At 38.2% G+C, this 1,153,433-nt stretch overlaps 6 protein-coding genes across 14 annotated transcripts; 2 read left to right on the forward strand and 4 right to left on the reverse strand.

Moving 5' to 3' along the window:
* Positions 1–6,287: 6,287 nt before the first annotated feature.
* On the forward strand, positions 6,288–79,719 carry LOC145983911 (regulator of nonsense transcripts 2-like). Its single transcript, XM_083117029.1, has 21 exons — positions 6,288–6,469; positions 19,550–19,929; positions 21,689–21,850; positions 25,165–25,395; positions 28,599–28,794; positions 31,012–31,157; positions 31,468–31,651; positions 35,909–36,090; positions 39,232–39,349; positions 41,641–41,803; positions 42,414–42,561; positions 43,417–43,635; positions 45,831–46,163; positions 48,135–48,293; positions 50,243–50,422; positions 54,033–54,411; positions 64,318–64,448; positions 68,352–68,595; positions 71,739–71,881; positions 73,640–73,732; positions 77,818–79,719. Exons 2-21 carry the CDS (start codon positions 19,621–19,623, stop codon positions 77,926–77,928), a joined length of 3,831 nt encoding a protein of 1,276 aa, XP_082973155.1. The 5' UTR covers positions 6,288–6,469; positions 19,550–19,620; the 3' UTR covers positions 77,929–79,719.
* A 7,590-nt stretch (positions 79,720–87,309) lies between these two features.
* Tmem43 (Transmembrane protein 43) lies at positions 87,310–96,998 on the reverse strand. The gene is made up of 8 exons (XM_083114456.1): positions 96,953–96,998; positions 95,554–95,608; positions 93,840–93,983; positions 93,222–93,451; positions 92,785–92,904; positions 90,905–91,145; positions 88,840–89,059; positions 87,310–87,836 (listed from the first exon to the last, which is right to left on the reverse strand). Exons 2-8 carry the CDS (start codon positions 95,566–95,568, stop codon positions 87,613–87,615), a joined length of 1,194 nt encoding a protein of 397 aa, XP_082970582.1. The 5' UTR covers positions 95,569–95,608; positions 96,953–96,998; the 3' UTR covers positions 87,310–87,612.
* A 347-nt stretch (positions 96,999–97,345) lies between these two features.
* On the forward strand, positions 97,346–169,736 carry LOC145983912 (glucose-6-phosphate 1-dehydrogenase-like). Of its 6 annotated transcripts, XM_083117030.1 has the most exons (11): positions 97,346–97,561; positions 105,389–105,481; positions 151,643–151,764; positions 152,457–152,603; positions 156,960–157,177; positions 159,191–159,349; positions 160,484–160,703; positions 162,246–162,462; positions 164,946–165,151; positions 168,228–168,388; positions 169,299–169,736. In XM_083117030.1, the coding sequence occupies exons 2-11, from the start codon at positions 105,466–105,468 to the stop codon at positions 169,393–169,395; spliced, it is 1,563 nt and encodes a 520-aa protein (XP_082973156.1). In that variant the 5' UTR covers positions 97,346–97,561; positions 105,389–105,465; the 3' UTR covers positions 169,396–169,736. The 6 variants fall into 6 exon arrangements, with proteins under 6 accessions (XP_082973156.1, XP_082973162.1, XP_082973160.1 ...); XM_083117036.1 differs by lacking the exon at positions 105,389–105,481; XM_083117034.1 differs by lacking the exons at positions 97,346–97,561; positions 105,389–105,481 and adding an exon at positions 116,251–116,323.
* Positions 169,737–187,591: 17,855 nt separating this feature from the next.
* LOC145984363 (plexin-2-like) lies at positions 187,592–203,755 on the reverse strand. The gene is made up of 4 exons (XM_083118023.1): positions 203,645–203,755; positions 198,475–198,720; positions 189,953–190,120; positions 187,592–187,760 (listed from the first exon to the last, which is right to left on the reverse strand). Exons 1-4 carry the CDS (start codon positions 203,678–203,680, stop codon positions 187,680–187,682), a joined length of 531 nt encoding a protein of 176 aa, XP_082974149.1. The 5' UTR covers positions 203,681–203,755; the 3' UTR covers positions 187,592–187,679.
* A 4-nt stretch (positions 203,756–203,759) lies between these two features.
* LOC145981289 (plexin A3-like) lies at positions 203,760–237,109 on the reverse strand. The gene is made up of 6 exons (XM_083114466.1): positions 237,031–237,109; positions 215,718–215,872; positions 214,733–214,867; positions 210,661–210,859; positions 204,577–204,870; positions 203,760–203,764 (listed from the first exon to the last, which is right to left on the reverse strand). Exons 1-6 carry the CDS (start codon positions 237,086–237,088, stop codon positions 203,760–203,762), a joined length of 846 nt encoding a protein of 281 aa, XP_082970592.1. The 5' UTR covers positions 237,089–237,109.
* Positions 237,110–351,524: 114,415 nt separating this feature from the next.
* Positions 351,525–948,740, reverse strand: PlexA (plexin A). 4 transcript variants are annotated; one of them, XM_083117040.1, is made up of 29 exons: positions 948,086–948,740; positions 721,844–721,894; positions 687,758–687,960; positions 591,910–593,121; positions 509,337–509,519; positions 459,726–459,854; positions 431,458–431,558; positions 418,774–418,903; positions 404,449–404,611; positions 388,138–388,346; positions 387,545–387,676; positions 380,643–380,844; positions 379,123–379,702; positions 376,656–376,821; positions 374,474–374,593; positions 373,827–374,075; positions 372,955–373,131; positions 369,371–369,620; positions 367,674–367,938; positions 366,982–367,119; positions 364,932–365,145; positions 363,727–363,910; positions 362,263–362,366; positions 361,693–361,881; positions 360,399–360,503; positions 358,897–359,066; positions 357,415–357,557; positions 356,091–356,236; positions 351,525–353,781 (listed from the first exon to the last, which is right to left on the reverse strand). In XM_083117040.1, exons 4-29 carry the CDS (start codon positions 593,089–593,091, stop codon positions 353,614–353,616), a joined length of 5,799 nt encoding a protein of 1,932 aa, XP_082973166.1. In that variant the 5' UTR covers positions 593,092–593,121; positions 687,758–687,960; positions 721,844–721,894; positions 948,086–948,740; the 3' UTR covers positions 351,525–353,613. The 4 variants fall into 4 exon arrangements, with proteins under 4 accessions (XP_082973166.1, XP_082973165.1, XP_082973167.1 ...); XM_083117039.1 differs by lacking the exon at positions 687,758–687,960; XM_083117041.1 differs by lacking the exons at positions 687,758–687,960; positions 721,844–721,894; positions 948,086–948,740 and adding an exon at positions 598,770–599,407 and having other exon boundaries at positions 363,727–363,883.
* Positions 948,741–1,153,433: the final 204,693 nt, after the last annotated feature.

Consider the following 1,153,433-nt stretch of genomic DNA (forward strand, 5'->3'; position numbering starts at 1 on the left):
AACCCCATTGTAGATTCTCGTCCAAGGTAGCTAGGACTTTCTTGGTTAATTACTTTATGGTTCAGCATGGACATAGGCTTTTCAAATCGCAAGAGACAAAATTCTACTGTTTGTCCCATATCTGGCGGGAGATGAATGACTAAAATGTCGCGGTTCCTTCAGGTTTCCACACTCAACCCTTGTGCTCATAACCTGCAATGAAGGGAAAGGACATAATAAGCCTTTGTAATGTACCGACTTTATATCCTTCTGCTTCTTTTTGCCGTACTGTGTTGATTGGTCGACAATTGATGACTGTCAGCTAGTTCGAAGAAGAGTTTGATCCGAGAAGTGGTTTTATAGTTAACTTCTGTAAACGTGAGATTCCGGTAGGATCACGGAGTGCTTGAGATCTCATTTTCATGCATTGCGAGTGAAATTTCGATTGATTTGGTTCATTTTACTTTGTTCTTCTGCCACATTTGGCTAATTGCGAAGATGTGGATGAGTGATGATATGATTAAATTGATCAATGGACACTCACAAACACCCATGCTCAGTCCGGAATTCGAACCCGGCACACCTGGCATCGTAGCACGACGTGCTAACCACTCCGCCACGGGGGTAGACGAAGTGAAATTTCGAGTGTGAAGTTGCCAGCTTGTTTTCGTCTCGAAAATATTGAAGTAAGATCGACTGATCGACCAAATGTCCAACAGGAGACCGGGTTTGACTCCCAGAGCGGTTGATCTCACATGTGATGAAGAATATGTCACATTTCAATTAAGGAAGGAAACGAGTTATGTAGTCAACTTTATATAGTAGTGTGCATTCTCTAGAAATAACGTTTCAAAATTCTGCATATTTTGTGATTTTTCTTAATTTAGCCTTCACTTGGGTTGTCAAAGGTACATCTACCTATAACTTCTATGTGTTTATTGGGTTCCGTTGCAGGACCGGAACCTTTCTTCTCGCACAATTAAATTCGGTCCTAGTAGTGTATTGTTCCCTTAAAAAAAGGATACTGGATCATATTTAAATTGATCCGGAAAATATTCCTGCACCGAATTTTAATTGATCCTGGAAAAAAGGTTCTTGGACAGTGTTTCAATTCAGCAGCAAAACAAGGTTCCTGGACCGTATTTAAATTTTACCGAAAAAAAAGAGTTCCTGCACCGTATTTAAATTCATACGGAAAAAAGGTTCCTGGACCGAATTGAGGCCTAGAACACATTTACACTTGCTGATTTTCTCTCCCGGATGGGAAATGAATTTATTTACAATACCTGGACCATTAACAACCCTGGGATTGTTAAAGATTAGGGAACGCATACATTCTAATTTGTTCTATAGGATTCCGTTATAGGACCGGAACCTTTTCTCTCGCACAATCTAAATTCGTACCAAGTTGCGAATTCTTTCATTTCAATGCGGAACTTTGACCCTATTTAAACTGATTCGGAAAAAAAATGTTCCTTGACCGTAGCCTATTTAAATTCTTCAGGAAATAAGGACCCATTTATGCTTGCTGATTTTCTCTCCTGGACCGGAATTGAATTTATTTAAAATTCCTGAACCTTTAACAACCCTGGCCTCCACCCGCAAATGCAGACGCTGTGGCTGCTGCTTAGGCGGGAAAGTTCACTACACATACAAATAAAATTAACCCAGAGTTATATAGCGAATAATAGTTACTTCCATAATAATATCATGAAATATGGAGAGCCAAATTACTTATCAAGCATTTTCTGTTATTTGTCTATTCTAGTGGGAGCGAAATTTTTTTGCCCCTACTGGTGAACTCGGTTCCTGCAAATTCAAGACGGCATTTTCTAATTTTCATTTCTATTTGGGCCGATAACTCCGCGGTGGAGTGGTTAGCAGGTTACGCTACGAAGCAGAATGTCCCGCGTTCGAATTCCGGCCTGAGAATGTGTCTTCTTTGTGATGGTCCTTTCATCAAGTTAATCTTAACTCATACTCATCTTCACGATTAGCCAAAAAGTGTCAGAAAAGTGACGTAAAATGAAACAAATCAATCAATAATTTCTATTTCGTTATTTTACGCCGCTTTTCTACCTCTTTGGTTAAATGCGACGATGAGATTGAATGATGATCCGAAGGAATAGCGATGTGAGACATGATGCAACCACACCTGTCCAAGGTCCGAACCTTGGACCTCTGGTTTAGTAGTGCGTCATGCTATGCTTCGGAAGTGGAATCCTTTGAATGAAAAACTATAAAAGTAGGGTGAAAGAAAACAACTGTAGTGTGCAAAAAAGCCATGTTTAGGTCCTCTAAAGAAAACTACAGTTATTCAGCAAAATTAATTTTGAAGGACAAAGCCTCCGAAATGTTTTTCCATTCGGTGACGCGTGGTCATCACATCCAGTCCCATCTAGCTTTGTCCTCACGATGTTAGGCCATCACAGAAATTTTGGAATTCCTACCAGAGATCGAACCTTGAAAGACTAGAGCGCAATAATTTGAGCGCGCGGGAATTTTGTTGTTTCTATTGCCATCATATATTCAGTTTTGCACACGCAAAGAGGATTACTTTTAAAAAATTAGATGTGTGCATAAAATTTCAAGTCATCATTCTCCAATGTGTACAGTGCGACGCCACAAAAGACTCGTGCATGTCCCATAGAATTGTGGTTAATTGAATTTGAATTTGAACTTAAAATTGTGGGAGCGTCAGCACTTAGGCTATTTTGCTCCCGTCACATTATACGGGGGCCAGCCCCTTATCATTACAAATAACAACTCTAACGTTGCATAATTAAAAATCTTAAAATGTTCTGACTTCTGTTAAAAGCTGAGGCTGTAAGTGGGCACTCAGCACAAATAAGGACAAAACAAAGGACATCACAAACAAAATTATACTGGCCATGGCGCCAGTCGCCAGAGCCTCGTTAGTCTTCAGTCCAGGGTGTACTAACGTGGAAGTGAGGTTGACATTTGGGCGTACTACTTGGAAGGTCACCCCTTACACCCCTGAATTGTGGTTAAGGGTGTCGCCTTGCACTAAAGGCCGCCGGATTCGATTCTGGTATAAACAATATACATGGGATGCCTATCTTGAACTCATTACACAAATATTTCATTTTCGCACCGTTGTCATACTTGTGCACCTGATTCCAGCACTTTTTTATATCTAAACTGACGGAAGAGGGTTTTCACTACTTCTCAATTTTCTTCGAGCAAATTTACAAATCTAAGGAGTAAGGACTAATGACATTGTTCTTGGTGTCTCAAAAATCTGACGTAAGAGAAAATACATGGATTTTTGAAGACTGTCTAGATGCCATTAAGTTAATAAGTTCATTCTGCATTTAGATTCCCGAATAGTGGCCGTGGATTTCGCGAGTCTATATCCGTAAATTTATTTATATATATATACCCAAATACACATACTGTATATATACTTATGTAGGAGGGCCTCCTCGATGGCGCAGTGGTAGCGTCGTCGCCTTGCAATCAAAAGATCCCGGGTTCGATACCCGGTGGAGGCACAAGTGGTTCGGATCCCACTTTAAACTGTAGGTCTAGTCCCGATTAGGCTTGCTGTGCATAAGGTGGACTTAAAACACCAAATCAACAACAACTTATGTAGGCCTATATGGTATATTAATAGTTTGTTAGTTTTTAATGGTTTGATAGAAAAAATCTTAAGTTTTGGGCCCCCCCGAACTGATCAACCTAGCTACGTCCCTGGGCTAGAGGGAAAACAAAGAAGTATGTGCGTCGTAAGCTGGGCATAAGAAACAGCACAATATCACAAAGAAACACTTTTTGAAACTTATGTCATAGAAGATGTTTAACAATATTAAGAACAATAAATGCTTTCTATTTGTAATATACTAAATATTGAAATTTTAAATAGTCTTTTGTGTTCGTACTACACATTTAAAAACTTTTTTGTTGCTCCCCAGCTCCAAGCTTAGAATTTAAAGAAAAAATGTACATTTTCATAGTGCACGGAAGTTCGACATTCAGAAAGAAAGAAGGTCTATTGGAAAACATTTCAAGACTTCCAAAAGGTATAGCAGTAATGAAAAAGAGCACTCACTTATACCGTGTTTGTTACAACCTGTCCGGCTTCCCGCGGTAGCTGATTGCTGGCTTGTCTAGCATAAACCAAGCGGTGTTGCTGCTGAAGACCGCCTGAACTCTGTGCTGGATAAAGCAAAAAGCCAGGCAGCAAATTAAAATACCCAACGTGGCAACAACATCTACGTAAACTCCTCTCTTCTGGCTTCCATTTGCTCCTCGCTGCCCAGCAGACGACTTTTTTCTCGTTTCTCATTGGCACCAAAACTGTCGAGCGATCGCTAGCGCGGGAAACGGGACAGGTTCTAACAAACTTGGTATAAATGTACGATGGATAGACAGTTGTATGAAGCGAGAAAAACCACAAAGTAGATTTCATAAGATACCTAGCAATCAGTAACCAACAAACTGCATTTTTAATATTAATGTCCTCATGAATAACGAACCTTATTTATTCTCACCACGCAATGGGTAAAATATTTGGAGCTTTATCCCACTTTCCGGAAAAATATTTCGTGTTTCTGCTACTTTTGACTTTTGTTTGCATGATATCCCGGATCACTTTTACGAGACGAGACGGGACAAAACGAGACGGGACGGGACGAGACGAGACGAGACAGAACCCTTCGAGACGGGACACGAGACGGGACAAACTAATATTTTCGAGACGAGACAGCATTTTTACGAGACGGGACGGGACAGACCAAAGTCTCGTCTCGTGGGCAACCCTACTCTGAACGTTCTTTGGGACAACGACATACAAAGATAATAATAAAGAAAATAAAACCGACGTGTGGGACCGACAGGAGGCGACCGTCGGGAGTGTTCCTAAACTATGTCCTGATCGTGGATGGTGCACTCTCGCACATGATGGGGGGAAGTTGAGCCCCACATCCCCAGGTGACCTGGAGCACCAGACGGCCCGACAGCTGAAAGCCAACTGATCCATAAAAACAACGTCACATTTCCCAACAGGGGCAGCCTTACTGTGCACAAAGTGGACTTAAAAACACCAACTCGAACAAATTCTGTATAATAAATAATCAAGTACAAACGTACAATTATCAAGATGAATTAAGCTTTGAGTATTATCATTTTTATCATCAAACTTATCTGAAGTATCAGCATCTTTCTACCCCCCCAAAAAAAGATATGATTAAACACACCAGTTCGATCCATTTGTACTAAAGTCACAGAGAAAGGTGGCATATAAACTTGCCTGAGATGAAATGTTCACTGTAATATTTGCTTTGTTCATTAATGTTGGCACGATTTACTATCGCCAACCAGACGACGCGGTATCTTCTGATCAACAATAATTATCGATTTACGTGCCGTGAAGCGCACATTCTGTTCTTTCTCGGAAAATTCGAGGATGAATGCGAGTTTCTGTTAAACAACTGAATACTGCACAGTACCATCGTAAACAAGGTTGACATCTCCCGCCCGCCCACTTGAATCCCGTATGATTACGAGAACCGGCCGCAATCATGGCTGCTCGATCCCACAAAGCAACAGTTTGTGACGTAGGTGAAACACACCTATAAATAAGAGCAAGTAGAGAGAACCCGGGAAGAGTCTCAGAACTACCAGAGAAAAGGAGGAGAAATTATGGATATGGTTTTTCAGATGTACAAAAGCACCGTGCCATGAAGGCACATTTAGTGAGTGTTCTTGATCTCGCCCATTTTGGAGGTGATGTGATCTACACCACGCTCCAGCAGCCTCTACCCCTCCAGGGTTGTCCCAGGTACCTATTGATTTGAGTCTGGGTGAGCACCAGAGCCGCTTTATGCGGAAACAAGAGTGAAAAATTTCGATCTTAGATCACCCCGGGAATCGATCCCCGTTCTCCCGCGTGGCAGTCAGACGACCTACCGACTAGACCACCGCGGCTTCCATAGAGTATCGATTGACATGTAGAAATCCTTATGAGTGACATCAGGGTGCAAAGTTCTGAATGGATTACATGTTCCACGGAACATCGCGTCCTCGGGTTGCCAGTTTCTTCCGAAAATTTCCCAAATATTTGGGATGTTTCCACTTTCCAGTCCGAGTGATGTCGCCGCGAGAGATCTTCTGCACAACTTCGAAGCTCAATTTTGTTTGCAAATTTAATAATAAATAATGCTTTTTTAAAGACAAACTAGGAATTTTTGTTATTGGTAGGGATTCGTGTCGTAGAATTCTTTGCCTGATTTGTTTTGTTATTTGTAGTTCCACAAATTAACACAAGTACATGTGGCGCTGCTGCTTTAGATGTTAGCAATGTCTGCTGAAATTTTGTCCAAGAATAACCAATATACCAAGGAAAGGGAAGTAATTTGCCTGATTTCTTTTGTCGTATTAGACACGAGGTGAACATCCCAAAGGGACATAAACGAAAAGAGGAAAATAATATTTCAGCTAATAATGGAAGATGAGATTGTGAGGAAAGGTAGGCCCATATTTACGGAATATTTCGCAGAACAAAAATGCACTGTGTAGTATGGATGTAATAAACACGTAAACAAGTATTTCAGTACCATGCCATTGTTCACTCTCTTCTTATCTCAAATTATCTGTCGTGTAAAAAGTTTGCGTTTTATAACCGATAGTATGGGGAGGGGGTGTGTATGAAGGTCAAACGACAGTCGATTAATTCTTGAAATGAAATCTACAACTACTATTTGGAATTGAATTTTAGTAATTGCACAGTAACTGTGGAAATATTTTGGGAATACCCATATTCGGTCTGCAGACCTGTCAAGAGAAATGATTAGCAAATTTCCCCAAACGTCAAGGATTCTAGTTTCGAATTCTGAATAAGGCAAGTATGTGTGCTTGTTCCATCTCTTTCATCAGTTCATTATTCATAAAATAGAAGCAATGTCCATGTGTCTATAATAGTAATGTTACTTTTGCTGTTGTGTATAGCACGTGTTAGAATACCAAGCCAAGTTGTGTATATGGGCAAATGATATCCATATATGCCAATGGTTGTGGAGGGTATTGCCAGTGGTGGTTGTACTAATTTTAGAGGGGCAAGGAATATTGCCCCCTTGGAGGGGCAAAGAATATTGCTACCTTGAAGTTTGTTTATGTTACATTTTTACATATTCTCTCCATTTCTCTCTCTACGATATACAAGCTAATATGAAGGGATATTGATGAACAAGAGCAAAGAGTATATTGGAAGCACAGGCAAAAGAGCTTTAACAGACCCTTGACTCCCGTGCATTGTCATGTGGAGGGGAGGGGCGGAGTGGAGATTGCTTCCTTACAGTCCGAGTTGAACCGATGGAAGGGAAGGTGCACGGAGACTTTTGTCCAAAGGTTCTTTTCCACTCTATACATGCTTTGGTAAAAATCTGATATTCCCCGGACACCTATAACTTCTTCGTTTTGTCAATTTTTGACATTTGTACTTACCTATCTGCTTCGCAGAACATTCTTAACGTGTTTTTTTGATCAAAGTAATTGCATTTTTTTTTTTTTTGTAAAAAAAAAAAGTTTTTGTAACTGAAGAACGTACGTTTCCGCAAATGTGGGGCTATGTATATTTTTTCGAAACCAATTTTTAACTATTGTAACCTATACATGACCCTACCTAAACTAACCTTTCTGGAAATGGTTCGTGGGGCTATGCGTCAATGGTTGAATTTCCGCTATGAAACATTCCCACATCACACAAAACACCTTCCAGATGTTAGACAATGCTACAGGAACTTATTACCATAAGTACTTTCTTCTGTAAAAATGAAGAAATCTGTCCGGGTAATATCAGATGCTTTGGTAACACTTTACTATACCAGAGACTGATTTCTTCAAATTTACAGGAGAAAGTACTTACGCAAATCATTTTCTGTAGCGTTGTTGATGTTCGGGAATGTAGTTTTGATCCATTTTAATGCGAATGCATGTGGTTTTCTACGAAAATCTATTTCCGACGCACTATTGCTGCTGCCGCCATTTACTTTCTGCACGAGAGCACAATACGCGCTATTGCTGCTGCTACAAGATGACATGTCGAGGATGCGTCGTGAAGTTGTTGCCGGGTGTGGAAGATGCCGTGGAATTTGTAATTCGACACTGAATCTTGAAGAAAGAAGTGGAATGCAGGATGTGAAAGGTTAAAATTAAAAGAATTCCGTGTATTTTTTTTTCGAGAAAAACCCATGTTGTCCGTATATGCTAAATTGAACGAAAGGAGTGCTAATGGAACCTAACCTAACCTAGTAGGCATACCTCGTCCCTGTGATGGTTCGTGGGGCTATCGTGAATTTTTGGGCTAACGTCAATGGTTTTTGGGGCTACCCGTGGATGGTTTGTGGGAAATAAGGAACAACAGTAAATACTCGTTAATGTAAGAAATAAACATTATTTTCATTACAAATTCATTATTTCACCTAAAGAAATGTTCAGCAATGCAGAATAGTACGTTAGCAATATAAAAAATTGCGAAATAAATCATTGATAGGTGTCTCTGGTATAGTAAAGTAGTACCGATGCTTTAAACACAAAAGAATTACTATTACATAATAACACATTACTCTGGAGGACTTCCAAAGTCTGCAGTTCAATAAGCAATACAGGTAGGACAAAGGAGCTTATTAACCCTTAAGCAGGCACACCTCTTTCACCACCTTAAGTAGGCATGTGGGGGGGGGGGGGGTAAATTTGACCCCCAAATATAAAATATTATTTGTAATCAAGTAAGATAAATATGCACCCAAAAGTCCTACTTTTATATGATTAAATTGACTATTTTCAGGAACTTAAAGTAGTTTTTGAATATAGAAAAGAGGTTAATTAATAATAGGGACAGACATTGCATTTTCAATATTTCAAAACCCTTTCTTGCAATAGTTAAATCAAATTATAATAATGAGGAAAGTGTGGAATAAGCAATACATTTTTTTTTGTAGGGTTTACACTTCAAATATTTGTGTAAATTTATCAATATCCATTATTTTTTTAAAAAATACAAATATATATTTTTAGTACATTTTCCCTTGAAAGAATTGAAGTTCCAATACATTTAAATTTTCAAAATCTCAATTGTTGTACACAAATAACTAAACGGGACCATTGCATTATTTTTTGATCAGATATTATGTCAAATAAACTTGTCTTGTTTTTGAAACTTCATCTTCATCGACAAATTTGGCATTTCTTTCCCTTGCAGATTAGCCCCGTATAATTTCTACATATGCATTGGTATTTTCCACCATGATTCTGACAGTAGTGTCATCTGTGAAAAGTGAAAATCCTCGATAGTAGATTTGGCATTTTTTGCAGTTGCAAGTGATCCAGAAAGACGTAAAACAATGTTCATACTTCTTTTGTGAACATTTGAACATGAGCAGGGAGCTTCTTTCCATCAAGTTATTTTGTCTTTTCCCAGGAAATAAGTTTCATCTTCATCCGGGATATCATTCTCATCATCATGATTTGTCCTAGAATTAGTATCAGTAACATGATATTCTACATCATGATCTGATTTGTAGCCAATTATTCATCTTGAAGTACTTCAGATGAACTAGGTTCGAAATGTCCTCCAACAGCTCCGTACTCTCTTTCATACTACGAGCTTTTGAACGATTTCTTAGAAAAATTAAACGTTCACTTTAAAACATAGTCACACAACACAGATCAAGTAAAAACTGTTCAAATATTTCACTCACGAAGCACAGTAAGTGAAAGTTCTATAAAAATGAACAACAAAAAATCACATACGTAACTAGGCACGTGGGAGTAAATTTGACCCCCATCAACTTTGACACAGCTTCACCTTGCTGCAATTATACACACAATGAAGGAAATGACCTCGACAGTTGAATCAGACTGTTTTAGGAAGATACTACTAGATAAGCCAGCACAGGGGGCAACCAACAATTTACCCCGAACGCCTAGTTAAGTGTTAAGAAATGGAGAAATATTCCAAGGTTGTGTCTTACCTCACAGGTGCTTTATATACCTATACACCCAATAGCTATATAGCATCCATGAATGTAGATGAAAAGCATTAAAGCTATCATGAACAAGCAAAATAACTAACATCTTTCAAACCTGAGGGTCTCGTGTGTGGATCAGCCTGTGCATGGGTGTTCCTTGTAAGTGTCCCTTCATCATTTCATCACATATCTCTGCATCTTCATGATTGGCCAAAAATGGCAGAAGAGCAGAGTAAAATAAACCAAATCAATCAATCAACATGCTCAAATGTGTACATTGGGAATGACTCATCATGGGAAACCGCTTTCCCAGCAAATTCATCTAGGTATTGCCAGCTTGGTGTCAGAGCACCAAAAGGGATTGGCATGCTAAGTCTAACCAAAAGTTGTGGATCCAGTGGGGCCCCTGACCTGCTACCCACTCAAGAATTACTTCGAATATTTTTAATTTATAGATTTTTATGTTTTATGTCATATAAAAGGTGTTTCAGTATCCAGAAACCACAAGTAAGAGAGTTCGATACCCTCTGGAGGCACATAGTGGTTCGGATCCCACTTTAAACTGTAGGTCCAGTCCCGATTAGCCTTACTGTGCACAAAGTGGACTTAAAACACCAAATCAACCAACCAACCACAAGTAAGAGAGATTTGATCCCAAAATAGATCCCACATAATTAAAAAAAAACTCTGTAATACTTTGATAGCGTCCCAATGGATTTCTTCAATTTTACACAAGAAACTACTTACCGAAATGAGTTTCTGTAGCATTTAGAAGTTCTTGTTTGTATTTTCTTTCATCGAGAAAAACAGATGTTGTCTGTATATGCGAAATTGAACAAAAGGAGTGCTAATGGAACCTAACCTAACAGGCCTAACCTAACCTCATAGGCATACCTCTTCCCTGTGATGGTTCGTGGGGCTATCGTGAATTTTTGAGGCTAACGTCAATGGTTTAATAATTACTCTTTATGTCAAAAATTGAACTTTTTTCATGAAAAAAGCAAAATAGCACCTTGAAGAATCTTTCACAATGCAGAATAGGTAAGTGCGAATGTTGACGAAATAAATGAGTGAGAAGTATTGGGCCGCTATCGAAGTTTTACCAAAAACTCTTATCTTGGAGTACTTTAAAAACAGCAAAAATTGGTATCAGCATCAAATCCAACATTATTAAGGTAACAACATTTGAATCATTAGGCAACATCATGTCTAGTGTTGTTTGGGTTTGTCATGTTGGATGCTATGTTTACTTGTGTTCATCCTTCAGGTTGGCCTGCTTCAGACTAAGGTACAATCAACAGAACAATCTTCATTGCCCATGGAAAATTTTTCACTTTCTAGTGGGAATACAGAGAGTAAAAGGTATTTACCCAATTACTTGTCTGGGTATGGATAAATGCCGATTCATTCTAATCATTATTCATCCTCATTGTTATGAGACACATTTGGTAAAATGGGACTTAAAATACAAGAAATATAAATTCCAATCGACCTTGATGAAATTCATTACGATGCTGGAAATGGCAATTATCATGCTGGGGAGAGATTACTTGCAACAGTTTCAGCTGGCATGGTTCATGGTGAAGATATTTACATAGATTGTACCAGACACTTGACTTGACCCGCTTGAGACGGAAGCATTTCCCTTGGCATTTTTTCTAGTGTAAATGCTTACAAAAGTCTTATAGCATTTTTTATAGCAGACAATACTTTACATGGAAGCATTTCCTGTATCATTCCGGTTAGCATTTGTGATGCGATGCGAAGGGTACAGAGAACGTTATATAATATATACAGCATGAAAGGCATACAACTAATTTTCTTCCATATGTGTGCTTTATATGCTACAAGGTATGTATTTTTGATTTGTACCTAATACCATTTTGTAGGAAACTTTATTCCTTTTGGTTGAATAGTTATCGGCTTTTAAAAATGTGAAGTGACACATTGTTTACTTCTCACTCGGCCACCATTATATCTGCACTCATGACCTAGAGCTTGCTTCTGAATAGTTATGGTACGGAAAATGCTATGGTAAGTTGGGCCAATTCTATTCCTGAGAAATGTCATGAAATTTGCCATGGTATCTGAAATGCCATATTATTTTTCACTACATGGTAGCATTTTGGATGTCATAAATATTAAGGAAAATGCTTTTGTCTAAAGCAAGCCTTCGATATCTCCATTTCTCTGCCAGTGTATTGAGCATTCCTAACAAAATTTCTCTCGGACCGACAATGATCCCAGCTGCCTTGTTCATTTTGCTGTGCACAGCATCCACTGCTGCAGTCTTTTGCACCACCGTTTTGCAGTGGCGTAGCATGGACATTTCGGGTGGGAACGCCAAGTCTGAAGGAAGTCTGCCCTTTCTTGCTTAATAATTTACTTGTGGTATTAGTCGCCACAGGTATTGTTTATTTGCCTGAAGTCAGCTGGGTTTTCAATAAAACATCATCCAAGCTTGTTTTAGCTAGAAAATTAGATGCCTCACTATGCCACGAATGTTTTGAACTCTGGTGTTTTATACCTTTTTTTATATATTTCTGCATGACGCAAGTCATTAAAAACCTACCTGAATCACAAGCGCCTCTGCACAACAGTAGACGTCGTTGTTGTGGATGATCCAACTACTGATTGATTTGGTTTATTTTACTTCGCTTTTCTACCACTTTTGGTTAATCGCGAATATGAATATGAGTGATGATATTGAAGAAGGGGCACTCACAAAGAACACCCATGCTCACGCCGGGATTCGAACCAGGGACCTCTGTCGTCTTGGCGCACTGTGCAAAGCAGAGTGGATTATCCAAATATCGTACATTCTACTGACGTAACAGTTCCGATTAGTAATTCAAACCACTGTTTATTACATCTTGAGAATGCTGATAAACATTTTAAAATAATTTTGTCCAGAGACCATTCGATGTTAAGAGTTTTCAAATGAATGCTAAATATTTCCATTGACACAATATTAAGTAGTTAGATAATAACGAAAAAATACAATAAAAAAATTAATAGTTTTGCAGGTTAAGTCGTAGAGCAGCCACAGGCTGAATTTCTACCACGAGGACTTCAACTTATTTGACAAAAACTGTGTTGATCTTTTAGTTTCTAATGCACATCACTGTTTGTGCGATAAATTATACAATGCAGTGGCCATTAAGAAGCAGTATATTTGAGATTGGTAAAGTTACGTCACTCAATATTGCATATTGCAGAATCACATAGCACGAGTTGCATGAGCGCGAAGAGCGAATAACCGGGTAGGAATTCTACTACTGTCGTCTGCTTCACAAGGCAGGAAGGGTCACATGAACCAATCACGGTAGACCTCTCTGCTCTGTACGCTGGCATACGAGAGAGCATTTACGCGCGTGCTGTAGAAATCGAAGCTTTCCCTCCAGAAAGGCAGCGAGGAATATAGAGTCCTTTATGCCGAAACTGCTCGGTGTAACATGTGTGACATTCACATGTAAAGTATAAGGTTCATGACATGCAGTGAGTGCACTTTGTGCACATATATTATAATCAGAGCATGTACAAAAATTATCACTTAATTTTTTCATCACTAATCATTATTGCATTGCATGAATTATGTAGTACAGTAAAATCTCGTTGATCTGGACCCCGATAAGCCAGATTTCGCTTAATCCAGACAGGCAAAAGCCCCCCCTTCCCCCCCCCCCCCCCCCCAAAGCAGCAGAATTCAAGGTTTTAAATGTGGCTAGAAGTCAACAATCGCATTCGTCATATTGCTCCGTAGCGGCTAAGAATACGTACATCCAACGTCCATGGGAGAACTTCCCAAAGAAAAGACAGTCAACCATTGATGAAATTCTGTTTCCGGCAGACTTGTACTTAGGCCTATGCCCTTTAAATACACCATAATAAACTTGTTTTGTTGCTATAAGCAGAGTTTTAATGCTCTTTTTGCTGTTCTTTTAGGTTATTTCAGTTAATCCGGAATTTCGTTAAACCAGTCAACTTATCCCCCCCCCCCCCTATTAGTCTGGATGAACGAGGTTTTACTGTATTACTGAATTCTTTGACTACACCTCATTTGGTGTGGTGATAATGTTGACTGGAGCATGGTGCTGATTACACCACCATCACTAGGGCCAAGATCGAGAATGTGTACCTCCTCCCCCACATGCATTCATGATGGTTCATTCCACTAACTGTTACCTTACCCCTAAGAGCTGTGGTGGTATAGTCATCAGGGCATCTGACTGCCACATGGGAGAACCTGGTTCGATTCTCAGGGTGGGTGATCTAAGGTTGGAATTTTTTCAGAATTGTCCCCGTATAAAGTAGCTCTGGGGCCCACCAAGCCTTAAATAATTGGGTACCCAGGGGGTAGATAAAGGTGGCCGGAGCATAGTGCTGATAATATCACCTCCAATATGGCAGAGATCGAGAATATGTGGGGCCCTAGACGCACACCCCCTAAATGTGCCTTCATGGCACGGGGAAGTTTACCTTTGACCTTTACCCTCTTCAAATTCTCTTATTTTTTGTACATAGGTAATACAAATGCCAAATGTAATATTCTCAGTGTCCCAGTTAAAAGTAACTCTGCTCAAAGATATTTGTCTATGAGGCAAATGACGGCTATATTGCACCAGTAAAATGGTGACGTGAACCGTGGTCACCAGTACACACACTTCACTTCTTTTCATGATCCTTGTCATGTAACTGTTGACCGGAGCTGGGCTGCTTGTAACTGGGACACCCTGTAGATACCAAATTCTAATCTTAAAATGCTCTAAGTTTTGGAATTATGGAGGGTAGAAGTTTAACTTTTGGCCAGCACCTTGTCAGCTTCAAACAATCATAACTCAGTATTCCAACTAGAGATTTAATTTGTGGCTCACTGGAAAGCATTTGAAACAGCTTTTAAAATGATATATAACACACTTTTACATGTTGTATTGTCAATGACCTTGAATATCTGAATGAGTGATTTTTTTTAAATAAGTATGATAACAGTGCATGGTAAAGCAAGTCAATATTTTGCAGGATGTTTTCCTTTCCTTTTGCAGCTATTCAATTTATTGAATTTTTTAAAATTCTTTTTTATCTGTCCTTTCCTCATTGTCCAGTTTTACCAAACAAATGTCCATGTGTTGTAGGGATGTACTAATTCATAACAGATGATTTTTGGAGTGGTAGCCATCTGTTTCATGTATTGTGCTTTGGAATGAAAGAAAATTAGACCAAATGCACATTGTTGTGGAATGCAGTATTGTATTGAAAAGACATGCATATTTGTAATAGGAAATATCAACTGAATAAAAATATAAAAAAAAATTTTTATTGCCCATTTCTCTGAGTTTACTGGGATGTGACACTAGTGAATATACCATTTTCATTATGATTAATGGTGTTGCATGTAAAAAGCAAACTTTCTCTTCTATAGTCCTCATTATACTTCATTTTAATTTTGCAGTATTGCTGCTTAATGGTGCTAGTAATAAATTCATGGATATTTAATCTAGAATGAACTTTCAGTACCACATTTTTACTCTGAATTTAGAACTTGTGTTATATTGTTCTATTTCTCATGTGATTCAGAACTATTGTAACTATTTCAGTGAAAAAAATTGCTATTACACATTGACTGGTCTTGAGAATAAGGTTGGAAGTGGTTGAAAAATCAACTTAAAAAAGAAAAAAAAGTTTTTTGTTCAGTTTTTCTTAAGTGTTTCAAACTAATGAAAGTACATTAGTTGGCAGCATTTTTCTTGTTCTACAGCTTTTTTTTATCTCTATAGTGTAAAAAGACACTCATTTCTAAATTTAAAATAGAGTTTTGACATGGAATTCATAGTTAGACATAAACAGTAGTTACAAAAAAAGGTAGGTTTTTGAATGGACAGTTATTTATGAGTGTTGTCTTCATATCTCAGTAGGCTTATTAAATATATCTACATGGTATATACGCATTCATATAACTAAGAGTATTAGAATCTAATAGTCGGTTGTTTTCAACACTTAAATTCGACATGTGAACATACACATAATGAAAGAAATGAAGTTACATCTTTTAACACACCAAATGTACCCTCATTGATACTGACCTCACCGATGGTGTAGTGGTAATATGGTCACCTTGTAATCAAAGGGCCCCAGGTTCAATACCTATTGGAGACACATTGCACAGTAGTTAGGAGCCCACTTTAAGCTGTAAGCCCAGATAATTTGGGCATAAAGTGAACTTTTAAGAAATTCAAAGATACCATTCCTTCTTGAACTATATCTAAAATTGAAAATCTAGTGATACAAAGCATGCGGAAGACATGTGATAATATGTACACCATGAAAGTGACACTGAGTTCGATTGTTTTCATGTAATAACTAACAAGAGAAAGAGATGTAAGTCATGAGAAGAAATTGTTATTTCATTAAAGATATTGTATAAACAAACTGAGACAGTACACATGTTTGGAAACATGAAATAACCTCACCTGTGTATTGAAATATTCTGTCGATGAGCTAGTGCTCAGGGTTCATAAATTATGTATTTTAGCAGTCCCATTGATTTGTACCTAAAACAGTTTTTCAGAAAATGTTTTTTTTATTCTCTGTTGAATAGTTATGGGCTTTTAAAATTATTGATACATTTTTTACATCATACTTAGCCACCATTACATCACACTTGTGACATAGTGCTTGCTTCTGATTGGCTATGATATGCAAGATGCTATGAAAATTAGGATCGACTGTCATGGAAATATGTTGTGGCATCAAAATGCTATAAGATTTCTTCGCTTTACATGGTAGAATTTTGATTGTAGCATAAATGTTAAGAAAAATGCCAAGGAAAATGCTTTCATCTGAAGCTCATCTAATTCGGCATGATAGGTACTGTATTTAGTCATGTATAATGTTCACATTTTTCCAAAATTTTTGATCCCAAAAACTGTGGTGCATATTATGAATGGAATAATTCAGACAGCTAACATTAAAACCACACATGTTTTCACTATGTCACTGCATGTAACACATATATATCAACAGGTGGAAATACAAATTATCAGGTTGGATTTCTTTAGTAATAATAATAAAAATAAAAAAAACACTATAAAAGTGAATTGGCCATTTCCCATGATTTTTCACTTTGTAATGAACATTTTGCGACACTGAGATAAGCCGCGCTGCGCTGTTCTGGCAGAATTCGAGCATACTCCTTCCATCCCACGGGATGTATATCAGCAGTATTTATTGGACAAGAAGCAATAGAAAATAACTTCCTGACTGCTGAAAATCCACAACATAATTTTCATCTCGCTTTCTTCTCCAGTATGGCCGGAAAAAAAGTATACTGAGAGTTGGCAACATTGTACACAGTCGGTAACAGGGGAGACACAGGGAAGCAAAACCTCAGTTGAAGCCTGTTGCTTGTAGAAAACAGGTGTGGTGTACGGTGGATCGTAATAGCCTTGATTTTTTCGAGAGAAGGCCTTTGTTGTTGAGAATTATTTCCGCTCGTACAGAAGTGGCCGTAGTGATGGGCCTAGTGTGAAACAAGTGCTGATCTTATTCGAGCAAGAGTTCCGGAAACTCCTCCAACAAAGCGCACCGTTTTGTTGCTAGTGGCAAAATTTCATCAAACGGCTTCAGTGCTGTGTCAGTGTCAGACGCGATCTGGGAGAAAACGATCAGCCACAGACAATGAGCATGCAGGGTTAGTGCTGGAGAAGATTCTGCGATCTCCGAGGAAAAGTCGGTGACCTATTTAGAAAGAAATTGGTATGAAGAGAACATCTGTGCAGACACTTGTCCATGAACTAGGAGCTTTTTCATATCGTATGCAGGTGTGTCATCTGTTACGAGATGTGGACAAGAATGCACGGCATCTATTCTGTGCTTGTACATTGGCCTATGTGTACGAAGATGAAAATTTCCTTGCCAACATCTGGTTTTCAGATGAATGCCAGGTTACCCTGGATGGTCACGTGAATAAACAAACTACACGATTTCTGGGATTTGAACGACATACTGATGTGATAGCATGACCTTTGCACCCACAAATGGTTACTGTGTGGTATGGCATAATTTGTCCCTACTCTATTGAGGATGACCGTGGAAATCTACTTACCGTTAATCAAGAGAGGTACAGAGACCTGGTTGGCTCAAGGTTTGTGTGTGATCTGAAGATTTTTTTTTCAGGCTCATAATCTGTGTTTTAACATACAATGGTTTCAGCAAGACCGAGCGACACCACACACTGCCCAGAAATCCCTACAGCTTCTGCAGCGTCACTTTTAGCAGCGCATCATCTCATGGCGAACGGATTACCTATTCTCCACCAACTCACCTGATCTCACTCTGCCTGATGTGTATTTGAAGGAGCTTGTCCACTGTGATCCAGTGCCTCGTGATAATCATCAGTTGAAAATGAACATCACGCACCGTATTGCATTCAGTTACACGGGACACAACTGCAGCAATGTGTAGCAATTTGCAGGGTCGCTACGAGAAATGTTTGGTGTTGGACATTTGGAACATGTACAGTAACTTAGCCTTCTGGTCTGTTCAGCTGTGTTGATACACGTGATGTTTTCATGTTTATTAAAAGTTACATTAATACCTAAGAATAAAAAACAGTATGTATTTCGGTATACTTCTTTGCATCCCTGCGTCTCCGCTGTTACTGACTGTGTACGATGTTGCCAACTTTCGGTTTGTTGCCAACTTTGTTGCTTCTTTTCTGGCAATGCTGTACTACCAAATAAGCAAGGTGGTTACAGAAAGGAAAGCGGTGTGCTAAACATAGTGGAGGGAGAGGGAGGTGGTGTGTGTTGGTGACTCATTGTGTACACAAGACGATATTCTCCTCTTAGTCCACATAGCAACAGGTAACTCATTGAATAGGTATGATCAGCATAGCAGCAGCTTTACGACCTATAACTAAGAAAGCCATTTCTTGAACCCGAATTGTACTGTGCATTATATACGAAATATAATTGTTTGTTGCTTTTCCCCATCAAAAACCTGGGTGCACATTACACATGCATAAATAGGCAATTTTCTGTTGTACATTTCATTTTGTAAAAGATCATAGTAAAGCATAAGTCATTCGATTTTCTTTTTTGGTAGAATTGAATAACATGTAGCAGTGTATAAAGATAGAAATATTAATATAAAAGTTTACTTTTTTGAAAATGTCACAGATTCTAAATATTATCTTAATTCTTTCAATGCTATTTAACATAGTAGCTTGTAGTAGCCTTTTGTGTAAATCTTAAACTTTGAAGTGACTTCATTGAATGCATTGATGGCTATTGTTTGTTTATTTTTATGTTTTTTTTATATAAATACCACTTCATAACTTCAGACCATTTGGTCTGAAGATGCGAATTTCTCAAATATTTGTAGCCTTGTTTGTGTTGTTTGTATTTCATACAGTGTAACATACAAAACAAATGTAGCTGTTCTATGACTTCTCTTAAAGAAAAGTACTATTTTCTCTGCTTTTCATAAATGCAAGTGAAGATTTTTGTGTGAAATTGTATTATTTTGAATAGTTTAGATTAAAGTATTATGTCATCATTAGTCATTTTTGTTGTTTTTTTCAGTGACTAAATCATGATGTGAAGAATCATTAATAAAATTGCTTTCAAAGACTGCACACAACATATATATTGATATGGATACAAAAGACAAGTTACTTGTACCTGAAAGAAGAGGGAAGAGCTGGAAGAGGGAAAGGGAGGAAAGGGGTAGACGCCACGCCCATCACACTCTTGAATCCAAAAACAACCAGTGCAATAGCTCAGGGGAAGATGGAAAGGAGAACGGAAGCGTTAACTGTGATGAAGTAACGTCAGATGTTGTGCTTAGTGATCATAAAGCAATAGAAAATGAAGCACTTCAAAAAGAACTGGAAGAAAAGATGTATGAGGAAGAAGCAGCCAGGCAGAAAGCTGAGGAACAGCTACGAAAGGAGCAGGATAAGGTAATTAGCTTAAGTTTTGCTCTAGGTGCAGGATTTCAGTGGGCTCCCCCATAGCGAAGTGGTTAGCACTCTCACCTTTGGTGCGAACGGTCCTGGGTTCAATTCCTGCTGGGAGCCCCCAAGATTTTTTCCCTTGACCCAGCATCATGAGGACAATTGGGGAACTACTTGGATAGAAGAGATAGCAGCTCCAATCACAAAAGCCAGAAAACTGGCATTTTTACACAATGCGTCACCCAATGAAAAAGCTGGTCTGGCAGACCCTGGCCCTTCGAGGGCTCTTTCAGCACGTAATTTAGTTTTTACAGGATTTCAGTCACGGTTCCAATTATCAGGGGCAAACGAAACTAAAAAAAAATTCAGGCGCCAGCCCCTTTTTCTCCGGAGTCACCAATTTTTGCAAATACAGGCTAAGAAAGCCATGAATCCACTAAGATAAAGCTACACATTTTGAAATGTGATTTTAAAACATTTAATTTATTAATTAATTAACACAAGATTGGATTAAAAGTAATTGATTCTTGCACTGGATTGGTCTTCCTAAAGAAGGCTGTAGCTCTAATGGCATGAATAACTATGCAATACATTTCAATATATGGCCGCCTGCCATATCGCTGCAGATTTTAAAATGTGACTAGCAACAGTGCAAGAATTTATAATGGCATGTTTATTATTCCAAGTTAATGATGCACATAATACAAAAAAACACAAACATAAAAAAAACCTCATATGTACTTGTTACACTGTACTTGTTGTTTAAAGAAAATGCAATGAAAATTTCCATAAGTGAACTCTTAAATATTATTAAAAAGAAAAATAGACCTGAATTTGAAAATTCATGCATGAGGTGAAAATTTTCATGCATTGTGGCAACCAGGTAGATGTATTTGTATAACCCTGCCAATCATATAATGAATATTAGAAGTTGTATTAGTACAGGAAAATAATGTTGAAGTAATCCGGAGAAACTAATTTGTGAGTTTTGAAGACTTTTGAAAGGCAATTCTATTCTATTCTATTAATTTGTAATTATGATGTGATGTGAGAAGTAGACTGTGCGCATGGAAGTGCATACATATTGCTGCTATCTAAAGTGCTCTTTTCACATGAAGAATGTATACACTTGTAGGAGAGGAGAGCCAATCAAAACGCATGTATATTGTAATACCAGAAGCATGTACAAGTGTAATTAATATGGTAACAGCACCCTACTAACCTACTAATGTAAGGATACAGAAGTGGGATGGAAAAAATGGTCTTTTCAAGATATATGTTTAATTATGTTTTCTGAACAATTTTTTAATGTGATAAGAAATACTGTGTTATTTGAAATTGCCTGTTTCAACACTAATATGAGAATTATTTGGGTTCAGCCTGGAAAGTAAATGAGAGAGAAGATGGAACACTAATTGCAGTGAATGTGCTGACCATGTTTCACACCAAAGGTAAAAAAAATGTAACTTTACAAAGAATTGTTTCTTTTCTTTTTTTGTTAATCAGAATTAACTTCTTTTGTAATACCAGCTAAGCCAGCCTTTGAATTTTTGCTGTAACTTTGCAATATAATGTGACCATATCAGATCAATTGTATCAATCAATCAAATGTACTAAATTTTGAACTGTATGTTTGTCTGAGGTCTGTGTATAATATGTTCTGTATTGTGTCATTTTAGAAGCTGTGTGTTTCTTTTTGTGTGTGTGTTATATTATTAATTGATTCAAGCCGTACATATTTTTTTAAAAATATATATATTTTTAGAATATGCTTCAAACGTATGTAACTGAGTCAGAAGAGAGGTTACGAATGAAGACACAGACACGTGGACTTAACCAGAATGCATCATCTGTCAGGCCTGAAGAAGCATATTTCAGTAGATTGGATTCTAGTCTTAAAAAGAACACTGCCTTCGTAAGAAAGCTGGTAAGTTCAATAAAGCATTTTTTTTTTCTTTTCTACAGGCAAGACATTGAAAAACATGTTACTTCGTAACCTTTACATGTGATGTTATATATGATATTAAGGACACAAGGTTAACATTAAAGCACTTCATATTTACCTTGAATGATCACTGCATTAGGAACTAATAGCACATTCGTCCACCTTTTTGGGAGCTTATGGCTTGAAGACATCAATGAACAGATTCCAAAATGTGGCAAACATCCTCTTATGTTCAACTTGACCCATGCCCGTTGCTCCAGTTCCATCATTTGGCACACATTTTGCGGGCATGTAGGAGCATATCTCAGAGCCCATTTCAGCATATCCCAGACATGCTCACCAGTCTCCATAGCAGAGTGGTTAGCATTAGGGCTGAGCCGATACCGATTCCTTAACCAATTCCAACCGATACTTACATAATTCCAGTAAAATATGTGAAAGTGCGGTGGCCCCCAAGTCCCTGGTTTCTATCCAGCCCTCTGGATTATTATCCTTTCAAATCTCTCCTTCCACCTCACCCTGGGTGCCAAGCGAGCAGATTTATAAGAACGCCAGAATTATAAAAGGGGGTTTCACATAACATTTATATTTTTAGTCCCTGGTTCGTTACACATGTACAGAAAGTGAATAAATATTTGGTTTAAAATAGACAGTACTGAAGTTCTTGGAGTTACTTCGTTAAATCAGAACATTTGTAGTTGCTATTATATACATATTTACAAAGTGTTTCCATATGTGCATTTACAAAATCATCCAAATTCCTTAATTCAAGCAGAGGCGTACCTATGGCCTAACCATTGGTACTTTCATCAACACAAAGTCAGCCTAACTATCTCTGTGGCCTACCCTCGACTTAATTGATATTCTGACTAGTATTTAGTTTCCTTACGCAGCATCCTCATTCAGCCCGCAAGGCATTATTATGCGACTCGGCAATATCATACAAATGCAAATCTTTTGCTAATTGGGAAACTTGGGGATTTCAAACAGGGGTTGGCGTTACCAAATGTTACATATATTTTCCAGCATTAGTTTAACCACCATAAGTGGACCAAACTCTCGAAGATGTTCATTTGCCAAGTATTACATGTAGTTTCCAATCATTCAGTCTAGCCATGATAAATGGACAAGACTCGAGGAAAGGTTCCTCGTTATTTCGAAGGCAGTAAAAGACTGTTTCTTTCTAAAGCCCAACTGGCCTTTTTTATAGTTGGGGTAAATGTCGTGAACATGGACCCCGTATCACTGGAAAATTCCACTGCAACGGTCTTTTGAAAGACAGCAAGCTCCCCCAACCTGGAAGCTAAAAAACAGGGGAATCTAATATCCAGTAAAGATCACAACTCATTAAGCCCATATACTTACATGCAATAATAACATAAAAGTACACACTGGAAACATATTAATTAACCCTATACGTTGTAGCCGGCCAGCAATGAATTAATATAATGACATAAAACCAGTAATGGTCAATCCGACCATTACAAATAACAGAGGCTAGTTACTGAGTCACAATACTTATCACATCACATTAGTATTAATGATACCAAATACTCCAAATTATTCTCATATAACATTATATCATTGTAGATTAGGCACACACAGGAATAAATTTTTCAGCAAAAAATGCAGGCTCGACCAGGACTCGAACCCGATTCCATACAGGTAAAACAGCGATAGCGAAAAATCAGCCGAGGCCAGGCCGGCTCGGTAGTTCAGTGGTTAGAGCAATGGCACGGTATGCCAGAGACATTTTATGTGAACCTCTTTCTACCCCAGATGATACAAAGAAAAAGAAGAAGAAGTTTTTGAAATGTTGCAAGCATTGTTAAAGTGTTGCAGATACACCGGAAAAATCTGTGCATTATTATAAGTGTCCCTGCCAGAGAAAGTTATAGTGTGTAAAATAAAATGTATGTAGTGTGTATAGCGTACAGCTTGCACAACATTCTTATCATTTGGATAAACATGGGGAGGGAGGAAAATGACTTAAAAATATACACATTTGGCAGCTCTGTATATGTCCTGCTGTTTATTATTCTCTGTCATTTGCAATAAAAACAAGTCACTGCAGTGTCGTTATCAGCCAGCAATCACACAGAAGGGTAAAGCACAAGAAGAAACACAACCCTCCCTCCCACACGACATTCATCCCTTTCCAAGGAACTCCAGAATGAGCCTAGCATTATAATAATGCTGGTTTTGAAAACGTCACATTCTTAACTCTCGAGTTTGCGAGCAAGAATTGGCAATGGATGGTTTATATTATTTCCACCAGGCAGTTACATGCCTTCAATGTCACTTTTGGGTGCAGCACATTCACTTTAGCCTTGATCTTGTCATCTGCTTCCCAGGAGGGTGCATCATTTTCGGAAATGTATGGAATTCTTGTGCGGGACCCGAACCTGTCACTAGGAAGGGTGAACGAACTTTTGAAATGGACAAATCTTGACAAATGAGGTTTTTTTTTTCTCTTGGCTGCTCTAGCCACTCAAAAACTTTGGTATCGTTGCCGGCCCCCGTGGCGGAGTGGTTAGCACATCCCGCTACGACACCAGGGGTCCCGGGTCTGAATCCCGGCCTGGATATTGATGATTGTGAGTGTACATTCATCAATTTCATTATATCATCACTCAGTCCCATCTTCGCAAATTAGCCAAAAGTGGCACAAAAAGTGAAGTAAAATAATGCAAACCAATCAATCAACCATTGGTATCAGTGAAAAAAATTGAACCGATACTTACCGATAACACTGGTATCAACCGATACCGATACATCGGTATCGGTTCAGCCTTAGTTAGCATAATGTGCAATGACACCAGGGGTCCTGGGTTCGAATCCTGGCCTGGGCATGGGTGTTCTTTGTGAGTGTCCCATCAGTAATTTCATCATATCATCACTCATCCTCATCTTTGCGATTAGCCAAAAGTGGCAGAAGCGAAGTAAAATAAACCAAATCATTCAAACCCAGACATACTCAATTGGGTAAGTCAAGTGAGTTTGGAGACCAAAGCAGTGTGGAGAATTCATTGTTGTGTTTCTCCAACCACTCCATAGTGATCTGAGCCCATTTACTAAGGAAATATACTTTTGTCTCGCAATTTTTAGCAGAATTGAAGGAATTCCATGTGTTAAATTTTCCATATTTCTAGCCTGAATATTTTTTTATTATTTTTTTTATTTTTTTTGTAAATTTTCAAAATCTTTCATGAGTGTAATAATAATGTTGAACACTATATATATATGCAGTCACTTCAATTGGTCCGTGCTGTATTCATAATTACATTCTCTTACAGAAAAACTTTACTGAAGCACAGAAGGATTCACTATTGAAGGACATGGCTCAACTCAATCTAACAAAGTATATAAGTGAAGTAGCCGCAGCTTTAGTTGAAGCAAAGTTGAAGATGACAGACATAGCTGCTGCTGTGCAGGTGTGCACTTGGTTACATCAACGATACTCTGAATTTCCTGTACATTTACTAGAGAACTGGCAGAAAGCATTGACATTAAAAAAGGACGAACGTGTAAGTAGTGTTGTTGCTTGATGGACTGTTTCTTTCATTCCTTGTTTTTTCTTTCTTTTCGCATTTTACTTGAATTTGTATTTATTTACATATTTTTCTGCTGACCAAAGTTATTCACAAAATGCAGAACATTGACATACAATGGAAGTGACAGTTATACATAATAATTAGTAATGTACAGAAACTGTTATGTTGTGCATTGTTCGTACACAATTGAAATACATGGCATCAAATTAATACTGGTAACATTTAATATAAAATCAAATTATTGTTATTGTTTGAATAACTAAATACCAGGTAACCAAGAAAGTTCATGCGGTTTTTACAACTACCCATAGTTTTCGTGGGGTAGTACGCAGTTCAGCCGCCAGGGGTACATGTATGTGTGATTGGCGGAAAGCTCATTCCTTGGCACGTCGGCTAACGTAGATAACAGGTCGCAGTCGATAGTTCGGGATCAAGTATTCGCAGTGAACCATGGCTGTGTCGAATGCAGTAATCAGGGCGTGTTTACTGTATGAGTACAAGTTGGGCACAAAAGGAGCAGAAGCAGCAAGAAAAATATGTGCAGCGTTTGGAGAAGGTACAATTAGTGAAAGGACAGCGCAAAAGTGGTTTCAGACCTTCTCGAGTGGCGATGAGACACTGGCAGACAAACCTCGATCGGGCAGACCGAAATCTCTCGATGTGGACCAACTGAAGGCAGCAATTGAAGAGGAATCAAGTCAAACGTGTCAAGAACTCGCTCGACGATTTGCGGTAAGTGCTGAAACAATTCGTGTACACTTGCATGAGCGTGGCAAATCATGGAAACTGAGTCCCGCACGAGCTGACTGCTGCGAACCGTCTCCAACGACTGAACATTTGCGCTTCCTTGCTCACTAGGAACAACAACTGTCCAATTTTGGACCGCATTTTGATGTGTGATGAAAAGTGGGTAATGTACGATAACAAGAAACGCTCATACCATTGGCTATCGTCAAATGACACCATACCTTTAACTGCAAAACCTGCTCTTCATCAGCGGAAGGTGCTGCTGTGTGTCTGGTGGACTACGGCTGGGATTAAGCATTATGAGTTCTTGGAAAGTGGTAAAACCATCAACAAAGAGGTGTGCTCCGCTCAATTGCAAAGAGTGTCCGAACAGCTTGCCAAAAAACAACCTGCATTAGTGAATAGGAAGCGTGTTGTTTTCCACCAAGACAACGCTAAACCGCATACAGCAAAGATGGCCCTGGAGGTTATTTCTTCTCTCGGCTGGGAACTTCTGCCACATCCAGCGTATTCACCCGACATTGCTCCATCAGACTACCATCTTTTTTTTGTCTATGGACAACCATATGCGCAATCGACATTTCCAAACTCGCGAGGGGGTTGAAAACGCGGTGGTGCAGTTTTTTGCGGCCCTACACAAAGACTTTTTCAAACATGGCATCCACAGGCTTGTACAAAGATGGGAGAAGGTTGTAGAAGCGGATGGTGGATATTTTGCAGAATAAATATAAGGTAAAGACATTTGTTTTGGACCTTTTCTTCTTTGTACTAAAACCGCATGAACTTTCTTGGTTGCCTGGTAGAAATTAGTGATTTATAAATAAAGAAAATACTTATTTTACTCTGAGAAACCATTGTATAATACAATATATTTATTCATCGTTAGACATTGTACAATGTACACTAAAATCATAGGAACACAAAATCTCATGATGTCTTATGCAAAAAGTTTGTATCAAATTTGGGATAGGATATTGCTATCTCTTCTTATCATTCAATATATTTTCTATAAAACACAAATACCTGTAAATAAATGTCATAAAGCTAGGCAGGAATGTTCAAATGTGCAGTTCTCACTGGAACAAAAACATTGAGAATGCTTTCTGCTTCAGAGTTGCCATTTTGTAGTGTTGATGTGATGGAGGAAGAAAAAAGAACTACTTTGCACATTCAATACAAATGTTTCACAGCCTCGCTTTTCATCACATCTATGGATGCTGTGCATAGCCATATCAATGCATGACACTTTTTCATAGTCGAATTATCCTAAACATTATGCAAAATTTGAAATTTCTTTTTATTTTGTGACAGCTTTGTGTGGAAAATCTGGACTTTGCTATTACATAACACCTTTTTCCATATTCTGATGTAATTCTTCATATATTAAAGTAAAACTCTTGGTAAATTGAATTGGAGTAAATACTTACACAACGGCCTGTGTATATGGCTGGTGGCAACCCACCATCGTGAGGAAATTGGGAAGCTACGAGTGAGTAGTGTAACCTGGTTTCAGAAATCTCCTACAACAGGGGGGGGGGGGGGGGTTCGACGTGCTAACCCCACGTCACCCCATTACTGGTTGAAGAACTCCACACCTGTAGGTAGGATAGTGGGAGGGAGACTGGCAGCTGGGAGATAGGCCTAGAATCTTTCGAAGGCTGTCGAGCCATGGGTTATTATTATTATACGTACACAATATAATAATTCATTTTTTTAACATTTACTTATTACTATCTTCAAGCTTTGATATCAGTGGAAATCAGTAAAAGTATCAACATCGGTATAAGTATCAGTTCAAAGTGGTATTGTAGTAAGAAAGATCTGTCCATTATCCAGAAATTAGTTATAATTTTTATATTTTAGTTTGTAAAGTTAATTTGTAAATATACAGTTTACTTTTCCAAGTCAAAACCCACTGTGGTCATACATTAATTAGGGAGTTGAATGAAACATTCAGGTGTGTCATGTGGTGTTCTCCATTTATGAACAGAACAGTATTGATTATCTGTATTGGTATATTTTATATCAGCACACGTCGTCATCATTATAGTAGTAGTAGTATGATTTTTATGTTCCCGGATATTACATTTTTCTGCATTTGAAGTTTTTTCAGCTTGTTCCCCTGAAAAATGTAAAATTGAGATTCCACTGTATTCGAATTATCTCTTCATCAATCTGTGAAAGTATACAGAAATAGAAGCAAAAAAAAAAAAAAGAAGTGCTGATTTTTATCCCAAGTTATCTCAGTGTGTATCCAAATTACTTATTCTAATCAAAATGCAACTACTGTATTAGCAATCAGATTTGTGTTAAAAGTTTGTGTGCATTTGGAAAATTCACTAACTTGATTCCAATATATTAGTACACATATTTGTAAGTTTTCCTGTGTGATATTCAAGCATACACAATGAAGTTATTTTCTCTCTTAGATAATAAACCCAAGCAAACTGCGAGTAGATTTGAGGTTTTATTCCGAGTTGGTGTCTGCGGGTATTTTCTCCTATAAGGAAGGCTTGGCTCTGCTAGGAAATGTGCTGACAGTTCTGGTTAATATGGATAAAGAAGAGCATAACAACATCAGTGTGTTGCTTAGTTTCTGTAAACATTGTGGAGAAGATTATGCAGGTATGTATGAAACTCCTTCAATTTGCTTTCCACTTCTGGAATTACCGTGCTTTTTTATAATTTGCTACTTTTATCTTCAAGATATACTGCTGGTATAAATTTTCTTTGATGATATGTAATTTGCAGTCTAAAGCAGGCAATCTTGGCAGACCCAGGCTGTTTGCATGCATTTATTAAGGAGGCGAATTTTTCATTTTCTGAGCTAAGTGTTTGCCGTCTGTATTACATTTGTGTGTTATCAGTATTCATAAATTTTATGTTGCTATCATATCTGTATGTTTAAAAATTTCTCATTGTTATGTGACAATACATACAAATACACTCACACACACAAAAAGAAACAAATAAAAATACATACATACGTTCATAAAGTAATAATTATTGCCAAGAAAGAATATAGTAACACACAATTTTTTGTGAATGAATCGGTCTTTCTCCACATATGCTCTACCCAGAGTGACACACTTCTCCGATCGATGTCCAACTTGCGGATTTTTATTTGTTGTAGAAGTCCTGTATCTTGGCTATCCAGGAAGTCATTCACTGCAGATATGACATCATCGTCATCAAAATGCCTCTCACACAGGGGCTTCTTCAGTTCTGGAAAGAGAAAGAAGTCGCTTGGTGCAAGGTCCGGGAAATATGGAGGGTGAGGGAGAATTTCAGAACCCGAAGTGTCACCGTTTCCTGAGTGGAAAGGGCATTGTCATGGAGAATTCATCAGCATTCCATGACGTTCCTTTTAGATTGCATTCCACAACTTGGTTAGGAGGTTCTGGTAGTACCGCCCAGTGATGGTTTGCCCATTGCAGACATACTTTCACAGGATCACACCACATCAGTCTCCAAAGACATCACTTTCCCTCGCGATGTCACAACCTCATCTATGTTATGAGTTGGTGACCCAGAGTGCTTCTACTGCTTGCTTTGTGTCTTTGACTCTGGGTCATAGTGGTGCACCCAGCACTCATCCACAGTGATCAGTCTTTGGAAAAAGTCCTCTTGATTGGCACTGCAGAGCTGAAACATTTCCACTGCAGTCTCCTTTCTGTGCTGCATTTGGACTGGCGTCAGCAAGGGCAGGACCCAGCGGTTGACAGCCTTTGCTATGTGCTTATTGTGTATTATGTTAAATACTGACCCCTGACTAATGTTCACTTCTCTTATGATGGCTACAATGGTAATACAATGTTCTACGAGCATGAGGATCTCCACTTTCTTCACAATTCTGGGTTCCTTTGAGAGAGAAGGCTGCCCGCTGCGTTCTTAATCTTGCAGACTTGTTGCACAACACTAAAACCTTCTATGCCACCTTCCCACTGTGTCATATGATGGAGCATTCTTTCCGTACACTGCCACAAGTTCATTGTGAATTTCTTTTGCAACTTTTCCTTTCAAAAAAAAAAGCAAATTACCTCGAACTTCAGCTGGCTTCGCCTTCTTAGTTTTCTGGCTCTCTAGCGATGTTCTGCAGAACTACTACATGCGGAATGTGTACCGATCTGATAGCACAGTGCAAATTCTTGAAACAAGCTTGCAAATAAAAAGCCAAAAATATTACTTTATGGACGTCCCTCGTACATATATATGTTGTGTCAGTGCAGTGTCTTTATCATCATAGACTTGGTAATTGGTAACCTGTCCCAAGTGATTTGATTGACTTGTTTATTTTACTTTGCTTTTTGTGCCACTTTTGGCTAATTTGCGAAGATGGGGATGAGTAATGATATGATGAAATTGATGAATGGACACTCACAAACATACATACCTAGGCCGAGATTCGAACCTGGGACGATGTGCTAACCACTCCGCCATGGGACCCAGCCTTGTCCCAAGTGATTTGCATCAATGATGATGATGATGTAACCACTGTGTGTGTGTGTGTTGGGGTGGAGGGAGTTTGTCTTCTGGAAGTATGAATTTTGATGTGGTTACTTTTCTAACACTGATTATTACAGGACCCTGTACAGTTACCAACATTTCTAGTCCTGGTTTCAAGTCACGAGTTTTCTGATCTGAATTCTAACATTTCTGTACTTGCGTTCTTAATCTAGAAGTGTGACTAGAAGTTGGAATCTGGATGTTCTGACAAATAGGTGTAGTTATATGAGCATAATGAATGAATGCATTGATTTTGGGGATACTATCTTTTATTGCTGCTTATAGTTCTGTATATCTTTCAGTTAATCTGCTATGTATTTTTGTTGTACTTGGCAGGTCTTGTCCCTCGATCCATTAGAATTTTGTCTCAAGAATATAACATTCCTGTACCAAAAAGTACCCTGTTAACACCTGAGAAGCAGCGAAATGTGAGGCAGCTGTTGAAGGAGTATTACAACTCATTATGTAAGCACCTGTTAAAGGTATGCAACATGTCCTTAATTTTTTTAAATATTTTATTTCAATACATTTTGCTATGTTGGGACTGTGAAGATTGAATGTATAATGCAGGAAAATGTAAAATTTGGGAACGTAAAGTCAGGGTTTTACTGTACAAATTTTCAGGTTTTTTTTTTCATTCTCTGAATTTTAAGTTACTTCATAAGGGTTACTTCAGAAATAAGTATACAACAGTCAAATAATTGGCTCTGAATTTTGTTCTCTCTGTATGTTAACGTCAAACAATTTGCACACAAAATATTTATATTGCTTATGCATTGTGCATTTCCACAGGAACATCAAGAACTGCAAGCATTTGAGCGACAGAATCGAAAAATCTTACAAACAAAAGGAGAACTCAGTGCTGAAAGGAGAGAAAAACTAGAAATACTACAGGCTTCATACCAAAAGCTTGTTACAGGGGCACAGAATTTTTCAGAAACACTGGATGAAGATGTACCTGAGCTCCCAGAGGATGGTAAGCTTTTTTTTGGTAACCAGAGTTCATCATAATTAGGGCTGAGTCGATACCAATGCTGATGTTGGTATCGCCTAATAGCAGTGGTTGTATCGGTATCGAAAAGGTTTGGTTGAATTTTATTTACTTATACCGGCCATTTTGATTGTTTGCAGGGTCTGCAAAAATGCTGCATGACACTTTAATAACCTGTGACATAACAGCTCGTGAAGGCCAGTGCCAGGTATGACCAGCTAACCATACTTATTCGTAGCCCCCCAATTTCCCTACGATGGTGGGTGGCCACTGGTCTCTCATACACAGGCCGAAATCTGAGTTGTTATGCTTTCCCCAGGAGACTCAATTCAGCATGTGTCCCATAGCCGGAACCCAAACCTTGCACCTTAGACCTCACCATCATGGTGTGGGACTGTGGGGCACTAGCAGAGTCTAATTATCCTGAAAGTTGTGCGAAATTTGAATTTCCATTCATTTTTTTACCAATATTATGTGAAAACTGTATTTTGTAATTACATAAGATGTATTTCTTAAATATTAACCACTTTTTGTAGATGCAACTGTTATTTGAACCTTTAAGAAGAACATAAATATTACCAGCAAACCTCTGGTAAATTGATTCTTATACTTTGAGTGAATATTCACCAACTTATATTAATTGATATTTTGAACAACTTTTAACTGTTACCATTTTGTATTATCGGTATTGGTATCTGTGATTGCTGGCAAAAGTATCGGTACTAGCATGGGTATCAGTTCAAAGTGGTATCGACTCAGCCCTAATCATAATTAATACTAATTGGAGCCTCTGTCAACTTTGAATGTAACTGTTTGGTAACAGCATGCTTGCTTTTCAGTCATACGACATAATGCTTAGCCACCTTTCTAGTTGGCATAGGGTTTTATCAAGTGGTAATGGCACATCAGTTTACATATATGTATATTTATGATAATTTCACATATCTTAAATTTCTATAAAAGGAGCCTGTCTAATGAATATAAAAGCAAAATTTATTTGCTCTATTTTTAAACCCATTTCTGAATATGAGGTATTTTGGTCGATATATCGAGCATCAAATATAAGGTGTTACTCGTATTTTGGTCGATATATCGACCATGCAGCTGATTACAAAATTCCTGTTTTTTTTATTATCTTGATACTTTTCTTTTAGGTCAGAAACACTTACAGTGGGTTGAACAAAGCTTTGGCACGTAATGTGGATGCACCCCCCTGCCCCGACCCCAAAGTTACGTATGGAAGCTGGCACGAATTTTAAATTCGTACACTTATTTGACAAAAAAATGTTATAACTCGTAGACTATTTGACCAATCTACTTTGGGTAACTTTTGTTTTTCAGCTAAAACATCAGGGTATGCAACCGTGCAGAAATCGAAACGCCAAAGCCAATAAGAGGGGTTGGGTAGGCTGCAGCCCCCAACTTTCAATGAAAAAATCATAAAAATGGGGAGTTTGCCCCCCTCTTTCCCTGCTATTTTCGGAAGGGGAGGCAAACTTTAGCCTTATTTTAAAAAGAATGGTCCTTTCTAAACCTGGGTGCATTACATTATAGAATATGTGAAAAAACTCCCCAGTATGACCCATTACAAATAAGTGCGCAAATTTTTCTACATCAATGGCAAACATACCTGGCATTATGTGGGTACCTTTTGGAAATTCATGTCCTGGCATAGCCTGCATGGGGAATCGGATGAATTTCAAATCTTGTGTAAAAAAATTGTTACTTTCCCTTTTTCTTCTTCTTCTAACTGATTATGGAATATGTTTTTTCCATCAGGATTATAGCCCGAAGTATACTGAACAAAATGAGGTATCATTTGTACCTCTAATGTTTTTCCGGAAATATAAAATTTCATTTAGAAGCATGCAGAATTTCAAATTTCCTGCTGAAAACATGCTCGGCATTAGTGCATTGAAAAAATTTTGTTCTCCAAAAGTATTAGCAATAAGTGCGTACATTTCTCTACCTCAATGGCAAACATACCAGGCATTATGCAGGTACCTTTTGAAGATTCATGTTCTGGTGTAGCCTGCATGGGGAATCCGATGAATTTCAAATTTTGTGTAAAAAAATAGTTCCTTTCACCTTTTCTTCTTCTTTTTACGGATTACGGATTTTTTTCCATCAGGATTATAGCTCAAAGTATACTGAATAAAATAAGGTATGATTTTTACCTCTAATGTTGTTAGTCCCGGAAATATAAAATTTCATTTAGAAGCATGCAGAATTTCATATTTTCCATTGAAAACATGCTCGGCGGTAGTGCAAATACCTAGAAAATCACCCTCGGCATCTAAGGGTTAAGGACAAAATACGTGTTGCGGGAATCAGCATTTTTCCAAACATCTGTCATATTCTAAATCTAGTGCACTGTTCTTTTTCTTTATTTAGAAAATAATTATTTTTTATGTATATATATTGTAAACATTCACTGCACCATTAACATTTGCTCTACATGCTTTGAAGAGAGATATTGATGGGCATTGTAAACATTCACATTTTGTGTGTTTCATTAGTTGTGCATGTATTCCTTTGAAAATGTATGTTTCTCCTGTACAGCACAGCACATTAAGATGTGGTGTGATATACATGATTATTATATCAAGGTTGAAGTGACTTCTGATTTACATGCTGCTTTTTATTCAGGAACCCATTAATTTTGAGGTCCCATTGCTTTCATTGTCATCAGTTTGATATCTGTGGTAATTGCTGTAAACATATTATGTATGAGGATAATACACAATGTAATAACACCTGCATCCAATATGCCACCAAGTGAAGACGACAAAGCAGTAGATCTTCACAACCTACACGGAAATAGGAAATTTCTATCTTGATAAATCATATTTAGTAGGGATGTTACAGTTAATTGGCAGTTGATCAGGTTTGCCTGGTATGGGAAAATTATCAATAAATTAAATTGATATATATATACAAAGAGATATATTGCAATTAATTTAGGGCACAAGTCTGCCACCGTCATATTATTTTCATTGATATAAACATAATTCATATGTCCTAGTTTTGTAAATATCTTGATATACTGATTCATTTTGAAAACAAACCACATTTCAGTCACATGGTTACATATATATTAATGGAGAAAGTCAGGTTCCTCAAGAAACATTTGCAATTTTATATCTGTTGGGTAGAATTCAACATTTATTGGTATCCATGAATTTTCTATCAGTACTTTATTGTTATCAGATGGCTCAGTGAACAAGTTGACTTTTGACTTAACTACCATCATTTCTGGCTTTGAGTATAATTTCATCTAATTATCACTTATTATCATCATTGCAATTAGCTAAAAGTGGCAGAAATGCGATGTAAACTAACAAAAACTACATTTATTGGTATCAGCAAAAATTTCATATCAGCATGATCCTAATATTTAGGTAAAGATAACTAACACCACAAACTCAAGTTTTGAGAAAAATACATGTCAGTGACACTTTTTTTACGTGAAATTTTCACCCAATGAAGTAGCTTCAGTGGAACATAGGCACAATTCATAGAAGTAAAACAATTTAATGATGGTGGTATAAGACATTGAAACCCGTGGACTTTAACTAAATCAAAAAATTGTCCTGCTTTCCAACCAAATTTCTTATTGGCCCACCCCTAAATATTTCTACAAGACTGTATTGGCCCAAAAATAAACCACATGCAAAAAATTTGAATGGGAAAAAAAAAGAAAATACCTGGATGTAAGCTGCACCCTTAAAGTTTGAGAGGGGGAAAGGAAAAAATACAATATTAAGAGAAATTGAGGGAATAATGTTATTCTATATAACTAGTATTTGGAAAACAATATGTACCTATAGAATTTCCCTTCAACACTTTCTTTTTGTTAGGCACAGTATCAATCATTATTAACTGCAGTTGTAACAAATACGTAAACATTTTTCTTTACATAGAGTATACCAATGCACTGTCATTTACAGATGCTAGCTATATATTATTGCATTATTTAAAATAAGCACTATTTTTAAACAGCATACAATATGATGAAATGTCATAAAAGCCAAGTTGCAGATGTAAGCTGCACCTTAACTTTTCACAGTAGAAATTTGGATTAAAAGTTTTGTTTTTTTCGGGTCAATATCATATTGTATGTAGATATATGAATTGTTATATGGTGTTTGTTCTTTTACATTTACCGTCATTGAGTTTTTAGTACCGACATTGAATACTCTTTTCTAATTTCCATGATTTTAATTTTTGGTGTCTTCTCAGAATTCCTGAAAACAGAGGACATGAACATGAAAGGTGGCTCTGGAGATGGAGAAGACAACTCTGTTGGAAGTGAACTGTGGGAGGATGAAGATTCTAAATCTTTTTACGAGTCATTACCTGATCTTAAAACTTTCTTTCCTAGTATTATGTATAAGGATAATACACAACCTGCAGTACCTCCCGTAAGTTTTTATTAAATTAAATTGTTTGCCCTTGTGTTTGACATTTCATGTTTCTGAACTTTGGTCAAGCATTTGGTACTCGTTATGGTCATATGTGTACCTGTTATACACGTTAATGCTAATATTGTTCACAGGGCTTCTTCTCTGGTTAAGGCTAGGCTGGACATTTGGCCGATGCTAGGGCAGCTTTTCTCAGATTTTCCTCTCGTGTTGAAAAACCACTGATATTCAAAAATCTGAAAGATTACGTCATAGAATTCCTTCAAGATCATTCATGTGAATCTTCATGTGGTTTGCTTTTGCTGTTGTGTAGATATTATCGTAGCCACAAAACTATTGGTAATATCTAGGCAACAGCAAAAGAAAGCCACATGATGATTCACATAAATGATCTTGAAGGAATTCTAAGCTGATGTAATTTTTCAGATTTTGGAATATCAAAGCAGTTTTTTGATAGGAGATCATCATCATCCTTCACCTTTTCCTGCCTCTGGCTGGGTTGGCATAGAAGTCAACCCCCTCTATTTTTTTCTGGTCTTCCACCACTTCTCTCTTTCCATGGTGTTCCAATCTTGTTCTCTTCTCCTAACATTCTCCACTATCTACTCTTTCCACCGACATCTTGATCTCCCCTTTGGCTGTACTCCCACTCTTACTGGTAGTCTTTCTTCACCCATCCTCTTCATGTGTACGAACCATCTCATCTGTGCCTGATCTATCCTGTCCTGAAGCTTCACCACACCCACTGTCTGTCGGATCTCCTCATTCCTTATTCTATCCCTTCTAGTCTTCCCCAATATACTCCTTAAAAATTACATCTCCACTGCCTGCATCTTTCTTTTGTCTATCTCTGTCATTGTCTAAGTCTCTGCTCCGTACGTAATTATTGGCACATAGTATGTGTTATATATTACCTTCTTGCATTTCATAGGTACATACCTGTTCCATATTAATCTTCGAACGCTTTGATAGAGTCCATCACCCATTTGTCCTCTTCTGTTTACCTCCTCATCTATTCTTCCACTTCTCTCAATTATGCTTCCTAGATATTTGAAACTCTCCACTACCCTCAACTCTTCCATGTCCACCTTTATTCTTGGTACATTTCTGGCACTGTTTCTTGTTGTTATTAGCACCTCACTCTTTTGTGCACTTCATTGAAAGGAGATGAAAATTTTAAAAAAGCTTCCCTTGCATCGGCCAAAGTTCCAACCGAGCCTTAAGGGTTAATGTTCAAATTCTTTTGGGGACATATTTTACGGGTTCAGACTCCCACTATCATCATAGTTCTAATATTTCTTTCTTGTTTATTTTGCATTGCTTTCCTGCCTCTTGAGTTAATCATAATGATGAGGATGTCCATGCCTTGACCAGCATTTGAACCTTTGACCTCTAGCACTTCAGGGCCTTGCAGTGAGGTTCCAAGTCCACCCTGGTAACTACAGTCTTTCAGGCCAACAAGGCCCTGGCACCTGAACCCACAGCCAATATAATCCTTTGGGGGTTGTGTTGTCCTGTGTTTGTCCTTATTTGTGCTGAGTGCCTATTTACAGCCTCAGCTTTTAACTTGAGTATGGAGATTTTATGTCCCACACAGAGTGCAGTCTAAGGCGTCATGCTTTTGGACTCTGGCTGTGAGACATGCATAGGGTCGAGTCTGCTGGGGGAAGTGCAACAACTTCTCTCTTGAGATTTTGGCCTTTGTATGGGACTAGTGACCACCCACCATCGTGAGGAAATTGGGGAGATACGAATGAATAGCGTAACTCAGTCATAAAAACCTTCAACAACAATATTAGAACTGGGGGTTTGTCGTGCTGATCACACGTTACCCCATAATTGGTTGGATGATCTCCCACCTTCGGTGAGAGAGTGAGTAGGATCAGGTGGGAGTGAGCTAGCAGTCGATAGGTAGGCCCGGGACCTCAATTGGCCTGTTGCTTGCTCCACAGGATATTATTATTATTATACAGATTTTATCCTCTGAGACGGTACAGTTTTAGGCTAAGGAATATATGACTGTAGTAGTAAAAATTGAGTGAGGAAGTTTTAACAGGCATATTTTATTTTCTTGTTGTCCTAAATTTTTTTTAGTTAAGTGTCTTGTTGGCCACGGTGGCTCAGTCGGTAACACGTCTGACTACCATGTAAAGGTCCCGGGTTTGATCACCGGCCGGTTCAAATCTGGGAACTTTTCTAACGTTGGAAGCGGCCCTGGTGCCCACCCAGCGTTGAATAACATGGGTACCTGGGGGAAACCCTGGGGGGTAAAAGCAGTCAGGGGCATGATGCTGATCACATCACCCCCTTCATGACCGGATCAAGAAAGTGTGGGGCGTTACCTCCACACCCCCTATACGCCTTCATGGCGTGGTGCTATGCACAGGGGAGAACTTTACTTTTTTTAAGGGTCTTATCCCCATATTGTGTGATGGGCAAAAATAGCCTATCTGCTGATGTGCCCATAATATAAAAATCAAATAATCAATCAATAAATATTCACACAATGAATGAATGTACACACTTGTAAACCCTACCTGTAATTAAAATCCTTGATCCTCAGTTTAGTATATGGCACTGTATCATGTACTTGAGCAGCAAACTTTTTTTACTTCCTGTTGTGTTCATTGTCTTGATCAAAGAATTTTGCAACCATTGTATGAAGAAAAATAATACCAAAGGATGAATAATTCAGTGTTGAATGCACACGTTCACCAATCACTTGGCTGACGTATTAGTAGTGATTTGATACTGCACAATTGTGCTATTAGTTTAACATGATGTGCTAGTGGCTGAACATATATGGTTTGAATGAAAGAACACTCGTGAATATTTGCACTTTTTTTTCTTTGATTCATAGTGATCTAATTTGCTTTCCCATTGTGACCAAGTATTTTTTTTAAATTAATATATGTCAATTTTTTAACTTCAAGCATGCAAATAATATTCCTGTGATTGGATTGTAAGTTATCAAGTGTTCTTAGAAGGATTAAAAATGTTGATTATTTAAGTTTGTTGGATACTTTATTCATTTTAATCAATACATTCGTTATTCATCAAGTATTACATGATGTTACATGAAGCAAGTTTTTTATACATTTATATGTGTGTTATTTTTGTTCACTTTTTTACTCTTTTCAGCCAATTGAGGAAAACTTGGATGCACACTTGGACGATGAACTTAAAATGGAAGACCTAGATGAAGAGTTCAAAGATGATGGCAAGAAGGATGATGACATTTCTATTTTAGAAACAGAAGGTACCATTAGAAAGAGTAATGTGGCGGGAGGTATTCATATAAGACACAGCCATTATTTAATATGAACCAGCTTGGTTCGTCTGGTAATAATCATTTATTAAGAAGGTCAATGAACCATTTGTAATTTGATATTGGATCAGTAGAATATCAGTTATTGGTATTTGTAAATTGTATATCAGTACTGTATTGGTATTGGCCAAAATTTCATATTGGTTCATCCCTAATAAAAATTCCTACAATGTCTGTCTCATTTCTGCTGGCCTTTCTGACTCTTTATGTAGGTCACTACCCAGTAATGGCTTCTGGCTATTCGCATGTGCACACCCAAATAAATCTGTAATGCAAATCATTATTATTATACTTATTTATCTCCTTCGAAACATCAGGTTTTCCCACGCTGCTTCACCAAAAGAGGTAGTGGAGAAACATGCTTGAGCGAAGTGCCTGGGGATGTTGCATCATTTAGGAAACCCATGAACACAACTGTCTGTGTGTTAGCAAATGTAGTGTTGCAAACCCATTCCATTGGATACCATGTGAAGGAGTCTAGGGGAAACCCTTACATCATTGCAAATTGAGGGATATTTTTTTTTAGAAAAGGGAAATTTTGATGGTATATTGTCCCTCTCATTCTGTCCTGAGCATGGCAGGTGCAAGAAAGAGGAGATGGGGAGGAGGGCAACTGAAAGCGAAACTGGTCTTTTAAACATGCCAGATATTGCCTTTGCTTAGTGCATCTTGGCCAAAATAAACTGTCCATGTGGCACAGTAGCCGAATTATCAACCTGCATCAATCACTCAGCTGTTTTGCACTGTGTGTCTGTTACTGCATTGCAAAATTGTTTAGCGCTGTCAAAAGGTCGTTCTTGTTTCAGTGCAAATTGTTTGATTTCATGATGAATAGGGAAACTGTACATAGCGAAAGCAGAGATTAATATTTAACGTTGTTGAATTTTTGGAGGGAAGTTTGCTACAAAGCATGCGGTGACTGCAATAATATATGGAAACGGCAGAAGAGAAGGAAAAATTCTGAAGTATGAAGCAGGGCAGTGTGGACTGAGTTAGTACTGTAATTCTTTTTAAGATTTATTATTCTCTTGATTTTGCTTGATTTGCTTGGTTCGATCAGTCTGTCATTAGAAATAAACAACGGCTAGATAGATTACAACTGATTTCCTCCATGTGATAGTAGGATCAGCTTCTTTGGTGTACGCCAATATTATTATTCTCATTGTTCATTAATATCTGTGGAACGGGGGACTAAGTTTTTACGAAATATTTTGCAAATCGACAATAGTATTGATATTGTAGATCAGTATTTCTATGTTTTGAGTGATTTTGTCAGGTTATCGTATGCTGGATTACATATTGCACAATAACATTGCTCTTTTCGTGATTGGCTGGATAATTTCTGAAATATTTGAAATTTGTAAAAAATCCATGTTAAACAATATCATGAAATATAACTCTGTCATAGCCTCATTTTCAGTGAAAGGTGATCAAAACTTGGGTTGCCAATATATTAAGCATCATTATGTACACAAAACGGGTGTGAGTATTTGAGAGGGGTGATATAACACTTCTTCTGGACGCGAGGCTGAAGTGCACACCCATAGAGCCAGATCACCAGCCACCACTGTCACTACCTTACTTTTGTTCACAGGGTATATAGTGGAACCCCCCGTTTGCATATTCCACTGTACATGTATAATATATGAAGACAAAAACATATGATGAAACGGAACCACAAGGACAGATAAATAAAAATGGAAGGAAACAGCAAACCCCACGCAAAATGGAAATTTTATCCATTTTGTGGCCTGATCCATGCTCACTGAAGAAACAAATATTGCATCACTGCAGTGGAGCTAGGCGATGGGAGACAAGAATTCGCTTTCACTCATGTTTGAATGTTTGCTGGATGATGGAATGGAAAATGTCAGAAATATGTGGTTGGGGTAAAACATGTTTGGCATTGGAAATTAGTTAGTTACTGAGTGGTTAATTGTGTCTGGGGATATGGTAACATGCATAACTGATATGATCTCTCCCAGTGGTTCAAGAAGAGGATATACATATAATATTATATGTATGGGTGTTCTTAAACCTTATTCTTTCATACACATGTCACCACAGCCTTCTGCCCATATCACTTTTTTCCGACTTTTTGTTATGAGTATTCTTAATCTTAAAACTATTGACTCTATTTTAGAAGCAACTTGTATAAGTTAAAAGTTCAATATTCTGAAATGCCATTCAAACAAAATAATAAAATTTTGTGTTATTTACAGAACCAGAAGATCATGAACCCAATGTGAATGCAAGTAATAAAATATTGTTAGATGCTTTTTTAAACCATTTGCTCAGCTGTGTGAATAGAGAGATGATTGACAGTGCCGCTGTTGAATTTGTTATGAATTTGAACACAAAACACAACAGGAGAAAGTTAGTTAAGTAAGTGTCGATCTTTAACTCTAACAAAAATACAAATTATTCTTAGTTTTCAGTTCTCTGAATTATGATGTGTAGCTTGTGATGAATTTGAATTTTTCATAGGTGCAGCATTGAAAATATTTTGTTTTGGTATTAATGATGCATGAATGTTTAAGATTTGTTTTCTTATGATCATTATGACCATGTTGATTATAATTTCATTTTAGACCAATGTTTACTGTTTTGAAACTAGATCACTTTTCCCAGTATACATATCATTAGGGAGGGGGGGGGGGGGCATAATTTTGATTTCTGAAAGCATCTTTTGTGCACTACAGATTTTTGGTATATGCATATATTAAGTTACTTTAAATTATAATATTTATCTATAAAATTGTTATTTAATCTTATTAACATTTTTGGCCTCCCCGATGGCATAGTGGTAGCATCCTCGCCTTGTAATCAAGGTGTCCCGGGTTCAATACCCGGTGGAGGCACATAGTGGTTCGGATCCAACTTTAAACTGTAGGTCCAGTCCTGATTAGCCTTACTGTGCCTAAAGTGGACTTAAAACAATAACTCAACAACAACAACAAATGATTAACATTTTTTTTTCTTGGTATTTTTTCAGGGCTTTATTTGCTGTTCCTAGGACTCGTCTTGATTTGCTGCCTTTTTATGCAAGATTAGTTGCTATCCTGCACCCCTGTTTGCCAGATGTGGCCACTGACCTTGGTCAAATGCTCAAGCAGGATTTCAAGTACCATGTTAGGAAAAAGGTATGTGTTGCATTGAGTTTCAAATTAACAGAATCAATATGTGACCTAGGGTGCTCAACCATTTTTTCCCAGGTCTTGCAGATAGTATAGTGGCTAATGTGGTAGTTCTTGTAATGAAGGGGTCCCCATGTTCAATTCCTGTTGGAGGAACATTATACTGTGGTTTGGGACCTGCTTTAATCTGTGGGTTCAGTCCTGATTAGCTTATCTGACCATGAAGAAGGCTTAAACAATCTTTCCAAAATTTCTGTCTTTGCTCCCCAGTGGTGAACGAACTACTGAAGTTGAAAAGTTTAGAGTTCACAAACACAACTCTTTATATTTTCTTCAATAATATGTACTTTCATTTTACGTCACTTTTCTGACACTTGAGGCTAATCATTTTGGTGATGATGAGTGATTATTAAATTAAATTTATGAATAGATATTCACAAAGATTACCCATGCCCTGAGCTGAAACTCGAATCCAGGAACTTTGGTGGTTAGATCAAATATCAACCACTTGACGTGCTTGGCCACCAAGCCTGCTTTCACTAATTTATGACCTAATATTTAATACATTTAATGATCTATACAGTAGTAATTAAAAAATAAAATTATGCCAAGAAGGTGATTGCATAACATTTAACTGTAGGAAATAAAAATAATGTAAAGTCTGGGCCCTACTAACATGAAATTCTGGCCTCGTGTAACTTTCATTGTGGCACCAAAATATTTTGTATGTTAAATATGTTTAATTTTCTCTAATCGTATTTAGCATTAAAGGGATATCATGAAGGGATATCATGAAAGCATGGAAATTGTATAGTCACAGATACTTGTGGGTGTAGTGATTGCATTTGACTCTTTTTCCAGGACCAAATCAATATAGAATCAAAAATAAAAGTTGTGAGGTTCATTGGTGAATTGGTCAAGTTCCGGATGTATTCAAAAATAGATGCATTGTATTGCTTAAAAGTTTTACTCCATGACTTCACACATCATCACATTGAAATGGCTTGCAACTTGCTTGAAGCTTGTGGGCGATTTCTGTTCCGAAGCCCAGAGTCTTTTCAGAGAACCAAAGTTTACTTGGTAAGTACTAGTTTTCTTTTCAGTATTCAGTGTGCTGATGTGCATTTTCATTACTATGGACAATTAAATACTTGCTTATTTCACCATTTACTTTGTTGCTTTGATTTATTGTCAGTACAAATATTGTACAGTTGTGCATTATTATACACCATGTTTCATAAGTCTCTTGGGATTTTGAAGTCTGGCCATGCAGTAGCAAATACACAGCCAAGGAATGAAAGCATGCTAATGGGTAGGGAAAATGTACAATTTGTTTCATGGCAGATGCCATGGCTTAGTTACCTGTTTCTCCACTAGGAGGCAGTAGAGTGTGGGCAGAAAGCTTTTTTGTGTCCTGCACTTCACTCCATCTGACATTTTCTCTGTGGGGTTATGTTAAAGAGTTTACATGCCCCCTTTACCAAAAGATTTCCCAGAACTTTGACAAATAACCATGGATGTTGTTGCTACCGTTGATGTGGATATGTTGGAATGTGTGTGGCAGGAGTTACATTACAGGATTGATGTCTGTCGAGTCACCAAGGGAGGGCATATTGAAAGTTTGAGACTGTATTTACCATATTTACGCATATATAATGTGCATCCTGGTTTTCGATGGTGGAAAAGTGACGGAATATCGCTGAATCTGCTAATGAGATGACCAGGAAATGCGAGTCTAAGCACATCCATAGACACACTGGCAGTATGGCTAATTGCACCATCTTGCTGGAAGAGTGTTTCTTCATCTGGGTCATAGTTATCGAGGGCAGGCAGGAAAAAGGTTACCAACATGTCAGCATAACGTCCAGCATTTACAGTCACCATGTTGCAGTGTTAAGTTTTGAAAAAGTATGGGCCGATGATTCCACGAGGTGACTGATAATGTTCACCACACTGTTACTTTTTCTGAATGGAGAGGCATTTTATGGAGAGTGTGTGAATTATTTTTGGACTGCCTCTCGCAAAGTCATGGGCGGATTTACTCTGAGACTCCGACAAGGTGTGCAAAACCAAGGATGCCATCTTACTGACACCATATTCAAAAGATGAACATTTTTCAGGTACACTAGTAATTTCCACTCATGTACAGTACATTCATGTTCAAAAAATAAATAATATTTGCCCTCTCTATTTTTTGTGAATTTTTTAAATCTTCCCATTTAACTGCTTCACCCTGTATAACATTATAGTGTTTTGCAAACAAGAAAAATTAATGCAAGTGTCACAAAATCATGGAATGACCCTGTATGGTTTCATGTTGGCTATCTGAATTATTCCGTGCATAATACGCACCACAGTTTTTGGGGACAAAAATGGTGTAAAAAAGTGTGCATTGTACATGAGTAAAAACAGTACTCTTTTCTCACTGACATGCCCTCATCCCCATGGGTGAGTTTGTTCCTGAGCTACTGAGTTCCAAAAAAACAGTGGACATATAATGCCCTATAAAGGTGATAGAAATAATAGAAAATATCATTGTAAAATTATATGGATCTCTCAAGGTTTCAAGGTTCATCTCCATCATGAACTGTTGCATTGTGGAATTCACTGACCATGCTTGTGAGCCAGATTGATGTAAAGAAAAACACAGGGGCCACTCAAGAAATGCAGGGAAGATTTACATGTTCGTTCACTGTTGTAAGCTCTACAATGTTGTCAAAATAGAAGCTTCAGTTTTCCTTGGTATTCTTCAAGAATGAAATCAAACTTTTCTGCACAACAAGTTATGAAAACAGGATAAAGAAGAAAACCTTGTAACATTAATAACATTTGATTGTGACAGGAAGTTGCTTCTATCAGATTTGTATTCATAAGCATGAAGAGTAAACAGTGGGTTGCAAACATGGCAGCAGCAAGCTCTATGATGTCATGTGAATCCCACCTATACATAAGGAATGAAGAACGATAACTGTGTACACTAAAGGAAATTTATCCACATCTTATATGTTTCCAATAATGTTCAATATAATTTTAGTCCATTTAGTTATATAGATCCAATAACCCAGTACTAGTAGAAATTTAGCATGTGCATTTTCTGTTTCCACTATTTATTGGTGTGTTTTAATGTATAAATTACTGTCAGTATGGACATCTGTATCATTCAGATGGTTGTGTTATATGTAATACATGTAGAAGTTATATGCATGCAATATAATCTCTCCTTAGAAAACATGCATCATTTTAATAGATATGTTATCTCTAATTTCTTCTCTCAGGAGCAAATGATGCGAAAGAAAGCTGTGATGGCATTAGATTCTAGATATGTTACTATGATTGAAAATGCTTACTATTATGTTAATCCACCTGATGTCAGCCCATCACACATGAAAAAAGAAAGGCCACCTAAGCATGAATATATCAGATACATATTGTATCAGGAACTTACAAAACCCAACACTGACAAAATCCTTCGTCAAATACGTAAGCTGGATTGGTATGACCAAGAAGTTGCAGCTTATGCAGTGAAGTGCCTGACAGGAGTATGGAATGTGAAGTACTACAATATACGTTGCATGGCAAGCTTGCTCGCAGGCTTGGTGGCCCACCAGGTATGTCTAATAGCTTTGGTTGTTGTTCAATCAGTATACTATTTTACATCAGGTTTAGAATGCATACTGGGCATATGAATTTTGATAGTGAAACCTCCATTTTACATTTTTGGGGGAACATGTTGAAAAACTTAAAATGCGGGATAATATAACATTGTGGAAGATTTTCTAACATACTACTATGTTAAAACCACCAAGATTGAATGTGAAATGTAAATTGGCCTCCCCAATGGCATGGTGGTAACATCGTTGCCTTGTAATCATCATTAATTCAGAGAACTGAAAACTAAGAATAATTTGTATTTTTGTTAAGAGTTAAAGATCAACACTTACTTAACTAACTTTCTCCTGTTGTGTTTTGTGTTCAAATTCACAACAAATTCAACAGCGGCACTGTCAGTCATATCTCTATTCACACAGCTGAGCAAATGGTTTAAAAAAGCATCTAACAATATTTTATTACTTGCATTCACATTGGGTTCATGATCATCTTGTTCTGTAAATAACACAAAATTTTAACTCATAAAAAAAAAGGTGGAAAAAAAGTGATATGGGCAGAAGGCTGTGGTGACATGTGTATGAAAGAATAAGGTTTAAAAACACCCATACATATAATATTACATGTATATCCTCCTCTTGAACCACTGGGAGAGACCATATCAGTTATGCATGTTACCATATCCCCAGACACAATCTAATCACTCATTAACTAACTAATCTCTAATGCCAAACATGTTTTACCCCAACCACATATTTCCGAGATTGTGCTTTTTCTGGATTAGGAATTAGATTTTTATGTGCATTTTACCAAGTAGAGGAGAAAATTATTGCCAGTCATTTTTTGTAACAAATCTGCCCTTACCTTTTAAATAAGCTTTGTACTTGTTACAATCTATAATAAATTGTCATAGTAGGTAATAGCACTTGCAAAATCTGTCGTAATTAGGACTGAGGTTAATGAAAGTATTGGTTTGAATTTAATTACTGATACCGGACAATACTTCAGAGTCCTGGTATTTTGCAGACAATTACAAACTAAACTAAGTTGATGTTTTTGCAAATGGAAATAATAAACTCATACAGATACAGGTATGGATTTGTTAAGTACCGATATTATCTTCCGATATTATCTTCCTATGAAATTGGCAGCTATTATAACATTCTAATTATTTCATATGTTAACCTGTGAATATTTTGAAGCAAAGCTCAGATAGGTTCATATAGTATAGTCTCAGTGGAGTATTTATAAACTGTAGCATGTGTTTAAAACAATGATCACAATTCTCATTGAAATGAAATAAACTGAGAAAGTGACATTGTTGTATGTTTGGTGAAAGTAGCAGATTTATTGGAACATTTCTCGTGTGGCTGTATAAATCAAAAGAGCACAGCTGAACTTTTGTCTCTCTTTTTTGCCATATTCTTATGTCAGGTAGTAACTAGATGTTCTTAATTGTTTACAGAACCAATGAAACTATGAAAGGTTTGCACTTACAAGTAATTACTAGTTTCTTTGGCAATATTTAGTCCAAGTTTCCTGGGATTTTTCAAGCAGAAATTATCAGTCAAAAATTTCATCAAATCAGAAACAAATATGCTGTCATATGGTATTTTACTATAAAATGTACAACTACAGGTTACGTGATGTTAATGGAAAGTATCGGAAAGAAAAATCCAAGGAAAAAATAGAAAACGTTATAAATGGAAGAGAACTGAAGAATTAAATTTCATATTGACTGTTCATATGAGGAAATAGTATTAGAAAGAAAATCTCATTGTAATAATAAATAAAATTCTAATTCTCCCTCCCCCTTCTCTTTTTGTGTGTGTGTTTTTTCTTACTTCTCTAATTTTGGATACATGTATGTGTGAACTGATTCAGCGATAATTATATATTCAGAATGTAAACAACGAATTAGTTTTACCATATGTGAAGTAACATGTTTTCTTAAGGCTCTCATTGTGTTTCAGGAAGCAGTAGGGTCACAAGTAGTTGATGGTGTTTTGGAAGACATTCGACTGGGAATGGAAATAAATCATCCCAAATATAATCAGCGAAGGGTGGCAATGGTGAAATATCTGGGTGAATTGTATAATTATAGAATGGTCGAAAGTGGAGACATATTTAAAGTAAGTGTTTTGTTTGAGTTACATTCCTGTGTTAGTAGAACAATCCTTTCTTTTCAACTTTTGTCAAGAGACTGGGATTTGTGTGGTGTGTGTTGGTTTTTTTGTTACGAGAGCAGATAATTTCAGCATGTGTAAATAAATCTGCTATTATGTTATTTTGATACTTAAATTTCCTTCCAATATATATTTGTTAGTAAGTAGTTCCAGTGCCCAAAAATATTTTCCCTATTTTCCAGCATACACTCATGTCCATAAGTTAAGGGATTTGCAAGATCCACTAGAAAACATTGGGCCATGGCAATAAGTGATGCAATAAAACATGTCCTGGCAACACTGAAACATGTGACATGCATGTCAGACAGGTCAGCACCATGTCCTCTCTGTACAAGACTGATTAGTGTGACGTTAACGGTCCGTTTGGGAAGGGGATTTTAGTGAAGTGTGTCTGACCGTGTGTTGTGTGTGTCTGGCTCACAGTAATTGAGTCATAGGGATGCAGGATGGCACAGCGAACACATTTGGATGGCATTGTGTGTGGCTGGATCATCGGCAGATTAGAGGCCCGCCAAAGTCAACGAGAGGTTGGTCAGGAGATGAATGTTGCCAGTAGCATTATATCTAGTCTCTGGAGACTATTCCAGGCAGATGGAAACATTCAACGGCAACATGCTGGATGGCCTGATTCACAGTATGGGGAGCCGTTGTGCAACCTGTATTGCCATTTGGGGGTCACCACACCCCATATTGAATGGTTCTGACACTGTCCACCATGAAATGTATGTCACTGGCGGAGACAGACCATGCCACGTAAGTGCTGCCCACTGTCATATTCCACTTTTCATGTATACCTTGTATCAATATTATTGTGTCACATGTTTCAGTGTTGTCAGAGCACGTTTTATTGCATCAATTATCACAGTGACCCAATGTTCTGTAGTGGATCTCGCATATCCATGGACACGAGTATATTAAGTTCTTTGGCCACAATTCTTTCCTTAAGGAATTTTTCCTGTGTTTTAAGATCTGTCATAGTTTTTAGTTAAGGCGAAGGGGACTTCCCTGTATCCTGAGGTGGGTAAAACACTCATATGAATTTCTATAAACAACGAAACTTTAATTATAGTTCTGTGAGAAACATATAATCACGTTTACACTCTATTTGCTGATCCCTTTCTCAAATCAATGAAAATTCTTAGGTATGAATAGTTAGGAGCACTCTCGGAAGCTATGAATCTTATATTTTCAGTAGCACGACACCATCTGCAATGAGTGCACTTGATGATGTGTGATTTTTGTCAAATATATGAAATGTTTATTCGTATCCCTTTTCCATTTGTTTTATTGACCAGTCATTAGAACTTCGCTCTAATAAGCTTTTCTGTGCAGTTTTTGCTTGTGATCGATTTTGCCACCTGTCTGGTAGCTTCATCAGGCATGTATGTACTGTCTTGCTGCAGGTGGTGTGGTTCCTTTTCTTCTCACTTGCATTTGTGGTGGTGCTAGTTGACACAGGCCTTTTTCTTTCTGTTCCTCTAATACTTCTTTGGCCAATCATCGGGAGTTTGGCACTGGATTGATGGCCGGAAGCCAGGTTTTATCGAGGTCCCCAGGTTAGTGTTGAGGTTGGTGGGAGTGGTCACTGTTGTGTTTGTTTCTTTTGAGAGTCTTTCTAATGTGGATCTCGCTTGCATAATTACTTTGGCACAGCCTATGTTTGAATAGTTATGTTTGAACTGTTTTTTGCAACATTTTCACATTTAGTGGAACCTTGATTTCACATTTTTCAGGAGACAAAGATGAAAAGAACTTAAAATATGAAAAAATATAAAATCTGGGAAAATTTTATAACATGTAAAATCTGGAATCATAAAAATTTTGGTTCCACTGTGTTTGTTTGTTACTCTTTTTGTGATGAAAGGTTAATTTATTTATCATGAATCTCTTTCTAGGTGCTGTATTCCTTTATTACATTTGGAACATCTTTTGATCGTAATGTGCCTTCTCCATTGGATCCACCAGACCATTTGTTTAGAATTAGACTTACATGTGTTCTGTTAGATACGTGTGGGCAATATTTCAGTGGCGGTTCTAGCAAGAAGAAGTTGGACTATTTCTTTGTATATTTCCAGGTATGTAAGTACCAATTCACTTTATGTACAGTCAGATCTTGGTGATATGTTTTTTTTTCTTTCAGGGGTCTGCAACTGATAAAAAGAAACAACTTATAATACAAAAATGTAATATGCAATCACACATTCTAACAAGTTGGATTTAAAAAAATACCTTACTTCACATAATGGGATAATCGTAACCGGCTTACCTTGAAGCAACTATCTTAAAAACTACAGCACCAATAAAATTAAAACTTTTAAATTCAAGATTTTGACACTAGTAATACAAGTAAGGGAGAAGAAGTGATAAGATGTAATATGATGATATAGGAAGTGTGTAAGGTTGGAAAATAGCAATCTAAGCAATACATAAGCCTATTGAAAAAGAGCAGCAAAATTTATTTTGTAAAAACTTTTGTTAGAAGATTTAATCTGTACAGTGGAAAAAAATGTGTTTACACATAAAATACACAATTGAAAGAGATGCATTTACAAATGAATGTCAGACTATTATTAACTGCTTGCCTTATTATCCTGAGTAAACTCTGGCAGGTACTACGGGCACTCTGTACATTATTCCGAGTATAATAGGGCCAAACTACTTTTTCTCGTTCCATTTTTTATCCCATACAAATTCATGAGAGGCTCTCTGCCACAAAGTACAGTAATGTTCATTTGAAAGCAGAGGTGCCCATATCACCTAAGGCCCATGAAGCACTCCCCCACCCAAAAAGGTGCCCCCCCCCCCCCCCCGTTTATGAAATTCGTAGAAAAATATAATACCAGAGGTGCAACCACGAATTTTTGTTGGGTGGGTGGGGTCAAGTACTAGGTTAATGTACCAATAATAATAATAACAATAATGATTTTATTATTACTACTACTACTACCAGTAGTAGTGGTAGTATCAAAGACGTTATTATCCTCATAAATTATGCAAGAAGACAGTAGAAGTCTTTGCTAAAGCATTTGTTTGGAACAAACGATTTGAAATATTTTTTCAACACCGTCAATTTCACATTAGCTAATAATGGAAATCAAGCACACAAACTGTATTTTTGAATGGCAGGAAATGAATGATAAATGCATTCCGAAGATACATGTGTAACGTTCATGTACAACTTATGTTTTATACATATGCAACATGGAGCGACATAAAATAACAAAATACATATGCAACAAGCTAACACTAAATTGTGTACATATTCAAAGCTTATTCAATACAAATATATAACACATATTATTGAAATACATTACGTTACAGAAAAGAAGGAGACTGCGAGCGAAGTGAGCAAGAAAATTTTTAGATCCAATTTTTGCAATTGAAAACAATATTGGTGCAAATAATTTCACTGGACGCTATGGCATTCTCTCTTTCACAACTTTTTTCATTTAGATCATTTGGCGCCAATGGCCGACTCCGGCTGCCCCTAGCTACAGCTCTGAACTTTACAAGAATGAGAAAAGCAGATAATGCAAGTGAAGCAAGCAAGAAAATTTCACAAAATGAATTTTAATTTGCATAAAATTTGAAATCGAAGGGGATAATTGCTCCTCTGTGCCCCCTGCAGGTGCCCTTGGCCATCAACATTTGTCCCCCCTTGCCCCCCTAGAATTGACTTCCGTCGAAGGTGGGGGGCAATGACCCCCCCCCCTGCCCCCTGTGGTTGCGTCACTGTATAATACAGACATATTTAAGCAATATATGTTTCCTTTAGATACTTTATGCTCACTGTCATTGTTAGTCAACCTTATTCTGCACAGTTTGCCTGCTAGACTAACCTTGTATTAATGCGAATACCATGGCCCCCCTCCATCCAAACTGATTGTAAAGGCATAGGAGATGTGTTTTATTTCAACTCTATTGCCACGATCACCCACAGGTAGGTAGAAAAACTATACATAATAACCAAAACTAAAAATAAATAACAAGTCAAAGGATACGATCCCCCCCATTTTTGTGTGAATATATATAGAATTGGTATAAAATTTTGTCCCCCCCAAAAAAATTCCCATGATGCACTGCATCATGAAACCACCCTGTAGGCACCCCTATGTGTAGCTCCATGCTTCAGAGTTAACCACACTGTGCCTAATGTCTAATAATTTCAGAATCAGAACTGCAATTTAAAAGATTTTAAGAACATATGTACAACATTTAAGGGCAAGATATTATGTTTGTTTATTATGATGATAAAAATGTGTATCCTTCATTAGCCTGAGTATACGTGGGGTAATAAAATTTGTTCATTATGTTTACATGTATATATATACTATATATATATACATGTTTATAAATGAGTAAACTGAATTGTTTAAACTTTCATTTCATATAAACAATATTTAGAGGCAGAGCATTATACACTTTTAGTAAAAGTGTGGGGGGGGGGGCCTTAGCGCCTGAGTTAACTCAGGATAATAAAACACAAGTTTTATACATATAGATATTTTATCTTGTTAGCTATATTTCATGTAAAATATGTATTCTTAGTAACTAGCATACAATATAGAACAAAGAAACTGGATTTAAAAAATTCGAAAATTGGGGACCGAATTTTGGAAATTAATTGGTAAGGCAAGCTGTTAATAAGTAGGGGCGTAGATTTTTTTGTGTAATTCTTGCCCAAAAACTGTTTTTTTTTTTTTTTTTTTTTAACTTTTCAGTGTATTTTTGTCATTCATATTTTTATTTAGTATTGTATAATGCATTTACAAAAAATCTTTATACCCACCTGTCAAACAATTTTCATCATGATTGTAGATTGATTCATTGATTGATTTGGTGTTAAGTCCACTTTATGCACAGTAAAGCTAATCGGGACTGGACCTACAGTTTAAAGTGGGATCCGAACCACTATGTGCCTCCACCGGGTATCGAACCTGGGACCCCTTGATTACAAGGCATCATGATTGTAGAATTTTTCTTTTACTTTTGTTCAATAAGGGGATCATATCAACTTGCCAAAGGCCCATTTTTTAAATGAATTTTCCATTTTGTGTTCTAGTTGTGCATGTACTAAGATGCTAAAATTTCACTTCCCACAAGAATGTGTGGGTGGAAACTAACATTAATTTCATGTGAAAAATAGTTCTCTTCCTACAAGTATTTTTGGTGCATGTGTGCACTTTTGAAAAGTGTCTGCTGTAAAATTTCACATACAGAAAGGGTTCACAGTGTAACAAGATGACATCTGCTAAAGGATGAATATGTGTAATATTAGAAAATAAAATCTCTTACAATTAATTTTCGTGGAAGATCATTTCATATAGGACATTATTATTTTGAATATTAAAAAAAATATATTATGGTCAAAGCAGCAAAGTTAGTGTTGAAAGTAGTTATTTTTTTTAACAGTTTTTAACACTTGAAAAGTAAATTACATTTTATGTTACAAAGTCATATGCCTCTTTGTTTTCATTTTTCTCATTTTTCATGCCAGTTTTCAGAAGCAAAAAGCAGAATTTTTAAGTAAAATATAATTTAAAATCTCTCATCTCTTAAAATTAGTTCTGTAATTTATATATATATACACAACAAATTGATTTATGTTTTAAAATATAATAATAATGTCAGTTTTTTCCTCCGTGGCTTTCACTAATTATTTCATATGTATTTTCTGCTTTGTAGCGTTATTTTTGGTTTAAAGCTACAGACGCTATTTGGAATGCAGACAATACATTCCCTATAGGAGTGGAATTTATGTTCAGGGACACCATCACAAGTTTACGTCCGAAAATAAAACTGTATATTAACCTGCAAGAGGCACAACAAGCAGTGGATGAACTTGAAACAGAACTTAAATCTAAATTAGCAGAACTCTTTCCTGCCTTGAAGCAACTAGAAGACTCTGAAAAAGAGAATCATGTAGGTGAAGATGGAAGAAGTTTAGATTCAGACAATGAGCAATCGCATATTCATTTAAGCATTCAGGAGTGTGAAATGGAAAGCAGAGTTAGGATCGATGAAGAGAAGGGTACATTACATACAATCCGAGAAGCTGAAGAAGGTATTTACTTTGTATTTTGTACTTTCAATTTTAATATAATTTTCACTTATGGTTAAAGATAATACAAAAGTGGAACTTTGATTTTATGTTTTGCAGTGGAGCAAGTTGAAGAACTTAAAATGCTTGAAGATGTAAAATGGAGGGGAAATTTTACAACATTTTGCTATGTTGTGACTTCGCTCATCAGAGTTTTATTTTCATACATTTGCTATTAGTACAAAGTAATGACTACTGTTTATCATTAGGATAGAATAAAAGCCAGTGTACTACCAAAGTTTCTACTTTGAAATCAGAGGTTTCTTATGACATGAGTACTTGTTCTTACAATGAATACAGTCAACTCTCGGTACTACAACCTTTCACAGTTCCCGGGAAAAGGGTTGTTATTTTGAAGGGGTCATTACTTGAATGTGCACCAATTTTGATCCACCCCTTACCACCCACATGCAAAATAGTGTTAAAATTGTGCTTAGGCATGTTTTTTAATGACTCGTGCAAAATTACATGTTACATAATTTTAATAAAGTAAAATTGCAATTATACTTTTGCGCTAGTATGTTTTCTGTCGTTAGTATGGTTGTTGTTTTTTCTGTCGGTCCCTGCAAATTCCCCTAAGATTGTGTACTATTACAGGGAAACCTTGTTAATACGATATTGGTTAATATGAAGTACCCTTTAATCCAAAGTTCTTCCCATTCCCCAGCCAACGTATTTGAATGTGGATAAATCGAAATACGGATAATTTTTAATACAAAGTTGTTTACAAGACCCTTTGGCAAAACTGGTTTCACTTAATTCAAAGTAGACTCCTGCATAAGTCAAGAAGAGAGGATAGAATAAGAAATTATTCTAATAATTATAAGAAATTAACAAATTTCAATTATTGTCTGTTTTCATAGTTGTTAAAAAGTAATATATAATAAAATTCGATTTTATTGACACTCAGTAATTTACACGTATACAGCGGTAGGACTGGTGTTATGTAAGTCTCCATTGTTGTAACGAATTTAAACTTCTTGCAGTTATTTTAATGGTTAGTTTGTTGCGGAATGATGGTGACGTTGTTTTGCAGTCTTTTCGAAATTTAAGCTTCATTGAATTACATGTCAGAGATATATGTAAGGATAATTTTTAAAATATTACTATTGACTTTATTAGTATTATACAGAGTGGATTGATTTAAATCAGGTGATTTTTTCTTAGATGTTATTTTAAATTGACCTTGACTTGTTTCCTTGTCCTAAGGGCTGCTGACAACTCGGGGGAAGCAGCCCGAAAGGCCTGCTGGACTTGCATTCTTTGTCAATGTTCATGGCAGGTCAAGGTCTTTCATTGCTGAATGTGACACCTGTAACTCTCGGCCATCTGTCTAGCTCTGAACTCAAGTTTCAGCAGTTTTCCGCGAGTGAGCAACTCCCTACCCGGTAACCGCTTTCATTCAAAATGTGTTCTTTTGTTCCCTGTAACATTACATAAAAAAGGGAAACTGTTACAGGTAATCAAAGCCACATAGGCCAACTAAAGATTGTCAATCTTCTTGATGCGTTGTCATCCAGGTTCCAGCAAAAATTTGCTTCGATCTTACGTATGTTGTAACTTCTGTTTCCCACTTCATACATTTTCCCAACTGTGCCAATGTCATAAAATTTGACTGAGTGACTTCTCCCTCTTTTCGACAGCAATTGTAGGGTGGGATGCAGTGTGTTTCAACTGTGATTTTCTTACTCATGTGTGTACACAGGCTGATTACAGGCAAGGGTGGACACGAAACAAGAACCATGGGACAAGTAAAAATAAGTGACCCCAACCCCTACAACAGCTCATTCTCTGCCACTGGTGTGCAGGGCAATGCGATCATTGCAGAATTCAGGTCCCTTCTTTGTTTGAATGCAACTTTCTGCATAGGAAATATTGCCTGTATGTATTTTGCATTAACAGCATGGTTAAATGTAAAGAAGGATAATTTTCTTTCTTCTTCACACTTCTGATATATGTTCTGTCTTCAACAATTGCGTTATCTTTAAAATGCCGAGAATTTTATCTTCCACCACCTGTTGCTCTAACTTCCAGCCGGTTTTGTTGTTTTTATGCTGAAGCTGGCGCCAGTGTTTCATCTAGCGTCTGCAAAGCTGTCACTTGCCGATAACAGCAATGACTCATCCAGCACAAAAGAAAAAATCATTGTTTTGAATCTTGCAAATCTGTTTTGATTTGACTATAATGAAATTCGATCTCCAGAGAGAAAAACTTTGTTCTCTACATTTGATGAGTAAAACTGTAACTTGTATTTTGCACCTGACCCAAGAATAAACATTTTAGAACACTCGGAGCAGTGTTGGAAGGAAATGCACACAAAGTTCAACTACCACAGAGTAACCACCGCTTTTCTTCAGAATCATTCACATGTTACAAATAAATCACACAATGCTCAATGTAGGAATGGATGCCGAGACCAATTACAAAAAAAAAGAATGTTATTCAAGGTGAAAACTTTTGGCACAGTGGGTATTTGACCTCAACAATACTCCTAAATCCAACAATAAATCCTTGATTAACACGAGAGTAAATAACGATGCCCCCCATTTTGATATCTAAAACACAATTCCATAATAAATAGCATGGGTCATCAAAAGTCGTTCACAAAATCAAATAAAAAATGAAAACAAATCAAAATGTAAAAAAGAGTAAGTTGTCAACAAGCCGTAATCAAAACCAAGAGAAATCCAAAACACAATGCACAAATCCAACTCATAATAGCACAAGCACAAAGAGAGGATAGTGTATCCAAGAGCAAGCAAAATGACAATGAATGGCAATGGCAATTCCATGAAACTTGAAACCAAAATGTCAAATTTTCAAATGTGTCTAAGTTAGTCATATCACATACTAAAATGTAGGTTAATATCTATATTTTTTGTGCCACATGATATTTTGCATGAGAAAAATCATAGTGTTGATTTTATGTGTTTTAATGTTATCACATAAATATTGTTGTAAAGTGATTAGAGAAGTACAACAACTCCAATGCAGTACATAATCAACAAAATCAACTATCTGGGATTTGTAACTGAACTGAAACATAAACAAGGTCTAGGTGAACATATTGAAATTAATTGTACATAAACAGATTTATTTTTTCTAAAATCCTGAACATGTTTTTGCAACTATGCGCTAACGGTTACGTCCGTAACACATTTGACAGAAAGTTTTCATTACACCTCTAATTTAAGAACTAATGAGTACTTCTAGGTGCTCTTTTGGTTCATTGTATCTCAACCCAACATAACCCAAAATTGTCTATTGCTGTGCGAGATTTCGCACAAATGATGTTACAGACGTAACAAATTATTCATTATTTTCAGCATATTATCCTTAAGTACGCCGCGCCGTCTGAAATTTGAATTCGTATACATAATGGAGAAAAATCGTAATAACTCTGGCACTATGGGACCAATCTACTTCGGATAACTTTTGTTTTGCAGGAAATACATCGGTGCATGCAACCATGTAAAATTTGGATGCCCCAACCGTGGGAGGGTTACGGGCGGGGGCTGCATCCCCCGAATATCAATGAAAAAAACATAAAAATGTGGAGTTTGCCCCCCTCTTCTCCAGCTACTTTGGGGAGAAAACTAGAACTTTTGCTTTTTTTTTTCAAAGAATGGACCTTCTGCAACAGAATAAAACTTGATTCATGTTCGTGGGTGCAATACAATTTGAATAATAAGGCAAAACATAAAACTCTAGCGAATTTTAGCCAATTTGCATATTATTCATAAAATTGTTATATAACTGACACTATGGGACCAATCTACTTTGGATAACTTTTATTTTGCAGCTAGAACATCAGTGCATGCAACCAAGTAAAATTTCGATGCCCCAACAGCGGCGGGCTTACGTGCGGGGGCTGCATTTCAATGAAAAAAGCATGAAAATGTGGAGTTTGCCCCCTCTTCTCCAGCTACTTTGGGGAGAAACCCGGAACTTTTGATTTTTTTTAAAGAATGGACCTTCCGCAACAGAATAAAACTTGATTCATGTTCGTGGGTGCAATACAATTTGAATAATAAGGCAAAAGCTAAAACTAGCGAATTTTAGCCAATTTGCATTAGGAAATGAGTGTGCAACGATTGTGCATTAGGGAAATCGATGAGCTGTTATATGATACGAACTGTTTTTCCTAACAGAGGAGTGAAAGGAGCCTTTGCAATCGTTTGTTTTGTCTCTACTTCTGTCTACTTTGTCTCTTAGACTCACGCTTCTGGCGCCTCCGGCTATCGTCAAGCTTCATTGCATTTCTAACATAGACATGACAGAAAGCTGACACCGCCAAACCTCTTCCAATACACCCTCTCCTTGACCCCCCCCCCCCTGCCTCTACTTTCGGCTGGATCACCAGGTCTAAACACAAAGAAGAATGTGTGCCTTATCAGTACTAAATCACAGCGTTGGAAGCTTGAAGGAAAACAGCATCGTAAATACCAAGCATTCATTGTGTCTGTCAAGAGCCAACACGTGTTTGGGCAAACGCGTGACATATTCCGAGAAAGGAGGGGGGGGGGGATTTGGAATTTTCGTAAACACATGTTCCCGAACCGAACTGTCAGTGTTTCAACCTCAATATACAAATGTAAGTGTGGCAAACCCTCGATAATTGTATCTAAAGCTGTTTGTTCCATATATGCAACCGCAGCTGACAGGGACATACTTTTTTTGTTCCACACATGGAACGGTGGGGGACTAAAGGTTATACATGTTATTTGTAAGACACAGACAGTTAGTCAATAATATGGCAAATTTTCTTAGCAATGATTTGTAAATTAAAAATTAATCATTTGGCTCATTTAAAGATTGTACCATCAACTTCCTGCCAATGCGGAGAAGCCAATCAAACACTTAATCATTTATTTTTTGAATGTTTAAGACAACAACATCGAGAGTCTCTATATAAAAACTTACAACATGCACAGGTACCATTTCCAATATCCTTATCTACATTAATATCTGAACCTCTCACTGCAGTTATTTGGATTCTTTATAGTTTCGCTAGAAAACATAGGCTTACTATCTAAATAACCATGATGATTCACACGACAACTTAAATCAATAACCTCACAAAACTGTTGTACCATAAGAACAGAAAGACATTCGTGTTTCGAAGAAAGTGAAGATAATCTACAACAGTTTGGAAAATAGATATTAGCAATGGTACCTGAATTCAGCAACTTTGGTTAGAAATTGCAAACGCAGTGTGAGTCAATAAAAGAAGAAGACGAAATTAAAAAAATATAATAATATCCCCTTCATTTTATTATATTAGGTTTATATATACTGCTGGACAAAAAAAAACGGACACCTTAATATTTGACATCTGAATTGCAATTACTTATGAATTACGCTCTCAGTTAAGTATTGAACAATTGAACATTCATTATTGAACATTTTCCACAGTTTTCCATTTATTATTTATCTATTTATTTATTTATTTATTTACTCGTATTTACTTATTTGGAACACTTAGTAGGCTCAAAATTAATTTCATGCAATTTTGTTTTAATTTATTGATTTTCAATTCCTGTTGATGTTATTTTGTTTAATGTCTAGAGAGGCATGAATTTTGGTTCATAGTAACATATATTATTGACATTGTCATTGCTGGTATATTTCTTGCAAGTGTATTGTAAGTTTGCTGCTAGCTTGAAAATGAGACGTGAAGAGGTAGTGTAAAAGCAGTAGCTCTTCGCGATGATGGTCGTAGTGTACACTATATTGCTAGGGTGCTAAATATAGCACGAAGTACTATCCATGAAGGTCTCAGATGGTATGACGCAACCGGTTCCTATGGTAGAAGACCGGGTTCTGGTCAAAAACGATGCACAACAGCATGGGAAGATCGTTTAATGCGTATCATAGTCTTAAGAGACCGTCGTATGACTTCAAATATTGTGGCACAGCATTTGAGAAATGTTCATAGAACTGTGGTTTCTTCACGAACAGTTTGTAGAAGACTGAATGAAAGTGGTTTATCATCTCGGAGGCCGGCTGCAGGTCCCAGGTTGTTAGCACGTCACCGGAAGCGAAGACTGGAATTTTCTACAAAACACTTACGTTGGAATGTGGAGCAGTGGGAAAAGGTTTTATTCTCTGATGAGTCAGAATTCAACCTACGTTCATCAGACGGGCTTGAACATGTGTATAGAAGACCTAATGAGCGTTATGCACAATGTTGTTTCATTGAAATAACACCCTTTGGAGGTGGTGGTGTCATGGTCTGGGGAGGTATCTCTTTACAAGGACGTACAGAGTTGGTTCTTGTAGATAATGAGGCAATGGCAGCTTGCAGGTATATTACAGAATGTGTGGCAGATCATGTAGTACCATATGCACCATTCATAGGCCCGGACTTTGTTTTTATGCATGACAATGTGCGTCCTCACGTTGCGAATATTGTCACGGAGTACTTGGACAAAGTTGCGATTACGCGATTAGAATGGCCACCACAAAGTCCGGACCTAAATCCGATAGAGCACGTCTGGGATCAACTGAAACGACATATCAGAAACCGCGCAATAGTTCCAGAAACAATTGAAGAGCTAAGACGTGCTATTCAAGAAGAATGGGAGCAATTGGACCAAGAAGTGATTGCCAACCTTATTCGAAGTATGCCACGGCGGTTACAAGCTGTAATTGATGGCAGGGGAGGTAACACCCGCTATTAGACCCCACCAGTACCAGTTAACAATATTAAAAAAAAATATTGCTAAGATTTTTTTTGGTAGTTTTCTGTAACTTTCGTTTATGTTCTAATTTAACTTATTAACAATAAATTTTAATTTGCTTTCTGTTGAATATATTCAGGATTTCTTATTTCCAATAATTTCTGCAACATTTACTTAGCCTTCGAATCAGAATTTATGCGTTATCACAAAAAATGCAAGTGTCCGGGTTTTTTTGTCCAGCAGTATATTTAAATTGTAAGGAAAATGGCTCCAGTTAAAGTTTGTGTAAGGAAGCATTGTCAAAATCAATCCAAAGACCAAAAGGCAGATGCTAGAGAAAAGGAAATCGTGTGCCAGAATGTCTCAAGTTCAACACAGAGAAGAATCATAAAAGTCAGCTGCAAGAGTGAAAAAGCAGCACATGTTAAAGAAGAAGCATGCTCTATTGGATGTTCCATCAAGTAAAAATCACCAAGTAATGTGTACAAATCACCTCAGTCACTAGGGAAAGCATTAGCCAAAGTGAAAAGATCATTACCACAGAGTCCTAGCAAACAGAAAGCAGTTCCAGAAAAATTAGTTCAACCACATGGAGTTCCAATAAAGCAGAATCCAGCACATGGAAATGCTCTAAGCAATGAAACAAAGAGTATTGTCATAAACTTTTATGAACGTGATGATATATCTCACCAGGCACCAGGTAGGAAATATACTGTTGTTACTAGAACTGGTCTGCACAAGGAAAACCAACAGAAGAAGTATCTGTACTTGATTTTACATGAAGTGTACGAATTGTTCAAATTGGAACATCCCAATATCAAAATTGGTTTCTCTGCTTTTGCTGCATTCAGACCACAACATGTTCTTCTTTCATCAAACATTCCAGCCAACCTTTGTGTATGCATTTACCATGCTAACATTGACCTCCTGATTTCTAGCATCAGCAAGCTTATTACAGAGTTTCCAGGGAAAAGCAAACTTCTTGTGGAATCAATTGTGTGTGATTCAAGTAACAGGGCATGTATGTTGGTCACGTGTCCAACATGTAGTAATATTAAAAAAAATGAACATCTTCTTGAAGTACTACCACACACTTTAGATGAAGATCTGCAGTGGTATGAATGAACAATGAACGAGTTGTTAAAGTAGTGCATGAAGGTTCAACTGAAGATGCTTTGCAAGCTTTAAAGAATAACTGCAACACTTCTTCATTGTTTTGTGAAAGGGAAACAAAGTAGCTATTTTGAAGAGGCTAAAAGTGAATTGGCATACACTGTATCAGGTGTTACTTCATATGCAGTTATTTCAGATTACATGCAACATGATAAATTTGCATTTCACACATTCAACCAAAAACTGTTTGAAGATCTAAAATACAAATTCCCTCAGCTTAAAGTAGTTGAATTTTTTTCAGATGGTGCAAGTCAGCACTTCAAACAGCACTACACATTTGCCAACATAACCTTCAGCAAGCAGGACTGTGGTCTTGTTTTAAATTGTCATTTTTTCTGTACATCATATGGAAAGGGAGCAGTTGATGGTGTGGGTGGAATGTTAAAGCATCATGTGCAGCAGAAGGTGAAGGCTAGGCAAGCTCATGTTAATGATTGTTTATCTTTCATTCAATATGCTCAGTCAATAACCAGAAAAGTTAACGTCATGTATGTTTCCACAGATGAGGTAACAAATAATCATGAAAAGTTGGAACAAAGGTGGACAGGAATTAAAGCCATTCGTAACACACATCAAGTTCATTGTGTCCGCACTGTTGGTCAGAATGTTTTGGAAATAGGTTTGTTGTCCGAAGATAGTGGCACAATGTTTCATTTCACATTACCTGAAGATCAAGCTCCAAAGAAAGAACAAACACATTTAGTGGAGAGAATCAATCAATCCAATGACAGAATCACATCTGTTTCCTTTGGACAATGTATTGTTGTTCAGTTTGAATCTGAACGTGGGCATTCACATAAGTTTATTGGACAAGTTGTCGGTGAACAACATGAAAAGAGTGTGATTGTGAAGTTCCCTAAGAGGGTAGGAAAGCAGTTTGTTTGGTCAGAAAAAGATGATGTTAGTGAAATTGATATTTCACAGGTAGAATCTGTATTAAATGAGCCAGGTACCAACCTTTGAAGAAAATTAACTTTCAAAGACATTAAACCAGAACTTTTTGACTGAGTTTTGTCATATGTTTCATTTTCACTTTAATTATTCCCAAAGTGTTGGTATGAAACCATTTTACTCATTCATGTTTGTTTATTTTTTTCCAATTTTTGTGATATAAACAGAAAAGTTACGTCTGTAACACTTAAGTGTTACATCCGAAACATTTAAATGGCACTGTAATAACAAATTTACAATAATTGAGTACTTTTACTATTGACTTCATAAAAGTCCAATCTTTTATCATTGTTTGCATGTGAGAAGTTTCTATATTCAACTCCCAATCTCTCAGAAATATTACAATTACAACATGAAGGTGTACTTTGTTACGTCCGTAACAGTATGTTTTTTTATCTGTGTGCAAGGAATAATTACAACTTGAATTTCATAAATATGACAGTGTAAACTGTATGTCAATATTAAATATTTGTGAGAAAATCAAAGCTTTTATTTGATTAGTTTAAAAAATACACCACCTCAAACTGTCAAATTGTTACGTCCGTAACTATGGAATTGCCCAATGGCAAAACTAGCCTGGTGCATAAGTAAAGGCTGTCACATGCAGGGTAACATTGGCATGCTTGGTAGAGGGGAGGACAGAGGTCAAGTGCTATTGGATATCTCTCAAGCATGGTGTGGTGGTGTTTATTTTTAGATCAGACCCATTTGTGAGCAGTAGAGCACTCGTAAAAGGAGTGGCCACGCAGGAAATAAAATGAGTGCAACAAATGTACTTTTTGGCTGATTTCCTTTAATTTTTCACCTTTTTTTTAAAAAAAATATTTTTTTGCAGTTCCGGAGAAAAGGATCGTGATATCCAGGGTCATAGAATTGAGAGCCAACTGTATCTATTTGTTTGATGACCCATGATTGATTTGATGAAATTGTTTTGTTTTTCTCAAGTTCAAAACTGTAAAATATGAGAGGGAATTCCATAGTATAATGTATGTCAGTACTACGTAAACATATTTGTATCAGTAAAAACAAACTAAAACCTATTGTCCCTATGTTTTAATTATAGATATTGAGGAAGATGAAGAATTTTGTGAAGCTTTGTCAGAGGTTGAGGACCAAGAAATTGAGTCATCTGGACATTGTGATACAGATTGGGGTACAACATGTGAAAGTTTCTCACAGTCGCAGCTAAGTCAGGTAATTAAGGAAAATAGTGATATGTGTATTTGCATTGTTAAAAAGTTGTAATATATTTATCCCATCCAATTATCATTCAAATCCCTATGGCTAACCTTTGTTTTGCCATTTCAATTTGATGAGTGGCTGTGAATTCTGTTGTGTCAGGTTATGTCAAAGTTCTAGAAACAGTAGGGGATCGTCTAAAGAAATTGTGTTTAAATCCTAGTATGGGCATGCTTGTTTCTTGTTTGAGTGTCTCTTCATTAATTTCTTCTGCTGGACACTGTGGTGGAGTGGATAGCACAGTGTGCTGTAATGCCAGGAGTCTTCTTGGGTTTGAATCCTGGCTTGGGCATGGAAGTTGTTGTGTCCAGCCCCTTCATCAATTTCTTCACATCACTCATCCTCATCAGCGTAGAAAACCAAGGCAAGATGAAGTTCCTTGGTGGAGTGGTTAATACAGTGCACTACAATGCCAGGGATCTCAGGTTCGAATTCTGACATGGGTGTTTGTGAGTGTTTCTTCATCAATTTTCATTGTATCACCACCCCTCATCATCTTTGTGATTAGCCAAAAGTGGCAGAAAAAAAGTAAAGTGCTCCCCTGTGCTTAGCACCATGCCATGAAGGCATGTAGGGGGTGTGGGGATAATGCCCCACACTTTCTTGATCCGGTCGTGAGTGGGGGTGATGTGATCAGAAAAATGAAGTAAAATAAACCAAACCAATCAATCATCAAGTTCCTTGGAAGCAATGCATTCATGCCCTCTCCAAACATCCACCCAAACAAAAGGAGAGTGGCTAAACTTTTTCTGAATAACCTTCTCTTGCTGTTCAAAAGAGGGAAAAGATAATTAGTACAGAAGAACAGAGTTACACTGAGTTCCAACTATGTACTTGTTATACTATATACCAGGGGTTTCCAACTGGCGGCCCGCGAAGCCAGTTTGCAAAATACATTAATTTTATGTATTTTTATTAAAATACGTTATTTTTTACTGAAGGAACGGATGCTCTGTGAAGAAAGACAATATCACAGGTAGAATTGCTTTTGCAGTCTATAATGATAATCAGAAGAATCTAAAGTGACGTAACTTTCTCTTCACACCGTGCATTCCATCCCTTCGCTATGTGGAATGAACTCGTCTGCTTCCGCGAAGGCTTCACTCTTTGTGTTCAGAAAAAAACTGCAGAGAGGCGCTATAGAGATCTGTTTTACTACGCACGAAGTACCAAGAGATTTCCAGTCTTCCAACTCGGATTGTACTGTGACTGATTGTTAAAGTTTGTGCAAATATCGAAATGAGCAATATCTCCAAAAAAAAAAACGTAAGATTGAAAATTAAAATAGCTTCTCTCCAACTTGAATTGCGTGATTTGCAAGGCGATGTGTTCCTTCAAACTAGGCAAGAAAAGGGGCCAGAGATTTTCAAATACCTTTCAAAGGAACGCTTTCCAAACCTTCGTAGTTTTGGGCAAAGAATGACATCGACGTTCGGCAGCACATACACGTGTGAAAGTGTTTTTTCTTCAATGAAGTTCATCAAGAACCGCTACAGAAGCAGACTGGCAGATTCTTCACTTCTTCACCTTCTGAGACTTTCAAATACAGAAATTCAAATACAACTTTAATAAAAGAAGCAGATCGGGCTCAATTTTCACATTGAACACTTACTATGAAGGATTCTTATTTGTATAGTGTGTCTGTAATTTCTTTCAATTCATCAATAAGTATTGGGTCTTGTGAAATAAATTATAATTATACAATTCTGATTTGTAATTCCATTGTTTTATTGCCTCATTTTAGAAATTTAGGTCATGCGAAAGTACTACATTTTCAGTTCAGTACTTACAATTTTTGTAATTTTTAATCCCCTTCCCCCCAAAAAAAAAATGCGGCCCGCCTATCAACTGCTGGATATAATTTTGGCCCTCGGACCTTTTGAAGTTGGAAACCACTGCTATATACTACCATTAATTTGCTACAGGATCATTCCATTGTCACGGGTGGAACACACAGACTACATATTATATTAAAGTAACTATTCTACGGATAGTTAACCAACATTTTTCTTACAGTTTTTGTGCAATAAAATATGAAACTTAGAAAACTTTCCCAAATTTATAGCTATAAGTGGGACAGACGAAACACTGCCTCTTTACTTAATAAGAAATTTATTTTAATTTATGTGAATTTTCAAATTATGAAAAACAAATTACTTGAGACAAAGAGAGATGGTAATTGAGTTGACGGGGATATGTAACAGTTAAAGTAGAAATTAATTGAAGTAAGTCTTGAAGGTTTCCTGGCAATGAATGATGAAAAGGTTCTCTCGGGCTATCGACCAGGTGAGTTGTTGAAAAGATTCCAAGCTTTCAAGAGCTAACGTCACTCTCATCTTCAGGGTAGAAGTGCAGTTCTGAGCGTCAACCCGGTGTATGTAGGTTCGTAGAGGGGGGGGGGGGGGATCCCGGTGAAGATGGCGGACCAATCAGGTGGCGCATCTGCTGGGTGCTGCACGGTAAAGAAACTCTTCAGCCATTCTTAGACCACCTAAATAACCAACACCCAAATATCAAGTTCACCATGGAGACAGAGGAATAACAGCCTGCGTTCCTGGATATTCTCATCAAACACAAGCCAGACGGATCCTCGGGACTCACACCAATTTATATCTCAATGCCAGCAGTTTTCACCACCCGTCTCAACGAGCTACAGTACTCTCTACTTTATTTCACCAGGCCATCTTCATCAGCGATGTGGAGCATCTATCAGAAGAAATACAGCATCTTAGCATCTTCACATGACTTTCAAACTGAACTGGTACTCGGAACACAACATCAACAAAACATTAAAACAAGTACTGTCCAAGAAGACCAGCACATCAAGGAATTTGGACACATCGGGGAATCCGGACACATCAGGGGACACTGACACTCCAGGGGACCCAGACAAAGCTGACCAGAAGATAAGGATTACATCCTTCCTTACACCGGAAATCTCTCCGGAGTAATAATAAACCGAATTCTCAAGAGACATAACATGAAAACCATTCACAAACAACCTCCAAAGATCAGAAGCCTACTACGTAACCCCAAGGACAAGTTAGGACTCAAAACACCGGGAGTCTACCGGATTACCTGTAAATGTGGGAAAGCCTACATTGGGCAGATGGGTAGGATAATAGAACAGTGCTGCAAAGAACACCAAAGCAACATCAAGTATTTCCACCCTGAAAAGTCGGGACTAGAAGAACTTTCAATCAACGAGGGACATAGATCAGATTTCAGCAACACAGAAATCATAGCCAAAACTTCCAACTACTGGGACCGCATTATCAAGGAAGCAATAGCCATTTATGAGGAAAAAGATAATCTTAATCGCAACACGGGGCTTGAACTGGACCCAGCTTGGTTAGCGTTAGTTAACCAGAAGCGTGCACCCAGCAGATGCACCACCCGATTGGTCCGCCATCTTCACCAGGATCCCACCCTCCACGAACCTATATACACCGGGTTGATGCTCAGAACTGCACTTCTACTCTGAAGATGAGAGTGACGTTAGCTCTCAAAAGCTTGGAATCTTTTCCGCAACTCACCTGGTCGATAGCCCGAGAGAACCTTTTCATCAGAAATTAATTGTTTTTTGGTGTCTCAGGTGGGACACAATAGAAAAAATATGTAAAATACCTTCTAACGTAATTATGTATAATACTTTAATTTTTTATCCAAACAGCTATTTTAGATTGCTCACTTACAAGATAGGATAAAGTTGCAGCATTGCATTTAATTTTCAAAATTCAGGGGCACTTTGACATGGAATGTCCCTACTGGATTTTTCTTTCCCCAAAAATATGATCAACTGTACTCTGAGATAATGATTTATTGCTTCTTTTTTCACTAATGTCTTTCTTTTTGTAGGGAGAGGATGTGATATTAACAGGAGAAGATGGAGATGACATGGACAGGGAAAGTGTAGCACAAGGTGATGGAATGCCTTTAGGGCCAAAACATCTGGAATGTCCAGAAGATGAAGATTTCATGTCAGCCTTTGATAAGATGGTCTCAGAAAATATACAGGATAGAATGAAGGAAAGTGTGAAACCTCAGCAATTAGATATATCCGTCCCACTTCATATCAAGAGTAGTACAAAGAAGACTTACGGTAAGAGTAAGTCATCAATTGAGTTAGCCTGTATGGAATGTGTAAATTCCAATATAGTATTTTAACTAGGGATGGGACAGATTAATCGGTATCATCCAATGTGTGCATATCAATGTATCGGTTTATCGGTAAAATTATAGATTATTTTACTGATCTGATATATCTATAAATATCTTATAATTTCGTGAACAATTCTGCCATTTTGTTATTTTTTCATGGATAATCTCCATGTCCTAATTTTTTTAAAAAAAGTAAATGTCTAAATATGCAACACTTTTTTTTTCACTGTAGTCACCTCAAAACACATTTGTTAAGAAGGTCAATGAGCCTTAAAAGGTTCTTCAAGGACCATTTGGAATTTTATATCAGATCAGTAGAATATCTTTTATCGGTAAATTTTATATTGGTAATTTATGGGTATCGGCCAAAATTTCATACTCCCCATCCTTAATTTTAACTATTTGTATATTAAAAATATTGGCGATTCTTTCACAATGGTACACTTGGAAAATCAGGTTCCAGGGTTTCTGAGAATGAAGGGTAGGATTTGAAGTTTGTGTGAAATTTACATCACGAACATTGAAAGTGTTTTTTGTATCTCCTGCGACTCAAACAGATTCTTTATTTATGCAAAAGGATTGTATCTATATGTGAAGCATGAGTAAAATATCAAGTTAGTATATTTCTATAATAGTTTTTAATTTCAGCCCACACTCAAGCAAGATTGTCCACAGAAATGGTTGGAATTCATACTCTGATTCTGTTTTTAAGTGAACCACTTTATTTTTTTCACTATAAACCATGGCTTTCATGTGATGCCACAAGAAGAAGTCAGTCCCATGGGGCTGGGTCAGGATTTCTTGAAGGGAGGGGGTGCTACAGAACGGGCCTCTTGTCCAATTCAATCTGGAAATCAACATTGAATATACACTGCACATGATCCACGGTGCTTGTTTAATGACTATGTTCTGTTGTTGTTTTCATCAGTTTCATGCTTTAGTGCCTAGGAGCACTGACTGCTGATCATATACAGGGTGTTTCTGTGACCATGTTACAGACTTGCAGGGATGATGGAAGGGAACAAAGGCAACAAAATGAGAAAGGGAACTCTGGTCCGGAAATGCCCCAGTCAAAAGTTACAAGCCAAAACCTTCGAAGAGCAGGCAACCATGCACAATGCGGAAGGAACCATAAAAGAAAGGGGAAAGAATCCACCGCGCATGCCCTGGAGAAGACGTAACATCAAACTTGACGTGTGTAGTCTAGAAGCACGAGTGTCACGGCTGCAATTCGTGCATTGGAGTATACGTTAGAGGAACTGGCTGATATGGTGTTTGTGTATGGATGAGCAAATGGGAACTATAGGGAAGCAGAAAGGTTGTTTCGGACCACGTATTCACGGCACAGTCATCCAGCGCACACCATGTTTCCCAGACTTTTCCAACGATTATGGGAAATGGGGCAAGTGCGACCTTAATTCCACGAGCAAGGAGAACAAAGAACTGCAAGGACACCCGACCTTGAGGAAGCAGTGCTGGATTGGGTGGAAGGAAAACCATCCATTAGTACACGGGCTGTGGCACGTGGAATTGGTGTGGCCCATAGTACTGTTTGGAAAGTTCTGAGGGACCAGCAGCTGCACCCTTACCATCCACAGCGTGTCTATGCCTTGGGTCCAACTGATTTCACACTCCACATTGTGTTTAATGAATGGCTACTGCAGCGCTGTGTGGTCGACCCCCAGTTCCATGCCTGTGTGCTTTTCACTGATGAGGCTTGTTTCATGAGAGACGAGTTGCTGAATAGTCTCAATAGCCATGTATGGGCCGATGAAAATTCCCGTGCAATCGTGAAGAGCCATCAAGACAGATTTGCTTTAAACATGTGGGCGGGCACTGTCGGCGAACGTTTAATATGTCCGTATCTTTTACCACCATGATTAACTGGACCACTGCACAATGTGTTTCTGAGAGACATCCTCCCCGAGTTATTGGAACATGTCCCCACTTCTCGTTCATCAACACATGTCGTTTCAGCATGATGGGGCCCCAGCCCACTTCGTAGCTGGTGCTCGTGATATTCTGACACAGACCTTCCCACAGCGGTAGATAGGGAGAGGCTGTTGCGTGGCCTGCCCGTTCACTTGATCTGACCCCACTTTATTTTTTTGGCGGGCTCATGTCAAAAGTGTTGTCTACGAGACACGTGTGAGTAATGTAGAGGAACTCTTGGCAAGAATCTTTGCAGCCTGTTATCTGGTCCAAACGACTCCTGGGATATTAGAGCGGATGCAACAGAGCTTATTGCGATGCTGTCATGCCTGTATCGAGGCAGGGGGGCGTCACTTTGAACAACTGCTGTAATGATGGCTGCAGTTACTACTCATTAAAGCCACTACAGTGATTCTTCTGTGTTTCTTTTCCACTTCCCCAGACATCCTTTATGGTTCCTCTCTGCGTTGTGCGTGGTCCTTCGAAGGTTTTGGCTTGTAACTTTTGACTGAGTCATTTCCGGACCAGGGTTGCATTTGTTCCCTTCCATCATCCCTGCAAGTCTGTAACACAGTCACAGAAACACCCTGTATAACCTGTTTAGAATCTGTTTTAGTTGCGGAATTTAATAAACCAACTTTCTGTGTACAGAGTGTATTTCACAATAGCCTTTTCAAAACCACACTTTGAAGACAAACACCAGTTTAGTATTATATAACTTTCTCCACACAAATATTTCTTCATCTGGTTTTTTGTTCCAAATATTTGTCTAATTAAAAATAAGCTCTCTATATATCTTCTACCTAGGTATTACTCCTGTAGTGTAAAGATCTAAGTTTCACATACATAAAATATAACTGGCGAAAATACTGTTTCATATTTTTAACTTGTAGAATATATGATTTACAGGTGTATGTGAAAATTAGTTAATATTATGCTCTTTCCTACGAGATTTAACAAAAGGATATACAAACAAAGAAGACTTTAGTTTTATAAACCTATGTGCAATGTGTTGTCATGCAATGGCAGTTTTCAGCACTACATAACCATAATATATGTAGCTTGCATCTTTCAATTTTGTTTATCCATAAAATTAGTTAGTACAGCAATGTTAATATTATCATCATTATATTGTATGTTTTCTTTTTGTAGAGCAACTGCAAGAACCAGTAGACGAAGAAAGATCAACAATCAATTTCGTACTTATGGTTCGAAAGGGTCACAAACAGCAATATAAAAACTTGGCTGTGCCTGTAAATTCTGAATTAGCTTTAAACTTGAAGAATCGAGAAGAGGTGAGAACAGTATTGCTGAATTATTATAATTATAATTAACCAAGAGCATTGGTTCTTCCTGATTTTCAAGGCTAAGCTAATTTTTTTAAAAAAAATGTTTTTAACAATCTCACGTACTTAAAAAATAACATAAAATATGTGATTCTACAACTAAGAAAATATTACCTATGTGAAGTTTCGTGTTTCCGCATTGCACAATTGGATAGTTTTTTTCCATTAATTTCGAGGGCCCTTAGTGAATGAAGGCAGTGAGATTTCAAAATTAATCAGAGAAAAACTATCCAGTTGTGCAACGTGGAAACACGAAACTTGATGTAGGTAATACTTAAACTGCGTTTACTGCATCCATCATAAAAATAATATGTTGTGGACTCCAAGATCAGTTTCACACACTACCCACAGGACAACACCAACCTAGCGACAGGCAAGCAACTACAATATGATACAAATAACTGCATCTTTCAAGTTGTAGAAAAAGCAAGTTCCTGTCCTCATCAGATAAATTATAAAACTTATAAAACAAAAAACATACAAATAAGGATGAACCAAATGTTCTAGCATGCTATGCTCTGTTTTATTTCCTGCTGTTGTTGTTATTATTGAATTTTTCATTATTGTTGAATCATAATTGTTATATTTGTTAACCTTGGTTTAAAGACACCAGATCAAAGTTGTCATGGTTATTTTGTCCTGAGAAGGCACTGTGCAGCCAAATTGGGAGCATGTCACATAGCTCTACTGCATAAGGAGATTTGGCAAGTTCATATGATGTAGTAATCCATACCCAAAAGAAATATCACAAGCACCAAGTGTAACATCCATTTGGTCATGGTGACAGAAATTAAAAAGAAAATCTAAAAAAGAAAATGAATAAAGGTCACATTATAATATGTTATTGTTATGTAATAATTACAAGGGTTGGATAAAAAGTAATGGCAACACTGGTATAATTGGTACTTGACTGTATTGGCAGAGGAGCACGTGTTACATTCCTTCAAAGTAATCACCCCTCATCTCTACGACCTTCTGCCACACGTATGGAAGGCGCCGTACACCGTCAGCGCGTCCATCTCTGTCGATGTCCCGCAGTGACCACCCTATAGCACGTATGATGGCTTCGCGCATGTCGTAGTGCTTTCCCGCCCAGTGGTTCCTTCATTTTGACAAAACGGTCGTAATCACACGGTCTCATACCAGTGAATACTGCGGATGTTCCAGTACCTCCCACTACCAGTTATGCAGGAGCGCCGTCACATTGTTCGCAGTGTGACACCTTGCATTGTCAAGCAGGATGATGGGACACTGTGCCGTCGCTTCCTTCTTAATGCGAGACGAAGGTGGTGTTGCAAGAAGGTGCAGAAGTAGGCTGCATTGACCGTCTGCCTGAGAGACGTTGTTCTTCTTGCCTAAACATATTGTTAGGGTGCTTGCACTCTCGTCCTCTGCTTCAGAGCACTGCTGTTTTTGACTGAATAACATACAATCGCTCCCACTCACTATACTTCCTCATCTGACATTCCTTTATCAGCCACGAAACGCTTGTGGCGCTGTGACTCACCCCTTTCATGGGACAGCAGTGTTGCCATTACTTTTTATCCAACCCTTGTATATCATAATACAAATCACAATATAATTATTGTTGCTTATTAGCCAATAATCTGTCATTCTTATTACGGCTTCGAATTTTTATAGTAGATCTCTCTTAGAAAAGTGCATTATAAGAATCATGTCCGTTAATAACTGTATTTTTTCCATAAGGCTGAACGTGCTGAAAAAGAACGTGTGAAACGCTTGACTCTTGATATCAATGAGAGACTGGAAGAAGAAGATTACCAAGAAATGCTGTGTCAGGTAAGGAATTTTATTTGAGGTTTCTATTACAGAATAATATATCGTCTAATCTCGAAAGAGATTTAGGGGATCAAACCGCAGGCTACGTGAGAGCCTGAGGCTAGGGGGATTAGCAGTGGAAGGTAGAGGGGCTTGCCCCTGTGAAATAAGAATATCACTTAACCATTTGATTTAAACACTTCGGTTGACTGAACAGGTGGGGTGAGGAAATAACATAGGAATGTTCGTACCTGTAGTGCAGCTAGAAGTTCTCATCTTCGCTGGTCCTCGCTTCGACGTGGTACTACCCTGGAATAAAAGGAGCGAACTCAGTTTCTCCCAATACTACCCTAACATAGTCCCGATATTCTAACTATAACTTTCCGCTCGTAATTATTTCATTTTCCTTTTACTACAACTATGGAGCTCACTTGCTATAACTTAATCTGATGTAAAACTGAAAGCAGCTAAGAGTGAGATTTTCTCACACGGACTATTTATTTGGAATTTGAACATTCGATCAGTAAAACCTTTGGCTCGAGCACGTCTCTCAATAACTGTATTTTTAGCGTAAAGCTGTGTTTGCTTATTTCCCCTGCGCATTCCGGTAGGATTCGTATCAATGGATTTTTCAAAATCCGCTGAAAGTTGCCGGTGTTATGTGCTTGAAGCAAGCTGTTTCCAGCTTTTTTTGTAACCCCTTTTATAAAGTGATTAGCTTATTGATTTATGACGCCAGGGGTCCTAGGTTCGAGTCACGCCTGCGGCATGATACGGTGGGAGTGTCCCAAGAAATTCAACCCTCCATTAGGCATGTTGGTGACCTGAGTTACCCATTGATATTCATTGCGAGATTACAACACTGAACTATACTGTGCTTGCATGTTTTTGTGTACTTGAATGTTCTTTCGTTGTCTTTGTTCAAAGCTCAGCTACATTATGCTGTTGCACTTCTAAGTGATGTATTGTTATAAAATTATTGTTGGTTACCTGCTTCGTTGACAGTTGTTACCCATGTGCCTAAATATGTAACAAGTAAAATGTCAAAGTTTTGAAAGACAGAGCACACAGATTCATATGTTATATAAAGAAGAGGAGAACAGAGAGGTGTGTGTGAACAGGGTGACTGAACAGGCGGGGTGAGGAAATAACATAGGAATGTTCGTACCTCTAGCGCAGTTAGAAGTTCTCATCTTTGCTGGTCCTCGCTTCGACGTGGTACTACCCTGGAATAAAAGGAGCGAACTCAGTTTCTCCCAATATTACCCTAACATAGTCCTGATCCACTCATAATTATTTCCGTTTCCTTTTACTACAACTATGGAGCTCACTTGCTATAACTTAATCTTAATCCAACCAGTTGCGAGGTGACGTGTGGTCAGCACAACGAACCCCCTGTTGTTGTAGTTTTCCGTGACCAGTTTTTGCTACTCATTCGTAGCTCCCCAATTTTCTCATGATCGTGGTTGGACACTTGTCCAGTACACAGGCCAAAATCTCAGGAAAAGTTGTTATGCTTCTCCCAGGAGACTAGTGAGTGTGTCTCTTAGCCGGATCCCAAAGCATGATGCCTTAGACCGCACTGCCACAGTTCAGGAATAAAGTTTTCTATATGGGCCACCTCGATGGCACAGTGGTAGCGTTGTTGTCTTGTAATCAAGGGGTCCCAGGTTCGATACCAGGTGGAGGCATATAGTGGTTCGAATCCTACTTTAAACTGTAGACCCAGTCCCAATTAGCTTTACTGTGCATAAAGTGGACTTAAAACACCAACTCAACAACAATAAAGTTTCCTATGCTGTGTTGAAACCAAAAATATCAAGGGTTTGTCCTCTTGTAGTGTGGATATAGTAGGTGCCAGAATCTGATTACAATATTTTAGTGTGTGCTAATCTAAGAATGTGAATACGTTTATTGTGATATTTTTTGTTTGAGAAATAATCATAGGAAACTACAATGAAATGTTGCCTTTAATGAATGAAAACCTGTTTAATGTATTCTGATGGTGTTATTTTAAGAGAACATGTATTATGTCGCATACTACGTATATGAAGGGCTCGGGTGTAAAACATGGTAAGTGACAAAATGCAGGTTTCGAGATATTGAAAGTTGATGTTTCAAAAAAATCTGATTTACAAATTAAAATAAATTTCTAAATTATTTACAGCAAATATGATTCACTTGTATGTTTACTATCATACAAACATGTTATTTCATCCAAATTATTTTTTTTGGTGGTGCTGCATGCGATTTGTTTGAGGGTTGTTCAAGGAATTGTTGTAGTTACCATGCTTTACATGCAACGATATTATCAAAATGAGTGATCAGATATCACTTTATTCAAGCTAACTTGTGATGTCAGTTCCATAATAATATTTTGACATTAGACTTTTTATTGCAACCATAACAATTTGTAACACAAAAATGCCTTTAATAATAATAATTTTATTCAATAAACAATAACCTGAGCTACTTGTTGTAACAAGTTTTTGCTTTCCTATGTTTATGACTGAAATGAACACCATTAAAAAAGTAAATTTCATCATGTTATTACGTTAGTATTTAAAGAAATAAGTTGTGAATGCTTGTGATTAAAAATAACGTCCTTATATCTATAAGGAGATCAATATTCATAAAAAAATGTTTATATATGAGCAGTTTTTCAGCTTCACATATCTACCCCACACACACAGAGGCTCTATTTATTACCTCAGCATGCCAAGTAGAATGCGATTCACAAGCCTCTCTTGATATAAAGCTGTGTTACGTAGACTATCCAAATTGCATACAATGGCAATATTAGATTTTTGTGATTCAATAAGCAATTTATACATAAAATAGGGATGGCTTCTTTTTTTCGAAAAATTTAAAATGTAAAAATCATTTTTTCGAAAATGAAAAGTGGAAGTACGAAAATATTTTCGAAAAACGAAAAACTATTTTTTTAAAAGAAAATATTTTCTATTCAAAAAAACTATTTTTTTCTTCAAAAAACTAAAAACTATTTATCGAAAAACTAAAAACTTTTTTTTTCGAAAACAGAAAAATTTCATTTTCGAAAAGGCCATCCCTAGTTTAAATCTCTATCTTCAAGATAACAATTACCGTGGCAGAGTGGTTAGGAAATTGCGCTACGATGCCAGGGGTCCCGGGTTCGAATCCTATCTGGGCATGAATGTTTTTGAGTACTTATTCATCAATTTCATCATATCATCATTCATCTCCATCTTCGCAAATAAGCCAAAAGTGACACAAGACACGAAGTAAAATAAAGCAAATCAATGAAGACACAATTATGACCTTGTAACTTTCTGTTTTTTTTTCTATAACTTGACATGTTTGTAAAGAATGATTTCAAATGTACAGGGCTTAAGTTCTTAATAGTTTTCACTGATATTTAGCTCTTATGGATTAAAATAGTTATAATTTCGAACCAAGAAGAAGACATATTTGCAATATCAACAATAAAATAATTTGCTTTGATCAGTCACACATCAAAATACGAAAGTTAATTAAATTACAAATACGTGATTAGGTCCACCATTAAAATATTATAACTTTTAAAATGTGCATTACAGTTTTATGAAAGAAATATTCCGGGTCATTATGGGAATCATATATACTTTCTAACTTGTTCTCATCTTTGCTGTTGCTTCAATACTCGCGAACTTTCTGAGACACATTGCAATTCAGTAACAGCCATTTTGCCGCCATCTTTGCTACTTACCATACTTTACATGAAACAACTGGTGATACCATAACTTTCAACACATCTAGCTCTGTCATCTGTTGATGAAACGAAACACTTCGAGTATGATTCGACTCCATTTATGATGGACTACACGATGCACATTGTAACTCCAAAATGACCAAACTGTCACTTACCATGTTTTACACCTAAGCCCTTCATATATGAAAAATGCAGAATCTATAAATTCACCCATTTGCTTCCCACCCCACCACCCCACATACACACATTACGAATCTAGTGCCATGCATGTATACAAATTGTGAAAACTACCTCTTAAGGCAACAGTACATTGCCTATAATCTTATCCCCCTCTTGTGTTCATTAAGCTTGAATTTCATTACAATGCTTATTCCAGGCACAGCGACCAGCTGTTATGAACCTAAATCGAGAACGGAGACAGAAATACCAACATCCGAAAGGTGCTCCTGATGCTGATCTCATTTTTGGTCCAAAGAAAGTGAGATGAACAACCTTGGTATACTTTTAACAGGATGCTGACATAAGTAGATGAATTTTAACATGGATCCTTCAGAATATGCAGTACTCATTGTCACTTTTGATAGCTGCTGATGAAAGATGATGATTCTTACTTGCTTCTTTCAACAAGTTCTGATAGGTGCAAAATGACTGATCACAATTGAGGAAGTCAATCAATGGAGGCATAATGTGAGAGAGGTGTGCAATGTACTATCTGGCAAAAGGAGATGCCAGTTAACATGCAAAATGGGTAAAGCGTAAGTGGATATGGGTATTTAAGGTTAAAAAAAAGTGAAAAAGGGGCAATTTATTTTGCTTGTTATTTTACAGGGAGAGAGTGAAATAATCATTTCCCTTTTACAAATTTTATACATTATGTTTGAATTTTTTTTAATGCTGTCATGAACTAGCGTCACAGGCTGGTATGTGTGGAATCATGAAATTTCTAGAAGTCTTGTTCACAGAAATTGTACCAAAAGTTCTGGTATTAACGTGTTACCTGTGAATCATGAAGGTCTATTTTTATTTTTTATGTATAAATGTTAATTACAAAGATGTAATTTTGCATCATGATATTGTACAACTTTCTGTCCAACTGTTGCATAAAGACACCTCCCTTTCGCAAAATGCAAATCCCAATTTAAATAATTCCTTTCCATTGCACATAGAAAATATGCCGAGACCTCATAACTGTTTATTTTATTATTCACTTATTTTCCAGTAAGGAGTTTGTAGTCTGAGTGTACAGTGCACCCACAAGTTTTTTTTATAACTTTTTCAAGGAAAATTAGATTTATTTTGCTTCTATACAGCATCACTTTTACTCTTTTGCCAAGTGCATTTATGTGAATGAATTATTTGTGATGAACTTTTAAATTGGGATATATATGTCAATGTAGTCGGCAATCATTGTATTGTATTGAAGTTGTTGTAAGCTCTTCAATGAATTATGATTCATTCTTCACATCTACATGATGCATAAATATTTATGTAAAAAAAATATTTTATGTTTCTCTATATTTCTTGACATTTTGTTACAGACTACAGGGCAATATATTATTGTCAAAGGAGTCTGACAATTTATGCATTTAAAATTCAGGAGTGAAGAAATTTTTTGTCCTTTCTAAGGAAGAAATGCAAGTAATTGTATTTAGTTTCATTATTTTTAAAGACATCGTGTTGTCACTTGAAACTAGTTCTGGCATTGTCAAATACTTGTCAAAATAACATATGAAAGCTAACACGTACATTGTTTTAACATTTCGTATGGCCATCTGTACTTCATCTATTTAGTGAATCATAAGTGGCCATGAGATATGTAAGTGTCTACTTTAATCCAGCATTTGTACAATGCTTTGAAAAAATCTGAACCAGTTTTAGGCGAGTGAATATATTTTCTACATATGTAATGAGAGAATTATACTGAACATTATATTTTGAGATTGCTTTCATATGTTATGTATTGGCTTGTATTGAGCTCAAATTATTTTTCTTAATTTTAATTGTATAATACAAAATGTCAGCTGAGAGTGGCGACATTTAATGCTTACTTTATGTTGATTATTACTCTAAAAAATGCCTAAGAGTTTTCAGTTGATACAATTTGAAGAAGGTTAGTGGGGGCAAGAAAAATGCTTGTTGGCAGAAGAATCATGGAAGTACAATCATTCACAACTAACAGGAGAATATTGATTTGATTAAAGAGAGAACTTATGAAATTTGTCCAGTGCTTGAAACTGGTTATGTGTAGGATGAAATACAATTATTACAACAATCTTCTGTTATAATTGTGAAATTTCTCAATAAAAGAGTATTTCTTTTAACTATTGTTCAATGTTTCACTTTATCCAGTGCCATAGTACCTGATAATGTTAAGCAGGGATAAAAACAGAGTGAAGCAAAAAACACAACTCCAGTCCAAATGGAAATCAAGAGACAGGTGTCGCCAAGGGATTGCATCACTGGCTGACAGAATTATCATAGGCTACAATAAACTGTGCTTACAACATAATTGGTTGTCTGTTGTTAACATTTAATAAAGGGGTGAAACACTACAAATTTTAGAAATAAAACAGATTAATCTGTAATCTATCGATATCAACCGATATCATGGAATGTCTGTTGGTGCAGGTATGAGTTCTTGCAACTCAAAGGTGGTGAGAAGGAAATTCCACAGGTAAATGTCCAGTCACTGCCGGGATCAGCGAGGCGTGATTGTGGAATATGGACAGAACAAAAAGAGATGGCAGTGATCAGAAAGGGGGTCAGATTAGATGAGAGCAGAGCTGAAGATCATCGAGGGGGGTGGGTGGGAGAGGTGGGCAAGGTAAGTTCTATCTTCCCTTCTGTCTTAACCTTTACTGTCGAGGGGGTCGTCAGAAAGTAACTCTGGTTTCACCGAGGCCTTTGATGCGAATTTTGAATTCATACACTTATTTGACAAAAAATGTTATAACTTGTAGACTATTTGACCAATCTATTTCAGGTAACTTTTGTTTTGCAGCTAAAACATCAGGGCATGCAACTGTGCAGAAATCAAAATGACAAAGCCAATGAGAGAGGTTGGGTGGGCCGCGGCCACTAACGTTCAATGAAAAAAATCATTAAAATGGGGAGTTTTTTCACATATTCTATAATGTAATGCACCCAAGAACATGAAATGACTTTCATTTGGTTGGGAAAGGACCATTCTTTGAAAATAAGGCTAACATTTGCCTCCCCTTCCCAAAATAGCAGGGGAAGAGGGGGCAAACTCCCCATTTTTATGATTTTTTCATTGAAAGTTGGGGGCCGCAGCCCACCTAACCTCTCTTATTGTCTTTGGCATTTTGATTCCTGCATGGTTGCATGTCCTGATGTTTTAGCTGAAAAACAAAAGTTACCCGAAGTAGATTGGTCAAATAGTCTACGAGTTATAACATTTTTTGTCAAATAAGTGTACGAATTTAAAATTCGCACCAGCTTCTATAGGTAACTTTGGAGTCGGGGGGGGGGGGGGTGCATCCACATTACGTGCCAAAGCTTCGTTTAACCCACTGTAAGTGTTTCTGACTTAAAAGATAAGTATCAAGATAATAAAAATACAGGAATTTTGTAATCGGCTGCATGGTTGATATATCAACCATAATACAATTAAAGGTTAAGCTGCACTGCCATTCTCAAACACGATGATATTAGGCCTCCAAACATATTTAATTATGTTCTGGTCAAGTCCGTACCTCAATCGCAGTCCTTTGGAGGGGGAGGGGGCATAGATGAGCAAGTGCCAAGCCATTAGAGCTATGTCACGATATAAGCATGTTGGTGTATCGGTAAAGTTACCGATTATTTTACTCGTCAGATATATTTATAAATATCTTACAATTTAGTGCATTATTGTGACATTTTGTTATAATTTCTAGGACATAAACATGTAGTATCCATTCTGAACTTTTTTAAATACTAAATGTCTAAATATGCAGCTTGTTTTGCTTTGCAAAAGGTGGTTCATCTGAAAACATACACTTATTAAGGTCGTCAATGAACCATTTGGAATTTTACATAGGATTGGTAGAATATCGGTTATCAGTATCAGTAAATTTTATATCGATACTTTATTGGTATCTGCCCAAAATTTCATGAGCCCATCCCTAACAAATTTATAATTTCACCCTGGTATAATTTGTATGGATACTTTCCTAAACAATCAAGCTTCAAAATTTTCTCCTACTCGCCTTCTTGGCTGGGGGTTTAATGGGAACAATTAATTTCTGGATCACCTTGCTTGTATATAGGTTCTGGTGAAGAAATGGCCCAGTTCTGAATTTGCAATAATAGGATAGTTACTGAAAAAAAAAGTAGCACATTGTTGTTAGTTACTTTTATAATTTTGGTAAATGCAATTATGAAGAAAATAGCATCACGTACATTATATTACTCCCAACTCTGGTATCTGGTCTATAATTCTTAAATCACAATGAGGATGACTGATGATACGCTGAAATTGATGGGACACTCACAAAGAACACCCATGTCCAGGCCAGGATTCAAATCCGGGACCCCTAGCATTGTAGCATATTGTGCATTACATAAGAGAGACTGATATTTTTGGCTTGTCACAAAATTATGGTATGTATGTGTGGTTTACTGGATTCCACCCTTTTAAGGGACAGAAAGAGGAAAAAATATAAGCAAGTAATATACACTAAAGTACTTCTTTTTCGTTCGCTTTTATTTTATTGCAAATACTATAAACTTCATCACTAGCTTTCAAGCTCAGTCTGCCATTGACTAAAATTGAAGCTACAACACTGGTAAAGAATTTTACCCAAAATGTTAATAAAATCAGTCTCTGGAAGATTTCTTACTTATAACCTTTACTTGCTAACACTGGGTCTTCAATGGTATCCACAGATAATCAGTAGTGTCTGATTACAACAGTTCTATGCTTTTGCAAAAAATGACTAGCATTACATTCAAATATGGATATGTGCTCAAATATAACCCATGAATTCAAAGTCTATCTGCTCTCTTGTCTCAAGATCAAGACCAATTCCAAAGATCTCAATAAAATATGCCAAAAAGCAACAAATGTATGTTTTTCGTAAATACATAAAATAACAAAAAAAAATCACCACATATAAATGTACATCAACAAAATCTATAAAATAGATATCTGACCATTTATTCAGGTCATAATTATCTTACTGTAGGTACACATTAATCACCAGCTATTGATATGAGTAATATATTTTTATACTTACAAAGGAAGCTTGATATATTTAAAAAATATGCATTACATAGTTTATGGATTGTATGTCAATTTAACATACTTTGCTAGGCTTAACATCCAAAGTTCCTTGTGGGCTGTGATGGGTATTTTAAAAATGACAAATAGTAATGCTATGAACAAGTCTGGTTAATTCTTCATCAATGCATCAGTATTAATGCAAATGAATGTAGTAATACATATTCTTTGTAATCAAAAATTCTAACAACAAATACCATGAAAACAAATAAGAAAAAATATAGGAATACATTGGGATCCCTTAAGTGTTAACTTTTACACTTTCGTACATCCAATTGAAAAAAATAAAATAAAAAATACTTTCAAGCACATACAACAAAAACAATTAATTATCATACTTTCTAAATGTTAACTGTATCACAAATCTGTGAAGGTACAGTATTTAGAGCACAAAACTATATGCTGAATGTGCCTACAAATTCTTCAAAACCAAACTCTTCAATGCTGCATATACTTTTGAATACACTAAATAAATAAATATCAAAAATACAAAGCATTTTGTAGGTTTGGTGCGTATTACTCAATTCCAGAATATAAAAAAGACGTTAAAAACAGTACTTACATATGCGAGTATGTTGTTCCTATTTTCCTTTATTTAGAACTACGTTTCGGGGACTAACTATCCCCTTCTTCAGGTTCGTATAAAAAACTAGGTACTTAACATGGTACCATGTCGAAATGTAATAAAAGGATTGTGGACAAGGGTTGGTGTGGATACATTTAAGATATTATATCCCCCCTCTAGACATACTTAAAAAACTTGCACAATTACCCTATTCACATGTTAAGAACGTTAAAAGACTAAAAACCTATATGTATCACCATGCAGGTTCACTTATCCTGCAAGTTTTTAGAGAATGACGAGTTTTTTAAGTACGTCTAGAGGGGGGGATATAATATCTTAAATGTATCCACACCAACCCTTGTCCACAATCCTTTTATTACATTTCGACATGGTACCATGTTAAGTACCTAGTTTTTTATACGAACCTGAAGAAGGGGATAGTTAGTCCCCGAAACATAGTTCTAAAGAAAGGAAAATAGGAACAACATACTCGCATACGTAAGTACAGTTTTTAACGTTAATTTTTAACGTCTTTTTTATATTCAAAAATACAAAAAAAAGGGGGAATTGAAAGTAACAAAATTTGCATATTTGACAACTCAAATTATTCAATCTTCAAGAAAAATCAAACTACAAATGATCACTTGCAATTTATAACTATAACTTTAACATAATACTTAAACTATTACAACAATAAGGTCTTTAACAAATAACAAAAATGAAAATGATAACTAGGGCTGTGTGAATACCAGTGGTATCAATAATGGCTTGAATTTAATTGCCAATACCAAAGGTACGCCGTATTCTTTATCATACGCCATACAGGAAAATGCCTGAATCATTTGTAATTCATGAAGAAATGATACATCTAGTCACAAGTAGAAGTTACGAGGTAGGCTGCCTGGGGGAAACTAGGTATGATTGATATATTAGGTCATTCAAATATGACCGGGACTGATTTTCTTTCGAACAACCTGCCATGCGTAGCAGTTGTGCGTCCTTCGAAGAAGACTCTCACAACCACCACCCTCCCTACTGCACAGGTTAGAACCTGCTCAGTCGTGTCTGAGTGATGAGCAAACAGAAGGTGCCGCGAAGCGTGGAACAATGCATTGTGATCAAATTTCTTGTTGGAGAAAATGTCCAGCAATCTGAAATTTCACAGGCTCAAACAACAGTATGGGGAAGAAAGAATCTCTCTCCCGAACCCGTGTGTTTGAGTGGTGTAAGTACTTCAGAGAGGGAAGAGAGCACGTGGAGAATGAACCGCATGATCGTCAACTGCGATCACCCAGACCCAAAAAAGCACAGAGGACCTGTTCAGTAGGAAAACTGATGGCAATGTTTTTTTGGGACTGGCAGGGGGTTATCCATGAAGACTTTCTTACAGATGCCAGAAGTCACTGCAGCTTATTACTCAGAACTCCTGACAACAGAAGTGAAGGAAAAGATCTGATCCAAGCGGAAGAGAGGTGGAAAGTGGGTAGCCTTCTTCAAGACAATGCACGGCCTCATACAGTCAAAACAACGATGTCAACCCTCAGCAAATTAAAATGGGACCTTCTGCTACACCCTTCATACAGTCCCGATTTGGCCCCAAGTGATTTCTACCCATTTGGAAGGCTTAAATCAGACTTGGAAGTCATGCGGTTTGTGGATAATGATGCACTCATAGGCAGTGTTTGGGGGTGAATACGCAGCCAACCTGTTCGGGAGTGGATATGCAGCTAACCGAAAACCTTTTATGAAAAGGGCATTAAGATGCTTCCAGAACGTTGAAAAAAATGTATGGACTCTGGAGGAGAGTACTTTGAAGGGTGAAATGTGCAAATAAGTATTTGACGATAAAGGATTTGGTAAAAAAAAAAGAATCAGTCCTGGTCCTATTTGAGTGACCTAGTATATGCCAATTGCTTATCCAGATCATGAAAATTAGGTCATTGAGGATAATTTGTCTTGCTTTCACACCCTTCCAGCAACCAGACACGTTTACATTAAATTGTTTTTGATGCTTGGTTTGAATCATAATAAAAAATGAGTAGTAGTTCCATCTTCAATTTGATTTCTCTTTATTGATGGGTGAGGTTCAGCCTGCAGCTGTTCTGTTACCTAACGTGCTTCATGAGGAAGTCACTCATATATGAGGGGAGGGGCCACAGCTGAACCTCATCGAGGTGGAGAGGGTCATGCTGTACGTGAATGGATTTGACCTCTGCTACAAACCTGAGGAAGTGAATAAGGTAGGTGCAAACAGTTTAGCTTAGGAAGAATTTCAGAGCCAAGGAAGTTATTGTACTGAAATACTGTTTTTCTTGTTTACTAGCTTGTTTTACAAGGAAAGATTTCATTGTGTTACAAATAACATTCATGGCAACAAAGTTTACAAAGAACCAAACTGAAGAGTTTCATCAGCTGCATTGACAACGCTTGGAAGAAGTTAGGAAATTAAGTAGGTATACTTTACTTCAGTATCTACCTCTAGCTATACTGGTCTAGCTTCTGGAGCAGGTTTCCACAAGTTTTGCCAATGCACATTTTTTTCTTAATTTCACTAAAGGATATAACTAAAATGAATAGTAGCATCATGCATTGGGAACTAACTCACCTGACACCAGAAAGAAGAACCCCACCCCTACTAAAACAAAGGTGACAAAACTGGATGCTACTGCCATATCTCCATTATAAGCAATGTGGATTTTGAGGTGTGAACCACGCTGAAAGGGATTCAGTTTTCTCTTGAAAGAAGTAGTCAATTTAACATTTATTGTACTACTCAAATTATAGATAATGAGTACAATACCTTCCACAATTACTACTAATGAACCCACAAGAAGGCAAGCTGCCAAGTTATATGAAACTTCCGTTGTTCCAATTTTTTTCAGCCCACAAATTACACAAACCCAAACATGTGACGGTGGACACCAAGCATATATTATCGCTTTCAGCCCCTATACTAAAGAAAGTGAGTGCACAGATATGGTCTCTGTGGTTATTGGTACGGCCAACCAAACTGAGGCTGTGCTAAGGGGGTGTGGCTTCCAGCTGAAAGGCGAGCACAGCCAAAAACTAATGCCCTCTGTTGAGGAAAAATGACTCCTACTTTTGTATTGTTTTCTTGATTCCTATTGATCAAGAATCCCCACTTAGTCTACTTACCGACATATTTTGTAAGCCACGATTCAGGCATTTTACACAAGGAACCTTAAATCTTGCCCAAGTTTATATACATGCTGAAATAGGAATCAATACTGAAAAAAAATACACTGAAATACTGGCATAAAATGACTAACCATATTCTATTGCACTAAGATTAACATTCTTCCAATCACTACTGAAACAAAGACTAGAAACACATTCTCAAGAATTCTATCTATTAATAAACTGGAGTGGAATGGTTCAAGTCACAAGCATGGAAGAACAACTGCTCACTGATATAGTAACATCTACTGAAAAACAACAACTTATCTTGTACGAACAGAATGATATAATACTGACACGCAATAGTATATGGTACACTCCAGTCGATTTTCCATGACTCTTGGCATGCGCTTTAGGATATCATTTCTGCCAATTTTTATCTCGATACAAAATTTTCCTTTATTTTCCTACTCTGACATTGTAATTTCTTTAGCCAGAGTTTTAAAAAAAACATATCACGATTCCATTATAAAGGTTACAAAGATACTGACCAAATTTTGGGGGAAAAGGGTGCCATGGGCCAACACTGGCTTCCAAATGTTCAAAAACTGTTACTCAGAACTAAGGTACAAAGTGATAAACCATTACTAACAAAACATTATACAATATCATTACACAATCATGACCAAAACTTTGGAAAACAAATGTACCACAATACCTACAATTTTAAATTTAGATTCAGTATGTTTGTTTTCAGATTTCTATTTATGGTATATTTACAAGCTCTGTGTATAGAACTTCAACACTAAAATATTGCAGCATAAAATACAAGCTTTCTAGCTTTCATTACCAAAAATTTTCACATATTAATTGGCAATTAATTGGTCTTAAAAAGATAATTAGCTATCAATGTAAGTCTCCTAAGACTGGCCTCATAAACCTGATTTTATACAGCTCACTTGTTATTTACTGGTCAGAAAAACATTATGTACATAAACAACACAGCCAACAACTTGACTTCATAAAAGTACAAAACTGTAATGAGCAATAGTAGTCCAATGCTCCCATATTAACGAATATTTAATGTCAATAGCAATCTTACTAGATGTAGAAAAACATCTTCATCCTAGTTATTTTACACACTGTTGATTGTCACAATGGAATACTGTTCATGCAATATTAGCTCATAATTTTCTGTACCTGTTTTCATAACTGTCTCTATAATATAACTTTGCACTAGAGTATAGGAAAGGTATCAATGCACAAACTATTAGGAACATACCAAGGAAAGGCTTGTACCAAAGCCACGCAAATGAAATCACAAAGAGAGATACTGATGTTGAAACAGCCACATTAAATGTTCCAGAACCCAAAGCCAGAAGATCATGGATGACCGAGTACCTATAAGCTGTAAAGACAAAGGTATTGCTTAGTTAAAACAAACAACAACTAACATCATTGTGAATAAAATAAAGGTTATACATTGGAACCATAATTTACATTTCCCAATTTTACATTTTCCCCACATCATACAAACTTCGTGGTCCTAAGAAACCAATGTGTCATATAAAACTTTCCTGATTTGACATTTTCTGGTATTAAAGTCTTTTTCTCTGAGGTTACACTCATTGTAAAAAAATCTAATGAAAAGATATTCTCTGAGCCAAGACAAAATTGCATCAACATCTCGCAAGCCAAGACACATGCATGTGCGCACAATATAGTGCTGCTAGGATAGGGTGTATTCTGACACTCAACATGTATGTCTGTACTGCATCACACATCATAGCAATGTATGCAAAGAACTGCAGGATTCAAACCCAGATCTCTGGTATCATTGCTCTATCAACTTAGATAAATCATCTACACTAATGTGAACTTCCTGCTTAGATGCATTCTTGACCTTTTGGCAATTTGCTTTCTACTTGGTCAGATATATTAAATCATCACAAGATTTAAAAGTTATTTAAAGTAAAGGTAAAGATGCCTGTGCATATAGCACCATGCCATGAAGGCACATTTAGGGCATGTGGGGGTAGGGTACCACACATTCTCGATTTTGGCCACTTTGGATGAAATGTGGTGATCAACATGCTCCAGCCACTTTCAACTCCCCCGGTACCCATTAATTTGAGGCTGGGTGAGCCCCAGAGCAGCTTTATGCAAGGTCAAGGCCGGAAAAATTTCAACCTTAGATCACCCACCCTGGGAATCGAACCCGGGTCTCCCATGTGGCAGTCAGATGCTCTACTAACTAGGCCAGTGCGGCTTCAAGTTATTTAAGTAATACAAATAATTACATATGATAATAAATATTTTATTTGCAATCATAAGTGAAATGTCCAGTTGGTGTGTGTATAATTTCACTTGGAGTACACACAAATGAAACAAATTATGATAATTACACTCACCTACACCACGAACTATAGTTGAAAGACACATTGAACCTAGAAACAGAAGTATCCAACCTCCACATCGTATTAGCCATGTATAAAACCAGTTCTGTGCATGTTCTGCTTGGAAAACCTCTTGAACTGAAAATCTGCCACGCAGAAGAATTAGAATTCTATCCTTTGTTGATGTGTAATATGGCCTCAATTCCTTGCCCACCTGACTGGCCACTATGGTTACCTGCATTTACAATAATGTATGAACAAGTTAATATGCATTTGTTTTCCTTTCTTTAAATTTTACATTAAATCATTAAGAAACAGACCTAACCAAAAATGAAAATTGCTTTTGTAATAATTAAAAGATGTTACAAGATTAGAAATTTGAGCTTCACTTCTTCAAATACTTAATTAACACAAGATATGTGAAAATATTTTTTATAATTTCAATAACTGTACGAAACTCATATTTCTGTAAATTGATGCATATTGAAATTTCACAAGTTTGTGATTTTTATCATGAATGTCACATATGAAATTGAAAAATACATTACTATGGAAACCTTAAAACTATTTGTGAATTTTCAATTTCATTTTAAGTTTTCAGAATGGTCGTTTTCAAATTGCAATAAGGGCCTCCCCGATGGCACAGTGGTAGCATCGTCGCCTTGTAATCAAAGGGTCCCAGGTTTGATACCCGGTGGAGGCACATAGTGTTATGGATTCCACTTTAAACTGTAGGTCCAGTCCAGATTAGCCTTACTGTGCATAAAGTGGGCTTAAAAACAACAACTCAACTAAACTCAAAATGCAATAAAAATGTCCAATTCAGAAATTTTATCCAGACTTTGTTAACTGTCTTGTCTGTTCAGGTATGAATCTCCCAATGTAAATATGCTGACAAAGGAATCCTTGGAAAGAAATGTCTGGCATTGTTGGAATGAACTTGGTAATGCAGAAGACAGAAATGCTGGTTGGGAACAATGAGGCAGGGGAACGATTGGAAAAGGTCACAGCACAAAAACTGACAGCGGAAAAGATTGGTGTCATCAAGCATTCAAGGAGAGAAGAGTATGCCAGGTGAAAGATTTGGCATGGGCATTCAAAACAACAACTCACAAATATACAACTGGTTTTGAAAATCCAATCATAAAACACTTTTGACCAGTGCAAGTGCAATGTTCTTAGACATGCAATTAATGTTTAACTTAGCATATCACTGCCTGAATACTGTTTTGCAGTATGCCCATCTGCATTAACTCTTCAGGAGAACTGATTGAAATTAGATTTATATGAATTTTGAATACATTACATGATTTGCTTAAACATGTTATTAATGATGACAATTCACACCACTTGACAGTCAGATATGTCGCTTTGGAATGTGATGCATTAACATGCATGGAACACGATAACATCATGAATTCATCTCTGGCGAAAAGATATAACAAAATTAGGGCTGAACAGATACTCTTACCGATTCCCACCGATACTGATACTTGGAAGATGCAATAATTAAAATTTGTTCAAAATACTGATCAATATTGGTATGTAAATATTCTTCTCCAGTTATATGCACAAATTTACCAAGAAATTTGTTCTATAATATTCAAGAATTAAATCAGAATATAGAAATAGATGTTATTAATCACAAAATACAGTTTTTCATGCAAAATTGGTGCAAAATAAAAGGAAGTTTGAATTTTGCATAATTTCCAGGATAATTAAATACTGCGAAAGTGACGCCCAGCATTTTTGTGGGAAAAATATCGGCTGGTACTTTGAAGTTGACGATTCCACTGGTATCGGCTGATACCATCGGGTCAGCACTAGACAAAACAGTATTAAACCAGTGATACAAGTACAATTCTCAAACATCATTCAAATTATTCCCTGAGAATAACTTTAACTGATCCTATCAATTTGTGGTGACATTAATTAGTGAAGGTGGTGAATGTTTGCCATTTTATAATGGGTTGGCAGAATGTTAAATTGTAATAGAAGTTATTCCTTATCATTGTACACTTCTGAAATACACAACTACATCTAATTTTACACATCATGAATCAACTAAATTAAGACTTGCCATATCCCCTGCTTGCCCAGTATAAGAAAACTGAATTCGAATATCTCCAACTTCAGGATTCCAGACATCTTGGCTGTGATAGTATAAACCTGCATGAAGCTTTATATCTGGCTGCTCTGGTCTTTCATCACTTGTAATCAAAACCCATTCTGTGAATTTGTCTTTTAATTCAGAGCCTAAATAAAAGCTCCCAATTTTAACTTCCTCATTTACATATATGATACTTGTAAGGGGAAATGACCTACAAAGATATCACAGATTAATCAAGTTAATAACAATTAGAAATATACAGTCTACTTGTTTATCAGAATCTCATACAGTCATTAATATTTTCCACTCATTTAATATAATATTGAAGATGGTTTTAAACCATTAGCAACCTCAATCAATCAAGTGAAATCTAAGTACACTTTTCACTCTTGTCCACGTATTATCAAACATGAAAAATGTATCAAATGCAATAAAATAATGCAGCACCAATAAACAAAAAAGAAAGCTGTGCAAACATTTTCAAAAATAATGTCAAACTATATAAAATCTGTTTGAAATTAAAAAATAAATAGCACAAATGAAAACATATGGGATCAAAGTTACAAAACATAAATGCAGCTGAAATCACATTTAATTTGAAAACATGAATGTCGTCCCATTACTATTAGTACAACTCTGTAATACAACCCATTATTTTGATATGATTTAGTTAATTTTACTTCGCTTTTCTGCAACTTTTGGCAAATTGCAAAGATGAGGATGAATGATGATAAGATGGAATGGATGAAAGTACAATGACAAACATATATGGACAACACAACACAAGCCCCAAGGAGAATTAAACTGGCTGTGAGTCCTGGCGCCAGAGCCATGCTAGTCTGCAAAATGCAGTCCAGGGTGTACTATGTGGAAGGGAGGTTGACATTTGGGTGTCTTCGGAAAGAGTCACCCCTTACACCCCCCCCCCCTTATTTTGAGACAACTAATTACTGCAGAGCATTCTTATATTTAAACACAAAAAGCAGTAGAGGAGGGATACATAAAATATACGAGGTGTATTCGTAAAGTAAGTACCGTTTGCAAATATTGCCGCTGTAGCGCTGCAGTCGCGACCGTGTGAGTTCTCATTGACATCCTTCATCCCTTAGTAAGCCACAGGCAGTCGTGGGAGCAGGTCATGCTTTTTCTTCGTAGGTTTATGAAGGTTTGCAATGTTCAAGAAAATCAATCAGCCCGCCGACTGTGAAGTCCGGTCTGTGATTCGTTTTCTCAATGCAAGAAACGTGAAACTGGTAGACATCCACTGTCAACTGTGAGAGATCTTTTTTATGTTTAAAGAAGGTCGTGAGACAGTTCACGATGAGCCAAGAAGCGGTCGGCCATTTGTTGTGACCGAGGATTTGGTGCGTGCAGTCGACATGGAAATTCGTGAAAACAGATGCTTCACAATATTGTCGCTTTCTATGGAATTTCCACAAATTTCAAGAAAACAGTCATCTACGAAATTGTGACAGATCGCCTGGAATCGAAAATTGTGGTCAGCGTTTCGACGAGGATGATTGCATCGAAGCAGGAGTGCATGGATGGCTTTCATCACAGTCGGGAACATTCTATGACGATGGGATACAAAAACTAGTGCCACGCTATGACAAATGCTTGAAAAATGGTGGAAACTACGTAGAAAAGTAGTTTAAGGTGTAGAATACAATTCAAATAAAAAAGGTACAAAACTATTTTAATTTATTTCTTACACCCTTTTGGTACTTACTTTCCGAATATGCATCGTATTATATAATTTGTTGAACATTAACTAAACTCTGCCAATTTGCTTCCTTGAATGCCATAACATTAGTTTCTATTTATTTTTTTTATAAAATGTAAAAACTAACCTTGGATTCTCATGACCTGTTGGGATGACAAAACTTGAACTGTCAATCAATTTATCCCTCCATTCAGTAGCATAAGAATAACTCGTTTCTGTATGGCTGTGTTCACCACCCTGAATTTCTCTGAAATAAATCAACAAATGTTAACTAAAACTCAACTCACACAATTGTGAATATTAACTTACCTGTTTCACTACAAATATACAAGAATTCTTACCATCGAATGCAACAATTGAAGAAAAGGTGATATTGTTGCCGAAAAGTGAGGATAACGACCTGAAATATGCTGGAATAACATTGCAGAAAAGCTTAGATTTTTACTGAAAAATGAATGATGAAGAATGTCATATCCTACAGAGCCCCCCCATGATAGGAAATGCCCAATCACTTTGAAACATGATTATTACACACTTGTGAGTATAGCTAATGGAAATACTTACTTTGGAGCCTCCTCCTCAACCCACTGGTACATTTGCACTCGACGTTTCAACTTCACAGATGGGAAAGAAACTCCATAATCCGGTTCAGCAAGAGGTTCACGAATGTCCAATTGTCCAATTAAATGCACCAGTTTGCCATTGTTTTCTTCAATAACTACTGATGTACTTTGGAGAGGAATCACGGACTTTAATGCTTCATCCAGTGAGCGTATTGTGTGAACAGTGCGGCCCTAAAATGTACCAAAGAAAAATATGCAAAATGATGCAGGGCATTTTTAACATTTATTTGAAAATTTCACACTGTTCACCTATATTGTCATCCATATCCTCAAATTTCATGCAAGTCAATAAGAACATTAAGAATGTACAAATTAGGTATCTCCTTACAAAATTCAATTCTACAATTTTAAAAAAATGTTTAAAGTGTGATCCTGAATTTCTGTGTATTGTGAACTGCTAAAATGATTTTAAAAAACAGGTATTATACCTGGGACCCCTTAATTACAAGGGGATGAAGAAACACAATGAATCTGTCAAAAGACGTTTGTTTCACTGTCTAAATTTGGATTTATAACAAAACTTCACCTCTTAAAAAGATAATTCAAATTCAGAATTTACCTCATTATAAACTAGAATCCATATTCCTCCTGAAAATAATGCACAGCCAAGCATTGCAACCAGCCATGATGCCTTCAACTGGTCTCGCACTGGCAGGTTACGGCGAATATTAAAACGATTATGATAACCTGGAGCGTCAGGATACTGAAAATAATTTTTTTTAAATATTTTAAGCTGAATGGTATTTAAACTTAATCACATGTTTGTCAATAGAAATAATTACACTATGGTTTTTTCAATTTTAGTTAAGAACTTATCATTATGAATGCTTCAAACCCACTGTTCTGGCAAGCACCACATGTCAGTATATGATACTCAGTTAGATTTATAACAAAGATAAAAACTGTTGAATAAATTATCTCGGGCTATGGACCAGGTCAATTCTGGAAAAGTTTCCAAGCATCAACCTGGTTTATGTGTATCTGCATGTGACTGTTTCTGGTGTCGATGGCAGACCAATAGGGAGCCTTGTCTGCTGCGTTCTCACTGCCGGCTGACTACCGCTAGCCAGGCTGGATCCAGTTTGAGCCCTGTGTTGTGATTCAGATTCTGCTTTTCCCCATGGATGGCTATTGCTTCCTTGATAATTCTGTCTCAATAGTTTGATGATTTGGCGATAATTTCTGTGTTGTTAAAATGTATTCCATGGCCTAGTTGATCGAATGTTTGGCTGACTTCTCCAGATGGAAATTCTTGATGTAACTCTGATGTTCTCTTCAGCATTGTTCAATTGTCCTGCCTGTTTGCCCAATGTATGCTTTCCCGCAGTTGCAAGCAATTCGGTAAACTCCAGGTGTTTTGAGTCCTAAATTGTCCTTGGGTTGCGTAGTAGACTCTTGAATTTTGGCGGTGGTCTGTGGATGGCTTTGATATTGTGTTTACTAAGAATATGGCTTATAATTCCGGAGAGGTTTCCAATGTATGGCAGGATGGCTATCTTCTGGTCCTCTGTTTTGTATAGATTCCCTGATGTGAATTGACGTGGTCGATAGCCCAAGAGAATTTATTCATCATTCGTCGCCAGCAGAGCTTCAAGACTTACTTCAAAGATAAAAACTGTCCCATGGACAGATAAACGGGTTTTCTTAAGAACAATGAGAAGCATTGATGAAGACTCCTGCTTCTTTTTTTAATACATAGACTTAATTATTACAACAAAACTAAAAAACCTGCGCAGACCAGTGACTCCTGTGCACCGTACTCCCTCATGGAGGGGAGGGGGAGAGTGGAGCATGCTTCCATATGGCCCGAAATGAACGGAAGAAGAGAAAGGTGCGCGGAGACTTTTCGTCAAAGGTTCTTTTCCTTGTCGTCGCTCTATACATAACCTGTTTCACAACAGAATTTATCACAAATTATTGTTTTCTGTAGCCTAAAAAACAGACAAATTGGTTTCTCCAAGTCCAAAATTACTTCCACAATCAGAACTGTGATTGAATGCCAAAAAATAAATGAACAAAAATTAAAAATAAAAACATATTTCCGTGAAACAACAGTCCAAAACAAAAAGTTAGCTGATGAAAATAACATCATTAGCAAATAAGTATAATATGTTGTACAGTCTCAGATACTGCTGGGTTGTAACGATCCCACTGTAAGCCAATGAGATTGTTACAATCCAGAAGTGTCGATGACTGTACAAAACATTTGAACTCACAAAGGTATAAAGAGAATAATATTTTATGGAATATTTCAATAGACTTATAATACTTACAGTAGTTCGGTACATGTTGACAGCCAAATTTCACCACAGCAGGATTTCAAACACACTGTAAAATCAAAGAGAACAACATGATTAGCAGTTTAATTTTCAACTAAGAAATCAAAAACATCTATTATGAGAGCAGTAATACATTTAACAAAATAATTAGGGTCACCAGACGTCCCCTTTTACCCAGTCATGTCTCTTTTTTTGGTTCCTAAAAATGGTCAGGTTTTTAGGAAAATGGGGAAATTTCCTCTTTTGGGGGTTTAGAAAAATGCTTCAAGATTCATAACAAAATTGTAAGTGTACAATATAATCATGAGGAATTTACTGGTGTACAATTATATAAATTTGTTGCAAAATAAGAAACCACTTTCAGAAATTGGGTCACCAAACAAATAACTGAATACTAATGAGCTTAATGATGTAGATGCAGATGATTGCCAGTATTTTTGATTGGTAAGTAGGACTTGTCCCCATAATTGTATTGAACTTGACAATGTTATTTACTAATTTATATGTAAAAACCCAGAAAATATTTTAGTTTATGATATGATTGTAATATGAAGAACTAGACAGCCATAGTTAAAATGTAAGTTAAAGAATTAAAATTGTGAGAATAATAATGATACACAACACAAAAATTCAGTCTACATTGTACTCTTATTTAAAACAAAAATATTGAAATACCAAATATTTAAATAAAAGGTGATGAAATACTACATATATAAATTTTAATTGCATATTATACAATAGATGTTGACCTGAAACACTTGCATTAATATTTTCGTAATTGATACCGAAACTTGTCGATTAGTATAAGACTTCTGTAAAATATTTTGTGAAACCCAAAGAGTTTTTTTAAAAAAAAAAAAAAAAAAGTTTGTCATCTAGTAACTAAAAATAATACACAAAAGTAGTGGCCACCTGTCAGTGTTAGAACCTACTGATTAATCAAAAGTGACCAGTTCCATGGATTTTGTTTTTACATTATTCAGGGAAATGCGAGAGGCAACTTTAAAATCTAGAAACGTTTTATAGCATATTGGTTGAATCCAAACTGGGCTAATTTCACTTATATATTACGTCATGTGTGCATATATATATTTAAACTTTCTGCCTTTACATTCGAACTCGTTCCGGTAACCCACGAGTTACAATTTTCGAAACATTGCACATTTTTCGTACAAGGGAATGGCATGACATGTAGCCCTAAGTTCTAATCGTAGAATTTCTTGTTTCTTTTAGCAACCTGAAAACATAATTTCTTGAAGTTAAGTTTTATTGGATTGTATGGATCGTGGGACGCATACATGCAGGAATTCCCTATATTGTTGCAATAAATATACAAGAAGTGTGATGCCAAACTTTGTTACTGTCTGCTTCAAACTAAATAAAAATAACTAACCAACAACCCGTAACAACCTAAGCCAAAAACACAACACAACAAGGCAAGGCCGCAAGTAGCAGACAACAGACCAACTACAGCAGGCATTACACTCGTGCCATTAATGAGCAGTTGTATGTCTATGAATGAGCACTTCTACATAAGAAGTAAGTCAGGAATACCGGGAATTTTGAAGAAATGATAAACTAACCTAACACTGTACTAACAAGTCGAAGCATTCCTCCAACCTCTGTTAAAGCTAACGAACCTTAAAGTCGTCGCTGAATTTCTCAGTTTCTTATTTTTCGTGCTTCCCAGAAATGGCGTCATCAATTGTTACGCTAAAAAAAAAAAACATCCTTTGCAAGATGATCTGGTAACAGTTATGTATGAATATATGCCAATATGGTGGTGGAAACGGAAACGGAAATTGCCGTTGGTGGAAGTTCGATATTTTTACGAATATGTATTTGATATTGATAGCACTGGAAGCCTTCTGAAGCAGATATTAGTACATGAAGATGGAAGAGCATGTGGATGTAAAGTGTGATGTTCGTCTTTATTGTTAAAAGATGTAAAACAAGCAAGTTATAATATACACATGACCAGTAGTCGGACACACTTTCACAGGCAAGTTGTTAATTTCCAATATGCGTTGTGTCACTGTATATAGTATAGGCAGGGTAAAAATTTACTATCCTTTGGACACCTATAAATTCTTCGTTTCGTCAATTTTTGACATTCATACTTACGTATCAGCTTCGCGCAACATTCCTTAAGGTGTATTGACGTTTTTTTGATCAAAGTAATTGCAATTCTTCACTATTGTCGTTTGAAATTTTCGAGTCGAAATTTCACACCGATTCCGGGCTCCGCCCCTGGGGTAATTGACCTACCGCCCCCAACCGCTAACGCGGCCCCGCCTCCGCTCCGGCTCCCCGGCTTTTTCTATAGACTCCCTGTTAAAGGCATGTTAGAAATTTGGCCAGAGTCACCTGCCCCCAAACGAGGGAGCGATTTTACAATACCGGGAATTTCTCCATTTTGTTTGAAATTCGGCATACTCACTAATTTTGGCCCCCTAATCACGAATCTGCAGTTAACATTTGGCGCTCACACGTGGAAATAGCAAAATAATCTAAATTAAGTTCTTATTTCTGCACTTTTGATTTCCAAATTTCCCACCAATTCCGGGCTCTGCCCCTGGGGTAATTGACCTACAGCCCCCAACCGCTAACATGGCCCCGCATCCGCTACACTCCGGCTCCCCGGCTTTCTCTATAGAGTCCCTGTTAAAGGCATGTTAGAAATTGGCCGGATTCACCTGCCCCCAAATAAGCACCAAATTTTAAGTGCAGATTCGTGATTACGAGGCCCAAATTAGTAAGTATCCCAAATTTCAAACAAATTGGATAAATTCCCTGTATTGTTAAATTATACCAAACACCTTCCCGATGTTAGACAATTCTACAGGAACTTATTACGGTAAGTAGTTTCTTCTGTAGAAACGAAGGATTCTGTCCGAGGGATAGTAAACTAGTACCACGGAAATATTTGATCCCAAAGTATGGCTCACGTAAGTTCGTTTCGTCAATTTTTGACATTCGTACTTACCTATCTGATTCGCGGAACATTCCTTAACATGTATTGACATTTTTTTGATCAAAGTAATTGCAATTTTTCACATTATGAGTACTTCTTTTTCGTAGCCTTTTCACTTGCCTCAAACACAATATGGCGCGTACACCTTCCTACATAATCTTGCGTCGTGCTTGTCTTTTGTCAATTTTAATTTGTTATGCAGTGTTTCAACCTTCAGAAGCCAAGAAATACCCGTGAACAAAGCTCATCTGATGTAATTTTTTTAAAAAAACTTTTTTGCATTTTTTTACGAAGGAAATTGTAATGTTTCGTGGTGCTATCCGTGAATGGTTTTTGGGGCTATCCATCCCGGAATCGGTGGGAAATTTAAAGTAAAAAATTATTTTCGTTTGAAATTTTTGAGTCCAAATTTCCCACCGATTCTGGGCTCCGCCCCTGGGGTGATTGACCTACTGCCCCCAACCGCTACCGCGGCCCTGCCTCTGCTCCGGCTCCCCAGCTTTCTCTATAGAGTCCCTGTTAAAGGCATGTTAGAATGTGACCGGAGTCACCTGCCCCCAAATGAGCCCCAAACTTTTAAATTTGAAGAAATCCGTTTCCAGGATACGGAAAACTTACCTGAATTTCACCACGCATCCACGACACATCATATTAGGCATATACCCACAGCCCATTCCTTCTAACGTGTAGCTTACATTCAGTGCCACATTTCGACATTCCTTTCCTTTCATGACAATCCCGTGTTCAATTAAATTAAAAAATCCACTTTATCTTCCACACCCAGTGCGAATTTCACCACGCATACATGACACATCATGTTTCTAACTTTCGTTGCAAACACAGACAGTTCAAAAAACACTTGATACCCAATGAACATGAACAAAACACAATCACGACGCGTGATGGTGTACGCGCCAAAGGCTATTCTCCGTCGGAGCATGAATTTTCAACGAAGAACATGAATTTCCACTATGATACATTCCCACATCACACAAAACACCTTCCCGATGTTGGACAATGCTACAGGAACTTATTACGGTAAGTAGTTTCTTTTGTAAAAATTAAGAAATCTGTTTTAACTATAGTAAATTAGTACCAAAACATGCAATTTTGGAGTACTTTCACCGCTTTTTGATAGTAAAAACTGTTTGTATTGCACACTAAAATAGCGATAGAACACGTCGAAAATAACTTTCAGTACCAAACCTAGCAATCCTAACCTAACTACGTACAAGTATAGCTGCTGTTGTGAAAAGTCGTTTTGGGTAAATAGTAACAATCAATAGCAAAAATCTATTGAAAACGTTCATAAACAACAAAATCTTCATGAGTTACAGAGGGTCAAGGGTATCAAGAAGACTTTGGATTACTTAATCCAGTTTTTCCATTTTGCTTCTATGCTTTTGTGAATAGCTTATATTCTGTCAGCATTATAATTCCACCCCTGCATTCTTATAATGTTACTTTTTTTGTGTTTTTTTTTTTGTTTGTATACATTCTGAATATATTAGGTTTGTTTACGTTAGTATTTTTAGAATTTTCCAGCGCATGTATACAGCTTTGTTCCACAGGGGAGGAAATGCTTCAGACATTGGCCACTTGCCAAATTTTCAGGGCATAGTTTCTTCCAACTTCCCCATTCATTTCCAATATTCTTAATACCATTCTCATCCTACTGTACTATATTTATAAAAATCATGATACAATTGGCACATGCATGGGCAGACCCTCTGATTAGGGGGGCAAAAGCATTGATAAAAGTTCAGTCGAGGAAGAAAAACCTCACTTTATCTCACTGTTTTTAGTTTCATTGTATTTATGGTTATATATATATATATATATGTATATATATGTGTGTGTGTTTGGGGGGGGGGGGGGCCAAAGCCTGGAAACATCAGTGGTGTGATATGAAGTCTACACATAACATGGTTTGCCACCGAGTCAATATACAAAATTTGTAAGAAGATGTTTGGTCAGTTTACTCTCACTGCAAGTTCTCAAAGTGGGAGACCCTGATACATGGGGATGCTACCCTCCAACTAGGAAAATTTGTGAACGTATCTCTGAAGCTATCTCCACCCAACATCCTCCAATCTAGCAACTTTCATTTCAGGGGCTTTCCCCTACTATACTTAAATTAAGATGAAATATGAAGCAGATGAGAATCAAATCTCTTCATATAAGATGAAGTAAATTTACTCTCTCTAGTTTGTTTTTTTCAAGTAAAACTAGATTCTGTACATGTTTTGTTGTACCCTGGAAGAGGCATAGGGCTGCTGAACTTTAAATCTGTTCCTTTCTATCCTCGCCCCTCCTTTCCAGAACAGTGTTGTGTATCTGCTTCTACAGAAGATTGAGGGTGACCAGTGGGGTGTAGCAGAGTCAGTTTCAATTCAGCTCTGTGCATATAACAAAATCCCCTGGTGCAAAATGAGGAGAAATTTTTGCCCAACACCTTGTTCCATAAACTAAAAACTTTTATTTTAAAAAATTGGGAGGGAATGGAGTAAATGTGCACCTTGTACTAAGAATAGCAAATCATGTTCGTAAAAAGGACAAAATATAATGGTTCAGTGGTTGTATTATTTTTTTACACTATCAGTGAATTTTTAGATTTGACAAAATATTCTCCTTTCTACATAAATATTTCAAACAATTAACTCTTTAGATGTTCATTTTTATATGTGTATAAAAATAAACTCATTTTCTATTCCAGTAATTTTTCCATTGTTTCTTTATGTAGATCCAGTTCTGTTTAGCAGCTTTATATGAAGTTTTAATAGCAGAAACTATTTCATTTCAACTTTTACATACCAGTTAGTAAAGGAATTAGTTTGCTACTTTATGAATATCTGGCATAAGAAAATGTAAAAATTAATTCCTTTCTATGTACTCCCTCTGTCCCATAATTATAGTCCAGTATGCCAAAATGGTAGTACAGAAATGACAGACGAAGAGGCAGATGGAAAGCACAATTTGTACTGATCCTTGAGTAATAAAGTTGTATGACTCATTCCCTTATTTCATGTTCTTCTTCTGTATACATCAATGTCACAGTTTGAATATCTGGCAATTATTATGAGACAACAAACAGAGGTGTACCGGACAATAATTATGGGACAGAGGGAGTATTCAATAATAATTTGTTTTTAACTAGTTATTAACTTATTTATATTTAATAACATTATAAATGTGTATGTCATATATTATATATATATATACACACACACACACACACACGCACGCACACCCATATAGATACACACACACACACACACACATGGGTGTGTGTAGATTAAGATCTTTCTCCCCCCACTACCAATCTTCAATGATTTTGTACCCTTGTGTGGAGCATGTATTCCAAGTGCAAAACTTGTAACCATTAGATTGCATGGAAACTCTTAATTGGATATTATCAATGTACAAATTATCCAGATTGGATTGATCAGTTAATCTGTCAATAAATATGATAATTTCTAGATACATTTTTTGTTATTACCCCACAATGTAAACTTATATCACACCATTACTTGGGTGGACACTGAATTTCAATCCATGTCAGAGGCTTGAAACGTACAAATATCTAATATAAAAAGCTGTGATCAGCACCATGTTTCAGTCGCTTTTATCTTCTGGTACCCATTCCCAGAGCCGCTGTTCGAAGGGATATTATTGGGGAAATGCCCACCTGATATCCTCCTCCCCAGAATCGAATACTGGTGTCTCGCAGGGCTGTCAGATGCTGCTCCCTTAGAAAATATGCCCCCCCCCCCTCATTATTTTTTTTCTGCTGTTGCTATTGTACCTGATTAACTTCCTACTTTGTTCAAGCTCAAAGAATGACCAGCAACAGCTGAACTTCGCCCAGCAATAAAGTCAATTCAATTCAGCTGTAGGAGTTTGATACAACCCGGTGTAGGCACAGAGTGGTTCAGTCCCACTTTAAACTGTATGTCCAGTCCCGATTAGCCTTTCTGTGCATAAAGTGGACTTAAACAAAACTCAAACACTTTAATATATGGTCGACTTTACCATGTCGTCGCAGATTTTAAAATTCGGCTATAGGAAGATTGAAAAAAAATATAATTTATGGCATAATGGCATGTTTATTATTTTGATTTAATGGTATATATGATACAGAGAACACACAAAATTAAAAGAAAAACACATACTGTACTTTTCATTTTAGAAACAAAAGTAATTGAAATTTCCATAAGCGAACCCGAAATATTAGCATTTTTTTTACGGTCGCCCTATATTTTTTCTACCCCTGGTAATGGGGATGCGCCGATGATGGGTTATTGGCATTTTATTCCTCTCAGTTGGGGGAGAGGGTGGTAATCGCTTAATTTACAACGTCAAGGGAGGGTCATCGTATCTTTAGACATGATAGGGGGTGCAGTCTTCTAGTGGAGTTGATTTGCAATTTTGGAGCTGGTGACTACATTTTGGACGCCGTTATTTACTTTTAGATGTGAAAGGTGGCTGGATGATCACTTCACGACGTATTGTTGTGCATGTAAGGGGTGGCCTGAAAAGTCAATCTCATTTGCAACTAGTACACCCTGGTAACTGCAATCTTGCAGGCCAACGGGGTTCTGGCGACTGGACCCACAGCCAGTTTTTAACATATATATTTTCTTTTCTTGTTAGGGCCCGATACTCGTTTATTATTATTATTATTATTATTATTTTGGTAAGGGTCTTATCCCCTTATTGTGTGACTGGTAATAAGAGCCTATGGGCTGATATGCCCATAAAAAGACGTATTGTTACTTTCGGAAGTGTAGGAAGGGGGCGAACACCATCTCCGCCCTTGCTTGATGTGTAATCTGTTTATGTGGCTAATCGCAAAGATGAGAACAATGTGATAAAATTGATGAAGGGGGAGTCATTTAGATCACACATGCCAGGGATTCGAACCCACGGAGGTCGGTGGCTCTCTTGGGCAATCAACTCACAATGTCGACACTATAAGTTGCGCGAGTCGTAGCCTGGGCATGAGTGTTTCTCGGTGAGTGCTCATTCAGCAATTTCATCTAATCATCATTCTTTCAGGGCCTCTCAGATATCGTCGTGGTAACGTCGTCACATTCGATACCCGGTGGAGGCACATTGCACAGTGGTTCGGATCCCACTTTAAACTGTAGGTTCAGTCCCGATTAGCCTATCTGTGCATAAAATGGACTTTGAAAAATAACAATTCATCATTATTTCTCATTGTCGCGATTATCCAAATGTGGAAGGAAAACGATGTACAATGTGATAAATGCAAACAGAGTAAACTTTGAGAGATTCAACGATTTTAATCGATCATATTGGGAGGTCACAATTCAAACCCCACTCTTGACCATTATGACAGATTCGCCCCCCAGTTAGTTCAGATGAATGCTGGAACGGTACTTTTAACGAAGACCATGGTGCTCCGTTCCATTTCCTTGTCTCTTTCCCGTCACAAATAAACGACATTAAACAAGCCTGCTTTTATTTTTAACATTCCATTTGGCATGCTAATATATCCTTCAAGGAAGAGAGAGCAGGGGAAAAGTAATGCCTGCCGTCTGATTGGCGCTTTCATGGACGGTGGAGGCATTGAATCGAGAAGGTCTTTCTATACTGTGGGTCAATGCTAAATGGTTTAGTGGGTTTTTCCTATAAGGGATGACGTAGGTCTTAATAACAGTGTGTTACTTATCCTGTCATTTACGTTGGGAAAACGAAATCAGTTTCGTAAGAAACAAGTTGTACATTCAGGTATGATATATCAGTAATATTTACACGTGATGAAATTGTGGAGTTCTTGCTTCCATGTAGTAAGTCTTTTCAGTAATTTTATGTTTTTATCACTAGTGCAGTAATTAAGCTAACAATTTAAACGTAATGATAAATTTCGTAACATAAATATTGATTCAGCTTTCTTGAAAGTATATTTATATATAAATTAACGAACGGTACGTGTTTAATGCACACTGATATAAACTAAGTTATAATAATATACGTATTAGTCGTAATAATCCAGAAAGCAAGATAATACCATGTATAGCATACTATGCCATCTATAGTTAAAAAATCCAAATTTTATAAACTCATTTGTTTTTTTAAAAAACTTAACACATGTTTCACCGAGATTTTGTTCATTTGTTAGTTTATCCGGGGTGACGACGGTCCTATAAGTGGAGTGGAGAATACTGGACCGAACCCAGTACTATGTAAAATGCAACTTCAAGGTTGTGGATAAAATGCAATTTACAACTGCAGTGATTTCTATGTAAAAGTGAGTTTTAAAGTTGTTTTTTTTTGTAGTGGCTGAGTGGTAAGCGCAGCGCGCTACAAAATTAGGGGTCCCAGGTTCGAACCGTGGGTGTTTGTTCTAAATTTATTAAAACAAAATTACAGATGGCGCCGTATGAAATTGCTGTAAACCTTTCTGTTTTTGCAGTGCGTTACATCCATAACCAGCATTAACAAAGGGATTGATTATCGAACGGTAATCAAGCCCACATCGCCTTGTATTAGAAAGGAAGGGGAAATGAGGGATTTGAAACTGCGAGGTGTTTCAAGCGTTTTGCAGTGTAGCTTGACGTTCTCGGTTCAGTCATCGTAGTGCGGCACTTTTCTTACGGTCTTGTTCCACATTCACATTTTTCAGAACACGTTCGAACTTTCACGCGCGTCGGCACCATATGATTTTTGAATACTGTGCGCAACCTTGAACTAATAATACTGGTTGATGGCATCACATTGCGAGGAAAGTCATCTGTTTACTTTTCTTCCCAAGGCGAATGAAAGGAACTATCTGTAAGAAACTGCCATCTAGCGGTACTCAGTTTAACTAAAATATATTTCTTTTCTTAGGTTAAAGTGCTACAACAAACGACAGCATAGGTAGTGTTCCGAGTTGCGTTGCTAAACCCAGGACGACCTCCAGCACCATGGCATCCAAACGCGGTAAGTTAAATGGCTTAATTTTCAGTTTTCGAAAATTTTGACCAGCCAAGCGACTGGCTGCGTTGAAATAAGCCGAGAATGCTAAGGAGACTTTCTTAGACCTAATGCAATGTAGACTTTAATTATGTAGAAACGTATTTGATTTTGACACCCAGTTTTGTGCTGAACGCATGGGGTACAGAGATTTTACACCCCCCCATTGCATGGAGTTAGTGGGTTTTCCCTCCGGAAGTAAGATAGTATCTGGGCCGCTGTCTTTTGCATTGAAACTATAATAACCAGCGCTCATTTTTATTTTTATTTAAGAACGTTTATTTAATATTATTTTGTAATAATAATAATAATGATCCAATTCTGTCCGTGAGCCTCCCCAATAGCGGACTAATTAACGTTGCCTTCGTAATCATGGGTTGTCAGGTTCGATTCCTGGTGAAGGCATATTTCAGTGGTTCAGATCCCATTAGAAAATACCAATTCAGTCCTGATTAGCTTAAACTTTGCCCGTGGTAACGCCAGGTAAGTGTTTCATTTCGATGAAAGTGAAAGTAGTGTTGCCATTGCCAATATTATCCTAATACCTAACCAAGCATAACATGGGAAATGATTTCGTAATTTCCGGAATTTTTTTATTTATTTTTAATGAATGTTGCTAGTGATAGCCACCAAAGTAATTTTATTGCGTAAATATCGTACCTTATACCGGTTGGCAGAGTATTCGTCATTGTGTGTTAATGAACCCAATTGCCTATCTTGAGATTTCTGCCTGCCTCACGTACCTCGTAAACCCTTTGCACACGTCACGGCTATTGTTTGTAGATTGTGTATCAATACACATAACTCCAAATTAAATATAATTTGCTATAAATAGAATGCAAACTTCCGCTAGCCGGCCTCCGTGGCGGAGTGGTTAGCATATCTCGCTACGACGCCCGGGGTTCCGGGTTCGAATCTCGACCTGGGCATGGGTGTTCTTTGTGACTGTCCCTTCATCCATTTCATCATATCATCCGTCACCTTCGCGATGCGATTTACCGAAAGTGGCAGAGATGCGAAGTAAAATGAACCATATGAATCACACTAACTTCCACCGTGTAATATCCTATCATTAGATAGATTATAGCATTGGGGGCGGGGGAACCTTCAGTGGACCGGCCTCCGTGGCTAAGTGGTTACAAGTGGGGGAAGGGAGCAGGTTTTTATTTTTTAAAAACTTAACACCATGGCAAGAACAAAACGCGTTAATCGCCGAAGAAGTTTGTGCGAAGCAACAAAGGGTTTCACACCGAAATAACACGCGGCATTGGAAAGTGATTCGAATCAGAGTTATTACAGGTTTAGGTATTTTAAATAAATTCAATTCCGGTTCAGGAGAGAAAATCAGCAAGCATAAGTGGGTTCTGGACCGTAAAGAACCTTTTTATCTGTAAAATATTTAAATAAGGCCCGGGAACCTTTTTTCCGGATCAGTTTAAATAGGGTCCAAGTTCCGTATTAAAATAAAACAATGCGCAACTTGAACCGAATTTAAATTGTGCTAGGAAAAAGGTTCCGGTCCTGTTACGGTACCCAATAGAACCCATCAGAATTTAACAACCCTGGTTCGAATACCACTTTAAACGGTAGGTCTGATTCGGATCAACTTATCTGAAAATCTATCCGCGCGCGTGGTCCAGCCTATGTCCTTAGTAGAAGGATATGATATGAAGGTACGAAGTCATTGTCCCTAGGTTCGAATCCTGGGGCCAGGAAAGGGCTTTCTTTGTGTTTGGTCTATCATCTAATCCACCAATTCATACTCATCGTCCTGTAAAAAACCAAAACGCCAAATATGCATGTATCTGTCAACGTTTTATTAAACTGTCTGCATCGTGCCTGCTCATGTAGAAATACCGGATGTCTTTATCACGCTGAAACTCAACAAAACAGATAAGAAAGCAGGAACTCGCGTTGAATATTGGAAGTTTTCCACCTGATATATAAGGACAATATTAAGTTATATATTTGACCTTGTAGGGACGGTTGACGTCTTCATGCTTTACTTTGTAATATCCAACTGGGCCTCCCCGATGGCGTAGTGGTAACGTCGTCTCCTTGTGATCAAAATGTCTCGGTTTCGATATCCGGTGGAGGCACATAGTGGTTCGGATTCCACTTTAACCTGTAGGTCCAGTCCCGATTAGCCTATAACTAATTAGGGTATGGGGATTTTTCTTAGTATTGGTTGTGGAAAACGAGCGAGCGAGTGTGGATATATTATATTTTATTTTCAAGGACCCTGGTTTGAATCTGTTGAGAGTTAGTCTACATATTATGTGACGGGCGCAAATACCCAACGTGCCGATGTAGCCATTAATTTTCAAACCTTATCCATTAGGTATATAAATTTGTAGCTACTTGAACAATATGCAGTCTGGTGTTTTGGCATTGTACTTTTATATGCAGTTTTCTCTTTGTGGTTTCTAAAAGTCGTAAGTATTACTGTATAATTTAATATTTCTGTATTCTGCAAGTACTTGTTTTATCCCGTAGACATGAGCATCCGGGGGGAGGGCGGCAACGTTGTCACATTGTAATCAAGAGGTTTCGGGTTCGACCATTTTATGTTCATTCTCGTCGTATTCACTAACCCAAGAAGTTGAAAAGCAGCGTAAAATGAAATAGAAATGGAGTGCAAGGGGGCACATCTCCTATCTGAAAACTGAATATGAGTCGAAAATTAAATTTTTCGCACACGTAAGTTCATTTCCATCACAGTACTTGTCCTGATTATTGTATAGGACTAATAATTGCAATACTGGTACAGATTCGTTGCAAAGATTACAGTATAATTTCAAACTCAAGATATGTGTGGAGGGCAGCACTGCAATGGGTGGAGGGGGGGAGGTCCTGCGGCCATGGTTGCAGAAAAACTACGTGGCTTTGAAAACATCTTTTAAAAATTACATCTGCCTCTCTCTCTCTCTCTACTCCCGGAAGACATAACAATAACACTCACTTTCTAAGTAAAAGTGTTTTTTTCTTTGTTTTTTTTTACTTTCTGATAAGCACGACAGCACTGACGATTATGTAAACGGTAGAAATGACATTTACAGTGGTGAATAACTTGACTGCTTCACGTTACGATGTAGTTGTGTGCATAATTTGCACAGGAGCTGTTGGTCACAAATCACGAATGATTCAATTGTAAATATTTTGGTTTAGAATATAAATTCATTCGCATTCTACCTCAAGGTTTCCCCCACTAAATTGAAAAGCACGCCAGTACAAAGTGTAAAATCTACATATGCTGTTTTTCTATTGGTGGGCTTCCGAGATAGCATAATCAAGGGGTCTTGGGTTCGATTCCCGGTGAAATCGCATTGCACAATGGTTCGGTTCCCGCTTTAAACTGTAACCTCACTTTCGATCAGACACGCAAACGTCAACATCACTTCCATGTAGTACACCCTAGACTGCGTTTTGCAGACTAACGAGGCTCTGGCGTCTGGATTTATGGCTTGCATAATCCTCTGTGGGACTTCTGTTGTGTGCTGCCCATGTGGTCGTCCCTCCATCTACTTCATTTATCACCATTTATCGTCATCTTCACAATTAGTCAAAAGTGGCAGGATCGCGAATTAAAATCAATCAATCGATTAAAGTGATAAAGCGGACTTAAAACTTTTTTTCTGTTAAATGGCGTGTAATTGAAACGAACTTATAATTATTTGATGCAGTCAAAGCAGATGGTCCCAATTTGGTCCTTCAGACACCCAATAGTTTTTTTTAAAAAAAAAAAATCATTGTGCTCTTACGAAGTCGTTTCATAGACTTTACAAATTCTTATTGTGCAAAATTCATAGTAAATACAAAACAAAATCGAACAGTTACAATGGGAATTGCGCGAATCATTAAATTCATTCTTGTCCAGTGCCCAGTAATGGCCGTCGATCTCGCTAACGAAGTTCGCGTGTTCGAGTCCCGGCATGGGTGTTCTTTGTGAGCGTCTCTTCATCAATTTCATCTATCATTCATCTTCGTTAGTCACAGCAACTGAAGGAAGAGAGTTCAGCTGAAAATTTAATTGCATTGTTTGTAAAACAGCCGGGTACTCAAGTCTGTGCCTGAAAGATGATTAGGCACTTTTCAAACTAACTATCATGCGATGAAACCTTCCAGTTCTTTGTTGAGAAAGGAAGTCGCTTGACCGACGATGCTCGCTTTCTTTCCATTTCCAATTTTTCAAAACTAAATGTAGTGGAAGCATTGGTTCTGTTTACCTACAGTAATGAGCACAAAAGTAAATGGCCACATACACGAAATGTTTCTCGGAGGACTTAAAAAAAGTAATATGAAACACCTAAATGTTAAGACATTTTGTTGAAGTTTTGCCATCCAAGCAAGTTACTCCCCATATATTACAATGTTACATGCTGCATGTTGCCATCACGTGGTGGTGGTGTCAGTTTCTCAGAATCACTGAAATCAGTAATATTCTCATTATGCCACTGAATGTAGTTGTGGTGTAGTTAAAAATTGGAAGCCAAGAGATCCCGGTGGAGGCCTATAGTAGTTCGGATCCCACTTTGAGCTGTAGATCCAATCCCGATTGGCCTATCTGTGCATAAAGTGGACTTAACAATTCAACAACAAATTGGAAGCAACCGGAATTGCTTTGGTCTGATTTGCTATGAAAACCTGAACAGGAACGAGAACTTTTTTGTCAGGTTACTTTCAGGCTTTTCAACAGAAGAATACGATGTTTCGAAATTTTCAAACACCATCGTTCTCCTTATATGACTTCACTCTGTGAATATGACCGTAGCCGATGGCCAGCTTATGTACATTCACGGACATTTCCGAGCTGTAACGACCCGATTGACTTTTAACGGGATCTTTACAACCCAGAAGTGTGCGTGGCTATGCTTCATCATACATTGATTTACGAAATGTCACATACTGCAATTATGAACATTGATGTTTTTGAATGGACGCTTGTGATCAATACAGGAAAGAGAGAGAGAGAGAGAGGCTAACCACTAATTAAATCAAATTATTAATTTATGTGTAACCTCTTTTCAATATGACAACTCCATACGACACTCACGCAACATCTTATGTGGAGACCAAGTAGATATATCTAGGCTGTTCGGGAAAAAGCACATAATTCCGAAAATGCAATATTGCAGCAGACATTTATGTTCATTCTTTTAATAGCAAACCTTACAGACATGATATTATACATGTTGGAACATCAATCACTGTTTGGAATCTTTACGCATGCTCAATATTAGATCACACTTGTAATATTTTCTTTGATTTAGTGTGACTTAGACGTAAGCAACAGAAAATCGCTGTTTGTGACTTAATGTGCATTTTCCCGAACATCCTGGATTGATTGATTTGCTTTATTTTACTTCGCTTCTTGTGGCACTTTTGGCTAATTTGAGAAGATGGCGATGAGTGATATGATTAAATTGATGAATGGACACTCGCAAACATCCATGCCCAGGCCAGGATTCGAACCCGGTATCCCTGGCCGAACACCCTGGAGATGTTCTTGAAATACACAAGGTGTTAGTGCAGATTTTGCCTGAGAATTGCTTCATTGTCTCAAGCTGATTCATATTGCTCCAACCAATTGAGTATTATCACTTATAATGAGGATTACCATAATCTTCTCACACTTGATCTCGGCAGGGTTATGTAAGGCTAGGATGATGTGTCAAGGACAAATCAGAAAGGTCACTCCTAGACATATGAAATGAATGGGTCCTCTCGTGACGTGTGATACCATGTTTCGAGTACCACATGCCAACCGTTACTTCTGCATTAGATAACAAAGCATGCCGATTCGAAATAGGATGCTTTGTACGTGGGATTTTGCAATCATTATGATTCTTCCATTTGTAACCTACCGGTTTTGTTGTTGCTACCGACGTGAGTTACGAGATTCGATGGAGAAAATATTATTGTAATGCAAATACAGGGTGTATCAAAAAGAATCATCCGATTTCAAAAGGCTATATTTAGGAAACCAATGAACATAGAACCTTGCTGTAAATTGTAAAATACATGTTGGAATATAAAGTTTTATTTACATAATGTTTACAATTGCTCTATATGTCTACCTCTGGATGCACAGCATACAACTACACAATGGTGAAATTCATCCCAAATTCATAATTCCGCGCGTCACGGAAGTTGACGTCCGCACCGTGAAATAGTTTTAGTAATATAATTTATCTCTTTTGACCGAATCATATGCTTTTTTGAAATCAATGAATAGCTGATGGACATTTTGATTATATTCCCACTTTTTTTCAAGTGTCTGTCTGATGTGAAAAATTTGATCTGTAGTTGATCTGTTGCGTTTAAATCCACTTTGATAATCACCTATAATTTCATTAGCATATGGGGTTAGTCTTGTTAAAAGAATGTTAGATAATATTTTATATGTTGTTGAGAGTAGAGAAATTCCACGGTAATTATTGCAGTTCATTTTATCACCTTTTTTAAACACAGGAACAATTATGGATTCTTTCCACTGTTGAGGGATTTCTTCTTTATTCCATATTAAACAAATTAATTTATGAATTTGACATATTAATGAATTTCCACCATATTTAATTAACTCAGCTGGTATTAAATCAATGCCAGGTGCTTTGTTATTCTTTAGCCTTTTAATAGCATCTTTAACTTCAGTCAAGTTAGGTTCTGGAACTAAAGGTTAAGTCCACCTGTTAGCTTATATATCGTTACCTCTGTATTATTGAGAGGGACGTGATGTAAAACACACCAAAATAAAATCATAGTCATACACGTAATTGACATGTTGACACGCCTTGCTGTCTACCCCTGCTTCTCTGTCTATACCCGTTACACAATTCGCAACAATGAATAATGGAATGAGAAAGCGAGAGAGAATACATGTTTATATAATAATGAATGAGAATATGATCTATCTGATTATGAGTTTTACCATTTATCATATTCTATTGATAGTAACTGATTCAAGTTTGTCATTGTGCAATAATGTACAGCGTGTTCTTTATATGTTTCTTATTGACTGTTGTATTGGGATGCTCATTTACACAGCTGCTACTATATTTTAAAATCTTCACTTGCATGTTAGAATATGCAAAATACGTTTTCCAATGTATTTTTGATAGAGGATATTATTCGGCACTGGGACCCATCAGGCCCTGGCTTTTACAGTTCATGTTGCTAACCTCTTGACCATCAAATCCAGCAGTGATTATACTCATAATACAAACTCCAAATGCTCCTTTATAATCAAGTCTGATTAATCTATCTGGTTGAAAGGGTATTAAGTATTTAGGACACTTAAAAAAAACTGAAAACAAAAAAACAGCTTCCCATTTTTGGGTCATGCTACTTATTTCCTCAAGGAAATTCAAAACACGCCCTATATAATTAATTTGGCTTAATTTGGAGGAGCAGAACTCATTGCCTCGACAAAACAAAAAAAAAAAAAAAAGACTGTTCCTTAGATTTCATGTGAAAATTGATAGCATAGACCAGAAGCTGTAAAGTTGATTGATCCGAAATATGATTACATTTAACTTCACAGAATACAATAATGGCTAGTTGAAAATTGTATGTGGTTGCTAGAATAGCAGAGGAGCCGTGGAGATTATATTATGGAAGTAAGATAAGAAAGCAGATGAATCAATCTCCCCTTATACTACCAAATTTATTGAATTCACCCGACCTTTTCAAAGCAAATATAGCATGTATGTATGGAAAACACTTCGACTGCTTTAATGGAAAAACGATGAGGTCTGCTAGTGTTTGAAACTGGATCGTGACATTTGGGCGCCAAATTACAACCAAATTAAATAAGAAACTTGCCAATGTATGAAACACAAGTATTTTCCCCTTTGGAAGTGATTTAAAATTATAAAAATAAAATTAAAACAGTTTGCAGTTTATTCCAAACCCCTATAGCAGTTATTAAACCACTTTCTCATAAACGCTGTCTCAAGTTCCAACTCTTGTCAGTGTGCGTTTTTTAAATATAAAATATTGGCAACTTAATCGTATTATCCAGTGTTTGAAAGTGCATTTTGTTATATTTATGCAATATGAGTGGGAATTTGCAACGAATATTATCCTTTTTTTGGAAGTTGCATAGGTATTTGAGCTATTTTACCTCTTTTTTACCATACTTTGCTACACAAAGTTACAAAAAGGCGAGCAGGGAATCTGTGAACTGTTTTGGGAACCGTTCTGTCTATCGAACGCAACCTCTCGCTAGTCGCCAGAAGTTCGAGTATACTTGCCAAAAGTGACGACTTGACAATTTTACATATGCACAAAATTAAAAATTTTAGACGGTTTTTGCGACTGACGACTTGTAATTTCGAACCCTGTTGCCCCAAGGATTCTCTTCAGAAATTTTATTCAAAATATTACCATTCATTGTGTTCAGGATATGGAAAATTTTCAAAGTATTTTTTTCCTGGAAAAAGGTGCCGGAAACTGAGCTGGGTCCATTTGGCCAACTCTGCTTTCTCGTAGTGTCACTTGGCACGTGCTTATCTAGAAGGTCATACTATTAACATGTGGACTTACACGTGTTCAATTTTCACCATAATGGCAGTTCTAGACGCGGACTAGTCATTATTCTGATATGTAGCTGGGAAAGTCTCTTCCTGTTTGTTTGTTCCGCTCTTTTTTAATCCTTTTTGATGCATTTAGTATTTGTTATGCTCTCTCTTAATTCGAGTCGTGCTGGTTCAGTTATCATAGAAAGTTAATGATGTTTAATAGGTATACAATGCGACGAGGACAAACTGTGTAACAATGGTCGTGTAAATCCGCCAACTACTTTATTCTTCAGAAAGATTGAATGAACATCAATAAATTCCATTTCTAATTTTCTATAGAAGAAAGCTTGAATAACTTGAGAATTGCCTGTAAAATTTTCAGGGTCCTTCTGTTTACGTCACGATGTAGTCCATATATCCGTCAGATAATACAATGAGGATCATTTGCGGGAGTTTTAAATTCGCAATCTGAGTGGGTTACTCGACCACTAGGGCCTGCATATAAGGAAACTAGTACATACCAAATGAATGTTAATGGTGTAAAAGATTAATGATAATTTTGCTTTCATACCGAGCTAGCCACTTCGTTAGCATCACATTGATTATTGACTCGCGGTCTCGCTATCGAAAGTTCCGGATTCGCGTCCCTGCTTGGGCATGTGCATTACTTTAGGTACGTAGAAAATCTGCGAATACCGAGCAAACTCCGACATTTCTGTCCTCTCAGGAATCGAGGAACCAAAGGGTTCCTCTTGTTTACATTGATCCCCCCCCAAAAAACAAAATACATTATATATATATATATTGCAGTTGATTCTGAGAATTTCACTCAGTATGTACAATTTTCATTCATAGTTTGGCGAATATTCCGTTTTCCTATTTACATTTACCTATTAAAATTGCTTACTTGATTAACATTGCCAGGTGTGTTGCCAGGAAGCTTCAGGTTAAATCAAATACATCTGATAAGATAGGACATGAGAACATAGCTAACCTGACTCCTCCATCTGATACAATATGTATTCAGATCGATATAGAAGTCCAGTAGTGTATTTACGTTAAAAAAAAGATTCATAATGATATAGGAAAGGTTTTACAGTATGGCCTCGCTTGGAGCCAGTAAATAATTTTGTTTTAAGGTCAGTACTAATTTGAATTTTTATTTTATTCGCCGTAGTAAAAGCGATATTCTGTGTCCGATTAGAAAGTTTCAGGCATTATTCTGGTTGCTCTGCTGCGGAGGCTGTTGATAAAAAGGTTTACAGCATAGTGAGAACAAAGGGTTTGTTCTTTTATTAGACTGATCTCGTATTTTCTGTGTGACTTCAAAGTATGTGAAACTAAAAACTAATCTTGTATGCAAAGGGATTAAAAGTGGCCACGCCATCTATATCTGTAGTCAAAAAGTGTGTGGAGCCGTGTCGTCAAAGCCTCGACGGAACAATGCTGCCATTTATTGTGTTATTTTGAATGTTTACTATTATTAATTTATATGCATAGAAGAGAATAGAAGCAATATGTGAAGCGTAAATAAAAGTTGTTGTTTTTTTTAACTTCACGTGAGAAATACGTAAAACTGTGAAATCTAGGTAAAGAAAACTTTAAAATTTTAAGGCGCTGCCTACTTCCCCATATTGCAAATTTTCATTGCAAGTTTTCACAACCAGAACCAAGTATACTAACAGACAAGTCTAGGAATGCGCGAGGTGTCCAAGAGCCTGAGGGGAAAAAATGAGATCTGAACCGTGTAACTATAATTGTGTTATTTTGTGCAAGGAAACTTCCTGAACTTTGTAAGAGCAACAAGCAACCATATAAAATGAATAGAAAGTAATTAAATATGTTCAATGAGTCGCTAACGAAAGTGTCGATTTTGTATATTATATTTTTTCTCGTGCTGTGTAATCATAATTAACGTAATTACATTATTGCTTGTATTCTGACAAAAAAAGCTCTGATTGCACGAATTTCTGTATAAAGAGTTTGACAGCAATTATCTGCCTGCATGTAAGAGAGTACGTAACAAAGACTCAACTTTCCTGCCCTTCAGCTCTGTTCACAGAACAAAACAAAATGCTTTAGTTGTTCAATCTTGCTAGTTCTGTTCAGACTCGTAGTTCGTTATGTGTTCGTGATAATAATATTTATGCAACGCCTGGTATCGTTAAATTAACGTTTGAAAAAAGCAATGTTTTGTGTGAAATTTTGCATCGTACATGCACCATTATCCATGAGTTAGTATCGATTGTGAGGGAATTTTTATTCTCCATACGTCTGCATTTGCCTGCTGGTAAGTGATAGTCTTATCGCATATAACTAGGAAATTGCCAATCTTATACTCTTTGTGTGTGTGTGTGTGTGGCGACAGTGGGAAAGAATGATTTGTTGTTGTTTTAGCTTTGTCCTACCAAATTTATAGTGGTCAATTAGTTATAGGTAACTAAATTGTTGGCGAATCATGTTCACAATAGAATTGAACATCGCAGTTAGAAAATTGCCTCTGTGTTGGTTGAAGATTGTTGCTCCCTATTAACCTGCTTATGACCTATCCAAATGTTAAGATGAATAGTAAGTTTGTTGATAGTTATAATGTTTTTCACACCTATGGGTTGAAACTGAATGACTAATTTCTATTTTGAACGTTTGGTGTAGGAGAAAGCTTAGTTGTATTCAGTTTCGTGCATAAATAATGAGTATAGAGGCATTTTATTTATTTATTTCGCCTTGTTCTCCATGGCGAAGGCAAGGCCGTGAAGACTTTTCTTCCACTTGACCATGCTTACATGTAATTTTCTGTACAACACAAGCCTTCCATCTGTCCTTATTCTAGGCAAGATCAATGTAGCAGACTGCATTTTACATTACATTACATGAGGTGAACTATTGAAGAAAAAGAAACAATATAATAATTACAAAGGAATAAAAAGTACAAAGAAAACAACACAGACAATTTAACCAATTGCTTTTTTCGATTATAATTTTATTAGTCTTTCTTGCATAGTAAAACGAGGACAATAGACAATAGTAGCCTCTTCGTTTGCAACTGTTGTGATGTACTCGGGGAGAAGAGGATGCCGGAATCTTTCCATTTAACCCAAGAATCCCTCCTGGCTATGTTCACATCTGCCATGTTTGTCCCTACAAGATGGAGGATTTCCTAGCGTCCCCCAAAGCAAGCTTATCTTCCGCGCAAAGTGTATTTTCGGATTTAAGATCCGATGTGTATAATCGCCGACAGGACCAACTGTCAAAAGGTATTTGCTGTACGAATTATAAGTATAAAATGTAGTTTATATTTACAATATAAATATCTTTTCCAACAGAAGACATGTTAAAACAGACATATCATTAAATAGTTTTATTGAAATAAAGAGAATATAAAAGATTACGTTATTATTTACCATTACAAAACACCACTGTTACTGACCAGAATTCCCCTCGTTTAAAAATATTTTCCCGATTAGATTAAGCGAAACTGGAATTCTCGTTTCGCATAAAATGGCACCCAGGACATAAATCACCTTCTTTTGTACTGATAAGCCATTAGGCGAAATGAGAATAATATTTTTTTCCTAATGTTACACCCTCCTCTCTTTTATCTATAGATCAAGTTTTTACCGATCTGTAGCTGGTGAAGTCAAACCCTTTTATAATGTTTCGAACACTGTTTGTACAGTTTTTGTTTACACTATGATAGAAGACTCACTAGATAAGATTTATCACGTTCACATGAACCAAAATCAACTATCAACCAGTGTTCTGTAAAGGAACGAAAGCTTTCCTGTTTGAAGCTTAGGAAATCTCTCTCCTGTGCCTTGCGCCGTGCCCTGAAGGCACATGGGAGGGTGTAGAGGCAGGACCACTACACATTCTCGATCTCAGCCATGGAAGTGATGTGATCAACACCACCTTCCGACTGCCTTTACCTAACTATCGAAACTGTTCACCAATCTGACGAACTTAAACCCGTGCAATGTCGTATTTTCCTGCTTTGTGAACTTCTTTCGTGAAATGTATTAATATGTGTATCACACTTTTTAGCCGACAGTAACAAACATAGCGTTATTTATCGTTAATAAGCTGCATGCATGTCGGTTTCTCGGTGGTCAGATGTGTGGTCAACTATTGCACACTGATCAAAGCGCGAAACTATACTTGCTTCAGTAATAATGATTGATTTGGTGTTTTATGTCCACTTTATGCACAGTAAGGCTAATCGGGACTGGACCGATAGTTTAAAGTGGGATCGGAACCACTATGTGCCTTCACCGGGTTGATTACAAAGCAACGACGCTACCATTGCGCCATCGGGGAGGCCCGCTTCAGTAATAAGTTTACATTTGAAGAGGTAATGGCAATCAGTGGCGTAGGAACGTTTTTGATTTCGGGAGGTACAAAGTTCAACAGAGGCGCGGTGGTGTACTCGGTAGGGCGTCTGACTACTACGCGGGAGACCCGGGGTGAGTGATCTAATAACGGAATTTTTCCGGTCTTGTCCCCGCATAAAGTGCCTCATATTAATGGGTACCTATGGAAACCCTGGGGGGTAAAGACCGGAGCGTAGTGCTGATCACATCACCTTCAAAATAGCAGAGATCGAGAATGTGTGGGGCCCTATATCCCCTAAATGTGCCTTCATGGCACGGTGCTATATAGTCGTACACGGGGAACTTTACCTTACATGTATGTATGTGTGTTATTAACAATATTGACCACAATAATGCTATAAAATTACTGTCAGTCTAGTTTTGTATGCTCCATAAATATACTCTAAACATATATTCGTGTGTGTGTGTTTGAGTTTTAAGAGCAGATAGGCTAATCGGAACTTCACCTACAGTGTAAAGTGGAATTTGAACCATTATGTATGTCCACCGGGCATCGAACGTGTGTGTGTTCGATTTATTTCTTTTATTTTATTTCAATTTTCTGCCACCGAGGATGAATGCTGATATGACGATTAGATGAAGGGACAATAACAGTCACACATGCACAGCACACAAAACAAGCCCCATAGAGGATTGATTGATAATACTAGCTGAGAGATCAGACGCCAGAGCCTAGCTAGTCTGCAAAATACAATATGCGTGTGTGTTCGAGTATGTGTGCGTGCATTCAATATTAGAATGCTTTCAATTTTTAAAGTAATTTGTATTACCAATTTTTTTAAAAAAAAAATAATATTCACAAAATAATGTTGATTTTTTAAAACAACTATGGCAGTTTTTAAGACAATTATTGACAGTTCCTGAACAGATAAAGCTCGGCTTCATTCCATCGTTTTTATCTCATTTTAAACCGTTTAAATTTTCTCATGCAATTTTTCCGAGTGCACAGATCAAGTTAGTCCCACAATATAGGGTTATAGATTCGAAGAAACTTTTCGCGTTTAACTATTTAAGACGATATTCTTTGCAAGAAGCATCTTGCGTCTGTCAAATTATTTGAGGGGGGTGTAAAAATTTGAGGGTGACTATTATATTCTATTGGGAGGATAAAACTAACTTTTTTTGCCAGATTATTGTGTCTAGCGGAGAAATTGTCCCTCCATTCATCCATCCTGCTGACGGCCTATATATATCTTTGTGTTCTGCATGATAGCCAAGTTAACTATTGGTTACAGCATAACCTATAACTTGTCATGACCTATTGGTGATTATCGATGTAGAAATATACGCTGCACTTATTAACTTGTGTATAACTGCGCTGCATATGCAGTTCTCTGTCACGACAGAGTTAGAGCCGGCACTGTTGCAAGTAGGTCAGCACATTATATGGGAGACTGTGAAGAATTCTTTGAACCAATTCGGCAGGTAAATCGCCTATACTTTCACTTTTGCAACCGAATACTCGTCAACCCAACCCAGATGACTGCAGTTTCAGGGACCGAACGGGAATGGTATGGGACGTAACGACGTTATTTTTTTCGCGCCTTCACTCCTAGCTCTCGCGTAATGGTTCGTCAGTCGACTGTGACCTCGTTTATTACGTCATCGCAGAATACATTTTTTCCCCTACGGTGTTGTCTGTGATCAGTACCACGCCTCCAACTCACGGCACCGAAGAAATCCCGTGCATGTGCCGAAGGCGAACGTGCGGAGGACCCTGTCGCTAGCGTTTTTTGCGTACTCTGCGGTGATTTTGCTTTCTAGATTGTACACTCCTGTTCACATAAAGTGGCACATTTTTATAAGCTTGGAAAGTTGACGTACGTGTCACTTTTTCTGAATATGAGTGCACACATGAGGAAGGGTAAATTTTACTGCATTATCAGTCATCTTCAGCATGATATTTTGTTTGTGATTTTTGGAAAGTGCCTCTGGGATTGTCAATCGGAAGAGCATTTGTTTCTGCAGGGCGGTATGTAATGAGGAATGGAGGAGGAATCACCCTCTGGTTGCGAATTTTAGCCCAACGGGGATGTTTTAGATACGTATAATATCCCAATGCTTGGCAAAAGGTTACTGGAATTTCCTGCACTCAGGATGCGAAATCACTGCAGCTTGATTGAAGGGGAAGGAGCACACACACACACCATACATACATACATACATACAGTGGTCAGAAGTAGCGAGCTACTTGTAGCGTCGCTGCTGTAGCGACGCTACATTTTGAAAATTGTAGTTGTAGCGGTAGCGAAGCTACAAAATTCCTGTAGTTGTAGCGAAAATTTCGCTACAACTACATTTTTTCTCAGCATTTTGAGATGAATTTTGAATGTGGCAACAGCGTCAGAAAAAAAATCGACAATAACCCTTAATTTTGCAGGAGGTTCATAAAGACAGTCTATTACATGGAGATACAGATTATCTAGACTGTAGATTATAGATATCTGCGTAATTTATTTAATTAGTATCTGAATAATTCAGATATCCAGATAACTAACTGACATACCGTGCGTCCATTTCGATCTGCAGCCGAGAGATCGGGAGAAACGTGGCGGGCGGCGCTGACGGAGGTGCCGACATTTGCGGCCTGTAATGCCCGCATATTTTTATGGACATATGCAGACATTTATATAAATATTGCAAAACTAGCACTAACCTGTGTTATAAGAGTTGTTCAAAGTGATGTCCACCTACATTCACACATTCCTGGCATCGTTTGATGAAATTTTGATTCACACGCAAAAGTTCTTCTTCCGTAATTCTTCCTAGTTCTGCCCTTATATTGTCTTTTAGTTCGTCGATGCTATGAGGGTTATTTCGGTAGACTCTATTTTTCAAGGTTCCCCACAAATAATAGTCACATACGGTAAGATCTGGCGAACGTGAAGGCCATAAACCTCTTGAAATTATTCTGTCATCAAACACCTCCCTTATAGCGTCCAAAGAATCAGCGGCGGTATGGGCTGTGGCCGAATCTTGTTGAAAATACCCATATTGTCTCTCATTATCTGATAACAACTGAAAAAACGGCGCGAGTATTTGTGTGCGGTACCTCTCTGAATTTATTGTGTCTTCAAAAAATATAGGCCCTATTATTCTTTTGGCACTTACAGCACACCACACACCAATTTTTGCATCGTGTAACGGAACTTCGTGTATTATTCGGGGATTTTCAGTGCTCCAGTATCTATTGTTCTGTGAACAAACATGACCACGCAAGTGAAACCATGCCTCATCCGAAAAAATTATTAACTGTGGATCAACAATACCATCTACAATATTCTGCAAAACCCAATTACAGAAATTTACTCTACTTACGTTGTCAGGGGGCCGTAATTCTTGCACTATAGAAACTCTGTACGGTTTTAATTTTAGTAGCTTAGTGGCTGTATGTGCTGATGATTTTGACACGCCCATCTCCTGTGAAACACGGCGTAGAGGTTTGTTTGGAGAACGTTCTAACGCTGCACCAATTTCATCGAGTTTTGCTTCGGTTAGAATCCGTCGTTTTTGCTTAGGTGTTTGAAAATTTAACGATCCAGTTTCTCGTAATTTAAGGACAAGACGTCTAACCGTATCTCTATGTGGAGGTGAAACGCCTGGGAATTTCTGTACAAATTGCCTACACACGTCTCGACACGAGTCTGTTTTCACGTAAGTGTCATACATAAAAATTCTTTGTTCTAACGTGAACCTTGCGGCTGGCATTCCAATCGTCTGACTGACACAACACACATACATACTGCAATAACACAAACAAGTAACGGCAAGTAACCAAGAATAACACTCTTACGCACAGTACGAAATTAACACGCTCTTGGTTTACATCTGCCTGCCACTATATTCACAGCTCTGTAGTCGCGAAGGAACAAAAAACTTGAGCTAGGAGATTTCGGATTGCAAGGAAGCTCACGAACACCATTAGCTTTTAACGGTTCGTCTGCAGCGTAATCTTGATACAGTGTTGCACATTCGAAACCTCCAAACGATCCCCATCGACACAAAACTCTTTCAAGGATATAAACTTAAGCAGGACGTTACTGGTCAAAACTATGATTAAAATGTTTTACAGAGTATTATCTGTGGCTCTTAATATAATTTCTAAAGCTTATTTATTTGTGTATATAAGGGTGGAACTTGGAAGAATTACAGAAGAACTTTTACGTGTTATAACACAGGTTAGTGCTCGTTTTGCAAGATGTCCACAAAAATAAGCGGGCATTACAGGCCTCAAATGTCGGCATCTCCGTCAGCGCCGCCCGCCACGTTTCTCCCGATCTCTCGGCTGCAGATCGAAATGGACGCACTGTATATGAATATATTCCTGCTAACAGCTACGTTTTTTTTAGCTGCATCGCTATTTTGGGGAGAAACATGCCTCGTTTGCTACACCACTGGAAAAAAGTGCCTCGTTTGCGTCACCCCCGGAACAAATCCTGTGGATATTCATGGTGTAAGAGACACCAAAATGTCATTAATTGCTGTGTAAGACGCAACTTGCAGTGCAGAAACGAGCGATGGATTTTCCACTGCACTGACAAGGGAATAGTGCCAGCAATAAATGGCTCAGTACGTTAACAGTATTGATCATCGTCAGTATATAGGATCTCGCCAGCAATAAATTATTGTTACAAGAATGATGAGAGTTTCTGGAATTACAATTATTTTCGCGATAGTATTTGTTCACAAATTTTAAAATTACAATACGTTTAGAACACTCAGGTTTACACGACAGTTTCCTCAATAATTTTATCATATTGCAAAAAGTATGTATGTTTCCTGCAGAAACAACAATTTTCTTTAGTTAATTAATTGATTGATTGATTTGGTGTTTTAAGTCCACTTTATGCACGGTAAGGTTAATCGGACTGGACCTACAGTTTAAAGTGGGATCCGAACCACTATGTGCCTCCACCGGGTATCGAACCCAGGACCCCTTGAATACAAGGCGATGACGCTACCACTGCTCCATCGGGGAGGTCTTTCTTTAGTTAATATACATAGTTTTCACATTTTTATATTTCTCCCACTTTTGCGTCACTTTTCTGTAACTTTTGCTAATCATGACATCATCATCCTTCGCCGTTTCCTGCCTCTGGCTGGGTCGGCATAGAAGTCAAGCCTCTCCATTTTTCTGGTCTCCCACCACTCCTCTCTTTCCACAGTGTTCCAATCTTGTCCTCTTCTCCTAACATTCTCCACTATCTGCTCTTTCCACTGACATCTTGGTCTCCCCTTGGCTTTATTCCCACTCCTTGTGCATTGTAAGCTCTTACTGGTAGTCTTTCTGCATCCATCCTCTTCATGTGTCCGAACCACCTTATCTGTGCCTGATCTATCCTGTCATGAAGCTTCACCACACCCACTGTCTGTCGGATCTCCTCATTCCTTATTCTATTCCTTCTAGTCTTCCTCAAGAAACTCCTTAAAAATTTAATCTTCACTGCCTGCATCTTTTCTTTGTCTCTCTATGGCATTGTCCAAGTCTCTACTCCATGTGTAATTATTGGCACATAGTATGTGTTATATATTACCTTCTTGCATTTCATAGGTACATCCCTGTTCCATATTAATCTTCGAACGCTTTGATATAGTCCACCATCCATTTATCCTCTTCTGTTTACCTCCTCATTTATTCTTCTACTTCTCTCAATTATGACAATGAAGGATAAATGGTTTATTTAATTATTCTCTTATCTATAGTCGCTTTCTGCCACTTTCAGCTAATTGTGAGAACGAGGAAGAATGATGAATGATGAGCAAAGTGGGGAATGGAGGAGCAGGAGGATCTCATCCTCCCAACTTGGCGTTTTTCCTAGTTTTCGTTTTGAGTCCATTTTATGCATAGATAAGCTGATCGAGACTGGATCCTAACCACTATGTGCCTCCGCTGGGTATCGAACCTGGGGCCCTTTTGTAGTCAAAGGGCTCCATGTACTTTTCATTCAAAATGCTGACTTCATATCAGTCTATAAAAAATGAAATATTTATTCTAAAGAAAAATATGTTGATGTGAACATAAATACGTAATCCTACCAAATTTTACTTGTGTATAGTTGTAATCATTAATTTGGGTAACACCCTAATTGCAATATTCATATATCAAATTTGAATTGATATGCCACTTGAATAGGTATGGTATTCTCAAAAACTATAGTAAAAATAAGTAACTGAAGTAACACTGCTATCAAAATTATCGAATGACTGGAATCATGATAATAAATAACAGAATCTTATAGTAGGGGATTTTTTTAATACCCATATGGTTGTTTTAATTTTTTTTATGCAGAAGTAGCGCAAAAAGTAGCGAGTAGCGAACAGGAGTAGCGTAGCGAGCTACTTTTTGGTAAATGTAGTTGTAGCTGTAGCGAAGCTACATTTTGGAAGAGTAGCTGTAGCTGTAGCGAAGCTACTTTTAAAATGTAGCGGTCTGATCACTGCATACATACATATATGCCATTAAATGTGTCAATTATTAAATCAAATTATATTATAAAATTTACAATATCGACTGTCCTTCATTCAAAATTCGATTCCAAATTGAATATTTTAATATACTGCTAATGCTATGAACAATGATTTGCGTGACTAAGGGGGGAGGGACAAAAAATAAAGATACGTTAAGAAAATAACAGTTTCCTATATAAAATTCACATCTAAATTCTATTACGTGTTTCATTAATATACGTATTTACATACTTTGCGGTAGCTGATGAAAGACGATGAGTAGTGGGGAAAAAATATCAAGTCGCACTAATTTGTTTGTTCTGGGGATTGCTAGGTTCAAATGTCCTTAGAGAAGAGGCTCTTTGTGTAGGTTTTCGATATTAATCCAGTAAGGTATATTTGACTTCCAAACTAATTGTTTGTTTGTTGTTAGAACAAAAACTCTCCCCCCGGAAAAGTTTGGTGGAGGGGGGTTTCAGGACAATATCGTTGGTTGGGGGAATTCCCCCCTGTCCCCCCTGGATTTCGCACCCTTCCTCCACTTGAAATGCTTCAATTAGGGATGGCCAAATCTGGATAAAATTTTATCCGGATATCCGATATTCGGATTATTTTATAGTTTATCCGTTTTGCGGGCTATCCACATATTCTTTTATTCGTAATTTTCGTATTTCACTGTAAGGATTTTCTACAAGTCCTTCATCAAATCTATCCGGATACACTACAGTCCCGTTTAACCGAATTTGATGGGACCGATGGTGCTTTGGTTGAACGAAAATTCGGTTAAACCGGAATAAAGGGGTTTTTTTTATATACGTACAGTACGTACATTTTATTACGTACAGTATTTTGATATAGAGTACATATGTATTTCAGCGTGTAGGCATAAACAAAAAGCTTACAATAATACGTAGTCATTTAACTCGAACTCCCGCGTAAACACGGTCGCGCACGAGTAACGGCTTTTTTTTTTTAGCGATTCGGTTAAACGGAACTGTAGTGTATTCGGATTATCTGGATTTTGTTGCCATCCCTAGTCTCAACACACATTCATGTGAATTTCTGGTTTCATACACACGCTAAGTTTTGTCGAGAAGAAAACTAAGGCTGGACGCCCACCGGTGTCGATGTGACAGAGGCGTGGAAGATCAATACATATAATCAGGTGCAAGCATACCCACTGCGAACGACGGAAAGGAGTTTCTTCGTTTCTGCTTTGCAGACACTGAATATAATCATTACATGAATTCTTATTATTTATGCATTAAGTTATAACTTGTCCTTTTTATGTATCTGGCGAGACCTCCCGAAGACACCATGAAAGTAACATTCCGCTGCTTCCTTCCGTAACCCTACGCCAATCTGGACGAGAGCGAAGAGACCGTTTCTCTTCCATAAATCCCAAGACTTCGGCATCGGTAAGCGAGCTTGCACCTGATTTTGATTCCATGAATTTTTCTCAATGCCGCATCGTCGTCTCCACTCCGGCCCCGGCGGACGTCCAACCTAAGAAATATGGAACCTCGACTTTCATGGCGAAAGAAGGAAAATAGATCCTGTAAACAATTAGTCCCTTTCAATCGTGCAACACTTGAATCCAAACAGGGTTTATGTACGTATTTATAACTTTGTTATTTTACGTCGATTTTAGCTACTTTTTTATCGCGGCGACGAGAATAAATGGCGATTACATGAAGTTGTTGAAGTGACATCCTCACAGATCACATGTTCTGACTGGGACATTTTGTTCCGTCTGTTCCAACGCGTCGTGTCGGTTGTTCATGAAACATTTATTTGTCCAGTTTTGTGAGAAATTTGTATTGTTTTTATTCTTCATTAAAGTTCGGCTGGATCTTTGGCCGACGCCAGGGCAGGTGATTTAGAATTTTCCTCTCCTTTCGAGAAACCGCTATGATAAACCAAAATCAGAAAAATTACATATGCTTAGAATTTCTTCTAGAACATTCACGTGAAACTTCAGATGATATGCTTTCGCTGTTCCCTAGATCTTCTCAATAGTTTCGTGGTTGCGTAAACCTATTAAACTATTCATAATATGAAGACGACAGCGAAAGCAAAACACGTGAAGATTAACGTGAATGTTCTAGATGGAAATCTAATCGTACGTAATTTTTCAGATTTTGGTTTATCATAGCGGGTTTTCGAAAGGTGAGGACGAAATCCACTGCCGCCCTGGTGTCGGCCAAAGGCCATATCATGGGCAGCGGAAAAAGAGACCTTCATTCAGTACACTTTTACTCGAAAACTATTTGAGACATTTGAATGAGCTTTGTTGTAAATTTATTAGAAAGGATGAATCTTAACAGTTAATATTGAAATTTTCTTATCACTTCTATATTTTAAAAGATATTTGCTGTCAAATATCTCAGTTTTTGGATCGGCGTATAGATCCCGATTCTAAGTTACTGTAAAAATTTAACCTTGCAAGGCTTTCTTGCATCCTTTCTGAGTAAACTTTATTTTTATTTTTTCAAATTGAGAGTCCCATTGTGACAATACGCCATTGCTAACATTTTCAAGACCTCAATATGCCTTTGATATCTCCTGTTTCCCTTCGCTATGTTCCCGGATGTTCGTGTCCTACGAGTTCAACCGTCTGCCGATAGATGACTCTGACCAGGTTTTGCTACAGAAGGCGTAGCTTGGCTTTCTTCTTCTACCCTTGGCATTGTCTTTTCCCTTGGGGGCGGCTTTGACCGTGCTCCGACCATTTCGAAAAATCCAAAGTTGATTTCCTTCACCCGGCTGTTTGTTCATTGTGTTTCATTTGTCTTATTCCTATTTTCCAAAAGGATTAATACAGAGACTGTCCTAATTGAATCTTACATAAATTATAGCAAAATTAAAGTTTGTTTTAAGTCAATTACATGCTCAAATAGGGTAATCGGGACTGGACCTACAGGATAAAGTGGGATCCAGACCACTGTGTAGTTCTACCGGGGATCGAACGTGAGACCCCTTGAATGCAAGGCAACATAATTATTACTAATTCCATCGAGAAAACTCAAGAACTTATTTGGGAGGGGGGGGGTGTTCGGACCCCTCTCCAAGAAAGACTTACCAAGTGCAAAAATTAAATAATGAAAATATACTTGGGTAGCATTTATTACATAATCGATGGTTATAATATCCTTTGAACTTATTGATTGATTTGTTGTTTTTAAGTCCACTTTTTGCACAGAAAGGCTAATCGGGACTGGACCTACAGTTTAAAGTGTGATCCGAACCACTACGTACCTCTACCGGGTATCGAACCCGGGACCCCTTGATTACAATGAAACGACGATACCACTGTGCCATCGAGGAGGCCCACTCTTTGAACTTATTGTAAGGCAGATTGGAATCACGGGGCTTCGAAGGACAGTACCAAAGATTTATGCTTGCACGCTATTATTTTCGGTAAGGAAATCATCAACTGACTTATAACAATATACATAAAATATTAATCAGGAACTTTACTTTTCGCCAACCGGATGTAACATTCTTTTTTATTCTGTAAATATTCAATTCTTCATCAATTTGAAATGAATTTCTTTGCCAGGAAACTTGTTTTTATGCAAATTATGCCGATCTTAACTACAGGTAAGCTAGATAATGAATACGTGCTGTTATTCGATCTTTTTACCTATTTATGTAATAATAATATAATTTCAACTTAAACATCATATTATTATTATTATTATTATTCCTGACACACTTGCTTCGGTGTATTTCTAGATACGTGCCTTGGGAGGCCCTACAGAAATTACAGCGAAGGGAAGTGAGACAGTCTGGTCCCCTTTGAAACTGTAAATCTCGTTTTTGTCCCAAGTTATGTAAACGCTCTCTCGTTCTCGTCTCGATCTCTGAATATAATTTCAATTATAGTCACATTAACTTCAACGCATTTTAAAGATACAATTTGTGTCTATATAAACAACACGCTTGGGCAATACATTCACATTTAGAGAACACCGATCTATTTCATAAAGAGGTAAGACAACTATGTTGAAGGTAGATATTTAAATTTTAAAAATAATTCACCTCACATTCAATTATACTGTACGTAATGTTATGTTATAATAATGGAACCCACATCTTGCAACTTTTGTAATTCTAGGTTCATTAATATTTTACTTTGGCTATTATGTGAATACATTAATTGTGATGGAGGGAAAAATCACACCGGAGCGACAAGTGACCGGCGACACATGTCGCTTGAGGATTTTACCAATCTAGCGTAGGCTTGTGCGGCCTGTCATGCCACTTTGGTGTGAAACGTTGCTTCTGATTGGCTCGTTTCCAAGCGACATGTGTTGCGTGTCACTTCGATGTGAGTTCTCCCTAACAGAGCGAGTGACAATGAATTCAATTACATCTTCATAGCTTGTTCATGACTGAAAGAAGCTACTCGTGTCGCATGTCGCTCGGATTGGGCCTTTCTCTCAATATTGTGTCGCCTCGGTTTGTTGTTCGTGCACGTTTTGCTTTAGACTGAATAGGCTCCTGTTGCTTGATGTGAATGTTCCGTGTCGCTTGGGAACGAGCCAATCAACAGAAACGTTTCTCACTGTAGCTGCAGACCGAAGTGACAAGCGACGCATACCTCTTGAGAACAATCCAATCAACAGCAACGTTTCACACAGCTGTAGGATAACATGTCACACAAGCCTGCGTTCATTGGTGAAATCCTCTAGCGACACGGATATTTCACGCCTTCTAAAGCAAAATATTCACTGCGCATGCGCGAATAACAGGCCAGGGCGACATGATGCGCGGTATGAAAAAGAACTCAGTCCGAGGGACACACAAGCAACAAACAATACAAGCTGAATGGTTGGTTCTTCGTAGTTCTATGGTACAGCTAAATGATTGGGCAAGGGCAAGAAATTTTATGTTAATTGCGCAGTACTTCCACATTTATGGTAAACACCAACAAAAACTGCTGTTTCACTACATCTAACACGGATGATCTTTCTTCTTGCAGCCTGCCACCACTTTTCCTCGCCGTTACCTCATTTCTGCAGTTTTTTTTTTTTTTAGTAGTATCTCATACGCTCGGTCTCGAGTACTTCAATATATATAGATAATCATAATCGCAATTACGATCATAAAGATCCAAAGATCCCAAAAGTTGAAACGAGACGCCAGACAATAAAACATGTTATCAGCCCCATAGGTCAGCACCCTGGGCAGGATTGTGGTTTGGTGCCCTCCTTTCCCCGCACTACCTAAGCGCCAACATTTTATGTGTGTCTTTCGATACTTTCTTCTTATGCAATGGTTTATGATATTTACATATTACAAATTGTGAAATGATGAAACAAAGAAAAACTCAGTAAACAAAAACTACGACAACAATAATAATATACCAGACCTTGGTGGCGTCCCTTCATCATCATCACGATTAGCCAAAGTTGGCTAAGTAACAACAATTGCACAAAATAAATAAATAATACGTATTATATTTGAAGATCAGTAAAGCCGGCGAATGGCAAAACTGTCATAAAACTAACAACAATACCCAAGTAACCAAAAGTGGTTGGCTCAACCGTACTGAAAATGGTTCGCCAACGGATGGCCCAACGCAAGAACATACCGTTGCCCAACGGTAATTTTGGCCGTGGTTCCAACGTTGGGCCAACGTATGGTTTTACGTTGGGCCAACGTACTGAAAACTAAAGAATAAATAGGTTTGTTTTCTGATATACACAGTCCGTCCAGCGGGAAAGGTGACTAATGAGAAATGAAAGACAAGACGTTGTGGACTGGTAGTTTACAATGACGTGTATTCAAAATAGACATCTTGTGAGTCAATACATGCACTGAAGCGGTTTTAGAACTTTGTGAAGCAGTCTTGGTACTCCTGTTTCGGAATTGCCTCCAAAATCGCGGTCGAAGCCTTTTTGATGTCTAATGGTATCGAAATGCCTTCCTTTCAACGCCAATTTCAGTTTTGGAAACAGTCAGAAGTCGCATGGAGCTAAATCTGGAGAATATGGGGGTGATTGAGCTCCACTATCCCTTTTTTGGCCAAAAACTGGCGTACCAACCTGCTCTTGTGCACGGGTGCATTGTCTTGCAACAGAGACCATGATCTCTGTTCACGATATTCAGGCCGAACTCCACGAATCCTGGCCAATAGACTATGCAAAATAACCACTAATACTCAGCGATCACAGTGTGACCGTCTGGAGTGAATTCCTTGTGGATGATGCCTTTGGAATCTATGAAAACCGTGAGCAGGGTTTTGATTCGGCTCTTCTGCATGCACACTTTCTTCGGTTTTGGAGAGCCTGGACCATCACAAAATCTTGCATATCACTTAAACACGTTCTTACGGCTCAATGCCTCACTACCGTAAACAGTTTGAATAATTTGAAACGTCTCTGTTGCACTTTTACCCAATTTGAAACAGAATTTAATGTTGGCACATTGCTCAGTTTCCGACCGACGTTCAGCAGGTATAGCTGAAGTCTTGAACGTAGTAGCAGTTCGGCATCTTTGACACAACCCCAGAGGAAGCTGACCGGAACCGTATCTGGTTTCCAGCCACCACCTGTTTTTCTGTAAAGCGATGTTGTCACTTTTGCCTCCAGTGTTTAGACATCCATTCATTCACTGCCAGGTTATCCCAAGGTCTTTATATTGTATAAAAAAGTAGCACAATACCATAACACAACCTAGCAAAGATAACGCAACCGCAACGTCGCGTTCAAAAATCACTAAAGAAACTGAATTAGCAACATCTCATTTAGTCCATGTGGACTAGACGAGAGCTGTCATTTCTTGGACGAACGCTATTGGTGGGAAAGGTTTCAAGGGACGATTTATTGGACTCCACGTGAACCTGACATGTGGTTGTTAGGGGGAAAACTGATTTTTCGGAACTTTCTTTGAACTAAAGTGAGGTTGGAGTCAGGACGAGGAGTATACTGTCAGTCACAAGATCCGAATGCGTCGACCGTCGACACTAGTGCTTTGCAACTTTGCTGGAAGAAAGTCGAAATGTGTCGCTACGTAGTACATATACTTCTCCATAGATGGCACTGGTGGTTCCGTGGCAATAAAATCAGTCACCTTTCTTACTGGACGGACTGTGTGTACACAATTTATTGTGAGGCCAAATGTAAACATATGAAAATAAAAAAATACACAGCACTTTCTCAGTCACATGGTATCATTTTTTTCAATGCACCGTACCTTCAAGTGGTAGCACAAAAACCGTCTACAGTTTACTTAGTTTTCCACCTTTTATGGAATTGAGTCTGCACATAACATTGCTTTAACCACCTTCACAATAATACCTGTAAGAATGTTTTTGTTCTACTACAGCAAAAGAGACAAACAATAAGCAATTCCCAACACATCTTTCATCCATGGCGGCTGACAAAAGACTGGTGAGTGACTGCCAGTTGAAAATAGCTTATTGTTTCATTAAAAATATATTATATTTTCATATTTCGAATATGTGCTGTGACTGGAATATTCGAAAAGAAAACACTGTTACATGTCACTTATTTTACACTCTAGAATTTTCAGCACTCTCCTGAAAGTTGTCTTAGCATTAAAAAATTAGGCCTCCCCGATGGCGCAGTGGTAGCGTCGTCGCCTTGTGGGGGTCCCGGGTTCGATGCCCGGTGGAGGCCGGAAGACATAAGACAAATATGGCCGCAATTTTATAACTAAGTCAAGTTTAGGAAAATACTACCCTTTCATAGGGGTAACAAGAAAATATAAAATTTGACCATTTTGTCAATTATTGTCTTTTTGGACCACTTGGTATTAAGTAACCCTATGTTGTTTTACACCTAACAACAGTAAAGATATGAAAGTTTTACTTTTTGACTAAATTAGTACATATACTGCATATCAGTGTAAGTTCTATAAAAATAGGGTCTCCCCGATGGCGCAGTGGTAGCGTCGTCGCTTTGTAATCAAGGGGTTCGATACCCGGTGGAGGCAAGTGGTTCGGATCCCACTTTAAAGTGTAGGTCCAGTCCCAATTAGCCTTTCTGTGCCCATCAACTCAACTCAGTTTTATAAAAATAGATCAAATATATTCAAAGAGGTTGGATTAACCCCAGAGTCGGTTTTATGGAAGGATAATGTTGGAAAAATTTCAGTTTGAAATCATTCACCCTGAGACTCGAACCTGGGTTTACTACGTGGCAATCCGACGCCAAACCTTTTATATATATATAAAGAAACCCCGTAAGCGGAGATTTCCGCCGTCATTCTTTTATCAGTTTTTACTCAGTTCTCTATTTTTACACATTCACATTCAGAACACAAGCATCCATGTCACACCCTGGATTCGAATCCGGGACTCCTCATTCGTTGAAGAAAAGCTTTCACAATTATGTTTGTTATAAGCCACATAATGCTGTTGCAGAACTCTATATTATCTTGTGGGATTTTGACACAAAATGGTAAGATCAGCTTTTGGCAATGAAGATTGCCAATCGACCCGATCAGCAAAACCTAGGAAATGTCTCGAGGAAAGAAATGCCAGTCCCACTCCCAGGGCACAGGACCCTTCCACTCAAAAAAATTCTCTTTGCTTCCACTTTAAGACCCGTCAATCACTAATTGCCGGGGTACCGGAGGAGGCGTGTTCTGAGGAACCTCACCAAAGCGGGCTTGGTCAAAACATCCGGGTTGTAAAACGCTGTGCGCTCCCTACCGTCAGGAAGAAAGCGAATTCGCAAAATGGTGATGATATACCCTCTTAAGGCTCGGCTGGGCCTTTGGCATGCAAATGGGCGATTTTTTTCAAATTTTCCTCTCCATTCGAAAAACTTCTTGGATATTTCAAAATATGAAACATTACATCAGCTTAGAATTCCTTCTAGAGCATTGACGTGGATTTTCATGTAGTTTTCTTTCATTCTTGTCTAGATATTACCAATAGTTTAATAGACTTATGTAATCACAAAACTATTGATAATATCTAGACAACAGTGAAAGAAAACTACACGAAATTTCACGTCAATGCTCTAGAAGGAATTCTAAGCTGATGTAATGTTTCATATTTTGAAATATGCAAGAAGTTTTTCGAATGGAGAGGAAAATTTGAAAAAATTCGCCCATTTGCATGCCAAAGGTCCAGCCGAGCCTTAAATTCAGAATAAGATTCCTTCTGATATTGCTAGTGCGTACTCTCTCACTTCGTGAATGAGTCATGCACCTAAGGCATTTAGGTATCGAGGTCGTTGAAAGTAGGGATAAAATCGATTTTGCATAGCGGTACTTAAAAGAGTGTGAGTCGCTGTCGCCTTGGTGTTCTTGGATCTCAACAACAGTGGTGCGGTAGATGAGAAACAGACCAACTGTCGTACTTCCTTTATATTGTGGCCCTAGCAATTATCTCGCTGGCCGAGTGCTCCGTCCGAAGGTTCGAGTCGATTCCTAGGCACTAGATTCGCAAATCTCTGGTAGTAATGTTGCCCACGAAACCAGACGAACAGTTTAAACTGGGATCCGAACCATTGTAAAACGTGCCTCCACCGGGTATCGAACACTGGATCCCTGTCCAGTCTCGTGAGCGACACTAATATCTAGTGCATTAGTTTTCCATTGTGTTTTTCATCAATTTCATCTAAACATAATACGGTCTTCATTGTCGAGATTAACATAAAAATATAGAAAAATATTAAAACACGTATTTTTACCTGTTCTGTTCATTATGAATATTGAACCAAATTGAACCAGGCATGAGTCTTTCAAATTATTTTTTGAAATCTTTAGTTAGTAGCACCTCCCACAAAATATAACTACACTCATATCCACAACATGATGCCTTTTTTAAAAGTAGAAATATATAAAGCTTTTCCCTGTATTAAATGTCATATTATTAAGGATCGAAAGAAGTCTAGGCCGACCTCCGTGGCAGAGTGGTTAGCATAGCGCGATATAACACCAGGGGTCTCAGGTTAGAATCCCGGTCTGGGCATAGGTGTTCTTTGTGAGTGTCCCTTCATCAATTTCATCATATCACCACTCGTCTTCATCGTCGCGATTATCCAAAAGTGGAAGAAAAGCGACGCTAAATAAAAATAATAAAAAACAAAGGAAGTCTACGTGCAAAAATCAATAAAATCTGCAACTCTTGTGTAGACGGAGTTGTGCGATCATATAATAACTGGGGCCCGGGACTTTGTTATAACATATTTTTCATTTGGCTTCGGATCTAATATTGGGGTGATATCTTTACATATCTGATGAAAATCAGCCGAAATAGACAAACTTGTCCTTATTGCTGAGCGCCCCTTTACAGCCCCATCTTTATAGGGGTCCCGGGTTCGTTACCCGGCGGAGGCACATAGTGCTTCGTATCCCAGTTTAAACTGTAGGTCCAGCCCCAATTAGCCTTACTGTGCATAAAGTGGACTTGAAACACCAACTCAATCAATCAATCAACTAGGAAAGGAAATTTTAGGCCTTGATTTTAATTACGGTAAGGGGTGGGCTCCTAATAATGTGACGGGTGCAAATAACCAAAGTGTTAACGCATCAAAAAATTCTAATTTTCACCCTTGATTACAAGGCAACCTCTTCAGAAGTCGCATTGGACTCCTTGCCGTTAGTAAAATGTCGCCAGTTCCCATACCTGTAACTGTGCTATTGTGCAAGGTCAGTGTAGTGTTTGATTAGTTAAGCCAAAGTTTTCTTAGGAATTGTAGCTTTCCTGGCGACGTGATTCGAACAAGTGTTCTCGGGTTACCCCCTGAAGATGAGAGCAATGTACGGCCTTGAAACGTTGAAAGCCAATTTAACCTGGCTGGTAACTCGAGAACACTTGTTCAAAGTTTTCTTGCCAAGTACTCATGTGTATATTCCTCACATGGTTTTCGCAGAGTGCAAGTCAGATGTAAAGCATAATTTAGCTCTTATCGCTGTAGTTGATTCACAATCCACGTGCGCACAACGTGGTTCAAGCATGCTTGCTTGTAATGTTTTTGGGCATCTGATAAAGTGGATGACCATGCGTTAAGCTAATCTATATGGCCTCTATATCTCTCAACCAATGATTATAAGCTTTACCTGGAGTAACATGTGATTTGTTGGGGGAACAAGCATGAGTATTTTTTTCGACAAATTTTCTACTTTGAATCAGTTCTGTAGGAACATTTTTTTTTAAAGTTATGCAAAGCAATTAAGTGCAGAATATTCTCATTAGTGTCAGTTTGGTATAGGTATACACCGTGACAAGATTTTCTGTTCTTATAATTTTATCTACGGACACTGTAACCTCGTGTTACACATTTTTCAAGATTGCTACCGTCCTTTGGGAGGTATAGGTGAAATATCCTTAGAGATGCGTCCACCAAAAGCATTGCCCATCTCTTTTCTTCGCCCGAGCTTTCTGTTGTTCTTCTGTCTCTTCTGAGATTACCACTCAGGTGTGTGTGTGTGTGTGTGTGTGTGTGTGTGAACAAGCTAATGTCCCCAAATGCTAAACCTTGAAGAAATCGATAGTATAGCGTAGCATAAACCATTGTGTGTGTTTGGTAAAACATTCGTCAGTCAGTCTTAGCACTGAACGGAAAATTGTTCTCTACACGTTGTCGATATCAGTCACAATACAAGTAGTGTGATCATCACCACGCTCACCGCCTCTCTCGCCAGAGTCGTTCCCTGACTGGCAGGCTGGACGAGACCGAAAGTTACTTTGGTTGAGATGTCGTCGGAAAAGCTCCTGCCTGAGCTCCTCGCGCCTGGGATCGAACTCGGGTCTCCGGTTTTTCAGCCCGACGCCCTACCATACATACTCACCTTTTCTGGTGGTCTAGGGCCGCTTCAAATTATGGTTATCAGTTCTTAAATCTACGGTGTTCGGGGAAAATTGCGATTTTCAGTTGCTTTCATTGACTCCATTAAAGATACTACATAAGTATAATTTTATATTAGGCATACGTAAAGATTCTAAACAGTGACGACTCAACATGTATCATGTCCGTAATGTTTGATATAAGAATACACATAAAAACTGTCTGCTGTGAAATTCCTTTATACTTTTTCCTGAACAGCCTAGAATTTACCTTCTACAGTGTGCGGTATTGCGATGACGTGTGGTATTCATGACGAAGCATGTGGCAACAAGACATTTTTGGCTACCACTGAGGCAGCCAACGTGCACAACCTCAACGGTTTATGCTACGTTGCCAACCCGGCATGGACGTCCGGAAGGGGGGGCAAGGGGGGCCACGGCCCCCTCCCTGGAAAATAAAAAGTCAACCAAAAATTGTATATTTCACCCATATAATTTCATTTCAGCTACAATAATTATTGCATGAACATGATAAATTCAATTTCAAGCAATGTTTTTTGAGGGGACAGCACTATTATTGGAGAAAATGTGCCTCGTTTGCCCCCGCCCGGAAAAAATCTTGCGGACGCCCATGTGCCAACGTGCACAGCATCTACGGTTTATGCTACGTTGAAAGTTCAAGCAGCTTAGACTGAAACCCACATATTTCCAACAACTTTCCTCTTTCCATTTTTTGCTGTGTGTACTAATAATGGAGTTGTCCTGTGGGACCGAACTTCTTTGATCGAATTAGGTTCCTTTACGTCGCATTTCTTCCACGTTTGGCTAATCACGACATGATTAAATTATTGAAGGGACACTCACAAAGAACACTCATACCTAGGTCGGGATTCGAACCCCTGGCGTCGTAATGCGCTGTGCTAACCACTCCGTCATGGAGGTCTGCGCACCTAACTTGAATCGCTGTCTATATTTTTTCTCGGACATGTATAAAACTGGAAATAATAATATTAATTATAACAAATGCGTCTCACAATATATTTTTAGTGCGAGATTTTATGTAAATAATTAAAATAAATGCTGTAGGTAGGCTATATTGATCTGAAAATTTGTACCATAACTTTAAACTCACCTAAAAAAAGTGTAGAATCCTTTACTCCAGAATCTCGTTCGCAACTGCTCTAGGGCCTCTCCGGTGGATGCATGTAGTGGTTCGGATTTCACTTTAAATTGTAGGCCCAGTTCCGATTAGCATATCTGCATAAAATACACTGCTCTAGTCGTACCGGTTCCGGAAAAGAGGCGATGATTCCCGGGTTCGCTCCTGGCACCTGGCGAAGATGTGTTTACAAGCACATTCATCTTTGCTGGGACTGAACCTGACGTAACGTACAGTCAACGGCAAATATAATAGTAGGCATCGCTATTTTCATTTTTTTATTATTCCACATCCTGTGTTGTTTTAAGGAATGGAATTCTGTTCACGCAAAGTAGACGTTCTCCTGTGCCTATTGAAGTTTTTATTTCAATTCACGACCATAACATTGTGGAAAACTGACTGATTTAATAAAGTGGTGGACAATTCGCATACTATTTATTTTGCTGTTGAGTGTACGTACCGGTACCGGTACACCCAAGGGCAAACGTAATAGTAGCGGAATTGTTCTGCACCATTTTCATTGTCTATTTTCCACAATATAATGATTATAAATTGGAATAGCAATGTCTAAAGCACAGGACTACATCAACAGAATTCCATTCCTTAAAAGAACACGGAAATAGAATAAGAAAGAATGAGCGTTGTACAGTTTTCATACTGTTATCTGTGCCGTTGGCTGTCCAAACCCGAAACTACTTGCATTCCTTGAACCGTACCTGAAATGGGCGCCTCAACAAATGTGTTTACGCTCATTGCGCAACTATTTGTAGTTCTGTATTCATTTCCCACGAGCTCGTCGAACTCGTTAGCGTTAGTGCGAAGATAAATCAACCATGTACTCCAGAGTGCAGAATCGATAAAATCAAGTTTTACTGTATGTGAGCACCAATGCCTGCTCCCCCATACTCTTTGCACATGACACGCACGTGCGTCTACTTCTAAATATTAATTGCAACAATGAGAGACACTCCAGAGAAAGTCAAAGATGATAAGTTCGTTGTTATCTAATCTCGCCAAATCAGCTCGAGGGAGAAAGAAAAATCATGCGCTAACAAAATCTGCCAACGAATTTGTTGTTGCTTTTGGTACATTCAGTAAATTATTTTATAAGCACGGCACGATCATTAACTCGGTTCACGGCACTTGCTCTGCACTCGGGATTACTTTGACACACGTATCCTGAGTTACGTTGCGGTAGTCACCTCAAGGTGAAGGACTACGGTTAGGTAAAACCCTCCCCTCTCACCGGAAAACACATTCAATTCTATCTGGTGACGGTGCATTTTCCAGCGAAGCCACTGCAGCCTTGCCAGTAGCCCGGGAATCGTACTCAAGTGTGAAAGCCTACGCGACATTCACAGTAGAATAGGTAAGTTATTTCGTTCCCCGCCCTTTTGTTTTTATTGCAATATATTTAAGTCTGAACAAAAGTTGTATGTTGTCGAAATCGCGCCTTAATGTAGGTTTTAGAAATGTTTATAGAGCTCGAGTTGTAATATGCATAAGTTCTGTCTTGTAAAATTGGCAATTTGTTGAATAGTGAAATGTCATATGTTGGAGTGTAAGGCACATTTTGGTTCATAAATTTGCAATAAGTTTGTTTCTTGACGATTGTCTTGATTGATTGATTGGATGTATCCAATCCTTGTACTGGTTTCGAACCCAGTATACACGTGCCATGAAAACCTAATAGAAACTATGTTAATGTGCCTTTTAAGTTTTTGACAGCAAACCCAGAAGTTTTAAGTCCGACTGATGGTCAGAGCGCGAATGTTTTTTTTTATCTCGTAATTAGACTAGGCTAAGAGGCATAAAAGTGACGTAAAATAACCCAAACACTAGATTTTACAGAGATATATAAAAAAAGGCTCTACCATTATATCGGTGTAGTGACATGTTAGTCGTTATCACAAAATTGTAACTCCAACACAAGTACTTTGTGTATAATATTGCCATACATATGCTATATTAGACGGTAATGACCTTAAATGTTGTTACAGGCAATCACTCACACGCCAGTAATTGATTTCAATGCAACCACGTGAGACGCGCGTACACACACAGCCAGTTGATAGTAAAACAACTGTCACGCCATGTGACGTCAGCGCTCAGGTGATCTGAAGGGAGGGAAACCTGTTATACTGGAGTTGTTTTGGCAGAAGACATCCCGCCGAGCAAGGGATGTCCTATTTCTTTTAACAGTCGTAATATTTTTTAACATAAAAATACAATGTAGTAAGAAAATAGCACAATTAAACTTACTTCGTTTTTATGTTAGCTTTAAAAATGTACTTGGAAACGACAGGTAGGAGACTTGAAAATTAGGAGTGCACGTTGAAATATCTTCCGAGCATGAAGGAGGTAGGTAATTTGAGGAGAGATGAGGGGACAAGGGGGGCTAGGGTTGTCAAGGTCACCTCGAACAATTGTAGATTGCGTCACATTGCCACTTTAGTGAGTGTATCGCGTAGTTACCATTTGAGCCGCTTGTATTATTCAGTGGTGGGCAATAAAAATATCGAGCTTCTTCATTTAACGTGGTTCCCCAGGCATGAATTGCAAGAATAGGGCAGCTACAACGGTGGTGATGAAGTTCTTCAAGCCATAATACATTTTCGTGTGCATCAGAATATTATCGGTGCCATCTGCATCAAAACTTGCAACTTTCTGCTCGTAAGATTTTTACCTGAAGCAGTTGGCAACACTCGTGTGCCGACTGAATGGCGCATTTTTTTGTGTTCTGTGGTAAGGCGTTGGGGGAGGTCAGGAGGGCTGTTTTCTAGCGTAGCAGCTTGAAGGGATTGTGCGTGGTTTCGAGCGGTTTTTAGGTGGACAAGCACGTCGACGTTTGTTGTGGCCGATGGGTCAAAGTATTCCTTTCATTAGTGCTTCGTACCGTGCAAGCATTGCTGCGTAATGAAGACTACCAGCTGCTTCGTTGAAGAATGTGAGAAGTGAATGCCAGAGGCGGTAAGATTTTTCTGGAATTTTCTTTATTTATCTAGTTTGGAATGTTGTCGTGATAGAAACAGACACAAATATTTTGTTTTATTGGCTGTCATTGCAGTATTTCAAAACAACGCGGTGATGTCAATTGCTTAGGTGTCTAAGTCGAGTTGATGGCGTGTAGTTTCTTCAGAGTTTCGTGCTTGCTCAGGAATGTGCCCAAAACTTTCTGCCAAGGAGGGTGTAAGAACAGTTTCGGATAACGTATCACCAAAATGACGGTAAGCTTGCCCTTTAGGCCAATTTAGGGGAGAAATGTTTAATTTAACACTGTTGACGAGTGTGTACAGAAACCACTGGAGACTTTTCCTCGCTAGTATCTTCACATTTATCTATTGAAACTAATTACAGAATGTGTAGAAAGTTAATTATTTTATTTGGTCTTTCTGCGTACAGAGGCTGTTCAACATCAAATCTAAATTCATTGGACTTGCACTCGTCCTGAATCTAACTCTGGACTTACAGACAGCAACCATAACTACAGTACTTGAGGGTTTATGAACTTTATGACGGGAGCCAAGTCAGTGGGCAAAAGAAAATAAACGCGTTGGCGTCTATGTTGCAATCTCGCCACCCGAGGCTCCGGGTTCAAGTCCTGGTGTTTATTGTGCCCCCTCTTCAGTTTCATATTATCTAACCATAATCCATCTTCATCGTCGCGATTAAACAAAAGTTGTAGAAAAGCTACGTAAAAATATATAAATCCAAGTAGTTTTTTGCCTCGGGGCTCACAGTAAACCCGGACCTCTATTCTATCTCTTTTAGTGTTATTGAGACTATTTTTATTCGAATAAATATATATATAACACATACGTACATGACATGTTGTTACTTAAATTTATCGTTGTACAAAACACTACATTTTCAAGAATGCACATTTACTAATATAGATGAGGCATCTTCTATAACTTACGACTAACGCCGTTGCCTTGTGGAGGCATCCAGTTCGATTCCTGCTGACACGTATCACGTAATGGTTCGGATCCTACTTTAAACAGGTTCTCTGCCGACTTGATCATAGAATGGAATAAGACTATATGTAAAAAAAAAAAAACCGCTATATTCTATTTGAGATGATACTTCTATTAGAAGAAGATTTCACGGCTCAAGTTCCTTTTGTTTTATTGCGATTTCATCGTGCTACGAATGCAATTTTTACATGGTTCGATTTCGATGTACGTCTGTTAACACATACTGCGGAGATTTAGCGATTACTTAAGGTTTTGTTCAATGTATGCTTTCGTGGTTAGGTTTGGTGCCCTTAGCATTAAAATAAAGTCCCTAAATGCATTCTACTAAGGTTCCGATTTACTTCTACTTTCATTCCCACGCTTCTACGATATATTTATTGTCGCTTGTCGACGGAGAATATCTTGTCCATGAGAAGTGCGTATGGTAATTTTTTTTTCAACATAAATAACTTCTTTTTTTTTAGTCCAAACAGTGCTCATGACTTTAAGGAAGGTTCAAATTTCGTGTGACAATGATTTTCAAAATTCTACTATAATTAGTCTTTGTGCTAGGAGAAATCATAAAACAATCGGAACCGTTACTCCAAATTAAATATGTAACTCAAATCTTCAACAACCTAAGCTCTTGGTTAAGTCTTTAAAATGTCCCCCTTGTTATGTTCTCAGTTGAATTGCAGCACACAGTGATAGATAACAAGTCGTTGACATGACACACAACTAGAAGTCTTCTGGTGTTTGAAATTTACCTTATGACTTAACACATTACACTCTCTTACATAAACTGGATATCCTTTCCTTGTCACAAAATAAAGTAGTGTGTGGACGTGAAGGTTTGCAGATTTTGTAAACTAGGTGGTGTGATAACATTACCCCCCCCCTCCCTAGGCTTGGCCCCACAGTGGCGCATTAACGATCTTATGTCCTGGGTTCGGGCGATTTTTCTTCCATTGACCAATAAGATCATCTGTTTGTTAATTTTAGATACAGGGTGCGAAATCCTAGGGAGCAAGGGGATTTCTCCCCACCAACAATCTTGACCTCAAAAATCCCCCCCCCCAACAAAAATTTCCCGGGGGAGAGTTTGTTATAACAACAAAACATAAGCAATTAGTTTTGATTTCTTATGTACTTTACTAAGGATATCGAAAACGCACACAAAATAGTATGGTTGCGAGTGCGCACAGCACAAGAAAAGTAAAACAAGAATGTAAGTCAAATATAATTATAAATTCTAATTGGTTTATTATAATAGAGAGCAAAAACTAAACAAAAGCTTATACATAAACTATTCCAACTATTTTGTAATTTATTGACATCTTGAACCAGTTAGTAATGGAATTTTGCTACTTTGTAAATATGTTGTGTTTAAAAAACAAATTAATTCATTTATGTGTATTTAATAATGTTTTTGAAACCTTTAGTAATTAATTGTATTTTATATTTAATAACATTATACATATAAAATTTATAAATATAATATAATAACATATGTAGATTTGTGTATGTAGATTAAGATCTTCCTCCCCGCCACTAGTCTTCAATGATTTCGCACCCTGTTTAGATACCATCTGTACAGAGGTCCTCGCAAATTTTAGAGTAAACCTGGGATTTGATATTTCTTAGTTTGAAACACTTCGGTGGTTTTTATACCTATCGTGATGATGCTTAAATTTAGACATATAGAGAAGCTATTATCATTTACTGTTTTTGTTACATTATCGTTTGTTTCAGAGTTTGGAGGGGTGATCGCTAAGATGTCAGGGTGGGGGCGATGACTATCGACTCCTTAATTGTTTGCTAGTTTCAGGTATCTCGGTGGGGGTTCCCCTCAGCGCCACCTTAATCCACCCATGTCTCTATTCATTGCCCTAGATTATAGTTTCTCAACCTATGGGGCGCGATCCACTGCTGGGTGCCGAGGGGAAGTTTGGTGGGTCGCGGAGTCGGACTCGAAAATGTATTTACTGTCTCTTCAAAAACCTATTACAAGTAAATTACTAAGATATATTGTTTTAACAATTTAAATTCAACCCGTGTGCGTAGTCGATCTGTATTATCTCATCTCTCTGCTCTCGGTAACGAGATTAAAAATTACTTTCCAGAAAGTTGCAGTGAATTCAATTGGATTCCAGACCCGTTCTCGTATTTTGAAAGTTCAAACATGTTGTCAACAAAACTAAGAGAGCAACTGTATATCAGCTGCGATTCTGGCATTAAAACTAAATTTTTGAGAGTCAGACTTAACGAAGGTTTGGATATCTTTAAAAGGTGAGTATCCTGAACTTTTGGATGAGGCATTAAAGTTGCTCATGCCGTTCTCCACCTCATATTTGTGTGAAAAGGGATTCTCATCTTTGATTCAAGTGAAGAGCAAGTACAGAAATATACTTGACGCGCACTCGAATTTGCGACTTAAGTTAACCACCATTGAATCCAATGGCGAAAAAGGCAGCCCCCAACCGTCACATTAGTTTGGTGAGAAACAAAAATTGTTTTCAATTTCAGCATGTGTGCTTAGTTAGATGTTAGACTAGAATGAATTAGTTTTTTATTTTAAATTACATATTTACTTTTTTAGTATGAAGTATGTGTAATTTGTTTAAGCAAGCGTTAAAGAGGGCTTCTTAATGTACTCGATGTTAGTAAAAATATGATTATAAACTGTGTGCACACCTCTACAAGTAATTCTACCGGCGCCATGCTTATGGGTCCCATGAAGTGCAATATCCTTCAAGGTGGATCCCGGACTGAAAAAGGTTGAGAAGCACTGCTCTAGAGAGACGGTTCTTGATTTCTTGGAAATCAATCCCAAAAATTGTCTTCATGACAAGCTGCTTTACATTCTGTTGTGTGAAACACTGTACATGTTAAGATGTCAATGTTGAAATATTACAGCATGGACGATTTTGAATTTACGACTTTTTGTTATTCACAATGTTAAAGGATAATTGCTACCACGGTGTTATTTTTACCTTTAGTGTCTCTCTGAGCGCCCGTTTCCAAGTTTTATTGCCTTCTGGCTTTTATTGCCTAGATATATAATTACTCGTCTGTTAATATTATCGATGCAGCCACTACGTTAAGTGGTCGACACTCGAGCTCGCCACCGAAGTTCCCGGGATCGAGTCCCGGCATGGGTGTTCTTTGCTAGTGTCCCTTTCTCGTTCTCATCGTCGCGATAGCCAGAAGTGGCAGAAAATCGACACTAAATAACAAAATTACAAAATACTGTGTAAAGAGCGTAAACTCGCACCAAACTGCCCTATTTCTCTGGTATAGTTTTGTGTGTACTGACCATTCATGTAAGAAGACGTGCCCACCTGTTTCGTACCAAGTGATCGTAATGACTTTCACGTGCAATGAATGAAGCTAAGGCAACAGGAAGCTGTAGGATATTCCCATCGCGACATCACAGTTACCGGTCTCCATACCAACAACCGACCTTCATGTTAAAAAGGACACTCGCGTTCATTATTAGTGGAGCGTTGCAATTGTCAAGTGTTGTGCTCAGATAGGCTAATCGGAATTTGACGCACCGTTTAAAGTGAGATCCGAACAAATGATGATGTGTCACCTGCAATGGAACCCCGTCTTAATTGTTAACATCTGTTCGCAGTTCTGTTTTTAGTACAAATGAATAGCGCAGACGAAAGCAATGGTGATCGGAAGAAAGCCGAGGAAGGCAAATGTGAGTATCAGAGGTAAGAGAATCGATCAAGTAGACAGCTTTAAATATCTTGGATGCATCGTAAGCCATGATATGAAATGCATCCAAGAAATAAAAGTAAGAATCGCAATGACGAAGGAAGCCTTCATTAGAAAGAAAAATATTTTCTGTGGATCTATGAACAAAGAACTGAGGAAAAGACTAATGAAATGCTTTGTATGGAGTGTAGCTCTATATTGACACTGAGAACAAGTGAGAAAAAGCGACTGGAAGCTCTGGAAATGTTGTTAGTTCTCTCGCGAAATTGTATGTATTTAAGAATTCCGAGAGCAGAGTTCTGTCAGTAATACATACATACATAAAGGTAAAGTGTTCCCCTGTGCTATGCACCACGGCATGTGTATAGGGGGTGTGGGGTTAGAGCCCCACACTTGATCACGGCCGAAGGTGGGGGTGATGTGATCAGCACCACGCTCCTGGCCGCCTTTATCCCCACAGTTTCTTCCAGGTACCCACTTTATACGACGCTGGATGGGCGCCGGAGCCGCTTGAACAGGTCAAAAAGTCCCTTTTCTCCCCCGCCGGGGCGAAGACTGCTCGTACCAGATTTGAGGCCACACAACCTCACAAACGCAGTATGGATTATTCCAGTAACGGGAGTTGTCTCAGAGATATTCGGAACAAGCAACTAACATCCCAAGTGATGAGAATCGTTTGTCTCGGTTGTTCTTTTTTCCGGCCCGTTCTTGGAGCACATCTGCAAGAAGGGAAAAGTTTATTTTCAAAGGCTGCGGAGAACCGACATTCGAGAACCAGTACCATCTGTTTGTTTTTGACCAGCAGGTAAACTAAGGGTGGGAAGAAAATGTCCTTGTTTTTGAGTGCATGAGACTCAAGTGCAACGTTTCTACCTGCAAGCGAAAGGTGTTAAGAAAACTAATCTTACAAGGAGAGGTTACAACTCGGGAAATTGAATTTGGGATTGATTTCGTGCAGTGGTTGTCTCCTATATGTATTGATATCCGTTAGACTGACACGTTACCACCGGGTCATTTGCCAGTCGGACAATATCTTCGGCTCATGAAGCGCGCTTGGATAGCTTCGAAACTTTGAAGCGCTTTTTTCGCAAATGGCTACCTAGTGCGCGCTATCACCTTGGCATATCAATAGGTACCTCCATTACATAAAGTCCCATCCCAAACTCCAATTTCCTAATCCGTAGCTTTGGTCGGAAATTCACGATTTTTGAGAGAATTAAGTAAGCTATCTTAGTTTGCTATCACCACGTCACAAATGCTATCATTGAAAACTGGCATGTGTGATGTGGATAGCGCTTGAGCATGGACGTCCGGAAGGGGGAGCAAGAGGGCCATGCCCCCTCCCCTGGAAAATGAAAGTCAACCAAAAATTGTATATTTGACTCGTGTAATTTCATTTCAGTAACAGCAATATACGTTAATTATTGCGAGGGCGTTGCAGGAACTCGATAACTTCAAACTGAAGCAGGTTTTTTTTTTTTTTTTTTTAGGGGACAACACTATTATGCGGGAAAATCTGCGTCGTTTGCCCTCTGGGGAGAAAAAGAACCTGCTAACGTCCATGCGCTTGAGATGAAAATTGTTAGTTGGGATCTTCACTGAAGTCTTGGGAACAGGTTATGCGCATGGACGTCCAAAGGGGGCACACTTCTCCCCTGGAAAAAAATGTCACCCTAAAAGTATATATATATATTTCACACATATAATTTAATTTCTGTCACAGTAATTTGTTATAAGCGCGTTGCGAAAATATGCTTATTTCAAACTGAAGCAGTGACTTTGAGGGGAAAAACACTATTAAGGTAGAATATGCCTAGTTTGCTCCCCCCCTCCCCCTGGAAAAATCCTGCAGACGTCCATGGTTGTGGAATTCTTGTGTGATGATAATGAAACAGTGGTGTGCCCAATGGGGATTGGTGGGGATCATAACCACCCATTTGGCCCAGTATTCCTAAAAAAGAACGTCAAATGCAGGAAAGTATGGCAAGATAAGGGCTGACTACTAAAAAAAAGTACACTTACCACCCCCTCCCTTTCGAAATTCCTGGGAACGCCACTGGGTGCGGGCTAAGAAAATGTTCCTAGAGGGAAAGGCATTCCCCTTCATCTGTTCACTTCAAGCAGTAGTGTGTGGAGAACATGGACATCACGAACGGGTGGCAAGGGGGCTGTGTCCCTCTCTGGAAATGAGTCACCAAAAATTATATATTCCACACATATATTTTCAGTCACAGTAGTACATGTTAATTATTGAAAGGGCGTTGCAGGATCATGATAACTTCAAACTGAAAAAAGTTGTTTTTTGGGGGGCCAGTACTATTTCGGAGGAATATGTGCCTCGTTTGACTCTGAAATTAACAACTTGCTTTTTGACTCTGAAATTAAAAACTTGCTTTTTGACTCTGAAATTAAAAACTTGCTTTTTGACTCTTGAAATTAAAAACTTGCTTTTTGACTCTTGAAATTAAAAACTTGCTTTTTGACTCTTGAAATTAAAAACTTGCTTTCCGACTCGGAAATTAACAGCTTGCTTTCCGACTCTGAAATTAACAGCTTGCTTTCCGACTCTGAAATTAACAGCTTGCTTTCCGACTCTGAAATTAACAGCTTGCTTTCCGACTCTGAAATTAACAACTTGCTTTCCGACTCTGAAATTAACAACTTGCTTTCCGACTCTGAAATTAACAACGTGCTTTCCGACTCTGAAATTAACAACTTGCTTTCCGACTCTGAAATTAACAAACTTGCTTTCCGACTCTGAAATTAACAAACTTGCTTTCCGACTCTGAAATTAACAACTTGCTTTCCGACTCTGAAATTAACAACTTGCTTTCCGACTCTGAAATTAACAACGTGCTTTCCGACTCTGAAATTAACAACTTGCTTTCCGACTCTGAAATTAACAAACTTGCTTTCCGACTCTGAAATTAACAAACTTGCTTTCCGACTCTGAAATTAACAAACTTGCTTTCCGACTCTGAAATTAACAAACTTGCTTTCCGACTCTGAAATTAACAAACTTGCTTTCCGACTCTGAAATTAACAAACTTGCTTTCCGACTCTGAAATTAACAAACTTGCTTTCCGACTCTGAAATTAACAAACTTGCTTTCCGACTCTGAAATTAACAAACTTGCTTTCCGACTCTGAAATTAACACACTTGCTTTCCGACTCTGAAATTAACAAACTTGCTTTCCGACTCGGAAATTAACAAACTTGCTTTCCGACTCGGAAATTAACAAACTTGCTTTCCGACTCGGAAATTAACAAACTTGCTTTCCGACTCGGAAATTAACAAACTTGCTTTCCGACTCGGAAATTAACAACTTGCTTACCCCTCCCTGGAAAAATCCTGCGGACGTCCATGGTCAAGAATCTGAACACGTTCACCCCATAGGGAGGGCTTCGTTTCTCGATTTCTGTTTTTAGAAATAAAGTATTCTCATTACCGAGAAAGTAACTCGTTATTTGTGCCACGTGACCCCGCAAAACCTATTTTTCCCCCAAAAAAAGGCATGACGCTCGCTACACCACCATATTATGAACAGAAAGCAATTCCTTATCAGATGGTGTCTAAAACTACATTCTAAAGCAAGTTTCGACGGCTGCATTGAGAAACATTTTTCTCGTTTTGCTGTGAAAGCATTTGGGACCAAGCTTTTATTGACCTTCGTGTAAGGGTTATCGTGTTGCAACTCGGAAGTCACGGACTACCTGGCGCTAACATGCACAATTTGAAATTACCAATTATTTATGTAACTACTGTCGTTCGATGTAGAAACGGAATAGATAGTGGTGAAGATAGTGACTACCTCTACAAAGATTAATTGGAGAAACTTAATTAGAACCGCTCGTTGAATAATTAAATCCTGATTTGTAGAACGGTCGATTTCTTCGACACGGACGAGGTCAACCAGTGGTTGGTGAAATTTGTTCTGTAGAGAGTAATATGAAGAGCCTGGACTATTAGGCACTAAAATTTGAAAATATACACAATAATAGGCCCTAAAAATAGACACATACCAGCCATTCGATTTCAATATTGTAAATAATGACGTGCCTAAGGGGGGTTGGTAGGGGCATAACTCTTCCCTCCCCCCCTTTTGGACCAGTATTAAAAAAAAAAAGTCAAAAGCAGGAAAATATGGCAAAATGAGGGGTGGCTACTAAAGAAAATTTCTCTAACCCCACTTCTCGAAAATATTAGACACGCCATTGATAGTAAATAATGTAAAGCCTCAAATTAAAATTCTCTCATCCAAAATTTAATACTTTCATAACATTAATGGCTGTAATTTCATAATGCATGAAAAGGATTTCATGATTGTATAATTTTTGATTTAACGAGAACAACATTATTATATACTCGTACATTATTTATTCATTTTCAAGACAAGAAATAAAAATCATCTGCTGCAACCTCAACATAAACGTTCTATAGTGTAGAACAACAATTGTTCTTCATTCATAATGACGGCGGGTTTTCACAAAGGAACAGTCGGGCCTCTCGGATGGCGATAACTTCGTCGCCTTGTAATAAAGGGGTACAAGGGTCGATACCTGGTGGAGGCACGTTGCACAGTGGTTCACTTCCCACCATAAAACTGTAGGCCCAATCCCGATTAGTCTTGTCTGTGGATAAAGTGAATTTTGAACACGAATTCAAACAAACAAAACAACAATTATGGTCGGGTCAGGATTCGAACCAGGTATCGAGATGGTGGGTCGACCGTTCAACGCACTCGGTCACACGGGCAGCTTTAAGGCCACAAGCAGTGATGGACGGACTTACTTTCGAGGCGCGGGAGGATGAACTTTTCTATTTTCCGCCCAGTGGCGTGCCCATGATTTTCGAAAGGGAAGTAGGTATACTTTTTTTAGTCCTCATTTTGCAATCTTTTCCTAAGTTTGAAGTTCTTGTTTTTTAGGAATACTGGGCCAAATGTGGTGGTTATGCCTCCTCCCCCCCCCTTATAGGCACCCCACTGTTGCCAGGTACTATGCACATTGAAGATGATGTCAAGAGGGCTATTGCTCTTTATTCTCATGTTTATTGAATATTAAGTTCTAGTCGTCAAAAAGAGGGGAAAAACTTTTCTGTGCTCCCTGAATTCATGAGAAACGTAAACAAGAAATGCACGAAACGCACTTTTCGCATTTGAAACTGTATTTGGTCCATCTTAAACTTAAAACACCAACTCAATCAGTTTGGACACTTCTGGGCTATGAAAATAATGCTCTACACGTTCTCACTAGAGGAATGTGTTTCAAACACGTTTTGGCTGTATTTAACTACAGACACCTCATTTGATAGCATAGTAGAGTTTTGATAACTTGTATTGGTTTTGGTAAGATCATTTCTTTCAGTTTCACAGAGGTGGTCAATGTGGCCCCTTTACGAGCAAGGGAGTTGGTTCCCCGTGCTTTGTAATAACCTGATCAAGGAACTGAGGGAGCTCATTTAGCGTCATTTGATCTCCTACATAAAACTACGCTGATGTGAATAACTGTGCAGTTGGCCCCACACTTTAGCCTCTTAATGCCTATCGTTGATTGCCAAGAGAAAGTATACTGCCCTTGCCCCCCCCCCCCCAAGTTTTGGCACCCAATCGCCGCCATTGTAGGAGAGTGTCGCAAACATTTAGAAAGCTCCCAGCAATAATGTCACTGATGGGAGGGGGAGGCGAGAGATGTTAAAAGGGTGTTGGGTGTGTGGATAAATAGCTGAACATTGTTTATATGTAGTTAAAATTCTTGTTTTGCCTCCACTTCCTTTTCCATATACCATACTATTTTTATTTCAGCATTGTAAATATATTACCTGTCATAATTCTAGCAATATAGAAACTGATGCACGCAGCACATTAATAGAAACAATATATTCATATTTATCTAACTCCATATCCATATTCTCCCATGTTACCTGGTTTACCACTGGTAAACAAACTTTTTTCGTATGTATAGAAATTGTAGCAAAATTTGAAGTTGTCAGACTTCCGTTTTTGTTTCACTTGCATCCCTGCTTTGGTATTTTTATTTCTGTTATCTCATTAATATATATAAAAAAATATGTACAATAAATAAGAATTGTTGAGGTAAATCAGTCAAATTTTTAGAATACGCCACTGTATTGAATTTTTGTATCCATTTATATTTTCAGATCTTGCACCTGAGGATAGCCTCTCCTTGATTCGTCGCTCTCTCAAATCATCTTGTAACATGGCTACAGGATCCAACTTCGAGGGCTCTGTCCCACACGTGTTCGTAACGTTTGGTGCATCGGTAAGTGGTCACAGATTAGAAAATTGAAATTTGTTAATTTATAGTGAGCAAGTTAGGTGAAATGTTAATGTATATCACTACCATAATTTGAAACACTGTAAAATGACGTGCCTGCAGAACAAAGAATTAACATGTGTTACTCCACAACAAAAATTGTGATTGTTAACTTGTTAGGATTTAGTCTGACACGACAATTGACATTACTTGAAGGGCTCTTCCAATGCATCCCACACCATGGCCGTGCTCTTTAAGGCATCGTGTCATGCCTTGGGCTCTGGCTATGGGATGGGCACAGGTTCGAGTCTCCTGTGGGAAGCATAACAACTTTCCTCCTGAGATTTTTGCTTGTGTATGGGACCGTTGGCCACCCTCATCTTAAGGAAATTGCGGATCTACGATTGAGTAGCCTAATCCAGTCATGGAAACCTACAACGACGACTGGGGTTCGTGGTGCTGACTACACATCACTGGATGATCTCCCACGTCGACAGGTGGGAGTGAGGCTGTCAGTTGATAGGTAGACCCTGGCCCTCATGGGCTGTTGTGCTTCCAATTGCAGGACAATGTGGCTTTTCTCAGTAACTTCTTCTAATTAATTGGTTGATAGTGTTATAATTTGTATCTCTTACTTGTTGATTAGTACTGATAAATTCAAACCTGGCCAATCATGTTTTAACTTTCGTTTTGCATAGGGCGACTTAGCTAAAAAGAAGACTTATCCAACTCTATGGTGGCTCTTCAGAGATAGACTGCTTCCTGCCAATACAGTATTCGTTGGATATGCAAGATCAAAGTTGACTGTGTCCGAGTTGAGAGAGAAGTGTCATCAGTATATGAAAGTAAGTATCTACTTGTAAATTATATAAACCTGGAATGCTGTCAAATCTGTTACAAACTAGAGATGAATTTATACACAGGGTGTTGCCAAACTACATTGATAGACTTTTACATCATGTAAAGATCATAAAGAGAAACGGATTTTTTCCATGTTGTTTTAGACACTGACATCTCTAAAAATGGCATTTTCTATCGTATGTATGCAGTCGCATGATAGAAATTCACAATTGCCACCAATTGTTATATTTCCTGTCAGAAAAGGACAATTTTTTGTTTGTTTGCTAGAGACAGACTGTAAGCAATCACTGCTAGGGCATCATTCTGTAATGTGAATACCTCTGTACAAAATCTTTGAAGCCTTTGTTTAATGTAGAAACATGAAATACAATAAGCCGACCACTGTAGTGGAGTGGTTATCACAGTGCACTACGATGCCAGGGGTCCCGGGTTCGAATCCTGGCCTTGTAATGGTTAATGTGGACAATCAAAATATTAATAATAATAATATTTGGAAGGTGTGGCCAGAGGCATGGATCGAAAGAATATGTCCTATACCTAACCAATTACGAAGATTCTTCTGTTTGAGACAATGATGTGTTTTTGCACATTGTCTCAGTCTCTTAAACTAGAACCGTCAACCAAGGATACAAATCTCTGATATCAAACACATGTGAACTAAGTATTCATAAACACATTTTGCAACATTCGCAATGTTAAATGCTACCTTTTCTGGTATTCATGCAATAGACGTCCTTGTTAAATGAGCGTTGTGCTGGCATACAATTTTACATAATAGAATTGTACAACCCAGCAACGTTCTTATATTAAGTTAATGGACTTTACACAATTTATCCTTTGTATGCTGCTGGTTTTGTCATGCAACTTAATTTCAGGACACAAATATCATGAAAAACTAAATATGCTGACCAAGGCAGTAATTTATTTTATTAAAAACATAAACTAAACGTAAACGTAAAGTCTGACTTTTGTACTTGATACAGAGTCTGAAGAAGACCTTGCTAGAAGGTTGAAACGTTATGTTTAGTTTATGTTTTTAATAAAATAAATTACTGCCTTGGTCAGCATATTTAGTTTTTCATAATCATGGAAACAAGGCTTAATGGTGTTACAAATATCATATGAAACAGCAAAGTATAACAACATAACAGTTACTTAGAGTTTGGTTGCCAACTTTTATTTCAATAGTCTCACACAATGAAGTAGTGACCATTGATCCTCAACAAGTACATTTATAATATAACAACAGAAGACGACCAGCATCCAATATTATAACTACAATTTAGCCAACAACAATTAAAGGCACAAGCAGTACATTTGGCACATGTTGACAATGTAGGGACAATGATAAATAACCTTGACGTAAGTTATACACAGGTACATGTATGTCATTAATTCAACACGTTGATTAAGCATTGGTTTGAACAAGAATATAAATTCGATAAAGATCTAGTGACTAAATATAATAATGCTTTCTTTATCTTTTTGGCAAATGGTGCTCTTAGGAAGTATTATTTTAATTTACTCGACATGTTCAGAATTCTGTTAAGATTCACACATTGAAGGGACAATTGTGGTCTGCACACGTTCAAGAAATTCTAGTAGAGGGGTTTGGATCGGCATTAATATGTATTGGCAACTTGTACGTTAGTCAAATAATTGTTGAAGTAAACATTTATGTATTCAACGTCTTGTAGTCACATTTAAGCTTAGTGGCGAACACAGAAACCTCTCAATCCGATTACGTCAATATACATATATATACATATATATATATATATATATATATATATATATATAGGTGGCCACGGTGGCTCAGTCGGTAACGCGTCTGACTACCATGCTCAAGGTCCCGGTTCAAATCCGGGAACTTTTCTAACGGTGAAAGCGGCCCCGGCGCCCACCCAGCGTCGAATAACATGGGTACCTGGGGGAAACCCTGGGGGGTAAAGGCAGTCAGGGGCGTGATGCTGATCACATCACCCCCACTCACGACCGGATCAAGAAAGTGTGGGGCGTTACCCTCACACCCCCTATACGCCTTCATGGCGTGGTGCTATGCACAGGGGAACACTTTACCTTTACTTTTACATATATATATATATATTCACTTCACTTCACTGAATCTCAAAAGACAATTCTGCTACTGTTCACTGTACATACCTGAAGAACATTCTCTTTGAAGCCAAAAGGGAAAGTGCTAGTTTGGTCAGAATACTTCATCTCACTGGCTAATGTGACTACATCTAAAGCTTCGTCTAAGTAACACACCATACACTGGAGTCCGTCAAATGGACATGGCTGCTTCCAAAAATCCACGTAACTTCTTCCGATTTAGTTACAGTTTGTTGACTCGACGATTTGAGATGAAAAGTCTGGCTTGACATTCTTCCTACCAACTGGTCATTTCTTCACCAAGACTAGTCGAAACATTTTAATAATAGCAATGTCAAAAATGAAGCTTATGTTGCAAACTGAGACACTCGTGCATACCACGCCATACTTGCACATTAAGTAACTCCTAAAACTGCAAAGGTAAGTTCAAGTGATGTTAAACTGGAATTATTCTAATAGGGCACTAGTCAAATCAATTTCACAATGTTCCGATTCTTCACTGGATCAACCAAACAACACTTACGAGGATGCAGGAACGCTTCAATCCGAATCCAATCAACTCGTACTTGTCCATTTTCAAAAAATATCATGCACTCGTTTCACTCGAATCCAGGCAAACTATCGTGAGATGTGTTCTTCCATTCCTTCTTCAAAACCATGTTGCAGTGTTAATGTTACCCAATACCCCCCATGCGTGTGCAACTGCTGTCACGCTTTCACTGATGTACTGCACAGCTGTGATCTGCCTTCGGAGGAAATGACTAAGATAGGAAGTATTCCCCTAGCTGAGGTTTTCTGCACTAATGCACGCCAACATAAAAATGACTCTCAGCGTACCGAATCGTGAAATACGGAAAGTTGTGAGGTATTTCCTGCGGCTTGAATTAATATTTTTAATTACTTTTACTACTCCGTGGAGAAATACGTCACAGCCTGAGCATGGGTGTTCTTTGTGAGTGTCCATCCCTTCATCAATTTTATCACATCATCACTTATCCTCATCATCACAATTAGCCAAATGTGGCAGAAAAGCGACATAAAATAACCTAATTCGGTTTTCCCAGCCGATGACAGCGGGCAATTTCCTCGCTTCGGACGTTAAGCTTTAGTGTCTTGTTTAACACATTCAGAACTTTCTCCTCCACGTTTTCCCTTATTGTTTCTTGGACGCCGTGGATAAGTACACTCTCCTATGCGAGTACTGTTCCATGTCATCTAGCTTTTCTTCTTGCGCCTCCATTTTATCCAGCAGGGAGAGGAACTCTTTCTGTTGTTGCTTGAACTTCTCCTCCATTCCGGCCTCCAACTTAGTAAGTTCCATCTGCAGCTTCTGTATAGTTTCAGAATTAGGTGGAGCACTGGCGATGTTACCTCTCATTTTGCTTTCCAGTGCATCCTTGAATGACGACAGTTCACTTCTCACTTCTTTCTCAAAGTTTTTGAGACGATTGTTGAGTTCTTTTGCTGGAGTGTGTGGCATCTTCAGTTGGTATGCCTGAGCCAGGAGTACCACAGCGAGGATCTCTCCGAACAGAAACTTCCGCTTTTTTTTAAACACGTGTTTTAGAATGAATACACAGTGCTCTCACAGTTGTGTACAAGTTCACATCACTTATAACTTTGCAACCAAAGCCCAGCAAACCCAATATCCAGCACAGAAAGTGTTTTTATCCGGAGCCGATTTCAACACGTCTAACTACCTGTCGCCATCTGTGAAGCAGTGCTCATAGCATCCATGAGCAAAACGTTACTAAGAAAAGTTCCATCTTTATGTCCTCTTTACAGTGTGAAAGTTTGTTAGTTTGTTAGTGTTGCACAGTGACATTCTGTGTGTTTTCTTACTGTGAAATTATAACATTTTGAATCTGATTAGTAAGCAAGTATACAAAATGTTGGTGTACTGAAAGTACCTATTTAAAAATGGACACCAAAACAATGAATTAGTTATTTTTTATGTAATTCAGAGATATGTTTACATCAGAGTTTTCTATGCCATCATTGTGTAATATGTTCGTTTTAGTTCCTCATAATTGACACAGAAAGGCAGGTCATTTTTTTATCCAAGTTAAGATTTTCATTTCATCAATAATCCTCTTAGTCAACCCAAGAGGTACAAAAGAAATGTAATATATTCAAAATAGAAATGAATTTGAAAGTTTCATACTATAAATACTGCAGCAATTGTTTGTATCTTTGTCTCAAGTGTTTTCTCTCTATTTATTTAGGTGAAACCTGAAGAAGAAGAGAGATATGAGGAATTCTGGAAAGTGAATCACTACATTGCTGGGAGCTATGACATGCGCAGGGACTTCGAGCTCCTTGACCAGGAACTAATGAAACATGAACGAGGCCCTGTTGCCAATCGGCTTTTCTACTTAGCACTGCCACCATCTGTTTTTGAACCAGTGACTATAAACCTCAGAAACACTTGCATGGCGCAAAAGTAAGAACCAAATATGTTTATTTGATTGTGTGTTTACCAGGGGTTCTGGACCCCTCCAATATGTCCAAAAATAAATAAGAAAAATATTTATGATAATAATTAATAATAATTACAGGTGAGGCACTTGGTTCGGACACCCCTGAAACTTAATTCTAGATACTGCCTGCTGTTTACTACACACATACATCTTAGTTCCTGGTTAGAATGGGGTTATTCGGATGCCCACTGAAAAATATGATTGATGAATACATACATGAAATGGAGAGCAGTGAAGGTCAAGATGTACTGAATTTCACAAAATACTGTAGATCAGTGTAATGCTACTACATACACACTAGGGAAAACAGTAGCAGCTTCATTACCCTGGCCCGAAAACCCAATAAGCCATTTGAGCATAATAGTAGTGACTTGAGAATAGTATAAAATTCTAGGAGGAAAGTGTTCTTAATCAGTAATAAGTCACAAGTCCATCCATCCTGGTTAAAAATAGTGCACTAAAAAAAACAAGTGGATAAATGCTATTTTAAATATAATGTTAGAATTAGCCGATACTAATGTACCAACATCATTAACTTGTCAATTATTACTAAGAGGTTCTATGTAATAATAATTCATGTCATAACTAGCCTCCCCATATCCAGAACTTGTAAGTTGAAATATTTTTCCCTACCTGTGTGTTGCTGGCTTTGAGGCCAAGCACTTTGGTGGTGAGATCGTAAGTCTTCCACTTAAGGTCTGTGGTTTGAGTCCTGACCTGGGTGTGGGTGGTGTTTGCGAGTATTGCTTCTTCAATTTGATTGAATCATCACTTATCCTTAATGTCACAATTAGCCAAAAGTGGTAGAAAAGCAAAGTAAATACGAGGATCATTTAAAAAAAAAGTGATTACTCAAAAATTTGTCCACTGTTTGTCACTGGTAGCAACAATGAATCATGTATTCAGATAATGGCTTTATTCCCGCCTCTACACACAACATTTCATTGTTCCACAAATGACGTGTGGTGGCAGCACTGTGCTGACTGTACCCTTGTTGAGTTGTGTGCTCTAAAATATTGTTCTCATTAAGCGAACAAATTGTGTTCATCAAAATTCAAGTTGAATGTGGAAGAAATGCTGCTAAGTGTCGGAGAGAACTTGTGCAAACTTGTGATGAGGCACTTCCATATCCAATGGTTCAGTAGAGTACCATAGTGATTCACCAAGAATTCAAAAGTCCCAACAAGCACCCAGGAACATTAAGGCTGTTGCTTACTTGTTGCCTATGACTACAAGTTTAAGTTCTCCTTTGTCACACAGTACGTAAGGGGGGTTACCATGAACAGTGAGTATAACAGTAACTTTCAAGAAAATCACTTTCGATCAATTATTCATCAGAAATGACTCAACACTTCTGGCGAGACATCAGATTTTGCTGCACCACAACTCAGGGTGCCATGCTGCAAATTCAGTGAGGCAGATCCTCAAGCAGTGGGATTGTAAAATACTAGAGCACCCCATCTATATTCAGGACATGAGTTCTTGTGACTACGACTTGTTTCGGAAGCTAAAAGATCCTCTATGGGGACGTCGCTTCAAGACCATTGATGGCATAGTGCAGACCTTAGGGCTTTGCACATATCCCTCAGTGATATGTGGAAAAATGATTCTGCTGATGGCATGAGAAAATTGCCAGAAATTTGGCAATGTGTGCCATACTCAGCTGGAGAATATTACGAAGGAATGCAGTAACTTTTTCCTCCTCAATAATGTAAGTAGACAGTTATGAGCATGTATATCACTTTTTTTAAGTGATCCTTGTAACAAAAATACCAATACATACAAATACCTACTTTTAAGTGTTGATTCACAAGTAACATACATATACCTGTTTGATATGCACCGTAGTGATTGCAAATGCTTTGGAGCTCTAATTGCTCTTATTATATATTTAGGACTGTAATCTACTCAAAATATGCTAATTATACTTTTATTGCCGTACTATTAAACCTGATTTTATAACCTTCTTTATTCAGGGGCTGGACCAGGATCATCATCGAAAAACCATTTGGTAGAGATGCAGACACATCTGCACAATTATCAAATCATCTTGCATCACTCTTTAGGGAAGATCAAATGTATCGTATTGATCATTATCTTGGAAAGGAAATGGTGCAAAACCTGATGACTTTGAGGTAATTGAAGTAATGATCATTGAAGTGACTTTTCGACTTAGTTGACCCTATCAATTTGATGGTACTGTGAACATATGTGCCCATATAAAGTAGTGTAAAGTGCTCCTCTGTGCTTTGCACCATGCCATGAAGGTGTATAGGGGGTGTGGGTTTAGGGCCCCACACTTTTCTTGATTTCTGCCCATATGCTGAATGCTGAAGTGAATGTGAGTGAAGGGTGAATTTTTAAGAAGTTTGTAATTTAATGAATACTAAAATAAATGCTATTTATTAAAAATATTCAACTTGAACTCCAAACTTGGCACTGGCCTCTGTGGCAGGAGTGGCCATTTTGCATGTTTTTTTTTTGTTTTTTTAATAAATCTAACCCTGGTAGGCTTTGTATTTATTTTTTCTGCTAACCCCCACCCCCAAAAAAGGCAAATTTAAATTTTATTCTGTTTTTATTCTGGCAATGCATGCATAAAATTTTTCTTAGGAAATAATTTTCACCCTTTCCAGCAATCGATCAGTATGTTCAAATTTTGCTATGATTTATTTAACATTTTAATTCTAGCATCTACAATTTTGGCACATAAATAAGGTATTCATGGCCTATTGTTTTCAAGCATCTGGATACACAATTGAGAAGGAAAAGCATTTGCTTAATGACAGGCAAAGTGTAAAGGTGGAAATAATGGGAACTATTGACCAACAAAGGATGAACAGAGATGTCAATAATTAATTACATGTTTTGCTGCAGATTAATTGATATACAAATTTTAACTTTTTTATTTTACGAAAAAGAATATCAGTTTAGAGATTTTGGGCTGCTGAATCAAAAATTGCCAAAATTCTACATTGGCTCTAGGTTACAAGATAAATTGACCACTTTAGAAAACACTATAATGAATCACTGCCAGAAAGTTGAGATCGGTTGTATCAGGCAGGGTATTGCCAAGTTCTTTTTTTTTCCAGGGAATTCAGGGTAAAGAGAGATACAGGAAAATGTGTAAAAATATATCACAAAAGTGAATCTTACAACTGCAGGGAAGAAATTAGAATCAATTAAAAAGTATTGATACACTGTAGTAATTTTATTTTAATTCTCCCTTCTAGATCATCTTGTAATATGATTTAAATTTTTGGCTCCAGGTTTGGGAATCGAATTTTCAGTCCAGCATGGAACAGAGAATGCATTGCTTCTGTGCACATAACATTTAAGGAACCATTCGGCACCCAAGGCCGTGGTGGTTATTTTGATGAATTTGGGATTATTCGAGATGTCATGCAAAACCACTTACTTCAAATCCTATGTTTGGCTGCAATGGAAAAACCAGCTTCGGTACACCCTGATGACATCCGTAACGAAAAGGTTAGATCCCTTACATTGTATTATGATTTGGCACAAACTGGAGTTGTACTAGTAGAAATTTCAGCAAAAAATGCAGGCTCAACCAGGATTCAAACCCAGGTCTTGGAATACCATGGCGTTGATCTTCAAACTGAAATTTCTACACCTCTTGTGTGTACAAAGTCATAAGGTAATGTACATATCTACACTGTGAGAAACTAGGCACAGTTGATGTTATCAGTGTTTCAAAGGCAACAGGTTCCTTTGTGAAAGCACGGACAGTTACAATTCTATGCAGGTAAAACACTGACCACACAAATCAGGTGAAACAGGCTGGCTCTCTAGCTGAGTTGGCAGAGCAATGGCACAGTATGCCAGAGACCCAGGTTTGAATCCTGGTTGAACCTGCATTTTTTGCTGAAACTGAAACAAAGGTGTTGATCTAGATATAAATTGTGTATTCAGTGTGTATCAGTGATAAAAGACTAGTTCTGATATATTCTGTATTTTATTGATAAATAAGTGCAGGAAGAGCATTAAGAAAATAGTAATTGATAAAGTAAAGTTATCCATGCTTATAGTACCATGCCATGAAGGCACATTTAGGGGATGTGGGGGGTAGGGCCTTACTTATTCTTGATCTCTACCATTTTGGAGGTGATGTGATCAGCACCATGCTCCGGCTGCCTTTGTACGCATGATATTTCAGTTTGTTTTCTTTGTTTAGTATACATATGAAGGTTGGCATACTCAAATTACAAAACAATATATCCATTGTTGCTATTATTAGCAAGCGCAATTTTAAAAAATTCTTTGTTTCCCTTTGTTACTATGGGACAAAATGAAGATAAAAGGCTATAACTGCTCAACCACTGCATCTTTTTGAAAATTTTAAATTTCAAATGTAAGAATGAGTAAAAAGCAACATTTTAAGTAACATCCGACAATTAAGGGTCCAGGGGGAAAGTGAGGGCAAAGGTCCAAAGTTCAAAATTTTCCGTAATTACGCAAAAATGTTGCTGTCATACAAGATCCTCAAAAGTTCCTAAAATGTATATGTTTATCTGTTTGAAGCAATATTTTTATATCTTCATGCATGTAGCAACGCTTTTCTTCACTTTTTAAAAGGCTTGTATTATTTTTCAAGAAAGTAGAAGGGGTGTCGATTACTGGGACATGGTATGTTGATTACTAGCTCAGTCCATTTGTGGGGGTGTCGAACACTGGTGCATTTTCTACGCGTTAGAAAAATGGTTTGTCGACTTGTCTTAAAATATTTTGCAATAGATGTTATAGTTTTACCTTCAAAAGTTATGGTCACAATTTGCAATGAAACAAGAAATAAATTTTTTGAAATGTCAAATGAAGGTTTGATTTATATGATGGAATTTTATTGTAAGGTAATTTAAATGTCCAGCGTACAAAATAAAAACTGTGATTTTCATCACTAAGCAGTCAAACACTGGTGCATTTACCGTAGGTTATTTGAATGTGAAGTAAATGACTGTATGCTAATTATTGTATTTTTTTCATATTATTATAATTGTTAATTTTTCTTGATAGGTTAAAGTACTGAGATGTATTCAGCCACTGAAACTAGATGATGTGGTGTTAGGACAATATGTAGGCAACCCAAATGGAACTGGAGAGGAAACATCAGGGTACCTTGATGATCCTACAGTTCCAACAGATTCCAATACTCCAACATTTGCTTTGGCTGCTTTATTTATTAACAATGAGCGCTGGGATGGTGTCCCTTTTGTACTACGATGTGGGAAAGGTAAGAATTTCATTATTATGAAACCATAGTCAGTCTGACCTGTGCTGTTCCATGTCAGTCTCTCATAAATCTGTGAAAATGCAATGTCACAAATGCTTGCATGTTTTCATTGCACTTTATTTTCCATATTTTTATTTCATAAATAATTAAATGTAAAGGTATAGGGTAAAGTATTCTTCCACATTTATTAGTATAATATGAAATCTTATAAAGAACAGAAAGTAAGATTGTACACATTTAATCTTAGACACAAGTAGAGGTACTAGGAGAATTGGTGAATTTTGAAGCTTTTTGTGGTGGTCAAAAATACAAAAGAAATCTTTGTTTTGGTTCAAATCCAGGTCAACTGCATCTTGCACCAGAATTGTTGTAATGTTGCAAATTCTAATTTCCCCCAACAATAGATTCAGAAAATTCAACAGTGATTCAACATTTTGACTAAACTCTCTGTGTTAATATTTACTAAAGAAATAATTCTATAAAATCAAAGAGAATATATATAGTATGTCAGAATATAAAACTAATTTAATTTGTAATGTAAAGTGTTCATGCCACATGCAAAAAGTCAATATTCTAATGTACGCAGACGATATGAAACTGTACTATCCAATCCGCTCATTGAATGACTGCCACACACTGCAGGAAGGCCTAAACTCCTTTGCAAACTGGTGTAAGCAGACTGGAATGATAATAAATGTGAATAAGTGCAACATAATGTCATTCACCAACAAAAAATCAACCTTTACAGAGGAGTATAAAATTTTCACCTCAACAGTGAGGCGTAGTGTTGATCTCGGTGTCCATTTCACATCTGACCTGTCATTCAACACCCATTATCAAGCCTTGGTGAAAAGGTGTATAAAGCTAGTTGGTTTCATTAGAAGAAATTTTCTGTTTAATTTTTCTGTGCCTCCGGTTGTAAAAACATACGTCACACTCGTTCGTCCAGTACTGGAATACTGCAGTCCCATGTGGAATCCACAGTACAAAACATGGCAAGAGGAAGTGGAGAGCGTCCAAAGGCAGTTTGTGAAATGGCTGTGCTTCAAGGTGAACATTGAATATCACAAAAATAATTATACATCTTTATGCAAGCATTTCGGTCTGGAAACTTTGTTCAACAGAAGAGTTGGCAGTGATGTCATCTTTTTACAGAAATTGATTAATCATGGCTGCAAGTGTTCTGCACTGTTATAAAGTATAAACTTTAATGTAGGCCGACACAGTGCAAGAAATCGAAAATTATTCTACTCTGAGAGGTCAAGGGTCAACACACACAGGTTTTCACCTGTAGTGCGCATGCAGGACATGGTGAATGAACTATTAAAAACTGTAGACTTCGACATGTTCACAGACTCGCATAGTGTGCTGAAAAAAAAGATAATCACAACAATAAGTTCATAAATAGATGTAAATATTGTGTACATAGACGTTCATACTTCCATATATTTTTTTCTTTCTCTCTCTCTTATTTATTCACAGTGTATTATGTTCAACATAATTGGGAAATTTATCCTGTGCTGAAAAAATAAATAATAATAATAATGCACTGTATCTCCTGAACATACTATTTAGCAGTTTCAGAATAACTAACTATTAATGGCTCTGAATCTGCTTTTTGAAAACCTTCAATAAACCAGATGATATGTAATTGGTCTGGTAAATGAAGTAGTTGCAAATAAAGGTTTGCTTTTGCTAGTTAAACAACACTAAGTAGACTTCAGTTTTAGCATAATTTACTTCCTGGTTTCACCCATATTTATGAACGTTATGAAGACTGGTTCAGGAATGTTTTCTGGGCTTGCAGAAACATTGTAGCTCTCAATAAAAATTAATCTCAGGATACATGAAACTTAATGCTTATCAACACTCAGACATACATACATACAATATTGGACAACTGTATTGAATGCTGAGTGTATAGAATGTGTGGCTTTTAAAGAAAAATGTGGAGGGGAAATGTGAGTGATTTGTTGTGAATCATTAGGTCATACAATACTGTCTAAAAAAGTTTCAATACATCAGTTTTTGAATTACATTTGCTCAATTCATCTTACAGCTTTGCAACTAATTTATAAAATGTGGATTTATTTTCAAATGACAGCTGGTTCATAATGGTATTCAGGCAGTGGAAGAAATAAAATATATTCTTTATGCAATGAAAATAATATTAAGATAGGAAAAGAGTTCAAAATTAATAGATAACTAAAGATTCTAAGGAATACTTTATACTATTACCCCCAAATGCCTTACACACCCTGCCTTTGGATAAATTTTTGCAACAAAATAATTAGGGGTACAAGTATCCAAGGGGGTATTCTCCCTCATCCTCCTTACAAATACCACCTTGTGTATATAACAAGTAACAAACTGTCAGTATTTCTTTGAGTAAAGTGTCCTCCATTCATGAATGTCTTGCTGTAATCTATTGCTTTTTATTGCAAGTATGGTAATAATATGTTAATTTCTTTTTGAAATTAAAGCTCTAAATGAAAGGAAAGCAGAGGTACGTATCCAGTACAGGGATGTACCAGGTGATATTTTTAATGGCCAACCTAAAAGAAATGAACTAGTGATACGTGTACAGCCTGGTGAAGCAGTGTATGTTAAGTTAATGACCAAGACTCCTGGAATGAGCTTCGACATGGAAGAGACTGAGCTGGACCTCAGTTATGGAAGCAGATACAAGGTTAGTGAAATAACAGACTGTTATACTAATAACTAGTGTAGGTAACATTAGACATTGGAAATTCTAAGATCAAACTGTAAAACAGAAAAATATTACCCTGTTCCTCAAGACATTCAGTCAAAATGCAAACAGCAGTTTCTGTCCCAGGGCGGTTACCTGCAGACTTAAATTGGGGTGTTCACCTTAGCCCTACCTGATTTCATCCTCTATCTGCACCATGGCCGCGCAGTTAAGGTGTCATACTTTGGGTGTGGGAGACACGTAGCTTCGAGTCTCCTGGGGTTGAAGCATAACAAATTTTCTCCTGAGATTTCGGCCTGTGTGTGGGACTAGTGGCCACCCACCATGGTGAGGGAATTTGGGAGATACGAATGAGTAGCGTAACCCAGCCATGGAAACTTACAATGGCTGGCGGTTCATCATGCTGACCACATGCCACCCTGTAACTGGTTGAATGATCTACCACCTCTGGTGGTAGTGAGTTTCGCAGTCAGTAGGTAGGCACTGACCCTCACAGGTTGGTATGCCATGGGTTATTATTTACTATCTTGGATGAGTGCAGATAAGGTAGAGGCCCTCAGGTGTGGATGAAATCCTGGATTTTATTCAGGTGTATGGGTGACAAGTCTAAGGTTTCTGTCCCAGGGCAGTTTCCTGGAGACTTAAATGGGGTCATTCACCTTAGCCATACCAGATTTCACCCTCTATCCTGGAGGGTAAGTCCCATTGATCAATGGGCAGTGAGACAGTAGAGCAAATTATGGTTACAAGATTTTCCAATGTCTAATGTGTGTGTTCAGGTTATTTATACAAGGGCACCCCACTTACGATTCAATTTAGAGAAGATGGGTGAGTTCCTTTCTCCTGATCAATATGGGAGCAGGATTGGGTGAAGCAGCTAGGTGCCCATCCCACTACTTCAGGTGGTCCTATAGTGAAACACTTCCTCTCCATGGCTGGCCACAGTTGCACTCTGGCAAACTCTGTGTAGGCTTTGTGACATACTTGAAGACTACTGGTATCTTCCCATGTTTGCCTCAAAGCAGGTTTACCCCTTCTATAGTGCTCTTGGAAGCTGAACAATGTCTGGGATAGGTTCCGAGTAAGGCCAGTAAGAGGTTAAAAGTGAGAAGTTTGTAGGTGGACAAGACCATCGTGGTGGACCCCTTGTCAGCTGGAATGCTATTAATGTTCTGGTTGTTGTAGAGGTCAAAAGAGCCGTTTGCTGCAAAGGGGTGAGAAATTTCAAAGTTTTTTTATCTTATCAAAATTTGATTAAGGAAGGTGTCACTATCCCCCATATTGTTATTCATCTTCATATTATTGAAACAGATCCTACTGTAGTCAGAAGATTGATTAATGTAGATATTTTAATTTTCATACTGTTTTTTTATATAACTAATCGCATTCCTCAGCTTGTACTATCTGATTATTTGTGAACAAGGCAATAGAAATAATTTATTTCAGTCACTGTGACATAGTGCAATTTTCACATCCATGTTAATGTACCATAAAGATGTACAAAGAACTGTTCATAAACATTTAGTGTAAAATATTTTGCCTGTTAATTATGAAATATTTTTAGACTTGAAAGCTTGGAAATTAAGTTTTTTTTGTGAGGAGCAGTATACCTAGTCTGGCCATAAATACTGTTACACACTATTTTGTGAATAAATTTAATATGGTTTCATATTTTTAAATGTTTTTTTAGTATGTTACACTTACATATATTACACACAAATAGCACCAATCAGTTTACATATATTACACACAAATAGCACCAATCAGTTTTCAAAATGTACAATTTTTGCTCACACACAGACTCGAAGTCTCCCTGGCCAGGCATCTATTACAGCACGCATGGTCTTGATGGGAAAGTCCACCCCTGCTGCTATCAAGGAGCACTTTTAACTTTCAATTATAGGGTGCCTTGTCTTGCAGACAGTCCCCTCTAGCTCTGGGCGGAGTTTGTAGTCCAAGGTACTGACATATCATGGCTATCAGATGGCCAATCAAGTGGAGATGAAATAGAGTACACTGGTCTCCAGTCACAGTCTCATCATCCTTGCCTTATGAGCTGGGGCAGAATATTTCTCGAACAACCAGGATTCATTGTGAAACATTGTTTGGTTCAACAGTGTCATGAGAGGGTCCAGGACACTTTCCACATACACTTTCGCATGGCTTTTAAGCCCTTTTCTCTAAAATGAGGCCTGGTGAAACACTCATAGCTCACCCCCCACCAAACCATGACTGAGGGGGGCTGGTGGCATCTCCGATTTTTGGGAACTCTCACAAACTTCTCTAGAGTTTGAAGCATACACCCTTTCATTTTGGTGGTTAAAACTTTATTCACTGGTGAACAATTTCTTATCAGTGAAGAGAATCCTGCAAAGCCCATTGGCAACGTACCACTGCAGGAGCCATCTCGATTTCAGTTCTCTCTGGTTCTTCACTTGTGTCGTCAGGAAATTTCCAGTACTCCACCGGTAAGCTCCAATTCCCAGGTCTTCATTAAGTACCCTGAACATTGATTGTTGTGAAATGTTCAGCTCCTCTGCCATTATCACTTGCTTCCGGATGAGATTTCGGCGGATGTGAGCCATCACTGCTTTAACAGCTGCCGCTGTTCATACGGTGTGAAGTCGACCAACTCTTGCCTGATCTTTCATGCTACCAGTATCAATGAATCTCTGGATTGTCTGATACACAAATCTTTTGCTGATCTTTGGGATTTTTAGGGGCTGAAAAGTCTCGGTGAGTGTCTTCCCAACCATATGCAGAGCAATTACGGCTACTCTGTTTTCATATTCACCCCACTCCATGCTAAGCACAAGAAGATACACGCTTGCTCTTTCACAGCTGAACACACAATGATGAGGAGTGAACTTCAGCACAAACATGGTTCATGAGCCTGACTACCGGATGTACAGTCAAAGCCCAAATTTTGTAACAGTATTTATGGCCAGACTAGGTACATGCAAATAAAATGTCAAATCTCAAATGTAAGTGTTAAGATTAGGTGTGTACATGCTCAAGCACTTTATTGATCAGAATCTTTTAAAAATATTTTCAGGGTGTAAAGATGCCTGATGCTTATGAACGTCTCATTTTGGATGTATTTTGTGGTTCACAAATGCATTTTGTTCGGTCTGATGAGCTCTCTGAAGCTTGGAGGATATTCACTCCATTGTTGCACCAAATTGAAGGAGAAAAAATCAAACCCATCCCATATGTGTAAGTACAATTTAGTTCATTTAGTAAAGTTAAAATTTTATGACAATGTAAATTTCCTTCAAAGCACAAGAAAAACTAACAAACTTTTAACTTCAGGTCCAGTTTTAGGATCTGTGCTCTTAGTGGACTTGACATATTTTTTGAATAATTGGTCGTGCAAAATATAGTTAATGCCATGGAGTAGATATCATTCAGTGTTGTATAAGTATATATCTTTGGTAAATAAAAAAGCAAAATTTCAGTACAAAAACAGTCAAATTCGGGTTCAAAGGCAGTAAATAAAATAAAATTTTGTTGTTATAGTGGTGAAAAATCAGATCAAAGGCGGTATGTAAAAATGACATTTTGGTTTTAAAATTGTGAATATAATCCTAAATTTAATTAAAAAACTGCACTTATTACATAAAATAAACATATCCCTTCTAATAGCACCTTTTTGTAGTTACCAGTGCATAAAGGTTTACACTTTTACTTCTCAAATATTAACAGTAGCATTAAACAATTTTACCGTGAATTGCATAACTTGCATTATAATTCAAACTTCAGAAAGTGTCACATCAGTAAATAAACTCTAAATTTAGTTTTTAAGAGAGCACTTCACATTTTTCAGTTCATTTCGCATAATTTCGTGACATAACATATCAAAATGCACCTCGCACCTTTTAGAAACATGAAAAAGAAACATTCCAATATGTTATTTCATATTTTGTGTTTTTGTCAAAAACTAAATATGCATGCCTCTATATGTAACTGCACGAGACACAGGGATAATTACAGTGGTATTGGATGGAAGGATAATTTGCTTCCCATGTCCATTCAACAACAAAAAAAAAATTGAAATATGATATCCATAATCAAAAAAAGAGAGTGAAAAATTGAAGAATTAAGGGGATGTTTTTTATCCTTTCAGTTATGGTTCTCGTGGCCCAAAAGAAGCTGATGAAATGTGCCAGAAGCACAATTTCAAATATTATGGATCTTACAAATGGGTCCAGCCAAATTTATGAGAAGTTGTGACCGGCTTTGTATGGTAATTTCAAAATAAGTTGCAAATGCAATAAACTTGCCAGTGTACATTCCATCGACATTTTGTGTATACAGAATACAAATTTTTATTTTTGTATTTAGATTTTGGTTGAGGCAGATTATTTTCAATGTTTTCTAATATTAAAAAAATTCCAAAGCTTACTTCCAATGCATAATGGTAATGTTGCTCTCAGTGCTGATTAGCTATTAGGCTAAGTAAACTGTTTTCCTCCTACAAGTTGCTTGCTGTGATATTGTATGTTCGTCAATTGTTCATCAGCAAGATGTGTTCAGAGTATGGAATTTGTAATAGCTACCATTTGTGCATCTTGAAATATTTAAATTTGAAAAGAAAAAGTATTTTGTAAATTTTTGTTTTGATATAAAGTACTTACTTGGGAAGAACAACGAAAATAAACCATTCTTCATTGTTGCTGTTTGTAATATGTTTTAGTAAAATATGTCTTCACTGCACTCCAATGTTGTGAGATCTTCTGGTACATTATGCCTCCAAATGCTGCAATGGTCAAATTTAGCATTGTTCTTTTTCAAAGTAAATAATATTTTTTTAAAAAATCCCCATTGCAGTACCTGCAGTGGATGACTGCATATTTTAGATTTACCTTAATGGAAAGAAAGATAGTAGAGGAAAATACTTAGAATGGAATTCAGAAGCTCTATCAATGCATTTAATTTATATTTCCTTCATGTATTTTATGGATGGTGAAACTGGAACATTGCACAACAAGAAATTAGCACAGTTCTGAATATGAAAGTTACTGCAAATAGAATCTACTGTTTTGTGTATTTATTACTATTTTTCTATGCTTAGATGCATTTCTCATTTAGGGAGGACACTTCAAAGAGCAATTCTGATATGTAATAAAAGGTGTACTTGTTGTACCTACAATACAGCAATTTGTGAAGCAATTAATTAATAAAATTTCTCACACTGTTGTTGAATTTGGTTATCAAGATACATAAATAAAAATCTGTACCATAGTAACAGTTTTTTTTTTTTTTTTTTTCTAATTGCTTGATAAGAGCAATGTAATGTAGAGGTGTGATTCTTGGATACTACAGAAACCATCTTTTCCTTCCTTTTTTATGTTAAGAGCTTTATCTTGATATATGTTGTAATAAAGTTGAAAATTCAGTTAAAAGATGGTGGATGATTGTGTTTAGTTTTGGGTGGAATTTTGCCTCATCGCTCTGGCAAAATGAGACATTGCAATTGTTGCTATGTAATAAAATATAGCCAGTGTCTCGGAATCGCAAGTCTCAAATGCTAAACAGATAAAAGCCAGGTGTAGTTTTTTTTAATAGTGATACATATATAGCATTTACAGGAGCAGCACATTTTTCTAATGGTGACAAACTCCTAAATCACTCTTGCTACCTCTAGATGAATATCCTCCCCAAGAATTAAAAAACGATGCAGCTTGGACAAGAAATTTAGCCTTCTAGGGGCAAGTTAGACACTTAAGTGTACCCAAGGTTTCCAAGTCTATAGTACCATCTCAGTTCAAGGAGAAAACTGTCACCCGAGAGACTTATACAAACACCTCCATTATTGGAATGCCTCCAACTCGAGATCCAAGAGCTTAAAGATCAAATAGTTAATCTTCAATGAATGGTTAGCCGATTTCGAGCAAAACTATCCAAATTATGGGATTTGGGATGTGCTGGTTTTGATCAAAATCACCTCCATATGGCAGTAATTGACAGGTAATATCTTGAAAACTCCACATGATATTTCATTTGTCTTTTTTGTTCATTAGTATACACATGAAGGTATGATATACTTGAATTGCAAAACAATACATCCATTTTTAGTGTTATTAACCAGCAAAGATTGTAAAAAAATATATATATTAATGTGTAAAAAGTAGGGATGGGACCGATTAATCGGTACTCTTATCGGTATCGGCCGATATAGGCATATTGTTGTATCGGTTTATCGGTAAAATTACCGATTATTTTACCGATCCGATATATCGATAAATATCTTACAATTCAGTGCAAAATTCTGCCATTTTGTTGTAATTTTTATGGATAATCTGAAAAAGTAAATGTCTAAATATTCAACTTCTTTTGCATTGCAATCAGCTTGAAACACATATTTATTACGGAGATCAATGAAAGTTTCAGGGTCTTCAAGGATCATTTCTAATTTTATATCGGATCGGTAGAATTTCAGTATCGGTATCGGACAAAATTTCATATCTGCCCATCCGTAGTAAAAAGTAACACTTTAAACAATGCATGATGGTCAAGGGTTCAGGGGGTACATGGTGGGGGGGGGGGGGGGCAAAGGCCTGATTTTCGAAATTTGCCCCAACCATATGGCAGCAATTAACTTGCCATTTCTTGAAAACTACACTCGATATTTCAGTTCTGTCTTTTTGTTCATTTGTATGCCTCGAAAGGATTACATACTCGAATTACAAAACAATATATCTATTGTTACTACTGACATTCTGGAAATTGATTCTGTAAACTTCCACAAGAAGTATAATTCTGTTTCAATGAACATAATGAATCACTAACCTATCATGACCTTGAGCTACCAAACTTGTGAAAGTGCAAAGAAAACCAAGATGAAGTTAAAAGGAAGTAATCTCTTGATAAGTCTCTGGTTGCAACAAAACAACTTTTTTGCTATGCCAAAGAGTTGTTCTAACAAGGGAGGTTATCTAAGTGTCCCCCTCCGATTTGCATGAAACTTGGCAGGTGTATAGAGGGTCCAAAGGAAGAAATGTGTTTTTTGTTTCAGCTAAAAAAAACTGTTTTAGGGGGCAAAACCCCCCTCAAATATCAAGATGAGGACAAATTGAAGTGGGGAACCGACCCCTGTGTCCCCCTCCAATTTCCATGAAACTTGGCAGGTGTATAAAGGGGCCCAAAGGAAGAAATACGTGTTTTTTGTTTCAGCTAAAAAACTGTTTTAGGGGGCAAACCCCCCCCCCCTTCAAATGTCAAAATGAGGACAAATTGAAGTGGGCATTTGACCCCTGTGTCTCCCTCAGGTTTCCGTGAAAGGTGGCAGGTGTATAGAGGGCCCAAAGGAAGAAATATGTTTGTTTTTGTTTCGGCTAAAAAACTGGCAGATATAAAAGTGGAGCATTTGAGATATGGAGTTCATATCACTGTCAAACACAGCTATCACCGACAAGATGAAGAAAGGCAAATATGCCATGCAAGAGCATACAATGTGACAAAATGCCTTACATAACATATGATACATGCTTGACACAGATCATGTGCAACGCACCTACCATGACGTATCACCTATGGGCAGTCTATCAGGAAATACCTCACAAGCAGAGGAGATACGAGTAAGTAAACGTGAAATGGTGCCAGAAGGCCAGTTAAACACAATCATCAGGTGTGCTGTAGTGGGATGGGAGGTACGATAAGACATGAATCCAAATTCCGTGTGTGTGACCCCCTATATAAAGGCTCACAAGAAAATAAGGACAATCGTTCTGTATGGAGGTACCATGTTGAATGTATGAATGTGGTCACACTTTTAATACAGGCATTTAATGCCAGTAGCCCATCTCCTTTAACAGCAGAGGAGGCATATGTCGCAGACGTTGTGAAGGACGTCATTGAAAGATGTACCGAAGATCCTGCGTACGTCGTTGAATTTGCTACTTCCTTGGACTTTGACCAGCAAGACGATACGTATGCACATGCTTTGGAAGATACAGATGATGACACGGAAGAAGACTATACTGACCATTGTTCACCACATACTGTAAGCATTGGATATAAATAAAGAGCAGTTGACTTTTGGAGGAGTGGACAGAAGCGACGTTTGTCTCTGACCACCGTGCAAAATCAGTATAAGAAGGTTACCTCAACAGGGCAACTACGAAGATGGGAAGAGCAGGTACGTGCAGAAGGAACACTGAAAGAAAAGCTGTGTCAGGTTTCCAAATATGTTTTAGAAAACTTTAGTGATGCGGTGCAAGCACAGGTTCCAATTCATGATACTGATATTCGGAAATGGGCTTTGCAAGCTAAAGGTGAATTGAACGTTCCTCGGTTTACAGCATCACTGTTTTGGCTTTGGAAATTCAAGAAAACACATCACATCGTGTCCAGGAAGGTCACCAAATTCATTACATGCACGTCTGCTGGCAAGAGGGAACATGTTCAGAACGAATGTGACTGCTTTGTGGATACTGTTAAATCATGTATTGCACAGTACTCTGTCGCAAATGTGTTTAACTGTGATCAAAGTGGTTTTAATTTAGAAATACACAGTGGTCGCCCCCTAGCTATTAAGGGAACGAAGAAAGTGGAAACTATCGAGCAATCTGTTGCATCCACAACACACAGCTACACCATTCAACCAATTATTTTGGCTGTGGGAGAGGTGTTGTCTCCTCTCTTTCTTGTTCTGAAGGAACCTGAAGGTACCTTTGGACCCTATGTCAAACGAACACTGTTCCGTCCAGCAAATGTGTTCATTGCAGCCTCTACATCGGGAAAACTGACAACAAATCACTTTAAGACTTGGCTCAAGCAGGTGTACTTCCCAAACACAGGTGATTTCGGTGCTCTGCTATTGGATTCATGGAGTGGACATGGTGATATTGTTATGCGAGAGGTGACACCACGGGACAAAAACATTACTCTGTTGACAATACCTAAAGGATTGACTGGCACTCTCCAACCATTAGATGTGTATGGATTTAGGATTTGGAAAAATTTTGCGAGACTGTTTTCCGATCTTCTCCTGTTACTACACAGTGACATTGATCTCCACCTACGCAATAACATTATCAAACTACAATCACTCACACATAACCAGTTGTCCTCACCCAGGTTTCGACATGTATGGTATAAGAGTGGGTATCTTCCCGAAAGACAACCTCCATTTGAGAATCCAGTGGCATTCTGTTTTGGTGGTGACAGTAATACGATATGTGATGTTTGTGGTGCAGTGGCAGTAATCAGATGTGCATGGTGTAACCGAACATTATGTTTAAATAATTTTTTTTAAGGAGTACCATTACTGTGACGAGTATGTACATTAACACCGTGGAAGCAACAATAGGGGCGATTTTCAGGGTGATGCATGGGTGCTTGTCTTTACTTTGTGTTGGCAGATCGGTTACCATAACGTTGTTTCGTGTTATTTCCTGGTGGTAATGAGTGTTTTATACATGCTGTGTATTTATCTATGGAACTATCCTCTTGTGTCCTTGGCTATGGATATCACCTATATGATATCTAGGCTATGCTTGAGAGGGTTATGGTTCCCATGTTCAGCTATTTGATGCTCCATTACCATGCTTTAATCCATCTATTGTTATGCCCATGCCTATCCGGGAACAACGGTGTCTATGAATTCGGCATCTCTCTACAATTGCACTGCATTTGGTACCGACAGTTCTGTGTTGTGTGTGTTCAAATTATAATTATATGATCGTGTTGTTCCTATGCCAGATTTACGTGGTTTCGGAGTCAGATCCCCACTTCAATCTGTCCTCATCTTGACATTTGAGGTCGGTTTTTAACCCCTAAAACAATTTTTTAGCCGAAACAAAAAAAACAGGTATTTCTTCCTTTGGCCCCTTCTATACACCTGCCACGTTTCATGGAAATCTGAGGGGTACACAGGGGTCAGATCCCCACTTCAATTTGTCCTCATCTTGATGTTTGAGGGGGGTTTTGCCCCCTAAAACAGATTTTTAGCCGGAAAAAAAAAATATTTCTTTCTTCGGGGCCCTCTATACACCTTCCAAGTTTCATGGAAATTGGAGGGGGACACAGGGGTCAGATCCCCACTTCAGTTTGTCCTCATCTTGACATTAGAGGGGAGGTTTTGCCCCCCCCCCAAACAGTTTTTTAGCCAAAACAAAAAAAAACACTTATTTCTTCCTTTGGGCCCCTCTATACACCTGCCAAGTTTCATGGAAATCTGAGGGGGACACTTAGATAACCTCCCTTGTAAGTGAGGAACTGCTGGACCTCTGATGATCATATATATACAGGGTGTTGCAAAATACCTGTTACAACGCTTGGGAGATGATTCGACAAGTAAAAACAAGAAGAAAAAAAATGCCATGTGAAAAAATGTTGAAATCTGCACCGTTTTCGAGTGACAGGTGTGCGAAAATCGCTTCACACCATGTTTAAAGCACAATAACTCAAGAAGGAAGAAATATATCAATGTCGGATTAAAAGAATACATAGAAAGTCAACAAAAGCCTGACGAATACAATGGTGCAGTAATTGAGGCCCGGTGTAAATTGCGCAAGGGGACTCTTAAAGAAAGTGGGGAATCCCCTGATAGAAAGTGCAGAAAATTTACTACTATTTTCTATATAATGTTGAGATCGGAATGTAGCCAGTAAATGACTAGGTATGTCCACTTGTCTCACTACTGCTGGGATACCATCCCACACAGGATATAGGAAGTAACTGCAAATCTGCTATTGCACACGGTTCACATTGCAGTACGAAAAAGAAAAGAAACCAATTTGTCGCATGTCTCACAACTGCTGGGACACCATATCAAATGGAAAAAAAATACGGGAAAACAAAAAAACAAACTATTTCAATCCCCTAATGTTGACACACTACTTTGCAGTACGAAAAACAAAAATTAAACAATATCCACATGTCGTCAGGCTGTACATACTACAAGAGAGCTCCCCAAATAAAGTGGGTAATCCTCGAAGGAATGAAGTCTGAGAATGGCGAGAAAATGCACACAATGGCATGTAACATTTCCAGGCACAGCACATCTTGAAGGGATTCCCTTGAGAGGCGCACAACCTCCGCACATGCAGATCGACAGTATGTACACTTCGCAACATCTTATTTGACCGCCCCAAAAGAATTCCAAGTCCCGAAATCTTAAACTTAGCAACATTGCACTTCAGCTCCAGGTTAGAGTAGCCAACTTTGAGTAGGTCCTTCCACTAGACGAAAAATGCTGCGGTGATAGGTTTTCAATTTAACACTTTCCATGAACTTAGAAACTATAAACCGCTATTATAATACACAATCAAACAGATATAATAAATTGGAAAAAGAACCTTGTATGATATTTACCATTCTGCTTGCTCGACTTGAAATTTGGGGGGTTTGAAACACTGAATAGAGTTTTTCTCCACCTGGAGGAAATTGCCATCAAGTTTGTGCAGAAAGAAGCAAATTTGTGAGGAGTTTATGCGACATTTTATTTACAATACCTTGCATAATATCGAACAGTTCTCGAAAACATATATTTTACACGACTTGTCGAGAAAATGTGCTTGAAACACAGGAAGGTGGGAGTCTTCATAAACGTCAACATGTTTTTAAGGGTATAACGTCATTAAGTTAACGTAGAGCAGTTGGTTAGGCGCTACTATCTTTAATTTTCATCAAGCGTGAAAGGTCACGGGTTCAAATCCCACCCTCTCCTCTTTCTTTCTTTTTTTTTTTTTTGTTTGCTGAACAGATACCGTTGATATTAGAATATTTAAAAAATGAATCCGATGCACACTTGAGGGATGTCCCTTCTGCGCATATTTCCCCTTAGAAGTTGGAGATTTCCAGGATTTAAAGTTAAAACTTTTACTTTTAGTTATTGTTCATATTCTGTGTTAACACACACATCATGATTAATTTACAAATCACATATATGTAGTCAGGATGCAAAATGTAATGTTATTTAAGTTATGTATTTTTGTTCTCCACTGACACCTAAAATATTTATTATTTGATTTCGATATACTAAAAAAAGATATACAGTTGTCAATCCTCTGACCACCATCTTACCATGCGTCTAAAACTAATAGTAAATCGCTTATTAACATAAATGAATTGTTATTATGACGAAGGCCGATTCGATAAGAAACTACTAATAAGTATTTATATAGTGAGTGACAAACAAAAACCTCATAATGATTGTTAATTCCTCACTGCTATGTATCTAAAATGTTTGTCTTCTTTGAACAGAAAGTATGAGTATCAGATATAACAAACTTTCCCACTAACTTTGCAATATTCGAAAGCACCATTACAGACTTATCTCTATGTAACTTGATTCTGCGCATTCCACGTGGCATGTGACTTCCTCCCCTATCATCGAAATAACTTTCTCTTACTATTTCCTTTCCTCTCGTGAAATACAGAGACCAATGTTAACTTCTTAGCCCGGTGGATAAACTTTACACCCAACGATATACTCCTGAAAAAAATCCTGCCGCGGTGGAGAATCGATCCTACGACCTACCTCGTAAGAATCAAGCACTCTACCTCTTCTCCAGGTAGGTCATGTTAAAATTTGCTACCAGTTTGAAGAAACCAATGCACACATAATGTCATATCTATAATTTCCTCATGGCAATTTTCATGAGGAAACGAATTCAGATAAAATCGAGAAACGCTGAATGGGAAAAATGATGAACATGTCTATTAGCGTTTTGTCATATTTTGTAAATTGTGTAGAAATTCCGTGTTTTGAACAAGCAATCATTTAGTTACGAAGTATTTTGTTGTTTGTTTAAAGTAGGAACAGGAGAGCGAAAAGGGGTCCTTTAAACCAGACTCCATTTGACAAGAAACTTCAGCTTTTTTCCAAAGACTGTATAAAAAGAGAGAGGAACGTATGAAATATAAAATATGTGTGAAATTAAAACAATGGAAATCTTGAAAGATAATACTAACGAACTTCAAACTATGAAAAACATATTTTCGTGGTAGAAAACTCCAAGTCATTTTCGAAATATGAACTTGATGTTTTCCTGTATTATGAAGTGGAGATATGGGACGATACGATCCCTCAGCAAGAGAATTTTAAGTAAGCTACCTCCAAATTTTTCAATGGTCATAATTACTAATTAGGGCCCGGAAGTTGATGAAAAATCAACTTTTTTTCTGACCCTTAAAAACAATGCTAAACCTGATACCATGTCCGTTTCCCTTCAGTTAGAACCGGAAAACACTTTCTATTTTACATTTTTTTTTGCATTTTTCGGCCTTTTTTGGCTTTTAGTTTAATTGTCAGTATTTTAACAGTTTTTGTTGCAATTTTGCTTATTTTTGAGGTTTATTTTTCTCCTCCCCTGTTGTTTCGTGCATTTTAAATGCATTTACTAGTAAAACTTACATATTTAGATGTCTTGACATGGTCCTTTTAGCAAATTCACCATGAATCGAAAATACGGTCAACGGAAAAGCATAATATTATTCTTAACTGAAATGTTTGGCAATGGATTAAAATACTTTGTGTGAAAATCTACTTTGAGGTCCTTTTTCTGGACACTATTATCGCTTTAATCTGTAGTTTTAAAGTAAAACTAGTAACAATATTAAATGCAATTACACTCTGGTATACGCGAAGCAGAACTGTAGTTTCGGATGCTGGCCGATTACAGTATCATAGAAGGCCCACTCTGAAAGGAGATGAATTGGTTGATTTGGTGTTTTAAGTCAACTTTATGCATAGTAAGGCTAATCGGGATTGGACCTACAGTTTAAAGTGGAATCCGAACCGAGTGCATTCAATAACGTGAACCATGTGGTGTAGGGGGGTCGTTTGCTTATGGAATGGAAGGTCATGGGTTCAAACCTACTTCTTTGCGAAATCTTTTTCTGGAAGTAAACAACGGCTTTGGACGAGAATGCTTATATATGTTTCTTGGATATTTCCATTGATATTTATGCGATTTATGTCCTGCATTTCCGGATGCAGAAAGTTAACATGTAAGTTCTTAATATGTGTTAACTTATAACAGCTGAATGAAAGGAAAAGTATTTCCTAAAATCCTGCCAATCACTGAAAGATTAAAAACATTAGTAGAAGCATTACTTGAGGCATGCACAGTGGCGACGATTATGGAGTGTGGAGGGACAGATGACCCCGCACTATGCTAAACATTATCTACAAAGGGAAAGAAACTGTCCTTGCCCTCCCCCACCTTGCCCCATCAGTTTTGAAACCCAATCGCCACCATTGAGCATGCATCGCATAAATATTTACAGTAATATCATATAATATTATATTACGTTATTAGAACACTTCGTACTCGGTAAATAGAAAGGAAAAAATAATAAGGAAAGGGTGAGATTTGAACCTACGATGTTTCGATCTTGACGAAAACAGAAAGAAAAAGAAAGTGCTGTCATCTAACCAACTACTCCATTAGATTGGTGACAGAAAGATCAGTAAAACACGTTAATCTCAGTTGAAGCAACATTGTGCCGGAGTTACGAACCATTTTTCGCCAAGAACCAAGGAAAAGACACACTTTGCAGAATCGTTTGGTGTTTTGCAAGGTATCTTTACTAAACATTTCGCATAAAATCATCATAAATTTGCCTTCTTGCATTCAAATGTGACCGCAATTCTTTCCAGGTGGATGAGAACCTGTTCAGTGTTTCACAATGCACATACATTTTCCTATTTTCAAATTCAGACCGAAGAATCTTGAAATATTTTCAACATTCGTGTTTCTACTTAACATTTCTCTTGTCTACTCATATATTTTATTACTGCTTTAGGGTATCTTTACTTTATGGAATGTGAAAGAATGAAAAAAAAAATCACGAGCGTTTTCATTCATGAAGAAGAAATGTTGCAAAGTTGGCTACTGTTAGTTGGCTCTGAAGCGCTATGCTTCCAAATTTACGAATTCCGGACTTTGAAATTTTTCAGGGCGGTCAAATAAGATGTTGCGAAGTGTACAACAGCGATCTCCAGTATCTTCACTCACACCTTTCACTAATGGACACTGCAATGCTGATAGGGGCTCACAAACACCGGTATAGTCAGAAATGCTGTTGAAAATGTCCACCATTGACTTCAAGACAAAGTTTGCATCGGCGAAGTACTGATTGTCTGGTACACACAAATACCTCTGGCATGTCACCAATTGTCCCAGCAGTGACACTAACACGAGCAACAAGTTCCTCAGCACTTTCCACAGGGGTTTCATACACGAGCCTTTTCATTTCTCCCCACACAAAGAAATCCAGTGGTGTGAGGTCGGGGGAGCGAAATGGCCACGGTAAAGGTCCACCCCTGCCAATCCAACGATCGCCGAAAATATCGTTGAGTAAGGAAGGCCCTGGCTCCCTGGTTGAAATGTGTGGGGGCGCCGTCGTGTTGAAACCAGATACGTTGTCTACCTGCCAGTGGCACATTTTCCAAAAGTTCAGGTAATACGTCATGTAGAAATACCTGATAATTCCCACCACATAAAGTAGAGGGCAAATTGTACGGGCCTATCAAGTGGTCACCTACTAGGCCACACCACACATTCACTGCGAACCTATGTTGATGATGGTGCACAATGATTGCATGCGGATTGTCCATATCCCAGATGTGGCTGATGTGGCTATTGAACATGCTGTCCCTGGTGAACATTGCCTCATCGTTCACAAAACTATTGTTGGGTAATCTGGAATGGCAAGAGTTTGTTGCACGTACCATTGGCAGAAATCCATGCATAGGGGAAAGTTCGTGGGCAGTATGTGGTGTACATTATGCAATTTGTATGGGTGCAATCCCTCCTCCTGAAGTACGCGGAACACATTGCTATGGTGGGTACGTCGCGTACGAGCAATGACACTTGTGCTGGTGCCAGGACTGTCTCATATCACGTCCAACACGTCGTCTTCATATTGCACAGTGCAGGGTCTTCCACAATCCCACCTACGGGGTAGTAGAGATCCAGTTTCACGCTGTAGAGCATCAAGTCTTTGAAAGAGTGAATGTGCTGGAAACCGCCTATTGGGAAAATGTTCGTGATACGAACGCCGTGCTTCATGGCTGTTTCGGTTTGCGCCTCCATAAACGAAATGCATATCAGCAAACTCGTGGGTAGAGTACTCCACCATTGTCCTGTTTGAGAACTGACCAGCAACTGGGGGCACTTTCCCTCTGAGTGACGGATCACAACTACCATGATAAGCACCCACGTAATGTCACACAGGTGTCAACGCAGTTGATGCAATCCGAGAAAGAACACTGGAATACATACTCAACATACAATACTCCTTGGCGCAATTCAACCACACACACACACACACACGCCAGACTAAACTCCATGCTGCGGCATGCAAAACCGACAGGAAGAACAAAGGTCGACTACACACACTACGTAGTATCCACCACCGCTAATACGTAACAGATGACCTACATTCCTAGTGCCTCTAGTGGGGCTTTCTGTATCACTTAGCTGAAACCAATCTCAGCGTAATATGACGGCATAGTGTCATTTTCGTGTGAATTTCCTATTTCCCAAATGTGGGACTGTGTCCCAGCAGTAGTGAGACAAGTGGACATAGGTAGTCATTTTTTACTGGCTACATTCCGATCTCAACATTATGTAGAAAATAGTAGTAAATTTTCTGTATTTTCTATCAGGGGATTCCCCACTTTGTTTGAGAGTCCCCTTGCGCAATTTACACCGGGTCTCAATTGCTGCACCATTGTATTCATCAGGTACGACTTTCTTTGTATTCTTTTAATCCGACATTGATATATATCTTCCTTCTTGAGTTATTGTGCTTTAAACATGGTGCGAGACAATTTTCGCACTCCTGTCACTCGAAAACTGTGCAGATTTAGACATTTTTCCACATGGCATTTTTTTTCCTTGTTTTTACTTGTCGAATCATTTCCCAAGCATTGTAACAGGTATTTTACAGCACCCTGTATTATATATATATATATATATATATATCATATCATTCAAAGCGGGGTCATTTCTTACAATTTCTACCAAGCTTCACCATTTTTAAAAATATTAATTTAACCACTTTTTCTCTATCCTTCAAGTGTTCAAAATGGACAATCATTTTTTTTCAGGTGTGTGTGTTGGGGGTCTGGCATCAATTTTCAATTAGTCGTGTGCAGTGATTGTAGCATTTTGAGACATCACTGTAACTTCTGTTCTGTAATTCTAAACATAATGATTCAAAAACCATTTTCTTGAGAAATACATGTTCTTTCTTTGTTTATTACCATTTTTGCTCTCAGATTAGTAATTTCTGTGCTATACTACATTGAATCTGATATTTATTTTTTCATAATTTCTAATCTTTGGATCACAAAATAGCCATGAAGGGGCAAAACACCTTAACTATATGCCTCATATCTACTGTGCAGTGTCAGGTAAGTTTAAAAATGAAACGTATGAGGTGCCTAAGTCCGAATTTTTTCTACAAGCTTCCAAAAATGAAAAATTTTGAAAAACATTTGATGCTTTGTAACCCAGAGGAATAATCTGAGCTTTGCACCACATTGAGACCTCTTGATGCTTGACAAAATATTAAAATTTGGTGAAGGTTTTTTTTCGACTAACGAAGGTATTTAAGATTAAATTTTAGTCAAAATAAATGCTGTATAAATGGATAATAAACCTTTTCTGAGCAAGGCCTCATCTCCAGGAAGCTATCAACTCGTGGCAAGCCATGGCAATAATGATCCTTTAATATACACTATGTTGGCATTCGTCACCGGACACCCCATACCAGTACGTTAATCCGGTCGCAGCACCACATCAGTCTTGTGCAGGGCCACCTTTCATTGCAATGACGTCCGCAACCCTTCGAGGAAGACTTTCCACCAATTTACGATACGTCTCGAAGGGAATCTTGCCCCATTCCTCGTGCAAAGCGGCAAACAGCTCAGTGGTGTTTTTTGGGCAGCATGGCCTGGCTCTCCTGCGGCGCTCCAACTCGTCCCAAAGGTGTTCAATGGGGTTGATATCTGGACTTTGGGCTGGCCAATCAAGTTTTTGCACACCCATGTCCTCGAACCACGTGTTGATAATGCCTGCCGTATGACATGGAGCATTGTTGTGCTGAAACAGGTATGGGCCAATACCGAATTGTTCGCACCATGTTGGTAGCGCAGAATTGTCCAGAACTTTTTGGTATGCATCGGCATTCATGTTTCCCTGAACTGAAACAAGAGGACCAAGACCATACCACGAAAACCAGGACCACAATATGATGCCACCTCCGCCGAATTTCACTGTTGGTACGATACAGTCCTGCAAACAGCGTTCACCGGGCATACGCCACGCTCACACACATCCATCAAACCGCCACATCTGATAGCGTGATTCATCACTCCATAGGACGGATTTCCATTGTTCGAGAGTTCAATGGTGGCATTCCTTGCACCACTGTAACAGACTGGTCGTATTGCGAGCTGTGATATGCAGCTTGTTAACTGCTGCGCGACCATGAAAACCAAGTGCGACGATCTCCCGGCAGACAGTACGATCATTTGCAGCACTACTGGAAGCCGATCGAAACTCCTGTGTCACCATCTGTAATGACGCCTTCCGGTTTGACTTCACCACATGTTTGAAGCATCAACGGTCACGATCTATTAATATTTTCGGTTTACTGGGTGGGTGGGTGGGTGGCCGCGGTGGCTCAGTCGGTAACGCGTCTGACTACCATGCTAAAGGTCCCGGGTTCGATCCCCGGCCGGTTCAAATCCGGGAACTTTTCTAACGATGGAAGCGGCCCCGGCGCCCACCCAGCGTCGAATAACATGGGTACCTGGGGGAAACCCTGGGGGATAAAGGTGGTCAGGGGCATGATGCTGATCACATCACCCCCACTCATGACCGGATCAAGAAAGTGTGGGGTGTTACCCCCACACCCCCTATACGCCTTCATGGCATGGTGCTATGCACGGGGGAGCACTTTACCTTTTTTACTGGGTCTGGGTCTCCCTCTCTCTTCCACTTCACGATAACATCACTCACTATCGACCGGGGTATCTGAAATTTGTTGGAAATCTCGCGGGTCGAATGCCCAAACCTGTGGCTCCAGTGATGATCCCTCTTTCGGCCTCACTCAGTTCACGTTGTCTGTCCATATTGACTGCTGTAGCTGGTATGAGTGTATTCTCAACCGGCAACTCCTTTTATAGGTTGTATGATGTGTACAGACAATCCCGAGCACTTTTTGTGGGGTGTCCGGTGACGAATGGCAACATAGTGTACAGTGTGTCCGGATGAAAATATACCAATAAGAAATTTGAATATAACTGCAACCATTGGTGATAGAAATGTCCGCTTATATTTATTTGGAAGAGGGAATAATAGAATTTTATTGTAAGCAAAATAAAATTGCAGTACTCACCTCAATAGATCTCAATGTGAGCTCCTATCAAGTCGGTACTCAACCTCAACCCATACGTTGCCCAACGTTTGACGTGTCACAGATGCACATGCATTGATAATTCTTTCTCATAGATTGTCCAACCCTTACACAGGTGTTCTGAAGAGGGAATCATAGAATTTTTTTACCAGCAGATGTCAACAACAACAACGCAACATGAGTATGCACATGCGCCGCTTTGTTCTTTAGTAGTAAGTGAAATGGCATCATTTACTGTGCGTCAGAAAGTTGAGTGCTGTTTTTGGTTTGCGGAATTGAAGTCCCCTGTAACAGTGCAAAGGAGATTTAGGCAACAATATGGACAAGAACCACCAGATTGTCATTACATTGTTTGATGGCACAAACAATTGCTGGAAACTGGTTCTTTGTTGAGAAAGGCAGTGGTAAGAAGCGTGAGTGTGAGGAGAAAGTGGTTGCAGTGAAGGGAAGCTTTTCAGAGAAGTCCATGCAAATCAATTAGACGTGTGAGTTCACAACTGCAAATTCCACGTTCAACTGTGCACGATATCATACATAAAAGGTTAAGGCTTAGAGCGTACAAGTTACAGCTGGTTCAAAAACTTAGGTGCACTGACAAACCTGCTAGGTGTGACTTTGCTGTGAAAATGCTATCCCGCACTGACCAGGACAATGAATTCCTTACACATGTTGCCTTTTCTGATGAAGCTTCCTTCCATACATCGGGAATAGTGCATAGGCATAACTGCAGAATATGGGGTGAGCAAAATCCACATGCAGTTATTGAACATGAACGCGACAGCCCAAAGTTAAATGTGTGATGTGTTTTGTCACGAGATTCTGTAATTGGGCCTTTTTTCCTTTGAAGGGGCTACAGTTACAGGAGCAAGTTACCTTGAAATGTTAGAACAGTATGCTGTACCCCGTATACCTCATGGGTGCATATTCCAACAAGATCCCCCCCCCCCTGCATTATGCCCGTTGTGTCATGAACTTCGTATATAACCATTTCCCTGACAATTGGATTGGGAGGAGGTCCTATTAAATGGCCTCCAAGGTCACCAGACTTGTATCCTCTGGGCTTTTTTCTGTGGGTGTATGTCAAGACTATTGTCTACCGAACACCTGTGCAAGGGTTGGATGATCTATGAGAAAGAATTATCAATGCATATGTGTGTAACATGTCAAGCGTTGCGCAACGTATGGATTGAGGTTGAGTACAGACTTGATGTTTGTCGAGCCACCAAAGGAGCTCACATTGGGATCTACTGAAATGAGTACTACAATTTTCTTTTGCTTATCATAAAATTCTATTATTCCCTCTTCCAAATAAACTTAACCGGACATTTCTATCACCAACGGTTACCGAGTTATTCAAATTTCTTATTGGTATATTTTTATCCGGACACACTGTTACTGTATAAAACAAGTTTGAAATTTTTAAATGAAGAAATTGCAAGGCAAATGATAGATATAAATGCATTTAATATGTACACTTATTAAAAATGTATATTAAATATGAAACTGTATATTATATGTCGATACAGGATGAGTTAAAAGTCATAAACCACCCGAATAATTTTAAAATCCTTAGAGTATTAATGCAATTCACAAAATTCCCCATGAAAGTGTGAAACCTCAAGATTTAAAGATAGTCCATCTGGAAATGCAAAAAGTTTTAGATTCAACTTTCAGGAATGACAGTAGCTTGAAATTTTTCAGTTTGTATTACCATTTGAATTATGGTAAATTATACCCCATATTATTCCAAAAAGTTTTTTGTGTTTTGCTATAATATCTCTGCTTATCTTCAGTCTCCCCTTGGTTACATTGTATATACAGGCTGCCATTAGGAAGCACGAGTCCCTTATATTTTGAAAAATGAAAATGTATACACCTTCAATTCCTCGTAAAATTCTACACTAAAATTAACATGGTTATTAATATAGCATAATTATTACCCCACCTTCAATACAAGTATTTTCCTTGAGCCACCAATGAAATTTGACAGCATGGTGAGGACATCAAGACAAATAACTTTCTTTAATAACTTTTGCTACTTTAGGACCTGTTTCGGCCTTCTATCAGCCCCTCCAAAACATATTGTATCCTGTATGTATGTAGCAATCCATGCATTACTGATTCTTCATTGCAAACATACATAAGAGCCACGGTTGTCTAGTCGGTAGGGCATCTGGGGCTCACCCAGCCTGAAATAAATGGGCACCTGGGGCAACCTAGAGTAAAGGCAGCCAGAGCATGGTGCTGCTCACATCACCCTGCCACGGTCTATCCTCTTCTTGACATCTGTTCTCAATTTACCCACATTGCAAATTCTCCATTCTTAAATTTGGGGCATGGGTGCTCTGTTTCAATGCAAAGAATCACAAAGATGCGTGCACTCAATCGAACAATAGAGTTTATGACGGGAATGTTTAGAAGGTTGGGACCACAAACCAGAAACTCAACTGTGTTAGTGCTGAAATTTTCTTTTCACAGCAGGTTTGTTGTCCCTATTTTCTATTTCGGTTTCCTTTTCTGTAGTATGCATGCTGATTGCAAATGAAGCTGTATTGCTAATGTAGGCTTTTCTTTTATTTCATCTATTCTAATGTTTTCAATTCTTCATGAGAAATGAATGTGAATAAAAGAGTCAGTAATATTAATTATCTCGAAGGGTGAGGCCCTGTGTGGTGGCACGTGTCACACCCCTAACGGCAGTCCTGCAGGCCACATGCTATGACCAGGCCATAGTGTGTGTTGTTTTTTAGGGTGTTTCCATATCTTTTTATGGCTTGCAAGTATGTGTGCCATTCAGCGGTGTCTTTTCCAATAAAAAATATGTTGCATGTAAAATAATACAATATCCTTTATGAAAATTATACTTTGATATTTATTTCAAGAACTATCTCTAAACCAAACATGAATACTGTAGAAAACTACAGTTTGAGCTGGTCCAGATATTCTATACATGTACACTATTTACAAAATAATTTTAATTTAAAATTCTGTCACAAATGTATTGAACATTTTCATTAGATAGTCTCAAATGTTAGACATATGAATATGTAATACTCTTTTAACAATTCTAATACAGCATAGAATGAGGTTGAGTAGGAAAAATAGTTAAACAAGGTCATTCCAATCAAGGATGCTCAGTGGTGAGAATTGGAGATTGATAACGTAACCTTCCTATCACATATCTCTTATTTCCACAAATGACCACCTGAAAGAAGAAAAGTAGTTGGCATAACATTACAGGTAGCAATTGTTTCCTGAATTATGTTCTATGCAGATAGCAAACTAGATTTAAAATTGTAACTGTTTTTAAGATATGTTACTCTAGAAAGTCATGATCATAATAATATGCTGGTTCTGCAGCATAATTTGATATGATTCTAAAAGAAAATTGGTGAGAGGTATTATACACAAAACCATGCTTATTGACTTTACTCCCCATAGCAAAACAAGACTAACTTTTACCATCATATATTTTGAGACCCTATGTTACTATTGTCAAGATTATCATGTATAACTGATTCGATCTTTCAGGCCTCCCCGATGGTGCAGTGGTAGTATCATCACCTTGTAACCAAGGGGTCCCAGGTTAGATTCCTGGTGGAGGCACATAGTGGTTCGGATCCCACTTTAAAAAACTGTAGGTCCAGTCCCGATTAGCCTTACTATGCATAAAGTGGACTTAAAACACCAAATTAATCAAGATTTGATCTTTCATATTAAACATATGAAATTTGTAATCATCATTTTGGTAAATGTGTCATTGTAATGTGAAATTAAATTCTTAAAATCTAGCAGTTAGCCTGAACCCTACAGAATAGTATATGAAATACATATAGTGAAATTTAGTTAAACATCACACTTGTAAAATATTTGTCATAAATATTCCTAAAAAGAGGAAAGAGTTCTTTACACTGTAATTTTTACCCATGAAATTTTCCTGAAAACCCGGAATTATACAGGGCATCATTCATAGACTAACACCATATGCTAATGAAATTATAGGTGATTATCAATGTGGATTTAAACGTAACAGATCAACTACAGATCAAATTTTTCACATCAGACAGACACTTGAAAAAAAGTGGGAATATAATCAAAATGTCCATCAGCTATTCATTGATTTCAAAAAAGCATATGATTCGGTGAAAAGAGATAAATTATATAATATATTAGTAGAGTTTCGAATACCTAAGAAGCTTGTTAGTATGATAAAAATATGCACCAGTGAAACAGAAAGAAATATTCGTGTGGGTATTAATATGTCTGACAAATTTACAATTCATGATGGGTTAAAACAAGGAGATGCATTATCTCCATTGCTCTTTAATTTTGCCTTAGAATATGCTGTTAGGAAGGTAAAAGAAACTAAAGGACGACTACAATTAAATGGTGTGACTCAGTTGTTAGCATATGCAGATGATGTAGACTTAATGGGGGATGATGTGAATACAATTAAGAATAATGCTAAAATATTTTTCAAAACTGCTAAAGAGATAGGTTTGGAAGTTAACAAAGGAAAAACTAAATATATGCTTACAGGCCGAAACAAAGTGTTAGGTAATAATCAAAATCTAATTATTGATAACAACTCGTTTGAACCAGTTTCCAAATTCAAATACTTAGGAGAAATATTAACAAATGAAAATTATATTAAAGAAGAAATAAAAAGTAGGCTTAATTCACGAAATGCATGTTACTTCTCTCTTCATAAACTTTTGTCTTCTCGTTTAATATCTAAAAAACTAAAAGTTAAAATATACAAAACTGTAATTTTGCCTGTAGTATTATATGGATGTGAAACTTGGTCCCTTACATTGAAAGAGGAACATAAATTGAGAGTATTTGAAAATAAGATTCTTAGGAAAATCTTTGGACCTAAAAGGGATGAGGAGACAGGTGAGTGGAGAAGGTTACATAATTTAGAACTACATAATTTGTATTCATGTCCAGATATTATTAGAATAATTAAATCAAGAAGACTTAGGTGGGCAGGCCATGTGGCACGAATGGGAGAGGAAAGAGAAGTTTACAGGATTCTTGTTGGGAAACCTGATGGTAAGAGACCTGTAGGAAGGCCAAGACGAAGATGGAGGGACAACGTTGAGATGGACCTAAGGGAAATCGGTAGGGATGGAAAAGAGTATATAGATCTTGCTCAAGATAGGGAAAGATGGAAGGCCTGTGTTGCTGCAGCCATGAACCTTCGGGTTTAAGAAGGCTAGAGAGTTAGTTAGTTAATTAGTTATCATTCATAAAGAATTTCCCTGATTACAAAATGTTCATGCTGGCAAACTCATCAGTGAAAAACTGTTAGTGAAATACTACCAAGGAGAGAGAGAGAGAGAGAATAGATTAGGAAACTGGAAATGCAGGAGCTTAGTATCAACCAGTACTTACAACAACTGGTACTTCATTGTCATTTGTATTTCCTTCATCATCTATTGCTGGAGGCTGAGTAGCTGGTGGTTTACATGTTAATTGCGTGCGTGAAACCGAAGTTATAACACAACGGCTGTTTCCAATTAAAACTTCAAAATCCATCTCGCAAACATTCAAATTCTGTCCCTGTGAATGGAGTAAACTAGATTGTAAATGGCAATGATTACGTTATTTTATCAAAGAACATTCAATAAAGGTAAAAGTTAAATCTAGTTCTGTATATATCTGTGCTGTTTTTGATTTGTCATAGTGGCAAATTGTGCTAATAAACTTGCATTTATTTTCATTTTACAAATAAGAAAGAATGGTGCAGCTTAGAATTTAAACTGAAAGTGGTAGTTTTGATTTCTGAAGATGAAACAATTATCTTTATTATTAATTACATTTTTGTATTTTCTGCTGTCAAGAATGCAGGTTGAATATCCTTTTTCTTTGTCTTCCAATGGTGCTTAAATTATTTAAATCTCAACTGATTTGGAAATAATATTCTATGTGGATTTCCCATCAAAATTGTCCCTATGACATTGGTTTGTACAGCCATGGAAACCTCTATCCTATTTTCAGTAGGATCATTAGAACCCAGTAGTGTCCATGACTGTATTAGGGTGCTGCATCGGAGGCTTTCGCTAGAGTCCCACCATTGTTTACACAGATGATGCTAGAGCGCGCACAGGATTGAGAGGAGTTGCTTGCTATGTGACTTGAGTGAGCAGTGCTCGATTGGGTAGACTGAGTGGCTGACAGTGCTAGGCATTACCCTGTTAAATATGGTACATGGAATGCTGTGTTGTTATTAGTGTGTGTAATTTCACAGAATACAACTTTTCGTTTTCTGTAAAGTCATACAGGGTGTGTCATAAGTAATAGCGCAAACTGACACAGGTGAAAGTACATGATAATAAACTGCTCGCCATTAAAAATGCAACACCCAGAAGGAGTAATCGGAATCGGACGAAATGTGCACAGTGTGTAGAGGAGAGGTGCAGAAGGAAATGATTAGGTGTTCAAGGCCGTCATGCCTCATGTGCACCTGCCATGCCATCTGGTAAGTGGTACCTGTAGCAGGTCAGATAGGTGCAGAAAAGCAGTGAAAGTGCATGGTCGTGAGTGTAGTGTGTTAAAATTGGTCAGCAATGCCACGTCGTCGAATACGGCAGTGATTCCAGCAGGTTTCCCAGTTCGATCGCAGCCGAATTGTTGCATACCGTGAATGCGGATTATCCTACCGTGAGATCGGTGCCCGTGTTTAGGATGGAATGCATCCACAGTGATCCGTGTATGGAACCAGTGGGTGCAGGAAGGCACTGTAGAGCGACGTAGAGGTTCACAACGTCCGCATCGGATGACGGAACGAGAGGACAGACGTCTGATACACATGGCCCTTACAGACAGAACGGCCACGTCAACGAGGATTGCGCATGAAGTACGGGATGTTTTACAACGTCCAGTGTCCCCACGAACCGTTCTTCGTCGTTTGGCGAACCGGGGAATTTTTTCCCGGTGCCCACTGTTGCGGATTCCTCTGACGCTAGAGCATAGGCGTTTGCGTCTGAGATGGTGCCAAGACCGTCATGCATGGATGGCGGAGTGGAATGCTGTAGTGTTCTCTGATGAATCCCGCTTCTGTATACAACATCATGATGGATGTACATGCGTGTGGCGGCACCGTGGCACTAGGCTTCATGACGCCTGCATCATGCATCATCACACAGGGCCTTCATTGGGTATCATGGTATGGGGTGCCATCGCCATAGGTGTTCGTTCGCATCTCGTACGCATTCAAGGGACATTGAACAGCCAACGGTACATCACACAGGTTCTCTCACCCCTGTTGCTGTCCCATTAATCCATGCACTGCATAATGCCACTTTTCAACAGGATAACGCGCACCCCCATGTTGCAAGGAATGTCCTCGCATTTATGGAAGCTAACCACGTGCCCCTGCTTCCTTGGCCAGCACGTTCGCCGGATATTTCGCCAATTGAACATGTCTGGTCCATGGTGGGTCGCCGGCTGGCCCAACTCAGGTTTACGGCACGTAATGTTGAAGATCTCTGGCACCGTGTGGAAGCCGCTTGGGATGCCATACCGCAAGCAGACCTCGATAGACTCATTCTGTCCATGCCTCGCCGTGTTGCAGCAGTTATTGCCGCTCGTGGAGGCTGTACACGCTACTAGCTCCTTGGGGTTATGCAACCATGTTCTACGTGTCACATGTCACACCACCGAGCTCTAACTGTAATCATTTTCTTATCTTATTATGAACTACATATTTGCCAAGTTTCGTGTTTCTATCTCATTTCCTTCTGGGTGTTGCAATTTTAATGGCGAGCAGTGTAGAAGCAAAAAAGTCTCAGTAAACATGGGTCTGCAAACAAGTCATTTTCGGGATAATCACAAATGTGTGATTACAAGCTGCCACTGACTTCATTGTTTGTAAACATCGTCCTAGTTGATAAAATGCTAATAATGTGTGTGAATGTGTGGTTACAAGCAGTCATTGATTGCATTTTGTAAACACAGAGTGCTTTACTCCTTGCGTGGTCCGAGGTTTATTTATTTATCAACATTCTCAAGATGTAATAAACAGTGGTCTGAATTACTAATCGGCACTGTTACGTCAGTTGAGTGTACGATAGTTGCATCATCCACCCACCTCCGTGTCAGTGTTTTTATCAACGCGCCAAAACGACAAAGCTCCCTGGTTCGAATCCTGGCGTGAGCACGTGTTCTTTGTGAGTGTTTATTCTTCGATATCATCACTCATATTCGTATTCGTGATTGGACAAAGGTGGTAGAGGAGCGAAGTAAAATAAACCAAATCAATCAGTAGTTGGATCATCCACAACAATGACGTCTACTGTTGTGCAGAGGCGCTTGCAATTCAGGTAGGTTTTTAATGACTTGCGTCATGCAGAAAGGTATAAAACACCACAGTTCAAAACATTTGTTGCTTAGTGAGGCATCTTATTTTCTAGCTAAAACATGCATGGATGATGTTTTATTGAAAACCCAGCTGACTTCAGGCAATTAAACAATACCTGTGGTGACTAATACCATACGTAAATTTTTAAGCAAAAAAGGGCCTACCCTTCCTTCGGACTTGGCGTTCCCACCTGAAATGTCCATGCTACGCCACTGTAAAGAATAATTATATTCTTGCGGTAAGGAATCGTTGTCATTTAACAAATTTTATTGATTTATTCCATCAGCATTATTTAAAATGTAGTTCCATACTGAACTTACCAACTTAACAAAGGCACTTTGATTGCTAAATGATGCATTTTCCTTGTGTTGCAGAGCAGGTTCAGATTTTGGAGTATTGCAATGTTTTACACAGTCCGTTCGAAGAATTTTTAGAATATTGATGTTTTGTCAAAGGGACCACCCCCGAATAAATATCTGTGAATGTTTTACAGGTTTCATCGTATTTAAGAAGGTAATTTTTCCGGTGCAACTTTCCTCCGTACAACATGTCTTTTGTTACTCAAGCTGAAGAGCCGATTCATAGGTGGAACGACCTTGGCAGAAAGAAACTCTGATAGGCACCATGTTGACAAAAGACTCAAGAAGTCCCGCAACCGACAGAACTCGAAGCGCTCGGATCCTAAGGTGACATACACTTTGGTTGAACACAAACGGATGCATTGGTAGGAAATGCAGTGATTTTATGGACCATCGGGGACCTTTTGAAAACACTTTTTCCCTTCATGCACACCAGGGGGCCTAAGCCAGGTCACCCCTTCCCACAAAATCATCTCTTCATCTGGCTCTGGTTATCTGCCGTGCCAAAATGCACTGCAGGTAGCTAGGACTTTCTGGGTTAATTACTTTATGGTTCAGCACGGACATAGGCTTTTCAAATTGCAAGAGACAAAATTATACTGTTTGTCCCTTTTCTGGCGGGAGATGAATGACAAAGATGTCGCGGTTTCTTCAGGTTCCCACACACAACCCTTGTGCTCATAACCTGCAATGAAGGGAAAGGCCATAATGAGCCTTTGTAATGTACCGACTTTATATCTTTCTGCTTCTTTTTGCCCTACTGTGTTGATTGGTCGACAATTGATGACTGTCAGCTAGTTCGAAGAAGAGTTTGATCCGAGAAGTGGTTTCATAGTTAGCTTCTGTAAACGTGAGGTTCCGGTAGGATCACGGAGTGCTTGAGATCTCATTTTCATGCATTGCGAGTGAAATCGTTCACGTTTGTCACGTATTTCATGATTTTATCACTAGACAGTGTCTTGTGTAGTAGTTGTGGTGTGTAGTTTGTTTATGTTTATATTGTGTAGTAGTTGTGGTGTGTTTGTGTTTATATTGTGTTATAGATGTGATGTGTTTGTGTGTGGCTTGTGTAGTAGTTGTGCTGTCAAATGTGTTTGTGTTCGTCTTGTGTAGTAATTGTGCTGTCTAATGTGTTTGTGTTTGTCTTGTGTAGTAGTTGTGGTGTGTTTGTGTTTATATTGTGTTATAGTTGTAATGTGTTTGTGTGTGTCTTGTGTAGTAGTTGTGCTGTCTAATGTGTTTGTGTTTGTCTTCTGTAGACAAACCCATTCATATTGGGGGTTAGGCGTAGAGCTGACAACTCTGCACTGTAAAAAAAAATGTCAAGAAACAGCAATATAAGGCCATGGATGTTCCCAAGGTAAAATATTCCGGAGGTAAAATAGTCCCCCGTTCGGATCTCCGGGTGGGGACTACTTTGGGAGGTCCCTGGACTAAGGATAAGATCTACGTTAGGAATAAGGATATTAAATTAGGCACCTGGAATGTTCTGAGCCTTTACCGGCCTGGGGCATTTCAGTGTACAGTTAATGAGATAGTTAGGTATAAATTAGATGTAGTAGCTGTCCAGGAAGTTAGGTGGCCAGGAGAAGGGAATTGTAAAACTAAAAATTATACTTTTTTCTATGGTGGTACTGAAAATCATAATTTTGGAACAGGCTTTTTCATAAATAATAGAATTATCTCGGCTCTTAAAACAGTAGAATTTATTAATGATAGGATATCATATGCAGTTTTACAGGGTAGGTGGTGTAAAATTATTTTAATAAACATACATGCACCAACGGAAGATAAAGATGATAATACTAAAGATGATTTTTATACAGAGTTAGAACAGGTCTTTGATAAATTTTCTCAGTATGATATGAAAATTCTGTTAGGTGACTGTAATGCACAGATTGGCAAAGAAGAGACATTTAAACCCACGATTGGTAAAGAAAGTCTTCATGAATTAAGTAATGATAATGGTATAAGATTGATTACTTTTGCAACCTCAAAGAATTTAATTGTGAAAAGTACCACTTTTAAACATAAAGATGTCCATAAATATACCTGGTCTTCTCCAGATGGTAAAACTCATAATCAGACAGATCATATTCTCATTGATAAGAGAAGGCATACTAGTATAATTGACGTTCGTACACATAGAGGTGCTGACTGTGCCAGTGACCATTATTTAGTAATTGCTAAATTAAGAGAAAGACTCTCAGTGATAAATCATAAGCAAAAAAATCTAAAAGTTCTAAAATTTGATACAGGAAAGTTTACTCATGAAAGAATTAAGAAAGATTACCAAATTAAACTGTCAAATAGATTTGATGTTTTGCAGGATTTAAATGATGATGAAAATATAAATGAAACAGACGTAAATAAGAATTGGGAGCACATACGTAATGCAATAGAATCAGCAGCTAAAGAAAGTATAGGATACCATAAACCAAGAAAAAGTAAGCCATGGTTTGATAATGAATGTCATAATCTAATAGAAATAAGAAATCAGGCTAGACTTAGGTGGTTAAATAACTCTAATTATACAAATCTAAACAATTATAATAGAATAAAGCGAGAAGTTAACCGCACGTTTAGAAGTAAAAAAAGAGATTACTTGAAAAGCAAAATTAACGAAATTGAAACAAACAGCAAAAATAAAAATATCAGAGATCTATATAAAGGTGTAAATGAGTTTAGAAAGGGGTGGCAACCTAAAGTAAACTTGATAAAAGATAAAGACGGTGATTTTCTAGCTGACCCAAGCGATATTCTAAATAGATGGAAGAACTACTTTAATGACCTTTTAAATGTCCATGTAGGAGATAAATCAGAAGTAAATGAAGTCCACACAGTAGAACCTTTAGTTCCAGAACCTAACTTGACTGAAGTTAAAGATGCTATTAAAAGGCTAAAGAATAACAAAGCACCTGGCATTGATTTAATACCAGCTGAGTTAATTAAATATGGTGGAAATTCCTTAATATGTCAAATTCATAAATTAATTTGTTTAATATGGAATAAAGAAGAAATCCCTCAACAGTGGAAAGAATCCATAATTGTTCCTGTGTTTAAAAAAGGTGATAAAATGAACTGCAATAATTACCGTGGAATTTCTCTACTCTCAACAACTTACAAAATATTGTCTAACATTCTTTTAACAAGACTAACCCCATATGCTAATGAAATTATAGGTGATTATCAATGTGGATTTAAACGTAACAGATCAACTACAGATCAAATTTTTCACATCAGACAGACACTTGAAAAAAAGTGGGAATATAATCAAAATGTCCATCAGCTATTCATTGATTTCAAAAAAGCATATGATTCGGTCAAAAGAGAGAAATTATATAATATATTAGTAGAGTTTGGAATACCTAAGAAGCTTGTTAGTATGATAAAAATATGCACCAGTGAAACAGAAAGTAAATTTCGTGTATGTATTAATATGTGTGACAAATTTACAATTCATGATGGGTTAAAACAAGGAGATGCATTATCTCCATTGCTCTTTAATTTTGCCTTAGAATATGCTGTTAGGAAGGTAAAAGAAACTAAAGAAGGACTAAAATTAAATGGTGTAACTCACTTGTTAGCATATGCAGATGATGTAGACTTACTAGGGGATGATGTGATTATAATTAAGAATAATGCTAAAATATTTTTCAAAACTGCTAAAGAGATAGGTTTGGAAGTTAACAAAGATAAAACTAAATATATGCTTACAGGCCGAAACCAAATGTTAGGTAATAATCAAAATCTAATTATTGATAACAACTCGTTTGAACCAGTTTCCAAATTCAAATACTTAGGAGTAATATTAACAAATGAAAATTATATTAAAGAGGAAATAAAAAGTAGGTTTAATTCAGGAAATGCATGTTACTTCTCTCTTCATAAACTTTTGTCTTCTCGTTTAATATCTAAGAAACTAAAAGTTAAAATATACAAAACAGTAATTTTGCCTGTAGTATTATATGGATGTGAAACTTGGTCCCTTACATTGAAAGAGGAACATAAATTGAGAGTATTTGAAAATAAGATCTTAGGAAAATCTTTGGACCTAAAAGGGGTGAGGAAACAGGTGAGTGGAGAAGGTTACATAATTTAGAACTACATAATTTGTATTCATGTCCAGATATTATTAGAATAATTAAAACAAGAAGACTTAGGTGGGCAGGCCATGTGGCACGAATGGGAGAGGAAAGAGGAGTTTACAGGATTCTTGTTGGGAAACCTGATGGTAAGAGACCTGTAGGAAGGCCAAGACCAACATGGAGGGACAACGTTGAGATGGACCTAAGGGAAATCGGTAGGGATGGAAAAGAGTATATAGATCTTGCTCAAGATAGGGAAAGATGGAAGGCCTGTGTTGCTGCAGCCATGAACCTTCAGGTTTAAGAAGGCTAGGGAGTTAGTTAGTTAGTTAGTGGTCTGAGGTTTGCTCTTTGTTTACAAGACAGAACATTTCCGAGAGGTGGCATTGGAATCAAACAGGATGACATTTACAAACACTGAAGTCAGTGACGGCTTGAAGTTTTGTGGCCTCCATAGCAGAATGGTTAACACACCACTCTAAGATGCCAGAGGTTCTGAGTTCGAATCCCAGACTGGGCATGGTGTTCTGAGTGAGTCCCCCTTCATCAATTCCGTCATATCATCACTCATCATCATCTTTGTGACAGCCAAAAGTGGCAGAAATGCAAAGTAAAATAAACCCAATCAATCAAATAGTGTTTTAAGTTGACAATATTAGTTACTCTGCTCTGTGTACATTCCTGGAGGATGACACTGAAGGCAATCATCTGTCCATCAACCCACTAGGAGTGTTTGTCTTGAGTATATTACAATCGTGGCTGGTAGACTTGAACAGATATGGATGAGCAAGTAGGGCACCCTGCAGCATTCTAGCTTATACATTGGTGATTTCAAAAAGAAATGCTGGTAATTAATGCACAAAGACATAAGAAATAAAACTGTGCATTTTATACAATTGTTTTTAAATATGTAAATTTGATTTCAAGTTTTACCATTTCTTATTTCATATTGTTTCAAGCTTTTAGAAACATTGACTAGGTCTATTTGCTTTCAAGCTGTACCATTTAATTTATTTGGCCTAATGATGTGTGATTGAAGCAAAATGCAGTACACATTTAACATAATTTCCTGTTGATATTGTAAATTGTTAATGCACTAAAACTTACATAAAGTGTTAAGTAATCACTTTTATAATGCTTTATTGCTGCATTTCCTCCAAATGTTTCCATTGTTGGTGTGGGATACAATGAGAAAAATGTGTGTAGTTTTGAGGATAAATTCTGCAGGTTTTGGCTGTCATCCATAAGGAACCCAAATTCCAGTTGTAGGGGTGATTCAACCTGAAGCATTTCAGAAACATGTATTGATGGAGATTCACAAAGCATCTCATGGTTGTTCTGCACAGTACATTCCTATTAAGAAGTAAAGATATATTAACAATTTACCTTGCAAAGAATGATCTTCCTATACGTAACATTTTGGAATTAATAAGTATTATAATACATAATGTCTGTTAGTTACCATTAAGCATTGCTTAAAAACATATCGACAAAAGGCATTCAGATATATTTACCTAGGTTAATGTGTAAAAAAAAAGGGGGAGCAGTTGTTTCTATGTATCTAAACAATCTATTCACCTTTTCTAGTTCAGTCAATGAATAATTATTGGAACTTTCTAGGAGTGGCTTAGCAACAGGAATTTTAACTTCTAAATTCCAACTAGAAGAACAGAACCACAAGAAATATTCACACCACCTCTCCCAACACTATTGTTGATATTTCATTGTTTTCTTTTGTATACATATGAAGATGTGATATGCTTGAAGTACATAATACTAGTATGGTATGTTTGTTGAAAAGGTGTTTTCATAAAAAAAAAAAGCTTAAAGTTCAGGGTTTTCAAATGTTCATGTACTGTATATATGCACACAAAGAAAAATTGGCAGAACTATTTGTGATAGAGTTGAAGCCTGTTTTATTTCTTTGTCTGAAGGCCCATGCTTTCATAGAAAGTGAAATTTCAGCATCCCACCCCCCAACATGTGCAGAAGAAGAATGGGAATTTTACACAAATAGGTGAGCCACTAACAAGGGCAGATGAAAGGTGTACGTTGGTGACCACCCCCTCCGAGGACCTAGTTTATTTTTTCATATATTGGTAAATAATTTACACAGTTTGAATGAAATATAACACACATAGTGTCAATTAAGGATCATACAAGAATGGAATAAAGGGGCCCCACTTCCGAGGGGTGACAGACCTTTAAGGGCCTTATTTTATTTCTTCAATAATATGCATGGTTGAAATGCAACATGGCAAATATTGTGGTATTTTCCAAAGAACTACCATTATGGAAGAGATGGGGGCGATGAAAGGTATGAGGCAATAAGAGACAGGGGGTGAACAAAGATAAGAATGCTGAAGAATAGGGGTGACGATGAGATGCAGGGGGTGAACAGAGATAAGAATGATGAAGGATGAAGCCGATGAATGATAAGAATGATGAAAGGTATGAGGCGATGGGTTACAGGGGTCGAATAAAGATAAGAATGACCGAAAGATAGGGGCAACGAACAATAGGAGGCAATGAGAGACAGGGGCGAACCAACATTATGATGATGAAAGGGGGAGGGCCAATGAAAGATAAGCATGAAATGAACTTAAGGTGAAGGACTATAATAATGTTACTAGGGTGGATCAAAGGAGTCTGGAGATGACCGCCCCTTTACAGGGGATCTAGAAAATATTCCCATCACTTCTACCTCCTCACTTTTTTTTTTTTTTTTTTTTTGCATGCATGCATGCACAGTTACTGTGGAAAAGCCGAGAGAGCAGCTGGCATGTACACGAATGCTACTAGGGTGGTGATGAAAACATTTACGCGAACTAAATAATAATAATCCGTTGCGCAACAGCCCATGAAGGGCCTAGGCATACCTACCGACTGCCGATCTCCCTCCCACGCTTTCCTTCGTCACCTCTAAGCGTGGAGATCTTCAACCAGTATTGGAATAGTCGGGGGGTCAGCCCGACGTATCCCCAGCCGTTATAGTAGGTCTTCTCGACCGGATTACGCTCACTCACTCGGAGCTCCCCAATTTCCTCACGATGGTGGGTTGCCACCGGCCCTATACGCAGCCCGAATAAATTCCGACCAGAGCCGGATTCGAACCTACGCCGTCCCGCAGCGAACGATCTCAAGACGAGTGAACGCCTTAACCCGCTCGACTACGGAGGAGGACATTTACGCGAACTACAACTATTAATCTCAGTAACTTTCTGCAAGAGTAAATTCAAGGCTTGGGCAGGCGATCATTCTTCTTCTGTGCCTTTCACAAGGGCTTTTTTTTTTTTTTTAGTTATTTATAAATTTGCAAAGTTGGAATGATATATATCAAACACTGAGGTATTTTATGACATACCCAAGAGCTAAAAATTAGCAACTATGGGAGGTAACACAGCAGTGCTTTTCTTGCCTGTTTGAACAAGACGTAGGTTAAGCTGCTCCACTGTTCCCGACAGTTGCATCTATTGTAATAAAAAAATCAATTAGTTGTCAATTATTAGTCTTTATTTTATTGAAGTTAAAGAACTTAGAATGATTTGTGTGCTCAACAAACATTGTTGTATTTTATACAGTGCTATAAAAACCAGAGATGCAAGCGGTGCTTCAAGCTTTGGGGCCGTGGACCCCCATCCAACTTTTTTTTTAAAATTTAGGATGAATATTCCTTTATTTCTTAGTTCTAAAGTTAAATAAAGATAAAATTGAAGAAAACAATAATGTATTTGGTCTAGGAATTAATTCGTGCAGTTGTTACGCACACATTGAAGCTGTAGTTCAAACTCAAAATACATAAATACCTTAAGAAAAATATTCTCCATTGCGAGCCACCACTTTCACCCATCTGTCAGGCAAGTTACGGATTCCGTGGTGAAAGAAGTCCTCATCCTTTGAAGCGATCCAGTCAGAGACCTATTTTTCGATATCTTCTGAAGAAGTGAACCGCTGTCCAATCAAATCGTTATTCATGCAATCGAACAAGTAGTAGTCCGAAGGTGCAACGTCTGGTGAATACGGCGGGTGGGGTAAAACTTCCCATCCAACATTTTCTAAATAGGTTTTGACCGGTTTTGCGACATGTGGGTGAGTGTTATCATGTTGAAAAATAAGTTTATCATGTCTGTTCTCCCATTCTGGTCATTTCCTGGCCAGAGCTTGCTTCAAACACATTAATTGTCGTCGATAACGTTCTCCATTAATAGTTGCACTCGGTTGCAGCAGCTCATAGTACACCACACCTTTCATATTCTACCATATGCACAGCATAACCTTTGCACAGTGAATATCTCATTTCGGTTGTGATGGACCTGGTTCACCTGGCTTCACCCAGGCCTTTTTTCGTTTCGGGTTCTCGTAATGGATCCACTTCTCATCACCAGTAACAATGCGATGCAAAAACCCCTTTCTTTTCTGTCTTTGAAGCAGCAATTCGCAAATGGTTTTTCGTCTTTCAACATCTCTGTCTTTCAATTCATGTGGAACCCAATGTGACATCTTTTGAATCATTCCCATGACTTTGAGGCATTTGGAAACTGTTGTTTGATCAACGCCTAATGCTTCTGCAAGTTCTTCCTGCGTTTGACACGAATCCTGATCGAGCAATGCTCTCAATTCTTCGTCTTCAAATTTTTTTGGCTGTCCAGGTCGCTCTTGGTCTTCCAGGCCGAAATCACCACTTCTAAACCGTGCAAACCACTTCTGACACGTTCGCTCAGCTAGCGCATGGTCACCATACACTTCCACCAAAATACGATGACTTTCGGTACCACTTTTCTGCATGTTAAAGTAATGAAGCAGAACATCCCGCAAAAACACTTTATCTGGCACAAACTGCGCCATGTTCAGTTGACTACAAAATGCTGTTGTTGACATGTCAATCAACTGCCCTATGCTACGAACGATGCGCGCTGACAGGAGTTTTCAACGCATGTGTGGATACACGGAACTGTGGGACGATACGCTCGTTACGCCATCTCTTGTCCAGGTGCACGAATTAATTCCTAGACCAAATATCACTTATTGATCACTTATTAATGCGACGTCACTACTTTCATCCTGGAACACAACTATTACACTTCTTTCCTGGATTAATTTACTGTGTTTGATTTCCTCACTTTACCCGTAACTGTTTCCTGTGTAGAACGTGCACTTTCGAAACTTCAGCCAATAAAATATTATCTGGGGAATAGTGCTCCTCGGGAAAGGTAAACAAACATGTCAATTTTGCACAATGAGCACAGGCAAACGGAATGGCTAAACGTTGAACATGCTGGGGAGGAGGGGGCAAAAACATGACACACGGCTCTGTCTCGAGCAGTTTAGTCATGACAGTGATTTTATGACATATATGGTAGGACCGTAGTTTGTGAGGGAAGTGTGCTGGGTGCCAAAAGTTCAGGGGGGGGGCATTGTAATGGGTGTCCACCCCCTCCAAGAGAATGTTTTTTATCCGCCACTGGCCCCTAAGCACATTAAGTATTTTTGTTTAGCACTGCATGCTTGAAGAGCACACTTGAAAAGACCCTGTCAGTAGAGGTGTGTACACACACAAAAGGGTTTTGGCAGTTAAATGCACATGAAGAGGTTCTCTTGTTATGAACCAGGTGATTTCTGAAGAAGATTGCGAGAGCTAACAGCACAGCCATTAATTTAGAAGCTGAGAATTGTCTAGAATTTTCTCAAAACACCAAACTGTGACTTATGTGCATTAATTTTCAAGGGAGAAGCTCAATGTTTCATCCATTTTAGGATTTTTTTCTGTGAAGTTGATATCTATTGGCATTATGGCGAACAAAAGGCTAATGGTGCAGGGAGGGAGACATCTATAGGCCTATTCGTCAACTATTATTGCCAGGAGAGCTTCGTCATATTTAACTGGAGAACTGTAACTGCATATCGTCTAGTTTTTAGACACCTCTAACTAAAACTAAACTCCATAGTGCAACAACCCCCTAATGGCCAGGGCCTGCCATAGCAGCTGTTTCATCAGGCGATATGTGGTCAGTGCATCTGGTCCCATCGCCACTGTTTTCTGGCTTTCGTGATCGGAGCCCACTACTTCTTTTCAAATAGCTTCCCCAATTGTCCTCACAATGCTGGGTCAATGCTGAACTTTTGGGGGCTCCCACTGGGAATCAAACCTGGGACCACTTGCACCAAAGGCCAGAGCACTAGCCATTTGGTTATGTAGGAGCTCTTTAGACATCAATTCTCCTTTTAGTTTCCAAATTAAATATTGAAGTCTATATTTGTAGCTAAAACATATACTTACACCATAGAATACTTTGTCTTCATAGTATACATACATCTGAGGATTTTGAACATGTGCTAAATTTTTACCAGAGACATGCACATCAATTCCTCCATCGGGAATTCCTTTCAGTACATTAACCTAGAAAGAAAGAACATTCAGTTGAAAATTTACATGACTATTGTTCCTATATATGCTGTTCTCAGATTTTGGCATCACCCATTAAAAATATGTAAACTAAAACATGGGTAAGAAAATGGAAAAAATGATCCATTGTCATCATATAAATATTTGTTACTGCTTTTATTTTCTCAAATACATGGATTGAAACCAAGGATGTATTTAGGTGGGTTCAGGGGTTCTGGATACTCCCCAAAGACTTACTAAGTACAAAAATTAAGTAATGAAATGATAAAATAACGAAAATTAAATAACGAAAATATATTTGTTTAATCGATGGTTATTTATTTCTGCCAGGATTATATTGTGATCATACGACTTTGAATGACAGTACCAAAGAATATTTATATTACTACTTACAACATAATGTTCACAAAATATCACCAGGAACTTTACTTATTGTCAATAAATATTCACTTCTTAATCTATTTGACATTAATTTCCTTGCCATTTTTTTATTTTTATTTATTTATTTATTTTTTACAAATTTGCTGACCTTAGCCATTGGCTAGATAATGCATACATGCTGTTATATCACTATTCTAATACCGTCCTTTTACCTATTCATGTAATAAAAGTGTAATGTCAATTAATTTATTATAATTATTTTAGTTTAAACATCATTATTATTTTGAGACACTTGGTCCAGACCCCCTCAGAAACATATTTCCAGATATGTGCCTGATTGGAACAATGAAAATTCACATGGAGTGGAAGTGAATCTCGTTCATGGGAGACAGAAAGAGTATGAGAAGAAAAACTATTTGTAACACTTACCCCTTCGGGATAGCCTGTATACACAGACTCAATGGTAGCATCAGGTGCATTGTTTCCTTTAATGGTTTTGTTTGTACCATCGTCCAGTGTTCCTAATGCTGGCTCAAAGTTGGTGACTTCAGGATCTGGGCAGGTTCTTCTTTGATTCAACCAATCTGCAGTCTCATCTTGGCAATGTTCTCTCAATGCACAGAGGTCCAAACTCTGACACCAACCACATCTGTATTTTTCATCTAATGTTAAGCACACACCGCAGTTGTCTGCCAGATGTTCACAATGATAAATCATAACTGTAGGAAACAATTTTTAAATGTATAATTATCTGGAGTTAATACACCACACACTTGTAAATATCTAATCTAGATAGGGCCTTCCCAATGCCGCAGTTGTAACATCGTCGCCTTGTAAGCAAGGGGTCCTGGGTTCGATACCCGGTGGAGGCACATAGTGGTTTGGATCCCACTTTAAACTGTAGGTCCAGTCCCGATTAGCCTTACTTTGCATAAAGTGGACTTAAAACACCAAATCAATCAATCAAATCTAATCTAGATATTACATAACAATATTGTATTTTTTTCAATTATATGCATATTTGTTAAGTGGGAATGAGAAAATAACAAGAACACATTTGCATAATACAATAGAAGACACTTTGTGCATAATGGATTGCTAATATATGTACTAACCAATAATAAATCATTCCAAGCTTTCTCAGTGTCTGAACAGATGGTTGGCTCGTGAGCTTGTCACTGAAGATTTCAAGTGTGTTCAAACTTTGGCATGGATGTTCCTTTGTTGGTTTCATCTGATCACTGTTCACACTAATTGTTGCGATTAGCCTATTTCATATATTGTGTTTTTGCCAAAAAGGAAATATGCATGCCGCTACTCATCACTGATGCCATGGTATTACATATTTTTCAGTGTTTATTTTATTCTGTACAATTAACTAGATTACATTACGTAAATGCACAGAAGTGTACCCATGGAGGAATAATGTGGTCATATTCCCCATTCCCTTAGATGTGACAAGAAAGTGGTTGAAAAAGAAAATGTTGACAGGTGACAGAAGAAAGTGGATCAGTGGCGTATTCTGAAAATTTGACCTGGTTCACAACAATTTTTATTTATTGTATATATCAATTAGATACAATAGAAATAAAACACCAGTGCAGGCATGCAAGTAAAACCAAAACAAAAGTCCAACTACTTCAAATTTTCTGGCAATTTTGATATGTATATATGAAGAAAGTTAGTTTACTGCCAGTATACCAGGTAACATGGAAGAATACGCAACTGAAGTGTGGATCTCTCTTGCTAGTTTCACACCTAATTGAGCTCTTCATCAACTGAAGTCATGATAAATGTTCTTGTTATTAAGTTAGGCTTGTTAGGTGTAGTTCTCTTAGCATAAATAACACCTTTTTAGTGAAACCCCGAAATATTACATTGTATTTATGCCAAGTGAACTAAACCTAACAACAAGGCTGACATCTGTTGACAAAAGAGCTCAATCAGTTGTGTGACTAGTGACCCCTAAAGTGTGTACTCCAATGCTGATTTCTGCAATATATATAAATATATACAGAGGTTGTTTCCGATCTATGGTGACGATTTCAAATTGCACCTACTTTAAGAGAAACCATGTCGCCACCATCGAGAGTGCTCTATTTGGTGGCCCTGCACCTTTGGTAATTGCCCGACAGCGAAGTTTCCACTGTAGGAGACTGGCACGAAGTGTAGTCATGCCCAGCCTCAACCACTCCTCCTGGCAGGCTTTCCATAGCCCTTCAATGGTGCAGGTCTCCTGTGAGACAAGGCTCATTTCAGTAGGCTGAAGGTGCAAAAGTCCATCGGTGAGGCATCAGGTGACTTCACTGGAATGTCTGTGAAAGGAATGGTACGAATTCCAGTTTCATCTGCCAGTTTTTTGGAGAAAGAGGCGGGTTGAGCGAGATGTGTGACTTGACACCTTGTTTTGAGCTTATGAACATGCCCTTTGCGTCTCGTTTCCAAACTCAAATTGCGTTGAATGATGGTATGCACTGTCTTCAGTGATGTTTGTAGCCGGTTCACGATACTTCTCTGCAGGCCCGTAGCCAGGAATTCTTTGTAGGGGGGGCAAAGTCAATCCTAGAGGGGGCAAATTTTTAATATATTGTGTCACATTGGTGGATATAGCAGGGTACACAGAGGCACTTGCCCCTCCCCCAAAAGAGATAAATAACAGAAATGGGATGATATCTTAAAACTGCAACAAAAAAAATAATCGAGCAATCAAATAGCAATATTTCGATAATGACCTTTCGAGATTGACAAAGAATATAAAGTTTAACATATACAGACTAATAGGGACTGTATCTACTTGATATTTACAGGTCGATAATGTTAATAGACGACTAATATGTACCAACAGCTTTGGGCCTCTCTGCAGAAATGATTAAGGGTGCCCTTTATAAATCATGCTTCATAATGATTCCCTCTAGTTTCCAGTATGCAAGATTTCTACGCACAAAGGAATCTAACGAGAATCCAACAACACCATTGTGTTGTGTTATGCAAGAAAAATCGAATTAATTAAATAATAATGGTTACATATTATCTACACTTTGATGAATTTTGTAAAAATTTGTAATGCATTTTCTTTTGTACTTGTTAGAACATTAAAACATGGGTCCCTTAGTCCACCACGGACTCTATTGCCTTCAAAGGGGAGACTCTTGCATCACTACAGACAATGTTTGCCTACTGGTTACATTAACCAGTTTGCAAAATATTGTGTGAATATTAAATAAAAAATAAATAAATAAAGTCATTGATCAATCAAGGGATTTCTATTTGTTTATCAGGTGTCAAAACACGTATTTCAACTATAATATATATAGTTGAAATACGTGTTTTGACACCTGATAAACAAATAGAAATCCCTTGATTGATCAATGACTTTTTTGATTACAGTGTCATGTCGTCATTAATATTTCATATTAAGTTTCATAGAAAGAAATTGTTTTAATAGGGAGTAAATAATTTTACTGATCGCCATGGCATTCTCTTTAACATTTTCTTTTTCATATAGATCGTTTAGCTCCCAGGGCCGACTTCCCCCGCCCCATAGCTATGGCTCTGAACTTGTACTATAAGAATAGAAGAAATTGCAAGCGAAGCGAGCAAAAAAATTTTACGAAATGTATTTTTATTTATATAAAATTTGAAATCGAGGGGGCAATTGCCCCTATGTGTCCCTCTGGAAATAAAATGCAAGGAGCAAGTAAAAACTAATTCCATCATGAGTATGCCTCCCCTATGGCGCAGTGGTAGCGTATTGCCTTGTAATCAAGGGGTCCCGGGTTCGATACCCGGTGGAGGCACAAGTGGTTCGGATCCCACTTTAAACTGTAGGTCCAGTCCCGATTAGCCTTACTGTGCAAAAAGTGGACTTAAAACAACAACTCAAACCAAACCATCATGAGTATCCAATTGTCCTGCTATTCTTAGATTCTCCAAGTCTTGTTGTCTTTGTACTTCAATGTTTGCTTCCCCTAGAATGGACTTCCATCCAAGGTCGGTGGGGGGGACAATGCCCCCTGTAGTTGCGGCACTGTTTATGATTGTCTCTTCATCAATTTCACGTCATCACTCATTGTTGCGATTAGCTAGAAGTGGCAGAAAAACGACGCTAAGTAACAAAAATCAAATATCCACTCCATCTCTCTACCACATGAATCACAATTACCAAAAGTTAGACTTGGGAAACAAAAATTTAAGCAGTTCCATGTTCATAGCAACACACCCAAGATCCAAACACATTAGTCACCGTTAATACAAGAGTAAAATATCACAACTGTTCTAGATACTGAAAATTGCGAAATCATATCCCAAAGTCTGAATCTGGAAAGGAATCCCCCCCACCAATCCTGATACGACATTATACGGAATCCCATACACTCTAATAAATCACAAAACCAATAAGTGTCTTTATTATGTTGCTAGAGTAGCACCTGATATAATTGTAAAGATTAGTGAGAATTCCAGGTAAGAATATGTTCTGTATTTTTCACAGAGGGGGCAAAGCAAGCTCTCAGGGGGCCCCCTCTAGCTACGGGCCTGCTTCTCTGTGTGGCTGGATACTCCCTGATGACCAGCGCCCGGATGTCCCAAATTGTAGCTGGTGTGCGGCAAGTGGCAGGCCGGGGGTTGGCCTGTTTCTGCCCCACAAGAATCATCCCACACCTCGCCTTACCTGCCCCTTTAAACACCCGTGATATGCCATTTTTGGACACAGTGAATCCACGCTCCTTGCACAGTTTTATAATGGTACTATCACTGTAGTTTACGTCGGAAAGTGCAGATATGTAACCCTCCCAATATGCACTGATTTTCGGCAGAATTCTTCCCGATACGCACTGACCACACCTGTCACGCACAGTCGGCAGTCCAACGTGCCCACACAACTGGCAGCTCCGTCCTCTTCCCGCTTGGTGCTGCTGCAAGAGGTGTGCAATTTCGTCACCATAGATCGGAAACAACCTGTGTGTGTGTGTGTGTGTGTGTGTGTGTGTATATATATATATATATATATATATACAGGTATTGGACATTGAAACTGAAACACCTGGTAGAAAGCCATAATTTTTATTTAATAAGGTGTTGGGGCACCTTTGCCAGCCAGTACAGCAGCAACACGACGTGGGAAGGATCGATAGAGGTCCTGCACCATGTGCAGAGGGATTTGGAGCCATTCCTCCTGAAGCATAGTGACAAGTTCAGCACGTGTATGTGGTGGAGGGAAACGTTTCCGCACTCAATCCTCTAACAAACCCATACAGACTCAATAATGTTGAGATCTGGCGATTGAGCAGGCCATGGCAGATGCTCAACCTCACTGTCATGCTCATCGAACCACTCTGTGGTAAGTTTAGCAGTGTGAATAGGGCAGTTATCAACCTGAAACACAGCACCACCGTCCGGGAAGAGTGTTTGAACCATAGGGTGTCCTATAGTCCTTGGCAGTGACACGACCCTCGAGAACAATTAGTGGGCCCAAAGTTTGCCACGATATTGCACCCCACACCATCACAGATCCGTTTCCATATTTGACTGTGGGTACCAAGCAGTCTGGGTTGTATGCATCAGAGGGACTTCTCCAGACGAACACTCGCCCTGTTGATGGGAACACAGCGTAGCTGGACTCATCCGAGAATATGACATGTTTTAGGTCATCCAACGTCCAGTGTTTATGAGTCTGGCACCACTGAACCCACTTTACGGCATTTGTGCTACTGATGAAAGGCTTCGGGATAGCAACCCTGCCATGAATGTTGGCCTTATGGACAGGTATCTACGGACACACAGCTTCTGTGAGGTGTGTATTCACTTCTGCGGTGGTTTTCCTTTTTCGTGCAATAATCCTAGTCAATGCCCTGACGTCTCTTTCCGACAACTTCCGTTGTCCTCTGCAGTTGCTCCTTCTGGATGTGGTTCATCCTTCCTGTTCATATGCACACATCACCCTGCATACTGTAGCTCGTGAGACGTCACAAAGTGTTGCAGTTTTGGACATAGATGCACCTGCTAGACGCGCCCCTACGATCTGCCCTCTTTTGAAGTCTGATATGTCCCCCATTATACCACTCTACACACATGATTTGATGTTCACTGACGAACCTCTTCTACTGGAGTGATTACCAAGGACCCGCAAACATGACTCATTGCCCATAAGTACGATTTCAACTACCAAATGGCTCTGGTGAGTCCCAAAAACATCCCAGGCTATTTGCGCAGGTGTTTCAGTTTCACTGTCCAATACCTGTGTATGTATGTGTGTGTATATATGTATGTATATATATATGTATATATATATATATATATATATATATATATATATATATATATATATATATATATATATATATATATATTTGTATTAAACATTTTATAATAATCTCATATTTTGTAGCAACATTCACCCATAAACATGTAATAGTATTTCAGTACTTTAACTTTGAATATACCTTGCAATAACCATCTGTTCTTTTTATGGACATGAATGAAATACCAGGTAAAGAAAGCTAAGTACCAACCATGAATATTATCTGGATTGTCAAGCGATTTCTTGCCATCATCCCATGTAACTGCAAAATCAACTTCAGCATTCTGCATTGAAGATGTAAAATTCATTCGATCACAGTAAATAGTATCTCCAAGAATTTGAGCAGGCACTCTAATGGATGTGCCATCTATATTGAACTGGCAGTGGAAAGGAGTTTGAGCCATGTATGTCTGTAATAAAATTGAATGAATATTAATAAGTGCAATTACCATATCAGTTTGCAATGGTAACACACGTGGTAATTAATTTAATAAAATATAATGTTCTATGGAACTAAAATTAAAAATCATAAAAGCTATATAATCTTTTATAATATATTCATACACAATTGTAATTGTTTATATTGTTTTATTAATTCTCAAGTAGTAAACAAATGCATCATCATTGTGTACCCTACCAGACCATGATTGTCATCATCAGTGTTGGATTTAGAAGAAATTTCAAGGGAGGTGCCCAAGATAATGATAAGCTCTCACCTGATGGATCCTCAGTAGTCAAACAAATATATAGGGTGTACCAGAACTGATAGCACAAACTGAAACAATGAAAAGTACACGATAGTTCAAGCAAAAAGTCTCTGTAAATATGGGGTCACAAACAAACGGTTTGCAAGATAATTGCAAATGTATGGTTACAATCGGCCACTGACTTGATTGTTTGTACACATCACATGCTTTTCATATGTGAGGTGCCATAGTCCTACTTAGTAATAAATAACAGAATTAAAAGGTTCACTTCGCTAGACATGATTGCTGCTTTTATTACTATTTAACTGTACAGTACTAAAGACTATTGAACTGTACAGTATGTTACATATTCGGCAGCAGTGGCGAAGCTCCTATGAGGCTTTTGAGGCTTAGCCTACCCAAAAAATGTTGAAATTAAAATGTTTCTGTACCCTGTAACAATCAAATTAAACTATGTAATCCTCCGAACGTTTGGTTTTGCCGATGCTTTCAGATGTCTCGTCAGTCGGGCCAGAAAGAGAGAGAGCGTTCGGTCGGAACTGTGAGGCTCTTGACGAAAAGCCTCGCGGTATAAGGCAGCTACAGCGTGAGCTCTGCATAGGTGGAAGGGGAGGGTAAGGGGAGGGGACTGCCGATTTGCTGGGCGAAAGCGGCTAGCCTCAGAACCAACCTGTTGTGCTTCTAGTCTTCTTGTGCAAAGTGCGTCGTTCACGCACTGCATTGTTGAATGTTTATTTACTTCAAGTGCATGCGCGCATGTGTTTGTGTGTGTGTCACATAGTGTATTTATGTTATAAAAATGGCTGATACTGAGAGAACATTGACGTCTTTGTTTGAGGAATTAAAAGAGAAACCATTTTCAAGTTGGACTTACGAAACCAAATATGCTTACAAAGATAGGCGATGGACACCACATTTAGATATTAAAGTGGCAGATAGAGGAAGACAAAATAGAAATTTTCAGTTTTCATGGTATAAGAAATATCCTTGGCTAACAGGGTGCTCTAATACAAGTAAGTTATATTGTTATACCTGTATTCTGTATGGAATGGTCATCATCTTCTTACAGGGTCTGTGTAACAAAAAAATTTGATAGAAAAGCTGAGAAACATCAAAGTTCAAGAAAGCATCTTCAGAATGAAGAGAGTTTTCTATTGTTAGGTCGTGGAAGAATTGAACATGCATTTTCTGAAGGAGCTAAACTTAAAGCCATCAAACACATGAAATTGTGAAACAAAATAAATTTGTAATCGAGAGACTTATCGATGTTGTTTGCTTCTTGGGTAAGCAAGAGCTTGCTTTTAGAGGGCACTTTGAAGATGAAAGTTCGGACAACAAAGGAAATTATCTTGAATTATTAGAACTTCTTTCCAAACAAGAACAGTTTCTACGTGATCATTTGCACTAATCTTCAGGCTTTAAAGGCACGTCAAGTACAATTCAAAATCAGCTGATTGAATCAGTAACTGACGTAATTAATGAACATATTAAAGAAGAGCTACATTCCTGTGAGTTTGTTGGTGTGCAAGCAGACGAAACTCTGGATGTTTCATGCAAAACTCAAATGAGCATTATTCTAAGGTTCTGTACACAAGATGGTCCTCAAGAGAGATTTATTGGCTTCTATGACGTTTCTAGTGATAAAATTGCTTTAGGGCTATCAGAAGTTATCATTAAACAACTTAATGCTTGGAAAGTTTCTGATAAAATAGTGAGTCAAACCTATGATGGGGCCTCTGTAATGGCAGGTGATCGAGGAGGCGTGCAACACTTTTTGAAGCAAGTATGTCCACGAGCTATATTTTTACATTGCTATGCTCACAAATTAAATCTAGTTCTGCTACATTGTTCAAAAACAATCAAACAAGTCAGGCTTTTCATTTATAATCTTGCAGCTTTCCATACATTTTTCAGTAAATCCTCAGAGAACAGTACTCTTAGAAAGTAAAGGATTCAGATTGCCACAAATATGTAGTACTCGCTGGAATTTTAATTCCCGAGCAGTGCATACAATTTATTGAAAATACAATGAGCTGAAAGACATTTTCCAGATAATATTGAAGATTGGGATGCAGATTCGTCCAATCGTGCCTCGGGCCTGCTTAATACACTTAATAAAATGCAATTTATTTTCCTGCTTTGCCTTTACAAAGACATTTTTACATACATAGACCACCTTTTTGCACTCCTTCAGTACAAAGTTGCATCAGACATAAATATGTGTAAAACAGAAATCAAGAAGACCATCGAGGTAATAAGGAATATGAGATCAGAAAATACTGTCAAATTATGTGTTGAAAACTCGAAGAGGATTTGCAGTGAAATAAGTGTAAGTGAACAAGACTTCGTGGCTCTCAGATGTTTAACCTATGAAATCTTGGACACACTGACTGTACAAATGGAAATACGTTTTGGAGATCTTGAAAAGATAAAATTTGTTGAATTGCTAGACCAAAATAGCTTTGGGGGATATAAACTACATTTTCCTGTGATTAAATTAAATAACCTTCTGTCCACATATCCATTTTTCAACAAAGAACGATTAGAAAATGAATTAAAGAATATTTATGCTGATGAAAAAAAGCATTTACCTCCTGCAGACCTTCTAAAATTCATAGTTAGCAATGATCTTCAAACAATCTACAAAGAAGTAACACAACTTATCAAGTTGGTCTTGACATTCCCTGTTACAACAGCTTCCTCGGAAAGAAGTATGAGCACCCTCAAGAGAGTAAAAAATTATCTCCGTAATTCAATGAAAAATGAAAGATTAAGTTCTCTCAGTACAATAGCCATTGAAAAAAAAACTGGTTAAAGAACTTTCTATTGATCAAGGCTTCAAGGAAAGAGTAATTGATACTTTTGCGACCAACAAGAATTGACGCATGGACCTGCTGTATATAAAAATATAAGGTAAGCAGATTTTTCAGCCTACCCAGTATTTACGCCTTAGCTTTGCCACTGTTCGGCAGTGTTCAGTTTTAAACAAAGAAACTTTAAAGTGTGCAAGGAGACAAGCATATGATGTGTACAAACTATCAAGTCAGTGGTGGATTGTAACCATACATTGCAATTATCTCACACACGGTTTGTTTGTGACCCCATGTTTACTCAGAATTTTTGCTTCAACAATTGTGTACTTTCCATTGTTTCAGTTTGCACTATCACTTCTGGTACACCCTGTATATTTGCCCTCTCATTCCATGATGGGACATTTGCATGAGTAATTAAGAGAGCATTTTATGTTTACTTAGTAGCCACGGTGGCTCAGTCGGTAATGCATCTGACTACCATGCTAAAGGACCCAGGTTCGATCCCCAGCTGGTTCAAATCCGGAAACTTTTCTAACGTTGGAAGGAGCCCCGGTGCCCACCCAGCATCGAATGACATGGGTACCTGGGGGAAACCCTGGGGGGTAAAGGCGGTCAGGGGTGTGATGCTGATCACATCACCCCCACTCACGACCGGATTAAGAAAGTGTGGTGCGTTACTCCCACACCCCCTATGTGCCTTCATGGCATGGTGCTAAGCACAGGGGAGCACTTTACCTTTTTTTTTTGTTTTATGTTTACTTACAGGTAGAAAATGTGTCTTCACATTAATATTTTTTGATGTTCCCGCTGGCACTAATATTTCTGTAGATCCCTTGGAATGCGCTGAACTTATCCTTGGACAAAACTCAGGACCCTTCTGACGACTTGAATTAGTTTGCTGTTGAAGAAGGTAAAATTGCTTTCACAGTATAATTTTATTTAGACATTAAAGGAGAATTGATAGTACTATAAGATGTTTAATCTTGAAGTTAGTGTATAACAACAAAAGTGCAACTATACAGAAAGGCTAACTTTAAAAAATATATATTTCCTGTACGTTTCATTTTAGACTTATTGACTTTTACTCTGAAATAGTTACAGAAAACCAGCAACTCTGAACACATATCAGCATTGCTTCCTTGCATTATCATATGCTACTTTATAATCAGATTACATCGCAGTCTTCTGAGTTGTGAACTTGACAGGATATGACAATAATCATTAATATTTTAAAAAATAATAATAATAAATGTATGTATTAAATCAGAACATAACAATTATTAATATTCATTATAATAGGCTGCATTGCAGCTTGATATAAGCTTTTGGCAAATTTACACTTCTGTCCATTGAATCCTTATTTTATTCATTTGATTCTGTTCTGCAAGCATATACATATCTTCCACAATTATACAATTATTGTAGGGAATAAATTGAGAGGGTCACATGTACACACTTATAAAGTGTATTTCATGTTTAAAATTTACTGTTTGCAGCATGACTGTGAAAATTATTAATACTATCTTAATTAATTTATTACATATAAAATATTACACATGTGTTCTCTATCTCTGCTAGTATTTATTAATTATCACATTGTTCTTGTCTCATATTTATAACACCTCACCCATTATTATATTAATATAGAGTTGCAAGTATGCAAATTATCAGATAATCAATAATTTGGATATATTTCTTTTGTATATTGTAATTACCTCTATTATACCATATTAGAAGTTAATACTTACGTTAACCCCTGATATGATGTAATCATTCTTGCAAGATTCACCAGGATCAACTGTACAAAGATTCCCTATTGTACACCAATTACAAGGAAGTGCTGATGAAACACACTCTGTACATGAACTATAACCTTGACAGTCCTGTTCTGAAGCCAGTTGCCCTACAAAAAACATTAATCAAATAATATATCAATAAACACATACAGCAGTTTTGGAGGCTTAATACTGCTATTTAGTATTGCACAGTCTTAATACTTAAATTCAGTGTCATGTACAGAGGGGAGAAGCTGGGGACACAAATCCCACATTCTGTCATTGCTTCATGTATTTTGAATGCATAGGAATATGGATAGCAAATTCAATGCAAGAGAAACATGTGGTATTTGTAGTGTCAGATGAGGAGGATGCACTATTTTCTTGTTCACTAATCCTTTCCCCTCCCTTACAAATCAGTGAAGGAACCCTTTATTGTTTTCCAAGTTCATAATGTTAAGGAGTTCCTCCATATCTCCCCTCCCCCATTGACACCTCTTTTAGTAAAATCCTTGACAACTCACAAATCTGGAGACAAAAATAGTGCTACATCATACAGACCAATATCACTCCTGTCACCTCTGTCTATAATCTGTGAAAAAATCATTAAGGACAGATTATTCAGATTTACATCTCCGCATATCAGTACTGCCCAACATGGGTTTCTTCCAGGTAGCTCTTGCTTGACTAATCTTTCAGTTCTCCTTTCACATGCCACTAAGGCTATTTCCAAAAATTCCCAGCTAGATGTGATATATTTGGATATTTCAAAAGCCTTTGACAAAAACCATGCTCTTCTTATTCGCAAATTATGAACTAGATTTAACATACATGGCAAATTTCTCTCCTTAATCCAGGATTATCTACACTCACGGACACAGCGTGTCACCCTTTCAGGCGCCTCTTCTGATTTTCTTCCTGTCTTGTCTGGGGTACCACAAGGGAGCGTCTTGGGCCCTCTCTTGTTCACCCTATACATGGACGATCTCCCTCAAAGACTTTCCTCACTTCCTGTCAATATACTCATGTTTGCTGACGACTGTAAACTTTTCAAAGAAATCTCAACCATGCAAGATGCTGTGATTCTCCAGAATGCTCTTTCCGAACTTGTCACATGGTGTAAGCAGTGGAATCTACAACTTAACCCACAGAAATGTTCCTCCCTCACAGTCTCTTTAAAAAAGAACAAAATACATTCTCATTATGTTCTTGAAAACAATTATATTACTACAGTTGCGACCCAAAAAGATCTAGGTGTTATCATAGATGAAAAACTGAACTTTAAGGAACACATCGCAGCTACAACTAAAAGTGCAATGCGCCTCTTAGGCCTCCTCTACAGATTCACTGAAATTGATACTCCAACTTCTCTTAGCCTGTTTTTCAAGTCATTCATTTCTCCGATTCTCGAATACTGTTCTCCAGTCTGGGCCATGGCTTCCAATACAAATCTTTCTAGCATGGATTCCGTCCTCAGCTTCTTTACCACCATTGTTCGTCATAGAATTCCTTCTTTGCGGCATCTTCAGAAACCTGACATCCTGACTACTTTGAACATTCAGTTACTGCAGACCCGACGCGATATGGCCGATATGAATTTTTTCTATAAAATCATCAGTGGGAAATTAAGATCTGAATTTCTTCTTACAGAATTCAACTTCAGAGTTCCCTCTCGATCGACCCGAAACACTGAATTGTTCCACACCTCCACAGCTAGGCTTTCTCTTATACAGCACGCTCTATTCCACAGGCTGCCCCAGTTCTACAATAATCTACCCACAAACATAGACATTTTTGCCCCTGAAAGCATTTTCCGATCTTCCCTAAATATGAATATGTAAATCTTTGTTTGTTTCCTTGTTTATGCCTTATGTTTATATTTAACTTTTCTTGTTTTTACCTTAAACCATCTTGACTTGTTCTTGTTATTTGTTAGAGTTTTCAGTGTAAAATGGCCTTAAAAGTGCTGTATCTGAAACTTTGAATAAATAAATAAATAAATAAATAAATAACCATAGATACTCTGTGTTCACCTCAAAAATGTGTTTGGAATACAGCTATTATGCGAATCTGCTACTGATCTTCTTTGTTTATTGTTGATTGATTCACAATTAACAATTGGAATTTTAGTTGTTATTTGAACTATCAAACAACTAAGTTAATTCATATTATGGGAATAAAAGATGTGGTAGTAAATAATGACAGAGAAACTTGGTACTCACAGTTTCCGCGAAGCTGTTTCTTTTTTCGTGTTCTATTAATTTCGGTGCCCACTGCCACCATTCTCATTGTAACTTGTTGTGCGATGCAACAAGTTCCAGTGGCCACTGAAATTAATAGAACATACCAAATAAACAGCTTTGGAGAAACCGTGAGTACCAAATAAAATTTTATCCACATTTGGCCATCCGTAGTATGGATATGGTACAGATAGAAAGATAAACCCAAAAGGTTTATGTTGGTCTACTTTGTGGATGTGTAATATACACTGTTTGATTGGCAAATCCAGAGGTTTATCCAGAATTTCCCATCTGGGGAATGTGAGTTTGTATTTAGGAGAAGTGTAAAGGTAATTGTTAGTCAAAATAACCATAAATTGGGTGTGTATTTTAAGGAGGTTGTTTTGAAAATTTGGTGGTTGGGTTGTTTGGGTGTGTGGATACATCACTGGGCAAAACTGATTAAGATTTCTCAATGCAAATATTAGCAGTGTCTTGCAATTGGAGAATTAGTTAGAGGCGAAATCGGCACGCTTAAGGCAGACAAAGGTTTGAGTGAAAATTCTCACTCAAGTAATTGCCAGATGTCTAATTCTTACAATTCAATTCGTCTTTTGAACAGCAATGAGTTTGACTCAATGCTCAGGCACCCTCATCCCTGAATGAATGGAGGCACAAGTTCCCCTTCCCTCTGCTTGTTACGCCTGTTCCCCATATATCTTTGATGATTAATTTCATCCATTTTATAGAGGGGAATTCCACCCCCCTCCTCGTCTTTATATTTTCTTAACTTTTTAATCAAATAAACATTCGTAGCATAATTTATAACAGATATGAAAAGAAGCTGGTTATTTTTATGTTATATTTTGCTCCATAGATTTATTCAGGCACGTCGCCTGATGATGTTCGCATGAGGACGTGAACACTCATGTATAGGTTTTAAATTACGTACATATTAAATGCACACACACACACACATATATATTTATTCGAAAAAATCCTTTTTTCATGCTCGAGTATACACACAATTTACTCTGACACGTCGTCTTTCATGTCTGATAACTTTTTTTGATAGTTGGTAATACTGACTCCCACGGTGTTCCACGGATTGCGTTGAACACGATTGCTGTGCGTGTTGCATCAAACTGGCAGCTAAGGGACTGTTAGCCACTATACCCCGAAAATGTTCACTGCGCTGTGCGAACACAGGACATGGTGGTGCGAGCCCTGATACAAGCGGCAATACTTCTTGCATTCGGCACCAGAGCGCAGCATATGCAAGGCATGTCTAGGGGGTCTCGAGGTGGTCTGCGCTATATAGTTGCATAATGTAGATTTTTTTATTATTATTATTTCTCTTAATATCGTACTAAGTGCATTGTGCGTCGGTGTGTAGCTTTCAATTACTTGACCCACACTGAGAATTTTATTTTCTGTGTAATATCTATAACTCAGTGGCGGTCCCTCCATGGAACAGAGGGAACAGGCTGTTCCCTCCTACTTATCGCCCATTGAAGCTATTTAAATTATCTATATTAACATAATAAGTACACTTCTTTCTCCCGAAATCGACATTTCCAAAAGTAACGCCGAAGAAAAACATTCACCGTGACCGGGCGTTTGTTTACTTCACCTACCCTCGTCGTTCATCCCTCTACGGCCTGATGCCGAGTATTTCCGACCACGTGAGAAGGTAAACGATCCTCACCACGGAAGCTGAACTCTCTAGTAGGGATGGCCAGATCCGGATCCTAGCGGATCCGAAATCCGGATCCGGTTAGTTCCGGATCCTAAGGATCCGGATCCTAAAATTTTTCGGATCCGGATCCGCGGATCCAGAATTTTCGGATCCGGAATTTTCAGATCCGGATCCGCGGATCCGGTACTTTCGGATCCGGATCCAGAACTTTCGGATCCGGATTCAGAATTTTCGGATCCGGATCCAAAACTTTCGGATCCGGATCCGGATTCGTTTTGCCATCCCACATGCGCTTCTTTGGAAAGTAAGAATGTACTCATAACATATTGTTACCTGCTAATATACATATATATATATATAATATACATACACACACATATATATAGTGTGTGTGTGTGCGCGTGCGCGATTTGTAATTAATTAATACACTTACAAGGGAGGTCTAAGTCTCCCCCTCCGATTTCCATGAAACTTGCAGGGCCCAAATAAAAAGTACTTTTTTTTTGTTTCGGCAAAAAATTTGTTCTAGGGGGCAACCACCTCTGAAATGTCAAGATGAGGACAAATTGAAGTGGGGATCTGACCCCGAAACCACGTAAATATGGCATAGGAAGAAACAGGGGACATACGGCCTCTCTATACACTTCCCAAATTTCATGAGAATCGGAGGGGGACACAGGGGTCAGATGATCCTCACGTCAATTTGTCCTCATCGTGACATTTGAGACGGGTTTTGCCCCCTAAAACAGTTTTTTAGCCGAAACAAAAAAAAACACGTATTTCTTCCTTTGGGCCCCTCTATACACCTGCCACATTTCATGGAAATCGGAGGGGAACACAGGGGTCAGATCCCCACTTCAATTTGTCCTCATCTTGACATTTGAGAGGAGATTGCCCCCTAGAACAATTTTTTTGCCGAAACAAGAACACACGTATTTCTTCATTTGGGCCCGTTTATACTTACACCTGCCAAGTTTCATGGAAATCGGAGGGGGAACATAAGTCATATGCCCACTTAAATTTGTCCTCATATTGACATTTGAGGGGGAGGGGTTGCCCCATAAAATAGTTTTTTAGCCGAAACAAAAAAAAACACGTATTTCTTCATTTGGGCCCGTTTATACACACACCTGCCAAGTATCATGGAAATCGGAGGGGGACACAGGGGTCAGATCCTCACTTCAATTTGTCCTCATCTTAGGTTTTGCCCCCTAAACAAGTTTTTTAGCTGAAACAAAAAAAACACGTATTTCTTCCATTGGGCCCCACTATACACCTGCCAAGTTTTATGGAAATCGGAGGGACACAGGGGTCAGATCCTCACTTCAATTTGTCCTCATCTTGACATTTGAGGGGGTTTTGCCCCCTAAAACCGTTTTTTAGCTGAAACAAAAAAACACGTATTTCTTCATTTGGGCCCGTTTATACACACACCTGCCAAGTATCATGGAAATCGGAGGGGGACACAGGGGTCAGATCCTCACTTCAATTTGTCTTCATCTTGACATTTGAGGGGGTTTTGCCCCCTAAAACCGTTTTTTAGCTGAAACAAAAAACACGTAATTCTTTCTTTTGGCCCCACTATACTGCCAAGTTTCATGGAAATCGGAGGGGGATACTTAAATAACCTCCCTTGTTAGTCTTACACTTTGTAATTATTTAACACTGCATATATTATAATGTTTTATTTTAATATGTAGAACTGTAACTGTAGAACAATTGTATAATTTTTGTATAACATTTCTATCTTGTTATATGTGTTGAAGGTTTCATCCTGGAATGGAATGTCTCACATTTATGCGTGTTTTCTTTTCCAATACATTCGAATGAATACATATTCGTTTCAATGGCATTTACAAAATCACCTCTGACATGTGTGCACGAGTGTGTTAGCCGATGCGTAGCAAAGTATTTTAGGAAAAAACTTGAAAAACATTCTTGTAGGACTAACGAAAATTTCTTTGTAATCGAAGATCATAATACCTTTTAAGGTGTGGAAATATTATAATGGGATTGAGATACGAAACTCTCGGATCCGGATCCGGAAATCTCGGATCCGGATCCAGATCCGAAACTTTCAGATCCGGATCCGGAACTCTCGGATCCGGATCTAGATCCGAAACTTTCAGACCCGGATCCGGATCCGCGGATCCGAAACTCTAGGATCCGGATCCAGATCCGGAACTTTCGGATCCGGATCCAGATCCGAAACTTTCAGACCCGGATCCGGATCCGGAATTTTCGGATCCGGATCCAGATCCGTAACTTTTGGATCCGGATCCGAATGGATCCGGATTTTTCGGATCCGGATCCGTTTGGCCATCCCTACTCTCTAGCTGTTCCCCGCGAGAGACATAGCGAATTCCTTTTCCTTCGAATTCTTGCTATGTGCTTAAGTTTAATTGCGTCGTAGTGATAGTTTTGAGTGTAGTAAGTCCATATTTTCCTAATTTCATTGCAAAATTTCGTCTGTCATTCATAACGAACTTAAAAAATGTTCTATAGTCTAAGCGTCTGCTAAATGCTTTCGCTAAACGCTGCAAAATAGCTGCCGAGGGAACAGCTCGCATCCATCTGTTCCACCAGCCCCAAGCCAAGGCCCAAGACGCACGCAGCGGCAGGACAAGAAAGCGAATGTTGCGAGCGTAGGGTTGCGAATGTTGTATGATCGACCGGCTGAAGACGAAGACAGAAGCTTTTAGTTAATTGAACTTTACAGAAAAGACAGCAAACCAATAATATCCTAACTGGATTAAAGACTAAAACGAAATCATACACAAGGCATTTTCAAACAAGTTACTCAGGCACGTATCCAGGAAATCATTTCGGGGGGGGGGGGGGGCTGAACACATTTTTTTAAAGGGCTATAGATAAAACCTCACAATTGTATGTTTCAGGCCAGTGGTGACAATTGGGTGCCAAAACGGGGGTAGACAAGGCTTAGCTTTAAGAGGCCATAGTGTGATAGTGCAGGCAAAAAATGGAGAGCAACTATCCCCTAAATCGTTGCCACTGTTTAAGGCTGTCATTTTCATCAGAACGTGAAATCGGAACACTTTCTACCTATCAACTCCTCTGTTTCCATGCTGTAACGGAACCATCTCAGTATGTGTGTTTGTCCATTTCTTGTCATCAGGCATCAAAACATCTATGTATCAGAAGTGTTTTTACGAAGCTGTTACACATGCACGGGATGCACAATCCACTCGACAACACGAAATTCAAACTATGGGCTGCAAACTGGACGCTGACAGTTCTCGAATATTTCACTCTGATTTGAGCCTGAACACCACTAGTGTCTTGTCCTCCCATGTTATGTTTGCAGCTCTTATGCTCCGGAAGTTCCGCTGTCGTCAATGTCTTCAGCTTTGGACCCGAACTAGAACTAGTAGTAGACTTTGTTACTTTATGGTATTTAGTCCTTTTCATTTTCGAATCACCAGATCTTATAAAGCAACCAATGGACACTGACTGATCACTAATCGACTGCATGAATTGCCACACTTACCTCTGAAGTCTTATTAACAGATTCTGTTGTACAGATCAACCGCGAAATTGAAGCCGCGTATTTATACCTTCATTATATTCTATATAATGAGGGTATATAAAAACTATTCGTTAATATTGCCAGTAGTACGACTCCTTCTCTTATTCAATAACGTTCCCTCTCGCGCCTTCCACAGATTAAAAATTACAACGAATCGCCCTACGTGGGGCGCTACCTTTGTTGTGCAGCTTCCAAATGCTGACAAGTCTCTACATGGTGTTAAGTTCGCTGCGACAACACCGAAAGAGCAAGAAAAGTTTACGTGCAATATTATCAAAAACAGGATTATAGAACATTCTCCGTCTTGCCTTGATAAGTATTTCTGTCCTTAAATTATCGTCACATCATTCAAGAAGACAAAAACCTAATTTTATGTAGTGTAAACTGAAAAAAATACTGGTGGGGGGGGGGTCCCCTCGAGCCGCCAAATCCCCACCTTGGATACGCGCTATTAACAATAACAGGGTTATAGAACATTCTCCGTCTTGTCTCGATAATTATTTATCTCGAATTATCATCACATTATTCAAGAAGCCAAAAACCTACGTAATTTTATCTAGTGTAAACAGAAAAATATCCTGAAAAGGGGGGGGGAGGGCTCGAGCCCCTGATGCCCACCTTGAATACCTGCTATTTACAATAATAGGGTTATACGTAGAACATTCTCCGTCTTGCCTCGATAATTATTTCTCCTTAAATTAATGTCACATTATTTTATTCCACACCACAAGAAACAAAAAATCTCATTTTATCTAGTGTAAACCGAAAACATTCGGGGGGTCTCGAGCCCCAGCCCTCCCCCCCCTTTCATACGTGCCCGAAGTTACTACAATTCTGTAAAATGATTAACTGGATACTCTTCCAGCAGCAAATTATTGTTGTCCTTGTTTGTTCCTGAGAAGGGAGTTTGGAACAGTTCGGGTTTTGTCACAATTTCTAAAAATCTAGCGGACGTCATGAAAAAATTCGGTCATCTGAATGTAATTATTCATTGAGGACGTTTGAATTACAAGAATACTCAACTCTACAAAAAAAATGTCAACGTAATATACAAATAGAGAGATGAAACAGGATTCAACCAAACATTTATTTCCTCTGATCACCAGTGGCGTAGCGTTATAGTACGCCCGTACGCCCGGCGTTCCCAGATTTAATATTTAAAAAATGCGTAAATGCTGTAAATATAAAGTAAATCTTGACTAATTTCATATATGTCTGACCTTCATGGCATTATAATAGCTATTTCTCGCGATCCGCTTGCAACGCTCCACTAACAACACTCGTTCTAGCAATTTTTTTAAATGCCTTTCCTGGCCGTACGCCGAGCACGGACCCTATATTCCTTGCTGCCTTTCTGGAGGGAAAGCTTGGATCTCTAAAGCACGCGCCCAAATGCTCTCTCTTACGCCCGCGTATGGAGCAGAGGGCTACGTGATTGGTTCACGTGACCCTTCCTGCCTTCTGAAGTAGAAGACAGCGGTAGAATTTCCACCCGGTTCTTCGCGCTCGTGCCACTCGTGCTGTGTGTTGCTACAATACGCAATATTGACTGACGTAACTTTACCAAACCGAAATATAGCACTTCTTAATGGCCACTGCATTGTATAATTTATCGCACGAACAGCTATGTGCATTAAAAACTAAAAGATCAACACAGTTTTTGTCAAATAAGTTGCTGAAGTCCTCGTGGTAGAAGTTCAGCCTGTGGCTGCTCTACCACTTAATAATAATAAAAAAATAATAGTTTTGCGGGTTATTATTTTTTAGTTATTATGTAACTGCTTAATATTGTGTCAATGGAAATGTTTAGCATTCATTTAAAAACTCTTAACATCGAATGGTCTCTGGACAAAATTATTTTAAAATGTTTATCAACATTCTCAAGACGTAATAAACAGTGGTCTGAATTACTAATCGGCACTGTTATGTTAGTAGAGTGTACGATAGTTGGATCATCCGCCCACCTCCGTGTCAGAGTGTTTTGCACAGCGCGCCAAGACGACAGAGGCCCGTGATTCGAATCCCGGGGTGAGCACGGGTGTTCTTTGTGAGTGTCCCTTCATCAATATCATCATCACTCATATTCATATTCGCGATTAACCAAAAGTGGTAGAAAAGCGAAGTAAAATAAACCAAATCAATCATTAGTTGGATCATTCACAACAATGACGTCTACTGTTGTCCAGAGGCTTGTGATTCAGGTAGGTTTTATAATGATTTGTGTCATGCCGAAAGGTATAAAGCACCAGAGTTCAAAACATTTGTTGCATAGTGAGGCATCTAATTTTCTAGCTAAAAACTTCATGGATGATGATGCTTTATTGCAAACCCAGCTGACTTCAGGCAAATAAACAACACCTGTGGCGACTAATTCCATAAGTAAATTATTAACCAAAAAAGGGCCGACCTTTCCTTCGGACTTGGCGTTCCCACCCGAAATGCCCATGCTACGCCACTGCTGATCACTCATAAATTGCTTTCATTATTTTTTCTTTGTTGTGCATCAACAATTTTGTTTTTAATGTTTTCTTTACATTATATCATATTTGCTTTAACAATGTTATTGTCATAATTTTAACGTGCTTCATGTATGTCACTTCTGACAATTTGTAACATGTATCGTATATTTATTTAGTTCATTTCAGTAAGGGTTGAATTTTACTTTGTCTACTGCATTATATTACGACAGGCATGGGAGGTGGGGGGGGGGGGGGCAAGTGCAGGTCACCTGTTCCCCTGCCTGATTTAGCACCGCACGCCACTGCTAGAACTCAATTATAGTCTTGGGCCGGTCATCTTTCAGGAGCGAGTTCGTGTGCAAAGGTGTGTATTGCAAACAAGACTACTTACTGATTTGCTCGAATAAGTGGCTAAAGAGCACACACTAAACATGCACTTTCTTAGCCACTTGTTCGGGTAAATCAGTAAGTAGTCTTGTTTGCAATAGATACATTTAAAAAACATATAAATATATCTAAAAGAGAATTGTTATTCTTTTTTCATCGGACAGTTCTTGTAATTGATCAATTCACTCGAATGCATGGACGGGCAAAGGACACAGTCTGGGCGTTTGTTACCATTTGCACACATACAAGCGACTCACTTCCAAAAGACTGCTTCTGGAACGATTCGTTTCGTGCAAAGCATAAGATCAAGGATGATAAATATGTTTGATTGATTGATTTGGTGTTTTAAGTCCACTTTATGCACAGTAAGACCAACTGGGAGTGGACCTACAATTTTAAGTGGCATCCGACCGGGTATCGAACACGGGACACCTCGATTGCAAGGCGGCGACGGTTACATATGTTAATGACGACGATGAACAGACGTTAGTATACGCTTTAAACCAGTGGTTACCAAAGTGTGTGCACGGCACCCTGGGGCACCGTGATTGACTTTCAGGGGCGCTCCGAAATGTTCAAATATTTTCACTGAATTGTTAGTCAATGCTATGAATGTTTCAAATATGTGCTTATTTGGTACATTTTTACATATGAAATGTTTCTGAATTTGAAATACGTGTTTAATTATTAACTTAAGGTACTTAACTAATACAAGCAGGGGCGGCTACTCATAAGGACGATACGGACGCCGCACTGCCGTGTATAACCACAAGTGAACAAACATTACATTAACATTTATATATTAGATTTTACATTGTCTGAATTGCAAATATTCCATTGCTTATAGATCGTTGGTTAGTCGGTTCTGTATTAATTCTTTCGCGACAATTGTGAGGTTTGCACGCCACCGTGCGGGGGAATACGCAACTTGGAGAGAAATGTGGTGGGATGCCGCCCTCTCACTTTACGAAACGTAGAGCATTCTCGCGCGTGGGGCCGCGAGGGGAGAGAGGCGAGAGAACTGGGGGAATAACATAAGAGTAAAGCAATAAATTACGCAATAATTTTACAATGAAGAAAGAAAATATCGGTAACTGAAAATATACAGACTCTTGCTTGATTTTTGCCCGACCCTGTGGCCGAGTGGTGTCGACCTCCGTGGCGGAGTGGTTAGCTGAGCGCGCTACAACGCCAGGGGTTCCGGGTTCGAGTCCCGGGTAAGGCATGGATATTTGTGTTTGTCTAGGTGATAAGAAACTGAGAATCTGTAAGAAATGAAAAGTGTAAAAGTGAGAAAAAGTGTGAATGGTTGGGGATACCTCCGTGTAGGGGGTATTTCCTTTTGAAAAAAAAAAGTGGTTATCACATCGCGCTGCGACGCCAAGGGTCCCGGGTTCGAATCCTGGTCGGGCTTGGTTGTTTGTGAATGTCCATTCATCAATTTCATCATTTCATCACTCATCCCCATCTTCGCAAATTAGCCAAGAGGCACAAAACGCGAAGTAAAATAAACTAAATCAATCACAAATCTTGCTTTATTTTTGTTATTTACCGTCGCTTCCTGCTACTTTTCGGTAATCACGACGATGAGGATGAGTGATGATATAATGAAATTGATGGATGGACACTCACAAAGAACACACATACCCATGCCGGAATTCGAACCCAGGAACCCTTGCTCTGTAATGAGGTATGCTACCCACGGAAGTCTGCTATAGATTCTTGTTACTCGCAAAATTATCGCATGTATGCGTTGTATTTTTTCTGAGTTTAGTGGAAAGTACATTCGGATTACAATGATGTGGAGTACATCATGTAGATTTAATTACATGTTTTGATTAGCACGTTTGAAAAAAATCCTGATAATGTGACAAAGTTGTCCAATTTCTTTTCAAGCCGGCTGTTAAATAAATTAGAAACTCGTCATCTAAACTCACCAAGAGCAGCTACAGGAACCCGTGAACTACAAATTTCTGAAAATTTGGCAAAATTGTCTGTCAGAGCAACTACGTGGAAAGGGGTGCAGTGGGGCAACCACAAGGGGGCAGAGGGCATTGCCCAAACCCCAACCTTGGACGGAAATCAATTTTAGGGGGGCAAACATGAAAGTAAAAGAAAGCAAGACAACCTAAGAGTAGCTGAACAAGTGGATACCCAAAATGAAATTAGTTTTCACGTCTTTCTCGCATTATTTCTTCCAGAGGGCCAAGAGCACCTGCAGGGGGAACTAAATACCTAAAAGAAAATAAAGAAACAATAAACTACGACAATATAATAAACAATTGTTATAATTATTACAAAATTGTAAATGTAGTTGTGACATTTTATTTGTACATATTTTATAGCATATTTCCGTTTGTTCTTCTAGGTGATGCAGTTAAAAGTAAGTGGAAGAACTTGAGACATAGCTACGTGAGATACCTCAAGTTTCCAAAGGGAGGAACTGGGAGCGCCAAACAATTATCAGAACTGGCCCTGGGCTGGACATTTGGAGTTCCTTCAGGATTCGCTTCAACCTCGACCTACGGCTTCCAACGTCGAGCAGGCCAATGACGATAATGACACACCGGATGCAGAAGAGTTTCGTGAGGAGGAAACGGTAAATACTACTCCACCACCTTCCCCGAAAAAAGAAAACGAAACCCTATAGCGCTACAGCCCAATATTGGGCCAAGGCTTACCTACCGACTGCTGGCCTCCCTTCCACGCGGGCCACCAAGGATCAGGGACGTAGCTAGGTTGAGCAGTTTGGGGGGTGCCAAACGTAAAATTCTTTCTATCAAAGTATTATAAATTAACAAACTATTTATACACCATATAGGCCTATGCTGTATACATACATTATATATGTATGTGTGTGTGTATATATATATATATATATATATATATATATATATATATATATATAATGTCTTGGAAAGACAAGGATCAAGGGCCTCCTTGGTGGTGCATGGTAGCATCGTCGCCTTGTAATCAAGGGGTTCCGGATTCGATATCCGGTGGATGCTCATAGTGGTTCGGATCCCACTTTACACTGTAGAACCAGCCCCGATTAGCCTTACTGTGTATAAAGTGAACTTAAAACACCAACTCAATCAATCAATAAATTGGAAAGGAACATCATTTTCTTCTGTAGCCCCCAACAGTCTACGGATATACTCTTATATAATCCGCAGCCATTATTCGGGAAACTAAATGCAGAATGAACTCATTAGCTTAATGGCTGATACGCCAAGAACAATGTTATTAGTCTTTAGATTTGTAAATTTGCTGGGGAAAAAATTGAGAAGTAGATAAAACCCTTTTCCGTGGTTTTAGATATAAAGTGCTGGAACCAGGTTTACAAGTTTTGGCAACAGTGCAAATATTAAATGTGTGCGTAATGAGTTCAAGCTAGGCATCTCATGTATACAGTTCATACCGGAATCGAATCCGGTATTTTCTTAGTTCAAGGGCGGGCCTGAGTCTTCTATGGCATCTGATTGTTCACTTGGGAAATTATGATAAGAAATTATATGCACACGTCTAATTTCTTAAAATTAATCTTGTTTGTGTGTGGAAAACTGAATATATGATGGCACTGGATAAAACAAAGTTCCTACACGCTCAAATGATTACGCTCTCGTCTTTGGTTCGGCAGGTTCAACAACCTTCCCGGGTTTGATTCCCGATGGAGGCACATAGTTGTTCGGATCTCACTTTAAACTGTAGGTTCAGTTCCGATTAGCCTTACTGTGCATAAAGTGGAATTAAAACACCAGTTCAATTAATCAACCAATCGAAAGGTTCAAGGTTCGATCGCTGGTGGTCAGACCGGTAGCCAGAATTTGATTTCGGAAGGGGCTTATACCTTATCGGCAGCCGCCATCTAAAGACGAAAAGTTGGGGGGAGGAGTAAATGCGCTGAAGATGAATTTCTTGGTATATTGCAACTTACCATATACAAGATGTTTAATCCTGTTAATGAAGTACATTTAATTACTACTACACATTATTAAAATCAGATATTTGTAGGATTTCGGGAAAGGACTCCAGCCCCAGAGCCCCTCCCCTGGGTATGTGCCTGCTTGTATTAGTTCCAAAATTTCTATTCTGTTCCAATATCGTGAGGACAATTTGGGAAGTACTTGAAAGCGATATCGAAGCAAATTCTGCTCTCGAAACTATGGGACTCGATGTGATGACCACGCGCAACCGAATGAAAGAACTCTCGCAGGCCTTGTCCCTCAATATTAATTTTACTGACTAATTGTAAGTTTTTCTCGGCCTCCTCGATGACGCAGTGGTAGCGTCGCCGCCTTGCAATCAAGGGGTCCCGGGTTCTATACCCGGTGGAGGCACATAGTGGTTCGGATCCCCAATTAGCCTTACTGTCCACAAAGTGGACTTAAAACACGAACTCGATAATTGGAAGGTTTTAGAAGAACTAAACATGGCTTTTTATGCATCGTACAATTTTGCTTCTTTTCACTCTACTTTTACAGTTTTTCCTCCTAAGAATTCCACCGAGTAGGCTATAACACGCTACGAAACCAGAGGTCCAAGGTTCGGGCCTTGGACAGGCATGGTTGTATCATGTCTGTCCCATCGCCATTCCTTCGGCTCATCATTCATCTTCATCGTCGCATTTAACCCAAGAGGTAGAAAAGCGCCGTAACATAGAAATATATAAATGATTGATTTGGTTTATTTTACTTCGCTTTTCTGACATTTTTGGCTAATCGTGAACATGAAGATGACAATGAGTGATGTAAAATTGATGAGAGGACCATCATATAGAACACACACGCCCAGTCCGGGTTTCGAACCCAAGACCCCTGGCATCGTAATGCACCTTGTTAACCACTGCACAACAGAACATGCTTGATAAGTTATTTGCTTCTCCATAAATCATGATTATATTATAAATATTATTAGATGTATGACTAGGGATTCATTATATTTGTATGTCTAGCCAACCTAGCCACCTAAGCAGCAGCAGCTTCCGCATTTGCAGGTGGAGGCTAAATAAAGAAAAATCACAGGAAGTGAGAAATATATACACATTTTGTAACATAATACTTATAGAGCATGCAATAGGGTGTAAAAACAATTTGTACATACCTAGTTTCCTTCCTTAATTGAAACGTGGTTTATTCTTCATTATACATGCGATCAACCACCTTGGGAGTCGAACCCAGGATCTTGTGTGGTAGTCAGACTCTCTTTTAGAATGCCAATATGTTGGATATTTGGTCGATCAGTCGATCCTGGTCCATTGTTTCCAGAGGAAGACAATCTGGCAGCTTCTCATTTGACATTTTACTCGCGATGTAGGAAAACGAAATCACGAACACTTCGTGATGCTATCGTCTAGCGTTTACAGAAGTTTACACCGCTCGGACAACAAATCCTACTTCAAACTGACAGATATCAACTGTCCACCAAATCAACAGATGAACCGACGTCTTCGATGATTCTCCAAATTTTCAGAAAGTGACCTTTCCCTCCTTGCAGGGCAGGTCATTAGCAGGAGGGTTGAGTGCATGTGAAAAGAACCGCTATGTCATTTATTCCCGCGCCGAAAAAAGGGACAAGCAATAGAATTCTGTTCTTGGAATTTGAAAGGCATGGGGATATCTTTTCTGAACCGTAAAATAATTAACGCAGAAAGTTCTAGCCACCCGTAGCTAAATCTTCCTGTTTGTGTCGTTTTTTTGGGCGCCCATGGAGCCAGTGCCGGCCAGATGAAGAGAAAGTGCGGGTTTGGGGGGAATCCTGGATCTGGTGTGCAGCAGGGAGGAAAAGTGCATTTTCAATAGGTCTCAGACTTCCCTGACCGGGGCGGACCACAAAACCATTAACTGCATCCCCTCCCAATACATCTGTTTGTGTTCAACAAGCAAGAAACAGGGAAATAAGAAAGAAATGCCTTGCTTGGGTTTGTGCTACTGAAAATTGAAAAAGTGTTTCAAACTGTAAGCAAATTTTACTGAAGAATTATTTTGTAATATTTGTCATCAAAGTAAAATTTCCAGCAAATACAGAACAGTTTCACGGGGCCACGTGGACGTTTGCCGGGGCCAGTGCCCCCGCGTGCCCCCCCCCCCCCTAACGACGTCCATGCCAAGGGGGTGTGGAGATCTGCACCCAGAGATCCCCAGCCATTGTAGGACTTCGCGACCGAATTACACTTACTCACTCGGAGCTCCCCAATTTCCTCACGATGGTGGGTTGCCACCGGCCCTATACACAGGCCGAAAATTGTTGTTCGAGAACGTTGTGGAGGCTTGACGATACTTGGACCTTCGGAATACCAATCATTCACCCAAACAACTAATCATCTGTGGCATTTACTTCAAGCTTTGCTTCCTGCTCGAGGCATTTGGCCTTCGTTGTAAGTTGTGGTTAGGGGCGAACGGATTCTTGTGCAGAGACCCCTGCTCCACCTTTTGAGTTTGAGCTTTGAAGGAGGAAAGTTCTTTTACGTGCAATATTTTCAGTTAGTCAAATCGTAGACATGTCTAGCGATGAAGACTGGCCTTAATGTTTGACGGCTGTGGCCATTTGGCTAGGAATCGGACATTTCTTCTTGATGACCAAAGTAGGCACCTTGGTAGGAATGACTCTATGCTCCGTCTGTCTCCATGTTGTAATCTTTCGAAAGAACAGAACACACATGGGAATAGCGATCAATGTCTACGCACAAAGAACAATAGCATGTTAGTTCACAATGTAATACTACACTTGCACGATGCAATCTACGTAAACAATATGGTGACGAGCCTGGGCTTCACAACCGGTTGTATAGTTGCGAAATCAAATTATCCTATGTTTCAGTTGATGGAAAATTACTAACATCTTTCGTTGAATACCATACAATATACGAAATATTCTCATGACTGAGGGACGTGTGCTCTGTCTATTAAACATTTTCTAAAACAAAATGGCACAAGTTCAGAGAGAAAGTGGATGTTAATAAATATCGACGCACACGAAACCTACGCTATTATTATTTTCACGCGCAGTACTACAAGAATTATTGCAGCGATCACCATTGAATTGTCCTTCCATGTAGCCTAAATGAAGCTGCCGAACTCTATTATTGCTACATGCTTCCTCAAGGAACAAGAAAAATCAACTTCAAAGTAAAAGGCAGCGTGTCGCAGCGGTTAGGGCACGTGTTCTATATTCCAGAGGTTGAAGGATCGAATCCACCAAGCGGCGAGAACTTTTTCAGTAACCTGCCATCATCCTCGAGATTCGACTGCTTAAATCATCAGACTACTGTGGTGGTCAAGTCTCCGGAAGAGCCAATGAAATAAAGAAAGAAGTACGGCAGCAATCTAGAAATTGAAATAAGAAGTTGAGAAATGGTTGGAGAAAATTTATTGTGGTTGCGACCGGGATTGATCTTTGGACCTCTCGAACATCGAGCAAGTGCGCAACCGCTGCACCACGATGTCTATTTTTTCGTTTTCAACCGTCACCATGGAAATGAAAACAAAGAATCCCACCATGCCCTTGAAAATTTCTTCCACTCCCTGCTGGGATCGATCCTTGGACCTCTAGAATACGGACTACCTGCGCTAACCACCGCGACACGAGGCCATTTACATGAAATATATCATCCACGGAATCTTGGAATCTTGACCTTCACAACAGTCTGGAAAGCGTAATAAGAGAATGCTCAAAGTTGTTGGAAAAATTTTCTGCCGTTGTGGAGGCTTGACGATACTTGGACCTTCGGAATACCAATCATTCACCCAAACAACTAATCATCTCTGGCATTTACTTCAAGCTTTGCTTCCTGCTCGAGGCATTTGGCCGTCGTTGTAAGTTGTGGTTAGGGGCGAACGGATTCTTGTGCAGACACCTGCTCCACCCTTTGAGTTTGAGCGTTGAGGGAGGAAGTTTATTTTACGTGCAATATTTTCAGTGAAGAGCCTCCCAGATGGCGCCATGGAAGCGTCGTAATCAAGGGGTCCCGGGCTCGATACCCGGTGGATGCAAAAGTGGCTCGGATCCCACTTTAAACTGTAGGTCCAGTCCCGATTAGCCTTACTGTGCATAAAGTTTACTTAAAACACCAAATCAATCAATCAATCAATATTTTCAGTTAGTCAAATTATAACCTTGGAAGTTGGGAGATAATAGCATTTTTGCAACTAACGTTTTCAGCTTTTTGAGAAGCCTTTTACACTGTCTCAGATGTAGTTTTTAGTGTATCATTACCTTTTTAATATGTTGTTGTTGTGTTTGTGTGCAGGTTTCTTAACAACCTTGCACTTTCAACACCCGATTTTAGAAAATGTTTCAGGTAAGGATTTTAGATAAGGAGAAATTTCCTTGTATATTTGGAAGGGTGTAAAATGGCCACATGTGTCGACACACCCAGAAATGTTTATTCATTCATTCAATTGTTTCATACCAGCCTTAAGGCACGTAATGAACTTTTCTCTCGCAGCAAATGTGATATTCCCCCAGTCGCGTGCCCAGTATTCCTAAAAAAAACGCCAGAGGCAGGAAAAGGCGATAAATTGAGGATTGACTGCTAAAAATAGTATAGGTAACTCCCTTTCGAAAATCTTGGGCACGCCACTATTCTCCCCAAAATTGTGGTCATTCGCTGAAATGTTTTTGCTATGGTCCATTTACATTTTCTTTCACGTCAATACCAATTTAAAACAAATTATTCTCCCGTGCAACTATCGCTGAACAATTCTGTTATGTTTTTTCTCCACCTGCTTCATATCTCAGATGATCTGAGTAACACGTAACTATTTCCTGGGGCTTTGAGGCCATGCTTTCATCATAGTCGCTCGTCGTAATGACTAGATACAGGATTTTAACGAGAATTCCTTTTTTTCAACCTTTTTCAACCAATACATAAATTATTTCATTTCGGAATGTAGTGTCAACAGAAATGACAAATAGAACGCTATCAAGCATTGAAAGCGATCGTGCTCGAAAACTGGACTTGACCAAACTAACACAAGAATTTGCTTCCATCAAAAAAAGCAGAGGACTGGTAATGGGCATTTAACAATATCGTATTATTTGTAGTAACAGTGCATTTTCATTTATAATTGTAACATTTTTTTTTTACAGTTTGTGTTTTGAAACCTTTGCTACCCAGATTATAAATAGATTCAAATTTTCATATTTGTAAATACTTAATAGAAATGCAGGAGTAAATTAATATTTTAGAAAATATGTATATAAAAAATAGTAGCGGCACACAACTAAAAATTACGGGAGGGCGAAGAACGTGTTAGTTATGCTACTGGCTTAAGCAGCGTCTGTTGAGTTGAAAGTGTACTTATCTGCTAGATTTAGAGTTTTATTATGAAGTTTTTTTAGAATAGTTTTAAATTTTCTGTGTGACAGTGATGAAAGTATTGAGTGTCAGTGAAATGGCGAAGCCAGGTACAAGTGGCAGCAAGCATGGGCGTCGCCAGAATTTTTCCTAGGAGGAGGGGAGGGTCGAACCGAAGATGTCCAAGTTACCCCCCTCCCCTCAAAAATATTCTGATATAGACCAGTGGCATATGCAGAAGTTTGTCAAAGATGGGTTCATTTTCAAAATTATTGCATTATCGATATTTTAAATTACGTTATTATTATTATTACTAGTAGTAGTAGTAGTAGCAGCAGCAGCAGTAGTAGCAGTAGCAGTTTTAGTTTAGTTTATTTTTGCATCCAATAAGTTTATTATATGAATAATATAGTACTTGTTATAACCAAGATTACATAATAGTTACTTCGAACATTAGTAGCAGCAGCAGCAGCAAACGCAATAGTATAAGAAGCTTCAAAACGTGTGAAAGTTACAAATTAACAAAGTTTCAGTGTTTCAATGTATGAAAGTTTCGTACCAAATTCGATATGTCAAGACCATTTTTAAACAATGACGCAAAATGAGGGGAAATAAAGTGCTTCGTTTTAAAATTGCCATAAATTGAAAAAAGTAGATATATATTCCCAGGTTCCAGGTTCGACCCCCCCCCCTGCCGACGCCCATGGCAGCAAGCTATGGAATGGGTAAGCTGTTGCAAGGAAGATTTCATAGAAATGAATGGTAAGGTTATTCGCGGTACTTTACCTTTTAAAAGAAAGGAAATTAAAAGGACTATTGTTTATTTTTGCACTCCACTAAAAATATTATTTTAAATGGAAGCATAATTATACCAATCATATATAAAAATGGATTCCAAACTTTTGTAATAGTTGAACGGATGCTAATGAATCAATCAATCGATACATTAAATTTCTATTTTACTTCATACGAAATTTAATGTATCCCTCTTTATATATGAATCTAGTGCAAATATAAACTATGGTCAATTTTCATTTCCTATCTTTTGCAATAATTTTCTCTTTTTTGTTTGCCCTTTTCAGAGTAAACTTTTTCCGGTTAAAATCCGGTCTCTAATAATGACTATGGCCAGAACGTGATGATGGCCGTCGACCGCTCACAAACAATTTAGATTATAAGTGGAGCTTTTGTTTGGTGCACGCAACTTTTTAAATGGCTTAAAGCCATTTCTACATTCAACTGCTCAACTTTACCTTTCAACGTGCTTTCGACTCGAATAGCATTACAAGTTTCATGGTCGCAGCATTCATGCCCGTTTAAGTAAACACTACAATCCATAAAACTATTGTCAATGAAATCATATTAGAAATAGAGTTGCGGTCAGTCAAAACTGGGGGGGGGGGGGCAAGAACGTTTACTTTCTCTTGGTAGACAAGGTTATCTTTAAGAGACCATAATGCGGCCAAAAAGTGAGGGATGGGGCGCAACTGCCATCACGCACTCCTATTCGCCGCCACTGGTTCTGGTAAATTATATTATTTGAAAAGCTTTTGAATACCAAAACGGATTCTTGCTTCCGAATGTTTTTCATCTACTTTCACAGTATATGAAACAATGTTGTTTTTCGAATACAATCTCGCCTTCCAATTATTATCAATTACTTGTAAATGTTCTTACCGTTTGCTCGTAAAACGAACATCCATATGTAATAGGCAACACACACGAGTCCGCTCATCCTGTTACTCGTCGTTTCAAGGTAAACTACCAAATGATACAGCTACAGAAAAACACGCATGGAAATATTTTTGCTTTTTTTCCCTTAAGCCCGCGGCGAACTATGGTTCGCTGTCCGTGGTTTCATTGGCAATGTTCCAACTCCGTATCAACCGTTCGATATGCAAGCATAATTTGTAGGCCACAACTACGTTTCAATCTGATAGATATCTTCCCGATTGCGTAATGGTGACGTTATCGCCTTGTAATCAACGTGTTGCGGGTACAGTCTTGGACACAGCTGGCTTGTAACGATCCTATTGAAGAAGCAGTGAAGCAAGCCATGCATGTCTGACCACCAAGCGCCTTGTGACTAGACAACCCAAACAGCATTGCAATTTTGCGGCTTGTATACCAGTCACCGGTATACATCTCTGTAAATTGAGTAGTGATGCCAAAGAGAAATACGAGATGAAGATTGTCGATCGTAATGTCTCGTGTTCTCGACATGGAATAATACACGGTCCACGTTACGTTCCATTATTTAATGTTGTTTGGGAATGAACCTGACGGACTAGGTTTATTTTTTCAATCCTTGCATTACAGTAAATTCCATATTTTACAATTATATTAATGCTTTGAACGAAAATAATGCCCAGAAAAACATCGAACACACGTTCACATCATTCTTCTCACACACATGCACGTGAAAACAAACACACAAAGCTAAGTTTTAACTTCCAAGTGAATGTCCAAATAACAGTAAATGGAGAAGCACGATGTGCGAAACATTGGATTTTTCACAGAAAGAATGCGTCTATTTGTGACATACGTGGTTTCTATTAATAGACAATGAAACAATTATGAGAGAAATTAACATGCATTTTCGTCTTCAGGTGCTGAGGAAGGAAACAGACTGACTGGAAAAAAGAAAGCATGGTGCTATTGATAGGCTGTTGGTTAGCGTACAGAGCTTTCATCAGTGAGGTCTAGGTTCGATCCCCACCAAGGACATTTATTTTTATTCTTTTCTATTAGTGAAGAAGTATGTAATGTTGTTTTCTAGGCTTTTTGACGAAAGGATACGCATCAAATTTGTTCGTTTAATATGTATTTTCATTCTTCTAATAAGTTCTCTTTCGCAATGGGATATAGAGATTCTCTATCTAGGCGATGGATATCTTCTCAATGGTTACGTAGCTGCGATTCTCCAGTCCCTTACACCCACTTGTCTTATTTATTTACTTCATTTCATATCTAACGAAAACACACAGATATAGTTAGAACAAGAAACACACCTCGCGTCGAAGGTTCCAGACTCGAGTTCTGGCTTTTTTTTGCGAGGGTGATTATTCTTGTGTGTTTGTTTATCATCTTTGTCAAAAAAAATATTCCTCATTATTGCCGTGATTAACCTAGGGAGAGACCAAAGCGACTGAAATAACAAAAGTACAGAAAATGCAAGACACATCTGCCTAGGCATGTTATACCTTGGGAATTAGCAATCTGAAAATTAACTTGCGTTTCAGTCCACTACTTGCGAAAGAGTTTCGTGTTGTCTCGTTTGGAGTGTTGGTTATCGTGTCGGACCAGCATGCGGGCAACCCGAATTCGAGCCCAGCGGATGGCAAGTTTTTTTTTTTTTTTTTTTTTTGTCTAATTTCATCCAAACTTATTTATAAAACTGAAGTTTCTGCAAAACCTTTTGAATTGCATGCCACTTCGTATGTTGGTAATCTGAAAGCATCAAAGATGAAAATGTGATGTTTCGAAGCGACGATGTATTTGTGCATGTGTTGAAAAAACGCAGTTATTTATTAACGAAAAACATGCAGCCACGTGATCATTGAGAACGCTTCCTAGTTGTCAGTGCTAATATGGCAGTAACTACAGTCTGTCAACACACATCAACTTTCACGTTTCCCGTAAAATGATTACCTTTCCACGTTTCAAAATCATGAGTGCTGTCTAAAGCAATACTTTGATACTTGCGTTTGCATGTTCGAATCTAAAGTAATACGAAACTTTTTTCCCAACAAATGACATTCAAACCATTAATAACATAACCCACAGCGCTACAGCCCTTGAAGGGCCTTGGCTTACCTACCGACTGCTGGTCTCCCTCCCACACTGTTCCTCCGTCACCTAGTATCGCGTGGAGGTCTTAGACCAGTATTGGGGTGATCAGCCCGACGAACCCCCAGCCGTTGTTGTAGGTCTTCTCGACCGGGTTACGCTCACTCACTCGGAGCTTCCCAATTTCCTCACGATGGTGGGTTGCCACCGGCCCTATACGTAGGCCGAATAAATTCCGACCAGAGCCGGATTCGAACCTACGCCGTCCCAGCGAACGATCTCAAGACGAGTGAACGCCTTAACCCGCCGCTCGACTACGGAGGAGGACTTCAAACCATTAATAATTGTTTGAAATGTGATACTGATATCATATATAGAAAGAATAAAAATGGAGAATTTCGCTTAATACAACTTATAAATAGGGACCGGAAGTTGATGAAATGTCATTTTTTTTCTGACATCTCGGACGCGATGCCCATTAAATATACACAATATTACACTTCATCTAGAACCCAAAAAAGGTAATTTTAAAGTGCATTTTTTTGCATTTGTTGCCATTTGTCAGGTTTTAGGTCATTTTCCCGGATTTTCGGCATTTACCCGTCATTTTTTGCAATATTCGGTATATTGTTTCATCATATTTTGTCACTTCTTTAATTTTGGTAATATTCTTGAATCTTTTCACCAAGGTATATATATCTCGCAGGGTTGCAATTTACGAGCATAAGAAATGCTGAACTGGTGACAGTCTTTGTTGTGTCGGGGGAAACCACCAGGTGCCCGTCTGGGGCAAACTCAGATTTAAGATCAGAAAAGGAGAGGCTTGAAATACCATAGCTAGACCCCGTTTGCACTGAAAATCCTCGTTGCATATTTTAATTGAATGTGCATGTGCTATCATTTGGTGCCCTTTTTTTTAAAGCAAGATTGCATTTTGTTTAATTTCATTTTCATTTCAATTTTTAAACTGAAACTAACAAATTTGATGGTCATTTCTTGCATTTTACGTCATTTTTTCCCCATTTTTAGGATATTCTATAGGTCATATACCTATATTTTTTAGGTCATCAACTTCCGCTCCCTACTTATAAATATATTAAATTATGTGGATACCTGATGTGAAACGTACGATGCACGATCAGAGAGCCTGAATGTTGCATTGAAAACTGCAGAGAACAATGACTGACTTATGAACAGTGAAAGGTTTTTCCATGCTCCAATGGGATTTTATTTATAACTATAAATAAACAAGGGAGAAGGACACAGGTGGGTATGATGAACTAAATTGTAATCTAAAAGTTTTAATTGAAGAAACAAAACACGTTCGCGGTTAAAAATAGAGCATTCAATTTCAGACACATTACACTAACTGAAAGAGTATTTTCAAAATTAATAGTATCCTCGTTCTTCACCTTTTTTCTCAGTTGTGACACATGTCAATTTCCTCTATATTATCTGTATTCTCATTGGGACAAACACCCACATCCATGCCCGAACCGAGTATTGGTAATATCGCACGCTAGCCAACAATTCCAGAGGAAAATTTGATACGCGGTTTAGTGGTTCCAAGTGGTTAAAATCCCACTTTAAATTATAGATCCAGTTTTCTTACTGTGCATAAAGTCGACTTAAAAAAAAGGAAAAAGATCGAGGAAAAGCTCTTGAAGGTTTTGATGAGTTCCAAGTGCCTTTATGAGGCGAAGCTATTACATGATTTTCAAGTGATCAAGTGGCCCCGTGGTAGCGGATAAGTTTCACCTACAGAAGGCTTTGAGTTCGATTCCCGTTCTATTGCCCTATGTTTTTTTTATATAACTCGAGCAACTAATTATTGCATTTTATTTAATAATTTATTTGAGTAAAAGTTAAATACATTTTTACTTTATTTTTGGGTGGAAATCTTTACTTTACTGTTTTAAATTTTATTTGTGAAAATTATTTTTTGCGATAGTTTTTTCCACATATCTCATCATTTTACAAACATACTCAACAAAATGTTATGCCTGGCGAAAAGTATACATTTATTTTGAGAAAATGATCCAGAAATACATATAATATTATTCACAAGAAATTATCGTAATCGTTTGGAAAACAAAATTCAACATTTCGCACAGCAAATAAAATAAGAATGTTCGCAATAAATAAATTCAAATATATAGTCGCTCGAGTTAAGAAAAAAAATTGGAGGCAATCAAAGGGGAATCGAACCCAGTATCTCCTGCGTGTCAAACTTACACGCTACCAACCCACCACCTGGTCTTCTGTCAGTCGGACAATCTAATCGTCTTATGAGTAACGCTTGCTAAGTTTCTAATCTTTGAAGCACTTGTAATTGTTGTTGTGTGTCACGGAGTTATGTTTACTGCAACATTTGAGCACACAATCAAAACATACGTAAATTTTATACACAGAAAACATGGGTTTTCTGCACATAATTACAGAGCATGCGCTCTGTCAAGGACTAGAAGGAACCTCGCAAAAGTTACTGAAGCTTGTCTTCGGTGCTGACAGTTGGCCCCGGAGTCACGTGGTCTATCTCGTTATCAGTCGACATGACCTTGAGCCTGCAGAACCAGCACACTGAAGTGAACGAAGGTATTTTACGTGATTTGTAAACTGGAAGAAAACATGCCACGCGTTACAACAGACAGAGGTTTGTCTTCAGCTTTGGGACAGACAAACCACACTAGGCATACAGACAGAGTATAATGTAAGATAAAAGGAAATTATTTCTCCGTCTCCTCACACTGACAATTTTATTGCATTTTTTTTTGGAGGTATTTGGCCACAGAAACGGGATTATATTATTGAAGTCGTATCTCGTGTGATGGCTTGGTTCAGTATGCTGATCAGGTTTTCTGACAAAAGCAGGACGAGCTACACAAGAACAGTAATTGTCTATCTTTTATATCTGCTTCCTTCATCATCCGGTATAAGGCAGACAAGCACATACCACAAATATGTAAGAGAACTATTGCTAATTTGGTAACTTGTCTTGCAATTGAATTTCTGTCATGAACAGCTGCAAAGAAACAAAGGCTTTCCTTTTAAAGGATTACACTGAATAATTGTTATTTGATTAGGATACTGAAATGACTTCAGTATTTACATGCAGTACACTAGAGATTCTAAACACACTCTAAAACATACTACTGTTCGTTTCAACGTATTATTTCAACAATCAAGACACAAAATAAAGGGCATGCTCAAGAAAAATTATGTTTCTTTGATTATCAAGTGCATTACGTGGTTAACATCAAGTTTGGATTTGCCGGTTATCCAAATATTATTAATTTTGAAAATAGTCTTTCAGTTAGTGTAATGTGTCTGAAATTGAATGCTCTATTTTTAACCGCGAACGTGTTTTGTTTCTTCAATTAAAACTTTTAGATTACAATTTAGTTCATCATACCCACCTGTGTCCTTCTCCCTTGTTTATTTATAGTTATAAATAAAATCCCATTGGAGCATGGAAAAACCTTTCACTGTTCATAAGTCAGTCATTGTTCTCTGCAGTTTTCAATGCAACATTCAGGCTCTCTGATCGTGCATCGTACGTTTCACATCAGGTATCCACATAATTTAATATATTTATAAGTAGGGAGCGGAAGTTGATGACCTAAAAAATATAGGTATATGACCTATAGAATATCCTAAAAATGGGGAAAAAATGACGTAAAATGCAAGAAATGACCATCAAATTTGTTAGTTTCAGTTTAAAAATTGAAATGAAAATGAAATTAAACAAAATGCAATCTTGCTTTAAAAAAAAGGGCACCAAATGATAGCACATGCACATTCAATTAAAATATGCAACGAGGATTTTCAGTGCAAACGGGGTCTAGCTATGGTATTTCAAGCCTCTCCTTTTCTGATCTTAAATCTGAGTTTGCCCCAGACGGGCACCTGGTGGTTTCCCCGACACAACAAAGACTGTCACCAGTTCAGCATTTCTTATGCTCGTAAATTGCAACCCTGCGAGATATATATACCTTGGTGAAAAGATTCAAGAATATTACCAAAATTAAAGAAGTGACAAAATATGATGAAACAATATACCGAATATTGCAAAAAATGACGGGTAAATGCCGAAAATCCGGGAAAATGACCTAAAACCTGACAAATGGCAACAAATGCAAAAAAATGCACTTTAAAATTACCTTTTTTGGGTTCTAGATGAAGTGTAATATTGTGTATATTTAATGGGCATCGCGTCCGAGATGTCAGAAAAAAAATGACATTTCATCAACTTCCGGTCCCTATTTATAAGTTGTATTAAGCGAAATTCTCCATTTTTATTCTTTCTATATATGATATCAGTATCACATTTCAAACAATTATTAATGGTTTGAAGTCCTCCTCCGTAGTCGAGCGGCGGGTTAAGGCGTTCACTCGTCTTGAGATCGTTCGCTGGGACGGCGTAGGTTCGAATCCGGCTCTGGTCGGAATTTATTCGGCCTACGTATAGGGCCGGTGGCAACCCACCATCGTGAGGAAATTGGGAAGCTCCGAGTGAGTGAGCGTAACCCGGTCGAGAAGACCTACAACAACGGCTGGGGGTTCGTCGGGCTGATCACCCCAATACTGGTCTAAGACCTCCACGCGATACTAGGTGACGGAGGAACAGTGTGGGAGGGAGACCAGCAGTCGGTAGGTAAGCCAAGGCCCTTCAAGGGCTGTAGCGCTGTGGGTTATGTTATTAATGGTTTGAATGTCATTTGTTGGGAAAAAAGTTTCGTATTACTTTAGATTCGAACATGCAAACGCAAGTATCAAAGTATTGCTTTAGACAGCACTCATGATTTTGAAACGTGGAAAGGTAATCATTTTACGGGAAACGTGAAAGTTGATGTGTGTTGACAGACTGTAGTTACTGCCATATTAGCACTGACAACTAGGAAGCGTTCTCAATGATCACGTGGCTGCATGTTTTTCGTTAATAAATAACTGCGTTTTTTCAACACATGCACAAATACATCGTCGCTTCGAAACATCACATTTTCATCTTTGATGCTTTCAGATTACCAACATACGAAGTGGCATGCAATTCAAAAGGTTTTGCAGAAACTTCAGTTTTATAAATAAGTTTGGATGAAATTAGACAAAAAAAAAAAAAAAAAAAAAAAAAAAAAAAAAAAAAAAAAAAAAAAAAAAAAAAAACTTGCCATCCGCTGGGCTCGAATTCGGGTTGCCCGCATGCTGGTCCGACACGATAACCAACACTCCAAACGAGACAACACGAAACTCTTTCGCAAGTAGTGGACTGAAACGCAAGTTAATTTTCAGATTGCTAATTCCCAAGGTATAACATGCCTAGGCAGATGTGTCTTGCATTTTCTGTACTTTTGTTATTTCAGTCGCTTTGGTCTCTCCCTAGGTTAATCACGGCAATAATGAGGAATATTTTTTTTGACAAAGATGATAAACAAACACACAAGAATAATCACCCTCGCAAAAAAAAGCCAGAACTCGAGTCTGGAACCTTCGACGCGAGGTGTGTTTCTTGTTCTAACTATATCTGTGTGTTTTCGTTAGATATGAAATGAAGTAAATAAATAAGACAAGTGGGTGTAAGGGACTGGAGAATCGCAGCTACGTAACCATTGAGAAGATATCCATCGCCTAGATAGAGAATCTCTATATCCCATTGCGAAAGAGAACTTATTAGAAGAATGAAAATACATATTAAACGAACAAATTTGATGCGTATCCTTTCGTCAAAAAGCCTAGAAAACAACATTACATACTTCTTCACTAATAGAAAAGAATAAAAATAAATGTCCTTGGTGGGGATCGAACCTAGACCTCACTGATGAAAGCTCTGTACGCTAACCAACAGCCTATCAATAGCACCATGCTTTCTTTTTTCCAGTCAGTCTGTTTCCTTCCTCAGCACCTGAAGACGAAAATGCATGTTAATTTCTCTCATAATTGTTTCATTGTCTATTAATAGAAACCACGTATGTCACAAATAGACGCATTCTTTCTGTGAAAAATCCAATGTTTCGCACATCGTGCTTCTCCATTTACTGTTATTTGGACATTCACTTGGAAGTTAAAACTTAGCTTTGTGTGTTTGTTTTCACGTGCATGTGTGTGAGAAGAATGATGTGAACGTGTGTTCGATGTTTTTCTGGGCATTATTTTCGTTCAAAGCATTAATATAATTGTAAAATATGGAATTTACTGTAATGCAAGGATTGAAAAAATAAACCTAGTCCGTCAGGTTCATTCCCAAACAACATTAAATAATGGAACGTAACGTGGACCGTGTATTATTCCATGTCGAGAACACGAGACATTACGATCGACAATCTTCATCTCGTATTTCTCTTTGGCATCACTACTCAATTTACAGAGATGTATACCGGTGACTGGTATACAAGCCGCAAAATTGCAATGCTGTTTGGGTTGTCTAGTCACAAGGCGCTTGGTGGTCAGACATGCATGGCTTGCTTCACTGCTTCTTCAATAGGGTCGTTACAAGCCAGCTGTGTCCAAGACTGTACCTTACCTGGTCGAGGGGATCGAATATCCTAAACGCACGGCCATGAAAATAGGCGGCTGGGCAGAATTGCGCTGGTGCCACATATGTTAAAAGAAAAGCGAGAGCGGGACAAAAGTCGCTGGTCACCGTGCACTGTGTGGCAACGTCAACCCGCTGCGTTGCCTACTTTGAGCGCTAGACCTCACTCACTCACTTTCGACTCTCATTCGATATGCAGTTGTCATATCTGACCTTTCGAGCAAATACTGTCACTTACAAAGACCAACTCTACAACGAGATCTTTCACATCCGAACACGGGGTTGTGCTTCGACGTGGCAACAGCGCGAACTTCTGCCACCGGCTTAATTTCATGGCCGTGCGTTGAGGTATCGAAGTTCACAGAAACTTCAGGTTCAAACAATTTCAAATTCTTCTCAGCCGTGTATGGCTGGTGATAAATGAATGGAACAAGTTACGACTCTTGAATTGATCATCAACAGTTGAAATAGCATTGCTTTCGTTCACTATGCATATTATGAATAGTTGCACGTAGTTAGTGGTATCAAGAGTTTCACCAAGGGATTTCGCAGAATTTTTTTCAGGGGGCAGAGTAAGATTTCATATCTTGCCCCTCATAGAACTTGTATTTTACTGGCGAGTAAAGGCGGTCGGAGCGTGGTGCTGATCACATCACCTCCAAAATTCTCAGAGATCGAAAATATGTGGGGCCCTACCCCCCACATCCTCTAAATGTGCCTTCATGGCACAGCGCTGTAGATATTATTATTATTATACAAACCATAAAATTGAAATTGAGTGAAAATACCTCGTCACTGTTTACAAATTCAGACTTGAGTTCTCTATTTAAATAGAAACTGGATTCCCCTTGGTTCCTTACACATCTATCAGTTTGGTGATTAACAATTGAAGCATTCCACCGAATAACGCTGTATGGCACTTTTGCGAATGTGCTGAGTTACCAATGAGTTATCAGGCGCGTCGCCTGATAATGTTCGCATGAGCACGTGAACACTCATGTATAATTACGTACATATTAAATGCGCACACACATATTTTTATTCGAACAAATACTTTCTTTGATGTACGAGCATATACACACAATTGGACGGGTTAAAGTTACAGTGATGTAAGTCACTTTGTTAAAGAAAAAACAGTCTGACTCACAGCACTTTGCTGATCAATACAACAGCTGTTTCCTTTATTACAAGACCTTAAACTCTCATCTGTTGACAGTTGAATGAATCTCTGATTTAGTTCACGTTCTCTGTTAACAGATTAACTTATCTCGATCTGGTATCTATGTCTAAGTGTTATTTTTTTTATGTAACACTGATTCCCACGGTGTTCACGGAGGGCGTTGAACACAATTGCTGTGCGTGTTGCATAGAACTGACAGCTAAGGGGCTGCTGGCCTCTATACCCCAGAGGCTGTGCGAACAGTGATGCAAGCGGCAATACTTCTCACATTCGGCACCAGAGTGCATCATATACAAGGGTACTCGAAAAGATATGTGCTACATAGAAAATTTGCTAAAACTGGCGGATTTTAACCAAATAAAAGTGCATGTCTAGTGTGTGTCTTGAGCCACTTCGAGCAAATCAGCAAGTAGTCTTGTTCGCAATAGATACAATTAAAAGTGACAATGAAGTGACAATGAAGTTCGACCAGAAAGGAATACGTGATTAAATGCACAGAGGCATAGGCGGTGGAATGGGTGACCCGCAGAAGTGACGCATGTGTGTAAGAGGAGGCGTGTGAGCAGGCAAGAATCGTGATCCCAGCATGTTGCACCCAAGGTCACGTAAAGAACGAAAACGGGGAACTATACGCGTGACATTGAACTTCGACCAGGCACCAGACCCATACGGAAATTCCAGATAGTGGCGCATTCGACAGAAGCATGACGTCACGGACACGATAAGGGAGTCCGCCGTATATAAGCGCGTGCTGTGCACCGAGGAACCGCAGTGCATCCTCACCATGGCCAGGGGCAAACCTATTGACAACAACGAATTACGACTGTGGGCTCGAGAACGCTTTCACATTGAAGTGTCAACCAGAACCATTCGCCGTTACCTACAGCGATGCGGTTACCGAGTGTACAAGGCAAAACGTAAACCCTTCCTTTCCATGTTGAACAAAGGCAATCGACTACGGTGGGCACGAATGTACCGGGGATGGACATTTCGGCAGTGGAACAGGGTTTTGTGGACGGACGAATCCATTTTCAATGTTGTGTACGGGAAAATACGAAAAACAGTAATTTGTCGGAAGGAGGAACAGAATGAAGCAAAATGTTATGCACGTCGGGTACAGAAACCTGCGTCAGTGATGGTATGGGGATGCATGATGGCATCTGGGGTTGGCCCACTACACGTCTGTGAGGGCATTGTGAATACACACGCCTATACACGCATACTGGAGCGGCATCTTCCCACAGTGCGAAGGCACCTGTTCCACAGGCGGCGTCTCATCTTTCAACACGACAATGCCAGGCCTCATACAGCGTGGCTGACAAGAGAATGGTTGACTCGCCATCACGTGCGAACTCTGCCATGGCCACCATCGAGTCCCGACCTCTCGCCCATTGAGAATGTGTGGCGTGTTCTTAAGCGACGTGTGCAACAGAGGGGACCCACGACAGTGGCTGCTCTTATCGCCTGCCTGCAGGAGGAATGGCACCGCATCGATGTGGAATACCTTGAACGACTCGTCCGCAGCATGCCCCGATGCATTGCCACAGTTATTCGCCGACGGGGCGGCGTCACACCATGGTAAACAGGATCCCCTCTAACAGTGTTCGAACTTCAATGTCACGTGTAGATGGACGAAAATGTTTTATTTTGTGTGGACATCATACATTGCTGCGTTGCAGCGGAAATTTATGTTTTACTTTGTTCCATGTAGCCTGCTGAATAAAATATGTTCAGCATATGCATATGTTCTCCTTCTTTCACAACGCACTCCTATATTTGTAACTGGTTGAACTTCATTGTCACTAAGGTTGTATATAAATATATGATCTAAAAGATCATTGTTAAAGTTTAATCTGAAAAGATTTGTTTTGTGCAATGTATAAGATCAAGGATTGTAAACATGTTAATCACGACGATGAATAGATGTTACTATACGCTTTAAATCAGTGGTTCCCAAAGTGTGCGCCGCGGCGCCCTGGCTGGGTTAGAGTGGGCGCCGCGAAATGTTCCAATATTTTAACTGAATTGTTAGTTAATGATATGAATGTTTCAAATATGTGCTTATTAGTTAGTACCTTTTACATAAAAAATGTTTCTGAATTTGAAATATGTGTTTATTTTTTAACTAAAGGCAAGCAACCTTACAAGTAACTGAACGTTGCAAGTGGCCTACATTCTGACTTGGATGCCAAAAATCAATCTCTCTGAACCATGGCAAAATGATGCTAGGAGAAAAAAAATACGAAACACGACGGAAGAAGGAATATGAGCAATGTCACATTGGGTTCACTGATACTTCAATCATAAGCATCGCAACCTAGTTATTGAGGGCGGGGGCATTCTGTATAATACCCAAATATCTTACATACACATAATACACTTTTTCTGAACTCTTGGGAGGACGCGTCCTGCTAACGATGCACGTGCTTTCAATGCTGAATGAATGTCCTTGGTTAACACATGGTCCGTGTAATAAAAAGTACATTGCGAAGTATGATAGTCTTGCGCTGTACATAGCTGGGATTGCATGTTATACTAATTAGTTTGGACTAGACATTACTAATTACAAATAACGTAATTAAAAGGGTGTTAGATGTATTAAAACTCTTGTATTATTTCAAATATAGCGTGATTTTGGGGGGAAATTGTTGAAAATAAGTTTGACTGTTATTCTCACTTTTTCAATTGAAGATGAAGTTACTGCATTTAGTACAAAACCATTATTGTGAACACTCGAATGTGAACCGCACGCGACGCCACTGGCTGCAGCCTTGTGCCTAAAGATTGATACTGTATTTTAGGGGTGTGCGGGATCGGAAAAAAAATTCCCGCCCCGATCCCGACTTTGGGAAATGACTTCCCGGCTTTTCGGGATCCCGAGCAGTCGGGAAATACCGAATGGTAATTTTAAAATGTTGTTAATTCTCGACGTTTTCTGCATTGCAAGTGTCTGGAACTTATCGGAAATTGTTGTTTTTATCCCAGAAATGCAAAAACAATCACTTAAGTTGAAAATGACGTGTAGAATTCGAGATTTTTAGAGCTTCGGGAAATTTCGAAAATTTCCCGACTTTGTCGGGAAATGGCAAATTTTTTCGGTCCCGAATGTCGGGATTAAAAAAATTTCCCGTCCCGACCAAAAACATTCTTTCCCGCACACCCCTACTGTATTTGCATAAGGTTTTATGCTACTGTAGGCCAGTAAGATACAACGTTGTTCTCGCATTCACTGAAATGTGCCATACACCGTTATTCGGTGGAATGCTTCAATTCTTAATCTTTTTGTACTTTTCACGATGCAGAGATATCAGGGACCATAGGCGTGCGCAGACCCTCTGATTAGGGGAAGGGACAAAAGCTTTGATGACAATTCAGTCGGGAAAGAAAAATCTCATTTTATCTCACTCTTTTTTAATTTTATACACCTTCATGGCATGGTGCAAAGCACAGGGGAGCACTTTTAGTTTTTATTCTAATGATGGGTGTATATGTGTGTGTGTGTGTATATATAACATATTATTTAAATAAATTGCATAATCAATTCATCCGCCCTATAACAAACTAAATGATATAACATCCTATTTCCTCCAAAACAAACTGTTATAGCAGCAACTGTCTGAAGTACTAAGGGCCTGTTTTTCAATATCCTGTTAATCTTTATGTTAACTAACTGTCAGGTGGAGATAACAGCCAGTTTGTCCTTACTTGTCCCTCTGGTAATTCACAATGCATTACAAAAAAGAAAGAAATTGCGAGCGAAGCGAGCAAGAACATTTCTCGATCCAAATTTATATAAATTGAAAACAGTATTGATTTAATAGCAAGCAAATAATTCCATGGGATGCCATGGCATTCTTTTACAATTTTTCTCATTCAGATCATTTAGGCGTAGAGGGACAACTCTCGCAGCCCCCTAGCTACTACTGCTCTGAACTTGACAATACTGTAAGGAAAGCAGATATTGCGAGCGAAGCGATCAAGAAAATTTTACGAAATTAAATTTTATTTGTATAAAATTTTAAGTCGAGTGGGAAATTGCCCCTCTCTGCCCCCTGCAGGTGCTTCTGGCCGTCTGGAAGAAATAATGCAAGAAAGACGAAAACTAATTCCATCTTCAGTATCCTTTTGTTCTGTTACTCTTAGATTCTGCTAGCCTTGCATTCTTTTACTTCAATGTTTGACCCCCTAGAATTGATTTCCGTCAAAGGTTGGGAATATGCAATGCCCCCTGCCAGTGGCGCAGGAACGGGGGGTACAGGGGTACATTGTACCCCCCTAAATTTTTGAAGGGGGGTACTGTACCCCCCTAAATCCGTAAATCGAGTTGTACCCCCCCCTGGTAATTTGACAGCAGACGCAAGGTGGTACTGTTAAAAGAACCTATTTTCAGTTCGCCGAATAGAAAAGTGTATATTGTTTATAACTTATAAACATTATCTTCCTTTTTCTTACCACAGAAACTCAAACCATTCTAAACTTTTTCTACTACATTGTGGTTGCTACTAGTTAGTTCATTGACCTAAGTTCTTGGAACCCTCTTTAAGGAGATGAAAATTGTTTAAAATGTGTGTGGAAGGATGGAATCAGATTTGCTGTAAGAAAATCACGTTGCAGACGAATGCTCCTTTGCGTAAGGGGGGTGGGGGTACACTTTTCTAAAGAAATGGTCGCGTCGATTCGAAGATAAGATACAAATCTTCATCAGAAGAGTATATGACTGATCCCATTTCCTTTTGAATATTTAAAATGGAATTTTCCAAAACGAAATACTTACACTAACGAGACGAGACACTACAGACCAACTTGGTTGGGGGTACAATGTACTGCTGTACCTCACCCATATTTTTCATAACTTTGTAAGGGGGGTGTTCGGAAAACCATACTTAAACTTATATATTAAGAGATTTTGAAAATAGAGTCCCGATTAGCCTATCTGAGCATGAAGTGAATCTAGAATAAGTTTTAATAACTTCTGAGTGGAAACCGAAACAAAAATAAACACAAACAAGAACGAGACTGACCTCGCCACACCGGAGACGAGATGAGGCTGTGGCAATTCTCGACTCATCGCATCGCGATATCATTCCTAGGTGAAATGAAATTTTTCCTAAACACGGTGCAATTTGCGATATTATCAGAGGAGGGGGGGAATTATTTTTACCTATGTATTAGGTATACTTATAATTGGACATTAATTGCTTAAAATCTAATGCAACACGAACAACGCCATTTTAAGTTAAACCCTAAAGTCAATCTGTAAGAAAATTACATTAGTCAGATGAATGCACGAGATAAATGAAACTCACTGCAGGTTCTATTGGTAGATTTTGGATTGGATTCACAAGGTCTTTGAGCCCCCTCTACCTACCTACCTTTACACACACACACACACACATACGCTATGTGTGTGTGTGTGTGTGTGTGTGTGTGTGTGTATGCGATTGCCGAGAGGTGTCACCTGTAGTCATTTCACATCGCTATCGTGCTATCGAGATTGCTTAGATTACAAAGCTAACCGCCTATGAACAAATGGATTGCGGCGGTTTTAAGAATTCACTGGATTTTTTTCACAGTTAGTCTTTTAAATTACATATTTACTTTTCTAGAATGTAATATATGTAATTTGCATAAGCAAGCGTAAAAGAGGACATCTTAAAGTACTCGATGTTAGGAAACAATATGATTATATACTCGGTACACAACCCTTCAAGTAATTCTGCCGGAGGCCATGCTTATGGGCCCCATGAAGTGTAATATACTTGAAGGTGGGTCCCAGACAGAAAAAGGTTGAGAACCACTGGCTTGGGGGGGAACCACATTGGTGTGTTCCAAGTAGACGCTCACCATATTGAATTCAACTCATTTTTTAAAAAAATGGAAAGGGAGGTGATGTGGTATATACGAGTATTTTACACTGTTTTCTCAGACCTGGAAAATGATACATTTGTTACAATCATGCAGTCGTAAGTTGTTCCTGATTCAAGATAGTTTGAAGAAACCTTCACCTCTGCATTGCTAGTGAAATTCTATCCTCATTTGATTCTGTCTGACTGCCACACGGGAAACCCGGGTGGGTGTCTTAAGATCGGAATTTTTCCGGCTCTGTCCCAGCATAAAGCGGCTCTAGGGCCCACCCAGCCTTAAATCAAATGGTACCCGGGGGATAAACGCGGCTGCAGCGTGGTGCTGATCACATCACCTCCAAGATGGCCGACAACGAAAATATGTGGAGCCCTACCCCGTGTCTTCATGTCACGGTGCTACGGAGATGCACAGCACAGGGAACTTTACCTTTACCTGTATATATTGTATTCATTTCTGTACCCCTGAGTAACTGAGTTTATTTTTTTCATACTTTTTACATACGCATATACGAACCCTATACTATGCCAATGGCTTAGGGCCCCCTAAATGCTTACTTGTCTCCGCCCCACCCACCCCCCACTGCGGGGTTTTGCGGCTTGTAGATCGAGCACTGGTCAAAGCGCTATGCTAATCTCTCCGCCACGGAGGCTGGCGAGGTGGGAATGTGTTTTGGATATTCTTTGTAGATGCGAAAATCTTTAACTGTGACGCACACATGCTTTTGCTTACATTAAAGTTTACCTTTTCACATAAACGAAAAATTGACATATCACCCTAAAACACACGCATGTATCTGCATTTAATACTACTACATACGAAAAGAAACCTTGGGCGGTTCTTCATATTGTCCACCAAAGATTGAAACGAAAAAAAAAAAAACCTTTCGAGCGTATGTCTTTCCTTGCTTCCTCTGACATCTGAATGATTTCGGTTTTGTATATGTAATGACTAATGAGAGTACTTTCAGTGCTTGAAGAGTGTCATTAGGTACAGCCTTGTCAAATGTTTCACAAATATTTCAAAGTTAGACTTCTTACGAGTTGATCGGGAACCATCTCAACTCAGTTTTTTTCTTATTTTTTTAATACAACGCCCTACAGATGTCTGAGTAAATACCAAATACATGGCTTCTAAAAGACATTGGATGTGGTAGTCTACACATCTGCCATAAATTGTTTAAAGATAATTATGCGTAGCCAGTGGCGGAGCGTGACCTTTCCAACAGTGTAAGCCTAGCATGATGAAGGCTTGTGTTTATTTTGGGGCTGGGTCAGTGATTTATCCACAATCATCAACCCCTCCCCCATTTTTTCAGAACACCTCCCTGAAATCTTTCACAAAACCCTAATTTTGGCACTAAATTTAACCTTACACCCTTTAAAAACAAAGTTACATTACATCAGATTAAATATTCTGGATAAATCCCTGAGCCTGGTGTTTTCTTTGCTAGGCTACATTTCAACTGGTAATTACGTCGGTTTTATTCCTATCACAATGACTAACTTATCCATAAAAATGCAAAGTTAGATAAAATGAAGAATAATGATAATAAAGAAACGAAAACAGAAAGAAACAGAAAAGTGCTGAATACTTTTTACAACCGCTGCATAACCAAGTATCAGCTCGTACCATGAATCACAAAATCGGGGCACTTTATTTTTCGTTTCTGTTACCGTGCCTGCTAGAGAAGTGGTGGGCCTACCTACATCCACAAACCAACAACAGTTGTTCGTGCAAGAAGCACTTCGAAGCAAATGGTCGCCTGTTTTTTGGGGAAAAATTGACATGTGGCTACAGTGCCACTAGAGAATCGTAGAACCGTAAATTCTGAATGGTACACAACCATAAACAGCCATTTCGTACGTTGTTCGAAGAGTGTTTAAACCACGGACTATGTAATTAATAATATTTTGTTCACATTTGACATGAGATTTGTAAAACTGGTTCAATATTCAGTTTTAATTAAACATTTTAATTTTTGAAAAAGTTATTGCACTTGTTAGCTCAATTACTACCAGCTGAGTTCAAATATAAACGAAAAACAGAAATCTTAATATTTCCAATGTTTGTGCTCTCCTACAAGCGAAAAACAGAAACAAGCGTTTGTATATCTAATTTTCCCGTTTCTCGCTCATTATTAGGTGTTTCTCCTTTTTTCCCTTCCTGTTAGTTTTTTTGCTTCAGAATTCCCTGTTCCTGGAAAAAACCTCCTTGAAACACCACTGGCTCAAATTTCCTTTGCAGCCAACCATTCATTCATACCCGACAACGCTGGAGAACCCTCCTCTTGCAGGACCTGGGTCTCGCTCGCGCGTGTTCACAGTGAAGCCAACCCAAGCATAATGGTGCTAAATCTCGCACCAAGTTTCAAAAGTCGTTTGGAAGTTCGGGATATAAATGAAACAAGAGGGCCGCTGTTCGTGGTAGTTGAATTTTCTCAAACTTTTCACGTATGACGTCGAACTCATCCCGTTGGTTGAACCATTCGAATTTATATTTATTTCTTGTTACAAATTAATAATAATATGTAGATCGCAGAACAATTTAGTAGTATGTAGCATAATTACGGAGTTTAAAGGAGACCATGGATGTCCAGAAGGGGCAAGGCGAGGAAGCCCTTCCTGGAAAATGAATGTCAACCATAAAAGAATATATTTCACACATATAATTTCATTTCAGTCACATCAAATTATGTTAATTATTGTAAGGGCGTTGCAGAAAAATGTTAACTTCAAATTGAATTTGTATCTTTTGAGGAGGCAACTTTATTATGGGGGAAATATACCTAGTTTACCCCCACCCCTGGAAAAATTACTATGCTTAATCAACCCCGGTGGAAAGAAATACTGCGGACATCCATGAACAATACTTTTTGTAAACATAAGGTTTGCAACGCTGTTGTAAGCCTCTGGCCGGAAGGTTTACACACGTGGGTTTTGGCCCGCTCTTCTCCACCCAGAGAACGGGCCTTGCACCCAGATAGGGTAGGCACTGCTCGTTCGCGGTCAGAAATTTGTAAGGCAAGATTCAGAAGGCTTACAGCTTTCCACAAGCAGAAGGCGGGAGATCCCATGTGCTGCCTGGCGCTGAAGTGTTGCAATCTAACAAACATGATCTCGAACACTGGTGTCGACCCGATTTGAACTTTGAAGTTGTTTACGAATTTTTGCCAGATAATTACATACATTTTACTAGAACTAATGAAGTGTAAGCCCGGCTTACACGGCTTACATGGACGCTCCGCGCCTGTGCGTAGCTATGGGAATTTAAAATTAGAATGAACTGAACTGAAGTGGAACTCTATAAGTATGGTATATTAAATAATGCGGTTTCCATATCCAGTGGGTGGGAGGTGATTATTCCTGGTTGGGGTGGCTCAAGAACCTCATCACCCCCTTTAATCTCAATCTGCATTAAATTGAATAGATGTATCTTTCTTCGCAATTTTCACATTTCGAACTCCTGATTTTCCGTTCCGTTAAATTCAAATAAGCCCAGAACGAATTCCAGAGCGTTATATGTTTCAGAATTGTTATCTGGTTTTAAAATCTGTTTAAAAAAACATAAATTCTAAGAAAAACAAAGAAAAAAAATTGTTTTGCAAATTTTGCATTAAATAACAGGACATTCCTGTGTGCTGTTCTAAAATAGAATATTTCCCATGCTTTCACATTATACTTAGTATCAAGGACGTATTTAGGAGGGTGTCCGGACACTCCCCCGAAAGACTTACCAAGAAGTAAAAGTAAATAATCAAAATATAATTGTTTAGCATTTGTTATATAATCGATGGTTATTTCCGCTGAACTTATTGGAAGGCAAGGAATTTGGCTCATACGGCTTTGAAGGGTTCCAAAAGATTTATGCGCACAACTAATGATAATATCCATAAAATATTAATCAGAAACTTTATTCTTCGTTAATTGGATCTAACTCCTTGTTTGGTAATCAATAAATATTGAATTATTTTTCTATTTGACATTAAATTCCTTGCCAGGGCAGTTGTTTTTATGCAAATCTTGGCGATTAACTACACGTAAGCTAGATAACTTACATATTTAATTTAATTAAATATAATTATAATTCTTTATTATTATTGCAACACTTGGTTGGACCCCCGAAATGTATTTCTAGATGCAGTAGTATGTGTGTTTATATATATGGGAGGCTGAATTTTGTACCCCCCTAAATGAAAAACGTTCCTGCGCCACTGCCCCCTGCCCCCTTGTGGTTGCGCCACTGAACTTCCCCGATAGTTGCTTCGAACTTTCATCGGCTTGAAAATACTTAATATAAAATCGTTTAATAACAGCAATAAGATTCATCTACACTAAATTTCTAAGTGAAAGTATAATTATATAGGAGCATGGAACGTCTGGAAAGGGGGGGGGGCAATGACGGTCACCCGTCCCCCTTTGAAAACGAATGTCAACCTAAAAGTATATATTTTACACGTATAATTTGATTTCAGTCATAGTAATTTACATCAATTATCATGCGATAATTTCAAATTCAAGTGGTGTTTTTGAGGGGGCAACACTATTATCGGGGTAATATGCCCCATGGAAAAATACCTTGCTTGTCCCTTCATGGAAAAAAAAAAATCTGCAAACGTGCGTGATTAGGGGGGGCAGCCCCCCGTGCGCACGCCTGTCAGCATCAAAGGGTATGGAATCAAAAAGTAATTCCAAGCGACGGCACGTGAATTATCGAACTTAGTTGACTTGGGGGGAAATGATTTTCGACTTTTCGAGATCCCGAACAGATGAGAAATTCCAAAGGATTGTATTGGAAAGTGGTTAATCATTGGTATTTTTTGGATTAAAAGGGTCAAAAATGTCTTGAAAGTAACGGATTTCCTGAAGTTCAAAAATAGTCACTTAAGGAGCAAGGGAATAATGTGCAAAATTCTAGATTTTCACTGCGTCCGTAAATTTTGAAAGTTTCCTGCTTCGAATGAGGAGATTATAAAAATTTTCCTTCCCAATCCAATCCCGACCAAAAATTTTCGTCCTGCATATCCCTAACTATGCTGTTATATAACTGAAGTCTGCAAGCCAGAGAAAACAGTATTATCTATAATAAATTACATTGTCTTTTCTCAGATATCTTGGGGGATGGGGGACAAGCGATCCCCCATGCATTAAACATTCATTAAAGTGTTCACAAGTAACTTGTTGGTAGTTTAGATAGATGGGCATTAAGTTTGAAATTGGCAATAGAAATTTGGTCATGTTTTCAGCATTACTAGTTCGATAACTCTTTTTGTGTATGGGTTTGGATTTTCTTAGAATGTAAATATAATAAGGGTTTCTAAATTATATGGAAATGTTATAAGATTTAATGATCTAGGTTAGAACCAATGTTCTAAGGTTATAGCCTACTTAGAACCAACCACAAGGCAATAGTTAGTTCAATAGCTTGTAACAAATACAAATTTGCATATCTAAAAAACCTACCACCCGAAATGAGATCACAAATACCCCACTGAGTGGGAATCACCCCCACCGATCTCCAAAGCAAAAGCTTAATTCACACAGTGTTCACGCCCCAAAGCAGGTCTGCTTGCTCAGACTACTAGACAAGGTATGCCAGGGATTCAAGGTTCGCATACCAGACTGGCCATGGCTGTTCCTTGCTAGTCGCTCTTCATCAATTTCATCATATAATCATCACCAATGGCCAGTGGCCGCGGTGGCTCAGTCGGTAACGCGTCTGACTACCATGCTAAAGGTCCCGGGTTCGATCCCCGGCCGGTTCAAATCCGGGAACTTTTCTAACTATGGAAGCGGTCCCGGCGCCCACCCAGCGTCGAATAACATGGGTACCTGGGGGAAACCCTGGGGGGTAAAGGCGGTCAGGGGCGTGATGCTGATCACATCACCTCCACTCACGACCAGATCAAGAAAGTGTGGGGCGTTACCCCCACACCCCCTATACGCCTTCATGGCGTGGTGCTAAGCACGGGGGAACACTTTACCTTTACTTTAATCATCACCAATTTCCGTGAGATGTCCATGATTGAGGGGTTAGCACATCATGCTAGAGGGCATCCCCTATGGTGCAGTGGTATAGTGGAACCACGAGCAAAACAACTTGCGCAGACCCGCGGCTCCTGTGCACCGTACCCCCACGAGTAGGGGAGGGGGAGAGTGGACAATGCTTCCTTATGGCTCAAGGTGGAGGGAAGAAGGGAAAGCTGTGCGGGGACTTCTCCCAAGGGTTTTTTTTTTGTGGTCTATCTATAGCATCATAGCTTTGTAATCAAGGGATGCCAGGTTCGATTCCCAGTGGAGGCACATGGTGGTCCGGATCCCACTTTAAATATTATTAAACTTTAGGTCCAGTCCCAATTAGCCTTACTGTGCAAAAAGTGGACTTAAAACACCAACTCAATCAAGCATATTGTGCTATGATGACAGAAATCCCATTCTAGGTGATCTTTGAGAGTGTTCTTTCATCAATTTGATCATGTCATTACTCATCCTCATCTTTGCTATTTGCCAAAAGTGGAAGAAGAATGGAGTTCCAGTTCAAATGAAGTATTCAAGATGAGAAGTTCATATATCTTATATTTTACTTGCATGTATGCCATCATAAATATTTCCCAAGATTTCACTATTTTGTATAAATAAGAATGGAATACTTGAAATCCTTTCCTTGTTGTTCTTCTTTTAGTCATACGTTTTCATAACTACTTGTATGTGCGAGGTATGTATTTTTAATCACAGTGTCATGTCACTTCAAAATCCAAAAAAATTGAACAAAAACGGCACAGCAAGTTTTTTGTCTATTTGAACACTATGGCATGGTGAGATATCAAAGATTTTGAACTCAGATTACACCACTGATATCCATATGCACATAGAAATGTGTGGGGGCACATACAACCATTGTAAATCTAACCTAGTGTTATGATTGATTGATTGATTGATTTGGTGTTTTAAGTCCACTTTATGCACAGTAAGGCTAATTGGGACTGGGCCTACAGTTTAAAGGGGGATCCGAACCACTATGTGCCCCAACCTGGTATCGAACCCAGGACCCCTTGTTACAAGGTGACTGCGAACCTAGTCTTATGAAACCAAGATTTCAGATGGTGTGGATGGTAGAGCTAATTCATTTCGAAAACACATACATAAATACAATAAAGAGAAAACCATCCAGCTTACCTTTCAAATAAAATGTATCTCTTGTTTTTCTGTAACCATGTCATCAAAGTCGAATTTTAACACTACACCACTTCCTATCAATAATGTGGCAAGTTAGGGGTGTCAAAAACAAAAATAGTAAAGGCAAACATTCCTGTGCACATAGCACAGAGAATTGTTGTTGCCATGAAAGTACATATGGTGATATGGAGGTAGGGCCATACATATTCTCAATCTGTCATTTTTTTTTTTTAGATTGTGATCAACATGCTCCAGCTGCCTTTACTCCCAAGGTTTCGCCAGGTGCCCATAAATTTGAGACTGGGTGAACCCCAGACTCCCTTTGTGCTGAGAGAAGGCTGGAAATATTCCAATCTTAGATCACAGGAATTTAATCTGGGTCTTGATTAATTTCAAACTAAATGCAATGAAAATAGGCAGCTGGGCAGAATTACCTGGTGCCACATATGGGAAAAACAAAGCAAGAGCAGGACAAGAGTTGCTGGTTTTTGCGCAGTGTGTGGCCATGTCAACCGGACTGCGTTGCCTAGTTTGAGCTGAGCATCAGACTGACATCTCTCTGGGGCACTTTCAAGTCCCATTTGATACAGAGCTGGTGATTGTATGAATTGAAAGTTCCTTACAGGCAATAACTATCCCTTGACCAGAACTTGAACCCAAAACATCCGGTCTCACAGTATCTTCTTTCTTGAAGATAAGATTTCAGTACAAAAACAGCAAATTTTCGGATCAAAAGTGGTACATAAAATGGTGAATAGAAACCAAAATTTGACTTAAAATATACTTATTACACAAAATTAACATTCCACTTTTAATAGCACATTTATATATTTATCAGAGTATAAACTTTATTCCTGTGTATAGGAGTCTATTTTTGCTTCTAAAATATTTACAGGCCTCCCTCATGGTGTAGTGGTAATGTAATCATGTAATATTTGTAATCAAATTGCCCTGGGTTCTATACGTGGTGGAGCAACATTTCACAGTGGTTCAGAACCCACTTTAAACTGTAGTTACAGTCCCGATTAGCCTTTCTGTGCACAAAGTGGACTTAAAACAACAATAAATTCAAATATTTACAGCAGAATTAATGAATTTTCCATGATTTGCATAACTCTCAGAATAAATCAATCTCAAAATATGTCGCATCAGTAAATAAACCCTAAATTTCATGTTTCACCTTTTGCAGTTCAATTCACATTATTTTGTGACAAAACATGGTAGCAAAATGCACCTAACACCTTTCAAAAACATGAAAAATGAACATTGGAATGTGTTATTTTAAATTTAGTTTTTATATTAAAAACAAAATATGCGTGCCACTACTAATAAATGTTTAATTCAGAAAATTAATGGATGATTGTCTCTTTCCTCCCTGCCTCCAAAACTAGAAAATAAGTGAAGTATTTTGGGCTCGCATGTAGCCAAATGGTTAGCAAGCACTCTCGCTTTTGGGGTGAGCAATCTAGGGTTCAATTTCCAATGAGCCACCCTAAATTTTGGTTTTGACCCAGCATCATGAGGACACTTAGGGAGGTACTTGAAGAAAAGTGGTATTGGACTCGGGGTCTCAAAAGCCGGAAAAAAGCGCTGATGGGACTTGATGTGCTAACCATGCATCAGTCAATGAAACGTTGCTTGGCAGGGTCTGGCGCACAGAGGGCTGTTATGCCATTGAGTTAGTGTAGTATAAGTCTTAATATAGGGTGTTCCGTATAGGATGCCGAATTAGAAAATTAAATAAAAATAGGGAAAATATCATGAAAATAGTTATATTTCACACATATGTAAGCAGTAACATCTCCCAGTTACACCCGCCACAAAATGAGTTCGGACCTTATGTGAAATCTGCCGTAGTAAGCAGTTTATCACTTTGTAGCCTTGTATCTATTGTTGTTTTCTTTCGAACATGGAATTGTTTCTGCATGAACGTATCTGGCAACAGTGTATTACTGCTGTAGTGTGTGCGATAAATTGCTGTGTTTTCATGTGGTGCACTTTGTGTTCGATATATTCCTACTGTATTGACTACTGTACAGGTGTATTTGTGATATGCTGGGCAAGTACTGTAATAGTGTGGAAAAAGCCAGCATTATTACATGGCGAAGTGAAAACGTCCCCATAAAAAAGATATGTAAACAAACAGGTCGTGCAAAATCAACCATAATGAAGGTACTGGCAGCCTCCAGAGGACTGTCTCCGACTGTCATTCCAATGCACAAATTCGGTGGTGGGAGGCACAGAAAAACAACCAAATCTACAGGCGCTCTCCTGATGAGAGAAATAAAGAAAAAGCCTAGACTGACAGTGTCAGAACTTAAAGAAATGCACCCGAGTCTGCTGGAAAACATTAGTGAGGTTCGAAGTCATTTTGCGGCGGGTGTATATATGAAAGACAATGTCAGGCATATGTCTGCATGCATGTATATGCTCCACAAAATTATTGATAACCCTCTCGCAGATGTCTGTCCCGATGCCTCCAATCACCCGTATGATTTCCACTTTCAGTTCCAAAATGGTTCATGGTTTGTTGGCGTACACCTGTGATTTCACAAACCCCCATAAGAAGAAATCACAGGGTGTAAGATCACATGACCTTGCCGGCCATTCCTGGTCACCACTTAGGTAAAATGTCTTCACAATGAGAACACGTTGCTCAATCGTAAACTGTTCCATATCAAAACCACAACAAACAAGTCAAAACAATTGAGGCTACATTAATCGGCATGACAACAGATACCAACATTGGTAAGAACAGGTCTGCCAACCTCGAAACAAAACAATAGCACTCGATTGAAATTCGGCGTCCTATACGGAACACCCTTTATATGATATGCATGCATACAAAAGGTGAAATTATTTACCAATATCTTAAAAAAGACAAAAAAATAAATTAAATGAGGCTCCAATTCTTCATCTTCCACTTCCTTTGGCTGTCCAGTACACTCTTCCACATTGAAATTCCCCTCCCAGGATAGATGAAACCACTTTTTGCAGGTGATGTATGATCAGCATCTTCACCCAAGGCTGAACAAATGATTTCCTTTGCCTCGGCAACACTTTTCTTCAGTTGATATGTGAAAAGCATACAGTGCCAAACATGCTGGTTTTCGAATTGCATCTTTCTAGCTTCTTTGTCTGCTAGTTAGGTATTTTACCTTTTGAATTAGGGGCCACAAATTTATTTGTGCACCCAATATATTCAAGGCCAAGTGATAATGTCAATCATGTTAAAACTTTTTATAGCTGTTGCTAACATACAGGGTGTTTCTAAAGTTCATTTCCAATGCATAGGAGGTTTTGATTGATATAGTTTATTTTACTTCGCGTTTTGTGCCTCTTCGCTAATTTGCGAAGATGTGGATGAGTGATGAAATTGATGAATGGACATTCACAAACAACCAAGCCCGAGTGGGATTCGAACCCGGGACCCTTGGCATCGTAGCGCCACTCGGCCACAGGGTCCGGCAAAGCGTAGGAGGTGATTGTACAAGTGAAAATAAATATAGAAGTTCATGTGACAAAATGCCGAAAACGGCACCCACTCGGATTTATTGAAGGGAGGGAAAAGTGCGAAAATTATGTTTGCAAGAAAATAGTGGCACAACGGCCAACCATATGACCGCGGCGAAGGGCGTTCCACAAAGAAATGTGGCAAGCGCTATTCAAAAAAGCACATGGCATATGTGTGAAGTTGATCACAAGGGATTCCCCAAAGGAAGCGAATGGGTCTGTTGAAGTCATGGGGGTAGGGAAGGGTTTTATAGAATGATTAGCATGGGCAACCAGGGTGATGTTTTTGGTTGCGATGTCGTGTTGTCGATATTTGTGCGTACCCACATGCAGAAAGGCCAAAGACAAACACACCTACCTCTGCCGCAGTGCAGATCCCAATTCTCGTTTAGTCTCTCTGCCTCTTAGAATCACCTGTTCTACCCTGCTCACCAACCTTCGCCATTGTTGCCAATTGTCATTCCATTCCTGGATACACTTACGCAAACATAATTGAAAACAATTGAATAGTGCTACAGCTCACGGCTCACACTGTTTGACAGGGACATTAATGTGGCAATATAGCATGACATAATGGTGGCTTCTTTTATGCAGTGCATTTTTATTGGCTAGTTAGTAAATAGTGTGGCCAACTGTATTAATGAAGCACTATTTCTATCATGGAAGGACAAAGACAAAGTGACAGAGTTTTGTTGGATTGAAAGCAACATCATATTATTTTAAGTACTGGACCGGTTTGACATTGTGCGCGTGTATGTGAAAGTGCATGTGTTTGTTTAGTGAATGTTAAATTCCATAATGCCTCCAGTACTATTGTTCACATTCATCACTTTAGAATTGCTCAAAAGAAATAAATTATGTGGATGCATGAGCATTTCAATGCTCGGCTCCGTCACGTCTTCTTGTAGGAATTGTACGAGGAAGGAAGCTATTATTTTTGCTGCTTAATGCAATGCATATTGTTTTCTGTTAAAATTGACATGCTTTGGTGGCAAGTTCATAACAAAAGAAAAATCTGTGCAGCGTATCGTCTGGTGGCAATATATGTACTTGTTATTCTTGCGTAAGCCAGCATCCTTTGTAAATGTACAACAAAGGCAACCCATCATTGAGAGGCAATAATACTGCTTAAGGAGGAGTGTTTGTGGTCCAATTGTCGAGGTTTAACATGTTCGCAGTGCAGGTTATTAGTTCTCAAACCAGTGTGGATGGGCTTACTGGGAGTGAACAGTTAAAATACCACCAAATCAATTAATGCAATGGAAAAATAATACATTGTTTACTTTATTTAAAATCATACAAATAATGACACTATGAAAAAGTCTTCTTTGCATCATTTTGTGTAATTTTACACATGCATTAGTCCTTATTTAGCAAAGTTTCAGTCCATATATATGTACAAATAAAGCCACTTGTTAGCACATATTAATCCCAGCCCTCCTTATAATGCATGGCGTATAAAACTCAACGTTTAGATAAGAGCTGAGTTATCTAATTTCTTTGTTCTACAAACAGCTGTGCCTCGGTGCACTGTAGCGATTTTTCTATCAAACAGATTAGCAACACTGGTTCTCGTGTTGTGCTCCACCAATCGTGGCCGAGATGTGTGTGTCGTCCTATAGATTTCTTCCGGCAGGAAAGCACTGGTCGCTGCCATTCATGCTTCACGTACTGCGATATCAGCATCACCACACATCAGGTTACCATCAGACTTTTGCGGTTGACTATGTATGAGTGGAAGGAGATTAACTTGGCAAATTGGGCAAACCTTGCAATAGGTATGGCTAGGTTTTATCGATGTGCACAGCCCATTGTGTACAGTGCACTAGTGTTCGTTGTCTACGGGTTGGCAGATATCCAGCAATAGGGATGGCTGTATGCACCACAGATGAGCTGGCAGACATGCATCTCATTTATGGCGAGACAGGAAGTAATAGCCATGCAGCACGTCATTTGTATGGGGAGCATTTTCCAAATAGGAGGCTGCTGTCACACACCTTCTTTCAAAGAGTGCATACTCGACTTTGGGAAACAGGATCAGTGCTACCACCCTGTCGAGAAATTGGAAGACCACGAAGTGTGCGCACAGATCAGTTTGTGGATGGGGTGTTAAATGATGTCAAGGATCGTCCTGCACTATAGCCAGTGCCCACACCACCTCCCATGTTAATATGTGGTGCATCCTATCTGAAGAGGGGATGTACCCTTTCAAACTCCAAAAGGTACAAGACCTTTTACCTCAAAACTTTGGCCCATGTGTAGTGTTTTGCCAATGGTTTTTGCATCAGATGGAAACTATCCAAAATTTTGCTATCAGGGTATTGTGGACCGATGAAGCAACATTCACCAAAACAGGCGTGTTCAACAGTAAAAACAGTCACTTTTGGGATTTTGCAAATCCACATGCAATTCTCGTGGCACACCTACAGCACAGGTTTTTGGGTTAATGTGTAGTGTGGAGTAGTGCATGATCATTTGACTGGGATGTACATTTTCCCTATTCGCCTGTGTGGTGGCATTTCTTCATGAAGTTTTGCCTGAACTGTTGGAGGACGTGCCCTTGGTACTGAGGCAAGGACTATGGTTCCAACACGACGGTGCACTACCACATTTCGACCAAAATGTATGTCACTTCCTCAATGGTTAGGGTGGGCCTGTGCCGTGGCCAGCAAGATCTCCAGACATCACTCCCCTGGACTTCTTTCTATGGGGAGAGATGAAACGCCTTGTATACGAAACACCTGTCGTGTCAGCAGAGGATCTCGTTGCACGCATTAATGTCACTGCAGCAATGATAGCAGACACCGTGGGGTTGTTTGCTCGCACTAGACAATCATTGATTCGGCATTATCATCTCTGTGTGGAAGGTAATGGCAGATAGTTTGGAAATCGTCTGTGATGTGGTTCCCTCGGCACCTCCTCTCTGCACACAGTGAACATGTCGACACACATGCAACCTAGCACAGCAACCCCACCATCTTTGTTTTTCTACGTAATGGTGATGTCCACTACGAATATTCGCTTTCTTCTGGTTGTCAGTCTCCACATATCACTTTCCGTGGATAACACATCTCGCTAAACCCTTCCCTAACCCCATGACTTCAACAGACCCATTCACTTCCTTTGGGGAATCCCTTGTGCATCAACTTCGCACATCTGTCATGTGCTTTTATGAATAGAGCATGCTGCATTTCTTTGTGGAATGCCCTTTGCCGCAGTCATATGGTTGGTCGTTGTGCCACTATTTCCTTGTAAACATAATTTTCGCACTTTTTCCCACTTCAATAAATCTGAATTGGTGCAGTTTTCGTCATTTCGTCACATGAACTTCTGTTTATTTTCACTTGTATAATCACCTCCTATGCGTTGGAAACGAACTTTAAAAACATCCTGTATATGACTAATTAGAAACTTTACACAAGTGAACACTAATAACCCACAGAACATGCAAAAACGACAAAGTATATCCTGTCGCAGACAATGCGTTGCCATCATCTTTCATCTTATCCTGAAAAGACAACACTTATGTGCCATTTTTGTTTACAGCAGAAAATCTTCCTGAGCTGAGGCCCTACATCCCACCTAACAACCAAGGGTGTATGGGGTGTATTCACATATGAGGTGATGAAGCCAATTACACTTTATTCCTTATAGCCTACCAGCATGCAGGAAATGCATCGTACTGCTGTGGAGGTGCTAAAAATTTTACCCACTTTCAATGAAGATTTGTAGTTAATATGAGGTGTACCCTTAATCCACCCATGGTTTCCCTTAGTCATCAAGTTGAATGCTGGGGGGGGGGGGGGGGGCTTTAAAGGCCTCTCCATTGACACAGTGGTAATGTCATTGCCTTGCAATCAAGGTGTGTGATACCTGGTGGAGGAAAATAATGGCTCGGATCTCACTTTAAACTACAAGTCTAGTCCTGATTAGCCTTTCTCTGCATAAAGTGGACTTAAAAAATAAATTCAAACAAATAACAATCCTTGAACAAGGGTTGTGGATACACCAGTGCTACTTTCATTTTGCTTCACTAGTTTGACAAGACTCATTTGGGAAAGGGGCATAGGATGAAGGAAAGCAGAATGAGAGCATCCATGGCCTTTGTTAAAAGTATCACTCTAGCATTCACCTTGGATGACTGAGGGAAACCATGGATGAAGGAGACATCTCAAATTAACAAAAGAGTAAAAAAAAAGTAAAGTGCTCCCCTGTGATTTGCACCACACCATGAAGATGTATAGGGGGTGTGGAGTTAGGGCCCCACACTTTCTTGATCACTGCCGAAGATGAGGATGATGCAATCAGCACCTGGCCACCATTATCCCTCAGGGTTTCCTCCAGGTACCCACTTTATAAGATGCTGGGTGGGCACTGGAGCCACTTGAACAGGTGGATACAAAATCCTGGTTCTCCCCTGCTGGGTATCGAACCTGGGTCTCTTGCATGGTAGTCAGATGCCTAACAACCGAGCTATCGCAGCTCTACTCTCAAATTAACAGCAGCAAATCTTCATTTGCCATTGTAAACTTGATGCGAGAGTAAAATTTGAGCAACTTATCTTGACTTCTGGAGGAGGCGAATCACCATACACTGGCTGAAAAAGTGGTTGATGGCGATTGAACCTTTCACCTCATGAATACCGAGTTTACTTTTAGTGGACAGTACCTCTCCTGCCTGTAAGCCACTTGGGACAGGAGGTTTTCAACTCCATGCTTTTCAAATGTACACGGCTGCTGAAAAATATTTGTATTTCTATTTACCATATACAGTTGTGGGTGCTTTTTTCTCAAAGTATTGCACTCTTGTAAGAAGGAAAATTATGGTATGTCACTCTCAAAAACAGAATTACATAACATTTAACACGTTAACTTCCAGGGTGGTTTTACCAAATTTGCCTTCTGTGCCAAAGTGGTTATTGGACTTTATTTCAGAAATTCAAAAATTTCACTTTTTTCCTGTTATAAAAATAGAACAGCCAAAGAACTTAATGTGCACTCCACTCCCATGCCTTATTGGTCATGCCTTATGTGCATCATTTTTATACTCATGATGGCACCCTAGGAACAACAAAGTTAAGCCACATGTTTCAGTCATAATGACTGACATGGCAGTTAACATGTTAACTTATACAATAAAATTCCTATTTAAATGGGGTGGAACAAAAGCAATTCCAGCTTAACCAAAAGGTTAAGGAATGAGCTTTTATCTTGCCCTGGGAAGGCTCAAGTGACTTTGATGACCCCCCCCCCCTCATCACGTGCCCATGGATCAATGTTTTCAAAGAAATTGGTTAGAAACTATATTTACATGACCTCTTAAACTATGTCAATTTTCGATCCACTGTTCACCACATTCAGTAAGCCCTGCTTTTGATGGAAATATTTCCTTTAACATTTTTGCTAACATAAATGCTTCCAAAAATCTTCTTTACACAGAAGTTTGTGCAACATTTGTGGTTGTGATGTGAAGCATGCAGATAATATTAGATAATATATACTGCATGAAAGTCATGCTGAGTTACTTGATTTTCATTTAATAACTTATAAATTTAAAGGAGAAGAAAATAATTGATTTATTTAAATTAAATAACAACTAAATATGCAAAAACACAAACCAATAACTAGGAACATAATTAAAACTCATAACTCAAAACAATAACTAAGAATGTATTAAAATGAAAATTAAAACTCACAACTCAAAACAATAACTAAGAATGTATGAAAATTAAAATTAAAACTCACAACTCAAAACAATAACTAAGAATGTATAAAAATTAAAATTAAAACTCACAACTCAAAACAATAACTAAGAATGTATAAAAATTAAAATTAAATCTCACAATACAAAACAAAAACTAAAGAACACAGTAAAATGAAAATGGCCTGCAAACTCAAATGGAAATCATGCAAAGTCAATTAACAAACAAAGTCAAAATTAAAACAATTCCAGACTCCAACTTCCCTCCTTTTCTATCATCAAGCTTGTCCATTATGTAACTCGGTTAATTCTAAAAGCACCAATTGGACAAAATGAAGGCCATGAAAATGGCGAAAGCGACTGCCAAACATGCAAACACTCCAGTCTCCTGCAAAGAAAAACACATGCTCACTTTGTTAAAGTTAAGTTAAAAAAAGGTGGGGAAAAGAAAGAAAGAAAGAAAGAAAGAAAGAAAAGAGAGAGAGAGAGAGAGAGAGAGAGAGAGAGAGAGAGAGAGAGAGAGAGAGAGAGAGAGAGAGAGAGAGAGAGAGAGCATTCTATTCAGATGAAGATGCACACTGGCTACAAGTTAAGTCCAGATTCAGGAAGGTGTTTCAGAACATGCAAAATAAATCGAATTAAACCCTCATTACACTAGGTAACAAAAAAACGTTTATGTTCCATTCAAAGTGTTTCTTGAATGAAATCAACTTGCTGAACACACATATACCATTAGTTTTTCCCAAATGTCGATACTTTTTTTTATATTTTATGGGTTTTTGAAAATTTTGGAATTTACCGCTTTTTCTAGCTATCGTAGCAGGTCAAAGCAATTAGTGGTAGACGGGAGTCAGGTACAGTTTCAGTTTTGTTAATATAACACTAGAATGCCTCAACACATCGAAATATTTAAGAAGCCATGGATATATATCGATATTTCCTTACAAATTGGCTTCCTGTTGTTTGTGAATGTACCTGGAGTTTTGTCGTTTTAAATACAGTTAATTTTTGTCTTCTCAGTGAAAAATGGCAGCATCCAGAGGTTGTAAATTGCCAGCAGACACGTTTTGCTATGTTTGTGTATATTATATCGGATCCAAACAAGTAAAACATAACATTGTGTTTGGGACAAAGTTCCGTGATGTTTACCAAGCTTACTTCGGAGTACCGGTTGGAGATCAAAGTGTTGCATGGGCTCCTCATCTGTCTTGTAGTAGCTGTCGGTCTACTTTAGAGGGTTGACTACGTGGAACAAGAAAGTGCATGCCATTTGCAAGTCCCCGAAAATGGAGAGAGCTTACAAACCATCATGATAATAGCTACTTTTGGATGGTGGACATTACACATTATAAAAGTACAAAGAGCAGAAAACATATTCCATATCCTAGCATACCATTAGCAGGGTAGGCACAGAAGTGCAATAATTTCCATTAGTTGCTTAAATCTGTAAAAAAGAAAGGGAGGGGGGGGGGGCTATGTCATGGAGAGTGGTTCAATGTCTCTCCAGACAGCTTCTTTACTTGCCAGTGGCGTGACGTTTTTAAAAGTGTTGTTACCGGCCATCAGTACGATAATTATGTCTTTGACGTTCTCCTCCCACCCACCAGATGTCATCAATCTAGATTTTTGTTCATGTCTGTTTTTTTTATTTGTTTGTATTTTTTCAACCCCTGATTTATGCACACACCTCCAGAAAGAACTACCAATCATGAGACATCGCTAAAATCCAACGAATAGTGCTCGAGCCCTGTTGTCAATTCTTCATCACTTTTTTCTAAATTTATTTATTTATTTTGAAATTGAGGTGAAAAGGGCTAGAAGAACCCCATAATTATCGGGTCAGTCTGACGTTTGTGCCTTGAGCAGACGACAGAATTCCGCACTTTCAGCGACTGTCAGTTTGGTATGTTCTACTGCTGTCAACTTAGTTTTTTTAGCAAGACTTCCTCGCACCGAGGAAAACACCATTGTTATCTGTTGTCTAACTAATGAATGGTTGTAGTTAATTCGTTGTAGTTAATTCCACTCTTGGCTTTATAGATAAATGAATTTCTGACACCTGTATGTGCAAGTAAACATAATTTAAATTTTGAATATTTTCGTCTCATTTGTTCTGATCTATGCTAATAGTGACGATGAGAATGTATGGAGAATGAATTAAAGATGATCAGGAAACATTGATATGACCACAATTAGGTCACCTGGCTTTGTAAAGTGTTAGGATGACGACTACGGGGCTTTCAAGGAAAACATAAGTAAAGGTGACCCCTCTCATTCAGTGTGTATACTTCGCATCCTAGTTTGTTCTACCCCTTGTGTTAGTAGACACCTTTACGTGATAATAGAACATAGGATCCTTGTTTGGGACCGGGCAACACGACAGGCTACTATGTAACATATAAACAGGTTATAATAAATGTAGTTGCTTGAGAGAATAGAATCCCAATTTAAGGCGCAATTTAGCTCTTTTCTGCCAATCCAATGTGACAACACTGGCCTATTTCACCAGACCTGAAACAGTCATGGCCCGTGCAATAACCCCATAACCCTCTTTGTCCTAAACCCAAAAAAGTCTTCCCTTGCATTGTACTCTCATTGACCACCCTCTTCTCTTGTTATCCCTTCAGGGTAAACGAAACTGCCTACCTACCTCTTCGCTTGTGTTGGCTGCATAAAAAAAATGTCTGCTTGTAATATTTATTCAACGACATTGTTAACGCATTAAATAACGTTTCAACAACTTTGACATTTTTTAAATATTTTGCTGTCACTTGCCACTGCTACTTGCAAAGGAAAATATAGTTTAAAACATTTTAGAAATGATTCTTATAAGAAGGAAACATGAAAGACCAAAAGTGGGTCCTACCTTACTGATGATTACATCTTCACTCAATTAAGAACTCGATTGTTCTTGTTGTTCTTGCATTTCAGTCCAGCACTTCTTGCATAAATCTGATCGCTGCACATGACACGAATCAAAAACAAAGCTCTACCGCCAGGAAGCTCGCGCTCCGAGCCAAGCTCCCTTCTAGCGTCATGAGCAGGAGGCAAGTTTTCACAAAGGGGAACACGAGAGAGGGAATCCCCGTTCACGATAAAAATAAATTATTCTATTCCCAGTGAAAGTAAAACTACTTTGTAAATATAAGGCGTAACTATCACTTTAATTTATGTAATTTGGTATGAAGACTTACTTTACAAATATAAGTTCTTTGGACTTTCTGTTTACCCTACAGTGTTGGGTGAATCGACAAGACCATCAGAACTCTGACCAGAAAACGAAGTCAGAACTACAGTACTCCGTAATTTTCAATTTCACTTACACTTGTCGATGAAAGGAAGGAAAACCTAAGTTTCGTACAAAATATGGAGAATGTACAATGAAATAGAAGTCTCTCTGCACGAACACAGGCTAATGTTTATAAAAAATGCTGGTACACCACAAATTTCCAACCCTGGCGGAAATGCAGTGTTGCTGACATTCTGTTCATGCTAGTGGGTAACACCGCGAGGCCGGCCTCCCGAACACGTTATAAGCATACGTACAGTATTCGTAAGATTAGGCTTCCCGCATATACGACCGTAGGACAGAATGTGAAGAGAAGAGGCCCCAGCAAATGTGCCTCACTCCGTGGAAAGTTAGACTGGACAGGGTTAGAATGTTTTTGTAATTATCATAAATGAAAATACCAAACTTTTCCATTGCATTACATATGTCTTGACGAAATAAGTAAATACACCTTTAAAAGAGTAATGGCGTGGGTAGGCCTGGCCTCCTGGCCTCATAGGATGCTTCGCCACTGATCCTAATGGTCCCTATATAGCAAAATGTTATACAATTTTCCTTGATTTTACATTTTCTCACATTTTAATTTTTTTTCTCAACTTGGTTCCTTGAGGTTCCAACTGTGTATCCAAATTTCTATTTTTTGTTTATACAAAATATGTGCCATCACCCCTCCCAGGGTATACCAATAGATATAAATTTATAAGGCTTCCCCAATGGCACAGTGGTATCGTCATCGCCTTGTAATCAAGGGGTACCAGGTTCGATTCCCGGTGGAGGCACATAGTGGTTCGGATCATACTTTAAACTCTAGGTCCAGTCCCAATTAGCCTTACTGCACACAAAGTGGACTTAAAAAACACCAATTCAATCAAAAAAATTAATATACATTTATATATGAACATGAAATTACGTAAAGCCTTCATTTAGGCACAACACCTACCCAGTAATTCTGCAAGCTTCAAACACATCTCCCCAATTTTTCAAAACCCAACCCCTAGAATTTTTTCTAAAAGACTTAACTTGTGGGCATTTTGGTATTAAATTTACCTTTGGTAAGAAAAACAAAATAGCGTTTCATGTCACGCCGGGAGTAACCCACGCAGCCCAGGAAACACGGGATTTTGAGCTGAAAATGACGTAATGGTGAAGGGGAGGGGAACAACGTATGGAGGAGAATAGCCTCGAGGAACTTCCTGCATTCAACAAGAAAGACATTTGGATACCTACATGGACGACCGATGAGAGTGGGGTTTAATAGTTTTAAGTTGTAACTTTTACATGTTTTCGGGTTTTTTATAGGAAGGATAAAAAGAGATGCAATAATGCATCGAGTCAAGGGCACGTTTTTAACAATTCTTTTACCAATTGACACCTTTTACCCTATTCCTTGTTTGAATAAAATTTGACGTGGCATGGAATATTGATACGTGCCAAGAAAGAAGCCTGAAGAAGGGGACGGTAAACTCCCGAAACGATCTTTTATAACGGAACATACATAATGTAAGTAAACTGTTTTTTTTATATTTTTAGTATACGAAACACTTATTGTTTACTAAAAGTGAGTAATTTGCACACGTGGAAAATATGAATAGAAAGTGCAAAGCAAAATCACATACATGCATTAAACAAAACAGTCAATAACAAAGAGCATACTAACTTATTACATAAATAATATAAATGCATCACCTCATTATATATGCATTCAACGTGCATAAATAGAAGTTATGCAAAAATTAATAGTTTCACAACAATGAAGTTAGATGAATGATAGGGAAAACTGGTCAATACATGTTTTACTACTGATGAAAATTTCAATTCTTGAGCAAGAAAACAAAGATTAGATTTTGTCTATCAACATTGCACCTCCTCTGCTGTATGCTTTGGTTATTGAGAGCTTTTATCATGAAATAAAGTTGACTGGAAGAGTAAGTAACCTCAATAAGAATTCCAACAATTCCCTGAATTGGATTGTCCAGGGAGCTCTGCTCATGTCCACCATCCATTGGAAAACAATGATCTCCAACTTCATTGTCTTCATCCTCCTTCCCTTCTTCAGCAGTGTACCACACATCATCTTCGTCATCATCCAATTCTTCTTCCTCATTCTTAGGTTTCTGAGGAAGGCAAAAAAAATTGTGCTGATAAATACCCTACTCTACTAGTACAATAGGTAACATTAATACCTTCAGTAAAAAGAAAAAGTACCCGCAATTTGGCTGGTAAAAGTCCCACATTGAAGATATTGGGAATTTTGTCCGTAGGATGGTAGCACTGTACTGAATAACCACGCAGAGGGGTAGAGTAATCTATCCATCAGTTTGTGCACAGCAGCTGTTTATGTTAGTTGTGTTGACGAGTGTCCTGCAATTTGCAAAATAGAGACAAATATCGAGCAAAGAATTTGTTTGAAATTTTGTGTTGCCAACGGACTGTCGTGTGCTGAATCGTTGAAAATGCTACAAAAGGCCTTTGGTGATTAGTGTCTGTTGAAAACACAAGCGTATACATGGTATAAGGTTTTCAAAGAAGACAGAGAAGTTGTTGCTGATTTGCCCTGTTCTACTGACGAAAACGTCTGAAAAATCAGGACAATGGTGCTTGAAAACCAGCATGTGAGTGTGTGAGAGGTGGCTTGTAAGCTTGGTATATCTCATACATCCGTTTACAACATTTTGACTGATGTGTTAGGCATGAAAAGCATTGCGGCTCGACTTGTTCCGAAGGAGCTGAATTTCCTGCAAAAAGCACATCGCAGGGATGTTGCGGAAGACATGATTTTGCAAGCCTCTAGTGACTCAACCTTCATGAAACGCATCATAACTGGTGATGAGACATGGGTGTATGAGTATGACATGCAAACAGGTCAACAATCTTCAGAATGGTGCTTTGAAAATGAACCAAAACCCAAAAAACCATGCCAAAGTTGCTAAAAAATTAAGGTCATGCTCATGGTTTTCTTTGATTATGTTATGCACTCAGAATTCCTTCCAGCAGGACAAACTGTGAATAAAGAGTTTTATGTGACCCTTATGAGGCGTCTGCATGAGAATGTTTGCCGGAAAAGACCAGAGTTATGGAAAAACAATTCTTGGATTTTGCACCATGATAATGTGTCATCGCACACGTCTACTCTTGTTCATGAGTTTTGGGCCAAAAACTCAACACATGTCCTTGCCCAAGCCCCTTATTCTCCATATATGGCTCCATGTGATTTTTTCTCTTTCCACGACTTCAAGTTATCACTTTGGGGAAGGCATTTTGAATCAATTGAATTCATTAAAGGAAATTCGCAGAAGGAACTCAGGGCGATACCGTCTTCTGTGTTTGAAAAGTGTTTTGAAGACCGGGTTAAGTGTTGGCATGTGTGTGTTGCATCTCATGGGGACTATTTTGAAGGCGAAAAAATAAATGTTGATGATAAACCACGTATTTTGTGTTTTATTCACAAATTCTGGGTCAATAACAAAGAGCATACTAACTTACAGTATTACATAAATAATATAAATGCATCACCTCATTATATATGCAATCACTGTGCATAAATAGAAGTTATGCAAAAATTAATAGTTTCACAACAATGAAATTAGATGAATAATACGAAAAACTGGTCAATAAATGTTTTACTACTAATGAAAATCTCAATTCTTGAGCAAGAAAGCAAAGATTAGATTTTGTCTACCAATGCATTGGTAGAGGCACATATTTTTGGTAAATAAAAAAGCAAAATTTCGGAACAAAAACAGTAAATTTTAGCTTCAAAAGTGGTAAATAAAATAAAATAAAATTTCGGAGTTATAGCAGTGAAAAATTGGATCAAAAGCAGTATAGAAAATGACATTTTGGTTTTAAAATTGTGAACATAATCCTAAATTTGATTTTAAAACTGAACTTTTTACACAAAATATACATATCCCTTCTAATAGCACATTTATGTAATTACCAGAGTATTAAGTGTATTCCTAAATAAAAGTGTCAATTTTTGCTTCTCAAATATTTACAGCAACATTAATCAATTTTCCATGAATTGCATAACTTGCAGGATAATTGAAACGTCAGAAAGTGAAAAAACTCTAAATTTAGTCTTTAAGAGTTTATTTCGCATTTTGCATCATTTCGTGACAGAACATGGCAGAAAAATGGACCTCACAACTTCCAAAAAAAATGAAAAATTAACACTACAATGTGTTATTTCACATTTCGTGTTTTCGTCAAAATTTAATATGCATGCCTCTACTCATAATTAAACACATAAAATAAAATTGTAAAAGAGAGAAATCTGACACTGAAGGCTAACCTCAATGTGTATTGAATGCACAATGCTGAATTTGTCAGTAGGAAGGGCTCTGTCATACTTCACCAGATTTTGGTGGAACTTTCTTCCCCTCGTACGTGCAACAGATGGATTCACTCCACAACTCATCAACCTTCTTTCGTAGTATTCTGCTCTGGGGTCTCTAACGGTTTGGAAAAGTACAAGCAGTGCTCTTTGCATCAGTTCCTAAAGAAAAAAATCATTGAGGATTCAATACAGGGTTACTCAAAAGTCCTACGACACCCCCCTAGAAACAAACAAGTATTTCCATTAGTAGGTTCACATATACACAGAAAAATGTATATTTATTAGAGATGGGACGATATGAAATTTTGGCCGATACCGATAAAGTACCGATATAAAATTTACCGATACCGATAACCGATATTCTACCGATCCGATATAAAATTAGAAATGGTCCTGGAAGAACCTGAAAGGTTCATTGACCTCCTTAATATATGTGTGTTTCAAAGTGACTGCAGTACAAGAGAAATTGCATATTTAGACATTTACTTTTTAAAAAATTAGGGCATGGAGATTATCCATAAAAATTACAACAAAAATGGCAGAATTGTGCACTAAACTATCAGATATTTATTGATATATCGGATCTGCAAAATAATCGGTAATTTTACCGATAAACCGATACACCGATATGCCTATATCGGCCGATACCGATAGAGTACCAATTAATCGGTCCCATCCCTAATATTTATATATAGTTTATTATTTCCTTTAATTAAACTGTTTAAATGTTTTAGAGCCATTTACCAGAAAAAGCCCTTTATTCAAAAACAAAAAAATCTACATGTAATGATTCTTATCCACCCTGGCGCAAACACACACACAGTGTACACATGTGATTGTGAAGTGGAGGACACAGAAAACACTTACCAGAATGTGGACATTTCTCTGCATCAGTTGCATTGTTGTCATGGCATCCAGAGCAGGCAATGGAGGGTACAGTCATGGACATTTCTGAGTTGCAATAATGCCATTGGAAGTCAATGAGATTGTTAGAACTCAGAAGGGTGTATGACTGTACATAATGAAGTGGCCATCAGCCAGAAGGCTCCATGTAGTGAGCTGGCGTGCCTTGGGGGGAGTGAAAGGGAGATTGGGTGCTGTCGGGAGTGGATATGGGACACAAAAGGGAATGGTTGCTAAGTTGTCTCGTTCAGACCAGGGAGTATGAATGCATTCATAGCCATTCCGTAGACTCTTTCCTGGTGCACAGTGGCATATGCTGGCAAAATGTGTAAAGTGCTCCCCTGTTCTTTGCACCAAGCCATGAAAACGAATAAGGGGTGTGAAGTTAGGGCCAGACACTTTATTGATCAAGGCCGAAGGTGGGGGTGATGTGATCGGCACCATGTCCCTGGCTGCCTTTAACCCCCCCGAGTTTCCCCCATGTACCCACTTTATAAGATTCTGGGTGGGTGCCAGAGCCACTTGAACAAGTGGAAAATCCCAGTTCTCCCCCGCTGGGTATCAAACACTGGTTTCTCACATGGTAGGCAGATGCCCTAATGACTGAACTACCTCAGCTTGTGGTACACCAGTTGGCAGGAGTGAATAAATATCTGGAAGCAGACATGTTTAAGTGGTGTGAAGGTTATTGTTGTGAATGGCAACAGTAAAGTATAGGTAGGGACCTTCATTTTTCAGTGTTACTTTTTTCCAAAATTAGTATTTTTCATTACTTTTTGGTATTATTTTTCCCAAAATTCACATTTTTATTTCAGCATTCTTTTATGCCAAATATATCCAAAATTATGCCTTCATTCTGCTTTTCATATGTTTTGAAATTATTTTTGAGGTAGTTACTTTCCACTATTTCTCACACAACAAATACTAATGTTATGATTCCAGTGTGATGGTAGGTGACCACATGATTTCAACCAAAATAACGCCACTGTGCTTGGGATTGCAAAACATTTCTCACATGGAAAATACTGGTGTTACAGCTCCCATGTGTTAGACATCAAAATCGAGACACTTCCCTCGGGAATGCAAAGCATTTCTCATGAGACAAATATCAACGTTATGGCTCCATTGTGTTGGTTGGTGCATGCACAATCATCACCAAAATAGCACCACTTTGCTCAGCAACACAAAATCATTTTCTCACGTAACGAATCCCATTATTATGGCTCACCTCTGACAGTAGGTGCACACTCGATTATGCATCAGAACCCAGACAATTTGTTCTGCAATTCAAAACATTATCATAGCATGTGAAACATACATTTAAATGTGGTTTCATGTAGTCGTTGGAATGATTTCATGCATAAAATGCACCATCTTAGAAAACGTGCTCATTATACGTGGATAAATATGGTACATTTTAGTTGTTAAGTCTAAACCACACAAACACTGGGTTTTCACAGTATTTTTCATTTTTCAAGCAAAAAAATGCATTGAAATTTGCAAAATATGTCACATTTCAAATTTTATGCCAAATTTGCATTATTTTATCATTTTGAATGGATGAAAAATGTGTTCAGAAAAAGCCATTGCACATACATAAACACTTTTGTGCTGCAATTAACATTTTTCAGTTTTATCGCATTTGAAAACAAGCCAAGGTCTACAAGTACAGGTTTGGGTGGAACAGCAGGGGATGTTGATTTGAGGTTGAGGACATGTTTCATGAAGGAAAATATATCATACGTGAGGATGTAAATGAAGCTCAAGGTGCAGAGTAGCATTTGGGGATGCTGTGTGAATCTGAAGGGTTGAGAGGGTAGTAACAATGAGGCACCTCTCGTCGTTCCATCAAGTGGTGTTTGGCTAGAAGACTAAAATGGATTTGGTCAAAATGCAATACAAAACTAGTCATACAAGAAAGGAAGAAAATATCAAGTTTTGAAATGTACATACAAGAGAAATCTGTATTTAAAATATAATAAATCTGTATAGATTTTCAAACATGAGAAAAACTGGTCCTAGTAGACCATTTACATAACATGTTCTAATGTGTATTTTCTAATTCTACAATTTTAATTTAAGTGAAAGAAAAGTATTTTAACATGTAAAAAAATACCTGTCTGGCAGGTGAAACTCCTAAGGTGCATGCGATACTGGTCAAATCAGGATCTAAAAAGTAATAAAAATACAAACATTAAACAAAGCAAATGTCACATTTCCTAACAAACAATTTAGCTGCACATTACAAAACACACTAACTTTTATCAGTCCGAGTGGTTGAAATTTTGACCAGCAGCATGCGGCAACAACATCGCATTTCTTGAAAACTACACATGATATTTCAGTTGTGTCTTTTTTTATCTTTAGTACACATATAAATGTATGGGATACTTGAATTACAAAACAATGTATCCATTGTTACTACTATTAACAAGCAAAGTTTGCCATATTATTATGGGATATTTTTATAAGTGACTATAACTTCAAAATTACTGCATCTTTTTGAAAAATTTAAATTCTACAAAGAAGAATGAGTAAAAAGCAACATTCAGGGCAAAATCCACATATGTTAATTTATTTAAAAAAATACAACTTTCTTCTCCTTCCTTTAACACTAATTATTGGGAGGCACAATGTATAAATTTTACCTCTGCTAAAACTCAGTCTTTAAGAAAGAAAACAAAACGAATTTCTTGTCTACGACAATTAGTTCTCAATTTACAATTGTTTTTGTACTTCACGGCAAGTTTGAAAAGCTCACCCTTGAAAAGGTGCAGGTGTAAACAAGAATACAGATGCGCAAGGGGTCTGGCATGTAAAAGTTAAGCCTCCCCGATGGCGCAGTGGTAGCGTCGTCGCTTTGTAATCAAGGGGTCCCGGCTTCGATACCCGGTGGAGGCACATAGTGGTTCGGATTCCACTTTAAACTGTAGGTCCAGTCCCGATTAGCCTTACTGTGCATAAAGTGGACTTAAAACACTAAATAAACCCTCATGTAAAAGTTAAGACATTAACGTATGCACAAAGGATATGTTTTTTAAAAAATGACATTTTTCTTCCCAATGACAGGCCTTTCAAGGAAAATTTATACATCTGCCAGTTTAACTGTGGAAAATTTACAAAATTGGAGATTTCATCTTACACTGGTTTCTTTGTGAGGCAATATTTAGAAATGACAGAAAAGACCCACTCTAGGAGAGGGCAAGTTATGAGAACCTCACAAGTTTCATCGAAGATTTTAAATTTTGGGAAACACTTTTAGATTGGTACAATAAAAAAAAGAGAGATTATAGAATTTTCAAACAATCCACCAGGCACATGGCTAGAGGGATGGAACAGGAGGTTGAAAGCCCCCACCCCAAAATCTTTCAAATATCTAATTTCAATAGTACAGTGGTAATTAATTTTACTTAAATACTATAAACATCTTGTATAATAAGTTGTAATATATTGAGAAATTCATCTTCAGTTCTTTTACCACCTGCCCTAAATTTTTCGCATTAGGATGGTGGCTGCAGCTGGAAAGAAATGAGCCCAGTCTGAAAACATATGCAACTTTCAGAAAACAAATGAGAGGATGAAGCCCCTGCTTCTACTCTTCTTAAGGACTTGATATTAGTAAAATTGACTCCACACAAGCTATGAAATTTTACAGTTGCTAATAATTCATCCGAGAAATCATGCATTTTTTTCTCATTCAAAATTTCTGCTCATGCCAGCATTGCACGAAACTGTCTATGTCATTTGGTGTATGCACTTATCTCGGTGATGCTAACTCACCACATGTAACACATTTTGGCTGTAATAACTAGTAAAGAGTACGAGTATGTTACAATTTTCTTCTGAACACACCCAAATGTTGACCTCATTTCCATGAACTTCACCTCGGCAACTCTAGCCTTGCAGGGCAACGAAGCTCTGGAACTATGCCACTACAATCCTTTGTAGGGTTGTTTGATTTGAATTTTTGTTTTAAGTCCACTTTATGCACAGATAGGCCAATAGGGAGTGGATCTACAGTTTACCATGGGATCTGAATCACTGTGCGCATCCAAAGGGTATCGAACCTGGGCCCCCCCTGACTACAGCCATCAGGAAGGCTATCTTTGTATTGTTGAGTGTTGTCCTGGGTTTTGCCCATATACAGTCAAACTCCGATTTTACGTTTTTCAGGGACCCGTAAATAAAAAAACGTAAAATTTGGGAAAAGTAAAAGCGGGAAAGCATAAGGGAGAGGTGAAACTCAGGTGTCAGTAAGAAAGGACTACACAATCAACTTTTTAGGGAGTTTATTGTGTCAATAATTATTTAACAATGGGAAATAAGTATGGTAATGAATGTCTAAGGACAAAAGCAAGACGTGCTGTGAAAGTCAATAATGGATTAAAGGGGTCCACTTTCAAAGGTAGGAATGGTGGATGACTGCTTCTAACTGCCACCTATTAGGTTCAGTATATGCATCTGATCCTGTGAGATCTCAGCTTACTCTGTAAAATGGTAATTAGTTGCTATTCTTAGAAGTTCCGGGTAATTGGAAGGGGGGGGGGGATCATTTATAGCTTTACACCAAGCATCTTTATGTACTGCAATCAAAGTGTTCTGAAGACATGCAGAATGGTTCAGATTCCACTTTGAGCTGCATATGTATTGAGTCCTGATCAGCCCAACAGCATGGAGTGAACAAAACAAGCTTTTCCAGACTTACGCATTTTTAGATGTCACAATAAATTAGCAGTGACACATGCAGGATTTTCGAAAGGGGAGATGGGGTTACGTATACTTTTTATAATTGTCGGCCCTCACCTTGCCATCTTTACCTGCCTTTGACGTTTCTTCTTGTTTTTAGAAATACTGGCTTATGACCCCAATCACCCCCCCCCCCCCCTTAGGCACGCCACTGATTCTTATTTACATCCATGTTAATTGATGATTTATTATTGGATTAGGAAGTCTTGTGAAGGACAAACACCCCTCCCACCAATAGTTTCCCCGTAAGTAACGAGTTTCACCCAATATGCATAGAGAAAACATTCTCTGCCTCACGTAGAAGAATCATTTATCCCAACATCACTCCTCCCCTCCCCCCAAACAATTGATTTGACACAAATACTTTTCCATCAGTGAGTAAAATATCGCCCTATCTGCCCATAGAAAAAAAATATAACTTTAGCTTGTGCACTTTTAGCTTCATTCTGATAACTAGATGATATAGCGTTCGTGGAAAAACTTAGGGTTAAAAATAATCAAACTATATCCAATCATATTTCCTTAGGAATATAAACGAATTTCCATTGAAGAAAGAGTGCAGTTCTTATCTGGTATGGGAAATCCTTATTTTTTTCCATTTTCAATGTTGCAAACAAGAAAGGAAAATCTTTTACAAAACAGGCCCCCCCCCCTTCTTTTTTCGTTCCCGTCAACTAGGAAGGATTCAGTAAATGTGTGTGCAAGGAAGTCAATGGTCATCGAGTATCATTGTCAAATTTCCACTTGCATTTTTGTGGAGTGGAAGGGCACCTCAGTCACACACATTGTGTCCAAACTCTATGGAAGGTAGCATTTAGAGAGAATCAATTTGGCAACAGTGCGCTTGTTGTCTGAACCTGCAGCAGAAGGAACAGCACATTTCGTCTTCATGGGGAATGCAAGAAGTGCCGTTTTCCCTTCCTGTCCCTCAAGGGAGGTATGACAAATGTAGCAAGTTGTACCCTGCCTTCCCCCCTCCCCCCCTGTGGAGGCACTTAATGGTTTGGGTCCCCCTTTAAGCTTTGTAGGTCCAGTCCAGATTAGCCTATCTGTGCATAAAGTTGACTCTTTGCCTCTCACTACCTCTGCTGAAAAAATCCAGATTTCTTGAAAGAAGTGAAAATGAGAAGCCCCTGATCATAAGCACCTTTTATGGATTAAGCGATCATTTACCTGTCATTTCAGATTTCCGCTCCAACTTGTCTGTTGTTTCAGCTAAGCCCTTGTTCTGTTCCAAAGCACTTTCTGGCTGGCAGACCTCATCTTGAGTGGCAGCATCCCTTGGCTCTTCGACAGTATTTTCTGCCACTTCACTTTCAACTGGCTGTGGTTCGCTTTCTACCTCCGGAATCCTTAGCGCACCTTCATTTCCTGTTGACACCAATGAAGTAGCCTTTGGACTCTGCTTTGAAGAAGGCTAGAAAGTAAATGCATGATTTATGGCACTTTTAACTTTTTTCCCCACATTATACGCACATGGTTCAAACATAGCAAAATGTTATAACATTTTCTCTGAACATTATATTTTCCAGGATTTTAAGTTTTTTCACCTTGGTCTTTTGAATGTAGAATCAAGGTTCCACTGGATATCATGCTCCTGGCAGTGATGTTGACTATACTAAGAGCATAACTGGCACAACATGATGCATTTTGTACATAATCAATAAAATACTAATCTTGGCTTGATTGATTTGTTACTCTAATTATTGTGGGTGGTACTTGCTTCATTCACCTTATGTGAAAACAGAGCTCCTCAACAATATTTTTTAAACTAATTTGATTTGTATTTTTATTTTACATATTATTTTTTAGTTTTTGAGGCTATCAGCAATGATGAGGATGAGTGATGATTACATGAAATTGATGGAGGATTTCAACCCGAAACTTAATACAGAAAAATTGTAGGCCAATCAATCTGACATCAAGGTGGGTAAAAGGAAATTTGAGTCAGCAAATTACATTAAGAAAGGAATGTCTTGACTATAGCCAATGTTGTGAAGGTGAACTCCTGATAAAAGACAAAAGTAAAACATATCCATGAACTAAAATTACCACACAGCTGACAAAGGTTGAGACTATATAGTGGTGTACAACACACATGAACACAAGAGACAAGACAAAACAGAACTCCCAACGTTTTTTTCCCCTCCTTTTTTGTGTCTACTCTTCATTAAGTATTTCGATAAGCCAAAATTTGTGAAAAGGTGCAATACCAGAAAATACAGTAATTGTTATTTTGTGTTGCTTTTCTACCACTTTTGGTTAATCATGACGATAAGAATAAGTGACGATTAGATGAAAATGATGAAGGAACACTAACAAAGATCGTGACCTGGTCTGGATTTGAAAGTTGAACCACTTGATATGCTCAGTCACAGAGCAGCATTACCAGGAGAGAAGAAAAAAAAATATTTTCCCTTACAGTTCACCCCTCTTCTACATTTTATATAAACAATATGCCCTATTCAACTTGCACTATTTTTATTAATCTTCCAAATATAAGGAACAGGGTATCAGATTCAAGATAAATATTGAATTTTTTACACATTTTGATATTACAAATAAATAAAATGTTACTTTAATGATTTATAACATTCTTTTGCTAATACTATATAACGTCTGCCCAATACATTTTTGAACATATTTTTTAAAAAATCTGCATAATGAATAAAAAGACCAGAATGTATAATGCTAAAAAGAAAGAGTAGTGCAAATCAACACATTTACGAACAAACCTACCTTTGGAGGCTTCACAGCTCTCTCTCCTGTCTTCCTCGTTGAATCTATTTTTGGTTGAGATGACTTCAGAGCAGAACATACTCTTGGAACAGTAGTTCTATCGTCTATATAAGAACCTACAGTAGGTGCCATGTCTGGACCATGAGCTATAATATTCAGGAAAGAGTATCAGCATTTATATTTCTCAAGGTAGTACATCATTATTCTGGAGCTATATGGTGGTCTGGTATTTCTGTCAAATGTCTTACTTTTATGTTTAATAACTAGAAACACATTCAGCATAGTGGGAAGCATGCTAAGAGTTACTCCACATATTGTCACTACTTCAAAGCAATTCCAAGAATCTCAGGTTACTGTGACAGTTACACTGCACGTATGGAGATTGCAAAAGCTGTGTATAAGTGGGTGAACATATGGGATGTAATGGTAAATTTAAGATTCAACCGGTCATGACAAAATCTCAAAAATATTGTCTCATTAATGGAATATAAAGAAAAAGGAGGAAGACTTGTAGCAATTTCCAATCTCTTACACCAATATGTTAAGAAAATCCATATTCTATCACAAGAAGTTTGGTAATTTTGATTTATCATAAGTGATACCTGCTCAATTCAGCTAACTAAATATAAATACCTTAAATATATAACATATCTTACATTTGTAGGCTAAGTCAATGTCAAACTTTCATTGTGTACATCAGACATCATTTTTGTTAACTTTATACATGTTAACCAAAATACATCATTTTCAAGGCTCTCAGTTATTTCAAACCATTCCAAACCACGTACTTATTTTATATTAGCTTACATTAATAATGAATTCATGAAAGAACAATCACACAAGGAAACCAATGTCTTGTTTGGAATTTGAACCCAGAGTCTCTGGTTTTGTTGTACGCTAACAATTATAACCAATGCTAAAACCAATAGTGCAAGTTGAAAATTTAAGAAATTTGCTCATCAGTTATAAATTTTGAAACGTTCGTTACAGTTCAAACTTACACAGCCAATCTCACAAGTTATAATTATTTGAATAATGTAAATGAGTAAATTTGAAGGAAAACAATTCTGGATGAGAAATGCCATTGATTTTTTTAAAAAAATGCCTATGCACTTTACAAGATATAAAGAATCCAGAATAGTATCCTTGATAAAATTTACGACAATGCTCTATTTTTTTCTTTTTGATATCACTACGCTGATACACGTATCAGTATTGGTCTTTGCTTGGCCTAGTTCCACAATTTTAAATCAAATAATTTTGTATTTACTGGGGATGTGCCAAAGCAGATTACAGATGTATGAAAATCGGCAGAAACTGACATATGGTATCTGTCAAAATCCGATATTTAAACCGGTACAGATAACAATAGAGTTTTACCTTCTAATAAGTTTTATATTTTAATTTTGTAAGATTTATTGAAAATTAGTTTTATGGATCTTCATCCCTGTGGAGTTTTTAAGATAAAATTATTGTAAAAACTCATTCCGAGGATCAACCTACCTCACAATAAGAAATAGAACAGAACATTGCTGAACCGACTATTCCCATGACCAGGATCCGCTGTTGTATTGGAAATTAAAAAATGAGTATCCAAACCTGAAGCAACTGGCAAGAAAATACTTGGGCATACCTGCTGCATCAGTATTCAGTGAACGAGTGTTCAGTGTTGCTGGACAGATTTACAATAAGAGAAGAAGTAGGTTACTTCTAGAAGTGCTTCAAAAACTTGTTTCTGAAGTTGAATCTGCCAGCATTAAATAAGAACAAGAATTCATTTTGCATTTCAAAGGACTGCTTGTGTACTAACGTTAAATCTCTTGAGAATCTATGTTCTTCTTAAAGGTTTGCATAACCACTCCTTGTAGATGCAAATATACAAGGAATTATATTTTCAGCTTCGTCACTTCCCTAGTATTTACCATAATTATTGTCCCTAAAGCAACACACACATAATACATTATATACATGCACATTTTCAAAAACTGACTATCCTGTTTAATACATGTATGAGGTGAATACCACTGTGCATGGTTGTCGAGAAGGCTAGCTGATAAAGATGTAAGCAAGTTTTAACTAGAAGACAAGCAAACAAGAGACTTTATGCAGTTTCAGCATGCAGTAAACACTTGGAAAGAAAAGTGATGCTCACCCTGCCTGGCTGTGCCCATTTTGCTAGGATCAGTCTCACCAGTCACCGCTATACTTGCAGGTCGAGGACTGCGAGCTGAGCTCTGGTGACTAATACCACGAGGCCGAGATGGAGATGATGGTGTACCTTCACCAGATCGCGTGCCTGAGTGTAAAGCAGAATATGAAATAAAGAGAGGAAAAGTACAAGCTTGGAAATGAGCATAGAAGAACGCATCAACTTCATGCTGTACAACTGTGGGGAAGATATGTTTATTATAGAGACATGTGTTTATTATCATTCTCTTCGTTTAAGAGAACAGATCTAAAGTTAAAGTAAGAACAAATTAGCATGTATTACTTATCTTGAAAGTTCAACAACTACTATTGTATATTGCAAAATAATACAATTAAGTATTACTTTTCAAGAATAACTTGCAGTTATTGTAACATTTAGTTTCGGTTCCCCAGAATTTTTCAGGCTACACTACTATATAACTTTACATGGCTAGTCACTCTACACTAATAACATATCATTAGTGTACAGTGACTAGTTATGTAAGGTTGTAGCACAAGCTTAGAAAAGTTCTGGCGAACCTTAATAGAAACACTGCTATAAGTATAAAAACCACTTTGCAATAGCATATATTGTATTACTTTGTAAAACTAATCCAGTTTGTCACGTAGAAAAGCATAGCAAAAGTTCTTACACACCAAGGACTTTGTTTATAAATATATGATCTGTCCAGCTAGGTAATTTGTGTGTTCATTAATGAATACACAACATAGTACATTATATTTTTTCAAGCCAATGTCCACTACCAGTGTGCTAGGTTTATAACTCGCCCGCACTTCAAATCTACCTGTATAAAGTGAGATCACCTGTAAACTAAATGTGTTATTAAAGTGAAAACCCTTTAATGAAGATATATTAAAATTCTCCTAGAATATACTCTCCTCACAAAAAGTTTGGAATATTGTTATATTAGGCACAACAAGTCTGTAATATTATATTAGGCAATAGGTGATAGGAATGGTGACATATGTCTGTGAAAAGACAAGAAGATCTACCAGACAGATACCATGTGTTGTTGCATTCCAAGGCCATGTCTATCACCTATCATCTTCTTAATATTGCGTGATTTATTTTCAGCACGTGAATGGTTCCGAAGAAAAGAGGTGATTATATTATTCTTAGCATTTTGTGCATTTCCTTCCTGCACTGCTCTGTGTTTTCAAGGTGTATATCAGAAGGCAGAAGAAGAAGAAAAATAGCTATTTCTTTTCTAACTCCTCACTTTGTGTCATACTCGTGTTTCCTAATCGTCAAAACAAAACAAACTTTGGAGGAAGAAAACAATGCAGTTTTCTTCCCTTCCAAGTGGATGAGTCATACCTCTGATGAAGCTGCCTGTTGCTTGCAGACACCCCTCCCACTGGTTTGTATTGTAAGGGAGGGGAAGGGGAGACCCCACAAACAGGTGGTGGGTGTGCTTATTCTCGGCCAACTTGCAGGAAGAAAGAAGGAAGGGGGAGGGGAGAAGGATCACTGCTTGAAGCTCTCCCATGTTGTCATGTCAAAGCTTCAGACATATGAGCAAGATTTCTGATGCGAGTTTCGAAACACACCTTTTGCGGCACTGAAACACCAGCAGTGTTGCCAATGCACAGTCTTAATTTCTAAAAACAACGATTTTCCTAGTTCCCCTTTAAAGATGCCTCATTTGATTAGCTATCGGTAGAAATGAACATTTCTTTTTTAACTGCCATAGATGCCGAGCTAATCCACCTAACCAAACTGAAAATTACCGATGGCATGTCCGTACACGTGTGTTATGTGCCATTTTTCATGCTTTACACTTCCAGTTACATCTGGCTAGACTGCGTGGACACTAATGAAATCCAATCGTTGTTCCTCAGTTTAAAAATATATGCATGAACAAGGCTTCAATTTGGTATAAGGATTATATGTGTACCACTTCCGGTTCAAAAGTTGTACTATTCCCAACTCCGGGTTGCATTGTAAATGGAACACCCAGTATTTGACTAGGTTACATTTGTGTAATTAAGAAACCAAAGTCTCAGCAATGTTAGGGGATCAATTGCGCTTAAGTTTTTAATAAAAACTCTGTAACTTAGTGTGACATTCTGTATTCACCTCTTTTAGTTGTGCTAAATCCATGGCCCAGTCTCTGTGCACAGAGCTCCACGGAACTTGTGAAGCAGGTAGCAGATGTTGCACCAGAATATACATCTATCTGTGGAACTTTCCCCTTGGCAACATAATCCTCCATTCTCAGTTCCTCAAGTGACTTGTCTTTGTACTCGGGCATCAAACTGATGCAATGTCGTTGCACGTTGATTTGAATTTTTTCACCTTTCTTGCCATACTCATAATCAATGCCAACAGGAGCAATGAACTTTATTGGTGTACCACCGAACCCTGCTCTGCTGGCATCACAACCTGGAACAAAAAATTTACAATTAATTCACACATTGTTACAACCAAATAAATATAGGTTTTAATTAAATCTTTTGGGAGAACAGTTCCCTTTATGACATTCTATTTAAATAAGAACATATATTCAATAAACAACAATTTAAAAGGTTTCCAAATTTATCATATGAAATGTTTGCATTCGCTGATACAGTGTGGTTGAACAAAGCTTATAGTTTTGAAATGTGGGAGCACTTTGGTTATCACCCCCACTTCCATAGTGGTACATTATATTTTAAATTGATACAATAATTGGTGGATGAGCACAGAGGAACAAATCATCTATATAGTGACCATGATAAATGCTGTAAATTTAGAATAATTAGGTAAAATTATTTCTGCAGCTAGAGAACTTTACAAACTCCAGTGGTACACATTACATGTGAGTGAACTCAGACAACGTGCTTCATGATGATGCATTTTCACCATGTTGCACAATCGATACCATGTACCTTTCTTTCTTCTTTTCTTTAAAGAAATTGTTTATTTTTTTTTTTTAAAAAAAAGAAAGAAACAAAAGAATCAACTAGAGTATAAGAAACTAAACTGAATCATTGTCGAGAATAATTCAGTCCACAATTTTGCAGTAAAATTTTTAAAATTATCTTTCATAGTTTAGGAAAGGAGTGGTGGTAAAATCACAAATATTACATTTATGATAACTGTCATAAATGGAGAGCTTTTGAGTTGCAATATAGCTTGAAGGATTGGCCTCATGTCGTATTTGAGAAAAATTGGTCAATAGTTTGAAGACAGTGGATGACTGATTTAACATACTTTGCAAGAGCTTAAAATTATTATAATATTTGACTAATTGCATTTTTGTAGATTAAGAAACCCAAGTCTCAACAATGTTAGGGCATCAATTGTGCTTTAAGTTTTTAATAAAAACTAACGTAGTGTGTGGTTTAGGAAGGGTGGGGGTAAGTCACCAGCACATTTAGGGCTTTTTGCCTTTGTTCAAGGCATTTCAAGATGATGGATGTAAAATGGATTTTTCTTTTGCTGAAGTAGTTCCAAATTCTGATGATACATTCCAATCTCTGCTTAAACTACATTTTTGGAGAGTAAGAAAAGTTTGGTTTATGAAGATCATGTTATTCATGAATGTATTCCATTGTCTTTAGTTTGCGGAAATGTGTTATTGTGAAGTAAAGTATGTCTGTTATCTTAGCATGTTACCACACCTAATGTATTTAAAATATGTTTATCAGTGGTGTTACCTAATCATAAAGCAGAACAACCCGAAGTCTTTGCACAAGTGAATATAGCACACAGCATGACAATCAACAAATGCAGCTATAATTTTTACATAATTAGTTTGCAGCTAATAGCACTTTCAGATATTTTATTTCATTATTTTAGTGTGCATATGAACTGTGTTTACTATAAGAAGTGGAGAAAGTACACTGAGATGGGAGGTTTTTACTTATGCGGGGCCATCATTTGGGATCAAATATCTCCCATTATTTGTGTTTACCGCAACTAACTAACTACTAACTAACTCTCTAGCCTTCTTAAACCCGAAGGTTCATGTCTGCAGCAACACAGGCCTTCCATCCGTCCCTATCTTGAGCAAGATCTATATACTCTTTTCCATCCCTACCGATTTCCTTTAGGTCCATCTCAACGTTGTCCCTCCATCTTCGTCTTGGCCTTCCTACAGGTCTCCCACCGTCAGGCTTCCCAACAAGAATCCTGTAAACTCCTCTTTCCTCTCACATTCGTGCCACATGGCCTGATAACCTAAGTCTTCTTGATTTAATTATTTTAATAATGTGTGTTTACCGCATGTGGGAAATAATTTTATATTATGTGAAACATCCAAATCTGTCGATTAAAGAAACATTCAACATAATTCTCAGGGGTCCGAGTGGGTCAACAGTCCCAAAAAAATGTATATATCTTACACGTAGGACAAGAATTTACTGTAGACTGTTTTTCTTTTTAAGCTTGTAATGCACTGGCAAGATGTTACAAGGACTAATGTTCTTTCAGTGCTACTGATAAGCGTTATATTTGATTTTCAAAACAATTTATAATAAGAATAATCTGTGGCTGGACAGCCCTGGAAGGGCCTTGTACAATCTTCCTCCCACAATCCTACCTAGAGGTGTGGACTTATCCCACCCTTCCCTTGTTACAGAGTTTTTTATTAAAAACTTAAAGCTCAAGTGATGCGTAACATTGCCGAGACTTGTGTTTCTTAATCCATTAAAGTCAACCTAGTCAAATACCAGCATAATTTAAAGCTCTCAAATGACATGTTGAACCAGTCTGTCATCTGCTATCTTTAAGCATGATGACTATTTTTTCTCAAATACAATGTGAGACCAATTCCTTAAAGTTATCTTGCAACTATAAAAATTACAACTCAAAAGCTTAATCATAAATACAAGGTTTGTGATTTTACCACCACTCCCCTCCTGAGATATGAAATATTATTTTAAAAGTTTTATTGCAAAATTGCGGACCAATGACTCAGTTCAATTCTCTTTCCTCCAAAAATGTAGGACATAGCATAGAGCCTGCAACCTTTAAAAAAATCAGTTTTTCATCCATCATCTTGAAACACATTTTCTCAAGTTTTCTAGCTGCAGAAATTATTTTACATAAAAGATTCTACATATACAACAGTTATCATGACCAATAAATAAATGACTTATCGCTCTGCCAGTGCACCATAACTGATGCTCCTCCTAAATCATGCAGCATATTTTGATAATTTTATTGTCAATTTATAGTGCAAGAACATAATGCTCTTCTAAGTTTCATGCACAAAGGTCAAAACTATAGTGTATTCAAAGGTTTGAAAATGTCAAAAACCATCAAAATATGAAAGTATTCATTTGCACTGTATTTACTTGAGTATTTACACCCTGAAAAAAAGATAGAAAAAAACTGAAATTCTGGTAGATCATGAAGGTGCATGACTTACATGGGTGGCAGAGCTCCTAACCAGACATAAATAACATTTGTTACAAATATTTGTTATATATCAGAACTTTACTGATATTATTAAAAATTTCATATCAATCCATTCCTAACATTAGACATCAGAGAAGAGAAGTTTTCTTTAAAAACACACACAAAACCCATATATATAAGCTAAATAATTGCATTAAAACTAATATTTGATTTAATTTGATATTGAAATTTTGGATGTGTCAGCACTTAGGCTATTTTGAACCAGTCACATTATAGGGGTCCAGCACATTTTCATTACAAATAACAACTCTAACGTTGCATAACTAAAATCTTAAAATATTCTGACTTCCGTTAAAAGCTGAGGCTGTAAACGTGCACTCAGCACATACAAGGACAAAAAACAGGACAACACACACAATTACACTGGCCAAAGGGCTGGCCTAACGTCACCTAACAATAGTTACAGTGCTACTCTTGCTCATTGCCACCACTACTTGAACATTAAGGTGTAAAGTAGTTTGGAATATTTACAAATGTTAATATATATCAAGAATTCAATTGGAACTATACAATCTGCTCTACCAAAGTCACAGTTTGGAATATTCATAAGTTTATTTACAAGAGAATCGGAATAGTAAAAAAAACGGATGGGATAAATTAATCAGAACTCTTAATCAGTTTCAGCCAGTAGTCATCATTCGGTGTATTGGTAAAACTACTAATCTAATATCCATACAAAATTTGTTAATTTACTGCAAAATTCCAACATTTAGTTAGCATTTTTATAAATTTTAAGGTATAAAATCTTATATTTGTCAGTCCTTATTTTAAACATCCACAGTGCAAAATTAATGACAGCTGTGCATTTTGCATAATATTCAGCATTATACTGTAACAGCGTTACATGACATTCTATGGACCTAGCAACATATCAAGACTACAGGAAAGTATTTGTTGGCATCCAATATATAATTTACACAGGTAATACTTCTGATACTAATTATACTGGTAGTGGCTAATTGAATCAGCCCTAATAGAGTGAATTAGCAGTCTTATGTGTATTTATATTTCTGGTTTATTATTATTTTACACGTTATTATTAAACTGTATCAGTCATCAGCAATTGGTTACATCTTTGTATGATACAGTTCAAAATACTGCATAAACAATAATCTTCATTGTTGTTGTTAGAAAGAGAGAACTAGTGAATGAGGTGGTTCAAAACAATTGTTAAATGTGCAGTACAGTGGAATGTAAATTGGCCACAATCACATAGAGTCAACTCTCGATTCAACGACCTTTCACAGTTCCCGGGAAAAGGGTCGTTATTGGAATTTGCACCAATTTTCAGCTTAAAGGGAGCTCAAACGGACACAAAGATGCCTAGGAGATGGTAACACCATTTACCCTTGCAGTTATAGAACCTGTTATGCACAGGATGCGTGTTGTGAGAAGGAAAATAGAACATGAAAAAGTTTTCACAAAAGAGAATTTAAAAAAATGTTACTTTGTTTCAATTGTGCACAGCCATTGCTTTTCCAGGAAATTCTAACAATTCTAGTTCATGAGAAACCCGTTTGCACTGAGACCAATGGAAAGAAAAACAATCTCTCCCTTATTGCAAGTGAAACTCGAAGAATCTTGAAAAGGCAGGGCTGTAATTTTCGTTCTGGTTCGGCTGTGTAAAATACATCGTAAAAAAAGCCACTTTTCTTTGCTTCAACGAACTTCATTCACCCCCTCCCCCATTCAAGGGAGCAGTCCAAACTCCGTCCTTGACTTGCATTGTAATCCAGCATGAAAAAGGAAATGCGCAACTTGCGATCTGTTTTCACCCAATGTGTATTCTGGGACAGGTCATTAAACAGCGTGGCAGTCAATAATCATTCGGGTTTGGAATTTCACTTTAAACTGTCCCGATTAGCACATCAGCATAAAATGAACTGAAAACAAACAAGCTTTATGAAACTGCGCATTTTCACATATCAAAATGGTAGATCGTTACTTCCTCTCACGTTAATCGATGATTTAATGTTGGATTTAGGAGTATTCTCGATGTCAAACACCCACCCCTCCAAACGTTTTCCCCTTGAATAATGTCTTTTTAATCAGTCTCAGCGACCATTCCTACATTGAACACACTTTTTTTTTTCTCCACATGAATGGTTCTGAAGAAAAACGGATGCAAATTAAATTTACAGATTGGCTTATCAGAAGGTGCAGAACATGAAGTTATTTTAACTCTTTGTCGTCAAATCAAAACAGCTTTGCGAGATTCAAAACAATAACTTTTCCCCTTCGCGCTGGATGAGTCATCGCTGTTATCCGCAAGCAAGAGCTTTGCAGATGCTAGACAAAACACTGGCGCCAGCTGCATCGTAAAAACAAGGAGACTGGCTGGAAGTTCGAGCAACAGGTGGCGGAAGAGAAAAATCCCAGCATTTTAAAGATAAGGCAACAGACAATAATATGGGCAATATTTCCTATGCAGACAACAGCATTAAAAAAAATGAAATATTTTTTTTTAAAAAAAACCTGAATTCTGCAATTATCAACATTGCTGTGCACACCAGTGGCGGAGAATGAGCTGGGGAAAGGGGGAAGGGTCACTTTTTTTTACTTGTTCTATGGTTTTTGTTCATTTCCAAGAATATATCCAGAACTGGTTGCCCCATTTTAGACGTCAAAGGAAAGGAAGAGGGGTGGGTCCTTTTCCACCCTCGCAATCAACCCGCATCAGCAAAAAAATCGTGGCTGAAAAAATCTGCACCGCACCCCTCACAGGAACCTGCTGAACTCTAGGTCAGAGCTGGACAGATGGGCCAGACTTCCAGGTGCCACGCATCTGTATTTTCGAACATTCCTGCGATCTTATCTCTCAAGGTGGTGTATTTATCGATGAAAGAGCTTGACCTACCATACACATTGGCAAAGACTGCAAGTACAGCAGTCTTTTTGGGCTGCTCCTCCCCTCCCCCGCACGTTTTCAGCAGCTCTTAGGACAAGGAAACAAGTCAAGTCGATTTAAAATAACATCCAAGCACATTCGATCTTCTCTTCTCGCGTATCCAAGAGCAAGCGTGGCAAAACAAGCCTGGCGTGTCGGGTATCGGCCATTGGGTGGGGGCAACATTGGTGCGCTTGAGGGAGGGGAGGGCAGAGGTCAAGTGCTATTGGATATCATTCAAGCATGGTGTGGTGGTCTCCAATTGTGAGTGGTAGAGTGCTTGTAAAGGGAATGAGTGGAGGAAAAAACAATGCATTTTTCGGCCGATTTCCTTCAATTTTTCAATTTTTTTTCCAAATTTTTCTAAATTTTTCACGGTTCCCGGGAAAAGGGTCGTTACTTCGAGAGGGTCATTATACCCGGGGTCGTAGAATCGAGAGTTGACTGTATGTAAAGTGTATCTTACCAGAAACGCATATCTGTGCCACACCCAGCACATGAAGATTTGTATCAGAAGACAACAATTGTGAGAGGAGAAATTATTTGATTATGTGCCTCTTATGTTGGCGATTTGATAGAAAAACAGAACAAAAAGAACAAATTAATTTTATTCACATCCGTCACTTGGCTCATTACTTTTTTTATGTGTGTACGATGCAGCAGGATAATGACATTACATACGAGGGGATGCTGAAAACTTCGTAGACCGACCAAGTTCCCAAACTGTTTAGAGGAAGGTCACATTATGTTTTGAAAGTACATATTCTTACCAAAAGACATTGCATAATTGACAAGCTTTCTTGTTGTTCCAGGTTTATTAAGTGACCATGTCGGCTCAGCTATCAAAATTGCAAGACAATGTCCCTGCCCATCGAACAGCAGCAACACAGCAGAAATTGCAAGATCTGGGCTTTCAGTGTCTTGATAATTCACCCTATTTCCCGATCTGGCTCCATCAAACTACTTTCGGTTTCCTCAGCTCAAAAACCAACTGAAGAGAAGGAGGTGATTACTGCCACAGAGCATAGGTGCGAGGAGCAAACGTCAGAATTTTTTTTTTAAGTGGTTTGCAAAAGTTGGAGCAGCGGGCCAGAAAGTGCATTGAGCTTCGAGGGCAGTATGTTGAGTAACTATAAAGTTTAATCATTCAGAGTGCATTCCCTCTATGTCGGGCTACAAACTTTTCAGCATTCCTTGTATGTCTTGAAAGCAGGGACAATCTGAGAGCAAAAACTTGCAGCTAAGAACAACATAGATAAAAATCCAAATTCCACTGCTTTTAACAGCAATAGGCTGTCATATTGGAAAGCTGGCTATTTTGAACAAAGTGCATGAGGTACAAGAAAATTGTTTGTAAGACTACACATTTATGACTTGCCTGGTAATAGATTCTAAATTGAAAGGAGCATGGAAATATTTTGCTTTCATCTCAATATACTGGGCTTACCCATTACAACATTACAGTTAATCGTTAACTAGAGTGCGTGTCAAATCTCCTGCATATGGCGATAGCTAATAGCAGCACACTGCAGAGGTGCCATGTCGAAATCACACATGGAAAAGAGACAGCGTGGTTGAGCAAAATGCCTTGTCACGGAACTAGGCATGGTGATTAGCTGGTGCTGTTCAGCCGTTCAAGGCCATATGCAGGAGATTTGACACACACTCTGGTGGTTTCCTGTAGTGCTTTTTGTTCTTGCTATTTGGCATCTCACACACCTTATATTTTCAATGATATGCATATAATTATAATCTATTTGCTTAAATTCTTTGCTATCACACTTGTACATACCCAGTGTGTCATGTGAAGCAGACAACAGTGACTTGCTGGTCACTGGCAGTGATGACGATGGCTGAAGAATTAAGCTGCACTCTTGAAGACATTTTGGCTGAAGGAAATACATCTTGACAACTGTGGGGACGTATTGCTGTTCAGCTTTATCAGCATCCTCTGCTATGAAAGAAAATATGACAGTCATCAAAACTCTTATTATATTATAACAAATTCCTTAACCTTTACTAAGTCTTGGATGTGATTTATTTACAAGTGACCTTCATAAAAGTTAACAATACAAAAACACAATTGCAATAAAAGTTCAGTTACCTCAACAAATTTGTGTAAATGGTCAGGGTAAAAAAAAATACTATTGTCAGCATTATTCAATATCAGAGGTGTCGGTACCAGTGTGTATACTTTGGAGTACCAGTCAATACTTTTCCTGAATTTGGGTCAACAAAATGACAAGTGATACATTACTGTGAAGTCTAAATATCCTGTAAACTATACAAAAATACACAAATTTCATTAATTCTGCACTAGTAGTGCATGAAAAATGGATTTTGTGAAAAAATGACTGCTATTATATAACCTACGTGAAGTTTCATCCATTAAATTAGGCACACACAGGAGATGTACTATGTAGATTTTCAGCGAAAAATGCAGGCTCGACCAGGACTCGAACCCAGGTCTCTGACAACCCATGCCATTGCTCTACCACTGAGCTACCGAGCTGGCCTGGCTTCCCCTGCATTTTCGCTGGCACTGTTTTACCTGTGTGAAATCATGCCAGCGAAAATGCAGGGGAAGCCAGGCCGGCTCGGTAGCTCAGTGGTAGAGCAATGGCACAGATTGAAAGACCCGGGTTCGAGTCCTGGTCGATCCTGCATTTTTCGCTGAAAATCTAAGTGAAGTTTCATGTTTCCGCATTGTACAATTGGATACTTTTCTCACATTAATTTTGAAGGCTCACTGCCTTCATTCACTAAGGGTACGACATCTCCACTCCAGATGTATCAAGTTATTACCTATTTAATTTGCATTGAAAGAAATTAACAATGCTTTAATAAAAATAAACTTATCAAAATATGCATATCCATATTGTTCTCCTTGCTGGTTACTGATTAAAAGATTTAAAATTAAAAGGAAAAAGCACACTGTAAAAAAAAGGCTGACTACCCCTATTAGTTCGCATGGTGGCTACAGGTATTCCAGGACAAAAAAAAAAGGCAACATTTTTGGCTGACCTTCAGAAAATACATAGAAAGTTCACATACAGGGTGCAAATTAAAAGGGAGAGTAAAGGAAAGTTACTGGCCCTTGCCTCCCACATACTAGACAAGTGCCCAGTGGCATGTCCAGGAATTTAACAAGTTTATGACTTTATCTTTTTAGAAGTCACTTTAAGGTAAAATAGGCATATTATAGCTTAATGTCACACAAGTTCAAGAAAGAATCCTAGTCATGGGCATTTTTCTTAATTATCTCTTCTCTTCACTTGCACACTTCATCCAAGTAAAAACATGCAGCAGAAAATATTGGAAGAACATACAGGGTGTACACAAAGAATCTGATACATTTAAATTATTAATAAATTAGAAACTAAAGAGGATAAGTTTGTAATTTATTAATAATTGAAATGTGTCCTACACTTTGTGTACACTGTGTATATTAATAGGTAAAATGATAAACCAAATCAATCAATGTGCTTTGTATTTACTGGTAACCACGCATGGACTGTCTAAACAAAAAAAGGGGTAAAATTTGGAGCTAGATTTTTCTCTCGTGACACCTCCTTGGGGGTATTATTTCAGTTGCTAAAGAACACAAAAATCAGATTTTGCTACAAAGAGCCAAATTGGCTACAGTGAACACACTGTTGTGTTTACCAATTTCGGAAGACTTCACATAGTCCAATGCAAATTTTATGACATGGTAATTACACTTGAAAATTGAAAGATGGCTCTTTTTACTTTGCAACTCAATAATGACCAAAATGTCACTTATCATGTTTTATTCCCAAGCCCTTCAATTAACATTACAGTGTAATATAATGTAAGAGACTGTGAATGGGAGGGAGGGAGGAGAGAATTTTAAGACTCAAAATTCCCTCACATTTAATTGGTTCTCAAATTCCCTGACCTTTTCCAGTTTTCCACATTTACCAGGCCTGTTATCCTTATCGCCCTGGTTCATAACAACAGAATGAGCACTAACCTCCAAAACTGATAGATGTAATCGGCTTTTTTCCCAACTTGGCATCAACAATAGCAAAGTTACGCACTGGGAATTGAAGCGGGAACTCTGTAACAGAACTCACTAAGGCAGTTGTTTCTTCAGATTTCTGTTGGATCTTTAGTACATAGAGAACCTGTAACAAATGAAATACTCTGTGTTATGTGTAAATAGGAGACAGCTATTTTTAATATTCTGACTAGCTGTTAAATCTATAAAAGGCTGTTAGATTTATATCGTATACTCATTTGTCAGGTCTTGGTAGAGGATTCAGCAGAAATTGGAACGGTCATCAACAGAGGTTAGTTGATAGTGCTACAACAGTTTGTTGATTTAAGGCCCACTGAATATACTTTTTTAATAACATTTAGCTCTGGTGCAGTTAAATGGTGCTCCTGACTGTCATACAAGCATCAAGTGTTAGATTCCTCTCCAGAGATAGCCCCAAAATATCAAAAGCCCACTATCATAAGGATAATAGAGGAGATATTTTTTTAAGGAACACCAGTGGACTGGAAAGCCAAATAATTGCAGCAATAAAACTAGATGTGCTGTCTACGCCAGTACCATGTAAAAAATGCCGCAACAGAAACCTGGTCCTTGAAGGGTTGTTGCACCATAAAGATTGGTTTTCTTCCAGAGCCATGTAAAATATTGACAAGATAAAATAATGCAGCACAACAATTCCAAGTTCATGTGTATAGAAAACTTAATATGGATGAGTACACAAAAAAATATTTACCAATACCAAAAAATTAGTCCCTATATAAAATTTACCAATAAACTGGTACACTATCATCCAATGGTAAGTGCTTTTGTTAATAATCTAAGGTATACATCTTACTCCTTAATGACTGTGACAAAATATTTTAAGTGATATTGAGAAATCTGTTTTACAAGAAACATGCTGCTGAATTTGGTGTATATATGCATGAAATTATACAAAATAGGGTAATTTTGCACACTTACAGATTGTACAACTACCTACTCTGAGGCCACCTAAGATGTGGGATAAGCTATAAGACAGTGAACTATCATAACCATTTGCACTACTGTATATACAGGGTGTGGCAATAAATCATGTGATTTGGCAACATTGGAGCTAGTTGTTGTGACAGATATATGTAAAACATGACTACCACTATCTTGCAGCCCCTGCTTTACCATTCAGTTATGATAAGAGTCGTGGAATGGGGCACATTCGCTGTAAAAGTGTATTACAAAAACAATAATAATTAGGTGTCCGCATCTTTTGGGATGACATGATTTGGAAAAAATAATCCTAATGACAGTATGTGCTTCTCTTTTCTTCAATGAAGAACTATTTCCTCGAAGCAAACATGGGCAGAAAGCACCCAATCATAGTGTGGAATATTAACATGTTTCCAAAATGCATGCAGCACGGACATGTAACTAACATTGTTTTTGTAATACACGCTTACAGCGAATGAGTGTTCCCTGTTTCACGACTCCATCACAACTGAATGTTAAAGCAGGGGCTGCAAAATGGTGTTAGTCACGTGTTACCTCTGACACAACTAGCTATATTCAGTGTTGCAAAATCGCCAGGTTCATTGCCATGCCCGATACATACAGTAGTGTAGAAGCTTATGATATTTCACTGTCCTATAGCTTGCCCCGCATCTTAGGTTGCCTCAGAATAGGTAGTTACAACTCATTCTCCATCAAAGAAGTGAAGGTAATTTTTTTAATATTTGGTGATAAAGCCAGGTAACGTAACTGGATCATCCTGTACATGTAAATGTTATTAATTCTAGTCTGGACCAAAGTCAAGCTGAACTATGTTTACAACGTGAAATCTCACAGAAATGAATAAACACGCAACACTTACCCTTTTGTAAATATCTGAGAGTACCAAACACCCAGTTCCAACATCCAAACCAGCTTTAAGGGAACATTCAATCTTGCTTATTTCAGGTTCAAATCGGATGGTCTGAACGCAAGTCCACGATTCACATGACCACAGTTTTAACTCGGAATTGTTAAGAGCACCAGTCACGGCAAACTTCCCAAACTGGGCCCTGAAATGATGTAACAGCAATGAAGTATGTACTAGCATAATATTTACTTTTACACTGAAAATTATATAAGCCTTGCTCACAAACTGTACAAAATTCAAACACATTTAAGAAGCTTGTAACAGTTACTCTTGCTTAAATCACTCATAGACAATTGTTTGATAGTCCAAATATAATTAATAAAACCAAACAACTATTGTAAGTTTTACTATTATGTACAGAACTTGAACCAAATAACTTCCCCATTAGAGTTTAAGTACAAAAAATGATTTGATGTTTTGTAAATTAAAGCTGTAGCAGAACCATTACATTAAAATAATAATAATGCATTTCAAAATTGAACCATGTTGAACTTCATTATTTTATTTACAGGTACAAGAAACTGAAACAATATGCACTTACTCTGGATTAAAACCTCTGTGATTGTTAAGGAAGAATAAGGCAGACAATGGTTTTCCATCGTGGGGCTTCCATTCACGAAGACATCGTGGTTTGCTTTCATATTGCATGTATACCTAGAAAAGATATCACAACAACACTATTAAATATGTAAACAAGTAACCTAAATATACCTGTATTGATAGAATAAGCTATTACGCACAAAACATGTATAACATTTCGTGAATTGAGATTATACTGAAAGTATAACATTCAAAAGAAATGTTACATCAAATGTTGTGTTTATATGCTTGTAAGAATCATAAACTACTAGAGAAATAATGAAATTTAAAAACTTATCACGTCATGTGCACGCAACATTCTTACGAAGTATTTGGTCTAGGAATTAATTCATGCGGTTGTTACGCACACATTGAAGCTGTAGTTCGAACACAAAATACATAAATACCTTAAGAAAAATATTGTCCATCGCGAGCCACCACTTTCGCCCATCTGTCAGGCAAGTTATGGATTCCGAGGCGAAAGAAGTCCTCATCCTTTGAAGCGATCCAGTCAGAGACCCATTTTTCGATATCTTCTGAAGAAGTGAACTGCTGTCCAATCAAATCGTTATTCATACAATCGAACAGGTAGTAGTCCGAAGGAGCAACGTCTGGTGAATACGGCGGGTGGGGTAAAACTTCCCATCCGACATTTTCTAAATAGGTTTATCATGTCTGTTCTCCCATTCTGGTCGTTTCCTGGCCAGAGCTTGCTTCAAACGCATTAAGAATATCCTGTTTCGGTTGTGATGGACCTGGTTCACCTGGCTTCACCCAGGGCTTTTTTCGTTTCGGGTTCTCGTAATGGATCCACTTCTCATCGCCAGTAACAATGTGATGCAAAAACCCCTTTCTTTTCTGTCTTTGAAGCAGCAATTCGCAAATGGTTTTTCGTCTTTCAACGTCTGTGTCTTTCAATTCATGTGGAACGCAATGTGACATCTTTTGAATCATTCCCATGGCTTTGAGGCATTTGGAAACTGTTGTTTGATCAACGCCTAATCCTTCTGCAAGTTCTTCCTGCGTTCGACACGAATCCTGATCGAGGAATGCTCTCAATTCTTCATCTTCAAATTTTTTTGGCTGTCCAGGTCGCTCTTGGTCTTCCAGGCCGAAATCACTACTTCTGAACAGTGCAAACCACTTCTGACACATTCGCTCAGCTAGCGCATGGTCACCATACACTTCCACCAAAATACGATGACTTTCGGTAGCACTTTTCTGCATGTTAAAGTAATGAAGCAGAACACCCTGCAAAAACACTTTATCTGGCACGAACTGTGCCATGTTCAGTTGAAAATTAATTCCTAGACCAAATAGTATCATTGAATCCCCAGCTGCTCCTTCTTCACAGTCTCTTGCCAAGCCCATACAATGACTCTGGGATGGAATCAAAAGATTGGACACACTTTTAAAGTGTCTTTTTTCATGCTGTTTATTTGCTTTGTGTGGTTTTTAACAAGAAATAATGAAAGTATAACTGTGTATTTTTACAAAACAGAAAATTTCACATTTTAAATCGTACCTGGAAAAACTTAACCTCCCCATCCAAGCTAGCAGTTGCCAAAGCACTCCCATCAGGAGAAAACACAGCATCGACAATAGGCTTGGAATGTTCCGAAATTTGCAGATAACCTTCCTTCACAGTCTCTGCGAGCAATGGACCACAGCCATACCTCTGTGTAACCATGGACACATTCCATACTTCTGCCTGTAATATTTGTGAAGTTAATACATTAACATAGACATCTATTTGTATTTTGGTTATTTAATGTTGAACATTTGCAAAAAAAAATTTAAAAAAATGGAACTCCAATTTTATGTTTTTCAGAGGACCGTAAATAAAAAAAACGTAAAATGTGGAAAACATAAAAAGCAGGAAAGCATAAGGGAGGGGTGAAATTCAAGTGTCAGTAACAAACAACTTCTTGGGGGGTACATTGTGTCAAAAATATTTTTTCTAAGAAAAAGCCAGATCTGCTGTGCGAATCAGTAGTTCACTAACTTGACACACTTGGTTTTAGAGTTGTTAGTTGTGTTTGTGCTGTACCCTTTTATATTATCAAGGTGAGACAAACATGACAAATTTTGCTAACCTGTACTTGCTATTCAAGAGAATAACATTTATTGAACATTGTTCAAAATGAACAAAAATAAACTGTATAAAAATAAATATACAAATATCTCCTATTGGGAAGCTGGTGAAAAAAAACACATTTTTTTTATAACCAAATCCTAACAAGTATAAAAAAAATTGATTTTCAACCTTTGTGACAAAGAAAGGATGTCTAGTGTCTATACCATGATGTACGTCGTTTATACATATTGTGTCAATCTGTTTATGAATTATACACTTTTGCTTGTGACTCGAATCTGGTCATATTCTTTTCTCCATACTCCAGTACATCAAAGAACTCACACTCGACATGATAGTACTGAGGAATTCAATTTCCTTTATTTGATCACAACTAGAAAAGCCTAAGATATCATTGAGAAAGTGAATGAAGACATTTTTATTCATTTCAGAGCCAAAGATTTTCTTAAAACTAAAGTCATTTTTGGGATCAAGAAACTTCAGAAGTAAGATAAAAAGGATTAATAATTATACACAATGGATTAATAATTATACACAATCCTGAAGAAAAATTCAACCCCTTTATTTTTCTAAGTTTTGAATGTGTTGTTTTTTTCATCAAAGAAAGGATGAGCACTGTCCTTTTGACATAATTGTACTGAAGAAAATAGAACAATACGATTATTTTTCTCCATTCTATTCACTCAGCTTTTACCTTAATTTAAACACCCGTTAGATTAAGTACTTTTCTGCAAAAGGCATCTCACATTTCAAGGAAAAAGGAAACTTACCTTCTCATCATGTGTTACAACAAGTCTGTTGTCTTCAGCCATAAAAGGGCAAAATACCAGTCTGTGGTTGGTGCTAGGAGTTGAGTTGTGATCTTGCATTACGAAAAGGAGCAATGTGTAACTGGTTGTTATTAAGGAAAAAATGTTCAAATATATATCTTATTGAATCAAGGATAATATATTTGCAAAGCAAGACAAACTTTTTAGCAAAGAAACAAATATGTGCAGTAGCTTATGGAAGATAGAGGACGTTTTAAATCAATGTAATAACTGCTTGCTGATGACTTAGTAATATGTGGAAACAGGGAAGAAGACGTAGAGACAGCTTGATAGTTGGAATGAGGAAATTAAAAGAGCAGGAATGAAATTCAGTGCAGAAAACAGTGAAGTGCTAATAACAAGAAACATAGCCAGAAATGTACCAAGAATAAAGATGGACACGGAAAAGTTGAGGGTGGTGGAGAGTTTCAAACATCTAGGAAGCATAATTGAGAGAAGTGGAAGAATAGATGAGGAGGTAAACAGAAGAGGACAAATGGGTGGTAGACTATATCAAAAGGTTCGAAGATTAATATCGAACAGGGATGTACCTATGAAATGCAAGAAGGTAATATATAACACATACTATGTGCCAATAATTACGTGACATGGAGAGACAAAAAAAGATGCAGGCAGTGGAGATGAAATTTTTAAGGAGTATATTGGGGAAGACTAGAAGGGATAGAATAAGGAATGAGGAGATCCGACAGACAGTGGGGGTGGTGAAGCTTCAAGACAGGATAGATCAGACACAGATGAGGTGGTTCGGACGCATGAAGAGGATGGATGCAGAAAGACTGCCAGTAAAAGCTTACAATGCACAAAGGGGAGACCAAGATGTTGGTGGAAAGAGCAGATAGTGGAGAATGTTAGGAGAAGAGGACAAGATTGGAATTCCCATGGAAAGAGAGGAGTGGTGGAAGACCAGAAAAAATGGAGGCTTCACTTCTATGCAGACTCAGCCAGAGGCAGGAAATGGCAAAGGATGATGATGATACCAGTAAATAACCCATATTTCATTGCAAAATATTGTCATTTTGTTGTTATTTTCACTTTTATAAAACTGATGCGAAAACTGTGATTCAACCAGGGATTGAACTGCACCACTTATTCACAAACATGCCTCGCCACAATTCCAACATCTTAGGTCTTAATGTAAATTTTTGACCATTCTAATAATAAGCAACAAAATTTCAGCAACTTTTTTTTTTAATTTTACTTTTTCATGATTTTCTGATTAATTTGTGATGCGATTATGATGTTATCTGTTTTCTCGTAATGTCAACAGTTCACATAAAATACAGATATACTTGTATGTAGTAAAATAGTGTAATGTAAATTGATCTGTGATGAATGATAAAAACCATATTATTTAGCATAGCAACTGTCAAGGAACTACTACAAAATATATTTATTGCAATGCTCTAAATACATACAATATTTCATGCAATTCAAATAAGGACAGTAATATCAATTTAATTACTTCTAAATCACTTCAGATCCAATTGCATATCAAATATTATTTTTCATCAATTTACTTTTTTGGTGAAAGGTAGACAAGTGCTTCAATCACACCTCCCAAATGTTATCTCAGGGAGTCAACATGAAAGTGTAGGAAGATATCTATTTTATAACTGATTGGTTGACAACACTAAATTTAAAATTCTTTGCAATATGGAGGTTAAAACATATTGTTCCTACACTCTGTCTTGGGAATCTGTGAAGCAAGGCCACACATAACGGTAGAAAAGGGGAGAAAGTGACTGGGTGGAGAATGGAGTGCATGCTGCTGCAAATTGCTGATAGTTGCAGCATTTTCCTTGCGATCGTTGGTCGAGCCCTCTCAAGTTATTGCTTGCACAACTTGTTTTCACTCCGTTGGTCGAGCCCTCTCAAGTTATTGCTTGCACAACTTGTTTTCACTCCAGAGATTCACAGGACAGCATGTACATAAATTGTAGGCACAACTACATCTAGCATTATAACCATTTTAACCTTCCTATGGACTATGGATACCTACTTTTATGTTTTTCATGCTGCAGTCTGAGACATGTAAATGCTTCCTGTTTCATAATTTATACATGAAGAAGCCAAGCAAACTTGGAGAAATTTGGAGTAACAAATCTTACATTGTACCAAACTAAGTAGCTTTTATTATTTTAAGATGTTGGCATATGGTGTCATCCAAGCCATTTTATCTACAAATACTTCATTGATAACATCATTAAGCTTTGTTTCCATGATAATCAAAAACTCAATATGCTGACCAAGGCAGAAATTTATTTCATTCTAAAACATAAACTAAACGTTACGTTTCAACCTTCTAGCAAGGTCTTCTTCAGACTCTGTACCAAGTACAACTGAAACAAGGTACAAAACAGGAAGAAAGATATATATATATATATATATACACACACACACACCAAAATCAGTCCCTTCCTGTTTTGTACCTTATTTCATTTGTATTTGGTACCGAGTCTGAAGAAGACCTTGCTAGAAGATTGAAATGTAATGTTTAGTTAATGTTTTAAAATAAAATAAATTTCTGCCTTGGTCAGCATATTGATTTTTTTCTGTTTTTGTTTAAATAGTTCATGAAAATTAATGTATAAGAATCCTTGTAAATCCATTCTATAAGTCATTTAAATAGTTTAATTTGATGACATTTACTCAAATTACTGTAACAGTGCTATTGGACTGATAAATACGAAAAAAGATCTGTACCTATTGCAATGAAAAAAAAAATTATAAACCTTCTAAAATATGGTACATTGTAAATAAAACACAAAACACACAGAAAGACCACTTCCGGAAAGGATACACTAATTTGTCTGCAGCAACATCAACTTCATACAGAAACAAGTTTCCTAATTCGTCCACACAGGCCAGTATCACTTGTGTTTCTTTTTCTGCAAAGGCCAAGTCCTGGATCTTGCCTTGCATTCCAAGAATAACAGCTGTCTCTTCAGTGTGTGTGTTTACGAGACGAACCATTCCTGCACGATGCTGCCTAACTAAATAGTCATGAAAGTATGTCAATTACAGAGAAAAACAATCGCATAAATGTGTATCCACAATGTAAATATGTATTTCACGTAAAAACCTACAAATTTGGTATTGTAGTAGTATCTACTGAATTTGTCATTGTTGTTTAACAATGAAGCTTGTGGCTTTTTTAACCAATTCATATCCTGTAAAAAGAATACGAGCTAGTTGATACCAATAGTATAAGCCAGGGTTTCCCGAACTGGTCTGTTTCACAGCACCCTTAGTGTTTCAAGATTTTCCTGCAGCACCCAAGTCAAAATGTAGACCTATACAGGGTGTCTCATCTAACATTGCGACCTGAAATATTTCGTGAACAACAACAAATATTGAAAAACTGCTTTCACAGGAGAGGGGCTCATGAAATTAGTGGACACAATACGTTCAAGAAGTACGATTTTCAACACAAAGTTAGTTTTCTTTTAATGGAACCCCCATTTTATTTTCAGCTCATTTGAAAGTACAGAAAAAATCATTAAGAATGGTGTTTGTTACATTGTAATACGTCAAGTAGTTCTCAAGTAAATGTAACCTGAAGTTGACGCTTGAAACAAACATTCTCACAAGTTGATTCGTGTGTCGTAACATGCATATCCCCCTTTTGATGTCATTAGTGTATCGTAACAAACATGTTACTCTTCTGCGTACTATGCATTGTGCTTAGGAAAGTTGTTACGTTCCCAACAACTGCGGTTGTACATAAGTAAACTCTGAAAAATTATCTAAAAGGTTCTGATACATCTTGAGTTATCAAATAAGGGTTTATTAAAAAGTATAAATTTTAAACATTCCGCCATCAGTTACATACATAAATGTTAGTACATTAACATCTTTCTAATTTTTAATTGGCGTTCATTTATTTATGTCATAATTTTTAGTACATTGGAACAATCAACTCTTCTCGTTTGGTCATGACAAATCTTTAAGTTTTCAACTTTGAAACTTTGCAGCTTATACATTTTTCCTTCAAATTGATTTATCAAATTTATCAATTAACCTTTTGACGCCCAAGCCCTTTTTCAATAGTAAGCCTCGGTTGCCCAAGCCGATTTTGAGCAAAATGCAGAGTTTCAATTAAATGAGTGTAGTTCGGAAGCTAATTGCCCTAGAGAGATGAGTGATATACCGTTGTACGCGGAATGAACCAGAGATTCAGACTATATGAATTTTTTGCAAATTCGGCGTATATGTGGCGGGGGGGGAGGGGGCTAACTCTCAAAATTCCAAAATTTCAGCATCTCGATCGAGACGCTTGGGCAATTGAGGGTTACTTTTGGGTATCTCGATCGAGACGCTTGGGTACCTAAAGGTTAAAGGAAGGGCGTAACAAAGTACACTGACTAACCAGACGTTTCTGATAGTGTATGTACGTCAGAACTGTTGCTGAGAAAATAGTATTTTCAGACTCTGAAAAGGCGGGGATGATACTCATCTATGGCGAGTGTAGGAAAAATGCAGCACATGCGTGCAGGCTGTATGCGTGACGACATTTGCGCTCGGCTCTGCTGACAGGCATAGTGAGGGATGCGCCTTCACGCATGTAACAAACGCCGTTCTTAATGATTTTTTCCGTACTTTCAATGAGCTGAAAATAAAATGGGGCTTCCATTAAAAGAAAACTAACTTTGTGTTGAAAATCGTACTTCCTTACGTAGTTGAATGTATTGTGTTCACTAATTTCATGAGCCCCTCTCATACCTATATATCTGCGAAAGCAGTTTTTCAATATTTGTTGTTATTCACGACATATTTCAGGTCGCAATGTTAGATGAGACACCCTGTATAATACTTGCAATGCTCAGTTAGTGTGGTTAGGTTACTTACCTTAAGTTTCAAATAAACACACATTTCAAATTCAGAGACATTTTATGTGTAAAAAGGACTAAATAAGCACATATTTGAAACAATCATATCATTTCAGTGAAAATATTGGAACATTTTGTGGCACCCTAAGGCACCGCAGCGCACACTTTTGGAACCACTAATATAAGCCATTGCTTGAAAATGGTGGATCATTGTAACCTAGTTCTAAATTGTTATATAATGTTAGATTTACCACATGGCAAAATATTCCATTTTGACACACAAGCTCTTGCTTCCAAATATTATTATATTCTCTTACTTGTGAAAATAAACAAACAGTAATATACATTGCAATGGTGTTTGTAATCATTCATTATTTCAACAAATAAACATTGGTCTTCTTTGGGAAGTAGTAGAAAATTCTTCAGGTAAAATCACATGCTATTAAAGGTTAAAATGGTGTAGTTAAAAAAGTAACAAGAACAAAACTTAGCTACCATCATTTGGAGTGAAAGTTTTGATCTGGCAATCAGCTTCACTCTAAATTAAGAAAACCAATGTTTATTGGTTGAAATGTTAAGCAAGACACATTGTTTAAATTTCACTTTTATAAATTAGTGATGGATGTGTAATATGGAAGAATCTTAAATTCTCTTACATGATATGCAATCAGAATATTCAAATTCAAGAATCCAGTTGTCTCTCAGGTTGCACAAAAATGCAATGTTACTAGGGCCAAGTCAACACCTCCTTTATTGATTTTGTTTAGCTTGCAAAAAAGCAACAAAGAGTGTACTGCGTGGAATAGAGATTGACATTTGAATGCTTTCAACAAAAAGGTCAGTCCTGGGTAAGGCATAGATGTTTTGTAGCATTTGCATCCTCCAACTATTTCATTAATTCATCATTCATCTCTCCGTACTCAGGATTAGGTAAGAGGAGTAGAAATACAACATAAATTAACTAGGGCTAGGCTGGTAGAGAATACTCTTACAATTCACAAAATGCCAAAACTAAACAATAAATAGAATTTTTCATGGAAAAATGCAGGCTCCACCAGGACTCGAACCCGGGTCTCTGGCATACCGTGCCATTGCTCTAACCACTGAGCTACCAAGCCGGCCTGGCCTTGCCTGATTTTTCGCTATCACTGTTTTACGTGTGTATGCCTCATTTACAATGAATGTACACAACACTTAAGTAGTAGAATTATTTAAATAAATGTCTGATGTCAGCGTGTGTTCCGAAATGTCACAACAAAAACTATGCTTTTATCCTTGTAACAACCGTAAACTACACGAGAAATAATTAAATATGTAACAATATAAAATAGTTATTGCTCTTTTAAGTGCACTTAACACATTGGGGTGTCACGACGGGCATAGCCCGCAGTGCACTTAAAGTCAATGTGGACGAACGATGGGCACAGCCCCTCCTGCGGTATGCAATCGCATTGCCGATTGAACTACGGGCTATGTGCCTACTTCGTCTCATGTGTGTGTTCATTCAAGCCCCTCTGTTGAAATTCCGACCGCTAGGTGACTCATGATCTATTTTTATCTCGCACCTGCAACTGTTTGTTGTCGGGTTGATGTACTGTGCATTGTTTAGAATGGTGTCATTAGATCCAGACTGCATAGCGGAAATTCTGCATGAGGATTTTGATACAGTTTGAAGTTAGCGACGATTTTGATGATGCAGATGAATTTGAAGATTTGGAAGGTAGGTTATATTCGTATTAATTAATTGTTGATAATATAAACAGTGTTGTAAACTCTAGTATTTTATGAATGAAGTGAGAAGAGATAATTTTTGGGGGTATTCATCTTGTCTCTTGCTTGATTCTCCTACATGCACTTATGTATTTTTAGTTTTTCCATTTATTATTTTGTATAGTGTATGTCAAATGAAAATTTATTTAATTTATTTATTTGTTTAATTTTTCCAGATGATGCAGAACCAACTGATACATCGTCTGGTCCTGTCCTGCAGCCACTTTTTCATACAAAAGCTAATTATCTGTAATTTGTAATTATTTTTGTAATGATTTTTTGTTATGTGCACATAAGAAGTATTCTTATATAAGATTCAAAAGATGTGTTGATAGTTTATGTAGTTTTTTTGTTCATTGAAAAGAGGAAGTTTTGTAGATTTAAGAAATGTGTGGTAAATAAAAACAAATTAAAAATATTTTTTCTATGATTTTTTGAAAAACAACCAAAAACCGCAGTCTAGAGGTAAAAATGCTGTATTATGAGGCCAGACCCGAATGTGTTAATGTACAGAATGGCTAATATAATCTGGTCCTACAGTTTAAAGTTTCATCCAAACCACTGTGACATGTGCCTCCAGCAGGTATCAAACCCAGGACCAAATTGATTACAAGGTGACCATGTTATCACTACACCATGGAAACGGCCCAAATGACAAAAATGATAATATATTACTGATGTAATATTAAGTGGTACATTTTTTTCTGTACTGCTCTGATGCAAAATAAGATAAATGTCATTAAAAATCTTAATTATTTACAAGCTTCTTTAACACTAAATGCCAGGCCGAATTTTGCATTTTCTTGCACGGCCCTTCCAAGAGGCTAGGGGCTCACACACACAAAGGGGATGTGTTTCAATTTGATATACATGGCAGAACAAGTGTTAACTGGGATACACTGAAATGGTAGCGATCACTAACCTTTAATGCCATAGGCAACATATTTTCCAGAGCAATGCAAAGCAAGAGGATGACCCAGGTACACTTTATGCATGCTTCTGAAACTGTCACAATTCCTTGAATTCACTTTTGAACTTGCGGTGGTGTGGATACCAGACCTGGAGAGTATTTTCACATTCCTACTGCGAACCTCGAAACTGCTGCCATCGTCAGCATCTGTAAACTCACTGCACACAAAATAATGTTTACGTAAGTAATTTAGCTTTGTAAAAGACATTATTCACACACACACATACATACATACAATGCTGTAGTCCCAAAATTTTCACAGAATATAATGTTCATGAAATATAAAAAATAATCACTTAAACTGTACAAAAAAAAAAGCCATTGATAATAGAATTCTGATAATATACTCATAACTGGCAGTGAACTACCTTTCTCTGCATAACAGATATCTTTCGATACAATCACAATTACACAAGCTATCTTTAAAATGAAAGCTATGAAACTTTTATAATTGCATTTAAATGTAAAAGATACAATAGTATTTTTTAGGCTACAGTACAGCATTGTATTTTATTTTCTTGTCGATATTGCTTTTGCGAATTGTCAGTCTACTCGCAATAACTTTATTGTTAATAACACTGAAAATGTAATGCTTGGGAAAGAAAGTACTTTGAGGACCATACTATTTACATTAAGCAATAAAGTGTTCTTTTGTAGCTGTTTCTACCTGTCTACTGGAAAAAACTCCAAAGTGCCTCTTTTTTTATGTTGCCACATTTGTCACTACAATGTTTTGCATATACTCTTGATTTATTGGCATTTGCAGCCATATCTTCACATATTTCTGAGGCTTAAACTGATCAACTGGTGGGCCTTCTCAACATTATGTTCCCGGTTAAATGAAACCAAAAGCACTTGACAGTAATAAGCTCAATGGTGTAAGAACGAAACAAAAGTAGAAGTGAAAAACTAAATATGCTGACCAAGGCAGTAATTTATTTTATTAAAAAACATAAACTAACGTAACGTTTCAACCTTCTAGCAAGGTCTTCTTCAGACTCTGTATCAAGTACAAAATTTATTTTATTTATTTATTTGTTTAATTTTTCCAGATGATGCAGAACCAACTGATACATCGTCTGGTCCTTTCCTGCAACCACTTTTTCATACAAAAGCTAATTACCTGTAATTTGTAATTATTTTTTTGTACTTGATACAGAGTCTGAAGAAGACCTTGCTAGAAGGTTGAAACGTTACGTTAGTTTATGTTTTTTAATAAAATAAATTACTGCCTTGGTCAGCATATTTAGTTTTTCATAATCATGGAAACAAGGCTTAATGGAGTTATAAAAGTAGAAGGCATATACCTACATCCAATGAGCAGAGAATGGATTTATTTGTAAATACATATTTGTGTGTGAAGCTGAAATCAATTATTTTTGGTATTATCTTTGCATATCATGGTATGTAGACTAAAAATTCAGTTTTTATTTTCCATGTTATTTTTTTTTTGCTTTATAGTTTACATATTTTAGTCATTTTTACATATTACTTCCATATTTCTCAACATATACTCAATATTTGCGCAATGAATATACATGTCCCCATGTGACTGACAGAGTTAGATGAATTTCTTGTGACTAACTGACAAAGTCTGAAGCAACGTTAAACAAACTAAAGATTTTTTATGCCCTCCAATTGCGTTAATTACAAGTTTTCTGTCATCCGAACAATAACATTTTCTTTTTTCAATTTTACACCTCCCAACTGTGTCTGATTTTGCTATTGTAAAACACTTGAAATTCCTGTTTATTTACAATTGTCAACAATAGAGATTCAGAGCTCAAGCATCAGTTCTTGCTTGTTACAAATGTTATTACGTCATTTTGGCAACGTTGGAAGAGAGTCCCAAGCTGAGCAGCCCGTTACTAATCCGACAGCAGCACCAGAAGCAACAATTTTGTAGCAGACATATGGAATTCGCTTCTGGTTTCTCTTCAAGACAAGTCATAGTAATAGTTACCAGGTGTGCTGGTTAATAAAATTCTTCATTTCGTCGTTGGATGGCACTGGAAGCAAGGGTTGGTGCAGAGTCTCAACTGTTACGTCAGCGCGTTGCCAGGACAGTACCTGTCAAAACACTGTGGATGTGAAACCGAGTGTGAGTGATCGTGATATTGGGTTTGTGTGGGAAACATGTTGACCTTCAAACCAAACAAGGAGCATTTGCAGCACGTCCTGCTTTTCTTGTTCAATCAAGAGAAAAACGTGAGTGAAAGCCATCGTATCCTTGTGGAAACGTACGGTGACAATGTCCTAATGCAAGATGCATGTGTACATTGGTTTCGACGATTCAAAAGTGGTGATTTTGACTTGAAAGACAAAGGTCGCCCGGAATAGGGATGGCCAGATCCGGATCCTAGTGGATCCGGATCCTAAAATTTTTTGGATCCGGTACTTTTGGATCCAGATCCGGATCCGTTTTGCCATCCCACATGCGCTTCTTTGGAAAGTAAGAATGTATTTATAACATATTGTTACATGCTAATATACATACATACATACATACATATACATATACATATATATATATATATATATATATATATATATATATAATATACATACATACACACACACATATATATATACATATACACACACACACACATAGTGTGTGTGCGCGCGTGCACGATTTGTAATTAATTAACACAAGGGAGGTCTAAGTCTCCCCTTCCGATTTCCATCTCTATACATTTGTCAAATTTCATGGGTATCGGAGGGGGACAAAGGGGTCATATGATCCCCACGTCAATTTGTCCTCATCTTGACATTTGAAGCGGGTTTTGCCCCCTAAAACAGTTTTTTTTTTAGCCGAAACAAAAAAAAAATACATATTTCTTCCTTTGGGCCCCTCTATACACCTGCGAAGTTTCATGAAAATCGGAGGGGGACACAGGGGTCAGACCCTTACTTCAATTTGTCCTCATCTTGATATTTGAGAGGATTTTCCCCCTAAAACAGTTTTTAGCTGAAACAAAAAAAACACACTTATTTCTTACTTTGGGCCCCCTATACACCTGCCAAGTTTCATGGAAATCGGAGGGAACACAGGGGTCAGATCCCCACTTCAATTTGTCCTCATCTTGACATTTGAGGGGAGGTTGCCCCTTAGAACAGATTTTTAGATAAAACAAAAAAAACACGTATTTCTTCATTTGGGGCCCGTTTATACACACACCTGCCAAGTTTCATGGAAATCGGAGGGGGCAAAGGGGTCAGATCCCCACTTCAATTTGTCCTCATCTTGACATTTGAGTGGGTTTTGCCCCGTAAAACTGTTTTCTAGCTGAAACAAAAAAACACGTATTTCTTCCTTTGGGCCCCACTATACACCTGCCAAGTTTCATGGAAATCGGAGGGGGACACATAGGTCAAATGCCCACTTGAATTTGTCCTCATCTTGACATTTGAGGGGGGTTGCCCCCTAAAACAGTTTTTTAGCTGAAACAAAAAAAAAACACGTATTTCTTCCTTTGGGCCCGTTTATACACACACCTGCCAAGTATCATGGAAATCGGAGGTGGACACAGGGGTCAGATCCTCACTTCAATTTGTCCTCATCTTGACATTTGAGGGGGTTTTGCCCCCAAAACAGTTTTTTAGTTGAAAAAAAAAACACATGTATTTCTTCCATTGGGCCCCACTATACACCTGCCAGGTTTCATGGAAATCGGAGGGGGACACTTAGATAACCTCCCTTGATAGTCTTACACTTTGTAATTATATAACACTGCATATATTATAATGTTTTATTTTAATTTGTAAAACTGTAACTGTAGAACAATTGTATAATTTTTGTATAACATTTCTATCTTGTTATATGTGTTAAAGGTTTCATCCTGGAATGGAATGTCTCACATTTATATGTGTTTTCATTTCCAATACATTCGAATCAATACATATTCACTTCAATGGCATTTACAAAATCACCTCTGACATTTTATGTTAAACAAGTAATATTATTTTTGTGCACGAGTGTGTTAGCCGATGTGTAGCAAAGTATTTTAGGAACAACACTTGAAAAAAATTCTTGTAGGACTAACTAATGAAAAATTTCTTTCTAATCGAAGATCATAATACCTTTTAAGGTGTGGTAATATTATAATGGGATTGAGATACGAAACTCTCGGATCCGGATCCGAAACTTTTGGACCCAGATCCGTAACTTTTGGATCCGGATTTTTCGGATCCGGGTCCGTTTGGCCATCCCTAGTCCGGACCAGCCGAAAAAATTCCAAGATGCTGAATTGCAAGCACTGTTGGACGAAGACGATACGCAAATGCAACAACAACTGGCAGATAAGTTAAATGTTGGGTGCTAAACCATATCGGATCATCTTCATGCCATGGGAAAGATCCAGAAGGCAGGAAAATGGGTCTCACATCATCTGAATGACAGACAAATAGAAAAGCAAAAAACGGTGTGTGAAGTGTTGCTTTCTCGGCATGAAAGAAAAGTCTTTCTTGCATCAGATAGTGACTGGGGACGAAAAATGGATCTACTTCGAGAACCCAAAATGCAAAAAGGCATGGGTTGACCCAGGACAACCTTCAACATCGACCGCAAAACCGAATCGCTTTAGAAGGAAGACAATCCTGTGCATTTGGTGGGATCAGAAGGGTGGAAGGATCTCACTGGATCACCTCAAAATGTGAACGATTTTTCTGGAAGTGCATCCACAATTTGATGGACAGATGGGCACAATGTATAACTAGCGATGGCGCATACTTTGAATAAAGCATTTGTTACCTTTCTCCCAAGATACACTTGTTTTCTTTCGGATTAACTAAGAATTATTAACCGGCACACCTGGTATAATGTCTGGACTGTAGTTTATGTAGCTTGTATAGTGTCCTATATTATCAAAAAGGTAAATCTTTACAATTTTAAGTCCATATTTAACCCCATATATTGATGAAAATAACTAAATATGTATTTATATATTTAGCACACTTTTACTAGATATAAATCCATTCCCTGCTAATGAGGAAGGTTAATCAGAGGGTGTAAGATGTGTATGTATGTGTGTGTATAAAAAAAAGAATAGCAACATTTGTTTTAAACCCACAGTGAGCCTGATCATGACTGAACCTGCAGTTTAAAGAACGATACAAATGTCTGAAATGTGTCAGCAATGAGAATCAAACCCAGGTACCATTATCATACTCAAGAGGGTGAAAGGACCAGACTGTTTGCACCTTTTGACTCTCCTTGCACTCATACATCTAGCTGGTTACAAAGTGCCGCAATCTACTTCGCTGAATTGGTAACAAGTAGCGTATCTTCACTACGTTCTGGAGAGATGTACAGTGTGGTGTATGGTCACGTAGTGCGTCCTACCCAATCAATGAACATTGAAAGCAGCAGGTACACATTTGCAGAATCTTCTGAACTTGCATATCACTAATCTTGGGCACAGTGGTATAACACAATTTGTGACACTAGGATGCACCTGCACTACACATAGTGTCAAAAAGTGCAGTGGACTAGATTTGGCTATCAGTGACAGCATCAAAATAAAGGTAACACAATCATCGTTTAGATAATTGGGCATTCTAAACATAGATCTGTCAGATTACACAGGGAAACCAAATGTATGGACCATACAATGCACCTTGTGCCAACATGTCACACGTGTACTATACTTGCCTCTAGCTTTGACCATATCAAGAAGCCACATTACATAATGAAAGCTAAAGGTAACAGATGTACGTGCCAAAAGTTAATATTGTAAAGCTAAACTTTTGGCACATAGAGGGCACATTGGAGGCCCTCATAAATGTGGACGAAACAACAGGTGGTGAACACCTATGATTTGCTAATTTACAGCATGGAACAATATGTTCTCTTCAACTTTCACTTATAATACACAATCATTAATAAAGTCAGCGGAAGGAAAGTTTGAAATGAAACAGTTCCTGGAATTTTTGTGTGGTAACAAATGAAGCAGGCTACGTAGCCCCCCACCCCCCATTAAGGCTGACCAAGAAAAATGAGTAATTTAACTGCATCCAAGAGGTACAATTACAATACTGTTATAGTTCAAAAAGTCAGAAGTCTCCACATAACAGAATCCAGATGTATCAATCTCTATAGAGATCACCTTGTAATTTTAAGAAAGAGCCAGACATTTTATCTTCGATAAATGAACACCAGTTTTTGTTTTTTTTTTGTTGTTTTTTTTTGTTTTCTTGTGGTATAAAGTGATTCACATAAATATTACATAAAATTAGAAGTGGAAATTTGAAGGGCATTATGAGACAAGAAGTATCAAAAACATGCAAGGCGTACTCACATTACTTGGGGATGAGGCACAAGTTCAGCATTTTTCTGACATGACTGCATGACTGTTTTCCTGAAGTCGAACTGTAATGAAAAAAAATATATATACATATATATAAATCATTCTATATTCTATATGGAAACCTAACATAATATCATTACGATAAATATCAAATCTGCTAGACATGAAACGTCAAAAAATGGCACGACAATTTTTTTTTCAACTATTTCTTACAACCCCTTTTAGGTAAGGGGATATTTCCCCGAATATTTTGAAAGGTGCAAAATAGCCTTAAACCATTCGCATCATATGACGAGCAGGACTCATACGAACCTGTTATGACACATAAGTCGTATGAATGTGATGTTTGAAATTCCCTCAGTGTGGCACCACTCGATGTGTTTGTGTGGAGTAAGAAAAAAAACATTTCTTTATTGTATGCCGCTCTCCTCAGTGCGATGATGGAACAGAGTCTGAAGTAAGTTTTGGTGCTACATCTAGTAATTCTGATGGTGAACGTAATGGAGAATGTGACATGAATAGTTGTGATTGCCCGGCCCTTCATCGAAACATGTTCGTGCTACAACACAGAAAAAAAACAGAGCGACTGGAGTTGGGCAAAAACTGATAATAATCCTGTTGTCTACTTATTTAGTTCATATGTTGGTGTTTGTGAAGACTTGTTGCAGAAATATGAGACAGAGTTGCCAACTGAACTTTCAATATTTTTGGAATACATTGAACCTTTGAGAATATTGCCGATGAGACAAATACTTATGCAAGAAAACAATTGAACAATCCCAACCAGAGGTGTCTGCTGAGCGCATGTGTCAATTGTGGGAAAAGAATGGTTACTTTCTTTCACTTCAGATCCAAGAAATGTCAATTCAATTGAAAGAATTCTATATTACATTTCTTGGATCTGAAGTGAAAGCAAGTAATCATTCTTTTCCCACAATTCACGCATGCGCTCAGCAGACGCCTCTGATCCCAACAGAAAAAGTTTGAAACATGATGACAAATGGTTTGACACTTCAGTAGATGAAATAAAGGCATATTTTGCATTAGTTATTCTCATGTCTCTAGTGAGAAAATCAAATATTCAGTTGTATTGGAGCAAAAATAGGTGTATTGACATGCCCATTTTTTGGGAAACAATGAGTAGGGACAGGTTCAAACTAATTTCACGATTCCTACATTTCACCGATGACAGCAGTGCTGATCAAAATGACAAACTAAAAAAATAGGCCTATCATACAACACTTTTCTGCCAAATAAATTTCCCTTCTCAGGACATAGCTCTCGATGAAAGTCTCATGAAATTCAGGTGTCGTCTTTCGTATGCACAGTGCAAAAGGTCTAAAGGTTCAAGGTTTGGAATCAAATTTTACAAAAATTGTGAATCCAATTCAGGCTATTGCCTGTATTTAAAAATGTATGTGGGTTATCATGTGACAGATCCAAGTCTTCCACCAAGTACCAATGTAGTACTCAACATGTACGAACCTTGGTTTGGTTTGAGTTGATGTTTTAAGTCCACTTTATGCACAGTAAGGCTAATCGGGACTGGACCTACAGTTTAAAGTGGAATCCGAACCACTTGTGCCTCCACCAGGTATCGAACCCGGGACCCCTTGATTACAAGGCAAAGATGCTACCACTACGCCATGGGGGAGGCCCCAACATGTACGAACCATAGGCGTAGCTAGAACTTCATATTTGGGTGTGCACAAAGGAAAAAAATAAGGGCTTGTACCTTTTTTAATAGCATATTTTGCAATACAATCACTTGGCAAGCAAAAGCAATTACATTACTCTTATCATCATACTAATACAGAACACTTTCTACATGTTTAAGCCCATACTCAAGAGACTTTCTAAGTACTTACATTTTTTTGTTCAGAATGATTTTTAAATCACATTCTTGCATTTTTATGGGAGAAAGTTAGCAAAGTTCCTAGCAATCCTAGGTTCTTACATATGCATACATTGTTACTATTTACATTTTCAGTAAGTTAGATTGCCTTAATATTTGCTAATTTCCTTCATCTCTGTCATGTGAGTACAGCATTTTTCAAGTGAAAATGGATGCTTCAGACAACAGTGACTTACAAATATAACACTACAAGTATTAATTTGCTCAACATACTTTTCATCTATAATTTCTCAGAATTTAACATTTTCTATATAAGGTGCACAAATTATTTTCTCCGAACTTGAAACTCACTTTTCCAATGTTCTAGAAGCATTCCTTATACTGTTGCACAACTTGTAAATATCAATACTCAATCAGAACCATGACAAACAATTTCACAAAACTGAACTTATTTGAAATACAGGTTGTTCGCTTTATATCCGACCATGTTTGATGGGTACCCACCTTAAGAGACACTGCGCCGCCACCACCGATCATGTTCTATTGGACCCCCAGCATTGTGGACTACCGCCCGGCATTGCAGTTTCCATCGCAGCAAGCTCCGGCGCAGGACAGTCATGAAAATTCTCTCCCACTCCTCCCTGCAAGCTTCCCATAGACCATTCAGGGTGCACGGGTGGCGATGTTAAAAACATCGTTTCACCAGTCCAAATGCGCAAAAATCCATTGGACTGGCATCTGGGCTTTTCACAGGAATGTCTTCAAACGGAATGACACGAATTCCTAATTCCTCTGCCATTTCCTGATAAAAACGTAGTGATGTTCTGGCGGTATGACTTGAAGCCTTGTCCATATGGACCATCACCTGGTTTGCGTCCATTCCATACAATTTTGGGATGTCTCTCCGATAGATAGGTGTCAGAATGAAGTAGTATCTGGCATTCACCTTCACGTTTTTGTCCACCTTGCGTATCATCAACTTACCCTCATATCCGAACCCCATCACAACCATAAAGCCACGAGGGAAACTTTCCCTGCACTGATGAACAAAGTTGCTGCGCCCCTTGTCGTCAATGTCACGGTATGTGATCACCCGAATGTGACCACCAGCAGTGAGATGGACATATAATTCATCCATTGTGACAACTTTCTTCCATTTGGAATCCACCAGGTACCTTTCATACAGGTTCACAATGCGTACGAATGAAAACTTAGCATGGAAAATGGCCATTACAATACCGGTTGATTTTCGGCGCCATTTGATAACATTCACTACCAACACTCATGGACCTACAAGGTCAGACACAACACTGCTCCCACCAGCAGACCCATAGTTCCAGCATGATATGCCAGGTGGCAGCACCGAATCGACAATGGTCGGATATAAAGGGAACAACCTCTGTATGCACTCTTATATATACTAGGTGTGCCTCTTCATTTAAACTGGGTGAAAGTGTGAACATCAGTGACACCTCCACATAGTAACAAAATAATGTTACCGTGTCAAGACTTTTGACACAAATTCTTTCAGAATCCTTGTAGTAAACCCAGTATGTGCATTAATTGGCATGGGCACAATTACGAACTTTGGAGGATGTCAGGATGATAGGTTGGAACTAAAATTGTGGGTGCATTAGCACTTATGCAATTTACACCCAGACCTTCATCATAATGAAAATCAACATCTGTCTTTGAGGACAAAAATCTTCTTACCTAGGCTAAAAGCTCAGGTGATAAAGTGGTGCCAAGCACAAATAAGAAGAACACAGACCTACAGAGAATTACACCAGCCGGGACAAACTTTGTTATCTCACAGAATATTCCTTATCATCATCTTTCAGTATTCATTTGCCAAGTGAAGAAAATTGTGACTGCACACCAAACAATTAAATTTCACAATATTATTTCGAAGACTCGTGAAACACGATTCATTGTTTAAGTATATGGGACGAGGGAGAAATAGAAAGTTTAAACACACTGTTCCACCAAAGTATCTTCACAAGAGCTGCAGAAAAGAATACAAACAAATGTACTGTTGTGCCGCAGTCACAAGACTATTTTATTATCCTCCAAACAATTTTGCTTCATTATATACGTCGATTTACTTTGTAGTATGTGCAGTAGGGTTAACTCTTTGCGGCGCAGTGGTTACCAATGGTAACCACCTCAAGATTGTCCTTTTCGGCTCGATGGTTAGTGTCATTGACCACCACCTGAAATGCAAATTTTCGTTTTGTGCTGTATTTTAACTCGAATGTTTCGCTTTGAGGTGTATCCCCTTTTGTCTGAAGTTAGATTTTGGGGATTGTTGTTTCTTATGTTTACTCCAGTCTCCTTTATGGTGCCGATTTTGATGAATGTTGTTGTAAACAGTGATTGTTAATGACTAATTGTTGTAATGGTAGTTCTTTTTAGTTTTCTGCCGAATCCACTGTGCTTTTATATTTCCCCATTACCATGGCTAGGTCTGTGCCAAGAAGTGGAGGTTTTTGTGCGGTCGTTCACAAAGGAACTCTTCATATGTAGGTGGTTAGTGTTGCTGACCACCGCACAGATTTGGTTGCTTTCGGAACTCTGTGTAAAGTTTACATATTTCCTAGAATCATGGAGAAGCTGACTGATCAGGATATTCGAGACTTTTTTTAATGCTGAGGGCATACCCTCAGGCTCCTATTTGGACTTCAGTAGTGATGATTCAGATGCAGATCCCACTTTTCACCCAGAAATGAGTGCAGAAGGAATGTGCATTCCAGAAAGGTCCTCTGAAGATGAATTTTTTGGGTGTAATATTCCTACTAACGAAGGACCTTCGACATCAACACAAAGTGCCACAGGTTGTGTTAGTGCATCAATGAGCGTCACACAACAGGATGGTTCCAGTGGTCACAGTGAGTACTCCAATTGTGCCATTGGTTCATGTAACAAGGTCACCAGTCTGGGATCAGACATCTCATCAAACAACTCCAGTGCCACATTTCTCAAGTAGGGTGGGACCGACTGATGCTGTGAAGGAACTGCAAGATAAGATCCCTCTTGCAATTTTTTCACTCTTTTTCAATGATGAGCTGCTCAATCATATTGTGTTTCACACGAACTTATATGCTACACAACAAGGTAAGCTCTTCCAACCAACAGACATGGATGAAATTCGAGTATTTATAGGAATGAACATTTTTATGGGTCTCAAACGAATGTCAAGTTAGAGAGATTATTGGCCATCGAAACCAGACTGGCATGACTATTTTATTTCAAAACTAATGAGTGTAAAAAGGTTTGGTTGGCTGTTGGGCCACATACATTTCAACAACAATGCTGTTCAACCAGAGCGTCGTGATCCACAATTTGATAGATTATATAAACTCCGACCATTTCTGAACAATCTGGCACACTCTTTCGCGCAAAACTACAAAGCTTATCAGAAACTTGTCATCGATGAATTGATGGTAAAATTCAAAGGAAGATCTAGTATGAAACAATTCATGAGGGATAAGCCAATCAAAAGAGTTTTCAAGACATGGATGCTCTGTGACTCGTCTGGATATAACCACAGGTTCGAAATCTATACTGGGAAAACAAGCGAGCAAGGTGAGAAAGGGTTGGCTTCCCGAGTTGTTCTCAGTCTCTGTCATGATTTTATTGATAAAAACCATGTTCTATTTGTAGACAACTACTTCAATAGCTATGAGCTCCTGCTAACTCTAAAAGCCAAAAATATTTTTGCTTGTGGGACAGTGAATCCTGCACGGAAGTTCCTACCTAGTCTCAAAGGGGAGAAGGAACTAAAGAGAGGAGAATATGAGTGGCAACAGTCCGATGATGGCATAACAATGATAAGATGGAAGGATAAACGAGCAGTGAACTTTTTGTCTAATTTCCACAATCCTAATGATACAATAACCATCAGTAGGAAAGCAAAAGATGGTACTATTTCAGATGTGCCCTGCCCAAACATTGTGAAGGAGTACAATGAAAATATGAATTTTGTCGATAATTTTGATCGACTGAAGAATGATTACCAAATTGACCGCAAAAGTAAGAAATGGTACTTGAGATTATTTTTTCACTTTCTTGATGCAGCTCTAACAAATGCTTTTATTATTCACAATCAAATTGAAGGTGAGAAGTTTACTAACAAGGAATTTAGGAGGGATGTATATATAGGTTTGCTCTCCAAAAGAATAGCAACTCCACACACTCCCCAAAACAGAAGTGTAGAAATAAAGCGCCACAAACCTAGTGTCATGCCGAGTATTAGGAACCAGAGTGCAAGCCATCAACCTAAGAGGTCCACATCAAGAAGATGTGCTAAGTGTAGCACGAAGAGCAATCCAGCCCACACAATATGGATGTGCAGTGTTTGTAATGTGCCCCTTTGTTCGCGGAAGGATAAAAACTGTTTCCAAACCTTTCACCGAAATTGAAGTTGAATTTAGGTAAAAAAAAACCTTTGTATTTCACAATTTTCATTCACATAGGTTGCATAAAAAACATGTTACATTTGCGTGGTGGTTAGTGCTGATAACCACCAGTTTTTTTCAAATTAAAATTACAATTACAATAGAATTTAAAAAATATTATGAAAATATGTATTCTTATGTCAAAATAAAAGATATTAAAAGTGAAATTTATCCAACTCCTGAGCCGCAAAGAGTTAAGTGTATTTCAGTGTTTGTGTTGTGTCCAGGGGGGATTGCAGCTATAACTAAACATGCAGAGAGTCAAGTGCACTCCCCACCTTCCCCCTCTTTGGTACAGGAAAAGTCATTCTGGTTATGTCTCTCCTGAAATTATCTTTACTCTGTTTTATCCTTGATATGATTTTTGTTATTTAACGTTACTTTTGGCTAAATGCATCAATGAATATGAGTGATATGATTAAATTTACAAAGAACATCCATGCTCAGGCTGGGATTCGACCCCAGGACCTATGGCATCCTAGAGTTCAACCATTCTGCCACGGAGGCCTTCACTTCTTTCTTATACAACTACATATTTCTCTTTTTTGTTCCTCCTTTTGCACGACATTTTGCAGGATGCTGTTGAAAAAAAAAAAAAAGGATTGTCCTGCGAAAATCAAGACGTCTGGTCACCCTATTCAAGATGCCAGACTCTCATTGGCCTGTAAGACTGCAGTTACTGGGATCTATTATGTGAAAGTGATGTTGACCTTCTCAAAAGGTCACCCATTACAGCCAGTAAGATGGCAGAACATATATAAATAATTACAAATACTAGTATTGTTGTAATTGTAATGAACATATTAGGAAGACCTACATGAAACAGGTACTAAGTCTTTGGTTTGCTTGAGATTTTCCAGAGATTAGGCAATTTAATGAAAATCACTGTAATTCATTAACACTTTTGCCATTACATACAATTTTAATGTTGAATACTGATGACTGAAACTTGATCTTCCTCCTATTATTCACATTCTTATATTAATAACAGCTTCCTTGCTCTTTCTTTTTTAATGAACAGTGATAATTTACTAGAGAAGCTCACTGACCAATTCAATAAACACTATTCCCTCTCCCTAACATAATAAATGTTTGAAAACAGTCTTGCTGGGAACAAACCAAACAAAGGTTTTATCAAAAAAATTATTTCAAAATCGGATGGGTAATTTATACCCATACACATGTCCTTACAGGTTAAATATTAAGACAAAGCCTTTGTGACACACTAGTCAAGTGGGTACTCTTGACTCTGCAGGGGTGCACATCCCCCACAAGGCCAATGATGCACTTCCCCCAAAAAGTAGAACATTCACCCTGCCCCTCACCCCCTTTATGACGAATTATTTACTCAAATTATTTTGGTCACACAAAATTTGCGTAACAATATAATACAGGCATATTTAAACAACATATGTTTACTTTACATACTTTAGGCTCACTTTCATGTTTGCTAACATAAATCGGTACAAAACTCTTCAGGCTCACTGGCATTGTTAGTGTACTGAACCTTATTCTTAACATTTTGTCTGCTTGACTAACCTTGTATTACTACAAACAGCATGTCCCCCCCCCCCCGCATACCTAAATCCAAACCGATCCTAAAGGCATAAGAGGTGGTGTTTCATTTCAACCCTATCACTGCGATCACCCACAGGTAGGTACGAAAACTGTACATAATGACCAAAACTAAAAACAGAACGACTCGAGATGACCGGACCCCTCTCCAATTTTCTTCATATTTGGCATACTCACAAATTGAGGCCTCCTAATCACGAATCTGAAGTTAAAATTTGTCGCAAACATCTAGAAATTGCAAAATAAGCGAAAATAAGGCATTAGTTTTCGGAATGGAAACTGTCAATTTTCGCGAATTTTTTTTGTTTCGCAACCAAATATATATATTCCTGATACTACCACAACACCAAATTTTAAGGGCCTCCCCCATGGTACAGTGGTAGCATCGTCATCTTGTAATCAAGGGGTCCCGGGTTCGATACCCGATGGAGGCACAAGTGGTTCGGATCCCACTTTAAACTGTAGGTCCAGTCCCGATTAGCCTTACTGTGCATAAAGTGGACATAAAACAACAACTCAAACCAAATTTTAACTATGTTTGCCTAACCTAACCACGCGCCAATGATTCGTCGGGCTAGTGTCAATGGTTCGCAATTATTTCCAATTTCTAGATCCTGATACTAACACGACACCAAATTTTAACTGTTTGCCCAACCTAACCGAAACTAACCTAACCACATGCCAATGGTTTGTGGGGCTAGCACCAATGGTTCGTTGGGCTAACGCCAATGGTTCGTGAGGCTAGCGTTAATGGTTCGCAATTTCCAGACGTGACCGACAAATTTTAATTTCAGATTCGTGGTTAGGAGGCCTCAATTAGTGAGTATTTGAAATATAAAGAAAATCGGAGAGGGGTCCGGTCATCTCAAGTCATACCCTAAAAACCAATAGCAAGTCAAACAAAACGATCCCCCCACTTTTTTGTGTGAAGATATAAAGAATTGGTATAAAATGTTGTCCCTCCCCCAACAAAAAACAACTTTCATAACCGTCCTGTGGGCACCTCTGATACTCTGTACCTCCTACAAACTGAAACATCTAGCATGGTTTATGAAGATTCTGTTGTTTAGGAAAGATTACAGTTGATACTGGCTCCCGGAAATTTGTTATTGTGAAGTAAAGTATGTCTGTTACCTTAGCATGTGAAGGAACAGCCCAAAGGCTTCTTGCAAGTGAATATAGCACCCACAACGACTTTCCACAACAGCAGCTATAATTTTCCATAGTTAGGTTAGGATTGTTAGGTTTGGTAGTGATAGTTATTTTTGGCATGTTCTTTAGCTATTTTAGTGTACATACAAACAGTTTTTACTAACAAAAAGCTGTGAAAGTACTCCGAAATTGCAGGTTTTAACTTTCGTGGGATCAAATATCAAAAATCTCTGTTATTTGTGCTGGAACCACTTTTACATTATATAAAACATTGAAATCTGCAGATTAAAAAAAAATTGACGTAACTCTCATGGGGTACAGTGGTTAACCTGTCCCCAATGATGTTTTGCCATGTTATAAAAATGGCCGCGACTATTTTCACCAGGTGCTGATAACTATGTTTGCCTAACCTAACCGAACTAACCTAAAAACGTGCCAATGGTTCGTGGGGCTAGCGTCAATGGTTCGCAATTATTTCCAATTTCTAGATCCTGATACTAACAAGACACCAAATTTTAACTATGTTTGCCTAACCTAACCAAACTAACCTAACCTAACCACGTGCCAATGGTTCGTGGGGCTAACAAAACACAATCACGCACGTCATGTTACAGTCATGACGCGTGATGGTGTATGAAGGTGTACACGCCAAACGCTATTCTCCGTCGGACAATTAACTTCCAACGAACAACATGAATTTCAGCTATGAAACATTCCCACATCACACAAAACACCTTCCCAATGTTCGACAATGCTAGAGGAACTTATTACAGTATGTAGTTTCTTCTGTAAAAATAAATAAATGTGTCTGAAGGATAGTAAACTAGTACCTGAAAAATTATTCTTTGGGCTAAGAGAACTAAACCAAGCTAGCCTAAAAGAAAAAATGTTTTTTCCCGTGACGTCACAACACAAGGTTGCTCACGTGTTGTGCGATAAGTGAGACCCTTCGTGTTGCTGCATTTGAGTGGATTTGTCGGTCCGGATCCCATGCACACACTTAAAGTTTCTTTCATTATTTCAGACGAGAAATGCTTACAAGGTTAGGTTAGGCCTGCTACTAAAAGCACTGCATTTCTCTCGTTTGCATCCATATTGTTTATGCACAGTTACTTTCATTATTTCGACGAGGAATGTTTACAAGGTTAGGTTAGGTTTCATTAGCATAAATAGAATGACAAATTATTATTCAGGCTAAGAGAACTAAACCTAGCTACCTAACAACGTAGGCATTTTTTTGCAGGAATGTGCGCCACCATGTCCCTTTTTCCTTCCAAGAGCGCCAAACCTGGATACGTATTTCTAGTTGTTTTTTTTAAAGAAAAAAAATTCCGCACCTTCAAACTTACTTTTCCTGATTACTAAGAAAAAAATAATACCAAAAAATTATGACCCGCGTTCCTCCTAAGCAGCCCATATTCTGCAGTATTACCGATATGGATGATTGATGATATGATGAAGGGACACTCTCAAAGAGCACCCATGTCGGGATCCGAACCCGGAACCCCTTGTGTCGCGGTAAAATCAGTATTAATAAATCGTAATGTACTGAAACTTACGTATTTTACCTTGCGTATATTTAAAATAAAAAATAAGAAGAAAACATTAAGTCATTGTAATTTTAGTCTACTGCAGATAATCAAGGCCCATACAAGATATCAAAACGCCGATAGAATGCTATTTTGGGATATCGATACATATACCAATAAACTACAACCGATAAACTCGTGTATCACAAGCTTCAACCATCAAAAGCACATATCTTCCATGATTGCGTTATTTTTGTTTCACAACTCGCATTAATGGGAACTCTGCAATTTCTTACAGCATCCACATGAACAAATATAACCGAAAAAGCTACACTAACGTCATGGATTTTGAAATAATATATTGTATGTACTGTCCGTGATTAATGTAATAAACATACCTTTTACAGAACCTATATATTATTTACCTTCTCTGTTTCACCCTCGATGAGCAATAACATACAAATTAACACCAAAATATCATAATAAACGCACTGGTCGAATCAAGATTTCAATTTCAGAGAACATGAGAAATCATCCTGAGGTTGATCTTGGTATTGCTTACCTCGCGATTAGAAAAATGCTATGCCAAATACTGCTAGGATAGTAAACAAGTACCGAAATAAGATCTAGCAGTAATTTTCTCTACACTTCTTCACAATCACTTCTTTTGACATCTCTTAGGGAACCTTTTCCGATTATATTAGATTCGATTCTTAAAGCAGACGAACTTCCCGGGACCATACCTTAGCAACGAGTGATACGTCAATAAATAAGCTCTCATTGGCCGACGTCTTGAATTTATTATTCAAGATTTAATTTAAGTTTCTATTAAGTAATATTAATATATTGAACGTGAATTTAAATTTTTCTCAGGCTATTCCACTCTTATACGTAAATAGGAAAATCAGATTTAAGAGTCACTGTTCGCTAATGCGTAACTATGACAGCCCGCATTCTCCTTATCTACGTATATTGCGAATAAAAAAATGGCGCGTTCTTTGGAGTTATGTTGCAATAAGTGCAAAAAGGAATCCGGAACTCTTATTCTTAAATGTTCCTTCAAAACCTGAAAGGTTAGTTATTTGTGATTCTCGCTCTTATGTTAAAAATGTTTAAAATGTAAATGTGATTTTGTTTCTTGATTGATTTATTCGATCCACTAGCAAAATGGGCACAGGTCAAAATGTATATGTATATAAGTTTTTAACAGTGATTATTATATGTCCTTACATGACTTTTTCTACATCGTGGAAACATATAAAGTGCCATTTATTTCTGTGGTATTATCTTAAATATGTTTTTCTTGACTTTGATGTGTTACAAGTTGCTTATAGTTCATGACAATAATGAATAACAAGTATATTAAAAATAGAAGTTACTCTACATAAGCATAAGTTTCCCATGATTCTTAAATGGTAAAATTTACATCATTAACCAAACTTGTTTCTTTTTTGGCACCAGTTGCTAGGTTAGGCAGTAAGGTTCAGCGACTTTATAAAAAATAAACTGGTAATGACTATGCTGAGTAGGTCAGGTAATTGTGTTTTATGGCTGTCTTCACTATATAATTTTTATGGTGCTGATCACATCACCTTGAAAATGGCCTACCCCACATCCCCTAATTGTGCTTTCATGCCATGTTGCTATATGCAGAGGGAACGGTACCTTTCCTTAGAGTTCTTTATTTCAATTTTAGCAGCAAATTGTTCCAGACCAATACGAATAAGCCAACCGGGACAAGTGAAGTGGCGTGCCCAAGGGGGGCATGCCCCCCTCCTTTGGCTCAGTATTCCAAAACAAAGAATGTTGAATGTAGGAAAACATGGCAAAATGAGGGCCGACTTCCAGAAAAAGTGTAGGTAACCCCTTCCTTTTGAACCTGGGCACGCCACTGGACAAGTGTCTCTGACTGTGTCTGAAAGGTACAAAGTACAGACTTGAAGTATAGTCTTGACGGATGTGATGTCACCTAGTACAGTTCGAAAGCACCAAAAAGGTAAGTATGCAAATGCACAGCTCGCAATATTCGTGATTAAAATTATCCGATATGCCATGTGCTGGGATTTTCCGGAATCGTTTTGTGTGTCAGGACAAGTGAAAAGTTTACATGTGTTTCCACCCCATGCACATAAGGCATACAGAACCTTGAAATACCTTGTTTTGAAAATTTTTTAGTGTACCAGAAATTAATGGAAATAATAGATGTAATAATATTATTTAAATATCTTGAAAGCACAAGGATCTGTGTGGTGGCACATGTTGCACACATTAACAGCAGCACAGCATACATAAACTAAGTAATGACATACAGGTTGGTTGTCCACAAAGTACCTCTTTGATTTCAAGGTTTTTAAGATAGAGGAGTGAAACTTATGGCAGTGTGGGTGAAAGGGTGGCTTCGTGCCGGAAACTACAACTGCCCTAGCTGTATAGAGAGTGTTCACCAAGGGGAGAAGACCAATGCACACCTGCCTGCAGTTCGAGTTTTTTTTTAGCTCACTGTATGAAGAGAGAGGCTAATTAGGACTGAACCTACAGTTTATGGCACAGTGCTTCGGATACAACATTAAACAGGAGTTCCAGTCCCGATTAGCCTATCTGTGTATTAAGTAGACTTAAAACAGCAAATCAATCATTCACGGACACATTTGGAAATCATTAAAAAATCTGATGTAAGTTGAATTTTGTTTTTTACAGATAAGCTTTTTCGCGTTGTTATACAAACAAAATTTTAACTATGCTTGCCTAACCTAATTGAACCTAACCTTGCCAGAAATGGTTTGTGGGGCTACCCGTGAATTTTTACATGCTTCCTCGGCATTTTAACAACAGATTCGTGATTATAAGGCCACATTTAGTTAGTATACCAAATATTAACGTAATTAGTGACATTCTCTATATTCTTCATTCATACCAGATTTTGTATTGGACAAATCGCATCTTTTTTTTTATAATCAAAGAATCTTATTCATTGCACTGAAAATAGTGCCTCTTTGTATACAGATTGCATCTGAAACTAGATTTTTGATAAAATTATTATTAATTTAATAATTACAGCTATTAATTTATTAGAAGCACCTGAAAGTCCTACAATGGAGTTTATAAAGTCCAAAGTACCTCTTTTTAGAACCTAAAAATCCATTCCTTAGTCATAAGTAATAGTAAAAAAAGAAGGTTTTCTACTTTACTACACATACATAGAATATTTCCGGACTTTTACAATTTGTAAAATTCACATGATACATTGCATTAAAATAAAAAAGGCAATGAAATTTTACTGAAAATAATGAAGATAGACATACAAAGAGAAATAGGTGTTTAAAAAATATAGAAACGGGTAACAGTTCGTTATATCGGAGACATATTTCTTCATTTTTACAGAAGAAACTACTTACGGAAATGAGTTTCTCCAAGCTTTCCAACATTCGTGGAGGTATTTCCTTTCATCGTGGAATCTATTTGACCAGCAAATCATATATTTTTCAAGAGAAATATCCCACCAGCGCACAATTGCCATGCTTCCCGTTCGTGAACTGCATGTTCCGCACATTCGATGATGTAACCCACTGTCAGTGTTTCAAACTCCCCTTTTTTTTACTATGCTTGCATAACCCAACCAAACCTAACCTAACCTTATGGAAATGGTTCATGGGGCTATCCGTGAATGGTTCATGGGGCTATCCGTCAGCTACCGTGCATAATGCTTTGTTGAGCTATCCGTGAATGGTTTGATGGGCTATCCGTCAGCTACCTGTGCATAATGTATAATTTCCACCGGTGATGAACACGATAGTAGGTATTTTTCGGTGAAGAAGGTTGAAACACTGCATACCCACAACATGAGTCAAGATGTGCCCGCCATATTGTGCATTCCGGAAGCAAAGAAAGGAATAAAAGGAAATCACTCTGTATGTGAAAAATTGTGTATGTTTTCATGTAAAAAGCATAGTGGCACCTTGAACTATGTTCTGCAATACACAATTGGTAAGTACGAACCATGCGAAACACAAAATATCTGATTTAAATGTGTCTCCGATATAACAAACTGTTACCTAGAAACATACCAGTACATTCTTTATAGTTGCTTAAAGTAAACCAGGAGCTCATCATTAGAGACAGCCGTCCAATATTATACTTAATAAATCACTGCAAACAGGAGTCACGTAGGCCCACAATTTTCCATTGTATAATGGCTACACACAATAGTCTGACAAAAGAAATTGTTGGCTACTTCCAACCAGTACGCAAATGATTTAACCTTTAGTCCCCCACCATTCCATATGTGGAACAAAAATAGTATGTCCCTGTCAGCCGCAGTTGCATATATGGAACAAACAGCTTTAGATACAATTATCGAGGGTTTGCCACACTTATATTTGTATATTGAGGTTGAAACACTGACAGTTCGGTTTGGGAACATGTGTTTACGAAAATTCCAAATCCCCCTCCCCCTCCTTTCTCGGAATATGTCACATGTTTGGGCTCACACTTGACAGACACAATGAATGCTTGGTATTTACGATGTTGTTTTCCTCCAAGCTTCCAATGCTGTGGTTTAGTACTGATAAGGCACACATTCTCTCTTTGTGTTTAGACCTGGTGATCCAGCCGAAAGTAGTAGCAGGGGGGGGGGGGGGTCAAGGAGAGGCTGGATTGGAAGAGGTTTAGCGGTGTCAGCTTTCTGTCGCCTCTATGATACAAATGCAATGAAGCCTGACGACAGCCCGAGGCCAGAAGCCAGAATCATGAGTCTATCCAGAAGTATAGACAAAACAAAGGATTGCAAAGGCTCCCTCCCCTCCTCTGTTTAGGAAAGGCCTCGCCATAGACGTTCAGAGCAGTGGCTGTGAAAGACCGTGTTTTGTGCTTTCCGATTGTGTGCCCCCTGAGCTGTGTTGAACTTGTGTTGGGTAATTTTTTTGTGATATGTGCTTCTGATTTTTTCGTTCGCACTTGCATCTTGTGTAGCTACTGTGAATCCATTTGTTCCCTGTTGACTCGGCTCTTTGTGGAAATATGTCCGGAAGGAAACGATTATGCGTTAGGGAGATCGATGAGCTTTTATATGATACGGACAATGAATGTGAGAGCATGGGATCAGATGTTGATCAAGATGACGACTTTGATGATGATGTTGATGTGGGGGGGGGATATCTGATTCTTCTTCGGATGAAAATGACTCTCCTCTCCCAACAGCATCATCGACGTCATCAAGTTCGTCAACCTGGGGCCCGCGCACCTCTCATGTTCAGGGTTCAACTCCTTTACCTTTTACTGGCTGGCCCGGACCCAAGACCTCAGATTTGACTCCTGATTCTTCACCTTTTGATTCTTTCCGCCTATTCTAGACGGATGTTCTTCTCGACATTATTCTGGTAGAATCTAACCGATACTACCAGCAATTTGTCGATGAGAATAATCCGTCCAGGGTAGAACCCCCCATCACCCTTGGAGAATTATTCCTTTTCTTTGCCCTCTGGATCTATTTTGGACATAACAAGCACGACTACATGGACTCTTACTGGCAGACAAATTCCTTCCACACACCTTGGGTCCAGCATCTTATGTCACGCAACCGTTTCCAACACATCCTAGCTTTCCTGCACTCTGCCGACAAATCTTCCCCTCCTCAAGACAACACCGATCGACTTTGGAAACTACAACAGGTTCTAGAACATCTGAGACAACGTTACCTCGACTTGTATCACCCGACGGAACACATAGCCATTGACGAGGCTATTGTTCTTTACAAGGGAAAGATGCTTTTCAAGGAATATATCCCAAAGAAGCACAAGCGATTTGGCATAAAGCTGTACTTGCTTTGTGATGCTTTGGGATATACTGTTGATATGTTAGTTTACCTTGGAAAGGACAGTGCCAGACAGACTCCAACTGTGACAGCCACCCATACCCTGGTCATGGAACTAAGTAAGAGAGTACAAGGAATTGGTTATAAACTTTTTATGGACAATTACTTTACCTCTCCCGAACTTTTTGATGATCTCGCAACAAAGGGCACCCAATGTTGCGGAACTGTCAATAAGAATCAGCGTTCCATGCCCACTGACTTGAAAATGGGGAAGACCAAACGTGGTGACCTGGATGTGTATACAAAGGGGGACCTGACAGCTATACGTTGGAAGGACAAACGTGACATCCCTGTGTTGACAAATTTTCACAAACCCCCCGCACAAGGAAACTTCACTGACAACCACGGCAACCCTTTGAAGCCCCAGATCATACTAGACTACAATAGGAATATGGGTTACGTGGATAAGGCAAACAGAATGACATGTACATACCTGACTGACAGAAGGACGATAAAGTGGACCAATAAACTGTTTTTCTACCTTCTAAACCAAAGCATCCTCAATGCATACATCCTCCTCAGCCAGGTCTCCCGGACTCGCAGACATCGAGACTTCCGGATAGCTTTGTATGAAGAGTTGGTTCGGCGGGGATCTATGGAGCAGGCTGGTCCTTCTAGACCTTTGATTGTTGATATTCCACCTCCCCCTGAGATGGTAAGATTGGAAGTTTCTGCTAGCAAGCATTGGCCTAGAAAGACCAGCAAGCACATGAGATGCAAAGTGTGCAACAAGAAAAAAGTTTTCCACATCACGTTTATTCAGTGCAAGAAGTGTCTTGTTTTTCTGTGCCTTGATCCCTGTTTTGAGAAGTAACGTTATCACACAGTACAATAGATGGTGAGTACCTATTTATATAACCCTAATTATTTTGCTGTGTTATATATAACTAACTAGCCCTCGATTATGTCTCTTTTTTGAACGGTTTGCCAAATATTGTAACCCAACATAATATTTTAGTCATTGCATTGTTCCACATAATGAGACTTATTTCACTTTGTATGGCAGCTAGGAACATGAAACAAGTTTCATTATGTTGCGAAAGGTCCATTCATTGAAAAAAAGCAAAAGTTCGGGTTTTCTCCCCAAAGTAGCTGGAGAAGAGGGGGCAAACTCCACATTTTATGTTTTTTCATTGAAATTCGGGGGATGCAGCCCCCGCCCGTAACCCCCCCACGGTTGGGGCATCCAAATTTTACATGGTTGCATGCACTGATGTTCTATCTGCAAAACAAAAGTTATCCGAAGTAGATTGGTCCCATAGTGTCCGAGTTATAACAATTTTATGAATAATATGCAAATTCGCTGTTTTGAGGAAAAAAAACGAGTTTTATGTTTTGCCTTATTATTCAAATTGTATTGCACCCACGAACATGAATCAAGTTTCATTCTGTTGTGAAAGGTCCATTCTTTGAAGAAAAAAAAAGCAAAAGTTCCGGTTTTTCCCCAAAGTAGCTGGAGAAGAGGGGGCAAACTCCACATTTTATGTTTTTTCCATTGAAATTCGGGGGATGTAACCCCCCCGCAGTTGGGGCATCCAAATTTTACATGGTTGCATGCACTGATGTTCTACCTGCAAAACAAAAGTTATCCGAAGTAGATTGGTCCCATAGTGCCAGAGTTATTACGATTTTTCTCCATTATGTATACGAATTCAAATTTCGCGCTCAAAGCCTCGGCGACACTGAGCTTACTTTCGTCAGACCGTGCGGCGTACTAAAGGTTAAATATACACTTTATCACTGCACACTGGGTTATTCCAGTTAGAAAGTTTACACTATATATATTTCGCACAGCAGTTCGAACTAAGAAACTGTTTAAATGAATTTCAAGTTTGTACTCTATGATTTGGCAGTCTCTGAATAAGAAGCACTAATTGCGGTTGCACATCACAACAAGGTATTTCTTCAGGTGATCAACCGACAAGTTATGTCTGCGATCGGACAACACATTTTTTAGAATTGAAAATGATCTTTCAACCTCCACAGATGTTACTGGAGCATACTTAAAGCACGTGAGAACATGTGGATCTAACTCAGTTTGTATATTTTCACCTTTCAGAACTTGTTGAATTGCCCTTAATTTGGCCAAGTCCTTATTAGCTGCAATAACTTGCTGACATTTAGCACCTGGTATAGCACAAATTTGGTCAAGTTCAGAATGAAAACGGTCCATAGAATTTATCAGTGTTTCACTTCTCTCTTCCACTAATGTTATTGGGTCTGGCAAATTTGAATAATGGGTGGTGATGAATCCTAAGATTCCAACAGAATTGTTCAAAAGATGCTGTGTTACGTGAATGGATGTTGCATCATCTTCAGATAGTGAATTAATTACTTCGGCCACCTTTTGATAGTTGGTCGCATAATATACTGCAGCAGATATCCAAGTACCCCATCTAGTTAGTACTGGCTGTGGAGGCAAAGCAAGTTCAGGGGCTGTTTCTTTAAACATAAGAACCCGGGATGGTGCTTGGAGGAATATTTTCTTAGCATTGAAAATTAAAGAGTCAACTTCGGGAAATTAAACACGAATTTTCTCTGCAACTCGATGGAGAGCATGCGCGAGACATGTTATGTGCAGCATAGCGGGGAAAATAACTTTAAGGGCCATTGCTGCTTTTTTCATATATGGTGCTGCATCTGTTACAAACAAAAGCAAATTTAGTGCTTAAGTGAACAAATGAGCAATTGCTGTATTATTAGTTTTTTCCAGTTGCTCACATGCAAGAAGAAATATTTTGGGCTCTACATTGTGTTCCAGTGTACCAATTACAACATTAGCAAGAAACCTTCCTATAGCATCGGTTGTTTCATCAATAGACACCCAAATTTTTTCCCCCTAACTTCCTCCCTAATTATTTCAATGACACCCGTGTCACACCCTTTGACGAAATTTTTATGCAGTGTTGACTCATTTGGTACATGTTCACCTGTGTACTTCGATAGGAATCCCCTTAATGAGGCATTCTGCAATTTCCACAAAGGAATGTCTATATCTATGAATGCCTTACACAAATCTGCAGAAAACTGAGACTGCCTAGGAGAAATAGGGTACGATGTAATTAGTGATGGTTTTACCTCGAATGACTTTTGCTTCTCAATAGAAGAAAAGATGGCCGCCAGCTGTGGAAAGCTGTCGGATCGCGCTCCGCATAAGATTGGATTTTCTGTGTTCTCAGGTTATTTGTTCATTGTGGTACTTTGCACGGGTGTTAAGCTATTGCTATTGAACAATGCCGACGGTAAAAACATTAGCCCGAGTGAGTGGAATTGCAGTGAGAGGTATTTTATTGTTCCAGCGGCAGGGGCAGGCCCCCACCTCACCAGCTCTTGAACTTTCCTCCTCTTGTGCTGCTGTGTGGAGACATTAAGTTAAACCCAGGCCCCTGGCCAATGGAAAACAAATTCAGTGCATCCTATCATAATGCCCAGATCATAAGGAATAAACTTTCTGACTGCACGTGGAATTGGGAGAATTTATGGAGCAGGACTGTATTGCAATAACCGAAACGTGGCTCAACGACAATGTACTGGGTTCCGAACTGCCTTTTTCAAAACATTTCACTATGTACAGGAATGACCGAGGCTCAAGGGGCGGGGGAGTGATGCTTTGCATAAATAACAAATGGAAAAGTGTGGTGCGAAGTGACCTGGATCGTGACTGAAATTCTGTGGGTTGAGGTGCTTCTCGGCAAGAAAAACAAACTTTTCATCGGTTGTTTTTACGGGCCACACAAAACTTGCCCCTAGCAGTTCTGGAGGCTTGCTACGATTCTGTGTGCTTTTGGCATCCTCTATGGGCGACGTAATTCTTTTCGGAGACTTCAATCTCTCAATTACATGGACAGACTCCACGCATGGCTTTACAAAAGACAAGAACGATACGTACTTCATGGACCACTTCATACATGGCCTCAGACTTCAACAGCACAATATGTTCAATACACGAAAAGACAATAACCTGGACTACATTCTCTCATCACTCCCTTCAGCGCACATCACCCCTTCGAGAAACCTCATCCCTTCGGACCATGAATCGCTGGACGCTGTATTCTGGCTCCCGGACCACCTGAAGAGTCAACGACCTTCCACCCCTCTATGCCAATACCTTGTTTGGTGCAAAGCACTTTGGGGTGACATCCGTTCGGCACTAGATTCCATTCCCTGGACAATCCTGGAGAGTGGAAGTGTGGACTAAGCTTGTGACATGCTGACTGATGTGATGCATGCAGTGATGAAGGATTACGTGCCACTCAAAAAAACGAAATCAAGCAAATACCCTTCCTGGTTCGACTCTGAGCTCTTACTTGCCCTTGGAAACCCAAAAAAGGCCTGGGATCTCTGGAAACATTTTCCTAATGAATACACATGGAAAACTTTCACCGACTTACAACGCCACTCTAAACAACTGCAGAAAACCAAATACAGGGAATACATCGGTGCTATCACAAACAATATCAAATCAAATCCTAAACGTTTTTGGTCACTAATCAACTCGAGGCAAAATTCCCGAATATATTTGAAAGTAAAACATGACTCAGTATGCGCAGACAACCCTGACAAAGCTAATCTTTTCTTTTTAACTCTTTTTTTCTACATAAATACAACCTCGAATACACCAGCTTCATCCCTTCCCAACCTCTGTCCAGTTTGCTGTCACACTCTAATGTCTCTCTCTCCAGAAGAAGTGCAATACATCGTATCTTCAATGCCTCAAAATCGTGCCAATGGTCCTGATGAAATCCCTTTTATTTTCCTAAAAAACGCTGCTTCTTCTCTCGCCATTCCCTTCTCTATTTTATTAAACAGATGCTTCAATGAGGATACATTTCCAGATTCATGGAAAAATGCTAACGTGGTACCATTATATAAATCTGGAGACAAGTGTGCTGTTTCTTCTTATAGGTCTATTTCCCTCCTTTCACCACTTTCTATCGCCTGTGAAAAGATAATAAAGGACCGACACTACAAATATAGTACCTCTCCATAAATAAATATAGCACAGCACGGCTTCTTACCAGGCAGCTCCTGCGTAACCAACTTAAGCATTTTATTATGTGACGCTATCAACTCTATATCTGAAAATTCTCAACTGGATGTAATATATATGGATTTTTCGAAAGGTTTTGACTCTATAAACCACAATTTCCTGCTTCATAAATTATCCCACCGTTTCAATATTCATGGAAACTTTCTCTCTCTGCTCAAGCACTACCTCCAAAACAGACAACAAAAAGTTGTTCTTCCCGGAATGTCTTCTTCTTATCAAGCTGTATCTTCTGGTGTACCTCAAGGCAGTGTTCTTGGACCTCTTCTCTTCATCCTGTACCTTGATGATCTTCCAGAGTATCTTTCCGATTCATGCAAAAACCTTCTCTTGTTCGCTGACGATTGCAAAATATATAGTAAAATCTCCAATTTCAGTGACATGACACTACTGCAAAAGAATTTAGATTCTCTAATAAAGTGGTGTGAATTATGGAACTTAAAACTCAACCCTCAACCATCATGATCTTCTCCTTAAAGAAAAACACATTTAATACTAAATATTTCATAAAAAATAATTGTGTTCAAAGAGTTGCTGCACAAAAGGACCTGGGTGTCATATTTGATGAGACACTTTCCTTTTCTGAGCACTTCTCTGCAGTCACAAGGGGTTCAATGCATATGCTGGGTCTTCTCTATCGTTTCACAGAAATAAACAACTTGACTGCCCTCAGCACCTTTTACAAATCTTTTGTGTCACCTAATATTGAATACTGTTCTCCTATCTGGTCTATGGCATGCCCCACAAATTCAGATAGACTGGATTCCATCATAAATTTCTTCCTGGCCATTGTTCAACACTGAATTCCATCCACAAAACACTTGCAAAAGTCCATCCTCCTGCAAATGTTAAATATCCAAACTTCCCAAGAGAGACAGACTGGCTGACCTTATATTTCTACATAAAATAGTGAATGGCAACATCAGAAGTGACCACCTTCTTCAGGAAATTCACTTTCGCGTGCCTGCCTGCTCAACAAGAAGCACTCAACTTTTTGCTTCTCAGAAGCTGAGATTGTGCCTCATCCAGCGCTCTCTGTTCCATAGACTGCCCAGTGAATATAATAATCTAGGAAGCCAAATAGACATTTTTGAAAATCTGGACCATTTTAGAAGCAAGTTAACTAAAAGTATGTAAGTCTCTTAACCACATGTAATTTTTCTATGTTATTATTTTTGTCCTTATGTTCTATAAAATCGTTCCAATGTAAAATGGCTAATGCTGTATTTGGAATCTTCTATTAAATAATAACAAAAAGAAACCGATTTGTGTTTAGCAGTTTCTAAGTGTTGCGTAACGTAATATTTTTTCATGCAATTCACAGACTTTTCACATAACTTACAATATAACACCGATCCTTCAGTTGTAAACACACTGGACCCGAATTCTTTCACATAGTTGCTCAATTTGGTTCTTAAAGAAGATGCTTCCTTGGGCATTTCTGTGAGTAAAAAGCACAAATACACACAAAATTCCACCACAAACCACAAGAGAGAAAACTACAATGATCCTTTGGAGAGCTTTCTCCAGACTACGTGCACCTGTGGAATGAAACTCAGACAGCCAGCCCAGGGAAGTGCATGGGGGAGAGGCCAATCACCCCCTTGGCGACATTCTTCCAATGAATCGGGGTGGAGCTTGACCTTGAGCAGGCCATTCAGCTTTCTACTGTAAACTGTTATTTTTAAATTTCTTGGAAGCATCGGAAACTAATCCTGGGAACGGGAAATTGTATGCACAGAGTTCAGTTATGTCCCAATTTTAAAGAAAATGCCTAAAATAGGCAATATCTGGCATTTATGAAATAATATAGGAAATATCATATGAAATAGGCAAAATTAAATTGCCTTTAAATGAAGCTAATCCCTCCCCCCTAGCCCTCGCAACATTCGTTTTCATCATATCCCTAACGGGAAAGAATAGGTTGATTGATTTATTGATTGATTTGTTGTTTTAAGTCCACTTTATGGACAGTAAGGCTAATCGGGACTGGACCTACAGTTTAAAGTGGGATCCGAACCACTTGTGCCTCCACCGGGTATCGAACCCGGGACCCCTTGATTACAAGGCAACAACGCTACCACTGCGCCATCGGGGAGGCCGGGGGAAAGAATAGGTATTTTGCCTAACATCCGGTCTCTACTGATGAATATTGTAGCGATAGTGAACATTATGTCTATTATCAAGGCTCTTCTGAAATAGGCAAGGGACAGAAAAGGCAAAAAGAAGCACAAGTACGTCCATCCTTATCACACCAAAATTTACTTCCACTCTAGATAGGGCCAAAATAAGTGACAGCAAAGCAACCTTGGTAGTAGTTGCTACATTGTAAAGTGTTGGTGAAAATGTTGAAGATTTTGCACTTAAGTCACTCGTCCATAAGAAGGCAAAGGAAATTATCCCCTCTGAGCTACCCAGTAAGATACACACACAAAATCAATCTAAAGCTAAGGCTCTCTTCATAGTGAACTGGGACAGAAAACTGATGCAAGATGCATCTGGAAAAAATAAAGAAAGATCACCTGTCAGTATCAGGACCAACTTTGATGCTCAACTATGCAGTGTTCATAAATTACAGTCAGAGATTGGAAATGATATGGCAACCACCTTTGCAGAACTCTTAGACAAATGGGGACTTACTGATTATGTATGAGGTATGTGCTTTGACACATCAGGAAATACTGGTATTAAAATTGGAGCATTCAACGTGGAACAATGGTTAGGCAAATAACTTTTGCATTTCACTTACCGGCACCACATTCTGGATGAATATCTTCCTAGTTCCTGGGTGTGTGGTTTCGCATATGTCAGTTTCACTCTGGTACAAATGAAGCATATATGTAGATTAACTTATACTGTAATAACATGAAGCACATAAATAACACCAAATATAATGAAAGGTTCCACACAAGTACACAAATATGACGAGGCGTACAACACACGTACGTCGCCTCAAGGCTCTACTCAGAATCACACTGCGCATGCGCACACTGCGTGGCAACAAGCTGAATGAGAATGACAATTCGTCTGAACACTGGAAATTGTGCTATCTGCCGTATTCATGCAATGCATGGAATTGGGACCATGTACACCCAGTGCACCTAATAAACTGCTTTTCAAACGATGTCGACATTCTTAGTCAAAGATTGACCACTTTAATTTTGAACCCAGGGTGAGGAATTCCGAGGTTCCGGCAGCCATTCAAAGTGACATGCGATTAGTAATTGAATTTGTGCAAGGCAAACTTCTGATGCCTGATGAATGAGAGAATTACAGGGACTTTCTGTAAATTTTCTCAGAGGAACACCTCGTCTTGGTGTACGCTTTTGTGCTCCAGGATGTGCCAGATGGATGTTGTTCTTTACAGCTTGAAGATGTGGATGTTTCACAACAAGTTCAAGCTTACAGTATGAGAAAGTAAAGGATTTTGTGACATCTGCGTATTCGTTGTGAAAGAATATATAACTTGATTCACAGCACCCCTACCTGTGCAAGCACCAAGAAATGACCGGAAACTTGCTTTGGTGTACATACGAAGAAAAAACCGCAGATACATCAAACATGCCCATCGACAGACTGTTACATCTTTGGTCAGTGGCCTGTCCAGGATTGTCTTTAGACAGGGGTCTCAAATCAATGGTACCTATTGAATGGGGGGAGGGTAAAGGCAGTCAGATCACGGTGTTGATTATACCACCTCCAAAATGGCCGAGACCGAGAATGCATGGGGCCCTACCCCTACATCCACTAAAATGTGCCTTCATGGAACAGTGCTATATGCACAGAGAACTTTAACCCCTTAAGCGGGGAGCCCGAGTTGTGCTCGGGCCTTTGAATTTGAGGCTTTTTGTGCATTTCAGATCCAGTCAATGTTCCCGTGGTGGGGAATTATTTTCTTTAAATGGATATACAGTAGTACATACTTAGATACATATCGTTTTGTACAGTTTGCTTGAATGTTTGTGTGTTCATTCACCTTTCTCTCATTTACAAGACGTGTAACGTTATAATGTTGTTCAGAGTCGTGCCCTCTGTAACAGGGGCGGACTGGGGGCTCGCTGAACTGGGGTGTAAGATTCAACATACAATTTACTTTAAATTATGTGTGCAGTAGTTTCAATTCCCTTTTAGTTTTAAGTTACACACACACTCTCACTCTCTCTCCTTGACAATGTAGTGAGAAAGTTTACTTTAAATTATGTGTGCAGTAGTTTAAATTCCCATTTAGGTTTAAGTTACACACACACTCACTCTCTCTCTCTCTCTCTATCTCAAAAACAACTGCGCATGGGATTCCACATAGTTTACACAACAATTCCAGAGAACAATTCGCGTGACCCGATCTGAAGTTGGAATAAACTTTCCTGCCTGAACCTAGCTTGGGCAACCCGCTTAACGTTACACATTGCAACCCCGAACACAGCTCGGGTTACCCACTTGTAACTCAATTTATAAAATCGAAACACCCACTTAAGGGGTTAAATTTTGCTTTTACCAGGTTGGGGGGTATTATTTTAGCAGTAAGTCCTCAGTTTGCCATCTTTTTAGTTTTTTGAAAGTTTTATTTAGAAATACTGGACCAAAGCGTGGGTATGGCCTCCTCCCCCTCCTTCAGTACACCTTTGTCTTTGGTATCTCAGTGAGCATGTCATAGCACTAGCTTTCTTTGATTCGGATATTTCAGTGAAGGAGATGCGAGAGATGGTAAAAAATAGGGTTGTTGAAGGTCCAGGAATTTTAAATAAATTCAGTTCTGGTCCAGGGGAGAAAATCAGCAAGCATAAATGGGTTCTGTACTGTAAAGAACCTTATTACGTGCAAAGTATTTCAATTTGGTCCAGGGACCTTTTTTCCAGATGACTTTAAATATGGTCCAGAAACCTTTTTTCCAGATGGATTTAAATTCGGGCCAGGAACCTTTTTTCTGAATGAATTTAAATTTGGTCCAGGAACATTTTTCCAGGCTGAATTTAAATATGGCCAAGGAAGCTTTTTCCCAGATCAATTTAAATATGGTCCAGGAACCTTTTTCCTAGATCAATTTAAATGCAGTCCAGGAATCTTTTTTTCAAATCAGTTTAAATAGGGTTCAAGTTCCATATTGAAATGAAACAGTACCCAACTTGGACCAAATTTAAATTTTGCTAGAAAAAAGGTTCCCAATAGAACACATTCCTTGATCTTTAACAATCCCAGGGATTGTAAATAAATTCAATTCCCATCCGGGAGAGAAAATCAGCAAGTGTAAATGGGTTCTAGGCCGTGAAGAACCTTTGTATGTTTAAAGTATTTCTATTCAGTCCAGGAACCTTTTTTTCCAGATGAAATTAAATATATGGTCCAGGGACGGACCTTTTTTCTGGCTGAATTTAAATATAGTTCAGGAACCTTTTTTGTGGCTGTATTGAAATCAGTCCAGGAACCTTTTTCCAATGAAACAATATGCAACTGGTCCTGCAGCAGAACCCATTAGAATTTATGGGTTTCTGGACCTTTAACAACCCTGGGTAAAATTCCTTCATGAATGACATGGTGAGGATGAACCACCAATGTGCATAAGACTACAAAGTAGCAAATTGACATCAAAGTATTATCCGACTTTGTGATAAAAAACACAAACTTGTTTTTTTTATTAGCCACTTATATATCAACAAGGAATTCCTGTAAAAGTGATATTGAGCATTGTCAACTTCGTGATAGCTACCAGCACAGCTTCGAAATAGCAAAGAATAGCTGTGAATGACAATGCGGAGCGTGATGTGGCCCTTATCGAAGCATTTGCTAAGGCTATCGCAAATGACAAACAATGGTTCAGGAGCATAGAAAAATGTACTAATACTGTAAGAAAATTTCCCTTGGGTCATAAAGAAGAAAGAGTATAATTTACATTGCTTCCCTACTAAAAAAAAAAAAAGATGTAATTTCAGAACTGATGAGTGCAGTGTTATGCATTTTTTTGGTACTCTATTTGCCTTTTGCCTATTTTTCCTGTAAGAAATACAAATATGAATATATAAATATACATAAAAAATAAATAGGCAAATAAATATGTAAATATAAATATTTTGTGTTTTTATAAATGTAAAGTAACTGTATTATTAATTGTGCAACCTTATAATCCTATTATACTGAAAATTTATACAAATTATTTTTATCTATATTGGCACAAAATGAAAGGGTGAGAATGAGAATGGAATGAGAATTCCTGTGCAACAAATACTAAAGAAAATTATGCAAAAAAAAAAAAAAAAGTATTACCAATAGTTTGGTCTGTTGATTGATGCCTGAATCTTTTAATTTATCTTGCTATACTTGTGATCTTCAGAGACATTTGGGGTGTAAACAAAAATTAAAAATAAAAATCACAGACTGGCCACTTCTGCCCCTCTCTTGTTAACAATAATAACCATTTCATAATAATAATCCATGGCATAGCAGCCCGTGAGGGCCAAGGCCTACCTCTGACTGTTGGCCTCGGTTCTACCTGCTGAGGTGGAAAATCATCCAACCAGTTATGGGGTGACATGTGGGTAGCAAGACAAACCCCCAGTTATTGTTGTAGGTTTCTGTGACCAGGTTATGCTACTCATCCATAGCTCTCTAATTTGCTCATGACAGTAGGTGGCCACTGGTTCCATACACTGGCTGAAATCTCAGGAAAAGTTGTTACTCTTCCCCCAGAAGAATTGAACCTGGATGATCTCCCACCTTGGGTGAGTGCTAGGTGGTGGCGGCAGATGCCGCTCCCTCTTGCCCCCCCCCCCCCCCCCATTATACAGAAACTAGAAATTGCAAATCAATATATTCCTAAGTAAAACATCAAAGTATAAAATAAATATTGAGACTTGTTACGCTATTTCAATACAATTAAGCACAAAATGATATCTCGCTCGACCACACTTAAACTTTAAAAAATGTGACACTAATTTTGTATTATTTTATTTTATGAAAAGACTCTTAAGACACACACTCTCTCACGTATCTTAAATGCAACAAGTATTATGAAAGAAATGAAGGCTTGACTTCATTTGGTTACCGTTGTAGGTCTGCGATATATGATTAGATTTTAAAAATAATTACATCTCCCACATGGGTGATCTAAGGTCTGAATTCTTTCCTGTGTTGTTCCCGCATAAAGCGGTTCTGAGGTTCACCCAGCCTCAAATTAATGTGTACCTGGGGCAACCCTGGGAGGTAAAGGTGGCTGGAGAGTGGTGCTGATCACATCACCTCCAAAATGACATGGTGCTAAATGCACAGTGAACTTTACCTTTGCATGTAATATTCTTTTTCGTATAATGTTATCTTGCATGTTTCAGACATGATTGACTGAAGATAGTATTTTTATTAGCCTTAATTTCCAATATAAAACTTTATTTTCCATGGTTACCAACAAAGTTAATAAATTTGAAGTTCTACACTCACATTAGGTGCAAAATCATGACCTTTTATCAGTTTAAGGTCTCCTTTGGTGTAATTGTTTTATTATAGCTGAAATCACTTTTAAGTTCATCTTTTAATTCAGTAGCCTTCATATGTTAACATTCTGGCAAGTTTTCTACACTTTTCAGCCTTTATGCTTACTAATATCATAACAAAAATTGAAAAATTCACTATGATGTTTAAGCTGATCAAATCTTTGTCTTAGAGCTAAAATAATCGTCTAGGACCTGGTAATAAAAATCAACTTTGTACCATTTCTGTGGATTTTCAACAGTTTCATCATACTGAAACTGCTTCTTCTTTCAATTTTGACCCTGTACAGTGTTGCCTATCTGTGGATCATCTATATCTAAATGCGATGCCAATTCTTTCTCATCAACTGGAGCTCACAGGTCGCCGTCCCCAGATGCCTCCACGAGTGGAGGGAGGGAGGCCCTGCCACGCTGCATCTAAGAAACTGAAGTTTTTCATCACTCCTGCTTTTTTCAAAGCGCTGATATGTTTGCAAGAAATCATCTAACAGCATCAAACACATCGTAGATTAATGTTATTTAACAGCTAAAAAGGGGGATAAGTACAAGCATGTGCAGCGGCAGCGCCAGGATTAATCATCTAGGGGTGCTGAGGGGATGCAATTCTGAAAATAAGGAACACGAAATGTGCATGAAACCTTTCAAAACTGGGAGAGCAAGGTGCCAAAACTAGGGGGGCTACGACTTTGTCATACCTTGAAAGCAGCTGAAATTCTTGCTTCAGTGCGAGGAAGAACAAGCAGGCCGAAAATAAACAGTATCAACAATGCAAAATTTAAAAAAAAAAAAAAAAAAAAAAAACTCATATTAAGCTATATATTATCAAAAACCAGGACCAGACCACTTGAAGAAACAAAAGAAGAAAAAATTCATAACAACAATGCTGACAAAAGAAAGAAAATCTGATCTTTCGCCAGTGCAGAAAAGTATGTATATCAGCACCTCTTTCAGTGCTTGCCTGTTGCATACAATAATAAAGGTCTTACTTCAGTACCTATCATTCGGTGCTCAATATGACAACATGACATAATATTACATATTAATATTAGTGTTTTCAGTTGAACATAGGGGGTGCGAAAGAAAATAAAGGGGCACGCAAGCACCCCCTGGCACCACCCCTGAGCATGTGCAAAATTGCAATTGGCTGCTGAATGCTATCATAGACTGCCATTTGCATCCACTGCAGTATCATTTCAGATGAAGCATGGTTTCACCTCTGCAGACATGTTAATGCTCAGAACACCAGGTATTGGCACTCGCAAATTCCACATTATCTGCAACAGCCATTTCATGATCCTAAAATTGGCATGGTTATGAGTACACACATTGTGGGTCCAAATGTTCTTTGGAGACAATGTAAACACTACTGTGTACATAAACATCTTGGATCAATTCTTTGAGCAGTTAGAATACAATTTCCTTCAGCCATACATCATGAGGTAGGTATTAACAGAGCATACAGTGAACAATGGTTTAAGGCTTCTGCTGTCACCAGACTTAAATGTGTTACCTCAAGGGTAGGGTTTATGAAACTAATCTGTGGACTGGTGATAAAACCCAAAAGAACAATTTAAATTCTTCTCTGGCATCTTCTGGGTGCATGCGTCAATTGTGGGAAAATAATTATTACTTTCTTTCACTTCAGATCCAAGAAAAGTAATATAAGCTTAGTTGAGCACTCTTGTGTAAAATAATTACTTCTCCTATATGAAGAAATTAGAATGTAGAAATGCTCATTAATGTCATCGCAGAACAAGTTGTCTGATGGATCGCATCAGCAAAGGAAGATTTTAACATGAGCAAGTGCTGCTCGCATGCTTCTTCCCCCTCACAATGCGTGAATATCACGTTGGCTGCATGCGGTGAGGTGACAGCTACAGAGAGCTTGTTGTTTCGTTGAACAAAGATCAGTGGCAGCGATTGATTTTTCTCCTTGGAGGTACAGTGCAATGCACATTTAGTTTAAAGTTTGGTTTATATTTATTTCTGGGCCTCTTTCAAAGTTCCACATGACTTAGTGCAGTATTTTCCCAAAATATTTAAAAAATGACTGAAAATGAAATAGAGGGTGTGATACAGACCCTAATTAAAAAAACCAATCAACTTTCGCTCTTTCTCGAAAAAACAAGAAATGGTTGCCCTTCTTTAACTGGCATGTGTAGTAATCACAAGGATAAGAAAGAGGAGTATGCACAATACAAGAAAACTAGCTGCTCAGTAGAATGATCTTTTTCAGCATTAAGAATTATATTAGAGAAACCCAATTGCAAGGAAGATTAAGTGCACTTGGTATATATTATCCATTGAAAAAGAGCTGCTTCTGAAAATTAAAGCATTGCCCTCATTTTACAAAGATGTTATAAGGGAATTTACCACTCAAAACGGAAGAGCAGAATTTACATTTAAATAATTTTAATTAAGTCTGGTCTATTGTTCCTGAATCTCTCATTTTAAATTTAGGCCTCTACTATAATGTTATTTGCATAAGCCAAACAAAACTAAATTGTGAATCTCCAATGTAAATATAAACAGTTTATAAATATCAAGTGATTTTATAATTTTATGAAGACTTCCACATCAGACATCAAACCTGGCAAGTATTAAACTTTTATTATCCATATTTCATTACTTTATACGTTATGCAATATTTAGTAATGTTAATGTGCAAATCGTCAACTATTGAATACGTATAATGCTATCCCCCATTCCATAATATATGTGTTTTAAAAAAATTGTGTACAGCATGCCCTTTATGAAAATCCAGGATACACCACTGGTACTAAGCCCTGTGGTATTGCAGAAAATGTTTTGATAACATTATTATATGTGCTCAACATTGCATAGAGGCTGACAGCACCTAATGTAATGAGTAAGTACATGCTTTTCCATTCATATATTACAAAACACATGGGAAAGGACACTTGAAACTAGTTCTGTTGTTAGTGAGCCACCCTCTATAACACATTCAGATTTAAAAAAAAAAGCAATTGCACTCGCAACAGAGCAAAATTTGAATGAACCACTTGACATTTCTTTTTACATCTCCTGTGTGCTTTGTTTATTCTAGTACACTATAGCTAAGCACTCTCCAGCTTGTAGCAAGGGAAGAATTGTTTGTGCTTTCTTGATAATTATTTTTGTGCTTTGGTGCAGGATTGGCCAGGGAATCTATGTCTAGGCAATCATTCTAAGGGTTACAAAATAAAGAAATGCAATTTACATTTGCTAAAAAACCAAATAGATAATGCAAATCACCCATTAAATGGAGCACTATAGTAAATTATTGTTATAATGAGAATTTCAGGTCCCAAGTACTGTCATCTTCACACCAATTTAATTGAAATCCAAAACAGTGGCACACGTAAAACAGATTTTATTATTATTATTCTGTGTTGAATGCTGAAAGTGTGGAAATTTTGCCATTTTGGAAATAATCACAGGATAAACTCAACACAATGTATGAGACTATAAAACATGTTAATAACCAAACACTGATCAAAATTTCTTCAAAAGTAACCTTTTTTTCTTTTTTTTTTTCTGTTTGTTGATTAGGTGATAACTACTTCAGTTTTGGATAAGAATTCTTACATTCTATCATTACATTCAATGTTAAACTTTATGGATTGGGTAATAAGGAGTAAAATCAAATAAAGGAAACAGTTCCATGAAAAATGTTCTCCTTTATAGTGACAAAACAATGAGCATATCCATACAATAAAACGATAAAACAAAATTAATGTGATCATGTAGGGAGACCAACAATGTTCAATATTATTATTTTTTTATGAAAGCTGTAGACAGGGACATTCAATACACCCAACAACTAAGGTTGAAAAACAAATCGTCGACATACACAATACAATCTCAGTTTTTCAATGAAGCAGTTGAACAAAATGGCCTCCCTTGGCAAACATACCACACTTTTAATCCGTATAGATTCAAAAAGGATCCAGTCTTAAAAATTTATTCTTCACTGTGATCCGTGTCCAATTATGATCCAAGTTGATTGAAAAGGATGCGCAGTCTTTGAAATTTATTCCCTTATTATTCTCCCCCCATACTGTGATCCATTTGTAGTTCATATTGAAAAGGAACAACAGTCTTAGAAGTTCAATGAATATTCAGATTGGCATCACTACACAAACAATGAAAACTTTGCTACAGAATTTTCCTGAGTTTTAACACACGTTCATATTTCTCTTCAAATGAAGCAGAAATTAATATATTACACAAACTATATCTCTCACAGTCAATGGCATACAAGATGATGCTTGCATGATTTTTTATTAAGGGATCATACAGGTAAAGAATGCTTGGTCCTCTTAAAAACAGTTCTTGCACTCTAATCTGGCATCACAAGGTTCATATCATCACTCAACACTGACACACCAATCAGCCACAAAAACAGGCAGATAAAAAAATTACTTCATCCAATGTACCTACCAACGAAAAAGCTGGACATTTCACTCATTGATTCATGAGCATACCCTCCCCCCACATAAAAAACTGTTCTCACTTATACACAATTTTTTTTTTGTTAATTCCAAATACCGTGAAGGTAGTGTGCTGGATGAACGTGCATCTTGAAAAGAAAAAAAAATTAAGGGGGGGAAAAACAGCCTCACACTGACATCTACACAGACACATATTCTAGTCCGAGTTGTAGTCTGGACAGATCCAAGGAGCACCTGAATACAAGAATGACATTGGAACACTTTTAATAGTACAACAAAAGGTATCATACAGCATTACGGTATACTGTACACCTTGTCTCCAGTACTCCAGTGCTTAATAGTATGAGATTCATCCTCTCGTTTCATGATTTAAAAACTGTACAAATTTACATTACTTCCCACGATATTTGTCCAGTGGCCAGGAACCGTGCTCTGAGCAGGGAAACGTGGTGCAAGAAGAAACATGGAAGACGTTAAATTATCAATGCACTTTGAAAAGCAAATCAAAAATTCACTCCAGGAAACTAAACTTGTAAAAGTGTCGAAATTCCTGACAAAATTAATCATCAAAATTACTGTAAAGATACAGTTAAGAATTAGCATTATTTTTAGTATAATTTAATTCGAAGTTTAAGTTTTGATATGGAACATATCAGTCATGCAGCAGTTCTTCTGGAGCTTTTGTTTCAACCTAATGTTTCGCCGACCTGCTCGCAAAGACAGTTCAAAGGTTGCGTACGTATTCCGGACAAAAATTTGTTAACTTAACAATAACGTGGCTCTTCTAAGAAGATGGGAAATAAAATGAACTGACATCACACGCTGTAGTGTCAAAAACGGCTGAAAGAAATCAGCCAAGCATACAAAACACGAGAACATTTGTTCCACTGCACACTTTTTCCAATTCTACCAGAGGCACTTCAGGGATTGTTCAGTTTCACATTTCTTCTTTTCATGAATTTTGCAAACACTTGCATTGCTTGAGAGGTCTTCCTGTACAACACTGGTACTGACTGGTCATTGAGCAATAAACAAACGTCACATCACTCCATTCATAGTCAAACAACCACAGTGCAAGGCCCAGGATGTGCAAAAGATATACAAACGGACCTTCCTGGGACAGAGTCACTCGAACGTTCTCTTGGCTCCAAGACTGTGATTATTATGAAACCAACACACTCACTACACCATCACAATCCAACATTCAGTAGTGGAACCCCATTGCTTGTAAATTTTATTTCTTTTAAAAAAAAGCACATCTGCTGAGGAAAGAAAGGGGAAATCAAACCCATCACTCTGCTGCCATGATATTGTGAACCTGCTCCAGTTTGTAGGCTAGTCTTTGCTTTTGAGAAAATTCATCTTCTTCTAATGTTACAACTAACTGTTCATTGTACTTCACTGCATAACTATACAATTCATGGATAGCACTGTTTGTGTTGAATTCGTTGGCATGCACCTGGAAGATAAGAAAAAATGAGTAAATCATAAAATAGAAGAAATGACTTTTCTTATCTAACTTACAACAAACTAAAAATAAATCACCTTGACTCATCAGTAGGGGCCGGATTTTTATGCAAATGCATATTTTTTTATTGCACCCAAAAAGTATGCACACTTTGTTAAATGTTCAAATCAAGTCATTCCCTACCTTTTGGACATGTGTTTATGGTGCATATAAATGCATATTTTAGTTGTTTTATTAACGGGCATAATATTTTGGAAGATTTCCTTTTTTACTGCATATTTTCCTCATAAAATTATTTTATTTTACATTTTTCTAAATATTTGTGTGCAAATTTTAATCCTGGCGCCAATGCGACATTTTCCCATGGCTCAATGCTGTCATTTATTATGCTGAACATGTAGAAACAGTTAGGGATATTGTTAGTACTTTTGATCCCCATAGTGCAGCACCGATTCAGATTTCTCAAGAAGTATTAAAGCACGCAGACATAGAAGGTAATCTTGCCTTCATTTCAGCTCATTTCTCACATCTTCCATCGGGCATTACCTCTCTGGAAAAAAGCAGTTCTTCACTAAGTGATTTGCTGAACGTTTTCAAAACTACAATCTCTAAACTAAATTCGATTCCTGGAAAAGTTGGTGAAACAGTGAAGGAAAAAGTCCACAGCATACTTTCAAAAAACCCAGGGCATAAAGAAATTTGTGACTGAAGAAATTTTAGCTGGTAAACGCAGTGGACCCTTACTGACAAAGTCATTATCAGTGGAGCAAATTGCTGCCTTTCAATATGCACCGGTAAGTTCCTGTGAGGTTGAAAGATGTTTCTCCAGCTACAAGGACATCTTACGAGACAACAAAAGACTACTGATGCTGGAAAACCTAAAATATCTCCTAATTGTAAACTGCAACAGAAGAGAATCCGAAGCCTTGGAAAATTGAATGTGAGGTCCTCTTCCTAATAAGTAAAAGTTCCTCTGCTATATGTTTTGTAGCCCCCCCTTTTTTTTTGTCTTAGTCTTTTCATGAAAGTAATGTAATTTGAACGTTTCATTTGTTAGTTAAAAAGTTGTGTGGAATCAGTTTTTAGACCCTCAATGAAAATTTTGTGTGCATATTGTAATGAATAAGTTGCAAGTTTTTCTGCATAGGTGCATTCATATTTTGACATTTTTTAGTGCATAAAAATCCGATCCCTACTCATCAGTGAAAAAAAGTACTGGCTTCAAATCAGCAATATAGTAGGAAACACAATTAAGGTTGATTTCTTTCATCATCAATATAAAATTGGTCTACTCAAAATTTTAAACTTAATTCAAGAGTTATACGACCAAGGCAAGTTACTTTTTAAAAATGTGTATCTGTATTTTTGTAAAGGATTACACATCCGTGAACAACTATAACATTCATACAGGCTTTGTATATATTGAATCTTCCATTATTATCTACCCCTTCATATATTGACCAACATTAATGTTAATATGTACATACATACAGCTTATTGCAATCGTGTAAATTAGCATATTCGACAACTTTTTTTCTCTCAGGACAATAGATTTGTAAAGGCAACATGGGTGCTTACATAGTTATTAAATTTCGGGACTTGATCATGCAATTAATGGATATGATAGGTGCTACTTTGGGAATGCACACCTGCTTCTTCCATTAGGAGTTTAAGCTCAAAATATAAATCACTGACCTAGATACTACATCAGATCCTTTTATCTCTGTCTGCAATGTGAGGTTAAAACAAGGTAAATATTTTCTATAATCTACTCTGATGTCCCTAGGCATTTCTACCACTTCACATTGTAAACTGTCGCACAGTTTGAAATTGGGCATAATTTTTTTCTAGATAAGTATACAATTGTCTATAAATTAATATAGACAATTGTTGTACATGTGCACTTGACTTCAAAACACATGCGGTGAAAGTATTTGACTGACTGGAAAAATCGGATAACAATAATTTATTGACATATAGTACAGTCGTGGACAATTCTGGGTTATCTCCATACTTTCAGTGGGATAATTACAACCCAGAATTGTCCCAGACTGTACCATAACATGAAGAGGGCTTCCTGGCTATCTAGAGCAGCAACTTCTTCAATTTCGTATGAAAGTAATTTTCCAGCTGCCTTCAACAAAAATCTCATTACTATGATGAATTCAAACTTGTGACAATTTGCACCAAATGCAAGATATCCAACCTTAGGGTATAGTGTAAAATACAGCAAAAATACTAACAAAGATCATTTTTAATTATTGTTGATGCTACTACATGTAAAGAAAATTCATACATACCCTAGATTCCTCAGCCAGCATAGCATTCATATCCTGGTCTGAGATGGCAGGCATAATTTTAATGTCTGAATAATACCTTTCTACCCACTCCTTGTACACTGGAATGTCCTTGGCATACAGCAATTTTGAACTTGGAGAATCTTTGCCTGTAAAATAAATATTTAATCATGTTTTTTTTTTTTAAGATATTAAAATATCTCCTAAGGTTATTAGTATAGCTCAACCAAGATGAGCAAAAACCCTGACAAACTCCCAAATTAAAGTGGACAGTCATCGGTACTTCCCATTTGCTTGTGCACTTGGCACTAAGTAATGGTCACAGTAACATGCCGACTGCCATGGCAGAGTGGTTACCACAGCATGCCACGATCCCAGGGTTCAAATCCCAGCCTGGGCATGGGTGTTCTCTGTGAGTGTCCCTTCATCAATTTCATTATATCATCATTCATCCTCAGCATCACAATTAGTTGAAAGTTTTTACCAATGCTAAATAACAAAAAATCAAATCAAATGAAATTTTGGCAACACAAGGGCAGAAGTACATTGTAAACTCTCTCACCCTCCCTCTGCTTGCTTGTAGTTGAAATTTTGATGACAACACCAGAGTTTTTTCTTTACTTGGTGAAGCTGCATAATTTAATCCAGATGATCACATGGCATACATCATACATGGAGAGGAAAGAGCTTACAGGATCCGTATTGGAAAACCTGCTGGTAAGTGATCTCAAAATGAAGATGGAAAGATATTATTGGAATAGACCTGAAGGAAATTAGCAAGAATGGCAAGGACTGAATTCCTCTTGCCCAGAATGCAGATAGATGGAAGGCTTGTGTTACTGCAGCAATACATTTCTGTATTTAAGAATGCTAGTGTCTTTTTATGTTATACATTTAATCAAATCTGAAACACTAATAAACTTGCCATAGGCATTCACCTATCTGTACTATATTTTGAACTGATAGATAATTATATGAATAATACAACTGAATTTTAAAATTCAATAGTCATTAAGTTTAATGAAAAATTAGATTGTTATGACTTCAAAATATAATTAATACAGACCTTGTATAAATTGCAATGAACTGTAAACAACAAAGTTGCAAAAAAATGTTGTATTTGGGACCCGAATTTTAAGTTTTATATTTTGAAGATGAGATGTAGCAAGACAAATACAAATGCATTTTTTGTTTAAATTTCCCACATATTACATTTCCGGTGTGTGTCAAATCACAAGATATTCAATGGACTATTGGAAATCCAATCTATGGAGTGTACATGGGTACACAATTATAAAGAGGATGTGAAATAAATTTAAAAACTTACCCAACCTATGATCTGATGTTGAACATGAATCCATAAAAGTTTGTGCTACAACAGAAAGGCAGGAATCCACAATATTGGACTTATGGATATCAAATACAAAATTTGGATTCTTCAATAGGTTGACCCAAAATCGAAGTGGTAAGCTGAAAAACAAGATAATGTATTACGATAACATGCACAGAACAAAATTTGGACATTTTTCTTTCATTGTGTATTTTAAGGTATTAGCATTATTTTTGTTACTTGAGAGTTGAACTGGATTGTGCCTAGTGTAAAACTAGAGCATGGAACACACTGTATCTAACTAGTCTGAGTGACTTTAGCTGCTGAGGGTCACCTGGTAAAAAAAGCAGATATATTTTTTCCCAATGAGAATTTAAATATACTGGCACAGTGTAAGTTTGAAGTGCTATATGTAATTATGAACATATCTTTATCACTAGGATTAATGCATCATTTAGAAATTTCATATTTTTATTTGTTTGATTATGATGCCTCTTCACATGTACACATGCAAACATTTAAGTGCATCAAGAAAATGCAAAAGTTTATTCTAAAGCTGAGCCAATACTACTTTTAACCAATACACTTACCGATGCCGATTTCACAGATACTGATACACATGCTTCAAAATTGAAATTATTAAAAGTTCAAAATATTGATTAATATTAGTGGGTGCCATTTCAATGATAAGCATCTATTTTTTTAGAGTTTCATTTCAAAGTATTCTAGAATTCCATCAGAATATTGAAGTAACTGTTGTGATCACAAAATAGTTTCCTCACACAATATTGGTGCAAAATAAATGGAAATTTTGAGTTTTGCATAACTTCCAGGATAATTAGACACTGCAAAAGCATTGTGTGGCATTCTTTGTGGACCCTGCTAAAGACCAAAACACCGGAAGAGTATCGACTGGTATCTGTACATAAAATCCAACCAATTCTTTCCAATACTGATACATCGGCACTGGCTCTGGACTAGTTTATTCATGAGGCAGCCGTTGAACATGAAAACACAATAGAATATTTTCCAAGTGTAGCAAAGCCTCTATTTATTATAGTTATATTATATCTTAAATATCTGTATTAGGGATGAGCTGATATGAAATTTTGAATTCTACCAATCTGATGTAAAATTCCAAATGATCCTTGAAGAACCTGAATAGTTCATTGACCTCCTTAACATAGGATTGTTTCCAGGTGACTGCAGTGCAAAACAAGTTTCATACTTTTTACTTTTTTAAAAAAAGTAGACATGGAGATTATCCATAAAAATGGCAGAATTTTGCACTAAATTATAGGATATTTATAGATATATCAGATTGGTAAAATAATCTGTAATTTTACTGATAAACCGATACACGAATATCTGTCCCATCCCTAGTCTGCATGTTTCAGAATTATACATCATTTGTACAAAAACAATTAATAATGAACCAATGCAAAGAAATTCATAATGTAAACAAAGAGATAAATTTACCTATTGCTTTTCCATGTATGAACTACTTCAGGGTCTGTGATCCCATGCTGCAGGGCCTGGTCATCCAGGAAGTCAAACATGTACTTGATGGCCAATGGTAAGGCACTCCCACGGTGAGCAGTGCTGAAGATGGTCTCAAAGAGATCATCCACAAATTTTTGAAGTGTACCCTGAAGTATAAAGTTCATATTACCAGTTAATAAAATACAATAAAAATCACTTAATTTATTGAAAAAAACTATCTTTGGGTCAGAGAATTTCATAAGGTTATGTTCCCCATGCACAAAGGCACATTTAGGGGATGTTGGGGTAAAGCCTCACACATTCTCGATCTTGGCCATTTTGGTGGTGATGTGATCAACTAACTGCCTTTACCCCCCCCCCCCCCTACTGGGTTGCCCCCAGGTACCCATTTATTTGAGGCTGGGTGAACTCCCAGAGCTGCATTATGTGGGGACAAGGTCAGAAAAATCCCTACTTTAAATCACCCATCCCGGGAATCTAACTGTCTCACATGTGGCAGCCCTACCGACTAAACCACTGCAGCTCTTTACAGAATTTCAAGACTATACTCTGTCTCCTATCTCTGGAGCAAGGCCACACATAGCAGCAGAGAAGGGGGTGGGGGGGGGAGTGGGCAGAGCAAAGCAGTATGCTGCTATGAAGGCTGGTAACTTCAGTTGCTTCCCTCCCCCACCCAATCCCATTCCCTCTCATGTGTTCATTGGTGAAGCCATCTTGCATCACTACTTGCACAGACACTTGTTTTTCTTTGCTTCCTCCAGAGATATATACGAGAGAGTTTAAATGAAATGATGTTATCCATTGAAATGAACTTTCACAACTGTAAAACTGTAGAGAAACTGAAACAATGAAGAAATTACAATGGCAGCTCTCCTTGTTCAGAGTTCACACCTTATAGCTTGAGCAGAAGAAGCAAGAAATTTATATACAAGCAATAAAAATAATTATCTGATAACATTTTACATAATTGACTTGTATTGGTATAGCCATCTAATTGGCTGAGAATGTTGAGCTGCCAAAGGTTCTGTGTTCGAGCCCCAGCCCAAGCATGGATGTTGATTCGTGTGTTTTCCTTATCAATTTCATTTATCATCATTCATTCTCATCATTGAAATGAACCTATAGAGGCAAAAACACAATGAAAATAAGAAAAGGAGCAAATTGTATTGTTTCACATTCTTATAATTTCTACTTTTCTAGCGAGCCTCCCTGAAAGTGCAGTGGGAATGTCATCACCTTGTAATCAAAGGGTCCTGTGTTGGATACCCAGTGGAGGCACATAGTGGTCCAGATACCACTTTAAACTCTAGGCCCAGTACCGATTAGCCTATCTGTGCAAAAAGTGTAGTTTAAACATAAACTGAAACACTACTTTTCTAGCAATAATGAGAAGCGATGAACTGATAAAATTAACATAAAATGAATTCAGTAACATTCTTTACACAGGAGATTTTAGAAAATAAATAATTTAAGCTTACCTTGGTGGCCAACAACCTCGTTAGGTAGATTTCGGAAACCATTTTATTCCCTCTTTCCCCTTCTTTCTGTGCATCTGTATCATGATGTTTTACCAGGTGCCACACCTAGGAATAGAAGAACATTTGACTAAAGAGTGGTCTATCCTCCAATCCAATCAATAATGTAAACATAATGTGTACTTCATACTAATTAAACTTTTCTTAACACAGGCACAAAAGTTAAAAAATAAACATCTGAATGCATCACTAACAACTATCAGAGTATTGATAAACACACACTTCATTAACAGAATAACAATTATTTTTCTGAAGTGAGAAAATATTTTGCCTATTTGGAAAAAAAAGTACAAAATTACAGTCAAATAAAAAGTGCTATTACATCATAATTATGCAAACATGGAAAGAAAGACTAACTACATAATTTAAGGATGAAATAAGTTTTCTAACATGCTAACATTTTAAATAGTATGTATTTGTTGTACAACTGGACCCATATTCCTTGTTCTATGTTTACAAATACATTACAAAACTTTCATGGGTGATTTAATAGGTAAATTGTGAGTTTATCGTCCAGTATTCAATACAAACTTAGCACATACAAAATGAAATATTAGGTATTGAAATATAAAGAGTTATTTTTTTATGTTTTAACTGACAGACTGTTGGGACAATAAAAATGTCAAGCTTATATTTACAAGAAACTTAACTTTATGGAATTTTACATCATCACTTATACTAGTTTCAAAGATTGTCGTCTCATGGCCAGATGGCCAATCAAATTAATGTTGCCTTGAGCTACTATTTGGTAGGTCTCTTAGCTCATCAAATCTTAACAGTAATAGTTAGATGTATCAATAGTTGACATGGATGGACAGACGATTGACACATAACGTTCCTTTCTTTTCCCCATCCCTAAGTTGTTTTTTATAATTTTATTGGCATACAAGTGGTGGTCAATGTCAAGATTTGGTTGTGTGCGAGTTTGAGAATGATTCCAGCATATTGAGAGATCATTGTTATGACATCTTGATATATTGACTGAGCTGTCTGCTGCCTATGGTGAAGGGGTAAAATCAGCATGATGTGATGTTGCGAATCATTCACAAGCCACTGAAAATATTTCCACAGACAAATCAGTAATCAGATACTTAGCCAATCCCCGAGATAAGTAATTATGTATTACTTTTCAAACCTAAAAATATTAACACAAAAGTTCACTATATTTGATAAATTTGTACCCTTTTTAATTTATATGTATTAAAAATTTCATGTCAAGAAGCATTAATTAACTCACCTTAAGCCCTCCCTCATGGTCGTGATTGAGAGGTGATGTTGCTCTGCTGAGGGGCGGACTGGCTGAACTGAATTTGGACAAGTTCAAAGTCTCGTACTTGTGAGACTTTTCTGTTTTCTCAGATAATATTGATAAATTATAAATGGACGACTGTTTTGGGACTAGAGTTAACGAGGCTCCATCTTGCACCTAGAAAGAGTATTATGAACGTTCAATCCACAGAAATAATAACTCGCAAAATTACAAAGAAAACATTGTCATGAAATGAAGCAACTACCAGCACTTAAAATTATTTATACAGACATGAGGTAATTTATGAAAGAAAATATCATATAATCAGACAGTTTTGACATGCATTTACGTAATCAACTTTTGTCTGCATTGTTATAAATTAATGCCTAGAAGCATTAAATTAAATAGCCACAATATTTTTAAATAATAATGACAATTGCTATTATAATGTAATAATTATGATGAAAGCTTGCAACAGTCATTGAAGTTGAAATTATGAACTAATGTTGTCACAAATAAATGAACGTTAGGAAAAATAAATCTGTAAACAAAACATACCCTGTAATGATTCAATGTATTCCTCTTCTTCCATTCTCCATCTACTTTAGTTGTTGAATCTTCATCATATAGGATTAATCTTCCTGAAGCACCTGTTCTCCATTCTGGAAAGGAATATAAGTTTTGTTATATCCTGTAAATCTATCTCTCACAATAATTAATTGAATAGTGGAAGCTTGCATATGTTAGGTACATATTACAATAATGATGATAATAATTTTCAGCAAAAGAGAAACTAAGTACTGTGCACTTAATAGACAAAATACATGTTAGTGAAGTTTGTCGGCTTATTAAAACATTTTATGCTCATGATCAATTTCATATGAGAAGTTACAATGCACTTTAGCCTGCGATCACACACACACACTAAATCTTTCACATCTATGCACGTGCATTACTTCAGTGGTTGAGAACCCCATCTTGCCACAGCCAGTACCAGGTTTGATTTCCTGGCATGGGTAGGAGTATCCATCCATCAATTTCATCCAATCAACATTCATCTTCATACTCACAATTAGCTTAGAGAGGCAGGAAAGCAATGTAGAATAAGAAAAATTCAAATAAAATTTTTTGTGCATGGTAAGTAAATTCCTAATCACAACAAGATCTGAAACTACCATGATGACATCACAACTCACCTTGTATACCTCTTGCATATTGTACTGTGCTGTATTTTTCGATGTTTAACATTTTTGTAACTTTTTGTTAATCATTATAATGTTACATCCCTTCTTTGGTTTACCCTGACTCAATATTATCTGCATCAATCAGTGAAACTCTGATGGCAAGATTAATATTCTTTTACGCAGACAAATATTAATAAACAGAACTATTCACTTCTAACCTTGGAATTCTTCAATATACACTGTAGCTACAGCCTATAAAAAACATTATTATATATTCCAATCAGTACACTAATACACAAAACACTATGATATTGCATCTACCAGCATAGACATCTGGAAGAGGGTGGGGGGGGGGGTAATGTCAATGAAAATGAATGTCAACCTAAAATTATGTATTTCAAAAGATATAATTTCTTTCAGTCACAACAATGTATGTTAATTATTAGAAGGGCATTGCAGGGGTAACATTATTATGGAGGAAAATATGCCTCTTGTTTGTTCCTCCTGGAAAAGAATCCTATGGATTAATATGACCTCTTTAAGAAATTCAAATGTCTCACAATTTTATCCATTTCTACCTGCCTACTTTTAAAATGATGACACATCAACACTTTCCCATGCCTTACTGTTTTCCTCTTTTGAGATGAAATCATTAGTTGGATGGTCAAATCTTACATGTGGACACATAAGAAATGGAACAACATTAATTTTGAAAATACAGAGGTGTCTTCTCATTAAAAACTTTTATGAATCTTCACATAAATCTTAAATTCTAAAACACAATTATCCTGCATGCCCTTCAATTCATACATAAGTAAATAAATCAAAAGCTACATACCAAGGTCAAGATCATCCTTCCTAGGCCTCTGGCTGTATGGTGTTGATCGATATATTGTATCCAGTGCCTTATCTTTTACCTGCGAGATCGTGTCGCAATCTAGAACTTTCACAGGAACGTTTTCAGTGTTGGGATCCAATCCACTGCCATACATTGTCTGTTGAGATATTGAAATGAAAACAGTCTGCAAAAAAATAGTAAGAAAACAAAGTACTTAACAAACTGATGAAGGGGTACTGCTTTGGATCACCAGACTGTGTCAATTTAATATTCTGAATGCAAACAAAATGTATTACATTGAAATAACCAGCATTGTTATATCTGGTGTGAAATGGTCTCTGGACACAAATCTTGCACAATTTTTATTGATTTTTTAGTGTAATAAAACTGAAGCAGAGAGATGCAGAATGCAGAAAAACAATCTTTGATATCAGAATATGAAATGTAATGATAAATAAAGACAAATAGTGAAATTCAGATATGGATAGCAGGTGATAAAACAAGTAAAATCAAACTGTAATATGTAGGCAGTAATAAACAACATTTATTTTTAAATTAGCTGATGAAGAATATCATTTTAAGCAACTAAAACAAACAATAACAAGTAAGTCTTTAAGCTTTCCTGGCCACGAATGATGAAAAGATTCTCTCTCCTAGCTCTCGAAAGCTTGGAATCTTTTCCACAACTCACCTGGTCGATAGCCCGAGAGAATCTTTTCATCAAACAATAAGAAGTGCACTTCTACCCTGAAGACGAGAGTGATGTTAGCTCTTGAAAGCTTGCAATCTTTTCTGCAACTCACCTGGTCGATAGCCCGAGAGAATCTTTTCATCAAACAATAAGAAGTGCACTTCTACCCTGAAGACGAGAGTGATGTTAGCTCTCGAAAGCTTGGAATCTTTTCTGCAACTCACCTGGTTGATAGCCTGAGAGAATCTTTTCATCAATCGTCACCAGGAAAGCTTCGAAACTTACAATAAGAAGTTCAGTACATTGAAAAATCACCCATGTCTAGAAATTATGTACAATGTTTGAAAATTAATATTCCATAAAATTTAATGAATATTACTTTAGATGATAAATGACTAGGCTTTATATTAGAATTACAGATCTTAATTTTGTGTGCACCTTCATGTGGCTTGTTAATAAATATAACACTAATACTAATGTTGCATTCTTCATACATGTATTCTAACGAACTTACCATTGGCTTGAAATCTATTGACTGACGAATGAGCTTTTCTTCACTAAGTGAATACCTTGCCTCACTTGTGATAGAATCTACAGGTCCCTTGTCCACTTGTTGCTTAATGGCACGGAACAACATGTACAATGGTTCGCCTGCACATTCTCGGAGGAATTTGTACAGAAGGAATGTAAACCAAGCTGAGAGCATCTTTTCAGCTACACTTTCCGTTCTGTGGAGAAATGTGTTGGAATCAGAAACTGAAGCACATAAAGAAATATATTCCACCCTTTAAAACAGCATTGCATTTACATGAGAATGCTATTAATAAATATATAAGAATATTGTTATAGTTCTACAAATTGAGTATCTGTGAATGACAGCAAATAAAAAAAAAACAGCATTTCAGTATTCATGTTATGAAAAAACAAAAAAAAAGTAATACTTTTAATTAGGGATGGGACCGATTAATCGGTACTCTATTGGTATCGGCCGATATAGGCATATCGGTGTATCGGTTTATCAGTAAAATTACCGATTATTTTACCGATCCGATATATCGATTATTTTCTGATAATTTAGTGCAAAATTCTGCCACTTTGTTGTAATTTTTATGGATAATATACATGCCCTACTTTCTAAAAAAGTAAATGTCTAAATATGCAATTTCTCTTGCACTGCAGTCACCTTGAAACACACATTTATTAAAGAGGTCAGTGAACCTTTCAGGTTCTTCAAGGACTATTTCTAATTTTATATCGGATCGGTAGAATATCGGTTATCGGTAGCGGTAAATTTTATATCTGTACTTTATCGGTATCGGCCAAATTTTCATATCGGCCCATCCCTACTTTTAATACACACTGATTGAGCAACATTCAAAATCTCAAAAATGACTATAAAAAGGTTTAAGTTTAAAAACTAGCAAATAATTCCCTTGTTTCTGGAAGCTTTATGCCCAGATAGCTTGACTGGGACTGGACCCACAGTTTAAAGTATAATCTGTGATTGGCAACTGGTGAAGGCCAGTAAGCAGCAGAGCAGGAGTGGGAGGAGTTTCTCACAAATACGATGACAAGAGTGTTCCCACTGATGAATACTTTTTAATATTTTATACATCTCTCTTTCATATTTCATCTGCACTGATTCTTATCTTCAAATGCTCTATCACTTTATGCTCCCTGTTTAGTACATATTGTAAGGTGCAAGTTTTCGCATGTTCATAACTTTTCTGCAAACTTTGTTTTGGGACAAGTTCACAACAGGATGCACTGCACTGCATATCTTCATCAGTCATCACTGTCCATGTGCCCACTCTACCCTTCAACATCAGGAAAACTGTGGTTACTGCATTGGTTACTTGGAACCGATTGTGGGAGCAACCCTACATGGGAGGACACCACATGCAAACGACGCTGATGACTCCATAATGAGAACACCAGATACGATCAAACTTCAGTCCACATATCCATGACCTTCTAAACTTCCTGAGAATGACACAAGGCAACATAAATAACCTTGCCTGTGGTTGCTACGGCCACACCTGAAGTATATAAACCCTAGTTGCAGGACTACAGCTGTGGAAGTCGACCGGCAGATCTGAAGTGTGGCCTGAGGCACTGTCCAATCTCAGACCCAGGATAGCTATTCACCCAGCCAAGTCCAGGCTGTCTTCAGGCACTTTGAATATGGGCACGGATCATCTTAAACAACAGCGTAATCCTGTACCTTCTTTCGAAGCAGCTCCCTTACCCCTAACTCTCTTAGGCAGAGTTCTTCATATATCAACAGCAACTACTCTTTTATAATAAACCTTGTTATCGTTATCTATGTGCTTAATTGTGTGTAGACCCTACAGGTCTTCCCACCTAGTATTAAGGCTCTACCTAAATAAAGTGTATTCTCTTACAGCTCTAACTCCAGCCATCTGAGTTACATTCTCTAGCGGTAAATATGGGGACACGAACACCGTACCATTACAATATAGAACCTTGCTAATGCATCTATTGTTTCACACAAATCATGCCACAAAGATGGCTAGCCACAAGATGTGCATTCCACTGCTTACCTTCTGAGCAATAGTTTAGGATGATTCTTTCCTTCCATGCATTTCTCAATAAGCTCTGCCAGCAGAGTTTTCAAAATATCCGTACAGTACTCCATTTTGCTTTGGAGTGTGACCATAATTAATGATGCAACATTTACCCTGGAAACAAAATATACAATTTTATTAAAACATTATAAATTGGTAGCTCCATTAAATTAAATTAATATTAGCCATTTATATCAAAAAAATATCAACAAGTTTGTGCAATTACAAATTACATCTAAACTTCAAAGTCATTATTTATCCAGCCCGACCCTGTGGCCGAGTGGTTAGCACATCGCGCTGCGATGCCAAGGGTCCCGGGTTCGAATCCTGGTCGGGCTTGGTTGTTTGTGAATGTCCATTCATCAATTTCATCATTTCATCACTCATCCCCATCTTCGCAAATTAGCCAAGAGGCACAAAACGCGAAGTAAAATAAACTAAATCAATCAATCAATCATTATTTATCCTTTCAGTATTAGCTACTGACTGAACTTGTAATACTTTTTTCTAAAACAAAGGAAATTTCTTTTATCAAAATGTAATCTGCAATTCTCCTGCTTTGTTAATGAGAATATTTATGATCCTGAATGCATTTAACTCCCACGTGAAAATTAAGAATTCCTCTATTGTATTACATACATAAAAAATATATGCACAATGCCACTAACCTGTCTTTCATTGAAAAGTAACGATTACTTTCAAGAGTGCGTATAAAGAGCAGTAGGAAAGTTTTGTTCATAATAAGTTGTCCAAAAAGACGTAGGGCCTTTTCTTTGCGCGAGAGTTCTGGTCTATCACCCTGAAGAACAGCATGATCATCCATGTTTGGAAACAATATTTTCATTGCATATGTCCTGTAATCCAGGAAAGGTCCATTATCTGCTGTCAAATCTCCAGTGAGATCTGTCATTTCAGTCTGAAGCTCAGCAAATGCTAAAAATGAGAGAAAGGAATTTAATTTTAATAAATTTCTGGTATATATTATAATGGAAACATGATGAAATATATGTGTTTATAAATAAACAACACATTGTGTATCTTAAAGTAACTGCAACAACACTTTTAATTCCAGATGAGGAACCCATCAAGGAAGACATAGAAAGCCATTTGTCTCTATCATAGTTATTCTTCATAAGGGGTAATGGTGAGCACGGTGTTCTGCATTACCTCAAAATTCAGGGCAATGCTGAACATTACAGATGTGTTCTTTTCATAGTTTTTTGTGTACAGCAAATAGTTTGGGAGCATTGGGAGCACTGTTTAATTTGGAAGAGAAGGTATATTTTCTTTAGAATCCGTGAAGTTCAAAAAATGTTTCCAAATAAATTAGTAATTCAACCTCAAAGCTTAAGTGTCCAGCACTACCCCCGTCTCCCCTAACTATTAGTCTATGATCAACAATGCATTTCTATACTTTTCCAGAGTTTGGGGGATGAAAATTGCCAACTGACATTTGGCAGACTAGAATTATGCAAAATTTTGCCATTTTTCAGTGATGCAATGGTAGGGACATAAAGCTCAGTGTGTTATTTGAAGATGTTTAATTTAACTTTATAGTTCTAATAGGTCTTAGTACTTCATTTGTAAAACCAACTCCCATGAGGATTAAACCCTACAACATATAATTATTGGTTAAAGAGTAGTTAGTCCGCTACGAGACTGGCCAATACTGAAACACAGTTATGATAGACATTATTTTCTATGAGAGAGAAACTTTTCCCGCTATAATTGCAGACTTTGAGTTGTGAGGGGATACATTTGAAAGCCAAATACATATCAGATACACTGGGCATTGGGTTTTGTTACTCATACCATGCGTTTGCCAATATTAGAAGAGGAACTTCAGCAATATGAAAACATTTGTTGGCTGTGTTTGGTTCCAATTTTCATCAAGGATCTCCATTAATCCTTTGCTTTCAAATATAGAAGTTCACATGATAAAAATGGTGAACTATCCTTTGGAAACTTCTCAATATTTTGTGTGCCAGCCAGAGAGCACAAAATAGTATTAAAGTGACTGACCCAGCATTTTGACTAGAACAGGAAAAGCCATACCTCAAGCAACGTAATTAAAGTGTTCTTTCAAAATAAGGGTATAAACTTTCAACATGAACATGTTACAAACTGAATCAACATTCATTTAGAAACAATGAACCTCAGCAATACACCAAGTTCCAATACAAACATGGATTATGACTTGCATAATCATATCACAATATGTATGCAATAAATAAATGTTAAAATTAAGCTGCTTAAATCTACGTAGTAATTAATTTAATATTAAAAACTTATTATAGGAACAGATGAAGTTTATTTTGTACTTTAGAATGTATCTAAATGGAAGTACATAAATATTGCTACTCACCTTCTTTACATTCTGCAGCCACTCGTAATTCCAATATATCCATTTGCTCTTGCATGTTCTTCAAAACTCTATTGCTTTCAGTAGATTTTCTCCTGTATGCTATTAAAAATACTATAAAAATTATCACAAGGATAACAATACCCGCAATGACACCAATGAGTGCTGGTTTCGAAAGGGGTCCATTGATGCCAGTTGGTGATGCATAACTTAATTTTCCTATCACATATCTCAAGTTCCCACCAACTATCACCTGTAAGAACAAAATTACATATTTATGACACTTTGTATGCTGACTATTACAAACAGTTACTATTATATATTATGAAATAGTTAATATCTTCCCCATCCATCGTTATTTGCTCACAGTTACAATGGGAGAAGTGACACTATGTTAAAGAACAAATCAAAATAGAAAACAATGATAAAACTAACTGTCTACATCATTAGGCTTTGAAGATCTCAAAAAAGCATTTAAAAAAATGAATGCTTTTAGCACACTTATGTTCCCTATATACAGTTCATCCATTTACATGTGAAAGTAACAATAGTGTACTTCTGCAAATGTCAGGGCCTAACAAACACACATTTCCTTAAAATAATTAAATATATCCAAAAATATTACAATTGCAATCAACCAATGTAAATGGCAGGGAAGAATGCTTGTTCCTTCCATCAAGATATTGTAGGCATGATATACAGTGGAACATCAATTTTTATGTTACCAGATTTTACATATTCCTGCATTTGATAATTTTTTATCCTGATCAATTGATCACCTGAAAAATGTAAAATTGAAGTTTCACTGTATTTACACAAAATGCCCACAGTAGCATTTCAAATTGCCTTCTGGTCTATTGGACCCATATTGATTTATACAGAACACACTGTTCAACTTGTACATTTGCAGAAATTTGATTCTTTTTTACTCATTATTTTTCAACATGTCTTCCAACTTAGAATGGAAATATGACAGAATTTTACTACATATCCTCTGCACTAACAAACTACTCCATGCTCCTCTAATCTTAAAATGTGTTAGAATAAGTATAGTTAAAAGCACTAGACAGTGGATAATGTGAAACCATTGTCACTAACACTCAGAGAATTATTGAGTTGATCTTGAAGTAGAGAAATGCTCTGCGATTCTGACAGGGAATGTGGTTAGTTCTGTTTTTAATTGATCATACCATCAGCTTATAAAAGAATGAAATATTTTAAGAGAGAGGCAGTGACGAGCGGTGATGTCGACACTTGGGGTAGCAATCAGTGGCGTGCCCAAGGGAGGTTGGTGTGGGTCATAATCCCCCTCCCCCCTTTAGGGCCCGGTATTCCTAAAAATAGAACGTCAAAGAAAGGAAAGGATTGCAAAATGACGAAGGATGACTGAAAAGAAGCACACGTTAATCCCACCTACTTTCGAAAATCCAAAACATGTTGATTTGACTATTAAGCCAGAGATCCCGGGTTCGAACCCTGACCTGGGTGTTATTTGTGTTTTTCCCTTCATCAATTTTATCGTATCATCTTGACAATTAGCCAAAAGTGTAGGAAAAGCGAAGTAAAACAAACCAAATCAAACAATCAATCAATCATTTGATTTGATTTATGCTACTTAGCATCGCTGACACATTTGGTTAATCGCGAAGATGATACAATACAATTAATGAAGAGACAAAACACAAATAACACCCATGCCGAGGTTGGGGATCGAACCCGGAACTCCTGGTGTCATTGCGTGCAGTGATAACCACTCCCCCAGGGTTGGTTGATTTGGTGTTTAAGTCCACTTTATGTACATAAAAGCTAATCGGGACTGGACCTATAGTTTAAAGTGGGATCCGAACCACTATGTGCCTCCACCGGGTACCGATCCGGGGCCATTTGCACTCCTCCATGGAGGTCAGCCGACTACAACGATGAGTGGAAAGCTCTAACTATTCAAATACATGGATATTGGTGGAGCAAACTGCGTATTTACTCAGTGGTACGTAAATTTCAATTGGATTTTTGAAACACCATATTTGTACATGATTAACATTTTTCCAAAAAATGTGCATTGCTTCATTTCCCTACCGGGCTCGAGCCCTGGCTATGCACGAGTGTTCCTTTGTAAACACTCTTCATCAGTTTAATTTCATCAATGTTCATCGTCATGGCAGAATTTAGGTAAAGTGATGGAAAAGCAATGCTAAAGAAAGGGGGGAAAATACAAATAATTTTCTCCCAGTGCATTTGCAGGGCACTGTGAAATCAGGAGTCCAGAGTTATGTTTACGATTGTCCCTCGTGACTTCCGTAAGCTCATTAGCAACTTAACACGATTAAATCTATACAGCTAGAAAAAGCAATGGGAGGTGGCAAAAATTCAATATATTAGAAGAGATGAACAGGTAACAAAACACACTTTTTTCTACTTTCTTCAATGATATTCATTTGGCTTTCTGAGTTCTGGGATACATTTTTCATTCCAAATTATTTCATTATTCACTGTAGAGTACATCTCATAAGAACAAGAATGTGTGCTCGTCACGGGTTCCAATCCCGGCCTGAATTGTTCTTTGTGAGGTCCCTTCATGAAGTCCATTATATCATCACTCATCCTCATTTTCGCAATAACCAAATGTGGCAGAAAGGTGAAGTAAAATAAACCAACCCACAACAATTAGAACGTGCATTTTCTTGCCCAAATTAATACATCCATATTTATGACTGTTTAGCTTCCCATTTTTTTATTGGATGCCAAATTATTAGTATATTTATATAAAACACTAGTAAAACAAGAACGAGAGAGAGCATGAGCAAATATTTGTTATTTAATCATTATATATTCCATAATTTTTGTAATTTTGTTATAATTTATTTGGAATTTTATTAAAAATTTAGTTTAGTTTTACTTGTTTACCTAATTATATGTTTTAATTAATTTTATTTGGAAAAAAAGAGGAAAGAAAACATAACATTTTTGTCTGCACATAATACAAGTATGTTCCCATTCATATACAAATAAAACTACATCCCATATTATACATACATATTGTACAACATTTAAAAGGTTGTGTAAATACAGAGAACATAAGTACTGCAGAAAATTTTCCCCTGAGTTCCTTAGAGGATTTACAAAGGAATCGAAGGGAAACCAATCCCCTATCTGTCCTATAGGAGATAGACTGGAGGACCTGAAACCACGGGCTTTCAATCATTGGAGCAGGGGGCGAGGGGGCAAGGAAGGTACAGGCAGAAATCTTTCCTTTCCCTTTGGGTGGTTGTCTATACCTGAAACTGGTAAGGAGGAGAAAGAGCCAGCTATGGCATCCAGCCTTGCCAGCTGATCACATCAAGGGACGAGAAGCATGTGGAAAGAAGTGTTGCATATGAACTGAAGCTTCAAGACAATAAATATTGTGATTTGAAAATAATTAGAGACGTGAGATTGATTGATCTATCCTCAGTGCACGACACTGTAGAGAGGTTTTTCACAAATTACATGATGTTTGCCACCAGTTATCTGTAAATTATCATCTTTCTGTAGAAATGAATTAAACTTTACTTTGAAGCCATGATATGCTATGACATGCCAGTACTTACAACTACTTCTGGCAGTTCCTGGTTGCTTGAACGTCCATCTATGTTCATTGCTGGAGGCTGTGCACTTGGAGGTCTGCAGGTTAACTGCAGACGTGAAAGAGATGTAACATTGCAATGGCTATTTCCAATTTGAACCTCGACATCTAATTCCTGGCAAGCTCTATCCAAATGTTGACCCTGAAATTGAAATAATGTTAGATACTTTAAAAATGCATACTTTGCATGTCAGAATCTAAACTTTCCCAATACATATATAGTTGAAGATAATATTAAATTAATAACATAAATGAATTACAAACCTACATCTACTTTAATCCACACAGTGAATTAAAATGGAATAGAATCTTTATAGAGTGCCCATTACATTTTTTTAAAAATTTACCATAATTCTTCAAATTCAAGATACTATCAAATGTAAATTGCTTCAGCTTTTGAGAAGAAAAAAAAAAACTTCAATTTAAGGTGCATAGATGTACATACTGGTAATACCAGTAATTTATTCTAACAATACCATATAGTATTACAGTTATATTGTTGTAACATTATTGTTATATTTACCATTAACAATGAGTAATAAGTAAATATAGTTAAAGGTGATGTTTATCAATACCAGTATTTCAGTAAAACACCAAGGAAAAAATCTTGATTATTGAAATTGGCAAATACATAATTTGAAAGTACATCAAAACTTAATTGAGGTAAAACATTTGGTAAATACACTGTGAAATGTGCTACAGTCAAATTTAATTTAGTACAGCCACATTATTCTTCTGAAAATATATTTCAAGTCAACTACATCAGCAAACTGTGATTGGGAGTTATGTGAACAGAGACAAGGTACAATGATGACACAAAAATCAACTAATGCTTACATTGATTGTAAGATAATCGCTCTTGTAATATTTCACTCCTCCTTCCTCTTCAAACTTTGTATACACTGGATTAGGGTACAAAAGGAAATGAGATTGTAATCTTGAGGACAGATTTTGAACACTTGTAACGTTATCCATGACAAATCCAAATTCCAATTTTTCAGGTGATTCTGCGTCAATGGAATCTCCACCCACATCAATCATTGGTGATTTGCAAGCCATGTTCGAGTTGCTGTGCACAACACATTGCTACAAAATAAATGAATATATAAATGACCATACTACTATAAAACACTGTACTATACTACATATATATCATATGAAATTTCACATAAGAAAATACCATATTGTTCTTGCATTTGGTGAAGAAATCCTAGTAATAAAATGTTTGAAGCTTTCAACAAAAACCTTTATAAAAACTCGGAGAGATTGAGAATGTGAACGAGTTAAAATATTTTGTTGCTTGGCCATTTTGCACCCTTCTAAGTACACGAATCAAGATGGAGAAGAAAGTAAAAGAGAAGGAAAAATTTCTTTAACACGCACACATGGAAGAGAAAATGACAAACATAGAAAACAAGGTGATGTTGAACAATATCTATTCTCATATTTATTTAGAAATATATATGTAACAATTTCATACTTACACTGTAGAAACCTTTGTCTTTGTAGTACACATACATCTGTGGATTCTGAATGTATGCCAAATTTTTACCAGATACAGATATTTTAATTCCACCAGCAGGAATGCCTTTGGGTATTTTGAGCTGAAAAACAATAAGCAACTAGAGTTAGGATTTGTTAAAAATCAGAACAAAAACTTAACAGCAGCAACAAAATTTGATTCCTCTGTTTTAATTTCAAAACGACAAATACATTTAGCTTTTCGTAGACACAGTTTTTCAATATATGTTGCATTCAAATGGAAAATACATTTGCTTTGGATTTGCATTTGAAATTAGGTTATTTTTGTCTTTATGTTGATGATGAACTTTTATGATGAAATAATGGAGTCTCTGGAGCAAGCGAATGAAAGCCAAACTCTGCACGAGTAGTGATGCGAGACGGCTCGACCAATGAACATGTGAGAGGGAATGGGATTGAATGGAGGGGGAGAGATGGTAAGCAACTGCAGTTACCAGCCTTTACAGCAGTGTGTACTGCTTCGCTCCACCCACTCACTTTCTTCCCTTCTCTGCAACTATGAGCAGCCTTGCTCCAGAGATTCCTTTGGTTTGGGGTTTGAGTTGGTGTTTTAAGTCCACTTTATGCACAGTAAGGCTAATCGGGACTGGACCTACGGTTTAAAGTGGGATCTGAACCACTGCCATGTGCCTCCACCAGGTATCGAACCCGGGACCCCTTGACTACAAGGCGACGACGCTACCACTGCGCTATCGGGGAGGCCCTCCAGAGATTCCTGGGATAGAGTATAGATTATGAAACAAACAAAAAGAAAAACCATTCATGCTTTATCCAGGATTCAAAACTAGGATCCCTGTATTCTTAGCACATCATGTTATGTAGGCTGCCAATAGGAGTATATAGTAGGGTGATTGTCTGATCTTATTATATTTATCTACAATGAGTGTCATTAAGACCTTATATCAAGGTAACAATATTATATAAAAAAGGGGGTCAAGGGGTTTTCAATAATGGGGTCAAGGGGTTTTCAATAATGTGATATACACTCTTCACAAAAAGTTTGGAATATTGTTACACGGCCTTGGAATGCAACAACACATGGTATCTGTCTGGTGGACGTTCTCATCTTTTTGCTGACATATACCACCATCCTATCACTTATTGCCTAATATAATAATATTCCAAACTAGTTGTGCCTAATATAACAATATTCCAAACTTTTTGTGAGCAGTGTATAAGGGCACGTCCAATGAAAATGAGCCAGTCTTTCTCTAGGTTGATTGGTTTCATCTGGTGACTTCGCACAATCTGTGTGAATGATGCATTGTTGTGCTGCAAAGCACAGTGGATCCTGCATTACTTTACGTTAACGAAAGGTCTCAATCGCAATGGATGCTCCAGTAGAGGAACAGTGCGGTGTGGTCATACTTTTGCCTGCTGCAAGTGTTTGACAGCACGAAGCATATCACCACATACCTGCAATATATGGGGAGCATTGCACTGAATTTGCCGTTGTGAAACAATGATGCAAACATTTCATGGATGTGTCAGCTGCGGAGATGACTTGGAGATCAAGACAAAACTCTCATGCCATGACATCACATTGCATTTGCATGGGTTGATGCATTGACCCAACAAGATCGATGCCACAGCAGTGGTGTAGTCTCTCATGTTACCTGGTTACTAAAAATTGCTGGAAAATTTTGAAGTCGTCAGACTACTGTTTTTGTTTTACATGCATGCCTGCATTGGTTTTATTTCTATTGTATCTCTTGAATATATAGTAAAAATATACAATATATTAGAATTGTTTTGGTAAATCAGGTCAATTTTTGAAAATTTGCCACTGTGCCACACTATGGATGAACTGGCTTCAAAAGTAGACATTAATCATAGTACAGACTTCCATGAGCATAGAATCACTAGTGTCGTTACACAGTGAGACGTGTCTTATGTTCGGGATGCATTACTTCGGACATATAAATTTGTCTTCAATATTGTACAAATTTGGTTACCATGTTCCACTCACCCGAGCTTCAAATACTATAAGTATATTTCTGACAAAATAAAAACCATCTTGGCTCACTTTCATTTGACTTATTAAAATGACAAATTAAAATCCCTCATTAACTTTCAATGATGTGTGCTTGGAACCTTTTCAGAATAAATTATGACAATACACACCTGGCCTTCCACTCCTGATTCTGCAGATTCAATTGTTGGATCTTCCACATATTCAAATGATTCCTTTTCAAAATGGCGATCTCCTCTATCAAATTTCATCTTTAATTTTCCTATTCTTTGTCTCTCTGAGGCACTTGTGATACATACAGCATCATTTGGTAGTAAGCTAGAAAAACGTTTATGAAAAATCTCATAAGAAAGAAGGGCAAGAAATCAAAAGAAAAATAAACATACAAATAAAAGCTCCACTTATAGAGAAACAACAAACTTGATTTTAAAACTTTTGTATTAGTAAGAGATTAATAAAAGGAGGTTAAACATGACCAATTCCAATGATGTAACATGCATGATGCTTTATTTATTTATTTTATGCTCTATTTTCTCTTAACCAGGATGGAAAATGGCAGAAAAACTTTTAAAGTAATAATGCCAGAGAATGTTATTGTTTATCAAGATTCCAAAGTTTGAATATAAAATAAGTAATAACATGTGCCATTTTTTTTCAGATGAAAAATTTCTTAAAATACAAAAATTATGTACATATGTTCAAACACTAAAACCACTTGAATATCATCATCATCATCATCATCATATAATCAATATATAAAAAGTAGAACATATAACAAGATAAGGCCTTTGGATATACAAGATTGATTATATAGGGTGATCCGCTTGAGATGTCAAAAAAGTCAACTGTTATATGCAAGAAAATATTTGAATTTATTGCCTGCTAATGGTATGCACATGTGTAGGAGTGTCACAAGTTTCATGTCCTAGCACATTAGCATTCAACATGACTTGTAAGATTTGAAAATTTTGGTACAATACAACACATTGTGCATGCTGTTGCAGATTGACTGCCATACTTGTCTACCATGCACGCTGAAGCCTGTAAACCTCCACTCACTTCAAACTTACATCCTTTCAACTTATATTAGGGGTAAGTCTCACAGTACCGACTGGCTTACAGTTCTCACATCTGCTGATAGATAAAAGGGTACTACAGTGACACGTAAAGGGATCCTGTAGTCATACCTCTCACAGTTCGGGTGCTATGTCTTTTGTTCAATAGTGAGGGAACTGCGAGGCGTTGAATAAGTTTCACAATATTTTGAGTGAGAAAAGTTATCTTTAGGATACCATTGGTTTTTTCTAAGGTAAGTCCATCATATGTTTTGCAATACCTCTGAAAGGTACATGTGTTAGGTTAACGTTTATGGTAAAAGCTATGTAATATATTCACTACATAGTGTGCCATCACCTGCAAGGTAACAACAAGTGTGTCGTCCAGGACTGACCACCCCACCATCATCCAGTACTGACTAATATTAACTGTAGATTGATTGATTGATTTGGTGTTTTAAGTCCACTTTATGCACAGTAATGCTAATCGGGACTGGACCCACAGTTTTAAGTGGGATCCGAACCACTATGTGCCTCCACCAGGTATCAAACCTGGGACCCCTTGATTACAAGACGACGACTACACCACTGCACCATCGGGAGGCTTCAATATTAACTGTAGAAGAAAATGTGGTCTAATTTGAAGATAGTGGTCAGATTCTTTTTTTATCATTACAGAGGAAAATGGGCCGAAGTAGATATGAAGGTGGCTGTAGATGATATACTTTCCAAGCGTGTGACACAACAGCAGGCTGCATCTGCTTTTGGTGTACCTAAAACAACGTTAGGAGACAGTGTAAGAGCAATACAAGCTGGAAAAACTGTGACTTTATCTCCTCAGATGGGCAGGTTTCAGAAGACCTTTCACGAAGATATGGAGTGACAGTTAGTGTTTTACATGAAAGCCATGGATGCTTAGTTTATGCCCGTTGGTAGGAAGGAATTCCTAAAATTCGCATATGATTTGGCAGAGTATCTAAAGCTACCTCATCAATTTAATAATATTTAATATAGTTATTGCATATCACAGTATTACAAAATATTGTTATTAGAATTGGGCAGACATAATAATGTAAAAGGTTTCTTGTTTTATTGATTTTAATAATTGTATTTCACTGTTGTCCATATTTGGTGGTCTGTACTGGACGACATTTTTCAGTCTGTCAAAAATAAAACATTTTTATTTATCTCAATATGTAGCTATTTATAAGTAAATATAAAACATATAATATATTTTTTATAGCAAAGGAATTCTGGAAGAATAGAAAATTGCTTTGAAATTCACAGTTATTTCACTTTAACAAAAGTTATAATGAAAATACTTAAGGTGGTCCATACTGCAAGACTTTCCCCTACAACAAACTGCTCAGATATGCGTAAATTAACCTCTTATATATAATGGTTTGCTTTTCTCGACATCTCAAATGGATCACCCTGTATTTTATTATACCTATAATCTGTGCATAATGTGAACATAAAATAAAATTTTAATATATGTATTGTTTATCTTCAAATTTTGTGATTCAAGCAAATGAGAAATAAAGATATTTCCTTATAATCTTACCTTTTTATCTTGCAGGGTAAGTCATCAATGAAAGCTTGAACACAGCTGCCAGCATTCATAAACTTTCCAGTTATTGTTAGTGTTGTTCCTCCTGATTTGGGGCCAAATTTTGGATGTATTGATTCTATCACAGGATCCACAAATTCATATTTTTGCTGAGATTCTCCACGAAAATCTTCCACACTCACTATAACTGGACCTTTACGAGGTTCATTTGTGCCAGGACCATCAACACGGCAAACAATCTGCTTTGTTTTTATGTACAAGTGTTCGTATGGCTCACATTGTATGCCGGCCACCCTCACACCACCGTAAATATCACTAAATGTTTTCCCCAAGTTGATTCCTCTAATGGTTATGTTTGTGCCACCTTCCCAAGGTCCCAAAGTTGGCTCAAATTCATGAATTTTAGGATTTGGACAGGTTTGATTGCGATTGAGCCAAACTCCGGAACCTTTATCACACTGTTCTCGGACTTCACAGCGATCTGAGCTTTGACACCAGCCACAGCCATACTTCTCTGCTAAAGCCAAGCACATGCCACAGTTGTCAGCCATTCCTTTGCAGCGATAAATCACAACTGTATAGGAAAAAGAAAAAAAATCAAATTTGCTTTGTTAGAAACATTTGTAAAATAATAAAAATTAGTATTCACATAAAGTACAATATTTATTACAAGAAAACACATTCTTATGTTGTGCAGCCAATAAAGATTAACAGTTTCAGTGTCCAGACAGACACAAGGTTCTGGAGAGACCCTAAACTGCCTCAACCGACCTTTCCCCGCTGCAAGCTGGAGAAGAGAGGTCTGTGCGCTGGACGGTTGTAGGAGAGGGAGAAACTTAGCATTACGCTTATGGGATTATTATTTTTAGTTGTTGTCTTGGGAATATCAAACTTCCAATGGCATAGAAAAACACATGAACAGAAAGAGGACAGGTTGAAGATTTTGTTTGTGGTGGGTCAAGTCGAAACTTCCATTTCATTAGACGTAACTTGAAGCTGAAGTTGCTTCTCTACAAGGAATACATGGGATTCTGTAAATACTTATTCATCATATTTCTTACAGATCATACCTAGCTTAATAATAAACTTCAAAAACTGCCTCCACTTGCAACATGGGGAGAAATCCATACTTTCTTGCACACCTCGTGCGAAACTGTCACTATGCCTCAATACCAAATTTTGGAACTATTTAATATTCTTAAGAATAAAAGGTACTGTTTTACATAGGGTGAACATTCTTTAATTCTGCCAAAATGCATGTAGATGTTGAACAAAAGCTTTTGAGGAAGAGCAGTTAAATAATAACTTTCTCTGGACCTTCAGTCGTATCCAAAAATCACTCCCTAAATCAATGTAACATCTTATGCTTCCAGCTGCTCTCTACAGCAGACAAATTTCAACTGTGCATCCTTGGAACTATACACATATTTGACAAAGAAAACTACATTTTACACTAAAAATTACAAAAATTCACCCCTAAAATTAACTGCATCATGTAGATATGTGAAACTCACCATGAATATTGTCTGGATTGTCTAAAGGTTTGGAACCACCCCATATTACAGCAAATGTGGCTGTGATGTTGGGAGCTGGCGAGGAATATTGGAAGTCCATTTTCTCACAGTAGATCGTATCTCCAAGTAGCTGGGCATTCACACTTGTAACTCTACCCTCAATGTTAAACTGGCATACAAAACGTGTCTGTATGATGAATTGCTAGAAAAACAAAACAGATGTAAATTAGGTACCACATACCACACTTAGTCTTTAAGATTAATGATAAATTCTATTGGGATAAAGACAAAGTGTGTACTATATCACTTGTAACACACTTTAAATTTAATATGTTGTCACTCTAGTACATTGTTGTCACATAATCTGTCATGATAATATCAGCTACAAGGTTTTTCTAACACAACCACAAAGATGTGTTGTTTACATGTTGAAGCTTTTCACAAGTTACATCACAGCTGGTACACAATTGTTTACACCATAGTGGATCATGAAAAAGTTCAATTTCAGAAATAGCATAGGCAAAAGGTCATTTCATTAATGTTGAAGCCATTGACAAGATTGTGACGAATAAAGACTACATTTGAGAATAGGAGACAATTTATCAGCTTCCATAAATAAAAAAAAATGAGCCTTTCATAAAACCCCGATTGGGAACACAATCTTTGCACCCATCATATTTGACATGGGTGTAAGAATGGAATCCCCCACTGTCGATTACTTTGCAAAATCATGTCTGTGATACATTATTAAAATTCCATTGCTAACCTTACCAAGTACTATTGCCATTAGAATTTAAAAGAAGTTTACTGTTAGAAGTTACTGCTCCAATGCCAGGGATCCCAGGTTTCGAATCCCAGCCTGGGCATGGGTGTTCTTTGTGAATGTCCCTTCATCAATTTCATCACATCATCACACCGTATGAGAACCAGAGAAACATAACTCCAAAAAATGCAGTTTTCAGTTTTGTTTAAATAAACTCCTCTGAACAGTTCTATTTGGAGTCAGATGGACATATCTCTACTTCTAATAATTGGCAGTAACGTGGACTCGCATATTTCCAGTTTATTTACTCTTTTTAAGAGTCAGACACATTCCTAAGAATACATTGTTTCCTCCCTCCTGTAAATTAGATAAATTGGAGTTCCATCGCTCTGGTTCTCACATGACAAATTAATGTCAGCAGGCACTATTCAGTTGTTTTACAAGAATTTCTACCTGAACAAAACACTACAATAAAAATGATACCAACTAAAAAAAAATCTATGTATGGTATCCTCACACACACTAGATTATAATTTCTCATAAGTATATATCAAAATCAAATATGCATAGATGTCTTTTAGAAGGAACTTCACCCACTTCTCCAATTATACATACATCATGTTCATTACTTTTTCTTAATAGATTACAATTTTTATGAGAAAAGTCTTGCTAAAATATTCATTATGATTCAATATAATTTTTATCAAGAATGTTGTTTTCTTATCAAATAACCAGATTGTCAATGGAAAAGTTAGATGGTACAAATAAGAGAAAACAATGGCTTACGAGGCTGATATATTTTTTATGAGCCAGGGAAAGCTATGCCATCCAACCAAATAATTTTCATTTCAACAATGACATTGTTACACAAAGAAAATCATGTATCTTAAAACTCAAATGGAAAAATGACCAAAAAGGACAAATAAGCACACCTGATATGGTATCCAACACTGTTTCTACTTGGTTGGGGTTCAGTCGATTTGGGTTAAACTTACAAGTATAGGTTCATGGTCAGTCTCTTCGCATACCACTGCCATGCTGGGTGTTCAGACGAATTGTCATTCTTATTAAGCTTGTTGCCATGCAGTGTGCGCATGCGCAGTGTGAGTCCGAGTTGAGTCGTGAGACGACGTACGTGTGTTGTACGCCTCGTCATATTCGTGTACATTTGTGAAGAACTCTTCATTATATTCAGTGTTATTTACGTGCTTCATGTTATTAAAGTATAAGTTAATCTACGTATATGTTTCATTTGTACCAGAGTGAACTGACATACGCGAAACCACACACCCAGGAACTAGGAAGCTATTCATGGTCCTCCTGTGCCCGGATAAATGGTTGATTCGATTCGTTACGGCCCGGTCATCCATTGTGTTCCCGCTGAGAAAGTGCGCCTTATTAACGGCTTTGTGTTTGAGCTTCGAGAGACAGTGGTTTTGTGCTTACCGGCAATTCTGTGCATCGTATCCTTGCCGGGTGTGACTGTGACCTTCGTGTATGTACTTTACGTGTTTTGAGACTGAAATATGGAGCAGATACTTTCAAACAAACGTCTCCTCAAACGTGATGTCACACGTTTAGAGAAGAAATTGGCGGCACATGATCTCACCGAAGGTAATGTTTTAGTGTACATAGACAAAGCATTACAACTGACAGAAGACACTCAAAAACTGATCCGTGAAATCTCAGAAAAGTGCACCGACGAACAGTTTGAGCAGTATGATGAGGAAATTGGTTCAGTGCAGGACAGGCTCGACGAAGCATTGGCCAAGTTATACATCGCGAAAAAACAGCAAACTACCGTGACCGTGACCGAGACAAAGACAGTGAGTGATGTGCGTCTACCAAGATTGGATTTGCCTACTTTTACAGGAAATCTGCAGCAGTGGCTTTCTTTTAGAGACTTGTTCGTGGCGTCCGTACACAACAACGCGTCACTTTCGCCCGCGCAAAAACTGCAGTATTTGAAATCGAGCGTCCGTGGTGAACCCGCGTTATTGTTACAGTCTATAACGATAACCGATACGAATTACAAAGAAGCATGGGACATTCTGACCAACAGATATGAACAGAAACACGCGCTAGTGAACGACACAATTAAGCGGCTTGTGTCCCAACCCTCATTACAAACTGAGTCTGCTGTCGGCTTACGCAAGCTTGTTGACGTGACGACAGAATGTGTTCGAGTTTTACGTGTGTTGGACATTCCAGTGCAGCATTGGGACGCTATCCTAGTGTTTCATACCGTGGAGAAATTGGACAGTACTTCGAGGCAACAATGGGAGCTGAGCGTGTCGTCCGAGCAACTTCCTACTTTCGAACAGCTGAGCGGCTTCCTGGACAACAGAGCGAGAGCGCTCGCAGCATCTGCATCTTCCAAGGACCCGAAACCAGGATCCCAAAGGAAACCCCCCACCCCCCACAGTGAACCCAGTGCTAGAAGAAGTGCTAATTCATTTCACGTGTCGTCCTCTTGCCCTATGTGTCGAGAATCGCATTTTTTGAGTAAATGTGAAGAATATATGAGCCTATCTGTGCCAGAGAGGGAAGTGTTTGTGAAATCGAAGGGCTTGTGTTTCAACTGCCTTGATAATTCCCATTTTGTGGATAAGTGTAAATCAGGCTCGTGTAGGTCTTGTGGTAAGTCTCACCACACGTCTATCCATCGTGAAACTTCGCAAAGAGCTAAGGTAAGTGGAAACTTGGCAACGCCGCAAGTGGTGTCGCACATAACAGCTGATACGCAGTGTGACGCAACGCGTGTCTTGTTACCGACTGCTGTTGTGAGAGTAAAGGGTAAACAAAATCAGCTTCACTCAATGCGAGCACTTTTGGATAGTGCTAGTGAAAAGTCATTTTTGAGCGAGAACGCAGCCCAATTATTAGGCTTGAAACGTAAAAAAGTGTTCGTGTCGGTTACTGGAATTTCGGGTGTAAATGCCGGCAATTCACACTCTACTGTTGATTTAAACATACTCTCTAAAAACGGGGACAGATCCTATCATTGTTCGCCCTTAATTGTGAAGAAAATATCCAACACAGTGCCACAAGCGTGTGTACCAAACACTCTGAGTTTTAAACATTTACGAAACCTTGAACTTGCCGATCCTTCATATCACAAACCTGACACTATTCAGTTGCTTATCGGGGCTGATCTTTTCCCATTGTTATTAATGAGTGGAAGAAGAGAGGGGAGAATGAATGAACCCGTGGCTATTCAAACCCGCTTGGGATGGGTTGTTTGTGGCAAAACTCCTCAACAAAGACCTCAACAATCTCTGTCTTCTTATCACATTGTTGTACAAGAAAATGATCTGAACGAAACTCTGAATAAGTTTTTTGAATCGGAGGAGATTCCTAACTTACGAGTGCCGAGTCAAGAAGAACAATTGTGCGAGGAACATTTCGTACGAACACATTATCGCGAGGATGATGGTCGGTACGTCGTACGCTTACCATTTAAGGTCAACCGCGACGAGTTAGGTTATTCAAAGGATAAGGCGATGAAATGTTTGCTTAGTCAAGAGCGTAGGCTTCGAGTTGATAGCCAGAGACTAGAACAATACCAGTCATTCATGCAAGAGTACATTGCGTTGAATCATATGACACCAGTGGCGGACTGTGAACCACCCAGCACCCCCGCTGATTCTTATTTCATTCCGCATCATTCTATAACAAAGGAGACAAGCACAAGTACGAAACTGAGAGTAGTTTTTAATGGATCGAGTAAAACTAGCACAGGCGTGTCCTTGAATGACGTGTTAATGAATGGAGGTAAACAACAGCCAGAGTTACTATCCATTTTGTTACGTTTTCGTGGCCATCTTATTGCATTGACGAGTGATGTTCGGATGATGTATCGCCAGATAAAGGTGAATCTTCAGGACAGAGACTACCAATTAATTTTGTGGAGAGAATCCCCCAATCAACCTGTGATTGTTTATCGTTTAAATACGCTCACGTATGGCACGGCACCAGCTGCTTTTCTTGCTACGAGAGTGTTACGTCAGTTAGCAGACGATGAAGGTGAAAATTACCCGATTGCAGCAGAAGTCTTAAAGCAACAGTTTTTTATGGACGATTTGTGCAGTGGAACTGACAGTGTTCCAGAAGCAATAGAGATGCAGCAACAATTGACACAATTGTTGAGAAAGGGTGGATTTGAGTTGCATAAGTGGACGTCAAATCATACTGACGTGTTGAACAGTATTCCTGAGCATTTGCGAGAGAAACCTACAATATCTTCCATCCATAACAGCGAATTCATAAGAACTCTTGGCCTTGTGTGGCACCCGGATACTGATCATTTGAGTTTCATCATTAACCCACCTAGTGAACACCCTGTAATAACCAAAAGGTTGTTGTTGTCTGAGGTAGCTCGCATATTTGATCCACTCGGATTACTAGCCCCAGTCACTATGTTAGCTAAAATATTAATTCAATCACTGTGGAAGGAACAGTTAAATTGGGATGAACCTATTCCTAGTGACATAAGAGAAATATGGGAAAGATATTGTGCTGAATTACATGTGTTACAGAGCATACAGTTACCGCGATGCTTAAAATGTAGAGAACCAACTTTGTGTCAACTGATTGGTTTTTGTGATGCCAGTGAGAAAGGTACATGTGCTATTGTGTATCTACGAACAGTATATGATGACAACACTGTTACAGTCAGATTATTAGTTTCGAAAACAAAGCTTGCACCCATAAAACCTGTAACATTGCCACGTTTAGAGTTATGTGCTGCTGTGTTGTTAGCCAAATTGATTAGTGTTGTGCAGTCATCATTGTCATTGCATATAGACGATATTTTCCTTTGGTCTGATTCACAGATCACCCTATGTTGGATTAAATCAGATCCATCCAGATGGAGTACATTTGTTTCGAACCGAGTTTCACTCATTCATGAACTGACGAATCCTCAACAGTGGTTTCATGTGCGTTCGAAAGAAAACCCTGCGGACATTGGTTCTCGTGGTGCTTTTCCTACACAGTTCTGTGAAGCTCATTTATGGTGGAATGGCCCATCATTTCTTTATTTGCCTGAGTTGCCTATGCATGAATCATATACAGTGGAAAGTGAAGAAATAAAAAAGGAGGAAAGAAAAACAAGGATTCGTGTGCTGTTGATTACAACCTTTGACACTAAGGAGTTATTGCAGAGATTCTCATCATTCTTGAGATTGATACGTGTTACTGCTTGGATGTTTAGATTCATAAGCAACTGTAGAGCGCCTTCCATGCAGCGAAACGAGCAGACGTTGACAACCGAAGAGTTATCAGCTGCGACTGAGTTTTGGGTCAAGGTCACCCAACGTGAAGCATATGAGAGCGAGGTTAACTGTTTACAAACAGAACAGGAGCTCCCCTCATCCAGTAAACTTCTTTCGTTGAGTCCATTCATTGACAATAATTGTGTGTTACGAGTAGGTGGTCGTTTACAAAATGCTGATGTGTCTTCAGATAAGAAACATCCTATAGTGTTACCCAAAAATCATCCATTTACTGAACTATTATTGAGACATGAACATGTGAAAAATCTCCATGCAAATCCGCAACTGTTAAAACTAAAGACGGTGAACTAAAGAGGCCTATTATGAAGCTTGCACCTCTACCAATTGAGAAAGTGTAAATATGAAACCAGAAAGAAAATTTGTGTTTATTGTAATCTATGTATTCAAGTGTAATATGTTATATTGTAAAAGGTAATAATTATTGTGTATTCTAATTTTGGAAGCTGATCTTCCAAGAGGGGCCGTGATGTTCAGACGAATTGTCATTCTTATTAAGCTTGTTGCCATGCAGTGTGCGCATGCGCAGTGTGAGTCCGAGTTGAGTCGTGAGACGACGTACGTGTGTTGTACGCCTCGTCATATTCGTGTACATTTGTGAAGAACTCTTCATTATATTCAGTGTTATTTACGTGCTTCATGTTATTAAAGTATAAGTTAATCTACGTATATGTTTCATTTGTACCAGAGTGAACTGACATACGCGAAACCACACACCCAGGAACTAGGAAGCTATTCACTGGGAAGGTGACAAAAATTGCTTTGAGTGAATTCTATTGTTAATTCAAGTTTTTCATCATCTACTTGCATCATCTAATCTCAAAAACATTTTTGTTTTTACTTACTCCAATAATGTGGACCTTTACACGTATGCTCCTCTTTGTCCCAGATGATACAAGTATTTCTGTTGATCCACCAGCCGTTGCATTGATTGTTGGACAAAATCCTGGGCCACTTCTGTAACTTGGACCAATTCTCTGTTGAAAATAAATATTTAAAAATCAATTAAAGAGACAATTTGAGTTGCCAATCCTGTTTTAGAGATAATTTATATTCTTAGAAAACTTATTCTTGAAATCTTAAATTAATTTAAATACAAGTTTATTATCTGTGGATGAGTGCTGAAGCAAATAGCTAATGAAGTATTTTTCTCTCACTGAAAATTAACACAATTTGGAAGAATTAAGTAATATTGATCTTTTGCATTAGCTACATTAATAAATGTCCTCGATTGCTTTCAATTGAAGGAAGAACCTTTTTTTACAAGTATTTATTTATATTTCATTTACTTCAAACAACTACTTTCTACAATCGTATTATTCTGCTCAAACGAGTATTCAATTTGCATAGTAATTATTTGTGCCAACAAAGAACAAAGAGAAAGTTCTCTTTTTTTTAAAAAAAAAAATACCTCTGTAGAACTGTCATTAATACTTACACTGACTCCTGTTACAAGAATATCATTGCGGCAGTTTTCTGCTGTGTCATGAGTACAACGATGACCATCAACGCACCAGTCGCATGGGAAATTTGATGACACGCACTGGGTACAGGAACCATATGTATTGCAATCAAAGAATGTAAAATTTGTTGTTACGAAGTCTGGACCTGAAGTCATCCGCACAGAAAGTTTGGCTGTGAAGTGATCTGAAATGTAAAAGTTATTTCATATTAAATGTGGACTGTAAAAGAACATAAAAAATCATGGCTTTAAGTTATTCACATACTACTAGCAGCAATAAGTAGGGTGACCAACTCTCTATATTTTCCAGGAACTCCCATATTAAAGCTTTTTTATATCCCCCTGGCTCCCATATTGACATTCTATTTCTCCTGTATATTCATTTATTTAACAATCAAGATCGTGAAATTCATTCCGATATAATAAGAGCTTGGAAGACATTCAAACCTTCACGCTTAGCCTTTGCTGGACGGAAGTGACATCATATTACAGTAGTTAATTTTGATTCTAGATGCTTGGTTGCAACATCATGGACAAATACATATGAAGGGCCAGGAGGGGGGAAAACGATGAATGTTCATTCGAGACGATTTGCCAGGAAATCAAAAACAAGTATTTCTCTTTCATAAATACGTCAATATATGCCAAAATAATAATGCGTTTTTCAGGCACTTCTCACCGTTTCCCAACCAAGGCCGTTCTCATTCTTATAGTACAGATTCAGAGCTATCAGATGGCGCTGCGATCTCAAAATGGGCGAAAAATCGACATTCATCGTTTTTCCCCCTGGGTCTTCATATAAGTTAGGACTAAGAAACATGCAAATTTGTAAATTTTTATTCTGTACTGTGATCTATACATGATATAAAATGCAAATTAATTATTTTGTTTAATATTATCCATTCCATGAACATTTGCTGGAGTGATGCCGTGCCACTAAAAATTCAATGCCAAAATTTGGAAATCTCCCTTAAATTCATGGTCGAAATTTGGTCATCCTAGCAATGAGCTATTTTCAATTTCTTGTTGTGAACATTTATTAAATAACAAACCAATACCAAGTTACTTTTATGGGCAGTATGTAGAAGCTGCATGTTTATGGACATGCCTTTGTAGCAGTGATGCAACCACTTTTAAAACTAACTGTACAAAATTTGAAACAAATTATGCTATCATAAGATAACAACACCTGACACATTGAACTATATTTAAAGCTTTCAGTATCTTTATCAAGGGTGTCATGGAAGAAAGGAGATTATAACAGCACATTTAAGAACACAGTCGGGATGATCGTTCTAGCTAGTGCTCAAGTGGCAATTTCTAGGTAGGAAGTTGCATGGTCGACACTTTGAGATAGGTAGGGGCATGATGTATGGTTCACCATGGTGACACTGAAGCAGATGGGAGAATTCTGATGCAAATTATCCTATCTGGGGATGTGGGAATCCCACCCAAAAAAAAGAGCACTGGCTCTAGAATTAATGTATTAAAAAAAACGTTCATGCAAATTTTGGAATTGGGTAAGAGTTTCTACAGTAACTCTTGTTGACTGTGTACTGTAGTTTGTACAGTAGTGCAAACAGGCCAAAGACTGCCAAGTGGCTTTTCGTTGGGTCATGTAATGCCAGCGTATCAAGTCCCATCGCCGCTGCCTTGTGGCTTTCAAGACCATTAAGCGACCATGTACAGACCGGCAATAAAAATTGGACACGTAGATCCTTAAATTCCCGGTTCCCTGCAAGGCGTTGTGTGTGTTGCCTAATTCTACGGTGGAGACTGAGCTTGCCATTGTACATTTGCTATTGCCGTCAGTCATCGCCTTAGAGAGTAAGGGAGGTTTCACGCCGAAGCGACACATGCGATTAGGAATGAGCCAATCAACAGCAACATTGCTCGCCGTAGCGGTATGACAGGCCGCACAAGCCTCCGTGCGATTGGCGAGTTTTCCCTTCGGCTACACGCATAACGCCATGCAAGGAAGCGAGTATTTCAGGATCTAGATGTCCCATTTTTATTGCCGGTGACTGTACTGGTACACAACTAAAACCAGAAAATATAAATATTTCATTTTGCCGGTTAATATAAGTTAATGAAAAAGTAGGCTGAGCCCAAGTTACTAAACTGAACACAATCTAACATTAATCAGCATGGCTCAACGTATCTGGTTGCTGCGCAGTGCGGGACAAGTTGTACGATAAAGGGTATTCGCATTGTTGCTACTTTACATCGCCTTCCTGCCACTTTTGTCTAATCCCGGAGATGAGGATGAGTGATAACTGTATTACATTCGTGAAGGCACATTCACAAAGAACGCCCATGGTCCAATCGGGACTCGAGCACGGTAACTTCGATGGCGAGATCCAAAGTCCACCACGTTACTGTAATATAATTTTGTGGTCGAGATTGGTAGATTTGGTTAATTTACTTCATTTTTCTGCCACTTTCGGCTAATCGCGAAGACGAGGATGAGTGATTAAATTGATGAAGGGACACACACAAAGAATACCAAGGCCGAAAGTAGAATAGACAAATTCGAAAAGAATATTTTCGGTGGAGGACAGTTAGTTCATCATGCCGAAGTTAAATATTTTTCTTCTTTCAGCCGGCCTCCGTGGCGGAGTGGTTAGCAGATCGCGGTACGACCCCAGGGGCATGGGTGTTCTTTGTGAGGGTCATTTCATTAATTTCATCACTCATTACCATCTTCGCGATTAGCCAAAAGTGGGAGAAAAGCGAAGTAAAATAAGCCAAATCAATCAAACTTTTAATTTTTTTTTTGGCAACTTTGGATAAACTCTGATCTCCATCTTCTAGTTCTTTTGTACTTATCTAGAAATATAACAATTGCCATGCTTAAAAAAAAAAAAACAATATTAATGGGAACTTGTACCTGAATGTGTGCATTTACACATGTTCCGATCAATGTATATCCCCTCTTACAAGCACACATTAGTAGAGTGCATGAAGAAGAAAATGTCGATAACCCTTAAGAAGGGGAGAAAGGTGCAACAACCTGTTACCGTTTCATTCATTGGCCTCACTGTGCATTCATGAATACTTTCCCACTTTAGCAATCTACTGCAAGATCTCCGGATCTGTTGACAGTTGTGCGGATTTCGGGGTAACACGAGCCCCAAGACTTTGCTAGCCGGCTGATGGACAATTGATCAGCGTGTGCTTCCGCCTCGAACTGGTTTATTGATCGTAGACCTAAAGGCCTATAGCAAAGAGACTGTACAAGGGGGGAAGCGGGGAGAAACAGATGTGGCAGAGGGGATATGGGGGGAAAGAAAAGAAGATAAGTATGAGCGAATGCCACATCAAAGAGATGTCCAACATGTACCGGGCGGATGAGGGATGGGGTGACACGAACTGCGGCATAAGGAAAAGCATGGCTAATGAACAGACTTCCAACTTGACGCAAACAACCGAAACCACCCCATTCGTATTTCAAGCTAGGAACTTCGCGGTGCTGCTGTTCCCTATCGTTTTGCCGTACCCCCTGTCTCCCCCTTCTCACTGTTTACCAATAATGAACGCTTAACCATAAAATGGGAGAGATGACGAAAGGGAAGCACGGCCTATCAATTCGGTAGCAAAATGAACACTCCACGACGAAAGCGCACACCCGCCAAAATGAAACGGCCACTTCCAGTTCAATAACATAATTACAAGACCTTTATGCTTTTGCTAAAAGCAGCGCGGCCTGCTTTTACCTCCAAAGAAAATGTAACGAAGGTTCGTTGCCTTGTTTATCAATAAAATATGCACACACGCCGGTTTCAGATGATTGCTGGTCTGGGGAGGCAAAAGTTGCCGAATGTACTTCCCCTATCTCTAACCTATAAGAAAAATATCAACTTAAAATCTGGTGAGGACAGTGCGAAAGTATCTGGTAAAGTGAGATGCATGGACCCCACTTTAAACTGTAGGTCCAGTTCCGATTAACCTCAAACAAACTCAGTAGAATGCATAATGGTTGATTTGATTTGCTTTATTTTACTTCGCTTCTGTGCCACTTTTGGCTAATTTGCGAAGATAGGGATGAGTGATGATATGATGAAATTGACGAATGGACACTCGCAAACATCCATGCCCAGGTCGGGATTCGAACCCGGGACCCCTGGCGTCGTAGCACAATATGCTAACCACTCCGCCGGCTGGGATGCAAAAGTATTGCCAGGCAAACTGTCCATCATTTTTTTCCATTCATGCTTCTCATTCATCCTAGATCTGTTTTAAGGAATGCAACTGCACTAATGCTGGTGAGTAGATGTCATGTGTTTTGTTTCAATTGGTGGGCCTTGCATTGCGTAAAACAAAGTGAATAAAAACGGTAATTGACAATTTGCCTGGTAATACATTTGCATTCTACTCTACAAAACCCAAATTCTGGGTCCTTAGAAGGTGTCAAAGAAATTCAAAGCCGATCTGCACGTTTGAAAAGCTATCAAAATGGAAAAAAGGGAATTTTATTTTGAAGTCAAGAAGTAACTTTTCCTCCCCAGATGCATTCTATTATTTATATATATAGAGGCCTAAAATGAAAGTCACGAGGCTAGACGGACAGAAGTAGAAAGTCATTCATTATACTGAGAAGCATTGCGGGATATTTATTTTTCTACTTTCGTTGCTTCTGTTAATTGGCTGCGATAATTAAACATTAAGAGAGATCAGTTATAGAGCAGAAATGGAACGTTAACTGAACTTCATATTGTTTTTCAAGTAATAAAATTGATTCAACGATTTTGTAGAATTCCCTGCCAAGGGGTCAATTCTACCGTGGCTAACTGCATCGTAGCAGGCAAAGCAGGTTTTACTAGTAAAAACACACTGGAACCTTGTAACAACACTCATTGCTTTGCTCAGCTGTGTTTCATGTCGCAAGCAATCAATCGGCCCCCAAGTCAATCAAGAGGGAAGAAGAAAACGAGGGAGGGGGAATGGACTTCCTTCTAGAACTCCAGCTATCAAGAGATCTCTATTTTCTTCTTAAAGGAGTAACACGCAAACCATTCTCTAAGATGTATCCCCGTGGAGCAATGAACGAACCTCCTGCCTGCATAGATCTAACTGTGAAGAAGAAAATTGGCAATCCAAAGGTGGAAATCGAGACGCGTGTTGGGAGAAGCTCAAACACAAAGAAATTTTAAATACTAACAATTTTCCCTCCTAAGTCTGAGCTGACGTGGAAGAGTTGAGCAAGGGTACAATAGTTCTAATTACACTCGCCAGTAATTTGTTCGTCACCAAGAAACTGTACTAATAACCCAACAATCAGTACCAGTCATATGTTCGTCATCAAGAAACATGCAACAACTCGTCCTCAACTCATCCTAAGTTATACCGAAACGCCTTTGTATCAATTGAAAGGACTTCCGGCCTATGTACTGTGTACCCGACAATGTAAATGATTGCTAACAGATCAAGCACGTTCTTTCTACATGACTATGTTCTCGCGTGTTTCTAAGTAACCAGATAGCGAGAGAATTTGTCATCATGGTTTCTACCTCTACATGTTCTGCCCCTAGAAAATCTTGCTTGAACCCATCTTACATGGATTTGGATGAAGTAGTTAGTACAACAAGACACTTTCCAGATATAATGTGGTCCATGCTGGTTCCAAAATTAAATATCTGATATCGATAACTTACACAGCACTGTTAGGTTCAAATCTAAGTTAAACACACTGATCAGCGCTCTTTGCATCAGTGACTAAGTCCACACATTGTGTATATTGTGCGTGTGAGTTGTAGAATGTTGTATATAGCAGGTTAGCGTCAGCTTATTTTTCTGATATTGTGTCATTTAGGATCTAGTCGAGATTTTGACGGCAATCCCATGGAAGAAAAATTTAAAATGATTCTTCACTATTGGGAGATGGACAGAAAAAAATTAAGTGATATCTCACGAGTACAATAATCGGTTTTCAGAATACTTAGTAGAATGACACTGGGATAGAGATAAATGAAACCTTACCTGAATATCTTTATTTACATCCAGAACCGCATGTTACAGCGTGTTAATACTGTTCGTTCTACATGCGTTGTCTACACGTAGACTACAGTGGTTTGTAGTTTACACAGTCTATGTAGACAATGTAAAGTACACTAAAAAATAATAATTTTCAAACCTATTGTGAAACATTTTTCAACTATGTTTGTTCCCACCGAGATGAAAATAATCCCATTTAAAACAAAAAATCTTGCTTCTTTTTCTATCATCTGTGGCGAAAACTAAAATATATGAAAAAGCACTTGATCGATGAAACACTATTTCCTATGTTGCGTTTGTTCCTCAGTGATAAATTGTTCGTAATTGTAAAGAGGAGTACAAGGAACTTCTCACACTTGAAAAAAAAAAAAAAAAAGATACGGTGGAAAATTGTGTTTTACTTCTACAGCTTCCTATGTTAAGCCAATGCCTGCCGCCATGTTATTTCCATAGATTACATTGTCTATGTGCACAAAGCAACCTACGTTGTCGACGCGTAATGCCCATTACTGCTAGTAATATTGTCGGCACAGCATTGACTGATTGATTTGCTTTATTTTACTTCGCTTTTTGTGCCACTTTTGGCTGTTTGGATGAGTGATGAATGTAAACTCTCAAACATCCATGCCCAGGCCAGGATTCGAACCCGGGACCTCTGGCGTCGTAGCGCGATGTGCTAACCACTCCGCCACGGGGGCCGGCTATATCTGCGCAGATACTGGTTGAAGCAAATTGAGAAAGTTAAGGATGGATACAAAATATATCTACATATACAGGGTATAGGTGTAGTATGTCTCCACGTTGGAAGAATATAGGTGTGATATGTACGTATGTTTCAAGTTCTTTATTTGTGTATCTTTACTTAACTTTACTTTCTTGTTAACCACGTTAGGTTAGGTTAGGTTGGGTTGGGTTAGCTAAAGAAAATACACAAAAAACAAGATGTGTATGTTTTCTTTACCTAACCTTAACCTAACCAAACCCAAAGTATTTCACAATGATGTATCGAGAAAAATGTGGAGACATACTACCATGATTAAATGTGGAGACATACTATACCTATACCCACATACAGTACGTTCATTTAGTTTCTTCATAGCACAACGCAGCAAAGCAGAAACTAGGTATGTTGTCCGTAACGTTATATTTAATATTACATTTGCCGACATCTATGGCGGAGTGGTTACAGCGCGCTACGCCTCCAGTGGGGCTCGGGTTCGAATCCCGGCCTAGGACATAAATGTTCCTTGTCCATCATATCATCACTCATCCTCATCTTCGTGATTACCCAAAAGTGGCAGAAAAGCGAAGTAAAATAAAGCAAGTCAATATTACCTTTACAAGGAAACTGATAGCAATGTCCACCGGAAATAAACAAAAGAGCATTCTATTATATATATATATATATGCCTAAAATGGAAGTCACGAGGCTAGACTGAGAGAAGTAGAAAGTCATTCATTATACTGAGAAAACATTGCGAGAGATTTCTTTTTCTACTTTCGTTGCTTCTGTTAATTGGCTGCGATAATTAAACATTAAGAGAGATCAGTTATAGAGCAGAAATGGAACGTTAACTGAACTTCTTCCTATTGTTTTTCAAGTAATGAAATTAGGTTACTCAGAACCTAAAGTAAACTATGCTACTTATCAGGCTCTCCGTTCTTTTCTTAGTAACAAAGAAATCGACGCAGAGGAAATCCTGTTTAGAAGCCGATTGCGTTTCTAGATATTGTCGAAAGCTGGAGAATTTCGAACGAAACAGAGTCTCGTCACTGCCTACGTCACAGAGTGACTCAGGTTTTTGGAATGGGATTGACGGGTTATCACTTGACCCGGGGCAAAAGACGTGGACGTCAACACTATTTACCGAGATTCCAGAGGTTGGGGATAATGCCGACTGCTTCATGACGGCGTTTCCATGGTTACGAGAAAACTGGTCTCTGGGGCTATGAAACTGCTCGGGAGCGATTCATTTCGATCCCTCGCTTTTATGCTCGTGCTACACTCTCGTTTTCCCACTGATTACGAGATGCGAGTCTGTACACCGACCTGGGGAGTAATTGGAACTGGAATGGAAATATGCAATTGATTGATCGTGTTTACGTTTAATATATTTGGGCTACGTTCATTCCGGTCCGTACTTTTCAGTCGTGCTACCACGTTGCGGATTCTGTTAAGAGATGGGAGTCCTGCATGTCAATGGAACCGAAATAGGGCTTGGTGTTTTCGGTAATGGCGAAATTTATCCATGGGGCCATATAAGCGTGGGGCTTTGTTGTTGCCGATTCGTTATGTAATGGAATTCTAGCGCTTCAAATGTATTACATAAAAAATAGATACAGAGCAATTCCAGAAAAATGTCAACCTTATTTATTGAGTTGGTGTTTTGAGTCCATCTTATGCGCAGTAAGGCTAATTGGGACTAGACCTACAGTTTAAAGTGAGATCCAAACCACTATATGTCTCCACCGGGTATCGTACCCAGGACCCCTTGATTACAAGTCACGACACTACCACATCGCCATCGAGGAGGCAAATGTCAACCTTAATAGTATAAAATAATATATATATGTGAAGAGCAATGTGCTGTAAATTATTTTAAAGGAGAAAATATTTACGTTGCGAATATGCAATACATGTGTTTCTGAACTCTGAAATTTGTCTGTAAAAATTACATCAAGCACTGTTCCAATTACTTCGATTCAGAAAATTTAGATTCATACGTTGCCGATTGTGCCAGTCTGTTACCTTCAAATTTATTTTATACAGTGCTGGCAGAATACATTGGAATAAATTTAGCTATGCAAGAAGTAAGACTACTACTTGTAAATTTCGTGGGTTATATTTTTTCATTATATGTTTCATGAATCACACACAAAGAAAGAAAATATAAGTAAAACTGCTTCTAAAGTGTCTGTCTGTTACCACTGGAATTACTCTATAACAGCCAATTTCATGCACGGAAAATAATCAGAACAGAAATGCTATACAGGGTGCGCAAACAAAAGTGAACTGTGAAGAACATTCGTACTGCGATTGAGGGTACCACACCAGCACAATTGCGTTCGGCCTTCAATAACTTGCTGAGCAGGTCCCAAAAGTGCCAAGAGATGGAGTGCTCTTCAACTGTGCACCGTCGCCGGGGCCACTTGTATTTTTGCCCCCACCCTGTAAGAGAGTTCCCAGAAAACGAGTTCATCTTTCTAGTATCCACTGTGCTTAAGTATGGTGCGCTCTAAAACAGATTCGAATCCCAAGAACGATATGGGTAGATGTTTGTTTACTTCTCTCGCTTATCTCATCATTACAGATTCTCATTGCCGCGATAAGTTCCGGGAGGTAGAAAAGCGACGTAAAATGCAGATGGCTGCCACGTCAGACACCAAGGTTCCATTACAGAAGTGGGTTCAGGCAGCGATTATTCCGACGATGACCACCACATAAAGGGCTCTGAGGGTCATCCATCCTTTCGTCAATGGTAGTTTAAATGCGGCCGGAGCCAAGTGGTGTTCATCTCACCTTCTGCAAGGCAGAGATCGAGAATGGGTGGAACAGTACTCAGCTCCCCAGGCGGCTTCTTGGCACGATGTAATGCACAAGCGGATCCCACTTTAAACTGTAGGTCCAGTTCCGATTAGCCTCCGAGCATACAGTGGATTTGAATTCCAAACATTTTTGTGGGGAGCGAAAGGCAATGCATAAATGTACTTTACTTTTTTAACTCTGATACGGCTGACCTGATGCGAACATTAAAATACAGGATAATTCAAAATGATTCATCCGATTACAAATGGCTGTATTTTTTTGTTTGTGAAGATACAGTGATTACATGCTTATACAGGGTGCTCGGAAATTCCCCTTACAAACTCCTAGGGCAAGTAGAGGGGACTGAGTAGACAATATTTGGAATAGGAACCCATGTCCGGAAACGTACCGTTTCCGTGCTACAACCATGACAATGTGTCGGATGTGCCTGTGTTGATATGCAACCGGGTAGGCAGTACTTGATGTCAGAAGATCACCTGATGGCACGTGACGTCTACAAATTGTCGCGTTCCACTGTCGACACAGGTGTGGTGTTGATCAATGAATAGTACGTATCTTTTTTGTTCCCTTGGAATTGTCACCAAATAATTTTGTTTGTATTATGGACACACGTCATTCACTTCTGTACCTTACGTAACACCTCATTTGACATGTTTGTAATAAATGATTACACTTTAGGTCATCAGGTGATCTTCTGACGTCATGTACTGCCTACCCGGTTGCATACCAACACAGGCACATCCGACACATTGTCATGGTTGTAGCACGAAAACGGCACGTTTCCGGACATGGGTTCCTATTCCAAATATTATCTACTCAGTCCCCTCTACTTGCCCTAGGAGTTTGTAAGGGGAATTTCCGAGCACCCTGTAGAATAAAGAAAAGTCCAAAATTATGTTTTCCGTACCTTCCTGTGAATTGATTTGGTTTATTTACATCAGTTTCCTGTCACAGTTGGCTGATCGCGAAGATGAGGATGAGTAATGAAATTGATGAAGGGACACTCACAAAGAACACACATGCCCAGACCGGGATTCGAACCCGGAACCCCTGGCGTCGTAGTGCGCTGTACTAACAACTCATCCACGGATTTCGTTGCGACTCCACATGGTCACGTTGATGATCTCTAAATGATAATCAAATTCCCGCCATGCATGATCAAGCATGTCTGTTCATGAGGATATGAACCGAAATCTTTCGGAGCTGCAGCTACAATGATTGAAGTCTAAACACAAAAATCAAGTTGCGGGAACGACACGAAATCCAACAAACGCACTTTCCATCCCCACAAAACTGAGTGAAAATGGAATTGTGTTATGCTTGAGAGTTGTTTGTTTTGTTAAACAGCGCGCCACCCGATGCGTTCTGGAAACACACATTTTGGTTCAACGGCATTTCTGTTCCCTCTATATGCCACCTCCCAGTTTCAGATTCTCTTGTAGTTCTGTGTGGGGGAGAGGCAGAAGATCGATGGGTGGTGGTTGACCTGTCCAGCCCTACTGACCACGACTATCTCACTTCCCATTCCATGCAGTGCACAAACCCCAACCCAATTACTAACTCCCTTTGTAGCACTACGAGGTGAATACTTCGTCGCTCCCGTCGACGCAGGCTCATATATATCAATAAGTGCGAGTTTAGCTCTGTTCCCAAGATGAATTCTTCTCGGGTGGGTGCAGAAAGCTCCGTTAGGTACAGTTGGGAGATTGTGGGATTCGCTCGTGAGGACGTTAGTGCGGGTAACATTGTGAGGAAAGTGCGAGTTTGATTTTCCAGTTTAGGTAACTCTGAATTCTAATGTAAGGTTTCTGTTGGGGGTGTAAAGATACCCAACTCTCTTCTACCCTGGACTGCATTTTGCAGGCTACCGTGGCTTGGGCGTCTGAATTCGCAGCCAGTATAATCATCTGTGGGGCTTGACTTGTGATCTGTCCGTGTGTGTGTCCCTTCATCCATTCTTATTAACATTAATCCTCGCGATTAGCCTAAAGTGACAGAAAAGAGAAATAAAATAAAGATTTATGTTGCAAATTTTAAATAAAGTAAAACCTCGTTAATTCGGACTAATGGGGGGTATAAGTTGACCGGTTTAACGAAAGTCCGGATTAACTGAAATAACCTAAAAGAACAGTAGAAAGTGCATTAAAACTCCGTTTATAGCAACAAAACACGTATATTATGGTGTATTTAAAGGGCATAGGCCTAAATACACTATACAGTACAGTACAAAGTCTGCGGGAAACAGAATTTCATCAGTGGTTGACTGCTTTTTCTTTGGGAAGTATTTTCTTCTTGACTTCTAGCCACATTTAAAACCTTGCATTCTGCAATAATAAAATAATAATTATTTTTTTTGGCCATTTGCCTGTCCGGATTAAGCAAGTCCGGATTAACGAGGTTTTACTGTATGTAGGAAGAAATAGGGGAAAAAAAGACATTTCCAGAAACTTTACTGACATAATTTCCAGCAACCAGATTCCCGACCAGAACTCTACACTCTCAATAGCTACTGATGGCATTAACAACAACGTGATGTGGAATATTTTTTCATATAAAATACATATTGTGGATATTTAAGTGAAGTTGTATTTTTCTTATTTTGCGTCGTTTATTTCCACTTCTGACTAATTGAGACGATGAGAAAGTGACGACTGGATGAAAGTGAACCTGGAACCTTTGGTGATATGTGGATCACCGTTCAGTCAACCATCCAACGCGTTTGCTACCGTGGCGGTATTATGGACATTTTACTTTGTTCAGACAGAAACAAATATGTGTTTTTAAAACAATACGACTCTATTGTGTGGTGGAGTAAAAAATATGACACTGATTTGTTTCGGGGGGGGGGGAGAGAGAGAGAGAGAGAGAGAGAGAGAGAGAGAGAGAGAGAGAGAGAGAGAGAGAGAGAGAGAGAGAGAGAGAGAGAGAGAGAGAGAGAGAGAGAGAGAGAAGGATAGCTCGCTTCCTCGCGTTTTCAAGAAACATTGGATCTGAAAAGACCCTAACTGCACCAGCAACATGCCTTCGTGCCGTAGGGGGACAGGATAGACCATTCAATGGCTGCAGAAATGACAGTTTCCATTTCGTCTTGGCAGAACTAGTCAACCTGTTAGGAAAGGGAGGGGTTGTTATCTCTTTTGCCGCGTCCTTTTTGATTCTTCTAAGAAACAGAATTTCTGCGTGGTGTATACAGGTGAAATGAGCGAGTATTCAGCACATCGTGACTGTGTATTTTGTCTGTCTGTTCAGTGTTCCTTGGTTGCGAATCCAATAGACCAGGATTCAATTTCGTGCGGTATTTATTTATTTGTTTTAATCTTTGTCTCTGGGGAAAACAATCAGAGTAAGCGTGCTTTGAGTTCGTGCCGAATGCAAGTTTCAAAACTCATCTATACAAGACGGTGGGGCCGTGATATGCAATAAGCGAGTGCTACTATGATTTTAGCAACTCCTGCTTTTCTTCATAGAATGCAGTGAGTATCTTCCGGTAATTGGACAATTGATAAGACCTTTAGAGGAAGGATGAACACGAGGTTCTGCATTGTTTAATGTAAACAGTTGAGAGACATATTTAGTGAAGTTTTTCTGTATTTTCCTTCTCCCATTCGTGCATCCTCATTTCCGGTGAAAAAAAATATACAAAAACTAAATGAGAAATAGTTCTAAATTGTGGGCAGCTTTATTAAGAAAATTAGCTGAAAACATATAGGAAAGCATTTTTCTAAGGAACCATTTAGTCTAAGGTACTTTCGACGTACCGTAGAATCGAATACGAATCACTATCATTGGTAGGCGTACAAATTATCGCAAAGAAGATAAAACTTTCTATTCGTTCTTTCAGACTACACTTTATATCGCATTCATCCCACGTCATTGCAACATATTCCTTGGCAGTGTCTTTATCACAGCGCGCTACGACGCCAAGGGTCCCGGGTTCGAATCTAAGCCTGGGTATGGATGTTCTTTGCGAGTGTCTTTTCAGCAATTTCATTACATCATAATTCATCCTCATCCTTGCGATTAGACAAAAGTGGCAGAAAAGCGAAGTAAAATAAACCAAATCAATCAATTACTGCGCATATTGATATACCTATATACTATGTAGCTGGGATGGAGTTGGGGGTACTACGTATTGTAGCAATTTTGACAGAGGAAATCCCCAAGACAATGGGTTCGGCCTCTTATAAAAGTTTGTTACGAAACCCTTCTCTTCTACCTGTGGTCCCTGAAGATATAAGGAATATTTCAGTTAGTCTATGCTTGTAGGAAGTCTATATGGTTTGTTTGAGTTAGGTTTTAAGTCCACGTTATGCATAGATAGTCTAATCGGGACTGAACCTACAGTTTAAAGTGGGATCCGAACCACTGTGCAATGTGTCCACCGGGTAGAAGGCTATACGGAATCGAACCCTTAGGACTAACTAACGAACTCTCTAGGCTTCTTGAACCCGAAGATTCATGGCTGCAGCAACACAGGCCTTCCATCTGTCCCTATCCTGAGCAAGATCTATATACATCTATATACTCTTTTCCATCCCTACCAATTTCCTTTAGGTCTATCTCAACATTATCCCTCCATCTTCGTCTTGGTCTTCCAACTGGTCTCTTACCATCAGGTTTCCCAACAAGAATCCTGTAAACTCTTCTTTCCTCTCCCAAACCCTTAGGACAGGAAAACTTTTCAGTTTCAGATATTTCTGTTTAGTGGAGAATCGGTGATTCAATGAAAAGGAATGGCTCTCCCCACATCTCCAAGTATGTGAAACAAGAATGCATGGAAGATTACCTGCTGGCATTGCTCTGAACTCAAGGATCACGATACATGGTATTACATCACTATAGGAAGGAAATGGTTTTTTTGCTGACGAACATTACTTAATGCTGGGATCAAGTGTAACATAAAATGGAAGATCGTTTTTATTCTTTGGCAAGTTTATCAGTTGACAAGGTCATGGAGGTTAACTATTACACTCTTTTGTTCAGCTAACTTATATTCTGAAACGAGAAAGTTGCTCCATTATCTTTTCTTCTTTCTTCCGCTTCTTCTTTTAATAATTCTTAGACCAACTGTGCTTGTAAAGAGTTGAGCAGTAGATGTCTAATCTCGCCGTCCCTCGACTCAAAAGGATGTGGAGAGGAAAGAAGACTGAATACATCTTAACTGAATGGGGGAGAGGGCCTGGGGTGGAAAGACCTTCGGGGATCGGCGGTGGGGTTGAGCTTGGACGGAATAATCCACTATCGTCTCCTCGCCGGGGAAAGAGCTTGGTTTTTCTTGATGCGAGGCAGTAATTTTAGTCATTTTTCAAATCTGGAATTAAATAAACGTATGCCGTGATGGAGAGAGAGATGCTTTCTTTAAAGCTGAACCAACCGAAGATCACAGCCTTCTACATTTCGCACATATGAGATAAAAATATTACATACATACATACTTTCATTTCTGTGATTGAACGAGTGCCTCCAGTACGTATGTAAACATGTATTAACTTTTGCATGTGAATTCTGAAAAGGAAATAAATGCAAAACAAGATAACGGTTGCGTACTCGCAGGGAATAGAGATTCATGAATAAACTACTGAGTTGAAAAAAAAAGACAATGGTATAAATATTTTAGCTTTGTCTAGAAACAAGTAAATGTCGTACTATACTAGACTGTATGGAATAATTCGGATTCCAATGCCTCGAAGTGACCGCATAACAGTGGACTGTTACTGTTGGGACAGTAGAAATTCATTATTACAGTTTTTCATCAAAGGTTCAGTCTTCATTAGTCGCCACCTGATTACGATTCCTGCACTGTTGACTTGAATCATTTTCTTTGTAACTTGGGTTCACAAAATTTGTAACTTGGGTTCACAAAAGAGACTAACTCTTATATACAGGTCCAGTTATGTTCATTAGATCCATATCCGAAGATTCCTTCCGCATAGCGTAGTGACAGCCGCCACCGCTTCTTCAAGCGTTTCTATGCTTCTATAGGATGTATAGTACTGGACCAAGTTGTGTACGTCTTAATTTTACTTCCAGTAAGAAATAGGACTGCATTTTATTTTTCTACGTCTACTCTTGTAAAATTCTGCACCCCTCTCAGTTTACAATTGAGTTGAAGTCCATTTATGCACAGATAGGTTACTGGGACTACAGTTTAAAGTGGGATTCCCCTTCCAGTTTACAGTGCAATGATTAAAATGTAGATGTAGCAGTGTCTAAATTGAAGTACTCACAACGCAGAGCGCCCACTCAAATATGCATTCAATAATGAGCCCTGTAATACAGAAAAGTATTCACGTGGCACTTATTAATGCGGTAATTTGTTTCTTGATACACCATATCTGTAGTAACGATGTACTCCAACCAAAATTATTCGACAGAGTATAATATCGTATTTAGTAAATGAATTTTAGATATTACATTTTGTAAAATTCTATTAGAATTTGCAAAGAATGCAATTTAGCAAGTTAACATTACGCTGCACAAATTGTAAAGTACTTTTAAATTCGCTGACTACACTGGCTTTCACGAAGATAATTTTTCCATCTCATTCACACTCCGTTTTTTACTATAGGCATTATATTATCGAGATTGCCGTATATAGTTTTACCATCTAGAACGAACACACTGACTGGTAAAAACCACATTTACACCACACAGTGTTAAACATTGTAGACTTTATATAGTTGAACTGATGAATCTGCTCAATAGCAAAGAATAGGACTCTAGAAAAAAATAAATAGGGTACTTACGTTGGCCTGCGGGTATTGGAGGAAGCAAATCCGTTCTTGGAGTGGTGCAATTGACGCCAAAAGACTTCCGTGTGGCATTGGTAATTAAAGTCTTTCCAAGAGCGGTAAAAGCACACAGGAACTGACCAGACAGCGTAGGCAAGTTTTCGATCACCAATTCCAACTGAAAAATAAAATGAAAAAAGGGCGATATTAACATGAGCAAAGAGATAAACACAAAATACGTATGAAAGGTAAGATAATGTATCAGCAATTGCTGATGTGTGTTCCCATCACTTACCTTATGATATCTAGTGTGTTCGTTTGCCTTTTAGCACACCTGTTAAGTGATTACCAAAACTCAATTTGTTCTACTAATAATCTGAGCAATTTTTGTCATAAAATACCCAATTGTTAACCACTTTAGTTATAAAACCAGAGCAATTGTTCTTTCCTTGAACGTTTTCCGTAATAAAAAAAAAACAACTTGCATACACAAAGTCATGGCTAGACTTATGACAATAAAAAGAAAAGACTGTACGAAAATATGTATTTCCAAACAAGAATTTGTACAACACAAAGTATAACAATTTTTGGTCAAATGACACTATTAAATGACACTATTTTCCCTTATAACTCTACTAAAGTGTCATAATATTTCTCGGGAAGGGTTATCTTATTTTCATCAAGTTTCTAACACGTTGACTAACATTGGTGTTTCCAGAGCATTTAATCCAGCTGTCCTAAAATTATAATTTAAAAGATTGTGTCACCAAAACATTCCAGGCATGGAACTCAACTCTATGAAATTTGTGGGCACGGTACTGCTGGTAAATACGAGTACCTTGCATTTCTCGTTGACGTTAGAGACACGGATATCCCGTAAGTTTAAGTGAATAAGAAATAGTAGTTGAGAGTATTTTTTATTAAGTTGTAATAACAAAACAACTTAGAACGATTAAAAAAACAACTAATTGCTATAACGAACAGTTATGAGGAACAGTGTGGGAGGGAGACCAGCAGTCGGTAGGTAAGCCAAGGCTCTCACGGGCTGTAGAGCTATGGGTTATTAAACGTCTTATGAATTACGGGAGTCTTTATTCTATTAGAACAGGTAATGAAAAGAAATAGAAATTATATGCAAAGTTACAGCCAATTACAAACACGTTGGGGATGTTGGAAGGAAATGAGTTATGGAATGTTTTTTTTTTTTTTTTTTTTTCCCTAGTGTACGAGGAAATTCTCCAAACTTTATTAATCCTCGGCGCTGGGGACGAAAAGTGGTAACCAACGTTTTGGTGATATGTAATTACAAGCACTAACAACTTCACGACAAATTAATTAACTTTACATTTGTACGGATCACGACGGAAAACAACTTTGTACACAACAGAGAGGTGACGAATGCAATGAAACATAATTTTTAAGCTCCAATTGATTCGAAGTGGTTCAAGATATTTTGCTGTGTGTGTGTTTGGATACTTTAAAAAAGGAAAAGAAACTTGTTCGCTAGTTTTTATGGTTGGGCGACTCGAATATACCATTCCGACTTGCAAACTCATTGAAGCATGAAGAGGAAGACCACCGCCTACATACTTTCTAAACCTTAGTTGTTGTGGTTGCTTGCAAATCTACGAGCAAATGGCATTACAAACACCTTGCTGATTCTTGCAATTCAGGTACCAGTTTGGCACTTTCGCATTCCTAAAGGGCATAAAAGTGACAAATGCAACCTTCGTTTGTCTGATGCATACATTAAGTGCTGAAACGTGTTGGACGCTGAAAGGAATAGGAACCGCCCATAGGCATCGATATAGCTTGTCTTGCGATGCGTTAAGTTGTAACTAACAGGCCTTGAAATTTCTAATTCGCAACCTAGCCCGGCTAAAAATATCTACAGGTCCATGAACCTGCACATCCTTTGGTGCTGATATCTACGATTTGCTTTATTTTAAAGTTATTCTTGACCTCAATCGAACTTTAAGTTTTGCTGTAGATCAATAATGTGCTCAAAATTGGAATCCGAGAAATACATTTGCAATTACCCATACACTCGACTTCGATACCACAATTCTTCCGTTCTACCATCAAAGTCAACTAGTTACAAAAATGGTTAGATAAACTAAATAACGTTACTAAGTGAATCGAAAACACTGGCGTGCTTACACTAAAATAACAATGCTGATTATTATTATTATTGCATGGAAAGTAAATACATAAACACAAGACCTATCATGTCTGTCATTTCAGGAAATTAGGTTCTCATTTAAGTCTTAAACGAATAGCAATTCTCAAAATATATTATTTTTTCTCAATTTTTGGACCGCTCACCGACAGGAGACAAATTTAGTACAGGGTCAACGAAGTTAGTAATAAGTTATGTTTTACACAGCGTATGTTGATGCACTTGTAAGTGGAATTGTATTTTCTGCAAATATGCTGTATAAAGAAACAAACTCCCGGAGTATTAATTGAGGCGAGTGTACAAGAACTTTCTCTTTTCCTCTTTGTTACATTATTTCTGATAAACAATAGATAAAGAATGGATTTGGTGCATTAAATATATTTTTCAACGTCCTATCTCCTGTCCTTTCTAAACATACAGACTCCCTATCAGCACGGTTTGTGGAATGATTTCAATTATCTACACAAAATTGTCAATGGAAAAATCCGCTGCAACAAGTCCTTCAGGAATTCCACTTTCGAGTGCCTCTGCGCACAACACGTAATACAGATCTGTTTTACACAGAAAAGCCTGGACTGGAAATTAAAAAAAGATCTCTCTTCTACAGGCTTCCCACCCAATATAATGACCTCAAGGTATGACTTTCGGTCTTCCATCAGAACAAAAGCTGCCAAATAATACGAAATAGTGCCACCTTGACTTATTTTTGTTAGTGTCTTGTTTCTCTCTTTTATTGTTGATGATTTGTGCTATATCTGAAAATTTCTAAATAAATAAATAAACCGTATGTCCAATGTCGCAGCAGGAACCGGGTTTCGGCTCGCTTCAAGCCCTGCACGGCAGACTTGAGTCATCTGCGTTCAACCTATTCCACGAAAGAGCAAATACCCCGTTGTTAAAATGTGAATCTTGGTAAGTCTGCACGAATAAAATGGCGTGATGTAATCTGCCACAGAAATCTAACAAATCACGCAAGCATTTCATAAACACGACCAACTTCCAACTCAAGGATAATAATCGCAGAGAAGCCTCAGATACCCTGGATCAGAAGCAGGAAGCTTTCCCAGTGTCAGACAAAGTGAAGACTGGTTTTATCTGCGTACCATGCTACAGCTCGGTAATTGGCCTTGGCTGCCGCAGGCCTTGCACTTCAGGCGGCGCAGGAGCAAAAGTTGCTCTTTGCTTATGACACACCAACAGAGACTAGAGCTCTGCGGAGACCGGAAAACCTCTCAGGCATATTTTAATTAATCATATCGCACGGCTGCACTTAGCTCTTTTAGCAAATCCTGTCCAGAAGTAAACTTGGTTATTCAAACGTGCCGTGAAAAGACAGGCCTCTCGTACGTACTTGTTCAACTCGGCTTTCTGAAAGACCAACCTTTCTGCCGAAAAAAATCTTTTAAAAAATACGGAAAAGGAGAACCATTACTGCGCGAACTTGATACTGCGAAAATTAATCATAGTTGCAATCGTTTTAGGCCATGTATGTAAGTGACTCTAACGTGATGCTAGTTTTCATATTACATTAGGTACTTTACATTAGCCATGGCTTCACTTGTTTTATTCCTAGCTGATAAACTTCAAGAGTTTGAATTCTTACATCTTGGCGCTGATGATTCACAAATCGGTGGATCTAATGAATTACGTTTACCCTATGATCCAAGTATTTCCAGCCGAAAAATAAACTAACAATTCGATGACACAAGAACCGTGGAGGGGAAAGATCGGCCAGAAGAGTTTCATTGGGAGATGCTGTGATCAATGGCTAACGCTACAATTCCATTCAGAAATGTAGGGATTTTGTAAGAGTCCACAAAAATTATATGGTTACACATTAAGAATCTGTGATGGCACAGGACATCCAAGAACCCTGTCCCAAAGAGAAGGAACTGCGATAATGATACATGCATTACGTACTCCAAAAATCATATCCAAAGTGGAGTCGGGAATAGGAGAGAAGTTTCACCACAGAACGAGAGTCGAATTCTCTGGTCGTGTGATCTTGCAAAAGCAGTTTCTCAGAAAGTTCAACCTAACAAAAAGACTGAAGCACAGATCATATAATCCTTCTAGAGGAAACTGCTGATAAGGTTTAAGACTGGTTGAATGGTGTCATTTTTGCCGATGGAAACAAGTTGATTTGCATGGTTGGGATGGGTGGAAGGTCAATGAAGAATTGAAAGAGAACATGCAACTCGTAGATAAAGATGGTGGTGGGAGCGTTATGGTTTGGAGCTTCTTGTCTGGGAGTGAGATTGAGTAATCATTGAAGGTGCTGGAAAATACATAAATTTTTAAGAACAAAATTAGAGTAAAGTGGCCACAAAACTGAGTGTTCCCGACAGATACATGCACTATCAGGTACTCTGTGCGGGTGTGGCTTCTATATAATTGTCCCAAAGTGTTTCATCCTCCCCGTTCTCAAGTCTCCAGACGTTAATCACATTGAACACTTGTGGGGTAAAATTCAACCAGAACTACACAAAACTCCCAACATTCCAAAAGAACACCTCATTAACAGTCTTCGAGAAAAAAAGGGCATACTATCGACGGATTACGGGAATAAACTTGTGGAAAGTATATCCAATAGACCCAAAGAAGTATTAAAAATGCAAAAAAGCATACCTGTCTTGCTTTCGAGTTTTAGTTTGTTCTTCCATGTCCGAAGAGCTTCATGTTACGGATTTTTTTTCTATTTTATTAATTAACCACAATCTCATTTTTATTTTGTATTCCAAAGCCGGAGACAACTTTATGCTTTACTATGAATAATGTTTTTTTTATTATTATTATTATTATTATTATACTAAATGAAGTATGGTGAAGAACATTGGCAGGGTTCTCGAAAACCTTTGCATGTCCGAATATTTTGTCAGTGACTGGAACTTCTTTGGAAGATTCATTCAGTCTCTTATTCTCAAATCTTTCTTTCCCCTAGTTTTCCTCCCCTGTCTGCAGAGTTCACAAATCACAGTTGCCAGAGTATGTAAATCGAATCACTGCAGAAAAAAACTTGAGCGAGTGACGTTATTTACAGATCCACAAAAGTGAAGAATATCTAATCACTGCGATCTCTTTGAATCAACGCGAAGGGAATTTTGGCACGGGATTTCTTTCCGCCTATAAAATGCCACGTTCTGGTGTTGGAACACCGTGCTTTCCCGTAGCTTCCCTCGGAACCGTAGAATGGGGGAGAAGGCAAACAGTGATCAATTCCGCCCTTTCGGTTCTCGCATTTGAAACATCGAATCCGTTGTGCTAAACGCTTTGGTGCGTTCGATAAGAAACGTAACAGCTACAGGGTGGGCAGGAAATAAAAGAGGATCCCGGCCATCATTCTTGTCCCGGATATTTGCAGGCTCCTTCCATAAAAGAATCCAAAGCAGCTCATTTCCCCGTGCGGTGGTGCCAGTCAAATGCAGACGCGTGGAGGTGCGGACACCACGAGGCCGTGCGGAGAGCAGCGAAGAGTGCTCGCTAATCGCATTCGTCACCCCTCGGCATCCCCGCCATGAACCAAACCACTCCAGTGATTAGTTCGCCCACTTCTCAAATGAACTCGCTCCAGCGCAAATACGAAACCTCGTGACGTGGCAACGGGGTGCGTCATCGCTTACCCAAAACTAACGCAAGTACCCTGTGTCATTGGGGACTTTACAATCCCCAACTGAAATATTTCATTGGATTCGCTTCTATCAGAGGAGAGCGTTTCAAATGGAACCCCATCGAAAGTAAGTATTAATGTTGTCCTTTCATTATCCCCCCCAGAATCAAATCAACACACTGAAGTTGCATCGGACAGCTACTCTGTACGGGGAAACAAATGAAAAGTTACAGCAACCTGCCCCAATATGTGTTTCATACTTATGACTCAACTCGATTCGTTACTGCTTGACGTACATTTTAAATGTGTTCAATTTCAAATCGGCTGGGCATGAAGTGCTTTTAATACTGCCTCGGAGAGAAAGACAATAAATATATAAATAAGGCAGATGATGATACTATTTCGTCGAGAATCGCTGATTGCGAATGGCCGCTTCAGTGGGTGAGCGCACTACGGGAGGTTCCAGACAAGCGACAGGTGACAAGCTTCACGTGTCGTTCGGACTGGGCCGTTTTCTCAATGATGTGCATCGTCTTGGTTTGGTCTGTTGTTCGCGCATGTGCTGTGGATGCTTTCTTAAGCAGATTTCAGACCGAAGCGACGAGCCAATCAACAGCAAAGTTTCACCCTGTAGCTGCATGACATGCCGCACATGCCTGTGTTCGATTGGCGTGTGAAATCCCCGTTACAGACTGAAGGGGTCCGTGTCGCTTGTCGCTTCGGTCTGGAAGCTCGCTTCATGGTAGACTCCGAATCTTGACACCTAATGTACAGGTTCCATTGGTGTTGGCCTTGGGTATTCCTTTGCGAGTAGTAGTTTGCCATTTTCATCAAATCCTCATTTATCAGCATCACCACGGTGTATTCGAACTTATGAAATTAACCAAGGGGCACTCACGAAGGAATATTAATGGAGACTGTCACAAGTTCGAAGATAATATTCCTATCGTAAAGGCATATGTAGATCTGTGGACGTAGGTAAAGTGCTCCCCTGTGCATAGCACCACGCCATGAAGGCGTATAGGGGGTGTGGGGGTAACGCCCCACACTTTCTTGATCCGGTCGTGAGTGGGGGTGATGTGATCAGCATCACGCCCCTGACCGCCTTTACCCCCCAGGGTTTCCCCCAGGTACCCATCTTATTCGACGCTGGATGGGCGCCGAGGCCGCTTCCGGGATCGAACCCGGGACCTTTTTAGCATGGTAGTCAGACGCGTTACCGACTGAGCCACCGCGGCCATGGACGTAGGACATAACACATTCGCAATCTCTGCCATTTGTGGAAGTGATGAGATCATCACCACGCCCCATCCGCCTTTGAACCTCCCAGGGTTGGTCCCCGACACCCATTTATTAGAAGCTTGGTGGACCCCAGAGCAGCTCCATGCAAGGACATCGCTTAAAAAAATCTCCCACCCCGGGAATCGAACCCGGGTCTCCCGCGTGGCAGCCGGACGCCCTATCGACTGGACCCCTGTCGCTTTTAAAGAAGTAGAAAAAGCGGCGTAAAATAAGGAAAAAAATATAATTATGATCTATTGCATGGAACATCTTCACATCATTAGGCAGTATGGTTACCAAAACGTTGCCGAATTATCTTAATGAATAAATAAGATCTTAGATGAAGGAACATTCCACGCGTAGCTGTTTTCAAACTTTGGATTCATGTCTTTAGAGCGTCCCTCGTTAGCCCATGAAACACGATGGCTGGACAACATGAAGCAACTGTCGTACACTGTAAACGTAATGTCCTATAAACCGGACACGAAAAAGAGTTAATAGAGAAATAAAATATCGCATGACAGCCATTTAACTTGAATATAGACCATAAAATGATTTACACTAAACTTAACCGAGGAATAAAATTGCGCAACTTTGTGACCAAGTACAAAGTTTACTTCTGAAAAGGTGAAATTTCAACATTGGAAATACCCATGTTTGTCTGAAATGCTAAACGTTTCACACTAATTTATTTGTATGGGAATGCGCATTCTGTGCATGAATTGTACTGTAATAGACTGATGCATGAGTTACTGGCATAGCGTATGAGGCCTTCCCGATAGAGTAATGGGTAAAGATACGTATTGCCTTGTAATAGAGGGTTTTTAAGTCCGTTACCCATTTGAGACACATTTGTGTGGTTTCGATCCGATATCAAACTGTAGCTCCGGTACAGATTAGCCTAACAAAACTTGTCATATTCTGTATTACATAAAGAGTTTAATTTCCTACATACCTCAGTATTTAAATATTTAAAACTTTAAAACGCTTCTTTGTTTGTTTGATATTATATTTGATTAGTCGTTAAAAATAATTTCATATAAGCTTCATATGTCTAAGTTGTATAAGTGCACTTCATGGTCAGACAGGCTAATTTGGACTCGACCTACAGTTTAAAGTGAGGGTTCCCGTGTTCGATACCCGGTGGAGGCACGTAGTGGTTCGGATCCCACTTTAAACTGTAGGTTCAGTCCCGATTATCATTACTGTGCATAAAATGGACTTAAAACACCAATTCAATTCCAATACAGTTTAAGTGCAGTTCTAAACAATGTGACTCCACCGGGGATTAAACCTGGGGCCCCTTGATCACAAGGCAATTTTTCTCACATGCATCAACCGTGATGACTCCGATTGGGACCTGTAATAATGAATCTAGTTCTCAATTCATGTTTCCACGGTTTAATTTCATCAAGACTTTTTCAAATGATATTCCAATACGCTAAATAGTTTATTACTGAATAAAGTCATTGTGCGTTTCTCTTCATCATCGTTTCCTCTTTAGCAATTGAGCAGCTTGAACTACTGTCAAATGAAATGTTAGTTGATGAAATACAGGAACGACACGATTGAAATGGGAATACAGAACTACTAGTCTCATCTTTATCATGATATGAAATGTTTTATACAAACTGGAGAGAAAAACGTCTTTTGGCGTGTAAAAAATTGCGAGTTTGTGGTTTCATGTTTACAGCATGGAACTAGCATCAACTTGCAACTTGGAAATTGACTGATACAACACATCAACACACTGTCAGTTGAACATTCTACCATTACCACATTTCTGAAACGCGAACTGCAATGTGGATCCACGTCCGCAGGAACCACTATCAAGAAGATACGCTATACTCTCTCTCTCCATTGCTGAGTTGTCAGTGTGACGCGCTAGCCAGAGGCCCCAGGTTCCAACCATAGGTAACTTCATGGATGTATCCTCGTGTTTTGTGATCACTCATTTCATCAGTTCAACATTCATCCTCATAGTCGCGATTTACCCAAGAGGTACACAAGCGACGCAAAATACCCGAATTAGGAAAGGTAGAGACCAAAGAGATCTCAGTCCGAGACAAAAATAAACAAACTTTCAGACTGTGTCCCATGTGTAACTTTAAAACACAGCCAACAAGGAACACAACTACAAATAACTGACACTTCGGTAGCTTTATTGGATACTCGGAAGACGTAAAGCACATCCCAATCATTCACCCTGCGTTCAGCGCATAAGGAAAAAGTAAATGAACATTCCCCTGTACTCGGTGACAAACTAAGGAATTCTAAAAGCAATAGGTCCACACCCAGTCCCTCACTCTCTTCTGTACCACTACGAGCTTCCATTAAGAAATCTCAAACACAATTTTTCTACAGCAACCTGAACAAGGACAAAGCTTTTCCTCGCAGGCTAAAAATCTTGGTGTTGGCTGTTCAGTCTGACTATGGTTTACCATGTCGCCATGCCCGCGATGGCACTGCCATTGAACGGCAAAGGTCACCAAACTCTTCACGACGAATAACAAGTTAGTTCAACAACAAACTTCAACTATCGAGTTGAAGAGGACATTCGTACACACAACAGCAAAAATAATAGGCGAATTGTACATAACCAATTCTATTCAGACTTTCCCACAAGGTGATTAAATGATTTAAAAAACGTCAATATGCAGATGTCACCTGCATATTGACAACAACAAATTCCATTTCTTAAATCAACACAGATTGCAGAATAAAAAATAACTGAATTTGTCTACTAATTACCGTTAGCTGTACATGTTTGTTATTTCTTGGTTGTCAATTTGTCACAGGCAACGACTGTTTCTAGATTTCAGAGTATTTCTACAACTTTCAAATTCCCATTCGCGCTCGACTAGTATAAGTTTATCATCTTCGGCTGAAGTTATTTGTGCATTCTCAAAAGCTTCACTGCTCAATTATTTACCTATCCAATTTCCTACTTGTGTACGCTAATTTCTGTAAATCAAAGGGTCAAGGGTTCGATTCCCCGTGGATTTTAAAGGTCCGACCTCCAGGCAAGGTCGCGGTTCACAACTTTCACGTGTTTAACTCGTTAAACTTGTTATGTTAACTGGCAGTTCCTCAAGTCTTCCGAAGACTGTAAATTTCTCTTGGTGATTCGGAAAGTCCGCAGTCCGTGGACTTCGATCACTCACGAACGCACGAACTGGAAAGTAGGTTTGTTCCGTGAAATTGCTCCTAACTTGGCAGCTTCACATTGTATGTGCAAGTTCGGAAACTGAATACAATTGGAGCAGACGATATCAAGAGTGTTCTCTTTGTAAGTGCTTTTAGTGTGCGATTGGGATGAATAATGCTGGGACTGACAAAAAGAGGACTCTCCCATCAGCCTTCCAGTTTCTAAACTTTCCATAAACAAAACACTGTGCTAATGAATGCTTCAAATTGAAGCGTATCAAAGTTACAAACTAACTGGTTTCACGATGATAACGAGACCTGCTTACTTCGTGAGAAACTCAAGAGCTTTGAAACGCGAATTTAGATTATAAAAGCTGAGATGCTCAACCTAGGAGAAGGCTACTCGGACACCCTGTTAACCAATTAACAATATTCATTAATGCATTATTTTTGTACACACCTATTCTATATTCATCTACCTTCAAGGTCGTATGATAATTTTCTGTATTTGTTTCTACGTGGACCATTTTTCTTAATTACGAATAAAAAAAAACTAAACGCCAAAGTGCGACAACCTTTGAGAACCAAGGCCTGACAAGTGGAATGTCATTAGGTGAGATGTGGTCGGCGCATCAGTCCCATCGCCACATTTACCTGGTTTCCTAGACCTTATTTTCGTTTATTGCATTTTTACTGTTAAAAAACTGCTTGTTTCCTACCTGTATGTTATTATTCTTTCCATCCTCGATGGCGCCTTGGTCCGGGTTCGATACCTGGTGGGGAACATGTGTTCGGAGGCCAAATTAAACTGTAGGTGTGATGCTGACTAGTCTATCTGTGCAGAAAGTTGAGTAGGAACTCAAATCAAACTCTATCCCCTGCCCTCATAATTTAGGATGAATTATGAATTAATGAAGCTAGTGAGAACGGATGAAACACCCATGGCTTAATCGGGAATCGAACCAGGTTGCCCGATTTTATAGTGTCTACCTAACCAATTCATCACGAGTGCTTCAATGGAAAGGCATTAATGTCATATCTGAAGAAGACTTCAAAATAATATTACTGATCAATACTTGTTCACTATTCATATCCACGATAATTGATTTGGTTTGGTTATTTCACTTCGCATTTCTGCCAGTTTTGGCTAATCGTGAAGATGAGGATGAGTGATGAAATCGATGAAGGAACACTCACAAAGAACAACCATGCCCAGGCCGGGATTCAAACCCGGAACCGCTGGCGTCGTGGCGCGCTGTACTAACCGCTCCGTCACAGAGGTCGGGTAATCTGGAAGCGAACCAGGATCCCCAATTTCGCAGTGTCTACCTAAGCAATACATCACGAATGCTTCAATGAACAGGCAATGTCAATGTAACATTTGAATAAGACTTCAAATATTATTGCTGATCAATATTTACTCACTATTCATATCCATGATAATTGAAATGGGGTATACAGTCAAGAGTTTGACGTATGCATTTAAATTAGCACTTCCATGGTTAGTTACACACACAATTGCTCGTGACTGTACAACGTGTGTGTAGAGGATCGCTTGAATTGCCAATGTTGATGCTGCAAGTTCAGCACAGTGACACCGGGAATCCAGGAATGGCGGAAATTTCCTGTAGTATACTCCTGATCAAACAAACCCTTGCACCACCAAATCACCCCCTTTCTCCACCCGTAAGGCTGATTGACGTCGCCCTTGTCAGTTGAGACCTGCAATTAGCCAACCCTGCTCAGTTGGGCTGTCAGCGGCCGTTTGTTCGGGGGTCGCACCGTCGAGAAATTAACCAACGCGACAACGGCAAACTCGTTAGCTGAGAGTCGCTACTTTCTGTAAACAAAGCTTCTATTGCCTACACAGCTGTCACAGAGTGTGGTGGTAAGATGAGCGCGATTTTTGCAGTGGAACTTAATCTTTTTCATGATTACGCTCAGTTGTGTGAAGCGAAAGTAAATGGCAAGTTTGACATTATGAAACAAGCTTAATGTGTCACAAGTAGAAGAACTGCAGAAATTACGAGCGAAAAATTATGGCTGGACCAAATCTAACTCGGGAGCTTGGCATTCCATGCAATATGGTAACCATGGGAGCACATCCATCGGATCGCACCAGAACAACTCTCTGCAGTTTGAACAGGTCTTAATCAGTGAAAAACAATAGAACAAAATTAAATAGGGACAAACTTCACTACGTGATGATAAAAAATACTAGCTGTTACGCAATCTTGCGAAAAATTCCAGTCTACAGTATGAAGTAGCAGTTTACTTCAGAAAAAAAAGCCTTTGTTTTATAGTAAATTACACTCCATATACAAATATTGTGTCCTAGTGACCTTTGCACCCTCTTTATATACTATTACACACATGAGCCAACTTTTCAATGGATCGAACCAAAACATCACAGTGCTTCAGAAAAAGATACTGTTGTTTTAAACATATGCAAAACATGAAATAGTTTGGCACTGTATAATCAAAATATTGTAGATATGAATCTTTTGTGATTAATGGGTTGGAAACTGAAAGAAATTACGGTCTTCCTATCCAAGAAAATTTAAGAATACTTCTTATATCTTAATTGCAAAATAAGTTTACACATTTATGTGAACGCTTGTATATCTATTTGGGGCCTCCCCGATGGCGCAGTGGTAGCGTTGTCGCCTTGTAATCAAGGGGTTCCGGGTTCGATACCCCGGTGGAGGTACATAGTGGTTCGGATCCCACTTTAAATTGTAAGTCCAGTACCGATTAGCCTTACTGTGCACAAAGTGGACTTAAAACGCCAAATCAATCAATCACGCTAATTATATCTACGGTTAAAATCATGTGGTAAAACGGACTTCTTTAAAAGTATACTCTTTAATTGACATCAAACAAAATCTTCATTGGTTGTAAATGAAAAAAAAAATTTGAGTTCCTAAATTCAAACGAGCCACACAGATCTAAACTTTTCAAAAGTTAAATTATGTTTAACTTCAGTTAGACACTGTTGTGAAACGGTATGTAGCCTCCGGCGAGATTCTCTCACACACAGGCCTATATACTCTTCATTCGAAAATCTTTTGTTATTAAAAACAACGCCACAATGCTCTCCTTCTCCCATACCGTTAACTTTCCATTCAGCACAGAAAAGATGTGAAAATTGCAATTCCTCACATCGTTAACGTTGTGAAATAAACACAACTCATATTTCATGTAATGCTGCGAATAATACACAGCTGGTGAATGTATAATTAATTCCTGCGTCTTGTACAAGTGAAAGAAGAATGTGAAACTCCATGAAGCTTCCAACCCCAATCCCTGGCATCATCACGTTAGTCCGATGTCTGCGAAGACAGGCAGTCAAGTCTGCGAGCTCTTACTGTGGCTTCAAGCGTGAAATTTGGTTCCTCGTATCACGTAGTCTATGCTGAAGGTCGCCTTTCTCCCCGACGATACCGTTTCGATTAGATAATAAAGCATGCAGACATGGAGGAAACATGCATGTACTGTCGATCATGTACTCAGCCGTTTTCTCTCTATCCTGTGTGAAAGTTGCTGTGTGTCTGAATTTCAGAGTAGAAAGTGGATGCTACATTCATTTCAGGATGCACTGAAACTTGTGGTATTGAAAAAAATCAACACGTTGCTGAGACAGTTAGTGTTCTTTGTATCTCTAATTTTCACTTCAAAGCTGAATAAACGAGTATTTTTAAAGAAAGTATTTACAAACGTGCGACGGTAAGGATAGCTGTACAGAAGTTCTAAAATACTAGATTTATGAAATACCAGAGTTGATAAAACTGAAAACGTGTGAAGAACCTACTTCTAGTTGAAGTCAGGGGGATGATGGGGGTGGAATCCCACCAGCTAACACAATTTTCGCAAAGCATCCCCAAGACTGGACGAAACATCCCCCAGCTAACATTTTGCACTTCAGGCACTGTACTACGCGAGTTCTAAAATTACAATTACTAATTTCTACGAACGAGTGCGTTCTATTCTTAAAATAAACCTTTCTGACTCTTATATTTCTATTCTTGATTGTGTAGAGCAAACATTCCACGTTTGTTATGTTTTCAAATGTTGGACACTGATAATCGCAGTTATTGACTCCAAGAGCATAAAAAATTGTACTTACCGTTCGAGCAGTGGTGCGTTGCAGTTGATTTGGAGTAACAGATGTAATGGTTGTGCATCGACCACTTTTGTATGATATCCAATAGAGAGGATCCTTTGCTGCATCCTGGCAGTCACTTCGAAGACTGCATCTGAAAGGGGAAGAAGAGTTTAATTCAATTACAACTACTAAGCGTTGATTGAACATTTAAATTGCCTGTCACTTGCAAACTTGCAGCTGATAACAATTGCTCGTGATGGAATCCAATCCAAACATGATATTCAGGACAGTGTGAACCTTACAGGAGAAGTTAAATAAGGAAAATTTATTTTCTGATTAACTAATGTAGTTATCAACTGTCTTATGCAAGTGACTGGCAATGGAAACAAAATTACCTTTAAATAAGTAGATATACATTTGTAATGGTTTGAAACCTTTCAGTTTTTTTTTTTTTTTTACCTTGTAACTTTTCTCATCATTGTATTTTTAAACTCTGTAACTACCTTTAGCTGTGTTGGAATTGCAACGTCATCATTTTTTAATTCTCAATTCTAGGGTGTTCATAAACTCGAATAACTTTCTGGTCAGTTTACACAGGCATTCCCACGGTCTAAATGCAGAGAATTAAAAAAAAGGTGGAGGAGCGATTGCAAATATTCTCTATCCACGTGAGTGATATCGAAAATGAACAAGTGTTGGGTTTTATTCTTGAAGTTGTTAGAAATACCACACTTTGATAGTGGAGTACCTCAGATAACACACTCCCGCATGATGACAATTATTCTCGTTACCTAATAAGTAAACTTGATCAAATGGTAAAATGAGGGACAGAATACTGTGTGCTCTGATTTTAGGAGCACTCACGTCAATTTAATTTTCACGCAGTCCGCCAGGGAAACTTCAATCGTTGAATAGTTTTTTACGTTACCTCGTCTCTTAATTTTTATTCCTTCTTTTTCTTTCTGTTCTCACGATTAATGAACCAGTAGAAATATACGACTCTTTAATTGTATAATGTGAACTAAGGACGTGAATGTTCCTTTTAGGAATCGGAAGGCCAGCAGCAGTCTTGTATTAGAGATTAATTATATTCACTTGTTATTTCTGAAATAATGTTTTATCTTGCTGGGAAACGCTTAGGCTTGTAAAACCTTTTACAACTCAATGAAAAGTTCTAACGCATTTCAGTGAAATGACTCAAAACGAAGTTTCGTTTTTCTAGGTTAACAACGGTTATAAGAAGGAAAGATCATCTGTGTATAAAGTGGACTTACAACGAAACTCATTCTCAAGAATGAAAGATTGTGCTAGATGGGATGGGCTCAAATATCCATGTCTCGTTCGAATCATGCGGCCTTGGCTTCGAAGCACACAGCGACTTGCATTCAGACAAAATTTTTTAAAAAAATGTAGTTTTTAATGTCCGTGCCGATGTGATAAATTCTGAAAAAAATGAAGATCTGCTTAAGTTCGCCCTATGATATCCAGTAGGAACTCATATGATACTACGCAGTCTTTCCACCTCTTGGATTAATCGCGACTGTGAGGATGAATGGATAATGAAGCAACCACGATACATCGATGCCTTACCCAGGGTTCAAACATGGGACCTTTGGCTTCGTAGCACGTTAAGCTTACTACTACAGCATGGACACCGGCGGTACAATCTTTGTGAGAATCGCATGCTCTATTGATTCCTAGGAAACTGAAAATTACTCTAGGAGGAATTCCAGTGCGATCTATTTCTTCCAATTCTGTATGTCGGACCGATTTTTCAAACAAGGCATTTTTAAAAAGATCGTTGCCGGGAGTCACCATAAGATCATGCTGTGTTCCAATACATACATACGATTTTCATCCTTTGACAAACTTCTCCCTTTGATAGCGGAGGCAATATACTCTGGTCTTGTAAGTTCTTCAACCAATGATGATGTCCCCATCAATTGAAGTGTGCCACTTTTCCACACAAAGGTTGCAGATAGTATTTAATCAAGAGAAGCCTTACAGTCGTAACCTTTGCTTCCGCTGTTTTAGAAAGGAGTGCTGTGCGGAACACACTAGGAAAACTAACCGCACATTGTGACCCGAACTAAATTAGGTCGATTATCACAAAAAAGAGTCTTTCACGAAAAAATATTTATTGGTGTAACAAGAAGAAACATATGTAACATCAAGTTAGTTCAGTTAGGAGAATATTGCCGTCGTTATGGACATAGTGAGAAACATGCTGAAACTTACATCCTATCTGCCTTTTCTGCCAAAAGGTCAAATAAGTAAGTTAGGTAAGTAAGTTTCTCGTACGGAAGAGGTAAGCTACGGTTAATCCAAAGTTTCACTGTGAAAAAGTGAATAACATACAACACACACATTTGAAATGGTTTATTTTGTGATAATGGAAAACAAATCCAATGATCAAAGTGTAAGTCCTGATTAGAGACTATGCATTAAATGAACATTAATAAAAGGAAAGGAAACTTTGAAAATACCACAAGTACATTTTTGGTTGTGTAGCTATCTAATTTTATCTAAAATGGAAGCAGACCGTCCGACGAAAGGGGTTTCCACTTGCTTTCTGGCGTGGTTATTGCCTTTGAACCCTTCAAAAAGAACCGAGGACTTCACTTTATGGACACAGGACTGGACATACAATTTTGAAGTGGAATCTGAACCATGTACAATGTGCCTCAACCGGGGATAGAACTGCATGCTCAAGTGCACTAATCAGGATTGAATCTGAGGTTTCAAGTGGAACTCGAACCACTCGAATGCAAACCCGGAACTAACTGATGGAGATGATTGACAATTAAATTTAGTAAAGCTCAAAAAACTAAAATTCCCTATGTGCTTCAGCTTGTTCCACGCACTGGAACTTCTGAAAAATGTACTAAGTACGGAAATGATTCGCACGGTTAAGTCAGTAGGAGTGTCTCAAAGATCTCACGCGAGCGACACGTTCGACAAAAGCCTCTAACCCAGCGCTCGTCCTCCGGGATGAGCTGTTTAAGAAAATGAGGAAACTTTAAGTTACGTGCAGAGAGTTTGATTTCCTCCTGTGCACAGAGGAGATGTAGCGGCCCCATAATTAACTTCGGAAGAGACTAGCACTTTGTTTGACCTGCCACAGATTCTTGGCGAAGTGGACTCTGGTTGACATGATTACCACAATCAATTGGGGTTCTCCAGCGGAGCCGCAAACAAAGGATCGACCCTCAGTGATCAAGCCTTTGATGCTGAAATTGCGTTTGCCCTCAAGATGGATTATCAACTTCAGTTATTTCAGAGACGATCAAATAGGATGCATCACAGAAAAGCTAGCATCTTCCTCTCAATCTATATCTGCAACAACTTCGCCGAAGTAATATTTACTTCTTATGGTTAAACATTCAATCGTGTTTAATTTTAAGTTCTTTAGTGCCTTCACATTTTAATTATTTTATAGTAGTTCATCTTAATAATGAATTGTTTCAGGCTTATTCAAAGCTCTGGATCAAAATAGAATTCATTGTCTAATGTTGATTAAAACAACAAAAAAAAAAATCTAGTATAAAAAGAGCACTGAAAATGCACGACGCTTAAGAAAAATCCGATATCTTATAATGTTATTTATTTTCGTTTCAAAGAATCTTGCACGTCACAAAATTTGATCGTTAACATGCTTAAAAGCAATTTAAACTCTAAAGTGAATCGCGTGCCAAAAATGTAACTCCTGGAAAAGTTACGCTTATCCATGTTTTCCGCTAAATTACATATGCACTCCATTCTGTCAGTTATGATTGGAGCCAATCAGTTCAGTTATTTTACTCGAGTTGTGTTTTGTTATATGTCGACTTTCCACATTGACAGCATAACAATTCAACCAATCGTTAAGAAGTAAACCAGAGATCAGGGAATTACGCGTAATCCGTTGTGGATTTGGTGAAAGGTTGTCTAACAATGTGCGACCGAGAGGAAAATGCCAAGAGAGATATCATATGGCGTTTCCATGGTTAACATGTTCATTGAGAACTTCCACGTAGATAAATATTCGGATGAAAACATCCAGATAAATAAAATCCAGTTCTTTCAGCACAGGCCAGAGAAGTGGATCGGAAAACGTCTTGAAGATAGATACGTGATGGCAGAAACCTAAAAAAGAAAAAAATATATTCCGAACCCAGTTTCTTTTCTCTTGAACTATATTAAAAAAAAAAAAAAGGGATAATGTCTAATGTTGAAGTTGATACAAGAAGAAAGCATGGGATAACTGTCGACTAAACCTATCAAGCACAGTAACATGTTCAGACAATCAGCTAGTAGTCAACATGGGGAAGTTAGCAATCTGTACCCGAGATTAGATCATCGTTTGAGCCAAATTAGAAATACATCATTAGTGTTGGAATTTGTTGTTGAATGCTGTATGCATCTACATACACACCACAAGAAACAAATATCAACATTCATTTTAATGCAGGTTGTGAACAAGCCTTGACGTTCCTTCAGTTTCAGTATTATGTACTTGCTCTGTAAACAGGCGTCTAGACTGGCTTTCTGCCTGGAAATCATGGCCGCCGGGCTGGCTACTCGACTGAATTCTAATTGATACTGGTTTTCTCTACTAGATTCTGTGGAACAGCCAATCAGAGCGAAAGTTTGGCCATGTGAAGATAAACTGTCTCGATAAAAAAAAAGTAAAACAGAGATGATGTACATTCGTGTTCAGTTCATTAATATTTAGGAATTTATCCAAAGCGATGAGATTTGTACGAAACAAATGTGATTAGTCGATAATGAAAATCCTTATTATTACAAGTGTATTAAATGTTTTTAATTAGTTGAACAAGCTATTTTTTTTTAATGAATGAATCCTGCGACTAATGTATGAATATGTATGCTCTAGTTCATTAAAAAGCTTGTTCAGTACGCATTGATTACCATTTTTTCTTTCGAGCCAATTTCTAGTGCATATTTCTCTATTGATTATTTTAATTTTAATAACAGCAGTAGCTATTCTCCTACAACGTTCTTCAAATCGCTTGTACATATTTATATCGTGTATGCTCTGTGCAATGTCTTATGGGAACAAAAGTATACAGACAAGTACGGTAACAAGTATCGTATGAGGCGGAAACTAGAGGTGAGCCAGTACCACACAACTAGTCCAAGTCCAACTGGAATATCCAGCAGGAGATCTACAAGTAGCTTCGTGTGATTCAGGCATTACTTGAGGTTATTGCACAACTTCTGCAATTCTCAGCATGTTTCTTTTCTAAAGAAGTTCATCCAAATGAAATCACCTGCGTTGCTCTGTTCTCTATCACTGTTACCGTTCTACCTTTGCGCATGGTAATTACAAGAAAAGACGCTGCGGTAGAAGTATCAGTGCTAATGCGTTCATCTGAACTTCGGTGTGCGGCGATGCCACGACACGAAAGCAACATTGCTAACGCTGCAATGGAGGACTTCCGTGCAGCTGACCAATTCATTGTCTGGGGGCAAGGGTGCAGATGAAGGGCCAGGGAAACGAGCTGGTTTAGCTATTCTGTTCTTGGTACTCATTACCAGATGAAAAGAACCATCATGGGTTCAATCTTCTGGGATTATTAACTCCAGTAGACAAAAGACCCGTCCAGTACAATGCCACTTGCACTTACGTTCCATCCAAAGTGCAGAATAGGTCCATGCTTTCGCTTCGGAGCATGGGGATCTCCTCAAGGCAAATGCAATTAAGAGCAAACGAGGAAAATGCTCTTACATGGCGGAATGAATGTGGTGTCCAGTACTGTGCCATCTCTGTCTGTTGTTCAACATTTGGACATTAGCAATATTTACGCTGCTTCTAACTCAACAGTGCTTTGTCGAAAGTTTTTCGGTGCTCACTGAAAACTCCAGTCGGATACTCGAACACACTTTCAACTTTTGCATGTCTTTTTTGTCACTGCTTTCGATTCTTCTGAGCGGTATAATGGTGACTTGCCATTCTGCGATTCAGTTATCATCAAAACCTCCTTAGCACAGTTAGCACATGTGTGGGTAAAGTACACCTTGCATTATTATAATAGACCACGGCTTATCGAAATGATATTGACTTCACTACACCATGATTAACACTTCAATTTCCTGTTGCTAATAGCAACCCTGTGTGGCCGAGTGGTTAGCACATCGCGCTGCGACGCCAAGGGTCCCGGGTTCGAATCCTGGTCGGGCTTGGTTGTTTGTGAATGTCCATTCATCAATTTCATCATTTCATCACTCATCCCCATCTTCGCAAATTAGCCAAGAGGCACAAAACGCGAAGTAAAATAAACTAAATCAATCAATCGTGTTGCTAATAGCATATTCATACGCGCGTCTTCTGATATACCTCCCCGAAAATGCACATCAACAAAAAATATTGATAACACAGGGACGAGGCACGAAAATAGAGCAAATTGGTTTCTTGTTAGCTTGCAAACTTGATCAACAAAGATATATGATCTTGTAAACTTGTACTATTATCAAGGCAGTAATTGTGTTTCCGGGAGCTTTCTATAGCCTTCATGAATTGCTTACTTGGTGTACACTACCAGCGTACATTTGTCAAACGTTATCTTGAAAACCTTAGGAACAGCCATTTTGCAAATGCTCACTGGTGAAAAGTACAAAGAAAATTCCCGCGGTTTTTCAACTGGCACGACAATGGAGCACAAGGTTGATTTCTTCCTCTTTTTCGCACTTCACATTAAAAGATAATGTAAGGATCGATCTAATACTGTTTGCACAGTTAACCCATAACCCTGAAACTTTACTTACTTGACTTGAAGACATGTACCCTGGCAACTTTCCCTGCCAAGCTGTCTACTCAGACTGTTCCTAGTCCATTCTCCCTAGTCCATTCTCCCGATCGCCCACGATTCCATGAATATTTAAGTTTGTTTGGAACACTTTGTCTCTTATCCCCTTTCTTTCTCCTGTGATAATGTGAACAGAAAGTTACTCTTTTTAAATTTTGCACAGAAAAGTTTTCTTGAGTAAACCGAAACTCTGACAGACTCTCCTAAGGGAAATAAGAAAATTTTACTTCACCAGGCAAATCATTAGTAGTTGTTGAGTTGGTGTTTTAAGTCCAGTTTATGCACATTAAGGCTAATCGGGACTGGACCTACGGTTTAAAGTGGGATCCGAACCACTGTGCCATGTGCCTTCACCGGGTATCGAACCCGGGACCCCTTGATTACAAATCACTAGTAGTATTTCCATTTGCACTGATAGCGTTTGTGCAAAACAAAGTATAATATATACACATAAAATGCGAAAGTTGCTTGTATCTTTGGGTACAAATACGTGTGATGGAACTCTCAACGTGTCCGGAGATACTAGAGTTACAAATATACAACGTGATTGATAGAAGGATCTTTCCACAAGCTGCAACCTACTACAATTATTCAATTGGACACCGGTCGCACAACAATTGGTTTGTGAATTACGACAAGGTTTCCAAAACAATTTAAAGCCTAATTGGATGGTCTATTCAAGTATACAATCAATAACACTACACGTGGACTGCAGTAAGCATAAAAAAAAGTTTTACAGCTCTTTTTATAAAGCTCTAAACATTTCCAAGATAAAACACACAATTTTTCCAGATAACATTTACAGAAAATTGCGGTAGCAATGAAGTTTAAAATCACTATATCTATATATAAAATTCATTTAAAAAATTCAGTGCTAAAATTAGTATTTCAGAACTAAATGAGCATTATAAGTACGAATAAAGGTTATATTTGCATATTACCTAAAAAAAATCGCATCGAAATAAAACAGGAAACTAAGAATAACGAAATTAGTTCCTCATCATAGAGCTACAATGCGATTTCCTTAAGCGTATTGGTTACGCTTCAAACGGTATAGAGAAACAATGTCTTTCGGAATAGAAGATGCAGTACCAATGAATCCCAGTCTAGGGCCATAATCTCAGCTCAAACCGCGCAATCGGCTAACGTAGCAAAGCATAGTGTACATTTTATTATTTGTAAGGATCTCTGCATTCAATATTTGCAGATGGGACAAGGTATTAGTTAAAATTAGCAATGCAAATTCCCTTTGGAGAACAACGGTTGCGCGATCTCATGGGCTAGCAAACAAAGTGAAAAGCGGGATTTGTTGTGCGAGCTCCGTACACTTGAATTTATTTTATTTAGGAGTGGGGGGAGTGCATTTGATTGTCAAGCCGCGTCCGTTCGTGGAACGATCAAATTCCACGAGCGCGCCCATAGAATGGCTGCACACGCTTCTACGGCTTTTAGTTCTGGACACAGAGGACAATTTGATTTGCTTTGGAACGCTTAAATTCCGCAGCTTTATTCCCAACAAACCGCGTTGCAGCAAAAGAGTCCGGAGTATTTGTGTAAAAAAAAAAAACACCAGCATACAAACAAAACCTCCCTTTAGAAATGAAAAAAAAATCGTCAACTCGAACACCACAAAACACAAATAAAAATAAAGTTTACGCTGAAACGGCAATACAGGCCCTCAGCGAATAATGACATATGTGCAATCAATTATATTTCGCTCACGCAATCGTAAATTTAAGAAAATTTCTATGAAATTGTCTGCCAGTTTTAGGATATCAAAAATCATGCCACAAAATGCCAAGGGACTCCTGCATCAATAATAATAATAAATCCATTGTCTCGATAAACGAGGATACACGTACAACTTAGTGGATCGGATACCAATGTAAACTGAAGGTCTAATTCCAATTAAGGCCTCCCTGATGGCGTAGTGGTAACGTCCTGGCCTTGTAATCAAGGACTCTCGAAGCACTCCACTGGGGCACCGGCATCGCTGTGGCAATTAAAAATATGGTTGAGAACACTTCTGGTCATGTCCCTGCCTACGAGCAACCTGAACTTTTGTCTTACAGGCTTCTTTCACTCATATATTACATTATATATAACAAATTTTGAAATATATACACATACATATATTCCAAAATAGGGCTTCTTAGAAGTTTGAAGGGACAACTCAACTCTCAGTGGACTATAAATTAACTCGCAGAAAACAGCATTTTTCATTTACCCCAAAAGGTAATTTCACTTAGGAAGAGGGAGAGTGGTAAATTAGACTGTCTACTATGAATAATGAAAATCTCATTATGGAGCTAGAGATATTACTTAATAACATTAATACTATTGAAGAACTGAGGAAATATGATCCTAAATCTGTGCGCTCACGATTGATACCCAGCCACAAACTCTGCAGGCTCGTGATCATTTGAAAGTTACTTAGGAAACTACGGGGAACATCCATCAGGTAGGGGAGCATTGCTCGGGGGGTTATATTCTCAAACCCTAACGTGACGTGTTCATTATAAGGCGTATACTTGCACCCTCTGGTAGCTCGGCCAGGTGACACGAGAAAGAGTTATAGCCTTGGACGAGAAACTGTTATGAGATGCGGCTCTTCCCCTCCCGTTTACAGCAAGGGGCTTCCCCAGAGACGCTGTCTCCTTGGAAACCGCCAGCAACAACACGGACTGAGAGACAATCCCTACCTACAGTAAATGATGCTGCGTTATCATCTTCGGAGCCGTTAGCTCGTGTTCAGTATCTTGCGAGTAAAAAGCTTCCCTACAACAAGCTGAAGTTCAGAAAACCCATCATCTATTCTATCCCAGAATCGCAATTGTATATATTTGAATGATATTTATTTAAAGTCACCTTTGGCCTCAGCGTGCACAGCCATTTTAACAATTGAAGAGTAGCTACAGGGGAAAACCTTAATAAGTCCAATTTTATCGATTTGCTGTTGTCTATGGCATTACATAGCTCCGTTAGTGTAGTTTTGTATCTTCCTTGTAACTGTACAGACAACAAACTTGGTAAGTCCTGAGAAGATGTGAAAATTTAAAAAAAAAAAATGGTATACAGGGGGAAAGTAGTGAGTCTTGAAAGTTTGAAGTTGTTCTCTTGTAAAAACAAGAAAATGTATTTTTTCCCCCTGGACTGATCAATTCCTCGAAAACCTCTCAAATACTCCAAATTTTCAAAAATTACATGTTTTTGAATTCCCTCTGCAGCATGCAAGTGAATATTCGTGTTGGTTATTTGTACTGTAATGTAGATACCGTGATAAGAGAAATCGGCTTTTGGCGCCAAGAAACTTCCACACCCCGTACGAAAATTCATGTGACTGTCCAATTTTAAATAGCTTTTGGACCATCACAGCGGTTTTTAGAGAGAGAGGAATTTTTGAAAACAATGCTGGCACTGGCTAAATGCTCAGCTCGATATATATATATATATATATATATGATGACACAAATATCCACGAACAGGGAAAATCCTGTTATGCCTGTACTACGAATTAACGCTGGGACATCTTGATGGCGAGGGGTGTAAGGGGTGCTCCTTCCACGTAGTGCACCCAATAGTCAACCTCCCCTCCACCCTGGACTGGAGACTAACGAGGCTCTGGCGAGTGGCCCCATGGCCAGTATAATTCTGTGTCGTCCTGTGTTTTGTCCTTATTTGTGCTGAGCGCCCTTTTTAGCCTCAGCTTTTAACCAAGGTAAGGAAATTTTAAGTTTTCAGACATGCTTTTATTTTTGTTATGATAAGGGGCTGGACCCCGTATATTGTGACGGGTGCAAAATAACCTCAGTGCTGACGCACCCAAAGAAAATTAATTCAAATACAAAATTTAAATCTTGATTGCGAACCTTGCTTAAGTTCACTTCATTCACAGATAGAGACTAGACCTATAGTCAAAAGTGTGATCCGAACCAATGTGCAATGTGACTCCAAGGGGTATAGAGCACATAAGATTTTGATTACAAGTGTTAGAACAACTTCGGTGAGGCCCGATACTTAGTTGGATAGGCAGAGTGGATAAACGAAAGTGAGACGGCACCACTTAGGTTCGAATTCTTGGTAAGGGAGAGATTGCCATGGTTCCCCCCATGCATTTCATCAATTATTCTGCAGGCCTCCGTTGGCACAGCGAGCTACGACGCCAGGGGTTCCATGTTCTTATCCCGACATGGGTGTTCTTTGTGAGTGTCCCTTCATCAATTTCATCATATCATCACCCATCCTCATGTTGGCGATTAGCCAATATGGCAGAAAAGCGAAGTAAAATAAACCAAATCAATCATTCTCTTCGTCGCGATTGACTTGAAGAGATGGAAAACAAAAAACACAAGGAGTGTGTAATCAGAAGCGAGTCTGGGTGGGTACACTTGACAAATCAATATTTATAGAAACGACGACTTGAGCAACTGGGCTTTATAGTGTGGCAGACAAGGTTAAGGATAAAACGTGACCGTACCACTATCATAGAAGTAAGGTCTTGAAGCATGAAAGCACAATAGCTCACACATTTCCTTACATAACGTATCATGATGCAATTACTAAATCTCCCAATTTTCGAAAGCCTGAGAAGGAGGTAGGTTAACTTAAATGCTAGTTGGTAACAGTGACTGTTTTCCCACCTGGAAGATCATCAATCCCAGATACTTGCGAGATAAACTGCCAGGTGTGACCAGCAGCTGTTAATGCGCAGCTAATGAGCCTCCACAACATGGTTCGCCTGAATTCTTCAGTTTCAAGGGAATAAAATCTGACTGCTCCACGGAGAAATTAAAAGAAATGGCGTAGGGCGCGAGGGCAGCGGAAGGGGGGAAACAAAAGCAATAAAAAGGCGAGAGAAGTCGGAGGAGAGAACAATTTGTTGGAACCAAAGGAATGGAATAATGGATGCGAAGAAAAAAAGAGAGGGGAAGCCGATTTTCCAAATCAGAAATGAGAGGAATTAAAATGAAAGGGGTAGTGGAGAAAAGGTATTCAAAATTTAATCACAGTACAGCAATATGCAAGCTGGCTGTAGCTATGAAGAGAACCAAATTATGAAGTCAAAGGTGCTATGGCTTTGATACATGTAAGTCGGTGGATGTTATTTTCCATTTTACTTGTCTCGTTATGATAAATTCAACAGACTACTTGTAAAAGATAAATCCAGTATTCCTGTGACTTGATTCGATCAGAGGTTAGTGTAGCCGAGTGATGGAGCTGACTAAACCATGCGAGAAATCGTTTCAGGAATAATGCCAAGTAAAAAATGAAGGTGGGCACTTGAGCAGTACCATTCCATAAAGTCGCACAGGAGATATGGGACTAGATCAAACTTATTATAAGTCTTCGCAGGAAGAACCCAGATTGGTACCACGTTCCAGTCTTCTTTGTCCAGATCCCGATACAGACACAAAATTGACTGAGTCGACATCCAAACAGCTTGGCGCAATTGGAGTATACAAACAAAATCTCAAACGCCGAAGATCAAATTCATGTTGATCAGATAGAAGCCTGTCGTTTCCTAACTTGAACCACCACAGCTTTGGGCACTGCAATTGTGACATTGGAATTACGATATGGAAGGATATTCAGTGTCAGCACAATACTTGATCAAGTAAAGATGAATCAATACAACTGTAAAGGAAAACATGACATTTGTTCGGCAAAATACTTCAGCAACATTCACCCGACGTACTCGTTGGTGAGAAGCAGACTGCAACACAGGATCTTTCAGATTTTCTAATCACAGAAAACACCTGTTAACCGCAAAGGTGAATCTGGGTACCACACAGCAGATTGAAACACTGCACATATACATCTATGATTTAACAAGCAGCGGGGTGAACAAAATTATGTCAATAAAATGTAAACGTAAATAACAGGAACAATTACTTACTTATTTTCCAAGGAGCACCAGCCACAGTATGGATCTCTTGCACCTAAACAATCCCAACAAGTTTTGTACACACTGCATTCCTGAACCTTCACTTTGGACACCTGCAAGAGAGGATGAATCTTTGATTAGGATTGAAACGCGAGAAGAAAAAAGCACAACACACAATTAAAGAAATTTGCACAAGCTCCTATTAAAAATTACTTTGATCTTGTTATTTATTTAAGTACACCACCAGTCTTTTGGATCGAACTGTTGTTTTCCAACAATGCTTATAGTGCATCAGCATGTTGACTACAAGATGCAGGGTTTAAACAAAAAACGTTGGGTGGTGTGGCAAATCGAAGGATATAGGGCTTCTTCATCTTAGATTTATTAAATGTGTTAGTATTTACTTTATTGTGAGTTTCTTCTAATTAAAATATTTACTTACAAAACAGTAATAAATATTCACAGCCCACTCTAATTTTTTTCCTATTTATTTTAATAGTCTACAGACAATACTAAACCATATTATTACAAATAGTACAGGCGCTGAATATTATTACTTGGCACATATAATAAAGACAAGGGAATGCACAGTGAAACGTATAAAGTGGGTACTAATTTACATCATCGTTTGTAATTTCTCAGAGACCGTAATGAACAGCAAGAACCTTCAAAAGTTGATGAACTTAAAGAGAAGGTACGTTAATATAGTGTGTACCTCAAAGCATATATTTCGTGTTCTTCAATTGGCCTACAGTAAGCCTAATCCTCTGCCTATTCTTCTTTCCCACGCTCAGCCAGCTTTTAAAAGCGATTTTGCTGACTTTCGTTCCGAAATGTAATAAACACATTGCTGGTGCGCCACCAGCACTTACTTTGTTCTAAAACTCCGAAGCCAGCTTTTCTCAGAAGAACCTCGAGTGGATGGAAACAGCTCGCGAAGATCCCACCGACTAATTACTTCATTTGCATCCAGCCTCGAAAGTGTATTTAAGTGCATTACTAGTCGATGTCTTTATGGAAGCCTGCTCCTTCCTTTGGCAGACTTCGACGGCACCTCTCAGAAAAGATTATTGGAGGGGATCGCTGGTATTATGACATGGGAATATCATCACATTAGTTTCTTTTTAGCGCAAATATTCGAAGAATAACTGGCGATCGAGACACGAGACAACAGTTCTAAACTCGAAAGGGGTGGCAATAACAACCTTCGGTAATGCACAAGGAAAGAAAACAAATCAATTGCTGTTATATAGAACTAAGGAGTTACCTGTTCCTATATCTTACACATCAATTTTTGTAACAGTAATGAATCTGATGTTAACCTTTGATTACATTAAATTTTACCTTATACCAAATATTTCACGAATTATCTAAACTCTGATTGCATTCAATTTTACCTTATACTAAATATTTCACGAACTATCTAGGCTTCCATAAGAGTCGACGACTGAGGGACAAAAAACAAGAGTCTATTTATGAAGACAATAACGTCAGTTGTAGATTTTATTTCTTATCTAATGTTATGGTACGAACTAGGTCGAAGATTCACCGTATGCATTCAACACGTCTTATCACGTTGAAGCATTTAATAGGAAATCTTCAAAGTAATCTAAACAATTATCATTTCGATGACCAAACATTCCAATGCCTGGTAAGTAAAGACATCTCCCCTATCTCCATATTAATGATTAGAGCGTCTGGAATGTTTAGTCACCCTTACTTCATTACAATGCGTCAACTTGGACGCTATTGAAACGCCATGTGCAATACACAGGGTCGTGGAGTGTTTATAAATACGTGTATATATTTTGTCGTGCCTCTCGTTTTACGTATTAATGTGCATATTTTGAACTCTTCATATCCAAAAACAAGTTCAGTTCTATTTCGAAGCCATCTGCTTTCACGGTTACCGTTCATCGACAAAGCTTCACATATCTCTTACGCAATTCCAGTCGTAACAATACCAGACATTCCTTATATTGAAACCAGGGTATTATCGGCTTTGCTTCGCCAGCTCATTTTCCATTCCCACACCCTTACTAATTCGCTTTGATCACTGGTGCCATTCTGTAATCTTAAGATGTCTTATTTGATTTTCGAGGCATGAGCATGAAAGCTTCGGGACCTCAATTCAAAATACAGGCCTTTGAGAGTTAATATCCTCAAAAAAACAAAGTAAATTCTGGGCACGGATGGTCTATGATATCCAGCTTAAGAGATCACAGCCTGAAATCCAAGTTATGAATACTAACCTAGCATCTATTTTTGTTCCTGACCTTTCTCACCAACGTGTTACATTTAACAAACTGGGGGGCCTTCCACCTGTTTATCAACTTGGCGTTACCCTGTCTTTCCCCCCAATCCTAGGCACCTTTTTACCTCTCATTTACCTTAAATGACAGGATGGTGGTTCTTAAGATGTAATTAAGAATATTCCAAATGGTACGATCTTAAAACACTTCTAACACATCTACATTCATTTATAAGAAAGACCTTGGGAACAAATGAACTTTTAAAATGAAGAATATTTTTTGAAAGTATGTATGTTACACATAAGCCTGTGGCATTGCCAACAATATTCCACATAGTAAATTTCACCCGCGGTTAATGATATAGTGTAATGTGCGTAATTGATACATTATGAACTTACTATTATGGAACGATATGCATCCTGTGCGAGCCTATTTGTAAGGAAACAAATTCATGTACGTATTTCTAAGGGTCCGGCTGTACGAATAAATCCTCTTGATCTTGCTTAAAACAACATTCAAAACCTTCTTCAATTCACAGTTGTAAAGAAAGCGTACTTTCAAATGGTCCTTAATGTAAATCTTCGCTAATGAACAGAGCTAGGAATTTTAGGTGCTGCACCTTAAATTTTTTTTGTGTGAAAATGGGTATAAAAGTGACTCATCACCAAAATAAGCACATATTGAACTCTACTCATGGTGTTTCGGTTGCACCTTTTTGCACCTTTTTCACAATCTCAGAACCTTTTCCACCTTTTTCACAATCTCAGAACCTTTTGCACCTTTTTGCCCTTTTTGCATCTTTATCATCTTTTTTAATACAACTCGCGCGCTGTTTAACCCCACCCACATTCGAGGCACGGCTTCTTGACACATGATTCTTGTTTACCGCACAACAATGAATCAGCTTTCTTCAGTTCTTGGACGTTAATGTAGTAAGCGCGCAGACTTTAAACAGTGCCAACAATAACGCGTTTTAATTGCTATAAGTTGTGCTCTTTTTGTCCTATTCTGTATTGTTTACAAATTGTTGTAGGAAAGCTGTTTTGTTTTAGTTTCCTTCTCCCGTCTCAGCGAGCAAGGTAACTGCAGTCTGTGATCGACTGATCGATGCATCGGATTTGCTTGTTCACCATGCCAAAACATAAAGTAAATGTTGGGAAACTACAGGACATTGTTAAAAAGTGTAGTGGTGACGGCATTCAGAGTGATGGATCTGTTCTGAGGTGTGATGTGTGTGATATTTCTATTGCTGTTGATGGCAAACACCAACGCACTTGGGTTGTGCAGCATCTACAAAGTGGAAGCACGTCAGGAATAAAGAACTACGAGATGGTAAAGCTGGGAAGCGACAGCAATTCATTGGTGAGGAGCTTGCATCTTCGAGTTCCAGAAATACAAATGAATTTTTCAGTGAGACAGCAAGGGCATTTATAGCATGTGGAATACCTCTTTCAAAACTTAACAATCCAGTCATGAAATCAAAAATATACTGGGAAGTCAGTTCCAGATGAGAGCACCTTAAGGAAATCTTACCTTCAACCTCTTTATGAAGCTAAAATCTCGCAGATCAGGCAAGTAGTAGCTGACCATTCAGTCTATTTCATACTAGATGAAACCACAGATAGGCAAAACAGGTACGTTTTGAACATATTAGTAGCACCTCTCAATGGACATCAAGTGAAACCCACGCTTTTAAAAACTTATTTTCTCGGCAAAACAGATAATGCAAGTGTAATGCAAAGTTTCAATGATACATGTTTTGTATTGTGGCCGGAGGGAGTAAAATATGATAGAGTGTGGTTAGTTCTTACAGACCATTACATCAGACATCTTACATGTCAGCTGTATTTTCTAATCTGAAGAATATGTATCCTAACTTAAAACATGTGACCTGCATTGTTCATGCTGTGCATCGAGTTTGTGAAGCTCTTAAAGATGAATATACATATGTGAGCGAATTTGTTTCTAGCATTAAGAAAATACTGAAAAAGGCTCCTTCTAGAATACAGAAGTACGTAGAAATTACGAAACTTCCACTACCACCCTCTCCCATCCTCACTAGATGGGGTACATGGTTAAAAGCTGCAGTGTTTATTTGCAATCATTTCCATACAATATCGAAATTTTTAGATGCTTTGCCTAGTGATTCCTCAGCTGTAGAAAAAGCCAAAAAACTTGCACTTAAACAGGAATTACAAGATGAACTCTATATTGTAAATGGCTTCTCTTTCCTTACTACTGCAATCACAAAACTGGGGGAGCAGTGTCCTGAAAAGGAAGCATGGTAGGCTGTTTTGATGGATGTGCAACGAGAGCTGCAAGGGGCCGGGAAAGGAAGTTAGAACAAAGTTTAGCCAAAAATCCTGGTGTTCAAGAAGTCACAACCAACAAGGATGTGGATTACCGGTTGAAAGCAAAATACGTCTGTTGATGTTGAACGTTCTTTTTCAACTTACAAGTATCTGCTTAGTGACCGCAGATGTAGCCTCACTCAGAGGAACATAGAAATTTTGAATGTAATCTATTTTAACAGATTTTGAGATGACTAATTCTAAGCGAGTAAGAAGAAGCATGTTTTCCTTTATGTCGCTTTCTAATGTATCAGAGAATTTTCTTTGCTTAGTTATATTAAACGATTTAAAACCAGAAAATACTCTTATGTGTATATCCGGACAAGTTGAATCATATATGTATGCACTGCTCACACTAAATTTTACATCTGAAAATTAGCACCTATTTTAGCACCTTTTTTGTACAAAAATTGGCACCTTTTTTGCACCTTTATTGGCAAATTTTTGCACCTAAAATTCCTAGCTCTGCTAATGAATCCCGTGAGTCAGTCTTATTTTCCTCTTAAAGAGCACATTTCTATCGTTCAACGATTTATTCTGTAATTAGCATTAACTATTAAGGTTATATACTCTTTGTAATTTTATGTAACTGCTCCACTCGTTCGTCTCGCCTTCAATGTTTGTGGCTGTGAATAGAGCAAGAATTTACAAGAATGCTGCTGTTTAAACAGAAACGCATTAAAAACGGAAGAAGAAAGCGGAAACAATGCGTACATCATCTTTGAAGCCAACTCTCGCCGAACACAAAAGATACGCAGGCACACAAATGCTATTGACGCTTCTCACTGTAACGTGCGACGGCAAAGGTGTCTGTCAATTGCTGAAAATGATCGGAAAGAGAACTGTTCGTTATTTTTCCGGTCGTACAACTTGGGTAGTTCCCCAAGCCAGGCGAGCTCCAGGGTTGCCAAGATACAGACATTTATAGACACCATCAAAAGTCAGACGTTCCGTTTAACTCCACTTTACGTTCAGATATGTCAATCGGAACTGGATCTACAGTTTAAAACCCATCGTGCCATGTGGCTCCACCGAGGATCGAACCCGCAACCTCTTGATTACAAGATGACAACGTTACCTCTACACCATCGGGAAGGTACGTATTTCATTCTTCTAGTGTGGTGCTTCGACGCGTATACTGCAATCATTATATTTAGTGAGGAGACCAAACTAAGAATTTTCTTAATACCAGAACTAAATGCCATGAATACGTGATCATGAGCTGTAGATGATTTTAAAAGTGAACAACACTGACGAAAAAGTCGTAATGTAATGTACATTTTTAGCTATTCAGGTCTTTGAGAACAAGTTTCGGTTTCGCAAACTTTTATTATAATTTCAACGAAATAACGGAAGAAAGGATCAATAGGTATAAAAACTTACAATGTTTAGCACTAAAACTCAAGATTAATATAGGATTACTCTTAACATTTTGCAAAGTAACTATATTACTGTATCCTAGCTTCTATGACAAGCATTTTATCCGCAGAGGTATGGTTTTGGGTGGGAGTACAATTTTAAATATTTTTTTTATAAACTCTCTTAAAATCAAAAGAAAAGTTATGTTACTCAATGGCTCATTATACAATTCAAGCTGGATATTTCATGCATGGCTACGTAAAACACGACTGTCGAACACTATCCCCAACAAGAATGCATGCGTATTATGAAGCAGACGATTATTGTGAGAAATATGCACGAACAAAATTTGACCCGACCTGGCAACACTCCAGTGCTGTGCACGAAGCAGCAACCAATATCGATCCACGCGCGGAGCGACTGATGTCTCTGCCATCTGCACGATGAAAAATCTAGCTACAATGGGAGAGTTCGACTCGAAAGAGTACAGTTCTCTTGTGCAGATTTTCCGGGACTGCAGCAACAAGCAATGAGTCTACAATTTAACGAATTTCGTATCAAAAGTAAATAAACAAAAGAATAAGCACACGCCTCTCTACTATTTGTTAAACGGAAAATCAAATTTTGTCAAGGGTAGCAAGAACTGCCTGTTCAATACCTCGAGATTCAGAATGCGGTTTTCTGGAAGAATGGAACATATTGACCGTTATACAAGCTACAATACCCAAATTTTAAAGGTGACTAACGTTCAGCGTCATAGTAGAAATGGAACACTGTAACGCGATTGTTGCTGAATTACTATTTTTTTTTTTTTTTACTGTATCTACATTAACTTATGTCGTGGTTTAAATATACCAATTTCGCTCAAGTTCTGAGTTTGAAAACAAAGACTGCCGAATTACTAAATATTTCTACTTTGAGGTTTACAGTCTCTGATTTTGGTCGACGTTACTTCCTTGGTGATGGAGTTGTAAGTTACTGTTATGGAACATACAACTATGAATAGAAATCAGTTTAATGGAATCGTAATCGGGATCACTAGCTTTTTAAAACGTTAAACATGCGTGTTTATTTACTTTCGTTAATTATCCTAAGTCACTATACACATACTTATCTTAGAAATTGCCCTAGACGTAAAAAGAGCCCGCCCTATCTTTAAACAGACACGAAAACATAATAAAATAAAATCCTGTTCATTCTGTTTAGTGACTGACTTTTGCTTTTGTGGGTGAAGTGATTAAGGAGTGAAAGTAGTCTCTTGGTGAAACAACATAGAATACACATGAACACATTTACTTGGAAAATGTTAAGCTGTAGCAATTGCTAGGTGAAAGTGGTGAGAATGTTATTGACATTGTTCACGGGTAGGTGGCGTTGAGAATTGCAACACCTTCAAAATCAATACTATACCGGCCGCCTATATGACACGAGACCAAACGTTCACCAGAGCGTTTTCATAAGCAGGATTGCATTTCTTTTGTTCATTTTCTCGATAAACGCCAGCAGCACATCAGAATGGAACCAGTTCTGGTAAAAAAAAAAGTATGTTTTTCCTTCAATTTCCTTTCACTAACAACAAAATGTTTTATTTCTTCACAGTTGAAGTTGTCTAAGGGGAGAGAAACATACAGCACAAAATAACTTTATTTTTTTTAAAGGTAAGTTCACTTATGCACACCGTTATCCCATTTTTGGGATATTTTAAGTTGAATGTTCAAAACGTATTATGCAACTTGCGAACTACATCCCGTAAAGATCAAACTTATGCAGTACTCAAAAACTAGCACGTGGCCAATTAGAAGTTCATCCTAATTAATGACGACGTAATCGAACACTTCAACTGCAGTAATTCGAGATGTGCTGCTCTCAAACCTTCAAAAACTTCCCCGGAGAGAAGAGGAATGTGAAACTTCCATATTTTTTTAAAATTTCCTCCGTCATGTTATGTCGAATTCAATGCAAAAGTTAACTTTCCATCAAAACTGTGCCGAACTCTCATCAATATAATTTCAAACTTTTTTCTCCAAAAAATAATTGATATGTTATACGGGCAGTATGAAAGTTTTTAGACGAATTTATTGGTGTGAAAACGCGAACATAAAAGTTGCATTTGAAAAATACGATGGAAACGGGAAAGACAAAAAAATCCAATCTGCTTTTAATTTTCCGCCTCTAATAGCTCTCTACCAGTCAACAGACGATTACCCTTCCAATTAGTGTACGCTTTGCATGGTACCAAGTTTATCCGGTGTAAATAACAGGAAGTATATTTCGAGAAAGGGGAGGGGAACTGAAAAAGTAATGAAAACAGGGAAGCTCTTCAAATCATGAAAAACGCTATTTCGTGCGACAAAAATAATAACATGTACTGTTTTTTTCATTTACCTCAAAAATATTTTCAATGTTCATATTTTTTTTGTATTAATCGCTTCCACGTAAGTAATCCAAATATTTTGGCAGGGGAAATGCAAAGACAGATTCAAAACTGCAACTCAAAATGGAAATTTCTGTTCCCTTTCAAACTTATTATTCAATTATTGTTTCTCAGTGTCTAAACTGTTTCGGAATTCTCAAAATTAAAGTCATCCATCATTGTCTTCCAATTCCAGTATATATATATATATATATATATATATATCAGGTTGGCCACTCTTTTAAGATCATGATAAAATTCAAGTATAATTCCCGGTTCTCAAAGGCGAACTTTCCAAACGTTCAAGGATACAAACAGATATTTTCTCTATTTCAACTTTACGTATTACCGCCTCTCACCACACAAAGAAAAACAATATAAAGGGTTTGTGTGTGATTCCAATATATCCAAAAATTCTAATTCAATTCAAAGCGGTATGAATATTTAATTAAGGTGCAGAATTTACATTTGCCACTTCACATACTCAGGCATTAAACACCTCTACAAACACAAGTTACAAACGTTACGGAATACACTAATCTAGGGAAAATTGTTAATTATATATGAATTTCAAACTCAAATTTAACTAATCAATCTCCAGATATTTTATCTTGCAATAATATCCCGTCTCTCCGATATATTGTTCTGCAAAGGATACTGACAAAGTAAACGGATTGAGAGAATTCTGTTTTATTTTGCACGCAGATTTCTTTTATTTTCCTTCCTCGATAAAAATAAAAGCTAAACTGTGAAAAGCTTGCCTCAGGGCATTTATAAATATGTATAAATTCAATAGGATTTGGATTATAAAAGCTCTTTTTCACGTCTACGGAGAAGAGTTCACGCATAATTTACAATAATTCACGCATAAATCCCGGAATTCGACGAATTCCCGGTGAATAGCATATACAAACATAAGGTGTGTGTGTATTCACACACATCCATACGCATATGTGTGAAACATACAGGTAAAGCACGGAAACTCTTCTAAGACTAAAAGTACTAATTTTGATGAAACCAACGGTAAGCTTTTCTTGGCGAACAGTACCGGGACAAAAATATAGTAATGATAGCGAAAGAATAGAGACAATGCTCCTGAAAACACTACTAAATGCAAGTTGTCACTTCTGAGTACTTTATTTACTCAACTATGCATTTGTATTGAGTTTTAACTATATTTTTTTTTTTTTAAGTGTCATTACGCCCTTCTACTTGCAAAGTCTCTTCTACCTACAAACATGAATTACAATGTTTTATGTCGAAAAGTCCTTAAAAATACTCCAAGTCCATTCGACCATTCGAAACGGTACGTGTGCATCTATTCCTCGCAAGGTATGTATGTATGTATGCGTGCGTATATTGCAATTGATAATATTTTCTCACTACAATTACATGTGGAAACTTCACTATATGTTCGTGCGCTTCAGATAGTCTTGCCGAAAGCAAGCCTCTGCCATACATATTGACTCGGCAGAGGACAATTCCTGCAGCCAATCACGAGGCTGAGACGACCCCGAAGTTTCTAGGGCACCTGTTCCCCCGTCTCTCCAACAGGGAGCTCGAATCCACGCCGACAAGCATTTCTGAGAGCTGATTTCATCTCTAAATCACTTGAAACCGTTCGAAGTCATCAGATACCGACAAAGAGTGCCTCATCTCCTCCAATATCAAAGTACTACTCGACGTTCCTAACACGTAAACCCATTAAATTGCCCGTGCAGAGACGGGGGACGATGATTCAAGTCGTACTCGCAGAGGGAAGAGTGGATAGCGGATCCGGAAACTGCACAAAATAACCGGGGAAAAAGAAGAAACAGGCATTGTCAAGAGAGACGAAATTTTTCATCAAATTAAGAGACTGGAACATATCTATGAGATTCAGTGATGCTGCATCACAAATCGAAAGAAAAAAAAAACTCACCGTAAAGTTGATAGATTTAAATAGCGACTATGTAAAAATGGGGCAGAAGGGATGGATGTGCCTATGTTTGAATGGCAATTGTTGACGCATCCTGAATTGTACGTTCATACTCCTGTTTGCTTATGCGTCTTAACATTATTTTTGCGCCTTTCACATATCACACGTAGCCGAATGGCTATGTTCGCCTTTTCACACCAACAAGTCGACCTTCGTGGCGGACTGGTTAGCAGAGCGTGTTACTATGGCAGGGATCCCGAGTTCGAATCCTGGTTCAGACATGGATTTTTGTGTTCGTTTGTCCTGAATGAAAAAGAGAAGGCTATCGCTTAGGGGTTTTCCTTATAAAAAAAAAAATGTTATTGCTCTCGTCTCTGGTGCTATCGGTCCCGGGTTCAATCTCAAGTTGAAGTTGTGACAGCATCGTGAAGGCAATTGGGGAATTACTTGAACGATATAATAGCGGACTCTTGTCTACGAAGCTAGAAAACTGCGGCAATGGAACTAGTCACCCAATGAAAAGCTGTTTTTCAGGTCTTGCCCCTCAAAATGCTCCATGGGTCATATTAGAAGTTCATTATCTATTCTCATTGTCACAGTTAACATAAGAGGTAGATAGAAACTGAACTCCACGGTGCAATTAATTGTTCCTACTTAAGATGATACTTATGATTTTATTTATAATTAAGGAGACAGAGTTAATGCTAATATAAGCCATGGAAAATTTTTAAAATCCAAACGTATGAGTTTCCTTAATCTAGTTGTTAGGTACGAAGGTACGGTCCTAGGTTAAAATCGCATGTTTTAAGATATTTCTTAATATTATACCAGCATTAACTCTGTCTCCTTAATTATAAATAATAATAATTATAAATAAAAGCATCTTAAGTAGGAACAATTAACAAAATCGTGACAGTCTGTACACGAAATAATATGCAAATAATCGACGTAGCACTCAAGATTCGATATCACACAAACACACATGTTATATACATACATACCCTGTGTATCTTTTCACAATTGAAAAATATTCAAACGATATCTTTTCTTTTCCGCAAAAATTTACAAACATTAAGTGGAGACATTGTCACACCTTACAACCAAAGTGTTTTATTCCTTGCTAGAGTATTGATCATGTGGTTCACATTCTACCTGAACTGTAGGATAGTCACGCATGAATTTCAGTTCAACAATAAATTCATTTATTTATTTAATTACTGCCCTTAACAGAGTTAAGCTTCCAATTACAGACGGCAGATAAACGTACACATACATTGGTTTATACAGAATAACAAACAGAACCATTTCAATTAGCATGTGTACAAACATATACATAAGCCCAACGTAGTTTCATAAAAGGTTAAATTGAAAACTGCACGAACGATCACGGGAAAATGTTCTCAAGTTTTAGAACTGTTCATTTCCTCAAGGAAAGGGAAATAAAATAGTGTAGCAACGATGGACTGCCTACGATTGAAGTTAAGTGCATGCATGATTTTATATACATGCAACACAGCAAAACTCGTGGCACATTTAGATTACAGTCAATCTCTGTTACCCATAGTTCAAAGTTTTTTACCCCTAGAAGCTGAAGCACACGGACGACAAGTCGACAAAAAACTACAACCAAGAAAAGCTTGTTTTGCCACTCCACTGGTTTCCGCTCAGTCTGCCGTTGCTGTCCCGTCTACCTGCTACCCTCAAAGGGTCTGGAATACTTTTGTTAAGACTTTCTATGCTGACATTCGCTGCATGATTCAATGCTACCAGATCAGTTGCAAACTCTGTTAAGGACAGAGAAGAAACGTACCACCATATATTCACGGCACACAACACAAAGTACAGAAATATCAATCGGATTTTTTTTTAATCATTCGTTTGCAAACTCAAACATAATGGCTCAGCTTCCAATAAAGTTTAGGATTGAAATTGGTAAGCTTTGGGTGGGCAAACCTAGCAATACTGATTGGTTACTTTGCCTCGTATCTTATTTATAACAAGAATACCTGCAACATCTAAGATGGAAGAATAAATGTTGAAAAAGTGAAGTGGATTGAAAGAAGACCTGTTACAGACGTCTCCAGCATTCTCATGAAAATTGTAAGGGAAGTGCGGATAAATATCAAACTCTGCTTTTGACTCACGGAGACCTCCCCCCCCCCCCTTTCACGATCTTCTTATTACAATCCAAGACGACTTGCGTCATTCCTTCGTGAAATGATTGAGAAAAATTACTTTAATCGAAAATTCTACTTTTGTGAGCGAGTACAGGTCTTCTCAAACACAAACCCTAATTATTTTTATTACCACAGTTTGGTGGGAGGAAATACCACACAACCAATTTTTTGTTTCTAAAATAGTTACCAATTTTGAAACACACTCGAAACTGTATTGATGTACAGTCACCGGCAATAAAAATGGAACACCTAGATCCTGAAATACTCTCTTCCCTGCAAGGCGTTGTGTATGTTGCCTAACTCTATGGACGTGATAGAAGGTGCCATTGAAAGTTTGCTATTAAATTCGACTTATCGCCGTAGAGTTAGGCAACACACACAACGCCTTGCAGAGAAGACAGTACTTTTTATTTTTTATTGCCGGTGACTGTACGTTGATAATTTGGTAGTAGCATTTTAGTGTGTTAAGAAAAAAAACAAATAACTAAACTGGTTGATGCTGTTGTAAACAACTCACAGTGGAAGAAACCTTATGACTGTTCATTCAAAATTGTTCATGCCACATGAGAGTCGAATATTAACAGGGGGGGGGGGAAATGTCTAATTTGTTTGTCATAAATATGACGAACAATTAACAGCAGCAGCAATTTGTTCTCAGAGATACCGACACCGTATTAATTTTGTACATTGTGTGAAGTGGGCTGAGAGCATCTGTTCATCTGCTCTGCACTTAGGTATGCGGCAGGAAGTTACGTGTGAAAAGAAAAAAGAACGGCTTAAAGAAATCAGAGGCAGTGACCAGGAACAAGCAGACACAAAAAGGGCGAAAGCGACCTCAACTAAGTGCAAACTGGGAGTGATAGCTTTTCAAATGGCAGATGCACAAAACAAACTTTCACAAGATAAACAAAGTAGTAGGAACAAAGATTTCAACGGAAATGCCTTCTTGTTCTTCGTTGATCTATGCTATACAACATGCTTGTGTGATCATGCACTGCGTACTCAGGGTGTCTACCAGAATAACAAATCCAAAATTCTTGACTTTTTCTTGACATTTTTATAATTTTTCTTGACCTTTTTTCCCTTTTGTTAACATTTATTTAATCGCCCACTACTTAGGTGTAGTTGGAAATTAAGAAAATATATATTTTTGTTCAATGAAAAATCCCTACAAGGCGGGTTATGATAAAAACTGAATCTGTACTTTAACAAAAAATTTAGACTTGATGCATTTAAAAATTAATGCTTCAGACTTCATCCTGGATGGGGAATTAACCACATTACTTTATTTAATATTTTTACAAAACTTCAAGCATACACGAATGCAATTCTTAAGAAACAAACTGAACAAACCTTAACCACAACTCAATACATTTTATGAAATCCCAGTACAGGTATATCACAATGTAAATTCACTATACTGTACAAAAAATAGCAAAAATTCTTGACCACAAGCATAATTTCTAGACTTTTTCTTGACTTTATTGACCTACCTCTTGATTTCTTGACTGGTAGATACCCTGGTACTAGTTTGACTTTCGACAATTTAAATACGCCTCATCCAAACCACATTTGTATATACTGCAATTATGCGGGTTAAGAATAAATACTTGCCCATTAGTTTTAACGCTTCAGCTTTGCATTCTTGATAAAGCGAACTACATAGTGCATATTGAAATGTATAGTTAAGAAGATCAAAAATTAAAGATAAAGACAAGAAATGTGATCAAAATGAGATAAAAACCTTGCAGAAATGCTCAGAATTTTACTGAAAAATGAATAAAAAAAGGTTCGAAATCGGATCAAAACTAGTTTAATAAAAGCAGACAAACATGACAAAGGTAACTACAGCGTGGTGTTGATCACACCACTTGAGAAGAATGCTAAATACTTGTTCGAAAATCAACTTCCATTCACGACAAAAAAATCATACGCAGAAAAATTGCATTAGAAAACCAAGACAGACTTTTTGGTTCAGACGAAATGGAATATTTACAGAAAAAAATCATTTCTACATTTGGATTATTTTATTCTTATCTTGCGGTACTGTACTCAAAGCCAACTCTCTTGTTTGATTGATTACGTTTCGGACAAAAGCGCAGACTGAAGGGTTTCCATCCCCATGCGGTAATTCCCCGTAAGAGGCAGAGTGGGAACTTAGCCTGTCTTAGCTGTCCCCAAGGACAAGGCCAGCAACGAGGGGAACAAACCCAAATCGATATTGAAGCTTGAAGGGGGCGCGCTGTGTGCCTGACAAAAAGGAAAAAAACAAAGGGGAAAATGCTGCATCTCTACCATGGACTGAAGATTTTTCATTTTTTAAACACACACGCACACTACATAGAAAAGTGGTCTACAATATTGCATACAAAAAGATCGCTAATGACAATCGCACCTGAAAAAGAGGGGAGGGTTGAGTAACGCACAAAAACTAACACGTGAACAATTAACAGAACGTTCACACAAATGCTTTCGGGGTAAGAAACAGGAAAGAAAAGGACGACTTAGTTTTATTATTATTAGTATTACTTGTGTTGAAAGTTCTTACATCCTAGAAAGCAGTTATTGGGAATTCCAATTTTAGTTTTAAAAATCAGGAGAAGTTAGCTGTTACTCTAAATTCTGAGAAAGTGCTAGGTGAAGTAATAAAATCGTTTCGTTTTCACTAAAATTAAACGAAATTTTATAATAATGTACAAAGATAAACAATGTACAGTACGCACACATGGAAGATAATCGGAATACTACCCATCTTCTTATCGCATTATTTTGAAGTTGTCGAATGTTATAAAATACTTATCAAAGCGTAGTTCTATCAATAACATCCTACGTATTTTCGTTAAATAGGCTATCTTGTTATTTTTACACTATCACCATGTGAACATTGAGGGAAAAAAACTGTTTATTTATCTTTAATGTGTGTAAGTATGTGGCCAAATTTATTTTGTAATAGCTTTTACATATTGCCTACTTTCTCGAGTGCATGCCGAGGCTTGTTCACCACGTGACTTCAATAGCAGAAATAAGGATATATGATATGGATCCATTGTCAGGGGTCGGCGACAGACTAAATTTTTGGCATTAAAGTAACTATTCAACTGCAGCATTTTTCTTACAGTTTATGTGCAATGAATTGAGAAACTAAACACTGTTGATTAAACATAACTACTTTTAAAATACTTTACCCGATTTATAGCTAAAAGTGAACAATTTTGTGTCACGGGTGAGAATATAAAACAATGCCTCTTTACTTAATAAGAAATTTATTTTAATTTCTGTTAATTTTCAAATTATGAAAAAATAAATAATTAAAGACAGAGTTGAAGGAAAAATGTAACAGTTAAGGCATAAGTTATTTGTTTTTTGGTGTCACGGGTGGGAAACAATACAAAATCAAAAAGTTAAAATAAACGAACAATAGGAAAAAAAACCTTTTAACTTAATTATGTATAATACTTGAATTTTTGTCCAAATGACAAGTCCAGATTGTTGACACAATATAGAATAAAGTTACAGCATTTCATTTATGAGATTCAGGGGCACTTTGACATGAAATATATTTGAATTGACAACGGAGAGAAGGGGCCATCAATACAGAGACGCCAGAAGTGGGTTACAAGAAATACAGTACCTCACTTCACAACAATACTTCTTCCAAGTGCTGGGACATCCCATTTAAAGCACGTGGCTTTCAGCAATAAAAGAGACAGACACACTTAAAGCTCCACAATCATTTTGTGGAACTCAGGCGAAGCAGTTAGATTCCAGGCAGCGAGAAGTAATCAACAACTCCTCGTGGGAACATCATTTGGCGTGGCACGGCCACCACCACCCGCTTTCCCCGCCAACTTCTTTGACGAAAGGTGTCGTTGCTCTCCGCAGTTTGTCTCTTTCTTGTTCCTCCCCCCCTTGCCATTTTCTCATTTTTCGTTTTCCCCGTGCCACTAAAAACAGCCACTGGAAGAACAAAGTGGTAATTTCCTCCCTGTTCAAAACACCAGATCGAGACTGCCAAGAACAATGGTGGAGCAAAAGTAGCTGAAGAAGGGGAAAAATAGGTTTCCCTGAAAGGTGAGGTGTGGGTAATAAGCTTCTTACAGACAGAACTCCGGCAGATGACGATTCCCATCCTGTCGTGCGGACGCACAACAAAACACTATGTTGCACTCCTCGCACGGGAACCCCTGTTGTTTTTTTCCCCTCGGTTCACCCAAGAAATACGGTAAGCCACCCCTTCATACTTTCCTTTTTAGCTGCGTGATGAAATGAATTAAAATCTGGCTCAAGGTTCAAAATGATGCTACAAAATCACACCTTTGTGTGAAACCGTACGAAGATCTGAATGGTTAGCAAATGGAGTGCGCAGCATTGAGGGGGAGGGGGTTCAGGTGGATTTGAAGTTTTAAGTGCAATTATCCACAGACAGGCTAATAGGGACTGGGCCTACAATTTAAAGTGAGTCCAAATCACTTTATACCTCCACCGGGTATCGAACCAAGAACCTCTTGATTACAATGCGACGACGTTAACACTACGTCATCGGGGAGGCACTAAGTTTCCGGTGAGACTCAGTAACAGAAAATAAACAGATAACGGTTGCAAGCCTCTTCCATTTGGCGATAAACGTTTAGTTTACTTTCTTACAAATTACCGCTCTGCAATAAATTTCGGTTGAGGAACTTTGTAGTACGTGTGTGTGTGGGTTTGTGTGTGTGTGAAGCAATTCTACATTATTTAATACAGATTTACAAAATATAAAATTTTTGCTTGTCAACTGACAAAAATAAATATCAAAGGGGATGAATAAAAGATAGAAAATTACGGTGCAATGATCATCCCAATTGTGAAATGGAGGAGAAAAGAGAATAAAGCGACCATGATGTAAAATTTCGTTCAACACTTAAACATCCTGTTATTACAGAGCTTCGAACTAGGCGTTTTTCTGAACAGTGATCTCTGAGAACTATTCGCAGATACTTCGTGTTTTAATGTTTAAAGCGGATGAACATAATTTCACTACAAAAAAACATGAAACGATTTAACTTTTTAGTCAATTACCTCCATTATTTCGTTAAATTCTAGTGACGCTTCAACCGGCTATACAAATTCCGATTTCCAATCCAGGACAATGCCTGTTATTCACATACCGACATCATTGCTCATGCGAAGTACTTGGGTAATTTTCTGGCGGTTGCCGCTCTACAATACGCGAATTGTAAGATTTCCTTAGAAATCTCGATTCCGACGAATAAGGTGACTATCTAAATGCACAAAGGCAAACGAGTAAGGAGTAAGCCATCATCAAAGGGATGTCACAATGGTGTTCCAGGGATCTTGGATGTTAGGAAAAGGTAGGGAGTCTTTTGAAACGCAAAATTCTCTGAACTTGGTGCGTGAGTAATGAGGCGAAGACAGTCGGAAAGAAGAATCAAGGAGCAAAATGAACAGGAACGCACAACACAAAAGGTCTCCGAGGCCAGGAAAAGCGTTGAGTACAATCGTGAAACTGGAAGAACGCCATTAGATGCTAGGAAGACGACACGCAAGAGAATCCACAACTTACGGCAGCATAAAACGGCTTAAGAATTTGAAAGAAAGCTCACTATTGGCTAAGAAGGCACACAGTTCCACAACGTTGAATGCCGTTCTCAAAGACTCCTTTTTCACAAAAGGCTGATTCTATGCGCGGAATGATTTAACTTCTAGTAAGATGTATTTCTCTTCCTTGTTGTGTATAAGATGTTTAGCTAAATGCGTTTACAATTTATCTTTAGAGTGAGGAGGGGAGGGGAACGGTAATATTTTCTGGGGGCAGTCACATTTAGTATACACCTAAATATCACGCAAAAAAATACATATCGTGCTACAAGGCCATTTATTTATCTAGTTTTTCTTATTTGCTGGGGGAGGGTGTGTTCGCCCCCTCTGGTGCCGTCATTGGTAGGTTGAATTAAAGAAAGAAGGAAGGAAAGAGTTTTTTTTTTTTTTTTAGTTTCTAAGTTCACTTCATGTATAGATAGGCTAATCGGTACTGGACCTACAGTTTTAAGTGGGATCCGAACCATTGTGTGCCTCCACCAGGTAGACAGTGGGGTCTAAACTGAACATCATAAGCGATTGACTCGCATTTTGTGTCACTGTTACAAACATCACGAGTACCAAAAATATACTAAGAAATGTAACCTTTCCGATGGCGCAGTGGAAACACCGTCACCTTGTTATCAAGGGTTCCTGAGTATGACACCGAGTGGAGGCATACAGTTATTCGGGTCCCACTTTAAACTGATTCATTGAGTTGGTGTTTTAAGTCCACTTTATGCACAGTAAGGCTAATTGGGACTGGACCTACAGTTTAAAGTGGAATCCGAACCACTGTGCCATGTGCCTCCACCGGGTATCAAACCCGTGACTCCTTGATTACAAGGCGACGACGCTACCACTGTGCCATTGGTGAGGCCCTCCACTTTAAACTGTAGGCCCACCTGATTAACATATCCGTGCATAAAGTACACTTAAAAACTCGACGTATATAAGAAAAAGGCAATACTAACCAATGAGGAAGTGGAGGCTTGCTTTTATACAATACGAAGTGTAAAATGTATAAAAGAAAGATTACATATTTTGCGACGATCAAAGAATAATACAATGAGATTATTTTTTATTCAATTAAATCCATTTTGTGAATAACCATTGCAACTGAATGAACGAATGGTAAATAATGGCATCAGAGTAATGTCTGTGTGCTTGCAGGAATCAGGAATATTTCTCCTGATCCCGTCAAAAGCTTTTGGAACAATACGCGTGGCAGTTGTCTCGGCACCCAACTGCGTGCATTGTGCGTGTCTACAATAGAACAGCTGGGTCTCTAGAAGAATTTCTCTAGCAAGCCAAACAAACACGTTAGCTGGAATTCGGTACGTTCATCAAGTTTATGAATCCATTATAACGGTGTTGTGCCTCACAAAGTGCAGACTCTTTTCGCACTTGCACTGTGAACCGCTATATTCAAGCGACAGCTGATCAATGCACAAATAAATAACATGAAAAGAAGAGGGCATGGATTATATTTCCAACAATAATGAGGATGATATTGCTGGGAATTATTTCATTCGCAAGTAAAATTATGAAAAGTTGGATTTTTCATCACCAAATTTTGCATTTCATATAATTTCAGAAACACTAGAAAATCTGAAGTGTTTTCTGTGAATATAACTGAAAGAATGAACTTCTGATCAGGTTGGATAAAAGGGGTAATAAATATGAGGGGGGAGAGAAATTCCTTGGCCTATACCCTATACAAAGGCATCAAACTATAGTGCTGAATCACTGACCGCTTACATATATCTACAGTTACTTGTAATCTTCTTTAGAGCAAAACATTGGGAGGCGTTTTCCGTTTCTGAACTGGAGTAACATTTTACGTCTACTAACTATGGGAATTGTTTACTACATGATCCTCCTTAGTGGCAGAGCGCGTTGAGTGGTCGCAGAAGGTTCTAGGCTCGAGTCCTGATTTGAGTATGGATGTTACTTTGGGAATGAGCACTGGCATGATGTAATCATGGTCTATCCTCATCGTAGAGATTAGAAAAATTAAACAGAAAAGTGATGTATGGTTGGGGCTTCAGTATAATACGTCATATAATTGTGTTTAGAATAAACATTATAATTAATTTCATAGCAAATTTGATTTAATGTTTCCAATTTGATTTAGAATCGCGTCATGTTGTTCAATGTTCCTGTATTTGGCAGATAGTTGTAATTTTACTAGATGTATGTAAAACTCCTGTTCATATCTCTCTTTATATAGACTTTCTGATCAACGTTACCATGCAGTTATCAGTTGTAACAATATACATAAGCGCATCAGAGCTGCACGCTATTTGCGCCCGTCTCAAGATACGAGGAAAGTTCTCTTTACTAAAACTAAATCATGAAACATGGAGTACATAAAAAAAAAAAAGTATTCAATATACGCATGCATATTTGCTTTGTTTGTATTTGGTTGTATAGAACTTCACACACACCAAGTCAGTCGGAAAGTCAATGGATTCGGCCCTTTGGAGACAATTTCTAATTGTATTCTTTTTTATTGTAGGTAGCTTTTCTTCCACTTTAGGTGAAGCTACGATTGAATTTTCATTGATTGAATCAGGTTACGTCGCGTTTCTATCACTTTTGACTAATCGCGACGATAAGGATGAGTGTGATGATATAACTTATGATGAGACACTCGCAGCAAAGAACACCCAGCCCAGGATTCGAACCCCTAGTGTCCTAGCTCGCTGTTCTAACCACTTCGCAGAGGATGGATTTTGATTAGAAGAAATTTACTTTCTAGAAATTATTTTTTTTAGAATTAGAAATTCTGTACTCATGGCCACCGGCTGCTGAAGGGATGCTCGCAAAGAACATCCTTGCCTAGGCCGGGAACCGAACCTGGGGCCTTCAGTGGCGAGGTCGGTTAGCAATTTCCAAGGGATAAATTTCGCTATGTCCACGTTGAACTCCGAAAATGGCGGAAACCATTACCTTGTAGTAACCACTGATCTTCCATACACACGCACATACCATCCGGATATGGAAATTTTGAAATAAGCATTAATCGATTCGTTGCAACCTGATACTAAACAAGATGCCCATTCATTCATCATCATCAATCTTCGCCACACCACGCGGAAGCCACACGCTCCGTGGAATGTCACGTCCACGTGTGTTGGCTTGGAACTTGGAATTTGCGGCTGCCACTGCTTTATTGAAACTCCGATCGGATCCCTATTAAGAATCAATACAATCCGTCTCGGTTGCGATATCGCTTCCTGAGGGGACCGGCAAAATCCAGTGTCTGTCATAACTGAGGTAGGATGGAAGGGAGGCCAATGCCATTCATTTGTCAATCAACCCCCGCCCCATGCTGCCAATTCCCGTTCACCCAGTGTTCTGGGATTCCGACCAATCTTTGCTCGGTTCGACACAGCCCAACAATTTCCAACAACCTGATTCGGTATGCATCGAGCTCAGAATATTAAATTCCTCGCCCAACCACACCAGAGTTCCTCCGGAGACAGGGATTGAGAGTAGGGGGGGGGGGGGCGAAAGGCGCGGGAGGCTAGGACAAGGAAATAGGGGGCACTTGAAGAAAGATACAAAAAAAGAACCAAAACGCAAGGTCCTGACTCTCATCTCCGGCAACAGCTCGATGGGGAAAAACTTCCCCTCGAGTTTAAGGAACAGAGCGAATCTTCAGGGTGGCCACTCTAGGACCATGATAAAATTTAAGTATAATTCCCGGTTTTCAAGGCGAACTTTCCAACAATTCAAGCAGATGTATTCTCTATTTCAACCTTACGTATTACCGCCTCTCAACACCCACACACAAATATCTTCATAATATAAAGGGTCTATGTGATTCCAACATCCAAAAATTATAATTCAATTAAACTGTATACGTAATATAATTAAAATATTTAATTTAAGGTGTTGACTTTCTATTTACAATCAGAGGCGCAACCACGAATTTTTGTCTGAGCGGGCGGGGAGAAAGTGCCAGGATAAACGTAATAATAATAATAATAAGTGTTAATAATAATAATATTTTAACTATTATTATTATTGATTTGTTTAATTTTACTTCGCTTCTTGTGACACGTTTGGCTAATTTGCGAATATGGGGATGAGTGATATGATGAAATTGATGAATGGACAGTGGCAAACATCCATGCCCAAGCCAGGATTCGAACCCTCAGGGACCAACATTATTATTATTATTATTATTATTGTTGTTGTTGTTATTATTGTTATTATTATTATAGTATCAAAGACGTAATTATCCTCGTAAATTATGCAAAAAGGGGGTAGAAGTTGATGCTAAAGCATTTGTGTTCGAACAAACTATTTCAATTATTTTTCTCCACACGGCACAGTAGTTCGGATCCCACTTCAAACTGTAGGTCCTGACCCGATTAGCCTTTCTGTGCATAAAGTGGACTTAAAACCACAAATCAATTATTCAATTTTACAACATTTTTCATTAGATAGTTCGGCGCCCAGGGCCGACTCCCGCCGCCTCCTAGCTATGGTCATAAACTTGATAAGACTAAGAAAAGCAGGAATTGCGAGCGAAGTGAGCAAGAAAATTTTACGAAAATAATTTTTGTTTGCCTAAAATGTGAATAGGATTTGGATTAGAAAAAGTTGTAATTTTTCACGGCTACGGAGAAAAATTCAAGTAGAATTCACGCATAATTCCCGGAGCCAATAATTCACGCAGAATTCCCGGAATTCAAGGAATTCCCGGTGAGTAGCCACCCTGATCTTATATATAAAATATTTTTTTTTAAAAAAAAAAAAACACTCGCCACTTAAAAGTAGCAACTAGGGATGGACGATATCGGAAATTTGATATCGCGATATATCGTCAAGAAAATATAGTCACAGGCGTTATGATACGATATTTTTTCCGTATAGGGATATCGGCGATATATCGTCTCCACCATATACATCGTCAAATATCGTGACGATATATCGCTGGCACGATATATATCGCTAAAATATCGTGACGATTTATCGCCAACATTATATATATCGCCAAATATAGTGACGATATGTCATCTAGGTGATAGATATCGCCTGGACGTAATTTTTTCAATGTTGCGATATATCGTCCAACACTAGTAGCAACCATGTATCAGAATTAAACGTGAAAGTATTCACAAGGGTTTTCCAGGCATATCTATCTAGTCATGAACAAAAGGCCAGTGTAACTGGGTACACGAAATGAATGTAGTACGAAGCAGGCGAACTCGTCCAGATAAACATGCATTTTGTTCAATCGTCAAAAGCTCAATTATAAATGCTTGGAAAGTGCTAATTGCACGCAAAAGACTTTTTCTCCTTAGTGTACACAACATTATTTCTGAGAGGTCTGTCTCGTTCTCATCTCGACTTCTATAATACAGTGTCGTTTCAGCACCGTCCCTAAGTTAAATCATCCATCTTATCTCTCCGATTAATCTAAAAAAAGGAACTAATTAACAGGTAAAACCAGGGCAAGAAGAAACCCTCAATGTTAAGAAAATCAATTTTACTTCTACAGTTAATACCATCCAACTGTCAGGACAAGCCGCTTTGGTTGAAGTTCAGAGACTATAAGAATATCTGTTATTGAACGGGATTTGAAAAAAAAAAGTTACACCGTAAAACATTTGAAAAAAAAAACAAGAAAAAAACAGCACAGCAATATCGATTCAAAATAAACAGGCATGCCGCCTTTTTTCCGATGAAAAATAAGTCAAAAACAAAGCCCAGACAGCATCAAGGAGGGAGAGAACAGAAAGAAAGAGGGGGTGGGGAAGAAATGACTAGGAAAAAACAGAGGAATGCGCACACAAAGACAAAGATTCTGGGAAAGGTAGTTTAGTGCTTGATTTAAGCCTTGATTTTCCAGTCTCGCCTTGACAAGTCACGTTAACTTTAGCCTATGTTATTTAATCTTCTACGCCCAGTTTCCTATCAGCATCTTCAAGATCCGGTCACACGCCGCTCATTCAGCCGTGCCGTGGTGTCCTGGAACGAAACAAAGCTCAACCAGGCGTGACAACCACGTCAGTGTGATTTAACCGTCAAAGATTTATTCATGACGCGCCACTTCAAAAGTCAGAGATCCTCGGACTCTTTAAGGATACCCGGGTCTTACGTCCAGAGATCACACATTTGTTTCATATGCCATACATATACCACTTTCAGATCCCACAAAGAATGCTTGAATATTCTCTTATCCTCCACCACTTTTCCATTTTCTGCCTGAAAGACTGCTGATTGTAGCTCTGTTAAACTGCATGTACATTGCCATACTCCATGATGGTTTTCAATACAGGATAGCCAGACTGGTGGTCTATAGGTTAATGTAAAGAGTGAAAATCCATGTGCCTTGGATTCAAATCGAAGATTCTGTGACACCAGTCCTAGCAGTTCTTATCTGATTCCTGACCCTTACCATCATAATGCTGGAAAAACACTAAGTGAGCGCTAGTGACGCTCTGCTTCTTGACTTCAAATTCACTACTTTGTTATCTTCAACATAGTATTTGGTGCTTTTATGTTTTATGAAGGTGTTGGTTGATCAGTACACTAAAAGTATTAAGATATTTGAACCTAAAATATGAAACAACTGATCAGTAGAGGTTACTTAGTGCTGAACTGCATACTCTACATTCACCCCCTGATATTATTAAAATAATGAAATCAAGAAGATTTTGATGGGCATGCTAGGGAGAGGATACAAAGTTTACAGGATCCTTGTTTGAAAACTAGATGTAAGGCCAGGAGGAACGTGGAATGACAATACTAAGATGATTGATTGATTTGCTTTATTTTACTTCTCGATTAGCCAAAAGTGGCAGAAAAGCGAAGATGATGATGAATGGTGATGAGATGATATGGATGAAGGGACAATTACAAATATATGTGGACAACACGAGCTCCAAATAGGATTAAACTGACTGAGTCCTGACACCAGAGCCTCACTCGTCTGCAAAATGCAGTTCAGGGTGTACTACGTGGAAGGGACGTTGACATTTTGTAATTCACCACTTATACCTCAATATTACGATGCACCTGAAGGAAAATTATGATGGTCAAGAGTGAGTTGATATTGCCCAGGATAGGAAGAGTTACAAGACTTATCATACAACAAATCTTCGGATTTAGGAATGCTATAGTTCGAATACGGTGGGTATTAGAGTGATTGACTAGTATTTAGAAGATTGCGGGCCATCCTAATATAGATTTTTCCGTATTTATCCAGTCTCTCCACACCGAATGCTCGGATGGTGCCTTTAAATACACTTTTTTAAGGTAACTGACACTTCATTACATTTCCTTGTGCCTTCTCATCCTATCTTCCATTCCTTTGTCTTACTCGCAGCGGTTACTCTACCCGTGCAAATAAATGACGTTAAGTAAGTCCAACAGCAAGTAAATTCTGCCAAGCAGAACATACCATTGTATCCAAGAGACCTATAGTTTGACCCTAAGGACGGGCCATCCAATTCGTTACCATCCTGAAAAGCTATACTGTATAAATTAAAATTTAAATAAACCATCACACCAGAGAGACTCAAGAAAATGTATACAGGGATAGGGTTTCATCTTTACTTTACCACTGACTGCATTTTAGATTCAGGAAACCAGAATTGTATTTAAAAGTGGGGAAATCCTCGCCAATACAATGATGTGTAATTTCTAAATAAATGTGGCAATTTTTCAACAGGGGAGAAGCATACAAAAATACAATGGAAGCACCAATGCGCGACGAACCATATTCTCACATTCCAATGGCCTATTAGTAAAGGTAAAGTGGGAATTAAAACATGTCGCCTTGTGCAGCATTTAAGTAAATCACGGAAATATACTCCTTCACTGTCATCGGCGTACCAATTCCATTTGCCCCATCATATTCTCATCCCCATGTTTTGTTTTGCAGGTGCCTAGGTAATGGCGCCCGAACCCCATAGATCCATTACAGAATCCCAATTCTAGCCGCCCTCCGCCAGCTCCAAGCAATTTGACAAGGCTTAGGGGTGAAATAGGGTAGAATGCTAAATAAAACAAGAGCCCGGGGAGAACGTCACAGCATAGAAGAGAAACATTGGCAGGTCCAATGCACTCAAACACACACATTTTAAATAACAAACAAGGGACCAGGAAAACAAAGGAAATGAGAACGCACACACCTGGTAGGAAAAGGGTGAGCGCACGCTCACATAAGCACGCACAAAAGCAAAATGCCTCTGTGCGGTCGCCTACCGACATGTGAACAGAATTCCGCGCAAACACAATATGAACCGAAGTGGAATTCTACTTTGCATGCAACTGTCGGCGATTATTACTTTCGAGTAAAAACTATTTTTGTTCCTCTTTACTCGGGAAAACCGACTGAAAGTATTAAGTGTGAAAAATAAAAATCTGCTAATAGGAAGCAATGAGTAATGCTGCTAAGCTAGAGATCTTGTATACGAATTATTTTACACTACCAGCCGCAATTAACTAGCAAAATATAAAATTCATTGGCCAAAGAAGTGCCACTGCCCAATAATATGAAAACATTACATGCTCCTCCGTTTAAAATATAAATTGCAAAATTTTCACCACGTTTACCAGGATATGAAATACATATTCACCTAAACTGGCGACCCAAGGATCAAACTAAAAAAGGACAGTTGCATTTTGCGACATGAAACCTATTTGAAACACTGATCATGTGATTTACTACGTACTGCAACTGATACAATTCGAGGCGAAATGAGAAAAAATTGAATGCATTCGTTGGATTGAATAATTGTAATTATTTGATAATAAAGCTATGAAAGGCAAATAAATTATTCCCACCTAAGTTATATGCTGTTTTGATTTCTAATGTCATATTCTGTTGTGGAATTTCAAGTTCTCACCTGAATCGAACCCTGGACATAGTTCTAGTTTAGGGACTTGAAAACTACGTAAAAGTCTCCAAGATAGAAGTGGATTACGAGACGCAAGTGATACAAATATCAAATTTCTTAAGTGATTTGTTTATTGAGACATAACAGTGAAAATGAAGGAAGCTACTTACTAGCTGTCCAAGATTCGAACTCTGAACTAAGATGATCAGAAATTGTACTGCAGAATTTCGGATCTTTCTATTCTTTGTGTTCTCATGGAACTAATTCCAGAAATATGTTCGATGACAAGAGAAACGTTTACCACATATTACATAAGGAATTAGATGATTGCTTGCTACTTTAATTCGAAAGTTGAATATTTCCAGAAATAAAATCCATGACTTTTTGTTGGAACCTTTAAGCCCGATTCTATCGACTGATTGATTGAGTTGGTGTTTTAAGTCCACTTTATGCACAGTAAGGCTAATCGGCACTGGTCGGCACTGGACTTACAATTTAAAGTGGGATCCGAACCACTATGTGCCTCCAACGGGTATCAAACCCGGGATCCCTTGATTACAAGGAGGCCCAATCCGATTCTATCATGAATTGCAAACTGTTAGCTAGTAACATCCATAAATAAGTAGCACTGAGCCGGACCCTGTGGCTGAGTGGTTAGCACATCCGGCTGCGACGCCAAGGGTCCCGGGTTCGAATCCCGCTCGGGCTTGGTTGTTTGTGAATGTCCATTCATCAATTTCATCACTCATCCTCATCTTCGCAAATTAGCCAAGAGGCACAAAACGCGAAGTAAAATAAACTAAATCAATCAAATCAAATCAATAAGTAGCACTGAATTCACATAAAGGCAATGGAAATATTTTATGTTTATTTGCCCTTTGCTTGTCAATTCGAACAAGTAAGTGTGTGATAACATGTAAGTAAAGAACAGAAATCTTGTTTAAATTATGTTTAGCACTATAAATCAGGGTCATAATGATAAAGATATCACAACTACTGAAAGATTACACTATATTTTTTGTAAGAACCGAGGAGGTTTTATTTTTTATTTTTAATCGAGCACATAACCCCGTTACGAAGCTTCACGTAACAAACTAAACTAGTACTACTATCAAGTTTTATCGGAGCTTTGCAAGACCTTTGCACTAATTGAAAAACAAGTTATACAAGAACAACTTAGGAAGGAAGCAGTGGCAACACAAGGTCGTGTCCTGTGCGTTTTGACTTATCCAGTTTTTTCCTTTATATTGCTGGATAACCTACCAGTGAAACCGAAGGAAATGATTGGTCTTTTTTGCGTGATGTGAAGTAACTTTATCCTTTATTCCAGGAACAAAAGGAATTATAGAAGCTGATGGACGGCACTTACCTTTCTCTCGCTCATAACGTAGAGGTGCATTTGTTGGCTGTCGAAGTGAAGATCTGCATTGACTGGGCTTCCCTCGTCAACTGTAATATCTCCATACTCCAACGCGGATGTTGAGCTCTCAACGACGACCTATCAAAGAAAAAGAAAACATTAACATGTAAAAGAAACCAAGAAAAACAATGAAAGCATAGGCAATTTACATTTTTCATATGTAACACGAGAATAATGTTACTAGAAAGAAATACAAGGCCGTTCGTTTGTTTGCCGTCTTGCTATCATTTTACCGGTGACTATGTTGACAGTCGCAAACATCTACGCTAATCCAAGACTCGATCCCAGAATCCTGATTTCCAAGCACGTTACATGAAATATGAATGTCGGTTGGAAAGATGAAATTTACTGAAAATGTTACGATGAAATTGCAAGCCTAAGTTTTTGTATTCAATCCATGTTGTCCCAAACCAACAAGGTAGTGCATGTAAAATACATACACACAGTGACGAAGTGGAATTGACGGCATCAAAAACTGCAAATTTCTCCAGAGACACCGGATCACGTATTCACAAATAAACGAGCTGAAATGTTCAAAACTAACCGACGTAGTAGTAATAATTATTCGGTATTAATAGTCAGTTGAGACAATTTGCAACACCACTTGTCTGGTTTCAGTTTTGCAACAATACATGCTGTGCTACTCGTACAGATTGTCCCATGGAATTTCTGGCAATTCTCTGTTAAAAGTTGGAATTTTTCAATCACTTTTCTTCTCTAAAGCACAAATGCAAGTGATTAAAAAACAACATTGTAATCAGCCTATTTAGATTCCTGTTCCGACACTTAAATTTGTATTCATGCCCAGTTACAATTAGCCATTGCCTAGTTTGCCACACTATTAAAGATAACTACAACTAAACACAAAAGTTATTAGACCCTTGACAGTCCTCCCCATTTCGACATTTTTTTTTTTTTATTATTTTCCAGTTTCCATTGCAGTGTGTTTATCGTAGCGTGCTACGAAGCAAGAGGACCTAAAAACGAATTATTCTAGAAGCATAGTAATTTCATTGTGCTATTCATCTATTTGCCCTTCAAGCTGCAGCGTAAGCCTTTTCGGAAGGCACTAAAGTGCCAACCACATTCTTGCATGCTTACTAGGTTCTGGCGTCTGAACTTACAGCTAGGATAATCAGGTGTGGGGTTTCAGTTTTGGACCTTATCCATGTGCGTTTTCATCTAATCCCCATTCATCATCATCGTTGCAATTAGCCAAAAGTTGAAAAGGAGCGGCGTAAAGTAAAACACATCAATCGCCATGGATTGTCAAATTCGCGATTAAACTACAGAGGTACCAAAGATACATAAAATAACACCAAAATGCGTTTCTTAATGTTAGGTATGGAACAACTGCGAAAAGGTATGGAGAAGAATGGTTGATGGAAGAAATCAGAAGTTAGAAAATAGGAAAGACATCCAAGGTCCTCGCTACAGTCAGCAGCAAGATATTTCTCCATGAAGACTAGCAAATTCCTTCCTCTCACGTGTACAACAATAATGCAAAGGGGATTCTTCTTTTTCAAGGAAAATGGCTGCATTCTCGTCTCTGTGTCGATTTCGAGATAAGACCGACAACAAGACTACCAAAACTTACAGGGTGACTGTTCAACCATCTCGAGGATTCAATTAATTTTGTAAGTTCGATTGCACCCTTCCATCGTGATCTATGCATGTGGCTTCATACAGTAGCACACAATGAGCTCATTGTGGTATCCCCAGCTCTCGATTTCAGATCAGAACCAAAAGGGGATGGAGACGAGACTGAAATTCAAGATAGTAATTCTACCTTAAAACAAAACCGACAGTAAGACACAAGTCTGAATAGTCTGTTCTTGATTTGTCAGAGAGACGCACATATACAGTCCAGAACAAGAAGCATCTATACGAGCAAAATAGAAATTATGTTTCATTGTTTTTCAGTTCTTTTCATATTTCAATTCATATTTCTGCAGCAAACGGAAGGAAACTGGGCCAACCACTAGAGAAAAAGGGGGACAAAGCTTCTAAATCTGTGAAAACGTAGGTATCCGAAACCCGAGCATGCCGGCAAAACTCACCAGTAATGGGAATATCGTGTCCAATTACAGATTATTTCGCCAAGCGCAACGTTACGTTCACTGCACATGGTTATCATCAATAGGAACTCCATCACCCGTTGCAGAGCGTTCCAAGAACGACATTCGCTGCTGCAATATTCCACGCTTTTCGGCTGAAAGCGATATGCGACGCTATTTCCGTCTCTCCCACGTCCACATAGAACTCCAGTGCTTTATTCGGAGAAATTCCATTCAGCCATGTATTGAACAACGAAACGACAAAATGATTCAATGTGTTTTCAATATACCAGCAATTATAGCTCACAAATTGAATTCCTCCCGTGGGCTTTAGATTTCGTAAAAGTATAATTTCCTAGCACGCTTTACTTCCGAGTAACCACTGTTTCGTATTCTGCAGGAAGCTCAAGAGGACACAAAGCAATGCAGTTATTGAATTCTGGGAGTATTCTGATGTACTCCTGCTTAGTTTCACAGGCTAGATTTGCAAGCTTATAAAGCTGTTAGACTTGCAAATCCAGTCACTCACTATGCAAAATGTATGTTATTATTATTATTATTATTATTACAGTTATTATTATCTTTTGTATTTGCAGTTTCACATTTGTGTACCCATTTAATTTTGTGCATTAATTTCAGGTATATATATCATTTTACATGTAGCTTACTGTTCCATATGCAGTTTATCATATACGTATGTAACTTACATTGACAGGGTTAGGTGGTGGAGCAGCCCTAGGCTGAACCTCGCCCGCTTAATATATATTATTATTATTATTATTAAATTTTGAAATTTTACCCATTTTCTTCATGATAAAGATTTTTAATCTAGCATTTTCAATGGTTTTCGTTCCACAAGGTTCAGTTTGTTTCCCTGACAGATCAATGTGATAAATTATTTATTTTCAATATAAAGAGTATAAATATCGCATTAATACAATTGCTTCATTTACTATTCACTGGGATTTAATGATACAGGGTTATTAAAAATCACAAGAGAATTTATACCCCTAGAGATTCTTCATCCAGATTAAGATTTCTTCTTACATTATTTCACCAGAAGGCAATGACATTCATATTTGTCCTTAATATGCAACCATACTACTTCTCTAACAATAATTCAACTGCTCCCACGACTCTGATTTCTGCGAGTATTCTATCATATTCCCTGTTCATTAAAAGTAGTTTATTCTATTTAAAGAAAAAATTGTTTTGTGTACTTTTGTATCATGTTATATCATTATTGTAGTATTGTAAAAGAAAATAATGGGAAAGGAAAGAAGAGTATACAGGATTCTTGTTGGGAAACCTGATGGTAAGAGATCAGTAGGAAGGCAAAGAAGAAGATGGAGGGTTATTGTTGAGATGGACCTAAAGGAAATCGGTAAGGATGAAAAGATTGGATTGATCTTGTCCAGAATAGGGACAGATTCAATGTCCCTCAATGGCATTTTCGGTGTCAAAAAAAGTTCTCCATCAACTTTCAAACTCTCACTGGTTTAAACATTTGGGCACAATAGAGAATATGTTTAGAACAACACTATAATTGCCATACTGCATTACAAAATTTGGGTCAGAACATGTGTTAACCTACACTTGGGCTATGTTATGTACAGTGATGATGATGCGTTGTGCAACAGGACCTTCAACAGAAGAATTTTCTCTTTTCTTCACGCTTACAGAAATTGAGAAGTAATGGCAGGAAAGAGGTTACGAGAGGCATTTTAAGAGTGTTTTGCCACGCTTTGTGCAGGTACGCACTGTAGTCAACGAAGCAGTGGACGGAAACTACAAGGAAGCTGCTTCATGCTTACACCACAAAATGTGGTTGTTTTTCAAGAGAACTTCACGCAATCATGAGCAGGTTTGACTCATTGTACAGTTTACGTAAATGTTTTGTATTGTTTATGAAAATAAAGATATGCATACCATCCTAAGATGTAACTATTTAAGTTAGTAGTTATTGGAAATGCAAGCTGGAGCCGTTTTCTTTTGTCGTTCTGAACTGGATATAAGTCGTAAAAGAATCAAGCCATTATTTCTTGTCCTTATCTTATTACCATCGTGTTTCTTCCCCTTTTAACTAATCGTGACGACGAGGATGAATGTAACTAGATAAAATTGATGAAGGTGCACTCATTTACACACTTTTAGGCCCGGTATCGAATCCGTAACTTTCGGTGGCGACACTGCTATCTATCGATCAGTAACTCAGAACAATTATTTTAATTGGTCGATCTAAGAACAAACGAGAAATTTGCGAGTTGTTGCTGAAATGAATCTAAAGAGTTTGATGATGCCAGAAAATAAGTTTTTAGTTTTAAACGCTAATATAATTCCGTAAAATAATATATTTCCATCAGTATAATTAGTTAATGATATTACCTTGCAATATGTGAACAATCATCAACATTTTAAAGTTATATGGTCTGCTGTATATTCATTTCTGTTGCATAATCAGATGTCGTGGGTTTGATTCCTGGTTAATTAATGTGTTCTTTTCTATTTCAATAAATTCACCATTCATCCTCATAGTTTCAATTACAGTAGGGAATAGAAAAGCGAAATATAATTATTACAAAATATAAGACAATAGCTGTTACAAAAAAAAAACACCAGCCACAAGAGCATGAACCAGAAGGACGTAACTCCAATTTATCAAATTTACAGAAGATAAGAAATAATGGATTCTTAGGAAAATGTCCGACTCTGAAAATGATTCAGTAAATTCGCGACTCCATCTTACTGCTAAGGATTAGAAGTGGAGATGTGTCGATCTGACTCCATATGCAGCTCTTCAGAGGAGACGTGTTAAACGAAACAAACCGAAAACAGGTTTTTGGGGTTCTCATATGACGTTATATATTCTGCCCTTTGCGGTAATAAGACAACATGGGCAGATTTGATATGGTCATGTGAACAATTTGAATAACTTACAAAGTCGACAGGAAAGAGTTCGGTAACAGTAGGAACTTGCTGATTGTTATCGTTCAGCTCAAGAATGCATTGCGGCACATGACATTCACGGTTCATGATAGGGTGCAGTTTGCATGACGTCTTCCCAAGGATCATTAATGATATCAACGCAGTGTTTCCTGCTTGCTGGAAAAAGCTGGTTTGCGCATACAAGGCAAGTCGTCGCCAGTTCCAACTGGAAGAATGGCAAAGTTTCAACGAGAAACAGTATAACGTTGCGAATAGGAAAATGCTGGGAGATAAATTTATCAACGTACAACTAACTCTCACCACAACAGGATGCAAAATCCTGGGGGACACGAGAGATCCCCACCAAAATTTCCGGGGGGGTTTGTTAAAACAACAAAAGATGGGCAATAATATCGAAAAATCACTCTAAATTTAAATGTATAGGAAAAATCATACTACATCTACGAAGTGTCACGAGATATCATTAACAGATCTACACCAATCGCGCAATACGTGCACAACAAAAGTAAAACAAGAATGCAATACAACTATAAGTATGAAATCTAATTGATTTATATTAATAAAAAGCAAAGGCTAAACAAAAACTATTACATAACAAAACTATTTCAACATTTTTGTAATTTATTGACATCTTTAACGAGTTAGTAACGGAATTAGTTTGATACTTTATACATATCTGATATATATAAAAGTAACAAATTATTTCCTGTACTTTAACAGTAACGTTTTTGTTATTTATTTTAGTAACATTTAATTTAATGACATTATAAATATGTGTATCATAATAATTATACACACACACACGTGTGTATACATTCATATCTCCCCCCCCCCCAACCCCAATGATTTCGCACCCTGCACAAGGAAAGATGATAAAGCAATGAAACGATGTTGAGAATCCTGCAGAGATCAATATACTGTCTGGAGTCCCCTCATTACAGCCCAACACTTCTCCCTAGCCACTTCGGTCCACTCTCCCAGGATATCGCTACCTCCTGCCCCGCTCATAAATTGCTTAACAATAAATTGGACCAGTGAGGTGGAAGGTTCATGAAGTGCTGGCAGCCATGCGCCATGTAGATTAAAATTCGGTCACGGAATCTACTGCCACAGCCACATAAAATGTTTATTACGGCCCGGCATAAGAATCAGCTTGGAGACGAACAGGAGAGACGTAGGATTCAATTACATCTTGCGGGGAGAAAACGGAGGAGGGGGGGGGGGGCGAACCACCTTCTTGCGTGCCAACGATCACTGGGGGCTCGGAAGCTGACTGATGTGAAAGAATACCGATCCCCTCGTGCCTGGAGTGACATCATTTACCACGTTAACCTCGAGTCTGCAGAGGGACTGTTGAGAACTATTCGTACCAAAACTTTTGCACTTCTCTCATTCACTTTGGCAATGTCACTAATTTTTCAATCTCTTATACAAACCATCTTACGCAAACAATTCTTCAAACGAATTCTTGTAATTTGTAGGTGCAAGCTGACAAACGGGTTCAAGAATCATGAGAGGGATTCAAGCAGCCCAAGGATAGTACAATTTTAATAGTTATAGACAGTTAATAATAGTAATAACTATAGCTTGATGTTAATAGTTATATTTGTAAAAATGTTACTAATTATTATCATTAAACAGTTTGTAATTAATCAATTATGTATTTCCTTTTAAACAATCTCATTGCATGTGTGTAACCTATTCAAAACAGCATTATTATTCATTGTGTTTATTGTAGCGGTGCGTTCATATTTCTAAATCTATTTGAGTTTTCACTTTTTTAGAGTACATACTATTATTACCATAGCAAATTCTGAAACATGCTTAGGCTATGAAGAAAACACACTAATTGAAGAATGACCATGCATTATAAATAAACCGTAAACAATTTTTCCAAGTAATATAACGAAGTGCTTAACTGCTGATTCGATACTACGTACATCAATGGGAGGATTTGAACCCGTTAAACCCTCCTCTTGTATACGGCCATGGTGCATATTTACACAGCTCAAATGATTTCTTTATAATTGCCGGAAAATGCAGCTGAAGGGTATACAAATAGTGCAAACACTGTCACAAAAACGTGACAACTGCCGGCCATGTTGTTTTATGAACTACCAGAGGTCAGGTAAGGAGAAAGTGAGAAGAAAGACAGTTTCTTCCCACACACTGTGGTTATTTCAATTCGTTACAATTTCTAGAAGTAATGCTTTGAATATGTTTTCGTGTTCATTAAAGTAGCACTGCATATAGTTTTATTCTCATGTTCCAATGTAGACCTAAACAAAGGGACTCGTTACAACACACTTTAAGATACTACAAAAAGCACTGGTAACCGAGCACAAAAACCAAGACGAATGTTAATCCCTTGTGTAAGAGAATCAAGTTCAAATCTGAAGGTTAGTACTTCATTCAAAATCCCCAGCAATTTCTCTTGTTTCATTAAACCAAAGCAATGCCAACAAAAACTTGCTTCATGCGGATAATTCTTAAAGAGACAAAAGATGAAATAACAGACGGAGGCTTATAGTGAATGCAGAGCTCAACAACTGGAGGTTGGGGCAAAAGTGTCAGGCAATGAAGCATAGTGGAAAAATATTTGCTCTTCAAGGTCGTTCTTCTGGATCAGTCAACTCCCAGATTAGAAAAGGAAAGGCCAATCCCACTGAATGTCACTACCTCTTGTTCCAAAGACCTTCCCTTTAAAACGTAAGTAAGGCCTTCAAGAATCCTAATACACGACAACATTTGAGCTTTGTAAAGATAATTTTTCATGCAAATCACGAACACAAAAGATTTGCAAAATCGGTATTGAAAAACAGCAGGAAACCATTGATTGTGTAACGCTACAGCTCTTGGGAAGAGTCCTGGCCTCCCAGACACTGCGCAACCAATCTGTAACTATTGACGTACTTGCACACAAGATTTCTTTCCTGAATTCAAAATTCACTTTCAGATTTTCAAGCGCAAACTTGAGTGCAGCCACTTAGGACACATTCTCCCTTCAAAATTTTTAAAAACCAAAGTATAATTTTCTGCGGTGTTGTTATTGGTTGTTCTAAAATATCCACTTCGTCGATGCTAGTAACATGAATTTGACAAGACATTTTGACACAGAAATTAATAAATGATTTGCAAAAACTTGCCTCGCTATTGTTCAAAGAACAGAAAAATGAAAAGTAGTTTATCAACACCCTCCTACCCACAACAATCCCTCCACAATTTAGAATAAGAAACCATTTTCAAGATTCATAAGAAAATTTTATATTTATACTCCAGCTTCAGATAAATTCGTCCAGATAATTATATAATAACAATAAATAATGATAGTAATATAAGTTCTCTGAAGAATATAATTCTTCAAAGAACTTAAATATCAAAGAGAACGTCAACTAATGTACCAATGTTTAGTATAAGGCTTCCATTAAGGTATAAAGCTTGGTAATGACTACCTCCATTACATTACACACATCAGCCTTACCCTGTAGTTCAGTTCTTCATTTCATAAAGGATCAATAGCATCAAAAGCGCTTTGAGGAGGAAAATCTCTTTATTATTTCAAGCGTGTCACCTTTGTATACGGTGGCTCATGTTTGCCTTCACGTCATTTTGCCGTTGCATGAGCTTACGTGCTTTAAGTATTCCATCTGCTTTTAAGCCTCAGTGCCATTCATCCACCAAAGAAAACCTTTAAACCAGTACGGACGAAGGTTATAATCTGAACAACGATAAGGCAAACGGCATAATTTAAGAGGCAGGAAAAAAACTAATGTTACTAGAGCATGTTTTCCCATTGTCTATTTATGGCCACTGGAGGTCTCTTTTAATCATCAGAATACCAACGAAAGAAGCAATAAGGGGGAATGCCTGATAAAAGTACTACACCAATTCTACAATTTACGTGAGGAAATGCGTTTAAATTGACTTAATTTCAAAGCAAAACTATGCCATTGATACCTACTCTGGTGAAAAGCTATATTTAGCGTCCTTCTACATTCAACAGACTAATGGTCATTAAAGTGGAGGGAAGTAAAAGTTTGGTACAACTGAGAGATGAAAACTTGATAAGCAGGATGATTAGATACAATACAGTATTTTCCAGTTTTACTCCACGACTATTATATTAATCATATTAATATAATGGAATTATATTGTTCAAGAACAAATATGCAATCCATAGTACCTTCAGCTCAAGACGCACATTAATGACTACTCGGAAATAAGTTACGTATAGTCTGATCTGAAAGCATATTTTTTCCCTTGTAAACATATCGTGCTATGGCCTCAGGCGCCATGGGGACTCGCCAATCTGGCATCATTCCTTCAAATAATAATGGCACTTTCCCCACATTATTGTATGCCCAAAACGAGAGGCGGTGCGGGGAAGAGTGGGGAGGGTTAATATCGGTAGACACATGCACCATGCTGTCTTCTTGGAGCACGCAATCATGCACGGAATGATTCACTACTTCTATTGGGCTTTCCCTGATGGCTGAGTATGAAAGATTTTGCCTTGTAAACAAAAGGTACAGTAGTTCATTTTCATAAGTTTCTATGTCAGGCCAGATTACTGCACATATGGACTTGTTGTGTAAGATCGTATTGAATTTTTAGCAGGTGGGTTCTGAATTAATTGAAATTGTAAATCCGACATACGCTGGTCGTTGGACTAAAAATAAGTGACGGAAGGGGAACATGTTAAAAAGTAAGTTGTGAATTGATTGAAAAAGTAACAAATGGAATAACCCCTTATTTGGAAGTCGCGACAATTTTTTTTTCGAAGGTATCCAGTGGCCCTTAGGTTCGAATTAAGTTCATCATTCACTTTCATTATCAATTTCGGTTATTTTGTGTCACTTTTCTACCTCTTGGGTAAATTGCGGCGATGAGGATCACGTGAAAAATGGGACGAATGTAAGGATCCATCCATCCATGCTTTATCCAAGTATCATTCCCGGGACCTCTGGTGACCATTCCACCACGGAGATTAATATCACTCTCATCGTCGCGATTAGTCTTCAAAAGCAGAAAACTTAAAACAAACTTGCATGAGCCGACCTCAGTGGCGGAGTTGATTAGCACGCCTGGGGTCCCGGGTTCAGGTGATCTTCGTGAGTGTCACTTCATCAATTTCATCATCACTCATCCCCATCTTCGCTATTAGCCCAAAGCGGCAGAAAAGCGAAGTCAAATAAACCATATCAATAAATCAAAATTCTGCAATTCTAATGAGTCTGACTAAGAAGGAGTGAAGGAAACCCACGGATGTAAAAGTAGCATTACTGCCTTCTTTGCGGATTTCGACTTTCAATCGTGTTACGAATTTGTATTCAGCTTTGTCCTTGTGGCAAGCTTAGCTTTCTTCGTTGCATATCCGTGGAAGATGGTAGAAAGTGATCCAATGCACACAAACAGGTGATGCAGGAGCAGGTGCTAGGAGCCAGCATTCCACAGGAAACTTGCTTTTCTTTTATTCGCCCTCATTACATTTCTTGTGTGACAGAACGGTGGAATGCCCTCCACCTGTCCCACCACCGGCACAGCAAGGACATTGCCAGTCACCGTCGAAGGAAATCCCTCGGATGACCTTCCAAGTAAACGTCGGTTCTTGTGACCATCAATGGAACATGCTCTTTACCTTTGACTTCTTTTGTCTCCTCTTAATTTGTCCTGTGCATTTTAACCAACGGAATGTTTAAAAGCCGTCAGTGCATGCGAGCACTTTTTCATTGCTCCAAGAATTACGCTAATTGAAATTGTCCAAGATGCTCGTATGTCGGCTCTGACGTGCTTTTATGACTACTCGATTTCGGTGCAAAAAGACAGACTTCATCCTGTGATATTTTTTAAGTCTTCATCGTAAATGACAAATTCAGACCTACAAGTTTTTTTTGTTTTTTTTTGTATTAAAGAACTTGAAATATAGACCCACTTTACAATTACTTTAGACGTGCAATTATTATTGTTAATTGCTATACTTAGTTTTGATGGTATTTCTCTGTTCTGAGAAATGAGGAAAAGAGAAGAAAGGGTTTCGTCCATACTTGTACATTCCCAAACCAAGATGATTTGTAAGTAGTCATACAAAATGAATTCTACCCTATCTCATATTCTGCGCCTTGACACCCTGATCCCGCAATAGAACAGAACAAAAAGATCTTTATTTAACAGGCGCATCTGCTGAACTAATCACAGTCTATTGTCAGAACCAAAGTAAGGTAAACAAATCCGCATGGCTTTAAATAAATAGATGCCAGTCCATTGGTTATTTCCTATGGCGACGTTGAGAATGAATGATGAAAGAGATGATGGGACAAACACACGTTTTACTCAGGATTTCAAATAACACATCCTGGTTACTGCAGTCTTGCAGTCCAACGAGACTCTGGCGCCCCGACTCGCCAATGAGTGGGATTTGGGTTGTGAGCTGTCCATGTGCGTTTGAGATGCCTCCTCGATGGCGTAGTGGTAACGGCGTCGCCTTGTAGGCTAATCAAGGAGTCCCGAGTTTGATACCCGGTGGAGGCACATACTGGTGGGATCTCACTTTAAACTGTAGGTCCAGTCCCAATTAGCCTTTCTTTGAATAAAGTGGACTTAAAAACAAACTCAAACCATGCGTGTTTGTGATTTTCCCCTCATCCACTTAATCTTCTAGCGCCATCCATCCTCATCTTCCCGAAAAGTGAAGTAAATTAACCAAACCAGACTCAGGATTCCACTATAGAGTCCTTGACGTGGTATAGGGAGCTACAGAACCACACCTCTATAGAGACCGGTTAATTGGTGCACACGAAATTAGTTTATTAACATAGCAATTTGCAACGCATACAATTGAGCCAGTTTTTGCACGTTTGAATCGAGATTTCTGTTCTCTCGCGTATTAAATCTCTTTCTTTGAAAATTTCCTCAAGTTTTCACGGCACGAAAATACAATGAAATTTTGCTCTGCATAAATGACGAGCACACAATATTGGCCTCACTCCTCGGTATAGAGCACTGAAACTAGGTAGTAAGTGTTCAAGTTAGAAGAAGCAGTCAAGTTGAAAGTAAGAGTAACGAGTGTGATACCAAGTTTAGCGCCGAGTAGTTTGTATAAGTAGGAAATTAGTTCAGATGGCAACACTTTAATTAAACAAGCACCTTACCCACATTAGCATGCTCTTTGTCTATTAATTGTATGGTCTAAGGATCATACATAACAACGCGAGAAATGACTGCTTCATTTTATATTCAAAACCCTATCTTGCTTTCTGACTGGGCATATTACATGTAAAAATTCAGCTAATTGCAGCTGGTTTCACTAATTGCACTGGTTTTAGTTGAGGTCAAAATCAAATCGTCGGGCCGCACTCAATGAATTGCGTAATGAATTACTCTACTCAATAAAGAACGTCCAAAATTTGTCGCGATAAAAAGTATCAAAATTAGTACGCTAACTGTTCATGGAAAGTGGGTGGGAAAATGGAAACATTCCTACGCATCCATTCCATCTTACCACATAGTTTGAACTTTCGGTTCATGGACCACCCAAGCTGAAAAAGGCAGTACAAATCAGTTAGGACCTTTGTGGCGGCAAGTGACTGGTATAATGGAAACCACTAACACCAGGTCCAATTGGGAGTGAGGTGGAAACCATAAATATCCTTTTACTTCATTTTACTCCTGAAACAAGCTTCGAAGAACACTATGGTAAAAAAGAGAGAAGGGTGAAGGGGGTGTTCGAGGCAAACTAAAAGAGGCATTTCAGTTTGAGGAACTTCCAGTGTGAGTAAAAGGGGGGGGGACTCATTTCTAAACTGAGTATACTTCGAATACTATATCAGCCCTGAGGATAAAGGGATATGCATCACTATTTTCTGTTTTATATTTGCTTTATTCCTTACCTTTAAATTTTAGATGATCACTATAGAGACCGGATCTTAAAGGGAAGTTCTTTTCTATTTTTCAACACGGATCATGGAATAAATAACAGTGTTGATAATTATCTTCCACCAACAATATTACATGGTTTTGACTTCCCTTTGTATCCCTCTTTCAGCCCACATTCCCTTTTTTAAAACATTTTCCTTTCTGGTCCCTTTATTAACTAGCTTTCAGCCTACATTCCCTTTTCCCCCCTTGGTCCCTTTATTGACAAGGTATCAAATATTTTGTACGACAGTATTTTCCCTAAACAAAACATACGCAAAAGCAACAAGCGCATTGTAAGCGGCACTCCTGTTGGGTTGAAAGTGTACTTATCTGCTAGATTTGGACTTTTATTGAGTTTTTTTTTTTTTTTTTAGAATAGTTAACTTAACTGCGTGACAGTGACGACCGTATTGAATGTCAGGGAAATGCCGAAGTCAGATACAAGTGGCAGCAAGCTATGGAATGCGGTAAGCTGTAGCAAGGAAGATTTCATCGAAATGGATGGTAAGATTATTCGCTGTACTTTACCTTAATAAATAAATAAATGAAAAAGGACTATAGTTTGTTTATGCACTCCACTAATAATATTATTTTAAATGAAAGCACAAGATATACCATTCATACATAAAAAGGGATATATTAATACGAAATTTAATGTATTCCTTTTTATATATGAATGGTATATATTGTGCTTTCATTTAAAATAGTATTTAAGTGGAGTGCAAAAAAAACAATAGTTCCTCGCCCCCCATTTTTGGCAATAATTTTCCCTTTTTTTGTCCTTTTTAGAGGAAAATGTTTCCCTTTAAAATCCGGTCTCTAATGATCACATTCCATGCAATACATGTTCTATTGCAAGCCATACATTATTAATGACACAGAAGAAGTGTGTAATTTATAAAATCTTGCTTCTCATTAGGTTAACAAAATTATTTATTTTGTATCGCCTGGAATGATTTCTTTCCTGTCATCTCCATGGCCGGGCTTGTTAAGTGATGAACTCACGATCTCGCCACTAAAGGTTCCGGGTTCGAGTCTCCACTTGGCCGTGAGAGCTCCTTTGTGAGTGTCTCCGTCAGTTATATCCAATAATGATTCATTCTCGTTGTCGAGATTAGACTACAGAATCAAAAAAGCGACGTACAGAATATAAATTTATCTAATTTATTTAGTTTAGACACGTAGGTGGAACATAACTAATGCTTCATATTCATTTAAAAGTAGCAGCGAGTGGTTAGCACATCGCGCTGCGACGCCAAGGGTCCCGGGTTCGAATCCCGGTCGGGCTTGGTTGTTTGTGAATGTCCATTCATCAATTTCATCATTTCATCACTCACCCCATCTTCGCAAATTAGGCAAGAGGCACAAAACGCGAAGTAAAATAAACTAAATCAAATCAAAAATCAAATAAAAAAAAGTAGCTGCAATAATACAAGATTCAAAATCAATGAAAATTCTGTTCAATACCAGTAAGTGTGACGTTCATTCCTCGTATTTGGTGATCAATACCCTAACCTGGTATTACTCCCTCAATGTACTTCATTTCATACCTTTTCCAGTTCTTCTCATATTCTCACTGTCAACTAAACAACAAAAAGGTACAGGCACAAATGGCAAATGAGAGTCATTTGCCTAACTTTATGTGCTATTTTCAATTATGGTAACACGACTCTTTAGAGCTGCTGCATGGGAAGTAAAATTATCGTTCCTTTGGAGGAAATGAATTTGTATGAAGAGCTTCTGCCGCGTTTGATTTATTGGAAATTCTTCGTCATTTTCTCCCCCGTGCCACGCCAGGAACGTCGAATGAGAAGAATTTTTCCTTAGGAATTCACTTTCAAAGAAGGAAGGAAAAAGAATGAGGAAGGGAGAAACCATGTTTACCTGAAGAGATTATTTTCTTCAAGGGAGACACGAAATTTGTTCATTAAATTGCCACTTTCTACAAGTCAGCGAAAGTGAGTAATTTAATTTAAGACAAAAATCGATTAAAAATGGATCTGTGATATTAACAAAGAAACAATGACGTGTCTGTGCCACGCACCTGTTCAATGTTTTCCACATTATTTTTCTGAAGTACACCAGGCCACAAACTGTAATAATGCCAACTATTGCACGATGGAAACGTTTATGTCATTCTATAGGATAGGAATAACAGCCAAGAAAGAATAATTTGTGCGAATTAATTATTATAATAAAACTGGAGCTCTCGCTGAATAATAGTGTTTTCTCCTTCCCTTATTTGTTACATTCTTATCGGGATCTAAGTACAGGGTAAAGAAAAAGGGACTAGCGAGAGGTTATGTAAATGGACTAAGACCACGATGACTTGTAGGTAAAAATTAGAAGGTCTACTTTAAAAACGACATGTTACGGAGAGAGGGTGTTCTCGTCGGTTTGGAATGCAGATCTCCTAATTTTTATTTACAAGTCAACAATAGTTGCTGTGCATGTGGAATTAATACTAAAAGAGGTGAACATTCGTAACACCTAGGAGAGACCTTCCGATGGCGTTATGGTAACGAGTTTTTACCCCTCGTCGCCTTGTATTCAATGCGCCCCGGATTCGATACCCAGTGCAGGCATATTCTGATTCGGAGCCCACTTTAAACTGCAGATTCGGTACCGATTAGCCTATCTGTGAATGTACACCTTGCCTGTGAATATTGTTTGCGATGTACATGAGAAATAGGAGCTCCACGTAAAAATTCCAAGTTTGCAAACATGACAGACCGATGACAGTTCCAGTTGTTTTAAAAGTTCTAGTCAATGTGCAAGGATCCTTTACTACTATATTTTAGGCTCTCGAATAATAACTTTCGATCTGGTCCGAAGTTCCTTAGTTCCTTTGTGAGTATTCCTTCATCTAATCGTCGCAATCAGCCAAAAGTGGAAGAAAAGTGACGTAGAAGTACAAGTAATATCGAAAAGTGTATGTTCTGGCTGAATTGGTCAATGGAAAAAGGACGTCTACAATGACAAGAGAAAACTGAAACTTGTAACGCGTCCCTAAATGTCTTCTCAACCAATGAGTCTTCAACTCCGTCTTCTGAAGGTTCCGAGGCCATTAGAGGTAAAAATGAAACCAGTAAGTAAATGGCCGGAAACAAGGGATCCTTTCAAGTATCGAAAACGGCTGCTGTTAGAGGACTTTCACCGTGTAATTACTGGTGGATGCCTGACAAGGCGCCGGCAAAATCACAAAAATACGGCTGCTCCTCCCTCGAAGACAGCTCCTCCTACCAACGCTACAGGAATTTGAAACCTCCAGAAACCGAAGGCTCCGTGGTGGAGCCTACGAAAGGAACAAGGAAATCTCTGACAGCGACTTCCTCTTTCGGTAAAATTTAGGGCTAAACTTTCTGTATAGTAAACTCAAAAGACAATTTGTTATTTGTTTTCATCCAATTAGTTTCCATGTTTGAGGAAACACTAGTTCTTACAAACAAATTGAGTAAATACAGAAGTTTACTAGTTGTTCTGGGTGAAGTCTACACATTCGTATATGATATTCTAGAAAGCGAAATTTGGATAGCGTCGATCACAAAATCTCACAAGTGATCCGAAGAATTCTGCTGTAGTTTGCTTACAATCAAGACATCTTCGAAATCAGTGATTACAAAACTTTTAAAAGTATTTCACATTAGAATTTCTGTTTAGCTTCATCTGGACTGTGAATAAACACTCGTACAAATTAATAATTCAATTATCTACACAAAATTGTCAATGGCACAACCCGATGCAACACACTCCTTCAGAAATTCCGCTTTCGAGTGCCTATGCGCACAACACGAAACACAAATCTATTTTACACAGAAAAACCTAAGACAGGCCAATATAATGACTTCCAATCAGGTGTTATTTTTTTCACAGCATTCCTTTTGGTCTTCAATGAACAACAAATGCTGGTAAATAATATCAAAAAGTGCAATCTTTGCTTTTGTTGTCTTATTTTGTGTTATTTTGTTACTTTTAATTTTGCTCTTTTCGTTCGTTGATTTCAGCGTAACATGGCCATTTGTGCTGTATCTGAAGTTTTCTCAATAAATATAAATATTGTTTAGGAGTATGTAAACTAGGTGGGGGCAGTGCGGTATTTAAAAAATATCCAGTGAGAGGGGTTTCCAATAACTACTCTTGAAACATTGTGATATTATTAAATTGCACATATATACAGATAGTCCTCACAAAAACAGTTGCCAACAAGAGGAGGATTCCACCTCATCAACCTTCGGATACCACCTTGATTGGGAGTATGGAATTAATAATAAAACATGTTATAATTCATGGTGTTATTCAGTGATGGGGTCAGAAAAAATTAGAGGCGGCAGAGAGGTATTTTCTGGGAAGGCAGTCACATTTAACATACTATAGTTCACATTTTAGCTAAATAGTATTTATTGAATTTTTTGCTTGCTTGGGGGGGGGGGGAGTAGGGGGAATAGATCGACAGGGGATGCGTTCCCTCTCCCTGCTGGTGCCGTCACTGGTGTTATTTAAAATAGTGCTGATGATAATTCACGTAAAGTTTTTGGGCCAGTGTTTTGGAAAATCGTGGCGCTCCCAAACCACGAGTCGATATACAGTGCACTCCTTAATTCGAAATCCAAAGGGACACGAAAAAATTCGAATTAGCAAAACACGTATCATTAAATATGCTCAGGATAGGGACAGATGGAAGGCTTGTGTTGCTGCAGCCATAAACCTTCGGGTTTAAGAATACTAGAGAGTAAGTGTATCATTAAATATGATTTAAAGGGGAATAAACTTCGGTTCGAATTACCGAGTAATTCGAATCATCAAAGTTCGAATTAAAGAAAGTGCACTGTATTTTCACAGGGAATAGTTTTATCCCAACAGAGCCTTTCAGCTGCTTTTTATGGCATTAGTGCAAACTTAGTTATGTGCTTGTTTTGAAACAAACATTTCCTGTTTGGGGGGGGGGGGGACCGGCAAAAAAGAAAGTATGCCAGCGTATTTGTTGCAATCAGGGCACGTCTGCTACTGGAGTTTTGGCATCGTAAGGTTCATTCACGTGTTTCCGAGCACGATGAACTTATTTATGTTCGGCATAAATAGGAACACACACCCACGGCCAAGGACTCGCATACAAATCGGCGCATTAAATTGTTCTTAAATAATGGCTGGGGAAGAACTCGTTCCTTTGGCAAGCACCCATCGGAAAGATTCCACTTACGTAAGAAGAATGTACAGAATCTGGCTATTGTTCCCCCAAATGGTGGGCAGCGTGCAATCATTTCAAATTATATCACTGGATTATTACGATAATGGAAACTACGTAACTGCACACGAAATTTGAAGCACACACTTGCAATGTTAAGTTAAAAGAACATCTTGTTCATTTTACTAATTCCGATTCGATCTGGTCAAGTATGCTCTTAAACGTAAGCTGCTGAGGCTGGTTATGCCATCATGCATTTTTTTACCTATCTAATCAAGGGGTTCTGGATTCGATACCCAGTGGAGGCACATAGTGATTCTGATCGCACTTCAAACTCTAGGTCCAGCCTCGATTGGCCTTTCTGTGCATAAAGTGGGCTGGAAAATAAACTCATTACCTATCTGCACAATTATAAAAAGGCAGTGGTAGCCCGAGTGTGGTGTTGCCCACGGGACGAGACGGGACAGGCTTTTAAAAATTCGAGACGATACGAGATTGATCATGTGTCTCGAGACAAACGAATATTTTCGAGACGAGACAGCATTTCACAGCATTTCCACGAGACGAGACAGGCCAAAGTCTCGTCTCGTGGGCAACACTACCCGAGGGTGTAGATAATATTTTCCAACGAACACTTCTACAGCAGAAGAAATGGGAAACATCATCTCCATCAATTGTTGGTTCATTGGTCTGGTTCATTTTACTTCGCTTTTCCGATTTTGGTTAATCGCGAAGATGAGGTTGAGTGATGATATCATGAAGTTGAAGGGACACTCACAAAGAACGTCCATGCCCAGGCCGGGATTCGAATCCGGGACCCCTGGTGTCTTAGTGTGTTGTGATAACCACTCCGCCACGGAGGGCGGCATCTCCATCAATGGGTTCATCGACATTGTTGCACCATCGCTAATTGTTTTCTTCCTATGGAAAAGCTGGGAGATAATATAAAAGCAAGCATCAACAATACCTAGACAAGAGAACTGTAAGGTCATCTTAAGTTTCACGTTAGGGTCTCAATTACAATTTACACACCTCAGTCGGTAATGCGTCTGACTACCATGCTAAAGGTCCCGGGTTCGATCCCCGGCCGGTTCAAATCCGGGAACTTTTCTAACGTTGGAAGCGGCCCCGGCGCCCACCCAGCGTCGAATAACGTGGGTACCTGGGGGAAACCCTGGGGGGTAAAGGCGGTCAGGGGCGTGATGATGATCACATCATCCCCACTCACAACCTTGTGGCCTTCTGGTCCCTATGAATTTACCTGCAAGGATTCTAATGTCCATGAAGTCTTCCTGATTTGATTAAGGTAGCTGCAGATCGAATTAATGATTGTTTGTTGTACAGAGAAACCTCAGTAATTTCAAAATGCACTCGAGCGCTCGAAATATAAATTCGGGTAAGTACAGCAAAGTTACATGTGGACAGAAACTCAAACGTGGAGATGATGAAGTACAGAAAAGCCGCCCGCAGCAAGATAAAAATCATGGATCAACAATGTCCCAACGTAATCGACTTCGGTTTTAAGCCACGGCTTCTCTGCCATCACCAAGGCAGTTTCATTGATGTTTTGCGGAGGTAAATTCGTTGCGCAGTCACGGGGAAGGGTTTAATTCGAGCAAAAATCGTGCGAGTGCACTAATTTTACGGATGAAACGATGTTTTTCAAAGGATTCCAGCGATGCAAACGAAAGCTTTAAAAATACGAACCCACCTTTGTACTCTTGGCCGCGTACCCAACACGCATTTGCTATCTTCAACTCAGTTAAACACAAGTGGGAAACCTAACTCTACGCGGAGAGGAGGAAGCCACATCCTTTGACAAACGACGCCGGAATATTCCCGAAACTTGCAGCTGGTTTTGTGGGAAGGATGTGATGTGTACTTGAAGTAGCACAACGCCCACCTGACCAAGAGCAGTTTCTTCTTCGCCCTTTTCAAGCAATGGAATTTAATTTTGCGACCCCCACTGGAATTTTTTGTTTAAATGATGGCTGCCGTCTTAGATGGACGCTACTGAAGGCATGTGTCCCTAGTCACATCATAGATTTCCATTAAAAATTCAATTTTAACACCTTCCGTGTGATCTTAAAAGCTTAACGCCCACTGAGCCGCGGATAAACGCTGCAACAGAACGCAACAGACCCACTTTAGGCGTCTCAGTGGGCGATAACCTGCCGACTTCTGGAACGGAAATTCCCGCTCTGCAGGCTTCTGGAACGGAAATTCCCGCTCTGCAGACTTCTGGAACGGAAATTCCCGCTCTGCAGACTTCTGGAACGGAAATTCCAGCTCTGCAGACTTCTGGAACGGAAATTTCCGCTTCGGTTTCACGCATTTTCCTGCAGTGGGCGTCATACCATTTGATTTCAATAGATGCAGACAACAGAAGTTCTGTTGCCGAGTTTCTCCGCGTCTCGGTGGGCAATAAGCTTTAACATAGGTTAAGAATGACAGCAGCGGAAAAGATGTACCATCCCAAAACTTGCTTGAAAATCGAAAAAAGTTATGTTATAGGCTATGCAGAATTAAACCGTAAAAGCTTGAGTAGTCTCATATAGTCTCGTATAAAAGGATCAGCAAATGCCTCAAGTGATTTAGTTTTGAAGCATAATGTGCGGGAAAATCGAGTTTATTGATATGCAAATTTAGTTGCACACAAGGTTGTAACTATTTCACAGAAGAAGCGAAGGTTTATCATTGCAACTTGGGTTTTCCTTAGAAGTAAATAACCTCTCTTGCCAGCCTGCACACATGAAACAGTAGATACAGCAAGATTATAAGCACGTAAACCTTTTCGTCGATACATTTCTCCGTATATATTAGGATACCTCAAGATATCCACACCGAAGTTGACACGCAAGTTAAAAATAAAGGGCACTGCAAAGAGGGTAAGGTACTTTACTTGGCGTACTACGTCATCGATTTTGTTAAATTTCGGAAGACGTAAACTTCCACCCTAGATTAACTTCGCAATTTGAAATGTTTTGTGATTTGGCATTTCAAATATCGCGACATGATGGAAATAATTTACCCACGCATCTAAGACTTATCGATTCCCAGAGTGGGTGATCACAGACTGGAATTTTTCTGCTAATAAGCTCGAATATTCGGGTCTAGGTTTACCCAGCATCTCATCAAGATGCACTGTGGTTGAGATTGAGAATGTGTTGAGTCCTACCTTCACACACCTCAATGTGTCTTTATGCATGGAGCAAAACACATCAGCTTTCGCACGTGAAAAACACATTAATTTGCTATTATAATAGTGATAAGAATTATCAGTTTTGCCTACAATGTGTCATCGGGAATAAAAAGGGTGACACTTTTACCGAACACCACTTAAATTTCCGCATCTTCCTCTGTGAGCTAACTAGTGACTGAGACCAAGCTAGAGTAATCATCTGTGGTGTTGCTTGTATTGTCTCAGTGATACACCCTTACGCTGTGCGCCTCTATACACCGCGTGGCAAATTTTATTTAATATTAATTGTATTTTCTGCTTTTGGTTGTTGATAAGAAGTTAGTCACTGCAACAAAAATAAAGAACAATATTATTTACATTCGAAACGGCTGCTATATTTTTGTGATTGGTAAGTGGTAAGGAGTGTGTCCCTGTAAAAAGGTGAAGGAATAAATAGCTTAAGGGCTGAGGTACCAATCGAGCATTTTAACAAAGCAAACATGCATGAACTTGTAAATTTGCTTATAATGACACAGGAGATCTTAAGAAGCAACTTCTCAAAGTCAGAAGCAGAGATGAGGGAAACTAATTTGAAACAACGTTCACTAAAGCGCCAAAGCAAGTCAGATTTTGTGAAAACAAGGAAAAAAAATATTCCTCTATTGACAAATCTTGTTGCTTTCAGAACCAGAACATGATTTCACATTTCTCAACTAACTTTCTATACTAACTTTGTCCCTGCTTCTTTACATTTTTTCCCGCAAAAATTCAAGAATTTGCACTTTTGAGACTAAAGATGGCTGGATAATTTTAAAAAAACTGTGAAGAAAGCTAAAAAAAAAAAATCCAATTGCTTCAACACAAATTGCTTTCTAAATTTCCGCATCAACATTGTTTTGCCTTCGTCCAATTTCTCGACCGAACCACGTCCTGCAGGCAAGCGAGAAAAAGGCACGGTGGTGAAAGAAATATAAAGAAAAGTCTTTTCTGGTCTAGTCGTTATTTGCACGAGATCTTTCTACGCTCAGCAGTTTGCCAGAGAAAAGAGACAGCTGACTTTTATTAACTTCCCTAAGTTTCTAATCTCGGGGACTCAAACTCAGGAAGTTTGACAACTTTCCACAAGAGGGATCCTCCTTGGAGCTTTCTTTCTTTGAGACGGTCTCATTTCGTAACTCAAGTATTCAGATTATGTTTCATTGAACAAGATTTTGGTTCGAGATCTTATTTCACACAGCTTGCATTAGAAGCCAACTCCTAATATCTCTCTCATTGAATCATCAGATTGATTCTGGAATGACAGCTATTATTAGCGTTACTGAATGTAAACTGTTTCTATCAGAGGATGTGATGATGATGCCACTGTCGATGATGGGTGAGAACATAAAAATATGGTCAAGAAAGGCGAAGGAAACTCTTCTTGCAGAGCTCTAATATGAACTTACAACTCTAACATAAATATGTTTGTACGCTCCCATATTTGAACTCTGTATCTCTAGCCAGTTTGGTCAAGATACCATACAAAATCCCGTCTGTGCATGGACCGACTCATACAAATAGTAAAAAATTTGTACAACTAGACATCCAAACAGGTTATGTAATATTAGGAGAGCACTTCTGTTCTGTATTACATTTAATGCTAACTAGGATTCTTATAATTATCAGAACTGTAGCACTCAACGTATGGAAATATCTGCTAGTTTTCAAAAAGGACGAAATTTGTGGATGTAAAATGTAACGATACTTCAGACTAGCTACATCCCTTGGAGTATGCGTTTCCTTAATTCTCGACTGTTTCCATTTGTTAATGCTGTTAGCCTTTATTTAGAGCACCGCTAGTTCACATACCAGACGCCAATTTGAATTTTTTCCCCGGCCCCCTTCAAATAAAATAAGAAAGTGACGTCTATGGACGGCCAGATCCAGATATGTGGAACTGGGTAGTGAGATGTGATTGCGAATCATGTGGATATCGCTTAATCACATCCTGATATTACTGAAAATTTGTGAAATTCGGAATAAAAAATAATGTTCGCTTAATGATAAAAACATTTTTCCGTAAGAACGGAGCCTATACATGCATTTCTGTTTCTCTGAGAGATCACTTAGTATTTAACATATTTATACATTACTATAAAATCTCGCAAATATATGCCTCACATCAGCCAATAATGTTTGTATTGAGTTGAACACGGATGGTTTGTCAGGCATTTTGAAAAGAAAGTGGGAGTGCATCAAATACATAAAATACAGATATAATTTGAATCCACCGATATGGATCAGCGTAGTCAACCTAGCGATAAGAAGGCCACGGCTTCTCCACTGACTTTCCATCTTTCACCGTCCTGGTTGTTAACCACTGATGATGGAAATGTATTCGTTGGTGACATAGGAAAAGCATATGGCAAAACCACTCACTACATAATTACAGTGTGTGCACAGTTGACAGCTCGCCATGTTTCCCCTTCGTGAACACGAGTTTCCTTAAATCAAATCAGGAAACGTATAAACGCGAATCAGAGAACGATTTCTATTTCCCAATCAAGCTTTTCCTCGATCACTCTTCCGTGATTCCACACTGCATCTCAGAATCACGAACTGTACCTGTTCTACAACTCGTTTGGACGTTTTGCTGATTCTAGGCTGTCCAACTCCATACTGTGAGCTTTCTCTCGAAATACCAGTAGCAGCTACCTGTGTTCCAGCTTTCCCCTCACGTTTTTGAGCGCCAAGCACCCACCCACATCGAGGAACAAGTCGCCCAACAGTTCTGCCTTTGCCGACATACGTCTGCATCCAGTAGATGCTATCAACGACCTTCGGATCCTGAATTGATCCCTGCAGAGAAAACATGCCGTCGTTATAAGAAGTGTGCATGCACCCATATGCTCACATATGTAGTGATTTTGCAAATTAAACAAATGTTAATTATTGTCTTAGTTGAATGATAGGTGCCGAACGTAGGCTATTGAGTGTTCGACTCATAATCTCGGTAAAACGTTTTGGCTTTGAGTCCCGGGTTTCCGTTTGTTTGTCCGTTCATATTTAGATGTAACTGTAATTTAAGTGTGCAATTATTGCAGCTTGTAAGATTACGTTCTGCGCTTGAGTTCAATATTGACTGTATAACCTCTGTGTCTATTATGTGTGTGTAATTTTGCAATTCCTCTTTTCACAACTGTTATCAAATGTAAATTGAAGATTAAAATGTCATGTTCCTAGTGTATATTACATAATTAATATTTCCTGTTAACTATCTTAAATATACTCTTATTGTTCATGTGATGGTGTAATTCTATACTGAACACTATAATTGGGCATACGCCTGTTGTGTTCCAAATACCTAAATATTGCTGTAAGTAGTCATCTGTCATCGTCATCATCGTTGCAATTAACCCAATAAGACAAGAAACCGACATTAAATACTCAAATACATAGAACATTTTAATATTGTTGTCGTTTTTATATGAATGCTTCAGCAGTTAGAATACATGCACCCATCCCGGGTGACGGATCCCAATACCGGGGCAAGCCTACCAAAACAATATTGTGTTATTTCCACAATACGAAATATCTGTCTGGTAAACTTTAAAACCAGTCTTTGGACACACAAGCTCATTGAGCCCGATCTGTAGTGGAAAGAGCCACTGAAATGTGACCCACCAAGTAAACATGAGAACTCTTAATGAACGTAGTGCCTACAATTAAAACTGAAGATGGAAGGGCCACATCATCCTGATCAACTTTTATTTTGGAAAATAAAGTATGGAACATCATGAGATTATGTATGTAGTTTGAAAAAAATGAACACCTACACATTTTTTGAACTTGCTGAACAAAAAGTTTGAGAACAAGTTCACACAAGGAGCACCTACTTCTTCAGTGAGTGACATTGGCCAGCACGTGCTAAACTTTTGATATTAATACAATACAACATGTTCTCCCCGAAATTTAACATGTGCTTATATACACAAATTCACTTACCCATTTTGTCATGTCATTTAAAAAGTTCATATATCTATTGGAACTCGTCAAGTTGCAAACTATGCGATGGAGGTCTTTATTCATACGAAAATTAAGTTTGCGTGCTCATTAACCAGCTTCACTAAAATTACCCATTATGACTACAAAAATAATAAAAATATACGTGCATATTAAAAAGGTGCTAAAGTTTTTGGTGGAATTTTTAAAATTAACAACACGTATGCATCTTTCATAATAATAAACATAATTGGAATGATAAATTGATGCATGCAGGGCTGTTTATTGGCAAACAATTCCATTATTCATGAATTCAGATGAAAGTGATTAGCGAACAACAGGGACACACCCAACTAAGAGACGGATGTTGATTGTGAGGGGGAGAGAGCACCTCTACTTGACTGGAGGGTTAGTTATCGCCACGGGATTCTGGGAGCATTATCCACTCAGCCGGTGAGCAACAAACGCTACGTTCAAGCTCCGGCTAATTGAATCAATTTGGTGTCCGAGTTGTTGCCTGAAAACTCTTAATGAAGGAAAGAACTCGCAGCCGCGGTGGCCACGTTGCAAAATCCAACCGACATTAATTTGGTTTTTCTTCGCCGCAATGCATGTGCTATTGGTGGTGAACGGCTCTGGGGAAAATGGAGCTGCGAGGAGGAAAAGACAGAAACGGATGCAAGTGGGAAACGAAGTAGCTTTTTTCTCTACTTTATCTTCTTTTACTCTCTCTCTTGCAGGAATGTTTCGCGTATGCATCGAATCACTTTACTATGCGGTAGTGATAATACGGAAGTATCTTCTGATTACCACAGCAGCTATAATGTACACTAGACCTACAGTTTTATGCCGGCCTCCGTAACTGAGTGTTTAGCACAGCACGTTACGACGCCAGGGGTCCCGGGTTCGAATCCCGACCTGGGCATGGGTGTTCTTTGTGAGTGTCCCTTCACCAATTTCATCATATCATCACTCATCCTCATCTTCGCGATTAGCCAAAAGTGGCAGAAAAAAGTCAAGTCAACCATATTGATCAACCTACAGTTCTATGTCCGATCCAAAAGACTGTAAGACAACGAATCGGGGGATTCTTGGATTACAAGGTGATTAAATATTAACTTGGATTTCCACAAAACTAGAGGTTATGTCAGTTATCATGAAGACAAACAGAATTAAAAGTAGATTACTTGACTGAAATTAACATTTTCCTTCACACAATGGCATCGAGTATTGGCGTTCTAGATAACGAGCGCGTGGTATATATGAGATCCATGACATTACGTATGCAAATTCCTCCAGAGGATTCATAAAGTGGCTGCAATGTTTCTTTTCATTACTACGCACGTGCATTGTCGAGTTCCATGTTTCCCTTGCGTCTCCATATCACTTAGTATCCTTGGGAAAAGAACACCTTGATAGGGTATCGTATCTTTAAAATAACGTTCTTAAGCAAAAAGCCTATTCAAGGATCCACTGGACCTTTGACCTGCGCCAGCCAAGCGGTTTTGGAGGATTCCTCTCTTTCGAAAAACCGCTGATACTCCACATTCGGAAATATAACATCTGTTTACAATTCCTTCTAAAGCATTCACGTAAATTTTCGTGTAGCTTGACTGGGTGGAAAATAGGCTTACGTAGTCACAAAACTATACTGAATATCTAGATGCAATTTCTCAGAATTTGGAATGTCGTAGCGAAAACGAGAAAAATTTTCGACGACGTCTTCGTTGGCGACCATCAAAGGCTAGCACAGTATTGGCCAGTGATACTTAAAGGCATTCTTTTGTCGGATTTGAGTGAAGAAGTGTCTCAGGTTTTATACTTGGTTCCCTTCGCGGGAATGCAAACTTCAGGGCACAAAATCTAATTAGAGAACTTCCACATCCCATCACCCAAACCTTCTCTCCCTTTAGTAATAACGTTCACCTAATGCACCAAGGTTAATGCATGGCACCAAATGCGATACGGGCCATTAGAGCATGGAATCGAACACAGGAATGTCCCTGAGTGCACGTAAGCCTTTTGAAGGGATAGACCGAACGCTGCACCTGTTCCGCACTTTGTTCGCAATTCTGAAAATGATACACAACTCAAGGTCCAGCCACCATAATCATCAAACTGGCCTGGTACGCAAGTACTGTGACGGTATGATACGGTTTCGATGGTCAATAACCTGACAATGAGAACTAATAAGGAGAAAAAATGGAAGAAAAAGTGCATCCCAGTCAGCGGAAGCACTACCTGCCCCGTTTTCTTCCTCGAGGCTACGTGAAGTACCACACAAGAGGGATTCTGTGGTCAACGAGTTTTTGCTTGCAGCTATCCTGTTGGGTCATGTGTGCAGCCTTGTCACGAAGGAAAATGCTCGATAGTGCGCAATGACAGAGAACAAGTTGATACAAGTCACCAGAGGATTTGAACATTGAAAACCATTTTTCAGAAAATGCATAACAGCATCACATTTACATTTCAAACTATCATGCATTATGGGTTATGTTACAGACTTTAGTCACGAAAAATATACTCAAACCACGGATTTGAAAATCACCGATTATACAACAGCGAATATAAATAATGCACAGATATGCATACTAATAAATGAGGTGACAGTTAATGGTATTGTATACTTGTAACAACAAAATGAACGTTTCGAATATTTGGAAAACCTTGAAGAGAGAATTTTACTACTCACTTTGCAAAAGCGGACTCTTTGCTGTTCAGAATACATTGTAATGCATAACACGACACCTCTTATGTTGTTACTAAATTGTTCGAAAAACCTGGCTCATGTCTGAAAATGCGGTAATGCACGTCCCTGGTCCTCGTGCACTTGAATTGATTGATTTCTTGTAGTTTTAAGTCCACTTTATGCACAGGAAGGCTAATTGGGACTGGACCTACAGTTTAAAGTGGGATCCGAACCACTATGTGCCTCCACCGGGTATCGAACCCGGGACCCCTTGATTACAAGGCAACGACGCTACCACTGCAAATAAACTAAAAACAGAAATAAATCAGATCACTATAATCTAACAGCTTCAAACTAGCGTGTTTGTAAATAATAATCTACGTTACGCCATCAATCATTCCGTAGGAAAGTTAATACTTCACGTACATATTCATATTAAAATTAATACGAATAAATATTTAACTTCCATCTTTAATTGTACCCTCCACCACAATAAAAAAACAATTCAACTCCTGAAACCAAATAACCTTTGTCTACAACTCATTCATATGAAGCAGGTAAACGCACTTGTACGAATATGCCCTGCATTTTATTCAAATGAAACTGAATTAAGTCAATATGAATAATTTACTGAGACAAGTACAGTTTTAACGACGTATGAAACAACATAGCGTGTAAAGTTACTATTCGCACATGTTTTTGAATACTTCCGTACACAAAGACCTCATAACAAAACAAAAAAATTTCACCGCAAAATTTTATTCATTTCTGAATTCTGGACTAACTTGACATCGAAAATTCTACTTACTCTGCACATGGGATGAGTCTGAACTCGGACACTGTAATAACAATTGTCATGCAAATTTACATAAGAGCTGGTAGAGAAGGTGATCTCAATGTAAAATGACGTAGACTGCCTGTACAGTTATGACTTGTGACGTATGCATGAGCGTGTGGCACTCAAATTTTAAAACAAATCGTGGAAACTGGTGTGTTCGCACATACAATTATCACACACTCATTCTCAACGTCGAGCTTAAAGATGTGGTAGAGACCGAGAAGAAAATGTCATTGCTAAACAAGTGAAGGTTAGAACAAGTTTCCACCATTGCGACTGCCCTTCTTGCAGGCAATATACACATAGATTTAGAGGGAGTAGAGGGGTTGATAATTCTTTTTATGTGGCACATGATGATTCCTTATTTTTCAAATATATATATTATTTGTACATGTTGTTTCATACGCTGCCAAGACAGTAAATAATGCATTGACCTTCGTTCTCCGCTTTCAAACAATGATTTATTGGCGACAGTGTCGCCCCCGAAGGATTTTTAATTTATCAAAACAACTTTAGCCAGTGACTTTATGGACAATCTCTGTCCAGGCCTCAAAATTATCGATTCGGGCCCTACACATAACTTTCCCGATTAGTGATTTTAAACAAACTTTCTCTCCCAGTGACACGTCATTTCATGCTACAAGTGCAGTGAAGGGCTTGATATGCAGTAGTTATGCATTTTTACGCGATTTAACTTAACTATATTAACATATTATAATGATATTTCAATTTCTTGGGGGGCCTCCACAATGGCGCAGTGGTAGAGTTGTCGTCTTGCAATCAAGGGGTCCCGGGTTCGATACCAGGTGGAGGCACAAGTGGTTCGGATCCCACATTAAACTGTAGGTCCAGTCCCGATAAGCCTTACTGTGCATATAAAGTGGACTTAAAACACCAAATCAATCAATTTCTTGGTTTTTGAAAACTGACAACGAAAATTCTATTTTTGTTTACAATTATACTTAAGATTAAAGTTTGTTTAAAGTCCACTTCAGATAGGCTAATTGGGTAGCACCTCAGTTTAAAGTGGGATTCGAACCACTATGTGCCTCCACCGGGTATTGAACCAGAAAATACTTCATTACAAGGCGAAAAAGACGTTACCATATATATACATATATACTAGATTTTCGACAGTGGAACTTCCATTATCAAGAAGATCGAGGTAAACTATTTACATCATAGGAGCATGTGATGTTCTTATGAAAAAGTTGAGTTTTCATTCCTTATTAACTTTGCTCTAGGTGCTAAAAAGATGGAAAAAAGTTGGGCATTAAGATGCCTGGATCCATTTTTTGCAGTGATGTTATGTAGCTCTATAATGAAGCACGAACGCAACCAGCGTTGATTTCTTCCTTTGGCAATTAGGCTGAAGGAATGTAGAGATTTCTTCAAAAGAATGGTTATCCGACCCTTTCGTGTTCGTGCCTCTGGGTAGGATTCGCGTTTTGTTTTCCCTTTTGCTGCATTCTTGTGAAGTGGCATTCTTTCGAGAGATTCATTGAAGTAAACGCTTCTTTGTCCATTGTCCAAACTGCTCGTGGCCTTGGCAAGAGTCGGCGCACTTTGAAATCGTTAGGTCACGGGTTCAAACAGGTGGAGTAGTAATAACCAACAAATTCCTCACTAACAATAATGCCACTTCCTTTGGATTGGTTATTGTCCTAAAATATTTGTCTGTTTTTATTACATCAACGACGCTGCCTCGTGTATTCAACTGGTAGCTGCTGAAAAATATTGCTAACCTTTACGCTTATGTATTAGTTACGTCAGGTAGTTGTACCAAGACACACAATTAGAAAGCCTATTGCATGAATCAAATCACTTACTACATAATCAATATCAATTGACAAAATCAATGCAACCCAAGCACACTGATGTTCCAATGTATGTTTAAAGGCTTCAGCAGAATTTTTGACAATCCTTCAGAAGAAATAGTCATAGACTATGTGCTATTTAAGCATTCACTAATTTTTACAGTTCTAATGAAGGACTGAAAATGTAGATGAAATTGTAATTAAAAACCCTGCCTGTCCCTCATATCAGAGGCAGACGGGGTTACCAGTTCATATTTGTAAGTATTGATTGATTGATTTGCTTTATTTTACTTCGCTTTTTGTGCTACTTTTGGCTAATTTGCGAAGATAGGGATGAGTGATATGTTGAAATTGATGAATGGACACTCGCAAACATCCATGTCCAGGTCAGAATTCGAACCCGGGACCCCTGGCGTCGTAGCTAACCACTCCGCCACGGGGGCCGGCATTTGTAATTGAAGCAATATTATTTGATAGTTGGTTTAGTTCATGAACATGCGCTGCAGATGGTCTAATACACATACATCAGAGAAATCAAAACGCCGACTCTTTGGCAAATAATGATCTCCCGTGGAAACATGTTAATTGAAATCGTTGGGTTGCAATTGATGAAAAGGAACCCCCACCTCGAGTGCGTTATAATTTTTTTTCCTGATGTAAACAGAGTTCGGTGGACTGATTATAACTTTAATGCTCACAGTGAGTAAAAAAAATGAATTTTTTTAAAATGTGCTAATAAAATCTTAATTCTAATCGGATTAAAGATTTGAATAAATATATCTAGCCTTGTAAGTCAATATATTTTCTTCGTGGTTTTAACTAGAACTTTGATAAGGCAAATGAATACCACATAAACTATATTTTACCCCTCCCCTTTATATTTGTGATAGACCCATTGAATGCAGAAATGTAAAAATGTGCATGCTGTACATTTTTATAGCTCTTTACCGTATAATCTCCTCTCAATATTTCTAAAATAATATTGTCAGGATTTCAGAACATTTCGTATTATTTTGAAAATAACAAATTAATAGTTTAAAAACTACCTGCATGTCTAGTATTATATTACATGGCCATACATTAATATTTAAATAACAAAATTTGCATTTAACAATATGACCTTGTGGATATTACTTGTTCATAACTTGTGGTTTTCGAGCATGTGAAGCGTGTCGTAAGCAAGAGTGTGACATCCCTGCAAGATATAAAAATATGGACGGAACGAAAACTGATTGGTAGTTCTATAAACGGTGGAGAGCCATGTGGTTGGTGAAATGAGTCAGAAAACGTACAACAAATATGTTCACCATAAATTCAGTTGTGGAAGAAGCTCCGGTTAAAATTTCGGGTTTAGAGGGCATGCTCCGTATCTGAGGGGCCCGACATCAACCTTGAGATGCAGTCATTGTGCACAGAAGGTTGTTGCGTGGAATTGAAGCGAGAAGAGATTCGTCTGGAAGGCAGTTGAGAAGAAAGTTGTCCGTGCAGGCAGTAATTGGAATTGGGATCCGAACGTCCCAGGAGAGAAGAAGACTCTCTGTCACAGAACCCAACATCAAAGGATCGTCATCGGCCTCCCCGTCGATAACTTTTTTTCCGGTGTTCGGAAACGGAATAGCCGATAGTGTCCTTTGAGACCCAACGGCCAATACAAGTCAAGGTGATGGAAGAGAAAGAATGGACCGTAAAGATCTTATGTCCTCTCGGTTCTGAAGACTGAAAACATCCGCAGTAACAACCTTAGGAACTACTTTGTCTTGCCAGAAAGGTGTCACGCGTACCCGTGACCCCATCTCCACGTATCGATGTGCGGTGGCTGACTGAAAAAGGGCCCCGAACACTGGATCGTTATGCACCGCGAAAGTATGCAGGAAATGTGAAATTGCTCGTCGTATTGCCATTTCACATGCAATAAATGAAAGAGTCGACGTAAACAGTTCTGTACACGAAAATACCGAGGAATTTAACGAAGATGCTGGGGTATAAGGGGTGATATCTCCCAATTGTGAACCTCACTTCTACGTAGTACACCCTGGACTCAATTTTGCAGACTAACGAGGCATCTGGACCTACGGCCAGTATAATCCTTTGTGTGTGGTGTTGTCCTAACGTGTGCTGAGTCTCCCTTCACAGCCTACACTTTTAACCCAAGTACGAACATTTTAGTCCAACATTACAGATATGTTATATTAGTTATATTTTAGTTATGGTAAGGGTCTGGACCCCGTATAATGTGACGGGTGCAAAATAGCCTCAGTGCTGACGCACCCAAAATTTCAAATTCAATCAATCAATTAATTAATTAATTAATTAACGAAAATGGTCTTGCAGATAGTTTGTCATGAAGAGGCTGTTTTTAAAAATAGTATGTAAAATTAGTTCACTTTTAAGCACACACGTGGTGAGAACGAAATCACTGAACTGTGTCCAGGAATCAAACACAAGACCCTTTGATTAGTAAAGAGCAACCCGAAATTGCTTTGCTAGTGATAAAGCTTCAAAGTAAACAAATATATATGCATATGAACGATCAAAAAAGTTTCGGATCTAAAAGGGATGAGTATTTCCCCTTCCCTCTCCATGAGTGGTAAAAAAAAAAAGATTCTCTAGCATTAGAGCAATAAGGAAACACTTCCTGCAAGACCAGCATACAATTTTGAAATGTTTACTCATTTCCACGCACATGTATGTGATAAATCGATTCAAAAGTAGGAAAGCAACATCAATAAAGTATTATTTAACTTTCCATTTGTGCTTTTATCCATATGTGAAAAAATCTCGTGAATGATAAAGATGCCTATTGTTGCAAAATACAATTCCTCGTGGTTTGTTTCACACGAAGTAAACCCATTACGAACTGAATACTTGTATTTGTAAAGAACCTAATATGGAAAAACGAGAATACAGTTTTCGCTGAAATGCTGAAATCCAATATGTTAGCAGCAACCGGGCGATATTTGTGAGTTTATGCATAGCAGAAAACGAAACTAAAATTAGCTGATGTAAGAATATTTCGTTACGTTGAGCTAGGATCGCATATTAGTTCTCGGAAACGCACGTTCTTGGTACAGGCATTCGAGCAGTTAGTTGAGTTTGCACATTTTGTTATCCTGCCCTGGTATTTGCGGCCTACATCCGAGATCAGGTTGAGGGCACGCAGTCTGTACTCCGGTTTGGTATATATGCTACTTTTAACCTTTTAACTCCATACTAGCACTAGAAATAAAATAACAAAAAATTAAGCCTAGCTTTGATACATTTCTCCAAAATACATTAAAATACGCATTGCATTTACTTCAATGCGCCCTAATCGCAGCCACAGCACATACGCTTTCCATTACTATTTGCAGTCATGATTCCCTTCCATTGTATACGTTAAACCCTCCATAAGGCCAATAAAAAAAATGGGGAAAAATCCCCTGGAGGACGAGGGCCAGTCACAAGCGGATTTTCATTTAGATTCTTACCGAAGTTTGAACCCGGAAACCCTGGTAGCAAAGGCGAAAGAAAGAACCATTCTGTTACGCGGGAAACTAATGGCGAGAAGTCCTCAAAGGGTCACGGGTTCGATACCCGGTGAAGGCACGTTGCGCAGTGGTTTGGATCCCACTTTAAACTGCAGGCCCAGTCCCGATTAGCTTATCTGTGCGTAAATGGACTAAAAAAAATCAAATTTAAAGGGGCGCTGCTTCCGTACTAGTTCCAAAAGTAGAATCAGACAGGAATATACTGAAGTGGTACGTTCAAGAACTAAGTATAAAAATTTAATTAGTTGCCATTACTTTTCACAGTAAGTTTATTGCAAAGTTCAAAATGTGGTCGGATCGATCACTTCGGTGTTCAAAATGTCCAAATGGTTTACATATTCTTGTACTCAATTCAACAATGCCTGAAACTTCAGAACAAATATAATCTTTATGGTCCCATGTTCGATTCTCTGCCGTCCTTATTTCAGCAGTTCGGAAACAAATATAAACTACCAGGTCGGAACAAAATTGGCTTCTCTATGCAAAGTGAACTCAAGCGAAATAAGCTTGGTTTTATTGATTTTGTGAAATCCATCAAAGCTGGGCTGTTTCAGCGCCTCAGCATTGAGTGGTTTCGGAGAAAAAAATACCTCATCTTCAGTCACCTCCCACAGGAAGAAGTGTACACGGGTTAGGCCTTGTAATGTCTACCTTCTGCCCACTCTACACAGTGCATTAGGGCAAATCCCGATGGATCCTTGCCAAAGAATATACCACGTCTGAAAACCTTGTCATGGCGTGAGAAACCAGGGAAGACTATGTTTTATATCCAGGAAGTAAACAGACTTGCTTCTCGGTCCAAAACAGAATGATGCATGCTAACCGTGGAAAAGATAAGAGAGCCCATGTGAAGGCGGTATATCCATAACACGCGTCCTTGGGCGACTGTGAGAAATCTTAGGACTCGTATTGTGCTGTCAAGAAGCTGTGAAAACAAATTTCTCGCTCTCTTCCGGTGGCTGTAGCAAATATTGATCAACGTCACGTATAAGCCAGAGCTAGAAATTGGGAAAGAGTTAAGGAGTCTGACCCTATCGCGGAAATCTGACTGATGTAGAGGAAAGCGACGAATTCATCTCTGACGGAGGGGGTCGAGATCTATGGTTCCGCTTGGTAAAAGCAAACCAAGGTTATTCTTCCATTAGAAATGCCTTACAACAGTGGTTTCTTTATCAGCAACAATACAATCGTTTTTCTTTATTTTGTGGCCATGAAAGTACATTCAGATTGAAATACAGTGGAACCTCGATTTTTAGTTTTTCAGGGGACCAACATAAAATGCAGGAAAACTTAGAATCGAGGACAATTTATAACATTTTGCTGGGTTGGGACCATGAAGATTGAACGTATAATGCCGGAAAATGCAAAACCCGGGAACGTAAAATCAGGGTTCCACTGTATTTGCAAACACTGTGGGAGATATACTGAAGTTGAAATATCAAGTTGAAGGGGGATATAGAGTTTACATGCATGATATGCTGGCCTCCGTGAAGGATTGATTAGTACAGCGCGCTGCGAAGCCAAGGGTTCCGGGTTCGAATCCCGGCATGGGTGCCATATTTCCTGCAGTAGATATGTTAGGAATGCCAGGCCAAGAGGAATTATGAATTCCACCAACTCCCCTATGGATACGCTACTTTTATGAGAGGTCTCGAGTTTGATCTTGGGAATATCACGTTGCCAGTGTTGATGCACTGTCGTGAGGCTGAGAAGTTGACAGAACATGAAGTTGTTTTTCCAATATAAGAAGAAAAAACTACGAATTAAAGAAGCACTCATTTTTCCTTTCTTTCTCTTTCCAAAAAAGAGAGAGAGAGAGAGAGAGAGAGAGAGAGAGAGAGAGAAAATAGAGAAGAAAGATGAAGAAGACGTGTCAAAAAGCTGTTGTGCTTTGGAGTTTGTTTCTTTACATACATCTGCACATACACACACACAGAGAGACATTTACAGCCATTCCATAAAACAATTAAGTAATCTATAAATAAAGGTAAACGGTAAAGTTTCCCGCGCACACAGCACCGTGCCATGAAGGCACATTTAGGAGATGTGGGTGTAGGGTCCCACATATTCTTGATCTCCAGACATTTTGGAGGTGATATGATGGGCACCACGCCTAGTAGTTGTGAAGGTCTGCATGAAAAAATGACAAGTTAATTCCCTTTCAAGAATAGAGCTATAAAAACTTTAGGAGGGCTATAATACATAGTAATTTTAATATATGACTACGTATCAAACATTACTCTGAAATGGGGAATGTGTAGTTTTCCATAAAATAACTGATGATGTGAATACGCAAAACATTTTCATCGAACTTCATTTTTATTCTACTTACATTTAACGTAGTAGTGTTGGGAAGAGAACGAGGGGCAAAGAAAAATCATACATGGTCAACATGTCAACTATTTTTCAGTTTTGAAAACTGAAAAAGAAATTAAACTGTAGATCCTGTCTAACTTGAACCACCGATTATGTACAAACATGAGGGAACATGGGAGAAAACCCGTTAGAAATTATCACAGGCATCATGCCAAAATTAAGCTTTCTTTGGGAAATGCATACATAGAAGAGGAAAGCAGATGTGAAAGTAGGCTAAACGTAATTCTACTCAATCTTCACACGGCAAATACCTATACATCTCTCTTCAATTATTTTTCCTTCCAAACTTCAAGAAAGCTTTTCTTATCCGAATGGATCGATTCGTCCCTCGTTACCTGCATGTCAATTGTAGCCTCAGCGGCTGCCCTGGTTATTTACACTTGATGGGAAGGCACCATCCATCAAAGGAAGAGATTCCGTGGAGACTCATGATTCAGGTCTCGCTTCGTGGGTGTGAGCTGGGTGCAATATGCTCAGAGTTTTCAGGAAGAGTTCCCTGAAAAATATGACGGAGGTTCTTTCATGAATTTGTAACAGCGCAAACAAACTGCGGACTGAAGTATTACAAGAGGAAAAATCTTATACCAGCAAAGGGCTGGTATATGATCTCACTTCCTCTCTTACGAGTTCGAGTCCTCTGGAGTTGCCAATTGCGTAGAGACTTCTTTTCTTTCGCTCGTTCCAGAGATTCCCGGGACAGAATACATTAAGTGAAGAAAAGACTCCGTGGCATTACAGCCCTTTAAGGGCCAGAGCCTGCCAACGGGCTTTTCCTTGGGTGGCGCGTGATAAGGCCAGCGCATCGAGTTTGATAGCCACTGTTTTTCTGGCTTTCGAGATCAGAGTCCGCAACTACTTCTCTTCAAGTAGCTCCCAATTGTACTCACGTTACTGGGTCAACATCGAAATTTTGTAGCTCCAATGAGTTAAGAAAATCGGAGAAAACTTCATTCATGATGGCATTCGAGCATATTCAATGAGGCTTAAATTTTACAAAATTGCAACGACCATACTTTCCTGTCGATTCAAATGTAACCCAATCACGCAGAAACACCTCTTGCTGTGTTTCAGAATGACAATCATTCTGAATATTACAATTTCGTTCAAACAATGGGTAATGTCCACGCATCAGTGATCGTCTAGTTCCATTAACACAGTGCTGGGAACGTTAGGAAGCATTCAGTAATGCATGTGTGGAATTTCCTTTATTTGGCGAAACTACTACTTACGTATGGTCCAAAGGTAACGTGGTGGGCAATGAAAGTTTCTAGGTAATGCATTTTCGATATCTACAAGACATGGCCAGAAACTGGAAGAGCATTCCAGGAGTCTGAAATTATCGGTTGTGCTTTCCCTTCCGAGGTAAGTACACGTCTCTGCAAGAATTCGCAGAAAGAGAAGCGATAAATCTCGGAAACGTTTAATCTTGCCAGAGGCAATAAATGGCTTCCTGGAGGATATGACTGACCCGAAGCCAAGGACCCGGGCATTCCAGACAAAAGAACCTTCACGCCTTTCTTTGGAGTTCAAGCTCTGCGGCCCTTTCAGATTGCGAACCAACCATTTCCTGTCTCCTGCAATCAAAATTTGTCGGGCCGTCAAGTCCCCCTGTGACGATTCAGAGCAAACCTCTTTTGATTCACAAGGTCACCTACCTTTACAGACAGACACGACAACACCAAGAGCGGATCTTCGAGAAGGTACCGCTCGCTCGTTTTGATTTAATTTTCGCCACGATCCATCAGTGTCATTCACGATGCTGTCCATTTCCTCCACTCGACCGCCGGTGACACACTTCCCACGGAACGGCAGATTGTAGGTCACTTCCAAAGAGAACGTCTGCTTTTTCGTGATTGAAAACTTGCCGATCGCCATCACACTTCACTACATAATTCTGGCGCGGTACTTATCCAATTATGCTAATATGACGGATTGAAGATAATCCTCTAGGCAGAGAAATCAAGAAGTGCGGATGAACACCTACGGCATATTTTTCTTTTTAATTAACTTAAAACTACTAAAAGAGGAAGAAGCAAGCACCAATTACCTCTGATAGGAAGGTGACCTCGATCGACAACTCATTACAAGAATAAAGAGAAAAGAATGACATAATTTTCACCATCGTCAGTAAGTTGTGCTCCTGACAAGTTCCCATGATCTATTTCTTTGTTCTTCGTAACAAGAAAACTCGCATTCATCTCGCTTAACCAGAAAGTTGATTAGAAAGACGTTGTGCAAGCATGCCGTTAATTGAAGGATATGTAATACAAAAATACAAACAATAAGAAACGTAACAACAACGGGCCAAGGAGAACAGTTCTGACACTATCACTCCAAACACCCAAGATCCCACGGACACTTTCGATAGATTATTTATGTACACAAAAACATTAACTACCTCTACGTCACTTTACAGAGAAATCTCCAGCCCTGCTTTGGCCAGTCAGCATAAAAACGAGGATCAGTGTAGCACACGCACTGTGTTCACAACCATCATCCTAAAATGAAACAAACATTTTAACTCCGTATTGTATCATATAAACTTTTCTGGATAAAAGTTGAACAAAATGGAAACCTGAAATATATTATTTAGGGAAGATAGCATTGTTCTGTTCGAAATCAGAATTTTTTCCTAAGGTGTAAAAAATCCCCAGCTGACTACCCGCCAGGTCAATCCCAAAACCCTCATCCAACAATCTCAGAACCGATCGACTACGTAGAGAAGATTGGAAATGCAAATGAATCCCCAGCAGTGCATACCAAGCGAGTCAGTCCACATATAAGATCGTGCGTGTGTGAGTAGTATAGATTTCTTTCCGTGGGAAAGATACGAGAGTTTGTGCATGCTCTTTTCGACAAGAACACAAATCTAATTTTTCGCAGCATATTTGAGGTAATGTCATAATTCCCTACTGTTGTGAGCTACATTGATGTAAGTGTAAACCACGGTACCAACATACACATCGCACGAGCTCCCTACGCAACTAACAAGAAAAGTCAACGGGAAGCTTCGATGCTCCATTTTACTTTCAAATGCCAGTGACATCTATAACAACCTGTCAAGAAACAAAATCACATGTCTCATCAATAACTACTCATCTCAGTGATCCTCCATCTAGTGGTGGTTTTTCTTCTGCCACGCATCAAGGATTCCTATACATATGCATTGGATCAATAATGAACCAATTGACGAATGCTGCCATTCAAATTTCAACATGAATCAGCCAATGTGCGAGAATAATAGGATTGCAATATGAATCATGTTCTACAGTCAGCTGACGAGGCATCTGCAGCAAAATCAACGGCATATTCTAAGCACATGGACTACCTATGACAGAATCTATGTGGCAGTGCACAAACTACCTAAGTGTGAACATAATCAGATAAGCTCTGAACATACCGCAATCCCCAGGAACTTTGTACACAGGAGGAAAATCTCAACACCTGGATCCTAAGTGCTCACGTAATAACTACATTTTATAAAACTTATGACAGTGACAAACAATCAGCCATAAACAGCATCTGGACGTGACAGAAATCTTTGAAGAACTACCTTGCATGGTGGCTATAGTTATAATTCATAATTCACATTTTAAATATGAAGAAAACTGGTTTCAGTTTATTTCATTTTTTCTACATATACTGACCAAGGCAGTCTACATTTCAGTAAAAACAAAAAACACTTAATAACGCTACACGCTACATTTCAATCCTTTTATCAGTGTCTACATCAGACTTGAAACCAAACTAAACAACTTTTTTTTTTACTTTGTTTCAAGTCTAGAGGGTTGAAACGTAACGTTGTTGTTTTTTATTTATTTGTTTTTATATTGACACACACACTACCTTGGTCAGCATATGTAGTGTTTTTTCTGCCATGGAAATAAGGCTTAATCGTGTTTTCATTTTTTCGCATTTTCGCTTCTGAAATGGTAATAAATTTATATACAGGTACACAATTACTAACAACCAACCACCTTGTGTTGATTAACTCTACTAGTTGGAGAGAGAATTTGGATAGACAAGCTAAAGACACTAACTAGAGACTACTGCACTATTGTAGGAACAAGTTTGGATAATTGGAAGGCAATTTTCACGTTTTGGATTAACCACAACAATAAGAATAGATGGACGATTACAGTAAATGGACGAAACACCACACACACACAATTCAAGCCCATTACATTCGGCTACGTTAACGTCCAAACCACGAATGGTCAATTTGTGCACAGGGCTTCCTGCAACAGACTTATGAGTCGTACGGTGGATGAAGAATACTCTAGTAACAAAAAACTTCGCTATTTTCAGCCAAGTAGCTTTCCATGCATAACATGAGTTCTCTTTTAAGCTTCGTTTCTCAAAGCCTAATATTAATGAGAGGGTGAGCTGCATTATTCTAGAGAGTGGCAGTGTAAAGCTGAAGCAGGATGAGGAGAGGAAACGAGTGAATCGTCTATTTTTTATGCGTATGTTCCGGGCTTCAAAATGGCGCCAGAATCTGCAGAACAAGAGGTGAAAGAGGTTTGGCTAAGTAGCGGCTTCTTTCATCTTCATAGAACACAGATGAGACTGAGTCAGCAGACATTAACCTAGACCCTCCTAGCGACTTTCTTCCATTTTTTCCAAGTCTCTCTTGGGATTTTCCGAAACTCCGGCTGCAACACGAGAATAATCCAATCTCCGGATCAGCTCAGCAACTTAGTCGCATCTACAGTATCCTGCGGACCTCGCCACCTGAGTCAGAAACTCTAGTTTATCCTTGTGCAAACCTTCTTAAATTCATTAATTCCAGGACGTTCTGAAAAGGTTTCTATCTTACAATGAGTCCCCTGACTACCATAGACTAGCAGACGACTTCCAGAATACAGATCTAGAGAACAAAATTATGTATTTTATTGAAAGGGCATCGACTCGCCCATCATTTAAAAGAAGTTTTTGTTTATTATGAATTACAGACACTGGATTATAACGCATTGTTACTCGTTAGCTATTTCTAGAGTAAGTAATAATGTCTAATCTGGGATTTTCATAATATTCGCACTAGACACTACAGTCCACAGTGTCGTTACCGTCTAAAGCACGGTATGAAGAATATGATCGATGTGTACAGTCACGGACACTTCTCGGTTGTAACGATTCCACTGAAAGTCAATTGGATAACAACCCGGAAGTGTCCGTGACTGTACACATCAACCATATTCGGCAGGATTTTTTTTTCTTTTCTCTTTTACCAAATTTCAATGCACTATTAGAATAAACATCTCCACGCTCTCAAAGGATTTCTATTGTTATTTAATGACGACAATGTGCGATACGTTGGCATGCAAATTACACAAGACAATGTAGAAATTATGGTTGTAAACAACAGACCTACTGTTCAGGTTTCGGTTAGTCTCATTTGTATAAAACAATCAGAGTGGAAAGGCAATTATGCAACTACACGACTTCCTGTTCAGAAGTAAATCCACACTTGATCCTCCTAATGTACAGTCACAGAGACTTCTTCGTTGTAATGATGCCGTTGAAAGTCAATAGCATTCTTACAGCGCAGTTGTACCACTGGGCTAGTTCTTTTGTTTCTTATATTTCCATTGCATAAACATATTTATTATCATTTTGCTACCTCCTTGGGCTAATCGCGAAAATGAAAGTGAAGATTTTTAGGTTAAATAATGAAAAGCAACAAAACCCAGACCAGAAATCGAACCCACAGTGTGCGAGATTGTGATTGGAGCTCAAAGGGCTCGGTTGCTGAGACGGAAGAGTGTTATCTTTCAACCCCCTTTTTAATTTCGGTTACTTTACGTGGCTTTTCTGCCTCTTGAGTTATTCGCAACAATGAGGATCGACGCCAGAGGTCTCGGGTTTGAATCCGGTATGGGCATTGTGAGTGTCCCTTCATCAATTCATCCTCCTCCTCGCGATTAGCCAAAAGTGGCAGAACACAAAGTAAAATAAACCCAATCAATCAAGAAAATGATGAAATGTTGTTTTTGATTTAAACAATATTCTGCAAAAGATATCCACATGAAAGTATTTTCAAACCTCGAGTATTCCTTTAACTTTACAGAGGTATCCCCAGTGTAAGTGTTGAGAAGGCAGGGGTCATATGTTCAAATTCTGGGAAAGGAATGGATGCGTGACCATCATCCATTCATCGCTTCATCGCTTCATCCATGATCTTCACTGTCGCGATTAAATACATGCAAAAGCAGCGTAAAATATTCTGCAACCAGAGGCGAATTATGTCTGCTTTCGTGGCGTACAACTCGAGCCTCGTGGATGCGACTTCACCGGAAGGTCACGGATCACGTTATCCGCCATGGCCCAGTCTCCTCTCTCCTGGTGGTTTCGAACTGAACCCGCGTTGACCTCCAACGACCGCCGAAAATCCAAGCCCTCGATCTGCGACAAACACTCGGGCGTTATGTGCAATTTGAACTTAGAACTTCTGGCTCCGGAGTGCCACACCCGAACACTTACATTACGGACGGCGGCTAGAAATCAAGTTAACGAACGCTCAAAACCAATTATACATTTTTCGTGGATGCGACCCCGTCGTTTCGTCATGTATGAAGTTCATGTCATAACTTTCTGCAATCTCATTCGAAATGATTTAACGTGTGGCATACAATGGGATCATGGGGCAAGAAATACTTTTTATGGCATTCGATATCCTTCATGCAAGCATGACCATGTTAGGGAACAATATCATGGGTGTGTCCTCACTTGCCTCCGTTGATAACGCGCTACATTTACTGTCGTATGGCTGCTTGAAGTAAAGTACTTGCGATACGTCCTGAATGCCAAACCCACCTTCTGCAAGTGCAGTTCTTATCAGTATACGATGTCGTTATGTGGTAGCTATGAACATATGCATTAAGTTCAACATGACTTTCCACCTACACTGTACCGTGGCAATGACAAATTACAGTACACATAGTGTTTGCTAAAACAAGGGTCACTACAAAATTCTCCTCATCTTGTTACAAATAATAAAATCATATATTTTTTAGGTGAACGATTTATTAAAATCTAATATGCGTTAACCTCTGCTGTGTAGGGGTTAGCTCGTGATCTCTCGACAAAGATCTGAGTTAGATTTTCGGGCAAGCTTTCGACAATGGACATTTCCACTCAATTTTTTTTACAACAATTTTAAAAACTACACCCTGGTAAAATGACCCCTGCAAGTTCTCGCGTTTCTCTGCGTCCAGTTTAAGGCAGAAACGAGACTTCCAAAGTTGCGAGGCTAGCGTTGCGCTGAAAACACGCCGCCGCCATGTTACTACGTCACTCCTTAGGGAGAGCTCGTTTGTCGTCTGCTTCGAGCGTCCAGTTCCGGATGGGTAGACCACGGTGAACGAACACGTGCAGCAGTTTTACAAATCTGTACCGATTTAGATAATGGAAGAAGGAGCGATAGGAGAAAGGAAAGCTATGCTTTGTAATGATCATTCTTCTATGAAATATCCGTGCTGCTCACGTGCAAGATAAACGAAAGGGTTCAGCTGCGTATGTTCTCAGGCCATGCGAAAAATATTGCTTATAAAATTAGTTGCTGACCAGACACTCAAAAATATTTTTTAAACTTATATTTATCGATATTTACCGTAACCTATGTAGTGGAAAATAGGAATTTTCACATTCTTCACTTTATTTATAAAGCCTATTTAACTCTCTTTTCCATAAAGCAATTTCAGTTTGTGTTCCATTTCTGTTGCGCAAATAAAGATCAAATATTTTTGTGCAGATAAGAGAAAATACACTGAGTAGATTACATCAGTTGCACAGTACATATCTATACTTAGTTTATGTATAATTATTACAAGGAAATAATGTGTATATAACCATGGGCGTATTTAAGGGGGATTCAACGGGTCCAACCCCCTCTTTTTTTTGGTTCACTAAAATTACCAGTTTCCTTGTTCTATCCGCTTGTTTATAAAAAAATCCTTCGGACTTATTTCATTCTCTTAAATTAGAGACGTATAGGACGGGATACGGATGGGAAGGAAATTTCGGTAATTCCACACACCAGATGGGACTGCAGACCAAAATCTGCAATTTCCTTATAGTTTCGGAATTTCTGCGATAAGAAACTGCATTGAGACTGTCAAATCAGTTATTTTTTCCCCCTCGAATCATATTAAAGAAATTTGGTTCTTAAAAACGTAGTGACACAAGATGAACAGAAAAGTATCAATACTTCGTGACTACAAACACACAACTTTGTCGGGTTCAACATGCTCCCCAACAAGCTTCCGGCCAGCAGTGTCCTGGATTTTCACTTACGAAATAAAATTATTTGGAATTTTGTACTGCGAAAAAAGGAGCCTCATCTCGTTACCCCGAACGCATTAATTGGTTGGTTCACAACTTCACCACTAAGGATCCTATCGAGACGAGACATGGCAGCCTTGGTCTCGTTCTCGTTGAGAGTTGTAAATGTCTGTCTCGTGTTTATTTGTAAATGTCTCATTGACAGTCTCGTCTCAATTTATAAACATCCGTCTCGGTTTGCGAGTGCAATTCTCGTTCTCGTCTCAAGTCTAGAAAAATATAGAATTAACAACGTATGCAGGGGCTTATCATTATAAATACAAAAAAAAACCTTTCTTAATATTTTTTATTATTATTATTATTATTATTGTTTGACTCCTCGTTTCGACGGTACAGCTCTCGAAAACTAAATATTATCCTGCTTATATATGCAAACCAAACTGCAGATTCAGAATTACCAGGAATGAACTGTCGTTGTAATTATTATACACAAAATTCATGATTTATCTGAGGAAGTCGCATGTTCCAGGTTTGCCACTCGACCTGGGCATGACTGTTTCCTTGTGAGTGACATTTCATTGAACAGGAAATTGTTACATGGGAGGATGTTTGATCGAGACTTTGGGGACAGCTAGGGAATGCTTCTATTGTTAATGTTAGTGTTGCTCACGAGTCGAGGCATGTTCCGTCTCGTCTCATAAAAGGAGATGGGACAAGTGAATGTTTTCGAAATGAGATGGGACAGAAGAAAAATTTCGTCTCTTATCATGGCAGGTTGGGTGATACTTAGATTGTGCAGTTGGTGGTAGTGTGTGCGTGGGGGGGGGGGGGTGTACTTCTGCACCCCGACTTCGAATACAGCTTGTAGTTATTCATCTTCATTGTAGCGATTAGCCAAAAGATGGAAGAAATGTTACGTTAGAGATGATACATAATAAATTAACCATGCGTTCTCATCGTTGATGTTAAACAAAGTGAACGGAAAAGCGACGTAAAAGTAGGCTAAATACAAAAATTTGCAATATATATATATTAACTGTAGAAAACTGTCAGTTACTGCAGGAAATTTAAAAACTCACCGTACCTTTTTATACCGTATCACCTCTTATATTGCAGAAATTGGCGTGTAAACCAGTGTGTTCTAAAAGTATTATCTTAAAATTTGTGAAGAAAATGTTATGACTAAACTAACTGTAATTCCAGAAAAGGCATTCCTATAACATTAAGTTCTTGCCAGTCAGAACTAACCTATGTATTTGCAATGAACAAGGCTGTTCACGTGCTCAGCCATTGACTGTTACAAGGTTTGCTTTGTCACCCTAATGGGAAAACCCTCTACCGAGTGGCTGAATTATAGTAAATACTACTATACTGCTAGGGTATAATTCATCTCCAATAAATGGAGTACAGATTTTTGCACTGGAAGTTGTAAGATACTTGTTTTACACAGTAACAAGTGAATTATCTGTCGCTTCCGCGGCTCATGCTAAGTTGACGGGACAAGCAGAAGCCCCGCCTGCACGCATTTCTAAGTGATGACGTCAGAGGACCTCCTGTCTGTGGAGAGGACGTTTTCAAATCCGTGACGTAGGAGGTGAATTTCAGCGGTGTTTGAAGGCGTGTTTCTCGAGAACCGAAACAAATATCGCCGAGATATTTTGCACATCTCATGTTTGTGTCATTCTCTGTAAAATGAACGGATTTAAAACGTTTTTCATGTCAAAGTGGAAATGTCCATTACAAGCAAAGGGTGTTCACCCCCCCCCCCCCCACCAGCCATCTTAAAAATTAAATTTTCGAAATTATGGTATTTTACAATTATCCAGTCAGTCGTAGCACAGGAACACATACAAGCGAAACAAATCGTGCCTGAAATCATCCAACACTGAAACGGAAATCCACATGTCGGAAGTTCCGAGCCGACTCGGAACAAACACAAATCAAACACCAGACATTGTTTATCCCACTGGCCAAGATACCTACGATCGAAAGGCTTTTGAAACATTTCATTGCAGTTAAAAGACTAAAGAAAGAGACAGCACGGTCCACTTTCATGTTTGCTACAGGAAATAGTGTTCTTGTGGATGTTAAATCTCATGAAGTAGATGCTGAACATCTAATAACTAAAAATAAATAACAAGTTAATCAAACTAAACGATCTCCCCCTTTTTGTGTGAAGATATGGTAGCAAAACTATAAAATTTTGTCGTCCCCAAAAATTCCCATGACACGCGCGTCATGAATCCTCCCTGTGGGTACCCCTGATTCCAAGTAGTCATGTAGTCGAATAAAGAGGAAGAATTCAGTTAATGAATGATACTGCCTTTAAACCCGTGCAATATAAACACAAATATTTAAATGTTACTGTAAACATATTAAAATATGTTTAATATCGATATTTTACAATAAGTATGATTTGAATTGAATTGTTTTATGTCCACTTATCATGCACAAATAAACTAAACGGGATTGGATTTACAGTTTAAAGTGAGATCCGAACCACTGTGCATCCAAAGAATGATTTGGGAATTTCTGAATATACAAAAATGTCAACCACATTTCCTCGACTATAACCTACATAGTTAGTTCCGGATTCAGATAATACAGGAACCTGGTGTGACTAAGCGTCTCTGCACTCGCCTAACGTATTGTCTGCCGCACCTTTAGGAATGCGGCAAACGTCACAAATCCCTTTATACAAACGCTCCAAGACGGTAGCCATCAGTTGAAATGCCTATTTATTTTACAACTAGAGGTATAGATTGGCTTATTGTTTTACTTAATGTATGTTAATGTTATTGTCGCTATTGTTGATATAAAATTAATGTATTCTGTTTTTCCATTGACTTCAAAGGGTTACATACAACTTCAAAACCATTGCCTTAATGTAAAAAGAAAATATCGATTTTTAGTATTTTAGTTATATCATTCTTCAATTATATTCCGCTAAGGGGAAAATGGCATTGGATGATGTGAATGGATTGATTTGGTTTATTTTACTTAGCTTTTCTGCCACTTTTGGCTAATCGTGAAGATGATGATGAGTGATGATATAATGAAACTGATGAAAGGACATTCAAAAAGTGACAGGCCAGGATTCGAACCAGGTCCCTGGCGTCGTAGTGCGCTGTGCTAACCACTACGTCACGGTTGTCGATATGTGAATTGATGAAAAACATTGAAATATCTATGCCTTACATGGGATTAAAACATGTCTTTCTAACTCGATACACTAACTATAAGATACGACATGGAAGCACAATGGGCAAATGCGAGAAAATTACAATATGGTAATGAAGCCACTACTTACCGCCCACGATCTGGTCTTGACTTCACTTCCATCCCACCAATCCCCATTCCCCGACAGAAGACAAGCAAGCATTCACTTCTAGAGACGGGCCACCACACCCGCGTTTGAAAAGAAACAATTCAACCACCGGTGCGAGGAAACCGCAAGAAGCAAGTGTCAACTGTAAAACGTTTCGGTACATCAGATGGCCAGTGATTGACGGGATCGCAATTCAACCGCATTTCCGAACTTTTCAGGCGGAGTCACCGAGCCATAAAATTGAGGTAGTTGGGGCCAGAGGAATTAAGTTATGGTCGGCAGCGGGCAGGAAATTCAGGAAACAAGGAAAATGAACTGTGCTAATATTGAATTCGGTTCCGATTGATTACCACCGGATTTAGTTTGACTTGCTCATTTTCTCATTGGGTGATAATAGCTGACGTCTATAACATGCTAACTGTGTAGTGTTGTGTATCTTCTAGCTCTATTCGCTCACACTCAACTGCCTACTAGGTTAGGTTAGGTTCTGACAAGAATCCACTTCCTACGTTTCATACTGAGGGTTAAGAGTAATGTTTAATTAATTTATTCAAGTTTCTCAATTACATATTAGTACTGAATGTCTTACTTGCAAAAAATAAGTTGGAAAAAGCAATCATGGTGTGTTATGCAACCCACTAACTTCTTTCGAACAAGTAAAAATATATGAGTTTCTAAAGAATCAAAGATTCTTGATTTCATTTTTAGTTCCAGTTTACTGTATGCACAGATAGGCTAATCGGGATTGGACCTACAGTTTAAAGTGTGATCCGAACCACTAAATGCCTTCATTGGGTATGGATAAAGAATCGAAGACAGTCTTACAAAGCATTTTTCATTTATTTTATTTCAGAGGCCAATCATGTGGTTCCCACCGTATACATCTTTTTTGTTACCTTAGGTTTCTGAAATATATTTAAATCATTGGATAAATCGTTGACCAGCAGATGAAAACAATCAACAATTACGTAGCATGCTTCAGTTCGAATTTTATCTATTGCTATAGCTCTTTTCAGTTCTTACGGCGGGCGCTCTAGAAGCTGGCAGGGGAAGTGGGGAGTGGGGAAGCGACCAATCCAGCACGATAAGAAACGTAGCGGCCAGTAGAACGAGTTTCACGTAGTACTTTTTCCGGCCACGTTGTTTCTCTCGGCTCCACTGCTGTTGTCTGGTTGGTCTGTTGCGTAATCCCCGCTCCCCACTTCTCTTGGCAGAACTAGGACCGGCCGCCGTAAGAACTGAAAAGAGCTATAGTCGTTGCAAAGATAACTAACTCAAGATGTACTAAAGATATGCAATGAAAAACAAAACTTTCAGAATATTTTTCACTTACAAGAGCACCATTAACAGATATGCAGAATATGACCAGATCGAGTTGATTTGCACAGATAAGATACAGACAGCACAATAATAAATGATATAACATTATTTTTCCACCTACCTTCTTGAGATGTCCATTAGCAGTTCCCAGGAAAACAACAGTGTAATCCCCCGTAGATGTTGCAGAAACAGCGGTGAGATGGGTGTTAAAAACGAGAACTGGAAGAGCTGCAATTGGATGCTCCCCTCCTAAAGGTGTATTCACATCTAATCCGCAGAAGTCTTCCTGAATGCTTTGCAGTTTCTAAAATGGAAGAGAACACCAAATTTTGAGTCAAACTAATATTTTCAGATTTTCAACGATCTACAAATCTTCCACAAAGAAACTATACAAGTCATAAACGTCACATAACAGCAACTAACTCAAGACATTAGTAAATTATTAAGTAATTGGCTTTCTAGGCGTGGTAAAATACCATACTGGCTACTAAGAAAGCTTCACATTACAACATTCTACACAATGGTGAATGCTGATGTGAATGTAATAGTATCCAGGCATTTGATTGATTGATTGATTGATTTGTTGTTTTAAGTTCACTTTATGCACAGATAGGCTAATCGGGACTGGGCCTACAGTTTAACGTGGGATCCGAACCACTATGTGCAGGCATTTCAGTTGGATATTGAAGGTTTGGTTTGGTTTGATTTGCTGTTTTAAGTCCACTTTATGCACAGTAAGGCTAATCGGGACTGGGCCTACAGTTTAAAGTGGGATCCGAACCACTTGTGCCTCCACCGGGTATCGAACCCGGGACCCCTTGATTACAAGGCAATGACGCTACCACTGCGCCATGGGGAGGCACACGGATATTGAAGGGTCTCACGCAGTAAACAATAGAGCCCCATATGAACAAACGACAACAGAGTTTAGCTGCAACCAAATTTTGTAGTTAATACTTTTTAAATAGTAACTTGAACTGGACGTTCAAAACACTAAAATTCTGCAAGGTCTTATTATTATTGTTTTTATTATTCCATTGTCGTGCACCAAACTGTATTGCCAAATTGTTGTCATGCATTAATTTCATTGTAGCTAATAGTCGATTCAGTTGTGTCACAAAATTTTCTGTGCTTATATGTTAATTGCTTATGTTCTGCTTTACAAAAATATATTAATTCATCTGGACGTAGATTATATGGTTTTCTCATTTCGCCATCACGCACATAAAAGCATTTGAATGCTTTCGTATGCTTATGCGCGTACAGAGATCGTTTTGTCCCTTTCCTCGCGAATTTGAAAATCGCCGAGACATACAATTGCACTGAACTTCTCATAACTTTCCAACCGTTTTCATTCTCTTGAGCTGCTGATCCCGCGTCCTTGTTTCTTCTGACGACTTTGAAGCGCTTAACTCTAACTCTCTCTCTGTGTATGTGTGTCTGGCTACCATATCCCAGAAACTAACCAAAACGAACTAGAGCACAACGAAATCTAAATTTTTTTGAGTACGATTAAACTTGACTTGGCCTGGAAAACATTCACATAGACTCAAGGAAGAACAGAGTTCAATTCAATATTGATACGTCGCAAAAAATTGTTTCTTAAATACATATTTTTCAATTGTAAATAAAGTGTACATCTTATTTCACTCTTGCTTTACACAACAATTAAGTTACGTCTCAATCAGGGCCAGATTGAAGTGGGTGCTATTGATGCTGTGCAGCATTAGGCCCATTCTTGAAATAGGCCCAGATGAAAACAGACGAGAATTTTTCGAAAGCTGAACAGTCGTTTGCTATAATAAACTGAAAATAAATTTAGAATGAAATTTGGAGCCCCAATTTCGAACGCATAGACACAGCGTTACTTATTATACAGTTACTATTATTCTTTGCGCTGTGACGTAACTATAACGTCGTTGTGTTTATTGTTCACCGAAGATTAAGACCCAATTTGGTCTTAATCCGGCCCTGGTCGCAATGGCTGATGTTCTTTTTTCACAACTTTCACCATATCACAGTCCGAAACTTGTCAATCTTTCTATTGCCGTGAAGCTCAATATATCTTTCAGATGAATTTTACTCAGATATACATATTTGTCTTCGTTCTAATGTCTCAAGTCTCGGTTTAGCTGATAATAGGAAACTGGTAGCATGATTTCTTTCCCCATAGAATTAATCGCAAATATGATTCCTTGCAGTAGATCCTTCAAGATCTAACAAGGTGATACACATATATATGGTCTATTTTTTAAATACAATTCGAAAATTTCAGATTTCTGTAATATCTTCAAAGTAAAATTTAGGTACTTACAGCCTCTAAAATAGCAACACACGTGCCATGATAACATTCAAACTCAAAATGTAAAAATTTAAATTATAAAAAATTACAAACTACTCTCAATTCATGTTCTGAAAGCCAATATTTCACGTTTATAAAGAAAATTCACGTATAATTCCCGGAACCAACAATTCCTGATCAGTAGACACCCTATCTTAGAAGGGTGCCATAACCTTACTAGATTCAGTAACGCTGCATACATAAAAATTTGTGATTTAACTTTACGAACATATACACTAGTTTAATTTCGTGTACTGTTTTAATCATCATCATGAAGTAAATTGCATTCTTGGACAAAGTTTTTCACCTATGAATAATTTAATTGAAATGAACAAATTTGACGATTTTCCAAATGTTTATTGGATGAAACAAAACTAAACTCTGGAATTCCTAAGCACAGAGGCTTACTGTCACAATAGTATCTTGGGCAGATAAATTCAATCTTGAATATTCTTGCCCGATTTTCCTCAGGTCCACTATCTTCCTTTCTTGGTCTTGAACTTCCTTACCATGAAGTAACTACAACAGGAAATTACATGAATGGGAATTTTAAAAATTAGTATATAAAAACAGAACTCTTGACTCAGTATTATGATGGGGAGTAGTTATCAGGGCAAGCGGGTCGAAACAGATCATGTAACCGGAAGAGCTCGACTACCTTGTCCAGTATGGGGGGAGAACGGACAAGGCGGCAGCTAAACCAAATGTCGTGTTCCCCGCGACACAATGTCCTGATTTATAAACGGGTGACGCTTGGTCTAGAAGGGATAACTTTTGCGGAATCCAAGGATCAATAAGTGACGCACACAAGTCAGCAGCTGCTCCGACACTTTCAGGCTAATGTTCCGGTTTATACGAAGACGCCACTATTAAAAAAAATACTCGCCTCAATCCTTCGGATTCAACCTTCCCGCTGGTCCCCATCAGCAGAAGAGGAGATACTATCTGCTGGAAAAGATCTCAACACATCTGGAGAATAATTCAAATCTTGGGACAGAAAAAAGGAAGAAGGGTTATATAAAGGGAAAAGAAGAGAGATTTCAGGGGGAGAGAAAATGAATTCAAGGGAGCGGAAAAAACACATTTCTTGCCAGGATCTCTACAAAAGCCTTCTATTTGGAGAGACATTTCACCAAAGTACAATTTACGTTTTCCGAAGAAACGTCAATCTATTAGGAATGTCCAGTTGGATGAAAATAGACCAAAAAGAGCAGCAGAAAATGCTATCAGATATATCTTCTCAGTCGGTTTATCACAGAAAGAATCGAAGAAACAGAAATAAACAGCTACCTTCAGTTTAGTTTGTATTTGAGCCAACTCTGAGACCTAGCGCGTTCAGTGATTGAATTTTGATTCGCCACTGAAATACCCAGTTTCCAGTCCACCAGCGTCTATCCTTCTATTTCCGTTATTTTAGTCGCCTTTCTACCTCTTGGGTTAATCGCGAAGGTGAGGATAGATGATCAACGACTGATGGAACAAAGAGAATGATGCAGCCATGCCTTAACCAGGGTTCGAACCCGGGATCTCGGATTTTGTAGCACGGAGGCTGGTGCAATCAACAAATGTGTGTGTGTGTTTGCGTGCACATGCATGTCTTCAAAATTATGCACAGTCGCAGACACTTGCACGTTGTAACGACTTAAAATTGTCCTTCACTGTACAAAAAATGATGTTTTCGCTGTACGATATGACCAGAAACACATTTATGGAATTCAGTACTAGCAAGACAGGGCAAGTAAAATAAGGAGAACAAGGGTAATAACGACATCAGAGAAATAAAATCCAAAGAAATGCTCAACAAGATAAAACAGAATTTAGAAGCGTGTGGAAGTGTATTGCATGGAGAATGAACCAAGAGGGATCTTGAGTTAATTAATTTCCAAAGTTCTTCGACATTACTATTATTTCACTATTTCATATATCCACTGCCGTATGGAGGATTTTATTTCGGAGGGAGATGGAATTTAAAAGATGGATATTATATAGCTGCGTTATATTTCGTAACCGCAATTAACCTTCAATTTAAACGTTGTTCGAAGACAAAAATGGTAATAGGGGGCCATTTTAATGGAAATTAGCATTTACCACTTTGGTTTACCCGACTTCTTTACTGCTTTCATTTGAAAATATTGATTTTCATAAATTTCGGGAGGGGTTGTAGCCCCATCAGCTTCTACCCTGCGTACGCCAATCTTACTGCCGACCTCCGTGGGAGAGTGATTAGTACAGAGCACTACGACGCCAAGAGTCCCGGATTCGAATCGAGGCCTAGGCATGGTTGTTGTGAGCGTCCCCTCATCAATTTCATCACCGCTCATCTCATCTTCGCAATTAGACTACAGTGCCAGCAAAGCGAAGTAAAATAAACCAAATGTAGCGATATATTTGTACTCCAATAATATGCCGTGAACAATGCATAAAGTGTAGTTAGCACCCACAAACAAACACAGCCAATGTGTAAAATCGCCTCCTAAAAACCTATTTCCAATTCTTGGGTATTCGATGCTAATAGGTCTATGGCAGTACAGGGAGCACAAGAAAGCAAGTGTAAGCACGGATAATATAATCAGCATTAAAACTATAGTTTAAAATGGGACACAAACTACTGAAATGGGACTAATCGGGAACCTAGGGGTGGAAAGATATCGCATATCAGGAAACTGCTTTTGGTATAATAATAGAGAGATGTACAAAATAGAAAAGGACACTAGGGTGTGTGATTACATCACCGCTACCATAGATAAGATACTGGTTTCCTATAATTATAAAATAGCATGTGATTTCTATATACGCCCAAAGCGAGCTCGCTCCACCCTGATACGAGAGTTTACAGTAAACCAACAGGTTTCACGACTCAAATTTAACCTTATTCACGCCCTGCACGGCTGTGGAATCTGCCCTTCCCACAATTGTCTTCAAGGACACCCCCTCTCCTCCCACGCACACATACACACACACGAGCACTCGCAAAAAATCACTTAAAATATAAGCTGGTAGCCGAGGACTTGGAAGGAAATGCACCGGCACTCGTTTGCAGTAAATGCAAAGCCCATTGTTAGCAGAAGCTGACCATGAATTTCAATTCTCTTGTCTTGTAACGTTTACTTCGGATAACGATTTCCTGTGTTCGCTATCAAATCCAACCTCTCCTAACCTTGTTCCGAACTGTTTCCGGCGACTAACCAGTGTGCTTTGCGATAATAACGATGCTATTTCCCGCTCCGGTCTTTGTCAGGGCTGCTCCAATGCAAGGGATCGAACAACATGGTACGAATGCAGACATTGGTACAGTTAATTTCATAAATTCGGAATAAGGTAAAGAATTTGCTGCAGCACGTACTTTTATTCTTGCTTTTTAAAAACATACGTGTCTGAAAAGTGTCTATATTGACTGTAAATCAAAAGAGCTCCAGACTGCTTTTGAAATACTACCTTAGAAGCACGTGTGTACAATATGTGATCAAACCAGAAATGCTGCGAAGCTACTACAAGCAACTGCTTATTTTCACTGCACTTCTTATCGTTTATTTACTGCGTCATATTTCTGTCCGTTTTATGGTTTATTTGAAGTTCACCGAACACTGAAGCAACTTCAATTCGAGGTTCTATGATCAAGCTTAATATCTCATTTGATTTGATTTGACATTTGCTAATTAGCGCCATTCTTCTGCCACTTTTGAGGGCCGCCTTCCGTTACGGATTGGTTTCCACAACGCGCTACGACACCAGGCATCCCGGGTTCGAATCCCGGCTTGGGCATGGGTGTACTTTATGAGTGTCCCTTCATCAATTTCATCATATCACTCATCCTCATCTTCGCGATTAGCAAAAAGTAGCATAAAAGCGACGCTAAATAACGAATTTAATCAAATCAAAATTGAGACGATGAGGATGAGTGATTGATGATGTTCTCATTAAATCGATGAAGGGACACTAGCAAAGAACATCTATGACCAGGTCCTGATTCGACCCCGGAAACCCTGGCGTTGTAGCGTGCTGTGCTAACCACTCCACCACGGAGGTCGGCTCTTAAAATATCTCATACTAGCCCGCATGTAGAAAAGTAAAGAACAGTTTGTGTAGTAGATAATAAAAAATCACCAATGCATTATCGTAGGCAGCCTACATCAACAACATTGAAAGATCTGCCTTACTAACAGCCGCTACGCTGATCAATCAATAGAGGAAGTGCAATTTGAATTTGCTTGAAAATGTGTGCGTAAGGAATTTAACACCACCTTATCAACAAAAGAATGCCATTGTTTCGCTGCTTTTTCACAACCTTCGCTGGAATTGCTTGAACACATTTTCAGGAATTCCAAGTATTTCAAGTTGATAACGAGATGAGGGCTTTCTACGAAATCCCGTTTCTCGTAAATGACACGTGATGTGTGGAGTGGACAACTCGTGAATATTCATTATAATCTCCCAGCTATGAAGGGAAACGTCTACCACGCAAGAGAACCGCGCCCACACATCCTTTCATTTCTCGACTGAACTGGAATCACCATGGCAACGAGATTAATCCACCATGAATTTTACCTGTTCATTCGTTTCGTTTCCATCCCCAAATCGTGGGGTTTATTATTATTCGATATCATATAACTGTCTACTGGAAAGTAGTAAATTTGCAGTTTTTAAAAGCATTCAGAAAAAGTTGTTTAACTTGGTAAAGCAAAAGGCATGGATGAGGTGGACGCCTATTGAGACCGGAATAGAAAAAGCAGCGCAAACGACATTGAGAAAAGAAAGAGAGAAAAAAAAAACATGTAGTCAAATGCAAGCACGCCCACTGAGGCCGAAGCGAAGGCGAGCAGAAAAGAATGCTTAGGTGTACTTGTCTGCTTAGAGTACGTCAGCAGCTAGGTTACATGCATCCATTGTCAATGTATCTTTCCCAGTGGCCGATCCAGAAGTTATTGTTGGGAGAGGCGAATTTCAGTCGGGTAGCTTACCTTGCCAATAATCAATTATAACCTACACTTGCACTGTTTTATATAAACATTATACACTACTGTGAACAGGAAACAAACAGATTTCATGTTTAACAGATTGGAGTATAGTTTTCCAAAAAATAGGGGTCCAGGACTGGAATATATGGTTATTATTGTATGGCGTTATCATATTTTATAATTTCTTCCTTTGCTACAGTAAACTTAACAAGTAAAGTGAATGGACAAATAAAATAAAAACTTATTATCTCAAGGGGTCTCGTGTTCAACTTCCTTTAGAAGCATATTGCACAGTGGTTGCTGCCCAAATGTAAACTGGAGGTTCAGTTCCGATTAGCTCATCATGAACATAAAGTGGACTTAAATCAAACTTTTAAAAAATATTGAGTCTTCAAAAATATTATGCAAAAAGAACTGGCAGTTGGAAGGGGTGATTGCCCCTGTCGCTCTCCACGTGGATCCGCGATTGATATTTCCAGAAATATTTCAATGCCACTAAAGGGCCTCAAAGACAGTCTAGTTGTTAAAAAAATTTACCTAGTAATCAAAGAGTTTTATCCCGTTGGCGAGAATTAAATGCCGCGGTTTGGATCACTCCCATTATTCGATTCAGGTTTTGGATTTAAGCTTGAATTTTTTTAAATGTTACCATTTAATGCAATATTTCTGAAGTCCCTTGCATTAACAACAATGAAACACTAAAGACCTATTGGAACACACACTGAAGAGAGAGAAAGAGAACAACGCAAGGCAAATCAACTATTATTCTAGATTTGGTTCAAATCGCCAGAACCCCGTTAGCATGCATGCAATCGATGCAATTTTCATTGCGAGTTTAGAATGTATACTGTTAGAAGTTATCGTAAGATTTACAATGTTCTACGGATAAAATTCAACGGTATGCCTGTTAATTTACAAAAACTGGACGAAATCCCGTTTTTGAAAATTAAATATGAATATTTTGTCACGTATATAGATAGATAATGATTATAAATTGAAGGTGACTATTTTTACTGTGATTAATTAATTAATTTGGTTTATTTTATTTCGCACTTCTGCCACTTTTGGCTAATCGCGACGATGAAGATGAGTGATGATACGATGAAATTGATGAAGGGACACTCAACTCACAAGAATACCCACGCCCGGGCTGGGATTAGAACCCGGGACCCCTGGCGTCGTAGCGTGCATTTTTGCTGTGTTTGGATAGCAGTGAATTTAAAGATCTTAGACATATATTTCTCCAATCAGCTTTTTACAGTGTATGGTTTGTAAATATTACCCTTCAGTGAAAATCAGTACAAATTTACACGTCAAAATATAATTGCAAAACACTATTTACAAGATTTTCGACAAACATCATTGTCTTAAGTTTACTTTATGCACAGATAGGCTAACCGGAACTAGACGCACAGTTTAAAGTGGGATCGATATCGAACACGGAACCTCTTGATTACAGGGCTACTACGTTATCGCTGCTCCATAGGGGAGAACCTGCGAGAACAATCAAGTTTTGAAATATTACTGTAGAACGATCACACGGCCTGAACCGTTCCCCAAAATGAACCTAAGGCAGGTTAAACTTTATTTTCGTAAAAAACGATTCTCCAAGTTTTCACGGAAGTTGGCTGTTCATAATCTCAAGGTCCCGGAGGCACTTAGCCCATCAGCGACACGCCTGCACAGCCAATTCCAACAGATCGTCTCCCTCCACACTTCGTGGCACATCCATGCCAGAGAAAGCACGACATTTTTTTTTATTGTTGTTGTTTGTTCTCGTTGCAAAGGGAGACTCCCATGGCTTGGCATAAATCTACTCTCTCTTTGATAAAATCGTAATTCGCTGCTAACTACGCAGACAGCGACTCAAAAAATACCGGATTTTTCCTTTCGCAAGAGAGATTGATTCAAAGCTACCACAGCATTTTCAGCGTTCATTACACGTAAAAACTGAAAAAAAAACAGTTATTTACAAATTTAGATCACTGAGAATTTTTCTGTCTATAGAGTTTACTCACATGTAGTAAACCTTTGCAAATTCCGTTTTAAATACCCAAATTGTCCGAAAAAGCTAATCGGGTTTGGATTATACTCCTCAATAATCCGAGATGAAATATCGTAAGTTTTGCTCATTTATTACAACAAAATATCCTAAAGTAAATTTAACTCACGGAGAGAACGTACATGTATGTTGAGAATATTCTATCAAATGTTTCTTTGTATTGTTAAATGTTATCTTGTTTGGACTACATGGGCAACATTTCGTGCTCTATTAATAATTATAGTCTGAATCACAATTTATTTTTTTAAGGAAGGAAAGAAAATAGCAGGGTTTATTTCCTAACATTTTCTACAAGCTCCACTTATATATTGTAATAAGTAATGTAATTCGTGCCTTGAAAGTATTTTGGGAAGGATGGGAGTCAGGATAGAATTTCACACAACCTATATTGGACATTGATCGATTGATTTGCTTTATTTTACTTCGCTTTTTGTGCCACTTTTGGCTAATTTCTGAAGATGGGGATGAGTGATGACATGATGAAATTCATGAATGGACACTCACAAACATCCATGCTCAGGCCGGGATTCGAACCCGGGACCCCTGGCGTCTTGGCGCGATGTGCGTATTGGTCAGAGAGGAAGTTGCGATCATCACAATGCTCCGGACGCTTTTAAATATATATATCTATATATTTTTCTTATTTAGCGTCACAGTTCTGTCCGTTATGGCTAATCGTGACAATGAGAATGAATTCCAACTAGATTAAATTGAAAGGATACGAAGTAACTCTCAGGACTCGAACCTGGGCCCGGAGTTGTCAGCATTAGAACCAAGAAACCTTCTCAGAGATATCGTGACACGTCTTCTGTTATACGTAGAAAGAATTATAACATTACATTTTTCATAAAAAAAATATTTTCCTAATGAAGAAAAACTTAATTAGAAAGAGCACGTGTATTCAGCGAGAGAATTCAATGATGCAAACACTTTTTTAAAATGTCCAAACTCTACCCAATCAAGGGTAGGATTGTAGCAGCTAAGTGGTGAACCAATTCTTAAATTATGCCTAATGAAAGGATAAGTTAAAGAAAAATAACCTATACATTTTGTAAAACGGAAGAACACACTTTGATAGTTGTGTTATGAGAGCAGAATTTAAGGAGTGCCATGATGTATTATAGTCTAGTTGAAGTAACACACTTTCACCTGATCAAGTTCAGTTCAATTGCAAGCGAAACAAAATTTGATCCTAAGCAAAATCACGGGAAGAGGAAGATCGGCTGCTCCAAGAAGGGACAAAGTTAATAATCAACATCCGCCTATTTATTAGGTAATTTAGCCGGTGTATACAGTTCCGCCCCTTTCCTTTTTTGATTGCTGTAACAAATACAACTGAGAAATTTACTTCAATTTCCTGGAACGATCCGTTCGTTATTTGTTATTATCTTTTGACGGTACATGCAATGGGATAACACACACACAAAATGAAAATCGCTTCTCTAAGTTGAATAAGAATGTTCCCAGAAGCTAGTTATATTGTAAAAAAAAAAAGTCAACATTTGTTAAATTACACTTCGTACTCAAATTAAGTAATCAGGACTGGAACAACAGTTTAAAGTGGGATTCGACACATTGTGGTATATTTCCTTTAAACCTTTTGCGATTAGCAAAAATAAACAGAAAAGCTACTCGGGATAACAAAAAAACGCATTTGACATCCAGAAAAATGTGTTAACAGATATCTCCTGCGTGTCGTTGTAGTGAAGCGCAGATGAAAGTACGCACCTGTTCAGATAAAGTGAAACACCAACTCTTAGTCGAGTGTATTACCTTCTCTGAACAGAAGTTTTTTTGACTGCAGAGCCAGTTTCGACCAGTCTATCTGTACCTAAATTGGCAAACTTGTTTTCTATTGTGCAGCTCTTTGAAAGAAATCTAATATTGCCATAGAAATAAGAAGCTGAATCCCGCCCAAATGCCTTAATGGCGTGTTGCAATGTGCAGTGGAAGGCTTAAGTTACTGATAAAGGTAACAATCCTTATCAAGAACAGTGAAAAACATTATCTAGAGGTAAAATGCAGATGGAGAACACAATAGCTAGGATACAAAGTCACAGAGGATTGAACAAGTTTTGGATTCAGACATCAAAGAGTATCATATGCCTCCAAGAATGCATTCTCGTGGTGCACTACGTGGAAGTGAAGTTCACATATAACTGCCTTCCGAACAGATCAACCCTTAAGCCCGCATAACACGAAACTGGATTTCCAGTAGGTATGCCCTAGTTGGCGCTGGACTGGCTACCAATTTGCTAGTTTTCGCCTCGCACGATACTTATCAGCGTACTTGTCGATAGACTTTTGTTCCCATACGAGGGAAGTTGTAATGGCGGCCGCGTGAGATGTAAACATTAACAATGTATCACTTCACATTTTCAAAAGCCGATAACTATTCAACCGAGAGGAATAACGTTTCGTATAAAACGTTATTAGGTACAAAACAATGGCGCTGCTTAAATACATACATTACAACGTTTACTGTACACGTATGGAAGAATATTTTAGTTGTTTCAAATGTAAACACCGTGCACTCAGCATAGATGGTGTAACTTAACGCGCCTTTCATGCTGTATATGTTATACATTACTGGAGTAACACTCGGAAACTACAGACAAAATCGCTCCTTTGCACACTCACAGATTATCTTCACATGGCGAAACTTTGCTCTGATTGGCTATTCCACAGAATCCAGTCGAGGAAAGCAAGTAGCAATTAGAACATGTCCTATTCCTCCAAACCAGTCAAGCAGTCAGCCAGGCGGCCATGATTGCTACCTAGAAAGTTAGTTCAGCGCCAACTAGGGCATTCCTACTAGAAATCCAGTTCCGTGTGATAGGGGCTTTACACGCCGGTGTTAATCTAGAAAGTAGTGTGGCCAGGTATTGCGCTCATCCAGTACTTTATTATGAAAAAACAAAAAAAAAAAAACTTAAACCTGGACACCTATATTAATTCCTCTGCCCTTGTTGGTAATACAACACTGTTCCTCCACAAGGCACGCATACATTTGCAACCCTCACAGGGGCATATGCAATTGCACACACTGTGGAACCGGCCTTGAAGGATAGACCAAAAAACAAGTATGCAAATTTTGAAGCGGAAATCCTATTAAAAACTTGAACAGGTTGAAGGGCCTTCTTTCAATGCTGTTGTCCTGCATGTTCAGCGAGTTGCTGTAGGCACTGCCATTAAAAACTAAAATTTACTTTTCTGGCAAACCGCAATTGCGAAGTGCATTCGTATATCTGCTCTGCACTCTTGCACCAATAAAATCTTGATGAGCTTCTTTGCCAATAAGATGACCTTCAGTGCATGCTTTTGTGAAGAACAACAAGGAGGAGTACTACCCAACCTTCCTCTTTTTCATTTCGTCGCAATCTGTATGTGTTACGGTTTTTTTCATTAAAAACAATCACGAAAGAGTCAACCTTGGCAAATTAGCACTCCACCCAGAGAGTTCATTAATTGCTTCCATTTATAAATCAGGAGAAAAAATCAACACAAGAAATCGACCTTCAACACACAGGGTAGAAAATTCTATTGAAGGTAAATTCAAGTGTTATGCTGGAAAGTAGAAAGGGTACGTAGTGAAAGGTGTGAAACAATGATCTCCACTACACGGTTCACAAGGTTTAACAAGAATGTACAAAAAATTTAGTGCATAAAACTACCTTCCTAAGTGATTGTAGAAAGTTGAATTAGCGAGAAGTTGCACTCTCTCATATCTTCATTGCATTATTATACTTCTTATTTTTCATTTTTATATCTGTGACAAGGATTTGTTCGGCCATGAAGCTGAAAGACGCCTGCTCAGTAAAGATAATTCCGAATCTAATTTCTATAAAGCAAAAATTCCCCTTCCCAAAAATCACAAATTTGACAGAACGTTTTCGAACAATTCATATAATAAATATAATTAAGTTGGCGTGTTAAGTCCACTTTATGCACAGTAAGGCTAATCGGGACTGGACCTACAGTTTGAAGTGGGATCCGAACCTCTATGTGCCTCCACCGGGTATCGAACCCGGGGCCCCTTGATTACACTGCGCCATCGAGGAGGCATACAATAAATATAAGTTGGATTAAGAATACAGTAGCCAGCTCAGAGCAGATTGCATTGAGTGATCAGTAGACTATTAGCCTAGAGGGGCATAAAAGCGACATAGAATACCATACAAAATAAAAATAAAATACAATGTAGTGGGCTTTATCTACGGTTTACAACAGCAGCAAAAAAAGAAACAAAAAAGAAAGCCAGAATAAACATGACTCAAAACCAGAACAACGAAAGTCCGAGTTTATAGTCATTCTTAGACAGTATATTATGTTACAGCGTTAAGCTATTACAATGTTATATATACCTAAATACATATACATATATATACATATACATATATAAGTAATAAAGTAGAAAGAAAAAGAAACTTAAGAAGTGACCTTTGTCAAAATATTTGCATTGTGTTTACTTTCATTCAACTTTTGACAAAATTTCCACCTATTCTCTCGTTTAATGGAAAAAACTGCTTCAAAATACCTCAGCGCGGTGGAAAAAAAATTCACTCGAATTACCTGAACCAACCAACTACTGCCCACGATCCTTGGACTCGCAATTCTAACTACTAAACTGCTGCGGTGCCGTCAATGTAAAAGAAAGCCCTTGAATAAAAGCGTCCCCTTTTGAAAACAGAGCGCCTATGGGAGAGATGGGGGAGCTCTAACGAGGGAGCGTAGTGCTTGGATGCTGAGGACAGCCGGTAAATTGCCACGTGCAGAACGTGCGCTGCTATTGAATTCTGTCAGTGGCTGCAAATCCCCATGCGGTGTGGGGAAAGTGCGCAACATATCGCACGACCTAGGGTGACATGAGGGCATTGAAAAACCGGGCCTAGTACTTGTGGGAAATGACACAATATACACTGCAAAATATAGATCCCAAAGTCATAGGCCCGTAGCTAGAATTCATCTTCAGACTCATGGGTTACGATGCACATACTAAAAGAGCAAGTGTGTTTTTCAGACAGTCTAAGGACCAATAATGCTTTTGTAAATACATATGACAGTGATGCATTTATAATTTCATTTATAATCTCATTTCGGAAGGTGTGTGTCTGTCTGTCTGTCTCTGTCTCTCTCTCTCTCTCTCTCTCTCTCTCTCCGCCGACAGCGCGCTACAACGCCAGGGATCCTGGGTTCGAATCCCGCCTGGCATATATGCTATTTCTCTCTCTTCATCAGTTCTATCATATCATCACTCATCCTCATTGTTGTGATTAGATAAATGGCAGAAATGCAACGCTAAATAAGAAAAATCAAATCTCTCTGTGTGTATCCTAAGTCCGCAAATTCCATGATTGCATTGCAGTTCTGGTACCTTAGGCCATTCAAGAAAATGGTTTTAACGTTTTTCGGAATGTTCCATACACAGAATGAAAATTTTGCCGTGTAACGAACCTTCACTACATATATAGGCATTTCCCATGATATATTTACAAACTAAAACAGGCTGTGGTGCAAGAGCCCTTTTGAGGGCAAAGGCCTGTCAAGAGTTTCTTCGTTGGGTGACGCGTAGTCAACGCATCAAGGCTCATCGTCACTGTTTTCTGGCTTTTTAGACCAGATATTAAATATAAAAGTGTTAATCCAGAACAGGCAGGGCAACTAGCGAAACCTGAAGGCAATGGTGGACGAGCCCTGACGAAAATAGGGGATGAGACTCGATATGCCAAAGAAAAACCTCTTGGAAGGTCTTGCAAAACAGGTGTTGCACATTTTTGGTTGAAAGTGTTTCCCATGAGCATATGCAAGCACCAATTTCCCCTGTAGCATTTGAAATTGTTGAGGTTTTCTTTACGCAATACCTCCAATCCGAAATTCCTATAATTTTTCTTTAGTCTTCCAGAATTTGCTATCAAAAATGTGTAGATTTCCTTTTTTACATTTAGATCATAAAACGTTGCGAACCATCCAAATTTTAAGCTCTCCCACTTATGATTTAACTTTGCAGACTTTCTCAAAATTACAGTTCCTCTTTTAGGGCAGCTCAAGTAAAAAAAAAGGAAGCTTAATTCACCAACCGGAATGATACAGTAAACGCCATCCCCAAACAGAAAACTAAAAAATACAATTTTTTCCACTTGAAATTTATAATGAAGAAGGGGGAATGTATTTTGAACAAATGTTCAATAACTGAGCTATTTGTAGCCGACAACGACCAGCTACCCTAATTTATACTATTTCCTATAATTTAGGATTTTAGTTAGTTGCTGAGGCAGAATTAGTGACGGGGCTATTAAACTGAATTGTGATCCAATACTTTTCACAAAAAGGACTTTTCCTATGCAGAGTAATGCCATTATTTTGAAAATCTAAAATAGAAGATAATTTTCTATTATAAAAATTATGAAGATCAAAATATTGTATTCTTTCATGGGCTCAAAATTGAAAAGCTCCAGAATTATTTCGTATCCAAAAAGCAAGATGTGTTCCCAGATTACTATGTAATGAAGAAATTAACCCAGTTCGAAATCTTCCAGGATTGGATTCTTCTGGTCAAAAGAAAGGTTTTTATTTGAACTTAAGCTTTCTGCGATGGTGTCACGACAAAGGAGGGTAGAAGTGCACTTTCACTCAATCAAAGCCGTCTTATAATGAAATTTACTCTTTATTTACTGCGAAAAAAAGACTATCGGGAACTTTTTTAACACTGAAAACACAAAATAAGGTTAACTTGACTCTCCGAGAAAAGAACACTGTAGTGGATGGGGGAGAAAGGGGTTGAAAAAAAAATAAAAAGCCTTTACTCCCTTTCATTTTTCACCTAATGCGGAAGAGGGAAGTCCTTCCTACAATTGGCACTCTCGTCTTTCACAGCCGGGAAGGATATGGAAAAGAAGTTCCGTCCGCATTGACTAACGGAGTTTTCGCTCTGTTCCATTCGAGAACTGGAAATAACTGTTGCGAAGAAGAGATAGGCACAACAGCTTCCGCACCAAAGGAAAAAAAAAACATGGTTCCTCTCGAAACGCAGGGAACCGAGTAACTTCATTACGCCATTTCCAAGGCGCACTACATGCTTAGTTTGTGTGCAGTTGCTTTAATACATGACTGGTAGACCTTCACAAGTTTGCAAAACATTACCACTTCTATATTTCTTTCTAAAGCAACGTGGCCGTTGGTTTCTTGTCCGTGGTGTGCATTTTAGAGATGTAAAAACATCTTAGTTTCGGTGGCATAGCGGTTAGCTCAATACGCTGCAAGCCAGGGACACTGGGTTCGAATCTGGGAATCTGTTTATTTATCTCAGTCGCCCATTTCACACATCACACGTTGTCGTCTTTACGATTAGCCTGGAGAAGTAGAAAGGCGACAAACGTACAAATATAATACATTCTAGGGTGTTCGGGAAAAGGCATAAGTCAGAAACTGTAATTTTCTGTTGCTTTCATTTTAAGTCACACTGAATCAATTAAAGAAAGTATTACAAGTACAATTTTATATTGGGCATGGGTAGTAAACATTCTAAGCAGTGATATCCAACATGTATATCATGTCTCTAATGTTTACTATTTAAAGAATAAGCATAAATAACTGCTGACGTCAGTGCTTTTTCCCCATGCAGCCTAGAATTCTTGTCGTACCTTGCAACATTCGTTGAACTCACTGCATATGTCTAGATTCAGCACACTTGTGTTGAAATCGAAACCAAATACATGAGCAGATTTGAACCAGAAATGAATAATTTCCGATTTGTGTGAATGAGTAAAATTGTTTTTATATGTTTTATAGTGTTAGTTAGTTACTGAAATAATTAGTAGGGATAAATGTAATTGAATACTTATATCTGTTATAGTGTCTATTTTTCTTTGATTGTACACATTTTGCTGGTTAAGTGGTAGAGCAGCCACAGGCTGAACTTCGCCCACGAATAACGAATTTCTTATTTTAATATACATGTTTTGATCAGATTTCAAACTCACCACCCTGTTAGTGGCGTTACCCCCACACCCCCTATACGCCTTAATGGCGTGGTGCTATGCACAGGGGAACACTTTACCTTTACCTTTTTTACCACCCTGTTAGTTACTAATGCTTCCTCTTATATCGCGGCTTGACGGAGTCACAAGCAGGATAACCACATGTTGCGAGTCCATTTTTTTCCATCGCTTTCCTATCATCTTCGACTATAGCTTGAGAGCGTATTTACACTGCGCTCTTTTCAGTTTAGAGTCAATCACATTATTTCATCATTTTAGAACTTCATATTTTAGGCACCATGTTCCACACAAATAGAAAAAAATGTATTATCTTGTTTCCAAATGTGTCATAAATGTTTTCGTTGTTGTTATGTTACTGAAGCAGTCGAATATCAGATCTAACAATTAGCATCGCCTGCATTAGACTGACATAGCACTTTTTACCATGGTTGGAAGCGTAAAAGGCGTCAGTCCAAGTTTGCTAAGTTTCACGGAAGGGCAAGGACTCATTAACTTTGAAAACCTGTTAACGAAGTCGACACTGTTGACATTTCAGAATTTCAATTAAATGCTAAGACTGGAATCATTTCCGTGAAACGGCTGGCAGAAGCAACGATCATTGTCCGGTCGGTGGTTTTTATCAGCTGAAAATTAATTAACCTACTAAAGGATATGAAGCCAGATCCAATTAGAACATGAAAAGACTGCACTGTAATATGCATAATAAATGAACTTCCTGGAATATGGATGCAGTACAGAATTGCCAATTTTCTGGAAAGGGTCTTTCTTCTTAATGAATGTGTAGATGTAAAATAATAAACTTCGCTTCTGTATTGTAATTATTTTACGTTGCTTTTCTATTTCTTGACGAGACCAAGCCCACTGTTTAAACACACGGCCAGCACATAACACAAACCCCACAGAGGATTATGCTGGCTGTGAGTCCAGACGCCAGAACATCGTTAGGGCGCCAAATGCAGTCCAGGGTGTACTACGTGAGAGAGGTTGATATTTGGTTGTGTGTGTTAATGTGAAAAAAAACTTTCACACTATTATAGATTATTTCAAGACGATACCGAGAACGGAGTCTCGTCTCGTGTCCATACCATCGTGCCTCGACAATGAGCAAACAGATTAAGTAATTAACTTTTCCTAGTTTCGAAACGTCCATTTGATTTGCGTTACGACAGCCGCTAGATCATAAGGACTCTACACAGTGCCAGATCTACAACCCGCAAGAGGACCCGGAGACAAGTAAGCCTTTAGCGGGGGGCCCTCAGCCATTGACATAGTAGAGGGTTCGTATATGCGCATATAAAAAATAAACGTAGTTACACAGAGGTACAGAAACGAATATAATATACACAGGTAAAAGTAAAGTTAAAGTTCCCTGTGCTTGTAGCAACGTGCTAAGAAAGCACATTTAGGATATGTGGGTGTAGGGCCCCACATATTTCCGATGCCGGAAATCTTGGAGGTGATGTGATCAGCACCACGCTCCGGACGCATTTACCCCCCCCCCCCCCAACGGGTATTATTTGATTTGAGGCTGGGTGGACCCTGGATCAGCTTTTTGCGGGGACAAAGCCGGAAAAATTCCGACCTTAGATCAAATCAGGCTATAATTTCACGAGAAATGCTGTGGTGCAAGTTTCTTCAACTTATCTTTAATCAGGATAGAGTTTTGACTTCATGATTATAACAAATGTATCATTCTACAGGTGTGAGAAAATAGTGTCATATATATATCACATCACCACTGGCGCCGAAAACGGGAGGGAGGGACAGAGGGGCCCGGGCCCATCCAGTTCTCGTTTGACCCCCTATAAGGGGCCCAATGTATATCTTCCAACATATTACATAACTTTTACACACAGAAACTTCGCACACAACAGCTGGGAAATTACTCACGATTCTGCTCTGAAATGAGCAGAATCAATAATGTGGGACTATCGCTCAGTTTGAGTGTCTTTCGTGTGCGTGTGCGTTTACTATTTCAGTAATTCCTTTTTGAAACCGACAATGAATTAAGAAAAACGCATGGTATATTATGAATCAATATGTGCGAGAATAGAGGAAGCAGCATGGGAATACTGTAGTCTTCATGCTCTTGAATGAGCCAGTCCATTGAAAAATAGGGTCCTTTGTTTTCCTTCGGAAAAGTAAAAAATCGGCCTCGCCAGGATGAAAATGTTATCTTGGGCCTTCCTTTTTTATGTAAATATGTGTGAAGATATTAAACTCTTATAAAGGATTGTAAGAATAAGTATTATACAGAATATGATAAAAAGTTCTGTCAAAAGTTACATGTAAAGTATTATGTTGTATAATTACATAATCACAGTAGTGCAGTGAATGTTTTGTCAAGCTAATCAAGTTCGATGTACCCTGCTATATATGTTTTGTTCTCAAAGACAGTTATTGCAATTACAAAATTGCCCCTCTTCCCGCAAAAAGAAAGAAATCAGTATTTACTTAACTTTACCCCCCCGCCCCAAATCTCTTAAGAAATCTGCGCCTATGCACATTACCCCCTTCACTTTTTTAAAAAAAATAATTGAATTCAATATGGCTGTCACTAACATGGTGAACGTCAGCTTCGAACACACCAATGTGGTTCCCCGTAAGCCTAACCTGTTTCCATCATAACCAATTCGCGATTAAAATTACCACCTGAGCGCTAGTGTAGCTTCCAATATGGCCGCTCTATGTAGGAAAAATCATTGTTTACATTGAATAGTAGCACGTAATAGCAGCGTGTTGTCAATGCTGGTATGGAAGAAACGTTTAAATTACGCGAAATTTTTAAATATTGCGAATACGATGTGAATTCCAGGAACTATACCGAAGGTGAAGCTGTGCTGAGCACGAAGCATTTAATTATAATTAATTATGATAGCCAAAAATAACACGGAAAACGCAGACGAAACTAATGTATACGCATTGGTTCTTCAAAGCAGTGCTGTTTCATCTGCACCTCGGTTGTAACTGGGGCTCTCAGAAATGATTTGAAAATAAAGCAATTCACCTGTATTACCAAACTTGGGAAGGAGAAAAATGTAAACATGCCGTTGCAGTTCTTTCTCCCCAAAGAGGCAGGCTGGTTTAATTACAACACATGATAATAATAATAACAATTTCATTGAGACTATCTTCACTGAAAATTGACTTACTGAATGAAACAGCAACATTAGCATGTCATTTTTTTTCTGACCTACCTTTACGATTACAGACATTAATTAATTCTCAAACTATTTTCACATTCGCAATTAATAGATTTGCACTTGTTCCAAATTACATACATAACACATTGTTTTCGAAAAATAATTTTATATTCACAAAGAACAATTTAAAACTTACTTTTATGGTAATAAAATCATCTTTCGGAAAATAAAGTGAACATACTCGTTCATTCTTCGTAATTTCCTTGCCCCATTTCAGTTATCCCCCCATGTCAATCTTGTCAATCAGTTCTGTTTTCCCTGATTTATTTACAAATTTCATTTTGTTGATTCCACGGGGTGTAAACACATGTAAACCTTTCACTTGTCCTAACCCACAAAACTATTTAGAGCAAGAAACTGAACAGTAGACGTTACTTTTTCGCATGTTCCCCATACTTTGAACGGCTTCAACACAGCGAAGAGTCCTACATGGAGTGGTTTCTGAAAATCTCACCAGATGGCATATCGGATAATTTTAATCGCGAATTATACCCAGCCTAACTCCTTTACTTTTTATAGGGGTGAGGGGAATTTTGAATCACCCTGTAGGCCCATGTATGTGAGTTTGTCAACATGAGATCGAGAATTTCACACACAGACATTATATATATATAATGTGTGTGTGTGTGTGTGTGTGTGTGTGTGTGTGTGTGTGTGTGTAGGTATGTAGATAGGTAGAGGGGGCCTTTCGTAATATTTTGCGCGGGGGGGGGGCAAATTTGTAGATCCGGCACTGGCTCTACAAGTTTCCTTCGTCGCTTTTCTATTTTTGTTATTACGTGTCGCATTAAGACTTTCCATGTTAAATTCGTATTCTAGGTTACAACTTGGGATCTTAGAAACACAATTCAAATATGATTTATGCAAACATTTCCTCGAAGTGTGGTTTGAGTTTTTAAGTCCACTTTATGCACAGTAACTGGGACTAGACCTGTAGTATGAAGTGGTATCTGAACCACTATGAGCCTCCTTCGAGGATCGAACTCTTGAGCCCCCAATTACAAGACGACGACGTTACCACTACGCCATCGGGAGGCCCTAAATTCATTGAGCACTGTCTTTCTTCGTCTATTGCACGAACACACAGACACAAACAATAAAAAAAATAGTCTAAATAATTTAAAGTTTCAGGGAATTTTTAAGCCGGAAAACCTTGATGAAGATGACTGTAGTAGCATAGTTGCAATTGTACACAGTCAGCCATTGAAGTGCCTCGGGATATCCAGGCGCCAGAGGAACAAGGTCAAGAAGAGCTTGCGATCCTTATGGGGTTTTTCTGCAATGCTTTGCAGAAGGTTTCCCCATCATGCAAGCGTGCACATTTAACCTTCACATTATTTTAGGTTATTCTGATTTTGGCGTCACTCGTCTGCACTTGATTTGTATGTATTATTTAGTGTTGCCTTTTATATCCCTTTGGGTTAATCACGACGATGTGGGTAAATGGTGAATAAATAATGTGAAACAGATTAGAGTACAAACCAGGATTGTTAAAAGTCCAGGAACCCATACATTCTAATGGGTTCTATTGACTTACGCTGCAGGACCGGAATTTTATTTCTAGCACAATCTAAATTCGGTCCAAGTTGTGTATTGTTTCAATGAAAAAAGTTTCCTGGACCGTATTTAAATTCATCCTGGAAAAAAAGGTTCCTGGACCGTATTTAAATTCAGCCGGAAAAATTGTTCCTGGACCGAATTGAAATACTTTACAAATAAAAAGGTTCTTTACGGTCCAGAACCCATTAACGCTTGCTGATTTTTCTCCTGGACCGGAATTGAATTTATTTAAAATTCCTGGACCTTTAACAACCCTGGTACAAACGCATTGGTACACTTTGGCATGGCCAGGACTCGAATCCTCATCTAAGGTATGCACGTGAATCGAACACGCAACGTGCTGAGCCACCGAAACTTGTTATTAGTGCATAGTATTGTAGGTATGGTAGCTACTCCTCAACTATCGTATGTGTGAGTTTCCATTTCTATTATTGTTATTCACAGTCGCTTATCTGCCACTTTTAGCTAATCGTGATGATTTGATGAAATTGATAAAAGAGACAATCGCACAGAAACCCACGAACAGGTCGGGATTTGAACCTGGGAACTTCGGTGCAAGTCGACTACGTACTTAAAGCGCTCGAGCGGGAGTGTGTTGGTTTTTGTGGGCACGAAATCTGGCATAGCTATAATAGGGTCTGGACCTACAGTTTAAAGTGGGATCAGAATCACTGTATAATGTGACTCCACCTGGATCGAATCGGAGGTCTTTAGATTATAAGGCAACAGACTTGTCACCATGCCATCCAAAAGGCCTTGCACAGAAGTGTATCGTAGTTTAGTTGTCTACCGAGAAGTAACCCAGATTTCTTCTGTACATTTAAAGTAGCAACACAGAAGGGGGGAAATAAGACAGTCATGATAGACGACATCAAAGTCAATCATTTACACCAAAAAAATCTGTGCACCTTGTATGTTGATCAAGCATGTAGCTACTGCAGTCGTCGCTAGAAATCCAATGAATGACCTCGTATAGCAATACCATGTAAGGAGAGCATGAGGAAAGGAGTTCAGTATGTCGCGTTGCACACACGAAGGCAACAAGGTAGAAAATGAACGGTTCCGAATTGGCTTTTGCATTCTGATTCGTTACGCTTTGATGGAAATGTTTCCGCCTGCGCTTAGCTGACAATGTTCTCAAGATTCGATCCACAGTTCGAGATACAGCATATACCATTCAAGTCAACAGCGCCGTTCGACACAAAAAACTCGCCAGAGTTCCCAACCACCCCGTGGCAAGGTAACTTGAACAGGTGGGAGGGAAGTGAAGGACGTCCCATGCAGCTGCCACCTGTTCGATGGCACATGTTCTTTCAAAACTGATTTTCTTGTGCAAACTGAAATAATATTGAAAAATGCGACGAGAATTTAATAATTTACCAAGCAATACTTAGCATGTTTTAGGAATACGGTTCTGAAACCGTGTAGGAGCTAAATAGGTCACAGATGTATCAAAATTCCTTTCCTCCACGTCAAACTGCTCGGAATGGGGTTAACAAAAGCTGAAGACGCTTACTTTAAGCGGAATGTGGTTTAGTCAACACCCGTGGCTTAAAATTGAACTTAAATCAGTATAATTCCATATGTTGGAGACCAAAATCAGTGTCACTGTCGTTCAGTCTAAAGACTTCCATTAGCACATCAATTTCTGTCACAAGCATTCACAAAGTAAACAGCCATTACTTTCTAAAATGAAGGAGGAAACCGGCAATTAATCACTCTACAAATAACAGCACAACCAACAATGCTTACAGGAGACACTTGCACAGGAAAAGTAGTACACGAAGTGGGAATGCAGGTTAGCGACTTACTTTCTGGATAAGGGCAACAAGTATTCGAATCAACAAAATTCATAATGCACCACCTGGTATGGAAACAATGGGTTTTAATTATGCATTTTCTTAATGTGGCACGTAATGTGAAATTTTCACAAATATCTAGCAATTATATTCAAATTACGTTGTTAAAAATAACAGTTCCATTATTTGGTGAGAGGATATTTGAAGAAAAATTGTGGATGTGCTGATGAAACGCGTGTGGTAAAATATGTAGCAGGCGTAAGGAATACGATCAAAAAAACTACGACTACCATCCTTTTTTACGATATGTTGATAGCAAAATATTATTTTGCAGGTGAGGACATATTGCTTTAGTAAGGGCTGAATACCTGAGAAGACTTTACGGTGATTTCAACGACGTTCAAGTTTTTAAGTTTGCAAAAGATGGAATGGATGAAAACTACAAAACTTGGAGACAATACGAAAGTGGTTGCAACTTCATTACGGACATGAACAGTTAAGCTGTGTAAAATTTACTAGGGTTAATTTTAAATCTTTGATTTTAGAATTGAAAAGACATTTATAAATTTTATGTACCTTAAAATTAATTTATTTTACGATTCCTATTGAATATGCTTTGCTCTTGCACAGTTTCAAGGAAAGATCTTGCCCGACCCTGTGGCCGAGTGGTTAGCACATCGTGCTGCGACGCCAAGGGCCCCGGGTTCGAATCCCGGTCGGGCTTGGTTGTTTGTGAATATCCATTCATCGATTTCATCATTTCATCACTCATCCCCATCTTCGCAAATTAGCCAAGAGGCATAAAACGCGAAGTAAAATAAACTAAATAAATCAATCAATCAAGGAAAGATCTCCAGAAGCACTTCAGTTTTGAGTTTTTAAGTCCACTTTATGCACAGGAAGGCTACTCGGGACTGCACCCATAGTTTAAAGTGGGATCCGAATCTAGGAGCACTTCAGAAAGATAAGGTTTGAAGAAGTAGAACTTCCAAGAAAGTAGCTGAAAATTTCACTATTTCAGATTTGGCCACACACACATGACCTTACCCCAAACACACACACGCTTGCATCTTGCTATAAAATAGTTGCAGGATTTTGGTTTGTATTTTATTTTATATATATATATATATATATATATATATATATATATATATATATATATATATATATATATATATATATATATATTATCACAGCAGGATTTCCGACCTTGAGCTACGGTATCACTAACTTCAGTCAGTAGTGCAAGACGTTGGCTTAGAAGTTTTCTAGCTTTCATATATAATGCCAAGCAGTGAGTCGGGACGAAAATTCAAAACTTTTTCCACACATCCGATATAAACGCCCCAAGAGAAAGATACGCCCTGGACCACTTCCACCCAGTTATTACTATGCAGAAAGGATAAGCCTAAAGCTTATTCTGAAATTCCTTTCAAGATTTGTCACTGCCCAATCTGAGTTGAGAGGGCTACACTGTCCTTGAAAATTCAGGTCTAACCCCCGAGCTATCTCGTTTCGTGTCGTAGGCAGACATGCAACAAATCCATACCAGAGCCTCACGCTGCTCAAATTTCCAGGAACTCAACACGAGGAAAATACGTTAACTAAACTAAGTCACGGGCTGTGCCAAAAAGAACTCTAAACGCACCAGTGTATTTTCACATAAGATGCAACGATATGCACAAAATGAGTAAATATCAAATGCTAGAAAATAACAAGAAGTAACAAACTTTGTTGATTCATTCATTGATTCAGTTTATTTAACGTCGGACTTTGCCACTGTTGGCTAATCGCAACGATGGAGTTAAAATAAAGTGGATGAAAGGACAATACAAACACGTGTGAACAACACAAGACAGATGATTATATTGTCTGGGAGTCCAGGCGCCAGAGCCTCGTCGACCTGCAGCATTGCAGTTACCGGGATATACTAAGTGGAAGCAAGATTGACTTTAGGGTACCTTCGCCGAAGGTTACTCCTTACGTCACAACAAACTTTGTTTGTTAAAATTGGTGTGGGTGGCAATAAATGTTGTGTATGTGAACTAACAAGTATTCATTCTTTCTTGTGGATATTTGAACAAGCTCAGTGAAAACGCTCACGGTTTAACGCTACTCTGGAATAGGGAGAACTACCCCATCTCCCTCCTCCATCAAATCACCATTCATCCTTAGTCTGGTCAACAGTGGCAGAAAAGCCACGAAAAATTAGAAAATACAAGTCCAAACTGTAGGTCCCGTTCTGGTTAACTTATATGAGCATAGAATGGACTTAACCACGCGGCACAAATTCAAAGCTAACACAGTGGGTGCGGCAGACGAGAGGAATGGGGGGTTCAAAACCTTCCAGAGTCGTCTCTCTCAGGCACGTCTCATCAACCTTCATTCTACGACCAAAGCGTGACTTGCTACTGGAAGTTCTCTGCTCACACAACCAACCATTCATGGGTCACTCCTGAAAGTGTACGGGGAAATCCAGCGTGTTGCAGTTCCTGAAATGCTAGCGAGGTCCTTTTTCTCATACACTTTACTCGTACCACACACACACATACACACACGTGCCGGTGACACATTCAGCAATGTCCATCTGTTTGTACACCGAACGGCTAAATAAATAGTAGGCGAATTGTCCACCACAGTTTTAATTCATTCTGTCTTCCACAATGTGATGATCATAAATGTCAATCGGCAGAAGGCTACACCTGATTTGCATCAGAAGATTTCCATTGCTTAAAACAACACAGGGTGTGGAATAAAATATAATGAAAATAGTGATTTGCCTAATATTATATTTGCCGTTGACTCTACCACTGTATCACATCCATGACGAGACTGGTGTCTAGAATCAAATGAATGTTCAATGTACTCAGATCTTATAACAAACTACTAGAGTCATAATTATGTTGATTCTCCATTATCTTCTATCAGAAATCCAAATATCATACCAGGAATATTTCCCTTCGTATGTATGAATCTGACACGATGGAAGATGAAACCCATGTTACCAGATAAATACATCATAACATGAACAAAATCCTTGAAGCGAAAATAAGTATTCTCATGAGAAAATACCTTTCCTGGGATCACTTCAGCGATACTCGTAATCTTCATTAATAGAATCTATAGCAAATAACTGCCAAATATATGAAAATACGTTACTAATTCAATAGGAACTTGAGAATAAAATCTGTTTCACACAGCGGAACAAAAAATAACTGTAACACGAAGAATGTTCGAATAATTGATTTGCTAGATTCTAGAAAATTATTTCAAAGCACAGGTATGCTTTATTTATCATCATCCCCTGGGGTTAAATTTGCAATCAGAATGGGGAATTCCCCCCTGGTCTTGCAACTGTGTCCCACTTGCTAGTGATTTGGTCAGAAATATGCCGGCATCCGTGGCGGAGTGGTCAGCGAAACGCTCTACGAAGCCAGAGGGCTTTGGTTCGAACCCTGCATAACGTATGGATATATCATTGTCCCATCACTCATTTTATCAGATCTTATCGTTACGATTAGCCAGAGAGGTTGAAAAGCGACTTAGTAGTAGTAACAGAAAGATATAAATTTGGTTAGAAGCATGTGGACCTTCATCTCTTCTAATGCATTTGTGTTTATTTAACGGTCGCACTACTGTTTCTTTATGTTTATCGTGATGAGTATGAATACTGTATAGGCGAAATTGATGAAAGGACACTCATAAAAACACCCATGCCTGGATTTGAACCCGGAAGACAAGGCAAAGAAAAGAACCACCACGCCCTGCCTAGTGCTCCCGCCCATAACATTCTCACAAACTTCTCTCTCTCCCAAGAGTTAACCAAGTTGATTGATTTGGTGGAAGTTGAGGCGCTATGAAAGAGAATTATTGTTACATCCTTTGAAAGTCTGTACATGTTTGAGAAGTAGGCGTTCTAACAATAACCTGCAATATTTTTTGTAGCTGTATCAGAGTTTTCAGAACACACGGGGTCAAATTACATGCATCTTGTTCATCGCCACATCTACGTTAATCATGGGCAAGAACTACTCCATCACGTCATCCATTTCTTTTGCAACACGATTTATGCCATCAACTCACGCTCTGCTACTGCAATTCGCATTCCTTGTAGGTGAAAAAAGCACGTACTCTGAGTAACAAGAAAGAAAAGTGGCCTTGTCGTTCAATCGCTATATTGTATCTTGGGTAAGGTTTCCTTCAACTCGCAATGCTTCACTTTTGGATTTTGCAATCTCTTTCGTGCATGATTCACCTTGCACATAATTTCAATTACTTTATTATACGTTCCTTGCAGGCACTTATCTACTAATTTATTATAATTGTTAAATATTCAAATTAATACATTAATATAATTTATAGGTTGTTCATTTTGATTTATTTTACTTCGCATTTCTTCCACTTTTGGCTAATCGCGAAGATGAGGATTGAGGATGAGTGATGATATGATCCGATTGATGAAGGGACCCTCGAAAAGAACACCTATGCCCAGGCCGGTATTCCAACTCGGGGCCCCCGATATAGATCTATTCATAAGCAAGTTAATTACTATTGTATTCTTATTATTACATGAACAGGTAAAAAAGTATAAGAATAGAGATATAACAGCACATATGCATTACTTAATGTCAAAAAGATAAAGAATATAACATTTATTGAATAAGAATAATATAAAAAAATCCAGTTGACGAAAAGTAAAGTTCCTGATTAATATTTTATGAATAACATTATGATAAGTGGTGTGCATCAATCTTATTTGGGGGCTTCCCCGGTGGCGTAGTGATAACTCCGTCGCCCGGGTTCGATACCCGGTGGAAGCACATAGTGGTTAGGATCCCACTTTGAACTGTAGGTCCAGTCCCAATTAGCCTATCTGCGCATAAAATTGGACTTAAAATGAAATTCAAACCAAACCAATCTTGTTTGGTACTATCATTCAAAGCTGTGTGATCCAAATCGAATCCTTGCCTTCGTGTAAAGTACATAACTCTCAATTATACATCAAATTCTAAACAAGTACATGCTCATTATTCAATGTTAGTGCTTGTTAAATTTTTCGGGGGTGGGGGTCCGGATCCCCTGCACCCCCCAAATACGTTCTTTGTTCCTTGAAAGTGAAAAATTTAACCACAAAAGGCAGCCATCTTGTCGCTGAAGTATGCAGAACCGTGGAGCAGATCGTAACTTTGTTAATTTGAAAGCTGATTGCAAGCAAAGACCAGGGAAGAAAACGCTGATTCAGACGTCAATTAACTTGAGAATAATAAAGGAAAGTTAAGATGACAGTTATGTTCCAAATACTTTATCATGCAACACTGCTAAGCTGGCAATTCACTGGTACACTCCTGTAAAAGGGAAAACGACCAACTCGAGCCTGACAAGCAATTGGGTTAGGAGGAACAATCAGAGAACGTCTTTGAACTTCTGACGACCGCACCATCACGTCTATCCGCGAAAGGAAAAAAGAATTACCCTACCTTCTAGCTGCAGTTTCCGATTCGATGGGCTGAACGAATGAAGGGAGAAAAAGCTTGGTTGTTGAACGATCTTTGGATTGGTAACTGGAAAGGCGTAGTATTGCACTCATTTTTTTAAATTTTGATTTTTGTTATTTAGTGTCGCTTTTCTGCTACTTTTGTCTAATCGCGATGAGGATGAGTGATGATATGATGAAATTAATGTAGGGGCGCTTACAAAATAAAAAGTATGCCGAGGCTGGAATTCGAACCCGGGACCACTGGCGTAGTAGCGTGCTGTGCTAACCACTCCGCCACTGAGGGAACATTAAAATACACGTTAACATTGCTACACTGTACTCTTCGCAACACCTTATTTGTCCGCCCTGAAAAAAAATCAAAGTCCTGAATTCGTAAATTTGGCAACATTGCACTTCAGAGCTAACAAATTGTATCCAACTTAGCAAAAGTTTCACTTTGTAAATGAAAACGCTCTAAAAACCCCTAAACCAGTAATAAAATACGAAATTAAACAAAAACCGTAAATTGGGAATTCGAGTGTCGAATTTTATTACGATTCTTCGTTCTGAAATTGAAAATAGGGGAATTTAAGTGCCGTTTGAAACACTGAACTGGTTCTCCTCCACCTGGAGAGAATTACCATCACAATTTAATGCAATGAGGCAAATTTCTCAAGATTTTAGGCGAAATTACAGTAAATATACCTTACACAATACTGGACGATTCCGCAAACTGCGTCTCTTCCTTGATCTGTGGCGAAAAATGGTTCGGAACTCTGACACAATATTCTTTCAACCGAGATCAACATCTTTTACAGAATTTAACGTTAGTAATCTAATGCAGCAGTTGGTTACACGGTCGTCTTGTTATACTTTTTCGTCAAGAACGAAACATCGTAATAAGTTCAAATCCAACCCCCTCCTTCGGTTTTTTTTCTTTTTACCGAGTACGAAGTGTTGTAATTATGTAATATAAGAATAAGATTATGATGTATACCTCGATTTACAAAATTACAAAATGTGACAAAACACCAATATAAATGTTCGTCATTCTTCCCTTTCAGCGTTTCTCGATTTTTGCTGAATTAGTTTCCACTTAAATTGCCATGAGGAAATTATAGACATGACGTTATGTGTGAATTGGTTTCTTCAAACTGGTAGCCCATTTTAACATGACCTACCAAGAGAAGATGCTTGATCCTCACGAGGGAGGTCGTAGGTTCGATTCTCCATCTAGGCATGATTTTTTTCAGGAGTATAGTATTGGGCGTAAAGTATATCCACCGTGCTAAGAAGTTACCATTGGTCTCAGTATTTCACAAGGTGACAGGAAATAGTAAGAGGATGTTATTTCGGTGATAGGAGGAAATCACATGCCATGTGGAATGCACAGAATCCAGTTACGTAGAGCTAAGTCTGTAGTGGTTGTTTTGAATATTGGGAATTTAGTTGAAAGTTTGTTAGATCTGATACTCGTACTTTCTGTTGAAATAAGACACATATTTAGGATACAAAGCAGTGGATCAAACAATCATTCTCAGGTTTTGATTTTTTTGTTTGTCACTCACTATATAAATAGTTATTAGTAGTTTTTAATCGCATCGGCCTCCGTCACAATAACCATTCACTTATGTTAATTGGCGATTTACTATTAGTTTTAGACGCATCGAAAGATGGAGGTGAGAGGATTAACAGCAGTTATTACGAAGGAACGGACATAAAATTAACAATCTTAGCAATTTGAATTCATTAAACTCTCTCCTTCGTTACAGTAATGCACTGCATCACTGTTTAACATAACTGTATGTGTGTGTGTTAGTATATCGATAATCAATATTTTAGGTGTCAGTGAAGAGCATAAACAATACATAACTTAAAAAGCGTTATATTTTGCATCCTGATTACATATGTGTGATATGTGAATTAATCATAATGTGTGTGTTAACACAACTTATGAAGAATAGCTAAGAGAGAAAAGGTTTAACCTTAAATCCTGGTGATTTACAACTTCTAAGGGGAAAAATGCGCACAAAGTGTCCATCTGATTCATTTCTTAAATGTTCTAATATCAACGGTCTCTGTTCAGCGAACAAAAAAAAAAGGTGGAATTTGAACCCGCGACCTTTCATGTATGGTGAAAAATAAGGATACCAGCGTCTAACCAACTGCTGTACATTAACGTAATTACAACATGCCCTTAAAAACACGTTGACGTTTATGAAAACATTCACTTTCCTATGTTCCAAGCACATTTTATCGACAAGTCGTGAAAAATATTATTTTTTCAGAACTGTTCGATATTATTCCAGGTATTGTAAATGAAATGTCGCATAAATTCCTCACAAATTTGCTTCTTTCTGCACAAACTTGATGGCGATTTCCTTCAGGTGGAGAAAAACTCTATTCAGTGTTTCAAACCCCTCGGAATTCAAGTCGAGCAAGTAAAATCGTAAAAATTCCTCAAAGTTCTTTATCCAATTTAATATTTCTGTTTGATTGTGTGTTATAATAGCGGGTTATAGTTTGTAAGTTCATGGAATGTGCGAATTTGAAAACCTTTCACCGCAGCGTTTTTCGCCTAGTGGAGGGACCAAGTAAAAGTTGGCTACTCTCAGCTGGCGCAGAAGTGCAATGTTGCTATAGTGGAACCACAAGCAGAGAAACCTGCAGACCCGCGACTCCTGGGCACCGTAATCCCGCGTGGAGGGGAGGGGGAGAGTGAACCATGCTTTCTTATGGCCCGAGCTGAACGGAGGAAGGGAAAGCTGCGCGGGGACTTTTCGTCCAAGGTTTTTTTCCTTGTGGTCGCTCTATAAGTTTACGAATTCGGGACTTAGAATTCTTTCGGAGCGGTCAAATAAGAAGTTGCGAAGTGTACACTCCTGAAGTTGCGAAGTGTACACTCCTTACTGGTAAAAACGTAACAATTTGTAAAAATCAAGAATTGACAAATACCATAGGGTGTATAAAAAGATAGAGCTGATGAAACCATGTTCGTTAGCCTGCGAGTGCCCCGATGGGGAGGGGTTGGGGCCATTGTAATCAAGGGGTTTCGGGTTCGATATCCGCTGGAAGAACATAAGTGTTCGGTTCCCACTTTAAGCAGTAGGTCCAGTCCCGATTAGCCTATATGTGCACAAAGTGGACTTAAAAACTAAAATCTCGTTAGCTTGTGAAACGAAACTGGACCGTCGCGGAATTGAAGAAAAACACGTGTAACACTCAACGTAAGCACCGAAGTGCATTCACCAACCAGGCAGGTAATATCTCAATTTGCAATCCCACTTCTTACCTATACTTCTGCATTGAAATACATTTCCATGGACCAACATACGCCCCTCCCCCGGCCCCAGACTAAATTTTACTAAAAGCCAATTTACTTTCCATCGCATTGAGAAAATGAAATGTGTTCGGACCCCAAGTCATCTTAGACTAACTTTTAGGTGCTATTTTATCCAGCGATTTTTAGATTTTTCTCCAAGTAATAGGGTGATTGCGAGATCGATCAAGTCAATTCCATCTGCCCGTCTCACCCTCCCCTCTCGACTATTTGGGGTCACGGTCTGTCGACCAACGAGATTGTAGGAAAAGGGGAGGAGGCACGAAGCCTTGGTCACGGTGCAAGCGAGATCGACGTTCTGGTCTTGGATTGTTCCACAGGCTAACCAACATAGTCTCATCAGAGGCAGTGTTGCATCAAGGTAAATTCCCTCGATAGAGTGGAATTCGGTGAGAAGACTTTGGTGAAATGGTAATAGTGGAAATTTCAGAAAAAATCTCTATATTGCATGTATATTTAAATACTGTATATATTACTATCTAAATATAGCTTATATTTCAACTAGATGACAATTTTTCATTAAATTACAAAATAAAATTACAGTACGTAACGAAATTGATTATCTTCATGTAATGTTCAATTTCCTACAAAAAATTATTCGTATTAATTTTATGTTGCTTGCCTTTGGGTTAATTCCGAGCATGACAATAAGCCGAGGACTTTTGAGTGGTGTATTAAACATCTCACCACTGAATATTCAATTGATTGCTTGATTTGTTTTATTTAACTTCGCTTTTCTGCCACTATTTTGGCTAATCGCGAAGATGAGGATGAACGGGTGTTCATCTCGTTTTCGACAAATAAGGAATCCTGCGTGTTCTATTGCCGGTGGACAATTTAAACTGTTCGTCCATGAAATGCAACTAAACTTTACCAAAACTTATGCATTTGAATTTGTCCTACACCTAGTTTCGTAGTATGATAGGATGCTACACTGGGCGGTCATGGAGGCTGGACCCCCAAAACGTTTGACAAGGTCGAGATATCTTTTCTCTACCGGAATGAAAGGGGTGAACCTTTTGGAATATAACCAATTGTCAACCTTTCTTCCATGTAGTACACCTTGGACTGAATTTGAAGACTAACGAGGCTTTGGCGTCTGAACTCTCAAACAGCATAATCCTCTGTGAGAGTTGTGTGCTGTCCATTTGTATTTGTTGTTGAGTTGGTGTTTTAAGTCCACTTTATGCACAGTATGGCTAATCGGGACTGGACCTACAGTTTAAAGTGGGATCCGAACCACTTGTGCCTCCACCGGGTATCGAACCCGGGACCCCTTGATTACAAGGCAACGACGCTACAACTGCGCCATGGGGGAGGCCCAATTTGTATTTGTCCTTTCGTCAATTTCATAATTTCACCACTCACCCTCATCGTCGCGATTAGTCAATTGTGGCAGAAAAGAGAAGTGAATAAAATCAAGCGAATCAATCAATTTTTTCCCTGCAGTTTGTTGCGAGTTTTGTTTCTAAAGTCCACTTTATGCACAGATGTGCTAATCGAGACTGGACCCACAGTTTAAAATGGGATCCACAAGGTATCGAACTCGAGACCCTTTGATTACAAGGCGACAACGTTACCACTACGTCATCTGCAGGACCCTTTTCTCTATAGTGTCAGCAATGACAACAGAAATACATTTGAGAGTTAATATTTCTTGTGGTGAAAGGGGACTTTGAAAACGGGATTTTTTTTATGAATATTAAAGGGGAACTATGCCCCCAGAGCCTGGCAACACTGAGAGGATGGAAGATCGAAGAAGTGACTGACCTCTCAAGTATAGAGTACGCAGGTTAGTGAAGCTCCATTCCTTGGCACTTTCTTTCAAAAAAAGAAAGAAACAGAGCTGTTTCACAGAATACTACCGGACACGCTCTTGGATATAGTATCGAGGTACAGCAGTAAACAAGCTTCATCGTAACACTTGCAGCAGCAAGATTTTATGCAGTTTTTTTCCGTTCCGAATGTGGGCGTGGAAGCTGGGAGTTCGAATTTTAGCATGGCGACTTTATGACTAGGCCAACGATTCTGCAGTTTATCTTTACCCATGAAGTCAGTGCATTACGTTGCAGGCGCCTGAAAACTTAGAGGACTGGGCTCTGAAGTAGAGCAGAAAGCACGTGAGAATATGTATTCCCGTCAATAACCTTGATGGCGCCTGTATATGCTCGTTAACCAAAACACGCACGCATGTTTGGTAAATATCCAGTTGGCATTCGGATGTTCGAACTATATGCGGTGTTCAGGGTTCGATCCTCGATGGGGTTGCATATCACGGTGGTTGGGATCCAACATTAAACTGTAGGTCCAATCCCGTTTAGCCTATTGACGTAATGTGGAATTAAAACTAACGTTTATATGTGGTGGATTTTAAGAGGGATACCATAGAACACTGTTCCAATGCCAAACCAACTTTCAGAACGAACGGCAGGCTAACAAGGTACATCCACAGGCATGAAACTCGCACTATTCATGGGCCTCCCCGATGGTGCAGTGGTAGCGTCGTCGCCTTGTAATCAAGGGGTCCCGGGTTCGATACCCGGCGGAGTGGTTCGGGTCCCATTTTAAACTGTAGGTCCAGTCCCAATTAGCCTTACTGTGCATAAAGTGGACTTTAAAAACACCAAATCAATCAATCAATCGCACTGTTCATATTTTAGGTTCTATCTTCTATGTTCCCCTTCAACGCTCCGCGACAGGTTGGTTATGATGACACTCCACTACGACGCCAGAAGTCAAGGTTTCGAATCCAGGCATGAGTGTGTTTTGTGAGTGTCCCTTCGTCAATTTCATCATCACTCACCCTCATCGTCACGATTAGCCAAAAGTTGCATAAAGGCGATGCTAAATAACAAATATTAAATAAAAAAAACCTTCAACTATCTTGAGAAATGTTAAATAGGACTCACATTTTAATACTGTTCTCACTCGTCAGTGATCAATTCAATAACCTTAATTTCTCAGAAAGTTCACACAACCAATAACAGAACAGAAGAAACTGTAATCAAAAATGAAACATGGCCACTGATCATATCAAACAGCATGAACAAAAAAAAAATCTAATTGTTTCTTATTTTACGACGCTTTTCCGCCTATTTTAGACTAATCGCGACTTCGATGAAGCAGTGACAACATTGGGTTGGGACTCGAACCTTTGGACCGCCTGTGGTGACCTCGTGAGTCAAGTCCTCAACGCACCGGTAAATATATATTTTCTATTTTATCAGTCGAAAATCAATCTCTCACCAAATGCAACCACTTCCAGGTTGTAGTCGCATGAATTATTACATGCACAATGACATCCAGTAATTTCCCGATCATTTGTTTAAACTTTCATTTTGAACGTCTTCATTCCAATTATCAAAAACTTGAAGCTTTATTTTATTTTTTGTTTGCCTATTTGAAAATTTTCCAATTGGAAGGGATTCCAGGATCTCCTCTCAAAGATCCGGAATATACATACATAATATCTATCCACCAGAGGTTCAAAATTTGAAACCTGAAAAGGGTGGAGGGATTTCTCCCACCCACCCACCCGTATAAGTAACACTGTCTAAAAATAGTTGTTTAATGTTATGTGTAGTACATGTATAGAGCATCTCTGTGGGAGCTACAGAGTTTGAGCACTACTACCACGAAATGTTCTCAAGCCGAAAATTTAACATAATGTACGGCATCTGTTGCTCGCATAACACCGTCCTCTCCCGCCCCGCTCCCGAAGAACATATTATTAAAAACATGTCAGTATTCTTAATATACATCTCCTATACTATACAACCAACAAAGTAAAAATGGAAGGACAACTTTAAATAAAGTTGTAGATATGTCATGTCTTCAGGTTATATAAGCAATAACAAAGAATTAAGGCACCATAAAGAAACACATTACGTCAAAATAATCCACATCATCATCATTGTTGCAGTTGTTGAATAGTTTATTTTACGTTGCTTTTCTACATCTTTGTGTTCGTTGCAATGTCATCCATCGTCTCGTACAGTGAAATTCAACGATATATTTGCCAAAATTGTCAGTCGTCATAATCATTCAGATTGTTTTGGGAAATGTGATATTCAAGAGAAACAAAACTGCCAACAAACTGTGTGTACACTCTACATCAGCGTAAATTATCATTCGAGTGCGTATGATTTAAAGAGCTACGAATAGTAATGGGTATTTTCATAGACACGCATCCATGTTAGTGGATGTTTGTTCGGCTTATTTGGCAATGACGAAAGGCAGAGAAACATGCATACTTTAATCATGTGATGTTGGTCATATTTACACCAATTGCATTTGACTCAACAAAATTTCACGGTTGTTTCGGCAGTTCTGGCCACGTTTACAGTCACCTATTTCGTGGGAATTAGTTGCCGTATATTATTAATGCCTTATCGCAGTTCAAAATTCCTCTACGCGTGGTTGTACTGAGTACAGAGCACCCCCCCTCGTCTAATATTACACACGATTTATTTGAAGGACGGATGAAGCACGTTCATGGTCCTGCAATTTTCCACTTGGTTAATCGTGCTCTGATTTATTAATTCACTCCCACAACCGTCCCTTATCTCTGACTGCTGCGGCACATCGCAGACACAAGATCAACACGAGCCGGCGTCCGTGGTCTAGTGGCTAATACTGCACGTTGTAGCCACAAATTCTATGTTCGAGTACCGAGACTTCACTATTATCTAATTCCCTGTGGATTCTCATTGTCGCCTTTTATCTTGGTGTAAAATTAAGGGATGTGACGTAATAATCTGTACAGGTTTCTGTGCAGCAAGGAACGAAGGCCACACAATTTTTTTTATCTTAGAATGGCACAATTTCGATGGTTGGTCCAGAGAGACTATAACCTATCAGTGGAGTTGTCTATAAATCCTATACCAAAAAGATCTTTAAGCAAAAACGCGCTATGAAGCCAGGGGTTTCGGGTTCGAATCTCAGCATGGTGTTCTTTGCGAGCATCCCCTCATCAATTTCATCATATCAACGCTCATCCTCATCTTAGTGATTAGCCGAAAGTGGCAGAAAAGCGAAGTAAAATAACGCAAATCAATCAATCAACCAACCAAAATTCGCTTGCCTCAAGTTAGTGACTGCGAATGGGAGAGGAAAGAAGAGTTTATAGGATTCTTGTTGGGAAACCTGATGGTAAGACACCGGTAGGGAGGCCAATAAGAAGATTGAGGGATAACGTTAAGATGGACCTAAAGGAAATCGGCAAGGATGGAAAAGATCTTGCCCAGGATAGGGACAGATGGAAGGCTTGTGTTGCTGAAGTCAAAAACCTTCGGGTTAAAGAAAGCTAGAGAGTTAGGTAGGTAGTTAGAGTACTGAACCAAAAACAGCTTGCCTCAAATTAGACACACCTTTTTAAAATGTTTCCCGAAAGATAAAATGATATTCAAATTTTATATTATACAGTTTTGTTCAGTTTGATACTAAACGTTTTACTTTATATTTGGTTATTTAACTTCGACTTTCTATCTGCTTAGGTAAATCGATACAATGATCATGCATAGTGATTATATAAAATAGATTATGTCATTTTGATTTATTTAGCGTCGCGTTTGTGCCACTTTTGGCTAATCGCGACCATGAGGATAAGTGATATGATGAAATTGATTAAGGGATACTCATAAAGAACATCCATGCCCAGGTCGGGATTCGAACCAGAGGACCCTTGAGTTGTAGCGCGCTGTGCCAAGGCTATTTTTGGTGCAGGGTTAAGAAAACTCTAATGATAGGTTATAATCTCTTAGGATCCACCATCGAAATTCTGCCATTCTAAGCTATAGTTTCCATGACCTTCGGTCTGTGCTCCACAGGAATTTGTACAGATTTACTGTCACATCCCGTAACCACTCCGCCACAGAGGTCGGCTAAAACAGCAAGATGCTAGGCCTACTTTACAGATTCACCGAAATCAATAACCCGAAAGCACTTTCCATTTACTTCAAGACATTTGTGTCCCCCATTCTAGAATATTGTTCACCAATCTGGAACATGGCTGCCCATTCTCATACCTCCAAGAACGACAGTGTTCTCAGCTTTTTCCTCTCCATCGTTCGATATAGAGTGCCTGCCCTGAGACACCTGTCTAAGAGAGATCTGCTTGTAAATCTGCATATTAATACTCCAGAAACTCTTAGATACATTGCAGATATGAAATTGCTATATAAGATCATAAATGGATCCAGGGAATTGTGCCAGTCCCGGATCCCCGCGCACCATTGTCACGGAAGTTCTCGAGAATCACAAATTGTGTGTAGTCTAGATTTCGGATCTTCAGCATCCTTCATACAGAACTGATCCTGCTCCCTCATATTATCGTGTATTTGGATCCGTGAAAAGGACGCTTTGAAAGGAAGAGGATCTAGGATAATACTGACTGTAGGTAAAGGCGCCAGAGCCTCGTTAACCTGTAAAAAATCAACACTGTGTGTGCTACGTGGAACAGAGGTTAGCATTTGAGGATCTTCAGCTAAAGCCAATCCCCTGTACACCCCTTAATTGCATGAAGTTAAGCAATATTTTTAAATTTCATAAAATGTTTAAATCTATGATTATACTTTATAATTATATTTGCATGACTTGTGCAATACTTGTAGTAGTTATGCTGTCTAATGTGTTTCTATTTGTCTTGTGTAGTATCGGTGGTGTGTATGTATGTGTCTTGTGTTGCAGTTGTGCTGTCTAGTATGTTTGTGTAGTAGTTTTGCTGTCTAGTATGTTTGTTTTGCGTAGTAGTAATTTGTTTGTGTTTGTCTTGTGTAGTAGTTGTGGTGTGTTTGTGTTTATATTGTGTTATAGTTGTGATGTGTTTGTGTATGTCTTCTGTAGTAGTTGTGCTCTCTAATGTGTTTTTTTTTCTTCTGTAGTAGTTCCTCCATTCATATTGGGGGTTAGGCGTAGAGCTGACAACTCTGCACTGTAAAAAACCATGTCAAGAATCAGCAATATAAGGCCATGGATGTTCCCAAGGTAAAATATTCCGGAGGTAAAATAGTCCCCCGTTCGGATCTCCGGGTGGGGACTACTTTGGGAGGTCCCTGGACTAAGGATAAGATCTACGTTAGGAATAAGGATATTAAATTAGGCACCTGGAATGTTCTGAGCCTTTACCGGCCTGGGGCATATCAGTGTACAGTTAATGAGATACTTAAGTATAAATTAGATGTAGTAGCTGTCCAGGAAGTTAGGTGGCCAGGAGAAGGGAATTGTAAAACTAAAAATTATACTTTTTTCTATGGTGGTACTGAAAATCATAATTTTGGAACAGGCTTTTTCATAAATAATAGAATTATATCGGCTCTTAAAACAGTAGAATTTATTAATGATAGGATATCATATGCAGTTTTACAGGGTAGGTGGTGTAAAATTATTTTAATAAACATACATGCACCAACGGAAGATAAAGATGATAATACTAAAGATGATTTTTATACAGAGTTAGAACAGGTCTTTGATAAATTTTCTCAGTATGAAATGAAAATTCTGTTAGGTGACTGTAATGCACAGATTGGCAAAGAAGAGACATTTAAACCCACAATTGGTAAAGAAAGTCTTCATGAATTAAGTAATGATAATGGTATAAGATTGATTACTTTTGCAACCTCAAAGAATTTAATTGTGAAAAGTACCACTTTTAAACATAAAGATATCCATAAATATACCTGGTCTTCTCCAGATGGTAAAACTCATAATCAGATAGATCATATTCTCATTGATAAGAGAAGGCATACTAGTATAATTGACGTTCGTACACATAGAGGTGCTGACTGTGCCAGTGACCATTATTTAGTAATTGCTAAATTAAGAGAAAGACTCTCAGTGATAAATCATAAGCAACAAAATCTAAAAGTTCTAAAATTTGATACAGGAAAGTTTACTGATGAAAGAATTAAGAAAGATTACCAAATTAAACTGTCAAATAGATTTGATGTTTTGCAGAATTTAAATGATGATGAAAATATAAATGAAACAGACGTAAATAAGAATTGGGAGCACATACGTAATGCAATAGAATCAGCAGCTAAAGAAACTATAGGATACCATAAACCGAGAAAAAGTAAGCCATGGTTTGATAATGAATGTCATAATCTAATAGAAATAAGAAATCAGGCTAGACTTAGGTGGTTAAGTAACTCTGATGATACAAATCTAAACAATTATAATAGAATAAAGCGAGAAGTTAACCGCACGTTTAGAAGTAAAAAACGAAATTACTTGAAAAGCAAAATTAACGAAATTGAAACAAACAGCAAAAATAAAAATATCAGAGATTTATATAAAGGTGTAAATGAGTTTAGAAAGGGGTGGCAACCTAAAGTAAATTTGATAAAAGATAAAGACGGTGATTTTCTAGCTGACCCAAGCGATATTCTAAATAGATGGAAGAACTACTTTAATGACCTTTTAAATGTCCATGTAGGAGATAAATCAGAAGTAAATGAAGTACACACAGCAGAACCTTTAGTTCCAGAACCTAACTTGACTGAAGTTAAAGATGCTATTAAAAGGCTAAAAAATAACAAAGCACCTGGCATTGATTTAATACCAGCTGAGTTAATTAAATATGGTGGAAATTCATTAATATGTCAAATTCATAAATTAATTTGTTTAATATGGAATAAAGAAGAAATCCCTCAACAGTGGAAAGAATCCATAATTGTTCCTGTGTTTAAAAAAGGTGATAAAATGAACTGCAATAATTACCGTGGAATTTCTCTACTCTCAACAACATATAAAATATTATCTAACATTCTTTTAACAAGACTAACCCCATATGCTAATGAAATTATAGGTGATTATCAATGTGGATTTAAACGCAACAGATCAACTACAGATCAAATTTTTCACATCAGACAGACACTTGAAAAAAAGTGGGAATATAATCAAAATGTCCATCAGCTATTCGTTGATTTCAAAAAAGCATATGATTCGGTCAAAAGAGATAAATTATATAATATATTAGTAGAGTTTGGAATACCTAAGAAGCTTGTTAGTATGATAAAAGTATGCACCAGTGAAACAGAAAGTAAAATTCGTGTGGGTATTAATATGTCTGACAAATTTACAATTCATGATGGGTTAAAACAAGGAGATGCATTATCTCCATTGCTCTTTAATTTTGCCTTAGAATATGCTGTTAGGAAGGTAAAAGAAACTAAAGAAGGACTAAAATTAAATGGTGTGACTCAGTTCTTAGCATATGCAGATGATGTAGACTTACTGGGGGATGATGTGAATACAATTAAGAATAATGCTAAAATATTTTTCAAAACTGCTAAAGAGATAGGTTTGGAAGTTAACAAAGAGAAAACTAAATATATGCTTACAGGCCGAAACCAAGTGTTAGGTAATAATCAAAATCTAATTATTGATAACAACTCGTTTGAACCAGTTTCCAAATTCAAATACTTAGGAGTAATATTAACAAATGAAAATTATATTAAAGAGGAAATAAAAAGTAGGCTTAATTCAGGAAATGCATGTTACTTCTCTCTTCATAAACTTTTGTCTTCTCGTTTAATATCTAAGAAACTAAAAGTTAAAATATACAAAACAGTAATTTTGCCTGTAGTATTATATGGATGTGAAACTTGGTCCCTTACATTGAAAGAGGAACATAAATTGAGAGTATTTGAAAATAAGATCCTTAGGAAAATATTTGGACCTAAAAGGGATGAGGAGACAGGTGAGTGGAGAAGGTTACATAATTTAGAACTACATAATTTGTATTCATGTCCAGACATTATTAGAATAATTAAATCAAGAAGACTTAGGTGGGCAGGCCATGTGGCACGAATGGGAGAGGAAAGAGGAGTTTACAGGATTCTTGTTGGGAAACCTGATGGTAAGAGACCAGTAGGAAGGCCAAGACGAAGATGGAGGGACAACGTCGAGATGGACCTAAGGGAAATCGGTAGGGATGGAAAAGAGTATATAGATCTTGCACAAGATAGGGACAGATGGAAGGCCTGTGTTGCTGCAGCCATGAACCTTCGGGTTTAAGAAGGCTAGAGAGTTAGTTAGTTAAGATCATAAATGGAAACTTAAGATGCAGCATCCCACTCCACGAACTCTCACTCAGAGTGCCCAGACATAAAACACGTAGCAAGGAAAGTTTCCACACTACAACTCCCAGGCTCTCACTCATACAACGTTCACTATTCCATAGGCTACCGAATCAGTTCAATATAATCTCAAACCAAATAGATATATTCACCTCATATTCACTTTTTATCAGCAACATAGAAACAATTGTACATAAGTAATGCTTTTGTGAAACTGATCTATTAACTTTGGTACTGTTTTGGCTTGTTTTATTTTTGTTTATTTTATGTTATCCTTTCTTTTGTGTTTTTAATCTTAGTCTATTGTTTTACTGTTGTCTCTTTCTGGTTTAAAATGGCTTCTGCTGTACTGGAAATTTCAATAAATAAATAAAAAAAATAAACACAATGGAACCCCATTAACGGTGTGGTCGCGAGTCCATCACAGAACATTCAAAGGGATTTGACTTGCCATTCAGGGAGCCTGGCCACTGAGCACTGCGTTTTGTAATTACTTTTAGTTATTAAACGCTGTGGTCCTCTCTTTACAAGTATAGTTTCCTACTAGATCTCTTCAACAGCTAAACGCTTACTGCTTCCAGATTCTTCAACACTAAAACTGTGTAAAATCAAAGCTAATACTGCCAGTATCACGATGCATTTAACATCTTCTCCTTCTCAGATATTTCTAAAGTTGAAACAAATGTACCGTCTACTTTAAGATTACACGCAGGATACACATTTTGAGTGAAGAATGTGGTTCCCCAGAACATGAACTACAGCTTTCTGACGATATCTTAGTTTGCATCGCTCTGACTAGATTCGTAAAATGGCCAGGTTCGAGGGTCCTGATTACTTTTTCTTTACATTCAAAATACACTTCAATTAACACTGCAACTAATTGGGCACAAACCACAACTAAGGTAACATTTCTTGCGTAGGACTTTCTATGTATGTGAACTGGTTAATTATCTATAGTTATTATGCAAATCCCTATGTTCTCGTGCGTTTCGTATAGGTTCCCCTAAGCCCAGACAGGCTAATCGGGATTGGACCTACAGTTTAAATTGCGATCCGAACTACTGTGCAATGTACCTGCGCCGGGGTTCGAACCCGGGACCCTTGATCTCTTCTTGTGCGATCACCAAAAATAGCCTACCAGTTGTAAGTACAGAAATCATGTGCACACACGAGAATTTGTGGTGCACTGGTGTGGGTGTATTGGTTTGGTTTGGTTTGGAAATAGCGGTCCGACACGCACCGGGGATCCACAAGACCCCATACGGAGGCGCTACTAGCATGAAAAATAATGAAATAAAATATGACATGTTAAAAGTGTCGTCCATTATTGTTAAAACATCAAGATGCAGGACATCCGTTGTGGTCTGTGGTTTGATTTACGGAAACTGACTCCGCAGTTCTTTGCTAACTGGAAACTACTGGTGTCGTTTACAAAAAATGAGTTTGTTTTTATTCTGAGAGTTTAAAGTGGCCTCCATCGGCAACCGAACCAGGAACCTCTTGATAACAATGCCAAAGTTAGCCACTACTTTATCAGGGGAGGCCCATATTCACTTCTACAAGTTTGCTTCTCTCTTTTTTTACCCTCAGTACACATAAATCCACACACACGCGTAGCAACACTTTGATATTGTTGTTGCCTCGCAGCAGGCAACGTAGTACACAAGCTCAAAGCAGCCGCTTCGGGAAACGGTGGTGGAAAACAAACCAGAGATCAAATAGATCAAAATGAGGCAAAGAATCCTTTGGTCGGAAATGCTTTCGGCTGCCCACCGTGTGCGGCTGGTTACAACGATGCGAAATGACTTTTTCATATGAACCCACAAAAAAAGGAACTCCCTCTCATAAAATCAAAGGTGCATTTATAAAGAAGCACCGCAACGTCGATGGTTATTTGACGTTCGACACACACTGTAAATGGCAGTCTCATGTGAAAAAGGACTCAATAGTGATATTAACGATTACTTGTAATTACATGTATCATTTGTTTCTGTTTAATCGCGACGTTGAATTACGAAACAGATTTTAAAGGACCGTTGATTTTGCAGCGAGATATTCTAACCACTCCGCCGCGGAGTCTGACAATGTGGTTTATAATGAAGTCCACTTTAAATATGGAACAGCCACGATAGGCCTGGCCTAATCAATGAAGGTACCGACTGTAACCACAACAAATACACATTGCACTTAATCACTAGGCTATCAGAAAGCTGTTTGTGGTATTGCATTAAACCCGAAACCAACAATGTGGCACATTCCTAGCAAGATATGAGAAGAATGTACGGCTGCTTGCGAATATAATATACATTTGTATGTCGTATTATTTTATTTCGTGTCGCTTTTCTACATCTTTAGGTTAATTATGGCGATAAAGATGAATGATTATTAATTGGTACATGCAACTGATGAAGGGTCAAGCATGATCACCTGTGCCGCGACTCGAACCCGGAACCTCCGGGGGTGTGATGAACATAATGAGAAGTTCAGGAAATGAAACTACAAAGGAAAGCTTCGGGTTCAGACTCAGTACCATCCCATTTCTTAAAAAGAGGATGAAATAGAAAATAGAATCGAAATAATCAAAATAGAAATTGATAATTCGCCTATTGCTAGTTTTGGCTCTAACTGCACAGTACCAGCGGTGCCTTGCGCATTTCAAAGTCAACAGCGGCTAGATGAAAACTTGTACTTCTTACTGGGTTTATATAATTTATTTGGGGGGGAGCTCACTAACTCTGGAGCCTGTGCACTGCTTTTTAGGTAGATATTCATCCCGTAAGCCATTCCACGATTCCTCGTTGATTGTATGACTGATTTTACTTTGCGTTTCTGCCACTTTTGGCTAAGTGCGAAGATGAGGATCAGATGAAATAGATGAAGGGACAATCACAAACTCTTATGGACAGTACACAACAAAATTCCCATGGATGACTATACTGGCCATGGGTCCAGACGCCAGAGCTTAGTTAATCTGCAAAATGTAGTCCAGGGTATACTATGTGGAAGTGAGGCTGACACTTTGGTGTCTTAAGAAAGGGTCGCGCCATATACCTCACGATTCCTTGTTGAGTCGGACCTCAGCATTGTGAGATTTTTATTGCCTTGTGTTACTTTACAAAAAGACACATAAGTAAATTGCCCTTAATCCATGGCCCCAAGAACACAGACACTGTGTAACTTTCGGAACTATACGAATATCTCTGAAAAAAGTAATCTTCTGCTAGAATCAGTCCCTTGATCAGTAAGTTCCTCTTCACTGGAACTTGTCTGTACTAACCAGGTGAACTTCGAAGTTGACGTGTTCTATCTATTCAAAGTGAAACTGAAACTTGGAAACTTCAAATCTCGTTTCTGCATTAGAAAAAGGCTCAGCTATTTCCCTTTCCGGGATAATCGTGTGTCCCCAATGCACTCTACTTCATCCCCCCTATTCTGTTATTCCACTTAATCCCAATTTCAAACTTTCTCTTGTTATCTCAAGCGCAGGAACTTGCCCACCAAAATTTCACTGCATGACGTGCATTCGATATGCGGGGCTCGTTTGGTTGGGCTTCCTGCCTTTTCAAGCATGTAAAAGAGAGAGAAGAAGAAAGTGAAAATTCTGGGCATGGAAGATATATATATATATATATCGCAGTTTTACACACAGAAATACGCACACGTGGCAATATATTAATTAATTCTAAAGCTCTTATCCATAACTCCCTAACCGAAGCAAAATAGGCGCCGGGCATAAGCAGCTTCACCTCAGCAATATCCGTGTTGTTTGACTAATTTAATGGTCTTGATGGTGAAGAACTTTGACTCACGATTACAAACTGAAGGTTCTGGTTTCGACTCACTATGAGTAGCTACGGGGAACCTTTACTAATGCTTAAATATCAACAGTGGCTCTCTGTGCCACTCATCCCCCGCCCTCACACGGGGATTTAGAAGTAAGGGAGGTTGATAGAGATGGTCGAAGCATGGTGCTGATTCCTCAACTGACATACCTGGGCGACATTCGACAACCTTATTTATTATTTGAAGTAGGGTTACGCTTAAGCTTATAGTTCATTTTACATTGATTCTCTAACTATAAAAAACAACTTACGTCGATTTCAGTGGCTGAGTGGTTAGCGCTACGAAGCTAGACAGAGGTGCGTATTTCAAATCCAATGTAAAGTATGGGCATGTCGTTGAGTTTGTCAAGGCCTATTCATCATATCACTATCCATCCTTGTCTTGTCTAGGCAAAAGAACCAGAATAGACCTAGACAATATGTACGTACCACGTGGTAAACTTTTCTGTATAAGAAGGAAAGAAATAAGCCAATCATCGATAGATGTAGTAAATAATGATTTTTATCTTTATTACAGGATAATTCTTCTACAGTGCTGGGATAAAAATAGTTTCACAACCACTTAGGTAAGAAACGCAGGGAATCTTATTTCTTTCAATACGCTGAACACTTTCAGACCAGCACGCATACTAACAATCCACTGGTACAGTGAAATGGCCGTGCAATGTTACATACTGCAACGTACGACCGGTGGAACCTTAGATACAGAAGACGTTCCACGTACAGCGTGAAATATTCAATACATAGCAAGATATTTGATTCACCATGGGGGGGAGGGGGCCAGCTGAAAGAATGAGTCTATCGAGACCATTTTATCAGTCTCCCAGCTGCAGACATCTAAATGGTTCTTCTGAGAATGCCCATGTTACTTCTGCAAGAGTCCCACGGGTTAAGGTTTGGGGCAGCTTCTCCCGTGGGTGGCTTACTCATGTTCTCTGCCAAGAGGAGCATCGCAGGGTGAATACAGTCAAGGTAATCGGCAGTACAATATGCATTCACCATGAGAATTTTCATACATTTTGCTTCTTTGCTTGAACATTGTAATGTAATGTCCATAAAGTTTTGCGGGCAAACTAGTGTAGGATGGACATCTCGGAAATTACAGTAGACAAGAAATTCTGGACATGAATGCCACAGAGATCATGAGAATTGAACCGTATAGATCAGTGGCGTGCCCAAGGGGAGTTGATGGGGGTTATAACCCTCCTTTTGGTCCAGTATTAAAACAAAAACGTCAAAGGCAGGAAAACATGGCAAAATGAGGACTGACTACTTAAAATATGTGCACATGACCCCTCCCTTTCGAAAATCCTGGGCACGCCACTGGTATAGATGGACACATTGAGGAACAAATCAATTAAGACCAACTCCATGTTTTATAAATACCAATTCATTGAAGAAAATCTATCTCGTGCTCTCTGCTTCTTGCCTAGGCAAAGTGAGTTTCATTTAACTGAACTTTGAACTTCTGCAGTCCTACTGACTCCTTTCGATTGAGTGACTGAATTACGTTATTCTACGTCGCTTTTCTTCCACTTTTGGCTAATCACGACGATAAGATGGATGAAGAGAGAATCACAAACTTGCATGGACATCATGAGTTCTGCAGAGGATTATTCTGGCTGCAGGTTCAGGTGCCAGAGCCTCGTTAGCTTGCAAACCAGTTCTACTGAATGGAATTGGGACTTGTAACCACTGTCGTATTTTTCAATCCGACGTTTTGGAGACATTTTTCCGTCTCCACCGTCATAGTTTCGCTATTTACATAATATTGTGTATAATCTACAGATGAAGACCTCTTGGCCAAGGCTTCACCGTGCAGTCCCAGTAAGTCTCACTTGGAGCACTCCACACATCAGGTCGCATTGGCAGTGCAGTGTGCGTGTGTATTGCATAACCTTTGTAATGGGAGTTAAGAAATCATGAATCCTTATAGGATTACTTGATTCATTGAATATGTTATTTTACGTCGCTTTTATTCCACCTTTGGCTAATCGCAACGATGTGGATGAAGGATATGATGACTGATGAAGGAACACTCACAGATAATACCCAGGCCGGATTCGAACTCGGGGCCCATACGTGTAGCGCTAATAATTCCGCCACGGAGGTCGGAATGATTACTGACAATATTACTACCGTAAGTAACTTGATTACTGACAATATTACTACCGTAAGTACCTCACAGAACAAGTTCCAACTACCTTTTCTTACATCTCACGATGATTTACATTAGGCAACAAACTAAGGTTAGCAGTTTTCATCCTCTAAGGTTAACTAAAGTAAGATTACAACAATGCCTACGTGAGAGAATAAAATATGCAAATTCTATTCCAAGTCAACTAAAACATTATGGAACTGTACCAGTACTATTTTACATAGACCCTACATACTACTACGTACATACATGCATACAGATACAAAAGAAATATGCTACCAATATTGTGTTACTGAGCACGGTATATATGCTCAAGGAATAGTTTCTGCAAACGCCGAGAAAGACAACATCGTAGACGCCATTACTGAACTTGAGCAAAATATCCATGTTACAACGATATAAACTTCATTTAATTGGCAACACAAAAGGGAATAAAACTTTTAATGTTCCAAAAACCATTTGAAAATCTAAAATGTATAGCTTTCAGCTTTCACGTTTAATGGCACATAATCCGCAGTGTGCATAAGCAAGGGTAATCATTTCACTTTGAGAAAAACCTTGGAACAAACGTGAAATATAGTAGTCGAAAGTGTGGCCTTAATAGGAAACAACGATCGTGCTTCCCATGTAAATAAATTGCAGTGTTCTTCGAGTCTTGTTCACACAGCTATAAAACGATGATTGTCATTTGGTGGTTAGATCTGTTGTATTGTGTGTTCTACATTTTACTGTGGCATTACCATGCACGTAATGGACAATTGGAAATACATTCATTGTTTCTTCAAATATGAAAAGCTGTGACTGATGGTAATAAACTGTTCTGAAACAGTTTAAGTCGGACGTTTATCGAAATAAAATTGACAACTTCTTGTGAATTTTAAGTACTTGCAAGATACTAATCAGCACTTCTGAGGTGGTGTCTACAACCAACCTTTAATCTGACAGTATAGGTGCCACTACGTTCAGATAAGAATAAACTGTTGAAAGATGTGGGGCCTTCCTGATGGCGTAGTGATAACGTCTTCGCCTTGTAATTAAGGGGTCCAGTCCCGGGTTCGATACCAGGTGGAGGCACGTGGCACAGTGGTTCGGATTCCACCTTAAACTGTAGGTCCAGTCCAGATTATCCTTTCTGTGAATAAAGTAGGCTTAAAACAACAATTCAGTTCAATTAAAAGCTGTATAATATACATAAATTTGCTGTAATATGGCTCCACTGAAATGAATTCAGTGAGCTTAGAGAATCCGCAAATTGGCAACGAAACAAATCATTCGTCTAAAGAGAAGCTCTCAAAATTATTTGCACAGTTTTAACAAGTTTCAAAAAGTTAATATTTATTCCCGATTGAATCTGAACTCAAAAAACGCAACTCTGAGAAATGTGTATCTCAATTTATATCCAGTCAATGCCCACAATTCAGTCAATAATTAATCTATGTACGAATAAATACTATAAATAACTATAACACCCAATGATAAGGCAGAAATAGCATTAAAATGATGATATTCCCGAAGTTTCCCTTAAAGCAAAAATGCTTAAAAAGCAATCTATTAGGGGTCCCTGGTTCGAATCCCGGTCTGGCTATGGGTGTTCTTGTTCGAATCCTGGCCATGGTATGGGTGTTCTTCGTGAGTGTCCCTTCATATCATCATTCCTCCTCATCTTCGCGATTTGCTAAAGGTGGCAGTAAAACCAAGTAAAATAAACCAAAATCAATCAATAAGCACTATTTTTCTTTATCAAATTTGTTTTTACGCCGATTTTCTACCTATTGGGTTAATCGCGACAATGAGTATGAACTAGTGAAGTGCATATTTGAGACCAGCACAATTATACATCCATGCAACAAGAGTTCGAACCTGGGACCTCCGGCTACGTAACGCGTTACGCTGACAACTCAGCCTAGGAAGCTGTGTTTACGTAAGCTATTCAGATATTTTTTATATATGGGCAACTATTATAGCATTGAAAGCTAGAGTAATGTATGTTAGTCTGTAGAAAAATTAGGTAACCTTTGTCCGTTCAATACGAATTCCCTCTTTTCAGCACTGGGAATGAAACTGGAGTCTGTTGTTTTGTTAGCTACTTTGATACAATGCGCGGCATGGTTTCCCATGCCACTTACTCAATTTGGTACACTGAGCGCTTAGGGCAACAGAAGAAAATGCTTTAAAACAAGTCCCAATTAGACCTCAATGTCTACTCAAGAAGGAAATCCTGAACTTCGTTATGTCGTTAATATAAGCGTTACATGAAGTAACGTGACGTGGCAACATTTGCAGACCATCTTGTCAGAACGTGTCATCTTAAGTCTCAGCGTTGAAAGGATAATCGCTTTCGCGAGAGGATTTAAAGAGTTTTCCAGTCCTGTGTTTCAACGCCTTCTATAAACAAGAGTTTGGAGCAAAAACTGAAATTCTCTAGTAAGTGTCGTCAAGTCAGAACTTCTAGTGCTACAATTATTTAGTTTACGAATGAAATATAAATCTACGTCGATAGAATCAAAATACTGTTAGAATATTCACTCCGGTCTTCATTCAACATAAGTCCCGTTTCTAGGGACTCTATCAAATGTCTCGCCTTATTACTACTTTAGATATACCCGTCTTCCGTTCATACTTTCATAATAACAGACAGCTACAGAATATGCTTACAGCCCTTAGTCCTTCGCTAAATGAATCCTAATTGGCCTAAGTAACCTAATACAAAGGGAGAGCTAACAAAAGTCTGGCCATACAAGTTCTCAAAGAAACGAACAAAGAGTGTTCCAATGGAATCTATTCCTCTGCACTACAACCCCATCCTTAGAATGTCGTGAGCTCGAAGATGTCCTTTTGTTGAGGAACACTTTTAAAGCAATATTTGTCCATCGCTTCATGCATTCCAGGTTGTTGTACATTATCCAAGACACGGACCTATTTCCCGACATCTCATTTAATGCCGAGCTTTTAAATTCCTTAGCATTACAAGTCACTGCTAGTTTTGATCAAGAAATTGCAGACTAGCTTCCACGAAAATATAGTCTGTATATTGAAAACTTAACGATATCGCGATATTTTTTTTCCTTTTATTAGTGAGAATATACAAGTCTGCGTATCAAGGGGTGCCAAGAGGGGACAACTGCACCCGAACTACTTTCGAAATATGAATAATACTAAAAGAAAAATTTAGCTTTTATCCACTTGTTTTATATGTTGAGGTATTATTATGTACGTGTGTCTGTGTATAAAGTTATCTCATGTGCTTTCCACCGTGACATGAAGGCACATAGAAGTGTCTGGAAAGTAGCGTCTCACACATTCTCGATCATATTGAAGATGATGATCAGCAACACGTCTTCCCCTAGGTACGAATTGATTAGCCGCTTTACGAGACAAACTTCCCACCTAAAATCTCACCTTCATCGGGAATCGAAAACAAAACTCAATGGACTAAGATTTCTAAGAGTTCATTCCAGATGCAGAAGACATTTGCCGCGGCGGTTAGACCAAAGCTGAAGAGAATCAGAATACTCACTGGATTTGATAACACGTGTGGTTTCCATACTTTCACCAGAAACTGCGTCCTATTCAAGAAATTCACAAAAGATTGGAAACTGGAAAGAGGACGAGAAGAGCTTCAACGCAGGAGAAAGAAAGATGATGAAGCAACTACGATCAAGTCCCACAACTGGTGATGAACAAACTCGACTTGGCAAGCTTACTCTTTTTTTCCCAGTCTTCACGATTAATGTCCTGGCTGGCGAACAACTGCGGCGTAAAGGTGAAAAACAGAGGTATTCATCATTTCTTCCCTCAATACTAAATGCCTTCTCGAAGTCACGAAAGCACTTCGTTTGAAGCTAATTTGACTTCAACGATTCCGAGAAATAAAACCCTACACAAAAATCCGTGAAGGCTATCCACCCACTCTCTCAACCACACCCTCGGAACACAGAGATTGAGGAAGATTTGCCACAAACAAAAACAGAATCTTGACTGTTACGTGCAAAGTCGTGCTGGCAATGCACGCCTCGGGTCGTGGCCGCCCGCAAGGTGAGAGTGATCCCCCGTGTTACTCCCTCTTGAACATCCGAACACTGTTGCCACATGCAACAATGATTCGAGTTTGCAGAACGCTTGCGACACATCAATTATAAAACCATCGCGAAAAGGCGCGAGCATTACTTCCAAGCGTGAATCACACACGTTCGACAATGGACTAGTAGTAGTTGCGAAGGGAAAAGTGGACATTTCTGAAAATAACCACCTCTAAGGGAGAATTCACACCGAAGCGACAAAGCGACACGTCACTTGAGGATTTCACCAATGGAACGTAGGCTTGTGCGGCCTGCCATGCTATAGTGGAACCACAAGCAAAAAAAAAACCTGCGCTGACCCGCGACTCCTGTGCACCGTAATCCCGCGTGGAGAGGAGGGGCAGAGTGGAGCATGCTTCCTTATGGCCCGAGCTGAAGGATAGAAGGAGGAGATGCGCGGAGACTTTTCGTCGAAGGTTCTTTTGTTTGTGGTCGCTCTATACTATGATGTTGATTGGCTCGTTCTCGCGACACGTGTGTGAATTCTCCCTAAGATATGACGAGTACAGGAGGAAAACCTGATAAGTCCAATTTTATTGATTTGCTGTTTTTAATTTCATTAAATAGCTCCGTCAGTGTAGTTTTGTATGATGTAACTGTACAGACGAAAAACTCTATCGAGAGATATGAAAGTTTAAATAATCGTATACAATGGGAAAGTAACTAGTCTTCAAAGTTTGAATTTGTTCTGCTATAAAAACAGGAAAATGTGTTTCGCTTGAACTCTTCATAGTGAGCGGGAAAGGCAAGTGGGGTTCGATTCCTAGTGGTTCAGAATCCACATCAAGTTGTAGGTTTGGTTTGGTTTGAGTTGGTGTTTTAAGTCCACTTTATGCACAGTAAGGCTAATCGGGACTGGACCTACAGTTTAAAGTGGGATCCGAACCACTTTTGCCTCCACCGGGTATCGAACCCGGGACCCCTTGATTATAAGGCAAAGTTGTAGGTTCAGTCCACTTAAGTTCATCTGACCATACAGTGGAATTGAATCCAAACATCCACAATCAGTTTTTTGAGAAAAGCAAGTTCTGTTGCAAGTCTTGAAAACTTCGAATCATATTCCCCTACAGCCAATGTATAGTGTTTTAATGTAACTGATAATTGATTCCGAAAACTGTACAGTCAAGAGAAACTAGACGGTATGGAATAATTAGAACGCAGGTAAAATATTTAGTATATCATCACACCTTCCTGAAAGTTTGTAGGAATTTTAGCTAGCTTCCACAATCCAGTATCAACATTGACCGTATACTTAAGAGCCCACACACTCCGTGCTAATTTCCAGATTCCTACAGTTGATAAAAAATATTCTCGAATCTTCAAATGACAATGGTGGAATCAAAAATCGAACAACGTGGAAATTACATTTCTTTGGAGAAAGACGCATCCAATTTTCATAAACTTCTCGAGACGAATTTGCCGTAAATCTTTACTGTTATTTTAACAGTCGTTCTAATTTTTATATTTTAAGAGGTAGTGTCGATGGAAAGATTAAAGTAGAATGGATGCTGCTCCAAATAAGGGTATATTTCCGCATTCGCTTTTAGGTACCGTTGGAGGGAGGGACCAGGGGATAAACGGAATAAAAAATGCGACTCAACGTCTCTACTCTGTCTCAAATTTGATCAGGAGGCTGAATCTATAGCAGTCAAAAGCGTGTACTTAATGTGATACATAAGAAGAAAATCATTATCGATTACAGGTTGCGTACCCCCCCCCCCAGTGCTCGAAGTGGAAATTCCAAGATGTGTGGGGGGGGGGGGTGCTAGCATGGTTCATGAGAGACAATAAAACAGGCGGGTTAACGCCTATGTAAAATTATCCTAGCTGGAGGGGCGCTTTAAGCAATTATCTTAACTGAGGAGATGAAAACCACCGCCCTCCTCGTTCCCTCACTTCAAGCACTGGTACCCACTATTATTACATACACATCTCTTAGAAGGCCAACGAGGCTCTGGCGCCTGGATCCACGGCCAGGATAATCATCTGTGGAGTTGAGTTGTCCTGCGTTTGTCTTTTGTGTGTACCGAGTGCCCCTTTATAGCCTCCGCTCTTAATAGGTAAGGATATTTTAGTCCTCGGAGATAGTATAGTTTTAGTCGTTTGTAAGTAAGTATAATGAATGAATAGTTTTAAAAGCAGAGTTAGAATTTTTTGAACAGACCTATTTTAATTTCTTGTTTAAAAAAAGCCTGTGCGCTGAAATGCCCATCATTTAAACATCAATCAATCAACATAACTTAGTATTGTGGCTGTGTTTCCTTATGACCTGTGGAAAATAACTAAATTATGAGACCGTAATGTGTGCGTATGTTGCAATGATCTTACGCCGACAGCTATTCATCACTGCAGAAAGAAAAAGGTGTATTTAAATGTGAGAATATTTGGAGAAACTTGTTAGGGTGACCAGACAAACGCACAAATTGTGGCATGAATAACACATATTATTTATTAATAATTCATGCTCTTGTATTTGTGAACTGCTAATGCGTACGTTTTACTTATTACCCTCCTAATTTCCTCTTCTCTTGCCTTTCATGCTTTAGAACTCCTTACTTGTAAGATCTTTAGAGATCTTAAATCAACACTAGTTGTTACAAGTTCAGTGAAACAGCCCAAAACTGGGAGTAACATTCGTTGCTTGGCAACACTGCGTTACAGCGGACCGCTTCAACACGGAAGAAGGCGATCGACCTCTTTGTTCCAGGCAATATACCAATGACCCCTCTAACACGAAAAACCCAAACAAAGAAACAATAGCGTCCTACATATATTACATGCAACTTACCCTTTCTCTTAATCCAGTCGTGAAATATGGAACTGCATACTCATAAACTTTTCTGTTACTTCCTTTCTTGCATGAGCTCTGTCCTGTTCACCATGTGTGCAACCTTTGTGCAGCTAATCTGAGAATGCACTTTCTCTTATTGAATACTGAACAGTGAACCGTTAAAATCTGTGACCTCTCCGAGCTCATGTTCTATACAAGATGCTTTAGGGAGCTACTTCCGTAATATAAACTTCCCCCCTCTTTATCTTTTGGGATAAAACCATAAAACAACAGTTGTGGTTACGCATCATCTTGCAAGAACTATCATACGTTTCAACGGCGTGGTATCTAATTCGCCAATGATACGAAGTAGTGGATATGGTTTGAACTCCAATAAAGGCACTCATGCACTTCTTGGCCCAAAATTCAAACCTAGGCTAGGACATTGGCATTTTTAATGAATACAACTGTGGTGAGATTTATTTAAAATCAAGACACCGTTGAATAAAACTGGAGTTTGTACGGTATTTATAGGATGCAAGCACATCAAAGTAAATAGTGAAGTAGCGGGTTCTTTGTTAGAAATAGAAAGTTATTTAGATTTATCTATCAAAATTGTGGGTGATTTGTATTGCTATGATGAAAGGAAAAGCAAATACAATTTGATGAACGAAATTGCTTCATTTGTTGGATCTTTCATCTGTCTTGCCTGAGCATAAGAACACAATTTCAAAAGATTATCATCTCCGACGAGACATTCATTGTACGCGGTAGAGTCTCATATTTTTTTAAAAAATTACTAATTACAAAAGAATGTAAATGTGGGTTTTCCTTGTATGCTCCAGCTTATGTCACACTCAATAGGACTAATGCAATCACAGAGAGTGTGTCACTATCTGAACAGGAGAAGCTAAGAATATCCTCCTTAGATTTTGAAACATCCAAATGGAATACCAACCTCACATAACTCATTTTCTTTACGGAAAAATAGACACAGGAGAAGAATATAGCTTATACGATGTAAGCTGAACATTTAGGATTTTTGTTAGCTGCAAAGGATCTACGAATGCATTAATGCATAGTTAAATGTGTAAGATTTTTAGGGAAGTTTCAGGCTAATTGCATCTTGAGCAGCGAAGGTTACTTTCACACCAACAAACAAAAAAAGTTGCTTTTGTGCTGTTTTAAAATCATCCAGCAAGTCGGCATTAATGGAATATTCTCTTGTTATTTCCCATGTTAGAACGAAATTTTAGAATGGAGCCAACCTCAAGAATTGAACCTCCTCCTACTGGTACTCTCGAGAACGTGTCTTGAATTAAGTATATGCTAATACTTCACATGCATACGCATCATTTATGTGTTGAACTTCAACTAAAGAATTTAATGAAGTACAGAGATGATACCACTTACCACCACAATTGGAGAGAAGTATCACAATTAAAGCACAGATTTTGTTATCACGGGATTGCTTGGTAGTGCACAACTTGCGTTACACAGGTAGGATACAATAACAGGGAAAGCTCAGTGTACTTGAAAGTTACGCGTTAAGGGTATAAATGCAGTCCACAGATGCATGACAAGACAATATTTAAAGAATAGCTCGTTTGAAAAGCTCGGTTCAGTTTAGAACCCTGTAAAAACCTGAGTATGTATTTGTGAGCATCTCAGAGTTTCTCATCTTCACGGCTAATTACACCACAGAACAGGTGGTGTTAATAACTAAGCAAGCAGCTTAGGAGGTTACATCTGTGATCGTAAAATTTACGACGATAACGGCCCAGTGACCTGAATTAAATCGTGACATATGTACTTTCAAACCTGGCATGGTGCTACAACCACTGCACACAAAGTTGAAGAAATGGTCACAGTGCTCGAACATTGATTTCGAAGGCATCATACAATTTAAACATTTTCTATTACCTTTTAAAAGCGAGGAGTTAAGCACAGAGAATTCGTCTGCTCCAGTAGAATTCTATAGGGAATCTATATGGCGGTAAGTACTCGAAAAGAAAAAGAAAACTCAGCTTGTGCGCAAAAATTCCAAATCGTTAATATAAATACTGAAGCAGAAAGTTGAAGTTGGATCGCTTCCTTTCTCTTCATAATTCATGGGATTCCAGCGATAATGCTTGAGCCAATTACTGGATCAAATTTTTAGCTTTAAAAATAATTGGCTTACAATTTCACTTCCAGTTGTAACATGAGCAGAAATACATCACCCAGTATAAAACTTTCCCCCAAAAATACCAGTTCATAAATGTTCATCTTAGTTGGAATATCGGGAAATAATTTTGCTCCTACTACATTTTAAGTAATAAAACATTTGCATTGTAATATATTAATTTTTCGTCGTTTTTCTACCTCTTTAGTTTAAACGCAGTTATTAGTGTCTGTGATTTTGCAAAATCGAGAATATTTCCTAACACAAAGGAACATCCGCCAACCTTCACGGCGGAGTGGTTAGCACTACGATGCCGAGGGTTCCGGGTTCGAATCCCGGCCTTGGCATGCGTGTTCTTGTGTGTCAGTTCGTCAATTGCATCATATTGTCACTCATCTTTTTTTTATTCCCTCCACTAAATATTTATTGTAAACCTTTGACTTTTTAAAAAATATATAAAATTCATACAAAGAATACAAAAATCAATTTTTCATTCAGATGATAACCATATAATGGTGACTGTGCTTTCAGCTTACACGTTATTGTTCGTTACTTCTCACTCTCTCTTCCTACACTCCATTTTTGAAGACTAAAAAAGTGCTGGATAACTTTTAACTAGATCTCGCCTCACGAGACATCATTTACCCAGTGCAAGGGAGAAAATAAAACCCCGCTTCTCTATGGCTCCCGACATTTCACTCTCAACCTGTCATTAGCAGTCTTCTACGAAAAAGAGAATTCGCCTTTTTGTTCATTGAGGTAAACTTTTCAAACGTGTCTACTTGGGCGAAGTTTCTGGAAATGGCTATCAAGTCTCGCCATGTGCATTATTTCGAGCACGTACTAACGAGAATGTAACTCCAATAGTACATATTTTGTAACAAGCGTTTCCACGTCTTGTTTCTTGAAGATTCTTTCATCTTGTACAAATATTCTACTTGACCTTTGCAGATTGGAGGAATGGAGCAGCAAGCAGCTGCTCCTAATGAGTGTTGGTACATTTCAATGGTTAAAATCCCATATTAAAATGGAAGTTCAGTCCCTATCTATGCATAAGTGGGCTTACTTTGCAAATGAGTATTGAACGCTGAACACACTTCTAGGAAATAGGGATCTTTCTGTGTTAGTATTTGAAAGACTAGAATTCCTTTCAAAACTACATACCATTACGTCTACATGGCATACGTAACTACCACCCCAGACGAATTCAGTTCTCTGCACCTACTTTTGGAGGAAAAGGTATTTTCGAAGAAAATTCGTCGTCGTCCAATTATCTGGTCTTACCGGAAAATTGCGGAAGAGTTCAAAGGGTGAAGAATTATCAGCAGGTTCAAAATATTCACAAACTTGCAGAGGAAAGTGTGTTTTGATAATAATACCGTCGTTTCATATGTAAACATGAAGTCAAATGTAGGTTCTTATGTTAGATTTATAAGCGAGATTATTTAAATACAAAAGAGAAAAAACTCTCGTTGTCTTCAAGTAAATGTATACATAACTGTAGAACTGTAGCGAACATGTGTTTTGTAAGTCAGCTCGGTGGTAATAGCGAACATGTGTTTTGTAAGTCAGCTCGGTGGTAGACTTTCGATCGATCGACCGATTGATTGATTGACTTAGGCTACTTTACGTCGCTTTTCTTCCACTTTTGGCTTATCCTGACGATGAGTGGTGATACGATGAAATTGATGAAGGGACACCCACAGAGAACATCCGTGTCCAGGCCGAGATTCGAATCCGGGACCCAGGGGGTGGATTGTAGCGTCAGGATAACGTTGCGTCGTAGCGCGATGTGCTGACCACTCCGCCACGGAGGTCGGCGTCCGGGTTTTGTGATTATCCCTTCATCGTCGCGATTATCCTAAAGTGGCAGAGAAAGCGAAGCTGAACAACGAAAATACAATAGATGTGTTTTATCTAGACATGGACTTCATTGCATTAATTAATATTTTACACAAGGAAATTTACAGCTTCAGAAATGATTTTGTAACTTCGTGAAAAAAAAAAAAACATGAGAAATAGGTACTGCATTTCTAAAGTCTACAATAATTGTTGATGCTAAACTATTACTGCTGCTCATGGGAAATGGATTAGAATGTTACATGGACACAGAGACGTCGCCAGCGTAGAGGAAAGAGGGCACAAGCTCAACATGAAATGAAGAGCGATACGCTCCTTTCGGCAAGAAATGTATTGGTCCGAATGTTACCAACTCTACTACTGAAGGCTCATGTACAGACTTAGGGGAATAAGTAGCTGGTAAATAAAAGCTTCTTCCTTCAATAATGGTTCTATTCTTGACGTAACAATGTCAAATAACGTTAGTCGTCGCGCTAAAAACCATATAATTCGTCCCAGCGCAAGTGGATGCTAATGTAGTACTTCAAAAGAAGCACTCGTGTATATGTAACACACCAAGTTCAAAAGTATGCGAGATACATAGCAGCTCAATTTAAAAAAATAGCTTTCAAAGGTAATGCATGAGATATTATCAAGGGGTAATTAAAGCTATGACATTATTCTAACTCTTCAAAACATATAGCCTATATTCCATTAGAATTAAGTTCAATACAATCAGTAAATAAAAAGAAGGTATTTCTGATTTCAACAAAAATGGCCTAACATCGTCTGCTCTATGTTCAGAATTAATGACAAAATGCTGAACAAATGAATCGCAGGTTTAATCACATGTTCGAAGGAAACTTATCGCTCCACCGCAACGATATATTTATGACGGGAAAAAGCTTGCAAACACGAAAACAAAAGAACTGTCTCGTGATCTGGAGGAATGGGAACATGTTTTTCTCTTTCCCAAATAGCCATTACAAATAATATTGGAGAGGGGAAGGGTAGGAATTTCAAGAATGACAAAAGATGGGTATTCGGATAAGATTGGGGAAATAGGAGTAGAAGACCACCCACGATGTATTGTCACTAACATATGCATTGAAATGTCAATCTATAACAAGAACATTTTAAGATGATATATTCAAGAAATAAATAAAAATATGGCACGAAAAACAAAAGATCTTTCATTTTATGAAATTAATATTTTAAAATATCGGCATCATGACATGAAATGTGTTTTAGTGTCATTGACAATATTTATAATGCAATGTTAGCACTTAAAACTAGTAACGTGAGTTGAGAGAAGTTCCTATTCAATAAATACTGTGAATACAGACATCTTGCAGACACTTAGATATTAAGATATTTATTAGACCATGATGGAACACTTTCAGCTAATGGATACTTGAATTTGAAAGTGTAAATTAGCACGTCCGGTGAACGGAGAAAGACTTTTTGTAATAATGAAAAAAAAACTGTCCCCTTTTCTGGAAAATTACCAAGATAACCGAAACAGTCAAGTAAATTCGTCCTTTCTTCTACTATTCCCAATTATAATTACTAGTACCATCTTTAATCACAGTGACGAAAACCCAGGCAAGGTTACTATCAAATTACCATTGTCATATTCCTTACCTACCCATTACAAGGGTAGGAATAACAATACTATACACAGACTCAAGTTACCGGCACACGACATGCGTTACGTATGATTTTTTCTCGAGGACTCTCGTTTCGCAACGTGAAACGCTATCACCTGGATTACCACGCCCAATTGCTCTGTCAGGAGTCAGCAAAAATAGTAGAATTAACATTTCAGTGGCTTGTCTGCAAACATTTCAACAAGTATATGTGTGCACCAAATACACAACATGAGGTCCGTTATCAGACAAATGGTATCAAAATATCATTACCTCTTTACTCGTTTATTTTACTTCGCTTTTCTGTCAATTTTGGCTAATCGCGAGAGATGATATGATCAAATTGATGAAGAGACAACGACCACGGAGCCTGGCTTAAATGAAACATGTCTTGGCACAAAAGTCAACAAGTGAGATGCGCTCAAAAACACGTTAGAAATCATTTCTAACGTCTTAATATATTAGTGTCCGTTTCAAATGAAACCTAGCAAAACATTTCAAAACCTGAAACAAAAACCACTGCCCTACAGAACCAGGTAAAAATTTGGTAAAGAGACGAAACGAGAAGAAAGACGGAGCGTTTGTTTCACAGGGCGACACAAAAGGTATGCACGGACCAGATTGTGGTTCCGATTTTTCATGGACTTCTACGTGGAAAGATTTTCAGTGGGAACACAAAAAAGCCGCCGTTACAGGTCCACGGTGGTTTGACCAGTGTAGTTTCCCACACCTGGCAGTCCTTTGTTCACGAACATGGCAAGAACCGCAGCTAACCTGCCAACACTTCTCATCTACTTCATGAAAGTGGGATCCTGCCCTCCCCTTGGCATCGGAGTCAATGAAGTCAATAACTCGTGCTTTTCACTCTCATCAGGAAGTGTAGCAGCCAGATACCCATGCGGAAGAGTAACTCATACGCGCTGTTAATTAAAAAGATAATGGAAGCCCAGCGGATGATACCAACACAAAAGGAACCCTTTTTTTTTCATCATTTAAAGATGGAGAGATAGATGGGGCTTTGCTCTGATACTAAACGATTCACTGTGAGAGTGATGTTCCGAACTCCACTACACTTCCGATAAACACGATCTACAATAATAATTCCAGCCAGTAGCGTGCACACGATTGGCTTTTCTCTTGCTAATGAATGCTATATATCTCCCTATTTTTTCAGTAATCTGCTGTGAGGCGTGCTCCTAAGAAAATACAGGGGTAATGCAGGGAACCAAGTAAGTATATAAACCTACGAATTTCCATTTTATTTCAGTTTTCTTGGTTCTGCATGGATAATACTTAAAATGTTTGATTTCAGTGGAAAACTTAATTAGGCCCTTGTCCACGTGACATGGTGAATGTAATCTTTATGCTGGCCAATTTATGCAGTTAGGGCCTCCCCGATGGCGCAGTGGTAGCGCCGTCGCCTTGTAATCAAGGGGTCCCGGGTTCGATACCCGGTGGAGGAACAAGTGGTTCGGATCCCACTTTAACTGTAGGTCCAGTCCCGATTAGCCTTACTGTGCATAAAGTGGACTTAAAACAACAAATCAATCAATTTTTGCAGTTATTCATGTGTAAGTGTAGTTGCGGCTCACGGGCTGCTACTGGTATCTATTGTGTGTTTGATGTGGTTTATTTTACTTCGATTCTCTGCCACTTTTGGTTAATCGCGAAGATGAGGATGAGTGATGATGTGATGAATGGACACACAAAGAATGCCCAGGCCGAGATTCGAAACCGGAACCCTTGGCTACTGGCATCTAGAATCCATACGAAGCGCATGTAGCATACATAAACATCAAGGAAGAGAGTCCAACATGGTTGAAACAACGCACAATGAAATATCTGTAAAGGGGTAAGGTTTTTGCAGTTTGAAAATTTGTTCCAGTAGCTAAATAACACCTTACTAGAGCTTAATACAACAGCAAAATAAGGGCGCAAAGCACACGCAACCCAAAGAACCAACCAGCTGCTTCATCTGTCGTTTTCGGCGAAATCATGAACAATCGATCGAGATGGGTGAGAGGTTAACTATGAACACGTATCGGGAGAGTCGTGAGTTCCAATTCCCTGCCATTTATTACGGCTAATCTTTCTCAGTCCTTATGCCGCATGTGGAGGAAGATACTTATTAACGCCTTGCATACACCTGAAAGATCAGAAGCTTTAGGCAGAGTAAGTGCCCATTGTTCGCGATCCCTGGCAGAGCAGCTCGTAGATCATTTATTTATCTACACTAAGAGAAACTTCGATTTTTCTTATAATACTGGTACACCAAAAAACATTATTTCCACCAGTCACGATTGTAACATCGCTCTATAAAGAAAAACAACCTCCAGCAAGACCTCGAACTTAACATTAGTACAGAGACAGAAAACATTACCTTCTGTAGTATTAGAGAAATATTCACAAGTGTACCCTACAGAGGGCATGCCGTATCACAACAAAACTATTTTGTACACAAAAAAACTATCTACAACAGTAAACTTGCAGGAAACAACTGCATTTCTTTGTCAGAGTACCAAATGTTACCATATCTTCGGTTCCAATAATTTCACTTTGTAAAAAGAGGAATTTGAAACTGAGGCAGACTGCAATTTGACTACTTATTTTACATCGGATATTTCCACGTTTGAGTTCAAGTAACGCTGAGAGCTGTCGAACTAAAGAGCGCATCTAACAGGCAGAGTCATTTGTGTCATGATCAACTGGTCACATGTTCAGGATCTCCATCCGGAATCTGTCACGGGACAAAGGAATTTTGATGAAAACTCCAGAACTCGCCAAGCTGAAAAAATCTGCTATTACCAGCACCTAAGATGTATCTCGGTTACTCTGATTCGTTGCGCTGCGAATTCATCTTGATCACAAAGATTATACATTGATGAAATGGATGAGAAAATCACAAAGAAACACCCCATACCGTACGCGTGTTTTGAACACAGAACCCTAGTTTCTCAGTACCTTATGATAGCCACTGCACCATAGACTTAGTGTTGGCAGGTGCATGCATGCATTTATTTACTACGGTGTTGGGCATCAGATGAAGAGTATACAAGAGTGTGCGCTCCAGCTGTGTATATTAGTTACGTCTACTTCATCCCCCTATTGTTCTCGGTTTGCCGAAATGTTTATTAAATTCGCATAATAGTTTCCATTGTTCACATTACAGCTGACGATTTATCGACGAGATTTAAATTTAGAAAAACTAAATATGCTGACCAAGGCAGTAATTTATTTTATTAAAAACATAAACTAAACGTAACGTTAGGTTACGTAACCTAACGTAAATTTAGGTTAAAATATTTCCTTCGATGTACAGATGCGTGTTGGTAACTATTTTGAATTACCAATCACTGCATGAGAGGAAACCCGTTAATGTATTGAAGGCGAAAAAAATGCTGGGATCTTCAACACGAATAAAACAACCCCACAAAAAGGAGAAAAAAGTACCGAAATTCTTTCGGTCCGATGCACGTGGCTTTATGTGAGAAAAGGGCGTTTTCCTCAAGACGCCGTGGAGAAGGCCCCTTTTATTAGTGAGTACAAAACACGGACTACGCCCGACCTTGAGTCTCTTCCCCATCTTGCAGTCAAAACGAGCAGTTTTCGCCAGCAAAGAACACTTCCCAGGGACACACCAGACGAACAAACGTGCAGATAAGATCCCCCTTCCCCCTCAACTTAAATTAGATATCAATTAATAATGTTCAAACCACACCAGCCCAACTTACGGCACCGATCATTAATAATTCCACATGTGGGGGCAGGGGAGAGGATTTTTGTGCTATCCCCGTCCTACTCCACCCACTTCTGACGTATTACCTGTCACAAGTCTCGTAGGGAAATATGAAGAGCCGAGGCGAACTCGGAACCACTACTCAAGAGCATCTCCATATACGGAAAGCATCGCTTGGTTGCGTAGAGGACGTAAATTTACAACTATCCATAAAATACACAGCCATCAATAATTGCGAGCGGCTGACAGGCTTGAAGGTTCTTCCCTCCCAATGGTGAAGGACAAATAAGTGAAGCGTAAGAATACGGCACCAAAACAGCCCGCAGGCCTTCAAAGGAAAAACATAACACACTTTTTTTCTTCTTCAGAAGGAATAAAGGGACTCCTAAATCACCATCTATTCGGCGCCGAATCCGAAACAGAAGAAAAGCCAGAAGCCGCAGTTTCCGGTCGTACCGACGACCCTGAGAGAGGAACTAAAAAATGCTGACTAAGTTCTCTGAGCAGATTAACATTCCTACAGCGGCCGACTCAGAAAAGCACATACTTCGTCAGGTCTTCCTGAATACATGAATATGCTTGCATGCGCGTATGAAAATTAGACGCCTCATAAAAACTCTTACAGCTTACCTTATTAGAATTCCGTTGCATCGGGAAGTAAATATGTCCTTAATCTTCAAGGCAGCTCAAATGTTCATTTTAATAATGTGGGGCAGAGATAGAGAGCTCCATCGCTCATCATTTATGATAATTTCAGTTCCCTTGCCCATTGTCAGATGTGCATCGGAAACCCACGGTTGCAGTTCTATATATTGCTACAGCACACGCACACGCATTTCATTGGACTTTCGACGAAAAAGATAGGCTCAAGAAGACCAGATGGAAGTGTGAACCGAACAGTTGAAACGATTGTCCCGGAACAGGGTATGCAAATACAGGGCGCACGGTCGCCAGAAAATTTTCACCTGGCGCCTGAAATTTCAAATTCAGCTGTAGAAAAAATATATTTCAATATTTCAAGTTCGCGTATGGAAATTTCAATTACACTTCTTCAAATAATGATAATAACAACGAGTACAGTGTTTTTTTTAATGTTTGTGTGTGTGTGAGTTTTCTGTATCACACATATCATTAAATCTGAATAATAAACATGCCAATATAATATTTTTCACTGTTGCTAGCCGAATTCTGAAATCTGCCACATATTAGAATGTATTGCATAGTTCTTCATGCCGTTACTGGTTGAGTATGCTTTTCGACGGCCACTCCGGCGCAAGAATTAATTATTTTAATCCAATCTCATGTTAATTGAAGGGTTCGGGTGTAAAACATGGTAAGTGACATTTTGGTCATTTCTGAGTTCATTAAGAAAAAAGGTTATTAGAAACTATACCATGGATAAATTGTTTGCGTGTTGTGTTTACCGATTTCATAAGGCTTCACTGAGTCCAATGCAAATTGTATGGCATGGCAATTTCACTCGAAAATTGAAGGATGGCACATTTTACTTTGTAACTAAAAAATAACCAAAATGTCACTTACCATGTTTTATACCCGAGTCCTTCAATTAATAAATTAAATGTTTTAAATCACATTCAAAATGTGTAGCTTTAGTTTGATTCATGGATTTTTTAGCCTGAAAAAAAATGGCTCCGAAGAAAAAGGGGCTGGCGCCTGAATTCTTTTTAGATTTGTCTACCCCTGTACCGAAATCGATCCCAGTATTTCATTTACAAGGCGGTAATGCTAACACAATCATTATAAAAAAGGAAGGCCCGTCGATTAGTTTTAGGCATGCTCAATTACATGACACACATATTAAAACTCATGTGCACGTTATATAAATCGTAAAGTATAATTACATTTCCAAGAAATTTGAAATCATCTATGATGTATTAAACTAAAAACTTATTTACTCCGGAATGTTTATTTAAACATTACTTTGTGACTGCACCCTTTACTGAATAAAATTCTGGCCTTAATCTAGAACTGTGTCATATTTTTGTAATTAATCTTTGGTGTTGCGAGCGAGGGAGCTAGGAAACTTTTATGCATTTTTAGTTGTTCCTGTGAGAACTCTGTTGCTGGTAAAACCTTCCTTAGCTCCGGAATAATCTTTCAGAATTTTCTAAGAAAGTTTTAGAGGGGGCCAAGCATTTCTAATCAACATCATACCTAATTGCCTGTACGAATTGGTTATAGTTTCCTTGTCGAGAGCTATTCTATGTATAGTACACAGTATTCAACAAAGCATTTTGCTGCTTTGTTACGGATACCAAGCTCAAAGGTTTCAAAAAATAATCCTGAGGTGGGCTCAAGAGGCAAATGCCCCTTGCCCCAATGACTAGTACGCCATTCTTTCATGAATTTTAAGTAATCATCATTCACTGGCATCGTTGAGTTTGCTTGGGTTTGTCTTTAAGTCCATTTTATGCAAAAGATAGGCTAATCGAGACTGGACCTACAGTTTAAAGTGGGTTTGATTGATTGATTCGGTTATATCAACCACTTTTTGTTAATCGGGACGAGAGATATGATGAAATTGATGGACACTCAAAAAGAATACCAATGCCCAGGCCGGGAGTCGAACCCGGGACCCCTGGCGTCGTAGCGCGGTGTGAAAACCACTCCGCCACGGAGGTTGGCTAGTTTAAAGTGGGATCCGAACCACTAAATGCCTCCACCGGGTATTAAAACCACGACTCTTATTACAAGGCGACGACGTTACCACTACGCCATCAGGGAGGCCATCTGAATCGTTGAGATTAACCAAAAGGCACAAGACCTAATGCAAACAAAACAAACTTCTGATTTCGATCAACTTCAATGGCTTCTCCGGAAATATGACAACACAAACTTAGTACGTTCTCATCCTGTTCGAAACTGCCTTGAGACAATCTATATATAAATCTCAATGGCGCCATGGATCAAAGGCCATAGCAAGTTGCTTAAGCTGGAATTGTGTTGCAAGGGCAACCACCATTTAGAGCTGGAAGCGTGAGTTTCTCGCGAAAATTATGCCTGAAACTTCATCCTTGATAAGAAGAAAAAAAAGCTTTCATGTTTCATCATCCTACGCAATCATCTTGTTTACAGTTGCTGCACTCGAACACCCATCTTAAGAATCCGTAACAAAGGGTGGAGCCAGTAGACTTCCTGTCTACATCATAACATAGGTTACGCCTTGGATCTTATTGTCCGCCAATCTGGATATGAACTACCAGGATCGTCATATCCGGAACAGCGACGAGTGACACTTCAACTTGAGACGACAATGGAAGAAATGAGCAGCAGAAATACGGGCATTGAGATGTTTTGCCAGCTCCACTTTGATCTACAATCCATCGATGCGTGGATGAAATGGGGCGCAGGAGATGAGTGCCACCCTTCGAGACATCAGAATCATCAATTCATATTTTATTAAATGTAAATAGACATGGCACGCCTTGTCATCTAAAGTTAAGGAACGCTATTTTCGTATTGTAACGTCTGAAATTCCCTATCGCCATATTTAGTGGAGTTTTGTTTTGAGTAATACCATGTCTAAACTAAGGGAATCGTCCCCTGATGGCCTTCCTTTGACGTCTAAAATTAAGTGATCACCTTCAGAGACTGTGTCTAAAATTACATTAATTGATTTATTTATATTATTTAACGTCGTATTTCTTCCACTTTTAGCTAATCGCGACGATTGGAGAATGAATGGTGATTAGATAAAATGGATGAATGGATAATCTTAAAAATTTATGGACGACACAAGCCCCACAGAGGATTGTACAGGTTGAGAGGCAGAAAAGCGACGCTAAATTCTCTGTCACCGCTCTGGTCATGTGTGTTATTTGCGAAAGTCCCTTCATCAATTTCATTAAATTATCACTCATCCTCGGGACAGGCCAACGAAACTCTGGTGCTTGGACTCGTAGGCTGTATAATCTTCTGTGGGGCTTGTGTCGTGCATAAATATTTGTGATTGTCCATTCGTCCATTTTATCTCATGCACGGAGCGAAGGGCATACAACTTTACATCTGTGAATTTTTCGTGCGTCTTCACGATACATGAACAACAAACACAAGAGAGAATTTGAGACACACTTTCATCAGAAGTTACAAAATGGCTTCCGCAAGCCTGCCAAACGGGCCTAGAAATGATAAGTCAGGCATGGAGAGCATCTTACAAGATAACATTGACATCGGGTGCTACATTAACATGTTTGCTTAAAACAGCCACGCATGAAATTTGGAAAGTCGTAAGGACACATCCTGCGATTCTGATTCGAAGGAGAATCGTGCAAGCTCATTAAATGGATATTAAATAGCTACGTGGATGCACCGCTATCTTAAATATAAAAAAACTCCCCTTGCCGTGACTTGGAGGAAGAGCCGGGATATGCAAGCCTTTGCTGTTGATGCAAAAATATTTCGACCTTGGGAAGTCGTGAAAAGAATTTATGAGCTGAAGCAAGCAATTTTATGGTTAAGAAAAAGCAGAGCTCACGGTTACAGCACACTCGTCTTAACGATTGCACGTTTTAATCATTCTTTCTTCTGTGCACCACGCACTACCAGCTTCCAGGCAGAGTTTCCGGATTATGCGCTCAAAGTTTTCCGGATTACACCCAACCGACTGGAACATCCACAGCTGAGAGGGACCCCCAAAGATGCTGTGAGGTGACGGTACAGTCAAGAGAAAATGTTTGCTATTCTCAAAGGAAATTGGCCGACATGGATGTCTTTGTGAGTGTCCATCAATTTCATCACATCACTCATCCTCGTCGTGGCGATTATCCAAAAGTGGAAGAAAAGTGACGATAAATAACAAAAATCGAACCAAATGAAACGCATTTCTTAATAATAATCGTCTGGTCACCCACTTAATTAACTGCAAGCTATATCCACATTATTACGGGAGCAGGAAAGACGTTTTCATTTTCTTCTCTCTTCCCCGATTTCCGTATAAGTAGCTTACAATCAAGAAAACTTAAGTGGGCAGGCCACATGGCACGAATGGGAGAGGAAATAAAGAGTTTACAGGGTTCTTGTTGGGAAACCTGATGGTAAGAGACCTGTAGGAAGGCCGAGACGAAGATGGAGGGATAACGTTGAGATGGACTTAAAGGAAATTGGTAGGATGAAAAAGATTCGGTTGATCTTGCCCAGGATAGGGACAGATGGGAGGCTTGTGTTGCTGCAGTCATAAACCTTCGGGTTTAGAAGGCTAGAGAGTTATTAGTAGCTTACCATTTCGGGGGTCCGCAGACCACAGAACAACCACTCGTCTGCAGATGAATAGAGTGTTGTTAGCCTAATTTACAGCGCCTTTCTGCACTTTTGAGGTCAATCGCGTCGATGAAGATGAATAACATGGATAAAAGAACCAGTGCAAAGCAACAGCCTTGCCTCGAGTGGGATTCAACCGTCTAGTTTCGCGTCTTGTCGCGTCACGTTAGCATAGAGACCGGCAACTGTCTTTTGTATACGATCTAGTGGCAACAGTGAACACATACACACGCCTTCTCTCGGTTACTCTTAATTCAGGTCAGCTCCTCAGAACGTACGCCCCTTGTCTCCGAGGTGAAAAGCTTCTATAGCAACAACTCGCATAAATATACACAATTTTAGCAGAACTGCCAAATCATATATTCGTACTCGGTCCCTGAACATAGCATGGCCTTTCACGGGCACAACAAGCGAAGGATACCCTCCTTCCCCTTTTGTGAACACACTGTGCATTGTGCAGCTTCAACAAAGGCACCTTGCGCATTCAGGAAAACAATGGTCTACGTTTTCTTTACAGCCTGCCATAGACTTCCACGGCATCCATGTTATCATTATGTTGATGTAATGGTGTGCCAGCATTGCCCTCGGATACGAAGCAGCCTTTTGTTTTCACAACCAAATGAGGAAAGTGGGTTTAGCCCACGTACATCATCATCCTACCGAACCTACCAGCACTTAAGAAAAACTATCATATCACGTTTTATCGAATTACTACACAATATGCCTTCATGATATTGTATTATCTTTATGGTTACCAGACAGTGCCAGAGGAAGCTGAGCTTGCTTTGGCAATTTCCAATGTGTCTGTATTAGTAGTTAATACTAGTGATATTTCAGTTTCGTTATTTCAACCACTAGGTTAACAGTAATAATGATAACGAGAGAATGTTACGAGACGATGCTAAACCCAGGTTGCCGATGTATCGGCATCGGTTGATACCAGTGATATCGATATCGGAATTCATTTACCGATTCCGGCCGGTACTTTGGCTGAGTATAATTATCCTGGAAGTTATGAAAAATTCGAAGTTTCCATTGAATATGTGAAAAAAACTGTATTCTGTGATTACATTCTGATGTAATTTTTAAACATATTTTAAAGCAAAAACTGGTAAATTGATGCTTATAATGGGAATGGAATACCCACCCACTAGTATTAATCAATATTTTGAGCAACGTTTTGTTGTTACCATTTTCAAGCATCAGCATCGGTGGTATCGACTCAGCCCAACTTTTTACTATAGTTTTACCGAAATATTGTGGAAAATGTTACATGATTTCACCAGAGAACCGAACTACTAAGATTTTTTTCTTAGAAAGACAACTTTAATAACACTGGACATATTCTAGTCAAGACTATAGTTTACAGTAGATAAGGGTCAACTGGCGTCCACTGGGAGTCGAACTCGCGACCCCTTAATCAAAAAGATATATTGATTTCTCTAACAAATTGTTGTGCAGGCCTCAGTGAAAGACGTATTGCGTGTCTGCTTCAATGTTGGATTTTCTTAAATATCTGCTGCATGACTTGGCCCATGCAAATGGGAGTTTTGTTTTGTAGTAAAGGTCTTTTTATTCGTCGATGAAATGAGGTCGTTCGACAGCTAACCTTGTTTCTCATGTTTCTGTGCGAACAGATGCATATCTATATTTAGTGGCACAGTGTAGGCGAGACGATTACTGGCAATAACACTATCATGACATCAGCCAGTGGATGTCTCACAACTTTACCTAGAAATTGTCACGTGTCCGTTGCTATTTCGTGTACTAGATTTGCCCCAAATCACGTTAATTCCCAATTGGCAACTCTTTATTAAGTACTAGATAAAATAATTTATATTAGACAACCTGTAGGTTAAGGAATAATACACGGGCACTCTCACATCAGAGCCCGAAATCATTCCTCTTGTTCCATGACTCACGCCAATAACAAAGCAAATCAGTTGCTGCTTTGTTGGATTTGAATACAGATCGGGTATGTACAATGAAATGTAGGTTTGGAAAGAAAAAAGTAAAGACATGTTATTAACCGGCGCGTTTATAGGCAAGAAGTAGGCCAACACGTCACCACCACACCGACTCTCATAGAATTAGTCCCATGGTCTACATCTCAAACCTTAGTTCCGGCCCTAACTCTCAACTTCCCTCGCCTCGGACACCGGACGACCAAACCTGTTCGAACACCTCAAGGCAAAACGACCACGATAATTAAGATTTCTGGAGCGGCTACTGCAATTTACTTACTCTGCAGCGTAACGACATATCTGTACATACCCACAGCCGAAGCCTGGTTACTTTTACATACGAAAGCCTATAAATGTTTCTTCGGTACGAAGAAAATGGAGTGGGCAGAGCCCGAGGGACCGAAACAGGTTTGGGAGTTGTTCTGGCGCTGTAAGGCGAGATCCAACACAAAGAAAATTGGAATTGCACCCGAAGGGGATTGAAGTCCACTTTGTTGGATAAACACGGGCAGAGAAACAAAGAAATTATAATAAAAAACAGATGTACATGCATGCTATTCCTGTTAACCGCTGGAACGCGCCATTATTTTTGAATTTCAGAAACAACCTACAGTATCAATTCTTGCTTTCACAATCGTAGGCGTGCACGGGTCAAAGACCTTAACCGAGAAATTACACACACCTTAATGCTTACAGAGCGATCTTCTCTTGTTCTTCAAGAGATAGGTGATCCGTGATTGGCAATTTCTTCATAGCTGAGCCCTCTAGAAACAATATACATGAGATGTGATTAATATAATAAGATATACGTGCAGATCCTCTGAAATCGTTCCAGGGTGTTCTTGACAAACTGAATGGAAGTAGGCAATCACCTTACTACTGGATCTGCCTCGGAAGTCGCATAAGTAGGTATCATTCCACGCCCGTCTCTCATACGCTCCACGAAAAACATAATATGTGGTCCACGTAGACAATACAAGAAATGATTGAATCTTGTTTCAGAGTAGTTATATGGAAATCCAAGATTGAGCCTGCAAAATGTGTACATTTGGACAAACCACTTTCAAGAGTCAATATTCTCCTCGGAAACATCATACGCCTACTACGCTAAGATGTTGGAAGTGGACTCCATTTAAGGGTGCAAGAATATCAGCTGCAATTTGCATTCTACAAGTGGCGAATTGATACAAAAGAAACTAGTAATTGTCGTCTGAAAGATATAAGAAAGACCTCCAGCATTTGAATGCTCGCTAGAAGAACAAGTTTTGGACTTTTTTAACGTGATCCTCAGAAACTATCAACACCGATAATTATTCATGTTATCACACGACTAGGCTTGTTTTAGTCCAAGACTACGAATAGTTCATCAAAATAGTAAAAGTAAAGTGTTCCCCTGTGCTTTGCACCACGCCACGAAGGCGTATAGGGGGTGTGGAGTTAGGGCCCCACACTTTCTTGATCGCGGCCGAAGATGGGGGTGATGTATTAAGCACCACACCACGCACCTGGTCGCCTTTACCACCCCCTCGAGTTTCATTCAGGTACCTACTTTACACGACGCTGGGTGGGCGCCGGAGCCGCTTGAGCAGGTGGAAAAATCCCGGATCTCCCCCGCCGGAGATCGAACCCGGGTCTCTCGCATGGTAGTCAGACGCCATAACGACTTTTTTATTAAAAAAAAAATGAAGAAATATCCCTATGCGGTAGTATCCCCCGTCAATCACACTTTTCTCAACTTTCACTCAATTATTGGAGAACTACTATCCTATCAAGAGAGACAGAAGAGATTTGCCAGTGTCTCGGTCTCGTCTCGAGTTGTGAATCCCTGTCTCGTACTCGAATTATACAGTATACAGCGGATCACCATGCAAACTTACAGTGAATAGAGGCAATTAAGCAAACAACTTTTCTTAATAACGTTTATCTATCTGCTGCCTCGTTTGACGCTACGATTCCTCGACAAACAGAATTTTATCCTGAATACGTACGCAACAACGGAGCAAGACTCACAATTGCTACCAATGAATTGACTTTATAATTATCGTAAACAAAAAAGATGACTTATCTATAAATAATTACGTAGATATGGTGTGGTTTCGGTTCCTGTATTTTTTTCAATAACATACCAGTCTCGGACGGACCGAGAATCTCGGACACTAAGTCTCGGTCGTTTCGACTCGATGTTAAAGCGGTCTTTCTTGATTTTGTCTTGAGTTTTACAGGGCAGTCTCGACACCGTCCATAGTTAATTTGTAATCCGTAGCATAATCTGTATTTATGTTGACTTAACATCGCTCTTCTCCTGCTTCTGGCTGGCTAATTGCGACGACGAGAATGAGTGATTATTGAAATGGGGACGCTAACAAATACCCAGGCTGGGATTGAAACCCAGGAACTTCGGTGGAGAGAAAGAGTCCGAAAGTCGACAATACACACGCTGGGTCAACGAGCCGGCATTGTGGCTGCAGCTGTTATCTTATCACACACAACGTCCATAAATACATATCTTATTTGTCAGTTTCTTTGTATAGATATTTTACTGCGTACAATGACAAGGGACTGCTACACCTGCTCGAATGAATGTCATCCTATTCTACCCAAAGACAGAATTAAATGTTAAATAACACCACCACATTTGAATTAATAAATTAAGCAGAACGTGCACACAGCCAACTATTGTGGGTAGGAATCTCTCACACACACACACCTTGGTTGTACGCTGCATTGAGTGCTGGACTCGCGGCCTCATCACCGACGCTCCAGGTTCGAGTTCTAGCGATTATGAGTGTCTCAATCAATTTGATCCAATCACCGTTCATTCTCATCGTCGCGATTAGCTTAATAGGCAGAAAAGCTACTTAACACATAAACACGCACAGGCGCGGATCCAGGGGGGAAGGCGATGGGGAGCGACCGTCCCTCCCAGATGGCTAGACTACGTTTCTTGCATACATTATATTTATTCTATATGTTTTTTGTACTTCAGTATTATGTACATAATCGTTTATTTCACCGGTGTAAAACATTATGTGATACCGAATGTCAGTTATCATAATAATAATTATTATTTGAGGTCTTCTGCTAACAATCTAGATTTCAAATCTAATTAAATAAATAACGATCCTAATGCTTCATGTACATTTTTATATTTTCCTGACTGAGTGACATGATTCCAGAGAACAAATCTATGTTTAATCGATTCCCCACTATTCGTCGTATCTTTAGTTTATGACGACAATGGAACGATAATAATGATGGAAGAAAATAATACACATATTTTACTTATTCGGGATTCGAATCCGGTATTCCTATTCGCCTTGTGCACATTATTGCTGCATATTTTTTGTATAAAAACTATGCAAATGTTGATTGGAATGGACTTCCGCGGGAAAATAGCCCCTCCCAAGTGCCATTGCTGGATCCGTCACCGCACATACATACATGCGCATTGCTGAAACAGTCGTTCCTGCGGTTACGATGAGAAATGTCAACGTGCAGCGCGTTTCAGAGCGCTCCACAACTCGTGGTCAAACCTCAATTTCAGGAAGAAAAGAGGCAAGTGCAGCTGGGCGAGCATATTTTGTTTCTACGCTTCCCTGAATCCATCCCTCGCGAGAAAATATGTGCGTGAGCGAAGGTTGTAAGACGTTGCCATGTCGAACCACGCAACGTAGGCTCGGAGGTGGGCCTGTCCCCTCCCTCCCCTCCACCTGATCTTCCAGAGACGTGCGGCAACATAGCGGTCTTTCACCCGACTTTCAACATGCCGCGTGAGTAACGGGAAAGCTCTCTGGCTGTTCTGCTCGTCGACACGATGAAGACTTTGTACAATCGTAAACATGGTTTCCGAAAGATGCAACCGTGATACTTGGGAGCGTTATCAGATGTTGCTGCAAACGCTATCGAAAGAGCTCGATTCAAAGTAAACAAAAAACTATCTGGAGATGTGGCATTCGTGAGACAAACGAACGAAAAAACCGCTAGAAAAATGTTACTTTCTCTCTACAGAATATGGACAAAAAAAGTGAAATGCAAACACCGTGGATGGGCAAATTGTTTTTGTTATTTTCTTTTTCAGGGTGGACAATTAGGTCGTGACGTGCATCGATTTGTACAGTCACGGACACTTCTGGGTTGTATTAATTACAATGGAATTCAATGAGATTGTTACAACCCAGAAGTGTCCGTGACTGTACCAGGGGTTTATTGAGAATGTTCCATCTGGTGGGTGCAAGTTTGTTTGTTTGATTTATTTTACTTCGCTTTTCTGCCACTTTTGGCTAATCGCGAAGATGAGTACGAGTTATATGATGAAATTGATGAAGGGATACTCACAAACACCCATGCCAAGGCCGGGATTCGAACGCGGGATCCCTGGCGTCGTAGCGCGCTATGCTAACCACTCCTCCAGGATGTAAGTATAAATTTGGAGCCAAAATTGCCATAAATTGAGGCTTTGTTGAAAATTTTAAGTGGGTGTTAGGGGTGTGTGGATAAATAACTGGATTTGTACACTTCAAGGTGGACAACGTGCGAATCGATGTGGGCGATTCCCACCTTATCCTCCCCTCTCTAAATATGGCCATAATGCATCCAAGTGGCACCACTCTGAAATGTATCAGAACAAAGAACACCGTAGCTAAATGATGGGGGGGGGGGAACTAATTTTGCGATTGTGTTAACATTTTTCTACATGTCAGAATCGGAATGATCAAAATGAATGATCTGTTAAGCGAAATACATTTTAATAAACAATGGGGAATATTCAAATTGGCGTCAGCAGCGCAACGTAACATGGGAAATCTAGCCGAAACAACACACAAAGTTCGGAAGGCCACAGCTAGAGTCAACAACACAGTGTGCAACGTGTATTGGAATAGATGGTCATACAATTGTGGAGACCTTATTAAAATTAGGATTTAGAAATGAAGTTTCAGTTTGGTCAGTTCATGTTATTGTGTGCGTGTGTCTGTATTTATTTTAGGGGGCAGTGGGGGCGATTAAGTGGCCAACTCCCCCACTTTTAGCACTATGCTAAACCTTATCTACGAAGGGAAATCTACTGTCTTTGCCCCCAGTCTTGGAACCCAATCGCCGCCACTGTTCAGGGGTCATCACTTCATACATTTTGAAAGGTGGTCAGGATGCCACGATTTTCCATGATAATGTATAGTTGCTGTACGGTCCGGTCTTGTGGCTTGTGTTAAATGAGCGATCCCATAACCTTTAGCTTCAAGGAAAGTTTGAGCAAGAATTTATCTGTGTTTGCACATTCGTATATACTAGTTGTCAACATAGCTTGCTTGCATGCCTGTTTCACTAGGCACAAAAAACAGCGAAGTGACAATCCCATATTGACCCTCCGCAATATCGCGGAGGCACATTGGGCAGCTGCAGATTTAACTTTACTCTGTACATTCAGTCACGAGTAGACTACCGACGCATGAATTGGATTTAAAATAAACCTTTCTATACACAAAGTATGTATTGCATTAAAATAATTCGTGCAGAATTTTGTATTCTTGGAACATACCTCGAATCAATTTCACGCGAATGTGAGGCGCCTATCTAGTCTTGAATGTTTTCCCGGTGTTACCTAAAGACGTATTTGAAAGTAGTTTCAAATGCTTTGTTGTTATCCAATCATGAACATTGTCAGCTTGAATGCAGTACCTCGAAAAGCATCTCCGGATGCCAATGTGTTTTCTTCGCCCGACGTGTTTCGTGGCGGAAAAAAAAAAGTTTTTGGACATTTCTTGCCGGAAAATGCAATAGGACATTTTTTAACATATAAGCAAGGGAATTGTATTTTGAATCTCAGCCGCAAGTGAGTTTGTTACACGATCCCAGACTTTTGCCGGGAACATGGCAGCGGGCGTGATTTCGCGCGATGAATTGTGGGAGAAATTATAAACCGAACATGTCCCATTGAAAACCCAAGATTTGGCTAGTTCTCGAACCCATGACTTTCACAGACACGCAATTAATGTAAATGTCTTACAAAATTGACAACGGTCCTTTCATCGCGATTCATAACGAGAACCAACCAGCGCCAGACAAGGCCAAGAAAGCTGGACCTGTGACGCAAGACAAGTAAGACTTGCGATGGGCCCTGGGGAGATGTGCAAGCAAAAATGATGCATGACAGTTGCAAGTGCAAGATTGAAGACGAGAACTGTGGGAAACACTAACTGTTGCATCCGCAGAGAACATCCCTAGCGGAACATGGACGTGTGTCAAACGGGAAACCCCAATCCTAGGGAATGAGTCCATTTCACCCTTTGCCTAGATTTCCCCTACAGCAGTGATCTCAAACTTCGCTATACCGCAGCCCGTTTTTTTTTTTTTTGTTAGTTGATGCTCCGATCCCAACAATTTTACTCGTCAACACCTTTGTAATTGTTTTTAAAGTTTATACATTAAATTAAAGCCACCTTGAAATTAACAGTTAATACATAAGTTATGGCATAATCATAAAGACCAATAATTTGGTTATGTCTAGTGTTTTTCACAAATATAAAATTAGGTTTAACGTATTTGTCAGCCACTGGATCTACTGTAATCTTGTAGTTTCCTCAGGGCAACATCGTTAAATTAATTTGGTTAAGTGCTGATTTTCATCGGCGTGCTGCATTTTGAACACCGAAAAATTCCAATTAATCTAATAGGGAAATTGATGACTGTTTTTCTATACTCGGAAAAATCACAACTATAACTTGATTTTAATGATGGTTATTGGAGAAAAATGTTTCAGGAGAACCACTCGCGACCTGGTACAATTTTTTTCAGGGCCCGGTTCGGGACTGCGGTCTGGTGGTTGAGAAAGACTGCACTTGAGTATCTCCATTGATCTCTTAAAACTAGACTCCTCATATTTGATAAAGCACACGTCCACGTGTTATGCACAGCCATGCATCGGGACTGAACTCTCAGATTAAAGCACGATGCTGATAATTCTTGTTAAATTAGTTTTGCTGCCACTTTTGGCTAATCGCGACGATGGGTTCGATCCTAAACATTGAAATGTCACCTCACCGGGAATCAAAGCCCAGAACCCTTGATAAAGTGACAGGGTTTTGATTTTTTGTTACATTTCGAACAAATTATAAGTACTGGACCTACTACAATTTTATGCACCACCCAGAGGATATGTATGGCCTACCCAATATCCCTTGATTACAGGATGACATCCGAAACCACTAGACTTGTGGACAAGTCGTGTTTCACACAATTAATTGAAGATTAAAATTCATTAATAAATTGTCATTTTTTTAATATTTAATGTTTATGGTATATAAACAAAATGACGAGAAAACTATATGAACTTTTGCTACAACTATTGCTGGAAGCAGTTACATGAAGATGAAGATGAATTATAGAAGAAAATAAAGTGTGCGTGTATGTAGAAAAATTTGCCCGCAACAATGTACAAGTTTAGAAGAAATATACACGTATATAGCGGAATGAATATCGAAAATACAATGGTGACTGAGGGTACTCTACACGAGAATGGAACTCCCATTGATTACAAGACAAGGGGATGCAACAAAAATAGAGCATACAAAGCAGTCAGCATAAATGGTAAGCAACTTCTACAGAAATTGAGGGAGAAAATGAAAGAAAAATGTCCCTGCCATGTGTGCTCGTCTAATAATGTGTATATAGCTCGCAGTTAATTAAATGCCTTTCCTTCTGAAAACACTAAATAGGTGACCAGACGATTATTTTCAAAATTCGTGTCTAACAAATTGTGAAACAGGGCATTTATATACAGTAATACTGGAAGGGTTTCGTATGTCTAAACTATTCACATGTTAATATTGGCTTCATGTACATTAAATCTATCATCATAACACTTTTACATATAATTTTGAGTTGTGGTTGTTCTTAATTTTATTATATATAATAACATGGGTACCTGGGGGAAACCCTGGGGGGTAAAGGCGGTCAGGGGCGTGATGCTGATCACATTACCCCTACACACGACCGGATCAAGGAAGTGTGGGGCGTTACCCCCACACCCCCTATACGCCTTCATGGCGTGGTGCTAAGCACAGGGGAACACTTTACCTTTTATAATATATTTGGTAAAAAAGAAACTATCAATTACTGTGGACATCCTTTCCCCATTATAATGTATGAAACAGACTACGATTATGAAGAAAATTACATTATTGAAACTGAAGAAAAAATGATCATCCCTGCATGTGTGTGGAACGTATTGTAGGCTTAATTCGAAACTTTTAGGTTCGTATAAACTTGACTCCACAATTAATGCAAAACGTGTACTAAACGAATGAAAAGAGCTTGGCCCCAACCCATCTCCTTATATACGCCCATGGATACACACAAAAATATTTTTTTTCTCTGCCAGGGAAAAAGGTGCTACTAGCTACCGTCAAGAATCGTAGGGAACATAAAAGCGGTACACCCAACGGCAAAAGAAATAGTAGGTGAATTGTCCATCACTATTTTAATTTGGTTTGCTTTTCACACACTGATAATGAAATAATAACGTCAATAAGTAGAGGCAAACAACTGCTTCGAATCAACGAATTTCATTCATTTCACAACACAGGATGTGGAATAAAGAATAATGAAAATAGCGACTACTCGTACTATCTTTGCCGCTGAATGTACAAAACCATCACGCTACGAGATTATGTTTCACAAAAAATATTTGATGTTCCATTCATGCACGACACACAGTGACGCAATAGCTTTTCTACTGTACAGGATTGAGCGACAATAATTACTGCAGACTGTCCATTCGCCCCAAAACATGCGGTAGTTTGTCAGCATATTTGATAAGTCGTTGACCCCACATTATTACCTACTTTGCACATTTTCCCCTACATACGAAAACATAACGTAATCGAAACTATCTCAGTTCACATGATTTCAGGATATTTTCACAAAAATACATTCTAGTTTCTTCAGTTCTATATACACACGTACATCTTCTCTTGATCTTAGGCAAGGGATTATTTCCCTGTCCCCCATACTTCCCTCTCGAGATATTTATTTTGGCTGACAAAGAATGAAAAACCTTACTGAGTTGTCAACCTATCACTTGTTCTAATACACTCATCATACTAGCAACGGAATTTCAGCCACACTTATCAGGGCAGTCTGTTCTGTGTCTTAGATAATTCATATGATCTCCCACACTAAACCGTTCACACTACAGCAACAATTAATATATATTTGACAATCCCTAAACTATAAGCAGCGCATTTTCAAAACAAAATACTGTAAGCAAAATAAAAGTAAAGGTAATATATCAAAAGCAAGGCACGAAATAAGCAGCAGAAACGACTTCCGCAGACGACAAGTAACATGTGTTATAAGGTCGTGAAAGCTTCCCCTTTAGTATGACAACTGTGAAACATTTAAGAAGTGCAATGTTTTGGAGGAAAACTAGTGCCACGAAAAAGCCAATCTTATAGTAATTTGAACCATTACCAACACATTAAATCTGAGTAATACAAGCACACGTCAAATGATAAAAAGATGTCTTCACTTCTAAGAGTAGCAGTTCTTATGAAAATAATATATACATATTCCCTTGATCTTAGGCAAGGAATTATTTTCCTATTTTAAAATTTACCATTAAAATGTAGCAATTCACTTTCGACAAGTCGTGATAAATATGTCAACCATTAACTTAGCACATAACTTCCTTATGCCCCTTCAATCAGAATTTCCTAAATACGCCAGGGAGTTTTCAAGTCTCTTGTACAAGTCATTAACGTAGTTTTCATAATATTCAGTAGACCCCAGTTACTGTATATGGCACTTTAAGAAAATATTTTAAAACACATTCCATATGCGTTGATGAGGTTGCACTGTCTGAAATTTTGAATCGTACCTGTTATTCCTTGACATAACGAAATTTAATGGTCGTCTCCTGTCAATAATGCTCGAAATGATGCATGTTTAAGATTTCAGTTAATTTTACCCCTTCAGAAACGCGATTTTACTCGAAAGAAACTAAACCGTTAAGGAAAACCTAGTTCGTGCCAGATCCATGAATAATATTCTGGGCACTCGCTAGGTCAACCTGATCTTGACATTGTCTTAGGAGCCTGCCAAAGATATAATGATAGGCTCAGAAGCAAGATCCCGCCTACATACCCGTACGAAAGTAATTCTTGAATATATTATTAGCTCAACTCCCCAATTCATCTAGCGTCCTAGTGTTTTTGAACAAATACTAAAGTGATCAACCCCCTTCAGAACGAACTCCACCCATTCTCAAAACCCTTAATATACTAAAGGAATAAATTGAGTCAACTATATGCAAACACTGGAAATAGAACAATAACCTAAAATTCTACCACCACCCCAATTTTTACACATGCATTTGAAAGTAGTTTAGAAAATCCTGAGAACTGTACTCACCGTGGGTACGCAGGGATGACTTGGAGATATGAAATCCAATCCTCGGCTACCAACTCCATTGAAGCATGTTCTTATATTCTGCATAAACTTCCTGCGAATTGCTTTCAAAGAGTAAACACATAAACCACTGTATTGGGAAGGCTTGCTGGATGCCTCCCCTTCGCTTTGGTCACTTTCCGAGAACACAGCAAACAGAACGTCATCCTGAGCTGTAATTCCTAAATCTGAAGCTAGGTCGGATCCTGCTTTTCCAACGTATGCTGCCTGAATCAGGTTGTACTTCTTCGCACGTTCACTGTTAGCCCCTTCACTACTGATGCAATCTATTGGGATTTCTGTGTAGGAGTAGTAGTTTTCGTCATCGTGGCATACACGAACTAATTTGGATATGAACGGAGACGGGGTTGTATGTCGCATTTGCGTAGTGAGGAAATAGCTGAATCCACCTGAACTGAATCCATACACATAGTTTATTGGATATCGTTCTCGAGCCAAAGAGTTGACAAACATCCTTGTACCCGTGGTAACGGCTGTTTCGGCAATATTGAACATCTTCTCTTTGTCTAAGCTTCGGCTCGACACAGCCGGAACTTCCGATCTATATGGCGAGTTTCCTGTATACGTCACGCCAACGTACATCACCTGGGAAACTGGAGGATTCGGTGGTCCAGGAGCTATGAAAGCTACAGTGGATGCTGTAGAATTATTTGCCACCACTGCCTCTTTCACTTCTTGTTGCAGGTCTGAAATATTCTTAATATTCCTCACGGAACATATGCCTTGAAAAAGACTACCACAACTAATCAGCCGTGAGGTACTGTAGTCGATCACAAGTGCCTTATTAACATTGTCAGTCAATTTCTTGCTCACACTGGGAGGGCAGACAAGCACAGAACACTCGGGTGAATCTTCGTGAGGTCCTGTAACTTCGGTCACAAACATTTCGAGATCCGGGGATAATTGATACAGTCTATTCACAGCTCCAATAAACACACGCCCAGTGTTCTTGTCTACAACAAGGTGGTTAAATTTCTCCGTTTCAGTGTCACTAAATGTTTTCACAATGTCGCCTCCTTGGCCTGGGGAGGGACCCGAACCCAGGACTACCAGGCCGAGGAGGACAAGACGTGACAGTACCGCGGGAGCGGCACTGAACAGGGCGCCTACCCAAGACGCTCGCATCGTGACGCCTCGTCACGTCATAGGGCTCACCTGAAAATCAAAACAGAAAGTATTAGTACCATCACAACTCACAGTCTACATACATGAATTACACAGTTTTTTTTTAAAAAAAAAAAAAAGATTCAGGACAGAAATTATTTTATTTTCTAAACCTAAAACTCACATATACTGAGCACTGTGTTTCAGGATCCGTGTCCTTGTATAGCCAACGGCAAATATAATAGTAGGCAAATTTCCAGCACTACTTTAATTTTTTTCTATTCTACGTTCTGTGTTGTTTAAAAGATGTCCTCTGCTACGTTTTTATTTCAAATCATGATCATCATATTGTGGAAAACAGACTAGAGGAAAATGGTGGACAATACGCGTACCATTTCTTATGCCGTTGGGTGTACAGTCGTGGAAAAAATACCTCCCCCATAAGCCTACTGCTATTAAGGCTCTATGGAGGAAGTATGTTTTTCCATGACTGTACGTGTTGTGATAAAGTGGGAAAATAAGACGAGAGCAAGAGTGTTAACATTTCCACATAAACATTCACTTCACTAAATACTAAAATATTATCTTAAAAGACTGACACTGTTGAATAACTCTTCGTCTGGCCTTTAGTAGTTATGCTTCTGAACCTGTGTTGGGTGTTGAACTTTTGCATGAAATCATATTTTGGTTTCATAAGAAAAAATTGGACATGTAGCTTGGTCTCAGGAAAGCAACACTCAAATGAAAGATTTTTCAGGAATGTTCAGTACACAATGAAATTAAATCTATCTTGTATTTCCTGCGCAAATAGAGGGAAAGGCCAATTTAGGGAGTACGGTCCAGACAAAGGAAGCAACATTACACATCCTACATATATATATATAAAAAAAAATTAAAAACATGACCGCACGTTTATCAGCATGTACTATTTAAAAAAGACTAGGGCCTAATTAACTGCAAGCAAAAGGAAATTAATACAAATACTGAAATATCTAATCTACCTAGGTATACAATGACGCTCAAGTTATCGGTATGTTCCACTTGAACTAGTGACAAAATGCCTCAGTTCAACACCAACGAAATGGTGCATATATTCACGTACAAGTGAATAATACAGAAAGCATGGAGTTTGTCCACAATTATCCATCAGGAGGGTGTAACTTCGCATTTAGGACATTCCAAGGGTAAATTTCGAACCGAAATGACTATATATTAGGTTTCTGTGAAAAAGTTTAGGAGGGATAAGGAAATTGGGTGGTGTTTGGAGTGTGTAGATAATCAATCATTGACTGACAGAACACGAATGTTATTTTTTTCTCCTCTAGAACTTATTCTTCTCTCAGGTTATGAAAATATGCCAGGCTCTTTGTGACCATGTATTATGTAATAAATCTTTAACGTTAAGGCAATACGTTGAATTTATAAAAGCGTATTCAAATGTATTAATACATACAACACCGCTAGACAGCATGTACGAAAAGTACATTATAATAATTCCGGTCTTCGAGGGGTATAAGGTGTGACCCTTTCTAAAGACACCCAAATGTCTCTCTTCCACGTAATACACCTGCCTTTTGCAGACTAACTAGGCTCTGGTCTCTTGATTTATTTCATATGTTCTCTATAAGAAGGTGTGCCTTGAGATGAAGAAAACAAAACCATGAAAACAAAAGTGGTCTCATGACCTTTTTTAGTGTAATAATTTACAAATGTTGAATATTTAATACACAAAATATTAGTGTTATAAGAACCATCAATAGGTCTATGTTTGATAATCCAGATTATTGCAATTTTTCAGGTAAAGTAAATCTCTGAAGAGCAGTCTTAAATATATTTAAAGAAATGTTAAATACGGCTCTGAACGTTTGTAATACTAAAACACTAATTTATATATATATCTGTTTTTTGTGGAATATGCTGCAAGTAAATCAAGTAACTAATATATTATTGTAGTGATTTTATTGCGAATATTCGCTCATTCATGAAAGACTATGTCGCATGAAGTTGTGTAATGTAAATTTGGAAATCACAAAAGAGCACTGGCTTTACTTCCTTAATGGAGTTCTAATGGCTAAAATGTATTAAAAATATCAATTTTCAGATTTTGATTACATCTGAAAGCTGGAGCCCTATTATCAATATCAAGTGACCAGGTATAATATTATATTTTACGAAATGATACCCAGTAGAAAACGTGGAAAAACTTAACCTACAGATTTATTTAACGAGAGGGAATCAGCTGATATTACCTGTCGAGATAGATATTACAATATCAATACAGTTGGTCATTCTGTACCAATATTGATTTTCAATTGTTTACTTTCGTTATTTAAATACGTATAAATATCGTCACAGTGATAGGAATTGCGAATACTCATAGACTATAAAGTTCAAATTTCATTTCCATATGCCTAATAGTTTATGTGAAATAGGAACATGAGGTTGAGACAGACTAACATTATCCAGATAGGCAATTGAAACTGCCCTTAAGGCAACCTAAAAAAATGTAGTCTGTTCACAACCAATATAACCATCTGTAGGACTATTGTGTGTACAGTCCATTTGTGTTTGTGATTGCCCATTTCATAAATTTCATCTTATCACCATTCATCCTCATCTTCATGATTAGTCAAATAAAATTCAACCAACCATTGAGAGAAATTTAAATGCACTCTGTCCCGAAGTGGTTTGTTATGTTACATAGATATGTGTGTGCATACATACAACAAAAATTAGACATAGGCCTACCCGATCCGACAGACAGGATTTTGAGACTTGCCATATTCTACAGGACAGATACATAATTTTGTGATGACATTCGAAATAAATGAACATTGAAAATAAATTCTTCTCCAAAACAAAACTCTCATTACATTGTATTCTCCTTTCAAATATAATAAAATCTGCACTCATTCTGTACACAATTACAAGATTTTAAACCTACTGTGCATAGTAATAAAATATGTTCATGTGGATACAGCAAAATTGTTTTGCAAAGGGGATTAACAAATTTAACGTGTAAAAATATTTAAAAAAATGATTTAACCTACTTATATTCGAACATAAAAAGGAGAACAACAAAACCCTAACATGTGCTGGTATAGTACGTGGAAAGAGCGAAATAAATGACTCAAATACATGCAGCTTTTCCTAAATTGCCCCAGCAAAAACTAGGTTGAAAATTAATGTCTACTCTGAATTCGGATCCCATGAAATGTGTACCCTTCACGTTCATTTAAACACAGCTTAAAATTTTGAAAGTTGTTCACAACTTGGTATAATTATAAATCGACGATTTGTGACTAAAAACTATAATATTAAACAATTATAAGTCTTATCGAAGTCTATCAATCAGCAACATGAAAAATAATGGCGTTAGTGTCTCATGAAAACAAAAACAATTTGAAAAATACGTGGGCAAAAACTCACAAAAACAGAAAACACCTAAGTATAAGTTCAAGAGTATAATATTTTTAACGAAAAGATTTCAACTTGGGAATTAAAAAAAAAAATGGGAATCCTAGTATCGGACAGAATATATATAAATAACCGATCGCTTTTACATGTTCTTATAGGTTATTCAATTATTTAAATATTTAGAGCAAAATTTGTTTTTAAGTCCACTTTATGCTCAGATAAACTGATCGGGACTCGACCTACAGTTTAAAGTGGAATCCGAACCACTTCGCAATGTGTTTTCACAGGGTATCAAACCGGGACCCTTTGTTTACAAGGTGACTAATACGACTACACCTTCAATATTTCGGGTCTCAATTAAAGTAAACTTAAATTATTTCAGTTCAACACAAAGGTGATGCTCTGCCTTGAATCAACACTGAAATAACAAGCGATGGCTGTCTTTGTTTAATACGAACGTCATTATAACATTATTAACATACATAACGTCAGTACATAAAAAATAACTTCACTAGCCGTGAAATTATGTATGTTTCTTAATATCTGCGTTCAACTATTCGCGCATCGACAATGAAGGAAAATTACAAGAATAACAAAGAAACTAAAACACGTTAATACATTTTTGCTTACACCAAATATGAATTACTTCAGATCAGTCATCTAGCCTCCGTGATATACCGGTTGCCGTAGAGCCCTATGAAACCAGAGGCCCTAGCTTCGAGTCCTGGTAATGGACTAACACAGCACACACGCAAAACAAATCTGGGATGGATTGGGGGAACTATAAGCAGAATAATCGGGACTAGACCTACAGTGCTATATTAATCACTGTGCAATATGCGTCTGGAGAGGTTCGAACCAGGGATCCCTTGATTACCACTGAGTCATTGGGGAGGTCCGGAATATTGTAATGCACAATTCTGAAAGGTGGCTTGTTTCAATCACAGATAATGTCACATGGTGAATATGGAGTCTATCGCAACAACCTGTCCACCATTGTCATTACTGCAAAGTAACAGTTCTAGGGCATTCAACTGTTATTATTTAACACAAAACTCGTATACAAATTCCATATGTAACCTAATTTCAAAACCTAACACTAGGAACGTGGAACGAACTAATATAATGAGGCGCCTTAAAACAAATCATAGGTTCCTACCAATATAAAAATTGTACCAATTTGAAACTAAGTGAATAGTTGAGCTAATGCTACCGGAATATCTCAAACAAAATAGCAGCCTAATGGCTAGTCAATGAATTGAATTCAAAGCAGAAAGGTGAGACTGCAATGTTGGGTTATCCAAAGCAAGCATTAATCCAGGGATACATAGTCTGTGACAAGTATTGAGATATGGAATAATATTGACACTGCCAGAGTCAACCTTTCCACTCGACCATAACCTGTATCTATGTTTGGAAACCAACAGCCCACTAAAGGAAAAACAAGCTCCCGAACAGGAATTTAAACATCCTTCGAGTTAACAGCAACGCAGATCGATTGCGTTATTTGATTGGTCGGTCTTTTGTTAAGATACAAATCTCATAAATATTTGTTAGAATAAAACATGTTTAAAAATGTCATGTCATACAAGCGAGAAGACAAAACTCCGGCGTTTAAAATGGCCAGTCGTTTCAAATTCTCTTCCATACTCAGCCAGGGTTGCTGGTCTCGAAGTAGTGTTCCAGAAATGCAATATTTGTATAATATACAATGTACGCACTGCGGTCAATAGAAACAGAACCTACTATACGTAAACAGGAATTTACCGACCCCTTGATTACACCTTAACATGTTGGCTAACGGAGTTGTCCTACAAAAAATCGATAACAACAAATACGCCGACAAAAATGTTCTGGGTGGAAAAAAAAAAGCAATGTATTTCGTGGCGTAAAAACCCGAAAATGTAAACTCGTTAAAATATACAATATCTTTAATAAATGCCACACGTAACTGGGTACAAAATTCACAATCCATGAAACATTCGTAATACAAGCTTTGCTTAAAGAAAACTTGCATCGGTGAATGGGCATTTAGCTCGAACAACAACAAAAAAAAATCTTATGTATCAATGAACGTTTATCATATGTATACGGTACCCTGCTTCCGCGTGCCAAGTTGAAGCAATGAATAGACTGACTGCCGTGTGTGCCTAGTCACGTTGCCCGATGATGCGCTAAATGCTTTGCCTACATTTTCAATTACATGCATTCACAGATATCCTAGCGCAAGAGAATTTAATACTCATGGTAGATTTAGTATCCAAAATTTTGGTTCGACTTACCTCCTGATTTTTAACAACAGTTTTATCCTGCAAATTCTCTTTGTAGGGGAGATGCCACGCCACGAATTTTCGTCATGAATAGCGTGTCTGAACACGCACACAAGAAAACACTGCGGTAAACAAATTACCGGTCACTACCAACAATAAATGCGTTACCGAATACGTGCATAAAACTGTAATTAAGTATAATATTTTTGCACTTGCTCTAAATATTACGAAGCATCACTGATTCTTGTTTTATTGTTCGGGAAACTTGAAAAGCGCTTGTAGGTAGCGTTTCCCCATTGCACACAGTGATCACTGAAAAGTACCAAGATTGACGAAAATATACACACAACCACCACAGACAGCAGAATTTGGCTTCTTCGAAAGATCACTAACTTCACAGAAAGCCTGCAGCCATTACAACTTACACACAGCCACTAAATCCAACTCTTTTTCGTCGCTTCCACTGACACTTCATGCTCCAGGTTTCAAAAATCGATTCACGAAATCCCTTCGCTTAGAATTGTACACCGAACGACCGTGTAATTTAAATATTACATTCAGAATAACACGAACATTATTTCTAACACACCCATCCGTCGCGAGGCGTTTGCAGTGCTGAATGGGAGCGAAGCACTCGATTCGTTCCTACCCAGGTCTGCGTGCTCCGCAAGGGGACAAGAACAGACTGCGCATGCGTTCACGTTAGGAGGAATGTTCAGCCGTAGTGGCAACAGGGTGTCCAACTATATTGATTTTCCTGGCGGCTTTTAGTGTAAGGATATACGACGTGCTAGAACGTACGCACGAATTTGTTTGAATCGCGTACGTGTGTGTGTTTGTTGCTAACATAATAATTACCATTTGTAAGGCTGATGTGGAAACTTGGCTCGGATATTGTATCGTAAATACGCGAACAACAATGACTTAACATGACTGGACGACAGTATTTTTTCTTGACTCGTTCTTCGTAATTTCAAACTGGGTATTAAAATATTTTCAAAAAGCCAGTAAGTGAGCCTATGCAACGGAAAATAATATCATGTATGTCAATTTCATACATTTAAAAACATTACGAGCGAATACGTACTATAATTAAGGTGTATATTTATGGTTTAGTGCATTAATAACTTTCAGTTGCAGTTAAGAATTTACACAGTTAATTAATGATAAACATCTGTTCTATGAATTTCCACGACAATAAACTTAATTCATAAACATTTCACATCTCTCGATTGTGCATTATTAACAGCACAAATTCACTGAGTGTGCGCGAGTTTACATACAGAGAGAGAAAATATTTGCAAGCTGTAACATGTAGTGCCTGCCTGCTACATGGAGAAAGTTCCCGGTCTGTGAAGCATTTGCAAAGAGTCATATTCAAAAAAGACCAACTTTATCTTTTACTGTGGATGATCAATCAAAGCACGATATAAAAAAATAAAGGAGTTAACTTGAAACAAGAAAAAACCCTCAATACTCGGCGTTCAACTTTGTTACTTTTTTTTCGTATGCAGCTCTATGCGGGGAAACGGTTGGAAATCCTGGCCTACGCGCGAGGGAGGGCGGGAGGTCTTGTGTGAGCCAAGCAAGAACGGCTTGAGGCCTTGAGCTTTGAGGACTTTGTAAAAACCTGGTACGCTAGAGAGTGGGAAGAAAATACGGAGGTGGGGGCAATGATCATTACCCGCATTCTTAAGCCAAGTAAAGAACATCGCATCGCCAGCTGCCCTACAATAATGCCCAATCACATGCAAACATCATAATTTCTCCGACGGATGTTGAAAAGCGGATTCCTCTGAGCTGAAATATTCCGTGTGGAAGCTCCCATAGTAAATGCACCTGTATCAATGATGAATTTAACTTTGTTTTAAATTAAGACAATAATGCAACGTATCTGCTGTATTGTAACGAACCATTACGTGCCGTTTCATTATTATTATTATTACAGTGGACCACAGGGTGCGAAATTATGGGGAAGACAGGGGATTTCCCCCCAACCAACCATCTTGGCCTAAAAATTTCCCCCCACCAAAAATGTCCGGGGTGAGAGGTTTTTAGTAACAACAAAGATAGCTAAGCAATTAGTTTTCACTTCAAATATAAGGATTATATATATATATATATATATTTGTGTGTGTGTGTGTGTGTGTGTGTATGAAAATTAAGATCTTCCTCCCCCACCAGTCTCCAAAGATTTCGCACCCCGCAGTGGACTCTTTTTAATTCGAACTCCAAGGAGACACCAAAAAGTGCTCGAATTTTTAATAATTCGAATTAATAAAAACATCACATCATTAAAGATGGTTTCAAGGGTAATAAACTTCTGTTTGAATTACCTAGTAATTCGAAATATATTCACACGAGAAATTTACAAAACCGAGAAAATTATATAAATAAAAAAACGTATTTGCTTTGTTAATTGATTTAATTTAATTTTTGCTTTAAGTCCACTTTATGCACATAGGCTAATCTGGATCGAACCTACAGTTTAAAGTGGAATCAGAATCATTTCGCAATATGCATCAACCGAGTATCGAGCCGGGGACCCCTTGATTACAAGATGACGACAATACCACTAGCCATATGGGAGGTTAATTGTTATTAATGTGCGTTGTTAAAAAGGAAATGCCATCACCTTGCATTCAAAGGGAACCTGGGTACAATATTTGGACCTCGCTTTAACTTATTGAATACCTACATTTTTCGTTAATTGTGACGATGAGAACAAATGATGATTGGATGATATTGATAATGTGTTGGGTTCACTAGGCTAATCAAGACTGGACGTTCATACCGAACCACTATGTGCCTCCACCGGGTATCGAACCCGGGACCCCCCCCCCTTAGGGGAGTAAGGGGTGACCTTCCACGTAGTACACCCAAATGTCAACCTCACTTCCACGTTAGTGCACCCTGGACTGAAGACTAACGAGGCTCTGGCGACTGGCCCCATGGCCAGTATAATTTAGTTTGTATTGTCCTGTTCTTTTGTCCTTATGTGTGCCGAGTGCCCCTTTACAGCCTCAGCTTTTAACAGAAGTCAGAACATTTTAAATTTTTTAGTTATGCAAAGTTAGAGTTGTTATTTGTAATGGCTCCCGTATAATGAGACGGGAGCAAAATAGCCTAAGTGCTGACGCTCCCAAAATTTTAAATTCAAATCAAATCAAATCAAACCCGGGACCCTTGATTACAAGGAAACGGCGTTACACGCGACTACGCCATCGGGGAGGCCCTTGACGATATTGACGAAGGGACACCCGCAAAGGAACACGAACACATTTTATGTACACAGGATTCGAACCGAGGGACTTTAGTTGTATCATCATGTGGCAATCTATGACCGCATTTTTCTACCGAGGCGGTTCTCACTGCAGGGCTTTATTGGTGTCCAGTTTTAGAATGTTTATACAGACAGCGGAGTTGGAATTAACGTTGCAAAGTTCTTGTACCACTGGATAAGTGAGAGGACAGTCTTCAGACAGGCACCAGGGGGTTGGGCCAGGGTGGGTGAAGGCCCATCCAAAATCAGGCTACTCAATCTTTCCCAAATGTAATAGGCAAATATCGCAATAAAAATAAAATACAATTGCATAGATAATGATGAATATACGTTTTTCTTTGAGGATGAAACCCAACTAAACCGTTTACAGCCATCCAGTAGTCCACCCACAGCAGAAAGCGCGACGCAACCACTAAAATGTACCATCCCAGTATTCGTCTGAAGTGACCAGGGAAACCCACCGATACACTTGTCAGGATGCCTGGCCACGAGATATAAAACTGTTACGCTAACAGATGGACCGCGCGCGTCAACGATGATTATAAAGCACACACACACATTAAGCATATCTACACAGGCTTGTAATCAACGAGCTATAGATTCGTTGCCTATTTGAGTTTTATCTAATCCCAAATAAAATCGTAAATTCTAACCCAATTACTCTTTGTGCGTAATTATGTAAAATTATAAAGCTCGTAATGCATAACGTATAATTACAACTACTCATGATGCAAATAGCAAAACCAATCGTGAAGTTAATATGTCCTATAGAAGATGAATACGCATGAGAAGTGTTCAAGTTTTGATTAGTCAAAAATATGTTCATTGGCTGCATTGGCTGCCTTAGACCGTTTTGGCAAGTCCGACGCTTGATGGGTTTATCTTTATATAGAAACCCGGTCATTGAATAATTGACTGATATGTTTTGTTTTACTTCTCTTTTCTTCAACGTTTGACTAATCGCAAAGATCAGGATGAATGATGATGATATGATAAAATTGATTAAGGGACACTCACAAATAACATCTATGCCCAGGATAGGCGGATTCGAACCCGGGACCCCTGTGCTATACTAAGCGCTACGTCACGTAAGTCGGCAGGTATTTCCTTAGGTTGTAATAGATAATATATATATATATATATATATATGTATATATAGGGATAAAATGCAATATTGTACCAAAATATATTTTTTAAAACAATGTGTAACGCATACAGTCTACTGCTTGGATGTCGAAAATAATAAATTACTGATGAGTAACAGTAACATCATGCCTGCCCGATGGCGTAGTGGTAACGTCGTCGCCTTGTAATTAAGGGAACCCTGGTTCGATATCCGGTGCTAGCACATAGTTAGTGTTGCCCACGAGACGAGACATGTCCCGTCTCGTGTCTTTTCTTGAAAACGAGACGAGACATGAGACGGGACAGGCTTTTTAAAATTCGAGACGGGACGAGACTGCTCACCTGTCTCGTCTCGTTTTCGAGACGGAACGAGACGGCTCCTGAAAAGTCTCGTCTCGTCTCGAAAGTCTCGAAAAAATATCAACAAAATAACTAATCAATTGCAAATATTTATTTATTCGGAATAAACCATTTTCTTTGGAAACCCAAAACAGCTTCTATTACATGAAGCTGTAAGATTCCCCCTCGAAGAATCCTAATTCGTCACACGTTTTTCCGTAACGAATTTGCCGGGACTTTAGCCTCGTGTCCCAGCTATCTTAACTTGCAAAATCCCTGTATCTTTCTATTGACATTTCCTCAGAATACCTTAAATCTGGCAACTACTCGTATCTGCTACCCCAAGAGCTCTCTTCCATTCATCCTTGCGCAAAACGATACGTAGGTAGTCACTGCCATTGTTTACTACGGCCCTGCTCCAGCCATACTTGCGACAATCGTCATAAAGTTTCTCGCCCAAACAGACCCTTCTTTCATTTGCGATTCTCTTCTCAAAATCCACAGCCTCGAGTGCTGGTTGCAAACTCCAAAGATTTCGCACTAAAAACCTAGGTAAAGTTCCAAGTGCATATAACACAGTGCCATGAATGCACATTTACGGGATGTGGGAGAGAGGTCATTTTGGAGGCGAAGTGATCAGCATCACACTCCGGCCGCTTTGGCCCTCCAGGATTGCCCCCATGCGCCCATTGATATGAGGCTGTTGAGCCCCGGAGCTGCTTTATGCGGGAACAATGCGGAATAATTCCAACCTTTATTCACCCACACCGGGAATCGAACCCGGGTCTCCCGCCTGGCAGTCAGACGCCATAACGACTACACCACCGCGGCTGTAAAAACCTAGTAAAAAGCTAGTGCAATTAGATACTCTGCTTTGACGTAACGAACATAAAATTGCCTGAAGTCATAGGAGTAATAAGCGACATGTGACAGCAACAAGTGTCGCTTGGAAATGACAAGCGACTAGACCGGCAAGCGGCACGTGTTGCTTTGTCGCTTGCGTGTCGTTCGGACTGGGCCGTTTTTTAATAGCGTGCATTGTGTTGCCTCTGTCTGTTGGTAGTGAATTCACAGTGAAAGCTTACTTATAGTCTAAGGGAGATTTCACATCGAAGCGACACGCGACCCGTAACACGTGTCGCTTCAGGATTTCTCCAATGCTCCTACGCTGTGAAACGTTGCTGTTGATTGGCTTGTTCCAAAGTAACATGTGTCGCATGTCGCTTGTCGCTCCGGTCTGAAATCTCCTTAAAGGAGCGTGTCGCTTGTTGCTTTGGTGCGAAAACCCTGTGTCGCTTGTCGCCTGTCGCTTCAACCTGAAAGCTATCTTCTGGAAATTTCACACCGAAGCGACAAGCGACACGTATAATTCACACCCAAGCGACAAGCGACACAATTCACTTCAGTCTGAAGGAAAGCATTCACCCCGCATCCGTGAACAACGGACCGAAGCGACAAAAGACACGTCTGTTCGAAAGGTTGCATTGACTACTGAAAGTTCGCTTCCAAGCAACTCATGTCGCTTGTCGCCTGTAACTTTGGTGTGAAGAAATCTCCCTCCCAGGAAACTCTTCGAACCGAAGCTGCACGTCTCGCTTGTCGCTTGCTTGTTGTTCTGCTTAGGCCGTTTTCTGGATACCGTGTATAGTCGCGAGGATTGTTATCTGCGCATGCGCGATGCATGCTTGCTTATAAACTGAAGTGTCCCTGTCGTTCGTTGCTTCAGTGTGATACTTCCGTGTTGCTTGTCACATTGAACAAGCCACAGGAGAGAAGCGACAAGCAAATGTTTCGCTTGGATACGAACCCTCAGTAAACGTAACCTTCCGAACCGAAGTACCACGTGTCTCTTGTCGCTTGCGTCAAATTGGGTCGTTTTCTTAATATCAAGCGTAGAATCGCCTCGATCTGTTGCTACTGCCCGTGCGGTGAATACTTTTATCAGACGGAACGGAAGGGGATCCTGTCGCTTGTCACTTCTGTGGAAACCCCCGTGCGGCTTGTCGCCTGTGGTGTGTTCCTTCCGTCTGAAAGCTCCCTGCGTGTAGGATGGATAAAGAGTGGATGGGAGCTAGAAAAGCAAGGCAGATTCTATACAATATCTAGTTAATGATAATCAACAAACTTTATTTGATATACTCATGTTCTTATGATTAAGGAATCAGATTTATTCTCACTATAACTACAGTGAGCAAAGTATTACAGGTTTAACCCATTTTCGAGAATAATATTTTGTGAAGTCTCCCAGTTATAACTTTTGTTGGCATAATATCCTGCATTACTTTTACGAGACGAGACAGAACCCTTCCAGACGAGACGGGACAAACGAATATTTTCGAGACGAGACACGAGACAGAATTTCCATGAGACGAGACAGACCAAAGTCTCGTCTCGTCTCGTGGGCAACACTACACATAGTGGCTCGGATCCCACTTTAAACTGTCGGCACAGTCCAAATTAGCCTATCTGTGCATAAAGTGGACTTAAAATAAACTTGATTATGTTGGACAAAAGCATTCGAATCTACAAATTATCACATATCATCGTAAGTAACGAAGAAGCCTGGCATGATGGTTAATTTTTCTCACCTATATCCAAATTATCTTTCAAACCGAATAACATTCCCAATATTACTCTGCCTTTTATACGCTTACTCTTTACATCCAGGTTCTAGAGATCGCAAGATACGAACACTTTTCTTTTAATCGCCTTTAATTAAAGCAGCGGAAGACGTTGTTGGAGACATGTAACGTTATCAGTGACATGAGATCTACGAAGCATCACCAAGGATTCAACTCACTCTGAAATGTAATGGCTGTCAGGCGGGGTGATTTCAGCATGAAATGTTTACTTATAACTATGGAAGTACTGTAAACAACGAGTCCCCCTTAGCTTCTTGGAAGGAAAAACGCGCAACAAGGTTTTAAAGGAAGAGGGGTACATTTTCTTTCACCAGCGAGAAGCCGTAATATAGGAAGATCCACATGACCGTACGGCTGGAATTTTACACAAAGTACACTACTTTAGGATGCACAAGACATGGCCGTATACAAGGGGAGGGTTTAACGGATCCTCCCACTGGTTCAGTAAACATTTTGCATTAATTACATAATCAAACCAATAATTAATCACTTCATTATATTACTTGGAAGAATTTTGGAAAGAAAAATATATAGTTTATTTATAATGATTGGTCACATTTTTCTTCATTTTCAATAATGTTATTTCTTCATAACCTAAGCACGTTTCAGAATTAGTAATAAAAAATATAACTTACACTAAAATTGGCAATAATTCATTGTATGTATTCTTAGAAAGTGAAAAATCATAATGAAGAATAAATAGTAATGTTGTTAAAAGGTATGATAAGAGATTGTTTAAAAGGAAATATATTATTGATTAATTGTAAACTGTTTAATGATGATAATTAGTAACACTTTTACAAGTATAATCATTAACATCAAACAATAGTTATTACTATTATTATTAACGGTCTATAACTATTAAATTTTTACTATCCTTGGGCTGCTGAAAGTTGAACCCTTCCCATTATTTCTCTATATACGGTCATGCACAAAGCACATGAATGGATGAAGGAACGTTGAAGAACTGACTTCAAGAAAAATGCATTGCTCTGGTGATCAGTGAAAACTTAAAATTGAAGGTAATGCGTTTTCATTCGCCACAGGCAATAATGAGAGTCCAAACACATTCATCAATGGTATATTTATCCAGCTTATTAATCGGCTTCAAGATCTGCTCACAACTACATATATAACGCGAGGAGAAATACACAGCTTAGAAGAACTGTGCTCTTTTTCTAATACTCACATTCACTTAGAACTATGAAAGTACCACCAGGGGGAGGTAAAACACATCTTGGAGTTTTGTTAGTGAGGAATGGTGAGCAGATAAGGTCCATGAACCTAGCCCGCCACTTGTCCAAGAAATTAACCACATTTTGCCCATGGTTAGTGCTGTTTTCTGCAGAAAGAGTATCTTTGGTGCTCCTATACTTTTGGAACAAGGCGTTCCAAAATTGGTGGGATAACTTCACATTTTTCTAATTTTGCAGAAAACTCATGAAAATCCATTGTGAGTACTGTTTTCTGCCGTAAAGAGTTTCGTTAGTGCTGCATCGGTATCTATCAAAAAGTAGTAAGTAAGTGAAAAAGTAAAAATTTGCACATTATGGATTTGGCATTGATACGTTGATACGCGTATATTGCTTGAACCGTTTTACTTAACTCATCTTATTTACTCTTACGATAATTAACAATTTACTGCAGTTTTAGATATTTGAGGGGAACATCGCTCTCGCACTTAACTCGTCCATGGATCCAAATTACAATAATGTGCCATTACAGCGAATCGAATCTGGGAAACCTTTATGACAAGGCGACAACCTTAACAACTATGAAACAAGTAAGACCCGTTCGGAGGTCTGTATTTTACCACCAAAGAGAAGTCATGAAAAACGAACCAGTAACTTTAGTACAGAACTCAGTATCCCGTAATATTCCTACTAAATTACAGCACACAGCTTATTTAGAAACGTTCATTTACAATAAACATAAGAAAACATTACGTGCAATATCAACGCGCTCAGCGTACATAAAATATGGCGTTTTTTGCAATTCAAAATAACCTTATAATAAATTAAGAACAGAAAGATCAGGTTTTACTGCACATAGAGAAAGCAATGGAATTTTTTTTCCAAACCAGGGCGCGATAACAAAAATAATATGTGAGAACTGTTTACGAGAATGCTCGTTATCTTAATGATAAACAACTGGATGAGCGTGTTGCAGATAGTCTGGCAACAACAGCGCTGTTCCGGCTCAGAGCACAGCCATTTTTCTGCTACCCAACTCAAGGTTTGAATTGCTAATCCTGGGGGCGGAGGCTGACACACTGAACCACGGTGGTCTCGCGAGGGCGACGGGGGACCATTTCGCCGTCCTACCACAGGGAAGTCGGGAAGAACACAGTTCCCAACCCGTACACCACAAACTCCACCATCTCCCGAGCATAACCACATGAGAACCGACGCTTCGCACGTTATAATGGCGGCATTTCGACTCGTATTCCCAGAACCCGTCGATTGTTAAAAAAAATGCTGTGAGGAACGCTCACAATTCAACATTAATGTTTCATCATGGATGAACAGTACTGTTCACCACTGCATACCAGTACTTCAAGCAAGGTCGATTCTAAAGTTTTCACTCTTTCAGGGAATCATTAAGCGTTTTCAATTTCAGTGGGTGTAAAGATAGCATCAGAATGATCATAAATTTGACTCTTGTGTAAGTTTTAGAGCATTGTTGAAGAAAATGTTGAGGGTGCGCATGTGTCAAGATGAGACAGGGGCTCATAAAACTGAAGGTACAGCAACTTTATTACACAAATCAAAGGAACAATTAAGCAGCAAAAGTAGATTTAACTAGGGTGTATTTTGCAGACTAGCGAGGATCTGGCGTCTGGACTCATGGCCTGTATAATCCTTCGTGGGGCTCGTGTTGTGGGTGTGTGATTGTCCTTTCATCCATTTTATCTTATCACCATCCATCCTCATCTTCGCGATTGGCCAAAAGTAGCAGAAACGAAGTAAAATAAATCGAATCAACCAATGAAGTATATTTTACGTAAGAGTTGTACAAATTGAATTTAAGGAAGGAAATAGTCTAAACCACTGTTTTTATATGTAATTAATAACAGGATGAAGTATGTAATACATGACACAAAATATAAACTACAGTTGAAAACAAAATTATAAAACATACTTGTGCATATTTAAAAACTAATTCTTTCCAGGATTCAAACCCAGAACCACTACTGGTATTACAGCGTGATATAGTAAGTAGTAGTTCACAGATTCCATTTATATTTAGTTTGACTGCACTGTTTGTAGCATCAGAACTGAAACACACACACAGATATTTACATACACACAAAATAAAACGCGTCCGATCAGGAAAAAAAATAGGAAAACCTAAACATTTCAATGCAGAGAAGAAGCAAGACGTAGATGGGTGTTTAATTCCCTTGCACTGTTGGAAGCAAGGTCATATGAAGGTTGTGGTTTGCCTTTCACAGAAAACTGCTTTTAAAGTCATCTATAGGTTACGTCTCCAGGCGCCGAGTGGGATGAAGGAATGTTTCTTCAACTACGAAGGTTATCTGGTATTCGCTTTCTCTAACAAACACCTTCTCTGTTTTTTCCTAACAAACCAAATTTGAACGTGATTTCCAATTTAGTGTTTCGATCTTGCTATTTGGTTGATTTGCCTTCATAGGCACTAGTAATAGCGACGAAACGGCGAATGATGATATTATTTCTATTTTAGTTAATCAACGTTGCTTTTCTACCTCTTGGATTAGTCACAACGATGAGAATGGATGATAAACTGATGAAACGCCTTACCCAGGTTTCGAACTTGGGCACTCCTGCTTCGTATCGAGTTATGCTGACCCATTCACCAAGGGACGGATGATGATACTGGATGGCACACAGGGCTGTAGTCGAGAGTTTACGGCGGTATTCATTTAGTTTATATTTACTTATGTAATTTGGCTATTACTTAGTGATCTGTGAAAATTTTTGGACTGCAGCACTGATGACACAATCAAACTTGGTGGGTTGGGTGTTACTTTGAGGATTTTATCTCGTCAGTTTCCTGACGAAGTTTCCATGCAAAGGTAGAAAAGCGACAGAATATTGAGGGAAAAAATATATCAAATAGACCGAGATCAGCATGTAATATTTCTCTAGTGCAAAGTCTCATTGTCTTCAGGGTATGTCAAACACACAAAGTACAAGCATGAAAATGTACCTCCAGTACAAAGCAAGATAACGAATTCAGGTCTTTCCGGTGCAAATTCAAATCTGTAAGGAATTAGGATTTTCATTGATAATTAGAAATTACATAGCCGTGAGACTGACTAAAGATCTAGACCCCTTAGGTTTCGGTTTCGAGACACGACCTGGGCAGAGATGTTCCTTTGTCAGTGTCCCTTCATCAATTTCACCTAATCATCTTTCATTCTCATTGCCGCGAGCCAAAAGTGAAAAAAAGTGACACTAATTAAAAATATAAATACATTTATATTAGAAGTTCCAAAAGGAGGAAAGTACTCGTACAAAAATCTGGAAACCTGTTTCGACCTTGCATGAGCTCACAAACACAAATACCTAAAATAGAAGTGTTATCAGTAATGTTTCTCCTTGGAACTAAGCGACATTATTGGGAATAAACATTTAAATATTAGAGCACTATTTCTTAATAGCACGAGCAAATTAGCAGATCATAGCTCGTTAACAAAAACACTAATGGCCAATCAAAAATCACGCAATAGGAAGCGGAACAGAATGTCAGCAATAAAATACCTACAATACTACAGCACAAACAGTATGAGGATTTACTGCATATGCATGCAAGCAATGTCAATTTTTTTAATAAAAAATATTTCACATCCTACAAACTATTGTTTCAAATCAATTTTTCTGCTCTGAAAAGTAGTGCTTAAGATCTTAAAGTCGTCCACTACAAAGGCACAATGGAGCCTTGTATTGTTAATAACCTTAAGACGTGTTCCCATATAGCGTTACTGCATGTGAAAATTTATTCAGTAGCCTTTATACCTCCTACACAATGGTGAACGAAACTAGTAGTTAACTAAAGAAAAAAGTTTTCCTAGTTTTACGCACAACAATTTGATGCAGCTGAGAAATTAACGCAGCCCTCGACTTGTTGTCTTGCCCTTTGTAAAACCTTCCTGCCCTATTAAAATTACTCAAGCAAGAAGAAGCGCTTTGCGCAGGAGGCACGAGAAAATAAGGACAAATATGCAACGGTCTCTGCAGAAGAAAAGGAAGATGTGTGGGAGGGGGAGTGTGGAGCTTTTCAGCATCTCAGTTCAGAAAGAATTGTATATCAAAAGAGGAAGTCAGTCGTTGCTTAATTATTAAATTTATCTCGCCTGGCGCCGACATTAACGTCCGTAATGGGCTGCAGACAATCTGAAGGCATTCCACCCAGATCGGATTGCAACTACGGTGCGAATGAAAACATCTTCACAATGCACTCAACTGCAACATCATTATCATATAAAAAAGCACCTCACCTTTAACCACGGGAGATAACCATGCGAGATTAGAGCATGGATAATGAAAATGAAGTTTAATTCTTTTGATCCGTGCACACGGAAATTATATTTTATCTTATTTTATCTCAATGTTGCAAGCACGTACAATCAGGCACGTATCTAGAAATATATATCAGGAAAGGGGGTCCAAACCAACTGTCGCAGAAATAAGAATAACAACAATATAAATGGTTAAATTAAAATAATTAAATTATAATTAAATTTAATATTAATTAAAATATATATACAAATTGTATCCTAAGGGATGCTATTGAAGGAATGGTCGAGGGAAAGATTCTGGGAAGAAGAAGATTCCAAATGATTGACATCAAAATAAATGGATCCTACACTGCTACAAAGCAAAGAGATGAATATCGAACAGCATGGAGGTTGCAAGGAAAGGCCTACCCCTGGGAAGAAAACAATTAATGAATGAATGAATACATCTATTAATATTGCAGTTTATTATTACATGAATACGTATAAGAATATAGATATAACAGCACATATTTATTATCTAGCTTAAGATCGCCAAAATTTGTGTAAAAACAAGGAAATTAATGTCAAACAGATAAAGAATGGAATATTTATTGAATAATAAAAAAGGATGTTAGATCCAGTTGACGAAAAGCAAAATTCCAGATTAATATTTTATGCATATTATGATTATCGTAAGTAGTACTGTGCAGAAATCTTCTTTGGTACTCTCCTTAAAAGCAGCGTGATTGCAATATAATAATCTTTGCCTTCCAAGTTCAGAGGAAATAAATAACTATCGATTATAGTACAACAAATGCTAAAAAGAACATTTTCATTATATTAAACACGCCGGCCCCCCGTGGCGGAGTTGTTAGCACATCGCGCTTTGACGCCAGGGGTCCCGGGTTCGAATCCCGGGCATGGATGTTTGTGAGTGTCCATTCAACAATTTCATCACATCATCATTCATCCCCATCTTCACAAATTAGCCAAAAGTGGTACAAAAGGGAAGTAAAATATAGCAAATCAGTCAGTCATTATATTAAATAAATACGTCCTTGCGTACAATCGGTAGTTTTATTTCACACCCTTCTTGGTTTTCACATTACACATGAAACATTCTTTGTATGCACAGAAGCATTAGGGAGACTGAACACACCCTGGCCCCTACCTAGCTAATGGACTATTTTATTATTTCTGCAATTAATGCAATCCACTTCAGAGACAGTCTTCAACGAAACCAAAAAGAAGATTATAATGATGTATCTATAGCGACGCTATTTAATTCACGTAAATTCTGGACGAAGCGCTGGTGAAATCACTTTGTAACGATATAAAGGCACGGGTATTATTTATTTTTTATTGCGCCGTCATTCATCTTCCAGTGTTGAGAGGGAGGGGAGTGTAAAGTTTATTGGAAATTCGAGCAGCCATGTTTCAAACTGATTTTATGGCTCGACTCTCGGACACGCTGATCAACTAGACTTCCTATCGAACACATCCGTGATTATATTCTCATTAATCAAGTTTTCATTTCAAGTGATCTATCTCAGAGGTATAATTGATCGATCATTGTGAAAACTATAAAACTGAATTAAATTCTACTTCACCGGCGTACAACACCTTATTCTTACTTGAGGACATTCATCAATGCCGGGATAATCTTGAATTGTATTCTAAGTTGAACAGTAGTAATTAAAACATTCACGTACGCACTTATTTTCCTGAAAATCGTTCAAATGTTACTAATAAAAACTAAATTATTACTCATCAACCGATTTTATATTTAAAGAACATAAACACATTTCTCTGTAAGCGTGGATTAAACATTAAATTTTGCCACAGTGAATTGTAAAGAATAAGATTTTAAGGGAGATCCCACGTGACATGAGAGGTTCCAGGTTCGATACAGGGCCTGACTGGGAACACAATAGGGTGTCACAGAGATTAAGGAAGAAGCATTTTGAACGTATAACTCTCTTAATAAATGATTGACTGATATATGCTCTTACTGACAAATCGAAGTATAATTAAATTTAAATCCCCAAACTCAAACTCGTTTCATTTAACGATTTTAAGAGACAAGTTGTATTCTGAAGTTAGCCATTAGGAATATTTTGTCTTTATTTTGATTTTTATATGTCAGTTTTTCTACTACTCTGGGTTAACCATGAGTTGAGGATGGACAATGAAAGAAATATACGATAAAACAAATCCAGCGAAACTCTCATGGTTTACCCGGATTCCAACCCATAACACTGAATTCTCAGAGTATTGTAATTCGGAGTTGTGGCTGGTTTTGCTTATCAGTTTGCTATGATCGTTCATGAAGACTTGTCCGTATGTATGGTACTTCTAATCTGTTTGATTTACTAATTTATTTATCTACTTAAAGTTTATTTATATCCTGGATTTCATATATATTTAACTAAGAAATTATCTCTTATTGTAAGTAAACTTGAAAAATCTTCATTTATCCTATACATTTTCCAGATTTGCCACTTTGGTTGAGTGAAATAATCAGTGAGCCAATAAGACATGTATGTATTTGAAAGAAACATGTCGCTGATAACATTAAGTAAATATTTGAAACCTATGTAGGTGTTAAATGCCTGGTTCCCTGACATTATCGTCAGTCACTTGTGTATTCGTAGTTGAAGGTGCAAAATTTCTAACTGCGGAGTGTATACGCAAAGGTCTTCCGTTTGACTCTGTATTCTGCATCATTTAAATGATTATCAGTAATGATTTTAGAAATATTTAGTGTGTATACGTAACTAACATGTAATTTTTGAAACTATGCCAATCAATAGCTTAAAAACTGAATATATATCATTATTTGGACTCTATTATGGCGTACGTAGCTCTTATGGTAAGCCCATCTGCTTTTACCCTAGGTGTTTCTCATAAAGGTAATTTCACAGTGAAGGATTCTGGATTTAGATAGTAGCTTGGCCTAATAACACACAAAAAGATACGCATATTACAAGGAACACAGTTACAGATCCATTTCCACCAATTTCTATTAGGCGGGCAAAAACCGTAATTGAGGAGTCTGTTCTTTTGAGCGGTCTTCTCGACCCTCTTTCCCGTACCTACGTCAAATCTAACTTTCTCTTCTTTTCCTCGGTTGCCTAGTTAGCCTCGGAAAATAAGTTCCCGTGAATTCTTGCCAAAACCGGCCTGAGAAACCGTCGGTATAAGTGCCGAGGCATTGCAGCCGGATCCTTTGTACGACCGCCAGAAACCCCGGCCCACCTCTGCAGCTACCTGGGCCATAAAGCGCTGATGGCCTATTGTAAATGATATGGTCATCATTATGGGCCTTGGGAGACCATCATGTTTGGAAATATGCAATAAACGCGGTGCTGGAAATAGCATATAAGTAGCGGTTGAGAGGAAGGCTCCGCCAGATCATTATTGCTGGTGGAGAGTTTTGGGTGGAAATGGCGACGAACCTGTTCCCTTTTTGCCAACAATGTATGGTTGAGTTTGGTGCTTTGTCTTAAAGTGAGAAAAAAAACGTAGGGTTCCTCCTATCTCAGAATTCGGGCCCAGGTACTGAGATTATACAGTTTACAATTTTGAACTATGTAACCCACAGTGAATTTAAAAAAATCCCTTGATTATAGGGACTACTTTATATATTAAGTTGTCGAGGAGGTTCCCAACTGCACGCTAGGGCCGGCAGTTCACTTGTTCTAAGACCCGCTTTAGAGGAAAGAATTTTCCTTATCATTTATGTCATGACCAAAATGCTACCGTGCAAGGTGAAAAATCTTATGGCATTTCAGATGCCATGGCACATTTCATAGCATTTCTCAAGGATAGGATCCGTCCTATTTCCGTAGCATAACCAATCACAAGCGACCTCTAGATCACGAGTGCAGATGTAATGGCGGCTGCGTGAGAGGTAAACAATGCATCACTTCACATTTTTAAAAGACGATAAGAATTCAACCGAGAGGAATAACATTTCCTATTAAACGGTTTTAGGTACAAAGCAATGGCTCTGCTTAAATGCACGCTTTGTAACTTATACAGTACACATACGGAAGAAAATTTTAGTTGTTCCAATTGTAAACACATTGCACTCACCATTGAATGGTGTAACTCGACGTGCCTTTCCTGTATATATTTTACATTGTAATCGCAAAAGCACATGCTTCCGTGTAAAGTACTATCTGTTAAGTATTTGGAAGCATTTACAAATACATAGCATTTATGTTAGCAAAAATGGCAAAGGAAATGCTTCCGTCCAAAGCGGACTTTCTTTACTTCTGTCCGTTTATGAAACGACATGATTAACGGCTAAATCAAAAACACAGGCTGATTGTACTCGACCATACGGAAAAACCGGGAATCTGGCTTCTTCGAAGAGGAAATAGTATCATCTTATCAGTGTTGTTAGAGTTATCAACCCTCGCTTCCTCTATATTTGATTTTGGCATCAAGCGTCTGCTGCGAAGAGATATCAGCCGCCTCTATCCCCCGTAATGAGAGTCCCATGCATGTAACAAGAAGCGGCGGGAAAGATTTGACACTTCCATATGCTGATCTGATTAATACGCGTACAGAAGCAAGATAAAAGATGACGCAAATTCCGCTTGTTAATTTGTCCACAGTTCTCATGGATTAATGTCACGACCAGGCTCAGTGGTCAAGGGCTGAACTAACATCCAAAACGAAGAGCAATGGATTGGAATGGATGAGCACTGACGTGGATGAGAGGACGAAGATAAGCACACACGAAGACTCCTCCTTTTGCAGCGATCTTGGCTACTAGGATACGGAAGTTGTCACTTCTTATCTATTAAAGGATTACATTAATTTATTTAGTGTCTCCTATTCCCAATATCAAATCAAACACGAGCATCATGATAAAAAAAAATAGAAGTAATATTTTAGTTATCCCCTGCTAGAGTGAGCGTCAAATCTCCTGCATATGGCCTTGAAAGGCTGAACAGCACCAGCGACTCACAGGCGTTGCAATGCTCTCCTTGAAAAGGCGTTTCGCTCAACCACGCTTTCTCTTTTCCGTGTGAGATTTCGACATGGCACCGCTGCAGTGCGCTGCTATTGGCTATCGCCATATGCAGGAGATTTGACGCGCACTATACAAAGGTAGCCGCGGTAGCTCAGGTGTCGACCTCCGTGGCGCAGTGTTTAGCACAGCACGCTACGACGCCAGGGGTCCCGGGTTCGAATACCCCTTCAGTCATGGATGTTTGTGTTCGTCTGTCCTGAATGAAAAAAACAATTAATTGATATGAGTTTGATGTGTGGGGAAGGCTGTCGCTTAGAGCTTTCCCTTTAAAAAAAATAAAAGAAAATGTTGGTAGAGCATCTGGTTACCACGCGGAAGATCTGGGTTCAAACCCCGGGCAGGTGGTGTGGACTAGGGATGGCCAAACGGATCCGGATCCGAGAGTTTCGTATCTCAATCCCATTATAATATTACCACACCTTATAAGGTATTATGATCTTCCATTACAAAGAAATTTTTCATTAGTTAGTCCTACAAGAATTTTTTTCAAGTGTTGTTCCTAAAATACTTTGCTACGCATCGGCTAACACACTCGTGCACAAAAATAATCTTACTTGTTTAACATAAAATGTCAGAGCTGATTTTGTAAATGCCATTGAAACGAATATGTATTCATTAGAATGTATTCGAAATGGAAACACACATAAATGTGAGACATTCCATTCCAGGATGAAACCTTTAACACATATAACAAGATAGAAATGTTATACAAAAATTATACAATTGTTCTACAGTTACAGTTTTACAATTTAAAATAAAACATTATAATATATGCAGTGTTATATAATTACAAAGTGTAAGGGAGGTTATCTAAGTGTCCCCCCTCCGATTTCCATGAAACTAGGCAGGCGTATAGTGGGGCCCAAAGGAAGAAATACATGTTTTTTGGTGTCAGCTAGAAAACTGTTTTAGGGGGCAAAACCCCCTCAAATGTCAAGATGAGGACAAATTGAAGTGAGGCTCTGACCCCTGTGTCCCCCTCCGATTTCCATGATACTTGGCAGGTGTGTGTATAAAGGGGCCCAAAGGAAGAAATGCGTTTTTTTTGTTTCGGCTAAAAAACTGTTTTAGGGGGCAATCCCCTCAAATGTCAATATGAGGACAAATTTAAGTGGGCATTTGACCTATGTGCCCCCTCCGATTTCCATGAAACTTGGCAGGTGTATAGTGGGTCCCAAAGGAAGAAATACGTGTTTTTTTTTTTATTTCAGCTAAAAAACGGTTTTACAGGGCAAAACCCACTCAATTGTCAAGATGAGGACAAATTGAAGTGGGGATCTGACCCCTGTGTCCCTCTCCGATATCCATGAAACTTGTCAGGTGTGTGTATAAACGGGCCCAAATGAAGAAATACGTGTTTTTTTGTTTCGGCTAAAAATCTGTTCGAGGGGGCAACCTTCCCTCAAATGTCAAGATGAGGACAAATTGAAGTGGGGCTCTGACCCCTGTGTTCCCCTCCGATTTCCATGAAACTTGGCAGGTGTATAGAGAGGCCCTATGGCCCCTGTTTCTTCCTATGCCATATTTACATGGTTTCGGGGTCAGATTCCCACTTCAATTTCTCCTCATCTTGACATTTGGGGGGGGGGGGCTCTATACACCTGCCAAGTTTCATGGAAATCTGAGAGGGACTTAGACCTCCCTTGTAAGTGTATTAATTAATTACAAATCGCGCACACACACTATATATATAGTGTGTATGTATGTATATTATATATATATAACAATATGTTAAAAACACATTCTTACTTTCCAAAGAAGCGCATGTGGGATGGCAAAACGGATCCGGATCCGCGGATCCGGATCTGGCCATCCCTAGTCTGGACCAGGATTTTTTCCAGTCATTTCCATGTTTCTGCGCGGCTTTGAGGCCCATCCAGCCTTGTATAAATGGGTACCTGGGGGCAACCCTGGGGATGGGGGGGAGCCCAACTATGGCCGATATCAAGAACATGTGGAACTCTATGCGTACACATCACCCCATGTGCCTTGATGGCACGTGTGCACTTTCTACCTGCTATAAAAGTGGCGCGTACGTGGAAAGTAAGTCCCCACAGAGTTTCGATCACTGCAACTGGAGGCTACATAACCACTATCCGACAATTTTCACTCTCAAGACACACTCGCAGGAGACTGTAGAACACATGCTCATGTCTTGCCCAGGATTGGAACCTTATCTGCGGCCCCTGGCTTCGTAGATCATAACTCTTACCATTCCATCACGGAAGGTTACATTTTGTGGACTAGCGCAGCGCTACCAATGATAAAGAGAAACCTACAATTGTAGTAAACACAATGAAGAAAAGAAGCGAAAATCAGGCAACTGTATCAATGAAAAACTAAACTTCGAGGCGCAACAGCCGTTTGAAAGTCCATCGTCGCTTTTATCTGGCTTGCAGAACCACTTTGAACTGTATGTCTAGCCCCGATTAACTTTTCTCTGCATAACGTTGGACTTTCAAAAACAAACTAAAACAATAATTCTCCTCAACCTCGCTCACCATGGTGAGACAAAAAGAGATGAAAAGTAAACAAAATGAAAATAAAAAGGTAAGACTCGAGCTTCATCAGGGGGTGATCTTCCACGTAGTACAGCCAACTGTCAACCTCGCTTCCACGTAGTACACCATGGACTGCAATTTGCAGACAACCGAGGCCCTGGCGACTGGCACTATGGCCAGTATAATTTTGTGTGTGTTGTCCTGTTCTTTTGTCCTTGTGTGTGCTGAGTGCCTCTTTACAGCTTCAGCTTTTAACGAGTCAGAATATTTTAATGTTTTAGTTACATACAACACGACGTTACAGTTATGTTATTTTAGTTATGGTAAGGGACTGGGCCCCGTATAATGTGACGGGTGCAAAATAGCCTTTAAGTGCTGACGCACCCAAAAATTTAAATTCAAAAGTTAAATTTATTACATTCGAACTTCATCATTGCAACTCGCAGCACCTATGGCAGTTCTTTTCCGATATTTGTAGGAGGAATAGTGAAACGGCATTCTGGTGTGCTTTCTCCACTTTCGCACATTTTATACGCTCGTATCATCAACGCAATTAGCCCTTTTAGCGCAAATCTACGAGCCTAATCTTCAAATAACAACTGAATGGGACAGTTCTTTCGCTGTCGTCGTTAGGGACACCCCGGAACTGGCACACGTTAAAGCACGAGATCTTCCGAATTGCCTTTTACGTAATTTGTTACGCCATGTTGCCAAGACGAGACGCACGTCCCCCAACGTCTTCAAGTCCAAGCTTACAGAGGAGCTATAAATAGACCTTGATGCTATCGTTGCTCATGAAAATGCACCAAACTTACGGTCTCTGGATAAGAACGTGTCTACCTGGGTCTCGTTCAAGGTCAGTTTGTGTCTGTTTAATATTACCATGATCTAAATGTGTTCAAAATGAAACTTTATCAGCTGCAGCAGAATACCGTTGTGTTTAACACTTGGAATGCAAATGCTGTAGTGATACTTGTGGTCCGTCTCGGCAATGACTCACTAACATTCTTCCATTGGAGGCAGTGCTTCTCCCACCACCTACACGAACGCCATATAAGGAATGCCATGTGGTCGAGCTCCACCTGGTTAGAAAATTCCTTTCCTACATCTCGCTGGAAGACAACCAGTTTCGTAAAGCTTTTTCAAAACAATGACATTCATACAAATGCGGCTCCAGCTTACAAGGAAGGCCTGCAACCTACGCCTCTATTGGATTTGCGAGAGGAAAAAAGAAGATAGGGATAAATAAATAATACCCCGAGCTGCTTGAATTAGCTTTCTCGAAGGACAACGAGTTATCGATGTTCCATTTTTAGCCGCTGTTGTTCACCCAAACTACCTTGAAAGGTCGCAAAAGGGCCGCGTTGGAGGGCGGAACCAGCAGGATTTACCAATGCCCGATGCATCTGTGACGTTGAATTATGTTATTAAAAGTATACGCGGCGAGAACCACCACGGACCTTACTTTAAAGGTTCAGACGGATCATGAAGAACGCTAGCTGAATATTCTATCTTTTACTTTTGTTTCATCTACTGGGAAGTAATCCGATGACGCCACAGCGGCACAAAGCCTGGATGAAAAAGTCCTAAGCATGCACGCGCCATCAAGATAACTTGGAAACAAGGATCAATCAACACCCACACACCTAACTGCTTAACTCAATCGAATTGTTTAACCGGAAGTCCTAAGAATGGCATTACGAAGGTAACAAGTTCATAATCTAGCTGCCTGCTACATACACTTTGTTTTCGCTGCACTGCTAAGCTGCAGTGACTTGAAGAATTTCGTATGGAAATGTGTGATTGTAAAGAAGGCGATATGATCACGGGCGTTGCCCAAAATTTTTGAAGGATGCTTCAAATCGTCGATATAAAATTGTGTGATTACGTAATAATAATAATGATCAATAATGATATTATTATGAACTAACAATGAACCACATATTATTATTATTATATCCTTTGGAAGAGACGTTTTTACGAGAAACATGATAAGAGTGAATACTTCTAGCAGTGTTATCATTAGATCTCGGATTTTTAAGTCCTAAAAAGTGTGCTTTTAGGTTCCAAAAATAGGTTCTAAAAATCCTAAAATAGGTTCTAAAAATCTTAAATTAGGCTCGAAAAATCTTGAAGTAACTTCCAAAAAAAAAAAAACAACTTAAAACGGTTCAAAATTCCTGAAAAATACTGATTAGGTATAATCGTTATTAGAACCGTGAGAAACCTTAATAGGTACTCATATTAACAACCAATTATTAATTATCTAACCAAATTTGCATACATCATTTTCAAAATCCACAAATTATTGTAATACTATACTTGTGTTGTTAGCAAAAGTTACTTTGTTGATATGGGGTGTAAGGGGTGATCTTCCTCGTAGTACACCCAAATGTCAACCTCACTTCCATGTTAGTACACCCTGGACTGAAGACTAACGAGGCTCTGGCGACTGGCCCTATGGCCAGTATAATTTTGTTTGTATTGTCCTGTTCTTTTGTCCTTATGTGTGCTGAGTGTTCTTTGCAGCCTCAGCTTTTAACGAAAGTCAGAACATTTTAAAATTTTATGATTTTAATTAAGCAACGTTAGAGTTGTTATGTGTAAAGATAAGGGGCTGGACCCCGTATAGTGTGACGGGTGCAAAATAGCCTTAGTGCTGACGCACCCAAAATTTTAAAATCAAATCAAATCAAATACTTTGTTGATATGAAAAATCAATTCCGCAAGCATTTGTTGCACAATACCTGGGTGGCAACTCACCAGGAATTCCTTGAATTCAGGGAATTCTGCGTGAATTTTTCTCCATTACTTGAAAAATCCCACTTTTTACTAATCCAGATCCCATTGAATTTATACATATTTATTAATGCCTTGAGGCAAGTTTTTCACATTTGTGACTTGTGTTGATAGATGTATTTTTAGTCTGAGTATGTGAAATGGCCAATGTAAACTTCGCACCTTAAATTAAATATTTTAAATATGTATACCGTATAATTGAATTAGAACTTTTGGATACATAGGAATCGCACAGACCCTTAATATTGTTAATATATTTGTTTGTATGTGTGTGGTTGGTGAGAGGCGGTAATATGTAAGGTTGAAAAACATCTGCTTCTACTCTTGAATTTTTGGAAAGTTCGCCTTGAAAACCGGGAATTAGTTGAATTTTATACTAGAGTGGCCACCCTGAATACATAACAATCTTTTTTCATGTTATCCACAGTCAAACTCTACCTTTTGTCTGTGAACTTTCAACAAAAACATAGTCAGTGGTGCAAATTTGAATGCTGAAACGTTACCTCGCAAGGCGTGAATGCCAGAAAGTACCGAACTGACGCGAAAGTGAGTAAGATCACACGGATCACAAGTTTGTACTTTGAACTGTGCAGGTAACAATGGCGCCAGACATTTTGCTTTGTTTAGAGCATTGAAAAAACATGATGGATTTAGGAGGGAGAGACATCGACTGAAAGTATGTTCCAAACACATTAGTCAATGAATTGTTTCGGTACCAAACCGAGCAAATACCTCTGTGTGATATAAAAATCGTGAAAAACCTAAAAAAAAAGAGAGTTTTATTTAGGCGCATAAACCTAAAATAGGTTCTAACAAGCAAAATAGGTTATTTTAGGCACTATAAAACTTCACCAGTTGTTGGTTTTTTTAATGAAATGTTGATGTTATTTCTTATTTACCTACAAAGGAAAAAATAGGTTAAAAACCTAAAATTCGACGTCTACTTGTCATTTCTAAACATCCTCCAACATGTTTCAAAGTAGGGATTGCCACAATATCCGGATATGAAATTATTCGAAATCCGTTTCTGATGCAACGGATAATACGGATACCCGAATATCCGCATGATCCTGATAGAACAGATTTGCAGAAATACGTACAGTGAAATACGAAAATGACGAATAAAAGAATATGTGGATAGCCCGTAAAACGGATAAGCAATGAAGCTATCGGGATAATGCACACATTCGGATATCCGGACATTTCGGATATCCAAATAATCCGGATATTTAAAATCCGGATAGAAAATTATCCGATATCCAAATAAATATTTACCGGATTTGGCCATTCCTACTTCAAAGGTGTGGTTCCTGTGTTAAAATCCCAACTGAGGCTTGATCTGTTAATCCATCACCATCGCTACGAATACTCTAGTGAGGAGCAAGAACTATGTAAAATATATACAATACGAATAACCTGCATATTGAGGCAAGTATCTATCAGAATGTTTTTCTCAGATTACTTACGGCTGAGAACAGTTCCAATCTGAAAATTCACTCAATACGCAGGCAAGCATCTATTCCAAATTTATGTTGCTTTCCAGGGAATACAATGTGAGACTTTTTCTCCCCCCTTTCTTTTTTCTCTTAAACGACAACATTATATGCTGAGAGTGTGTAACACTTGTGAGTACGAGTATCTCGCCGTAAGTTATGAAACGTGAAAATTGTATCGTCCTGTAAACTTGAAATCTGCGACAGAAAAGCGAAGGCAAAGATGTGTGTGAATCCAGCTCATTACAACAATCGCGATTCCCATGTTGAACCTGGAAACCGAACAACAAGAACAACTACAACATGGAAAAACAACTTTTCTTCTTGTGCGATCAAACAGGATTTGCTGTTCTTTCCCACAGCAAAGCAAGCTCAAGAATTTGCCTCATTAAATGTTATGTTCTTTCCTGTCCATGACATACAAGATGTTTTCGAATACTTTTTTTCATACTCTATTGTGTTACGAGGAGCCACAGGGTTGAATATGTTGCAATTTTTTTCTTCTATTTATGTACTCAAAATCTTTCACACGCTTCAAACATTACTTAAAATATAGTGACCAGATTTACACCCCTTTATGTCATGGCTTTATTTTAAAAATTTAAGCACACACACGAAAGTATGTGCATTGAATAACCTGTGTCTCTACATACCAGGCCCATAGTGAGGGGTAGACATGGGTGGATGAAGCCTAGGGCAGTCGCTTAAAATAAGAAAGTTAATTTGTATCGTGGGGTGTAAGGGGCGACTTTTTGAGAAAGTCTTGAAGGCCAACGAGGCTCTGGCGCCTGGACCCGCGGCCAGTAATCCTCTGTGACGAGTGCCCCTCTACAGCCTCAGCTTTAAACTAGGCAAGGACATTTTAGTCCTCGGAGACAAGTGTTACGGTAATGTGACGGACGCAAATAACCCAAGTGTTGACGCGCCCAAAAGTTGTATTTCATTCAACCAATCAATGAATCAATCTGTATCGAAAGAAGAAACCACACCCAGGTAAGAACAGGGGAGTGAGATTTATAATTTTCATGAAACTTCAGAACGTTACTTCGTATCTGCATTGAGGAAGTGACGAAAAATTGACGAAGAAAGCTTTGAAGAATTCAGTGTTAGGCGATAACCATATCTGCACCATGTTAGTTAGATATAGAAAGCAAACAAGAACAACAAATGCAAAGCTGCGCGTTTCCTTATATGGAAGAATCAGAGCTAGCATCTGTTAAATTTGAACATTATCTACACACTGCTCAAACTGACAGTGTTATCAACAAATACACATAACTTATGAGAAGCTATATCTGATCTCGTTGCCCATATAATAATTTTAAGCTGCAATGACAAAAATTATCTTGATTAAAATATATAAATTTGTGGTATTATCTGTAAAAATATAATGTAAACCAGCTGTATTAGAAAATACGCCCTCATTAAAAAAAAATTAACACTTTTAGAGGAGCTTGCTTACGATATTAATCATGACATTATTTTCTTTAGACTTTATGTTTAATATCTCATGGTTAATGATAGTTAATGGAGAGAAAAGGGATTGAAAGAAAACAACGCCCATATTTAATTGTTTATCGCTCAATTCAGAATTCCATAACTTGAATTAGAATTTTTGTTTTACGTCCTTTATACGCACAGATAGGCTAATCGGGACTGGACCTACAGTTTGAAGTGGGATCGGAACCACTGTGCAATGTGCTTCCGCCAGAGATCAAAGTCGGAACCCTTTGATTACAAGGCTTCAAAGCGTTATCACCACACCACGGGAAGCCCTTGAAATTTTACGCTAGTTTTGTATTTATTCTTTTGTAAAAATATTTTACATTTCGTATATTAAAGAGCATTTTATGGCACTTTTATTATTGCAAAGAAAACATTAAATTTGCATTTTTTCAACTTTATTTTTTAAAATCAACTTTCTGGTGCGACGTTTCGGACCCTAAATTCTTCCCTTGCGAGACTGTGTTAAGTAAGAACAATTGTCAATAAAAATATAAAGGTAAATGAGAAACTAAGGAAATTATATTTTAAGATTCGCAATACTATGTACAAATGAGAGAAAATATACAGTTTTGAATACCACGCACGGTTTTGTAGATACAAGGAACATAAATTTACGAGGGGTTAGTGAACACGTTCCTCCCAGTAAGGGTTAAATTTAAATTTCAAAGTTTTCTTACATGTCTCAAATACTGTTTGGTTTGAGGTGGTGTTTTAAGTCCACTTTATGCACAATAAGGCTAATCGGGACTGGACCTACAGTTTAAAGTGAGATCCGAACCACTTGTGTCTCCACCGGGTACCGAACCCGGGACCCCTTGATTACAAGGCAATGAAGCTACCACTGCGCCATGGGGGAGGCCCTTCTCAAATACTGTACTATAGATATCTCTCTCTCTCTTTCTCTGTCTGTCTCTCTCTCTCTCTCATTCTTTCTCTCTCAAATACACACACACACACACACACACGTGTGAATGTATGTTTAATATTACAAGCGGTTAGCGACATCATGTTTACTTCACATTCTAACCACAATACAAGGAGGTGACAACATAAATGCGACAGAGTTCACGAAAAAAACGGTCACGTCCCAGTTTTTGTAAATTAACAGGCAAATTGTTGAAAGTTAACAGGACGTAAATTTTACGGTAATTTTAAGGGCGTGAATACGACAATCAAAACCCTGTAGCAAATGTCAGTGTTATTTTGCTTAGGCCAACCACATCTATGGGTATTCCCGTGGACACGATAGCTAGTTTGAAAGTACAACATGCACATCAAAAAATATTGACATTGTGTGCACGCAAGCACCACTTTTGACGTTTCGGTGTATATTATAGTTGAACTTTGAGTATTTACTTTAGACAACGCGCATACTTAACCTTTGTTCAACTTTCCTTTCCTGTGGTCATTGCTGGGAATGACTGTCTCAAGCACCACCTCACCTTCCATTGTGACGTAGTGTTTGAGGACGTTGGAAGTGCGTGTGACTGTGGTTCTAAACCAAAGGCACGTTGGATTTTCCTAACGCAGCTGACTAACAGAGATCCGTGACCTAGCACTTGGTGGAATCACGTATGTTCTTAAGGCACGAATTTGTTGGCCTTGCCATTTGAATCATTTCAACATAAATAACCATTTATTCATTCATATGGTCGTAGTCAGGGATACTCATTCCACTTTCACCCCATCCAAGGGTAGTCTTGCTTTCTTTACGTGGAACCTAAGACCCTTTGATTACAAGGGGAGGTCCAAGGGTGATTTTCCCTTCCAGCCGTACTCGAATTACCGGCCTCCGTGGCTGAAAGGTTAGCACAGCGCGCTCCGACGCCAGAGGTCTCGAGTTCGAATCCCTGCACTAGGTTAATCGGGACTGGACCAACAGTTTAAACTGGGTTTCGAAACACGGCCACCCATTCTCGAAGTTTCTTCCGTAATTTTCCTCAGCTATTCCAGACCAATAATTCATAATTCAAATAATAACAAAAGTACGACCGTCTTCTCATCTTCTTTGTCATGGTTAACCTCATGGTAAATAAACAACGTTATTAAACGAACTATACGGCGAACGCTTTTAGAATGAACATGAGTTCGGCCAATACCCAGCCAGTGCTACCGCGCTGTTGCCAAACTAACTGCTAGCGCAAGGGAAGGACAGAAAATTCGCGATGTGTCCATCATTTTTGATAATGCATGCACGGTATATATGAGTACAGTGAAATAATATAGTGAATATTTCTACACAGGATTATAATATCATATCACTGTAGCATATACGAGAAACCCATACCTGAAAGAAGCTTGAAGGTATTTATTCATCACCGCTCTCGTCGTCTTCCTCGGTCTCCGCATGGACTTTTTCCAGGGAGGGGCAAGGAAGGTGCTTTTTTCCAGGGGGCAAACAAGACACATTTTTCTTCACAATAGTGTTGTTCCCTCAAAAACATTGCTTAAATTTGAATATCATATTCATGCAATAATTAACACATATCCTCCGAATCACTCTTCTGGAGGTTAATGATTAGATTTTGCACCCTTGGTGGCTGTACTACTGGTGCTAAGTTTTGAGAGTGACATTATTTAAAATAAAAAGAACAAACGGAACACACATTATCTCACGAAAGGGCTGTATTTAATCTTTTCATCTTTTCACAAACTGTTCTTTGTGGCGCTCGAGTGAACGATAAGTGAATAATTTTACACCGGCCTTGCTACGAAAACGCTGAACTCAAACTGACTCAGGCTTTCAATGTTCAAGAACGCCCAGAACAATGAAGGCTCATTGTTTATATCGAGGCGAATTTAATACCCACAGTTTTGCCTAGACACAACAACTCAGCTACGTCAACACGGTGGCAACGAAAAAAACAGGCTGAAGGAAATGAAAGGTGTTTCCCTTGTTTCTTCAAGGAACGATAACTCTGGCTGTAGGCGACGGAAATTCATGGGATTTGGACAGTCAGGTTCAAAATGTCTTTTCCCATCTTATGATGAACCTTAAAGTGGCGAGTTTTATGAAAACTTCTTGCGCGCAAGAACAATACAGAACACTGCTTTTAACTTCCGCGCCGCAGTCTCCTAACTGTACAACGTTGCACTCCTGCCATTGGTTGATCGCCACGCACACCCTCTGAGTGGCCCCACCCGATATCGCTTCTAAAAGCGTGCGTCGTATAACCAAGCGTCACGCTCTCCAATAACTTGTACACCCAACAGCAAAAGAAATAGTAGGCGAATTGTCCCCCACCATTTTCATTCAGTCTGTTTTCAATGACAATGTAATGATCTTGAAGAGAAATAAAAACATCAATCAACATCTGCTTTGCATCAACACAATTCCATTCCTTAAAACAGCACAGCATGTGGACTAAAACATAATAAAAATAGTGATAGACAATTTGCCTACTATTATCTTTGCTGTTGACTGTACATACAGTAGCTGCGGTTCAAAAATCGGGCGATGTGTGCGGTGGATATTTGTGTTTGCCTCTTTCCAGGCTCTAAAGTTATAAATTTCTCGCAATTGTATTATCAGCACAAATAATATGCAAAAATCTGTGCGAAAATAAAACAACAAATCTTGAACCTACCTTTTAAGTTCGGCAAGATTCACTTCGAAACACTTTAATGATATCCAAAGTGGCACACACACTGCACATACGTACACACTCATCAGCGACTCATGAGTTACTGCACGGTTTGTATCTTACACAGTGTTGCAAAACCAGATTAGTGAAAAAGAGCCAAGTCGCATCTGGAATAGAGCTCAAAGCAATGTTCAGGGGGTCTAGAATTCCGAGAGCTCAACAATTTGTCTGTGGGTACGTCAACATAAATGTTACTTTCACCCTGATTGATTTGATTGATTTTGTTTATATAAATTCACATGTCTGCCACTTTTGGATAATAATGAGGATGAGTAATGACATGTTGAAATTGATGACGGGACACTCACAAAGAAAACCCATGCCCAGGCCGGGATTCGAACCCGGGACTCCTGGCGTCGCAGCACGCTGTGTAGTGTTGCCCACGAGACGAGACTTTGGCCTGTCTCGTCTCGTGGAAATGCTGTCTGGTCTCGAAAATATTCGTTTGCCTCGGGACACATGATCAATCTCGTCTAGTCTCGAATTTTTAAAAGCCTGTCCCGTCTCGTCCCGTGGGCAACACTAACGCTGTGCTAAGGTGTACTTCATTGATGACACGTGTCTTCAGACAGGATCATCCATCACAACTTCAAAATGCTTATGCCTTTGCCTGGACTCGAACTTAGAACTTTCGTTGTTCTGCGTAATAGCGACTATATCATGATACTAAAGTAGGTATCAACTTTCGAATACCTTGCAAAAGCGCATACATTCGTCGTGATTGACACCATGATAGGCAAAAAAGGGGGAAAAGCGTACTAAGAAAAATACAAAATAGGCATACACAGTGAGCGAACGAGCGGTTTTTTTTCTTAAAGTTATGATTAAATGGCGGTATTGGAAAAGCGCTTTGCCGCTAGCACACTAAAGAACATCCTGATTCCTTCGTCATAGATATTTTTCCAGAGTTTGTTCTTCATGACTAGAGAGCGGAAGTTGGTGACCTAAAAAATATAGGTATGTGACCTATAGAATGTCTTAAAAAAATGGGAAAAAATGACGTAAAAATGTAAAACATGACCATTAAATTTGTTAGTTTCGGGTTAAAAATTTAAATGTAAAGGAAATTAAACAAAATGCAATCTCCTTATCTGATCTTAAATTTGAGTTTGCCCCAGACGGACACCTGGTGGTTTCACCCGACACAACAAAGACTGTCACCAGTTCAGCATTTCTTTTGCACGTATATTGCAATCCTGCGAGATATATATTTCACCTTGGTGAATAGACTCATGAATATTACCAAAATGAAAGAAGTGACAAAATATGACGAAACAATACCAAATATTGCGAAAAATGACGGAAAAATGCCGAAAATCGGGGAAAATTACCTAAAACCTGAAAATTGGCAAAAAGTGCAAAAAAATGCACTTTAAAATTACCTTTTTTGGGTACTAGACGAAGTGTAATATTGTGTATATTTAATGGCCATCGTGTCCGAGATGTCAGAACAAAGATGACATTTCATCAACTTCCGCTACCTATTCATAACCGACCGGTAGCCACAAATTATTTTGGAATATTCCACAGAAAGTGATGTGACATGTATTCTTGGTAGTGGTGCAAGAACTGTCTACAGTGGGGCATCCCCGTCGTCGCCTTTTAATGAAAGGGTCCCGGGTTTGGACCCCATTTTGAACTGGTGGCCCAGTCCCGATAAGCATATCTGTGCATAAAGTACACTTAAAACTAAAAACTCAAACTGAAAAGTGCTGGGTTTTAGTCGGCCCCCGTGGCGGAGTGGTCAGAGTCAAGGGTTTCCAGGTTCGAATCCCGGTCAATCCGTGGGTTGTATTTGTTCCATCATCCATTTCATCATCCTCACCGTCTCGATTAACAACAGAGGTAGAAAAGTGACGTAAAATAACCTAAATTTACATAGAGAACTATATTTAGCTACTAGTTAAGAACGAAAAAATGACACATCTGGTTTATAAAAAGTTCTAAGTTGGCAACAGTGATCTCAGAGCATGGCTATTCAGTTTGCGGCAACTATTCTGAGTCATTTCCCTACCTTACCACCTCTAATAGGTTGCGAAATGAAACTACGTACGTATGTGCTTTGTAGAGACCGGATGATTAGATGTTTGTACAAATTTCTTATCAGCCATGCTATTCTCTGTGACAGTCGCCCACTCCTTATGACCCAAACGTGTTCATCATGCTCCCCATTCGCCTGAACAGCCCAGAACGAACAACAAGCTCTTTCATACCTAACGATTAGATTCTCCGATAAGACACTGACGTATCGCAGAATGAAAACTGCACTTCCTTTCCAATGTCCTGTTTCGCAGTCGTCATACTTTGTGGTGGAGCAGACCAAGATCTTCTAGGCGTGAATCATTAGAAGTGCGCGTCAAATCTCCTGCATATGGCCCTGAACTGCTGAACAGCACCAACGAATCACAGACGTGCGGCGTTGCCTAGTTCCGTGACAAGGAGTTTCGCTCAACCACGCTGTCTCTTTTTCGTGTGAGATTTCGACATGGCACCGCTGCAGTGCGCTGCTATTGGCTATTGCCATATGCGGGAGATTTGACGCGCTCTTTAGTAATGTATTGGCATTCCATTGCTTTGTTTCTTCATATTCTCCTGGGGTTCTTGCCACAAGGCTATCCTAGTCTGTAGCCTAGGGGCCGCAAATCCCTGGGGGGGGGGGGGCACACAAAAATAAGACGTTGAAGGGGCAAAAGTGACAAAGACCATCGACGACCAAAATACCTTAATATTGTGATAGTAGCAAAATGAAACACGTCAAGTCCTTTTATTTGCTTATTTCTTGAAAGAAGAAAGAAGGCAGGAGTTTCTAGCGTATAAATAACTTCTTACATCATAAACGAAAAGCAAGTTTAATTAATAACTTTTAATCTGATATGTCTATATTTTAAAGTTTACAAATATTATTAATACAGAGCATGCAATTTGTGGAAGTTAAGTACCACGATAACAAAACCGTTAGTAATAACAATTATGATGATGATGGCAGGGTCCAAAACAATTGCCTAGGGGGGGGGGCAATTTTTATACCCCCCTCCTTACATATGCTACAATAATACACGAACATTCATCCTAGTCGTTGTATATTATAAATATATTTTACAAACCTTAGTATATAAATTTAAATTGTTAATCATTAAAACAATTAAAAGATGATAGAACGGTAAGTTCAACTGCAGACTAATGACCGATATTATAAATCAGGAGCGTGACCTCCCTGATGGCGTAGTGGTAACGTCGTCGCTCTGTAAAGAAGGGATCCTGGCTTCGATATCCGGTGGAGGCACATAAGAGTGGTTCGGATCCCACTTTAAACCGTAGATCGAGTCACGACTAGCCTTTCTGTGCACAAAGTGGTCTTAAAAGTAAACTAAAACTTGCATGAATTTGGAAATTTCTGGTTCGATCCCTGGTGTATGGACCCATGGCAAGTATACTCCTCTATGGGACTTGTGTCCTGTCCATAAGTGTTTGTGATTGTCCCTCATCTATTTCATCTTATCACCATTCATACTACTCATCTTCGTAATTAGCCAAAATGGCAGAAACTCAAAGGAAAAAAAAAAGCTGCGACGCCAAGGGTCCCAGGTTCGAATCCCGGTCGGGTTTGGTTGTTTGTGAATGTCCATTCATCAATTTCATAATTTCATCACTCATCCCCATCTTCGCAAATTAGCCAAGAGGCACAAAACGCGAAGTAAAATAAACTAAATCAATCAATCAATCAAAGTAAAATAAAAATCAATTAACTCGTTCATTCATTCTCTAGCCATTGTAACTGACATGAATGGACGATCAAAGCCAGGATATGTACTTTATTCGACATAATTCGGCAGTTTCCTGAGCAAACTGGTTACAGCAATCATAATTAACTCGATATGACATTTAAACCATGATGGTAAATTACTGAAGACTAAAAGTGGTAAACGTTGTAAGTGCCAAAAGCGAAAATGTTGGGAAATCGTATCGTTCCGCACATCAGCCCGTAAGAACGTGCACACTAGTGACCTCTTTACACGCCCTTTGAACTTCTTAGAGGGCTACCAGCCACTTTTCACGTTTACCACATTATAAAGCACGGCACATTTCACAGTTTAACGTGGAAAACGGTGTTTGAATTATTGTGGCACTTACAGTGTTTACCAATTTTAGTCTTCAACTAAACTCTAAGGATTGACACCTGTATCAAACCAAAAAGTTGGACTGAATTTAGACTGGGATTTTTACTCTCTGTTCATACACAGTGAAAAATTAATTGACTGTCAAGCATTGTTTATATATTTGGAAAAATTTGCAGCTTGGAACTCCTAACTTTACAAGTCTTCAAACTTCTAGAGAGATAGTAATAAATAAGATATTTTGAGCAATTCCAAATGTCTGGAAGTTCCGAGAACTTTAAGAATAAATATGTCTACCGAGACCTTTCGTGGTTAACTTCCTCGTCACAAATTGCCCTCTGTCACGTAACGTCAGACACATTTGAACCTACATTTATTTATTTTATGGGTCTATATTGATATTCTCAAGAATGGTGAATAAAGTATTGGCACCATTTTTTCCTAAGCTGCGTCAGGCATTAGCTTCTAGAATCAATCGAAAGAACAAGTACTTCCAAAGAAGCAGGGCGATAATTTCTTGTTTTGGTGCGATTTAAACTTTTCTGTTTTGTGTGTGTGTAAGAGAGTGAGACGGAGACGGGAAGGTAAAGTTCCCCGTGCTTACAGCACCGTACCATGAAGACGCATTTAGGGGATGTGGAGCTTTACACATACTCGATCTCGGCCATTTTGAAGTTGATGTGATCAGCACCATGCTCCGGAATGATTTGCCAGAGCTTCTTTGTATGGTGATGAAATCTCCACATTCGTCTGTTAATTTACACCTTGGTCAGGCAGTTCTGATCATACTTCCATCTCAGAAGATCATTTTGCCTTCATTCTCGACTAGAATGTCTGTCTCTTCAAAAATATCTCCTGCTGACTCCGTAGCGAAGTGGTTAGCACAGTAATCTAAGACAGCACGGGTCCTGGGTTCGAATCTCGGCCAGCCGTGGGTATTCTTTATGAGTGCCCCTTCATCAATTTCATCATATCATCATATCTTCATCGTCGCGATTAGCCTTGTTTGATTTGGTTAATTTTATTTCGCTTTTCTACCACTTTTGTGTAATCGCAAATAACACCCATGCCATGTCTGAGATTCGAACTCTGGAACTCAGGCGCCGTAGCGCGCTGTGATAACCACTCCTCCACGGAGGTCGGCTCGTGATTAGTCAAAAGTGTCAAGAATCAATCAAAAATGTCTCCATCTCTCGTGGAAAGGAAAAAAATATTACCTTCTTCTCCTCCCAAGTTATTTATTTGCACTACCAAAGTATAACGTGCAATTAGTCGCGGCATCTTCATAAAACTCGTTGCCGAATGATGAATATGCCCAGTTGAGATTTAGGTTTGCTGATCCGACTAGACAACACTGCAAAAGTAGGCGTGAAGAAGCTGCATCCAGACCCCGATTTCTCTTCACCCTCCTACGAGAGAGCACATCTGCCCAAACGAAGGGAATATGCGTTCTTCGATATCCGATGCCACACTGTCGCGTCTAACTAGTCCAAACTTTGGCACTTTTTCTTGCTTCCCTTTCTTAGACTCTTTCCCCATCCTCACGTAGGAAAATTATGACAAATAGAAGCCGTAAATCAAGCGAAATCGTCAGATGCACTATCTGCAGATCTTCGCGTTAGGGCTTCCCTCACTTTGGCAGGAAGATCGTGTCTTCGGCCTTTAATACCCGACACTGAAAGCCGAGAACCTGCCTCCACGTTTTGTAGAAATGCTCTGGAGTGGTTGCAGGGTAAAACGTGGCAAAATGCTATTTATTTCACGGTGGGACCTGAAGAATGTACCGGAAATATCAATAAAACAGATTTCATTTTTTGAATATGGAATTTTTCTTAATTATGTATGGGATAAGATGAGCGAGCGCTATTGTAGATGATCTTCAGGAACGTATATTGTCGCTGTCCCATAAAAAATATCTCATGTGGTGGATGGAAGTACTGTTATCATATTATCTTTTAAATTTTGGGTTCAAATCCTGGATAAGACATGGCTTCTTTATTCTTGCTCTCTCCTCTATATCACTAATTATTCATCTTCATCGTTGCGATTACTCTTGGAAGAGAGAAAACTAATGCAAGATAAACAAAATATAGTCTTATTGATTGATGCATCCTCACTGCCACCATATGAAAATACAGATCATTCGAATCTCGAACGCACAGAATTTTTAGATTTTCTACCAAGAGGTTTTCACTGGAATTCTGGAAGGTATGGGACAGGAGAGAAGAGTTTACAGGATTCTTGTTGGGAAACCTGATGGTAAGAGACCTGTAGGAAGGTCAAGACTAATCTTGCAGATCTTGCCCAGGATAAGGACAGATGGAAGGCTTGTGTTGCTGCAGTCATAAACCTTCGGGTTTAACGAAGCTAGAGAGTTAGTTAGTTAGACTAAAAACAAAAACTCTATATTCCTAGACAAAACACGATAAAACAAGACAGGACAGCTATCTTCGATTATAAATCCTTGTGTCCAAGACTTTACGAATTAAGAGAACATTTGATTTGATTTTGATTTGATTTAGTTTATTTTACTTCGCGTTTTGTGCCTCTTGGCTAATTTGCGAAGATGGGGATGAGTGATGAAATGATGAAATTGATGAATGGACATTCACAAACAACCAAGCCCGACCGGGATTCGAACCCGGGACCCTTGGCGAATTAAGAGAACAGACATCTGAGCTTAGGAAGAATAGAATGAAAGAAAGAAATCCTTCCCTGGCATCGTGCCGAACAAGGAGTCAATATTCTCCATTTCTTCCCTGCTATTCAGTTATTTTATGAATTAATGTCCAGATCCAGTGATGCATTACCTTGTCGTGTATTTCACGAAGTTATGAATTGTTCTTGTTGGGCGGTAGAACAAGCTCAAAGATGCGACCTTTCTCTTTCTTTTGTAATATACTTATTCACTTTGCAGCATGACAAACTTGGTAAAATAGTTTTTGTGACACAAGCGATTGCTTCCACAGACCATACTCTTCACGGAGATGCATTGGCATTTGCAAAAGATGACATTGCTGATTAGACTTTCGTTGCCAACTCTTAGGCATCGTGTTGTTTGTTACTACGGATAAATTCGGAACCAGAACATTCCTTAAGGCGAAGAGGGACAATTACGCACCAGTTGTGCATTTATTTCAATATCGTCGAATTGGGCACTGCTATTTAAAAAGGTGATTAGTATGCAAAAGAGTATGAATTTCTCTCCGTGTTCCAAGTGGAAACTGTTTTTCAAGTTGATTAGTAAGCTAGACACGATGTTCAAAAAATATGATCAATAAGTATTTACAGAATCCCATGTATTCCTTATGGGAAATCAACTTCAACTCCAAGTTACGGCTAATCAAATGGGAGTTTCGACTTTTCCTACTACTATGACATAGTTCAACTTGTCATTTTTCCGTCCATGTACTTTTCTACGTCATTGGATATTCGATATTCGCGAGAGAACGAATAAAATAATAGTCCATAAGCCTAATGCATTTCTCCTTGCCTCCTACGGCCATCCTGGCAGTGTTGCCAAACCTGATGTGCATAAAAGAGCTAAATTTCACCATCAATAGAGTTAAAGATGACTTTCAAGGAGCTATATTAACGAAGGCTGCATAAAGTGCCTCCTAGGGTAATTTTAGGTGTCAGAGGGGTGGGGCACTGCTATTACCATTAGCTTTAAAGTGATGGCAATTTATTCTTAATTTTCACCGCCTAGATTGGTGGCATCATAGTGGGGCAAGGGGCGGGTACCATAGTTCACAGCCAAACGAGTGCACGAAATAGCCAGATCTGGCTCCAAAAGAGCGAAGTTGGCAACAGTGATCGCCAGCTCCCGCAGCGAGAAAGACCTAGGGGAAATTGTCCCTCTCCCCCTTAACATGAAAAAATCACAGTATATGTTCATAAGTTAACGGTGCCCAGAACACAGATAGCGTCTTAAACCGAGGGGCCTCCCTGATGGCGTAGTGGTAACGTCGTCGCTTTGTAATCAATTGGTCCCGGGTTCGATACCCGGTGAAGGCACATAGTGGTTTGGACTTCACTTTAAACTGTAGGTCCAGTCCCAATTAGCCTTTCTGTGCACAAAGTGGACTTAAAACACCAAATCAGTCTACAATAGTTTTAAACTGCAATCTACTGATACTGAAAATTTATAAGTGGCAGCGACTAGCAATCATTCACCCAAGACTTCGTCTATATTGCAGCACCTTGTATCATTCTTCATTCGTTTCAAACACCTATAACGTTAAGTAAGCAAACCAATTCATTCGAAATTATTATTTTACCAATTAACCGATGTGCAAGTACAAACGTGTATAAGAGTTTCTATGAGATCAATATATTTATCAACATCAAAGTGAGCGTAAGGCATACTATGTCAAGTTGACACTTCTCGGTTGTAAAGACTCCATTTTATTTCAACAAGATAGTTACAACCCAGAAGTGTCTGTGGCTGTACGTGTGTATGGAATCTAAGGTTGTAACTTAACATTTGAACTTTGTCTTTGTTTCTATGTCAATGGATTTGTGATGTGGAAAACGGACGTTTCAGCTGCAGAGAGCATGGAGTACTGGACTCAGATAGGAGCCACTGAAGGTTGAGGGTTCAAGTTCCTGCTTAGGTGAGGCTTTTCATTGGGTTTGTTCTTTCATCTATTTCATTTAATCCTCGCCGACCACCATGGCGGAGTGGTTAGCACATGGCACTACGACGACAGGGGTCCCGGGTTCGAATCCCGGCCTGGGCATGGTGTTGTCTGTGAGTGTCCCTTCATCAATTTCATCACTCATTCCCACCTTCGTGATTAGCCAAAAGTAGCAGAAAAGCGAAGTAAAGTGAACTAAATCAATCAATCAATCATGTAATCCTCATGGTTGCGATTAACTCAAATAATCTGAAGAGCGACTACAAATAATCAAATCGTGACGATAAGGATGAGTAATGATATGATGAAACCGATGAAGGGGCCCTCAGAAAAAAAAAACATGCCCAGGCCGGGATTCGACCCCGGATCCCTTGCATCGTTGCGCGCTGTGTAATCATTCAACTATCATGTTAATTACAGAATATATACCATATGTGATCAAGAGAGTAACACTTGCGCGTGGAGTAAAATGTTCGACAAATGAGGACAAACATATATTTACAACTATGTTCATTTTCCGCCTTGTACGTACAGCATCGTTTTGCTTATAGAATTTTGTATAACGAAACCTATAAGTGATTCCACGTATGCGTAGAACCTCATACATTGTTTAAAGACAGTTCGAGGATCTTCACAGTCCATTCCATCCATGAAACGATGCATGCGGATGATTACAGAGCACGTTTACTCTGAACACAAGCACACCTGCTTCAAGTGGACAAATATTCAATAACACAACTCTTTTACGGAATGTCTTCGCGTGTTAGGAATTTATATGAGAGCTGCAAGTAGAAGAAAACCGCACACACGGAAAAAATTGTCGTAGCGTGAGTAAAATTATGTCCACCTGATCTTGAATTAAGTAGACAGTTTAGAAGCTGTTTCTATTATAAATTTTGTCATTTTTACAACACGCACTTTTACCACTAAAATAAAAGTCGCAATAGATGGACGAACGAACGATGATGATAAAGCAAATTAAAGGAAAGAATAAAAAATTCCTGGCATCTCAGGTTACATTAATCGTTAGGTTGAGAATGTCTCTAAAAGTCCGGAATTCAAGTAGAATAAATCTTGTTAACGTTAAGTTCGAATATTTCTTCATCCATGTTCTCTTTTTGTAAAAGCGATTTGAATTTTTATTCATGTATTCCTTATATAATGAGTTGTGAAGTTGGTTAGAAAAGCAATTTGAAGTTGGTTATGTAGGCCTGCCTTCATTACTGAAATTTTATTCTCTGTGGGTTTACTCCTTAGCTTCACTTCATCATCATACATTGTGGTTTCTTTAATAAAAGTGACTCCCTTCATACATTCAACTATCCAGCATTTGTAATTCACCACAAAGGAGTAAAAAAAATAGATCCAAAAAGGTTTTTGAGATTTCTTAGTTATCTATTAACATCGGGTTACAATTAACTAATGTGAACACCACTGAAACCTGACGTTCTGAATTTTAAACTAGACGGCTAAGAGATTCAATTCTATAACCACCTTCAATGTCATCGGTGGTTAAAATGCAGGTAGAATTCCGCGAGACTCAAGAAATATGAAACTATATTCAACTTTCTTGTAATCAATTTTTGAAGGTCTGAGCACAGAAGAGTCTGTGAAGATTGAAAGTGAGTTCCTGAAGAATGGAGGAAAATATCTCAACCGAATTACAGCAACATGCGAGCATAACGACGTTTGCGGCAGTAAAAATTGGGTTAAAATTTCCAAACGTCATTCTTTGACAGGAGGTTGAAGACAATAAATAGGTTATCTTGACAAGCTCTGTGCCCTTATTCAAGGCACCATTCGCATATTCATCTGCAGTGGCTGAGTCAAGAATTATCCCTCCCCCTCCCCGGAACAGGATTTGAATGCGGCACATTCAGAATATAAGGTATTCCCAAGCAAAATCACTTAACTCTTTCGGTCTAGAAAGCTTGAGACTACAGCAAATGTATTAATTGCATTAAGACAAAATTTGTACATTGGAATGAATAACGTAACTGTCATTGTCCATTTTATACATAGAGAGATCAGATTTCCGAGTAGCTAAAATGTGTCTCCACCTGGAATCATATCCTCGACTCTTAATGCATATCGACAAAGTTAAACCATTGCGCTACAGCAGAGTTCATGTAGCAGCCTTAGTTAATATACTAATCTGTATGTCTTTCATTGATTGATTTGGTTTACCTTACTTCTCTTTTCTGCCACTATGTTAATCGCAAAGATGAGGATGAGTGATGATGATATGATAAAATTTCTTCCCCTTTGGTCTAATCGCGAAGATGAGGATGAGTGATGATATGATAAAACTGATGTAGGGACACTCACAAACAACACCCATGCCCCGGTCGGGATTCGCACCCGGGAACCCTGTCGTCGTAGCGCTCTGTGAAAACCATTCCGCCATGGAGTGGTTAATTAGTATACATGTGTAAATCCTTCTTACAGGTAAGGCAACTTATGAGGTACTCTGCATGCTTCCGTGTGCATTGTACCGTGCTGTGAAGGTGGGTGTGATGTGATCAACACCACGTTCTGGCCGCCTTCACTCCACGCAACCGCGAGACAATGTCTGAATAATTCTCACCTGAGATCACCCACCCGGCCACTCCAGGAATCATATTCGGGTCTTGAGCGTGGCAGTCGGAGAGACCCACCGATGCCTTTGCGAATTTTCATTGTTAATCACACATTAATCCTTTATCAGAGAAAGATATGCCTGCGTTGACTTTGGTTCCTTTGTAGATTGTTGTTAGACCCATCAGTGCTGAAATCCTCGGCGAAGAAGCGAACAGCTCGCTCCAACAATGTTCTACCGTCGTATCGTCACCCGCTTTGTTTTCCGTTGTACTACTTGTTGTGGAACGTATCAGACCGTGAAACGTAAAACAACAATGCCCTTCTTTGCCCCCGTAATTGGAACAATGCCTCCGATGATATTAACAATACGAAAGGCGATGGGACATGGTGGGACTGCAGCGCAGAGAAGGTTGTAGCTAATACTCGCTTCAGCAAACTGACGTTACCTCTAGCTGCTCTTCTAACCCTTGCTTCCGCATACAGGTTGCAATAGAAAGTGTGGGAGAGGAGGACAGAGAACAGAGAGAAAGATAGAGAGAGAGAAGAGGCAGAGAGTAAAAGCGTGGGTGTAGGATTCCCGGATGTTCAACATGCTGAGGGCGGGGCCATAGGATCCCCTTCTGTTGCTATGGTTACGGACGGCTTATTATTCTGGAGCATGCGTGTCCTCGGGGTTGCGTCTGTAAATATAATGAGTCGACAGACCAAGTTACCCAAGTCAGAGAATGGAAGGAGGGGAGGGGGTGGCAAAAGGAGAGGAAATACTGGAAAGGGGGAAACTAGGTGATAGGTGGGTAGCGGAAAGCCGCCAGAAGTTTAGAAACCACCTTCCAAAATGCCACAAAACCTCGGAGTCAAAATCAGCGTGAATCTTCGTAGCCCCCCCCCCTTAACTTCTATTTGCTATAGGCAGTTCCTTAATTACCACGAGAGAGATCTTTCAAATTCGCTGGCTTCTTTATTCTGTACCCAAAGGCCTAAACCGACCTGCTGGTTAAGGATGGGATTGCTCTGAAAGCAAAACTACGCACATTTTGGAAATACTTTATGTTTGCAATACATTATAATTTGGAAGTTTTATAGAGATTTCATTTTGATACATTCTTTCTTTAAGGTAAGGTTTCATGATTTTTGTATTTTCGCAAACAACCACACAAAATATCATTCACTTAAATGTTCAGAGTGTGTTTCACAGCCTGCATAGATTTGGTTTACTGCTCTTGCATGTGAAAGCTGCATTTTGCACAAGTAAATCATAATAAACGATATAGTGTTGTGATTCTTGTGTGGTTTGCCTTATACTTCTCTAGGACTAACAGCAGTTAGACTCGAAGTACGTTACCAGCATCTTTTATTAGCACTAGTTTATCATCCCTCTCTTTGAGCTGTGGAATTTCGAGGTATAACCAAACATAGATTTTCTTCTTTAAAATTATGATTATTCCTGAATATAGTCACACGAAACTGGGTAACATTTAGTTTAAGATTACACCCGAAGATGTTTCCATGTGAGTATAAACTAGAAGAATGAGATATTGATAAAATCACTTATTGCAACTAGAACTTGTTACAATTCTACACACTTGTAGGCAAAAATTCTACTGAATTGAAAATTACATTATCTTATTAGAAAAAAGTAAGTACGGAGAATTCAAGTTTAGAGACTTACTAGAACGACAAATTATAAAAATTCTTCCTGAGAAATAATTCTCTATGAAAAATGAAAATAGACAAAAACAGAATCAAATACCAATTCCAAGAAAAGTTCTTGTTCTCGGTTGTTTTTCAGGCGTAGCTTAATCTACGAATTTCTAGCACCACAAGATAAATATGTTGGTTGCAAGTTCAGGTAGTAGAATTTTGAAGTCGTGCATTTTATTTGTCAAAAGGAAACAGGAAATGAGGCTTTAAAATACATAAATACATTCTCGAGCATATGCAAAGCGACTATCGAAACGTAAAAGCGAGGATTTACACTTCCTAACCGTTTCAAATCATAATTAAGGAAATAAAGGCAGGCCAAGCGTTACGAATTACAATTTCATGTTAATGAGTAAATTAAGTTTCAACAGATAATTAAGTCTTAACGGTAGCGTGTAATTGGCGACAATATATTCTCTATACCTTTTAACTCATTTGGAAAATGGATGAATTAACCTACTTGACTGTGACAATGTAAACCCATTTTGAATTTACCTTTAGAAGAAAAAAATTCTCATTTTTGGCCTCAAGAAGGATTTGAGGTACTGAGAAGAGCCTGATAAAAATATAAGAAATACTCGTTTCAATTGCAGTTTCACATCTCATGTCTCCTAGAATGGTTTAAATTTAAGCAATTAAGTTTACATGGTAGTTTGACGACTGACTTGATATGTAAATACATTTCTCACGAAGTTCTTGCGTTAACCCACTCCGTTATAAGCGTGTAACAGTCGAGTTCTAGATAAGACAAACACACAACCATGCATGCCCAGGATTCGAACCTAGGAGCTTCGACGTCTGACAACGACTTAAATGAAGTCCCTACACATCAAACTCATATTAAGTAATCTCAATTATTTTTCTCATTCAGGACAGACGAACACAAACATCCATGTCCGAACCGGAATTCGAACTCGGGACGCATGGCGTCTTTAGCAAACACGAGTCTCCTCCAACAGCATAGATTGATTGATTGATTGATTTGTTGTTTTAAGTCCACTTTATGCACAGTAAGGCTAATCGGGACTGAACCTACAGTTTTAAAATGGGATCCGAACCACTTATGCCTCCACCGGGGAATCGAACCCGGCCATCAGCATAGAGAAAGAAAACTTCTTGATTGTTGTTTTAAGTTCACTTTATGCACAGATAAGCTAATCAGGACTGGACCTACAATTTAAAATGGGATCTGAACCACTGTGCAATGTGCCTCCATTGATTACAAGGCGACGACGTTACCACTAAGCCATCGGGGAGGTGCATCACTCAGCTACACGGAGACCGGATTCCTGTTCTTCTCCACATGCACACACATACGTACATGTATGTAGACATACAACGTGAACTTTTCGGTATAAGTGGCCATGACCAATTTCAATCAGTCCCCTCTTTTTCATTATTTACACCTTTCCCCTACAAGAACAGAAAAAGGTTGCACTTTTACCACTTCAATCCAACAAACAACCAATTTCAAACGAACAAAGAAAAAAACAGAGAATTACTCTTGGAAAAAAATCGATGCAATCTCCCCACCCATCTCCCTTTTTCTAGTTTGGGATGGTCATTCGGAGAAACTGTTCCCAAACATCAGCTATACGCCATTCATATCTCATTAAACAAGCTGCATCGCTGCTTTATTGGAATCTATGTTCTTTTACAGGGTCATTGTGGTTTTTTCCCCACAGCCTAACTCGGAATGAAATCCGAAACCGAAGCGGATTTCACGATGGTTGAAACTCGGAGAAAGATATATTTCCTCCACTATTTGGAACATTGGGACTCTCACGTAAAATGTGGATGGCGCAACTCGGAATAACAAAATTATTACACTCGGCAAACTTATAACCACCGGGGAAATGATGGCAATAGAAGAAGGGTGGAACAAGTCACGTGAAGCACTCAGCTCACACAGCCTCGAAGATTTCAATCATTAAGATATGTTATAAAGCTCCATTACTTATGGCCTCTTGAGCTACATAGGAATTGCAAATACACGAGGGTAAACAGTGTAATTAGGGCTGAAACGATACCGCTTTGAACCGATACCCATACCGATGCCGATACTCTTACCAATTCCCACCGATAACGGTACTTGAAAATTGTAATAATTCAAAGGTGTTCAAAATATTGATCATTATTAGCGTGCAAGAATTATACTCCAATTATAACCATCAATTTACTTGCTTTAAAATATTAAAGAAATTACATCCGAATATTAAAATACCTGTTATTTAGTGACAAAATACATTTTTTTCACATATTATTCGTGCAAAATCAATGGGAACTTAGAATTTTGCATACATTTAAGGATAATGAAACTCTGCGAAAGTGTTGCGTCGGAAAAGTGTCGGCAAATAAAATCAAACCCATACTTTCCGATATCGATACCACTGGTATCAACCGATACCGATATATCGGCATCGGTATTGGTTCAACCCTAAATTAAATAGTATTCTGGTAATTAAAGTTAAGAGGGATTTTTGCTTAAATGACAAAATCTGCTACTTGTATAGTTATGTCTTTTTGCTAGTTTCTAAAAATTTAAGCATATATTAATATGCATATTGCCACCATTAATGTGTTTAATCTGGGTAAATTCACATGAGTAGCCTTGGTGGTCGAGCGCGTTGATTGGTCGAATCACGCGCTGTCAAAGGCTCGAGGATTAAGTCCGGGCCTGGGCATAAGTATGTCTTTGTTTTCAATTTCAGTTTAATCTCATCAATATTCATCGTCATCGTCGTGATTGGAAAAAAAGTGGAAGGAAAGCGACACAAAATTAAAAATTTCAATCTAAATTAAAACAATCGTTCAAGTAATGTAATTTGGTCCGTAAGATTGAGAGGCATGTCAACGGTAGGTATTAGCTTTCATTCGTGGATTTTTCCTGTTCCACCAGGCTACTTCTGCGACATCAACTGCTCTGTCATGCTAAGTAATGAAGTTAGTGAAGCCTTTGCTCTAGAATGGTATGCAGTTGTTTATTGATCTCGAACAAGTCTCTTAGAGTAGCTTTCCCCCATAAACAAGAACATATGAGCACCTTTCTTTTCAGATGGCTTCTGGTTATTAATTTATTTATTAAGGATACTTTTACGGGAGGAAAAACTTGGGAGTGAGTGAGGCTAAATATATAGAGAAACCTTAGCAAGATGTACGCCCAAGAGTATGTTCCTCTCAGATTCACTGGCCTTGGTTGGGAAGGGCAAGCAAGATTTGAATTTTCAGGAGAAAGACATTGTTACATAGAAGGAAACTGGTCTTAGTGTAACATATCTCTTGACTTTCCACGTCAACACCTCCAAAAGTTCTATGTTCTTTCATCTAGTCTGGGTGTGATTTATTTTCTGTATGTACCTTCAGAGGGAAGGTAATGACAACTCAGATTCATTCATTATAATTTATGTTACTATAATTAGGAGCCTCTTGTTCTTCTAAAGCCATTCTGCAGTTGTACTGTTGAAGACAGGTGATGATCTGTTTACGTTACTGACTACCGTGCTACGACACGATTTTCAGTAAATAATGATCTCACATTTTCAAGTCATGTGAAGTTAACAATAAATCTATATGCATTTTTTGTTATTTAGAGTTGTTTTCTGCCACTTTTGGCTGAACCCAACTGTGAGAATCAGTGGTGATTGGTGATGTTGATGAAATGTTACTCACAAAGAAACACTCATGCCCAGTGTGTGCTCGAACCCGGAACCGAGGTGATATAGGGGACTACTGAGTTACTAAAAGTTCACGTCAGTGAGACCGTCGTCAATGCTTTATGGAAGTTTTCAAAATTTACTAAGCAACTTTCTGGCATTACTAGAGCCAAGAGTGGTTAGCACAGCGCGCTACGATACCAGAAGTTCCGGGTTCAAATCACGCCCTGGGCATGGGTGAGTTTTTTTGGATTGATTTGGTGTTTTAAGTCCACTTTATGCACAGTAAGGCTAATCGGGACTGGACCTACAGTTTAAAGTGGGATCCGAACCACTATGCGCCTCCACCGGGAATCGAACCCGGGACCCCTTGATTACAAGGCGACGACGCTGCCATTGCGCCATCGGGGAGGCCCCAGGGCATGGGTGAGTGTCCTTTATCAATTTCATCATGTCATCACTCATCCTCATCTTTGCAATTAGCCAAAACTGGCAGAAAAGCGAAGCAAAATAAACCAAATGAATCAAGCAATGAAGAAAGGCAAAGATTTATGATTGCAGCAATACAAGCTATCCATCTGCCCCTTTGTTAAGGACGGGAAAGATAAAGGAAGGTGAACTCATCCTGGGGTGTAAGGGATGACTTTCTGGAGACACCCAAATGTCAACCTCTCTTGCACATAGAACACCCTGGACTGCCTTTTGAAGACTTACGAGGTTCTGGTGCCTGGACCTGCAGCCATTAAAACCCTCTGCAGAAATTTTGTTGTCCATATTTGTTTGTGATGGTCTCTTCATCCATCTCATCGCATCACCATTCATCCCCATCGCCGCGCTTAGCCAAAGTGGCAGAAAAGCGAAGTAAAATAAACCAAATCAAGCGCACAGATATTCACAGGGGTCTCCCCGATGGCGTAGTGGCAACGTCGCCGCCTTGTAATCAAGAGGTTCCGGATTCGATACCGGTGCGAATTCCACTTTAAACTGTAGGTTCAGTCCCAATTAGCCTTCATGTGCATAAAGTGGACTTAAAACTAAGACTAAAACTCGAATATTCACGGGAACTGTCTCTTGCAACGAATTCCACATCCTGAGAAAGGCTTCACTTTCCATTACACATGGCGGCCTTGTTCGCGGAACTCGACTCAAAACTTCACACATCGTCAAGAAAGTATGTTGCGAGATTGCTCACCTCACAGCGAACGTGACTAATTTACCGAGGCAAACGGTGGAAAGACGATTTATTAAGCTTTAAGCAATAGCCAAACAAGGGAAAGGGGAGAGGGGAGGAGGAAAGAGAAAAAAACACCTATCTGTGTTGCATCTCATTTGCTACATGGTAATGGAAGCACAAGAAGGGCAAATCGAGGAAGAGAAATTCCGAAACCTTGCAAATTGCTCTCCGGCTGCAGGTTCCAGTTTTTGTTTCCCCTGCAACGAATTCGTTTTGAGCAATTCTAAGAGAGAGAGAGAGAGAGAGAGAGAGAGAGAGAGAGAGAGAGAGAGAGAGAGAGAGAGAGAGAGAGAGAGAGAGAGAGAGAGAGAGAGAGAGAGAGAGAGAGAAGGGGGGGCAAAGGAGGAAGTTAGAAAGTTGGGAAGCGATGAAAGAATGGACCAGATTCGCTTGATTTTCTGTGCAGAACCATGCAAATAAAGAAGATTCTACAATAAGGTCCACCGCCTCGGGGGAGAAAAAGGAGGAATACTGTTATTTTTCTCCATTGGTAGGCTCATTTTCCAGCCCCCCCCCTCTCCTTTACCTCCTTCGATTTTCGATGGTACACAACCGGTTTGATTTGTGGATGTTTATCGAATTGCATGAACTCATTCTTTTGTTGGTAAAATTTCTGTGAACAAATCTTGCCTTCTCACCCTTCATCCTAACTTCCCAGTTTCACTTCCACCTTCATCCTCTATTTGATTTGACTTTTTGTTATTTAGCGTCGCTTTTCTGCCACTTTCGCGACGATGAGGATGACTGATGATATGATGAAGGGACACTCACAAAGAACACCCATGCCCAGGTTGGGATTCGAACCCGGGACCTCTAAATTTGGAATCTCTGAAATCCATTTTATGCTCAGATATTCTAATAGGATATGGACCTACAGTTTAAAGTGGGATACTAAACTTTATATTATATGCTTCCACCGGATATCGAACCAGGAACAGCTTGATTGCAGAATATTTTGCAAGAGAACACCAAGTATAGAAGCTATTGCTTACCTTAGAGCCTATATCTGCATCGAGAGAATCCAGACTGATAGCAAGTTCCATTTAGTTTCGACAATGGAAAGACTTCTCGATGGCGTATAGTAACGCCGTCGCTTTGTAATCAGGGCGTCCCGGGTTAGATACCCGTTGGAGGTACAGTCACCGACAATAAATAAAAATGAGACACCTAGATTCTGAAATACTGACTTCCCTGCAGCGTGTTAAGTGTGTTGCCGAAATCTACGGCGGTGGCAGAACTTGCCTACGAGTCCCATTTTTATTGCAGGTGACTGTACATTGCACAATGGTTCGGATGCAACTTTACATTGTTAGGTCCAGTCCCGATGAGCCTGCCTGTCCACAAAGTTAAATTAAAACGAAAATTCAAGTTAGGACAATTACGAAGGAAGCTATTGTGTGGACTTGGTCTCTAGCGGAAAACCCGGGTTCGAATCCCGGCCTGGGCATGAGTGTTCTTCGTGAGTGTCCTTTCATCAATTTCATATCATGACTCATCTTCATCCTCGCGATTATCCAAAAAGTGGCAGAAATGCGAAGTAAAATAAACCAAATCAATCTAGCGAGGAAAAGGAAGAAAAAAAACGCAATCACACGGTGGGATGTTTGTAGGGATTTAGGCAGAATTTCCGGCGCAAAAGTCAATTAGGCTCCAAAATGGCCCTAAATTGCCGGTGAGGGGGCGTGGATAAATTTGGCTTGACGAAACAAGCTCGGGACATCGTGTGGGTGACGTTTGGCTGCACACAAACAGGCCCTCGAACACGGAATGCATCTATTCCCGTTCAATGTCCACACAAGCTTTGCAAGGTCGTCAAAGAACCCCCCCACACACCCGAGGACACGATGCAAAGTTCGGCAAACACGAACCGTCGTGGACTGCGAAAAGAACACAATCAACAAGCGCCCATTCGATCCTATGGACCACTAAAACCACCTGGAAGCAGCAGGTCTCCTGTGTTTCTATGAATACCTTTGTCGACGATCAGACCACGACTAACAACCAGGAACCCTCGTTGAATGGTTTCACTTATCGCAGTCACACAAGCCTCAACCAACCTCTAAGCTTCTGTAGAGTTTTTTCGGGGCTTGACCAAAAACTTATTATTTATGATAAGAGAACTAAACCTAACAACGAAGTCATTTAGCCAAACAATGAATGCATTTCGGCAGACGTTAGAAGGCGAAGACGTTGGTTGAGGCTTGTGCAATGAGTGAGACCTCTCGCTGAACCACAGAGTGATTCGGTTGGCGCCAGGCACGTATCTGGAATTAGATTTCGGGAGGGCAGCGGTCGGAAACAAGTTTCTCACATCTTATAATAATAATAATAACGTTGATAATCAATAGGTTAATAATAATAAAGTAATAATAGTAATATCAAAATTGGTAAATTAATAATAATTATTATTATTATTATTGCATGAACGGGAAAAAGGATATATTCATTATCTTGCTTATGTGTAGTTAAGATCGCTAACATTTGCATAGAAACAGCCGTCCTAGCAAGGAATTCAATGTCAACAGCATTTTCATTGAATTAACAAAGAGGTTGTTAGGTCCAACTAATAAAAACGAAAAGTCCTTGGACATTATTTTCATCAGTATTATTATTACTAGTGTTACTTATAAATATTCACAGGCACTGTCAACGCAAAGCTGTATATTCACAATCCAATCCTTACCTCTGTGTAGTTCTGCGGAAATAAATGAACAGCAACAAATATTTTTCTTATTTAATTGTGGGCTTAATTAGTCTTTCGGCGGGGTCCGGACTTCCTTAAATACGTCCTTGGTTGGTGCGCACGATGAGTTGATTGGAAAACACAAAATAATGATATCACTTTTGGCAAACACTGAACTTCTACTACCGTTGCAACACTGGCATAACTATAGTGTCAAATAATTTAAAATTTAAGTTCGTAACTGGTGCCTCGTGCTTTGGTTACCTGCAGCGCCCCCTACTTTGAAATTACAGGTGAGATGGGAAAATATTGAATGTGCCTGTTTTATTTTCACGCCCACTGGCAAAGTTCTTTGATTGAGTTTATTTCACTTCGCTTTGTTGGCACATTTGGCGAATCGCGACGATGATGATGAGCGACGATACGATGCAATTGATGAATGGACTTTCATAAAGAACACCCTTGCCCAAGCCGGGATTAGAACCCGGGATCCCTGGCGTCGTAGCGCGCTGTGCTAACCACTCCACCACGGAGGTCGGCAATTCCTTATTGTGCACGAATCAGACCATTCATGTGAATTCACGTGTTTGCGCGAACTTGCGCAGTTTGAACACTCCACACAACCTTCTATTAGGCGGATTTTCATTGGCAGACGTGTAGCAACCGTATTGAGTCCCATCGTCGATGTTATCTGGCTTTCGAGACTCAAGTCAGCTGGATTATTTTGAAGTCGCCCCTCAATTGTTCGCACGATGAGGGCCAGCCCTGGAATTTTTGGCATTTTCTCTGGAATTGATCCCGGGACCGCTCACATCAAAGGCGAGATCGTTCATTATACGGCTATGCGGGAGCCTTAGCTGATAGTATCTATAGTATGTAGTAACCATGATCATGAAAGCTATAGCTTTTCTTGTAAATATTAATATAGCATTGGTGCAACAAAAATTGTCATTTACTAGAAGATTATACTATAAACGTCTGAAACACTATAGAATCATGTCATACGGAAACGAAGTAATAACAGGAAACAGAAATGTTGTGCGTATGCGGAAAAGGAAGCGGATGACCTATTTCTGAACTAACACATCTCTCCAAATGAAAACAATTGCATAGGATTTAACTTAAGGTTGTTTTTTATTGTTTTATTACTTCATTATGAAATAAATCAACATGATTTGAGAGATATAGAATAAGCTAAATATATAGGAGTTACAGCCTCAGGTTCCTCTCCCTTTCTTCCGCTCTCTACTGCATTTTGCAGACTAACGAGGCTCTGTTGTCTGGACTTACAGCCAGTATAATCCTGTATGCCTGGGGCTTATGTTGTGTGCTGTCCATTTGTGTTTGTGTATGTCCTTTTCATCATTTTCATCTTTTCACCATTCATCCTCATCTTCACGATTAGCCAAACAAGCCAAAAAATAATAAAAATTCCCACAGGCGGTAATTTAATCTGCATTAATTTTAACTCTAGATGAGACCGAGAATAAGGTAGAAATTGCTCAACAGTCTCGTTGTTACAAATTTTCATTTCAAACAATTATACACACAAAAAAATAGTTTTCAGTAAATTCATTGATGCTTGAAAATTAGTTAACCTAATCTTGTTTAATTTATTTGGCTCCATTTTGCTCTCTGCAATTGACAACACAGAAACTGCATGTGCACAAGAAAAGTCAGCGGTAAGTGATGTTAACTTAAGATAAAGTGCAACTAGAGCCGTAAACTTGAGTGACATTCTTCCTTTAGACGTCCGCAATGGACTCATGGAAAGCAACTGCTTGTATCTTGAAAAAGGGCAAACGACTAGTATTTTCGTAGCAGCCATTCGCAAGGGATAGCTTAAGTGTATATGTAATTTAAGGCGTGAGTTTTCTCTACAAGTGACTTTCACGACTAGTCAAGTGGGGAAGAACTGTCAAGACAAGCCAGAACTTGTAGCCAGTGAATTTGTAGGGTGATTTCGTATTTGAAGCAGCAACTTGTGCCTTCGCTAATAAATAAATACTGGCACCATATTACGAGTCTGTAAAGACGACGTGCAGTCCCACAGTTTGGCACACCGGATCCACATGACGCGGCAATAAGTGTTCCCATTGGAAGCCCACCCATGTCGTTTCCTGGTGATTGGTTATTGTGTAGAGTTCCCTGAAGACTCGCATACCTCGTTGGGATCGTGTTTTAGTTGGAAGATTTATCCCAGTCGTATTCTGTTCGAATGAACTTGATATGCATTCTGACGGTCTGCTAGTGTTGAACTTTTAGCGAAGTCCTTGACTCTATTTTACACATGAATGGTTCGAGACAAAAGATCGAATTCTTCAAGGCAGGGCGACAATAGAGTATCGAGAGTGGGCTTCGGAGCGCCTGAGGTTAAATTTGGGGTGGCTTTACCCTTATCAGTGCACCCCAAACACTAGCATGTTATAAACGAAGGTTTGTATGATGCTCTGATATGCTTGACTCATCTGCTGAAAGTACTATCACTTGCACATATTGTTTTCGTAGAGGGTCTTTGAAGATACCTGCACATCATGCACCCTTCTATTTCAGTGGTAGTGGTTCTTAGAAGTGGAAAGAAGAGTTTACAAGTTCTTGTTGAGAAACATGATGGTAAGAGACCTGTATAAGGCCAAGACGAAGATGGAGGGATAGCGTTGAGGTGAACCTGAAGGAAATCGGTAAGGATGGAGAAGATTAGATTGAACTTGCCCAGGACAGGGATAGGTGGAAGGCTTGTGTTGCTCTAGCCATAAACCTTCTGGTTTAAGAAGGCTAGAGAGTTAGTTAATGTGGACTACAATTCGGGCTACAAGATAACATTTCTACAAATCTACTAGATTTGTCTAAGCCATAAGAAGCTGAAACTGGGAAAATAGGCTGCATAAATTGCCTCTAAAGGCGGCTGATCATATCTCTACATTTCTATTGGTGATCTCTGACCAACGATCTTGAGGTCACCCTAGGTTGATTTTCATAAGGTCGTTGGTGCATATTGTGTTCTTGTCAGACACCTAAGTTGATGTACTATAACCTCTCAATTTTCTTTAATACCAAAATGAGTGGTTGAAACCCTAATCTTCGAGTTCAGTTTAGAGCACTCGTTTCTAGAGTATGAATATTTCTCTTTCATCCACCTTGTTTGATAGTTTGATTTTTGTTATTTAATGTCGCTTTTCTTCCACTTTTGGCTAATCTCGACGATGAGGGGATGAGTGATGATATGATGAAATTGATGAAGGGACATTCATCAAGAACATCCATGCCCAGGTCGGTATTCGAACCCGAGATCCCTGGCGTCGACGCACGCTGTGACAACCTCTCCGCCACGGTCATCCACTTTATCTCCGTCAGCCATCAATTCTCCTCAATGCTAATTAAAAAAAAGTATAAGTATTGACTGTATCTCAATTAGGCCTAAACCAAATTTCAATTTCTGGCATTATCTCTATTAGTCTATGGAATAGCGTACTGTTGAGTCTATTTTATTCACACTCCTATTACTGTTGCGTCTCTATAATATTGACGTGACATCTTATGTGTACACGAATTATCATAGAATAGACTCTCGTTCAGCTTGGTGCAACGCGTACCATTAAAGTAACAGAGCGACGTGCAGCAAAATTTTGCTTACGTGTGGCTACTTCGATTTCTGTCGTGTGAGTAAAAATCTTAAAAAAATATTTTGCAGTGTCTGCTACATTTCTTGTGTGTTTGTGAAACCAGATTCCCCAGTATGCGAATGTAATTATACCATTCATGGTAACTTAGAAATTCATCACCCAGTGTAAACGCGAGTGTGATCGCACTTCTGTGTAACTGGTTGCTGAAAGTTATATCAAGCGACTCCAGCACCAATGAAGGCAAATATCCCATTCCTCCAAGGACACAATCAAAGTGGAAACAGCGTTTTCCTGCAAACTGCATATCAAAACACCTACTTCATCGATGTGTACCTACCTCATTTGTGCGCACACTGATAAAAAGTGTCTTAAAAAATATTTTAGTAACGTTCATCAAGAGACGTGGTTATGAGCAAATAAACTCTTAAGTGTGGGTGGGGCATCTCAGGACGCGAACTCCTATTGGCGAATAGTTGAAGAAATAAAAAATCGAAGAGCTCATATTTAGCCAGAACACTTCTTAAATTTTTATTCAAGCATTTTCTACCTGCAATATCAACTCTCAAAGCTATTTCTGTCACTGGGGGGAAATTCTAGAAGGAATTTCGAACTAAGGATCTTTAAAATTGACATATGCGTAGAACAGTTTCACGCTCAATTTCCATGCAAAAGCAAGCTCTCTTCTGAAAGGATTTGTCTCGTTCTTCACAATAGTATTTCACTCTACCGTTCTGTAACAATGAATCGATAAAATCAAGAAAGCTGTTGTGTGTCTCCCCGAAACGGCTGAATTGTAGCATACAGCGGAAGAAGGTTGCAGCTTAGGAAACAGTTATGCCGCTAGAACGACTGCTGAATGTCTGTAGTTACTGACATAACTGCGCTCCGAGCAAGGAGGGAAAGAAAGATTGGGAACAATCTCGCTCAGTTCGATCAGTTATTTGTCTGCATGCCGAGACGCTCCCTATCTTCCTTCATCTAGATTCAATATTCGCACGAAATGGAATAAAATGCAATTTCAGAAATTGTTTCGCAAGTTCTTCGAATCGGTGCTTCCGCCTAAGCAACAAATCGAAATTAACTGGCATATTTTACCATCCGTCACTCAGTCATTCGTATACCCATTTTTCTGTCGTTTTCATAGCACCGTAGGTTTTCTTGTCTTCCCTTGTCAAACTTACTGTACTTTACTATTGATCAATTTTCCTTTTCGACGCATTCCTTACGTCATGCCACCTATATATACCATTTTTTTCATAACAACTGTCTTCAGGAAGACTGCGAAGATGTTAAACTTCTGGTTGATTTTTGTTATTTAGCGTCGCTTTTCTGCCTATTTTGGTTAATCGCGACGATGAGGGTGAATGATGATATGTTGAAATTTATGCAGGGGACAGGGGTACTCTTTGTGATACCCATGCCCAGGCCAGGATTCGAACCAGGGACCCTTGGCGTCGTAGCACACTGTGGTAACCACTGCGCCACGAATGTCTGCAATTTCTGTTTAAACTCTGGCAAGCGCTTTATTTCTGTGAAATGATATTATCTTGGTGTTCATTTCTCCATGTATTTCAGAACTCCATATATATACACATAAAATCATGAAAACAAATACCCTACTTACAGCTAATCACGGTATCCCGGTGAAGGTACAGTACAGTACATTGCGCAGTGGTTCGGATCCCGATTAGCCTGTCTGAGCATAAAGTTTACTTTAAAAAAACTTTTTGACATCCTTATATGGTAGTTGAGAAAGGATGATCTATCATTTCCGTCAGGGAGGGGAAGGGATACATGAAATGAAAGTATAAATTTAGAGATATTGGATAGAGGACTACACACTACACATCAAACGGCAGCTTTTAAACGTCGAGGCAGCTGTTAGACAAGAATGCTAAAATCCTATGTGTTTCTGTAATGTTCAAAAACACCGTTCCACCTAGAAGGCAGAAACAGTGCAAAATTTAGTAATATGGACAAAGTAATCGTGCGAAAAGTAAACAAAAACATTCATGAAATTAATTCTGTAATTTGAGAACGCGCGATTTTGGATTTGGGAAAAATATTGAAACAAATCTGAAATTTTCAATTTCCGAAATGTAAATATCCAATAGACATTTGTTAACAAGTTTCTTTAAAAAAAAATATTAAAAAATGAGTGATTAGTTGGCGTACGAAACAATTCAAATTAATTAACCAAACTATTTACATTCCACTTCTCACGCCGACGTGTCGCGCAGGGGGAAATAACCATCTGTGTTTACGGAAATATTGACCGCTGGACTATTTCGTGCTGGCAACGTAAAATTTCCATGTTACGAACAAAAGAAAAAGCAGATGATATTTCCAGATTAAAAACGGGGGGAGGGGACGGATGTAAGGGGACCAAAAAAAAAATGACATTATGTGATAACATAGGCGTTATCAGCTAAAAGATCTCGAACATCATTTCCTAGATGAAGACTGACCACGAATAGTGGCACGGAAATTAGCTGGCGTAGTTCTATGTCTGCAAACCTTTCTCATTTGCCACATCGCTATCTGGCATGGAAAGGTGAAAGTGCCCTAACGAAAAGGGGTGGAAATTACATTCCACCCTCAACCCCCAATCCCTTCGCTGTTGTGCCCTCCATAAACCAGCAAACTCAATTCACTGCATGTTAACAATGGTCATACCGAACTACTTTTGTATGTATGTAACAGTTTTCTCCCTCCCCCCTCATCGCCATTTTCAGGTAAAGTAGACCTATGTGGGCATCGCACACACATGTGTGCTTATACGCAGGCACGAAAATGTGCGTTTGTTAGCCCGTTCTGCATCGTGGGTATGAAACAGAAAACGAAAAACAAATAATTAAATATGGCATAACTTTTCAGCACAATCAAACATGAACCACCGGATACCAATGCACTGAAGTGATTGGTTTAAAATTATTAGAACATTTAAAGTTATTGTAGCACAGAAAATGCCCTAAAATTACTGCGTGTAGTTTTTTACACTCAAAAATTACATTCTAGACAAAGACGCATTAAGTGGGGGGGAGAGGGTCCGGATCCTCCCGAAAAGACTACGAATTCCCAAAATTAAATATATTTGCTTACGAGCAAAATACTTGTTTACTGAAGTTGATGCGTTTCCACAGAACTCAAACAAAGATAAGGATAAGATTGTGATTATTCATCTTTGCGTTGACACTGCCTGCGAAAATGTATGCGTACCACTACTAAAAATAATACGCACAAAAATGTTGACCACGGACTTTACTTATTATCAGCTGGACCTAGCAATCTTTTTGTCATTCAATAAGTAATCCATTTTAATTTCTTTAAGTTATATTTTTTCGATAAGACAGGTGTTTTATACAATATTTATTTTAGTGATCATAACTTAATCTTAACTTATATCACTATTCTTATGTCATCTTTTCATCTGTTCATGTAATAATAACAATAATAATTATTATTAATTTATATATTTTAATAATATTATTAATAGTAGACATATTAATCTTATTAACCTATTGATTTTAAACTTTATTATTATTGTGCAGAGCCATAGCTATTGATTTCAGCACAAGGGAGAATAGGATATTATGCACTCCAAATATAATGCACATTATCATGTCTAAATCGCATACAATAACAGTTTATTTCAGCAGTAAGCATACATTTGACGCGACTGTTAGATAAAAGGGTGAAATGTGAGCGAAGCAAGTAATTTGTAAATTTATTTCTGTGCAAATTGACATTATAATATTAATTTGGCAGGGCGTCTGTACTTTCAAGGAGTCGTGGCGTGGCGTCTATTCTTTTCATCGACACCGTCCTTTAGGGAGATTTCAGACCAAAGTGACAAGCGACAGGCGCCGCAAAATACCGAATAGGCAAAGGAACAAGCGCCCCTTCAGTCTATAGCAAGCATTTATCGCGCATGACCGAGCAACAGACCAAGGCTACACGAAACGATGGACGTCATTGAAAAGACGGTCCTGTCTGAGCGACACGCAAGCGACAAGTGACACGTGCAGCTTGTCGTGTCGCTTCAGTTCGAAAGGTTGCATTTATTACTGAGGGTTCGCTTCCAAGCGACACGTGTCTCTTGGAAACTAACCTCAATCCTGTATTTTTCAAAGTGGTAGTTTCTTTTTCATGCTCATTTTATTCACGCTTCAACTATGCAACACAAAAGAAGAAAACCAAGCCTTATCTTTTCATGGATGACTCACAATAACTCATTCAAAAACAGCAAGCAAGATATGACATGTCATGTTCAACAGTCGCTATCCTCGAATATGATCTTCTGGCCTTATCCAGACCTGCAATAAAATGTGTGTTATTGGAGTCCTAGTTTAACATTCCATGAGCTTCCAACACCATGCTTCATTATTAGCTTATCTGGCATCTCATATTGCTACAGATATGTCAATCGTGGTGAAGAATGTTCTTAAGATAAATGAACAGGCAAAACCAAATAATCATATATTGCTTGGGATAATATCTAAGAACAGTAAATGGCAAAATTTCTTTGAAGTCTATAAGAATAATGTTTCATGCCTGTACTCAACCAGTCAAGATCATATTAAACATGCACATAAGTATAATGTACAGGGGGGGAATACATGACAATACCAAGTAGTTTAACACGATGAAATATACTATAAAATAAATCTACATAATGCAGCATCAGCCACGTATCTGGAAATATGTTTGGGGGGTCCAAACCAAGTGTCTAAAGATAATAATAATAATGTTCAAAAAATATTAATAACATTAAATTAATTAAAATAGTATTAATTAAAATATTCAAATTAATTCATACATTTTTATTACATGAATAGGTAAAAGGACGGTTTAAGAATAGTGATATAACAGCACGTATTCATTATCTAGCTTACGTGTAGTTCCTTGGCAAGGAAATTAATGTCAAATAGATAAATAATTGAATATTTATTGAATATAAAAAAGGATGTTTGATCCAGTTGACCAAAAGTGAAGTTCCTGGTGATATTTTATGAATGTTACATTTTAAATAGTTATAAACCTTGCATAGCCGGCCCCCGTGGCAGAGTGGTTAGTACGTCGCGCTACAACGCCAGGGATCCCGGGTTCGAATCCTGGCCTGGTCATGGATGTTTGTGAGTGTCCATGCATCAATTTCATCATATCATCGCTCATTCTCATCTTCGTAAATTATCCAAAAGTTGCAGAAAAGCGAAATATAATAAAGCAAATCAATCAATTAATAAACCTTGCATAAATCTTTTCAGTACTGTCATTCAAAGTCGTATGATTACAATATAATCCTTATCTTCCAATACGTTTGGCGTAAATAAGTACGCTCGAGTAAACAACAAGCATATTTTCATTATTTAATTTTAGTTATTTTATTACTGCATTATTTTCATTATTTAATATTTGTACTTAGTAAGTCTTTCGGGGGGGTCCGGACCCCCTGGACCCCCCTAAATACGTCCTTGTGCAGCATTCATTTTCTCACACAAATCATTTCCTTGAGGATACACTGTTTCAATGCTGGTTCTTCGGATTTATTTCCGCCCATCTTCTCCGTCTTCTTGTGAAACACAATTTTTTGTATGTTTTCAAGTCAACTTTATACACAGGAAGGCTAATCTGGACTGGGCCTACAGTTTAAAGTGGGATCCGAAGCACTATGTGCCGGTATCGAACACGGGACACCTTCATTATAAAGCGACGACGTTACCACTTCGCCATCGGGGAAAAAAAATATATACTTTGCATGCAGTAGATTTCCCTTCGCATCCAATGAACGGTTTCCATTAAATTTTTTAAAACATATTCATTTTATGTGATGTTTCTTAACAATAAGTCGAGAATATGTTTTCAGTATCAAGATCGTAAGATGTACTTTCAATATTCGCACAAATGATATTTTGTACGCACGGAACGTTGAAGTTCTTGTGCCGCAAGTGTAAAAATTCTGATTCTCAGATTTAAAAAAAAGCTGAAGGTGAAGCTATCCCCCTATTGAACAGTACCATGAAGGCACATTAGGAGTCCACACGTTCTCGATTCGACGATTCTGGACGCAATGTAATTAGCACCACACTCCTGCCGCCTTTACTTTACCCCCGCAGGGTTGACCACAAGGTATAATATTCATCAGAGGCTGGGCGAGCCCCAGAGTCGTTTATGCATGGACATTGGCGGGAAAATTTCACACTTGACAAGTGCTCGAAATGAAGGGGGATGCGGAGGGATGGTATCCCCCCAGTTAGTAAAATTTGCGCAAAGCATACCCCCAGTAGTCTCATTGCCACCATGTTAAACCATAGGAGCATCCCCCAGCTAACCACAAGGTTCAACGAACCCCATCCCCCTTCCAGCGTTGTCACCTGAGATCACATACCCCGGGAATGGCGGCTCTATTTTTGATTGATCGATTGATTTAGTTTATTTTACTTCGCGTTTTGTGTCTCTTGGTTAATTTGCGAAGATGAGCGATGAAATGATGGAATTAATGAATGGACATTCACAAACAACTAAGCCCGAGCGGGATTCGAACCCGGGACCCTTGGCGTCAGGGTCCGGCTGCTCTATTTTTTTGAGATAAGGGTAAAGTTACAACTGGAAAATGTTGTTTGGGTTTGCCAAGATACGTGGGGAATCTACCGACATCCATCCCCTATTTACACCGTGATTACAAGCTCAGTATATTGCTTTTACACCAACCACGCTGTATAAAAATATACCTTGTATAGCCTCGTGCAACAATCTTGCATGCCTTTATCTTGGCCCTCCCATGTTTGTTCTCTTGACGTGAACCTTGGACGCCGGCGAAGGGTGGGAGACACACAAAACGGACTTCACCACAATCTATCAGAAACACGGGAAGTTTACAGGAGTTGCAGAGACCACCGATTGGGGAAACTGAGCAAGTGGAAAGCAAACACACTATCGGAACTGCTTTACCACGAGCGATTCCTCAAAGAAGGAAGAAAACCTCTTGCACTTGAGGTTTGGAACTCCTAAACAGATTTTAGGGGAGCCATTTCCTTCTCGAACACGCTCTCTGACCGAAATGAAACAATGGACGACGTGACTTGTGTTTACAGATTCCCCTCCATCCACCTGTTTGTTATTTTACCCTCGATTCTTTAATTCATAACCAAATCTACAAGAGCAAAGTTACGAAGTATCTCAGAGTATTTAGATTAAAAACTGTGACTGGTAAACATTGTGTTTTTGTGAACTCATACAACGTTCCTTATTCCATAGAATACCTAATCAGTTTAACAACATCTCAACCATGGGCGGAGTTTGAGCTTTTGCTTTGGGGGGGGGGGCAGACTCTCGGAGAAGCATATGATGTACCTGAGGGTTATTGAATATCCCCTAGTTTATAAGGGGGCCTTCCCCCGGAAATTGTTTAAAAAGAAAAAAACAACAACTTAAAAACACTGAGTTTTAGGCCTTTTAGATTTGAAAATGTTAAATTTCCTCATTAAGTAAACAAATATTAATTAGTATATTGGTTGTCAGTTTTATAAGAAGCAAAACAGTACGATTATTGCATTTTGCATTTCATTATTTTTTTATTGATAGAATACTCGTATTACTTTAAAAACGTTACGGTACAATAGTAAGCTTCAGAAATTTTACAAAAATTAAATTGAAAAGTTCTTTTGATGCCCCAGCAGTAACTGTTGACTCAACACAGTCATTTTACGTTTTGATTTCTTCAAACTATACACATCAATCAAATCGTCTAAGACCTGCTATTGCGGCGCAATTACCGCACATGTCATCATGCCAACAGTCAAGATTTGCTGTATGACTTCATAACAAAAATGTAGTAACTGAACTTAATCATGTGTTATTTTTTTAATCTTCTTTAAGTTGGGGGGGCCAGGCCCCCCTGGCCCCTCCAGAACTCCGCCTATGATCTCAACTAATTAGATATTTTCAGCTCTTATTCGTATTTTATGAAATCTACAGAAAATTGTACATAAGCAATATTATTGTGGAACCGAGCTTGGTATTGTTTTGTTTTTTGGTTTATTATTATTTCTATAAGATTTAAAATGGTTTATGCTGTACTGAAACTTTCAATAAATAAATAAATACATACTTGCATGTTTATAAATGCGGTGACAAACTGAAGAATATGTACGTGTATGACTTATTTAACGCAAATTTCCTCTATTTAATTTAATCGTGGCAATGATGAATGCTGATTACACGTGGCAGGACTCGAACATGCAATCTCTGGAGGCGAGAATCGGCTGCCCAGGCGGTAAACTGAAGGATTGACGTATGTCACTACTAGAAACTCATAGTAGCGGATTTCCAGCCATTTGAAAAGGTTACCATTAAGAAAAATGACGCGAAAATGTGGAGAAAAAGAATGAAGCGGAATATGTAATGTCAGCCAGCAAGAATGCAATAGAAATCACACAGTATAGTGAGCGGCAATAATAATAATAATACAAAGATTAGAAGAAAAGCTAGTCATTCAAATTAGTGATTGTTCTAAGTTCAGCTTATGCAGAGATTGGGTCAACGGGATGTAATCCAAAACCACTATTGCTCACCCTTGATTACAACGAGATGACGTTACAACTACGTCATCGAGGAAGCCGTCATTAAAATCAATAACGGAAGATAGAATTCTACAGAAAATGTTATTAAAATAGTAAGGTTAAAAAATGCATGGATGCATTGTTTAGAATTGCTTCTAAAGTCCACTTTATGCACAGAAACGCTATCAGAACTGGACCTACAGTTTAAAGTGGGATCGAAACCTCTATGTGCTCCTCCGGGTATCAAAGCCGTTGATTACACGGCGTGTTTACAATTGGAAACGATTCATTGATTGATTTGTCTTATTTTATTTCGCTTTTTGTGCCACTTTTTGCTAATTATGCGAAGATGGGGATGAGTGATGACATGATGAAATTAATGAATGGACACACAAATATCCATGCCAAGGCCGGGATGCGAACCCGGAACCCCTAACGTCGTAGCGCGACGTGCTAACCACTCCGCCACGGGGGCCGGCACAATTGTAAAAGAATGTAATGCACCTTGTAGATGGTTGGAAATGGCAGATTGCAAATAAGCTCATAGCAAATGAAGGGCCATGACGTCACGAAAGTCGTACTTCTTTTTTCACCTTACTGTAACTTTGAACATGTTTTTTCACACTAAAAAAATTTAAATGCAAGTGAAAGGGTATGACGTCACGAAAGTTGTGCTCTTTTTGTTCTTACTGTAACTCTGAATATATTTTTTTAAATCATCGTACTAAAAAACTTAATGAGTCGTTTGCTAGCACAGTTCTTTAATTTTTAATAGGCACCGGGTAAATCGTCTTCCACAGGGCACGTAGAGAACGGTAGCTCATGATTGCTTTGCACGCTCGCTTGCAGTTTCAATGTGCGGAACCGTTTCAGTAGGTCCTGTACGACCATGTGCTGAATGGGGAGCGTGCTTAATTTCGTTGTCGGTGGTACTTTCATCTCACAAGACTATGCAATGCCAATAACTCAATTATTAAGTTTCCGCTTGGCAGGCGTCCTGCAAATGTCAAAGCAGTAACCTTGAGCGGTGCTTAGCATTCTCCAGGGGTTACTTGCAAACTGTGATTATTATTTTGAGATTATTCTTCTGAGCCGAAAAAACTGCGTTTCTAAGGCTGATCAAAAACATTAAAAACAATCGAACTCGCTTCTGAGAGATATTTTCCCATTCTTGCGCTTCACACAATGTGTACGAGTGTCTTCTATTTTAGGAGTGAAAGCACCCAAACGGCAACTGCACTTTGCAGACTAATGACCTATAAAAAGAAGTAAAAACGAAAAAAAAGGACGTATAAATGTAATCCAAATTATTTAATAACTTCAGTTTTAACCTCCCCACCCCGTCCCTCTGCGCGGCACCTTGAGATCTTTACAGGCGTGTGCTGTCTGGTCCTATACACCGTGCTGAAAGCTTCAAAAGAAGAGAAAGTTGCCACTTACAGCTCGACCTTCCAGACAAGTTACGGTTAAAGGATCTTGTACCGTACCTGCTTCAGTCGTCCAAAAATGTTTTTCTCTCGTTTCAGGGATCGGTTCAGATATATTTATTTCTCTCTTTTTTTATTTCTTTACTACAGAAAGGATGTTTAAGAGGTGATGAACTGATGATGATTCGAATTGAGAATGGGCAGTGAAAACGTAGGCGAAAGAAGGTGGAGTTGCAAAAAAAAGCCGTTAAGACCTAAAAAAAGGCTAAAAAAAGGACCAATAAGCCAAAAAACGCCGAAAAAGGCAAAAAAAGTACAAATAAAACCCACCTTTTTCTGGCCTACAATGACCCAAAATGAACATATATTATGTTGGGCCTCGTCTTCGGACACTAGGAAAAAAAAGGATTTTTCCTCAACATCCGAGCCCTACTAATGACTAATGAGATTCTGGCGTCTAGATCCACAGCCATCCTCTGTGGGGCTCTTCTTGTCGTCAGTATTTGTTTGTGATTGATTGATTTGGTTTATTTTACTTCGCTTTTCTGCCACTTTTGGCTAATCGGGAAGAGTATGAGTCACAGGATATAAGGGTCATATAAGGATGAAGGGACATTTACAAAGAACACCTATGCCCAGGCCGGGAATGGAACCCAGAACCTCTGGTGTCGTTCTGCGCCGTGATGACCATTGATCCAATATCTGATTTTCATTGTCCTTTCAATCAACTTATCACCATTCATCCCGCATCCTTGCGATTAGCCAAAAGTGGCAAAAAAGCGACGTAAAATAAACTAATTCAATCAATCTTCTATTTTTAGTAAATATTTTGAAACTCCAATATTATGGTAGTTTAAGTACAAATATAGCAAATACCTTTCGGGCCTCCCTGATGGTGTAGTGGTAACATCGTAACCTTTCAATCAAGGGGTCTCGGGGTTTGATACCCGGTGGAGGCACGTGACACAATGCTTCGGATCCCACTTTAAACTGTGCGTCCAGTTCCGATTAGCCTTTCTGTGCATAAAGTGTACTTAAAAACCAATCAAACCAAACGCTAAACCTTTGCTGTTTTGTAAGACACTCGTATTCAACCAGTGCCCTGTGCACTAGAAACTGTTGCATAAGATACAATAGATAGATGCCTGTGTTCTCTCATCCATCATTATGATCCAAAGAACAACCCATCATCTAAGTCGACACAATTCGTGTAAAAATAACTATATGGCAGGCAGAACCACCACACATAGTGCAACTGTTATGTTTTGCGCGCTTGGATTTGCCACTGGGAAATGGAACATCACTTCATGCAGTGGTGCTCCTGGAAACACTGCTTCATCTTCAGGCAATGCGGTAATTCCACCAAATTTGGACCGTTCTGGCTGCGGAGAAGCAAAGGTTTACTGAACGAACTCAGAAGCAGGACTCGTGCGAATAGAGAGTTCATGTTTCCTTTCAGTTTTTCTTTCGACCTTTGTCGGGCACAAAAGGTTAGGGCGTCGACAACGAGAAGATTGTTACCCTTAGGTCTTATGTCACTTTCACGAGCCAAATACGGCGAAGTTGGATCTGCGTTACCTCAGGAGAACAGTGCACTGTGCTCCTTTTACACATCAAAAGACAGATGTTGCAACATTATGCACGTGTGTATATTGATTCTATAGATCAACTGGATACATTGATCATTTCATTAATAAGATGAGCAGTCACTATCTAGAACTAGAGAGGTCAGAACCAAGTGTCTCACATGTAATAATAATAATAATAATAATAATAATAAAAAGTTTCTAATTCATAGGTTAATACGAATAATATATCTATTATTGATAATATTATTGAAATATCAATAATTGTTATTATTACTATTATTATTTTTACCTGAACAGGTAAAAATATGATATTAAAATAAAGATATACCAGAGCGTCTGACTGCCACACAGGAGACCCGGGTTGATTCCAGGAGTGGGTGATCTAAGTTCGGATTTTTTCCGGCCTTGTCCCTGCATAAAGCGACTCTGGGGCTTACCCAGCCTCAAATCAATGGGTACCTGGGAGGTAAAGGCGGCCGAAGCGTGGTGGTGATCACACCACCTCTAAAATGGCAAAGTTCGAGAATACGTGGGGCCCTACCCCCACATCCCCTAAATGTGCCTTCACGGCACGGTGCTTTATGTACGAGGAACTTTACCTTTACCTTACCAGCACGTATTGAGAACACCCATGCCCAGGCTGGGATTCGAACCTGGGACCCCTGGCGTCGCAGCGCGCTGTGATAACCAGTCTTCTTTTTTTTATTTTAAAAGGAAAGCTCCTAAGCGGCAGCTTTCCCCACACAAATCTCATCTCAAATATTCTCAATTCTCGACTTTTTCATTCAGGACAGACAAACACAAACATTCATGTCCAAACTGGGATTCGAACCCGGGACAGAATATTGGAACGAACAAGTCAGTTTTTGGCTCTCTATGTGCTATTTTGTTTGGTAACTTTTCTTTCAACCAGTTGAAAAGCAAATATCATATTTTTCATCTCTGTTTCCAACTGGTTTACATTAGCCACAATATTAGAAGGTAAAATTATTCACTTCCCAGCCTAAAACTTGCCGAGGTAGGGCTGACTGAAGCTGTCCACTTTTGTTGGCGATGTTGGGCCCCTTAGAGGGCTTGAGAAAATCACTGTCAATTGCCGTACGTCGCGAAGTGGGCTACTTACTGCCTCTACCAAAGCAAAATCGGACGGCGAGGGAAAAGGCACAGCGGATTCAAGCATGAGAAAATAATAGCTTTACAGAAAACTGCCGGTTGGAGAACCCTAAGCAGTTGAAGGCTCTATACAAACATCCTCCATTTCAAAACCCAGCATTGTTCGCATCATATAAATACGTTTTGACTCCGAGGGAAGTTTGTACGATGCTTCAAGCTATTTCGAGGATCCTGGCTTGAAAATGGTAAGGAAAGACATTGGGCAAGGTGTGGGCAAGGAAGGTTAACCTCTGTGCAGGAAGTTTGAAGTTCCGTGCTTAAGAACGGTGGATCGACAAGACAATGGGCATTAAAGACTAATGTTATGAAAAGACTACACAGCGTTAGAAATTATGGTTGTCCAGGTCAAACTTCTCAAACAACAAAAGCCTCAACATCAGACATGGTACCGAATCAAACACAGTACTTCGAGACGAGATAGAAAACAACATAGAGCCTCGAGATAGAAAATCAACAACGAGATGGTAGTGATGTGATTTAGATGTTTCGATTCGGAAATTAGGTACAAAGTATGTGGTTTACATTCTTAGAGAAATTAAATGGTTGACGTAAAGGATTCATTGTTTTCTTTACAAACAGTAACAAAGTAAGTCTTTGAGCTTTCCCGGCGACGAATGATGAATATATACTCTCGGACTATCGACCAGGTGAGTTCTGGAAAGTTCTGGAAAGGCTCCTTCCAAAATTCACCTGGTCGATAGCCCGAGAGAACCTATTCATCGGTAACAAAGTAGTTCTAAAGAAACAATAGGAATTGTTTGTGTGTAGGAAATGCAGTCCCGAGAAGATTGAATAATCCCGGGATTTCAGGACTAGGGACTCTAATTCCAGGATGCCGATCTGTGATGCTGACGAATTTTTTATCCTCTTCTCTCTCCTTCTTTGCCGATTATTTCACGCGGCTGCAAAATAAAGTTGATACGCTCATAAGCACAATAGCAGTAAATGCATAAAGGATGTACAGGGGGCTGTAAAATAATAATAGGAAGAAAGAAAAGAAAGCAAGTTCTTCAAAGTTCTTGACACTAGTCAATATGCAATAATATAATTATCGAAATGCATCATTGTGCTTTCTTCCCTTTATATTGGAATTACAAAATAAATTGCAGTGAGCAATAACTGGCAAATGAAAATAATCGTATTACTTTTCTTTCTGATGACACTGAAGCTAAAAGATTAACTAACATAATTTCATTATGAGACGATATTATTCCGATACTACTGTCATGTATTGGCAAGTCTAATGCCGTTGTCGAGTTTTGGCAAAAGAAGAGAGTGTGAGAGTGAGTGCCCATTATTGAAGAAAGAACACCAGGAAGAGGAATGTAGCTTATGCAAAGCATGGATAGATATAGAAGGGGGTATGTTTGGAATGCATAGTGCAAATAATATCTAATATCCTGGACTATGAATTCTGCAACTGAGATATTTATGTTCAATGTTGTAAAGAGTTGTTTTGTTCTATGGCTTATATCAATATTATCAACATTGCTTCAAGGGCTATAGTTAGAACGTAAGGGACATCTTACTTGATGCACATGTGTGTTAATTCCTGTGTATCGAAAGATGAATAGTCTAGTTAAAGGTTGCATAAGAAAGGTCCCGGCAGATTAATTGTGCCAATCTTGTTCCGGCAGTCGTTTTCTGAGATATACATACATACAAACACACACACACACATACATACATAATACTTCCATACACATACATATATACGCAGAGTCATTCAAATCTGAGGCTCTCACCAGTCCACTTGCAGAATTCATTGGTGAAAAACCAGAACTTTAATCTTAAGACCTCGTTTATTTTCCTCTTTCAATTCGGGAACTGCATTACAAAAAGGGAGAAAAGAGCGGCGGGAGGGTGATAGATCTAGAAGTGAGGGAATTCAAGAGTTGATGGGGGGAGGGAGAGGGGACGGCTAGCAGATTGATGCAGGAAAGAGAAAAAGAGCAGGGGGACACTGAGCAGAACCGGAGGAAAGCCGTTAGAACCGAGAGAAATCCTTGAACGACGGAACGGACATATGTACCGCACATACAGAGTACATGTTTTCGCTATGAGTTCACCTGCCCGGGGGCACCCAACCTGCTGGTGAACTTTTAAAAGAGTTACCCCCTTAATTCTTCCTCGACGTCAGCAGACAAAACTCCTTCCGGTAACTCAATTTGGGGTGCTCCAGCTTCGGAGAATGTCGCTAAAGACATGGAAGGCAAACTTCTCGAAGACTGCTCCCTTCCCTATCCATACCAAGAGAGCCCACATTCTCCAACTCTCACCCCTGGAGCTTCCTCCACCCATTTTGCCCCAAGAGACCTCCATAAATTCTCTGCCACCAGCCCGAAATGTGCCACCACGCTTCTCCTCACCCTCTCCGCCAGTATACACTACACCATCACAGCCTTCCCTTTTTCTTGCATCTCCTTCCCCCCCTCCTCGTTTCTGATTCCATTTAAACTGCTCAGGGAAACCATAGGAAGCGCAGAAGGAACAAACCAAACAATCTCCCGTAGGCAGGATGGACCAGTTCCATATTTTGATATTATTTGTTGACAGTCCATTATGTGACAAACCACCTCGGCAGGGATCCTAATATGCATTCAGATTTGCCAGCATGACTCAGCTTACATAATGGCAAAGCGAGATCCAGCAACGGCAGACACTCAAATAAACAGGGGATGTCGTTTCGTCTGCATTGTAAGGATAAAAGCGTTGGAGCTGTGTTTAGGGAACGAAACGTCTTATAGTGTCTTAGAGGACAAATCTTAGTTGACTTACGAACTTAGTAAGCATCATATTTCAATCAGCCGAATCATATTGATTATGTATACATTTATTGAAAAGTTTAGTTTGAAGGGAGGAATTACGATACGTACAAACCTTGTTTTACACACAATCATTTGAAGGTTCAGGGTTAAAAAACAACAACAGGTAACTCAATTTTCTGTCATAAATATAGTAGTGGTTTTACATTCTGCTATGTGGAAGCTGTACCGGACTGTACAGCATGCTTTCTTTCTTTCCATACATTTGATAATCACATGTTTTTGTACGTTTTCTTTTGCATGTTCAGTAACATTTTGCAATTAAAAGTTAATTTTTCTGAAATTTGACAAGATTGACTTACCTTATTTTTTCTCTCCAACCCTTCGTTTATTGATTGATTTGCTTTATTTTACTTCGCTTTTCTGCCAGTTTTGGCTAATCGCGAAGATGGGGATGAAGGGACACTCACAAAGAACACCTATGGCCAGGCCGGGATTCGAATCTAGGACCCCTTCATTTATTCTTTTAATTATTATATATAGTATACGTATCATAGCCACTATTAACATAAAAATAAATTACGAATAAATGTGAAATACTCTAGCATAAATAAAACCGTTATCACACATTCACATGTGGCATAAGTTCGGGATTTTTCTTATAAGTTTGCAGTACTATTAGGTCATTTCAAATAAATAAAATTCTTTGGTTGGGGTATAATAGAAATATGAGATTCAAATTTTAAGGGGTAATTCATTCTGTGTTCTGGTATCATAGACCAACCAAAATTTTAGAAACTTCGCAATGGAGGAAATGGTGCACTTAAGAGCTGAAATCTTGAGCTAACGTAAAGTAATTCTCAAAGTGAATTATTAGCTGACCAATTGAGATAATCTATGTCGCAAGAACCCAGTGTACTTTACGTCAGCAAATTTCGAACTTGCAGCTCCAGCAGTTTCTACTGTACCAAAAATTAAGGCAAACAATTACAATCCTCACAATATAAAAAAGGTGTTAATTACAAAACGTTTTACGGAAATGCCTTGCAGAGAAAAACTGAGTCAAAACTTGCAATTTCAGAAGGAGAATAGAAGTAAACGGCCATGCAATATGTGGAAGAAAAGAATCAGTGTTACATTTTCGTAACTCTTCGTATGCTTGGACCACCAGGTAGTTGCTTGCATAGGAACACCCTCTTCACAATTGTTCAAGAGCACTCGATTTCAGTATTTTTACCACGACATGCATTATTGGAAAAGGTACGTCAAGTAATCCGAGCTTCGATCTCAAACCTAGTTGGTATGCAGTCTACCCTAGCTGGTGCCCACAACGTTCATTCTCTTCCAATATTCCAGCGCACGTTATGATCTCCAGTCCATTGGAAGCAAGTTGGATTCTCTCCCAGTTGCTGAAGATGCAGTTCGATGAGTTCACAGTATAATTGAATCTGTGAAACGAGCTATTGGGGAACACCTGTTCTGGTGGAAGAATTTTCGAATGCTCTCAATCAACTCGCAGAGCTCATTCAGTGATTGTGTAGTGAAATGAGGACGAGAGCTCGCAACAGGTGTGGATGTCAGTACGCGCTTTAGCCCAAGCACTAAACGATCGTAGGAGTCAAATCTCATCAATTTACCATATTTCATTCGCTTTTTTTCTTGCTCGTGGTGCTTTAGATCGTGCAAGATACAACCTTCAATCAATCATCTATAAATTCAGATGGAAATATTATTAGTTCAATGGAGCAACATGGGAGACTTGAGTTTGCCATTTAATCAATGGTGTCAGGATCTTTTGGTTTCTATAAAACTGGTTTGCTTCATTTTATTCATTATCCTCCTTGCACAAGCATGCTTTAATAGAAACTTTACCACAACTTTGGTTATTAAACCGGAAAGGAACATGATTTTCTATGTGTGTTGGATGTCCTCATCTTGGCTAACTAGTAACATATAAGAGGTTTACAAGCTGGGAATATAAAATCAGGATTCAAATTGTTCGTATATTATAAATGATTACTAATTTGCCATCAAGAAATGGTGGGAATGACAGCAAAAATTGGATGGGTCTACCACGAAAACACCACCCTGTGCCCAAATATCCAATAGTGTTCTGGTGGGAGTAGGGCTAACTCGAGCGAGTGAAAGTTTATTGAACAATGTTTGTTAGTTATTAAAGAGAAGAAATAAAAGGATCTAACAGTGTAGTCTGACACCTGTAAGGAGAGTTGCTTATGAATAACTACACCCTTCTGGGTTCATTTTTTCCCAGTAACAAACAACTTCGCATTTGAAATACTCATTCACGATGGAAATTGTCAAATTTTTGGAGCTAGTCTGTATTTGTATTGCTTTGTACTTACTACGAGTCGCGGTGGCCTAGTTGGTAGGGCGTCTGATTGCCTGCCACGCGGGAGACCTGGATTCGATTCTAGCCTTATCCATGCATAAAGCGACTCCGGGGCTCACCCAGCCTTAAATCATTGGGTACCTGGGGGCAACCCTGGGAGGGGGGGTAAAGGCGGCCGGAGCGTGTTGCTGATCACATCACCCCCAAAATTGCCGACATCGAGAATGTGCATTTCCTAAATGTGCCTTCATGGCACGGGGAACTTATATTTTACCTAACGTTTCTTTAACCTCCATAATTACTTGCGACGATGATTTGATGTAATATGTGAGAAAAACAAGCTGATTCTAACCAACAGTGGGGATAAGGCCCCCGTATACATGCTTGTGTACCATACTCATTAAGGAACCTCGGTTCTAATCAAGAATAAAAATAAATATGAAAGATCACTGATATTATAATCGAAGAACTATCAAGGGGTTCCCCTTTCTTTGTTGAGTCTCAAACAAACTTTTTTTGAACAATGAAAAAAAATCGCAGAATACTAACACAATAGTTGCAATTTTGTAAAATGATCAGTACGCAGAAACTGCACTGTTTTATTCCACGATGTAGGAATCACAGGTAATCAAAATTGAAAGAAATAGATAACAATCACCAGACAAATTGAAATGGTGACTTTTTCGCGGTCTGGCACATTTTCAACTCAGAATGAAAGATGGAGTAGATTTCTACCTTAAATTAAGTTATAGAGGATACATCACAGTGAAAATAAGTTAACCATAATAATAAAAATAATTTACTATCATTATTTCATTTATTACATTTTCTTAACACGTTAGCGGTGTCCTTCTGATCGGTCGTTCTAATCTGGTTAGATTTTTTTACATGTACAATCAAGTAATACATCGTCGCCTCATAATCAATGGAATCCGGGTTCGATACCCGGTGAAGGCACATAGTGGTTCGGATCCCACTTTAAACTGTAGGTCCAGTTCCGATTAGCCTTACTGTGTATAAAGTGGACTTCAAACACCAAATCAAGCCGAACCAATCAAGTACTATGTTAGAGTACATTAAACATGCTAGAAATTACAGTGAAAAGTTATAAAACTCGATTTCTGCGTACAGGGACCCTTACTCAGTTCTGCAGGAGGGACCCAAAACCGGTCTTGTCGCCAGTGATTCGGACCCAGGAACCAGACCAGCAAATATCCACTACACGATGGAGACCTGTCTGAACATATACGGTATGTCCTACAATTTTGTATAAATTCCCGAATTCACACACATATCCATTCTGTCGGGGTAAATTATTATTATCACAGCACCACATGCAGAATGACATCCGTTCAGACTGGGAAATCTGAATTTCAAAGCCTCAATACCCGGCATTGTTTTTTTTTTTATTATTTTACCAGAAATTTACTGCAGACGCTTCTGATTTCAGATGGCAATCACATGAAATTATTGCAGGGTACGTTAAGAAATGCTATTCAACTGTTGTTCAATTATACAATCTCTGTATATATAGAATTCGTTATTGAAAATGTTTCTCTCGGTTGATATATCATACATTATCTTTTTTTCCAGAGATTTTCTCCTCCTTTAAAACTGCTGAGAAAATGCTGTACTTTGAAGCGTTTACACCAAGGAGACTCCTTGAGCCTCTTAAAGGAGTCAGTTTCCACGGCAACCTTCCTCCTCATATATTCTCTGTTCTGGAAAAGATACTCAAGGTATATTGGAAAGCTTTTCTGACAGTTTCTATTACAATATTCAAATATTATTGTTTTGTCTAATGCCAAGCGATCCAACAGCATTCAGCTTCTACGTAAGGACTTTTTTTTCACAATCAAATTCTTCTCAGGTATAGAAACCATTCTAAATGAAAAGAAGGGGCTAAGTCGACTAATGAATTTCTACGATGCTCCCTAACTTTTTCCCCTCCCTAGAAATCATTTGTACTTCATAAGTAGTTTAATAATTAATTTTACAAGACATTCATTTTATAACAGAAGAGCTGGAAACAATTTGTAAGACAGATGCATCATTAATAAACAGATCTCGAGTCGGCTACAGTAAGAAGGAGGGGAAGTCCCCAGTCTATAACCATTTGTAAAACAACTTTCCAGTTATTGTTTTGAAGAAAGCAGGGGATCTCGTTTCATGCAGATAATGGCTGTCACGACGTAACAGCTGATTTATAATCAATCCTTCTTTGATATTCTTCAGCGTAAGAGGGGAGTTCATTTAGCACAGTAGCTACCTACTTTTCAGCAAGCTTCATTACGTCACCTCCGTAGGAAGTACTTGTTTTTACCCAGCATGCTGAATAGATTATTACTCTGGAGAATTTTAAACTTCTGTGAAATCATCTCTCCTGCTCCACGAGTATACCCAATGTTTCTCACTAATAACCCTCGACCCGTTTCAGAAATGACTTTTGAAAAAAAATATCTCTCGTTACGAAGACCAGAATACTTCATTGATTTGGTTCATTTTACTTCGCTTTTCTGCCACTTTTGGCTAATCGCAAAGATGGGGATGAATGATGAAACTGATGAAGGACACACAAAGAAAACACATGCCTAGACAGGGATTCGAATCCGGTAGCGCGCTGTGCTAACCATTCCGCCACGGAGGTAGGAAAAAACAGAATAAATATTGCGAATTCAGAAAGGATTATTCTGTTTAGAAATCCCTCTTAAAGCTACACATGCAGTGGCGTGCCCAAAGGGGGGAGGTTGGTGGGGGTTATAGTGTTCCTAAAAAAAAAAGAACATCAAATGGAGGAAAAGATGGCAAAATGAGGGCTGACTACTAAAAAAATATATACCTAATCCCTCCTTTCGAAAATCCTGGGCACGCCACTGTACACATGCCATCTTGTCTAGTATTTCTAAGGGTTCAGTGACACTGTCACATGAGTCTCCCCGATGGCACAGTAGTAATCATGCCGCTTTGTAATCAAGAAGTCCCGGGATCGATCCACAGTGGATGCAAATTGCACAATGGTTTGGATCCCACTTTAAACTGTAGACCCGGTTCAGATTAGCCTGTTTGAGCATAAAATGGACTTGAAAAACTTGGACAAGTAAACCTATTTTCTCTTACAAATATTCAAGCTGAGATGATTCTCCAGAATGTTCTGTTCCATGAGAATTTCCCAACATAATTGTTTGGAATTTAGAATATTGACAAAACGGAAAATATTTTTGAAAAAAATATTATATTGATCTTGTTTGTTTAGTTCCACAACAAGGCTAACATGGATCTATATTTCTCCTCTACAGTAAAAGTATTATGTAAACAAATATATTAGTGAAAATACTTTTTTTGAGTTAAGGAGTATGTATATTTCGATTTAATTCCATGGTGAGCAGACGAGAATTAATCGTCATCTCTTATAACGATAATACCAGTATCTTTCAACAGAGTTTTGCAAACATGTCCTGTCTCGATTCATTGCTTCATAGCACCAACTTCTGCATTCGCGTGCAAATCTAATAAAACACACACAGCTTACACTGTTTCAACGTCCGATTCGTGAACAACGCTTCTAACAATCGCTTCCATTGTGAACGGTTATGATTCGACACATGCGAAGAACTACACTTGTAACAATGTTTGCTGAATATGACTAGTGCTTAATGGGCATCTCCAATTCGCATGCCTGCGCGTGCATGCACGAGTGTGCAAACATGCTGCCTTAAGGCTATCTCTGGTACGTGCCACATTGTGACGCAGGTAGCAAATGTAATCTACCGTTGTCAACCCAGGCAATGCTCTCGCAAAATGCACATCACACTGGAGCAGGACGAAATTGAATATAATTTAGAAATGAGACCGACCAATTGGTACTCTACCGGCATCGATATAACAATAATTTAGTGCAAAATTCTATCATTATGTTAGTATTTTCATGAATATAATGGTGTAATTAATATACCTTTGTTTTGTAAAGCAAATGCCTAAATAGGCAGATTATTTTAAAAAGCAAAAGACTTTGCAGTCATCCAGGTGCATACATTAATAAGAAAAAATTGCAAATATTGGTTATCGGTATTGGTAGCTTTTTTATCGAGACTTTATTGGCAACCGCTCCAATTTCATATCGAGTTATCCCTGATATATTTACTAGGAAAGTATTGGTGTATTATTTGTTCCAAATATTTCGAAATGTCGATACAAGACTACTGCACTGGTACTTGCTCTCCCACTCAGGTACCAAACTAGGAACCTCTCCAACCAAAGACTGCGTTTTTTGGTCCACTTTATGCACAGATGGACTAATCGGGACTGGACCTACAGTTTAAAGTGGAATCTGAACCACTGTGCAATGTGCGTCAACAGGGTATCGAACCCGGAACCCCTTGATTACTTAAACCAAAGACAAAGGCAATAAACAAACATACACATACCAAGATATATATTTGGTACTTGAAGGACAGAAATGAGCATTACATTGCACAGTTACAGTACAGTCGGTCGATTAAAAATGTAATTGCTTCGTATGAACACCAAGACATGACATGCAAGCAGTAGAGAACTGTGATGAATTTTTATGGTCACCCTAACAAACACGTAGAAACAAAAATGAGATAAAAAAAAATGTTCCATTCAATAAGAACAATTCTACAACGTTCTGCACAGGTAATTGAAAATGTAAAAATGAAATAAGTAAATTAAACTTGAATGGAAGTTACTGGTCACTTGTTTTAACAAATTTTGTTAAATTTGAAAAAAAAATGCGTCAATTTTACATGAAAAACGTGCATTGTGCTTTGATAACTTTTAATAACAAAATGTATTAATTTGAATGAACAGAGTGTCTTACGGCCTTCATCAGAGCTGTAAATTTATGCATGTGTGTATGTATATAACACCGATCCTGGGTTCGAATCCCGGCCTGGGCATGGGTGTGTTCTTTGCGAGTGTCCCTTCATCAATTTCATTATATCATCACCCTTCCTCATCGTAGCGATTAGCCAAAATTAGCAGAAAATCTAATTGAAATAAACCAAATCAATCAATTAAATGAGATGAAGCACACACAGCAGTAACCCAGTACATGTAATGAACTGATGAGCCACGATCAATTAAACTATTACAATATAAATTATGCAAAAATATAGCGTTGTTCTTCCCGACGTCACGCCGTATAACAAATATAATCGAAATTCAGAATTCCGGAGACAAATAAATGGTTTCCTCTGAGCGACAGGGGTAAGGCTTGCCAATTTGTGCAAAACGCCATGCCTGTCCTTGACAATTACGCTGACATAAACAAGCTTCGTGTTGTTAATAGCTGAAGGGACTTGCTTGAACAGTCAGTCTCGGAGAAGTACTCGTGTTGTCAAAACATCGTCTTTCTAGATTGTGCAAGCAATATGCATATTGACGGAAAACTGGAAGGCTTTTAGGGACGTGGAAGATATTGGCCACTCAAACTTAGGTAATGGATTCTCTTGCGCTTTAAGTGCAGTTACTTCGTAGGGAAATTACCGTAAACGATCAATGGTGTTGACAGGGAGTGATGGGATTGGAACTCACACCCAAAACACGGGCTTGCCACTAATTTTTTAATGCACTTTGAAAACTTGGCACTGAGGTGTTTAGGTCCAAGTTGGTGAGCTAGTAGGTTGAACAAAACAGACATAAGACTAATTATATATTAAAACAAGGAATGACAAGGAAAAACAATATATGTTTGTGTGTTTATAACAGTATGTGTATATGCAAACGAGCATCATCCTGTAGTGTAAGCAGGGGTGTGGCACTGGAAAAAGTTTAGGGAGGTTTTTTTTACAGCGACACAAGTATTTACACACACACACACGTGTGTGTATATATATATACACACACATACACGCATACGTATATGAGTGCGTCTGTGAGGAAATATGGGGGCCTATATTATTATTATACATATAGAAATGCAGATGCCTATATACATATAGCTAAGTATATGTATAAAATTATAAATATGTGGTTGTGTGTATGTATGTATTATAATTAATATTATTGAATAAATGTTGGTGTATTTTATTATAACACATATCAAATCGAGTTCTCTGGTAAAATGCGCAAATAAGCACATCGTGTGTCATAATAGAGTATACAACTTAATAGATTTATGGTTAAAAAATTATCTGAAACACACCAATGAGATTTGTTGCATAAGAATGAGAAAATCTTCAAGTTCTGTTTTCATACGCAAGACTTTCGTCAACACGGTCGTTGTGGCGCTGGTGTAGTGTTAAAGAAAATTGCGACTTTCACAGGTCCCCAGACCTTATACCCCTAGACTTTTGCACTTGAGACTTTGTGAAAGACAAAGTCTATGTGCCGCCTATGCCACAGAATGTGCAACAGGTAAAGGAGAGAATAAGAAACGCCATTGCTTTCTTGGGAAAAGTGTGGCAACAACTCGAATTTCGGAATCTGTCGCATAACTGGTGGACGCCACATTGTACATTTGTAGACATTTTTAGCCATTGGTAGCCATTCATAGAAACTTCAAGTGTTACTGATTGATACATAACAAATATTACTGTTGTATTCCATATAGTTTAGTCAAAATAAATTCTTAAAATTGTGTTCTCTATTATAATACACCCTGTACAAAAGGTACCAAAAATGTCCATGTGACTCGATGGATTTAATCGTGTTGTACACCACATTTAGAAGCAAGTAGTTCCGTGCTCGATTCTTGGCGTTTGTGATCCCACATAAAACCATACGTTCAATTTAGATTAACCTCGACGCCTAACACGATTTTAAGAGAACAAACATGTTGGATGAAAGTAATTAAGCAAATCACACCTACAGAGGAAGCCGAATGAAAGTAATTAACAAAATTGCGTCTTGTTCCAGAGGTCAGAACTCACGGACAATACAATCGTGCTTTCGAATTAGTGATAATTACACCACCCCTCAAAGCTTTCGTGGAGAACTGACCCTTAGATTCGTTAACTGACTCCATGGAATAGCATAATGTTTACGAGCGTGTTTCGGCCGCAAAATTGTGGTGCAAAATCCCTTGCAAGTCTTAGGTTTCTGTTCATTAGCCGCGCACCAACCAGCATCTCCGTTAATGACAGGAAAGAGGAGGATACCTTTATATATTCGCTCGCCGTCTCTTCTTGTAAATCACCAAGTCGGCCGTGTAATTATGGGGGGTTGGCTGTTTACTGAAGAGTGCAACAAATCATTGAAGATTTTACGTTGGAGAGATCTCAATTCGAATTCAATTACTGAACGAAATCCCACGGCGAAATTTTTCAAGCAGACACGTTTTGACATCCTCTTGCGCGTTCTTCATGAAAAAACGGGAGAGTGTGTGGGGGAAGGGGGGAATTAAGGGTTTCGGAAAGTACCAAGAAGCCAGGCAAGACTAAATTGCATTAATGATGATGGGCTAACTGAATTTTCCTTCATCTGAGGCTCGCTTTGTGTACATCTCAACGTCCACCACGGAATTCCGAAGTAACACATGCAATACTATGCACATTTTTCTCAACCGAGATCCTCAATAGAGTGGTATCTTTACAGAAGATCACAAAATTTTGTAGTTCTGGAACCTGTTATCGATACAAGGAGTGACGGACAGACAGAATAGAGCCGATAGCTTGTCAACTATGATCACTAGGGGTGCGGGGGAATTTTGTATATTTGTATTTTTTTTTTACCTTGGGAAAAATTCATGTTTTCAAGAGGTTGAAACGTGTAAGTCAATGGATCGTATGAAAAAAATGGGCATCTAATCATTTTTCAAATTTTGTGGCGCACTAATCCCATTTCATGCAAATAGAAATGTTGAGAACCTGCTAACACGGGAGCACTTGCTCCCTCAGTCAGTACCTGATCCATCGGTGAGCATGTGCCTCTATTTTGATGTGATTTAAAAAAGTAACGAGTTGTTAGAAACCGGACAGGTGCTTGTATAAACACTCTTCTGGTAGAGCAGCCAGCGGCTGGACCTTGCCCGCTGAATAAAGATTATATTATTATTATTATTATTATTATTCAAGCACACAACCATGTGTACATGTTGGCATATCGTCAGCTTATGAAAAACGTTGATGCTATTAGAAGCCGTTAGGTTCGGAATAACGAAAGGGAGAACTTTACTGACACACTTGATTTGCAGCATGTTTCTCGGGACATTTCGACGAACTAACTAACTCTTTAGTTTTCTTAAACCAGAAGGTTCATGGCTGCAGCAACACAAGCCTTCCATCTGTCCCTATCCTGGGCAAGATAAATCCAATCTCTTCCATCCTTACCGATTTCCTTTAGGCCCATCTCAACGTTATCCCTCCATCTTCGTCTTGACCTTCATACAGGTCTCTTACCATCAGGTTTCTCAACAAGAATCCTGTAAACTCTTCTTTCCTCTCTTATTCGTGCCACATGGCCTGCCCAGCTAAGTCTTCTTGATTTCGACGAACTCTTTTGAAAATTACATATTTGGTTTTGGAGTTGCATCACAGCCGGACATGGCCATAAAATAAAGGACGATCCTGTAAAAATCGGCTGCCTGATCTGCCCTCCCACCAACCCATTCGCAGATGATATGCCAAAATTCAAGAGTAAGAAAAAAACTAAGTGAGAGCCTGTCCCTTAGTGCCAGAAACAAAAATAGATCTGCTCAAATAAGCATTCCAATATATAAATGTCTACAGAGTGATGGAAGTTAACACACTCACCACTTATAAAGCATGTAAGAAGAAAACCTTAAAGAGTTTTCTTCTGCAATAGTAATCATATAAATATGTTTTATCTCAAATGTTCTACGTGTGGTGATTTATTAAAACCTCAAGATTCCTTCTGGGTACCTAAACAGAGTGTCAAAGGGCATTTTTTCTGTCTGTGACCCTGTGCCTTTTACTTCTGAAAGTAATTATATGAATCAGCTGGACTTTGGAATGACTCTGCACACAGATAACAGAAACATTGTGCGGAAATACCCATTACAGTTATACAAACAATTCTCCCACTAGTCACTAGTTGACCTTTGTTATCCGATTGGTTGTTTGTGTTTTTTTAAGTCCACTTTATGCACAGAAAGGTTGATCGGTACCTACATTTTAATGTGGGATCCGAACTACATCGAACCCGGGATACTTTGATTACAAGGCGACAACATTACCGCCATAGAGATCTGGTTGCTTGAGTGTGTTTTAAGTCCACTTTATGCACAAATAGGCTAATCGGAACTGGACCTACAGTTTTAAATTGGAATCCGAATCACCACGTGTCTCCAATGGGTATCGAAATCAGGACCCATTGATTACAAGGCGACAACACCATGGGGAAGGCATGCTATCAATTCAAATGAGCACCTACAGCGAATTTTATTCCGGATTTCGCTTCTTCCTTTAGGTGCCTTACCGTTTCATTAACTCAAGAAGCTGGCTGTTGAAATAATAATCGAGAAAGCTGATCTCATTGTTCTTAACCAGGAGCCACGCTGCGTGTAATCAAGAAGACAACGTGTAACCAAGTGAACTAATTCAGCTAAGAAGTTGTCGCCTGTAGTTCATTTAGTCAGACATCAACAACAAGTTTCTGCTTTCGAGATAAATGAGAGATATGGAAGAGATTTGCTCAGACTCAAGCACGTATTCCGTATGATCGAATAAGGTACTCGAGACTAGTCCATGCTATAACTAGCACACGCTAATCATATTAGTTCTTTCATTTTGTTAAACTTCTTATCTTACTTTCATAAAAATAAACATGTTACCACGACAACAATTAAACTACAATTAGAAATTATGAATAATTCAGCCCACGGCTGTAACCTTGATCTTTACTAATTTAACAGAATCCTAGTCAAGAGGAGTGTGAAGGAAATGCTTAGCACCTCCAATCGGCATCTTTAATAGTGATAACAACAAAACATGAATGCCAGCTTATTGCAGTTTATGCTTATATTGTATTTGTGTTATTTTACGTCGCATTTCTTTACCTTGGGTCAACTGCGACGAATGCATGTATTGCATCCTTTATCTTCAAAATCTGTACGTCCTTTCTCGATTAGCCTAAAATGGTTTACAACAAATGCCTTCATTGTCTGTAGTACTGTTTGAAATGTCGAATTAGCAGTTAGTTTCAAAGCATACACGTTCTGTGAGCAGTGACGTGATGAAGCAGGGGCGGTGGGTTAAAAGCACTCAGGAAATAATTATAATTATTTCTCAATGACTAGAGCAATACTTGTCCGGAATCAACAATAAATATCTACGCGAAGTAGAGTTACTAGAAAATAAACAAAATGTAGGGGGAATTGGGACTTCCGAATTCCCTCCCCCCCATCTTTCTACATCTATTTCAAGTGTTGTTATAACCCACTTAATAGAAATCAATTCAAATTGTGCCATTACAATGATTGTAGGTACGAGTATAAAGTGTATTATTTAGTGTATAAGATATTTATCAAAAAGTCACACATCATTCTTATTATTCTTTAATAAAATTTTGTATTATTGTAATTTACAGTTTCAGGGTTCTTTTCATTATTTTCACGAAATTTGACATCCCAGTAGTAAAAATATTACTTTCCCAATGTTAACACCATTAAGCCTTGTTTCCATGATAACCTAAAACTCAATATGCTAACCAAGGCAGAATTTATTTTATTTTAAAACATAAACTGAACGTTACGTTTCAACTTTCTAGCAAGGTCTTCTTTAGACTATGTACAAATACATTTTGGTACATAGTCTGAAGAAGACCTTGCTAGAAGGTTGAAACATGACGTTTAGTTTATGTTTTAAAATAAAATAAATTCTGCCTTGGTCAGCATATTGAGTTTTTGATTACTTTCCCCTTTTCCAATTAAGTTTTGATACTGAAAATTATTGATGATTAATAATAAATAGCTATGATATTCCCTATATTATAAGAAAGGAGGAATTTTCTTTTCCCGATTTGGGAATTAATTTAGAAATTGCGGAAGACAATTTAGTGGAGAGGAAATTCCTTGCCCTCCCCCTTTAAATCGCGTGATCAAAGAACGAATGTATTACTATGCTGCGCCATCATATATCATCTAATTATCATTCATTCTCGTTATCGTGATTAACTTAGAGAAGTTGAAAAGCGACGTAAAATAATCAAAATACAAAATGTCAATATATAATGCACAGTGAAGATTGTTTTCAATGCGCCGACCTCCGTGGCGGAGTGGTTAGCGCAGCGCGCTACGACATCAGGGATCCCTGGTTGGAATCCCGATCTGAGCATGGCTGTTCTTTGCGAGTGTTCCTTCATCAATTTCATCATATCAATACTCATCCACATTATCACGATTAGCCGAAAGTTGGAGAAAAGCGAAGTAAAATGAACCAAATCATGTTTCGAATGCATAAGGTAACCTTCTGTAAGTAAGGAGCTAAGTGGAGAGAGTGAAAATGAGTGAAAGGGGTGAAATGAGTGAAACAAATCTAGGAATCACTCAGCTTTGAGTTTAGCGAAATAGTGCAACTCTAGTGAAAGTAATGGAAATGAAAGACGGTGTCTGTGCACTCTCAAGTAATTGCGAAGAGGAAGTAGACTGAGAGAAGAAGGGATACACAAAAAAAAAATCCCTTGTAGATATGCACAGCTGTAAAGGCTCATACTTGAAAGTAAATTCTATTCTATTCTAATGTTAGAATGGGACTTTCCGAGCCCTCGCAGTAAATCCCGCGCCCAGGTGGCAGTTCCTTGGTCCACCACTGGAAAGAGAGAAAATATTGTATATTCGTATACAGAAGAGTGCATAGTGATTACAAGTAGCCGAGGCAAATGTACTATTTAAAGAGAGACACTAAGAACTACACTTCAATAGCTCAATCAATGGAAAGCTATAAAATTAAACTGGGAAGCCGCAGTGTGGTGTACCAGTGCACCTAAAGCACTGACAGACCATGCTTGTGTTTAATGGTAGCCAGGAATCTACATCTGAAGAAAGCTGCCTGTGCTTTTCTATGAAGCATTATTTGCAGACGGCAAATCTCCAGGAGCAAACAAGCCGATCTGAGTGCCTATATTGTCCGACGAAGTACAATAGGTTTTTTCTCTTCGCTGGAGATCTCCTGGCATTAAAATGCAAACAATGCAAGTGCACTGACTCGTACGGAAAGCGATGCACCGGTAACCACAAGACACAAAGCGGAAGAATCTTAAATGTTGCAGACCAAAGCAGAACAACAACAAACAGAATATTGGCTATCAGCCTGGAAAAGCATAAAAAAGCATATTCTTTTGGTTTGATACTTTTCTTATTGAAGGTTTTCGACTTCATTGAAGAGCACCACGCATCGTCATCTTAAACACTCTGCGGGAAGGAAAAAGTACTCATGCTGAATGAGAGTTGTTTTTATTCCAACGCTTGCCCTATCTCCGAAACGTTGGTTTATAAAAGCAACAGCAGTGGTAAAATTCCAGCTTCATTCAGTATGAATCAACAAGCTCGAATCACCTACAAAGAAAAACTGGTCTACCTTCAACCTCGCTTGTCATCTGAATAAGTAATATTTACATAATGAAGTATATCCACCAGAACAACTTTCTATTTTATTTTCATCTTTATTTCTTATTCGTATTGCGTTACTTAACATTGAAATTTAAAGAATAAACGAAGGGAATGTTCGTGAAATCTGAGATAAATTATTCCATCTACAGTAGCAATCCAAATGATTCTACCTGAAATCAAATGAAAATAGTATATACTTCTTACAGAGTAATCATTATTTACTAATTTTCAAACAATGTCAACTTATTACACATTTTTCAATTGACCAAAATGACTGATTGCGTTAAATAGGAGGGAAACTGATTGGTTATTAAGATATCTTGCCAATTTGCGGTTCATTTCTCACAACCAATTGGAACCCGTTTAAGAGATTGGACACGCTACATGAAATGAAAATACAGGAAGTGATACAATAACAAAAATAAGATGTAGATTGCTCAGTGAATTGAAATGAAATATCATAATACGTAATTTTGTCAATTTGTCAATATATTTTTACTGGTATTTATAGTTAATTGTAGACTACTAATCAGGTCTCTGGTATAATGAAAGAATTTCAATGTTTTGTCAGCTTTCTTTCGAAAGTTTCAATTATCTCTAAAAACATAAAATAATGAATTCAATTAAAACGGAATGACGGTAATCAGTCTGTGCTAAACGCACCACCAAACAACGCGAAAGTGAAATAGAGAAATGAAAGAACTTTCTTATCTCTATGATGTTGCAGAGGAATTTCCATGACTCGTTGGCTTTCACAAGCATTACGGTCTACTTAATTAACCTATAATTCCATGTGATTTCAAGTCATAAATTCTTCAATATCTTTATTCTGCTTCTACAACAGTAGAACTGCAAAGCCAGACTGATGGGATCGAATCCCAGGCTTCGATTTTTGTGGTTCTCTTGTATACATATCCAAATAATTCACCATTCAGGTTCATCGTTCTGATTAACTTTCGAAGTATAAAAGTAATCAAACTAATCAAATTGCATGAAGTAGCAGCGACTGTACCAAAATAATGACAATGGAATGGAAGGGGATTATTTGAAACTATCATCACGCAACTTACCTCAAGGTAATGACTAAAAAACATTGCAAAGGGCTGTAGTTAATTTGTAATTAGATAAGAATCAAACTGTTATTTTCAAATACTTAAGTATAGTGCGGATTCTCTTAATTATTTATGCACCATTAGTGGCTTGCAGTACTAATGGTTTCAACAAATATTAGTTGTAATGTTATATAAACCGCATCATATCTAGAAGTAAGTCTTGAAGCTTTCCTGGCGACGAATGATGAAAAGATTCTCTCAGGCTATTGACCAGGCGAGTTATGGAAAACATTCCAAGCTTTCGAGAACTAACGTCACTCTCATCTTCAGAAGATGAGAAGATGTGGAGATGAGAGTGACGTTAGCTCTGGAAAGCTTGGAATCTTTTCCACAACTCACCTGGTCGATAGCCCGAGAGAATCTTTTCAACGCATCAAATCTATCTATCTATAGGCCACACCGATAGGTAATCGCAGGTGGGTGGGTTTGGTTTAAATTGAGTTCAGTCATTATTAATTGTTAATAGTTTTGCGACAATTTGACAATTAAGAAAAAATGAAATTAATTATAAAAAACGAAAGAAATTAACTTTCCAACTAATTCAGGTTAGAAAGAAGAACAACAACACGAGACGATATTTGGACCGTTAATATTTTTATTGTACAATCTTGTCCCCTGCATTGTTCAGCGAAAAACATCACAACAAACAATATTTCAAAGGAGGTTGTGGTATTAAGTAGCACAACGTAATGTTTTATCAGCAAATCAAAACTGCACAACCAGGTTTGACCTTGAAACACTTGCATGTTCCAAATAAACAACATTATTAAGCCATGTATTTTTTTTATATATATATAATGTTGTTGTTTCTTCTCCCTCTGAGTGCCACTTCATTCAAGGAAAAGCAACGCTTTAGGGCAGGGTTACAGCATGAAACGTGAGGCCCTTTGTTAAGAAAGTTTCTATTAACCAAATTAGGAATTTCCGTAAACATTTTCGTAAGCTTGTCAGCCGTAAGTCTGGAGGGCTGCACGGTTGATGTCACGCATTGCCATCATTGCAATTGATTGACACAAGTGGCAAGGGAGGAAGCATCTTGTTTTCGGAGGACGAAAAGGACTCTCGCTTATCGCACCGAACTCTGACACCTCCTTGGTCAAGCGCTGCATTTCGTCTTCAGACGTCAGGCGAAATGCTTTCGTTGTTAGGCTAAATGTAGTGTAGTTATGCTAAGAGATTTAAACCTAACCACGAAAACATTCCGCGCTTACGTCAGGAGATGAAATACGACGCTTGACCAAGAAGGTGTTTGGGTTTGGTGCGATGAGTCATACCTGACGAAAAGCAGTGGAGTACTTCTTGTCAGGGAGCTATCGCCCATTACAACTATAAGGACGTTACCTTACTCGATCTCGAGAACTTAATTTAATTTCGTTTGATTTGTTTCATAAAAACAACATGTAGTACTATACAGGGTGTCATTTTAATGGCGCCCACGGACCACGGAAACGTATAGAGGACATCAAAACAAACAACTTTTCTCAGTAACATTTTTCTCGTTGGTGCGTCGTTTTGGCGCTACAGTCGTTCAAAAAAGCCTGTTTTGCCGCCTGAATGCTGGCAACCACACACAACATTTGATTGCATTTGTGACGTTATATCCCGTCGTGAAGCGATGCGTTCCAGGGTTGCCAGGAACACACATATTCAGTGAAAAATGACATAGCTACAATCAGTCACATTATGTACCGTAAAAAAACGAGAAAACACGTTCTTTAACCTAAGAGGAAGTAAACAAACGATACGAAAAATTGTAGAAGGAAAATATAATTCAAGTGGAAGTGGTCATATCGAATTTTGTCTCAGCTTACATGTCAAATATTTGCAAATCTAGTTACCAAGTTGGCATCTACAATTTAGCCTGTCCACTTCGTCCTTCTGATACTAGTTGTCTGTGACACACTGAACAGATAACAAGATAGAAATGAAAGAACTCAAATTTCAAAGGTAAGCAACAGATAATATAATGTATATTCAGAGCATTATGAGGTAAGTGGGAAAAATGATTGAAAATACAGGGATATAAGTAGTAGCAATACAAGCTCTAAGACGACTATGTGTTTATCTACGCACCGGATACACATGTAACAGTTTGCAAATGTGAACAGGGTAGTATATTCGGTACTGATTCATCATTAGATTGTTACTATGGTTGTACTTGTTTTAGCCGTAATGTAACAACGTGAACCTCGGATACTTCCGTTATCAGCACAAAAGTACCGCATGGCATCTGGATACAAATCTGTAGATATCAACCTTGCAACAAGATTTGCAAATATTTGACATGTAGTTGGGCGTAAACAGCCACGTGTAAGCTGTAAGTCCAATAAAATTTATTGTTGTTGATATTTTAGATGTAGGCTGAGACAAAATCCGACATTAACATTTCATTTTGAATACGTGTCTTACCATTTCTTATATCGATGGTTCACTTCCCCCTTCCCCTGAGATGACTGCTGATCTTCTGGCTGGTAGGCTATGATGTTCGGTCTGCTGGACACGTTTCTCGCTTCGTTTTACAGCTAATATTGCGGTTGGTAGTTTATCATTTTTCACAAAATTTGTGTGTTCCTTGCAACTCTGCCGTGCGCTGTTTCGCCGCAGGATATGACGTCACAGGTACGATGAAATGTTGTGTTGGGTTGCCAGCATCCAGGCGGCAAAACGGTCTTTTTTGAACGGCTGTAGCGTCGAATCGACGCACCAACGAGAAAAATGTTACTGGGAAAAGTTGTTTGTTTTGATGTCCTCTATACGAATCTGTGGTCCGTGGGCGCCATTAAAATGACACCCTGTATATATATATATATATATATATATATATATATATATATATATATATATATATATATATATATATATATATAAAACTAACCTAAAATGGTCTAGAATGCGAATCCGGAGAAGTCATGAATACGTATTGCTTTCCTCCGTCATTGCCAAAAATCGTACTACTGTCGTGATAGGCGTAATGGTATAATATTAGACGTAAAACGAAACAAAGTAGCAAAAATATATTCTTGACGCAAACATTTGTCGTTCTACTGGCCAAGCACGTTTAGTGGTCGACTCAAGATCTTGCTACTGAAGGTTCCTGGTTCGAGTCGTGACTTGGACATGGGTGCTCCGTTCCTTTCATAAATTTCCTCTAATCATAATTCATCCTATCCTCATCTTCAACAACGCCTACGGTAATAACCGTGCATAGTTGTTACCGTAGTCCTTGAGTTTCTACCCAAAATGCAAATCTTCCTCTTTCGTCATGAACATTCATTCATCCACTAGTTCTATTATTAAGAATGACCTAACGACTGAACAAGAGATACCAACAATGCACTCTACACCTGGAACATGGTTCTGTAGTTAAAACCTTCTTTCAAAGACCAGACACAAACATGACTCACCATGATTTCAGGCTCCTCGCTTAGCGTCAACCATGTCACACTCGATGAATCCTTCTTGAATCCTCAAGAGTTTGCGACCCCTGGAAGCAAGGCAGGCTAGTCAAAATCTGGATGTGAGTTCATGCTGTTTAATTAAACATTTTAGCCTGCTTTCGTTTTATTAGCGGAATTTAATTTACTTGGCATCTGCTGCGTCCAGGTTCCTGCAAATACATAATTGAACATTTTTTTATGGCCTTTTGTCCTCCTGTGCACCTATGAATGAATAACACTGCAGGATACAGTTGGCTAAATCTCAAGGAACATAAGAACTGAGAATTATTGGATAATTCAGCATCGAAGAAGCAAAATTGGACTTAGGTATGAAGTAAGTGTAATTGTGGTGTTTACAAGTTTATCAAGAAGAGAACTAATATAACCTGGCTCAGGACCACTATGTCGCAATAACATGATCTTATTCTGACACCTGATGCTAGCAAAAATATCTTTTTAAAGCATTATAGCGGTGAGAAAAGTGGAACTTGATTATCCAGAAAAGATTGCAAGACTCCAGTAAACTAAAAGGAGAGAAGTAGACCAAATGTGTGTAGCTTATATAAAAAATGTTTCATATGTCAGTTAAATCAAGATTATATTACTAGTACCGTGCTTTTAAAAATGGTATAAATGATATGTGGAACACAATTTGTATGTTATTATGGTTAGAATAACACACCTTTGGTGAAGTCAAGCAAAGAATACAAAACCAAAAGGTTAACAACCATTTGAATTTGTGAAGAGATCAATGGTTTCCAAAAGATGGGAAGTCATTACATGTGATTCAGATTAATTAAATAATACAGAAGAAGGCTAGGGAGTTAGTTAGTTAGTTAGTTAGTTAGTTAGAAGAATATGAGATAGAATATGGAAACGAAATATAGTGCCTATAAATGTATATCAGAGGAATCAATGAACAGAAAAATTCCAAAATGAAGAGTGATTTTCGAGGACTAATAGTCTTGTTTTCCGTATTGATCATAAGTCCAATTATTAAGATATCAAATTACTGGAAAGCATTCTTGAAAGATAATTTACTTGAGAAGGACATTGTTCACAATAAAACAAACAAATACACAAACGTGACGTTGTTAGTATGAAATTATAATGATTTAAAGCAAAGTAAATTGTTATATTTCATAATAACTTAAGAAAATGTTTGAGCAGCAAAATGTGTATTTTATGTTTCGTTTATAGTTCCCTAACAAAATTTACAACGCCCTGACTCTAATTAAATTAAATGACTAACTACAATGCCTACTTATACAAGAACGATCCTCAATTTTGTCATATAGCCACTCATAGTTCACTAATATTTCTCTGACTATCTCATAATCTGTTTCATTTACCGTATACCAAGATCTTCTTTTAAGTAAAGAGGAAAAATGTTTTAAATGATACACATTGTTACTACTAAATATTTTCTTGACATTTCTTCAGTAAGATGCACTGTTAGAACCGAAGAGAAACAAATTGGTTCCTTTGAAAGTTAATCGAATTTTCGTAATGGCATTATATTCTACTTTTATGGCAAAATTCTAATGTAATTTTGTCGTCTGATGTCGAATTTTAATACTGTAAAGAAAACCTCAACCTCCGTCATATTAGTGAGGAATATGAACAAGATGTTTCAACTGCGGCGTAGAAAGCAACTTCAATTTCCTTTCGTATTTCCTCTTCTACAATATTCGAATAATAGGCTTCAATATTAAAGACAAACTATAAACGTTTCAATTCATACGAATTCAAATTCGAATCAAGATGCTTCTGGTGATATTTTTCTATTTCATGCTGTCTTAATGTTTCAAGTTGTGTTTACACACTATCTGTTGAAAATTCATCAAATGTATTACATTATTTGTCAAATGCTTATATGTCTATTGAACACATTTTTCTTAATATAATTTATTTATTCCGCCTGCATCAAGGTTGGCAACGTAGGAGTTCTTTGACATTTTTTTAAAGATACTAAAGCAAATGTATGTTGCAAATTGATTTATTAACAGATAAGTCTGTTTTATACTCTTAAAAATATTTCGAATGTGATCAGAAAGAAAATTCTGCGAACCACAAACAAGATACCAACAAAAATTGTTATATCGGTTCCTTTGTTCTATAATGACAAAAGTTTCTTAAGTATTTTCATATTTTCCAACATTTTTTCCTTCTTCTTACAAAACACTCGAATCTCAATTTATAATGTTATATTTATTTTTAATTTCTTCTTGAACGGAACTTCATAGTAAAATATTTGAACTCAAGTTGATGTTATATTGTTTGTTATATTTGTGAGCAATTATATTATTCACTTATGGTTTAGCCAGACACATATAAGAGATTTATATTTCTCATTTACATTCTTTGTTTTCTGACTTAATCAATTACTGCATATATTTATTACTTTCGTTATCCAGATTGGTGACGGTGGTCTCACACTAACAATGTCCAGTGTCGAACTTAAACTGTCACTTCTTCATTTTTTCTCTTTAGTATCTATAAGCATTAAACCCGATTCATTTTAGTGATTCACTTCATATCTTTTAAACTTTCTTGAGTATCGGTATATCACAAATATGTATTTGAAGTAGATCGTATACCATAAAGTTCCCTATCAGTCTCATATAAATTAAGAACATATTGAAACTAAAGAACAGAATTCTTGCAAGAAATAACGTGTTATTAACTGTTCCTTCACACGTACATACGTAGAAATCTTGCCTCATATACTTTGTTAGATTTATCTTCGCAAATAAAGCCAGAGTCATATCTCCTGTGTATTTCGAAAATTCCAAGAAACTTCGAAGTTAATGGCTAAATAAAATTGCTGGATAAAAAAAATCTAGTTTTGTGATTCCTTGACTTCTTGTAAGAAGATTGCACATTTTCTTAAATACAAATTTTTAGACAGCACAACCTAGGTGATTTCAGTTTGGAAATGCATTTTAGAAGATAACATAAGATAACAATATACACTATGTCACAGGAATAAAAGGATAAATAGGAAAGGCTGATGGGACAACTCATAAATAAAGAATAAAAAAATATTTACGAATTGAGCCCATATAAGCTGAAGGAATATCATATGCAATGTACAGAATACAAAAAAAGAAAAAGAGTAAAAATGTTGTGTAAGTGATCTTAAAGGAAAGCACTTAAAATGGCACGCACCTATTCCTTGCATAAACTGTTCTACTTAAAGAGTGGGAAAGGAGATTGCGTCTGAGAATGTGAACATCAGTCTGCTTACAGGGGGCCTCCCCGATGGCGCAGTGGTTACGTCGTCGCCTTGTAAGCAAGGGGTCCCGGGTTCGATTCCAGGTGGAGGCACATAGTGGTTCGGATCCCACTTTAAACTGTAGGTCCAGTCCACTGTGCATAAAGTGGACTTAAAACAACAAATCAATCCAATCCAATCCAATGCTTACAGGGGTTTTACATTTGGAGAACATTTTTTACACATTCTTTGGATCTTTCAATATCGTTCTTATACTTTGTCATTTTTTAAAAAAATATTTATTGATGTTTATAATTTGAGATTCGTGAAGTAATTATTATAACACATTGGAAGGAATAAATCCATTTATTTCGCAAGAACTGTGCAATATATTGCTTATGAAAATACATTGTGTGTATTAAGTGACAGGTGTAAATAGCCTACGTGCTGACCGATCCTCATTAATTTTAATATAAAATCAAATAGTGCCATGCAAATGATTTTCCATCAGGAATAGAACCGAGGATCCTTGGATTGAGAAACAAGAGAGTTTACCACTCCAATATCGAGAAGATCTGCGTGTGACGCATCAACTGGGAATGTAGGATAGTAAGAGATGCCCTTTAAAAACGAGCTAAAGCAGACGACAAAGCAAAGACAAGCAAAAAAGAAAAAAAAGTCATATCCCCCACCTCGATGAAATTTCTAGGCACGATACTGCCTGCGCGGCGTTCTCTCGTGCTTACTGTAATCTGATCTGGTGATGCAGTGAGGACGTTGAAGGGCAGTGAACTACGAAGGAGGGTTATGTTTGCTATTCCCCACCCACAAACCCTTCTTTTTCTAGTCTGTACCTTGCACACGACGTCATTAACTTGTGAATTTAATCTTGGAAGAACAAATTTCTATTTTTAAAAAATATATATTGATTAACCTTATATCTGCAAGATATTTATATATTTTAAGTTGCAATATTGCAAATATATATTACATGGTCAATACATATTCACATTATATGTAGGTGGTAGGTGTCGGAGGTATCTTTTGAAGTTCTAATAGTTTATTTAGTTCACGTTGGCTCCCATGGCGAAGTGGTAGTACCACACCAGAGGCTTCATGTTCCCATCATCAATTTCATGATTCATAGTCTTTGTCGCAATTGATAATATAAGAGATAGACATGGAATGACCAAAGTAGAAAGAAAGATAGCTTATCCAGTTTAAGCTGCTCTATGGTCTGTCTACTCAGTCTCCTATCTATTACTAGTATACCTGGGAATAAAGGGTATAGAAATATTGTCCTTGTTCACAATTTCTTGCTACATTGCTAATCGTGACTGGAATCCTTGTACCACCCCTTGGTGTTTTCATCGCACAGTGTCAAATGCGGTATACTATTTTATAATAATAATAATAATAATAATAATAATAATATACCCGGCTCATTGACTTTCAATGACGCCGCCGACGTCCTGGACTATTGTCCCGGCCTAATCATGGTTCTTCTTTTGAGCGTCCCTTCATCCATTTCATCTAGCATAGAAAATGCAAACATATGGTTTTCCATATATACAATTAGCTAGCTTTCATCACTACCAGCTCCCAACCTCCTTCATATTCTTAAGTTTAAAATGTTTGTATCTACTAACGAATGTAGTAATCAGAAGTATGATAAAATAACAACATATTGAAATAATATGACGAAATAACAAGACAAAAGTTTACAGATCCTAGGATATATTCACTTGAAACCTTAAAATTATGTGCTGATGTCAATTTAAATCAGAAGCCCAAAAGAAAAACAAATAATAATAATACAAAGAAGATAAATGTATTCAAGAATCCATTTTACTTCTTTCAAATCAGATGAAGAAATACAACCTGGAAACCACTTTGTGATAGTAATTCATTCTTGAAAATTTATGAATAATAAAGTTAAAATTAATATGAATAATATTTATAAAAAATCCAAAACATACTGTACGTACAACATACCATATAAAATCATCTCTCAGAGAGACCAATGTCCAAGTTGAAGGGAGAAATATAGCATAAGTTGTGAAAAATGTTCGAATGTAAGGAAGAAAGATGAAATAATCAGAAAATCAATATATATATTATACATTTGCATATTCCTAATACTCTCCACACGATGCGAATTCATTACAATGGGTATTATATGTAAATATATATACTAGGAAGGGTTTCATTTTCAGGAAGTGACTCTGGTCTTGATCACCTGTTGTTGATACAATACATCATGTACTAAGTACATTGAAGAGCAAAATTCGAAGTATATCCTAGTAGTTTGTTCCATTTTAGTTTTTAAATGTTTATTTTCTCAAAGTTTTCACACAGGAAATGAATAATTGCTTATTCATTACTAATTATAGTGTTATATTTGAATTATTTTTCCTTCTTTCTCTTTTCCCATTTTCCCCTTCCTACGTCTTAGAATTTATTTCTTCTTGCTTGTTCTTTTTCTTCTTGCTTGTTCTTTTTCTTATTGCTTCTTCCGTTTTCGGTCTTATTTTATCCTTGATTTTTTTTGTCTCGTTATATATAATTCATTCTCTCCTCAATAGCATTTATTTCCGTTCCTTTCCTTACTATATACCTAGGTATCTCTCTGTCGGTCTTCTCTCCCTCTCTCTTTGAATCTGCTAAAATATTTGTTACCGGCAAACATGACGTCACACGATTTTCAGTCGAAGTACTTACATATCCCACACTTCAGACAAAAAAACCTTTTTCTTAGTTAACCAATTAGCTTATGTAGCAACTAAAAAAATATTTCACGTTTCAAAATATTCCATTCTATTTATGTGACTTCCATAATTAGGGTTCATCATTCTATTTATGTGACTTCCATAATTAGGGTTCATCATTCTTCTTCATATAAAAGGAAAAGGGTAAATAGTTTTTCCTACATCGATTTCATTAATTAATTAAATTAAATCTTCTTCTATATCTTCTGAACTTGTTGCTGGTTTTTTAAGATGGCAAATAATTTCAATCTTATTTTTACAATCAGTTTTCGAGTTTTGATTACACGTTGTACTTCCTAATAGTCTTTCACAAATTAATGGCTGTTATAATTTGTGATCACCTGCTGTTAAGCTTAATTATATCACACCTGAGGTAATTAAGGTGTTGTAGTACAAAAGGAAACTTAATATCACATACATGCCCTGAAGGCATACAATTGTTCACCAGAATCATTAACACGCATCATAACGGAACGCAAAGTTTTAAAAAAACTGTGACGGTACCTGTAATTTGATTTTACTTACATGAATCTTATCTGAAAGGTAAATCATAATTAATTTATTTTCGTTTCAATTTTTCATTTATAAGAATACCTGATCCAAAGATACGATTCTGCCGTTTCGTTTCGGGTTGTGCAGTTTTATTTGCTGTAAAATGTGGCGTGCTGTTTAATGTACGAACCAAGCTTTATTTCGAAACATTCTAGTTTAATATGTTTGTTTGTTAGTAAAAAAAATATTGTTTTCCCAATGGTAGGGACAGTCTTCAAAACTAGTCACCAAACTTAAGCTGGAAGAACTAATTACACAAACTATTCATACTTCACGCCGATTGTCGATTCAAAGTTCTTTAAACATACTGCAGTTAACACAGTAAAAAATGTAACACAGTTGAGATATAGATGTATGATGACAGTTTGAAAATATTAGAAAAACTAAAAGAAGTAATATGTGGAATTCGTGGAGCACATTTTTCTTACAATATCCATTTTCTTTTAACCCTTTATGAACCATAATAATTTCAAATTACGAACAACTGCTTCGATAGTAGAGGAAGAACTTCTAAAAACTGTAGGGCTTTATCATCGTGATTCCATACAAATCTTCATTCAATATTATTTGCCGCCCACTGAAAAACATATTGCGAATTTCTGCGTTATAAGGTCCTGTCAATAATGTTATTAGATGAGCCACAAAAAATACTGTCGCTATTCTCGGTTGAAAAATAATGGTGGTATTTTTGGCGTATAATCATAATAACTTGAAAGCACTTGTGTTTTCTCAGAAAATATATAAACGCGTCTGTATTGGAATGATGTATACCAAACGTAACAAAACCAAAACAGTGCCTAAGCTCGAAGTTGTGCGCGCTCCTGACTTGAACAGGAGGAAACTGCAACGTTCAGCTATTTCTGGAACTAATAATCCATCCGGGAGCATGTTTACGACTAACAGACATCGTGGTCTTGCATATTTGCTCTGTTTACAGAATGTACAACGCTCAATGTACATTTCCTCGTTATCTCGTCAACCTTAAAATAGAACATATTATGTAGTCTGAAGATTACATATCACTCCTTTTGTTTGGCCGCTTGGTGTGCTCGTTGGGATTTTATACACATTTCGACGAAAACGATTGGAAATTCAGTAACTCATTGTGTAGACAATATACACTCATGCTCATAAATTAAGGATAATGCTGAATATTGTACAAAGAAATATTTGATGTGCACGTTGCAGCTTGAAATGATGTCTGGGTACTGTACCAAAGAACCTGTGTTGTCTATGACCTTGATCCAGTGTGGTGGCGCTGTAACCAGACAAATGACTCACAGGAGCGAAACTGCTGACCAGAGTACAGTGCCTACAGGAAGTGTGCAGTTGTGTTCGGTTGTGGGAATGGTGAGTGTGTGTGTGAAATGGCTCAACGAACACATATTGATGATGTAATGAGGAGAAGGATACTTGGGCGGCTAGAGGCGGGCCAAAGACAGCAGGTCGTATCACAGGTGCTTCATGTGCCACAAAGTGTCATGTCACGATTATGGCAACGATTCCAACAGACTGGAAACGTGTCTCGGCGCTACAGCAGTGGACGTCCACAGTGTACAACACCACGAGAAGACAGGTATCTCACCGTAAGTGCCCGGATACACTGACGGAGTACTGTCGGCGGCCTTGCTCGAGACCTTGCAGCTGCCACTGGAACAGTTGTTTCGAGACACACTGTGTACAGACGACTCAACAGGCACGGTTTATTCGCCCGGAGGCCTGCAATTTGCATTCCACTGTCACATGGTCACAGAGTAGCCCGTAACAACTGGTGTAGAGAACACAGGACATGGACAATGGAAGAATGGTCTCAGGTACTCTTCACTGACGAGTCCAGGTATAGTCTCAACAATGATTCTCGTCGTGTAACCATCTGGCGTGAACCAGGAACCAGATACCTACCCGGTACCATCGTCAAAAGGGACCAGTATGGAGGTGGTGGTGTCATGGTGTGGGGTGGCATTATCCTGGGTTCACGTAGACCCTTTCATATCTTTGATAGAGGTACTGTAACAGGTGAGGTGTACCTGGATGTTATTCTGCAAGACTACGTTCGTCTTCTCAGAGGTGCAGTCGGTCCTACGTTCCTCCTGATGAATGACAATGCCAGGCCACACCGAGCTGCTATTGTGGAGTACCACCTTCAAACAGAAGACATCATACGAATGGAGTGGCCTGCCTATTCCCCCGACCTCAACCCAATCGAACATGCTTGGGATGCTCTAGGCCGACGTGTCGCCGCACGTCTTCCACCTCCTCGGACTCTTCAGGAGCTCCGACAGGCACTGGTGCAAGAATGGGAGGCCATACCCCAACAGCTGCTCGACAACCCCCTCCAGAGTATACCAAGCCGTTGTACTGCATGTGTCAATGTGCATGGACATCACATTCAATACTGAAACTTGTGCACATGCTAAAAGAACTGTGGAACAACATTTTACAATCTCCCTTGCTTTGTATCATATGTGCGCTCTTTGGTTTTTCTCAAGTTTTCTGCAATAAACAGGGTTAAACAGGGTATGTGGATGTCTTTCTTGTGTGTTCAACATGTGTCTGTGCTCCCACAACTAGTTTGTTTCAGTGCTGTATCGTGGGGCACCAAAACCTCTATTATCCTTAATTTATGAGCATGAGTGTAGTACAGAGTTGTACTCATATAGAAACTCCATAACACACACACACACACACATTCGGAAGGGTTTCTAAGCAAAATGCTACAAATGTGCCTGGAGCCACAGTCAGGATAATCCTCAGTGGCGTTGTGTGTGGTCCTGCACCGTACTTGTTCAAAATGGACTCAGCTTTTATATTAGGAATGGAGATTTCAGTCAGTCAGATTTCAGATGGATGTATTGTTGCTAATTATACTAATGAGTATATCTCCGCATGATGAGTTTTAATCCAAACTTTTTCAAAATTCAAGATCAGTGTCTCGTTTTCAATTTTTGTTTAGGGTGAGCATAATGTCACGGATGGAAATAGCCTAAGTACTCACGCACCCATAATTTTAATTACAATCAAACAATCTTTTAAAACATGCGTAGTATGTTGGCCAACAGAAGACCACGCATGGATTTAAAATTTATGAACTGCTTTCTAGTTGCTTGTTGACTGTCAACTTTAAATGAATGAAAATGAAACAAAATGTTAAATATTGAAAACAAAATTCATATAATATTTGTTAATAATCTTAATGTTGAGATTAGTGCCATAACGCTTTTTTTCAGTGTCAGAGGCAGTTGCAACTTTTGCCTCTGCGCTACGGCTTCTTAATGCTAAGCCTTGTCTATCAAGAAAATGCAAACAGTTCTTGCCACCCTAATTTTGACACCCAATCGCTGCTACTGCTTCTTTATCTTTTTCTACTAATAATAATAATTTGCAGAGCACGACTTTGAGTTTGAGGTGCTAAAGTAACAGCATAAAGCAATCAACATATTAATCTGAATTTTTAGGTAGTAGGAAGAATCTAACCTCTGACCACATCGTTCTTGCTGCTCACCAATTCAAAATATTCCAACCAATCACGTAGCGCAACAGTGGTGATACAGTGGAAGTCACAGAATACAGTGTTCTTGGAGGCGTTACGTAGGGCGTGACACCCGGCTTCGATTCCCTATGTGGATGTTCTCAAGTGGGAAACTTTCCGACAATGGCAAAGCATCATCAGCTCTGGGGCTCACCCACTCGCCAATGCGTATGTATCGGGAGGGAAGGGGGATAAGGCGGCCGGAGCGTGGTGCTGATAACATTACCTCCAGTATGACCTGGAGCGAGAATGAGTGGCGTGCCTTCATGACAGTGCAATCTGCAGGGGAGAACGTTATTTCGTAATTCTTGAACGGTGAGAGAATTCAGAACTATAGTATAAACATCCAATAATGCATTTTCTGAATGGTACGTGAAATTTAAATAAAAAAGTGAAAAGGCTGAACGATTTATATCCTTTGCCTGTAGATCAAAAGTATTCACTTCAAGCAGTTTCACTGAAGAAGGATTTCTATAAATAGTTAATCGTAGAGGTCATTTGCAGCTTAATTAATAAAAACAAGTTTCACGAAACTTTTAAATGTATTCTCGCATGGATTACGCAGAATGTCGAAACATGCGGGGAATTCCAAATTGGTCAAAGTGTGACAAAAACGTCATTTATATTCCGTACCGGGTTTATGCAGTGAAGGGAATTTGTGATGCTGCATAGATGCAGAAAATCAACTTCTTCTGCTCTTACAATCGATTGTACAGGCAAAAGATTTGTGATGCTTCCTTTCATCATGCTCTCCTTCGAAAACACAACTGCGTGATTGTCTTATCTCTCATGACGTAATTACAAACCTATTTTCTATTATAAAGCTATCCGTCATTTATATATAAAATTGATCACGTTGTTAGTACAAGTGTGGTATATTTCAGATCAACAAAGATGAATATCCCACACAAAATCGGTCACTACGTAGATTCACTAAATATGACGCAATTAACGCAAATATTTTTTCTTCGACACTGCAACAAGTTTAATTAGGGTTAATGCTTTGAATTTCTTAAATTACTGTAATATCCAGAGATGCTAAGGATCTTTCTTTGGAAATAATGGAGGTATTACATGTAACAACTCAATCATCTACTTCTCCACATGAAATGTCCCGTGGAAAAGTTGATCGAAATTACACTATCTACCTCCCAATAACATTCTCCATTTTTTCCGAGTATTGGGTACCGGATGCACTTCAAATCACAATTAATACATCGCAGAAGATGAGTGGGATGAAGATACCTTATTACGACAGAGTTGGGGAAGTTTACTAAATAAGTTAACATGTTAAAGTTATTTTACTTTTCTTGCAAAAGAAACACGATAACTTTTAGTAACTTTATCCAAAGAGTAAGACTTTACTTTGTAATAAGAAACAGAATAACTTTTAGTTTTTTGTCGTAATTATGCATAGAGATATGAAAAATTCAACAGATTCATACATTCGTAGTTGCCTTGTAATAAAGGCATCCTGGGTTCGATATTAGGTGCAGGCACACAGTGATTTGGATTCTACTTTAAACTGTAGTCCGAGTCCCGATTAGCTTATCTGTGCAAAAAGTGGACTTATAGCAAAAATTCAAACGCAAAACATTCATACACAATACTCCAAGCATAGACCCTACACATATGTATCAGTCAAACTGCAAGTGTTTTCTGAGAAAATAAAACCGCCATTCTTCAATTGAAAGAAATAACACTGGGCTAGCCAATAAAACTGGTCAGTTTATTTAACAGTAATATAAGTAATTATCAGTAATAAAAGTAATAATCAGTAATATAAGTAATGGTGAATGGGACAGACAAAATTATACACCCATGCACCTAAGATTCGAACCTATTGAACTAGTGTTTGTGTTATTTCTCAACACTGTTACCAAATACACGGTGGTTAATGCGCAGCTTGTTCCTGGCCCGACTTTCGATACAGTGGCGTGTTGATGGTGAATGATGGGGTTTATATCCTGACCCATTACCACATCCAGTAAAACGAACAACATCGGATAAATGAAAACTTACGGAAAAAGAGCACTGACAAAAGGAACTAATCGTCCTATGTCCTCCTTGGGAAATCACTACAGACACATCCGTGATTCGAACTCATAAAGAACCCAGCAATCTCGTCAACGTATCAGTGACCTTTCGAAGTGATATCTATTTCGGGATGGCTGGTTTGGGTGTCCAAGAATTTGTCGAATCGTACAGAAAGAAGATACACCAGGGTCGAAGAATTCCGTGGGCATGCATGTTCACAGCACTGGAATTCTGTAACCGGAGACGGCAGTTGGAGAACGGCATGGGGTGTGCAACAGAAACCGTTGTCCATCTGCATCCTGGTGTGTAAGGTCTCAACGAACTGAGCAAACAGGCCAACAAGGATGTGGAGGCCTTGAAGTTGTCCGACGCCGAGCACCACTTCGAGAGTACACGAGCGAGGAAACAGAATGCCTATGCGGGATGGGAGAAAATTGATTCTGTGTCTTTTCGTGTGTACAAGCCAATTTCTTAATAGCCCCTCTTGAGTTTCATTGTTTACAGTGGCGATATGACTCAGCCCACGGTCTTCTTCCCGTGAAACTCGGTTTCATAACGCAGAACTGCCGATGGAGTTGAATACCAAGACATTGCAAACGTTAACGTGTAATTTCAAATGACATTTTGTATCAATATTTGTATGCTGGTTGGGCTCCGATGTACAAAAATGGTTAGTGTTCTCGCCTTTGGTGCGAGCGGACCCGGGATTGATTCCCGGAAGGAGCCCCCAAAATTTCGGCGTTGACCCAGCGTTGCGAGGAACAATTGGGGAACTATTTGAAAATAGGCTCCGATCTTGACAGCCATAAAACAGCGGCGATGGGACTCGATGTGCTGACCACACGTCACCCAATGGTCACGCTCTGGTAGACCCTGGCCCTCAGAGTGCTGTTACACTATGGAGTTTAGTTTAGTTGCTTGTATATTCGTTATTTTTTATGTAATTGTATTTTCCTTATTTTGATTCCCTTTTGTGCCACTTTTGGCTCATCTAGGTGAAGAAGATGGATGGTTTGGTTTGATTTGAGTTGGTGTTTTAAGTCCACTTTATGCACAGTAAGGCTAATCGGGACTGGACCTACGGTTTAAAGTGGGATCCGAACCACTGTGCCATGTGCCTCCACCGGGTATCGAACCCGGGACCCCTTGATTACAAGGCGACGACGCTACCACTGCGCCATCGGGGAGGCCCAAGAAGATGGATGGCGATGAGATGAATTTAAAGAAGGGATCTTCGGACTTGGACTTGAATCCAGAATATTTGGTAGCGAGATGATGAAGAATGTTCGTTCGTTGGATGCTATAATTTGTGCTACTTGATGGAAATGGGCATGTCCTTCAACCAAAACTAGTTCGTTGAGGATGAATGCTTATTTAAGAGAGACGAAGGAACAAAAATGAGCACAAGTGCCGTAACTCCATTCAGGACAGTTTTGGGAAAAAGGCACATTTAAATAAGTTAGTACTATGTTTAGCTATTGGAGCATCTATGAACAAGAATTTGAATCTTAGAAGGTACTTACTTCTAGCACTGAAATGTTGATACTTCACAGTTCTAAGTTTACATGTAACTCAATTTTTACGATAAGTGAAGTTACGCCACTGGTGCTCTGAACCCCTCAAATATCCAATACCTGGGATTGGAATCTCGGATTTCTGATTTCTTGGTGGCTTGGTGGCTGAGGAGACCGAGTGATCGACCTACGATCGAATGTTCTGGGTTTGCGTTCCGGCTTAGACAGGGTACTTCTTTGTTTGATTGATTGAATTATGTTATTTACGTCACTTTAATGCCACTTTCGGCTAATCGTACCGATGAGGATGAGCGATGAAAGAACACCTATGCAGGGATTCGAACCAGGGACCCTTGGCGTCGTATCACACTGTGCTAACCACTCCGCCACAGAGGTATCCTTTGTGTTTGACCATGAATTTATTTTATGGTTCGTCGTCACACCTAATACAGCAGAAAAGACATATAAAATAAACGAAGCACAAACAAGACACTTTTTAGTTGAAATTAACTCCAATTTTTGGCACCTGTTTTGACATTTCATATTTTCTTCCGATCGAACGTAAAGTTTGAATTAAAATCCACTTTATGCAAACAGCTGATTGAGAATGGACAGGTAATTTAATCAGGATTGGACCTACAGTATAAATTCGGATCCGAACAACTATGTGCCTGTTGGTTACAAGGCGACAACATTACCACGATGCCACCATGAAGGACTTGAGATGCCCGATTTGCTGAGTATCACAAATCGATAGCACTTTTGTTCTGTCGATGAGGCTCTTTTATAAGTTTGCACGAAGTAAACTGGCCGGAGTGTACTTATTTTACAGAGAGATAAGCTAATAATAAACTAACACTAGAGGTCTTACCACATTCAATCCGCTGTTTTATTTACATATTCCTTTGCATCAGACGAATCTTTCGATGGCAAATTGAAAATAGTTCCTAAATAATTGTTCCTCCTCTCTACATATCAAATACATTTGCGCCTACAGCCGTCTACGTTTGAGATTGATAATATGTTTATGTGGAAATTGACTAAATCCAGTGGGGAATTTTTGCTTCCGTTATATTTATCAGGTTAAGCAAACGTATGATATTCCCATGCAACATCAAAAACTCTTTCAACAATTTTAATCTCGAAAAAAAAAAGCACTTACGGATAATACATACATTTTAAAACCACGCAAAAAATCTGCATGGAGCAGAACCAGAATTCTCACGTTATTGACATGCCTTGTAATCAGAGAGCATGTTCGGGAACAAGAGAAAGCAAACAAAATAATTTCTCTTAGCGAGAGTTATACACCACTCATTCCAGATCCAATTATATAGAAATAAACTAAAATCTAATTCTTCTCTTAATATTAAATTCCTATGCTTTCACATCACCATGACAACAACAAAAAATATGGTAATTTTCTAACAGGTCGACAAAGTTCATACAGCTCTTGCTTCAATATTTCTGTTGCTTTCAGAGAGAACTGACCGTAATTTCAACTGCATTATTGTTGACCACGTTATGTGTATATTTTTCCAGTGTTGTTTTACTTAATATTTATTTACTGCATGAACACCACTTGGACTAAACAAACTTTGTCTAAGTTTGCCTATGATATTTGTATTTCCAGGAATGTTTATAATGAATAAGCAGTATTTCATTTCTCAAAAACGAAATTTAAATTCAAGGACAACGTTATTTTCTTCTGTTAGGATATGCTAGGTATACTATGGTGTTTGCGTTATGATATTAATTAAAGAATGTGCCTTTCAAGAAGAATACTTTGCATTTGAACGACGAGTTGAGGTCATACGAAGAAACCGTCCAAAGCCCATAATAAAGTAGCGTTAATCATAAAAATCTATATGACCATCTCCTCGACTGAAACTACCAGTCGTAAAGTGAGTTTCTGTAGCAAGCCAGGATTACCCTAAGAAAGAGGGAAGTTAAGAAATGGCCAAAAAGACACAACGTTGTGTAGACGAATAAGCCCAAACGCAAACACATGCAGTGCAATTTGGATGACAAAACACTTGCGCAAATAGCTCTTTAAAGGCAAAAGACGATGCACAGGAAGGAGCTAGATCGTACAATAAGATGGGAACGAACCGAGTTCTAAGTATGCTGTTGCAATAGCCACTCTTCCACATTCATGTCACAACATTGACTGTACATAATTGAAAGAGGTCCGAACTAGGCAGGCATTAAGTCTTGAAGAGACGCAGGGAAAAGCTCGTAAACGTGAGACCCGGAGTAATAGAGGATTTTACCACAGCTGAGACAGTCTCTTCATTACTGGAGCCTTCAGGAACGCCAACGAAGACGGCCCCGAAGGCCGGCGAGGGCAAAGGGCCAAATAAAAAGGAAAGTCCTCCGCACATCCTGCTTTCAGCTTAGCTTATCCCTCCAGCGCTTTGCGATTCTTGCATACGAAAATGAGTTCATATGAACTGGAACCAGAATCAACTTGGACATTCTAAAGGGGAAGATGGCCTTCCAAGTACAGCAGATCCGGAGGGGATAGAGAAATAAAACTAATAGGGTCAAACAGCTAGAGTAGTTAGCTATAAAACTTTCTTCAGCACCCAAAAATCAACATTCATCACTAAAGATGCTGACCAAGGCAATATTTATTATACACTAGAGACGCTTTACATGTAACGTTTCAACCTTAATCAGAGTTTTCTTCAGGCTAAGAACTAAACTAAAAAAAATTAAGTACAACCATGAAGAAAACATCTCAGATATATACTGACCTCATCATGTGTTTTTGTGTCTAGACACCCTACAATGTGTATAAATATCTTCCTGGTTGTATTTTATTTTATTTTATAGTTTAGTTCCTAGTCTGAAGAAAACCCTGATATAGGGTTGAAATGTTACATGTAAAGTATTTTAGTGCATAATAAATAATGACTTCGTCAGCATCTTAAGTGTTTTTCTAACATGGAAACAAGGAAGTTCCCATTTGATAGAATTTACTGACATATAACAGCGTGCTATTTTTTTACCACTCTGCTTTAAGGTAGTTAAGTAATGCTGGCAACCTTATCAATAGCCAATTCTTAGCTAAACACTAGGTAAGTGATGAATACTGGTCTCAGTCACACATAGACGCAAACAACAAGGCACCTTCACAGCACAGATGGAACGTCAAATTAACATAAAAAACGTGAAGACAACATAGAACTGATTATGGAAGCATTGGATTTCAAAGAGCACACAGATTAGCAACGTAGTGCGAATGCTAACCCCCTTGCTTCCTTTCTTCCCTTCGCGTGAAGAGCTGTACAAGGAAAGGATGTGTCGGCTACATCAAAGTTGGGAAAGTTCAAACTGTCCACGATTCAGTTCTTGCACCTCTGAAAGTGTCAAAAAGAAAGGACGTTTCATTATATCTTCCCAATTAGCAACGAAGTAGTAGTTGTGGTTAGTGGTAACTTGTAACGACTGCCTTTCCTCTTTCTAAGTACCAGAAGGTGGAAGAATGTTAACGTTCTGATGCTTGAATGGACTTCTCTTCGACTCTACAGGTCTGTTTCCTCGATTCATTCGTGGATCCACTGGGAGGGCGATGGGGTAACTGCCCCTCCCAAATACCTAGACTAAGTTTTATATCATTAGTGTAAAACATTGTGGATGGTCATTATGGATATTTTGTAACTATTGTAATATCGAGTGTCAATTATCATAATAATAATTATTATTATTTTGATTGATTGATTTGATTTATTTTATTTCGCTTTTCTGCCACTTTTAACTATCAGGATGTTTGGAGAATGCAATGTACGCTAATCTGGACTGGGCCTACTTTTTAAGCTGGGATCCAAACCACTACGGGCTTCCACCGGGTGACTTTATACAGTATTATGAACTCTATAGCTACGGCCAAATATATTCATGGACAAAATAATACCAGAATTAACATATAGGAAATGGACTATTTCCAACAAGTTATTTTTGTTTACAGTTACTTTGTTCTTGCAGTAGATGTATAATAAATACAATAAAAAAAGTCATCCATGCCTCACCGAGAATACAACTCTTGGAATTCCACTTCTTCCCTTTCACACGGGCTACGTTAGCCACACATACAAGAATCCGTGGATTGGTTATGCCGTATCTTCTCTGCGGAGTATCATGAAATTTTCTCCTTCAAGAGCAACGAATCGGAATAAAAACAAAGACCCGGTCGACCCGAAAGCTTTCCGACCTCCAGTGAGGACCCGACTCGCGAGAAAGTGGCCATCCTGCGTCGCATATCATGGCGAAAGGGCTCCTCGCTGCAGCGCCTCTCGGTAAGAAATTATCTTTCCTCTGCAGCCTCACGAAAGGTATCGTAGATTTTAATTATCGACTGTCGCGTGTTGCCTATAGAGGAAACAAAGGGGGAACAAAAAGGAGATGAAAAGGAGAGCAGCTTTGTGATTCGCTCTTAAGCCGTTACACCAGGCGCCCCGGACAAAGTGTTTCGGTAATAAGTAGCTGGGACGGAGAGAGAGAGAGAGAGAGAGAGAGAGAGAGAGAGAGAGAGAGAGAGAGAGAGAGAGAGAGAGAGAGAGAGAGAGATCGCTCCGTTTTTGTAACAAAGCCAGTCTATAAGCGAGCGTTATGGGGGGAAATCACATTTAAAATTACTTTTTCAGGGTAAACACGTAACGATCAAGTGATTTCATACCGTTTCTACATGGAATGAAACTTTTATTAATTTATTTTGTGCTTTTTCATTTTACTCTCTCCCTTATCCGTATACGTTAAAGTATATGAATAATGAAACAGATAAAGGAACAAACATCTTTGAGCATCCATATTTTGCACAAAATTCGAACCCAGGTACTATATTTTTACATAATATATGTTTATCATTGGTGGTGTAAGGGATGACCCGTTGCGAAGACACCCAAATATCAATCTCCGTAGTACACCCTTGACTGCATTTTGCAGACTAGCAAGGTTCTGGCGTCTGGGCTCCGTGCGGCTCGTGATGTGAGATGTCTTTGTGAGTTTGTGATCGCATTTTCATGAATTTCATCGTATCACCATTCATACTCATATTTGCAATTACCCGAAAGTGGCAGAAATGCGAAGTAAATAAAACAAATCAATGAATGAATGCTTATCATTACGTTCATTATCTTATTATGGCATACATATTCATCTTGTTCAAATAACCTTTTTTTTGTGTAGTTTAAGTAAAATTAATATTGATTTTAATTTGGTCTTTATTCATTTATGAAAGTACTGAGTATTATATATTTGATTGGAATTCTTATGCGTGAGCACGTTCCATAACATAGTAGTAGTGTGCTATGCAGCAATAAATAAGAGTAACCTTAAGTACTTTTAAAAAAGTAATTATTTATACTAATGCAAGGTGGCCACGGCCTTCCCAACAGCTTACCTTTTTTCTTCACCTTGTAATCCAGGGAGTCCGGGTTCTATTCTCGGGTATCACGAATTTCTACGGTTTAAAATTCCAAGTTTGTTTTATTGATTGATCGATTTGTTGTTTTAAGTCCACTTTATGCACAGTAAGGCTAATCGAGACTGGACCTACAGTTTATGCACTTGTGCCTCCGCCGGGTATCGAACCCGGGACCCCTTGATTACAAGGCGAGGACGAAAGTTTGTTTTAGGTTCACCATATGCACAGGTAGGTTAATTGAGACTGGACCTACAGTTTAAAGTAGGATCAGAACAACTAAGTGCATTCTTCGGTCCACCTTTGAGTTTTTAAGTCCACGTTATGCACAGACAGGCTAATCGGGACTTGACCTCCAGTTTAAAGTGGGATCCGAACCACTACGTGCTTCCACCGGGTATCAAACAACGGTGATTACAAGGCGACGACATGTTCCACGGTTTAGATTACACACTGTACCGCTGATATACAAAGAAAACCTTACATCGATTGTCCAGGGTTCGAATCGCTGGTAAGACACGGATATACTGTAGGTTGACCTTTGAATTGTTTCATCGTTAACATTAATTCATTCCATTCGTGACGCTTAATGTAACTGTAGTGAATAGGAACAAGTAGAAAATGTTGAAACGCAGGATGCGAAATCCTGGGGGGACAGGGGGGATTTTGCCCACCAACAATATTGCCCTAAAAAATCCCCCCTACCAAAAATGTCTGGGGGGGGGCGAGATTTTATTGTAATAAATATACTTCAAATATACTTTACTACGGGTAATATCGAAAACGCACACAAAGAACGAAGAATAATGTCTGTCTGTGTTTGTGAGTGTTGCATCTCCTCTCTCTCTTCTACTTCTTTTTCTCTCGCTTTCAAGAGACCATGTTGATCTACACCAATACACAATATATGCGCAATATAAGCACAGCAAGAATGCAAGACAAATATAAATATGAAAAATAATTGATTTTATATTAATAGAAAGCAAAATAGCAAACAACAACTTATGCATATTAGAACCATTTCAACTATTTTGTAATTTATTGACATTTTAAGCAATTGGTAAAAGGTTTGTTTTGCGAATTTATAAATATCTGATTTGTACATACACAGTGGACTCTTTAATTCGAACTTCAAGGGGGCACGGGAAAAAAGTCGAAATATCCAAAATTCGAATTATCGAGATCGAATTGAAGAGAGTCCACTGTATATAAGTAACAAATGAGTTTCTTCATGTATATTTAATAATATATAATGATCTAATATTATAATATAATAATTATTAAAATATAATAATACATATATTTAGTATTTTACTTTTATATGTAATAACTTCATAAATTTGTATATCGTATAATAATTCATATGCAAATTGTGTGTGTAACTTAAGATCTTCCTCTCCCCCACCAGTCTTTACTCACTTCGCACTGTGTTGAAACCCAATAAGACAGCAGAGAAGAATTCATTGGTGAAGTAAAACTACGGAAAACTTAAACCAGGAAGAGTGCTGAATGTGACACTCGACTCTAATCTCGCCTCTCTCGCTGAATACAGTCTAATAGGAAACGATTGTTAAATGCTCTGCGGACACATGTAGAGTGGAAGTTGGGAACTTGTATCGTCCATTCGTCTTCGCAAGCAAGGTATTTATTTCCCGTGTAGACATATCGATTCTCGTCCAACTTTTTTACGTCTAAGGGATCGCATATTTCTCGTGCAACAGATTGTATGGGTCTTTTTTTTTTTTTTTTTTTTTTTTGCGAGATCAACTTTCGGCACACCTGCCCCGACAAAAAAAACGAATAATATTCTACTGCACTGGTTCCTGTTTTTCAGTCACGCCCACTTGGTTCCAAAAGTTTACTAACACGAATTTATGTGTTACGAAAGATGTTAGGACCTGCAGAAGGGAATTGAAAGCAATACATTATGTATTGTACGATCATTAGATCTTAATAATTATTAAGAATTATAATTCATAAAAGTGATTAAAAAATAATAGTTCACCCGAACCAAATACTTTTGGTAATCGTTCACATTGGCTTAGAGTTACCAAACAATTTAGCCAATATTAACAAACTTAATAAAAGAGTTACCAAAAAATTTAGTAAAAATTAACAAATTTAATAAAACCTACCACATGTTTTGTTGCGTTTACCAAAAAGCTTAACCAAACGTATCTTGCCGACCTCCGTGGCGGAGTGGTTAGCATAGCTCTCCCATGTTCGAACCCCGGCCTGGGCATTTGTGTTATTTGTGAATTCATCTTTATCAATTTCAGCATATCATCACTCATCCCCATCGTCACGATTAGCCAAAAGTGGCAGAAAAGCTACGTACAATCGATCGATCAGTCAATTTAATCAGCTCGAGATCACTCTTGAGTAGAATTTTCTTCTTCTTGATGTAATGAGAAAACTCATTCGATGTTTTTAAAACCAACAACTTTGATCGTAGGTTACAAAATGAAATATTATGGTAATTATTAATTTAAAAAATACCTTCCAACGTTTGAAAACTTTCAAGAATTGCTGCACCGCGAGTTACTTTCGCAGTGCTCTTGAATAAGAAAAGTAATTATCGAACACTACTGGAGTGTGTGTTGATGGAACTCTGCGTAGATAAATCAAGTCACCATCTATCTCCTGCACTGTTCTCTCCGCTGGGGGTTTATATACACGTAACACGCACACCCTTACTTCAAGGGGGAGAGACAATATCTTCAGAATATTCTGAAATTCTAAAGCTTTCAGTGACCAGAACCGCCCGCTTTTCATCACGAACACCATACAATGGCGAAAACATAATCGTCATGGATAAATTATGGAATCCCATGTGAGGTCATAAATTTCGACCACAGTAAATTGAGTGGCATCCGATAACAACTCTCTACAGCGTTATAATGGCTTCAGCAAGGGGAAATGGCTGAACGTCAAGAACTGTGTTACATCCAGTTAAGTGGCTCCAAGTGGAACACAATAGTGAGCAAACTTCCTATGCTTGCAAAGCGTCATATTGATACTTAACGATCTATTATCAGGCAAACATTACTTACAAAACATGACATGTATAAGTCAAACAAAAAGGAACAACAGTGTTCCTCTGCTTTCATTTGCTCGACACTTCGCATACACATTGGAGTCACACCAAAACAACTTTCCTTATGTTAGAAACGAAATCTTCTTTTATGAGGAGAGTTTGAATCGAATAGGAGACAATTATTTTGCAAAATTTGGTTAGCTAGTTTCATAGAATTGGAATCTAAATGTACTTATGGTATTGCACAGTTATTGTTTCCATGCGTGGTATTAGAAATTTGGTTTACACTGATCATTCTAACTATGCTTATGAAATAATCCTCTATGCCACAACGGGTGTAAGCTGCAAAGGGCGACCCTTTGCGAAGGCACACAAATGTCAACCTCCCTTTCACGTAGTACAACTTGGACTGCATTTTGCACTAGCGAAGCTCTGGCGTCTGGACTCACGGCCAGTAAAATCATCCGTGGGGTTCATGTTATGTGCTGTCCTTTTATGTTTGTGATCATCCATTTAATCTTATCAACCATATTCTCGCGATTAGCCAAAAGTGGAAGAAAGCCGAAGGAAAACAAATCAAATGAAATCTACCTGTATGCTACAAATACAACATTGGACTGTTTTTGGAGACCATCTCCACCGTGACGATTAAAACGCCCACACTTTAAAGCATGAAATAAATACCAGAAAAATACTGCACAATGTAGCATTTATCAGCGAAACTGTGCGCATCCCTTGTTTTCTTTCTTCCGATGAATCTTCCTTGAGTGCAATAATGGCCAGCATTTGTGGCAAAGTGTTTTAAATTGCAAAGCCCAGATGCCAGTAGGTGCAACATGCCAGGAACCGATAAGATGGTCAAAGAGGGCAGTGTTCCTCTGAAAAATTCCCGAGCCTGGAGGGTAGATAATGGTGACAGCTGGGCTGAAGAAGATTTGTAACCCAGTTTGTGGCATAATGCCACTGTCGATTGGGATCGCCGTGCCGATAAGGCAAAAGCTTCTGGAACCGGGAATTAAACAGGCATTAGTCTTACTTCGGGAATCAGAAGAAAGAACCCGGTTGGGGTGGAAATGGATGTGAAGTTCTTAGTCGGTTTGGCTCCACTTGAAGCCATTGGAGAAACGAGGTTCCAGTTTCCCAAAGCAGCGGATTCAAATACGTTAAAGAAGGTGACCGAAATCTTCAGCTAGACACAGAAAAACTAAATGCATCAAATCTATTTGATGTACCAGAACGTGTGTTGTTTGGCCTTTCTTAAAAATAAAGTTTACAGTTTGATGCATTTTTGGATATCGATTTTAAAGGTAACGTCATCATATGATGCAAGTGAGTATTTCTTTCTTTGTCGAGATGTACTATAATGCGTTTTTTGATGCACCTTCCTGCATCTTTCTCGATAATGCACTTAAACATTGGATCTGATCTACAGACTTCATGCATTTTTTGTTTCAACTGATGCATTTACTTTTCTGCGTGTACTTTCAAAATAACTTTCCACGGGACGAGCGTGCGAATCCCGGCCTGGGCATGGGTGTTCTTTGTGAGTGTTCCTTCATCAATTTCATCATATCCATCACTCATCCTCATCTTCTGGATTAGCCAAAAGTGGCAGGAAAGCGAAGTGAAATAAACTGAATCAATAAATCATAATGGCTTTCTCTGAAACCACCAATTCGTAATGTAATACAACACTGACTTTCACAGTGACCAATAATAGAAAAGTGGAAAAAATGGAAAACATAAGTGTATGTTTGTGAATTTCAATAAATTCGACTAGGCGATTTGATGGTCTCAACATAATTCTTCCTTAGTTCCTTTTATAAGCTAGGAAGCATTTTGTTCTACACTTCCTTACTCACGGACTAATCGATATTAACACATATTGACCTACTAGTCACAGACAGCTCTACAAAATGCGTCATTTAAATTATTTTCTAGCAGTGAAAGTACGAAATGTAGCTGTCGGAAGGTGAACAAGTAAATCTTGTATTTACAGTTATATTTTGTAATAATATACGTATGGAATACAAAACAATGCACGACTTTCCCGGTTATTTAGTACCATATTTGCGTTTTTCGTACTAATGCACACAGCCAATATGAAATAGAAACGTAGCTATATATGCTGATGTTTAAGTATCTTCGCAATACAATGAAATAAATAGAATCTTAAATTTAATCGTGAGTAAACTTTTAGCACTCATACTAAAATCCAGCAAATTCTAGTTTTACATACAGACATAAAGCTAAGGAAATAACATCTACATTTCAAATTTCATTTGCAAAAATACTATTCTATAAAAATGCTCCTCTCACAAATAAAGGAGAAAAACGCAATATTTAAGAAAATAGACAAAACAGTTAACACTTGGACAGGTCACTCACAGTAAACATAGGTGTTGCGTTACCTATTTGATGGAGCAAAAATATTATCCTGTGTGATAGCTAAATAACACACTTTGGATCGCTAAAATTTGCCTCATAATCGGATATCTTTCTGCATTTATTATTATTTTTATTTGTAACTGATACCTGGTGGTATATGTACACTACGTACTATTAGGTTCAGTGTTGAGGGCATGATCCTCTGTCTTGACTCACAGATTATTCCTAAAATCAATATCATATCAGGATGACACTCCAAATTGAACACATCAGAAATACTTAAATGGATCTTAAACAGTCTAATTTCATCACATGAAGGATTCAAGAGTTCTTTCATTTGGATATTCGCTAGTTAATTCGTCAAAACATTTTAAATCCTTTTCTTTATGCTTATAGAGTTCAACTTTCTTACCAGCATAACTCGTTAATTGCAATATGGTTATCTTTTACCCAAGGTGAAAACGTAAAAATATTAACTTTTTTAATATTTTGATTGTAGAATACGTTCCAGTATTACCTGTTACAAGAACACGTCGAAATGAAACGATTATTTGTATTTTCTTTAATTTCAGCGGTGTATATCTGCAGTGAGGGTGCTTATTATTTGAATGAATAATGTGCTGTGTAAGTAGTGTCGATTTCTTACCTCCCTTTCCAGCTTTATCAATATTATTCCAACAATTGCACTGTAATGTGCGCGTTGAACAAACACGTTATTTTCAATTTTGCAATCTCACAGAGCTCCAACTAAAATATTCAGAACTACTGTTGGCTTGTTTGTTATTTATTGTCGCCTACTCTTGTGTTAACACACTAAATTGTCCCCTCGCAGTTGTAATTTGCAAGGTTTTCCGTAACGGCTTGCCACAATCAATAAATAGGATAAGAGCTGGTGAATTATCGACGGCTTTAGGCCCCTTTAATTCCACTTGCTGCTTCCTGAGTTTCACCCAGGAGGAGGAAACACCAGCGCTTACACCTCCAGCTTATGACGTCACACCGTCTGCAGCAGCTGCGCCCAGCAGGATGAAACCATCTGTTTTTCGAGCTTCTCTACATAGTCGATTACCATTTCAAAGGCCGGGTACCAGGGGGACGGAACGTCGGGGTGCTTGTTCCTCCAAGGCTCTCCTCCTATATGTTTGATTCAGTTTTGTTTCCGGATGCGAGAAACCCCTTTCCTGTGTGTTGCTCGTTGTGATGTCATCGGCTTCCAGCTTCAAATACGGCGGTAGTCGGCGGTTGCACGTAATGCCTCGACTTAGCATTCAATGGTCTCTTTGGTTGGAGAAACACGTCACCATCACCCCCTCATTTTTCCGAACACACATGGATGCGATCTTTTTCTGTACTCGATGTTTCATCTTCGGCCCGGTACGTGCAAAGCAATATGCTTGGTAATTAAACGCTGCAGAAGCGATTAAGTTTATAATGTGTTCTATTGTCGCAGTACATGCGTGAACTCAACAAAAGCATTAATTGAATTTGCACAGCGTATTAACACAGTTGATTGAACAGGAATGTAATTTTGTTCACAGTATTCTTCAAACGAATCTGTCCCTGGCTATTGTTACCGTTTGCAAACACAGTGGAAACCGGGCCAGGAATACAGAAAATATTCAATAAAACACCACGTGTAATGTTCTGTGTTGATTATTTGGAAATTTTCGTTGAGTCATATCTTCGTTGTCAATATTGTTTCTGGCATGGAACTGATAAATTATTTAGCGCTGTTAAACATTCGTTCGTGTCGAACGAATGATTGCATTTTGTTCACTACTCTGTGACCTACACTGCAGATGATTTTTGCATTAATGTTGTTTAGTTTGATTCTCTTGCTTTACGGTGGCTACAAGTCCAATTTTTGCATATGATACTCAGAACTTTAAAATCATACTTATGGCCTTTCTTCCAATGTTAGTGCTTTCCGAAAATTTCTGCCCAACAAGTATAGGAACTATAAAGTTATTGGTAGAACCTGTATAGTAACTTCATGGATAATATATAATGTGAAATCAGATTTTCTTTATTGTTAGCCCTTCTTTGCAGTTCAAGAAATTGTTTTCAAAGATTGCATGGTATAGCTGTTCTCGAGTTGATGGCTGCTTCTTGGTCCTACATGAACACAAATAACTGGAATTCTTCTTACATAAGGTTCTGTCTGTAATTTCGGACGACATTAAATATTTCACTGTATGTAGGTAGATATGTTTTACGCATTGCAAAATATTACCCCATCCGGTTTAAATAATTTAACACAGAAAAGGATGAAATAAATCCATTATTGCGGTCCTTTATTCAGTAAATTGTAACTCTACTACTAAGAGTGTATTCAGTAAATATAGATCCGAAAATGTTATATTTGACAGTCAATCGAATATGCATGTTTTCACAATGCTTGAATTCGTCTTGCTTTTCAATTCTAAAAGTCCAGTCAGCCTAAAATTTGCAAGTTTTAATAACAACATAATGAATGGCATGAAGCAAGTTAAATTTATTTCTTCAAACAGCTGTTTTTATTGAACTTTCTTCCTAGGGGCAATAATGACTTGCTTGTAATTTACTAGAGGTGCTCCTTTCGTCAGCTTCCTTAAATTCTCCAGGGTACCTTTCGACCGAACTGCGAGCGCTGCTGGGGTCATCAGAGTCTTCCATTGTAGCCGCGTTCTGGTGGTTCTGCCCCGTTTCAGTGCAGATCACGTCTCCCAGCGACGGCCCTGGAACAAGGGTCCAGAAAAGATCCAAAACGTAAGGTTGGTGATGAATTGGTTGGCCCTGCAAACTTCGGCCTCAAACCTAGAAGTCATCCATCACATAACCTGCTCTCGACCACGTAACCATACTTCATCTTCTACAAAGAGTTTGTTTGCAAAGGATGCGGGAACAAAAAACATGTCTTCGCATGATGGGCTTGATGTGCAGCACTCGGTGACATAAATTAGTGAAGGTATTCAAGAAAACTTGCATGTACCACACAAGGAGTAGACTTCTGATCGTTCTTCTTCGATTCGATTTATGATGTAATTACAATAACCGATATGCTACTCTTCAGTGGGCCAACAAATTTGTACTATAGCTACTTCGTAACTTATCTTTCCATTTCTTGACCGTTGTTGTTGCATCGGCTGGTATGTAGCACAACTGATCGAGCACGGATCTGTGTATGGCATAGAACTGTTCACTGTACATCTGCAACCAGGAGAAGAACTCAGAATTGGAACTACTCGATCACGTACATGGGTATTAAGTACCAAGATTTTACTAATACAACCGTCCCATATACATCCTTAAAATATCAATTTCAGTCTCATTGCCTCATCAACATGGCATCCTTCTTTGCTCTCTGTTGTCATTTACATATGTATACTTTACTTGGATCTTTCTCCTTTCGGTTTTCGATAAGCATTATCCTATTCAACTTTGATAAATCTCTACAGTCACACATTTCTCAAATGTAACTTTCAGATTTTCTTAGATGTTTGCATTACTCCAGTTATTAGTTTTCGTTATGCATTGTGGAGTATGTTCTAGTATTTACTTTTATATAAAATGCTGTGTGAGACTCAATATAACCATATCTTCACGTTGTGCTTTCAATGTCAATTTTTGGGAAAAAATATGCCTTTTTAATGGCCTCTAGTGATTTATTTCTACTTACTTATTTCCTTTCATTTATTTATAATTATTTATAATGATTGAACGATATTTTTGCAGGTGTTAAATACGTTATTTGAAATGCTAACCGTAACATTTGAATGGAGAGGTGCCTTTTCTGAAAACTTATTAGGAACGTGTTTATAACATTTTTTTCCAGTTCCAATAACACTTGCTACAATATTTGTTCATTTCCAAAGTATTTTTTTTTATTGGGTCTTCTCTTTGCATATATTTGAAATTTGACAATTAACACTTACAGTCAATGTTAAGCACGTGCTTTGGACAGGATGAAGTGTATTTTTGACGATGAAATTTGATCAAATTTGGAATCAAAAATGTTTTGCATGTGTATTGTAATTAATTATCTTCGCATTTTTTGGCATTACAAAACGGATATATATATATAAAATTTATGACCCAAACGTTGCTATCAAAATATTTTGGATTTATGATTGATATTTTTTTATAGATTTGAATCTGGAAATGACACCGCTCCTTCCCGATCGTAATAGAATGAATATAGTTTGCTTCATGAAATAATCAGGAGCCAAAGGGTGCTTAATTATTCCTCGCATAAAGCCAAGGACTGCTAATGCCCTCTGGGTGTTTATGTAGAAGAGGGCTGGCATTCCAGTCGTGCCTTATCGTGCGGATGATGCAATAACAGGACGAGATGCAGCGCAGTCCAGACCCCAATTTCAGGAAGCTGGAAGGAAAATAGGCCTACTTGCTGCTACTTCAAAAACCTCCGCTGCAGGAAGTGCGAGTCGAGCTGTAATCCTAAAGCAGAACAAATTACGCAGTGGAACTCTTCATGGAACAAAAGGATTGTATCTCCCTGAGAGAACAAGACACTTCTCTCATGTCTTTTAAAGAAGAGTAATGAAGTCGAGCACAAGCTCTCTTAACCTGAGTTAAACTTTATTCTTCTTTCAATTACTCAACATGGTTAACTTCCACGAAGAAACAAACTAATTGATTTTTGAAATATGGAGCCTTCGATGACCTTCAGACCCCGACGGGCTATTGAACAGAAATTACATGGTAGTAAATGTGCGACGTTCGTCTCAGGTTACATACTTAAGTGGAGCTAATGAACGCAGCTGAAACGAAAAGAACATCTACATATGAACTGCTAGAAGTGTGACTGAGCAAGTTAACAAGTGTGAACAACGGATATAAAATCCCTTGCACTCGTAACTGAATTTCAACTCGCCTGGAATTTAACCAAATCCTTCCCTACATGCCCTATTTGCTTGACTGTGCATGTTCTCATGAGACCGGATAAAACTATTGACGCCATCTTTGTCACGTGATTCTTCAAGATCGGTTCTAACCGACTACTCCCAGGAATTAAAGAAAAAAACAGCAACGAAACTATCTACTTGCCAGATTTAGCTGATCTACCAGTTGGAAAATAAGTAGTGAGGTTCATATTCCTGTTTGGTAACTAATTCGAGCGGCTAGTAGGAAATTCAGATACGTGAGCAACTGGATAAATACTTACTTGAATTGAGTTTGAACACTTATATTGTTGCTAGATTATTATTGTGCCGGGACTCAACTGCAGGAATAATAAAAACCATTAAATTTTGGGGCCGTATACAAGCACCAATAAAAATAAGAAATTCAAACTTGAACCAAACTACTGGTGTTGTGTTCTATGCTTGAAAGTCGTGCTGTAAAAAAGAGACTGCAGATACAAGAAACTAATTTTACAAGGAACAAGGAATAGACTTTTGTTGTCCTTTTTCTTCTACCAAGTTTTGTATTGAAGCCATAAATCATGCAAGGGTGCGAAGATACTTCACTGAGAAATATCTGTTTCACATAAAAGGAAAAAAAACTGGAGCAAAAGTTGAGAAGTGAAATGAACAAGAATAGAATTCAGGCGACGACTCGTCTTTTGTTTGTTCCCCTTTTCTAGCAGAGAAAAGAGGATGGAGGAAGAAGAGGAAACTTGCGCAAGAACCTTGCTTTTCAGCCTCGCCAAATAATCATTTCTTGGAGAAAATTTATGCGATAAAATTTCACTCATTTTGAGGAGTCAAACGTGTTTTTGTGAAATGTGCCATTTTGAAGTAAACCTCATTTTACTTTCTTCAATAACAGACGTCGGCAATTCGTGGCCAAACTCTTTTAAGTTGAGTTGATTTGGTTTATTTTACTTCGCATTTTGTGCCACTTTTGGCTAATTTGAGAAGATGATGATGGGTGATGATATGATGAAATTGATGAATGGACACTCACAAGGAACTTCCCTGCCCAAGCCGGGATTCGAGCTCGGAACATCTGGCGTCGTAGCACGCTGTGCTAACCACTCCGCCCGAACTCTTTAAATATGAACTTTAATAATGAAATATTGGAACAAAAAGATATTCCGTAATTTGGCGATTTACAAGTACGATTAAGTAAAATTTGCAGTAACACTTTTATATAAAGAAAAAGAAAAGATGCTGAAAAATGCATACACGACAGTGGCCGGGTTGAGCGAAAAATAACAAATCCATTTCTAAATCGTCACGAGTAGGATAGAAAAATAATGTAAATATAAATGAACAGAAATACAAATTAAGAGTTTCGAAGATATATGAAAATTAAAAACAAAAAAGTGTGAATATATATGTGTGAATACACACAATCAAAATGCATATGAATAAATAAGCTAAGGTAGTAGTAGTGCTTCTAAAACTTGCCGCAGCTCTTCCCTCAGACTTGTCTCGACTTCTGATTTTATCCATTTCGTGGCATTTCTACATCCTGGATTAATCGTGACGATATGGATGAACGATGAACTGATGATATGAATGTAAGGAGAGGCACAAAGATACATACATGCCTTACTCAGAGTTCAACCCGGGACATCTGACCTTGTAACACATTTCACTCACATAACCACAACGGATGCTCTCTCTTGTCTTCCCATCTGATTCTATCAATCTACAAATGAGAAAAATATGAACTTGAGGGTAGTTTTTCGGCATTGGTGGTGGAGGGCGTTGAGTGCTCGACTCAGTCTGTCTTCGAATCCAGGACTGGACATTAGTGATTGTTAGTGTCTATACAGCATGTAAAGCGTGGCTTTTCCAGAAGGCACTCAAGTGTCCATCTTACTTCCACGTTGTACACCTCGAACTGCATTGTTGCTGACTAACGAGGCCCTGGCGTCTGGACGCAGAGGACTTGTGTCCTGTCCTGTCCATGTGTGTGTGTTTGTTATTCTCCTTTCGTCAATTTCATCTTTTTTTTTACATCATTCATCCTCATCGTCTCGATTAACCAAACGTGGCAGAAAAGCGACGCACAATAAACTACTCAATCAATCAACTTTGTATTTATTCCTCCATCAGGCTTGTATGATCATGGTAGCGATTAATCTAAAGTAGTTAAAAAATAACCCAAAAACCGAAGAGGTTACTGATGTCCCGGGTTCGAATCCCGGCCTGATGAGTGTCCCTTCATCAATTTCATGATATCATCACTTATCCTCATCGTCGCGATTAGACAAAGGTGGCAGAAAAGCGAGGTCAAGTAACTCAAATCAATCAACCAAACTGAATTGTTTATGTCCCAGTTATTCTACATGAATGTTTGGATGGTACCCTTGCACTACACTACCATAATGATGCATATTCGACAACAGTACGCAGATTATTAAAGATATGGGCAAAGACACGCCCAGACATTCAATGCATACGTACATAAGCAATGTAGGAAACAAAATTCGAGGGAAAAAAGTAAGTAAAAAAACCCTATCTACGAAAATGGTTGGAATTTGTAATCAAGCTCGCAAACGAGGGTTTAGCGTGTCGCCCATTAGCTACGCCGATCGGTTTCCTAGACAATAGTTTTCCAAAGGCGGAATTCCTTCTCAACGGCAAAGTGAAATAACGTACGCTTCTCGGCAGCACGCTTTGAACACGTTGGGTGTTAGGTGTATTTGAGCGGAAGAACAAGATTAGTACACCAGCAGCTCGCGCGCCCAACTGATTGGTTCTTCCGCTCACACGCCCAGCACTTATTCAGGGCATATGGTGGCCTCATCAAGTAGATGCTCCCGGTTTCGGAGTCTGCGTGCAAAGCTGCCATTTCTGTCAGTCGCAAAGGCGAATCTGACCTCGGTGGCAGAGTGTTTAGCACGCTACAACGCTAGGGTTCCCGGGTTCGAATCCAGGTCTGGGCATTGGTGTTCTTTGTGAGTGTCCCTTGATTAATTTCGTCACCCATCCTCGCGATTAGCCAAAAGAGACAGTAAAGCGAAGTAAAATAAATCCAATCAACCAGCAAAGATATATCGAATAGAGGAACATGCAATATCCATAGTGGGCCTCCTCGATGGCGTCGTCGTCTTGTAATCAAGAGATCCCGGGTTCGATACTCGGTTAAGACATACCCAGTAGTTAGGATCCCACTTTAAACTGTATGTCCAGCCTCGTTTATCCTTTCTTTGCATAAAGTGAACTTAAAAACAAACTAGACCAACCAATCAAAAAGCAACATACATGGTTTCCTGCGAGCAAAATTTTCTGGGTAGATCCTTCCTCTTTCTTATCAGTTATTTTACGTCGCTTTTCTACCTCTTGTGTTAATCGTGACAATGAGGATGAATGATGAACTGGATGGCGGAACAAACACAAGGATACATCCATGCCTTACCCAGGGCTTGAACCAGGGACCTGTGGTCTCATAGCGCGTTACGCTGATCATTCATCCAATTACATCCATCATGACTTTCGCGATACACACACATGGTGTGAAATAAGGAGAAAAGATGATCGACTTTGAGTTTTGGTTTTTAGTCCACTTTATGCACAGGAAGGCTAATTGGGACTGGACCTACAGTTTAAAGTGGAATCCCAACCACTTATGCCTCCATCGGGTCAAAAATGATTGGTTGCGCACGGTTTCTAGTTCCGGGTGTGTGTTTTTAACGTCGTCATTTATTATTGATTGTTTTGTCTATCTGAGTTTCTAACCTTCCACTTCTACACCACGATTTTGTTCTCACAGACCTTCCAACCACTAGGGTGAGGGGAAGGGGGGTTCGTTGAAGCCCCTTGCTGTCCGAGTCCATTCGCGACTATAGGTGTACCTAGTATTTACTGTAAATCCGGTCTGCCGTTCCGTGCCCGACTAACGAAGAGTGTCCTTTTATATTTTTATAGAATTTCAATTTTTAAAGTTTTATGGAATCTCAATTGTTGCAAGAAAATATTTAATCGTAGTAATTGAGGGTTTGGTGTTTTAGACCATTTTTTATTATTTAGACCATGTATTAGAACATATTTTAAGAACCCAGTTTCTCGCGCGACCCACGATGGGTTAAATCAAAGTTAAAAAAAGAATTAATTCGTGGTGGTAATGGTATATATTTTTGTTACTTTTTCTTTATTTCTAAACTAGAAAAACTGTAATAAATGAACGGGCGCCGGCATATTTAAATTAAGCTTTGCACGGCAACCTGGAAAGTAAGTTTGGCAAAGTTAGCCACTTCAAGGCTAATGAGGACTGCGCCTATAATTCGAAATTTGATGCGTCCCCATTGGGAATCCAATCTGGTAACTTATTTCCATTTCATATTTGCTTGGGGCGATTAATGGAAACCATTGACTGATACAGCGTTCCAACCTGTCACCTTAACCGATGACCAAAGTCATCAAAGCAATCAATCTACGTCTACATGCAACTAAGAATTGTACGCTTACTGAAACAGAACTACATTCTGGGAAAGTCATTTTCAGACCCTCCAAAATTTCTCAAGAGAAGGTTACATTAAACCGTTTATGTCAATCGTGGCCCCGAAAATGTATTGAAATTGGCGCTACTCCAAATTATGACACATTTCCAATGCCACTCCACATAAAGACGAGTAGTTGCCTTAAATTACACATTATCAATTAAGCATGCATAGCGGACAGTTTGTACTTACAGAAACACCACTTCCTTATATTTGTTTCTGTTGATCAGCAGCCGATAGAACCTGCAAAGAACAAATGGATCATAATGAGAAACATACATTTTTACAAAGCGCATCAAACGAAGGTTTTGATAAGTAATTTTAAATGGAGAGGTATGGTAACACAGTGAAGGAAATCATTACATTTGCATTCTGGTTGTTTAAAATGAGGTGAGTGAGCAAGAAAAGGTGGATAGGAGTTTATATGTAACATATCTGTATCCAAGCCAATTGTACTCGTAGCTCTTAAACGTTTTATAAATAAATGTCACTCTCACTTTTACTCAATACAAACTGAATTTAACTGATGAATCGTAGTCTAACTATAATAGTCTGCTAATACATTACCATTAGGCTATATTAACACATACGAGAGAGAGAGAGGAGGAGGATTGTGGTGTGTGTGTGAAGAGTTACCATGATATAATGAATGATTGTTTGAGTTACATTTTTTTTAAAAAAATAAACAACATACGGAAAAAAGAATAGTGCAAATTCTACTTTCGAAGAATGTGAATGATATTCAACAACAGTTTGGAACATAGATATTAACAATAGAACCTGAACTCAGCAACTTTGGCTAGAATATCATTTCTTTTTTTCTTTTTGGTGTATTTCTCGTTGTGCATAATTGTTACCACCAGGTTAATCACGTTGGGAATAAAGTAATGGATATGGCCATGAAATTTGCCAGGGCATACCTACCGACTTCCGGCCTCACTCCCACATGCCTTAGCAGAGGTGAGCGATCATCCAAGCAGTTACGGGCCGACGTGTGGTCAGCACGACGAACCCCCAGTCATTGTTGTGGGTTTTCTATGACCAGGTTACGCTACTCACTCTTAGCTCCCCAATTTCCTCACGATGGTGGGTGGCCAACGGTCCCATACACTGGCCGAAATCTCAGGAGACTCGAACCAGCGCGCGTCTCGTAACCGGAGCCCAAAGCCTGGAGCCTTAGACCGCACAGCAACGGTGAGGGACAATTACGATTCATTACAGAAATTAATATCGGTCATCACCATTATCGTTGTTTCTGCTACTCCTTTAATGACAATATATTTTGAAAAGGTATAATCTGAGGAGATCTGTCAGCCCCACGATGCAAAGTTGAGTCCTGCTCATTATAGCTGAAAATATTTGTTTCGAGGACACTTTGTGCACAGATCCTGACTGGGCCTGCAGTTTTAAATGAGAATAATACCACTGCAATGCACCTCCACCGATAATCGAACCCTGGAAATCTATATTGCTTAGCATGCTATCGAAGAGGTTCACTTTGACACGAAAGCATGTGGAAATAGAGATCCACGTGTTCTCTATCTCGGCCATATTAAAGGTATCAATATCTTCAGAAAAGTAAATGCACCAGTTGAAAAAAAAAATGCGTAACGTCTGTAGCTTAGAGATGTTTAAGTGCATCATCGAGAAACATGTTGGAAGCGCATCAACTACAGCTCGAAGTGGAAAGAAATCCTTTACCTTTAAAAATTGTATACAAAAATACATAAAACTGTAAACTTGATTCTTGGCAAATTTAGAAGAGAAAACACTTTTGTTTTAATTGTTTTGCATTAATATATGCATTTAGTTTTCTGTGTGAGTTGCCTTTACACACAAGGATTGACTCAATTGATGACAGAAGGGGTGAAACGCAGAGCTGCTTATGTAGGGACGTGCAAGGTTCAACGGTTTAAGGGGTGACCCTTTCCGAAGAGACCCAAATGTCCACCTGACTTCCACGGAATACACCCTGGACTGCATTTTGCAGACTAGCGAGGCTCTGGCGTGTGGACTCGCAGCCAGTATAAACCTCTGTGGGGCTCGTGTTGTGTCGTCCCCTATATGTTTGTGGTTGTCCCCTCATTCATCTCAACGCATCACCATTTATATACTCATCTTTCCGATTAGCAAAAAATGGCAGAAAAGGGAAGCAAAATCAATCAATCAATCAATCAACGTGCAAGGTTCAGTGACAAGCAAGACTATAAATTGTGTTAATATCACAGAATGTATGAAAATTTCCATAACAACAATTACAATCCTTGCCAAAGATTCGAACCCAAACCCTTTGCTTTCGGGGCGCGTTGCTGCTTACACCGCATCACGGGAGGCGGCTGTAGGTTTTCTTCAAAGGCTCCAGGCAGGAGAGTTATTGAACGCCAACGCGACGCTCCCAGGAATTGGAAGAGGTACTTTGCATCACAGAGAGCACCTACTCGATGTATATCCTGCCCCTATCTTGTCGGAAAGAACCACTTCCTTCCACGTCGTCAGATGTCGCTAGCATCTGCCGCTTCCATAGTGGCTGCCAATACTCAGTCAAATTACATCACCTGCAGGCTGCTCCTTATCAAATGCGACAAGGTGAGGCAATCATTCGATCCTCTCCACGCTGCTTTCGGTATCCTCAAGTCCTCGGCATACACAAAGCTCTCAAGATTTCACAAAATATTTTTCTCAAACGACCAGTGCCACAAACAAATGACGTAACGAAACGAGGGAATCATGGGAGACGGGTCTGAAGAAGACGAACAGCTCTTTTGTAGTTTCAGTTAGTGTCATGTTCATGTGCAGTCACCAAAATAAATTTAATATAAGGCTAGAACAGGCCTTAGGACTGAAGGTATATTATTGCCTGACGCAGAAACATTTCCTCAGAAACAAAAAGGCATAAATGTGTTAACCGTATTTCCCATGACGCTTTGTCCAAATTTTACAGTAACGCATTTCGAAACAAATTATTGTCTTCAATCACGATGAATCCTTTGTGTCACCTCATATCTCCTTATACATTATTAAAATCGGCAGAAAAGCGACGTAATCAATCAATCAATCAAACCTTACTCCTTGTCCATCAAAGTAGTCAAGAAGTATACACACAGGCAAAATTGATGATTTTGAATTAACTATAACGTTTGGTTTTTTTTTAACCATAAATAGAGAGAAGCATTGCTAAATTTTAAAAGTTTGACTAAATTATTTAGTAATTCTAACTCACGAGTCCAAATTAATCAAAATGAATAACATAAACTGGTGCTGGCGGGTGAATAACAATTGGTTTTTCGCTTTCTTAAACGAATTTTTGGTCACCTGCAGCTATTTTTGGGTTGTTAAAAAAATATTTTTGTGCATAAGAGGGTTAAAACAACTACATTATGAATAGTTATGGCCTATAATTCCAGGAGAGCCATTGCATCTCTTTAGAAAGAGGTTTAAATACTACACATACAAGGTTGTTGCTAGAGTCTATACATACTCACCCACTTCATAATTTTAGAAACTGACACAAAACGGAAAAGCATTGAATTCAACTCAGAGAAGCTAATCGGGATTCTTGGGAATCAACTCTGTTTCTATTGTCAACATGGTAGGTACCTTAACTAAACAATGTATTTTCACTAATACTATTTACATAATATGAGTACAAGAGCAATGTATATTGATATTAGCCTTGCTGTGCATGTAGTCGAACTAAAAAAGTTCAATATAATGATTATTTTTCAAAAAAAAATATATTTCTGGAAAAATGTTTTTCGTTTTTTCAATATTTTAAATTTCAAAAAATTAATTATGTTTAGAAATCGTCGTAGAGCAGAGCATTCTGGAGAATTATAGCCTACTGCTTAGATATTTGTAAGAGAAAATAGGTTTACTTGTCAAAGTTTGTTTTAAGCTCACTTTTTGCTTGGATAGGCTAATCGGGACTAGACCGAAAACCAGGAATAGAACATGAGATATCTGATTACAAGGCGGAAAACTTAGTCACAACGCTATCGAGAAGTTCAAATAATTCAAAATAGCTACCGGCAGAGATGCAGAGTTAGTACAACTAAGTTTGTGCAGAAAAAAACTATTTATTTATAAATAACAATAAATTATCGCAATCCTAATAATTTCGACAATCTACGATTTTTTTTTAGTAAGATTCTGGTAGAACGATATGGTAATGTTACAATATAGTACTTATGTTCTACATTTGTAGTTATTCTGATTCTGAGTAATTCAGTCTTTCTACATATGAATGTACGTTCTTACATAATACACTGATAATATCATGTCCACATTTACATACGGTTTTATTCACTCACTATAAAATACTCCTGAAAAATCTGCTGAGAAAGATATCACATGAGGAAGCAAGCAATGGCTGTGAACTCTTCTTATGAACTGCATAATATCTCACACCAAATCTTGGGACGAGATGAATTTCATGAGGTATTATATCGTTTCGCCGATCGTTAAAAATGAAGCTCATCGATTTCCATTCTCATCGCCACACCATTCTATCATGAATAATGGTGCAAAGCTTCAACTTTGTAATGGCTTTCTTCTGTTTTTCTGCTCTGGTTCACCAGACAGTATCCCTGGTATGCAACGACCATCCTAACTGCTTTGCTATAGCGGCCTTCAGACTTGTATTAGGTGTTTGGGATTTCTTCCTCTAAGCTATTAGTGATGATTGGCCAATTTACTCTCTTATATTTAGAAATCACGAACAGTTATATCTCGATCGCGTCCATTATTTGAAGTGGAAATGATTTGGTGCGGGAATTTTTGATCGAACTTTTAGGATAGCTAGTGGCACTGGCGTAAGCAGAGGGGGGGCTGGTGGAGCTACAGCCCCCTCAGAAATGTTGAGAAAATGAACATTTTCAAATAAAACTACTGAAAATTTACTAGTGGTAAATACACCGCCCTTAAAATGACCCACATTTTTCATTTTTGAGAGAGGAAATTTCTACATATAGGAAATATCTAATTAGTATGCCGCCCACTAGAAAGCAGCCAGTGGCGTCAACTTTTGAGGAACATTGGGTTCTTAAAAGTTAAAAAATCTCATAAATCCTTCCTTCCTATTAATGAGCACGAAAAATGCATTCTTACTATTTTGAAACTCTTATTTACTGATTTCAGTAAACAAATATATAACAATAACAAATATAATGATGATGATAATAATAATAATGCGACAAATTATTGTGTGGGCTCGGGCCCCAGGACAATATAAGTTGGCGCCACTGAAAGCAGCCATGCATCCTCCTACAATTCCAGCCCCTCCCGAAAACGAAACCTGCGTACGCCAGTGGCCAGTGAGATGTTTCTACTCTTCGGACCGTGCTTATCGTACGCGACACATTGAATTTCTGTATTTAAATTCTTACAGACCCAGTTTGGTTTGCTGGCACTTTCCTGTTAGCTTGCAAAATTTTCTCCATAGTTTTGAGAAGTATATAAAAATGTAAGATATTCTGTAGATATTTCTGGAAGGAGGAGGATATTTCGTGACCGCAGGAAGTTTGTAATGGGCGCAAGAATGACTGGGCACCACGTGGTGATTAATTAGATGCGCCTATTCCACACAAGACTAACACCTTGTTCACATGGAGAAATCGTGGGAGAGTTTCGTAGAAGGCAGAATCGAGAACTAGAAACGTGACCATTGTTAATTCAATATAACTCTACCGTTTCAACATTACTTAATTAAAGAACGGCCTACTCTGGAAATTGAGACCACGAGAGCCTCTAGAAAGAAGGGGGCGATCGGTGTCCACAACAAAGAATAAGAAAAGAGAAAAAACGTGGACTCTTTTTCTAAGAATGAAATAGGAATTCATGGTGACTCCTGCTCTTTACATGGATGAAAGATTCTTATTTCAACATTTTCCATGAATGATTAAACTTAGCAGGTTAGTGTACACCCAACGGCGAAAGAAAGTAGGTGAATTGTCCACCACCATTTTGATTCGGTCTATAGGCTATTACACATTGTGATGACAATGAATTGAAATAATGACGTCAATACCATTAACTTTGCCGTTGACTGTACCAAGGAAGAAGGTTTTGTCAGATTTGTCATGTGTGTCACCAGATTATAACGTTAGATACTTGCCTCGAGAAAATGTCAACGACACATCCCAGCATAAACACTGTTACAAAAAGGAAATATCTCCTTCTAAATTTCCTATATTTACTACAAAAGGCATGAGATCATCACGCCACTTGATAAATCTGTAGATGCCAGCACTCACATGATGTTAATCCGGACATAACTGATTATTCTTTGTGTCATGCTCTGCTAATCAAGAACTGATTCACAATGCAATTGGAATAAAGCCTATTATTTTTTACTTAAATACTGCTCTCAACAGAGGTAAAACCTCCAATTACAGAAGGCAGATAAACTTACACATATATTGGTTTAAACACACACACAAAAAAACCATAAACAGGATCACAAATAACCAAATTAACCAATCGAAATCTTTCATCATACAAGAATAAAGACTTGTGCAATAATTACATATATTGAATACATATACAAATATATTTGAAGAATATACTAGAAAAATAAAATAGCGGTACCGAAATGAGTACAACGTATTGGCTAGTGATAAAATGAAAACAATACGACATTGTTCATGCAGCCCGTACATCGTTATTTTCTTTATCACTGCTACTTTTATAAATGAAGTGCGTAGGTATTTAGTTGTTTCAATGTTACTTATATGCTATGGTGACAATTGTTGACAAGGGCTATAAAAATATTCCACTTTGAGTACTCGGGCTTCCTCGATGGCGCAGTGGTAGCGTCGTTGCCTTGTAATCAAGAGGTCCCGAGTACGATACCTGGTGGAGGCACATAGTGGTTCGGATCCCACTTTAAACTGTAGGTCCAGTCCCGATTAGCCTTACTGTGCATAAAGTGGACTTAAAACACACACAAAGAAACTTTGAATACTCTTAGGGATACCGCAAAATATTATTGTTACTTGCGCGCGGAATTCACTTAAATGCAGGGAAACAGTAACGAGAAGTACTGTTTGGACGAATGAGAGAGAGTGCGAAATTCTTAACAAACCAAACCGCGAAATCGTCGTGATTGTTTTAGAACTGATTCATCTATTACCGAAATATCCATAATTAAATATCCAGAGTGTACAGTGAAAAGCGCATCATACTACAATGTAGAGGTAACCTTAGTTGACGTCATGAGGTAGAAGTACCGGGTTTCAATGAGTCCCACAGCTTGTTTTGATGTCCCATTTTTACCTCGGTAGGCCCTTAACGGTTTTCACTGGTTGGCTATCACTTGGTAAAACCACTCGTCCCAAGACACTAGGTAAAAGTTATCTTGATTTTTTAAACTGATTCCTAGCTTATTCTTCCTACCATGTCATCATTTACTGTTCAGTTCAGTTCAGGTAAATATCCTCATTTTCTTTACAATATAATTTTTTACAATGCAATTTGTTACTTTGTACAGTACATTTGAACTTAAAGTGATACTTGCTGTTTCTATTATAAGTGCGTAACTTACCCTATCGTTGTTCCATTATGCGCCAGTTGTGCCCCTGGGGCTCTTATTTATTGTAGTAAACTTTGTTTTAATTCACTGATTTTAAGACCATTCTCTTCAAAAGATTCATAACAGCTTCTGGATCTTCCAAACTATCGGTAGTTAGAGAAGTGTCTTGAGCATATATAGTTAATGCTTCACATTTATTTGTGCACTTTATCTGAACTGGTTCTGTTTTCTCTTACAAAGCTTTTTCAAATAATCCTCTAATATGTGTCGAATAAGGTGGCAGAACACATCCTTATTTTATTCCTCTTTTTATTGACATTAAATGACATTTGTATTTTCCTTAACAGTGCACGTATTCACCTGTCTGTAATCACGTACACTATGTCGGCTTCATATTTTCAGTTTAATTTACATGACTGTTTTACATATATGTCTAGGGCGTTTTCAAGTATAAATCTCTACCGACATAAGCGACTATCATTTGTTGTTACGCAAACAAACGTAACGCAAAATTGAACTTAAGAAAATAAATTAAAAAAATAGGAAATTGCCTACTCCGCTTCACTTAATATTCCTTTGAGAAGATGTGTGTATAACTAACGATGCACCTTCCATACCCTTCGAGGTATCTTATTTGCTCACCGATAAACTAGCACAAGGTCATATTTTTTCCTGGTGGATCTTACAGCCCGCCAGGCTGGCCCCAGTTTCCTGGGCGCAAGAGTATGTGAAGGCAAAAAATGAGTAAGAAGAAGTTCGTGAACTGGTATGGCTGCTTAATCGATCAATGGTGTGCCTTGCAAATATCAGAAACCTGACACAAGCACACACCTCAACATCTGCACGACAGGCCAGAAATTAGCGAGGTTCCTACATTTTTGACAGCAAAAGGAAATGGCCTAGAAACTCCCTTGCACGATCCTCCCTTCAAGTTTTATATGTCGTGATTCTGATACATGTTGCCGTGTAAATGCCAAGTACTGTGTTGTTCCGAAAAATGACAAATTGAGTATTCGACTTAGGACCAGTGTTCACGAAGAGTGTTGGTGTGTTGGTGAGGCGGTGAAATAAGCAGCAGGATGCACACAGCACACAGATGTGCGCTCTAGTTTCTGCACATGCGCCGAAAGAACGGAAAGCAGCCGGTGGGAGGAGTTTTCTCTGTCGAATGCTAGATGCGCATATAATGTGCGCGTGAAGTCACTGATTTAATTTAACGGAGGAACAAACACACAAGAAAAATCCCATTCCTGATCCAGGATTTTAAAACAGAACCTTTGGTGGCGAAATCACGAACCAGCAAACTGACTAATAGTTGAAAGCAGCAGAGCGCAGTAACATCAGGTTTTGATTAAAAATAAAGAATAAAAACTGCGTTTGAGCTTTCAAATTTTAGACTGGGGCATACACACACACACACACACAAAAGGAGTAGAAAAATGCAGTTATTGGTATTATTGGTAGGGCTGAGCCGATATCACTTTGAACCGAAACAGTACCGATCAGTAAGATCCGATTCCTACTTATACCAACACTTGAAAATTGTAAAATTACGAATTGTTCAAAATATTGATCAACATCAGTGTGTAAGTATTCTACTCCAACTGTGTGCATCAAATTAACCAAGAATTTTGCTTTAAAATATTCAAGAATTACATGAGAATATTAAATACATGTTATTTAATCTCAAAATCAAGTTTTCCACGCAAAACTAGGTCAAAATAAAAAAAACACTTCTAAATTTGCATAATTTCCAGGATAATTAAACTCCACGAAAGTGCCTCGTGGCATTTTTGCGGACACCGTGAAAACCAAAGTGCCGGAAAAGTATCGGTTGGTATCCGTAAATAAATTCCAACCGATACTTTCCAATACCGATACCACTAGTATCGGCCGACATCGATACATCAGCATCGGTATCGGTATCGGCTCAGCCCTAATTATTAATAAATATAGTGAATATTGTTGTAGACGACCACTGCCTACACAGTTTGCGTCGATTTAATGACAAAACATCACTACTGTACAGTGGGATCCATGAGTATTACCGTGCAAATTGTCCATGATTATTTTCATTAATTTTTCTCTTAAATCTATGTGCTTTTTTAGCGATGGATTTTTATGTATGCTGGTGCAGAGGTTGTCAACAGCTTGTTTTGACTTTTCTTTTAATATTTGAAGCTCCTATTGGGTCAAATAAAGTGAACGAACATGGTGATAGACAATTTTCACGGTAGTACTCATGGAGCCCACTGTACATACACTAAAAGAACTTTCAAACATGCATATTGTTGTGCACATGTGATGCACTCAGGTGAACGTAAATTGTTATCAACTTCCTTGTCATGTTTGTCGCGAATAAATGTTCGAAAACTTTTCACGGACTGCACACGAGAAATGTAACCAGGTATGGACACCACCATAATCCTATGCCAAGAGATACTGTGAAATTAACCCAGCTATACATCAGATGGCATGACGAAGAAACCCGTTGACTTCTATTGTTCTCCTGTCATATTGACACGTGCACTCATTGACTTTTCACCAACGTGGTTCATGTTATGAGCACGAAGTGACCTTAAATTGGACCCTAAAGATTGGAAGACAGATATCGATGGGGTTTTCCAAGCTTTTGCCTCCGTTGGAGGGGGAGTTTATATCGGGTAAAGCCAAGAAAAGAAGATGGAATCAATACGGTAGACGACAGACATTGATGGCGAGCTCTTACGAAATTACTGCCTTCAGTTGGAGCAAGTTTATGTTGCTGCTTCGGCGCGTTGACTGATGGAGCTGAAATTTTTCAGTGGTGTTTCACAATAATTTTCGGAAATAAAATTCTTAAGGAAATCACCGCGAAAACACTGATTCCTGAGTACATTTGTGCAATGTCTGATGACGATATGACACGGCGACGTAGTCAAGTCGTGCAGTAAATAAGAAGAAATTTAAATACGACGGACAGAGGTTGAAGTTCCACGTTTTTACATTTCGACGTTTTCCTTTCAATAGTTATGATTACCTCATGATACTTCAGAACTCAATTAAAATTGCTTCAGTACGCTAAATTTACTAATAAATGTGTACTATTTCATGGATATTTAAAACCAAACCGTAGCCCACTCTTTAACAATGTTCATTTGTACCGTATATTAATAGTTCCTAGGTTCCAATGCTTTCAACAATGATATAAGATGCCAGCACATAGTACAAAATTAAATTCTAAAACTTACTAACTAACTAACTAACTCCCTAGCCTTCTTAAACCCGAAGGTTGGTTCATGGCTGCAGCAACACAGGCCTTCCATCTTTCCCTATCTTGAGCAAGTTCTATATACCTCCGGAATATTTTACCTTGGGAACATCCATGGCCTTATATTGCTGTTTCTTGACTTTTTTTTTTTTACAGTGCAGAGTTGTCAGCTCTACGCCTAACCCCCAATATGAATGGAGGAACTACTACACAAGACAAAATTCTAAAACTTGAAATCTTTAATGAATAATACTAAAGGAAATGTTAAACTGCGTAAACATTGTTTCCCTAGTTGATAAGCAAATTAAAAATGTAAAGGTTTGTAAATAAAATATCGGGACACCTCCTTTAAATTCAGAAGTGGTAATATTCTTGCATGTCGTTTTATAGTGCATCCCATGTACATATGTAAAGTAAACCATTAATTTATCACTAAAATGTAAGGGGTTTGTGCGTGAAATACCCAGATTACAAGTTTTGTGAGGTGTACATTTCATAATTTTCATTTCGTTCCTGTGTACTAAGGAAATATTATAACTGCAACTACGCTCTTTCCATGCTTATTTTGAAACTACAAGAGGGCGATAAGATAAACGAGAGAGATCGAGCGAAAGGACATGCCACTGCTTATAATTATACTGGCTACATTTGAGACAATTCCCAGCGTGCAGCGTACACAAGAGGTTGGTACTTGAGCGATCTTCCAGAGGATCACAAGAGGATCCGTTTACTCGAAGAGGTTTCTATTTAAATTCACTTTACATAATTATTAGTCTACTTTCACTTCTATCTTATCATTGCAAATGCTTCGTGCAGAACTCTAATATAACACGAGTTCCAGGGAAAATAGAGAGTTGAAGAACCTTTTCATGTGATTCTACAAACTCTCTTGGGATTAACGGGAAACACTGCTGAGGCAGGGTGGAACCTTTCGGTTAGTGCCTCACTGAACATTAAACTGCAATTCTACCAAACTCAATCCTCCATAAATCATGTGAGTATTTAAAACCTACCATTCCAAATGAAGATTCCGGATACGTCTTATTGGTGCACGTGAACCAAGGCCGTCATAAAACAGTTAAGCGCCCCCATATGCTAATTTATTACCGGAACCTATTCTATCGTTGGCTGAAAGATCTCTTCTTTTGACTATCAAAACGATAGAATATTACGCAAACCTTTACAACGAGGATTGAATTAAGGGGGCAAATATGAAGGAGGTGATTTTCCTCTGCAAGAAGAGTTTTAGCAAAGGCTATCGTTAAGTATGATTACAAGCATCATTATGACAGTGCTTTCCGAAATGGTAATTGTTAGAGGATCTCTAATACGGATTGGGCTGTATTTATGACCGCAATGCCTGAAGTGTATAATTTATGATATTGATACACTACAATGTTCAGATTGAAAGAATATGGACTTGTTCGAATAGTTAGAGCCATCAAAAAAAGATTTATGTATTCTCATGGGGCAAATTCTTATAGAGCGTTTTGGTATGACTTTATTGCCACAGTTATGAAGCATAGGATATCGCGATTACGTAAAACCGTAATTACAACTTCGTAATTTATTCTTGTGTAAATAACACATCTACAAGTCTTTGGCAATAGTTGATTATTCTCACTAAATATCAAACAATAGCATAACTTGAGATCCAAACAAGTTCATCAATTTTATCTCATTGTTGCGATTAACCTGAAGACGTAGAAAGCGGCGTTTAATAAACATGTAACAACAAACAAAGTGACAATATTTGTTTCTTTGCACGAAGTTTATACGTAATGTGAATGGCCAATTTTACACAATGCTCAGTTGTGTTCCATTAAATGTGCTTCCAACCAGGATTAAGCACAAGCACGAAGCGAATCAAGCAATATAGTATATTTTATTCAGTAACCTATACCCTTCATTATATCCAAATAAGAACACAGATTTTTAAAGCTTTTGGACTTTACTCTTGATCTTTTGCATTCCTTGTTGTATACGGTAGGTGTAACCAGTACCTTAGTCCCTAGTTTACAATAAAATGCATAAAAAAATAATAATAATAAAAAAATTCATATTCTGTAGAAAATAGCTAACATTTTGTCACAATTAATTAGAAAAATTCTACTCGATGCAAAAAAATACGATCGTATGAGCAAACTCACAACAAATGTCTTGGTTTGATCTGTAAATCCCCAACAACTTTGTTTATTTTGGATAATCTGATGTTTTTGTATGCACACTTAACGATGTCTGATGCATGGCTTTTAAATCTACTTATACGTTTTAATTATATGAAAAGGTAATATTTTAAATTTTTTATACATTATCGGAATTTTATTTATACTCTTCAATGTAATATTTAATTTTATACTCTTCAATGTAACATTTAATTTTATACATTAACGTTCTAACGAATTTTATTTCCCTGTCATAAATTAATATTCTCTATCATTATTTGACACATGTCTATGACATTCTTTAGGATTTTCTCAGAAGTTTATATGTAAGGAATATTTTAATGTAATTCTACGTCTAAAACATGCCACACATATATGTATTTGTATTTTACGGCGGTTTTTACCTGTACCACTTGATCGCGGTGATAAAAACGGTTAAAACTAATAGAACAAATCAGGAAACAAATATATACAAATATTCATGGATCAGGCGGTAGTCAATTCAGAATCGTGGTTGAACAAACGCGAGGGTATTGTTTCAGCATCGAAAATCAATGAAAAAGATCTTGTCATATGTGGCACATAACTCTTGCAGGCAGCTGCGCTGTTAAAGTTATGCACTTTCACTCATTTTATGGCGACTTTTCACGCTACATGCGGAAGACAATAGAAAGCATGCAGATATAATGTGAGTTCAACTGGCTATGACTTTATTGCTACTTCGGCCGGGATGTAAAACTTTTTATGTGTATTTGTCTCTGAATGTCTTTTCATACAATATAAATTCAATGCATCTGACTCAGCTGTGCGAGGGGACAGTGATCTGTCAGTGACAGCTAAATGCACTATATATATATATATATATATATATATATATATATATATATATATATATATATATATATAAATTGTAATAATTTCGGTACCACTATTTTATCTTCTAGATTATTCTACAATTATATATGAATATATTCTAACTAACCAACTCTCTAGTCTTCTTAACCCCGAAGGTTTATGGCTGCAGCATTACAAGCCTTCCATGTGTCTCTATCCTGAGCAGGATCAATTCAATCTTTTCCATCCTTACCGATTTATTTTAGGTCCATCTCAACATTATCCTTCCATTTTCGCCTTGGCCTTCCTACAAATCTCTTACCATCAGGTTTCCCAACAAGAATATATTCAATATATGTAATTTTTACACAACTCTTTGTTCTTGTATGGTGAAAGACAAGTGAAAGATCCCGATTGATTAATTTGGTTATTTGTGATTATGTAATTGATTACTTGTATTATCGGTCTGTGTACGTCTGCATGTATATACTAATTGTATTTGTTCTGTTCATGTTCCTTTGTGTGTGTATATATATACATACATGTAGGTCTGGAATTTTAATTTTATTTTGAAAAGTATCCCATGAAAATCTTTATTTTCTGGAAAATTTCCAAACTTTATACTTTCTTATTTTCTTATTCCCTTGATATAAGAATTTCCCTTGGTTCGATTTTAAGGAAAACATTCATTCTCGGGGAAAGGTAAACCCATAAAACCACCTTTATCTGTGGTAAAACATTCATACTCGGACATTGATACTCAAGGGTCTTGACTTTCATTTGATTTATTATACTTAGCAGTAAAGCCACTTTTGGCTAATCGCGAAGAAGAGGATGAGTGATGATATGATAAAATTGATGAAGGGACAGTCACAAAGAACACCCATGTCCAGGCCGGGATTTGAAACCGGGACCTGTAGCGTACTAGCGCGCTGTGCTAACCACTCCGCCACGGAGGTCGGCGATACTCAAGAGTCAACATCCGAATACCAACTCCTCGAAACAAGTCCGCAAGGAGATGTCGACGTACCGGAAATAGAATCAAGGCTACTTGTACGAGTTGTAATTGAGGCACTAATTGTCTTCTGGGGGTAAAAAAAAAGTGGGACGGGGAAACCCGAAGCTTAAAAAAGAAAGAGAAAAAGAAAATAGGGTTCATCGCCTCAGCGCCAGATCGTCTAGCTCCTCCGGCTCAGAGAGAGGGAGAGCCGATGTAAGGTTGGGGCCCTCCCCCAAACTAAGACGTTTCAATTCGAGGCTAGAAAAATCGGTGACATCAGACAAAAGTAAACAGAGAATCTGGACCGGGTCCAACCTCCGTACAAGAAGCAATGCACGCACACCATAGGCCCCCGTGCAGCTGGGAGGTGCTCACCCATGGATGGTGTTCGATGAAGCAAGCGGGAAAATATTGACAGTGAAAATCGATACATTGATCTCTGCATCTCCCAGTCACAATGTACCGCGTGTTAGGAAGTCCAGACTTGAATTGGAATCAAAGAAGAGAAGGAGGGAAAAATACGAGGAAGATAAGGAGGGAAAACTTGTTTCTTTCCCATTTCGTGAAACACCCAACTGATAACGGAATTGAAGAGGAGCTTTCTTGAGAGTCGTAATTTCCTTGACTGCAATGCCAAACTTCAAGCCGTGATCTTAGGAAATGATTGTCGCCATCTCATATTTCTATCTTGGCAAATGCGTCAACTTCTCCCCCGCGGGTGGCGACTTGTCACGATAGCTCATGGGTGGTGTTGAGGAAAGGTTCCATAAATTCTTGGTCTCGGCCTTATAAGCTATCAACATCGCGTTAGTGCTGCATCGATCTATCTGCTCGGCATGTCAGTATTTTTTTTTCTTTTTAAAAAAAATCGACTAAATTGTATTTTACTTCAGTGTTTTCAAATGCAGTAACTACGAATTCATTAATTGATTGACTTGGTTCACTTTACTTCGCTTTTCTACCACTTTTGGCTAATCGTGACGTTGTGGATGATTGATGATATGATGCAATTGATGAAGGGATACTAACAGGCCCGAAACCCTGGCGTTGCAGCGCGCTGTGCTAGCCACCCCTCCAAGGAAGTCGGCAGTAACCAGTTTCCCAAACAGTACATATTCACCGAATAAAATCGGTAATCTATAACATTTTGGTAATTTAAGTTTAATTTGTATGTACTCCATGATAGCAGAATAATGGATAATGAAATGATAATACTTTGGTTCTTCTATCAGTCCATGATATTTCCACAGTTTTTACCTACTTACATCAGCTTCCTACAAATCCACTTAGTATATAACCTACAGTAACCTTATGCTCTCATCTCCAGCACCTGTATCTGTTTGCATCTTTATAACTGTCCCCTTAAACAAAAAGCCGATAATTTATAAGGTGATTAAACAAGCTCATGAGAATTTATATAGAGAACTAATATCGCTTATTATTATCAACGGCCGACACATAGGATCAAAGCGAAGGTGAATGTATGTTACAATAAGTACATTGAAAAGTATCACAGTTGGTCGCAGGATATGCAAACACTCTTTATAATCTAATAAATATTCCAATTTTTATTTGTTTGTTGTAACAAAAGTGTAATTTTGCTTGCATCATCTTTCAATGTGATGAAGCATTGAACATTTTATTGCCTTTTAAGTATCTCAAAAAGTCAATTACTATAATTTCCACATGCGCAAACTTTCCATGAACCAAACTTCTTTTCTCTTCAATTCCTTTAAATTGGCAATACTCGGTGGTATTGGATCTTCATGAAGGGCAAATCGATCGACTAAAACGCAAGAAAATCGTCCCTAACGTCAATTACAGACAAGCTTTAATCTGGTAGGACGTCACTTAAAACCCTGAGGCGAGAAGTTGATGCAGAGGATCTAAGATGGATCCCTCACAAAGGAAGATGTTGCAAGCTAATTTTGTCTTTCCTCTTATCGTATTGTATTAGGACTCTAAGCCGACATGCTATTTTGAAGCATATACTTAAAGGTGAATGTAAATATTTAAAAATTATTTAAATATATGTATAAGCTTAGTATCGCAGGGCAGAGGAACGGAAAATAAATTACGCAAAAAATAACACTGCTAGAAATAGATGAAATAGAGGCAGCGACTATGATTCATATCATCAATTTTTTGCCACCCATGTTGCTATCAGTAATACTGGAATTAAACCTTTACTCTGAGCGCAATGGCACCTATTGTTATATTCATATTTGCCAAAATAATATTATAAAACTATAAATTTAATCATTCAATTAAACACAAAGATCTCTTTCCAGAGTATTCACTGTTCCATTGCTAGTTCTACTTAATTTTCAAGATGTGCCAATTGCAATTGAATTTTACAACAATTGTCTTGCTAGTTACATAGCTTGTTTTACAACAAAATGATATGTTTGTATGGAGCTGGCATTTAAATTCAATGAAGGTCATCAGTATCTTTTCATTGAACTGAGACATGAAAAAAAGCTTTGAATGTAGTAGATTTGCCTTACTTTGAACTGCTTGTCTAAAGTTTACTAAAATATTGCTTTCATTTAGTCAATAAGTGTTTTTGGACATGTTTCTAAGAACAAACCCAATATCATAAAAATCGTCTGACAAGTAAAGGGTGAGCCAACTTCCGTGGCAGAGTGACTGGTGCAACGTGCTACGAAGCTGTATGATAGTCTAGCTTCTCTTTGAGCCAAAACGCAAAGAAATACGAAGGTACCTCCTGACTATGACATGGAATCGTTATTGTACAGATCAAATGCCCTGCACAATATCCTGATATGTATCACAGATCGGCTTAAACTAAAGATATCCGACATGAATACCCACTCAAGTAAAAAAGTGAGCTTGATCGTGTTCACATAGTATCAACGGGTTTTACGGTAGATGAACTTTCCTTTAATTTCCTGGAAGGATTATCACTTGTCTAATAAATTTTCCGTTCCATTGCCGCCATCAGATTACTGTCCTCCTCTGATTCTTAATTTTAATATGATGGTCAAGCATTTTTCCTAGTAATGAAAACGGGTTTTTCATTTCTGTATATCGTATGAGCATTGTGGATTGTTGGACGTAGGTTGTGCAAATGAATGATATCTCAATTACACATATAATTATTAAGTATGGCCAAGTAGAGATAAACTTTATGTGGATATCTGATATTCTGATATCCGTAAATCGAAATTATCACGTTAGTTTTAAAGTTTATTCGTTGTATGGACTCTCAGCATATTCCTTTAGTCGTCATGTCCATATTTCGCCATCGCTTTGTAATCAAGGGGTTCCGGGTTCGATACCCGGTGAAGGCACATTGTACAATGGTTCGGATCCCACTTTAAACTGTAGGTCCAATCCCGATTAGTCTATTTGTGCACAAAATAACAATTCAAATTCGACAAATCTGTCAGTTTACCAGTGTTATGGATGTACATTTTTTTCCTTTGCCTAAAATAGATCCTTACAGCAATCGGTTGAGTATAAATGCGCTAATTTTTCCGTCGTACCCGAAGAAATAAAAGGGAAATGAGGCAAAGGATTTTAGTGTGCAGTCAAATCACATAACATTCTCAGTTCGGTGCCCCGGTGCGGTGACCTGCTGCCTTGGACGGGGGAGGTGGGGGGGGGGGGAGGCTGAAGGAACATATGTTCATCACTTCACTTGACCTCACAACCGCCTTGCTGCCCCTCCCACACACACACACCTCTTTCTCTCTTAGCATGCCGGAGGGAGGGGGCAGATCAACGTGGTTTGGTGTGTCCGAGGGAGTAAGCGTAGGGTTTAACATGGCACCACGCAAACAAGAAAATTTATGTGGGTTTATAACGTTTGTTTGCTTATTTTTAACGCGGGTCATTTGTGCAAGGATATTCTCGAACCTTTAATTGGTATTTTTTTTCAGAAACCATTCGTATCAGAATAACTTACTGAACTTGAAAGAGTAAATATCAATCCTTGTGTACGGATTATCTGAATGTTATAATATACGAATTGTTTGGATATCCTATTATTCGGATGATCTGGATATCTGGATTATCCGCTCATCTGAAATGTAGTCTATCCGTCACACAGATTTTGTGGCCACCCTCAATAATTATATACCAGATATACTAGAGATATCATGGCATCTTTCTTTGAAATATCTACAGAGCATTCCCTGACATTCGCTACGAGACTCGGCGGCAAGCGGCCCGGCATCAGCGCTTGTCTTTCTCGGTGAACGGCGTCCGCGACAGTCGCTAGAGTCGGCTATTAAAATTACAGTTTTCATATTGTGTACTAACCTTGACTACAGAAGGTGTTGAAAATGATGTCCCTCTGCTGCAACACAATCCTGGCATCTCCGAAGGAAATTGGCATTTACAAGTGCAAGTTCGTCTACTGTAATTCTCCCGATTTCTCGTACAATACTCTCTTTTAACTCACGGATGGTGTGCGGATTGTCTTTGTATACTTTATTTTTTAGATTTCCCCATTTTTCTTTCCACTTTTATTCAGAACTGACCCTGTTACTCTAAACTTTTTTACGAGGTTTAATATAGTGGTCCTATGTGGAACGGGAACACCAGTAAATTTCGTTGCAAAACGTCGTCGCACTTCTCCACAATTCCTCTTTCCGAAGTACCAGTCTGCAACGTCAACAGAAAGGGAAAGAGAGCGAAGGCAGGGAGAACGAAAAAAACAGACTGTAGCTTGCGACTGTCGCGGACCCCGTTTACCGGGAAAGACAAGCTCTTACGCCGGGCCGCTTGCCGCTGAGTCTTGTAGCGAATGTCAGGGAATGCTCTGTAGTAGGCCTACGTATTTGAGATGTCAGACTGTTCAAGTTACAAAGTTCTCTCTTTTTACAATGTCGCCACCGTAAGTTCCATGTTCGAGTCCTGGTTTGGGCATTGTTGCTCCTATCTTCCTTTCATGAAATTAATCTAATTATCATTCCTCTTTATCGCGATTATGTAAACCAGGTATTTGTATATTTATTATTTTACGCAACGGGTTCTGCCATTTTTGAGCAGGTAAGGATTTATGGGGTCTTGGGGAACTGCAGCCCATGGTCTCCATCTGCAAAACGGCTGCCAGAGATACACGAAGAGTATTAAACTTAAAGCAGCGTATCTACTATTTTGTAATAACAAAATTCATTCGATGACTTTTCCAGATTTTCCAGACCAAGAACCACATTTCCCAGACTTTAGTCATTAGGGCAATTTATGTAGTTAAACAGGTGTGTAAAAAAAGGTCACTATATTTTAGCTAACACCACACTTAGAACACCACTTAACCAAGTTATTAGAATATTCACTTCACATGTAAAAGTAATAATGGCAGGATTGACTCATGGTTAACAAAGATTCTTTTTACAAAAATCATAACAACTATAGTGTAATTAATAATACATAATTTCAGGAAAAACTTAGTAATGAAATTTGTATTAATTCTAATATCTACCACACACACAACCTTAAAACTGCAACAAGAAACTGGGAAATTCCAATAGCCACTTACTGTAGTACATGAAAATAGTTCGAAACATGACCGTTGCCTAGAGTATTTAACATACAATTTCTACTGAAACTGCCAGTAATACTAAGCATAAGCTATCAATCTGAATTATAGTTTGTCCACAAGAAATTAAAAAAGTCTTGCTTGTCATTTCATCTTTGTTCAAAGACCTACTTTTAGTGCACTACTACAAAAAATGTTGATTTTTCCAGAAACAGTAAATTTCCCTGACATTTCCAGAAAAGTAAATTCCCTGCTTTTCCAGGTTTTCCAGACTGGTAGACACCGTGTAAAAAATATAACTAAAGTCTACCATAACTTGGATTAAAATTCATAAGTGAAATTACATGTAAGACGCTAGTCCCGGGCGTACACAAATATAAATCGGGGCCTGGTTTTGACTAGCCACGATGATGCGAATGAATGATGAATAGATTAAATTGATGAAGTGTACATTCAGAAAGGAACACCCATGCAGACGAGATTGGAATCAGAATCCTGTGTGCCTAGATCGTGATTCGACCACTCACTGCGGTTTTTAGTAATCTGGATGAAGAGAGAACAACAAGGAATTTGCAGAAGCTCGTGCGCTCATTTAGAGTAATGGAGAATGTATCAACATGTTCCTGGAGAGGAACATTGGGAGGGGGAAAGAATTTTAAGCCCAATTTATCAACAGGGCAAGTAGAGCGTGGTATTATAAGAGGGGAAAAACCACACAGAATTCGTCGCTCGCAACAGTTGAAATGAGGCAGGCAACCAGAAGGATTCAAATAAATTTAATGATTTCGTAAAATGTTGTGGTGGCCTGGAAAGGGCAACGGTGTGTATTCTAATCAGGCCATGCGAGCTTTCCGGAATGGGGAGGTCAGGAGGAGGGAAGGGAGGATATGTGATCGAAATATCTGAATGTGAAATGGAATGGTGGACACTCCGGAACAACGTTGCTAGATCACGTACTTCATTTGGAGTGTGTACGTCGCATTTAATTCACAGAAGGGCGCAGCAACATCCACTGGAGATTTCCACAGTACGAAGTCAACCGCAACCCAGCTAACTATTTCTGTCCGTTCACTTCTTGGGTTATTTAGTGTCGCGTATTTCTGCTGCCAGGTTAACCGTGCAAATTGTGAAGTGGTGATCGGGATGACGGTGGAACCAAAAAGAGTAACAACGTTAATTATTATTTCTTTTAAACTAGGCTGACATTCAGACCTGGTCCAGAGTCGATGGTTTCGAAATTGTGCATCACTTAGAAATAAATAAATAAATCCTTCAGAGGCAGACTCGGTAACTGCCATATGTATTATATTCCCTATTACCTATTGAGAAATTTATTGAGAACTTTTGACACCGGAAATACCCCTGAGGGGCATCTTCATTCAAGGGCGCCTGAAGAGGGGACACTTGCCCCCCCCCCCACCCCGAGATATCTGGAAAGAGTTTAATATAATTCAAATTTTGAAATTGTAGCTTGAGAACATAGACGATAGGTGTCGTGAAAGACAGCAGATTGTGTGCGTATGCAAAATATCCTAATGCTGGGGATGCTTTAAGATAATTATCTTAACTGGGGAAAGCATCACCCCACCTTTCTTCCACTTTAAACACTGCTGCCCCCAGCTGAGAAAAAATTCTGCGGGCGGCCTTGTCTACATTGCAAATTATAATACGTTGACACTGCACATTACAAATTCATACTTACATACACACACACAGATATATATATAGTAGTATATACATTATACTAATGTAGAAATCCGCGACTGAAAATAAAGAAACTCATAATGCGATTTGTTTGTAACAGTGAATTGTGACAGATAATAAAAAAATGTAATGTTCATTTTATCTATTTGTGAACATATTAACAGCGATATGCAATGTTGTCCATGGAAGGCACAAAACAAAACCTAGAACGTTGATGAATAATAATGATGTTTATATACAAACGGCTGGCGTAACCTACTTAAGTTCTATTTGTTCAGTTTAACACTCGTACTCATGAGCCTGAATAGCTTACAAGGAGGAAAGATGTTGGAGAAACATTTTTAAACTCCACTTTAAGCACAACGGCTAATCGGGGCTGGATATTGGAACCACTAAAATATGCCTCAACAGGAATATAACCTCTTGATTCAAGACAATAAATGTAACCACTAGGCTATCAAAAAGGGCATTATCTAATAGAGAGGAAATACAATAGCAGTATTAATTACAACTGACCGACAACATTAAGTACTAGACTCAGGATTTCGCAACAGAAGTTTCTAGGTTTAAGCCCCGATGTGAGCATAGGTGCTCCTCTTCGTGTATATCCATTTATTTATTTATTTATTTCCCTTCAACAGAGGTAAGTCTCCAATTACAGAAGGTAGTATTATAATATTACATTTACATTTACAACGTGTACGCACATACACACCCTCCCTCAACATATATAGCTTCCTCCTTCCTCCTTTACACACACACACACACATACATAGACATATGATACATAATACATACATGCATTATATACATCTTGATGACAGAACAGGTTTACTACTTAACTGTAACAACATATTTTTCAGATATTTATCCATTTCAGCTGAATCAGACAAACCACATATCACAAACACTGGTACAAAATATCATTACAACAAACTTTAATATGACAAATCCAATCCTCATAATAAATTCATCAATTCAATTTCATCCAATTATCATTCTTTCTTTATACTTCGTTTATTTTACGTCGCTTTACTACCTCTAGAGTAAATCGCAACGATGGGGATGGGTGATGAACTGATGACGACACACCAGGGTTTGAATCTGGGACCCCTGGATTCGCAGCGCGTTAAGACTATCGCTACTCCATGGAGGCCTAAATCATCATTCATCATGATCGTCACTATCAACCTAAAGAGCCAAAAATAATATAAATAAGAAAGATACATTTGTAACTATCTCGAATAGGCAATTTTGCAGATGTAATCACGTGAAGGCGGTGATGTGGTCAACAACATGTAACTCTAGGGAAACTGATGCTGGTGCACTCCGAAACCATTTTGGGCAAAGCAATTAGGGCGAATCCCCATCCCTCCCGTCCATCCTACGAGGGGGCAGTCACCGAAACCGTACAATTCCCAGGGCCCACGCCCCGTAGCAGTGGCTCGCGTAATGACACAGTTCAGTGCCCCTTCCGCGCACGAGACATCCCCCCGTGGTCGATAATTCTACACATGGATTTGAAATTGCAAAGAAAACACTGATTATTTTCCAAGAAAGGCGACGAAAACAAAAAGTGTTGCCATGCCAACCGATGACAAAGTTGTTTGGCTTCCCTCCAGGTCCGAGCCGTTGCAAAAGTGCGACATGGATCCCGTTTCGCAGCAAATGACACACCTACCGGCGAGGCATAATAAACGCAGCTATTTCCGCCCCCTTCCTCCTGCCCACGTGCGGCCCCGACACAGGCTACAATAGGAATAAATTATGTCATTCCATTTCCCCCTCGTATAGACCGAAAAAATCATTTCTTCCCCGCAAATACCAGGCCAGTGCGTCACGTTCTACGAGGAGCATTGTAGCAAAATGCATGGCCACGCTTTGCAAGCGGAAAATTTGCAGTAAATGACTGCACATGGTCCGTAAAACCAGAGGAGCTGTGCGATTTTTTGTTTATTTTGCGTCGCGTACTCCTACCGACAATTTAAATGCGGCGAAGAGAATGAAAAGATTGAATTAGATGAAAATAATGCAAACCGTTGGGATTCGAACCACTGCCCCTTTCTTATTATAAATTCTGGGGTGGGGTGCAAGGGGTGACCTTTTGAGAAGGGGCATCCAAATATCAATCTCGCTTCCACGTCTTGCAGACTAACGAGGCTCTGACGCCTGGAGCTACGGCCAGTCCCTTTGCAGCCTCAGTTTCTAAAATAGATAAGAAGATTTCAGTCCTCAGAGATAGATATTGTATCTGAAGTAAGGGACTAACGTGACGGGTGCAAATAGCCTAAGTGCTCACGCACCCATTATTTTCTTTTCAATCACTTAAAACTACCCATTCACACCGCAACATGCCTTGAAAGTGATGTAATCAGCACCATGATTCAAATGTCAACCTTGCTTCCACGTGCCTTTAGCCCGCAGGTATCCCCTTTTATTGGAGTCTGGGTGAACCTCAGAGCCGCTTTTAGGCCCTTCTGAGACTCAAGCAGCTAACTTTAGTTCACTAAAGTGCACTACCCTCCCCCTTTTGCCGACACACACACTCGACCTCTCTCACACAGGTACTAAATCCATGGCGGAATGGTCAGCCAATGCGCCACGAATCAAAATGCACCAGGTTCGATTTCCCATTGGGTTTATTGATTGATTGATTTTGATATTATGAGCATATCAACACATAGGCTATATTTGCCCGCCCCTTAAACTAAAACAAAAATGAGGACAGACTCCTAACAAGAAAATAAAACCATTTTTTTTACTCAATTTTTAAAATTCATTCATGCTCTACTTAACAAGAACAAAAACGACACTTTTTCCGAGGATAAAATCTCCTTACCTATTAAAAGCTGAAACTGTAAAGGGACACTCAGCACACACAAGGACAAACACATGACAACACGACTCCACAGAGCAGGGCCCAGGAACCCAAAAATTCTAATGGGTTCTATTGGTTTCCGTAACATTACCGGAATATTTCTTGTACCACAATTTAAATTAAGTCCAAGTAGCGTATTGTTTCATTTCAATGCCGAACTTTGACCGTATTTAAATTGATAAGGAAAAAAAAAGGTTCCAGGACAGAATTGAAATACTTTAAAGATAAAAAGGTTCTTTACAGTTCAGAATTCATTTACACTTGCTGATTTTCTCCCCCGGACCGGAAATGAATTTATATACAATTCCTGGACCTTTAGCAACCCTCACACAGGATTATCCTGGCCGTGGATCGAGGCGCCAGAACCTCGTTCACCTGCAAGAAGTAGTTACCAGGTAGTATTACGGGTAAATTTGATTGACTTTTGGGTGCCTTAACAGAAGATCAACCCTTATACCCCGATTTCCGATTGGGATTTTGGACGCCAGTGCTGTATTTGTGTAGTAAAGATAGACAAAAACAATGGCAGTAATAGTTATCACAAAATAACATCTCTCACAAAATCAAATATTCCACAATGATGAGCAGAGCAATGTAAGGATGCTGCAGGAAAACGTGAATTAGAAGATGATATTGGAAAGCAATTTGTCTGCTTCCAGAGAGTTGTGAACAAACTATAAATTCGGTACGGTCAACATCATAAATGATGGACGCAGATTGTTGATCTAGCTTCTGACGTTGACACGCGTCTCTCTACACAAGACACAAATCACCGACAGAGTGACGGGTGCAAACCCAAGATCAAACTGCTTTCATTATCGCACTAAGTACATACAACGTGGCACGAAGTCACGTAACGTATTATGTGGAAATATAGAGATTAAACAGATTGCTCTTTGGAAAACTTCATATGATGTCTGTGTGTACAGGCTATTGAATTCAACATATTACTTCTGCTGCAAATCAACATCAGAAAGGAATTTTGCTGTGTTGATTTCTAGAAAGGGTAGAATTTTATTTAAGTCCACTTATGCTCAGAGAAGCTAGTCGGCCGGGACTAGACGTAGATTGTAATTTGGGATCCGAACCGCTTGTGAAATTTATTTCCACTGTGGAATGGAACCAGGAACCTCTTGATTATTGTTACCACTACGCTATCGAGGAGTTCCAAAAGAAAGGATAGGGTCTAAATTACAAAAAGTTACACACATAAACAAAAGTTTGTCGCGATATTAATATTGTATTATATTTTTGGTTATTTTACGGCGTAATATGGTAGTAATGAACACGATTTGGTTTGATTTGATTTCTCATTAAGCATCGCTTTTCTGCCGCTTGTGGCTAATCGCGATGGTAAGGATGATTGATGAAATTGATGAAGGGGCACTCGCAAAGCTCGGATTCAAACCCAGGACCAAGTGATGATTACGACATGACCCACCTTGTGTGTGTGTTTGCTGTAGATTTTGTAATAGTTAAGCCATCTCAATGAAACTACATATACATTATGGAATAGGAATACATATGTGCATACGAATTTCACAATATGATGATGTTTTCTTATCTTTTCAGTATGAAGACCAACCATTTGACATTCCAGGAGAGAGCTCAGATTGCGGCATGCTACGAGTCGTGGAATTCAGTGATTGTTGTGCAGAGATGGTGGCGTACAATGAAGGGTAGAAATGCAACTATCCGGCCGGAGACAATCAGGAGCTGTCAGGAAGTTTATGACCACAGGCTCGGTATGTTATCGCAAACGTCCCGAAGGAATTCCTGCAGAAGACCTACATTGGTCTGCATTGAATTCTGATCTTGCACATATGTAATCCTATACGTAAAGAAAATTTCATGTATATTTCTTAAATACATTACAAAAAACTACAGCAAATGTTCAATGCCTAGCTACTTCTCACCCACCCTGTATATATTCATGTTGAATGATTGATTGATTGATTGAGTTGGTGTTCTAAGTCCACTTTATGCACAGTCGTTAAATTAGTGCATTTATACTCAACCGATTGCTGTAGATTGTTTAGGCAAAGAAAAAAATATGTACGTCCATAACACTGATAAACTGACAGATTTGTCGAAGTTGAATTGTTATTTTATGCACAAATAGACTAATCGGGATTGGACCTAGAGTTTAAAGTGGGATCCGAACCACTATGTGCCTTCACTGGGTATCGAACCCGGGACCCCTTGATTACAAGGCGACGACGCTGTATATATTCTCGTGTGTGTGTGTATGTGCACACATACAGCCCCCCAGACATATATTTAATATATATATATATATATATATAAACACACACACACACACACACACATACTGTGATATGTAAGCAAAATATCTTGAAATACATTAAACTCCAAATGAAGTGCTGTATCAATGGAACCACTTTAACTCTGCTGTATTTGTTTGCCGCGAGACACACTAAGCTGTCTAGTTCTTCATTAACACATGCTCTTTACCAATTAAAGCCGACATTAAATACTATTAAGATCTTTTTTATCTCCAAATGGAATCTGAAGACTTCAAACGATAAATACCCGAAGTGCTTTGGGTTAGATGAATCGAAAGAAAATTTCCATGCCATGTCCTATCACGTGTTAATAATGATAGAAGAGATTGGGAATCTCGCTTTTCTTCTTGTCCAAGCGTGTGCTACATTAAAGCTCCAAAAGCGTTAAAATTGGACGAGGCGCCTGCCTTTACAGCATTTGAGACACGGACGGAAGCGTCGAGCGGGGGGGAAGGGGGGCCCTCTCCCTTTTGTCTGACGTACCAGGCATTGAGTTTGGTAATTGATCGCTATGTTGGGGTGAAGGGGGGGAGGAGGGGTTCCACTCCGAAAACGTGAAAGCTCCACCCTTTCCTGAGTTTATCATCATTCACTGCACCTGACAAACTACAAGATGGTGATTTATTGTGCTCTTTGTCATACTGAATAACTCCATCTGTGTAGTCGTTCTGTAAGTACCTATTTAAGAGTACCCACCAGCGCTTGGCACATATCATTTTCAGGTCCTGGAGATAAATTGTTTCCAAAATAACAGAAAGATGAAGAATATTTTTTTATGTTGTTTTCTTTTCTTTATAGTCGTCTGTTGCTTGTTGCTACATCTGCTATTTTCCAAAATTCGTTATTGTGAACTTTGTATAACATTTCTGAATTTTTTGACAATACAAGAACATTTATAAAGGATTAAAGTATGGATGCTAATGGGCTATCTACAATTTTTGTTTTTGAAAAATCTATATTTACGTTATCAAAACGAATAAGAAGTTACGTTTAAGAGTTCCCAAAAAAATTACAAGAACAGTTTTATTGAATATCACTAATTAGTTTTCAACTTTTTAATTACAATTCTTACAACCCTTTCTCTGTATCGCGCTTAACAGATGGACATGTACAGCATTCTTAATAGTTTATTTTCCATTACAGAATGTCTAGCCGTCGTTTTTATTTAATTAAATGTTTTCACGTTAACCAAAAACAGTAGCACTCTATATTAAGTAACAAAATAGAGCAGCACATATACATATAATTTTATGAACTCGGTGAAGTGGCTCGACTTACGATCTCGCTATCGAAGGTTACGGGTTCGAGTTCTGGCATAGGCATGAATGTTCCTTTGTGAGTGTCTCTTTATCAATTTCATCTTCATCGTCCTGATGAGCCAAATGTGACATAAAAGCAAGGCCAAAGATGAAAAATATAAAACAAAATATGAATAGCAATGGATGTGTGTTACGCAGACGCTTTACATTAACTGAAGGAGTAAAGAAATAAATTACGTCAAGAATTCTTTCTTTGATTTGAAGAACCACTTCAAATTTTCCTTACCTGTTAACCAGGGTTGTTTTTTTGTACAAATTCCAGTCTTAGTAAAAAGCTACCTCAACTCTCAAGATTTCCCCTTCCCCTAACACTCTGAACAAGAATAATAAATGAAACCTTTGACACTGGAAGATTTTCAAGACGCCATAACCTGAACGTCATCACATCGAATGCCAGCGGTAGGAAAAAAATCATCAGCTTCTCTTTCGGGAACCTCATCTTCCTCTCGGAAAAAAACGGAGTGAAAAAAACATTTCCGACGCACCTCGTCACGCAACTTGAACATTTGGAATAACGAAATGAACGATGCCATTGTGTTGTGTTTTTGCACTGCCCACAACTGTCAACATGAATGAAATGAAGCATTTCCACCATCGCCTGCAATATCGACAACGGATATCATAGCGGCGAGATGAAAGACCGGGCGCCAGATTCAGACACAATGAAACATTCATCTAACGGGGAATAAAGTTTGGTAACAACTGTATTCATCTCCTCTGCGTATGAAAAAAAAGCATGTTCACACTAACAGGGAACGTTGAGCTAATCTAATTGCGCTTATCAAACTGAGAAGAGATCGGTCACAGTGTTTGTAGCATGAAGCATGTACTTAGAGCTTGAAATGGTTCTTTTATGAGTCGTTATTAATTACCATGCACTGCTTCTTTTTTTGTTTTTAAGAAAGTACTTCTTTCTTCAAAAATCTGATTTCGAATCCCGGGAGATGTTTCTTTCATTCACAATTGTGGTGATTAACCTGAAGGTAGAAATGAGCGAACTCTATTAAGTTCCGCAAAAGAGAATTTTGACTACACATTAAAACTTCTGTAAGTTTTTTAAACTCAACAAACTTCAAACTATTTGGATGTCTTCGAGTAGAATTAACCAGTACACTCACCTCACTGAGTAGTGACGCAATACGCTCCTTTATACAGTATTTTTGTCCAATTTGCAGTTGGATTGTTCTTGAGTAGAATTTTCTATTATGTTGTGTAATTAGTCTTGAATTCTTCTTAGTGAAAGTGAAAACTTTTCTAATGAATTTTCCAAAACGTTGAAATGTGTGTATCAACATCGTGCTGTATAAATTACACAGTACTAAAGGCCAGAAGGTATATCCTGGTACTGCTCGCGCCAAAAACTTCTCTGTCGTCTGTAATGCGTTGTTGCCACTCATTTCGGCGCAAGCCAGCAAGCTTGGCCACAGGACGTGATGAGAGTGAAAGCACATATTTCTAGACAGCCAGCAAATTTACGTGCATGACAATGTGGCAACAAAGGACTCAGATTCCCCACACGAAGGAGACAGCGACCCCTGATAGGCAGAAGACAAAACACGTGTTTTCTCCAAGGCTTCTACCAATGGATGAAAAGGCCCACGTGATGTCCGGGAAAGTCGGGTAGCAGAAAGAAATCTACGGATTGGCGCCAACTGTTCCAGGTAAACCTTTGAGCCGTTACTAAATTCGTTGCCTGTAGCACAAAACTTAAATTGAAAACCATAAAGTTACAAAAAGGTCCGAAATAGAGATGAATTACTTATGAGATGTTCCTTTGATATTAATGACGATGAAAGGACGGTGAAAGAATTTAAGAAACAAAACATCCCAATTGCGCAAATTAATGAAACCTCAAAGTAAGGGGCATCAATGACTCCATATGGGATTGCACACTTAACGACTTCCCCATGTGTTTCTATCCACATGAAACCCCACGGAGAAGTTGATCGAACTCTGCTTCCCAGAAAATGACAGAGCTGTTATACGTGCAACTTCCCCATGAGTTTCCACAAAGTATCGAACCGGTTGGAACTGTCTAGACGTTGACACGACTTCTTCACGTAGGTGAAACTCTATCATATATGCTACTTCCCCATGGGGTAACTTCATGTGGAAAAGCACATGAGGAAGTCGTTGAATCCCATTAGGAATATGCCGAAGAAATTTTTACAAATACATACGACGTAACGATACGACAGTGTACCTATCTGATATACAAGTAAAATGGCATATACTTTAAGAACCTGAATTTTCATTCTTAATACGCTATGACTTTGATGGACCTTAATTTAGAAATAAGTACGAGCAGTACAGAAATTACAAAATTGTGTATTGAATTATCGAGTACATAGAGAAATGTCAAATTAGTAAGATTCTGCCGAAATATCAAAACGCTAAAACTGATAGAGTAGCGATTAATTGTTCCCGCCCATTATATTCTAAATTCAGGAGCGTATCCTAGATTTTAATATTATTTACATTTTCCTGCTAAAACATCTATATTAATGAATGGGCATAAGAGAGAAGAGAGCTTCACTAATACAAATGAATAACAGATAAATCATATCACTTCTTGTGCTACCCGTGTTCCAGCTTAATCAATGGGTCCCGAGTTCAAGGCACATATTGACCCTGTGTAGTTCGCTGCACCTTTTGACACTAGGTGTAGTGAAGGTGTATCACGGTGTCAGGCTGGTGTAAGAAATGACGTTCAACCAAGTAGACGCATATCGGTGTTCAAGTTCAGAAGATTCAACAAATGCCTGCCTGCTGCTATAAACGTTCATTTGATTAGTTAGCACGCACCATGTGACCATATACCACACACTACACCGCTCCAGAACGTCGTGCAAACAGTGAAGACGCAAAATGCACTACTTGACACAAAATCAACGAAGTAGACGAGTCGGTGTTGCACTATGGAACCAACTATACGCACGGTCATGAAATTAGGCGGGTGACAAAAGTTAGCGCTGTTGCAACGTCGCAACACAGCCCCGTGTGTTCGGAACTATAAGAGAATGAGATATCTCGTTGTAGAGTTGGTCTTTGCTTTGTAATCCATGTGATACAAGCTGACAGTATTTGCTAGGAAGGTCAGGGATGGCAACTGTATATCGAATGAGAATCGAAAGTGCCCCAGAGAGAGGTCGGTCTGACGCTCGAACTAGGCAGCACAGCCCGGTTGACGTTGCCACACAGCGCGCGGAAACCAGCAACTTTTGTACCGCTCTCGCCTTGCTTTTTCCATATGTGGCACCAGCGCAATTCCGCGCAGCCGCCTACTTTCATGGCCGTGCCTTTAGACGCGTGAGTGCAGAGATAATGAAAAAGTGCAGTGAACTAGATGCGACCAGTGGTTCGGATCCCACTTTAAACTGTTGGTCCAGTCCCGATTAGTCTAGGTGTGCATAAAGTAAAACCTCAAAACCCATGTCTGATTTTCAGTCTAATGATTCAAACCTAAATGAAACGTTTTGGCTAGGCAATAATTACTATACCTTTCTATCCTTCCATACACGAACATGGCGCTTACAGAAGTAACACTTCACGAAGTAAAAATCGTGCAATATACAAAAGAGCCTTTTGACTATAAAAAAATTAAATTAACTTTCTATCGTTTTTCCGGAATCCCACCTCCACTCCCTAATACAGACTTTGAGGCAGAAACTCAATTCCCAGCTTGAACTGAGCGCATCAATATTCAACCTTACGGACCGATCTTCACTACGGATATAACTTACATTTGGCATTAGCGAGATAGAATAGCCTAGCCGCTTGATTCCCACGCTCTTCACAAAGCAAAACTGACAGATGAGAGAGTTCTCTCCGGATCCGAGTTCCATCTCGCTCTGCCCGTTCCCTAGGATTTCTGTCACACCCCAAACCCCTCCACGAGGTGGGTTGCAGGAGTGTTGGTGAGGGGGCACCATTGTTGCTTGTGATGAGGGAAGAGTGCATCGAAGTGGCAATGATGTAGCAGCTATAGACAAGCACGCACAACAAATATACACAGAACCACGGGGCTCGTCGCCAGAATAGCTTTGAGACGTGATGCCAACTGACTACCAAATTTTCCTCCACTTTTGTTCTGTCCATCATCTTCCCATCAAAAGCGGTCACTAAATCCATGCCAATTTTGGATGATGTTTCACAAGTGAAGCCACGCTACAAGTAAAATATACACTCTCCAAACATGTGTGGTTTCTCAACAATGTATAATTTCAAACAATGGCAGGATAATTTAATCTAGATTGTTTTTGACAACTTAAGGCTTCGTATATTCGGTCGTAGTTACAAGTACGAGTGATTCTCAAATTTTGGATCGGGATTCGGGTAGTGAATCTCAGGCTAAGTAATTTTGGTTTCAAGTAATTCGAATTCGACAACCTATCCCTAATTGCAAGTAGATAAAACCAACTTCACACGGTACTTATACTCCGTCCCGGATATCTCCGGAGCAAGTGAACGAAAACAAGTCTCTGCGCAAGTAGCGACGCGAGACTGCTCCACCAATGAACACGTGAGAGAGAATGGGATTGCATGAAGGGGGAAAGCGGCTGCAGTTCATCAGCGTGCACTGTTTCGCTTTGTCCACTCGATTTCCCCTTTTTGTGCAGCTATGCGCGGCCTTGCTCCAGAGATAACCGGGACAGAGTATAGGTCCGTTTCACTTCCAGATCGAACTCGTTTGGTTTGAATTTTGTTATTGAGCGTCGCTTATTTGCTACTTTTTGTTAATCGCGACGAAGAGGATGAGTGATGATATGATGACATTGATGAACATCCATGCCCGTGCCGGGATTCGAACCCGGGATCCCTGGCATCGTAGTGCGCTGTGTTAACCACTCCACCACGGAGGTCGGCTAAGGAAGCTCGAGGTCGATCCGGAAGTGAAGACGGACCTAAGTACCATGTGAGACTAACCACTATGGTATCATGGAGGCTCGTGAGAATGAGGCGATGATTTATATCATTGCTGATATATAGAAGAAGACTATGTGGCAGAAATCACGGTTCTGGCTTCCTTGTGCACTCACTCCTCCTGCATTCCTTCCAGCAGCTGTCCCCAGCAACACTCACCCACCGCATCTTTCCGTGTAAATGTCCCCCGCGGTCCTCACACCAGGAACACCGCCTTCCTGACAGTGTGACGTGACTTGTAGTAACGTGAAATACCCGTGCATCTCGAGATTCTTCTGCTCATCTGACTCCATCTGTGTCTCGCCAGGCATTCATTTCCTCGGGACGCCCTCCCCTTCGCCTTTCTGCTAGATTGCACGTCTTCCTTCGCATTTAGCAAGTTGAGAAATCCAAGTGCAGTTCTTCACGTCAAACGATGACAAGGAATGTCGCAAGTCCAGCGGAGACACTCGTTCTGTCTCGCTCGAAAGTGTGGGCTCGCATTAGTAGGTGTCAGGTTGATTTCCAAGAGCGACTGCGTCCTCCAGCAAACGTCCAGCTTCCCTAGCCTAGCCAGAATACAGGACAGTGGCGGGTGTAGAAGTTACTGTTGGGAGCAGTGGCGTGCCTAATGGGGGGCTCATAAGGTCTGGTTTACAGCAAAATTTTTGTTTAATGTAAATACAGGGTGTTCCGGGAGGAAGCGGCAATACTTTGGGAACTGGTAGTATGGGTGATTCTAATCAAAAAAGTTCATATGAACATGGGTCCGATTTTAAACAATAACGGAGATATAATTAAATGACATTAAAATGACACCATGTATATTAATGAGATATGATAGAAATAAAACACCAAAGTAAAACAAAAACAGAAGTCCGACAACTTCAAATTTTCCGGCAATTTCTATGCACATGAAAAAGGTTGGTTTGATCTACTGGCGGTAAACCAGATAACATGGGAGCAAACACCACTGACAACTCCTCTTTGGCACAGTATTACTATAAAAAAGAACGCCAAAGGCAGCAAAAGATGGTAAAATTCGGACTGACTATTAAAAAGGAATACGTACCCCAAACAGGACCTTTTTACTCAGGCATCCAGTTATACAATATATTACCAAAAAGTTACAAAAATTTTGAGAGAACCACAATCTTTAAAAGTAAAGTGAAAAAATTGTTATTGGAATACACATTATATTCAGTTCAAGAATTTCAAGAATTAACTAACTTTATAAAATAAATTTAGATTGTATACACTATATAACATGTACTTTTACATGTTTACATGTTAATTTGTCATTGTGTGTTTTACTATTATATTATGTTATATTATTATTAAAAAAAATTGCCAAATTGATGTATAGATATATATATGTGCGATGTCAACATGTCTTTTGTAATGTACATGCACCAATGCCCCCAGGGGTACTATCGGTGTGAAAATTGCTCAATAAACTCAATAAACCCCTTCGACAATCCTGGGCACGCCACTGGTTGGGAGCGTTGAATTTCAGTAGTGTCACCGAGAATCAATTCTAACCTACACTTGCACTGTTTCATGTAAACAATATAGCCTACAGTAGCGTGAACAGGGGCTAAGCTGACTTCCATGTTCTACATATAGGGTATTGCTTTACAAAAATAGGGGTCCAGGCTTGAATAGGTGAAACGGTAAAATTTGAATTAAAAAAATGAAACTGAAACATCAGATATTAGGAGTAAATTAATTAAAAAAAACAGAAACCCACTATCTCAAGGGGTCTCGGGTTCGATCCCCTTTTGGGGCATATTGCACAGATCTAAATTTAAACTGTAGGTCCATTTCCGATTATCCTATCATGAACATAAAGTGGATTTAAATCAAACTTTTGAGAATGTTCTCGAGGCTGCTAAACTTTGTGATAAAAGTCAGAACATTTGAGTCTTCAAAAATATTAGGCATAATAATACATGCAAAAACATGGCTGGGGGAGGGGAGAGATCGCATCTATCACCCACCCCGTTGACCCGAGCCTGATACAGAAAGAGTGCAAATAAACTTGCTAGAAGTAGTCTGCGAATAGCGCCAGCCCTTGAAAACAAGGAATCATATATCAAGACATTCACACATTAACAGTTACAGCCGTGAGAATGTTAGCAAAAAAAAGGTATCGCGGGATGAGACTGACCTCCTTATCCTGCGCACTTGTGTCCCAAATTTTGATTGCAATATTTATTTCGGGGGACACGCTAATTGTAGTGGAAAATACAATATTCTCCTAGAAGTAGATATGTTGCCTTTATATTAATAATCTGGATACTTATGTGCCGCTTTTGACTGAGGCACATTTGTTCCTTTTTAATAAATGATCCATTATAAGGACAAGCTTTAACAAAGCTAGGAGCACTAATTTAGAAACATGTTTCACCGAGTACATTTTCTTGTCAAATATAAAACATCAGAAGTGTATAAAAGTAATGGTAAATTCGTACTAAAATTATGAAAATGGCCGGGAATTTAGAGGGAGGGGGAGTAATGCAAGGCTTCTTAAACACACACACAGCTAGCTTTATATTGATCCTTTCTATACATATTTACACACACATGCAGGCAGACACACGCATGCAGTGTCTGTGCAAGAAAACACCAAAAGCCCCCTCCCCAAAATACGGAAAATTGCAAGAAGAGAATATATTTTATCACTAAAGTAATAAAGAGCAACTCCCAAGCGGCACCAATTCTTGTTTTTCCTTGCACCATATGCAAATGAAACATGAAAAAGGAGAACAAAAATATCTGGTTAAGTCTTTCATCTTCAGGGCTTTCAAAAGATCCTTTTTCTTATACAGAGCCGTCGATCGATGATGTCACTTCCGGTGGAGGGTTGTTGATTTCCTGATGAAATCGCTGCAGCGGCAATCTAATTACCGTTCCATTAGGCATTCAGTTCAAAGAGCTCTAAAAACATGCAGTAAAATTTCATACAACACTTAGAATACACAAGATCTTAAAAGGGAACTGAAAGCTTGTGTTGGTATTAAGAATTACCTTCATCTCAAGAAATCTTGTCTGCGTTACCGGGTGACAAGATTCCAAGAGTCATGAATATTTTCCAAAACTTTCTTTGTGAAATGTAATATGGAAGAAGACTTCTTTGACCGTGGCGATGCAATTTCCTACTTTATATCAAAGCCAGAGACTACCACTGCATTGGCCAAGGTTCGATATCGAGGGGAGCCAATCTCAGGCAAGTGATCTTACCCCGTCTTTAATTAATAGCCAGAGACCTTCTGGATAGTTTAGTAGTAACGTAGTCTCCTTGTAATTGAAGGATTCTGGGTTGGATACCCGGTACATAGTGGTTCGGATCGACTTTAAACTGTAGTTCCAGTCCAGATTGGCCTCTTGGTACATAAAGTTAACTTGAAACCAAAACTCAGACTCAATTAATAGGTACCTGAAGGCAACCCTTAAAGGGGTAAAGATGGTCAGAGGGTGCTGCTCTTTACATCACCTCCAGTATGGTGGAAATCGAGAATGTGCTGAGCTCCACTTCCACACCAACCCATTACATGCCTTCACGGCATGGTGCAATGCACAAGGGATAGCATTATTCTTTTTCATACCAAAAACCGAAGTTTTACACACTGGTTTGAAAATACACAATCTACCTTTCTCTATATTTTGATTATTCCAATTGAAAACAAAACTGTAGTAAGCTTTCCCTTGTATTTTGCTCCAACGGCCGTGCGAAACATTCCATTTGTCTGTCGGATGGAGTCCGCCGGTTTTACGAGCTGCTCTGAATCGCCTTGAAATGATTGTCAACGTTTACCAATATTTTCAGAACTGCACGAAGACACTCGGTATGGCACGAGAGCACATTCGGAAGCGAACGGAAAAAAATATTCCTAGAAAGTTCGGGATTCTTGCATGAAAAATCCCTTGGGCCGCTTTTCAAATGTGAACGAGGAAAAGTCACCCACTCCAGCACATTTTCTACTTTAGTTATTTAATGCGTTCCTGCCCTTGGGTTAATCGCGACGATGAGAATGAATGATGAGCTGATGAAATCAATGATACATCGGGGTTCGAACCGGAAACTGCTTGCTTTGTACCATGTTACAATGTCCACTCCATCACGGAGTTGGGTAGGACATTTTTTCCAAATCTAAGGCTACAGTATGGTTAGAAAGACCAAGTCTTGAACTGATTGAAAGTTACTTGATAAAGTTATCAGTTGTTGATTGATTGGTTGAGTTGGTGTTTTAAGTCCACTTTATGCACAGTGAGGCTAATTGGGACTGGACCTACAGTTTAAAGTGGGATCCACACCCCGATGTGCCTCCACCGATCAGATGTTGAAATAATACCTCAAAATGGATAGATATTTCAAATCAAATTAATGTGTATGGAGAATATATTAAAGTGCTTGTTATTTATTAACAGATAACACATAATACAGGATCAAGATTTTTTATTAACAAATATTGAAATATGATTTCGATGTCCGCTCACTAAAATACTTCCACAAGCAAAGGAAAGCAGTCAAACTCTCTTCCTGCAAATCACTTTGTTGCAGACAAAAAGGATTTTCCAAAGTTTTGGCTCAGCTCGCCTCATTCCTCTGGTTGCCCATGCATGAAATTCCTCTTCAGCCACACGCTGAAGGAAAAACAACGCAAACTTATTCCACCACTTTTTTGTTTCTTGAGTTTGTGGGGTTGAAGTTTCATCGTCCATCTTCATTAAGAGTCTCCCGTGGTCCATCTCAATCCTTCCGGGAAATGTAGGGACGGTGCGTGCCATTATCGAAAGCCAAAGAACAAAGCTTTAAAAAAAATCTGTCAATCCGAATGCCAGATACAAGAATCCGACGCCAGAGATAAAATTCAATAACGGTAGATTTGTGTACAAAAGCTTGTGCAGATACTTGTTCGCTAAATTGTGTAAGAAGGCATACGGAAACTTTCGCTTGAATTATAAAACAGATCGTTGCATAGTTAATGCCTTCTGGAAATCTTAACCTCAGCGGCGGAAAAAAAAAACCTCATCAGTTGTAGTAGGATTATTTTGATGCAGATACGATAACACTATTGTAATGGCTAATAATTCTGGAGCTTTTCGTAAACACACAAGTTTAGGCTATTTACATGTCAAACATGCCTTGTCATATTGTAACGAAGGGGTTAGAGTCCCGTTGGAGGCACATGATGGTTCGGATCCCACCTTAAACAGTAGATCCAATTCCGATTGGCCTAACTCTGCACTAAGTGGCCTTAAGAGAAAAAAAAAAACATGCTATATCACAATACCCCCAAAATGGCATCTGAAAATTGCCTAATTGCTTAAATGTACATACGTTACAGTACTTTACTAAACATTAAGGGGTCGCGGGTTCGATACCCAGTGGACCTACATAATCGCTTGGGTTCCACTTTAAACTGTAAGTTCAGTCCTGATTAGTCTAGCTGTGCATAAAGTGGACTTAACGCAAAATTCAAACTCAACCACTGCTCTAATGGTAAACAAGTTTAGGTGAGTGATTACCAGTTTTTATACTGCCGTAATTTGAGAATTTTGGCAGATACTCTCTATTTTTTAAAAAAAATAAAGTGATGGGCTCGTATTTCGAAAGTCGCAGATGCAAATACGGCGGCCCACAATTCTGGCAGTGGTTCTCATCCTTTTTGGTTCACAAGAATGCTCACACGAAAGACATCCACCTTTGTCACTTTTCTTACATTGTCGATTCTCTCTCGCGATTAAGTCGACGATAAATAAAAGTATGAGTCGTCGATTCATTCAACTAACCAACCAACCTCAATATGCACAATATCTAAGAAACAATATCAACACGTCACTCTTATTTCCATCTTTTGTTTAAAAGATTGTAAGCTGATTTATTGGGAAAACGTATTTGACATGTAGTGTGTATTGATTACGCTCCTTGTATAATATATGATTGTGTAGGGCAGTCACATCGAAGGTACAGAGAAGAAAAACTAGTAAGGATATTTCCAACAAAGGAATGAGTTTTCATTTTTCTTATTTCACGCTTTCTCATTTGTCCTACAAATCTAATCTTGTAGTCAACGCCCCAAAATACGCGACACTGTTGCTCGCGCAATAATAATTCAAACCCAGACGAAAATAGCTCTTCTTGCAATATCGTTCCGCCACTAACCTATTATTTCCTTTCTTCCAAGGCAAGGATATAATAAGGGAAGCACTCCTTGCTTTATGCAATGATGAAGGCAAGAAATGGTAAGCTTCAAGGTCTGTCATTAAGAAAATCAAATGTTGAGCCTACCAACAGACTTGTTTTTCTGGAAAAAAAAATGTTCAACTCCAGCCTTGGGAGTAGTCTGTGGTGGGAGGACGGTGGACTATCATAAGGACGCAAGCATAGTCGTTCAATAAACCAAGGCGACTTCCCATTTCCATTCTCTTTACCGTAAATTAGGGTCCAATTTATTTTTCTGATATTAACCCTATCTGGATGTTACTTTTGCTAGGACTCCCCGCTCGAAATCCCTCAGTAATGCATCAAGAAGTCTTCCCGAAATTGGAAGCTTGGAAATGGCATTGATGTTGGCACACCTCATTGTGAAACAACTTAGATCACCATCTTGGATTGCTTGATGTGTCACCTCCACTATCGCGTATACGTGATAAAGACAAAAAGTAGCAGACCTCCTTACTGGCAAGGAAAAAAATGATCAAAAGATTTTCTTCCTACCGTCCTTCTTCTTTTCTAGTTGGTTACATGGAACTTCCACCATTAATATTTTTCTTAAAGTACACAACGGTATTCATTGATTTGGTTTATTTTATTTCTGCCACTTGTGGCTAATCGCGAAGATGAGGATGAGAAATTAAATGATGAAATTAATAAAAGGGAAACTTACAAAGAACACCCGGAACGCCTGGCGTCGTAGTGCGCTCTGTTCACCACTCCAACCACGGAGGTCTGTCTTTTTTAAAACTAACTAGGGTCTTACTTAGCTTACTAATTTGATTTATAATTGCTTTGGATAATATCAATATTCTCGTTAGTGAAGGATCGTGATCCTATGACCTATCTGCGCCTGTTCACTATGCTCCTCTCCACACGGCGGGTTTCTGAATAGTACCGGAATGCCCAACTCCCTTTCAGAAACGACCTTTTATTACATCCTGCAATCCGCCATCACTACATTCCTACTGAAGAGCAAAAAAGTAAAAGCCTCTTTTTCTCCCCAGTCAGTAAGAGGAAACGACTCCCCAACCCTCTGGAGAGAACCTTAAGATTTCAAGAAAAAGAAGTACACTCAGAAAAGAAACGCATATGACCATGCAAGGATAACTTAAATTTAAATCAATTCAATGTATTATTTTATCATTGTATAATATTTATTGCATTATCATGTTCATTATGTTTTTTTATTTTTATTTTTATTGATTCATTGTATATCTGACAAGGGTTTGTTGTAAGAACAGCCGATGAGGCCGAAACACGCCACCATTCTATTCTATTCACCTGCTTCGCAAATCGCAGGAACATCGCTTACTGAGAGAAAGGCAGTTTTCACACGCTTTCAAGGATTAGGCCGAACTAATAAACAAGATCATACAATAATTACTTGTAAAATCAAGAACTAGCATCTCATAATATCCACCTGCAACTGAAACGATTATGTCATTTTACTAAATCCAGTAACGAGAGCGTTTATTGTTAACTGATTATCAATCTCACCCAAGTAGTGTGCAATTAATGTGAAGCTGACAGATACTGTCTAGCAGGAATGTTTATAATCGCATTAAAAGACCTACAGCCTCTCCTGCACTCCGAAAACTCACCCACACGGCCATCCATATCCACGAACTCAGCATACGATTACGCTATTAGTAGCACTGATGATTACTGCAACAGACGTTCACGATGTGCTAGGCCGGTATTGCTCGCTTTGAAAACAACTTTCCCAAGTTTACGCACGCAGCACATACGGCATTAGTTGCTGCAATATTCTGTTTACAGCCACCGCCACATCTTCGGCAGTCTCTGCAATGGAGACAGGACGAAATTCATCGTCATGTGAACAAGCCGCAAACGCCGAGTTTCAACCTTGAACCAACAACAGATGTGAGCCATTCTGTGAAGCTGTAAAGGTGTCAAAGGATGCTTGTCCTTGTTCAATTATTGGTCGTAACTTAAACGTATGGCAAATCAAGAACATATATCCAATGTTATTCCTTTCCATGAATAATAAACATTTTGTCAAAAAAAAACAAAAAAAAAACATACAAAAACTCTCTTTACTGTCATTTTGGAACAACCGGGGACAGTGATGTATGAGGTGTCTGATCCGTCATTTCTTATTTCAAAATTCTTATAAATCCTTTACGTTTTCTGGTTGTGATGAAACAAGTATGAAAATTCAACACACCAATTCTTCAAGTTAAACTGTGGTAGAGGGAGAGTCAGAATAGCAACTCGTTATGAGGAGTGTTGAAATACGATCTATGCGACACTGGGAAAATAAAATAAAAGTAAAAAGTGAAACAAAATAACAATAAGGACTGGTGTCAGAGTTTTTTTAGAGGGGCCAAGATGCAGGTTTACAACAGACTAAGAAACATGTAGCAAAGAATTGAATATTAAAAGAAGCAATCTGTTACTGTAAAATGTTTTCAGTCAGCAGTAACGATCGTACCAGTTTGTTTAGGTAATGCCAAGCTAACCTCACGGAATAGTTTGTGCATTCGTATTCGATACAATAAAACCGTTAAGAATCAAGGAGTAATAACAACTTTACTAGAATCTTATTAGACAACCTTTAGTGGCCGACATTTTATAAAAGAACGTAACAACCTTCATTTGAATACATTTTTCGATTATACAAAGAGTAGACAGTGAAGTGAACATTCTAGCTTGTTATGTATATTTATTCAACAATACACTTACGTTAACTGATCGAAATAAATTCTGATTTTCAATATTCAGTAGGCAACTTGAATTTTCGTGACAGAATGAAACTAATGATTTACACATTATGTTTATGACTTAATTAGAATAATCGTACACAATAAAAGTATCGCAACAATTCAAGCTCTCCTTTGAACATTGAAAATCTGTTCATTTCGATCAGTTAATGTAAACGCACTGTTCAATGCATTTATAACAAACATTGAATATTCATTTTACTGACCATAATTATTATAACCGAGGTATTGTAACTAAAAGAAAAAGTGCCTCTGGAAACTCATTGTGTTTTGACCTACAATTCTGGCTGTGTATCTCATCGTTTCTGGTCCACAAGAATGCTCACAGGGAACCTAAATGAACGAGTGAAGTTCTACTAGGTACTTTGAGAGTGTGGAATTTGCCTCGTGTGTCATGAATTCTTCGTGTGTATCGATTCGACAACAGTCTGACAAAATTTCGAAATACTTGCCTCGAGTAACTCTTCAATATATTGCGGAAGGCAGATAATGACAAACCACAATTTCTAAAAATCATCAACATATCTCTCCTTCTTAAAAACATTCTACCTAGATAAAGACAGCTCAACTATCGTCCATATGAAGCGTAGTTCCTGTTCCTATAATTTTATTTACCCTATTAAAATAAAGGAACGGGGGATATAGCCTGGAAGTAAATAAATTCGCTGCGTTTGGCGCCACACAATAATAAGTGTAGTGCCATTGAGTTATTGGATTTGCTCTCGAAAGAAGGAAAAAGAAAACGGCTCCACAAGGTACAGTCAACATTACATTAGCTTTGAAGTGATCAATATCAGGAGCATAAAAGCTTCGCATGTCTTTGATCTGTCATGACGTAATGGCTTCAGCCGCTCCAAAAATCAATATTGCCAGCCTTTGCAGTCTTCTACTTTCTGCTTTTTCTCACAATAATTCAAAATTGATTGGCTGTTTCAGGAAAGCACAAGCGGAAGGCGACGAAATGTAAAAATGTTGCTCAACAACATTAAGACATGACGTCGACGTTCAAGCAGTTTTTTTGGGTTTTACCACACACAAGTGGGGGTGGTTTTGAACGGAATATTTCACTCTGGGTTTGGCTTTTATTTTCGCAAGACCAATTTCGCAACGTTCTTACAGAAACAGTCACTGTCTGTATGTAGGTGCTTGTATATACTTACTTTAGGTTATTTTATGTACTGTAGTCTTAGTCGATGTGGACTAGTTGTGGTAGTAGTCTTCAACTCATCACGATTTCTAAACAAGATCTTAAACGAGACTGATTACATAAATCTAAACGTGAACGGAATTTATTCAGCGAAGTTTAGTCGGAAAAGGACTGCCGATATATCTCCAATGATGTAGTCATAAAGAACAAAACTGCTTACACAATAAGGTTTTAAAATAAATATGCAACTTAATGTACGATCAGCAGCAAATATTGCCCATCACTATTTTCATTTTTTCAAGTTTACATCCTATGTTGTTGTAATGAATGTGATTATTTATTTATTTATATTTATTTATTTTTTATTTATTGATGCGAGGCAGATGTTCTCTGCTTTTTGATGTTTTTATTTCAATTTATGATCATCGTATTGTGGAAAATACTGATGAACAATTCGCCTACTATATTTTTGCTGTTGGGTGTACATATGCAACACAAATATTAGTATACGCGCGAGTTTTCGAGAATATAAATCAATAAAAAAGAATACCTTAACCGTTTGAGAAATTTTGTAGCACTCTGCAATTCTGTGCGTACAAGAATGTAATGGTTAGTCCAGCTTCAGTAAAATGTGAATTATTTCTTGCATTATGTGTAATGATACCTTAAGTGACACTTTATTTATGATGCAAGTAATAATTTTCGCCGTATTTGAAATTCGAGATTAGGCCACTAAGGGAATTTTACATTCGAAATAAGATCTAGAATATGAGATACATTCTTGGCACGAGATGAATCGAGCAAGTGCTTAGTCCATTTTGCATCCAGTTTGGTTTCCTTGAAGTTGCTAGAGTCCGAAATACATGCTCTTGCTGAGTGTGCTTCAAGGAGTTGCAGCAGGAAAAAGTAGATGGGAATCATATTACAGAATATCCTCAGTGTTTATGAATTTCATAACATTTCTCACTATCTCGTAGCCCAATCATGTCTTCCCCAGAGAGCATCCGCTCAGCACATTTCCGACAAAGCCAAGTGTCCATCGTGACTCTGAATCCTAATCCAGACAAAATTTACCAACAAAATATATGGTCTACCATTCCACTCATTTTTGTGAAGCTCGTCATATTCTCAAACAAGCTGAATTCGGACACAAAAATAGAGCATCACCAAAATCGAATAGATTCGTGCATTAATGAATATTAAGCCACATTCCTGGAAAACCCACTCACAAGCCCCCGAGGTTTAGCGGTTACTTAGTTGTATTTGAAAACTGGCGGAAATATAGTGTGGTATTCTGTAACTGCAACGTAACATGTGAAATACCGAAGAAATATAAAATTAGCTTGAAGTACATGCAAGGGAGAGTCAAATTAAAACCATCATTTGTTTTTGTTTCTTATCTAGTAGATTGGTGCCGTGAAAGTTCCGCTCAGCGAAATATACGCTCAGTGAAATATCCGCTCACACTTCCAAGAACCATTCATGACCCTCCCCCTCCAAATCAAATATTCATGTATTATATTTATTTAATATTTGATTCCCACTTTTTCCAGGCTGTGGAGTGGCTAAATAATTGAAATATCTTTCAACTATTTAGGCGTGTTTAAAATCTGTTTATAAATATTTGGTCATTATTTTCTTGCTAGAAAGCTTTGTCATATCATAGACATATTATAGAGTTTACTGCAGCATTTTGTAAGAATGATATCGCTCTGAGACACGATCTAATGTATCCTTCTTTTTGTTTGGCAACAAAGCAAACACGATCGGATGTATGTTCGTCTCTTCGTTGCTGCTCCCAAAATCAGCGTGGATTGTGTAAATTTGCAGAACTGTTTGCTTGAACTTTTATAAACGTTCCGTCCATGAAAAAGTTGTCATAAATCTGCAAGCTCTCTCTTTCTTTTTCTGAGCTCAGAATAGTAATTCTTTCACCTGAAGTATTGCCCTTAGTAGTTGTAAAAATCTCCATAGTGCACCACACAAATGTCACACCTGAAATGAAATGAAATAAATAGTTGGTGGCGAAGGGGTGCATTGCTCTCAGCGGTGCGCTTCTTTCCTCCACGAAGCTGAGCGCAAATTTCACAACATTCCATTCCAGCGAAATTTTCACTGAGCGCATTTTTCATACAATCAGTAGATTTCTGTATGTAGGGTTGCACAAGTTTGCTGCATTTTAGCATAGACCTATTGCTTATGTACATATATTTTCAACTTTGAGTTAGCGCCTGTATACCTTGGGGTCCACGTGCAGTCACATATGAACCACTGCGAAGGTCATTCCACCCATCTGCCTGCGAACTGAGGCCATTCTCGAACTTTCTCCTCCATTAGTAAACTTGCTGGTGTGGTGAGCATGCACAGAGATATTGAATTTTCAATTGCCGAGAAATTTCTGTGCGTTTTAGGCTGATAGAGGGCAAGAAACACTCCTCGTCACTGGTGCAAGTGTGTATAGAAGACGCCATCTTTAAAATGACAGAAATGGCGTTTTGAAGCTCACTTGATTAGTGTTGCAGCCTTGAGGTCGTTTTGTAAATAACAGTTGATACCTCATGTAAATAAGGTTTTCATTTAATCTTGTAATACAAAATGTTTGATGGGTCAAGTATCTATATCGGGGTTCTCAAACTTTTTTCTCTTTGTACCCTTTAGTCGTAACTATACGTCTAATGTACCCTTTCCCCCATACGTTTTCTCCGAATAGTGGGTTTTGGGGAATTGTTTGGCTGCCTGATACGTGTATCTCCAATAGAGCAAAGTGGCATTCGGGCTGTATGTGGAAAGATGGTAAACAAATAAGCATTAGAATCCTACATTTATTAATTTAATGGGTGTTCCTACGTTTACAATCTTTATGTTTTGCAAAAAATAAAATGTGAACATGTATGCTAAGAAATATATAAAAATAACTTTAATTTTCATATATTTTTCCAGAGTTGTTGAAAAAATTAAGAACAAAAATAAATTTGTAAACAATCTGTCAAGCACAATTTTGGAGTTTCTTTTGTAAATCCTCAAGAGTTTCTAGTGAGAAGAATGTGCCTGCATAGCCTAACACAGTTTCTTGATGTCTGGTTGTGCACTTAAGACTTTCAAGCAGTGAATCGTCTCCAAATTTAATCTATTTCGGTAATGTTCCCAGTCGTACTCTTTAACAAATGTTTGTGGGTTTGTAAGTTGAATAATGAACTGGGCAGAGATTTCGACCGAGTATTTTATTTCAAAACATATCAAACGAAGTGTGTCAGTGACAAAATCAGCCTTATTTTCCTGTTGAGCGTTAAAGCTATGAAGTCTGAAACAAAGAAGTCTGCTCTACACACATGCAGCAAAATTTTTGTCGTGTGGGTATTTTCGACATTTCTCTTCCGAGCTGATCGCGTAGCCTCTTCAAGTCGTTCACGTACCCCTGGGGGTACGCGTACTACAGTTTGAGAACCACTAATCTATATGATTATCTAACGATAAACTTCAGAAATTAGTTAAATTAATGAATCTTAAGGAATTTTCTTTTTGCTTCACACTTACATTTTCCCTCTTCACGCATTGACCTTCCGATCATTGCGACAAGCTTAAGAACACGGCATTGCGTGTCGTAAAATCCTCAGCTTGAATCATCAGTCCTGATCCTTTGAAAGTCAACGAAGGGGTCGCGGCAGTAAAATACCGTGCTTGCCTGGCAGGACGGGGCTGCCTAGTTTTCTATCGTGGTTAATTCCATCAACTTCTTGCAGGATCCTAAAAGCCTCGCTGGTCTCAGAATGTCGAACCAAGGCATTTGGCTGCCGAATCTTCGAGACCAACTCAGCATTTTTTTCTCTTATTCTGGCGTTTCTCCAGCTTTTCTGATAGGATGCGAAAGGAATTTTACAACGGATCTATCGATGATATGGCCGGCTGGGTCGATCAGCATGATCAACTCTACAAACACCAATGAATTGTCTGCTACATTGTTTGCCAGGAAATATAAAATTGAAGCAAGGTTTCCTCGGATTATTTCGAAACTTGTCAGATTGAAGTTCACTAGACTGTATGCATTAAGCGTCGTTCTGGCGCAGCTCCTTCCAAATTGGAATGACCTCTTATTAAGGTTGAAATCAGTGACGTGAGTTTGTGCGTAGACAACAATCTGTATTTATATGTAAACAATGCAGGCGATACAATTTATGTATTCAATGTTAATAATGCAATGTATGCAAACATGTAGGACCATGTAAGATCCTATCCTGTAAAAATAATTTGGTACTTTTTTAAAGGACGAAAGTGGTAATTAATTATTCTAACTTGGAAAAGAGAGGGACCAAAATATACGCCGGTAATTAATGTATGATATTTCTTAATATATATTTCAGTAAAATTGTTACATTAATAATTTTTACATGATAATATGTGTACCATCTTAAATTGACAACATGTGAAGTAAGAACAATCTTCATTTTTGTTCATTAAATAATATAAATGTGTCGGTTAATTATCAGTAGAGGGCTTGGGGCAAAATAATTCATGCAGCATATACATCGGGATTACCTAGCTATCTCACTAACTGCTATAAAAGTAACCAAGATGTCCCATTACTATCTCATTGTCGGTAGCATATATGCAAGGTGTTTCAGTGGTAAATTCGTAGTTTTATGGTTGTAAATATTTTAACGCACGAAGTTATTCATAATTTTGTTATATTTTATTGTTTCAAAATATATAATTTTCTTTGTGTACACTTAAATTGAACCAACATTAATTATTGTTGCAAATACGTCACCAGAATTCAATTTATTCTTACCTAAGTGCTGTTACTGTAACTATAGTTAACTTTTTACGGTGAGCAAAAAATGCAACATCTAAACTCCGAAAATAATTGTGTGATTCAAAAATTGCATGAAATTTTGTAAGATCGTTCTTGTTTGTTCTTCAAAATACATATAAAGAATTTATGACGCATGAGACAAAGTACCTAGCAGAACTTCGATTGTGTTATGCAGTAGCTATGGTTTACATCACGAAATCTGATTACAAAAAATCATTACTATTTAAAATTGTAAGCCTCTTTTGAAACATTTCGTTGGTAAGTTGATTTAGTGTTTTTTCACAGTAAGGCTAATCGGAACTGGACCTACAGTTTAAAGTGGGATCCGAACCACTCCACCGGGTATCAAACCCAGGACCCCTCGATTACAAGGCGACGACGCTAACACTGCGCCATCTGGGCGACCTTTTTGAAACATGTTGTGTTTTTACTGTTTAATAGTACTCGCATATTTGTGACTATGAAATCAGTGATCTTAGAATCGTAAGCGCGACAATGTTCCCGGAAAACATGGGCTTACACCAAGCCTAACGCAGAGGGTCCGGGATCATTTCTGGTTGCAGAACTTAGCTAGCGCTTTTCAAATTCCACTTCCACCCGAGGGTACTATCGGGTCTAGCCCCTGTGCACAAAGTGAATGTTAATTATGCCTCAAACCACTCGCCTATATTTCACAGCAAGTGTATGCTGGTTATTACCAAAAGCAAAGAGAGAGAAAAAAATCATATACAATCACATGTTGGCTCAATGTATTTACGGACCGAAATAATGCCACGAGCTAACAGAATGTGCTGGAAGGGATTTGCTGTGTGTCTCTATTTTAAGCAGAAAATAAAACACATTTTCCTCCTTTCGTGCATTCTATGATACAGCTTTCCACAGCCATGAAATATTTATTCATTGAAAATGAGTTGCCGCATAAGCTTCTTACGTTCTTTTTTTAGCATCTGGATCTGAATAACAAATGCATGTTTCCACGTTTTATCCAATGATTTTGAAAACAAAAGAGGTTGCTAAATTTGCCAACGGTTTTTATATTTCTAAAAGTAATTAATATAGCATGCATTCTAACAATCAGAAATGGTACTCAACAGTTTGATACAATTTGCGTCATAGAATAAGATAGAGTGCAAATGGTACCTAGACTAGCCAGGGGAGTGGAAGTCATCTATTGCTCTCTTCTGGGGGTAGATAAATGCACATAATTTGTTGTAATTAGTATTATTTTTGAAGTTCTATTTTAAACGCACCTCTATACAGAAATAGGATAAGCAGGTCTAACGATATAGTTAAGTAGGCTATTCTTATTGTTTCTATTTTGGTTTATATATATATATATATATATATATCGCTTTCTGCCTGTTGGGTTAATCTCCAATACGATAATGAATGATGAACTCATGAAATGGGTCATGGGGCAAACACGTCTGACAAGGGTTGGAACCTGGGACTACCGGCTTCGTAGTGTGTTACGCTGACCACTCAGCCACAGAGACCGAATTGCATTATTATTATTATTATTATTATTATTATTATTATTATTATTATTACCGCGTAAGAGATAATATTAAAATAATATAAAACATTAAATATCACTCATCCAATGCATTTTCATTTTCACTCATTGCTACAGAATTTAGCAACATGTATAATAGGCATTTCCTCGTTCAACGTCAAATTTAACCGGTTTTATAGAACCAATGTTTACATTAACTTGACACCTCTTTGGAAAAGGGTTAAATTACGCCCATCTTCTTCTCCAAGGATTTTATGTGAATGAGGCGAAACGGGAAGCCTTCGGTGTAAATTTTCAGCAGTGAATACATTATATTCATTGATAATAAACGGATTACATATTTTCAGATTTATAATTATCACTGTGTTATCAGTAGACCTAGTAATTTAGGGCAAATGTCTATTTTGTTGCTTTCGAGGAAGTGAAAAAATAGTTTTAGATGTTCACAATTCATCCATTGTTTTGTATTTTTAGGCTATCGGGACCCTAATATTTTCATGGTTTCTTGTTCTCCAAATAGCTAGAATTAGCAGAATGTAGTATGTAAGTGTGGAAAGTCATCTCCTCCCTATATACAATGCTGTAGTCACCTCTATGGCCGGCCTCCTTTGACGTATTTACAAAATGTTTCAAAGTATCTGACGAAACATGATCGAGTTAAAAGTGCATATTTACACATGATCTCCTATTATTATTTTTATTTTCTTCTCGAAATATTTTATTGTTGAGCTACTGGTGGTAGTAAATACTCTCTTCTGCAGTTCTGAGGAGAATTATTGCTTAAATTTTATTTTTATAACCAAGTTTGATACTTTTGAAGGCTATTTTAGGTGCGTAAAACTTCATATTTTCCACGCTTTCTACGTGTAGTTAGTTCATCAGTACCAGAGAACAATGGGAGGAATCGGAGAAGCACGTGGAAGAAAGCTTCTGTAATCTTCATTAAACATATCACACCAGCATTTTCCTGTTGTTTTAGGCATTCCACAATGCAATCTAGCCGGCGTCCGTGGCGAAATGGTTAGTTAGCAGAGTGCGCTACGACGTCAAGGCTCCCGGGTTCGAATCCCAGACTAGACATACGTTTTCTTTGTGAGTGTCACTTTATCAATGTCATGATATCATCACTCATCCTCATCGTCCCGATTAGCCAAAATTGGTAGAAAAGCGACGCTAATTAATCAAAATCAGATGAAATCACAATACAATCCAGATGCATGACGGCCAATTGAAGGAAACATGTTCAAACCTGAACCTTTCATTTGGTAACCTACAAAAAATAACCCAGAATGCATGTTCAAAAAGAAATGGGGAAATTCATACATATTAATGGGTATTATTTTCTCCCTGTCAGTGTAATATGGACATATTTTCTTCTTAAAAACTACCAAGAAGTTTCAAAGATTATATACACCCCATAGCATTGTGATTGTTTCGGAAGCACCTCATGTTTTCTGCTATGCGGGGACGAACTCTGAAAAAGGATAGCACGTAAATAAATAAAGTTCACGCTACCAAAAACAAATTCAAAAGTGTATTCTTCCTTTCCAGAAAAGAAAATGGTAAACTTTCTTCTTAACTTGTGACCTGTTTAGTTGCGATGCGCATGCTTTGAAAGTTGGCCAGGATCTGACGCAGAAGCTTGAAACTCCTGCAACGGGATCTTCGTTCAATTTTTATTTCTTCTGGTGTACTCGAAACTTTGTTAAGAATTTTAAGTGGACCCGTCCTGCAACTATTCCATTTTCCTCTTAGTCACGTAACTGTTTCAGTGCGACGATCCAACACAATTGTAGCTCCAAAACTCCAAACACAACGTTGAGAGTGCATTAGAAGTTTCGCCGCAAGAATCTGGTGAATGCGTGTCTTGGAACTGATGATCAAGTAATAATGAACCAATCATCTGTTATGGTGTAGGACATTATAGGGGTAGGTGTGAGATCTGACGTAAATAATAAGCACATGCACACATTAAGAAATGAATTTCCATGAATCAAGGACTAGATGAGGAAACCAGGATATTTGGGTTCCAAAAATTTGAACTATCGAGTATTGTTTCACGTATCTACTACGTTTTCTTCACCAGCTTCTAAATTAATAAACTCGCTCTAGTCAGGGTAATTAAGTTCTATCATACGTGTTCTACTATAATTGTTTATAATAATAATAATTATTAAAAATTTGCAGCATTAAAACTTGATTTTAATTAAATAAGTGATAATTACACTACCGCATAAGTCTCCTTAAAATAATACACGATTGTTTCTACTGTTTTTATTACAATGACAATTCCAAGCTATTACATCACAGTCCTGAAAATAGATACTTGGTTACAACGCTCAAGAGACAATGCTCAATTCAAAATAGATGTAGCAAAATTACTCTGAAAATTTGAAGGGAAGAGATAAGAGAACTTTAAAAAAGTCCATTCTCCTGTCTTTTCTATGCATTTAAAAATTCTGAAAAAGAGCTTTCCTTTTTTTAATAGGATAAACTTCTGAAGAGAAATAAAATAGAGGTCTACAATTATATTTTGTGATCATATTAATATATAGTTGTGCTCTATGATTTCGAAATCGGTTTAACTGAACAACATTCCACTGTTGTCACATTTCTAAAAATTCAAACAATTGCTATATTTATTTATCCTTCTTTGGAACAGCCTAATGCTAAAAGATTGCAAAATATCACTGAAGTATCTGCTACTATACATTATATATTTTCATCTTTTTCTAAATCGTCTAAAAAAGACTGATTAAATGCAAAAAGTGAGACGTTATTGTGTTGCATACAAGGAAAAAGGTTACATTTTAACATAGACGCGATAGATAAAAATGAATAAATAAAAAGTTACAGAAAGACTTTGAAATGCGGTAGTCAGTTCGTAAAGAAGGAAGTTGTTTTAATTTAACGAAGAACTTCAACCTTAAATTTGAACTTCCGTAACTGAACCAGAAACTGTTTCTCGTTGAAGTTGAGCAACTTTAACGCCAACCGCAAGGGTGAAAACTACTCAAACGTAAGAACTTCGAGCAAGTTAAATTTGCAAAGACACTACTCGGAATGAGCATTGCAGAATTCTAAGCGCAGTTGAGTTTTTTCCTGCACATTTTGCAACAGCCGTTGGAGGTGGGAGCCATCTGTGCGTATAACGTATTACACGTGGGGAACCGCAAACATGAATCCGGATGCAAGGATGTCCCACGGGAAAGGTTACCGTCTCCCGAATAAATACCTTTTAGGTGTGAGGGACGACGACAATTTCACGCAAAACTTCTCGTTGGTTTCACAACTCAGTGATTATGGGAGTGCCCGAAAGAGGCGGTGGGCACTGTAATGGTAAGTAAGCGCAATCATTGGTCTAAATGACTTCTTCATGGATGGGCGGGTTCTCATTACGCATCGTTGGGAGATCACACTCAAATTCTGGGAGTACGATTCACTGATAATCTCACGAAATCTCGACGTCGCTTGGCTGATGAAGAAGGGAACCAACATCTAACTAGCGGAAGATATTAAATGAATTAGTGCTTCTCGCTGATTTTTATTACGCAAGGTATCATTGTAATCTTTAGGATTGAGCCGATGTATCGGTATGGGTTAGATTTTATTTACTGATACCGGCCGATACCTTTCCGGCATTTTGATCGTACGCCGAAAATACCGCGCGACATTTTCGGGGTGTCTAATCATCCTCGAATTTATGCAAAATTCGACGTTTCTATTGATTTTGCAACAATATTGTGAAAAAATTGTATTTTGTGATTAGATAACAGATATTTTAAAAAAGTTGATGCTTGTAATTGTAATGGAATACTCACTCACTAATATTAATAAATATCATGAACAACTTTTAATTGTTAAAATTTTCAAGCATCTTTATATTTTGTTTTTGATTTAAGTCCACTTTATGCACAGAAGGGTAATCGGGACTGGACCTACAGTTTAGAGCGGAATCCGGACCTTTATATGCCTCCACGGGTATTGAACCCAGGACCCCTTGATTACAAGGCAAAAACGTTTCAAGAATCGGTATCGGTGGGTATCGGGAAGAGTATCGGTGTGGGTATAGGATCAAAGTGGTATGGGTTCAGCCCTAGTAATCTGTCGACATTTTAAAAAAAATATACAAGTGAGTTGCCACCTGAAGTGGAAGTAACAGCACTCCTTTTGATGCCAATGCGGAATTGGCGTTACTTAGCACCATCGTTTGTGTCTTGTTACACGATTTGTTCTCTCTAACCACACACCAAGTACAAAGGCCTTTAATACTCCAACAGGTGTGTTACACCAGTTAGGGTGTTACACCATTTTTACACTGTATAAAAACAAAAAAACCATGCACGTTCATGCCATAATTTCAGATTATTTGCGTCCACTTACACAGAGCATTTTTTTTTTGGAATAACCAAAAAATTGTTTCTGGTAATCAAACATTTGTTTAAAAAGGAAACCAAACAAAGGATTTTTCACCAGAAGCAGATTCTTTTAGTAATCGTACACATTCGTTTAGAGTTACCAAATTTAGTGAATGCAACTAAATCTTTTGTTTATAGGTATCAAAAATCTTCACCAAATGTGGTTTGTTAATTCAAGGGCTCGGGTAAGTGACATTTTGGTCATTTTTTAGTTACAAAGTAAAATGTGATCCTTCAATTCTCGAGTGAAATTACCATGTCATACAACAATTTTCATTGGACTCAGTGAAGCCTTCTGAAATTGGTGAACACAACACAAAAACAATTTATCTACAGTATAGCTTCTAATAACCTTTTTTCTTACTGAACTCAGAAATGACTAAAGTGTCACTTACCATGTTTTACATCCGAGCCCTTGAATTCAAAGAACTCGTTTTCTGTCTTTGTAGAAAGATCTGTGTGTTACAAAGTGGCGCAACATGTGCACAAAATGTAAAGATGACTAAAATAACAAAGAAAAAGTTAATTCAAAATAACTTCCCGGTTGAAAAACAGAAGCAAACAAGTTAAGAAACTTCATAATTTTTGGATTTTGAGTCTGTAGGTATTTCCTTATTTGACAACAAGTAAATCACGATTCACAAAAATGAATACCTTATTGTTTTGATGTGTGGCAACAAGGCTTGAGCCCAGAAATAGCAAATCGATTTATCCTTGCGCCAAGCAGCAATCATGCCGTAGGTGGTAATTTGTATTTAAAATTAATTACAGCTTTCGCTCTGCAAGACCTTCCGGATAAAAATATGGCTTCTAAAATGTACGGTGTTTACAAAGCTATTATTTTCTTTTTTAACGTCGCTTTTCTGCCACTTTTGGCTAATTGTAACGATGAGGATAAATGAGCATCAAACTAATGAAGACACACCCACAAACAGTCCAACACACATGACCAGGTCAAAACTACTGAAACATTTTGAACTTTGGTGAGTCAGCCACTCAATGCGCTCAGCCACCAAGGCGGCGATAATTTAATACAATAATTAATATATTTTAGTTATTGTTTCTTCACAAAAATGAGAGTGCAAGTTTTGACGTTAGAGTTTTGGGGATGTTTTTATTTGTATTTTTTGTTATATTACGTAATTTCTTCACATGTGTAGGTTAAAAGTATGATGGACGGACATTCAAAAGTCGAATCTATGTTCCCTAGTTTTTAACCAGATACGCTAGGCACTTGTTCCGTAAATTTGTGTAAAAAAAAATCACTGAAGAAAAAAGACGCATGTGAAAAAGTCATGAATATGGCATGCGTGAATTGAATTCAAGTATTGTGAGGAGCAGTAACTATTACTGTTGAAACACATTTCGATTCTACTAGAAAATGACGTTTCATTTACACTAAGTAGAGTGTTACTTTTGAAAGATAATTTTTCCTTTGAACACACGAGCACATGGTGTTATTTGCAATATCTGATTCGAAGACAAGCAGCTGACTTCGGGGTGCCATGAGCTAATCTCCAAATTAAGTGTGTGCAGAATAGTTTTTTAAAGTCACGTATCATTTAAGGATTTAAGGATCAGCAGACATAAAGAAATCCTACTAGTAAAGCTATTGAAATGAAGAATGTACTATGCACTACAATCAATTATTACGAATGATTTATGTGGGAAACGCATGTGCGCCGGCCCCCGTGGCGGAGTGGTTACCACATCGCGCTACGACGGCATGGGACTCGGGTTCATTGTGAGTGTCCATTCATCAATTTTCATCACATCATCACTCATCCCCTTCTTCGCAAATTAGCCAAAAGTGGCACAAAAGAGAAGTAAAATAAAAGCGAATCAAAGAAACAACAAGGGAAACAATGAGGGAAAGTATGAAGTGTGATACATTTCTAAAACAGTTTGTGAGCATTCAGAATTCAGATAATAATGTACTTTTATGAATTTATTTCTTACAGTAGTTTCCCTACAGTTAACAGCTTAATGATAAACCTCTGAAACACAAAAATATTCAAGCCTTTCATGAAACTGGAAACTCACAACCCCTATCTTCGAAATGTATAAGACCACGGAGATCAATATCAGGTTTCATATACATATTATAGTAAACGTATTTTCTTTAAAAATAAAATATTTATATATTAAATATATTAGGGAAAATTAAGTACGTAAGGTGCATATATACACAAAGGGTTAGTTACTCGTTGATTGCAACAAAGCTTTGCGCTGCTAAATCCTTGCCTTCTAATCCATTTAGAAGTTCTCAGCCATCATTCAGTGAGGATCGCACGAGTCTCTCAGAGGATTCGGATGCAAATTTAACAGATTAATGCCGCGGAGGTCGGAAACACAAAGTGTTACATGGAATCCAAACCACAAGCGGCTGCGGTGAGGAACAAACCTCGGACGTCTCACGTACATGCAAGGCTACAGACGTAATCCAGAGCTCGTAGATAGTAGCTGAGTAATGTTCAGCATGATACTGCGCCTGGGAAACACGGAACGCAACCCGCAATGCCTCAAGTACGGTCAAGAGGAAAGGTCGGTCAGATCTAGCCGCTAGAACAGGATGTTGCCTGGAGCTCGTCATGGTTCAGTAATGTACGCAAGGTAATGGGTATTTATACTTGTGTTATTCTTATTTTACGTCGCTCTCCCGTCTCTGTAGGATAATCGCGACGACGATGAACGACAACTGGAAGAAATTGATGAGAGGGTTCAGAAACTAACATCCATCCCGTGACTTGAACCCGGAACCTTCGGTAGCATGAGCTAACAACTCAACGTGCTCGACCACTGAGGCGCTGCAAGGTACTACATGTTCTAGTTAGTTCTTTTACCAGGTTCGCAACCACATTTGCTCATCCACGAATATATCCCATACTGTGTACATAAATGCTTTATTAAAGCTCCGAGAAATGTACTGTAATTAGCCACAGTTTACATCGCTTTCCTGCCAGTTTTGAACAATCGTGACGATTTTGATTTGATTTTTGTTACTTAGAGTCGCTTTTCTGCTACTTTTGACTACTCGCAACGATGAGGACGAGTGATGATATGATGAAATAGATGAAGGGACACTCACAAAGAGCGCCCATGACCAAGCCGAGATCCTATCCCGGGGATCCTGGCGTTTAGCGCGCTGTGCTAACCACTCCTCCAGGGTGGTCATCGGGTGTATTATGAACTGAATTGTTGTTTTACGTCCACTTTATGCACATATAGGCTAATCGGGAATAGGCCTTCAGTTTAAAGTGGGACCCGAACCATTGTGCAATGCGTCTCCATCGGGAATCGAACCCGGAGATGTATCATGATTAAATGAAATTGATGAAGAGTCACAGTCTTCACACCAGGACTCGAATCTGAACCCAGATCGTTTGATTTTATTTTTTTATTTAGCGTCGGTTCTCTGCCACTTTTGGCTAATCGCTGCAATGAGGATGAGTGATGACATGGTGAAACTAGAAACCAAGAGTACACTGCACTATGTGCTTGGCCACCGAGGTGGTTCTAGAAATGCATGTCTGTGTGAGTGTGTTGCTTCGTAACTCTCTCGTACCTAGTTCCATGTGTCTCAAATGTTTCTAAAATCACTAGCAAACAATCGGCTTCCAGGCAGGTCGTAGCACGTGGCGTGCGACTTGGATGTGAAAGAAGCCTGAGAGGATGTCGTCGTCAGCTTTAAACCCCCTGGGTTTGTTTCCGTTGGGACTACATTAAACCACAGCGTGCCAGGTGAAGGTGAAAAGGCACTACCCCGGCTGTTGGAGGCGAGTCTGGAAAAAAATAATCCGCCGAATTCATGCTCGAATGTCAAGAACAGAGTTGCTGAACATAGCTGGCTTTTGGAATTGTGACTTCATGTTACCAACTGCATTTTAAACATTAAAATTCACATCGACGCTTCACCACCACAGATTATTTTACTCCTCTCTTGTAGCATTGTTTTGACATAGATGTAAAGAGCACTGTTACTTTTCAAATGTAACTGAGTTACAGTTACTCATTTCAAAAAGTAATAAAGTTACAGTTCCTGGATACTTGAAAAACAACTGTAAGTTACTTTTACGGTTACATTCTGCTGGAAATTTTCTTGCAAATAATTTACACACAATCAATGATCATTAATTCTAATAAAATAAATATATGAAGAGTTACATGTGATTTATTTGTGTTTCTGGTACACAATATAAGATTATATATATTTATATTATTACAACAAATAAAAAATAATAATTTGAAGGATCAGAACCATATGTGCTTCCACTGGGTATCGAAGCCGGGACACCTTGATTACAAGGCGATAATCAACATTTAATTAAAAATTGTAAAAATTCAATAAATAGGAATCCACGTTACCTAAGTTTTAAAAGTAAAACAGCAAATTCATTATGTATCAAACCCATATTCGCAATAATTAATCTTTCAATACATGAGCATTATACGTACGTATAGATTCGCATAGATTTCCAGCAGTTAGTTTTGTGCCATTCATTTCAACAAAGACTCACCTGTAGAGAAAAGAAGAAAAAACTGTCAAATCTACAGTAAAGTATATGCTACATATTTAAGAAGAGATATTGGCGTACATAAATAATGCATGTAAACACATTCGATGAAACATTTTCAAGCAAAACAAAACACCGTTCAGTGTGCAACAAATATTATTATATTATTATAAAAAATAAATACACTAAACTCTGTGGTGCAACAGCCCTCTGAGGATCAGGGCCTGCCACTCGACTATCATTGGGCCGCTGTTTTCTGGTTTTTGGGAGCGAAAAATTAATATGTCTATGTCAATATTTTGCCAAAGTTGACAGTAAAACCAATGGTAAAATAAAAATTATCTGACAATAAAAAAACATTCCGAATTAAATCAGCAAATAGTATTTGTAACAGTTATTATATTACATAATCGATGCAGAAGTGATGAAAAATTAGTTTGAAGGAAACAACATGAATGTCAACACGGCCAAGTAAATCCACTACGATTTCATCAAATTCCTCAGCATTGAATTTCCAAATCAATTCTTATATTTCTGATGCTATAGCTTCAGAAAAACATTGAATATGCTAGACCATTAAGATTGGTAATAATTTGAGAAGCTTGTGTAATGAAACAGTGGAGAAAATGGAAGTTTGTAGAATACAAGGTTTTGAGCTTGATGACACAACATTCCAAACGATGTTTATCCATCTCTTTCTTATTTGAAAGTAAGGTCATTGATCAACTGGTCGTTCTTTTAACGCTAGATAATGCTTGTTTTCTCTGCTACAGTTTCGCTAGTAGAGGATACCCAGTGTGACTGATCCGGCTGGAGTATCATAAGATTATATGAAATTGCAAAGAAACAATAAAAAACGCAAACATTACGAACACATCGTATCTTCTGCATCTCTCTGCTACAAAACACCCACAGCAACTCTGTGGTACTTAAACGTGGTTGAACATGATTAAAAATTGAATCCTTTCTCCGATGTTTACTCAGAGTTCCCTAATTTAAATTATTGGAGAAGGGATCTAGGAAGCAAGAACCTGGTTAAGAAGAGATAAATTGAAAAAATAGATTTTGGGATGCAACAGCAGAAGCGGCTACATCGATTCGAAACTGGACGAATTACATCGGCGGACATAATATGAATCCCAAAATCGGGTACTGGGTGACAGACAATTATGCAGTTATCTGTTTTCCATTTTCTTTCGGAACATCCCCGCTGCATGAAGCCCCAGGGCGTATCTTCTTCATCTCTTCAATTATCCGGGTCCGCCTCGCATGGCCACCGGCGGGGATTAAAAAGAAAATGGGACTCCAATGGGTAGAAAGGGCAGCTGCCTAAAAATGAGGAAGTTTCCATAATAATGATGACGCAATACAGGAGGGTGGTAGTGGGAAAACAACGCACCGTTCGCGCTTTGTTCAAGATCCAATATGTCACCTACCCCTGCACGCAGCCCTTGAAAGAACGACCATCTTCCCGATGGCCTACGCACGTAAACACAAGGGGACCCAAATTGGGGTGCAGCATTAGCATAAACGCTCGAGTCCAAAAAAATCAAAACGAAGAAAGGGGCAAATAGAAATATGGGACCGTACGCATCGAACAACAGGGCCACTATGTTCTGTCACTATTTATCTATGACAGCCATCCGAATATACCTGCACGATAAGTGTAGTTGACGCTTTCATTGTTCTTAGTGTGGGTACTGGAGATGAAGCTGAACAATGAAACAATATTGGCCTTTTGAAATGTGAATGGTTACAACGTAACGCTGTCATACCAACTGTGTACAAATGACTCGAGATGACAATGAATTGTGGATGGTTTATTGAAGAGGTGTCACTATGAATTAGTTCCCCTATCGCACGGACCATTATTTCCACGTTTTATAACTTAGGGATCCCTCTTTATGGAGGGACGCGAAGGGAGGGGTAACCAATTTGTATGTTTAGCAATCTTATTTCGAAAAAAAACTTATCAGGGTACTACTATTATTGCTGAATAAACAGGACATATGGATGCAGGTTAGATACATGGTAAGACTTGCATCATTCACTCACCAGTAGATCTTGTAATTGCAACTTCTCATAGCCAAATGTCATGAAATATTTTTATATGTATGCTTGATTATGTATTATGATTCAGTAATAAACTGAGAAGAAACGATAATTCTATCCACTTTTTAAAACTATTCTTTCAAAAATAGAAACCAATTAAAAATTAAAGTATTTTATGTAAATGGTATTATAAACATGTTTAATCGTCAAATTCATTCTCAAACCAGACAATTCATCATAGTGAGCAACAAGCAGAAACTTTGTTGGAATCTGCTACTGATGATCGTCACCAACATCCGTTTGTGCAACTTTTAGTCTTCCACATCTATGTAGTTGGACCACAAATTGTATGACTATCATAAATGTGTTAATATTATCAACTCGAGCAACAAATAAGTAAGTAAATAAACAAATTGCAATTATTCGTAGATCACAAAAAGAAGAAACTATTTCCATTTCATTTGCAGAATTGTACTCTCCGACTTTCAATAAAGGATGGAAATTTGTTTAACATTTTTGATATGTGTTATTATAAAATCTACATTTGAAAATATTCCCTTCAGTTTTCATTCTTTCTTTCTTTTTTTTTTTGGGCCAGTATCGGAAAGGAAAATTGGTTACAAATTGACTTTTCCGGCTCTCTGATTCATGAGCATTTCGGGACAAACTCGGTTGCTCCAGGTCAAACTGTTTCGGCATTTTAATGAACCATGGAGAGTTGAAAAGGTGCGAAATGGCGGTGGTTCCAGTACTTGATTCTGCCGACTTTGGTAGATTATTCAGCATATTCAAATGAATGTGTTCCCGCTGAGACTTGCTTGTTAGCACTTTTCTCCTGGCATAGTCTCGTTTCTTAAAATCTAATTTGACTGGACTAAAAGGGCAAATTGAGTCGGAGATAATGCGAGGCAGCCAACTTCCTTCAGTAAATGTTATTAAATTGACTCAAAATTTCTATGCTGAGGTTCGATCCTTGTCTCTGTATTGAAATATGCAACATATGGTACATGTCTATATATTTTACATATAACAGTACAAAGTAAGTTAAATGTAAGTTTTCAACCTAACCTAAAAAAGGTTTGATTTGATTTAGTTTATTTTACTTCGCGTTTTGTGCCTCTTGGCTAATTTGCGAAGATGGGGATGAGTGATAAAATGATGAAATTGATGAATGGACATTCACAAACAACCAAGCCCGACCGGGATTCGAACCCGGGACCCTTGGCGTCGCAGCGCGATGTGCTAACCACTTTTTTTTTTTTTTTTTTCAAAAGGAAATACCCCCTACACGGAGGTATCCCCCACCATTCACTCTTTTTCTCACTTTTACACTTTTCAATTCTTACATTTTTCTTTGTTTCCTATCAACTGGACGAACACAAATACCCATGCCTTACCCGGGACTCGAACCCAGAACCCCTGGCGTTGTAGCGCGCTCTGCTAACCACTTCGCCACGGAGGTCGACACCACTCGGCCACAGGGTCGGGCGTAAAAAAAGGAAATAATGATACAAATCATTATATCATGTCCAATATGTGTTCCTTTTTTGGAATTTGATAACAAGATATGTTCTCAGAATGATATTAACAAAAGAGAAAAGAATAAAATATTGCAATATTTCATCCACAAGAGAGAGAAATTTTCAAATATATATACTAACTTTTTTTTTTCTGGTTACATGCATTAATTTCAGTTGTTGAATAATCATCGTTGACGGAATTTGGATCCCATTATATTTTTTAGACCAAAAAACCAATTCCGATTTTCTCTATAAAGTGTTATTAATTTATATGTCTCCTCTCTCTCTCTCTCTCTCTCTCTCTCTCTCTCTCTTTTTCTGTTTTTCACATAAATATTTTGCGATGCGTATTGTCACAGTCTACCTGATTGTCAGTTTCAAAGATGAAATGGTACAATGCTCCGATATATTTCCATCCCACAGTTGGAAATTCTTCTTCTAATAATACATTGATTGAATAAATTAGGTTATTTTACGTCGCTTTGTAGCCACTTTTGGCTAATCACGACGACGATGATGAATGATGATATGATGAAATTTGATGGAAGGACATTCACAAAGAACGCCCATGCCGAGACCAATAGATTGAAACCGGGGTCCCCTGGCGCCGTAGCGCACTGTGCTAACCACTCCGCCACGGAAGTTGGCATAGAGGGGTAGAAAGAGTGCGCGATGTGAAAATATAGTAATTAGCTACATTGTTAAAATAGCCTGGGGGCTTCCCGATGGAAACGTTGTCGCCATGTAATCAAGGGGTCCCTAGTTCGGCACATAGTGATTTGGATCCCACTTTTAACTTTAAGTCAAGTCCTGATTAGCCACACTGTGCATAACGTGGACTTAACTCAAACCTGTTTATTACCTGATAATGATATCTTCATGAAATCCTTAAATCAACAATGGTTTATTTTCCCTTAGTGGAAATACCTATATGGTGTAACTTGTTAAACACAACTCCTAACGGATTTCCATTATGGCAGCCTCGCTTATCGCACACAACACCAGATGTCGTTTTTGTTCCAATGTTCTCGATCTGCCAAAGGTGACTTCCCTGTTCCGGCCTCTCGAATGGTAAAATCACCTAATAATGCTATCTGCCTACAACCTCCAACTGGCGGATTGCGGTTTCAGACCCATGTTGGAACAAACCGACATCAACCTTCACCTGAACGCGCAGATAGGTGCATCGTGCCGATCTCCGAACCAGCGGAGATACACAGAGAAGAGCTCACTGTCAGATGCAGAACTCTCTTATATCGCACAGCACCTAATTACATTATTACTGAAAGGCCAGATAATACCGTATATATATTTTAAAGAATGGCTCTACTGTTTAGATCCCCCCAAACCCCATCTGCCACTTTAAGCTGTGGATGGTTTTAAGAGATTATATAGAGCTTATCTCAACCTGATGAGCATGGAACGTGAAACCGTAAAATTTCTTTTCATTACACCGTAGAAGTTATCATTTACAGCCAAGCGCCTCTATCTCCTATCGTCTGTTTCGCTTTGGTTATATCGTGCCTTTTCTGAAATAATCGTAAATTATAACAAGCATGAACTCGACGTTTAATTTGCCTAGAGATTCTGTCATCAGCAGTTCTTCGCACCAGTTGATTCTGTAGAAACCCATCCCTGATTCCTTGTAACCAACCTGATACTGCCTTAATTTAAATAACCTGTCTATACAATTCACCTGGATACCGACATTAAAAAGTTATCACATAAAAGACCAGGGGGGAAAACTTAGCTTGTAAAAATTTTGCAGATGTTATTAGTTTTGGAGATTTAGCCAATGACGATGTAGTATTATGCGCATATGTGCTTATTTTGTGCCTCTCCTTTTAAGCCCTGTTTCCTATAAGCCAAGGAAGTAAAAAAGGTCATTATGGGCTCGTTTTAAACAGTTTCTGCTTCCGTTGTTGATTTATTACAGAAGCTACTTTTTCAGAATTACACATTAGAGATTTTGAGATTAGATCATGTTTATTTTGACCGAGGAAGGGTTTGAAATTTGACTCTGTGGCTCAGAACAGCAAAAGAGACTTACAGTGAGAGCAAAAAGTATTTGTACACAATAATTTCGATGTGTCACAATATCAAATAACACTATAAAATTTACTAGAAGTTAATATTATGATTTGACCAGCATAAAATATTTACGCTAATGTACACACAAAACACAATAATAACATTTATGAAAATGGCACATAAACGAGGTGCAAAAAGTATCACCTTGTTAAATATAATTAATCTCCATAAGCAAGCAAAATTTTCTCTCCTTTCTAAGAACTAATCATTGTCGACTTGCCTTTAGTTGGATACATACGAAACCTTGGAGCAGTAAAGCATCAAATGGGAAGCAGAGCCCCAAAATAATGTGCATTTCAGGGAGCTTCAAACCAAAGCGACACACACAACTTGCAAACGAGCCATCAGAAATAAATGCAACTTTTCGTACCGTAGTTACACAACAAGCTGCAACTGTCGCTTGAGTATCGCCTCGGTCTGTTGGTAGTGCATGAGGCCCGTGTTGCTTGTCATTTCAGTGTGATGTTGCCTGTCGCTTCAGTCTGAAAGCTGAACCCATTTCTCAGTTAATGTATCAACCTTTTATGAAGGTAAAGTTTAAAAGTACACTCCAGAATCGATGGTTTCGAAGCAATTAATACTACCACCGTAAACAGCCCAAGTACTGGAGGCCCGGACCTCTTGGTCGCGAGAGACAAGTGTTTCAAACTACTCGAGAGTGGAGGGATGTCATGGACTACTGTTCTTGTGCTAGACAAAAACACGAATAAAACTAATCCAAGTACATTAAAATAGAACTGCAGAATTTACATTCCTGTCCAGACATTATTAGAATAATAAATCAAGAAGATTTAGGTGAGCAGGCTATGTGGCACGAATGGGAGGGGAACGAAGAGTTTACAGGATTCCTGTTGGGAAACCTGATGATCAGAGACCTGTAAGAAGGCCAAAACGAAGAGGGATAACGTTGAGATGGACCTAAAGGAAATCGGTAAGGATGGAAAAGATTGGATTGATCTTGCCCAGGATAGGGACAGGGCTTGTGTTGCTACAGCCATGAACCTTCGGGTTCAGGAAGGCTAGAGAGTTAGTTAGTTAGTACAGTAAAAACAATATTACTGGATGATTTTAATGAATCCCATTCGAATGTCCTTTTTCACTTCCGGAAACGAGTAATTATTATTCATGATATCTAAGATAACACCGGGTGAAATACAAGAGTCATATTCTGAACCGGCAAACTTGAATTGAAACATTATACTGCACGATCTACCAACGGCATACAATAGAACAAATGCAGATGATAAGACAGGTTACGGGGACGAATACACACAACAAAACTGATCATAAAGAAAGAGAAGAAAAACCTGAGGACCGTTGATGACTACGATAACAGCTGATGCTGTGTAATAATGAAGAATGAGTGACAGTCTATAGACAGGTTAAGCTAGAAAGCATACAACACTGATCACGGTCTCAGTTGCCGAGGCCTCGTAAATCTCCAATTAGTTGTAGTATCCAGGTTGCACTCGCAAGCGAATGAATGTCCTTTAGACCGTGATCAGGATGGCATGCAACGCGCACAGGGGTTAGATAGGGTTGCAGCTCACTGCCTGAAGCAGCATGACTCACCATGAATCTCTTGTATTACATCTCTCTTCTGCAGGCTTTTCAAGCACCTTCAAATACACCAGAAGAGTATTGGTATTGGCAGTAACTTAAGCCATCGCCATATTTCTATTCCAGCTCTAACAGATATCTATCAGTGGTATCTTGCAAGCTAGTCAATGTCTATTTCTATTTAGGGAACTGACGGTTTTCGAGTACTGTATAATCAGCAAGTAGATATTCATCATTGGTTACAAACAATGGCGCACAATGTAGACGTATGTCCCCAGGGTATCGAGCTTCTCTGCTCTCAACGAGTCTTTCAGAATACATCAAAGTAATCCGATCCGAGTTTTGTGCGGGGGAAACAACACGCTACCTTGTAATAGAAAGCACACCCCTTTGTTTCATGTATACAGATCGTAGCGTAAATGTTGGCAGATGCTTTGACGGGCATCCCATACTTAGATTCATAAAAGAAGTTCCTATGGTGCTGAGTTACAGCAGCAGAATCACTACAGATAAAACATATTCGTGTGAAATGCCTGGAAAAAGAAGAGAACGAGGAAGAGTACACTAATATATATATATATATATATATATATATATATATATATATATATATATATATATATATATATATGGGAATACAGAAGTAAGAAAATTATGGATAAATGGGTATTACGGAATGAAGATATATAGTGAAATAAAGAAACAAAAACTAAGACCCCACGTAAGCAGTAGATTATCCTCGCACAACTTTTTTGGTAGTATGTACAGTCACCGGCAATAAAAATGGGAAGCATAGATTCCGAAATACTCGCTTCCTTGTAAGGCGTTATGCGTGTTGCCTAAATCTAGGACGGTGGTAGAAGTTGCCTTCAAAATTCTCTATTAAAATCCACTTATCACCTTAAAGTTAGGCAACACACATAACGCCTTACAGGATCTACGTGTCCCATTTTTATTGCCGGTGACTGTACACTCCTCAGAGGGCCCTCCTTCACCCACATTTCGTGTCCTTGCTTGCCTAGGCTTTATACCATGTCCCCTATATCTCTGGAGCAGGTGAACGGAAACAAGTCTCTGCGCAAGTAGTGACGCGAGACGACTCCACCAATGAACACGTGAGAGGGAACTCGATTGCGTGGAAGGGGGGAAAGCGACTGCAGTTATAGTGGACGCGCTAGCTACGTTAACGACCACGTTTGGAGTCCACGGAGCGCGCCCACCAGCTGCAACAATCCCATTCAACGCACAGTGTTGCCACAGATCTACTCTATGCCACCTTGTCCCTCCGCGTACAAGCACCTTCCCACGGTTTCCACATTGAAGTTGCAAAGTACGGCAACAGCGTATCCGCAGTCATGTGACTGAGACTCAACGTGGAGTAGACGAGCAGAATGACAGCTGCGCCCATTGGCTGAAGGTTGAGTGTGATTGGACGAAAACAACTTGCCCGCTGTTTATCCTCACCCACGTTCGTGGCGGCGGCTCTCTTCAGTTCTTCGACGTTAACGAAGTAAACGCGTGGACTATACCAGCCTTCGCAGCAGCGTGTACTGCTTCGCTCTGCCCATTCGATTTCCTCCCCTTCTCTGCCGCTATGCGCGGTCTTGCTCCAGAGATAGTTGGGACAGGGTGTAGGTTCGGTAGGTCCATGAATGACAAGAGATACAGAAAGAAGACTTTTCTGGATAAAGGATAAATATACGCAATTAAGTTGTGAGAAACACCAACTGCAATCGTGTGTAGTGTTGCCCACGAGACGAGACTTTGGCCTGTCTCGTCTCGTGGAAATGCTGTGAAATGCTGTCTCGTCTCGAAAATATTAGTTTGCCTCGGGACACATGATCAATCCCGTCTCGTCCCGTGGGCAACACTAATCGTGTGGTAAGTCCATTTTATGCACCAAGTTTGTGTGTTCAATGACACCACACGGGAGACCAAAACAGTACATCCTGATTAACTCTCTACCTGCAGAGTATTATCGTAAGACCCATCCACTTAGGAAGTGAAACTAAGCAACCACAAAACACGAATGTTGCATTTAACATGTCCATTCAAACTTTAGTGTGATGGATCATATTTCAGTGTCACGTAACAATTTTTCTGCAAAACTAGCTTTTCTTTCTTCATTTTCGTTTGTCTACGAGTGCTTGGAGGTTAGGTTATCATCCCAGGAGGACATCACTTCCATTGGGAAAGTTTCCATTCACAGAAGCAGGAGGAGAAGGCAGGAATATCAACTTCGGTAATCATTTCAGTTTAAATTGGCTCTCAGCAAAAGCAGAAGGGTCTCCGTTCCGAGTCGAGGACGGAATGTAATACAAACGTCTCCCGGAGCTACGGGATTCCACTCCCACTCCTTCTCCAGGCCAAACAGTTGACCCACCCACATCAGGGATCTTCCCTGATTGTACAAAGCCGTCTTCTTTCGTCCTGCCTCATTTGTCTTCTGGTCACGTGACTTTCCAGGAGACGTCTTGCAGTCGCGGAGGTACCGAGGAAAGTGAAGAGTCCCTCAGGATTCTGTCCTCTCGAGCTGCTGTCATTGGAAGGACCCCTGGAACGATGCACGACAACGCTCCAGGTAGCCGTTTCTTCAACCCTACAGGTACTTTTTATCTCGTGCTGGATATAGAACTTCAATGGAATTGATGTTTGTTTTAATTTATTGAAAGTTATTCAGAGCTACAAATGCACTACCGACTTTTATTAATTGCATTCACCATTTTTCTCGCCATAGGGATACTAGACCAAAGCCGAATGAAATTGTACACGGATGTCAAATATTCTGATATCCGAATTATCCGGATTATCCGAATTATCTGGATATTCGGATTATCCGAATTATCTGGATATTCGGATTATCCGAAATGCCCGGACGTCCGAATGTGTGCATTATCCGGACAGTTTTATCGTTTATCCGCTTTACTAGCTATCCACCCATTCTTTTATTCGTCATTTTCGTATTTCACAGTATGGAATTTTTTACATATCCTTAAACAACAAGGACGTATTGGGGGGGGGGGGGTTCGGACCCCCCCCGAAATACTTATCAAGATCTAAAATTAGTAATGCAAAATATATTCGTTTAGCCTTTGTGGTATAATTTCCACTGAACTTATTGGAAGACAAGGATGATGTTAGGATCATACGGCTTTGAAGGACAGGAAGAGCATATTTAGGGGGTCCAGGGGTCGGGATCCCCCCCGAAAGACTGACCAAGTACTAATATTAAGTAATGAAAATCCTTAAACAACAAGGACGTATTGGGGGGGGTCCAGGGGGTCCGGACCCCCCCCCCCGAAATATTTATCGAGATCTAAAATTAGTAATGCAAAATATATTCGTTTAGCCTTTGTGGTATAATTTCCTCTGAACTTATTGGAAGACAAGGATGATGTTAGGATCATACGGCTTTGAAGGACAGGAAGGACATATTTAGGGGGTCCAGAGGTCGGGATCCCCCCCCCCGAAAGACTGACCAAGTACTAATATTAAGTACTGAAAATATTAACATATGTTGCATAATCTATGGTTATTAATTTCCTCTGAACCTTTTAGAAGGCAAGGATTATATTGTGATCATACCTATTTGAATGGCATTACAAAGAAGATTTATGTACAGTACTACTCAAAATAATATGCATAAAATATTAATCAGAAACTTAATTTTTTCCAACTACATGTAACATCATTTTTGTTATTCGATAAATATTCAATTATTCATCTATTTGACATTAATTCATTGCCAGGGACTTGTTTTTATGTAAATTATTTCGATCTTAACTACAGGTAAGCTATGTAATGAATATGCGCTGTTATATCTCAATTCCTATACAGTATTTTTACCTAATTGTGTAATAATAATATAATATTAATTTATGTATTGTGATTAGTATTAATTTGATTTAATTTAATTATTATTATAATTATTACTATTCCTGCGACACTTGGTTCGGACCCCCCAGAAACATATTTCTAGATACGTGCCTGTTAAACAAATCTGTTCTCTTCGGATATCCGAATTATCGGAATATTCGGATTATCCGGATATCCATACTCCGGATATTCGAATTATCGGGGTATCCGTACATTTCGGATATTCGAATTATCAGGATATCCGAATTATCTGAATATTCGGATTATCCGGATATTCGGATTTTACGGATGTCCTCATTATCCGTTGCATCCGAAACGGATATCGGATAATTTAAAATCCGGATATCCGTAATCCGAATTCTGTGGCCATCTCTATAGTGGATACGTTTTATAATTAATAACAGTATTATACATTTATATCACAAAAGGTTATAAGAGAAAGAAATGGCTCAAACGTTTTGACGCACACTAAAGGTTACTGAATAAATGCCAACCAACATCCGTGATGCCGTGGTTAGTGTAGCCTGTTATGAAACCACTGGTACTAAGTTTGAATTTTGTTTAAGAGACAGACCTTTCATTGTATTTGATCTTCAGTTTCATAAATTCGCCTTTCAACCTCGTCGTTGCTATTTGATCTAGAGATATGAAGAAGTAATGGGCAACAAATATGTATCCATAAAAAATGTGACATTGCAAAACATCAAGTAGTGCACGAAATAAATAAAACTAATCCTAAAAATATCGAGTGAAGGGAATATAGAAGCAGTAAGGACTATGAAAAGGGGAAATAACATAGCAACTAAGATAATTATGAAGTTATATTTTTACACGAAGTATATCAAACTTTCATACAAGCCCAATAAGCTAATATTCTTTGACTACACCACATGTTCTTGTGCGCAGGTTGTACTAAGTCATTATGTGTAAATGATTTTCAAGGGATGTAAAATTGGAAAGTGAATATACGTTTCTAGTGCAATAAAAAGAAACTTCTAAATGATACCAAAGGCAAACATTCTCTTGAAACTTATTTATTAGCATTCTAATTTACAATTAGTAATTGGTAATCAGTCTTTCCAGCCTTTCGCGTTCTGTTATTGCCCAACTTTGCTTTATGAATATTATTATATTCCACAGTTTTTACATTATGTACAAGTTCACATCCAAAATTCTTTGTTGTGATGTTAGTGAAAAGTTTTGAATAAGTGAAAAAACAACACCATAGCAATATATGACAACTATGATAACTCTAACAACCTAACACTGCTAAAGAAATATAGTTGAACAGAAAGAATAGAACATCCTGACTGAGGATAAAGTAAACAAAACCTCGTTAAGTTCATTTTCATGTTTTCATATCTCAGTAAAGAAAAAAATATCCCTCTATTGACAAGGGAATCACCACCATTTTCAAAGGCAATCTTTGTAGGTAAGTTCGTTTTATCTTATGCGTCGGCTTTCAAAGGAATCATAGGGAAACAGAAAGCCTACCTTACAGAGTTTCTCATTCATAGATTAATATTTTCACAGGGAAAGGTGATAGATTGCATCAATTCCGTATGCCGAAGAGGGGTCTGGGGAGGCTATTTGCGGTCTCCTAAGGCCAACCATTTACCCATCTGGAAGAAAATTGAGGAGGAGGCGGGGAATGTGAGTAATTTCATTTCCGGATCGAAGGGGGGGGGGGAGAGGAAAGACTATTTTCTGGCTTTCCCAACCCTAGTTCCTCAGGGTGAAAGAGCAACAAGAAAACTGTTTTCCGTTCAGGACAAAACCGGGGGAGCCTCCCCAGCAGCCTTGTGACTCAGGTCATCAGGTCATGCACTCAAGGGTTCCCTGGTTCAATTCTCGGTGGAAACGATTTTGTACAGCGAAGTTAAAAAATACGCTGATACACACTGTTAATCGCTATTGTCGCTTACTCTCCATTTACAAAACACGCTCTTGAACGAGATGATCTTGTAATGGTGATGTTAGAGAAGGCGGTGTTCGCTTGTTGAAGGTTTTCTTTCAACTTGTGAACCTTAAATTTCGGAAAACAAATTGAATGACTATAATGATGGACACTTTGGGGTACATACATCTTTGAACTTGACTGTGTACACAATACGAAATTACCTCTGTGGACATATTAGTCTGTCAAATCAAACTGAAAAAAACTAGCACAGATGTGGATGGAAAATGTTTCTTCAATTATTAGTAATAAGCTACCCTGGGCCCTGTATGGGTCTGAGTAACGACATTTTCGGAAATGACTTCCATTTACTGGAACAATGCTGATATTTTAAAATCCGAAAGAAAACCTCCTTTATTTAGAATTTCTTCATGAGCTAAAACAGACATAAGAGTCTTCGTAAATAGTCATTATAATTGCAATACGGTGGTTTCATGAAGCCATAAAATCCTTAGGAAAATATTTGGACCTAAAAGGGATGTGGAGACAGTTGAGTGGAGAAGGTTACATAATGTAGAACTGCACAATTTGTATTTCTGTCCAGATATTATTAGAATTATTAAATCAAGAAGACTTGGGTGGGCAGCCCATATGGCACAAATGGGAGAGAAAAGAAGAAATTATGGGATTCTTGTTGGGAAACCTGATGGTAAGAGACCTGTAGGAAGACCAAGACGAAGATGGAGGGATAAAGTTGAGATGGACCTAAAGGAAATCGGTAAGGATGGAAAAGATTGGATTAATCTTGCCCAGGGTATGGATAGATGGAAGGCTTGTGTTGCTGCAGCCATAAACCTTCGCGCTTAAGAAGACTAGAGATTTAGTTAGTTAGTTAGCTAATTCTAGCTTTCCTAATCTTACACACATCTTCTCAAACGGGATTCAACTCCTTGGGTACGCATTTTTGTCCACAGTACTTGCCACATGTGTCAGACTCTCTATGCTGTTTGCAAGATAACCGCATTATCCACCACGCTGGACACGTTACATATGCAGAAACCAACTGCAAGGAATTAACCTAGGCGGTACCTTAATGTAGGCAGAGACGGAAGCATTACAATCCCTCTCGTTCAACTTGACAACGCCAGCATTTCTTGGGAAAACTTTGGTCGGACTCAGCTCGTGGATATTTGTGGTCGTGAGAAGAAATTAACAGAAAGTGGTGTCGCAACCAGAAACTTGGTGCGTTCTCTCTGCCAAGCCCTTCCACTTGCTGGTAAATTGCAACCTAATTACCATTCAGCCGCTTCCATCAAAACTTGAGCTGCAGAAGAACAGAAAGCAGACGTAATTTTGCCTGAGTGCAGGAGGACACCTCCTTCGCTGTAGACTCTGAGGACGAAGTTAAGAGGTGAATCTCCTTTGCACACCGCAAGGCAACAAAATATTAAAGCTCTGAGACAAACCTGCTTCCCTTCCATTTCAGCTGAACCGAAAAAGGCCTTGTTCCAGAGAGCAGAAGAATCATCACTTTTTGGGTTTTCTCATTTCTCTTAGTCTTTCTCGTAACTGTTCACTTACTATTTTCAGTCAGTAAACCTGATTTTTAGGTATCGTTTGTTCGTTTCGAAACGGGAATGAAAATTTTGGCATACTAAATAAAATTCACGCTTTAATCGATTAGTTTATGTAATACATTTAGTATTCATATTATGATAAACGATGATAATGATGATGATAATAATAATACATCTGCATTTTAGAGTGTCTGATTTTCGGCTTCAAAGGCCGCTTTGACAACAACATTTTTAAGACGAAAAATAGTAGAACACTGTAATGGAAGATAGTCAAAGAGTAACTGTAAATTCAACTGAGTTACTTTCTCAAATGAGTAACTCCAACTCAGTTACTTTATTGTAACTCTGAGTTACTTTCTCAAATGGGTAACTAAGACTGAGTTACTTTCTTAAAGGAGTAACTGAAACTATAAATGAGTTATCTCAAATGAGTAACTAATCGTAACTGAATTACTTTCTCAAATGGGTAACTGTTACTACAACTGAGTTACTTTCTTAAAGGAGTAACTTTAACTATAACTGAGTTACTTTCTCAAAGGAGTTACTATAACTATTAACTAAGTTGAAGTAAGTCTTGAAGCTTTACCGGCGACGAGTGATGCCACTCTCATATTCTATCCTGAAGTTGAGAGTAACGTTAGCTCTCGAAACCTTGGAATCCTCTCAACAACTCACCTGGTCGATAGCCCGAGATAATCTTTCCATACAGCGGAGTTACTTTTTCATAATGAGTAACTATGACGCAGTTAATTTCAAAAGTAACTTTCCAGTCACTGTTGTGGCAAGACTTTGCACTTGGCTACCCGAATTCTACACCAGGGAGGACAAAAAAATCAGGGAGAGAAACTCGCAAAGGGACAAAGACTCTTTCCACTCAGGAGACCAAAAGGTCTGCTCCGAACGAAAGCATGTTCCCGGTTAACAATCATTTCAAAAGGGAACCGAAGTGGGGAAAGTGCAAAGACAAAGGAACCATGTTAAGTGAACGTGACATTCATGTGACAATTTATAACAAATGCCCAGAGACCCGTTGTGACGCTGCTCTTTGACGCGGTGCGGGGTGTGTGGGCTGTGGGGGTCATCTGAATGCGACGTTTGCAGACAGGCTTGTTTCGTTCAGAAGACCTACTAAAAATATTGATTTTCTGTCCGGTGAGGGGTGTCCAGCTTTTTCAACGCAGCGTGTGTGGCAACGTGTTGCAAATGACCCCGGTTTGTCTAGCCCTATCTGTCAGGAGTGACTGATGTGAGAAGGGTACCTTCTGGCCCCTGATAACAACGTAGCCCAATATGAAGCAATTCTTGCCACGTGAGATACCTTACACGTGCCACAGCTTGTGTTTTTAAATGCTGTTCATCAGACTGGACACAGTACTGAGGAAATAGCAAAACAAAATTGCAGTTTAGTCTCGTTTAGACCTCGTACCCCATATTTTGTCACTATTACACAACAATACTCCTATCTTCCTAGCATGTCACTTGTCCTCTTTCATTCTGCAACTATATTGCCTCTACATATTGATTGATTGATTTGGTTTATTGTACTTCGCTTTTCTGCCACCTTTAACTAATCGCGAATATGAGGAGGATGAAGGGACACTCACAAAGAACTTCTATGCCCAGGCAGAGATTCGAACCCGGGACACCTGACGTCGTCGCGCGGTGTGATAATCACTCCACCACGGAGGTCGGTTCCTCTGCATATGGAAATGAAAAACAAGATGTGCAACGGATATTTTATAGTCTGCATAAAGAGAGGAAAATACAAAAAAATTGATTCAGTGTATCATGTGCCGACCTCAGTGGCAAGGTGGTTAGCATGGGGTGATACGACGCCAGGAGTCCCGGGTTCGAATTCCGGCTCGGGCATGGATGTTCTTTATGAGTGCTCCTTCATCAATTTTATTCATTACTCATCCTCATAGCCAAATGTGGAAGAAAAGCAAAGTAAAATAAAGGAAATCAAACACCAACAAATAAAAATCAATTGGTTCAATGTTTACGATCTCTTGTCTTATAGTTTCATTTAAATATAATTGAATTAGCAGACAAGGGATCAAAAAGAGCAAAAATATAAGCCAAAATTTCAACGCTGTCTATATGAACCAAGATATAAATTAAAAATCTGGTGATGTCTCTTGTCCAGCAAGGTGGGATTTAGAAAATGCGTAGTGTGTAATCTTAACAGACAGAGTCTGAACTCTCTAATTCTATCCTAGAATAACCAAGGTAGTCCTGGTCATTTGAAATTCGTATATGCCTTCAAACCATGGGAAGTTAAGGATTTAAGGGGTGGCGGTTACAGAGTATGCAAGATACCACTATATAAATGGTGGGGCGTATATCTTATGACAAGGTAATAAACTATTATAATAAAAGCATAAACAAACTAATGGTTCTTGTTTAGCAATTTCAACTCACATGTTACTACTGCTAGATTAATCTTATCGTTGACACGACATATTCAAGGCTACAGTGAAGACATTCAACAAGCAATTTTCATTAGAATCTAACCCTCGAATTTCAAGTTGCTAGATTTACAATTTTTTTTTTTTTTTTAACATCAAGTCACAAGTGTATTTCAACAAGTTATGTTTATTTATTAAAGATGTTTCTAAAAAATAAGGTGAAACCTATGGTGATGCTGGTTTCGCCTTGAAGGAATATTTTAATTAGTAAAATATATAACTTGAAAACAATAATTTGCTTAGAAAGATGGATAGTGATATACAGTGAAATATTTAGTGATACTGCTATCAATTTACCCTGTAGTTGAGATCTCCGTTAGGATAAATGTGTACTAGGTACATTTAAAAACACAAATTCTTCTCTTTTTCTTTACAAAACAATATGGACATATCACAAGTGTAGCAGCACCTACTGCTAATTAAGATCACGAACAGTCTTACTTCAGTTTTAATTTAATATATTTTAAGATGCCTTGTTATATGAAGTGTACAACCACCACATTTTAGGTAAGAATGATCTCATTCAGAAAATTTTCATCTGGCAACTCAAACAAGAACTCCAACTTTTGCGATCTGGGGTATCCTTGTGAGAGTTGAAGAAATTGGAAACCTTTCGGAAATGAGCAAAACGTGGACAGTGCACATCTGAGGTCACGAGTGCGATGGTTCGCTCACAGCCTTCGGCCAAAAGATTCATATGTTCTCAGGATCCGAAGGTCAGCAAAGATTTTTGGTCTCCCTTCGGAACTCCTGTTCAGCCAAATGTGACCTTCAACCTCTGTAGCTGCTGAGTCAAGAAGATGGGCGATGCCGTAAAGGAAATGAACGCTAAGATAACAAGGGCTTTAGGAACTGCACGTTCAAGCTGGCCACACAGTCACGACAACAGGTCTGCTCCCCTCCAAATCCCCCCTCCCCTCATATGTTCCATGAAGGCACATAGAATGGCGATAAATCAATACGTGCGATTGTATCGCGACATGACAAATATTCAGTTTTCACAAGCTAGTGACTTGCGTACTGCATCGTGACTTGTACAATTTGAACAAATGAGACAAAATGTTCCTGAAGTAATAGAATGCTGTCCAGGTAGCCATTTATCACCACTTTTAGGAGTGACTGCTGAGCGGTTATTATAGCAAACGCTTCCTTCGCTTTGTTTATCAGGTAAGATAGTCCTCCAAGAAACGTACAAGTCAGTTAAGAAGAATGTCTTCAGTCAACCTTCCAGTTTCTGCTGTGATCAGAGTATTGGTTAGTCAAGCTGTGGTAATATTTTACCATTGATACTTATCTAACCACATTATTGCATGCTCCATAATGTGTATAGAATATAATATAATGGGGAATAATTAAACGGATATGTTGCGCTTTGCATTGTGGGGTTAATTCTAAGGAGATCTTGCAGGAGGGATGAGGGTCAAGCATTGCGTGAAGTTTTGATTTAGACTACGGAGGTCACTACAATCTGCGAGCTGAGAATACATTGGGAAGCTATGTTTACAAGCAACCTTTACTTGTGAATATCAATATTCTAGTCGTTAAAAGGGAAAAAGGAATAGCGATAAGTCACATATGACATCAATAGTTCGGGTTCATAAAACACACAGTGTTGCTAAAATCATTGGCTGTACTGTATCCAACTGAATTGTAATTGTCAATTAAAATGTTCACGTGCATTCATGATGACTATGTTCTTCTGAAGAAAAGAAGAGCCTCCCTAGACTCTCTCAGTTGAGAAATATACGTATATTGAGCTTAGTGTAGATTTTATCGCTTTACAAATGTAAGCAATTTTTATTACATGGCCACGAAAAATGGGAATGCAACTGAGAAAAATATAAAGTCAAGCGACTCCCGCATTTTTTACTTCACGTAAGCACTGCATAATATTCAAGTTGATATATTCTTGTAATCAAGGGATCCCGGGTTCGATACCCGGTGGAGGCACATAGTGGTTCGGATTCCACTTTAAACTGTAGGTCTAGTCCCGATGAGCCTTACTGTGCATAAAGTTGACTTAAAACATCAACTCAATCAATCAATAAATCGATTGACGACAGGACACGAGTTTGGCTGAATCATTGGTGTTTCCATCAGTTTGTCATTTCATCTAATCTTCATTCATCCTCATTGTCGCGATTAATAAACTACGTTAAACAGAAATGCAATAACACCCTCTGAATTATAACGGGGGGTGCGCCCTTCCTTAACTGCCTTTGCATTAAAATGTTTCTTTTCTCATTCACTTTATTCCTCTCTATTGTGGTTGTTTATCTATCTACAAGTAGAAATAACAAAGAAAGCAAACAATATAACCGTGTAAAGCTACTGCATACACATACACCAAGTTTTCAGATATACTACACGATACAACCTTACAGAAAACTAACATAATAGACTTCTGTAACAAATCTACACTATTTCTTCATTCCTGCGTTCAGATTCAGAGTTTCGTCTAATTGAATGAATATACTCTAAGTGTCAATCAAATGCTTGTCAGAAATACTTGTGATGCTGAAATGTAATTACCAGCAATTGTGTTACCTTGTAATTGTGATTTGCAGAAACAGCAGCGATTTCATAATATTCTAAAATGAAATATTTTTTATTGCACGTGTTATAGAGCAGACCATGGAAATGTAATTCGGGCAGTTTCACCGACAATATAGTAGTGCATAAAGCCGTTGTCAAACTAGGTAACAAAAACATTGCAATCATTCAAACTGAACGAAAAACTCTCACTTTCTTTTTCTCTCTTGTGCTTGTAATCAATAATCGGATGTCAAGGTTCTGCAATAAATAGCTTTCCAGAAAGCGACAATCGTTAATCTTCATGGATAACAGAACTACGGAACTAACGGCACTCATGAAGCAGATACAGCGATAGAATGACGTATATCGTCTTCATTCCTACATAAAAATATGTCTCTAGTACTTAGAGGCCAGGATAATTTTGATCCAATATCAACGTATTTTTTTCTGATTGTCAATTTCCTATATTAGATGCGCAATGTGTTAACTCTAGCTTACTCCTGTCGTACGAGAAACTTAGTTGCCTGAGGGAGGGGGAGGGGTAGGGGCTCACAGGCCATTATTTTCCCACTAAAATTCAAGAAATCATTTTGTTGTTGATTCACTGCGTTCTTTGTTATTTATATAGATGCAGTTATATACTAATAATAATAATTACAAGAAACACTATCATTAATAAAAACAATAAGAAAGTGTCACTCACATATTTTATCATTCACTAATCCTACAAAAAATCATATTAATTTTGCATCGGTTTTCATTTTGTTTATATAGCTGAGCTGCAGTTATATACTAATGATAATAGTTACAAATATTACCATCATGACCAACCAATTGTACAGTCACTGGCACGACTGTCATGAAGAACACGCATCGGAAGGTGATACAAAATAGGCCCACCAAGTGCATTTTGCACCCTATGTTACGTTTATGAAAATACCAATACAAAATTGTTGGAAACACCCTAGGGAACAATGTAATTTATTTTCAATTTTTTTATACAAATGTTCACAGTTGAAAAATCGAAAAACAAGAGGTGGTGGGCCTGGCAGCTGCCCCACCCCCCTCACGTTAGCTACGGTTAAAAATTAATGTACTAAGAACTAAGAAATATGTAAAGGCCGAAGTGCTGTTTTGACATATTTCGCAGCACTTTTCTACAATTTCAAGTTAATCATCACGATGAGAATGGTTGAGATTCGAATTGACGATTTTTGGTATGTTATGTCAACTATTAAACCACGGAAGATAAATGTGGCAACATAAGAGGCGGTTGTATGACTACCATTTTATTGAACAGTACTGACAATGATCTATCATTTTTCTTTGTTTCAATAAATACAGTGTTCATTGTCCAGAAGATGGTGTTAGATTGATTGATTGATTTGCTTTATTTTACTTCGCTTTTTGTGCCACTTGGGCTAATTTGCGAAGATGGAGATGAGTGATGATATGATGAAATTGATGATTGGACTCTCATAAACATCCATGCCCTGGCCGGGATTCGAACTCAGGACCCCTGGCGTCGAGAAGGTGGTGTTAGCAATGCAAATATTTTACACTGACCCATTGTACGTACATCTAAGTTTCTATTAAAACTCCATGCTAGTTACTCAAAGTGGTACTTAATAACCGGAAATTACCCTTGCTACTTGTTCCTCAACTCAACTGACTAACCAACTGAATTTGTTAGAGCGTGCTATATTTTCGGGAACCTATCAAAAATCAACTTTTACTCAGGTGACGAACATATCTTACGGGATCAAACTAGTGTACTATCTAGAATGATACTAAGTAGCTATGCATCAAGAGTTGACTGCCAGAAAATGCAAAGGAAATATCGAAGTTTGTTATAAGTTCACAGAGGACCGAACCCGGGTCTCTTGATTACAAGACAACAAATTTACCACTACGCCAATGGGAGGCCCCGAAAAGGAAATGAAAACGATGCAAATTCAGGCTCGTTAAGAAAAAAAGTTTGTCCGTTGGTTTCATAAATAGTTTGCCTATTGTGAAATATAAGTTGTCCACCACAGTCGACCTGGGCAAGTATTAAATGTGGTAAGCCAGTATGTTTACGTATATTCAATGCAATGTGTTGACATTTGTATTCACGGAAACTTGTATACATGCATACATTCATTCACACACACATGCTGAAAACTTATATCAAGCAATATTTATTTTCTCAGGTATTCCAGATTTTTTCTTTCACATTGGGGGTATGAATAATATATTCCATGCTGAGTATAAGAGTATAAATATAATGTATAAGCAACACTTAAAAAAGAAAGAAATGCAACCCCTATAAAACTAAAATAGGATCACCCAATAATTCTATTTAATAAGCTTATTTCTCCCAATAAATTAATAGAGGGTGGGGCCGCTATGTTAGTAATTCTTAATATAAACCATCATAAAGCTAATCTAGGTATATAACTAATTATCCCCCTATTAATTGATACTTCTTCTTTAGCAAGCCACACATCTAGCAAAGAAAAGTATACCCTTGAGGCATCAAGTTGAATCAAGACAAGGCTTTTTCTTTGACTCCCTAACATGAAAGAGATCTTCAGGGTTTGTTTCCTTCTCATTTGGCTGGATCTGCTTGGAACAGGGCAACATTGTCGAAGCAACTGAGGGGTTGGAGCTTCTTTCATGGGCAGACGACAGCTGTTGGTGGTGCTATTGGTGACGGGAGTTCTGAAGTTTGGGTGCGCTAGACCGGGCACTTGCAATCACGAGTTCGATCTTCGTTGTGAGATGGTCAACATGGCGTGTGTATGTGAACCCTTCTACGAGTCATGAATATGCAGAATGAAACAAGATTCTGCCACACTCTTGCCCATTACTTTCTGTAATAATTGTTGTTCCCAAAGGGTATCCAATGCACTGACTCCATCATTAATGTTGCACAGGGTGTATCATAATAGAGTAAACAATTCTAAGAATTTATTTCGACTAAACTATATGGAATACAACAATGATATTTGTTATGTATGAATCAGTAACACTTCAAGTTTCTATAAATGTCTACAAATGTTCAATGTGGCTTCCACCAATTATGGGACGCACATCCCATAGAAATTCGAGTTCTTGTCACACTTTTCTCAAGAAAGTAAGGGCGTTTCTTATTCTCTCCTTTAGCTGTTGCACATTCTGTACATAGGTGGTACATAAATTTTGTCTTTCACAAAGCCCCAAATGCAGAAGTCTAGGGGACCTCTGAAAATCGCCATTTTCTTTAACACTACACCAGCGTCACAATAACCGTGATTACAAAAGTCTTGCGCATGAAAACAAAACTTGAAGATTTTTTTCATTTTCATAAAACAAATCTCATTCTTGTGTTCCAGATACTTTTTTTTTTACAATAAATACGATAAATTGTTTACTCTATATTGATTAATTATGTACGGTTGTTTCAATTTGCTCTTTTTGGTCATGGTTTGTTCAGTATATTGTGTGGATGGATACATTTAAATTTTATTCTGGTAGGTATCTTACACCTAAAAAGGATTATCTATATAGGTTGTGACTCGAACCTCGAATCTTTGGTGGCGAGTGAGGGAGTCGTGCTCAACGTGCTCAGTCACCGAGGCGGGTTCTGTTGTATTTCTTTAAATATTTTGTGTCGTGTCTCCACTTCTATAGGATAATCACGATGACGATAATGAACGGTAAATTTAAGAAATACATGAAGGAATAAACATAAATGAAATATGCCCATCTCAGAATTCTAACCGACGGTGTAAGGCCTCTTAGAGTGACACGCTAACCACTACGCCAAAGAGGCTGCCCCCAGTTTGGTGTTGCTAGTAGGTTTGGTCTGTATCATCTAGAATGGACCAAGTTTCAAAATGTTTACCATAACTGAGCCCTACCAAAAAGAAACTAATCTCACTAATTATTATTTAGTCGTATGTGTGGAATAGTGTTCAGCGTAACGTGATGCGAATGCAGCAGTCCTGAGGAGCAAGCACATAGCAGTCAATTATAAACCACAAAGGTTGAAGCTATGCTAGTGGTAGCACAAGCGAGTTACTCCATCCTCCCTTCATGTAACATAAAAAGTTACATAATAGACCTGCAATATTGCAAATGTCCTAAGAAGCAGCGCAACGTTTGCTAACAGATAGTGCATTATTAATCATATTTTACTGCCTACATTTCATTACGTATTAGAATATTGCAATAATGTATTTTAAGTACAACATATAAGTTATATTTGAAAGTTGTTTAGTTTTTATAAGTGCAATATCTACAATTAAATTAACATATGAACATACTATGATGAGAAGGGTCCCACCGAATTATAAGAATGAAGTGCGTTTCATCTTACATCGCCAGTAGATCTGCTAATATCTGGAAATACCAAGACATCCCCTTTAAGAACTTTAAACATTCCTGGAGCTGCCATATAGCTGTCCACTATTGTTGGAGTCAGTCGAGGTATCAAATGTTCCTCCCTTGAGCGAGCGGTGAACAGTCATGCCGTTGTCCCAGGCTCAGCAAAATGTATGGACTGCCTTGCTCAGAACTCTTACCATTGTGCACAATGTCATCAAGTGAATAATCAAATGACACATTTATCGACATTCGATAAAAACAACGAGAACAAAAAGACGAGGATGAAAAACTATTGGCCAGTGAACCATGCAGTGTAACGGATTCTGATCAGAGGTTTGGGATATAATGTTATCAGCAGCGAAGGCAAATTTCGGATTCTCATAGGGATGAATGTATGTGTGTGTGTGTGTGTGTGTGTGTGTGTGTGTGTGTGTGTGTGTGTGTATGTATACATGCACGTTTTTAGTGTAAATTCTAATATTTCAGAACCTACCAAATGTTTCATAACAACGATCTTCTTCTTCGAACTTCTGGTGCAATTCCTTCTTAGACAGTGTCGCAACGAAATTGCTTTCGTTTTCTTCATCATCTCTAGTATTATATTCTCTCACCAACTCTTCCCAGCACAGTTGTATCTCTCACTTAGCCTGTCCACTTCACACGCTCCCTTGTTCGCAACTGCCACGTTTCCAAAGCTGCAGGTCGCTTTTCCTCACAGTGGCTGCGTTTAGAAAGAATCGTATGGAAAATGGAATTCGAGCCGATGATTTTGGGTCAAATTCACATTCAAATAGGGATTTCTTTTCTCTGTCTATAATTGTTCACATATTCACACACACACACACACACACACACACATATTATATATATATATATATATATATATATATATATATATATATATATATATATATATATATATATATATATATACACACACACACAATAAGCAAGTCAGTATGTGTAAATGAATGTATGTATATGAGCATACATTTCCTGCATGGTGTATCCAGTTTTAACCTGCAGTTGAATGCACTGTAATACGTCAAGTCGAGAATTAACGGTCCAAAACCGTCAATTTCCGCTGCGATCCAACTACCGTAAAAAAAGCAACCATGGCGATTTTCAAACTATTAGTGGCAATCGTGTAGTTAACACAATTAGTGTAAATTTAATGATTCAGTTTTCAAAAAATATAGTAGGCTAATGGTACACCAAACTGCAAATTATCATTGTTAGCCATCTTTATGCGTGACAAAATATTCAAATTTAAATTTTAAAAAAACAAACAAAAAAACAGTTGCCTCCCAATTTTTGTAAACTAATGGGCAGGTTGTAACTTCTAACAGGGCGTGGGTCTGAACCAATGAAATGGAAGAAGAGTTCCAATTCAAATATTTTAATTTTAGTGAATTGGAACGAGATGCTTAAACGAATATCATCAAAAAATAAGTCCAATGAAATTTTCTAGCTTATTAAAAAATTTGCATCTCGCAGATATCACAGTCGTCTCTTGACGTGCAACCATGCCTTATCTTAGAAGATCAATTAACAAAATTTAAATTTCTAACATGAGGTACGCTAATGGGGCGCATACCCTTTCAAGAAAAGTAGACTCAACTAGTAGTGCTTATATTTGTTTTTAACGGGTGTATATACAGGGGTAGAAAAAACTAAACCCAATTCAGACGCCAGCACCTTTTTCTCAGGACCCTGCCTTTTTGGGGGGCAAATATGGTCTAAGAAAGCCATAAATCCAACTAAGATAAAGCTACACATTTTGAAATATGATCTTAAATAATTTAATTTATTAATAAATACAAGATTGGATTTAAAGTAATTAATCCTTGCATCCTAAAGATGCATACCATATCGCCACAGATTTTAAAATGAGGCTAGCAACAGTGAAAAAAATATAATAATTATAATAATATGATAGAATGATGCACATACACATGCAAAAACACATACTGTACTCGTAATTTAGAAAAAAGGTAATGAAAATGTCCAGAAGCAAACTCGAATTAAAAAAAAAGCACTGAATTTGAAAATTCAGGCGCCATGGAGAAAGGGGGCTCTGTATTTTCTACCCCTGGGTATATATAATTTCACACCTTAATCTGTCTTTCTCCCTTCTGTTCCTATTTCATTCCCTTCTGTTTTTGGGGGTAATATATTGAAGCGATTAAAATGGAACAAGATTCATGCAAAAACAATGTAAAACCGGTGTTTATAATGGTAGGAGTTCAAAATCACACTTCTAGCATCCCGGTAGGCAGAAGCTTTTGAAATTCACAAAAGATCCATATCTGTGCTGCTTGCACAGAAGCAAGAGAACGCAAGTTGTACCAAAAAGACCAGGACTTTTTAACTCCACGCATTTCTCGCTGGAAGCGCGCAGAAACTTAATAAAGTGGGGAGGAAAGATCAGCAGCTGAGGTAATATTGTATGCTCTGCGAAGTTTTGTGGCCGTCGGTGTCCTCAGATTAAAGGGAAAAAATGAAAAAGACGGAGCAATATCTTGCCATGCCAGATTTCTCTAGCCAGCAGAGAAAAACTGAATGCGGGTCAATTTACGAATTTAATTTGGAAGCACGTGGTAGGAGAATTTCATGTGACAGTCCTTAATTCGTAACTTCAAATGAAATGCGCATTGAATTAGAAAATATTTATCCATAAAATATTTAAAGATATATTACCATGACAGTAAGTCAATAATAATTATTTTCGGATCTATGAGTATAGAAAACTTTCCAACCTCGGCATGATTATGATATTGTTACACCCTTCACTATACACGTATATATATATATATATATATATATATATATATATATATACATATATATCTTGTAATAATTTCGGTACCACTATTTTATCTTCTAGTATATTCTACAATTATATATGAATATATTCTAACTAACTAACTCTCTAGTCTTCTTAAACCCGAAGGTTTATGGCTGCAGCATTACGAGCCTTCCATGTGCCCCTATCCTGAGCAGGATCAATCCAATCTTTTCCATCCTTACCGATTTATTTTAGGTCCATCTCAACATTATTCTTCCATCTTCGTCTTGGCCTTCCTACAGATCTCTTACCATCAGGTTTCCCAACAAGAATATATTCAATATATGTAATTTTTACACAACTCTTTGTTCTTGTATGTTGAAAGACAAGTGAAAGATCCCGATTGATTAATTTGGTTATTTGTGATTATGTAATTGATTACTTGTATTATCGGTTTGTGTACGTCTGTATGCATATGCTAATTGTATTTGTTCTGTTGTGCCTCCTCGATGGCGCATTGGTAGCGTCGTTGCCTTGTAATCAAGGGGTCCCGGGTTCGATACCCGGTGGAGGCACATAGTGGTTCGGATTTCACTTTAAACTGTAGGTCCAGTCCCGATTAGCCTTACTGTGCATAAAGTGGACTTAAAACAGCAAATCAATCAATCAATATTTGTTCTGTCCATGTTCCTTTGTGTATAAATTTATCTTTTGTGTGATTGCTTATCTGCCTTCTGTAATTGGAGGATTTACCTCTGTTGAGGCAATAATTAAATTATTATTGAATAAATAAATTTTATATATATATATATAATTTTATATGTATGTATGTATGTACACTTTAATTGTGGATTTGAAAAAGTTGCAAACATTATATGTTACGGAACATTGTTTTGTTAGGATAAGGTTGATACAGTATCAGAAGCATACAGATTAGTGCCGACTCTCATCTTTTTTTATTGTGCTCCACTTTTCTGGTCCTTTAGGCCAATCGCGTCGATGGACACGAGTGAGTACCAGATGAAATTTATGAGCCTAGGCAGGGACACGAACACGGAACCTTGGGTGTCGACATCGAGACAAATATTCATCTACTTCTACGTTGTTTAACCCAGATAGCAAAAGAAAATTCGACATGCGATATCTTAAACATAGCTTGACAAATCATTCAGTATGAATATTCAAGCGTCATCGATAATAATTCTTCTCCGGCGATGTGACGGGTGCATTACACTAGGAAGCACCTCCAGATAAATCGAAGGCACGACAATAACCTCCACTTCAATGCCGTACTCCAATGCAAGAATGAGCTACTTGCAATCTTAGTGGGCTGACATCTCGTATCTTCTTTCCTCATCACCTATCATAAAAGGATCGACGATTCTTTCACAGACCATGTAATGCTTTGTTCAGCAATTTTCAGCTTCACTGTGTCAGAAAAACGGAAATACAAGCTCCAGAAATTACTTTAAAAGGTTCCAGATCTATCGGCATCGTGAGTAAGGACTCGAAATTAAATGACCACTACTGAAGGTACATTCCATCCATTCATTATAATTATTTATCACAGACTCAGTTGCAATTACTCATAGAATCGATTTCGAAATTATGATTCAGCCCTAATTCGTTCCAACATTGACAGGTTGCACAAAATCTATCCGACGCTATCAATGGGCTTTGGTTTGCATCTACATTGGAAGGTTGTAGTTCAAATAAATCATGGATTAACCTATTTAAAACTAGTCATGGTGGAGAGTATCTATCATATGTAGATTTTTAACAGCTTCATTTTGATACATTTTCATGTATCGAAATTAAAACAAACGAAGGGAAAGATACTTCTGACTTTATTCAAATGATATCGGTTGTCTGAGTTACTATTTAATGAAATATAATTGTTTTGGTGGACTATTTTCATATTTTTGTGCATGGGAGACATTCATATCCTGCTTTACAAATTCAACGTAAGGGTAATTGAGTTCGAGCCCAGGTAAGACATGAAAGCATTCCGTTTGATCTCTCATCTACTGACGTATTTCATCATCCACTCGTATTGATTAACCAAATGTAAAGGGGGAAAACATTATAAGGTAGTATTTTTTTATTGTGTTTTAGTCATGTATATGAATGCTGTAGAGAAGAGATTAGAGAGAAAAACAAAAGAACAAGTGATACAATGTTGCTATGGTTCCGATCCTGGTGCTTTTATTTTTCCGTATAATGGTGTAAATTTTGTGACAGTACTTTGGTAACTTATCGAGCATCTTTACAGAACAATCCTATCACTAACCAACCTTCATCAGCAGATGTGGAAATGGGTTTCAAGGATTAGAAGGACGGAGGCCATGGGTACCCAGAGAAAATTTTGTAAGAACGTTCAAAATCAGAATATCAACTTCAGAAGTGGTATATATCGAAAATGAAAATTGTGTGAGGCCATGTTATAGAGTGAGCTTTCCCATGGGGTTGTGATAACGCCATCGCCCTGTAATTAAGGTGTTCCGGGTTATATACCGCGTGGAGGTACATTGCACATTGGTTCGGATCCCACTTTGAACTGTAGGTCCAGTCCCAATTAGCCAGACAAAATCCGAAAAACTTTGTTATGTTTACGGTCCATCGTAAAATAGAAATGTTTTCAGAGAAGGAAAGAAAGAGGATATGAAAAATAAAAGCGATACACCGGGTGTCCCAAAAGTCGATTGACCGAGAAAAAAATATTTGTATTTATTTATTAAATTATTGTTGATTTAATAACACAAGTATTGTTTTCAAATACAAATATTTATTTCTCGGTCAAGCGACTTTTGGGACACCCGGTATAAAGAGAAACTGAATGAGAAAAAGAGGCCAATAAAAGCAAGTGAAAGAAAGTAAGAGAAAACCTCGATAGAGGGGGGATTAAATAAATTAAATCAGAGAGAGAAATAAAAGACGCTCAAGAAAGAGAGAGAGAAAGAGAGAATAAAAGAGAAAATAAATGAAACAAGGGAGAGAAAGAAAGATAAATAAAGAAAGTGACACACACACACATACATACAGACACACAGGCAGAGAGAGTGAGAGAGGGGGGAGAGAGAGAGGGAGAGAGAGAATCTAAAGAAACTAGAGGGAGAACGAAAACACGAGAGAGAAAACGGAGGATAAAAGGTACCAAAGGAAAAATCAACCATCAACAAATAAGAACAAATAATAGGTTCTACGCCATAGACAGAAAAATGAGAACCTAAAGAAAAGAAAATTAGGTGAAAGGAATTGAAAAATAAGAAAAATAATAAAAACGTCACGTTACGTTATACAATAAATTTTGCCTTGGTCAGCATTTTAATGTTTTACTAATTGATTCATAAATGCCAATAAATATCACATCATAATTGGATAGTGACTGAGTTGTTAGCATATGCAGATGATGTAGACTTATTAGTTGATGATATAAATACAATTAAGAATAATACTAAAATATTTTTCAAAACTGCTATCAAAATCTAATTATTGATAACAACTCGTTTGAACCAGTTTCCAAATTCAAATACTTAGGAGTAATACTGACAAATGAAAATTATATTAAAGAGGAAATAAAAAGTATGCTTAATTCAGGAAATGCATGTTACTTCTCTCTTCATAAACTTTTTCTTCTCGTTTAATATCTAAGAAACTAAAAGTTAAAATATACAAAACAGTAATTTTGCCTGTAGTATTATATGGGTGTGAAACTTGGTCTCTTACATTGAAAGAGGAACATAAATTGAGAGTATTTGAAAATAAGATCCTTAGGAAAATATTTGGACCTAAAAGGGATGAGGAGACAGGTGAGTGGAGAATGTTACATAATTTAGAACTACATAATTTGTACTCATGTCCAGATATTATTAGAATAATTAAATCAAGAAGACTTATGTGGGCAGGCCATGTGGCACGAATGGGAGAGGAAAGAACAGTTTACAGGATTCTTGTTGGGAAACCTGATGGTAAGAGACCTGTAGGAAGGCCAAGACGAAGATGGAGGGACGATGTCGAGATGGACCTAAAGGAAATTGATAGGGATGGAAAAGAGTATATAGATCTTGCTTAAGATAAGGACAGATGGAAGGCCTGTGTTGCTGCAGCCATGAACCTTCGGGTTTAAGAAGGCTAGAGAGTTAGTTAGTTAGTTAGTTGGATAGTTTGTGTAGTGGTTACCGAGGTAAGAAATACAAAATTAAATACGAATATTCGATTTCGTTGATTGCATACTCTGAAGAATCTAAGGAATTAGGGGAACGGCGTCCAATCTCGTACCCTCCGCCTTTTCCAGCGCTACTCATCAGCCTACCTGGAACAATCTGTTGTGGTACGAAATTGCAAGTCGCCACTCCTTTGGCTGATACCTTCAGAGATAAGTCCTGAACCGCAAACACATGCAACCATATAATCCCTGAGAGTTAACCTGCACTTGGTCTCCACTTCGCGATAATTACAGCGTTTTAATGAGGAAAGTTCCCTAAACAACGGAAGCCCAGCGGTACAGCAAGACGTCAAGAAGGTTTTTGTTTAGATCCCTCTTTCTCTCTCTTGGGTTGGGCTGGAGGGAGACCCCACGTGAACCCCACTTCCTGTCTGCCGCGACCCTTCGTTCCAAGGAGCTGCTCCTTTTCATTATAGTATATACGGAACGCTGGGAGGAGCCTTCTGGGATTCCGTAGCCATCTGTGTTCACTGATACAGCATCCAGCTACAAAATAAAAGAAGTTACAGAAATAGGTCTGATGGAACAATATTACAAAACTATCTCTGATAAAACCTGCTGCCTAAACGAGATCGCATGCATAATGATTACATATTATGTCTTATGCAATATCTCGTTCTGCCCATCTTCGATTATTGTGAAGTGTGTAAGTGTTAATATAAGGGGGAAAATGATAAAATCGTACAAAAAGTACTGAATTCGTGCACACGTCTTGCACTTAATTTGAAACGATCACATACTTTCAGGCCCGTAGCCAGAATTTTATTTCAGGGGTGGGGGCTAATCCCTTATCAGCAGCCGCCATCTAAAGGCAGAAAAGCGGGGGGGGATTAAAACCCTGAAGATTAATTTCTCTGTTTATTACAACTTATTATGTAAGATGATTAATCCTGATAAGGAAGTAAAATTAATTACCAATATACACTATTTAAATTAGATATTTGTAGAATTTCGGGGGAGCTTTAGCCCCCTTATCCCTCCCCCTGGCTACGTGCCTGCATACTTCCCTATTTTAAATGAGCTCAAATGGTTGAATATGACACGTCGCAAAAAATACATCTCGCCTGCACGATATTTAAAATTCTGCGAACACAAACACCGACACACTTACACGGCAGACAAACTTCAATTTACACTCTGTCCCGCGTATCTCTGGATCAAGCGAACGAAAACAAGTCTTTGCGCAAGACGGCTCAACCAATGAACACGTGATAGGTAAAGGGAAGGGGGAAAGCAACTGCAGTTACCAGCCTTCGCAGCAGCGTGTACTGCTTCGCTCTGCCCACTCGCTTTCTCCCCTTCTCTGCCGCTATGCACGGCCTTTCCCCACAGATTCCGGGGATAGAGTATAGACACGAAATACACAACTACACGACTAGACACTCTACAAAACTTCATCTGGACAACTTTTCAAAATCTATATTCCTGTGATATTTCTAAGCTGCTTCTGCATATTGTTGGAATGTGCTACCACCAGATGTTATTTCGTGTGCTACATATAAGAGCTTTAAAAAGGCAGTAACAAAAGTACTTCTTGATAAGCAGGGACTGAACCTTAGTACATATGACTAGATTCAGCATACTTGCGTTAAAATCCAAAGCAAATACATGAGCAGATTTCAACCAGAAAAGAATAACTTTTGATTTGTGTATATGTTTTACAGTGTTCGTCACTGAAATGTTTAGTAGGGAAAAGTGTAATTGAATACTTGTAGTAGTATTATATTTTTTTATTATTTTGATTGCATAAGTTTCGCGGGTTAAGTGGTAGAGCAGACACACGTTGAACTTTGATTGTGCAATACACTCACTCCACTTACAAATTTCACTAAAACTCGAACTTGTACTTATTCTTCGTAAAAGAGAAGTTAGATTTAGTGTGACTGTAGACCCCAAAATATCATAAATCGAGCCTTTGTGTAGGGGTTTGGGTGGGTGTTATGGGGTGCTTGCTTGTGTGGATGAATCACCGCTCTATATCGTGAAGAGAAAGATTTGATCTTACATGGCACAGATAACAGGGAATTTTGTGAAAGTAATCACCACTTCTTGACAATACCCATGAGCTTCATTCGAATAATCTTCATTCCTTTTTACATGTCAACAACTGAAATTAAAATATACGTTCTGCCTTCTGGACTGTCGAATGATAAACCAGGTTATTAATGAATTTCTCACATGGTGCCAGGCAGATACGAGCCTTTAGTGAATACTATTCATGATTAGATTTTAATTCCATGTAAGACGTACATAGTCTATTTTAAGAAGCGAGACCTCGTGAAGTTGTCGTGTCTTCGGATGATGCGGACAGATCAATACCATCTCTGACGACGGAAGGACAAGAGTTATTTGCATATTACTTCGAGTTCACTTATGATGTATTTTATTTCGTCGTTCTTGGCTTGAGTCTTGGAGGTTTTATTTCGTGCTCTTCAACGAATGGAATTTTATTATGACGATATGGGAGTATTATAACTGTACGAAGATGGGAGCGGGATGTTATCATTGAACTCTGCTCTCAAAACCCTGGAAACGAAAAGAATTTCTGGCTAACAAGACTACAGTGACTAAAGCTCGAACGGCCAAAGAATAAACTTCAGGAAACCCAGACTTTTCGCCTCCAGTTGTGGGAGTTTCAAGGGGGGCAAGGTGAGGAAGTGTTGCTACACTACACCTTTTGCTGTCAACATGCATCCTTCGCTCGAATTTCAGGGAGAAGCAGGGAATCGGAGACCCATTCGCCTTGCCGTGCTTGGCTTCTTGATGGTGCAACTTGTTTCGAAAACGATCCGAAACAAAAAAAATTGGCAACGCAGAATAGCACGAGAATTTCCCCTCGCCACGGCAACTGGACAAAGCCGATTGGTTCAGCGGTTCATGTGACGATCCCTGGCTTTCGACGGAAAAGACAAAAATATAATTTTTAAGTTTATTCTTTCGCCGAACAGGCTATAGAAGAACATGCAGTTTTCTGTTTTCTGTCGTCACTGTTCCATTCCTACATATATGTGCGCTGAGTGCTATGCTTGAACTGAGAAAGTTACAGTCTCCGTCAATGGAGGTAGTAGTGTCCTTGAGGGAAAGTTTCAGTAAGTTTAGAAAGTTTGTTAAAATCTGAAAATAATTTGTTGGTATATTTGAGCTTTAGTGATGCAATCATCAAGGTACAGTCCCGAACAAAAGTGGGTAGGAGTTCGAACTAAAATAATAAAGAAATATGAACTTTGCCATTACAACCCTCATTGCGTAACGTGCTACGAAGCCAGAGGTCCCAGGTTCGAACCCTGGTTAAAGTATGCGTGTTCGTCACTCAATTATTATAACTGATTACAAGGAAGATTATGTACAGGTTCATAGCAAGAATTAAAGGTGTCCCTGGTACGATACCTGGTGGAGGCACATTGTGGTTTGGATCCCACTTTAAACTGTAGGTCCAGTCCAGATTAGCCTTACTGTGCATAAAGTGGACTTAAAACATCAAATCAATCAATCAATCAATCATCGCAAGAATTACAGTTGTGTGGCGGGTAGAGCTGTTCAAGAAGAAATGTCTTGCTTGTTCCTCCCTGGAAAAAGTCGTTTAAACATCCCATGGTACAGTGAGGGAATATTGCCTTTGTTATGAGATCATTATTCACTGGTCGGTTATTTTACGCCGCTTTTCTTCCACTTTTGGCTAATTGCGGCTTTGGAGATGGATGGTGATACAATGAAATAGACGAATTGAAATGAATTGTTGATTTAAATCCACTTTATGCACAGATAGGCTAATTGGGACTGGCCCTACAGTCTAAAGGGGGAACCAAACCACTGTGCAATGTGCCTCCACAGGGTATCGAATCCGGTACCTCTTGATTACAAGGCGACGACCTTGCCACTATGCCATCGGGGAGGCGCCGAAATGGACGAAGGAACAACCACAAGCATATGGATGACACAACGCAAAACCCACAGATGATTATACTCAAGGGCACCCGCAGAGGGGAAGAGGGGGACACTTGCTCCGTCTGAGATACCTGAATATATAATTCGATGGCGAAATTGCAGCTTGAAAACATGGACGAGAGGTGCCATCAAAGACAACAGATTAAGTGGTCTCTGATATATGATGCTTCATTAGATTTTTTTAACTGGAGGAAAGCATCACCCCAAACCTAGTGGCGTGCGCAGGATTTTCGAAAGGAGAGGCTTAGGTTATACATTTTTTAGTAGCCAGCCCTCACTTTGCCATCTTTTCCTGCATTTCATGTTCTTTTTTTAGGAATACTGAACCAAAAAAGTGTGGGTTATAAACCTCACCAACCCCCCTTTGGCCACGCCACTGCCCACACCCCATCCACTTTGAGCATGGCTGGCCCCCCCTGAGAAAAAATCCTCTGGGCGGCCTTGAATCCGTGCGCCAGAGCCTTGTTAGCATGCAAAAATGCAGTCCAGAATCTATGAAGACATTAAAACAGTCTAACATTCATATAATTTAAATATATTTTTTGGTAGGTAAGCCACAAAATGGTAAAGCCTCCCCTATGGCGCAGTGGTAGCGTCATTGCCTTGTAATCAAGGAGTCCCGGGTTCGATACCCGGTGGAGGCACAAGTGGTTCGGATCCCACTTTAAACTGTAGGTCCAGTCCCGATTAGCCTTAATGTGCATAAAGTGGACTTAAAACAACAACTCAAACCACAAAATGGTAAAATTCACGATGCAAGGCGGTTTTCAATTTGTGGTATAAATTGTAGGAATTTCAGCGTATTTTTACAGCTAAGTTCCGAACAACAGCACTTTTTCTCATGCCTGCACTATATCCGTATAGTGTTCTGCCTTCGCATCACAGCATGGTCTCCCAGTCAATAGTATGTGTTTCCAGCATACCAACATTCTTTCATGCTTGCTGCATTCGGAGGCTCAACGGTAAAGACCTGTTCCATTCGTGTTGCAGCATATTCAGAGAGAGAGAGAGAGAGAGAGAGAGAGAGAGAGAGAGAGAGAGAGAAACACGATCAGTGTCTGTTACCAGTTGAAAAGTGAATACATTCCCTTTCACTACCTGACAGATTATACCCTTATGTCTTTTCCAATTCATGGTAAAGAAAGAAGAATATTGGTCCCGCATCACTTCCCAAGAAAATAAAACGCACACACCGGAATCTTTCTGTTCTCCGGTTCTGAGGCCAGAGACGCTGTTTCCGACAGGAGAGTTTTCTAGTCGAACATCGTTGCCACATTTCCGTGGACATTCTTCAGCATCGCATTTGTTACAACTTTGCTCGGTTCGCGAGGGAAGATCGGCAGAGTTACGGAAGTTCTGGTAGTTTGGCTGTCAAGAAAGAATCAATACACAGCCACCCGGGCCTTTTCACAAACAATGAATTACAGAAGTATAGCAGTTCCTGTGTCGGAGAACGCCCTAAAGCTTAGAAGAGCAAAAAGCTGGTGATTTCGTTCAATAATTTTCCTGCAGTGACTCGCTTCTGAATAGGCTACTCGGTTTTGCAGAAAAGGAACACTTAAACACGCGTTCTACCTTTAAAACACTCATACAAATCTATTGTATTCTATTTTGGTACTTTTACGTAGCTTTTCTATCTTGATTTAATCTATGGGTTAATCGCGAAGATGAGGATGATGGAAAATATGATAGGACATCCTTGCCTTGCTGCTTTTTCCTATTATTTTTGACTTCATAGCACGTAACGCTATCCAGTACAGCACAGAGATCGGTAAAACTATAGCACAGCGCCATGAAGGGACATTTTTAGGGGATTTGGGAATAGGGTCATCTTCGAGGTAATGTGATCAGCACCACACTCCGACCGCCTTTGCCCCCCAGCATTGGCACCAGGTATTCAAATTCTATATCCCATTGATTTGAGGCTGGGTGAACCCCAGAGCCGGAAAAATTCCGACCTCAGATCACCCACCCCGGGAATCGAACCCGGGTCTCCCGCGTGGAAGTCAGACGCCCGACCGCGGCTCTCAAGGATCGGTGCTAATGTAAAAGTAACGTTTCCGGAAGTTTATTATTACTGCAGCAATGAAGAAAGCATAACAACTATATGTTATTTGGTGATGTCATTTTTTTAAAATGTCATTAACAATTATATAAATTTTACTCTTTTCATAAACAAATATAACCGTGAAAGTGGAGTTAATGTATCGCTTGTACAAAATTCACGACACAATCTTCAAGAACACTAATTTTTATATTTTAAAATAAAATTGACGTTAAAACTAATGTAATAAGGCAAGACATGGATAATAATCTCTGTTGCTTGGCATGTAAAGTTTGGAATCCGCTTCTTTCAATAAACTTAAAAGACAAATAGCATATATTGGGATATGAATTGACACCGCACCTCATTTACTTCCCTAACTTATGAATATATATATGAGTGTGTGTGTGTATGTATGTGTGTGTGTGTAAGATATGAAATTTTGTAATATAATCATATTCATTCCATTTGTTAGTGAAATATTATGACAGGAAGTAAGAAGTTTGTGTGGAAGCGTAGAAAAACTTTAAAAACAGACATGTAAGCTTCACCGTAACCTTACAAAATCTATTGTTATTATTATTATTAATGCACATCTTAGGCAGATGTTAAGTGGAAGAGCTCTAGAATCTCAGGTTAGAACTTAGATCGAAGTCGTTTGTTCAATGTCGTCGTTGGTAAACTTCAACTCGTGACATCTTGATTACAAAGCCACAATCTTTACCGTAACCGACACACCTAGGCCCCAGAGACCAAAGAGTAATTTGTTCTTCCCTTCTCTCCGAACTTCTTGGCTAGACCTGAGTGCCTCTGGAGTCTCCTCGCCAACCGGTATTCAAACTAAAGTTGTGTGTGTGTGTGTGTGTGTGTGAGTAGACTCTCAGGTACACGGGAGACAAAACAATTGTACAGGTGGTACAATGTTTTATAAGAAGAATGAGGCAAATTCTCTTCGTTGTAACGATTTCAGCTCTATACACTGTATATTTTCATAACATTTTATGTTATTGAGTGGGTGTAGCCTACATGCTGGGGCAGCTTAGAAATGACGTGGATACACCTGGAAAAAGCATCATTTCCCCCTACATTCTAAGCATAATATAGTTGCTGGAACCACTTATGCCATACACTTGTGACGTGGTGATAAACATTTGGAAACAAATATACTCTAAATAATGACGAGTCTGTTTCCGCACAGGTACCATAAGAATCTTATATTTAAAAAAAATAATTAAAAAGTGGGTTGCCAATTTACACGAATAACATTTCCACATTATACGTATGTTCTACTTTCAGACACCAGTTTCTAAACTTGTGGATGTGATATTTTAAACATTTAAATTCGGGTAGAATGTTCCTTTTGGTGTTGAATTATATGTTTTTGATATCAAATATGCTATTGAATTTATTGTAAATGAAATGTATAGCCGCCATTTTTATAATTTTTTTCTTACAAACATTCTTCTCATATAGTTACGGTCTATTTAGGATAATCGTGATGAACAAAGAATAGGGGAAACCTGTAGTATAGACCATTTTCTAGAGTTTTCTCAACATTATTTCAACAGTTCCATTTACACAATGATCAAAAACGTAAAATATAAAAATGCATAATATTATTGAACTATGTATTTACGTAAGATTCTGTAAAATACCTAATTGCAAATGCTACGGTCTAAGATATTGCACAGACTGATTATACAACTAACTTATAAGTTCATATATATATCTTGTAATATTTAAAAATATAATCTTTCATGAGAAACTAGGCATTATGTCTTGAATTTAAATATTTTAAGTGCATGTATTATGGTGTAACAACTGGAAAAAGCCAAGCGGCGGAAGTCATGGAGACAAAGTGATGTTGATAAACTTGTCAAGAAATTACATCATCTTTTAGGGCCGGTAGAATGGGTTGTTGTTTCCTTGAAACGTAATGAACTAGTTGTGACAGCCACTGGAATCTTCATTGTTGAATTTAATTAACATTTCAAAACGGATAACAATATTTAAGCAACTTTCAAATAATGAAGAGAAACCTGAATTTTAAACTCATTCAGAGTTTACTCACTTTAAACTCCAACTTCGCATGTGCTAACTAAAAGAGCTGATCGATACAAGCAAGGGATGCAAAATGCTTGTGGTACTCCTGTTGCACATGGGTACATATAAGGAACATAGATTTTTCATTTCATGCCATCTATATTAGTAAATTGAAAAAGATCAATTTAATTAATGACGACTTAGCTTCTTATTTACTCCTCAAATCTTCGTTTTCAACTTTCTGCCTTCTGAAGTTTGTATTTGTATCAAATTATATTTTTTTCAATGATCTAATGTATTTTTATGCATTCATAATACGAATTTAATTACATTTATTACTTACACCTATAGAGCGTACGCCTCCGGTGCTGAGCATCTGGTAAATGTCTATATTCTCCGGCAATGGTGGATTCGTTGCTTTTGACATAAACACGCTTTTCTTAACTTGAAATTTCTATTTTTTTGGAATGAAGGAAGGCAACTAACTTGAAGGGCTAGTTATTTCAAATATTCTTTGCCATTTGGGTTCTTTCGGGACAATAACCAAGTGAGTTTATGGTGAAGTTTCGGAGTTTTAAATTTCAAAAGCAAATAACCTCTTTGTCTTCAGAGACTGGAGTGCAATGGCTTAATCGAACCAGCTTCACTCCTTCAGGATGAGTGACGTTATCTCCCGAAAACTTCCCAGATCGCACCTGGTTGATAACCAGAGAGAACCTCTTCCCCATACATTATCAGGAAAGCTTCCCGACATGTTCTAATATTTTATTTGGGCTCTGGTTTATAGCATACTATTATTATTATTTATTAATTCAGCACAGGATACATCTCCCAATTATGTTGAACATAATATACAATACATAGAAAAAAGAAAAGAAAATATAAAATGAACATCTCTATGCAAAATATTTATACTAATTTATGCACTGGTAGATGTGAGTATATTTTCTTCAGTGCACTAAATGAATCTGTGAATATGTGAAATTCTAGAGTTTTTAATAGTTCGTTCACTGTGACCTGCATTCGCACTGCAGGTGAAAAACCTATATGCACATTGACTCTTGATCTCTGTGTGTAGAATATATTTCGTTGTCTTGCAATGTGGCGGCCTACATTAAAAGTTATAATTTGTAATAGCTCGGAACACTGACAGTGACAATCAATTTCTGTAGGAAAATGACGTCACTTACAACTCTTCTGTTAAATAAAGTGTCCAAACCAAAATGTTTACATAACGTTTTGTAGTTCTTTTTGTGATAAACAATTTTCACCTTGAGACACAGACATTTCACAGACTGCATTTGAACGCTCTCCACTTGCCACGTTTTGCACTGTGGATTCCACATCGGACTGGAGTATTCGAGTAATTGGCGAACAAGTGTATTTCTACAACTGCGGGCACAGGACAATTAAACAGGAAGTTTCTTCTACTGAAACCAACTAGACTTATACACCTTTTCAGCATGACAATCAGGAACATACCCTTGTTGCACAAAATACAAACATAAAGGTATTGTAAGGCATGAAACAGCACGGGAAGAAGTAAAACAGAGGACGATATTGGCATGCAGAGAGTCTACTGGTGTTACATTCAGGAAGCTCATCAAAAACCTCATGTATACTTCCAGCTTCACTCCACGGGCATAATTATCCCAAGACAGACCCTCACGTAGACTAGATATGCAATCATCTCATTCGAAACGAAAACGTTTGTTTCAGCTGGAAAAGGGTGGATATTGTCAAAGGCGAGGGAACCAGGTTTGCAAGAATCGTAATTTTGGTCTGCTTCGTCAGAACATTAATAGGCGTTCTCAATTAGGCCGCAAAAGGGCAACAATTATTGTAATCGACTTGACCTCCTTAGCTCTAATTACCGCTTCTGAATAAGCGGTCGCTCTGTGGAGCTAATCACTTCCTCATCTGTGCACCTTGAAAGCCCTCAGCTATAGACGCCGCAGTTCCATTTTCAATAGGAGCAGGTTTCTCCACTAATTGCATTTGTTTTCTGCTGCCACCTACTAATCAGGGAGCTAAAAATAAAATAAGGTCAAGCTCATCTTCACAGGGACCCTGAGGAAATAGTCGAATTAGAGGAACTCTTTAATACTCGATTAAGAGTTGAAATTTCTCAGAGACTGTCAATCACAATTTGAGTTTCCCCAAAATTACATACTCTTTATTTTAAAAAATAGAATAAGTTTAATGTATTTCGCTTTCTAAAAATTGTGGCTGATCTTCAAGAAATGGTCTGTACTCGTAGTTTCGCCATCATTCTCCACACTATTCTTAAGCCTGCCTGATGGCTTAGTGACTATACCTATTTGTAATCAAGGTGTCCCTGGTTTATTCGCAATGGAAGCAAATTGCACAGAGGTTCAAATCCACCTTGAACTGTAGATTGAACATCAGCATAAAGTGGAGTTCATAAAATGCCCAAACTCCTACCCATACACTTTCATAAATGTTCAACACAGCTCCACTTCCCCCCCACCCTCTCTCCCTATCTATCTATCTATTGTCTCTAAAATTTGTCCTACTCTTATTTTCCCCGTTATCATTGGTCGCAATCGCATTTAAACCTATTACTTACTTACTTTTTAACTGTGCATTTTAATAGGAACACATTTCCGCTGTTATAATTCCATTAATTAATCATTTTACCAATTTTCTTACGCTTAATGGCACAGGAAACATGGTACAATTGTATGTATTTGCTCAGAATTAATTTTGCTTAAATGACACAATTTATCTTGTGTATTGGTGTCTTAAAGATCCACTCTACTTAAATAAGTTTTGGGTTTGGACGTCATTACAAATTTACGAAACCATTGATAGACCTTGAAAAGATACTATAACAACAGTATTTTTCTTGTTACCGATTTCACTTAATTTCCGTAATGCATTAAAATTCGTTAGTTACAAATATAAACAAATGAGGACTAAAAGTGGTAAACGTTGTAAGTGCCAAAAGCGAAAGTGTTGGGAAATCGTATCGTTCCGCACATCAGCCCGTAAGAACGTGCACACTAGTGACCTATTTACACGCCCTTTGAACTACTTAGAGGGCTACCAACCACTTTTCACGTTTACCACATTATAAAGCATGGCACATTTCACAGTTTAACGTGAAAAACTGTGTTTGAATTATTGTGGAACTTACAGCGTTTACCAATTTTAGTCTTCAAATATGACGTGGAAACATTTGAAAATCCTACGTTTGATATCTTATGTTGCAATTTGAAACTATTTCCATGATTCGTTTGAAGGAGAGTTTTTCCCTCTCTTGAAACTGTTGATTAGGTTCGATTGTTCAAAACCGTTAATAATAAAAGATGGCACTTGTTTCTTTGTTTTGGATCCTGATTCCATTTCTGTGTCTCTCGACACCATTATGCAAAATGGCAACTTTCCTTGCATTTTTCACACTTACCCGACCTGCCCGTAATTCAGTTTCCGTGTCATGATTGATTCTTTTACTATAAAACGACTTGATTTTAAGTTTTTTATACTTGACCGAGCTATTCCTAGCCAAGTCGCCAAGTGCAGATCCGCATGAAAAAATCTGTAAGAATTTTAACGTTAATCGAAAACTAACTTCGGGTCGCGTTTATTCATTATTCCATCATTTGCACTTAAAATTCATCCATCATTCATTGCCCGAAAAGCAAAATCGTGTATACTCAATCGAACGTTTCTTGCTACGTGGAACTCATGGGTAAATAACGAGTGCGTTGTCTAGAAGTTGCTGCTTACCCCACAATTACAGAAATGGCTTTTCTAATTGTTCGAAATGCATAATTATCCAGCTTTCTGAACGTCACGAAATTCTGAAATCGAGGTCAGCTATTAAAGAAGAACGGCTTAGGTAGATTAAAGATAGGAATTAATACAGAAGATACACATGGTTAAACGTATAGACTAATAAGTTAACCTATTGCAAACTTGTTCTTTCGACATGGCTCTTTAACAAACATATTGAATTATGTCTATCATTTGTTGATCGAACTGCACCTTGGACACAAATGCTTGAAAAAGGAGTGTACTGCTAAGTGAGGCTAGTGTATATTCCGTACTATGTATCTATATGTTTTTTTGACACTAATATCACGAAAACACTGAAATAAAATACACTATTCTGCAAAATATGTTACTAGACATAATGGTTGAAAATTTCAGTTATAGTTGTATTTGAGTTCACGTTATTCCAAGTAGGTTTGATATCTCTCCAGGTTAATTGCGACAAGAGGATGAATGATGAAAGAGATGAAGGAAAGCACAAAAGGAACATCCCTGTCATACTTTGGTTGATTGAATGATTTAATTGTTGTTTTAAGGGCATGCGATACATTTTCCACGGGAGTCTTCTCAAGCCCTTCCGTCCGTGGCAGTGTGCCAACTTAGCTCTCTTGGAGCCAGATCTGGCTCCTTCGTGCACTCGTTCGGCTGTGAACTGGGACGCTCATCCCACTATGATGCCATCACTGGTTCCGGCCCACATAGACCAACTTTTGTCATAATTATACATTTTGCACGTGACATGATATTGTTATATTGGCTGCGTCGCCGCCTCATTCCCTCTTATCTCCCCAGCTACTTCTTTATATCGCCGTGTTTGACGTGAAATTGACATAATATTGTTATCAGGGAATTCTTTATTTTCGATTTCATACTACCATCGGTGGATTATTGAGATGGGCGATGCCGCAGGATTTAGATGTTGAAAACTAAGAATAAATTGTCATCAATTTAGAGTTAACGATAATAGCAGTGCCCCCACCCCTTTGACAACTAACATTACCCTAGGAGGCACTTTATCCAGCCTTCGTAAATCTAGCTCCTTGAAAGTCAGTTTTAACTCCAGTTAAGGAGAAATTTAGTTATTTTGTGCGCATCAGGTTTGGCAACACTGCCAGGAGGCAAGAAGAAAAGCATTGATCATATGGGAGAATGACTTGATTCGTTCTCTTGGGAATATAAAGCTTCCGATGGAATAGAAAGAGAAGTCAACGGAAAGAGGGCACTTTGAAGATGATTTACACCAGCTGAAAAGTCAAAACTTCCATTTGGTTAGCCGTAACTTGATGTTGAAGTTGATTCCCCATAAGGAATACATGGGATTCCGAAAATTATTATTCATCATATTTTTCAGATATCGTGTCCAGCTTAATAATCAACATAAAAAAACGCTTCCACTTGCAACATGGAGAGAAATTCATACTCTTGGATACATCCAGTTTTTTTTTTTTTAGTGGCAGTGCCCATTCGGACGATATTGAAATAAATTGGTGCGTAATTGTATCTCCTCCCCTTAAGTCCACTTTATGCACATAAAGGCTAATCGGGTCGGGAGCTACAGTTTAAAGTGGGATCCGAACCACGGTGTCATGTGCCTCCACCGGGTATCGAACCCGAGAACCTTGATTACAAAGCGACGACGTTACCACTCCGCCATCGGGGAGACCCCAGCCATATTTCGAATTCGAGCCTTGAAGAAATGGCAGCAATTGTACTGTATAAAATCACACACATATGTTTCTGTGTAACTTTTTGCCGGTTTTTGTCCCATCTTGTCTACCAAGGGAAAGTAAACTATACTTGCCCCTCTTCCTTTTTGGCACCCAATCGTTTGCTACCTGCGCTACATGATAATATAGGAGGAAAAGAGCACCTTATATGTATTTGCATGAATTGGATTTGGAAATAATATAAATTTGATAAATGATAGAAATTTTAAGGCCATTCAAACAAGTAGGAAAAATCCATATCCATTCTTATTTCCGCAAATATTACAATATTTATTCTCAAATTGCATACATGTAGAGGGATATAAGGGGTGACCCTTTCTATGGACACCCAAATGTCAACATCTCTTCCACGTAGTACACCCTGGACTACATTTGGAGATGAGCTAGGCCTGTATAATCCTTCGTGGGGCTCGTGTTGTGGGTTTGTGATTGTCCTTTCATCCATTTCTTCTTATCGCCATCCATCCTCATCTTCACGATTAGCCAAAAGTGGCAGAAAAGCGAAGTAATATAAATAAAATCAACAAATCAACAACATACATGAGCAAACACGGTTGCTCACAAGGAAATTTAAGGTATCATCGTACTGTTCAAGTCGTCGGTCAATTGAGATTGGTGTGTTTGACATACCTTCCTATTAATTTAAATAAAGAACACACAATGGATTCATGCTAAATGCGGTAAACAAAAAAGTGATAGAACTTTTTCTGAAGAAAGTTCTCTACATGTCACAGCGACCCATCCGTATATACACACATATATGTATGTATTATGGAGTAATATATTCAAATATATTTAAAATTGAACTCCAAAACATATATTCCTCCTGTAGGTCGCGATCGTCACAATTGTCCGACATTTATTATTAACTTTTGAATCAAGAGTAATGACTGATTGATTCATTTTGTGTTTCAATTCCACTTTTATGCACAGTAAGGCTAATCGAGACTGGACCTACAGTTTAAAGTGGGATCCGAACCACTATGTGCCTCCACCGGGTATCGAACCCGGGTCAAGAGTAATGGACCCGTGCATAAAACTTTAGAGAGTTTTGGGAATGCAAATTAATGCAGGATGAGGTTTCCACAAACAGGATGTGTGATATTCTATTAAATCACTCCCACAAAGAATGTCAATATCGTTAATGGCAAACGTGCATACTGCAAGTCTCTTGATTCTGAGCTTTACGCTTGTGGGCATAATCAAATGTCACGATCTCAGAAACGTAAACAGTATAATTAATGTAAACAATCGATTGGCAGATTTAATAAACAATTCTCAATAATTTACAGTCTGGTCTACAGGTGCAATCACTCGTACCGGAGGGCAAACACCATCCCCTCTCGTGATGTTCATCGAAGTAGCTTTAACTTTCGGGAAACCTTATAGAATAATGGTAATTAGGAAATGCTCTGGAGATTAATATTTCAGAAACTTGCCATAAATGCGTAATTTCCTGAGAGAAGGTTGAACTGGAAGGTAAAAAGTAGATTTTTAGATAGAAAAGAGTTGAGATTCGGCTTGTATGTTTGCTTGAACAGTTTCTTCAGGATCATGATCATGAAGTGCTGTCCATTACAGATTTCGTGTGTAGGTAAGGCTAATGTAACGGAGCATAGGTAGTGACGTCATCAGATCAATGTTAAGGAGAGAGATTGGGAATATATATTTTTTATTATATTACTTTACTTTACTTCACTTTACTTTACTTTACTTTTTTGGGCAGACTCCGCTTTGGCCATGCTCATGCTCATGCTCTCGCTCTCTCTCTCTCTCTCTCTCTCTCTCTCTCTCTCTCTCTCTCTCTCTCTCTCTCTCTCTCTCTCTCTCTCTCTCTCTCTCTCTCTGTCTCTCTGCTTGTCAATAAACAGGTTGTCTAAAACTGTTCTTAATGCATGATAAAATATTCAGGTTGAAATAAAGAAACGATTGCCCCCGTTTTTGTTAAATTTTAACGGTATAGCATATTGCAAATTTTACTGTAACTTTTGCCAACGTAGAAATAGATGTAGAGATTTTCAAAAAGTTTTCGACACTGAAACATTAAAATAACATTAAACGGTGTAACTATGCAATAGCCAGTAATATTAAAAAAAAACGGTCATAGTCATTATTTTTACGGCCTCCCCGGTGGCGCAGTGGCAGCGTCGTCGTCTTGCAATCAAGGGGTCCCGGGTTCGATGCCCGGTGGAAGCACATAGTGGTTCGGATCCCACTTTAAACTGTAGGTCCAGTCCCGATTAGCCTTACTGTGCATAAAGTGGACTTAAAACACCAACTCAATCAATCAACCATTATTTTTACGGTAGTTTTCTGGAAGTGAAAATTGAGACAGTTATTTCTCCAGTCAACATTGACAGTGTACTTTTTGTCCGTTCTCTGCGATTCTATTACAAGCAGCTTGAAAATCTAGGCTATTTAGGTGAACAGGAGAGTGGGCCGAAGCTATTTCACGGTGGGCTACAGCCCGCTTTCGCCCACCCGGCGTTGACGCCTCTGGGCATAACAACAATGAAAAAAGTAATATACATTTAGTTTTCTCGCTGCAGTTCTAGAGAAATACGCTTGCTTTACTGGTTGCTTCTCTGTCTTCGGTTCATTCTAGAATTGACCTTCAAGTGAAGTCTTACGTAATTTGTTTGTACCGGCTCTCGTTCTCTTCATGATCTGTTCCCTCCAGCACATACTTCTTTTCCTTGCAGACTTCTGCTTCTTCCTCGTTACAATCCATTATGGAGCAAAATAATAGTCCCCTTTCGCGAATTCTTCTTTTGGGCATTTAATTTTCACAATTTGTGTTTACTTTCCCTCTAGGATATTAAGATCTGCTTGCATCAAAGAATTTAATATGGTTGGCATTTTGGCATCCGACAATTTTTATTATCATGCTCGACATTGACTCTAGCAGACTGTAACCAGGATATAGAATCTATTTAGAGATTTTATCAGACGTTTATTTGTGTCAAGTTTTTTTTTCCTTCCTGCTTTGTTCGGTTTTTAGAAGATTTTTCAAGAGCATTGCCGACTTTGTACGACCAAAATGATGAAGCAACGAAGATGAATATAGTGGAAAAGAAAGTTTTAGTTGAAAGGATTCTACATGCATTAACTTCCTTTCAGCATTGAACAGGCAAGTACTGAAGACACTGCAGATCGTGACAAACATAACAATACGGCTATGCACGGGTGGCTCAGTCGGTAACGCGTCTGACTACCATGCTCAAGGTCCCGGGTTCGATCCCCGGCCGGTTCAAATCCGGGAACTTTTCTAACGATGGAAGCGGCCCCGACGCCCACCCAGCGTCGAATAACATGGGTACCTGGGGGAAACCCTGGGGGTAAAGGCGGTCAGGGGCGTGATGCTGATCATATCACCCCCACTCACGACCGGATCAAGGAAGTGTGGGGCGTTACCCCCACACCCCCTATACGCCTTCATGGCGTTGTGCTAAGCACAGGGGAGCACTTTACCTTTTTTTTTACCTTACGGCTATGCAACTCTTATGGTTTAACAATTTTCCTTTCATTTAAAAAATGTTTACAGAGTTCCATTTGAGGATGGAATTTGAAAACGTAAGGGCACAGATAAGATCTTAAATCCTGTGAAGCTTGTCAATTATTTGTTTCCAACTGAGCCTGATTAAGTAATTGCGATTTTTAAGGAACTAAGTCTTGAGTATGTACGTTATAAATTCTAGAAAGTATTTGTAGACTGTGATTCAAGGGATAACTCTAACTTTATTTACCAGAATACACATGATAAAAATTAGTTTCTTCTCACCAAAAAATGTTTATATTTGCCACTGGATACAAACACTCCACGCGAATGCATATATATATATATATATATCCATACTACATACATACATACATATATACATACACACACACACACACACACACACACACACACATACATATATTTATATATATGTATGTGTGTCTATGTGTGACTATCATTCATAGTATGTCAAAGATATTTAAGTTCGTAGTAACGTTTGACTCGAAGTCTCGTTTCAACTCTACGAACTATCAAAACCCTACATTTCTACCATTTATAAATGCAATACAGTTTCCTTCGCCGACTGAGAGGACCCGAACAAGAGGAAGGTCTACGAATAGAGTCCTTGGCTGTAAGAGCTAAATGAATTGTGAGGTGAGCGAGATTTCTCAAAGGATCCTGTTAGAGTATTGCTTACAAACGGAGAAAATAGACATCTGATATCATGGGCATAAGTTTGTTTTCGGCATAATGGCGACGTATAGCTGTCTCACTTCGTACTTGCGTGCGATGATTTGATTACCTTTGCAATTTTATACAAAATACGTAAGAATCAACATCCTATCTCAATTATTGATTAATTCATTCATTTGGTTTATTCTACTTCGCTTTTTTGAAATTAATGAATGGACACTCGCAAAGAACGCCCATGCCCAGGCCAGGATTCTAACCCACGACACCTGGCATCGCATCGTAGCGCGATGTGATAACCACTCCGTCACGGAGGTCGGGTGTTCCCAGAAAGTCATCCCTTACACTCCATGATCCGTACTGCTAGGTATGATTATTGAAATGAATTGATTGAATGCATTTTTTAAATCCACTTTATTCACAGATAGGCTAATCTGGACTGGACCCACAGTTTAAAGTGGGATCCGAACGGCTGTGCCTCCAGCAGGTATCGAACCCGGGACACCTTAATTACAAGGCGACGACGTTACCACTACGCCATCGGTGAGGCATTATTGTAAGTAGCTTTTAACTCCATGTAAAAAATTAACCATATTAATAAATTTGTTACACAGAATTATTTATCAGAAATTAACATCCTGCCCGCAAACTTACTGCAACGCGTAGGAAAGAACACATTAAACACGGGTTGCTGACTCACCTCTGCTCCTCAGGCATCCTCTGAAGCTGCCACTATTATTCACACCTACATCCCACCTCTCCAGTTCAGATCTCTGCGACCTTGCAGTGACCTCAGCTGCAAGTATTGTGAAGATATTCAAGTCATGTTTCTGCATAATCTTTTCAGGGATAACCGAGTCCCGGCTGGAGGCCTCCGCTTCATTGAAAGCAAGCATCGCAGATACCATATAGTGTTACAGAGTTATTGGAATTTGCAAGTGTGGATGCTGTTGACGGAAGTTCCAGCATCCATGTGAATACATAATAATAGTTTGGCCTGTACAGATTTCCCACGAACTTAGATTTTGCTAGTGTGTTTTTTGGTGAATGCTGGACGATTCCAATTATTTTCAGTTCTCTCACACAAAGGATTTGAAATTGCTCATTACGGGGGTTTGGAGGTTGTAAAGTATTATCGGCAAGAAACGGACTGGCAACAACCGTAAGAAAATTGGCAAGTAAACGTATACCTGAAAGTTGGATTGGTACGGTCACACAGGCATTTGTGAAGGACGCCAATTGTTGGAAGTAGCATGAAAGTTCCTAATTTTCTTCCCTTCACACCTTCTTCTCCTTATTTTTATTATTATTATTATTACTGTTATTATTACTACCAACATAGTGCTTCTGAAAGATTACTATATGGAGAGAGAGAGAGAGAGAGCCAAGGTCTACTATTCCCTACAACGACGAATACATCCTAAAACCAATAACATGGAAATCAAAGATACCAGTACCATGTCAAGTTTATGCCATAAAATACCATAGATGTAAGAGAATAACATAGAAAAGTTAGTAACAATAAACTAACTAACTAACTAACTAACTCTCTAGCCTTCTTAAACCCGAAGGTTCATGGCTGCAGCAACACAGGCCTTCCATCTGTCCCTATCTTGAGCAAGATCTATAAATAATAATAATAACAATAAAAAGAAATAATCAGGATATGTGCCTTTCTTTCAGGTGATTCTAATGTCCACACATTCAACGTACACTAATAAATCAGTGATTTATATGTATTAGATAATGAAATATTATAATTCCATTGTACTATAATAAAGAACGTGTGTTTGATTTGGAACTTCATTATTACTTGTTGCATTTATTTGCTACATCGATATTCCGCATCATTTTTTTAAAAAATGTTCTTTTAAGTCCACTTTATGTACATACTGGCTAGTCGGAACTGGACCTACACTTTAAAGTGGGATCCGAACCGCTGTGGAATGTGCCTCCATCGGGTATCAAACCCGGGACCCCTTGATTACAAGGCGACGACGTTACCACTACGCCCTCGGGGAGGCCCACATTAGTCTTGGGACACAAAGGTATACATTCGTGATAATCTTATTATGTTCACTTCTCTTATCAATTTAAAGGAAAGAACAATCCAGTACTTTTCTAACGTAAAATAACCTGAATTCAAGGAAATACCTCCAGTTTGTTCTGTCTCAGATCGGTGAATGGCTTGAAAGTTATGCGGGGGAAGTGTGCGCCGTTCCCTTGGTTCTATTTTTACAGATCAGGACAAGAATGTACAGCCATTGAAGAATAGGTGTTCTTGGCTAGGAAGATGGGTTCACAAAAACAGACACATTTCAAGTCCCCCCTTTCTCAGACCTTGTAACAATAAAACGCTTCACTAACGTTTCAAGAATATAGCTTTCACTGATGTATGAGCTCGCGTAAATCAACACCTTGCCAACCCTTGACTTGGAAGAAGGTTTTGTTCAGTCTAGTCAAGATAGTGTGTCGGAAGTTCCTCCTATCAAAGAAATTGATATATAAAGTTACTCTCCAGTGTAAAGTTCGAATTGCTGCAGATTTTCAGTTCTTACTTGAATAATATTCTAGAACGCAAGGAAAGAAAAGCTGGTAGCAAGAATGGGACATACATATATGAAACAGAATTTATAAAAGTTCCGAATTTTTTATGCTTCGTAAGGACATCCGGAATACGAAAAGATATGGACGAGTATTGTTTAAATTTGACACACACACAAACACAAACCACGAAACACATTGTTCTATGGTCCTTCATTGTTTTCTATGTCAACAAATGACTAGTACCTTCTCGAACTTGTCACATGCTGACTCAATGGTTGATTATATCTGCCTATATTTGGAAGGTACCTGTAGTTTTATCTCGGTTATTTTAACACGTGAATACCGTGATGGCACATTTAACAAGTATATGTTAATATAATTTGGCTATTCATGTTCCCATGTTCATTACGGCGTCTGACTACCATGCGAGAGACACGGGTTCGATCCCCGGCGGGGATATTTTTTTCACCTGTTCAAGCGGCTCCGGCGCCCACCCAGCGTCGTATAAAGTGGGTACCTGGAGGAAACTTTGGGGGGATAAAAGCGGCCAGAGACGTGGTGCTGATCACATCACCCCCACCTTCGGCCGTCATCAAGAAAGTGTGGGGACCTAATCCACCTCCCCCCAATACATATCCATGCCATGGTGTATAGCACAGGGGAGCACTTACTTTTTTCTTCTTTTTTCCCCCAATTATTTTTCGTAGCGTTTTCACATTCCTGTATAAACAACCACAACAAACAAATAAATAATGAATATGGAACTTGCGGGTTATTCCATACATGGCAATAGACTGGAAAATACTGGATATCGTGTGTTGAAAGTTATCCCGCTATGGCTCAATGTTGCCGAATCAAGATGCCTTGCTAATCATCTCTTCGTGGCTAGCGTTTAAAGTCTCTTCTCTCAGTAGCGTGAGAAGAGATATGGGACTCAAGAACATAGATCACAGAACCTATCTTCGGATTTTGCATTCATTTGCAATTTACATAAACTGATTATGTCGCTCGAACCCTGCTCTCACAACAGGAATCAGAGGGAGAGAAAACATGAGATCTCAAGAGAAGGACTTGTAATTGCCTTCTCCCAAATCGAACCTCGATAATCAGTTTTGTAATTATCCAGTAACCATGTACACAGCACGTAAAGCCGAGGAGAGGGAAAAAACTACCCAATTTTGGCATTAATCCAAACTTCTGTCCTACAACCGCTGTAAATTTCTGAAGGTGCTGACACGAGATTTAACGAGATTTGGATGCACAGTACTGAAAAACACAAATGATTGAACAGTATCAACTGAGAGCCTATTGTTCTCGTCTCTATTTAATAATATTAATATCAATGAGCTTCAGATGCGAATATCTAGTCAACAAAGTTGGAACTGTTTACATAACAATTCTAATTCATCATCCATCTGTTTGCAATAACAGGAACTTTTGCTATTTGAATTCTGTGAATACAATAGAAACGAACAACGAAAGTTAATTTTGCATCCATCATTTTTTTTACTGTTTCAAATGTACATATTTAGTTTGTGTTCATAGCAAGAATACATTGTTAAAAATATAAAAGGGTTAGATTCGCGTATATCACGATATGATGAAACAATTTACCGTTAGCGGCCGAATACACACCTACGTTTTGAAACTAACTAACTAACTCTCTAGCCTTCTTAAACCCAAAGGTTCATGGCTGCAGCAAAACAGGCCATCCATCTGTCCCTATCTTGAGCAAGATCTATATACTCTTTTCCATCCCTACCGATTTCCTTTAGGACCATCTCAACGTTATCCCTCCATCTTCGTCTTGGTCTTCCTACAGGTCTCTTACCATCACGTTTCCCAACAAGAATCCTGTAAACTCCTCTTTCCTCTCCCATTCGTGCCACATGGCCTGCCTACTTAAGTCTTCTTGATTTAATTATTCTAATAATATCTGGACATGAATACAAATGATGTAGTTCTAAATTATGTAACCTTCTCCACCCACCTGTCTCCTCATTCCTTTTAGGTCCAAATATTTTCCTAAGGATCTTATTTTTAAATACTCTCAATTTATGTTCCTCTTTCAATGTAAGGGACCAAGTTTCACACCCATATAATACTACAGGCAAAATTACTGTTTTGTATATTTTAACTTTTAGTTTCTTACATATTAAACGAGAATACAAAAGTTTATGAAGAGAGAAGTAACATGCATTTCCTGAATTAAGCCTACTTTTTATTTCCTCTTTAATATAATTTTTATTTGTTAATATTACTCCTAAGTATTTGAATTTGGAAACTGGTGCAAACGAGTTGTTATCAATAATTAGATTTTGATTATTACTTAACACTTGGTTTCGTCCTGTAAGCATATATTTAGTTTTCTCTTTGTTAACTTCCAAACCTATCTCTTTAGCAGTTTTGAAAAATATTTTAGCATTATTCTTAATTGTATTTATATCATCCCCTAATAAGTCTACATCATCTGTATATGCTAACAACTGAGTCATACCATTTAATTTTAGTCCTTAGTTAGTTTCTTTTTCCTTCCGAACAGCATATTCTAAGGCAAAATTAAAGAGCAATGGAGATAATACATCTCCTTGTTTTAACCCATCATGAATTGTAAATTTGTCAGACACATTAATACCCACACGAATTTTACTTTCTGTTTCACTGTTGCATACTTTTATCATACTAACAAGCTTCTTAAGTTTTGAAAATCAAGTGGCAAATTCTTCGATTCGTTTATTGATTGATTTGGTTCGTTACTTTGCTTTTCTGCCACTTTTGGCTAATCGAGAAGATGAGAATGACTGATGACATGATGGAAGTGATGAAGGGACACTCACAAAGAACACACATGCCCAGGGCGGGATTCGACACGTTGCGCGCTGTGCTAACTACTCTGCCACGGAGGTCGGCGCAAATTCTTCGAAACGAATGATATTTTAGTTTGTCAAGCAATCCTCTTACTGATGTTTCTAAGCAACTTCTGAAATTCAATACTTTGATTTTCCAATGGCATTTCTGCATAAGTGATGAAATCTTGTAATTTGATCTCAGAACAATGTTTCCATCCAATGCCAAATTCCGAAAGTTTCCACTGCCAACCAGTCTGCCTCTCCGATCTCCGAAACAGTCTTCTTAAATACAACTTCACATACAGTTCACTGCTGCATTAGTGTATGATTACGGTACGGAATTCCGAGAAAACGCAAGCGATTTGCATTCTGATGATGACTACCATCCCCGTGCAGGAGAAAAAAGGCCAGCATAAAAGGAAAGTACGCATTTAACTTACAAAATGCCTGTTTCCACTTACAAGTAAAGCAGCCTTATTTTCCCGAAATATGCATTTTAACATAGCAGCCGCGGAGACCAAGAAAAGAATGGTTTGGCACAATGCGAATTCAACTTACGTATTCGCGCCTACGATACGTATCATGGAGTGCAGTTAATTTCCCGTGGGTTCCATACGCCTTTCGCTATTTCCACTATTTCATACGAGCAAGTACAGGGTAACTGGCAAAAATCGTTCCGCCAGGAAGAGGAAGGGGGAGAGCCCCCATTTGAAAATTCTGCCGCACCTATATAGATTGCAGGAAAGGGTGGATGGAAAAGGGAAATTGTCCAGTAAAGAAGCTGAGGTGCTTTGCGTCTCTCTCAAATGTTATAAAATCTAGACTGGGAAGCAGTTTAGGTCATGTTCTTCTTCCATTACAGGAAGATATCAAATTGCAGATGGTCATCCGTCACTGCTCATTGCTAACGTTCAGAAATCTGGAAGTTGCTGGTTTATCACGGAGTCAGTTATAAATTAAATATGCATGTACACTAATTGATTTTGCATGTGTAACCGTTTATTATAAAGTTACCATATTTCTTTCGTTAGTTTATCCACGAAATGCATTGAAGAGTGTAGAGCCTCCAACAACAGAAAGACGAAATTTAACAGTTGAAGTCTGTGCAAACGAGCTCGCATGAAGCTTTCAGACATAAGGATCTATGATAATTTTGTGTATGTTAAACTGTTCGAATAGTCATACATTTCTTGGAAATGTCGGTGTCCACACGTCAGAAGAACTGAGATATAAAGAGAATAGAACGAAAATATATTGGAATTAGATCGTATAACTCAGGAACTGAAGAGTCAGTTGAGTCCTCAAGCAAGTATTGCAGCCTCTTACAGATGTTGTTCGGTACGGTTCGAACGAGCTGTATGAAAGCAATCACACAGGGCAGATAAAAAAGAAATGATTGGTTTTTCAGTTGTCAGTAGAGTACATCATCTTCCTCATCATTACCGCCTATCGACCGCTATTTTGTAAAGTTATCTGTTGACAATGGGAAATATTTTCCACATAAACCTCCACCCATCCTGCTACACTATACTTTGAAATTTCAAGTCTAAAATATATTAATGTAATTTCCATTTGAAGACAAAGTCTCAGCTTGGAGACCTGGGCAAAGTATCGTGTTTCTACCTTATATTCATTAATTCGTTATTCACCTTCGAAGTTCTGATTAACCTAGAGAGGTAGAAAATAAGCAAGATGCTGAAAACCAAAAAAGCAATTTCCATATAGCTGAATGTTGAGACCAAGAATGCTTCCTGTTTCTACATCTCTCATTGCTTCTTGAAAGATAAAGAGAACACACAGTTCACCATAACTCTCGCATGTATTCAAATTGACGTAAACCCTTGCAAACTTCACCTCAAACTTTTTATATCATATAGCATGGGAACCACCCCAGCAGATATGAATGTCAAGCTTGAGCCGTAGTAAAACCTATTATTATTATTTATGTAAAATGGAATTATAAGTCACAAGGGATGTTATTGACGATATCGTTATAATGTGGTTTGCAGACAAGTGAGTAAGACCAGGGCACTTGCATAATTAATTCTATGTTGGGTTAGAAACTTTTGAACACTTTTCGTATTCTCAGAAAAGTTATGCACCTTGGTAAATACTGAGGGTCATGAAAGTTCCGAATTTCTCGAAAACTTTCTGCAAGTTTTGGTGCTCTTTCGTATGTTAATACAGATGTGGGAAGGTCTGAGAAAGTTCAAAAGCTTAACCGTCAGGGTGGGGATAATTTAAAGTAGCTTCACGATAATATATCCAAAGAGTATTCCTAAATTCTGTGACTGGATTAGAACAAAAGGTTAGTGAAGAGACCTTGGTCAGTGGTGCAGGAACGTTCCAGGTTTGATTCAGTTTTCAGCTCAATAAATGCTGAAAGTTCATGCTTATCGTTGTTTGCAATTGACTTAAATACTTCTGCTTTTGTAATGTCACACATAATTAAGATGAAAGACTAGAAACTAAGTTTCCCGAAAATGGGCGATATAAATTTTTCGGTCAGTATAGATTTCAGCTAATTCAAAACTATTAACACGGCAAACCTAACTCCTGGCTTGAGTACAAGTTGAAGAATGTTAAGCTTATTCTTACAACTGAAAGGTACACATTTACAATCAAATCTGCATGTGATTGACGTGTTTTGGATTCTGCGAGAAAAGAGAGAGAGAAAAGTATGAACAAATAAATATTTTAGCTCTTATTAAGATAAGTATCTGGCCTGTTGATGTTTCATACACAGTATCGATGCAAATATCCGTAGAATACGACGCAAAACAACCGAAACAAAAGTGAGAAAAATAATGTTCACAGGTTATATTGCTGCTATTGGAAACAAACAATTACATTGAATTTCCGAGTGCGGTGTTGTGAATAAAATGACAGTTTACATGAATTACTTGCCAAACTAGTTTGAAAAACACTTTCAGAAAAGTAGGAACAGAATTTTTCCCATAAGCTCTCTTCCGAAAATTCGATTTCACGTTATCGAAACATTGCATAGAATTGTAAATTGAACGCAGAAATAGCAGTCTGAGAGACAGAGAGAGAGGAGCGGTAGCGGTGGTTCCCTGTGGAACGGAAGTTCAACACTAGTTAGCCGTCCTATTGAAAGTTATTGTCTGGCTGGGAGAAACTTCCCCACTCCAGTTTGTTCTCGCAAAGCTATCTGGGGTGTTGCCTTTTCGAAAGTCAAAAACTACAAGCGGCCACACGTATCTCAGGAGGACAGATTGGCGACTTGGAGTTCAGCAGCGAGAGAGGAAAACAAGTCACATTTCACCAAGAGAGATCCTCTCTTTCCTCCCTTAGCCCAAGATTAGTTTGCTCCGAGTCAAGAGGTGAGATACATTCAGGTTTAATCCAAGCTTTGCTTTGAAGACGACGTGTGCGTGTGTGTGTCAATGGAGGAGAAGGTAAAGAAGGAAGCATATATATATATATATATATATATATATATATATATATATATATATATATATATATATATATATATATATAAATATGAGAAGGAGATAAGAGGGTTGTATAATATGAAGCCGAGTTCTAGAACTAGAATTTCGACGATTAGCCTCTCCGATTTATGCTTTGGATTTTTTTTTTAAAAAAATAATTTGTTATTTAGCTGGTGTATGCTTCCTCTATACATAAGAAGAAGTAAATTATGCCATTTTAAAGTTTGAAACAAACAAAATGGCCTGTTAATCACCATGAAAATTGACACCAACAGTGCTTTCAGGAAAAACATCGACAAACAGTTCAAGTCCAATATTCCATTTCATACACACTTAACACATACAATTTTTATTAAGGTTCTCATTTCTTACTATTACTCATTCAAACCTCCAGAATAACTTATGTTAAGTTATTCTGTGTCCAGAAAGTGCCTATGGCATACACACACACATATATATATATATATATATATATATATATATATATATATATATATATATATATATATATATATATATATATATATATATATATATATATATATATATATATATATAGGTATATATATATTTCAAAACCTTCATTGATAAATGTAGTTCCTTAATGTTTGTTTGTAAGTGAATGTAGTCCAAGAAATGAAAGGAATAAATTCTCATTGCTGGACGGTTATTATAGGGTAATCCTAGAATGATATGTTTAACTAGCCCACGAGTGTTACAATTATTTTCTTTCGAAGTTCATCCTCGAGCATTATAAGTTACAGTTAATTAATGATAGAATTCTACCTCCTTGGCGGAATAGTCAGACTAGGCGCTACAAAGCCAGCGGTCACAGGTTCGAATTCCAGGTAAGGTATGAATAGTTCCTCCCTCATCTCACCAATTCTATCTTATCGTCGCGATGTAGAAAAGAGACATAAAACAGCCAAAGTATATTATGCAATTAAATGGATAAGAAGAAAACTTAACAAATACTGCAATAACAAAATAATATTTTCTCAAAACAACAACATGATGAATCCACCATTCTTCAGTGTTACTGTAGTTCAGTTATTACCGTTGCATTCACGGAAGCTGAACCGGAACGAAGCAGGAATTGAACCTGAGGACCCTTGAGTACAAAGCAGCAACAATGCCTTGATCGTCATGGAGATCCACTTTAATGTTCACATGTGACTGAATTGCTTGTTTTGCTCCGCATAATCAAGTACAAGTCAAACAAATAGCACGAGTAGGAGAACTTAAGGCAATATTTGACGAATAATGAAAGGCAGTATTATCTGCGCCTGACACGGCTTCCGAGATCCATTAGTTCCAAGGACACTGACCCATCTCCTACTTGGTCTTTCATAAACATGAATTTGAAAGCGTGATAGAAGGAAGGTCTCCCAAAATAGATTCTTCAAGTGTCTTCTTCAACAAGACCAGAGTTTAAGTTGCCTTCATTCAAGAGGTTATCATAATGGTTAACGTCAAACTTTGGACAGCGTTGAACATTACAGACTCCAAATATAACGGATCAGAAATTCCAGGTGCTTTCAAACAAACACATCTAAGAATTATAAATATACTTAACCAAATTCCTTTTCTTCGAAAAGAACGCAAAAAGACAACTCTAAGACAGAAGTCAACAAAACTTTGTATGTGCTTATAATGACTTATGGCAAGAAAGAGAATATCTGGATAAGGAATTTTACGAAAGTCCGAAGAGGTCTATGATTTTAAAATGAGTCTAATTCGTTTCCACCACAACTAACAGTGTTATTTCAAGTGAATGTACCGTTAACTGAAAAAAGTATGACATCTAAACACTAAAGACGTAAAAAACACTATCGCACACACAGACAGATAATAATATTAGTTTAACAACGAGTTTATATTTTGCTTGTTACTTGGTGCTTGTAATCAAACCACCATATGTTTTACGTATATGTGCATGCGTTCATTTTAATTAACTCTATCAGTCATCTCAGTGCTGGGAATACAACATCCAGAACTCACTGGTAAGAATAAAAATCAAACAAGCCGCACTGATCCCGTTAGCAGGACGACTGAATGCATGCATAAGACCCAGTTTTGATTCCCGGGGGTGGATGACCCGATAGAGGCACACGGTGGTTTGGATTCCACTTTAAACCGTAGATCCAGTCCCGCTTAGCTTTTCTGTGCATAAAGTGGACTAAAAAAAAGAAACTCCAATCCGGGGTGGGAAATTTCTGAAGATGTCCCTCAATAAAGGAAGACTGGGATTCACCCAGCTTGCAATAGGTACCTGGAGGGAACCCTGTGGGGGTACTGGTGGCTGAATCATGGTGCTGATCATATCTCTTCCAGTATGGCCAATTTAGAAAATACGTGGGGTCCCTTCTTCCACACCCACTACAAGCCTTCATGGCACTGTGCAATGGATAGGGGATAGGTTTACTTCTTACATTCCAAATGTTTCATTATTGCGAAAAATAAAAACATTATATTTTTTATATTGCGCACTAATGTCAATCAATATCATGAGCAACTTTTATTGTTATAATTTTCAAGCATCGGTATCGGTGGAAATCGGTAAGATTATCGGCATAGGTACTGGTTCAAAGTGATATCGGCTCTAGAGGGAACATTAAAAACTTCTCCCAGAGAATCTATTTACAAGTATAAGTCAATAGTCAAAAGCACATTAACTGTCAATGCCTGAGGTTACTAAACACCGAGCATGTCGATATTGTGTTTCGAAAACTTAGCTCCAATTTTCTTGACTACGGAGGAGGCTGGAAGAATCCAGCACGCTGTGGTAGAGGAACCTTTTTCTCTGAAGAAGGAAACGGTATTGATGGCTGCTTGTGAGAATGGTTGAGAGTCGACTTCTTCTTCTCACATCTGTTCCCCCCCATTTCCTAAGGCCCCTCGCTTGCTTATCCTCGCAGTTTCCTTCCTGGAGCAATTATCCTGGTCAGGATGTTTGGTCTATCAGTTTGCGTTTCCTCCGAGAGCGTCCCTCGCTTCATATTGGATTGTTTCAAAGTTATCAACTGCGTCTGGAGCTCGCTGGCTCTTTCCGAGAGATCTTCATATCCTGATCCCCAGGCCAAGGATTACCAAGTGGAGCGGATGGATCTTCAAATGCAATAAACAACTCGAACCACTACATCTTGCTGCGCCATCACCAGAATATCCACAATTGGCTTGCATTTCTAATCACGATGCTAAATAATTCCCAGCCGTTTTCGGATCGCAGCTCAGTGAACGCAAATTCCACAATAACTTCTGTTTAACAGACACGGATATGTTTATTTCCTTTACTTCAAATAACTCAGGCCTTCCGTGCTGTTTCTAATTTAATATTTTAATGACATTTTAGAAGTTGGGGTGTGAAAATGTCAAAAGTGTAGTGTAAAATAATGTAGAGAGTTCGGCAGAGTTGATTACACTCATATTTTATGCTCAAATAGGCTAATCGGGACTGGCTCTACAGTTTAAAGTGGAATCCGAACCACAGCAAAATGTAACTCCACCGAGAATTGAACCAGGGACCACTTGATTGTAAGGCGACAACGTTAGCCACTACATTACAAATGCTGAGATACGAGATAATCCAACGCTAACTCTGGTGTTATTTGCGTTATGGTACGGTATGCCAAAGACCTGGGTTTGAGTCGTGCATTTTCTGCATAGTACAATTCCTGTGCGTGCCAAATGGTAAGTAACTGGTGTTATTTGTTTATGAAAACAAATGTATCATCACTGTAAATAAATTATATTGAAACAATAAATAAACACATACTGACGTCCTGGTTTATTATTAAAGGTAGCAGGACATATGTGACTACCTCAAAGTAGGCGGGTGGAGTTGAGCTTCTGTGTTCCCTTCATTTAAAAAAAAAAAAAATGAAGTTTAGTGTTTTGTAACACGTTCAACAAGCACTAAGCAACGAGCTTTGCTGTACTTCACCTATACTCTGTCCCGTTAATCACTGGATCAAGGAACGAAAGCAAGTCTCTGCGCAAGTAGCGACTCGAGAGGGCTTCACCAATCAGCGCGTGAGAGGGAACGGGATTGCGTGGAGGGACGAAAGGGACTGCAGCTAACAGCTGTTTGCAGGAGCGTGTTCTGCTTAGCTCCGTCCACTAGCTCTCTCCCCTTCTCTGCCGTTTTCCGCGACCTTGCTCCAGAGATTCCCGGAATAGATTTAGGCTATGTTCCACACAATTTGGATTTGTATACTAGTGACGTGGCACGATGCTACTTTTTTTAAAAAATATTCGAACAGGAGTGATGAATGCAGAAAAATATTCTCGCCCGACAATTACACTGGTTACCATCTTAACAATCGAATCATCCTCTTCGCTTCAATTGTTCCATCTCATTTCTTTTCAAAGAAAGTTTGCGATTTGCAAGAATTGGTGTAGTTTTCTCAACCACAAAAGTGAGAAAGTGTAGAATGAATGGTCTTTGAGCAAACCGCATTTTCCGTGTCTCCTCTTTGGTTCGTCTCTCTTCTTTCTTTGTGTCTAAGACAAATGACTACTCGAAACTCGGTGACGCTGACGAATTGCAAGGGCCCTAGAGATTACTGAATGACGTCACGACTTTCGACCCTGATCTTGGCACAATTGGATAAGTTCCATTCTGGGAAGAAGTTAGATAGCCCTTATTAAGTGTTTTAAGCACTTTTTAAAGGAAGCACAATTCAACTTATCTCGTGTTTAATTATTAATACAAACATTCGAAGTCCTTGAGAATAGTGCTTACATACTTTCATGACAAGAAGCTACTTATCTTCACACAATTTTGTAAATAATAAATTCAAGTGAATGTAACGAAAGGAAACTGCATCTTGAAACATAAGGAGAAAATTAACAATGTATTATTAAAGTTTTTCCAGCTTGCATTGCAGAGTAATGAGCAAATATTTCTGAACGTGCATCTCTTAACCATAAGCAATATTGATGTGAATATACAACGTTGCAAAGTGAACACTAGTTTTCTTTCACGCCTGAAATGATAATTAGCAAGCGCAATAAAGTTGCACCATTCCTAACCTATCTAAACATAAATGAGAATATGCTAAAATTATTTAAAAAGGGATTAGTTTTAAAAATCACCGGTTCACACTTGTCAAATGTAAGCAGAAAGCGAATGTGAGGGTCTTCTCTTTCTTGAGATGAGATGGACTTCCCATTTTTCCTTGTTTGTATTTGGCCACTTTGCGTCACATACCTATAACTCTCAGATAAACGTGTTGATGAAGATGAATGATGGTTATGATGATGACTGGATGACAAAATTATCACAAGTTTCCATACTACACATCTTTTCGTGTTATATGTATATTATGGAAAATGGTTCCTGCTTCTTTCTCAAGCAGTTGAATAATCTTTTTTTTTGTCTCTTTACTTTGCTTTTTTTAAAAATATAAAATCTAATTAATTGCAACGTCACGGATGACCAAATGTGTGAGACAATCACCCACCACGAGAAATAAATAAATACCTATGACTTAATCGGAACTTTGAACTAGCCCCTTTGTAAGAAATGTGACAGTATCCAAATGTTTGTTTTGGATATCTTACATTTAGTTTCAAAGCATTACAAATCTAGTTCAGTGCATACATTGTTCTACATGCAAAAATGGGTTTTCCATGTTTCTTGAGCCGGCTTCAGTGGCGGTGTGGTTAGTACAACAAGCTACGACGTCAGGGGTACCGGGATCAAATCCATGCCTATGAATGTATATTCTTTGTGAGTGTCCCTTCATCAATTTCATCATATCATCACTCATCCTCATCTTCGCGATAAGCCGAAAGTGACAGACAAGCGAAGTAAAATAAAACGAATCAACCAATCAACCATGTTTTTTGAGGGCCTCTTGCTCATCAATAGGCAAGTATGATTTGTGAAACATTCTAGACATACTTTCTGTAACAAATGCGGCTGTTCACAGACATGAACGTGTGTGCCTAAGGATGAATAGAAAGGAATCTGTCGTTAAAAATCTGAAGGAAACGAAATACGACAAACTGGAATATCTATAGAGCAGGTTATGTTTTATGCATGCTTTGCCAACGTACTAGAACAAGGTCAAGTGATATGCAGCCAATGTGGCGGCGTCGAGTCGTTTGAATATGGACGTGACCAGTGGCCCATTAGCCTTATTGCATGATTTCTTCCAACTTGCATGACCCGAAGCAAGTGACCTTACACACGCAGGGTAGCAAACAGGTTATCGACGAAAAGTTAACCAAAATTTCTTGTAGTACAGCTGTTAGGATATAAGCCATTGCTACGCTGAGAAACAAGTTTCTGTTGATTTTGTAACGAAATAGTTCTTGCAGATATCCCCTTCGGAAACCATGTTTTATGATCCTTAAAAAAATATAGGGCAGCTTATCCTTCCCAGTGCTGTATTTTACACGCAAAGGTGCATAAAATGCAAGTTGTTCTTAAAAACGGAACTAATGCAGCTTTCCACAAGGCTTGGTGGACTGACGAGACTTGGAAAGCTTCGATCTCGGTCTTGTCTCGTTTTGCTCTCGTTCTTACTCTCGCCCCTTTCTTTTTATTCTATTTCAGTTATTTCACGACACTTTTCTACCTCTTAGGTTAATCGCGACAATGAACTTATGAAATTAATGACTGGATAAACACGCCATAGCTCAACTAGGGTTTGAAACTTCGCATCGCTTTGCCCTGACAAGTTGGCGAAGGAAATCGGCCAGGCTCGTCTCGAATTGTAAATGTCTGCTTCGTCCTTGTCTCGTCTCGAGTTGCTCTTTGTCTCATCTCGATATCAAAACTCTACTGACGTACTGATCTTGATTTTGAAATTAAAGCATCGATTTTATCTTGAGTCTCGAAATAATACGGAAAGACAAAGAATTATTATTAAATAAATAACTAAAGACACAAGTTTTTGCAACCTAATCAACACATAACACTCGCAACTTTTCCCTAAATTAGCCAGCCACGATCCACGTCGTTATCTCTGAGCAAGTAGCACAACAAGATTAAAGTAAAGTGCTCCCCTGTGCCATGCACCACGCCATGAAGGCGTATAGGGGGTGTGGAGTTAGGGCCCCACACTTTCTTGATTGCGGCCGAAGGTGGGGGAGTGTTGTGAATAGCGCCACGCCCCTGGCCGCCTTTACCCCCCCAGACTCTCCTCAAGGAACCCACTTTATACGACACTGGGTGGGCGCCTGAGCCGCTTGAACAGGTGGAAAAAAATCCCGGTTTTCCCCCACCGGGGATCGAATCCGGGTCTCTCGCATGGTAGTCTGAGGCCTTAACGACTTTTTTTTATATATAAAGGAATACCCCTAAGCGGTAGTACCCCCCGTTTTTCACTTTTTTCTTAATTTTTACATTTCTCGGTTTTTCTCAATTTTCAATTTTCTCATTAGGACAAACACAAATATACATGTCGTACCCGGGATTTGAACTCGGAACCCCTGGTGCCGCAGCGCGCAGTGCTAACCACTCCGCCACGGAGGTCCACTCTGAGCTATCCAGTTCACCCACAAATCCTATAGAAAACAAACAAGAAAGAAAAATACAGTACTACAATAATAAGGGTCACGAAAATGGCCTTGTTTATCCTAACCATCAACGCATTTGGCCACGGTGGCTCAGTTGTCAACCTCCGTGGCGGAGTGGTTAGCAGAGCGCCCTACAACGCCAGTGGTTCCGGGTTCGAGTCCCGGGTAAGACATGGGTATTTGTGTTTGTCCAGATAATGAGAAAATGTAAGAATTGACAAGCGTAAAAGTGAGAAAAAGTGTGAGTGTTGGGGGATACCTCCGTGTAGGGGGTATTTCCTTTAAAAAAAAAAAAAAGTCGGTAACGCGTCTGACTACCCTGCTAAAGGTCTCGGGTTCGATCCCCGGCCGGTTCAAACTTTTCTAACGTTGGAAGCGGCCCCGGCGCTCACCCAGCGTCGAATAACATGGGTACCTGGGGAAACCTGGGGGGTAAAGGCGGTCAGGGGCGTGGTGCTGATCACATCACCCCACTCACGACCGGATCAAGAAAGTGTGGGGCGTTACCCCTACACCCCCTATACGCCTTCATGGCGTGGTGCTAAGCACAGGGGAACACTTTACCTTTTTTCTTATCTTTATCCACGCATTTGCCTGTATTGTCTAAGCAGTAACCTGTCAAAATGTCCGCTCAGGTCAATTTCGGGCACATTTTTACGGATGGACCGTGAAGGAACGCGAGTATTTTAAAATGTACCGGTTCTAAATTTGGGGATCATCCTGTGCGATTCTAAGTTCCCTCTACAATCAACAAAATCTACAAAGTATAATTACCAGGAAAGATAAAAAATGCAAATAAAAGGAAGCAGCAATATCAACAAGGAAGAATAACTATCTCAGCTCCGGAATGCATATCAGTGAATTATGGTTCTTTGTTTCGAAGCGGGAAAGCATTCCTCCATTTTCCGCAGTCCGCACGGCTGCTCCGTAAAGCTTGTAAGAAACTGCCTCTTGGAGAGGTTCCTGAAACGGTTACTTAAGAACACGAGTCCATTGTTCTTATTTCAAAAGGCAACAAAGGAAGGGAACGTCTTCCTGGACACTCCCAAATGAGAAAAAGCCCGGGACCACCGCTAGCATCTCGAGGGACATGGCCAATAACATTTCCAGATATTCCGCACTGCGCTTGCATATCGAACAGAGTGCGGAACGACGAGTAGATGCCGATTCTTGATACGGTGGAAGGGGATAAAATCAAAGAAATAAAATCGTTCATTTCAAAACAGTCTGCAACCTCCCTTCCACGTAGTACACAATGACTGCATTTTGCAGACTAACAAGGCTCTGGCGTGTGGACCTGCGGCCAGTATAATCCTCTGTAGGACATGTGTTGTGTCGTTCGCATATGTTTGTCATTGTCTTTGTATCTATCTCATCATATCACCATTCAGCGTAATCGTCGCGATTAGCACACAGTGGCAGAAAGGCGAAGTAAAATAACCCAATTCAGTCTGTTTGTATCTGCGCAATTTTGCATTATTTTTCTCAACTCTTTGTGGTATTGGCAACGATGAAATACAGGACAAGCATAAATTGTGTGATCGATTAAGATTGTAAGAAACTGCCTCTTGGAGACGTTCCTGAAATGGTTACTTAAGAACACGAGTCCATTGTTCTTATTTTAAAAGGCAACAAAGGAAGGGAACGTCTTCCTGGACACTCCCAAATGAGAAAAAGGCCGGAATGACACATCGTAATGAGTGGGCAAAAATATGAAGGAAATTAGGATCAACAAATGCCACATGAAATTGGATGAAAGGATCCGATTTTTGGTATCGATATCACACAACCATAGTTGAAAGTACTAAGTAAATCTTTCATCCAGGAAAATAGTTTTCGTAAGATAGTTGACACATTCTCCGGAATTAACTCACGTTTAATGGAATCCAGGTACACAAATTGCCATTGCTTATTTGATTCTCAAGGCTCACGTGACGTAAAAACGTCCTTACCTTTATCTGAAGACTCTGTGGCAGAAACAATATTTGCAACTTACCTGCAAAGAAAGAAAATAAAAATCAGCACAAGTAAGAAATGTATTGAACTGAAGAATACATTATTTTATTTCAATCTACCTCCATTAATGATACATTTCTAATAAAAACAATAAATTAAAAATAAAAAAATAGAAGAGAGTCTTCTATACTTTGTTTCAAATGCAGCAAATGCAACATCAGTGATCTTTAGAAGTAAAGTTTGCATTCAGTATTCAGTGTTGTGAATAGTGCATCAGTAATGATTAACTTCAACTCTCTTTGTTCAGGATGACACAGATCGTATTGAGTGGGCGAAAATATGAAGAAAATTAGGATCAACAAACACCAAATGAAATTGGATGAAAGGATCCGATTTTATACTTGAAATTAAAGTTGTACGTTATTACTATATGTCCATCGTATCGTAGCATCGATGTCGTAAAATATCGACTTCTATTGATATTAATAGTGGTATCGATATCACACAACCATAGTTGAAAGTACTAAGTAAATATTTCATCCAGGAAACTAGTTTTCGTAAGATAGTTGACACATTTTAAGGCAAGTATATTTTAAATGATATAAAAAAAGGTTTTTCTCTTTAAAACCAGAGTAAACCAAGTAAATAAATATAAATTCCCTATTTTCCGAACATATGATGTAGAAATTTGGCAGACAATTGTCCGATAAAAATAATTATTTGGCCTAACCTAAACTTGGAACTTTTAAGGGGGTTAAACTTCTGAAAAGTAAATTGAATGTTGAGTAGGATAATAGAGCGCAATTATTATATAGACCCTATTTTCTGCATGATGATGTCCAGAGTGAGGGGGGGGGGGCATCTCAACCCCATAACAACCCTTCGGTGCACCTATCAACACGAGTGATATTCTTATCGGCATTTCCCTTTACATTATTCTTTGAACCGTTCCTCTTCCAAATTTACACTCAAGTCCAAGGGTGCCAAATTATGAAAAACGTTAGGTGGGCTCGAACACTTGAGATAAGTTCACAAAAAATCTCATAAATCCTCCCTTCCAGGGCCTCTCCGACGGCGTAGTGGCAATGTCGTTGCTTTCTAATCAAGGGGTCCCGGGTTCGATACCCGGTAGAGACTGATAGTTGTTCGGATCCCACATTAAACTGTAGGTTCAGTCCAGATTAACCTATTTTACTTATTTTTTTAAATACAGGTCCATATAAGTTGGCACCACTGCTCAAGTCACCGCCTGCCAATAAAATTAGTTGTTGTTAATTACGTCACTTTTTATCACTTCCTCCTGTGCACTTTTGATATAAACATTCGCTTTGGTGTGGCGTTGGGGTTTATGCATTAACTAACATCCCTCGGAGAGGGGGGATAGGGTTCTATTTTAAAGCGGCAGTCTGGAGTGCAGCGGAAACTTTTTTTTTCAATCAGGCGGTAAGGCAATCTGACAGCAAGACAAATTTAAATCACACGCGTACGTGCGTTAGACCAGCATTTCTCGAACTTAAAGGACGCCATTTCGGTTTTTTAGTGCGTTTTGAATAGGCCACGCTGCAGTCGTATCCGTTTTACGCTTATTGTGTACGCTATCCTCCATTGCTATTATTAAAGTCGGCGCTTTAAGTACGTGACCACCAACCATTTCGCAACGATCTACATTTGTCATTTTCCCACAATAGCTTCCGCTCTTCCTGTTCTTTCCTGCCCCTCTTTTATTTTATTATTTTTTTTCGTTTTCACGTTGCGTGTGCACATGCGTGCATCCCCATATACGGACCAAGGAAGAACAAAGGTATTTCGCATCTCGAATTATTGCGTGGGCTGACAATGACTCAGAGAATCAAATTACTCGAGCATCCCGAAATCCCATTTCTTGTTCTGAAGCACACAAACACACATGCATGTAGACACACGTGTGCTTTTCCCCGTGGCGCATATCTTTCCGGTTTTATTGCTTTGCACAAATGTGGTTGGCCTCCCTCTGCCGACTCTAATTGCCTTTGCTGTTATTGTACCTTTGGAATGCAGTCTTCCTACTCACCCTATCAAGTCACTATTAAACTTCAAATCTGATTATCCACTACTTGTGTTGTCCCTTTCAGGAAAAGCAATTGAAGTCGGAGGGGTGGGGGCAACTATCCTCAGCCACTGCTCTCAGAGAAGAAAGTTGATGGCACACACACACACACACTAAAAAAAAAAAAAACTTCTGTGGATATATGTGCGCCTTGTACACAGCAACCTGCATGACATTAAAGTGGTGTTGGGTTGCCTACTTTTAAGATGCTCACAGTTTAGATTGAAAAACATATTGAACTGGTTTTGTAATAATAATAATAATAATAATAATAAAATTAAAATGATCATGAAGGAACATAAGGGGTTTGGAGGCAGAGCTCCGCATATTCTCTATCTCGGCCATAGTGGAGATGATGTGGTCTGGCTTTGTCCCCTCACCACCTTCGCGGGTTGGTCCACTGGGTGAATCCCAGATCGCATAATGCAGAGATATTGTCGGAAAAATGCCTTGCTGAGATCATCCACCCCGGGGATCGAACTTGTGTCTCCCGCGAGACAGACAAGCGACCAACCGCCTTCACAGCCATTATTTTATTCTAATGTGATTAAAATATGCAATAAATTAACAAAATAAAATAAAGAAATAAAGCAGAAGGGGTGGGGCAGAATAATCGAGAAGTTCAGCGCAACGCACCTTACTTTGCCCAATGCAGTGAAAACAAAACCAGAACTGATGTGCCAATGAATCTCTAGAAAATTTGGAAAAGTTCTCGTCAAGTACATGTTAACACACGCAAATTACAAGCATGGCTTCTGTGAATGCATACGGAGATGACTTTAATTTAGCGTTTATTACTTTTAAGAAAGATAGACCACTGTTGCTCTTTACCCCTCATTTAGTACTTTACGGGGATTGGCCGATCTACCAATCCGATATATCTATAAATAACCTGTAATTTAGTTCAACACTATATCATTTTGCTATTGACTTTATGGATATAAGTATAATTCATATGCATTAATTTTGTAAATAAGTGTCTACTTTCTCAAATCAAACATCTTTGCAGTCACTTGGTAACAAACATTAATTAAATAGGCTAATGAACCTTCTAATGTTCTTTTTCAATGAACATTTGCAGTTTCATATTGGATTGGTAGAATATCACTTTTCGGTATCGGAAAAAAAAAATCATACCACTCAATCCCTATAAAACAGTAGACTGCAAAAAGTTTGAACAAATAGTTCTGGAATTGTAATTTGTCTTCCCATTCTAATCGAATAAATTCCAATATATATAATCGTATAGTTTAATTTGTAATTTGGATCTTGGTTATTCAGTGTATGTGATAAACTGATGGCTGCACACTTTCTCTTGTTTACTGTAGCACAGCGCGCTAAGACGCCAGGGGTTCCGGGTTCGAATCCCGACCTGGGCATTATTTGTTAGTGTCCCTTCATCAATTTCATCATATCATCACTCATCCTCATCTTCGCAATTAGCCAGAAGCGGCAGAAAAGCGAAGTAAAATAAACCAAATCAATCAATCTTGCTTACTGATCATGCGCTTTAACTGCATTATTACACAGTTCAATTTCCTTTGAAACGGAGACTTTAAAAACTTTTTCCAACGCCTCACTTCAGACTCGCTCGAAGCATCTAAATTACAAACATTAGCCTCCTTTTACTGTATTTAAAATTTCTTTCCTATCAAACAAAGCACGAAAGGTATTTTTACACCAGCTTGAAAGAGCGACCACTTCATCAGGGGACTCTTGCATATCTGAGAGGCAATAAATACAGCATCCTCTTCATTAATCTGCAGGAAGATCATATTCATCCTCGGCTGGGTGGACGTGAAGACGAAGATGCAAATTTAGTGTTTGTGTCGACACGAAAACCTGCTATTTATCAGAGCGATAAGAAGTTATATTCGAGCGGGGCATGGATACTTCTCCTAACATCTTACGTTGAAACATTTTATCACTGTCTCCTTCAATTAAGGAGGAAAGTTGTGCCTTCCGCGTGGTTTTTAAACCACCAAATAGGGTAGAAAGATTACATCGATCTAAATAGCCCCTAGTTAACTAACGCTATGCAATCTCGGTGGTCGGTGAACTTCAAGTAAGAGGTCAAGGGGTATGAACCAGACGATTTCATAATATTTTATTTTTTGGTTTATCAAAGCAGGATATTACCTAGGTACTTGTACATTTGTGATGAGCGTTTGCTTGTTTAAATACCCCAGGACTTAAAATGTGCAACTGCATAGTTCCACATAAGAGTCAATGTCAAGTTTTCCTTTTATTATTATTTGAGATGAATATGATGTAAGTTAAATAAAAAAAAATTGGGCTAACCATGTACTTAACAGTTTCACACGTTGAGCATTGAAGTACAGAGACCTTGACATACTGATACAGGCAATTCTTTGCACCAGTTCTTCTGCTCCTTTTAGCTAATAGCGACAGTTAGGATGAATAGATGGAGTTGATGAAGGAACACTCATGCCTAAGCCGGAACTCGAGCCCGGAATCTTCAGTGGCAAGATCATGAGCGAACTGCAATCTGCCATTGAGGCAGCAATATCGAGAAATAAAATGGAAGATTATTCGCAGTAATGCCCACAACCAAATAGTATAGTCAGGACACTTCTGGGTTGTAATCACCACACTGACTTCTAATGAGATTATTACCACCTAAAAGTGGCCGAGATTTCATAAGAGAATGAAAATTTCGACAATTTTCAACAGAAAGTTGATATTTAGAAAGCTTAACTAAGTCGTTTCATTTAACTTCAAACATACACTCGGAGAACTAAATGCATCATATCGATTGATGCACTAAAGTGTGTTTTATGGCTTCTTCAAAGAATCAGATTCGCATTTGATGCATTTGGGTTCATTTTTGTACGTCGTGAAAGAAACACCAAAGTGCATCATTTGATTCAAGTGAGGATTTCTTTCAGTCGAGATGCACTTAAATGCATCAGTTGATGCGTTTTGATGCACCTTGATGATTTCTGATGCAAATTCCTGCATCTTCTTTGATGATGCACTTAAACGTTTCGTCTGAGCTACATAAACTCTATAGCTCAGACCAAACGTTTAAGTGCATCATCCAAAAAGATGCAGGAAGGTTCATCAACTGATGCATTGAAGCGCATCTCGACTGAAAGAAATCCTCACTTGATTCAAATGATGCAATTCGGTGTTTCTTTCACGACATACAAAAAATACACCCAAATGCATCAAATGTGAATCTGATTCTTTGAAGAAGCCATAAAACACACTTTAGTGCATCAATCGATATGATGCATTTAGTTCTCTGAGTGTACTTTGTAGCATTTTTTCTACCTCTATTCTTCTCATATTAGTCTAGAAATCTAACGGAAATTAACAAACTTTTTAAAGTCCTATTCATGATATAGTAAGCAAATGTTTGGAAAAGTTTATTTGCGGTAAAACAAAAATGTTTTAAAGATAATGATAATGAAACGTATATCACTGAGAACAGGAACCATATATTTCATAATAAGTGCCACAAAGACAGAAGTATGGGAACTCAAATTGATTCGTTGATTGATTTGGTTTTGCTTTGCTTTCTGCTACTGTTACCTAATCACGAAGATGAGGATGAATGCTGATAAGATGAAATTGAAGAAAGGACAATTATAAACACACATGGACAGCACACTTCGCAAATCTCGCAGATGATTATAATGGATGTGAGTTCAGACATCAGAGCCTCGTTAGTCTGCAAAATTCAGTCCTGGATGCACTACGTGGAAGTGAGGAAGATATCTGGGTAACTTCAGAAAGGATCACACCTTACACTCTTCTGATGGAACGAGAAAGTTAAGGGTTTGCAATGAGACAATTCGTTGTGCGATTTGGATCGTCCCCCTCCAAGAGCTGGATTTAACGTGTACATTGCAAATTCACCCTTTTAATTTTGTTTATACTTGAACTTCAACCTCATTCTCTGCACAGGGCAACCTGGAAGTCCAACCAAACAACCGTGACTTGGTCAACCGATAGCTTAACAAGGAAGTTGAGTTGAACTCATCTGCATTGACAACACTTTCACACCGCTTCTACAACCACCCTATCCAGAAACAACAATCCAGCCGAAAGCCTGCGCTCACACATTTACAAGCGGAGAGAATGATGCATGTATAAAATATCTCCACCCACGGCCTCCCTCGCACACACCCAGAAACATACCATGTAGTAGCTACTGCTACAGGTCACGCTAGACTGCAACTTGACATTGGCCCCGGGGTCTTTTTCATGCTCCGTCAAGTGGAACCTTTGGGTCGGGCGGGAGCTGGAGGTATAATATGCAAAGCGGCCGCGGACCACTCAAATAGGCTACAGATTTAATAATATGCCAATCAATACTCAGGCTGGATTTACAACGGTGGCACGTGGGTGAATTACCATGTCGGGAGATGTCCACTTCCTCTCAAACGACTGGGTGAATCGAAATCAATCAAAAATGACGGTTTAATTGTTCGGTTCTAAGAGGATACTTGGCACTTCAGTTAGGAGGAAGCTCATCTGCACACTCCTAGCGCCTGCCATGAGTAGCACAAAGGATGGATCAAATGACGAAGTTTTCGATTATTTTGAAAGCACATTATCGAAATTGCGAAAGGATGTGTTTAGAAGGAGATTCGTGTGATCTGGACCCACCTTAAAAAGCTTCCAAGCACTAAAAATATTTTTTTAACAAAAATAAATTTGGTGCTGGTGATTCAGCACTAAAAGTGCAATACCAAATAATTTATATGAAACCTACACAGTCTCACATACATGAAAGGCGAGGTAAGCATGAATTTGAGATATCTTAAACTGAGAAACAATTATAATTACAAAATTTAATTTCGTCGAAATTTTTAATACGGGTTTGTTTATCCTGTTTATTTTTGTGTCATTATTTATACCTCTGATTTGTTACACAGCTTTCTTTAGCACTATAATATCCATATGAAATTATTATTATTATTATTAGGAGTATGACATTTTCAAGATTATAATGACTTAAAATTTCCAGCGTTGAAGCAAAGCCATGCTCGCCATCTAAAAAATGGATATGAAAAAAAGGTTCATGTCCTAACGGTCAGAGACAAATAAAAGAACCCACTCGTTATAACCGACCGAGGGAGTTAATACACATAAAACAATACCCAAGACCTATTTCTGTTGTATAATGTAGAGAGCCGCTTTTCTCTCGAGTTGGCGAGTTGGGTGGGGTCGTTATTGACTTCGATAAAGAAACCGGATGGACATATATAGGCCTCGAGTGCATGCGGTTCTGACAGATCTTACCCCTAAAGTCTTTCACAGTAACTGAATGGGAAGAAATCGCATCGATTTGCAGAATGCAGCTGTTTTAAGGAGAATCAGGCCCAGGGAAAAGCAAAAAGGAATAAATTGAGGCAAAGAACTTGAAGTAGCTGAAGAAAGGAAGCAGGAGCACTTAGGAGGTTTAAAACGACTGTAGAGAGATGACACACTGTTATAATCCATGACGGTACAAAGCAATTCAAAGTTCTTTGTTGAAATGTAACTCTGGTAGAGTAATCATCGTGAGTTTACGATGATTTCTTTATGCAATGACTAAAATAATTAACTTTACACTATAAGGTAACCTATTGGCTATTCGTAGGGAGACAAATTTATGGTAAATAAAAACTGAGGAGAGCGGTAAATAAAATGTTAGATCAGCGGTATATACCAGCGGTGGGAAAAAAATGGCACACACTTTTTCATTATGAGAGGAAACAACATACGAAAGATCTATAAATTGATAAACTACTTCATTTTTTATATACTGTACACATACACAAGTACTTAGCTGTCCAACCAAAAAGAAAACATCAACACAAAATCACTTCATTTCTAAATTGCATATCTCAAGTGATTTATTCATTGTATGTATTTAAAGGATATCCTTGCTGTCCAACAAATAAAATAATCACTACTGCACATACACAAACACATGTTGAAAATCACATGATGATAAACAAAATTCATTCATGACTGAACACAAATGACCCCATTGTTTCCCTTGATGTGCGGGAACAGACTAATCTTATCGCTGCTACAGCTAGCAAGTTCAATGAAACTGGAAGTTAAGTAGACATTCGGGGGAAGAAAGGAATGCAGCTTGACAGGGAACGAAGTTTTCGAACTGAGATTATGTGCATGGGAAATCCAAATTCACAGCGTCTTCCTGATATGATCGAAGATGAAACGTTCTTCAGCTGCAAGTGTTAGGAAACTTAAGGCAAACGTTTCGTTACAAATCGACAGTTTGCGCGCACAACCTCGATTGCCGATTTTTGCGTGTTTTCTACTTAATTTGATGATATTCCACGGTTATTTCGCGAAAAAGCGTTCATTTCGTGGAAAGGCACGCATTTCGCATTACTTCGCGAATAAAACTCATGCATATTTCATCATTGGGGGTGTAGTTACGTGTAGAATGTTCAAAATTGCATCTTTTTTTCACATTTCGCGATTTCGCACATCGCGAAAATTCAATGGCCCTAGCTATTCGTAATCGATTGATGAAATTTTGCTTACTATCAAGAAAAACATGTTTTGTCAGACATTATTAAGTTATGAAGGAAGTTTAAATCTTTGTTTATCCAGTTTGGTAGGATATAATCTGTGAACCGTTATTGTTTTGTAAGGATTAACATTCTTCTTGTTCATAGCATTATTTCCAAAAAATTTTGCCGAATTCCAAAATGATTTGGAGTGCAAGTACCATAAAATTCCTCTCGATTCTAACATGGACCCGAAAAATCTACTTCAAAGGCAAATCGCGTACTGGCCATGGGCCACATCACAACTACAACCTTATGGAGATTTCACTCCAAAGTAACAAGCGAAACGTGACTTGAGAACGAACCAAGCAACAGCAACGTATCACACCGTAGCGGCCGCAGAAGCCTGCATTCGATTGGTGAAATCCTCGACACGTGTCGCTAGTCACTTTGGTGTGAAATCTTCCTTAGAATTGTCCTGTCTGCGGCAGAAATTAAACAAGTTAATTTGAACACATTTATTTATGGGAAGGGGGGGGGGGGTTAGCGCGTAATTCTATTTGTTCTGGTTTCGAATTCTTGTTTCTTATGTATTTGCCCCATCATCTATTTCACCACTTCATTATTCATCATCATCCCCAAGATTACTTTAAAGAGGTAAATCGAGCAAAACAGAAATTAGACATTAGGTCATTAGGTGTAAGAATGAATTAAATAACATCAAATACCAAGAGACAAGCTACCTTGGACAAGACTTTCTCTTTCTACTAAATCCTCTGGAACACCCCTTAATTACCCGACTCAGAATCCAAAGTGGGGGACAGTGGAATAGAAAGTTGTCAACATTAATTAGTATCTTTGCATGTGAAATGAATCGGCGAATGATAAAAAAGGAAAGGACGAGAAAGGCCACTATAAGTAGCTTAAGAGATTTAGGTACGAGACAGAGATATAATTAAAAGAGTCGAGTTGATAATTATCATTGGACCAGAGGTGATTACAGTGATCCCAAAAGACATATTTACTTGCATTTCATCCATCTGCTTTGTAAAGTGATAGAACTATACACCAAAGAGATTTAATGAACATAACGTGTCATTTTTACTGAAAGTTTCCCTATTAAACTCATGAGTACCGTACTCCTACTGTGATTGAAATATAGCATTTTTGTAACAATGTCTTCAGATAAAGTATTTGTGAAACCAAATTCTACCACTAAACAGTGGAGTTCGGCAAAACTTTTCATAAACAGTTCATTTTATATTATTCAGAATGTTCACTGCATAAATAATATTAAGTTCTGATTTATTTGACTGTCGCTAAATTCACTTTATAAATGCTGAAAGTGGAACTTACATACTGAAATGGAAATTTGGAAATTGCTACTGCTGCTTAAAAGCAGTAGCAATCCTAGTCCTTGATAACTCCTTACATCACTTATGCATATTTTCAAGGAGCATAGTTGGCAGCATTCTTACGGAAGCATATGGCTGAGAAATGGGGACTACGGGAACTCTTCTTATATTTTAGTCATTTTTGCATTTCATAATATTCAATAACAACATATAAGAACTCTGTGGTTCAACAGCCCTTTGCGGTCAGTAGTTGAGGAACGCGATAAGGACGGTCGCTATTTAATATTCGCAATTAATTTCTATGTACTTATAACTAATTTGCACGGGTTTTAATTAATTTGCGCGTACTTAGAATTCATTTACATGTACTTAGAATACTTTACATTTATGTATTTGCATGTTTATAACTTTTTATGAATATATAATTATTTATTTTATGAAAAATATGTATATAGAAGGTAATTAGAGGTACTAAACGCTATGCATATGGTTTTATATTCATTACTGCAAAGTATGTAATGTATGAAATGTTAATAATCAATGTTTATAATATTGAACATAAGAGTTTATGGTTTATGAACCGCTATGAACGGTGGTAATGGTACGAAAGAAGACGGTCCCGGTACTCGAACCCGCGATATGTAATATTATTAATTAGTACTATGTAATAATTGCATTATATTATGAAACACGGTGGTGCAACACGCTAGACAGAATACGGTCTCCGAATTTTGACTCCGCTCTGATGCCAGACAGAGAGAATGAATTAATATTCAGCGCAGGTAGACGAGAAAGGAATTTGGGGAGTGTGCGTTCAAGGTCAAATGACGTCAGAACGTCAGAACAAAGAAGGAATCTGATTGACCAATCAGAGAACGCGTCGGTAGATTTTCAGAACCGGTTTATCCAAGGTTAACCAGTACGCAAGAACAGGGAAAAGATATGCAATAGTGTAGGGCAGGGGAGGGATTCAACCAGACAACAAAGGATGTCTCGAATGCGCAGCAAGGGTCAAATCTCTGAAGCTATGCGTCGCTTGTAGAACTGGTTTCCGCCGCCAATTAATATTCCGCTCAGGGTTGCCCCAAGGCACAGGACGCTTTAGCGCAGGTTTTTTTTATCTGTACTATGAAGAAGGGAGAGCTATCAGGGACTGGGCCTACAGTTTTCACCATTTGCTTTTATCACGGGGTAACGAACCTAGGGCCCTTTGATTATTGATTTAGGTAGTAAATGTATGTTACTGTGTGCTATTTAACTTAATTTTGAGTTTATTTTTTACCAAACTTTGACTTTATGTCAAACATTTTCACAGCTTATCCTTATTTTTACAAAATAACACTATTTATACTATTCAGGCAACATTTTTTATTAAATTTTGGACTCACAAAGACAATTTTTCAACTTTTAACTTATTATTTTACAATTTTATGTTAATTTTTTACCAAAATAACACTATTTATACAACATTTTTTATTAAATTTTCGACTCACAAAGATATTTTTACAACTTTTTAATTTATTATTTTACAATTTTATACCTATTTTTAACCTAAATAACACTATTTGTACTATTCAGGCAACATTTTTTATTAAATTTTGGACTCGCAAAGACATTTTTTCAACTTTTAATTTATTATTTTACAACTTTATGTTAATTTTTTACCAAAATAACACTATTTATACTATTAAGGCAACATTTTTTTATTAAATTTTGGACTCACAAAGATATTTTTTCAACTTTTCACTAATTATTTTACAACTTTATGTTAATTTTTACCAAAATAACACTATTTATACTATTCAGGCAACATTTTTTCAACTTTTAACTTATTATTTTACAACTTTATGTTAATTTTTACCAAAATAACACTATTTATACTATTCAGGCAACATTTTTTCATTAAATTTTGGATTCACAAAGACATTTTTTTCAACTTTTAACTTATTATTTTACAATTTTATACCTATTTTTACCAAAATAACACTATTTATACTGTTCAGGAAAGACTTTTAGTTATATTTTCGACACACAAAGTGTGTTTTTTCAACTTCTATCTGTTTATTTCACAAGTTTAGGCTTATTTTTACCAAAATAACACTATTTATACTATTCAGGAAAGACTTTTAGTTATATTTTCGACACACAAAGTGTGTTTTTTCAACTTCTATCTGTTTATTTCACAAGTTTAGGCTTATTATTACCAAAATAATACAATTCAATCTGTTCAGGAAAGATTTTTAGTTCTCAACTGCTATCTGTTTATTTCACAAGTCTAGGCTTATTATTACCAAAATAACACAATTCAATCTGTTCAGGAAAGACTTGTAGTTACATTTTCGACACACTAAGTGTGTGTTCTCAACTTATATTTGTTTATTTCACAAGTTTAGCCTAATATTACTCAAATAACACAATTTAATCCAGTCAGGAAGGATTTGTTATTATATTTTGGATGCACATGAGATGTTTTCAACTTTTTTACTGATTTTTTGCAGGATATGTATTAATTTTTATTTATTTTGTTTTGTATTATATATACATTTACAAATTTTTAACTTAGAGTTTAGTATTTATTTAAATTTTTTCGAAAACACTAAAGAAAAAGTACTTTTAGCTAAAATGTAAGCCACAGAATATATATTATTATTATTATTATTATTATTATTAGGGTTTACTGATTTTTACTATGCTATTTTTGGTTCTGTACTTCTATATGTATTTATTTAGGTCAGGTTACGCCTGCTACGTAGGAAAGTTTGTTTATTTTAGAGTTTGCTGAGTATTTTGTTACTCTTATACTAAGTTTTCTAAATATATCAGGTAGAGCTCCATCCATATACTTTTGTTTTTGCTGTTTGGAGATGATGCGATCAGCATCACTCTCCATCTGCTTTTTATTTTATGTACCCAATATTATTTTGAGGCTTAGTGAATTCTAGAGCCTATTTATGCAGGAGAGAGGGCTTGAAAATTTTGATCTCAGATAACCCACAACTATTTGTCCGAGTATTTTAAAGGATATTTTATATTTATTATGTGCCACTAGAATATCAAAGCTTGCTTAATTTTTATGTCTGTAACGCTGTTATTGTATTTCTAGCTAAGGTTTACTGGATAAAGTACACGAAATGTTTAACATTTCGACTATTTGCCTTTATACGAGGCCAAATTTTTAGTGTAACGAAAATTATTGTGTGTCTATAAAGACTGAAATCCCTTTACCGATGGGTCCATAACTGGACGCTTACCAACATTGTTCCTTTTTTAAAAAAATATAACCATTTATCAATATATTGACAATTCACAGGACAAGACGAAGTTCACAGACGACTGACTACATACATGAACCATAGGTCCATTTGCTAAACTTTTTTTCTATGCTAGAAGAATAATTTAGCCTTATAGCCTTTTTCAAGGTATTTTTGAAGTATTGCTGGTTTTTGGGTGCATCAACACTTGGGTTATTTCCATTTGGTTTATTATACGAGGCTACAATCACTATCTGAACACTGAAATCCTCTGATTGAAACTAAAAGCTTAGGCTGTAACTAGAGACTTAGTATGTATATCGACAATTTATAGGACAACACGAACCTTACAAAGGATTGTAGGTGATGTAGGCCCACACGCCAGAGCTTTGTTAACCTGCAAGAAGCATTTACAGCTAATGCTACGAGGAAATGATGTTGATTTTTTACTGTTTCACAAAAATGCTATCTGTTATACACCCAATATTTGCTTTTTCAAGTAACTACATGTACCAGAAGTACTTACAGGCCAACTCTAACTAGACTTCGATTTATGTAAATGTAGCAAGAACTATATTTCTGAGGAAGTACGTAAAAGCAGATTACCCGATTAAAGTATCTGAAAAACAGATTTTTCTATGCAAGTATATTTTTATTGACTGGATTATTTAACAGATCAAACAGGAAGACTGCAAAATTCATTAAATGTAGTTCTATAGTATAGGTGGTTTCAGAGATATAAAAAGAACAAATATAAGATTTCGCTTTTTTGCTTCTGAGGCTAATCGCGACGCTAAGGGTAAATGGCGAGGAAATATAACGGAGGAGAAACATTCCCAAAAGTTATGGGCTGCATGTAAGTTAATACCACAGAGATATTACAGTAGGTGTAGGTTCTACCACCAGAACTTTTCTATCATAATTATACTGGTTATGCTGTACTGTTAGCCAAAGATGCTGATATTTGAGAAACTTAAAAGCTTATTTGCAAAATTTTAGATAAATAATAATCTGTTAGACTGTAAACATATTTTATATTTAGGCTGCACAAGATCCGATGACAAAATTTAAAAATTGTTATCGCCCAGACAGGGACTCGAACCCTGGACAGATAGGTTAAAAGCCTAACGTTATACCAACTAAGCTATCTGGGCACAAGGTATTCTTTTTTTGAAAAGTTAGTTATGTTAAGAAATATATTGAAACACTTGAGAACACTCTTGGTCTGGTTCGACAGAGAAGGAGACAACATTTCCAAATTTTTACAGACTGGGTGTATTTTTCCACTATAGAGGCCTTCACTATATGTAATTCGAAACGCTAAAGTTCAGCTAGCTTCCAAAATTGAGGTAAAGATTGTGTTTGGCGAGATTAACAAGTTACAATTATATCCAGTTACGGACAAATAAAGCTAAAACTCTCAGATTTACTGTACTAGCCAAGTTTTAGTAACATTTTCTTCACTTTAGTACAAATACCAAAGAAATAGGTACATTTTATTTATAATTTGACAAAATGTATTAGTATTTAATTCACAAAGTTAGGTAAAAAAACAGTATTTTTTAAAAATATTGTTACTGCCTTCAAATTTTATGTTATTTAGCCACTAAGAACTGGTTTACACTGTTTGGCATCCTTTAAATAGGAAAAGAAGTAATTATTTGTTTAGTATTTTTACTACTTTATATTTATTTAAAAAAACAATTCTACAGTTTAACTTAATTTTAACAAATTGTTACTTATTTATATATCAAAGTTATGTTATTTAGAGTGTATGAAGGCGTATAAAGTTAATATTTGTACTTATCAGTTCAACTAACAATTATATTTTACACACAAAAGATAATGTTTACAGTTAAATTACTTGAATCAGAGAATAATATTTTACAGTAATTGATTCATTCAGCACTAGTCAGTACTTTTATGCATCAGAAAGTTTTCTTAATTTTCTATTACGCATGCTATTTTGTGCTATTCTTAAAATGTATTTCTAAGGCAAACTGGTTTAATTTTCTGCTTATAATGCAAAGTTGACACAGTTTTCGCACAATGCATTGTACATTTGTTATATTCTCTATTTACAATCCAAATATTATGCTTATTTAATGTATAACTAACTAACCCTCTAGCCTTCTTAAACCCGAATGTTCATGGCTGCAGCAACATATGCCTTTCATCTGTCCCTGTTCTGAACAAGATCTATATACTCCTTTCCTTCCCTACCAATTTCCTTTAGGTCCATCTCTACATTTTGGTCTTCCTATTGGTCTTTTACCATCAGGTTTCCCAACAAGAATCCTGTATACTATTTTTTTCTCTCCCATTTGTACCACATGATCTACACACCTAAGTCTTCTTGATTTAATTATTCTAATAATATCTGGACATGAATACAAAATATGTACTTCTAAATTATGTAACCTTCTCCACTCATCTGTCTCCTCATCTGTTTTTAGGCCCTAATATTTTCCTAACGATCTTATTTTCAAATACTCTCAATTTATGTTCCTTTTTCAATGTAAGAGACCAGGTTTATTTACTGTATTTAACTTTTATTTTTGTAATTAACAAAAATTAAAAGCTTATACTGTAGTTATTATATCTTTTTCTATCAGCTTATTTTGAAATTAATATTATTAGGTATAGTCTTTGATTTATAACTATATTGCTTTTTTTATCAATTTATCTAAGAGTACACGCAGACAAACACATGTGTACACACTTTTATGTAAATAGATATGCCTTTTTTCAATATTTTAGTATGAAGATTCCACTTTAGCTATTTAAGCAAGGGTAGGAAAGGTAGGATTTCTGAGAATTTGTTGCAGGATTTTGTTGTCCAAGTATAGATGAGAACTGAGCTGGGAGACTGCTTTGAACTTTTTCATGAGAGTTTGCATGTGAACTGTATGCAAATTGAGCACTATTGACTGTGCATGCTTCTAAGTTTTGCTGTTATTTCACATCAACTCTGTGAGACTGTAGACAGTTTTCCCATTTCAAGTAGTTTTTATTGGTTGTATTTGACTATATTTTGTCCAAGTTCGTAGTATTTAGAATAATTGTTATTGACTTGTAGATGTAGGGAGTAATAATCCTTTGCAAGATGCCCTATACTTTAGTCTGAACATTATTCTTAGTGTTCACTTTTGAAGCCTTAGTATTCTGGTAGTATTATTAATGTAGAGGTAAATTAGGCTGAAATGTAGGCATTTTTCTGATAAATTATACTCACTTAGTTGTTTCAGCAGGTAGAAGTTGCATGATGGTTTACTGCTGATGATGTTAATTTGCTCTTCTTATGTACTACGTATGATGTAGCTTACTTGAGTAATTGGAATTTTCTACTGAAAAAAGGATTGCTTGTCTATTTTATTCCTATGTTGTTGAGTTTGCCCATAAACAAGCCATGTTTTTACTCTATCCTATGCCTTGGAAGAATCTAGATATATTGTGTTTGCAGTTTTATGTTTCTCTAAGGTTTCAGCTATGTAGTTTCTTAAACTGTGCTATGGGTGTGACTATTGATTTCTCTTTCTGGATGCCATGTTGGTTTCTGTGTATTCCTCTTGCTGCTTGAATTTGACTTAGGTTGTTTGCTTTTTTCTTAGATCTTTATTTGTTTATTTGTTCAGTATTTTTTTATTCTTTTAATATTCTTTTACATAAAAAAATTCAAAGTACATTGTTAAAGTCAAAGTGTGTTAAAATTCAATTTTTCAAAGTTAAAGTTTTAAAAATACAATTTTCTAAAATTAAAAGTTATAATACTATATTTTTGTTAGTAGAAGTTTTTATACTAGGGCAAATTATTTTGTTGTTAATGTAAAATTTGTTAATGTAAAATTAAAGTAATTAAAAATCAATTTTTCAAATTTAAAGTTTTAAAAATACAATTTTCTAAAATTAAAAGTTATAATAGTACATTTTTGTTAGTAGAAATTTTTATACTAGAGTTAATTCTTTTGTTCTTAAAGTAAAATATGTTAGTTAATGTGAAATTAAAGTAATTAAAATTCAAAAAAATAAAAAAATACTGAACAAATAAACAAATAAAGATCTAAAAAAAAAGCAAACAACCTAAGTCAAATTCAAGCAGCAAGAGGAATACACAGAAACCAACATGGCATCCAGAAAAAGAAATCAATAGTCACACCCATAGCACAGTTTAAGAAACTACATAGCTGAAACCTTAGAGAAACATAAAACTGCAAACACAATATATCTAGATTCTTCCAAGGCATAGGATAGAGTAAAAACATGGCTTGTTTATGGGCAAACTCAACAACATAGGAATAAAATAGACAAGCAATCCTTTTTTCAGTAGAAAATTCCAATTACTCAAGTAAGCTACATCATACGTAGTACATAAGAAGAGCAAATTAACATCATCAGCAGTAAACCATCATGCAACTTCTACCTGCTGAAACAACTAAGTGAGTATAATTTATCAGAAAAATGCCTACATTTCAGCCTAATTTACCTCTACATTAATAATACTACCAGAATACTAAGGCTTCAAAAGTGAACACTAAGAATAATGTTCAGACTAAAGTATAGGGCATCTTGCAAAGGATTATTACTCCCTACATCTACAAGTCAATAACAATTATTCTAAATACTACGAACTTGGACAAAATATAGTCAAATACAACCAATAAAAACTACTTGAAATGGGAAAACTGTCTACAGTCTCACAGAGTTGATGTGAAATAACAGCAAAACTTAGAAGCATGCACAGTCAATAGTGCTCAATTTGCATACAGTTCACATGCAAACTCTCATGAAAAAGTTCAAAGCAGTCTCCCAGCTCAGTTCTCATCTATACTTGGACAACAAAATCCTGCAACAAATTCTCAGAAATCCTACCTTTCCTACCCTTGCTTAAATAGCTAAAGTGGAATCTTCATACTAAAATATTGAAAAAAGGCATATCTATTTACATAAAAGTGTGTACACATGTGTTTGTCTGCGTGTACTCTTAGATAAATTGATAAAAAAAGCAATATAGTTATAAATCAAAGACTATACCTAATAATATTAATTTCAAAATAAGCTGATAGAAAAAGATATAATAACTACAGTATAAGCTTTTAATTTTTGTTAATTACAAAAATAAAAGTTAAATACAGTAAATAAACCTGGTCTCTTACATTGAAAAAGGAACATAAATTGAGAGTATTTGAAAATAAGATCGTTAGGAAAATATTAGGGCCTAAAAACAGATGAGGAGACAGATGAGTGGAGAAGGTTACATAATTTAGAAGTACATATTTTGTATTCATGTCCAGATATTATTAGAATAATTAAATCAAGAAGACTTAGGTGTGTAGATCATGTGGTACAAATGGGAGAGAAAAAAATAGTATACAGGATTCTTGTTGGGAAACCTGATGGTAAAAGACCAATAGGAAGACCAAAATGTAGAGATGGACCTAAAGGAAATTGGTAGGGAAGGAAAGGAGTATATAGATCTTGTTCAGAACAGGGACAGATGAAAGGCATATGTTGCTGCAGCCATGAACATTCGGGTTTAAGAAGGCTAGAGGGTTAGTTAGTTATACATTAAATAAGCATAATATTTGGATTGTAAATAGAGAATATAACAAATGTACAATGCATTGTGCGAAAACTGTGTCAACTTTGCATTATAAGCAGAAAATTAAACCAGTTTGCCTTAGAAATACATTTTAAGAATAGCACAAAATAGCATGCGTAATAGAAAATTAAGAAAACTTTCTGATGCATAAAAGTACTGACTAGTGCTGAATGAATCAATTACTGTAAAATATTATTCTCTGATTCAAGTAATTTAACTGTAAACATTATCTTTTGTGTGTAAAATATAATTGTTAGTTGAACTGATAAGTACAAATATTAACTTTATACGCCTTCATACACTCTAAATAACATAACTTTGATATATAAATAAGTAACAATTTGTTAAAATTAAGTTAAACTGTAGAATTGTTTTTTTAAATAAATATAAAGTAGTAAAAATACTAAACAAATAATTACTTCTTTTCCTATTTAAAGGATGCCAAACAGTGTAAACCAGTTCTTAGTGGCTAAATAACATAAAATTTGAAGGCAGTAACAATATTTTTAAAAAATACTGTTTTTTTTACCTAACTTTGTGAATTAAATACTAATACATTTTGTCAAATTATAAATAAAATGTACCTATTTCTTTGGTATTTGTACTAAAGTGAAGAAAATGTTACTAAAACTTGGCTAGTACAGTAAATCTGAGAGTTTTAGCTTTATTTGTCCGTAACTGGATATAATTGTAACTTGTTAATCTCGCCAAACACAATCTTTACCTCAATTTTGGAAGCTAGCTGAACTTTAGCGTTTCGAATTACATATAGTGAAGGCCTCTATAGTGGAAAAATACACCCAGTCTGTAAAAATTTGGAAATGTTGTCTCCTTCTCTGTCGAACCAGACCAAGAGTGTTCTCAAGTGTTTCAATATATTTCTTAACATAACTAACTTTTCAAAAAAAGAATACCTTGTGCCCAGATAGCTTAGTTGGTATAACGTTAGGCTTTTAACCTATCTGTCCAGGGTTCGAGTCCCTGTCTGGGCGATAACAATTTTTAAATTTTGTCATCGGATCTTGTGCAGCCTAAATATAAAATATGTTTACAGTCTAACAGATTATTATTTATCTAAAATTTTGCAAATAAGCTTTTAAGTTTCTCAAATATCAGCATCTTTGGCTAACAGTACAGCATAACCAGTATAATTATGATAGAAAAGTTCTGGTGGTAGAACCTACACCTACTGTAATATCTCTGTGGTATTAACTTACATGCAGCCCATAACTTTTGGGAATGTTTCTCCTCCGTTATATTTCCTCGCCATTTACCCTTAGCGTCGCGATTAGCCTCAGAAGCAAAAAAGCGAAATCTTATATTTGTTCTTTTTATATCTCTGAAACCACCTATACTATAGAACTACATTTAATGAATTTTGCAGTCTTCCTGTTTGATCTGTTAAATAATCCAGTCAATAAAAATATACTTGCATAGAAAAATCTGTTTTTCAGATACTTTAATCGGGTAATCTGCTTTTACGTACTTCCTCAGAAATATAGTTCTTGCTACATTTACATAAATCGAAGTCTAGTTAGAGTTGGCCTGTAAGTACTTCTGGTACATGTAGTTACTTGAAAAAGCAAATATTGGGTGTATAACAGATAGCATTTTTGTGAAACAGTAAAAAATCAACATCATTTCCTCGTAGCATTAGCTGTAAATGCTTCTTGCAGGTTAACAAAGCTCTGGCGTGTGGGCCTACATCACCTACAATCCTTTGTAAGGTTCGTGTTGTCCTATAAATTGTCGATATACATACTAAGTCTCTAGTTACAGCCTAAGCTTTTAGTTTCAATCAGAGGATTTCAGTGTTCAGATAGTGATTGTAGCCTCGTATAATAAACCAAATGGAAATAACCCAAGTGTTGATGCACCCAAAAACCAGCAATACTTCAAAAATACCTTGAAAAAGGCTATAAGGCTAAATTATTCTTCTAGCATAGAAAAAAAGTTTAGCAAATGGACCTATGGTTCATGTATGTAGTCAGTCGTCTGTGAACTTCGTCTTGTCCTGTGAATTGTCAATATATTGATAAATGGTTATATTTTTTTAAAAAAGGAACAATGTTGGTAAGCGTCCAGTTATGGACCCATCGGTAAAGGGATTTCAGTCTTTATAGACACACAATAATTTTCGTTACACTAAAAATTTGGCCTCGTATAAAGGCAAATAGTCGAAATGTTAAACATTTCGTGTACTTTATCCAGTAAACCTTAGCTAGAAATACAATAACAGCGTTACAGACATAAAAATTAAGCAAGCTTTGATATTCTAGTGGCACATAATAAATATAAAATATCCTTTAAAATACTCGGACAAATAGTTGTGGGTTATCTGAGATCAAAATTTTCAAGCCCTCTCTCCTGCATAAATAGGCTCTAGAATTCACTAAGCCTCAAAATAATATTGGGTACATAAAATAAAAAGCAGATGGAGAGTGATGCTGATCGCATCATCTCCAAACAGCAAAAACAAAAGTATATGGATGGAGCTCTACCTGATATATTTAGAAAACTTAGTATAAGAGTAACAAAATACTCAGCAAACTCTAAAATAAACAAACTTTCCTACGTAGCAGGCGTAACCTGACCTAAATAAATACATATAGAAGTACAGAACCAAAAATAGCATAGTAAAAATCAGTAAACCCTAATAATAATAATAATAATAATAATAATATATATTCTGTGGCTTACATTTTAGCTAAAAGTACTTTTTCTTTAGTGTTTTCGAAAAAATTTAAATAAATACTAAACTCTAAGTTAAAAATTTGTAAATGTATATATAATACAAAACAAAATAAATAAAAATTAATACATATCCTGCAAAAAATCAGTAAAAAAGTTGAAAACATCTCATGTGCATCCAAAATATAATAACAAATCCTTCCTGACTGGATTAAATTGTGTTATTTGAGTAATATTAGGCTAAACTTGTGAAATAAACAAATATAAGTTGAGAACACACACTTAGTGTGTCGAAAATGTAACTACAAGTCTTTCCTGAACAGATTGAATTGTGTTATTTTGGTAATAATAAGCCTAGACTTGTGAAATAAACAGATAGCAGTTGAGAACTAAAAATCTTTCCTGAACAGATTGAATTGTATTATTTTGGTAATAATAAGCCTAAACTTGTGAAATAAACAGATAGAAGTTGAAAAAACACACTTTGTGTGTCGAAAATATAACTAAAAGTCTTTCCTGAATAGTATAAATAGTGTTATTTTGGTAAAAATAAGCCTAAACTTGTGAAATAAACAGATAGAAGTTGAAAAAACACACTTTGTGTGTCGAAAATATAACTAAAAGTCTTTCCTGAACAGTATAAATAGTGTTATTTTGGTAAAAATAGGTATAAAATTGTAAAATAATAAGTTAAAAGTTGAAAAAAATGTCTTTGTGAATCCAAAATTTAATGAAAAAATGTTGCCTGAATAGTATAAATAGTGTTATTTTGGTAAAAATTAACATAAAGTTGTAAAATAATAAGTTAAAAGTTGAAAAAATGTTGCCTGAATAGTATAAATAGTGTTATTTTGGTAAAAATTAACATAAAGTTGTAAAATAATTAGTGAAAAGTTGAAAAAATATCTTTGTGAGTCCAAAATTTAATAAAAAAATGTTGCCTTAATAGTATAAATAGTGTTATTTTGGTAAAAAATTAACATAAAGTTGTAAAATAATAAATTAAAAGTTGAAAAAATGTCTTTGCGAGTCCAAAATTTAATAAAAAATGTTGCCTGAATAGTACAAATAGTGTTATTTAGGTTAAAAATAGGTATAAAATTGTAAAATAATAAATTAAAAAGTTGTAAAAATATCTTTGTGAGTCGAAAATTTAATAAAAAATGTTGTATAAATAGTGTTATTTTGGTAAAAAATTAACATAAAATTGTAAAATAATAAGTTAAAAGTTGAAAAATTGTCTTTGTGAGTCCAAAATTTAATAAAAAATGTTGCCTGAATAGTATAAATAGTGTTATTTTGTAAAAATAAGGATAAGCTGTGAAAATGTTTGACATAAAGTCAAAGTTTGGTAAAAAATAAACTCAAAATTAAGTTAAATAGCACACAGTAACATACATTTACTACCTAAATCAATAATCAAAGGGCCCTAGGTTCGTTACCCCGTGATAAAAGCAAATGGTGAAAACTGTAGGCCCAGTCCCTGATAGCTCTCCCTTCTTCATAGTACAGATAAAAAAAACCTGCGCTAAAGCGTCCTGTGCCTTGGGGCAACCCTGAGCGGAATATTAATTGGCGGCGGAAACCAGTTCTACAAGCGACGCATAGCTTCAGAGATTTGACCCTTGCTGCGCATTCGAGACATCCTTTGTTGTCTGGTTGAATCCCTCCCCTGCCCTACACTATTGCATATCTTTTCCCTGTTCTTGCGTACTGGTTAACCTTGGATAAACCGGTTCTGAAAATCTACCGACGCGTTCTCTGATTGGTCAATCAGATTCCTTCTTTGTTCTGACGTTCTGACGTCATTTGACCTTGAACGCACACTCCCCAAATTCCTTTCTCGTCTACCTGCGCTGAATATTAATTCATTCTCTCTGTCTGGCATCAGAGCGGAGTCAAAATTCGGAGACCGTATTCTGTCTAGCGTGTTGCACCACCGTGTTTCATAATATAATGCAATTATTACATAGTACTAATTAATAATATTACATATCGCGGGTTCGAGTACCGGGACCGTCTTCTTTCGTACCATTACCACCGTTCATAGCGGTTCATAAACCATAAACTCTTATGTTCAATATTATAAACATTGATTATTAACATTTCATACATTACATACTTTGCAGTAATGAATATAAAACCATATGCATAGCGTTTAGTACCTCTAATTACCTTCTATATACATATTTTTCATAAAATAAATAATTATATATTCATAAAAAGTTATAAACATGCAAATACATAAATGTAAAGTATTCTAAGTACATGTAAATGAATTCTAAGTACGCGCAAATTAATTAAAACCCGTGCAAATTAGTTATAAGTACATAGAAATTAATTGCGAATATTAAATAGCGACCGTCCTTATCGCGTTCCTCAACTACTGCGGTCAAGGCCTGTCAAGCAAGTGCGGCATGTGTATTGCCGCTGTTTCATGACTTTCTAGGCCACAACCTTTTACTCCTTGGTTTCAAAAGCTACATAAAGCTCCCATCGGAGGATCAATGCCGGCACCGCGTGCACCAAAAGAAAGAGCGCTATTTAGGTTCTCAATGTCAGCATTTATTTTTCAGGAAATCAGAGAAAAATAATGACAATTGGGGTTATAACTCTCACTAAGCTCACATAGCAGAGGAATTATTTTACTTTATAGTGCCATAGAAAGTTATTAAATTTCGGGGTTTTCCTAGAAATATGTGTACAAATTTGATACTGAAAACAAAATAGTGAATATAAAATTATGAGTTACACGATTTTAGAAAGAGTTCAAATCTTTCTTATTGTAATTACAAACTGAAAATTACAGATTTGATTTTGTTTTTAAGTCCATTTTATGTACAGAAAGGGTAATCGGGACTAGAAACTTACAGATATTAGATATGAGAATTATTAATTGCTAAATATCGATAGGGTAATCCATCTTCAGTCATGCTTACACAAACATGTCCCTGCGGAGCTTCGTAAATACGGCCACAATCGTCACCTTCAGCTCAACAACATACGAAAGACGAGTGGGGAAACTTTTTCTTTAATGAAAAGTCATAAAAATAAACCCATTCACAGACTGTGCCTTGTTGTGTGGATTGATCGTGACTGATGCCGACCTCCTTAGCGAAGTGGTTAGTACAGCGCGCTACAATGCCAGGGGTCTCGACGAATTCCGTCCTGGGCAACGCTTTTTGTGAATGCCTCTTCCTTAATTTCATCATATCATCAGTCATCATCCCCTTATCTTCGTGATTAGCCAAAAGTGGCAGAAAATCGAAGTAAAATAAACCAAATCAATCAATCAATCGTGACTGATGAAATTAGGTAATCATGAATAACATGAAATCACAAAATAGCTAACCCATAACGTTTGCCCCGAGATTTCGAAATCACCATCCACAGATCGCAAACAACATTTTAAAGTTGCTTAATAAATAGAAACTAATTTCATATTATTAGAATGATAATTTTTGTCCTCATTGGACATCAAAACTATACACACAATTCTCGGATACCCTGTACACCTTGTCAAGAATTTCTTGCAGAATCATGTGTGGCCTCCTCATTCTCCTGATAAAATTATCTTGTACTAATTTTCCAAAGTAAATATGGACTTTTGACATCCCAGACATGAGCGTAAACCCTTAAACACACACAAGCACTGATCGACCATGTAAGGGAATGAACCTAGGTTGACGTCGTGCGCAACAATTTTCGCTTCAGGCACGTCGGGGTTAACTCTATAACGCAAACTCCCCATGTTGTGTTCCATAAAATTAACTAAAGTGGTTTTTGATTTTGCTTTGTTGTCAAAAACCGATATGAAAATGAGTCAACTCTCAGTTGAAACATTGAAGTTTTTCATTGCTCAAGCGACAGCAGAACTATATGTATTTGTACTTGAAAGTCGACAACACACTACCCTCGTAGACATTGGCGAATTTAGTGGGAGGGGCACGGGGGCACGTACCCCTTTCCGAAAGGTTTGATTGATTGATTTGCTTTATTTTACTTCTCTTTTTGTGCCACTTTTGGGTAATTTGCGAAGATGCCTTTCCAAAATGGATCAGTAAGTATTATAAAAAGTATTGATAGCATTATATTACAACGAACAAAAATGTTCGAGCAAGTCTTTTCCATACAGTAAAATAATAATTCAAAGTTTAGCACAAATACATTCATCAAGACTAGATTTACATCGACGCTTAAATAAGTCTTCACTGGAATTCGAATCCGGGACAAATATTTCCCAGTGTAAAGGGTATCTCTTTCTACAATCATTGTCAATACAAATAACTTAGAATTACTTATATTTCACGAAAGTCTACTAATGCTAATACCTTACAATCAAACGGTCCTGGATTCTATCCCTGGTGGAAGTAGATTGTACAGTCACGGACACTTCAGGGTTGTAGTGAACTCATTTATTTTAAATGGAATTTTTACAATTGTCCTTGACTGTACAGTGGTTGGGATTTCCCTTTAAAGGTTTATCTGAAAAGTTTATCGCAAATTGGATCTAAAACGAACTCTTGCAATTGTCTTAATGTGTATATACACACACACATATGAAGTCTACGAGCATAGGCGGATCTACAATTATTTTCTTGGAGGGGCACAGAAAAATGCTGAGTATATTGTATGGTAAAATGTAACACTGAAAATATAATGGGCAGATTTTATTATATATAATTTTTAGGCTGTTTTTAATACGTCGAAAAAATCTGCATATTATATTTTCAGCGTTACATCTTATATGCTTACAGCATTTATTGTGCCCTTCCCAGAAAATAATTCTAGATCCGCCTGTGATCGTAGGCTTCTTTCAAACTCATAAAAAATCGTATTGAAACATCTGAAAGAAATTACCTTCATGGTTTATGTAAGTGTTTGAATCCAAACGCTTCCACTTCAAATGATTGCACACAAGCCGCATAGCATCTGGCGCCTATAATCGTGCTCATTATGTCTTGTCAGCTTCCTATACATATCAAAGTCCGTTTACACATTCTACTGAATGGTGATCAAAAACAGCCTATTTCTTGCTACCCCCGGTAGCTAATAATACCACAACCATTGTTATGTGACCTGGAAAAAAGCAATTTTCTTTCGTTATCTCCACGCGAGGACAATTCACAATTGCTATTAATTTCACGGTCATCACTCCCACAATATGACACACTTCCCTTTCCGGAAGAGAAACCGACATTATTGGCTTCATGATCTGCTGCTACTACCATCCTACGACAAAGATGCACGAAATTCAGGGGCATGACTCATCGCACTAAACTCAAACACCTTCTTCGTCAAGCGTCGTGTTTCATCCTCTGACGTAAGCGCGGAATGCTTTCGTGGTTAGGTTAGACTTGTTACATTTAAAGCTTTTAGTATAAGTACACTATATTTACATAGCCTGACGTCAGAAGACGAAATACGGAGCTTGAACAAGAAGGTGTTTGAGTGTAGTGCGATAACTGAGACCACCAAAATTGAGGGAACAAGGTGATAAATGCATAAAGAGCATAATAAATCCACGTGTTAAGAACAAGGAAGATCCTTGGACTTGATTTATTTCGCTGATACAATAAATGTGAATACAGCAACGTATATCAGCAATCAAATAGAGTGTTACAAGTAGTTACAGAAGTTATGCAATGAGTATTTCCCCCCCATAACTAAATTCACCCACTCATTGTACGTTAGGGAGTTCAGACGAAGGTTTCCTTCCTATAGTGAACTATGAGAACATCCTGTAGTTTCCAATTCATTTCAAGCGGATTGGTTAGCACATCATTTTACGACGCCAGGAGTGCCGGGTTCGAGTCCCAGCCTGGGCATGGATGTTCTTTGTGAGTGTCCCTTCATCAATGTCATCACACCCATCTTCGCGATTATCCAAAAGTGACATAAAAGCGTAGTAAAATAAACCAAACGAAATATACCAATTGATTTCAAAGCATAAAGTGAGTTTTAAAGCAAAAATGTGGCATTTTTTTTCCGAAATACTGACCTAACTTTGTTAGAAATTCTTCCTTTTCGATTTTTGTTCTATAGCGTCGCTTTTTTTAGTATCACGCTGTGCTATATCCACTACACTACGGAGGTCGGCAGAAACTTTTGCTTATCGCAACGAACGACAATTTTATAATTTTATTTTTATACCGTAAATTTAATATTGTATTTATTATATAATATACATGTATATTTGATATATATACAGGGTGTGTCATAAGTAATAGCGCAAACTGACACAGGCGAAAGTACACGATAATATAAGCAAGAAAGTCTCAGTAAACATGGGTCTGCAAACGAGCCGTTTTAGAGATAATCGCGAATGTGTGATTACAAGCCGCCACTGACTACATTGTTTGTAAACGTCGTCCTAGTTGGTAAAATGATAATATTACAGTAAGAAAAGCGACTCCCACAGTACGATTAGACTGTGTACTGATTATATCCATCCTGTTTGATTACAACAGGAAACCTTCTGTTTTGTAAACAAAGAGCAAACCTCGGACCACGCAAGGAGTAAAGCACTCGGTGTTTACAAAATGCAATCAATGACGGTTTGTACCCACACATTCGCACACATTATTAGCATATTACCAACTAGTACGACGTTTACAAACAATGAAGTCAGTGGCGGCTGACACAATGTGTGTATATATATATATATATATACACACACACATGTATGTATATACACATGATTCGTATAATTTGATGTACTATATGTGTGAACATGTGCAAGATGTAGCATATTTATGATTAGTTAACAGGCCGCACAATGTTTAGCAAACCACCGTGAAACGAATAAATACTATAAGAATAAACTATTTCATTTCCGAGATTAAATACTTTAAAACAAGCAGCTTTCAGTGTAGCAAATATTTTCCGCTCACGTATAAAATCAATTTCACTTGCCGTTGCATAATCGTATTATTCAGCTATGCGGGTTGCATGTCGTTGTTTATCGAATGCAATCCATTCCCGGTAAGCGTGATGCATAATGTAGAACTGAAATGAACGAACGTTGAAAATTTCTCCCAAGTGAAATAGTACAAAAAAGAATTTAACCACATGCATAAAACTTTTGTTTAAGTGTTTTATAAATCTTTTACACCCACATCTCTATTACAATTTCATTTCTATTTGAATGTTTTTTTATTTTGCGTCGCATTTACACCACTTGGGTTAGTCGCGACGATGAAGAACTGATGAAATGGTTGATAGAACAAATACAATACAATGATAATCCATGCTAGAAGAGGAGTCGAACCTGTGTCCTCTGGTTTCGTAGCGCGTGACTCCGACAAAGAGGTCTGCACTGGTTTCATAAAACTAATTGAAATATAGTGGCCTCTTTTTAATTCGAACGCCAAGGAGACAAGAAAAAAGAATTATCCAAGATTCGAATTAACAAAAACATCGTCATTACAGATGGTTTCAAGGGGAATAAACTCACGTTTGAATTACCCAGCAATTTGAATTATCCAACTTCGAATTAAGGAGAGTCCATTGTATTACTTTTCCATAAAATTTTCGTAGTTTTTCCAGATATCCACGAACAGTGGCTACCCTGAAATTTTTATTCTAGGGCTCTCCCTACGATAGGTGGATGCTATTTCCCCATTTTTACTTTCCTCGTGACTCCCAGGAAAGGAAGGGGGAAAAAATGTATCGGTAAATTGAACGTATGGCGCGTTCCTACCTTCCCAGGGATCCTTTCGGAAGCTGGCAAGAAGTTCCAGCGGGCCACATTTTCCTGAAGTAGGTTGACGTTCGATCTGTGAAGTTCGGATTGAATTCGTTCCATTTTCTCGCCCAACCACGTCTAGTCAACACAAGCTAAAATTTGACTATCCACCTCTACGACTCGGGGAAAAGTTTCCCCAGCCTCCTCCAGAAGGAGCCAATCTCCGGTGGAGGCTCCAGTCCCTTTTTTTGGGATTTAACTTCATTGTCGAATCCTCGGCTTCGCATCAAACTCCAATTCTGTGGTTCAAAACTCACAAATTACTTGTAGGTCTAAGGAACGGATAGGAGAGAAAGACGAAGAAGCACAATTCGCAGAGCTAATATTTACATTCACGTTTTCCGTACCTGTAAATGTCTCCACGAGAACGAAAACACGGTCCCTTTTTTGGGACAAAAAAGAGAAAACCTGGCCTCCAAAATGATTGTGGAGTAGACGAGGAAAATCGAGAGTAAATCAATGCTTCAAAATTCAATATCATATTTTACCTCAAACCAAAGGTACCGGATTAAGTAGTGAGTTCCTACACTGTAAAAAGTGTGGTGCAAAGTAACACCAAGTTACAACAAGACTTGGTGTAACAGAATATTCCATTTGATGCTAATGCGTAATTGGCGTTCTTTAGCACCCCATCTGGTGTTTTGTTACACCATTGTCCCTAAAATAACACCAGGCATAGAGGTATTTAACACTCGATTAGGTGTCGTGTTACACCAAACCTTATGATGGCAACTCAGTATCATATTTCTGTATTTACTGAGTGAAGAATCAGAAGTGGTGTGTATTCATTCTAATTTTACTTTTACTTGTAAGTTTCAAACGTATACTCTTTATTTTGTGTAACGGGTCATTTTTTACTTAATTTTTGGCTACTTGGGTGGGTAGTGCCAAGTGTTCCTCCTTGTAATCAATAAACCCACGCTCGATTTCCAAAGAGAGCATATTTCAGTTGTTTCAGTAGCATTTCTGAAACTCCTCGTGTAGTTTTGATAACTAAACATGACATGAGGACAAGACACGTCTCGATCTCAGCTCAGTTCCGGTCTCGGATTTCGAGGTGATACCGAGACAGAGGCCACTGTTCAAAATCGAGACGAGAAAAAGATAAGACCATTGGTGGAGAGTTCAAGAACAAGGCACGAGTAAAATTAAGACGAGACAGAGATTTACTGTTCGAGAGTATTATATCGGTTGAGACTTTAGTATCGTATGTGAAAATTTTCTGCCGCTTTTGGCTAATGCCCACAACGTAGATGTATATCGATGCAATGAGATGGATGAAGAGACAATCGCAAACACATATGGACGTTACAACAGAATTCCTGCAGAGGATTGATTATCCTCGTTACAGGTCCAGGTCCTGAACCTTGCTAGTCTGCAAAACGCAGTCCAGGGTGTAATTTACAAACAAATCCGTTGTACTGGATATAAGTTTGTTTATACGTGATGTTTTATGTGCAAGAACATAATTAATTAATTAAGGATATTTGTAAACATTTTTGAATATATCGACTAGAAACGAATATGGAGAACGACATGAGACGAGGTTGTGCCAAGTCCCATCTCGTCTCAGTTCCATCCGTATACTATCAGTACATTCAGCAAATTTTCCCGCATAACCCTTGAAACTGCAACCAAGCGATAACAAGTTTCTGTCGGCTGGAACCGCATGCGTTAGCGGCAAGTAACGCATGAGAATTTATATGATGCTGTTTCCTGCCTGCGTATATATATATATATCTCCACTGCAGTCTGAGAACTTGATTTTCTTTGGCTTCATTGTTCTTGCTGAAGCCTCTGTATAGCCGCATTGCATCACACAAACTAAAACTCAAAAATGTTATTCCTAAATATTGATTTTGGTTCAAGCACCGAGACTTCCTGAACACAAGACCTATCGGCTAGTTCCCACTCCTTTGCTGATCTATATAATGGTTAAAGTACTGTATATCTTCCTCTTTTTACTATTGGCATTATGTATAACCCTTTATGAATCTTAGGCTCCCCAACAAAGTCATTCCATGTCTTCTCGTGTACTCCAGTTTAGACAAAGTGGCACATTCTTCATCTGTTCAACCCCATAAAGTGGGCCACTTTATGTGACCAGGGGGTACACAAGTTCTTTCCAATTTCTTGCATTTAGTTGACTCACACCTGGATCTTACCTTCGATATCGCTCCTAAGGGAACTTTTTCATGAACTATATAGAGTTACATAATCTATTGAAACTATACACACGCTATATTAATAACGTTGGATTTCAGGTAATGCTGAATTTTCCACTTGATAGCAAGTCTTGATTGCACGATAGAGAAGACAATGACCAAACTGAAACAGATGGTGTAGAATGAAGAAAACCAGTTCATCCAACTTCTCCCATCATCTTGTGATAAATGCGCTTCCACTTTGTATCGGGACAAAAAATCTGACAATTGTGGAAACGAGGGAGACAGAGCGAGGAATAAGAGAAAAACAGAAAGAAACAAAGGGGAGAAACACCTGAGTCTAGACGGAATTTTTGTTTCTTATTAATAAGACAAGTTCTCGTTTGAAGCTTCGGTGGAGACAGAAGCAACCTTGATTCCAAGCACCAGAACGCACCGATAAAAAAGGGAAAATTCACCTGAGCGATAAGGCTTGCCACAAAAACTGAAGCGCCTATGCGACTCTTGCAAGAACGCCAGGTTTGAGTGTCTGTGGATCAGTCCCTCACGATGTCTACAAACACAGCAGTGTTCTTGTGGTAAAACACACACAGAGATCCAGTTTAAAGAAGGCAAGAAAGACGGTTATTAGGGAGGCACTCTTGGATGCACAACGTAAGGACAAGATAAATATGACCTGTTATTTTCTGGCTTATTGAGCATTAAAAAAATCGATCTTATGTGCACTAAGTTCACTACACTGGAAAACGTCCTGATCTTTGAGGTAATACAAGGTAGAAAGCTTTACGTCTCCGTCCTCAAATGGAGTCAAACGCAAAGGACATTTACAAGAAGCTCTCTAATGATTTAGCGTTAAATTGTCTAGAATTTCCCTTAGTCTTTACTGACGTTTCCTGTATTAAAGGCAGGTGACATTTTGTGTGTTGGAGCTTCCAGAAGCAATGGGGATATTTTTGGTTAATATGTTGCGAACGTATGATGTGTGGCTTATACTCGTAACAAGACGAATAAAAAATAAGCTTTCACATATTGTGATTCTTTAATGGTATTCGGCTGGTACGAAATTATGGGGCAAAATTGCTAAAAATCACAATTTTTGGCAAAAGAAAACAGTATCTGTCTTATTTATCACATAATATAAAAATGATTTATATTCGTCCTACCTTCGAATCTCGAGAAAGGCATGGATATTTCATTCAGGTCACCTATTCATCCTCATCGTCGCGATTACCCTGCCCCGTCAAATAACAAAAATAGAAGTGTTTACTATCCACTTGGTGTAAACAAAAAATCACATGGCAACATTTTGAAAATCAAATTAAGCCCAGTTCATTCACAAATTCATACATTTTTTAGACACCATGCAAATTTGTGACAATAAAAACATTGTGAAGAAATATTTAAGCACAGGTACTCATTAGCAATTTATCTTTGTGACACTGTTTCTACAGGCAAAATATTAAAAAAATCTATATCAATTTTAAGGAAACTAAATATGCAGCATTAGACAGAAGCATAATAACAAATTAATCCCAAGTTTTACATGAAATGCACGTTATTAATTTGGTCTCTTCATAGGATGTCAGCCTATAATCCACTCTAAAGTGATATCGGTAGTAGTTCGGTAATTCATTTTGGTCGCGAATCATCTAGCTTGCTAGAGAGACCAGGGTGAGAAAAATTTGATGGGAAAGCATAATAGGCAAGAAAACAACCTCCCCCGCTTCTTTGTTCATAGACAAATATTGCACAAAAAAGGTTTACAGGATGTTGGACAGAAAATCGACTTCGGCTATTTGTAATCTTAGGCTCAACCCTTAATTGGATACAGATTAATCAATAATCTCAATAAAAGAGGAAACACGTCCAGCTGCGAGGAAATCAATATTTCTGGAGATCCTGAAGTCGCTGGAATTTCTCTCTGCTGGAAGTTTTCCCTTCTTTTTGTGTTCCTTGTCATCATATTTCTCCAAGTCTAGTGAGAGGGGAAAAGTCGTTGACGAAGAAACTTAACGATGTGTAGATATATTATTACGTTTTGATTTTGGTCTTCGATCTCGTTTTGAAAGATTTTTTTTTTTCCAAGTTTGAAGTTGAGTATTTGGACCTCTAAGTTGATCACGATTGTGGGATGATAGAAGCTATGAAAACATTTAAAACGGTTTTGTATAAAAGGCAGAATACACTTATTTTTTCTATCTAGTATATATGCGTCCACAGAACACCAATTGGGGACTGCCTGTTTAAATAATACGAGTGACTGTAACTTTTATCTGTGGACTGTTTTAACCACACGCTGTCCCTCCAATAACCTCACAATTTCTCTCAACAATCTGCTAAAATGATGCAAGAGCATTACATTTTCAATATTTTACGTGGAAATTTGCCTTTACACCAAGGTAAAAACGTTCTTACATGGTATCTTCCCTGCAGACATTCGTGGCGGAGTGGTTACGACAGCGCGCAACGACACCAGGGGTCCCAGGTTCGAATCCTGGACCGGACATGGGTGTTCTTTGTAAATGTCACTTCATCAATTTCATCCTATCACTCATCCTCATCTTCGCGATTAACCAAACAGTGGCAGAAAAACGAAGTAAAATAAACTAAATCAATCAAAAATATTGTTGGGGCTTCCCCGATGGCGTAGTTGTCGCCTTGTAATCAAGGGGTACCGGGTTCGATACCCGGTGGATAGTGTTGCCCACGGGACGAGACGGGACAGGCTTTTAAAAATTCGAGACGAGACGAGATTGACCATGTCATAAGACAAACGAATATTTTCGAGACGAGACAGCATTTCCACAAGGCTCCACGAGACGAGACAGGCCAAAGTCTCGTCTCGTGGGCAACACTACCGGTGGAGGTACATAGTGCTTCGGATCCCACTTTAAACTGTAGATCCAGTTCCGATTAGCATATCCGTGCATAAAGTGGACTTAAAGCAACCTTGTTGCTACCGTTGCAAGATGTACGGTGGAAAGCCATTTTGGACAACGAAGCAAGCGGTACGAGGGTGGTTATTTTACCAGGGTATTTTGGTTCTGTGCAAGACAGTTTTAAAAGAACCTCTGGGTCACATATTTAAGGTCGTTTCCAGACCTTACAACGTTAGTTCACCCCTTCCGTTACTCCCGCCTTGATCAAATCTCGCAAGCGTTGTGTTGTTTGGTGTCAATTAAACTTATTTACAAAGAGCAGCGGATAGGGCTTAATTGGCTCTCGACAACGTACTTTACCCCCCTCTCCTCGTCCCCTTTCTCCCCCATCGTAGATCCAGCTGTAGTCCCCTGGGCCTTGCGTGATTCACGCATGTAACGTAGCCACTTCTGTTCCTGCCCTGTCCTCTAACGCATGCACGAAAGTACACGCAACTTCGACGCATTCCTCATCTCCCAATCAAACAACCCTGTTCCTTCGACACTTTTACTTTTTATGTCCCCGCTCTAGACAGGAACAGACACAGGTCACGAACATTTACAATACAAAGTTTCCCCAGCATTTCAGTGGAACAAGGTAATAAAACTCAAACACAAAATTACGTGAATGTTTCATTAGAGTTGGGTTTTCTCCTAGATTTTCTCTGGAAAAAAAAAAAGCTTGGAATGCATTTAATTTCTCGTCGCTCTTCTTTCTTCTAATTATTTCACACAGTGTTATAATATGTTAAGTGTAAACATGGCTGTTAACAGCTCTTAGTCGAACTATTACTTTTAGTTTTTACAATTTTAAATGCATATTACGGCACATAAAGAACGCACAGGCCGACAAACCTTAAAAAAAAACCTTCCTAAGGACACGGAAATTAATATATCTCTTCCTCTATGTTTTAGTGTTTACTTGCATTACTAACTTGAGAACCTTATGAAAGAAGCCATTTGTTATTACTAACGCTTTTATGAGAATAGTTGTCAATTTCAAAATCTATAAACTATACAAGTGATCCTGTATCTATAATATCTAGCCATATCTGAAATACTCGGAAGTATAATTTCAAGATGGTCATCATTCTTACCTATGTATATGTTCCTGGTCGTCTACAAATATTTTTCACTGGATTTTATTGGAATGTGTGTGTCTGTTAGTGTTTGCTCTAGGAATTTTCACCTATTTTGTTGGTTCTTATTTCTTCGAATTACGCCAAATGCACTTTCGCTCTAAACATTTATATTTATTTGTAATTATTACTATTCCACTCAAAGTATATCTTACACCTATTACATGACAAATGCGTTCTGCCGATTAGGTGTACATTTATTACTCAGATCACAAATTCACAAAGTTTAGATCCCAATGTAAACAATCCTAAGAATTTTTGCTGATTAGTTTTGCTCTAGATATTTACAAAAGAATAAACCTATTTTAATGTAAATTAAATTTTAAGTTTAGTTTTGACGCTAGTGGTTCAAACAAATCGTGTCTTTTTGTTTTTGTGTTGCTTCAAACTCTTCACCTTATTTCCCAGAGGCCAATAAACCTTTCCTTTGCCACCTTTCTCTTCAAAACATTCGTATTATAGTTGAACATAATCTTATTATATATAATGAAAATTATATTTTGTAATTACCTTTTAAAGAACAAGTGGTGTGCTAATGGTTCATCCAGAAAACATATCCATTCTTCTAACCATAAGCGTTTAGAAGCCGAAAACGACTACTGCACCTTTAATATTTGTTTAGTTATTTATGAATATGATTTGTAAGTAACATACGTTTATTTACTTGGTTGTTTCTTGGAAGCACTGTTTCTGTCAAAATATGTTTTTTTTTATTTGTTTACAATATGTTGATTCTTCTTTAAATATGAAGTTAGAAAATTTTCTTTTATCCGTGTGATGGGTGCTAGATTATGATTAAGTGAGTGAAGGAAAAATACCAGTGACTTGCCAAGGATTCTAGCGCAAAGTCGTTTGTTTTTTAGCTGCTGGAGAAAAGTTTCTGTCCTGTTAACCATAATGCTCCTACTGGTTCTAAAGAGCGTCTGGATTCCAAATTATGCATATTTACAAGTCAATTGGCCCACAGGCTTTCATGTGCATCACAGAAAACATTATACTAATACATTAGAGTTAGGCCTCATGCACAAAAAATATTGCGGACACTCCTCAAGAACGCAAAGCATTTTCCGTAATGGCGATCAGATGAATAAGGTTCCGATTTTTATGTAAGAGTTACCGGACTCCTCAGTCACCTATAAAAAAGACTGGCGAAACATTAAAGTTTATTACAGCAATAGGCTTATTCGATGGCGACCGTGCAATATACAACCCACCGTTGTCAAACAATAAAATTGCACCTCCGGAGAGCAATTCGTGTGTTTTATGGCTAATCGTGGCTCGAACACGGTAGTTCACTTAGCATACAGTCCGGATGTTTATACGTTTCTTGCAATGACGTCGATAAATCGAACTCCCAAGACGATTTTTTTTTTCTGAAATTTCCTATCTGTCGTTTTGTAACTCACATTTCTTCCGTTGATGACTGCATTCTAATATTATGTGGGTATTGTTCTTGGTTTTAACCATGTTTTTTTTTTAATAAAGAAAACGTCATTTAACTGATTACGTCGAGGGAATATTATCCATTACATATGCACGGATATTAATGAAGCCTGGCTGTTCGCCTCATTTAATGACCCAAGACCATTTCACTCCCAAAGGTTAAAGTTAGTAATGATTGCTACCCATAATTAATAAGTTTCGTTTGAATACTCAGAATAGTGCCAATGAACTAAAAATAAATTAAAATGTTTTAAAATTGCACTGATTAGGGTGGTAACACTATTAAGCCTTGTTTCCATGTTTAATTAAAATAATCTCAAAATGCTGACCAAGGTAGAATTTATTGTAAAAAACAACAATAAACGTAACGTTTCCATTCTCTAACAGGGTCTTCTTCAGACAAAGATTCACACTTTAAAAAATAGTGTGTTACGTTTATAGTGTGTTATTTTACAATGAATTATGCCTTGGTCAGCATTTTGAGTGTTTGATGATGCTGTCTGGGGCCTTCTATCGGTACTTCTGACACGTATATACTTTTTTCTTCTTTCTTATGAAAGCTTACCATCTTCCATTTCTTTGCCGGCAACATCAAAGAAATCGAAAGTCAAGTTTCCAGACAGCCAAGGCCTTTAAGATTTTGCGATGTTGGAAAGCAAACTTCTATTCATTTCTTAATGGTAAATCATTAAAACTCAACACGCAATTAGGCCATTCCTTATTTCAGGACACTAGGCATAGTACAGCCTCGCTTCTGCATTGCAGATACCGAGGAAGAGATTCTCAATGATTTATCCAACGTACAATTGATGTGTTCATTTCCCAATGTCGATTATCACTGCAGAATAAAAAGCACGTAACATATTGTGACACTGTTAACTAGGTTTAATCAAATTGAAGCCTAATTGCTTTTATATGCGTAGATTGCTCTTGTTTATGTTCCGAGTTGTATCACGACGACAAAATTTGGCCACAGCAAATAGGATTGATCCAACAATACCAGCGATTCTGAAACATAAAATGCGAGATATTCTCGTCTAGATATTTGGACAATTAGGGGCAATATAATCCACTGATTTCGGCCAGTTAAACGTTTAATTAAAAATGCAACTGAAAAAATCATACACAATTGGGCAGCATATATATCAATTAAGAGGTAACAACAATAGGTTTAACGGTTAGATATTCTTTGACTGCAGCAGGCAGTACAGTGACGATGGAGACTTACTGCATTAAAAACGATAGGACATTGCTCTTAAAATCTGGTCAAATTAATTATCGTCCACTACAAAAATTATATAGCTATCACTTATTTAACATTAACCAACTAATTCTCTGACATTACGAAACCAGATGCCGCAGCAACGTAAGTTTTCCACTTCTCCCTATTCTGGCACGAGCAATCCACTCTTGACAATACTTATCTTATTTTATGTCGCATAAAAATTACATTCCTATTAATGATGTATGATAAAAAATCAAATAGAATTGCAAGACATAATTTTAAATTTACAGGTGTATAAGAACTCACTAGCAAGGCTACAAATAAAGTTTGAGCATATCTTAAACTAAATAGCCACAAAACACAACAGAACAACTACAAGGTAAGATAATACGGAAATGAATTCACGGCAGATATGGTGCTCTACAACGTACATTACATACCTACTGTTCCATAATCTCCAATGACTTTGATTGATTGATTGATTTGCTTTATTTTACTTAGCTTTTGTGTCACTTTTGGCTAATTTTCGAAGATGAGGATGAGTGATAATATGATGAAATTGATGAATGGACACTCACAAACATCCATGCCCAGGCCGGGATTCGAACCCGGGACCCCTGAATAATCTCCAATGACGATGTAAATTCTCACTGCAATTAGTTCAATATCTGTACCAATGGCATTATCCACATACAGGTTTTGGTGGGAGAAAACGTTTTGGGGTGTGGAAATTAGCGAGTACTTGGTTGCGATGTTTACAACGACAAGCAAGAAATTGTTTTGCGATTTTAATAACACTAGTATCTTGAATCTTCTTTCAGGCATTTCTACATTTCTTAAGAACACAAGTTTGAATAGAATGATTACGAATTATAATTAATCTTGCTATTTTGATCGTATTAATTAGTAATATAATAAGTGGAAGGCACACTGTTCGAATAATTACTATTATTTGAACGGAAATTTCTTTATATAATCACAAAAAACTAACGTTTGATGTACTTGTAATTCAATGTTTGCTTAATAAGCAAATGACTGCTTGAAAAATAATCGCGTGTCGAGTAGTGATGAGTGGATAACAAATAATTAGGTGTTCGCAAGGCAAAATCAGACGAAAGAGAGAGACTACCACAAATCTGCTCTCTGGTAATTCAGTTTTAATTAAACTGAAAACAAACCTACGTAAATTATCTTTAAAACCCTGTTAATTTTTTTTTATCCAAATTGGATTTATCTTTTTTTTTTGCGAGAGTGGAAACAATTCCAAAAAAAAAGTTAAGAACATTTTCATCAGAGGATTCTGCGTGTATTAGGATTAGAATATTGTTAGATGACTCCAAAACGGAGTACAATTATGGTCGAGCCGATTGTCTCTATTCTCGAAGAATAATTAAGGCAAATTTGTACATAATTGATGTAACAACAGATCATTAATTTTAATTTAATTGGATTTATTTTACTTCGCCTTTTGTGCCACTTTTGGCTAATTTGCGAAGATGGGAATGAGTGATGATACGATGAAATTGATGAATGGACACTCACAAATATCCATGCCCGGATTCGAACCCGGGAACCCTGGCGTCGTAGCGCGATGTGATAACCACTCCACCACGGGGGCGGCAACAGATTATTAAGGATTCTGCTTCTGGTAACTAACTAACTGGTACATGGTTACACCACAATTTGCATACATTAGCTTTTGGATTGTGACACTAAAAGTAAGCCATATTTATGCCTTTAGCTGTTTAACTTAAAGAGTCACGTAAAACCAGTTTCAACAAGATTTGAGAGGCAATCTACAAATGCTCTGTGATCTGCATACCACTCGCGTCCTTGTATATGTATGTATGTGTGTATGTGTGTATGTATGTATGTATGTATGTATGTATGTATGTATGTATATATATATATATATATATATATATATATATATATATATATATATATATATAATACACATATAATGCATATTAATCCCACTTTAATTAGCCTTTCTGTGCATAAAGTGGACTTCAAACAACAATTCAATAAATTCAATGTATGTAGGTATGTACATACAGTATACATGTGTGTGTGCACAGCGTATCCGAAATTATGGTCACACACACACATAATTTATTTTTTCCATTTCGCTGCCATCCAGTGGCCTTTTTCAGCATGATCTTGGTTTGAGGTTTTAAGTCCACTTTATGCATAGTTAGGATAATCGAGACTGGACCTACAGATATATATGAGATCCGAACCACCACGTGCCTTCACCGGGTATCGAACCCGAGACCCCTTGAGTACAAGGCGACGACGATACTAGCATGTCCTTGGTGTTTGTACAGTGACGGAGACTTCTGGGTTGTAACAATCCTATCGTCTTTCAATGGTATTGCTACAACCCAGAAGTGTCCGTAACTGTACTATGCAACCTTTATTTATTTTAATTATGTGCTTGTACAGTCATGGACACTTCTGGGTTGTAGTAACGCTATTGACTTTCAATGGGATCATTACAACCCAGAAGTGTCCGTGACTGTACGTGCATATATTTAACAAATGAAAATTGTTTATTATAAAATTGCAATTCTTAGTAGTTGAAAATTTGGCAATAATTGTAACGGTTACTCACTCATTTTTACTACTTTATAGCTCCTCATGAAACAAGAAATGACAAATGACATTGTTGGTCAATTTGCCTCCAAGCAACAAAATTATTTATTACATAGATATAAACTATGGCTGGACCGTTTTGCAAGTACCAGCTCATTAGCTATGCATGAGAAATGAGTTCCACATTTAAAGTATGCTACACTAATTCTGAAAGTGCTGTAAACTGAAGTCGTGGTTCTGAGAAAGTGAAAGGAGATAGGAACAGTAATCACATTGCCGATTCTCTTGAATTTCTATTCAGTGGATTTTCTAGTTTAATGAGGCTGAAGCCTTGCAGATAACGGGAAACATTTGGGTGAATCCCACACTCAGATAGGCAAGGCTGCGTTCACCCTACCTCTCTGTAATGAACTACGAATCATGCGAACTTGTACGTTCTATCAGAGAAGAAAGGTCTTCGTCATTCTCTTCCCCAAAATACACTTGACGATTTAAACCCCGAAAGAACAACCGTCAGACATCACCATCTCTGTTGGTGCGTAAGAACGACAATATCATTTAATCTCAATTGCATGGAAGGAAAATCAATGTATCAACTTATCAAGGCTTTTCAATGGGATTACAACGGTTCTGGCACGGAACCAAATTCTAGACACTAGATGCATTCAGTGTTCAGAGAAGGGATGAAGGCCGCTGTATTGTAACAATAGAACGACGTATAAAAGAAGAATAAAAGAGCCGAGAATTGTCCCTAGGGGGCGTAAGAAGAGGAGATTCCTTCTGACAAATGACGAACAAAACCTTCTGAAATCGAAAATATGGAAGGAAAATGGCGCAGAGTGAGGAGAGTTATATGAGTCTGACGTCGTATGAATAAGGGAAAGAACGGAAGAGCAAAGTACTAAACGAAATTTCTTCTGTAGGGGAATGCAGTAACCCATTTGTATGAATATGATTCACGGTGGTACTATTATAGTGCTCATAATACCCAATTTGCATGCGTAGGTTCACTGCAGACTTTGGACATGACGCTTCCAAACGACAGTCCTATGGTTTTATTGGAGCAGCATCACCTTGCCAAATTTCATGCAAGAAGTTCCAGAAACTATGATTTTCCTCTTGTAAGTTGTTGTGTCAACTGAAACAACAGACCGACAGTACGGATTTTTATTCTACAAGAATATTACAAGTGCACAAACATACATATGCATATTGGCGCATATTTTAAAATTCTACTGCACTTTTGAAACAGGGGAATGTTAGAAAGGAGTATTTGGAAGCGAATATCGCCCGTTCGTGAAAGACCATCCCTTGATACATAATGCTAGCTGAAAAAATGTTACAATATAAACTCTACGACACAATAAACCAATGCCGTCTACGACACAATAAACCAATGACGTAAGACGGCATTGGTAATCATCAGAATGACACAAGAATAACGCCGGAGTGTATTTTGAATAAGCCTTTGTTCACTAGTTAACCCTTCCTCAAATACATGACATTTTTAAATAATAAGAATAAGTGTGAACTTGTTTCAATAAGAAATAACGAAATACGATATTGTAAACTTGAATCTTTCCTACGTGTAGAACAAAAGTGGACCGCAATAAAGAATGATGCGGACCTTCTGTAGAATGAGGACAAAATATTAAGACACCTTTACTTACAGTTCAAGTAACGTGAATAGTTCTTTTCAATTCAGTTCTTTATTAGATGACAAAAACTTAACAATACCGCTCTATGTCTATTAATAGATGTCCAAGATCATAAATCATAAGTGTCAAAATATAACAACATGATGGCTTAGCAGGCCTCCCCGATGGCGAAGTGGTAGCGTCGTCGCCTTGTAATCAAGGGGTCCCTGGTTCGATTCCCGGTGGTGGAGGCACATAGTGGTTCAGATCCCACTTTAAACTGTAGGCCCAGTCCCGATTAGCCTTACTGTGCATAAAGTGAACTTAAAACACCAAATCAAACCAAACCAATGATGGCTTAGCCATTCTAAAAATATATCCCTATCTTGCGTTCTTTCAAACAAATCATATTTATGGATTAAAAGACACAAATTAAGAACCTTGTCTTTTTTATCCTTTACATGTCCTACATTTACGTAGAATTTTTATATGAGTGAAAAGTGATTACGAAAACATCGAGAGCATAAAAGTTAAACTATAATAAAATATAATTTGTTGGTTGGTTTGGTGTTTTAAGTCCACTTTGTGCACAGTAAGGCTAATCGGGATTGGACCTACAGTTTAAAGTGGGATACGAACCACTATGTGCCTCCACCGGGTATCGAATCCGAGACCCCATGATTACAAGGCGACGACGCTACCACTGCACCATCAGGGAGGCTTACTTGAATTTGTTGATTGATTCAGAAGCAAGATGGCAGCTACACCTTTCTGCTTTTGCGACTCTTTTACTAAACTCCACTCACGAATAGAAATCAAATAATTGATGACTGCTGTCAAGCCACAGTAACTTCGCCACTTTCATCTTCACAGATGCCAATATCGCCACTGATGATGGCACGAAAAATAGGCTACCCAGTCAATAGTCAAACCCCAGTTCACATGTTTCGAAGCGTGTTGCGGGTTACCCTAACCACAGGCTACATGACACAGTCTCATCGAGTCTATATTAAATTTCGAAACGACAGTAAACACCCGTTGCAGGCATGAGCTCGACTGACCGCAAAATTCAATAACCTGCGCCAAAGGCGTAGCCAAAGCTGTAAGATTTTCCGTCCAAGGTAATATAAGGACCTGGTAGTAATATAGTCACACGTCTGAGCCAGTAATCATCTAAATATAAAGTTCAGTTATTATTCAAAATTTTTGATTTAGATATTTGCGTGTCGAGGACCTCACACTAAAAACTATGCAGCTGAGTTGCCACCAAACGTGGTGGCAAAATGACATTCCGTTTGGTGTTAACGCGGAATTCGTGTTGTTTAGCACCATCTTTTGAGTCTTGTTACACCATTAGCTAGATGACAAACCACACCAACTATGGAGGCATTTGAAACTCGGTTAGGTGTTGTGTTACACCAGTTTTGGTGGCAGCTGAGTTGCATATTGTTATTTTTAGAGTGCATTAAATGATATCCATATGTGGGTGACAATGTATAATCTGGTGAATTTTCAGTTACCCGAGACCTTCTAAACCACAAAGCCTTCCAAAACCAATGAACCCTTGTCAAAACACACCTACGATAACAAACGACTTCCCTTAGGTGGATTTACTCCCAACGTTGTTCTTAATGACAATCAGCGCATCTTACGAATATTGATCCGGATCCAAGGCATAACAGGGAAGCTTTACGAGCCGGCCTTTTGTCTCTAGAATCCACAATGCCCCTCCTGCTCTGGTCACCGCAAATTGGTTTAATAAGAAAATCGACTCTCCTCACTTCTGACGCTCTAGAAGGGGTTGCCCGTTGGGTTTCTCGACGGTTTCTCCAAGGGTTGCACCATCCAAATTGTCGGCCTCAATTAAGGCGGTGCCGAGAAGTCTATGTCCCTCGAGACCACCCACTCCAGCTGCCCGTTTCTCGAGATGGATGTCGATTTTGATCATCCTGGTCCCCTTACGCTCTTGCACATCAAACAGCAGCGTTGCCAATGGCCTTATCGTTACTTGCAAGGCTCAGGTTTCTAAAAGGATCATCCGAATGAAATTAAAGATGAAATGGTAAGCTCCGCTGCTGCTGAAAGTCACCACGTGGTTTCAAGTCACCAGAAGCAACGGCTTATATGAGAATTCGATTCCCAATACAGAGAAAATGTTCAATAAATTGATGGGAGAAGTACGTTGGCAGATAGTAAGATATCAGTTATAACATCTCCACTAACCAAATGCTATAAATTGTTATGTAGAAATGAAACAATAATAAACGAATAAAGTGAAATTCATAATGGTGGATATACGTATTTAAAGATAGAAATGACCAATGCTTTTGTTATTAGGTTAGTTGGCGTGTCTCCCCGATTGTATTGGATTCATTTGGTTTATTTTCCTTCGCATTTCTGTCACTTTCGGCTAATCGCGAAGATGAGGATGAGTAATGATATGATGAAACTGATAAAGCAACACACACAAAGAACATCCATGTCCAGACCGGGATTCGAGCCCGAGACCTTCTTTTAATCACGGATTCCAAGCTCTATTCCCGGTGGAGGCACACTGCACAGTGGTTTGGAGCGCACTTTAAACTGTAGGTTCGGTACAGATTTTTGTACCTATCGGAGCATAAAGCGGACTGTACATAAACTTTGAAGTTGAAGTTGAGGTGTCTTCCAACGATAAAAAACATTCTGAAAATTTAGTTTCAACAATTTCATTTTAGATTACTATTTTTACCTTGGTCATCACATATTTTTAATCGTTTAAATAATTACTAAACTATTACTGAAAAGAACGAGACATGCATATCATGCATATAACCTCTGAACTGACACCAATTTTAATGGATTAACTTTTTCTAGTCAACACAATAGTCGATACCCACTTTAAAGCTTTCAAGCATTAGTTGGGTCATCAAACTTGCATCCACTTCAATCTTGACCCCGTGCACTGAGAGGCTTGTTTTATCGTGCCGGGGCTGCTTCAAAATCCTTCACGTTGGTTTGATGCAGTTGGAAGACACGCCTACCCCCTGAAGGATTCTTCATACATTTAGCTTCGGCTACAATTAAAAGTAAGAAAAAATCATTCTAAACCGGTTGAGGTTGCAGACTCACTCCCAAGACATTGATCTTTCATTTGTTCTTCCTTTCGGCACCTCCACATCTGCTGGCTGCAGCTGGACCATCCTCAAGGTCACGAGAGAAAGAAGAAGGATGAGCAAAAAAAATTAGTCGATTGCGTGAAGAAGACCGGAAACGAAGAATTAGTTGTGATGTAACGAAACAAGAGACAAGACAAAAACTAGTCTTCGAAATCAGCGTGAAGATGTGCAAGAGACAAGACAGAAGACAAAGAACGTTACCACTGAAAGAACTTGAGACAGGTCGTTAATGGCGAAGGGAGAAACATATTGGCTGATTAGTTACGGCATTTATGTAATTTTCTCCAAGGAGTAATCGAACAATGTGCTTATTCGTCATATTTATATGGATAGACGTTCAAAGCTTTCAATCAAACATATTAACACGTTAGCTGGAGAAGCCATCAACTTTCAAACCACTCGGATAACATCCAACAAACCAGCAGTGACTCTCTCCAGAACTTATGCATAGCTGTATGCAGTGATATAAAAGCAGGTATCAACAAATTATCCAAATTTTCCAAAACTTATTTCTGAAATGGCAAAGTATAATTCCATCTACATAATTTCTAGAGCTAACAGACGACTGAAAAATTACATGCCCACATATTACTTTCATAGTAAACATGTCAATTTTCTCCAGCATTGATATTACCATCGCCCCGCCATGATAACTGTATAAATACGAACAGTAAATATCCGAAACAGCTTCATTTTCTGCCGTGAAAAAGTTCCTCCTGTGATCCTCAGGGATATGAACTCGAGAAGCGAAGTTCAATTTTTCATTTCCGATGTTTTTATATATTTCATATTTACTGCAACTGTGCAATATACTATTCCGTACAGAAAGGAAATAATGATCTTATGTAAAATGTTTTTATGAAGAAAAGAATGGCCTTTATTTGATTCATTATGAAACTAATTTCTTTGTGTAAAGAAGGCATTCATGTAATACCTTAATAGCCAGATCAAGTAAGACATATCACATCTCATTCACAATATAAAGTTTACAGAAGAACATGCTACTGCTACAATAATTAAATTATTAGCCCTTTACCTTTCGGGAAAAGTAGAGCATCTAATAAAATTTAATATTCGCTAATAAGCGGTCTAGAAAAGGCACGGCAATTAAAATCTCCCATTAAAATGTTATTACTTCACAGGTTACCCTCACTGCTACCACTTTACTACATTGTATAATTTAAAATATTCAACCTAAATAATACAAAATTTCTTTTGGTATAAACAATAATTAAAATGCACATAATGTTAATAAAAGGTATTTCAAAATATAATGAACTGTACAGTTAATGACTAGATGTACATGAATATCCTAATAAACAGGACTCACGAGAAACATCCAATTAAATACGCAATATCTTGGTTGTGTGTACTTCTTGTTGAGTGTAGTGGATATGTGATACTACTCATAATTTTCGCCAATAAAATAAACCTGCTTGAACATTAAAAAAAAATTTCCAGTTCATTCATAAGGCAGTGAAGTAAACCAGTTATTTACAGAAGTTATATCCAAACAAAAGCTCTAGGCACATTGCTCATAAACGTAACATAAATCTGAATCTTTACGATTACTCACTATAATTAGATATGGATTTTAATAGCAAAAACTCCCTTAATGCCGTATGTAATAAAATAGGATTTACAATTAGGAAACTAGTGACAAAAGGAAACAACTTCTGTCCTACTTCTGTTACGTTTTTCTTCCTTGCCATAATCTAACAAGAACACTTAAGTTATGGTGGTTAGTGAAATTCGCCTCTTAGGTTGTAATTTTCTAACTTCATGCCGTTTGTCTCTCTTTATAGGTTAATCGTCACGATGAGGATATAAGATGATGAGATAAATTGATGAAGGGACGCTCACCCGTGCTCAGACCTGGACTAGAACCCGGAACCTTCGATAGCGACCACTCAACGCCCTCAGCCACCGAGGCGGCATGAATGGATCGACTAAGGTAGTACAGGTAAACTTAGTAGAAAAATCAACAACGTAAATTTAAAAATGCATTGCTTCACGTACTCAGTTGAGAAATTGTAAATTAAACACCACAATTTTATTATATGACGTTAGTACACAATGTCTTAAGGCTCGGCTGAACCTTTGGAAGCTGAATGGGAGCATTTTTTCAAATCTTCCTCTCCATTCGAAAACCGCTGTGATATTCCAAAATATGAAAAATTACATACGCTTAGAATTCCTTCTAGAGCACTGACGTGAATTTTCATGTAGTTTTCCTTCACTGTTATCTAGATATTATCAAAAGTTTAATAGACTTACGTATTAGTACAATGTACTAATAGAATGAAATACAATAATATAAATAATGAGTTGATACAGTGAAATACTTTAGCCTATTGGAAGATGTATATTTCTTTTAGTGATTGAGTCTATTATAGTAACATAGGTAAAATATGTTGAGGTTTCAATATAAAGATAATGCATGTATTATATAACATGTATTATGTACAGTCGCCGGCATTAAAATCGGACACTTAGTTCCTGACATACACACATAACGCATGCATTGAAGTGTGTATGTCAGGATCTAGGTGTCCCATTTTAGTGACTGTACTTGAAACGATTAAATCAAATATTTTTAAAGATAATACAAAAGCAAGAATTATAACATTACAAAATAATACCAAATATTGCACCAACTGCACAATGAGAGGCTCTTCCTTCAAAATGTACATCACTAAGTACTCCTTCCGACTATTACCACCTGAGACAGATGCACGCTATGGGCATCCCTGGTGTGTTTAGAAGCAAATCCTCTACTGCATTCATTCAAGTCCACAGTTGTCTCCGAGGGCTCAACCGTCGCGATTTCAGATCCGTAATAAGGTTCTCTTCAGTTAGAACGCGTACCGAGAAATAGAGCAAGGATTTCAAACCGGGCTTTAAACCGCTAATCTACCCGCAAAGAGCTTGCATGGATCAAGTAGATGGATGCACCAAGGGCATCACAACTGGCCACAATCCTCGGTAGTGTTACGTGTTGGGTGGTCTCGCCTTTGAGCCCAGACTTTAATGCCCATTCGCAGTGCATAAGGTTCAATCGTGATGAGCGTAAATGACCGTGCATATGTCGGAACCAAAGTTGTAAATCAAAATTTACAATTTGCTCGGGCTCATGTGAGTGGTTAGAGATCCGAATTCATGTCCGAATGTGGTGCATTAGCATTCACAACCGCGCATTCTGCACTAGAACTTTCCCGAAGTTTTCTTCAATACAGCAATTGAAATTCTTTTAGGTCTTGCTAACACATGGCTTCAACATAAAATTTTATCGAACGAATAAAATATTACATAGCATGGTTCTACAACTTCTGTTTGTTTATTCTATACAATGAAATGACAGAATTTGTATATGGTTATTTCGAACCTACTACAGCAGCAGGACCAACCCGGGCTGCCAGCGCTGCAGCCCTGTCAATGTTTTGATTTGATTCAATTTGATATTTTTGAACTTCAGCACGTAGGCTACATTGGCCCCTCGCACAATGCGATGATATGCCCCTTAACTAGAACAAAATTCAGGACAGATCTCTGATACGTAGGTAAGAAAAGAAAATATCGCTATTAAAAACTTCATTATTCAATTTATAAAACTATTTTTTTCATTCATTGCTTAACACGAGCTAAAACTATACTGTCTCTAGATATTATATATATATTATATATTTATATAATAATATATCAAATATCCTTCCCTATTAAAAGCTGAGGCTGTAAAGGGGCACTCAGCATATAGAAGGACACAGGACAATACAGTCCTACGGAGGATTACACTGGTCATATGTCCAAACGCCAGAGCCTCGTTGGCCTGCAACATTGCAGTTACCTGGATGTACTACCTGGAAGTGAGGTTGACTTTTGGGTACCTTACCAGAAGGTCGCCCCTTACAGGAGTGTAAGTACTATTACCACTATTATTATTGTTAATAATAATAATAATAATAAACCTTTGGTAGTCGCGGTAGTCTAGTCGGTATGACGTCTGACTAAGACATGGGAGGTCCTGTTCAGATTCTCGTGATAGATTATTTCAAGGGAATACTGTATTTCTTCGACAATGTCCCTACATAAAGTGCTACGACGTCAGGGGTCCCGAGTTCGAATCCCGGCCTGAGTGTGAGTGTTCTTTGTGAGTTTCCCTTCATCAATTTCAACCGCATCGTTGTATATGGCCAAACGTGGCAGAGAAGCGACACTAAATAACCAAAATCAAATCAAACAAAATTCCTACCTAAAGCATCCCAGCCTCTAATCAATGCGTAATTTGGGGAAATCCGGGAAGATAAAGGCCGATAAGAGTGTGGTGCTGATAACATCACCTCCAATATGGCCTGGATCGACAATGTGTGGAGCCCTACTTCCACAGCCTCTATTTGGTTTTATGCCACTGTACAATGCACCTTTACCTTTCCACAATCTTGCAATACACAGCAAAATAATTCTGAGACTCGCGCATAATTGACATTGACAATCGCGTAGCAATAAAAATAACAAATAATGAAATACGAGTGACAAACTACTGACTTTAATGATTACAAGCCTTATCGGGCTCTGTAGTCAAATCCAGTTGGCAAGTAAGAAAAAATAAATAAATGTTAAAGAATTTCATCGCACAGCTTTGTTAAAATCATTCTTCATATTTTTATTTTAGTATGTACGAGGGATGTTCCGAAAGAAAGTTTCGTCATTTTCTTGACAGGGAAGCTTTATTACAAACAGAAGAATACAATGTCATAACAAAATACAATCTTTTGGCTATTTTTCGACATAGTCGCCACCGACATTGGTACATTTGTCGTACTGTGAAATCAATTGCAAGAAACCCTTCTGGAAAAAATCGGTGCCCAGCGATTTAAGGAATTTCTTCACAGCCTATTGCACCTCTTCGTTGCTTCCGAACTGACGTCCCGATAGTGCTGACTTCAACGCAGGAAAAAGGTGGAAGTCTGATGGGCCAAGATCGGGGCTGTAGGCCGGGTGATTCAATCTCTCCCATCCCAGAAGACGAATGTGTTCTGCAGTGACCCTTGCTGTGTGGGGTCTTGCATTGTCGTCCAAGAAAAAACCCTCGACTCAAGAGCCCTGGTCTCTTGCGTCGAATGGCGGACTTCAGTTTGCTTAGTGTGTGGCAATAGCGCACGACAGCACGCACTTCCATTTGTGACCACGTTTCCAGCACACGGTTTTCTGCCATACTGGTTTGCACTCGAATGAGCTCGGGCACGTCGGTCTGCTACTTATCTCTATTCTTCGGCACTCTGCGCATGCGCCATCGCTCCTCTTCTCTCGCTCCTGCCGTTGTGAATTCAGGAAAGATTGTCTTTTGTTAAGGTCATGTGTTTTCTCACTTTGTAATGTTACCTGTCTACGTAAGAGAGGCTTTCCCACGTAACAGAAGGGGATCAATAACTTTCTGAGCTAAGGAAAAAACCTACCCTTTCCTAAAGTATATCCTTCTCAATATAAATGCCCAATACCATAACCATCTCATCATAAGAAAGTCCACGTAGTTGCGGTGCAAGGAGGTAGATGTCAGCGCGGAGATCGACGGGCCCGATCCCGGGAAGACTGGCAGTCCTAGCCGATGGTTACGGCGAGAGGCGGCAGATTGCCTTAACTCATCTTACTCACAGGTCGCTAGGTGCCGTGGCTTGCCGCGAGTTGATAGCTTCCTGGAGATGAGGCGTTGCTCGAAAAGGTTTATTATCCGGATGGTTAGAAGTGAGAAGGGACTGAAAATCACCAGTGCGTAGTTAGAGATCGGTTAGTTCATTGAACTTTCCAGCCTAATTATTGCCTACTTTTGTGGGAGCAGGAAAAGGTTTATTATTAATTTTGACTTGACTCATCTCACTCTACAGGTCGCTAGGTGCCGTGGCTTGCCGCGAGTTGATAGCTTGCTGGAAGAAAAGGTTTATTATCCGGATGGTTAGAAGTGTGCCACTCCGATAACAAGGGGCTTTTTGGCTTTTCAAGCTTATGCACACAAGGCACTGAGTGTCAGGACTAGGAATGTTCCGCTAGCTGCTCATATGTGCCTAAGCCTTCATCTTGTAAAAGTGTTTCTATCAGTTTTATTTGTGTCTTCGACAATAAATTTGTTATTATATTCTATCAACGTTGCTCATTGAAGTATTACGCGATTGGCAGTTCTCAGCCCGTTGAAGTTCTCCGCTGGCGGTCATTAGAGATTTTTGATAACCAGTACATTATTATTATACGCCCTGAGATTAAGAACTCTACAAACGTGCTTTACCCGAGTGAGTCCCGAGCCGAACCCAGCTGAGCGTCGCAGACCATCCAAGAAGGAAGAGTCTAGCAGATCTCCCGAGAAGGAAGAGCCTAGCAGGTTACCCGTGAAGGAAGAGCCCAGCAGTCACCCAGAGAGACGCACGGCTTAACCCCACCCGTATTACCTTACTTATTGGGTGGGAAAACAGCTCAGACGACGACCAGACGAAATCAATCACGCCTAGTAAACAGACGGCGTGCAGCATAAATGACCCACAACGCGAGGCTTGTAACATAAATGGCTTACCACAACGTGGGGCAGTAGCATGCAACAGTAATACAGCTTCCCTGTGAAAAAAAATGACGAAACGTACTTTCGGAATGTCCCTCGTACTTGCGTCGCTTTTTAACTCTCGCATGAAAACATACTTTAGTGCATCAATCCATGCATTTATGGTGCATTTGATGCATTTAGTTTTCTTTGTGTAAAGTGGAGTTAAAACAAACTTACTTTTTTTCTTTTACGGACGTGGTTTATTTTCCTTCAGTACTTTCAGGGAAAGGCAAAAAAAAAGGAAGAAGAAAAATATCTTTGATCTTTTCACTTAATTGTTTACACTTTCTCCACTTCCGTGCTTCTTTTAAGCTAACGAGCAATGCCAACTAATTACCAGATGCAAATGTGCCCACCAGTACCACGATGCGTCGTCTTAACTTCGAGCGTTGTGGGTGAACGCTTATGTTTTCACCTTTTTACAATCAGGACGACGAAGCGAACTGAGCGACAGACACCGCTGTTGTCCGATCACCTCCTGTGGGAAGGGAGAGAGAGAGAAATCGGGTCTTCTGTTTTGCAAAAACAACAGCGCAATTTCACGCATGGTTAGCGTACCTGTGTTTGTTTCCAACTAATCAGGTGGAATCCATTAGGTGAGCGTCGAGTTCACCACTGTGACGCACGTACCGATTTGCTGACTGACACCAATCAATGAAGTAATTTTTCATATAATGCCAGTCATTGCCACCGGTCTTGGGCCATTACGACCAAACGAAAGACACCAATGGAAGAAAGGAAAGCAGGTCATTAGTTGTAAGAGATGAGCAGAAATTCGATTAGTACATATCCAGATTCAGGATTTACAAATTATCCGCAATTTATGCTTGAAAGGGACTAATAATCCGAATATTATCCATCATCTATGGATATGGTCTTTGGTCGTCGATTTTCTACCTCCTTAGATTAATCGTTCACGGACAGTTTAATCTTTATATCTACAATACACAAACATTAAACAATCTTCCCGATCGCGTTATACATACTTAACGCTGTCGCCTTTCAATCAAAAGTTCCCGGTTCGATTCCCGTGAAAATTCATTTCCGTGGTCCTTAAACTACTTTAAATTGAAGTTCAAGTCTCGATAAGACTGAGTATTTGCCATTTTTTTTGTTATTCTCATAATTCTGGTAATCGTCATCGTGATATACATTATTAATCGATTAATTATTATGCCAGCTATAGTTCGGTATATACTATTATTGAAGCCTATAAAACCAGATAATATTAGTGATATGAGTCGATGCGCTGGTCACGAGCCATCTAACGAAAATCTCATTGACAAGGCCTTTCTTATCTTTACAAGGTACAGGGAAAAGATGATAAGTTACATACAAGAACCTACCCACTATTTGAACATACCTTCTTGTTATAAATAGCTAGGGATACTGCTGTCAATATGAACCTTTATGTTATATTTTTCACAACAGAAAATCACTTGGAAATCGAGTGTCCATAATAGTCCATCCATCACAATAATTTGAATCTACGTACTTCACTTAGAATCCACATTATGATAAAGTCTACACCGATTCAGAATAGATCCTTACTTCACCACGTGTGAAATTAATTACCAGTACTTTATATTCTAATTGTACTCGATTTTAAAATACACCTGAGTTGGTCAATCTCAAACCTTCAAAATGCAGAACTATGCAATCCAAATCAAATTATACGTTTATATTTATATGTTTTTTTAATATAGTGAATGAATCATTTGAATAGCAACTGCTGAAACTCCCAAGTAAAATACGGCAGATTCCTTTTGTGATGGTTTCCATGGTGACCATATTTCATCTCAAGTGGAAAGTCAATCGCAGGAAATAACAAAAGTACCAACCGCCACTTTATTTTCCGCCCATCTTCCACAACCAAGGTTGTTCGTAATAAATCTGCAAAAATGGGTAATAGACTAAATATAACTTTCAGAAAAAGGGAAAGATATTTACTATGTTGATACCAGGGGCAAAATAGGACTCACAGTGCCAATCGGGACATTCTAATACGGAGAAGAAGTCTCGGCCGTAGTCTGTGGATCTCGTTGCACAAAAGAGTGAAAGAACTGAAGTCAAAGATGATTCTTCTACGTGAACAATCTAAAGACTTGAGAGCCTTTTGGTGCCTCGTGGCAGAGAAGACCCAAAGAAAAAGAACCATAGAAAAAATAAAAGCTGCGAAAAAGTCTGAGAAGGAGGGAGAAAGAAAACAAAATATTGCTGACCTTGGACCCGTATTTTGCTGTGGATGACCATCCAAAAGGTTTTAGGAAAGAAAACCAACGAGGTCGATAAGCACGAGTGGTCAGAAGAAAGTGTTTGCGAAAAGGGGGGAACAGAAGATTTGAAGCCTGCGACTTCTCGGAACTTCACGACTCTTACTTTAAGATATCACCAATATGGAACTTATTAAAGAATACAATAACAGAACTAGGACCTATACTTCTTTCGGAGGACTATAATAATCATAAACTACAGTTCACAACATTATGAAGTTTTGTGTGTTCATGCGCATGTGCACAAATAGCTACTACAATCAAAGAGAGTTTTAAGCTTTAAGTGCTACTGAAATATTGATTGATTGATTGATTTGATTTATTTTACTTCGCTTTTGTGCCACTTTTGACTAATCGCGAAGATGAATATGAGTGATGATACAATGAAATTGATGAAGGGACACTTACAAAGAACACCCATGCCCAGGTCTGGATTCGAACCTGAGACCCCTGGCGTCGTAGCGCGCTGTTCTAACCACTCCGCCACGAAGGTCGGATGTTGATATGAAAAGAACAGGAAACAAGCTAATAGCAGAAGAAAGAAAAAGTTAAAATATAGGATAAATGAAAGAGGCAAATGGCAGACAAAAAGGAGATAGAAATGCATGAATTTCCACTAATTACCTCCGTAATTAATTTGCTCGAAATATCAGAAGCACCACTTCATTTTTCTTTCTTTACGTTTTCACATTTAATGGTGCCCTCTCTTCAGTACTTGACTTGCCCGTCATCACATACCGGCGTTAGCAGTATCTGTAGAGCATCAGAGCTCCCCAACCCTTTCACGAGATTCAACGATGATTTACAGATTGTCACGAACTTTAAAATAACAATGACAATAATTACGAGGCAGATCTTGTCCCACTTTCCTCGGTATCATTTTCAATGTTTTCTTTCCTTTTTGTGTTACTACACCAATGACGCCCTTGTACTCGTGCTGAAATTTTATTTACCAATTTTGAGAATAAAAAACAATAAGAGTTTGTATTCCCTTGAGTGCACATTTCTTCTTTATTTATGTAAGTCTGCGTGTCTCCTGTACTTTAATTTAATAATTTTTGTAATTCCACTTCTATTGCCTTATTTAGGAGCTTTTTAGTGTAGCTCATCCCACAGAAATGATAAATCAATAAAAAAGAGACTTTTGGTATAACAGAAGTGCTCAAAATGTATTGAAGAGTGAAAATACGTGAGAGCAGGTCTTAAGGAAACTGAATGGAGAGAATCTGATGTGAACAAAGAGGTGAAAGAATGATTGATTGGTTGTTTTGTTGTTTTAAGTCCACTTTATGCACAGATAGGCTAATACGGACTGACCTACAGTTTAAAGTAAGATCCACAAGTTCTGTGCAGCGGCAACAGGGTAACGACAAAGCACAGATAACAAGCTACCCTCATAAGCTTATCAAATTTATAAATCTATGTACCGTTTACAAAAAAAAAATTGCAAGGCTTTGCTCAGTATAAAATGGATTCGTACTACAAAACAATTCAAACATTTAACTAAGATTGGAGTTTCAATTATTCTTGTAAGCGCCGGGTGAAAAATTCTGTATTGTGTACGTAATGATTCGACGGTGAAAGAGACACCGAACAATCAGACCAAAACGTTGATAATAATCAAAGCTTTTTACGACAGCCTATTATTTAATAGTTGCTTTGCTTTTGATCCAAAATTCAAAATGTACTTCAGAGGAATAGCATAAGTACAACACCATTTTCTAAGATATTCAACGATAAAACGCGTTGAAATACAAGCATGTTACCACTACAGGAAAAGTTTCTCCGTAAACGTTAGGGGTCCAAAATAAGAAAGAAGAATGCCCTGTTCTCAAATATTATTATGTTGATTTTGGCCACAAAAATATTACGAAGTTTTGGGTGTCATTTAATTAAAGCCTATAATGAAATACTTCTATTTTTAGTTGGTCTTAGAAATTCATTACATGTAGATTAGATTATACGTATGTATATGTAATAACTTGGAAAAAAAAAAAACAACTCCATTGGGTCACAATTCATATTGATCTGATATACTTTGATTATTTCTGTACATGTATACACCCCCCCCCACATATATATATATATATATATATATATATATATATATATATTGCGCATTACATCATGGTTATTGTTTACTAATGATTATGAATTTTTTAAAGTGTAATGATAGTGATTTGCAGATTAATAAGATACACAAAATGTTGTAAAGGCTTGATGTAATTTCGTTTTCTGTAGTCCTAATTTTTATTATGTATATTTGTCAAAAATTTTAATACTTACAGTGTTGTATTAACAACACCTGAATAAACGAATTTCAATGAGGAAAAATAATCCTAAACGCAAATTCTGAATCCTGATTATTATCTTCTCGTCCTGTCTTAATTCCAAAATCCATTGCAGTTAGCATCATGTTACGAGGATAAGGTAAAAGGTCAAATAATCTTGATAAATAAATAATCAATATGCAATCTAGAACAAAACTTCAAACAGGCATGTGGAAGAGGAGGAGGAGGGTTATCCAAAGCCACCACACACACACAAAGAAACAAAGACAACACCACATCAGAGGAAAATAAACGCAAAAGCGGAACTGGTCATCCCACCCCATTTTTGCGGATACCTTTTATTATCCGGAATATGTTTTATCGGATTACGGATCACGAAAAATGTTCTGTAATTAAATTTCAAAGCAATCAATTGCAGTAATTGAATCAATTCTGCCTGATGAAACCTAAAACACAGAACCGCCCGTCAAGAAGTTCTGATAAAATAAATTAGCAGTATATATTCACGGTCAGTGGACGAAGAAAATTGCTGTAAGGGAGAAATTATATATAAATTTACATTATTAAGTAAAATTTTGTTGATGTATTAATAATGACAGTTTTTTACATACTAAAGCGGTTGTCTTTTACCAGGAATGTTACAATACTGTTCGCCCCCATTAGGGGTTTTGATGTTGTGCCTGACCTATCTGCCTAAAGAAATAAAATAAAGAATTTGAAATAGTAATCTCAACGTTTTTGACAAAGTATGTTTTAATTGAAGTTTATTTTCCTCTCTATTAAATCAAGATGTAAAAAGGCGACGTAACCGAACTAGAAGGAAAGAAACAATTCCAGTTAACGACAAACTAATTGGGACTGGATCTTCAGTTTAAAGTGGGAACTTTTGATTTGATTTGATTTAGTTTATTTTACTTCGCGTTTTGTGCCTCTTGGCTAACTTGCGAAGATGGGGATGAGTGATGAAATGATGAAATTGATGAATGGACATTCACAAACAACCAAGCCCGACCGGGATTCGAACCCGGGACCCTTGGCGTCGCTACCATTCGGCCACAGGGTCGGGCTAAAGTGGGAACTGAACCACTGTGTAATGTGCTTCAGTTACAAGGCGAGAGCTCTAGCCATACACTATCGGGGAGGTTCGAAATAGCAGTCTCAGTATAAAAGAGAGAGGGAATTTCGCGCAAACCCCTATTGTTCTCTGTCCACCAAGTAAATATAAATACATACGTTGTTGGTAAAGTTTACAATATACCTAAAAAAAAGGAAACCTGAACTTTGGAGTAATCTAACCCGTAGCTATTGAATCAAAATGACGCATAGTCCTTATCCACAGGGTTGCTCCCCGAGTTCGTATTTGATTTTTTTGGTTATTTTACGTTGCTTTCTTGCCTCTCCAAGTTAATCACGGCGAGGGAGATAAATTGACGAAGTCAAAATTTATTTTAAGTCCACTTAATGTCCTATGTAAGCTAATTGGGACGTAACTTACAGTGTAAAGTGGGCTCGGAACAACCTTATTCTTCCACTGGAGATCGAACTCGGGCCCTTTTGATTGCAGGGATGAATGACGAGATGACGAAATATTTGAGACAAGAAACACAACGAAACGCGAAAGTTTTAACCAGAGCTCGAACTTAGAATCTCTGGCTTTGTATAGTGCGACCAAGTCAGTTCTGATTAACATCAATAATTGACGAAATCTGAAAGTACAATAGGCAGATTGATTGTTTGATGGCAGGTGGATTGAAATATAATTGTAATTGCAAACATCGCAGTGACACCTGTCCCTGTAACTACAATTACTTTGATGAATTATTTATTCTACGGAATTTCTTCCCTGCGCAGTACACAACCAACAAACCTTTTTGAAGTGCATTAACACAATGAATTGAAAGTACTATTGAACAAGTCAAAGTATCAAAGCAGGAAAGCTCAGGCACAGGATGTAAGAGATTTGGACTCCTGCTGGTTGGTCCGGTTGGTATTCTCAGGGAACTCTGTTGGAAGCCTGGAAGAAGACCCTTGATAGTGGTTCACTTGTTACGTTAATGATACAGGTTCATTTTCTCTATCATGCCTTGGTTGATACTTACGAAGCAAACATATAAAATAATATATTCTGGTATAGGCTTTTAATGGTGGCAATACTAGGGATTGAAAACATTTAAGACAGCCTTAGTATTTCCACACAAAAGTTATCTGTAGTAAAATGTTCCCCGACCTAAAATTACCAAACTCACGTATGGAAATACTAAGGGCGTCTTGAGGCCCTTCAAGTCTTGGTCGAGCCGTCATTTTTAAACTAAGTTTTTTACCATAGTACATCTTCTGTGTGTTTCAAAATGTAAGTTTACAAATCTAATGAAACTGTAACGCGTTCCGAAACCAGAGGACCCAGGTTCGAACACAGGTAAATGTATGGATATTATCATTGTGTCTGCCCAACACATTTATCATCGTCAGAATTAGTCCAACACGTAGAAAAGCGACACAAAATTTTAAAAAAATGAAATAAACAAATGTATTTGGCATAGAGAAGGGAACTGTACCTGTTGTCTACAAAATTTAAAATTTTAGTTGAGTAAAAGTAATATCATTTATTTCTAAAGCTCAGAAATAAATGGTTGAGACAAGAGTATCAGGAGCATATGCCACATTCTCACTGATAACCTATTTTCTAAAACACCTTTAAGCGAATTTCCACTAAAAGGTTTATGAGAAAATTCTACTCAATAGCATTCGTTGTTGTTTAGTTCTGTTCTGTGTAATACGTAATAGGTTTGATTTAGTTTATTTTACTTCGCGTTTTGTGCCTCTTGGCTAATTTGCGAAGATGGGGATGAGTGATGAAATGATGAAATTGATGAATAGACATTCACAAACAACCAAGCCCGACCAGGATTCGAACCCGGGACCCTTGGCGTCGCAGCGCGATGTGCTAACCACTTTTTTTTTTTTTTTTTTAATTACATTTTGCAATTTATTACATTACATTTGCAATTTACATTTCAACTCATTGGGCAAGTAAACATTACAGTAAGAAAATTAGCATACAATCTATTTCTTTTACAGTCAGGTATCTTGTGGTATTCTTGATGGAGGTAATTTACAAATTGTATATTAAAATCTGGTTGCCGATATGTCGATAGGAAATAGGCATAGTGTCCTAGGAGCCATTGTACACTTTTACGTTTTGTTTTTGGGTAATATTCAAAAGCTGGATATAAAAGAATATCTACAGAGATGTTATACACTGATGTTCGACAAATAGTACTCACAAGTTTCCTTATATAAAGCCATGATGTTTCTATTATTTGGCATTCACTCAGTCTATGGACTAAACTATCAGATACATTACATTTGGCACACATTGGCGTATTTATTAATTTAAGATCATAGAGTCTCTCTCCAGTGATTAATTTTTGGTGGACAATTATGTACCATGCTGATCGGATTCGTGATGTAAGATGGTGAGCCTGAATATTATTCCATATTTCTCTCCACTTCATTCTGGGATTTTGCTCAATAATTTTACATGTTGGTTGTTCTAATTTACATAGTCTGCGATATATTTCCGATGTCACTGGTATTGTTAATATCGGAGATTGTAATAGGGCATAACTAATATCCACTATTGTTGACTTAAAATACCATAAAGTGTCTACCAGTCTAGTAATATCAATAGGAGCCTCTAGTGAAATATAGTCCAAAGCGCTTCTCAAAACTTTACTTGTGAGGCTGAGTGGATGCTGAATCAATGTCTGCGTGTCAGCTTGAATACGTAAGGCCTGGCATTTGAGTTCTATATTCACAAGATTCATTCCTCCCTCGGCAAAAGGCAAACAAAGTAATACATGTTTCACCCTCAATATCTGACCATTCCAAATAAACCAATTTACTGCACTCTTAAGTTTATTTATATCTAACTTCCGTAGTGGGAGGATTTTTGCCATGTACCATACCTTTGACAGTGCATAGACATGTACAAAGGTCACCCTTGACTGTAAACTAAGGCTGCGAAATTTATTTGTTTGTAATATCGCTTTAACCCCAGTTAATACTCTATTATAATTTAATTGGATCATACTTTGGATAGAGTGCGTATATATTATACCTAGTATACGTATCATTTGTACAACCTTAAAATTACCTCGCTGCGATTGAGAATGAACCAAATTTAAATTCAAAATTGACGATTTTTCTTGGTTTATTTTTAATCCCGACCATTTTCCAAATTTCTGTAATACTTGACATGTTTCATCAATATCAGACTGTTCATTTATTAATACAGTAACATCGTCAGCATACGCTAACACCTTAATGGTAGTAGAGTGTATGTTAATTCCTTGAACTTTTCGGCCTATTTCAGACAGAATGGGTCTCAGTGCAATACAAAACGCTAACATCGACAAAGGATCTCCTTGCCTTACACCTTTATAAATATAGAGTTCTTTTGTCAGAAAACCATTTATTTGAATTTTTGCTGTTGCATGACTATAAAGACTTTTAAATACTGAAAGAAAATGTCCACGTATACCGTAGCCCTGCAAAACGGTAAATAGATATTCATGATTTATCGAGTCAAAAGCACGTTCAAAGTCTAATGCTAATATAGCATTTTCAGAGTTTTTGTTCTGTAGTCTATAACATGTAATTATTTCACGCATCGTTTGTAAAACATTTGTGATTTTCTTATTTAAACCAAAAACATATTGATCCTCTCCTACTAATTTGTCGACATAAGGCATAAGTCTACCAAGCATACATCGCGCCAATATTTTATAATCCGTACAAAGGAGGGTGATGGGTCTATAATGACCAGCTTCGCTTGGTTTTGGACATTTTTGGGATTAGGTTCATTTTCTCTATCATGCCTTGGTTGATACTTACGAAGCAAACATATAAAATAATATATTCTGGTATAGGCTTTTAATGGTGGCAATACTAGGGATTGAAAACATTTAAGATAGCCTTAGTATTTCCACACAAAAGTTATCTGTAGTAAAATGTTCCCCGACCTAAAATTACCAAACTCACGTATGGAAATACTAAGGGCGTCTTGAGGCCCTTCAAGTCTTGGTCGAGCCGTCATTTTTAAACTAAGTTTTTTACCATAGTACATCTTCTGTGTGTTTCAAAATGTAAGTTTACAAATCTAATGAAACTGTAACGCGTTCCGAAACCAGAGGACCCAGGTTCGAACACAGGTAAATGTATGGATATTATCATTGTGTCTGCCCATCACATTTATCATCGTCAGAATTAGTCCAACACGTAGAAAAGCGACACAAAATTTTAAAAAAATGAAATAAACAAATGTATTTGGCATAGAGAAGGGAACTGTACCTGTTGTCTACAAAATTTAAAATTTTAGTTGAGTAAAAGTAATATCATTTATTTCTAAAGCTCAGAAATAAATGGTTGAGACAAGAGTATCAGGAGCATATGCCACATTCTCACTGATAACCTATTTTCTAAAACACCTTTAAGCGAATTTCCACTAAAAGGTTTATGAGAAAATTCTACTCAATAGCATTCGTTGTTGTTTAGTTCTGTTCTGTGTAATACGTAATAGGTTTGATTTAGTTTATTTTACTTCACGTTTTGTGCCTCTTGGCTAATTTGCGAAGATGGGGATGAGTGATGAAATGATGAAATTGATGAATAGACATTCACAAACAACCAAGCCCGACCAGGATTCGAACCCGGGACCCTTGGCGTCGCAGCGCGATGTGCTAACCACTCGGCCACAGGGTCGGGCAATACGTAATAGGTATAGCGTGCCAAGAAACTCCTGCCTTCGTGACGGAGCTGTAGATTAACGAGGTATGAAGGCAGAGGTTCCAAGGTCGAATCCTCGGTAAGGTATAGATATATCATCAATTTCATCAGTTCAGCATTCATCGTCGCGATTAACAAAGGAGGTAGAAAAAATACTTCAAAAAGAAATCGAAAGAAAAAGAAAATCACGAATCCATTTCGAATAACTAGACAAGAGTAAATTCAGAACGCCCAAACACTAACAAATTGCATTCAGATTGATGTTTTAAGAATTAGGGATATCCAAGGATTTTCGAAAATAATGTTACTAGGGCAGGCACAATGTTCAGCGGAGACTTAAACATCAATCTTGAATGTTCAAGTTTTATGAATCCCTGAAATGGAAACTTGGATTCCAACACACCTACATTGAAAAACAACGATTGTTGTTTTTCACTGTTTCTAAAATCGTCGTAAGTTTTCATACCACCATTAATGCAAAGCAACTTATCTAAGAGTAGCCAACGGAACGTGACAGCATCCGTGATCCTCCGTTTCATAAAATTCGTTTACGGCATATTTCTACGGGTTCATTACGATCCAGGAAGTTTGCCAAGTGCCCATTCCAAATACCGCCGTATCGCAAAACAAGAAACGATAACCATCCATACTGGCATCACGCACTTCGACTTCATGGAGACGCATTCTAATATAAGACTGCTTCTCCAGGCATACGACACAATCCGACATAAATTTTTATCTAAACTACCAAGAGCATTAATGCTCGGTATCATATCCATGTGGCTCTCCATGGCGATCTGAGCTTTCGTTGGAACTGTACGATAAACTTTTAATCACTCTGCGTCAAATCGAGAAAAGAGAGATATGTCATTATGTCAGGGGACTCGCGATGTAGGATTTATCGCGTATGCAAGTTAACATGGCTGGATATTCATTGCATCGATTTTCCGTTCTTTTCCGTCCAACGATCCCCTTCCTTCTCCCCCTGCTCCCCCCCCCCCCCCGATTGTGGTGTGAGCAAGCACTCAATCTGTTCCAACGGAAAGTTATAGATGAGTACAGAGATATATGTATACACCCCAGTCTGTAGAGGTAACTTGTCTCCTGCCTTATGAGCTCAAAGTGCTGATGGTACATCCTAATTGGTCTAATTGTAAGGGAAAACCTGCAATTCTTCCCTTCCAGATCTATCGATCATTTACGTCTCTCTGATAGCGTAGTGGTTAAAGCTATTGCCTGTTCGATTATATATGAGGGCATATTTGAGTTGTTTTGACAACGTCATATAATATAGTTTTCCTGCATCAAAGTGGACTTAATAGAAACCCTTGCATAACGTTGTATCAATCATCTTGTATATCTTAAGAGTATAAGAAGAACAAATGCTTCGAAATTACATACTTACTCTACTATATAATTTGTTCTCAGATTATCCTTCAGTTTAATTGTTAGTTTACTCGCAGAATATGACAAAAAAAATGTAGGGATTATATCTTTTACATTCCAAATGGAATTTCGTTGATATTTGATTTAACTACCCATATTTGACTCTAAACTTATACCCAAATGTCCATACCATAATAGCCTGTAAAATTTATAACAATATTGGAAAAAAATAAAAACTCAAATTATAAAACTATTGGAACATCTGAATTCTTCACCTTGTAAACGTAAATTCATTAGTTTTCTTAAGAAAAGAGTGGAGGCACATGGTGGTTCGGGTCCCACTTTAAACTGTAGGTCCAGTCCCAATTAGCCTTACCGTGCATAAAGCGGACTTAAAACACCAACTCAATCAATCAATCTTAAGAGAATACGTATAAATTTAGTCTCCAAAATGGTAATTTGACAAAGGACAGTCCTAAATTTATGTTACTATTTTGAGAGTACTAGCGTTTCAATGCATTCACTTAAATCACAGAGTTTTAGAAATTGAAGGACAATATTCACATACACAGCAAGTAAACTGAACTACTTTCAATGTAATAATGCAATTCTCAGTAGCACTTTATTTGTTTTTTTGTTATTTAAGTTTACTTTGTGAACACAGCAATATTAAGAGGTATCGGAACTATACTGAAATTCGCCATGTGTGGAACGAACACGGCCCTCCTGTTTGCAAGGTGATAATTAGGGTTCGGAATTTGAAGACCTATAAATTGCCAAAAAAGGACCTATAAAAAGACCTAAAAATATAAAAAAGGGCCTAAAAACGGAAAAAAGGACGTATAAATGTGATCCAGATTAATTAATAACTTCAGTTTTAATTACATATTTAATGAATAAAAAAATAAAAAATTCTGGTGGTATGGAACACACAGTGCGAAAAAACTATATGAATGAAATGCATCTCTTTACATTGTATTTCTTTACAACAGAAAGGACGTTTAAGAGGTGATGAACTGATGATGATTCGAATTGAGAATGGGCAGTAAAAACGTAGTCGAAAGAAGGTGAAGTTGCAAAAAAAAGCCGTTAAGACCTAAAAAAAATTAAAAAGGAACAATAAGCCAAAAAGGCAAAAAAGGACAAATAAAACCCACCTTTTTCTGGCCTACAATGACCCAAAATGAACATATATTATGTTGGGTCTCGTCTTCGGACACTACGAAAGGAAATGATATTTCCTCAACTTCCGAGCCCTAGTGATAATATTAACAAATGGTTTGGTAAGGTTTGGTTTATTCAACTACTTTTCTTACAGGAATCTAATAGGAATATGTTTTTACAATCATATCGAAATTTTATATTTCCAGTTCAAAGACACCGAAGTATCCGACTTCCAGTTCTTAGGAACAGTTTAGTAGATATTAACAAAAATAGATTTTATTTAATTGCAACTAAGCCATGGTAAAGCATGTTCGGTAAATCGATCACTCAATCTGTCCTACAAAATTATAACTTACGTACCATCTGTTTTATCCTTGATGATCGTTGTAGTACGTGCATATTTGGTAAACAACCATTATTAAATGAACATTACCATTCAGCTACTGCGTGACTCAAGTAGAAAATTTTTCATGTGCGTGGACCATGGTACGTGGGGTGGATCACACGCGAACTTTTCTTTTAAACCAAGGGATATTATTATTATTTTATTTTTGTTATTTTTACATCAACTTTCTACCCCTCTATGTTAATCGTGACGTTAAGATTGAATGAAGATGCATGACATTGATAATGGGAAAAATATTCCACCCAGTATTCGAACTTATAACCCCTGGCGTTGTAGCGCGAAGCTACAGGAGCCGACAACTGAATGCATTCATCAGTTGTTACACTTATGTACAATGAATTATATGGATTTGTCACATAAAGATGACTATGATAGTTTACTGGTCATTTTATTTCAAAGCAAAATATACCAATCCTGGAACTAAACCATTCCAGGAAGTTGAACTTTAGTCATTGCATGAAGTTTTTATACGTGCTCCTTCATTTTTAGAATAATGATGAAAAATTCCTTTTGAGTATTTCCATGAAATCTGATCCACTGTCAAAAGAATTGCATGGAAATATTTCGTTCAATGTTACTACAGATGAAAATCATTTTTGGTTCTCGATAACCACGAGTTAGGACACTTTTTATTTTTTCAAATAAACTTGTCCTATGTCATTTGCTTTGAGTGTTATTTACCTATCTGATTTAATGTTATATTGCAGGACCTACAATGCACGTAAGCTTTCTAAAATATGCAAATAGTGACAATTATATGCATACTTATTCAATAGAGGCAAATTTTCAGAACGCGTAAAGAACACTAAGTGGGTAAGTGCTCGATGAGACAGACTTCTTTACGACTGTGGGCTCTCGAAAACTGTATTTTTATACACGTGTATGCAGAAATTCAAGGTTGCCATTGGCCAAATGTGAGCAAAATCCAGGATGCTTTCTTTTCTTAATTAAAACTCATCAAATAGGATAAACTCATTGATTGATTTTACTTCGCTTCTTGTGCCACTTTTGGCTAATTTGCGAAGATGAGGATGAGTGATGATACGATGAAATTGATGAATGGACACTCACAAACATCCATGCCCAGGCTGGGATTCGAACCCGGGACCCCTGGCGTCGTAGCGAGATGTGCTAACCACTCCGCCACGGTGACCGGCTAAACAGGATAAAGAAGACATGTACGTATAGTTATGAATCCATAATTTGAAGGACGGTTAAGCCAAGCGACTTCACCCTTATGGCGTCCCTGCTGAAGCGATATTAACCCCATAGCGTACTAACCGTGTCGCACGGAAGAAATAAATGCCATTGGCAACCATGAGTCCAAGCCAACGCAGTGACCGAGCGCGTTGAACAGCTCGCTCACGATCCTGCACCGAAGGTACCGTTTTCCAGTGCTGGCCTGGGCATCATAAATTATCTTCATCGTCGCGATTAGCCTAAAGAGACAGATAAATTACGTAAAATACGAAAAAAAAAATCAAATACCAACGCAACTGCAGATCTGCGGGGCTTTGTTTTATACATGCAGAGTAAAGATGCAATTTTCACACACAATATTATATGCACTATATTCATACATATAGGTATACAGTATGTGGGAGTAGTAGTAGTGGTAGTAGTGTGTGTGTAAAGACTACATTTTACCCTGAATGTATGAAATAATGTCGCACTGGTGGCAAGCACTGTTCACAGAGTTCAAACTACTTTATAGGACATCATTACTTGCCTCCAATTTGAACTTCACTTCAGTTTTCTTCAGTTAGTTCTCACCTACAAAAGAAGAAAACAAAGATACGTTATTTTCTGGAAATTCGCAAACAGGATAAGCACAATATGCACAAAAACATGACAAAAATCTAAGCATTACGAATATTACGAAAAATTAAATATCTACATACGGAACTTGAAAATATTCTGTTTTAATATTTTCCTATAGTATACATACAATGTCTGCATATGCCACATATACGTACCAACCAAATTAGTGTAGGAATATGATAGATTTCCATACATGATGTTGATTGAACACCGATCCCAATGTTTAAAAAGAAAGTTTTAAGTGCACCTTTTATTCCATTTTAACACAACGAGTATTAAATTTTAAATTTCGCCACTTCGTTACACCTTGAATATACAATTACATCAACAAAACTATAACCACAAGAAAACATTTGGATCACGAATTTTAACCTTGATTTGGCATCAAGGTAACGTACATTTCTACCTTTCATTCTTCAAATATATATATATATATATATATATATATATATATATATAAATGGATGTATGGGTGTGTATATTTGTTTGTTCCGGCATAACTCTCGAACGCCTAGAGCGATTTCAACCAAACTTGGTACGCGTATTACTTGCAACCTGGAAAGAAATGCTGTGGAGGAAAGACACTCCTGGCACCCCTAGGGGTGGGAGTGAGAAGGGGTGACATGTAAAATTAATCGAGAACCACCGATATTAAATTACGCACAAACAGACATCCGTGACTCTATGCAATCCGCACAACGATAGTGTTTCTCGGGTTGTCTAACATTCAGGCAGTGTTGCGAATGGAATCCATAGTCTTCGTGACACTCCAAATGCGGTTCAACTCCAAGTTCATCACCTATCGGCATGGGGGGTGAGAGGGGGTGAAAAATAAAATGCCACGAATGACCTATATTAGTGTCGAATCCATAGTTTTCGGAGTTGCTAAGCTAATTTGTGACATTCACGATCACATTTAAAATTAGTTAGAATTTACAGTATAGTTAGAATTCATTATTTTCCTGTCTAACACAAGATTAGGATAAATAAATACCCGGGCAACGCCGGGTAATCAGCTAGTAATATACCTAGTATAAAGGTTCCATCGTAAATATAAGAGCCAGTTGACACAGGCCTATTTCCCATGAAACTATAACACACAAACCTAAGCACCTAGCACTACTCTTGAAGAAAATAAACCAGTTAGGACTCATTATCTTCTCCTAGTCTCACAAACTTTGTTTAGTACAATTAGTACTTTCGGGTATGCAGTGCTATATCAGAACCAAACAGTGCTACTGAAATTACTTGTTGCCTTATCCCATGTTTGAGTTTGTTGTGATAGTGTGATAATACATGGACAAATCTTTACCCACGATGTTCGGAAATTTAAGAGGAAAATATAATGAGGAAAAGAAGGCACCCACAAATTTTCCCAAAGAAGCAAAGAACACAGCAGGATTTGTACAGAGTAGGAAAAACGACAACAAATAAGGATCTTGCAGGCAAAAGATAAACGACTCTCCAAGTCCAAAGTTTCTCAATGTTTCTTCTATCTTTCCTTTCCTCCTTTTACTTTTACGACCACTTGAGACCTAAAAGTGGAAGAAACAATTCCAAAGAACAGAGATTTCCTCTCTTCTGCTTCAACGAAATTTTAGCAACGAAAAGGGTCAACAGCGTACCATTATCACGTGTTCTCCAAGACCTCTATAACCAAGTGTGTATGTATGTGTCCAATGAGTATACATATACACACATACATACACACACACACCTATCAAGGTACAGCGAAACAACACTTTTGTCGAATACATAAAAACTGGATGCACACACATCTCTTCACTCCAATTCCTGAAGATGAAAGTGATATTATTTCTCTAAAGCTTGGAAACCAATCCGGAGCTAGCTTGACTGATATCCCGAGAAAATATCTTCATCAAACGATCCATTAGACAGCCATTTTATAGAAATAAATTTATTTCCTACATAGTAGAACAACAAATTGTACTTATCCCTACAAAAATTGTTAATGCTCGAAATTTTGAACATACATACAACTCTACGCATAATACAATTATGATATGGAGGTTTCACACCTACCTGCTTACCATATTGACATATGACACCATAATGGATATTGTGCAATGCTTTCTTGTAGCCAGTTTTCTCAGTTACTACGCCAATTTGAGCTGATTTTTAAAAATCCTTTATCAAGCTTTACTTCACACTGTGAAACTGAAATTTGATTTGTAAAATGCACTTAAACAAATGTCAAAATTGGAAAAATTTCCTTCCAAAAAATATGCTGATTTCAGTGAATTATGGCAATTACTTATAATATCCACTTTTACTTATTGTTTCACTTACTTTATTTTGCGTTGTTTATTACTTCTCTTAGATTCATCTTCAGTGTTTCTTTCAGGAATCTACCGCCCCCGGACAAAATTGTACAACAAAACCAAAGTATAAAACTTTTCTGCTACCGTTGTTTCCCTCGCATCGGACCGCATTACTTTGTGTGGCGAATATTTTTGCCTTTATATTTCCCTCTGTAAATAACAACGCCCACACTTGTCCAATCTTATACAAGAAGCAGAATAAAACTGGCAACCGCACTAGCCTTATCTCCTCTCTCCCATCTCGAATGAAAGTTTCATTTTTACTTGCAATGTGATGAATGAAATCCTCAGCGCACTTTCTATCCTCAGCAACGCTTTGCAAAAGAAGGCTAAAGTCATCCCTCTAATTACTTCAACCAAATTGCATTTGCAGGATATTGCAAATCAGTGTGAAAACATCAACAGTGATCTGCTAAAAATATTCGGACCGAACTGAAGAATATCGGATCTGAAGCGCACCTGATTGCTGATGAAGATGCTAGAAAAACTTTATGTGGGATTAAGGAATACGCGGAAAGTGTAATTGAAGAAATGGAAAACAGATTCAACGATCAATCTGTTGACACCATGAGATTCGCAAGTCAATTTGAAACCTTTCAGTCAGTAGTAGACTTGCAAGACACCGAAGTCAAAAGGTTTTGTGCTAATTTTCCCATGCTTAAAGTGCAAGGCTTTCTTGCTGACCTCAAGTCCTACACATTTTTTGTCAAGTCGATGCTTCATAATGGAATATATACAGAAGCTGACAATCCATTGTTGAAAATATTAGAAGATGACGTGGGATATTGCGAGTTGAAAAAACTCTGTGAAGTCCTTCTAACCATTCCCGTAACGACAGCCGGCGTAGAAAGGTATTTCAGTGCTATGAATCATACTAACTAGGACAATAGAATGCTACCAGGAACTTTAATGCATTGCATGATAATAAGCATTGAGGGACCTAAGATTCCAGATGATGATTTTCTGGAGAAAACAGTAGATTTATATGCCACGAAGAAAGTTCGCAGGATAAGAATGCTGTAAATTCTTTATGCCATCTTAAGCTTTGCATGATGTGTTCTATTGAGTTTAATAATTGCCTGGTTCACCATTGTGGAATTTGTTCAGGATGATTAAATGTAAAAGTAGGTGATAATTTACTATTTACTATTGTAATGCTAATTGACAACATAATATTTGTAACTGTTAGACAACAGACTATTAAAAAGAAACAGAGACAAATAAAAATAAAAATCTATGTCTTTCCACATTGAATTACTAAGTATACTTAGGTCACCGCATCCTACTTTATTTTTGTTACTGTACGCCATTTCCCACCTGTAATGCTCAGCGTCAAATTCATTGACGAACCACGAACGACCACTGGTAATTCAATGTTAAACGCACATATTTTGTACGTATTTCGCAGATGAGATTCACAACGCCCTCCCGGTTCTCTGGAATGCTCCCCGGAGCAAATTTTCTGAAACAAACACTGTTCATTTTGATGTCAAGGATAAATCTGAATTGACAAAATGTATGAAAAAAGAAAAAAAGAAACATACCTTACTGGAAATTAGAAATCAGAACACATGTAAGTACATGTATACGTTTATGTGTGTGATTACATTCTTATATAAACAAAATTGGAGGGTTTACCCACAGAACAAGAGAGAAGTTCGATACAACTGTGTGGAAAGCTGCAGTGTAGGAAAGACTAAAAAGTCAAGATAAAATACTATTGGACCACAATAACGGCAAGAAAGTTGCGTAGCAAGAAACCAGAGATAAAACAATACCTTTGAAAGAAACAGAAACTATATTACACATTCGAATCAATTTTCCTCCTTCTACCTGCATTTCACAGGTTTCTTTCTCAAGAACAATATTTACACACTCAGATCTAAACTCAGCAAGAACTTGTCTTAAAAAATAACCAACGTGTAGAATCAGTTCTACTGACTACCACTTATGATAAGATCTTGTACATCACTATCAACGATTGTAAGATTCTAGATGAGAAACTAGTAGAATCCAGTCTTCCGATCTTCAGGGGGGAAAACAAGAGTTTATAACCCAGAGCATTATTGGCAACCACCAAAAGCAGCTGTCTCCCACGCGCTGAGGAACGAATCATCGCATCCAGCATTTAAGTGTCAGAACCATCCACAAGGTCTGCTTACAGCAGCTCACACGAGCCTTGGAAAATTTTATTGCTATGGTTATTGTTTCAATGCCCTAATAAAAAGTCATGTTCTCCTCAGCAACAGCTTCACACGTCGTCATTTCCCGTTCTGGACATAAATATGTGTTGGAAAGGAGTCAGTCGTTCAAGAACACCTCTGAGAAGACAACGAAAAGAGCTTCTTCTTGCATACGACAAGGCGAATATCTGATGTAGACAACTGGAGAAATTTTAGGTGAGATGAATCTATGGTAATACGTGAGATAACCAGTTAGTTATTAGTACGAACAACTTCCTAATGGATTCAAAACTAAGATAAAAAAAAAACTCGTGGAGTGACAGTTTCTCGAGGATTTTTTGGTGTACACTTGGCCATACGCTTATTATTATTATTATTATTATTATTATTATTATTACAATGTCTCACTGCTGTCATAAAGATGAGAGTCAACATCGAACATCAAAAGTGAAAATATACATATAAAGAGTTTTGAGTATATTCCAGAACTAACTTCAAAAGAAATTACCGCTAGTAGTGTTTATAACAAAGATTGAAGATACACAAAGATACTAAGAGAATAATTCTAAAATTTTCGATATAAGCATTACAAGACTGATGTGGTTAGCACCATTACTCTCCGAATACACATCCAGTGTTCTATCACTTCACCTAAAGCTGTCGACATGGATTTCGCAAGATATGTAACAGAGGTATTCCGACCTGAATTTATGTGTGCTTTGTGTAATATTATGTGTGTGTGTATATATATATATATAATAATAAATAATTCACTGTGTTTCCTTCAAAGTTTTACTAATAAACAAAAGTAATGGCAAAATGCACTTTAACTTGGAATGGATACAATAAACGTGTTCAAACAGTACTAAGCTGTCAAGTAGCTAATCAATACTACCAAAATAATAAGAAATTATGGACCTTCTGATCATAATTTCATATTACTTTGGTAGTATTGATTAGCTACTTTATGTGTAATAACGCAGGCTTATTTTACATGCTACATATTCGCCATTAATCTAACTCTTTATGTATGTATATTCTTTCTATTCTCTTCTCTCTTCATTGCAATCAATTCCGTTCGCCTTACTGCTCCTTCTACATTTTTGTGACTTTATTTAATTTTAAATTCCCACTGTGCTTGAAAATATATTGCTGTCTCTTCAAAAGGCCTGTCAAAGTCTGCCACAAATAATTCCATCCCCATACAAGGGAAAAATGTTTCCCCGCACACATTGTTTTTGATCCGCATAGTCTTCCCTTCTCGTGAATTATTTAAGGAAGATACCAACACGGCACAAATGATAGGATCGCGTGAGCATACTTGCGAAAAATTTCGTGGACGACTAATGCTGCTTCCATTACCATCTTACAGCAGTGGCCCCCTTAAATTCAGCAACAGAATTAGTTCCCATGTCCCATTTAATGTAAATTGCAGAGGGTGGTGGACTGAAAAATGTGCACATGTTAATGATCGATATACTCTGATAAACTGAATTAATGTCGAAAGAAACGCACACTTTAGTTTATAACAAGCCTTACAATGGTTGATTGAGCGATTGTAATTAAAGGAGAAATATAATGCAACTGTTCATCGCCCTTAGTGTAAGAATTATTGCATTTTGAGCTCATGCTCAAGGCATCCTTCAGCCAAATTCCCATTATCCTCGGCATATCGACAATTCTTTTTTGTAAAAAATAAGAAAAATGTATAAAATGGATCAGGTGCTTGTTGTTGTTACTGGGAGAGATTTGAGAAGACATAAAATATAATAATGCAACATGTTTCTCCAAAAAAAAAAATAATAATAATAATCCGTGGGGAGGAGGTTGTTTTAAAAAAAGAAGATAACTATTAGTTTTGACTTCAAATATACTTTACTAAGGATAATATGAAAAAGTCACAGAAAGAACGAAGGATAATAGCTGTCTGTGATGTGTATGTGAGTGTTGCATGCTTTCTCTCTCTCTCTCTCTTTCTCTCTCTCTCTCTCGTTCACTCTTTCGAGAAACCATTAACAGATCTACACCAATAACAATATCTAATATATAAAAATGGATGTGTGTGTGTAACTCTCGAACGCCTGGAGCGATTTCAACCAAACTTGGAACACGTATCAATTGCAATCTCGAAAAAAATACTATGGGGGTAAGACACCCCTGGCACCCCTAGGTGTGGGGGTAGGAGGGGTGACATGTAAAAATAATCGAAAACGACCGATATTAGTGTGGAATCCACACAGTTTTCGGGGTCGCTAAGATGAATAGTGACACTCCGAATGCCGTTCCACTTCAAGTTCATCACCTATCGCGACGGGGGGTTGAGAGGGGGTGAAAATTAAAATGTCAAAAATGACCAAGATTAGTGTCGAATCCATAGTTTTTGGAGTCGATAAGCTAATTGGTGACATTCACGACGACCAAACTTGGTACACATATGACTTGCAATCTGGAATGAAATACTGTGGGGGTAAGACACCCATGGCACCCCTAGGGATGGGGGTGGGAAGGGGTGGCATGTAAAAATTATAGAAAACGACCGATATAAGTGTGGAATCAACAGTTTTCGGGATCGCTAAGATGAATAGTGACTCTCCCAATATTGTTCAACGCCAAGACACCCCTGGTACTCCATAGGGGGGGGGGGGAAGGAATGGTGACATGTAAAAATAATCGAAAACGACCAATATTAGTGTGGAATCCACAGTTTTCGGTGTCGCTAAGATGAATAGTGACTCTCCCAATGTTTTGTTCAATTCCAAGACACCTCTGGCACCCATAGGGGTGGGGGTGCCAGGGGTGGGGTGGGAAGGTGGTCACATGTAAAACGACCGATATTAGTGAGGAATCCATAGTTTCAGGGTTGCTATGATGAATAGTGACACTCCCAATGCCGTTCGACTCCAAGGCACCCCTGGCACCCCTAGTGGTGGGGGTGGGAAGGGTGACATGTAAAAATAATAGAAATCGACCGATATTAGTGTGGAATCCATAGTTTTCGGGGTCGCTAAAACGAATAGTTACTCTCTCAATGCCGTTCAACACCAAGACACCCCTGGCACGTTGGTTGTATTTATAGAACTGGGAAAAGCCGCTTCTCCAAAGAAGATGTCCCCTCGCATTGTCCCCCTCCCCCGACCCCTCCGAGGCGATATTAAAAAGAGAAAAGAAAATTGGGTGGGAAGTGGGTGACATGTGAAAGGACCGATATTAGAGTGGAATCAATAGTTTTCGGGGTCGCTAAGTTTAATAGTGACACTCCCAATGCCGTTCAACTCCAAGATACCCCTGGCACCCCTAGGGGTGGGGGTTGGAAGGAGGTGACATATAAAACGACCGACATTAGTGTGGAATCCATAGTTTTCGGGGTAGCTAAGATGAATAGTTACACTCCCAATGCCGTTTAATTTATTTATTCTTGCTCTTGGAGATGGAACTAAAAATGTTGTTCATAAATTGTTGTTAAATTTATATTATAGTGAATTTGTAAAAGATATTACTTTATAATTTGTATACTGTACTTATGCTTTTAAATACCTGTAAAAAAAATTAGTTACCTTTTACGCTATAGTTAGAATTCATTAAACACCCGGGGAACGCTGGGTTATCAGCTAGTCTACAATAAAAGTAAAACAAGAGTGTAAAGCAAATATAAGCATGACATCTAAATGATTTATATTAACAGAAAAAAATAAACTTAAATTTATGCATAATAAAACCATTTCAACTATTTTGTACTTTATTTACATTTTTGGCAGTTGTAGAGGAATTAGTTTACCACTCGCACGTAAAAAAATGAATTCCTTTGATATATTTAATAATACATATTTTTAAATATTGATTTAATTTTTACTATTTACCTTCGCTTTTCTGTCATTATATATATTTTTAAATAGTTAGTAATTTACTTTTATATGTAAAAACACAATAAATAATTTGGGTATCTTCAAAAAGAGCCACCCCTTACACGTTTTCAATGCCATCAGAATGAAGTAAGGAAAAGAAGAAGAAGTTAGAAACACTGTCACCATCTTAACTCCCTTTGTAATTCAAGCTTGGTCAATCGTCGTGAAACGAGAGACGTAACCTCAGAGAAGGAACTCTTTAAAGGTCACTCGAACCATCCAACCTTAAAGTCGTATTTCTAGATGCAATTTAGATTTAGATTCGGTAGATGCCGTTCGTGTCCCTAGATCCTCCGTCTAACGGAAAATAGAAGGCACACAGACTAAGGGTTAGCTTTGTAAGCAAAATGGGTGTATCCCGTCTGCTGCGTCGTTTTGGATTTTCGCCAGAATCAGTGGACCGTCGGTTGAAGAAACATTGCGGTGACGAAGTACTCGTCGAGGCGAACGACCTACCAATGCTCCTCGTTCCATTCATCGTCGAGTGTCTGACGGCCGCAGACACCCTGCAGAAGCTCGTCCGGCACCCAAGATGCACGATCTTCTGGGTCACAATGATGGAAATAACTTGGGAGATACTAATGCTGTCCTGCGTTAAAGTGTTTCCCTAGCCACTCAGTTTTCATCGAGCAGTCATTTTTGGCGTCAGCACAAGACCAATTACGATGGCTCTGGTAAAAGCAGCCATTTAACTTTTTCCACTATCTCGTACGTCGGGTTTAGTTTGAACTGTGCCCCGCTGGGGTAAAGGAGAGCGCAGACAATAAACCATGGATTTTGGGGAGAATATCCAGGCACTAATACGTACATAAAAAACAGGACCGAAATATCAAAAGGGGTGTGGTGGTTCACGAGGATCCAAATATCAAAAGGGTTGTGGTGGTTCAGGAGGACCAAAACATCAAAAGGTCCGTGATGGTTCAAGATGAGCAAAATATCAAAAGGGCTCGCTCAAGAGGACAGGAATATCAAAAGGGTTCGTTTAAAGAGGACTGAAATATCATAAGGCTCGTTGTGGTTCGGGAGGACCGAAATAGTACAAGGGCTGTGGTGGTTCAAGAGGACCGAAATATCAAAAGGGTCGTGGTGGTTCAACGAAATACCGAGATATCATAAGGGCCGTGTTGGTTCAAGAGGACCGAAAATATCAAAAGGGCTGTGGTTGTTCAAGAGGACCGAAATATCAAAAAGGCCGTGGTGGTTCAAAAGGATCGAAATATCAAAAGGTGGTTCAATCGGTAAGATATTCAGCAACAATGCGCGTGAATATTGTTTTCGTTCTTCTGTTTCCTTACACTTATACGGTATAGAATTTAAAAGCAAGGGGAATTAATTCTTCACAAAAGTATTTGTCCCACATAATGAAATTACCGCTAATTAGTCGTGACTGTGTGAAAAAAATAAGTCACGTAATTTAAGGCGTTTGAAATGATTTAGAGGAGTGCAGAGGTCGACACCTCAACCCAGTAATTAGACTAAATCCTCACAATGCCCCATATGGATTACTCGGCTAATGAGCAATCGATTTCAGAGGGTGATCATGCATGGCCATTCACCAAATGAACAATTCAAACCCTATGGCAAGCGAGGTTAATTTCAGAAGTTATGCTTTCTTAACAGAAAACTTTGAAGTTTTGCCATATCAATGAGCTAAAAACAATATAATTAGCAAATGTCATTTATGATAACAACTGGTGTGTATATATTTAAAAAAATGATTTTATGTTTTACGAATTTACGGGTACGGATATGCGGACACGAAATTTTGACTATTTCCAAGAATTCGATTAATTGATACGAACGTAAATATAATTCAAAAATATCGAAATTATTTATATCTAAATCTACCACGCAAATATTTGGCATAAAGAATGTAACATTCTTCTACGCCCTTACCTAGCTTTGAAATATTCCAAACCTTCCATAAGAGCAAACAATAATTTGAAAAATAGGGAAAACAATTAAATATACAAAACAATCTTTGTTTCCACACTGGAGACAATTAAAAAAAAATCATACATTTCATGTTTTATGTTTATTCTGGGTATGACTCCAAAGATTAACGTTAACAGTGATCAGATTATTCGCTCTTTTTCCCTTGAAAATCAATTGTCTCTCTTCAAGTGAGTATTTTTTTAACATCCAATCCTGTTAAAGTAATGTTAATGGTAAATAGAGGTTACATTACAACGAGAGCAATTTGTGAAAATTTTAGTTTTTCACACATTAACATTTTAAGGTCAGAAAACAGAAACGTAATATTACGAGCATGTCTGTTAGAGTCAACTGTGTATCTCAAACTAAACTGGAGGTAGTTTTTTGTTGCAAGATAAAATAAATAATAATACGGCAATAAAAATGATGTCGTCTGGGCAGTTTGTTTAGCACATCAACAATATAATAATTCAAGGTAAATTTGATAAGATTCAATTTGGTTACATTAGCTGACCTCCGTGTCGGAGTGGTTAACACACCGCGCTACGACGTCAGGGGTTCCGGGTTCGAATCTCGGCCTGGGCATGGATGTTCTTTGTGAGTATCCCATCATCAATTTCATTATATTTTCACTCATCCTCATCCTTAGCCAAGTGGCAGAAAAGCGAAGTAAAATAAACCAAATCAATCAATTCCATAAAAAATAATCTTATCGTATAATGGTGCATGATAAAGTCGGTTAATTAATTCTAAGTAGCTCAAGACATGTGTTTCAAGTCTGGAGCAATCTGACCCTGTACGAAGAAAGAAATACACCACAGATGATGTGGAGACCCGGGGTTGTTTATCTAAGGTCGTAATTTTTTCGGCCTTGTCCCCGCATAAAGCGGCTCTGGGGTTAACCCAGCCTCAAATTAGTGCGTATCTGGGGGGCGAACTTGGCGGTAAAGGCGGCCGGAGTGTGCTGCTGATCACACCATCTCCAAAATGGTCTAGATTGAGAATCCCCACATCCCCTAAATGTGTATTCATGGCACGGTGTCATATGCACGGGGAACTTTACCTTACCACAGATGATCTTGCGCGAAGCTCTTGTTAAGCTTCACTATAAGGGCTACTGGAGCATGGTGATGATCACGCCACTTACACGCGAGAGTGCGGAGGCTTGCCATCTCATTCGCTTCCGTGCCTCCTTGGCACGGTGCCGGGCACGAAAAATTCCACGTTGTTTTAGACAGAGAATTTCCCCGTGAGACCGTCGTGTTGGCTAAAGGGAACGCACCATATGTTTGATGAGAAGTCTTCTTCCCGCCCGCGAGAATAATTCCTTTTGGATGCCGGAATTACGACCGCCAGCGCTCGTTATATTTGCTACGACGAGCAAGCCAGCGGGACCACTAGATCAAGGCTAAAACTCCGGCCCCGAGTTGCCGCATACTTTGGCGCCGGGAGAGAAGAGGATGCTGCGTGATGCATCCTCTTGTAAAACACCTGCCGATGCGCCAGTCTGAGTTTCTCCCAACACCTTGACTCTCGGCTTTTCGGCACCGCGTCGCCATGCTCGAGTTGTCAACTTGTGACTTAACGCTGAGGGCATGAATTTAAATTTTCCACCGATTTCCGATATCCATGCATCCGTGCGGGACATGAAACCGAAGGGGGCGTGACGAAGGACGGAGTCAAGATCATCCAAGGAATTCACGTGGAAGCCAACTAATGTTGATATTGCAAGCATTTTAAAGATGTTTCCTGTTATGATGCAGTTCCAGTGGAATGTGCAATAAGCTACTTGGAGGAATTTCTCTTCTTAGCTCCAAACGTGCACAGCTTTTTTTCGCATGAATTTACTGGTTCAAGTCTTCTCACGTCAGTGTTATCATAATTTGTAATAGTTATTCTTACCACAAAGTTGCAGTAATTGCATACTAGGAAAGTTCAGTGAGATTCTGTGAAAAAAAATTCAAGAAACTGGATTAAGCATTACACGAGAGTAGAGATAGAATGAGATAAGCTCGGTCGCGTTTTAGTGTTTACAACTAATTTAGAAGCTTTTAGAACAAGTTTAGATGGATGTAGCATATGTTATTATGCGTTTTAGTTAAGATTTTTATTTTTATTTTTATTTTATCTCATTCTACCTCTACTCACGAGTGGTTAAACCAAGACAATTCAATATTCAAGATGGAGAGAAAATACAATCAATATACAACAGCACAGCAGTACGAATACTATTTACGCCATTGGCTACTTCACAAATTACAAGTTGAAACATTTATGGACCAAACGATAGGTTCTTGAGTCGCTCCGTAGTAAGGAATTTGTGGCTACAATGATCTAACATTAACATCGATATTAATAAGTATAATATAGTTATTACTGCGTAATGTGCAAACAAATTTGATCATGGTATGAGTACTTTCAATTTCTTAGTACTTTATTTACATAATGTTTCACATAAGCGGTGTTACTTTATTTTACAGATATGTATAGTACCGGTATCTTTGAACGAGTTGCTGAGAAAATGGCTTTTTCGGGGAAAGGCCGCTGATTAAAGTCTGTTCTCTGCTACTATGAATAATACTTGTTGTTTAACTTAGAAAGCAAAATACATGATTTTTTTTTATTATTTATTGCTTCAAGAAGTAAATCACGAATCGAAAATTATAATAATATAAAGAACCATATAAATAACTAACTCATTATTACTAATTCTTCACTTACATCTTTTTACTAACTTCTAATTAATTATATAATCCTAATCAAAATTAAACTCTATTAACTAAGATCATATTCTTATATTAACAAAATCAATTATAATTACCGTTCTGGCTCCCAGAATGGGTTAACATAAATTCAAATGTGGAAAATCTCACAAGCAATATTATAATACCATGTTTATTATTATTATTATTATTGTAGTATATATTGTATATTTTGAATAATAAACAGAGAAGAAAAATAAAAAAGGCGGGGGAACCGTTTAAATTCAGAGAAACTGACGTCCTGGTTTATTTAAAGGCACCAGGACAGTAAGCGCATACCCTCGAGGCGGGCTTAATTCAGGGGTTTCCCCCCCTTTTTTATATATTTGTTTCAAAAAAGTAACTTTTGTGGATTTTTAAGGGACCACGTCCACAGATTTTGGAAGGAGAACCCTTTTTACGTTACTCCGTTATTTGGGAAACGACCTGTTAATTAGAGGAACTAACTGTATTTGAACATTGTGTGCTTTAAATATACAAATAAATACATTTCGGTGTACTAGGGCCATATACTAGCACACATAAGCTTATATTTGATGGACAAATGCATATTTCATCAGTGTGTGCATATATTGAAGGATTATTTTTGCACAAACATAACAATTAAGTTGGGTGTACTTTTTCAAAAAAGTATTCTACCTTGAGGGTACTACCAAACATCAAATCAATGTTTTGCAGGCCCATATTTTCTTTAATCAATAATGACTGACTGTCTTTGCAATATGTATAGTCTCACGAGTTTCGTGTTAATTTTTGTTGGTTCATTATGGTATATGCATTTGAAGGAATATTTCGGAAATTTCCAATGATACTTTACAAAATTTTAAGTGTGTGTATCAATCCGTTAAGACACAGAATGATGGGTCAAGGGAAGAGAGTACTGGTTAGAGGACTTTGGTAAAAGCTAATCTAGTGCACTTGTCTGAATGATACAAAAGAAAAGCCTCACCAAACCCACAAAAGCCAAAGGTTTTTGTCTCCTCTGACCAACATATGACATTTATATCGCTGAGGGATCAAGCTCTGAGTGAGCAGCCTCCTTTGTACACCAGCTAATCTTGTTTTGGTCCTATTTAGTTATGTTGTTCGCAACTAGCCCGTGAATTTAAACTGCAACGGTGCGCGTAGTTCCTTTTCTGAACGTACGGTCCATATTATGAAGCGTGAGTGACCGTCAGCGCACAAAGAGGGTCATTTCTCTGATGCAGTTCTGCATCTATCATCTCTTTACGACACACGCAAAAAAATTACGAAAACTTTTTAATATGAAAAGTAAATTATAAATTTTTAAAATAACTCAGTTGGAGACGTAATTAAGGGAGCTTCGTGCCCTGAAAGCCCTTTTGTTTTTTTGATGAAACATGCTGTTCCATGCTGGAAGATGAACGTCACCCATCAATGTTGGTAATTACAGTGCTTCGTACGTCTTCCCCCACCCTTTTCCAACCCCCGTCCAAATGGATGGTTACTTTGCATCCCCAGCACGTGAGTGCCGCTGGTGAAAGAGAAGATTGGAAAAGCGAATGTAAGGGTTAGAGACCCAAGTTGTCTCTATAGAGTGAGAGGGGGTCTTCCGCACCAAAGATCAAAGTTGGTTCCAATACGTTCATATTATAGTGGGCCTGGCCACCGTAGCGACACAGAGGACCAACTTTTCTCTCTGTTGTTGAGCTTCCATGGTGCCATCAGGACATACATTTCCCGTTGGTTTTGTAAACCTAAAGAGATAGAGAGGAGTGTTTTTCGCAAGCAAAGTATTTATGCCAACTTGATTTTCCAATAAACAATTCAAACTTCCCAGGACAGTTTGTACACATTAAGGATTTACTACGGTTATGACAATAAATAATATGAGTAGGGCTGAGCCGATGCCGATACTATTACCGATTCCCACCGATACCGATGCTTGAAAATTACAATAATTAAAATTTGTTCAAAATATTGATCAATATTGGTGTGTAAATTTTCTTCTCCAATTATATGCATCAATTTACCAAGATATTTGCTTTAGAATATTAAAATAGGCATTATGTAATCACAAAATATAGTTTTTCGTGCAACACTGGTGGAAAATATAAAGGAAGTTTGAAATTTGCATAATTTCCAGGTTAATTAGACTTCACAAAAGTGTAGCGCGGGATTTTTGCGGACCCCGTGAAAGACCATAATGCCGGAAATATATCGGTTGATATCAGTAGATGAATTCAAACCGATACTTTCCGATACCGATACATCTGTATCGGCTGTCCTAAATATGAGCATCATCTTGGACGTACAGACAGCTACATAGAAAAATTAAGATAAACATGGTTGGTTAATTTAGTGAATTTCAAATCACTATATTTGGGAATCCTCACACCGCATTGGCTATGTGTCTACTTGCTGACAAAACAGTTAAAATAAAAATGCATTTTCGCCTTGCGTTAAGCTGGATACACAACAAAAATACATAGCTATGAAGTAGTTTCCACATACACGTTTCCTGACATACTTGGTGTCAAGTAGTGTATTCGGTGTCTGCACCGTTTGCACTACGTTCTGGAGCGGTGTAGTGTGTGGTGTATGATCACGTGGTGCGTTTGCTAATTAATGAAATGAACGTTTAAAAGCAGCAGACAGGCATTTGTTGAATCTTCTGAACCGCTTATGGTCTACTTGGTGGAACGTCATTTCCTTGCAGCACCAGCCTGACACTGGGATACACCTGCACTACACATAGTGTCAAAACGTGCAGCGAACTAGACGGGGCTATTGTACAATAAACTACCCAGAACATGCCAGAAATAGAATGAAACGATAAAGAATGACCGAACATATGGAACCAAGAGTTCCCTTGGGCAGAACTTAAAAAGAAAAAAAAAAGTTGTGTTTACTGATCACTGATCAACTGATTAATGAAGATGGTGATGATAAACTAGAAGACAGAACATCTGTGTTGTCACAAGTGATAGTTCTCGCACACTGAACTGTGGGAGGGTAGGATGGCTAAACGTGTGTTTGTGTGTGTGTGCCTACTCCCTCCCGCAGTCTGAGTCACAGCTGGTGAGAGACCGACCCTTTTTTTCTGAATATGAGGGGAGACCCTTCCAACATACGCCGCCTTCTCTTCTCCCATACAGAGTGAATCTCGCCAGAGACATTGGAAGTCGTAACGGAAATCTGTTACTTCCGCTTTTCCACTACTCATGTGTAAAACTGACAGCATTATTGTGTTTTCTGTTTCTATTTCTTCTCCTTTGATTGTCTATGTATCTGAGTTTCGCTTTAACTCCACCCCCTCCTCTTTTACAGAAAGTAAAAGGTGGAATCTGCCATGGCTGTATGCAAAAAGAGAAGAAAACATATACGCTTTGGTTGTCGTTCATTTTTAAAGAAGTCAGATTCAAAACACCTATCTTAATTTTTTCTCGACTCAAACAAATGTGAGATTTTTTCTTCTCGACACAAACAAATGCCGGAGTCTAAGGGGTGACCTTTTGCGAAAACACCAAAATGTCAACCTTACTTTCACGTTGTACACTCCTGTTCAGATAAAGGGCACATACTGCAACTGCCCACCCTCATAAAATGTGTAACTTTATTTGAACAGGAGTGTACACCCTGGAATGTATTTTGCACACTAGCGAGGATCTGGCTGGACCCACAACCGGTATAATTCTCTGTGTGGCTCGTATTGTATAGTTCCTGTATGTGATTGTCCTTTCACCCATCTCACGCCAATCAACAAACATATGCCACAACTGATATAGGTGTTATTTTCGGAAACTACCACTAGTTCTTAGAAATAATAGGTGCCAATCAACACAATTTGCTTCACTTTAACGATAAACACATATTTGGTAAAGCTGAAGTCTTGAACGTAGTGCCAGTTCGGCATCTTTGACAACCCCAGAGGAAGATGACCGGAACCGTATCTGGTTTCCAGCCACCACCTGTTTTTCTGTAAAGCGATGTTGTCATTTTTGCCTGCAGTGTTTAGACATCCATTCATTCACTGCCAGGTTATACTCCCAAGGTATTTATATTGTATAAAAAAGTAGCACAATACGATAACACAACCTAGCAAAGATAACGCAACCGCAACTTCGCGTTCAAAAATCACTAAAGAAACTGAATTAGCAACATCTCATTTAGTCCACGTGGACTTGACGAGAGCTGTCATTTCTTGGACGAACGCAATTGGTGGGAAAGGTTTCAAGGGACGATTTATTGGACTCCACGTGGACCTGACATGTGGTTGTTAGGGGGAAAACTGATCTTTCGGAACTTTCTTTGAAGTAAAGTGAGGTTGGAATCAGGACGAGGAGTTATATTCGAAATTTATACTGGCACTTTTGTTATTTTGCATCGAATTTCTTTCACATTGGCTTATCGCGACGATGGAGATGGTTAGATGAAACTGTTGATGGGACACTCACAAAGAACGCCCATGACGGAACTCGAGCCTGGGATATTTGGTAGTGAGAGAGAGAGAAAGCGACAGTGAGTCTGGGTCGCCCACTTAACGCTCTCGGGTACCAATCTGTTCATTTGTTATTTTGTTCCAACTAAACATCATCATTAATATAAAAACATCTACTTGAAATGGTATCTCCAATGGGTAGCTAAAGAGAAGCATACAAGAATAATAGAAGAAAAACGCTTATTGATGTGTCTGTTGAGCAGCTGAAATTCGTGCAGGATCTGAAAAACGAGCGATGTACTTTTCTTACAAATACAAATTTTCCCGCATCTGTCAAGTCTACGTCAAGAATTTCTCCATGGGTCCCGGGTTCGAATCTTGGCCTAGGTATAGGTGTTGTTTGTGAATATTTATTCCTCAACCTAATCAATTGGCTGATTGAATAAATTGAACTGTTGTTTTAATTAAACTTTACGCACAGATAGACTAATAAGGATGAACCTACAGTTTAAAGTGGGATCCGAACCACTGTGCAATGTGCTTCCACGAGATCGAACCCAGGACCTCTCGATTACAAGGCGACGACGTTACAACTACGTCATCGGGGAAGCCCATCTTCAATATAATCATACCATTATTCATCCTCATCGTCGCGATTAGCCAAAAGTGGAAGAAAAGCGGCGTTAGATAACAAAAATCAAATCAAATCTATGTCTGCACACTTTTCAAACTCTTTTCGATATGATCAAACACTGACATGGAAAATTTTTGTTTTCAATTTCTTGAACAATATAATAATTTTTAAACCGGTGATGTTTTTTTTCCTGGCTGGCAAATTCCTTCTCTCTGAGACGATAACAAATACCTAGATTGTAAATGCATTGCATTAACATTCCTACAAGATGGACACATTCGGGACAAACCCACTTTTATAGTCCTTTAACGTCGTCCCTTGGAAACCACTTTCATTTCCCCCCTTAAATACCTTGCCGCAGCTTCCCGACTGAGGCCCACACTCGAGATCCACGCTGCACCGTGCAGAGGGAGGGAGGGGCTTCACTCGGTCCAGGAATTTACATTCCTATCCTCACGCATGCAAACCCTCCCTTCAGCAGTGTTTTCTTATCTACATCATTCTCGCATCCTTTAAAGGCAAGGGAAAGGCTTAAGAAGTCTCCAATTGGAAGGCCTTGGATCCGTATCCCTCTTACGGATACGCTAAACCTCTTTGGAAGGACGACATGGTGTGGAGTTGCAAGCATTTATTAAGCCTTTATCTCAAAAGTTTGCAAAGGTTTCATTTTTATATGTTCCCAGCCTATTTCAGTATTTGGCAGTTGCAAGTAACAAATCAATAACTAGAACTGCAAAGCGGTTACTTTCAGTAAGTAACTTTCCCATTACTGAGGTATCTGGCAATGAGCCGACCTTCCTGGCGGAGTGATTAGCATAGCCCGCTACGACGCCAAGGGTTTCGGGTTCGAATCCCGGTCTGGGCATAGTTTAAATTGAATTGTTGTTTAAGGCCACTTTGTGCACGGATAGGCTAATCGGGACTGGACCTACACTTTAAAGTGAGATCCCAATCACTGTGCAATATGCCGCCACCGGGTATCGAACCTGGAACCACTTGATTACAAGGCCTGGGCATAGTGTTATTCCTTCCTTCATCACTCATCCTCAGCCAAAAGTGACAGAAAAGCAAAGTACAATAAACCAAACTAAATAAAAATATCTGGCAATAACGAATGTAATAGTTAAAGTTTCTTAGATGTCAATAGTTAAGCAAATGAAATGATATAAACATGGTTCTAAGCTGATCTTGAGGAGTGTAAGAAGAATGAACTTAAAAATCGAGGAACAAGGAAACAACAATGATAATGAAAACACAAAGAGCATCTGATGTCAGAATGACCAAATCAATTGTTGCAAAACGCATCAGCCTAACGACTAACCACTGATACTAAGAAGGTTGGTTGCATGTAATGGTGACCATCTGTTCAATAAAGGCTAGTCTGCTTGGTAGAATCAATTAATTTATTCAATATTTTCAAATTTGGATTGATGCTATACCAAGTTACGTTACACAACGTATATCTATTTTTCAGTATTCAGAACAAAAAAAAATAACAGTAAATAGAATTTGGTTTTTGGAAAAATATATAGTTAAAAGTTCAACCAAGCACCTTTGATTTCCTAAACAAACCATATTTTCCGGTGGAAGCCAATGCAAATAATTTGTGTGTAATACGATAGTGGTACAGGACGTTGATCGGCCGACTCACGATCTTTCTACAGAAGGTTCCAGGTTCGAGTCCTGGTTTGGGCATTAGTGTTTATTTTTATGGGTATCCCTTAATCATTTTTATCTAATCGTATTTCTCCTTATCATCACAATTAGTCAAAAGTGGCAGAAAAGAGATGTAAATTACATAGTGTTTTTTTTTCTTTTCCGGGTCTACGCAACGGTACGCCGTGCCAGCACCTTTTCATTGGTGATCGTTTATCAGCATACCACAATATTTTGAGTAGTTCTTATGATGAACACAAGAACAAACCAACTTAAAGAGTACCGGAAGTTATATTGGGGTGTAGCTAACATCACGAACAACAAAACCAGAGGTTGATTGATTGAAATAAAATTGTTGGGTGCGTCAACACTTGGTTTATTTTCACCCGTCACATTATATGGGGCTAGATCTTAGATTCTCCTAACGCCAGAGCCTCGTTGACCTGCAAGACTGCAGTTACCTGGTTGTAGTACTACGCAGAGGTGAGGCTGACTTCTGGCTAACTTCTCAAAAGGTCACCCCTTACACCCTACAAAGTCAGAGGCTCCAGACTTGGATCTTGGTTGGGTGTGTTTGTCCATCCACCATTTTATCAGTTCATTCTTATAGACTCGATTAATCCAGGATGTAGAAAAGGGACGTAAAATAAAGTAGAAAGCAATATAAATATCGTATTTAGAAACCCTAAGGATTTTTTAGAGTATGAATAAAACCCTTAGAAAAATATATGAACCTAAGTGGGATGAGGAGATAGGTGAGTGGAGAAGATTACATACAAGAACTGCATAATATGTATTCTTGTCCAGATATTATTAAAATAATTAAATCACGAAGACTTATATGGGCAGGCCATGTGGCACGAATGGGAGAGGAAGGAAGAGTTTACAGGATTCTGAAACCTGATGTAAGAGACCTGTAGGAAGGCCAGCCAAGACGAAGATGCAGGGATAACGTTGCGATGGACCTAAATAAAATCGGAAGGATGGAAAAGATTAGACTGATCTTGCATAGGATAGGGACAGATGGAAGGCTAGTGTTGCTGCAGCTATAATCCTTCGGGTTTAAGAATGCTAGAGAGTAAGTAAGTAAGTAAGTAAGTAAGTATATATATATATATATATATATATATATATATATATATATATATATATATATATATATATATATATATATATATAGCAACTCATGACGTGTACGAACATGGGCGTTTACATGTCATTTTTTTATAGATAGGGAACATCTCAAATGGTAAAATATATTATTGAAAAAATCTTATTCGTTTGAGGAACTTGTTTCACGACCGCGGTGGCTCAGTCGGCAACGCGTCTGACTACCATGCTCAAGGTCCCGGGGTTCGATCCCCGGCCGGTTCAAATCCGGGAACTTTTCTAACGTTGGAAGCGGCCCCGGCGCCCACCCAGTGTCGAATAACATGGGTACCTGGGGGAAACCCTGGGGGGTAAAGGCGGTCAGGGGCGTGATGCTGATCACATCACCCCCACTCATGACTGGATCAAGAAAGTGTGGGGCGTTACCCCCACACCCCCTATGCGCCTTCATGGCGTAGTGCTAAGCACAGGGGAGCACTTTACCTTTTTTACCTTTTTGTTTCACGACCAACAAAGTTTCAATTCTATAACAAACGACAGTTTTTAAGGTAAATCGTTTTTCTTTTTACAATCCTCGAGGTCATTTTTTCTAAGCAGAATTCGTTTCTCTGGTCTGAACCCAAACACCGTGCTCATAAAACGGAAAGCCGAAACGAATACGGAAGCATCCACGCACGATAATTCCACCATCGAGGTGGAAGAAAAGATGAAATTCCAGGAGAAAAAGATGAGAAAATTGGGAGACGAACTCAGCGTACTTGGGCACGGCTTCTCAACAAGGTGCTCATTACATCTCTTTAGCTCTCTGCGTCCATCTCCAGTTCAACGTGACTTGATCTAAACTCCTCGCGACTCACTAGTTTTTGCCAACTGAAGGAAGGGTTCCAGGGTTGATGGGAAATACAGTCTTCCGTGGCACTCACGCCTCTCTAGTGCTAGAGGTTACAAAATATATTCAAGATTCGAAAGGGAACGGAATCAAAATGTGTCTCATTTGACAGGTAAGGTTGTGGGTATGTCCATGTTACTCTTTTGATAACTAAATCATAAAATTTACTATTTTAATACCACAATGATGTAATGAATTCAATATTCCGATGAATACACACACAAATATATATATAAACACACACACACACACTTCTTTGAAAACAATGCATAATATAATTCACATAAAACAATGAATACATATACCGCTCACAATAGACAAACTACAATGAAACAATAGCAATTTGAAGACATTGAATATATGTTTAACAAGAAAATGTTTGCCACAAGTGGTCTTATATATTTCACTTGTGGCATATATGTAAGCCATGGCAAATTAAACATGTGTTTTAATTATTCAGCAGTAAACTGCATCATTCCATACAAGTTCTTCTTAATCTTCTCTTAAAAATACCTCTATCTCCGTGAATGTACAGTCACCGGCAATAAAAATGGGACGGCTTTCCTTCAAGCGTTATATGTGTTGCCTATAACTATAAGGCCATGAACGGATTTCAATAGCAACTTATTAATATGAAGTTCTGCTATCGCTGGAGAGTTAATCAACACACATAACGCATTGCAAGGAAGCCATTGTTTCAGGATCTAGGTGTCCCATTTTTATTGCCGGTGCCTGTACGTGCTGGAGTGCTGAAATGCACATATAGATAGAAGTTTATACACAGTGGCTTGTTCATGTAGTGCTATCGGACTTCCTCTAAAATTCCAAGATTTGTAGAAATGCATAAATGTTTAGGCATTAAGAAAAAAAATGTGTTTTAATTAATATGAATATTTCGTTCATTAAACTTTAACATATCTTAAGGACGAGAGGTATAGTTTTATTCACAAAACTCGAGGAGTCAAACAAGAGAGAGGCCTACATGACCGGATAGACGGGAGCTCATGGAAGTGTGACTTTTCAAAGTACTCAAGTAAAATGCAGCGTAATATAGCTGCACAAAGTACATGAATAGAAAGAGGGAAGGTTGAACAACGTCTGTCCTTTATGGAAAAAGCCTGATCATTGCTTTGCTTAGTAAAAATTTGAAGACCGAGCTTTCTTCCTCCACAAGAAATACATGAAAGTCAAAACACATTTATTAACGATATTTTTTTAACAAAATAACTTAATAATTGGCTTAAAGGTCTGCTTAAAACTGCAACGCGAGGAGAAATACATAACTTAAAACTCGGCAACCTCTTTTCCAATACTTTCTCGCATTTTGACAGAATTGCAAAAAATTAAATAGGTACCTTATGCGAAAATGTCTTAGAAAGGAGTGCTTCAACAAAAACAAACTGTACCCGTTTAGTTGTATGTCACAAATAGGTATATCCACTTCTCAAACACATACTATAGTCCCATTGGCAATGTGTGAAATCCATCCAAATCCTTGTAAGATTAAAATATATATATTTCTGAATGTTCAAGTCGTCGAGACTCTGTTCATTCACTCTGTACCCTTGGCGGAGGTGACAGAACTGGCGTCGTGAACGAACCCTAATCAGCTGCTGTGAGAGAATCCTGTTCTTCATTCTTAACTACAAATTAGTGGATGAGCTACAAGGTCAAGCGGCCTGTGAAACAAGGGAAATAATCGCGTAGCAAACTGGGCCTTTATTTTTAGTTCCACATTTTTCTTGCTCACGCTACGCTGCTGCGGCGAGACCTAAATTCCTGGAGGTTGTTGCTCCATCGCGTTTGTGGTGTTAAATTGCTTGTTCATCGCAAATTAGGATAAAATGTATCATGCAGCATGATACTACCACGATGAACGGAGATGGAGATCAAATTTAAACCTGCTTTCAGTTTAACATTATAACAGCTCATTAAAATTAAATATTTTCACATTGCTTTGTTTTCTCCCTGACGAAACTACCGAAAGATAAAGGTGTTTAATCGAATAATTTTGACAATTATTCAGCACTTAACTACTTTAATTCTCAGGAAGAAAATAATTTGTCCAACAACAAGAAAACCTTGACATTGTATTCTTAATGTCCTAAGTACAAAAAAGAAATTATGATTAGTCAAAATATGTGGATGAACAATCATACCATGGCCGGGATTCGAACTCAGAACCTTTCTCAAACAAAATCATGCTTTGACACCTTACCACGTTCGCCACAGAGAAGGCACGTGGCGTTTCGAATCTCACGCAAGTAACTTTCTAGATTTATTCCCAACTCAGAGCATATGCAAGCCTTATGCATAAAGGTTGCATGGACATTGGCGCAAAAAGATTTGCAAACATCTATGGATCTCATGACCTGCGAGAATCAACACTCTACACGCAATGCTTGTTCATATACTTGTTTACACTGTTCTATCAGCCTAAAAGTTAATTCTCGTAGAACTAAAGGCTTCCATATTTCTCTATACTGTTAAGGAGATTCTAGTTTACCATATGGTTTCCACTTTCAACTTTTCCAAACATTACATGAGCAACAATTGAAAGTTCATTCTATTCTGTTTTAGTCTAAGAATACAGTTTGGTATCAAACTATGAACCACTCTGATAAAGGCATAAATACAGACAGTACATAACGTACGTATACAAACAAGGAACAAGGAAGGAACAGTTAATGGGAGTTGCCAATGTGTCCCACGTTTGTGGCACATTACCAATGCATACAATATCATTGTCGTGTGCCACTGAAAGACTAACTGCTTGTACACCAATCCCATTGAAAAGAAAAGTGGCCAAACAATGAAGGTGAAAGTGCAGAGTACATAATCACGCTTGCGTAAAATCAGCACAAAAGATGTTGCAGCAAGTTCCCACACACACTCCGACCAGGAAGACAACGTCGTTTATGATGCAAAAGGAAAAGTGTAGCGAGAAACACCAACGACAGATGGGTTATTGAGGATTGAATCTTCGAGCGACAACAATCGAAACGAGGATAATCATATCTTTTCCTCAACAATAATGCCAAGGGAAACACTGAGGTTGCACTTCTTGGCTTTTCTCCGTAGGAAGGCTGCAAAACAACACACTGTAAAATCCTATTGTCCACAAGAATGACTTGAGGGTTGACCTGTCACACGAAGACCCCATGACCTCATTTCCTTCATCTCCTTTGAAGAGTGGAAGAAGAGGGGAAAGATCTCCACATGAGTGCCACGCGAACAGCAGTCTACATATCGGCCGGTTTCTAGAGAACCAGCAGTCTAACTAGGATCAGATTTGGTCTGAGGGTAGTCCCTGCAATGTCCTCTCGTTTGCCGATAAAATGCTGGGCGTAGGCCAAACGTGAAGCGAAATAGAAGCTTCTTTATAAACAGGTGTATTCCCGACTGGCGCGACATATATCCAGTCAGCCTGTCTGTCCTCGGGGCTCAAAAATAGCTTGTACCGAGGAGATGGTAGGCGGGTCCTCGCTTCTCTCCTCAACCCGCCAAGCTGCCGCCAATGTTTACTCTCACTGGCTGGAGAGAGAGAGAGTGAAAAGGAACGTTGTTTTTGTATGTAAAACTATTACACACGCTGGAAGTAAATCTTTTAATGGTTAATTAGTAACCTGATTTTCTGCTCTTAGTAAGCATGTGTTCCCAGAACAGAAGAAATCATTCCTCGAGATTGGTAGGATGGAAACAGCATTAGAGTTATTTTTCTGTTTTAATTTTAACGGAGTGTAAATCTGGCACACTTATCTTCAAGTTACTACATAGTGACCCATATTTGAAGAAACTGTGATGTGATTAAACGTGCCATTTTTTCCACACTTGGCTTGATTGATTGATTGATTTGGCTTATTTCGCTTTTCTTCCACTTTTTGCTAATCGCGAAGATGAGGTTGAGTGACGGATGGTATGATGAAATTGATGAAGTGACACTCACAAAAAACACACATGACTAAGCCGGGATTCGAACCCAGGACCCCTGGCGTCGGAGCGCGCTGTGCTAACTACCCCGTCACGCAGGTCGGCTTTTCCACACTTGGTTTAAATGCAACGGGAAGAACATAGCAATAAAAGCGCAACTGTTATTCTACATCTGTTATGCCAATATAAAGTAAACGGCTACTGTACCACGTTTGTGCACTGGTTATTTTAAGTCGCTTTTCTACGCCTCCAGGTAGTTCACGAATGGTGAACTTAGATGGAGGAACAAACAAGAAAAAAAAATGTTCGTGCTTGACACGGGTTCAAACCAAGTACATCTAGCTTAGAATTCTGTTATGCTTACAATTGTGCCACGAAGAACATCTTTGGCTTACCCGATGACGTAGTTGTAACGTTATCGCCTTGTAAGGAGTATAAACAAAGGATATCTGGTTCGATACTCGGTGGAGGCACATAGTGGTTCGGATCCCACTTTAAACTGTAGGTTCAGTCCTGATTAGCCTATTTGTGCATAAAGTGGACTTGAAAGAAAAACTCAAACGAAAGCCATCTATTCGAAAAGTGAGGATTTCATAACAGATATTATTCTGCGTTTCATATGTTGTTTCAGGTAAACCTTGGTTTTTAAACTTTAATGAAGGTCACACTCTTCTCTTCTTAACTCATTCGGCAGTTGATTTTGGAACACACACACATAATTAATTTACAATTTTGTATTTTTAAAAATTAACTCAAATTATCCCTCCACTTTTATGCGGGGTGTGTAATGGGGGGAAATCTGTACGGTGGATTTGTTTGGAAGTTAATGGTTTTCCCTGTCGCTTTGGAGGTAAATTGGTTGAACAGTTTCTTGTGAGTTATCGGCAAATTTGTTTTCTTTCTTTAATTAAACTCCTTAATTACTTTGAGAACTACACGTTAAACTCGAAAGACTTCTATTTACCAAATTTCAGTACACACACACTTTGAACGGAATATTTATACAAACTTTGCGATGACCCAGAGGAACTGAAAGTTGCGAGTTCTTTGTTGATTTGAGATGCCAAGTTAATCGAACAGAAAAGCCACATATTGCAGTATACCTTATTTATTGCATTATGATTCCAGGTAAATTCTATTTAAAACGAGGACAAAGTTAAGAGAAGTATGTGTGCTTCAAAACTTTAAAGATACAAAAACCTGATCTCCGGATTGAAACACTGTATGATACGATACAAACGAATTGTTATACTTTAATAATCGTAATATATAAAAGTTAAAGCTATCCGAGCGCGGTGGTCCTCTCGGCAGGTCGTGGTGCTGATCACATCATCTCTACGAAAGGCCGAGATTGTGAATACCCCCGCCATATGCCTTCACCGCAAGGTGCAATGTGTAGGGGGTAGCTTTACGTTTACCTAAGGCGATTTCTATAATGGTAAATGTAAACAAAATAGTGCTTAGGTTGATTAATTAATGTATAAAGATATACAAAGATAAACAAATTTCGTATAAAAAATGTTATTGATTATAACTAATAAATTATTAATTAATAATTAATAAATAGTAACAATTAATTGTAACCATGAAATTTGTACCGTCCTTGGTTCGTTGAACCCCACCCATTATTTGTGTTTATGTACGATAATGGCTGGTCAAGTAGCACGCATAGTAGAGTATAGAAAAGTTTTCAGGGTTGGGAAACCTGATGGTAAGAGACCTGTGGGAAGGCCAAGACGAAGATGGAATGGCAATATTAAGATGGACCTGAAGAAGAAAATTGTTAAGGATGGTCAGGAGCGGATTGATCTTAGCCCAGAATAGGGGCAGGTGGAAGCAGCAATGAATTCAGGGGGTGACCCGGGGGGATCCCACACCTGGAAATTTGAAATTCACACCCCCCCAAAAATTTTAATAGCCTGGAAGAGCATTCGAACAATAGCTAAGAAATTTGGCAACCATGTTCACTTTGGCTTTCTCAATCACTGTAATTTAACGTATTACCTATTGTTAAAAGTAAAAATAATGAACAATTTTTTGATAACTGCTAACTAGTAGGCCTAATATGTAATAAAATTCCATTTTATTGAAACTCAACAATAGACACGTGTAGAGAAGCAGGTCTGGTGTAAAATAAGATTCAGTTGGCCTCCGTGGCGGAGAGGTTAGCACACCGCGCTGCGACGCCGTTCCGGGGTCCCGGGTTCGAATCCCGGTCTGGGCATGGGTGTTCTTTGTGTCCTTTCATCACTTTCATAATATCATCACTCATTCTCATCTTCGCGATTAGCCAAAAGTGGAAGAAATGTGAAGTAAAGTCAGCTAAATCAGTCAATCCGCATAAGTTTCTATTGGTGTAACACATTTCAGGTTCGTGTAGCTATTTTAACGGCAAGTCAGTCAACAGCTTACTGAGAAATGGGCTTGTGCAGTCTTATCGAAATTTACACTAAATTTAACTACCTATTTTAGATAAGGGGCAATTTTAAAATATTAGTATTGTTTTGTTAGTATTATAATTTGTTGTCTATGACATCCACCTTCAGGGAAGTTTGATATCCATCCGGAGAAAAAGTGGCTGAATTCAACACTGGGAGGAAAACATGTTGCTTGCGAAAATACCTTCTGGTTTAGGAATGTTAGAGAGTTCGTTAGTTATTAGAACATCAATCGAGTACTTAGCGGGAAGGAATGCCAATTCGAATCTCAGATATAACAATCCAAACACTGGCGACGTGGCAACCAGTCCGTCACTTCTTGTGCATCGTCTGAACATGGCAGTTTGATCAATGCCTTCCGACTCTCATACGACGGAGTTTGGATTGTTGAATTACGAGGCTGCTTGCTAAGTGGCTTTGTATGCAGAGCTTCACGTGGACGACGGAGGAGGGAGGGAGGCTTCATTTGGCCGTGCATCTCGTTGGAATGTGCATGCTACAGAGCAAGGAAGGGCGGAAGGAATTCAATTCTCTCCATTCAACGAAATATCCGTTGACACTTAAATGGAAATGCAATCGGCTCTTTGCTTAAGCTGCCATTGTTTTCTTGTTTGCATGCAGCTCGCTCGGCTGGCTTTCTAGGCAAGACAGGGAAGGATGTGCTCCATTACATACAGGAACGAGAACTTCCCACATATATTGCATTTTCTGAATAAAAATGCCCTGCGATTTTTCATAAATATAAGTGCACTTTGTTACTGTTGTAAGTCTAATGACTCAACATGAATTGTCTTGGTTGACAGATTTCTTTTATTTTACTTCACATTTCTGCCACTTTTTGCTAATCGCGAAGATGAGGATGAGTGATGATTATGATGAAATTGATGAAGGGGCAAAGAACACCCATGACCAGTCCGGGATTCGAACCCGGGACCCCTGGCGTCGTAGCGAATAGCGCTGACCACTCCACCACGGAGGCCGGCTCGTTTTACATGGATCAACACTAAATATATCGAAATATGAGAGTATATCTAAATTTGCTAAGCCTCTTTACATTCTGTTCAATACGGACACTATATATACATATACAGGGGTGGGTAAAACTAGAAATATTTCAGGAGTTTCGACAGTTGCTTGATGAGATAAAAAAAAATGAACTCACGAGAACCCGACCTTACCAGTCGCTCTGTTGAAAACATCGCAGACAAAAACAGTTGCCGTTCATCTAAATGGCAGATACAACAAACAGGTATGCTTCCCGTGTTACGCATCTTTTCTCTCTCTCTCTCTCTCTCTCTCTCTAACTTTTTATGAGCAGCTTCGCACATTTAATGAGAACAGTGACCTTGACCATCTCATGTGGAGAGGTGCACCGCTTCTGGAATTGGGCTTCACTATTCACCTTTATCTTAATCTGGAAAAGTGATAAATGGGGACACACGCAAAATAACGGATGACGACATGCAAGTTTTTTTTTTTTAGTACACACATGTAGTTTCGTACTATTTAATCTATCTATTTAGGTTATTTGATGTCACTTTTCTAACTTTTCGGTTAATTGCAACTATGAGGATAAACGAACTAATGGAATGGATTATGCAAAAATCACAATACTCCACGTCTTAGCCACGTTCCGAACCTGACACCTCTGAGCAGTGGCGTGCCCAGGATTTTCCCAACGAGGAGAGGGAGTTACGTATACTTTTTTTTAGTAGTTAGTCCTCATTTTGCCACCTTTTCCTGCTTTCAACGTTCGTTTCTTAGGAATATTGGGTGGGGGTTATGACCCCCACCAACCCCTCCTTGGGCACGCCACTCCCTCTGAGGTAGTAGCACGTTAGGCTAACCACTACGCGGACGTTTCTTCTTCTAATTTTTTTGACATTTTGATAAGCTTTGTAGTGCCTCCTCGTCCTCGGTGGCATAGCGGTTACGTCGTCGCCTTGTAATCAAGAGGTTCCGGGTTCTATACCTCGGTGGAGAAACATGGCGGTTCGGATCGAATGAACAAACTCATCGAAAGAATTCCCATGTAACTGGCGATATTCGGACAACGTGAAGCACGGTCGCACATATATTATGCTGGTAAAATGAACTCTAGTTGGCCTGGCAAGAGGCCCTTTCGTTGGGTATCGTGTGGCCATCGCATGGAGTCTCCTAATAGCTTACTTTTGAGGCTGGAGCCCCTCTTTCTTACAATAGCTCCCCAATTGTACTCATGATGCTGGGTCAACACCGACATTTTAGAGACTCTCACCAGGGATTGAACCCGGGACCCTTCGCACCAAAGGCGAGAGCGCTAGCCACTTGACTTCGCGGTAGTTCCAGTCATTTGTGGATCACCATTCTTTTTACCCATGCTATATGGGAAATGCGAAAGTGTAACTGTGTTCACTGAACACTTTTCCAGAGAACTAGATATTCTGTAATACTTTGGCTTATAATAATATGTTAATTAATTATTAACGAACAATGTACACCCGGTAGCAATAGTTCAGCCATCACTCTATTCTATTCTCGATCAAAATGTAATGATGCCGACCTTCGTGGCGGAGTGGTTAACACAGTTAACGCCGCTGGGGGTCCAGGGTTCGAATCCCGGCATGGGTGTTTTTTGTGAGTGTCCCTTCATCAATTTCATCACTCAAGCCGGCCTCTGTGACAGAGTGGTTAGCACAGCGCGCTACGACGCGCTACATCAAATTCATCATATCAATCATCCTCATCTTTGCGATGTCAAAAGTGGAAGAAAAGCGAAGTAAAATAAATTAAATTAATCAATCAAAATGTGATGTTAATTATTACTATTACCGACATATCGTTGCGTACTGCTTAGCGTACTGCACTTCGACACACATTTCAGTTATAATCCAGCGTTCCAAATTGTTTTGAGTTTTTGTTATGAATCCACGTTATGCACACATAGGCTAATTGGGACGGGATCTAGGATTTAAAGTGTTACCCGAGCCACTATGTGCCTGCACCCGAACCCGGGATCCCTTGATTACAAGGCGACGGCGTTAGCACAACTCTATTCAGGTAGCGCCACAGTTCTAGGAAAGGGCAGGTAGTGGGTAACTGAAGGAACAGGATTTCTTTGGTTGTGGCTTCCTGAAGGCGGCGATGGGACTCGATGCGCTGACCACGCGTCACCCAACGAAAAGCTGCCTGGCAGACCTTACCTTTCAAAGAGCTGTTTAGTCAGTTTAGTTCCGCTTTCATTATCCTCAGCGTAAGTACAAGACTGAAAAAATACGCGGTTATATAATGATAAAAGAACATAATTCCGTAGTGTAGTGTAGTGTACTAAGCAAACAGGCGAAGGATAACAAATGAATACTATACTTTAATCCATTTTAGTGATAATGATCTTTTCCGTAACAGACGTACGTCCAGTACGCATACACACTATATACCACCCTCTCTTGGTCTTTACCAATTCTCGATCTTTACCAATCTCACCTCACGTTGTCGTGTGCGTCATCGGTCATGTGATCGAAGGCCACGTATAAATTCGAAACACTATTGGTTTCGAATTTCGGATTTCGAACACGCACCTGGTAATGCAATTTCGTATGCATGCAGTGGGAGGGGCTGAAGGAAAAGAGACCCCCGTGGAAAACGGAACGTTTAAACACCCTAAACAGGTCACCCTTCTGTATTTATTAATGAATAAGCTTCGTTCGAAATATCGGGGGCGGGAATACTTATATAATGTACCAATAGAATTTCTGGATAATTGGGGGATATTCCCCTGCAACCCATCTATTTTCGAACGCCAGTGAATTCCAACGACTATGATGAATGAATGAATGGAAGAATGAATGAGCGAGTGGAGTAAAGTGGGCAGAACACGTCGCGTACTACCCATACTGTGGCAGTGATTTGATATATCAAAAGCAACTTCACTGGTATTTAATTAACTCAAGTTAATTTTCTTCAATTTGGCCGTATTCCTCCACGTTTCGGGCAAGTGTTGCTTAAGTGTTCTGTTTTGATACGTGTGTGGTTTAAAAAGAAAGTCATGCAAACATTGGGCATTAGAGTCCGGAAATACAAAAAAGAAATGAATTCATTATTAACTGTGGCACTTACGTCAAAACCCTGAATGAATAATCAATTTAAAGCACTGCTAAATAAAATAACGCCAGCTATACGACCTGTGAGACAAATTGCCTTCGTAAAGCCAGCATTTCATTTACATTTACGCCAATGACACACTAATGTGGCATGCAATTTACTTTAATAATAATCTTATCTATAGTGATTGGGGATCAGCGAATATATTCAATGCAAATAATTTTACTGGACACAGAAATTTTCCGGACGTAATGCCGGTCCCATATTTAGTGTCCAGTTAAAATACGAAACAAATAGATTGAGAACAGTAAAAACAGAGGGGAACATGAAAATAATAACAGCAAGTTAACAATTTTATACTAATTGTATTGACTATATCGCCCGAGTGAAGGAGGTTTCCATTTGATTCAGAATAATCGTTGACACTTATGCAGCCTTCAAGATGTACCAACAAAGAGACAGTGACAGTGTTTTGGCCCTTCCTTTTCACCCCCTTTACTTCAAACCAACGCCCATTAATGAATAAAAAGCTCTGGTGTCCTCATGTCCGCGACGCTGGTCGATTTCCCCCAGGTTTGGCGCAGGCGCATCACGAGGCATTTGCTAAGACTGGTCTGTTTCGTTTCCTACTTGCCTTGCCTGGGTTTAAAGCATAGGAAATAAACAGACCTAATGTTGTTCTTCGTTAACATTCTTATCAACCAAGAAGCAATATAATCTCACTTGACAATCTGTCTCGCAATTGACAAGCTACCTTATGCAAGAGTGAGTACAATTTTATTTGCCTTATCGTGGGAAACTGAACACCCCGCCCAATAAATATATACAAAAAAAGAAACACACTATATGCTGGACACGGCATCTACCTACACGTGCAGAATGAAAGACGAGAGAAAGATTTTACAAATGTTACACAATTTAGTTATTAATTGACTTATTTTGAAATCCGGTAACTATCAGCCGGTTTCACTTTACAAAGCACTGATAATTAAAATAATGTGCAGATGACACTGTAGGGGTGAGTGTAGTGTCACAACGTTACGTAATATTGTAACAACTGAACAGTTTTGTGTGTATGTACAAAACTTGATAGAAAGGTATGTACATGCAAGGTCATTTGCACTTAATAAGGCCAAAAAATATTGTATCTTACCTGTTGCAGTCTTCTATATGAATGAATACCGAAACATACACGATACAGCAGATAGAGGTGTGGAGGTTTAAGTTTTGTTCAAAAGACTGGAAACACTAATTGGTACAATCAACACACAATTTACTTGGGCTTGTTTATACGCTTGAACAACACGGCTGATTTTATCTTCGTTTATTTATCACTCACATCATATTTTTAACGACATTTGAAATTGTGACTTCTCTTCACACACAGGATAAATATTAAGTTATTCGTGCACTGCAGGGAAAACGTTGAATGAAGATCAGGGTAAGGAATTAATGCTCGTTTGTTAATTCACAACGTTCGTGGTATGGAAAAAATATTCGGCCAGTTAGGAAGTAACACAGGGTCAAGTTAATTACAACCACAGCTACTGGCTGTGCTTCACGTCTGCTTCGATTGTGTTTTGTTTCCTACCGCTGTCAGGAGACACGAGACTAGGTCTACAATAACCTCATTAAACTGGTCTCCGGTTGTTAAAGCACGTTGAAGTTCACGCAGAACCCCAAACAGAGTCAATAATTACAGCAAAGAGGATACCCAAGTATTGTCTGGGCAGCCGGATATCTAAATGTGTCTCAGTGGTTTGTCGTAGCCTACTGCTAGTCACAAAATCTTCGCACACTAACTGGAGACCATGCACGCGCATCACCAGGGCGTACCGTTGGCGTCTGATTCACTCGCCGGGCTCGCCCGCCAGCCGCGTCGGGAGATCGAAGTGAGCCGCCAGCTGCAGCGCGAGTCTAGGGCGTTGTAGGATTTTACTCATTTTCTGCTTTCGCGATGAGGAAAGCGCTGCAAGAGCAATACCGCTGCTTGCAAGGGATTTTTCTTACACAGGGGAGTTTTTTTCATCAACGTGAAACAGCACAGTTAGTCATTTTTTCTTTGGAAGTGCACCAGCAAATTTTATAATCTATTTCTATGCTTATAATGTTGGTGTCGATAAACGTAAACAAGTTTACAAAGTATATACAGACTGGTGTAAGAGACTCGTTCGGAAGGAACTCGCATTCGGAAGGTCGAAGATCAAGCGCTAGTTCCGTGATCTTATAAGAGCGCTGAAGAGATCCAAGGGCTGGCTCGGGGGGCCCAACCAAGAAATTACTGGCCCAACTTTCGAACATAAAATTCCTTAATTGAAATTTTTGATTTGCATAAAAGTTCGAACATGAAAGGGCACACAGTAAGGTTAATCGGGACTGGACCTACAGTTTAAAGTGGGATCCGAACCACCATGTGCCTCCACTGGGTATCGAACCTGGGACCCTTTAATTACAAGGCGACGACGCTGCCATCGAGGAGGCACCTCAAATTATTATTATTATAGATGGAAGGTGTGGCATTTATTATAAGTGAATGTTGCCTACTACATTAAAAGCATGGACATACATCCTCTATTACATATTACACAACACACTATTACACAACAGTTATTCTCATCGTCGCGATTAGCCAAAACTGGAAGAAAAACGACGTAAAATATCGAAATGCAAACAAACGATATATTTACACATGCTTCCATTAAGTACAGTGTGCACTTATATAAATTTAATATTTAAAAAATACCTAGGTATAATTGAGCTTGAGGAAGCTTTGTCAATTTATAATCTCACACACAGAATCTAGGACAATTGCAATGAAGCCAAAATCGCGGACAATTGCGATGATTTTTGACGGTGAAGGTCATTTTACAAATTAATGGTAGGACAATTGCGACGATCAGGACCTAACCTAACCAAAGGCGCCACAGAACTAATAATGCTGTAGAAGCAGTGGCGTACGCAAGGGGGGGGTTACCGGGTTTAACCCCCCCCCCCCTTTGAGCTTTTGAAATATTATGGAACATGCTTTAGAGAAAAATTAAAAATGGCTAATTTATCACAGTCAAAGATCTGCGACAGTAATAAAAATAATAATAGTAGTAGTAGTAGTAATAATAATAATATTAACAATACTAATAATAATAATTTGAATTATTATTCCCATGCAGCACGGAGAAAAGCACAACATTTCAAACACACGCATCTTTAATAGTGAATGTCCTGAAAATAAACACAAATTCTTGAAAATTAAATATGAGGGAAGTATGATTTAAAACAAAAAAGTTGTTTCGTACATCAGCTGCAACAATGTTCAAAGAACATGCATTTTTTTCTGTGAACAATGAGCTTGAACTAAATAAAGTTCTTGGTTCGTTGTAAGCTGCTAATGTAGACAAATGCTAGGCCTACAAGAACACACGATCACCAGTCCACCTTCCCATTTTTTTTGCGCGGTACATTTGAATTTCTGAATTCGAACTACAATAAGCTTAACTATTGTGAAATGTTTTGTTGGTAAGAACAACGAGACAACCAGGTGTGAATTATAGTGCCTGAGCATAGTACATTTTGAAAGCGGTATTGGCGTGTTTCTCATAAATCTTTACAGTGTAGTTTGGGATCCGTCGATATGTCTAAACAATCTAAGCGGCCGCAAAGTTCAATAATGTTGAAGTGCTTTGTGAATCACCTAGAAGTGATAAATGTTTTGGAATGTCTATAAACTTACTTTTGAACAAAAACATAGACTCCGTGGAGTGGAGTTTAGCAACATGTATTCTCCTGCATCATCCTGGGTGAGTTCCCATAGGTAAAAAAAAGGTAAAGTGCTCCCCTGTGCTTAGCACCACGCCATGAAGGCGTATAGGGGGTGTGGGGGTAACGCCCCACACTTTCTTGATCCGGTCGTGAGTGGGGGTGATGTGATCAGCATCACGCCCCTGACCGCCTTTACCCCACGCCCCTGACCGCCTTTACCCCCCATGGTTTCCCCCAGGTACCCATGTTATTCGACGCTGGGTGGGCGCCGGGGCCGCTTCCATCGTTAGAAAAGTTCCCGGATTTGAACCGGCCGGGGATCGAACCCGGGACCTTTAGCATGGTAGTCAGACGCGTTACCGACTTTTTTTTTTTTTTTTAAGGAAAGCCCCCTAAGCGGAAGCTTCCCCCATCACATTCACTCATATCATTTCATTCACATTTCTATTTCAGGACTTTTTCAGGACAGACAATCACAAATACCCATGCCTTACCCGGGACTCGAACCCGGAACCCCTGGCGTACTGAGCCACCGCAGCCTTATTCACCCATAGGTAAAGGTAATGTAAATTTCCCCGTGCATATAGCACCGTGTCATGAAAGCACGTATAGTGGTGTGGTGGGGCCCCACACATTCTCAATATCGGCCATTTTGCAGGTGAGGTGATCAGCACCATGCTCCGGCAGCATTTATCCCCCCAGGGTTGCTCTCAGGTACCCATTGATATGATGCTGGGGACAAGGCTGGATAAATTCTAACCAATTCCGGGGATCTCCCGCGAGGTAGTCAGACTAGACTACCGCGGCTCCATGCCGCAGCTCCTTGGATGAGTTTCATATTTTGATTATTTCAATTAATTTAATATATTTGATTGTTTTTATGGATTATCATAAATAAATAACCATTGACTAGACAATTATTTCGTAACAAAGAAACAAAAAAACTCAAAGCATTTGTTAACAATCGAATTACTAGAAAATAATTTTGTCCTATTGCTTTCATAAATATATTTATGTAGATCTCTACTACTTAATAATACTAGTGATATTAGTAGTAACAGCAGCTGCATTAGTAGTATTATTAGTAGTAATTAAACTAATTAATTAATTATCAGTATTATTAATTAATTATGAATATTATTAATTAATTAAAGTATAATCAAACAATGGTAATGTGAATTTGGAGAAAGTTTTAGATATAACCCCCCCCCCTTTGATGAAATCCTGTGTACGCTACTGTGTAGAAGGTCGGATCAACAAAATAAATAGGTGGCTTGGAATACCGCATCCAAAAATTCATATGTTCCGTCCTGCCTCAAGAGCAAAGCAGAAGACACCAACATCAAGTACATGCGGATGGAACTTAATCTAGAAGGTCAGAAAAGGAAGAAGCGTGACATTAAAATCGAGGAGAGAGTTGGGAAGTGTATTCGCACATATGAGGAAACGGGTGTCTTGAAAAGATGTCTATTGGCTGTAGCCCATGTTCAAAAACTTGATTGAACCTAATTTCCAGCCGAAAATATCAATACTTCACATAATTCTCTTGTAAGAGGTATTATACGGGGTGTCAAATCACCCTTCAATATGATAGAATATCATCGCAATTGTCCACCCGTCCTTTCACTTCTAACTGTGTTCATCGCAATTGTCCGTCATCGCAATTGTCCGGCTACCCACACACAAAAAGAGGTTGTGCTCCAGAAGTTTAGTTTGAATTTTGCAGGACATAGAGATTAAGTATAAAATATAAACTAATCTTATATTTCCAGTTAATTTGTTGTTTTGCCTTCTCTTTCGTAGAATGTCGATTCAATTTTCATAAATAAAAAATGCTAAAATATTATGTTTCCTGTGGAATCTTTGACTTATCTTGCGAAGAATTCATCAAAGATAAGTTTTGTTTTATAAGTATAATTTAAGCTGAGATAGGCTAAACTAAACTGGGCTTTGTTTAAAGGGTTTCCGGGTTCGATGGAGGCACATAGTGGTTCGGATCCCTATCTAAACTGTACATCCAGTCCCGATTTGCCTTTCTGTGCATAAAGTGAACTTAAAACAAAAACTAAAAGAAACCCTCGGCGATCGAACCCGGGATCCCTTGATTATAAGGCGTTGCCTTAACCACTGCGTCACCAGAGACACTGTGGGAAATTTGTAATTATAATTTAAAATACTATATTCATATCTACCCTAATTTCTAGAAATGCTCTAAATTTTCCTACCTTTTTTTTTCCTTGACGCTACGTATTTCTCCATCACGTTCTTTATTCATTTTTGCTCAGAAAATGAGGCGGTTTACAAATAAAGTGGAATTTTTAAAAGTGATTAAAAGAGAGCATTTAACAAAGCACGTAACTAAAACTGGACTCGGAAGATTTTTGGAGATGAAATCAAACAAAGAAAGCCATAAAAACTAACATGGCAGGCCTCGTTAATATTGAATTTTACCTGTAGTCTTAGAAACCCCAAGGGTGTACCATAATTAGAGAAACTGGATTGAGCTAGGTGTAATGCGAGACGACATTGGCTACCTCTTGTTGAGCAAAATAATTAATTTCCATATTTGTTTTATCTGTTTACTAATTATAAATCACTTTAACTTTATTCTCATACGCGTTATTTAATTAGTTTCGAACATATCCGAATATACAGGCGAACAGTTAATTAATGAATGGAAATAACATGTATCCAATTCAGACGTAGGCGCCCCTAGGGAGCAATAGTGTTTTCCCCGGATAATTACATTGTCTCTCTCTCCCTGTTGAGGTTTATCACTGAATGCAGTCATAAGTACCACTTTTAAACATAAAGATATTCATAAATATACCTGGTCTTCTCCAGATGGTAAAACTCATATTCAGATATATCATATTCTCATTGATAAGAGAAGGCATACTAGTATAATTGACGTTCGTACACATAGAGGTGCTGACTGTGCCAGTGCCCATTATTTAGTAATTGCTAAATTAAGAGAAAGACTCTCAGTAATAAATCATAAGCAACAAAATCTAAAAGTTCTAAAATTTAATACAGGAAAATTTACTGATGAAAGAATTAAGAAAGATTACCAAATTAAACTGTCCAATAGATTCGATGTTTTGCAGGATTTAAATGATGATGAAAATATAAATAAAACAGACGTAAATAAGAATTTGGAGCACATACGTAATGCAATAGAAGCAGGAGCTAAAGAAAGTATAGGATACCATAAACCAAGAAAAAGTAAGCCATGGTTTGATAATGAATGTCATAATTTAATAGAAATAAGAAATCAGGCTAGACTTAGGTGATTAAATAACTCTGATGATACAAATCTAAGTAATTATAATAGAATAAAGCGAGAAGTTAACCGTACGTTTAGAAGTAATAAAAAAGATTTCTGAAAAGCAAAATTAACGAAATTGAAACAAACAGCAAAAATAAAAATATCAGAGATTTATATAAAGGTGTAAATGAGTTTAGAAAGGGGTGGCAACCTAAAGTAAACTTGATAAAAGATAAAGACGGTGATTTTCTAGCTGACCCAAGCGATATTCAAAATAGATGGAAGAACTACTTTAATGACCTTTTAAATGTCCATGTAGGAGATAAATCAGAAGTAAATGAAGTCCACACAGCAGAACCTTTAGTTCCAGAACCTAACTTGAATGAAGTTAAAGATGCTATTAAAAGGCTAAGGAATAACAAAGCACCTGGCATTGATTTAATACCAGCTGAGTTAATTAAATATGGTGGAAATTCGTTAATATGTCAAATTCATAAATTAATTTGTTTTATATGGAATAAAGAAGAAATCCCTCAACAGTGGAAATAATCCATAATTGTTCCTGTGTTTTAAAAAGGTGATAAAATGAACTGCAATAATTACTGTGGAATTTCTCTACTCTCAACAACATACAAAATATTATCTAACATTCTTTTAACAAGACTAACCCCATATGCTAATGAAATTATAGGTGATTACACTGATTAACAAAAAAATAATTTCGGCGGATATCTTGGTATCCAACACGCGTTCTAAGACAATTGAAACATGCTGATTCAAAATATGCAAACCATTTGTCTGTAACACCCACCATTCTTGAGATATACGACATCAACCATTCATATATGTTTAACATTGTATCAAAGCAAACAACTCACAGACATAGGTTTCACTAGAGCACTATTGAACATGGCTTTAGCTAAGAAAATAATGCAAATGCATCACATAACACATATACTATATAGTAACATCTAGTTGAAGGTATAATACACATAACTAAATAACTAACTAACTAACTCCCTAGCCTTCTTAAACCCGAAGGTTCATGGCTGCAGCAACACAGGCCTTCCATTTTTCCCTATCCTGAGCAAGTTCTATATACTCTTTTCCATCCCTACCGATTTCCCTTAGGTCCATCTCAACGTTGTCCCTCCATCTTCGTCTTGGTCTTCCTACAGGTCTCTTACCATCAGGTTTCCCAACAAGAATCCTGTAAACTCCTCTTTCCTCTCCCATTCGTGCCACGTGCCCTGCCCACCTAAGTCTTCTTGATTTAATTATTCTAATAATATCTGGACATGAATACAAATCATGTAGTTCTAAATTATGTAACCTTCTCCACTCACCTGTCTCATCATCACTTTTAGGTCCAAATATTTTCCTAAGGATCTTATTTTCAAATACTCTCAATTTATGTTCCTCTTTCAATGTAAGGGACCAAGTTTCACATCCATATAATACTACAGGCAATATTACTGTTTTGTATATTTTAACTTTTAGTTTCTTAGATATTAAACGAGAAGACAAAAGTTTATGAAGAGAGAAGTAACATGCATTTCCTGAATTAAGCCTACTTTTTATTTCCTCTTTAATATAATTTTCATTTGTTAATATTACTCCTAAGTATTTGAATTTGGAAACTGGTTCAAACGAGTTGTTATCAATAATTAGATTTTGATTATTACCTAACACTTTTTTTCGGCCTGTAAGCATATATTTAGTTTTCTCTTTGTTAACTTCCAAACCTATCTCTTTAGCAGTTTTGAAAAATATTTTAGCATTATTCTTAATTGTATTCACATCATCCCCCAGTAAGTCTACATCATCTGCATATGCTAACAACTGAGTCACACCATTTAATTTTAGTCCTTCTTTAGTTTCTTTTACCTTCCTAACAGCATATTCTAAGGCAAAATTAAAAAGCAATGGGGATAATGCATCTCCTTGTTTTAACCCATCATGAATTGTAAATTTGTCACACATATTAATACCCACACGAATTTTACTTTCTGTTTCACTGGTGCATATTTTTATCATACTAACAAGCTTCTTAGGTATTCCAAACTCTACTAATACATTATATAATTTATCTCTTTTGACCGAATCATATGCTTTTTTGAAATCAATGAATAGCTGATGGACATTTTGATTATATTCCCACTTTTTCTCAAGTGTCTGTCTGATGTGAAAAATTTGATCTGTAGTTGATCTGTTACGTTTAAATCCACATTGATAATCATCTATAATTTCATTAGCATATGGGGTTAGTCTTGTTAAAAGAATATTTGATAATATTTTATATGCTGTTGAGAGTAGAGAAATTCCACGGTAATTATTGCAGTTCATTTTATCACCTTTTTTAAACACAGGAACAATTATGGATTCTTTCCACTGTTGAGGGATTTCTTCTTTATTCCATATTAAACAAATTAATTTATGAATTTGACATATTAATGAATTTCTACCATATTTAATTAACTCAGCTGGTATTAAATCAATGCCAGGTGCTTTGTTATTCTTTAGCCTTTTAATAGCATCCTTAACTTCAGTCAAGTTAGGTTCTGGAACTAAAGGTTCTGCTGTGTGGACTTCATTTACTTCTGATTTATCTCCTACATGGACATTTAAAAGGTCATTAAAGTAGTTCTTCCATCTATTTTGAATATCGCTTGGGTCAGCTAGAAAATCACCGTCTTTATCTTTTATCAAGTTTACTTTAGGTTGCCACCCCTTTCTAAACTCATTTACACCTTTATATAAATCTCTGATATTTTTATTTTTGCTGTTTGTTTCAATTTCGTTAATTTTGCTTTTCAAGTAATCTCTTTTTTTACTTCTAAACGTGCGGTTTATATAATATATATATATATATATATATATATATATATATATATATATATATAATACACATATAAAATGCATACATATAGAAAATACTTCCTTAATTTAAGGTGTTTGGTTTGAATTTCTTGGCTGTAGAGTTGCGTTTGTACTGAGCATTTTGCATGTCGTGCTGAAGCGTTCAACAATAGTCCGCCTACATTGCTGCACCCCATCGACACTGATAGCGTGATTCCATCACCGAAAATGTTCACCATGTTCGTCGCTGACTGAACCTAGGTTCTCGGGGAAGAAGTCAAGATGTGAGTCGAGGAGATGAATTTTGAGGGACATGTTGCAACCCAGCTGTCTTCTGTATGCACTAATGCACTTCTGCACAACATTCACATAGTAAGCAGATTTATAATTTCCAAGGAAATTGGCTAGGACTGACTTGAATGCCACCCATGCATCTCTTTCAGTGCCACCCACTAAGTCTTGGAAGTGGCTGTCAGCAATGATCTTCCTTATTTGTGGACCTATGAACACACCTTCTTTCACTTTCGCATAACTCAACTCCGGAAACTTGTTGCACAGGTACCGAAAAGCCTCTGAGTCGTGGTCTAGTGCCTTCACGAAATTCTTCGAGTCCCAGCTTCAAATGAAGCGGTGGCATGGTAAATTTTTCACTCTCAACCAACGGCACACGAAGGACGTTTTTACTTCATGGCTGGATTCTATCTCTGATCAGCCAATTCTTCTTTATGTAGTGGTGTGTAAGGGGTGCTCCTTCCATGTAGTGCACCCAATAGTCAACCTCACTTCCGCGTAGTACACCCTGGACTGCAGACTAACGTGGCTCTGGCGACTGGCCCCATGGCCAGTATCATTTTGTATGTGTTGTCCTGTGTTTTGTCCTTATTTGTGCTGAGTGCTCCTTTACAGCCTCAGCTTTTAACGAAAGTCATATGATTTTAATATTTTATATTTTATGCTTTTAGTTATGCAACGTTAGAGTTGTTATTTGTAACGATAAGGAGCTGGACCCTGAATAATGTGACGGGTGCAAAATAGCCTTATTGCTGATGCACCCAAAATTTTAAATTCAAATTCAAATTCAATTCTTTATGTAGTGGTGCTTCCTATCTCTGCTATCCCACTCGCAGATGAAGCAGCAGTACTTCTTCGCCTTCCTTATTCAACCGCGCAAGTTGCGTGCACATATCAAACATATGAACTGTGGTGTCCACGACTTACCACTATCTACCTTCGAATCAAAGTATAGTTCATATGCTTTCTTCAGAAACTTTGTAAAAGTCTTCCGATGGGATTTCTGTTAGATAGCCGCACACGTAGCAAAACAGATCTGGTGAATTTATGCAACCTCTGGATGCCATAATCCACTGTCACTCAAAATATAAAAGAAACAAATGAAAGTATAGTAATGAGATCTCGAAATATTTCGACGTATTACATTAAGTATAACTGTGTACACAAACGACGAAAAAAATTTCGGTGTTGCACGAAAAATAACTAAAAACGACGAATTTTTTTTTTGAGGAACGGTATTCCATGAAAAATAAAATTTTGTCGACATCTTCAAAACCTGACGTGATAATGCAAAACGGTTTTTAGATTTGAAATCAGCATGAAAAACTGTATTAGAAAATGTCAACATTATGTCAGATATCTATGGTTTGTTTATCAGTGTTATCAATGTGGGTTTAAACGTAACAGATCAACTACAGATCAAATTTTTCACATTAGACAGACACTTGAAAAAAAGTGGGAATATAATCAAAATGTCCATCAGCTATTCATTGATTTAATAAAAGCATATGATTCGATCAAAAGAGATAAATTATATAATATATTAGTCGAGAATGGAATACCTAAGAAGCTTGTTAGTATGATAAAAGTATGCACCAGTGAAACAGAAAGTAAAATTCGTGTGGGTATTAATGTGTCTGACAAATTTACAATTCATGATGGGTTAAAACAAGGAGATGCATTATCTCCATTGCTCTTTAATTTTGCCTTAGAATATGCTGTTAGGCAGGTAAAAGAAACTAAAAAGGATTAAAATTAAATGGTGTGACTCAGTTGTTAGCATATGCAGATGATGTAGACTTATTAGGGGATGATATAAATAGAATTAAGAATAAAGCTAAGATATTTTTCAAAACTGCTAAAGGGATAGGTTTGGAAGTTAACAAAGAGAAAACTAAATATATGCTTACAGGCCGAAACCAAGTGTTAGGTAATAATCAAAATCTAATTATTGATAACAACTCGTTTGAACCAATTTCCAAATTCAAATACTTAGGAGTAATATTAACATGTGAAAATTATATTAAAGAGGAAATAAAAAGTAGGCTTAATTCAGGAAATGCATGTTACTTCTCTCTTCATAAACTTTTGTTTTCTCGTTTAATATCTAAGAAACTAAAAGTTAAAATATACAAAACAGTAATTTTGCCTGTAGTATTATATGGGTGTGAAACTTGGTCCCTTACATTGAAAGAGGAACATAAATTGAGAGTATTTGAAAATAAGATCCTTAGGAAAATATTTGGACCTAAAAGGGAAGAGAAGACAGGTGAGTGGAGAAGGTTACATAATTTAGAACTACATAATTTGTATTCATGTCCAGATATTATTAGAATAATTAAAGCAAGAAGACTTAGGTGGGCAGGTCATGTGGCACGAATGGGAGAGGAAAGAGGAGTTTACAGGATTCTTGTTGGGAAACCTGATGGTAAGAGACCTGTAGGAAGACCAAGACGAAGATGGAGGGACAACGTTGAGATAGACCTAAAGGAAATTGATAGGGATGGAAAAGAGTATATAGATCTTGCTCAAGATAGGGAGACATGGAAGGCCTGTGTTGCTGCAGCCATGAACCTTCGGGTTTAAGAAGGCTAGAGAGCTAGTTAGTTAGCAGTCATAAGTGGATGTTGAGTATTTGCTTGTTTTCTTAAGTCCACTTTATGTACAGATAGGCTAATCGGAATTGAACCTATAGTTCAAAAGTGAGGCCTTAACCACTGTGTGCCCCCAGTGGAAATCAAACTTAATTTATTGATTGATTTGCTTTATTTTGCTTCGCTTTTGTTCCACTTTTGGCTAATTTGCGAAGAGTGATGATATGGTGAAATTGATGAATGGACATTCACAAACATCCATCTCCAGGCCGGGATTCGAACCCGGGACCCCTGGCGTCGTAGCTCGATATGCTAATCACTCCGCCACGTGGGCCGGCAAATCAAACTTGTGATGAACAGTGTCGAATTGAATAAAATGGAGAGGGGAGATTTCAAACCTTCTTTTTCAATTAATATATATTTATCAGAATTCAATTCTAATTGTGTTATTATGATAGCAATCGGAACAAAGTGTATTATTTAATGTATGTTTATTGAAATCCGCATACTATTCGTGGATTTTTTAAAAAATGTATAGGTATAATTATATTTTTGTTAAAGATTTGAGCATCACTTTTCACCTAAAAAATTTATTTCTAAATAGTGCAAATTATTTATGAGTTTTAAAAATAACACTATAAATAGTACATCTATTCTCATAGGAAAGGAACTTGGTTGGGAACGAATTTTAAAAATAGTGCTTGGAAAAGAAAACCCAGTAAAAAGGGATGTGAGATTTTCCTGAATACACCTTCAACTGGAGAAGATATAGAAAACTATAAGGAAATCTGACCTTGGGACAAGAATCATTTACCAGAGTTTTACACTTGGCATTACCCATTGCACCACTGTGGTATATAAATTAAAAGTAAATGACCAAAACTAAAGATCCATGTCTCAACAAGTTCAAGTCTCTGCTCAGATAGGCTAATCGGGAATGGACTTAAAATTTAAAGAGGAATCCTTACCATTGTGCAATATTCCTAAATCGGTGATCGAACACGGGACCCATTGATTACAAGGCAAGTGTCTTTCTTTGCCTCGTCATGGTATAATGTATGGGTCCAACAGTTCGAGTCAGTGTTGAAGGAAGAAGGCAATACTTGGCACGGATGATGGTTTCATTCATTGATAAACTACGTACAGTCAAGGACGCTGCCGGCTTGTAATGAATACATTGACTTTCAATGGAATTGTTACAAGCCGGCAGTGTCCGTGACTGTACATAGAATGAAGTAATACACATTGTCAGCCTTCATGACGGAGTGGTTAGCGGAGCGCAATATGTCGCCGGGTTCGAATTTCGGCCTGGGCATATGCGTTCTTTGTGAGCGTCCTTTCATCAATTTCATCATATCATAACTCATCCTCGTCGTTTGGCGATTAGCCAAAAGTGGTAGAAAAGCGAATTAAATAAATCAAATTTAAAAAATCAAAATCGCGATTAGTAAAAAGTGGGAGAAAAGCAAATTAAAATAAATCAAACCAATGAATACACACCATGCAGCATACAAAAGCGAGATGTCCCTCCCTAAACAGAGAGTTCTCTTTTTTTTTTTTTTGCGGGAATTTAAGTGTGAAACAATGCCTGCTCACAGATTTCACAAAATGGAAAAACATCCACGGCGGTTCATTGAATTTGAAAGACATATGCTAACAAATTAACCGACTCCACCGATGTGGGTCGTATGGGCATCGAGAGGGTAGGAATCTGGTAAGCACGAAATGCGGTGTCCCGGCCAAGCAACATAAGCCGCTTCAGCTGTGCACTGTTGCATTCGATGTATTTCACATCAACCTTTTTGTCCACAATACAGATGGGAAGAGACAAAATATTTATCTCGCTTCACTGAAGAAACCTATGCTTTTGTGATGATATCTGTTTTTTTTTTTTTGGGGGGGGAGGGGGGGGGGCGAAACTGCAAACTGAAGAAAATGATATGGTGGATTTGATCTGAATATTAGTCAAAATGTTTGCTCATTCTAACATGCTTGTTGTCTCCTCTTTGTCTTCGGGGTGTAAAGGGTGAGCCTTTCCAAATACATTTATTTATATAGGGTTGTTAAAGATCCAGGAATTTTAAATAAATTCAATTCCGGTCCATGAGAAAATCAGCAAGCGTAAATGGTTTCTGGACCGTAATTAACCTTTTTATCTGTAATGTATTTCAATTTGGTCCATGAACCTCTTTTCCTGATGAATTTAAATACGGTCCAGGAACCTTTTTTTTCCTGCTCAGTTTAAGTTGTGCTAGAAAAAAGTTTCCGGCCCTCTTGCGGAACCAATAGAACGCATTAGAATTTATTGGTTCCTGGACCATTAACAACCCTCCACGTAGTACACCCTGGACTGCATTTTGCAGACTAACGAGGCTCTGCCGTCTGTACTCACAGCCAGTATAATCCTCTGTGGTGCTCGTGTTGTGTCGTCCCTATAAGTTTGTGATTATCCTTTCATCCATTTCATATTATCTCCATTCATCTTCATCTTTGCGATTAGTCAAAATTGGCAGAAGTGCGAAGTCAAATAAACTAAATCAATCATTAATCAATCCTCTTTGTCTTGCTATTTTTGTTTCATACAAAATGAATGCTTTAGAGAACGAAAGCATATAACCACAGATCTCCACGATGTCATTGCTTTGAAATCAAGGAATCCTGGTTGCGCTACCAGATAGTAGTATCAGATCCCACTTTAACTGTAGTTTCCGTCCCGATTAGCTTTCTGAGCATAAAAGTGGGCTTAAAAAATTCAAGCACACTCAAGCATATAACCACAACATACACTTGAGAAGTATTCTTAAAGATTTATTTATACCCTCACTGTCTCACAATTCATAACGCTTGTGCAATCAAGTTTGGTGAAACTAACATCCTTGACGGTGCTTGGAACTTGGAAATATAATTTTAGACAATTCTCTAGGAAGTTTTCGAGGGAATGTACTGCATATTACCCATACAATATGTAGTAAAGTATATTGATAACTGGTTAATTAACTTACTTGATCAAACTGACAGCGTAACTGACTCAACTAATAAAAACATTAAAAAAAAACAACACAAACATAAAAGCAGATAAATGCCAAGGGAATAGCCCTGGGTTTGAATCCATGGTAAGGCTTGGATGTTAAATTGTTCTTGTTCCGTTACATATCTGATCATTTTATTTCAATGAACGGTGATTAGCTGTGTGGTAAAAGGAAGGAGAAATCTAAAAATGCACCAAATTGTGTGGTGTGAAACTTGTTGTGCTCTATGATTCCAAGACGTTAACAATTCCACTCCTCTTCCGCACATTACACCGAAGAAATGTAAACTAAGTGACTGGACTGTAGCGATAAGAATAGAAATATCGCCGACCTCCGTGGCGGAGTGGTTGGCAGGCACATCGCGCAACGACGCCAGGAGTCCCAGGTTCGAATCCGAGCCTAGGCATGGGTGCTCTTTGCGAGATTCCCTTCATGAATTTCATCATACCATCACTCATCTTCATCTTTGCCATTAGCCAATAGTGGCAGAAAAGCGAAGTAAAATAAACCAAATCAATGAATCTGTACGAGAAATATCTACCGGATTTACTCCTTGATTTTCGAAATTAACTTTAGTTAAAATGCTTTTAAAATTTGCAAAATATGCTTTGTTAACAAGTACTGTCCCGATTATTCTTTCTGAGTGCATAAAGTGAACTTAAACAAATACTGCGTTACCAAACTCTTCAAGGTTCAGAGGTAATGGAGACACAAGGATATATTGCAATTGTAATAAAGGCTTGTATCATAGTTTTCGAAAAGATATAAATGTAAAAATTTGTATTTAGAGTAAAGCATTGGTAGTGTATTAATGTCGATGTCACATATCAATACACTGGAAAGCTATTTATATATTGTAAAAACGCAGTCATGAAGAGGAACATGGGTCTGCAGCCGAAGGCCATCTATGAACTCACTGTATATTCCGACATTGAGAGGGCTTATGTGTCGCTAACATTACCAACGCATTAATGCATGATGCACCGTGACACATCAATCTCAAAATGGCTGATTCGTCTGGTTGAGTGCTCGCTGCTTTGAACTGCAAATCTAGGTAGTAACCTTGATTCCACAGTCATGTGGTTGAAAAGAGCATCAAGAGCACCTCATCGAAACCATAGGTGGTCAGTTGTTTGTATTGGAGCCTCATCATTCGGTCAAGAAGATATTACTGATCATTCACATACATGATTAAATGTCTATAATTCCATTGTTCCATATTTTTATATGCTATAGTGAATCCATCAGATGGTACGTTTCTCCATTTGCAGATTTGACATTCATTTGAAATAACCAAATGGAACAAATAAGTAAAGTTTAATAAGTCAGCCGGCGTTGCCCGGAAGGAGCGGCTATCGCAGCTCGCTACGAAGCCAGAAGTTCAAGGTTCGAACTATGGGCAAGGCATGGAAGTTTTTATTGCGTTTGTTTCTTTGTCTAATTATCAACTCATCTTTCATATTCATTGTCGCGATTATCAAAGAGAGTTTGTTAAAAAAATATATAGAAAACAGAACACAGTAAACATTTTTCTAGCAGACTTTTCCTCTGTGCAGACATCTTCATGTCTGCGAACAATAATTTTATTTTCCTTGAGTTAAATAGAACAACACATAGTACATTTATGATTTCAAAATACAATACACACTCAGCTTATATATATATATATATATATATATATATATATATATATATATATATATATATATATATATATATATATATATATATATATATGTGTGTGTGTGTGTGGGGGGGGGGGGAGGTGCATGACTCCTTCTCATTCATCAATATATATATATATATATATATATTCATTTTTATTTTATTGTTATATTGAAGTTCTGATACATGTCTATCGAACTCACACGAAGGAAAGAAAATATTTGAGTAATTCTGCTGCAGAGAGTAACATAATCTAAACATATCTTAGAAAACATGGAACGTTAATTATGTTATTTTAAGAGTATTCGCTCCTTGATAGAAATATTGAAGCAGTATTTTACCCTCGGTCTCTTCTAACAGTGGATGATTTCATCTTATTTTCACATTTTTAAGCCTTGGGGAATTTGCTGGAAAGCGTCACCTGTAGATTAATTTTGCAATAAAGGAATGACGAGTTTCTGAAACGGCGGAATTCCTGAATGTTGCAATTAAGGGATATCGAATTACAAATTGCTCGAATTCCTTATTAGTACACTGTGTGTTGCACTATCCAGTAGGAAACTGAAGGCACCATGTTATACATACGTGTATTTTCAACTAAATTCGAATTTAAGATTAGAAATTGCAAAGAATATTCGAATTTTATATATTGTATATTCATTTGGTTTTTATATGCGACTTTTCTAACTCTCAGGTTAATCTAAACGATGAGGATAAGTGAGAACTCACGAGGAACATAAGGAAGCAAACATGTCCTAACCGAGAGTCGAACCCAGCTTTCTTATATAATTTAAATAATACAGTTTATGAAGTATAAAGTATGAACAGTTAGTAGAACAATGTATATTAACAGGGGAGGAATTAACAGTTTCATGTACTATTCTAACTAATTAGTCCATTGTTATATATGTGTACAAGAAATAAAAGGAAAATTAATAAAAACTGTAAATTTTAAATATTCAAGAAACACTTATATTGCAGAAAATATCAAGAATTAATATAAGTTCAAAATAAATTCAAGTAGATTAAAGAATACTGTATTCTTACACCCTGGAAGAACTGAAACGTAACATCCGCAAAACGGCCGCGAATGCCTCGCTTGCCGTTAGCGCAGACAGCGAAGCGACGGTCTACACTTCAATGGATCGCTCATTTTATGAGTAATAATCTGCGTGCGTGTGTGTGTGTGTGTGTGTGTGTATTTATATATATATATATATATATATATATATATATATATATATATATATATATTAGTGTGTGTGTATGATAATATTCTAATATATATATTGATTGCTTGAGTTGCTTTTTAACTCCGCTCTACGCACAGTACGGCTAATCGGGACTGGACCTACGGTTTAAAGTGAGATCCGGACCACCATGAGCTTCCACCGGGTATCGAACCCGGGTCCCCTTGATTACAAGGCGACGATGCTACCACTGCGCCATCGGAGAGGCCCGATACACACACACACAGTGTATAAATATTTAAAGCCGGCCTCCTTGGCGGAGTGGTTTTCATAGTGCGCTACGACTGCAGGGGTTCTGGGTTCGAATCCCGGCCTGGGCATGGGTGTTGTGAATGTCCTTTCATCAATTTAATTATATCATCACTCATGCTCATCTTCGCGATTAGCGAGAAGTGAAAGAAATGCGAAGTAAAATAAAATGTGTGTATGTACGATTATAAAGACAGAATCTTACACATACGCATACATATTCTTCCCACAAACAATTTTTGTGGCAAATTTTCTGGCATTGATTTTGTTTCCATTTCACAACTCCACCCTCTGCATTGACACGTGACAAGGATATTCGAATATATTAAATATAAATCAGGAATCACGTCAGCTGCAACAATTTTGTCTGTGTTTACATCTCACGCAATGGACACTTAACAAAGAGAATTTTAACTTCAAACGAACTGTATTATTATGGCTTCCTTCCTTCCCCCCTGCAGTAGCAACTCGTTTGTATATATTAAATATTAATATGGAATATTAATGGAACATGGGCGTGCCCAGAAAGAAATTCAGTTGGGGTTTTGACAGGGTAAAATTTTGAGTTCACAAATCAAAAAATATATATATATAAAATGGATTAAATTTATAAATCAACAAATTTCATGTTTTGTGTTAACTTATATTTATATATAAAAAGTAAACTTCGTAAAGCAATTTCTCAAAAGGAGAGATTAATTGAAATTTAACGCATTGTTAAATTTTTCGTCACGTTTTTGTTACATTTGACTAATCGCAACGAAGAGGATGAGTGGTGATTAGATGAGATTGATGAACGGACACTCACAAATTCATACCAGGACTTGAAGCAGTGACCTTCTGCGCGAATCACTGTCGGCCATCGAGGTGTTAGTTAAATGATGCAGATGAAACACATATGTATTTTAATTATTGTGCTTCGAATAAAAACAATTGCATTACTTCTTTGGAAAACAGAAGTTCGTAATTACTTTTAAAAAAAATATTAAATGTTAAGAGTTGCACCAGGCAAATAGAAACAACTCTCGAGTATCTTGATTTATCATGTTGGCATGAGCTTGCTCCGATTACAATGGATTAATTATGCTCTTAAGAATATAGAAATCCGAGAGAAATTGCATCATGCTATTGACGCTACATTTTGCATTTTATATTTGATTATTTCACTTCGCTCTTCAGCCACTTTTGGCTAATCGTAAAGATGAGGATGAGTGATGGTTTGATGAAATTGACGAATAAACACTCACAGTCCTTTAGATATTATATTATCTAATAGCGTAACTTCCTGCAGGAAGGCCAAGACTAAGATGGAGGGATAACGTTGAGATGTACGTACCTAAAGGAAGTATGTAAGGATGGAAAAGATTGGATTAACCTTGCCCAGGATAGGTACAGATGGAAGGCTTGTGTTGATGCAGCATAAACCTTCGAGTTTAAGATGGCTAGAGAGTTAGTTAGTTAGGTTAGCGTAACTAGTCACCTCAGCGGAAATAGCAATGCTCCTACACATAGTCAAATCTCAACAACTTGTTATCATCCAGAGAACGTAGAAATGAACAAGATTCCCTGCTATAACTCAAATTACATGCTTTGATAGTCCAATTCCATATGGGAGCGTATTTCATGCATGCATTGTTAGATGAAATGTATTCAATTTCATATCAAATCTTCCTTTTCCCCCCTCCAACGAATCGAAATCTCTGATCATTTTCTTCCATGTTTATGAATAGCACTGATTACTTTCGACTGAACGTGGTTGACGTATAACGAAGAACGTAAAATGAGAAAGGACGGGGAGCAACGAAGAAGAGGCATTGTATGGTTTCTGTATCTATATACGGTAGAGTCTTCTTTGAACAGTCCCTAATCATGTTCTCATGCTGGATCGTTTCTAAAAGAAAAATCGTAGAATTCCCTGTGCTTTTCGGCATGGACTAAAGTGAGTCATCCTTATTCCTCTTCACCCAGGATATTTGACGCATCACGTGCCCAATTTGGCTATTGAGAAATTTATCTTGGAAAAGGCTCGGAAGTGGCACGGGATGAATGGAATTTATTCATTCAATCTTACTATCGCCTTTCAATAATGCATTTTTAATGAGGATTTGTATTTCAATTTGAAATTGTCCAATTATTTGTCAGGGTTTACTGATTTGTGTGGATTACACGAAAATGCCTAACCCTGTAGTGGAGTGGTTATCTTAGCATAAGATGACACTACACCAGAGATCCTAGATTTGGATACTGGTAATGAATGTTTGTGGTTTTGTCCAATCATCTATTTCATCAGTTTATTTTTAAACATCATCATCGCCGCGATTAACCTAAAGGGAAAAGGACAGAAAAGCGACTTTAAATTTTAAAATATCGAACAAAAAAGAAAGTTCGAAGGTTAAGGAAGTTCTAGTTTTGAACTTTTATATTACATAACTTTTATATAAGACTTGTTATATTGGTAGATTTATTCCATATAAACAAGCAGATTTTTAACTATCACGACGGTGTGGTGTTCTTAAAATGGTAATCAATTTTCTTAATTCTGAAAGTTGCACATCAAAAAGTTAATACTATATAATCCTACTCGTAGTTAAATTTAATGTGTGTAATGGCCACGTTTTGTAAGTAAAGAAAAATGGTCAAGGTTTTTTTTTAAACCTTGCAGGGATGAAGCGTTTAGCTGGTAGTAACTCTCTAAAAGCTTGTAGCTGTAACTGTTTGTATCATGGTTTGTTTCACAACCTACTGATGGACGAATAACAACATCAAATCCTAATTATTAGCGAGTTGTTGGCCAATGGCTTGTAGAAGTTCCTGTTTCCAGTTGTAGAATTCAAAGACAGCGACATAGAAGCAGATTGCGATGAAGGTATACTGCGGGAAGAAAGCAACGGTGAAAGTATGGAGGAAGAAGAAGAAAAAAAAGGAGAAATTATTTTTAGAGAAGGTAGCAAGGAAAGTGATGAAAGAATTGAAGGTGCTAAACATTAGCAAAGTCAATGGGCTAAGAATGTCTATCGCACTGGAGAGAAGAATAGGACAACATATGTTTACATCACCTGCAGAAATCCCATATTTTCATAACGTACTATATGAATATGTAATGCAACAATTGTAGATCTTATTTATTGTTCTCATGCCCAGTAATCGGGAATTATTGTTTGGAGTCACAGATGTCGAGAATCAAGTTGAATCTGGAAAGTATAGAAGGAAATGAAATGAAACATTGATTTGATTTGATTTTTGTTATTTGCCGTCACTTTTCTGCCTCCTTTGTCTAAGAACTGGTAACCAAAAAGGATTCCCCATCATCCCTTTCAAGTACCACACTGCATACAAATGTCAATTTCGACGTCTGAGGCGTGGAATTGTGCAAACTCTTAGAACACACCTTCTGATCCAGCACCGGCATTATTACAAAGTCTGTTAGCTGGAAGGAACATCATCGCCTAGTAACGTTGTCGCCTTGTAATCAAGGGTTATCGGGTTCGATACCCGGTGGGAGCACACTGCGGTTTGAATCCAAGCTTAAACTGTAGGTTTAGTTCCGATTAGCTTATCTGTGCATAAAGTGGACTCAAAACAAACCTCAACAATTAGCAGAGGGCCTGCAAAAGAGAGACAGTATTCTAGATTGTAATATTGGCAGTACGGACAGACCCAGAGCTACACAGTGTAATAACTAGTACTTTAAAATTATATTTTCCTGTTTTTTTAATACAGTATATACTAAGAAATCTAAGCACTTCTTTAGCTTCTAAAGTCAATCAATTTAGGAAAAACATGTTGAAGAAAACGTTGCACGCTCAGATCTTCACAAAACATTGTTAAGAGGCGGTGAATTTGTTGAAAACATATTTTTATAGAAGTACTACATTAAAGTTCAAGTGACCTAAAGAAAAGGGGGAATTGATAAATTATTAACCTGTACTAAGAGGCTTCACGTTATATTTCCCGTAAAGAATTTTCGTAGAATCTTTTATAAAAGGGACGCTGCAGACAATTATATTTTATAAAGGTGCATTGAACGTATGAGCAAAGCGTGCACCCAAGGCTTTCCTCCTTTTTATAGAAAGCAAAGCAAATAGTTCAAAGGGGAAGTCAATGTTCATTTCACAATACATCCTGTTTGCTCTAGTCGGAAGTTTTTTATTGCTTCAATACTTACATGTGCGTCAAACCCGAACGTGGGCTGAGATTGAGGGGAGGTGGAAGGTATTGTGGTTGTAAAACTGTTAGACAAGTCTAAAAACAGCAGATTGTTCACTTGAAAGCAAATGTTACGAAGCTCTGAAGAGCTTGTGTGAAGACTGAGGTTTTTATGCCGTTCAGTTTCTTTCTTCTTTCCTCTAAAGGTACATTTAGAATAATTACAAAAAGAGTTTGTTCTTACACACTCACTTCAGTTCCTGCTAATACGTAGCTGCATGGCCCAATTAGCAAAAAAAAAAATGTGCTTTTGTTCCATTGTTTGTTATTTTATCCATTCTACCACGGGGCAGATCAATATACAGGGTGAGCAAAAGTCAGAATATATAGGCGAATGGCCACTACTGTTGACAGACCTGTCAACTCTGGATTGTTACTTGTGGGCAGGGGCGCCGACTTATCAAAATTATTGGGGAGGCTCTGATCACTGAAATAAATGAATGAATGACTCATTCCCTCCTTTTTTTAATAATAAAAATTACGTCTTCGTATAGCAGTTTTCAAGCAGCTATTATGCAAATAAAATATAACATGAAAAACGTTTAGAAAATTAAGTCTTTTTATGTCTTTTGTGTCTGCTCATTTGTTTTTTTAGATAACAATTAACATTTGTATTGAAAAGTAGGCTATGTATTTACATTAAGAGGCCAACCTAACAGTTTTATACCGGCCTCGGTAGCTGAGTGTGTTGGGTTGTCGACTCAACTCGCTTTGACCCGGAGGTCTCGGGTTCGAGTCTCGGCGAGGACATGGGTGTGTTTTAACTCTCCGTCATCCACGCCCTCATAGCAGCACAAATGTCCCGCACGTGGTACTCAGTGCCGCCCTATCAAAACCAACTTTATTTAGATGAACTATTGATGCAAATTGATGTTGAATTACCCTAGCGCTTACTGGAAATCAGACGATATATATTTGAACGCAAGCAGTCCATTTCTAACATTTTTATTAGCTAAACTAAAACTAAAACTATATAAACTAAAAACATTAGAGAAAATGACACAGAAGTACACGCTTAGACTCTTGAAGCGCATGCACCAACATATTATTCCCAAAATAAGTGTAATTAAAATTTTGCCATATAATAAAGGAACTAAAAAAATAACTCATCATTCACAAAATTCTCAACGTAGTTTTCAAAAACGTCCAACATATTTTTCCAAACGAATTGAAATCATACAACTTATATGGGCTTAGAAAGGAACAATTTGTTCCAAAATTCTCAGTCAAAAATCTTGCTGACTCGCTGAAAAAGCAATCAAATGAGTAAAATATAACTTGAAGATACTTACAAAATATTTAAATTTTTCAAATCTCAATATGTTTCTTCTTGTTTTACAAGATATACGTGAGAAGAGAGATACAAACTCAAATAAAACGGACCTGATATTGCCACTTTTCAATACATCTTGACAACCCCGACATTTCGTATGGGTACTGCAATGGTTTCTGCATACAATTAATTTGCATTTAAAAACAACGTACCGTCGTATAATTTTTCTTATATCAGCCAAATTCATGGCTGTAGTGCTATGATTTAAGATAGAAAACGTTCACGCGCGCGGTACTGAGTGCCGCAGGGGGAAAGGTCACTTTTGAGGCATGTAAACAACTGAAAAACGCTAGAAAAAAGGTTGGAACGCCTCTATGTTTTCGTGGGAATAGTGTAGATAAGTTTCCTTGTGCTTTCCAGACCAATCTTGCACTGATAAGGAAAATAATTCAAAATTTTAGAAAGGGTGAGTGCCGCCGCTTGTAAAGAAAGGATGTGACAGGTGCAAATAACCTTAGTGTTGACGTACCCATAAAAATAACGAATATTTACAATATTTAATAGTTTTATTTAATTATTTACATAAATGCTAATACAAATCGCAGGAAAATAGTTTTACGTTTTTGTTCTTGCTACAATATTTTACTTTTTTAATTTAATTTTGCAATAAAAGAAAAACACATAGCACGCCGTGATTTAGCAATCATGCATTTGATCATAGCCGTTCCCGCTTTCGCAATACAGACTTTTCATAAGCTTTCTTTGCGTACTTTACTGCAAGCCAGTGTTAAATAAACTCAAAGACTTGGAATTATTTTCCCCTTATTCTTTGGACTAGACGAAGAGATTTCGAGGATAACTAAATATTGTACATATCAATATTGCCTGAAAGTCGTGTTTACGACCTTAAATTATTCAGAATTTACTAAACAACATACTGGTATAATTGTCATATCACCTCGTTATTTTGAAACTCTTTTTATTAAAAATGTTAACAATACTCATAATTATGTACTTAGTATATAGTAAAAAGTCATGTGTTTTGCTGTCTCCGGTCACAGCCCCCCTCCATCCCCAAAGTTGATGGTTTAGCGGTCTCAGCCCCCAAAAGTTGATGGTCTAGGACATTTCAAATGTGTATTTAATGTTAAGTTCATGTGGCACATTACAGAGTAAACTTTACAAGAGAAGCAAAATTATACATTAGATCCTCTTAAGCCAAATTATTTGAGGGGCTCTGCTCCAACATCATTAACATTGGGGGGGTTGAGCCCCCCCAAGCTCCATGGAGTCGGCGCCTATGCTTGTGGGGATACGTAGAGTGCATTGTGTACGCTAAGAAAATTAAATAGCCCAGACCGCCTCAAAGAAAGGATCGCAGGCGCATCTCCCAAATTGCCCTAGATTGTATGCATGTATTTGTTTTCCTATGTAGCATCACTTCTTCCTCACCATGTACACAGAGGACGCGGGTTCGATACCGAAAGAGGGTAACCTCAGGTGGGATTTTTCCAACAATGTCCTCTAATCAACGGGTACCGGGGGTCAACCCTGAGGGGTAAAGGTGTCTAGAGCGTGGTGCTGATCACTACACCTCCACTATGGTCCTTCGGTTCCTTCATGGCATGGCGTAATGCACAGGAGATAGCTTTACATTAACAGTGGATTTTATACTATACTTTTACATAAGCGAATACATATTTTTTTTTATAATACATGACACAAGAACAATGTATTTTAAAAGAAAATATATTGTAGTGTAAGCATTGGTTAAAAATTCTTCAAAATAATACGAAAAGCTACATAAACAATATAATTTATCTCATAATTATTTTTTAAATATCTTCGAGAGGCTTTAAAAAATATTATTATATTTTGTTAATAGAGTTTTTGAAAATACTATAGTTTTTCTGTTTTTAGGTGCATTTGTCTGAAGGGTGATTTGTGTGTATAAAGTTAAATAATAAAAAGAAATATTAGAAGAAATCAAGGATTCAAAACTGTTGCACTTTTTTCCTCATGGCAGAAGTCTGGCCATTTTAAAAACTTTTCAGCCATTCGTATGTTCGAGTCCGGTCAAAAGCCACATTCCCAGATGCTGTTTGTAATATTGGGAAATGTTTTCACAAATTCGTTGCTCATGATATTGCTAATTTTACTGTAATCAGAAATAGCCAGACCTGCCTCACGCGTGTTGACACAAACTGACGCTGTACGGTGACTAAGCACACTATCACGTTGCGGCTTTCGCTGGGCAACTTGCCAGCGTTACTCTATCTTTCTCTCGACCCATTTGGGTCATTTTACGTCACTTTTATACCTCTAGGGTTAATCGCAAGGAACCAGGTTTGGACCGTCCTACCAGGCCACCCGCGCTCTAACCCGGGACCCCGTGGCTGCAGGGCAATACGCAATCTGAGAGTTTGAGACATGCTGTTTTCTGTCAGCAATGACTCTTCTGAAGTCATCTATTTTTCCTCTGCTGTGCACGCTACTCTAAAAGCATAAAAAGAAACGTACCTAACCTACTTATATGTTTGATTGATTTTTAGTCCACTTTATGCACAGAATGGCTAATCGGGAAAGGACCTACAGTTTAAAGTGGGATCCGAACAGCTGTGCCATGTGCCTCCACCCGGTATCGAACCCGGAACCCCTTGATTACAAGCGACGACGTTACCACTTTTTATTTTTTGCTTAAAGGAATATCCCTATTCGGCAATATTCCCCGGCATTCACACATTCCTCAAACTTTCACACATGTCAATTTTTACTGTATTCTCGTTTTTACTCATTTTCGGACAAACACAAACATCCAAGTCCTGGCCGGGATTCGAACCCGGGAACTATTATTATTCCTCTTATTATATGCTGACGTGAATAGGTTAAGCAGGTCAGTTTTGGTACTCTTAGCGTATATCTCCAAGTTTCTGGATCTGTTCTCTCTCTCTCTCTCTCTCCCTCTCTTCTCTCTTGTTGTTAGCTGCTCGTCTCTATTTAAGTATCAAGCTTGTATTTTTCACTCATAGGTGGAAGCACAATATTATCAGTTTTAATTAGTCACAAAATCACGTAAAGCTAGACTGTTGATAATTATTTTATGCGTTTTATACACAGCAATTCCCCCAAACAATCTAAGAAAAAATACTTTGTATGAGGTTTTCTATAAAGAGGCATGGACGTTCTGCTTAACAAGAGGGGGTAAGCAATGTTTTTTCCGGGGGTGCAAACGATGCATATTTTCCGTTTGAAGTTATGTTCCTGCAACGCTGTTATAACAAATAAGTACTATCAATTACTGTGACTGACATTAAATTATATGTGTAAATATATAATTTTAGGTTGACATTCATTCACTGTAACTGTAGCCATTACGTATCAACCATGTGTATGTTTGTAATGCATGTATTTGCATATCACCCTCTTAGGTGCTAATGAAATTAAACCGCCCTATTGGTGAGCCTCAGTCTGATCCTGCGACGAATTTGCAAAAGTCAGACTCTCGGTTGCAGCATTAGCCGTATCGTGCTAGTAGCTCTTGTTAGCCCAGTACTACAAATTGTCTGGAATTTTTCGGAAACACCTCATACAAATGTTTATCGAGCTATCAAGCTGGGTCGCATTTACTGTACAAAACCTGGGCTATCCCACCATACCATAGCGTTCAAAAATTTGCTGGGTTCGCAACACTGATCGGGATTTGCGCGAGAATACACTTACCCCCTTCCGTGCACTACCTCGCCTCGCGAATTCACCAATGAAAGCCAGCTCCAGAAATCAAGTTGCCAACTTCTAAGCAATAAGCTTGCCAACTATTAAAAAAATCAGGTTGTCAACTCCTGAAGAACCATTTTCTTATAGAAATAAACAAGTTTATGTACATTTTCTACTAGATTTTTCTATTGTATTTTAGTGTAGGACCTCGGCTTTGCAGATGGCCTAGACCAGTGTCTATGAAATGGAGCATAGCAATGAAAATCAGCACTTAACAAATTAATCTAATGACATCGACCAGAGAAAACTGAAACATTCCATTAATTTCAGTCGTTGTCAACTAATTTAAACCAAACTTTATATTTTTAATAAGTCTAGTCATTATCGTACTGATACTCTCTATGATCATTCCATAATTTATTTATTAATATTAAATTTGAAGGGAATATAGTAACTAACGTATAAAGTTAAAATCATTAGAAGATTGAAAACCATTGGCTCCTGTGTGTGTTTTCCCTTCAGGGCTTCAGAGGAGTCAGTTCAGAACAGTGATGGTACTTTTATTACTTTTTGACCTTAAACTTTTATACACTTTGATAAATTGCTAAGATTGCAAAGTTTTGGACAATGAGTCGTGCGTATGGAAACCATGCGAGCCGAGAGTTATTATTAATACTCTTTAGCCAAGTATGTAGACGAGTCACTAACTTTCCACCAACTCTAAAATATTACATTACACGATATCCATTTGTTTTGGTTACGGGTTCCGAAACTTTACATTACTTTCTCATTACATCTTTACCTTACAAGATAGATAAATTCCCCCACTTCTTTGTTTGCTGCAGCCTCTGAAGGTTGTAGAATATTTTTCCTCTCCATGCATAAGGAAAAAGCCACACTGGGAGTGAAGTAAAAAGGAGAACGCATTATCGGAAGAACAAAGGAGGTTTCTCCTCTTACTTTAAAATGGAGTCTTTTAATCCCGTTGAAATTGGTTGTGGCTGCACGCAGAGTTCGGATGAGAATGAAAAGAAGCAGATAAAAAGGGTCAAGCAAGTGAAATGCCTTTACACAGAATCTAGCTACTGGCACGTTTAACAAGTCGTAGCTGTTTTTTAAGGAAGTTGCACAGAAAGGTTATTCTAAGGAAAGAATTCCATGTACTGAAAGAAGGGTATAAGATTATCGAATATTTGTCTAACTAGCATTCCTCTCATATAAACTTTATATCTATGATAGTAACTCTTCATGACATCTAGAGCATGTATTACCAATTTCTGATTTCAAAATACAATGAATTTTTTTATTAACTAACTAACTCCCTAGCCTTCTTAAACCCGAAGGTTCATGGCTGCAGCAACACAGGCCTTCCATCTTTCACTATCTTGAGCAAGTTCTATATACTCTTTTCCATCCCTACCGATTTCCCTTAGGTCCATCTCAACATTGTCCCTCCATCTTCGTCTTGGCCTTCCTACAGGTCTCTTACCATCAGGTTTCCCAACAAGAATCCTGTAAACTCCTCTTTCCTCTCCCATTCGTGCCACATGGCCTGCCCACCTAAGTCTTCTTGATTTAATTATTCTAATAATATCTGGACATGAATACAAATTATGTAACCTTCTCCACTCACCTGTCTCCTCATCCCTTTTAGGTCCAAAGATTTTCCTAAGGATCTTATTTTCAAATACTCTCAATTTATGTTCCTCTTTCAATGTAAGGGACCAAGTTTCGCATCCATATAATACTACAGGCAAAATTACTGTTTTGTATATTTTAACTTTTAGTTTCTTACATATTAAACGAGAAGACAAAAGTTTATGAAGAGAGAAGTAACATGCATTTCCTGAATTAAGCCTACTTTTTATTTCCTCTTTAATATAATTTTCATTTGTTAATATTACTCCTAAGTATTTGAATTTGGAAACTGGTTCAAACGAGTTGTTATCAATAATTAGATTTTGATTATTACCTAACACTTGGTTTCGGCCTGTAAGTATATATTTAGTTTTATCTTTGTTAACTTCCAAACCTATCTATTTAGCAGTTTTGAAAAATATTTTAGCATTATTCTTAATTGTATTCACATCATCCCCCAGTAAGTCTGCATCATCTGCATATGCTAACAACTGAGTCACACCATTTAATTTTAGTCCTTCTTTAGTTTCTTTTACCTTCCTTACAGCATATTCTAAGGCAAAATTAAAGAGCAATGGAGATAATGCATCTCCTTGTTTTAACCCATCATGAATTGTAAATTTGTCAGACACGTTAATACCCACACGAATTTTACTTTCTGTTTCACTGGTGCATATTTTTATCATACTAACAAGCTTCTTAGGTATTCCAAACTCTACTAATATATTATATAATTTATCTCTTTTGACCAAATCATATGCTTTTTTGAAATCAATGAATAGTTGATGGACATTTTGATTATATTCCCACTTTTTTTCAAGTGTCTGTCTGATGTGAAAAATTTGATCTGTAGTTGATCTGTTACGTTTAAATCCACATTGATAATCACCTATAATTTCATTAGCATATGGGGTTAGTCTTGTTAAAAGAATGTTAGATAATATTTTATATGTTGTTGAGAGTAGAGAAATTCCACGGTAATTATTGCAGTTCATTTTATCACCTTTTTTAAACACAGGAACAATTATGGATTCTTTCCACTGTTGAGGGATTTCTTCTTTATTCCATATTAAACAAATTAATTTATGACATATTTTGACATATTAATGAATTTCCACCATATTTAATTAACTCAGCTGGTATTAAATCAATGCCAGGTGCTTTGTTATTCTTTAGCCTTTTAATAGCATCTTTAACTTCAGTCAAGTTAGGTTCTGGAACTAAAGGTTCTGCTGTGTGGACTTCATTTACTTCTGATTTATCTCCTACATGAACATTTAAAAGGTCATTAAAGTTGAATTTGTTTATTGCAAATATCAATAAATTCATTCTATACATTCTATACAAATATTTTATATAAATATATTAAAGTGTGCATTTTGTGATTGAATTCCAGCCCCAGAAAATTCAAAGTTACATTTATGAACTACGCCTGTATCTGAAAGTGGATATCGTTGAATAAATATTGTTTTCGATTTGACAAGAAATATCGAAGTACTGATCCTAAAAGAAATGTAACGATAGTATCGACAAAGATATGATATTGAAATACCAGTAATATTTATATCGATGTCGTCATTTTTTTAAAAAATATATACACTTCATATCAGTATATCCAAATATCGCACACCCATACATAGATAGAAAAGTTAGTTCGGTATTTCTATCATTCACAACCACTACATTTGTACTATACACTCATGTAGTTAAAATTATAAATGTGGGGGATATCTTCTGTAAACGTACAAACGAATTAAAAACTTTCTGTAGGTGACCTAAGAGACAGATGATAGACTAAGAGACTATTAATGGCTAATATGTTATTTTTGGTACATGAAAAATAAACTATCATTGACAGAAATTCGGACTTATTTTCAACTAAAAGCATTTTCACTCATAGGTGGCTTGTCAATAGTCAATAGTTATAAACATAAATATATTATTTTCAATTATATGAAACTACACGGGAACAAAATAATCGACTTCGGTCGATTCCAATCAGACGATTTCAGTCGTTATTTTGGTATTTAGTGCAATATGCAGCTAGATGTTTTACTTATATGGATGTAATTTTTTTGTTTATGTTGTTATTTTTTGTTGTTCTCTTTCTACTGTTATACATTCCAATGCAAAATGGCTAATGCTGTATTTGGAATTCTTTGTTAAATAAATAAATAAATAAAGTTTGTTTTTAAGTCCACCCTTTGCTAAGATACGTATGCTAATAGGGGCTGGACTAAACTTTAAAGTGCAATCTGAGCACTGTGCGCTGGCTCGGATACCGTGCGTGTTAAGAGGTCAACTTTCGATATCGCCACCGATATTTCATGTTCGAGTCTCCAGCGTGGGCATGTGTGATCTTGTGATCTTTGCGAGTGTCCCTTCATCACAATCATCACTCATCTCAATCGTCACGATTAGCCAATAGTGGAAAAATTCGATGTGAAATAACAAAAATACAGTACAACAGCAGCCTCCAAAGGGGATCGAACCCCGATCCTTGATTGTGAAGCGACATTGTTACCAAGACCCTATTGGGGAAATTCGTTCATTACATTCAATAACTGTAGAGGCTGCTCTATAAATGTTACAGTACAACATGAACTCTATCTTCGGAGAAGTAAAACAGGGGTGTAAATATTGACTCATCGTCGTTGAAAATCAATAAACTTGCGCTTCACAACGTGAAAATTTCTTCTCTTCTCAACACCTTGCATAATAAAACTGGGAAGAAAGGAATAACTAACGCACCAAAGATTGGAATTAATTCCAGTGCGTAATTTGTAGCCGGAGTGAACAAGAGAACATAATTTGTTGCACGAGAGTTTGAATGTTCAGAAAACTTGAACTCCGCCAAACATTAGGAAACTTCTGAGTGTTGTGGAAAGATCATCTGTTATGAAAATATACGGTTTCTGCAGCACATTGTAAGAAATACAGTTGGAACTTTGAAATAACTCTGTATTTCAAACCAACTACTATTAAGGATGAAGCATAACAGTAGAGCACAGCAATATTAAAAAAGAGAACACTACAAGTTGGAAATAAATTACAAATCAATTATGGGGTGTATCGCGAGCTTAGCTGAAAATGCAATTTCCTTATCAGAATGAGAAATCTGTAACCGTGTCATAAATATATATTGGCTTGTGAGTAATGGAGTTCATTACAATAACTATTTATGTCAAAGCACATTGGAATAAGTTATTAGCTTTGTTTGTTTGAGTTCTTGTTTTCAGTTCAGAGGGATAATAGGGACTGAACCTACAGTTTAAAGTGGGATCCGAACCGCTATGTGCCTTCACCGGGTATCGAACCCGGAACCCAAATTACTATGCGACTACGTTACCACTACGTCATCGGGGAGGCGGAACAAGTAATCTCGAAGTATGGAAGGCTACAAGATCTAAAACCCCTTCAAGTCACTGTGAGTGTTTCTGGGGTGATATACCAAAATTAAAACGATGACACTTAGTGAATCATAAACATTCAAAACAGTTGTAATACTTTGTGCATTATTCAATTATTATAAGTGTGAAGAAATGAAGAATGCACACTTGCCTGGTTATAAAATGGCCGCAAGCTTTTGTAGATCTAAATATAATAGGGGAGGTACATGTATTTTTGTAAGAAATGAAATGGCTACTGATGAACTCAAACTTGATCACTATATTAGTATTAGTAATTTATAGAACTCCTGACAGCAATATTAATGTCTTTTTTCATAATTTTATAAAAGTCATGGATTATCTAACAAAAAAGAACCATAAATTAATTATATGTGGAGATTTAAATATAGATTTTTTAGTTAAACATACCCAAACTAAAAAAAACGAAAAACTTATTAAAATAATGCAATTTAAATGCTATAATTGACAATCCAACTAGGATCACAATTACTTCTCAAACGTGTATAGATCAAATAATCACTAATATTACCAAAAGTGATTGCATATCAAGTATAGGTGAAGCTGGACTATCTGACCATTCATACCAGAAACTTGAAATTAATAATCTTAACCTGAAAACCCATAAAAATAAAATTAATAAGGATGCTATATATACACCAATGAAAGAAATTTTATTGTAGAATATATTAATTATTTCAACCAACTTTTAATATCTGAAACTTGGGAAGATGTGTACAGAGCTCAATCTGTCAACGACAAATTTAATGGCTTCATAAATATATTCCAGTATAACTTTGAATTAGTCTTTCCTGCCAAACCATCTAGAAATAAGCAATCTCCAATTAAAAAATGGATAACGCAAGGAATTAGAATATCATGTGAAAAGAAAAAAAAATGTTGTATAGGCTTAGTAAAGTAAATGACGACCCTTATTTTAAAGAATATTTTAGATCTTATAAGAAAACTTACAAACAGGTAATTGCTGCTGCAAAGACATATGAATATGATAAATTAATTGCCACTTCAAATAATAAAAGTAAAGCTTTGTGGAATATTATTAAACAAGAATCTGGAATGATATATGATAAACCTCTAATTAATGAAATACTAGTGGAAAATGAAGAAATAACTCAACCCAAAAAATTAGCTGAAAACTTCAATTCCTTCTTTATAAATGAAATTGATAAATTAGTCCAACAACTTCCTGCTCATAAAAATAGTTATCAAGGAATTAAAACTAATAATCACTCTATGTTTATATATCCTGTAACTGATCACGAACTTGATTCTCTCATAAATTCTCGCATGAGGAAGAAAAGTGCAGGATATGATGGGATACCAGATGCTATAATTAAAAAATGTTCCCCCAATATCTTAAAAGTGCTTACCTTTTTATGTAATGAATCTTTTAGAGCTGGAGTTTTCCCAGACAAGCTTAAATTATCAAAAGTTATATCTATTTATAAATAGGGTGACACTTCAAGTATTGATAATTATATACCAATATCACTATTATCAAAAAAGGTAAAGTGTTCCCCTGTGCATAGCACCACGCCATGAAGGCGTATAGGGGGTGTGGGGGTAACGCCCCACACTTTCTTGATCCGGTCGTGAGTGGGGGTGATGTGATCAGCATCACGCCTTTACCCCCCAGGGTTTCCCCCAGGTACCCATGTTATTCGACGCTGGGTGGGCGCCGGGGCCGCTTCCATCGTTAGAAAAGTTCCCGGATTTGAACCGGCCGGGGATCGAACCCGGGACCTTGAGCATGGTAGTCAGACGCATTACCGACTGAGCCACTATTATCATGGTTAGATAAAATCCTAGAAGGACTGATGCATAAAAGATTGAAAGACTTTCTTACCAAATTTAATATCATTACGTGTAGTCAGTATGGATTCATAGAAAATAAGTCGACAGAAACTGCACTTTATGAATTTATTTATAATATTTTACCTTCAATGGACTCAAAATTAAATACTGTGAATATTTTCTGTGACCTTTCAAAAGCCTTTGACTGTGTTAACCATAAAATACTAATTGAGAATGCAGTATGTTGAAGTTACTCATAATGCTGGTCATTATCATTCAAATGTCTTGCCTCTAAAACATGGTGTACCCGAAGGTTCCATTTTGGGACCCTTACTTTTTCTTATCTTTATCAATGATCTTCCAGCTAATATTAACGATTCCAATATAATTCTCTTTGCTGACGATACTAATATCATAACTAAGCATGGTGATATGTGTCAATTGGAAATTATAACTAATAAAGTACTAACTTGACACAATGGTGTATTGAAAATAAGCTAATTTTGAATAGATCAAAAACTGCCTATATCCCACAAAGGCCCCATGGTACTCAGGTGTCACACTTTTTAATTCTTTTTTCTTACGAAGCAAGGTCATCAAGGGGAACGCAAGAGCCCGTTGTTCCAGTTGTGTCACACTTGCGCATAATGGCAGAAGTTGGATTTCGTTCAGTTCTTTTGGTTTTGGAGTTACCCCATCGCTTCTTCTTGTGCCATGGTGTATGTTGGCCAATGGCGTGGAAGCGGATATTACAGGTTAGTGTTGTTTCTTGTATTTATAACTAATAATACATTTTAGAAGTGTAGTAGTATTAAAAATGTTTTAATAATTTGTAAGGTTTATTGATTCAATTTATGCTGTGCTTGTTACTGGGAATCTTACTGCATGTCAATATAAGTAATTTTTTTTTGTTGTATCACTGGTGTCACACTGGGCTTTCTTGTAAGAAGGTTATTGTAAATATCAGTGGCGGTGATTGGGTTCCACAACTGGGAATAGGCAAGGTGCTGCCAAAACTAGGGATCGCAAGGACACTTCACTTTTCGTTGGTTGATAAGGTTTAGCATAGTGCGGGAGCAAAAGTTGCTAAAAGTGGAGGGGTTAACTGCCCACCCCCCCTAATCGCCGCCACTGGCAAATACTATTTTTGTCTCTCTTATATTATGTAAGCTGTCGTCTCGCAATGAGAGTTTGAAGTGAAATTACAATCAATATCTTGCACCTAATAGCAAATTATTCAAGATCAAAAGGTAAATCTCCCCCCCCCCCTTTCCTACTCCCTGCTGCTCCAAATAATGGTTTATGTGATTTTAGGGCCCATGATGCTAGAGGTGTTTGTGTAGTCCGTTGGTTTGATAAGTTATTTCTTGTTTTTTTTAGGCACAGGTCAATTTGACATGACCAGAAGGTTGGACAAGAAGCTGAAGGAATACATTTATGTAAATTGGCCTCATGTCATAAAAGTTTACAATGAATATATAGACGGAGTCAACTTAAATTGTTATTACAAGCATTCACTTCGCTTGAATAAGAAGTGGTATATGTATATTTTCTTCCACTTCATGATGGTGACAGCTGTAAACAGTTGACTTCTATATAGAAACCACTGTAATCAAAATAAGAAGAGAACAATGAATCTCAGAAAATTCCAGTCTCTGGTTGGCATTGGCCTTATCAAAGCAAATGAAGTAAATCCCAAGCGAGGAAGTGTGCATCCAGCTAACACCTCTACAACGAAGAAAACGCAGAAATTGGCCCACTAGACATTCAGTTCCTATTCGAGAAGACAAGTTCCATTATGGTACGAGAGTAGACAATAAAGAGAAATTGTAAATTATGATAATGAAAAAAAGAATTGTTTGAAAATGTGTATCCACATAATATAATATGACACCTTACTTCTGGGACACCCTGTACATTGCATAATTGCAATTTTCCTAAATACATTTTTCATAATATTTGTACTTCTCGAAATTACCTTCCATTATGTTTCTTCTGCAATAAATTGTAGAATTATATATACACTAAAATTTGAAATATTGCTGTTATTATCCTATCGTAAGACCTGTTGACTGTGGCACAAATGTCACAATGTGTTTTAGTATATGCTTATTCTTGAATCACATATTCCGATCCAAAGACCCATTGTGACATTTGTGGCACATACCCCCATAAAATAAAACTATGAAGCATATTTTTTTCTTTTCAAGTGTCATTCTCATATATAGGTTCAAGACAATGATATGTGGAATAATTAAGTACAAAACACAACTTTTACTATGTTTGGGTTTTTGTGGGATATACTATTCCACAATCTACAAAAGATAAATTGTCCCAAACCTATACTAAATATAAATAATTATATTATAAATGTGTACAACATACACAATTTTTAAGTGTTGTTGTTGATGAAAATATTAAATGGAATACTTATACTGATGTATGACTTTCCAAACTAAGTTCAGTTTGTTATGGACTTAAGGTATTAAGCAAAATATGCAGTAAAGAAACCGTTATAACGGCTTATCATTCAAACTTTCACTCAAGATTGAGATATGGGATTATGTTTTGGGGAAACACAGCTGGTGGCGAACAGTTGTTTATTTTACAAAAAAGAGTTGTTAGAATAATAATCTGTGCCAATTATCGTGAATCGTGTAGGCAGGTGTTTAGAAGCCTAAAGATTTTACGATTAACATGTTTGTATATATATATGAAGTATTAATATTTCTGAAGAAAAATATTTTCAACCTTAAACCAAATAGTAGTGTACATTCATATGGAACAAGGAAGAAAAATGACATTCATTATGAAAGCCACAGTACATCTAATTTTAATAAGAGTGTTTACTTTCATGGATATAAATTGTACAACCATTTGCCTAAGAAATTGAAAGACTGTCCACTGAACATATTTAAAAATCAACTTAAAAGTATACTTATATATCATTGTTTTTATTCGGCTGTGGAATTTTTTCAAATCAAATTTGACTAATAATACTAATTATCAATTGTTATCTATATTTTGTATTAGTAATGAATAATATGTAATACATCATAATGTACGTTTCCTATACCAATCTTGTAATTAATGTTACATGTATGGCTTTTACAGGAAATAAATCTATCTATCTATCTATGATATTGGTGGTATGGTATTACTGTTTGACGAAGACGAGAAAATTATGGCGATAATTATAGTTGAAACTTCCATGCGAAAGATTCGATTCCCGGGGTGAGTGATTTCAGGTGGAATTCTTTCAAGCACGGCGCCATTCTGGGCTTCACCCAAACCCTAATAAATGGGTAACTGAGGACAAATGAGGGGGTAAAAGCAGCTGGAGCGTGGTAGTGATCATATCACCTCCAATATAGTCAAGGTCAGGTCAAGAATGTATATATATATATCCTACCTTCATATTCCCCATGTGCCTTCACGACATGTTGCAATGTGCAGGAGGATTTACCTACATAGGTTATATAATATATATACCTAGGTGTATACATATAATAGTTTCGCACAATTGTGTCCTGAATTTTTTTTGTGTGTGTATGGTTTAAACTAAATTTATATTTTTAATATTCATTTAATTTTCTAATTTAAAAATCAGTGCGTGCGTTCATAGTATCCTATGACGCACATTTAACAGGTAATGTTTTTGCAATTTTGATCCACAGTACGAAAATTCAACAGGGATATCCGTTACATTCAGAATTTTGAAAATAATAAATTGTTTACACGATAAGAAGAATAACCTAGTGAGGAGACTAAGAAGTAGTGTTGCCCACGAGACGAGACGAGACGAGACTTTGGTCTGTGCCGTCCCGTCTCGTGAAAATGCTGTCTCGTCTCGTGTCTCGTCTCGAAAATATTCGTTTGTCCCGTCTCGTGTCCCGTCTCGAAGGGTTCTGTCTCGTCTCGTCTCGTCCCGTCTCGTTTTGTCCCGTCTCGTCTCGTAAAACTGATCCGGGATATCATGCCAACAAAAGTCAAAAGTACCAGAAACACAAAATATTTTTCCGGAAAGTGGGATAAAGCTCCAAATATTTTACCCATTGCGTGGTGAAAATAAATAAGGTTCGTTAATCATGAGGACATTAATATTAAAAATGCAGTTTGTTGGTTACTGATTGCTAGGTATCTTATGAAATCTACCTTGTGGTTTTTCTAGCTTCATACAACTGTCTATCCATCGTCCATTTATACCAAGTTTGTTAGAACCTGTCCCGTTTTCCGCGCTAGCGATCGCTCGACAGTTTTGGTGCCAATGAGAAACGAGAAAAAAGTCGTCTGCTAGGCAGCGAGGAGCGAATGGAAGCCAGAAGAGAGGAGCTTACGTAGACGTTGTTGCCACGTTGCGTATTTTAATTTGCTGCCTGGCTTTGGCTTTCCCCAGCACGGAGTTCAGGCGGTCTTCAGCTGCAACACCGCTTGGTTTATGCTAGAAAAGCCAGCGATCAGCTACCGCGGGAAGCCGGACAGGTTGTAACAAACACGGTATAAGTTTCAAAAAGTGTTTCTTTGTGATATTGTGCTGTTTCTTATGCTCAGCTTATGACGCACATACTTCTTTGTTTTCCCTTTAGCCTCTAAGTCCGGTACCACCACCGCTTGATCTAATTTATCCTTCGGCAGGCACGCATCTAGAAATATATGTCGGGGGAGGGTGTCTGAGCCAAGTGTTTCAGAAAAAATGATAATAATAACATTAACGACAACAATTAAGCAAATGTTTAAATTAATGCATTAATATAATTCATAGGTCTATTCACTTGAATATGTAAATTAATCAATTCTATTATTGTTATACATGACATGTTACAAAGATGGTAGAAGAATAGTAATATAACAGCACGAATATTAGCTAATATCTAAGCTTACGTGTAGTTAAGATCGTCAAAATCTGCATAAAAACAGCTGTCCTGGCAAGAAAATTAATGTCAAATTTCACATATCCTTCTTCATCCTCTTTCATAGACTTCCTGCAATACTCTTGTGTTGCATCCCACCAGGTGCGAAAAATGTGAAGTTATTATTTCCCCGTACTGCGTTATTTCTTTTCATAACAGTAAGGCTAAATTCTCGTTTTATCTGAACTTTTAAAAAATGTGCAAAATACGTCTCTATCTTTAAACAACCACCCTTTCTCATGTATGTGTAAAATAATCCCACTCTGTCTCAGAAAACCTCTTCCTACGATCAAATGAAGGAAACAACTCTCAAGTCTCAACAATTATAAATTTTGGTTAAATTTCCTATCATTTATACAAACAGTAGCACATATCACGTCCTTTGGTGTAACACTGTCAACAGCTAATGTTACTCTCCTCGTCCTAATGAATTTACTTCCAACCAGTGACGGCGCCAGGGAAATTTGACTGGGGGGGAGGCTGGCAACAAAATATTGTAAGGGGGCAGTCACATCAAAACGCCCGAAAACACTACACATATATATACTTATATAATAATAATTATAATCATAATAATAATTATTATTATAATTATTATTATATTCATGTATGGTGTTTTGTGTGTGTCTTTTATTTAGAGTGAACGTTTACTGCCTAAATTTACTTCTTGATTACAAGTTTATCTCCACATGATTCGTTTTAATAAAGACATTAATTCTTTTTTATTGGTAAGTTGCGTTGTCTCTAGTGGCCTATTTCAGTATTGAAAGACATTCATAATTTTATAATTCATCGTCTTTCTTGAGATGAAACTACTGATATAAATATTTAAGTTATAAGATAATAATATAAATGATGAAAATAATGCTTCTAAGAGTTTAATTTTCTTGCAAAATAAACGTGACGTTGGAAGAAATGAATCTTCTTAAGTATTAGAAACAATGTGAGGCACTTAGTGAAGTGCAATTCTCCTGTGTGTGCTTTGGAGAACTCATTGCGCACCTTTGGTACGTCCAGGACTTGACATTTCTTCTCAATGGCAAGAACAGCCAAATGAGACAGTTTGCATCCAGCATCCTGTTTCGAGCAAGCCTTTTTAAAGATTTTGAGGACAACCATCTTCGTAACGCTGAAGAGTTTTGGGCAAAATTTGTGTTTCACCTTTCAGGGAAATGTTATCACAGGATAAAAAATCAGACAAAGGTTACAGTTATCTCATAATTCAAGAAATATTCTGACCCTGGCAATACTTACTCTTACTCTACCACTCCAACGTTTGTCTGTGCTACCCAATTACAGGCACCTATGGAGTTCGTGGGAAGTAGTTCTTCGATTTTGATACGTACGAGAAAGAGCGAACCTGCATCTAATGATTGAAGAGTGGCAAATCCTAATAAGCATTCTTTTACCTGGCCGCGATATGTTTTGAATCGAATTTTAAGTGTAATTTGCATTTTAAGGTTCACGTTCAATACATTTCCAAATAATATCCCCTCATTAGCTTCAAGAGAATCGAAGAAATTCCCTTTGTTAAGGTTTCCTTAGACTCATCATCTCGAAATTCAAGTCCCTGAAAAATCTTGGACGAAACAAATTAATATTTCTTAATCAAGTTGGTATTATAAGCAGGAAAGTGATATCATGCAGAATACACCACTTTGAAAAGGTGAAAATCGTCATACTCTTATAAATGAACTCTCTTATTATTCGATATTTAATTAACTTCAGTTGGGGGGCCCGGGTGGGGGGGAGGCGAAGTGTCTGACATGGGGCGTCCCCCTGCCCCTCTGGCGTCGTCACTGCTTCCAACCCTCTAATAACTTCGCTGCTGATAGCCTCACCTTCGAAATGGAAGCTTGTGTGTCGGCGAATAATACAAAGAACTTGTGTTCACTGTCCCTCTTTCATTCAAAGTCTGCCGTTTTCCTTTTCAGCTTTTCCTGCAAGACTTCCTGTCAGCAAGCAAACCAAATTACAGAATTTTTATTGCCCCTCCCTTGCATCAACTTTCATTCCTACTTTAGGCCTGGAATTATGGCACGTACCCTCTACTGCAGGTCAACCTCGCCCTATGTTTGGTGTTTGACCTCCTGAAGCAAAGGTGTCCATTGTTCAAAGCGAAACCTTTGTCAGTGGGGAACGGCGAAAAATAGTCTCGGAATACACCCTGGTCGTAAACAAGCTCCCGCCACCCTGACATTGCTGTCAGCTTCCCTCTGAATTTCGATAAAACTACTTTGTGAAATGTGTTTAATAACGAGTGAAAATGTAGACAATAGATACTACATGTATTTTGCTCATAAACTTGCAGGCTAAATTTACAGAATGAAAAGAACAGCTACAACATTCCTTCATCTGATTTACAGAAAGGCTAATCGGGACTGGACCCACAGTTTAAAGTGGGGTTCAAATCACAATGTGCCTTCACCGGGTATCGAACCCGGGACCCCTTGATTACAAGGCGACGATGATACCACTGTACCATCGGGGAGTCCCCTCATAGAACAAAGTTTCCTTCTACGACGATTATACAGAACTTAGTGCACTTCCTTCATTTGAAATGTATTCTATATCAGCCTCAGTATTTCGTTATTACAATCCAAGGAATAGCATTCTCCTTAAATAAGAAATAAAGAAATAAAAAAAACAACATTGGAAATAATCTTCAAACGGACGTAAAAAAATCGAATCCAACCACCTGCAGAATGCCTGAGGGAAACAACAAGAATTTTCTCAACAAAGACATATCCGAAATTTCCATAACATTCTAATAATTTCGCAACCCGTGCAAATAATCATGTGGTAAAATCTTGTCGTGGTTCCCTGTAAACACTAAAATCACCAAATTACTTCTTTCCATATTTCCCGTATTTTCTCCTCTTTAGCTCTCAGCTGTTCGGAGTGGGATAATGCAAGATTATTTGTCCCTAATTATCTCCTTCTCTTAGTCTTGCTTATATCTTGGACTCCTTAATAACTTCCCCAACAACTCCTTATCAATTTGTACTGCCATGTTTCCTACAATGCTTTTCCTACTTCCTAATAACAATCACTTGTGTACACCCTTTGATGTAAAAATTAAATAATAAAAATAAACCATATCCGTCGGTCCGTTTATCTTTCCAACCTATAGAGCTGAGACTATTTTTACAAGATAAACCTCGGACGCAGACATTCCACGATCTTTAGGCCCCTCCATCCACCTTCTCTACCTGCCCTTTTACTTGATGTTATTCAGAATTGTATTAGTATCTGGAGTACTATCGTAACATAAAGTTATTTTTTAAAAAAAATGGGGAGTAACGCTGTGTTTCGAAAGAGTATAGGAAATAAGTTTAGGTATTCATTCATGCCTCTCTCTAGAATAGTCTTCTTATTTTAACTTAATACACGCTTATCAACGTTTCTAATTGAAATACTTTATTCCAAGCAAACAAGTATTTGCAACTGATTAAAAATTTTGCTTTTATTTTTTCGAGACATTCGAGACGAGACGAGTCTTGTCAAGAGCCGTCCCGTCCCGTCTCGTGTCTCGTCTCGAAAACGAGACGAGAAAGGCATTCCGTCTCGTCCCGTCTCGAATTTCAAAACGCTTGTCCCGTCCCGTGAGCAACATTACTAAGAAGCATTAGATTCATTAGGAGCATTCATTTTTTTTCAGATTTCAAAACATGTAATTCAGATTCATTGATTTAAAAATAAGTTTCGGAAATACTCTTGAGGTATGGGCTGTGAAGTCCCTTCAAACATTGGCTAATAATTCAGTCAGTATTATTAATGAGAAGAATATAAGTAATACAACGAGAAAATTATTGTGAAAGAGTTGATAACACTTGTGTGACTCTTCTGATACGTGTATCACCAGGCCGGTCTTTAACAATAACGCGGAACGTAAGATGTATTGCTAACAGCAGGTGGCCTCATCCCATCAGATCTTGAGCATCTTCATCCCAGAGGTCCAAGAACACCTGCTTGGAATGGTGGAGGCTCGCTTGTTTCTTCTTCTCACTAAAATGGCCCGGAGGAGTTGCTTCATTGTCTTTGATTCTTTATTCTGTTGTAGGATTGATGATAAACACAAGATTGTTAGAGTTATAAGAGGCACACAAAGATAAGAAGCGTATAATAAGACAGATCTGAAACCTGCAGCAGAGATCGATGGTTCTGAGATCAATGGTAGTACCAATAAATAAACCGGTTCGGTCCATTTAGAACAGGTGCAAGAAAATCACTTGCAAAGACATGAATGAAGTCTGACATACAAGTCTTATAACAACATGAAACGACATCCGTAGAGGAGTGGTTAGTACAGCGCGCTACGACTCCAGGGGTGCCAGGTTCGAATCCCGGCCTGGGCATGGATGTTCTTTGTGAGTGTACCTTCATCAATTTCATCATCGTCACCCATCCTTATCTCTGCAATTAGGCGAAAGTGGCAGAATAGCAAATTAAAATAAACCAAATCTTATAACAACATGAGTGCCAATGCCTACAGCGAACATTGTCATATTCCAATTGTAGTGTCAGTTTCTTAGGCATGGGTTTGTATACTTATTATGGAACCTCTACATAATTTTAATAAATTTGGTGATATAATTCGTATAAATACAATGTAATACATTGTATAGTCTTTTAAGATCTCCATTTCCGCTTTTTTATAGTTAAACAAGTATCAAATAAGAAATATACATTGTCTATGGTTGCAACCAAGGAAGAAACATTTTTGAAAAAGGAATTTGAAGAAGTTCAATTTTTAACAATTTCAGCTATAATAGCACAAATAAAACAACCAATTGCTACTTGGACTTCAAGAAGAAAGAAGGAATCTTTCTAATGGCCGTTCATTTCAGCACACTGTCTTTTGTGGCATTTTTTATTGCTGCCAGACAATGTAGGCAAGTATTAGAATTTGATTCTCCCAGCCTTAAATTTACACTCTCTACGAATGAGAAAAAAAGTGTTACAGAAGAGAAACAAGACTTGATTAAACAAAAGAAAAAAAGTATTCACCGATCATACGCTCTACATAACCTGACTTCAAATTAAGTCGCTGGTCAAACAATGGTTCTCAGAAAGAATGGAATCGCAAATGAAATTCCCAGGATGTAAATTTTAAATTGGAATCTCCGAAGCAACTTCCCCTTTTCATTGCATTTGCTCTGTTCTTGCAATTTACTGTGAGCTTCCATCGTATCAATCTGCATTGAGGTGCATGCAAACGCTGAAGCCCAGGGGATAGCAAGGATACCTGATGGATATCGAATTTCTGAAGATATAAAGGTAAACCAAGTAATTCGATTTTTACTTCTGATATACGGTCATGAGTGGGACACGCGGACTAAATGTTTTATATTAAAGTAACTATTCTACTGATAGTTAAGCAACATTTTTCTTACAGTTTCTGTATAGTGAAATATGAAACTTAACACTATTGACTAAACATAACTACGCTTAAAATACTTTCCCAGAACAATTTTGTGTCACGTGTGGCACAGACGAAACACTGCTTCTTTACTTAATAAGAAATTCATTTTAATTTCTGTGAATTGTCAAATGGTGAAAAATAAATTACTTAAGACAAGGAGAGAAGGTAATTGACCTTTGAATATTCTAGTGAAGTTGAGAGAGAAATGTAAGAATTAAAGGAGTAATTAATTGTTTTTTGGTGTCACGGGTGGTACACAATAGAAAACAAAAGTAAAAATAGACGAACAATATGTAAAATACCTTCTATCTTCTAACTTAATTATGTACATACTTGATTTTTTATGCAAATGACAATTTTAGATTGTTCAGTCACAAGATAGGGTAGAGTTACAGCATTGCATTTAATTTTAAAAATTGAAGTTCAGGGACACTTTGACATGGAATACCCCATATGAACATATAATCTTCCGCACAGATCGCTCCAGGGTTCGACTCCCGGCTTGGGCGTAGGTTTTCTTGGTGAGCGTCTTTTCATAAATGTCATCATATTATCACTCATCCTCATCTTCGTGACTACCCAATAGTGGCAGAAAAGCGAAGTAAAATAAACCAAATCTATCTCAATATATAAACTGGCAATGTTATGTATTAGTTATATGGATGGTGTGTGCCAGGAAGGGGATCAATGCCCTCCACAATGATGCACTCAATGGAACACCATTTGTTTACCAGGAATAAAGAAAACACAATTACGCAACTATCTTCTTCCGAATAAAATCAATTGCTTATAATTACCTTCTTTTCACGGATGACTAAAATTTTCAGAGAAATCATTTCCACTGATACTCATTTCCTACAGAATGACATAACAACATTTACTTCCTGGTGTTTGACATGGGATCTGTGATACTCTCACTATTTCTCTCAAAAAGAACTTGTTAATGTCATCTTACTCCATCTCTGGCAATAGCATAGCATCAAAGCAGAATATGAAAGCGTAAGTACATTCTATTCCAATGCGTTTGTTTAATACATTTGAGGCAAATGCAGAACGGCAGCGCATTCGGCAGTAATTCTTACTAAAAAATGTGGGTAACAAAAGAAAGGCTTGAACTCTCTCGTAAAAGGAAACATTGAAGAGAGTCATTTAACATCATTATCAAGAGTTTTAGGGATCGCACGCACTGATAAAGGCAGGTACTCACTGCAGTCAATTTACATGCGTATCAAGCGTCGATTTCTCCGCGTAACCATAAAGCAGTCGCGTTCCCTACGCATGCTATCCAATCATCAGTGCGTGGGCTGCGAGCTTGCAAATTGCAATGTCACATAATTCCACACTTCAAGTACGATAGCCACGGACGTCCGCACGACATTAACACCGCATAGGATCGATAGTTTTTGTGAATATGCTGCTCGGGCCTCTTCATGCAAATTGTTCTCTTTCTACTTCCTCCCTTATCATTCATCGTAGCCTGTGAATTTGACGCATTTCCTCAGCAACAATAGCGTAAAAATCATTTATGTCACCGTTGTAGGCTGACGAGGTGCTGGTAATTTGAATTGCAGCCAAGATCGGTTGTCTTAAATGCATAAGGGATGAAATAAATTAATGTATACTGTATTCGTATCGGCCTTGTCGTGTGAGAACCAGAGGGACGTGACTCGAATTTATCAAAAAAATTAGAGGATAGAGGAAACAATGTATTCTTAGGAATATGTTTGACCCTTAAAAATAGTCTGTTAATTGGTGATAGGTAGAGACCGGATTTTAAAGGGAAAAATTTTCCTCTAATAAAAAAAGGGAAAATTATTTCCAAGAAAGGGGAGAAAAAGGACTATTGTTTCTTTGCACTCCACTAAAAATACTATTTTAAACGAAGGCGCAATATATACCATTCATACCTAGGTATATAAAAAGGGATACATGAAATTTCGTATTAATGTATCCCCTTTTTATATATGAATGGTATATATTTAAAATAATATATTTAGAAGTGCAAAAGTAAACTATAGTTCTTTTCATTTCCTTTCTTTAAGGTGAAGTACAACGAATAATCTTACCATCTGTTTCGATGAAATCTTCCTTGCATCAGCTTACCCATTCCATAGCTTGCTGCTACTTGTACCTGGCTTCGCCATTTTACTGACAGTCAATACTGTCGTCACTGTCATACAGTTAAGTTAAAACTATTGTAAAAAAACTTCCCAATAAAAGTCTAAATCTAGCAGATAAGTACATTTTCAACCCAACAGACGTGCCGCTTACAATGTGTTTGTTGCTGCGTAAGTCCAAATCTCATAGTTTCAACAATCTCTGCAACGTACTCCCAACACTCATGGAGGGAAGGGAAGGTAGGAGGCGCTTGTTCTTTCTTTCCTTTAAACTGCACCAAATAGACAATTGAGGACTAAAAGTGGTAAACGTTGTAAGTGCCAAAAGCGAAAATGTTGGGAAATCGCATCGTTCAGCACACCAGCCCGTAAGAACGTTCACACTAGTGATCTCTTTACACGCCCATTGAACTACTTAGAGGGCTACCAGCCACATTTCACGTTTACCACATTATGGCACATTTCACAGTTTAACGTGGAAAACGGTGTTTGAATTATTGTGGCACTTACAGCGTTTACCAATTTTAGTCTTCAATTGTTGAATGTTTCGTTCAAGGAAAAAACAGTGGAACAAAATATTTGATTTCTTGTCAATAAAGGTACCAAGGAAGATTTTTTTTAAAAAAAGGGGAATGTAATGTTAGGCTGAAAAACTAGTAAATAAAAGGACCAGAATGGAAAATGTTTTAAAAAAAAGAAAAAAAAAGGGAATGTGGACTGAAGAAGGGGAAAAAACCATGTAATTTTGTTGGTGGAAGATAATTATCAACACTGTTGTTATTTATTCCATGATCCGTGTTGAAAAATTAGAAAGGACTTCCCATTAAAATCCGGTCTCTAGTGAAAGGTGACTCCACTGACTCCACCTTACTGCTAAGGATTATAAGTGGAGAAATGTCGATCTGACTCCAAATAGAGCTCTTCAGAGGATATTATTTCAACGAAACTGAAAACTGCTTTTTTGGAGTTACGTTCCTATGGTTCTCATTGGACAATATACATGTAGATATGTCAGCTTTATATGTCAGCTGATAATTTTATGTTCCGATATTTGTACAAACAACATGTAATTTATTATTTTCTTGTAATTTTTACCAATATAAAAGTTTATTTCAGATTCTTTGAGCGTATAAAAAATAAATTATTACAAGCAGATATTTTTTCTAACGGGTGGGTGATCAAAGGTCGAAATTTTTCCGACCTTGTCCCTGCATAAAGCGGTTCTGGGGCTCCCCAGCCTCAAATCAATGGGTACCTGGAGCAAATCACTGGGGGGTAAAGGCGGCTGGAGTGTGTTTCTGACCACATCACCTCCAAAGTGGCCGGAGATGGAGAATGTGTGGCCTACTCCCGCATACCCTAAATGTGCCTTCATGGCACGGTGCAATATGCACAGGGAACTTTACCTATGTAGATGGTAATTCATGTACTTAATTAAATATTTATAATTTTATGTCGAATCCTTACAATATCGGTTATCGGTTAAAAATTCATATCGGTCAATACATTGTATATGCAGCTGTACTAGGTGTTTGCCTCCGTAGCGGATTGGTCGTTAATTTATGATGGATGCATCACTGTGTTTGTTCCATCACTGATTCATCAGTTCATCATTCATCCTCATCGTCGGGATTTATTCAAGAGGTAGAAAAATGACGTAAAATAACCGAAGTAGAGTTTGAGTTTTAACTTTATGCACTGATAGACTAGGCGGAACTGGATCTAAGTTTAAAGAGGGAACCAAACCACGATGTGGGTAGCCTTGATTGCAAGGCGACAACATTACCGAAGTAGAAAGGTACTGCCCCGATTAGCCATCCTGTTCATAACGTCGACTCAAGAAAAGAAGAAAACCTAAAACTCAACCAACCACCAAAATTGCCGTTGTGCTGATGCGCAGAACACAATCGTAATTAGTGGCAAAAGCTACTTAATTATTTTTACAATTTTAGAGAGGTGATTGATTTTTTTATTTTACTTCGTTTCTTGTGCCACTTTTGGCTAATTTGCGAAGATTGGGATGAGTGATGACATGATGAAATTGATGAATAGACACTCACAAACATCCATGCCCAGGTCGCGATTCGAACCCGGGACCCATGGCGTCGTAGCGCGATGTGCTAACCACTCCGCCACGGGGGGCGGCCATTTTGTTGGTAGAGGCCTGAGCGAAACGAAAATATTACATACACCCCACCCCACCCCACCACACACATATTATGTCTCTCATAACTTTATATTATTCTTCTAAAGGGAACAAAAAAAAAGCCGCTTGAAATTGAGCGGCTAAAAAAAGATAGAAGTACATACAGCATGAAGCTAGTCAACACTGCAACTCCATTTTTTCGCTGCTTCCATGGCTTGAATGCAGTTTTTCTCAGGCCGCTCGCGGAAATATGAAACTTCTACCACTAAATTATGACAACAGCATGTCCAGCCGTAATTGTACAATGTGAAAATCCGTTTCGAACAAATTCAATTTTAATACCATCTCTGTCAAGGTAGTGAGGTCGAGTGGATTAAAAATTCAGTGAGAGAGAGAGAGAGCGAGAGAGCGAGAGGGGTGTGTATATACACACAGACAGAATTGCTACACACGCGAAACGCCACAAACTAAGTCTGAATTTACTGTTGCTTGTTTGTATTGTTATACTATTGTGTGGGCAGTATGTGCTTTAATGAAGCTACCTGCATTGCACCCTGAATAGTAGTAGCAGGGTTGCAGTTGCGGAAAACAAGAAGTTGATTTATTGACAAATGTCTTCTTGCTGTAACTAATATACGAGTTAGCTATGACCTTCGTTAAAAGTATCGTTCCAGTGTTCGACTCTAAAACTCCTAGAGAGACGGGTAAATGTGAAATACGAGGTGGTATCAGAAAGTTTCGAGACTAGCTCTGTTTACAAGAAAGTATGGGGTCGGTTCATAAGTTCGTAGCGTTTTGTTATGGGTTGTCAACACTGCGTTGTCAAGAGTTCGTTGTCCGTTATTCCATTGCTATTGTAGTTTGTAGTTTTGTGTTCGTGAAAACACAGGGTATTCTAATTCTGAGCACAATTTGTCTATTTTGCAGACGAAACAAGATGAAGTGTTTTGGTTTGAGTTGGTGTTTTAAGTCCACTTTATGCACAGTAAGGCTAATCAGGACTGGACCTACGGTTTAAAGTGGGATCCGAACCACTGTGCCATGAACTTCCACCGGGTATCGAACCCGGGACCCCTTGATTATAAGGCGACGACGCTACCACTACGCCATCGGGGAGGCCCTAAGATGGAGTGTCAAGTGGACAAAGTTGAACATTTCTGGCACATTCAGCACTTCAAGTTTAACCGAGGATCAAGTGCAGCAGGAGCGGCGAGAACAATTTGTGCTGTGTACGGGGCTAATGTCATTGCTGAACGTACTGCAAGGAAATAGTTCTCTCGGTTCCGGGGAATGCGATTTGACTTATCTGTACAGGAAGTCCGTCAGATTTTGACGAAAATCGCTTAAATCAGTATCTTCACGAGAATCCCCGTCGAACAACTCGGGAATTGGCACAACACACTCAACCATTGTGCGCCATTTGCATTCGATGGGTAAGGTACAGAAATAGGGTGCATCGGTACCACATGTGTTAAGTGACTATAACAAAAATCAGCATGTAATCATATGTGTGCATCTTTGCTTGCCCGTTACCGGTTAGCTCGTGATCAGCACCAATCGTTCCTTGGAAACATTGTTACTGGTGACGAAAGATGGTGTCTATATGTCAACATCAGAAAGAGGAAAGAGTGGCTTAGCCCAACGAAAAAATCATGTTGTACGTCTTGTGGTTCAAACATGGAATCCTTCACCATGAATTTCATCCAAATAACGAAACGATCACTGCTGTTGTGGTATAGCCAACAACTAAGACGACTTGCCGCCACTGTTGCAGACAAACGACCTGGACATCAGGTTTTATTCCTCCATGATAATGGACAAATTCGGCCAAATTGACCAAAGAAGTTATTGAAGAACTCAGCTGGGAAACTCTTCCGCACCCTCCCTATTACCTTGGCCTTGCAGCAACAGATTTCCACCTCTTCCGCTCTCTCTCTAACCACATTCAGGGGGAAGTCTTTCCTGATGAAGCTGCTCTTGAAACTTGCCTAACTAATTTCTTCTACTAAAAAAAAAAGCAGCAGTTCTACAGGCGAGGCATCGAACCCCTCCCCCAATGGTTGGCAGATGGTCATTGACAATGGAGGCGACTACATTACTGACTGAGTGAGTGTTGTTGTGACTGTGAATTGTTAGACTACAATAACAATGTTTCATCTTACCACCTGGGAACTTGCGTTAATTAATAATTATATTCCTATTAACGTATGTAATAAAAATTCGTAGCGTTGTAAAACGCTACGAACTCAATCACCGACCCAATACTTTATTTATCTACGTTTACACAATATCACCTGCAAAATAGTCCCCTTGCACAGCGCTCCCAACGTTCCTCCCAATTCTGGAATGTGTCTTGGAAGTCTTCTTTTCGACGTGTTAAGCACTTTCATGGATTCGTTCTGGATCTCCGCAGTGGTGTCAAAACGGCGACCTTTGAGTTGGATCTTCATCTTCGGGAAGAGGGTGAATTCCGCAGGAGCCAAATCTGGCGAGTAAGGTGGGTGCAGAAGTGAGTATATAGATATTTATCACTTGAGTGTTCGAGCGAAATCAGAAATGTTAGGTGCATGACGGGGCCTGGGGCATACAATATAAGCTGGGCTTATAACCAAATTTTCCAAAGGTCTGAAGAAATCTGGGATTTTTGTTTCTTAGTCTAAAGATGTCCCATATAATCTCAATATAAACTTTATTACAATTAACTTATACACTTCGTATTATTGTCTAAGAGCAATAGGCACATGTTGAGGGTTAAAACGAAGAACTATGGGAGGCTAATAAAAGTTCTAAATTATTGTTTCTTTTCTTTTCTATTAATTACAAAAATGGGTGTATTTACCTATCAAAGTGGCAATATTTGATCATACCCAATCCCATTCTCGGGCATAGTTTCCTTTTGTTTACTTTTCGTTGGCGTTAGACGCTGTACATTTACATTGTTTCATGTAAAAATAATATTTTCACATCATGATTTCCTTCTAATTAAACGAATAGTACACAATAATTATTTTTTGTTTTGATTGAAATAGTTCACGATTTCTATGTTGTGCTTTGTTTAGAATATGATTTGAGTATTTTTGTATGTATGTTAGGAGAAACGGATTGGTTGCTTAATTGGAAGCACCAGCGTCCTTTAAACTAGTAATAAACACTAAACAATCAACTATTTTTATCTGGCGCGGGGCCCCCTGAAGCCCGAGTTGCCCCTCTCTAGGGCCGGTTCTGATTGCAATGGATACATTTTTTACGAGGCATAGTCAAAAAGTAATATTAATGTTTTGATACCCAGCTCGAGGTAACTTTGTGGTACTGCAGCACGTTGCAAATGACGTGACTTGTTGAGAGGCGACTGTTATTCAATTGTCCTGACATTTTGTCGATTGTTACTCGCCCGCCAACTTTACAGTATCACTCTTCCTACCGCCTACCGTAGCAATAGTCACAGTCTGAGGCTGGCCGTAGTCATGCATCATTTAAATTTGACACCCCAGTTCTAAACTCTCCGTACCCCTCATGAACCTGATAAAGCGACACACATGCTCCACCATAGCGAATCTTCATCCTCCGATGACTACCTGCTGGTTTCGGTATCCCTTATTGAACAACGCGAGAACAACCTTCCGTTCTGACGTCAGACGGTAAATGTATTATTGCTAAGAGAACTAAACCTAACAAGCCTAACCTAACAACTTAGGCATTTTGCCTAACAATGAAAGCACTCAGTGGCGCAGGAACCGGGGGGGGGGGGGGGTACAGGGGTACTTTGTACCCCCTCAAATTTTTTAAAGGGGTACTGTACCCCCTAAATCCGAAAATTCCGTTGTACCCCCTGTACCCCCTTAGATAATTTGACAGACGCAAGGTGCTACTGTTAAAGGAACATATTTTCAATTCGCTCAATAAAGAAGGTTTAGGTATATTGTTTATAACTCACGAGCATTATCTAATTCATCTTACTTAGCTACCACAGAAATTCAAACCATTGTAAACTTATTCTACTACATTGTGCTTGCTTAGTTCATTGACCTGTGTTCTTGGAAACCTCTTTAAGGAGATGAAAATTGTGTAAAATTTCTGTGAAACTATGGAATCAGATAAAGTTTACTCTCAGAAAATCACGCTCCAGATGAATGCTCCTTTGCGTAAGGGGGGTACAATTTTCTAAAGAAGTGGTCGCATCGATTCAAAGATAATATATAAATCTTCATCAGAAGAGAATATGACTGACCTTTTCTTTTGAATTCTTCAAATGGAATTTTCCGAAACGAAATACTTACACAAATTAGACGAGACATTGGGGGGTACAATGTACTCCTGTACTTCATAACTTTGTAAGAGGGAAAACTATACTTAAACCTATATATTAAGATATTTTTGAACATAGAGATGATACTGAGACAAGAAAAGTCTGTTTCCTCTCAAATTTCGAAACGAGAATGAAATAAATCACCGCAAAATCAAAGCGAGGCGATACTTGATGTCCGAGATGATCTCGTTCGAAACTCTATCATATTTGAAGAAATTGGTAAAAATAAATTTAAATTACTGTGTCTTATCAGACATACCAAGCGTTTAAATTTATTGACTTATTTTTTTCAAAATGTCGTGTATTTTGTTTACTGTAATTACAAAGTTACAATTAGTTAGTAATAATTGCGAGCCTGTGCTGCCCGGTTTAACCTATTTATAATATAATTCCGTATTTCGACGGTTCACAGCATCGAAACAAGATATAAAGCAGAAAAACATTATTAAGAAAAGTTTTGCTTTAATGACATATACGTTGTAAAACTTTGAGTGGTGACACAATGTACGTGTTGCTTATACTAAACATTTCGTGGGTCAGGACGAGATATCTCGCCTTGTAATTGAAGGGTCCAACATGCACTGAGCCTTGGATTCCACTTTGAACTGCAGATTCAGTCCCGATTAGCCCATGAAGTGGATATAAAGTACATAGAATAAGTTTTAACAACTTCCGAGTGGACACCGAAACAAAAGAAAAGCACAAACAAGAACGAGAAGGACCTCAGCACACCGGAGGCCTTCCCCATGGTGGTAGCTTCGTCGCCTTGTAATCAAGGGGTTGCCGGTTCGATACCTGGTGGAGGCACCGGCCACAGTGGTTCGGATCCCGATTAGCCTAACTGTGCATAAAGTGGACTTAATACACCAACTCAAACAAACTCAAACTCACCACACAGGAGACGAGATGATGCTTTGACAATTCTCGACTCGTCTCATCTCGATGTCATTCCTAGGTCAAATGAAAGGTTCTGCTTTCCTAGACATTAGAACAGGGTGCAATTTGTGATTTTATCAGAGGACGATAACTTACTTTTATTAGATATAGTACTTAGAATTGGACATTAATCGCTTAAAATCTAATTTTGATATCGAATGCAACGCAAACACAACGCCATTTGAAGTTAAACCCTATAGCTAGTCAAACTGGAAGAAAATTACATTAGTCAAATGAATGCACGGGATAAATGAGACTCCCAGCAGGTCATATGGTTTGCCAGTTGGCTTGGCAAGGTCACTGCGTTATCTAGACTAGACTTCATTCAATTTCTTGCACATTTTTCTGCATGAAAGCAATGCACTGGGGGTATAAGGAAAGTAAAAGTATGTTTAAAACTTCTAAATTATTTTTCTAATCAGTTAAGGTTAGGTTTATGACATTTCACATTCGGTTGGTAGATATAATAGATTTTTGATTGAATTTACAAGGTCTTTGAGCAAGATGGGAATGTTTGATTGAGTGATTTGGTTTATTTTACTTCAAATTTCAGCCACTTCTGGCTAATCGCAAAGATGAGGATGAGTGATGGTATAATGAAATTGATGAAGGGACACTCACAAATAACACCCATGCCCAGGCCGGGATTCGAACCGGGGACCTCTGGCGTCGTAGAACGCTATGCTAATCACTCCGCCACGGAAGCCAGCGGGGTGGGAATGTTTTGGATATTCTTTTTAGATGCGATAATCTTTAACTGTGACGCGCACATGCTTTTCCTTACATTAAAGTTCACCTTTCACGTAAACGAGGAATTGACAAGTCACCTTAAAACATGCATGTACGTGCATTTAATACTACTAAATACGAAAAGAAACCTTGGCCGTCTCTTCATATTACCTGCCGAAGATTGACAAGAGAAATAAAACAACTTTCGAGCGTTTGGCTTTCCTTGCTTGCTCTGAGATCTGAAGGATTTCGGTTTTGTATATATGATAGTATTTTCAGTGCTTGAAGAACGTCTTAGGTACAAATAATTATGTTACAAATAAATGCTTTGTCAAATGTTTTACAAATATTCAAAACTTAGACCTCTTACGAGTTGATCGGGAACCATCGAAACTCAATATATTTTTTAAAAAAATACAACACCCTATAGATGTCTGAGGAAATACCGAATACATGGCTTCTAAAAGGCATTGGATGTGGTACACATCTGCCATAAATTTAAATATATTTTTATGCTTAGCTATAGGACTTTAAAATTAAAATGAACCGAACTTATGTGGACTCTATAGGCTAAGTATGATATATTCAATAATATGGTTTCTATATCCAGTTGGTGAGAGACGATTATTCCTGGTTGTATGAATAGCTGTATCTTTGTTCGCAATTTTCACATTTCGAACTCCTGATATTCCGTTTCGTTAAATTCAAAATGAGCCCATGAACAAGGTCAGGAGCTTTATATTTTCGGAATTGTTATCTGGTTAAAATCTGTTTTTAAAATGAGCATAAATACTAAGGAAAACAAAGAAATAAAAATTATTTATGCCAATTTTTAATTTAAAAAAGAAACTGGAAATTCGTGTGCTGTTCTAAAATGGAATATTTCCGATGGCTTCACATTATATCTATAGGTACTACCTTTGAAGTAGTATATGCGTAGTATATATATGCGCGCGTGTGTATATATATATATATATATATATATAAAGGTAAAGGTAAAGTGTTCCCCTGTGCATAGCACCACGCCATGAAGTATAGGGGGTGTGGGGGTAACGCCCCACACTTTCTTGATCCGGTCGTGAGTGGGGGTGATGTGATCAGCATCACGCCCCTGACCGCCTTTACCCCCCAGGGTTTCCCCCAGGTACCCATGTTATTCGACGCTGGGTGGGCGCCGGGGCCGCTTCCACCGTTAGAAAAGTTCCCGGATTTGAACCGGCCGGGGATCGAACCCGGGACCTTTAGCATGGTAGTCAGACGCGTTACCGACTGAGCCACCGCGGCTTCATATATATGGAAGGCTGAATTTTGTACCCCCCAAATGAAAAACGTTCCTGCGCCACTGAAAGCACTCCCCTGCGACGCCAGAACGCAAGGTTGTCCATTCGTTGTGCGATAAGGGAGACCAGCTGGTTTCCCACCCTCCCCACATAAAAAGAGAAAACAAAAATGGATAACTAAAGGTATTCCCCCCTCTCGTGAATGCCAGGATAGCGGCAATTTCTAATGGTGTTGCTGACGTCATATTTCCCATCAGGCTGGCGGGTCTATACACACTGGCGCATTAAGTAAAGCCTGGATCACACGGAACTGGATCTCCAGTAGGAATGCCCTAGTCGGCGCTGGACTGGCTACCCATTTGCTAGTTTTCGACTCACACGATACTTGTTACACCGTACTTGTCGATAGTCTTTTGTTCCCATAAGACATTGCGCAGAGCAGACAATCTCTGTAAAAATGGACGAGCAATTTGAAGAATGTTGTAGGAGAATTACTGCTTTGTGCTTTTATTAAAAATTATAAAGGAAAAGTATGGACGAGAGATTGGCTCGAGAAAAATATGGTAATCAATACGTACCGAGCTTTTTAATTAACTCGGGTATGCATATTCATACATGAGATTCGCAGGATTCATTCATATTTTTTTTTTTAAAATTGAACATTTAATTTAATTCACTTGTAATAATAAGGATTTTCATTATCGGCTAATCATATTTGTCACGTACGCATCTCATCGCTTTGCATAAATACCTAAATATTAATGAACTGAACACGAATGCATTGCACGTCATCTCTTCCGTTCTTTTTTATCGAGAAACTAACAATAACAGCCAACACTCGGAAACCACAGACAAAAAACTCCCTTTGCAAACTCACGGATTATCTTCACATTGCCAAACTTGGCGCTGATTGGCTGTTCCACAGAATTCAGTCGAGGAAAGCCAGTAGCAATTAGAACATGTCCTATTACTCCAAACCAGTCAAGCAGCCAGCCAGGCAGCCATCACATCCGGGCAGGTAGCCAGTTCAGCGCCAACTAACTTGATATCCAGTTTCGTGTGATTCGGCCTTTAGAGCAAAACGTGTCAATAGTGCGTACATAAATTCATACTCCGCGAATATGAGTTTTTTGTTAGACTATTAAAGTTACCTTTTTTACTCTACCTTGTTGTTCCAGTGTTTCAGTAGTTTCTGAAAACCATCTGCGTATCCGGAGCCAGGATGGGACAGAATGTTTTCTGCAGTATGAGGAAAGTAATCTCTCTCTCCCTCCCTCTCGAGCGAGTTCCTTTAAAACGCAGGGAGCGTGGTGGACAGTATCGACTCGTGCATTGTCTTGCAGAAGAAGAACGCCGTTGGTGATAAAACCAGGCCTTTTTCTCCGTGTCAACTGCAAGTTTACCTGTCATCCGTCGATTATTCCAGTTCAGGCACTTTACATACTGAATGTTATTGTTGTAAACGACCGTTGTTTGGTTTCAACCACTTCGGCCGGGTTGCACTATTTCAATGTTTTATTGCGGATGAATATCTTATCATTGTACTGTGCTTGAAGCGGCCGTACGTGTCCTCCGATTTAATCCTTATTTCACAAGAAACTTCATTATAATGCCCTGTCCCGTGCACACGTTTACACTAACCCCCCTTCCATTTGACATAGTTATCGAGACATGCACACCGCTTAGAAATGAAAGAAGACTCTACTCACTTCCTATTTTGAACAATTCATCGCGATGACACCCCTTTTATGTCTATGAAACTATAAGTCTCTGTTTGGCTTGAATGCCGCTCGTAATTAACAATTGGTTGCTGAAATTTGTACCTTCATAATTGTTTAGTTGCTTGTCAGAAACAACACGATACAAATACAACAAATGCTCCTTTACTCTATTTCTGTAAGAGCTTCGAAACGGGGAATATTCCAGTCATATGAATTGTGCTGGCTTGAATGCATATCCACAACTTGTTCACTATGATAAATAATAATAATATAACATACTTGTTTTTGTTTGATTGATTTGCTGTTTTAAGTCCACTTTATGCACAGTAAGTCTAATCGAGACTGGAGCTACAGTTTAAAATGGGATCCGAACCACTACGCGCCTCCACCACGATTCGAACCCGGTACCCCTTGATTTCAAGGCAACGACGCTACCACTGCGCCATCGGTGAGGCCCTAACTTGGAATGTATGTTAAGTCATGTGTAGGCATTAACGCATATAATAAATTAGAACTTACATCCATCCACACATATATGGATGTTTGTGTTAATTTATTATGGTTTTACAAATACCTGATAAGAATATTTTCAATCCGTCTTTGAATTTTCCTGTTGGATCAAAATTTTAACTGCAAGGTGTGCATGACAAACATCTGGTATACCGGTAAGCATTTACTCTGAGGATATGAATTCAATGTGATCCATATTTTTCTAATCAGTGTTTTTGATGTATTTCACTTTCTTGTTTTACTTGGAATACCAGCTTTGATTTTTCCATTCAAACATTGTACATAACACACACGCATGCACGCTCATGACAATCCCATACAAATTCTCAACAGCTTGCAATCTGACCCAGTATCAATAGATTGAAACTTGCTCTTGTCTAATACAAACGGCATATCTGAAGTTGATATATCTTCAAGAATTCCATACTCGAGCTGAAGCATTGCCAAGTGTGGCAGTTGCAAAGATACTGCATGACTTGAAATGCTTTCTTTTTGCAGAAAAGTCCTTCCTAGTTTTTCGAGATGTCTTTTGCTGTCACCAACACACTCTTTCCGCCATCAAACTGCTTCTCCCTTCTCTTCCCTTTTCTTTCCTTAAGATTGATCCTTGTTTCTTCCGGTCATCAACTTTTCGTTTGAACTTCCAACTATATTTCATGCAACATGGATCCGCTATTCACGACCAGTTTTCTGTAACAGATGTTTGATGATGTGAAACCCATATTCAATGACAACCTTCAAAAATTCGATACATGATTCAAGGAACATCCATGAGAATCAAAGAAAAGATGATTTACTTGGCATCCTTTAGTGTGGAGAAATCTTTGTATTAAAACGACAAGTTGTATGAAATACAAAGGATTGAATTTTTGTGACATTGGCAGATGAGATGCACTTATGAATAAGTGTAAGGGACGGGTGAAAATGCAGACGTGTTGCTTCAAAATAGAAATATATATATGGGTAGAAAAATGGCAAATGTCCATGCAAAATGAATTTGAAAGTTATATAAATATCAATATCAATATCAATATTCATGTAAGATTATTTCCTTGATACTCGAACTTTTGGATTAACTCTCAAGAACCGAAGAGAAACAGAAACAATAAAGCTTCCGACAATAAACCAAAGTAATCATAAAGGATGAAAAGAGAATATTGTAATTTTTGTTCGTTTCTTAGTCTCACGGTTTATTGTAAATTAGGAAAGTACATGCTTGTTGTAAACATAAAATCTTTCAATTTGCAGACCTCCGTAACAGAGTGGTTAGCACAGCAGGGGGCCCGAACTCGATTCTTTCTTCAACTCGAAAAAGAGAGATGGAGTGATGAAACAGCGAGTGAGTGAAGACGGGTACATTACACCGAATTGTATAATTATGAGATATTATTAGTCAACAAGACTTCGGTAGGCAGGTCATGTAGCACGCACTGGAGAGGATAGAAATGTTTGCAGGTTCCTTGTTGGGAAGTCTGATGGTAAGAGATCTGTGGGAAGGTCAAGACGAAGATGGAATGGCAATATTATTCGGACCTGAAGATAATTGGCAAGGAGGGTCAAGTGTGGATTGATCTTTCCAGAATAGAGACAGATGAAAAAAAAACAACTTGTATTGCGGTTGTATTAAACCTTCGGGTTTTGAACTGACGGAGAGTTAGTTGCATGAAAATAATGTGCTGCGCAGACCAAATTCACATATTGCGCATTATCCTGCACTTTAAAAGTGCAAAATAATGTTACAATTTCAATCAGCGTGTCATATTAACCCTTTCTCCTTGACTTTATTTGTGCAAATACTCGAAAATCCCTGGTCATTCAGTCAAGATAAGCTGAAGTCGGCTCAGGACAAAGAAGTAGTGTTTACACATAACATCGTCTCCGTTTGCTCTCAGCTGTGAGTAATCAAGATCCTTCACTTATGTCATTCAACTGGCATACTTCTAACAATGGTGTTACTGTGCTCCTGAACTAGACATCACCTGTTCAAACACTGAGATAAAACAATACAGTACACCCACCCAACACGAACAGAAGAGAAGCAGTTCCATAGCAAGCCTTATTCGGTTCTGTCTTCCATCCAACAACTTCAATAGACGTGGACAGGGCCGGCCCTAAGTAAGTGCGGAGCCCATAACTAAAAATTGTCAGAATTCGAGAGATATTAAATTCTCAGCCTGGAACACATCAGTGATTGATTGTTTAGTTTATTTTACTTCGTTTTTCTGCCACGTTTGGCTAATCGCGAAGATGAGGATGAGTGACAATATGATGTAATTGATGAAGGGGCACTCACAGAGAACACCCATGGCCAGGCCGGGTTTCGAACCCGGGACCCTGGCGTCGTAGAACACATCATTGACTGGTTTCGTTTGATTTGGTGTTTTAAGTCCGCTTTGTGCACAGTAAGGCTAATCGGGACTGGACCTACAGTTTTAAAGTGGGATCCGAACCACTATGTGCCTCCACCGGGTAAACACATCATTGATATATAGTACAGTAATAATATATAATAAACATAATGATATTTAATATTTAATTAATTGTGCGTTCCTTCGATCTCGGATTAACATTTTTACCATTTCGATACTGGTTAATCCCAATGATTCATTGGAATAAATCAAGCGAAAAATATATAATGCATGCAATCGAAAATTGTTCAAACAAATTGACCCCTTGTTAGTGTAGTGGAAAAAATTAGTTAATTTCAGTGAGTTTTCAAGTGCATCATTGATGGAGGCACATGGTGGTTCGAATCCCACTTTAAACTGTAGGGCCAGTCCCGATTAGCCTTCTGTGCATAAAGAGGACTTAATACAAAAACTCAAAAACTAAAGTTCACCATTGCGTGGGCAGATTAACAAGAAAAAGTTAGTAATCAATTACTTATAATAGCGAGTTAGTTTTTTTCTGTCCGACAAATTAGTAGACAAACTAGCGCACCTTCATTAAGTACATTAGTATGTTTAAAACGATCCAGGAAGTGTTGTCAGCTCGGTAACCGAGGGTTTTAAGCAGTTGACTTTCGATCTCCACATAGAAGTTCCCACGTTCGAGTCCTGTTCTGGGCATGGTTATTCTGTACGAGTGTTCCTTCATCAATTTCACCGAATCATGATAAAAGTCGCTATTTGCCAAAAGTGGTAAAATACAAATAGAAATTCCAGGGAGCAGTGGCGCGGGAGGGGGGACGAAGGATAACAGTTGCCCCCCCCCCCCTTCTTGCCACTTTTTACCATCATACTATGATCTCTTAATGCTAAGTCTTGTATACAAAGAAAAACTGTCCTTGTCCCCCTCCCCAGTTTTGGCACCTAATTGCCTCTACTGCCAGGAAGTGTTATATATATGTAGACATACCACGGAAAAGTCACCACCTATAAAGTCTGCCCTATATGGGTACGGGCTGCGGGGCATTAACAAGCAAAATTGTTCAGATGAATTTTTGAGATCTGAAAATATAGCAGATCTTACTTTCATAACCTGAAGCACCAATGGTGTATAAGTTTGTAATAAACAATTAATAAATATTTAAATAATATATGTCGCGGTACTCCATTAACGTCAGGAACCTTGGACGACAACTAGGGTTGTGGGTGTAAGAGGTTCGAAGAGCATGTTTGTTTCATCACGTATTGCATATAATTCAACAATATCATCCTGATTAATCAGCGGGGTAGAAAAACGAAGTTGGTCACTTGTTTGGAGATTAACCGCAACAGGGAGGTGGGAAGGAGATGGAAGGAAACGGATGCATAAATTAGATGAAGCGTATGTGGCCTTCCGTACATATACCATGCAAGAATTTCCATGGAGCGACTCTATGCATGGCCCACCGCAGGCTTAGAGAAGTGACCATGAACTACTAGAAGGAAAGGATAAGTAAATTACATTGACTTTTATCAGAACTTATTTGCATATATTTCCATGGAATATGCTTTCTTTGGACATGAACAACAGATAAAGTTTTGATTTGTTTGAAAAAGCGAATTCCTTCATGCACACTCCCACATGTTGGCATTGTTGATAAAGTTGATATTATATATGTACGTACAGTCACGGACACTGCTGGGTTGTAACAATTCCATTGAAAGTCAATATATTCATTACAACCCGGCAGTGTCCGTGACTGTACGTACTGCGTGAGAGATGTGTAGGTGTGTGGTGTGGAGTGTGTGGAGATGTGAATACACACACACATATCGATACATGTAGAAACATGTTATTGCACAACCTCTATTTCCATCACTGAGACTGATACACATTCATTATCAGAACTGTACGAATGTTACTCCATAAAGTATCGACAAATTTTTCATGTATGATGCAAGGAAAGAATTTTTAGGTGAAATTATATTGTCGCATCGTATAAAATGCACTGACCGACTTACAACTGCTCACTAGTTTGAAGGTCGATTTCTGCACAACACGCAATGTAACAAGTAGAATGCCATGATGTTGAAAGTGGGGCACAACTATTAGCGTGTTTCCAATATTTGTCGTTTGAAGGTTAAATGTTACCTGTAGCACTAAATTTATACGAGAGCATACATTGGTGCTTGTTTGTTTCATTATTTCTCAAGAATAACTTTACCGCTGCGTTAAATTCCACGTTGTAAATGGATGACTACAACATATAATCCTTATCTGTGATTTAAATCGTGTTTTATTTGTTTAAATGATTGATTGATTCGGTTTATTTTACTTCGCATTTCTGCACTTATGGCAAAAATGAGGATGAATGGTGATAAGATGAAATGGATGAAAGGACAATCACAAACACACGAATCCCACGGAGGATTACCCGGGCCGTGAGCAGGGACTGCGAAACCGAATTTGAACTCGAACTGAAACATGCTCCAGTTCGACTTATAGTTCGCACCCGAACCTGAACTGAAATGTTTCGCTACATTCTGGTGCACCATAACCCTCCGTGTACTTTCAGTTTCAGTTCAGTTACGGAATGAAACCTCATTGTGAACACAATTGGTTCGGACCCGAACCTGAACTGAAATGTTTCGCTATATTCCGGTGCACCATAACCCTCGGTGTACTTTCAGTTTAAGTTTTGTTTCGGAAAAAGGTTAGTAGTGAACAATTTCGGTATTTTGGGGGCTGCCAGATCCGAATATTTGGAAATAGATAAGACCCGTAATGCAATTAAGGCAGTGTTTCTCAAACTTTTTGCTTGAGAGTCCCCCTTGACGTAACTGAATATTTCTGTGTACCCCCTGAATTCTCAATATTTTATATACCTAAAAATTGTATGAAATAAGTGTGAAAAATGACACCAAACACGAACTCATTGCTTCCAATACGCTACATAATAATATGGATACGTAGTTATTACTTCTGAGTGGCAATATGTTTGTAATTCGTATATTTTGGTCGTGTTTGGTGTCATTTTTCATATTTTATAGCCCAGATTTCAATTATAACAAAATAAATGTAATATTGTTACAACATAAAAAAATAACATTGTTGATTCAAATAGTCAGTAGGTGACTCACTAGTCGCTACGTCCGTCCGGTCCAGTTTCTATTGCGTCACTACTTGTAGGAAGGGGACAGGAAGTATGTAAGATTTTCCAACGGTGCCTTACATCGCATTGCATCCCCGTTCCCAACCAATCACCTGGCCTCCTACCCGACTACCATGCCATCAAACTGTTTAAATCTAGGTACTATAAATAACCCTGTTCATACAAGATATTAATCAAATCCACATTGGAATCGTGTTTTTCACCACAGCTGCAGCGAAATTCAAGAAACAATTCTCATATCGACATTGTCCAAGAGTGGTGGTCATTGGTTGTGCTGTCACGAAAGAAGTTTGATCGACACACTGTCGACTTAAACCACAATACATTTTCTTTTATTGCAGATATGACAGTACAGCTAAGGACGCTCACCGTTAAAGAAATACTTGTATCTCACACAGGTGAGAATATTAGAAGACTCATAAATGGTGTGTCACATGATTATCACATTGATGTGTCACATATATACTCCCTCACCTGTGATAATGGCAGTAATATGGTGAAAGCAGCCAGCCTGCTCCATGATGATCAGTTGCAAGGAGGGGAAATAGTAATGGAATTTGAAGAAGAAAATAACTCAAAGGGCCAAGACCTAGATGAGGAAAACATCAACAATGGGTCAGTCCTTGACGAAAATGAAACTCAGGAGGAAATCATTATGTCGGGATTGGTGGAATATGCCACAAATGGCTTCACCCTGAGTAGCATTCGTTGTGCTGTAGTACGTTACATCTTGCTGTGGCTGACACCTTGAAATCAACCGACGTGTCAGGACTAATACAAAAAATGAGGGTCCTCTGCAAACGACTGCGCACATAAAAAAATATCAAATTGATTCACGCGTACAAACTCAATATTTCTGCAATTGACTGCCCCACAAGATGGAACTCATACATCTCAATGCTCGAGTTTTTGCTGCCACATGCATAATTTTTGTCTGGACAACTGGAATCCACATGAGATAGACATATCCAAGGATGATTTCTGTGCCACCAAAACACTCGTTGACTCTTTACAACCAGTCCAGGTGGCTATGGCTTCCTTACAGCGTGAACAGCTCCTCATGGGAGACCTTTTGGGAACTTGGTACAATGCAATCTCCGTACAAAGCACGTTGGTTCCCAAATCGCCAAACAGCTTGTGCTGCACATGGAAGAAAGGTAAGTTAAGCTGTTCCAGAATCCTGCTTTTGTGACGTCTGTTTATATGGACCCAAGATATCTCTGTCTTCGTTCCGAATCAGCCTGTCTTACTGCAGAAAAACAAATAATGAAATTGTGGCTGCAATTAGAGAAATGCAATACTAAAGGTAATACTCTAGAAGCTGATACTAGAGACACTGAAGATGTGACGGCAGATCTGGACGAGGAAGGAGGAACTGGAGTTTCTTTTAAAGAAAAAGATTCGAGTCGAATTACTGCAGACGGACGTCAGTCGAAGAAGAATATTCTTCCCTTGTTGAAGGTTTTACGAGCTACGACGCCACGATTGCCAAGAAACAACAACGTATTAGAATTCTGGGATAGGTGAAAGCATTCCATGCCAGAACTTTATTCTGTTGCCATGGTAGTTTTGGCTGCACCAGCCATCCAGGTAAGCATGGAGCGGTTGTTCTCAAGTGTGAAGTTTGTAATGTCAGATTTGAGGTACGTACAACCTTTCCTCTCCAACACTTGATGATCTCATGGTCTTGCGGACGAATGCTTTATTCCAAAAGCATTCTGATCAGCACTTGCCAGCCTTAAACCAAGATGAAAATTCTTTCAGTTCCTCTATTAGCTCCAGTAGTGTTTACGAGTTCGTCGAGGAGGAAGGTGAATAGTCGTTGTCTTTCATGCTCACATGTTTGCTGTCGTTTTTCATAATTCTCGTTTGGAAAGACATTTAAAATATTAACATTGTAAGATTTATGTATGACCTAATTTCCTTTTTCATTCAAAATTTTAATAATAGCTGTGAAAGTGCAAATACTATGTTACATACGAGGAGAAGGAACTCTTACTACAAAATTATGACATGTATCATTTACAATCAACCAAAGTTTGTGAAGCATATTTTTAAGTGCTTTTTCTTTAATCCATGTTTATTTGTAGGTGTGAAAATATCCATCGAGGATAGATGCTTATTGCGTTTTTCATAAATTAACAGTTCATGCACTATTTTATTTTAATTTTCTATTTTCAGGAATTCAGAAAACAAAACAAAATTATGTAATTACATACAAAAGAGTAAATGCAATTTTTTCATGAATTGGAAAATTTGCTGCCATAGGAAAATCTAATGTGTATTAATCTTATTGATGTTGTAGTTTTGCGGAAAAATGGACACACTAATGAAGCTAGCCACAGCTCACATAGAATTGTATCTGATTTATTAACTACAATTTGGTTGCTGTACTGTGATGAAATACACTACTTTCATAAATGTATTTGTTTAACGACAATTTGGTTACTGTACTGTAATATCATACGCTACTTTCAGAAATGTATGTTTGATTAACTACAATTTGGTTACTGTAATGAAGATACGTAATTTTTTTCAAAGTTAATTTTCATCCCATTGTTTGATGCCATTTTGAACTGAATCAACTGCGGTAAAAGTGATGCGGCGGATTCATATACACTTTTCGTTTTCATTTCACAGATAAATACAAAAAAGTACAATTGTCAGTACAATGTGAGATACAGTTCTTAAATGAAGAAAATGTAAAAGTTACTCAGTATTTTTCTCGATCTCAAACATAGCAAAATGCGCCCAGATCCTTAACATTTGGGTCTGGAAACAGTTTAAGTTCGAGAACTGAAAATGAACTGAAAACTTTCATTCCGGGCCAAACTGGAAGTGAAAGTTCAGACCATCCAATTACAGTTCGAATAGATATACTCCGGTTTCGTTCCAATTTTAGTTCGAGAACTGAAAGTGAACCGAAAGGTTTCATTCCGGGCCGAACTGAAACTAAGATCCCAGATCATTTCATTTACGGTTCGGATAGATATATTCCGGTTTCATTCCAGTTTCAGTTAGAGAACTGAAAATGAACCGAATGGTTTCATTCCGGGCCGAACTGGACGTACAACATCAGATCATTCTAGTTCTGGTTCGGACATATATACTCCGGTTTCATTCCAGTTTCAGTTCGAGAACTGAAAGTGAACCGCAATGTTTCATTCCGGGCCGAACTGAAACTGAAACTGCCCGTGAGTCCAGACGCCAGAGTCTATACTGGCTGCGAGACCAAACGCCAGAGTCTATACTGGCTGCGAGTCCAAACGCCAGAGTCTATACTGGCTGCGAGTCCAGACGCCAGAGTCTATACTGGCTGCGAGTCCAGACGCCAGAGTCTATACTGGCTGCGAGACCAAACGCCAGAGTCTATACTGGCTGCGAGTCCAGACTAGGGATGGCCAGATCCGGATCCTGGCGGATCCGAAATCCGGATCCGGTTGGTTCCGGAAGGATCCGGATTCTAAAATTTTTCGGATCCGGATCTGCGGATCCGGAATTTTCAGATCCGGATCCGGAACCAGAATTTTCGGATCCGGATCCAAAACTTTAGGATCCGGTACTTTCAGATCCGGATCAGGTACTTTCGGATCCGGATCCGGTACTTTTGGATCCGGATCCGGAATTTTCAGATCCGGATCCGTTTTGCCATTGCACATGCGCTTCTTTGGAAAGTAAGAATGTGCTTATAACATATTGTTACCTGCTAATATACATATATATATATAATATACATACACATATATATATATATATATATATATATATATATATATATATATATATATATATATATATATATATATATATATATATATATATATATATATATATATATAGTGTGTGTGCGCGCGTGCGCGATTTGTAATTAATTAATGCACTTACTAGGGAGGTCTAAGTCTCCCCCTCCGATTTCCATTAAACTTGGCAGGTGTATAGAGGCCCCCCCCCTCAAATGTCAAGATGAGGAGAAATTGAAGTGGGGATCTGACCCCGAAACCACGTAAATATGGCATAGGAAGAAACAGGGGGCATACAGCCTCTCTATACACCTGTCAAATTTCATGGGAATCGGAGGGGGACACAGGGGTCAGATGTTTCCCACGTCAATTTGTTCTCATCTTGACATTTGAGGCGGGTTTTGCCCCCTAAAACAGTCTTTTAGCCGAAACAAAAAAACACTTATTTCTTCCTGCCAAGTTTCATGAAAATCGGAGGGGGACACAGGGGTCAGATCCTTACTTCAACTTGTCCTCATCTTGACATTTGAAGGGATTTTGCCCCCTGAAACAGTTTTTAGATCAAACAAAAAAACACGTAATTCTTCCTTCGGGCCCCTCTATACACCTGGAGGGGAACACAGGGGTCAGATCCCCACTTCAATTTGTCCTCATCTTGACATTTGAGAGGAGGTTGCCCCCTAGAACAAATTTTTTGCCGAAACAAAAAAAACACGTATATCTTCATTTGGGCCCGTTTATACACACACTTGCCAAGTTTCATGGAAATCTGAGGGGGACACAGGGGTCAGATCCCCACTTCAATTTGTCCTCATCTTGACAATTCAGTTGGTTTCGCCCTGTAAAACCGTTTTTTAGCTGAAACAAAAAAAACACGTATTTCTTCATTTGGGCCCGTTTATACACACACCTACCAAGTATCATGGAAATCGGAGGGGGACACAGGGGTCCGATCCTCACTTCAATTTGTCCTCATCTTGACATTTGAGGGGGTTTTGCCCCCTAAAACAGTTTTTTAGCTGAAACAAAAAAACACGTATTTCTTCCATAGGACCCCACTATACACCTGCCAAGTTTCATGGAAATGGGAGGGACACAGGGGTCAGATCCTCACTTCAATTTGTCCTCATCTTGACATTTGAGGGGGTTTTGCCACCTAAAACCGTTTTTTAGCTGAAACAAAAAAAAAGGAAATTTCTTCATTTGGGCCCGTTTATACACACACCTGCCAAGTATCATGGAAATCGGAGGGGGACACAGGGTCAGATCCTCACTTCAATATGTCCTCATCTTGACATTTGAGGGGGTTTTGCCCCCTAAAACCGTTTTTTTATCTGAAACAAAAAAACAAGTATTTCTTCCATTGGGCCCCACTATACACCTGCCAAGTTTCATGGAAATCGGAGGGACACAGGGGTCAGATCCTCACTTCAATTTTTCCTCATCTTGACATTTGAGGGGGTTTTGCCCCCTAAAACCGTTTTTTAGCTGAAACAAAAAAAACACCTAATTCTTCCTTTGGGCCCCACTATACTGCCAAGTTTCATGGAAATCGGAGGGGGACACTTAGATAACTTGTTAGTCTTACACTTTGTAATTATTTAACACTGCATATATTACAATGTTTTATTTTAATTTGTAAAACTGTAACTGTAGAACAATTGTATAATTTTTGTATAACATTTCTATCTTGTTATATGTGTTAAAGGTTTCATCCTGGAATGGAATGTCTCACATTTATGTGTGTTTTCATTTCCAATACATTCCAATGAATACATATTCGTTTCAATGGCATTTACAAAATCACTTCGGACATTTGTGCACGAGTGTGTTAGCCGATGCGTAGCAAAGTATTTTAGGAACAACACTTGAAAAAAATTCTTGTAGGACTAAGGTTTGGTAATATTATAATGGGATTGAGATACGAAACTCTCGGATCCGGATCAGGATTTTTCGGATCCGGAACACTGGGATCCGGATCCAGATCCGAAACTTTCAGACCCGGATCCGTTTGGCCATCCCTAGTCCAGACGCCAGTGTCTATACTGGCTGCGAGACCAAACGCCAGAGTCTATACTGGCTGCGAGTCCAAACGCCAGAGTCTATACTGGCTGCGAGTCCAGACGCCAGAGTCTATACTGGCTGCGAGTCCAGACGCCAGAGTCTATACTGGCTGCGAGTCCAGACGCCAGTCTGCAAAATGCAGTCCAGGGTGTACTGCGTGGGAGGTTGACAATTGGGTGTCTTTTTACACTCCAAGATAAATTAAATATATACAATTTGGAGACAACATGGTGAGGCTAGCGGAAGCCGTAAGGGCAGTGATGAAGACCAATAATGTTGGGGTCTCACTCATCACACACTTCTCAAACACCTTTATGGTCAAGCCCCGCCCTTCGACTCGTGACTTAAGGGCGGACTGCTTTCGTTAAGCAATTTTTGTGACGAGTGGACTTATGCTAAGAACCTAAACCTAGCATACCTAACCTAACAACGAAAGCAATCCGCCTGTACGTCAGAAGATGAAAGGAGGGACTTGACCAAGAAATGTATTTTAGAAGTGTGCGATAAGTGAGACCCAATACGTTGCAGGAACAAATTAAAGAAATTGGGGTGGTACTTTCGGTAATAGGATATCGTAATTAAAAACTTTAAATACTTTTTTGGAATTATGACGATCTGGGGGACGCGCTATTGGCCATCGAGGGATGAGCAACCCGAAATTCCTATGCACGTTACTGTGTCTTGTCCATAATATTTTTACGTATGTGTTTCATTTACGTATGCCTACTTCTTCACTTAACAATTACATCACACCCTGCGTAATACGAACACTGATATCATAAGTGGGAGCGGATTTTTAGGTAGAAACATATTTTTTTGTTGCTTCGGAAGTTAGTTATATTTGGTAGGAGTGTCGATCATACAGTCTTTAGCACATAAAACACATATTTCGAGGGGAAGAACATAAAATGTACATATTTTAGACATTCTAGACAAAATAAAGTTCCAAAATACTTTGTGTAAATGCATATTTTGGAGTTAATGCGTATAATGGACAAAATTTGCGGTAAATTACTATTCTATTTGGGTTCTACAACAAACATGTCGGTTACTTGTCACTACTGCCCTCTAGCAGAGTTCTAATGAAGTTTGCAAGCTTTATTCGGCTAGTGGATTGTGTGCACCTCTTGCCAGATGCCGAAAGTGAAAAGAAGATCAAATCTTCAGGAATACGTCAGTGAGTTTCCGAGTGTGTCTACAACTCATGAGAAGGTGTTGTTTTGCCAACCATGTGGCAAGCAATTCATGCAGAGAAGCGCCACCCAACATTTTGTCAGGAAACCAACATACGTATCTTGGCAGATTCAAGCGTGCGTTCACAGGTGCTGATAAGAAACTCCAGCATGTTCAAATGAAGGACGTTCTAAGTGTTTGCTGTAGGTCAGTAGGTCATTTCGAATGAAAATATTTTAAATTTTTAACCACATATTTCCGCTCTTTTTAGAACATAAAAATAATTATTTTCCAGTTTTTTAGCACCTAAAATGATGTGGGTAAAATTTATAAGTTACATTTCTTCACGAATCTGACAGTAAAGACAAACAGGCGATTTTGATCTATACTGACGTTATATATTTCAATGATAAACATACTTTTGTCAACACTACTAGCAACTGTGAGCTTACAATTAGTATTTCATAGCAGTTACATGCAATTTAATTCCGCATACACCATTTCTGCTTATGTAAGATTGTTTAAGTTAGCTGTAACATTGTAGTATCTCTTCAAGAACGAAATATAGTTGCACTTGCACTTCTGCAAGGGGTGCACAGAGCAACCAATCAGAATCCTTGTTGTGCGTAGTTGCTGCTAGGATCTTGTCTTGTTACGTGTTTGGTGCGATATAATGAATTTTTTCTTTCTTTCTAGTGTTACAGTGTGTGCAAAAGTGGTGTTGTGTATTGGAAGTGCAGTGCTTATATTGTTAGTGAATATCTCATATAATTTGACAACGTATTAATACATAATGGTCGTAATTTTCATGATTAAGTCGTGCTGCAAAGTGAATCAACGAGGAAAGTACTGACAAGCTAAGGGCTACTTCGTCTTTCTTCTCTTCATTATCAATTGGAGGGAAATGAGGTTCGGATTGAAGGTAGGAAGAAAAACATTCATATCTCTAGAATTTGAAATTGTTATGACTGTACTTTTGGCGTCTTATAAGGACAGGCTTGCGACAAGGTACGTGCTTATTTCAATTGTAATTGTAACTGTAATTGTGAAAAGTGGAAACATTACAAAGCAAGCGGTTTCTGTTACGGACTTCCTGCAAGTCAATTTGCCGGGAACTGTTGCATGAAGGGGGCGCTCGGCGGCCGACGGTCTGACGGTAAACGACTGAAATAACCTCCCTGTAGTTCTTACCTTCATTTTACGCGGTGTTTTGTATTACCAAAATGGCGGAATCCTGCATTACGTGATTTACCAAAACGGATCGTGACCCAGTTATTGACGATTCACTTTTATTGTGTTCCGTTTCGTCGTAGCTAAATATTATATTTAGAATATGATTTTTGTCCATTTTACAAAAGATGAAATACAGTAAGTGTTGTGATTTTTACATTGGCGCCGACTCTCTACCCCGCACCTCCCAATATATTTGAAATCAGCACTAACGCATTTAGTTTCGTAAATCACGTAGGCTATGAGGAGGAAGGGACAGGTAGTGGAACAGCGCGTGCAATTTGTATAACCTTTATTTCAGTAGTTTTCAGTCAACAATTTCACAATACGTAATGTAGCCTAACTCAAGCTTACATAGCCTAGCCTAGCTTTTTTCTTTTTGGTAAAACTATCATATGCGGGAAATCGCTCTAACTCGTTCATTCTCTACTTTTTTTACATTCGTACTTACCTATTCTGAAATGCGAGACATTGTTTAACAAGGGATTTCCCTTTTTTTTTTTAACGAAATTAGTATCTATTGTCGACATATCGAGTAATTATTGTTCGTTCTTTTCTCGCTTCCTGAACACGCAAAATGGCGGGCAAATCTTGAGTAGCGTTGTGTTTCAAACGACAGAAAAATTCCCGCATAGCCCCGAAAACCATTCCCGCATAGCCCGAAAAACCATTCACGCATAGCCCCAAAAACCATTCTGGTTCGTATAACCATCCACGAATAGCCCCAAAAACCATTGACGATAGCCCCACGCACCATCACGGTAAGGTTACTGGATGAAATTGATGAAGCGACACTCACAATTACCATTCACGCGAAGGCCATGTCAGTTAGCAGGGGTACTGAGGCCGCTACGGAGAAGTGATGAAAAACGACTGAAAGCTTTAGAATGTAAAATAAAAAGTTGGAGAAAAAGAGAACAATACTGTGATGATAAGAAAAGAAAAATAAATTGGTTATGAAGGTAATGATAGGTTAACTATTCACTTGAAGAAGTAGATAATGGGGAAAATATCTGGAGGAGATATTATGGCATTAAACTAAATGGACCCCTACGTTATTTTAAACCACAAGAAGGAAACTGAAAAATTGGAGGTAGCAGTGAATAAGCGGTCATACGTACAGAAAACAATAAATTTGAGTTTTTAAATCCACTTTATGCACAAATGAGCTAATCGGGACTTGACGTACAGATTAAAGAGGGATCCGAACTACTAGGCTATGTGCTTCCACCATGTATCGAACCCGGGCCCCTTTGATCTAAAACGACGACATTACTACCATACGTCTTAAGGGAGGCCATAAAACAATAAATGTGGGGGGAGGGTGTGTGCGTATGTGTTAGTGTGTAATGGGTATGAAATATGTACGACTTACTTCAAATGCAAAGTTTACATGTTGATCTAAAATTTATGTATTAATCTAGGAAATTAAGTTTGCGATCACCGATCACATAGATCATCCTTATGCAGATATCACCATATCAGTCATTTTTTAAGCCTTTTAAAAATCAAGTTGTGTCGACCCCCGTCGCGGAGTGGTTAGCGCATCACGCTATAACGCCAGGGGCCCCGGGTTTGAATCCTGGCCTGGGCATGAATGTTCGTGAGTGTCCATTCATCAATTTCATCATATCATCACTCATACCCATCTTTGCAATTAGCCAAAAGTTGCAGAAAAGCGAAGTGAAATAAACCAAACCAAATCAATAAATCAATTAAAATCAAGTTGTGAATTGCCGTAATGTCTGCTCTTCCTACTTCGGCTAATCGCGAAGATGAGGATGAGTGATGATATGATGATTTTGATGAAGGGACACTCACAAAGAACACCCATGCCCAGGCCGATATTCGAGCCTGGTGTCGTAGTGCTAACCACTCTGCCACGGAGGTCAGCAGGTTCAGAGTTCGAGAAGAGGTCAGAACATATATTGTGGTTGCTCTTTTTATATCAATTTCATCATACATCGATCATCTTCATCATCGTTAATAATGAAGCGGGATGAAAGAGCGACGCGATTATTATCATCGTAATTATTAATAATAAAGAATCGGCAAATTGTGGGCACACAATTTAAAATATATAAGTTCATGAAGTAAAATATGAAGGATATTGTCGAATGAAAAATAGCGCCAACTCGCACCATTCTTTCCTTCCACGATTTTTTGCAGTTTTGTGGAAGGACAACTCTATTAGTCCAACGAGGACAAAGCAACTTGACACCTTGTGTGGTCTCCAGCTAAACAGAGAGGTCTTCCTTTGTTAGAAACCAGAAGCAAAATTAAGAGAAGATCTATTATGAGAATCCATACTTCCTGTACCAGATTGCTCCTACTGGCACATGGTGCGCGTCATGTGTTCCACATGTGACCTGCAAAGTAAAGGCTCCCACGGCACCCTGGTCTGTGTCACGGGAAAGAGGCGCTGGATAAAGAATGGAGGGGCTTAGTTTCTGCCAGAAATTGCTTTGAATTTTGACCTACCTCAAGCCGCCCGTTAACCTTTCCTTCCCGTGATAATTTACTTTCCTTGGGGTTAGGAAAGGGATTCAGTTAGAAGCATGCATGTATTTTGGTAATCTGAACCTGGCAGGCTAATCGTGAGAATAGGATGAATGATATTTAGATTAAATTATCGAAAGGGACAGTGACACGAAATGATCTGACAGACTTCAACGCAGAACCATAGATTATCATTGATGTTTGAGTTTTTTTATTTGTTTTTTCGAGGTTTTGTTCAAAGTCCACTTTAAGCACAGTAAGACTAATCGGGACTGGACATACAGTTTAAAGTGGGATCCGAACCACTATGTGCATCTACCGGGTATCGAATGTTACCGCCCCGCCAACTGAAAACCCTATTGCCACCGAGGTGGTAGCCCGACCACGGCGAACCGGGTTCGAATCCAGACCTGGGCATGAATGTTCTAGTACCCCTTCACAAATGTCATCACATCATCACTCATTCTCATTGTCGCTATTAGCAAAAGTTACAGAAAAACGACTCTAAATGACAAAAATCAAATCAAATCTTTACGGTCACATAAAGTTAAAGGATTTCACGTAAGTTTACACCATCATACGGTCTTGTTGTTATCTATAATAATTGTATACCTTTACGTAACTAGTTGTAAAGTTATCAGAGAAACAATAATTTGTGGGTAATTTTTTTATTTAACCTCCGCTGCCTCTTAAGTAGCTCATTTCCCATAACATTGTCCCTAATTACGTCATCGAAGCTGCATTTCACATAAAATATTCCATAACACCTAATTTTTACTTTCAAAGTTTGACGGGACGTTCAACCTCCCCGATGGCATAGTGATAATGTCGTTGCCTTTTATGCAAGGGATTCCGGGTTCAATACCTGGTGGAGGCACATAGTGGTTCGGATCCCACTTTAAACTCTTCCAGTCCCGATTAACTTTTCTGTGCATAAAGTAGCCTTGACATACCAATTTCACAGAGAAGTTGAAGTAATTCTTGATACGAGTTCTGTGTCTTCCTGATGGTGAGTAACTCTGCCACCTTGTAACCAAAGGGTTCCGGGTTAGATTTCCGCGGAAGCACACCGTACAGTGGTTCGAATCCCATTTTAAACTATAGATCCAGTCCTGTTTAGCCTATATGAGCATACAGTTGGCTCAAAACAAATTTTCTGGCGTGATGGTTTTATTGAATGTAAAATTATTACTGTAAATTTGTACTTATCTACATGAACTTGAAATATTTAACCATTTCCTTTTTTTGTTTCTTAAAGTGCTCTATGAAACTTTCACAAACCCACCACTGATGGGCACTTCCGGTATTGTTACCCGGCTACTCGTGAACTGCTTCTAAGTCCATATTATATCTCAATGTAAAATAGATTCATGTCTCTATCAAGAAGGATCAAAAGCGCAGAACTAATCTAAAATATACCAAACAGTTTCTCTCATGGAGTGTAGGTTGACCAAAGCTTTGTGGAATAATAACATTTCCGCTTCCAATAACTACACACATAAGTCAGTGATAGCTTTACTTTATAGCTCTTCTCATATGGAACAGCTCTTAATATCTGATGGCAAATCTGAATCTAATATCCTGAATCATATGCCTCCTCCTTTCCCGAATAACCGAGAACGGCCAAGTTGACCAAGATTGCTTTACTGCACTTGGAGGAAGGATAGTTCTACCAGAACCCCCGCCAGCAGCATATAACTCAATGTCTGTGCATGCGAGCGGCGGGAGAGGGGAAAGAACAGCCAATAAGCTTCCTTGCAAGGTCTGCTAGAGAGAATTTGATAGTATTGGATATTAGGGGAAGGAAACCCCAAGTCTCATATTAAACTAAATGGATTTTGAGCACCTTTTGGAGGGGGAAAGAGTTGTCGTTATACGGCAGCCGAAATGGTTGATGAAAGCTACCGAACACCGCTGGATTTCGGAAGCAGGAAAACGGAAAACCCGAACGGAATCCTCAGTCGCATTTCTTATCAGCTGGTTCAGTACATTAACGCGAATACTGTGAAGGAGGGAAAATCCCTTCAGGTCATGGATGAGACATTAATAATCTGAGTTTCTGCAACTTTTAAGCCTATAGAGGAAGAGCTTCTTTATGGTCCACTTGGCCTTCTGCTGCTCTGAAGTTTCTGACCGGATGGGTCTAATACATTCAGAATAGGATCAAAAGCAAGCGAGGACGGAATTCGATTGGTATATCCACTGTATAACGAATAATTTGTCGAGTAGAGTATAATGGATTATTTATCCCTTTTGTAGAAAATGTTAATACGTATATAGTCGAGCACGTAAGACAGACAAAGAGACAAAGTTCTCCCTCTATGTACGTACAAGGAAGTAGTGAGACATGCTTTACGCAGAACTATTCCATTTGATACACAATATCCATATATACATACCATAAATGTTGTAGCTGCTATGGATTGTGACAAAAAGGGATTCAAATGAAGGGTTAAATAGGGCTCAATGGAAAAAAAGAATTACATGGGTATTCATTTAACATGACTCTCAATTAGATAAGAGGGTGTGCATGTGTGATACTAGTGTGCTATACATTACAATACTGGTAAACTACCCCAACAGCACCAAAAGTATGCTTGCGTTCCTCCTTTTATTCGAATTCCTCCCTCCTTCACCTGTGACCATAGGAGCTAAATGGCATATTTGTTTAGGATCATTAGATCTCAGCGACAACACTGTATTATGTCATGGCAGCACTGCACAAATGCAGTATCTCGAGAGTATATGGTGGACTTTGCAACCTTTGAGCAGCCACTTGAAAATTAATTAGTAGACTAATTAAACTTAAACTAGAAAACCATGACAGAATCACTGGGTGGCCGTTTGCCACAACATTCTAACATGCAGTATAATGTTCTTGCTTGTATATAGGCATTTGCATATCTACCTTTTGTTGTTCGGTATTTATCGCATATCGTTACAAATAATAATATAAATTCCCGATGTACTGCAGGGGAATCTCATAATTCCTCCTGATAACCCCTGGAACATGAACCTGTGCCGTGAATATATATGTATTTTTTCTTTCTTTTATTTTCTCCGGCACTATACGGGGGTTACTGGAAACCAACAAACTCCATGGCTCAACCCTTAAAACATACTTTTGATTCAATTAGAAATTACTACATATAATCCTAACCATACTCGTTTTATAAAATTTATGTATTAGTAAATAAAATATTATGCTTTACCATTAATATCTCTACATTATACTTAATAAGAAACTAATACCATTTGCAGTCTTATAGCTTCGTATTAGGTTTCTGCACTAAGGATATTTATTTATTTACTTTATTATTATTATTTCAATATCTAACTCATCATTTTTCCTTTATATGTAATTAATTTCATTGAATAAATATACCCATAACACAACTTATTTATTTTCCAAAACTCAATACTCTCTTAAAACCATCATACTGCAAAATTAACTCTAACCATACTTCCACAAATATGTTTCAATAAACACTTCTAAAACCAAAATAGGATAAATGTTTTACAAACACAATAAAGAAACGGTATACCACATCAAGTTAAACAAAAAGGGTCCGTTTTGGTTCCCAGAACTAGCTCTGGACATACAAACCTGTATATTTTCATTACTGTCTATATGTATTTGTAACATAATATCTGTACATTTGTATGAAATAAATAAAACATAAAAAAGGGGAAAACCACCAAAAATCCAAGGAAACTGACGTCCTGTTTTTTTTAAAGGCACCAGTACAAAAGAGCGCATAGCCTCGAAAGTATGCGAGTGGAGGAGGGCTTCTTCTGGGGGGGTTTCCCCTTTTATTACTCAAAATATCGTTGCGGATAGCAAAAATTGTACGTACAGTTAGTGTTAAAATCGCCGGATTGTAATGGGAACTGAAGATACCCACAGTTCTTCCATCCATGAATTCATACAATGAGTCTAACAAGTAAAGTTCGGATTTTAGAGCTACTGTATTTATTATTTCGATGTGGGCGCCTCTCCGATGGTGTAGTGGCAACGTTGTCGCCTTGTAATCAAGGGTTGGGTTGGGTTCGATACCCGGTGGAGGCACATTGCACAGTGGTTCAGATCCCACTTTAATCCGTAGGCCAGTTCTGATTAGCCTATCTGTGCATAAAGTTGACTTAAAACAACAATTCAAACAAACAAACAAATTTCGATATTAAGGAGCAGCTCAAGGTGAAAATGAAACTTAAAATTAAATCGAATCTTAAGCAAAATAAATAATTGAAGTTTTAGATAATGTTCAGAATTATATTTTTGAAAATAGGTCCGAAGTGAATGGTTTAGGTGTTATACTCGTATTTAGAATGTTGCGGGCTTGAACCCAACAGCCGGCCATATTGATCGAAAGTTTCCGATGGTTTTCCTCAATTTTACAAATGCTGGGACACTCTTCGATTTCATTCGCCCTTAACCTGACTGTAACAACAAGCGACATTGCAATAAATCAGCAAACCAAAGTAGAAGCTATGCTTGTTGTGATGCATTAGGAAAGTCTGTAAATAACATTATGGTTGTCAAAGTTGTAAGTTTGATGTTTAGGCACTAACGATATAGTTTAAGCGTATTTTGCATGTTACTTCATCAGGATTTTCTTTTACTCAATCTCTTCATAACTAACTAGACTAACGTTACAAAAATTTAGCAATGGACTTCTTTAAAGTTTGTAGTGTGTACTAAGGTAATACTGGCAATAGACTGGCAAAAACTGAAGAAACGAATTGCGTTTACTTAAAGTACCCCATACAAGCCTTAGATAAATGCAATGAACATGGTTCTACAAATGGAAACTAAAGACATCGACGTTAGAATCCTCGCTGGTTCAGAATGCGTAAGTTGACTTTTTCGGAGGCGTCGTTCGGACCTCAAAAATTTTCCCGCTGCAACCCTTTTATTCCGGGCACGTCTTTTGATCCGTGCTCCTGCGCTGAAGAGGCCATCCTCACGCCTCAATTCAAACCTTCCCCGGCCGTTTAGGATCCCTCACTCAAGTCTCTAATAGAACACCGCGTTAGGCAAGGAATACCAACCTTGTAATAAAGAAACTTCTCCTAAGAACGCCAGGAATCTCAAATTCTGAATGATAAGGTAGAAGTAGACGGCCAAGTGGGTGGGTAAGTGGAGGGAAACAGCCGACCAAGGAGAGGAAAGAGCCAAAAGAAATTTTGGATGCTGGAGCGAAAGAGTGGAAGAAAGTCGCTCTCTTTAGCTTCATGTTAAAGAAGAATTAAAATAAGGAAAGAGAATACAAACAGGTTCCCTCACCCTGGTGGGATATGTTTCAAAATTTCCAGAACTAGGCTCAGCATGAAGAAAGTCATGTATATTCTGCACCAGAGAATAGAATATCATACATATGTGAATACATAATGAATATGTAACAACATTTTTTTGAAGTTTACTTTGTGCATTTTATGCAATTCTTTTAGCGTAGTGTCACTTTTATTACTATATAATAATATGGGTGTTTCAGTAGGTAGGGTGTCTGACTGAAATGCAAGAGAACCGAATTTCATTCGCAGGGGTAGCTGATCTCGGATAGAATATTTCTTGTTGTAGGGTTTTTGTATTTATCCAACAAGTAGAAACACTTGTTATGCATACCATTCAAATAAGCTTCAAAAATAGATTCAAATAAATCAGTTTTCCTACTGTTATCATTATGAAATAGAGCCGAGGTGATCCAGTTGTAACGACCGCCATGTTAGCCAAATTGCACTTATATATTGGAATATCTCTTATTCGTATACTTTCAAGTTAATAACTTGCTTTAAATTATTTATACTTAATTATTTTCATAATTCATGTATATATTTATATTTTATCTTATGTTATTATATTATTCACGTATTTTTGCAACATATATTAGATTTTATAGGCTAATAATTATCATATGCAACGTTTTCATTATTTTTCAAGTCCAAGATGGCTAGGATTATTTCTATCTTACACGCAGAAGTTGTTGTTTTAGCATTTATTACATAGATTTCTATTTAATATCCATTTTTGTTTAGCAATGGACAAGATTGAAGTAATTTAGTCTTCGATAAAAATACGTGAACTAAATCTTTATTTAATCATTTTATGTGCAAGGGCAAATATGAATTATTTTATAAAATCAGTTTCGTTATTTCTACATGGTTAAATATTAGGGTCGGGTACCCTATTCTACACCCTCGAATTTTGAATTTTTTTCTTTTTCATTATGAACATTATTTGATCCTATTTGTGAATTAAAAAAAATTGAAGCGCGGAAAGAAGTATTTACGACTGTACAGCCGTTTAAAGTTGAAATTTTGTCGTTTGAAATGGTTCGCAATTATTTCCAATTTCTAGATCGTGATACTAACACGACACCAAATTTTAACTATCGATCTCAACCTAACTGAACTAACCTATCCACGCGCCAATGGTTCGTGGGGCTAGCGCCAATGGTTCGTGGGGCTAGCGCCAATGGTTCGTGGGGCTAGCGTCAATGGTTCGTGGGGCTAGCGCCAATGGTTCGTGGGGCTAGCGCCAATGGTTCGTGGGGCTAGCGCCAATGGTTCGTGAGACTAGCGCCAATGGTTCGTGGGGCTAGCGCCAATGGTTCGTGGGGCTAGCGCCAATGGTTCGTGGGCCTAGCGCCAATGGTTCGTGGGGCTAGCGTCAATGGTTCGTGGGGCTAGGTTCCCTGTAAGTCAATTACAATGTCCCGTATGTCTCGTCGAACAAAGTCCTCTATGTCCTTCATCCGTTGAACGTGTATCAATCTCATATTTAGTCCTTTTCTCTTAATTCAATGTCACACAAATCAATTCCAATGTCTAAAGTCGCACAAAACAATTGCAATGTCTCAAATATCCAATCCGCCAATAAATTACATAAATAATATATTGAAATCGAAAATTATCCCATTGCACAAGTCATTCATAACAAGAAAAAATTGCAAATTATCCCATTGCACAAGTCAAAGATAAGAAGAAAAAGAAAATGTTCAGACGTGCGCCTGTGACATGAATCCAAGATGCGCCATGATCAAATCCCTGCAAAACAGTTTCGACGTTACATAAGGAATCTAAATATTGAAAAACGTAAGTTTCCTAGCACGTAGATCTAAAAAAATTACTTTCCGCGCTATTTAGAAACATCGTTTCTTATGAAGAACTAATTTTCGTAACGAGAATATTTGAAATGTGCGAAAAATCGAGGGTGTAGAAAAGGGTACCCGAGCCAAATATTATAACATTATAGCAAAGCAATTCTCCCTAACTTTCAATAATATAGCGTTATCCTATTGGCTGTTTATTTTAGGAGTGGGGAATGATGCTACGTGTAAATGGCGACGTCAAAAGTTCTCAATTGTTTCCAACCATAACCTAAGCTTACTATCGCTAATTAGCATTGATCTGACACATAAATTATCAGTTTCTCTCGTGTTATTTTTATGGTATGAGTTGGTAGCTTGTTAAAACAGAACAAACTGTTAAGCTGTTCCTCGCGCCTGAGATAAGCAGTTGAGGTCTTGCTATTAACGGTGAAGGCGGTGCACGGATTCTGTCGCGAGAAATTAGTTACTTATCACTACCTACAAGCGAGCAGGAGCCAAAATATTATATTTTTAATTTGTGCGAATAAGTATGTACGTGTGCGATCCGTGATTAAAGTTTTTGGACATTTTTATTAAAACATATTTGAATTTTATTAGATTTGATGTGTTGCAATTCGGTGGTTACCTTCCTGGAAGATTGGGGATCGTCTTAATCCCGATCCCTGGGTGAGAACTCGTGCTTCCAACTGACTAGCCGGAGCAAGGAGCCGGGTGTTGCCTAATTCGTGACTCCATATCCTGGAGTTAAGAGTGGTGGCACGTTGCACAGTCAGTAGGATCAAGTGACTGTCGACCGGGAGACCTGGGTTCTCATCCCGTGTAGGTGTTCTAAGGCGGATATTTTTCCAACAATGTCCCTGGAGAAAACGATTGATTGATTGATTGATTTCATTTATTTTACTTCGCGATTTGTGCCACTTTTGGCTAATTTGCGAAGATGGGGATGAGTGATGATGTGATGAAATTGATGAATGAACACTCACAAACATACATGCCCAGGCCAGGATTCGAACCCAGGACCCCTGGCGCCTGGATAAAACGACTCTGGGGTTCAGTTAGCCTCTAATAACAATACCTTGGGGGCATTCCTCGAGGGTAAAGGCTGCCGAGAGGTGGTGCTGATGACATCAGCTTCACAATGACCAAGATCATGAATGTGTGGAGACCCTACCTCCATTCCCTTCATGACTCGTTGCTATGTGACGGGAGAAGCTATATCAGCATAAGTAATATGTATTTTGTTTGCAAATATCATTTTAAACTCAAGCTAATCGGGAAATTAATCTACAGTTTAAAGTGGAGACCCGAACCACTGTGCAACATCTCTTCACGGGAATTGAACCCTGGAAACCTTGATTAGAATGCGACAACATTAGCCACTACATTAAGTAGTAGTTAGTAGTGTAATTTTTATTCCAACCATACGGGTTGGAAATACTGCAGTACCAGATGTTGTGAAATTGGGGTAAGCATTGTATTCCATACTACATTTTATGCAACATTACCTATTTGTGTGCTTCAACGATACTTTACAACAATAAAGCATTCTGGGGAAGTGTATATCAAACCTCCACGCCTTCAAATCTATTAGTAAACATCTCATACAACGTAGCAATGTACAAATTCAAATGAGACCAGCCTAGGCCCTTACAGGTGACACAAAACTGATATTATCTTGCGCAAACGAGCAAAACGAGACAGGCTTGTTTGAAATGAGGACTAAAAGTGGTAAACGTTGTAAGTGCCAAGAGCGAAAGTGTTGGGAAATCGCATCGTTCCGCACATCAGCCCGTAAGAACGTCCACACTAGTGACCTCTTTACACGCCCTTTGAACTACTTAGAGGACTACCAGCCACATTTCACGTTTACCACATTATAAAGCATGGCACATTTCACAGTTTAACGTTGAAAACAGTGTTTGAATTATTGTGGCACTTACAGCGTTTACCAATTTTAGTCTTCAAATATACCACATTGCTGACATACTTCATTATTGCAATGACACAATGTATTTCTTCTTTATGACCCTTTATTCTTCTAGTGCAAATCCTCATGTGAATGTTTAGGTAATATAACTTGAAGTAGCAGGATAATGACGAAAGTCTTAATAAAGATGATGTACTTTGCTCTGAAATGATTCTTATCTCCTAAGAGGCCATTACTGTCTCTTAACGACAAGCATATTATGGAATATGCTGTTCTTGCACGGGAATATGAAACAAGTACGCTATGTGCCATTTACTCTTGTAATTTCCATATCCAGTTTTCGTTCACACGCAACTTACCTGTGTATATTATATCGAAAGAATATCAGGTCATTTTTATGTCATGTGAGAGTTCAAAGCTGTACAAATCTTTACTAAAATGACAATAGTACGAGGGGGTGCTGGTAATTTCTTAGCCTTTGCAAGAAACAAATGAGACAGAGATGGGAATCAATTTTTTTTATTCAACATAATCCTCTCTGAGGTGAACACACTTCCTAAGTCTTTTCTCCAGTTGTTGTAACCCCCCCCAAAAAAATTCTTTTGATTGGTCCGCAAACCACGTACGTACAGCATCCTGTGCCTCAGAAAGTGACCCAAATCTGACCCCCTTCAGAAATTTTTTGAGATTTGGAAATAGGAAGTAGTCAGAGGGGGCCAGATCTGGTGAATAAGCAGGGTGTTCCAAAACTGTGAACTTCAAATCCTTTAATTTTTGCTGGGTAATGCCTGCAGTGTGTGTAGAGGCATTGTCGGGCAAATACAGAATTCCATTTGTCAATTTTCCGCGTCGTTTGGACTTAATTGTCTGCTTCAAATTATCAAGAAGTGATGAATAATATTCCCCTGTAATAGTTGCACCCTTTTCCAAAAAGTCAATTAGCAGTACACCGTCTTTGTCCCAAAAAACACTGGCCATCACCTTGGCTGCCGTCTTTTGCACACGGGCCTTCTTTGGGCGTGGTGACTCAGAGTGGGTCCATGCCTTTGACTGTTCTTTTGTTTCAGGATCATAGAGGTAGATCCAGGTCTCATCCTCAGTCACCAATCGAGACAAAAATGTGGACGCATCCTTTTGAAAATAATCAAGAATCACTTTGGATGTCCTCACCCTGTCACGGTGCTGATCAGTGTTCAAAAGTTTCGGGATCCACTTTGCTGAAACCTTACTCATACCTAGATGGTCGCGGATAATAACACCAACTCTTTCACGGGAGATGTTTAGAGACTCAGCAATGATTTTAGTGGAAATTCGCCGATCTTGAAGAATTAGATCATGCACAGCATCGATCACTTCCGGAACAACCACACATGCTGGCCTTCCTGTGTGTGGCTCATCATCTGTGCTGAAATGGCCGGTTTTAAATTTAGCTACCCAGTTCTTAACAGTGGCATATGCAGGGGCATGGTCCCCCAAAGTCTGTACCAACGTGTCATGTATCTCCTTGCCGGACTTTCTCTGCAGGAATAAAAACTTTATCACCACTCTATGGTCTTTCACTGTAAATGTTGCTTCAGGTGCTGCCATCTTTCAGTCACATCTGAAATAAAGAAAAACCACTAGACGTACAAATATACTTTTCTCTACCAACAATATACAGACATTAAGCTGCAATTTAAGACCAAATTCTTGAAAATACGACAACATGAAGGGGGTAAGGCTAAGAAATTACCAGCACCCCCTCGTATTCATAAGTTTTCTACAAACTTTTCTACCTATGACTTATAGATTGTTTTTCGGTGGTTTTTTTTGTTATTCTCATGCTTTATTTTACACCAAAGTATTTGGTAAATTCATATTATATTTTATTCGCTAAATAAATAAAATTAATTTTAATTAGACCATTCTATTCACAATGTTAGATCATTGTAGAAATATTTGGGAAAAACTGCTTTAATTCACTATTATGCAGAGAAACACAAGAGATTGGACCTGTAATTCCAATTAGAGTCAATCCATACGAGGGCTCCCGCGCAACCAAAGGGTTAGCTCTCTCGCCTTTCGTGCGAGTGCTCCCGGGTTCGATTTCCGTTAAGAACCCAAAAAATCTCAGTGTTGACGCAGAATTGTGAGGGCATTTGGGGAGTTACTTGAAAGCAACAGTAGCCTCTTTCGTTCTCGAAAGTTAGAAAACAGCGGCGAAGAACCATGCGTCACCCAAGGAAAAGTCACTTTACAAGCATTCTTATCCGAGGAATGTTCTAATTCTCAGGCCTCAAACTTTTTCACGAGTATAGTATATCTGATAGTATTGTACCAAATACGAGATTAGAAAAGGGTTGCCTTCGGGTTTTCTTATTTTTGACCATGTTTGGGCTCTAAAGTTTGTGTGTATCTGTGTAATTATACGGTTGCGCAATATTATTCTACCATTGCGTTTTTCAGAACAACTGAATTTTTTCACAAAAATAAAAAATAATGCGAGTTTTTTATTTGTCACTAAATAAACAAAAGAATAAAATAATAACTTCTTCGAAAGTAGCCCATGTCAAATTTGTCAGATATACCCTACAAGAACAAACCAGAAGCCGTCTTATAATGTATAGGGGAGCACAGTGTGCAACTGACCATCTTTCCAAGTTGACACAGGTGGTGCCCGTTGCTCCTTTTGCGTTTAATGTGCAGATTCTGTTATTTCACGCCACTTTCTATATCTTGGGTTAATCGAGACGATGAGCATGAATGATGAACTGAGGAAACGCACGATGGGACAGAAACAATGGTACACACCCACCTTACCCAGTATTCGAACATTGGACCTCTGGTTTTGCACCATTTTACGCTGACTCCTCCCCTGAGTTTATATATGTACATTGTTTCAGGAAACGTGTGTGATAAAGGTGTTTCTCAAAGTTCCAGAAGACGACCTCTCCATTTATTCAAAGGATATCTTCCGCTTGACAGTTGACCAACTCTGCCTAGTAAGACCCTTTCCTTAATCCACAGAAACTCAATTTCCAAAAGAAAATTTATGCAAAAGACTCCGAGGTCCCTACATTGTGCAACCTGACACTTGTTTCAGTTCCTGTCTATTTAGAAGGACAATCACTGCCTTTGAAAAGACCTTAAAACAAATCGATGTGACCGTGGCTAAGGATTTTCCATCTCAAGGAAATTTAATCCTGCTGGCAGAGCAACGGATATTGCAAGAAGCAAACTCTATTAAGTAATACACTCTGTTGTTCGTGTTCTTCCCTTCTTGCGGAGTTGATTAGCTTTCTTTGAAGACGCATCTTATGATTACCCAATGCTCTCCCCGTGCAATTTCTGTGCCCGCTTTAACAAACTCAATCTAAGAGTGACTCGACTCATCCAAGGTATCGACGGTGGAGGAAATTATTCAACCTCGAAGAGAATCGTTGATGGCCTTTAAGATTTTACATTGCGGAAAATGGTATGATCGTGAAGCGTTTAAGTATGCTTCGAAGTGCGGAATAATTATGAACTTGTTCAGATGCACGGGTTGCTTCATCGACAACTTCTTGTTTCAAGCAAAGCAGCTGAAATATTTAGATCACCAGTATGCAAATAAGCGTCATATTGTATTTTCTTGTTTTAAGGTTCTTTTCTACCACGATTTTTTCGAAGAGGGCTGGAACTGTAAAGGTTCTACAGGGTGTCTAGTGTCTACTAGTCAAGAAAGTCAAGAGAAAGTTAAAAAATCAACAAGCAGGTCAAGAAGTCAATAAAAAGTCAAGACATTTTACTTATGGCCAATAATTTTTGCAATCACAATGACTCATTGGTTTAGGTTATTTTACTACACTTTTCTGCCCCTTTCGCTAATCGCGAAAATGAGGATGAATGGTGGTAAGATAAGATGGATGAAGGGATAATCACATATATAGGGGACGACAACACGAGCCCAGACTCCAGAGCTTCGCTAGTCTGTCAAATGCAGTCCAGGATGCATTAATAGATTATGCAAGTCTAATTATCTTGTCAAATACAGCTTCAGTTTTTATCTTAACTGGCCTTTTGGAAGGGGGTTTTCATTAAATTAATATTTATTTTCTTAATTGCTAATTCTCAAACTTTACCTAAGCAAGGGTCGAATAAATAAAGGTTAAGAAAACGAAATAAAGGTCAAGAAAAGTCAAGCATTTTGGATGTGTTATTTTGGCTCAGTCGGTAACGCATCTGACTACTATGCTCAAGGTCCCGGGTTCGATCCCCGCCGGTTCAAATCCGAGAACTTTTCTAAGAGGCTCCGGCGCCCACCCAGCGCCGAATAAAATGTTTACCTGGGGAAAACCCTGGGGGGTAAAGGCGGTCAGGCGCGTGATGCTGATCACATCACCCCCACTCACGACCGGATCAAGGAAGTGTGGGGCGTTACCCCCACACCCCCTATACGCCTTCATGGCATGGTGCTAAGTACAGGGGACCACTTCACCTTTTTTTTTTGTTTTACCTTTTACATTTCGGTAGACACCCTGTTCTAGGAGCTGGGGGATACACAATAAAATTTTTCATAATTGCCATTTCTAAACTTCGTTTTAAAATTTACCCAAGAACAAGATTGATAATCGGGGGTAATTTTAAGTGAGGGTTTGCATTTCTTACCTTGTTTTTTTCCAGACTTCTTTACTTCTGTTATCTGAAAATGTTGATTTTTTTCAAAATTTTGGATCGGCCCATCAGTCCCCCTCTGCGTACGCCAGTGAAGATGAGTGATAATGGAATGAAACTGAGGAAGGGCCACACACAAAGAATCGCCCATGCCGTGGTTAGCGCACCGGATTTGCAGTAAATCACAGGCCATCGTAGGTTCGATTCAAATATACACGCCTGAAGACAAGGGAAGATGTGCTAACTCGAAACATGTTATTCGAATAGGTAAAAGAAAGAATAAAGGAAAACACTATTAGACAATGGATAATATCCAATTAACCTTGCATGTTAAAGACGCATTTTCACAAGCTTTCAGACAATTAACTGGATACCCATAACAATAACTTGTTATTCAGCACCAAATTAAACTGTTCGTATGGGAGGCCACGCTTACTTTTAATTTTAATAAATAATTGGATATCGATAGAGGATACCTGTAGAACAAAAGTGACGGTGAGTCGACCACTCAACACGTTCGTCCAACTTTTGTTGAAGTATCTAGATTTTAAATGATTCATTCAGTTGGTTCTTAGTAGTACACCCAACAGCAAAAATAATAGTAGGCAAGTCACCATTTTCATTCAGTCTGTTTTCGACAATGGGATGCTCGTGAATTGAAATAATAACGTCAATAGCTAGAGGACATCTGCTTCGCAACAACATAATTCCATTTCTTAAACAGGGTGGCGACAGACCTGGAAAACCTGGAAAAGTCAGGGAATTTTGTCTTCACTGACTAATGTTTTTTGTTGAACTGTAGATGCCATGTGATGCAATGAACCTGCAAGGCATTTGATTTTGAAGAAGTCGTAATAAGAACTGCACTTAAATGGGAAATCATCTTGCCAGCCTTTGGTGTAAACTTTTAGGTCTGTATTATGCATTGGACACAATCACGGTGCCTGAAACAAGTAATGGAAGGTGAGGGGGCGTGGGAGGTGAAATTTCCAGTGAGGAAGACACATTTGATGAACCTCTAAATGTCACATGTAAAATGTATTGACATATTTTTGTCTTATCTGTGGGAGCTATAAGTGGTCGGACCTGTCGACCAGAAGGATGCATCCACTCTGGCACCGCCCGAGAGATGTCCGACACCGTAGTACGGCCTTGTGTTGTGTGTACATTCTGAAGGAACATTGAATCGAATGAAGGCTTTTATCCAACCTGAATTTTTTGTCATATGCCGTGGAACGACATTTGATTCGCCAAATATATAGGCTCCATTGATGCATGTGATTTTTGTCGGATATATCTGACTAATGAAAATATTCTCTCGGACTATCAACCAGGTTAGTTGTGGAGAAGTGCCTGAAGATGAAAGTGACGTTAGCTCTCGAAAGCTTGGACTTTTCCACAACTCACCTGGTCGATAGCTTGAGAGAATCTTTTCATCATTCTTCGCCTGGAAAGCTTCGAGACTTACTTAAATTGGACTAACGTCGAATTGCAACAAAATGTCTCACTATTGCATAAAAATGCATGCATGGCACTCTTATGCATCCGATTTTTTTTTGTCTGATCTAGTATGACATTTCATCGACAAACTTTCAGGCTCTTAATCCTAAAAACATATCACTTTCGTCAGTAATCAATGTTCCTCTGCCAGCTCTACTATATTTTCACTTTTCGTCTGCTGTTATTAAACAGGCTAAAGCTTTATACGAGGACGGTCCAGGAAGTACATTCCAATTAGTCATAAATTAAAATGCAAACTTTGGTAATAATTGACATTTTATTGTATTGATTACAGTTACCCATAACTTACTTTTCGACATATTCATCACCGTTCTTCAGGTATTTGTTGTAGTGTGGCACTAAATTTTGTATGTCCATGTCATGTCTGTCTCCAAAAAGCGGAACCGTTTGTACAGCAGTGTTACTGTCAAAACTTTTGTCCTGCCAGAAACCGCTTCAGCTGAAGGAAGAGATGAAAGTCGTGGTAGTGCGAGAGGTCGGGGCTCACACTTGAAGTGATGCAAAAGAGCCCAGGTGTGTGGGGTCATGCATGATGGATTTGCCTTCCATGAATTATCTGCACCATCGTCTGACCATACTGTCACTTATGGCATCTAGTCCTTACACCTCTCACAAGTTCCGGTGGTTCTCTGCCGGCATCCGCTTCTGAGCGTGCAAAAATCTGATTACATCACGCAGTCGGTATATGAGAACTGCCATCTTTCTCATAGAGTTGAGCCAAGCTAACTCCTGCCAACCCCCATAGCAGAGTGGTGAGCCCTTCGTGCTACAACACCAGGGGTTCTGGGTTCGAATCCCGACCTGGGCATGAATGTTTGTCAGTATCCATTCATCAATTTCATCATGCCATCACTCATCCCCATCTTCGCAAATTAGCCAAAAGTGGCACAAAAAGCGAAGTAAAATAAAGCAAATCATTCAATCAACCAAGCTAACTCCTGGACCCATCTTTATGGCAGTGATCCGTTGTTGTCACTTCTACCTACGAAGAAACTTGCACCACTGCCTCCCCCTCTTTGGGCAACAATCGGCAACCTTAGAATCTCTCCTCCCTGCAGCGGCCAGTAGGAAAACAGGATTTTGCAAAAATAACCTTTCTGGGCTGTGAATACAGCCAGAAGATAGCTTGGCCTCTTTAAAAAACTCCGTGGTGCAACAGCCCTTGAAGGGCCAGAGCCTACCAGAGCGGTTTTTTTTCATTGGGTGACGCGTGGTCAGCACACCGGATCCCATCGCTACTGTTTTCTGGCTTTCGTGAACGGAGCCCGCTACTTCTTGATGTAGCTTCCCAATTGTCCTCACGACGCTGGATCAACACCGAAAATTAGGGGGCACCCTCCGGGAATCAAACCCGGGACCGCTCGCACCAAAGGCGAGACCACTAACCACTTGGCTATATATATATATATATATATATATATATACAGGTTGTATATACACATATACACTTTTTTCCGGCAGTAGGTAACAGCTTGTTGTCAATTTCATGGTACTTGGATATACTGTGAATGTTTGTACTGAAACAGAAGTCTCATTCATAATGTAAGGTAATATAACACTTTGTTTTGTACATTTCCATTGCTTCACTTTCAGAACGTTTAGTCCAGAGAAGCAGGTTTAAGATATTTTAGGGTTTTAGATGCCAAGCGGACGCCATGTGTTGCATTTAGCCATGTTCACATCAAACAAGCAGCAAATTCACCATACCATTATCTCAATCATGTGTGCATGGATTAAGTTGTTTGTTTGCTTTATATAGAAAAGAGACATAGGATACAAGCGTTAATGCTCGAAAATAATTTTCCAGTATTGGTTCTTGCAAGCGGAAGGCGAAATATCAACATTTAATAACGAGAAAGGCTTAGAAGAACGAGAAATTATAAAATGTCTTCATTAAAAACAACTAATTTACTCTAATATCATTTAGTCATAACTTTAAAAATAATAAAATATTTTATTTAAGTCTGTTTGCAAATGAGAAAAGCCCTGTAAATGTCCCTCCCTAGCTTGTGAATTGTAATTTTTTTTTTCAAATTCACTATTTTTCAGAACGAATATAAATCATAGAGAAATTAAGTCAATTTCCTGTAAGCTAATAAAGATACTTAATACAATCCATACCTGAGCTGTATGAGTTTATTTTCCGTGTACATACAAATACGTGGATTTAGTTCAAAATTGTCAGGGAAAAAATGCAAAATTTGTCCTGGAAAAGTCAGGGAATTTCATTTCTGCTTGTCTGTAGCCACCCTGTTAAAGCAATGCAAGCTGTAGTTGAGTTGAGTTCTTGTTTAAGTCCACTTTATGTACAGTAAGCCTAATAGAGACTTGACCTACAGTTTGATGTGGGATCCGAGCCACTATATGCCTCCACCGGGTATCAAACCCCGAACCCCTTGATTACAAGTCCACAAAACAGGTTGTAGAATAAAGAAAAATGTAAATCGCGATGGATAATTTGCCACTTTGCTATTGGCTGTAGTAGCCTACATGTTTGTGGATATACAATATGATACTACATGCAAAATATGCACTCTATTGTAAATTTACAATATATTTTTCAGTTCGTTTTCTTCTAGAATTCATGTATGCTTACATAGTTGCATTGTATCCACATTCTATGAATTTCCTGCTAGTCTAATGATCCTCAGTCCACCTAGTCAAGGTCAAATGGGAGTATTTTCCCCTGTATTTGGAGCGCTACACGCTATCACCTTTTCCTTGGAGGCCACGAGAAGTTCTGCTAAAACCTTAATTTAGTCATTACGTAGAATAGCACCCAGCGCTCGCGTTACATATGAATTACATCAACTTGCTTTCTCATTCGGCTTTATTTAGGTTTTGTGGTAAAAAAGAAAAAAAAGGCGAATTGGGTAAAGCAGGTAAATTTCCAGGACTATTTTCTTTACTTGGAAATAAAAGCGATTGAAAAGGGGCCCCCACGTTCGCTAAACAGCGTACCGACGGTATTAGAAAATGGAATTACACTTAATTAGAATCCGAACCAATTTGTGTCTCCATCTGGTATCGAACCCAGGATAATTCGTACCAAATTTTTGAGCATGTATTAAATATTCTTCACATAGGCTCACAAGAGGGCTCTTCTGGTTCACTTTCAACTGGTTCAGGTTTCTTAAAGAGTTAAAATATATCTGATACGTGAAAACATGGTACTAAAAGAAGATTAGCCATAGGGCCAGAGCTATAGTCGGAGGTATACGGTGGTATACTTCGTATACCTTCTGGTCAACCTTAATCATGACCGTATACCTTCTGCTACAATGCGTATACATTCTACTTTCGTCTCGTTTATTTTTTATGTAATTTGGTCATTAATCCAGTGAGCTGATTACGGTTAAATACTTATTATTTCTATTGATCGGGAACATCATGTTGAGAAGGCCTAACCTTTGATCAGTTTCAGCCTCAGAAATATATAAAGAAATGGCAAGAGTTTGAACCAAACGTTCTAATGACAAGTGTGGTGCCATACTGTATCAAAATACACTTTGGAGTGTTTTCGATTACTCTAACCTTTAAATGCAATCATTAAAATACGGTTTTATGTAATTTTTTATGCCTCTTTTATGCCAATCATGAGTATTCCTCATCATCATTAACGGAATTCTACAATCAATGGAAATTTTGTAAAAGTTAAATGATTTTACCCTTATATTTAATGGAATCATAATACAAAATTAATAAAAATATATGTTTCACGAAACTTAGGGTATAATATACCCTCTGCAAATTTTCGGCCTACAGCACTGCATGTTCATAAACAGGCCTTTATGAAATTCCCAAGTGTGCCACTGCAATTCTTCATCATTATTATTTGTGTTAGGAAAATGTTTGTAGTGAAATCACATGGTTCAGAACACGAAGCACAATTTATATTTGCGTTTTATTCTGGTAGTATGCAGAGATCCACTCATACCTAAGAGTATCCTATCCTGCCTATCTCGATACCTTTTGTTTAATGATTGTTTGAACAATGTCCAACACCAGTTTGTACAGAAGCGAAAACGGACACTTGCGTTTCGACCAAAAATGGTTTCCCCTCGCCCAAAACACAATCACTTTGTTAACAGAACGAAACCAACTCCAAGCATTTCCTTCCTCTAAATCAAGCTTCAATCATCAACACGACAGGGTAATGGGAATCCGATTGGATTGCCTGACTCGATTTTCCTATATCTCAGCAGTTTATTGAAGTTCGTCTAGAAACTCTGTTCGGAGAGAGAGCAGGGGGTGGGGAGAGAGGGGGTGAGGTAGTGGAATCTGTTGGGATTGCATGTTAAAACATTCCGCATTGGTGTTTGGACAGAACTCTGTCGTCCAACAATGGCTTCATTCAATGTTACAATACATTGCATCACTCATTGTCCGAATCGTTATTTGCACATTCAACTATCCGTTTCGTTTCTGTGCAATTACATGCTACGTGCGGCTGCAAAGAAAGTGAATTTTGAAAAAGTACAAAGGGATGGAGGAAAAACTATGTTTGCTCGCGGAGTAAAAGAGTACAGTGGACGATACGGAAAATTTATTTGAGGTTTGAATATTTAATCACCTTTTGACTTTCCACTTGAGGAAAAAAATGTAAACTTCATGTTTCACATGTATGGTCCCTTTTTGTTTCATGCACCGTTTTTTACGTACGTTCGAATGAAATACCGAAAGCCCCTCCACCCCTTCCCCCTCACAGAACGTGAAGTTCAATCAGGAATTTCATTCCCTCGTAGTGTCTTTCAAATGATTTGCTCGAAATCGTAAGACACTTCGATTGGAATTCTCTATTTACATTTTAAAGATTTGATTTCGTGCTTTCTTATAGATTCTGTTTTAAGGTATCAAAATGTAAGACACGATGTTTTGGGTGAAGGTGCAAAATTTGGTGCATTCCTTAAACTCACAGTTACAAACAGCTTGACCAAGACAATAATGCTTCCGTGATGCAATCAGCTGCTTGCATTGCGTCCGTGTTCCCGCCTTGACAAACTGTCAAAAGGTAAGAGAGAAGGAGAAGCGAGAGGAATAAACAAATGATTGTGCACTTTATTTCGCGAGTTTCGCTTGGGGCATTCTTTTCTTGGTTAAGCTACACGGTATATATATAACGATTTTTTACAAAATTATGTTCGTGTGCCCTAATATAATATTAACTCTAATGTTATAATTTACTATAATTTTTACATTTTATTCCTTAATCGATACATTATTAATTTTAATATGCAATTTCCTCTCATTATATAGTTAAGATAAGAGATCCCTGCCGCTAGAATATTAATTTAACAACGGATAATGATCTCCGATAATTTGAGAACTAAAATATATTTCTTGAAAGTGCACAACGAAAACGCACCATCGTTTAAAAATTAATTACAGTAATTTAATTTATATGTTGCTTGGAGAACTTACGTTATTCGAATATGTATGACGTTGCAATTAGCTCTTCCTTGCTGGGCAAATATTTGCCTCTGGCGAAAAAAAAAACGATTTTTCCATACTTTTTTCGATAAAGTATGCAGCTAATGTCAATAATTGTTTTCAATATTGGCAAACATGCCAGTACTTTTTTTCGTAATGTAGGCTTATTGATTTAGACACAAGATGATCTCTATTCTGTAACATTTGGGTAATGAAAGTTTGGAGAGGATTGAATAGTGAATTCGAGGTCGTGGGTGACTACAAGAATGAATTCCATTCTACTGAGCTAATAGTGTTTTCTTCTTTCATTTCAAGTGAATGTTCAGAATATAGTTTTTTATCCGTTATCACTTTCAATTGTTTTGTAACAAAGTAGCTACATATGTACCGTAAAAGCTTCGATACCAAAGGACTTAGGTTCTAATCCTAAGTAAGTCACGTATGCGTCATTGTGTTTGTTCTACCGTGTATTTCAACGGCCCATCATTAATTCCCATCATCATGATTAACCTAGAGATTTCAAAACCAACAAAAGATAACGGATACTGAAAATATTACAGCAAATATATAAATGAAACATTACAATGTTATACCTGGATACCTTTTGCCACAAGATACATACATATATTGCCAATTAGTTTAAGTTGGTGGTTCGTTTGTTTATTTCATTAACTTATTTTATTTGTAACATTAACTTCCATTTGCCAATTACTGTCAGTTTTCTTCACCATGGAATTCTTAAAATAATATTAATCTTCGCTATCGTGTTTCTATATATCATTGAAAATGTTATCAAATATTTCTCGACAGGTTAATTGGAAAATTAAACGTATTTTTCCCATTATGAATATGGAAAAAACTTTGAATAACTTACACCACAAGTTGAAAGGCTGTATTAATTTCACCTACCCAATTGTTTCATATTTGTTTTCACAATGTGTGTCGCAATTATATTTAACAGTACAAATGCAATGATGTATGAAGAAACTTTGTTCTTCAAAACGTAAATTTTAAATTAAATGTCTGAAGACTGCTCATTTTCTCACCTACTCTATCTCCGCAGGATTTTTCCCTATTCTACCCAAAACAGTTTTCAGTTTCAACGTTAAGGGAATAGAAAAAGAGATCCAAACAATTAAAGTTACTTAAGAAAAACTTAAGAAAAATAGATTTATGATTCTATGAAAATAAATGTAGATGATATAGTTTAAATTTACTTATGAGAAAAAAATCTCGGTTTCCCGTGGTTGGGTGTGTCGATGTGCTGAATCCACAGTACTTTGATGATATGTTGAAGATAGTGCAGATGATTGAAATAATTTATTTTCATCTAGACATGAATTATAAATCGTAGTCATTTAATTTTCTCTTTGCTTTTTGTCAAAAAAGGAATAGTGGGATTCATAGAATAAACTTGAAATGTTGGCTGATTGTGACTTATTTCTTAAGTCGTCCATTTCATCAGTGGCGGCGATTGGGTTCCAAAACCGCGGGGGTAAGGTTGGGGGAAAGTATATTTCCCTTTGTAGATAAGGTTTAGCATAGTGTGGTGGCAAAAGTAACAAAAAGTGGGGGGTAACTGCCCCCTTGCCCCCCTAATTGCCGCCACTGCATTTCGTTAATCGAATAACTTTCATTTCTTAAAATAAATATTTATTTTGTGAAGGGCTTCCTCGATGGCGTAGTGGTAACGCCGTTATCTTGTAATGGAAGTAGGCACATTGCAAAGTAGATCGGATCCCACTTTAGACTGTAGGTAAAGTCCCGGTTAGCCCATATGAGCATCAAGTGGACTTGAAACATTCTTCGATTTCGTAATTAGAAAGCTGGAGTAGTAGAAGTCCGGCTATTTCAATGATACTGGAAAAGAGAGTATTTTCTGGATGATGAAGAATTCCAGGAGATTCAGCAAAGCTGCTTGAAGCTCCTTTACAGTCCCACTCCCGAGTTCCACCATCGACTCTGCGTCCAGGCGGAAGTGTTGATTAAGTGCGCGCCTTTCCTGCGGGCTCTAGAATCGGATCGCCGATGTCTTGTAGTTATCTTTCCTTCACCTAGATTCGGCAATTCGTCTCTGCCGGTCTTCAAAATTCCCTGGAAGGAGGAGGGCGAGGGGGAGAAAGCCAGGAAGCGCAAGAACCATTCGTTTTTCTTCTCCTTTGATTCATTTTTCAATGTGGCTGCAGGAACTGAAGTCGGAACTGGAGATTTACGCGCTTCTCGTCGGATGAGAGAGAAAAAATATTTCAATAATTTCGGCGTCCATTACATCAACACGTACACAAAGGGTAAAATAAAGGTATTTTACAATGGTATTCTAGCGAGCCTGTCCCGTTTCAAGACTTCGTTCGCATTTCTCAAATAACAAACCTTCCGTGAAATCATCCCCGAAAATATATTAATGGGGAAAGAAAGTTTGTATTCATAAATATAATAAATATATTTAAAAAGAAACAGTACTAGCTTCCGTGGTAAAATTATTACTATAAATCCTGAGTAAGGCACGGATGTTTTGTGTTTATTTCTCCACCGATTTCAACAGTTTATTATTCACAGTCACCTTTGACCTAGGGAGGTATAATAGTTTGCTCTCTTTAATCTTAAAAGTTGAGATAACGCTTGTCTTATGTAAAAGTAAAAGGTATTTGGTGGAATACGATTCAACGCCATTTGTCTACGTAGTACAAGGAAGATTTTACGAATACTGTGAGGTAAAAAAAATAATCTAATCAAATCACAATAAATGTGATCCAATATTTGTGTTTCTTGAAACCCTAATGTCAACATCACGAACAGTAATTTTGTATTAATTAGATTCTGAATATAGTGATGGGATTGCATCTCTAATGAATTATGGAATAATATTTTGGTGGACCTCATCGTCAAGTTTAGAAGCAGTTAGGAAACAATGATCAGCTATTAGTATTTTAGCAGGTAGAAAGACCAGAGCATCTTGCAAGACGTTGTTTAGGAAATGCCAAAGTGTAACTCTGCCTTCATTATACATGTATGAAACTGCATTATATGCTAAAATAATATTACTACAGGAAACACAATGGATGATATTCAATGTGACGTCAGCGGCGCAGAGCATGATGGGAAATCTGGCCCAAACGCACGCGGTCCGGCACTCATTCCGGCAAATGACAGCAAGCGTGAATGCAAGCAAATGCTGCGTGCATGAAAATGACCCAGTGTTTACCACTTTTAATCGTATAATTGGAGATTTTCAAATGAAGTTTCCATTTGGTGAATTAATGCGTTGTGTGTGTGTGTGTGTTGTGTATGCCATTGTTTATGTATTAATTGCGAGAGAACGCCATACCTTCATACAGTTTCGTCTTCGTCCGTGGCTAAGATAGCGTGATTTTTCCAATCCATGGTGATATATAAATCGTATTTGAAAGGCAAGTACTGTGTTTTTGGATAGCGTTATTTGAATTCTAGGCTACTCTTTACATCCTGGTGCTTTGCAACGCGTGTGGTTGCTGTACGATCTCTAATAATGTTCACAAAGAAGTGTTGAAATGTTGTTAATGAACCAGCGGATGCGTTCGCAGTAAGCATATAGTATTTGTATACACTTTTCAGCATATCTGTCTCAATACACAAACAAAAAGTGACAACGATATATTACTGCCTTCGAAAAAAATAGTACACAATTTTGCACTTCGGAACATATCTGTAACTTATCATTTTCAGGACACAAAGTGTGTTTTTAATTTAATTTATACTCAGATGGAGTAGTATCGTAAAAAATGTGCCTGCACCGGGAATCGAATTTTGGGTCCTTCGATTATAAGGGGACAGCATTAGTCGCGTTACGTTATGGGATGACCATACCTTTATACAGTGTTGTTTTGTGGCAAATAACATTAGATACTTTGGTCATTGTTACGAGACTAAGCAAAATACGAAGGACTACCATCGTTATATTTGTAGCTTGATTCACTGCCTCGAATACTGTGTAAACGAAATGCTTATCAACTGTGTTTACAACACGCTCTGAAACGTTTGCCGGAATCATGGCAGCGGGCGTGATTTCGCGCAATGAATTGTGGGGAAAGTTGTTCGCTGAATATCATCCATTGAACATACACACACACACACATATAACACCCTAAATAAACAACTTCTGAAACCATACAAGACTTACGTTATTTCAAGAAGGACCCGAACTTGACAATTAAAATGTTCAACCATCAACCAAATGCAGCAAAAGCAGAAAAGAACACAAGGTTTTTTTTAAAAAAAAAAAAAACATTATGAGAGCAGGAATATTAAAGCGTAAGTGAATATTTAGATTGTAAATTATAGAAATTTTATAAATAATTAATATTTGCTGTCTTGTAATGAAAAAGTGAACTGTACTGAACCATCAAAATACCAATGTACGTACATGATTTATATGGAGTATAAATTCAAATTCAAATTCGACTTCATACAGGGTGGAGCATTTTCGATTACCCAGTTTGAAAATAATATACTCAGCCCTAGAGACAATGAAACTCCAAAAATGTGATATCATCTTTTTCACTCCACCTGTCCATTTACATACATGCCACGTAGACTTTACTACTGCGCTTTGTGTGCGTTTGCTACTGTTATTTGTGAAACACTATGTCTGCCAAATTAAAACTTTTCGGACATTTTTGAAAATGGAGAGTTGGCTACACTGCGTGGACGGACGACGACGGAAACAGCCTTGTGGCCTTGACTATCAGTAGCCATGGAGCGCATAATCCAGGATGTCCTTGACCGTGTCATGCAAAGTGTCCTTAATCGTCTTGTGCAATGTATTGCTAAACAAAGTGGTAATTTGGCAGACATAGTGTTTCACAAATAACTGTAGCAAATGCACACAAAGCGCAGTAGTAAAGTCTACGTGGCATGTATGTACTGTAAATGGACAAGTGTAATGAAAAGAATGATATAAAATTTTTGAAGTTTCATTGTCTCTAGGGCCTGAGTATATTATTTTCAAACTGGGTAATCGAAAATGCTCCACCCTGTACAAGCACATTATTTACTTGGAAATGTTTCTCTGGTCTTTAATTACACTTAAATCATCTTCATCCTCGTCCTATAACAATGCCAAACATAATTCAGAAAAATGGAGTGAGTTACGAAGAACACCAACTGCGATGAAACATCAAGACCGAAAGATACTCCTCTAAGTTTCATTTTATCGGGGATTGTCTTCTTGTTTTCATGACGTTGAATCTAGTTAAGGAAGGATTTAGTTAAGGTTATATAGAGATGCCTATAATTTTAAAGTCATCTTTCTCCGAAACATTCTAAAATGGAATTACTTTTCAATGCATAAACCGTTTGCCATGGTTACAAAGAAACTCGCTCATAATGTCGTATGGAAATCCAATTTTGACGTTTTCCCTTCTCTCCCTCCATCCCACCTCTCTTTCGATTTTCCACCGTCTACTTTGTCTATCGTCTGTGTGCAGCAGAAAATTGAGGGGTTTAAACAGAGCCGAGAATAGCTAGCAGCGACAAAGCAAATGCCGTTCCGAAAAGAAAGAGACACATTAGATCTTTAAATAATCAAAGTAGATTTATGAACCACGGTTAGGGAGACAAGATGGAGGAGCAAAGGGCGAAGACAGTGGAGAAAGCAAGGAGCAGCTCCAACCGAACTTTGCAATACAAATGCCTGCTCGCGATGGGTCCCGAGTTCGAATCCTGGCCTGGTCATGAGTGTTCTTTGTGAGTGTCCCTTCATCAATTTCATCACATCATCCCTCATCCTCATCATTGCGCTTAGCTAAAAGTTGCAGAAAAGCGAAGTGAAATAAACCAAATCGGCCAATCAATAAGAACTAAATGTCTGGCAAAACATTTATGTATTCATAATATTTTTCTTTGTTTCAAGTGGGGTTATTTTATGTCACTTCACCACCTCTAGGTTAGCTGCGACGATGAGGCTGAATGATGATGAAGAAGACGATACTACCAACACAATGACACATTCACATATGTCTTTTGTAGAATTTGAACCTAATATACCTGGCTTGTTTGTAACTCAGTTCCAGAAGCAGGCTATAATGCCTTTCACATTTAATTTTCATTGGCGTAGACAAAGTAATTTCTTCATATCTTGTGGCACAATGATTTGTTCTGAGGTCCATCTTCCTGTACTGGAAGTTGCTATTAGGACGATTATAATTTAATCTCTGTAAATTAATGATGTACCTATTACCTTTCCTAAAATCTCTTTTCAGAGGAACCTAACACACGGTCTGAGAATGTTTTTACAATAGTAGTTTATCTTGCTTTCCTTTGTTTTAAAAATGAAGTTTGTCATTATCTTATTTTTGACTGTATTTTGAGAAATATTTTATGACCTTACGAACAATCTCTAGTCCGTATTCAGTAGGAAAAAAGTTCTTCTTGAAATGCATCAATTTTCAAGTGTCTTTACTTGCAAGCAAAGTGGATTGATTTATATCAGATTATTTTTTTAATACTTTAAGGAAATAGTTTATAAAATAATTATAGTTGCAAAAAAGCCGGCTTTTTCGAAGGGACGGTTTCTTTCCGATAAACAGCCGGCTTTTTTGAAGAAAAAAAAACCGGAAATTTTGGCTTTTTTGGCTTTTTACCAATTACAGCTAACCTATTTCACTTGAAGTTACTGTTATGAGTTTATAGGTTTGTAGTGACATATTTTACAACTACCTAAAATAAATTTACGTGATGTAGCAGTAAAGAGGCAGATATTGGCCAATCCCAGTGGACACATATTGCATAGTGGTTCAGATACAATTTTAAACCTAGCTTACCGGGGAGGGCATTGCAGGCACAAAACCTCTATTATTTATATTTTACAACTGTTTCAAAATAAATTACATTTGTTTTCTAGGATGTTCCCAATATTTCTTTATTACTTTTGTTTATAAAAACATAAATGTACTTAATGTAATTAGGAGGCAAAATGCACTTGGTGGGCATATCAGGCGCCATCTTTGAATGTGTCTTATTTGAGACACTCATGCCAGTGACAGTGTACAACTGGTTGGTTATGATGGTAATTATTGTAATTATCATATTTAATAAACAACTGCACTTCTGCAAACTAAAAAAAAAACATTAATAAAAATTGTTAAGGATTTGCTGAGTTTTAGTCAATGATAAAATATATGTGAGAGACACATGAAATAATTGGTTATTATTTTTTATTAATGATAGAATTTTTTGTAATTATTATAATTAATAAATAAGTGCACATATATAACAGCAAAGGAAGCAGTGATTCAATTATAAAATGGTTTCTTGAAATTTAGTGATAAAATAAAGTGTGACCCCCCACCCCCGGTATGTAAGTTTCTCGTATGGCACGGGTAAGCTAGGGTTAAAAAAACGTGAAGTCCTAATGAGCACATCTGACCATGAAATTGACTTAAAACAGGCTTTGTGTCTCAATTTAAACGTTGATGTCATAAAATATGAAACAAATGTTAGTATCAAAATATTCGATGTTTCGGGACAATTAAAAATCTTTACTGTTCACAACACATATGCAGAAGTATACGTATTACGTGAATGTGTGTAAATATCCTGTTTAACGGAGCTTTGAGACGGAAGCGACACGTGGCTCTTGGAAACCAACCATTAGAAGTAAATGCAACCTTTCGAACCGAAGCAAGATAAGCTGCAAGTGTCGCTTATCATTTGGCTTGTACCGTTTCCTCAGGGAACTTTCAGACCGAAACAACAAGTGACATGTGCCACTTGGAAGCAGTAATCCAGAAATCCATTCAACCTTTTGAATTGAAATGCGACAATGAGCTAAACATGTCACTTGCATGTTGCTCGGATTATACACTGTTTTCTGAATGGCATGCATCGTGCACGGTTGCATCGGTCTGTTTTTCTTACATGCATGGTGAATGTTTTGCTTTATACTGAAGAAGTCTGTGTCGCTTGTCATCTGTGACTTCACACGCATCATGTCGCATCGGTCTTGTTTGTGCTTGCGTGGTGGATACTTGCTTACAGACTGAAGATGCCCATGTCACTTCAATGTGACCCCCTCCCCCCGCACTATCATGTGTTGCTTCGGTCTGAATATTCTATACTTAACAAGATTGTTAGCTACTTCATCAGAGATTAAGAGTCGGACCCTGTGGCCGAGTGGTTGTCGACCTCTGTGGCGGAGTGTAGGGGGTATTTCCTTTTAAAAAAATAATAAATAAAAAAAGTGGTTAGCACATCGTGCTGCGACGCCAAGGGTCCCGGGTTCGAATCCCGCTCGGGCTTGGTTGTTTGTGAATGTCCATTCATCAATTTCATAATTTCATCACGCATCCCCATCTTCGCAAATTAGCCAAGAGGCACAAAACGCGAAGTAAAATAAACTAAATCAATCATTCAGAGATTAAGATTTCATTTAGCCTGTAAATCACAGAGAACAATTGTAAGTACTATTGATGGAAAAGGCCTACTTTTTGATAGAATGTTCCATTTATAATCATGAATGTGCCTCTGGAGTGGAATGAAGTAATGCTGTTGCCTTGTAATAAGAAGGGGTCTGAGGTTCAATCCTCAGTGGAGGCACAGTGCTCCGGATCTCATTTCAAACTGTAGGTCCACTCCAAATTTATTTTATAGAATTGTTTTTCCATTTGCTGTTAGTCTTATTTGCTTCTACTTCAGTTTTAGTGCCAGTGTTTTTGAACCTCCTGGCCGCGAAAGGTCCGTTGCACCCACGGGTTGACGACATATTTGAACTCTGATTATACCATAGTTGATATATTAATATTAATTAAGGTTGCATATTAATCCAATATATATAAAGCCCCAATCCCACCACTCACTGACTCACTGACATAAATGTTCTCCATGAAGGAAGCCCCGGAGGCGAAAAACGCCCGATTACGACCCCCCATGAAATCGTCTCAAAAGACCGAGAAAATTAAAAAATCGCTCAATCGGCCCTTCCTTAGGGGTAAAAATGCCCTTTTTTCAGGTCCTTAGCAACCATTGCCACGGGCATTTCTTTTGCACACATTGTTTCCTTCAATTCTTAATTGTCGAGATTCATTATATTTCTCACAGATCTACAACACACAGATGAATCAACTCCTGGCTTTGAAAAGATGGCTCAAACAAGGGTGACATCTACATAATAAGGAGTTTCAGCCCAGATACAATTACGTATATATATTGGTAAACTCAATGCGAAATTATTATCTACATCGTGCTTGTTTTAACTAAATGTTTATGGGGTATAATGACATGCAATTACTTAGAGCTTGCCGTGACTGTTGTTGTCCATGGAAACGGGTGTTGCTAGGGAACTTAAAGAAAGTTTATTTTCACTCCGAAAACTACTGTAAGGGAATTATGCTAGACTTTTCGAATTTCAAAATACGAGCATCAGAATTTATTACAGAGGCAATGTAGAAATTTGAGGAGAATGACGGAAAACAGTTATTATCCAATTATGTTCAAAAATGTGAAAATAACAAAATACGTAAATATTGCATTTTCAATTTAGTCGCTATTCAATTCGTTTATGCAAAACATCCAACTACTTATCTTGAAACGGTTATTACTTACTCAGATTAATATTATTAAGAAAATAGACAATAATAGTTTGAATATTTGTAATTTATTAGAGCCCATACACACATAAAGTTACTTTCTAAACTTTTCAAACTTGTACACATGTTCCCCATCATCCAATACAACATGCAGACATTTTCAGTTATTAAGATCTATGAAGAACCCCATCTATAACATGATTGCGCCCACAACGTGGCCGAAGGTCACGCATGTGAGCGTTCAAGACGTGACCAAGGGCCACGTCGAAAGTACGCGAGTTTCCATATAAACTTTCAAGTTCAGAAATGTATTTATGAGTGAAATTGTTGGGATCAGGGATTCGACTTGTAAGAAATAAATTTACTGAGCTGTCGACTCACAAATATCGAGAACCACTGCAACAAGCAGCCAAAATACATCACTAGTTGCTCCGTGACTAGGTTTAGCGGCCATTGAACAAAATTATACATGATGTACTGTTAAGCCAGAATACAAATATATATTGCTGAACACAAAATTTAATGTAAAGAGATTTGATACTAGATTTTCAAAAGGTAGAGCAGTATTTTATTTTTTGCTTCATGTACGTGTTCGTATAACAAATTCAAACATTGAAAATCATATCATACTAGTCATACTATTAGGTTCTATTAAAAACACATACAAAACTACTCTAGTTATGTGAATATGCTTATACTACATAGATATATTTAACAAGCCTACCGAAATATGAAGATAACACTCGGAAAGAACCGCCCATTCAAGAAAGCCAGCTTTCTTGAAAACACTGTTTTTGTCTAGCTACGAATGTCATATTGTAAATTGTATTTTATATTTAGAAATTAGTGTCTATTTTACAGTAGGGAGATAAACGAAAACCATGGAACACTAAAAATACTGCCAACTCCTGTATTTTCATTGATTTGAGACACTTTTGTGAAAAAAGCCGAAAAAAGCCCAACCACTTCCAACTCTAAAAATAATGTACATAAGGATTTTCTACACATCAGAATCACTTTTGGTGAAAGTACATTAATATCATAGTGGCCGCGGTGGCTCAGTCGGTAACGCGTCTGACTACCATGCTCAAGGTCCCGGGTTCGATCCCCGGCCGGTTCAAATCCGGGAACTTTTCTAACGGTGGAAGCGGCCCCGGCGCCCACCCAGTGTCGAATAATATGGGTACCTGGGGGAAACCCTGGGCGGTCAGGGGCGTGATGCTGATCACATCACCCCCACTCACGACCGGATCAAGAAAGTGTGGGGCGTTACCCCCACACCCCCTATACGCCTTCATGGCGTGGTGCTATGCACAGGGGAACACTTTACCTTTTACATTAATATCATAATCATTTAATGGGGTTTGTTAGGCTCGAAGAAAGGAAATGAGGAAACAAAATATATGTACTGATGGGGAGAAGCTCACACGAAAGGAAATGTAATATGTAAACTGCAAATATACTTAAATTTCTCTTGATTTAAAATTGAATAATTTTTATAGGCAAAAATACCAAACATTTTGTGTAGAATAATAATATAATAATAATAATAATAATAATAATAATGTTAAACCGTAAATAGTGTCATTATCATTAAATTGTAAATACTGCTGATATTTTGCAAACTATAATTTAAAAAAAATTGCCAAAATTCAGCTACAAAGACTATAAGAAATATTTTTAAGTTACAATTATATAGTGCATCCACAATGTTTTTTTTTTCACTGGAAGAAAAGTTACTGAAATTATTATAGTTTCATTAACACACTCAATAAACATTTCTATAGTAGGTTCATATATACAGTATCAGAAACAGAAGAAGGTATATTTGCATCTATTTTTTTTATTTGCTTTAATCAAACTGTTCAGATATTTTACAGTGACGTTCACCAGAAAAAGCCTTTCTAAACTTTTTTCTAAAAAGAACATATGTATGGTGCAAGAAACCATGAAAGCAATTTTAAGCTTGTTTTTTTTTTTAAAAAAAAAATCGATTTAAATAAAATAAATCAGATTTAAATAAAAAATAATCAAAGTGATATTTTTAATAAAAATCACGATTTTTATCCACCCTGCTTGCAAGACCCTTGAAAATTTATGCATTTCGTATATCTATAGTATATACAGGGTGAGTCAAAAGTCTTTTGACACCCCTTTACTTTGAAACCTGACAGGAAAATGTGAAATCTGGTAATGGGAGATGGTAGTAGAGGGGGGGAGGGCAACTTGTAGGGTACATGGTGGCTATAGCCGCCATCTTGAACGCAGGTTCGAAATTTCAAATGGGAAGAGGGCATGTAGCAAATCAAATTACACTACCGTCAGCTCAGGAATTCAGAAGTGTAATTGTTTCTTTGATATCTTCTATCTCTTGCAAGTTATGAACACTCAAAGTCTGAAAATCACCCACCAACGGCACGCTACAACACATGTTCTATGTGATGGCCATCACGTCCTATGCACAACCGTAGACGCCGTATCCACTCCGACTGCACACGCAGGAGAATGTCCGGTGAAATGTGGTCACACGCGTGCTGAATGCCTTCCTGTAGGTGTCTTATATCTCGGGGTTTCTCAGCATACACCATCTGCTTGAGATGGCCAAACAGATAGAAATCGAGGGTTGTGAGGTCAGGTGATCTGGGCGGCCATTCCACGAGACTACGGCAACCAATCCACTTCCCTGGGAATTGTGCATCGAGCCACTGACGCACACCAACGCCATAGTGGGGAGGAGCCTTATCGTGTTGAAAATAAGAGGGAAAGTTGCCGTCGGAGTTCAGAATGGAAGGAAACACATGTTCCTGAAGCAGCGTCAGGTACTCTTGCGCCGTTAAGGTAGTGTCGATGAAAAATGGACCAATGATGCGGGTGTTCCATACGGCACCCCACACCATCACCTTTGCAGGACTATGTTCCTTACTCGGTTGCACCCAGTTTGGATTACTGTCACACCAGTACCGACAATGATGCTGATTGACCTCCCCATTCAAACAGAAATAGGCCTCGTCGCTGAACAGTATGCCATGTGCAAACGAGGGATCCAGTTCGTGTTGGTTCGTAGCCCACGTGCAGAACTCTACCCGTCGATCTGGGTCATCCTCGTTTAGTTTATGATGCATGTGCAGCTTATAAGGATGCCAGCGATTGGTATGCAATATCCGGACAATGGAGGATTGGCTGATACCAATTTCCGGTGAGAGACGACGAGTACTGCGTTTGGGACTCTTCAGAAACGATGCTAGAACCATCGTTGCCGTCTCCTCATTGGTGGCAGTCTTTGGTCGCCCACTACGTGCCCTATCTTCCACATTGCCAGTTTTTCTTAGAATTTGCCGATAACGTATGCGACCGTGCTGTGCGATACTGGATGTCTGTCTGGGTGCCGCCTTTTGCAATCCCCTGCGATGTCTCTGAAACTGCGTTCCCAGGAAATTATTATGATTTCTATCTTCTGTTCCTTTGTTAGAAGCATCTCATATCACCTGAAACAATGAACGTCACAATGAGACTTTTCAAACTTTGAGTGTTTATAGCTTGAAAACGATACAATATATCAAAGAAACAATTACACTTTTGAATTCCTGAGCCCAAGCTAGTGTAATTTGATATGCTACATGCCCCCCTTCCCATTTGAAATTTCGAACCTGCGTTCAAGATGGCGGATTTCAAGATGGCGGCCATGGTTACCATGTACCCTACAAGTTGCGGCCCACCCTCTATTACCATCTCCCATTACCAGATTTCATATTTTCCTGTCAGGTTTCAAAATAAAAGGGTGTCGAAAGACTTTTGACTCACCCTGTAGGTATATGTAGTCAAATGTAGAACGAAAGTTACCATGCACTCTTTATTTATCTACTAAACATTTGTGCTTACAAAGCAGGACGTTTCTGCCTCTAAAATAATTTTATTCAAATACCTCCCGGACAGGTCGAGAACAAACATATAAACTTGCCATTTTATTTTTAAAACTATGCAGTTTATTTTGGTAGTAGAAAGTGGAGTGAATATTCTAGCTCAGAGTTTAAAAGTTTACTGAATGTTTCTGCAGCAAGTAACGTTCAATGCATTCATAGGGAAGTTGCTAATCGTGGCATTCACTATGACGTAATGAACAGATTTTGGGTTCGATATTACTTCTATGGAACTATTTTCATTGGCTCAGATCCTACTTGGAACTTCACATCGATGTCCAATTTGCCTCTGCATAAAATGCGTTCCGATTAATTTGCCAAAGTTTGCATGGACAATTGAGGGTTTCTGCGAGCATATGCCAACAAATATATGATATCAACTTCAGAAACGAAAGTTGATATCTTGCGAAATAGTGTTGAAAAGGTTTATAATTTTTCTCTGTTCTTGAGAGAGTGAACAATGAACAACCTTAGCTTTCCTTGAGGTGGAAGTTATATATCTTGTGTGTGTTGGCTTACAAATTCTTACTTTGTTTGCTTCAGTTTTAAGTCCACTTTTATACACAGATGGACTAATTGGGGATTGGACCTACAGTTTAAAGTGGAATCAAAATTATTATATTGTGTAGCACTGCCTCTTTATTGTTACCTTGGCCTCCCCATTGGCGTAGTGGTAAAGTCGTCGACGTGTAATTCAAAGGCTCCCAGGTTCGATACCCGTGGAGGTACATTGTGGTTCGGATCCCACTTTAAAATGTAGATCCAGTCCCGATTAGCCTTATTGTGCATAAAGCGTACTTAAAAACAAAAAATCAATAAATCAGTAAATCATTGTTACCTTTCTCAGCTTAGCCGCAATTAAGTTATGAATAACCATCTATAATAGGGTACTTACTTTCTTCTTCTTCTTTTTTTTAATAAAAATGACACTTGACATCAACACAGTTCCATTTCTTTTGAATAAGATAATGTGGGTACTACCTGTATCCAAATGAAATTGCCCGTGTTGGATAAAGTCATGAGTAATGATAGTCCCCATTCCCCTCCCCAACACACACATAAGCGAACGGACGAAACTCCGCCTACGAACACTCGGTGTATTCAGTACAGAAGCACGTGCGAATTGTGTGGGATGGCAATATTTGTCTCGCAAAAATCGCTCTGGGAGATGAGTGTCTTCTCTCCCAACACCGAAGGAGACTTCACCACTTCGCAAGCAATGGCCACTTCTCCCAAGTTACCGGCGGTCAGAATGTTTTCAGGTTCACATGATCTCCCCTGAGCCAGAAAATGATGACCAGGGTGATGTGATCCCTGAACCATCCACTCCACTATTTACTTTACCATCCAGGACAAATGACGTTCATGGGAAGAATATCTTAATTCTTCTGTGTGTATCTTATTTATTTAGACTGGCGAAGTTTCTACAAATCTAGTGATATAAATATTGGACGTTAATTAAACTTCCAAAGCAGATTACACAGATAATTGTTTTTGGAATAACCAAAAAATCTTTCTTGTAACCAAACATTTGTGTAAATAGGCGGCAAAGAAATTATTGTTCAGCACAACCAAATTTTTTTTAGTAATCGTGCACATTTGCTAAGAGTTGCCAAAAAATTAGTCAAAATTACAAAATTTAGTAAACGCTACCAAATTTTTAGTTTACGATAACCAAAAAGTTTAGCAAAACCTATTTTGTTAATTCAAACAAATCCTTTGAAATAATAACAATATTATTCTAGTTTGTATGATAAGCCACCTCTTTCCAAACAAAAATGAATTGGCTCGTATTTGAACTTTTAATCCCAGGATAAAATGCGAATACCTACATATGTAAGGCAAATGTAGATTTCCAAAAAAGGCGACATCTTGTTAAGAACTCTTGTTTTACACATGTTAGTTGAGGGTGCAAGACACACACACACACATCCACACGCACACAAATTCAGTACGGACAAAGGAATACACACCTTAACAGCCTACAGAAGAAAAGGCCCATTGTGATAAAACGTCGAGAGTTCCCTGTTGTACCTTAAGAAAACGTGCTTGCATATTTTATCACTACTAAAGATGGTATAGTACGAACGCCCTTATATTCTTTCAAACGCATCTCCTTAGGTACTTTTTCTTTAAAAAAAATAAAGAGATGATTTATGAAAGAAATATTTCAGGTCTACGCAACTCGTGGGAGAGAGAGAAGCCTTGAAATGAACATAATGAACAAGGAAAACCTATGGCCACCTTCCTGAAAATAAAGAAAAGCTCGTAATTCATTCCCGGCTTGTTTTTGTCGTGTTTTTTACCTGGTCATTCCAAAAGACAGATGGTGTCTGCTTGCATCTCGTCTGCATTTATGCCGAGAAGAGGAACGTGACCTTGACTTGGATGACTCGCTGGTCGAGTGCTCCTCTATCCAATTTTGTCCTGCGGCATCATAAAGCATATTAACCCTAAATTATCCCATTCTGTAGTTTTAAAAGAAAGCTGTTCCATATTTAAAATGCATCATTCTTTTTTTCTGTTTTTTGACAGCCTACTAAGGTGGCTGGAAGGAAATACCAAAAGAGAAGAGAATAAGGAAACTTGTTTAGACCAGAATACCTTCACTTAATGGACTACCGAACTTTTGTCTTCATGGCTACCGGATAAATGCCTCCACTGCCTTCAGGGTAATTGGGGTTCTTCAAACATACAAGGCCCACCCATGATTTTTTCTCTATTTTTACCTTCCCTCTTCATCCTCGGCGCCTTTGGTCTGGTCTGGCTGTAGACATAAGTGCATATTTAAGTTTCATAATCTTTTCCACGGTGACGCGTATGTGGAGATAAGAGCACATTTCATTATTAAGCGTGCATTGAACCTCACGTCCAATTGTTTCAATTAACGAAACGTGGTGTGCTATAAATTCCTTAGATGCACCATTAGACAAGTGGTTTTCTTCCATTGGTCACCCTCCTTACAGCTTTTGTTCAACGTACAGCTGGCATTCGGCTACTTGGTGAATGTTGTGTTGGACAGAAAAGGTGCACACAGAAAACCAAATGCATCGCTCGAAGCACTAAAGTATGTTTTATGGCCTCTGCAAAGGATCTGGTTCACAGTTTGATACATTTTCATTGTTGTATACCGTAAAGGTAACACCAAAGTGCATCATATGATGCAAGTGAGTATTTATTTCTATCAAGATGCACTTTAATGCATAAGTTGATGCGTTTTTTATGAAGCTTTCTGCATCCTTCTCGATGATGCACTGAAGCAGTTTGTCTGAGCTACAGACTTTATGCATTTTCTTTTGTTTCAGATGCATTTACTTTCCTGTTTCATGAGGTGTTTGTTTTGGGTTGATATTAAAGTTAAACAGAGAACCGGGATGATCGGCTGGATCAGTGGTTCTCAAACCGTGGTACGCGTACCCCCAGGGGTACATGAATTGAGGACTAAAAGTGGTAAACGTTGTAAGTGCCAAAAGTGAAAGTGTTGGGAAGTAGCATCGTTCCGCACATCAGTCCGTAAGAACGTGCACACTAGTGACCTCTTTACACGCCCTTTGAACTAGTTAGAGGGCTACCAGCCACATTTCACGTTTACCACATTATAAAGCATGGCACATTTCACAGTTTAACGTGTAAAACTGTGTTTGAATTATTGTGGCACATACAACGTTTACCAATTTTAGTCTTCAATTACTTGAAGGGGGTACGCAATCAGTAATTTTTTATCAACGGTGTACCTAAAAGACAAGTACAGAAATAGACTAAATTTGGAGCCGAATCTCTGCTTGAAAGTTTCAAGTGCACAACGAGACATCAAGATACTGTGTCAGGCTATGCAGTCACATCCTTTTCACTAGAAACTCTGAGGATTTACAATAAAAACTCGAAAATTGTGCTTGACAGTTTGTTTACAAACTTATTTTTGTTTACTTTTTTAATAACACTGAAAAATGTATGAGAATTAGTTTTTTATATACTCTTTAGCATACATGTGTTTCACATATTTCTTTTTGTAACTAATCATAAAATATTGTAAACGTAGGAACACCCAATAAAATAATGAATGTAGGATTTTAATGTTTTTCTACTATCTTCCCACGTACAGCCGTTTTTTCTCTATTGGAGATACACGCCTCCAATATATGAAAATCGCCTCACCAATCAGCCAGCCAAAAAAATTCCCCCAAACCCACTATTCGGAGAAAACCTATGGTGGGGCTACTTTAGATGTTTAATTACGACTAAAGGGTACACTCAGAAAAAAGTTCGAGAACCGCTGGGCTAGATCATACTTGTAATTGTAGTTCTATTATTTGCGAACAGGTTAGAATAGAAGAAGCGTAGCGAAAAGTTACTGTTATCTTTTATGATGTCAAGGTTTATCCCGGTGGAAGAGAACTTCTCACAGTTTGAAATATCGGTTCTTGTCTTGTCTTGCTTTTATTCTTGTTATATGAATTCAAAATATAAATATGTTAACACATGTTCAAAAATTCGAGTACCTTGCTTTGCTGAAATTGGTGCAACAAGAGAACAATGGAATAAACACAAGCAGAGAGAAAGGTGTTCAGAAAGGTTAAATGGTAATTAAATCGATCGTGAGCTGTTCTCAAAGCTAAAGGTGATATCTTGAAACGTAATAAAGAGAAATAACTTTAATAGCGTTAGGACCAACAGATGCAAGATTCGATAGAAAATAATACTTACAATATATTATTTCCCTAATAAGATTATTTATTTGTTAGCGTATTGTTTATGCATGACGATCAAAACGAGAGTATGAGAGAAAGTAGATTGAAACTTTTCCTCTGCGACCTTCGTTGAACGATATCATGCAGATAACGCAGTCGAGAGGATAGGTTCGGACTTGATTTCGTCATATCCTAAATGAGCATCCCTAATTAGTTAGTATTTAATGACTTCGCCTAGTAATCGAGGTGTTCTCTGAATCCAGTCCCTGTTTTGGAATCTCTAAGTTACGTAGGCTGGTTATTTTTTACACTGAAATAGCAATTTCCATTTACAGGGGGCCTGTCAGATTATTATCATGGCAAAAGTATCAATTTTATACACATAAAAGTTGTATGGAACGTATGCAGGTTACCATTTTATACTAATTCCAAATATCCTGAATAATGTACTACAGTATTCACAGATAGTTTGAAACAGAGAAGCCGACTTCTGTCGCCGTGTGGTTCTAGGATCCGATCTTGGGTAAGGCATGGATGTATCATTGTGTTTCTTCGTCTATTTCATAGGTTTATTGTCGCGATTAACCTAGACAGGCATAAAATCGACGTAAAATAGCCATAACAGAAAACATACCACTGGGACAAGCCCCTTACAGATCAAAAGAAGTTGACATTTTTGTAAAGATAAAAGTCAAGTTCTCCTCTGTGCATTGCACCGTACTATTAACACACCCTGGAGGTGGAGGGTAGAGTTTCACACATTCTCGGCCACAATGGAGGTGATGCGATCAGCACTGCTCTCCTGCCGCCTTTAATTTAATCCGTAATGGTCCATGGCAACGATTGAGTTGATGCTCTCTGTGACGTGCTTGTCAATAATAGTGGCTTGACAACACTCATCATTTAATTTAAACAATACATACTACACGCTTGGAGCAGGATTTGTTGGTCGAAACCTACAGTAGGAAACTACCTGCACATTCTCTACACAATTTTATGGCATTAACTGCCCACGCAAGTCCTTAATTAGCTTTTGGAGGGGAGTTTGGTCAGATGCAGATCCTGCATCGCCGCCAGTTGGGATTCACTTGGGAAATTTCCTGCCGTGCCCTCCGCTTCCAGGCTTCCAAGCATTTTGACCTTCTTAACTGGACCTGAAGGCTGCAAATGCATGGTCCGAGGCTTGTTTTGCATTCAAAATTGGCAAGAACAGACCAACGTGGGTAGTAATCGGATAAACCTTGATATTCTCACTAGATTCCCTGGGAAAATCCTTTGCCGTCGGAACCTATTTTCTCATGGACGAGCAGTTTCCCGGAGATGCAAATTCCTGACGTTTCTGCTGTATCACACATTGCACCCGGTTGACGGTACGTAGCCTAATGCAATTCTATTTATATATTTCAGAGCTACTGGCAAAATATTCTTGTCATCATAATAATTTGATCACGCTTGAACAGTGTAAGAAACTCAAATGGATTTTTGCTTAGAATCTAGAGGTCCCGGATTTGGTTTGGTTTGAGTTGGTGTTTTAAGTCCACTTTATGCACAGGAAGGCTAACCGGGACTGGACCTACAGTTTAAAGTGAGATCCGAACCACTTGTGCCTCCACCAGGTATCGACGATACCACTGCGCCATGGGGGAGGCCCAGAGGCTCTGGATTTGAATCCAGGCAAAGGGATTCTTTGTGGCTCTTTATTCATAATTTTATAATTTACACTCAAAGTCACGATGAAGATAGAAAAGTTTATCTATGTACGTATTTGCAAAATAAAACTACTCACAGCCCAATAACCTGAAAATATGTATCCATTTTTATGAATTTAGAAGATTCAAGTAGTATGTTTAGAAGCGGCCGATTTGCATAGTCACCAAAATGGTTACCTGATAGATTCAGATAAACGCGAAACTATAATTCATAGTTGCGACTTGACAGCTAATTTCGAGCTCGAAATTACAGTGCACTAAAAATATTTCCACACGTTTTGTTATTAAGAACAATTAATTTTCATTTCTATATCAAGAATGGAGAAATGAGAAGAAAATTAAGAAGATAGAATCGATCAGATTTATAAACTTGTACCAATGTATGTTTCATCTCAGATATTTTGCATTTAAAATAATTTTATATTGTTATTTATGTGAACGATTACGACATTAATTATCTCGTAATATTTTACTGTATTTTTATTTTTATTCTTGGTACGTCGCATTTCTCCCATTTTTGGCTAACCGCGACGTATTATTTCAATGCAAGTAGTATAGTTTTTATATAAATTTCTGAATTTGTTTTGTCCCGCTATAGTTAAGCTGCACTCTCCAATACACCTACATGGCAGGATTACGTAAGCCAAGGTTCTGTAAAATATATTGCGCCCGTCTGTTCAGAGTATTCGGAATAAAATTCAATGTGAAAACTCACTATTTTCCAATAGGTAGGCTAAACCTTCAGCTCGACCTCCGATTCTACCTACGCCCCTATAAGCTACGATAATTAAATCAACCAACCAATCAGCTAAGCTTTCCCCCTTCCCCCAAGGTCCCATGTGGTATGCAATATGAATCCCACGGGGTTTCAGCTCTTTTTGGGTAATGGCAAATTATTATTTGTTATTTTTTTGGACATAAATATTGCAAATAACCTTTGATCATGAATTTTATTATCAAGGAATATTCATACCGCCCATAAAGGGGATTAAACTAGTTGTTCCAGGCTATTAATTGCGCATTAAAATAAAACTCGCAACATAATTCTATTTGAAAAGAAACTTGGCGATGTTTTCGATCCAGTGCCATCCGCAATCGATTCTGTGCTAAAATTTACTTCTGCGAGCAATCTACACAAATTATTGTTGTATTAATTTGCAATGCAGCCATAGTTACAAAACAGTTTGGAAAACAAGAGTTTAGTTCAAACTATTAAAACTTACGGTTTCTTGTGTGTTTTGCGCATTTTGGTATTATGAATCTTTCACTTCTAAAGCCTAAATGTTGTCTTCGATTGTTCTAACATGAAATAAAGGTTTCAACCTTTTCAATGCAACAAGAATGGCTTGTAGACATTCTTCAAGATCCTATACATGATTATTCCACCTTTCTCTTAGCATAGTAGTTTAATATGACTAATTTTATGGGGGATAATCCCTGGTAGGGATGAAAAAATGCTTTGCTGCTGGGGATTCTTAAGCCTAGTTAGGGGGGCCTCTCCCCTTTAATTCTCTGCTTTGATGAGGTACTAGGCTGTTACTCCTAAACATAACTCGGGTCGTCAAAAATGATCGTGAGCTGGGACTAACGGGGTACCTGCCTCCTTGTCCCCTGGGAAAGTACACATCCGAATTACTCCATGGATCTGAGGAGCACCACACTTCAAAGATGGAATACATTTGCAGCGTACGTTAACCTTGAGTCTTTGATACTCAAGAGACTGTGACATAAATGAAAATAATCTTGAATAAAACAATGTGATTTTCGTTTCCGAATAACCATTGTGCGCGTGGATGAAATTGTTCTACCTAGTTTACAACCACAAATACACGGTACTCATGGGAGTCGATGCTTAGGCCTTGAACTTCCCAAATAGGCCAAGCGCAGGTACCGTAGTTACTGTATAATTAAAGCACTTAATTGCAATATCATGCTTGTTCCTTTTGAAGAACTCTGAAATACATTTTACATAAGCGAAGAACCAAGCTGTTGGCTTCCATAGATAATACCTAGGGCTTGTTCCCTGTTCTCCCTTTAATTACACGCTTTGTAAATGATTATACGGCCACTCCTTTTGCCTTTTGTAGTCCCTGAAATTCAGCCTTCTATAATTGAATGTATCAACGCAAAAGAATGCTCTTTTGTTGTTCTTAGTTACGACTTCGTGCTCAAACCAGGGATACCCTTCAATCTAGTGGCTTTTGAACAAATATTAGCACTCGAAATTTTTCAGGGGATTCCCCAAAAGTGATCAGGTGGTCATGGAAACCCGACGTGGCTTCCTCTCAAAAGAATGTATTATTATTCGGCTGCTGCATAGTGGGGCTAAGGTTAAAGCCGTCTCCGAAATTAGTTATGTGACCTTACTGAACTTGAGCTTATATTGTTTATTTAATGTCTTTCTCTCTCTGATTGCGGTTTAGCCTTGGGCTGCTCTATCACCTAACAGTGCTACACGATTTCAGCACATCAATGCTAATTGCTAGTAATTACTAATTAACACAAAGTAAACAAGGACACAAACACACACACATACATAGGAACAGTGACATTGTTGTTGTTGTAATTGGTTATTTAATGTCGATTTTCTCAACATCTTTAGGCTGATGCGATGATGAAGGTGATTAGATGAGAACTGACCAAAGAACAAAATTCAACCTATGCCCCAGCCTGGACTCGAACCTAGGACCTTCAGAGGTGATCATTCAGACTGAGAAACCAGAGGCGTATTTTAGCTTGAAATCTAACATATAAATATATTTTTTTATAGAATTACAATGTCTCATTTCCCGAGTCCAGAAAGTTGGACATTATAGGCAAGAAATATTCTTTCAGAATGTACACATAACAAGAAATGAAGCATTTCCATTATACATGGGCTCATTCTTTGAAAGATGAGAGGAAACTCGGCACAAACAAAGGGTTAATGAATTATGAGATGATATTCATTTTCCTGCAAATTTTAATTTTCAGCTTCCATTAAGAATTGAATTCTAATTACCTCAAGGCGGAGTACGTAAACTCGACTTGCAATGGTACGAATGCTTGCATGGAACTTTTTGCTGTGTTCGGGTCGACCTAGGATAATTTCTCGCCGCGTAGCGAATCTTGAACGAATTTTTGACAAAGAGAAAAGAGAATTGTTTTTTACAAATCTATACAACATGGACAAAAGAGAAATAAAAATCTTTTCCTGTTTTTAAAATTATTAATCAAGGAAAATTAGGAATAATTATGAACTGCTGTGTGAGAGTAAGTTATCCATGTATGGTTTTTAACACACTTACAATGGAATGAATATATAATGCTAATGAAAACATATCTCATTCGAAAAGCAGTGTGTGCTGGATTGCTAGAAAGTACTACCTGTAAGACAAATACAGACAAATGATTTCTTTTTTCTTTGTGTGTTTTGAAAGTATCTCTATTCTTGCATATTTATCGCTTATTTTCGTAGATTCTGAGTTACAAGAAAACGTTTCGGTGGAGGCACATAGTGGTTCGGATCCCACTTTAAACTGTAGGTTCAGTCCCGATTAGCCTTACTGTGCATAAAGTGAACTTAAAACACCAACTCAACCAACCAACCAACAAGAAAACAGTTTGTATTACTTGTGCTACTGATTACTATTTATATATGGATCTGTTTGTTTTTGCATTTTTGTTATTTTACATCAGTTTTCAGGTTAGTCAGGCTATGAAAAGTGAATAATCCTTAGATGAAATTGGTGAAGTGACACATGCCAGAACTCGAATCCGGGATCCTGGTGGCGAGATCATGAATGAGTCGACCGCTCAACGAACTTAACCATCGAGGTTCCTAATTACTCCTCTATGCTCTCATATCGTTAGCACATAGAAGTGAAATGCATATTCTAGCATGCCATTCTCTCTAACTTTAAGATCTTAAAGTCAATAATTGTATATCTAACACAATGACATTTTAACCCTACTAACACTATTATACGTAAACCAATGATTATTCTGGTCTCCGAATAATCATTGGTTCTTTTTCTGGTATGATATTAAATCATACCATCATGTAAGAATAAAGAATAAAGAACAAAGGTAAACCGGGGAATCCTGTAAATATTTCGCGTAACTGACGTTCCGGTATAATTTATGGCACCGGATATTATATATACAGGGTGTCATTTTAATGGCGCCCACGGACCACGGAAACGTGTAGAGGACATCAAAACAAACCATTTTTCTCAGAAACATTTTTCTCGTTTGTGTGTCGTTTCGGCGCTACAGTAGTTAGAAAAAGCCCGTTTTGCCGCCTGAATGCTGGCAACCACACACAACATTTGATTGCAATTGTGACGTCATATCCCGTCGTGAAGGGATGCGTTCCAGGGTTGGCAGGAACACAAATATTCTGTGGAAAATGACATAGCTACAATCAGCCACATTATATACCGTAAAATGAAACGAGAAAACACGTTCTGTAACCTAACAGGAAGTAAACAAACAATACGAGAAATGGTAGAAAGAAAAACGAATTCAAGTAAAAGTGGTCATAACGAATTTTGTCTCAGCTTACATGTCAAATATTTGCAAATGTAGTTACCAAGTTGCCATCTACAATTTAGTCTATCCACTTCGTCCTTCTGATACTAATTGTCTGTGACACACTGAACAGATAAATTTCTTTCTTTATTCAGCGGGCGAGGTTCAGCCAAGGGCTGCTCTGCCACCTAACAAAATAGAATTGAAAGAACTCAAAATTCCTAAGGTAAGCAACACATAGGTTAATATAATGTATATTCAGGGTATTATGAGGCAAGTGGCAAAAATGGTTGAAAATATAGGGATATAAGTAGTAGTAATATAAATTCTCCGACGACTGTGTTTATCTATGCACCGGATACACATGTAATAGTTTGCAACTGTGAACAGGACAGTATATTCGCTACTGATTCATCATTACATTGTTACTGTGGTTGTACGTGTTTTAGCCGTAATGTAACAACGTGAACCTCGGACACTTCCCTTATCAGCAAAAAAGTACCACATGGCATCTGGACACAAACGTGTAGATATCAACCTTGCAACGAGATTTGCAAATATTTGACATGTAGCTGGGCGTAAACAGCCACATGTAAGCTGTAAGTCCAATAAAATTTATTGTTGTTGTTATTTGGCATGTAGGCTGAGATAAAATCCGATATTAACACCTCATTTTGAATACTTTTTTTACCATTCTCATATCGTTGGTTCACTTCTCCCTTCCCTGGAGATAACTGCTGATCTTCTGGCTGGTAGGCTATGATGTTCGGTCTACTGGACGCGTTTCTCGCTTCGTTTTACAGCTAATAATGTGGTTGGTAGTCTGTCATTTTTCACAAAATTTGCGTGTTACTTGCAACCCTGCCGTGTGCTGTTTCGCCGCAGGAAATGACGTCACAGATACGATCAAATGTTGTGTTGGGTTGCCAGCATACAGGCGGCAAAACGGCCTTTTTTGAACGACTGTAGCGCCGAAACGACGCTCCAACGAGAAAAATGTTACTGAAAAAAGTTGTATGTTTTGATGTCCTCTATACGTTTCCGTGGGCGCCATTAAAATGACACCCTGTATATATATATATATACCGCGTGAGGCACCTAAAAGTACCACCTGAAATAGCGAAGAAACCAGAAACAGTAGCGATGTGAGGTTTGCGGGAAACAATAATATCAAATGGTCTCATGCATCTACTGCACATAGGAACGAAGATATGGCCATGTGAAAATATGTAAACAAACTAACAAGTGGCCCACTTGACCGTCAGTACCACGGCATGTAAGACTTCTCAGGTGCCTGACAGAACTGCCTTTACGCAGAGCAAGTTTTGATAGCAGGTCCACGAGATCGTGTTAGTTCATAGCAAGCAGTCGTAGTGGTAAGAGCGAAGATTATGGTGTTCACAAACATAGAAAAAGCGGACATGATCCTGATTTATGGGGAATGCCGAAATAATGCCTCAGAAGCCTAACGTGTGTACGCAGGGAGATATCCGGACAGACGACAGCCATCTCGACGTCTGTTTGGTAAATTATTTATTAAATTAAGAGACACCGGAAGTGTAACACCACGAGCACGTGTGCGGAACAAGCCAACTACAGGTGAGGCAGGTGCAACAAATTTTCTCGCCGCTGTTGCTGTGAATCCGCACGTTAGCTCCCGTGAAATTGCCAGGATGCTGGGATGAGTCAGCGAAGTATATTGCGCATTCTGCACACACACAAGATTCACCCATATCATATCTCCCTCCATCAGGAACTTCACGGGAATGATTTTGTGGACCGTGTTCGGTTTTGCACATGGATGTTACGACACGACACACCCGATTTGTCACTTATCCTCTTCACTGACGAGGCAACTTTTACCAATTATGGAAATGTCAACCTAAGGAACATGCACTATTGGTCGGTGTCAAATCCATATTGGCTTCGCCAAGTGGAACGCCAGCGCCCATGGAGTGTGAACGTGTGGTGTGGTATAGTGGGTGAACATCTCATTGGCCCTTTTTTTATACAAGGGACACTGAATGCTGACCGATACATACAGTTTTTACAACATGAACTGCCTGTACTATTGGAGGACATACCACTTCAGACAAGGAGGGACATGTGGTACCAACATGACGGGTGCCCAGCTCACAGTGCAAGACGCGCTACAGCATGTGTGGAAAATACATTTCCAAATCGTTGGATTGGACGTGGAGGGCCTGTCAAATGTCCGGCTCGTTCCCCAGATTTGACACCGTTAGACTTTTTCCTGTGGGGAAAGCTGAAGGACATTGTCTACCGGGATGTGCCAACAACTCCAGAGGATATGCAACACCGCATTACTGCGGCCTGTAGGGACATTCCCTACGAGATGCTACATTCTGTGCAACAATCTTTGCGTGGGCGCCTCGTTGCCTGTATCGCAGCTGACGGCCAACACTTTGAACACACACTTTGGCTTCGCTTGGAACACAGGTTTTCACTTCTTACGCAGTGGTTCTTCGACATACTGTCATGGTCATTTTCATTATGCTGTTGGTGCTGACGATGTCTACTGTATTTTTTCTTCCTTTAACACGTTCTGTCTTCATCTTGTCCAATGGCTTCCGACATCTCATACTTGTACATGCCGTGGTACTGACGGTCAAGTGGGCCACTTGTTAGTTTGTTTACATATTTTCACATGGCCATATCTTCGTTCCTATGTGCAGTAGATGCATGAGACCAACGGCGTTGTGTTTCTCTGCGTGTGCTCTTTTATATTATGCATGTTATTGTATATCGTTCAATTTAAAAAAATATGACTTTGCTCCAGATGCCCCATTTGTCGATATTTTTCGACCCACCCCATACCTCCGAATTTACGAGCCCCATTTGATATTATTGTTTCCCGCAAACCTCACATCGCTACTGTTTCTGGTTTCTTCGCTATTCCAGGTGGTACTTTTAGGTGCCTCACGCGGTATATATATATATAATTATAGCGCATACCTCCGAATATATGCGGGTCGAGAAGGGCATTATTTTATAAAAAATAATACCGTTTGGTCATAAATTATAAAATGGAACTTTACCCATTGATAAAGGAAAGTACCGTATTTGCCGGCGTATAATTTGGCTGGTACCTATTCCAGGGTTGCTAAAGGTCCAGGAATTTTAAATAAATTCAATTCCGATCCAGGAGAGAAAATCAGCAAGCGTAAATGGGTTATGGACCGTAAAGAACCTTTTTATCTGTAAAGTATTACAAATACTTATTCATCTGCCATGTGCAGGCCCGTAGCCAGAATTTTATTTCGGTAGGAGGCTCACCCCTATCAGCACGGGCGTCGTCAGAAATATTTGTAGAGGGGGTCAGGCTAGTGATAAAACTTGATTAGTACAAATAATAATAACAATAATAATTATTACCATTGATATAATTATTTTACAATAACAACTATTATAAGTTATTAAAAATAAACCAATTTTAATTCAAATTTATTGTTATTATTATAATTATATAAATGGAAATGCTTTGCTACTCGATCCACCGTATGAGTGAATATCCAACTCAACTGTTGTTCACTATTTTCTTACATTTTGTACAGTTAGTGTACTGAAATTCACCGTTATTGTATTTTGTTATTAACTTTTACACATTCCGTTCAAAAAAATGCTTTAAAATTTAGGGGTAAATTTTAATCATAAAGTTTATATTGTGTGACCTCTCACAATGAAAACTATAAATTTTGGAGGCTGAGGATCCATTTATTCTTTGCATTAAATGGTAAAATATAAAAATATAACCTTGTTCCTCTATTAGGCTATATAGTAAACTTTTTTCGATTGAATGCACTTTTTACTTTGGATATAACTTTATTTATGTTATTAACAATAAAAAAAAACCTTCTGCCTTTTTAAAACTTGAACGATGTCAATATCCAGGTTGGGGGGGGGGGGGGTTGTCGGAGGACCCTATTTAAATGAGATATTTATAGAATTTCTGGATGGCTGCGAGAGCAATTGATCCCTATCTTCAGTGTTCTTTAGCACGTCGCGACAAAGTTGCTCCCAGTTGTTTACAGTGGGACCAGCCAAACTGTTTAGTTTTCTTCCATTCACTCAGTGTTGAAACACAGAGAACAGAAATAAGTTCTGTAAAGAATATTCTGTTAGTAGTGTTGTTTCACGATATCTAAAATAAAATAAAAGTAAAAATAGAAAAAGGAGACTTAGTTTCGGAGAACATTCTATTACCAAAAATCAATTATCGTGTGGATCGTTTCATACCTTGAATCCTAGCAAGACAGCCGGAATAATTGTATTCTTTAGAATGTTGTAATCATGTTTCTATGCACTATTGTGTTTCGTAAAAGAAGACATAAAGAGGAAACAGACTTAGCATATACAATATCTTCAGAACAAGGCTAAAGTACTACTAACCTAAGGCAACGAATCCAAACAAATATTGATTGATTGATTGATTTGGTGTTTTAAGTCCACTTTATGCACAGTAAGTCTATTTGGGACTGGACCTACAGTTTAAAGTGGGATCCGAACCACTATGTGCCTCCACCGGGTATCCAACCCGGGGCCCCTTGATTACAAGGCGACGACGCTATCACTGCGCCCAACAAATATTAATCTTACTTTCATTTATTGAGTTATATGTAATAGCTGACTAATTTAAACTAACAATGTTAATCATAACATAATATAGATGATCTTGAAATCACTCAACAATGGGTGTGGAGTATAGTCGGTAACACTTTTTTCTGTGCCAGATATGTTGGTAGATGCGGTAAACGGTCAGTGCTTAGTGACAGCCAGCCACTGCAACAAATCAGCCTAAGAAAAATGTCCGGGAAAGAGCGTCCAATTATAATTCTCGGAACCTTTCTCTCTCGAAATATTACTAATCGCATCTCAACTCTAAGAAATAGATAAATATGACTTTTGTTTCAAAGGGGGGAGAGGACAAGATGCATCCTGAAAGGGGACATTCTTCGCCTTAAGAAGAAGCAAGATTTACTTTGATTAGAATTAGTTAGTCACTCAGGCACACACGTACACATTCATTCTCTCTCTCACAGAAGGAACGGAAGGAGAGAGGGAGAGAATGAAGTATATAAAGGACAAAAAATTTCAAGCTTGAAAAGTGAGCAAGTATCCTCTTAAATTGCAAGCTTCCTGCGTTGTAGATTACCGGAACAAATTAGCGCAACCTGATGCGAAGCGTTGTTCTCGAGGAGCATGTGATTAAGCTCGTTTGTGTGTTTTCGGTTTTCCTTGATGTTAGCTTGCTGCAGGGGCTCATAATTGCAACATTCAACTTCCATTGTTCAGGCATTCAGAAGGTCACACGAGTCGTCTTCTTTCTCAGCCGATTCTAGATACTAGACGGCTACACTGGTTCTTAATTACTACGTTGGCTACTACAGGCTGTTGACGCGCTTGCTGAATCAGTTCCATTATCAACAGATGCCGCATTTACATAACAAAGTCATCAGTTTTTTCTTCCTCCTTTTTTATTTTAAATAGAAAAAACTCTTTCTTCCGGCTGTGTTTTACTAGCGAGCCTTTATGCGAAAAGTTGTTTATGAAGTTGTTCTCTACGGGACGGTATATTGCAACAATTTTTTGGTACGGAATTCCCATTTGAACTAACTTTAATCATTATGAAACACAACGCTATTAAACAGGTTTATTATTAAAAACTCGACCGTCAATGACTGCTTCTTTCAATGTGGTGAATACATTTAGTAATAGTATTTCATTTACATTATTTCTTATTAATTTTTAGATTAGATTTATTAACATAACCCACAGCGCTACAGCACCTTGAAGGGTCTTGCTTACCTACCGACTGCTGGTCTCCCTCCCACACTGTTCCTCCGTCACCTGTTATAGCGTGGAGGTCTCAGACCAGTATTGGGGTGACGGGTGATCAGCCCGACGAACCCCCAGCCGTTGTTGTAGGTCTTCTCGACCGGGTTACGCTCACTCACTCGGAGCTTCCCAATTTCCTCACGATGGTGGGTTGCCACCGGCCCTATACGTAGGCCGAATAAATTCCGACCAGAGCCGGATTCGAACCTACGCCGTCCCGCAGCGAACGATCTCAAGACGAGTGAACGCCTTAACCCGCTCGACTACGGAGGAGGACAGATTAGATTTATTATATTTATGAATACTTTCCAAGAGGCTTTTTACACCCCTTGTTTCATTTCTTTTTCAGTCAGAATTTTAGGTAAGGGAATATTTTCCCGCATACAATGAAGGGTGCAAAATGGCCTACAGTGCCAAAGCACCCAGATCTTTTAAGTCATTCATTCATTCATTTATTATAATTACCAATGAATTTGTTAGAGTCGATAAAAAGTACGTTTTAAAAACTCAATTTGAGCCTCCGTGAACTTTCATTCAATCTCCGTGCCCTTTTAACACAAAGTATTCTCCATTTCTGTATAATAATTGAAAATGTTAACACATAACTTTGTGTTATTTATAACAGAGCTTGTCCGTTTTTGTATTTTCCACTTGTCTAATTTTACCTTACTTTCTGTCTTTCTAGACTAATCGCGACGGTGAGGATGGATCATGGTTGACTGCTTGATTGATTGTTTTGGTTTATTTTAGTCAAAAGTGACTCTTCTGCCACTTTTGACTAATCGTGAAGATGAGGATAAGTGATTATATGACGAAATTGATGAAGCGACACTCACAAATAATACCCATGGATTCAAACTCGGCACCCCTGGCGTCGTAAAGCGCTGTGCTAACCACTCCGCCACAGAGATCGGCTGAATGAATGATGATTAGATGAAAGTACGCCCATGCTCAAGCTGGTACTCGAACTCGGTTACGACATTGTGATTCGACCACTCAACGCGATGACAATAGGGATGACTTCTGGGTTGTAATGATTCCATTCAAAGTCAATGACGTTGTAACAATCCAGAAGTGTCCGTGACTGTACATCATGAAACATAATGGGAGAGAGAGCTGGGGTTGTTGAAACTCCGAACGCCAGGCAAAATACGTCCCTGGCTCCAATGCATAAATAACTACGAAAAACCAAAACGGGAAGGAAAAACGTAAAATTGGATGAAAACTGCGGGAGACGAATTGCAAATGCTATTGACAAACACTTGGTGACCATCGGCTTTGAACAATGTTTTGAAATGCCTGCCACAGAACCGCTGTTTTCGTTTGCTCGAATACACTGCAACTACTGGTCAAAAATTAACATTCACTCGCAGTGGTAAACAAGCGCTGGAATGACCATTTAAATGACATATTGGTTGTTTGCTGCCGAGGTGAAAAATAGAACGATGTGTGACTGTAATAAGTGGAAAGTAACAACGCTGGTCAGTATCAGAGTACAAACAGACGATCACTCCAATTATCGTTTTGTGGAAATCTACAACGTTTTTGCCAAATTACTTGACACAATTAATGTTGAATCAGTTTGACAAGTGCTAGCACTAATATAAATTGTAAAAATAGACATTATCTTATCTAGTTCCATGTATGTGTAAGCAAAACGCGTCAATCCTGTTCGAAAAATTAGTAAATAATTGAAGAAAGCACACACATAGCTCATGTACTCGAAGGGAGCTTTCAGACCGAAGTGACAAGTGGCAAGTGACAAGCCAAAAGCGACACTTACCACTTTGGTTGGTTTGGTATATTTTACTTTGTTTTTCTTCCAGTTTTGGCTAATCGCAAAGATGAGGATGAGTGATGATATGATGAAATTGATGAAGGGATACTCACAAATAACACTCATGCCCACACTCGAACCCGGGACCCCTGGCGTCGTAGCGCGTTGTGCTAACCCCTTCGCCACGGAGGTCGGCAAGGAGGACCGTAGAAAACAGAATGAGATTCTAAGACTGGGAGAGACAGGTGAATATCTAGAAAAGAAACACCAACAAAATAAAAGTATAGAAAAAGTTAAGCGAAAATGAGAAAGAATTAAGGAAGGCCATATCGCCAATGGAGGGATCAGTTTTTGTAGTCTAAGAATGGGCTTTAGGTACCAAAACCTGCAAAGAGGAAGAAGAAATAATATAGAAACAAGTAAGAATAAGTAAGCAATATTTCCTTATTTCTGGAGGAGCGTTCAACTGACCCCCTGTAGATACCCACGACCACATGAACTACCTAGGTGAAAAATTTGACCCTTTAAGAGCGTTCTGACTGTGGAATTCCAAAGCGAAACTGTTAAAAACATAATTTATAATTCGAGATTTAAAATATATTAATATCATCCTGTGATATTAAATGCTTACTAACACATTTCAATCTGTTACCTTATGTTCAAATTATCCTTAAGCACATTTTTGAATTTGCACTTTATATCTTCACATCAAAATGTTGACGTACATCATCTGTAATTAACGAGACCCACACACGATTTGTTGAGCAGTAAACATTTGTTAATAGTACTTTATATTGCTTTTTAGTAGACCTGAAACGACGTGACAAGCCCATTTCCATGGTACACGTGCAGATCTGGAAGATCTTGTTGATGAAAAACGTATTAGTATGCTACTCAAATGGCAGATTATTATGACCTTCTCAAAATTGGTATTGTTGTCAAAATAATGAATTATTCTTTTCAAGAGGACGCAGGTGCCAATTGCCGAAGTTTTCCAGAAATTACTAAAGCTGTTTAAGTATTAATTATGTACGTACTTACAATATGAGTCTGATTTTTTAAATGTTATTCTTCAACTAAATTCAGTTTTCTGTTTCATCACCACAAGAGGTATTATTTTTTTGTGCGAAATTTAAAAAAAAAGTAGTTCGTTATTTTTTAAAGTATATTATGGTCTATTAGCACACTTCTTTCAGCTATACAGCATTTAATATTTTAAATTAAATGATATATGCACAGGGAACTTTATTTTTGCCTTACAAGAACATTATATTGAAGATTGTGTACATGCGGCATGTGAATTAAATATGCTCATATACTTTTGAAGTGGATTCGATCCGAAGGTTCTGGGTTAGATCCCTGACAGGGAATTGGCAATTGATTCTTCGTGTATGAGTTGTAGAGACATCGACGCCAACATGAATTAAACAACAGAGGTATTACCAAATAAGAAAAATATGAAGTACTTAGTCATCCTAAGTTTCATTCTTTACTAGCCATTTCAGAAATTCATCATGTGAAAAAGTATGAACATTTGTCTACTTCAATTTTCTTTCTTCTATCAGGAGATGTAAAGCTCGAAAGAAATGCGATATTGTAAAAATTGCGATAGCAGCACGAATTAAATTTTAAATCTACTCCTTAGTTACTAAATAAAATGACACTTTAATTTCAGGTATATGAATGTCACTACTTTGTAAATATATTTTCTTTCAGCAGTGTATCGTATTTCTAATTGTTGCATTTTCCCTTGAGTTTCGTGTAACAGAAAATTTTTGTAATTTATTCCCATTATTTTGTTTCACTGTACAATACGATAACTAGAATAGTTGTCTTAATTATATTGTTTGAGACGTAAGAGTAACTTTATTAAAAGAAGTGAATGAAAACTGTTCTTCAAACCTTACATACTCGTAGATACGGTGTATGAAATTAGAGAATTTACTCATTTATAGATAGGTTATACAGTTCGTTCGTTTTGGCTCTGGGCCGAGATAGCGTGTGACATTTTCGTCCCGTAACGTCTCACTTATTTACGCACATATCTTTAGCATGTAGACAATTATACTTATATTGCATAACGAGTACTAAACCTGTGTCATAAGAGTTGTTCAAAGTTGTTCACGCGCTATCTCGGCCCAGAACCAAAACGAACGCACTGTACATGATTTTATTATATCGTAACAATAACACTGACTAATTTTACATTCATATCACTGAAGGTGTATCTCGTCTCTAAATTCTATATCATACGTCACAACATAATGAACTGTTCCGGGATATTTAACAATACAAATTCTGTGCTTATTTGTTTTGTTTCTTTCAGCAAATAATGTTACTGTCAATTCTTTAGTCCCCCCTCCTCAATATTAGTCAAGCACAATTAGCAACTTTGTTTCATGTGGCGAAATACCCTATTTTTGTTTTGCTGGTCACTGAACACAAATATTGGAGAGTGTACCTTGCACTATTGAAATACCGCAAAGAAGATATTAGCACCGAGTTTAGGTTTTTCCTTATATCTAAAATTCAAATGATATTGCACCTTTAGTGTCTTTATTGCAGTACAAATAATAATAATTCTAAATTGTACGTAGAAATTTTCGAGCACAACTTATCCTCATTTTAACTTACAGCAATGCAATGAATATAATGAATATTTAATTATAATTCTGACACAAAAATATTTTTACTTATTATAGTATTTCTGACTTCTACTTTTAAACATATTGTTGGGAGCAAACTGGCACTGGAAATTAGCTACGTTAGAATTCACTAAATTTTGCATATACGCATGAAACATCTCTGTCGGTAAACGAGGTCCAGCCAGGTATGACGTATACATGACCGATGGGAATGAAATAAAACTGACAGCAACTCAAATTATGACGCGAGAGAACGGAGGTTGTCATGGCAACAGCATTTAGACCGCATCCGAGTTTATGTCCAACCATGACCTTTAGCATACTTGTATTATGCGCTCGTGTCTGTTAAATCCAGCGTAAGATTTAAATGTGTTGTTCTTCTGCTATAAGATAACATTACATACAAGTACAGAAATAACGGGACTTAAACACAATAACGAGTATATTATGTTTGTTAGTTAGAAGCTAGCCTCCGTGGCGGAGAGGATTTTAGTTCCTAGGTTAGAATACTGGGGAAGCAGTGGCATGTCCAGAAATTGCATTTGGGGACTATACGGAAGATATCTTCTGAGCATCAGATGCTAGAGTTTACCATCTTTTCATGATTCTGGCGTTATCCATTGCTTCGTTTTGTTCCTTCATCCATTTCAAAATTCACCATTCATCATCATCATCACATTTAACATATGCAAAATATGCAAAAAATGTAAACTACAAAAATTAAAGTAGGTACCTCTGTGTGAGCGAGATATCATTAAACGTGGAATAAACTATTATTCTAGTAGAGGTTATAAGCATTGTAAATATTAATTTTGAACTATTTTTGATTTTCTATTATGAGGTTCATGCCTTCAAGTTTCGTGATTTCCTTGCATTCTTAACGTCATCATCATACGTAGATTACATACGATGTATTTTTCTTCAAAATGGTTAAAAAGAACAATATCTTCTCTCCATGTATTTTAATAACCTGCTTCCAACGACGTTCTTCATCAAGTAGACCAAATTTCACCTTCAATTCCCCATCTCATTTCTGCCATTTCATATTGTGTTTTAGATCCGAAGTTGAAGCACTTTGGTCCTTGTATATTAGCTTGGATGTCAAACTCAGAGCTGAGTTAGATATTAGCTTCATGTAGCAGATACGCTAAGCTTACCAGATAAACTGAAAAGAAAAATAGTGCCGTAAATCAATTAGTCTACTGAGAGCCTGAGGGGTGCTTTGATTTTTCTTATGCGATCTTTACTAACGAAATATCTTCCACGGAAGTCTTAACATGTCTGTCATGCGCTCTGGACAAAATTTATAACGTGTGGCCACATTTTTTCCACTTAACGTTACCCAATAGAGCCTGACCAAGTTATCAAGTTTTAACCTCATGCAGATTGACATTTATTGTCTGTTTTCTATGACCGTTGCCACTCTGCTAGTCATTTCAGTTCGCAGGTGTGTCCACAAGGTTAAAAGCCAGCTTTCACAAACCAGCCATAAATTTCTTCTTCCAGCAGCAGAACGCCATCTTGCAAAGAGCCAATTTGTTTGATGTTGTGTTTAAGGCCCTTCCCTACCTTGGAATGGCATCTAGATTCCTTTCGGTCCGGCTGCTGAACGTGGGCGGGTCCAATAGTGCGGGAGCCCAACATTTATTGCAATTTAAATGAGTGTGGCGAAGCGTGGTTTATGTATTCCCAAGGTCTTAGACCTCAATACAGTTTTTCAGTGATTACTTTTTTTATATACTTCTTCTACCATTTGCAATGTGCCCAATGTGAATGATTGACTTTCAACACAGGGTGATTGACAGGCATTTTTATTGGTTCTGTAGGGGTGTGGCATTTGTAATTCTAGCCTTGTTTTAATTAGTCCCTATAGAAGAAACGAAACGAGATACGGTAGCATGGGAAGAAACAAGGGAACCACAGTGCTATGCATGAGCGATCTAATATCACAAAATGTTATAACACCCATTAAGCCTTGTTTCCATGATATAAAAACTAAATATGCTGACCAAGGCAGAAATTTATTTTATTATAAAACATAAACTAAACGTAACGTTTCAACCTTCTAGTAAGGTCTTCTTCAGACTCTGTACCAAGTACAAGTTGTGTACCTGGTTACATTTGTACTTGGTACAGAGTCTGAAGAAGACCTTGCTAGAAGGTTGAAACGTTACGTTTAGTTTGTTTTATAATAAAATAAATTTCTACTTTGGTCAGCATATTTAGTTTTCACAAAATGTTCTATTAGTGCTGATACATTCTAGTTGGTTTGTTCAAAAACACTTCTATATACCAATTAATATTTTCAACATCAAGCGTCGTCGACTAAAGAAATATGATCTTCCTAAAAGTTGAACTAGAATCATATATGTTTACTACGTTTCCCTTTTAATGCTTCATCTCATTAGATCTTATGTTAATGTTTGTGCACAATACACATACATTTGCATTTTTCTTATTTTACTTCACTTTCCTACCTGGTTTGTTTAATCACGACAATGAGGTTGGATACATGCTAATGGGACACTCATACAGGAACACACCCATGTCCAGGTAGGACCTCGAAATCGTACCTTACAGTGCGGAATCAGCTAATCACCGCACTAGGTAATCCAGACAACTTCCACATTGTTACCAATTGATTGATTGATTTGGTGTTTTAAGTCCACTGTATGCACAGTAAGGCTAATCGAGACTGGACCTACAGTTTAAAGTGGGATCCTAACCACTTGTGCCTCCACCGGGTATCGAACCCGGGACCCCTTAATTACAAGGCGACGACGTAACCATTGCCCCATCGGGGAGGCCTACATTGTTACCAAATATGTCACATAAGATTATAAAATTGCATTTCGTATCAGTGGACTTTAGTCGTATTCAATGGGTAATTTGGGTGCCCAATGATAATACGTCGGCAACAGATTACTTTCAAACGTACAAGGATGAAGTAACCTGTAAAATCTACGTGTCCACTAGTACTAGTCTAAGTGCATTATTCAAAAAACGCACACTAACACAAAATTGATTAAAGATAATAAGCTAGAAGGTGCTAGGTGCTACAGTGTACTAGACTTCTTGTTCTCCTAAAACCTAATGTAGAACCTGATGCTTTGTTGAAATACTATAAGTGTATTTGTTCAAAACGTAAGAGAATCTCAATAAGCATTGAACAACCCGAATGGTTGACACAAATTTGCCTGTAGTTCAACAACAGGAACCTTATTTGCCTTTCCTTATTTGTACGGAGCTAAAATAATATGTTCGAGACCTAATTTACACAGCACAACGAGGCAGACAAGAGTCTGACTCCATTATAAATGTTGATAGGGTCTTGTTGTCCCGAATAAAATGATGGGAGGCTTGGTAGATGAGAGATGATGAAATATCACCCCTATGATTGGAATTTTGACTTCTGCTGAGGATACGAGATCCTCCTTCCATAATAACCACTTGAATCCGAAAACTGGCCATGGAGAAGACCTCGGATCGATTCTCATTCGAAGAGATTTACCCCCACCCGCTCTAGTCTGGGGATGAGTGGCTTCGAATCTGATCTCGCGACTGATAGAAGAGGAGTTTCAAGTGGTCTCGAGCCAATCCGGCTGATCGATTTTCAAGGAGAATAAAGGGTTGTTCCAAAGGTAACGAGGAACAACTATTGCTCTAGGAACAACAATGCGGAAGTTGGTATTGAATGTTGACTGAAGAGCTCAAAGCGAAGTTCAGTACCTGAGGCTTTTTTTCAAGGGAAGATTTTTATTTTGACATTCCTTTACTGGTTCCCCGGCTCCCCCGTTTATTTGAAAATGATGTTCTGGAACCCTCATTTCGTTCATGTCTGAAAAGGGAAGATTTCCTCTTAGTACAAAGTATAAGCCAAAATCTTGTCAGATACTTGCAGACTGCGGTGGATGATGAACAATCCCTAAAGTCAATTCTTACATACTTCAAATATAAAACCTAGGAATAAGTATCCTACAAGATGTGTTTCTGTACATCTTCGCCAGTTTTTCTTCTTTGGTGAAAGTGTCCCGACTTCATCTTTGATAAAGGGCGCAGTCGATTTACATCAACAATAATAATAAAACAATTAAATCGTGATCAGTGGTGGCTAGAAAGCTGTATGTGACATTAAAAAGAGAAGACCAACTTTCTTTATTTACATATTAAAAACAATAATTTGTAACTTCCTGCCATCATCTACTTTGCCCTTCTGATAATGCTGTCATCTGCAACGTAAGGTTCTTTTGTGTGCAAGTTCTTTGTATAAACATACCGTAGAGTTATTAACAATTTTTGATTCGATATTATTAATCACAGTGACGGAATGTATCGGAATTTTCCAGCGAGTGCTAGTGACTTTCCTAGGATTGTTGTTTGTCACTGTAGGTATTAATGCTATTTATCCATGCCAAGCCTTCTGATTTTCACTGTGTTTGCACATAAAGTATTTGTATGTCAGCTCTGGAATGTCATTTTTAATTACTGGCTTTCAAGGGATATTTGGAAGAATGAAAATGTATATATGCGCAAATGTTATTATATAGTGTCACAATTACAATATCACTTTTATTTCTCTGAATAGAAAGATGCAAACAATGAAAATGATACTTTCTTCCATGTATATGAATGATTTCACATATTATATATTTCACATCGCCGCATGTATACCAACTGTTCGTTTCGATTAGTTTGTTGCAACTATTTTCCTTTAATGCAATTCATACAACACCAATATAAACTTCTCAGTCAACATATTACGTACATCATCTACGGACTTCACCATTATGTGCAGATAATTCAGGAAAGAAATACTAAACAAACACAACAGGTTTTTAAAAAAAATACATTTTATATTTGAGCCTATGTACCAAATTTCATGAAAATAAGCAATTGTGACAAGTCTCGTTTTTCCTCGATACCATCCCTCTACACCAATCAAAGGTTTCTCATTTCGTCACTCTCATATTAAACCCTTGCCCAAGAAGACGCAGTTAATGGAGATTTTTGAATTTCGTACGCAAATATTCAAAGAAACTAATTTAATTTCAATATTATAATGTAAAAGACATTAAAAAATGAAAAGCCGTACCTGTATGAGGAGGTTAATGATATGTGGTTTCATATTATATTAATGTTTGATTCGGGTTATTCTTAATATATAATGTTATGCATCTACCTCAAAGAGAGGATGTTGTTGTAATGGTATTAATTTCCTGTTTGCACTTGAATTCAAGAACGGATGACACCCAACTTCCTGAGCTACAAGGTTAATTTCCACACTGAATACCACTTTAGATTTACTGTTTATTGGTCTTGCCAACACGTGCCTACATAAAGATTGGGATGATTACAGGTAAATTAAACGTAATGCAGAAACTAAACATAATGAATAATAAAGCCGTTCTAGCTGGAAAATAAGGGTTGGCATAAATCGACTAATGGGAACATCATATCCTTCTTCCTGGAACCGCAGCAAAAATTACATTTCGATCTGGAATGGAGGATTCCCTGAACTACATTTTACATGAACACCACCGATTCCGCTCCTGCGTTTTTATACACAGACACTTCAGCTACCAGACTGTCTGCTTTTGTTTGTTCTGAAACATCGATCCTTGCTTAATAATTCAGGCAGCCGCGGAAATCCTGAACTACAGCAGCCTCTCTGACACGGAGGAAGGGCTTCTGCTTCCAGTTACGGCGACAGCTAGAGTGACTTTACGTGTCCTGGGCGACCGCAAGTCTTTGCTGGGTTAAATGAAGTCCGAGGAGATCATAGAAATTCGCCTGTTGTAACCCTTTGTAGTCGTACAACAGAGATCTGTACGGGAGAAGCAAATGCTGGGTGTTAATTCCACAAAATGTCTTTATGTTCCCTGTGAATGAAAGGCCAATCAGCTTTCGAATATATTTCGTCATAAGATCAGTGCCACGTGTACCCTCTGGTATCAGAACGAGTTATCAAAATAAGTGAAAAAATTCATGTTAACATGTTTGCACCAAGGCCGTAGTCTCTTCAAACTAATCTAATTTGTTTACAAATGTAGCTCTTTCAAGATAAAACTTGTGCAGCCAACGGCAAATGTAATAGAAGGCAAATTGTTCATTGCTGTTTTCATTTTTCATTTATTTTCCATCCTGTGTAATTCTACAGAAAAGGGATTGTATGTACAGATGGAGTAGACATTGTCATCTGCGTTTCAAAACGAGCCAACATGTTGATTACTGCTATTACTTTTGCAGCCAGCTATAGAGCATAATCAAATATCTACAGTGTCCTGTGAATGTAGTTCTACAAAAATGGATTAATCTTTATATTAGTATATAATATTCCACAAAACTTTCAATTGATAAATATTCTGATGGTGACTAAAATTAATGACTCGATTTGTCTTTATTTTCTTTGTATGGAAGCCCTTATAAGGGCTAGTATCTAGAATTGACATAAATTGCATTGAAGCGTAGTTGTAGAGCCCATTGAATACAGACTATGTAAATATTATGGAAACAAATGAAATGTTACCTGATGGTTCGCAAGTAGCAAACTTATAGGATGAACAATGATTAGGATGCCAATTTAAACTACAGTGCGTTCGTTTTGGCTATGAGCCGAGATAACGCGTGGATAACTTTAAACAAATCTGATAACACAGAATAGTACTCGTTATATAATATAAATATAATTGTCTACATGCTAAAGATATGTGCGTAAATAAGCGAGACGTTACGGGACGAAAATGCCCCATGTCACACGTTATCTCGGCCCAGAACCAAAACGAACGCACTGGATAAATCTAGTCCCAGTTGCCTAGTTGTCCCTTCATCAATTTCATCTAATCATCACAACCTCATCGTCGCATTAGCCAAAACTAGCAGAATGAGCGACATAAAATAACAAAAATGCAAATAAAAACTTGCAATTGACCTCTCAATGGCATAGTGGTTACGCTGTCGTTTTGTATTCAGATCCCGAAAGCACAATGCACACTGATTCGGATCCCATTTTAAACTACAAGCTCATCCTGATTTGCCTATCTAGGCACAAAGTGGATTTGAAATAAACAACTGTTTTTTGAACAATGCTTAAATAGACTTTATACTTGATGTACAGCTGACCTTTGTGATGAAGTGGTTAGCTCAGTGTTCAACGACGCCTGGGGTTTCGGGTTTGAATCCTGGCCTGGGCATTTATGTTCTTTGTTAGTGTCCCTTCATCAATTTTATCACATCACTCCTCCTCATGGCCTCCTCGATGGCGTAGTGATAACTTAGTCGCTTTGTAATCAAAGGGTTCCGGGTTCGATACCAGGTGGAGGCACATGGCACAGTGGTTCGGATCCCACTTTAAACTGTAGGTCCAGTCCTGATTATTGTTTCTGTGCATAAAGTGGACTTAAAACAACAAATTCAACAATCAATTCAATCAAAACTCATCCTCATCTTTGGCGTTTACAAAGAGTGGGGGGAAGAACCAAGTAAAATAAACCAAATCAATCAATCAATCAACTTGGTGTACAGATGTGTATATACGAATGAACAGTCTTTCGATAAACCTCATCCATCCCCTCTTCCCCAACTCTTCTCCTACGGAGTACTGTTCTTCCAATCAACATCGGGCAAACAAAGCATGTCTCCTCAGCTCCCATACTTGCCCGGAAGGTCTGCTAGTCGGCATCGTAAAGGGATATGACCTCTCTTCATTAATCCGACTCCTATGCCCGTCCCCTTCTCGAGGCCTCCTGGAGGCGGTATTTTGTCATGGATGCTTAATTAATTTTACTTATAGCATTGCCACATTAATTTCCAAAGCTTAGGGGACGTGTAACACAAGCGGTTTTCAAAAAAACAGTCTTCATATTTGCTATTGTTGAAACTTTTCTGCCTTTGGAAAATTCCAATCTTATTGAGCTTATCCCTTCGCAAGGACAAATAACTCCATAAATCATAGTCACGTGAAATAATTAATGGTTAAACTGCAAGTAGAAAAATATGGGTGTTCATAAGAATAGCATGTTGAAAATAACGAGAAATAGAAATAATAACAGTGTCAGAGAGAGAGAGAGAGAGAGAGAGAGAGAGAGAGAGAGAGAGAGAGAGAAAGAGAGAGATATATTGCTGATATATTCTTGTTGAGACAGGCAAATGTTAAAATACATGTCTTATTGGCACCGAAAAATTTGTTTGGATATTGAGGCTTTTGACCTAAATCTGATGAAAACCTTCCATCATATGCTTCAGTTCAAATCCAAACTTGATTTGATTTTTGTTATCTAGCATCGGTCCAGTCCCAATTAGCCTATCTGTGCACAAAAGTGGACTTTAAACTCAAACTTTGTTTTTAGGATCGCCTATCTGTCACTTTTGGCTAATCGCAACGATGAGGATGATTGATGATATGATGAAATTGACGAAGGGACACTCACAAAGAACACCCATGCCCAGGCCAGGATTTGAACCCGGGACCCCTGGCGTCGTAGCGACATGTGCTAACCACTCCGCCACGGAGGTCGGCTGAAAGAAAAACTTACAGCACATCTTGGCTGATCTTTAACGTACCGTTTTTATTGCTCTATGTAAGCTTGAGATTTCTTTAATTTAGTTAAATTTCTAAGCAGTATATTGTAATTTGTTGATTGTCTGTACCTTTCTAGATTCATGTATACTAAAGCTTATAAATACCAAACCTGAACTATAGAAGTCTTTAATACATCCAATGTAAGAAACTGAGCTTGTATATTGCAGCACGGCATTTTATATTCCTTCACCGAGAATTTTTCTTCGTTAGCTAGGAAGCCCTCGAAAAGCAACGCTCGCACGAACTCCCGAACAGGTGAGAACCATTAACATCTTTCACAAGATGCTGAATGCTTTCGCACCACAACAATGCGCCACCTGAACGAACTCATCTCTTTTTGCATGCTCGGGACATCTCCCTAACAAGCCCAAAATACGAGGCTTCAACAATGGAGGGAGCTTTCGGAAAAGCAAAGCGGTGGATGTTTTCTTCATATCTGCAGCAGAAATTCGTTTCACACGCAAATCATCTCACCTCCATTTTGTTTTCTTTTTTTTTCCGTCACGTTTTTTGGCATGAGAGGTTTCGAATTGAAAGTGCGCCTGCTATTAGGGAGATATGACCTGTGGAGCTGCTAGACTCGGTGCCGAACCTTTGACATTTTCACCGCAGTTCTACGCCATATCTTCCCCCAAAAGTGCTGCCTCAGCAGCGATATCGAGAACTTTTGCGAGTTCAAAACCGTACCCTCCCGAAAAAACAAAGGGGGATTAGATTAGATTACCGTGGCTGAAATACCACAGAGGTTTTTTTTTTGCCCCTTTGGCTCAGATCTTGTGATCTTATTTCACTATTAATTAATTTTGCACGTCCCCGGTCGTTGAATTTTTACCTCCCCTCACTTTGAGAGAAGGTTTCACCATTAAAGTACTTCTGATCTGCTGTGAATTTAAGCGTGGGTTTCACCGTAGCGATGGCTTTAAGTGACAGGGAAACCAATTAACTATGTGACAGGGGGTCGGAATATGCAGTGTAGGCTTTGGTGTGTTCTCCCTTTGCGTAGATGACTGTATACTGTACATGATTACACGAGGTATTTGAATTTTCTGGAATATCAATAAGAATTTGATTAATTTGAATACATTCCTCACAGAAAGACAAATTATTTATTATAAAACAAAAGAATAAAAGTACTTGGATATTCACCCATCTCCGAAAACTGAGATGATGTTAGTTGAAACCAGTCTATTAGAATATATTAACCAGGCGGAGAAAAAAATGAGGAACTTCATGTTCGTTGATTTCTTGCGATTTGCCAATAATGATAATAATTATTAAAACAGTAGAAGTGTGCTTCTTACGTACCGTCTGTAATACAGTCGGTAGGGCGTATCTTCTTTTCTTCCGATAAGGCTTTGGAACTCAACCAACCTATCAAGAATAGGTACTTGGAGATAAAGTCGACAGGAGCGTGGTGGCAATCACATCATTCTAACTATTGCCTAGTTCGGGAGTGTGTGAAGCTCTCCTGCTACACCCCTATATGCAGGGTGGTATATTTGAAGGTGGAGTTGAGGGATAATCAATCACCTCTCTGGTTATTATTTCCCCCTGTCTGGTTGTAATATTTTTGGCCTTTGGGGGAATCTCTCTCTCTCTCTCTCTGTATGTATGTATATACGCGCATATATATGTATGTATAAATTTACAAAATTACCAATGAAGTTACAAGAATCCCTCTCAGTGTTGAAGTACAGCACTACTTTCGACATCTTTTTGCTACGGTGGAATGACAGATTCAAATGTACATTTATTCTTGTCACAAACTACCATCGCCATTAAACAAATTGCAGTCTACATTAAAAACAACTTTGGTTTCGTTGTCACGTGGATTTTAGCACACATAGGAAAACGATTTAGAAAACGAGCCAATTTAATTCTTCTCGAGAAAAATCATTGGAAGTTCTGATTTTTTTTTGGATTTTTTTTTTAAATTTCCGGAAATCTTCATGCCATGGGCAATGTTCAATACAACTTGAACCTTTGCTTGGATCCTCTTGGGTAATCAGCAAACCGAGTTCAGGGATAAGTCTCCAACTTTTCGAGAGCTAACGCGCACTTTATGGAGATGAGAATGTTGTGTTTGTGTGTTTGGTAGGGTTAGGGGTACGGACTCCCAAGGGAAAGAGGGGATTCACCACGGGCGACTAATTTAATGATGATTTTCCCTCCCCCTTCTTACATGGGGACAGGGAGATAATTTTATGTTTTGGGTGTTAAACACGAGTTTGGAAATCACTGAATCCTTACTCTGTACTACATATACACAGTATATTCACACACATTCGCAGCTTTATAATCAAATTATTGAAGGTAAAAATGACATTCAGACGGAAATCGTCATGATACGTCAAAGAGGTAATTTTTAATCAGATGTTCTTAAATAAATTAAGGTTGAATAATATTTTAGTTCATGTCAACTCCTCACAATGATTTCATAATTAAAATATTTAGAGTCCGAGTGCATTCGGAACATCTCCAGCTGACTGCCTGAGTCTAGCCAGCGAGCCTACGATCAGTGTACAGCGTGAGCAATAGAGTTAGCTATAGGCGCAGAGTAGAGATGACGTCAGCTGTTCACTTCTTGATTGGACGCGTCGGGAGTTGAGACTTGTTCCCAAGGCGCAAGCGCAGAACGGCCAGAGCTGTTACGGAAATAATCTCACTCTAGCTGCCTATACATATGACAGTATTTCAGTTTGTGAATTTGCCAAGGACTTTGCCTACTATTTATTCGTTTGAGTTTTTGTAGTCCACTTTATGCATATATAGGTTAATCGAGACTGGACCTACAGTTTAAAGTGGAATCTGAACCACCTATGTGCTTCCACCGGGTATCGACACCGGGACCCTTTGGTTACAAGGCAACGACATTACCACTACGCCATGAGGTAGCATTCAGGCAGTTGGCTGCAAATATTTTATCATTGTCTAGTAGCACAGTACTACAGAATGACATTACACAGCACTAAGTTTTCTAAATATCTAGCCTATGTGTGATTCCTATATGGGTGTTAACGTCAGTAATTTCTTTGAAGGTATTTTGAGGTTATTTATTCTGTTTAAAAACTAAATGTGGCTAAAGATTATATCATTAATTAGTAATCATTTTTTTATTTATTTTCATCTCTATTTGGCTCAATGTCGTCATAAAATTCCACAATCTGTCAAATGAATGGCTAATTTAATGTGTATGTAAAAACGCATGTTGTTACTTTTCGTAATAAGTAATTTATTTTTACATCAATGTTTTCGAGACTTTATACCAGACCGAGATTTCGCTTCCTAGTCCGAGACGAGAGTTTCAAACGAGAACAGAACGAGAACGAGACAGGTTTCATTCACGAGATGAGAGGAAATTGCACTATATCTGGGCTCGTTTCGGCCCCATTACTACTTACTTCTTTAATGTTTGCTTTTATTATTTACTCTCTGTTATATATTTGTGTAGTACCACCACCACCACCACCACCGATACTAATACTAATAATAAATAATCCACAATCTCACTGCCGAAGATTCTGGGTTCGAGTACTTCAAGAACATAGTATACCCATATTTTTGTCCCGTCATTAATTTTATCGCCTTATCTACCATCCACATCATCGCAATTAAAGAATCAATTTTGATTAATTGATTGATTTGGCTTGTTTGACCTCGCTTTTCTGCCACTTTTGGCTAATCACGAAGATGATTATGAGTGATGATATGATAAATTGATGAAAGAACACCCATGCCCAGGCCGGGATTCGAACCCCGGACCCCCATGCGTCGTAGCGCACTGGGCTAACCACTCCGCCACGGAGGGCGGGGCAATTAAAGAAATGAAGAAAATAAATTATTATTATTGATCCTAGTAGTGCTACCTTGTTCACATCGATTATTATCCTCTTGAATACACGCTGTTTATTGCCGACAGCACTTTGAAACGGCTGTTATGGTCATGTGTTTTTAGAGTTTGTTATTTTTTTATTATTTCAAGTGCTAAATATAACCCTTGCTTATTAGTTATATCAGTATAAAATTTAAATATAAGTTGACGAAAGCGCAAGGGAAATACGAGTTCCCTTATAAATTCCATACATGACTACAAACTAAATAGTAACTTGCATGATATTTTACAGCGTGGCCTCATGTGCTTACACCATGAAAACAGAATATTACTGCACATAAATTATATAGCAGTAGTATTCTTTTCTTTATTGAAAACCAGTGGTCCTCCATATGATGGTATGCCTGAGCATGCAAGAACCAAGAAAAGGCATCCCTTTCTCAAAATAATTCAGTATTGCATCCGTGTGTTCCACCACGGTGTGAAATGTTGCAACCCAATTCACCTCCCCCCCCCCCCGCCCTCAACCTGCAGGATCTGTGGCGTGTTGGAATCAAGTGTGTTGTGTGTACAAAGCAAACAAACCCCTTGCGAGGCACGTTAATTTCGTTGTTCACATAAGGCAATATTATTCAACTAGACGAGAACTTTCCATGAATTTCAAGTACTAGTAATTACGTCAAAGGAAGTGAAGATAGGGAGAGGTAAGCTTGCAACTCTATGCAATTTGACTACTAGAACTTTAGAAAAGTTAAATGAAAGCGAATATTATTGTTATTTTAAATATACTTTATGATCGAGTTCCATGAAACTGTCCATGTTAAAAATTCTCTATACAATAATAGAATAAAAATATCATCTCTATGAACAGTTTAATACAGTGGAACCGTGGTAACTCGAACCTCAACATCTCGAATTCCTTGATAAGTCGAATGTTTTGTAATCCCCTTGAATTGTCCATAACACTTAATACTAATTTTACCTCAACAACTCGAATAAAACCTTGATAAGACGAATTTTTGTACAGTTTATGGGATGCCGTTCTAGCTCAATAACTCGAAGGTAGCGTATGAAAAACCTCTATGAGTCGAAGTTAAATTCTAATCACCTCTATAACTCAAAGTTTTAGTCGCACGGACCTCAGTAAGTCGACTTTAGACCTCTATAACTCGAAGTCGGCGATTTTGGCCCTCAATAACTCGAACCTTGGTAAGTCGAAATTCTTGTAACCTCGATTTGTTTCTTTTCCCCCTCAAGTTCGAGTTGTCAAGGTTTCACTGTATTATTTAAACGAGACAGTTTACCAATTAGAAGCACATCATTGATGTAAATGCCAGGAAGCCAGGGCACTAATTTTGAATCATGGGGCCGATGTGAACTCTATGAGCTCATCTTAATCTTTGCGATTAACCCAATCCGTAGAAAAACGACGTAAAATAACCAAAATTAGCATTAATGGTTTAAGTAGTGTGAACGTGAAGTTTGTTTTAGCCCACTTTTATGCTCGGGTATGGACCTCGAACCACTGTGTAGTGTGCCTCTTGAGATCGAACCCGGAACAGCATGAGCAGTGTAAACGGAAGTTCCCAATTGTAGACGAGGTGGTGTTGTCTACATCATGCTGCCACACACTAAATGATTGGAGGCTAGTTAGGGCTTCTTTGATTTGATTTGAATTTAAAATTTTGGGTGCGTCAGCACTAAGGCTATTAAGCTGAGGCTGTAAAGGAGCACTCAGCACAAATAAGGACAAAACACAGGACAACACAAACAAAATTATACTGGCCATGGGGCCAGTCGCCAGAGCCTCGTTAGTCTGCAGTCTAGGGTGTACTACGTGGAAGTGAGGTTGACTATTGGGTGCACTACGTGGAAGAAGCACCCCTTACACCCCAGTTAGGGCTTCTTAATCATGTGAGTCCGTAAAGAAATTCAGATACCACCAGAAACACACCGAAAGCTTTAGGGTGAGATACAATATTTAAGGTGAGAGACTCGAATTTGGGAAATTCCAGGATCGACAATTCAGGCTAAAGGGTATTCCGTGATTTTCAGCAGCCAAACCGGGAAATTCCGAGATGGCGCCTTTTATGGAGCCATATCAAACCATACTTACAGTCCCTACCAAAAGTTTGAGACTATCTTGTCATGTGTTTTTCAGACAAACAGAAGAAGTACATATGCGAGTGCTTTTCATGAAATGAACACTTTAATACAAAATTGGAATTATTATGTAATGTTATTGAAAGGTACATCAAGATCAAGAAAGTGTAAGGGCATATTAATACACTTATAACTAATAGATGCAACTAAAGGTACAATTTGTAAAATCATTAAATCTGAACTTTGAAAATATACTTGGAAACAAACATTTCTCCTGAAATTAGAAGAATGAAGTGTGAAATTGTAATAGTCAATAGGTCCACCTTTAAGTTTGACGCAGATTTGCACACGTTTTCTCATGCTGCGTACCAATTTCTGGCATTCTTGGGGCGTAATCTCATGCCATACTTCGGAGATCTGTTCACCAAGTTCCTGGACATTCCTTGGCTGGCGTCTGGCTACACGAAGACCAATGGTATTCCATAGGTTTTCCATAGGATTCAGGTCCGGACTTCGTGCTGGCTAAGGCAACAATGGGATTTCCCTCGCTTGAATCCAAGCCATTGTTGCTGCTGACGTGTGGCAAGTCTGGCGATAATCCGGTCCTCGCGTACAGACGTTACCCTGGGGTGGCCGCAGCGTGGTTTATCAACCACTGTACCTTGCTGCTTGAATTTTTTTATTGCGTTCGCCACGCAGGTTTTACTCACATTCAACGCGACTGCAATTTTTCTATGAGACCTATTGCATCTGTACATACCAATTATTTGCCATTTCACGGTCACGGGCACAGATTTTTCCCTCATTATCACGTAGCTTGCGATTCAAACAGCCTGTTTATTATCAAGCGTACCGAAAACAGGTTTGGACTTGCACAATGCTGCTACTCGAGATATGTCTTTCTGCGCCATCTATTGACACACATTCCAACTAATGACTGATAAAATTTGTTCACTCCAGCGCATTCGCTGAGGAAGATATTGTTATCTGAAGACCTCTCAGTTCTCGCTGTATTATTTTTATTTTGCGATTTTTAGAGAAAAAAAATAAAACGATAAATTTTTTTTGGATTTTTTTTTTGCACCAAAATCTTCGTTCATGTTCCACAATACTGGAAAAAATTTAGTACTGTCATAACGACGTCCGTTACGTGTATAAACATTCATCTGTACTTCAAAATGCTGGATTTTTCAGTTAAGCTCAAGAACTACAAGACGTATACCAATATTTTTTCGGCAATATATGCCTCACACATTATATTACTTCCATACAATTTCACTTCCATATTTGTACCAAAAACTTTCGGTCAGGATTCATTTATATGAAAAAAGTTGGTGGTCTTAAACTTTTGGTAGACTGTAATATCTCGTTTCGAAACAAGAACTCATGGCTTTCATTGTTTCCTATCATTATGCTGTTTGCATTAGAACGCCCTGTAAACATCTAAGTTGACAAAATTAAAAAAAAAAAAAGTAATGTAAACTTAGAAGTGTATGGTAAAATTTACAGTAAAAGTATTTCTATTATTCAATCGCACCTTATACTGTGAACTAAAGGGTTTAAGGTGGGGTCCTTTCTATAGAAACCCAAATATCAATATATCTTACACGTAGGCGCTACGACGCCAGGGGTTCCGGGTTCGAATCCCGGCCTGGGCATGGATGTTTTTTGTCAATTCATAAATTTCATCACTCATCCCCATCTTCGCAAATTAGCCAGAAGTGGCACAAAAAGCGAAGTAAAATAAAGCAAAACAATCAATCTTTCACGAAGTACACCCTGGACTGCACTTGGCGGACTAGCGAGGCTCTGGCGTCTGGACTCGCAGCTAGTATATTTCTCCCAATATAGCGGAAACACTGGCTGCCAGACACTACTCATACCTCGCGAAAGGTTCACAATTCGAAAAATATTGAGAGAGATAAGAATTATTCAGAATCGATTTTTATACAAACATGAACAAGAACGAATTTTAATATTTATACAATTTTGTAAAAATTGTGGAAAATTAAATGTATTAATTCACTTAAAACCTTTTTATTGCACCACAAAACTTGCTTTAATATAAAGTGTTATAATTTTACCTGACAGAGTTAAATTTTAAAATCACATCCAATCACAATTTTTACCACAATGATACTCTTTTTTCCACATTCGTAGAGTTTTGCGCGGAGTCCTTAAAGCATCTCGGGCCAGTGCCCCTCTTGCCCTCACCCTTCCGTAGAGTAACTAAGAGAAAATCATAGAGTTACGTCTTTTAACCTTAGCGAGAAGATAGAGGCATAAATGAAAGGACTCGCGTAGTCTACCCAAGTGCATCCTTATCTTCATTCTTAGGAATGCCAATTGGGGGCAGCACTATACACGTTCTTTTCTGTAGACGCCTCGCCGCTTTCCTCGACTGTTGCGTCTTCTACGTGGGCTAGCGCTAATCGTAAATGCTGCAAGAAATTACAAGCTTTCCGTTTGTACAGTGGGATCCATGAGTATTACCGTGCAAATTGTCCGTCACCATGTTCGTGCACTTTATTTGACACAATAAGAGCTTCAAGTATTAAAACAAGACTCAAAACAGGTTGCTGACAACTTCTGCACCAGCATAAAAAAAAATCCATCGCTTAAAAACACACAAGTTGTAATGAAAATAGTCATGGACAATTTTCACGGTAGTACTCATGGATCCCGTTGTACTAGTATTCGACATTATTGCGCAGCTCATGAAATGGTGAAAACTATCATACATATACAATGTACGGTACGAATGTAATTTATCCAGTACGAATCAGTAGCGTAGTGCAAGTAAAATATTGGGGGCTCCTAAGTGAATAAAACTTATCGACAATACTGTAATGTATACGCATTGATGATAGCTGAGGTGTGGATGGACGTAGAGTATAATAGCTAGTTTCTCCCCCCTCACCCGCAGCCACAACGTACAAGACATTTTCTTTTACTCCACAGTGCGATCTTCCTCCCCATTTTTTGGTACCGATGCATATTATATTAGGGAAGTAGCCTCCAGAAACTGAATCAGGGTGATATGAAACTCTGTTAAATAAGTGGGAAGAAAATGGATCCAGTGCAATGGCGCAGCCAGGATTCTTTCTTGGAGGAGGGAGGCTTCGTACGGTCAGATATTTACTACATGATCTTTTGTATTTTTGGGTTGATACATTAAAAAAACAACTTACATTTATACATACACAGACATTAAAAATGGTGTTTCTAGAATATATTTTTCTCGGACTAATATATGCAAGCAAACTTATCATTACAGGTGTAGTATTGACCTGGACCCAGTGGCGTAGTGCAGTTCTCTGGGGCTCCCTGCAAGTAAAATATTGGGGCTCCTTAGTAAAAAGAAAATTATCGAGATGATGCCAGAGTGGAATGGACGCATAATAGTTAGCTACCCGCCCCCCTAATTGTAAAATAAATTAACTTTTACCCCAAATACCCTGCCTTCCCATTTTTTGTCGTCAACTTAGGCTACATATCAGAGTAGTAGTTTCTCGAGACTAAATCAGGGTGGTCTGAATCTCTGATAAATAGCTGGAAGAAGAAATTAGAAATATTTTCTCTCACTTGAACGCAGTGGCACAGCCAAGATTCTTTTTTGGAGGAGGCAGACGGCTCCACACAGCCAAATATTGTTTGGGGAAATTGTTTAAAGGATAATAAACACTCCTTCTTTGGACTTTGAGGTGGATGCATCTTCAGCCGCAAAAGCGAGGCCGTGGCTGCGCCAGCCCAAGATTCAACGTAAAAGCCGCTCACATTGGCCTTGTAATACTAATAGTGAGTAATACGCTCAAGCAAACTTATCATTTCAGTTATGGGGGTTGAACCTCTAGATTTTCGGTGGTGACCTAACATAACAAGGTCAATTGCAATCTGCTACGAAGAAATAGCAGCGTACTCCAGTCATGAGAGATAGATGATAAAGCGGCGATGGGACTCTATACATTGAAAATTTGACACTCAATGAAATGCCGATTTGAAAAAAGGTTGTTGCCGCACGACACGGTGTTTAATTTTGGTGTTAGTGGACCTCAATATTATTATTCATAATTTTAACGATGCCATTTCTTTTAGATAGACCACTGATATTTCTTAAAGACTTTTTCATGAAACAAGAACCATTTTGTTAATAGAGCATCAGTGATCGAAGAGTGTGTGTGGGGGGGGGGGGGGGCTAAGGGACGCAGGAAGATGGTATCCCTCAGCTAAGAAAAAACTTAAAGCGTCACCCCAAAGCTAGGATAATTTGCATAAGCATCCTCCTCCACCGACTGCATTGTCTTCACGTTGATTCATATAAGGATCCTTCCTTCTGTCCTCTAACCCGAACAAGGGGTCCCGGGTTCGATACCTGTTGGAGGCACATAGTGGTTTGGATCCCTCTTTAAACTGTAGGTCAAGTTTCGATTAGTCTTAATGTGCATAAAGTAGACTTAAACACCAATTCATTCAATCAATCAATCAATCTAACTCGAACAAGCAAATTCACAGCATGGAATTTTCACTTTGAGAACTGTATACACTGTATACCCTGCGTGGCGGAATAGAGGCTACTGGACATAAGGGTAAAGGGATAATTCCTCTGGGCTCCACCTTGAGTTTTTGGGCCCCTTGTACTTGTACTTTTGGACTATGTGGGAAATTTATCTCAAATCTTATTCCATATTGAGGCTTGGGGCCCTTTGAAAATATTTTGTGGGAAGTTACATTTTAAATATTGCGCGTACAACTAATATTACTGGTTGAAAGAAAAGGTCATGAATTGTCAAGATTGTTTCTTTAGGTATTGGTAACAATGAGGCATAAACTGGTTGAGCAACGGAATCTTTCTACTGGATTCATTCTGTACTACACTACACTACATACGTTTACGACAAACAGCATAGCTATAAAGGCATGAGATGAGAGAATTTTCCTATCGATAACTGTGAGCAAGTACGTTAATTCTGCACTTCGGAGGAGACCGATGTGTCAAGTTGCACGGGCCCCTCTGACCGAGACAATACGCCACTGCTTATTATCGCAGACGTCATACGACATGTTACTGGGAACAAAGATTTCTGTTTCGTGAATCTATTTTTTAATTAAGCGACACTATCTGTTGAATTTCAGGGATTATATAAGATTTCAGAAGCACAGAGAGAGAATATAGCGGGGCCCTTACACCTCGCCCCCCCCCACCCCCAGCATTGCGGGAGTTGCGGGAGTGGCAGCTACGCCACTGCCTGGACCTCTAGATTGTCGGTGTTGACCCAGCATCACAAGGTCAATCACAAAAGAATGAAAATTGCATAATCACAGGCTTTAATTTAAACTTTGGTGATCTGTGCCGCAAATGTGGATTTATTGTTTCTATTTATCTATTTTACGTCTCATTTCTGTATCTATATCCTAATCGCAACGATGAGGATGAATTATGGTACCTTATAAAATATCTAAAAGGGCAGTGTGAATAATGTCATCCTTTGTTGGATCTAGATGTTCATTCACAGAAAGTATTATTGTTATCAATTTTAGCAGTAGCTAAAGAACACTTCAGAGTATTATAAACCACACATTTATTTTCTCACACAAAATTCACTGCTGGATTTTTATTTTATGCAAATTGATATTTCATGAAATTTTCTTGATCTACGAGAATGCTAATCTAACCTGAAATCCATGGCTCTTCTTGAGTTGAAAAGTTAGAAAAACAGTAAAAATTATCCCACTTAGTAATTGCAACTAGAATTAAAAAAAAGCGTGATGGGACTAGTCTGCCGGATACACAGAAAGCCACACGAAATTAAACACACATAGTTAAAGCTATGTGTCATCCCGATGGCGCAGTGATAACGTCGTAGCCTTGTAATCAAGTGATCCCGGCTTCGATACCCAGTGGTTCGAATCTTACTTTGAAGTCCAGTCCAGATCAGTCTATCTATGCATAAAGTGGACTAAAAAACAAACTCCATTTAAAACTATGAAATCAAGAATATTAAGATTATGTATGGTTAAGGCATATACAACCACAGATGTGTATTGTATGTGTGTGTGTGTGTGTGTGTGTGTGTGTGGGTGTGTGTGTGTGTGTGTGTGTGGACCTCAAATGTATTGATTGATTGATTGAGTTGGTGTTTTAAGTCCACTTTATGCACAGTTAGGCTAATCGGGACTGGACCTGCAGTTTAAAGTGGGATCCGAACCACTATGTGCCTCCACCGGGTATCGAACCTCAAATGTATTAACTGTTTCATTTTTCATTTGTATTGTTTTCATTTTCATTGTATTTTTCATAGTCAAGTAGAAGAAAAGGTATTTTATCCTTAACGTCGGCTTATAAACAAAGTGGTAAATAAATAAATATTTGTAAGTTAAAATGACAACCAATATAGTATCGAAAGGAAATTTGTTTTAAAGCAGTACACTAACAAAATAAGGTAAGATTCCAACGATATTCTGTAATAAATTATTACTTTGGAATGTGTAAATTATCAAAAAAATTATGTAAATATATGTCTATATGTGCGCTAGCAAAGACATGTAAAATTGATTGCAGCAAACGAGCTTCGTCTGTGCACTTTCAACGTGGAATTTTCGTTGTTTTCTGCAAAAGGGTAGAGCATACTTCCTAAAGTGCTTTGTTACGCAACTCTCCTGGAGATCAGAGAAGACTTGGGTTTGTTTCGGGGCAGTTGTTGCCAGCGGAAACTCAATAAGCAAGGTTACCTTGTGGATTCCCTACCGACGGATGGAATGCATTTCAAGATGCAGTGCGTCAGATTTGTGTGCGGGTTCTGCGGCAACCATCGGTATTCCACAGAAGTCAATGAGAAATGCGATGGCTTGAGTCTTGGATTCTTAGGGCAACCGACAAAGTATGATGGACGCTTAAGAAGTTTGCATTTGTAGCTTCCCCTTCTCTTCCCCCTTTCTGACTCCAGACCCTCCTTGCAGTTTGTGTCACGTGGAATGAACACGAGATGGACTCCAAGAAACGATATGGAAATTGCAGTGATGACAGACCACAATGCACGCAGTGACCTATTTAATGCATTCTAAATTTTCCTCGGATTTGCTTCTCTAAAAGTCAAACGTAGCTCAATTTACCTTACTGTTTAAGTCAGAGATCGGGTTCGAATCCTGGTCGAGCCTGCTTTGAGGTATGACTACGGTTGGTTCCTTGATTAATATTTAGGTTGTTCGGTTTTGGTTTGAGTTGGTGTTTTAAGTCCACTTTATGCACAGTAAGGCTAATCGGGACTGGACCTACGGTTTAAAGTGGGATCCGAACCACTGTGCCATGCGCCTCCACCGGGTATCGAACCCGGGACCCCTTGACTACAAGGCGACGACGCTACCACTGCGCCATCGGGGAGGCTCTTTAGGTTGTTCGGGAAAATGCACAAAAAATGCAATTTTACAGCAGACAGTTACACAGGTATATTCTTTTTTTATTCCTTTAATAGCAAACATTACAGACATGATATACAGATCTGTACATGCTGGATCATCATCATCTGTACACATGCCCAAAATAAAATTAAACTTATATTTTCTTTAATCGATTCAGTGTGCTTTAAGTGAAAGCAAAAGGAAATCGCAGTGTGTGACTTATGTGTCTTTTCCAGAACACTTTAGAATATAATGGGCACATCAGCACATAGCCTATTTTTTCCAGTCACAGAATACGTGGATGAGCCCCTTAACTAAAACAAAATTGAGGACAGGCCTCTAATAAGAAAAGAAACTTAAAAATGTCCTCATTCAACTTTAAAAAAATCATTAATTCATTACTTAACAAGAACTAAAACTGTTTCCGAGGATAAAATATTCTTACCTATAAAAAGCTGAGGTTGTAAAGGGACTCAGCACACACAAGGACAAACACAGGAAAACACGACCCCACTGAGGATTATACTGAACACAGGTCCAGGCGCCAGAGTCCCGTTGGCTTGCAAGAAGCAGTTACCAGGGTGAACTACGGGGAAGCGAGATTGACTTTTGGGTGACTTTCCAGAAAGTCACAAAAAACTACACCCCAACTAAGATTGGTGTTGATGTGTCAGAAAGGAAATTTCAGAGTGGTAAAAAGGTAAAAAAACGTGATGGATATTCAGAACGTTCAACAACAAACAAAACAAGTAATAAACAAACCTTTATTGTAAATAAAATATGTACATTCAAAAATATGAATTGTATTGTGGGTCCATGAATGGGAGACAGCACTGATGGAAGGAGAATAATCGGTGTGTGGTCACCCCTAACGGCCAGACAAGCTTCAAATCGACATGTAACACATGTTCTGAACTTGTTCAAGAGGTCTGTGGGTACCAAATTCCATTCCTCACGAAGAACAGTGTGGAGTCTTCAATGGTCCTTGGTGGAGGCTGGTAGAATGCAAATTCGCCTTCTTAATTCACTAATTGTGTGTTGGATTGGGTGTATACCTGGAGACACCTGGCCACCCCGTACACTGGATAGTTTAATTTTCTATAAAATCTGCTGTGAACTTGTATTATCATCCATGAATACTGTAGGATCTCTGAACACATTGCAACTCTGGAGGCTCTCGTGTGAGCTTCCAGTACCTCATCTCTGTACCTGTGAGTATTAACAAAGATCTGTAACTCTGCACGTCCATTGAACTTGATGCCTGCCCACACCACCAGAAGCAAACTCGTCCCTTATCATGATGGGGTGGTAACCGGTACCTAGTTCTCTTTAGATCATTGTCTGGTGCAAATGATTCAGAGGCGATGTTCTTGACTCCACTACAACTCATTTTCGTAAGAATGAATTGGACACACAATACTGGATAGCTCTCGGACACCGATTGCTTTGAGTCTCTGATGCACAGTTTCTCTTTAAACATATGCTCCTGAGGTGTCTGCAAACTGAGAAGACAGTTGCCTGGTGGGCATCGACCGAACACGTCGCGACCTGCTGAAGGGTTGTGACTTTGGGTCGATCTGGTACTACTAGTCGACATCGAACCTCTCCTGCATCTTGGAGCTATCGCCGAAGCCTGAAGATGACACTTTGTGGAGCATTGAGGGCCGTGGACACGTCTGTTTGTGCTTGCCCAACATGGTCTTCTGAATGTGAAGAGGAGAGCTTCTGGACTTGGCGAGGCAAGGTAGAGAACGAGACAGACCCCTGAGACGATACCGAGACTGGCTGTGCGCGACATTTATTTGAGGATTTGATATGGTATGTGAAAAATTTACGTAAATCAAACTTACTTTACTACAAGACTTCTTTTCAGATATACCAACCGGATAATTATCGTATTTTGATAATAGTAATGACAAAATCAATTCAGTAGTGGCAAATGTGAGCTTGTGTAGGATCGTTGCATATATTGAGGATAACATTCCATTTTAGAGGGTTCGTAGCATCAAAACGAAGCATCAAACAAACAACAACAAAAAAAATTAAAGTCGTTCATCTTAATGGCAAGGCAATTGTAGTTTGAGTAGCAAATGGATTTTAGGAAAAGATGAAGTCTTCATAATTATATTCGGAGGAATATTCTAGAGACCTATTTCCTTTATCGTTCTAATAGTTTAGATTTTGTCGACCTCCGTGATGGAGGCACAGCGCGCTACTACGCCATGGAATCCCAGCCTGGACATGGGTCTTCTTTGTGAGTATCCATTCATAAATTTCATCACTCATCTTCATCGTCCAGATTAGCCAGAAGTTTCAGAAAAGCGACGCTAAATAATAAAAAATTAAAAAAGTAGAATTTGTCATTACTGAGTGTTTTTTGGTTGCGATGTAATGGGGAAGCATTCAATCTTAATGCTCACTCCAGTAAAACAAAAAACAAAAAATCTTTAGGTGGAAGTATACGCATCAATGATTGTCATTTTGTTATCATTATATCTGATCATTCGCTCCCCCAAGTACTAGAATATGGTGGTCCATGGAAGAATAAAAACAAAGCACATTCCTGCTGATCAGTCACGACAATTTTCAAATGATAAAAGTCGCCGCTGTGAATAACACGAAGGATCGTGCTCTGCAAACCAAAGTCTCTGGAAGAATTCCTTTTTACGTCAGGCTCGGAATGAGCTTTGGGACCTTCATCAATGACGCCCCAGCAGATCGATTGACGCTATATGCGCGGGGGCTGTGATTGAGTGGCTCTCTCGTTCCCTTCTCTAACCGAAGGAAGATATCTAATTGCATTCTTTCAGCCAAGTTCCTCGGAAAAGATAATACGTTTTGGGAACGCAGCATCGTTCCGGAAAAATAACGAACGGCAAAAAATACAACCTACTTCTCCACCGGCTGCATCAAATTTGTATTTGTTTTAACTAGTTTTTACGTCCCCTTTCTACGTCTCTACATTAGACGCGACGATGAAATAAGATGGGAACAACGGTAACAAACCACCTCGGTTGAGTGGTTCACTCAAGGTTCTGGATTAGTGTTCTTGCCCGGATATGCGTGTTTCATTGTAAATACATCAATTCCATCTAAACATGTAAAATTAGAATAATAAAACAATCAATGAAACGCCCAAGACTTATCAAGGATTGGAATCTGGAATTGCTGGCTTCGTAGCGACTCACGCTAACCAATCAGCCAAATATGCATGCAATTGCAAGTAACTCTTGGAGTACAGGGTCAAGATGCTGTTTTTTAATTTTGAATTAAGTTCAATTTGTGCGCATATAAGCAAATCGGGACTGGACCTATGGTTTGTATCCTTCCAGATGTATCCTCATTAACTCTATATTGTTTAATCATTTAGGTCCAAACATATATCTTTAGATTTTATTTTCAAAACTTCTAAATTTATGTTCCTCTTTTAGAACAAGGGCCTACGTTTCACATACATACGAAACTACGCACAGTTATTGTCTTGCATATCTTAACCTTTAAATTCTTTGATATTTTTCGAGAGGATAAAGGCTCATGAATAGAAAAAATAATAATGATTTGTTAATGAGGATGTTTTTGTTTGATTGCCTTGATTTATTTCGCTTCGATTTTCTGACACTGTTGGCTAACCGCGAAGATGAGGATGAATGGTGATAAGATGAAATGGATGAAGTACACAAACATATATTGGCCAGCCTCCGTGGCTGAGTGGTTATCACAGCGCGCTACGACGTCACGGTCCCGGCTTGGAATCCCATGGGTGTTCCTTGTGAGTGTTCCTTCATCAATTTAATCATATCATCACTCATCTTCATCTTCGCAATTAGCCAAAAGTGGCAGACAAAGCGAAGTAAATAAATCGAATCAATCAATCACAAATACATTTAAGTGTATTCAGAAAGCGTCAGCACTTTCACGACTTTAGTGACGATGTGATAGAATTTACCAAAGTAATGACTGATGGTAGCTCAGCGACTCTTTTATTGATTTATTTTACCAAAGTTTCAGATACTGTTCTGAATGACCATTTTATACTGAAACAGTAAGAGCAGGAAAACAACAACAATAATAACAACAAAACAATAAAGTACAAGATGGCACAGAAAATAAATTAACATTACACATACAATGTTAAAAAATTTCTGAAACTGTGCTCTGGTAAGAATATGTCAACATTTGGAGGCAGGTTATTACATGAGCGAGGAAGCCTGTAGATAAGAGACAGCTGTAGAAGGGAGAGCCTTGTAGTCGGATTGTGAAAGAGCTTTGCGTTGCGGGTTGGGCTTGTGGGGACTCATAGATGGAATTTGTTGAGCAGAAATTCGGATTTAATTTTGCCATTCATGATTTCTTGCAAGTATTTCAAGTCTGCTAACTCGCAACGAATGTGTGGTGGTTGGATATTCAAGACAGACATAATATCTGTGGAAAATGAAAAGCTGGTTAAATTCAGAAGCAAGTTGGATTGATTTAAATCAGGTTGAAATCCAAATCCAAATTTAAATATGGTGATTTAAAAAAAACAACAATAAAACACTGATTTAAATCACTTTAAATAAATAATTTATAGAATAATGTACATAAGGATTTTGTAGATATCACAATAACTTAAAGTGAAAGTACATTTATCTTGTAATCATTTAATGGTGTTTATTAGGCTCTAAGAAAGAAAAAGAAAGATAGTGTGAAGCTCACACGAAAGGAAATGTGATATGTAAAATGTAAACACGCTTACATTTCTCTTGATTTAAAATTCAATAAATTTTATAGGCAGAAATAGCAAACATTTTGTGTGGAATAATATACAAAATACTAATCACGTTACACCGTAAATAGTCTCATTATCATTAAACTGTAAATAAACATAGCAGCTGATATTTCACAAATTATCATTTAAAAAATTGCCAAAATTCAGCAACAAAGACTATAAAAATATCTTAAGTTACATTTATGGAGTACATTCAGGATGTTTTATTTTCACTGGAAGAAAAGTTACTAAAATTATTATAGTTTCATTAACACACTCAACAAACAGTTCCATAGTAGGTTCATGTATACAGTATCAGAAACAGAAAATGTATATTTGCATATATTATTTTATTTATTTTAATCAAACTGTTCATATCTTTTACAGCGCCGTTTACTAGAAAAATTCTTTTAATGAAAAACGTATAGGGGCAAAAATCATACAAGTAATTTTAAGTGTGGTTTAAAAAAATAATTAAAAAATCAGATTTAAATAAAAAAATATCAAAAGTGATTTTTATCCACCCTGTTTGGTGTTTACTTCATCGTGATGTACTATTATATATTATCTTCCCCTCAGAAGCTCTAAGTTTGCATCACTTCCCAAATGATTTGCTTCGTAATATTGCATTTGCGTATGCTTCATATAAGGGGGTAAGTTATGGTTCAATATTTTAAAGCCAGCTTTTTTATCATTCCATCGCTCAACGGCGTACGCAATCTTAATTTTAATCCGAATGAGGGCTTTACTCGTAACCGCCATAAAACAGGAAGACGACACAGTAACTGCTTGCTTGCTCATCGTTTACTGCTTTTTGAGCTTCACGTCACGAAAACGTTAACACGGGACACGCAAGGGGTTGTTGGCCAAATAGATCCGACTGCGGAAATGGATAATTCTTTACTTTTTTTTAAAAAAATAGCCCTCAGCCGTTCAAGTTTCGCGTAATCAGCTTAATTTTTATGCGGTTATTCCATATTCTAAACTTTTGCCTCTGGCAGTAAATATAAATATTTCTTTTGAATCTACAGAATGTTCGAAAAGTCCCCGTGTCCTTTTGCACGTATCGTGATGCGAGTGTGTTGAAAATTGGTCGATATTCTTTAATTTTCAACTCTACATTCGCTTTATACTCACAGGACAATTGGTAGTGAACTGACTTAACCTGTTGATTACAAGCTCTAGGACGTTTATGAATTTTATTGTTTAATTTTATTACGAAGTTTAAGAATGCAGAAAGGACTGAATCGCCAAAATTTAATTTTTTATTTTTATATTGTTGTTGTCATGGTAACTTGTTGATTTTGTTCGCTCGCAAGTATGTTATAATGTAAAAAGATAAATACATAATGTTATAACTAACTAACTCTCTAGCCTTCTTAAACCCGAAGGTTCATGGCTGCAGCAACTTAGGCCTTCCATCTTTCCCTATCTTGAGCAAGATCTATATACTCTTTTCCATCCCTACCGATTTCCTTTAGGTCTATCTCAACGTTGCCCTCCATATTCGTCTTGGCCTTCCTACAGGTCTCTTACCATCAGGTTTCCCAACAAGAATCCTGGAAACTCCTCTTTCCTCTCCCATTCGTGCCACATGGCCTGCCCACCTAAGTCTTCTTGATTTAATTATTCTAATAAAATCTGGACATGAATACAAATTATGTAGTTCTAAATTATGTAACCTTCTCCACTCACCTGTCTCCTCATCCCTTTTAGGTCCAAATATTTTCCTAACGATCTTATTTTCAATTATAATGTTATAATAAATAAATATATCAAATATATATCTAGTGGTAATATGTACAGTCACAGATACTTCTGGCTTGTAATAATCACATTTAATTTCATACGGTGCTGTTACAATCTAGAAGTGTTCGTGACTGTATGATGTAATATATATGTAATATAATCTAGGGGTAGGATAACTTTTTGGACATTTTGTATGTATTTGATTTGTGTGCAAATTTACCGGTAACTGCTTGTTTTGCCCATTGTTGAACAAAACATGTAAAAGCAATTCTGGATTCCCTAAACCCGAAGATTAACAACTTGTCCATGTCTCCTTATCCTGGAGACATGGACAAGTCTCCTTATCCACTCTGACAATCCTTACCAATTTCCTTCAGGCCTATCTTAATATTGTTATTCCATTTCACTTTCATCATTTGCTGGATAAAAAAGCAATTGCCTATATTTGCATAGAAATCCACTCTCTTTTTAGAAGGAGAAATACATGTACATTACTATTAATGTTACTATTAAGGATATTTAGATAAACACTAAAAATAATGAGGATGAATGGTGATAAGATGAGATGGATGAAGGGACAATCACAAACAGATAGGGACAACACAACACAATCCTTAAAGATGATTATACTGGCTGTGATTCCAGACACCAGAGCAGAGCGCATCTCGTAAAATGCAGTCCAAGGTGTACTACCTGGAAATAAGATTGACATTTGGGTGTCTTTGGAAAAAGTTTAATATATAAAAGGTAAAATTGAAATGATCACAACGAAGAGTCACCACTACAAAAGTTATTCGTGACAAAGTCATCAAAATTTGAAACTGATGAATGCGCTGGCAATATGACACGTCAATCGATCCGGAAATGAACCGTAGACACTCACGTGGTTGCACTGAAATTTCACGAGATTCGTGATGAATTTTTCTGCTTCCCGAAAAACGCAGAACCGTATTATTATTTATGTTTAACCTCTACGGTTCGAAATTCCACGCAATGGATTTTTCACACCCCTTCCCTCTCGTTTCTGCAGTGATTGGTGACCGCGATTTTTCAATTGCAATTTCAAATTTGTACTTGCATCATGCATCACTCACTGGCAGAACCGACCGTTAGCATGGACTCCCTTTCCTAATTCAGAACTCGAGGTTATCTTGTGTATTGTTGTAGGAGAGAAATCTGTGCGAAAATCTGATTTCGTTTCAATATTTCCAAGGATGATGAATAAATACTTTCGGTTTCCGGCCCATTGTTGTGATTTTTCAATCGATACTTTTTTTGTTGTTACGTTCGCTTGCTCGCGTACGCTACGTTGTTATTACATTGCTAGCCCGGACTCCGTGGCGGAGTGGCAGCACAGCGCGAACGACGCCAGGAGTCCCTAGTTCGAATCTTGGCTTCAGCATGGGTGTTCTTGTGAGTGTCCCTTCATCAATTTCATAATATCATCCTTCATTCTCATCTTTGCCATTAACCAAAAGTGGCAGGAAAGTGTTGTGAAATAAACCAAATCAACAGGGTGGCTACTCACCGGAAATTATACGTGAATTATTGGCTCTGGGAATTATGAGTGCATTCATTCTGCGTGAATTTTTCTCCGTAGTCGTGAAAAATTTCAACTATTATTAATTCAAATCGCATTGAATTGGTACTGTACATATTTATGAATGCCCTCAGGCAAGATTTTCACAGTTGAGCTTTTATTTGTATAGAGGAAGGAAAAGAAAGCTGCGTGGAAAATAAAACAAGATTCAATCCATTTACTTTGTTAGTGTCCTTTGCAGAACAATCTATTAGACAGACGGAAGATTAATGCAAGATAAGATATCTTGAAGTTGATATCCTTATACAATTAACAATTTTTTCGTAGATTAATATATCCCGTAATGCAACATAAGACTCGTGTTTGAAGATGTATTTTGAGCCTGAATATGTGAAATAATAATAATAACCCACAGCTCTACAGCACCTTGACGGGCCTTGGCTTACCTACCGACTGCTGGTCTCCCTCCCACACTGTTCCGCCGTCACCTGTTATAGCGTGGAGGACTCAGACCAGTGTTGGGGTGACGGGTGATCAGCCCGACGAACCCCCAGCCGTTATTGTAGGTCTTCTTGACCAGGTTACGCTCACTCACTCGGAGCTTCCAAACTTCCTCACGATGGTGGGTTGCCACCGGCCCTATACGTAGGCCGAATAAATTCCGACCAGAGCCGGATTCGAACCTACGCCGTCCCGCAGCGAACGATCTCAAGACGAGTGAACGCCTTAACCCGCTCGACTACGGAGGAGGACGAATATGTGAAATGGCAAATATAAATTCCGCACCTTAAATTAAATATTTTAATTGTATACTGTATATACCGTTTGATTGAATTGAATTAGAATTTTTGGATAGGATTGGAATTCCTTTGTATTGATAATATATTTGTGTGTGTGAGGGGGCTGACATAGAGAAAACATCTTCTGCCTGTGCCCTCGAATTTTTGGAAAGTTCCCTTTGAAAACCGGGAATTATACCGTGCGTTCATTTCGATCTGCAGCCGAGAGATCGGGAGAAGCGTGGCGGGCGGCACTGACGGAGATGCCGACATTTGCGGCCTGAAATGCCCGCTTATTTTTATGGACATATGCAGACATTTATATAAATATTGCAAAACGAGCACTAACCTGTGTTATAAGAGTATGGTTTTAATTTTAGTAGCTTAGTGACTGTATGTGCCGATGATTTTGACACGCCCACCTCTTGTGAAACACGGCGTAGAGGTTTGTTTGGAGAACGTTCTAACGCTGCACCAATATCATCGAGTTTTGCTTCGGTTAGAATCCGTCGTTTTTGCTTAGGTGTTTTAAAATTTAACGATACAGTTTCTCGTAATTTAAGGACAAGATGTCTAACCGTATCTCTGTGTGGAGTTGAAACGCATGGGAATTTCTGTACAAATTACCTACACACGTCTCGACACGAGTTTGTTTTCACGTAGGTACGTGTCATACATAAAAAAATCTTTGTTCTAACGTGAATCTTGCGGCTGGCATTCCAATCGTCTCACTGACACGTCACACATACACACTACAATAACACAAACAATTAACTGCAAGTAACCAAGAATAACACTCTTGCGCACAGTACGAAATTAACACGCTCTTGGTTTACATTGCTCGCCACTATATTTACAACTCTGTCTTCATCTAGTCGCGAAGGAACAAAAAACTCGAGCTCGGAGATTTCGGATTGCAAGGAAGCTCACGAACACTATTGACTTTTAACGGTTTCTTCTACAGCGTAATCTTGATACAGTGTTGCACATTCAAAACCTCCAAACGATCCCCATCGGCACAAAACTCTTTCAAGGATATAAACTTAAGCAGGACGTTACTGGTCAAAACTATGATTAAAATGTTTTATTATCTGTGGCTCTTAACATCGTTTCTAAAGCGTATTTTTTTGTGTATATAAGAGCAGAACTTGGATGAATTACAGAAGAACTTTTGCGTGTTATAACACAGGTTAGTGATCGTTTTGCAATATTTATATAAATGTCTGCATATGTCTATAAAAATAAGCGGGCATTACAGGCCGCAAATGTCGGCATCTCCGTCAGCGTCGCCCGCCACGCTTCTCCCGATCTCTCGGCTGCAGATCGAAATGAACGCACGGTACTTGAATTTTATCATGGTCTTATAGTGGCCACCCTGATTCAATCAATCAAGTTTTAATAGTAGAATATTTTGAATTCTAAGGTAACTGAAACAGTGGAGGTGAGAAGAATACAAAAACGTCAAGAAATTCAGGAAGGGAAAGAAGGACTCAGAAACTGTGCGATGTGGAGAAGAAGAGAAGCATTTTCCGAAACTAATTGTTGAAGTTCAACCGTTTCCAAAAACCTAAGCAAGCTTTCCGGAAGCGAATTTTATGTGATTTGTTTTGAAACTATGTGGCACGATTCAATTCGTTTTTGTGTCTGCGGATTCCCCGCGTTTCCGTCACTTAGTGTGTGGTACACGTACACACTTTACAACTTACATAGGAGAAAACCTGTATTTCCTCGTCTCCGAAGCTTGGGAACGACATCGCCAGATCACGAGCCCCCAAGTAATAACAGTAGCAACGCTAACATTCAGTTTAATGGCGTTGAATAGGACCAGGGACCCGGGGTTTTAAGCATAAAGACTTTAGTGTGTGTGGAAATGGAGCTGGGAAAGGCGAGATTCGTTATTAGGAAGATTTATAACTGGTTTCAAACGGTGGCTCGTGTTCCGTAGAAATGAACACGACTCTTTCGCGCAAGAAGGAACTAAAGGCAGAAAGATCTGAGATTTACGTGGAATCAATATATTATGTTCTCTGCAAAAACGGTCAGCTTTGTTGATGAGCAGAACCGAAGATTGAGCAAGGCACGGACACACTTTGTCCGTAATGGGTAATTATCAGTATTCCATTTATCTGATAAAACCTTAGCTAACTCTAAGAGGGAAAATGCTACCGAGTAATTTCCCAGAAAGCAACTGATACAAGTTATTTTTTTCCCCTTAGTTCATTCGTTTTCTAGACATTTGATACTTTTATGTGACGATCGTGAATTGGCTAAAACGAAAGGCATGCATTTATTTGCCCTGTCGAAAATAAACTCGGGCCATCTTGAAGCGTATCAGTGTGTATGTAGAATTGATGTATCAGTTCATATGTTGTGATTTGAATATATTTCTAGCAAATAACACTGTTCTACAAAGGTTTTATTTCTTATGTGAAAATAAGTTTTTCTGAAGGAATTTGGTATGGGAAATTCAAATCCGTAATTAGAATTTCTCTATTAGGGACAGTTTTTTAGTTATAAGGAATTAAGAGTCTCATTTTACTCAGATTCACCATTCGTGATAAATACAGGGAATTGTCAGATGAGTAGTAGGCAACATCTGCTTCTGAGCTTCTGTTTCAGATGTTAGCAGTTCTGTTACTAAGCTTCATGATGTACCTGCAAGTTATTGTCAAAATACTAAGCATTGTGTTTGCAGCTTTTGTTTAAGTTGATATACTTTGCCTGTCGAAATCAACCAGGTAGCTTCTGCTATATCTGTGGAGAGTTGGCCTTTTCAAGGCATAAGAGGAGGATCTGATCTATTATGAAGAAGTATACTACAAACATTACCTTGGAATCGACCAATATAATCTCCACTCCAGCACAAACGTTATTAAATTTAGGCAAATGTACCTATTTTGAAACTGACCGCCTACTGACTGATCGCAACGACGTTAGTGGCTTTAATGAACGTTCATACGTTCTTCTAATGCCACAAAGAAACCTGTGAGATATTAGAAGATAACTAACTAACTCTGTAGCTTCTTAAGACCAAAGGCTTATGGTTGCAGCAACACAAGCCTTCCATCTGTCCCTATCCTAGGCAAGATCTATCCAATATTTTCCATCCTTTCCGATTTCCTTTAGGTCCAGAGATATTAGAAGAAATCCATGGAATATAATGAGCATAAGTGGAATATAATTAGCAACTTCAAGATAGTAGCAATGATATTGGGAATTCAACATGGCTACACAAAGTATACCTGCTTCCTCTGCAAGTGGTATACACATGACAGAAGAACCACTACACAAAAAGGAATTGGTCTCAACGAAATTGACAAGTGGGAGAAAAATTATACAGCGTGCGATGTTCCTCTTCCTCCTCTTCACACCAAGCTAGGCGTTACGAAACAATTTGTAAAGGCTATGGACACAACTGGAAGAAGATTTAAGAGTATTTCAAACAAATTGCCTCGTCTTTCACCAGCAAAGGGAAAGGATGGTACGCCCGACCCTGTGGCCGAGTGGTTAGCACATCGCGCTGCGACGCCAAGGATCCCGGGTTCGAATCCTGGTCGGGCTTGGTTGTTTGTGAATGTCCATTCATCAATTTCATCATTTCATTACTCATCCCGATCTTCGCAAATTAGCCAAGAGGCACAAAACGCGAAGTAAAATAAACTAAATCAAATAAAAATAATAAAAAACAAAGAAAGAATGGTACATTGTGGGACCTCAAATTAGAGAACGTCAGCAAATCCAGAGCTTGAAGCTTGTCTAACAGAGAAAGAAAAAAACATGGATATAATGTTATATGCAATATAAATTGCAAAAATGTTATTATATTTTTTGAAAATAAGTATTATGTAACAATTCTGTGTGCGAATATTGTGTCATATCACATTTATAACTTTTAGACATAATATACTAGGTTTCGAGAAAGGATGATTAAATTATTCCATGAGTTTACTCAGTATTCACCTTACAATTGCAAGAATTTTAGAAAAAAAAATCACGATTACTCGTAAACTATCCCTGACAGAGAAAATCTAAGTACAGGTTAGAAATTAGCGCAAAATTTGCAATAAGAATCAGAGTTTTTTTCCTCCAGAAAAAAGAAAATAGTTTTTTTTGTAGAACAGTGTAATTGGTTAGAAATTACGATATTAACAATTTTTAATGTAACATTTAATGACTACATTTAATTTGTAGAATCGCGTATATAAAACCTAAAGTTTTGCACCAGATGTAGGTTTATTACAGCCGACAATCATTCTGATTTAATGCAGGTTATTGATTGATTGAGTTGGTGTTTTAAATCCACTTTATGCACAGTAAGGCTAATTGGGACTGGACCTACAGTTTAAAGTGGGATCCGAATCGAACCCGGTACCCCTTGATTACAAGACGACGACGCTACCACTGCGCCATAGGGGAGGCCCTAATGGCGGTTATTAACATAGTATTGGCGATTATGTTTAACTTCATCAATGAAAAATAACAATGAAATGTTGCAGAAATGGCAATTATAAGATTTTGTTTTTCATACTTTGGTATTTTCTAGGGCTGAGCCGATACCAGCATTTGCCGATACCGATACCGATTCCAACCGATGCCGATACCGATACTTGCAAAATTCCAGTAAAATAACAAAGGCTAGTTACTGAGTCACAAAACTCATCACATCACATTAGCATTAATTATATCAAATACTCCAAATTATTCCCATATAACATTATATCACTTAAAATCTCTTGTGGCATTTTATGTAAACTTCTTTCTACCCCCAGAGGAGCAAAACAAGAAGAAATAGTTTTTGAAATGTTGCAGGCATTGTTAAAGTCTTGCAGATATACCGCAAAAATAGGTGTATTATTATGTGTCCCTGCCAGAGAAGGTCATAGTGTGTAAAATTGTTTATTGTTTATTGATTTGTTTCATTTTACTTTTATTTTTGTGCCACTTTCGGCTAATTATATGATGAAATTGGACACTCACAAACATCCAAGCACAGGCCGATATTCGAACCCGGGACTCCTGGCGTCGTAGCGCGATGTGCTAACCGGTTTGTGTAAAATAAAATGTATGTAGTGCGTATAGGTGTCGTGTCGTTTGCGCCGAGGCTTCTTATCGGTTCATTTCCGCCGTGACATGTCAAGACCTTCCTTGGCTGGTTTTCTCAAAATCCAGAGTGTCATCACCGCCGCGCGCACGTGTGTTTTTGGGCACATGGTGCATAGTGCATAAAGTGGACTTAAAACATAAAATCAAACGTGTGTTTATGACGTTGCACAGCTGTGTTTACACTGAAAAGTTAAACCTATCCAGAGAGTCAAATATGACTTTTCTTTTACTTATTTCAAAAGACGTTACACAGGATTACTTGTATCAATTTTATACAAAAACTTAAATCAGCATCAGCCTATTAACTATTAATCATTTATCGTTAATCGTCAAAAAAACATTGTAAATACAGTATTGTTAAAATATTGCAAGCATTCTACAAGTACTACGTAAATGTACACTTTAGAAGCAACTTAAATGTGCCAGTCTATTACACTTAAATATTATACACAACATAAAATCGTCAAAAACATTATAAATACAGTGTTATTTCTTGCAAACATTATATAAGTAATAGCTACGTAGGTATATATAGACACAATATTTCGATACATTTGCACAACAACAATACAATCGTTATTTGAATTCTTTCCAAGCGTTGCTTCTATCATTTCCATATTCTCAGCCATCTTTTCGTCTCTCTCAAGTCTCAGTTTTACATAAATACTAATTTCCCAATGTACGTAGATCCCTCATATATACTTTCATCTTACATTCATTTATTACCTTCCTTTTCAATCGAAGATAAACACAGCTGCAGCTGGGTAACGTCATAAATATATGTGCGCACGGCGGTAATGACACTCCGGATTGTGGGAAAACCCACCAAGGATGGTCTTGACATATGTCGCGGCGGAAATGAACCGATAAGAACCCTCGGCGCAAATGACTCGGCGCAAGCGATACGGACTCATGCGTATAGCGTACAGCTTGCACAAGGAATGCAAAATAAATACAAATGTAATCAACATTCTTATCGTTTGGATTCACCTTGGGAGGGAGGAAAACGACGTAGAAATATACACAAATACAGACATATTAATGCTCATTTGGCAGCTCTATATATGCCCTGCTGTCCATTATTCTCTGTCATTAGCAATAAAAACAAGTCACTGCAGTGTCGGCATCTGCCAGCAGTCACACAGAAGAGTAAGAGTACAAGAAGAAAATCCAGAATCCTCCCTCCCACAGCGACATTCAGCCCTTTCCCAGGAACTCTGGAATGAGCCTAGTATTATAATAATGCTGGTTTTGAAAACGTCACGTTCTGAACCCACGAGTTTGTGAACAAGAATTGGCAATGGATGGTTTCTGTTATTTCCACATAGCATTGACCACCAGGCAGTTACATGCCTTCAGTGTCACTTTCGGGCTCAGCGCTTTCACATTAGTCCTGTCTTTGATCTTGTCATCTGCTTCCTAGGAGGGTGCATCATTTTCGGAAATGTATGGAATTCTTGTGCTGGACCCCAACCTGTCACAAGAAAGGGTGAACGAACTCTTGAAAAGACAAATAATGAGTTGTTTCTCTTGGCCGCTCTAGCCAATCAAAATCTTTGGTATCATCGCCGGCCCCCGTGGCGGAGTAGTTAGCACATCACGCTGCGACGCCAGGGGTCCCGGGTTTGAATCCCGGCCTGGGATTGTGAGTGTAGGTTCATCAATTTCATTATATCATCACTCATTCCCATCTTCACTAATTAGCCAAAAGTGGCACAAAAACTGAAGTAAAATAATGCAAATCAATCAATCATTTTTTGGTATCGGTGGTATCGGCGAAAAAAATTGAACCGATACTTTCCGATACGGACACTCCTGGTATCGGCCGATATTGATACATCGGTATCGGCTCAGCCCTAGTATTTTCGAATTGGCACTTTTGACTAATTGCAATGATGAAGATGAGTGATGAATGTGATGAAGGGGCACTCAGAAAGAACACCCATGCCCAGGCCAAGATTTCAACCCGGGATTGCCGGAATCGTAGCACGCTGTTCTACTGCTTACCACTCCACCACGGAGGTCGGCAATTATTTGTGAATTACATAATTATTGCTTCTTAATTTACGTGACGTTGCGGGCTTCCTACCTCTCAAACTAAACAAATGTATGACAAAATTAACAATACTTGACAGACAGTTACACGCCAATTTTAGGTCATATTGCATGAATAATTAAGCATAACATACCTACAGTTATGATTGCATGTTTGTGCTTCCAAAATTCCTCGCCAGTGTAATCGTTACCTTGACGTGACTTAATTTATTACAGTTCCTAATCCATGACACCTGCACGAGAGATTATCTTGTCGGCGCCAGAGCCTCGTTAGCCTGCAAGAAGCAGTTACCGGGATGTACTACGTGGAAGTGAGGTTGACTTATGGGTGCCTTACTGGAAGGTCACCCCTTACACCACTCGTACAAGGGAAAGAGGAAAACATCCTGAAAGCATGACACGTGTGAAGAAGAATTTGGATGCAAGTTCTTCTTATTATTTATTTAAGATAATAAATAAAGCGTACAGATATTGCGCTCTTGTGCTAACTTCCAAAAGAAAAGTGTGAGGTTTGGAATAATTGTTCCGATGATGAAATAACTGGCAGGAAAGTCAACGAAGAGCTAGAAGGGATCTCGCACAGCGTAAAAGGCGAAAGGAGCTATCCAGCTTTCCTAAGACTTGCAATATGAAAGAGATCCGCAAATGGCAGTGGATGCAAGAAGCACTTCTGAGACTCAACTTTCTATCATAAAGAGAACCAGGAGAACTCGACTCCCCACTCTTTTCAATCAGCATCAAGACAGATCAATACTGAACGAGATTTCGGTGTTCAAAGTGGAGACACTCACTAAAGATGAGGACATTCGTTTCTGAAAGAAAGTAAAAAAAAAAGATCTCCTCTGACAGACCAAGTCTTATTTACGGACATCGAGCCTTGCGAGGACTTTGCCACCAACCAGTGGCGGGTTCATTCTAGTTAGGGTCTTTTTCCCATCATTTCTCATAGGAAGGGAGCATACGGAACGAAAAGAACTGCAAAGATGGAAAAACCCTGTCAGAATTTCGCCTGAAAGATTCCAACTTCAGCTTTGGCCCGGGATAGACTGATAAGGTGTGTTTGAATGGATAATATCGTAGAGAATGAAATTACACAAATCCAGTAAGTGAGGAAAAAAGTTAAGAATGCAGGGACTAGTATGAGTAGGTCGAGTTTACTTTGGAGAAAGGCGAATGAGATATTGAGATTTTTGGATATCCCTGAAGTCTTCCTTTGGCTGAACTCCGATGTGCAACGCGGAGGAATTATCATCTACCACAGGAGTAGCCCGATAACCTTCAACTGTTTAAGTGGCTCAAGACATGACCAAATTTTGCAAGCATATTTTGTTAAGTAATTTCCATAAATATTAAGAAATACATGTATTTTAAATAGCATATACATGTAGGCCTATGTAAATGTTTACCTATCACGTCAGTTTTTAAAAAATTAAAAATTATTAATTAAAAAAATTCTGACACATTTATTTAGTGAGAACATTTCACATACAGCACGAGTGGTCATTTTACGCTGAAATCGTCAACAATGAAAGGAACAAACGTAACAAGATAACAAAACAGGGTAAGAAAAATCAAAGATGGCAGATTTTCATATTATTTCCCAGCATTTGTTTTGATGGAAGACCGATCATTAAATGGGGTGGGAAGTCTGTAGAAAGTAGATCTTTTTAGAATTTCTAGTCTAGGTTTTTCTGTGTAAAATTCCTGAAGGAATTTTTGCAGTGCATTTTGCTATTGACACTTTTGTATAAATAATTAAAACCATTCAACAAACGGCGTTGATAGGATTTTACAAGTTTAGAAATTACAATAGATGCATATTATTTTTAACATTCTGGGCCTCCCCGATGGCGTAGTGGCAACGTCGTCGCCTCGTAATCAAGGGGCTCCGGGTTCGATACCCGGTGGAGTCTGTAATCCCACTATATGCTTATAAAACACATGGCACAGTGTTCCGGGATCCCACTTTAAACTGTAGGCCCAGTCCCGATTAGCGTTTCTGTGCATAAAGTGGACTCAAAATAGCAATTCAATAAACATTTTTTAAATATATTATTATTTTATATTGTATACTACCGAAATATGTAAGAACCCTGGAACTCCAGGTAAAATTCTATACCTCCTAGTACCAGTCGGGTCCATTGAACCCAGATGGACTTTTTTTACAAATTTTGGTAATAAAATATTTTTTGTTTTGGACAAAAATCAACTTCTTGCAATATATTAATCTTATTTTAGTACTAGAAATTAAGATTACATTGATTTTCTCCTTTCGGACAGACAATATTTTATTTCAGACAAGAAAACACTATCTTACACATTACTATGCATGATTTAGTGCAACAAACAAAATTACAGTACCTTTCAAAATTGCAATCAGAATGTTTTCTTTTGGACGAAAAGTACTCTTTTACCATTTACTAAACATACTTTAGAACAAGAAATCAACATTGCAATCAACAACATTACACACAACCTTGCTGTGCTCAGAAAGAAACATGAATTTTACATTTGCTGAATGTAGTTCTTACCTTGCGGTCTTTCTTTGACGGGCAAATCCCGTGTCGAGTTTTCATTGTAGGTGGTTCCTCCTCAGTAGGCTGGTTGCTTTCTTGTGGATTTTCTTCTTCAATGTTGGCCAGTTGTTTTCCAAGGAAAAGTGAAGATGTTCCAGCATTACATTTTCTTATTCCTATCTCCCTTTCACAATGACAACCAGAGAACTCGATCTGGATTCCCAGGGTTAAACATGTAAGAATATATGTAAATCAGCACTAGATTACCCAGTGGCCTTTTTCGTATTATGTAGTAAAGATTGATTGAATGATTTTGTTTATTTTACTACGCTATTTCTGCCATTTTTGGCTAGTCGCGAAGCTGAGGATAAGTGATGATGTGATGAAGTTGATGAGAGGACGCTTGGAAAGAATATCTATGTCCAAGTTGAGATTTGAACCCGGGACCTCCCAATATATTTGCATCGATTTGATGCCTGATGATTAATGATCGGAAACGCAGGTTCTGTTTTCGAGAGTGGCGGCGTGGAAATTGTTGTTCCTCGGTATTTGTCCCTTCATCAATTTTAGCTAATCTTTACTCATAATCATCGTGCCAGATTGGAATACTACTACTAAAAAATATAAGTTAAGATAGTAATGGACGGACTTTTCTTACGACTGCCAGCTGTTACTTGATGATGCATTGAAACTATATTTTTGGACATTTCTACTGTTTCTTGACCGTGGGGCAATCCAAATGAACATGTGGGCAATTCAAACACTTCCCGTTATCGTGTGCCTTGCTGGCGACAGATGCATACACGAAAATATAAAGCCTTGCTTCGCCAGGAGAGATATGTCCTCCATTACGATGCCATAATGCGAGATAATGCTAGACGGGAGATGAGGACTCTGAGAAGAACCGCAAGTAATTCCACTCGAAAGCCACAAACGAGAACGGGGGGAGGAAGAAAGAAACAAGAGAAACCGAAGGGAAAGAACAAGGAGAAAATGTGCGAAGAAAAAGGAGAGATACAAGCTGATTTCATTTCTTTTGGTACTCTGCCTACATCGTGGGAAGAGAGAGATGAAACTCTATCGGCAGAAACACTGATCACGTTTAGTGTTGCGACAGCCAGGAATTACGTTGTTCATGAGATAATAGCCTGGATGACCCTTACCTATCTCGGAGACCGACAGAAGAAGATTGTTTCTGAGTTGCAAACGGACAGACGGGGGGAGAAGTTTCCCCACAATAACCACCCCTCCCCAACCATCAAGCGACTGGAAGTGAAATCGTGAGAAACGCGGCGTTGGCAGGGTATAACAGTCCCTGCTGGAGGGAGTAGCGATCGACACTGGCAGTGTGTCACAGTACAATGTACACAGTCCACAGATGGTCTTGCACATAAATATCTCCTTTGTGACAGTTTGTAACTTCTTGTTTATATGAACGTACAGCAAAGAAACGTATAAATATATGACTATGGAAAGATATAGACATCAAACTTCATAATGGGTAGATTGTATTGTGTGTTGTTTATTTTGTTTCTCTTTTCTATCTCTCTAGGTTAATGGTGACAATGAGAATATATAAAGAGTTGATGAAACAGATGGCGGAGGAAGCTAAATGTTCGAGTTCGTGCCCTGCTCAGAATTTAAGGGTTAGCTGGAAGAAAGGCATAACTCAGAAAACAGAGTTTGGAGAAAATCAACGAATTATTTTGCTGAAATATGACAATATTCAAGTTTATTAGTCTGTAATATACATGAATATTGTCATCAGATAGAGATACAGGGTATGTTGATTTTCTCCAAACATTTGTTTTCTGAGTTATACCTTTATTCCAACTAACCTTTCAATTTCAAGAAACGACTTCCGACCTCATTGCACCACTCCGCCACGGAACATGGCCTAATGAGTAGAGTCTGGCCCAATATCCAAAAATACGTTGTGAATATATGCACATTTATGTAAAGCTACATGCACTAAAAGTTTCGAAAACGAAGCCAAAACAAATAGTGCAAATCAATATGCTAATGTCGTAAGACGAATACTGTATTTTTCATATTACTCCATGATCTAAGAATATGAGTAGTAGTGCAGCAGTTCCTCTGTCATATTGAAGTTTTTTGTATTTTTTGTCACATAGTTTAGGATTTCTCGAACTCTCATACGAGTCTTCTCTGTAGGTTCCGACCTCCGTGCTGGTGTGGTTAGCGCACCGAGCTACGACGCCAGGGGTACCCTGTTCGAATCCCGGCCTGATTATGGGTGTTCTTTCTGAGTGTTCCTTCATGAATTTCTTCATATCATCACTCATTCTCATCTTCACGATTAGACAAAGGTGGCACAAAAGCGATGTAAAATAAACCAAATCAATCAATCTTCTCTCTAGGAGGAGAACCTGTCGATCCTGCTAGCATTTGGGATGGAATACAAGCAGAAGCAGATTGAAAATACTTGATTACTTTCCTTCTGGTTAGAACTTCAAACGTATCTTTCAGTATATTGTAAATATGGCTCAATATGCCAATATGGCTCTAGATCTTCTTTTTGATCCTCATTAAGCAGATAAAACAAAACATTGTTCATTTTTTGTCTAACGGACAAACAGAATCATCCATGCCTTACGTAGTAATAGATTCTTGGATCTCTAGATACTGTTATACTAACAGCTACCATAGGAACTTAAAGAACATGCACACCAATTCTTTCAAATACTTCCCAAAATGTTCAAAATACATTGAAATTGACTAGTAGAAAGAATTTTAATTTTCACGAGGAAAAATTGCACGACCTCATTTTTTTCTCATAAAGAAAACGAAAAGTGGATATCTTGGACATCTAAAGAGCAGCCTTAAATACATATTCTTCAGGTAATTCTAGGTGGGAAGATAAATGGAAAAAGGAACCAAGAAGATGAACGATTTCATGGCTCGACGACCTCAAATAATGTACGGGACTGAGTGCAGAACACCTATTCAGTCCCTCCGAGGCCAGGGAACAATTCACCAAGATGGTAGCCAACTTCCATTAGCAGATGGCACTCAAAGAAGACGAAGATTTATTTGGGGGGGGTCGCTTCGTTTTATGTACTGTACCATTACGATAACTATGATGGGCAAGAGTGAATAATGAAAGTTAAAGGAAGATTTCTAAAAAATGAACAATGAAAAGAAATGATTAGGGAAGCATACGGCATTTGTGTGGAATAAGAAATATAGCGAGTGTTCTTTTGTCTGACCATTCAGGTATGCACATATTTTTCTCGTTGTGAACTATTGAAAATGGGACAAAAGTGGCTGGCTAAGGAATTTCTTAAGTCAGATATTGAAATTGCATCCACATCCGACTCGATACAAAAATCCTATTGACACCAGATTTCCCAATTCGGTAAAGAGAAAGCAAACATTGTATTTTATCATGACCATCCAGCCATGAGACCTAAACGCTGGAAAATCTTCTTCACCAAGTGCATATCCTAGCACGCTACGCAGTCTGGACCCAGGTTCGAATCATAGGTAAATTATAGACGTTCTCTTCATTCATCAATTTCACAAATTCATTATTCATCCTCGCCGTTGCGATTCACTTAGAGAGGTAGAAAAGGGCTTAAAATAACCAAAGATCGAAACAGGAACAAAAAATGTGGTCGATCTTACAATATTTGTTTGTATACAAAATACAATTAAATATGCATTAATTAATATGTGTGATCAAATACGATAAAAATTCAAAAATACATTTTCATAGAGTATTTCATCTCTAACATTTATAGTTATGCCACAAGTACATTGTAAAATAATCCACTTGTACACTATTGCCTTGAACCAATGAATTCCAGATTCACCCTTTTCCAAAGCATCTTACAAAATTAGAAAATATATATTTTGGAGATTGCCCATTTTAAATATTTCGGCGTACATAACAGTACTAAACATAGCAACATGAGTATAATTATTAACGAAACAAAATTGGAAATCTTGTATAAACTTGCAGTTATTAAAAGATATACGTGAATAACTACTGTAACTATTATTAAACAGAGTAACTACTACTTTCATTGAGTTGGTGTTGTAAGTCCACTTTGTGCACGGTAAGGCTAATCGAGACTGTACATACAGTTTAAAGTGAAATCCGAACCACTATGTGCCTCCACCGGGTATCGAACCCAGGACATCTTGATTGCAATGGGACGACGCTACCACTGCGCCATCGGGGAGGCCAACTACTACTTTCATGAAACTAGTGGTTAATTACAGATTAGACGGTATGAAGGTTTGTGAAAGTTCTAAAAATCACTTGATAAAAATATTTTTTTTTCAAATGCCAAAGAGGAGGCAATAATTGATATAAGATATAATATGCAATGAGTGGAAATCCTTAAAGAATAGAATATAATTCGATACACAAAAAACATAACAACTACAATACAGGGTGGTCCAAAAGTCGCAGTACAGCTTATTATTTCAGAAGTTGTAAGGAAAATGAAACATTTGAATACACCAATGTAAATTGGGTATGAGGGCCTACCTTTTGGTGCATAACACAACAATGGCCGCCATTTTGAAATACGCCATTTTGAATTGCCGTCCATTTTTTTTAAATGGGAAGGGGGTTATGTGGGTTATCAAAACACATTAAAATTTTGCCAGGAATTCATTTCTGGAATCAGATTTCACATAACTGTTACGGTGTAGGCGTTATTGGCAGCATCCAAAAGTCTGAAAACCTTATTCTGTTGCAGGTGACATATGATGGCGTTGACGAAGCAAGAGAGAATTAAGGTGATCCTGATGTCTGGGGAACTAAGCAGTCGAGTCGTTGCAGAGAGATCACCGACTTAGCATAACACTGTTGCATGTCTCCTATCCAAATTCAAGGAAACTGGAAATGTGTTCGACAGGCGACGTAGTGGTCGTTCCACTGACGAGATAACCTCAACGATGGTCTTGGCTGCCTTTGCGAAGAGCCCGCAACGCAGCACGCGACGTCTTGCAAGTGAAATTGGTGTTAGTCGTTCCTCCATTATGTGTATTCTTCATAGCAACAAATTGCACCCATTTAAGATCCAAATGCTGCAAAAACTTTCTGAGGATGACCCAGACAGACGTGTCGAGTTCTGTACGTGGGCACTACGTCAACATCAGAACAACCCTACATTCCCACATAGTATCCTATTCAGTGACGAGGCAATGTTTTATGTCAGTGGCGAAGTGAATCGGCAGAATCACCGATATTGGTGTGATGAAAATCCCCACTAGATTGACCCATCCAATGTTGTTGGAGATGTTAAAATCATGGCGTGGTGTGGGATATGGGGCACCCGTGTGGTTGGACCAATCTTCATCGGTGGAACCCTTAATTCCGAGCGGTACTTGGGCATGCTGAGAAACACTGTCTTTCCTTCCCTTTAAATGAAGATAGTACATTGCCTTCGTTTTCCCAACAAGATGGTGCTCCGCCACGCTATGGGCTAATGGTTCTTAAGTGGCTCGACATCCAGTTGCCTGAGCAATGGATTGGTCGGCCTGGCCCAAAGGAATGGCCACCAAGATGAACCGACCTCACCCCTACGGACATTTATTTGTGGGGGCATTTGAAGCAACTCGTTTACGCAGAGAAAATTCGTGATGTTCACCACCTGCAACAAATAATTACGCTGTGCTGCAGTGAAATCGCACCAGAAATGCTTCTGCGAGTGTCTGCTGACTGGATTACGCGACCGTAGTTATTCATTCAACAAGACGGTTGGCATATTGAACACATCATTTAGCCCTTCAGTGTCAACTTTGAATGCCAATAACGCCTACACCGTAACAGTACGTGAAATCTGATTCCAGAAATGAATTCCTGGCAAAATTTTAATGTGTTTTGATAACCCACATGACCCCCTTCCGATTTTAAAAAAAATGGACTTCAATTCAAAATGGCGTATTTCAAAATGGCGGCCATTGTTGTGTTATACCTCAAAAGGTGGCCCCTCATACCCAATTTACATTGGTGTATTCAAATGTTTCATTTTCCTTACAACTTCTGAAATAATAGGCTGTACTGCGACTTTTGGACTACCCTGTAGCTTGTACTTATAGGCAGGATTGGAGAAGACAAAATGCCAGAACGAATATGAAGAGAAAAGCTACATCAAAAATGAAAGCAGGGAAGGCTAGAACTGATATAGATGAATCACGTTGTTGATGATTTCAGGTCTATGAAGACTGGAGGCTGATTGTTGAGGACGTTTGAGTGGCAGAGAAAGACAGTTTATTTGTTTGTGTAATTGAATTCATGTTGCTGTTGCATTGGCCTTTTCTTCATTTGAACTTCGTATTGCGTAAAACAAAGTAAATGAACGTAGTAATGAGCAATTTGCCAGCTATTATCCTTGTGGACAGCTGTAGACTGCACATCTAGCGATATCACATTGGCTAGAACAAAACGTGGATCAGATATATATATTTCAGGCTCACCCGTTTTCCTTGATATCATCCTCATTTCATCTAAACATACGCATGGTAGAACAACTGACTTACAGTATTTCATGACAGATTCATTTGTTGATTGAATTAGCTTATTTTAAGTCGCTTCTCTGCAACTTTTGGCTAATCGCGGCGATGGGGATGAATGACGATATGATGAGATGGATGAAGGGAAAATCACAAACACATGGGGACAACACAGTTCCTACAGAGGATTATCCTGGCTGCAGGTCGAGACGCCAGAGCATCGCTAGTCTGCAAAATGCAGTCCAGGGAACAGAGGTTGAGATTTGGGTGTGTTATGAAAGGTCACTCCTTACACCCCACAACAGTTAGAAACAGATGAAGTGAAATATACTGTAAAGAGGAAAGGCATCAGCAGCGGTAGCGGCGTAGTTATTGGAACGTGTGGTCGTACGTTCGAATTTTGGATAAGGTATGAACGCGTTTTTCTTTTGGTTTTTGTTCCATCATCTGTATCATCACTTCATCATTTTCTCATCGCCAGTATTAAGCTAGGGGCGCGGAAACCGACACAAATACAATAGAAACGAATGCTAATTGACAAAATAATTATGGTTGTGGCATTTGGAAGTTCAAGTTTACACTTAGTCACTATGAATAAAAATCATGAGTATCTTCAATATACTTTTTGAAAATTTTGTTTTCGGATAGAAATGTATAAAAAAATTGAACGAAACTATCTTAGTGCAATTAGTGGAAATCTTTAAAGAACAGCGTATTAGATACATAATATCGCAACAACTACAATAGTTAATACTTATAGGCACGATGGGAGAAGACAGAATATTTTCTTTTAAATTTTGTCTTCGGAAATAGATGTTTTACTGTGCACCGAAGAATGCACCAAAACATAGCTTTCCTCTGACTTGTACTGTATGATCATGCATTTGTCAAGCACATGCGAATTTGAAAATAATTGGCTGTTCGCACCATGATAATCGTATGATTTAAACTGTTGAATATTTGAGAATGTTATTCCATTTGAGCAAGAAGAGGACTCGGTTCAAGTTAATACGTAAGAATAAGTATCGCTTCCTTCCGGAAAGGAGTAATTTTCAATTACGGTGAAGCTTGGCGCTTAAAGCCCTCGGAACAGCAGCCTCTGCCTAGACTTTATGGACAGGTAATAAATTTAAAATGGCAACGAGGGAACTTTGTCATTTAATGCTGTCTAATGACTCCTCTTCTGACTCGTTTCGCCTCGGTATTCATTACTTTGCACTCATTAATGAATTCGTAAGCAGCCCGGGCTGTGCGTAGTTGAAGTGAGACCCAGTTTAAGACACACGTCATATTGGGTGGAAGCTCACAATTACATCCACCCTTTTTCCTTATGTAGCTAACAAGTCTTTCGCATTTAATTCGCCGGAAGACGGGAAAAGTAGGGTGGGTGATCAAGGAAATGCTTGGAAGTATACTCCAACATGTAATGGGCCTTTCAGTGCACTGACATAATACATTTTTTTTCTTTTTGGAATCCTCTTTTATTGGCGAGTTTTACCAGAAGACCTCCACTTCTTCAAAACTTCTGGCAAAGGGCATAGCTCTTTCTACTCAACGTCATTACGCCCAGGCTGTTGCAACGTTACATCGGGATATTGAATGAAAGTAAGACTAAGAAATTGAAATTGTCTTTTGGGGTAGTGTTTCCGAGTTGGAGCAAACAACGCCGAGCTGTAGGTCCCAGTCAACATCCATTTAATGCTGGCTGCTGGGGTTGGGGGCGGACGGGGATTGGGGCTGAAGTGTTTTCCTTCTCGAGACGAAACAGAATTTGCCGTCGTGGAAATAGGCCACTCGCAAGTCAAATTCTCAGCAAAGGGTGACTTATAAAGCGTTGTTGTATTTTGGAGCTGCCCTTGCCAAACAGCAAGTGTACTTTATTTCAGCATTCCATTAAGTACATTTCTCCATAAAGACGACAAATACTCCACTCATTGTAAAAGTAATATCAGTCCGAATATCGAATAACTTATTTGAAGAACAAAATGCGAATATTTAAATCTGCTCGAATCTAGAGAGCTGTTAAATTATATTTTTCATACTCCTCAACTACCAGAACGGAAGATGAGGTATAGTATCCTAAGTTTTACCCCTTCTTAATTGTGTAGGCGTATAATTATTACAATTACATATGGGGCATCCCATGTCAAAGTGCCCGTGAATCTCAGTTTTTGAAATTAAACGAAATGCTGTAACTTTATTCTTTCTTGTTAGTGAACAATCTAGATTTGTCATTTTTAAAACATTCAAGTATTATACATGAATAAGTTAAAAGGTAGAATGTAATCCCCTTTCACTTAATTGTTTATCAGCACAAGATAATGTGATTTATGACCCGTTCGCCATTTTCGGCAAAAAGGGATATCGCCTTTCGCTATTTTCGGCGAAACGGGATATCGCCTTTCGCCAAATCCCACTTCACCTAAACTGATTGAAAGGGAAATATTTCAAATGAGGGGAAATTAACGTTCTCCCAACAGGGAGATAGTGGTCTGTTTTGTTATATTAATTCATCCTTAATTAGCGCTAAAGGATAGGTTATGTTAACTTATGTTAGGTTAGGTTAATAATATAATATAATATAATAAACTAACCTAACCGAACCTTACCTTAATTAGCGCTTAGCACACGACAAAAGCTATTGACTGTTACATTGCTGACTTTTGGCTCACATGACTAACACACCTGACTATTGGCTCATGTGACCCTTCGTAATTACCATCGGCACATGCTCCGAATTGTTGGGCGTTTACGTTGATCACCATGCGTTAGCTACATCAGAGACCGTCATAATTTCCCCTCACTTGCAATATTTCCGTTCCAAGCGGTTTAAGCGAAATGGGATTAGGCGAAACGGGATATCCCATGTCGCCTAAAATGGCAGACAGCTGTCAGATCTGATTGACGGGTGCTGATAAACCATTAGGCGAAATGGGATGCGATTGTTGAAAAACTAGAAGACGCACACGCGAGAACCTCGGAAGACCCTAATCATCAACTGAAAGTGGAACGGAATTTTTTGTTTTGTTTTTTCTTCCCATGAAAAGTCCATTTTTGAGCTTAATTCTTGTATCCCTCTTGCTGTAACTCTTCCACACTGAGTCACCATAACATATTCATTCAGTTCTGCTGGATGGCGAAGTGGACACTTCTTCCGTGAGAGCACAAATGGACCTGAGATGAAGTTGCCAAGAATCACTTGGCACAAGTCCACTCCAAACTCATTCTCCAGGTCGAAAGCTCGGGAGAATTCTCATCCTCCTACCTCCTAGAAATAAAGAAATCATTACCACACTGGCAAATAGAGTTACTAAGCAGTAATTTATTACTCGCAGGTCGGCTCTTTTACGCAGTGCTTTATCGTAGTGAATGTAACACCTGGTAATTATGCATTCCGAACGCTAACCACCAGGAAAGACAATTAAGCTAATACGTTGTTCCCACTTATACCTAGTGAACGATACTTCCTTCACAGAGAAGGAAAATGATTTTTGGTTCAGTTTCTTTGCGATTGACCAGAATTTGTTGGAATTGCGAGGTTTAAGGAAATATCATCACAATTTGATAGATTACCCTTCCGTCAAAGCACATGCATATTTGCGAATTCGTTTTGAGTCGAAAAATAACTCGATCACCATACACAGAAGATAACGCCATTTCGGTTCGGTTGAGTAAATACATGTCTTTCAATGGCATTATTAATGACAGGTAAATATTAAAACAAGATATATATTTACTGTGAATTATTGTTTAATTTCATCATACAGTTATCAGAGCACAACTTTTTTCACTGGTATAGGTTTTCCATTCATTGCTTAATTTTACTGCATTCCCACCAGGTCCGAAGTTAAGAGGAGGGGGTACAAAGTGAAAAAGCAAGATATTTGAAATTTAGTAAAAAATATTAAAAATTAACTGACATAACTTGCTCTAACTAAAATAGAATTGTATGTGTCAGCTGTCTCCGGGACTTCATATATAAAGTCGGGACTGATTTGCACAAACATTTCATTCTAGTTTAGCTACGTGTGCTGTATGGTGGATATTCTCTTCTATGAATTGCACGCTTTAAAATATATTACTCTTTTAACCAACAATAACAACTGGCAATAGCCAGAAGTGCTGTTCACATATGCCGCGATGAAGTTTGAAAGCAGAAAGTATCACACGTGTAATTGAAGCTTTGTTTCATAGTATGAATATTCTGTTACACATATATCACTCGTAAACCCATATGCATGCATGCATGTATACGTATGTATCAGTAAAAATATATGCAATATAAATAGCCTATATGTTTACAAAGCAGGAAGTAAATTTTGAAAAGTTTGTGAAGTAAAGTAACTATTACGGATATAGTTAAATGTTACAAATGTTATATATATATGCGTGTATATGTGTTGTGTACATATATTTATATGTGTGTTATGTACTTGTATGTTCATAAGATTATATTGTAATATGTAACATTATTGAACATGTGCACTTTGTTTATAATATGTTCACGCCTATGTAAGAGGAGAATATACATTTTATGTGGGAGGCAAATAAAAAAATAAATAACTGGAGTTGCTCACAATCATCCCTGCCAGGGAGGAAAATTTGCAGAGGTATTTTGTCTAATTGCCGGAATCCTCGTTCACTATGTATCAGCTGTAACTGCCGTTCGGAAGCAATTGGCTATCAAGGATCTGACCCACCAAAGTCTTAATTTTGGTGGGGGAAGAGAAAATCAGATCATCTTACATGAAAAAGAAACAAAATAACATTTTGAAGTAAGACGACAGTTTTCAGCCATTACATTGGACTATTGGACTTCGCTTTCAAAGTTTATTTCACCAAAACAAGTAACTTACGCTACGCCACAAGTAATTCACACATTCAGTTCAGCACCACAAACTTATTTCAAACTGTATTCACAACGGAAATAAGAAAATGCATGCCATGAATGTTTAAATAGATATTTCTCCACAATAACACTAAGAGAATTCTGGATTCACGAGGGTGGCAACACTTCGTGTTTACACGTGGTTATGTTTACTAAAGATCAGAGCTTTGTTGAAACTTGCCATAATATATGATACATCCTAGAAACATTAAATTTTGAGGAAATGGGAATATTAATGCTGCGTTATTGATTGTAAACACGGAACATTCCTCTAATTGCTGCATGGGAAAACATTGTATCCCAGTGCTATTGTGTGTTGTTTATTTAAGGCAAACCATTCATTTGAAAGGATTAAATTAAATTATTCATTTGTTTCCAAGTTTAATTGAAATATTATAACCAAACATAAACGTAATAATATATAATCAAGTCCAGGTTTAAAACATATTAAAATTAGCAATTGAGTGTTCATTTATGAACATTTGAGACTGAAAATATCCCTGAGGCGTCTTGATGCATGTACATACGTACATTACAAATACGTTGACAGTGCATACTACATAAAGTGCAGATGAATTTTGGAGCTGCCCTTAGCAAACAGTTAGTAATATATCAATATGACCCACGTATGGAAGTTTCTATTGAATTTATTAATTTATTACCGTTTATATTAGTGAAAATATTGTCCATTGTATTTTTTGTCTTGTAGGTGATTCTATCTGGAGTTGTAATTGTACAAAATAAACCAAAATAGTTTATTACATCAGATAGATATTTTTCTCTGCTGTACAGTTAAAATAACCAAATATAATAACGTATTCCTTGCACTTGTTCGTACAAAATACAATTCTAATGTTAACTTGTTACAAAGAGATCTATATTTCCATTCTGTGTTCTGTATATTGATAATACACACAATAACTATTTCAATCGCTGCACATTCGAAATCTTGCTTCTCAGGGGAAATCGATAGGGCGTCTGACTACCACGCTGGAAATCCGGATTCAATACCTAGGGTGGATGGTCTCAGGTGGGAAATATACTGACGGTGTCCCTGTATAAAGCAGCTCTGGGGCCAACCCAGCTTCTAATCAATGGGTACTTGGGGACAACCCTGGGAAGTAAGGACAACTGTTGCGTGGTGTTGATCACAGCCCCAAGAAAATACATGGAGAATGTGTGGAGCTCTATCTCAAATGTATATATATATATTTCATTTTGCGTAAAATTATAAAAAATAGTGTTATGCACATTATACGAAAGATGAATATTTTAAATTAGTATACTGAAAAACTTTCACCAGCATCTGTTAATGGAAGGTTAACAGTTTTGGCTAATTGTCCTACTGAAATTTTTAAAATATAAAAATTAAATATCTCACAATAAATTTCATTGTTGGCTTGCACAATTTTGCTGGTGATAAATTTTATAGTGTTTGATTTTTCTTCAGCACAAAACTCACTACTTTCATAGCAAATGAGATATTCAAATCATCGGAAAGTCAGGTATGATTTCCAGTGAGTTAATTACAGTATTAATCCTTGCTAATATATTCTATACTCTGAAGATAACCGCATATACAAGTACAAAAATGAAAAACAGTTTATATTGTGATTTTGAAAAGTTAAAAAACTTTTTTAAGGTCTCAAATACATAAGAGTTATGAACTGGTATAGGGAAATGTTAAATATATTTCTTTGATAATCAATTCTAGTAGAGGTTATTCCTTTCCATTAAGGAAACACCTTATATTCTTTGCTATCTTTCATAGAAGGATGCTTTTACACCGAAAAAGCCTTATCCTTTCTTTTATTTTATAAATTTAGGAAAGATAATACCACATGATCAGTTTACATATGTGCCTTTCTCGGTCGAGTCGCTCGCGGAACGGCTGTTAGCGCGGCGGAAAGTAAGATCGCGTCTGCCGGCAAACTGTATGCAATATCCGCGTAACTGGGGCCGCTAGCTATGTAATGAAAGGAGTTCGTACATTTGCATTGACAGTTACAATTAAAATGAGTACGTACCTTGTTACACGAGGTGCTCGAAATGATGTCCCCCTGCATCCACACATTTACGGTATTTTTAAAGGAAATTTTCACTAACACGTGTCAGTTCCTGTTCCAAAATTGCTTCATTGATATTTTCTCTCAATTCTTCTAATGTAGTTCGCGACGCAGACGTCGTGAAAATGTCTGTTTCTAGTGCAAGGCGGCGGAGAAATTTTTGATCGTACTTCAACGTTTCTCCTCATTAAGCACACGCCGTTTTACCCTTTGATTCTTATCAAGAACAGACCCTGATTATCTCAATTTGTTCACAAGAATCCGAAAACTGTCTCTGTGTGAAACAGGAACATCTGGGAATTCTGCTGCGAAACGTATTTTAACTTCCCTACAACAATTCGTAAGAGTCGTACATAAAATGGTTTGTTTCAAATTGTGCGGATAGCGTGGCAATATCAGACTGCAGGAGAGCACCAGTTATACGTAAACTAAAACAAAACAATGCAAAACACCTTTTAACACCTTAACACTTCACAAACACGTGCAAACTGAACACCAGCTACCTGGAAACTGAAGTGCCAAGTACGTACGTATCCTCCAACAACATTGTCATCCCGTTCCTCAAAAAAATGTTCATAAGTGATGCCATTTAAGATTTGGGGCAGGAAAAATGGCTCGAACAAATGATTGTTGATGACGCCCATCCATACTTCTGCCTGGGCGTGCGACAGTGGCTGGATGAAAATTACGCAACGAAATGGATTGCCCGAGGCGGTCCCATTCCTTGGCCGGCTCGATCCCCCGATTTGACGCCTTGCGACTTTTACGTTTGGAGCCACATGAAAGACTTAGTTTACAAGACACCGGTAAACTCGCAAGAAGAGCTCAGGGAGAGGATCCTAACAGCTGGTCAACACATCAAGGACACCATTACATCACGAGTTATGAGACCAAATGTCCGTAAAAACCTGCTTGCCTGCATTCGTTACGGAGTTGCCCACTTTGAGCAAGACGTTTAATGTTCTTTAATTGTATTGTTCATTGATTCCATTCACATGAAGATGAATGAAGTATTATTTCTTGTACACAAATGTGAATGTTAGCAACATTTGTACCTTGTTGGATAGCAGTTGAGACAAGGAAGTAATTTAAGTAATTTGTACGCTTCGTGTCAATTTTTTGTTATTAATACGTTGCCAATTAAACTAAGAGTGTAATTTTTTATCATCACTTGTAAGTTTAGACCCACCCGTTTCTTACATGTGATTGTCATTTGGGACAAACTTTTTCCAGCCAACCACTTATTGGTTAGTTATCAGAAAACGCTGAAATATGTGCCATACAATGAGCTGTTTTTGTCTCAATTCGCATTTTTATGTGGAAAATTGTCATTTTTTAAAAAAAAACAATAGAAATTTGATTATCTCGAAAACTACTAATTTTCGGACGGGGTATCATGTGGTCAAATTTATTGTAAATTGCCTCTACTTTAACCCCTTTCAGGGAATACATCTAATTACAGGCCACCCTGTATATATATTGTTAATATCAGATTTATTTAATATTTAATTTGTTATTTCAAATTGGTCTTAGTAAGGAATAAGGCTCGGTATTAGAGTGATGATGTACTGTAGAAACTTTTCCACCGATAAATTGAGTGACTGAAATTCTGCATTGATGTTCCTGTTGTTTTTTTTTTATTATTTATTGTAGAATATTCGACACATCACTAGTAGCGAAACAGCATTCTATTGGTAGGAAATTGTTACTCGAACAGCACACGAAATCCAACTACACGCCAATGGAATCCGTTTATGCCACAAAGTAATCTAGTGAGGCTCACTGCAAATGTCAAGTTACACGGGAATTTAGGCACGGTCATAAAACGGATTTTAACACAGAGAATTCTATAAGTATTAAATTGAAACTCGGTTAGTACGATAAAGAGAGAGAGGGGGAGGGAGAAGAGCGCTCTATTGAGCAGATAGTTATTAGATGACCGCAAAATCAATGCCAGAGCAATACAATGAAGGTAACCTCTCCTTCTCCTGTCAGGTTCTGCTCAAAATTATGTAGTAGCAGTTGCCATGGAATCGATAAACGTTGTATAGCAACGCACACGGGTCAAGGGTAATCGAAATCAAACCAGAACCAGAATCCATAATACAGATGGCAGAGATGAGTTCAGTTGTCACAGGAAATACTGGGAGTATGAAGGCCTATTTTATATTAATTTATTTATCAGCTGCCAAAAAATAATCTCTCTAAATTTTGTATGTGGAATCTACACCAGTGGTTCTCAGCCTTCGTGAGCCCGCGGCCCGGTAAATTCGTTTTTTAAAAGTCGATGGTCCGATCCCAATAATTTTACTCATAAAGAACTTTCTAATTTTTTAACCTAATACATTAATTATGGCCGCGGTGGCTCAGTCGGTAACGCGTCTGACTACCATGCTAAAGGTCCCGGGTTCGATCCCCGGTCGGTTCAAATCCGGGAACGTTTCTAACGATGGAAGCGGCCCCGGCGCCCACCCAGTGTCGAATAACATGGGTACCTGGGGGAAACCCTGGGGGGTAAAGGCGGTCAGGGGCGTGATGCTGATCACATCACCCCCGCTCACGACCGGATCAAGAAAGTGTGGGGCGATACCCCCTATACGCCTTCATGGCGTGGTGCTATGCACAGGAGAGCACTTTACCTTTTTTTTTTACCTTTTTTAATACATTAATTAATATATACCCTTGAAAGTTATTATTAATAAATAAATTATGGCATAATCATAGAAAGAATTAGTTCGATTATGTCTAGGCTTGTTGTAAAACATAAAATTTGGTTTTAATTTGTTGATAACGACTGTATATAATGGAAACTTTTAGTAACTCTGGCCAATAACATTAAATTAATTTGGTAAGTGGTGATTTTCATTAGTACGTACCGAATAATTCCAATTAATTAGAATATTTCCACTTGAGTATATTTGTGAATGAAAATTACTGCGCAAAGTAAATTGACCGTGCTGCCCGTCCGTCAGCCTCCAAATTTGGAGGCGGGAAACATCCCCTCCCCCCCTTCCCCCCCCCCTAGTTAGATTGTTTGATCGCTCACCACAACTATCACGAAATAATTTCCTGTTGTCTGAGGGGAAACCCGAACGAAAGGCCATCTATCCAGGTGGTTGCCAGATCGGGCTGCAAGTCGCTTCGCCCTTTCAGCCCTAACTCGAGAACGGCCCCACGGTTGTAATTTAAATTTGGAGGCTGCACGGGTGTCAGTCCCCTCTCAGCGGCTTTGATATCTCACAACCACCATCGCGAAAGTATTTCCTGTTCTTGCAGTGTAAACTCTAACGAAATGCCATCTTTCCAGAGGGTGGCCAGATCGGGCTGCAAATCGCAAAATTTAGGAGAACCTCTCGCGGCCCGGAGGTTGGGAAACACTTATCTACACTGACTGTGGTATGTATATTTGAGGATCATAAGTTTTGATAATGAAAAAATGTGTCAGAAATTTGTTTTTCCGCCAAAGTTATGCTAATTAGGAACTGATCTTTGAAATCAAAACCAGAACTCACGGGTTGCAAAGTATTAATAGGTATACGTTCCTTGTGCAGCAACGAAATTTTTAATTCTTCTAATTGCACATGAAAAATATGGCATTTTACTTTTTTGGTCATATTTAACCCCCTTTCCCGTTCATATACCAGCATATTTTTCCGTGTCTTCTATCCCTTATTTCTTCAAACAGCTTGGGTCTATTTCCAAATTGTGTACAAACGATTGACTGCTTCGAATCAAATTCGCCTTTCCGGGGATGATTTAGTAAATATATTTTTGTTGCCTCTCGACTTCAGTTCTCGCCACCGAAGAGTCAAAGTTAGAATCATGGTCAAAGCATATGTGTTTCATTGTGTTCATCCTGTCACCTGTGTCATAAAATCATCTAGCGTCTGGACTCACAACCAGTATAATCACCTGTGGAGCTCGTCTTGTGTCATCCCTCCTTGCTTGTGATTGTCCCTTCGTCCATCTTATCTTATCACCTTTCATCCTATCTTCGCGATTAGCCAAAAGAGGCAGAAAAGCGAAGTGGTATTCAAAGTATGCGGCGAAGTTTTGCTGGGGAGGCGCGAGGACTTCCAAAAAATATTAATTTTTTTCTGAAAGATTAAAATGTGTTAATAAAAAAACATCAATATATATTTTTTAATTACGTTGGTTGTCTATCTGCAATGTCATCTCCCGTCTCTTTTAATTGAAACAGAAACTGCACTCTTACCGTGTAGAAGACAACCATGCCAATGCTGAAAACTTCATTGATAGTGCCTTTGCACAGAAATTTGGATATCTTCCTGATATTGTCCACAAACCGAATGTTGTGAATGTATTTCTACACGGTACAAGGGAATCCTGCACCTGTAAGACAAGGTGTAGTGCCTTCAAAAGGAAGTAGCTGCTTTGTAAGAGAAATATTGAAGATGAAAGCATTGATGATTTGCTTTCGTTTATTGAACATGTTGTTAGAACAAACCGGACTACAATTAAAGAAATCCAAGCATTACCGTTATGTCTGTTTCATCCAGGTTTTTGTTACTGTCGTTATGTATCCTTTTTATCTCATGAGTATCATATCGCCGAATGAATTGACACCAACTTATAAACGTTCAAAAATTGTACACCTCTTGCATTAATCACACACATTATATATTCATTACTTGTATGTGTACCAGCACTAAAAAAAGGACACGAAGAGATTTTGTGTTGATCTTTAATGGTCACATCACATATATTTTTCTATTCTTATTGAGGGGAGGCGCGTGCAGATTTTGGTAGCGGAGGGGAGCCACGACAGCAAAAAGTTTGAAAACCCTAAAATTAACCAAAATCATCATTGATCCTTGCCATTGGCCTAAAAAAAAGGCAGAGAAACAGACCTAACCAAAACACTAATATAAATCCACTGGCTCTAATGTCGAGAATACTGGCATATTTCCAATCTAATGCCTCTATATCTCTGATATGAATATACAGGCAAAATCCCCGAATCCGAATCCCAGCCTGGGCATGGATCATCATATCAATCTAATGCCTCTATATCTCTGATATGAATATACAGGCAAAATCCCCGAATCCGAATCCCAGCCTGGGCATGGATCATCATATCATCACTCATCCCATCTTCCCAAATTAGCCAAAATTGGCATGGAAAGCGAAGTAAAATAAAGCAAATCAATCAATAAAGGCATAATTCATGTGTATTGTTTTATAATTACATTTCCAAATACACCGTTTCAATTTATAATGCACAATAAATCGAAACCACCTGTTTATTGTAGCGTTATACATTCATAAAATTTATGAAGGAGATAGAAACAAATTTCATGCTTGAAACACATGCACAGCTATATGCATATTCTATCTGAACAAAATGTATTAATTTTTATAGCAAATCGGTAAACTATGGGTAGAAATTGGTCTGTTTGTGTGTGTGTTTGAGTGTGTGTGTGTGCTAGAAATCAGGCAGTATCTAGAGATACATTTCGGGGAGGGTCCAAACCAAGTGTCTCAGGAATAATAATACTAATATAGTTTACATAAATGTTTAATTCAACACGTCAATACAATTTACAGATCTATTCATAATAATATGTAAATTTATTAAAATTGTACCTATGAATAAGTAAAAATAGGCGGTATGAAAATAGAGATATAACAGCAAGTATTTATTAGTAGTTAAGATCGAAAAAATGTATATAAGAACAAATGTCCTAGCAAGGAAATCATTGTAAAAAGATAAAACATTGAACATTTATTGAATAACAAGAAAGGATGTTAGATCTAGTTGAAGAAAATTAATGTTCTTGATTAATATTTTATACATAAGTAGTAGTGTGCACAAATCTTCTTTTGCACTGTCATTCAAAACCGTATGATCCCAATCTACTCCAGTTAAGTTCGGCGAAAATAAGCAACCCTCCATTATACACAAGTACTTGATATGTTCTTTGGGGTTGGGGGGAGTCCGGACCCCCTGGAACTCCCCTAAATTCGTCCTTGCTAGAAATAGTAAACTAGGTTTAGCCTATTGTGACTTACACAATCTTCTACATAATTTATATTTTCCTTTCACACTGTGTAAGTGCATTATGGTGCATTCGGTATTATAAATACACATGAGAAGGCAACACAAACAGTTTTGTTTCCCTTTAATAATCTCTGTTTCCAGCTAACCTACCCCAGTTTCTTTCCTCTAGGTAAACTTCTGGAGTTTCTGTTCTCGAGAGTTGCTTTAAGAGCAGCATGTTTGGAGACCTCGAGAACAGTGCCCTGGAGTCACACAAAACTGGAAAGCTCGCGATGCTGCGAGTTGTTCAGGGCTTTATGTGTTCTTTTCGAAACTTCCTTCCGGTCCCGCATTTGTAATTCATATCTCGCGGTTGCTCTTTGGGATAAGAGGCTGCAAGACGCAAACAGAGAAAGCCACAAAATCAGTCAAACGAAAACGGCACTATTTGCCACCGACGACTGGTGGGGAGGCATTTGCCAGCACCGAACTGGCAATGTCGTACACACATACATACATATACATACACTATATGCATATGGGCCATTCCATTGTCACGGGTGGAACGCCCAGACTACATTTTTGGCATTACTACGGATAGTTAAGACACATTTTTCTTACAGTTTCTGTGCAATGAATTATGAAACTAAACACTGTTTATTAAACATAAACTACCCCTAAAATACTTTCCCACATTTATACCTATAATTGGACAATTTTGTGTCACAGGTGGGACAGATAACACACTTCATCTTTACGTAATAACATATTTATTTTGATTTCTGTGATTTTTCAAATTATGAAAAATAATAGTCATAGAGAGAAGGTAGTTAGTTCACCTTTGAATATTCTAGTGAAGTTGTAGGAGTAATTGATTATTTTTTGGTGTCACGGGTGGGTTACAATACAAACAAAAGTAAACCAAAAAGTTAAAATAAACTAACAATATGTAAAATACCTTCTACCTTAAAACTTAATTATGTATAATACTTGAATTTCTGTCCAAATGACAATTTTAGATTGTTGACTCACAAGATAGAATAAAGTTACATTTAATTTAAAAAAATGACATGGAATGCCCCATATATATATATATATATATATAATCGTATATATGTATGTATGTATATGTATAAACACACACACATGCGCACCAATCTCCGCAAAGCTCTACGAAGCCAGAGGTCACAGATTCCTACCCTGGTCAGACATAGACGTGTCATTGTATTTGTCGCATCTCTATTTCATCTGCTCATTATTTGCCATCATTGGTGCGATTAACTCAAGAAATATAAAAGTAACTCAAACTAATAAAAATGGCGATAACAAAACTCTATTTCCGATATTTTACGTCACTATTACTTTGTCAAATGCTGGTGATAAAATGCTGACACGCAACGCATCATGTATCATCACCTTCTTCATTTCTCAACATTACGTTTCTGGTCACGTGAAGCCAGAAATATTTGACTGTAGTAAGCATTGGAGTAATGGCCAAATTACATAAATAATTATAAACAAAACGAAAGTAGACGGTATACGCTATCGAGTAAGGTTAACCAGAGAGTACCGCCGCATACCCTCGATTACATCTCTGCCAGCACCTTCCACCCATTACAAGTCGGGTTCAAACTACGAAAAATATACAATATTTCCTTTGCTTCCATCGCACTAGCTTCTGGATTGATTGATTGATTTGATTTGATTTATTTCACTTCGCTTTTGTGCCACTTTTGGCTAATTTGCGAAGATGGGGATGATTGATGATGTAATGAAATTGAAGAATTGACACTCACAAACATTCATGCCCAGGCCAGAGTTCGAACCCGGGACCCCTGGTGTCGTAGCGCGAGTTGCTTTGCTTATGAAAAGGTGAACGAGAAAGGTAATATTTTCTCATATTTTCCTTCCATGGTATTAATCATAGATTAATTCACAGTTCCAGAACCGCAACCTGCCCGTATTCTGCAGCAAGTATGCTGCATTAGAGGATTATTACACATACCTTCAGAACGAATATCTCATTAATCGTACCATCTCGCGCAACAAAAGATTTGACACGTGTTCTGTTGGTCGGAACTGGATACCATGTTATCCACACGACATCAATCGATGGTTATTGCCTTGCTTATGTTGCCATCAGGCTAAGCCTGCAGTATTCAAGCCTGTCTGTCATGACTGTGAAACTGAGGTGCAAACAATGTGCATTTAGTTAAGGAACAGTATCATCATGATTGTTTTGGCATTTATATTGATCGCCGCTTTCACTAGCTTTTATATAAAAATGTAGTGAAAAAAGAATTCTTGGAATAAATGCTTGTAAATCAGTTCATTCCGTTTTTATTATATTATTCATTATATTAATATATTAGTAAATAAGGGGGGATCCCAGGTTTGATACCCGATGAAGGTAGATTAGCATATCTGTGCATAAAGTGGATTCACAACAAAAACCCAAGAAATTCAATTCATATATTTACTATTTACGTATATATTTATTATTTACATGAATAGTAGTTCGCAACACTGATTCGAAGACTGAATTTTCTCAAAGGATTTAGCTTTTTAAGGAAATTTCGTGCCTTCTCACTATCCTAATAGTTAATTAAGGAGAGGGTAGATTTGAGACTTGAAAATACCGTCAAAGCTTTCCATGAAATTAATGGTCTAGGAGGGGTTTTGGACCCCCATATCTTCCCCTCTCCGTACACTCTACCTACCTAGATTACAATCAATAATCGTCTTAATGAAATGACATGGTGCACATACGGCATCTTAATGAACATTTGTCGCTAATTGCGGATCAATACGATCATAGAAAAGAGCCAAAAATAAGAGACTGATCAATAAATTTCTGAAATGATTCAGAATCAGTTTGTTCCGAAGATATTAAGATTAGAATACTAGCAATCGGTTTTACATATATGTTCTTTGGGGCATTTCAGTACTTCATATACCAAGAGTGGGCTTAAAATAAATTTTCAAGCTTTCTGAATAAAGCAGATTCAAAATAAGTCTCTACAACCCTTTCAACCATCAACTTGTTTCCTCAGTGAACACTCTCATTCTCATTTACATTCTCTCTCTCTCTCTCTCTCTCTCCTTAAGTGATTTAAGAAGGACTTATCAGTTCCGCTCCGTGATATTCGAAATGTAACTTGTGAGCAGGCTGCTCGTATTCTTCAATTCCTCTATTTTGTACGTGGCATCAGCCTAAACTACAAAGTTTTAATGATATCTACCCTGCGCAGAGTTGAAAGGTTCAGATGCATCCAGTCTCCCGTTTTCTTTGTTCCCTTAGGTCTCGTTACGCGACTAACACAACAGCCAATAGTGCTTTAACTGTCTCGCTCTCTTGATTCCGTCGTCAAACTTCGTATTTTTATTTTGCTCCGCTGACGACTGTCTTCCTCATACCCTGGGAGTGACTGCCTCACTTTGGGTATTTGACGATCTGTCCTTTTATCCTCGTCTTTCCGATGCCTCTTTCAATACATTCGTCTTGTTTCTCTCTCTTGATTGTTTTGGTCAGTCTCTTAAAATGTTCTGGAAGCATTACTGAAGGCTTAAACAGTATTTTCTCTAACTCTCTGTTTGGGTTGGTTTCTATATTATACTTTGACATTTAATTTTTATTTATGGATTTTATTTTTTCATGATGTATAAGAATGGGAATATATACAGTAATGTCAGCTGGGTGATATTATAATTCTGCTTTGATTGGATCAGTTGGAGGTAATGCCACACACATTGATAATTTCAGCCATTTTTGGTGGATTGATCAACACCATTCTCCGGCTCTCTTTATCCCCCAGGGTTGCCCTCAGGTACTTATTTATTACAGGCTGGATGAACCCCAGAGAAGATTCATGCAAGAAAGTTGCTGCAAAGATTCATTCAACTTGAAATAATCACCCACCCCGGAATCGAACCCGGTTCTTTCTCGTGGTAGTCAGACGTAAATGCCTGGCTCATTCTCGTCTCGATTTATATACAGACGTCACGAAGGGCGAGTCTCGGTCTCGTCTCGACTCTCGAAATATATTGCTGTTGTTGTTGAATTGTTGTTTTAAGTCCACTTTATGCAGTACTAGAGTTTGCAAAAAAGCCGGCTTTTTTGAATGGACGGTTCTTTTTTGGAAAAAAACCCGGAAATTTTGGCTTTTTTGGCTTTTTACCATTTACAGCTAACCTACTTCACTTGTAGTTACTATTATGAGTTTTCAGGTTTGTAGTGACAAATTTTACAACTAGCTAAAAAATTTTACATGATGTAGCAGCCAAGAGACAGATATTGGCCAATCCTAGTGAACACATACAGTGGTTCAGATACAATTTTAACCCTAGCTTACCGAGGGGACTTGCAGGCCCACCACCTCTATTTTTTAGATTTCTCAACTGTTTGAAGATAAATTACATTGTTCCCTAGGGTGTTCCCAATATTTCTATATTACTTTTGTACATAAAAACATAAATGTAATGTAATTAGGAGGCAAAATGCACTTGGTGGGCATATCAGGCGCCATCTTTGAATGCGTCTCATTCGAGACACTCATGCCAGTGAGTGCCAGTGACAGTGTACAATTGGTTGGTAATGATTGTAATTATTATAATTTATGAAACAACTGCACCTCTACAAACAAAAAAGCATTAATAAAAATTTATTATGGATTTTGTGAGTTTTAGTCAATGATAAAATGTATGTGAGACAATCATGCAATAATTAGATATTATTTTTTGTTAATGATAGTAATTTTTGTAATTATTATAATTAATAAATAACTGCACATATATAATCAGAAAAGGAAGCAATGATTCAATAATAAAACTGTTTCTTAAATTTTAATGATAAAAAACAGTGTGGGCCTGTGAGCCACCTCCAGGTATGTAAGTTTCTCGTACGGCACGGGTAAGCTAGGGTTAAAACTAAACGTGTAGTCCTGATGAGCACATCTGACCATGAAATGGACTTAAAACAAGCTTTTACATGTTTGTGTCTCAATTTAAATGTTGATGTCATAAAATATGAAACAACTGTTTATATCAAAATATTCGATAATTCGGGATAGTTAAAAATCTTTAGTGTTCACAACACATATGCAGAAGTACCTAGCTATATGTATTGCGTGAAATTGTGTATATATGTATTACGTGAATTTGTGTATATATCCTGTTTAACAGAGCTTTGAGACGCAAGCGACACGTGGCTGTTGGAAACCAACCCTTAGAACAAAATGCAACCTTTCAAACCGAAGCAACATAAGCTGAAAGTGTCGCGTGTCACTTGGCTTGTACCGTTTTCTCAGTGAACTTTTAGACCGAAGCGACAAGTAACATGTGTCACTTGGAAGCAGACCCTCAGTAATGCATTCAACCTTTTGAACTGAAGTGCTACAACCAGCTAAACATGTCACTTGCATGTTGCTCGGACTGTACACTGTTTTCTCAATGGCGTGCATTGTGCCGCTTCGGTCTGTTATTCTGCATGCACGGTGAATGTTTTGCTTTATTCTGAAGGAGTCTGTATCACTTTTCATCTATGACTTCAGTCTCAAAGCTCCTTCAATGCGCGCATCATGTCGCCTCGGTCTTGTTTGTGCATTCGTGGTGGATGCTTGCTTACAGACTGAAGGGGCCCATGTCACTTGTCACTTCAATGTGACACCCCCACTGTCATGTGTTGCTTCGGTCTGAATGTTCTTTATACTTAACAAGATTGTTAGCTACCTCATCAGAGATTAAGATTTAATTTAGCCTGTAAATCAAAGAGAACAAATTGCAAGTACTGTTGTTGGCAAAAGGCTGACTTATTTATATAAGGTTCATTTCATAACCATGAATGGGCCTCTGGAGTGGAATAAAGTAATGCTGTTGCCTTGTAATAAGAAGGGGTCTGAGGTTTAATCCTCAGTGGAGGCAGAGTGATTCGGATCTCATTTCAAACTGTAGGTCTAGTCCAGATTTCTTAAATAGATTTTTATTTTCTTCAGTTTTAGTGCCAGTGTTTTTCAACAGCCGGGCCCGAAAAAATATCCGTTCCACCCAGAGGTTGACAACTAATTTAAATATAATTTTATTTTTGACAGCAAGTCTATACATAATTGAACTATGATTATAACAAAGTGTGGGGCGTTACCCCCACACCTCCTATACGCCTTCATGGCGTGGTGCTAAGCACAGGGGAGCACTTTACCTTTTTTACCTTTTTTTTATACCATAGTTGATATATCAACATTAATTCAGGGTGCATTATTAATTTCCACATAAACTTTAAAGATAAGAAAAGTATGTATGAGTGAAATTTTGGGTTCAGGGCATCGACTTGTAAGAAATAAATTTACTGGGCTGTGGTCTCACAATGGTTGAGAACCACTGCAACAAGCAACCAAAATACATCACTAGTTGCTCCGTGACCAGGTTTAGCGGCCATTTAACCAAATTATACATGATGTGCTGGAAAGCAAGAATACAGATATATTTTACTGAACACAACATTTAATGTAAAGAGATTTGATACTAGATTTTCAAAAGCTAGAGGAGTATTTTCTTTTTTGCTTCATGCACATGTTTGTGTAACAAATTGAAACATTGATAATAATCATATCATACTATTAGGTTCTATCAAAAACACATACAAAACTTCTCTAGTTATGTGAATATGTTCATACTACATAGATATATATAATAAGCCTACCGAAATATGAAGATAACACTCGGAAAGAACCGCCCATTCAAAAAAGCCAGCTTTTTTGAAAACACTGTTTATGTCTAGCTATAAATTTCATATTGTAAATTGTATTTTTTATTTAGAAATGATTGTCTATTTTACAGCAGAGAGATAAACAAAAACCATGGAACAGGAAAAGAAACTGCCAACTCCTGTATTTTTATTGATTTTAGATACTTTTGTGAAAAAGCCGATAAAAGCCCAACCAAAAAAGCCGCGGGAATAAAACTCCTTTTTTTTTTTTAAAAAAAAAGCCTGTGTTTTTTCGACCACTTCCAACTCTAGCACTAACTAACTAACTCTCCAGCCTTCTTAAACCCGACAGATTATGGCTGCAGCAGCAACACAAGTCTTTCCTCTGTCTCTATCCTGGGCAAGATCAATCCAATCTTTTCCATCTTACCGATTTCCTTTAGGTCCATTTCAACATTATCCCTCCATCTTAATCTTGGCCTTCCTACAGGTCTCTTATCGTCAGGTTTTCCAACAAGAATCCTGTAAACTGTTCTTTCCTCTCCCATTCGTGCCACATGGCCTGCCCACATAAGTCTCCTTGATTTAATTATTCTAATAACATCTGGACATGAATACAAATTATGTAGTTCTAAATTATGTAACCTTCTCCACTCACCTGTCACCTCATCCCTTTTAGGTCTTTATGCACAAATAGGCTAATCGGGACTGGACCTACAGTTTAAAGTGCGATCCGAACACTGTGCAATGTACCTCCACCGGATATCGTCGAAATATGTTGCAAAACAACATATACAATGAATATAGAGGTCATTAAAATAAACAACTTTCCTCAATGAAGTTCTTTTCTTCGTTTCGACGCTGGGACCACCGAAAACGGGATTTTGTCAGTAAAATAGTGCACATTCTAACACTGTTAAATTAAAGGCGGAGAAATTGCATTGTACTCCTTGCATGAATGTGATACTTTCAAATTGTCCGTTCCATTCTATCGCAATCCATTACTTCTCTCCGTTGGCCTGGAAATTTAATTTTCGCGTTTTGACTTCAGATAACATTATGGAAGAAAACATTTGTTATTGAATGCGTAAAATGCCCTTACAAGTACACCTGAATTGAGAAAAACCTGTTAACTTTTCTATGGAACCAAAATTCATCCTTGCAGTAATGAAAAAAGAATTCTGAGTGGAAAAACATCGACGAACATCAAATGAAGGCCAGAGAGGATGAATGCAACTCGAAATACCTCGTCTCTTTTCTTTCTTTTAATCAATCGTTTCGGGGAGAACCTGTGGGATGCTGCACTGCAATTGAGAGCGGCACGAGGACCCTATTGATAATAGAAGCACGCTGTTGATGATATTCGACACAAAGTGCCTGATTAAAGGAAGATATTGATCTCACATTCTTGGCAAATACCATCAGTTTCATTGTTTGTAATGAGGTATGTCGTTTGTTGGAATTGTAATTTAATATAAGAGAAGTTCGTTCCTGCTGGGAATCGAACGTAAAGGATTTTTGTCTTCCCTACTTAACAAATAACACACGTGCGGAATCCATTCTATTAAATACTAAGGGGCCTTTTTCCCTAGGAAATTAAAGTGTGAACATAGAGGACCCCGAAATATGTTGCTGACAGAGGGAAAAGCAATCGAAACCGAACATTATTGGAAAAGATGATGCTTTTATTACTTGTCCGTGTTCTTGTTGAATTTGTGAATGAGCAAAGAATTGATGTTTTAAAAACAATGGCAATGGCAACAGAAATTCTGATCTAGATTGAAATTTCTTCACAAGTTACAGCCATTACAGGTTTTGTTGAAATAATGATACAACTTTAGTTGGTTACTCTATTAATTGCACTATTTCATGCGATTTTGTATTAAGACAATCTATAAAGTTTAATTTTCTTTAAAAAAGGTCTATATTTGTGCAATCAGAAGAAATTCAGTGTTGCTATGGGATTATTGAAAATACACGGGTGTTTCTTTAATTTATACTCCTTACTGAAAATATCACTGTGCGTGGTACACTTGCTCTTGTTTTTATCATTATTTGTGTTGGCTGTGTGTAAGGGATATGAATCGTAGGAATTTTAGCATTAGTTTCAATAATTCTGTAACAACGCAAAATTTCCACACACTGTACATGCGTAAGGGCTCCTTGAAACACTACACGTTTGAAACGTCTGGACTCTAGGTTGCTAGAATGCCATGATAGATTTCAATGGATGATGATAACTGATAAGCTATTGTCAGAGGTGGCACCAGATCTTCCGGTGAGAGGGAGCCACTGGGTGGCTGTCAAAGATTTAGGTGGGTTGCATCTTTAAAGAAAAATGTATATTCATCATTATCTATAAACTTTTATTTCATTTTTACCGAAAAAATGTCTATTACATTTTGACAGGATAGGCAAGCCTGATTTTCATTGGGCCGTGGCCCATCTTTGGCTATTGTCCACCAAAACCGAAGAATTTAAAGAACTTATTCATTTGCCTATTCTCACTGTACGTACATCAACTTTTATTAAACTCACAGATGTAGGTGTGGAACCTCAGTCCATAAAACTAAAGTTCTGTATTAGTTGCACATGCAGAGTGGGAGGGATGCATAAGTATTACCAATGCCAAGCAAATTGTCCATTGCCATGTTATTTCTCTTTGTTTTACGCAATGAGAGCTTCAAGAATTGGAACAAAACTCCAAATAAGCTGCTGATAACGTCCATTCCTTTAAAACACATAGGTTAGAAGAAATAAAATAATGAACGTAGCCATGGACAATTTGTGGAGTAATGCTTGCGCATCCCACTGTATTATCATCCAAGGGAGAAGAGACACAGGACTCCAGGATGGCGGAATGTATGAACGGATGCTACTGCCACCTACGTATCGTAGCTCTGAACTTCATGTAACCAGAGAATAATTACACTGTGTGCAGTATGTGGATGGGATTGGATTAGGTACCTTAGTTTCTGACCTTCCCTTGTAATTTTTACGGTTTTGCTCTGTAATTTTTCTGTAGATATGTGTTACTTATAGGACTTACTTTAGGGAAGTTCCACCATGTAAATCACATCTCAAGGAAATTTATTCCCCAAACGATAGTCTTTGATTCTTAGTTTTCTAATGGAAATATGGAGCACGATATGGGGTGAAATTGGTATTAACCTTACATGTGATTTTGCATTATTAATATAGTATTTTGTTATAGAGTAGAACCTTGATTTTACATTTTTCAGGGGACCAAGCTGAGGAAACTTAAAATGCGGGAACATGTAAAAAAGAAAATTATAATATTTTGCTGTGTTTGGACCATCAAAATTGAATGTATAATGTGGGAAATTGTAAAATCCGGGAATGTAAAATTGGGGTTCCACTTTAGTTGTAAAAATATATAATTTTTAAAATATTTTTATTGTAATAATAATTTTCATAAAGTGACACATGATTTCTAACATGTAAAATCTCTACTTGAGGGCCTAACACCCGTGTAAACAACTATAATAATTGCTTTCGTCATTGTTTCTCAAGCTTGCAGTTGTGCATGTTTGTAACTTCTGTTTACAATCACGTCAAGTCGACGGTTATCCAGCGATCATTGCGCCGTCATGGATAATGAGTATTTGTTGAAGGAACAGAGGAAACCTAATTACTCGAGCGTTCTTCTGTTTTATGTTTCTTGATTGCTGGAGGCAGCGGTTGTTAACGGAGCGACGTTGAGATTTTAGGGAACACAGGCAGCGTAATGCAATTTCCGGCACCAGGGCAATTTTAAAAGTTTCTAACTAATTAGTGCGGTTCAAGGAATAGAAATGCTTTACTGGTCAAACCAAACAGCTGCTTTAATTCATACCCAAAGTGTTTCGGGGATTTCATACTTACACTCTCTGAATGAGAAAGAAAAATACACGATAAGTTGCCACGCCTGGATACACTAATGAATTAGGATTTCTGATTATTGGGCGTTACAAGAGAATTTGAATATAAGACATAGGCTATTCCTTTTCAATTTTTTGCAGGCCCCTGTGGCGGCGTGGTTAGCACATCGTGCTACGACGCCAGGGGTTCCGGGTTCGAATCCTGGCCTGGGCATGGATATTTGTGAGTGTCCAGTCCATTCATCAATTTCATCATATCATCACTCATTCCCATTTTCGCAAATTAGTCAAAAGTGGCACAAGAAGCGAAGTAAAATAATTCATATGAAATCAAAGTTTCATTTTTTTCTTAGTTTATGAGTATCGTGTGAACAATAATACTTATACTAAGTACAGGGTGGATTGATTTTAATCAGGCTGATTTAAATCGAGATTTAAATCAATATTTAAATCACTTTAATGAAATAATTTATAGAATAATGTACATAAGGATTTTGTAGATATCAGATTTACTTTTGGTGAAAGTACATATATATCTCGTAATCATTTATTGGTGATTATTAGGCTCTAAGGAAAAGAAGAAAAGAAACAATATATATATATATATATATATATATATATATATATATATATATATATATATATATATATATATATATATATATATATATATATAAAGGAAATGTAATACTTGATTAAAAATTCAATCATTTTTATAGGCAAAAATAGCAAACATTTTGTGTAGAATAATACGAGTATACAAAATACTAATCATGTTTAACCGTCAATAGTATCATTATCATTAAACTGTAAATAGACAGCTGATATTTTGTAAAATATAATTAAAATATTGTCAGCTACATAGATATAAGAAATATTTTAAGTTACAATTATATAGCTACATCCAAAATGTCTTATTTTCACTAGAAGAAAAGTTACTAAAATTATTATAGTTTCATTAACACACCAACAAACATTCCCATAGTAGGTTCATATATACAGTATCAGAAACAGAAAAATGTGTATATACATATCATTTTTCATTTGCTGTAGTCAAACTGTTCAAATATTTTACAGGGCTGTTTACCAGAAAAATCCTTTATTTTAAAAATCATGAATCTATATGTATGGTGCCAAAAACCACACAAGCAATGTTAAGCGTGTTTTTTTAAATAAAAAATCTATATAAATCAAATTATTTTTTAAATAAAAATCATGATTTTTATCCACCCTGACTAAGTATTTGTTGTGAGAAATGAATGAATTTTATAAAAAAATGTAATTACTGAATTGCTTGATCACTTCCTATGTGTATCGGTAGTCGTGCTGTGCAAAAATGGTTCGAATTAGTGTTTTTTTATCTGATCTACTTGTGGCATTATTATATTTTTCTGTGGTAATCGTTTGTGTGCTTATTTTCTTCTAAGTTTTTGCCACCGGTAATCACAACAATGTTGATTCGCGTTTGTTTGCAAGTCCTCTTTATGAACAGATAGGCTCATTGGGATTGGACCTACAGTTTAAAGTGGGATCCGAACCACTGTGTGCCTCTACCGGGTTAATCAGACATACATATATAGGTGTGTATTTGTTTTGATGTAGTTTATTTTATGTCGCTTTTCTGCCACTTTGTGTGTATGTGTGTGTGTCGCATTTGTATGTATATACGTATACATGAATTCACTAAACTATCATCACTTATGCTCCAATTTATTCAGAAGCTCTTCAAGTTCAAGTTTGCATAAATTCTCTAATTTCCTCAACAGAGGAAGCAGTTTTCGTTATATAGAGGTCAGTGGCACTGAAGAGAATATTTGCATTCTTGAATATCACGACACCAAGTCAGTTACAGTGGTTCAGCTTCGTATAAAGTATCATAAGCAGGCACCATCGGAGAATTTTGTTCATCGGTTCGCGGAAACAGGTTGTTGTGTAAGGTTTAAAGCAGACGTTCAGTTTCAGAGGAAGTTGTGGAACGTGTAGTGGAAGCGTACGTGGTGATTCCGAAAAAATCGGTTTCCTGCAGGAGCAAGGGGAGTATATCGCACACGACAGTGTGAAATGTTGTAAGAAGACGACTTCTAATTAAGACATATCGGATAGATTTATTCCATCAAACTAAGCCTTTAGCCAGAATTTCATTTCGGGGGAGGGGCTGCATTCCTTATCAGCAGCCGCCATCCAAAGGCGAGAAAGTGGGGTGGTAGAAGCCCTGATGACGAATTTATCGGTATATTACAACTAATTATGCAAGATGTTTAATCCTGCTAAGGAAGTAAAATTAATTACCACTATACACTATTTAAATTAAATATGTGTATAATTTCCGGGTGGCTTAACCCCATTAACCCTCCCCTGGCTACGTGCATCAAACCTTTACATCAGGTACGCATTACTGGTGCCAACCAAAGCATCACCGGCGTACAGATTACCGGATTGATATCTTTCGGGTGCCTTCCGATGGCGCAGTGGTATCGTCGTCGTCTTGTAAACAATAGGTCCCGGGTTTGATTCCGGTGGAGGCACATAGTGGTTCGGATCTCACTTTAAATTGTACGCCCAGTCCCGATTAGCTTTACTGTGCATAAAGTGGACTTAAAACATCAACTCAATCAATCTCTAGGGTCTTAAGAGGGTAGGATAGGGAACATTTGTAATACACAAAGGACTTGATTGATTGATTGATTGAGATGGTGTTTTAAGTCCACTTTATGCACAGTAAGGCTAATCTGGACTGGACCTACTGTTTCGTTTTAGGCTCAGTGACTAAAATGGGATCTAAACCACTATGTGCCTCCGCTTGGAATTAAACCTGGGACCTCTTGACTACAAGGTGACGACGTTACCACTGCGCCACCCTAAAGAACTTGATGGCAATGTAGTGACAAATTAGAAAGCGCAATTTCTTCCTACCTTGTAAATGTAATGCACGTGTTTGCTTATTGGCGCTTATTATTGCTTAGTAGAGGCTTTTTTAATAGTTTAAATTAGTTTCATGTTGCGAGCTTCATAACGCATTTATATCGTGCCTATAAATGCCTGTTTTGAGGTTTAGTGCCTGTTCAGCACAATCTTGCCAAGTAGGGGTCGTTTAAATAAAAGTTAAGAATAACGAGAAAAGGTCAGGGGAAAGTCAATAATTTTGGATTTTTTATTTTGGTAGACACTCTGAATAAGGATTTGAACGATTTTGGGATGGAACCTATGATCTCTAAGAGTGCATCGAGCACCTCCAACTGTTCAGTTTAAGTAATGAGAAGGCGTTCTCGAGGGAGAATGTGGAAAAGAGGCTCCAAGTAAATAGATGCGAAGAGGAAAGAGACAAGCTGAAAGAGATGCTCAGTTGTCTCTTGAAGATCTTTCCAAGAGTAAAAGAACGCGGGGCGAAGGCAAGGAGAGTTTTAATCTAAGGCAACGAGTGCTCTCTTGATGATGAGCTGAGTCGGGCTATTGAATGAGTCGTGGGGGGTTGCAGCGGCGCTAATTAATTTCAGAACCACCAACTAGGATATTGGCTATTCGACGATACTAATTAGCAACACCTCGCCGTGGTGTGACCGTTTAATCAGATCGGGATATGAGTGCTAAGGGTGGGAGAGACAAGGTGAACTTCAGGTCTTAAGGGTTGTAGTGCGGAAGGGGATCCCGAACTTAGACGTGTTTAATTATTATTAGTGCTTCTCTTGATGCAAATATGCGCTGACGGCGTAGGATTGGTGAGGCTGAAACGAGGGGACTGTCGACCACGGCGCCGCCATTTGGGAGACATCGGCGAGGTTCTTGGTTTTTAATTAAAACAGGGTTTGCTCTGAGCTTCTGCTTATCACTGGGTATTTGAAGCCAATATTGAGCTTGATTATAAAAATAATACACGCATCTGCCTAGAATCAGCAACTGAGTATGATCGAAGTAGCATAAAGATGTGCTCTAAAATACTACTTCGCAAGTCTCTATTCATGAATACATGAATAAAACATATGTATGCTTTTCTGAGTTTTTGTTTAAAGTCCACTTTATGCACATATATGCTAATCAGGGCAGAACCTACAGTTTAAAGTGAGATCCGAACCACTGTGCAGTGTGCCTCCACAGAGTATCGAAACCGGGATCCCTTGATTACAAGGCGACGACGTTACCACTGCGCCACCAGAGAGGCCACATATGTATGTGCATATACATGGTGTTTCTGTGACCGTGTTACAGACTTGCAGGGATGATGGAAGGGAACAAACGCAACAAAATGATGTAGGGAACCCTGGTTCGGAAATGCCCCAGTCAAAAGTTACAAGCCAAAACCTTCGAAGGGCAGGCAATCACGCACAACGCGTAGGGGAACCATAAAAGAAAGGGGAAAGAATCCACCGCGCATGCACTGGAGAAGACGTAACGTCAAATTCGACATGTGAGAGGCACGAGTGTCACGGCTGCAATCAGTGCAATGGAGTATACAACGCTAGAGGAACTGGCTGATATGGTGTTTGTGTATGGACGATCAAATAGGAACTGTAGGGAAGCAGAAAGGTTGTATCGGGCCACGTATCCACGGCGCAGACATTAAGCGCACACCATGTTTCCCAGACTTTTCCAACGATTACGGGAAACGGGGCAAGTGCGACCTCAAGCAAGGAGGACAAAGAACTGCAAAGACACCCAACCTTGAAGAAGCAGTGTTGGATCGGGTGGAAGAACAACCATCCATTAGTACACGGGCTGTGGCACGTGAAATTGATGTGGCCCATAGTACTGTTTGGAAAGTTCTGAGGGAGCAGCAGCTGCACCCTTACCATCCTCAGCGTGTCCATGCCTTGGGTCCAGCTGATTTCGCACCCCGCGTCGTGTTTAGTGAATGGTTACTGCAGCGCTGTGTGGTCCATGCCTGTCTGCTTTTTACTGATGAGGCCTGTTTCACGAGAGGCGGGATGCTGAATAGTCGCAATAGCCATGCATGGCCCGATGAAAATTCCCGTGCCACAATCGTGAAGGCCCATCATCACAGATTTGCTGCAAACATGTGGGCGGGCATTTTCGGCGAATATTTAATAGGTTCGTATCTTTTACCGCCACGATAAACTGGACCAGTGTACACTGTGTTTCTGGGAAACATCCTCCCAGAGTTATTAGAACATGTCTCACTTCTCGTTCGTCAACGCATGTGGTTTCAGCATGATGGGGCCCCAGCCCACTTCGTAGCTGGTGGTCGTGGTATTCTGACGCAGACATTCTCACATCGGTGGATAGGGAGAGGCGGACCTGTTGCTTGGCCTGCCCGTTCACCTGATCTGACCTCACTTGATTTTTCTGTGTGGGGCCATGTCAATAGTGTTGTCTACGAGCCACCTGTGAGTAATGTAGAGGAACTCTTGGCAAGAATCCTTGCAGCCTGTGATCTGGTCCGAACGACTCCTGGGATATTAGAGTGGATGCAACAGAGCTTATTGCGACGGTGTCATG

Source organism: Lepisma saccharinum, chromosome 2 (assembly GCF_977018435.1).
Source record: "Lepisma saccharinum chromosome 2, izLepSacc3.1, whole genome shotgun sequence".
Taxonomy (NCBI): domain Eukaryota; kingdom Metazoa; phylum Arthropoda; class Insecta; order Zygentoma; family Lepismatidae; genus Lepisma; species Lepisma saccharinum.

Coding starts and splice junctions, on each gene's coding strand:
- LOC145983911 (XM_083117029.1), top strand. CDS start 19,621: ATGGATACAAAAGACAAGTTACTTGTACCTGAAAGAAGAGGGAAGAGC. Junction 21,851..25,164: donor CTGCCTTCGTAAGAAAGCTG/GTAAGTTCAATA, acceptor ATTCTCTTACAG/AAAAACTTTACTGAAGCACA. Junction 39,350..41,640: donor TTCTATTTTAGAAACAGAAG/GTACCATTAGAA, acceptor TGTTATTTACAG/AACCAGAAGATCATGAACCC.
- PlexA (XM_083117039.1), bottom strand. CDS start 593,091: ATGCGAGCGTCTTGGGTAGGCGCCCTGTTCAGTGCCGCTCCCGCGGTA. Junction 373,132..373,826: donor GCGATTATCTTACAATCAAT/GTAAGCATTAGT, acceptor TTTCAATTTCAG/GGTCAACATTTGGATAGAGC. Junction 369,621..372,954: donor AGGAACTGCCAGAAGTAGTT/GTAAGTACTGGC, acceptor TTGTTCTTACAG/GTGATAGTTGGTGGGAACTT.
- Tmem43 (XM_083114456.1), bottom strand. Junction 92,905..93,221: donor GTTGAGGAGGAGGCTCCAAA/GTAAGTATTTCC, acceptor GATTTATTTCAG/AGAAATTCAGGGTGGTGAAC. Junction 91,146..92,784: donor ACAGGTCATGAGAATCCAAG/GTTAGTTTTTAC, acceptor ATATCTTTGTAG/GTCATTTCCCCTTACAAGTA.
- LOC145984363 (XM_083118023.1), bottom strand. CDS start 203,680: ATGTATGTATACTATGAAGACAAAGTATTCTATGGT. Junction 198,721..203,644: donor AAGACAAAGTATTCTATGGT/GTAAGTATATGT, acceptor ACTTCTTAATAG/GAATGTACTGTGCAGAACAA. Junction 187,761..189,952: donor ACAATGAAGTACCAGTTGTT/GTAAGTACTGGT, acceptor TTCTTCTTTCAG/GTGGTCATTTGTGGAAATAA.
- LOC145983912 (XM_083117030.1), top strand. Junction 160,704..162,245: donor ATGACATCCGTAACGAAAAG/GTTAGATCCCTT, acceptor TTTTCTTGATAG/GTTAAAGTACTGAGATGTAT. Junction 165,152..168,227: donor GTTATGGAAGCAGATACAAG/GTTAGTGAAATA, acceptor AAATATTTTCAG/GGTGTAAAGATGCCTGATGC.
- LOC145981289 (XM_083114466.1), bottom strand. CDS start 237,088: ATGAGCGGACTCGTGTGTGTTGCCTATTACATATGGATGTTCGTTTTA. Junction 214,868..215,717: donor ACATCATATCAGGGGTTAAC/GTAAGTATTAAC, acceptor CTTCTTCAACAG/CAAACTAATTCAAGTCGTCA. Junction 210,860..214,732: donor TGAAGACACATTTTCTACCT/GTAAGTAAACAT, acceptor ATTTTATTACAG/ACATACATGGCTCAAACTCC.